General features: G+C 41.0%; 51 protein-coding genes, 6 long non-coding RNA genes, 1 other non-coding gene and 1 pseudogene across 175 annotated transcripts in view; 26 read left to right on the forward strand and 33 right to left on the reverse strand.

Annotated features, from left to right (window-relative positions):
* The window catches only part of LOC148938319 (uncharacterized), a 38,473-nt gene extending 790 nt beyond the window's left edge, over nucleotides 1-37,683 (forward strand). Inside the window, exon 2 of the mRNA XM_089076230.1 lies at nucleotides 37,060-37,683. Within this exon, the coding sequence (XP_088932356.1) occupies nucleotides 37,060-37,082 (23 nt within the window). The 3' untranslated portion in view covers nucleotides 37,083-37,683. The remainder of the gene's footprint in view (nucleotides 1-37,059) is intronic.
* Nucleotides 22,300-25,669, reverse strand: LOC148938320 (uncharacterized). The gene is made up of 2 exons (XR_016139127.1): nucleotides 25,134-25,669; nucleotides 22,300-24,717 (listed from the first exon to the last, which is right to left on the reverse strand). It is a non-coding gene; the product is annotated as an uncharacterized LOC148938320 (long non-coding RNA).
* An 18,508-nt stretch (nucleotides 37,684-56,191) lies between the features above and the next one.
* Nucleotides 56,192-150,473, forward strand: LOC105431675 (uncharacterized). 33 transcript variants are annotated; one of them, XM_089075449.1, is made up of 20 exons: nucleotides 100,854-101,009; nucleotides 106,190-106,809; nucleotides 107,884-108,167; nucleotides 110,811-110,864; nucleotides 126,694-126,762; nucleotides 131,628-131,684; nucleotides 133,650-133,718; nucleotides 134,626-134,815; nucleotides 135,447-135,793; nucleotides 138,189-138,371; nucleotides 139,772-140,230; nucleotides 141,799-141,978; nucleotides 142,470-142,786; nucleotides 142,936-143,164; nucleotides 143,272-143,393; nucleotides 143,470-143,711; nucleotides 143,801-143,924; nucleotides 144,088-144,425; nucleotides 147,578-147,837; nucleotides 148,120-150,473. In XM_089075449.1, the coding sequence occupies exons 2-20, from the start codon at nucleotides 106,469-106,471 to the stop codon at nucleotides 148,131-148,133; spliced, it is 3,879 nt and encodes a 1,292-aa protein (XP_088931575.1). In that variant the 5' UTR covers nucleotides 100,854-101,009; nucleotides 106,190-106,468; the 3' UTR covers nucleotides 148,134-150,473. The 33 variants fall into 33 exon arrangements, with proteins under 33 accessions (XP_088931674.1, XP_088931698.1, XP_088931695.1 ...); XM_089075474.1 differs by having other exon boundaries at nucleotides 100,855-101,009; nucleotides 139,772-139,930; XM_089075478.1 differs by having other exon boundaries at nucleotides 100,855-101,009; nucleotides 135,447-135,787; nucleotides 139,772-139,930.
* LOC148938321 (uncharacterized) lies at nucleotides 70,525-89,135 on the reverse strand. Its single transcript, XR_016139133.1, has 2 exons — nucleotides 88,608-89,135; nucleotides 70,525-73,458 (listed from the first exon to the last, which is right to left on the reverse strand). It is a non-coding gene; the product is annotated as an uncharacterized LOC148938321 (long non-coding RNA).
* LOC148938322 (uncharacterized) lies at nucleotides 122,505-177,107 on the reverse strand. The gene is made up of 2 exons (XR_016139088.1): nucleotides 175,300-177,107; nucleotides 122,505-122,669 (listed from the first exon to the last, which is right to left on the reverse strand). It is a non-coding gene; the product is annotated as an uncharacterized LOC148938322 (long non-coding RNA).
* On the forward strand, nucleotides 160,577-307,457 carry LOC105431615 (protein Fe65 homolog). The gene is made up of 16 exons (XM_011645915.2): nucleotides 160,577-160,929; nucleotides 180,694-180,750; nucleotides 201,760-202,121; nucleotides 257,767-258,076; nucleotides 296,632-296,799; nucleotides 299,189-299,418; nucleotides 300,160-300,278; nucleotides 300,377-300,489; nucleotides 300,564-300,762; nucleotides 300,973-301,100; nucleotides 301,305-301,310; nucleotides 301,415-301,665; nucleotides 301,871-302,073; nucleotides 302,152-302,328; nucleotides 302,411-302,581; nucleotides 302,792-307,457. Exons 3-15 carry the CDS (start codon nucleotides 201,821-201,823, stop codon nucleotides 302,558-302,560), a joined length of 2,355 nt encoding a protein of 784 aa, XP_011644217.2. The 5' UTR covers nucleotides 160,577-160,929; nucleotides 180,694-180,750; nucleotides 201,760-201,820; the 3' UTR covers nucleotides 302,561-302,581; nucleotides 302,792-307,457.
* Nucleotides 307,458-307,599: 142 nt separating this feature from the next.
* On the reverse strand, nucleotides 307,600-335,341 carry LOC105431580 (bicaudal D-related protein homolog). 2 transcript variants are annotated; one of them, XM_089075800.1, is made up of 7 exons: nucleotides 335,231-335,341; nucleotides 331,272-332,162; nucleotides 329,604-330,075; nucleotides 311,856-312,188; nucleotides 311,022-311,191; nucleotides 310,391-310,709; nucleotides 307,600-310,269 (listed from the first exon to the last, which is right to left on the reverse strand). In XM_089075800.1, the coding sequence occupies exons 3-7, from the start codon at nucleotides 329,844-329,846 to the stop codon at nucleotides 309,649-309,651; spliced, it is 1,686 nt and encodes a 561-aa protein (XP_088931926.1). In that variant the 5' UTR covers nucleotides 329,847-330,075; nucleotides 331,272-332,162; nucleotides 335,231-335,341; the 3' UTR covers nucleotides 307,600-309,648. The 2 variants fall into 2 exon arrangements, with proteins under 2 accessions (XP_088931926.1, XP_011644147.2); XM_011645845.3 differs by having other exon boundaries at nucleotides 329,604-330,113.
* Nucleotides 335,342-336,612: 1,271 nt separating this feature from the next.
* LOC105431587 (Coiled-coil domain containing protein 114) lies at nucleotides 336,613-339,744 on the forward strand. Its single transcript, XM_089075817.1, has 6 exons — nucleotides 336,613-336,755; nucleotides 336,828-337,218; nucleotides 337,545-337,879; nucleotides 338,334-338,557; nucleotides 338,814-339,076; nucleotides 339,451-339,744. Exons 2-6 carry the CDS (start codon nucleotides 336,868-336,870, stop codon nucleotides 339,742-339,744), a joined length of 1,467 nt encoding a protein of 488 aa, XP_088931943.1. The 5' UTR covers nucleotides 336,613-336,755; nucleotides 336,828-336,867.
* A 290-nt stretch (nucleotides 339,745-340,034) lies between these two features.
* On the reverse strand, nucleotides 340,035-342,645 carry LOC105431599 (coiled-coil domain-containing protein 42 like-2). Of its 2 annotated transcripts, XM_089076133.1 has the most exons (5): nucleotides 342,505-342,645; nucleotides 341,889-342,177; nucleotides 341,512-341,751; nucleotides 340,789-341,016; nucleotides 340,035-340,173 (listed from the first exon to the last, which is right to left on the reverse strand). In XM_089076133.1, the coding sequence occupies exons 1-5, from the start codon at nucleotides 342,624-342,626 to the stop codon at nucleotides 340,057-340,059; spliced, it is 996 nt and encodes a 331-aa protein (XP_088932259.1). In that variant the 5' UTR covers nucleotides 342,627-342,645; the 3' UTR covers nucleotides 340,035-340,056. The 2 variants fall into 2 exon arrangements, with proteins under 2 accessions (XP_088932259.1, XP_011644180.2); XM_011645878.2 differs by lacking the exon at nucleotides 340,035-340,173 and having other exon boundaries at nucleotides 340,563-341,016.
* Slh (sec1 family domain containing Slh) lies at nucleotides 342,243-345,470 on the reverse strand. The gene has a single exon (XM_011645886.3). The coding sequence runs from the start codon at nucleotides 344,929-344,931 to the stop codon at nucleotides 343,042-343,044; it is 1,890 nt and encodes a 629-aa protein (XP_011644188.1). The 5' UTR covers nucleotides 344,932-345,470; the 3' UTR covers nucleotides 342,243-343,041.
* Nucleotides 345,471-347,786: 2,316 nt separating this feature from the next.
* Nucleotides 347,787-360,224, forward strand: Pcf11 (Pcf11 cleavage and polyadenylation factor subunit). Of its 4 annotated transcripts, none has more exons than XM_089075297.1 (17): nucleotides 347,787-347,979; nucleotides 349,490-349,713; nucleotides 351,014-351,139; nucleotides 351,634-351,819; nucleotides 352,043-352,267; nucleotides 352,388-352,498; nucleotides 352,582-353,791; nucleotides 354,250-354,361; nucleotides 354,462-355,817; nucleotides 355,989-356,231; nucleotides 356,323-356,675; nucleotides 356,758-357,016; nucleotides 357,108-357,334; nucleotides 357,579-357,820; nucleotides 357,940-357,954; nucleotides 358,358-358,877; nucleotides 358,953-360,224. In XM_089075297.1, exons 2-17 carry the CDS (start codon nucleotides 349,549-349,551, stop codon nucleotides 359,291-359,293), a joined length of 5,691 nt encoding a protein of 1,896 aa, XP_088931423.1. In that variant the 5' UTR covers nucleotides 347,787-347,979; nucleotides 349,490-349,548; the 3' UTR covers nucleotides 359,294-360,224. The 4 variants fall into 4 exon arrangements, with proteins under 4 accessions (XP_088931423.1, XP_088931415.1, XP_088931426.1 ...); XM_089075289.1 differs by lacking the exon at nucleotides 347,787-347,979 and adding an exon at nucleotides 347,988-348,131; XM_089075294.1 differs by lacking the exon at nucleotides 347,787-347,979 and adding an exon at nucleotides 348,158-348,818.
* AsnRS-m (asparagine--tRNA ligase, mitochondrial) lies at nucleotides 359,743-362,971 on the reverse strand. Of its 3 annotated transcripts, XM_089075840.1 has the most exons (5): nucleotides 362,843-362,971; nucleotides 362,725-362,768; nucleotides 361,607-362,181; nucleotides 361,019-361,466; nucleotides 359,743-360,928 (listed from the first exon to the last, which is right to left on the reverse strand). In XM_089075840.1, exons 3-5 carry the CDS (start codon nucleotides 362,155-362,157, stop codon nucleotides 360,668-360,670), a joined length of 1,260 nt encoding a protein of 419 aa, XP_088931966.1. In that variant the 5' UTR covers nucleotides 362,158-362,181; nucleotides 362,725-362,768; nucleotides 362,843-362,971; the 3' UTR covers nucleotides 359,743-360,667. The 3 variants fall into 3 exon arrangements, with proteins under 3 accessions (XP_088931966.1, XP_011630662.2, XP_011630663.2); XM_011632360.3 differs by having other exon boundaries at nucleotides 362,725-362,955; XM_011632361.3 differs by lacking the exons at nucleotides 362,725-362,768; nucleotides 362,843-362,971 and adding an exon at nucleotides 362,269-362,718.
* Nucleotides 362,972-363,393: 422 nt separating this feature from the next.
* On the reverse strand, nucleotides 363,394-371,556 carry cmb (combover). Its single transcript, XM_011632362.3, has 17 exons — nucleotides 370,913-371,556; nucleotides 370,190-370,331; nucleotides 369,975-370,117; nucleotides 369,741-369,839; nucleotides 369,504-369,617; nucleotides 368,144-368,539; nucleotides 367,343-367,618; nucleotides 367,025-367,264; nucleotides 366,829-366,952; nucleotides 366,614-366,769; nucleotides 366,096-366,528; nucleotides 364,943-365,071; nucleotides 364,548-364,799; nucleotides 364,294-364,468; nucleotides 364,026-364,211; nucleotides 363,819-363,938; nucleotides 363,394-363,710 (listed from the first exon to the last, which is right to left on the reverse strand). Exons 1-17 carry the CDS (start codon nucleotides 371,072-371,074, stop codon nucleotides 363,555-363,557), a joined length of 3,303 nt encoding a protein of 1,100 aa, XP_011630664.2. The 5' UTR covers nucleotides 371,075-371,556; the 3' UTR covers nucleotides 363,394-363,554.
* Nucleotides 371,557-373,198: 1,642 nt separating this feature from the next.
* On the forward strand, nucleotides 373,199-403,810 carry LOC105422832 (ATPase phospholipid transporting 8A1). 8 transcript variants are annotated; one of them, XM_089075401.1, is made up of 22 exons: nucleotides 373,199-373,873; nucleotides 386,541-386,913; nucleotides 393,415-393,650; nucleotides 393,816-393,914; nucleotides 393,995-394,105; nucleotides 394,237-394,484; nucleotides 394,983-395,263; nucleotides 395,343-395,637; nucleotides 395,715-395,941; nucleotides 396,011-396,381; nucleotides 396,457-396,594; nucleotides 396,679-396,831; nucleotides 396,890-397,087; nucleotides 397,167-397,266; nucleotides 397,339-397,583; nucleotides 397,681-397,806; nucleotides 397,896-398,036; nucleotides 398,130-398,248; nucleotides 398,332-398,466; nucleotides 398,538-398,642; nucleotides 401,113-401,210; nucleotides 402,380-403,810. In XM_089075401.1, exons 1-22 carry the CDS (start codon nucleotides 373,850-373,852, stop codon nucleotides 402,523-402,525), a joined length of 3,969 nt encoding a protein of 1,322 aa, XP_088931527.1. In that variant the 5' UTR covers nucleotides 373,199-373,849; the 3' UTR covers nucleotides 402,526-403,810. The 8 variants fall into 8 exon arrangements, with proteins under 8 accessions (XP_088931527.1, XP_011630666.2, XP_011630667.2 ...); XM_011632365.2 differs by lacking the exon at nucleotides 401,113-401,210 and adding an exon at nucleotides 400,413-400,444 and having other exon boundaries at nucleotides 373,200-373,873; nucleotides 402,428-403,810; XM_089075424.1 differs by lacking the exon at nucleotides 402,380-403,810 and adding an exon at nucleotides 400,413-400,444 and having other exon boundaries at nucleotides 373,200-373,873.
* On the reverse strand, nucleotides 382,678-386,546 carry LOC148938323 (uncharacterized). 3 transcript variants are annotated; one of them, XR_016139124.1, is made up of 3 exons: nucleotides 386,272-386,546; nucleotides 382,932-386,146; nucleotides 382,678-382,848 (listed from the first exon to the last, which is right to left on the reverse strand). It is a non-coding gene; the product is annotated as an uncharacterized LOC148938323 (long non-coding RNA). The 3 variants fall into 3 exon arrangements; XR_016139123.1 differs by having other exon boundaries at nucleotides 382,932-385,467; nucleotides 385,876-386,546; XR_016139122.1 differs by having other exon boundaries at nucleotides 382,932-386,546.
* Nucleotides 403,811-403,975: 165 nt separating the features above from the next.
* LOC105422931 (uncharacterized) lies at nucleotides 403,976-408,838 on the reverse strand. The gene is made up of 6 exons (XM_089076252.1): nucleotides 408,202-408,838; nucleotides 407,772-408,014; nucleotides 407,155-407,561; nucleotides 406,352-406,937; nucleotides 405,449-406,087; nucleotides 403,976-404,926 (listed from the first exon to the last, which is right to left on the reverse strand). Exons 1-6 carry the CDS (start codon nucleotides 408,537-408,539, stop codon nucleotides 404,254-404,256), a joined length of 2,886 nt encoding a protein of 961 aa, XP_088932378.1. The 5' UTR covers nucleotides 408,540-408,838; the 3' UTR covers nucleotides 403,976-404,253.
* Nucleotides 408,839-408,969: 131 nt separating this feature from the next.
* Nucleotides 408,970-447,184, reverse strand: LOC105422836 (uncharacterized). 2 transcript variants are annotated; one of them, XM_011632367.3, is made up of 14 exons: nucleotides 446,841-447,184; nucleotides 419,392-419,629; nucleotides 418,853-418,961; nucleotides 418,639-418,663; nucleotides 418,348-418,528; nucleotides 417,552-417,913; nucleotides 416,677-416,746; nucleotides 415,640-415,957; nucleotides 415,309-415,462; nucleotides 414,628-414,962; nucleotides 413,580-413,693; nucleotides 413,252-413,350; nucleotides 409,730-410,287; nucleotides 408,970-409,490 (listed from the first exon to the last, which is right to left on the reverse strand). In XM_011632367.3, the coding sequence occupies exons 1-14, from the start codon at nucleotides 446,876-446,878 to the stop codon at nucleotides 409,323-409,325; spliced, it is 2,769 nt and encodes a 922-aa protein (XP_011630669.2). In that variant the 5' UTR covers nucleotides 446,879-447,184; the 3' UTR covers nucleotides 408,970-409,322. The 2 variants fall into 2 exon arrangements, with proteins under 2 accessions (XP_011630669.2, XP_011630670.2); XM_011632368.3 differs by having other exon boundaries at nucleotides 415,640-415,903; nucleotides 446,841-447,183.
* A 3,565-nt stretch (nucleotides 447,185-450,749) lies between these two features.
* Nucleotides 450,750-459,171, reverse strand: Tsp74F (Tetraspanin 74F). Of its 2 annotated transcripts, none has more exons than XM_011632370.3 (7): nucleotides 458,876-459,171; nucleotides 453,914-454,011; nucleotides 453,635-453,829; nucleotides 453,148-453,318; nucleotides 452,893-452,985; nucleotides 452,080-452,220; nucleotides 450,750-451,824 (listed from the first exon to the last, which is right to left on the reverse strand). In XM_011632370.3, the coding sequence occupies exons 2-7, from the start codon at nucleotides 453,989-453,991 to the stop codon at nucleotides 451,777-451,779; spliced, it is 726 nt and encodes a 241-aa protein (XP_011630672.1). In that variant the 5' UTR covers nucleotides 453,992-454,011; nucleotides 458,876-459,171; the 3' UTR covers nucleotides 450,750-451,776. The 2 variants fall into 2 exon arrangements, with proteins under 2 accessions (XP_011630672.1, XP_011630673.1); XM_011632371.3 differs by lacking the exon at nucleotides 458,876-459,171 and adding an exon at nucleotides 454,373-455,756.
* Nucleotides 459,172-462,515: 3,344 nt separating this feature from the next.
* Tdrd3 (Tudor domain containing 3) lies at nucleotides 462,516-466,310 on the forward strand. Of its 4 annotated transcripts, none has more exons than XM_011632373.2 (11): nucleotides 462,516-462,935; nucleotides 463,099-463,183; nucleotides 463,293-463,492; nucleotides 463,570-463,717; nucleotides 463,828-464,061; nucleotides 464,139-464,272; nucleotides 464,352-464,594; nucleotides 464,679-465,315; nucleotides 465,380-465,493; nucleotides 465,562-465,658; nucleotides 465,768-466,310. In XM_011632373.2, the coding sequence occupies exons 1-11, from the start codon at nucleotides 462,910-462,912 to the stop codon at nucleotides 465,938-465,940; spliced, it is 2,091 nt and encodes a 696-aa protein (XP_011630675.2). In that variant the 5' UTR covers nucleotides 462,516-462,909; the 3' UTR covers nucleotides 465,941-466,310. The 4 variants fall into 4 exon arrangements, with proteins under 4 accessions (XP_011630675.2, XP_011630674.2, XP_088931875.1 ...); XM_011632372.2 differs by having other exon boundaries at nucleotides 462,517-462,935; nucleotides 465,765-466,310; XM_089075749.1 differs by having other exon boundaries at nucleotides 462,517-462,935; nucleotides 465,568-465,658.
* A 403-nt stretch (nucleotides 466,311-466,713) lies between these two features.
* On the forward strand, nucleotides 466,714-467,735 carry LOC105422841 (uncharacterized). Its single transcript, XM_011632379.3, has 2 exons — nucleotides 466,714-466,979; nucleotides 467,107-467,735. Exons 1-2 carry the CDS (start codon nucleotides 466,915-466,917, stop codon nucleotides 467,387-467,389), a joined length of 348 nt encoding a protein of 115 aa, XP_011630681.1. The 5' UTR covers nucleotides 466,714-466,914; the 3' UTR covers nucleotides 467,390-467,735.
* LOC105422839 (apoptosis-inducing factor 3) lies at nucleotides 467,489-472,348 on the reverse strand. Of its 4 annotated transcripts, none has more exons than XM_011632378.3 (7): nucleotides 472,056-472,348; nucleotides 469,561-469,853; nucleotides 469,138-469,474; nucleotides 468,683-469,033; nucleotides 468,398-468,603; nucleotides 468,091-468,307; nucleotides 467,489-467,977 (listed from the first exon to the last, which is right to left on the reverse strand). In XM_011632378.3, exons 1-7 carry the CDS (start codon nucleotides 472,117-472,119, stop codon nucleotides 467,718-467,720), a joined length of 1,728 nt encoding a protein of 575 aa, XP_011630680.2. In that variant the 5' UTR covers nucleotides 472,120-472,348; the 3' UTR covers nucleotides 467,489-467,717. The 4 variants fall into 4 exon arrangements, with proteins under 4 accessions (XP_011630680.2, XP_011630677.2, XP_011630678.2 ...); XM_011632375.3 differs by lacking the exon at nucleotides 472,056-472,348 and adding an exon at nucleotides 471,206-471,399; XM_011632376.3 differs by lacking the exon at nucleotides 472,056-472,348 and adding an exon at nucleotides 470,279-470,694.
* Nucleotides 472,349-476,149: 3,801 nt separating this feature from the next.
* On the forward strand, nucleotides 476,150-556,526 carry LOC105422932 (cell adhesion molecule Dscam2). Of its 9 annotated transcripts, none has more exons than XM_089075244.1 (29): nucleotides 476,150-476,297; nucleotides 476,462-476,764; nucleotides 499,358-499,681; nucleotides 504,990-505,151; nucleotides 505,522-505,671; nucleotides 511,464-511,581; nucleotides 516,763-517,006; nucleotides 518,017-518,221; nucleotides 523,072-523,368; nucleotides 523,760-523,870; nucleotides 524,232-524,390; nucleotides 527,612-528,064; nucleotides 536,679-536,798; nucleotides 539,099-539,275; nucleotides 540,103-540,250; nucleotides 541,287-541,588; nucleotides 545,340-545,488; nucleotides 545,684-545,838; nucleotides 547,039-547,220; nucleotides 548,104-548,400; nucleotides 549,240-549,536; nucleotides 549,905-550,040; nucleotides 550,139-550,266; nucleotides 550,818-551,246; nucleotides 551,609-551,893; nucleotides 552,828-553,114; nucleotides 553,823-554,075; nucleotides 554,196-554,286; nucleotides 555,139-556,526. In XM_089075244.1, exons 2-29 carry the CDS (start codon nucleotides 476,605-476,607, stop codon nucleotides 555,563-555,565), a joined length of 6,246 nt encoding a protein of 2,081 aa, XP_088931370.1. In that variant the 5' UTR covers nucleotides 476,150-476,297; nucleotides 476,462-476,604; the 3' UTR covers nucleotides 555,566-556,526. The 9 variants fall into 9 exon arrangements, with proteins under 9 accessions (XP_088931370.1, XP_088931380.1, XP_088931362.1 ...); XM_089075254.1 differs by having other exon boundaries at nucleotides 476,214-476,764; nucleotides 552,828-552,964; nucleotides 553,040-553,114; XM_089075236.1 differs by having other exon boundaries at nucleotides 476,214-476,764.
* A 335-nt stretch (nucleotides 556,527-556,861) lies between these two features.
* Nucleotides 556,862-828,286, reverse strand: LOC105422933 (putative receptor-type tyrosine-protein phosphatase mosPTP-1). 7 transcript variants are annotated; one of them, XM_089075395.1, is made up of 21 exons: nucleotides 814,499-818,683; nucleotides 730,466-730,774; nucleotides 624,439-624,562; nucleotides 590,687-590,868; nucleotides 582,090-582,277; nucleotides 581,831-581,945; nucleotides 570,507-570,716; nucleotides 569,535-569,812; nucleotides 568,839-569,095; nucleotides 566,538-566,821; nucleotides 565,649-565,869; nucleotides 565,333-565,458; nucleotides 565,032-565,207; nucleotides 564,611-564,902; nucleotides 564,365-564,536; nucleotides 564,043-564,167; nucleotides 563,683-563,960; nucleotides 563,467-563,602; nucleotides 563,247-563,371; nucleotides 562,784-562,931; nucleotides 556,862-562,697 (listed from the first exon to the last, which is right to left on the reverse strand). In XM_089075395.1, the coding sequence occupies exons 1-20, from the start codon at nucleotides 814,590-814,592 to the stop codon at nucleotides 562,877-562,879; spliced, it is 3,747 nt and encodes a 1,248-aa protein (XP_088931521.1). In that variant the 5' UTR covers nucleotides 814,593-818,683; the 3' UTR covers nucleotides 556,862-562,697; nucleotides 562,784-562,876. The 7 variants fall into 7 exon arrangements, with proteins under 7 accessions (XP_088931521.1, XP_088931491.1, XP_088931481.1 ...); XM_089075365.1 differs by having other exon boundaries at nucleotides 562,784-563,371; nucleotides 814,499-816,226; nucleotides 818,200-818,682; XM_089075355.1 differs by having other exon boundaries at nucleotides 562,784-563,371; nucleotides 814,499-816,630; nucleotides 818,200-818,682.
* On the reverse strand, nucleotides 570,723-580,410 carry LOC148938324 (uncharacterized). Its single transcript, XR_016139090.1, has 3 exons — nucleotides 579,543-580,410; nucleotides 574,835-575,399; nucleotides 570,723-571,896 (listed from the first exon to the last, which is right to left on the reverse strand). It is a non-coding gene; the product is annotated as an uncharacterized LOC148938324 (long non-coding RNA).
* A 33-nt stretch (nucleotides 828,287-828,319) lies between the features above and the next one.
* LOC105427369 (putative E3 ubiquitin-protein ligase makorin-1) lies at nucleotides 828,320-848,742 on the reverse strand. Of its 3 annotated transcripts, none has more exons than XM_089075861.1 (7): nucleotides 848,603-848,742; nucleotides 847,994-848,269; nucleotides 847,561-847,894; nucleotides 845,486-845,808; nucleotides 845,263-845,422; nucleotides 837,322-837,518; nucleotides 828,320-828,449 (listed from the first exon to the last, which is right to left on the reverse strand). In XM_089075861.1, the coding sequence occupies exons 1-7, from the start codon at nucleotides 848,635-848,637 to the stop codon at nucleotides 828,410-828,412; spliced, it is 1,365 nt and encodes a 454-aa protein (XP_088931987.1). In that variant the 5' UTR covers nucleotides 848,638-848,742; the 3' UTR covers nucleotides 828,320-828,409. The 3 variants fall into 3 exon arrangements, with proteins under 3 accessions (XP_088931987.1, XP_025074119.2, XP_011637365.2); XM_025218334.2 differs by lacking the exon at nucleotides 828,320-828,449 and adding an exon at nucleotides 833,106-835,568; XM_011639063.3 differs by lacking the exons at nucleotides 828,320-828,449; nucleotides 837,322-837,518 and adding an exon at nucleotides 839,882-845,086.
* A 944-nt stretch (nucleotides 848,743-849,686) lies between these two features.
* woc (zinc finger protein without children) lies at nucleotides 849,687-858,117 on the forward strand. Of its 7 annotated transcripts, none has more exons than XM_089075319.1 (12): nucleotides 849,687-849,828; nucleotides 851,203-853,537; nucleotides 853,619-853,972; nucleotides 854,067-854,878; nucleotides 855,142-855,365; nucleotides 855,477-855,712; nucleotides 855,794-855,980; nucleotides 856,079-856,204; nucleotides 856,290-856,411; nucleotides 856,622-856,769; nucleotides 856,867-856,966; nucleotides 857,074-858,117. In XM_089075319.1, exons 1-12 carry the CDS (start codon nucleotides 849,785-849,787, stop codon nucleotides 857,246-857,248), a joined length of 4,863 nt encoding a protein of 1,620 aa, XP_088931445.1. In that variant the 5' UTR covers nucleotides 849,687-849,784; the 3' UTR covers nucleotides 857,249-858,117. The 7 variants fall into 7 exon arrangements, with proteins under 7 accessions (XP_088931445.1, XP_088931449.1, XP_088931454.1 ...); XM_089075323.1 differs by having other exon boundaries at nucleotides 856,870-856,966; XM_089075328.1 differs by having other exon boundaries at nucleotides 855,178-855,365.
* On the reverse strand, nucleotides 858,062-859,522 carry mRpL19 (mitochondrial ribosomal protein L19). The gene is made up of 4 exons (XM_011639058.3): nucleotides 859,302-859,522; nucleotides 858,726-859,161; nucleotides 858,362-858,646; nucleotides 858,062-858,272 (listed from the first exon to the last, which is right to left on the reverse strand). The coding sequence occupies exons 1-4, from the start codon at nucleotides 859,363-859,365 to the stop codon at nucleotides 858,143-858,145; spliced, it is 915 nt and encodes a 304-aa protein (XP_011637360.2). The 5' UTR covers nucleotides 859,366-859,522; the 3' UTR covers nucleotides 858,062-858,142.
* A 156-nt stretch (nucleotides 859,523-859,678) lies between these two features.
* On the forward strand, nucleotides 859,679-862,385 carry ncm (pre-mRNA-splicing factor nucampholin). Its single transcript, XM_011639059.3, has 2 exons — nucleotides 859,679-859,831; nucleotides 859,945-862,385. Exon 2 carries the CDS (start codon nucleotides 860,030-860,032, stop codon nucleotides 862,238-862,240), a length of 2,211 nt encoding a protein of 736 aa, XP_011637361.2. The 5' UTR covers nucleotides 859,679-859,831; nucleotides 859,945-860,029; the 3' UTR covers nucleotides 862,241-862,385.
* A 703-nt stretch (nucleotides 862,386-863,088) lies between these two features.
* On the reverse strand, nucleotides 863,089-865,320 carry LOC148938325 (uncharacterized; annotated as a pseudogene).
* On the forward strand, nucleotides 865,320-875,407 carry LOC105427364 (uncharacterized). The gene is made up of 3 exons (XM_011639057.2): nucleotides 865,320-867,778; nucleotides 867,929-868,152; nucleotides 868,230-875,407. The coding sequence occupies exons 1-3, from the start codon at nucleotides 866,657-866,659 to the stop codon at nucleotides 869,131-869,133; spliced, it is 2,250 nt and encodes a 749-aa protein (XP_011637359.2). The 5' UTR covers nucleotides 865,320-866,656; the 3' UTR covers nucleotides 869,134-875,407.
* A 390-nt stretch (nucleotides 875,408-875,797) lies between these two features.
* LOC105427357 (Dachs ligand with SH3s) lies at nucleotides 875,798-880,174 on the forward strand. 2 transcript variants are annotated; one of them, XM_011639050.3, is made up of 8 exons: nucleotides 875,798-876,204; nucleotides 876,318-876,571; nucleotides 876,660-877,219; nucleotides 877,296-877,463; nucleotides 878,021-878,253; nucleotides 878,510-878,878; nucleotides 879,294-879,555; nucleotides 879,683-880,174. In XM_011639050.3, the coding sequence occupies exons 4-8, from the start codon at nucleotides 877,415-877,417 to the stop codon at nucleotides 879,943-879,945; spliced, it is 1,176 nt and encodes a 391-aa protein (XP_011637352.1). In that variant the 5' UTR covers nucleotides 875,798-876,204; nucleotides 876,318-876,571; nucleotides 876,660-877,219; nucleotides 877,296-877,414; the 3' UTR covers nucleotides 879,946-880,174. The 2 variants fall into 2 exon arrangements, with proteins under 2 accessions (XP_011637352.1, XP_088932229.1); XM_089076103.1 differs by having other exon boundaries at nucleotides 875,799-876,204; nucleotides 876,660-877,113.
* A 130-nt stretch (nucleotides 880,175-880,304) lies between these two features.
* Nucleotides 880,305-882,870, reverse strand: LOC105427358 (uncharacterized). Its single transcript, XM_011639052.3, has 5 exons — nucleotides 882,742-882,870; nucleotides 881,989-882,322; nucleotides 881,052-881,637; nucleotides 880,591-880,816; nucleotides 880,305-880,493 (listed from the first exon to the last, which is right to left on the reverse strand). Exons 1-5 carry the CDS (start codon nucleotides 882,823-882,825, stop codon nucleotides 880,305-880,307), a joined length of 1,419 nt encoding a protein of 472 aa, XP_011637354.2. The 5' UTR covers nucleotides 882,826-882,870.
* Nucleotides 882,871-883,965: 1,095 nt separating this feature from the next.
* LOC105427359 (uncharacterized) lies at nucleotides 883,966-888,700 on the reverse strand. The gene is made up of 7 exons (XM_011639053.3): nucleotides 888,250-888,700; nucleotides 887,473-887,535; nucleotides 887,246-887,383; nucleotides 886,460-886,621; nucleotides 885,984-886,281; nucleotides 885,750-885,913; nucleotides 883,966-885,670 (listed from the first exon to the last, which is right to left on the reverse strand). Exons 1-7 carry the CDS (start codon nucleotides 888,295-888,297, stop codon nucleotides 884,489-884,491), a joined length of 2,055 nt encoding a protein of 684 aa, XP_011637355.2. The 5' UTR covers nucleotides 888,298-888,700; the 3' UTR covers nucleotides 883,966-884,488.
* Nucleotides 888,701-888,876: 176 nt separating this feature from the next.
* On the forward strand, nucleotides 888,877-902,242 carry aPKC (protein kinase C iota type). 3 transcript variants are annotated; one of them, XM_089075681.1, is made up of 11 exons: nucleotides 888,877-889,015; nucleotides 889,110-889,898; nucleotides 890,421-890,499; nucleotides 890,814-891,022; nucleotides 897,658-897,708; nucleotides 899,464-899,549; nucleotides 900,192-900,480; nucleotides 900,749-901,201; nucleotides 901,279-901,751; nucleotides 901,827-901,942; nucleotides 902,100-902,242. In XM_089075681.1, exons 3-11 carry the CDS (start codon nucleotides 890,444-890,446, stop codon nucleotides 902,185-902,187), a joined length of 1,821 nt encoding a protein of 606 aa, XP_088931807.1. In that variant the 5' UTR covers nucleotides 888,877-889,015; nucleotides 889,110-889,898; nucleotides 890,421-890,443; the 3' UTR covers nucleotides 902,188-902,242. The 3 variants fall into 3 exon arrangements, with proteins under 3 accessions (XP_088931807.1, XP_088931815.1, XP_088931803.1); XM_089075689.1 differs by having other exon boundaries at nucleotides 890,426-890,499; XM_089075677.1 differs by lacking the exons at nucleotides 888,877-889,015; nucleotides 889,110-889,898; nucleotides 890,421-890,499; nucleotides 890,814-891,022 and adding an exon at nucleotides 892,862-894,480.
* A 14-nt stretch (nucleotides 902,243-902,256) lies between these two features.
* On the forward strand, nucleotides 902,257-909,008 carry LOC112552652 (uncharacterized). The gene has a single exon (XM_025218333.2). It carries the CDS (start codon nucleotides 902,257-902,259, stop codon nucleotides 902,602-902,604), a length of 348 nt encoding a protein of 115 aa, XP_025074118.2. The 3' UTR covers nucleotides 902,605-909,008.
* Nucleotides 905,834-913,379, reverse strand: LOC105427356 (lipase 3). Of its 4 annotated transcripts, XM_089075929.1 has the most exons (11): nucleotides 912,455-912,627; nucleotides 912,022-912,101; nucleotides 911,790-911,883; nucleotides 911,412-911,717; nucleotides 910,813-911,020; nucleotides 910,594-910,708; nucleotides 910,046-910,289; nucleotides 909,817-909,975; nucleotides 909,637-909,724; nucleotides 909,386-909,531; nucleotides 905,834-909,222 (listed from the first exon to the last, which is right to left on the reverse strand). In XM_089075929.1, exons 4-11 carry the CDS (start codon nucleotides 911,532-911,534, stop codon nucleotides 909,070-909,072), a joined length of 1,236 nt encoding a protein of 411 aa, XP_088932055.1. In that variant the 5' UTR covers nucleotides 911,535-911,717; nucleotides 911,790-911,883; nucleotides 912,022-912,101; nucleotides 912,455-912,627; the 3' UTR covers nucleotides 905,834-909,069. The 4 variants fall into 4 exon arrangements, with proteins under 4 accessions (XP_088932055.1, XP_088932045.1, XP_088932049.1 ...); XM_089075919.1 differs by lacking the exon at nucleotides 912,455-912,627 and adding an exon at nucleotides 913,127-913,379 and having other exon boundaries at nucleotides 909,386-909,724; XM_089075923.1 differs by having other exon boundaries at nucleotides 909,386-909,724; nucleotides 911,412-911,696; nucleotides 912,455-912,649.
* Nucleotides 913,380-913,892: 513 nt separating this feature from the next.
* LOC105427355 (sorting nexin-25) lies at nucleotides 913,893-917,955 on the forward strand. Of its 2 annotated transcripts, XM_089075649.1 has the most exons (11): nucleotides 913,894-914,294; nucleotides 914,380-914,690; nucleotides 914,761-914,930; nucleotides 915,009-915,403; nucleotides 915,464-915,887; nucleotides 916,192-916,496; nucleotides 916,559-916,816; nucleotides 916,888-917,021; nucleotides 917,089-917,328; nucleotides 917,500-917,782; nucleotides 917,861-917,955. In XM_089075649.1, the coding sequence occupies exons 1-11, from the start codon at nucleotides 914,058-914,060 to the stop codon at nucleotides 917,930-917,932; spliced, it is 2,829 nt and encodes a 942-aa protein (XP_088931775.1). In that variant the 5' UTR covers nucleotides 913,894-914,057; the 3' UTR covers nucleotides 917,933-917,955. The 2 variants fall into 2 exon arrangements, with proteins under 2 accessions (XP_088931779.1, XP_088931775.1); XM_089075653.1 differs by lacking the exon at nucleotides 917,861-917,955 and having other exon boundaries at nucleotides 913,893-914,294; nucleotides 917,089-917,338; nucleotides 917,500-917,640.
* Nucleotides 917,956-918,467: 512 nt separating this feature from the next.
* l(3)80Fg (dnaJ homolog subfamily C member 16 l(3)80Fg) lies at nucleotides 918,468-924,524 on the reverse strand. Its single transcript, XM_011639048.3, has 13 exons — nucleotides 924,228-924,524; nucleotides 924,070-924,136; nucleotides 923,786-923,979; nucleotides 923,436-923,716; nucleotides 923,158-923,348; nucleotides 922,749-923,083; nucleotides 922,283-922,586; nucleotides 922,050-922,198; nucleotides 921,564-921,788; nucleotides 921,281-921,494; nucleotides 921,099-921,206; nucleotides 920,655-920,999; nucleotides 918,468-920,473 (listed from the first exon to the last, which is right to left on the reverse strand). Exons 1-12 carry the CDS (start codon nucleotides 924,497-924,499, stop codon nucleotides 920,874-920,876), a joined length of 2,466 nt encoding a protein of 821 aa, XP_011637350.2. The 5' UTR covers nucleotides 924,500-924,524; the 3' UTR covers nucleotides 918,468-920,473; nucleotides 920,655-920,873.
* A 245-nt stretch (nucleotides 924,525-924,769) lies between these two features.
* Nucleotides 924,770-931,005, forward strand: Wdr24 (WD repeat domain 24). Of its 10 annotated transcripts, none has more exons than XR_967890.2 (15): nucleotides 924,994-925,668; nucleotides 926,053-926,280; nucleotides 926,351-926,476; nucleotides 926,711-926,827; nucleotides 927,082-927,304; nucleotides 927,443-927,656; nucleotides 927,777-928,025; nucleotides 928,109-928,269; nucleotides 928,453-928,636; nucleotides 928,716-928,884; nucleotides 928,976-929,123; nucleotides 929,211-929,715; nucleotides 929,915-930,076; nucleotides 930,350-930,557; nucleotides 930,632-931,005. XR_967890.2 is itself a non-coding variant. In XM_089075728.1 (15 exons), the coding sequence occupies exons 3-14, from the start codon at nucleotides 926,380-926,382 to the stop codon at nucleotides 930,476-930,478; spliced, it is 2,358 nt and encodes a 785-aa protein (XP_088931854.1). In that variant the 5' UTR covers nucleotides 924,994-925,668; nucleotides 926,053-926,280; nucleotides 926,351-926,379; the 3' UTR covers nucleotides 930,479-930,525; nucleotides 930,632-931,005. The 10 variants fall into 10 exon arrangements, 9 of the variants coding, with proteins under 9 accessions (XP_011637346.2, XP_011637344.2, XP_011637345.2 ...); XM_089075728.1 differs by having other exon boundaries at nucleotides 930,350-930,525; XM_011639044.3 differs by lacking the exon at nucleotides 924,994-925,668 and adding an exon at nucleotides 924,770-924,905 and having other exon boundaries at nucleotides 930,350-931,005.
* On the reverse strand, nucleotides 927,294-927,965 carry LOC148938326 (uncharacterized). The gene is made up of 2 exons (XR_016139126.1): nucleotides 927,824-927,965; nucleotides 927,294-927,636 (listed from the first exon to the last, which is right to left on the reverse strand). It is a non-coding gene; the product is annotated as an uncharacterized LOC148938326 (long non-coding RNA).
* A 2,429-nt stretch (nucleotides 931,006-933,434) lies between the features above and the next one.
* On the reverse strand, nucleotides 933,435-933,507 carry TRNAV-AAC (transfer RNA valine (anticodon AAC)). The gene has a single exon. It is a non-coding gene; the product is annotated as a tRNA-Val (tRNA).
* Nucleotides 933,508-933,887: 380 nt separating this feature from the next.
* Nucleotides 933,888-935,066, reverse strand: RpL36 (ribosomal protein L36). The gene is made up of 4 exons (XM_011639040.3): nucleotides 934,911-935,066; nucleotides 934,595-934,721; nucleotides 934,300-934,434; nucleotides 933,888-934,024 (listed from the first exon to the last, which is right to left on the reverse strand). The coding sequence occupies exons 1-4, from the start codon at nucleotides 934,964-934,966 to the stop codon at nucleotides 933,941-933,943; spliced, it is 402 nt and encodes a 133-aa protein (XP_011637342.2). The 5' UTR covers nucleotides 934,967-935,066; the 3' UTR covers nucleotides 933,888-933,940.
* A 243-nt stretch (nucleotides 935,067-935,309) lies between these two features.
* Nucleotides 935,310-938,383, forward strand: Non1 (nucleolar GTP-binding protein 1). Its single transcript, XM_011639039.3, has 9 exons — nucleotides 935,310-935,613; nucleotides 935,729-936,003; nucleotides 936,075-936,312; nucleotides 936,391-936,633; nucleotides 936,703-936,957; nucleotides 937,033-937,317; nucleotides 937,393-937,671; nucleotides 937,793-937,930; nucleotides 938,161-938,383. The coding sequence occupies exons 1-9, from the start codon at nucleotides 935,566-935,568 to the stop codon at nucleotides 938,314-938,316; spliced, it is 1,917 nt and encodes a 638-aa protein (XP_011637341.2). The 5' UTR covers nucleotides 935,310-935,565; the 3' UTR covers nucleotides 938,317-938,383.
* A 1,537-nt stretch (nucleotides 938,384-939,920) lies between these two features.
* mav (TGF-beta domain-containing family member maverick) lies at nucleotides 939,921-971,208 on the reverse strand. The gene is made up of 3 exons (XM_011639075.3): nucleotides 966,117-971,208; nucleotides 950,457-950,577; nucleotides 939,921-942,039 (listed from the first exon to the last, which is right to left on the reverse strand). Exons 1-3 carry the CDS (start codon nucleotides 967,470-967,472, stop codon nucleotides 941,237-941,239), a joined length of 2,280 nt encoding a protein of 759 aa, XP_011637377.2. The 5' UTR covers nucleotides 967,473-971,208; the 3' UTR covers nucleotides 939,921-941,236.
* An 8,432-nt stretch (nucleotides 971,209-979,640) lies between these two features.
* On the reverse strand, nucleotides 979,641-983,927 carry Miox (Myo-inositol oxygenase). The gene is made up of 6 exons (XM_011639038.3): nucleotides 983,766-983,927; nucleotides 981,458-981,644; nucleotides 981,076-981,284; nucleotides 980,736-980,872; nucleotides 980,089-980,319; nucleotides 979,641-979,866 (listed from the first exon to the last, which is right to left on the reverse strand). The coding sequence occupies exons 1-6, from the start codon at nucleotides 983,781-983,783 to the stop codon at nucleotides 979,758-979,760; spliced, it is 891 nt and encodes a 296-aa protein (XP_011637340.2). The 5' UTR covers nucleotides 983,784-983,927; the 3' UTR covers nucleotides 979,641-979,757.
* A 1,351-nt stretch (nucleotides 983,928-985,278) lies between these two features.
* su(w[a]) (suppressor of white-apricot) lies at nucleotides 985,279-990,369 on the reverse strand. 4 transcript variants are annotated; one of them, XM_011639031.3, is made up of 8 exons: nucleotides 990,087-990,369; nucleotides 988,935-989,104; nucleotides 988,665-988,864; nucleotides 988,353-988,575; nucleotides 988,021-988,103; nucleotides 987,171-987,338; nucleotides 985,782-987,073; nucleotides 985,279-985,608 (listed from the first exon to the last, which is right to left on the reverse strand). In XM_011639031.3, exons 1-8 carry the CDS (start codon nucleotides 990,353-990,355, stop codon nucleotides 985,446-985,448), a joined length of 2,568 nt encoding a protein of 855 aa, XP_011637333.3. In that variant the 5' UTR covers nucleotides 990,356-990,369; the 3' UTR covers nucleotides 985,279-985,445. The 4 variants fall into 4 exon arrangements, with proteins under 4 accessions (XP_011637333.3, XP_011637332.3, XP_011637331.3 ...); XM_011639030.3 differs by having other exon boundaries at nucleotides 988,021-988,100; nucleotides 988,665-988,867; nucleotides 990,087-990,366; XM_011639029.3 differs by having other exon boundaries at nucleotides 988,665-988,867; nucleotides 990,087-990,366.
* Nucleotides 990,370-990,840: 471 nt separating this feature from the next.
* On the forward strand, nucleotides 990,841-995,367 carry lin (protein lines homolog). Its single transcript, XM_011639032.3, has 2 exons — nucleotides 990,841-991,819; nucleotides 992,436-995,367. Exon 2 carries the CDS (start codon nucleotides 992,510-992,512, stop codon nucleotides 994,310-994,312), a length of 1,803 nt encoding a protein of 600 aa, XP_011637334.2. The 5' UTR covers nucleotides 990,841-991,819; nucleotides 992,436-992,509; the 3' UTR covers nucleotides 994,313-995,367.
* Nucleotides 995,368-997,394: 2,027 nt separating this feature from the next.
* On the reverse strand, nucleotides 997,395-999,594 carry Rnf11 (Ring finger protein 11). Of its 2 annotated transcripts, none has more exons than XM_089085446.1 (3): nucleotides 999,225-999,594; nucleotides 998,372-999,123; nucleotides 997,395-997,902 (listed from the first exon to the last, which is right to left on the reverse strand). In XM_089085446.1, exons 2-3 carry the CDS (start codon nucleotides 998,510-998,512, stop codon nucleotides 997,519-997,521), a joined length of 525 nt encoding a protein of 174 aa, XP_088941572.1. In that variant the 5' UTR covers nucleotides 998,513-999,123; nucleotides 999,225-999,594; the 3' UTR covers nucleotides 997,395-997,518. The 2 variants fall into 2 exon arrangements, with proteins under 2 accessions (XP_088941572.1, XP_088941574.1); XM_089085448.1 differs by having other exon boundaries at nucleotides 998,381-999,123; nucleotides 999,225-999,591.
* Nucleotides 999,595-1,000,802: 1,208 nt separating this feature from the next.
* GCS2beta (glucosidase 2 subunit beta) lies at nucleotides 1,000,803-1,005,163 on the forward strand. Of its 2 annotated transcripts, none has more exons than XM_089085258.1 (2): nucleotides 1,000,803-1,001,933; nucleotides 1,001,998-1,005,163. In XM_089085258.1, exons 1-2 carry the CDS (start codon nucleotides 1,001,000-1,001,002, stop codon nucleotides 1,002,675-1,002,677), a joined length of 1,614 nt encoding a protein of 537 aa, XP_088941384.1. In that variant the 5' UTR covers nucleotides 1,000,803-1,000,999; the 3' UTR covers nucleotides 1,002,678-1,005,163. The 2 variants fall into 2 exon arrangements, with proteins under 2 accessions (XP_088941384.1, XP_011637323.2); XM_011639021.3 differs by having other exon boundaries at nucleotides 1,000,808-1,001,933; nucleotides 1,002,013-1,005,163.
* Nucleotides 1,003,880-1,065,360, reverse strand: LOC105427346 (uncharacterized). 11 transcript variants are annotated; one of them, XM_089085255.1, is made up of 13 exons: nucleotides 1,065,042-1,065,360; nucleotides 1,042,691-1,042,745; nucleotides 1,038,284-1,038,492; nucleotides 1,034,837-1,035,065; nucleotides 1,034,412-1,034,483; nucleotides 1,033,068-1,033,218; nucleotides 1,031,037-1,031,126; nucleotides 1,030,524-1,030,607; nucleotides 1,029,904-1,029,939; nucleotides 1,028,223-1,028,288; nucleotides 1,008,075-1,008,135; nucleotides 1,006,274-1,007,697; nucleotides 1,003,880-1,005,957 (listed from the first exon to the last, which is right to left on the reverse strand). In XM_089085255.1, exons 3-13 carry the CDS (start codon nucleotides 1,038,483-1,038,485, stop codon nucleotides 1,005,520-1,005,522), a joined length of 2,853 nt encoding a protein of 950 aa, XP_088941381.1. In that variant the 5' UTR covers nucleotides 1,038,486-1,038,492; nucleotides 1,042,691-1,042,745; nucleotides 1,065,042-1,065,360; the 3' UTR covers nucleotides 1,003,880-1,005,519. The 11 variants fall into 11 exon arrangements, with proteins under 11 accessions (XP_088941381.1, XP_011637328.2, XP_011637324.2 ...); XM_011639026.3 differs by having other exon boundaries at nucleotides 1,038,284-1,038,497; XM_011639022.2 differs by lacking the exons at nucleotides 1,042,691-1,042,745; nucleotides 1,065,042-1,065,360 and having other exon boundaries at nucleotides 1,038,284-1,039,575.
* Nucleotides 1,065,361-1,065,892: 532 nt separating this feature from the next.
* Nucleotides 1,065,893-1,070,543, reverse strand: SAK (polo like kinase SAK). The gene is made up of 11 exons (XM_011639020.3): nucleotides 1,070,319-1,070,543; nucleotides 1,070,132-1,070,227; nucleotides 1,069,583-1,069,796; nucleotides 1,069,331-1,069,443; nucleotides 1,069,154-1,069,246; nucleotides 1,068,802-1,069,083; nucleotides 1,068,108-1,068,638; nucleotides 1,067,643-1,067,948; nucleotides 1,067,101-1,067,379; nucleotides 1,066,845-1,067,027; nucleotides 1,065,893-1,066,655 (listed from the first exon to the last, which is right to left on the reverse strand). The coding sequence occupies exons 1-11, from the start codon at nucleotides 1,070,409-1,070,411 to the stop codon at nucleotides 1,066,479-1,066,481; spliced, it is 2,367 nt and encodes a 788-aa protein (XP_011637322.2). The 5' UTR covers nucleotides 1,070,412-1,070,543; the 3' UTR covers nucleotides 1,065,893-1,066,478.
* A 2,604-nt stretch (nucleotides 1,070,544-1,073,147) lies between these two features.
* Nucleotides 1,073,148-1,092,374, forward strand: Apoltp (Apolipoprotein lipid transfer particle). Its single transcript, XM_089085159.1, has 27 exons — nucleotides 1,073,148-1,073,526; nucleotides 1,073,607-1,073,770; nucleotides 1,074,360-1,074,404; nucleotides 1,075,440-1,076,520; nucleotides 1,076,671-1,077,031; nucleotides 1,077,186-1,077,495; nucleotides 1,077,757-1,078,262; nucleotides 1,078,340-1,078,635; nucleotides 1,079,000-1,079,507; nucleotides 1,079,679-1,079,820; nucleotides 1,079,894-1,080,067; nucleotides 1,080,361-1,080,906; nucleotides 1,080,998-1,081,904; nucleotides 1,081,995-1,083,078; nucleotides 1,083,297-1,083,584; nucleotides 1,083,689-1,083,889; nucleotides 1,083,969-1,084,124; nucleotides 1,084,257-1,085,387; nucleotides 1,085,482-1,085,849; nucleotides 1,086,091-1,087,472; nucleotides 1,087,725-1,087,909; nucleotides 1,088,001-1,088,155; nucleotides 1,088,392-1,089,566; nucleotides 1,089,681-1,089,892; nucleotides 1,090,195-1,091,205; nucleotides 1,091,291-1,091,740; nucleotides 1,091,858-1,092,374. The coding sequence occupies exons 2-27, from the start codon at nucleotides 1,073,710-1,073,712 to the stop codon at nucleotides 1,091,942-1,091,944; spliced, it is 12,822 nt and encodes a 4,273-aa protein (XP_088941285.1). The 5' UTR covers nucleotides 1,073,148-1,073,526; nucleotides 1,073,607-1,073,709; the 3' UTR covers nucleotides 1,091,945-1,092,374.
* Tbc1d22 (TBC1 domain family member 22) lies at nucleotides 1,092,201-1,096,062 on the reverse strand. Of its 3 annotated transcripts, XM_011639014.3 has the most exons (9): nucleotides 1,095,779-1,096,062; nucleotides 1,095,353-1,095,449; nucleotides 1,094,936-1,095,112; nucleotides 1,094,331-1,094,875; nucleotides 1,094,123-1,094,253; nucleotides 1,093,786-1,094,040; nucleotides 1,093,467-1,093,716; nucleotides 1,093,164-1,093,387; nucleotides 1,092,201-1,093,088 (listed from the first exon to the last, which is right to left on the reverse strand). In XM_011639014.3, exons 3-9 carry the CDS (start codon nucleotides 1,095,016-1,095,018, stop codon nucleotides 1,092,942-1,092,944), a joined length of 1,635 nt encoding a protein of 544 aa, XP_011637316.2. In that variant the 5' UTR covers nucleotides 1,095,019-1,095,112; nucleotides 1,095,353-1,095,449; nucleotides 1,095,779-1,096,062; the 3' UTR covers nucleotides 1,092,201-1,092,941. The 3 variants fall into 3 exon arrangements, with proteins under 3 accessions (XP_011637316.2, XP_011637314.2, XP_011637318.2); XM_011639012.3 differs by lacking the exon at nucleotides 1,095,779-1,096,062 and having other exon boundaries at nucleotides 1,095,353-1,095,703; XM_011639016.2 differs by lacking the exons at nucleotides 1,095,353-1,095,449; nucleotides 1,095,779-1,096,062 and adding an exon at nucleotides 1,095,180-1,095,338.
* Nucleotides 1,096,063-1,096,750: 688 nt separating this feature from the next.
* LOC105427340 (tetratricopeptide repeat protein 39B) lies at nucleotides 1,096,751-1,105,904 on the forward strand. Of its 6 annotated transcripts, none has more exons than XM_089085162.1 (11): nucleotides 1,096,751-1,096,938; nucleotides 1,101,702-1,101,753; nucleotides 1,101,835-1,101,863; nucleotides 1,102,141-1,102,321; nucleotides 1,102,408-1,102,540; nucleotides 1,102,936-1,103,068; nucleotides 1,103,141-1,103,240; nucleotides 1,103,320-1,103,385; nucleotides 1,103,488-1,104,206; nucleotides 1,104,756-1,104,989; nucleotides 1,105,082-1,105,904. In XM_089085162.1, exons 2-11 carry the CDS (start codon nucleotides 1,101,727-1,101,729, stop codon nucleotides 1,105,269-1,105,271), a joined length of 1,812 nt encoding a protein of 603 aa, XP_088941288.1. In that variant the 5' UTR covers nucleotides 1,096,751-1,096,938; nucleotides 1,101,702-1,101,726; the 3' UTR covers nucleotides 1,105,272-1,105,904. The 6 variants fall into 6 exon arrangements, with proteins under 6 accessions (XP_088941288.1, XP_088941287.1, XP_011637311.1 ...); XM_089085161.1 differs by lacking the exon at nucleotides 1,096,751-1,096,938 and adding an exon at nucleotides 1,098,719-1,101,017; XM_011639009.2 differs by lacking the exon at nucleotides 1,096,751-1,096,938 and adding an exon at nucleotides 1,098,719-1,100,497.
* Nucleotides 1,105,905-1,106,208: 304 nt separating this feature from the next.
* On the forward strand, nucleotides 1,106,209-1,108,614 carry mRpS29 (mitochondrial ribosomal protein S29). The gene is made up of 6 exons (XM_011639006.3): nucleotides 1,106,209-1,106,397; nucleotides 1,106,909-1,107,238; nucleotides 1,107,385-1,107,477; nucleotides 1,107,582-1,107,718; nucleotides 1,107,790-1,108,137; nucleotides 1,108,319-1,108,614. Exons 1-6 carry the CDS (start codon nucleotides 1,106,268-1,106,270, stop codon nucleotides 1,108,553-1,108,555), a joined length of 1,275 nt encoding a protein of 424 aa, XP_011637308.2. The 5' UTR covers nucleotides 1,106,209-1,106,267; the 3' UTR covers nucleotides 1,108,556-1,108,614.
* A 90-nt stretch (nucleotides 1,108,615-1,108,704) lies between these two features.
* On the reverse strand, nucleotides 1,108,705-1,111,855 carry ref(2)P (refractory to sigma P). Of its 2 annotated transcripts, XM_011639005.3 has the most exons (4): nucleotides 1,111,459-1,111,855; nucleotides 1,110,379-1,110,771; nucleotides 1,109,759-1,110,285; nucleotides 1,108,705-1,109,387 (listed from the first exon to the last, which is right to left on the reverse strand). In XM_011639005.3, exons 1-4 carry the CDS (start codon nucleotides 1,111,634-1,111,636, stop codon nucleotides 1,109,130-1,109,132), a joined length of 1,356 nt encoding a protein of 451 aa, XP_011637307.2. In that variant the 5' UTR covers nucleotides 1,111,637-1,111,855; the 3' UTR covers nucleotides 1,108,705-1,109,129. The 2 variants fall into 2 exon arrangements, with proteins under 2 accessions (XP_011637307.2, XP_011637305.2); XM_011639003.3 differs by having other exon boundaries at nucleotides 1,109,759-1,110,771.
* Nucleotides 1,111,856-1,113,804: 1,949 nt separating this feature from the next.
* LOC105427374 (glutamate receptor 3-like) lies at nucleotides 1,113,805-1,119,869 on the forward strand. Its single transcript, XM_089085160.1, has 8 exons — nucleotides 1,113,805-1,115,508; nucleotides 1,116,213-1,116,703; nucleotides 1,117,164-1,117,493; nucleotides 1,117,629-1,117,791; nucleotides 1,118,138-1,118,346; nucleotides 1,118,540-1,118,650; nucleotides 1,118,842-1,119,005; nucleotides 1,119,296-1,119,869. The coding sequence occupies exons 1-8, from the start codon at nucleotides 1,115,334-1,115,336 to the stop codon at nucleotides 1,119,552-1,119,554; spliced, it is 1,902 nt and encodes a 633-aa protein (XP_088941286.1). The 5' UTR covers nucleotides 1,113,805-1,115,333; the 3' UTR covers nucleotides 1,119,555-1,119,869.
* Nucleotides 1,119,870-1,121,324: 1,455 nt separating this feature from the next.
* Nucleotides 1,121,325-1,125,528, forward strand: LOC105427373 (putative glutamate receptor). Its single transcript, XM_025218329.2, has 7 exons — nucleotides 1,121,325-1,122,028; nucleotides 1,122,259-1,122,588; nucleotides 1,122,840-1,122,996; nucleotides 1,123,111-1,123,319; nucleotides 1,123,663-1,123,749; nucleotides 1,123,826-1,123,986; nucleotides 1,124,345-1,125,528. Exons 1-7 carry the CDS (start codon nucleotides 1,121,534-1,121,536, stop codon nucleotides 1,124,739-1,124,741), a joined length of 1,836 nt encoding a protein of 611 aa, XP_025074114.2. The 5' UTR covers nucleotides 1,121,325-1,121,533; the 3' UTR covers nucleotides 1,124,742-1,125,528.
* Nucleotides 1,125,529-1,129,527: 3,999 nt separating this feature from the next.
* Nucleotides 1,129,528-1,148,942, forward strand: part of LOC105427337 (uncharacterized) — a 32,457-nt gene continuing 13,042 nt past the window's right edge. Inside the window, exons 1-3 of the mRNA XM_011639002.3 lie at nucleotides 1,129,528-1,130,656; nucleotides 1,132,801-1,132,974; nucleotides 1,135,978-1,137,329. Coding sequence (XP_011637304.2) covers nucleotides 1,136,054-1,137,329 — 1,276 coding nt within the window. The 5' untranslated portion in view covers nucleotides 1,129,528-1,130,656; nucleotides 1,132,801-1,132,974; nucleotides 1,135,978-1,136,053. The remainder of the gene's footprint in view (nucleotides 1,130,657-1,132,800; nucleotides 1,132,975-1,135,977; nucleotides 1,137,330-1,148,942) is intronic.

The raw sequence follows: 1,148,942 nt of genomic DNA on the forward strand, positions 1-1,148,942 counted from the left end.
CATCGGACATTCGCTTCTCGTCATCGCTAGATTCGGCAACGTGCACTAATTGTGTCCTTGTGTTAACACACTAACTTCCATTTCCACAAATTAACTTTAATCTCGGTTCAATTTGCACTTCATCTTTTTTTAATTTGCAGAACTACATCAAGCTAGAAAGTGAGTTTATCACCGAGATCAAAGTTAGATCTATTGGTGGGAATGGAGTTGTGAATACCATATTGAATTCGGTTAAAGCCTAAATAAACATGATTCACACGCGTGGTAATAACTACATGATAGTCCTTACATGAAGAATACACCTGTTATTTTATTGATATTTTTAGCGGTGACACATGCAACTCTTGAAATATTAGATTTTTTTGTAAGAATGTCATAGTCCAGATAGACAATATTGAATGTGTTAATTAGTCGAGGAATATTTTTAGATATCTGAACAATCTCGAGCTTAATCGAGATTAGAGTTTTAATGAACATTATTTATAAAGATTTAATATGTTAAACATTTAGAAAGGATAAAGTATCATCTTTATATAAATTTTTAATAAGGTTCATTAAACAATGTTGAAAGAACTCTGAGGTAATTGAAGAAAACTATAATTTTAACGTACTCTGTACATGTCGAAGTAGGCAGAATACTTGTTGATAAAGTTTCTTAAAAAATGTAATGTAAAAGTTTTTGAATGTATAGAAAATACATTGCGCTTTGTATCGTATAAAATTATAAAAATAAATTATCGAATTATTTAAAATAACATTTCTATATTTTTGTATATTTTAAAGATACTAATGTTTTTCTGCTACCTATATTTTTTTAAATTCTTAAAGTTAACCAGTATAAAAAATATCACACATATGAAAAAGAATTTTTAGTCGACTTATGAATTATAACCCAATATTTTAAAAAATAGATTTATTTCCATCTAGAAATACCTTTTTTCACTCATATTGTTTTAATTTCTGAACGGTTGTATAAAAATATTAAATTATTTGAACCATATCCTAAATGACCTGAATATCCGAAATAACGACCAAGATATCGGTCTGAAATATTAATAGTTTTCAAATGTCATTTCTTCTTAGAAACAGATTACGAAATACGAGATTGATTGGTAAAAATAAATTAAGAAATTATCAAATTAGGAAATTATCGAGCCTAAGATATTAAATGAAATGAACATATCAAGCCGATAATTCGAATGTGTATCACGCGGCGATCACTTGATATTTTGATATTTTGATATCCGTTATGTACATGTAACAAGATTAACTGTAATACGTGTCCAACGATGCGCCGTATCCCGCAACGATGCATTTCTTGCACATCGGTTCGGTGCACATTCGTACGCGATTCATGCTCAGTATCTCGTAGCTTTCTGAGAGCTAACATCTGTATTCTACATTCACCGCCCATTCTTGATGTCTAAATTACACAACCGCGAGTCCTAAGTGACTCTAATCAATTCGCTGTTCATTGCGGCGCAGTTTTCAGACGTGTTCGAAGACGTTAGATGAAAAATTTTTCTCTTATTTTACGAATATGTATGCACGTCGAAAATATTTTTAACGATGAGCGGAGGAGTTTTTGGGCAAGTAATACGGCGATTAACTTTGACAGATTCTCTTGGCTAAAAACGAAAGATATTGACTCGACTTGATCAGTAGTACATAAATCACAAGATTGTCGGGCAAAGTATCGTACGTTTGCTTCGCGTGATTGCAACTCAGATTCTCTTATCGCATTCTTTGATATCTGCATGATCTATTATCGATTGTACATGTATGTATTAGGATTTCGTTGCATTATTGCGCGTTATCTATCAATCACACAAGGATAATATACAGTTCGACAATAATAAAAAAATCTTTTACTGTAATATAATGCTTATAATGCAGTATTTTTTTTTATTTTATAATCATACAAATTTAAATGATATTAATATTAAATTGTAATTTTAAATTATATCAAGTCATACAAATTTCTCAAAAACGAGCCTAATCAGTTTCTCAATTTTCACACGATTAGTTTATAACTTTATCAATCCTGAAATTATTATTTTATAGAATTCATAGAGCTTTTCATATATTGAGAAACTTATAAAAAATAAAATTACATGAATAAAATACAAGCAATTATTATTTATTAATCGATATTAATATTACGTTCAGGAAAAGTGAGAAGAATTATGAAAAATAAAAAGAATTGAATTTGATATGAAGAAAGAATATTGAATAAATTTACAAACTCTATACAAAATATTACATTGCATTGCTCTTATTTCGAAGTCAGGTAACACAGATCACTTAATAATAGCGAAAGTTATCGTTACATTTAACGACGTTAGGCCTTTAGCAGTACCCTTGACACAAAGAGCGATTCAATGATAGATAATTCTGACATCATTCCTAATAATATTCTTAACTGGCAACATAATTGTGACTACTTAAAAATATTTTTGTAGTTCGATATGACACAGTTAAAAGATATTGTAGCATTCAGGGACATCGAGCGCGCGCGGTTTCCGCATCGCAAGTAGCATCGGTCGCATACGTATCCGCCAGATGGTTTCACGTATGTCGGCATGGTTCAGTGGCTTTTTAACGGAAGGAAGTCGGCTGATTGCACGTTTTTCGTGTAGACTCTCTCTCTCTCTCTCTCTCTCTCTCTCTCTCTCTCTCTCTCTCTCTCTCTCTCTCTCTCTCTCTGTCCTAAAATAAATTCGATAATTCTATCGAGATATTTTTATCATATATCTATTTCATTTTTACAATACAATAACTCTCCATTTTATATTCTTTCTCATAATGTTATGACGTAACTCTGTGTTATCCTTCAATCGTTTGTACTGAATTTCACGGTCAAGTTTTAACATTTTAAAGAATTCTTTCTTGCATTTGAATATGTTCGTGTATTTTCATGTAAAACAGAGTATTGTGTTGTTCACTGTATTTCCTTTTGTTATTTTTATTCCTTGAAAACATTTTTCTCGATATTTTTTTGCTACGTATTGTATTGCAGATAAACGCTATTGTGTGTATATTAACTGCAATTTTGACAATAAACTTGTAAATTCTATAATGTACTTGATATAAGTTATAAATAGTAAAATATCGATATTTTAATTTTGCACGTTGACCTCCATTGAGATGCAAAGTTTTAACAAATTCCTTGAAACACTTTGTCAAATCTCCGTGTAAAACATGATAATAGAAGAAAGAAAATAAACAGGATAAAGAAAATAAACGTAATGTTAGACTAATCTCTCTCATATCGCCATTTTAAATCGCTGCGAGTGTCAAGTTTTCACACAGCATTAACGTTCCCTTTAATTAACATTGCATAGTTCCACCTTTGTGTCTTGCACCTCTTTCAAGCACTTATTTAATTCTTGTAGAGAAAGATGAAATGGGTCGCGTGAGGGTAGCGTTAATAACATAGTGTACAGAATTAAAACATAATTATAAGATTTCGAGAGTCGGGAGAACAACGGGGGAAAATATCTCGATGATTAAGAACACCTCGTAAAGAGGAAATCTTGATTTCCTCGGGTCTCGTAGCTGTGACGATTTATTATGTAGAGTAAGCTAGCTTCATTTCTTTCATCCAGGTGAGTACAAGTCTGTCGACTCGCATCGCACTGCGCTCGCGTCCGTGCTTCAGATTGATAGATCTTTGGCATACGAGTAGCAGCGTGTAACGAAGGCGCTTAAGTAGGTTGCAGTTATTTATTCTCGTAACACCCGTATGACTGCCTTCTCTCGGTAACGGGACGGCATTGTTGTCCGCTCCCGTCTCCGAAGCTGCGTTTCAAAATCCGTCCATTTATTATTGGCTTTGATAATTTCATTCGCGCGCGCGGCCTCTTTCCGTCGTTAATCCCTCAATGTCGAATTCTCATGTCGCGTACTTTCAAAAGGCGATTTATAATAATGGCAACGTGCGTACGCGCTATCGTACGCGGCTAGAGATAGAGAGTATCTGCCTCATTCTCGTCCCTTTAATCTCGCGCATGCTACCCGTGCCTACATATTCATTCTCGCGTATTCATCTTCATTTAGATCGAGAGATTGATACTCGGCTCTAAGCCATGCCAAGGTAACTCCACTTCTTTTGGCAAGCCTGTAAATGCCGCCTCAACATTGTATCATTGCGCTTCATTCAAGAGTCGACGGTGTCATATATCCATGTGCGTGTACGGCTCGTGTGACTCTCCTATTGTCGGGGAAGTACCGATGACAGATTATCCGCCTAATTTTGGGAACAGAGGGTACATTAGGCTAATTTATAAATAACGAGCGCGATTTTGTCTGATATTCCGCCCTTGTCCCAGGGTCACGTAACCATTGATCGCGCCGACATCAGGAGCGTAATAAACAGGAAACGATGTGGAACGCTTTAAATTGCTCGACATTTGCCGACTACGAGTCGAATCCGCGGCGGGAAGTGGCTCGTGGTGTCGCTTTAATGAATCGTTCGTCTCGTGTCTCGTCGTTTCGTCGTTCTCGTCGTACACGTATAGGTGCAAGTCCGTCGCGCGAACTCTAGAATATGAGCCCGCACGCGGATTGTTCAATGCAGGCGGATCGATATTATACATGATGACTCACTACTCCTCGAATCTCGTTGCCTTGGATATATGCAGATATAATATATAAATTTTTACGACGCGACTTTGCTCGACCTGCAATCGAAAATCACCGGCCGCGGAGATCCGCCTTTTTATCTTCATTTCTCCCGTCACATTGCGTCCACTTATCTCTAGACATTGTATCGGTCTACTCATCGGACTTTCTAAAGGACAATCGATCTTGAATTTAAGTAATAATTCATTTAACGAAATAATCGATATCCATTCGATATCCGCTTGTCTTTTATATCAATTATTTTCATCGTGCGCTTAGAATAAGTTGAATAAATTGAAATTTATTAAACGAGAGTACGCCGCGGGCCGAATCAAGGTAGCGAGCTAACGAGAAAACGGTATAACGAGAAAATTTGCATCTTTTACGGTCAGAGTCCACCGCTTCATCGCGATGTATCGCGACTTTGCAACGTGGCCGTGTTCTCGTCCGCCGACACGCACCGCACGCCAATTACGACCGCGCGCAGCGCAACGCTACGTAATACGCACTAATTATTTTAACACCGTTACGTAATCGCATCGACCGGACGGTAGTTTTCGGTCGACGCTTCCCGACCGCGAGAGAGATGCTCTTCCTCGAGTCCGATCGAACAGAGGAGAACGAACAAACGATCGAATTTCTGCTCCTCGATTTCCGCTCCTCGTTGTAATTAAATATAATTTGTCGATAAGACTGATCGATCGATCGACACATTGTTCCTCGATCTTCTTGTTGCAGTTGTCCGTCGGTGGATTCGAAAGTGCCTTAAATTGGATCCAGATCGAGCGAACAAACGCGAGTAAACACGAATAAATAACTCGCTTGTGAAGTACTCGCGACACCAATTGCATTAATTGAATCAAATTATTCACTCGTGTTCGCGCTCGTTTGCTTGATCTGGATCGAGTTTTATCTACAACGAGTTAACAATTCGCGATTTCGCGCGCTCTCATATTTGCATACTTGCTTATTTACACGAAACTTCGCACGATTTCTTATTTTTTTTTTCTTTAAACAAAAATTTTTTCAGATTTTTTTTTAGATTGCTCCTTCTGTAAAATATTCTTGAGTAATTCATTAGATAAACTTGAAATTTTTTCTACTCTCGTCCTTCCTTTCAAACCTGTTTTTCATGCGAATATTAGATTGATAATGTGTAATAAGTAGTCGATTTCGTAAATTTTCTATTTCACAATGTATGTTTATTTATTCGTGTTTTTATCTACATAATTCAATTTTCACTTCTTGTACCATTTATTTCTTTGTCATTTTGTAATATTTCTAAGTAATATTCTTAAGTAATATTTTTCTCTTTAAAGAATTTATTTAACTGTTTACTTCTTCCTTCTCTTATCGTTTTTTCAGACCATTCATTTTCGACTCTTAGGAGTCATTGTCCTCATTTCGCAAAGATTCGTTCCGAGTGACATCCCGCGATAAGCGTATCTTCCCTGCAGGATTCTTCATTTTGTTTTTGCCATCCTTTGGTATAATCGAGGCTTTTGGAATATCTTAGCGAAATGAAACTACTCCATATGATAGCGCTAAAACCGTTTGTACATTATCATTATCACAGCAGTTTTTGCTTTTGCATCTTTACATCGTCTACCTTTAACGTCAAATAATTTTACATTTTAAAACATCACAGAAAACAAAACGAAAATTTGCTTTATTGCATAAACAATAATATCGGGAAGTAATAATACAAATATTTTTTTTAATATACATCGTGTTTAAGCATCCCTAATATTTGTCCCATAAAATCCAAAAGAATTCCTTCGTGACAGCAATAATTCTGAGATTATTGCGAAGATAATCCTTTCAAGCGGGTTTCCCGTTTGATTCGCTTGGAAATCACCGGGAAGTGTCGCGCCGCACCGTTACGAAGTGAGAACGATCTTTCGCATCGCCGTCGTCTTCGTGTTTTATCCGTCCGACGTTAGAAATCGCCTCGGAGGAAAGTCTCTCCTCGTCAGCGGCAACACGAGAAACCTCCTCTCTCGCGGTCACGTTTCCACACGTCTGTGCATTAAACGCACTCCGCGATCGCATGACGAACGTCGGTTCGATCGACGAACACCGCATCGTCCGATTTCTATACACGCGCCGGGCACCGTCGGTCATTTGTTGTCCGCGCTCGGCCGAGCAATTCCGCCCGTGGCCGCTCCGTGAAAGTTGCATCGCTCCTTCCTTCGCGCGGCATGTGGCACGCTCGTGCAGTATGAGATCGTGACTTATGCTCGCGAGCATGCTAATTATCCACGTGCAACGCCACGGCGAATTTTTTTACTCTTTCCGCGATGGGGACGTGGCGGCTCGTTCCTTTCTTTATCGCGGCCGCTTTTACGTGGCAAAAGCACGCCTTCAATTTGCCCTTTATCCGGATAGCTTGATAAATGAGTGATTAATTGTCCGACGAGGTGTTCGCGAGCGACAAAGATAAAATTATTAGTCTGTGAATTTTTCAATTTTTTTATGTTTTGTACGATGGAAAATTTATCTGATAATTTACTTTTACAATTTAATAAATTTGTTAAATTTAATCTTTGATTTTGAACGTTAAATATTATTATAAACTAATGCGCTTTATATTGAGATTATTAAGTAAAACTGAAATTTTTTAGGAACTGAGTAGAGAAAAAGATCTTGTTATTATTTAGCGTTTCTGAATGTTAATTTGTGACAAATTATTTTTATCAGATGAGTTTGCAAAGAGCAAAGAGTAAATTCTTGATGATTTGTTTGAGGTATGCTCATGTTTCTATTGAATTGACTCATTATATATATATATATATATATATTCTTATCTAAGATATTTTAAGTGATTCTATCTGATGTGTAAGACTACATCATAAAAATAGGAGTAAGATTCATCAAGTCTTAACGTGGATCTCGCGTGCATTCTGACGTGTTGCTTAAGTCAGACGTTGGCATATTGCCTATTCAACGTCGTCACGTGTCGTTTCGAACTTGCGGCTAAAAAAGAAAATGTCCAACCAGATGGACAAAGTGCAGCCCTCGCATCTCTCGTTCCTCGTTTCATCCTCGTCTTCCTCTATAACTTTGACAACATTGTTTACTATTCTCTGAAGAACACGAGACGTGAGTGGCGCACGTTGCATTTCCTCAAGAATTACCATAAATCGATCCGCTTCAATATTCCGAGTTCTCCTGACTATCCTCAAGTTTTAGTTTTCCAAGATCGTTTTACCGTGAATCGCATTGAACTTTGAAGCATATCTCGTAGTATAGTACATCTCCGTCAAGCGAAGCGTGTCTAGAATGATAAACATGTGCATTTAGGAACGACATTGCTTCATGATAAAATTGCTATCTGTTGCATCTGTCGCACTTCTCCGCGATCTCAGGTCTCGGAGACCAGAAATAGAATCCCCGATGTTCCAACGTCGCCCCATCCGGGAGTCCGTCGCGACGGCCGCCGTTCGTTTAGATTACTTTTCGCGAGGGCAGAAAAAAGAAATGCAGCGGAAGGGACGGGTGGCGGCAGCGGCGTGGGAGGGGGGGGAGGGAGGGGAAGGAAAAGGGGGGAGGCCGCGGTGCGTCGACTCGGGATGAAAGGGGGCTTGATTCATCGCGGAGGCCGCATACTCGACTTCACGCAGCCGTAGAGCGGATCTCGTCCGTCCCGATCCTGGATTCGAGCGCGCGCGAGCGAGCGAGCGAGCGAGCGAGCCAGACAGCCAGCCAGTTGGTTACGCGTCTTCCGCGCGAAAGTCAAGGACGCGCGAACGAGGTTCCGCAGTTCTTCCCGACCTTCGCGAGCGCGCGTAGCACGATAATCACAGTCGTGTGATTCGCCGAGGTCAGTGCGCGTGTTTGATAAAAAGAGGAGAGCCACGTCCCCGCGTCTCTCGTAAGCCCGGAAGCCGAGCTTTCCCCGTTATCTCGATCCTTTGATTTTTTTTTTCTTTTTCTCTTTCTTTTTCGTCGAGACACTCGCCAATTTCGCGAGTGTCCGTATCTCCGCTACCCCCATTTGCCCCGGGAATGAGAAATTTGATAGTGTTATTAAAGTGGAACAGTGCGCGGTAGAGAATTTGGTTAGATTGTCGCGAAAATAAGAATTGGACGATTGGTCTATGGCGAGGAAGGTTGCGGATTGAAAATAAATTGATGCAAAGGGAAAATATATCGGAGAGATTACACATTTCAATGATCAGTAAATTACGCCTGTGTTACATTTGAATATTGCCAAATGCTATTGCATCAGCTTAAAGCCTGATTATGCCGTCACTCAGCGTCACTCTGCAAATTTGCAAAGTGCTGTAAAGTAAAACGTGATTCTACGTAATGCGTTTTCTCTACTCGTACCAGGATTTTATAATACGCGCATAAATCTCATCCAAACTTCTTCGCCATTTGCTCCGCTCAAATATGTATTGCATTTACTTTTTTTATATACTTTTATGTTAAACATAACATACATACTTGTATATAATAAAACATCGATTTATATCTCGTTTATTTTGTCGATATATTCTGATATTAGTTTTATGTATCGTAAAATATAAAGCAAAACGTAAAGTAAACTTCTCGTTTATAGTCTCAGTGTGGGGCCTGCGTGAAATCAGTTTTAACACAATACAACAGACGACACAAATTGCTCTCAATCTCTACGTAACGAAGGCAGTACATGCCTACACAGTGTCCTAAATTGGTAATTCACCGCATTCATCGAGGGTTCTTCGTAACACTCGAAATCGCATCGTTCCGCTCACCTTTCACGATCGAATAATTTCGGGACTGCTCGATCTCATTTCCGTACTACAAAAATTGTGAACGTATCCGGCGACTAGTGTGAACGACTTCGAGTAACGGCTCAGAATGGTGGTCGCAATGGTCGCGAAATATGGACAATCTGATCTAGGTATGTCCGATGTCATTGGTCGATTATAATAAGGAAACATTATAGTTGCTCGTACGAGTTTAAACTTTATGCTTTAATTATTTACATATTTTTATATCTTGCACAGATTTATCGCACGGCGCCTATACCTACATCTTTTTCTTAAAAAGTCTCAAAAGATTCTTAAATATTTTTAATTATTCATTCTTCGTAATATTCACTTATACAAAGCACATATCTGCGTTCAGATTTAGAACCAAGAGGGAGTCGACGGCTACACGAGTGGACATCGGTGTTAAGCCGAGTCGCATAATTATTGCGCAATGATATTCCATGTGCTCGTGCAATAATATGCACGATATAATGCGCACAGTGATGCGATTTATCTCGGCCACGCGAAGGAAATGGGGGATTTGTTCTAATGAATTGCACACCGCTAAACAAACTCGAGCGAACGACCTATAATTACGAGCGAGTGTATTAACGAGCCAAGATGAAAACAGCCTGATGAAACAGGTCGGCCTTAATATTCTGATCGATTATTGCTTCCGCACAGCGAAATACCAATATTGGTAAAATCTATAAAAATCAAATTTATCATCTATAAACCCCTCAATTAATGATCGCGGTAGAATATAATCACTTATGTAAATGCAGAACGAATCAAAACATTAACATCTCGAGGTGCAATCTCTTTATCAAAATAATTATACAACATTTTAATCAATCATCAATCGTGATTTCTTTTAGCCCTTATTTTTAATCAAACAAGGCCAAAGATATCGCCACAATTTATTATTTTACTGTAATTATTTGTAAATTAAACTTTCATACGCAATCAGCGGGTTAAATTGATGGCACGTGTACGGAAGATTTCGAAACGTGATTGAAGTGCAAAACTCGGGTTTCCCAAGACCGACATAATATCCTTCGTTCACTTATTATCTAATCGTTAGTTAGGAATCTACGATTCAGAAACACAGGATTGTAATTTCCTCCGATAATTTTACCATTCGGAGCATGTTTGCTCCGTCTAGCGCGGGACAGGTTGCTTTATTTGCAGCCGAGTGCCATAATTGCAAGGTACACACGTACCAAGGTACGCGTTCGACGAAAAGTACACTAAAGTCTCCGGAGGCCGGCCGGCTCGGCGGTGCGTTCACGCGCGGTTGAAAGTCCTCCGCCGATCGATCGTTCCACGGAGAACTCGATCGTGTTGCGCGATACGTAATCGCTCGACGGCTGAAAAACTGCGGGTGAGACGACTCCGCGGTACTCGAGATGGAACCGGCTTAATGGCATTCCGCCGGCCTGATGCCCCGCAAGACCCGCCTCACGCGGCGGACGGACGGCGCGGTGGATTGAAATTCGTCGCGGCGAATTCCGCAATCAGCTTGTTCGGCATCATCACCCGTCGAATCGCGTCATTAACCCCTTACCTCATATCCTCCCCCTCCTTCTTCCCTCCTGCCGCTCACTCGCGCTGCGAACCAGTTTCGCTTAAAATCGCTCCGCGCGACTCTTCCGCGATACCTAAGTATCCGCGACGCAAAAAAGATCGGCGCGGTGAAGAAATCGCATCGGAGCTAATGCGAAATCTCGGTTCGAGAATGATCTTACGAGAGGTACAGGTTAATTACAACGGGGTATTAGTTACATTTTATTTTTCTAGAGGGCGATTTATTTATTTGATAAATGGGAGTAGTCGATTATGTCTCGAGGTATCTTGAGGATTTCATATCGGATTTTATGATGCGTGAACTTTGACTTATCCGTATGATATCCAGATTGATGTCATATTTTTTTTTTTTAACGATATTCTTTCTCCTAATTAATAACGTGGCATTTGATCGCATTATGGTATATTTATAACGAGAAAGCCGCGACGCGAGATATCATCTCGGTCAACGTCTTTTAATTAAGCGTGCGCTATTCTTGGTAATGTCGGCGATTAGCCATAGACACATTTAATTACGTTGAGCGCAGAATAAATTGGAAAACGATTCCTTACATATTACCTAACTGCACGCTTTTTACAATGAAACATTGTTCAGGCTGCTTATCAGTGAATATTTTTCTCAGTGAGAGACTGTATTTCTTAAATCTTGATGCTCGAGAAGTGTCTCACTGCGTGAGACATTTAATCAAATAGAAACCGTGAGAATTTTACAGAAAATGAGATAACGCACATTTTTTTTTAACAGTATCCAGAATTTTATATTGTACTCTCTTTTATATTTTATATACTACATTTAAAATATATATATAAATATAAAATATCTATCACATTTTTTTTAACTTACGAGGTATGAATTCCTTATAAAATTGTATACAATTTATACATATTTATTTACTAAATAAATTTAGTTATCAAACTTTGTAAAAGAATAATTTTTTTCTATTCGAGTAATACGGAAACGTTGTTTTAGTACATTTCGTTTTGTCACGAGTCGCACGTCGTGCTAAAGCTAACATATAATCCATGGCCTAGGTCAACATGCATTTAGCATTGACAGAATGCGAACGATATATTTGTTCTTGTCCCTTTCTCCTTTCAGCCACGTGTACGAAAGGAGAGATCTGTCGTGCATTTGCATTGTGCACAATCCAATGTTCGCGACTGCCATTGTTCTCCATTGCTTTTCACGAGCCATTGGGAAAAGCACAGCTGGATTTTCCTTTCAATGTTCGTCGGAAAAAAATAATTCGCTATTTGCGTGTGTCAAGTCGCAGGACGGTTTAGTTACGTTAATTGCAAAACGTTACTTGCCATTCAGCGTCGTTATTAATATTTATTTACTGTTTAGCGTTATGATATAATAATGTTAAAACGATTTATATACAAATTATTTTTGTCATGCACGTCGTAAAGTGTAAATGTACTCTTTGAATTTCTCTACTTTTCGTGTAACGTGGAATGAAGTATCCGCCGATCAAAACAGCGGGGTACTTTGAAGAAATTATGCGTAGATATCGTGGTATTTCGTGTTCCCGACCATAGTGCAAAAGGTTGAACAGAAGCATTTAAGTCTTTCTCTTGTCGATAGTCGAGCCTGAGTTACGTCAGGAGTACTTTCTACTCCGGCGACTCGCAACGGCGATAATTAACGCGCTTGAAATATTCATGAAGGAATTTAAAAAAAAAATCCCCTTTCAATTTTGTTCGAAAAGAAGAACAGCAGGCGAGATACTTAATTTACAATCATCGAGCCTCCTTCCTTCAATTGAGCCTTTTTCTCGAGTCTCTTTTTTTAATTCCACTTAAGTCTTAATATACATCTGCGCCTGCGGAAAAAGCATCTCAGTCGCTTTGATTTGTTAACGTCTCGAGAGGAAGATGTTCGCGGAAGCTGCCGAGCGAGAAGCACTAAGTCTAAAGCGTGCCGCATTTAGCATGATTTTTCAACGTAATGAGTTTCAACGTAACATAACCGTTAAATGCTGAGTATTCATGACGGATGCAAAATGTAGGGTATACACAGCGAGACGAGAAGCTCGAATGTTTCTTCTATCTATCCGCGATCTATCGCGAAGCCTAGCATGAAACGAAGTTCCGCGCGCGAGAGGCCGCGCCGCGAGTTTTCTGCTTAGCAGCTTGCGTGCTCACGCGATATATTATAGCGCGCATAACGATGTAGGAGGAGGGAAGGGGGGAGGGAGAGGAGGGGGAGGAAGAGTCGCGATAATCGTCGATTCGTGGTAGCTTTGTGGTAACTCTGGAATTTATCTTCCACCGTGCTGCGAGAGACCGTGCGCGGATATCACAGATCGATATCTCGCCGGCCATCAATTGCGGCGGAGGCATTAATCGCGCAAGTTTTTGCGGCGATATTTCGCTACCACAGCAGACGTTTCCTGCAATAGTACATTGCTAATTAACCTTAAGGTCGGAAAAGTTGAGAGGAAGGAAAGAGAGAGACGACGTGGAAAATTATTCGGAAACGCTTCCGCAATATTTCCGCTAATTAATGTTGCATTTTTTTCTTTTGGTTTCAGGTAAGATGCAATACTATTTTGAGGCACAGTGCGCATGATTCGTCGTTGGTAATTACACCGAAGAGTGAGTTTACGCCTAACCATCACAACATTGCTTTCTATCGTAACGTTGCGCAAGAATGGCGCGGAGATTTCGATTAATTAACACGTCGATCGAACGACCTGCTGTGGGCCCGAATCGCGAGTTATGCCAATTAATTATAGCGGAACTTTCTTGATAAGCGACCGGTTCGTGCGATTAAGATAACGTCGAGAGAGAGAGAGAGAGAGAGAGAGTCGCGAATAGAATTCTAATAAAAATTTGACACGTTTCTATAGAAGATCAAACGTATGGATCAAACATCCTAGCGAGATTTATCGTCGGTCATCCTCCTCGCAATTTAATTACCGTTGGGAGGCACGTTGCTGCGTGCGTAATACGATCATCGTCAATGTAGTCATTATTCAAAATGAGAAAAGAATTCGAAGTAGGCTTCCATTGAGGCAAGTGCACACCGCTGGAAAACGTGTTGCAGGAAAATGCAAATTGCATAGCTGCAACAACCACGCGTGTCTATTTTTACGCGAAGTTATTGAGTTATTTAGCATTCAATATTCAATGAATAGAATGTCTGATTCATCGGTGTAAGAAGCACGCGGCGAGAAACGGGTTAAAAAGTGGCGGCCGCGACAGCGAACAGGAACCCGCTTGACTCTCGCATTCAGGCCTTCGACACGCGGATTAGCGGTGTATGCGTACGGGTCAGCGGGAGGCAGGTTCGATCCACGTGGTAGATTCCCACGATAGGTGGATCGACGAAGGTGCACTGCGTTTCTCGATCGTCCCTGTCCGTGCCAACGGGGAACGGTCCCGCGGAAAGTCTCCGCGCGAGCGTTTCTCGCGGGCGGATTTACGCGCCCGTATGCACAAATCTTTCGTGTCGCTACAAATCGCATATTCTTTATTGCGGATCTGCTCGAATATCATCTCGCTGCGTTCATCTTCCGTGCGTCTATGCTACTTTTAACAATTTCGAAGAGAAAGCAGGCTGAATATCATTAGGGGCCATCCATAAATGTAAGACGGACTCGTTCGAGACTTGCGAGCAGAGTGCTTCCCTTCGTCCGTCGTCTTGGTTAAACTCGGGGAAAAAAAAGCAAACATTTTATGTATATTGCCTATAATTAATCGATTAGTTAAAAAGAGTATGAGATAAAAAGAATATTACTTTATATCCTTTCAAAGTTTCGATAGAAAGTTAATAGGTCAAACGATTGACATTTTTTTCTGTAGTTTGATTTCTACATCTCTCAACAATTGAACTTTAATTTAGTAGCATTTATTTAACACCCGCGTATTCTCCGACACTAATAGGTTCGATATTAGATAGAATTATATATGTGGGATCTTCGCGAAAGTATCCTCCTAGTATCTTTCGAAAAATATAATAACAGTTATTCCCGTTACCGCTAATTTCGCTTACTCGCCCTCGCGAGGTCTCAAAGTCACGCCGTCTCGATCTGGTGAAATCGAAATTCATCTTTCCCGATGTCAGTCCCGAAACCGCTTGACGGCGTGCGAATTCGCTTCGCGGCCGAGAGCATGCGGTAGGGCGGCTGATAATTGCGGAAGACGACTGTGTTGCGAGTTGCCGTGGCGCGGCCGAGAAATTCCTGACGGCGAGACGCGCATTAATGCGTGCAGCAAACCATCTCGCCGGCTTCATTAGCATCCGTGAATCGGACACCGTTAATTATTTCCATTATCCCGTGCCATTCATAATTCAACGGCGCATAATTCAGCGGCGCGAGGCCGCACGCGCTAACATGTTTGATTATGGCGAGCGGAAGGAAACTCGCGTCTATTTTTCTTCTTGCAAAAAGAAAAGATGCTTTTGTGAAAATGATCTCTTTCACCTAATACATGACGAGTCTACGCTTTTTGCTTACCTCAGCACGGTATTTCTATGCGTAACATCGTCATTTCTCTTCTTGTTAATATCCGCGAGGTGAACGTTTAATTTTCTAATGACTTCCATTTCGCGCGTTATTTATAAATTCAATGCGGCGCTCACCGCGTACAAACGCAAACGCAAACGCAAACGCGAGCGGAACGGTTCTACGAATGAAAGGAAGGAACGGCGAGGGAATCGCCGTGGCGAATTCTTCGATTTCGTGGCAGGAAGAGATTAAGCCCTCGCGGAAACGATGAGCTTCCTTGAGCGTGTCCGACTAATTTTCTGAACGGCAACCCTGGATAACGATAAGAAGCTCGTTAAATTTCCTTTAATTGCATTCCAAGTTCGTTCGTTGACTCGCGCACATTTTAATCGGTTCCATTTCACGGCCGCGGTACTCTATGTAGGAGATGTTCCACGTGTACTTATACTCGAGTACTAGATACTAAAGATTGAATTAAGAATAATACCGCTAGTTTCAATGTGAGACTAGAATAGCTTCTGAGTTACAAACGATTAAAAATTAGAGCTTGCAATCAATCAACTTTCTGTTATACGCAGAAATTAATCTTAAATCAACACTATTCTTCTATAAGCAAAAATACCATACCATCTTTATGTGAAAGATTTTTAATCTTAAGTTAAACAAAAGTTGTACTTGCATCAATGCAAATTCAGTCAAATCAAGATCAAAATTTTTAAGACGATTATAATATTTTTGCTTATGTATTTATTATATGAAAATATTTATTTTGATTTAAAATTAATATTTTTTCTGTAGATTATGAAATTTTACACAAAAAATTGTTTATGAATCTGAATTAATTTTGAATTAACAAGTTGTTTGTACTTTGTTAATTTATACAATCTTTTGTTATTTAACTGTACATAGATTAATATTGCTATATTGTGATTATGAAAAAATATTTAGTTTAAAAATAAAGAAATTCAAATTAGTGTCTGAATAATGTATTTTTAAAAAGAGAATATTTAATTCCGAATTTAGTAATATTTTGGAGAGAATGATATTTCTGATATCTCTTCGCTCTTCGTAATGGACTGATATTTTTATCAAACGATAGATAACATGGTTTCGTTTTCGTGGGCGCGGCATAATTTCAGGAAAGTGGATTTCACGTATATATAATGATCCGACATTTCCAATGGAAACTGATACACGTAGGCTTGGTCGACGGATTTCTTAGCGGCATGATAAACGATCGTGGAATGTATTCGCGGTAATTCGTTCCCGGCGCGATGCTGATCGAAGATAAATCGTTGGTCATAACTCTAATTGTAGCGAGATAATTCCAAAGGATATGTATTTGTCAATATATAACGCCTATACGCAACTCAACTATATCACTCGGCTAATTGTAAAAAGTTAACCGATACTTGTTGTTTTTTTCTTTTTTTTCATTCTTTTAAAATTTTAATAGAAATATCTTACGCCTTCGCGCCTGAACGGAAATAAGATTTTGAGAAATCCAATGAAAAAGGGACAGGAGTTCGTTCTTCTCAGAGGAAGTTGACGGACGCTCGCTCGGCGCGCTCGTTGCGACAAAGGAACCGTCTTCGATTGCGAAACCACCGAGTCTTCTTTCATTCGAAAACCACCCACGTATCTCCCATCTTGCCTCGAGGTTTTCTCCTCATGCCGGGCCCTTGTGCAATCGTCATAGCGAATCAAACGCCGACAAATGAGGAAATCGCCCGGAACGTTTTGTACACGAGAGCGCGGATTGTTCGCCACGATCGTTCACCCTTGTCGACTTTCGTCGAGTTCCGCGGTTGTTCGCTTCGCGATCCATTGTTCGTCGGCATTAAGACAAAAAGACTGGCCAGTGAGAGGCGATAACTGCAAGCAAACCCTTATTTGAGCTTAACGTCAAACTTCAATAGAATTTTAATTTGAAGCTTAGGTATCAAAAGTTTTGCAACAAATAACAGGTCCAAATTATAATTTGTAAGATTAATTCTAAATGTGAAGTTATATTTAAATTGTTGAATTTGAATTTTTTTCTTCAATTCAAAAAAATTCAAATGCAAATCAATGCTAAAAATCAAGCCCATAATTTAATTTATTATGCTGACAAATCTAAATTACATAAAAATATTGACGGATATAAGAATACGGAAGAGTAGATAGATAAAATGAGTCATATCTTAATTTGAAACATGTCATATATAATCTTCCTGTATAAGACATCACAATCTCTCGGTGCAAGACTTTTCTCTCCGTCTTCTCGTAAATTCTTCCAAGTTCGCGTAGCATTTCTAGAACGCGAAGAGGGAACGGAATAGACGACCTCGCCCACGTCTCATTACTCGATTACATAAACATGACGGACATAAGCCTGCACGGTGCGGCTGGAACGAACAAGTTATCCGGCGCAGCCAACGCGCTGACGTGCGGAGGCCAATGATGTTAAATGCGAAGGCCCACTTAACGTCACTTTAGTCAGTTGGGTGTGACTGCTTTCGCGGTACTTCTGGCCTCTATACCTCGCCGCGAATTGCAAAAATTGACGGGTTGCGTGCTCGAGCGAGATCAATTAATGGAAAGAGGATGTTTGAAAACAGCGTCGTTTTCAAGACCGACTCGCACACCGAGACAGACGAGATATATATATATATATATATATATATATATATATATATATATATATATCGTTGAACTTACGTGAAGCAAAGTTTGCAAATGTAAGCGTCGAATAAATGATGAAAGGTGTAACATTATCGATTGCGTCATGTAAAAGTGAAGATCTGTAAAGATGTCACTCAGACACGTACAAGACAATGCCGTGTCAGACCGTCGCATTCAACGTGGTTGCACTTGCGTTTCGTGGGAAGATGCATACAATAGTGAGAAAAGATGCAAGTCGAAACGCAATTTGCTACGGAAAGGTGCGATGCGTCACATCGTTCCTTCTATCCGTCTCGGCTGTCATTAACGCGAACACGTGCTCTGGGCGATTGATATTATCGCACGGGAACAATGGACACGCGAAATGATTTCGCTCGTCAACGGAGATATTTTCGTCAAATAAATCGTCGTAATCTTGAGCTTCAATCGCCGTACAAACATCGTAAAAAAAAAAAAAACTTGGTCTGTATAAGAGAAGACTTAACTTCTTTAATATTTTTAAATATAATTGTAAATTCATGAAACATTTATTTACGAATAATGTTTATTATCTCGCAGCAGAGCGATAAGAATTAATTCTTACTCATACAATTTTTGTATTTACGAACTCGTATATTCCGATGAACAATTTGTGTTGCTAATTATTGCGCTGGATAAGATTAAATTCCCTTTCGACTTGTTTGTCCGGTTGGTGGGTGGTCTTCTGCGGCGGAGCGTGTAGGTAGATTTGCACGACTAATTATACCGTAAAGCTCAAGTTTTTGGAAATAAAACGGACATGAGCTGTATGGTGGCGCGAAAGATGCGTGCTCAGAAAGTGTGACGGCTGTTTGCACGATCGTTTTAATGGGGACTACTTTAGCGGAGATCGCGCCGACTGACCCGTGAATCATCTTCGTGATTAATGTCCGTTAGAAATTGGATCATCTCATGAATTTTTCTTTTCTGTCGCGCAATTAATTCTATTAATGGATAACTAATCAAGTGTAGTCATGCAGAAAAGAAACGCGTCTTTAATGCGTCTCGATTCTCGAGATTGCATTTATTCCAAGAGAGATATGAAATATAAAATATTATTTATTGGATAAAGAAAAAACGGGGAAAGAAGGGTATCACTCGCTTCTTTTTATATCTGAGAGAGATCAGTTTTACTCCCGTGGAAAATTCGATCCCACGTGTGTTACAGCGTTTCCAACTCAAATCAGATAATAGCGGAGCACGGCTGCATGCTTGAAATGTGATTCCGTGTCTAATATTGTTATGCATCGACGTGCCCCGGCGTCGGATGAGCGGATGAAACGGCAGTGCCGCCGATGTATGACGTGTCCACGAGGAAACGTTCGGGCTTACATAAGCGTGGAAACCACGCATTATATTCAGCGTGAACCGGGCGGACTGCTCCCACTGTTAGATGCACCCTGTCCCTCCGTCTGGTTCACCTTTGCTGGGACGGTCGGTGCTCAAGGTCGAGGTGAAGGCCTCTCGTGAACCTGTCGGTCCCGTCAGTCGGTCTAGGTCGTCAGGTTAAAATGAACAAATCCATGATTTTGTTGTGATGATTTTTCACAAATCATTTTCAAAATTACCGCCGTCGTGGACATAGGTCGGAGTTAAAATAAAAGATATTTCTGTTAGTTTGAAATATTTTAAGAAAAGTTGAAAAATTGCTTCTATAACACAATGAAATAAGCTCTAGGGTTTTTTTTTTATTTTATTTTTTTTATTTTAAGAAAAAGGAATGTTAAAAAAATAGGAATTTTTCAAGGAAAATGCAAGCATATAAAGCTGTTCAAATGCTATTTCGGAAGATATATTCGAGACAGCTGAAAGCACGAGCATCTCGACAGCAACTCTGTTTCTGATACGATCTACAACATTAATCCCGCGCCGTTATTACTTTGCGTAGCTACGTTAGCTTCATTGTCTCCGAAACTTTATGTTCAACCTTCGCACTTCCGCGATTGGTGCCTCGTATATTTTATCACGCCGTCACTCGGCCGTGAGTGAACTCGCATGGGGCTGAAGCTCTCTCGCTACTCGTTTCCTACGAAGATTAAGATGGGATATTCGCGATACAAAGTACACATTTGTACAGTTTCATGGGCTTTACGGGTTACTTTCATTAGACGCAATAATAAAGAAGAGAGATGACGTTGAAATATTTCCGTCGCTGCGGTGAATTGCGATTTCTAATGAGTGATACTTCGCGTTTAAATAACGTCTAAGTCGCATTCATCAGTCACGACCAGCCAGGGAGCGAAACCGCTAAGTTGCACGTATCGCTTGTGTTTTATTTCACGAATTGAAGTAATAATGTAAAAGTTATTCGACGACCTCGGGTACCATAAAACACATAAATATATCGCGTTCAAAGGCATGATTAATATGAGATCTGGCGAACTCCGTGGAATTTCGCTATTACGTTTGCGAGTTACCGATTCGTTACGCTTAAATATCTCCGATTACCGCGCATGCCTGTGGATTAATCGCGACAGAAAGCGTTTGTGCAAACGTTTGAATAAACGTGAAATTTAATCTGGCGCACGCGCGCCATTATTCTAAAGAACCTTGCCCGTATAAAATATTAATAAGATATTATATTGTCGATTTTAATGGGCATACTCATGCGCCGCGATTATCGATTTTACACGCTTAATGGATATCTGTCGCTGTTAATATGTCCGATTTAAAAGTACCCGTTTGATGAAAGCAAGGTTTCTCTTTTCCGAACAGCTTTTTTTGTATCAATTCAAAACTAATATCTCTCTTCCTTCGTGACTTCACTGGGCGCATTGTGTCGTATAATTAACCGTTTCTCCACGCTCGCCACCGTACCTATCGCGATTCGAAAGAACCCGAGCTACGCCGTTGGCGTATTTCTCCCGACAGGTTCATCGTGTGGCACTTAATTATCCATTTTCCACGCTGGGAATACGTCTGTTTCCGCCATTGCTTTTCGCGCAAGGATACGAAAATTCTTGTCGAGGTCTACCTGCCTCGTATTAATTTTACTCAACAGCCCCTCCATAATTATCGATTTTCCTCGCTCGAGCCATCGGTTATCGAGAGGCGTACAACTCGATCTTGTGCTGATTCCGTGCTCGCAGATGTCGGTTCGGTTGTCAGGGGATCGATGAAGATTAGCCGTGCATTAACCCTACGAGGATGTGGAAAAGATTCATTTACAAACTCGAGGGGACTTCTGACGTCGACGACTACCATGGTCGGTCTTTGTTACGACTTTTACGAGCGGGAGCTCGAAACAATTCACCTTGCCACACTGGACAATGATAACTTTCTTGCACAAACGAGTTCATTAGGGAATATACCTGTTCGCCTTTATGTCGATGCACCCCCGGCGCCGTTCTGCCTCGTTGCGTGCTACAATTTTTATTTATGCCTCGCGTGCGTCTCCCGCTCCTAATTGACAATTGTTGCGTGTCGCAAGGTTTTAGTGTTAGCTTTAATATCAGTTTGTAAGTGTATCACCAATGAGTACGGAACTTATTAAAAAATAATTATTTGTTAACCATATTGAAATATAACAAATTATTTATATATGTGTTATTATTTATATATGTTTCTCGGTCAGTATGAGAATTTTATCTTATCGGTTTTATCTTATTATTAATAACTCGATGAATTTTTTTCGTTTTAATTTGTTTAAATCCGGCTTAAGTCTCATAAAAATTCTTGGAATTTTCCGCGAACGAAATGTATACACGCGGATATTTAATCTCGGTGTCAGCTACCCTTTGGTATTTAAAACGATCGGCAAATTAATATCGAGCCACGTGGAATTTGCAGTTCGACGGCTAAGTGGAACCTCCTGCCTTGCGTGACCTTTTCGAAACGCATATCCGTGAATGTAACGTATGGTCATTGCCTCTCGGTTAATATTAAAAGATTGCGAGATGCAGCTTCGCAAGTCAGTATATTGTATAAAGCAAAAGCATGTTGCATTTTACACAATTTAAAACCAATACATACTTTCGAGGACAAATCTGTCAATTGCTTTTGTTTCTCTCTCTCTCTCTCTCTCTCTCTCTCTCTCTCGAACACACAGATATGTAGATAATATATAATATAAATAATAGATTAAATTAGATTTAAATTAGTTTTTCGTATTATCGATTTTAGGAAATGTAAAATAAGACTTGATATTTTATATGTTATAAATATTTTATATGTTAAACTGTCTTATAGATTTGTTTAAATAACACAATTCCAATCTAAACTTTGGTTTATTGAATTCTCTATTTATCTCGTGTTAGAGCGTAACATACACATGTTTACCACTATCGATCTGCATTAAACTCGTAATTATACTCGATTAACTACAGTATTGCAGTCGTAATATTGTGCAATTTGGTTCTCTCGTTCTTCCTTTCGCAATCCGTGCGGTTTCTCGCCTTTCCTGGCGTTCTCCAACGTATTTCCGTTTCCGTTACTCGCCTTGAACTTGATCTTTTTATGTAAGAACCTTGAAACGTCTAATTCAACATCATTTTATAAAATAAAACAAATTTTTAAAGTTAAAAATTATGATCATTCCATTCTGCTAAATTTATATCTGATTAGAAAAAAGTTTAAGTGATTGTATACGATATTTTCTAAAATAAAGTTTTAACAAGTTTTTAAAAGTTATACTAAAAATTTATATTTAAAAATATTTTATATTATTTTTGAAAGGAAAAAAAGAATAAGCAAAATATAGAAATCAATATTTTCTATAATAATTAATTATTTTAACATAAATAAATCATGACTAAATTGATACGAACAACATTTCCATTTTATACTTCAAATAATAATGATGCAGCATTGTGGTCCAAAGAGAGATATTGAACGTACCATAGAACATATCTCGAGTGGAATGCAGCTATGACGGGGTGCTCTGGAAAACCCAAGTGCGAAAATAGCTAAGTCTGACGCGCATGAAGCACGTTGTGCTTTTCCGCAATGTTCGTTCCCAATATTTGCTTCGAGTCGGCAGCAACCCGGTGCGAACCATGTGTGTACTCGCTTTTACGCGAAGACCACCATCTATTTATTTCAAGATGTACATGCGAGAAATAACTGTTCTTTCGTACAGATAAAATACCAGAAGATTAGGAAAGCTTCAGCTTGTACAGCAATTTCTCAGTATATAGCACCTCGATAATTTGTGTTTAATAAATTTTCTAGAAAGCTCATAAGCTAAAGTCATGTAAAGCGTGCACATAGTGTGAAAATAATTTGAAAAAAACTTCACGTTATAAAATTCTCACGCATTTTAACCCGAATTTACAGCTTCAATTTCATTTAATTTATATTCATGGATTCAATTTTAATGGGAGTCGTATCCGTATCAGTCGCTTATTAATACACTCACGGGACATCTAGAGACCAATAAAATCGACTTTGTAATGTGCGCGAGTGCCAATTTGTCGAGCTCCTCGAGCTCCTTGTCGCGATTATTAACCGACTTCGCGTCATTAACCATGGAAAAGAGAAATCCACCGTATCTTCTGTCACCGTACAGGTACTAGCTGCGTCCGACGTATCAAGATGCAAAAGTCCTCTTCCGGAGTGATTTGTTCTGTGTCCTGGCCGCGACGTCTTGGACACCTTCGCGAGCTCCTTACACGGCGAGCACCATGTTTACCCTATCGTCCACGCGGATCCGAGACGAGTTGTGATAAATCATAGGCAATGACCGTAATCGAGATACGGGGCTTATCGCGAAAGTGCGCGCCGCGATCGAGAAAACTCAGTGTAGCGAGACCGGTAGCGAGTTCGCGAACATGATGACGATTTACGATCGATAACGATCTCGTAGCCACACGGCTTCTCGCTAGCCGCTGTTCTCGATAGATCAAATCCGTCCGAACTCGCGAATTCACCGGCTTTACTGTATTCTGCGGCGCTTTTTGAGCGCTATCAATAAGGAACGAAATATTAATGCGACGGGCAATTTATATGAATATTTGCCACTAAGTGTAAAATGATTTTTAGGATAATCAAGGATACATAGCGATATTTATATCGGTGATAGTGTACGTTTCTCGAATGTTTTATATATATATATATATATATATATATATATATATATTTAGAACACTGTGCGATTTTCTGAGTTCTACTATTTCCAGTTTTGTTTCTTTAAAATAAAGACAGTTGTAAAATTTCTATGGAAAACGGTGCAATTTATATAAAGTTCGAGGTATATCGGAGCTTATAAATATATTCGATGCGCATCGATTGCTTCACGCGCAAAAATACTTTCAACGTGCTTGTTGTATTCTGACATCCATGCCATAAATTGTTGAACTTTACTATCTGATATGACTCCCGCAAGTTGCAGCGATGTAAAGTAACGTACCTATAATCAATTGATCTGCCGACGAAATGCGAATCGAAATCGCGGTCACGTTGGTCTTCATTCTGAAAACCAGTACTAGAGTTCCAGAAAGAAACTACGAATGCAATTTCACGCATGTTCTCGTCAGGCAAAGGTTAACAGCAGTTAACGGACGAACCTTTTCATTATGGAAATAGCGACGCGTTCTCATGTTTCTTCGTCACTCCGAGTGTACTCGGCAAAGACTACCGGTTCCATCACACATGATAGAGATTCCCAAACTTTCGATTGGTCGACCATATACCTGAGGATTCCGAGATTTTGTAAATAATAAAAATTTCCAAAGTGTAGAATTAAAGAATGATTTATTAATATGGATAAGTATTATAGAGGTATTTTTAAATAATATTTTTTTGGCATTTATGCATACTTAAATTAATTACCTAAACAAACTTTGAATTTTATTTCCAAGGAAGAAGAAGAAGAATTTCATAAGAATATAGGAAGGAGGAAGAAGAAGAATTTCATAAGAATATAATATCTATTTCTTGAAAGTAACTCTTTTCCGCTTTGTTTTTTTTTTGAATATAGAAAATTGTCTATTAATAAATTACTTTTTGATAATATTTTAACGAACTTTTCTTTCAACAAATTATAATTTGTAAAAAATTTGATTTTTTTTATGTCTGTATTTTTCCCGATTTCGATTTCGAAATATACCTTGCCTGATTTGGGAACCCCTGGTTTGCGACACGAACACGTGTCCTATGTCGCCAGTAGTACTGGCGTTTCCAATTTGCGCGCCGTTAATCCGCAATTGCGGCGCGTTTCCGCGTTTGATGTCCGGTTAATCCGCACACGATCTCACGCGGATAAGCGAACAACACGGCAGGAGTCAAGACTATTCTTGTGCTCTTTCCCGATCGCGAGTCGAAGCTGTGGCACCGCATCCCGAGTATATTTAGCCACCGTGCGGAATGCGGCGCCTCTCTCTTTTACACACAATGAACAGCCTTCTGAAAATGAGGACGTAATTACACATCCCCGAATTTAGCTGTCCGAATGCAGCTAATTGCAAGATCTTACGCAAAGATCTTTTCTTTATCGAAAAAAATAAGCTCGCAACGGCATTGTAAATAAAATGAATAAAGTATATGAGGCATTATTTCACGAATGTTTACGGAATCGATTGGCCTCGCGAGAATATATACTTTTTGAGTTCGCTCGCTAAAGGTAACTTCTCTTTCTGGTTTGCCAAAGAGGGGAAAAAAAAAGAGATGATTGGGTTTTATTTAAGGAAATTTATCCCCGCCGATCTCTCGCACATTGGGCTGCACGAGTGCGCGGAGACACGCGTTCGAGGATTTCGAAATGGGGATAATTACAACGGGAGTCCCGGGGAGGTGCAATAAATTCACCGGAGCCCCATGTCCGCGTATGGAATTTGCTGGGAGACGTCTTGTCCTCCACTTTCTTTATTTTCGCCGTTCGAATATCACGTCGTCTCTGTTCTTTTTTATTCCTCTCTTTCCCATCCTTCCCATCCTTCGTGATCCATCGCAAACCCCGTAATTTGCCCGTTTAATCCTGCCGCGATTCCAACGAGCCCAACCAGCTTCTTCGTGCTCCGCTAGCGCGTGTCTGGTTTCGTGTCAAACATCGGATTCACCCTTCGGGAATGCTAGCGGATTTCCTAGAACTCTAGTTTGCGATTCAACCGAAACGAAAGAAAGAGATAAACGCTTTGCGACGAATCTCCAAAAAAGTGAAAAATATGCTTTTTGAACGTAAAAGGAAAATGTGATTTTTTTAGACGCTTATCATAGATGTAGATTAATAGAGGTTGTAATTTATGCATTACATCGAATAGAGGGTGTTATTTTAATGCATATAATATGCACAAATAATAATTACCATATTATATCATATATATGCAAATAATAATATACATATATAATTAATTTTTTTCTTAAAATGGAAACGTAAGTTATATTCTTCGCGTCATTTGATCGCTGATTATTCAAAATTCGATCGATATCTCTTGGACTTTAGAATTTCAATGCCCGAGCGTCGTGTCGTTTTCGCTTGGGTACGTTTTGTAATTTAATGAAACTGGTAGCCTAGTAATTTGCGAAGACACACATATCAAGTCGTTACAGCTCGCAGCATTCGTTTGGAGAACGGGAATATTGATTTTGCTGGTTGTCTCGGGAGTTTATGTGGTGTTATTCAATTCCTCGTCGTAATTCGCACGGCCTCGTTCGAGCGGTTCTGCGAATTGAAAAACTTTTCATTGATTAGATTTCGTTGGAAGTCGTCGGTGAGATTAGGCCGAAAGAAAGAGGGACTTTAAGGTCGAGCGTGTAACGCTTCGTTTGCGTTATCTATCACGGTATTGGGATGGGAAATCTGAGAGAAATGCACATAAATCGACGACTTCGCCCATACGTTTATCTGCGAGGCGCTGAATCGAATCCATAAATCGATTAATAGAAGCCTTGTTTAATCTTGGCAATCCCACTAGGATAACTTCGGCGAAACTGCCGCGTTGGCTTCGGGATTACAATACCAGCCACCCGGAAGATCGGATCGAGTTTAACTACTCGTTGGATCTTCACTCGAGATCTTAACAGGCCATTACAGTCTCTATCCTTATCTTGGCGAGCTTTCTTCAAACTTTAATGGGAGAACTTGGAGTTAGAGAATTCTATTATTCTATTGTCGATTAAGTAAAATTATTTTTTTGTGTTAATTCAACATCGCGCAGCGAATGATAATTTATCTTCACGTAAAAATTTAATTATTCGTTATTGTAGATAATTCGATTGGAAGCTCGAGATTCCGCCTCCGTATCCATTTTACGTTGAGCCACTGAAATTGTGCACGGCTCGGCAGTCGGTAATCGCGCGGATCCTAAGAAAATCGATGCCCTTTCCGCGTCAGGTTCACGCCGACGTCATCGCGACGGCATCGTCGACGTCGCGTTCGATGTGGCGTCTCAAGGTCTCCTCGTGGGGAGGCCGGCCGTGATATTTCCCGGCAACACCATCTTCTGGTCTGGCGTGCAAACTGCGAAACAGCGCGACGATGGAAATGGGGAAAACCATTCGGCGCGTCGTGTCTATCGACCACGTACCGTCGGCGCCGCGCAGCGTCGCGACGCCAGCTAGCCAGCCAGGGGGTTCACTGCGCTCCACCTTTCGGGGCGAGCCCAGGCCGAGCCGAGCCAAGCCGAACGTCTCGACTGAAAACCGGAGGAGAGAGAGTCGTTCAGCGTCGTCCTCGCGGACGTTTTCTTCTTGTTTAGCGCGAACATCCTCGAATATCGTTATCGATATCGTCCCCGTGTCTCTCCGGCAATATGTGGTGTTGTAAACGACTGAATGCTTCCGATTGGCCAGTCACGACCGTCGTTCGAGGTAACATTTCCTGTCTGCACGTCGCTGCTGCTGCTGCCTCTCTTACGTTTGAGACGCCAGCCGGTTGTTGTTCTCGAGACTTCTTGTTTTTCCTCTTTTGTGATTTTTCTCTCTCTCTCTTTCTCTTTCTCTCTCTTTCTCTTCCTCACGCTTCTTCAGCTTCCTCCAGCCGTTTCGCTCTTCCACCGCTTCTTTGCCGCACCAAGAGAGACGAGATAAAGAGAAAAAGAGAAAGAGAAAGAGAATTCGCATACCTGTGCGAGAAAGAACGGGGAGGAGATGAAGGTCGAATGGTGTCCACCATGATCACCACGGGGAAACGGGTCGCCAGGCCGAAGACCCTGCTCGAATTTTGGCGAAGCCTTTTGGCTCGCTCGCGTCGAGCCAAGATTTCTTCTAAAATTTTTCTCCCCTCGAGGCTGACGATTTTACCAACCTCCCTTGAGTTTGTATTAACGATCGTTAGGTCGTTGATCCGTATTTAATAGCTCGTATAACGTGAGTGCGGCAAATAATATTGCTTTTAACAAGTTTGTGACGAGAGGGTGTGATTCGCCTCAAAAGAGGTTGGCAAAGTCGTTCAACAGTATTTTTACTCTGACGGATAAACATTTTGTTCTACGGACTACGTTACGTTCTTGTCATCGGCAGATTTTGTCACATTTTCACGCTGCTTCGTTACAGTAGGATGGATTAAAAGCTTTTTAATCGATGCTTTTAATTTTCTTGTTAAACACTCGGTCTGATATCACCGCGCTGCTTTCCCTATGTGTCAAGGTCGAGTACTACGAAATACGGATTCGTCCCAGATAGATTGTTGAGTAGGTTGACTAGAGACTTTTCAGGAATTCACACTGTAATTTAATGCCTGATAATTTTATTCCTGATTTTTTTTTATGCGGGTCTAAACTAGACCCTTATGCTTAAATCCACGCTTTTGGCTTTGCAAGTGTTTTACTGCACCCTTCGTTTTGATATCGAAAAGATTATAATCGTTACAACATTCACACTGGATCAGGATTGCCCATCGAATTTTGATATTAATTATTAAGGCATAATTCTCTGATGAACGCGATGACGAGGGCGTAGTATCGATTATCTCTTATCACCTCAAGGCTCCTCAATCGACCATAACGACCGTGCTAAATTTAGCAATGGCAATTTCGCCGCGCAATCGTTTATGAAAACAAATCGCCCGTAACTGGCTCGTGACATAATACGACTTTGTTCGATCTATCGGCGAAGTCGCATATCGGCGGCCGTTCCCTTAATCGCATTGGACGTTCGCATAATTTATTCAATTTATTTATTTGATTCCACTTGTATATACGCGCAACAAACGCAACCTCCCTCGCGATCATTGATTTTTCTCTTCGCATCTCGAGCGCAGCGGACAGCGGTTTGCCCGTGCTGTGGTTATCCTTGCTGTAATGCGGATGACGTGCGCGTACAATCGGTGCAACGGTCTCTTCTGAAAATAGCAATCTGACAAGCTACAATTGCCGATCGCTTTGGAGGTTGACGCGACGATTAAGCCTGATTAAAGCGATTAAAAATGGGACGAGCCCATTTAGATGATAAAACACACCTACAATTTTGTAATAATTAATCGGTTTATCGAACATGGACAAAAACTACTTCAATTCCTCTAATTCTAAGGAGCAGACTAGAAACGATACTCTTTAATGCGTCTTTTATTGCATTTACGAATTTTATTTAATGTAGATCAAGAACTTTAGAATTTGAGAATTTTAGAGCTATTGGAAAACCTACACAAAATTCTAAAAAAAATTAATTTTTTAAATAATGAAGGAGGTTAATTTCACAGAGATTTCTCTTTATAAAACGTTTTGTCCGGAATTTTTATTAAATTCATCACGTTGGAAATATTTTGGTGATGATAAAAACTGAATTATTTCCTTGCACAATTTTTATAGACAAAGGCAGAGAGTTAATCAAGAGCAACAAGTTTAGTGTCTTGTTTTTCCTCGCCGTATTTGAAGCAAGCATTTATGAAAAATTAGCGGCGCGTAACAGCCGGGCGAGCAATTGCAATTGCGTTAGCACCGGACGTCGTAAAACTGACGTTAATTCCCAGTCACCGGATTTGGACCTGCGGGACATCTGGGGCACGTACCTCATCGGCTGCATGGAAACCGAGTTTCGCACCACGTGGATCTTTGTGCGACGCAAGCCTATATTAAGCTTTCCCGTAAAAGCTGAATCATTCAAACGTGCAACGCATGTTTATTCTATTGCACGTGCAGCCGTACAAGACTGTACGTTGCAATATGAAAAAAATTGTTTTTCCTCGTACCTTATTTTAATCTTAACATTGGAATGTCAAAGCGTCAGTTTTCTTAATTGTCACTTATTTATTGCTATCATTGACACGATTAACGCGAATAAATTCTCTCATTGATCCGCGTGAATGGAAGACCAGCGGCAAAAATAACGGCTTCCGTTATGCGTCGGTAAAAGTATTTGGCACATCCGCCGTCTAGAGGCGTCGACCGTTCGCGAGTTATTTCTGTCCGCGTCGACAGAGCTCTTAGGAATTGAAAGAATTATTTTGAAAGAATTATTTTACAATGAAATATATCAATAAATATAAATTATAGGATAACATGAGGATAAAATTTCAGAATTTTAAAGTAAAATACACTTCTAACAAATTAATATCATGAAAAAATGATTTATATTTAAATCGTTATTTTTATCATATTAACAATCGTTCTTGCATTCTTCGAACATTTTTCGATTCAAAAATTCCATCTTTCCTGAGAGGAGAGAAATTTTGAACCGCGCGGAATTCGCGGGAGTCATTTCACGTCGCCCCGGATTATCTCGTCGTTTACATTTTCCAATAAAGGTTAAACGCCAACGAATCTCGCGTTATCCGAAGCCGGAGTTGCGAGAGTTTCGTGGAATTTCATTGAAGAATCGTGACTCTCGCGGAGCGCTACCGCCGTACCGCTGCAAAACGCCGTCGCCGGTGCTTACGTGATCCATGGCGAAATCTCTATCGCGTACCAGATATCATTGCCCACGTGTGCCAGCAACGGTAACCTCCTCGGGAGAGCCGACTCTACAAGGCCCTTATGCAAATTCGTGCGCGCGCCCACGTGCGCAATCACGTCTGTCATACCGCGACTTATCGAGCGATTGAAATAAAAGGCTGTACGCCACAAATGGTAATACGGAAATTAATCGTATAGCGTATAGATATTAGCTATGCTGATATCCAACAGCTCTTAATAACATCCTGATATTTTTCTATTTACTTCTGCATACATTTATGTCTTCGTAATTATTGGTGTTATTACTTTATGGGACTGTTCTCTTCGACGTTTTAACGTGGCGTTTTTCACGACGGAAGTTGTTCAATTTGCCTATCTCGTCATGCAAGCGACGATTGCGCGAAGGGACAATTTCCAACACGAGAGACCTGGTTATAAGAAATTAAGAAAGCTTGTAATTAGTTATAATTACTATCAACCTGACATCATTACTAGCTAAGTGCGACTTTCCTAATCGTTCCGAAACTTTCAAAAGTCGAGTATCCCGTTTGATTGCGCCGCAGTGAAAACCACCTGCGCGTTTTAGACGAAAACCTGCTATTCCGGATAATTCCACTTATTTATTATACTTGATTAAACGCGATCATTAGGCATCGAGTGTCCAGATTTTCTCCACTTTTCTTCTGTCGTTATATTTTTCGTCGATGATTCATCAATCGCAAAATAAAGTTGAAGGAATCACCTCTATATTTTTCAAAAACATCAAAGCAGATCCATTATGGTTGCCGAATTCACAGATTCGCAACTATAATTTATCAAAGTTACACAACACTAATTCGCCTTTAAAAACCATTAATTAATTCAAATCGGAAACTTGCCTAATTATATTGTTATGTCAAAGACCTGTCAGACTTTCCTGTCTGATTCATCTTTTGTTTTTTTTTTTTTATTCAAGAGAAGAGATTCAATAAATTACTCGACATGTGTTTAGATCGATTTGACGAGTTTTGAATTTTTTTTATTTCTTTCTGATATCTAAAAATTTTTCTAAATATTTCTAATATTTTATGTAGTATATACTTTTTAAATTACCGCCGTAATCTTTGCTAAGGAAATATTGATTCAAAGTTCGCTGAGGAATGAAAAAATATGGTAGAAGTGGGACACATCGGATAACCCTGATCTGATATGAGCCTTGAGCGGTGTGCGTATCGCGAGTAATAACCGCATAAGACGGATTGCAGCAACGCTCTCGCGAACCGTCGAATCGAATCGAGGAACCGTCGATTATCGAAGGCATGATGGCCCCGGGCATGGCGATCGAGGGACCGATGGCACTCAGAAGTCGTCGTTACTATCGGTTAATGCGATCGGATTCGAGACGATGATTGCTAATCAGCGTATTGCGAATTGGTCTCCCCGGCGGAAAACACAGCCTGTCTTGTGATAGCCAGTTCCGTAATCCCGCGCGACGACCGGCATAGCTCCTGAGAATAGTAATTATAGTGCTTAACGAACAACCGCGGGCAGCTGCCACTTATCGACACCGGGTACCAACGAACGCTCGTTTATCAGGGTCTTTCTTTTTCGATCGCGTATCGAATTGTCTCGCGCGGAAACATCTCTGAATGTGATGCAAATGTCTATCTACGAAACATTCAATAGTAATTATGTTCAAAATTCGCATGTGGGTGTGTGTGTGTGTGTGTGGGGGGGGAGGGCACCACGCGCGCGCATCACACACACACACACACACACACACACACACACGCTTGAATACATATTATAATATGTATATATTCGAATTAGTAATGAAGGAGAACTAAAATAGTTGAAATTACGTTCTTGAGAAAATTAAATTTTTTTTTACACTACACCAAAGTAGATTATGTCAAAAATTCTATATATAATTTTTATATTTATATATGTATAATATTATATAATCTTTTACTCGATATAATTTCCTTCGGTGCAGTATGAAAAAATTTAATTTTCTCTAGATGTTGCATTTAATTACTTTGGTCTTCTTTCGCTACTTGCAGCGTGGAAAAATTTTAATTTCTTATATAATTGCACGATAAGAAATCATATCTGATAAAAGTTACAAAAGTTCTTAACTGCGAGAAAGTTAACGAACAAAAGTACCGACGTGACCGCGAGGAAAGTCCGAGGAGAACGATGCCGTGGAGATGAGAGGCTTCGATAGGCACCGACGGTGCAGCTCGCGACAGGATCATCGATCATAATCGACGCCAGATCGAATCAATAAATAACGCATTGCATCTCGCGCGTAATGACGAGATTCATTTCTGTCGCGTCTAACGGAGTAATTTCTTACCGGGCTACGGGATGCACCGCGCTGTATCGGTGATGGGAGTGTTATGGAGCCGTGTCGTAAATCGAAACTGTACAGGAGCCCATAACTCATAGACGACTATTGGAGCGATTTAAATGAATCCTTTCGCAAATATCGTCCGTCCCGCTCGATGCCCCAATTAACGGTTGCCTTTTTCTCGGGGCTCCTCGCGATTGGGCGTAAAAACGAGCGTTGCGAGACAGATTGAAGGCCACCGTCCTGATTACAAACGCATAATTGCGCCGTTAACGGACGTGTCTTGACCAGCTCGTAATTAGAAAGGTAATGACCGATTCTCTAACGGCCCTAACTTTCCGATCGCTTCCTTCCCCTATAGCGTCGCTTCGTTTCACTCTTATTTCTTTTTTTTTTTCTTCTTTGCAATCTAACGAAGCGATCGACTTAGATATAGATTAGAAGCCCACAGGATGCCGGAGCGCATGCCGATATTAATGCATATTTATTTAAAGTCACCGAGATAGTTTTCCATATAGAACTACCGCCGGGAGCGTTCGTTGCGTGCGTTGCCGACAAAGTTATCCGATAGGAGAAATTGCAAACGCTCGTTATTGTATCTAGCATTCTTATCTCGATATCGCTCGTTATTATCCGGCGATAGCGCTCGGAGATGAGTATTAGATGATACTGCGCGATATTAGAAAATTTTGTTGATGCACCTCGCCGTTACAACGCGCCTACTGTTAATCGCGTGCTGAAAATCGCAAAGGGTTAAAAGGTGCCGATCATGTGCCGCGAAACATGTTCCCGAAACGATCGGGAAATGAGTTACGGCGATGGATCGATTTATTGCTCGCAAAGGAGACCAAGCGATAATTATATTATGCAAATGCGGCGGCGAGACTGAAAATGCCAAATAAGCGCATACACTCGATCCGGCGGTCGCTCGCTCCGCATAATCAGTCTCATAATGTGGCAATGGGATTGCAGTTAATTAGCTGACAACAAAAGTTTGCCGTAACGACGCGAAGTCACGCTGCTGAAAATAGTTTTAGAAAATCGCTTCGGAGCATTGCCGAGCGGATTCGATGGAAATCGTTAGATTCCACTCTTCCAACATTTCCTCGGGATTAATAAACGGAGTTTTAATAGTCCTTGGTCTGACGCAAGAGCCAATGATGATTAATTAATTACCTGATTATAATTGCTAGACAAACAGAGTCTGAAATAACATATCTGAGCTTTTAATGGTTTGTCAACATGCGGAGGTAAACGCATTGCCGGACTTTGATTTCTCGGTTCGACGCATCTATTAACATTTCATAGATGTTAGACAAGAAAAGGTCATTTCTTAGCCGATCTCATCTTGCTCGTGCCCAGCAAGGCGACTTTTATAACCGTTAATTATCACGATTGCATTCGCATTTCTCCTTTCTCTTTCCCTTTTGTTCCTATCGCCAATGGCTCGCTGTTCATTTGCATCCAGCGAACCATTGTCGTCTCGTCAATCGCCGTGATTGCGCCTAAATTCCAAGTCTTTAGAATTAAAGAATCTTTAAATCAGCGTCGCCGATGTTAGGTAATTGTCACAAAGAATAACGAAATAATTTTTATGGCGCGCTCGAGATATCTAACAACTTATCTCCACGACACATTATGATGTATATATGTCGTCTCGTTGCACAGCTGTGACATTTTATGAAATTATATTTCATAATTTTCCAAAGCCATTTGCTTGCCATTTCCTTGCCCGTCTCCTCTAGTCAGAATTAAAGAAACATATAGTATATTCTCGCTTGTATCTCGATGAAACTTCAATACGATTCGGTAGCTTTACAATTAAAAAAAAAAAAATAAAATAAAATTTATAAGATTTAATTGTTATTTAATTAATATTTACAATAAGATTATTAATCATTATTACGCGGTTAAAAGGCTATATTATATAAAATATGTAACAGAATCTATGTTACATAATTTAAGTTGAAAATTAATTTAGCATCGATTAGAAAGAAATTCTCGCGTGAATTTCTTCCGTTTAAGCTTGCGAAACTCCTTCTTGGAAGTAGTTAAGTATTTAAAATTATTGGTGTCATCGATATCGCAGAGTAGACGATTTGGAGCACGCCAGCATGCAAAGCAGTAATTCCACGACTTCGACCCGCGCTTTGTACCACGGCCTTACGAATGTACCACCAATGTGAGCAGAGTAAACAAAAGCAAGACGAGAGGTCTAGGGTGCACGAACGTGACTGCAGAAATAGTCGGGAGGAAGGGAGTGCGTCGCCGCCTGGTCGAAAGTTCTAATTTTACATATGGGTTGTTATTAATTACAAATGGACCGTACGTGCAACGTAATCATAACGGATGTACATACCTTCGTTACGTAATCGTTAACGTCTGCTGTTTTAACTCCGACTCCGCGCGCGCGCGCTTCTCTTAAAATTAAAATCCTGGTCTCTTCGCTTTAAAATCCACGAAATCCGCGGATTCGCAATTATCAGCAGCGATAATGATTATCCGGCTTTTGTCGCGCGACGTTACGATTTCCGCATATCGCGCGGCCGCAGAAATAGGATAATAAACGAAGGGAATGCGAGTCGCGCCGGGCACGTCGTGGTTCTAATTTTACGAAACGGGTTGGTCGATCCTCGCGATACCCGGTCGGCTCTAAAAGCGTCTTTTGGAGGCGCGCGCTTCACATTTTTCGAGCGTGCCTCCCGCCTCGGCGTTAACGTCGTTAACGTCGAAGGCACACAACAGTGATTTCTCGACCACGACGTCTGGCGAGCGGAACCCGCACACTGCTGCCTGCACCTTCGACGTCGACCATCGGAGCTGCAGATTCCTGTAGCCGTCGGCGAAAACAACGCGTTCTGTTCTGAACGGTCGTTCAACAATACCGTCGCTCGTTAAAAGAATCCGATGAAAAAAATATTTCTATATACGTTTGCGTACGTAGAAAAATTCATGAAGTAACGTTGATTAAATCTTAGGGCAAGAATTTTATCTTGTAATTATTTTTAAATCAGCAACATTTATTTCTCTTAAATAAACTAATAACTTAATTTTAAATAAAAAAATTCCTCTAAATATTATATTTTCTTTTCGAGGATGAGAGAAAATGCACATTGTCTATGACACCCATAACATTTGAAGTTTATGAAAAATTTCTTGCACCACGATTAAACGCACGATTATCGACACGGTGTGCCGCGCATTTGAATCGGGACTTGAGCTGTTTTTTACGACTGTTGGCGACACGTTGTTCTCACTGATAAAAAAAGAAATCGCGAGCGGCGTTCTGCGTTTGATCCTGATTTTTCACACGACCGCTTTTCCGGTTGACTCGCTATCGACGCGTATCGTCTATTCAATTAAATTTCCCCGTCAAAGTGCAATCGAGCGTCGATCAGCGTTTACTACTGTATTATCATAAACGTGCATTTCTGCTTCCCTTCTCTCTCTCTCTCCTTTTCGTCACATTCCAATGACTCCGTTATAACTCTGCAAACAACTTTCGAATGAACGACGGAAAATCAATTCGAGGGAAATCTGAAATAAACGTCAAAAACTAGACATGATAGAAAGGAACAAGAAATTTGTTTATTGAGAAAACTCACGCAGGAAATTATTAATTATTTCTGGTTTCTCCATTTCATAGTGAGGAGTAAACAGATTCTTGTCTCGGACAAGTTTAAGCGTTAATTAAAACTTGCCGGTAAATTAGTACGACCTCCTTCGTTAATAAAAATTTAAGCGACATTAATTGCAGCATATGTACATACTACTACATTACTTATGGAGAATTATGTATTTATATTTTATATTAGATAAATATTTATGCATTTTATATTATCTTTTTAATTTTAGCGTATAATTTTCTGTTACAGGTGAGTCACAGATTGCTCTGTAAAATTACACTCGTAGCAACTTAACTCGTAGCAATTCACAAGGATTTATAATTTTATCTTTAATTTTTGCGGAGTTTTCTGCAAAAATGGCTGTCCGAAATCCAGGTAAACTCTTAGCATTTTTTGATAGTGCGAAAATCAAATAGGCAATATCGAAGATAAATAGGAAAAAATAAAATCTAAAATAAAATAAATCTCGCATATTTTTTTTTTTTAATTTTTTTTCTTTAGATTTCACAATTTCTATGACATGGAAAAACCACGCTAAGATATCTATGACTAATCCTTTCGATAATTAGCGTACGTATGCAGTTTGGGGTCATTTCTCATTTAGCAAGAGATCGCCTTTGGCAAGAAATCCGATTGCGAGGAGATGCGAGTAACGATTGAAATTCTAAAATAGACTTGGCCCGATTCACTTGTAAAATTACTATGACACATTTGCCTGTCTGCAGTTTCAGCGCGATTCTTTCGCATAGAAAATTACGCAAAAAAAAATCAGGAAGATATATGCATACGTATTACAGTAGCGAACGAATTCGTGAGAATTTTCAAGAGAAATAGTTTCCTTCGTCGCTTTTTTATCTCTCCTCCGACACCATCGATCATGTGTGACACAAAAATATTGCAAGAAAGTAATTCTAATTTCCAGAAAATTCCTTGGCCGTTAATATCTGTGTAAAAGTACGATTATTACTATTCGTCGCGGTTTGATTGCAAAAATGAATTATTAATTAACACAATGACTTCTCGATGACAGTGATATATTTGTACTTTCGTGTCGAAAGAAAGTTTCAGTACAGTGAGATATAGTATGCCGTACTCTAATCTTTAAATGTATCCCGCTGTCAGTTGGCAACGATTACATCCACGTTCCAATTTGAGCTAAGATCATGCCAGTTGATAGTAATGCTCCATTTTTTCGAGAAAGAGTTTAAGCTCTGTAATGAGAAAGATTTTTATTAGACGAATAAAAGATAACGTTTACTTCTGAAAACTTACAGAAGTAACGTTGCATATGAGACGTCTATTTCGTCATTTTAAGATATACCTGCGTATTAATACATTATAGAATCACGATTATCTTCATTAATAATAAGATCTCTGAAAGATTCAAGTGCGTATGCGTTACATGAGAGATCGCGATGTAACGGGATCTGCCGGAAATTAATTGAGCCGGGAAAATTGAGCGGATATTAACGTATGACGTGGCCAGCAGATATGACACGGCGGATATCGGCGTGATACGAGCGTTCAATTATTATCAGAGAGAAATGTGCCAACCGTTAATTGTCATTACCCTCTGAATTAAAGGTAATTAAGGTCGAGACAGTACCGCGCCCAAAGTGATAGCGTTGGCGTGTAGCCTATCAAAGCAAACACCTCTTAATTTCGACGTCATGATCGCACTTTTCTATACATACAACGTCCGAAAAATTGTTGCAATATCCTATATTGATTAATGTGGATTAATTTTTAAAATTTTTTGAAAGAATCCAAAAAATGTCTCGCCTTTTAGGATAATTCAAAACTATTAATAAACCAATAGAGAAATCAATTTTATTGGTTTATTAATATTTTTGAAAACATATAAGATATTTTCTCGATTTCTATAAAATTAATCCGTAAATTGCATATTTTGCTTTATGACCTTTTAGTTGAGAGTGAGTGCTGAGTATGTAAGTCTTTCACGAAATATGATTATGTTTCTGAACTTTCACGCTGCTTTTGACATTCTCATAAAGTTGTGATAATTACACAGTATCATTACACGGCATACGTGCGATTCACTGAAAGATCGCGGTTAATTACATGAGAAAGCAAAAAAGTCCGGACAATTTGTCCGGCAGTGGTAACTCGTAGGTACCGTTAAAACATCGTAGGCCTTCCTTATACGTATCGTCTGCTACTGTCATGCTCGCTAGCTATCTGTACTTGTCGCATATAATTGGTGACCCCTTCAACGCACATTTTACATGATCCATTACGGCTTTCAAGGTTAGAGATTTAAGAAGCATGCGATCCTTCTCTCCTCTCCGAGCGTTAGGGACAATTAAATTAACTTCCAAATACTTAAAACAAATATCTGACCTTCTTTCTGGTACTTTTGCCACTAAAGGTAATGCTCCGTAATAACGCGATAATATCGCGTAATAAATTTTAATTACGCGCGTTCGTCTAGAAAACGCGGAAAACAGTATTACGAGCGCGTTTCATTCTTTTAATTATAATCACGCCCGCGTTTTAATTACGGAGTGTTCTGTTAGCATTAGCAGTGGTCTATACTTGTTGATACTTAGAAGAACTACTAGAAAGCGTGTAAAAAATATTCTATATGTACTATTAATTGTTGAATTGATCTCCCGCGGCCGAACAAGTTTCCGGCCGTTGAATCGCGTGAAAGCGAATTATTTTCCTAATCCGCCGTCCTCGATTTCTGTATTATCTTTCGTTCGGATGGCCGGCGGACATTCGTGCTCTGGATTAAGTGAATCCGATACCATCTGAGCCTCGCATGTAGAATGCCTATCGTGTAGAAACAATATATGAAAAATTCAGTTTGAAATGCAATTTGCAACAACAAGAGACGCGATATTGCTTTCACACATTTTTCTCTCTCGTGTTTTCTTCCAACTTTGAAAATTTGAATACTTTTTTAAAAGAGAAACTCTCCGTTAAATTTTATCGCATTAGAAGCGTCACTGTCGCATTAATAATTAATCAGTTAGGAGGGTTCAGTCGATCGTTTTTATTGCCAAAAGTTAAAAATCGTGCAAAAATCATCGCTTGCACTCCGAACCGTTCGCTAGCTCTACGTACATTTCGTGTTTCTCGCGCCAGCTTTCTTCGCGACGAGAACATCGCGTTGCACGACGTTGGAAAATCGGGATATCGCACGATCGGAGATCAGATCGATCTCCGTCGAGTCGCATGAGGGGAGATCAGGCACACGTCGGTTGTGCTTAGATGCAGGCAGCCAGACGAGACGATCGACACGTCGGTCGGGGCCGAAGAAATCTGCTCGCTGGCAAAGGCCACTACGCGAGATCGATCTATCGTTTAATATCTTGTCATAAATTCCACTCGGGTTAGAGCAACAACGCGTTAAAGTGTGACAAAAGATCGATTTGACTTTTGTGCGCGCGCGCGCGCGCGCGCAGGCGCGCATGCGAGGTTTCTCGCCTGTGGCAACGCGTTCAAGCTCGTAAATCACGGTCGAGATCGTAATCGATCGATGCCGGGACTTTAGACGGAACGAATTTGACCCGCTTTTGCCGATCGCCCTGTTTCGACGTTCGCTGACGGACTCGAGAGAGAAGGAAGAATCGGGATTTTTCCGAAAGCGCTTGCACGCGAGTCACGCATCGCTGAGGAAAGCGCGGCTTTTCGCGAGATTTTCAGTTTTTCATCCGCGATCGCGACATGCTCGAAACACACGTCAAAAATTGCTTTCTTGCGAGAACTTGACCGTGCCACGAACGAGGAATCGTTCCGTATCGATCCGTCAATTCGTTTTGCTCTTTATCGGTCCCGTGGTTAATCAGCCTCTACGGTGATTACCTCGAGTTAATTACGCCTCGGTGAAATAAAAGAATTCGATCGCGGCGATCTCATTGTTGGAGGAGACCTTTATTCCGGTTACGGGGTGGCGTGTTTGACGGATCGCATTACCGTTGACCCAAAAGGCGAGTAATAACGACAATCCTTGGATAAATCATCGTGAATGAACGTCCCACATATTCGGTCGCAAATAACATCGTACGATAATCAGAATCAGGTCGATGTTCGCAAGAAAGAACGAACAAATAAGGAAAAAAAAAAAAAAAATAAAGGGTACATAAAAAAATTACATCGCGCTGATAAATTTGTTGAATTATTTTAATTTGTATCGAGGGAATTTTGTGAAAGTTCAATTATCACAATATGGCGAACATATACTTGAGGAAATATAAAAATGTTTCTTTTCGCGCTTAATATACATCGCGATTTCTGCTCGCTAACGTAACGGCGGATGTTACAACATCGAGATTTTTTTTCATTTTTTTCTGGGTTTTTTTTTTCTGGGAAAGTTGGATGCATCGCTCGACGCGGTTTCTCACGTCACACTGTCGTTTAATCATACGTGCAGCTGGCGGTATTATTAACGCACGTAAGAATTACAAGCGCTGCAAAGGTCGCGCGAGCTTAACAAGGTGTAACACGTGCGTAAAGACTCGCTCGCGCCGCCTCCGTCGCAGGTGCGCGCGGCTCGCATTCGCTTGAGGTGGGTCACGGTTTACGTTGCCGCTTCACGATATTACGATTATCCCCTTAGCGTTTGCCGTGTGCACACATTTCTGAATCATGGCCGTTTTTCCTTAGAGGCCGCCCACGCAAATCGCGTTCGTCGGACCGCGGCCGCACCGTTGCGTTTCGCAATCGCGCTCGTTCGAGCGATGACGACGAATTCGACGCGGCCGCGCCAATGCGCCTAACGCGAAAAAGGTGAATTGCAACGTGAGAATGAGAAAGTATTCATCGAAATTCTGCAATGATAATCGCACGTTTAAATTAGCATTTAAATTAAACTGGACGTGAATTATTAATATATTTTATATCACCAGTTTCCAAACATGGTCTTTATAATTTTCATCTACTTTGCAATTTAATTATTATTGATCAAAATACAAGTGTTATTAATTAAAACTAGTTTATAAGATCCATTTAAAAATGTATTTCTAATTATATTATTATAGATAGATTTAATTTGGTGAATCTACATTGTAAGACGTTGATTCGACGTGAAAAGAACTTCTACGTTAAACAACTCATTTGTTAACATCGCACGTATCGGTTTGAAACTTTATTAAGGTTAGTCCCTTCGCAAAAGTGTCGTTAAGATAACTTTTTTACTTTTCTGAGACATTGAGGATTCTTGCCAAGAACAGGCTTAAAGTCTGAAAATGGGGTAAAATTTCCGTCAGATAAAGTACTGGTGTGTCCGCTTGCTAGACTTTTTTGGCTTTTTCCCAAGACTGTGTCTTATAGATAATGTTATTAAAAACAATTTTGCCAACTCTCTCCGAAAGAAATGAGTTCTTGAATTATCTTTTTGTGGGAATTTTCAATCTAAATAATTCAAAAAGGTTTTAATATTATTTTTATATTTAATAATTATTTTTAAACAAATATTTGTAGTATAAATGGATTCAAATATTTGATAAAATTTTTTTATCAATTTTGCTATGGATTGTTAATAGAATAGAAATTTTCTCTAACACAATTAGATGTATTAATATCTGCGGTAAAGCAACTGAATGAAACACTGTCACGTCAGATTCTGCGGTAACTTTCGAAAGTATCTAATTAGTTACACTTTCAGACGGCACTTTAACTGGGCCAGTAGCATGATTGCTAATCATTAATCAAAACAACTTATGTATTTACACTAACAAGAAAGGAGATGTGTGTAATTAACAAAAAAATTAAAATTACATTGCCTGTCTGATAGATACAATCTAATATTTGCTAATAATATTGTAATTTAAAATTTCTATTAATATATTCTGCAAAGTCTAGTTTATTAATGTTATCTTTTAAGTTTAAAAACATCTTAGAAACTTTTACAGCGACATTATATATTTAGCAGCTCACGGGTGCATTTATCTTCAATTTAATTTAAACGCTCGAGAAATTAACATTTGATGTTACACGAATTCCAAATAAATTTCACTTTATTTATTTATTTTTTTTTTTTTTGTTATAAATTCGTAACAACATCGCATTTTCCTTCTTCTTTGTTGCGACAGTCGGAATACTTTGAGGATTGCGAGCGTATGACTACATACTGCCATGCCCACTCGCATCGAACCGTTTACAAACATTTTGCGATCTGCAAAGCCATTGCGTACGTGCAAATTCTAATGTAAACTTCCAGACATTTCTCCTTGATTGTGTTCGCCGCTGCAATGCAGATCGAATGCATCGGAACCAAACTGATGCTGAATTATATCGCTCGCGTAATTCACGCAAACCTTCCTCCGAGCATCTAGTCGCTTATTTCCAATAATTCTTAGAGAAATCAATGAATTAACCGTTACGTAATCATTTTTTTATAAAGTTGATTATGTATACAAAAACATTTTATACATTATTCGTTATTATGTATTACGTGGTCTATAACGGAAAAAATATATAACAGACATCCGCTACATGAAGTATGAAGTCAATTTAATTTTATGAGCTTTTTATCAATTTAATTTTATGAGTTTTTTTTATAGGCTTAAAAATATTTGATGAACGATAGCAGTGCCGTACGTTTAAAGCGTTTCTGGACCATAAATGGCGCATCTTTTATGCGAGAGAGGGTCGCGAACTCCATACCATTACAAGACGGGGCTGATATTTCACGTCGGACTGATCACTCGATCGATCGTTCAGCACGAGTGAACACCTTCGCGCGCTTGTGAGGTGTTCTTCTCCGTTTTGGCGCTATGAGAAATCACGAGACGATTGCGTATCCGCGATCGGAAAAGAACCCGGGCCTTCGAGCCATTCGCGAGATAGCGTCATAAAATTTTACGAACCGTATCGCGATCGCCTCGCGAAGGTTCGACGAGATTTGTTGCTCATCGTTCGTTGCGTTTCGATGCATCTCGACAATACGTCATGAAACTCAATTCAAAGCAATTAGACAGTCAGTATCGGGATATTTTTGCAATAGCACGTGTCAGAATGGTGAGAAAATATTGAGTCAACCGCGATGTCATTTAATCTGCAAGAATATATATCATTTATGTCAGTTTTACATCTTCCCTTCATGGACCAGTTTTATCGTCAGAAATATTTCGGCCGCGAGAGACAATCGAAAGCGTTTTCTTTTTGCGTTGGCGAAAGCGTGAAAATTGGAATGGTGATGTTTGTTGCGACAAATGTGTCCGTGAATATTACAATGGCGCACAGCGCGAGATATGGATCGATGATGCCGGGTAAAGTTAAATGATTATCTTTATATCTTCCACGAAGTCGTAACAATGCCATTGCGCGCGCTTTTCTTTCCTTTGTTGGATGATTGCGGGTTACTAGGACGCATACGGTATTCGACCGATCGTAAATTTTGAAACTCCTTCTATAGTGGAGTAACGGCGTCGCCGTTTCGTTCGGCTACGAGGGTCGCCGGCGAGCTCAATTTATTCGAAAAATGAACATTTCTTTGAATCGCATTATTTTATCTTTGGTACGATCGCATTATGGAATAAAATGCCATTTACAATTTTGCTTGAAGCGAAGTCTAGTTACGCATTGCGTTTTGCCTTTTCAGAGCTGTATTTTTCTTGAAAGACGAATCTTTTCGTATTTTGTTGTGAACAATGAAATTCTGTGATGAAAATCTAAAAAATTTTAGATACGGAAAACGATCATAATTATATAATGTATAAAATTAATGGATAAAAAAATATAAAAAATTATTACTATGCGAAAAATGAATTAAAAATAAAGGACAATCTTTATTTTTAATCTAACCGTGTAATACTTAAATTATCTGTTTCCTCTTAAAAATACAATTTTTTATTTTTTTTCTTCTATAAACTTTTTTCATTAATATAAATAATTTTGTAATAAAATGAGTATTTGCATCGACAGATGTCAATTTTATGTTATATTTTTATTTAGCTTTTAACTAAATGTATCCATCTAAAATATCGCGACGATCAGGATTAACACCCGAGATTTTCGCCATTCGATTGAATTGCTAAGAACCTTTCCCAAGAGTGCGACGCAACAAGAAATAGCGGGTGGGACGGTCTTTGGAACGCAAAGAACGAATTGGTGACGTTGATAGTCGTAGTATCGACCCTTCCAGTCGGGCGCCGGCTGTCACCCTGGCAACCCTCGCCCATTCCTTTTGCATAGATGAGGCATGATGGCGATGTGCGCCGACTAGACGGCTGGAGAATCCTCTCCTCGTGTACTCTTCGTTTACGTCACGGTCAACGGACGGTCGAGTACACTCGAGAGAGAGAGAGAGAGAGAGAGAGAGAGAGAGAGAGAGAGAGAGAGAGAGAGAGAAAGAGAGCTAGAAAAACAGAGACAGCTTTCGTCACATCTTCCATTACACCTAGGAAGATTGCCTCGGCTGTTATGGACAGCCTTATCTAGCAACGAGACTGTGTGATGACGGTTTAGAAGATTACGAAAAAAGAGATAACACGAGAACAGAATCGACAGCTGGTCGATTGTAGAAAAAAAAAATATATATATATATATATAATTTTAAACGATTTGTTTAAAAAATATGAAGCGCGATATAATCTGAGACAGCGTCGGATCATTATTTAATGGGATGCATTATATTTCCAGCCTGTCCCTATTTTACCTTTTGACCATTAGGTCTAGTTTGGATTTTGCAACGAGGCGATGGTGATTGGATTAATCCAGTTTCTTAATTCACGCGAGGCAGTTCCGCGACTTCACTTTACATACTGTAGCATTATCTTATGTCAGATTACACGCACTTCCCGAGATTAACTCCGCTTTCGATGAGACGATGAAAGGAGTGGATTATCCGATTTCGAACGGAATAATTATTACGGCGCGTTGAACGATCAAATAAGAGATTAAGAACAGCGCAGCCGCGGCGAGGAGACGCGTCGACTAATTAATCGGTGGTGATCTCGAAATAACTGTTCTCAATCCGCGGATCGATCTCCTCCCGGGCACCTTAGCGCGAGGCGGCATTGTCGTTCGTTTCCGCCAGTGACTATTGACTCCCTCGACAATGATGAATAATCAGGATTGTGCGTAACGAGCAGGTAGATTATCGCCGGTAATAGCGACGTTACGTACGTAGTCGCTCGCAAATCGTATTCCCTTAATTAAGTCTGCATCGGATCGATCTCTCCTCGCGCGCATCATCGGGCGTATCGTTCTATCTCCTATTTATCATCGACGCGCGGGATAACAGGAAGCACCGCGGGTCGGGGCGGCCTCGCAGCCGCCGGGAAGCCGCTCGGCCGAGTGCGCTCCCGTGCGCATCGGCTTTGATATATTATACACGATATCGTATTGATGGCCGATGGCGCTCCCGAGGAGGGAGGGGGGGCCTGAATGCGAGGCAATAAACGCGCCTAAGCCACGGCCAGCTGAAAAAGGTGGTGAATCTTTAACGAGACACGGGCTATTCTTCGCTGTCACCTTTGAACCCTCGTCTTTAATCTATGAACGTTCGCGGCTATGATCCGCGCTTTAATATATACAGTTACTTTCTCGCGATTATTCGCGAAAGAGCGGTCTCGCGAACATTCAACTTCATTTTTTTCCCTCCTCGTCTGAATATGCTGAATATTTTTGAGGTTAATGCGAGGGAAAGCAAACGCGTGGCGCGAGCTTTTGTATCTTTTTTTTTTTCGTTTTTTTTTTTCCATTCGTGAAACCGATGAGAAGAGATTGTATTGATTCTATTCGCGCGATAGAATCGTTGCGTAAAGAAACTAACAATATCGAGGCCCGGCGATGCTCCTCCTTTCCCCTCGTTTTGCAATTTAACAGTTGAGATATCAAGCGGACAATTTAGGGGAGACGATGCTAATGGTATCTTTAAGTGCATCCCGAAGACGGCGGCGCTATTATGTCGTTAAAGTGGGAGTTGGGACACAGGTGCATCCAGGAAATCGATAAAGCGCTAGGATAGTTATACGCGCGTTTGTCTCTCGCCATTTTCCTCGATTGAAAATTTTACGTCGAATTTAGAGATCGAGTGTCTTCTGCAATCTTAAATGTCATATTCTCTCTCTCTCTCTCTCTCATACCTGTGAAACGTTCTCTTTGAAGAATGCAACGAAAGGAGTCGAGATACGTACGATGAATACTGGATCTGGAAACGATTATGACTGAGGTTTTCTTGTCTGACCTATAAAGCCGACGCTTGTCCTCTTCGCTTACACACTCGTGGTGGAAATTACATTACCCGAGAAAGTTATTGGTTCTTTCTTGCGCGAATGCTGAAACGTGTTAAGACACGCGGGAACGGGGCGCGAAACCGATAAAGATCAGAGCGTGTAATCGGAGTATCTTACTCGCCACGAATGCTACGCACATGCGGCGGGGTTAATTATCGCAATTGAAATTTTTACAAGCAACCGAGGGGACGATGAATTACAACGTCGTTTATGGGCTCGCGATGAAAAGGTGATCGATCGATCATGTTCGCCTTGGGAATCCAGTAATCTTGCGCGCTTGGAAGATTTGACGCGCGAAGCACGTGATTAGCGAAGATCAAAGAGAGTGACGAGAAATTCTCACTTGCTCATCACCGAAGACTCGCGACGGTTTATTTTCTTGCCTTTTAGCGGAAGGGTATATTCAGGGAAATCTTATAGCTCTAATGACCGTCCGATCGAAACGACGAGTGAGGCGGTTTCAACGTAAACGAACAGGATTACGGCAAAAATGAGCGAAATGAGTAATCTGCATTAAACAGTACAATTTTGTACAGTCAAGCTTGAAAAGCGCGATGGACTTGTTAAATTCGAGTATCGCTCGAGCACCATGAATAATATTTTACAGTTATTTTACTTTATTATACAGTTCACAACTGTCATATTTAATTGCAACGTGTCTGGCGGAAGGGGAGATCGCTGCGTTTGTTACCACGCCTATTCCGTCTGCGGGCATAAAGTATTTACGAGCGGTTGCTTCCTGCTTGAGCGGAAACCTGAATACACCTATGCATTATCTAAGTTGGCAAGAAGAAACCAACGCGCTACTTTTAGAAAAAGGGAGAATGCGATGTCTCCCACGTAGCTCAAGGGATACGGTGTGCCTAACAAAAAAGAAAGAGGGAGAAAGGAGAGAGAGAGAGAGAGAGGGAGAGAGAGATGTCGGATGCTGTAGATTCCCACATATAGAAGCCGAGTCGAAATACTCGAACTCGGTTAACTTAATTAATTTAATCTGCAACCTACGTTGTCTCATGTCAACTTTAATCAGAATGGATCCTTCCTATTCAACTTGTGGGGCTCGTGCAGCATCCAACATTACCACGTATCGTCCGAAAGTCCGTGACATTGCATGCATACGTAGCGAAGTGGTTCACGTGCGTATATCTTAATCCTTCGCGTGGAGAACGCATCGCGTGCTAATTGATTAAATAAAATTTGCATTGTTTCGTCACGCAATTTTTGGATTAATTGATTAATATTATTATTTTAAAGAAATATCCACGATGTGATACTTTCAGTCTCGAAAGTAATTCACTCTTATCTCACGCGATGCGTCTTCTTTATTTTAATGCCTCTCGCGATGCCTCGCTCGCACCAAGACGTTTTTATTTCCCTCGTAACGTCCACGTCGTGGATCGTTGTTAATCACGTTAAAAAAAGAAAAAGAAAAAAAAACGTTCCGGCCATTCACGCACTGTTATACCTCGTACACGAGCAATTTAATTTGTTCGAGTTAATTTACTTCGCATAATAGAAATCACTTTTCTTCGAAATCTTGGCACGCCGCGAAACGAATTTCAAAGCTCGTTCGAGACGGAGAAGAGACAAGCGTGAATTGCCGTATCTCCGGCGACGCGGGAACATCGCGAGGAGTCGCGATACTGATTAAAAGATCGGTCCTGGAACAGGAGCGACTTCATGCTCGATGATGCGTGTAATCTTCTCCTGCTGGAGTGACGTCGATCTCTAGGTGTACAAAGGACGAATCGACGTAGTGACGAGCCGACGTAGTGCCTGCGCTTCGTCCTGAAATTATGCTTGCCGCACCACGCGTTAAAAATGACATCGAAGAACGCCCTTTAGCGATCGAATCTTTTATCCCGATTAAAATTAAATTTGGATGTGCCTCGTTTGCAATTCGTACCCTATAATAGGAATCGTACTCTTAAATCGAATTTACGTAACGAGCGAACGCATATTGGCCACGTGCGTCATAGAAGCGTAGTTAATTTTAGATGATACTTCTACAGATGATATTATATCATTCTCTATTTTGGTTATTTGATTTGAGAGTAGATAAACCGATTTCTTCGCGGTGAGTTCTGACGTTTATTTGCTTTAAAGATGTGGGAGAGAAATGTGCAATTTGATACGCCTAAATAACAAAGATATAAAAGTACAAGGATCTTTGCCGCCACGAAATATCGACCGCAAGAACCACGGCGATTTAATCAAGACGATGGAGTTAATGGAAACGGCACCCTTGTCCGGTCCTATAATTCTCTCTCCAAAGTACAGACAACTTGACAGTCCAGAATGCTGTCTTTATACGGAATTGAGCGGGCCCGTCCCCGCAATTGCGCGGTTAGCATTTTCGTGCGTTTCGTCTGCCGAGTCTAGAATTAAAGCCAACCCAAGCAATCGGTCTTGAATTTTTTTTTTTGACTGCCATTCGTAACGATCTCCGTAAAGTCTCCGAGCTATAACACACACACATACCATATACTCATCAGGGTGTATACTTGGAAAAATTTAGAAAATTTGGAATTTTTAGAAAATTTGTTTGTCTTGGGAAATCAGGAAAATCTTTTTAAAGGTGTTTTTTTTTTTTTCTAATATTTTGCCTTTTTGTGTACTCTGGTGTTTAGAATACATTTATTTTATAATTCATTCCGATTCAGTATTGAAGGCAATGATTTCGTGTTAGATGCAATTTTGTTTAATGAAAACAAATACTTAATTTTATAAAACTTGAATTTCGTACCAGTTATGCAAATGTTTATAGTTTCTTTTAACATTTTTCAAATTTAATTATCGAAACACGAGTAATACTTATTTTATTTTATGATTTATAAATATGAATAGAAAATACTAAGAACTTTGTATAATAAATATATTATTTGTAGGATATAATTAGTTAAAAATGTTTTTATTTCTCCTGGAATTTTTAATAAATTGCCTTGAAAATCAGGGAATTCTCAGGGAAATTTTTTTCGAGTTTGAGTAAACATCCTGTTAACACTGCATTAACTTTACTTGAGTAGACTGACACTGTTCTCATATTTTAGTTAATTATCTCCTCAGTCATTATAATTACAAGTTAAAATCAGTTTGCTTGTATGCAGTTATTATTTTGCCAAATAACGTCATATTTCGAAGAGATAGCGCATCTTTCGCGTTGAGCGATACGGTCGTGATTATCAATTTGTAGCGCATTGTTTTCTTCGAATGCATCATCAGCACACGCCTGATGATTCATCTTTCAACAGCGGAGTATGCAGGATTGAGAGCACGCACGATGCGAATGCGATATTCGGACTTCCTCGAAATCGGGGAGACCGAAACCGATTGCTCGACAAATTCGAATTTCGAGGATCTGTTTCCAAGAAGGAAACGGTTGTTTTCCACAGGCAGTCTTAAAGAAACTTGGTAGGAGTTTATCGAACTCGAGTCAAGGTTAGCGATCTTAAACGGTTGCATTTCTTTCTTCTTCTCCATAAATGCCGTCGAGCGTATTCCGCGCAGATGAAATAATGTGAAGGTAACTTTTAAAAAGAGACGAAAGAAATCGCGGAAGCGAGTATAGACCGGTCCTTCGGAATCTTCTCCGTTTGCCAGTTTACTTTCGCGTTTTCCCGCGAATGACGCTTTTTCCCGCGGCTTTTTTCCTCCCGCCCTGCTCGACTTTCGCCGGCCACGCTCGCTCATTTAATTTGCGAGCGCGGCAAGAAAACGCCGGCGAGAATCCTCGAAGACGCGGAACCGACGCGGACTCGACGTAGACAAGAAGACCTCACGAAGAAGGGGATATTTATTACCGTTGGCCAAGAAATTATCGGCCGTCGTTCCGTTTCGTTCCGTCCTGTGCCACGGTGGAAATGACCCTCGGTACGAAATTATTGGCGTCCCTTTGCGCGTCTTCCGAGAAACGATTGGGCGACCTAATTCTCTTCGCCGTGCCCACGGCGCGATACTTGCGGCGAATAAAGGATCGAGGATCTCTATGCCAATTATGGCGTCCCGTTAGGTCGCGAGGGAAAAGAGGCGAGGTTTGCAAAGCTGGAAATTACGACCGCGTTGGAAGTTGTAAACTATCTGTAACGTACGACAATTAAGTCGGAAATTGGTTTTCAAACTATTCGAAATTGCATATTATGCACATACTTTTTAGATATTGACAATCATTAGATTATAAAGTGATAGGAACATTATTTTTGCGCATCTGCGTTCTATAAAAACTTTTTATTTCATTATCGATCATGTCCTTTAGATTTGTAAATCTTAAATTTTGAGGCTCTTCTTCAGAGTCTTTTCGAACAATCGGCGGCAAAAATAATTTATGTTATTCCGTTATAAAAGGTGGCATACATCTTTCGGCAAGGTGGTGTACATCTTCGAAAAAAAAAATTATTGCAAATTTGAAAGCTTGCAGATCTTAAATTTCGAGATTCATCTTCAGAGTCTTCCCGAGCAATCGGCGGCAGAAATTTGTTATTCCATATTATTCTGTTAAAGAAGGTGGCGTGTATATCCAGCCTTCGAAAAAAAGAAAAAAATTATTGCAAATTTGAAAGCGGATGCAACGATGCGTTACTTTGCATGCTTTCAAACATGCGATTCGAAATCGTAATTCTCGATGCGATGACTAGGTGTGTTTCGCATCAAGAATAATCGTAACCATGCGTCGCGTATTTACTCGCGATACGGGCGCGAATGCATCGCACGTGACGGGCGCCGCATGATTCTAGGTTCTCATTATATAGTCGTAATACGTCGTAATATGTCCGGAATGCGGGCCGGAGATTTCGAACGAATGCAAATACGGCTGAAATATAATGGTATCTTGAAATAATAACAGAAAAAAACCAATTACGTAACGGACGTCGTTGATTATTCTCATCGATCCGACTTGACCAGTCGAGATATACCGTTCGCATCTCAGGGGCCGATTTGCTACGCCGAATTTTCTCTCCGCTAATTATCTCCTTCGCAGCTTCGTCGAGGTTTGTAGACGGGTCAGTTTCCAAACTCCGCGGAGTGTAACGTACCCGAATGTCAACGCGATTATTTCGCGACGCGGCTGAGGCTCTCTCCGTCACTGTCGCTCTCTCGGAAAAGTTACGAAACTCGCGGAAAGCCGTTACACGTCGCAGCGACGAGAAACGAGGAGAACGAAGAGATCGTTTCGTCGCCGGTCGCTTCTAATAGAACGCGCAAATTGCGGCGACATTAAGTCGCGCGCTCGCTGCCTCCTCGTTGAACAATCGTTCGCGGGAGAAAGCACGACGGAGGTGACGCAATTTGTGACGCGTCAATCCGACTTCCCGTCACGCGAGGAAAGGATTGTCTTCCATGGAAAGCCAATCTTGACGAACTATAGTTATATCTTGACATTTGCCGCGGGATGAAAATGCAACTTTCGCAACGTGCTGCCTTGAAAAAAATTTTTAATTAACTATGGTCGTTTATAATATTCTTTCAGAAAAACCTGACGTGAGTTTACAGGTCGAAGTAACATAATACGCATTGCGTCAAGTTATCGAAGAGTAAGCGATCTTTCCCTTTGTCTCTTCTTCTCTGTTGATTCTTTATTTTATGTGGTTAATAATCAATTAAGTTGCCGGAATTAATGTCATCAAATTTAATCAACCTCTGTTATTATATTATTACAATTATTTCGTTAGTCTTGGCGATATTGTATTGAGTGATTAATGAAACATTAATATTTCATTAACATAATTCATTGATACAATTGTGTCATTATTATAAACGTTCAGTATTTGATACGTAATTTTAATAAATCCAATAAAAAAAAAAACGATTATGTATTTCTTAATTTTTTGTCGACGAAACTGTAAACATTTCAAATTTTGAGCGTGTATACTTGTAATTAGTAAGTGTAGTTTATTTTTTGGACTGTTATATCAAGGATTACTGTCACGTTCCAGTAAACCTTTCTTCCCCCATTTCTCGCCATGAATAGCAAAAGAATGTTTCGAGGTTGATTCCGAAATAACGGTTTGGCGATCAGCCATGGCTCCTCAAATTTTCACTATCGCTATCAAACCTGTATCTCTCGCATTACGTTTCGGCAATTATCTCATTTTATTGTGACCTGATCTTCCTCATGCTTGCCTCTTTGCACCGCGGAATTTAATAAATGTAGCAAGCATCTGCTTGTACATCTCTCCGAATATACACAACCGCCTCGTTTAAGCCTGGCATATTTTACAGAGAAAGCTTCTTCTGTGATTTTAAATTATCGCCAAAGTTGCGGCAAGGGAAAAGTCCGTATTTTTAATTATCGCGTATATTTTATTCACATGGATTTTGTTCGTGTGCGGGTTGATCCATCCTTGCACAGATGCGGATACACGATGTGATAATCGATGTGACACGAGCTCTCGCTAGTAACGAGTGATAAGCAATCTCCGTCAATCAATGCCTGTCCTTGGTACTCGACGGCGCGGTGCCACTGTATCTAACAAAGCCAGCTAGTGAACTTGGCATTATTAGTCTCCATACGAGGACATCGATCGTCGTTTGAGTGACTTCGTACACGAAGCACGCACGCGGAAGATCAGGCCGCAAGAAGCGTTCGCCTCGAAGGCCTCGCTACGTTCGCCGAGTACGTAAATGGTAAATCAATGATGGAAGTTCCGTCGAAGAAACTTCATCAAGGTATTATTGATATTTGTCTTCGTTAAGGATATTTGACGTCGAATTAACAATCGGCCAAGTTAAGAGAGAGAGAGAGAGAGAGAGAGAGAGAGAGAGAGAGAGAGAAAAGAGAGGGAGAAAATAAGACTAAATTAAAATACGAAAGTACAAATTCGCAATTTTCTCATGTAAATTCCGTAGTGATTTAATGGTGTTACTCGGGTTTACGACGATTGAGAAAAATAGCTTCGTGTCGTGCGACAGAAAAGGAGCTCGAGAAAATAAATTTTTCACGCTTTGCAACGCTAATGTTGATGAATCGCGTATTAACGCGTCAAATTCGAGAAATACAACCATAAGATCTCTAGATAAGATTTCTCATAAGATCTCTCAGATTAATTAAGATTACCTATCGAGTCTTACAAATTGCAATTAGATATGATAAGCCATCGTATTATCTAGTAATAAAATTGATAACTATAATTTCCCAATAATTTTACGACGATTATTAAATGAAGTAGAAATTATCGCGTTAAACGAGTTTGTAACAACTATTAATTTTATCACTGGGGACGCATCGCGTATTTTCCGTCACACTCGATTGACCCTGATTTCTGGATTGCTGAAACGTCGCGCAGATAAAATCCGATGGCTCCGGTTGCCCGCAAACGGGACGTCGCCGTCGAGACGGCGCTCGTCTCTGGTGCGTAGCGCGTGCGTAGCAACAGAAAAAAGTGACCTAATAAATCCAAGAGAGACGTCAAAGATCGACTAACGGAGCAACCGCTAGATGTAACGACTATTATTTTCCAATGCTTTTTCGACCCGATCGCCGCGCGTTATCCCCCGAATATTTTTTCCGTCGCTTATCCTTAACAAGTTTTAAAATCCCTTAATTTGCATAATAAAGATATTGTTAAAGGCGCCAAGAAATTACGATGCAAAAATTTCTACTGTAGAAAAAGTCTGTGCGGCAGCTAAAGTTTTTTCAACTATGTGGATTCGTGATTATATTATTTTATTAAATATACATAGAAAAAAGATAAAGACAAATATTATCATATGTAAGTAAGAATATTATAATCTTCTTTAAAAAGTTTAGTCTTGATTTGAATTTGTATTGATGCAGGTATTTTTGCTCAACTTTCAAGCCTAAAAATCTTGTGTATAAAGATTATAATATTCTTGCTTATGTATGAGAATATCTATACTTGCATCGATACAAATTGAATCAAATCAAGGTTAAAATTTTTCTAATCTCGAGATTATTTAAGATTTTAATTTTTTCTTGCGAATTAATTTTTGCATCAAGCTATTAATTCTGCTCGTGAGGAGATTGATTTCTTAGAGATATCTAGAAATCCGCCATTAGCAATTAATACAGACGGATCTTTCTCTGTGTAATCGATTAACCGCGAAAGATACCTACATAAGATGCTGCGAGATGTTCTCGGAAACAGTTCGCTGAAACGCTCGGCAGTTTCGGTGCACCTTCGTGAGGCGCATTTTCCAGCAATAAAAACGACCTTGCCGCAAATTGCCGTAACCGCAACGAGAGCCGTTTCTTCCGTGCAACCGCGATATTCTTACGATGCGATTCCGCATTTGCCCGGGTCGTACCACCCACGATTTATGCAAGTTCCTCGCGCACGAATACGTACGCGTAAATGGACTACATGGATAATGCATATGTCGAAAGAAGGGAAGAAATTGCTTACGTAAAGTAACGATGATTTTTGCCACAAGTTTCGAGAAATCTAACAAGATGGTTAAACGGCGCGATTGCGAAACAACGGGATAACGACAACGGGATATATGATAGTTAAATTGGGCGGAATGTAACTTCGACTGTTACAAAGGAATTATAAATGAGAATAAAATCACCCTTTGAACGTAGATTGCGGAGACTATTCTGTTACCGCGATTAAATTTATAATCCTCTTTTATAGACGGTTTCCAAGCCGTCTAATTGCGCGGATTATGACTCACAAAATGGCTGTGGCCGAAGCTATTTTAATGGTCGACTGGCTCTTCCGATGCCGAAAGGCGTCGCCGCTCCTTTTACGTAATCTCATGCAACCGGAAGGAATTGTGCGAAATTTACGGTACTTTTAACAGTTACTTTCTTGCGATTCGTCTTATTCCTCGAAATTAATTGTCAAAAAACGTCTCGTCCATTCGTCGCTGTTGACGAAGAAACGCTTCCATCGTGAAATCTTCGATCGGCACTACGGCTTTGGATGCTGCGCGCTTTTTCCACCATTTTCCTCGAGATCCGAGAGAGCATCCGCGCGATACAGCGAGAGTGGCCGAGTGGCTCAACTCGCGCGGAAATCGGATCGACGAGCTTTCCCGCACGCGTGAATCCCGCGCGCGAGGGGACCCGCGTCCCTCCTGCGGCGCGCGGAAAACGCATCTTGCCGCCCGCGCTGCATCTCCCTGGCGCCCTGTGTCGGTCGTTTCCGACGTCCGTCGGTGTCGCTCGTGAACGCGGCGAGACGGACCCGCTCAGTTGAACGCTGACCGCCGTGTACGTGAGACCGCTCGTGAGAGAACTTGGTGTCAGCCACGCAGTCACGAGTCCGCCGGCTGTGTCGGCATCCAGCTGTTAGACGAGCCGTCAAGATCGATCCAAACCCGCCGCGTGGGAGACTCGTCTCTCGCGAGGGTGGTGTCACTCGTGTTACTTTTCTTTTTTGTTTTTCTTTTTTTTTCATCACTCGTCGATGAAAGCACGTTGCCACGAGGCCACGTCTGACTCGTGGGCGGAATTAATTGATATCTCACACGCGCTGCGTAAATAGCGGAATAGCCGTGTCGGTGACGGTGTAACGATAAGCTTCGCTCGCACGCCGCAAAATAGATATCGCGCAACTGACAGCTGAGTAGGACGCGGAGGGGCAAGGTCGGAGCAGCCGCTGCATCTGTTACCTGTGTGCCGCCTGTCACGAGCTACCGAATTGCGCAGCCGAGTCGCGTGTCTCGTCGGAAAAACGGATGCATTGATCATCGTCTCTCGGGCGTTCGAGGTCTCGCGAAGGACAGTCTTACGAGGTTTCGTGGAGCGCTGGGAGATCCGCCGCCTCTCCTAAACGAATTTAATGAGCGAGCCTGTTCGGCCAATTTGTGCCACTTCACGCGGCGAAAGATCGGTCGCGGTGTTCCCTCTCTCCCTCTTTCTTTCCCTCCGTCGACGACGCGCGACGACGAAAGTTGACTGACCGACGTGACTCACGGGATCACGAGTCATTCTCGAGCCGTGGTGATCGTCGCGTCGTGTGATCGCGGGTGCGTTTCTTGCGGCCTTATCGCGTCACCACCGAGAAAAACATTGTATGATATCGCATTATTAACACGTCGCCGATCGCGTCTCGCGCGGGATTGAATCACGGGGGAAGAAACTTGTCCTTGAGCGTGCACCACGCTTTTGCTGGTCGCCTATGTGTATCGTTTTTAGCGCGGATTAATCGAGAGATTAACTGCGAGGGGAGAAGAATTGAAGAAAGCGATACTTCTCAAGACGTGCGCCGTGCTAATCGTCGAGTTGCATTCGCCTTCTAATTCAACCTCAAAGAGAAGATTTCCCACGATATGACAAAAGACACTGACTTCTAGAAATCAGTCGCGTCCTGCAAATTCTTACGACTGATCCGTATCGCGAGTCATTCGCTAAGCTCTCTCGAGGAGTTCTCCTCCGATTTTCGCTTTCTCGACGAGGCCGAGCGACAGGCGTTAGCTTCGCCCGCTCCCGGCGTCACGATTAAGTGCCCGAGGACGGGGGCTGTTAGGAGAGGCGGTCACGTGCCACCTGTTACGAGCCGATCCGCAGTGCGGAAGGGTCGCGGGTGCCCGTCGCGGATCAGCGTGTCGGCCGTCAGGCGGTCGCAGGAGAATGCGACTTCGCGTGACGACGCAATCCTGGCTGATCCTGGCGGTAGGATGTTGACGGCCCGATCGGGGCCTCTCGGGCTCGGCGTGCCGCGAACCCTGGGGCCCGCGGAGGGAAGCGACCACCTCTTCCTGCTGCCGGAACGTGCCCTCGTCATGGATAGCACTCATCTGCGACAGGACCTGGCCGGTCTGGACTTCAACCTGCACCTGAATCTGCTGCACACCGCGCCTCGCGGCAACGTCTGGCTATGTGAGTTGTCGAACGGCGCTGATTTGTGTGACAGGAGAAGAAAAAATTGCTATTCGCGAAAATGCTTCTGACCTCCAGTTTTCCTCGTTGAGCTCGTTTCTTTTTTTTTGTTCGCACATTCTCGCGGAAGAAGATAATTTTATCTGTGTGCCATGCGGCACTGCGGCTTCTGTCTGTTCTGATTATGGCAAATTGTGGCAAATAGATAATGAAGGACAAGAAATATAGATAATTGAGAAAATAAAATCAAAGATACAACTGTCTCTATTTTTTTTTTGTTTTTTCAAATTGTTATAGATTTAACGTGGAATTTAACACTTAAATATTTGAAAAATGATATCCGAGATATTTTTATGAGCAAATAAAGAGTGGTAAATAAAAGATAAAATCATATTTTTTTTTTTGTTACTTAAAGTTAATGCAATGTTTACTTTTTTCAGAGTAATATTATTTAATATTGTATGAATTAGATAGAATTTGCTTAGGTCTGTATATACTTATTACTCCAATTGACGGGTATTAATCAAATTCTGAGATTATTCTAAATATGCTATAGATAATATAAGTAAACTTGGATATAAGTAAACTTGGAATTTGTCCATTATTAAAAATTGCTTGTAATTATCGGGTGAATGTTCAGATAAAGATCTAAATATCTATAGACACAATATCTTGGTAATTTATTTATCCAATGAATAAGATGTGTTGAAATTATACCATCGCATGTTTTACGATACAATGTAAAACAACGTGTTACATTATTTTTTTATTTTAGAAACTCTAACACACATATACACACTTATTTTTCCATTTCGAAATAAATGGATAATATTCGAGTTATCCGGGTTTGTAATTTTAATCTTATCTTGCCATAAGATCCTTCCTTTTGACAAAGAATTTGGAAATCACAAAGAATTCGGCGAGACAAAGAAGTGCGATTATTGCAATAAAATATTATCTAAAATATGTCGTTTGCAAACCGCACCTTCGTGTCATACATTCGCAGCATTTTTATCAAGAACGAAGCGCATTATAAACGAGGCTTCGCTTTGTGATGCCGCGCACTTTATTTCTCGGTACTTCATTATCTTCCGAAGGTGTGTGTCTCTGATAAAAGACAAACGTCAGAATGAGACATAAACCGGGTCGCGCTTCTCCTTTGCAATTTTTCGCGTGCCGAATCAGTAATGGGATGGCTCTCGCGGCATACCTCTTCCGCAAAAAAGCCGCGAACTGCTCTCGTAGATGACGTCGGATACGATTTTCTCCAGGATTTCGCGGGGCGAAATTACCAACGGAAAGAAAAACTGAGGAAGAATTACGGGCGGTCGACTGTACTCGTAAGTCTTGCGCGCGAAGCAAGAGACACGGAAGAGGATAAACAGCGTATAAAGAGTCATTTCCTTCTCGTAGCTGTAAGGAAGAGATTAGAAACTCCGAAACTCGAAGTCTGGAAGGAGATAAGACATACAGAGAGAGAGTTAACAGGTGCGCCGCGAAATTATCGCCAATTAAGTACTTTTTTTTGCCACCGGTAAAAGCGTAAAAGTCACGCTCGCGAATGAATACCTCGCAATTACGATGATCCGTCATCGTGCCTGTTTTTTTTTTTCTTTTTTTTCATCGCAGCACGAGAAGCGACCATTAATTTGGTGGATGGAAGTTAATTAACGCGAATTGGTGCGTTCGTTGAGATCGTCGCGCCACGCGCGCCAACTTGCGTACGGTTCCTTCTCTCAGACGTATATTTTATCGTATATTTTATCGAATACGAATGCGTCTATTGCCTACACTTCTTACGGCACCTGACAATTATTACAACGTATCCTGTTGCCCGTAACCGGCGATAATTGGAGCGGAGTAACGGAATAATTAGCATGCGACTGCACACCGAGTTTAAGTTATTACATACCTGACCGTGGACTCTTGGCAAATTTATTTTGGCGTATTAACGGTAAAATTATATTCTGATTACGAAATAAGAGAAAATTCTTTGACGTTGTTAATATACGACGGCATATTACTAAAATTCAATCTGTTCGAGAAGCTACGCATCTCCCGATCGGAAGAAGTTATTCGTCGAGTAAACAAAGTTGTCCCTTATTTGCTAAGTAATGAGAGAGCCGTCTTTAACGAATGTCGAATGACAAATGAGCGACTTGCCGGGTCGTAAATGATGATAAATGGAAAACCGATTCACTCGGAGGTAACAGTGGCCTCACACGGTAATGGATACTTTCCCTAAAAGTGATTTTCCTTGGTTTTTGCGATCGTAATAAAACATAAATCTCTGTGGTAAATATCGAAGCGTCATTCTCCTAGTTTCCTGTAAGAGTACAGTAAAAGTCTGTTTTTGTTGCCGCATTAAATTCCGCGCAAATAAATTTCTTGATATTTTTCTTCTTGGCATAGGGAACATATAAATCATAAATTATATATATATATATATATATATATATATATATATGTATCGAAATTATATATATATATATATATATATATATATATATGTGTGTGTATCGAACAACAAAATGTATTCTTTATAATATTTACTTTCCGATTAGGAAAAACACTTTGACGCAATTTTAATGAAAAAGTTAAGGAATGTCATTGCAACCTCTTTGCGTGAAACAATTGCAATTAACTATTACTAATTATCGTAGCACGGAGAATGAAGATATATTGCCACATAAGGATTTTATTAAAAAACCGTGGTCGTGCTGTTTCACATCACATTAACGGTTTTATTCTTTATTCGATACTTAATGCCGAGCGCGAAATGACGCATGACGCGTGTAATGCTCAGAGAAGTTCGTGCAAAGTATCGACCTAACGATCGCGTGGAAGTTACCGTATCCTCGATTGAACATTAATAGGAGGCATATTGGAGCAAGAGAGGAGCGTTATCACATCCTCTCTCACGCCGCGCGCGATTACGGAAAACCCGGTAAGAAGATCGTTACGATTTATATTTATCAGTGGTACCATATTATTATGTTTTTTGCAACGGCGGTAAATTCGCGACGTTGGTGCTCGTATTCGCGAGGCTTGTAACCGGAGGATGTTGCACGATCTCGAGACATGTTCGATGGCATATCTCCTCCTTCGTTCGTCCTTTTTTTTCATTTTTTTTTTTTTTTTTTTTTTAATTACGACAGCTGTCCCCGCGCACGCTCGACAGCACCGCGATGATTAATGAAATCATCCGGGATGTGTTTTCATCTTGCGCACCGCGGGTGCCATCGGACGGTAGACCGTGTCCGATTTGATATACAGAAGTACCGCACCACGTTTTCTAGTTTTCTCACTTCGTTAGAATATACAAACCACACGGGAGAGACGTGACGTCGATGAACAGCTTGGATAAGATCGGCGGGATCTTTGATCTTATTGCCTGAGAATTAGCAGAGACTTGAAAATCTTTGCGTACAAATATTCCGAAGTGCGATGAATAAAAGGTCGAATAATTTATCGGTGTATCAAATTTTTTAATGAATATTTTAAAAAGTAATCTACGGATTTTCGTGAACCTAAAAATTCAATAATTAAAGATGTTTGTGATATAACATGAATTTTAAAAATATCGCTTTGGTATTTTAATTTGCTTTACGATTTACGGTCTAAAAGGCGAACAGCGAATTGCTCGGATGAATTTACGCAGGTGTCACGAAATTATTTCGCGTGTCTAGAGGGAACACGTGATATTAGCTTTGCGCTGGCAAGTGTTAAACACTTTCGAATATTAATTCGCTAAATGGAGACATGGCTAACGCTTCGCGTGATCGCAAATTAAAATCGGGATAAAATACACTTACGAAATCACGAATTGCCATGTTTACGTTGTGCTTGTTCACCGGTGTTTGCAATCTCTTAACTGCAACTACTTTTCTGCGCGACAAGCAAAATATAATCCAGTTGAGACACTAATAAAATTAAATTAATCCGTTCCACGTGTAATTATGTTTTGCGGTTATAAAACAAACGCGCAGGATTATTATTACTAATTTATTCGCGGCGTAGATATATATAATTGCTAATTCTATGAAGTTGTTAGCAATTTAATAATTGTGTCTTGGATTATCGCGTCGCGTGTGACGGGAATAACGAAGGAATGACAACAGCTATTTACTTTAATATCGTGACTCGATCGAGGCTAATCGAAGAGATTGCTTCTTGCGCCGTATGCACCGTACGTCACATTACGATGATTTACAACTGCAGCGTGTCACAGCACATCTGTCTGTTACGCCACTCGCTTACACGCGGAGCACGATCGATATCGATATAGAAAGTTAAGGTCGCCATAGAAGCGCAAGGTATCCGCTGAATGAGACATATTTAGATGCAAATCGCACGCGCCCAATTGCCGCACACGATGCGCATTACTGCAAGGCAAATCCTCACCTTTTTCCGGGGAAAACTAATCTCTTTCGTGCGCGAGATAAAGACTTGAATAACTCAAAAGAGCGAGATATTAACAATTTAAGAGAGATTATAGTTTTGAAATTAGGTTACGCCGGTCTTTGCTCGTGCATATTAATTAACACGCGTAACCAATATTTTTCGTCCCATTATTAATTAAACTAATGCGAGCTCTATTCTTAAAGTAGATTCTCATATAATACGCACATCCGAGTAATTTAATGAAACCTTGCCCCGCCATTATTATTACACATGAGCGCGCACGAGATTATGTTTGCATCATCGCGATTACTTCACGCCATGGTCGTATTCTTACGGATCTCACGACAGAATTGTTTTGAGCGATCGCGGACCTCGGTAGCTTTGCTTGATAATAATTTCCTGTACAGAATTCCTAGTACGTATTCATCCATTCTGTAAAAATATTGAAACTCACGTGAAACTACGCGTTAGCATTTTTTTAGTATGATTTGAATTCGATTTCAATTTAAAAAAAAAAAAAACGTATCTTATTTCTTAGCAACTGTTTTAAGTGACTCATTTCACAAGTCATGATTATGATTCATTTTCCAGAAATTTTTGTGTCAATATGAAACATTTTCGCAGATTGGAAAGATATTCGTCTTTCATCTTTACTTTCAGCGAATACAATTAACTAAAAAATTAACGCGGATTTTGAAAACGCTATTCTAGCATCAAAGCGCGAGCCAAATTAGTTTGTTTGTCAGCTGATCGTTTATTCCAGTCGATTGAATGCTCGGGCCGAATTGCAGTTTGACCGACAGTAATCCGATCACTCGTGGTCTAATTATTATCCCGGAAGAAACGAACCCGCTACAAGACACCGTCACCTCGTCATTAATGCAGGTTCGAGATTAATGTCGCGCAGATAAGCGACAAACTTGGTTCGCTGTTCCTTTTTTTTTTTTTCCTCCTTTTTTCGACAACGCCGTAGATACGAAGACACGGTACGGTAAGAAGGCGATATTCTTTCGCAGCCTAGGCTAGTTCCGCGATCAAGACTAATGGATTGCGGCTTGGATGGGTTGCGCTGTTTGCGATAAGCGGCACAAGTGTGTCACGGTTATTAAAAGCTTTCGCGGTGAGACATGGCCAGCTAGAGCACTCGGAGCATGCTGGAGCCAGGCCGACGTGGCGTCGTGTAATTTCCCGTTTTTCTCGTCCATCACACAGCGTTATCTCCTTTCTTCCTTCTTGTACTTCTTTCACTTTGTTGATGACGTTTCTTGTCGTAAATCAGATTTTTGGGACGAGAGTTCTGACACGTCGATTCGTCTGCGAAGTGCAATTAGAAGTTGCAGACTTTCGTGACAGAGTGTGCGATAAAAATGACGTATGCCTATGACGATAACGAGTGACAAATTTACGGGTGTAATCGGAAAGGAAATTTAGAGAAAGTCCTATACGCGATACCCTAGCTATGCTTTTCATAAAAAGAAATATATACATTTGTGACGGCGACAATTTCTATCGAGTTTAATTGCACGTATTTCACACATCATGTTTACGGAGCTAACACGTCGTTGTTGTTGCTAATGACGTCTAAGTCACGCTTCGGACAATTACGCGAAGCGTTACATCGAGTTCCCACGTTACATCGAGTGTGTCGCGCTGCGTAGGATGAGAACGTAATTCGAACTAAATTTCGTTAGCTAATGAGGTGAATCAACCTAGCATAGGGACTCCAGCCACGCCCTGTGTAGCAAGGTCTTTGCAATTATGTCCGGGGAAATGCGCGGATTGACCGTGCCTCGTTCTCGAAGCCCGGAAACACGTGTCCCGGGACGAGATGACGTGGCGTACGTAATCGACGCATGTGTAACAAGGTGAACTCGCGCCGAACTCGTCTTGTTACGCAATCGCGTTACGCGTTTGCCCCGAAGCTTTTGTCATGGCGATTCGGCAAATCGCCGTTTACGCGAGCCATCGATCATGCAACGAAAATTCAATTACGCGAAACGAAGGAGTGACTAATTCGTAACACACATTACATACATGCAATTCTACCGATACCGTGTTTCTCTCTGTCGAGAATGATTTAGAACTCGCGGAAGAGCCAAAAGTCGAACTCGACGAAACTCTGAAGCACACTGTCGCCATAAAGATTTTTTTTTTTTTTTTTTTTTTTTTTTTTTTTTTTTTTTAATATAAAAATTCGATATATATTCGACAATTTTTCTTGTGATTTATCTTCACTCCTGATAACTGATGGAAACATCACGCTACTTAGGTTCGCGTGGAATTGTGCCTATCTCGCCACTGTGTAAATATGCCGTCTCGTGTTTTGACAGTAACGTTTTATGAGAATCATCAAGTCGCGAAGGGTTCGTTGCAACCGGCATGAATCGGGGCTTTAAACGTCGGAGTCTCTCGTAGTCAAGTCCGCCTTTCAGCCGTGGTGTACGCGAGATGACTCGATGATAGAATTATGGAGAGATATTTAACGGTCGATAGCCATTCCCAATGGCAGCGGTGACATTAGGTTTCTCTCGGTGCTCGTAAAGAGAGGATCTTCGAGGGAGTGTATCGAGAGGCGTCGATACAAAGGCACTGTTCATTCCTCGAGAGCCGACCTATCGATTGATGCAACACCGAGGAAAGATAGACGTACGAGTGCGCGGAATACGTAATAATGAAAGTGTGTGTTCGTGCCGCGTCGAAAAAAAAAAAATCCAAGCTATAATTAACGTTTTAAATGACCGGTGACTAGATGCTTTTTCTTCTACCCTCAAGATGAGTCAAGCCGCGTCCGGTGAGGCTGTCTCACGGATGAATGATCCACGTACAATGTTAAATCGTACCACTGTGTAATCATCGGGTGAACTTTAAAATCGATATATCGTACTTAAAATAGTACAGTCGTGGCATACTTCCTTCATCCGCGTGTGGCTTCATTTACGAGTCTCACGCGGATTGTCAGGTTAAATCGCTAACGAGAAGCAGAATTAAGTTTCTGCGAATCTACACGCGTAAACTCCAATACACACACATATTACTTACTATATATACTTACTATATATACTATATATACTTACATATTACTAGTGAAAATATTATTAACACATTGGTATTTATATTTATTGTTTTAAGATAGATTGCGTAATTATTTATTTATTTTTGGAGAAGAAATGATATCTTGTCTAATTTTTATGTTTTTATCGAAATTTCGTGGTAGGAGCATAACGTTATCAAAATAAATTCCACACGGCCAATTTATCGCCTAATGCATGGGCGCATGAAGAACGAGAAATATTCATATCTCGGAGGAGTTGTTTCGCAATAACTTTGTCTTTCGCTTTCAAGTTTCCGATGGTACCCGCATGATTTGCGAAAACGCGCCTCGCCTTAGCCGTTTCTTTCCGCGTCGCGCAATCTCGAAATTGCCAGTAAACACGCCAGCGCAAACTCGCGGAATTTACGCAAATGCGTACGATCGGCAAGGCCGACCATTGGCCGAGGGAGTTCCACGATCAATACCACAGACTCTGTCCTCATTTCGTGAAACTTAAAAGAAGCTGGACACCGGTGTCTTCTGTCGTCATCGTAACATTAGAGATAGCAAATTATTCTTTTTTTTTTTCCTTTAATTTTTTAATTTGTAAATTATTCGCACTTTCAACTTGATAACTCCTGCTAAATGTAACATCGACAATATAAGCGCAATCAGAATTTTTGATGTCTTTTACGATATCTCGAGATAGAGTTTTCGCGCGTTCAGTTTATGTAACTTTTGGAATTCGCAGCTGTTTGCCGGGCAAACGGCATACTTTTATGGAACGACTGTGGCATATAAGACATGAGGCTCTAACATCCGGGTCTCGCTTTACGACTGTAAAATGCCATTACCGGGAAGATGGTATTGTTCGTTCAACGACCAGTTTCTGAACGGGAACTCGATGGTCTGGTTAAACGCGTCACGTGCGTCCTACCGGCTTGACAACCGTCATTTTATCTCGATCATTCACTTGACTCCGCTATTATTTTCCATAACACGGCTCTCGCATTTTTTTTTTTTTTTTTTATACCAAACGATACTTGCGCGCGAAGTTGCAATAAAATAAATTAGCTTTTAATTTAAATGGCAATATATTCTTCGTAAACGTTTGTATGATTCCCGATACTTGAGACTAATTCTCTTGATTTGCTTTGTAATGTTTTAGAAATATTACCGTTAAAATGAAATGTGTAACAAACGTCTACACATAATTTTGCCGATATTACACAATTATATGAAACATAACTTTGCGTAACTTTGCATTACCTAAGCAATAAACACTTCTTGCTACGGAGAAAATCTAATTATATCAAAATAAAACGTATACGAGTTAGATAAGTAAATACACATTTGTGTCAGAGAAATAGACAGATAAAATGATACGTAACGAACACACATAGACAGAAATCGTGGAGCAAAGTCGAAGATAATTCACGCTATCCGGCTTGTCCGTAGACTGTTTGTCTGTAGACCGATACAGGTATCGATCGTACGATCGAGCAAGAATGCGCAACGCCGATCCCACTCCATTATTACCGGACGACGCGTAACAAAGTCGATGCAAAATTATACATTTGTATACAAATACAAAAACTATCATTAGCGCGTTTACGCCAGTTTCTGCCAAACTGACCACCACCGCGTGGTCCAAGTTTAATTAAATCCGCCGAACGCATTCCATTGCGAAATACAACATTACTCGGAACGTTCACGCAACACTTTTACAGTTGTTCAACAGAAATTTCCACATGCACACCGGTCCGTAATCAGCCATAGATCTGCCACAACGCGATCGACAGGACGGCGCATAAAAGATTAGGAGTGTATTTAACTATTTTTCACGTACGCGCTAATTATACGGCAAGCTTTATATGTTTATGCTCCATATATTTTGTCCTCAATCATAACAATTTTCCGTGATAAATTATAGGGGAGATATTTCTTCCATTAAATTTCGGATCTCACAGAGCTGTTTTGATAAATTGGCATCTACCAGGCTTTTACGACGCTGCTGGCTCTGCTAGCACGTAGAAATTTCTTTTAAAGAAAAATTAATTTCCGGGAGGACGATACACACACACACACACACACACACACACACACACACACACACACACACACACACACACACACACACAGATACCATATTTACGATCTTCAACTGAAAGGCGCTGTCTAAGTCTTTTAAATCTCGCAGATGGCGAACTTGGTAAGAAATTTCAGAATTTCTCTGCGGTTTTTTCGACGAGATGATTCGATCGGCGCAAGACCCAAGTTCGCGAACCTGTTCTTCGCGGACTCGCAGGTTCTTCGTTGGTCGGCGAATTTTGGCGGGCGATGGGCGTATCCGGAAATTCGCCCGTGTGCACCCACTCGCGGTCAGAGTATCGATTCTTATCACGTTTCATTGTTTCGGAGCAAAGACGGGTCACGAGTGACGATTTATCAAGGAGATTATCTCGACTCCGCCCGATATATCGGCTACCGTGTAATCGACTGCCGCACCACGAAAAAAAAATTCCGAGAGAGAGCTTGCTTGCCAATTTTGTCGCGTCATGCCGTCTCATTCGCGATAGAAACTTTGCCACCGTGTTTTAATTCCCGGAAACAGCGTTTTTTACAACCCCTCGAGAAGGGACTTTGCGACCGCTTGAATTTTTATTCGTCCCGAAGAAACGAGAATATGAAAAGAACGTAAAATACGAGTTTATTAGAACACAACTATGGTGGAGGTTTTTAAATTCGATGGAAAAAAAATCTCTACTGTACTTTTACAAGAAAAATTACATTTATGATTACTGAAATATATTTAATTAAAAATATGTGCTCATATAATTTGGGATAATTTACGGGCTGATAAATCTTATCGTGAAGATTTATAAGCTTTTCTATTCTTTTGAGATAAAAGTACCGACAGTTTAAGTAACAATCGTAAAGACCTAAGAGGTACCCATTGTTCTTCGCTCGGAATGTTGAACGACGAAGAGTGCTACAAGACCGGAACTTCGCTTGCATTCATTTCCTTTCGTTCAACATCACCGCGATTTGTTGTCGTGTCGCGCGAGCACTTCACCTTAAGTGAATCACTTAATGGATTATATAAAATATCACAAAGGCCAATGACTTTCTAAGCGTATACTTAGCAATTTTCAGACAAAATTCAAAAGTAGACAGCTATATTTAGCATTAAAGGATCCTTAGAGAACTTAATAAGTTCCGGTCCAATTAGCCAAAAATTTCGTCGCGGAATTGCGAGTCACTTCGTTAATAGTTCCCAATTAGCTCGCGCCTACCGTTATCACTAAATAAATGAGAGAAACCTGCTCTATTTATGAATCTCGGGAGAAAAGTTAAAGTAAAATTTCGTATAAATTAATTAAACGAACTATTTACGTTAGAACTGTAAAACTCAAATATGCTGTTTATGCCGTTAACACCTCGCTCGCGAGCCGGTGAAAACTTCGAGTCGGTCGGGAATCGCTGGGTTTTAGTTTTAGAATTCTCGACGATGTCTCGACTTAATGCGGCTAGGAATCTTTGTCCGCAATGAGGTTGAAAAAGCACGCGGTAAGTGCCTCCTATTAGGAAAACCTACTTCAGAGACGCCAGGCTATCTCCCCGTCTTTCTCATCTCTCGGCAACGTGTGTCGCTCTTTCGAGAGAAAGTACGCCAAGCTCAAAGCTCCCCGATGCGTGACTAACGTCGGGCCGCGAATTGCGTGAAGTTCGATCGATCGCACGGGAGCGATTGGCCGATGCGCCTCTTTTTCAGCCGGATCCGATTACTCTGCGATTTATACTTCCTTCATTGTTCCTCGCGGCGCGCTTTCGCGAGCGCGAGTTCACTTCCGCGCGCGCGAGTACGGGACTTAGACGTGCTGATGCTGCATGATTTCTTCGTTAAAGCACTGCGCTCTGATTGGCACATTGGATGCGTTCGCGCGTGATAAATCAAAATTAATTTAGGAAAAAAGGAATACAAATCTACGACGAAAGTCCAACCTCGTTTGTGTCCTCGATTTTGATTCCTCCAGAGACGGACGAAACGAGAGTTTCTTTATCTACGCGAGAAAGAACGAGAATTCCGCCTGATCTTTGTACTTTAGACTACTTATGTAGAATCGATGTCGCACTTAAATCCGTCCGACGAAACCTAAAATTATTTCTCTGCTATTTCCTAGCGGAATTCAATTTCCTGATATTCCATTTGTCGTTCGACGAGACGCTAGAATGTTGATCTCTCTGCCATGGAGGGAGAGACAACATCCTTGAGATAAACAATTTGAGAGTGACTCGTTGCATCGGAATTCTTTTCGTTGCTTCTCGATCGCTATTTCTAATCTGAGGAAAATCGATTCCGACTCCATCGGAGAATCGGAGTCGTGACCGAAAATTCTGGGACATTCCGTGGAGAACGAAATCCTCGTAATTTCTCCATTTTTTTTTTTTTTTTTTTTTTATTTTAAAGACCGCGTATTATTTTAATATTAAATAGACAGGCACGATTAGAAAGGAAGAGGAAAATTTTATTTTTAAGCGGAAGGTGTTTATTAGTATTCATCGCGTCATCCTTTCACTTCTTCGCTTTCAACGCTTAATTAAATGTTGTACAAAATTGCGACGCGCGTTATGATCGTATGCATGATTTGCAAATGTGTAATTTGAGAGTTGCACGACGAGTGGAAAACGGCGTGCTGCGCGAGGGATGTACGCGGGCATTGTTGGGAATTCTTTTAGGCTGTAATTAGATTCTGTCTGGGACATCGTGAGTGGAAAACTTTCATCTCGATGCCGCGATGATTTATGAATAGCGTACGATAGTGCGTCGCGCACGATATAATTTACAACGGAACCGAATCTATCTTTGTGCGGTTCAATCTCGGCAACTTACAATACGCCGAGGGACTCTCTTCGACCGTTAATTGGCCCGCAACAATGAAATTCTCCTTTAAGAGAAGTCCCTGTTTTCTACTTTGTAACTATGGAAAGGATTCGTTTTGAGTCTTGCGAAAGTAGTCTTGTAGTCAAACGTCAACAGAAGCCGACTTCCGAGTTTCTGTTATTGGTCGAGAAGTTTGAAAAGTTTCTTCTTCGTGAAATTCCTCTCGCGCCACTTCTCGTGGCGCTAATTAAATCTTCAACAATTTCTAAGTTACACAAATCGTGCTTAACAGCGACGAAATTTTAATCTCATAAAATATTTAATACAAATATGTAAAGAAGAGATTCGTAAGAATGAAAGTGACATTAATTTTTATCGTTACATATTTTTATTTCTACACAAATTTTTATTTTTCTTTATGTAATTCTCTCTGTAACGCCTGATGCGCTGAATATTAAAAAGAAATTACATTGCGTAATTTTTTTCGCGAGTCGCAAGAATTTCTCTTGGAATTCAGGAAATTCTGTTACCTGTTGCAAGGAAAAATTTTTTCATCCAAACACGACAATGCACCGAAATCGATCGTTAAGGTCACCGTGGACTGTTAAAAATTCCTCGGTCAGCGATCGGGAGAGAACCGGTTTCTCTCGGCGGTCCAGCACGTGCCCGATGATGAGGTATCGTCGTCACGAGGAAGCGAGACGTCTCTCCTCAATTTATTTCTTACTTTCTCCGTCTCGCTGATCCTTTCACGCCCACGGTGCCACATTTTTATTAGGAACAAACGCTGCGTTTGTCAGTTTGCTGATGGAGAACTGTTCCTTTTACGATGCCCGGCGTCTCGATAACGTAACGGCTTTACGAACATTGCCCCTCGCAGAAATAAAGTCATTTCTCTTACGTAATCATATCTCGCTATGAACTAATCTCCAAGATCTCCAACAATTTAATTATTTTAAAATGGTTTCTAATCTTATTATTTAAAAAAAATAAATCTTAATTTATTTGACCACAAATTATTTCATCATTCCATTCCTCTTTGTATTTATTATTATACATTTTAAAACGATGACAGTCTGAGTGAGCTAAGCTTTTATGCAAATTATTTCCCACATAAAGGATTGGTTTCGCTTCGAGATATAATTTTGAAGCGGTGTTAAATATTTGATCACGGACATTTGGCCGCGATTGTAAATCTATTCGATACGAGGCGAATCGCTGCGGAGCGTAGGGAACAGGGCGGGACAAGAAGATGATCACGAAGGGTGCAGTTAAGGAGAATGGTGATCGGTCGGTCGGTCGGTCGGTCGGTCGGTTGCCTCGTCTTTCAAGCGTGTTGTTTGAGCTGCGGGGGCGAGACAATCCGCCCACATAGTTGCATCGAGCGAGTCGCGTCGCTGTCTCGTTCAGCATTTGCATTTCCTTCCTACCCTTCGCGATCAACAAGAGCTTCGCGAAACATCGGTGTTCGCGATACAACTGACTGTTGCCAGTACCATTCGTACCGATTGTACTCGAAGAAATCAATAATCATGCTGTGGTCACGCTCGTCCTCGGTATACGTGGAATTATACGGAGTGTCTCGTCGACACTGAATAGCGATTTTATTGACAAAAAAGTGCGCTCGGTCATGTAACCGTGACTTCCATTATCATAATCTACTCACATTACACCTTGCAAATAATTGAAAAAGATAAATCGAACAAATCATTTCTCCGTCTTGAAAAATTCAAGTAGCGATCGATTCCTTTAACATGGAAAATTATTTGCGGAATTGAAATATTCTTATCGTTTATATGTTGTGTATTTGAGAATATTTACATTTGTTCCGATGATGTATTGATTTCAGATCATATATGTATATGTAACTTTGTCGTCGGTAATCGCAGTACAGATTCCTGCCGCAGATGCTATGCAGGTTCCTGCCACGAACGGTACGGTAGAAACTTGTAGAGTTGCACCAGCGAATGATAGCCGTCCGGTCGATGCTAACCCAACAGTGGCTGGTAAGCCAGGCTGTCGGGATTGCTTTGACTATCTACTGATACATACGCAATGTCCACGTGATTATTTCAATGCGCTAATTCGACAACATGAATGAACGTTACGCAATTGTTTATGAAATATCACAAGTATTTTACGTTCATTCGAACGAGTTATGCGTCTAAATGGTGTTCGGCATCTATCTTAATTAACGACGTCGGTAGCAATATTCGCTCAACAATTCCATTCCACATTTGCTATAATGAAGTATTCGCCTTATACATCATGATTCATCATTTCCATCAGTTTCCATTTTCATCGCCATAATTAATTGATATTATACGAGAATGACACTGCAGTGTTAATTTTGTTGAAAAAGGGGAGTGAGATAATGCGCGAGGGAATATCGTTGGCATCGCTCGACGTTATGTAATTCCTCCCCCTTCCCCTCACTCTTCCCGCTCTTAATTATGCATAATCTGCAGCATCGAGCTAATTAACTGCAATTTACGGCCGTCTGACGCGAGCACGTCATACACTCGGTGGAAAATCTCGCTGGTCGAGCAGCCACGATGGAGTTCAACTCTTTTCACGCATTTTAATATCGCTCTCTCAATGCGGCTTCCACCGACTGTGTGTTTTAAGAAAATTAATCCCGACCGCTTCTCGATCTCGACCCGATCTCGTTAGCGAGTACTCGCTCAAGTACCACGTGAACTCGATGTTAAAATTATATACCGGAGCTTGCTTTCTCCGCGTGGACGTTTTCTCTTATAGAAGGAAAAAGGTAGGCGTTCCCTTAATGAGATGCTTTTGTTAATTATTTCGCTCTGTAATTAAAATGAACTTGTTTCTCTGTAATCGTTACTACTTGACGCGATACAGAATCGTCACGCGTGTTTGGACGGAGCGTGTTGCTTCCTTTTCCCGTACAAAAATTCGACCGTTTCGATTCTGGCAATTCCGCTAGCGGAACAACACAGTCGTATTGTTTAACAGCACGCATTGTTGTATAAATGGACGACATGGAAAAACATTGACGGTCTGTCGGTCGGTCGGTCGGTCGGTCGGTCGGTCAGCCGATTGGCAATAAAATAAAAATAACCAGCGTTCTATAATGCGACGCTGTTCGTTTTTTTAAAAGGCAGCGGGGAGGGACCCGGCGGAGCGAGAAACAAAAGGTTGCCGCGCGATCGCGATCGAGATTTTTCCGATTCGAGCCGCACACACGGACGAGAGCCTCTGACCTACATTTCAACCGAGGTATTGCTCGAGCTCCATCATCTGGCTCCCGCGTCACTTCTTGCGCCAGCAAGCTGCATCGCGCTCGTTGCACGTCGGGGATTTATTTCCTCTGCAAGAAAGAGCAGAAAGATAGAATATTGCGATGTTTACGACTGGCGAACGGTAGCGGGAGGGAAGAAAAGGAGAGGAGGGAGCTAATCATATTGTCACGGACTCGTAACGTTCAATTGCTATCGCACGCGGAATGCTCGCAGGGCTCGTCCGTCCAATCTTGGCCTAGTTTTCTAATCTGGCCGATTGACTTTGTCAAAATATTCATTTTGTACTCCGACACAATCCGCGACTCGGCAGAGAAATTGTCTTTTCTTCGTCGAATTTGTCAAGCGTTGATAATTATCGCGCCGCTTTCGCTCGATGAGGCGCAATTTGTTCGTCTGTGCGATGAAATTGAAAAATGGCAACTAATTGATCCGCTTCGGATATTCCTCCGCGATTGTCATCGACATCGGTGTACCGCTATATTCATTTCGCTTCGAGCTCGGCACCGAAAAAAGTCCCGTTGCTCGCGCGCCAAATGAATTTTCTTGAAAATATGAATTTCATTCCGACTCGCTCGTTTTTCCTCCGTTCCAATCGTTATTCCGGTCGATGGAATGCAAGGAAAAGTCGATCGATTATGCATACGAGCACGAAAGAAGATATTACGAGACGTTTTCGACTTCTTTCTTCTCGCATATTACATCTTGTGACTTGAAGAAATTATTTCACGCGATATTGCTATCAATGGACGACAATTTTTAAAATGTTATCTTTTGAGACGACGATATTCTATTAGATGTAAAACAATTTGCTAATATTTATATTTTCCGACGAATTTGCCGTTAAGGATTTTTCTTTCTTCGTTACTTAAATATTAAAGAATATTGAGACAATCAGAGGCGGAAGGCGAAAGGCATGAAAGGCTGCGACGAAGGAATTCCCTTCCAAGGACTTCTGGCGAGCTCAATTTCTTTGCAGGTGCGTCGAATGATCTCAGTCTAATGTATCGCGTATGAGTACATACATATCATTCCATGACGCTCATACGATCGTGATACAATCGCTGCAAATCGTTCGACTGTACGATGCAACCGAAGGATTTCTCACGCGATAATTCGTCCGTGAAATCGAACAAAAATATCAGGAAAATCAGAAGAACGCGTTACATTGTGATCCTAAATGCTGTGAGAACAAGCAGACGCGTTATTTTGCACCTTACGGCTTGTTTTTCGTGCTAATTAAAGGCACGACTACGTAATGGCGGGGGCTCGATCACGATCGATTCAAATGATTTCCTTTTTCCCGCTGGAATGGAGAGAGACAGAGCGCCATATGGTTCAATGTAGCATTTACTTTCTCCATTGGTCCTCCACGATTTTACGAACGGTGAAATACCGAATCGCCTTTCGTTTTTCACAATGTCGCGGGATTTATGACAAAAGCGCGGAATGCTAAAAGCGCCTGAGCCGCGCTTTTCCGACTATCGGCCGGTCGATGCCTCCGGCAAGAGAACAAACGGACGACGTGAAAAAGGGATGCGTATAACTATACGCACGTCACAGTGACGAACGCGTTATGGCCGTTAACGAGGCTTTTTCTTACGGCACGAGTGTGCAACACCTCGTGACAGTGTCTCTTCGCAACTTCCACGGTAATTTCCACGGTTCTAATTCGATAGAAGCCGAGTTAAACGAACTTTAAACGCCGCGATTTCCAACGAGACGGCACGAACTTGCGACGGCAAGCCGTGTAACGCAACCGCGCGCGCCGATGTAACGTTATTAATAGAACGGTGAAAATTGAAGTAAAATCGCAAGATCGTAAAATGGAAGACAACTTCACTCGGAACTGGAGTAAAACGTTTAAAGCGCATTGCCGCCGAATCCGTGTTATTGAGGAAAAATCGTGCTGCGCGCAGGTCACGTAAACGTGCGACCCGAATTTACGAGGCCGATAGCATCTTCGAAATGCCTGCAAGTACATCGAAGTTGTGCCGCCTTTACGTGGCGAGAATCCTAAATTTGCAGTTACACGATTTCCTTGCGTGTCGTTTAAACGTCCGCCGTAACGATTAGCGATTTCAAGCATATAAAATTTCAGCCTCGACTTGCCATCACCTTCCCATTGTATCTTATTTTTTTCCACGAGGAAGCTTAACGATTGTAATTTTATAAAATAAAAATGATGTCGATGAAAAATCCACGTAGCTTTTTACTCGGACTGCACGATAAATTACAGAACTAATATTCTTAGTTCGGGAGAAGTGCATTTCCCGTGCAGCTGCGTCGCCTATTATTCTTAGACAGTCTTATTACGAATCAAGTCCACTGATCATACTTATGAATCGGATAATAAACTTTATTTCGCCTTAATAAAGGCCTTTATATTCCGCGACACGGTTGCAAATATATTCCTTTAATTGCCTAGACTTTATACAGCGAGAAAGAGAAATGAGGGGGAGAAGGAAAAAGGCTTCATTCTCCACCGGCTACGCGACGATTCATTTCCGCAAAAGTATTCACGTGCCTTTGTCATATGATAAAAATATTTGTCAGTTTACATTATATGTCTTTAAAATGTTTTTAACATATTTTTATTATTATTGTTGCGAATTATGAATTTATAATTTTATGTATAAATTACATTTTTGAGAAAAATCAGATTATTATGACAGAAAAGATGTGATAAGTCAGTATAAAAAAAAATTTAAATATTAATGGAAGTTTTTTAAAATTAAACTTTTCTCTGATATTTAAATTTACTTGTTTAAATTTTAAATATAAAAAGTTGAAATTTTGCCAAATATGTTGCATGCTATATGCATATTATATCAAATTAATGCAAAGTTTTAAAATGGCTTATCTGTGGAAATCTAATTTATGATCGTAATCTCGAGAGGAAACTAAAATCTCGCAAAAACATCTTGAAAAAGAAACTTGGAGCAATAACAATTAAATGTCAAATGCCGAATCTAAAATGTCGGAATATATCGCACGTTTCGATCAAACCAATTTTACATATTTTATTTTATCGCACGAAGGCGAATATTTCGTCATCGATCGACTGGAAGGTAGTATTATTATAACGAGTTTCCGAAAACGAGGCAGATTTCGGAGAAAGTTACGACGTACGAAAAATAAATATTCATTTCACATTTGTAAGAAAAAAAATATTTTAACAGAAGAAGATTTCAAATTAATGAATAAAACAACAAATGCAAATCTCAGAGATGTAAATCTCGATTTTCGACGCGATTCACGTTAGGTTTCAGAATGCAACTGTTTTATTACACAATTACGAACTGTCTGAAATGAAACTTCCAACACGGAGTTCTCCGGATTGATTCGGTGAATTAATAGGATCCAATCTATCCGATCCTCATTAATCATCCAATATCTCGGACGAAGTCGAATCTCGAGTTACCACGTTTCCATTGAATCTGCCGCCGAGCTTCGGCGGCCCGTCCGTCCGCGCATTGTCACGTTGTGTCGACCGATTCGGAGTTGGGAATTAGCTTCCCGCCCATCTCCGTTATTGTCTTGGATGATCTTCGCCGAGTGGGCGGCGGAGCTCTGTGCTTCTCGCCCACGGTACCTCGAGCGTTTCCAGTCGCCGCTCCGCTCGCACGCTCTGTATTTCTCCGCTCACTTCGTGCAAACCGTGTAGACGGCCTTGCCCGGAGATACACACGCCGACCACATGTCTCTCTCCCTTCCCCCCCGTCCCCCGCCTTCACGATCCGTTTTTCATGTACGCGACCCGCACGCGTGTCATTCGCTCATTATCATCGCGTTTATCCGTTTATCTATCGTTTTGTAATGTTCCGAAATATCACAATGTATTTTCATTCATAATAATTTCACGGCGTATCAAAATTACAACAAACGTGAATTTAACGAGGGAGGAGGGGGGGAGAGGGGAGTACACTTTATCGCGGACGTAACGGAATTAATTAGTTACTCATTAGCGTTTAAATTAATGAGTTGCATTATTGTGGAATCTGTCTTCGTATTGCACTTTTCATTGTGTCAATTCGATTATTGTATCTCTCTCTCTCTCTCTCTCTCTCTCTCTCTCTCTCTCTCTCTCTCTCTCGCTCTTTCGTTCTGATAACGCGAAATCCACGAACGAATAAGATAATCTGGAGTTGATCTACGTGACTTTGTAACCGAATGATCCGTAATATTGTGATCTCTAATGTCAAAACGGCGCGATGGACTCGATGAACAAGCTTCGGTTTCGATGTCGAGATTGCGAACAAATAATCGTGAGAACTCGAGAGCCGGCTCGCTAATATATGGGTCTCTTACTTCTCAGCTCCGCTAATCCGACATCTTTCGAATTTGCGATTACTTTCTCATCCATCACATCTCGTGCGGACGTGCGGATTGCGTATGCGTTTCTAAAAGCAAGCGTATAAATCGAAGGATCTCTCGTGAATTAGCGTTGCATTAGCGACGATTGGCTTATTGCCTCTCGTACGTTGAAAAAAGAGCAAACGAGGCTGAGGATGAAATTGTAAAAAAATTTATCCAGACATCGATCGCGGGATCGATAGGGATAATTGTTTCGAGATCCTAGATTATTAATTAAATTCTTGCACTTTTTATTCAATTGAAAAATTGTAACCCGTTAGGAGTAAAAAGACTTTCACGTTGCAACAATGTTGCGCTGATGAATAGAACGCATTAAAAAGAGAATTTTCAACTTTTTATGCTTATAGAGAGAATGATCCTCATTTCCGTCCAATTATCGGGAAAGTCGACGAAATGATTCTCCGCCGGCCGCCGGTCGTTGCAATCAGCCTATTTTACCCGCGAGTGGAATGTAAATTTATGTTTATTTAGAAAAGTTCTATTTCACGATGGTAATATACCAAAGCGTGGCATGGTTATTGGTTCCCGATAAATGTCGGCGCGCTTGCGACACGCGGCCGATGCGGGTCACTTTTTCCACCACATTGCGGCATTAACCGGCCGTATATCGACCTTTATTTGGCATAACGCATTCCGCGGAATACATTTTCCGACGATTTAAGAACTGGTCGCTCGACTTTTACGGTCAGCGGCGGCATGGCAAAAGGCAAACGCGGAGGAATCGAACGGAACGAGTTTGCATTCGCGTATAAAATCGTACCGCCGATAGAAAGTGTATTCCGATACCTACGTAGTAATAACGCGTGTATATTCGCGTTATAAAACGACGAATGGAGTCGTCGGCTGTAATAATCGGGAAAACGCCAGAGCCGCAGAAGAGGGACGTGAGTGACGTAAAAGGGATCGAGTCGCTATTAATTCCGCTTAAAGACCCGACACGAGGGAAATATTAATACCATCAGATTCGCAGGTTTTATATAATATTGTTTAGAGATGCGCGGCGATTCTTCTAATAAGTTTCCTCTATCTCTCGGTTATTCAACACTTTCTTATGTCAATTATTTATTCATAAATTATTCATAGCTCGGTCGTGCGATCTTCCGCGTGAAAGTGATGGAATGGATGTTTTTATCGCGGATATTTTCACAGTGCTCGAAAATGACGGCCTTGTCGAGGGCCAATTAGAGAAACGGGAAAGGGCATCTTGGTTCTCAGTCATGTAAAACATTTTACCGTTTTGTTGTCTGAGGACCGTAACGCCTGACACGCTGCTTCGAGATGCAATTTCACATGTGCCGTTGCATCCTCGATGCATGACGCGCAGCTTGGTAGTCATGTCGCCGAGTTTCTGTTAAATTGAATGCTTGCGCACCGGTAGCGATCTCGATTATTGCACTTCCACCTACGACTTCCATTTCCTTTGCACGCTGTCCGAGTTTCCTGTTTACACCTTTTTTTTTTCATCTTTACTAACGCCTCTGTTTACTGACGCGAAGATAAGAAAAAAGATGCAACAGGAAATTCGAAAGATGGCCTTCGGATATAGTCGCTAATGGACAGTCTCTTTAATCGCAAAATTTTCACAATTTCCCTGACGCGCAATTTTTTTAATCTTAAAATCATAAAAAGTACAAGTCGCAATAGATATATATATCTTGGAAAATATTCTGCCGTAAGGCGATCGTTATTCGGTCAATAAGAAGCAGCGATTTCAGCGAGTATCGTCACGTAATCACGCGGTGCGTGTCTAAATTGAAAAGCATTGCCTGATTCCTAATACTATTTCACATTCGACGATTGCACAAACAACTTATTAAAGAAATCCGAAGTAACACTTTAGGCTCTTCGTAACTTGCGTACACAACCGCGTACAAACTTCTGGCGTACAGGCATTTTCTAATTACTTAATCCTGATAAAGTAACGCATTTTTTAAATTGAAATGTAAATAAAAAATTAGCTTTCACTGTTACATCAATATTAAATAAATTTAATTTTCATTGTTATTTTTCTTATTTGTAAATTAGACTGCGTCTTCCAGTTTTCCTCATTTATCACTTATTAATGTTTTCGTTGCATTGTTTAATATTATATTGAGTTCAAGTCCATGAGTTCATTAACGTGTGAATCAGTCATCCCCGCAAGAATAGCGCACTTTCATAATGTCATCTCTGCAATGCCATATTTTAATTACAATGGTTCATTCATCTTTCTGTTTAAAACGAATTTATTTGCTTAGATTGTGCTATATGCAATTTGATTCTATATATTAAAAAATATTCGTGTTTCTAAATTTTTTATATTTTATTTTTTATATTTTATATTTTATAGGAAAGAAATTTTACTTCTTCAAAATACCTTTTTGAATATATTTTATTGTTACAATTATTATTAAGATACAAATTTTATATATATTTAATCTTAATTAATATTTTTGATTATATATGTTTTAAAAAGTATTCGTTTGAAAGTTAATAAAAGGAATACTCACTGTTATAATTTCATATTGTAATTTCGTCCCGAGAAACGATAAAGGAACAATCTCGTTTCTTTTTCCGCATTTTAGAGCAACCGGTCCTTCGGCTTGCAAGATAAAAATAGTCTCGAATTAGAATTTTAAATGCATAACCCCATTGGCGATTCGCGAGAACGAGGATTAACGACTCGAAGTTTTGCATCGCGACAGGAAACTTCCTAATGGCTCTTTTACGGGGACTTGCCAGGCACCGATAGATTTCGCCAAGTTTACACCACGCCAGGATACCCGTTATTTTCCGCGGCGTCGCCGCTAATTACTTAGCTGGCTTTACGCCGCCACCCTTTGATGTCTACGAGAACCCGTTATTAAACCGCAGCATTGAGATATGTATCTAGCTTGGAAATTAGCGTATCGTGAAATGGATGAGCATTCGATTTACGTTTTAGAACTCTCGATTTCAATTCAGTTCGTAAGATCCGCAATCGAGTTAAATTGTTTCGCGCGTGATGTGACAACAGAAACAATTTTGCGGCATCTAAAATTAATTACTTCATAAATATAGTTACACTTCATAGCTACGGTAATTATATTTTATAATTACGGTACTATATTTTGTAATTGAAAAATTAACAAACTTGAAAATTTTAAGGCTTTGTTTTCCTAACCAACGTGTTTCCAAACCAATTTGTGACTGTCAGAAGTTTACACATTTCAAAATTTTCAGCATACCAAAATGAGATACTGCGCAGTTTTCTGATAGTTTGAAACTGGTTTGATTGTGTGGGAACAAACTCTTGATTTAAATCTGAATTCGAAATAATAAAAAATAAAAATGGATCTGAACAACTTCAATAAAACAAAAATAAAACAAAAAATTGAAAAATATTTTTAATAAAAGACAAATTATATATTTTTTAAATAAAAATAAAAAATAGCTTTTGATGATATTTTTATGATGAATGTACGAAACTAAATTTATTGTTTTTTCAAAAATTCATTCATTAGACATTGCTAATTAAAAAAAAAGAAAATTTTCGTTAAAATAAAGAACGAAATCGAGTTTTGAGTAAATCTAAAGGATACCTGAAATAAAGAGCTCTCCTTTAAAAAAGGATGTATGGCCATCGTACTTATAGCACACTCGGCGCAATTTACATACACACATTATTGTCGGGGAGAAAGTTTGCAGGTTACTTCAAAGTGTCTCCCCTCGACTTCGGCGATCGACGGCGATCAAGCCTGATGCTATGCGTGTCGGTTGCATCGCGCCACGACATTGCAAGGTCGCCCGGCCGCGAAAGAGCGCCGGGACGAGAATACCGACGTTGCATGACGCATAAATCGCGTCGAAGGCACGACGCAACGTCGTGCCGCGCTGCGCAAGATGGTTGTCAGGTCGGGACAAATCTCTTGCGTAAGCACCTGGTGTGCTATCGACGACGCGCGATCCGCGATGCAAATCAGTAGCCGACACCTTAATGGCTCGCGTTACGGTTGCGACCGCGACGCGTAAAATTGTGCTTATTGTTGCCTCACCACGACCTGTCTCGTCGTTGCCTCTGGCAAGAGGCTCTTGCCACAGTCGTGGAAATACCACTGCTCGAGCGTCCCGAGAGCACCGATGTCGGAGAAGAAACGTGATGGAAGAACAGGGATCTATCGAGCCGTCTATCTAGCGCGTTTACTCTTTCCGTTTCGCGCATCGTGTTTAGAATCTTAATCGAGTCCCGCTGTTACTCGGAAACATTTGGCTTACTCACGTCCGTCGTCTTCGGCACCTACACACGGCTGCCACGTGCGTCACGTCGAATTTAGAACGGCTTGCCGGATCTGGTTTACAAACCGTGTTTCCGAGGCGCGCGAAAGAACGAGCGTGCCCGTAAAATTTTCCATTCATTGAGCAGCCATTCAATGGCGCGGACGCGCCAACAACTTCTTCCATTCGTACAATACTCTTATTCTTCTCGCAATTGGAGCTTACCGAATCACCGCTTCGCGGCCTTTTTTCCCCAACTTCGGCCGTGCCGCCTTCGCGAAGGTATAGTTTTGTGGAATAACGTGAACGAGGATGCCGCGTCCGACCGGAGAAGAAATCGCGAGTTGTTTTAGGCGGCTCGTTTCTTCCGAGCTTTTCTAAACTCCGGAGAGCACTTCCTCGCTTTCTCCATTCACGGTCATTACCGACGCGATATGCAAGTGTTGCATTATGCGGCTTTGCTCACCAAGTGCGTATCGAATGTACATATCCAAGTACTTCGAACACTGTTTCCTCGGAATGCATTTCCCTTCCACGTGATCGAAATTGTGTGTTTATTTTATACGCAAGTACAAAAATGTTTTCCGCGGCAGTAAATTTACTTTTATGACGTTTAAGAACGATTTACGGAGAGGTAGATGCCAAGTGCCTTATTCTCTATACCTGGCGGCGACACGAGATTTGAGAGGTGCACGTGGCCAAGCTGGTTCTCCATGTATTTTGTGGAACGTATCGACGAAGTCGGAGAGCCCGCGATCAGGGTCGTTACTTACAGTCGCTTCGACTTAACGAGTGATTTACGACTGCTACGCTCTAACACCTCTCCCCAAGAAGGGAAGAGAAAAAGAAATATTGTTGCTACCGTAATACAGTCGATCCGATAAAAACGCTCCCTCCCGCCCTCCCTGACTACATCATCGCTGACAAATTGCCAAACGCACTCTACACATATTGATTGTACATATTGATTTTCGAGCTCGATGTTACACGAAACGCTCGAACAAATAGTGCACACGTGTTAATAGTGCACCGCGATCTTTCGACCGAATTTGATTCTTTTGATTCCAGTTCATATGGCAATTGCGACAACGTTTATTTTCGCCTCCGATCAATTTCATAGATCGTGTATACATTATATCTCTTCTGTGGCGGGTAAAAACAAACGCGGTGAGAGAGAAATAAAAATAGAGCAAATCGTAATTGTTTTTTCGAAATGGGAAAAAAATTTGTAAAAAAGGAAAAAAGATTAATCGAACGCTTCGTTGATGAAAAATTTAATGTAATATTTGTTCTTCCGCCGCAATTACGACTGGTTAACAAAAGATCTGTTACAATTTATTTATGAGATCAGCGTAGATCTTCGTTAGATCGATCCTTGAACGGTTGTTACTTTACGGATGATTTACGGCGTTCACGGGCGACCGCCCTTCGTTCACGATTACAAAGATATCGGCGATATACCGATGCAATGCTGAAACGAGTATCGTCGAAGCGTGAGCAGATTATGGTATCGACGTTTCGCGACCCTGAAGAGGAAGATTCCGTCTAGAAGTCATAGTAAAGAAATACGCCGCTGGTTAGAATTCTTTGTTAAAAATTGTCTGATTTTTTATTCCTGAAGATAAAATTCAAGATTTTCCTCTATCCGAAGAGTTCAATGAATTTCTCCCTAGTCGAAGAACGAAAATCTAGTTGGAAAATACTGAAGGATAATGAAAAATAGAATTCTTGTAAAGAGATAAAAATTAATTGGACTTTAAGTAATTAATTAAATAAATAAAATAGTAGAATTGCTAACTGTTAATCGAGAGAATGTCTATAGCATCGCCTTTTAAGGCCGTTTTCGTCATTCCTCGACTGCCGTTTTATACACTCCGTTGCTTGCAGAGCTCCGGCATAACCATAAGCGGTCAGTCGACGAATCGTCAGCTGACTTTTGATCAGTCTTTATTACTTGACTTTTAATGTGGAACTTGATTTTAATTTAATAATAATAAATATTTGCCGATATTTTCAAGAATCTTGCTGTTGTGGTCTTCTTATTGGAGCATAGTGAAAGTAGAAGGGCATTTACACTTGCATTCTAAGCGTTACGTTTATCGGCAACGGACCCAAATTAGGCGTGAAAGTCTTCTCACTATCTTGCTAACATTCATTATTATTAATAAAAAATAACTAATAATGTACCGTTTCATTTTTAATACATGAATGGAGGGGTTTCCGTATATCGTATTCATAATTTTAATCATGCGAATATAATTCAATTTGTATGCTTTTTAATTTTAGATAGTTTTTTTTTTCAGTTTACTTTCCGCCTTATTATTTACTTTGCCTTTGTATTCAGTTTCATTTTCTTATCATATATTTTATGTGTTCCGGTTTCAATTTTTTTTCCTTAATTTTAGATTCAGATTAAGCAGCATTTTTGCTGATATTTCGCACTTTTTAATCGTGCAACTCGTATTCAGTGTTCCGTTTTCATAACTTTGCGATCAATTTTCCTATAGTGTTACCGCATAAAATAAAAATTAACAAAATCTTCATCATTATTATTATATTTTTACCATTTTCAAAATCACGAATAATAGTATCGAGTATTCCGTTCCTCGGAATTCCAAAAGATTGCATACGTATCCGAGATGAATCTGGGTAATACCTGAACTACTACAGGAATTCGAAGCGCTACTCTATATTTCGCCTCGGCTGTTACGCGATCCGCCTCACGACTGTCTCACGTTGCACCCGTTTCGCAAAGACGTGCATCGGCAGGTATAATACAGGTGTTTTCCCCACTCCATCCGGCGACAAACGGCAATGCGAGGCACCTTACCGAAGGTAAGAATACACCTATCCGCGTGGTACCTGCGGAGCGGGACGCGGCCGCGAGTGGGAGACGAGCGCGAAAAGAGAGAGCGAGAGGCACTCGGCGCTCGCTCTAAGGAGGGACCCACCTGTACCTCTTCCGAGCGAGTCAGTCACACACTTGGGCATGTTCGACTTGGGACGCGCTCGTTCGTGCTCGTCGTTAAGCGATATATATATATATATATTGTCGCGGCGGTCACGTACGATGCACGTCTCGGCGGAATGCGCGCGTGCTTGTGCGGGATGACGTCGTGACTCGTCCTTGAACGAAGAGAAGATTTGCGACTCCCGGGAGAAAAGGGAGAGATTAATTTAAGGTCCCGCGGGATCGTCGAACTTCCTCTTCCTTGGTGACGTGTGCGCGTTCCACGGTGAAATCGCCGGTGATCCGGAGCACCGAGTGAGAGTGCGCGCGCCGAGTGCTTTTGTTATATCGAGTGCATTATTGTGCGGAATGCAACGTGGGCTGCGCGTTGCCGCGGCGCGTTGCGTGTTGCCGCTGTCCCGGAGTGCGCGATTTGCCGGCGGAAAAGGAAAAGTTGCACGGGGATTTCTAAATGTGCGAGGTCGTAAGCCATGGTGAGCGGGCGCTTCGACGAATCCGAGCTGTCGACTCTTGAAAAATCGGCGGCGCTTCGCGACTTACGCGCGCGGTACGATCTTACGTTACGCTCTCGCCGATCGAATTTTTTTAACCGGTTAGTCCGGATCGAGAGATCGATCGAACGCGATCGCCGTACGCGCGCGGCCGAGGATTCGGTTAATCGCGTAAAAATGTCGCGCGTTGAAATTACGCCACTCGGAATTCGGCTCGCATGCAGAAAGTCCTTTAAAGAAAATGTCAGCTTTTCCATCCTGCAATTTTTAATCTAGATGCAAATCGAATGGAAGTTCGATTGGCAGCGAGATTGAACACTGTGACATAAACGGCAAGTTTATCTTTGCGCAGTGACATTTACAAAAAAAAAACCGATCGACAATGTGCATTTAAAACTTCCGCATGTTTTAAAATAGAATAGAATAGAAAATAGAAATGATTGGTTTGATATGTTAAGTCTTGTTTTACTTCTCAATATTCGGATTGAAATAAAAATAAGATGAATGAATCGATAGTTTGTAAATATTCTAGAAATTCCATATCTAGAAATCAGAATTCCTATTGAGATATGTAATAGGACAATTTTATCTTCGCTCTTTAATTCTTCGAGAGGCTACTTAATACGTATTCTATTATTAGCCGCGAATCTTGCCGGATGTGTTCATCGATCAACTAAAATCACATCGAATCGATTAGCTTGCGCATAATTAAACGAATATGTTTATCGTCGTGATGTTTATGCGTCATCGAATTTATCAATCTTGATTACTGCGTAAGCTGAATTCTATGTGAACGTCGATGATCCCTCATCGATAATCCCGAGTTTCAAACGCGCTTCAGCGCAAGTTATCTTCCGCCGAACCAGATTAATTTTGACGCTGACGTAATGCGCGATCACGAGTCCCTGTTAAAAAAAAAAAAGCGTTAGTCATGATCTCGAAACGTCACGCGTCATGTTATTTTTTTCTCTCGAACCGATTGAAATATCGTGTCACGGTGACAGTATTACCGGTGTGACACCGATCGCCACGTTGTTAGTAGAATAATAAAAAAAAACCTTTGAAAACCTGTCAACTCGGAAATTAATGATCCTAATTAAAATTTGTCCGTCTACACCGAACGTTGCAGCGGACGATAAATTAAATAATTGCGCAAGAACGCCGGCGGTGGGTGATTACGCGAGCATCGATCCTCTTGCTCCATTCGGACGATACCTTTCGCTTTCGACGGCGATTCGCTCGCGACGTACGAGCGTTTAATCAGCCGTGCGCGGGGATTACTTCGTTAGCTCCAAGTGCAACGTTTATCGGCTGTAAACGAGAACGGCGAAATAACTCGGCGGCAATTGGGTGCCGGTGCAGGCAGCCGAGTGGAACCTTCTCTCGCTGAAGCATCCCCTGCACCTCCCGGGAATTGTCTACAGCCGAGGATTTTATACGTTCCGCGACGTGAATAACATCGTTACGACGTAACGCCGTAAGAGCGGACGTCATGCCGGACGAGGATCGCTCGCGTTTCCACTCGGGACGTTGCACGAGACGCGAACACGTGTGCTGACGCTGACGACGGCTGAGGCTTAGATGATATGGGAGCCGGCAAAATGAATAGAGAGATTCCCAGCAGCACCCTCGCGACCTTGAGGGGGATCCTGGTGAGCTCGTTGTCGAGGGAGAACCTCGGCCCGCATGACCTTCCCGTTCACGAGCATACGAGGCATCGACCGCACAGAAAGGTGCACTTTTACGAAGGTAAAAATCCACGGAAATAGAAACCATTTTGAGATAATGATCGAGTATATTTCTGCGAATAAAAAACGTGCGCTACCTCTTTTTTTTAATACAGAGTAATTTGCGTAATTGTTTGACGATCCTTCATATTTTATCTGCGTATTTCACTACACGGGTATTTTAATATCTTTTTTTTTTTTTTTCTTTTTCTTTTTTCTTGAACGACTCACGGACGTAATAATTTTGATCAATCAGGATCACTTCGAGGTAGCAGAATCCAATTTACATACGAGGCGATTCAAAGTTACGAGGGCCTGATTGCACGGGAGCGCATTAAGTTCCCAACATTGAGTGCATCCACACGTTGCATTCCCCCATCGCGATCGTGCGATAATTTAAATATAAACGGAGGAAGTGGCACGCCCATCGGCCGATGACAATGTTGATCGATTATACCCCATGCGATTTTTATATACCATAATCGTTTATGAGACGGATATAACGAGCGGATTCCCGGTCGTTTCGTTTCGCATCGAGTTAAAATAATTACTGGATTGTAATTCGGCCAACTTTTAAATCGACGAAAAGTACTGATTTAATTAACAGCCGCACTTCGCCTGGAACGAAGAAACTCCTGAATTTTTATGAAGCGATTTCATCTAAAAAAAAAAAAAAGAAGAAAAGAACGTAAAATTATCGTTGCGAATGTGTTTTGAAAATTCAGTCGAAAACTAATTTCTTTCCTCTTTCGTTTACATGTATGTTCAAATTAATGTTAAAAAATGTCGAATTGACTATGCATTGAGCGATAAATGGTGGCTCACCTTCGACGTGCGATTCAAGGAAATATCTTTCAGTTTGCACACGTTTCATTTACGAGAGACATTGTAACTTAACTTAACTAGCAGCTGACAGAACGCGACACGGTGATTTTCTCGGATATAATTGACTCGCCTTAATGAATGGTCATAATGAGGTCTCGAGAGCGTTTCGCGACAGAAACTTCATTCGGTACACGAATGGATTTATTAATTGCGTTGAAATATCTATAATTCTGTGGCCAGCTTTCATTTTCTCGCGCAAGAACGTTATAGCGGTAGAAACGTTATTACATCGAACTAGTTGCATTAATCACTAATTTTAATATTTACCCTGTATTTTAGCGATAATATGTTATTGAACGTCTATTACTGTGAAACGTGAATCAATTTATTATATTGATACGTTCTGTATACGAAAAGATCTGTTGATCTACAAATCTGAAAATAATTTTGGCCATTACTTATTAATTACGCAGAATATTCAAATCGAAATATTCGCAAAGTATTCTATTATTATTCTGAGCGTTCTAGAAATTATTTTTGGATCTGTAAATGTCAAATCTTTAGACACACTTTAACTATTCTGTCTATACACTTACATTATTCCAAGAAGAAAGAGCCATTCGAAGTTTTCCGGTTTCTTCTCCGAAAAATCTCTCTCTCATTGTAGAAAGAAATTCAGCATACGGACGGGCAAATGTTCTCATCGGCGGAAATGCGCGACGGAGAGACGCGTAAAATAATGCGACTTCCTTACGAGAAGCGTGGAGAAACTACGCGCGATCTAACGCCACACAGACAGCTGGATGTTCCATAAGATAAGAATCTCGCGACGCGTTTCTCGTTAAGCGCATTAAATGCCGGCTTAGGAAGCGACGCCGGGCGGGTTGCAACCGCCACTTCATGGCCGTTCTGGGAACGATCATTTCCTCGACGGCGAATCTCCCAGACAATTACCGCGCACGCCCTGCTCCGTGACTAATAGATTCCGTTGGTGTCACGCGCTGAAAAGTACGCGCTCCCGAAGGGACGGAGGGAAGGGGGGAGGGGGGAGGAGACGGGTCGCGCGGAATGTGCGACAATCGTCCGCGGAGTTCCGGCACGGCCGCCGATTATCTCATCGAGAAGCGGATACGGTCGGCGATTGGAGTGTCGTCACGTGCTCAGGACGACCCGCACGTAAAACGCGTTCGACGAAGGAACGTGACGCGGGGACGCGTGACGGCACGCGTCGACAAAAGGCACCCGATCGATAACGGATAAGGCCTCCCTTTGGGGACACTTAATTTTTATCCGTCGTCGATCGCGATTCCCGCGAGACGCGCGTGTATCGTCAGTCGCGAGTCCATTAGCGAGTCTACGCGAACAGGAAGCGTCACGAAGGCGGGGAAACAGCCGACATGGGTGCGGGATTCTCCGTGATTGTTAATTACGGGATAAATCAATCCCCACGCCCCAATTAATTGGCTCGTCGTCGTTCGCATTCACGCGGGTTTGCTCTTTCTCTCCGCCATTTTCGTTAATTTACGATTACGCGAATTTACGATCTAGACACTCTGGCTCCCCTTTTGGCGGAAGTCCTAACTCCCTCTAACTGGACGGCAGCAACTTCATTTTCGACTTCCATTTCCCCAAAAGACTGCACTTTGAGGGCTTACTTCTCATTAACGTTGCCACATAGATGGTAACACAATAATAATTAGATATTGTTGATAGAACTTATATCTACGAAAATCCTCTGCTAAATTCTGATTACATTGATTACATTGATTAAAAATATTAAAATTATAAAAATAAATTGTGTATCTCCAAGATAAAAAAATGCGAGATTTATATATATCTTTCTTTGCTGCACTAATTGCAAATATCATTGATAATATCGAATGGTTGGTTAACAGAAAAATAAAGAAATTAAAGGAAAATAATTCAGAAAATATTGACGCGTGACATTTGCTTAAATCAATATTTAACGTAATCATAACAAAATTTATTAGGAGATTATTGCACACGTGACGATATGTGTGCTTGCAGCATCAGTTTACATCGGTTGAGGATCAATAATTTCCATCACGGGTCGCTGATTGTCAACACATGGATCATATACCAATATATCAATATACCTCGAAACTAGAACAACCAATATGATCCCGTTTTTTGCCTGAGAACGGAAACAGATACTTAATATATCTATTACGTGTTACAGGATGTTTGTTATTTTTATCTTGCAGTTGAAGAATGTAGAAAAATGGGTTGTTCAAATCTCAGCACTTCAATATCTCGTCATCTTAAAAAAAAAAAAAAAACAAAAAAAAAAAAAAAAAACGCTGGCGCAATGTCGCGAAAACCAATATAACACTGGCGAGAACTATACTTTAAGGAAGAATGTATTATTTTTTACAATGTACATATCCTTATGCTTCTCTTTACAAGAGACACTTTTTTTATTGAGAGATATAATATCTTACGTTTGGAGACTAACACAATCGTTCAAGAATATCTTTATCCGCATTGCGCCAAAAACTTAGAACGCTCACTAGCGCGTGACATTATATAATGTCTCGTCGTTCGGTAATTACGATAGACCTCATGTTTTTCTCTTCTTCTGTTTCAGGTGAGTACTCCGCCAAAAAGAGCTGCTATACAGGTCGTCCGGATAATCGCGGTATGTAGACTTGTCGTGCGGAGAAGGAATGAAATTATCCGACACGCCGTGTACAATTATTCTCTCGAGCCCGACGCTTCATTTTACCTAATGCTTCCGCTCGAACAGCGATCCGATATAAAACGTGAACCGATATGTTCCTAGGCCGAGAGAAATCAGCATCGATAGAATTTCAATGAGTTCAATAACTCACGATATGGAATGCAAAACAAATACGAAACAAATACTCTAAGAATAGGAAACACTCGCGGGTGTTTTAAACCCGGCGTAAAATAAAAGTATTCCCGTGTGTCGGACGGTATCGAGATTATTCGCTTTAACGAAACTGCAAGAGTATGAGACACTTGCGAGTGTTTTAACCCCGGCATAAAATAAAAATATTCCCGTGTGTCGGGATTATTCGCTTTAGTGAAATTTTGAGTCCTGTATAGCACTTCCGCCGCGGTTAGAACAAATTCGCGTTACTGACCGCGCCGAGTCGTTGGTCGGCGCGACGACACGGGAATGACCGAACGGCCTCTTAAGACAGGATGAAATAAATAACGGTCGGATTAATTCCCGAGATTAGGGGGGGAATTTGCATATCGAGGCCTCCGTGGGAAGTCTGCGGCGGTCACGCGATATTACACTTCAACGCGCCTGCATTCCGCGGGGTCCCGGGAGGGATAAAGCGAAAATGATCGGTGTGCCATAATTCAGAGTCGTTTTATCAAAGCAAAGTCGCCTTTTACGGCATCGTTATCATTTGCGGCTATAAAGAGGAAAAGAGAAAGAAAGACAGAGAGTGAGAGAGAGAGAGAGAGAGAGAGAGAGAGAGAGAGAGAAAAGAAATTCACCGAGTTCCTCTTGAAGAATGTATACGTGCTCAAAGAGCTTAATCCACGCCCAAAGGGCGCATCGTGCGGCAAATTACCCAGGCGAAACTTCAACGTATATGTGTTCGTTGTGTTTCTCTCTCTCTCTCTCTCTCTCTCTCTCTCTCTCTCTCTCTCTCTCTTATTCTGCAGTGTGTCGAACAGCGTTCCGCAGCGCGGAAGTACCATTAAGATGGTCCTTTTCCGAACACTTCTGGCCAAAAGCAATACTCCGCCTCGAAAGCCGGGCGTGACGAGCAATTAATTTCGGGCCCTTTCAAACCTTCAGAGCTGCTAAGAAAGTTTACCGTGTGTGTCGACTCGTCGATAGTTACGGGTCTTTTCTAATGAGCTCTTGAATCTCAAAGTAGCGAAAGGAGGATATACGTGACTCTTCATACCGTCGGCGGACTGTTCGAGGCAGAGAAACGCCGGGGAAATTATTTCGTTTTATTTAATAAATTGCGTTGCAGTAATGAATAAGCAAATTTTGAAAAATATGAGCTCTGTCATTGACGCGAATCGCTGGAGCGAGGCTGGAAACGGTGTCGTTGACGAACGTCAGCGTTAAATATTGATTTTAAATCAAGAGTGACGATTGTCAATTTGCACGTTTATATTTGCCGGTAGACAAATATAAACGCGAGTGCTATATGTATGCCAAAGCGTTCTAGGTAGGAACGATTGTAGGCAGTCTATTCTCGCACGTTGAATGTAATTAAAGAAAATTAATTATTTACAGTAGACGCTCCTAATTTAATTTAAGGCGTTTGATTAATTGTGGTAGATTACCAAAGTTGCTCCAAAATTAGCTTTACCTTTATGAGACGAGTTTCGGGTTTGTTGAAATAGATTTTTGGTTTATTTAGTGAGATAAGGCTCATTTATCAAACATGCGTACTCCGTGCTCCAATTTTCGACGAAATTTTTGATGACATCCTCGTCCCGATAATTATCATTTTCCACGTAACAAAAGCCAGCTCATATATTTTATTGCTAAACTTTATGACATCCGCGATGATATAAATAGCGAGATTAAGGTGCTCTTATCGCGCTGTCACAACATACTGCGGATGTGTGATACGCTACAGCAAATATAATTTCCTTTGGACTTCGACGTACAATCATGCGCGAATTTCCGTCATAAAGTTTTTGCAACGTAATATCACATCAGAAATGTTCTGATCCAGTTCAAAATGGTTTAAATTTGAAATGAAATGTATAGAAAAATAATTCCGTTGCCTCGATTGTTTCCATTCGACTGCCCGTTATCTCATAAATTTCCATAAGATTGCATAAAATCTGCATATGGTAATGCTCGGGAAATCGTAATCGACGATCGCGCACGATTCGTTATTCAATATTTTACACGTTTTATCCGTTCGATCGATCCGATCGATGTGTCGTTAGATCGGTTAACTGATTGGCGGCTATCATATGGAATCGACTCCGCAAATTCGCTTCAGACGCGTTATCGACATTCGGATGGAGAAAACTGCGGTATCCCATCTGTTTCCGTTCCGCGAATCTCCTCTCTCGACTCCGGCAAGGAAATCTTGAATAAGGCAATGTCAGGGATCCAGCTGGTTAGCTTTGCGAAATAATATCGTGTGATAATGGACGCGCTACTGCCAGGAGTGCTTTGTTGCGTTAAACCGTTTAGCGTATTGTTCGCGGGAATATATTTGACTTAATACGCCTCGCGAAGTCTAATAAAATTGCCGTTGCGAGAAAGTTCACAATGCCACTCTTGGCGTAACACTTTTATTCTCACGCGATTCATGCCTGCGCATAACTGGCGAACTGCAATTTTTAAATGCGGAAGTATTAACTGCGACTAACGTAGAAACTGTTCCCGTGAAAAAAAGGCACGTAATCCCTTTTACTGGCGTATATTACAGAGAAATATATTTTCCTAGCACTTTTTCTGGAGTAGAAACCGGACGAAGTTAAGAGCCAAAAGTTGCTGATTAAACATATTGCACGTCCTAAAATGCATCGTATTTTTTTTTTCCATTATATTTTTGATTAATTTTTTATCTTATTTATCTTTTTATCTTTTTATAATTTATTTATTTATTTTTTTTTTTCATTAAACATTGTATTTGTTTTATTTTGATGATCTATAAATTTGTTTATTTAAAAAATGCATTATTTCGAAGGCACAACGAATTCTCATTTGGCACGATATTAATGTAAATGCTATCAAAAATTGGAATTAATAAATGAATATATAAACGTATTTGAATGAAGAAATTTGCGATTGGATTCGGAATAATAATCTGCTTAATTTATACGATTTTCAATTCGACGTCGACATGTCCGAGCGATATTGTGTCTTCCTGACCGATTCGCGATTCACAAATTCTATGGATGAGCCGACAATAGCCGGGATTAAGATGCACAAACGAATCGCTTCCATTCAACGAAAGTGCACACTTTATATCTGCTTACCCTCCACGAATATCCGCCTTTCCACGCGGCTGGAATAGCGATCGAGATATTGCATTCAGAATAGTGGAGAAAGGATTCTTATATCGTGAGTCATTGTATTAATTAGAAATTGTTTATCGGAACTTTCTAATCTGAAAATTGATAAGGCAAATATATCGAGGAAGAAAAATTCTCGTAATAAGGTTTTGCTGTCAAAGTTGAAATCCACTTATCCCTAGCAACAATATGATATCTGCGGGTATCTGTTGTGATGTTATTTTGAACTGGATTATTTAGAATGGATATATTGTTGTAGAAATTTATGACAGTTTTCAATTGATTCATCTTGATTCAATTGACGCATCTGTTGCCTAAAAATGTTATTTCATGACGTGTATTTTCGTACATTTTTCCATTATTCAGCGAAAAACCACGAGGAAAATTCCGATTTTGTGGATGGTGGATCCGAATAAACGAAAATATTACCCACGTGCTCTATTTTTAGGAAACGATGCGTTGCGAAAACAATTCTTTCTCAAGAACAAAAGCGTTGCCCCAAATGTAAGGTTTTAATCACGAATGTGTCGAGCAAAAAAATCTTTCCCCGCGAAATTGCCATTTACTATGCAAGACCTCTTGGTTTTTCTCTCTCCGATGATTTCCCGTGATTGAAAATTAAAATTGCGTTTCATTAAATATCTATATATATGTATATCGTTCTTTTAATCGTTGTTATATTCTGTAATCACGTTTTTTTCCGAAAAATGTCCCATAATGAGCGGCGAGAATTAATTTTCGTACAAATAGCGGCACGAGCATTTTCTCGTTGCTCGCGGTAATTCGCAACCATTATAATCGAGTTCTCGCTCTGTTTTCTGCTAAATTTACGTCCGTTACGCTTGTCAACGCTGCCGGCAGTGGGTCACCGCGGCCCAATTCATTGTAAGAACGAGACGAAAATCCAATTGAATAAGTTACCGCGCATTATCCCAAGTAGAGACGAAGGAAGAAGAAAAATTATATGAATGTCGCAAGAACGAAATAAAAGATTTAACATCGCTGTTAACGCTGTTGGCACGTTAATATAATTAATTTATAATTTATTAATTTTTTAAATTGATTAAATTTAATCAGTAAGGAACTGATTTTTTTCCAGTAGTTCTAAAATTCGCGCGATTGTCGGACGACGATATCGTTCTTTGACATCGAGATATACCGTACACTTTTGTGCCTCGGAAACACTCGACAACTTCGTCGAGGCCCACCGAAAACCGGCTACAATAACGAAACAAAGGTAGCCGCTCGGCATCGACCTTATCGCGATCGAATAAAAATGCCTGAGGTGTTCGATGCACTTGACATAAATCTCGAACGCGATAAAAAGGTCGCGGTAACGAGCGATACGGCTGATCGTTAATACCACGCACAAATCGCGCAAACTGAAATTTGTGAGGAAGTATTTCAACGGGTTTTTCATCCTTCCCACTTCCAGCGAATCTTAAAGTCCGATATCTTGGAAGAACGATCGAAGGTGGGAGCTTAATAAGATTATTCTTATTGCTTCGATGCAATCATTAATACAATAGACTCGCAATGTTGCTTCTTTTACAAGTTGTATGTTCTTGAGGAAAACAATTTAATGCATTATTTGATGTGATATTTTCTTTCTATTTTTCTTCTTTCTCGAACGAATGAAAATTTATTTTTTTGGTTAATATGAATGATTTTATATGCTCTTCATTATGCATGTAATAAAATACGTAGAACAATATAATATGAGCTACTTTATTCCTCTTTCTAACGATATCGTGCCAGATAAACGCAAGTCTCAGACATCTTATATGAAAAATTCTCAAGCACGCGATATCACGTTGTTACCAAGGAGGTATTATCGATATATGGTTGTGTGCGCTTGTTCTAGCTCAAGTTTTTGAATAATTCCTCCCTTGTGTAGCGAATACACGACGTGCCGATCTGCGTCGCGGAGATGATCGTCGAGCTTGCCATATCCACGGGGAAGTTTGCTCAGACTTCCGTCAAAAGCGACTTACAGTTTTGATTAACGACTCTTTTTCACGAGCGTGATTATACGCTTCGTAGATTCTTGCGTTAAAATCGTCTCGGACGATCTTCGGATTTGAATAAGACGCTTTTAAAATAGGCAAAAAGTCGTCGAAGAAAAAAGTCGTGCCAATCTCGCGCGATACGATCGTCGATCGTCGTCGGCGAATTAATCGTCGAGTCTCGAACCGGTTTCGGCTTACCACGTACGCCATAATTTCGGTAACTTCGCAAACGACGGTGTCCATCCTCCTCCAAATCGCCTTACCTCGAAGGAGGAAAAAAAACGAATCTCTGCGGGTGAGCTCGTACATCGCGCTACCGCAGCTGGTGCGAGGAATCGTTTATTATTTACGCAGTCGGGGAGAACGTTCGTCCTACTTCAATAGCGACAGCAGCTGCAACTGCGCAGCATCCAGGCAATTCCTATTTCCCTCCAATCCACTTCCTCCCGCGTCGCTCTTCATCCTTTCCCCTCCGCCCGCATCATGGGAGATGTCAATTAGCCCCGGCGAAACGGAGAACGACGGCGAAAAAGTGTCGCCGTGCTTTATCTCAGTATTTCAGTTTAAAGGATTTTTCTCGAAGGAGGATATTTCACGAAGGATATTCGCAAATCTGTTGATTTCGAGATTGCCTTTACGCGACCGAGCTTTACTTATCGACGATACGTTCGTGGCCAATTCTCGGACATTCCGAAAATTGGAAGCATTATGACAAATGCAGGATCACGCGTCTACTTTCCAAACTACGTGTGAAAAATATATGAGAATAGAATTTTCTCAATTCGAGGAATCACTTGTGCGCGAAACTTGATCCATTGATTTGAGTGTAACTCCGAGCGTCCCGGTAGAAATCAAACGATCAACGACAAAGAAAACGTCGGACTCCTCGATATGCATAATTCAAGAAGGAGATCTGTCACTTAAACTTTTTCGAAAGTGTCACTGCTTAGAGGACAGCAAGTCCAAGATGATGACAGCAACGAGAGAGAAAAAAAGAAAAAAAATATGACGCAAACCAGATGCTCCAATGAGATATTAAATATGAAATATTAAGATTAAAAAATGTAAAAATAGCGGAGGAATAACGAATTTCTATCCCGCTCTTTTTTTCTCTTATAATTCAGTCTTGTTCAAGAATCGGCTTACGAAATTCTGATCTTGTTTTAATAGGTGCGAGCGAATACGCGATACACATTAGACAAGAACCCGATATTGGCCAACTGGCACGACAGTAAAGGCAATAGCGCGTGTCGCCCTTCGTCGTGCGAAAAACTGTATGTGCGAGCATGGCGAACGGAATATAAGAGGAACATGCTCCACCGGAAGTTCGATATAGCCGGAATTAACGAACGATGTGACGCGAGGGCGCGACGTAGATAGAATGGACAGTGCCGTTCGATTGATTTCCATTTAGTGGAAGAATGTGATTTTAAGCGAGGCGGATTTGGCGAAACTGAGGGACAAGAAAATGCGTGTTTTTAATCCGCTTAGTCACGATATTAGTAAAAGAATAAGGGATATTTTCTTTATCGAAGAATGTAATTTAAAACTCGAAGCGAGAACGCTATATGTGTAATATATCTAAGAAAATTATTATTAACACTATTTCGCTTGTAAGTTTATATGAAAGCAATTAAAGTAAAAACGGTGTTGGCAATAGTAATTTTCTTGGATACTAGAACAGAATAGATTTCTCATAAGATTTTCATCGCAACTTATTGCCGACCGGAATGAACGTAATCACCGATAAAGCAAGTTGCGAACGCAAAGTGGAACGAGAGACGCGAAAGTACTTTAAGTGCTGCAAAGTGCTCCTTGTTTTCCCGCTTTCCCATTCCGGGTTCTCTTATAGCGCTAACGAGAGATTCGAGAGAAATCGCATTCCTCGCCGATGGACATTTCCCGAGCGTTGAAATTAATCCCCCGATAAATAACTTACTTCATTCTCGAGCGCTCGTCTTTAGCTCGATAATCATGGCACTCCGATAAAGCTCGATGCTTCCAATTTCTTCGAGATTCGACGATTAATTCATTAACCGATTGATGATCATATCGCGCGAGGTCGCACTCTATCCCGTAGTTTCTTTCTGCGGGTGCGGAAAAACTTTTCCAATTAGATATTTCAAATCGCAAATGATACAAGAATGCTTTGGGATTAATTGCCTTGATAAACGATATCCACATTTTTCTCGAAAATCCGAAAGTCTTTTTTCACCGATTATTAAAAGATAACTGAACTAATGAAAGCTCTAAAACATATCTATCTTAAATTTTTCTGTTATAAAGATGGCAGTTACATCTTGTTATATTTTTCTCGATATGAATTAAAAAAGAACAATTTGATTAGAAATGTGTCACGATGTACTTCAGAAAAACACAACTTACATATTTTCTTTCTTGTTAAATGTCGAGATTTTTAACATCCATTTAAAGAAAAAAATATATATATATATATATATCAATGGATAAGAAGCAGAGCAATAATTTATAGTCTTAATTATCTTGATAAATTATCTTTATAAATTATACCGCTATGAAAATATAGGTTATCTCCTCGTCTCAGCGAGGATATATTCTCGTTCTAGAATTATAAAATATTTAGCACTGAATGTACCCAGTTTACCCAAGCAATTGAAATAAAACTAATTACCCCGAGTAGGGATCGTCATAGGGTTATCTCCGGTCGAGATGTAATTTTCCGGACTGAGGCAATAGGGTCGAGAGCAAAATCGCGTAGTCGGATCCATCCCGGGGATTCCTCCTTCGAGATGAGTAACAAAATGGGAGAAGAGCGGCAGCGATGGTGGACGTGCCACATCGCGCCAGGCCGCGCCAGGCCGCGCCGCGCCGCGTCACGCCGCGCCACACCGTCGAGATGTTTCTTGCGCGGAAACATGGATACGCCGGCTCCACGCGGCGAGGGATTCCGATTAGTCTGGTTTCTCGAATTGGCCGTCTTCCCATCTTGCCAGATACGCCCGGAATTTCGTGGGGACACATATGCAAGACCGAGCCACGTCGCTCATGTTAGCAATGTAAATTCGGGTGTGACTGGTTCCGAAATATCGTCGAAACATCGGCGAACGCGGCGGCTAACAATAAGTCACGAAAGGGCGTGATTTTATCGCAAAGTTTGAAAAAGGAGGCAACGCGAAAAGTTTCGATAGAATTATCGCGAAATTTTTAAAGTGAGACGACGTCTAGAAAATTTATTACTTTTCCGAGAATGTACATGCACTTGCTGTACATGGAAATATTTCGAAAAAAGTATCACGTCTCAAAAGACGTCATTTTAATGTTTTTTTTTCTTTTTTTTTTTTTTAGATGTATTTTGAATTTTCGCGTGACGTTCCGCGAGGCACTCTTAAGATTTAAAGCAATGCAATTTCGATGCACAGGCTGTTATTTTCTTTGCTGAATTCATATCACGTTTAAGTATCATAAAGTAAGAGGCAACTCGTAATCTTCTATTTCTACGAGGCTATATTCGCTTGTCTCGTTTAGGTATCGTATCGTAAAACCGAGAGCAGCGATCTAAATTTTATCTCGACGAGTTTAAAGTCGGATAGAAATAACGTGATATGATCGTCGGACAATTCCCTAAAACGTTTCTGTATTCCCGTGCCGTGATACACCGCGCCACCATAATCCGTCAGGGGATTCATCCAGGAACCCTAGAACACATTGCTACGGCGTCTTCAAGGTTATCGATCCTCGAGGACGATGTCGCGGAGGAGAGCGGATCGACTATGGGAATTGCCAGCCGTTCTCTATCCTAAATCTTCACTTATGGGACTCTTGAGGATCGACCCTCGACAAAGATCTGTTCGTTTGATGTTCAATGTTCTGTGATATCTTACATCAGTTTTCCATTTCGAGGTTACTTTCAGTTTATCTAGAAATCCAAACCTGAACGGGAATACCAAACTTTTTCACACAATTCCGGTATAAATATTAAATTCGTATGATAGTCCGAGTACCAAAGCTCGAGGTATCAATTTGCGAGCTGTCAAATTTCCTGATCGAGGTCACCTGATTCTCCATCGAATCGCGATGACCACCGTCGGCGCAATACAAAATGCTGATTCACGCGAAAGCGCTCGCTGACGGGGCGAAAACTCAAATGGCAAAATAATAAATCAAGCCGACGGTCGATGGGTGGCGAGTAAGGCCGAGCAGCGGGACAAGGGGAATTCTGGGCAAGGGGAAATCGAGGTGGAGGAGGATGAGGAGGTTGAAGATCACGATGGAATTAGGCGGGTTGAACGGATGTGCCGAACGCGCGTCGCTTCACGAGATCGAGAGTTGACCATTTCGGGAGAGGGTTGCAGGTGGTGGCGGCAGCTGATCGATGCAACACCAGCGCCACTAGCCGCGTCGTTCGGCATCGCAGGCGGTGGAGGACGGCCACTACCACCGACATTTTCACCCTCTCCCTCCCCGTTTCTCCTTCGTCTCCTCTACATCTATATCTCTTCTGATTTCTCTTCCTTCCCGCCTTATCTCGCAGTCGCTTTTCCTATTTCCTTCTTCCTTCTCCTCTCTCTTTCTCTATATATCTTCTCTTCCTTCTCCGTATAATATATCGCGTACGCACTAGACGGTATCGCCCTCTTGTTTCATCCCTCTGTTATCCTCTGCCCTTCCCTCCACCCCTGTCCTCCGCATCACATCCCACCGACTCTTTCCAACCTTCCGCGATCCTCGCAACGATGTACTACGCACGTACTAACCGACTGGCGCACGTCGGACCTTCGTGGGAGTCGGTGCGACCCTCTCCGCGTGCGCCACCCTCCAGACGGGGGTCGCCTCGGCGTAGCACCTCGCGCCGTTCTCTCTCCCTCTCGGCCATCTCGCAGGCTCAGTTCTCGCCTGGAGATCGTCCGGTACGCAGGTGATCCGGGACCATCCACCTCCGACGCGGGGTTTGCGATGACACGTCGACACGCCACGAGGTGGACGCGAGACTCGCGCGTCCGGAACGAGGTGCTTTTCGTCGTGCTCCTCCGTGCGGCAAATTCTCCCTCCATTCCTTCGTCCTGATTTGCCTTTGTCCTGCGGCTCGCTGCGGTTGGCTCGTTTTAATGCGGATGAGAATTGATCATATCTATCGCTCGGTGGCAACGGTTCCCGTTGTTACTTGTTTGTTTCCGTTGGCCGAATATGGTAGCTTGACAAGACTGAGAGAAGAACCGGGTGTGGTAAAAGCGATTCAATGTACATTTTTAAGCTAGGCTGTTAGATTAACTGTTGCGTGATCCAATTATCGAAACTAATAGCTTGGCTATTGAGAGAAATATTCGACGAATCATTGTATTGGTAAAAGACTGTAATTTTTTAGTTTGAAATTAATCTGTTATATATTCTCCTCTGCAATATCAATTATACATCTCATTTTTTATTTTTTTAATTTTTTTTTTCCATTTATGTGGTTTTTACACAGTCGTATCTTATTACATATTTTTACATGTTTCATTATATACATATATCTTTATACAGTGTTATTTTGTTAAGTGCAGAAGAAGATATATAATTTACAGGATTGTAATCACGTGATTGTTGCATCACGCATCGTGCATTTCGCTTTGTTAAACTTTCGCATAGAATTTTAACCATTTCGTAACGAGGTAATAAACGAAAGTACAATTTCTAATTAATCTTCTCAGCTGTTTAATTTATCAAAAATGATAAAATCGACACATTCACAAATTGCATCTCTTGCCATCTTCGGATAAGAGCTTTTAGATAAAAATTGATAAAGATCATAAAATCATCGTATTAAGATATTTAAAAAAATCTACTCCGCGAAACATCGCACGTGGACAAATGGAATGTCACAAATGTCTCGATCACGTGGCCGCTACGATTCCACCAGGATTATCGCCTGATATCGATGCAATTTCGAGCATCAACATCGACTTAACTTTAATTAAGGATTAAATTGGCGATTTCGATGGCTGATTGGTTAATTTCAAAATTAATCCGCGATTGAACTTTGACCTTACTCCCATCGTACGATCGACTATCGATATCTCGTTACGTGTTATTTGTTTAAGACATCGCATCTCGGATGTACCATTGACATTATTGAATGATACAACTACGCCAGCTAACTTCTTTTATTCAGTTTTATCTTTTTCGTTTTCAGGAAGTACTCATTTTAAGACCGTCCGATTGCTATCGAAATAGCTGCAAAATGGCACGGAAATGGTAACAGAATTATTATCCTTACCAGCGTCGTTCTTTCGGGGAAACTTTTTGTTTTTCCACCCTCGTAGCTGACGATCGAACGCATCTTGGCAGGCTCGATTTTCCGGAAAACGAACGGATACCCGGGGCGTTCCAAATGAAGTTCGTAATCAAAGTTCGAGTTATGCCATTAAAATCGAATTTTACCGACTTCCACAACGACGACGCGTTCAATTCCGAGGAAACTTACTTAAAATTAGGGTTGATGATAAAAGATCGAAATATCATGGATTGTAAAGTGAAGAAATGACTTTTGCACCGAAACTTTTCGCAGAGTCGATAAAAAATTAATTAATGTCACTGATTTTAACCGTGAAAAAGTTTGTCAAGTAATTATAGTTTAATAAGATAGTAATATATAATAATTATATCTTTTTTTATATATGTTGAAAACCTATATATATATATATATAAACCTAGATATAAAAAAGTCATAATTTTTACTTTTCATTAAGAAAAAATAAAAATATATTTTCAAATCAAATTGCTTACACATTAAATAGCAATAAATAACTATAAATGACACATTTATATATATTTCTTGCCTAAGTTATTAAAAGGAATTCGGAATTATATTTGAATTAATACTTTGTTTCAATCCAAATTTTTTTGATTGATTTTTCTAAACACGTATATTTAATAATGATATAATGATAAACTTTAAAATTCTCCATTATGGTAATCTGCAGTTTAGCAAAAGAGCCACATCCAACCGTTTACGGAATAAAATTAATTTCGTTGCCTTTGTTTCATTATTCAATTCGGCTTATATCAGTCCCTGCCTCGAGGACGGCAATTAACATAATGAATTTTGGCTGCACACATACGCCTTCGCCATTTATCCTTTACGTACGTTCAGAGCCCTAAGCATCGGGTATTAAAGCGAACGGCGATTCTCACGGAGGCTCGCTGAATAATAGACAATGTTAAATTAGGACGACTCGGAGCATCTCGCTCGCGATAACTTACCAACGCTCAAACGTTTATTTTTACCACGGTAAAGTCGTTCGCACGCGCGCCTCCGTCGAATGTATCCTCCCGTCGCACAATGGTCCTCTCGTCGTTTATTAACTTCCCGTGAATCTGGGATGCACTTCCCCTTTAACCCTTTCGCAATTCCGCTCGCGGAATTCTATTTACATTGCAACTATTCGCATCGCATAAGTTATCTCTCTGGAGTTACGGCGCTAATGTTCTCTTCCCTTTTTTTTTTCTCATTTTTTTTTTTTTTTTACGACAGTTCTCTCGCAGATGTGAAAAATGAGCCGTGTATTAGAAAGTATTATGGATACGCGTTGCAACACGAGTATATGTACGAGTGAGGATGTCTCCACGTGTACCAGATGCCAGGAGAATGACGTGCCATTGTTCCCACGCACGTCTGACTCTGACAGAAGCTCAATGATTTGTTTGCCGATCGGCAAGGCCGACTCGTCGGCGATTGCTTTCACACACGAGCGTGAATCGCTTAGCCTCGCCCGAGTGAAAATGCATGTTACTGCGGCGGAGTTGTCCGTTGACGACGGAGTCGACTTCCGGTTTCTCTCGCGTCGCAACTCTCTCTGTGGTCGAGTTTCGAGAGAGGCTGTTTAGTATTCTGTTAAACCGCGGCGTAGGTCTCGCGGGACTTGCATCGAGATTCGATGATGTAATCTTAGTAACCGGAGTTAATCGATTGCTTAAATGTAGATTACTCGTCGTCATTGATCTCATCATTGAAATTATTATATAATTTTCACGAAACATCCGCGAGTAAACAGAGATTTCTTTACGATGGAAACCGTTTGCGTTTTTACGCAAAGTGCGGGCAGTCGAGTCACTTGAGAAATATCGTTTTCGCGTTACCTCATCAATTGTTTCCGGAAGACGGATGATAAACGGCAGAGGGGACTACTCATTTCTTCGAAAGCGATGGAATTCTCTTTTAGCGCGCACTGAGAATCGTCGCGTTCGAGCACTCTCATCAATCCCATTTTCTTGCTAATGGCCGATGTGCGGTTGGCAACGGTACAACGGACGTTTGACGGAATTATGTGCATGCTAAGTGTGCGCATACCGAAGGAGTTTTTGCGCGCCGTTTTACGTCGCGTGCAGCGATAAATCATAGAGTTCTTCAAGTGGGAAGTGGTAGACCAGGTTTCCTGCACGAAGAAGAGAGGAAAAAAAAAGTTAGGAAAGCATTGCATTTCGCCTCCCTCTCCCTCCCCGCCTCTCTCCGTGAAACTTCCGAAATCGGCCTCTCGGCAGGTCACACTCGGATTTCGTTCTTATCGCGCCGGCATAATGCGCGAATATGAGAGATATTCCGGCGAGAGCCAGCCATCCGCACGAATGTTTATCCGCGTTAAACGCGGCCGTGCCGATAACGCGGGAGGAGCGGATGATTCCGCACTTATCGCGATATCTCATTAATGCGGTACACAATCGAGCGCCGAATAATGGAATCGATTGTACGTTAGCGATGTGCGACGAAGACGGGCTGAAATAAACGGGCCGCGTTTCCGCAACGCATCACTGACATTCGGCCACCCCCTCCGGTATTTAATAATCGAATGCAATCTTCGCGGTAGTTGATAGAAACCAATATTAATGGAAGACTATATTTATCGACGGTATTTCGGTAACGTGTTTTTATCTGATTATTCTTGCTCCGATTTGCTACTCCGATCAATGTAGAAATGTAATCCTGTGGGAACGTGGAATGTTTAAACAAATCGAAAGATGTGTAGATGTCGTTAAGATTGTTATTAGTGATCCTTTAATCAATTGATGGCGCGGTTTATAATCTATATCTTTTTAAAAAATTATAACTTCTATTATCGCGAAATCCGCGATAATAGAAGTTACAATTTATACCGCCCAAACACTGGTCTCTAATTATTTTATATCTCATTAGTGATTTAATTATTAATCTATCACGATTGTTAATTCCCACGAATAGCTTATTTAACGAGAACACACGAGCGGAGTCGTTAAACTCGCTTTGATAATTTTCAATGCACGACGATGGTAGACGACGGGGGTGGCATACGCGACATAAATCGTATAACGGGGCCCCGCGTATTCATACCCGCGTTTGCGGTGGAAATACCTCGCATGCCCACGCGGCGAGAGTTAAATTAACAGCATGCGGCGTAATTTTAGCGTAATGCAAATCGATATCACCGCGGTACTCCCCTCCTATCTGCCCCCCCCCCGCCGCCCCCAACCGTTGCTCTCTTTAACATAAACGTCACGGAATCCCACTTTTGTACGAGACATTTCACGTCGGGAATATCGCAGCCGAGTAACTGTTTTGCAAACGGCTGGCTAGGCATTTTTGTTACGGGCTGTGACCGATGTTAACGGCTACGCGCCGCGTTGTACATCCTACGCTAATCAAGTAAGTGTACCTTTTCGCCCTATCGGACGCAACCGTGTCATCTCTGTCCACGGCGCCGTGCCTAACACGCTTTATGGTGCCCCGCCGCAAGTTCTCGATCATCATGTTCTCGTGTTACTCTCATGAGAATACGTTGCGTTCATGTGTTTTCGTGACTCGTGTGTTTCGCGGAGATACCTCTCTCTTTCTCATAGGATTAGTTCGTATCTTTCCTTATTACATACCTCACTTTCGTTTAATAAATGTTTATAAAATTACTGTAAAATATTTACAAGAAAAAGCAGATGGATGTACTAGACAGAGAGGTGAAAGGAAAGTTGAGACACCCAGACGTAATTTTGATTTTTTTTTCAAAGAAATCATCGTAGGAATCTAAACATGTCGAACGATCACCTTCCTCTTCAATGTTGTGTGGTTTCTCCTTTCTAATATCGTTAAATGATGACTACGAAACACGAGCCAATCTCTGTGACGCAAAGGCTGATGAACTTAAATCAAAACCTAACCCAAGCGTAACCGATCGCTCTTTTCTCAGATACTCGCTTAAGTGAATTTTCCATCTGCGAGTCGGATTTGAACAGGCGGCTCGCGACGCGATTGGTCCCCCCGCTTGTACGCGATGTAGTGTAAAGTTGTGGAGTCGAGACGTCGCCGTGCCGACGGTCCCGAGAAAAAAAGAGAGAGAGGACGACGATGAACGACGATTCGTGAGTGCTTTCGCGAGCTGCGGGAAGAGGACCACGGGCAAGGGCGGACGGAAAGCGGAAGAGGAAGCGGGCCGGTCCGGTGGGGCCCCGGCCATGGGGGAGACAGTATGTTCTCCGAGCTGTGCAGGGAGACCCTGCGGAAGGCAGCAGTGTGCTACAGTTCTGCTCGTGCAGGAAGTCCATCACCATCACCACCAACGTCTCCGCCGCCATCACCCGCCAAGGAGGCAAAGACTGCTGCCAACGCTGACCTGGCAAATGTCCGTGATGCCGGCCATGAGGGAGCCAGAGACCATCACCATCACCACCACCATCATTCAGGGACCACCACCGTCGGAAGGCGAGCATCGCCGGCCGGAAACGCCGCCGGCGAGCCCAGAGATCCGGCCCCAGAGAGATCGGCACCGACCGATCGCACGAACGACTTCAGGGAGTACGTTTACGTCCGGTGCGCGACTGACATTGGTTCATTACTCTCAGTACTCTTCGGGGACAGATCGAGTATCGACCGTCGATTCCTTCGTTCGTCTCGCGCTCTGACAGGAGATAAAAAAAGACCCGTGATTTTTTTACCCAAGTACGCGCAAACAGCCCTTCGGGATGGACAGTTTATCGGCTCCCTTGGAAGCTGGCCGTCTGAATTTCTATAGCGTCAGTTTTTTTGCGGGTTTTTGTTACGACACGAACCGGAGATCGCAATTGTAATCGATTTTTCTGATTAAACGCATTGTACATTATACAAAGATATTCTGTGCAGTTATCGAAATTGTGAAATTATTATCTCTTTCATTTTGGCTATTTTTGTCTCTGTGATATCAATGTAGCCGCGGATTATTAATTAACGAAAACAAGATAACCAGAAAATTGCGTCATTTTCGCAAAACAACAGTGTCGAACGCTGTTGTCATTTTCGTGTCGCGATGGTCGATGCTCGCATCGGATCTATCGATCCATTAGGACGGTTTGATGTTGTCATCCGAGGAAATTGATCGATCACAGGCGTCATACCGCGCGAAGTCCAATGTAGTCCGGTTGGCTCACTTCCGTTTCATATACCCGAGATTAGCTTTAACGCGCTGTCATCGGATAAAATCAACAGCAACACGTGTAATATCCCTATTTCCAGTATGATGCCAGAACGATGATGCTTTGAAGTTTGCACTTATTTGACCAAATTATTCATTCGTGTTTACTCGTTCGGTCGCTCGTTCGCTCGTTCTAAATCCGGCTGATGCCGTTTGCGTCCAATCTCGTGATTATCGCCATCACAGCTTATATTTATTTCGATATCGTATCGCTTACATCATACGGTAAACGAATGATTTTATTAATTAAACGAATATTCAACGAGATATCGCGACACATGCTTGTTTTCGTGAAAACAACCGCCTCGATCCCGTCTCTCGAATCAAGCTCCTCGATTCGACGCCGAATCTCACCGCCGATGAAAAAAAGATTCGGCGAGAATTCCCCCCCCTCCCTCCCCCCGTGAAATGTGGCGTAAACGTAAACGTACTCTCAGTAAGCGACCGGCGATGCCCACCGACTTCAGCAAGCGAATGCCCGGGCTCGAGGCGCGAGAGGGGCGACGCGGCACGTGCGGCGCCGCCGAGTCCAGGGAATTCCGATCGGTGTCCCCCGAGAAAGGGACATCACGTCAGCACGAGGACCACCGAGGAGAAGGTGCCGGCAGCGGCGGGAGAGGTGCCGGCAGCGAGTGCGGCAGGCCGGACTCCAGACTCGGCCGACGATCCCCAGGGTCGTCGCCCGAACCCGAGGACAACTCCTCAACTTCTGGCGACGAAGGTATCCCTCTCCTGTTGCTGAATCTTTTACGATTCGCTCCCGACTAGACTTATTTCTCCCGGCCTACCCCACGGGATTTTAAAGACGCACTCGTGCGTCTCTCGCATGTCAACGCGGGCTTAATTATGCAATTCGTGCGACGTTAAAAATACAAGGTTGATACCTTGGAGTATGCGATCGATTTTTCTTCCCGAAGTATATAACTCGGCTAATTCAGAAACGGTATCTCTTTAGAAATATTTGCGGCGTTAAGTCGTGTATTTATTTAAATGAGAGTTGATAAAAAGTAACTATTTGATAAGTTATTCCAATGCGCTTTCCGTACTTTTTCCGTAGCTTTTAAGAAGATGCGCTGTGAAATATGCTTCTGGTTACGCCGAGAAAACATCTCGTTATATCTTGATGCAAATTATCTTTGAAAAATTTAAAATTAAAGTTAAATTTTCCTTTTTGTAATTTGTTTAAATTATTCAGTAGTTTGCTTATTTAAAGGTCTCTATATTGATCGGAATAAAAAGAGTTGAAATGTGAAAATTTTTTTATTCTCGAAATTGGAAATATTTTTATAGCTATAAGGCTTAATAGCAAACGGAACTTTTTGTAGAATGGTATTGTGTGTGTAAAAGTGAGTGAGAGAGAGGAAGAGAAAATGTGTAAAATGTTCGATGATAATCCCCTGCGAGTGCTCGAATAACGGAAGTTCGATGCGATCACCGCGTTCGAGAAATACTCTCGGGGGTTTGCGGGAGTTGATCTCTTTGAGGAATTGAGCTCACGAAGTTACAGGGAGCAAACCTCGACGATGGAAGTGAACTGGGAGATTTTAGATAGCTCGGTTGAAAGCGGAGACCGCTTTCGATTGTATGGCGCAGAGAAAGCGTTAATAGCCGCGTTTAGCCCACTCGCGTCGCTTTATTTACACATTATGAAAATATATCATTTAAAACTTGAGAAATGAGAAGAAGCGCAACATGAAATCGATATTTCATTCCGCACTGAACTCAGTGTAAGGTATCAGCTTACATAAAATTTATCGAAATCGAAAAAAGAAATTATTTTTATAATCTTTATTTATCAATCCTTAAATTTTATTTTTTTATTTGCATACAAATAAAAAATTTAGGCTTCGCAGATTATTGATAATTTGACGAAAATTTAGATCAACTATATGCTCGATACATTTTTTTTGAAATCGCAAAAAATGATTGATAGATAGATTTTGCTGTCTGACATACTCCGATATTTCTCCGTTTTCTTTTTTCTTTCCTTCTTCTAACTCGACAATAAACGGACCGAAGAATATTTTTGTGCTCAATCGTACATGCATTTTTATCTCGTGCACTGCAGAAAAAGTGAAACTTGAGAGAAGAGAGGGAATCCCCTTCCGACGATACTACTAGCTACTTCATGTTTCCATATGCAAAATTGCATGCGCGATGCACCCGGTTCGTTTGTCTCTTCGCTGCGTAACGTTTCCATGTTTCGTAAATAAAAAGAGAACTCGACTTCAAAGAAGTAACAAGATTGGGAACGCAACCGCGCTGCTTTATTCTTAGATAAACAATCTGCGATCGATCGCGGGGGTTTCCTTTCGTCGGTCTCTTTCCCATTGTGTCCTGGGATTCCGATCGTCTCTACAGTCGACACAAGTAGACTCTTTTCTTCTCTTGGATATTTTTATATCCTCTTATTTACTCTCATAAAGTATAAAAAGTGTATTTCACCGCGTTATTTATCCACAGATTCTTTTTTAAATTCATAATTAATATTTTTAAAAGGGAAGCTTAATTGTTTGATACCGCATGAAAATTTAAATAATTTAAATAAATCCTACAATTACTGAATCGTTTAATAAAAAGAACTCGACAATGAAATCATCTAATATTTATACCATGTTTTAACGGTTATGCATTTTGGATATACGATTCAATACGCTGAATAGTTGTCACCTAAATTGCATGCGATTGCAATTGCATGAGCTACTGACGTCTCGATCGGCGAATCTCGCTGATAAGAGGCAATACGTTGATATTTTCAACGATGTCCCCGAATCGCTGAGATGGCATCTTGACACGGTACCTTTTCTCACAATCGAGGAACTTCTTTTCTCTCCCGAGACCTTCGGAACTGCATCGACTGCACTCGAGGCCTAAAAGTACCAAAGCCATCTCGCGATGTGCCAACTCGTGATGCTCGAGGACTCTCGGGTTTGCTTGCGATACCAAGTTTTTTTCCATATGTCTTGGTATACAAGATATACTCGAAAGAAGTTGTCTTCTCAACTACAGAATATCTTCAATATTTACAGCCCTACTTTAGACCATCCATAATTTATATCAGAGTAAAATTCAAGATAGATATTTATAATTTTACGTATTATGTGAGACAAGAAACATTTGACAAATCAAAATGTAAGATACATAAAATTATATTGTAGGTCGTCTTTAATGTCTTTGAAATTAAATCTATCGATAATTAAAGTTGAAATAAAATATGTGTTAAAATCAAATTATTTTGCATGGAGTCACGCAAATAAAAATAGCTTCTGAAAAAGAGGACGAAGATGTGATCTTTTTCTAACGCATAAGATCCATTAACCTGGACGAAATTTCTAATGTTATATTTTTTTTTGTTCTTTTTCAGGTGAGTATTCGCCGGAGTTGAGGAAAGCGTCTTATCTTTCTTCTGCGGCGTCAGGTATTTATAATGGAAAAGCCATTTGCATAATCGAACCTTAATTTACGATTCTACATCTAATGCCTCCGCTAAGAAAGGAGAATAAGATCCTCTTTGAGAGGAAACCTAACTACATTTAATCTTTGAGAAGAAGGAAAAGAAACTTCCTTATAACTACCACTGTCGATGATCGTATTCACATCGATTTCCGACTTTACTCCTTTTTACCGCGCCGTTACTGAAGGAACTTGAAAGGAACTTGAAGGAACTTGAAAATGTTCGCGATACGAGATTAAGTAAATGCGCCGTTACTGGCTATAAGAAACCACAATTAATTTAAAGAACTTAATTTCAACGAGGTCACTGCTCGATTCAGCCTCAATCCGCGTTAAACCAGACGTTTTTCTTATCTCAGTACTTTTTCCAAGTTCTTTTTTTTTATCGGCTTTTTTTCCGTCAAGATACGAAAGACTTTGCTCATTGTTCGAAGAATGCACTTTGAAACTCTCTCACGAAGTTGAAACGTTTCGTCGAATGTTTGCGCACTCTTCGACGGAGAAAGATATCTTTTCGATAACTTCGATCAACATTGCCGGAATTCTTTTGAGACGATCATCACGACACATCATCCCGATTGTATCAAAAATCTCGAAGCTATCGATCAAACTCACGTGACGTAAGTGATATTATTGTCTCGCATAAACGTTGACGTTGTTGAAGTTCAGCAGTGAATCGTTTCCCGGTTATTAATTTGATTACGATGTCCGCTCGCGCGGGTAACTGTGATTAAACGTAGTTATAAATTATGACGATTATTGCTATTCGAAATTTGCATTGTCGACATAATGTGATAAATTAAACAATTACTTCATTTACATTGAAGAGATTTAACCTTGTATTATGAATTAATTTTTTTTCGAATAAATTAACTTTTAATTTTTAGATGAACTTTTCAATTTTCTAAATATGATATATACATCACATTTATCACATTTATTCATAAAATTTGAAAATTTATTTGAAAATTAAAAATTTATATATATAAGATTCAAGATAATTCCAATATATATATATATATATATATATATATATATATATATATATATTTTTTTAATTATTTTCAAGAATCTTATTTTAACACTTATAATAATTTTTAATTTTTCTAACAAGACATCTGTTATGGTGTAAGTCAGTTATTTTGAACGATCAGCTTCGTTTAGTCACTATTTCGAGGCTGGTTGCAGATCTGCATATTTAATTAGTTGTACATTTGTGAGTATATTTCAGGCGCATTAGTTCGCTCTCCTCCTCCGGTATGCTCCACGATATCGGTTGCCGAGAAGATATATTTCGCTAATAGTTTCCTTCGTTAGTCGACGGTGTTCGGATATCTAGAACGCGCATCTAGATCGAGGAGCCTCAAGTTTCCGGCGAAACTTGGACTTTCGGCATACCTCGACTCACATATTTGCTAAGCTACAGTTATTTACTTTACAAATTTATGTAACTTCTTTCGCAGCGCTTTTACGACGAAGAAAAGGGTCGAATGTTTTATCTCCGTCGCAAGAGAATTTACTGAACTCGACGCGTCACAAAAAGAAATACATAACTATGTGTATATGTATTACATATACATAACGCATTACAGAGAATGCTTGTCTTTCACAAAGGGCCGATCTTTCGTTTTTCTTCCTTTCCGATCGAGATGTTCAATACTCCTTTCGGTAGTTTAATTTTACTACTTATTATTAAACAACTTTGACAAATGTACAAGACACAAAAGATTTCAATTAACAATAAGGTCGAGCTGCATTAAATGACGTCGAGATTTCAGCGCGAACTAGCCTGAAATTTACAAGTCAAGTAATTCACAGTGCCAAGTTTACGTGTCTCGCTTACGGTTAAGTTTTAGTAGATGTCGACGTCGTGCGTCTCGAGTTTAAGACGCGCTTTCTTGGATGGCAGGCCCAGGCTCGTTGTTTTAATTAAATCCGAAGTATCGAAGGATCTCTCAGCGAAGTAGGTGGTGACGGTTCGCGTTGCTGCTTTTATACTCGATACATGTTGCCCGAATTACTTTGCCGGAATAACCAGGCGCCGATGAAACTCTCGTCAATTCAACGACGTACAGGATGCATGTGGAAACACCCGGAAGGCAGACATCAAAGACAATCCTGTGCGAGAAGTTGTCGATTCACCCGCTATTTCATTCTCAAACTGCTCTTTCGGACTCTTATCTCGTTTAAGTCTTTCCCTTGGATCGCGTGATACTCGAACGTAAATCAAGTTTTCGAAACATCCTTCGGAAATACGACGTTAGGCGACGCTTCCTCGAGCCGTAAAATATGCTGCCAATGTAGAGGAAGTGTCGTTGACTGCTAAGTAATTTAAGGTTCTTATATAATCGGGATGTGTACTACCTGCAGAAAGCTATAGAAAACCTGAAATTCTCAGGGAATTTTTTTGAAGTTGCTTTTTTTAATATTTTATATTACAATCAAAAGTTTGTTGATTGAATTGTTAACAATAAGTGGATCCATCCACTCTAAACATCAGAGCACTGATTTTACGATTAATCTAGTATTCAATATAGAAAACAAGATTTCGATGAGATGAGACAATTTTATTTAATAAAAATGGATATTTTAATAGTTTATTTTAATACAAAATTCAAGTTTTACAAAACTTGAATTTTGTATTGATTATGCATTATACAATTTTTTTGAAAATAAAATTTTAAAATTTTATACAATATAAAATATTTATGTTAGGATCTTCATAGTTTCTTTCAAAATTTTTCAAATTTAATTATTAAAACTCGAGTGATTCTTAATTTTGTTTTATGATTTATAAACTTTTATAAGTGGAAAGTATTAAGAACTTTACACAATAAATATATATTTATTTGTAAGATACACATTTAAAAATAGTTTTATCTGGAATGTTTAATAAATTCGCCTTGAAAAGGGTATATAATTCTCAAGAAATTCTGTTTTCAGGTTTGGGTAGACATCCTGGTAACAAACCAAATGCGTCTTACACACTGAACAACTGCGATGTAAACAAAGAAACGACAGGATATCAAATTACAGAAATAATTTTAATCCGATTCGATCTCATTAGAAGAAAACAATACTGTTTCTTGATATGCATTCTCTTGGAAAAGCTGGCTCAAAAGAGAAATACAGGCTCCTTGTTAATGGCGGATTTAACATGACGCACAATGTGCCGTCTCCGTTTGCCATAAATCATCGGAATTCGCGTGGGTCTCGTTGTATAACCGGAAACAACGATCGGTTATCTCACAGCTGGATGCGGTTCCGTTTCGCACGATACTCGGCGGCAGTAATTACGCCCGACGACGTTAATGGGCGATTAATTATTTCCACCGCGCATCTTTGCGAGCTTACGCGCGATCGCTGAACTCTTCCTCGCGAATGAACCGACTTGCGGGTAATTAATTATGGGATATTGTTTACGATTCTCGCGTGCGAGGCAAAAGTGCGCAATGTTATGACAGCCGTCTCGAATTGCCGGCATGCCGGCATCCTCGAGGCCCTTCTCGTTAACAGCCGAGTCCGTCGTTAAAAGCTACTTCTCGTTAACGAGTTTCTTGCACGCCTCTGGTCCCAATGCCGATAAATCGTTCAATTTAGGACGCTTACATGCGAGCTGTAAATTCGCGTTTATTCGGTTTGAGCTCAAGCCCAGGAAGAGGCTTTCTCCATCTTTGTGAAAGGAACGGCTGTTAGCCCGTTACGTGGAATTCGTTTAATTAAATAAAAATATCTGAATATTTGCAGAAATATCTGAATATTTGCAGAATGAAAACGCTTAGAAAGAATTATAAAAATTATCAAGAATAAGATAGAAATAAAACATTTCGTTATATTAGCTACTTTTTTTTTAATGGATCTTATAAAATATTTCTCGAAATAATTAGGCTTCAATTCGGTTATTTTTAATGTCTACAAAAGTATCTTGGCGTTTTTCGAACGAAGACAGTCAAAGTCGTTCAGCCACATTGCCAAAATGTCCAACTCGATATTGATAACTTGGCAACGGAGCGTAATAACAGCGCTATAAATCAGTGCCGTCTGCAGATCCTGCCTTGCTTTAAATCCATCCTTTTTTTTGTGGCATCCCTCCTCTCTCCCCCACCCCGGAAGAACCTAGAATGCATCCTAGTCTTATCTAGCACTGCAATTACTCTGTGAAAGGCGAGAGAAACGCAGTCGGCAGCGCCCTTTATTCTCAGGACCTTAGACGACCCAGAAACATCCTACGCCGAGCTATGTCGAGCGAATAGTAATTATCACGGCGAAAGTAGTAGCATTTATCGTCTCAAGTATCAAACGAATCAATTTATTTAAAGCGAGAGTCTAACCTCGTGATTGAAGGGGAGGGTGTAGAAAAAAAAAAGAGCCAAGCAGACCTAAATGTCAAGCTGGTAAAGTAAAAAGCCTAGCGTCATTCCGTTTCGATGACATTTCGATGATCATTTTCAACCAACGAGAAATGTCATCGTAATGCCACGGAAGATGAGAAAAGGCTGTATAATATATGCACAGATTACGACAATCGACAATATTCATAATATTTAAAATAAATCCCCAATCGCTACGCCGCCACGAAGAGGGATAGAATTGCTTTCGCATTGAATGTCGATAGCTCAAAAACATGGGCGCGATTTTCCCGGTGGGAAAGCGAGCGGAATGCATTGACTATCGGCTTCGGTCATTAATCAGATGGTGCGGACAGCAGACGGCGGATGAAACGGCTAGCGGGGAGGGGGGGGGGGGGGGAATAATGCTCGGCGCATCGGGATCGTCGTCGCGTTTGAGACTCGATCGCGAATGCTAATGACCCGACAAATTTTCCGATTGTTCGCTGGCAGCCGATAGATCTCTCCGCTCCTGTGATAAACGAGCCCGATCGCCGATGGATTGGGGGTCTGGTGCGAAAAAAGTCACGGAGTTCCGACATTCGTTCCTACTGGCGGCGATTGCATCCTGAGGAATGGCGAAAATAAAATTCCCACGCTTTTGTGACACACGGTCCTTTTTCTGACAGCGTTTCTCCACCGCGGACATGGATTTTTGAATAAAACTACAGCTTAGAACGGTCTTCTATCGATGATGATGGATAACCCTCGCGGGTTACTCGTATGTAGTTTTAAACGTTACTTTTCTTAGATTACTTTTGAAGTAATTCCTTCGTCGAAAAATATGGACAATTTTTAATATATTTATTTCGTAAGGTTATATAATACGGATTGCAATATAAACACAAAATATTACTCTTTTCCTCGTAATATCTTAAATTTATATTATCTTGTTATATTTTATAATTACTCTTGCTGTCCGCTCTTGGGAGTGGCCTCATTAAAAAATGATTGGATAATGGATAACTACTTGATTAACTGTACTCTTTCGTGGAAATACACGCAGTCGCTGCTAATGCATTCGCTCAACAAAGTCGGATTACTAGCTTTTTATCACCCTTTTAATCGAGTGATCTAATTTACGCCCTCGTCCTGTTTCGGTCCATCTTGCCGTCGCGATATCGCCGGAAGAAAAGAAGTCCCTTTGCGGCGACATCTTGCCAATTGAAATCTGCCACAAAAGAAGATAAAATGAGACCTTCCTTGTGAGGAAGCCAGCGGAAGAGGATGCTAGCCATTTTTGTGGGTTAGAATACGAGCGACCGGAGCTTATTGAACATTCTTTCTCTCTCTTTTTTAAGATTCGTTCGAAGATAGAGATATCACGGCTTTTATCTCCCTCGACCCAATCATCACGTCAATGCATAAATGGGTTTCGACAGGATAATCAAATGTCTAGTCTGAAAGAGATTCGACCGATACTGCGGGTAGCCTATTCCGATCCGGCGGAGTTATCCGGCACAAAGAAGACGAACAAGCAAACAGTTACTGCAATACATGAAGCGAGATTAAAAGCGTCTTTTTTTTTTCCGAAAAAACAAAACTTTGTCAATCTGTAATATCTGAAATAATTTAATATCCAGAGTTTGTATACACTCGATACACTTATCTTGTCAATTCTATTATTCTCTTAGGTCGCATCATCGCATTATTGTGCAACGTTGCTTTTGATTTATCTATTTACCTTTGAGAGGTAAATCTCCAAAATTGGCTTGCCGTGCCTCCAGAGCTTTCAGTTACTGGATAAAGATATGGCAGCTGTTAGCATACTGGCTGCACCACTTTTCATACACGCGAGAGTTTACCTCCGCTTTGTCGCTGATATACCTCGTCGCTCCAGAATATGCGGTTGCCAGGTGCGCCGAAGGCTTTCCTTCCGCATTTCCGGAGCTTTATTTTTCCCACCCCCCCCCCCCCCCCCCGACCCCCTCGCCGAAACTTTCGGCTCGTTTAAAGAAATGTTCCGGCGATATTGCCACGCACGTGGCGCACGGTGACAGAAAGTGGTTTCCTTTTACACTACAATATGGACTATATATCCATCCCCTCTAAATGCCATTCTGAAATTGGATTTGGCGAAATGGCCAAGAAACACAAGGCTATGTGGCGTGGGAATCGATATTTATTCATTCCTTCCCCATTTAGGGACAGAAGGTATACTTAAGTAAACTCGACTACTATTCTCTCATACTACTTACTAAAGTAACAGCATCGGATATAACCAAATCGGATATAATCAAAAAGTGAAATAACAATGTAGAAAAGAATAAAATAAAGATTTCTCGCTGCTGAGATACAAATAGCGCTTAAAATATCTCCAAAACGCAATCACGTTCTCACAAAAATTTAATCACATCTCCCCCCCGGTCTTTCTAAAAATTATTTGCCAAGATATGCACGCATTGGAATCAGATACGTACGCTCTGTGAAATTCGACATTCGGCGGAACGATCTTAATCCAATCTCTTAATTAAATTTCCGGCCCAAAGTTACCATCAGCTTTTGTGTCAATGAACATAAAACGGTAATCGCTTCCGTTTCTCTCCCTGCTTCCCGCTGTTTTATATTTTCAGACACGACGAATGTGTACTCGACGATTTCCTGCATCGTCGAGCAGCAGCGCGAAATGGGAAATGAAAACAAGCGCCGAGCGCTCTGAATTGTCGGCGCGGATAAGCCTGCCTTTGTTTTACCGTCCGATACGCATATTTTTTCGCGCTTTTTTCCTCCTCCTCCTCCTCCTCCTCCTTCTCCTCTTTAGTTTCTCGCCATGGCGCCGTTTCATGCGAAAAATCGTGCTTGGTGCAATAAATATCATCAAGCGTACCAACGGCCAGATCTTATCAGATATTTATCGATTACACATTTTGAGATGCGACCTCGTCTATTCCTCGCGATTTTAAATCTCCGCAAAATATCTACTGAATTTTAATCAGTCGGTTGCATTTTTTTCCGTACACGTATGCATATGCGTGCCACGTGAACTCGTGCGGTAATTTGGCAGCCATTCATGCTCAACGCACAGAGCCACGCGTGATCTCGTGAGGCGGATGCAAATGAATCTGCATCAATCGCTCAGACGAGAGTTCCAAATCGAATCATACCATATCTCTCTCTCTTTCTCTCTCTCTCTCTCTCTCTCTCTCTCTCTCTCTCTCTTTCTCCGCCTCTCTCTCTCCGCATGCGGAACGCCAACGCTGCACGTCAACAGTCAGTCAGAAAATCAAGGCGATTCAGCGCAAGTGGCATCTGACGCGTATCGAATTAGCCCGTAATTGCCTTCCGTGGACATCGAGACAATTAATCTGTCATGCAAATAATCGCGGAGGCGTCTTTGTACATCAGGAAGCTTCGTCGGAATATTCTTATTAGGGAATACCACCGTCCGTCTAATAATGCCTAATCGTCTTAGGCTTCCCGTCTGTCTCATTTACAGAACGCAATCTAGTCACGATACGCGTTTTACATTATTCAAACGAGCATAATAGGATAACAGAAATAAATTTTATTCAACGATATACATGTCCAAGAACGTGGACATGTGCCGGAACGTTTATCTCATTTTTATTCAGAAGCTATCATTTGTGTCTCGCGCTTCATTTGACTGAGTGTGGATTAAAATGATTAAAATCCTAGCATTGCGTTATTTTATTCAGGACACGCTGACGTCTAAAGCCTCAGATGTTGTATCGTGCGCACGCAACACGCGTATTTCCCTTTGTTTTTCATCTGCCTACTCTCGCCCGATTCCCAATGGGCCGTATTTTATTAAGGGAAGTAACGGTTCCTTATTCCGTGAATTCTATTCGTAGAAAAGCTCAATGTTCCGGATTTTCTAGTAAAGTAATCTGTGAAATTGATACTTCCAAGTGCAAACTTTTACAAAAATAATATTTTGTTGTAGAGACAATTAAATTTTATATGTAATTTAAGGAAAAACGCATTTATGAGAGAAATTTGCTCTTTTATATTTGTTTTTATTTTATATTTGTTTATAATTCTTTTGGGTGGACAAAAAATAATTATTTACGAACAAACGTGGACAGTAAAATTGTGAACAGTAAAATGCGATATTCACTTTGTAAAAATTCGAGATGCCAACTTGATGACCTATATATGGGTGTCCTGATTAATACATTCATATATACCTATTTTATTTTAAATCATGACGACATACAAAATGCTCACAATAATTAAATTCGAACATAAAAAACATTAATAGAGCTCTGTCAATAGTTTTTTGTCAGCCAATTTTTTTTTCCATGAAGTACATTTTTCATTTTCTGCATAGAAAATTCTGAGAAGACGATAATGTTTCATTTTGCACATTTCACGCTTTTTTAAACATCAGATAATCTTGAAATAACATACGGTTTGATAGCACGCAAGGCTGATGATAAACTGAAGTCATAGAGATATAATCAACTGAAAATCATCGAAAACGCGCGAGAAAAAAAAAAATTAGTAGAAACAATACATAAAGGAACGTAACAAACGTTGCCTGGAAATTGGCGTTGGAAATTGCGCCTCGGTGTAACCCGACGCCTGACCATGTAGATCATTTATCACTGCAGACATTCGTCTCTGACATTTTCAGCATGGATAAATGTCAGCTTGTCCGATATGTTGTCTTTTTAGACTCGATATTGCATCCGAAACTTTGAGTCGTTACGACTTGAACGATAGTCGTCGAGGAAAAGACGGTACGAATTAAATACCTAATTATACAATGCAAAACGAATATCTTAACATTCATCTCTTATGAAATTTTAATGCGGGGAAGAAAGTAGCGTAATTTAAATGCGGATTTCTACTCGGAAAAAAAGTGCAACGTGAACCGCAATGAAATTTCGGTTCCGAAGCAGCTTGAAAGCAGTAGCCGGATTTTTTTCTCGTCAGTCACACAAGAAAGATTGCGTTGGATGCACATAGTACTTTTCCTTGTGTTTCTTAAAGATAGCGCCTTCTTAAAGATACTTTTACGATTGCATTCATTACGGCGCGGAAACAATGGCCGGCATATAGTGCAAGCGAAATATTCGCGGCATCCGTGTCGAACAACAGACGGTTTCCTTCGTCATATTCACGGCTGATATCACGACGATCTTACGATTAAACGGAAACGATGATATAACTGAAAGGAAGCTCGAGTTTATGTTCGTCGCCACCATAAACGCGAATCGTTGCACAAAGCATTATTGAAACAAGCATTTCTTCGAAGTGTAACGACCCGGATAATGGCAGCTTCAAGAAGTATCGTTCATATTAAGAAATATTGTTCAGAAGTATTATGTGAGATTCCTATCCCGCAAAAATCGGGACAATAACATTGTAATTCAATCTCGAAAGCAGATTTACCGCTTTTATATCGAGGCCATTTTCTCTTTCTTCTGTCTGTACTTGATTTCGCAATTTTGAGATGATTTCGAAATTTTTTTATTTGTTGAGAAATTTTAGGGATTTATGTAATTTTATGTGTTTTTCTGAGAATTTTATTGTTTAAGATAAGATAAATCTTTTCAGTTGTAACGTTGACGGACAGAGTGACGCGACCGATCAGAGTTCCGGGTTTTTCGAGAGATATTTTATACTTGTAGACCTTATAGATCATTCTATTCTTCCGCTAGAAACTATCCAACCGTTAAATTAATACATCGCTTGATAGTAGCTATCGCCTTTTCCCGTCCATCGTTGTTCTCCATTTTCTTCCTCATCAGTTTCGTCCTTTTAAGGTTCACCATACTGCTTGACAAGGGAGGAGAACGAGCGATATTTCCTCATGTTCCTTGCACATGTATCACAATTTTCTCTCTTATTTAGAAACAATTTACTTTTATAGAAGCGGAGGTATGAATGATAAAATTACTTTTAGTAAAAATTATTCAAGAATTATTATAATGAATTATTAATTTTAAAAATATATTTTTAATATGTCAATTAAATATTTCAATTATATTTTTAATGATCTTCGATTTTAATTCAGAAACATTTTTAATAAAAATTATTCACGAAATATCGAGATTATGATGAAATTATTAATTTTAAAAATATCAATTTTTTAAATATATCAAATTTATTTTTAATAAGTTTTGATTTTAATTTAGAAACAGAGTAAAATCACTGTCAATGAAAATTATTCACGAAATATCGAGATTACAATGAAACTTAATCTTAAAAATATATTTATAAAATATATCAAATATAACATATTTTTAATAAGCTTGGACAATCTAGGAAAACCTGGTAAATTGGTTTGTATAAGTCAAGTATCGCAAAATTTAATAGCATTTAAAATATATAAGTAAAAAATCGAACAGTTGCATATTTCTATGAATAAATCGCTAGATTGTTATCGCTATATTTTTCCCAACTTTTCATTTATAATTTCCCATTATTAGACTTTACTACTTTAATTAGACCAATCCTAAAAGTCTCGAAATTCGAATAAAACAAGCGTTTATCTTATACGCTTGCGAAAAGGCTATAGTGAGACATTGCAATTAGTGACTTAAATAGTCGATCGACTATTTAATTGCAACGCGAAAGGCGGCGGATTTCCATTGTCCGATCAAGATACGCGTGGCTCTCCCAGGAATTGCACTGCCGGCAATTTAAGCGCCTTTTCAAAGTACGAAGGGGGTCGTGTCGCCGGTAATTAACCGGCGCACGTCGGGACGCTCCAGAGAACGAACAGCTGCTATTTCTTCGTCGGCGCCTGGCAGTAATTAACTCTCTTTAATGTCCGATAAACCGGCCAATACAAATTCGTTACGTCTACCGATACGCGAAACCCCCGATTACATGGACGTGACACTGTTAATGTCTCGAAGAGAAAAAAAAATAGAATGTTTCCACCGTGTTACACCGCCACTTAAATCTGATCTTATCGAGGTGTTTTATCTATAAGATTACGAATCTTGTCACGCAAGTTCAATCATGTTGAACATGACACCGAGAGAGATGCGACATTAAACGCACGATTATAGAATTTAGATACGATGACATTCCGAGATCTGTGTTTATTTATCGTTCGCACCGATATTTGTGAAAGAAAAGATTTAATTTGAAAAAATTTAATTTATTTAAAAAGTTCTCTGTCAATCTTTTATGAACTATAGAGACTAATGCTACTTCACTCATGTATAAATAGTTGAACGTTAAAACCGGTCTGAAAGCTTTCGAGATTTACATTTTCGTGTTGTGTATCGACTTGCTGTGTCTACACACAGGACGCAACGTCGAATCACCAGCGGGCGTCGTGCTAAATGCGTTAGCGTGTATTTGCTTACTAGTTAAACGGCTGCTGATATTTGCTCCCGGGACCTTGAAGTGCATTCGAGTGTACGCAACGCGACGATGTAATCACTGGTCCCCGTAACGACCTGCAAATAAACCGGCTACCATTATCACGCAACCTCGGGAAAGGAGGCGAAAAATTAATTCGTGTCATGTTCGAAGTCCGCATTCTTGCTTCTCCCGTTCGTAATTTATTATTAACAATAATTTGCCGGAGGTTTATGCAAATCGATCGCGTCACACCTGCGTGCGAATTTCTTACATAACGCAAGACACCGAGTTTCCCGATCGCCATTCACGTAACGTCTCTCGGTTGGAAACAAGAATCTTTGCACGCGTTTTATGCACACTCGTGCGAAAAACTCTTTTCTCTCTACGCTTCCATCTCTATTTACTTGTACAGAAAAGAATTTTAAAGACAACTAAGAAATTATTTGAAAATCTTGTTAATCTTCGTACGACGTAAAGAGATTTAAAATCTCATTAAACAAAATCCGTTTTGCATCTCAAATGAGTATTTTCTACACGTACTTGGCATCATAAATGGCGCTCGCGGTTAGCTTTCCAGATTATTTTGCGTGAGAATTGCCCGAAAATTTATAGTCGTTGGTGGACGCTTTTTCCCTTTAGGTTGCGATGTAGAGGGAATGTAACTCCGGACTGGTGAGATGCGATAAGAATTGTTACATCTCGAAAGTACCTCTAGGTGAATTCAGTTCGTGCGAGAATACAAAAGACTCCATTTAAAAATTGAAGCGCCCTCAAGTTCCTGGCAGCGTAGCAAACTTAGGCGCGATGTACGTCACTAAGTGCTTTTGTGTGCTCGGAAATATCGAATTTTAGAAGATGAATCCTTTTTTTCAAAGAGCAAATAGAACAGTTAATTATCACGTAAATATGTAAAGAACAACTAAATTATACATCTTTATTATCCTTTATCGATACTTTGAAGTAAAATTGAAGGAAAGCTAATATTGAATATTTAAATTAAACTTATAATATTAATATTAATTAACATAAGTGTTAATATTTTACTAAATTTTAATAAGTAATTACATTAATATTAAGTATTCAAATGTTTTTAATAAAAGATATTTGATGTTTAAAATAGCGTCTTTGTCTTCCTGTTGTCTTCTTCAAAGACAAATAAAATCCGTAAATCTCCGTCGGTTGAAAATACAGAATTTCTCGTCGGCGAACGCTTTTACGTAACGCCGTTTGCCGTTGTACGGTGCAGGTGTAGTTAGGTAGCGATGCGGTTTATTCGCGAGTCTTACATCGATAGCCAGTAAATCGCGAGATTATGTGGAGCCACGGTGCTGCTCGACGAACGTGGCCTCGTCCTGCAGATGCGAGAACTCGCGTACTCATGTTTATTCCCGCGCGGCCATTTCCTTTTATCTCGCTTTGCATTTCCGCTTTGCAGTTTCGACTGCGTCTAAATTTGCGCGAGACGTCATTCGCACTCTCGGTGACATAGCAAACACAATTTTGATTCACTCTCTCGCGCCAGCTTTGAGAAGTGACTTAATCCCGCGAGAAAACAATCTTGAAACGTGAAAATAATCACAGATACCGATCGAAACTTTCTAAAGATGCTATTCGACGCTAATACTTCTTATCTGCATGCGTTGCGTAAACAGTTCTCCGAGATTTAATAGAATAATCAGTCAATTTTTGAGGTCTACTTTAGACGTAATCTTTAAGATAAATCTTGCGAATTATGTATGAAAAGAATATTTCTTTTAAGTATTTGAAAAAAATTTGTATACATACTGATCTGAAAATATAATTTTGTTGGGCCATCAAAATAATTATATAAGACGTTCAAATTGATTGCTAGAATATAAAAAAATATTTGCAATATCGTGGTTAAATATTTTTAACGGTCAAACAAAATTATTTTTAGATCTTTAGATATTTCAGTAAGGTCATTCTTGCTCTATCCTTTCTCTAAATATATGCAATTTTCTGTCTTGTCTATCGTGATTGATACTGACGTAGATTAATGAGAAAATTTTTTTTCACTTCCCGGTAGAGCAGCAGTGTAAATGACTGCACTTTTGACAAGCCGACATAAGACTGATGATTATTATGACTTCACACGTGAACCGAGGAGCATACGAACATTTTTAAATGAGCCGGACTCTCCTTTCAGCGAGACTCTTTTCAATCGTCGCGACGCCTTCAAAAGTACACCTCCGGCGTCTTTAAACCACAAAGATCCCAGACTCTTCGTGTCCCTCCCTCCCCCCCGCACACCCCACGTTTCTCTTCGCGATGCGCGAATCGGAGATTTTATCTCGGCGTTTATCGCTCGCCTCACCCTCTCTGCTCTCATTATCCCCCGACGTCTTAATAGCGCGAATTTAGCGAGAATTTCGAGAGCTGTCCTCGTAAGAACGGCCATCGACGGCGAACGACAATGTCGCCATCATAAAATGCTTTCTCCTCACCATAAACGTCTCGCGTTATCATCGTTAGCGTTTCTCATCCGTCGTTCCGCATCATTATCCACCGCTCGATACTTTAAACTACATCACACTCCGCTATAGGAAGTGAGATCCGCCGACTCGGATTATTATCTTCCTACTCTTTATTTTTTCACTTAAAATCCGCGGAATTAGAGCCTAAGTACTCTTTTCCTTCATTTCTTATACAAGAGGTAATTTAGTCTTTTTTTTTTCCCCCCTTCTAAAAGCTATCGATGAATCATTGCCGCATTAAATTAAAAATAGTTTCACCTCTCTCGCTGCGTTTATTTTAAAATATTATTCTTCCTTAAACACGCTTTAAAAATTTTTTAAATTTTAAATATGGTAATTCTAACATTTTAGACATAAAACTATGTAAATTTTTTACATTAGTTATAAATGTAAATATTCAAATTATGTTACACAAGTAATTACGTGTGATATTTTTATGCGTGTCCTCTTTTAAAATTTTAACATTTACATTTGTAAAACAAATTTCCCAGTTTGCAAATCAATCTATTATAAATAAATCTACAAAAATAATTCAATTTCCGTTTTTTCCATTCAACTTTTACGGTTCAACGTTAGATTTTAATTATCGAGCAAAATCAGCAATAAGTTCCTCGCACTATAAGAGCGAAATCCATCGAGTCTCGAAGTGAATTACGCTGAAGATATACGTTTCATTCGGAAGACATGAGCCTGCATATCGAACCTTTTCAGCGTGCCCGAGTTCCATCCAATTGAGTCGGTGAATGTCTCCGCGTAATGGAAGGAAGAGACCCTTTCTGCGAAATGTCGAAGTTCAACCACCCGCATTTACCGTATACATGTATACCGTATGCCTGATACGCAACCTTTCGTAGCCCTAGCCTTTACCTACATGCGTTGCACGATTCGATACTCGTCGGCATAATGCAATTTCTTCATGGCACGTGTGGGTGTTCTGCCTCGTTTACCATCGACATCTCGACTTTATTTGCGATTAGAAAGGATATGCGGAACTTCCTCGCGTTTAACGACGAGACGTATTCCGGAAATTTGCCCTTCCTCCATTCGACGCTGTCACGCGATTCTCAAGATTGAAATGTTGTAAAGCTAATTCTAGACATTTCGGCTTTTTAGGTATTTCGCGGAGCTAATTTTAAAGTTGCGAATTATCTTATATTGTAATTTAATTTAATTTATTATCTATAATTTAGCGGTAGCAATTTAAACAAATTTTAAACAACTTACAACTTGCCTGTGCGTCAAAGTAAACAGCTCATGAAATTACAAGAATTTTATTCTTGTAATTCCGATACAGATTATGGGCCGTCTAAAAACACGCTTTAATCAATAGACTGAAATTAAATTCAAAATTTAGGTGGTATAATCCAAAATAGTAACTTTAATTAAATTTCCTGCCTTCTGTCTTCCACGGGATGACACCAGTTGTTCCATTGCGAGGGATTGATGCGGCTACTAGAATACTAATACCAGCGCAAGATGCTCGAAACGTTCGGAACTGTATGTCATTAAACGACGACCATTTTTAATTAAATTTTTATTCACCGCCGTAATACGCTCGCGTGTTCAATAACTAACTCCGCTGCGATGGACAAAGTTGTTTTATATGAAATAATTTATTTTGCAGCTGGAGCCGCTCCTGAGGAAACTAACCAAAGGTCCAGTTCTGCACACAATCGCCACTCTCTCACGAAGGGTAAGTTTGACGAATACAATTGATTGCATTTAGGGTACTTTTTGTAACGAAAGCTCTACAATCTATTGTGTAGAAAAGCCGCATTGTATCTCAAAACGGACAATTAAACAGTTTCAACGCTTAACAACGCATAGAGATTCTCATTTAATAAATAAATTAAATTATAAATAATAAATTAAGTTATAAATAATAAGTAAAAATTATAAAATTATAAATAATTTAATAATTTTTAATTTTCTAAATTTCCTTGTGAAAATATTAGATAAGCCAGACAAATGATTTCATTAGAAAAATAAAATTGATATAACGCGGTGTGTTCGCAGATTAATGCTTTAGAATTTAATTTTTATTTAGCTTTTCTCTATCTTTTTCTCTCCCATATTCATCTGTCTTAATATATCCTAGAGTGCTGTAGAGTTTTCGTCGAAACTCTAAAGCACTGACTCGAGAACTTTTCATTACTTCGTAGCGAATGTGACGCTCGATGTGATATCTCTCACGGTGGCTTTTTGACATTTACACGGCGGATTTGGACGCGATGCACTTTTTAATATCACCCCGTGTCTACCACCGTTTCTGTGAAACGCTTGAGAACACAGTTTGATCATTTATTTGTGATACAAATAGTGACACAGACATATGTACATACGAGCATACAGGCTGGTTTTTATTTCAAAGACCTAAAAAATATTTAACATTTCAAGTACGTTGTGTTTTTAAAATATAGAAAATACGATGGAAAATCGCTCGAAATGAGAAATATAATATGTTCTCTTGGATTAATTGCTCTCTATTTGTTTTAAATGTTACGTGCTTAACGCAAATTACGCTAATTTGAGTTATAATAGTTACAGATAATTTATTTCATAAAATCCCTTGTTTTTAAAGTAATTAAAATCTCACTTTGTAAAATTGCGAGAGTAATCAGATCGTGAAGTATATCTTATGTGAATTCGGGATCTTCGGCGACTTTTCGTAGGAACGTTTGTGGAATTACCGCCGATATTCCGCAGTCGATAACGATATTAATCTCGCACGGAAAACCACGTCACTGCTTTCCAATCCGCGGTGCGGAATTGAGAGCACTATCGAGTCGCAATGGATCCGAAGTACGACTTCTGGGTCGCAGTAGATAACGAATGCAATTCTATCGGCAGTTCGACCTGCGAAACGGTCAAATGGATTTAATAACGCTTCAATTACATTCCGCGCTTTTGTGGGAGAAGCCGCTACTTTAATCAATTGTAAAAAAAGCGCCCGTGAAACTGATAATAAATCCTTCGTACGACGATAAAAAAATCAGGCATGTGGCAACACACGTCAAAAATTGAATTTGAAATGAAAGACACACGGTGCGTAATTTATTACACGGTTGTGTAATTAGACACGTCTCAGTGACTGGCATAATTAAATTCGGACTAACGAGGTCCATGCGTCGGATGCGAATGTATATGTGTAACTTGCATAAACAATTTATTTAATATGAAATATTAATTTGTATTTAATTATATATAATTGAGAATTTAATGGAATTTATCTCTTATTTTAATAGCTACGACAAAAATGCGAAATAAGAAAATGGAAAAATGTTCTCTCGTGACAGAGAATATTTGTATGTCTTTCTTCGACTCACTTTCTCTCGTTTAAGAATTAACGAAGTAGTTTGTGAAGTATTTAAAGTACCTTTGTTTAAAGACGAAGAAAATTATCGAGAATTTATATTCGAAATATAAACTTCGTGCTCGAGAAGCACGCTCGTTCATTAAATATTAGTCAACTCTAAAGCATGAGAAATGGGGACAATTTCGATGGTTATCCATGGTTTTTAAATTTACCTACCCATTATTGCTACGATAAATTGAAAAAGAGATATATTCTTTCTAAGAATATATTTCAGTAAAAATATCGTATGATTACCAAAGAGAATATTAATCTTGAATAAGAATGAGAAATTAAAACGCCAATATAAACCAAATATTAAAAATCATAAGTAACTTAAAATAAAAATTAAAACTTCAAATTGATAAATAAAAATTTCCTTCCAAAATTTGTCCTTCCGCCTAGATTACTTATTCAATAATTAAAAACTATTATCAAATATCTTTGTCGTATATTCCTGTCCAACCTGTTTACCTTTCGTATAAATATCTTCGCGATAATAATCGCTTCAGCAAACACGAAAAGCACGATCATCGATGAGAAAACTCTCGTTACTCGCGGAAACACCTCATAGATCATTCACATGGCTTAAACCAACGGGTATCCATTCGTATTCTACACCGCCACTCGAGCGAAGGTTGGCGAGATAGAATAGTCGAGTGGATGAATGGAGGATTCGAGAGGAAAACCCGGGGACGTGGAAAGAAGCGAGGAGGAGAAGGGCTCAAGAGAAGACAACCTCGGCGGCATACAAGCAGCGAGAGATGGGAGCGACGGATCCCATTGTTTTCCGACCCACTTCCAGACGAAGGGAGATTAACAGTGCCGTGTGTATCCATCGGCGGATTTTCCAGCGTTTGAGTCTCCAAGACGGCGACGACGACGACGACGACGACGACGACGACGACGACGAAGAAGATTGCGACTACAGCTGCATGATAGACACACCATCGGCTCGAACGGGCGCATCTCTCCGGGCGACTGTGTCTCGTTCGTTAAATTGTCTCGGTTACCTCATTGTCTCTGCATATCCTCGGGACTCGAAATTGCGGACACGCCTATCCGACTCGTAATTACGGACACGTCGCTGCAAGCATCGTCGCAAGAATCGGAATTTTAACGAACCAAAACATTATTGCTCTAACCACTTGCTTAAAACAATAATAATAATAATAATAATGTAGAAAGTTTGTTGTATTAAGAGATACTCTATTGCTTCATTCGTTGACGAATATTTTTTGAACGGGATTTTGTTAAACGATCCTGCGGGACATGGAACTTTTTTCTTTGGTGTTCTGGAAATTTGTATGTATTGTGTCAAGGTTTCTGTGTAAGTTTTTTCGGCGTTTTTTGCAGTCTCTCGGCATTTCCATTTCTTATTTAATTTCAATTTTTCGCGCGCTGTTTAATATGACTGCATTGTTTTTTTTAATCGTTATATACCGTTCCGTTCGTCGAATGCGAGAGAATTAACGGAGATATTGTGTGGACGACAGCTTTCAGAGAGATGGATGGATCGGGACGCATTGTGCGTTTCCGAATGACCGAAGATTAACAGCTCCAGGGACTGCAATACCAGACGGTGCATTTTGCATTCATGTTCTCGAGGAAATGCTATTCCAACGATCATTATCTTCGCCGCCTTATGTCTTTCGAAGTTGCTCGTTTTCCACAGTCGAAGGAAAAAAATCTTTTCATCTGAATGGAAAGAAAAGAAAACCAATGCGCACTTTGTAGTACGGACTTTTTCTTTCGCTGTTTTTCTAAAATGTGATCGCATCACGCGCACTCTAGTATTGTCCATTCGCTCCTAAGATATCAGCTTTTGATTAAATACTGAAAATTGTAACTTACATTAAGTTACAACTTTAAAAAATTTTATTCGCGAAAATGTGACACGATGACACACAGATGCGAGCGATAAAAAGTTTCTGTTTCAATAATTCATGATCTTGCAAACTTGAAATATAAAGTTTGTCAATTTTCTCATAAATGAGAATTAGATGAATAGACACGACGGTATCAAACTTTCGTACGGTGATTTTTTTCCATGTTGCTCGCATCACTTTTTTTTATTTTTTTACTTTTCAAGCGCGCCACTCGACGTCTTCGGAGATGCCGCTTCGCCGAGTATCGAATAGAATTTCTTCAACGATTCGATACGAATTCGTCTTCCAAATTACATTTACGGGCGAGTGGCTGTCAGCAGTTTCCTACGTTTGGTAAAAGGAGAGTAAGTCCTCAATTACTGCCACGTATGTTGTTTGAAAAAGCCAGAGCTGCTTTCACATCGTCGGAGAATCCTCTTCTACATGTTGCGATATAACTCGATATTCCTGACGTCGAATCGTCTCCTTTTCATATCGTCTCTTCGGCATTTTCCCTCTTCCTCGTTCCCGTTCGATTCCACGTTCGCGTAACTAATGACATGTCCAATTACCATCAGCGGTAGGTTTACCGTTTCCTTCTTCCTTGTCCTCGCGCCATTTCGCCCTTCCCTCGCATCTGGCATTTGCAATCAGCGGTCGGAAACAATATTGGCAGCTTGGCAGTCGTTCCCGTGGACGTTCCCGTTCTGTTGACGCTTGTCGAAAACGCATCATCGGCGAAGGATGAAAATAAGCCAGCCGCGTTGCAATTAGCGAGAGCGGAGGAGAGAGTGGGAGGAGGGAGGGAGGGGTGCTTTCTGAATCGGATTCACGCGGTATCGATGAACAGCGAATGACTTTGTTGGCACTGATTGTGTACGCGAGAGATAACGAGATGTCGATCAATATCTCGACGCTCGACGCAATTCCGAACATGGAGTTTTATTAATGAATAACGTCATCGCGCAAATAAATATATTCGGTTTTACTCGTCACGAAATAAATACCGCACCCCCTCAAAGAACACGCCGTATAATTAGATATTTAATTTCAAACGCTCCTGTGCAGATGTAATAATATCGTTTAATAATCGCATAATTAAATAAATCGCAGTCTCATGCAACATACGTGATATCCGTCACCTTTCGATAAACGATATCGATTAAAACCAGCCGATGCTGTTTACTCGATATTACTAATGCACTTTGATATTACCGATCGTTAAACACGCATCTTTCCCCGACACAATGTCACACTTATCGCGCGACGAGTATTGCGAACCGCACGAACTTTGTAACAGAGAGAATGTGTATATCTTCAAATTTGTATCTTCCGCAGAGCAAACGATGCACTGGTTCGCCCAGATTGGTGGTGACAACCCCCTCGTTTTGTCAGGTATGCTCGAGTTGAGCTCGGTGTGCTTCGATAACGATTGTGTAACTTGTGTGTGTGTGGAATTCTGCAAATCGACGCGTTTGATGTGTTTGACGCGCCAAAGATCCAAGACCGAGATCGCATCCCGACTTACTACAGAGTGCATTTCTGCGCGAAAACATCTGATCTTTCGGAAACAATTGGTTAAAAAAGAGATATGTATGTCATGAGAAATTCTAGTTACGTTACCCGAAGGATCCCGTAATTTATGTTGCCAACGAAAGTTTAATGTACCCTAATGTGATAATTTCAGTGATAACATTTGCAGTTTGAAATTGTGATAACTAATATCTACGCTGTAATTAAAAGGGTCAATGCTTATCTATATACACCTGTATTCCTGTATACACGACTTTATTTAACGAAGAACGTGATAGACCATGATATAGAATTCTGTTTGCACGAGGATCGAATTTTTAACCAACTGTTAGCATGGGAATCGCAACCATATCTGTATAAAAAAAAAAATGTATAAATATGTGAATATGGATCGTGACATAGATTTGTTCTTCTAACTGCAAGTCGTGGAATGATTTTCTGTAACTCTCAATTAATTTATTAGGCCTGTCAAATTGCTGCCAGGCTATTTAACAAAGTCGACGTTAAACGTTTTCATTGATTTCTCTGCCGACGTGTACTATTTGCCACGATGACAAATCAGAAGTCATAAAAAATGAATTTATCTTACACAACGCAAGTAACAATGCTAACGAATCGTGTAATTTGGCAATTATATAACGGAGCGTTCGACGAATAATAATTAATACTTTTCTACTTGAACATTTTTCTACTTTCTCTTGATATGTTTAATTTAATAGACAATATTGGAAAAATATGTTGCAGCATATATATATTAACATTTTAAAATATAGTTACCCTTTGTATGTATTCTGTTTAAATAATATAAATATGATAAATTATAAGAATACTCTTTCTTGTATATCATAAAAATATTAAGCCGGATTTACTTCGCGGAGTAAAATATATTTTCTTACAAATCTTGACATAGTTTTTCATATCTTCCTAATTAATGTTTCTTTCTGTATTATCGGTTTATGCTGGACGTTACAAAATTTTTCTCATAGCACTATATCTCTTGATTCATGTATAGATAATAACAGAGACTGGCTAAACATGACATACAATTTATCTGTTATCATGCAATTTTCAACCGGTCTTATAAGCTTCTTAGTGAAGCTCACATTTTTAATATCACATTAAATGAAAAAGATTTTCTTTTTACATCGTAAGACATGATAACCCCGTTTTTCACTGTGCTTCTAAAACGAACATCGTCGGAAAAGCAGATTTTATTCAGCGGTCTTTTCTGGCGGTCTCATTATCCTTCCCGAAGAAATTAAGAAGCAGATAAGGATTACGGGATAGAAATCGCTTTAAAAAAATGAATATCTCATAAGATAAAATAAACACATTTTTGAAAAGATTATTAAACACAAATCATGAAAAAAGCCATGAAAGAATATATATTAATACTGATATTAAAAGAATGTTATGTTAATTAATATATCTAATATAAATTTACTTTATAACGTTACTTTATTTATTTATTTTATATCGCTTTTTTTTATTGTTTGGAATTTCGTGTTTTCGTATCAAAAGTTATCGGGACCTATCGGTGTTAACGGTTATCACGATTTATCCATTATTTTTCTTGGTTGCAACACCTGTCCTCGATCTTGCAATAACCCAAGCAACACATGCATGCAAAACTGTTCGCTTTAACCGCGCGTGCACAGATTTGCATATGTTATTATATCACTACACACGGCAGGTGCATATCGTAATATCCATTTGTTCATTCATTCATTCATTCGTTCATTCATTCATGCGTTCATTCGTACGTGCTGTAATCTTAATACTCGAATCTTACATGCACACGCATATGTCTCGCTTTCTTCTCGGCAGATGTGAAGCGCCCGCGAAGTCTCTACGACGAGGACTCCCTCGACGGCGATCGTCCTTACGAGAATGAAGGTATCAACGTTTTCAAGGGCACTGTACAGACCGTTCCCTTTTTCCTCTTCATCAGACTCTTATTTTTTTCGATAACACTAACAAGCCAGCAATGCCTTTTAATGCCTTTGTCATTTATATATATATATATATATATATATATATTTGTACCTTTAATGTCTAACAATGGCAATTATTAGTCACATTAATTTTGCAGTATCTTGATCTTGAATAATAAATAAACTTCATTTAATTGTTTCTAGTCTCGCGCCTTGCATTGTATCATGTTCTCTGAATGAACTTACTTCATTTTGTAAATAGCTATTTTTATTATTATCTTGATGTATTATATATAGAGTCTTCCTTTTGTTAATAAGAAGAGATTAGCATATTCCCATAATTATCTAATATTCTCATATATACACACACACACACACACACACACACACACACACACACACACACACATACACACAACCACATACATTCCTATCTCACGAATATAATTCTGTATATACAATTAATTATTTATAATAGCATTTGTTTTGTGGTAATCTGTTAATAGTGTTACTTTCGAGACGATTGTTTTAATACATTTACCTTTGCATTACATTTACCTTGAAAATTGTTTGAGATTTTTTTTTTTATTATTTATTTTTAATTGCAATTTCCTTCCTTTCTTTTTATTTTGATCTCTTTAAATTGTCTCGATATTTAAATTTGCTTAATTAAAAATTCTCATACTACTAAATATATCGCTTAATCAAATAAAGTGTAATAAAAATTTTTTCGCGTAATACCAAAAGAAAAGATGCGTTTATCTCTAACCGAATTCACTTGTTTGCGATAAACGGACAGTGCAAACTAAGCATTTGCAACGAGTTTGGACAGGCGGATACTGATGCTTGCCTCGCGTGGCTGTTTGTAGGACGGGAGTCGACGGGAAGCTCGAAAGAGTTGGACAGGGCGAAGCTCGTCCGCGAGAGGCAGAACGAGGAGCGGCAGCGGAAGTTGGAGGAGCTCAGGCAGCAGGCTCTCGCCGCGCAACGTTTCCGCGAGCAGCGCGAGGAGGAACGACGAAGACGCATCGATGAGCTCAGATCGCGCGATAACGACAGGTTTGTTCGAATCGAGTTTTCAAGACACGACTAATTCAATTTCTCGATTAAGGCTCGATTCTCTCGCGGCGCGACGGGGGGTTGTGTGACGTCAGAGGCGAGAAATGACATGTAAAAAGTTTCTTGCATCGCTTTATCTTGTACTTTTCCCTTAAAAGCGTGATATTTTCATATTCTTAAAACTTACTTATTAAAAAATACCAAAGAGTAAGATAAGTGTCCAAATCACGTAAAGGTGTAAAACTAGTGACTATTTTCTGGTATTTTTTACAAGTTTTAAGAATATGAAAATATCATGTTTTTAAGGGAAAAGTACAAAATAAATATATGACGCAAGAAACTTTTTATATGTCATTTCTCGCTTCTGACATAATTTAATATGATTGCAGCGAGAGACCCGAGCCTTAATTTGAGTGATATCGTATAAAGCATTTGGAGAATACAGTCACAAAATCTTCCTCGTTTAAATTATCTGGAAATTTTTAAAAGGAATTTATGTACCTTACCGTACCTATTGCTGATTTAAGATTACTCTGCAAAGCAAGCAGGATCCGGAATATTATCCAAAATTTCATTCTTATATCTGGAAATTATTATATCTGGACATGTTTTTTTTTTTTTTTTTGCGCAGACGAAACCAAGTCGAAGAGAGAAAACGGCTGATATGCGAGGCGGAGCGGGAGAGACGAGAGGCTATCCTCCGCAAGAATCAGGAGAGGGAAGCGCGTATCGAGGCAAAGAAGAGGAACGAGAGATCGCACATCGTCTTCGCGTTCGGCAGCTCTACGCCGCGAATGCTGGAGCCCGCCGACACCGGCGGCTCTACCTTCTGGGGCACCCGCAGGGCCACCTCGACGACCAATGTTATGATGTTCTCCGCTGCACAGCCTCTCACGAGGAGATCCTCCGAGAGGGAGTTGGACGGCAGCAAAAAACGGGCCACTTCCGCCGGTGGAATCGATCGAAAGCCAGGTGAAGGTCAGTCATCTTATTTCTTCAGATGTCGATCGAATTACGCGAATTCACCGAAATTCGTTCAAGAACAATCGGCAGAGGAGCGATCGTTAATTCGAGCACGTTAATCGCACGTCGCACATGGAAATTCAATTAACCCTTTCAGCGTGTAATGTTAAATTCGAGCGTACATGCTTGAACATTCCGCGAGAATGGTTTTCATTCGGAAATTCTACGATAATCTTGTAGAATTTGGCAAATAATTTTCGGCATAATTCATCTCTCCGTAATCTATAATTTCAGTTTATATATAAGATGCAAATTTGCGTCAACGAATATTTATGCAATAATTTTATTTTTTGTATTATAAATAACACTAAATTTTAATTAAATCGATTTAATCCATCTTTTATATTATTTTTTTTAATCAATATGATCAATCGTTTTCAATCGTTAGTATTAAAATACTGAAGATTAATCATCAGTAAATGATATAGTACTCGCTATATTTAATTTATCATAGAGGGAGATTGGAATATGTGATATATAACGAATATCTCGTATGAAGAAGCCCAGCTGAAAGCGTTAATGATTTTTCTATATCTCGCATACGGCGGGAGAATAATACACGCGTGATATCTGTTTTGCACAATACACCGGTAGAATGCAAATTAGTATTTATCGTAAATTCAGTCGGGTGTCGAATCAACAAACGATTGTCGATGCGAACACGTACGGTGAGCGGCTCGGAAGCGGATTTTCTTCTAATGTGTGAGTATGAGTACGAATCGCGACGTAATGTGAGCTATGCGCGCGTCGTAGGACGAGGATAGAGACGAGCACCGGCTGATTAACGTCAATTGCAATTAAGTATACGGTGGTATTTCGTAAATTATCTTTCGCGATTACAGCTCGGAAGTTTGTTATTCGAGGCGGGATAAGTCTCACGGTGCGTTCCAAAGAAATAAATCGTGTCGGTGAATTCACGTCCCGTCCCCCCATTGCTTGCTCCACTTTATTTGCTCGAACGCCCGGACATATGTATCGATGATTGATGTTTGTCGTACGAGCCTACAATCGTTCTTCCTTCTGTCGTGAATTCACGAGGGATGGTGTCGTTTAATCGCCTTGTCGCGCTGCGAGAATATTTCTGCGTTGTGTCGATTTTCAGAGCTAGCCGGATAAACGAGAGACAAGGAAGCGCCTTCTCGCAGTCTTCTCGCAGCTTATACTTTACGCACGATCGCTTCCGATATCTGTGATAGCGATATATTTTTCTTGGCAAATTCGATACCGCTTTGTACAAAGTAGGGAGAGATACTCCTTCGCGCGAGATACGATAAACAAAATTTTACGATGTACGATTTGCCGTAAAATTCAATTACAAGCGCGTTTTGCTGCCTATTTCTCGCATTATTACTATAACGTGAAATGCGAAATTGAAACAATCACGTCTAATACTATGATTACGGGAATTAAGGAATAGATGAAATAATCGAATGTCTTGAAGCAAAAAGAATTAGAATTAAATTGATCGAATAATTGAATTGCATTTGTTGAGCAGCCGATATTAAATTAAGTAAAAAAAAAAATTCGCTATAAATCGTATAAAATTGCCTTCACACGAAGTTTAATTACTCACACAATTTCAATTACTCACAGCGAAGACGACACCGCGAAGCATGAAAGAACGATTGTTCAGCACTGTTAGAATCTGTAACGCGATCTTGCCCATAGCGTGAATTTTACTTTTGGTTCTTTTACTTGCAGGTTTATACTTTTTATAGCCTATTCTGTGTACACTACTTGTGGCAATGTCCCTTTAAACGACAGCCGAATCCACGTATTACGTATTTTCAGCTTGAGATTGATTACACAGCGAGCGATTCCTGAGAACGTTTTAAACCCCCGCGATATCTAAGTCGCAAATTTTGCTTTTTAAGCGACATTATTTATTTCTACTTTCTTCTTTACACTGCACACATTGCTCGGTCAGCATTCATCCCGCGAAATATCACATCTTCATCCACATTCTTTCCTCTCCGAATACATATATTTTCTCTTTTTTTTTTTTTTTTCTTTAGTGAAAATAACATAATGGAACCCACTGGAAGGAAACGAATAAAATACTCTTTTATGGAATCAGGAAGTTATTTTTAACAGGAATTACGTTTTCTCTCTATATTTCTTTCTTATGCTGTAATCTATACTTATCGGTGATGGTTCTGTAGCGAGGTGTATGGAAAGTACGTATAATAAGGAAGAGAATAACACGCGTGCGATTCGCATTGTATCTAACTCACGTCTAATATTTACATTTTCCCATCCTATCTTTCTCACCCGATACTCCTGTCCCATTTAAAAAAAATTTTTCGCGGGACACCTAATATTTGTGTTGCGTTGAATGGTTTGTTCGCAGATATGAGAATGTCCTCGTCCATGTACGAGGTGTTCAATTGGAATTCTAGCCCCGATCCCCCCTTAACTCCTGCCAAGCATAAGAGAGCCAGCCTCTCTCTGCCCCCCACAACCGACATCTTTGCCGTCGATGATAAGTCTGATAGCGACACTAGGCGTCCCATGATTCAGCGGGTTGCCAGTGGTGAGTCCTGATGTCTCGGAAGTCTGCAAGAAAGCCGGGCGAGATTTCTGTTCCATCTTTGTTCGTCTCGAGAATGAATATTGTCAATCCTTTATCTCTCTTGTTTTGTTTAGCACTCACTCTCGTGGGATGTTCCCTCTCTCTATCGTGTTCTACGCCATTACATCTTTCTTTTACTCCACTACATACTCTATCGACGCATGTCACGTTCATTTAACACCGTAAAAGCATATTCCGCGCACATTCGTTCCCTTCCCGATTGTATGGTATTGGTATCACAGGATTGGATTTTATAGTTTCTCGAGAAAAACATCTCAGTCACTAAGTGAAACCATGTGGCAACCAATATCACGCAACGGTGTGTCGTTAGTTCGTCTACCCATGTATGATCCCTGCTATCCCTTATAACACTAACTGATCGCTACTAAACACTACTATTAACATTTAGTTGCAATATGCATTTTGGAATTTTAACTAGTTCTTGTTTTAGCTGTTTCTTGTGTAGTGAACTTGTTATGATCTAATCGGACGATTATTAGTCACGATCAATCTTTCGTTATTATGTTTCATTAAAACATGATACATATATACGTATCAGTATATCTTAAACTATAAGTTTACTAGAAATTATACACGATAATTTATTTATATAGATAGAATTTAAAAAACGGTTTAGCAATAAAAAAAATAAGGTAATACTATTTTTAAGTGTTTACTAGGATAAACTAGAAAATCTAACTCAATTATATTATGTCATTATTAATGTAGCATAGACTTATAATCGTCATGACTAGTATAAAGTTCATTGCTTGCGTAGAATTTTTGTAATTTCAGAAGTTGTTTGACTGCCTCTAATTGAATGTTTCTAATGTGTTGCTTATACAAAAGACATCGTATTACTTCTTCCCCTTTACATACAAAATTTACGCAGCACGTACATTGATTACGTACGTTAATATTGAATTACATTCGTTTTAATATACATTTGCGTACATTGAGAGACGAATATTTTTTAAATAAATCTTTTCTTTTATTATTCATTCTTCTCTTTATTTAACTTACTCATAAAAAAATACATTAACTCTTCAAATGTCGAGCAAAATGTATCCCACATCCATGCAATTCCAAACAGAATTTCTCTCAGTGTACTGCTCCGTGCCATTTCCACGTGCCACAGCATGAACAACAATGCAACACAACCGTAAGGAAGTAGCGAGAAAAGAAAAGAAATGAAAATCTGGATGCGAATCCCGTGGTTGGCGCGTCAAAGAGATCCTTTACTCGACCTCGAGCGTGTCTCTCCCCGTCGAGCGAACCGCGCCGCGTAATCCGCGCGCGAATCAACGGACGTCCCTCGTTTCGCAATACGGGCGGTATACCCTAAGCGAGACTCTTTGCAGGTGATGATAGTGACGGTGGCACGCCCAGTACCCCGACCTCGGTTTACCTACGTGTGAACAGGAGACGCACCGACCTCATGCCGACGATACCGTCCCCGCGTGACGGCCCGCCGTCGACGGCACGCAGCTCCAGCGCCAAGGCCTTCACACGCTCGCCAGGTAGGACTTACTCCATGTCCAGGCTGGACCAGCTGGCGCAGCCTAGGAAGGGACGCGCGGCTGAACAGCAACTCGGCACGCTGACGGAGCAACGGCAAAGCCAGCCTCTGCAGAGCGCTTCTAGCATGAGTCGCAGCATGTCGCACTTGGCCGCGCCCGGGGGAGCCAAGAGCCTAAAACGCTCTGATAACTCGCGTAGCATGGGCACGCTGCCGGGCGCGGCGCCTATGCCCAGACCCACCCGCGCCGAAAGACTGCGCCGAAAGGCCCGCGAGCACCAGCAGGCCCAGCAACAGCAAGGTAAGTGCGTGTGGCCGTGCACTCAACTCGACTACTTCGAATCGAGTACCACAATCGAGCTTCTGTACATATGTAACAAAGATCAACATCTTTCACGAAGTAAATCGATAGTTCTTCCATCCTCCTAGCAAAGTATAAATTTTTTTTTTTTTTTTTTTTTTTTTTCTTAATCGTAGGTTACAGACGAGAAGTCGATTAAACGATAGCTCAAGTGATATAGCTCAGTAATAAATTATATATATATATTTTTTTTTGTATAATAAATTGATCCGCAATATTCTAATATTTTTAATACCCTCTTAGGTGGTGTAATATCAACTTTCTCCAAGCAATATCGTAGCTTTTCTCGGAGTAATTAATCACCTGTTCCGCTTTGTACTACTAATGTTCTCGTTGACTCTTGTCGCTGTATACAATCGAACTAGATATCGCTTAACGACAAGCTTTGTAAGCCAGATCGGTCTTCAACAGAATGGGAAGTGATCTCATAAATCAGAGTTAAATAAAAACTACAATACACATGAATGCACTCGCTGTCTAACAAGAGAATGTCACTGTGATCAGAGTTGGGTGCACACATGCATGAATAAATGTAAAAAGGAGTCTTTGTGAGTCAATCGGGACGACCAACTTCACTTCACGGCGTGAAGATAGAAGGAGAAATGTTTTCCTTCCTTCTAATTTCAAGCTGCAGAATATTAATTGTTCAACACATTGATGTACTTTTATATCCGTTATATACTTTCTCGTCGGTAACTAACCGATTTTCGAAAGTTTCTCTATACTTTTTAATATTACATTCTGGAGCAGACTCTTTTGCCACTTTTAACATTAAGAGTCGGTTGCATCAGCAGTCTATATTAATTAAGGATCAACTAAATTAATAATGCAAATGAAGAAAATTTAATTAAACATCGCCAATGTATTACTTATTATGATGCAACCGGTCTTCTGACTTCTGAATTGATTAATAAAACACTCCTAAGGAAGATCTCTCAGCGGTTTTTCGGTACCACGGGTGAAGGTATGAGCTAACATTTTGGTAAGCTGCACGTTTTTCTTATTATATCGCTACGATTTATCTTGCAAATCACTTAGTATTATATATTATATATTTGTATTTAGTGTGCAATTTATTCCTAGTCGATTCACTTTTAATTACTATTTTTCACTCTCTTATTTTGCGTGATTATAATTTAATTTCTCGTATTCATATTCGCTTACTCTCTCGTTTTCTTTTTTTTTGTTTTTGTTTTTGTTTTCAATCGTTTTCTTTTTCTCTTATCTGTACACTCACGAATTGCATTTATAAATCGGTCGGTGGTGGTGGTGCTTGCGTTTCGGTTTTCTTGCGGCGTTTTTCTTGCGATGTGCGCCTGCTACACGTTGCGTTTCATCACGACAAGTTACAAGCGCGAACACGTGTTGCGAAAAACGCATTGAAGAGTAAAAGCGAGACTTCGCTCGCATCGCCGTGCTTCTCTTCACCGAGAGATTCGCGTGATCGCGTTCAATCAGTCTCCAGCGCAAGGATCAACAGATTACTTATCTTGGGTGGGTGCGCGTAGGTATCCGCAGCGGCGAAGTGACACCCAACAGCCCGTCCCGACCGCACAGTTCCATGAGCCAGCAGAGTGCCAGCAGCGTGGGCAGCAGTAATGTCAATCTGCGTACCCGCACGGCCGCGTCGCGCCGACCGCGGCCTGCTTCTATCGCCGGTACCGGTGTCTCGATCACAGAGAAACACAGTGAGCATGCTTATCTTACTTTCCCCTTCTCCCGATCCTTCGAGCTCGCCGAGGATCGGCGAGGAAAAAAAAAGAGAGAGAGAGACAAAGATTAATTGTCATCAGGGATAAGTAAATTAGGTCGGGATAAACGTATTTTTGTGTTTAGAATTTAAATGTTCCGAAAGGACTCGAATACGCGGCATATTTAAGAGCACATTTAAAAACATACGACGAAGTGAAATTATGTATAAAGACATCTCGACTTCATTCGAAATTTTTTTCCCGCATATATCTCTTCTTCTCTTGAATAATTTGTATTTCTATGTGAATTTTATTTTTTATTATTTTTTTTAATGAGATTCCTGGTTTAAATCTCTATTCTCAATTTCTTGTATATATATATATATATCATTTTTAACGATAGAATTGCACATGTAAATACTGTATGTATCCGAGAAGATTTTGTGCACGTAGGAGAGGAAATATCCCGGTTGTTCTCGTTATTGCAGATCTGGTGGGTGATGCGAAATTAACGAAGGATTCAAAGCCACCACTGCCAAAGGTCCATAGCACTCCAAAGAAACCTTCTATACCCAAAGTCGCGGAAGTGAGGAAGCCAACGGAGAAATTAATCAAGAATGCCAAGTCATCACCGCGAATAACACCGAAGGCGACACCTCTGCAGAGCCCTGGAGCTGAGCACGCACCACTCATCCGCGAAACTAACGCGGAAATCATAAAGCAGGATGAGGGTAAAGAGGCGCAAAATGTGAAATCAGAGGACAAGAACGAGGAGAAGAAGGATCAGGGTAGCGAGAAGACACAGGTAAATTTCTATTCTACATCTTGGAATAAATAACATCGTTTTGTATTTAAAAAAATAAAATAAAATAAACATTTCTTTGATCTAAAAATAATTTTTCCTATGAGGTGAAAAAACATATACTTAAATCTTAATTTCAATTTTAATAACAGGAAGTGAACGTTACTGAATCCGTAACCAACGACACAAAGGCGGCAGAACCTGTGTCGGCAAGCAAACAAGTCAAAGATGAAACTAATTTAATGCAAGAGAATTTATCGGGTGCTATCACGGAAGAATCGAAAATCATTAAAAAGGAGGAGAACAAGCAAGAGAAAAAATCGCCGGAGACCATTGAAACCAAGCTTGAGGGTGAAGTGGATGAACAGGTTGACATGTCAGGTATGATTAATCGAAATTTTAACGAGGTCAAACGATCGTTTTTCACAAGCTTTTGACAACGATTACTAATGACGGATGTCTATTTTTATTAATGATTCGCTTTACAGCTTCCATGATTGCGAAAATCAGAATCACCACTGAAGAGGAAGCAAAAGCCGCTCTGGCAGAACGTAGGAGATTAGCTCGAGAACAAGCGGAACGAGAAGCGGAATTAGAACGCCTGCGACAGGTACTATCTACAAATCGATTTAATATTAAATTGAATTGGCTTTTATCTATTAGCTTATATGTGACAATTTCCACAGGAAGAAGAAGCGCGTTTAGAAGCTGAAAGATTACGCGCGGAGGAAGAAGAGCAACGTCGTCTAGAAGAAGAAACTATACGCTTAGCTAACGAAGCTCGACAGGCAGAGGAACAGCGATTGCAAATGGCAATTGAAGAAGCTAAACGTCGCGAAGAAGAGGATAGAAGAAAAAGAGAAGAGGAAGCTCGCCAGAAACAAGAGAAGGAAGAAGCAGAACGTAAAGCAAGAGAAGAAGCAGAAAAGTTAGTTTAAAGAATCTTTCTCTCTTCCCTATTTAAAAATTTGTAATAAATTTTGCGCGGTGAGTAATATATTCGTATTTGAATTATAGACAACGAATTGAAATGGCTGAGAAGCTTAAGAGGGAAGAAGAAGAGCGCAATGCCAGACGCAAACGAGTTGAGGCGATCATGCTTAGAACTAGAGGCAAAAATCAAACCAATACATCTAGCAAGGTAACATTAAATTCTCGATTAAATTAAAAGATTGCTCAAATTAATCATATCGAAGCAATTTATCCACGCTGAATTATATATATAAATAAATTCAATTTTAAAATAAATAATTTAAAATAAATCAAATTCAAATTTAAAATAATTCCGTATGTAATATGTGCAGGGAGAGAGTGGTGATGGCGACAAGTTAAAGGAAGACAGTCCTACCGACGAAAATAAATCAGTACCGGATAGTAGAGGCGACGACGTCATGACAGCCAGTTTAATTTCCGAAGCGACTCAGCAGTTCATCAACGACGAGCAACGAGCGCATCACACGGAAAACAGCGTACTTGCATCAGACATAGTGCACAATGGCACGACACATAGCAATGGCATTAACGAAAATAGAATTGTATTGGATAATAATCAGGGTAACGTTGAAGGAGAGTTGAATGGTCATCATACGAATCACGGGAACGGTATCAACAGTCAATCGATTACACTGGACAATGCCACTGTGTAAGTATACCAATTCTAAAACACGGAATCGTAAACGCGTTATACTGTCGACGACCGAGAGTTAAAATTATAAACAAAATTATGCGTCTCTTCTCGTTAGATCGATGGACAATAATACTATAGTAATAGCGAAGCTTGTTTCGGTAACGCGCATTTAAATTGAGCATCGAGACATGTAATTTCCGACGTAATTCAGAAGCGCCCAAGATCAATTTTAGATGCGACGCTGCTAGAATTCAATCATTATACGATCAAAAAATACATATTAAAATATATTAAAGCAAAAATATAACATAAAAAAATTAACTTTTTTGCGTAATTGTGAAAGTATCTTGTAAGCATGATAAGAAAAATAAATTTGAGCATTCTTCCGATACGTTAATCAGGAACAATAATTATGAAACAGATAGGTGAAGTGCAACATGCCGATTACTTGCATTTTTACAGGGCATAAGTAATTGCACGATACTAGCCAATATATTGTTCAATTAAAATGGACTGATTATTGATATAATCGAAAGCAAGGTCGATCGTGTAGCTACTCAATCAGAAAAAACCAAACCGTATATATATATAATATCATACATGTAAGACAGCTGACTTACTCGCAGTAAGAGGATCAACTTTTAAATATTGCATGTAGAATTTTTATTTACGTAATATGTAATAAAGAAAAACATCTTCGCGTTACAGAAAATCAAGAAATCAAATATTACTATGGCATCATTCAAAATTTAAAACTTTCTGTATAAAGATTTCTTGAGTGCCCTATACAATTTAAAAGCACAGAATTCATGCCATGCTAATAAACGTATTAAATTAAACATAATGTACGCGTGCGCGATTTTATTTGTAAATAGGTGTGATAAAAGTTCTAATTCATGATAGATAACGTTATCGCACTACGAACCGATTGATTATTTCGATTATTTTAAATTTGTACACACATGTAAGAAAGATTCTGTCAGATTTAGAAATGGCAATTATTTGAACCTTTATTTCTGATTAAATGTAAAATTGTTAAATGCTATGTAAAATTCTTAAAGGCTTTATTGTCAAAAGCTTTGTATATACATGAATTATGTTGTTTAAGATACGTCTTGTAATGTCAGTTAATTATTAAAGTGAATTAATTAAGTTTCAAAGTTATATACGTATACATATGTACACATTATTATAAACAGTTATTTAGTAAAAAAATTTATATATACACATATATATATATATATATATACTGCGCTTTCCTGAAACTGCTATAGGAAGAAATTACCTACCAACATTAATTTCACGGAACATTTATCGCTTCATGCAAATATTCTGAGTAACCCACGCGTATTGTACATTGCAAAAGTAGCCAGAATAATGGTTGACGAGCATAATAAGCACGCCACTGCGATTTACCGTTTACCATATGATTAGTTGCACGATTACCAACTTATTAATCAATACTAAATCATCTGATCTAACAATATTGCGATGATAACGAGAGTGTACGAGAGTGTATATTGTATCACCTATTGTAATAGTTACATATATTTTATAATTGATATTCAGCCATGTACTGACAGTAAATTTACATACTATTTTTAGCTAGGGTTATCAAAGATATCGGGAATTGCATATGTATTTCGATCGTCATTAGGTATTATGTGAACGAGTTGCATAAACGTCATAATACCGTACAAAAAACCGTTAAGAAAAATATTAATAATATTGCAAAATATACCTAGTGTTAAATCACACGACAAATAAATCTCAGTGTATATAATGTAAAGAGAGACAAAAGCAGCATAAATTTAATGAGTCATCGAAACGTTTCGTTTTGTGATTTCACAATACACCAGCTCAGCAAGGATGAGTAATGTTAACATGACTTTTATAAAAGCGATAGCAATACATTCCAATTACGTTAAAAAATGCATAATACAATGCGTAATGTTCCCGCAATGTAACATAACATCATCTTTGTTGAGTATCTCTCTTTCATCTTTCCTCCAATTAGGTACTAAAAAGTGTGTGTTCTTCCATTTATTGAGTCGTCGTGTATACCGTAAGTGCGATTGATTTTCGCAACAAACTCTGCAAATCACCAGTGCATGTTAAATAACATTGATATGGTGTGGCTTGTTCTTTTCCTTGCACAATGATTGTCTGCGTTCCTCATGCTTGTGTATTGTATACCATCAAGCGCGGTATATGTCAACTTACTGCCTACTTTTGCTATGTACTATTTACTTCCACATGTTTCTCGATATAGTATTTTTCCGTGAGAAAACATCTTTTCATGCACACCACATCCACGAATCCTACACAGAGGTACTCGTATAGGCAAGAAAAAGGAAAGAGGAAGACCAAACGCGGCATGAATTTTCTTCTTTACATATCTTAATCCGACGAAGTGGTCGAATGTGATTCAATTTTTTATGTAATTAGATCTGTATTTGCTGTTTTGCTGTAATATGTTCTAGCAAGCTATGGTTATTTATAGTTATACAGTTGACGTATTATATCGATTTAATCAACTGGTTCCCGTAGTTATTTAAACAGAAACCTGTTGCGATCCATCTCGACAGAATAACTTACTGTATAGTGTAATATACTAGTTGTATTCCAACAATTTGTTATTCGACCAAGTGCAGACGAAAGATTTATATTGGATACCACAAAGGACCGCAAAAGGTTGTGGATTACCTCGGTTAGTACGCATACTAGTTACGCATAAAAATAATTTCTATCCGACTTAATCGCTTATAATAGATGTATTATAGTTATTTTAAAATAGTTGCCTTTCGAGGCATTCAAAATCTACAATTTGTGCAGCAGTTATATTGATGACGGATGATTGACGCATAAGTGCTTTATATTTATCCGAAATGTTATTTATTTATCTTTACCTAGCTTTATATCGTTCAGTTAACGGCGTTTTTAGATGTATCTAGAATCGCGAACTATGTTCCGATGAAATTCGACTCCGTTTCGTTTTAGTGATTCGACTGTCTGGAGATCTTAACGAATCGGCTCGCAGTCGGCTTAGCTAACTTAGGCGATTCCGTGTTAGTGGTCGTGAATAGTCGCTTAAGTCGTAGTCCCTAATCTGTCTGTCTGGCTGTCAACTTAGTCTTTGTATGTTTTTTATTTGGCTCGTTTTGTAGCAAGCAAAACAACGTGACCAACAACCTGTTAGACTTGTCGGACTTCGACACTCTGAGTAATAACAGTAGTGGCTACGATACCGGCCCTATTCTCGAACTGACACCCAATCTGGCGAACGAAGATACCCTCAACTCCAATCTGAACCCGGCGGCGATACCGTTTACCCCAATGGGGTTCGTGCCCACTCCTGCTAATGCCAATGTCAATCCGTTCCAGGACAATTTCATCAATAAGCCACAAGACAACAATCAAGTACCAGGTATATAAGCCAAGATCTGTTACAGCATCTGTCCTTATTATTGGATCTTTTTAACAAAAAAAAAAAAAAGACTGTGTTATAAAAATCGCAAATTATCATAATTAAATAGACTTTTATATATATTTTAATCGAAGCTCTGAATAGTAGATTAACTTTAATCTTAATTACCATACTTCTTATCTTTTTTTAGTTTTAAGAATTAAAGAAAGATTGAATTAAATTGAAAGTTAATCTACATTAGTAGAAATGGACATAAATGGCCGTTTCCTTTTCTGTTCGCAGATTTATTGTCATAAGATATCTCTTAAATGTTCCCGGACGAACACAGGAAGAGCAATTAGGTAACGGATAGTCAAGTTGCTCATGACGAGCAGTAGCTATATTCGGAACGAGACGTTGTTGTTTATGATAATGTAAATAACCGCCGTCGCGCAATGTATCGTATGTAAAGGGGATATCTAAGTAAAGTGAGGGAGGAGCAAAATCATCCTCAGGCTCCCCACGATCATGCCGAGTTCTAAGCGTCGTCACCGGGAAAAAGGCAGTGTAAAATAATATATAATGTTAATTAATATTATGCAACAGCAAGTGTGGACACTCAATCTGTGTGTCGTAGTACGCTATTAGACAAATATAACTTTCTAAAGGAAGGGGTTGAGGCCTGTTTGTAACACAACAATTTCGGATACACGGACGTATTTTACGATAACAAATCGACATAATAAAGTTATTTTCTCTCTCACATATACATGCAGACATACATACATACATACATACACATACGATTTCGCCCTTATCACACACATATACAATATATATGTGTAGATTACAAGCTAGGTTTTTGAGGCGTTAATCAGTAGAGATGAGAAAAGCGAGAATTGCGCGGAGAATAACCGACGAATGAATAGCACAAGATATAAAAGAAGAAGAAGGATAAAATAGGAGTCGGATCAAATGCTAAGAATGTATCTGTCGAAACGACGGATTAGAGAATGTCCCTAACATATATAAGAGATAGCGTAGCGAGTACTATCTTATAATAATTTCACAAGCGGATCTAAGCGCGTTATCGCGTATAAGGTAAGAGACATTCTGCGGATATGACATGGGGAAAAGTAGCACAGATAGAGAAAAAGAAAACACTTTTCTTCCATACCAGATTTCGGGGCGTGCGCTCACTAGTCAAGCAATCTTACTGTTTTTTTTTTCTTTTCTTCTTTTTATCGTATTTCATTTAGAGGGCCTATTTAACATTGGTATATACTCTAAGTATCCGCTAGACTTCACTATTGTTACGTTTTTTTTTTGTTTTTTTTTTTTTTTTGTGAATCGTGAATAAATTTTCTAGCTGTGATGATGACGATGACGATAATGCTGATTGCTTTGTGAGATAGCCGCTGCATAAGTTAACGGAGTGACGATCTAGTAACGTTAATTGTAAGAATTGTTACACCGGAAGTGTTACAGATGGGATTAAATTGCACTTTATTCGACAAAGGTGAATACGATCGATACTGCAACGTTATGTGTAACGTGGGAGCGTATATCGCTACAACGTCTAAAAGGTGCGAGTTTTACTTGTCATTACTTGTGACATAAAAATATTATGTGGAATATAGCATTATATTTTGCGCTCGCCCTATTTCACGATATCACATAGAATTCGGCGATAGATTATTTATAATGAAAATAAAAAAAATAAACACTTTTGTTAGCCTGATTTTATTCGGAATATATGATCGAGAAAAACGTTTATCGGCACTAGAGAAAAAAATAGAATTAGTGTACAGATCATTTGTTATTGAATTTTTCTCGTACATTTGCGCGCGTGATTTATCTCCCTTTTTCCCCTCGCTCTTGATTTTACTTACATTTTATTATAATCGGCGTAAAGGAATCATCGAGCTGCAAAATTGGTGGTAAAAATTGAAATTTTCTTGTTATCGTTTTTTGTTTAAATCTAAGATTTTTCTTGTTTGCATTTGCGACTTATTTTTCGAGAGTCGGAAGAGATTCTCTCGAATCCGCGAATGATCGATATATTTTCTTATAGACAATTAATATTTTTATCGAGAATTGTTAGAACGAGCGTGTTTGTACAGAATTGCCGTCGCGAGTCACTTGTTCATATACTGAAAATATCTCGGTCATTAAAATGAGAATAGGAAACAGGAAAAGCATCTATACAGCTTTAGACTATGCAAAGTGACAGATTTATTGACACATTTTACCGCCCGTTCTCACACGAGAAATTGTCTCTGCGTTTGTCTTGTAAAATTTTAACATTGTAACGAACCTAACGCCTAATTCGTTACTACTTATTGTATCAAACTTATTTATATTAGTTCTCTTCTCTTTTTCAACAATATTTATTAACCGTTTGGACACCGTATATTATCCCTGCGTCACGTGTACACTTATACTATTTTTATTAGATTTGGTTGAGACTCTATATTAAAACTATTCTATAAGAATACCTATAATAATAATGATAATTAAATAGAGTACGAGAGAATGTTTCTAAATATACAATAACGAAACAAAATGCTAAATATCATCAGTCATGTCTAAAGAAACAAATACTTCATATTGTAAAAAATGCTTGTATGTAATAAATACTTAATATTGAAAAAAAATCCAGGATGTGTGTGTGTGTGTTAATTTACTATGCACCTTTCTCTTTTGCTCCGCACAACACTTGTACATGGTTATTCTATTTGATACTAACATCATTTCGCCCTGGGTAACATCGGTGACTCTACCTGTTACTATCAACTGCAGTTGTTGCAGTCGTTTATAACGGTAGCGAACACTCCTATATTTCTCGTCACCCTGTACACCCTTGCCCTACCAAAACTAACAACAGATCCTCTCCTTGTAATGTGAATTTGCAAACCTCACGCAGTGAAATACGGCGCAGCCACGGAGATGCATCGTGGATGCAACTCGTCCCTCGAGTCTCACACTCGCAAAAACTAATACCTTCATGCCTCCAGTGAATACGATGCTCCTCCTTCCTTTCTAACACAGAAAATAGTTATTTGTACTAGGCGCTCTTTGCGTGTCTCTTCCCTTCGGAGTCTTCCTTCTCAATTATTCATTGTTATCTCAAGAATCGTGTTCAACGGCACAGCGGAGACGATCTCTTTGTGTTTCTTATCATAATATTTCAAAACTCTTCTTCTTTGTAAAATCATTTTTATTATAATTATTAATAAAAGAACAACTATATGGTATCTTTTAAAATAATTTAAAAGACAAAAAAGTTTAAAACTTTCACTTATATGTAACGTAAAATTTTCATCTAATTATTCATATTTTTTTATATTTAAAATCTTAAAGTTATAATTGTTACAATACGCGTGTAAATATTTTACATTTAAAACAGTATTAGTTTTGTTGAAAATATTGGTTTACACTGATGTGAAAATAAATTAAATTTAGATTTTATTTTATTGAATTAAATGTTTAAGTATTATAATTTAGAAAAAGAGAACGAAACATTTAAAAAATAATATGTTATACAAATACATAACTTTCAAATTCAAAAAGTTCAAACGTATCTTTGTATGACAAATAACAGTCAGGCCGTTTAACAAATTTACACGATGCAATTATCTGCTTGTCTGCGCAACCGTCATCATAATTAATGTTAATATCACTAGGTGTATAATGACAGCTGAAAAAGCGGACAAAATCGTTTGTTTACTTCGTTTCTTCACGAAAGAAGCAAGGGGAAAGGTTGCCCCGGGGTTTATAATCCGGCGCTTCATCGGTATAAATTAATTAATCAAACGACGTAATACGCAGGCTCCTTTTGCTACGTTATTACGGACCGAGAAGGTGAAAAGGATCGCCCTGGGATGAAATGAGGATTTCGGATATGCGAACGGCATCTGCGAGTCCAGCGTTCCGGAAAATTAAATCGCGGTGCAAATGAAACTTTACACGTGGTATTACATCATTTATCACTTCTAAAAACGATATTTATAATTCATTGTGTATGTATAATGATCATATATATAATTATTGATTATAATTAATACATGTATAATGTAAAACTAAACGGTTAAATGTACAGATATATTTATACTTTTTAAAATATTATTACTTTTAAAAAAGCATATAATTAATTTATGCTTTTTAAAATATTATTTATTTACATGTATTATTTTATCTAATTTATGAATTTTGACTAATTTATTGCAAATAATAATAAACATTTTATTCGTATAAAAGAAAACATTCTACGAGATATGATTTTCAAGAAAATAACTCACATTAGAGATGAAATTTATCTCGCATTCAATAAACGAACGCAGAGGATAGATTAAATATATTAACTGATTATAATCCCGTTAATTTGAAAGAATAACAGTATAAAACATCAGTTTCTAACCTGGTGCAAATAATATTGCTCACGCAATTAAGGCGGACACGGAGCATCCAGTAATTCTTCGTTTAGCAAATCCGCGGTATTAATTCCGTAAATGAATTTCGCGTAGCCACCGCGCGACGGGAAACACGCATTCGCTTAATGGCGGGGGTGGCCCACGAATATTATAATTTATGAACGAAAGAAGTATCTCCCTCCTTCCATGACGTTTAGTTTTCCTATGAGATTACTTGTCTTTCCCGTATTATTCACACTTTCTTTCGTCTAAACGTTCAATGATTTTTTAATCAATTACGGAAAATTATAACAATATGATATCTACAATTTAGAATTATTTATTCGCATTAAAAATTACTTCTTTTTTGTATGAATATTCTTAATATATTTTATTTGCACACATGTCAACTCTGAGCAATCATTCTTTCCCGATTCCTATTTCTTAATTTCTATAAAAAACAATTGTATTTCAAATTATTAATTATTTAATTTCTCTCTAATATATTCTTCCTTAATATATATGCTTCAACCATTTGCGCGTTTGAAGAGAGACGTGTGACGAGAGGGTGGTTGCGAGCTTTCACAGTCAAGCGCATAATCCACTAGGCTTGGACCGGCAGGTTGGTGTTGCAGTCGGGGAAACGGGCGAGAGGGACGAATGCGGGGCCCCGTAATTTGCGGGTTGTAATACCGCGCACGTCGTTTGTAACCTGTTCGAGACACGTAAGTACAGTCAAGAGAACAGCGGAGAGAGAAGTAACTACGTAACCGCATCGTCTCATTGAGGGGGATGTTTTCCCGGTTCTGAAACGGATGTAACTACTACGGCCCGTCTATGCGGCACCCTCAGAAAACGCATAGGGGTACTCGATCACCGCTCGCTTCATTCTATTTGCGGGGCTGCGGCCTTCACGGTTTCGTTTAAATAATATATTACAAGCGGCTGCTTAACCTTACGCCACCCGGTCCCGGCAAACTGCTCGCAGTTACGATCCGTCTGCGATTAATTGCCTCTTAGGTAATTTCTTAGCTTTCGTCTTGAAAGTAATGAAGAGATGTGAATAGAAAAGATATCCTACGCTCTTATGAAATTAGCCATCCGAATATATTCAATTAATTAAATATTGAGTAATAAATAATTAATCCAATTTTTTAAAGATAGTAATTAGTCATGAGAATAACTGTTTCTTTATAATTACGAAAATTGAATGACATCATGGAAAAATTATATAGACCAAATAATACTCGAGATAAGAGGATATTTTTAATAAATAAGAAAATAACATAAAGTTGTCCAATTGTAGCAGATGTAGATTGTATCGAGGCAATTAATTTAGAATCTGACACGCTAATCCTGTTCCGCGGATTTTGGAAAGCTGCAGAGATATATTCTCATTATCTGCCTGGTTTCGAGAAAATAAAGGCCAGGTAAGGAAATGGCGAGAAGGCCTGAGGGGTTTGGGACGGGTCTCGAAAGATTCAAATGAAATTCCGCGCTTCCGGTTTACGGGCATGCTCGATTTAGCGGATGGCTCGACGGAGAGGGCGAAAAGGATGCAGCCCGGCTCGAGCGGGATGCATCCATTTTGCATGGGTCATAAGGCCTTCTTGCACGCGCAATGCAGACGGGAGAGAGGAAAAGAGACAGAGAGAATGAAAGAGAGAGAGAGAGAGAGAGAGAGAGAGAGAGAGAGAGAGAGAGAGAGAAGAGGGACCTAGGACTCCTACGCTGAGGTTACTGCACTTTGGGGACGAGTTATCCTCCCCATCAGCCACCAGAAATTCTCGCCCGAGCGTTCTCCGGCGAATTCCCGAGGGAGAAGCGTGGGCTCCTTTCGGAAGGAGCGCTTTCGCAGCTGTGAGATAACGCTTCATGGCGATTTAAATTTCTCGATGCGAACGTGCGTTCATAAACGTGTATTTATAAATAAATTATTAGAAGGATTGCCACATACCCAGACAGAAACGTTAATTAATAATTAACTCTTTTCGGTTATCCCTTGCGAAATTTTCTGCTAAAAGAAAATATAATAAGTCACGTTTTATAATTTCCACATATAAAATTTTTGTTTCTTTAGAGTTAATTAGTTTTGAAATGGATATTCTCGTAGGCTGCTATTTGGTGCACTCGCAACGTTCTTAAACGCCTGTACATCATTTAGAAAATAAAAAGAAATTAACTCCTGCAGTAAGAGAAAAATAAACTTGCGAAAAACGCGAGCGAAGGAACCACGGTCGCACCCTCAAGAAGGGTGCTCGAAAGCGAAATAGCGGTCGGAAAAAGGTGAGGTGAGAGAAAAGGAACATTCGAACAAAAGCGAAGGTACCAAAGGGAAAGGAAGAATTGGATTCGCGGACGAAGACGCAAAAAGAAAAGCGCCGCTTTATGAAAGCATCTTTCTGTCCCGCCACGCGGACAACATTTGTCCCGCTATCCTAGAAAAATGTACCTGTCTCTTGCAGGATGGCAGACAGCAATTGGAGAATGATTGACCACAGGGAATTACTGGCAGTGATATCGAAATGAAACGTTTCGATCCGTTCGTCCGACCGGCTACTTCATGCTTTTTAATCGCGTCGTGTCTGAGATGTCTATTTCTACTGTTTCTCTTTTTTCTTTTGGCGTAATAAAACCTCAATGTGTCTTGACTCCACAATTGCGCAGACGGGAAATTATTTTATTTCTGAAAATGTTATTATACAGCAGAGTTAGGTCATTGATTATTAAATTGATTATCAATACCAGTCCGTTAATAATTCATCGAATTTCTCAATTAAATCATGGTTATAAATATGACATAATAAATATTAAATTAATCCTAAAAATCCATTTATCAAACTGTATCAAACTGTATTTTAAGACTTGTATTAACAAAATATCATTAGCTGATGTAATTATAAGGATCTAATATAAATTTAATAAATTTAAAAATTGAAAAAATAGCTATTAATTTTCAAGTAATCAAAAACAATAAAAGAAGGAAGAATAGTTAAACACTCGTTATACATTCATATTTTTCCAGTTCATGATTGTTTTTCTAGCTGACAGAGACATTTTCTTAAACTCGGCGTATAAATTCATTTATATTCATTAATCTATTTTTATTAGGAAAAAATAGACGCGTTAACATCGGAAAAGTTCTCGGATTTTTGGCAAGAAATCCGTCATGCATTATTCAAATCTTTCGAATCGGAATCGTTTTCAACCCATCACGATTCTTTCAGCTGAGAGAATAATTTTCTTTTACTATTCCTATATATGTAAATTGTTCGGCCGCGTGTATCCGTCATTAAAAGCAGAGACAAAGGGCTCGCGAGCAATTCCGTAGGTTAAAGGAAATCCTCACAGGATTGCCGTGTATCGCTTCGAGGTACATCGTCTAGGAGAAGGGGGCGCAATACAAACCACGAATAGAGGAAAAGGCGAGAATCGGGGTTGAACGGCCGTTTGCAAAATTATCGGGTGGAACGAGGGAAATCGAACGGAATCCGCGTGTGACCGCCAGCCGCAAATGCCGGATGCGATTCGCTCCTTGTCGCGCTCCCGCCGGCCGATATACGCGCGTCCTGTTCGGCCAGGACCTCCATCTGCCCGGCCCTGCTCATCGGAAATCATTGCCACGCCGCCAATTGTCAGCCGCCAGCACGTCGGATTGGCTTAGATCCCAATACAACCGATTCGCGATTCCGTCCGGCACGATCGCGTTATCCGGATTATTCGCGGTCGCGCCCCTTGAAATACCAGTTCGTAGAACGTGGAGAAGTTTCGGATTTCCGAGGCTCCGACTTCTCGAGTTAGCTCGGGTCGGGCCCGGATTCGAGCCCTCGGATTTTCCAAGTTGGAACTCGGAAAATAACTCGATAACCATAGGGGCGCAAAAATAAATGCATGGAGTTTGGTATCCTCGAGATCGCAATAGAATATTAACATCTCGAATTAGCGTATACAACTGAAAATTCGATACGTGGTAATTGACGTGTCTCGCTTTTTTTACTAAAACTTTGAAAATGAACTTAGGATTCGCGAGGAGGATCGTCGACCCGAGATTCCAACGATTGCAACGACGGGAATCTTTTATCGCGCGTAACTTATATATAGAGTTCGAAGGGGCTGCGCTGCAAATTATCGACGGGAGCGCAACCGCGATAAATCCAGATTTAGAAAATTCAGATTTACAGAGTCGCGGGCGAGGATGTAAAGGGCCGCAGGAGTGCGCCATAAATTCGAAGGAAAAAAGGAGAACAATGCGCGCAGAGGGGCGATGGACGACCTCGTCGAAACTTCGGCAAAGTTAGTTTCTCACGATTAAAGCTTACTGCCTCTTATACCGGACATGTTCCTATACATGTTTCCGGTACCTCCTTCCGAGAGACTATCGCACTCCCGGAGAGGATCTCGATAGCGCCCGCTCAGTTTGGCCGAATGAAATTTTAATTTTTGATAAGGCACCACTCGCGCCACACGCCCACGCCAGTTCTCTCGACTCTTCTCTCTTTCTTCCCCTCTTCGCGATCCGAAGCAACCTGCGTCGGTTTCGAGATATTAAATATCGCCAGAAATGCGGTGCAGTGGCGTGGAGAAATTTCGCGAAACGGCCGCACGGACAGCTCTTGTGAATCTTTTAAGGCCGCTCGGAGGAGTTGCATGCTTATGCAAGAAAAAGATCTGTTTTCGTAAAGTACATTACGCTCGGTTACACCGAAGGGTCTTCGGTTAATTTCAGCTCTAGCTCCCTTATTCCTTTCTAGGCTAGTCTTTAGCTGCAATTGAAACGCTACGAGGAACGTAAGAATAATCTTTATCAAAAAGTTGAAACGCCTTATTTTACATAAAAGCAAGACATTTGCATTCTATGCGTCAAATTTCTATATACGTCACATTTGCATTTTTTAAAATAAAACTTTGAATCGTATGCATTATCCCGTTTTATTATAAATTATCATCTAACTAAGTAATATCCTAAACTAGAGAGATAATTAATCTTAAGTCGCTTCCATCTGCGAATTCTAATCAGCTCTGGGCTATCGGATAGCGGTTGACAATGTAGAAGGGGGGTTCCGCATGTCACGAAACGTGAAGGATGGCGGAGGGTGGGTCGTGACAATAACGCAAAGGTGAGTAAATGGGAGAGAAGAACAAGAGAGAGAAAGAAAAAAAAGAGAGAGGGTGAGAGAGACAAGAAAAGAGAACGAGTAGCAGAAGTGGGTATTCTATGGCATGTGGTTGCACTCATACATTCAACAGACGGAGCAAAACGACACGACCCAGGGTGACGGAGCGAGATGGACGAAGAGAGATGGAGGAAGTATACCGCGGAAGGCTTCCCGTTGCAGGGACGTAAGCCGAGAGGTGAAGGGTGGCAGAGCAGTACGTTACGCCATGTGTGAAATTACAATCACCCACCCCTAATGCCCTCGCCCTCGACTCAACTCCGTTCTCGCGCACGTCTCATGGACGCATGAAATATATGGGGTGCTTCGGAACTCGTGTGAACATCGAACGCATGCCTCAGTGGTTAAATAGTTACATTTTACGACATATACATCGATCTTTCCCTTACTTGCAATTACCGAAATAATTTCATGCTCCAGTAGTTTTAACATTAGACATTGATTTATATTATAATTACGCGAGTCACACACAGAAAATACACCCTATGTATGCAGCTCGGTTTAAATCTCGCTTGTGTATCTGATGCATCCACACAACCGGTGGCAGAAGACATGTATTGCGAAGGTTCGGCGTACTCGGTTCCTCTCTCTCTCTCTCTCTCTCTCTCTCTCTCTCTGAAGAGCCTTTGGTAAACTTTGACGTGTAAACCTGTCGAGGCGACCCTCTCGCTGCGGCCGCTTATGCGACAGCTCGGAAATATAATCGTTTAATGTCCGCGCTCTTGAGACGATCGCAGCGCGGGCCGACAAAGAAATTTACACAGCCGCCACCTTTCACGCCTGCTATTAATTCTCCGCCCGGCTGCACACGGTTACAACGGTTAATCTCGTCGGTCTTTCTCGACAGGTTTACGCCGTAGACTATAAAATTTCTCTAAATGTGTCTAAAAGTGATCGCGTTTACTTCAAATACTTACTTCATTACGTTTTATTTTGCTACACGTACACAAGGAAGACATTCGTAAATTTTCGTTTGCTGTGAAATAATTTTCAGCGTCACGTATTTATTTACGAATAGACCGTTTCCTTGATTGGCGCAACGTGGACATTAACGCGATAATTTTCCGAGCAATTTCATCTCGCGAGTGCGTAACGAAGTACGCGTTTTCCCGACGAAAGGTGGTGGAGGATCGAAACGACAAGAGCGGACTTCTCCGCGCGCGATATTAATATTGCACGGTCTGATTTCTACTGGGTGGGCACAGTCGATGTTTGTACGTCGCGTCATTGCACCGGGAATCGTCAGCGCACGAATGAGATTAATAAATATTAGAGAGAGAGAGAGAGAGAGAGAGAGAGAGAGAGAGAGAGAGAGAGACGAGAGAGGAATGTGCTTCCAGGGATGCGCGTGATTTAAAGAGGCGAGCCGCCTCCGGCAGCCTTTTTTAATAAATAAACCGGCTACGCAAAATTACTTGGAAGATTGTATCTTTTTTCATGGACCGCCGGGTAATCGTTCCTCCTGGCTCGGTCCACTCGTCACGTGGAATAATTAATAAGCCGAAACGGATAGATGCGACCGGACGAAACGATGGAAACGCCAACGCGATGCGACGTGTATTTAAATGTCCAATCTGGCAAGATTCATCTCAATAAATTTTCAAGCTCAATCGACCGGTGTTTACTCTTTAAAACCTGTCGAGCGTGCTGAACGAAACAATAAAATGCAATTTCTAATGACGAATGTATATAGATCGTTCAAGTATTGGAAAAATGTTTGAATAAATTCTCTGGCGTGTTTACTCAATCGGATTTACACTTAATAATATATTTATTATGTTAACAAATTTACAACTGTACAAGTCAATGTATATAAATTTTAATTTCTTTTTTTAACGCAGGAATACTTGCACTCGCAGATACTTGATATCGATAGAAAAAAGAGACATACGACACAGTTAAGAAAAACGTGATAAAAGATGCAGCAATTTCAGGACAGATCCTGTTGGTATTGATTTTTTGTACGCTTGTCGTAGTAGCGCGTGACACGACCCAGCAGTTCACTTTTGTAACCCTCCCTTCTGGCAAGTACACAATTACACACACGGCTCTTGTCATGCTTTCTGAAGCCATTGTCTATTACGATCGTTAACGAGCCTTCGATCACCTGGCAGAATGCCTCGCCAATCCGCCGCGAGTTTTCCGATTTTCCGATCGCTTTGCCCGTCATTCGTTACACGTTCAATGCATCGCACCAGTTTGATACAATTATTTCCTCTTTCGACAGCATTTCCGTTTAAATACATTGAATTTTATTAGAAAAATATTACAGCAAATAAATCCAATTTTATTATCTAGATACAATAAATCACTTTATTTAATTATTCACTAAGTAATATCTTATTGGTAGTAAATAACGGGCGATTTCCTCGATAATTATTCATCGCTACGCCACAATATTTAAGTTTTTATTGAAGAACATTCTGCTCAGGAACTTTGCGCAAACAGGCGCCGTTGAATTTATTATTCAGAAAAGCACAGCGCCGAGAAAACCGGGAACGAACTTGTTATAATTATTGGGTGCGAAAAGTGAAAATGCGTGTACACATCGCGAGCCAGACGGCAATGAGGGGATGCTAAGGCAACTTTCTAGACGCTGATTAATCCACAAGTCTGCGTAATTTATAGACTAGATTCGCGGCCGCTTCAAAGGCTTATGGTTACGCAACTTCTGCGGCGTATTTCCTTTGATCCAGGTCTTAGCTCGGATTCCATTGCTTTATTTTATAATATGAGATGTCAGCCAATTTAAAAACATCATTATCTTATATTATTTCTGAATTAATTTACATTTATTACGAACATATGATTAACATTTTAATTAGCAGAAACTCAAAGAATATTATATACTAAAAAATAAAAATCTAATTTGTGCTTTTTTATTATCGTTTATGTTTTTATTCTCCATGTTTAAAAAGGAAAGAAGGAATAAGCGCAAGAAAAAACTAGATAGTAGTTTCACTTTGTTGAAATCTTTTATCTCACATTTCCTGCAAAATGAGGCAAAAGAAAAGAATGACGTTTAGGGGTACCCACGTGAGCTTCGACGTTCCTGAAAGTTACCCGGTGGGGGCAAGGGGTTGCTGCTACCACCGACCAATGGGGATTGCGCGTGCTCGAGAGAGAGAAAAAGAGAGGGATTCGCAGAGGGGTTGCAGAAACACGGTGGCGTCGTCGTTTGGTAGCGCCGCGACGCCCTCGACGCGAACTAGACGCTCTCTGTACACCCCTAGACTCCATGGTATTTCTAACCTAACCACCCTCGCGCACCATCCCGTTCATGCTCGCGTGACGTGTGTGTTTCGTGGCGCGCTGCGTTATATCGTTTCCCTCCTCATTCCCCGGCGCAGTACGCGCGTTATCCTTGTTCCGGAAGGTTCGTTGCAACCAGGTGCAAAGAGAGGACAGTGAGAACCGAGGGGGTGTGAGAGAAACAGAGAGAAAGAGGGACAGAGAGGGGAGAAGCCAGCTGGCTCCAGGCCGCTCGGCGGGAGTTCTCGAGGGTAGAAACAATTCGGACTTTTGTTGTAAGTATATTTTTGTCGTTATATTATTAATATTTAAACGCTTTTCACAGAAAAATTATTTAGAAGCTTAGAACAATATTGTCATCGATGTCATCGATGATATGTTTTCACGAGTATCCTCGCGAGGGATGAAACTCGATCAACTTACTCCCTTCGATTTTCGTGTTGCTATATATATAATGTAATGTCAAAATCTAACAATGTAGTATGTCATTCCTCTCTATCATATCTTTATCACAACAAAATCTGTTCTCTTACAAATTTTGCGTAAGAACTACATGAAACTGTAGATACGACTGCACACACAGGACAAATCAACGTATTCATAAATATATATTAATATTTATATGTTTATATATTTTTTTTTATGTTTTATATATTTTTTATTTATATGTTTATATATTTTAATAAATAAAGATTGATTTTATTTCAAAACGATATAAATTTTCTCTTCTTATTGATGTAATATTTTAATGACTTGTGCTGCTTTGATAAGCTGAGTTTTGCAATCACGAGCAAATTCATTTGTTCGAGTATTCTTATGAAATCTATCGAGAGCCGTTTTTTAAATAATACGCGTTTCACATTCTTCACGCTCTCTCGAAGTTGTCCGTGCGAGTTTAAATCTTTTTCTGGCTATAGAGCGATAAGTGTGCTCCGGTTATTGCGAAAGGTAATTCTCGTCTATTGTTCTCGCGCACCGCTGATAAGCACAGAACGCTTTTTCTTTTTCTACGTGATGAGAATTCGCGCCCAACAACCTACCGACATTATCTGACCTATAAAGTTGCCTGACTTTTTATCTCTTTCTGTCGCGTTTTCGAAACGATCGTATAAAAAGTTATAACTGCCACTGATATTAAAAAAACATGACGGATATAACACAAGTGAGTTAATCAACTGTCATCCGCTGAAAGCCAACATTCCTCGTTATATATAAAAAAAAAATGTGTTTCCGATTTATAAGACCTTATTTATATACATCTTAACTTTCGAAAGTTACAATGAAAATATGAAAATAAGGTTGGCTTTATTTTTAATTTTTCATATTTTGTCTTTTAATTGTCAATTTCTTTTAGAAATTCTTTAAAGTTTTATAATTTTTTATAAAAGATATAGAATTATGTCAATTACATCAAGATTCTAAAAATAGGATATTAACTTTAACCGAGATAAAGTGCTATTCTACGTGGAAGGACTGGTCACAATTAGTCACTTATAATGCAATTATCAATCAGTCCTTGACAAGTTAGACACTTGTCGTGTCTAACTACCGGACGTAGATGTACACGAGAAATATACGAACGAGAAGTTAAGCGGAGTCAAGAGAGGAGTACGTGAAATTTTATATATTTTCGTTGCGGCAGGTCGATACGCCAAAGTTCCTGCAGTAGTCCTCGCGAGTATAGCGTATACTCGATACGGGCGAAAATAAATCGCGCGCGAGGTCTCAATCCGAAGATCAATCTCGTGTAATATTTAAAGATCGCGGGCGAGAGGCAGGCGGAAAAAAGACCCCAGTGCATAGTTTCCTCCTTTCCTTACGTTCTCTCTCGCTTAAAGCTTTGGGATTTCGTGTGTCGTTCGTGGACCGAACAATGAAATCGATACGAAACACGTGTTATGTTTCCTTCGTCGTTTAATCCTCCGGGCTTTCCTAACAGCACGTGCTATTCTAATATTTAAATCTGTCTAACTTGGAAAAGAGAGAATAATGTAAGCTTTTCATAAATCAAGATTTACCGTTTAGAAAAATGAGCTTTCAAAGGGGGAAGTTCCTAATTTAAGGGAAAAAAATCCAACTCATTCAAATCGTTATTCTCTCCTTTTTGATAAAATTTTAACACGAAATAATATTATACTTATTTTAATGCAATAAAATTTTCGTATACATTTCATTACGTGAGTAAACAAATGATCGTCCATCACATTTTTAACCACGCGATTCATCATATCTCTTTTACTCTCTAGCTTTGAATCATTCGAGTCGCCCTCTCGGTCGCTCCATTCATACCTCTAAAATTCTTGTCGGAGAAAGCAGCAGCAAGTCGCGAAACCGCAGAGAAAGCTGGGGTAAATAGATCATTTGCGAAACGACGGGGCGCGAAACCGAGAATAAGCGGCGACAGAAAGGAGAGAAAGAGAGAAAGAGAAACAAGAACAAAAACCGATGAAAAGCGATCCCTCCTTTCTCCGGCTTCACCCCGTACCTATCATTTTTCTTGTTTTCATTCTTCCAAAGTGTGGAACGCGTGTCTCGCGCAGATATGAAAGTACACCCGTGCATTATTATTTTTCCTCCACGCCTACCGTTCTACCCTTGCGGGTAGCAGCCTTCGCGAATGTTTTTTCTTCGCTGTCGCCGTTCCTTCGTTTCTCGCTGTCGCGTCTACGTTGCTTCTTCCTTTGTCTCCTTGGAAACCTTGCGGTAGTTATGCGACGTTCGGTCCTGATGCTCGGCAGGCGCGAGGGATACTGGCGGCGTGGGAGGGTGCGCGAGGATTCGAGGGGAGAGAGGGGGCGAGAGGATACGGTCCAGGAACGTGACTTGGATGCAATATTTAAAAGCGGCGCAACGTCAATACTCTCTTCTCCTCTCTGCTGGCTCTTTCTCGCCGTCTACACGCTTCTCCGTCGAGGCCTCCCTTCGAGGCCGAAAGGAGAGAACCGCCGCCGGTTACCCTAATACGGCACTGAATCGGTCCCGCGGTCTGACCTTAACCCGGGATCATCCCCTTGTTCGACGGGGATGGGCTTCCCCGTGCGTCGCGCCGCCGTTTCCTGAATTTCGTTTTGGCGCTTCGACGTATGGGGAATTTCAGTGAGGACGCGCCTTCTGAGACCGGCATGAACGAGGGGGATTTCCGAGTGTGCTTAAAGCCACAGTGGATCGTAAATGCGCTCTTTGACTGCCATGGGTCAAAAGGCTGCTCAAACATAGTCTCTACACGGCTGCGTCGCATGTCATCCAATGTCACTTTGGAAATCTCTCTTTCTTGCAACTTCAACATTTTAACCAAAGTCATTATCAAAGGTAAATGTGATTATAAAAATAATTCTTGCAATATACTTAAAATATGCGCATTTTAATAATCAAAATAATTTACTTGATACCATTGCTAAAACTTTCTTGCGCAATATTATTAAGCACGATATTATTAAGAAATAGAGTGAATAGTTACGCGAATTATGCGAAATTGAGGACATAATACTGCAGCCATCGATGGTATTATGAGCGCGCAAATATTTTATCTTTTCTCGACGTGCCTCTATAATTTATTGCTAATGCCTTCCTGCACGGCCGGAAAGTCATCCTCGCTCCCTTCTGTAAGCAGCGAGCGGTGAAAACGAATGAGAAATCGGTAAAGAAAGAGAGAAATATGTACGGGCGATGATATAACGGCGAGAAAATGCAGGAAGTTATGACAATTATGAGGGGCGGCGGGGAAGGAAAAGACGTCTAGTTGTGCGACGGCTCGTGAAATGAAATCGGGACGGAGGACGATCGTTTATAAGTTCGACAGATGGAATTCTTCCTTCACCGTTTTTGCCCGCTATCACTCCCTCGGCATTCTCCTTGCAGCAACAAACGCCTCTCTACAATCTAATTAGGATATCTGACAGGAAGATAAAATTGAATATCCGATAAATCTCTTCTCGATATGTTTGTTGACGACATATTCGCTCTCGTCACCTCATCACGATCATGTATTATTAAATCAACTGTTTAATTTAATTTTATTGATTTTGTGAAAATGAAAAACAAATATCTTTAATATACTTTAATATACTTTCTATTTTAAGAAATAGAGATGAATGAATATTAACTTGGAAGAATCCCAAAGCAATCCTTTTCCCTCGCCAGATCTCTCTTTGCACTTTGAAGGAGGCTTTTGATGCTGGAAGGAAGAACACGTCCCAGTGTGTCCTTCCTTCCTTCTCGAGTAAATTCGTGAGGCAATCCAAAGTAGCATATGCAGGTCACGAAGAGAAGATTCACGTTCGCGTAGCCAAGGTTGACACGACCTAATTAAGAGAAAACTATAAAGTTCTCCCTTCGTCACTGGCGCCGACCCTCGCAATATCCTCTTTATTAATTGCATTTTAGTTTCATTTCTCGTATAACGCTTTTTAATCTAATGAATGCTTTAATATTTATAATTTGTAAGGCGCTACCAGAAAGATAAATTCTTATTATTGGACAGGTAAATCTGTCTTTGCGAGGACAGATGTAGGAATAATTAATTTGTCGTGAGTTTTATTATCGCAATAAATCGCCGTGGATTATGGACGTAGATTAGGAAATCCTTTTACAGCTGATTAGCGCCGATTAAAGTAAATATTTAACTCGCTTTGTGTCATGGGTTAATCGCTAAGTGGGGTTGTAGAAAGGGGGTGCCGTAACGCAACCCCCCGTCGAGTCGCGACGGGAGCTGGATTTATAGCGATCGTAGCGAGACTCGCCTTCTCGGAATTTCGTAAAATTTACAGGCTTATTTCTTTAGCAAAGACGACCGAAGAAAAAAACAAGCGCGGAAAGACAGAGGTGCTGAAACCTTTTCTTGTCATCCTCTTTTCCAACGATCCACCATTGCCGATTGACCTCGAGAGCAATGTCTTATCTGAAATTTCATCCGGCAAAGATATTCTTTATCTTCACAAGAATCGCGTATATATCGTTCTGCGAGTATAATTTCATCTAAAAGATTGAAATATCATATGAGATATGACTTATTCGTATTTTATTAATGTAAAGCGCGGATATAGAGATCTTTTTTTGAAAGTTATCTGATTCATATATTGAAAAAAGTAATAATGTGAAATACACAAATAAATAAAAAAATTTATGTATAATAATTTTTATATGATATCTCAGCATTGTCTCCTTTCCGGCCCATGTTACCTAAGACTCTCGAGCTTATTGCAGCGTCTTAAAATAAAGTTACCAAAGCTCGGAGCATCTTGTACAACGATTTGCATGAGTAGACAATACAGGCGGCGACGTAAAAAAAGATATTACCAGACAGCTGTTCCGCCATTCAAGCGGTAACATGCGCCATGGTCCGTCGGAATTTCCACCCTCCTCTGTGTCCTCCTTTTCTTCTCAGTTTCGCACCCACGCCCTTGCCCTTGACTTTCTCACCCTCTCTGCCGCTCCGCCGAGACACTGCCACCTTATCCCCGAGCTTAATTCGCAAAGGAAACGGTCGATGAAGGGCGTGCCTGCTGCGCGTGGAAATTCGTTCGGAGGATGACGAGAGAAGAGGGCAGGGACCGGCCGCGCTCGGGACGCGAGACGATTTCAAATGTTACGCGTTGCGATTTTTTAATCAAATCTTTATACCGCACGTTTCCGACGCAGATAACATCCGGCGAGTTTCATATTCTTAATATACAGGCGGCGTAAATTTTTCTCTTCGATCCCACGGTCTTCCGCGTTTCCGCCCTTCTATCTCGTTTCTTCCTCGCAACCCCGCGTCTTCGAATATTGGCGCGATATCTGTCCATTTTTCTCTCTCATGTCTCGACCCAACCTTGAACCTTACAAGGTCTTCGTCACGAGGGGCGGAAGTGCCAGAAATTCCTCATCGAAAGATAGCAAGTTCATATGTTTCGTATAATAATGAATATATATTCAAATAATATTATTCGCCACTTTTTGCAAGTTTTAAATATATTAATTTATTAAAAATATTTTTTCTATAAAACGGTACGTTATTTAGAATCTTCTTGAAATTTTTTCCGGAATATTTTTCGCGTTTACATGGAGCATCGAGCGTCAAAAGTTGTCTGATTGTAAACCTACCCGAGCGCTATGAATACACCGTAATTTAATTTTGCTCAGAACGCCGAGAAGTTTCGCATCATGTTTCCTACATTTTCTTTCCCGAATGAAAATATCATTTTTCTCTCTACAGATATTTAATATGCAAAGTTTTTCCAAGACTTTACATCCGTTCCGTTCTCAATTCAATTAAGGCCTTGTAATTACCTATTAAAATGCAAAACTTATTAGCGAAATATGCATTATGCTAATCTTCCCTAATATATAAGTTACGTAAATATTTCTCCATAGCTATTGATGTATATTTCATGGTCTAACTTGGAGTATAACTACTCTAGAACACACATTTCTCGCTCCATATCTTTATCTCCGAACACATCTATCACTTCCAAGACAAAGAAACATCTGTCTCTATTCTTATTTACATTAAGTGTAATGTTATTTCGCGAAATTGCATGGATCCTCGCGAGAAACGATCGATAATCTCGAATAATAAGCGTAAGTGTATATTCCAAGTAGATATTAACGATTATTGAACGCGAGACCACTTGCTTTGAATGCAGGGTTCTTCGATAACGAGGCCATAAGGATGCCAAAGGACTGGTTGGAGCCATAGGTTCGCGATTAATTCCGGCTGCAACATGCGCGCACTTGGTTAGTTACTCCATCTTTGGAGAACCTAATTTACGGAGCGAACTGCAGATCGCGGCGAAACTTGCCGTTCGCAGGAGGCGACGCTTGCTGATATCGACTTCAGCAAATTGATGACCCTACGGCAGTATCTATCTAGTCTAAGCTTGGAGGAGTAAATTATACAAATAACTGCAGGAATGATAAAAACAATTCATGCTAATCTGAAATCATATTAGATTTCAGCGAAGAATCGTTTCGCATTACGTGCACTGAAATTGGACGTAATTAAATCTGTTGTTTTTAAAAAGGAAAGAAACAAAATTTTTTGCTAATACCGAAATCTCGGTATGACTTTATAATAGTCGACTCTGTGTCTACCGAATATGTCTACCGAAATTGTTGATACTAAATTTCTCAATTATCTCGAAATTAAACTCCTCGTTTGGATGTCAACTTCGTGAATCCCCACAGCCAAACTTTCCCGGAGCCCATGATGCTTCGCATGAAAGTCCGCTCGCAATGTTGTGTCGCACAAGTGTAGTAACAAAGCAAGTCTCTCGAGAACTTTCGACGTGGAAATTCAATTTCCATCGCGAGGTTCGCGCGACGTCTCGCGATCTTTCCCTTCCCTACATTCTCTATCCGTTTCTTTCTCGTGTGTTCGCCTCGCCAGCTATTCGCCTCTTTTTTCGCGGATCTTATCTCGCCCGGGAGACGTGAAACGCCGAGACAGGCGATTTCTACCTCTTTTTCCTCTCGTGCGCGAAGGGCGAACCAGAGAGCGTATCTTACGCTCTACGTATGAATACTTTGCACCCGGAGATCGCGCCGATTCTCAGAGAAAACGATCATCACGAATTCTCTCATGCGAGGATCCATATGAAATGACGGGACATGAAGGAATAACTTCTGCTACAATTTTCCTCATCGCGCTGAATGCATTGTTACATCTTACGAATGCGATCTAATTTATTCTAAACTATCGCAAAACTATATTAGCTTTAGTACTAAATATTTATTGGTAATATATTAAATATTTTACTTAAAAGATTTTTTCATTATAGATTGTATAGCGAGGCACTGTAATTCTTTTAGTGAATCAATACTGTTTTGTATTCTTGTCTGAACCGAAGCGGGACACATAAATCATCCCTTTGGAGTCGCAGAAGATCGAGCCGAATCTTTCATTTACCGCAATCAATTTTCACGCGACAACGCCTGTACATGCACCATATTCCTACGACCATTTTTGTCCCCCATTCATACAGCTTTCGCCCTCATCTCGCCATATTACTGTTTGTATTTCCGCCGTCCAAGATACTTAAAGACCGTGCTCTTTTATCGCAACGTTGGTATCTTTGCGAGGCTGTTAGTAGAAACGATCGCAGCGTAAGTGTAAACGTAGGTATACAAGTCATACATGAGTAAAAGAAGATATCGACTCTCAAATACATAAGTATAAGTGCATATTGAGTGTTTTATTTTATACTCTATTTCTTTCATGAAATTTAACTTTTTTGAAGCAGAGTTTTCTCTACGAGAGTTTCATTGATCCAATTTTTTTTTATTTTGATTAATTACGTTTGTAATTAATCATAAATACTCAAATGCAAATTTTATCAAAAACAAGTAAAATCTTGTTTCTATTTGTATCCTAAAATTGTTTTATTCTGTACTCCATTACTTTTGAAATTTAATTTTTTTTGAAGCAGAGTTCTCTGCTGAAGAGAATTTCATTAACTTTTTTTTAAATTTTAGTTACATTTGTAATAATAAATACTCAAATATAATATTTATTAAAATATCAGTTAAAATTTTATATCTATTTGTATCCTAAAATTCACGAGAAGAGTTATTAATTTTTCGACAATTTAAAAAAATATGTAATATAATTTGTTAGAAAAATTTTAAAAATAAGAAGGTCTACATGTATGCAATATATGTAGACCTTCACGCTATAAGGCCGATTTAAGAAGGATAATATTATTCTATGTCCCCTAGAGGCTGTAAAGATAATGGGGAGAGACGCATTTCTCCATTTCTCAGTCTATCTTTCTACTCACTCCCTGGATCCCAGCCGAATCGTATGCGTGCACGTGTATATATTTCTCTTTTTCCTCTGCCTTCGTGAAAATCGATCGTTTCATTTATTATACAGATATGAGAAGCTGGAAGAGAGAAAGAGTGGAATTTGAGGAAGTCCGAAGTGAAGCCGCGTTCTTTCGAAAGGGAAACGTCTCGTCGATACGAGTGGATCGCGCGATTCAATTAAGAACTTTAGAACTTTCAATTAATAACATCATCGATGAGGAACACGGAATATTTAATTCAAGCGTGATTTCAGTAATTAATTTCAAGAGGAGAAAGGATACATTACTTTGCCATTACGTATTATTTGATCGGCTACTAATTACTGTTACAATAATATATATCTATTAATATTTCGCGGTCAATAACTTCTCCATTAAGTTCATTTGTGAGGAACGTACATACAAATGTTTTCATAAAAGAACCCCGATACTTTCATCATAATCGATACTTTCAATATAATTTCAAGCGATCTCCAATAACAGTTTATGAGGAAGCACTTTTCGCGAATCGCGGTCCAATTAAATCCAGCGTTATTAAGTTATCAGCTTTTCATTACCGACATAACGCGCACTTTACACCGCTCGCGCTCTGTTTTCTCCTTTCGTCATAATGCCCGAGCAATCCGGTCTCACGTGCGGCTTCCATCGTGTGTACTCGAGCACACTTTTGCCGGACGCTGGAAGACAGGTGGACGGCACTTTATCGGCCAGGAAACACCAGCAAGTCGTGTATTGTGACCGGCCGAGATTAGAGCCATTGTTTTCGCGCTCGTCCGACCTGAATGGCGTTCCTACTGTTCGACGACGAGGAACGAGAACGGGAATAGGAGAACTCGTTTCGACGTCGCCCCGGTTTGATGCCGCACGTAACGAACGTGTGCGAGCTTTATTAATTTCCGGAAATTGAGGGCCGTATCTGCAGCCGAGCGTCGGATCGATACCGTCGATGTCGCGCGATCGAATCGCTTCTCTCTCTCTCTCTCTCTCTCTCTCTCTCTCTCTCTCTCTCTCTCTCTCTTTCTTTCTTTCTCCGATTCTCCCAATATAGTGATAACTTTCGTCACTCATCCGAAGCTACACAATCACGATCCGAGAAGCTGAATAAACAATAATTCGACCGTTCGATTTGTCTGCTATTCTATCGAAAATATTGCGTTTCATTTTATTAGACGATTGAATCTTTTGTGTGCCGTGATATTTTTGAACGTAACGTTTTGAAACTATGTCAACGATCGATAGCGTTCTCTTTTAATATAATTCACGTGTCGACATGATATTGCGCAACTTTGCTTCCCTCCTGCTCCTCCTCCTCCTCCTCTTGACGACTTGCTATGTTAAATTTATTCGGCACAAATAGCGAAAAAGTGGAAGAAGAAGAGAGGTGAACTCGCAGCGACGAGATCGATATTCGATCGATGTTGCACAGGTCGCAGATATTTGCTCATTGCTGCGAAAACGAATGTGTTTTTCGAGAAGAGTCCGAAATTTTCGAGGACAAAATGGAATAATAAAATTCCGGGGTACACGAAACGAAATTCTCTGACTGCGAGCCTGTTTGCGCTCTAGATTCAGGGAACGACGAAGTTCGTTAACCGACGCTCTATACCGCGAGGCTTTGTGTACCTCGGAGAACAATTTCTAATTTTCTGTTACAATAGCGTGAGTTCCATTGGCGCGGACGGAAAAGGTCTGCGAGGGTGTGCACTTTCCCCTCGGGATTTTCCGAGAGAAAGGTCTCCCCACCCTATCGATTAAAAAGTAATGTTTCATTAACTCAAATTTCATGAAGAAATTGTTTATCGTGAATGCGAGCAGTTTTTTTTTTTGGCAGCTTTTATTCTCAGCCATGCTCTTTGTTTCCATTAAACTACATTCGTCCGTTGTTAAAATCTGGCCACATTGTCCCGCGCGTCATATGTCAAACGGACGAATTTAATTTCCATTAATTAAACGTTGCTTGCGAGAACAAAGTTTTGTATTAGGTGCGATTATTTTAATAACGCCGGAATACAACCGCCGCGTGTGCAATTCGGAGACGCAAAGCTGCACGTTGTGTCTCATCGAGTTATAATAATCCTTTTGCAGCGATATTCGGTGCTAACCGACAATGCAAATGAAAATTCATACCGTGGAGCGGAGAGAGTCGCTTTTATAATATAATAATAATAATAATTCCCATCCGCATTATAATTTTCATTGATATTATAAGTACATTTGTATTTTAATTAGTACCATAGTCATAAATATCGAAATGTGAAATTATCTGAATGCTAGAAATTATATCAGAAAGATATAGTCCCGATGCAATGAAAGAGGAAAACGTCACGAACGGATGCGATGAAAGGAGAGACTTGTGTTCGTGTTTGCTCTCTCCCCTTCACGAAAAACGTTCGATCGGGGCACCGAATGACATTATCTGCTACGTCCCATTCCAAAAGCTTTTGACCCTCGTGGGGGTCGCGAAACCCTTTTTATTCCTATTTTTTACTCGCTCTCGTATTAATAAATCCCACCTGCCGAGTTTTTCGCGTAAATGACGGGAAATGCATGCGGGAATGTAAGTTTACAGATCTGAAAATTGATATTTACGCGGTGCCGATACGAGAGTTTTCTCGATATTCCGAGGATACGTCATGGTTCGAGGGGCATCGAACCCCTGTATTTTTTTTTTCCGCCGCGTTCGTTCCGGTTTCACTCACGGGAATTCGTCGACCAGCAGGGACTCCTCGTAAATTTGCACGATGTACGTTGATAACATTTTATGGGAATAATGGTGATTTATCTAGCCGCATAATTCTCAAAATACTCGTCGAGCGCGAGTGCGCGGATAAAGCGCGGGGTTTAAACCGTGCTCGATTGTGTCGCGATTTTATGAGATATTTGATAGCGCGATACAAATATTTAGAGATGCGTGGATATTATCGACCATTTGAATAGCGATTCGGGACACACGTTACTCGTGCATCGCTATTTCAATAACATTTTCGTTGCATCAGAATGTATCGCGTTTAATCACGCATAAAATGACCAAGTGATTCGAGCTGCATTAATGACACGAAAATTAGTGCACTGGATTATTCAAAAAGATATACAATGAAAATGACTTTGACGTTTAATTTATCATCTGCAATCACGAAACGTAATTGCGTCCATGAAACACTAAATATTCAGTTATATTTTTTAAAGAGAATATTTAGATATTTTTATATAAAAAATAAAAAATTAAAATTATAAGAAGTACACATAGATTCGTGCAAATCCGAGTAGCTATAGGCTGATTTATTTGCTCTTTCAATGCTTATTCAATTGTCCGGCATAATTCCTTTCCCACGGCTTATCTCTTTAATCGTTTTCTCGAAATTGCGTCACGTTTTCTCGTTTCTATAAGAAGAAAAAAAGAATAAAAGAGTCCACGTGTTGAACTCTCAATGGCGCCACTTGATGATACTTTCCGTAGTTACGTCATTATTTAGAACGTGTGTCGAGAGCTGGTGACGAGGATTATAGCGAAGAACGTGTGCATTACGCGTGTATTTGCGGTGAAAGTACACATAAATATGCATAGAGAAAAATGAGAAGAGGAAACTATGGGCGTAAAATGCTAGGAGGAGACGGCGGAGATGAGAAGATGCATCAGAAGGAGAGAGAAGAAGGAATGTTCGTGCGAGAGTGGTGTTACTCCTAATTGCATGCCAGACAGCGACTGCATCTTCCATCCCTTTTGTCCCCTTCATCTCCCGTCACTCTCTTTCTCTCTCTCCCCTCGTTCGTTCCTTTTCCTTCTCTCTTCCCTCACCGTTTCTCATCCCTCTCCACTTTCCACCGGTATTTGCGAGCTACCCATCCCCCACGACCCACGGCACGCCACTCCGGAAACGTCGCGTAAGAAACGTTATTGCGCCACTCCACGGAGTTTCCTGGTACAAGGCTGTCCTTCTCTTCCTCTTCCTCAGCCTCCTCCTCCTCCTCCTCCTTCTCATCCTCCTGTTCTCATCTCGGCTTCTTCCGGCCGACAACGCATGTACGGAAAAGACATCGGACAGAGTGTATTACGCGTCGAGTTTGTAAGGTATCCCTTTTGCTCGTCCTTTCAAGTAAATCCTGCTGGAAATGTTGTTGCAAACATATCATTCTAGTTGGCTCGTTTTCTATGACGGACACGTTATATTTACGAACAATAGCGGCTGTGAATGGTAGACAGTGGCAAAAAAATTATGCTTTTGAGAATAGACAAGAGAATGGACGAGCTTCTAACGAGCTAATGAATACGACAATCATTTATTTAATTATCCAAATCTTATAAGAGATAACATTTTTGTCCTTAATATATTGCTAACAATTTATTAACAAAATTTTATTTCTAATATAAAGAACTCGAAGATTAAGAAAAACGAGTTTTGTTTTAATATCCCTTGATACAAATGTAAAATCGTGATAAGAGTCAATAATTTTTTGCCGTTGAACAAAGATTGAAAGAATAAAAGTTGCATAGGATAACAGGAAGATATTTTTACAATTTTTCGACACGCGAGAACCAGCAGCTCGTCGTTCCGATCCTGGCGACGGCCGAAAGGCTCCGGCAGAGTCCTGTACCTGTTGATCCCTCGTCGGAGAGACCCCCCCCCCCGTTCGCACCCCCGTGTCGGGCCCGGCGCGCGAGACAGGGGGAGGGAGGGGGTAAATAACTGCCGGCAGAACTGCCGGCCCGGAATTATGCCGGCCGCTCTCAAAGAGCGATAAAATAAATCATGCTTCGCGAGGACACGCGCATTGCGGCCGTATCCACCTTACTCTTTCTCTCTCTTTCTTTCTCTCTATCTCTCCATCCACCCGCGCGATATCCCGGCGGCTTCGCGGTGGATAAGAGAGGCGAAGGCGGCGTCCCTCGGGAAATCAGAGAAAGATGCACTGCAACTCGCGCGAAAAGGTTCTCCCTGCCCCTCTCCCCTCCCCCGCTCTCTTGTCTCTTACTCATCCTCTCGCGCACCGCGGCGCATATTCGCGCATCCCCCCCGACTTTCCCCTTGTCTTTAGACGGTTGAACATGAAGTGAATCGGTTCGACAAGGAACACTGCGAATGAAGGGCTAGAGGAAAAGAAGGAAGAAGAATAAGAGTCTCTGCTGAAAAAGCGAATGCATCGTCCCGTAATGCATTGGCGACGGCGCCACGTTAAATTGAGTTTCTCGCATAATTCGCTTGAGAGTTTGCCGTTAAACTTGGTTATTGGACGCGCGATTGTGATCAGAATGTTGTACCGACTACGGCGAAAAAAAGGGACGATGTCTTATCTTATCTTCTCGCTCTGAAAGTCCGCGTTATCTTCTGCTAAATTTTTTACGCCTATATCGCGAGTTCGTTAAATAATTCGTGACTCTCAGTAATCCAATTCCGAAGGAGATTAAATAATTCATATTACTGTAAATAATTGGCAACGCGATCAAAACGTCGTTTCAAATTTTTTGTTTGCTTTATTATACGTTTATTAGTATTTTATAGTATGTATTAATTTAGGTAATCAAATCACATTCAACGGATTCATGAATCATAAATAGAATCAGAGAAACGACATCCGAATCGCTTTTATAATCTACCCTTGTTGACATAAAAGCTAGTTGGCTTAAGGCTATTCTGTTCACGACAGGGCGGCGTTGGCTCAAAAGATTTTTTTTCTGACAAGCCTTTGAAGTACTCCGACGTAATTAGAGGCGGGAATCAAGAGAATATTCTTGAATCAAGAAAATCTCCGAAAGAATTTCTTTCGACGTCTCTCATCTTTTATATTTTCAATTCGAGAGTAGGCGTGACAAGCAAATGCAAATCGAATCACTTGGTAAATAAGATATAAAAGTTATTCGCTCACCGGTCGATGAATCGCTGCTGCATCTTTCGTTGCATCCTCTATTGCATCTGACGCGTCGTCCATTGATAGCTGCTCCAGATATGAATCCATCAACAGAGATCCACTGGTTCTGGCACTGGACATTTATATACTCACACACACAAACACTTTCATCCTGCACTATATTCATATTGTTTTTCTACACGAAACTCGCCGGTGGCAGAACGGAAAGAAAAAACAACATCGGCAAATGAACGCGATTCCACGGCAACCAACGCGATCATAATAATAATCGAACGATATTCACTCGCGAAATTCTCTAACGAATCGGAGCGTGAAGAATATAACCATTTCTAAAAATTCGAAATTATGCGCAATGAATGCGACAAAAAATGGACGCCATCGGTACCGAACGAGAGTCGCTCTGAAATTAGCGTCATGCGACAAAAAAATGGACGCCATCGGTACTGAACGAGAGTCGCTTTGAAATATACGTACATATATATATATTTTTTTTGCAGAAGAGCTCAATATTTACTATTTATCTCTATTACACGTAACGTGTATTGAAAGGTGAGGCCTTTTCCTAACACTTGAAATCCGCGACACAACAATTAGGATGCTGGCCCATGGACACGGAAAACGGAATCGGAATGGAATCGGAAAGGTGAAATGGTGGGGATAGCCAATCAGCATCGTTCCGAAATTTCATAGCTTTTCGTTCCGATTTTAAGCACCCTGATTTTCCATGGAGCATATTTTTTAGGAAACGGAATCTGTTCTAATCTTATATTTTTTTCAAATTGATAATTTTTCATCATTTTATTTAATTAATATATTAATATACATATAGATAATTATTAATGCTGATTGGCTGTCATCATCATTTCACCTTTCTGATTCCGTTCCGATTCCGTTTTCCATGCTCATGGGACAGCATCCTTATATTATTCGATTAGCGGAAGGCGTCTGATAATACTTACAATAGAGTCTACATATGTATATGTCATGGGACTTCATAGCGAATTCATAGCGAAGAGTTTCCGAATCGATGAAATTTCCATCATTATCTCCTTCGCGAGATGCTTACTTTCGATGAAATTACGATGATCACCCGACATTTTTCCTCATTTGACACTCACTTTTGGAGAGATATAATCGCGATATAATCTCGCTCAATGCTTTTTCTTTAAAATGTATGCGTACGATATTCTGAAAAAAAAAACTCTCAATTGCCGTCAATTTTTGCCATTAATTCTATGAAATCCGAAATTTGTGCTATTTACGACGTAATCGGAGCATTGTGTGTGCTTGATATCTTGTTCTATCGATAATATTTTACTCGATATCACCGTGTCTCAGATATTCGTGTTAATGTTTCGCGAGAAACATGTTAGAGAACACGAGAACACGAGGGAGAATGTTTGGAGACGTTCACACGTCGCCGGAAACGCGAGCCGCTTACAAGCTTGACAAGTACCTACTAAGTTTCTCGGAAGTGCCTTCGACTGAAACAGGTTTCAATTGTTTCGGGAGCACGATTAAACTCAATTTGTCATGTATTCGCACGAAGCTGAAAGCGCGTTAGAATTTTAGTTAGATTCGTAGCTACGAGGTATGTTAAAGCGAATTAAACTGAATCACCTAAACTGATACACCTAGAACGTTTGGCGTTTGTATTTTATTGAGTTTGCATATAATCGAAGTAATTTCGTTGCTTTAACGATTTACAATACTGATGATTGTATCGACAAGCAAAAGCGAAGGAAACATTGGAATTAACGCGATTTAATAGTAATTATCAAATAATATCGTATGATAGATAATTTCAATTCGACAAACCGTTTTTTCATTTTTTTTAAATTCGTAGATAATCCGTCATTTCGCGAATAAAAGAGGAGGGGCGTCTGGTTGCAAGTGCGACGGGGTTTACACGTCAATCTACAGAGCGTCTTTCGCGGCTAATCTTCAGCTCGCGCTTCAGTCCCCGAATCGTTCTAGTGATAATATCGAATAGTTCTCAATAGTCAAGAAATAATGTTAATCAAAATCGCTACGATATAATAGGCAGTCTCGAAAAAGAATCAGAGAGCTTCGTTCGATACGTCTTATTTAGAGGACGGCAGACGCAAAAATGTTTACTACGCGACACGACTTCGCTCGCTGTTACCCCCACTCTCGCTCCTCGGTAAGTCCGCCGGCGCGACGTTATTTTTCCTAGAATATTCGAAATCGTATAGTCCGTGCGCGTACATATGTATACTACGGGCCGTTACGGTATAATAATTGAATTGTGCCGCAGATATTAAACGTTCGAAAGCGAAAGATCATCAGCATTCTGAAAATCGCATCTCTTTCGCACCATACGCGAACTTTCCATAGTTCTCCTTCTCACTCTTTCTTTCTCTCTCTCTCTCTCTCTCTCTCTCTCTCTCTCTCTCTCTCTCTCTCTCTCGATGTCGAAGCTATAACGTTAAACCGCGCGTTGCGCGGCGTTAGCTGGCGCATTGCGATTTTACTCGACTTTTTTCATTTTTGATATTTCGAGGCGAACATATTTTAATTCGTTAATTCATGCCCGAGGCAAGCAGCAGCGTGAGTAATTCTTGGAACTGAGCCGAGGTGGCGATTCTCGGAAGAGAGGTGGCGATGTAAACAAAGCTCGAATTCGTTGCCGATACTTGGAACACAATAATAACAATCGCGTCGACCGCGCTGTGTTTTCGTAGGCTCAGTTGCGTCGTGAACTTCGTGCTTTACGGACGTGTCTTTGCGATTGAGAGAGTGATGCCGCGCAATCCGAGTCGAATTATATTGCGCACATACGATAAACATACGTTAAAGTGAATATTCGGAGCATGAGTGTAACGAAAGAGGAAAATATAGATGCGTATATGAACCTTTTTATAGGAAGCATAAATTGAAACTTTGAAACGTAAAAGAAGAATTAGAGATAAACGCTTCTCTTACGTTTCGATGTTCTAATTTACGCTTTCTAGCAGATTCATTCGCGCTTTTGTTATTTTCACTACATTCACGCTTTTTGAATCTTTATCTTTGTCAGGGAAAGTATGTTAGGATTTTCGATTGTCGCCGGCGAGAGTTGTGCCGCGATGTGAAGTTGCCCCGAGTGAAATTTAGAACTCTCTGAATATAGTGTGGAGTACAATGGCTACCGTATCGCTTTATGCGTGTGCTCCGAAGTGCGTATGGAAATAAGCATCGGGAGTGCCGTACAGAATCGCGAACGTTCGTCGTATTGCGTTGATCAATGCACGGAATAATAATTCGTTTGGCTCTTTAAGTTTTGTTAATATTGAATGTGCGAGTGAGTGTCAATTAATGGTGGAGGAGCAGTTGACCATGAGATGACAATCCTGGTTGAAGTAATATTTTTCGCCGTGACGTACATCTTCCCTTCTTATTTGGATGGCGATGGATCTCCAGGTGATTGCATAATCTAATTTTTATTTCTTATCTTATTTTTATTTGACGCTAATCATTCATCTATTTTATATGTATATATGAAATTCATTTGACGTCATGGTGAATTTATTAAATAAATAATGCGACTTAGATATTACGAATAGCTAAATAATAAATAAATAAGACGGAAGACATTTTTAGCTTATCGCTTGACGCAGAGATTATTTATTTCTGTTCATTATCCTGTTTGCCTCGCGTTATCGAATAAATCGCAAAGTTGTTAATTCTGTTTATTCGACAGAGATGGTTCTCTAAACATGTCCCATCTCTCGCGTACATTCGCGGATAATAATTCCGCGTTGCGATTTACAACGCCGTGATACGTTCCGTCAAAGTTTTCTCTCCTCGGCGTGAGGCACTCCCTTCAGACGGCGCGAGAGACGCAACGAGCTCTCGTGATGAAACCCGCAAGAAACTCCCGAGTTCGACGGCCAAACGAACATTTGCAGCTGCTTTCCGCACGAAAACACTCGACCACCGTCGTGCAATATGTACCCTCCACGTGGCGAGTCCTTCCGTTTCGAGGACGCTCCTACGCCTCTTCTACCGGGTGCGCATGAAACACGTGACGCGTCGCGAATGTGTGCCGCCCGGTCGTGTGTGCGCGACGCCGAACACGAGAAACCACTCAGGCCAGTCCATTTGGGGTGCGTTTGCAGAGACGACTCATTCGTATCTCTCTCTCTCTCTCTCTCTCTCTCTCTCTCTCTCTCTCTCTCTCTCTCTCTCTCTCTCTCTCTCGCTCTCTCGCTCGCTCGCTCTATCTCTATCTTCCGGATGTGCTCGGATTCGCGTATGCAGCGTGACGATGGAGGATTGAAATAAAAGAGGACTTCTCCTCGGACTCGCGCTGTCGTGCATCTTAGAGTTTACCTCGTTCTTGTCCCTTCGACTCCAGAGTAACCAACATCAAAGAGACACGTGGTCCCTTTTAGTGTAGTACGAAATCATTTCATCAGAGATCATTTCGCGTGGAATGTCATTGCTATTAGACATGAAACTTCATTCGCAATATGTTCGTAAAAAATCTCGAGAATTGCGATTTTCATTGAGATGATTTCGGAGAAGTAGAATAAATTGCATAAAAAATATATTTACATGTATCCAAAGTTGGAGTGTGATATTATACTGTTTATTATCGTAAATGTTTATGATTATAATTATACTATGTTTATAATTATACATATGTATTTTATTAATTTTATTAGTAGAAATACATTAATAAGTCATATAATTTGTGCAAAAACAACTGCACTCATATTGTATAAATTTTGTTCTTTTTTTCAAAAAAACTTAATTGTTTTGAATTATATATTAAATATCCGAATAATTATAATAATTTTTCTTAAAATATAAAATATATTCAGCATTTAATAAAAATATTAATAATATAATTTATAATCACTTCACTATATATTATAGAGTGATAAAAATTTCATTATAATTTTTACTGCGTTATTTTCTCTGTGTGCGAAGGACTTTAATAGATGGAGAATCTAATATAAAAAATTTCTTCATTAATTTAAAAATTAAATTTAATTGACTTTCAAATATATTATAATGAGATTAAATTTGATTTTATCTCGACTGTTATATTCTGTGCATTTGAGAGAAAGTTTGATTTTACAAATTTAGATATGTTTAATTTATCTTCCCTCATATTTAAAAGCGCCGAGGAAAAGTAGCATGTTGCCTCGAAAGTTTCAAGAATAGCATTGATTCCACGATATTTTTTTTTTACCGATATTCCGAAATAACGGGTATCTAATAAAGAAGCTGCAATTAGCTAGTGATTTATCTCGTCGAGAAGATGAGCGTCGCGATAGTCCGGCTAATTGCCGAGATTTGAGACGCCTCGTAACTCGAAGTTTCTCTTGCTAACGTAGTTTCCGCGCGAGTTAAAGGTGTTCTTTTCGTTTTGTGTTCCAGGTGTCTTTCGTCTAATGCAGTGGCCTCTCCCGCCCGGCGAACTTTATGAAAACTCCGGTAAGTATAGCGCGGATTCGCAATTTGCCCTCGTTACAGAATGATACATACCAACAGTTTCGCGCAGACTAATGGCGAAGTGCTTCCTTCGTTTTCGCGCGCTCCCGGAAACTATCGGGAAACTGTTTTGTTTCCTCGGAAAATGGAGCCCGCTCGTGTCGCGATGCATCATGCGCGTTATGCAGGAGACAAGGACGAAAGTAGTTTATACAATTCGCGCCGACTCCGTTACGGGCGACTCCTTTATAAGGAACGCATTTTTCTCGATTTTGAATCAATTCTGAGCTCTTCGAGATATTTCTTGCCTTTCGCGCGAAAAAAAGAATCTCCCGTAACTTGAACAGCGAAAAACTTTACAATCGCGATTTCCTACTTCGTATTTCAAGGCGAATGATTTAACGTTCGGTAGCATAGTAATAGTTTGGCGATAGTAAATCAGTGTGAGCGTGTAATCCGTAATAATAGCTAACGTGATTCATAATCGCTCGAGTATCACTAACGCGGCGTTTAAGAGGCGGCTCCGAGATAGCTTCTTAGATTAGATTCCTAGGCATGCCGCCAAATTCGCATTCTTGCGCAGCCATTAAACGAAGCTCGGCTGTATAAGGTGCTTCTGATAAAGCTTCGCCGCCCGTCTCCCTGCTTCTGCCTGCCAAAGGCAGCCTCTGGTAATTAAGTCGGGCCCACAGCGACGTCGCTTCCATTGTACCGGGCAAATGGGCTGTTTAGCCCGGATACATGACTCCATCCCTCGGTTATTGTGCATGTACCGGCGCAATCGATCACCGACCCACATCTCTTGGTCCCTCGATCCCTCTTCCCGAGCCCTCTACCTCCGCGTTTCCCCCTTTGCACCCTCTTTGCCGACCCGTAGACCAACTGCTACCTCTTTCTCCGACCTCAGTATTATCAAAGTTTTGATAGACGTACGAAAACCGTCCGTCGCGATACATGTTGCTTTGGATCTTGCGAAAGCACTGCGGTACGATCGCACGAATCGATTTATTCTCATCTTGAGAAATGTCTGCCGAAGGGAATGTCGAAACAATATATATTTTTGCATAAAATTCATGTTTTTTTTTTTTTTCCAAAAAACTTTTTTCACGCGAAGAATGAAATTTAAAATTGAAAATTATAAATAAAGGATATTAAATATAAATATAAAAATAAATGGGCGAATGAGAGTCAGTCGCTGGTACGTTCTATGCTTTATATCATTTATTAATTCTGTGCGATGTACAAATAGTAAGAGACATTATATAATAAAAAAATATCGGATATTTTGATTCATTTTTTAGCCATTTTCAACAAAAGTAATGTTATATTAAATAAATAAAAAAAAATAATAATAACTTTGTATAATAATAATAACTTTATATAATAAAAATACTAATATAATTCTAATAGTAATCAATATTGTTAAAAGCATATTGTTAAAAGCATATAATAAATATGTGGTTTAATTGCGATTTCAATGCCGAGTGATGTTAAAGTTTCTATAAATAAATGACACATCCTCGAAATTACATATCGGTAGTTATTTTAAAGTAATAAAAAATTTTGCATGGTTTTTTATCATAAAAAGTCAACGCAACAAACAAATAATAAATTTTATAAAATAAAAGATGTTTGTAATGACGTCAATAATATTAAAAATGATATGAAAAGAAAAATATATAAATTTGTTTTAAAATGTTCATTTAATCGACAATCACTAAGTAACAAGTCCTATTATGTCAAATATATTAAAGATGTGTTACACCTATTTTTATTTACAATGAAAAAATTATAAAAAAAATTATAGATTATTTTAGATTTAAAAATAATACAAAAAATTTTACGGCAGTTTAAAACCTCGATCAAAAATTAAATGCAAAGTAAAAATGTGTTTTGATAAAAGTATAATTAAGAAATGACAAAAAAATCTCTAGAACTTCATATATAAGTATTTTATATATAAGTATTTTAATGTTATTAAATTTGTTCAGAATGTGTGAGTGTCGGCTAATCGCGTGAAAAGTTCGGACATGAACCCCGCAATATGACACGGTTCAACAGATAAACTTCGTCCGTATTTCTCGTCGATTGACGATAAATACGAACGAACACCCGAAATTCGATAACGCGAGGATCGGCGTACATCTTTCCCCTCTCTCTAGCGTGTGATAGGAGGCCAATGGCCGCATGGAAACGGAATGAAAATATTGTTCCACCAAGAGACATTTCGGCGATGTTACGCGCCCCACGAAACGTATCCGACTCGAGAGTGGAAAATCCAGCCGAAACGAATTCGCGAAAATCCTCTCTGGGGAATGGACGTCGAGAGGCGCGCGTCCGCCTTCTCGGAGTTTCTGCGAGAGGAGTCTTTGACACTAGAGACACTTTAAAAACGTGCCGAGACTGCCTGAGAACGGGTATGCACTCTCGCGGTAACAACTCGCTCGTGCTCGAACGGAAATTCTTTCGTTTTTATTAATGCGGAATTACTTCCCCTCCGTCAAGAAAGAGAATTCACCTCTCTTCGCGACCTCGCCGCGTCGAAAATCGCATTCGAGTTGCGATTAAATGAGATTTTTATCTTCGCCCGATCGTCAAAGAGATGCTTTCGCATCTCAGAAGTGTAAATCTATTCACCACTTTTGCTGATAACTAAAGAATATTTAAATTATAATATATTTCATGACTAAATTATGCGGATCTTATATAATTATAATAAATCTAGATATGACAAATGAATTCACGGAGAAAAATATCTGATCACATCATAACCATCCGTGATTACATTATCTTAATGTATATTTTATATTCTATTCATTTAAATGTTGCTTAAGAATTTAGTTCTTCTAATAACTCTTTGACGTAAATTGTAATTACGTAATTAAGAATCCGTCAGATATGGTTTGTATGAAAATATCTCGCGAACTTGATAGTGCTCGGTTAAGTACGCGATTCCTATTCTTGGCGAGTAATATTATCTTCGGTGTGACAAAGACACGCGGTGTAACTGTTACTCACGATCGCGCGGGAAATCCAGTTTCCGGAGCGGAAACTTTCGCCGTCACGGCGAAACACTCGTGACATGTCGCGTATTTTACGTACGTGGCGAGAATGCGCGCACGTGCTTGGTCACGACTACGTGGCGGAAAAGTTTCGGATGAAAAAAGGCGACATTAATTATTATCGTTTCTCCCTCTCTCGGGGCGCGGGATGCGATCGACATCGCAAGACGAACGTTGAGCAATAACGTCGTCGATCGTCGCCTCATCATTAAGTCCGTCTCTCTCTCTCTCTCTCTCTCTCTCTCTCTCTCTCTCTCTCTCTCCTGCGTCTATCGATCAGGCTCGGTCTCGGAAACCACCTGCCGCCTCCAGAGTCAACCTCGTTCCCGAGGAATTACATGATGTTCGCGACAGATGCGCCGATGCATCGGTGAATGATAGCCTCCTCCTGGATGCGGAAAGGGTTGTCACGAAATCTGCAAGCGATAAATCAATCCGAAAGGCCAATTGGCGAAGTCCGCGTTGCGAAATAAATCCGTCATATTTACCGTAAAATTAAATTCGAAGATATCGATACAATATTTATTCTGCCCAATTATTTTGAATTATCAATTCCAAATATGCATTAATCCAAATTGATCTGCACGGATCTAATTTTATTTGAGTTGGATTTTATTCTTTTTTTTTTTTTATTTAGTGATCTCGGGGAAAGGGGAATGAAATAAAATACGGTACAGCAATGCGCGCTTCCGCTTCGTTCGCGTTCGCACAGCGAAACATTTGTCCTACGCGGCGTCCCTATGATTTATGGCAGTATTATTCGCACCCAGCTACCCTTTCAATAAAATAACATCGATATTCCCGAGTGGCATTATTGAGACGAATTGTTTTCACCGTGTTGCCCCGACATTCTCGAGTACGCAAATTTTTCGCGGCTCGTACTCATTCAATTGTCATCGATATCCGCTAATATCGGTTATTCATTACCATTCATTACCATTACGTAACTATTATCTGATGTGATTCGTGAAATAAAATTAAGCTTGCGGTAATACTAATACGGATAAAATTTATCAGAAGATTTACAATTATGTAGGATTAACATGACACAAAAGATTGATTGATCGATTTATTTATTTAATGCAATTACAAGTTTAACATGACATAAAATGATGATCATTTTCATATTTTTTAATTTTCAGAAAATTTTATCAAGTTACTATCTTATTTTTTAACGTTGTTTGATTTGTCATATAACTAAATTTTTAATATACCTAAATATTTTATTAGATAAATAATGCAAATATTAAAAAGAATTACAAATTAAATACGTTTGTGAGTGAAAACGATATCACTCACTATCTATTTAGCTTTCGTAAACTATGTCAGATAGATCAAATATAAATTGACTATGAAAGCGAGATGATCCGACTTAATTTATTAGTTGTTGGCGTTGAAAACTAGAATTGCTTCATTCAAATATACTGATACATTGACATATGAAGATGTATATATCTACAATAATAGCTTCCTCAGCACGGAGATTTGCTATTAATCACAAGCAAACGGTAACTTAATCCAGTTTAGTCATAACGCAAACAATAATTCGGTAACGCCAGTACCAGTTTTCGTGCCAGTTAAAAAGATATAACTTTAATACAAATTCAATATGAGTTTAAAGCGCAGACGTACATGCAATAAAATTATAATGTTTTTTTCTTTTTTTCATCTATATATGTGCGAATTAATTATTTGTTCTTTCTGTTATTATCTTTTATTAACATAGACAAAATCTTTTTCCATTCTCCGGTAGATTAAAAAAATTTTTAAGAACGCTTAATATGACAAAGTATAACAGAGATTATATTGTGCGTTATGATGCTCTACCTGATGTTTATCAAGCATCTCTTAATCCATCTCGGTAATAACGCCAACCCCAATTTAAGTTCCGAAACAATCCCCAAGCTTCCTGCAAAACTTGGAAATCAGATTTCTGCCTACGTCCCAAGACGATTTGCGAAAATTTCGCGAAGTAATTCCCACGATAGTAATTCTGTCGACAAACCCAGCATCCCTTTTCGGTCTAAATGAGGTGTTTATTTCGAAAGTGACGTAAACCAAATTTGATAAATCTTATTGCACCTAATATGAATGAATTAAACCCGTTGTATATAGGATGTTTCAAAATCCCTGGACAATTTTTCCGTCATACATTTGCTTTACTTTACTTTATACTTTAACTTTTCTCGGATCGACTTTTTTTAAGCAAATAATTGTCGCCACATCTTGTCATCTTTCGTCATTAAGTATGGTAATTAAATGTCAAACGGAAGATCTGAGAAACTTGTCCGGAGGGCCGTTTCTCGGGGGAAGTTTTTTCTCTCGGGGTAAAAATTTTGAAATCCGATTCTCTCCGTCCGCGAGAGACAATTGTCGTAAGAACCCAGCCGGGATTTGCGGCGAACAGTTCGGCACACTCTCTCCGTGCGGGAATGAGAATAGTTACGAGGAGTTTTCGGCCGGCTGGTTGGCCGGATTAATCTGCATATTACCATCCGCCGCGAGGCCATTTGCATTCCCGGGATGGAATACCTGCAGTGCCAGCATCTTCCGTCGCGTGGCGACGACGTGCCAACGATCCCGTAATGATCGCAATGACGGATGCGGTCGCGGTGCGGTCATGTCGCACGTGCGTCGGAGGCCATCGGGAGGCCGTTGAAAGATTTAATTAACGCTTTGAGTAACGTCAACAATCCGCCGTGTTGCAAGGCAAGACTTGGACAATGCGACATCTCAGATAAAAGAGACATATTTTCTCTTTCGTCGTAAATCACATTATGCTTGAACCGAGCAACATGTATATGTATATGTGTGTGTGTGTGTGTGTGTGTGTGTGTGTGTGCGCGCGCGCGCGCGCGCGTGTGTGTGTGTTATATAATTCTTTGGATTATTTCAATATATCGAAAAGAGCATTTCTCGAGTTTTTCTTTCCGTTCGACCACCTTTCCGTTCGCGCTCACCGCCATCCGTTTTGCGTCGCACGCATTTTTCATTCGACGCGTCAAATCCCTTCGCTCGTCGTGATCTCGTCCGCCCTTTGTTTTAGAATCCACCCTTGGTCCCTTTTATATCTCTTGTGACTCTTTCTTTCGCAGTTCTTCAATCTCCCTGGCGGATTAGGAGTTCAAAGCTCAAAGCGTCTTCTTCGGCGCCGTACGTGTCTGTTTCGCGGCGGGACAAACTGTTCGCCGTTTTCTTCGGGCGTAAATTTATGGTCCATCCACGGTAAACTAACCGGAAAAACGGTACTGAAAGAGCCAAGAAGGAAACGCTGTGACAAAAGGCCATTTTGTGTGTCGAATTAATTCTGAGATATATAATTTGGCAATTAAAAGCTAAATTTTACAAAATTTAATTCGGAGATTCTCCAGAAACGTGATATAAAATAATTTATTTAAAACGTATTAAAACTACAGAAAATCGAATAAAAATAAATATTGTAGCATTTTCTTGAGTCTTTTCTTATATATTTTGAAGTTAAGTGCAAAGATTTGCCTAATATTTACGGCCATGGTTGATATAATGAATTAATAACACAAAAACAAAGACACGAAGAAGAAATTTTTGATAACGGAGTTAATATGAGGAATATTTTCGATTGCGCAAGCTTTCCATTTATGTTTCTCTCCATGTAGTTATTGGAGAATCGTACGACTCGTACTTCGCCTAATTACTGCATGATGAGAAAGAAGTCGCGATGCCAATTAAAATATTCAATAATTTTTTCGAAAGTCGCGAGCCACATTAAAACATCAAAACGAACTCTTTGCCAACTCTGTTCCGTCTTTAAACCTCCAGTTTACTTTTTCGCTTTAGTTTAAATTGTCAAAGTTCTCGTCCTATATAATACAAAAATCCTGATTCGAAATTAGAGCATTCGATTTCTTATTTCATAGTCATCTTTCAAAAAAATACACAATTATTATATGCTTGCTCTTGCACGTTGCACATTGCATTTTTTGCAAAAGCATTTTAAAAAATGTTTCATGAAATAGCTTTTAAAGAAAAATTGACTCAACGTTGTCAAAGAATCCGTCGAGAAAAGATGATACTATTATATGCGTGTCTAGCAAAATCAAATTTCTTACCGTCTAAGAAACGAATACTTTAAAATATATGGTGATAATTTAGAAAAAGATGGAGGCAGGAAATAAAACAATTACAAGGGTGTACATTATCTGAAATTTAAAAATTTTTGTAGCAATTTTATTAAAGGCTTCTAGAAGAGAAGAAATAACGCTACGGCGTATTTTAGTCGATAAAATAAACCGTATAAGAGAACTGCGATACTTTTTTTGCTTAGGACAGTATGTCGTTTTTTAAACTTCTCGAACAATGCAGCCGGCGAATTCGGCGCTTTCGCGTTGTCGTACGCCGCGGATTAACCCCGTTTACTGGCCCGCCGTATTAATAAAGGGACGGTGTAAAACCGGCGGATTATAAAACTGTCCGCGACGGATTTGCAGGCGGGCGCGATTATTGCAGCCCGGTAGCGCGGGAGTAAGCGTCACCGCAGCCATTTTTGCAAAATCACCTTTGCACTTGACTGTCCTAATTATCGTAGTCTGAGTGAAGACAGTGGCTTAATACTGACACGTACATTTACCAAAATAGCTTAAATGAAATAAAGTTGCAATATTTGGATAACGAGACGTGCTTGTAAAATATCGTCGAATGAGATCAAACATATTGCGTTTTACGTAAGATTATTAAATCTACTTTAATTTGAAATTGACGTGCCGTATTTAACATTATTTAATACTGTAAATTATATAAATTATGTTTGGCACTAAATATAGGCCGCCAACACGTGCAGGTTCTGTTTGGATATATTAATCCATCGTGTTCAACTTTTCCTGTGACTGTGTTCGCCACAGCTCTAATGAGACAGCCGATGCATTAATACATAATGAATTGGATAGGCCGCAAACAATTAATATAATCACAAGTCCAGATCGATTAGTTACATAATTAATAAATTCATCTCTGAATTATCCGCCCCAGCGGCTCCTCGTAACAAATGGGGGAAAGAGATTACGAATCATGCATTAATTTAATTTTTTAATAATTTCTAAATAATTTTTTCTGATTACTCTTTATGTGAAATAAATTTTTGACTAATTCTGTCCATTTATTTTTTAAAGAACTCTGAGGTCTTCCACTTTGTATATTTTCGAAAATATCCTCGTTAGTCGTAGAAATGAAATGTCTTCTATCCTTAACATAACATAATTTCGACGAAAGTCCAAATTTTGATGCGGGTATCAGAATGGTGAATGACGAGAGTCGAGTAAAGAGTATCTCTCATCGGAGCTCTCCCGAGAGTCATTTCGGCAGCGGACCCGCCCGAATTCTCCAACAATTTCGGGGGAACCTCTTAGTCACGTGGGACACACGGGTACCCGAGTTCCCTCCACGTTCTCTCGTTTTGAGAATCGTAAACTAGAACAAGCCGCCGTGTCCTCTCTGTCTTCTCCGGAGTGTGACGAAGTGCTCTAGAGTGCTCCGCTCTTCTCTCCTTATGTCCAAACTCACTCTCCATACCTCTCTCTCTCATTTCTCGTTCCTTTCTCTATCCCTATCCGCGTTGTTCACCTGTGATCTCCTCCGGGGTTACCTCGATTGTTGCGCAAGGTGGCAAGTTTCCAACATTCCGCATTAAACACGACTTCCACGTCGTGGAAGCTCCCCGGCATTTATGTCACGATTTAATTAACACTTATAAACCCGCGACGAAGCTAATATCGAAGTTTCGTTACTAGATTCGTTAGCTATTCGAATTTACCTTACAGATCCTTGGTACCGTGAATGTGCAGACTACAATTGATCTCTATCCTGACAAGATCCTTAAAATTTCATTCGCGTCACTTCCAAGATGAATAACTTGTACAATGACAAGCTCGTACATTTCATTTGGGGCGATTTAGATCCTAAGAGCGCACCCATTACTCGCTTTTATTAGATTTCAAATTTGCGATTCTCGTCTCGCCGCGCCGCCGAATAATTCACTCCCATTCTCTTCTTATTCTCGCCGTATTACGAGAGAGCGTCGTTCCGTCCATTAAAATCTCTAAGCCCGAGAATAAACGTGACGGCGCACCTGAATGATCGGGATCGCTCAATTAGAGAAGCAGTCGTCCGCGTCGTCGCTTACGCCCGTGGTCTATTATCGGTCGTTGCAAAAACACGAGGCGCATAATCATGACGAGCGCGAAAAGCGATCCCTCCCCGACAGAACGCACGTCGAAAAGCGCTATGCCCCCCCCCCCCCGTGGGCATAGCGATTTTCAAACGCACTCAGCTCGCGTGCGAGAGCTCGATTATACTTTCGTTTGAAAGTGAAATTTTTAATACGATACGGCAACGACGATCATTGCCGATGGCTCAGACGTTGGAGCAAGTGGATGAAGCCACCGCCTAAAAATAAAAGCAATAAAAATAAGATGTGTTTACAGGGAGGCGTAGTGAGAGATGGAGGGATAAAGAGGGGAAAAAGAGAGCAAGATGAGCGAGGTAAATTACGATTGAGCGAATTCGTGGGAGGGTCAAAGGAAACGCGGCGCGGTGGAAACGAAGATTTAATCTCGGGTATATGAACGGCGGTGGGCGAACGCGTTACGACGGCACAGGCGCACAAAAGGTGTCGGGCTGGACTGCATTTTATCGGATGCGTTTTCACGGAGTAGTCGGTGGCGGTCGGTCTACTGCGCGAGCTTGCGGCCGACAGTATGAATGTTTGATGGAGCGAGCCGGATCGCTCGGAAGTACCGGAGAGTCGCCCCTCCCTCTTCCTCTTCCCTTCCTCTCTCCGCCTCTCTCGCCTCTTCTCTCTTCCTCTTCTCGCCGTCCGATATTACCCGCGATAACGTCACTCGTCGATCAAATAAAGGGACCCGGCGGCGCGGCGGTAGGGCCAGAGGGATGGATAAAGTGACTGACAGGCTACGGGGGTTGGGGTTGGTAGCGCAGGGCCGTGATTCGTTTTCACGGGGGCGGCCCTCCTGTAAGGGTTCAAATCCGCCGCTCTCACGTTCCTTGAAATCCATGCGAATTTAATTCGCGCACACGCGAATCTACTCCTAGTCGAACGTGCGCGCGAAGTAACTCCCTATCGATCGCCGCGCCGCACTGGAAACGTGTATTTTCCGTCGCGAATTAAAACGGTTCGCCGCGCGCGCGGCGCTTCGTTACTGTTTACCCTGACCGAGTTTCATAGCTTTTTTTTTATTCATTGCACTCTCTGTGATAGAGGGAAACCGATACATCGGCGTCTATCACCGTCCATGACTGCGCCGTTTTACCGTAATTATGTTCTAATTGCCGATGTGTGTAGCCCCGTGGCTCCTCCGCGTGGGCGCATGTGTTCCGTTCGTCATCGTTGTCCTGCTCATAACGAAGATAATAATTCCTGCATAGTTCACGTTATTATATTTTACGCTCCGGTGACATAACGGTAATGCATAATAAATATAGATAGAAATAATCGCCATTTTATTGCAATTAAAATCTATATCGATGTTCTTTTAACTCGAGAAAAACTTGTGAAAATTGTTTTCCTTTTCTTGCTATATAACGGGTAGTACAACATTTTATGACCGTGCGTCTAAGAAAGTAGTCTTTGAAAATTCTGTTGACACTCTGATGAAAAGACTAAAACTTGGAAGTTATTTTCTCCAATATTAAAAAGAGTTCTTTTATTACCGCGAGTTACTCCCCTTAGTACAATCTGGTGTCTCTTTTTACGACATCTAAACCATACTAATGATCTTGTATCTACCCTTGAATTTAAATGCATTTATCACGCCTCTAAATGCAGCTTCTGTGTCGTAAAAGAAAATGTACCGTTACACAAGTTTATTTTTTATTATCGCCGCTATTTATTTTTTTGACGTCATTTTTTATTCATAGTTTATTTTCTACGTATACAAGACGTGTATGAAGCTGCGTAATGAAAGGCAGAAATACTTTATTGTTACACATTCGTCGTCATTACTACACCGCGATCCATAGCTTTAACCTGATAAAAAAAAAACAACTCGACTCTCGTCTCCGTTAATAGACTCCCGTACTTTGAACTCGCGAAAGTTGCTCGAATGCCACCCTCGTCGCCACGTGGCGGCGAGTTGGGCACCACTGGACTGGCGCCAGGTCGGCTGGAACCTGACACGCGATCAATCAACCTGCTGCCTTGTCCCCTGACTGAGTTCACTCGCTTCGGACCTCCTCACCTGAGCTTGAATTCGCATTCTCGACGCGATATATGAATCTTCTGCAGCAAAAAGATCGAGGCATAATTTACGACTGAAATATCGATCAATGCACGTGTAGACAATGTTTGCAAAAATCTGCAACTTTTATTGTTGTTGTAAGGAGGGGTAGAAGTAAACATCTTGTATAATTAAAACTCAAAAATAATATCAAGAATATTTAAGCAGAAGGAAATGAATATAAAAAATATAGGAGTTACCAACTTATTTAGTGATTTATTGGAATAATTAACATTTTAATTATATTTATGTTGTATATTTATCGCAAATTACATTGCTGAAATTCTTAATACATTTCCGTTATTGACATACACTAGATATTATGGTCGGCAGTTTTCTTGAGACAATAAAGCACTGCTTCGTCGAGAAAAATGAAATGGAATGGAATTTACGTGGAAGCAGAAATTTGCACGGAACGTTCGGGACGAGGCTTTATAGAAGCGTTGTTCAATGATGCGTCAAATACATTTGAATTTATATTGGGCACCAGCTACCCACCTTCGCACAATCACCTCTCTTTTTCCTCCCGCCTCTCTTTGCAACTGTCTCTAGCAAACCATGTAAATCCTCATGTAAATTCTCCTTTTGGAGGATAACCTCGACTCAATCGCAAATCCGATTGCCGAGCTATTGCGGTATCAAAAGCCATTTGCATGTAGTCTGCCATTCGCTGATGCCAGTATATGTACGTTTTGATATCACATTGTTTATATTAATTTCATGTCTCTGCCATGAAATTCGATACTTTTAACTGGGCGATTGTGCGTGTGAGTTCTGTATCGATTTTCTCCCGTACACGAGATGGACTGTGACCTTCCTACATTGTTTCTCGCATGTTACGATGCTTTGATATTTTCACAAAATAGCTATTGATATCGGAGAAAGATATTAATTACACGCTGCCGTCGGCTCTTCAATATATTCAGAGAGGTTGTAAAATAATTTGCTCATCTTCTTTCAATTAGTCAACTCTGGAGAAATGTCGAGATGTTTTAATGCTCATCGATAAATATAAATCGAGAAAATTTAATTAAATTAAAAATCTCTCTTAAAAAGAATTTTTTCCTATCTTTTGAGAAGAGATGAAGCCGGGTGTGGTCTCCTTTTTATCAAAAAGATGAATCAAAAAGATGCTTCAGCGATGCTTCTGTCTCTTGTGCGGATAAGGGTTAACCACGAGAAGAGCAGGACAAGATCACCGTGTCAGATTACATAAACTGTTCTATCCCGATACCGCAAAGCGCGGCCGTTGCGTGTCTTGCGAAGTCTGCGTTGTCTGCATCGAGCAAAATCTCATTTGGCCGAAGGGTGAAGGGCACGGAGGGCCGGGTACGGGGCTGTATATAGCTGTGTAGCAGCGTATCTAGAGACGGGATAAAATTACGTCGAGTTTGTCGGCTTTACGAGCAAACGCCGGCGACACGTCGACGTGCGGTCGGTGTAACAAGCAGAAACCAGTAAATTACGTCTCGCCTTACCTGGATCGCGGCGCGATGCACACACGACGAGCCCCATTTTAACTTAGGACGCCCGTACACAACGGCCATTCACGGATGGTTGAAACTTTAATGACGGCCTGGCGAGATCGCGGCGCGAGATCCGTACGGTGATGTAAAACGTTCAACCGTGGTAAATTATCCCAATTGCGGAAGTTGTGTTTCTCGTTCGACAAGAATTCGGCATTATAAAACGCTACGGATGAAGCTATAAGCATCGCCGAAGATAAATAGCTGGAAGATATTATTATCGGGGAAACGGGAGGAAGGAAGAAACAAAGAACGGCGAAAATCGCATCTCAACGTTGCGAGACTTTCCGAGCGAGATAATAAAGAATCAATAGGGTTACAGATTGCGGCAGGTCGGCAGCCTTCGCGCGGAGAAAAGAGAAATATTACGAGATCCTTTCGTTTTTACGGTGCACCTTCGGCACGAAGGGTAAATGCGATCGATCGCGCTTGTAAAGTACACGTTAAAGAAAAAAGTCTTTTTCTTTTTTTTTCTTTTTTTTTTTTTTACGACGAACGGGCGGTGGCGCGTGAGAATACGCGCACGAAACGTCGATTTTGACTGCATTTCGTTTATTCTCCGCTGAGACACAGAGCCTGTCCATTTTTCCTGGAGATATCTGCCAAAGGCTGGTGATACCGCGCGGGATCACCGGGGAAAGTAGCCATTTGCATTCAAATCAAAAATCTTAATGACAAGATTCTTGTCGGCAGAGAGCCGACTTCGATTTGGAAGATCCCGTCGGTGCAAGCTGAGGGGAAGGCCTTTTCCCGTCCCTAATGTAATCAACGGGGTAGCGAGGGGAGCCCCAGGGTGAAAGATTTCCGACGGCACGTCCCGTTCACTTTCTTGAGTGATGTCGGGATATTCCCGCCTCTCCGCGCTCGTTATTTGTGCAGAATTATGATTTGCTGAATCATAACTATGGAAATTATATTTCTCTTTTACACTAATTTATAAACACTCTATTCAACTATTGTTAGTAAATTATATTTTACTCTCTCTCTCTATTTATCAAGAGATCGTCATGAAAATAACATCATGCAAAATGTAGTCAATTGACTCATGCATGAATATAATTGTTAAATTACTTCATGTTAAATAATAAACTGGAGTTAAATTATCGCGTAATAATTTTTATTTTTACAATAATTTATGAATGTGAAGCTAAAGTGAAATTAGTCTGCGAGAATGGCAGTAAAAGCGCAATTAAAATTTTAAGTTAGGTATGACAAGTGGCTGGAAAAAAATTACAAGCAGCAATATTTCTGAATAATTAATCATTATGTTACGTAATGTACTTCACGTGTATTTCGATGGGTGTGATGTAATTTTCTGTAATTCATTAGAAGTGAAGAGTGAATACGATTTATGAACATTAACGCAAAATGTCGCTTCCTGTATTTATTGGGAAATTAATTTATATGCTATTACGCAACATTAAAATTTATTAGGAAAGAAGGGAAGCGAGATTAAATTATGATTATTCAGCTTTATATAATATGAAATGTAGTCATTGAACCGTAATTTTTTGCGCCAATTAAAAATTATTGTATATTAACTGAACATAATCTTCTTTAAAATTTAATTCATTTTTAATCATCTCTTGCATTTATGAAATTTTAACTATTACAATTATTTATTGAATAATTTTTTTTTTTAATCAACCGAATAGTCTAATTAAATCTTCAATTGTCCTCGAATTTTTGTCGCCGCCAGCCCGTGACAAAAGCAACATTCAGTCCATGAAAAGTGAACTGATTAAAAATCATCAACACATAACGTGAAGTAAAACGCGCGTTAAATGAAATTCCGAAAATCGCTTTAATTAATCGATCGACGGTTATCGAATATTTCCTTTCCGTCTGCCTTTCAGCTAAAGCGCTCTTTACATCGAGGCTCGCGCTCGACAATTTCACTTTGATTATCATCACGCTCGTCTCTTCCGCGCTATTCCGTGCACCAGGAAGATCCAAATGGAATCTATCGTGAAGCCCGTGTTGGGTATTGTAGAGCTGGAAGGGGCGATATCGCGCGATCTGGCTTTAGGTTTATCGTATGTAAGCCTCGCCCGTGGTTCACGATTTTCCACCAGTCAGGTGATATCGAGTCCTGCCCCAAGATTTTCGCGAGTACGAGCGAGATTGCAGCCGGTAACGACGCGGCGACGATGTTTACCCAGACGCCGAGGAAGGAAACGATCCACCAGGATTCGCGTGTACGTGCTCGAGGACTCCTTACAGTTAAGCTCGCGTTCCTTCGTGTGCGCGTCGCGTCTCGATGTTAATCGTGCGAGTGTCGCGGAAATCGGCGAGAACTCCCGCGCGAAATGCGCCGTCTCTCTGCATGCAAATATATACGGATTGGCGCATATGTCTAACTTATGGACATTAATAATTTTTATCCTCGAAGACAAATCGAAAACAAGCTCGTATCTCTTTTATTTCAATGCTAGACAAAGATATAAACGTTTGATGTTAATCTAAGTTACAAATAGATATCGTTTTGGTTTTATAATAAGATAATATCTACTAATTTATTATCGTGTGCGAGCAGAAAAATAGAATAAAGAAAAATTATCGTAAATATTAAATTCGCGAAAATTCAAGAAAATATTGTTTCCCATTTTAATTCACGTTTGATATAATACTACTTTTAGCTTGATGCAATCTCTCGTTTAATTCTAGTTAAAAAGTTCAAGATTACATATCCTGAAGGATATTTCAAGCAAAGCTTTTCATTTTAGTTAAAATTCATTTCGTTTGGAAATTCAAATTTGCCTTTTACAATCCTTTGATAATGCACAGAGGAGGCACAAAGCTTCGGAATAGCACGGTTAATTCGATGAACGCATCAGAGAGTGATCCGCAGCGATAGGATTCTCGGTTTTTCGAATCGTTTTGCGTATCGCGAGATTTTCAGTAATAAGCACCCTCAGATCACGAGACTCACGAGGCCGCGGCTCATAAATCACGGTCCATTTCGGGGAGTGATTAAGACTGGGTGTTTAAGACCGCTTTATGAATTGCCACGGCGAGGCGGAACGATATCTCGTGCCGAGCGACTGTACGTCTCGTGGCGAGCATTCCGGTTAAACGGGAGGGAGGTTGTTCCAGTTTCGAATAAGCGGGAGGGTGGACGATAACGAGGGTGGCAACTACGGCGCCCGTTCGTCTGCCGCCCCTGGTCGATGCCTTCATCCACCGCGCTCCCCCCCCCCCGTCTCTCCGCGTTATCCGGAAAGTTGGCAGTACCGGTATCGCGGTATTCGTAGCCGGTCGTGATTCATCCTGCCCGGTAATAGTGCAATTCTACGCGTACCTCGCTCGCGAATTCTACTTGCCGTTCGTGCGAATCGCGTGCGAGTAACGAGGGAAGAATTTTAACCAAAGGCGCACACAACCCGGCCTTTACTTACGCTAATAATTAGCGCTCCCACCTCGTGGTGCGTATACATGAGTTTGTTTAGCGTACCCTCTCTCTTGATAAATGTACTAATAATTTAATTGAAACTAACGCTTGCAATTTTAATAATTTCTCTTTCTTTCGGTTGCAACCGAAAGAAGATCATGAGAGTTGATTTGTCTTCGTGTACATGTTTTTTTTTTCATCGATTCGATTTTTTCACGCCTTTATGAGAATTTTTATTTTGAACACTTTTTTCCCTTCTTTGCATAACATATGTACACGATTTCATTTTGACCGTTTTGTGAAATAAACCGTACGGCATAACTGCGACGTGTCGCTCGTAGTAAACAAAAAACCTGCGAACATTAATTGCGTCATGCGTCGCGTATGGATGTATTTCCGTTTTGATGTTACTACACGCGCAGATATCACGATGTATTGACAAGCGGAAATGTATTGCTAATATTTGCGCTTGCCGCGACGATGCTAACCAATCCGATACTTGTTATCATGCCGGAGTCGAAGCGGTATTTAATATTGATGATTGAAAGTTCCGGATTTTACGGCGATTATGTTGCGCTGGAAAACATGTATTTCGTGAATATTAACAAATATTGATTTATATCTGACGGGAATATGTAGTATACAGCGTGTTTTTTTTACAATATAATTTTAATGACAGCTTCCAACGTCAATTTATGTTCGAGGAGCAAGTCTCTTTCGACGGAGCTTATAGACGCGCATTAAGACAGACACGTCCTCAATCTGTATATTTCGCTCCGTTAAATCACGGGGATGCAGCGTTATTCATGTGCATTCTCGATGCACTCGATGCAATTCGTCAGATCGATCGCCCGGTTCGTGAACCAGAAAATTATGCAGCTTCGATTTCGCGCGACGCTATCGTGGCTACAATCATTTTCCATGACTCAAGGGAATTCGAAAGGGGAAGATTGAACCCTTCTTATGAGAATTTACGAGTAATTTTCCGTTACATTCCACGGATTCAACATGCGCATGTAACACTGCAACTCTTCCGTGAAATAAATCATGTATGTCTAATTAATATACATGAAAAAAGATATCCAATATATTTTTATAGAAAAAAGATATCCAATATATTTTACATGTAAAATATATTTTCCCGTATTTACGCCGGAGTTTTAAAAATATGAATTTACATTCGCCACTGTTCCCGGTCGTGTTCAAAGAGAGAATTCGCAAGATAGGAACGATGGCGCACGCCATCGTATAGGGGATCCAGAAAAATTAGGGATTACATTATAATACCACGAGCAAATTTCTATCATACGCTATACGGATGACATTATATGTTTGCTCTTCTCCAAGTAATTTCCGCGACGGCGGTGATGCACGCGGAATCCCCGCAACCTCACAAGCCGCAAGCGTTACGCCGGTTACCGTAACGAATATTCTCCAAGGATTCCGCCAAGTAATTTCGTCGTGTTTACCGTCCGCGGTGCTCGATCTCGCGAGGGATAGAACGCGAACGTAGTTCGTGTTCCCCGTGTCACTACGCCGCTGCGCGATGCCGCGAATTCCGATCCGAAATTTCAGGGACGCCGAAGTTCGCGGGAATGTCTCGCGACATAATCTCGTGGCGCACGAGACGCGTATAATGTAATCTCGTGTACGTATATTCAGGAATTCGTGCGTAGGCGATCGGATTAACGGACGAGATGTTTTCGCTGTGTATCACGTCTCTGATTCGCCACGCTCGACTCGGCGATGATCCGCGAGGAAAACGTGTGTCTGTGTGCCCAGGAATGTACCTCTTGAGGATCGTCGCGTCTTTCTCGATACGCAACGTAAATTTTTTATATTTTCGTCCTAAAACACCGTCTTGTAGAATCTCATATTGAAATATTTCTCAATAACAAATATTTACTAATAAAAATGAAACTCTTATTGAATTAATTTTTTAATCAGGGTGTCTACTACTTGGAATTTGTAGAGAATTTGTTGTTTATGCCTTGAAAAAGCAGGAAACCTCAGGGATTTTTTTTTGAAATGAGATGGATTTTCTAATATTTTATTTTTAAATTCTGAGATCTTTAGAACACACTGAATTTATGATGAAATCCAATATTTAATATTGGAGATAACTATTTCGTGTTTATTGTAATTTTGTTTGAGCGAAGATATTTATTTTAATAATTTTAGTTTTGTAAAAGTTAAATTTTGGTTATGTATAACATAATTTTTTGTTTGTAGCTTTTGGAAATAAAATTTGAAAATATTTTATAAAATATTTATTTTTTAAAGTTTTTATGATTTAACAATTGTTAAATGTTTTAACAATTGTTAAATTTAATTATTGAAATTCGAATGATTTTGAATTTTATTTTATGATTTATAAACTTTTTTGGAAAATAAAATATTAAATATGTATTTATTTGTAAAATACATTTTAAATATTTAAATATTTTTATTTTACTTGAAATTTTTAACAAATCGCCTTGAAAATCTCATTTTTTCTCATTTTTTTCTGATTTGAATAGACACTCTGCTAAACAAAAAAAAAGTACTTTTATATACGATCGATAATTCTCGAATCTGAAAGTACTAAATTATATACCTTTAAAAGTATTCTCTTTTATTTACAAAATAGTAGACAGCTTTCTATTATTATTGCAATGTTGAAGCATCTCGCTTACACAATCTCTTTCTTGAGATTTTTGAATAACTTTTTTCTGATTAATAAGAGAGTTTTTAATTCATAACGTGTGGAGGCGAAATCAGATTTATTTTCAAAGTGGTCTCGTGAAACCCGTCAACTCTCGTCTGCCATTTATCACTGGGATGCTGGGTGCATCGGGTGCTTATCACAGCCTTGTCGCTATGAGATCACTCGATGCATTCACACCCGCGTTAAACCTGACGTCATGCATCGCGCCGAGAGGTAGTCGGCTCTATGAGAATGCCTCTCCTCCCTATTGGATCACTTCCGATTTTCCGCCTGTCACGCTCCATTTGCACTGTTCAGTGCCGCATCGCCGGTGTCCGCGATCGAGCGCGTCCGCGTGTCCTCTCCAAGAATATTCGGAAGTTCCACGATCTGTGTCACGTTTCCCCTCGGAAAAATTCGCGTCGTTCATCACGAATCTCTCGTCTATCGTATGCGTGGGAAAATGGTGCGTGAATTTAACTGTTTTCACTTGATATATTCAACGTTGAGAAGATACGACGTCGAATGACCTAAAGGATCATCTTTCCTATCGCGATCGATCTAAAGGATATATCTTTCTGATTTTATTTGAAAATTATTAATACACAGCGTGTTTGTTGGTAACAAAAATACAATTAAAATTGTATAAGTTTATGTACGTTAACATAACGTATAAACTATTTGAAATATTTATATTAAATTCTCAGGCGTGCCTGAGAATATTTACATATGAAATTCGCATAAAGAGAATGATGTCCATTGACGTTGAAGAGAACTCGATAAGATTAGAGCAAATCTATCGTAATTGAATCGATAAACTTAGTTCATTTAGCTTCATAAACCATAGTCGATCAAATCGAATCGCTCTGTCGGCTTGATTGTTCGGACGCTTTCGTTTTCGAACACCCGTTATCTCTCGTCGGCAACGCCTTCTCGTTACTCTATTTGGTTAGTGTTTCATCGGGACCTGCTCGCGTGGGTAGGATTAATTTGCGTATATATTTCACGATAATTGTGCGCATTTGCCCGTCTGCGAGAGATCGTATTGTTCCCTAGGTTATTTCGCGTTCGGTATTACCCGACCCCGACCTCCTTTGTTACCGAAACCGGACTCGAAATTTCACGACTATTATTATTATACCACGTCCTTCCACATCGTTCCTCCCGATTTTCACATTTGCCTATAGAATTGTATATTTAATGTCGCCTCGTGACGATTTCGACAATGCGGTGTTCCCATCGAGATACGCGTACATAATATTAACAAAACTAGCAAACCTATGACAAATATATGGCGCGACGCAAACTGTTAAAAGAATGCATTTCTGCATAATAAAATTTACTGGAACTTCGCAAAATCTGTATAACACATGCAAATTTTTTGAAAGAAAACTAACTGATTCTAACGCTTTAAGTTCTTTTTTCTTGATAGCATCAGGAATGAAGGTTCGTTCCAAAATAAATAAATTAATAAAATGCATATACGCGTCTGTGAAGTTTACGTGAATGAAAGAAAAATATTTTACGAATGAAATTACATTTCGTAATGTATCGATATTATATTCACATTTTGCGAAACTTTACTTTCTAAAAAGAAAATTATTTTTAAAATTATTTGTACGAACGGATGTATATCGATGATGAAAAAGTCATAAAAAGTTTCAAGATTATTTGGTACTTGAGACAGACTAATCAGCATACTATCAGCTTTACTATCAATTTGTGTAATATTGTTTGTAGTTATAATTATTTTTTAAAGTAATTAATGATTCCTTTTTTTACTCTCCCGCTGCATAATCATCCTTGCTGTTGCAATCTTAACTCACCTCCGTTCGTTAAACACAGCTGCTGACTTTTTCAGATCTAAAAACTCCCGCTCGGGAGGAACTCGTAAAGCTCAGTCTCTCGACTTTTTCACCGTGAGAAGTCGCGAAACACTCTCCACCTTCGTTCCATTTCTTACTCCGTTAACCTTTGAAGAACTTGCCGCAAGTTTCGCAATTAATTTCTCCCGTCTGCTCGCACTAGGGACGGTTCCCGGTTCTCGCTCTAATCGAAGGCGCCTGTGTGTGGTTTGCAGATAGTCGACATCGAGGCGGTGCCAAGGTCACGAGGGAGGAGCTGAGGTCATCGCGGCATCTATGTTGTGCGGCGAACTCCTGAACGGTGGCTTCGTCAGTGCCGGAGCGGTACCAGTGGTTCCGTACAGCCTCCCAGGACTCTGGTTACCCGGTTGCCTGCGTGCTACCAGCCCGCGCCTGTTGACCTCCCCTTACTTGACCCTGCTGGCCGAGCTTCTGGCCGCGGGCCGCCTCGAGCTGCGAGACGATCTCCTGGAGCTGATGGACCTGGCAAAGAGGAGCCATCAGGCTCCCGGCAACAACGGAGCGCCCGAGTACGACCTTGATCTCCACGCCGACGACATCGACGAGATCTTCTTGGGTGAGTACATATACTCGTACCTATACTCCTTTCAAGTGTCTATTTCGATGGGATAGTTGACAAAAATAAAGGTAACCTCTGAGCGTCGTTGTGTCCAGTGTCGAGTCGAGGTTCTATCGTAACGGCTACTAAATCATTCGTTATGTTTCAACGTCTCGGATGTCGTAACTGTAATACAATTGAGAGCGAGCGAACACGCCCATCGCATTTTTATCCATGTCGAAGGTCTGTCCGGCTAAAAATATCGGAGGTCACGTGTAATAACGCGCGATCTTACGGCCGACGCGTGTCATGGGTGTGCGGGATTTGTTGTCTTTTATTTCGAAAGCGAGCATACCGACGTAATGGTCGGGCCGTAGTTCACATTAATGGGCAATACACGCGGTCGTGACGACATCGTGAAAGTAGCCGTGCGTTGGCAGAAGTGAGCGGCGCGGAGCTCGTGATTACGTCCGCTGGTAAATATGCTCCTCGGCTGAAACCTAGTAATATTCCCCGTTTTTCACGACGAGCGATTTGTTGGTGCTCGTACGATCCACTCTGCCGAGATGTCCGGCGAGGAAAAGTTGCGCGTGATAAAATCTGGAGAACATTTTAAAAAGTGTTACATCAATGTCGGTTTAATTATACAAGTTTTTCTCTTCAAGAGATTCTGATATCAAAATTAAAATATTAGCGGAACATTTTCTATTTTTTTTCTCAGACTATCCTGCATATTTGAGTCTGTGTTGTGATGAAATTTTCTCGGAAAAATCGCGACAACGAGCGACACGAATTGTTGCAAAATTAGATAATCATCTCCCGCTGAGTTAAACTCGGCGCGTAAATTGGCGTTTGATAAACGATTCTTCTCAATACGAGGTAAAGTCAATGTGGCTGGGCGATCCCGCCTCCGAGTAAGTCATAAAATCATTTATATTGCGTCGCGATCGTTACGGAACGGCGAGAGCTAAATGTCGGAATAGGAAATAACGGTTGCGAATAATTCGCGAACTACGAAATTCGCGAACTACGAATAATTCTATATCGCCGAGGAATTTAATGCTGTGGGTAACGTTAATATAGGAGAGGGAAAGGTAAATGAGAAATTATTACCGCGCGGTATTCTTTATGTCTCAGAAATTCGCCTGACTCACGCAAAGCACCGCGATTCTTATGAAATCTTCCCTTTTTACTCTCGGTAAAATTCCTCTGGTAAGAGTATGTTTACGGATATGACGTTGCGAGATTTATTTCCATCGCTCTCGAGAGAGAGATTCCGCGCTTGATACTTTGTTTTTCGAGAAAGAGAAAGAAAGAAAAACAGGCAGAGAGAGAGAGAGAGAGAGAGAGAGAGAGAGAGAGAGAGAGAGAAAAGGAGTCTTCTCGATCCTGCTAAGCGTTAAGGTTTTCCAAGACGAGCCGCGCCTTACGATCATCCTTCTTGGCTACTCTTTCGGTTAGCTCTCTACATCCCGTCTTCCAGGCTCCGGTTTACCTTCTGCCCGGGAGACCGTCGAGGATCTTAATAAATCGTTCCATGGCTCGATCCCCTTTTTTCGTAACGGTCATCCGGAAGAATGGAGTATCGTCCTACATACTCGAGAGATCCCTTAGAGATCGACGAACCTCTTTTTCGCGTGGACGACGCCCTTAATCCGCCGGATAATTTACTTCTAAATACATCGTCGGTATTTTTTCTGCGGGTAGAGAGAAGCTACGTTTCCGTATCGATAATTTGCCCCGTTTAATATATCATTGATAATTTGATATATATCTACTGATATGATTTGTTAATTTGTAATTGTAAATACCTACATATCAATGTGTCGGAAAAAAGATTTATAAGACATAAGAAATTTAAAAGTTTCTAATTATAATTTGTAACGTATACGATTGATTTTTTTTGACGTATCAAATAATTGTATTTTTACTTTTTATTTTTATGATCTCCAATTATTTTATTTCGTTATTTTAATAATATGCACTTTGCGTCTGACGGGATATAATTAATTGCTGCTCACGCTAATTTGATATTTTTCCTCTCTGTATTTTCAGAGGCTCAAATATAATGAAATATTTATTATCTTTAAAAGAAGAGAAATTTTAGGTAATGAAATTCTCTTGCAAATAGTTTTTTTGACTAATTTACAATTTTGATATGATTGCTAAATTAAATTCTGCTAAATGTGCGAATTACTTACATGTATAACCAATGACGATGAAATTACGCTGAATAGGAAACGCTATTAGGTGTCCTAATTATGCTTTTAATTGGAGCACATATCGTTGTTATGCATCTCGTATATCAGACAGCGTATCGACAGTCTTGAAAAGTTTATTTTAGCTCGCCAAATTGATGCGATCGCTTGTCGTTTGGCTGCAAAGTGGTTGAATTTCGTCGACAGCGCTTCGGAGAACCACCAGATTTAGTTGAGAGTTTTGGCGGAATTCTATTGAATTCAGAGATTCGCAAACTACGTCAATCACCATTCTCCGTTACAGCTGTATATTTTGTTGCATGCAACCAGCATTTTGTTGCAAACGAATCGGGATACCGATTCCTTTTCTTAAGTTCGATAAAAGATTCGTAAATTCCAAAAATTGCAATGCAATGATAGTATTATTAATTATCAATTATTTCCTTATGCGCTTAGCTTGTCTCCATATATTCTATTATCGAATAACTTAATTGATTTAAAATTATATCTTACTAAAAATATTACACAAAAATACCAAAAAGTAGAAAAAGGGAACAGATCGACAGAAATGGATTTACGTTCGAGCTTGATCGGATTAGCTCTGAGCTACGCGCGCTGCGTGCGAAAAGTTACGTTTGTTGTCGATCATAAAAACGGGATATTCATAGGCGTCCGGGAAACACGTGGAAAATTGCGGAAACAATCCGCGGCTAGTGAAAATCTCGTCATGGAAAAACTGCGCGCGCGTCGGATATTTCAATCAACTCGTCGGATTGCGCGCGATATCGTTGCTCGAAAGTCGGCCTGATTGGATCGTTTCGATTCGACTCGATACTTCGGCACGGATCGATCGTTCGTCGATCACCGAACGGAAACGAGCGCGAAGCGAGAACGAAGGAGAGAAGTCGAGCGTTAAAAATAATCTACGCGAGACGGAATAATCATATTTCACGATTACGTCGCGGCGGCGATGGCGACGACGGCGCGCGGAAAATTGAAAAACGAGGCCGAATCAGCGCGCCGGATGGCCATCGAAAATTAGTTTTCGTATACATTTGCTCGCCGAGAAAGTATATTTCATCGGCACGCGTGATGAATCGCAAGCGGCATGCCGTTACGCATTTCACCCTTTCGAATAAACGTTTCAATCTGTCGCGGATCGGCTCTCATAGTTCCCGTCCAAGGGACGGTAAAATATGGCCGGAAATATACAGGAAGGGACGAGGATGTGCACGCGTATGACAGTCGTCCGCTAGAAATATTTTTTTGTCGAATTAAACAATAATGTTGCAAAACGCCGTGAATAAAGAGTGATAGGATGTACGAGCTGAAATTAGAAGTAAAAAATATTCCTGCACCTTTCGAAATGGGAACGAAATATCGAATACTTTTATTTCTATGCTTCATCCTCTCTAATTGATACTTTTCGTGTATCCATTGTTATTTTTATCTTATTTTTTATTTTTGTCGTTATTTTCTTGTATTAAAGCAAATTATGCTCGAGCTTTCACGTAAATTCTTGTGACGTCATGTAATCAGCCCGCAACGGAATAACTTTAATACTTCGCGAAGGCGTTTAATAATATAGGCGACCGTCACCTTTCTTTTTGGAATAAACGCTGCAATCTGTCATGATCCTTTCTCTCTTCCTCCCTCTCTTTAAACTTCGACTAAAAAATGGGAATACGTACGCCATTCGAGGCGAGGCAGTAAAAAAAGAAAAAAAAAAAGAAAAAAAAAACAGGTGGATCGGGCGAAGCACTACTGGATAGAGGAAGGGTCGCGGAGGGAAATGAGAAGGGTGAGAGAGGATCCCTGGCGAAATACAATAGAGCGGATGATCCTGCAGTAGCGGAACGCGAATGGCGAGTGGATGAAGCGGGACAGAAGGGGAACAAAACGGGAACAATGCTGCCCGGTATTATTTTCTGTTTGCTGCGTCAGACCAACCGCTACCCACTCGGAACCACGGTGTTCATCCATCCCTGATCTATACCGGTATTCTGCAGTGGCGCGGCCATAACTTTTGCGTCCTTATGCGACGCTCACGCTGACGGTGACAGCTCTCTATCCTCGTGCTCCGATTTCCCTTCCGCGCCGATCTACACCATTTACCAACGCTCCGCTGTTTTACGTGAGAGCCATTTTCCCCGCGGTGAGAAATAATTTACCTCCGCGATCGTCCCCCCCCGAGATATATTCCGAGCGCATCGAGAAGTTATGCCGGCGATGCAGTCACGCGACGTAATGTGGTGTAATCGATTACACCGAAGAATCGCTATCGGCGCATTCGCGGGGGATCACGAATTTATGCGTTACTATGGTAGCGCGGCTAATGGATTTACTTATCCGTTTATTACGAGAGCTCTCGTCGGAGTTAAATTTGGTTAGCGGGTACTTACCCGGCAACTAACGCAAAGCGAATCAATGACCCAGTTCGCCCCGATGCGCTAAATAATTTTTCGCTATCGATCGGCGCTCTTCGTTGACGGTGATGCCATTATTTCGCGTTAATCACGAGTAATGAAGAGTGTCGCGCGATTAAACACGCGTTGATCGTATTTTCTGTGTGTTTTGCGCTGTGAAAAGCTCCCCAGACACTCCGGCTGCCTGTATATCAGACGTAACGAATGCTGGGAAATTGAACCCGAAACTAGACGATATATATCGCATATGAATTTTATTAATAGTCACATTTGATCGATTTTCAAAAATATGACAAAATCGTGATAGATCGTACGTAACGATTCTTGACAAGCCGTTGTTAGAGTCGTAGTTGAAAGTGGAGTCGAAAGGATTATGAAGATTTGATTTATGAACACTGTAAGAACAAACGGATCGTTTAACGATAACGAATATAACGAGGGTGAATCCTCCTTTCTTAGTCGCGCGGAAGAATTTTATCGGGTAATTACCGGCTTCTGGCCGTTTCTTCGGATTCGAGATTCAGTCCTTTTTCTCGTGCGCTCTCCAAATCCGTTTCCGGAGATCCAACAGGGGATCTCCTCTTTTGTCGTTAATCATTTCCGTGCTTCTCGTCAGTCTGCCCTGGCCCGCGATCTGGAGAAACGAAACTGTTCTTGCAATTAAGCACATTCAAAGGGAAGACCCCGTTTCCTGCTTCAAGCTGTTCTGGGACACGTGTTTCCGTCGTCGTTTCGATTTGCAGCTAATTCTTTATCATTCTACCCGCCATTCGCCAAGTATTCGAAGCAAGAAATTTCGTTCGTTTGAGTTCTTGTCGATTCCCGTGCTACTTAAATAGCATTGTTCAGCATGTTTTATCTCTTTAGCTTCCAGCTAAAAGCATATAATTTAATGATGGCTTTTTGAGCGTATGCACTTAAAGTCAATTTTTTATTCACAAAAATTGAAAGCTACGAGTTCTCGATTTTATTTTCGACGTTAAAATATTTTGTTTTAATTAATTGAAAGTTTAATAGTTTAGATAGGAATCTAATTAGGCCAATCTTCCCTATTTAATTAATAAAAACAATTTTCGTTCTTTTCGAGACCGAACAGAATAGCGGGAAATATAGGTCGGGTTTTCGCAGTTGCATGAGAAAGCTACAAGCAACAAAAACCACCGGCGGGCTTCAAAACAAAGACGACCATGCAAATTACACCGCGGCAGAAGTGCAGCTGAGTTTGTCCGTGGTGCACGCGAAAGACGGTGCTCTTTCCGCGCGACGATTTCGCCCTCCTCCCCCCCTCCCCCGCCCCGAGGCTTTCCGCAAAAATCCCGTCGTAGAATCGAAGACATGCCGCGTTGCACTCGGGTTTCCCTCGAAAATTCGCGACACGTGAATTTCAAACTCGAGGGCCTGACGAGACCGCTGGGAAAGGAAGCGACGAAACCCTCGAAGCCAGATTAAACCGAATTTCTTTCTCGTCGTCGCGCGTGCTACAACAAACTCGGCGAAAATGCTCTGCTTGAACTTCGTGTGTCTACCATCGCGAGATACTTGAGAGACAATATCTCGTTGAATATTTTGCGAAATAATACTCGCGAAAATCACATACGGCGTACGAACTGAGTATTAAAAAAATGTATTGTTCTTTGTTGGTAAAATAATAGAATTATCGATCACTTAAAATAGAGATATTTTTTTAATTAAATAAAATCAAGTAAAATCATATATATTCTATACTTTAATTGCAGTTAAAATTACTTCTAATGAATTTAATGAAATTTAATTTCGATGAATCATTATTGAATGAAAAGTGGGCAATGAGTTTGTTTTGCGTAGCCGAGTACGAACAGAATGGCATTATGGCGGCAGCTCGGACATCAACGTGATCCGTTCCATTGTACGTATATATATATATATATATATATATATATATGAGGTAGTCAAATTCTCGATATATTTGTAATTCGCTCTTTGATCCGGGGAGCAAGGGCGGAGTGTTCGGATGTCACACATATTAACGTGGCTTGCAAGTTTCAAACCGCGTCGCGAGCTGGAATCAAATTACCGAGTTGTCGTGGAATCGATGGCGGTAGGAATCGAGAGCTAATTAATGCCACTGGAAGGAGATTAGCGACGATGTAATTTGGCGGATATATCATCTTGACAAGGAGACCGGAGGGGGGAGAGGGGAAGTGGTGGGTGGATGGGGGAAGGCTGAAACCTCGAAGAATCGGAATGGCTGTCGAGATAATGGGGAGACCGACTGATTAAAAGTTTGCTTTTTCCCTTCGGTTTTCCGTCGACCTCTCGTTGCTACGAATTGTCACGGTAAATTATTTTTCTTCTTTACATTCGCCCTGAAAACGGAATAATTTTGCGGGCTAATTAAGTCGTACGGAACAAAATGTGTCCGATCACTGCAGCTACAATTTTTTTTTTTTTTTTTTAATGACATTGTAAACGTATGACGTATGTTTAATGACGCTTGTTTAATTTAATAATAATACCTACGTCCAATTCGTGAATAGAGAAATCTTTAATAATAAAGATAGATCACGTATGTTAGTTAAGACTTCGACAGGAGAAACTTAGTGCGATGCTGGTAGATGTTAAGAAGCAATTCCTACTGGATGAATTTATGGGTGCTCGGGATTAACACGGTCGGCTGCAATAAAAGTCACGAGATCTCCTTTCCCCCGTACCTGTAGCATCGTCATTTACTCCTGCCTTTCCCCCCCTCCCTCCCCCTCATAGCGAGGAACCTCGCTATCTAGAATGGTTACCTCCACGCTTCAATTTCTTTCTTCTTCTCGCTCTTTCTTTCTCTCTGTGCTTCTTCGTCTCGCTCCTAGGAAAAGAAAATAGAGAAGAGGAACAGGGATAGCAACGTCGACCCATCCCCTGGCACAGGGGATGGACGACACTGTCGGCATTAAACCACCGGAATGTTCCTGTTTTCAAGACACCAGAATGCGCGGGGGACTACGGGCTTCTTTTTCCCTTCTTTCTTTTCTTCTTGCCATCTACGTCGGCCTCGAGGCGTCGTGGACGTCCAAGATGATCTTGTTGAATGGCGAAAAAACGGGTAGAAAAAAATACAGTGCCAATTAAGAGAGAGAGAGCGTGCCTTGAATACACCGTGGGTCGTGGAGTCGATGAATTTATTCTCGGGCGATGATTATGAAAAGTCAAACCTCAAGATTTTCGTAGACGGAACTCTTTCGCGATCCGAGAAATTCGTCGGGATGCGAACCAATAAACGTAGCTCTACAACGAACCCGTGTAATCCGATGCAAATCACCGCATAATTCGCAGCTTACGCAACGTGATTTTCATAGATTCGGACGATCGCGCGCGCGTAAACTCTGTGCGATATTGTCTCGTCTGACACTTTCGTATTAGGATTTCCAATTTTACATTGATCTCCGGGATATTCCGGGTGTTAGATTTTTACGACGATTGCGGTAAAACCTCTCTCTCCGGTCGGACCGCTCGCGCTCGCGTCAAATGGGAAATTAAATCTAAATCGTTTCGCGAATAACACGTCGAAATTAATACTGCTCGCGTCACGCGGGGCTGCGAAGGCGCGAATCGCGCACGAATGTGCGTACATAAATTATATCGCGACGGAGGGGCGTCGGGCTCCTTTTCCGATTGTACGCAACTCACGCCGGGAAATCTCGAACGGGATCTCCGGCGATTCGCGGGCCGGAGATATGTTCGCTGGAAATCGTATATCCCGGGATTTAATTCGATTCCGTGAGATTGTCGTTCCCCCGCGCAGAATTCGCTTCGCAGGAACTGCATGTCGGGATTAACGACTCGGCGTTTCGCTCCGTTTTCCCTGTTTTCTTCCCTCTCGGAGACGAGTTAGATTGCAGATCGTGTCAGCTCCTCTCGCACCTGTTCTCTGCTTCACTCTATCCCTTTTGTCGATTGAAATTCCTACACACATTCCCTCTCTCTTAGATCATGTTTATTAAATATATTAAGAAACATGAAAACAAGAAACATTATTTAATTTACCTTTTTTTTTCCCCCCCATTAATTAGTTTTCTTTTTCGTGAAAAAAAGATGATAAAATTTTCTCCAGAATAATAAATTTATATCTTATTACGCTTTTCCCTTTTCTTTATCTTTTGTTCCTTTTTTCTTATTATTTCTCTTACGGGCTCGTTCGCTTAAATCACATTTACAAGAGAAAGCCAGTAGGCAGAAAATAAAAGCGAGAACGAGAGAAATACTGGACCGTGTCGCTAACGTAATAACATTTCAATTCGAGGACGGAAATTACCGCAGGGCACGACAGACCATCCCTCGCACTCAGAGGGTTGACCGCCCTCTTCGCGTTTCCGTCTCTCTAGTGTTTAAACGTATTCTCTTAGTGACTGTTTCATCAATAATTTAATAATTGAATTTCACACGAATAAAAACATTTTAAAGACTAATCTCTATGTAGAAAACAATAGATGTTGTATGCATTCAATATAGAATTTAAATTATAATTGTCCTTTGGAAATAAATTAATTTTAAAACACCATAAATTAATTTTAATGCATCTCAATTATGTGCTGCGCTTTTCTAACATGTATTCTATGATCACATTCATCTTGTTAATCTGTGTCGTATGAAATCGGGATAAACGGAAGTGCGCTCAGTTCACGATACGGACGATAAAAAGGGAGCGTCGGAACTAAGCGGGGGGTGCATTCGAGGGTCGGCGGATTTTTTTCTTCCATTTATTTAACGAATCTCCATCACGCGTTTCCGCGCGGAGAGGCAGTCGTGGTATGGATTACGAGGATGTGGCACTTTTCAACGATGGGGAAAAAAGTGTGTCGCATTAATTAAAAGCGACGCTGCCATCGTCGCCTGAACGCAATTACGAGCGCTGCGCTGCAAGTCGATTTATACCATATAGATCCACCCTCCCGTTGCCTGCTTCCTGCAGCAATCTATTTTTTTTTTTTTTTGTTCTTGTGTTCCGCATCCCACTCTTTCTTTTCACTCCAATGACGTAGCGCCGCGCCGCGAAGAACGACTTCTCGGTAATTACTCGAAGGCAGATGACGTCGAAATTTTAATGAAATTGGCTCGGCGAGAGACCGACATATTGAGCAATTTCAAATGCAATCCCAGTTTTTTTCAGTTGCATTATACGCATCATTATGCACTCGTTCGAAATGCTAAGTGTCCCGCTGCGATGGCTTTTTCATTACAGTGTATAAATTAATTTATTATAGTGAAATTTTTATAAAATTAATTTTCCATTACTAGAACGAGAAAAATCCCGATTTGTTATTTTTTATTGATATATAAATGTACGTTGTTATTTTACAATGCTCTGTGGTATTTTGAGAGGACAAATATGAGTACTTAAAAAGACGAGAAGTAGATAAGGCAGAGATATTCATAGCTTTGTATTGCCGCCCACGTGAAAATGTAATAACTGTTTCACCGCAATCATTTTCCATTTTTTCTCACTAAAACGATGAAAAAACTTTGGGTCGCGATTTTTCTCCCCAAATATATAAACTACGTGTGAAAAGAGGAAAAATGCCGTGAAACGAGTATGCCGTTCTCGTTTGCTCTGTTAAGACCTAGCTCCATTCACACACTACTCACGTTTTATTTTCTTTTGGGTAACCAGGACAGTCATTCACGTAAGAAACACGAGAGATTTATTTTTTTGTCGTACGCCGTCGCGTAGCGTTTACATTATTTCGCATTTTTTAATTTTATACCACGCAGGACAATGCAGGACAACGAGTTACGATTTTTATAATTCTACGTTTTGTTTGTACATATAATTCCTTATGACATGTAATTACGATCTCTTTTGTTTCTTGCGAAATTAAAAAGGAGTAATGCGGAAAAATGCAGGTTCGTTAAACTAATAACGTTTATGTTTATGTTGGAAAATTGTTCTTTCCCGTTATGCTAATTATCATATATCCCTTCATATCTGCTTTTCGGGCCTTTTTAATTTCAAAGCGAAATATTATGCGTCGCTGAAATGGGACATAAATCTGGAGCACTCCAAATTATGTTACTACAATTATTAATTGCGTGCAGTGGGCTTAACAATCGGCTTGTTGACAAGTTCATGAACAGGGAACTTTTTCGTCGTGCTGTCACATACACACGCGTAGTTCGCAGTCGCATGACAATGCTTGGCCAATGATTTGTGCGGGTCATTAGGTACCGGTTTTCATTGGCGTGGCACAGACAATAATACGAGGAATAATGTACGATATAATGCCCGCGCTGTATTATGAGGCGGTCCATTGCGACTCACGCATTGCGTTTAATTTCATTCACGACGAGCAATCGTCGAGCGATCGTTAACATTTTATCGGTGCATTGTATTCGCATAATCCATCTTCAAATTTATTACGCGTCGGCTGGTGCATTTGATCACGTTAGTCGTTTCAAAAAAAAAAAAAAAAAAATGCCAATTCTACTTTTTCACTCAAATACACTGAATGGTATTTTTGTAATTTTATTTACATATAAATTTAATTAACTTTTTCATTCACGTTACAAATTTTTCCACGCATAATTTTATTTATAATGAAAACTAATTTTTATGTTCTTCAAACTTTTTTCATCGTCATGTTTTTGATTTACCCTTTTGCGCGCGTCATGAAATAGTACATTTAACTTTAATATCAAAATATTATCGCGCGTGGTGGAATATCGTAATGAAAGAATATAGTATTTCGTTCGATAGAAATTGAACGAATTGCTATATAGCTCGTAATAAAGTCTGCAATACGGCCGCGTATCCCAACGAAGGACTCTCTCGATTTTCGTCGTGTAGCGCAGAATCATTACCAAACGCAGAATTTATCACTGATGAAGTGCAATTATTGTCGCACCACCATCCTTCGCTATTTCCCCTTTTATCGTAAATTTTTATCCTATTCCTGGCGTTTGCGAGGCTGCTGAATGCTCGATGAAAAATCGCGGATGTTCGCGCGATTCGAATCACTTGACAGTCACGCGATACGTTGATGTCGACGTTAAAAACACCGACTAAAAAGTACGAAAAAAAAAAGAGGAAAAAAAAAAACGAGAATATCTCGCGAGAGTCGAATCGAGCCACTGCTTTTTAATGGCTCGCGCCTGCGTTTCAATTATTGCGCCTGACTTGATTTATGGCTTTGCTCGCGTGTCGCGTTTGAAAGGGATTATATTTTTCCGGTCAGCGAGAATTTGGACGACATAAAAATTTGAGATTTAATCGGTGTTCTAAAAGCATTCATTCCAAAGATGAACTCGCGTGCGCGCCGATCAATCTCGAAATAACCGACTGTAAATTGCATCGTCTGTCCGTCCGTCTGGATGAGGTTTTCTAAAAGCGTCTCGTTTAAAGCGTTAAGCGAATTTTTTAAGAGGAACGGTACTTTCCAGCGCTTGTACGACGCTGAATTAACGCCATGATGGACGTTTAATGTTCAAAGATGTTCTCTAAATGGACGGAACATCAAAGCTGCTTAAGTGGTTTTGAAATTATCGTCCGATTTTTTATTACTCGCGTCACGGTAATGAAATATGTACTGAAATATGTATTGAACGGGACAAAGCTTTTTCCTCTCGTGTAATAACTCGAATTATTGAATTAATCGCTCTTTCAATCAGTATGAAGTATTTGAAATCTGGACGCAGTTCATATTCGATAATTACTTTCCAATTGTAAGCGCAATTCATCGACGACTGCAAATATTAATTATTTGCAAATTTGGGGTGCGTGGGATTTAATCCGCCATACCAGGGACGAGATTTGCTGCCACCCTACACTTGTGTCACACGCGGTCGTGCCAAGCGGAGTGAATGAATTTCAGCTTTCTACATATTTATTTATGCATTTCCGAATCAAGATACATATCCTGGATAACTTCTTTCGACAATTATCGAAGCTTGAAATCTTTTCGAATCGGGACTTAATAAAAGCAAATCAATAATATGTACGCGAATTAACCCGCATTATTTTCTACGCTTGCATAAGAAAGGATGAATTATGATCGTCTTTCCGGGGCTAAAGTTGCGGCGAAATGCAAATAAAAGACGAATGGAAAATTTTACGAGGCACAAGATTTACGACTGACTTCTCTACCATTTTCCTTTTTTTTCCTTTCTCTGTCGGTGCATAAAACTTTCCTAGTAAATCCACATCTGGCAGCGTCCGATCGCAGTAACGGCGAAGTCGTGCAAGAATCTTTTTACCACCAAAGAGGATTTTTTATTCTTAAAATGAATGTTCAGTAATGTTAAACGCTTTTTTCTTTCCTTCCATTCTTTAAATTTTAATATTTTCTTGCATAAGACAAAGACACGATACGAATGTGAAAATGATTCATTCTCTCATTCAGGAGTGACCTTTTGGCACTCTCGATAAATTGTCGAGACATTGATTAACTCTTGTGTATTGCCTATGACTAACATTAATAACAACGTGCACATATTTCGTTCGCATACGCGATAACGTTAGCGTTTACAGCAGAGAATTGAAACATATCAAGATTGTTAAGTATTCATAGAAATCACATGTCGATCATGTTATAACGAATATGAAAAATGATGCTATCAATATTGAATCAACGGAAAGATAATGAGGGATTTTTTTTAATCGATTGACCGCCCCGACGGGATTTCGTAGCGATGAGAACCGTCTTTTTATGAGAATCATATGTAACATTGATTTAACACGTTAGCAACTTCCGCTTCTCTCCGGTGCACATCATCCAGCTATACGACGCGGAATTTCATTTCGGTGACGACGACCTCGTAATGTCTGCGAAGAGAAAAAAAAGGGGGCCCAACTCGAGCGTGGAATACAAACAGGAAGGTTTTCGGCACTAACCCATTTTCCAGCCGGGAGAAAAATGGGCTTCGGTATGAGTCGCTCTCGGTGCGACGCAATTTATGATCGTACATTGCCTCCAGTTTCATAGTACAGATACGCCATGAAGTGTCCTGGCCTGAGAAAAAATCTGCGACTAGCATCGAGGATTTTTTTCCTCGAGACAGGCAGGCCAGAATTTTCTCGTGAATGTAATACTTTTAACCGCATTGAGAAACTCTGTCGCTGCAAAAAAACAGATATGATTAATTAAGAACAACAAATAATGTAGAAAAATCATACAGTGCTTTTATTCACATTGAGAAACTCTGTCTTTGCAAAATTAGTAAACTAGATATAGTTAATTAAGAACAATGAATATTATAGAAAAATCATCAAAGTATCCTGACTTGAGAAAAAAATCTGCGACTAGTATTAAGGATTTTTTCTTTGAGACAGGCAGGCCGGAATTTTCTCGGAAACGTAATACTCTTAGTTAAACTTTGTCGCTGCAAAATTAATGAACCAGTTACAGTTAATTAAGAACAACGAATATTATAGAAAAATCAACTTCACATGAGTTAATATATAAATTCTGTATATATAATAAATATAACAATGTGTAAGCACAAAACGGAGAATAAATATTAAAATGAATATATGGAAATTGAGCGCGGATTGTTTGTAAAATAAAAGCGAAAATGAGTGGAACGCTGGAGAATGGAACGGATTTTAAATTAAAAGCTTAATCGCGCAAACTTTACTAGCATTTTTACTAGCATGTTTTAGTTTTTTATTATAAACTCTTCTATATTAAATTACATATATGTATATACATTGAAGGATATAAAACTTTGCATATAAACTCTTCAATATTAAATTACATATGTATATATCGAAGCATATAAAAATCCATTAAAAGATTTTAAAAGATCATTTAGATTAATAGATTTTTGCGTGATGGAAGTTCTCAACGTTTCCGTTAAATGTATATCTCGATGATTAAAAAAAGAAAAAAGAACAATTAGAGCAAAATTGGTGCGGACATATCGACGCAGTGATGCCTTAATCCTACAGATCCTAAGGATTGTCAGTTCCATCGCTGCATCACACGTCGTCCATAGATCGAATCGACCGACCATCCATCCCTACCCTATGCGAGGCACATTTCCCCCGGAGTCCGCAAATGCACCCTTACGCCCCCGACTTCTTTCCCGAACCGTGCGAGAGAGCCCACGCGAATGACGTCATCCGGCGCACGATTGGCCGAGCTGGTATTCACGTGACCAGCTTGGCCAGTGTCTGGAGGGTTGCTGAAGGACAGAAGGAGACGCGTGCGACAAGACGAGTAGGGAAACCGAGAGTGCGACAGAGAGAAAGAAACAGGGATAGATCGAACAACCGAGTAAGAAGGAAGAAACGAGGGAGAAAGAAAGTGTAAAAGAAAAAGAGGCACGGGGAGAAACCTCGAGGGATGAAGGAGGAGCACGAGAATACATGATGCAAAGGGTGAGATGGATAGAGAGAAAAAATACGACAGGGAAGAAAAAGACGAGATATGGATGCTGGTAGAGTCAGTGATGGAACAAGAGAGGGAAAGAGACGAGAGCACATGCGGACGCACGAGGAGAGGGGTGGCCGAGTGAGAGAGAGGGTGCTGGAGGGTGAAAGAGAGAGAGTAGAGGGGATCGCGATGCGCGCAGACGGAGAAGGGGGTGATCGCGAGTCTCGCCAGTCACACTGCGACGACCGCGACGCCCCAACGTCTCGGGGTGCCATTTGTCCGTTCGTGACCTCGAAAAGCCTCGTAATAATTATTTCCGACATTTTCCGGGCGAATTCTCGGGCTCGATAACTTCGAGTAGTTTACCTCCGATAAGATGAGTTAGAGAGATAGAAACGGGAGGATCAAATCGCACGATCGACGATAAGATTCACCCTTCGATGAGGAAGACGTAGAATTATCGACTGTCGTGACGAATATCGACGATCGCGTCTCTCGCGTCGTACCGTGATGCGTCACTCGAGCTGAACTCGGAATTTCGGTGTCGTCTTGAAAACTCTCGCCTCCCCCGTACCCCGAACAGCGCTTGTTCACGAAAGAATGAGCTAATCGCGCGCGCGCACCGGGGGGTGGCTTAAGGTGCGAAGTATCTTTCGCGCGTCGCTTCCGGGCTCGCGGATATAGAGATACATAACCGGTGGGTGCCATCGAGGACACTTTTATAGTTGTGTAGAACGCGGCCACGATGGTCCTCCACGGAGCGAATCGTAAGTTATATGTCCCCCGTCGTCGTCTCCTTCTCGAGCACGTTTCGCAACTTTATGGGACGGTCGATGCGTATCATCCGCATTAAATATGTATTTATATCGTCTGATATTTGAGACACCATCGAGTAACTTTAACAAAATCGATTTTTTAAAAGTCGTATTAGTTCGAATTTTGCAGTTTTTACTAGAATGATTATAATCAAAATCATAAATATTGATCAGTGTTAATTATTTTAATTAATATTTATTACACATCTAATATTTGATTTTTATATATATATATACTTTGTATCGACAGTGAAACGTGCTCCAGATCCTTCCATTTTTCCATTCCGATATACATACGTTTAGATTAGCAGACAGTAGTATCCCCTCGTGAAATTAGTCATGTTTATGTTATATGTCCTTTATTACACGTAAATTAAGAAGAAAATTTTTGCACTGGAATTACCTTTCTTATTCAACAACTTATTCAACATAGTTGAACAATAGTCATAATGAAAATTGCCCTCGCATTTCTCCTTGGACAATATATTTGCCCCAATAGCACTTTAATTTTTATATACCTCAGGCGTACAATGTAGCAGTCAATCACGTTACCGTATGTTTCTACTTTTTTGCAATTTACGAAAGGTCTGCTTGTCAGTCCCATTCTTCGCGCACACAATGTAACGAGTGTGTCGATTACAAAAACGCGCACGAAGGAAATTGCACGAAAAACTTTGGTCGCGTGACCGACGAAAGCACGGCTCATTGCACGCGTCCGATCACGCGAAATCAGAGCGACGTGACTGAACAACCGACGGGTTGGCCAGATACGCCTGACGAATGGCGAGAAGGGTGCAATTGCACCTCGAATTTCATTCCGCACCGCGGTACTTCGATCTGCGACGAGACTTGGCTATCTCATATTTTTGCTTATCTTCGAGACTTGTAAATTGAAAAATTTAAAATAGCTCAAACACAAATTTATATATATATATATATTTTTTTTTCGTCACTTTATATTTTCTACGTTTTGTTTTAATCATCATTATTGATTTGTTAAAATTGAGAAGCTCAATATGCGCGCGAGAAGGCTTACGATTGTTAATTTTGTCTCGCACAACATCGCATGAGTAACCTCGATCGATGATGACTAAGAGTCGGAGGAAATCGGGCATAATTGCTCAGTGGCTAATTGCAATTGGAAACTAGAAGGGGAAGGCAGTGTTGTTGCAGAACGTCTGCTGTCTGTCGGGAAGTAGTTTGATTTTCGGATAATAATATACTGGCGGTACCAAAGGTATAAAATCGTGAAAAGGTTTTTACGTAACCGCGCGGTCGATTAGCGTGACGTGATGGAAACGGCGGGTCAAGTACGCTGCGCGAATAACGAGAGGGGTGAAATCACAGGCCGCGGTCGATAAGTATCGCGGACACGGCACGATCGAAGGCCCATAAAAAATTTACGATGGCCAGGCAAGACCGATCGCATTTCGACGAGAGTGCGGCCGTGTCTAATCCCGAAATCGAATCGTACGTTTGTCGTACGTTACCTCGAGAGCGATAAAAATCGTTCGCCGTTTGACTCGGACTCGGGGATGATAAGGATCGTTTGTTAAAAAGTCGTTCGTTGAAAGGGAGCGATAAAAATTTTATTGTTCCAAACAGTATAAGGATTTCCTTTTTTTTTTTTTTTTTTTTTTTTTTTTATACGCTATTTCAACACCATTTCTCGCCGCCGGAAGTGCCGGATTCGACGTATCCTGCATCCCCGGCGGTCGATCGTCGCCCGCTTTTGATACAGACTCGATTATGTGAAATCAGTGCAACGTGACGGAATATAGGTGGGCGAGAGGTACGCCATTCGAATAGTGAAAAGGGCGAAATCGCAGATTGGGTCTCGCAATGTATGTCGCGTGTGCTCGGTGTGCGCGATCCGGTCGAGAATCGATTAAACCTTTACGACCGGCGATGTGGCCTCCATCCGCACCGCGAACACGTACATCGGCGCGTAAACAAGCGTGTTCGCTTGCACGGCTAATGATAATAAATATCGCTGCATTGCCGCGTGCGTCATTTTAAAGAGATCGGCCCGGTGATTGAACGTACAATGTAACGTCACCCGACGGCGCTCTAAATAATAATTCGCGCTGGCGTAAACAGTCGCGTATTGCGTAATCGCGTGTCGTGCGGAATAACAATATGTATAAATCGCACAATTTTAGAATCTCTACGAATTAATAACGAAATGACAATGTGACGGTCCGATCAAACTTGCGTTCCCGATTGAAAATGGTATAGATCTTATTACAGAAACAGAATAATGATGGATGGACAAGTTTCTAAAAACTATTTATTACTTTGGGGTATAGAATAAAAAATAATAATACTTATACAAAATGGCTGACACTCTAATTTCACTATGCGTTGCGTAATACTTAACTGAAAAATCAGTCTATATTTTGTTAGAATACCTTGTTAATTATTATCTAATTTTGAATATTTTTTTTTGCTTTTACCGCGGTCCAAGACCGCCCTAATAATTTTCTCTTGCCATTAAGTATAACAATGCATCCCTTCTGCCGTAATCTTTTCTACCGGCCATATGTGCCGGGGCGGGTCCATTAAAAAACGATAACCATTAAAAATCTCCGAGGAAACGCGAGGATTCACCCTCGTAACTGCTATCTCTTGCTTTCGGAGTGGCGATTGTCGGTCTTCCGCCGCGAATATCCGAGAAAAAAGGAAAAAGCGAAAGAGAAAAGGATAAAGACGAATAGCTTGAAAAGAGAGAGACGGCGATCTTTTTCCGAGCTCGATGTAGGAAAGGCGTGGATTGGTCACAGGGGTAGCAAACGTTGAATCGCACTTTATAGTTCGCAATTATCGGCGGGGTTGGACCGAGGGCGTCTAGGAAAGCGAATTTTCTCGCGGCCGAGGGCTTCCATCGGCTCGTAAAACTCACGTAAACTCGCGCCGGTGCAGCGACGATGGCGCGCCTCTCGATGCATTAGCTAATTGTTGCGTCGATATTGGTTGCCAATTTGTCCAATTTGCTCGTCACTTCCGGCAGTATATCATCGAGTCTCGGGTCGATTCCGCTCGTTCGTCGTAAAAAAAGCGACCATGCGTAAAAAGTTACTGAATTGTCTACGGATTGTCCCCAAAATACAGCCCTGTCTGATTGCTATATATAAAAAAAATAATATTTTATATTAATAATTATAATGAAATATATTTTTATCTATTTGTGTATTACGAAAGTAATTTTTGATAATTCTTTTTGTGCATCAAAGAAACGAGTATTTCTAAATGGTTATCTTACTGAAAATTCGTTAAAATTCCAAGAGATCTTGTGATGTTTGATTATAAATTATTTACAAGAAATTAATCATAGCAGTGAAATATTGAATATAACAAAATGGAATATCGACAATATAAACATGTTATTATATGTATAGCGAACGCTTGCATCATGTGAGAATAATAGTATTGCTGAAGCAATTTCGTACATTAGCTAATTGTCGCATCGAAGCTAGGCTAGATTTATCCAATTCGTTCGTCACTTCCGTCCCTCTATCATCAGCTTCCAATCTGCCGGCGACCGGTCCGATGATACCCCGACACGAATTGCCCTGCGACCGGAAATCGATACCGATGAATTCTCATCGGCATTGCCGGCCGTAGACGTGATTGGCGTTATCTGCGAATTCGAATTACGTCTAAGCGGATCTCCCGACGCTGACGACGTCATCACGAAAATGGCACAATCGCGATTGACCTGGCAATAGCATCTTCTTTTTTCTCTCTCTCTCTCTCTCTCTCTCTCTCTCTCTCTGTGTTGTTCATTTTTATCATCCATTACTTTTACATCGGCAACATCGATATTGATAGCGAGTGTATCGACAAGCGAGAGAATGACTTCGATATCATCATTTGCGCGGGGAATGACTTCGATATCTCTTCCGAACGTCGCATCGTCATGGTAACGAGGACAAAAGAGAAGGTTAATAAAATAGAACGAATATAAATCGATGTAGACTCCATTACATCGAGATGATAACGTGACACGGCCAGCCGGATTCTCGCTATTATTTGTGTTACATTGTGTTATTTGTGTTGCGCGACAATACGCTGTACAAGATTAAGTATTTTGTAACCGATGACTAACAGGCTTACAATTTCTCGCTCGTAAAAGCCGAGGCACGCGTCTCACACAGCTGAACGTTGTACTCGCTCTCTCGTTATACGTGAGATGCATAAAGGAAAACGTGAGTAATTTGCATTGCATTCCGAGTAGACGCTTTTAATCGCAAAAAATTATAATTTTAAAGTTATATATTTCATATTTATGAACGCTAACAGTTCTCTCGCGCCGGCTTTTTGCTTTCACTCACCGCCTTCGGTATTTAAATGTAAATCTCTTTGTAATCTAACGTGTGCCCATTCGAATATGAATCTCCATTGATAATTAAGCTCGTCGTCCTTGTCAAACCGGTCACGTATCCGACCGTGCTTTCGCGGCGAGAGAACGCACGGCTTCAAAAAGCCATCCCCGGATATTCCTTATAAAACGCAATTATGAACCTTAATCAAGTTTCGACGCACTTAATTACCTGAAAGTTAGGAAAATCGTGCTCGTTGTTTACCGACTCAGTGCCCATTCCAGTGTCGGCGAGGACGACGACGACAAAATAGAACGGTGGTTTTCAGTTATGACGCGCGGCACGACAGTAATGAGCTCACGGTACAAAGTTGACGTGCTCCATCTCCCCCTTCCCCTTCCCACCTTCGCGAACTATGCCTATCAACGCAGCCAGAATTTAATATATATATATATATATATATATACGACGTTAGAATGCGCCCGCTGGCTAGAGACGGATTCACGACATTTGCGGAGCCTCAAACTCAAACTCGCGCGGCGCTATTATTTCGAATATGGTATAATATTACGTTTAGTATGTCATCGATGTTGCTGGAGAATGCGACGACCTGCGACCAATCGATCGCTCGTGGCGTTTCGCTCCTCCTTCTGCCTCTGATATCTTGAAATTATATTACGTTTAATCTGTTACACCGCATAATCGTTATCGTTAATTCCGACTTACATCGTCGCGCGAGCGCAATCGCGAATCTCGAAATCCGAATTCTGAAGAGCATCTTCTAATCCATTAAAATTATTAAGAGCTCGAGATGCTCTCTCTCTCTCTCTCTCTCTCTCTCTCTCTCTCTCTCTCTCTCTCTCTCTCTCTCTCTCTCTCTCTCTCTCTCTCTCTCTCTCTCTCCAAGTAACTTAACAATATTCCCAAGCGCGGCTTTTAGACGTTCATTTGAGGATGTAATAAGACGAACGTAATAACGAGGACGACAAGAGCATCGGGCGCTCTTGTCGTAGTTCGAATTTTAAAATGTTTTCTTATTATTTTACATATCAACAGTCAAAGGTACTTGACATTTAACGGAGCCCCTTCGGAGAGGGAACAGTGATCTCCGACATTCATCACTTAAATCATTTTAACGCCGTCAATTACCGACTCGGTACTCGGCAGCAGACATTTGCATTTACAAGAGCTATAAATTGCAGAATTCACGCACGCACACGTACATAGTTTGAAGCTGCAATTTCTGCATCGACGCCTCGTGGTTTACTGCGTCGGTGGATCTTGATTCAAGAAAATACCGTCGACCTAAATTTCTTCATGCGCAACAAATGCGCCGCGCTTCTTGTAGAAGAGATATCCGCGCAAACTCCCAAAGGACTTTGCCTTTCCCTCGAAAGAAATCCGTGCCTGGTTATTTCAAAAAAAGGTCTCCCAATAATACTGATTTTTCTGTCGTCGGGATTTATACACCTCTGTTTATTCTTTCATTTCAATCGACACTTGTAATCGAGTGTACGTTAAGTCTCCATCTTTTTCTGCCTTTTTTTTTCTCTTAATAGATTATCGATATAACATCAGGAGAGAGGGAGAGAGAGAGGGAACCTCTTCGCGTATCTTTTTCCACTCGCCGGATAATAATCGCGATTTGAACAGCTACACTCAGCTTGAATATCTTGAATACCGCTTCCGTCGCGTTCCCAGTCCTTTTGCATAGTCTCGCCCCTAAATCACTCCGCCCTCGTAAATCGTCCGCACATCCCCCCCGCGATGCTTCACGCGGTAAAATACGAGCGTTACACGCCGCGGGTGCATGCATGCATCGGGCGGGCTGGCGCGATGCATCGTGGACGATGGGCGTTGCATTCACGTCGACCACTCCGCATGCAGGCCGCCGCCTCTCTCGCAAGGCGGAACGGACGTAATACTCGAGATGCATCCAGGATGAGCATCTCCCGTCCGAGACGGCGATTCTTTTCTCGCTTTTCTCACTTATGGCGGTCCGCGATTTACCGCCCGTGGCCGCCGACATCCGTTGCCACCCTTCGCCGGCTGCTGGCGTTTTATGTAACTTTCGGAATGTATCAGAGTGAGGGAAAATCGACCGGCAGTTGGCCGCGACGGCGTCATTGTCTCGCTAAAGTGGGCCGCGCGGCAGTTTCTTGGAAAGTGCATACCTCAGGTGTAGCGAGGAAGGAACGGGAAAACGGCGGGGTTGAAATGTGCCGCGCGAGAGTGCAGTGCACATATCGGCGACACAATGGGACATTTTTCTAATATATTGTAAGCGAATGGCGCGAAGTCCGATACGCGCGTGAAGCTGCGGGTTTCCTCCCATTTACGATGTCCGAAAGAGACCGAATAAAGAATATCCGAGAAAAACGATGACTGTCGGGGAAACCACGAAACAAAGTGCTTTGTGCGATGCGCTCTCGATATGGACAAATTCTTAAGTAAATTTAAGAGAATTTCGCGCCGCGCCGCGATTTATTCACAGTTATCAAATTATCGAAAATTGCCACAAATAGAATGTGATATGAACACAATTATATTAGTGTTCATTTATAATATCCGAGAAATCAAATAAAGAATACCGAAAAGAGCGATGACTATTGAGGAAGTTGTGAGACAAAATGTTTTTTCGTGCAACGCGTCCTCGACGTGAACAAATTCTTGAATAAATTTATAAATTTAGAAATTTCGGTTTCGCGCCGCGATTTATTCACAGTTATCGGATTATCGGAATAGCCATAAATAGAATGTGATATGAATGCAATTATGTGTTAGTGTTCTATGTATGACGCGTCCTTTTGCATTACACAGCTAGTAGAGCACGGTATTTCGCTCGAATCCCATCCTCCTCGCATGTCATCAAGCGCATAAACGGATTCAGATATCGATTCATTCTCTATTCTCCGTATAGTCGCATCAAAATTTTATAGAGCTTCGCGGATACACTACCGCTTACCGGGTTATTACAATTTATCATCCCTCGCGAACGTACCGCCTATCACCGTGCCTCGCATCGAGCGTAAATAGAGAGAGAGAGAGAGAGAGAGAGAAAGAGGGGGGGGGGGGAGGGAGAGAGAGCATATATGCACGCATGTATACCCGCCTCCGAAAAGCCATCTCGTGAGATACACGGCCGTGTCGCAGACGCGTTTTCCATTTGCAATATCCCGTGAAGAGGCGAATAAAAATCTAATATATATTTGTTCGTATTTGAAATGGGTTGCGACCCCGCATAACCGGTGCGACGTCGAAGCCGAAAGGCTGCAAGGCCGGAAGACGGGGGCGTCCCTCGGAGGAAGATGGCGAACGCGCGCGAGGTTCAGGGATGGGAATCGCGCGCCCCCGGAATCCACCGGGGGGACGACGCAAACCTCCAGCCAGATGTGGCGGCGACGGCGACGGCGACGGCGATGGTAGCATTATCGGTTTCGCATCAACCCCAGTTTACTTTGCGTACATTCGTCCTTTGGTCTTACGCCCTTGCGCATCGTCCGTTGCGTGCTTACACGTGCAACGACGTGGGAGTGAAGCGAGAGCACGGCGGCGCGATAAAGGCGCGAATGTTATGTCGATTCTCGAATGCCACCGTCAGCGATGACGACACGGGGTAACTACCATGTTTCCTCGCGAGCAGCCGAATGAAAGGAGGGCGGCTTTATCTGACGAGGAAGGTAAATTGCGGGGGTGGTGCGTGCGTCATTTGTATATCGAGAGAAGGATGCGTAACGGAAGATTCAGAGGGTTGGCTAATAATAAACATACCTCATGCTGCGAATGAAATGCTGACGTTACATCATTGTAATTTGACAGTTTGTTAATGGAAGAACGTTCCATGGAACATTCCCGGGAAGAAGCAAATATTTATATAGTATTTAAACAAATATTTAATACTTTAATTGTAATATAAACGTTTTGAGCTTAATTGATGAGCTTAGTTGAATGAAAATTAAGATATTTAGTTGATCGGAGCTTTAAAAATATTACTCGAATAATTCACGTTTATCAAAAGAGCAGCTTTATGAAAGTTTCATACATCTCTTTTAATTTAATCAATTCGAATATATCGATCGCCCACGTCGAGATATATTTAGTTCCTCCATGTAAGATATTAATAAGCAAACCCTAAAGAGGTCGTTCGTGGCACAAAGCTGTTATTTCATAAGACGATATCATATTTTTATCAGAAGGATCTCGTTTCGTGGAAGAAATCGCCAAATAGATGTAGTACAAATTTTATTTTTCAAAAATTAGATGTCAATTGTCGGATATATTTTTCTATGCACCGGCTATATTTTTTACATTATTTTTAATTTTAACAAAAATTAAATCCCAAAATAAATGTTATTTCAATCGATTGATTATTTCGTTTATTGTTGCTTGCGTTTAAGTAGAATCGAGTGACAAAGGAAATGCGACAAAGGAAGCTATAATGAGCGAGGTGTTTGAGAGCGGTTTGTTCGCCAGCGCTTTCGAAACCACTCGCACAAGTGGTAGACGGTAGCGAAAGAACACTTTTTCGAATTAATAGACTCGCGTACAAGCAAAAAGACACAGTGAGGAGGACGCGAAGCGGAAGGAAAGGACACCCAGGAACTCTTCATGCATAATACATGCCACACGCGCGGCAATATGTCGCCCTCGTTGCTTCCTTTGTTTTATGAATCTTTCCGAACTCTTCAGTACCGCTGTCCGGCTGCTTCCAAAAGCTGTCGCATACTTTTTTCGAGACTTCTAGAATCCAGAAATATTCGAAACACTTGCGAAACACTTTCTTTTGCTTTCTTTTGCGAGTCTAAACTATGTTATGTTGTTTAACATTTTTTTAAGAAATTATTCTCTTGGATTTAACATCCAAGAACTTTTCGCGATTTTTCGAGGGATGTATCCAGATTTTTTTTTTTTTTTTATGTGCGACACGAGAAACCGCGATATGAAAAATAACTGTTATCGTAAAGCGCTCCCGAGAATGGCTTCAAAATATTGAAAGGAATTACGGACACGATGCGACATCTCGGTATCTCGGATAAACGTAGCGGAATTGCAACGACAGAAAATGAAATCGGTTCACCGCGGATGGACTCTTTCCAGAATCCCTGCTCCGAATCCTACCCGGGCCCTGGTTCCGCTATACCGCGCCCCCTTTTCCGCCCGGCTCCGTTACCTTCCGCTCGAGGAAAATTTATGGCAAATTGTTTTAACCGTCGGCGTGGTACCACCTGGTGCACGAAATATACCGACGGTATACCGACCTTGCGAAAGCGGACACAGCCGTTGTAGCAGATTTTGCAAAAGGGGAGGGTGCCGTGTCTCTTTCTTCCAGATCGCGTAAAAACGAGGTGGCGGAAGGGAGCATAGGAGGAAGGAACGTGCGGTTCTCCGCTATTTTATTATGCAGCTTACATTTGAAATTTTCTACCGATTAATCTGAGAGACGACAAAATGTCCGATGAAAAGAATTTTTCATCTCAGAATTTTTCTAATATGATAAAACATATGATTGATATAGCGAAATTAAATTTGAAGAATCAGAAGATGGTTGATAATAAAAATTAAACTTTACTATTAAATTTAATTTTTACCCTCAACTATCTTCTGTTTCTTCAAGTTATAAAAATTATAAAAATATAAACATTCAAGTAATGGAAATATAATTTGATTTAATATGTATGTAAAATTATCGAAAGACATTCCACGAAAAAAATCAATATTAAAATTAATTGCATTTGATCGCGAATCGAAATTACCACGATTATTTTCACAACTTGCAATTTGAAAGATACAAGTAACATCTTATTGCGAGTTCACTTTAATTAATCATGTCACGTTTAATTATCGCTCTAGCAAAGGAACGTACCGTATATACCGTGGCGAAAACTTCCGGGAACAAGGAAGATAAAAAGCGGCTCTTGGCGGAACTCGACCATTGCCAGAGCAAATATTTCTCGGTGTAAAATGAAGGAAAAGGACCGTACGTTCCTCCACTTTATTATGAGGCTTACGTCGAGTTTCCTACCTATTAACTTTCGCGACTGCGCTGGAATGGCGGGACGAAGAGGACTAAAAAAAAAAGGAGTCCACGTCCGACCGGAACTTTCCTCCATGCGCGAATCTTAAGCTTGGGCGAGAACACGAGAAGGCGAAACTGAGGCAAGCAAGCAAGAGGAATGTTGACAGAACACGTAACGTCGCTTAGCCGACGTAGTTTCGAGATATTAAAGTCTGACTTTCCATTACTCATCCTCACGATTGAATCTCCGCGATTAGGATAAGTTAGGACTCAACTTTAAATTAATAATTGCTTTATACGATTTACAACACGATTTATTTAAATTTAACTTGAATAGAAAAGGTCGATTTATATATTGAACCATTTTATTTTATTAGTAACATACTTTTCGTATAAAAAATAAGGAATTGATAACGACGTTTTATATTTTTTGGTGAAAAATTATGTATTTAAATTGATGCTAAATGAAGTTAGTAGGATATTTAATACATTAGAAAATATTGAAATTACATTTCTATGTAGTTTCTACCGACTAAGGTAATAAAATTTCTCAGAGAGAGAGAGAGAGAGAGAGAGAGAGAGAGAGAGAGAGAGAGAACAGTCGAATAAATCGATGCTTAAATTTGATCCATGTCGGGGAGAGAATTCGAACGTTCGCGAGAGCTACAAGAGGAAACAACAGGGATGAAAAATGGTGCGAGGATGAGCCAGCATGATGGTCCATTAGCCCTCACGCTGATCCGTGAATAGAATACGTGTTTTCGAGGGGGGTTGCGGGACGTGCCGGCATCGTTATACAAACTGCGTCGCGAAGGAATGGGGCGTAGGGGTAGGTTGTAACGATCTCCGTTGATCCTGTCGTAGGCGGGATTATGCCGAGAATGCAAGCCGTAGGACGATTATGGGCGGCGGGCCCAGCGCGCGAAACACGCCCGCTCGCGTGCTGAGGCACGCGCGGACACGTGCGTGCTCGTGTCCTCCGGAGAAATTCGTGGATTACCGGCGAGAGAAAAAACAGCGAGCGGGGCATCCTCCGAGTTGTGTCGCGAGCTGGAATATACTTGGCGTACCGGACGCGGAATATTAATATCCTTCTATGGCCGGCCTCGCTTCAAAGGTGCCTCCTCCTCTCGCACGTGAATATCATATGTATTTACGTCGCGACGGTTTTTCCAGACATATTAAAAAGAATTAAGCGAAAAATGAAGGGAGGAATTTAGGAAACAAGAAAATGTTAAAAAAATCAAATGAATTTTCGCAGACGGATTTTCGAAGAGAGAGGATAGAAAGATTTCCGACGTGTTGGCGAGTATTCGAAAGTACGAGTTACTACTTCTCTCTCTCATTATTATCTCGCTCGGATTGCAAGGGACTAGAAACGCTGGGAATGCATTGCCGATGCGATTCGCATTCCCGGGCATTATCCTGCTTTCGGAAACGAACGAAAAATGCCTTTCTCTTATGGACACAAATTTATGACCGTGCAGTGTAACTCGCGGAAGGAACGGGAGGAATAACAAGCTATTGAAGTATCGATCGAAAGGAGGTGTATTACCATTCGCGAAAGTGTGTGGCACAGTTTAATATATATTTCGTCTGTGATTTCGATAGTGTACACGTACACATGCACAGACACTCTCTCTCTCTCTCTCTCTCTCTCTCTCTCTCTCTCTCTCTCTCCCTCCGTCGCTGTCTTAAGCGTAGGAATGACACTCATTTGTATTCACGCTGTAAAGTCTGAGTTACGAGAAACGCGAATATAAATTGCCATTACGAGGTGCGGCGAAAAGAAGCGCGGTCGAGACGTAAGGAGATAAATCTTCTTGTTTGTCAAAATGCCTCCTCGTTTTTCGGGCGAAGCTTATTTCTCTCGCATATGAATCGCGTGTAGACTCGTGCGTGACGCGTGGGTCGTGCCCGTGGAAAGCGGAACGATAATAAGCCAACGAGCCGGATACGCTCGGTAAGAGAGAAACGGACGAAATAATTGGAATCGGAGATGGTGGACGTATTATGCGTCCGGACGTGGGAGAAAATACTCGGAACCGGAATGGAATTTACCGCGGCGGAAAAGATCAGGACGGATGTCGACCTACATCTCGAAATAGTTTCAGTTTTACAACGCTCGCGGACTACATTTATTAACGGCGGAAAGGATCCAGAAAAATCTAAACTTATCCTTCTCGAGCGGAAAATCAATTATCGCGAACGATCCATCAATTATCTTGACGTATATATACTATATATATATATATATATATATATATATAGTTACTATACTATATTATATGTGTGCTATACTGCTATATGTACATTTCGGGAGATGTAAAATAAAAATGTATCTTCGCAAATCGTAATAAATGAAGCTGTTTAGGAAGTACGCGCGAAATATCTGAAATATCGAAATATCGATGATTTATAATTAGATTAAAAATTTCGACAGCCGCGCCGCGCTTCAGGCTCGACTTTAACGTTGTAATATTTTACACGTCATTTCCAATTCGATCTTAATTAATTTTATCAATTCCGCGCGTCTTGCATCGGATTATACACGTCAGACGTATGACATTCGATACGGCATGTACGTGTCACGCTGGCAATAAATCGGATATAGCCGTGGTGCATCTCACGGTGCATCACGGCGGCGCGAGCGAGCCAAGAACTCGGGATATGCAATAAAGTCCGGGTAGGTGGTAGGAGACAGGAACGAGAAACATCCCCGTGACAGAAATGCCATTCCGATAGGATTCTTCGTCGTGCATTATACCGACTGCGACGCTCATTTACTCGCCTCGCAGTGCCGTGCACCGTTCGTCGTGCAAATGAAATTACCGGCCCACTTCTCCATGTCGTTTGAATCGTCGTCACAGTTGCCTCGCGCGTTTCACCATAAATGTCGGAGAGTCCGACGCGTACGACAATAGCCCAGCCATTTAACACGTACAGATACAGACTGTTCCGGGATAACCGCCTTTTCATATTTTTCAGGCAGCTTGAAATTGATTTTCATGCCGAAAACTAAAAAGGATCTATCTTGTCCTTCCTCCATTATCCGTCTATATGTAATTATTCGGCTTTATTGCAAGCGACGTCATCTCGATGCATTTAAATACCTACTTGAAAAAAAAAGGCTTGCGTTTCACTGTGGAAAGTTAACGATCGTCAGAGACGTACCTCGGGTTAACGGGGACCGGTAACGGTGGTCGGTCAGTCCCACGGGCAATCCCGAAATATCACAGAGTATTTTGGTGTTAATTCGTAGCGGCGCGGACCGGCGAAGGACACGGCTGGCTCTATCATAGCTCGTGGAAGAAACGAGGGTAAAGCCAGCCATCTACAGTCGGTGTAATGCTCGCCCCGGTCTGGCCGGAATGGCATAAGCTGCCCCAGGGGTGGCCGCTCTCTATTAGAGGCAGATACACCTCCGGGTTCACATCGGCGGATCAACATGCAGACACGCTCTCACCCCTCGCACCAACAGTCCACCCCGCGTCTACGAGGGGCGTAATTCGGAATTGTGTGCGTTGCCGCTCCCGGCCATGGAAGGAAAGAGAGAATTATTTTGAGGAGAAAAAAAAGCTATCCCTACGAGATCTGCGTAGCGTCGCCCGGAATATTTCTGCGTTTGGCTAATCTCATAATGCGGTTGCGCTTATTTTACGTAATTACATTTAATAGGAGATATGTTCCATTAAGATTGGTGGATGTATATGGAGTCGCGTATACTTGAAAATCTGACGCGCTAAAAAGGGGCTAGGAATATTAATCGCTAGAAACGCATAAATATTACAAGGAAATATATCGTAGTAAAAAAAAAAGAGTATATAATATGTGAGATATAGGAAGTATTAAATATTGCGCTTAGCTTGTATCCCGACTACTAAATGGAATATAGGGCTAATTGCTTTCAGTAGGGTGGTTCCCAGGTATGCGATTAAAGCTTTGCATAATATAGGAATATATGCTTGTGTCGTCGGTTTCCTGAGGGAACAATAAACAGGTCGCCTCTATGACCGCGTATCTTAATCGATGGTGATGGAGCGAGGCATTTCCGTCCTGCAAAGATTGCCTTCTGGCTTATTGAGAGTGCTTTTAATAAAGTGCTTCGTCTTATTCATAGCCAAGTTTTTTCCTGCTCGCGATCGCCGAGCCATTCTGATTGTTCGATCACGAGGAATATACAATTTTCTTGTTTTCTCTACGATTTTCTTCCTTTTCCTTCATCTGCGGGAAAGTCTTGAATCCCTCCGGAATAACAAACGACCAGTTCGAACTGATCCTATCGATTCTTATTCCATTTCGTGTGACTGTCATAACAAATCTATGGCAAACAAGCATTCCTGGTTACTGGCTTAACAGCCAAAGCTCGTTATTGGGAAATTAGATGAAAGTGATAGAGCAGGTGGCTGCCGGTTCCATAATTTTTGTCTTACAAATAAAAAGTTATATCACCAAAGCATAACGCAGCACACAGCTGTGTCTCTTTATCTGTTGTAATTTAATAGTATTTCTTATTTAAATTATTTAGCAATAACTTAATGAATAGAAAATTACTACTTCTTTTAACGAGAAAAATTATTTGATTATTTCCGCCTTTAAATTAGAGCTTAAAATAAAAGAGCAAAAATATAATTCTTGTAATTTAATTTTATTTATATAAAATATATATATTTATATTTATATAAAATATATTTATATAAAAATATATTTATATAAAATATATTTATATAAAATATACTTTATACGTTTATTTATGTAAATCACGAAGCTCTGTTGGAGTAACAATACGATTAAAGGTTAAGGTTGACAATGGACCCTTACTAGAGGGCATTCGAATCGTTCAATGAAAGTGGATTATCCGACATCGACCGATTCGACCCTTCCTACGGGATTCCATACAACTCCGGCAATCACGGGATTCGACTATCCTCGTAGTATCATCTTCCGATATCTTTGTCCGTCCTTTTCGTAATCGAAGCTTCCTCAGCAAGAGGACGGCAGATTTTACAGGAAAATGTACCTTTTTCTCCGGTTCGATGAACGATTAGGCGTACGTGGACACGCGGATTAGGAGGATAGGTATCACCAGTAACAAGATTATCTCATACTAGAGGTAGGGGTGCGAGGGTGGATTTTGCCACCAGGAGGGTACAATCCGTGTGCTCCACTTGAAACCTTATCCGCAAAGACGTTCATCGTTGATCTCGTTATTGGCAAAGAAGTACCTGGAAAATCGTTCAATTTTTTTTTTTTTTTCGTCTTATCCAGCACCGAATACTTTTTACCAATTCGTCGAATTGATCTCGACTTTCGTTTTTATCCTCAATCAAAATGCATTCTCTTTTCTCTCGAAAAATATATTTACGCGATGGTAATGGACGGAAAGTAAGTTACATGTAAATTTCATTATAAATTACAAAAGTTTGTTAAACTTTTCTTTTTCTTATCGCAAGTAGATTGCCCGTCTTTGCATTAAATCGGCCGGGCTTCCGTGGAGTCTGGTCCGACTTTGCGGAGAGTCTCTCGATTTCTGAAAATAGCGTTCATCCCGAGGATAAGTTTCGAAACTTATTGCACCACGGCCATCGCCGAGAAGACGCGCGTCTGCGCCTCGTAAACTTCCCACTGATACGAATTTCAAAATATCGCCGTGCTCTTCCTCTCCTCTTCGTCCTGCCATCAGCGAAGTTGCGTCCTAAAGCAGAATACGAACTTTGCATCCGCGACGTTTTCATCGCAAAGATTCCGTTAACCCCGAATCGTTCCCGCCGCAACTCTCCTCGAAACTTTCCTCGCTAATGGAAAATTTATATTCCATCGGAATACAAATCCTTCGCCAAAGACAAATCACTATCTTGGGCAATCCGCGATTAGCATCACGCCGCGAGATGAGTGTGTCCCATTATGCGAAATGCGGAGTTTCAAAGAGAAAGCGTCACGGAAAGTCGAACGTCAAGTCAAAATTTGAGAAGAATTTTATTTCGGGAGAAACTAAAACGCTCTTAAGATCCAACGTAAAAGTAATTTCCAGGATGAAATTTCTCCGTGATCGCGTCTGGCAGTCGCGAATTAAACGTCTCTCGCGACGGATGCTCCCGGCGACGCGATATTTTCCGATACTTGGAATTATCGAAACTTTCCCGTCCACTCGCGAACTTCTGTCGCCGCTCGTGCTGTGCTTCCCCCCTCCCCCACACCCCCGACATCTGTCGCGCCGCACGTGGAAGGTGCATCCGCGCTTCTTTTCGCCGAGGGCAGCTTCCCTTCGTGTCGCGACGCGAGCTGTCTCGCGCGACGGCGGCAATAATTTTCGAGATTTTCCAGCAGTCGCTCGCGTTCTCTGCCGAGAAGCGATAAACTTTTTTTTCCCTTCCCCAACCCCCATTCTCGCCGCGTCGTTTTCTTTCTCCTCTCTCTTTCTCTTTATCTCGTATGGCCACCGGCAGGAAATTCGGTAGGTCGCTTCTGTGGCGCGCCTTGTCCTCTTCTCGGTTCTTCAACGATTTCCCGCGACGAAACAGATTTTCTCGTTTACTCCACTCGAGGGAAGTTTACCTACAACAAAAGAAGATGCGCAAAGTTGCTGGCAATCGCGTAATTTTCTCAAAGTGCCATACATACGAAATTCACGACAAGATTTTTCTCTCTTTCGCCGAATAGAGAATATCATTTTTTTTTTATCATCCGGCTGTATCGAATAATTTTGTAAAAAAATACGATATTCTTTTTATACGATAATAATTTTATAATATTACGAGAAAGGACCCTCGCGTGTGTTATTTATAAGTTATTTAAAGCAAAGTAGAGTTATTAAAGCGACGCACTCTCGCAATTTTCTTTCGCCAGGTATGACGGGGCTGACATTTATTTCATTTATAGTTCTTCGAGTTTATGAGAAACACGTAATATTGCCCGATCGGCGAACCGTGGGAAAGATGGAAAATTGAATGTACGACCGTGCCAACACGGTCGACCGCTATTGAAACTCCATCGTTCGGTTCGCAATTCGGTGGCTGCTAAAATGGACGTTCACGCAAATATTTGCGATTGCGATATTCGTTCGCGAAGATATACATCCATCAGCTGCGTAGGAAAAAGCAAGAGAGGGCTCTATCTGCTTTTCCGTTTCTGTTCGTTCGCCGCCACATATTTTTCAACACTTTATTCGACCGTCGTCGTCGCCGCGCGCTAAAAAGTAAATGACATTTATTAAAATGTCAGGAAAGTTCAACCGCGAGTGGATAAAGGCGCGATTACATCACGCTTCGGAGGTTCTTGTCTCGACAGTAACCGTCCATCATTCCTGTAACCGCGTGATTATTATATTGCATTTCAGTTTCACATTCAGCATTAAAATCCATATGCAAAAAAATGTCCATAAAAGTTTCTCCCTCGATTTTTCGTTTTAAAAATTTGATATAAATTTCTCTTCGCGAGCACTAAATTATTGAAGTACAAATATCATGTAAACGTCATTGTCTCTTAACGATTGACGAGAATTCACTATTTTGTAAAAATGTCGGATTTATTTCAAATCATCCATCCGATGTGCTCGCCCGATGCACTCGCCGAGGTGCACCCTCTGGATGCACCCTTCACCCTCTCGGCATAAATGTAACACAAAAGCCGTGTTGCGTTACAACGGCCGTGCGGGGACAAGATCCGGAGTTCTCGTCATCATCCCCTTGCCCCTCATTTTTCCCTCTCTCGCTCTTTATGTCTCGTAACCCGCCGTAATTACGATCCCGACTCAGGTACCTCATAAAGACGACCGAGTAAGTAAGGTCTAGAGGTTGTTGCATCGCGGGGCGCGCGGTGACAAATATTATCGATAAACCCGACGACGAAACGACGATTCCTGTAATACGCTCCGCGAAACGTGCAATTATCGGTGCTGAATAATTCCATAAATTATCTGGCCCGACGCACATATATACGCGCGCGCCCACCATCGCTTTTGTTTATTTCGACCACTCATTATTACCAATTGCACGAATTACTGTCGCATATTGACTCGGCCGAATGCACGAGCAGTTATTAATTCGACGAGATTGCATTTCTCTTTTTCGCTAGCTTTTTCCACCGTGTTTCGAGTCCGGCCGGGTTGATAAATCGTGCCATTATACAGCGGCCGAAATTGGAAATCGACGCGATATCTGGAGGAGGACGTATGAGCGCGATTAAAATTTTTTTCTTTGAAAACTTTCGTATATATTAAAAAAAAAAGCTTCCGAAATTATGTAATTAACGTGCGCCATTAAAATAATACGATAAGACTTCTATTCGAAACTATTAATTCAGGTAATGTCGTGTTTATCCCGATATACTAAAAAGAAAAAAAAAATATATTTCCTGCCGGTACCTCGCCTTGCTGTGTTGTGAATTGCTGAACGGCGCTGATATATCATTAACTATGAATTATTAGGTAGAAACGCGACCCTAAATTAGCACGCGACACACCGTTATCGTTTCATTGAATTATTCATACACGTTGCAATATTCCACACGTTGCAGTAGTCTGCCTTTCGTGAGGCAACATGATACTTAATGCGTCGGTATCTTTGACAAAACTCTCTATGTGTGGTGACGTTATTATTATGCGTACTAATCAGATTACTCGGCATGCGGCGGCGTAGAAAAATAAATTGTTATACGGTATAAAGGTAATGACTAATATTCTCACGTCTCTCTCGCGTCTTGGCGTATAATAAAGAAGAATTGAAAATCGCGATGATCAAGGACCTTGTGATTTCAGAGATACGAGTGCAAGCACAACTACGTAAATTCGCTTGCACGAGTAACTCGTGCAAAAAAAAAGGGGGGTAGCTGCCAAGCTGTTATCTTTAGTTTCGTGAGATATATCACGGAAGACACTAAGTTGCACTTTAAATTCAAAAATAGCGGGCGTGCTTCTCTTACCGGAGGTAGCGACTCGGTTATTATGAAAAGGAAATAAGACACCGTTGCACCAAGGTAGAATTTTTCAACGCGACAGTACATCATGCTCGAAAAATGATTCTCCTTTTGTAACTAAAACTGTAAATGCGAGGATAATGATTTCCTGCTTTAATTACTCTCGAAACGAATGTGATAAATCTAAACACTTTTATGTAACGAATTAGTTACGAATTGCAATTACCTTTTTTCCACTCTTTCTTCTCGAATTGCATGTAATGCAATAATCCAATGGGGATTAAATCAAACAAATTATTTTCTTTATTAATTTTTATTGTCACTAAATTTCACATTTTTAAAAATATTTGCCACAATTTTAGGCAAATCTTTTTATATTGTGCTTATGCGTTTTAAATTTTTTCACGAAAAAAAGTACTAAAATGGCAGTGAGCTTAGTTAATTATACTGAAAGTTATCGAGTGTCACGTCTAATGATAAAAATTTATTAGATAATTGCCTCGCGATGTACGTCAAATTTTGGGCTAAAACGGAGCGAGCGTTAAATATAACGAGGTCCTTGCCGAGAGCTTTAGGTTCTTGGTCTCCAAGATAGCATCGTCCTTCACCGGCGGATTTCGAGGAGATTAGATGAGAAAGGTATATGGGCGAAGGAGAAAGAGCACTTCCTCCCTAATGATCGGAAGGCCCGTCCATTAAAATCCTGCTTACTCATCGAGTGTCCTGCTATTGTCCTAATTAGTCACGAATTTCTCGAGAGGCACTCCGGATTCGTTCTCTCCTCCCATCCTCCCTCTCCTTTTCTTTTTTAATCTTCCGTTGACTTGGGCGACGACCCCGAGAATATATACCGCCAATTACTCTTCCTTCCCCTTGCCGCGGCCTCGAATCGCCGCAAATTAAAGGAACGTTAATTCATCGAGTGATATTCGCCTCGGTTGAATTTAAATGACCGTTTTGCCGGCGCGAATCCGTGCCGGTGAACGGGAACGGTTTGGACAGCAACTCTTGCTTGGATAAACTCGTGATTTCCCCAGATGCTCTTCATAGAAATCCTCGTGTTTCCCGATGCAAGCCCGCGTCATAAAACCTTTCATTCGCAATTCTCTTTGTCGACGGCAAACGGGATCGGCACTTGAGCCAAAGCAGCTCGCGTTTCGCTTTTAATCCCGTTTGAATGACGGCTTGAAATTATACCTGAAATACCGCGGAGTAACTGGCGAGGAGAAATCCTCCGACTGAATTCTCTCAAGAGATTATTCTACAAACATTTTTTTCTCCATCCTTATCCATCGGGGACTTTTTGTTACGGAATAAAAAGCGAATGACGTCTTTTCTCCCCCGGAAATGCGCTCTATGGCAGGTGTCACTTGCGCCTTCATGCCTTCATCTCTCGCTGCCACTTCGTCCAATGGCATTCCATAAATGACATTCGTTGTTAAAGCCACCTTCGGCTAACTTCAACTTATGACATCTGCCGCTTTACGATTCTAGAAAACTACGCCCTAAAAAGCGACATCATCCGCATTACGAGGTGTCTTTTAACTATGACCGGCTGATGGACGCGCGTTTAGAGACTCGCGATAAAACACGAAATGCGAATAATTACGTCGCTTTCGCCGAGACATTTAATTAAGCGACAAGAACGAGAACTCTCTCGCAAAAAGGAACGCGTGTTATTCGTCGTGATTGCGCCATTATTTATTACAATTTTTACGGATTTTCACGAATCCTTTTAAAGTTGCAAATAACGATCTGGCGATAAAAAGGGATAAAATAAACGTAGTAATATAAAGGTATATAATAAACTATGATAATGCTGAACCGTAGTATTTTTTTTTGCGTTTTTTTTTTTACGGGATTACATTTTTACGTCCGCGCGGGTTTTTCCTTCGATAAAAAGAGATAATAAATGAGAACATTTTACGGGCGAGTGATATAGGTTTTCATGTTTGTGGAAAATGCGAAACGAGCTCGGTGGAACTGAGCATACGTGTGTCACGAAGGCACGGCCGGCATTGTCGAAACGCGAAAAATAGTCGTGTTACAGGTATTACGTTCCGCAAACAGACACGTTCCGGAAAGGGCGAAACTAATTTATTATCGCGCTCGCGTTATCGCTGTCGTGCTTTTCGCAGCGAAGTGCGCGGCCGCGCATAATGCCGCGAGAGAGACGGTGCATAATGAAAACATAGCGCGTTTAAACGCAAACGAGTAACGCCGCGCAAAATAAAAATGAAAGAAAAAAAGAAAAGGAAAGAAAAGGACGACGATTCTTGTAAGGGCCAAGAGGTCGTTGCACGGCTCACCGAGCGCATCTCTCTCGCTGCATCGCGAGAGCAAACAAAAATTTCCGAGCGGGGAATAATTTATCGTGGAGAAATTATCATGCCTGTGTTTTTCATCCGGCTAGGAAGCATCGCCACGCCCGCGGAAGGAAACACGCGGCTGAAACCGAGTAGAAATGTGTGCGCGGTGGAAAAACGCGTGTAATAGGTAAATAAAAATTTCTGTCTGGGGAATTCTTGACGAATCTTCGTGCGGCAGACACACAGCAAGCGCGGACATAATTATCAGGAGTATGTATCAGTGGATGTATTTTTAAGCCATTAAGGTAGAACGGAATATGGAGAGGGATAAAAAAATCGCACGTTAATCGCAGTTACAATATTCGTAGCAAAAAGACACAGTACCAGGACTCAAAAATAAAGATCTGTGTTGCATTAATAATACATTTCATAAGATACAGGCAGTCAGCATTCACGTCGTCATGTAAAGTTTGTCAAGTTCTCGACGCTTAACGGAAAGGCGGTTGCGTCGTGCGCGACATCGGCGTCGTGCCGGTGTCGGCGGATATTAAATTACGTGGGCGAAGAAAGAGCGCGGAAAAAAAAAATGATGTGTCCCGAGACCTCGTCATATTTCATGCGGACACGTTTCACGTGTCGCGGAACCTGCCGGGCCGCGTGGCGTAAATAACTTTTGCCCGCGCGCGCGAGACGTCGTGTGCGGATTCGCACGTGCGCTCCCGTTTATGACGCGGGGCGGCGTGACGACATTTTGTCGTGTCTCGTCGACGTCGATACGCAACGGGCGTCTCCCGTGAAATTCCCGACGAAGATTGATAACGCGCCCCGGGTCAAATCGGCGAGCCGCGCTGGCAATCGCGCGGCGATAAACCGCGTCGCCGCCGCCGCCGCCGTGCCGTGTGACGTCAAATGCGTACCCAAATGGCCAAACGAATTGTATATCCGAACGATAGCAAATATAGCGTATATTCCATGATGATAATGGCGACGGACCGGGCGATTACGAAGAATGCGTTTCGGATGGTGGAAATAACGATATGGACGACGATTTTAAGGAGAGATATATTTTTTCAATGATAATCTATGTTTATGGTATATGAAATAAAGTAATAGTCGATGGTTAAATAAATTGCGGACGGGGAATATTTTTTTTTTATAAAACTGTCTACTTTCTTTGGCATGATTCTTTTCGAATTATTTATAAGCTAATGCTCTTGCAGCTCTTCGCGAGTGAAGCGTGTATGCGATATAGCGTGCAAATTCTCGGCTAAGTTTCCGTGAAAATCTCAAGAGGCTGAAACGTCCGCGATTTCCGAGAGGCGCCGTAAGTTATTTAAAAGAGAAAGGGCTTTTCTCTCCTGACGGCGCAATCCCATTTCCAATTTCTCTCCCTACCACTCGCTTGTAACCTCCGAGAGAGGTTGTTTCGAATTAGCCGGGAATCCACCCTGAAAACGTTACAATCTTCCCCTTCCCTCCCTTCCTCTCGTCCTGTCGCGTCTTTCGTGTCCTCCTTTCTCGACGAATCGCTTTGCCTATTTTATCTTCTTTGCATTTTTTTGTCTCTACAACAGAAATTCCGAGAATAATATATGTTTACATAAGCGTAACTCCTTTCAAAAATGTCTCGTTGCTTTTCTAATCGTGACACGAAGAGCACAAACTCATACGAGTACAATAATCTTTTCTTTTATATACATATGTAATTCTTTATACATAACAAATTCCTCAATTCTTTTCCATTTTTCTTTTTCAACAATTTTTTATAATCAATAAATATGACGTAAGCGCGCACAACAAGGGTAATACGAATTATCCTGGCTAATTAATTTATATTAGCGTATGATTAACTATAGCTGAAACTTAAAATTATCAACTCGAAAGTAAACATTCCGTTAGATCATCTCGTAACTTTAATGGTAAGGCCCCCGCCGGCGATACTCCCATTACATTAATCCTCGATAATTAATTATCACGGTGCAGCGTGGTAATCGTGACTCTCCGGGCGAGCTTGCACTTATCAGAAATAATTAATTATCTAGGCGACAATATCAGACCGCGTCGTAACTGTTCGTCGGACGATATATTCCCGCTTAGCGTAAAGTTTTTGGCTATTAATAATCGGGTCCAGAGCGTAATATCTCAGATTAGTCTTAACTATAACACTTCTCCGTATTAGAGATTCGTGGCAGATATCTCTCGATTTGCGAAACTTACGATCAAACACTCGTATTGCATCCGAAGTGTGCATATTTGTGCTTGTAAAAAAGTGCAATACGTGCGTAATAAATTTAGTGAGTCTACTGTAAACCGCGAAAATTAAAATGCAATTGCAAACGAGTTTTGGGATTAATTTATCGATACGCTTTAATATATAGATGCATAAAAACAGTTTTTTTTTTCCTGTATTATCTCACGTGATGAAAAGTTAGAATGTGAATTTTATACGCGCGAAAAACATGCGTGTCCCGGGACGGTTTATCTCCCGAGAGACTCGTTTGCAATTAAAGGCCGCAATAAAAAAGGAAGTAGTCTCGGGTCATTCGACGTTATGAAGAAATATGAGGCATAGGCATTCCCATTGGCTCGCGGTAAATTATAAAAAAGGGGAACAGAATGGAGAGAGCGTAGAAGGAGAGAGAGAGAGAGAGAGAGAGAGAGAGAGAGAGAGAGAGAGATCTCGAGTTAAATTTACGAGGAAGCCCGCAAGCTCGTCGCAGACAAGTGCCGCGTCCACCTCGTAAAACCACCCCTCCTCTTCGAAGCTCCCGTGCCTTTTTTCTCCCCTTCTCTGCCACGGACCGTGTCCCGACACTTCTGTTCTTGTATCCCTCCAACCCGTCCTCTACTTCGCCCCCTGTTCGTACCCCATTCCCCGTTCCATGATCGTTCGTCTCTATTTCCGCCCCCCTCGCCTCTCCCGTTTTTCCCTCTATCTTCTACGAGCATAAAGTCCGCGGGGAACTGCCAGGGCGCAGTTACAATCCTTGGACTCGAAAGCTGAGGCCGGCAACTGTGAGTTTGTTTGTGTGTGTGTGTGTGTGTGTGTGTGTGTGTGTGTGTGTGTACGGGCGCGTTGATTAACCCCCTTGTAATTCCACCCTCGTAGTTACGTTAACGCCACGAGCGCCTGTCTGCCTGTCCGCCGTCGACGTGCTTTCTCGCCCACCTCGTACAGTCAGCGCTGCAGTTTTCCTCGATGATTTTTTTATCACGCCGCCGTTTCGCGAATTAAATACCCGACTTATTCGGATGCGAGCACCGAGTGGAAATTATATCACCGGAAGCGCGGTTCGCGGTTTTACAATGTGATGCGAGGACGCGCTTGTTTGCGCTGGTACCTCGTATCGATGTACGTGCACACGCGTATTAGATTCGGTTGTCCGATTCACTAGCCAGCCAGCTGTGGATATTTATCCGCAACGAATTTCGTGATCGCCATTAACTCATGCGCATGCGTAGTTTGTTGCTTGTTAAGAGGATCTCCGCGGCTTTTAAAAATGAAAACAATAGGCTTTTATTCCTAGAGTTTACGCGACTCCGCTCGCGCGCGTGCGTTTATTTTGTTTATTTCCGCGGCGGTCATTAGTAATGATCCGTTTTATACATGTACGATTCGACGGCGGTAGTAAATTGAAGGTGAGGTGCTTTACTTTGCGGCACGCAAAAGTAAAGCTGGGACGACGAGCGTTGGTCACAATGGTCGGCATGTCCTTCGCAGCGTACTTGTCGCATGACGTGCATTAATTGTTCGAGGTCGCATAAATTTTCTACGAGATGATAAAGACACGAGTATACACGCTACTTACTCGCATATTCGGCCCTGATTAAAGCAAGCTTCTTATTTATTCAGGCGTGATTAGTATCAAAGGACGGCATGATTTAAGGAGCTTACGCCCGTAGCAGCCGCCACGTTAATCTTCAGCTAATCTGCGAAATAGCAGAGCGTTGCTCGTTACTCGTTATCTCGTTCGTAGTTATTTCTCTAGTTTTCGCCCTTTTTTAATTCCTACAACGCGATAATATTTATTGTTTTAATTATTATCTCTCGCCGTTCTCCATCGGTAGGTAATCTTATTAGCCTTTTTCTTAATGACGCGATTCAATTATTTTCTCTCTCTCCTCAACATTTCTTCCGCAAGTTACAAAAATCGATCGAGTACTAACGAAACTAAGAATTACGCTATTATTATAAAAAAAAGATGCGAAATGACGCAGCATTCTTTTTTATCGAACAATTTTTGTGCGAAATAAAAATTTTCAGACAACAATGTATTGTTTCTCAGGCATATTCTATAATACAATATTTATCACGGTTTGCGAGCGGAACAACGGAAAATACTGTCGGCGCCGTAAAACTATAGAATCGATCAGAACAGAAAAAGCTTCGTGGTGCGCGTTGGAAAATACGCTTTTATTGTCTCTTATTGGTAGCTGGCGGATAGCCAACGAAGCTTTTCCACAATCTCTTTTCCGAGCCAAGCGTCGAAGACAGCAGCGAAGCTGGCTGTAAGTCAATTATAGAATGCCAAAGAGAGATAATAGAAAATCACCGTGAGAGACGCGATAGACAAAAGTTAAACGGTTAAATAAGACAATGTTGAAAATCAATCGCACATGGAAAAGTAGTCAGTAACGTGCAAACACAATAAAATGATATCAAATCGGGCGATATAAAGGAAAGAACGGAGCCATGAAGAATACGCATAATAATATATAAGTCAAGATCTCGAAACAATATTGCTACGAGAAACTACCAGAAACTAAATTCTCATCACGGATTCGTCTTACTATCTATTGCGTGGCTCGCGGTCGTGTTACATTTTTATCGAAAATGAGAAAATTGGACTCCCGAACACGGCGCGGTTTAAAAGAATGGCGCGTTCTCCGGGGAAACCACTCGTAAAAGTCCGAGAAGCTTTTTCATGGCTCCATAATGGAGGGCAGTAAACTTCGTTTTGGACGTGGGCTTCAACGATTTGCACCACGCATGCCGGTGCAAAAGTCCGGAGTTTTCGCGGCGAGAGACAGACGAGAATAACCGCAGATCAATTAAAAGCCAGAAGGGAGGGGGCGAGAAGAGACGGAAATACGGACGGAGGAAAGCCGGGAGAGAAGAGGGGTGACGGAAGGATCGTGAGAAAACGACGAAAGAGTTTGCCAACTGGCAAAACGGAAACGGAATGGCCGGTAGCTAATATCGCGAGAAATACTGTTATAGCCGCTGATATTTCGCATGAAACTCCCAACAGTCGACGTCTACCTCGGGAAATCTCCTTATAGTTGGATCGAAAAGGATGCGAGCGATATCCCTTTTTTCGCTTTCGCATACCCATCCTCCCATTATCTATTTCCTCGGTAATTCGCACGGTTCTCTGTATCTCACGATGTTGCGCAATTCCCGTAGGAAATTTGGTTCGAACGAGGCGCTTGAGCGAGATGTAAGAAGTATTTAAGCCACTGTGGCGTGTGCACCTTCGGCACGATAAATATACAATCTATCTTTCGGAGGATTACTTCGTACCACACAAGGTGGAATGGTTATATTGGCGATTTCGATAACGAAAACGATTTAGCGCCGAAACACAGCAGCCGGTAGTATCGCGGGAGACGATCTCTCGCATCGAAATTTTCGTTTTATCATCAACGGCCGTTCATTTTCTCAGTCAACAACTAATATCGCAAGAAATATTGTTATTGCCACTAATATATCGCGCCAAACTTTCCGACATCGAGCCCTGTCTCGGAAAATCTCCTTATAACTGGTTTCCCGGGGAAGGGTTGCGAGCGTCACCGTCCTCTCGTTTCCAGTTTCTCCCTCCATTCACCCTCCTCCCTCTGCTCTTCCCCCTCCTCCGTGTAATTCACGTCGGCTCTTGTTCCAGAGCTCGGCTGGAAAATTCACGATGAGGAGCCAAAGAAGAATCCTCCTTCTGAAATTATTGTTGCCTCATAACTTCCACCTTCTCTGCGTTCCTTATGTAGAGAATTATATACTTTGCGGATATTGCCCTCGACATGGTATATGCTTGTAATATGTTTCGTAATGTGGTGTTGGAGAGAGCAACATAAAGGATAAAAGAATTTCACTGAAGCGAATGTATTTCACATTCGCTTGATAAAGAAAAATATTTTGCGAAGAGGATTTCTATGAGAGGCTGTCCACAGTTGTCGCGTTTCAATCAATTTCCTCACTTCGCGTTACTTATTTCATCAAAATATTTCCGTATTACTTTTTTATTGTGTTATCGAGACGGGCTTTTTCCGGTTTTTCCTTTCTCGAAATTCATTTCGGACTTATCTCGCGGCGAAGGATGAGCACATTTTATCTTAATGTAGACCAGAACTCGTCGAAAAGGAGCTCCCGACGAAAGCTCTCTCTTGCTTGGCTTCCGCCGTTAGGTAACTTTTATAATCCGCGTTCTCTTAATCGGGAAGTTCCTTTTGGAAAGACTTTATCTTCTTACCGAGTCTCTCTTCCGAGAGGATTTTAAACGATACTATCCTATACATTTTACGCCTTACATTTCTCTCACGGCTAAAAGCGGAAGGAAAGAAAATGGAGCCGGGTGTCATGACCGGGAGTTGTCCCGATAACTTTTAAAAAGAAATTTCTTTATGAACTTACAACGATGACTAGTCCTGCCAACTCTTTCTCATCTCGCCACGCCGAAAAAAATAATCAGATTTTGCATGGACCGAGATTGAACTCTTGGAGACAAATTATTTTCTTATCTTGCGTAGATTATAAGGTAAAAAAAATAAATTGTTATGAAATTTATTCTCTAACTGTAACAACAGCAATTGAGAAACTGGTGCTTTACCGACGTACTTGGAAATTACGTTGCCATTTTTTCAAATTACTGTTCGCCGGGTAACACGGCATCGCCTGGACTTTGTACGGTATTACAAGTCATTACGTGTCGTCACAAACGTACACGAGATCAAAACCTCGTTTCGCATGTAATCGAACCGTATTCCTTTCTCCCGCGACACGATCGCGTTGTAATCACGCCTTAACTATCCATCTGCCCTGGAACATTATATTCTTACTATACATAGTTCTCTTTATATCGCATTTTACTCATTGTCAGATACACATAATTATTACAATACAAATTATTGAACTCGTCACTAATTGTGACGTGAATGTCACCATTTTCCAAACTCCAGGAAAATTTACTCGAATAATTGAATTTGCTGATGGAGATGTGTGTTAACAGCACATTTCTAAATAATATCCGCCGTCAATTCGGATTATCTAAACGAGACGAAAAAGTCTTATATCGCCGGCGCTTTCTACGTGCTCGGTAAAAGTCGCTGCGTCGTAAACGCCAGGAAAGTCGGTGGCCGATAGTTAAAAGGATTAGTCGAGCCACAAGCGGCCGCGGAGGTACGGGGGAGGGTTGACTGGTGAAAATTTCACCAGGACCGGTTGCAATATCGCTTTTACGGTTGCACGGTAAAACCGAAAGATGCCTCTAAGACCGTCGTAGCGGGTGTACGTGCTGCTCGATGGGCATTAAGGGGTTAAGGTGCGCGAGACGCCAGACGTACCCGTATGGACGGACGGACGAAACCAGGGGTGGATCGCCTGATGGGGATGCAGGTGGCGAGGGTCAAAAACATCTTCTCGAGAAATATCCACGACAAGGCCGCAGCGGGCGAAACGGGCGCTCGTAAAACGCTAGACCCGGATAAGTGGCGGGAAGACGGGATGAGGTTCTTAGGCGACAATATGTTTTCCCACGGCGGAACCACCGCGTCGAGAATAAATCACCCCTTGCCGGAAGGGCGCATTAACCGTAATCGATGAGTATGGGATTGCGTAATTTTATTCTATCTTCCCCGAAACAGAGGGGGAAAATCTTTTTACGCATGCTGGCAAACGGCTTGTTTGTTGACGATACCTTAATCTTTACATTCGTGACGCAAGTCTGTTCGAGACATACGTCGATCGTAAAACAGAATACGGCAAGAATAAAAAAAGACGCGCGAAGCGGTTGAAGAGAGCGCGAAACCACGGATAGCTTGATCTTCGGCGCGAACTCGAGAACGCGAGGATTAAGAAAAAGCCGAAAACGGACGGATTAATCCGCAACGCATACCGTCGACAGTAGTAGAGATACGCGAAAGGTCTGACATCGATGAAAAGGAAACGTGCGTCTCGTCCAGAAATATCCGATTCTTTTCCGACGAGTCGCGGCTTAAGCCAACACTCGCCGGCTATGGGGATTTGTCCCGTGGACAAAAGACCCGATCGGAAAATAGAAAATTGCGATGGCGTGCGCGATCGGTAAAGCTCGCGGACTTGGTCGACGACACGTACTGCTCTTTCCCTTCGTGGCCGTACTAAAATCTTAACGGGACGCCGTAAAACCGCGATTTATCGTCCCTCGATATAAAAATAAATTACGGCGCCATTATTTTTCGCGCATCGCGAGAAAGCGTCACGGGGACACGTAGCGTATAAGTCCTCGTGCTTGTTCAGTCTCGAATCGATGGCTGCCGAAGTTATCGCGACAGCGGCCGCGATAGGGATATTCAAGGGTACTTTGTCGGAATTCTCACGGCGCGATTTATGCGGCTTTTATACTGTACAACCCTCGTAAACTTCCCTTTAATCCGCTTCTCCTATCCGCTTCTCCTAGAGGCGCGTCGTTGCGTCTGGTGTTGACAATTTTTATGGAAAGGCACTTGATCTCGCGAGGAAGTATCGTGCAATTAATACGATAGCTATATCTTGAACGAAGGTCTACATGTCTCTGTCTGTGCCCCTCTCTCTCTCTCGGATAATTCGACGTGTTTCCCCAACTTCTTCCATAAAGCAGCAGCGCGACTAAATTGCGACAGTCAGCTGTGTGAATGTCGAGAAGTTTCTGAAAAGGCCACCGCCTGCTGGAATCCAGCCATGGGAATCATTAAGAGTACATATGTCAGAACCGAGGCGGCGTCGTGACGCCGCGGGGTCCAAATGGGAAAAAACGACGGCCGAACTTGGCTCATTACAGCGGTACGGTTTTTGATCTAAATGCGAATCTAACGAGGACGCTGCGTGCTCATCGAGGGGTAACCTCCCCCTCCTCCCGCCCCCTCTTCCCGCAATCTTTACGCGAGGCTCCACTTATGGCGTCTGTCATTTGCATTTAACAAAAAAATCTACATATGTGAAAAAAAAAAACAATGAAAAAAATTTAAAAACATAGGAAAAAAGTATTGAGAACGATTGAAAAAATTTTTTTATTTTTATAACAGAAAAGAGCAAAGATGTCATTTGTGTGTTAATCGGTAAAAGGATCAAAATGCAGCCGTGAGTGATGTGTTCGTGTATCATTTGGGATGGACGAAATGTAATTTGCATCAATTATCCGTTTCTTTTATGTATCTCGATTGGCAATAACACGAATCATTTTGCTTATGTCGCTACGTACGCCACTAACAGATCGATAACTCAGGCCGTTAGACAGTGACGAATGGCTTTATACCAGCACTCGGCCAGCAGTTCTGGCTTTTGTTTCGGTTTTTAGTATGTCCTCCCGCACTCTCGCATGTCCGTGCTATTTTTACGCAACTGCGCAAAAACAAACACCTAAGGTGATTCGAGGGTTCGATAGAGCAAGCCGTCTCCCTCACGAAAGGTTCCATTTGTCGTAGCGAAAGCGAAGAATGACTCATCGAATATCTTGATAAACGGAACGTCCCCTGATTAAACTGATGTCATCTGTAATTACACAGATATAAATGTATGATTGTGTGATCACGTAGATTACGTTTAATTAACTCTGAATGAATCGCAAAAGGCGAACCTGTGTACTTAGAAATTATTTTTTCATAACTCAAACTCCTCTTTTCTTGTCTATCTTTCGATCTATTTGCGATAGAACGTGTCATTCCATGAAAGCGTTACTGGACGTTCTCACTTTTAATTAAATCGCCCACTGCATCAGCAAATGGCAATGAGGAAAGTAGCTATCTCGTTGTATCGCCTTGACGAAACGAGCTGAAAAATAGAATGCCGTTTCCGCCAACGGGAAATACGTTTTAAATATGTAACACAAACCAGTAGCTAATTAAATTAAAAATTTCGATGTAACTACTGTCACGCTTTCTGTGGAAAACAGTAACGTTGTTATTTATACCACGAGCTGACTGACTCACGATATTAAATTTCATTTCCTTAAAGTGTCTCTGTTAAAAATTAATATTCTAGTAAAACTGAATAACATAATATCGTGTATTTATCGTAAAATTGAATTCTCGTGTTTTTATATCATTCTATTTACGGCACCTCTCTTTTTACCTGGAATACTTTATATATTTACGCATAAAATTTCCTGGCGATGCATCAAGTCTCTCTCGATCGGCGATTTAAATCCCGTGGAATGACGGAGGCAAACACTCGAGCACAGTGAAATCTTCTGAAGAGTAAGAGAGACCGAAGGTTAAAACGACAACCGTCTCCAGGCCGCAAATTGAATGAACACTTATTCATATTCATTGTACGTTTCCACCTTTACACGCGCCATAAAACACGGACTGGCGCTTTAAATGCCGCGACATCGTCCCGGCACAGAGCTTGTACGTTAAAGTGAAAACGAGCGCGACTAGCCAGACGCGAGCCGCGGTCGGTCTGGCCGGATTCGGTCGTTACCACTGAACAAGATTTTATTGCTCGCGCGTCGCATCAGCGTCATCAAAACGTCGCGCGTCGCCCTCGAATAATAAAATCTGTCTCCGTTACCTCGGTCGTTAAAGTCTTACAACATCATGGGAATTCACCACGAGAATTTTGACTTTGTCAAGCGATTTCCCTTTACGGCCGAAACTTGGCCGCGGAACGGCGGGGTGCTCCGTTATTACAGAATTTCTTCATAGCTCCTCGCGCCATAAAGGAAGCGATTTATCGCATACTTTTCATATTTCACCGATTTGTTTTTCTCAATTCTTATCAAATTCCACTTGTTTCTTAGAGAAACCGAGCTTAGCTGAAATTATTAATCAAGAAATTCTCATTTGCAGCCTAAGTGTTCGACGTGCGACGTCGCGGGAAAAAGACAAACGCGAGCGTGCACACAACTGACAAAGGCCGAGTTAATTGCGAGCTCGGCAAACAACGCCCGTTACATTTCTCGACTCGGGGGATGATTGCACGAGCCGGCGAGAAACACAAGGAAAGCTCCACGTCGATGTTTCTCGTTTTCTCGCGCTCGTTTCCGTTGACAAGCCAGGGATCTCGTTTGGCGCGTGTGGATTGAGGGGGGGGGGGGGGAACAATTGGTCTTTTCAATCCCTTTTCACACGACGCGGGCAATCGCCGCGGCGATTTTCCACGGCGATTAAATTGCTTTTTCCGAAGGACGCTTATCCGCTTTATTTTTTTTTTCCCTGTTTGACCATCACCCGGTCCGTCCGGCGATTCTTCTAATGATTGCGCGAGTGACGTAGGTCTACCCGGAAAGTGTACTCGACGTCGAGGCGCTTAGACGTGCCGGCGCCGTTCATGCGCGGCGCCGCACGCAACCCCCAAGTGCTATTACCGGCGCCATATTAACCCCCCTTCGGAGACCTAACTGCGGTCTCTTCCGTCGATCGTAACCCCTTCGCCTCGTTGTTATCCACTTCTCCCGATAACGTCGAACGGTCATCGCCTGTTTGTCAATGGAGACGGCGCGCTCGTAATCTCGTTTTACTGATTAGGACCCGCGTCTTATCTAAAATATCCTATCGTCCGCAGAGTGAGAATCTGAGCATTATCTACCGGACGATACGTCCGTGTTATGTTTTCTTAAATTTTACGAGCAAAATGCGTGATAAGGCGGACTTATTTCGATGACATTTAACTTCAAGACGGGATGAAGGAAAGATGCGTTTAATTTTGAAATATTTTTATTTTTATTTTATGATGTGAGAGAACAATTTGCAAATGGTTTTCGAATACATTTTTGTTTAATGTACAAGTGATATATTTACTGTGCAAAAGTTACACGTACATTTTAAATATGTTTTACACACGTATCGCGTGCGTTATTCGTGACTTTGCGAATATCCGTTAAAAATGAACCGAGAATGGAAGCCATTTATTATTCGGGCTTTCAATGTTGCTGATTGAACGCGGGTAATTTTCCTGAAATACGCTCGCGTGGAATAGCGAAATGAGGTTGCAATGTGAATAAGAGATCGTTGCCGTGGAACACAGCCGAAAAATCTTGACCTTACCGTCTCGCCGCCGCCATCTTGCGCACGTCGTTACGCTTAACGACCGCTTTCGAAATTGCCGCGGCCTTTTTTCGCCATAACGAGACACGGCACTTGGTTCTTCGCACCCCATTCTCCATGGTTTCCCGTGCGAGAGACATTTAAGTCCGTAACTTCATTGTTATGAGGGCAGTGCCACGCTGTGGGATGAAGCGAGGAACTTCAACTTCTGCGCTTCGCATAATCGCGCACTAGAGAAATCGATTAACCGTTGAATCTCGCGATAAGAGCAAGGGCGCAGGAATTACCTTATTTCCGTAACCATCCTTAACTGCAATACGCCATAGACTTTTATACCTAGATGATAAAATGCTCTAAAATATCTTTTTCATCTCTGACTTATTGGCTCTTACATGTATTATATTTTTTTTATAAAATTCTGTTGACGTCATATTTTTATCTTATAAGAAAATAAATTATGAATTGAATGGAAATGAATTATTATATATTTTGTTTAATATAAAATAATTTATAGTTACTGTTAACGATTTACTTTGAGATGCTTCCTATTCGTGTTGTTCATTCATTGAACTCATCCGTGAAAAGAAAATTATCTTGGAACAAAAGTTGGCAGGATAACAAACAGTCGGTTTGCCACCGATCGAATTTCCCGTCGTTTACCCAGCACCCCACGCGCCCTTCACTCGCAGAACAGGGAGGAATGAGAGGGGGAGGGAGGATTGGTTGTTCCGCGTCTATGAAACTTAATTTTCCGTAGGAAGAACTTACGTAAGGACGCCGATAGCAAGAAGAAAGGCGTACGGTAAAAACCCACCCTCAACCCCCGTCAGCTTTACCTACACTCGCTCGAGCAATCGATAGGGTGACTCATCGAGGGCGGTGACAGAGCTCTTTACCCCTCCCCTCCTTCTTCCACTCTCCCTCCTTTTCTGTTTCTTGCCTTTCTTGCCTACAGCACTCTTCTCCATCCACCTTCAACTTCGTTCTTTCGACCTCGCTCGCTTCCGGCTTGTACACTCTCTTCCCTCGCCCCGTCTCGCCGAGAGAGCGTGTCCAAACTTTAAAACTTTCCGCAGCAGCCCACTTTTCGGTCGACTGTGTGCACGGGTTCCTTTCGGGACGACGAAATAACGAGACGCATCCCCAAGTATGCAGCTGCAATTGCACTTTTGCTCGGAGCAATCGCGAACTGGAACGCGAGCAGTTTTGCCCGCAGCCAATTTGTCGCCTCGCCTGTACCGATTTGATTCAACCCTCTTCGAAAACCTCTATTTTATTTTTCTCTTTCGACTTTTTCTCTTTCGACTTTAAGCAAAATATATATATTAATTTAAGTTATCGTTATAATTATTCTATTCATAATTAAATAATAACAGCAGTAATTGAATTCAGAATTGAAGATTCGTTTCGAATTTTGTTATCACATACCAACGGTATAACTGGGGATCATCGCGTGATGTTATACTCGCTCGACGATATAAAATTTACACGAAGTTTTCCTAATCTAGTTCGAGGTAAAATCCACAGGCAGAATGGAATGCGTTCTCGCGAATGAATTCCGGAACGTCCTGTGAAGCAACTTCGAACACCGTCCGCATTTCTGCGTTATCCTCGCCGCTCTTAATTGTCTCGTTCGCATAGCCCTTCCCACGATCCCAACAGGCGTTCAAACTTTAAACTGCTTCATTCCACGCGAAATAACGAGACATGTTCGCAGAACAACGGCTGCGCTGCCGCTCCGTAACGTCTGTAACGGGTAGCCTGCGTATCTCTCGTCCGCAGCCGATTCGTTTGATCCCAAGCAAATCGCCTTTCCGTTCGTCCTCCAATCTCCATCTCTTCTTGGAAATGTACGAACTTCTTCAAGTTTTCAAAGCGCTATATAAAAAAGTAAATCGATCCTCCGACGTTTGTACAATTTAAATTCTATTTTTGATAAATGCACGCATAGATTCCAAATTTTCGAGACGTAGTCGTTGTCGCAGAAAAAAATCCTCGAATGTTTTGGATAGGATTTTCTTACACATTACGTTATCTCTTCTCGCTTCTTGCAGCGAAGGAAGGTGGTATTTCAAAGACAGGCAGTCATGCGACAAGAGTTCAAAGATATTCGATGAGATATTTTATATCCAAAGGAGACTGCTTGCAATAGAGAGAGAGAGAGAGAGAGAGAGAGAGAGAGAGAGAGAGAGAGAGAGAGAGAGAGAGAGAGAGAGAGAGAGGAACTCGTTAAACATCGTCCGAGCGGCCAATTTTTATTTCCATCCCCTTTCTCCTCGCCACCTTCAGACACAACGCGCGTCTGGTCCGCGCCACGTGAGAGATTTTTTAAGATGAGATTTTAACGAGCACGTAGAGTATTTTTCAGTCTTCTTCCGCCGGTCGCCTTAATACTTTTCGCTCGGCTCCTCTCGCGCGCGTCGAACGTGCTCTCCAACTTTAAAACACATCCCGTCGTTCAGGCCTCCCTCCCCTCCTCGGCCCCCTGCCGCCCCGTGACTCACGCGTGCCAGGATTTTTACACGATAGAAATAACGAGATACAGCCGACGGAGTGCAATCATCGCACTCGTATCCGTAACGAGGCGAAATGTTGCCAGAGAATTTGTCGGCTCCTTTTTCATCTACTCGATTTTGTTCCTTTACGCGACCTTCCTTCAGATTTCTTGCAAATTACAAGCCTCGTCGAACGCTAACGAACTTTTGAAAAGGAAGAAAGGGAACGCACATCGGTTTTTTGTAAATAGAAGTTTAATTGACGGCGCCCTGCGGCCATAATTCATACTGTATGGGCGAAAAAAACATGATGTTTTTCATAGATTGATGTAGTGAAAAATGGAATTTTATGAGTTTGTTTTTATGAGTTTATTTTTAAATGTAACATGTGGGCGGTACGTGTAAACCTACAACCACATTTCATTTGGTAACCGAGCTTAAAATGATAGTAACTCATAGAATGTCGTACAATTAAACTTTCAGTTGTGTTTAATTTGTATAACGCGCATACTATTTTGCTTGCCATTATGAATTCCGCAGAGCGTTCTTTTATTAATTACCGCAATTAACAGTGCGGTGTTGGAGCACGGCGCGTCATAAAATAATTACTTCATTAAACAGTTTTTTGAATGAAATGAATTGTAGAAAAACTCTTTCGGGCTTTGTGACATTTTATTAAATACACTTCGACGTTACGCAAACAATCGTAATTTTCAGAAAGTAAATGATAATGTTAAAAGATGTGAAAAATATGAATTTATTCTCTAATCAACTAATTAATTCTGCATAAAATAACGTTCATACGCTACCTCTTTGTCTCCACGTTGAACAAAGAAAAATTCAATGTAACAAGGCCATTAATTTTAGCTTTGACCGATCAGCGAGGAAGAAGCGTCTCCCGGCGCTTTGTCGCAAACGAAACGAGTGGGGCGTCAATATGATCTATTAAAATAACTGATCAGTTAAACTCTACTTTTTTTTTTTTCGACATTATTAATTCTCCCGAAGGAAGTTCGTATTTTGCACCGCGTAACTCGTTTAGTGCCATTTCATGTGCAACAAGTTAATAGGCTTTTTTTTTGTGAGCGCGCGCTAACACGATCGTCGAAAAAAAAAAATAAAAGGGAAGATCGTTGCGCGCCTGCGAACGTTGTTTGAATGATGAAACGTATCGACGCGGATGATGAGAGTTCATTGCCCGTTCGCATCTTGAATCGCAGATTCGCGATTGGTATTTACGTCGCGACTGTGTCTGCCATAAACGTGAAACTATGGTGTTTATTGACGATCGAACGCGGACTGAATAAACATCCGCGAATTCGCCACTCGGCGAATTTGTAGCATCGTTAGATATGGATCCTTTTTCCGAATAGCCAAACTTTACGACCAAAATAAAAAGGGCCAAAATTATCCGATTATATTTTATTATATAGTTTTATTTAGGAAAAAGGAAGGATTTTTTATTTTTATTTTTTTTTTTTTTATTTTAAGAAGGAATTTTAAATTTACATCTTTTCATTTCTTAGGCGTTAGCGAATTGAGAGTTGGAAGTAGGACAAGAGATTGCTGAAAAAGTATTTTTAGCTCGACCTGCGGAATCAGTTTCGCCGCGAGTCGCTCAGATCAAAAAGAAGCTCCTTTCGGAAGCGGGAAGTTTTAGCCTTCACGGTGGTCGAATCAATAGCGTAATTGGCGCGAGCGAGACGTAGATTAGATAGAAAAACCACGGATGGAAGAAAGGAAGGAAGGAAGGAAGGAACAAAGGAACAAAGGAGGCTAAGAAGAGATTCGGCTACCGTACCGAGTTTTCGTACGTTTGTTCGCGCGCTTGCCGATATATAACTCGTCGATAAGTCGTCTCTAGCCGATTATTTCGCGAGAGTATTCTTGGAGTATCGGGCCGAGCTTTTTCGCCAACATGACAGCCGTCCGACCAGCATGGACTCGTTCTGTCGGTTCCTCTACAACGTCATTCTCACCATTGTCGTCTTTTTCAGGATTATCAGTGAGTAGCGACACATCGATTGGATGGATCGCGTTGGATGCGTAGATGATTTCGCGAAATTTCGAAGAGGCGCATCTAAAATGAGGAGAAATCTACGTTCGGAATTGAGTCTTGGATGAGTCTATTTGTGGACTTTTGATTATATCAATTATATACCGTATGACCATGCACGAGCAATCGTAACGGCTGTGCGTTATAAATTCCTGCGGTTGGAAGCTCTATATATTAGGTGTACTCCGCCAATATTAACCGCGTTGGATAAATTTTATTAGTATTCCGTGCGAGTTACCGCGAAGATAGTCGGAATATCGGATAACCGCGACTGCAGTATTTAACTTGGCTATCTATCCTGGCCGCGAGCTTAAAGCTTAACGCTCGTGCCATTACTCTCTTTCTCTCTCTCTCTCTCTCTCTCTCTCTCTCTCTCTCTCTCTCTCTCGACGCGCGTCAGATAATACCTCGTCTTCGACGATCTCTAACGACAAGCTTTCTTACCGTAATCGCCGCCGTCGCCGCGATAGATTAGCACGAACTTAAATTGGATTCTCTCCCTCCTCCTCTCCTCGATATTCGATCTTTCGTTTCCCGCCCTTTTTGCGAAAAGCGTCGCCGAACTTGAAACATTTGTCATGCGGCTTTGTCGGGCAAGCGAGGTGGGCTCTCGATTTTCTTGATCGCGCTCGCGTCAGGAATTCGATTCGAGCGCGACGTGAAATGCATCCGATTTCGATGCGTCAGATTCTGTGACGTTAAAACCGGGGGGGGGGGGGGCGGAGGAGGGAGGAAGAGAGGGCACGTTCGCCGATATCGGGGGCGGTCCGCCGCGCGTTATCGATACCGCGTTATCGGGCGACCTTTGGCACGTTCTCCATGCACGCGCCGCCGCCGGTAGCTGCGGTCGATCGCATCTGCTATCACGGTTTGCCATAACTCCCCGGAGCCTTGACCTTTAGCCGCTCGTTATCCGCTGATATTTAAAGTCTTAAAACCGCGAGCGGCTGTGCGCGTCGCGGCGTCTCGCACGCCACGCGAAGAAGCAACGGGGATTTCTGCCGAGTAATGCTCCTCCGAGGAAACGGGACTTACTTTATTATCACATGCAGTCACGTCAGCGAAGGAAACGGCTAGTATAAGCTACGCATGCGTCCCGCAAAATCGATGCCCAATTTTCTACGATGAGTAGAAAACGACCGAGACGATTCGTTTCTCCAAGTTCTCGACCGTCGCAAGTTCTCGAATCGACCGCCAAATAAGCATCTCTAAAACGCGATATCTATTATTTTCTGATTATTCGTTATTTCATTATTCCGTACGTTTTGCTTCTTCGCCGTTCCCATTTGCGTGATTGATGAGGATTATCGTAAGAATTGCCTTGATAATAGCCTGAATAACTAATTCGTCGTTGTGTAATGGGGCGTTTTGCATTGATAATATCTTCGATCGTTTTGATGCCAAGCAGGTTACATATACAAGCAATAAAATTTTTTTGCGATAAGATATTTTTATTTATATCTTAAATTACACGAACGTAATATACATTTCCGATATTATTTTTCAAGTAAGCGTTTGAGCATAATTCTAACAAGATGCACGTTATTTCTGTGTTTCCAGAAAACGGCCTCCTTTCCTTCGAAAATCCCAACTACCATCTGGATCCAGTCCGACTGGACGATGCTCTAAATAGCAATGGAAACAGCAGCTCTCTGTTCGAGGAATTGTATCAGGAATTGGTCAGCGGTGGCAGAAGTGGCGAGGTGACCGGCGGCGGCGGGGGAGGGGGCGGTGGAACGAAGGTGCAGGCACGCAGAACCTACGCCACATTGGATCTGGGCAGTATGGGGGTGGACGTCACTCAGGACCCCCTCACGCAGGATTCCGTGACGGACGATGCTCCCGACAACACGGACAACCATAACCTAGGGTGAGTACCATTAGCTCCATCACGTTTCCTTCCTACGTCTCTCTTTCTCTCGTTTGGCGGCCGGATAAATGGTTTTTCGATGCGCGCTGATAGAACGATATTGCCGGGCGTGAAAATTACGACGCGTGAAAATTAACGGCCGTTCAGGATGAGTATGGAGCATAAAGTTGTCATCTCGACTCGGAGTGATGTGCCAACCTATCGCTACTTTGCCTTTTGCAAGGTGGAATTAATTTTTTCATATAGGCTATTCGAGAGCCTGCCGGGCCGATAAAATGGCAACGTAAAAAAGTCGTAAGTCGTGTTATTTAAAAGAGAATTAGTTAAAGAGGATTCAACGTTTGAAAGAATTAACGATATAATTCTATGAACAAAAAAGAAATGTAGGTAACTACGATCATGAATCAGAAAGTAGCTTTCTATAGGGATTTCATTTTTTCATTTCGACCAACTGAGACGTCCTGGAGTCTCTCTCTCTCTCTCTCTCTCTCTCTCTCTCTCTCTCTCTCTCTCCCTCCCTCTCTCTCTCTCTCTCTCTCTCTCTCTCTCTCTCTCTTTGAAGCACGGGAAAATGAAATAAGCTTTGAGCAGCGAAATAGAAGCCGGCCCTCTCTCTCTCTTTTTTCCCCGCGTAATATAAGGTCTGGCCACCCATCGTGGCCGTCGATAAAACTTTCGAGTCCGGACCTCATCGGGATACCGCATAAAATTTCAATAAATCTAGAAGCGAGAAGATAGGAAGAGAGAGAGAGAGAGAGAGAAAGACCTCCCGATGGAACGGACGGTCGATGTTACAAGACAGTTCGAACTTATTCGCGACTGTTACACGAATTCGACGCAGCCCCGTGCAGTCGGAATTCACTTCTCTTTTCTCTTCTTTCTCGCATTTCCATCGGGACTTCCATTGTCCGACTGCACTATCGAGTTTCCGAGAATATTTAGGATAACACGGAAACGCGATTCCGCTCATGAAATCGAAGAGCCGACGGAAAAGAATCACGATTCGGAATAACGGAGCTCTTGTAGAACGCTAATTACTTTGTGAAAAAAATTATGAAGTCGCAAGGTATAGTGAGTCAGATTATCACTGTTTGCATCTTATATGGCGCAAAATATAATCCGATTATTTTTGTTTGAAACTTTTCGAAACGGTATCCGAAGTGCATCATTCCAGAAGTTCGAGCGTAATTAATCTCTAAAAGATACGAATGCCGAACAAACTTTCCTGTAAACTTTGCAACCTTTCGTTTGCATCGACTCTCTTGTCATTTTTAAAAAGTGTGTTTCTAGTATCTCATAATGTCCAAGATTCTTACTTCTTGTTAATTATGGAAACAAGATTTTCCGAAAGGTCAATCGTCTTCCGTTTCCAATCTACTTTTAGTTAAGATTGAAATTAGATTCGTCGCTTCAGTTGAACTTTTTCAAAATTAGAATATCTCTTCATTTCTTTCTTCGAGGATGTTTTATTTTAAAACAAATAACTTGTTGGAACTTTACTTTTTCAACTTTACTTATTAGAGGATTAAAGTATGTAAATAATAGAACTAAAAATCCATATAATTTTGATCGGTTTCTTTAATGAATATAAATATTTAATTTTATATATTTAATATTCTTATTTTAATTTGTTATTTTAATTCTTATTTTATTAACCTCTACTATTTCTTTTTTTTTGTCGATCAATATAGATAGATATTTTACGTGTCGAAATTCTCCGACTGAGCAAAGATCACGTCGCATTGATTTCGTTCACTCTGGAGAGGAGTCAAGACGCATTAATGGTTAGCCACGGGTTCGTGAGAGTTTCTGCCTTCAGTATAATAAACTCCTTTCTTCTTCGTGGACTTCTGGACCCTTCTGCCGACCCGGAAATCCGGGCGAGCATAAAAATGCAATTAAGGAAACGCCCGACGTCTGGTTACCTCCGCATCGTCCTTCTTCTTTTCAATGGTCTTTTCTTCTGGATCTCCAATCTCCATACTTTCATCTTTTCATATCATTTCTTTTTCGTGTTTATTCCCTCGTGCTTTTAACGTAACGCGCGACAACGTGCGATAAAGAAGAATCAGAGACCACGCGATTTAGAAATATAAAAAGATTCTTAGCTTATAACAAAAGTCCAAGAAGAGGCGGAATAGAATTTATTTTACCGCGCGTAAGCGGGCGGCCAGTACGTATATACCAGTGAAATAAAAGTATTATTAGACATTTCTGTCTGCCATTGAGCGTGATACACGCGAAAAAGTTCATCCCGCAAAATTCCTAGAGGGAACGCACGACTCGTTTCCCTCCATCCAGTGTAGCTCCCTTGTTCCGTTGTGTTGTGTCGGCAAAATGGCGAAGTAAGGTAATGACGCCATCAGCCAACGAGAATACGGCGTTCCTGATCGAATTTTACGGGTACGGCGGGGCGCGGGGCGGAGGAGGGGACGGACGAAAAGCGAATTTCATCCGGCAACGAGCCGGCGAAGGCTTTCATCGCGGTACCACGCGGTTAACTTGATTTACGTGATGTGCTTCTAACATACGCAACGTTACGTTGTTAGGCGCTTGACACATCCGGAATAGGGCTCCTCGCGCGCCTCTGAAATGCTCCCGCGATTGCACCGCGATGCCGCGATGAAATCGGTAATTTCATCCCGTTCAATGAACGCGCGACGAGAAACAAATTACGTCTCACCTCTTCGGTTACCGCCCCCGGCTCTATAACCAAATTTTAACCTGACGAAAGTGATTTTTTTATCCCCTTATATAAGTAATGCTCGATATACATTTCTATACGATGGATTTTACACCTCTCTTTTATTCACGAGTATCGTATGGTATCGAATCACCGGCGCTTTATGTATGCACGAAACCGTCGACTTTCCGCGCGCAGCATACCGCACGGTAACAAACCGCGCCATCAGCAATCGTGCGGTTGCAGCGCGGAACTCTCGCGAGGCGCTCGTTAAATGCAGCGAGGACGGCGACGTTAAATCGCTTTTTGCCGATAAGCGTTCCGGGCGTCAATAGTTTTCTGCGAAAAAGGGAAAAACTTTACGAGCTAGCCACACAATTCCACTTTGGACGGCTACTTTGTCACCCTTCGGACTGGAGAGAGAGAGAGAAAGAGAGGGGGGGGGGTGGACGGAAGGAACAGAACGGGGCTAGAGGGCATAGAGGCGCGAACTCGAAGACGACGGGTCTGGGCACGAAACGTCTCGACATTTCCACCTCCGGCTGGATATTAGGCGATAAGCTGGCCATAGGGGTAGCGCAGGGGGTTGGGAAGGGGGGAGTTGAGAAAGGACCGGCGGTTGAGTCACGATAGAGTGGAAGGTGCGAGGAAGGTGGGGCACGTGCACTTGTGTGCCTGTGCACTTGTTGTATACATGTGTGCTCGGAGATTGAACTCAATCTAAACTTGCGACAAACTTTGTCCGGGCCCGGCGCTATCTCTCATACCTCTGTCGATTTGCCATCTACAACCTCCGACCTTGTTCGCGATGGGGCGGAGGTGACGTCCCGAGACCAAACGGGTTACATCGACGCCAAAGGAAAACTCGCCGGCTACGTGAAGAGAAAGAAGAAGCGTGTTCTTTGAAACGAGATCTCTCCGCTTCGAAGGCTCCGAGGCGAGATTTGCCATTTCGAGAATTTATTACGTAACGAGAGTAGATTCCAGAGACGTACGTCTTCAAAAATTCAAATATTTTTCAGGTTTTTGATGAGGAGAGGAATAGGAGAATAGAAAAATTACGTCTACTAATTTATGTCAGACAGTTGCTTATTGTGAAGAAATTTTAATCTGGTTTTGCGTGATGAGGGAACAGAGCATTTTGTGCGCTCGGAAAAATATATACGGGAATAAATCTTTTAATACTGGAAAAAAGTACGGAATTTATGAAAGCATCGTAGCGTTTTTAATAGCCGGGATCTCTTTACGTATCCGCCGCGCCAGGTCGGCAAAGGGCAAAGGAATATTAACGAGGAAATGGAGTTTCTTCGTCAAATAAAAGGCAGTCGACGGCACAAAGAGCCGAATTAAAAAATTAGAAGTCTGCTAAAGCGCGCCGCGCTGCCGCCAATTAAAAGGCCTTTAATTCGTATTGCTCCAAAAATTCAGTAAAACGCCCACATGCATTTTTCCACTTCCACCCCTTCTGTTCCTCTTTTTTTTTTTTTTTTTTTTTTTTTCAATTAATTCGTCCCTCGCCGAACGTATCCTCATGAAATTCAAAACCGTTACGGAGTCGTAGCTCCGGAGTAAATCGCGTTTCATCGCGAGGCACCGTCGATGAAAAGTGGAAAGTTCCGCGCGCGAAAAAGGAAGCGCTGATAACGCGCGAAACGAGGTTATCGGGCTGGATGTGCGCGATGTGCTGGATGTGAATTATGTCGCGAACTCTCTCACGATTTCGCATCGCGAGTTTCCGTTGTGATAACAAAAGTTATGCCGTGCCGCGACGTCTAAGATAATTCCGCCTCGCGTGCCGTTGCTGTTAAAATTAAACGCTTTCTTCGTAATTTCTTGACAAACTTCCTTTCAGTTCACTCAGAATGCTGACGAACATAAAACGCGCAGTCTACGTGAGAAATATTCCAGAGATCATATCTGAAATAAAGAGAAAGTAAACATTAACAATGTAATCGTAAAATTTCAGAGAAACTTTTATTTTTTTTTTTTTTTTATGAAAGAGAAAAATTATTTCAGGTTTTACGGCGAGAAATTTTTTTCTTCATGGAGTATTCAGCGTTGACTGGGGCTTTCTTAGAAGTGAAATGGCATGATCAAGCGTCACGTTATTTGCATTATTTCTCATTCACCAAGAGACCTGGTTAGTAATGACGAAAAAAATAAGGCAGACAAGCTAGATTAATGCGAGACGCATCAATCTCCATCGGTAGCTGACAGTCTTATCTGGCCTGTGGCAAAACATACCCACCATCCATATTCACTTACATCACATTCTTCACCCTTATACATGATCCCTTTGCTTTCGTCTTTCGACGATAATCATCTTCGGACACTCGAGAAAAAGAGAGATTGTAGGAAGATCGAGCATCCTGACGGCGTCAAAGAATCTAATTGAAACGTTGCGGCAAGACTAACATGTTACATTAATTAGAAATCAATTTCTTTTACACGCTTTTATAAAATAGGTTTTTTTTCTCTTCTAATTCTTCGGAATTGTATTTTTTTTTCGTGCTGTATCATCTTTCCGATAAAATCGATTGAACAACGAGTTAGCGGGGAACCCAATTTCAGCTTTCGCGTTTTCTATTGGCAGCTGCCGCATGAAAAATTGAGTAAACAAATTCGGGGAGTAAGGGCGCAGGTCGAAATAATAAAAGCCTCTCTCTCTCTCTCTCTCTCTCTCTCTCTCTCTCTCTCTCGCGTCTCGCTGTTATTTCCGTTCCCTCGATAAAAACCTGCTGTCAAACTTACATTTACAGTTCACCGTAAATCAGTCCCCTCCCCCTTCCGCGCGCGGAGCGTCACGGCGAGATATGACGCGACTTGCCCGAAAAGGGATCTCGGGATTTCGGGAATGCGGAATATAAAACGGAGAAAAAAAGAGAAAGAAAGAGGAACTGCTCGTGTCAGAAATGCACGTCGACCATCTGTCCCGCTCGTAAAAAGGAAATTTCGTATATAACTTGTCGCGAATGCGCGCGCGTGTGTGCGTTTCCGCCCCGCGTAATATCGCCGGATGGCTCTCGGCCGCAGCGGCACCGCAACGCGGTCTATCGTGGCGAGGGAATGGCCGGCTCTCTTCATTTTTATTATCGCGCCATTATCATCCCCCGTACGACCCTCGTGAGCAGTGATGCGATACCGGGCGAGAGCTCGCGAACAGCCCTCGCGGGCAGAATGAGCGCATAATCGCGCCGACTGCACAAAGCGACGCCTCGTAACGACGTTGTCGACCGATATTCCGATAAAGTCCCCCGGACTCAGCTTCATTCAGGAAGCATAAACCCATAAGGAACGTTGCGTCGGGCGCCATTCGACGTCGGGTGCGAATTGCGAGACACCCGGTACTAGGCTCGAGGCGAGAGAAAAGGAGAGAGAAGCAGAGAGGATTTGCAATAAGGATTTTTTTTTTATCAGCTATAACTGCCCATTTCTCATCCCCGTACCATTAGGTCTGTCTTCTCTCTCTTTATTTTTTTTTTTATTTTTATTGAGAGCTAACGATGAGCCGCTTTTCGATGGATCAGAGATCGCCGTGATCTTTAACACAGCTTGATGGGGGATGATGTTTATGATGATTTAGAGTTTAGAGAGCCGCCGAGAGAAGGCATCCGTTTGATTTAAACAAATTGACCTTTCTCTCGAATCCCGGAAATGTCGGGTGAAATTAAAGAATTGTCGCACATTTCGGTGTGATCCAACTATTTTCACGCGACAATATTCCGTGGACATTTCGCAGGTAGAAAGGCGTAAACCCATAAGGAACGACGCGCCATTCTCGCGAGGGTCTCTAAGAGAAACGAAAGTAGGAAAAGGGATACGTGGGGTGTGGAAAGGAACATGGAGAGGAGCATCTCGCACCTCGCAAGGATAGGTATCTTAACGATCGTGTCTGAGGCGGAGTACATTGGGCGTGAAATAAGGCGCCTTTGTTAGGGCAGCTTTCCTTTAGAGGAAAGCTCATCCCTGCCTCTCCATCTCTTTCTCTATCTGAGTCTCCTCCCTTTTTCTCGCGTTCTGCTCTCTCTCTCTCTCTCTCTCTCTCTCTCTCTCTCTCTCTCTCTCTCTCTCTCCTCAAGAGCTTCACCCTCCGTCGCCTTTTCTTTTGTCTCCGTGGCACCCTCGCGACCGCAACCCTCCACGTGAGGTCCTTTCGAAGGAAAGTGCGTCGCCTCTGACACCTCCTTCCACGATTTTGCCACGCTCGTTTTCACGAACGAGACGTAAGAAAAGGGAGCGTTTTCCGCGATCCCCAACACGTTCACCGCGCTAACTCGTGTGTTAAGAGAAACTCGGTGCATTTGCTGAATGGTAGCACGTTCCTAATAGCAAAGAGTAGCATGATTTCCTTTTGAAAATTATTAAGCAGAAATAATAGTGGCATAATTATAATTACTTTCCTTCTCATTTGACTCTCATAATTGCTCTTATAAAATAATTACTTTGTTAATATACATTTTTTTCTATTTATAAAATATAAGTCACGGTATTTTTAATTATACAATATAATAAATTATTTTTATTAAGATCCTTATATAAAATATGCAAAAAATAAATTAAATATGTAACATATGTAATAAAAATAAATTACGTACGTTTAATTTATCTTTTGATTTTATATAAGGATCTTAATAAAAATAATTACTCAAATACTTTATTGGAGATTGCGATTTTATTTTACAAGCATAAAAGTCCGCAATAAAGTCCGCGGTATGCGGAATATGTTCCGTTTTCTTCAAACACGACGAGATGATGCTTTTAAGAAAGTTGTCTTTAAAATGCGATTGAATGTAAGATCCACGTGACGCATTTTAGAATTTTTATGTGTCTCTCGCGTAGTATCCTCAAACCTGTCACATCCCGTCTGACTGAGTATACGACTGGGAAATTTATGATAGACTACGTCGTCGTTGTCAACGCCGCGCCGTAATCTCCTAACATCGTTACCTGCAACGTACCTCCAACGACAGTTCCCGGTTGTCTTTATCTTCCTTTCGAACCGAAGTCTTGAGAAATTTCGTCCCATCGCCGTCAATCACGCGTTAAAAGTCGCACGAGTAAACTGAGAGGGAGGGTCGAACGACCGACATAAACTCGGACATGGTTTTTACGATTTTCAATATAATAGCTCGATATAACAAAGGATTTTCAATATAATCGCTACCCCGTTTCTCTCTTTATCTCTTTGAGACTTGAGTGAACCGGCTCGAATTGATCGCGGCCCAATATACATGTATAAATTGTTTATATCGTAAAGTCGCGGATTGAATTGTCATGACGGACGGGGAATGAAAAGGAATTCTATTCATTTCTATTCCGATAGTTCGATTAAGGCAAATTGCCATTAAATTCTTAAAATCGAATTCAATTTATCGCCGTGGGCGCCATCGCGATAAAAATCGGCTCGATATTTGATGTAAACGTTCGCCAGCTCTTGGCGAGGTCGAGATCATATTTGTGCCATTCTTCCTCTCTTTTATTCATCGCGCATGAATCCGCGGCGATGGAAGTGGTACGAATCGATAAATAGTCAGACCGAACGGCAGGGCGAGAGAGAGAGAGAGAGAGAGAGAGAGAGAGAGAGAGAGAGAGAGAGAGAGCTCAGAAATAGAGACAGCAGCCGGATATGTCAATAAACAGCGATCGGAAATTTCTCAATAAATTTATGATCGGGAGTGGAGGAAAAACTTAGCCGAATTTGCGACCCGCGATATATATCAGGCAAGATTTCACGGGGTGTAACGAAGGACCACCGGGAGTAAACGCCATACCATTAAAACTCATGTCACATTCGGGGCAACGAGCTCGAGGTCTTCGCGCGATCATAAGGGACTTCCACTTCGTAGCATTGTGCGCGCGTATATTTGTATGTGTGTGTGTGTGTGTGGGGGGGGGGAGGAATGCTTGTGTGCGTTCGCCAGCAGACGTTTACGAGAAGAGCGTTTACACGCGAGCAATCTTATGGCCGCGAGTACCTCCGGCATAACGTCGAACGCGAGCATATAAATAATGCAGCGTCCCCTCCAGTGCCTGCACATGCACCAGACGCATACGTCGGGTGAATTTATGTAGAGACTCCACGTCGCCTACGCTCGGTAGTTGATAAAAGTTTCAACGTGGCTATTCGCGGTTGCAGATCGAACGATCATTAGGGATTATCGATCGCCGTCTTCTCCCCGTCTCTTCATTCGGAATCTCCGCCGATCGCGCTCCGAATCGGCAAGATTTATTTTGTAACTGTGCTTAAATAAAATTTAGCGCAACCACACGGTTACGCTCGCGGAATGGAATTTAATAAAAGGGAGAAAATCCCTTTTAACGGCGGCGAGATAATGGAACTGATGTCGCGGTTTTCGCGGAATTGCGCGACGCGGGTACATTTTATTTGATTCGAGGCGGTGCATCTGATATTGAATACGTCCTCGGCAATATACCGAAACGAATGGAAACATTGTCGGAGACGTAATGCAGTCGAAGGCACGGAGAGAACGTAACTATTCACTGTAACATCGTGTCGCACGTATCCCGCCTCCCCTCTCCTCCGCGGGTGTAAAATCGATACGCATTTATACTTTATGTCGCAGCAACGACTTTCCAAGCCGAGACGTACGGTTGAAATTGCGGCTGAATATTCCCCGGTTCACGTTCCGCGTGGAAATGCGCGACTCGACTGGCTCGAAACTGCATCACAGCGAGAGCGCTCTAAACATAATTAGATCGAGTAGTTACACATGCAAGTGCAAAACGCGACGTCGTTACCGTCGCGATGAGATGTACAGCGCGCGTTTGCGAAGTTTATAACGTCCGTCTCGAAACACTTCTACATCGGAGGCGTGCGATGTGTGAGAACAGATTTACGGGCTTTTCTTTCTCGCTCGAAGGGGAGAACAAACGCGATGTCGAAAAGTTTTTTTTTTTTTTTTTCAGCTTTTCCCCTTTCCGGAGGGCGGAACACGCGGGCCGGATTAGGGGTGGAACTCTCGTCGAGGTGGAACTAGCACCTAGTTCCACGCACATCAGATTCCCGATATCTCCGGGGCGCAAATCCGATATATTCTTCGGCGCGAATACGAGTACTCAAGAATGCAACTCGAATGTTATCGATCGGTGGGTTGCGCGTCCGCGAATACCGTCCGCAAAACACGTGCATACACGCGCGCCGTGTACGTATTCACGCGTGTACGGCCGCCTCGCCGCACTTTTGTGCGCCACTGAAAATTTCAATCCGCAATTTCCATTCTAACGAGAGATCGACGTGTACGTGCCGGCTCGCCGTGGGAAGGATCTCCAATTTCATGCAAATCGCCGGGGCGAATCGCGGCGAGAGAAAGAGAAGGGTGACGGCCACGTAGCGCAACCGTACTGTGTACTACGAACGACATGTGAAAGACCGAACACGGACGGAGGAGCTCGTTATTAAAATACCGTCGTGTGTGTGTGTGTGTGCGTGTGTGTGTGTGTGTGTGTGTGTGTGTGTGTGTGTGTGTGTGTGTGTGTGTGTGTGTGTGTGTGTGTGTGTGTGTGTGTGTCGGGAGGCCAGCGAGGTGTTCCGTCGATGTTCCGTTTAACCCGGTTCGAGAAGCGGATCGTCGCACGAGTCGGCTACAAAATGCATCGCGACGATGCATTTTTCCCGATTTTTGTCTGGACATTGGTTTACGACTTATGTCACAGTCCAGAAGCTGAATCATATAGCCGATAAATTGGCTCGAGATAACACTGTCGTGAAACTTGATCGATCTCTTTCGCGACGCGTTTGGTCTCTGTGAGAGCTCTTTAAAAGTTTCTCGCAGCTCTTTCTGTTAATTTCCAAATGTATGCCAATTAACTCGCGATAGCATCCGGCGATAGCACTCCTCCTCGCATTTTCCGCTCCTTCGTGCTTAGTGCGGATGTTTCTCGGAACGCGCCGATGCATGCAGTCGGGACAAATTGTTTTCCACCGTGTTACTTTCATGCCATTTCTTCGTATTGGTACCATCGCGCCGGCGAATACTCTGTAATAGTTCTAGAAATAGGCGCACGCGACAGAATCGCTTCCGGTAAAGTTTCATTATTCCAAGGAGGCGATAAATAGCGACCTGTTTTATGCAAATAGTCGGGTGTAGGCACGGGATCGAAACTGTACTTTGTTGCTCTACAGGACCGTGTGCGATCGGAGAGAGAGAGAGAGAGAGAGAGAAGGGGGAGGGGGAAAAGAGATGGAAATGGAGCAACGCTGTTATTAAAGTGCTTGTATTGCGCTATGGCGTCACGGAAAAGAAGTATCGCGGACTCGCTTAACTCGAACTGAATAATAAACGGCAGAAACTGGCAGATAACTAGCGCTTTTCCGCTCTCTCGCGCGGGAATTAAATTAAGCTGCGATATTGTACACTTGGCATAATTGTGCATTGCTGCCTTTCGTAAATACATCTGGAAAATGGAAATCGAATTTCTCTCCTCTCGTTACATATTTTCGCAGTATTTGACATTAATAATGACGAACGACGAAATAACACGTATGTGTCAAACGAGAGATATAAGTTATCTCGAATTTATGATTCTTTGTAACGTCCTCGACGTTACAAACGTGTTTAAAAAAAGAGGCAGGAGCGTAAATGTAGTAGAGAATATGACGTGTGTCGTATGACATATGTCTCCGTTATTTTATCATTTATTTGTGCTAATTTATTCCAACTGATTTTCTCGTTCTGAACGCCGTATATTTAGCTAATAAAGTCGACACAAGGAAAATTCGGTAGAGAAATAGGGTGGTATCCGTTCATACGAGGGCTGCGCGAAATGCATTCTTTGAAGATATCGTGCGATGGAAGCTCGAGGCGTACACGCCTCATACGAAAATGGTTCGGGAGTCGAATTTCTCCTTTTCGTCGATCAATTTCAACCCTCGCCCCCCCCCCCTTCCCTCTTCCTCTCTCTTTCTCTGTGTATGTGTGTATGTGTGTTCCTCATTCTCTTCTCACACCCGATCTCCCGTTCGGATATTCATCGCCCGTTTTCGCTGCATTGCGCAGAACGCCGATAAATCGCATTATCCGGGAACGACCGCTGCCCTGAAACGGGCAGCTTATTTGGCCGCGCTTAAATTCCGGTCTAAGCCATTTTCAGTACCCGACGGCGAGAAGAAGCGTCAGCGCCGAACCGACGAAAACCATCGCAGCCCGTTATCCTGAATGCGATATTCGAGGCGGAGCGTAGGTAGAGACGGAAGCATTTTGATGTCTTTATTAAATTTTAATGACGCGGGAATACCATCGGAGCGGCTGTGCGCCTCATATTGGCTTATAAAAGAAAATGTTTCCTCCGAAGTAAGGTAAAATTTCGGTAGGATATCGCGTTCACGAGTATGGCCCGATGATCAAGAGAGAAGAGTCTGATAATTAGGAGAAAAAAGAAGAGGGTGAAAAGTTTATTTGCTATTTTTTTTTTCTTTTTTTCTTCATTACATTTAAACTTACGACTTTTACATCTATTCTTATCCACTAATTTGTTCCACGTTACTCGTCATCGCTGTACATCCGTACATCGACTTTTATCGATGAAAGGCCATTTGTCTCGCGCGACTCGTTTATCATACATCTCCCGCTATTTCCTAATTCGAGCTCATCTATCAGTGAGCAGAAAATTACGATACCCGTGCACTCGATAAGCTGCCATTTGCGCGGCAAGGATAAAAGCCCGGACGTCTCTCGATCGGCGGCCGCGCCATTCGTCTCCGTTAGCCTCGGTGTAACGCGATAGGATCGATCGTGCCACCGGCTCGTAAACTCGCGTCGATCGAACATTCTCGTACTCGGTGCCCTCTGTATCGATAATTCCCCGCCCCGTTCGCTGTTCGAATTACCTCGCGTTAACATCGCAGCGCGCAGTGAAAAAGGTCCGTGCGGATCGGACAGCCACGACGGGCATGACTCGATCGTCATCGCCGCACCTTAATTGCTATTGCACCCGCAGTTCCGATCGAATGTGCCCAGATAACGGCGCCCAGCGTGCGCTAAATTCGACGTGAAAAGAATATTGCCCCTTCGAGTCCTTTGGCACCACCACGAACGATATCGTCAACAGTAGGAATGTGTAAGATCTCCATTTCTCAAGTGCAACATGTTCAGGAAGCCAGTTGCAATTGACATGAAATTATATTGTAAAAGTCGTCAAGGGATATTATTTGATTTCTCAAATGCGCCACATTTTTAGAAAATTAAATGCAATTGACGTGAAATTGTATTGTCATGAAAATTGTAGAGAAATGTTATTTATGCATGGAGAGAACGGTTTTTGGTGAAAATGTAATTTTATATGTAAAAATTTGGCTAGATAGAGATCTAAAAATAATTTTGTTTAACCACCAAAATTATTATGTAGGACGCTCAAGCATCGTAATTAACATTGCAAAAAGTTTTGATATTCCAGCGATCAATTTAAACGTTCCGTATAAATATTTTGGCACGACAAAATTATTTTCAGATCTGTATTTGGTCAAATTTTTAGTTATTTTAGCAAAAGTGTTTCTCTCCACATGTATACGTAATATAACTATGTATATATATTTTCTACGCGAAAGAGTATATACTCAATAATTACACATTAATTGCAATTAACATATGAACACGCCGTACTATTATTCCACTCCAGGAGTTCCTCGGAGCGCAGGGAAGCAGGGACGCAGGGACGCAGGGAAAACTACACACGATGCACTTGGCACTTCTCGACTTAAACCTACGAGACTCTTAATTGCAGCTGCGCATGGTACAAGAGGTGCTCGTCGAATTTAGTCGTTAATGCCGATAATGGTCACGTCGAGACTAGTTTAAACTCATAGTGACTCAGCGCCGTCTTACGGTACTATCGAGCTGACTGTAAACCGTATATAACGTAAACGAGATCTTTACGTCTCTAACGTAATATTACAATCGTATTTTCGTACGAATAATAACGATAATAAATCGGAGAATAATCTTTCAATATAACATAATATAATAGTACTTTTATTGATTTTGCTATTTCGAAGATCTCTCATCTTTACTGAATTATCTCGACGTTCTAAAACTGAAAGAGCGAATTATTCTCATTGGCACATGCATGATATTTTTTTCTCGGTATTTTTAACCATCATGAGAGTAATATTAATGTTTTTTTTTTTTCCCCCAGTATATCACTGTATCTCTTTTCTTAAAAAGAATCGCGTTGAATGTCTCATCCACCGGTGAACTCCGCTCATCCATCACCTTTGGATTTGATGGATGGATTAAACGATACACAGTTTCGAGGGAAAAACACACATGTTACATCGAGCAGATATTTTTATTTATCGGATAAACGCTTTACGCTTTATGCGATTTAATTCTCCTTTTTCCCGGCGAAAATCGAAAACCCGATTACCGTTTCGATCCGCGTAGCGGCGTCCAATCTAATCGACAGGCTGTCGCTTTAATGACGGCCGGTTTTCTCCGCGCGGATACGAGCCCGGAATAATAGGAATCCATCGGAGAGACTCCACGCTCGCGCGGGACACGGGGAAAGAAGCGGGATGGGTTTTCGCTTTTGGTTACACGTCGAAATCGTTTCCCGTCTGCAACGACAGCGCCGGTCCGTCCGCGGCGCTTCTAACGTGCGGATATTTGCCGGACGACATGTTATTTCGCCGACAAAACCCCGTTTCGCATTCCACCCAACGACACCGGATTGCATCGTCGTCAGCAGGATATCGGCTGTCCCGCTACGTCGACTCATTTAACAATAAACGATCACGATTCGCGCGAGACGCAAGCGTGAATTATTTTTTTTTTTTTTTTTTTTACGTTAACTACAAGAAGTCACATTTGACATGATAAAGCGTTTCTCAATTTCCTCAGTTTTTTCTTTTTTTTTTTTTTTTTAATTAAAGTGATAGAAGATTATTGAAGATATCGATTTACAAATTGTCAATTGTAAAAAACTGTCGGAGTTTTGGCATTCAAAAATATTCCATCTATTATAGTAGATCTATTCACATTTTGCACTCAGAGTCATTTCAGCGTGTACTTTTGACCGGCATTTTTGTACGTACACACGTAAAAGCGCAGCACCCAGCTACGCGTATATCCGCGAGAGCCTTCGCCTTTCATTGACATTCTACGAGTCGTGGTGAATTTCATTTATATGCTAACTTGAAGTCACGTGCATGTTTCTGCATTCCACCTTGAGATCCCGTCGAAACGTGCCCGATGCAGTGCACCCCCGGCTTGCGCAACCCCAAAGCAGGACGAGTGTATCTTTCAACGTGTTAAAGTCAAAAATATTTACATCTATTAAGCTGTCATAGATGCAGACGAAATGCCCTTTTGTTGCTAATTCGTTACATTATTTGCGATTTTGATGCTCAAAACGACAAAAATTGTGCCACTTTGGGTTGCGTCAGCTTTAATGGACGTGAAATTTTTGTCTGTTACTAAGTGCCATCCAAATCCAGCGTTGCGATTTGCGCCTGAAATAGATCGATCGATTTAATTTTACATGAATTATTTAAAGAGCTATTAAAATTTCAGCTCAATATTTTTGACGTATTCAGAACGCTGCAAACCATTTTCCTTAAATAGCGCATAAAGTTGAAACGGCCCGAATTATTTTAGATGCAAAAATCATATCGTTTATGCAATTTTTTTTACATACAGTCATGTGCTGTTTTATAAAAGTTGATTTATTTTACCTTACCATAAATTTATTCGGTGGTGGGGGCAGCACGAAGTGTAAATAAGGAAAGAATGAAACTTAACACCTAATTAAGCGAGATTTGCTAATGAGACTACTCGAATCAACATTCACTCGATATAATATAATTCACGCCTACTCTTTGTTTCGCCCTCTTTTCGCTATAAAAATGATCTTACAAATTATCGCGTTCAGAGGTCGCAACGCGATATGCGACATTATGTCAACCGCGCTTAATCATCGCACATCGTTAATTACAACGCTATTAAATCGGTCAGCGAGCCGGCAGCAAGAAATTTGAGTCCGTACGTGCGCCATAATGCACAATGATGTCCTCGCAAGTATCACGTTTACTTCATTGAGAAATATAATCGTTCCTTCATTTTCTCGTAAAAAATAAGTCTCACTCTATAACAAAAACACGTATAAAATTCTAAATGATCATCTTGACTTAGTCGCGTTCAGATCGCATTTAACCGTTTATCATCTCTCGTTTAAAGAAAGGTGAAATTTGTGAAACATTTTTTACGATTTGCAGTCTTTATGTAGAGACGCGAGAAACAAATTTTCACCGAGCAGAGCTCGTAGAGATGCGGCGTTTATTTAAATTATATAATCCCAATGAGATTCTGTCCCTCCTGACGAGAAGTCATCGGTCTTATGCATTATGCAGGAAACGAGGACCGTCAAAAGAACAGGCAGTTGTACAAAAGAAAATGGAGAAGATAGGCCGGGCTCGTCGTGGTTTGTCATGCGCGACACGTGTCACGTCGTAAACTTTTCTTCCCTCTCCCGCCGGTGCGGCGTCTCGCTGCGAAATTTCAGCTTCTCGTAAAGTACTTTCGAGAAGATGGCCGGCGAAAGAAGTTCTCGTCGGGATTCGTTCCTGTGTCTTAAGTGGACGAGAGACAGCGAGATCGACGGGACAGACTCCATTTGGACCTTAGTCCGCAGAGTAGATACCTTAAAAGTACGAGACGATCGTTGACACAAATACTTTGACATATTTGATGAATTTGATGAAATATTTATTATACCGATGTAAATTAACAGAGACTGATCAGAGACTTTTTTATTTATACAAAATTGAGATGTGTAAATTTTTTTCTTGCACTAAAGAAGAGATAATTTTATTTTCTCTTTTCAGAGGTAATCTTTAATGTGTTTTCGTTGTATATGAAATTATGCAGTTCACCGCAATCGCTGAGCAGTGCAAGATTTACGGTTTCTCAGGCTGAATTTTACGAGCTATCGGGATTCGAGTAACGTGAACTCATGCATCTTTAAATCGGACCAGTCATCCCATCATCGCACACGCGAGATGTGCGTTGAATTAAATATCCCGAATTAAATGTGATCAGAAATCTTACCCAACGTTCGCGATACGGATCTAACTGAGAGAAATCTAATAAGAAATTCGAGCAAAAGATCGTAATTCGAAATTCTGCTTGAAATTTCTGTTTGTAGAGGTGAAAGGAAATTGACGAAGGGACGCGGAAAGGTGCAGGGAACAAAGGATCGTAATTCGAAATTCTGCGCTTCGTCGCCGACGAGTCCCACGAGGTAGCTTTTCTTACTCCCGATCGTGGCAGATCGACGCGTAAGTCGAGGAGATTTTGGCATTTCGTAGTTTCAAGTCGCTTCGCTCGCACCAGCGGCTTCGTGCATCGCGATGCATCTTGGCGAAAATAGAGAAATCGAGTGACTGGCGATCTCGCAAAACGCGCCGCGTCGGCGTGCATGCGGAAGGTAATAAGGGAAAATGGCGATGGAGAATGCAGAGCAAACAAAACGTGTGGGAGGTGGTCCGTGCAAGTAGGAAAGAGAGAGAGAGAGAGAGAGAGAGAGAGAGAGCTAGAGGGTAAAAAGACAAACACGTAGCGAGTGCTGAGGGACAAGATAACGAATCGACTCTATACGCCGAAATGCAACGTAAAGAAGATCGTACACCTTCCGTCCGAGCTGAAATTTTTCCAAGGATAACAAGAGACGAATCGTCCGTGATGTTTGCGATATCTTTATCTAACATCTGCGCACGCGGAATTTTATTTGTAGACTCTCTCGCTTTTGTTCGATAATATATATTATCGCATTGCGTACGCAATTTCATAGATAAATATTATATTTGCATTAGTACGCTCGTAAATCAGATAAAGTCCGTAATTGGCAAATGTATTCGACGTTTATCGCGAATTTAGCTTATCACAGTTAATATAGTTTCATGAACCGGGAATTACATTTACATCCGACACGTGCTGGGAAGTGAAAAGGACACTCACATAGTCCACCCGACAAGAAATATAGACCGAGAAATTCTCGACTTCCTGTGTTCATGCGATCGCGGTGATCTGCCGACGTGAGGGGGAGAGTCGAGGGTGAGCGGGAAACGAAGTACCGACTTAAGGGGTAGAGTTGGAGGATAGAGGGTGACCGGGAGGGGAGGAGGGGTTGAGGGGCAGGAGGAGGCCTCGAAAATAGGTAAACGCGCGCCGAACAGGTAGAACAAACGGCAGACGAGGGGTGACCTGTGCGGAATGGAAGAGTCGATCAAGGGCCAACGAACCCTTCTTACCCTTTGACCCTTCCCAACCGGCCGTCCTCCTGGCCCCCCTCCCCTCTTTGAGGCAATCGCGTCAGCGGGGATCCTCTCGACCGGAAGTGCTTTGCAATGCAAGTCGCCGAGCACGAACGCGGCGCTTTGTGGTGCATTGCATCGCGATACGTCGAAGAAGAATCGATTGCGAAAGATGGCCAGCGACGAGTGAATGAAGTCGCCGATGAGTAGTCGAGCATAATTACTCGCCGCCGGGCGATGGCTCGTTCCTATTTCGCGCCGACTCGTACTTTTTCTGATTGCATAACGGAAAAGAAAATAAGGAAGGGAAATTCGGTTTAATTAACTTCCTCAATTACCAAGTTTTCTTTGTATCGTTGATACTCGGCAGTTACTTGGGCTAATTAGCAACTCGGGTCGCTTCATTTCGGAGCGGAATTTTGCGAACGGACGGGAAACACGCGATCGCGGTATCAGCATTATTTGCAGTACGGTCATTCGGGATTTCGTTAGAAATACGACGGACGCACCCCCCCCCCGCACCATTTCCACGCTAGGAAACGCTCCATTGGCCGATTCGACGGTTGCGGTAAGTGTATCGGAGTGGGTCCGACGATGGAAAGGTACGGATAAATATTCAACCATCCCCTACTCCGCGGCCTGCTCTCCTCTGTTTTTTTTCAGCGGCGAGAGATGAGGTTTGAGTGGACCCTCGATAAGAGGGAAACATTCTTTATTTTTTTTTTGCTCGCGAGATCGTCGAGACTTTTCCCGCGATGATCGTAAGACCACCTTCCACTTTCACCATCTCTCGCTCTCTCATTTGCCCCCTCCGACTATCCTTCTCCCCATCTATTTCTCCATTCCTCCGCATTTGCCTCGATCTCTCATCCATGACCCGAAAAATAAAGATCCCGACGGATGAGAAGGCGAAGCGGGAGAGGGAAGAGAAGGTACTACGACATCGAGGGGAAATTATTGGCGACAGCGGGGGTACAGCCAGAAAATTCCAGGGATGCTTGTGGAAATTACATTCGATCGGCTCGTCATCCGGAAAAAAAGACGAGTTCTCCACGTCGTCGCCGAAAAGGAAATTTATCCGGTGACGTCTGGACGGTGATATCTTTCTTCGACCGTCGTTTATAATTAGAGAGGGAAATTCATGCGTTTTTAATGTAGTCTTTTAATACACAAAAAACTGCGATTTTGATAAGTTCAGAGCGTTAAAATAAATATAATATACATAACACAAATATATTTTTAAATATTGCAGAGTGTATTACTCTCGAGTTGTAAATAACATATTTTTTTTATCACCGTGCGTTTTTCGACAAATGATTGATAATGTTTTTCGCGATTTAAACTCGCGTTTTTTTTTTTGTTGTTTTATTTTTCGTTTTAATAAAAAACGCACATCAGTTCCTGAACGCGGATGGAAATTACCGGCGATGACAAACATATACCGGTTTTCGGAGCCATCGGGACGACGTTAAGCGATTTGCATGTCCTCCTGTTCGCATTAACCGGACGCCGATCCCGAACGGAATTTCGGGATATCCGCGTGGCAAAGCCGCGGCAGAGAGTCCAGAGAGTGCTTTGAGCCGCGATAACTTCCGGTTCGGCGGTTTCATTGCTCACGCGACTCTGCGCTCAGCTCCGGGATTTAATTTATCGTCTTCGTCGTATTCACGAGAGGACGATCCTCTCTCTCTCTCTCTCTCTCTCTCTCTCTCTCTCTCTCTCTCTCTCTCTCTCTTCATACCTCTTGTCTCCCCCCCTTCTCTTTCCCCATGAGTTTCAGTCCCTAGGATATATCTTCCTTGCCGCTTCTCTGCCAAAATAGTTATTCAGCCAACGTATACGTTACCCATGACTATATGCATATCCGACAAATTACAAGAGCATCTCTCTATCTTTCTCTATCTTTCCCTCTCTTTCTCTCGAAACTTTCCTCGAGAGTTTCAAAGACGCCGATAATTCTTGCAGGCTATTAGAAGTTCGGCCGCGAAGATTTGCTTGAGTTCGATAGTAGCTGCAGGTGCTGAGATGATTTATCTCAGGAAATTTTGCAACTTTGAGATTGCACTTAACACGGCGGAGAATTCTACGTATTCGATACACGTCCGCGGTTTTCCGCTTCCCCCTTGTCCCGCAATGTAATCATAGTATACGATAAAATTTATGCGCGGCAAATATTTTATCTCTTTGCACAATTTTTAAAAATTTCATAATCGAAGAAATCGGCTTCGGGGCGATCTTACGCCCTATCGATCCCCTCTGATTGCCCCAAAATCGCGCAATCAGCAAAAATGACCGGTGGTGAGGCGCATTATCAGATGAATAATAAATTCGCCTCGTAAATCGACCATTCTGTTCGAAGGACGGTTATTGGATCGGCAACGAGCCTCGGCACTAGGCGCGAATGAACCACGTTGGAACGCGAATGAATAACCGCGGAAATGAAGGTGGGCGACGATCAATTAGGGGCGCGAGTATCGCGATGGAATTCTTTCTCAAACCCCTCGCTACGACCCTGCGTGCACGCGGTCGGAATCGTCGGCGAGGGTGACGAATGAATCCATAAAACGTCACCCTCGCGGCCGATAGAATCTACAATTATACTTACGAGATGACGAGGTTATTTCGCGTTATTTCATAGGGGGAGGAATCGTGCCGCGAGAACGGAGAAAGAGGGTGGGCGCGTCGCGTCTTCCAGCGCACGAGGGGGAAGGGGGAAGAAAAATATTGGCAATAAAGAGAAAGCATGCCATTCTGTCAAGTGCATCGGGCGTGCAGTCCTATTGGCAGCGGCGAACTGCGTATGTAATCATGCAGATTTTTATGGCGTTTCGTATTACCGCGAGATATATGGGAAGGAGCGGAAGGGAGAGGAAAATACATGGGGAGAGACTGTCTTGTGATTATTCGAGCGCGGTTGTTTGCGAGGAGCTTTCGCGCCGGTGGTTGCGGCTTTTATTGCACTTTTTATCGCGCTGTTGAACTCTTTTTATTCCCCAAGATGCAAGAGAAGGAGGCGACCGATCGCTCTTTAAAATGACTAAATTCCATCGTTGCCTCTTCCTCGTCCGTCCCCTTTTGTTCTCAAACGGCAGAGGGTGGAAACAGTCTTCTCATTCGGAATGACGCGACGCCGGAGAGAGAATACTTTGGGGTAGTGCAAAATGGGATAGAATGGGGTTTTCGAACGCAAGATATATCTGTCATCGACAGTGAGAATGCAACCGATAAGACTGTCGGGACCACTGTATTCTATTGATTGGACTGCGGCATTCTATGCATCGAATCTATTTGTAATCTCTAACAAATTGTGAACGCTTGACATAGCACGTATCGCACGTAATTTTGACATGAAATTATATTACCATAAAAATCGTAGAGGAATATTATTTATGCACGGAGAGAAAACTTTTGCTGGCAAATCTAAAAAATTGGCCATAGATCTGAGAGTAATATCGTTGGACCATTGAAATTATAGAGTGCTTAAACATAATACTACAAAAATTTTTGATCTTCTAGCAATCAATTCGAATATGTATATAATAATTCGTATAATATAATAATACACATATAATAATTTTGAAGGTCCAATTTTCGGATCTATACCCGGCTAAATTTTTAAATTTGCCAGCAAAAATTTGTTCTTTTCGTGCAAATATATCACGATTATCAGAAAGAATGGTTTTTCTGAACTAAAAATTTGATTAGATCTGAAAATATTTCTGTTGGACTATCAAAATAATTATGTTAGGCCGCTCAAACATTTTTGATATTCTAGCAACCAATGTGAACGTTCCATATATTTATTTCGGTGATATTATTTTTAGATATTATTTTTAGATCTATATCTGGCCAAGTTTCTAGAAAATTGTTTTTTTTTGTGTGCATACTAAGAAAAAGAATATTTAAAAATTTATTTGCGAAAAATAAGGTTGATTTAAATAAATCTTATTTATATATAGCAAATAAATTATCTTATCCTAATTAATAAGAAAAATTAAATATATTTTACAAATGTATATTTCATCACAAAATTTTTTGTATATTTTTATATATTTTATATTTTTAATATATATCGAAGAAAATGTCAAGCCAGCTTTTGAATATTTCTTAACTTTTTTTCTCAGTGTAACGCAACTTTTTCCAAACAATAGTGCATTTACTTTTACGACGATGTCACTGTTATCGATGAACTCTTATCATTTAATGCATTTCATATTATGTAATTACTCGTTTCCGCTGTACGCAGATCGATGTGTCAGTGAACTCTTTCGATGTATCGCGCATCCAATTCCGGACCGAAATCTCGTTCGCGAAATCAGTCGGTATTCTCCAATAAACCCTCGTTCCGTGGAAGCCATAAACCTTCATTACGCCCACCCATTTAATATCTCCCCCTCGCGTTCGCGTAACGAGCGGAACTTCGATCGTGTCTAGCGTCACGTCAACGATAGCCGCCTGTATATTCGGCCCACTAAATCTCCGTATCGAGAGGAGGGCGAACATATGTATTTATGCGCTCCGTGAATCTCACGAGGGGGTGGTCTACATCATAATCTCGTCGGTCGCGTAAACAAGTCGTCCCTCCTGTCGACAACTTCCACCTTATCTACTCAATTAGACAAACTACTTCTTCCTCGGCAAATATCGTCGAGGGAAGAGAGCGACCACCCTCGGTCGCCCTTGTTTTCGACTCATCCTCCGGTTGCCGTCGATGGCCGTCTCGGGGAAAACTTTCGGATTTATCCGCGAACGTCGCGAAGAAAATCCGTTCCATGGTAAAAAGCTCTGGAGATAACGGGAAGATACTTCATCTTTCATCTTATGAAAAAAAAAATTTTATCTGAAACAAGAGAAAAGAACGGAGAAAGAGATAGTTTGTCAAAATCTCTCGATATTCCAATATTGAACCGTGCGAATATCCCTTGAAATAATTCGGGAGCGAATCATTTTACGATGCAATCGATGCGAAATGGTACGGTCTGGTCCAGGATATTTTCTATTTTTTCATCACGAGTGCATTATGTGTATCGAGGGGAGGGAAATAAATTCCTCGGTCGACATTCACGGCCGCCGCGGCCATTTATCGTAATTGCCGGCGACGCGTCGCGCGCCTCGCAATTTATCGCGGCGCCAAGCGCGCTCAGGCAGAAGTCGCGAAACGTCTGCGGGACTAAAAAATGCATCGCGATGCACCTGCACGCCGCCGCCGCCGCCGCCGCCGCCGCTGCCGGCATCAGTAAGTAGTAAGAGCACGCGATGGTACGGCGCGACTCCGCCAGAATGACGTCATCGCGGCAGTAGCGAACGCCACCGAAGTCAGCCGAGAGGCGGGGAACCCGAAGCGCACCGCCTAGCCTGGCTCGCCGTCGACGTTCAGTCTGTCGCCGACCATCGAGCGGTCGAGTGTTCGTTTTCTCGTGTATGTCGCTCGTCGTTTTCTCCCTTTCTGTTTTTTTTCTCTCTCCGTCTTCGCCACCTCCGATGATTCGGCCGCGTCGAGTGTCAGCTGGTCCTCGATCCGCCCCGTACCGATAACGCGAGAAAGGTGTTGACAGTGATCGAGATCATCGAAAAAGGGGGGGTGCAGGGGGTGAGAGGAAAATTGGGTGAAGGAAGGGTATATCGATTCCCCCATCCCCCTGTTTCTAAATGAATAACAATCCAAGTGCGGTGGAGGTTGAGCTTGTGCCGCGACTGCCGTTGCACGCCGATCTTCGTGGCAGCTGACTGTAAGTCGATAACACGATATTCATCTGCATTGTGGATCACCCCCCATTACCGATCACGGTACGCGACCACGATAGACCGCGATGGAAATCGTAGGTTAAATATTGATTTTTCGCGCCCTGTGGTACCATTCGTCTCTCCTGTATCTAGCATTCGTCTAACGCCACCGGCCATAAGTTCGTCCATTTTACATACGAATGTTCCTCCCTTCGTTATCCACGTACCCCTGTCTTGTTTTTCCCCACGATAAACACACGGCACCCCTAAATTTTATTCTACGGTTACGTCAGCCATTTGTCGCTACTACCTAATTTTTCTTTTTTTTTATAAATCCTTTAAAGACGTCACAGTCGTGCACTCCTCCCTCGTTAGACCTACTTATGTCTGATCAATACGGATTTCTCTACTCGCTGCCGTCGTGCGAGACTCAATGCGCCGCGCCGCACGTTAAAACTGCAATTGAGCATCCAAGATACGAGAGCTCGTCCCTGGCTTCAGTTGCGATAATCCATCGCGATATATATGTTATCTATTCCGCAGTATGTTAACGCGCGCAATGATGCGAACGTTACGATGATACGATTGTTTAAGGTCACTTGATACGTGACGTGGACAAAAAAACCAATCTCCGACGTGGACAAAAAAACCAATTTCCGACGTGGACAAAAAAATCAATCTCGGACGTTAGCATAAAAAATAGCGTTTCTCCCAAATTCGACCTGGACGTCGACCTCGGGGTGAATAATTATTTATAATCGTATGATGACCGCGGAATAAGCGATCGGCGATTCAAGTTCCTCGCCGTGCGCGCATTCATATATGATAATGCGCACGACAGATGCAATTTCGATAACAATGCATCCCGATCGCCACGCGCGCGCGCGCGCGCGGGCAAATTCTCATCCCTAGGCCCGCCGTTTTGCTCAGTGCAGCGTGAAATGGATCGGATAGCGGAAAATAGTTATCGAGCCGGCACATACTGAACTGCGATACGCAGCCGCTCGCAATAAAGCATCCTGCCGGCCTTCAGAGACGCATCGCACGTAATTGTTAATAAATATCGTCATAAAATAGCGGCGCCGAATCCGGGTCGATCATACGTCGATTTCTCAGGAGGTGATTCCCTTCGCCCCGCTTCGATCGTCTCGCCCCTCGTGCTCGTCGACGCGGAAAATACGCGGCGGTACTAAATTAATTTTGACGTAGTGTTTCGGCAAATGAAATACTGCTCGATAATGAGGCAAGTTGTTGATATTCGATGCCCAACGCTCCGATTTCAAAGCCGTATATTCCGCCGAATGGGAACACAAACCAAAGGCGCGTGCGGACTTTAAATGAACCCTGAAATAATTATATGTAAAATATACGCGAACTCTCTTTCCATGACTTTCCATGAATATAAATTACTCTAGTTTACAGTAAAAAATTATTTTGAATCAGAGAAGGCGTTTCTTATAAATTTTTGGATGCTAAAAACAATGCGGCAATTATGAATGTGTTGTTCGTCTTCTATAAAATGTATTTTTTTTTTATTTTGATATTTTATTTTTTGGCCATGTTTTGAAAAATTTTAATATAAAGTTTTGCTAAAGTAGCAAAAGTCTGTGCTAATTTAACAAAACTACGTATTAAAATTCTTCAAACATAGTTAAGAAGTAAGATATCAAAATTTAAAACAATGCATTTTATAGAGGAAATAGAAAGTTGAATAGTTAATTTCTGATCAAAATTTCAAAGTCAAGATATTTTAACCTTCTTTATAAAAAAAATCTTCGCAAAAGTCATTTTTTGCTTATTAAACCCCAATTATTTTGCAAACCTGACGTGCTGAAAAAATTTGGCTTGCAACCATAAAAAGCATCTTGTCTCGTTTAAAATAATTAAAAAAAAAACTATTTTTTGTACTAGTATTATTATCCCACGAAGAAATGTGATTTTTATATCAAATATAACGTTCTACAATACTAATAATATTTTTATCTTCGCTATTCTCTCTTCAGTCCGCAACGTCGGAACGGGAAAGTTATAAGAGCTGTTTGTCGTCGTTCACTCGGCTGCAATACAGTCGGACTGGCCACTCGATAGATAGTTTTCCGCGAGGTAGCCAATAAAATTTAAGACTCCCGACTCAGACTGATCTGAAGGATCCTCCGTACGAGTCGAGGAGAAGCGAGAGTTTGTGCCTTTCATGTTCCATCACTTAGCGTTAGAGGTGATCATCAGAGTTTACCGGAGTCTCGGGGGTTCCGTCAGGGGGGAGGGGACGGAGGGGGGCAATCGGGAGTACTTCGTAACACGAGGACTGAAGGGGAAGGAGAACGGAGTGCAAGGGCGACGGACGGAGGAGGCGGCAGACACGGAAAGGGATGATCGATAAAAACCGTCCTCGCGTGGCTGCGTTATTACGTATAAAAGCACGGGGATCGCGCCCTGCGCGCGGATCGGTGACTTCAGCGTACATACACATATATACACGTATATACACATAGTCTCTCTCTTTCCCTCCTTCGTGTGCATACAGCGGTATGATGCGCCGGCCGTGTACTTCCTCTATTTTGCGCGCCGCTTAATAACGCTGGTCGCGAGCGATTAAGCCGGAATGAATCGGTGGCGAATCTCCCATCGACGTGTCATCATAATCGGTCTCGCGCCTCATCATTCCTCCCCCCCCCTCCTCTCCCTCCCCCCCGCTTCCGTTGATGCGAGATGACATTATGACGGCCGACAGGCTGGATTATTAAAATTGGATCGTTTCGACGGTGACGGAATTAGATACACACGTGACAATTAGTATTCAGTACATTTAATATCCTGCCGTTAGCGTTATTCCGTGAACTATTAAAGCTATTAAATTCAAATTAACATTTGATGGGAAAAAACGTTATTCTTTTTTTCCTGAAATACCGGCGTGCAACATTTAGAACGCATGCTATTAAAAGCCACTGCGAGTGATCGCGCCTATATTTAATCCGTTGCTGGAAGGGCAAGTCTTTGGTAAATGTTAATTCTACTTGGTCATTAATCAATACGAAGACCGCTAGTTACGTCGTAAAGATACCTCGGGGAAATATCGCGATATCTCGCAAAGTTTGACAGGCAAATAAAACCGATAATAAGGAAGGCCAACACTCATTTAAAAAACGAGCCGGAAGAAACAAAAAAAAAACAGAAACAAAAAAAAAGAAAATCGGAAGAGATCACATTTTGACGGTCTCGTACCTTCGTTAGTTCGCTCGGAAAAATTGCAGTTGAACGGTAAACGAGTACCTCTCTTTTAATCCCCTTTTTTTTCAGCACCGACGTCCACAATGCAGGCGCTCTCGAGCGAGCCTGACTTTGCCATTTTGCTTCCGCGACAATCGTTAATTAAAGCCGTCTAGGGCACTCGCGTTTCGCCAGACTTTTTCCCCCGCTTTCCCGAGGGTGACTTCCAGAAGGTCGCCATCATCGACGTTCAATGGCGGCGTTAATCGCCTCTCGTCATCGGATTTTATAAATGGCGCTGCAGCTTAATGGAATTCTCTTTGGAATTCTCTTCTGCATACGCATATTTATCGGATCCACGTGGCGCAGCAGCAGCAGCAGCAGCAACACGTGCACCGAAAAATGCACTCAGGCACTGTCGGGGGTGGCGGGGGAAAGATTTCAGCCTACGCGGGCGCGAGTCGAGAGGATGGTTCGCCCGTTGGTAATTAATGGTCTCGGCGCTGCGGTGTGATAAATTATTATTGGCGAAACTAAACGCGTGAGATATATAATAGTCGTCATACGTAGCGAGTGAAGCGTTCCTCGAATTTTTACGTTCTATCATTACGCGATCTATATCGCACGATTAACTCGCATCGCGATCGGGGAACGATCGTCGAGAGAAATTTCGCGACGCACGATACAATATGGCCTAATGATTTTTTCGTCGTTAGAGCAAAGTAGAAGGACGCCAAGGGTATAATCACAATCATATTTCACTGCCGTCGGATTCGTCTTGATTCACCTTGTGCTGTACGCGATTCTCTGCCATCGTCGCGCCAGTGTGACGGGCGTAGTCCCGCTTCCTTCTAAAATTAGAATCCACTTCACACGTCTGATCTCGTCCCTCCTTCTCCCCCGACGCGGCGTCCGCCTTGAATCGCTCCCCACGTTCCCTAACCAATCTACCTTGTTCCCCTTTGATCGTCCCTTCCCTCTTTCTGACTTCCATATACCTTTGAAATAACGTCACTGGACTCCGTAAAGTCTACGTGTATATATACCGGGTGTCCCGCACGACACGCTGTCGTCGTTCCTTTCACCGCGGCGTGAAATCTTCGACTCGAAGCGGATTTTATGTCGTGGCAGCGAAAAATTGAAGCGCCCGTAGTCCCGCATAGTGAAAGGTAATTATTGCACAGTGAAATGCAATACCGAAGAAATTTAGCGTAATAGCGCGTGTAATATTCACGATGAGCGCGGGTATAAACGAGCGCGCGTGAATTATTATTCCCGTCCTGCCGTTATCTGTCACGCATTTTCTACCAGTGACGATTATATTGAATATTTCATCGCGACGCATTACAATTGCATAACTGAACAGCGCGGTGGCAAAAAGCATGAATTTCCCGCGAGGGAGGCGTCCCGTTGCATTCTAAAATCGGAATTTGCGTGGGTGTCTCGGAATCGCGAAATAAAAAAAAAAAGACTCATCCTTCCGGAATTACTTTATTTTACAGCCTAGTCGCATTTGGGACGAAGAGGGGATTTGACTAAGTTCACATTCCCGAAACAGTTGCATTAATTTCCAGAGTCGGAGTCTCTCGAAGTGCCTTCTCCCCGCGTACGGGTATTCGGGGTCAGTTTGACCCCGAAAGTTGGAATTATATAACTTCACGGAGGCGCGTCGAGGAGACAACTCGCATCTCGCGGCAAGAACAGTCGGAATTTGGCGCAGTAGTTCGCGAATTCCTCGCATTTTCCGACGCAAAGTTCTCACGTAGGCAGCGGCGTTTGGGAACAATGCACGTGCATGTCGGGGGTCAGGAAAATGTTTAGAGAGAGGAAAATAGTATGAGAGAAACATAATAATGCGGCCAGTTTCGATGGACACTTCATTTAAATCTTCTTTTTTATTTTCTTTTTTTACACAATTTATACATTGATGAATATTTAAGCAACACCGGTTACAACAAATTATAGACGATTATTATCCGTTAATCTTGTGTTTTTCAGTTTTCAAGCACGGAGTGCTTTGTGCCGAGCTAGAAGGAAACTCTCCTGTGTTGATAGGCCGAGTATCTCTAATTCCGATGTACTCGGCGGCCTTCGACTCGGGGCGAGTCTAAATTAGATTACGCTTCGTTAGTATATCGCGTCCGCGCTGAAAAGTTGAACGTTAGCATAGGTGAGCGCGGGGCCGAGATTAATTATGCAAATTAATCCGCGTGACGCCGGAGTATTTTGCGAGCGAGTCGTCGGGCGATAATTCACCGTCGGGTTCTATTAGACCGCGTCTGCTGATTTACTCCCCGTTTCCTGGTCAATTACGTCGCTCCTGCAACGCCGCGTGAATTTATTATCGGGCGAGCCGGCGGAACTTACACTCCGCGGAAACTTATCCGAGGCTCGTAAAGATCCACGTCCGAGGAGAAAGGAGGAGGTTTTGCCTCTTGCGTATCGCATCGAGTCGATGACTCTCGCCGGGAATGCATCGCCGCGCGCGCGCGTTGTTTCCACGATTGCATAACGGAGAGTAGAGAAATTATCGCCGGAGCTCGTTTCGACGTGCACGGCCGAGGCGTACACGGCGGTACGCGGTAGTCACGGAATGCCGACGATTACGTCGTCGTAATTATGTAATAAGCGTAACAAAATAACGGAGCCCGCGGTCCGGATTTGCATAATAACTCGTCCCGGCGAAATGGCCGGCACGAATCGTCGCTCCGGGCTTAAATCCGCGTCGCGCGTGCGCTCGTGTTATTTAACGCGAGGATTTATTCACCAAGAATCTTTCACTTCTAATCCCGCGGTGGCGGTGGCGGTATTAATTGCTGACAAACTTAATTAATTTGCGGCGCCTAAAGGCGCGACGCGCTCAATCGCTCCGGTTCACTTGGCACCGTCGCAACTTTACGATCTCTCGTAATATCCGCACGGTTTTCCCTTTCCTCCGTCGGTTGCGGATAGTGGCCGGGCTGAACGTGTGTCTGCTTTCCATTAACACTCGGAAAGCATTAGGTGATGCCGGTAATGGTAATAGAGGCTCTAAGATAACAGCAGGTGCACAGATACTCGCCGACGTTTCCACCATGTAGAGATTACCATCGCCGCTTTTAACGCGTCGAAAACATTGACGATATTGTTTTATATCGTCATTTGGCGAACGAACGCCCCACTTGTTTCTATTTTATACTAAATTACGGAATCACAACTAATCGTTTTGTTTCGCGAACAATCGAACGCGGCTCGGGTTGACAACGAATTTAATTGCTGTCGTCCGGCAAATTGCATATCGAATTACTGCGAGGTACATCGCGTGAATTGCAATCAAATCCACCTTTTCTGTTGACAACAAGTTTTTCTGCCGTTTTATTTTGAATTAACTCTATCTGTTTGATTTGAATTACAATGAAATCGAATGAATTCCTTGATATGATGACAATTGAAAAACTACTACTTTTATTTTTTAAAAATTATACATTCGATTATATTGTCTCATTAAGATTTGAAACGAACGCATAAATTGAATAATTTAAAAAGCGCTACTGATGTTGGGATTTCAATTTCAGTAATTTGTCCCGTGATTCGCGCGTAGATTTCAAGCGACGGTCGTTAGAGAAAGTCTTGACGATTTTTAAAGCAAGCCTCTCGTCTGCCGCAACTTTTCCACGCGCGATAATCGTCGCCTCTCGAGACGCTCTCGAGACGGATATTTCTGTCCTGACCGCGGTGTCGCCGCACGAACGAAACCTTCGAACGCTGGAGAGAGACCTTCGGGCTCTATAATGGTACACGGACACGAATGAAAGAAGACATCCGGGTGGTCCATTATCTTGCAAAATGTGCCGCGCGACTTGGAAGTCGATCGACACACGGTGAATGTAATAATTATTTTGTTGCGACGCGAATGTACAGGGTGGCGCAAACATTGCGCACTCGAATGCCACATGTTTCGATAGGATCTCTACGATGGTTACAGACATCCATCTATACGTGTGTTTCTCATTGGAGTCAAACGGCGTTCCTTCTAGTTTCGCTTTCGTCGTCTATAGCTGAGAGAAAGAGAGAGAGAGAGAGAAAAAGAAACGAAAGTGAGCGATGCTTTCGACACCCAGTATACGTGAGTCTGTCACGAGCGTTTATGTCGGCGCGCGACCACGCCTCAGATCGTATCTCGTTGCCCTGAATGGCCAGTTAGAGATTAGACCGGTAGTTATCGATGATCGAAACGCTCTGGTTGCACAAGTGTCTCGCCTCGCTCAAAATGAAATGTTACCAGGAGTTTTTTATCGCTACATCGCGCCCACGGACAAAAGCCGAGCGAGACGGAGCGTTTCGCCCTGCGTCAGAAATTAATCTCAGGTTTTCTTGGCGCTCTTTATAAGTCGGTTGCAGGAGGAGAAAATAAAAATAGAAAACGCAGGAAATTGTTCCCCTAGCGTGAATATAATATTAGCCGGGCTATATAAATCTAAATGGCGATACACTTTTATCGATGACCTGTAAAGACTTCATCTCCAGAAGATGGACGTTTGATGAATAGAAACGTTTGTTCGCCGGGGCACGGATCTTTCGCGACAGAGAGAGAGAGAGAGAGAGAGAGAGAGAGAGAGAGAGAGAGACCGGGGAAAAGATGCAGCCGCGATAACGTGAAATATGAGGAAATTACGGTGAAACCGACATCACGCTGCCGAGTCACATGCATGCGCGCGCGACGCGTCCATAAATCCCGGAAATGGAATCCCCTCCTCTCCGGTCGCGTACCGTCTTCCGCAAGGACTCCTTTTTCTTCCGGGACACCTCCTTCTCTCTGGTAATACCTGCAGGACGTAATCGGTGATCCTGGGAAGTCGGCGTGCTTGATAAGTCCTCCCACGTCGGGCTTTGAAAAAGCTCCGGCAGTCTGGAGACCGAAAAACGGTTACGGAGAAAAGGAGTAAAAGAGTAAGAGAGGTGAAAAGAGAAAGAGACAGAGAGAGAGAGAGAGAGAGAGAAACGGGAAATGATAGAAAGAGTAATGTCTGGAGAGGTCTTGCCGGATTGTCCAGCCGTTGGAGATTATCGGGCTAAACTGAAATCCGGGGCGAGGACACTCGTAAACGCGAACGAATCATCCTGTCCAGGATGCAGGGTGTTCCCTGCGACGGCAATAGTTTCGTCCTGGAGATATATGCCGGGAGAGGGACTAGGGATTCTAGCGATAATAGTCTTATACGGACGTTAAAAAGACCAGTGAGATCAAATCCTCGCATATAATTCGCGTATAAAAAATGATTCTGTTGAAGTTTCGAAAAATTTGATCAGATCTGAAAATAATTTCGTGTAGCCAAAAGTTATTATGTGAAACGTATGACGTAATGATAGTGGAAAAATTTTTTATATTCCAGCAATCACTTTGAACATTCTACGTAATTATTTTGGCATTTTATAAAAGAATTGTTTTTAAATCTATATTTCTGTACGAATTTTTAGATATTTCAAACAAAAGTGTTCTTTCCGTGATGAACGTCTCGCGATTTTCCTCGTGCGTCTGTCTCATGCAATTTTTGTCTCGGAAAAGGATTATCGTTGCCACTATTACAATTTGTAACGTTGTGTGAAACGCAGAACGCGCTCTATTAATATTCTATTGATCCCGAGACATTTAATATTCACGCGCTTATTAGTATTCGATATCGCGGACGGAACCGCCGCGGATGCAATCAGTCGGACATCAAATATGAAAAACACGATGGTGCCGCGAAATAAAATGCAATCCGGCGCAAATCGATATTCGCGGCGCAAAAGCAGTCCGACCCCGAAAAATATCGCGCATACATTTCTTTTTTCTTGAAAAAAAAAAAAAAAAAAAAAAAATCTCGATGCTTTAGACGCCGATTCGCTTTTGATCGTGTTTTATCGCTGGAAGGAGGGATTTCAAAGAGAGAGAGAGAGAGAGAGAGAACAGAGTTTTCGAATTGTATAAAAAAAAAGACTCGTAAAGCAACGGCGAGGGGAGACGGGCAAGCTTCTCGATGTATACTCTCGCCTCGAAACTTTATTAACAGCATCTCGCGCAGATTCCGCGACGGAACCGACCCGCGGCCGATCATAAAGCTTTACTGGCTGCGGCTGGTACGTGAGAGAGAGAGTGGAAAAAAAATATCGTCGAAAAACACGCAATTTATAATAACGTCGTAAAGGTCACGGTCGTAGACCGTGAGGGTTTCACGATGGTGGCTCGATGATGAAGCGATAAACGCCCGGTAAGCGTCTGGACTTCGGGTAGCAAGTGTGCTCTAACGCTCATTCCCACGAAATGATGAAACGATCTTGTTACTCACAATATAAACAGGTTTTAGTGGCGATTTGCCTGGGTTTGTCTTCATAAGGCGGGACGAATCTGCGATCGCATAGGCGCCGGCTGAAGGCGTTAAGCGTGAAAGGCATTAAATCGCGGAGTACATGAAGGAAAATTAGCGGCGTAAACACACGCCCCCTACGAAGGGGCGAAATTATGCAAGTGGAGATTACCCCTTGTTAAATGCGAGATTACCCTGTTTAAATTGCGAGAATTTTCAGAGGAACGTGGCATTTAAAAAATTCATCTAAATACGGATTAACGCGAAGTGAGAAATTCCTCGACATTATTATGGCGACCGTGATGAGACGCTATTTTCTAGCCGAGAACGGCGATGAAACGGGAAACGAGCACTATAGTTTACTGTGCCTAAAGCAGGACTAGCAGGACTTGTATATGCCACCGTCTAATAAAGTCATAACTCGTCCGATAAAAGTTTTACGGTCGTAATAACATACCGAAATTTTTTTCGCGTTTTTGGAATCGATAACTCGCCTATAAATAATCTAATAGATAATAATTTGTTGAGCAGCATAAATTTAAAATTTTTACAATTTTTATAATTTGTCTTCGAACAATGTGGAAGCGAAGGCGATAACTATTTCGCAGAAAATAAAAATAAAACGTTGTTGATTCAATCCAATCTTATTCCAGAAGTCTTTCTCACGGACGTGACTCATGTCAATTCCTTTCATGAATCATGGTTATTTGCCGATTGAATCATTTATCGAAACATTCTTGTCCGGACGTCTAGATCGGCGTCTTTCAATCGTCACCCGACCTTGCTTTCAACGCTGCGAGTCTTGGGAACTCGGTTTCTTGATTTTTCCTAACGAACACGCAGAGGTAATGAATAATGCAATGTTAATTCCAAACTTGATAATAAGATCCGCCTTCCAATTTGCTGTCATGAGATTTCCAGCTTGTATCTCTCCTATTCTTCGTTCGTATACAACTCGCTTTACTTTTTCAGTTACGCGTATTTCATTTCACGCTTTGGCGGCATGAAAATTCATCGATTTTGCGGTTAGCGATTTTTTTGCACAAAATTGTAATAGTTTAATTGTGAAGCTGTCGAATATATTTCGAGAAACCACGGACAAGCTCTCTGAAGCTCTCGAGACTTCCTCCCATCGCATCGGCCAGAACTTAATTACCTTAGCGGACTGTATGCCGCACCGCCAGCCATTCGAAGGGTGAAAGGGCCGAAGGGAATACCCCCTAGCTTCGACAAGGCCTAACTAGCGATCCTACGTATTCTAGATAGCCAACTTAACAATAACAGACCAAGCCTATAGCGTCGTAATATAGCTATCATGATTTTTTTTCGCCAGGATAGGATAAATAAGCGTAAAATTCCCAGCGTGGATTTTGGTATCGATCTATTCACTCGACTGTCGATCGTCAGGACTTCCAATCCATCGGGATAATCTCCGCGTATAACACGATTGCCCAAACGCTTCGACAAAGTCGATCTCGGTCAATCAGCCAGAAAAGACGGCAAAAATGACGGCGGCTTCATCAATACCGCAGCGATCTGTATTGCTCACTTGTAGTGGTGTATATTGTGTGCGTGCCTGCGTGTGTATATCATGTATACGCGCGCGCGCGCGCGCGCGCGCGTGTGTGTGTGTGTGTGTGTGTGTGTGTGTGTGTGTGTGTGGGTACGATGGTAACCATGCGCTCGAAATGGGGTGACGTTGGCGGGTGAGCGCCGCACAGTAGTCGAGGGTTGTGCCGTGAGGCAGAGACGCGAAGGGTGGGTTGGGTGGTTGCTGGTAGTGTGTATTGATCGAGCGAGAAGAGGAGCAGCCCAGTTCTCTCTCTCTCTCTCTCTCTCTCTCTCTCTCTCTCTCTCTCTCTCACTGCACCGTATTCCGCGTGGACGTCCACCTACCTACACGATGTTTCGGCCGTGCGCCACTTTTTCCTCTCTAAGCTTTCTCGCTTTTTTTCCTCTGTCCCTTTCCCTGTTAACTCCCTTCGCGCAAATCACCCCTCGCTGATGTCCACGTCACGGTCGATCGGCCGTTGTTTCTGCCGATCGACAAACACCGACAGCGAATTACAGACACCCAGGAGGGCCAATACACCGACCTCCTCGACACCGGTGCAACCTCCACGTTTGTCTTCCTCCCCGTGTCACTCTCTCTTTCTCCCCCATCCCATGGTGAAACATTTGTCGGATTCCATTAATAGAGAAAAACCGATCGTTGCTATGTGGATACACCGACAGAATGCAGGGCGCGTGAAGGATCGATGCAGCACGAATCTCCAAAGGATCGACCTTCTCAAAAGATGAACCGTTGCTATGTTACGACGTCAGTAATTAATTTTCTCTTTGTGAATATTCTTGTTTTTTTTTCTTTTCTTTTCTTTTCTTTTTTTTTTTTTAATTCTATAATGTCTTTGTGCTTTATAATTACGGAAGTGATTTCTTTGTCTCGTGCCTCACCTGACGATTTAATTCGCGCTTCTCTGAAAAGGGCCGTGATTTATGACGATAATAATGTAATCAAAAGATAATGATCCACGTTCTCGAGCAGAAACCATAAAATTACGAATACTGTAATCATAATAACGGCGAGATAGACACGGAGCGGAAAGAGGGGCGACTTGCCGGTGTAATTTACGGCCCAGCCAGGTGCGTCAGAAGTTGCTCACCTTATGACCTAATTGGGTTTAATTACATCTGGCTGAAAATTATGGCGATGCGCGCGTAATACGCGCCCCGGCTAGATTACGATTACCATCCTCGTGGCAGTCGATTTAAGTTTGCATTGTAATCGGTTTACCTTTACTCCTCGCTAGCTGACATAATACCCCCATTGATATCCCATTACATTGTATACGAAAAAGAATTTTATTCAACTTTCAATTCCGCCGGTGTTTCTCTCCTTTTCCCTGGTATATCTCGTGTCGCGAAATGTCGCGTTTTATCGCACCGCCATCGATTCGCGGCCATCCGAGACAAATCTCAGAGTGTTTCGGTCACTCTAGCCGACCGCATCGTCGTCGTCCATCCGGATGATTGTTGATCTCACGATACTGTGTGAGCATCAATCGATCGCGAGATGCAGCCCGGTGTCAATAACCCGATATTCCCCGATGCTGCTGTCGCAATACCGCCAATCCCGAGATTAACGGTATTAATAATCGATCCCCCGCCTGCGTTATCGCGAACCGAGTTAGCGTACCTCCAAAACGAATTACGTCAATGCATCAATATCGCGATTTCATTTCCGATAAAGCGCTCGTCGGTCCATCCGTCCGTCCGGTCGGCCCGAGCCGGATACGATATTACCGGATTAATTAATAACGCGTTTAATAACCGAGCGCGTCACGCCGCTCATAATATTTGTAATTCGATAAATCGGGCTGCGGCCCGATCGCCGGCGGGACCGACGTATCCGAATTCCGGAGAGCCGGACAGAGTGCAACGATACCGAAAGAATTCCTCGGATATTAATCGACAACCTGGCCACCGATTACAGACACGTCCAATGGCTCGTCACCCCGTTGCCGTGCCTTGCAAAATACGAAGATACTCCCCTCCCCCTCGCTTTTTGAAACTCCTGGCAAATTTTCAAGGCATCCCTCCAAGGTGCCATTTCTAACCCACATATTTGCGCGAAATTGTGTCGTTTGGCTTTGCGTGTCGTCATCGTCGCCGTCGTTCGCGTCGCCTCTTTTGTAAATTCAATTACGTTCTGCTCTTTTTCTTTCTTTTTTTTTTTTTTACGGAGACTGTAAGGCTTCCAGAAGTTGCGCCGCCGCCACGATTTATTCGCGACGTTCTCGCGCGAGTCTTCTCCGAATCACGTTTCGTTTCGATATTTTCTCGACGTTGCAACACGCGAAAAAAAGTTTGAAAATTTCTTTTCGAGCACGTAGCAGCACGCGCGGTTCGTAGCGTTTTCTCTCGGTCGCGAGCGACCGAGAGAAGTAGGTTCGCCAATTAGCGGCACGTACGTGAAATTATCGCGATTATTATCGGGTAATTAGCGGAGAAGTCGGAATACCGAGTGTGTATCGATGCGTTCGATTCCTAACAAAGATTATATAACAGACGTGATGCAATAACGTAACAATAACTCAGACTTAATAATCGTGCAATCCTCGTCGAAGAAAGACCGCTAATATGAAGAACATCTCGAACAACATCTGCGATCAAGAAAGTAGCAGAAGGGTTGAACAAAAGGGAGGGAAGTGACAGATGTCACGCAGCTGCACCTGCGAAATACAATTTTAGACTGCCAACTAACGAGAATGTACTTTAATAATTATTTTATTAAATCGTAAAATTTCTATAAGAATAATAGAAACATTTTGATACTTATGATAGATTTCTTCATTATTTATAAAAAAATTCGATCTTTCGATGTCTTTATGAAATCACGATATCCGTTAAATCGATGGAAAATAAAATTGCAACTGTACGATTATACTAAATTTAAAACTTAAACGGGGAAACGATAATGCCATTCTCCTTGCGTAAACATTTTTATTCCCGCTCGTCCTAAACTTTTAGCATCGAAGTCCCTCGAACGAAGTGAATCAAGTCGACCTCGATACCGAGGAAAAGTTTCCGCTTACGGGCTCACGTAGCCGGTTATAATCCCGGCGATTAAAGGCCTCGAAGTCTAGAATCCGTATTCCTTGAGTATGTTCAAAGGGAACGGTGGCCCTTAGGTACCTTCTCTAATGCCCGAACGATACTCAGGAGAGGCAGCTGGCGTTAGTCAGCAAACCGCTCGACTAATCCCTTAATTACTTCGACATGGTTAGCGGCCCTGTACTAACCACGTCGGTGCCTGGCACTGTTCCCCGATCGTTAATTAAAATTTCTCTACCTTGCAGCCGCGCGCAACCCCCCATTCGTGAAGAAAGAGTGCGTGCACCCGCGGCAAAAGTGCAGTCTCGGACCGAATGTTAACCGAATGTTAAATTAACCCGTTTTAACAGCGTTTGAAATCTCGCTCGAAATTATGCCGCGCAACTTGTAGTGAATAACACGAAATAAAAATGTTAATAAAAATTATGATTTGACATGACGATTTAAGTTGAACCATTGAAAGTTGTTAATTATTTAAGAATGCTTGCATTCCTATTCTATATTTTGCTTTAATTAACAGATAAATGCATAAAAGGAATTGGAGGCTCAGCTTAACCCTTAAATGCTCGAATAATGCTTTGCGACGAAGTAAGAATATTGAAATGATTTGCGTGAGACATTTAAGGGTTGATAAATGAATGAGCGACATCCGACATACGATCGCGACAGGCATTGTCATTATTGTCGCTGCGATACATTTCACTTGTAATGCGTTGTTTGAACAATGCTGATTCAGGTACGGCTGCGAGGGTGTGGCGGAGTCCGCTCTCGTCGACGACACCCTCAACGGGAATCCCCGCTCGTCGTCCTCGTCGTCGTCGAGCGCGATCCTGCCTCAGTCTCACGCCCTTCAGTCGGGATCCGCGGGATCGATCGACGCTGCGGACACTTCCGGGTCGAGAAAGTACGTACGAACGCACCTCCCTCGTGGTCTCGTGGCATATCCAACTTCCCTTGCAGATGATGATTCCGCTTGCCAGTATCGTCCCGTCGCTTCTCTCTTTTGTATGCCCAAGTTGTTGCTTTTATTTGTTTCGCTGTGAACAAACGAAATGAAACGTCCCATTCTCGCATACGGACAAGTGTGAACCCCCCGCGTTATTTCGCGTTGTTCACGATGCCGGTTCACGGATGTGGCGAATGGATGAATATCCACGAGCGAGGGAAATTCCGGCTGGCATCCGAAAGACCACCAACATTTTGCTTGCTTTGATTTGAACCACGACGTGTATCGCATGTTTCCCACCACGAAAATCTACCTTGTCGCGCCTGTTGTAAGAACGTTGGATTTACTTTTGGAATGCACGATTTGATCCCGCGATACGCGCGAAAAACGACAATACAAGAGAATGCGTACCTCGAGACACAATTTTCCACAATTTTCTCCGCTTAGCTTCGCGAATTTCTATCTACTTCCGTGCGACCGTCGATCTCGCGCATTAGAAAGTAAAATAAAATTTCGCGTCCCGCCGGTAGACGTCGAATTTGTCTCTTGTATTACAAAATAAAATAGAGGATAGAAACGTTGCTCTTGCCTGCACAACTCTTGTTTTTAAAAATTCTGTTCACGATAAAAGCGAATAGCCAGATCGCGAGTGTTGGCTCGTATCGAATCTGCTTCGTACTCCGCGTGAAATTATTATTATGATGATAACAATCTCATATTTCGACGTTATTACAATACGTGATAAATGAGCTATGATGAACAGAGTTCTGAATGATTGGGAACCATTGAACTGTTTGTTACTTAACATTATTACACATTGTGTAAAACCGAACGTAGATCGAGCAGCAAACGCGAACAAACACGAACGAGCATGATTGCATTTATCAATATTCAGTTGCGACCAATCGCGTTCGGACTTCTAAAATTTCTCTTAAACTCGGAAATTATTTCGCACAACGTTCCGGTTACGTTCGACGTCTCTTTCCCCTCCCTCCGGATGTGCGTTTGACAGACACCTGTTACAAGATCTCCCCTCGCCACGATTTATCCCCTGGTCGTTCCAACTTCGCGCGAGGCCTTCAGCCCCTCCGGCGAACGCGCACGGTACATAATTTTACATCATTTCTAACTAAAGCGAAAACGTAATTTCTCCTCGCCCTCTCGCAAAGGACGTTTTATTTTACAGCCGCCGTAAATAATCTCCTGCTGGCCGGCGGCCTCGTGTCGCGCCAGCCCCGGCTTCGATTAACACGCGAGGATTTCTCGTGGTTGAGCGATAACACGGGAGGGGGGAGGAGGGGGCGATAGTCGGTGAAGGATCGATGGCGGTTTACGAGCGAGACGACACGGCCGATCAGACGATCTAACGAGCGGAAATCAATTTGTCGTATCGCGGTCGACGATGTAGCCCTACGGCCGAATGCCCGAGGAAACGGCCGAACGATTCGAGCCCGATTCGAGACGAACACGGCCGGACAATGACGCGATAAATCAAGCCCGCTTATTTCGGCGATCGTGATTCGCCATGAAATGAAATTCGTGGACTGAAATTCCTCGAAGTCACGCAAGCGCGATCACAATCGCGCTCTCGTCAGAAATTCCGCGATATAACGCGACGAGAGAAAGAGAGAGGGGGAGGAGGGGGGAGGGGGAGAAGAGAATTTCAGTGAATAACGTCGTCGCGTGTGACCGCCTCGTGACGCTGCAAGACGAATTTAAACGAATCGAACGCAGTCGAGCATATGAGAATTGTCGTATTAAATAAAATTAAATGCGGAAGCGGATTGATAAGAATGGACGATTTCTTCGAGGTCTTCGCGTATCGTCGTGATGGAATTTGTAGCTTGCACTGTATATTACTGCTGATTTCCTTGTTGAACAAGTAAGAGCTGCGATTCCCTGTTTCTGCTGCAGTACTTGCAATCAGTTTGTACAGTTGTAATTTTCACAAGATTTACATGCCAGCTTTGATTTTTATGTTTTTGTATTTATTAAAAATGCATGTAAAAGATGCGGAACAAATTAAAACACATTTACAAACGTACGTTCTAAGTAGATTTGGAGAAAATTTGCTAAGCACTTTTTTTACGCTTTTTTTTTGCGATAGTCGTAACAAAAAAAAAATGTGAGTGCGCTTACGTTTGAACGTGAGATAGCCAGACGACACAGAGACATCTCTAAAGGACATCTACGTTCTCGAAATCTTCCTTAGAGACGTCTTTTGGCCTCTAGACTTTTGTGTTGCTTGAGTACTCGGTGAATATCGCGGCGATAGCACGATCGAACCTCCGAAATGAACCGAGATCCCCGTTTCTTGACCCTGGTTTTTCTTGGCTTTGCACCACAGTTATTGCGAGAAACCCGACAACGAGACCGCAGAGATGGGCGGCGTGCCGCACGTGGAGGGTGGCTTGAACAGCGAGCTGTACGCAGTTCCGGTGAAACGGCGACAGCCGAAGGACCAGAAGAACAATGCGATTTTGCAGAACAATATCCAGGAGAAGCCGGCGGACGTGGATAGCACCGATTCCGAGGACAAGGACGAAAATCTGCCGCCTGGCTGGCAGAAGCACGAAGGTAAAGAGTTGCGCCAAATAGGAAATAAAGGACAGGATTGTTTCGGATAAATGACGCGATTGCTTCATTTTCGTTTCCAATATGAATCTGCTTTTAATTTAATTTAATTGCTATGATTGTTTTAAGAACACATCAGGAAGTGATAAATTCTTTTGAGAAATTGTGTAAAATATATTAATTATATATTCAAATACAAATGGGGTGGAAAGGTGAAGGGGAAGGTAACGCGAGATGAAAATTTTTCAAAGTTCCATCAAATTGTTTTCGAAAATCGAACATTTTCTTGGAAGTTCTTGGATGCTCGAACATGGCGATCGATAGTGGAATGTCGGAAAAAGCTCGTATTTAACGCAGCCATGCGATTATCTGACCATGATAGAATGGGATGCGATTTTCATATCAAACCGGTATTTCCGGAAACGTGGCAGAGATTTAGATAAATACTCGGTAGAAAAGAAATCGCTGAAGTTTGAGATAACGTAATATAAAAATAAACTCAGTTAAAGATATTTTTTTAATAGACGGAATGTTTGCTTCTTCCAATGTTTGCTTCTTCCAATATTTGCTTTTTCTCTTAGACTCGTTACTTCAATTTCCTATATTTTTAACTTTTATCTTTTTTAATTAGTACAACAGATAAAGTTTGAAAATTAGTATCAATCATTTTAAGTGGTATTTTAAATAATAGCTTAAATAATAACTTCCGAATTTCATTAACGATTGATCGGATGTTTATTTTAGATGAAAATGGACCCTATTATTGGCACGTTAAAAGCGGAAACATTCAGAGGGAACCGCCGGAGGCTCCTCTGCATTCGAAAACAGAAGCGCGCCGAAGTCTCGTCAAGGATAATGACAGCGTGAGTAAAATATCCTTGAAACATGTTATTAATAAAATAATTATTAATAAAAATTATAAAAGTTATAGATATTATTGTTTGCAATTGTAACGTTGCAGATAAACAATTTTCACACTTTGAGTGGCATGGTGAACACGGTGACTCGCAGCAACACGAGCTCGGCTCTGGACCAGGAATTGGAGAACAAGAGAAAAGTGGAATTGGCGCTCAAGTAAGCAAACGTATCTCCGATTGTTTTCTGCGGCGATCGCTATTGATTGTACCTCTATTTGTTTATTTCTTCAGACGAAGAAGCTATCCCGCTAGAGCGGACTCCGAGGGCAGGGATAAACCAATCAGATTCGCCGTGCGATCTTTGGGTTGGACGGAAATCGCGGAAGAGGATTTAACACCTGAGAGGAGCAGCAAAGCTGTCAACAAGTGCATCGTGGATCTCTCTCTCGGTAGAAACGATCTTCTGGACGTTGTTGGACGATGGGGCGATGTAAGTTTCTTTTAGAAGTAGATTAAATCTGCATTAAATAGATTAAATTAAGCAATTAAATTATGAGTCTAAAATACACGATATGACTTGTAGAAATATATTTAAAATTTGTAAAATATATTTAGAATTTTTAATTCCTCAAATAGTTAGCGATTTCAATTTTGCTGCGCAGTAAACACGCGATGAAAGATATATTACGAAATATTTCAGGGTAAGGATCTATTTATGGACTTGGACGAGGGTGCGCTCAAGTTGATCGATCCGGAGAATCTCACTGTACTAAACACACAGCCTATTCATACGGTTAGAGTGTGGGGCGTAGGAAGAGACCACTGTCGGTGAATAAATTATTAATTAACTCTCTAATTAATTAAAGCACTCAATTTCTTTTCGGAATTCACGGCTTTTAAAATATTTAATTTTTAGAGACTTTATTAATATTAAATATTACATTATTAAATATTAAATATTAAATATTATATAACTAATATATTTATCATTTTCATGAATGTCTTCTCTTCTTTCGGACGGATTTCTAACAGCGAAAGGTGAATATGTAATGATATAGATTATTATGCGATATGAAAAATACCATTAAAATGAACATTCTCAATTCGATAAACGTTCGATTCTAAATCCGTATTACTTTCAGGGACTTTGCTTACGTGGCAAGAGATCGATCAACCAGGAAACACATGTGCCATGTGTTTCGTTGCGACATACCAGCGCGCACGATCGCAAACACACTCCGTGACATTTGTAAGAAGATAATGATCGAGCGTTCGCAGCATCAGAATCTCGCGAAACCGGTGGACATTAACGGCCGGACGAGTCTCGCTACAAGACCCACGAATCTGCCTACTGAACATCGACGCTTCCACAGAAACGGTCAGGCACTAGTCAGTAAGTAGCCAGTAAATAAATTAGATCTTTTGTTTTACTATCCTTTTAAAAAAGTATTTATTGCGTGGGTTAATTTATAAAAAATATTTATAAAAAATATCCTGTTTAATAAATCAATAAAAACATGTAGAGATAAGAAATGTAGTTATTAGAATTGACAGCTCAAATAAAAGTTAAATAATTCTTATGTTATATCTATACACAGCACAATCGTTCCCAACTCCAATGGAGGAACCGAAGAAAGTATTGCGAGCGCAATATCTCGGATCCATGCAAGTCACTCAGGCAACCGGCATGGAGGTACTGAACGAAGCGATAGAACATATCGTGGCAAACACGCCGATCAATCAATGGCGAAACGTCAACGTCGCCGTAGCTCCTAGCATGATTTCTATTCTTACACCAAACGTAAGTAAATTTAAGATGTCAGCATCCGAGAATTGAAAGAATGCGATCAGTGATTCCTAATGATCTTAATCCTCTTAGGACGACAAGCTTATCACCGAATGTCGAGTACGCTACCTATCATTCCTCGGTATTGGCCGCAATGTGAAGCAATGCGCTTTTATTATGCACACCGCACAGGATTTATTCATTGCACATGTCTTCAACTGTGAACCCAGCAGCGGAGCCCTCTGCAAGACGATTGAAGCCGCTTGCAAGGTGAGAATCTTTTCTCGAAATATCTTAGATATCTATCTGGATAAAGGATGATATCAAATGAGAGACTACTTTTCTGTTTTAGCTGAGGTACCAGAAATGCTTGGACGCACATCCGCAGGGCTTCAGAAATGCTAGTAGTCTCAATACTCCAAGCGGCAGAGGTTTAGGCGCAACTTTAAAATCTCTAGTTGGATCCTTGACTGGCCGCAGGAGCAAGCAGGGCGAGTCCTGAGACGAGGCTCTCTCGCTGCAGGTAAATTATTTTCAGATTATTAAGACATACATAGTCTCTTCAGTATTAAAAAATTTTCTCAATAGTCAATAATCTTTCTTCTTATATCAAGTCTATTAATTTTAATTAAAAAATGTACATATATTTAATTTTTTTATTACAAGAATAAATAGAGTATTATTTGGAATAGAAAAATTTAACAAATGGCTGGATATTTTGGATTATGATCAGATCAGTCCGACTGTCCGCTAGGAACTCTGGCCACTGCCTGCTGAGCGAGAGGTGATCCGACACAGGCATCTGCAGTCGCCGTTGACTCTCAAGTACTTCGGCGGCTCACCGCCGAGCGCGTCCCTCAAGTCGCTGCTCTCGCCCTCCCTGGACACCAGACGTATCCAGCTCGCTCGTTGGGAAAGCAATCCTTAGAGGAAACATGAAATTTGATATGCCGAGAGGCAGCCGTAGGGCGAATGGATATTCTCTTTACAATGTAAACGACTGAATTTCGCAAAAAAAAATTGAGCAGAGTGCTATACCAATACCACAGCTATAGTGGACTACGCTTACCTATGTCGATATGATGTTATGTATGTTAATGCAATGAGTCCGAAAAGGAGGGAGAGTGTCGCGAACTTGCCACGTTCTGTCAATAGGCAAAAATGACATCGGGATGCATCCTGTTGCAGAAATCCTTAGGAGGCAGTGTATACCAGCTTGTGAGCAGCAGCATTTTCAAGAAATCAATGAGAAAGAAGTTCGAGAGAAGGGGGAGAGGGGAAAAAAACAAAGGAATCGGAAGAATTTTGAAGAGCAAAATCGTCTGTACATATAAGATGGTGATTATTGCGCTAAATTTAATCAACTCGCTTGCTCGTGCGGGTGAGAAGGAAGAATCCGCCATTGGGATCTCACAAGCGAATCAAGTTGTATGCGTGTTGGAGAGTGAATGAGCTCTGCAATTAGTGTAGTAAGCGTATATCCGCGAAGGCATTCGAGGTGATTCGAGAGGAGCCATAGAGAGCTTGCGTATATATGAATATAATATATAGTACACATACACACACACACACACACATGCACACGTACATATATTCATACGTGCGGTGTACAGATTAGAAGAGCAAGACGAGGGCAACGACCGGATTGCACAAAGTACATATGTGCACGAGTGCAGAGAAGAATTTCCGCACGCGCGCACACAGCATACACATACATACATATATATACGTATATATATATGTACATGCGTGCATATAGACACTGGCCAGCACTGCAACTCTTATACCGGGTATCCCATGGACGTCGCCGCGTTTTTCTTATTTCGACGATGATGCATTAGGAGGAGCGCGGCGGGTCCGAAGACACCCCGCAGATACACACGCGCACATTTATACGACGGCCGGATAGGGAGTTTATTTTTTATGGCGAATTAATAGGAGCTTTAGGGGAGAGCTTTGCAGTACCTCGGAGATCACGAAGCCGATACGACAAATACTTATACCGCGACCGTCCTTTAGACTTCAGCCAGGGTTGGGGGAGGGAGGGGGGGAGGAATGGCACTTAAGCGAGAGATCAGTGGTGCGCGACAATATCAAAGCTACACGTAATCGTAGTTGACCGTTGTACGTGCAACAAAGTTACGCAACACTCAGAAGACGTGCGGTAATAACTTAAACCGAGAGTATCAATGTCGGTATCAATAATTATTATCGTCGGTGATAATTGTTATTCCCGCAAGCGCGCACGCTAAATATAATAATTGTTACCGCTAGGCGCATCATAGCACGATGAATTGCAGTTAAAAAAAAATCGTATGCATATCAGGTCATTGCAGTTTCTCCGGTCGCTACGCAAAGTATAGAGATGCACGCTCGGCACGTGCGTGCTCGTACGAAGATGTCATTACGAGAGAAAAACGACACGTACGATCCAAGACTTATTCTCACAGCATCTAGACACACGTTCCACATACGTAGAGACATACCAGCTGTGGACTGCACTTCGCACTAGTGATCGCCGCTGTCTCGTAGACTTTAGATAGCTGAGAACGTAACTCCAGGCACGTTTCTATGGTAACACTTACAAATTCGATCGCATCGCACCGCGAGAACACACGATACGTATACATTTGGAACACGCGTGCGTATTGATAACGATCATATGTAAAGGAGACTCACTGCTCTTGCTGACACGGATACGGAACACCAACGATTGAATGAAACATGTGCTCCCTATAATACGCGTCTAAATTTGTATTTTAACTTTCCACTTGATTTGTTTTCATTTTCATACGGTAGTCATAAAAAGAAGTAGCTTAATAATTTTGATGATTAATGAATCATACGTTAAACCTTCCATCTCCCATCTCCCCGAACACGTGAGACACTGGACTGAGCCACTGAAATTGTATTCTCCCTTTTTCCTCGAGAGGCCAGTCTTTTCCCATTCGGAGAACGCGGTTTCGTTATCCTGCGAGGACGGTCACGTCGTACGAGCCATCGTCGTTGCGAGAGATACAAAGATATGCGGGACCCAGAACGAAGATATTTCTATGTAGCGTTATAAGTAAGAGAAAAAACACTGACACTGAAAAAAGCAGAAAGAAGGGAGGCATGATATAATAGAGCGTTACGGGAGAGTGTGCGTGAAAGGGGTGAGTATGCATGAGTATTGCTGATCGGGGAAAGCGATGATGATTATTATTATTATTATTATTATTATTATTATTATTATTATTATTATTATTATTATGTAAATAATTCATCGCGATATCTCTCTCTTTCTCTCTCTTATTTGCTATCGTCGCGAGATTCTTCTTTCGTTTCGTATCGCAAGATGCAATGCGAACAAGCGAATTTAGATCATCGTTTAACATCATGTTGTACAGTGAACTCGGGAGAGGAATCGCCAGCGATGTCGCGAGTCTGTAGAACGTGGGATCGAAGGAATCCTCGGCGAAGGAATTCGTTCTGCGACGTTAAAACACTTTTGGGAATCGCAAATCCCGTTCTCGAATTCACTACGTACATCAAATAGGAATGAGATTCTCAGTAGCCACGAATCTCCACCGATGTCTCCTTCGTCTCCCTATTTTGTCTTATCTTTCTTTTTTTTTCCTCTTCGGAGGGAGAACAGCCTCGAAAAGCGAGAGAAAAATTAATAAATGGTGTGGCTTGTAAATATGATATACACGTGTAGAAAGTAAGGCCGAAGCTATGGAATTCAACGGACACGTTCTTTAAAAAAAAAAAAAAATATATATATATATACGCATCATCGCACCGCACACGTGCCGATGCACATTCACATGAATACACACACACACACACACACACACACATACACACATATACATGCTCCCAAATAGATACGGCCACGTGTGTACTGCACACGCGTCATACGAAAAAGAGAACTCTTACACATTCACACAAAAATTGCGCATAGCTTAACTGTCTCTTTATATAGGTGTTGACACGTTGTCACAGGGAAAATAATCTCGAATGGATGAGGGGAGGGAAGGGGAGGGTGGGTTTCAGGTGGTGACACGACAAGAGCCACTTATAATTGACATAGCATAGCGAACCTTACTGTATTTACCGTGACATGTAATACCCTTAACGAAGAAGAAATGCGAATCTACTGATAGAAGAGTTGTTCTGCACAAAAGAAACACGATGCTTCATCAATAATTATAGTGTCTGTCTCTCTCTCTCTCTCTCTCTCTCTCTCTCTCTCTCTCTCTCTCTCTCTCTCTCTCTCTCTCTCTCTCTCTCTCTCTCTCTCTTGAGAAGAGTACGTACCTCTCTCTATACCTTTATACTAATTGCTCTATTGATTATCGTTTCGACACGAGACTCGCGTCGCGACGACTCGCCTCATTATTACGAATTGATTACGGATTAATCTATGATTATTCATGCTATCGCCGCTAAAAGCCTCATTGTTATTACATTGTTGTCATGATCACCAACACACACACACACACACACATACACACATACGTCATCGTCGCGTTATTTCTAGGGGACAAGTTTAAAGAGCCGCCATCGTCGTATATTGTCATACTATATATTATATATTGTTACTACACACCGACACTTTAGCGGAAGGGGAGAGGAAAAACGTGCGGGTCAAGGAGTCGCCGATACGATATACTCGATTAAAAAGGGACGAGGGCCCTTCCCTCATTGGACTACGTCGGCGATCGGCTCCTATCTATCGCATTTTCATTTACAGCGATTTCATCTGCTGTAATTTACCCGTACGAGCGACCGGGTCGGGAATCGAACTCTCCCCTGAACGATACTCACCCTGAGGTGCCGCAAGAAGCACTTAAAAAAGAGACGCGGGACGAGGGACACCAGTTCTGAGTACGTCCGCGTTCGGAGCGATTCGTCGGGATCGGGACGCGGCGAATCGCGGTGAATGAGCGAAGCCGGCAGCGAGATTCTATCTGAACACACCTAGCCACACACACACACACACACACACACACACACACACACACACACACACACACACACACACACACGTACACACAGAATTTTATAAAGTGGAATCTCGTTGCGCTTAAAAGTAAAAACGAGGGAAGGGAAGGCGAAACGGAGCGGAAAGCGGCGCGTTTCGCGTGCGAGAGAACAAACACTTTGTATGCACCCGCCCCCATTGTTCATGCCCATTTGTATTGCGTAGTTGGACCGATCGGTGATTACGGGTCGGTTACGAGATACTATTATAAATATATAAATATATGTATAAATATGTATGTGTATGTACAAATATATATACGTATATATTTATATCTATATATATGTATATGTATATGAAAAGCAAGACAGAAATGAAACTACTGTAACTACACCTGCCTCTTGTGAATAAATGCCTATTTGTTTCTTTTCACGTGTCTCGTTATTCCCAGCTTACTGGAAGAACGAATCATGCGGCGTGGAGCGAGGTAAGCTGGACCGCCAAAGGAGCGAATTGATGCAAATGGATCGCAGACTATGGACAAAGGAGCTGACGGAAGCGCAAGAACAGAGTTCGTAAAACAGAGTTTTATTAAATAAATATCGTCGCCGCAGTTGATCAGATCGAAGAATTATACAATTATTATACAGTTTCGATGCTCGTACGCTCGCTCTTCGAAGAAGGAAAACTAATGTACAAACGATTCGCTATGCGCGACGCACGCACGCTTGCTTTAATGTAATGTCCGTGAAAAATCACACGTGCCATCAAATGTACGCGTCGCGTCATTGCTCCTCAAGATCGATTATTCTGCCCAAAGTGCGGAATCCTCAAGGAGCATTGATTACAGTCACCGATTTGATTTAATATCATCCGTAAAAATATTCCAGTGATATTGCACTATCGTCGTGTTAAAATATCAAATAATCAGGGCTAAATCGATCAATCTTCATCTCCGTAATCATTCTTGATTACTCATTATATCGATATGGATAATTTATTGGTCCTGTCGGACGGAACGATGGACGGATAGCAATTAATCCTGGTCGATTGAGTCGATAAAAAGTCATTCAAGTTAAGTTGATAGGACTACCTTTAAGTACATATTTGCATATAATAATTTGCACAAATAATTTACACAAATTTATATAAATTCGTATAAATTACCATTTCGTTCTCGCGATTTAATCGTTGAGGAATTTAAAAAAACAATTCTTTTTCGAATTTTACTCTAACGATCGTTCATCGCGGAAGTAACGTGTTCGTAACGCATGTTAAAAGAAAGTCCTTCCTCGATTCTAACGTAAGACACAGCGTATCACAATCGTTTCGTATCGAGAGAAATTCGATAGCTCCGCGTCACGGAAGAAACGGAGCGAGGAACAGTTGAGTGAATCCGTCCGGGGTTTCATTATTCGTCGTGCCGATGGCGAAGCTGTTTCGAAATAAAGAGTTTCCATTCAGAAGTCGTTCTTACCGTGGAAAACGATTCGTTCCACGATGACGAGAATGACAAGACGCGTTCTTACGCGCGAGGGAAAAAACGGCGTTGCTTTGCCGACCTTACATCAGTCTTGTCGAGATATTAAACCCCTGCGTTCTTTCGTCATCTTTCGAACGATGAATGTTTCCCCGCATGAAGCAAGAGACCATGGAACTCATTTTGATCGCAGTTGATGGTCCCCCTGATCTTTCGAGAGCGGACGACGAAACGCGATGAAAGAGCAAAATTAGAAAAATGTCCGCGAAAAATTTTCCTGAGCTAGAAACGTCAGTTAGACGTGTCGAAAATTTATTTGTCGGGGAGAAAAGTTCGTAATGGAATTTTAATATAGGGAGGGAACATCAACGATGACTTTTTCGATGAGACGGATTTGTCCATTTCGCTGACTCCATTAACGATCGGCGTCGCAACTCAATTTTTATACCATTAACATTTTTCGCATGAACGGTCTACGAAGTGATGCTTAAAAAAATGATCGAGAAAAGTGATCTCGAGACGAAGAAGAAATACTATAACGACGATGTTGGATGTGTGTCGAGTTGCGAAAGCGTTTTTGGGGAAGAACAGCTTGCAACTTTCCCCGGCTAAGGAATTGTAGAAAGTCGGACGTTCCTGTTTCTGCGAGTGACGCCACTTAAATTCGAATTACAGTTTCGACACGAGCATCAGCACCGACGTAATAGCATCCCCGGGGAGTCTCGTGAGTAATGCCGATGTCACATGTTATGCGCCGAGATACTTGAACGTTCGTCTCAAGATAAATCTCGATGAGTGCGCACGAGTCTAGACAAAGTCCGGTTTCATTCGAGTTGCTAATTTTAATTACGCAAAGTCGCTAGTTTGAGCTTAGTCCAAATTGCCCATCGCAATATGCGTGATGTAAGGAGCATCCTTTAAGATGATCCTTTAGCGGAGCATATATCTAAGTCTTGTTTTCACTCATCTCGAGATCTCTATATTGAACGGTTATTAAAAAAACTCCTAAATTCAGGCTATCCTCTTTTCGATTAATGTCCTCTTTACACGAGATAGCCGCGCAGGAACCAGAAGTTTAAGTCTACATCAGTCGCGATCGCTCGGCTCAATGCAGCGAAGCCATCGCGCTGCGTCACTTTCGTCAAAAGAGGCCGAACATCTTCTTCGCCGGTCCGGTACTCCTCTTCTTCCTGGCCGGCGCCGACACGTCCGAGTTCTCGCCGTTCCTCGTGGCAACTAGTTGCGAGGCCGGGGTAAGTTTGCTTCGCACGTGCTCGTCCAGGAGCGCCTGCATGTCCATCTGCCATTGCTCCAGCTGCTGGCTGAGTTCAACCTTCTGCTTGATCGCCTCCTTCAGCTGACTGTCCGCCTGCAGGATGTCTATCCGTGTCCTGGCCAGCTCCACCTCCACCCTGTTCTGCCGTGCCACCGCCTGATCCCGCACCTTGTAAGCTTTCGCCACGATCTCGTCCTTCGTCAGCTCGGAGTGCTCGATGTCACATCTCGCCCTGTCACGTTCCTCCTTGACGCCACGCAATTCAGCCTCGGAGACGCTCAGCTTGCTCGTCAGCTCCAAGATGGCGTCGCCGCGTCGCTTCAACTCCTCCTCCTGTATCCTGCACTGTTCTCTTGAGTTCTCCAATTCTTCCCGTACTCTGTGAAGCTCCACTGCTAATCCCAATTCTCCTGGTGCTCCTCTGCCGGACAGCGCCAGGTTGTAGACTTCTTCGACCAGCTCCAGCAACGCGCCAGGACAATTCGTCTACAAAGGTAATAATTAAAACAATAAATAGACCATATATAGATATTCATTCGAATTGATATTTTAAACTAATGTTAAATGCGTAATAAAAATTAAATGATGTGTGAAGAGAGTTGTTTACCGGCGAAGAGTGAGTCTCCCGTTCGTTGGTGCTCACTTCCTCGGAGTTGTTGACATTGATTACCAGCATGGACTCGTCGCAATCACTCTGCAGGCCTGAATCATCCTCACCACGTCTTAAATGAGCGCATAGCTCCCTCAGTCGTTTCGTCGCCCTCGCAACTTCCGTTCTCAGGCTCCCGTCCTCGTGTTCTCCAAGCGAGCTGCCACTCTCCTCGCACTCCATCTCCGCTTGCAAAGATCGCGGCGGTTTCTGTATCGAGCCGGACCGGGTTCTCCTTTCTGCCTCGATGGCCGCCAATGCCGACGCCAGTTCGTCTCTGGAAGGATGTGATGGTGTTACAAAGGAAACACCCTCGAGAAAATTAACTAAAATATCTTTGGCGTTTATGAAATATTTTTACCTCAAATTTGATTGGAATAGACATAAAATGAAGATAACGAAAAAAGTATAACGAATAGAATATTATTCGCTTATACTTGAGGAATATGGCCGTTGGATTTTGGGAGTAGAATGGGACTCGAAAATATTTAACTGTGAGCTGATCGTGCTCAATCGAGCGTTCTCTCCGTGTGTTAACCGAACCATAATGGCCACGTATACAGAAGTATCGAAGAATTTCTGGCCTCACCTCTCCTGCTCGGCCACTCTCGCGCGGTGTTCCGCTTCGTGGCTGAGCCGCTCCAAGGCCGCGGCTCTCTCCTCGGCTTCCTCGAGGGCGGCGATCGCCCTGGCCCTCTCCTCGCGCAGCTCCAAGGATCGCCTCTCTAGCTCCGTCCTTTGTGCGGATACCAATTGTACCTGAAATGTCATATGGGAGATTTACGACGTGATGATTTAACGATTTCATTTCTTTGTTTGATTCTAAATCGAGGCTTAATTTCGGTTTCATTTTTCTGAAACCTACTTAAAGTTGAAAGCACGGGAATAAAACACAATGTCAAATGTCGTGAACTCGTGAAATTTATTTTACATATTGTTATTATTTTATACTGATTTATCTTTATACATATTCTAATATCTAGTTCGTATGCGCGTCACGAACGATCCCTAAAACTCGACATCTGGCCGCCATTGTTGAGGCGAGAATGAAAGGACGACGGAACGAGGCAAAAAATCGGATCGACCGACGAGGGTCACGTTCATTTTTTATTCCCGATGATAGCGTTTTCCCAGAGATTGTGCGCATAAATTCACGTGCGAACGCGAGCAGCGATTACCGCTTCCTTTTTATACGAAGGATGCTGCGAATTATTCAGCAAGCCCCGCCTGAGAACCGCGTTTGACTTCCGATGAATAATGATTAATAACGATAGCTTCCGTTCCGCGCGTTGATTAGACGGAAAGGAAATTCCAGCGAGAAATTTATTAATATTAGAGGAGAAGAAGACACGTCTTTATATGCAAAAAGGGATTAACCATGCCCGCGTGTGAAATGCGATCAAGATTAAAAATGCATATCTACCTCGTCCCTGAGGATCTCCAGGCTGCTGACGTGATCCTGCAGGGTGGTGTTCCTGAGAGCGCATTTTTCCCTCAACACCTTCACCTCCACGAGCAACTGCTCTTCCTGTTTGGCGGCCTCCCTCAGTTGATCGGCCAACCTCGTGTTTTGCGCCGTCAGCTCCGCGACGAGGGTGGCTTGGTCGCGTTCCGCCCTCCTCGCCCTCTCATTTTGCTCCTCCAACTGGCTTCTGAGAGTCTCCACGTCGGCTTGGAGCTCCAACGCCCTCGCATCGCTCTCATCTCTGGCCTCTTCGAGTCTTCTTCGCAGTAAATGCCTCTCCTGTTCCAAATTCTGCGTAGAAAAGGCCGAATTGATTAGCGATTTTTCTCTCTCTCTCTCTTTCGCGTGATAATTTTGCGCCTAAATCGACTCGAATGACGCAAATTTCCGCGTCGAAAAGGCATTTTAACATTTAAAAGGACTCCGGCACAAAGACTCGCTTATCCCTTTCACGAAACCGGTGTCTTACGTCGCGCGCGAACGTCATTCGGCGAACCGAGAGGAAAAGAGAAAAAGAAATCCGCGGCGTGAGTCAGTGAACATAAATAATGTTTCTTGACGTCCGTGCCTACGCACACGAGATCCTGATGGTGCAGCCAGATAGAGTTTGAGGTGAAAGGAGGCTCGCAAATTTATTAACATACAATTAGACGCACAATTTGACCATTTAGCCGACTATCTCACTTTCCTTTTCTTTAAAAAAAAAAAAAACCAGGCCTTTGCTTTCCACGAGATTGAAGAGTGAGCACGGCTAACGTTTCTTTCTTTCGAGTCGTCGGATCGCGAGTTAAAGCAAACCGAGGAGGGGGGAAGGAACATTAAAAAATATTTGTACTTCGGCGTAAGATCGGCTGGAAATCTCATCTCCGCCGACAGAGGTGCGAACACGATGCTTTTGTGCATAACAAAAAGGACGCGATACGAGAACTGGTTTTCTTGCGGGTACACACGACGAGCGATGGCCACACACGTGAGTCGCTTTGTTCCCACGTGGAATTTCTCAACCCGATGCTCGATAACGCGTCGCGCCAGTAATAAGACGTAACAATCGTAAAAACACGGGCGGATTCCAAATGAAGCGTTAGCATTAATTAGTTCTATTTACCAAGTGTGATAATCCTCTGTTAATTAGCCGCGGTACCAAAAGCAACGTAATTTGCGCAATTGTATCCCAAACAAAGGCACCGAGATAACGCTTCGTACTTTTTGCTTTTTGTCAGCGACTCACCTTTGTAAATAATTGTTATTAGATAATTACGAAATAATATGATATTTAAATAATAATTAAATAATATAATAAATACTTTATGAATGATTATAAATAATTATTAATAAAAATAATAATGATTACATATTTACATCATTTATAAGTAATAATTACGAATAATTTATTTCGACATTTTGACATTTGTTATTTTTTTGTATTGTCGAATATATTTGCGACCTTGCAATCGCGAATTGGATCAATATCGTATGACAATCAAGATTAAACGTTTTCCTACTTCAAATGATAATCGACAACCACAAGATAAGATAAAATATAACTAAGGTAAATGCAGCTCTGATGATAAAATATTATCGTGCCAACAAATACACTGTGACGTAATTGCGAATTCAATTCAATGTCAAAATGATGTTATCGATCCATATTGACAGAGTTGAAATTACGCTGTCGTTCTGAATATGCTACCAAGAGAATTTTATATATTTTATTATCTGACAGGAGCTGGCAGATCGCCAGACTATTATCGATTTGTCAAACGTTATTTTCGTAGTATTCATACGAAATATATAAAACATACAGTGGATAGAAAAACAATGTGCTTTGCGTACAAGAAGCTTGTTGTTGGCGAGGTTTATCGAGTTGGAAAGCACAGCCTTGGTTTCCCATGGTTACTCATCGACCGATCGCCAGCATGCCCGCATGCAGGTCTACAGTTCACCGATCCTTAAAGTCCTTAAAGCGAGAGGCCAACAAACAATAGAAATATTGTAGAAAACGAAACGAGCCATGTTTGCCGGATATATCGGAATAATTAACTTGTTATCCGTACGTTTCGATAATCAACAGCGTTCAACAAAACAATAATTTATCTTTTTAAAATTGATGACTCGCAATATCCGTGGTCCAATCCAATTATGCGTCATGTTTTATTTTAAAATATTCCAGTTGCAATGGTTTAATTGATATCCGCACAAGTTTTTTTGAAGTGTGTGAGTAGAATATAATTTTCGGTTGTTTGGAAATTAAAAAAAAAGATGTAATGTTAAGTGAAGTATTAATATTATACTTTTATATAAAACAAGATGGGAAAGAAATGGAGACTGGGATAAATTCTGCGTGATCGAATCAAGCTGATGCAATTCCAGCCGAGGCCAATGGGTTTAATTAGCTTGACAAGAGCGTACGCCACGTGTTTCTGCATCGCAACCCTCGACTTGATCATGAATCATGTATCTCTGCCGTGCCGTTCTCCAAGTTTCGATGCGACGCCGTGTAACACAAATACGCCACCAGCCAGAAATACCGGTGCCCGGCGGAAACGGAGACGCGTTGAAGTTTCTCGAGTGCGATGAGTCACACACTCTCATGCCGCCACGATTTTTGCGGTCCCTCGGTCACGTCCTCCAGCGACCGAACCGCTCGTGGTGCACGCAAGCGGATCCGAAACGACGAGCAACGAATTGCAGAATGTGTTTGGAGCACCTCGGATATTTATTTATTTTTTTTTTTTTTTTTTTTTTTTTAGATCGCGCTGTAAGTTCTGTTACCGGGTCGTATCAGATCGTATCAGATCGACGCATCGATATAGAAAGTTTCCGAGGGAACGCGATCGAGGGAGATGAAATATAGGGGCGGATTGCCGTCCGCGCCTTTGTCCGCTTAAGCCCGAACGTACGGCCGCTATTTGCTAAACATTATCGAGCGTATCTATTTGTTGGCGACAGGCAATGAGTCACAGATCCGTGACATCGTCCTCGGCGGACTTGGCTGCATTCTGCAATTTGCAAAATACTATACGCCGCACGCGAACACGTGCACTCGCGAGTTAATTGCACACGGTTGCGTCTCCGCGAGCGGAGTTTAATGCCGTTGCCAAGTGAGAGACGATCCAGCAGTCGTGACTCACGACTACGGTCCCTGTCTGATTTCCAATCTTCCGCTCGTCCCGCTCTTGCGACACGTCGTGAACGGCGTCGGCGGATCGATGATTGAAACGGCGACACATCCAGCGATGTAAAAATTGAGAAAATCGCGACCATATATCATCGCGAAAAGCCGTGACTGGCACGGGACACATTATTGTCTTCGATTTGACCGACCCTTCGTACCTTCCGTGCTCACGTGTCATAACTATGATCAAAACATACCAACTCCAAAACTACAATCAAAAAAGAGGTCTTCTATAAAACTTTTAAAGATTAATCAAAGGGAGAACTTGGCAGCTGCACTTTTTTTCTCAATTACTTAGGAATTTCATATAATTGTATATCGCTTAGTTGATATTTTTTAAATTTTCTTATCATTTTACAATTTATCATTATTTTATTATTATTATTATTATTAATTTTACAATCTTTTGCGTTTTGTTTAAAATTTGGTATCTGGCTATACGAAATTCTTTCCTAAAATTCGCAATTTTAAGCACTGCTGATGAAAATTAACACGAATTCGACAAAAGAGATTCGAAACCAGATTTAGAGCCGGACTCTAGAAGAGAGCTCTCGAGGTGCGAGCGTTCTCCATTGAAACACGCCGTCTCGGAGCGTTCTGAAACGCTTTCGTTTGCCGTCGTAAAGTCGCGCGATCGCGACGAAACGGATATTTCGCTCTTATTGCAAAACGCACCGATCTCCGGCCCGCGTTCGATCTAATTACACGGTAGGACGAAGTGAGACCACCGTGGCGCAAATGCTTGCCAAGACGTGCGGTCTAATGGACACCCTCTCCGTGGTTTTCCGCTCCGCCAGATCGCTGTACCGTCCCAAAGAAAGGGAAAAGACACGCCTTGAAACCGAGCTGCCTGAGAAACTGCCACTGTAAACGGAGTCAAAAAATTTCAAGCTCAGTGTCAGACGCCGACGTAACGTTCTCTATCACCTTGAAATAACTGTAAAACCTTTCTCCGTCTATATCGTTATTCGTCATCGTATATTCATTTATCATTCCCTCGCAATTCCCATTGTAAGTTCCAACGATCGATTAATAGCTAGCCCGTTCGCAGCGAAGATTTTTCGTAGAGAAAACGACGCGCTATCTCGGACGGTGGGTCGGTGCAACCCGTGGGAAAAAGTGAAGTTCCGCAGATAATTGCGAATTAATCGCCATTATATTCCCGTGACGTTGCGGCCCGGTCAGTCGGCCCGACGCGCAGGCATTATTGCGTCGCACTTTGTTCACTTTCCCTCGAAGAAAACGATAATGCCGAGCGCGCGCAATCGGACGGAGCAACATAGAAGGTAGGGAGGTCCATAATCGCGAGGCAATGGCCTGTGACGAGTCCGACGATGATCGTGAGCTAGCGCAACCGGGTCCATCCGTTACGTGGTGGAACGAACGTAAACCCGGCAAAAACCGACGTAGACGGAACGGCAGAACGGATTGTCTTTCATCATAAAGAAAAAAAAAGTGCTGAATCTAAGCAATGTTTCGTTGAGATCTTCTCGAATTTTTTAAATGTATGTACAGAGGAAAAAATTAATCTTAGATCGAGACAAATTTTCTCATATATATATAAGCAAAAATATTATAATTTTCTTGAAAAAAAAAAATTTAGTCTTAATTTAATTGAATTTGTATTAATGCAAGTATTACTTTTGTTCAGCTTAAGATTAAAATTCTTCTATGCATGAAGCGTGGGCATATCAGGAAGAAGGAAAGGGGGTTAAACCTTCCGAAATTTTTTATTTATTTTTTCATTTTTAATGATAAAATACAATTTTACTTTTGACAATTTAAATTTTTTATTATCACATAAAATATTATTTTGTCCCTGTTACGACCATGTAAAATTTTTGAAATTTAGTTGCGTCGATGAATTTTTGAAAAAAAGGAAAAAAAGAAGAAAAAATAAAAGTTATGATTTACAAAATCGAATATTTTTCTTATTTAAAATCAGGAACAAGAAGATTTTAAGCTTTAAAATATCCAAAAAAGCAATTCATTAACACAAAAAATTGCTGTTTATATATTAACAGATTCCCTTTCCCTGAAAAGAAAATCCTGGATGCGCTCATAAAGATTATAATATTCTTGTTTAAATATGAGAATATATAGTCTTAATTTAAGACTAATTTTTTTCTGTAGAACGTAATGTCAATTCTTAGCAGAAAATTCTCTTCTCCGTGCGATCGTAGTTTCTCAATTTGTGACCCAATTTTGAAGATTAATCCGCGAAAAAGATTTTTATCCCAGTTTATTATTATGATTGAAACTTCAAATTTTTGCTTCTTAGTCTGCCTTTGCCAACCTAATCCGATAAAATCGCCAATCGCCAGTGAAAGCAGACACATAATCGTGGTATAATCGCGCAAAGCCGCGATCAGCGGATGAATCCGTACGCGAATGAGAGCGAGGAAATCCGCGACAATCGTAGCTCGTTAAACGTTGCGTAATTTCTCGCGCTGCGCGTTATATCGATCGTGACGAAGCGCGAGGATCCGAAGGAGCAAATTAATTGGATCGGTGCGCCTCGCTAATCGACTCCATTATCGCGCGCGTGGGAGAGAATTCTCCGTCGGCTGTTCTTTGCGCCGAGGAAGCGGTTATTATGGGGGACAATCAAATTTATTATTCATCTGTTTCGATCTATCGAGGAAGATAGCCCCACGGGGCTGCTAATTATTCGCGAGGAACCCCGCAAACGACGACCAGCGCACGCGAGTGTTATTACCGCCTAATGATCTAATTAAGCGTCCTACTTCGCTTTGAATCGAAGCCCCTAGTAAGAACGCAGTTTGCGAATCCCAACGAATTCCAAATTGTCACGAGGATATTTTATTCTTGATTTTCAAGATGCTGAGGGATTGTCAATTTCTTTTCTCTTAACGAAAGAGAATATAATTTTTTGTCGTCAATATATCTTGTGAAATATTTAATTTAAATGCGTATAAATGAATTTTATAAATTAATAATTTTGCTTTCACGCTTTCCTAAATTTTATTTAATCTTATTGTCCTAATTCTAATAAATCAGAGGACTCGTTTATTACTTTCTTTGGTAAGCAGCGTATCGTTTTCGTCATAAGATAAACGATACAATTTTATATAATATACGCGACATTAGTATACTATGCTTCCTCGAAATAAGATAACATTATTATTATCGCGCTAACTTTCGTGTTGTTTTGCGCAATTAAGTATCCTGTCACGTGTGCGCGTACGGATTCGCGCGGATAAAAAGGCAATTCCGGTCCGTAACCCGTTTGGCTGAAAACGGTGCGACCAGAAACCTTTGCGAGATATTATCCAATGCTTGACGGACCGTAATACAGTCTTTCAGTGCGCCAGACCGAAGGTTTACGCAATTTAACAAGTGGCGAAAATGCTGATTAGCTGTAGCGATTGTTACGACACTCTCGTTAATAATAAAGGCACGCCACGTTTGGCTGAGGAAGTTAAAATAGGCGGTCCGCCCGGTGACCGGGCGGAAATGCAAGGCGCAATCATCGTCGCGAGGCAAATCGCGAGGCCTGTTTTTCCCCTGGATTTCTGTTCGGTTTCTGTTCCGCTGCGTATGCACGAGCGCGTAATTTGGGTTTGAGGATACGCGCTAATTACGATAAAGCTACAACTGTGCGGGGAGTTGTTTTGAGAATGCCGTGCCACGATGACCGGTGATGTGACAAAGAAAGAAAAAAAAAAAACGCAGGAGAAGGCGGTACGTGACTGGCGATTATCTGACTCGATCTCGTGAATCGGCAATTTTCGATAATTACATAATTGGGGATGCACGCTAAATGCTCTTTGCAACACCGCAACTGATTCCAGTTAACGAACTCCGCTTAACGATTCCCTGTCCATTTCGAGATTACAGCGTAACTCCGCGATGTAGGTAGAACAAGAGATTGCAGTTAGTTACAGTTATTAATCAACGGTAAAGCAATCGACTGTAGAGCCCCGCACGCGATATGCAACATTCGTCGGATCTCCATTATAATTATAATATCACTGTTATCGCCGAGTATATTTTTATATATATAATTTAGCTGCTAATTAATGGCACCGCGAGGAATATTTTCGTTGGATACATACAGCGAGATAAGCTAATAAAGATAATTAGTCTACTTCTTTAACGTCCGTTCCACAAGAAGGAATCGTAAAATGTATAAAACATCGACGGAGCTAATTAACACCGATGCAATAAATAATCCTGACAATTCATGTGGCTAAGAGTATAACAATTAAGAGATTAATATTTAATAATGTAGAAAAACGCGAGAGATCGCTTAGATTAGATATCCGATTAAAGAGATTATTGCAACGGTCGAGTGAGGAGGGGCCTCGATTAATAGCCTCGATTAATTTAATCAATCTGTCTACAGCGAACGTGATCATTATTACAAGTTTACAAAAGACGCGTGACTCATCGACAGTTAAATTGCTGCATTGGCCAACGAAATTCGCGGAGTTCGCGCTTTCGTAAGTTCTTCCAAGGCTACGCCGTTCTCTTCGAGCGGACGGAAATTTTGTATATCAATAAGATAAGCCATATCTTATCAAGTTGATCTACGTAAATCTGCAACATCTGCTCGATAGCGAGAAACTTTCGCCGATCGCAAAAACAACGGACGAGGTCTCGAATATATAATTACAATTACGAACAGAACGTTTGATAGAGAAATTCAAAATTGCGAAAGGAAATTGTACTTTTATCGTTCTCTCTTCCAGATCGCTTGTCTTGTATTACTTCAACCATTTTAATTAGATGACAAAAAGATGGCGGCGTTGATTTTCGCAATAAAGTAGAAAATTCCTGATCTAGAACAACCTGGTTTAGATAAACGGGTTAACAGCCGTCGTGTTGCATCGCCGTGAAAACCACGGCGAATAAAAACGCATTGATTTCGCGATATTCCATTTTACAGATAAATTTTCATCCATCTAGACGAGACTCGCTGTCGAACGTCATCCGTAGAAGAGTATCTAATACGAGTGCGGCATCCGAGATACTTTGATCATCGAGACGCTCTCGCGTTGTTCGGCGAGATCGTGCGAGCAGAAACTCCGGCGGCGTAATATTTAATTAAACGACGATCCACGTTAATGAGGCACTCAGACGCATTAATAGAATATCACGGGTGATGCCCGACGTGTAATTTGCCAGCCGCCCATTGCTGCTGCGCGTATATGCATTTTTCTCATCGCACGACTTACTTTTTCCGCGCGCGCGTGTGCGTCCCCGCCGCCTTTGATTGCAAATGACATTACTTAAGCGCAGGAGACAGCGAAAAAATCGGGTCAGTCGAGTCGCGGAAAATGAGGGAGGCAAACGGAAGAAAGCTCGGTTTCCTTTCCGCTTTCTGTCCCGGTCGCGGGCAAAAATGCATCGCCACTCTCCCTTAAGCGGTATACCGCGATCGCGCGAAGTGCGGAACCGATCGTATGTCAAACCGCAATGTGACACTCGGTGGTTGACGTAAATAAACTGAAACTTTCCCTTCCTCTGCCTCTTAAGAATGTATTACATCTGTTTTTTTATAATTTCCGTACTTACAATGAAAAATTATGAAAAATTTACAGATCATTCTGAATCACATTTAAAAATAATACAAAGAAGTTTAGAGACGACGCAGAAGACGATCTGGATGAAAAGTTATTTAAATAAATAAGTAGAAGTGTATTCTAATAGAAATTTGTATCACTATTTCTTAATTTAGTTATTATTTCATACATTTCTATTTTATATATATATAAAAATAATTTTTTATTCAGATTCTAAATTGCCGCTAAATTTTTTTTTTAATTATTACTTTTAAATGCGGCCTAGAATAATCCATAATTTTTTCATTGTAAATAAAAATAGGTGTAATATATCCTAAAAAAAGACAGAAAAGAAAGCTATCTTTCGATAACGCACTGGTAACGTAAGATCCCGATCGCACCGCGCGTAATTAAGCCTTACAAATGATATATTCCTTTATTAAGACAAGATCAATTGGAAACAAGAAATAAGATACTTTCGGAAGAATAATAAGATAGTTTCGGAGATGGAGGTACTATTCTCCGGTTACGCGAGGTATGTTTAATGCAGTTGCAATCCTAACGCATTCGGTGTTAAGTAACCCCGGTAAGTCGCATCTCGAGGCGTCTCGCCGAAAGCAGACCGCTACGTCTCTCGACGTGACTTCGTTGCGACGTGCGTCTGTAATTGAAAGACGACGGTGAGACAATCGACGTAACTAGCTATTGTGGGTGCGCGTGCACGCGGGCGGGGAACCCCGTTATTCTCTCCTTCTATTCGTGGAGGAGACACGTTCTCTCCTCGCCGGGAGATGTAATTAGGCGAACAATGAGAGTATCGCTCGCCGTTTCCGACCGTAACGTGCCGCCGTGGGTTTCTAATCGGTTGATCTCCTCTGCTCCGTCCGTTTCTCTCGTGTCTCTTACGGGATCTTTCCAGCGTCGCGACGCCGAAATCCTGCCATCGCTCACGACATCCCGCCCTTTTCGCGTTTCGTGACAATTTCGTGTTTCCTGACAATAACAGGATCGCGTTTAACGATACGGAAACGAAGTGTGCTGAGGTTACGGGGAGAGAGAAAACGAGAAGGGAGCGAAGGAGGGGAAGGGGAGGGGGGGATTAACTATCATTCTAATCGTCGCTTAACGGTATCCAAGTGTTAACCTTCCGATTGCGGATTGGGCGTTCGCGTATTACATGCCTACTTCCTGAAGTGATAGCTGTTTGCGTTGAAACCGTGTTTAAAGCCCGCTCGAGTTATTTAACGAGTTATTTTCACCGAGACATTATTTTAAAAATATGCGGGGGGAAGCAGGAAGCCACGGGTATTATCACTACGGCGTGTCGCTGAACGACGAGCCGTATCTCTATCTCAGTGTTTCAACTTTCTACGATTCAGGGAACAATCAGGTGGCAATTACAGAGAGATTTAAGATAATCTCTTTCGCTGACCAGATGCCCGGAGGAGATGTTTAAACGCACGAGTGGCCATCGCTACATTAGGAATAGTCACGACATTATAATACCGTCCAGTCGGATGATCGTCGGATGTTGAATGCGACATTCAATGAAATTTTAGAGAAAAATCATCCCTTGCGGCGATTGGAAACCCTGTTATAGAAATCTCTTTTCCCTTTCAACCGCGTCTGCGAACATGAAGCTTAATTTCGGCTGCACTTTCCTGCATTTCATTATTTCGTAGAACTTCATAATCTTTTAATATATAAATTTAATAATTATAAATTGTATAAAAATTGTAACATAAATTTTATAAAATTTTATAAAAATTGTTTTGCCATTTATCTGAAATTTATTTAAAAATTAGGACGAAATGATTTTTTTCCGAATAGACCTTTTTTTATTAATATTAATACCAACGCAATCCAGGGGTTTCCACCTTTCTAATCCTGCTATAAAAAAAAAAAAAAGAAATGCGAAGCAAGATAAGTATAATAATTCTTCTCCATTGTGTCTTCGCGAATAAAACGTGGAAAAAGCGGTCTCGCCGCGCACAACCGTACGAAACAATCGCGACACACCTGACGACTTTGTAAAACGCGACCATTGTGCGGTTACGAGGCTAAACAAGAGCGCAGGGGAGAGTAAAGAGGGTAGAACGTTTCTCGGGGGGTTTTGGCCTAACGGTCTACTTTTTTCGAGGCCTTCCGGTCCGCTTCGTGCCGGTCCCGCTCGTCGTTTTCCGACCGAGCGCTATCTTCTTCTTCTTCTTCTTCGCTCGCTTCTGCAATTAGCCCTGCGTGGTTGCGGACTATTATTGCGTACTGATACGGACCGCGATGCTCGGCTTCACGGCCTGGAACCCTGCTTGAAGAACAAACTGGGTCAAGGTGCCTCGGGAATGAAACTTGAACGGTAACGATTTCGATGCGAATGAAGCAATCTTATTCTGCGTCCATATTTCGTTACGTTTCTCTTACATGATTCCCGTACGTTAACATGAAATAAACAAGAGCACAAGCACAATGAAGAGAATAAGAAAATTAAGCATAAGGAATTAGAAATTAAGAATTAAATTTCGATCGATTCGAAATATATTTTAATTGTGTGAGCATTGAAACATGGTTTTTCACACAGAAAGAAAAATCTTAAAAGGAAAGTCTTAGTGCAAGAAAAATATTCTCATGTATAACAAAAATATTATAATCTCTAAAGAAGATTTTCAGTCTTGAGTTGAACAAAAGTAATACCTGCGTCAATTAAATCAATATTAAAATTTTTCTAAGAAAATTATCATTATTGTTGCTTATGAGATGGTCTTGATTTAAGATTAAATTTTGTTCTGTGCAACAGAACTTAATTCTCTTCCTAATTTTCTATGTATTCAATTTTTGTCGTTTCTTGTTCCTTTCAATTTGGATTCTAATAGCTTTACATAAATACATTGCGCATAAGTTAAGACTGAAAAGAAGTTAATCAAAATTAGATTGCAGATCTTATTATTAATATCTTGTCTTGCGAGTCAACTTTCATTGCGCTGTATGAAAAGGAAAAAAGAAAGAGAGGAGAATATCATTTCCTGACACAAAGAGAAATTTTCGAACTTCGTGACCGAATGAATTTCCTTTTCGTAGGCACTCATGCGAAGCACGAAAGGCCCCGACGGAAGTATAACAATTGGATAACAACTCGCCGAGTCGGCTCGGGAAGGCGATTATAAAAAAGGTGACTTTTCCTCATGGGGAAAAGTCACGAAGGGAAAAGTCACGCTGCCCCTCGAGACATCATGTCGATTATCTCGCAGGTAAGGCCCATAATCGCCCGATCGCGATGATCACGTACACTTCTTCTCTCTGTTTTGACGAGAAACTCGTCGTTTAACTTGTTATGGCACTCCCGAGAAAGCTCCAGATCGCACAGCGATCGAGTACGAGCAAGGATATGCCGAACTTGACTTCATTTACATCAAATTCCTTTTCTCTCTTCGCACGAAATCATCGACTGGAACTATTGTGTGTGCTCGTTTGTTGCGTAACAAATTTGACGTTCATTGGAAAATGATGGATGGATTCCAGAGAATCATCTCCACTATATTATATCATCTCTGTATCATTTTATTTCATTTTATTCTCGCTGTTTGCCTGGTTATGTATATAATATGTCAGAATTAAAAATAACTCGCTACATGACTAACGTAACGAATCTCGAAAGTGAGAAAGAAAGCCAAAGACACATGAGTGACTTTCTATTTTCTTGAGAAATCGAAAAATTAGGGCAGAGAGATAGGGCAATTATCGAATCGGCAATTATGGAAAGTCCAAAAATTCGGAAATTTGTTTCGAGTTTCAGAAATTGATTTCTGAGTTTGATCGGTGACGCAACGCTAATCTCCTTTCGCCACTTCTCGCGAATTCAAGCGCGATCGCTAATGCCGACCGTGATAGCCTAATTAAGCGTGGGGACTAGGCCTAATTGACGCGCTTGCATCCCGAGGTTAATGGGTGATCTCGATTTTTACCGCGGCCGGGCCGAGATTCCCAGCTCGGCGACGCTCGGCGGCGCGAGCGGCGTGGAAACTCGGCGGCTTTCTCAAAGCGTGAAGAAGAGGCGCGTGTGCATCTGCCGGGCGAGCGAGCGTGCCGCATGGCGCACGCTTGCATATACAAGGCCCGCTTTTTTTATCGCCGTCGCGAATCGTTGCCGAGCGATCCCGCTTTCGGACAGCGAGCAATTATACAACCGCCGAGCACCGCATCCGACATAAGTACGGCCACGGCTCGGCTCGACGCGGCTTTCGTCACGACTCGCGAGATCCATTTCTTTTCTCGCCTCTCGCAAAAGCGCGCAGAAAGGAAAGTGTGACTTTGACGAAAGCGCGCATTTTTATCCGCGTTTCGAGCGCCGACTCCGCGCCGAGCGCGGAGAAGATCCACGGAGGTTTTCTCGACGATAGATGACGACCGTAAACGATTCACGGACTGTCCACGTTGTTAATTAACGCGATCGTAAATCAGTTGGTAGGAAAGCGGCGTAATACGCGGCTCTCTAAGTTTCCCTTGGAACGACTTCGAGCAAACCTAACAAAACGATTGATTTCTTGCCCAGCAAGAGAAGAAAAGAGTTCAAAAAAGAATTGTTAAAATATCTTCGCCGTTTACTCGAACGTTTATATTAAATTGATACTAATAAAAATTATATACGATTTTAGAAAATTGCCGCTAATCGAACAATAATCGCACGTATATATTTTCTATCGAATCCGCAGCTCCTCGCAAACAATAATAAAAATTCGCGCGCACAAAATTCGCACGCCTGGGTTTCGCGTGTGACTCATTAATTATATACGCTCATAATTTATTTGGCACGGCTGATAGCGAGAATGCCAAGTCAGAATGATCGGTCGAAGAAGCGATACGTGCATGTTTCCGTCAACGATTCGCGACGCTTTCCGCCGATCCGAGTTGATAAGGGACCGCGATTATTTCATATACGAGCGTGGCGAGTTTAATTAAAGACGAAACCGGAAACATTAGATGGTCCCGCCTGCGGAGCTCGGTCTGGAACGTACTATCGCCTTCACGCTTAATGTTTCGCGCATGCAACGCGCGTCCAAATGGTGATCGCTAATAAACACGCTTCTACATAGCGAGGCGTCATAGATAACAACGTGACGTCAAGCAGGTGCACGCATACATTACACTTGCACGGTGACGTAATCAGGTGTTACTCATCGTCGATGTGCTCGAGTATTCGTAAACGTCGCTAAAGAGAAAAAAATATAATAAATGTCGTTTGAAAAGTGAAAAAACGGATATCATAACACGGATACGCGACATTTACGAATTTTAAAAAACGTGATTTTTTTCTTTTTTTTTATTGTCTATTCCATAATAACGTCAGGAGGAAAAAGGAGAGAACATCCGAACTGGACGAGATATATGAGGCAAGAAACTAGAAAATTTTCCAATAATTTCCTCGCTTTTTGTGCACAATGGCGCGAACATCCGAAGAGATCTGCCCTGCCGAAAAGACTAATTATATCCGGAAGTAAGAAAAGAGTCACGTGCTGTCATTTGAAAGAAGATGATTATCTTTTCTTTTGCACGCTTCTCGGGGAGATTCCATTGCGAACGTTATGATTTTTCTTTCTTTCTCTCTTCTCTGCAATATGGTCGCGTATAGCTTACATTCTTATTTTAATGCTCAATTATCGAAATGTGAATTGAAAAAAAAATTTGTGTCTTTGTTGGCTTTTTATGTCTTATTATTACACCATCTCTGGATTTCTACTATCTTACATTTTTTAATTTTTTTTTATATAACTACATAGGAAAAAGTTTGATGTACCAAGTGTATTTAATTATGAATTTCTACAGAATAATCTAATAGTTTCAAATCTTTTTCATTACTATTAAAATTTAATAATAATAATTACACACAAAGATTTAAATAAATACAAATTTCTCTTTCCTTTTTCTTACTTCGTTCATCCAACTAGATTATATAATAATATAACTGTTATCAAACGTGTCATTGACACCAATCATCATTTGATCCTGCAATTGTTGCTAAATTCTTTCTCAATGTACCAGAAAAATCAAAGGTCCGTCTTTGCCTCCCTTTTCGTCCTTTGCCTAACGTTGTCACGTCGCGTCTCGGTAGCCGCGCTTGACGGTAATGGCTAATTGCCTGGATCCGATTTAAAAGGCGATAATTTACTACGCGTAGGTGCGGGTCCTCCGCACGGAGGTCAAAAATAAGGCGACACGCAGAACGCGGAAAGATAGGGGAACGTGGGTAGGCAGACGTAGGCAGAGCGTAGTGCCGGGCATTGTCTCCTGGGGCCGTTGGTTGTTGCTTAAGTGGCTTGTTTCCACGCTTTCGTGGCTCTCCGCGGTCGTAGGAATCGCGTTGTCTACGAAACGCCGCGGGGCCCAACTGCGCGAACGTTTACTATTATTAAGATACGATTGCGTCTTGAATTAAATAACACCCCGACCTGGCGCGCGGCGACTCGACGTCCCGAGATGCGCGAGATTCAATTCGTTCGCGACGCGGACAAAGGAGGAAAGTGCGGCATTAGGTGAACGGCGTTAGTTGCCGCAAATTCACGTTAATTTTATCGATATCTACGAGAGAAGCGTGATGAGAAAGAAAAAAAATAGAATCGCGCCCGAAACGCGACGAAGGTGGAGAAACGCGAAGATCCAAACGCGCTTCTCGTTTCTTGGCTTCCAAAATTTCACGTTACGTGCCTCTCGTTCGTTGCAAGTCGTAGAAACGCGGTTTACAGGTCCGGTAGACAAATCCGACCGTGCCTACGAATCGTCGTCATAAAAAAAAGGAGCACACTTGAAATTTAGACTACCTCGTGGCCCGATTCCGTGGCGAAATCCGCGGAGAAACGTATGTTTCTATCGGTGACTTTCGTTCGCATGTTTCCTTTCCTTTCTCCCTTCTTTCCTCGCGATTCGCTGTTTGCGTAGGAGAGTACGAGCCGTCGCAAGAAAGCACACACACACACACACGCGTGCAACATGATAATAATGCTCGGTGGTAAATGAACAGCCTGGTATTTGAGGCGAACGCGAATAACCCTAACCGTCTCGCTTGGCCGTCTCGGCGGCTCACGAATGCCGCGTCTCTCGAAAAGGCATAAAGGAAAGAGGAAACGAAACATTTAAGGTAATCACATGCAAACAATCGTAAAATAAAGCCAATTACATAAAATGAGAGAGAAATTTAGTTTATTCTAAGCGACGCGCGGCGGCACATTGGGAAAAGGAGCGCGTTTACGGCAAGACACGTTGGCCAGGACGTTTCAAATTCTAAACGGCCAATTTCTAAACAATTAATTAGACTAATTAATTTAGGATTTAGACCGAATCGTAGATCAGTGCGGACAGAGCGCGTATAAAATACTTCAGTTTTATTAACACTTTTCGGTGTGGAGGCCACTTTTTTTCGTAGCAATTCTTTCCCGTTCGGATTGACAGTCGTTACGCGGGGTCTTTCCGAGCCGCTGGTTTTCGAAAAATTCACTCGGCTTCTTCGCAGATCTTATCGCACGTCCGTTCGTCGAGTGTGCGCACACGTGACAAGGCGCGCAGCATGCATTTTCGATCTTTCCGGCATCGAGTTCCGCGTTATTTATCGTCCTTTATGTAATCGGCGCGCCGCGTGCTCGCGCCAGCAAATTTTCCGCGGCCGGTCACGGCGGCATAATGTTGGAAAGCGATTGTGTCCGTTAAACACGAAGGTGAAAATTTCCGACCGGCTGGCATTAGAAATGTCCCTCGTCCCACCGATTGTTCGCCGCCACCGCCGCCGCCGCCGGCGATTCCCCAAGTCGTCGCGGCTGTATCGTTAAGAAGGTAAACGCCGGGAACCTTCGTGCGAGTGTATTTACGGATCTGTATTTGCCTCGGCAACACTCGCGCCTTGTAATTCGCGATAATTCGCAGTCGATTCGTTTCCGTCGCGTTCAATGGCGCATTAAACGACACGGTTGGCGTCCTCGTTGCGATCGCAAAATCCGATAGCAAAATGCACTTATAAAATGATACGTGCAACATTCCTTGTGTTAAAAGATCTCCCAGAGGAAAAACACCGATATATAACGAGAGACTACATTTTGAGTAAATAGAAATATCAACCGTTGTCTGTAAAGACGCGTCTTATCTCCGGCGCCTTATCGATCAGATAAGGCGTGTTGCGGCGATAAGAGTTCGGTAATGTCAGACATGACTCGCATCCGTAATCATCGTCGCCCACGGGCGAACTCGCGAAGAGCCGGCTGATATTTATGCGGTCAGTGAGTCACTTTATGTTTCTTCGTCCGTTTCGTAATAAAACGGCTAGCGGCCGTAATAAGATATAAAATCGAAGGAAGGAGGATTAGCGCTCGCGAAAGTGGAGCACGGGTTGCACGGATTGCAACGCGTAAAAGCTGCAATGTTGCACACGTGAATTGCATTATGTACATGCGAAACAGAGCAGACTCGCGCGACGAAGTTCTTTTTTCTTTTTTTTTTTTTTTTCATTAAAAATATAGTTCCCCCATCCGCTCCACAGGTGTAATGTACGAGGTGTAACGCACGCCGCAGGCGTGTCGAAAGTAAAATTCACCTCGTTAAATCGGCAACTCGCGCGGTGCACTCCGCCTCTAATTATATTTTTATCTAATAAACGCCGAGTAAAAGATTACATAAGCAGATTATCTCTCGACTGTTATGTAGCGGACGATAAATTAGCCTCGTGTAGTTATATATTTTATTACTCCCAAGAGAAACGCTTAAATTATTTTTTCATGAATCTTCCCTCCGCCTAGCAATTCGTGCATTTCATAAATACATAAGCGAGTGATTTTTATTATCATCTTCATATCTGTTCGTTAATATTGATAAATAGATTGAAAATAGAATAATAATTTTCTATATTTAATTTTAAAGGTAGATTATTTTTTTCTCGAATTAATTGTGAAATGAATTGAAACAAACAGGACGAGCAACAATCTTGCTTACCGAGCGAACAAGAATTTATTTAAACAATATGTGTTCACTCACTTCTAATTTGACGGAGTATTCCTCGGCTAAGGTCTCGGCCTGCTTCGTGAGCTCTTGATTCCTTTCGAGCAGAGCCTTGCCGAGCTCGGCAGCCAGGACGAGGTCTCTCTCGCGTTGCTTCAGCAACTCGGCGGGGTCCTGCACGACGTCCTCGTGGTCCAGCGAGTGCCTCCTCGCTTGGAGATCCGATATCATGTCTTCGAGAGCGTATGGCTCCGTCTGGCTGTCCTTCTTCGGTAACATCGCGAATTATAGGCGTTCCCTCCACGGCACAAACGCACGGCGAAACGTCACTTCTGCACCGATTCGCGGAACGAACTCGCGGTTTCCGATCGATATGCGACGAAGGAGAAGGAAACCGCGTCAGGTAAACACTTGGACAACACGTCAGGCTATTCAACGTGGATACGGTGTGATAACGCTAGTGACGTCGTCACCATCAGCTTTCCCTCGCGAACGTCGAACGATCGAACTGTGGGCAGCGTTGAATTATCAAGCGTCATTGATTAGCTGAAATCAATTAATTCCGAATTTTCACTCTTATTACGTTTGACGAACGAGGACGAAGCAAAACCGAATCGAAAAAGCGAATTCAATTTAACTGAGTTAAAAAAATTGAAAAAAAATAAAAAAGAAACAAAAGAAAAATTAAAGAAAAATGTTTAAAATAAAATTACGGTAGAATATTAAGAAAATTAAATATATCTGTGCATATTATGTATTTGTTACAACATTGTACGTTTAGTATATTGAACATGTGTTTATACTTTCGCTTTTGATCTGTTTATAAATTATTACAAATTTGTTATCTTTTTATACTTTATTGGATGTAGATTTTAATTGAAGCATTGTGTCGACGACATAAATTCTATCAGGTAAGAAGGTTATCGTATTAATGATAAGAAAACGTAGAAATAAAATATGTACATTTATCGTATCCGTTAAAGTAAAACAATAAAATAATTTTCCATCGCAATCAAGGGATCATAGAAATCTTTATAAAAGCTTATTTATCCGACCATAAATAAATCTTATCTACATTTCTTATAAATATTTCTTCATTCGCAGCAATATTACAATCTTCTTTATTTTCCACATGCAATTATATTTTCCAATCAAGAATTTCATAATGAATCATCAACAGTATTTACCTGTTTTGGTTGGCTTTTGATTTTAGATAAAATAATCTCTTTTTTCAAATCTTTATCATTAGAAAACGTGAAGAAACATACTTGAGCAAATATTTGCGATAATAACTCTTTTTATTTCCTAATATTCCTAATATAACCTAAGAAAAGAAATTTATTTGTATTATGACTCATTTTAATACGAGTAAACTTTATAATTTCACAACTAACTAATACCTCCCACGAAATAAGTAACGTAACATACTTATTCAATCGAAAACAATTGATACAGCCACTCTGTGGGATTTATTAATTAATTGCTAATATGTAATTTGTAAAATTCTTCCCTTTTTAAGATTCGCTCCACGTTATTCGAGGAAGAAACCTTGGAAGGCATCAGCCTGCGCGTCTCGAAAGACTTTACAACCTGTTTCGCTCGAGGACCGCGCGCGACCCAAAAGCCGCCGGGCCTTGAAAGTCTCGCAACGACGAGGATGCACGCGATCCAAGAGACGCATGAATGACGCGTAAACGCACTCACCTCTCTCGCGAATCACGTAATCGCCACGCCGACGGTCTTTCCCCTCGGGTTTCCTGACTCGAGGATCGCGCGTATCAGCGCGCGGCTACCGGAAGCGATCGGTCGCCCTGACATTGCACTCGCGATCGCAAAACAGACGTGGACGGGTCGGCTGCTTCGTCACTATTAGCAACGTCATCATTATCGGCGACGACGACGACGACGACGACGACAACGACGACGACGACGACGATGACAATGTTCTCATTGCGCGAGTGCAACGCACCGATGCGCTTCTTCCCCGGGATATCGATCGCGGAAGTTCGCCGCGCTATCGATCGACTGGTTATCACGATTTCCTACGTCTCTCTCTGTCCCTCGCACTGCAACTCGATGTCACACATCTCCCTAGAAGGAGACATTTATCGGACGCTAGAATCGTTGCGGATCGTCCCGCGATTTCTTGATCGTTCCTCGTTTGCAGCAAGGCCACTCGAATGGAAAGTCCGTCGAATTGCGACACCACAGCACTAGGTACTCGTTCGTTCGTTCGTTCGTTCGTTCGTTCGTTTGTTCGTTCGTTTGTTCACAACTCGTTCGAGCACATCCGGCTACGAATCCACGCGGGTTTAATCGTGAGAGTGATGGATGATCCTTGGCGAGCACCGCGCTGTCAGGTCGGAAACGAATCGCGTGAATTATGACACAGTGATATTCCGTAGTTCTCCATTTAAATTAATTCGCTTTAATTCCACCGTAGAAAGGACCACGAAGAGGATCGATTCTTCAGATCGTCGCACTGTTTACGTCACAGTAACAAAGCAGAAATCTTCCACGTTGGAACTGTAGATTATGAAAGGCTCTTGGTGCGCGTCTCATTCGCGGGATCATTTCGCAACGAGCGTTCGATTTCTGTAAGAAAAATTAAAAAGTTTGATTTTAGTCGCTATAAATTATACTAGTTTATGGGAAAAAATTATATTAAATCAAACAAAGTGCTTCTTACAGATTTTTGGGTGCTGAGAATAATGCCACACGCCAAATTTTTCCAGCGCGTCAGATTTCCAAAATAATTGAGATTTAATATGTAAAAAATGAATTTTTTATGTATTTTACAAGGGATGAATATATTCATAATTTTTGATCAGAATTTTAAGATTCTTAACTTTCTTTATAAAAAAAATCTTCAAATATCGTAAAAAAGCTATTTTTATAAAAATTTGGTTTGCAGCGCTGTTTTCACATTCAAAAATATATAAGATAGATATAGAAGCATCTGTTCAAAATAATTTTAAAAAATATTTGTTTATAAACTATTTTTTTTGTATTTGTCTAGAAAACGCGTATCGATTTCGATTACGAAGTCACACATTCAGAACATTAGCGTTTCAAGAGCGACACTGACATTTCCATGACAAATGACTCGTTAAACATACGTGACATAAGGCATTATTTTTATATTTTATCATGATTACAATGAGTCAGTCGCCAGCGAAAAATTATCTTTTCGTGAGCGATTAAAAATTCATAAATTCTCGATGTAAAAATTAAATTTTTTGTGAACAGAACAGAGTGAACTTTCCACGAGTTACGGGAGATCAGCTCGACTCGAATGAACCGCCAGCGAAGAATTATCTTTTCGTGAGCGATTAAAAATTCACTTCGAATAAATTCTCGACGTGAGAATTAAATTAGTGTTTCAGAAACGGATCTTGCCACGAGTTACGCGAGATCAGCTCGACTCCCGGTCGTTCAACGCGCGATTTCATCTCGCGAAAGAAGAGAGGCAGGCCGAGCCGCGCATGGACGGATTTAATCGTGCGAGCACCGATTTTGCACGCGGACGCTCGAAAATCGGTTCCGCGCGAATTGATTCCGCGCGTGGGAGGAGATGTCTCGCGTTTCTGCGCTTACGAAGCTGGATTCGCGATAGAGCGATAGAGTCGCAATTGCGTCGCATTATCCTTGAGCGGCGATAAAATGTGACGGTGACCGACGGTCACGGACGGCACGTGCGACAGTTCACGTTTATCGATTCGTACGTCGGCTTAACGTAGCGCTCTCAACCCTCGAGGATAAATCCAATAAGGGGGATGTGGATCTAAACCGTCCCTCGTCCCACGCTTGATTGTATTAATTCGATCGGCGACCACGAAAGGAAACATCCCGCTATCACATTTCCCTCGCGACCAACCTCCGACGGTTTCCCATCAACCAGGCGCGTCTCCGTTTGTTTTTTGCCAATTTATTTAATTCCAACGTTTATTGCCAAAGAATGGGCGTCTGAGACACACGTTCACGCGCCCTTTCCTCCTACTTTGAATAAATATTTTGCGGCGTCTCGTTCCGTGCAGCCCCAATAAATATTTATGACGCGATAAATATTTATGGTCTCTTTCTTGAAAATTAAAAAAAAAATTCGCATTATTCACGACACACACCTACATACATAAAAACACACACACACACACACACACACACACACACACACATCTCGTTCACCTCTCTTCACTGCGAGGCACGCGCGTGAGGATGTGGGAGAGCGGTCACGAATCTCGCACACGAGCACGAACACGAACGTCTACCTGTTCGCCGTGGCGCAGTCGGCCAGGTAGTGAGTCACTAGCCGTGAGTGGAAAATAAATATTACGGAATCGTGCAGCGTGCTCCACGAGATCGACCAGCGCGGCTCTCCCACCATATTGCCGCGCGGTTGAAAGTAATTCGTTCGGCTCGACGCACCCGCTCTCCGCTCGGCCGCTTCTTTGTGTCGACTCGCGTAAACACGAACGAATTTGCGACAATAATTTGCATTTTACTTCCTCACAGTAGAACGAAATAAAATGTGAAAAGCGCGAGTAAGCTAATAAAAAATAAAAAATCGTCAAGGGAGAAGGGAAATAAATTAAAATTTGTCTATCGATTATTATTCCGTTATTAATTAAAGTTCCTGATAATTTCTGCGAATAACATTAAATTTTGCCGAGAGTTAAATAAATAAAGCGAGGTTTTTTCAATATTTATTTAATAGATTTTTTTCAATAGATATAAAAATAATTACTAATAAGTTCATATGATGCATTTTCCTAATAAAAAATGCAAAAATATAAAAAAAGGAAATAATTATAAATAATCATTTAAAAATTATCCTGTTGGATTAAACAAATTTCTGATCATTGCCGTCAAGTTTGATTGAGAATTAAATAAAACAAGATTTTTTTCTGAATAGATATAAAAATAATTATTCAGTTAAGTTCAAATCCATCCTTTTAATAAAAATTACAAAAACATAAAAAAGGAAATAAATTAATTATTGGAACTCATTTATCAAATTATCTTGTTAGATTAAACTAGTTTCTGATTATCCAAATAATATTAACATCAAATCCAATGGAGAATTAAATAGAGCGAAATTAAGTATATTTTTTTCTGGAAAAAAAATAATTACTATTTTATTTTAGTGAGTCCAAATAATCCATCCTCCTAATCAAACATACATAAAAACATAAAAAAAAGACATAAATTAATTATTAAAACTTCATTCAAATTATTCTCGTTGGATTAAACAAGATAATTCTAATTATTTTAGCGAATAGACACCAAGACCAATCGAGAGTTGAATAGATATTAAAAAATCCTCCCGAATAGATACGAAAATAGTTACTATCACAGCGAGTCCAAGCGATCCACCCTTCCAATGCAACTCCGATTCAGTCAGAATTGCGACACACAGTAGATTGCGTTGATTTTACTTTCGCGATGTCACTCGTGATCTTATCGCAATTCCCGAGTCAAACAATTACATCCTCGTCCACACCGCGCGCTCTCCGACAATTACCGTTTCGGTATCGATCGAAACGGTATCCGAGCGACCGTCGAAATCGCTCCATTGGTATTCGTGAAATGGCGAGGGCGAATTTCCACGCGGCGAATTCCTCGCGCGCGATCTTTCACGATCGTAACAGAATGGAGCTACCTACGAGAGGCACTGCACAATGATCGTCGGAATCTGAGAGAGGTCCCGTGCGTTCGTTACCCGCGCGGCAGGCAGAACCAATCGACCTGACGACCTTCCCCTCCGGAGGTGAACTAACGTCTCCCCCGTCTGCATCCTCGAACGTGTATCCCCACCACTTGACCCACCTGGTCGAACCACCACCTGACTGAATCCCACCGAATATCCACGGGCACGTAGCACCCAGCACGACGCTTGTTCCTCGTCCATGGTTCTCAACGAAGCGAGAGAGGATCAGCGAGTCCGTAGATCGATTTGTCAATTATTTTTCCGCTGCCTAACGAGCACTTGGAAACAACATGGGGAACGTCAACTTTCTGAAGAGACGGGAAGATGCCAGAAATGTAGGGGGAATGTTTTTGAGACCTAGTCGATATATAACGATCTTGTGGGTTCCGCATCATCGAGCAACGCAATTTAATATCCGACGTTTCTTAATTTCTATAGAAGTCTGCATTGTTTCTGTTCATAACTTTTTATACGATTGTAATATATTTGCAGGAAATAATTAGCACTAATGGGGAAGGCCAGATCGATTTCGCATGCCTTATTAGTTTATACTTGTTCTTATTTACAAAGGGAAACGCATCATACAGCTACCTGCGATCAATAAGCGCGTATTAAATGGAGCAAGTTAAAGGTATGTTTTCGATTATCGTGTCGTGTTGCGTGTCGCTACTGTCACAAAATATAATCAACTTGATTGTTAAAATCTTTTTTAAGATTTAAAATTTAATTACATCAAATAATAAATCATAGAAATGATATGACGTATCAAAAATCTGGCTTAACACAAAAATCTTGCGGATCTATAAAAACACACATTGATTTTTTAATATATTATAATAATTTAGCTAAATTTTAATAACAGAAAATTTTGATTATGTGCAATTTAAAATTAATTCACATCGAATAATAAATTTAGAAATGTGAAATGACGTTTTGTCGATAAGTTGATTTAATATGAAGATTTAAAAGAATATTTAAAAATATGTCAATAATTTTCTAATATATATTATAATAACTTAAGTAAATTTTAATAACAGATAATTTAATTACTTTATAATTTTTTTACTTCAGTTCCTAATTTGCCAAAGAATTTGCAATTGTCAATGTTCAGGGGAGCGTTTTGTGATATGTTGTGGGTAGGAAATGTCAAAAGTATGAGACGTTTTGCCTGTGGGAAATTAATTTCCGCCCAAAACGTATTTCGCGAACGTTACGTCGCTGAGCCCATTGCTTAGCAACCGGAAGTAGCAACAGAAGCGACTATAGCATGCCTTACAGCTGCCTCGGCTGCGCGGGGTGGCAGATGTCTTTCTCAAATGTCAGCGTCCAATGTCATTGGGGATCGTGACCGGAGTGCGACCCGCTCCTGCATGGATCTTCGTGACCGACGTCGCCGATCGCGAAGACGCCGACGTCTTCCGGGAAACTGGACTTTTTCCCTCTCTTCCATCCATCTCCTATGAATCTGTCGTGAAGAAAAAGTAGGTACTCCAAACAATCCTCAAGATGTTCTTTATGAAAAATTCTTACAAATAATTATTAATAAACCCTAGAGTCGTCGAGGGATAAAATTGTCAAAGAAGAAACTCCGAGATGGCGTACAAACAGCAACCGGCCCAGGACGAGCTGGAGATGGAGACGATGGCGGAGATCGAGCTTTCGAGGTTAAAGAGGCAGTACAGAATAATGGAGAACGACCGGGCGGCGTGCGCGGAGGACGCGAGGCTGCAGCTTCGCAATCAGCAAAACATGATTGATCGTCTGGAATACGAGAAAGCCGAACTCGTGCTGGCGATCAAGACCGCGAGGTCGAAGACGTTCGTGCGTAAGGACATGGAGATGGACAGGAAGCTGAAGTGCCTGCTGACGAAGCGCGCCAAGTACATCGAGCTGATAGAGAACGAGAAGCAGCAGATAGCCGAGCTCGACGAGCAGATCGGCAAGGTTGATGGTATTGCCAATGTCGAATCTATGACAGTAGATCTATGTGGAGCAAATGCGCGAATAATTTGATCGATATTAAAAAAATCCGATTAGTCGAAATACCTATTGGTAAATGTAATGAGAAAATGGGACGGAGTGCCCGGTCGTGCGAGACCACGAAATCGGCGCTTCGCGATATCGCGGCCGCGATAATTGATAACGAACGAAAGCGTCGCGATTTGTCCATAGATGATGGAGATCGAATCGTCTCTCGAGACGTACGCAGATGAGACGAGTCACTTTCATCCGCGACGTCACGTTTATGACACATAGGAATGTTGTTGCAGCTTTCGAAGGATGTCACGAGCATGAAGATGAAAACGCGGACCGACGTGCAGTCGCGGGAGATAGCGGCACGGCACACCAGGACGGTGCTCATGCTGGAGAACCGGATGGAGGTGGCCACGAAGAGGTTCAACCTGGTGATCGCGGAGAACGCGAGGCTGCGCGCCGAGATCGAGACCCTGCTGAAGGAACGGAGGCAGTTCACGCACATGTGGAACAAGCTGGTCGGCCAGCTCAACACCGGCAAGCAGGTCATCAACGACCTGATCGAGCAGGCGACGGTCACGTTCAATCAGCGGGACGAGGAGCTCAACAAGGTTCAGGCGCTTCGCGAGAGGTGAGACGCGATGGATCGTGGATTTTCCACGTCGGTGGATCGGTGCCGTGAAACGCGATCTGAAACACGACGAGACGCCGGCGATTTGCGCGACATTGTTGCCGATGATCAACGATCATGTCTTGCGGAATCGCGAAAGTGGAAATCTCCTCCGCCAAATCGTTGTCCCCCGTAATCTGGATGCTTGTTTTGCTAACTATGCGAGATCCACTCGCAATTCTGAAATGAACGTTCGATGTCGTCGTCGTTGTTGTCGACTTTGAATTAGAAACTCGGAGAGCAACGATCGGCTGCGGAGCCAATGGCGCGTAGAATTTCCGCCGCTCTCCGTCTGATTCCGTAACGGCTTCTCGATTTATTCGGTCGCGGTGCGAATTTGCATAATTTTCTGCCGGCAAAGAGGAAAATTCCGATCAGCTGGACCATGAACTGACAAGGAGGCGTGTATTTGCAGGGGGATAAGGGACTTGAAGAACCACACATCGGAGATGTGCGAGCTGAAAAGGACTCTGGACAATGAAATGAAGCTGCAGGAGTTCCTCGGTGTGAAGGGACAGTTTCGTGAAATGGTTGATTTAAATGCGAAAAAGGAAGCCGAGAGACAGGCTAAACGGGAGGAGAAGCAGAACAAGATCGCGGTTTTCACGCAAATCTTGCAAACCATCAGACAATTCACTGGTATAATCATAAAAACAGGCTTTTATTTAGAATAATCGGATGTTCTGGTTTGCATGAGCAGTTCTCTCTTTGTAAAGCATTCTCGGATTTCCTCACGGAATTAAGTTTGTTCTAATTTTCTATAAATGAAGATTTCAATGTATTTTAGTTCAATATTTACTTCAATTTTATATTCGATAGTTAGTTTATTGGTGTGAAACTCCAGCTTCGATTAATGTGACCATAAATAAATAAATAAATGAATATTGTTGAACAGGCGAGCAAGAAATCGACAAGCTCACCGCGCACTTCATCAAGCAAGAGGAGGAGAATTTCGCGCTCTTCAATTACGTGAACGAGCTGAACGACGAGTTGGAGAGTCTTCAGGCGAGGATGGAGCAGCTGACAGCGGCTATTGATGAAGCACATGCTTTGAATGTGCACCGCGACCAGCAGCAGGCTGAGACCTTGGAGAAGATCACCAAGGACCTCGAGGAGCAAACCGCGCTAGCGGATGCTGCAGAGGAAGATCTTGCACAGGTTAATGAGATAATTATTTGAAACTTTCTAGTGAAAACTTGGCGCTAAAATTATCTTTTAAAAACCTGAAATAAATATTATATAAAATATTTTTAATAATATATATATATATATAAATAAATTATAAATATAAATATATATATATATATATAATATTTAGAACGCAAAACGTTATTATTGATAATCGACAAGATGTTATATATAATCAAATTTAAAAATGTTATTAGCCAATTAATACCACATCTTTCAAGGATTATTTCGCTATTCTCGAGTATCCTTGATCTTAATAATAAAATAGATTTATGATTTCGATATCCGCGTAGCGACTCGACAAATCACAGCCGGAATGTACAATGAATGATTACTCATTTCAGTGCCACGACGTGATGGACAAGCTGTTGCGGGGGATCGATAGCCTTTTCAAGGCGATACGCTGCGACAACTCACCGATTTTAGAATTGCTAGGCGATAACACTCACGTTACCATGAGCAACGTCATGCTCTATTTGGGTATTATCGAGAAACAAATCACCGAGATGTTCCACAAGGTTTATTGGATAGACAAGGAAAGCAAACTTCCGCAGCTGCGGCTGGACGAGGAAAAGAAGCCCAGGTTAAAAGTGCCCGTCCTAAATCGCATCGTACCCACTCAACCCTGTATTCTGTGAGTCCTGTTTTACTACCCTTCCACGTTTCCTTCCCTGTCACTCTTGAACTCGAATCCTTCCGGTTTATCCTGACGGGTATCCTCGAGATTTCCTGATGTTTCAGACATTTAACCTCGAACGTGACAGCCTAATTTGATACTTAAAATAGCTCACCTCTTTTTCTATCGAGTTGGAGGAGTTAAAAAAATAAGAAAGTAATAATAGATATGATATTTAAATAAATTGTAGTGAAAGTAAAATAAAATCAATAATATTTTAATAACCATCCTACATTCGGCGCTAAACACGCGTCGAGGATATCCGGGTTACTTGTCAACTTCCTCTGATTATTTTTACACCCTCGAATGCAGCTGCGTAGAACAAGAGCAGATGCAGGTCGTCTTGGAGCGTTTGGAGATACCGCTGACACGTGCCGAAGCCACGCAGAAGCTGCAACAAAGACTCATGGAGGATTATACGGAGCTGCTTCACAACGTGTCCGCCTGCCATTTACCAGCAGCTAGGAAGATTATTCAACGACGCTATCAATAAAGAGAATTAACGACGGCACATTTTCTTCGTGGATTTGCAGCGTGACCTTTTGCCAATGACGTTATAATGACATTCGCGCAAAGCTCAAGAAGATTCAGCCGACGAGCAAACAAAAAAAAAAATGCGACACAAAAAAAAATAATTATATCAACTTTGTACTGCGTCTTTTTATATTGTGAAAAGTATTATTTTATTTAAGTTCAATTTGAGATATATATATATATATATATATATAAATTCGAAAAATTTGTCGTATATTTTTTTTATAAAAATGATGTAAACTGGAATTTTTCGGAGCGAATGATTTATTCATTTGTCATCATTGATTCATTGATTTTATATACTGTAGAATCGCGATCGGTCGCGATAATGGGATGATAGATACTTCTATTCGCGATATGACAAGCCTTTCTCTTCCCGCATCCTCTTCTTGACAGTCTTGATAATTCGCTTCAATTCAAGGATGGTACGTTTGATTTGAATCAACTGCTGTTCGACATCCTCACTGCTCACCTTGACAGGTATCTCTTTCCTCTTGCAAATCTGCTGATAGATATTCCAGCAGCACGCCTTCACTTGCGTAAGTTCCAAGTTCTTCGCGGCGGCGGTCTCCTTTATCTTCGAGACGATTGTCTCCCATTTCAATGCCTGCGCTTTCGCCTGATCGTACCGAGTTTGTAATTGCGCCAGTTTATTACTCAATCCCATCAATACTTGCGTTTCAACCTCCGACAAATGATGCTGCGGTGAAAAAAAATTATCTCTGTAACTCAAATCTTTGATTTATTTTCTATTAAAATTTGGAAACATTTAAAAAATAATGGACATTAAACTTGTAAGAAATATTTATGAAAATTATGCTGCAGTGAAAGAAAATTATCTCTTTGATTGATTTTCTATTAAAATTTGAACTCAAACATTTAAAAAGTAATAGATATTAACCTTGTTAGAAATACTTATGAAAAGAACTCGGTAATTGAAAATTGTACAAAACAATACGTGATAAAATAAGAAACAGAAAGGTATAAAAAGTTTATGTGATAATATGTTTTGAATTATTTGCGGAATAAAAATCGATAAAATACGTAGTCTTGATAGAATCATGTCAATTCGTCACATAATCACAATATTTAATTAAGGTAATTAAATTAATAATGCAAAGAAAGAATTATGTGAATTCGTAGAATTATGATTTGTGAGATGTGAAATGTAAAATAGAAGATAATTCGAATGTACTATTTCTGCTCCTTTGTCTTCTAGCATCTGAAGGTTTCTGTCTTGACGATCGGACAACGCTTGCCTGGCCTCGACTAATGTTTCGTAGCGATTAAAAATTTCGTTAATCGACTGAAATTCGTCCGTCTCGTTTACGACTCTGTCCAAGTAATTTTGATATTTCTTGTATTCCTTTACGTATCGTTCCATTTTCTCACACACATCTTTCATATATTTTAATTTCTGCTCCAGTTCCTCGAGCTAATAAAATGGAAAATATCAATTATTATCGAAGTACGAATCTTTTTTCGTTCTCCCTAAATAACTAAAATTATGATCGCGAATTCCAGTTGCAGAGTTTCGTGCATTTATTTTCTTTATCGAGTTCCCTTCCATACTTCTCGCTTGTATTTCTCTTGTCGTTTGTGTTCCTCATTTATCTTCTGCTCGGCTCGCTCGCGCTTCTCGACGTTCTCTTTCACGAGCGTATTAAACTTTATGAAAGACTGCCGCAATTGCAATTGTTGCTTTCTCGCCTCCTCCCATTGCTCGTCCATGTATTTACGTTTTATCTCCTGTTCCGCTTGTTTCTCCTTCAACTTTTCCTCGACTTGAGCCAATTCCTGACGAGCCCTGATTACTTCGGTCTCCGGGCAAACCCTCTCTTTGTCCCATTCCGGATATTTTCTAATACAATACAGACACAATGACGAAAGTATAATTTATTACAACTATAATAAACAACAAAAATATTTAGATTTTTATTTTAAAGTTTATTAAAAATATAACTTTTTTCTATTATTAATAAAATAAACGTAAATTTTCATAATTCTAATATCGTATCGTCCACTTCGTATTTTTATCGATTGTTGCGTGTTACAATAGATCGTCCATTTTGCACATTTCTTTATTTTTACATTCTTTACGTATCTTCTGTTTATTGATACATGACAACTCTTTAAAAATTAAAAACAATTTATTACAACATTTACAATTATTTTCTAACTGCGTTACTTGATGTACTGACGCTCCTCTTGCTTGGATACAAAGTACTCCGAAACCGCTTTCTGCGAATCGGTCGGGATGACAGCTCTCAGCACGAGATCTTTCGACCTGTCTTGACACGCTCTGGCCATTTCTTTTTTAATTCAGATTTTTTTTTTGCTAACCGTAATTTTCAACCAACGTACGCTTTAAAAAAATGTCGAGGTAAGAGATACGTGTGTCTGCCGTACACGAGTGATCGATCAAACAAATTGAATGCAGTCGCGCACACATGAACGCGAGAAAGAGACGAGGAACACGTGGCAGGCGCGTAGTGTCGAGGGAGGGAAAGTCGAACGCATGAGAGGCGTTGTTGAAAATAACGTACCGCTTTTTATTTATATCGTACACTTTATACAAGAGCTAAAAAACGATCTATTTAAAAAAAAAAATGTGGCTATTAGACGTCGCGTAAATGAGAGAGAAAGAGAGAGAGAGAGAGAGAGAGAGAGAGAGATGAGAGGAGGAGAAGGGAGCAATACAATAGATAATGATAAGGATATCCGTTCACGAGTGAACTTCCTGGCCGAGCAGAGAAAGCTGTTTGAGCAATTGCTTGGCATTGATGAAGGTCGTGGAGCCGTATATCACCCGTTTGTTCACCCCAGCTCCGCTTCGTTGCTTCACGTAGTCCACGAGGTTCTGGTACTCTATGTAATTGCCGCCGCCCACCACGAAGACTATCACGTCCTGGAACGTCGGCCGATTCTTCGGCATCTGCTCGGTGTGCTTGAGCTGCTTCGGGTCGAGATAGAGATAATCGTCGGTACGCGACGACTGCTTGGACTCCATCAGCTCGTCGACTATCTTGGTGACCGGTAGATTGTGCTTTTTCACCACCAGATTCTTCACGCCCTCCATGACGAACGACGAGCCCTGATTCATCAGCTTGGAGAACATACTAACCGTCTTGGTACCGCCGCCCTCGTAGCTGCTCTGGATCTCGGCTATCCTGGTGTAACTGCGCAATCGTTTCAAGTAGAGCAGCGGGCTCAGATCGCAACCGGCGGTGGTCAGGGCTGTCTCCAGTTTACCGTAATCCGCGTCCGACATATTCGTGCAGATGTAATAAATAATGGCGAGACGCAGCTTGTCCTCGGGCGTGCCGCAGTCCGGGTCGCCGATGGTCTCCAGCACGCTGCGGTCGAGCGTTTGCTTACTCATGATCTTCTCCTCCAGCTCAAAAAAAGTATCGAGCCGTCTAGATTTGATGGCGTTCAGGATACCGGTCGCTATCGACGTGTGCATGTCGATCAGTCGCTTCATCTCCAAAAGCTGCGGCAGAGAATTGACGGCACTCGTCAGACGCGCTGTGTTGTTGGACACCATGGACAACGCCACTTCGCTGTCATTGTCGATGCCCATGGAGGACTTGAGTTTCTTCACGTCTTCCTCGAAGGTACGATACTGCTCCAGCTCTTCCTGTATAGCTTCTGCCACTCTGGGGAATGGGCTGCCCTTATGCTGACACCAGAAACGATCTTTGTTGTCCAGCTCGTAAGCGCGCGTCTTGGAGCGTGTCCCACCAGCGGGAGATCGTCCTACGCTCTCCTCCACGACGAGTCTGTTCAATGCCATCTCCAAGACATCGTGCGCCAACGCTTGATACGTCCACGTGTGATGTAGCGGTGTAGCCATGTCGACGTTGCGGTCCAGCACGATGAGCAGAGGCCTCTGGAAGCTGAAGTGACCGGTCGCCTCACCCTCGAATAGATTATTCCTCGCATCCCACACGTTTTCTCGTAGCTTCTTGTCGATCATCTTGGCGACCATCTCAGCAGCGTTGCCTCTGGGACATCTGATAATTGGCACCGTACCTAGAGTGACAAACACTGAGAACAAGCAGTCTACGATAATGTCCATCACGGACTCCATTTCGCTGTCCTTGACGTCGCCGCGATTAATCGCGTGGTAGGATATCACGTCGCTGTTCTGATGACGCAGGATAAAAAGATCATCTTCCAGAGTGATGAAGTTCAGATACTGATCGAACACCTTGTGGATACTGGCGACGACGCCGCCCAGCAGCGCCGCCGCCGCCAGGTCCTCCATCCTCTGCCGGGTGATCGGCGAGATGAAGTTCAAGTGATAAATGTCGTACAGACCGTTCTGCAGATCCTGGCCGATCCTGCCGAGGTTCTCGTCCGTGGGCGCGCAGAAGTAGATCGCCGGCACCTCCGGGATGGAGTCGCGATCCGAGTGCAGCTGCATGTGCAGCGTGATGCCGAGCTCGCGCAGCTCCTTGACGGAGATCAGCGGTGATATGATGTCCTGGCCGAGGCGATCGTAGACGAGAATCTTCCACGTAGGCACAGCGCCCTCGGGCCGAAGCTCGGGCTGATTCAGATTCAGCATCTGCTTCAGGGCGTTTATCTGACGATCGCGTAGACTGGTCATCCTGGTGACGCGTCTGGACGATAAACCTAACCTCACTCGCTATCCAATACACTCGTGTGTACCCGACCGAGAACCGGGGCTCAGTCAGGTTACGTGGCTCGTGAACACTGCTGCGATATCCGGACGCTGTCGCATGTAGGGCTGCGCGAACGTCGAAATTCTCAGAAATCTGTCAACGGTCCTTTTGGCACGGCCCTTTCGCACATCCTCCGAGCTGTCAAACCTGATCAAATCATCCGTACGACGGAGACACGAACGGACACGTCACATTGACGGTTTCGTGATCGATATGCTCACGACTGTTAGCTGCGGAAACAGAGACTTGTTTTATCGACATCAAATGAAAAAATAGTTAACTAAATTATCCACTACTGTTAGTATCTTAATTCTCCGTGGTTCACTTGAGAATTTGAAAATTCAGGTGATCTTTTTTTACTTTGAATTATTCGGTAAACAATAAAGGGAAGGAAATCGATTCTTCTCCCTAAAAAAGAGTTATTGATAGTAAAGACTTAGTTCAAGAATGCTGTGTTTGTCAGTCGTGTTCCATAAAACGACAAGTTAAAATTGAATGTGTGCCATCAGCAACCTAAGTGATAAGCTTGGCAAAGTTTTTTTTTTTTGTCAAGATAAGTAGAGTATAAGTGTCATTAAACTATCTAAAATATTCAAAATATCTATTGACACTCGATATATCGAATATATAGAAAAAATTAGTCTCAAGATAATTATTTTCATATTGAGCAATATAATATTATTAAATAAAAATTGTAATCTTCTTAAAAATTTTAGTCTTGATTTGATTAAATATTTGCAAAATATTATTTTTGTTCAATTCAAGCGATGATTCAAGATTAAAACTCTTCTATACGAAGATTATAATATTCTCGCTTATGAAAATATCTATACTTGCATCGATACAAATTCAATCAAATCAAAATTAAAATTTTTCTAAGAAAATTATAATATTCTTATTTATATATGAGAATGTATAATCTTAATTTGTAAGATTAATTTTTTTCTGTGTAGAGAAAAATTTTCTAAATAAATATAATAATTTAGAAATTTTTTAGCGTTTTTAGCATATGATCTCAAATAGTTAAATATCGTAAAATTTCAAGTGCTTAAAACAAATTTTATCTACATTAAATAACAGTTAGCTAAATTATATATGATCTTCTATAAATCATAATCGCTATATAATCGCTTATATTATAAAATATGCAAATATTATTAAAATAAAAATTCTTTAATTTATTTATGATTATTCATAAAATCAAAATGTAAAAATATTTCTGAAAAATATTTTAGATTTTATATAGAATTTTAAAATAAGGCTGTAATAGTGAGCGATATACGTGAAGAATATAAAAGCGTATAAAAAGTTATCAGAAAAACATACGGCATTAAAATTTTCAAATAAAACTCGAAATATACAAGTTACTACATATCATAAAAGTTTTAATGTTATATTTTTTCCTTGAAACTTTTTATACACCTTTATTTCTCACATACATCAGTATTATCCTCGTTTTAAAATTTTGTATACAAAAATTCTGTAATATACATTACATACATTACATATATTATATATGAAATATTTAGAATGTCTATTAGTCTCGATGTATCTCTGTATGTCGATATAGAGAAAAATTTGCTAAAATTTTTTCAGACTTTCTTTTACAACCTTTATCAGATGATTTCAGGTAAAGACCAAAAAACCTTTGAAAAACTGCGTTTCCAACCCAGATAAACAACCCAGATAATTTGGTTGGAAAAATTCCAAGTGATCTGCAAAAGATTACAATGAAAATATATATGTTTGAAGTTTGATGAGAGTCAGAGAGAAAATTTTAAAATACAATGCAGCAATAGAAACAGAGCTTTTAACCATTGGTTTTGATCATTAATTTGGACCATGTCACATTTCGACATCTGGAGCTTCTTGAATTTATGTCACATCGGAAACTTATAAAGGATGTAGTATTGAGCGAAGTATATGAAATGTAAAGACGTATAAAAAATTTTAGCGAAAAAATATAACATTAAAACTTTCAAATAAAATTCGAAGAGTATAAGCCATGAAATATTCTGAAATATTCAAAATATCTAATAGAAAGAAATTTCCTTAAAAAGAAGATTTATTAGCATTATGTAATTTCAGATATATTCAATAGAGAAGAATTTTTTTATTTAAATAAAATAATTTAGAGATTTTTTTAACATGTAGTAGATAGTTAAATATTGGATTTCAATAATTAAAGCAAATCTTATCTACATTAAATAACATGAAACAGTTAGTTAAATTATTCATCATTGTTTCTATCTTAAAATTTGTGACAAAATATGAAAATAAAAATTCTTCAATTTGTTACGGTTATTTGTAAAATCAATGTAAAAATATTTCCAAAAAATATTTCAGATTTTATACAAAAATTTTAAAACAAGGATATAACATTGAACAATATATGTAAAATATAAGAGTGCATAAAAAATTTTAGAAAAAGATACGACATCAAAATTTTCAAGTACAACTCGAAATATATAAAATCTTATGAAAAACAAAACTTTCTAAAAATTTTTCAAAATATTTATTGACACTCCATATCTAATCTCTAAGAAAGGAATTTCCTAAGGAAAAAAAAAAAATAATAATTTATTAGTATCCCTACGGTGAATTCAGGTAGTCAAATATTTTATATATTTGCACTTGGAGCACAATATTGGGTGACCAATCACTTCTTGTTTAAACGTAAAGCAAAGTGCTGATTCGCCACAGATTCGACACGCCGTGACGTGATACCGATAACGTTATCGCGTCGTACGGCCTGAATTGCCGCTGCAGCTGCTTCAGTTCCTCGGCGAACTTCACAGCGTAGATACATTTTCGTATAACTCGTTCTCTCAAGTGATCGCAGCGACATCCTCGCCTGTATCGCGCGTAATAATTGGATATCCCGTGCGGTGGGCAAGTAGCGATGCATCCAGCGACAACCAATAGAAATCGACTTTACATCGAGCAGCGTCTCGTTAGCAGATACAACAGTGGTATGTACGGTAGCCATTTTACGTGGAGATCTTGTTCGCGTAAGCAGTAGTGTAGTGCAACGCGCGTGGATTTTTCGACGACCCCGTCGGGACACGGGGGTGTAACGCCGTGCGGGCCGTGCCTGTTTGCGTCGCACGATGCGCTGAGCCAGGTAATGAACCGTCAACCGGGATCGGAGATCGGGAAAACTAGCCAGGAAGGAGCGGGCGATGTGGGGGTTCTCGCGGCGTGTCGGGCGGCGGACGATCGAGACGGCGACGGCGGCAGCTGCAGATGATCTGCCGTATCGGGGAGACGTCGCCTCTCGAGACTTCCCCCGAGGTGGCGGATGGCGGCGAGAGACCCGTACGCGAGGTGCACTCGGGTGTTCCGGTTTTCGCGGAATGGCAGTCCGCTTCAATCGCGAGGAGGACCGAGCGAACGAGCGAGTGAGAGCGGGCACGAGAGAGGGAGACCGCGAGTGAAATCGATAAGTGTTTCTCACCGCGGACGGACGTGCCGCCGACCTTCGTCTAGAGCTTGAATATTACGTAAACCGTGCAACGCCTCTTTCTCCTTTTTTTTTTTTTTTCTTTTTTTTCTCCTCCATCGAGATCGACACTCCGAGGATCGTTCCTTCTCCTTCGAGAAACGGGGGAAACCGAGAATTCGCGTCGCCCTGTTCCGACCGTCCCGTGCTTTCGCGTCCCAGATTTCGTCTCCGCGCGACCGCAAAAGCGTGCTTTCCTTCTCGGGCGCGACGAGCGTAAGAAAGAAGGAAAGAGAAAGAAGAAGGGTTTACCGTTTTCGCAATTGCACAAAATTCTGTCGTCTCCCCTCGCTTTTCCCCCCTTCACCGGTGAGTCATCCGCCCCCCGAGAATCCGTGCATTCTTCGCTTATCTGTCTGTATAATGGATAATTGATTATGACCGATGATCTCTGTTTCCCGATTGGAATTCCTACAAGTGACACGTGGTCCGATAGCTGAAAATTGACGCGCAGAAGAAGCGCAGATTATTCCGTAAAGCTTTCCGCAGTTCTCGCTGAATTTTTATTAAATCTTGGATTTTGTAAAAGCTTGGATTTAGTCGTGAGCTCGTGCCGAGCGTGTTTTATAAAAACACTTTCTGGGAAAACACGCAAATTTTCACGAGCAAGATAATGGAGATGATGTAATACTCGTTACTGCGCGTGAAATGTAAAGACACGCGAGAGATTATGTCGAAAGTCAAAGATTAAAAGATTCCGTCCCATTTTGCTGCGCGTTACATTAATCATTGATAGACACCATATGATTGTTCGTTGGAAAAGACAAAAAACTTCGCTCAATTCTAATTTCCGAAAATCTCTTTCGTTCAAAGTCCGACGGAAACGAAGATTATTCTTAAAAAAAAAAAACGAATCGAAAGTTATAAGAATTCCAATTGTATTTTTCTGATATACATATTGTTTTTTGTCTTTATCTATTTTTTCTTAATTCAGAGTAAACTGTGTGCTATATAATGTGGGTTTTCTTTTTATGTTGCAGTTTGAATTTCAACTTTCGGTTCACTCGGGATCTCATATTTATTTATTAGCGGCAGCATCATGTTTGCGTCAAAATCCAAAGAAGTTGCGGACGAGTACATCTCATCCTTGTCCGATCTCACCATTAACAGTAAGCCGCTTATCAACATGCTCACCATGCTGGCCGAAGATAACATTGAACATGCACCAGCGATAGTGCAAGCCGTCGAGACTCATCTGCAAAAGGTTACCTATCCACCATAGTTAAATTTAAAGTACCTTTACTCGACCTCAACAATTTCGTATATCAATGTTCAACTCGCATAGAATCGTGAATCTTCCTTTTTTCATTGTTAGTGATATTTTTCTTTCCAGTTGCAAAGCGCTCCTTTTTGTAGATACAACGATAATGTACCTATGTCACATATAGCGTACAGCATGCACGACAGTTTTGTAATTTCGTCTTTGTTACCATTTTCCTTTGCATCGCACAATTCGCGAGTTGTTTATAGGTATTTATAAACGATCTGTGATACTTTTGTAAAGAATATAATTAATGTGTTTGCTATATGAGCACAGTGTCAGAATAATAATTTTTTTATATAGAATGAGCCTTCCTGTCTTTTCTTTTTACATGAATTAATTAATATTTAGAAAATTCGAGAAGGCATGTCTGAAGAACTGCAATAGTTCGAGACTGCGTTTTATGTAGAAAACAATATTTTATATCAAGATTTATATAATAGCGATGTTTACGTTATATAATGTCAAAATAAATACTTTTTTTTAATTATTGACTTGAATATTGTATTTATATTAAAATATTGATACGCCACATATTTCATTCCTTGAAATACATTAATGTCATAAATTGACGTATTATATATTTTTTTAAATAAAATGTATGCACTGTATATACGTTGTTAGGATTACATAATGTTTAAACAATATTTGTAAAAATGAATGATTAAATAGCATAGGTATAATTTGTATAATAATCTATTGTTTCTATGAGGAATGCAATAACAAATACAGATTTTCATGTATAGATTATCCTGAAAATTATTATATTTTATCTAGCTATATATTCTTTAACAAATTTGTAACTGACATTTTCCCAATGGAAATTTGATAGGTGGCTATCGTTCACTGCACTTTTTTTTACTTTACAGCATTAAATGTACTGGCAATGCAGCCGCAGTTAAATATTTGTACAAATAAAATATATTTGTAATTAATTGAAAAGTATAAGATTTTACTATGTCACCCTTGCGAAATTATCCTCTGGTGATTCGATACAGCTTCGATCTTCTGTATAAAATATTTCCGTGATTTAGGCTTCCTATCAAGCAGTTCCAAGGAAAAATGGACTTCAAATTAGTGAAAGAATTTGTGGTTGAAGGGAATAATAATAATTCTGGAATATATCTGTGTATATATTTTAAACCAAACACATCTAATTAATAACATTAAGTATATTTGTCAAATGGCGAAATAGCGGCATATTATATTGTGCATATATATGCATATTGTTATGTTTTATTAGGTGAGAAGTGACATCAAGTTACCAGTACTCTATCTCATCGATTCGATTGTCAAGAATGTGAATGGCAACTATCTGAATCTCTTCACGCAGAACATAGTAAACACATTCTGTGATGTGTTTGAGAAGGTAAATATCCTTATTGTTTTTATAAAATCGTTGATCATCAGACGCATTGTGGCGATTCGATGTTCGCGATCAAGGATCTGCCTTTGACCGGGAGTAACCTTTGGTTTCTATTCATGCGTGATGAGGCAAAACTACAAACTTTATCGAGTTTCTCAATGCAGGAATATTTTATAGCTTGTGTAAAGTTCGCTTCGTATTTCACATTTCACAGTGACATAAGATAATTGTTTGATCAATATAACATCACCGACCTCACGAAGCTTCATAGATACAAAGTTTTATAACAACGGATCTTTCTTTCAGAAAGGAAATATATTTGTATATTGAAATTCTGAGAAAGATCTTTATAAACTACTTGAACAAATAAATAAAAACAAAAGAAAATTTTCTATAAATCATACGTGTTAAAATAATAAAGAAAGAGATCGGTTTTACATTGAAATCCCTTATAATTTTTCTTTTTATTATATAATAATGTTTATTTTCATAAATAGGTCGATGAAAACACAAGAGCCAGCATGTGGAAGCTGCGGCAAACGTGGAACGATGTATTTCCACCAAAAAAATTATTTTCATTAGATGTACGGGTACAAAGTATCGATCCTGCATGGCCAATCACTGCCCCATCCACTAGCATCCCTTCAGGATCTATACACGTCAACCCAAGATTTCTTTCAATGGTAAGTTGATATATATGTATATATATATATATATATATATATATATATATCTCAAGCTGGCGCGCGCGCACACACGCACGCACGCACGCACGCACGCACACACACACACACACACACACACACATACGTATGTATGTATGTATGTATGTATATATGCCATTGTGCCTGAATAAGTTGAAAATACATTGTTGTTGTATGATCTATATGCTGTAAATTTTTTTAGCCTCAACAAACCGCGACGTCGATAGTTCCGCCCGTTAAATTGCCGCCAGGAGAACCGGTAACAACGTCAGAAGCAGCAATGCGAGAACAGCTACTAAAAAAGCAACGAGAATTATTAGAATTACAAAAGAAGAAAATAGAGTTAGAATTATTGCAAGCTAAAGCGAGTTTAGAACAACAGCAGAGACAATTTGACAAACAAGCTGGAAATTTGAAGACAGAAGTGGTAAGTTATAGTCAACGTATGAATGGATAAGACTCTAATTTTTTCTCGTAATTTAACATACTATTTTCCCAGATTTTCTTTATACATACAATAATATAATTTTCTTTTTTTTAATTACAGTCAACGATTGTGCCTACCACAAATGCTACGCCAATTACGGAGACAACGACGCAGGCAAAACTTATCGCACCTGTAGTGCCAAATCAAACTTCAAAACAAGTAGCAAAACAAGTAAGTTAGATACAACTTTCTCTCTTATATATATTTAATTATTGAATATTGACTGTTGTAACTAAAATTTAATTTACTTGCAGTTTCCAGCAGCGACAGCATCGCTTTTAAAGAACGTAGGTGCGAATACCGGTCCACGAATCGCACCAGCTAGTAGTATAGCAGTAGCATCGGCTAAGCCAGTCTCGCGAGATCCACGTTTGAAGCCTACTCCTGCTGTCCAGGATATGATAGTGCCAACAGTAGATCCACGACAGCGACCGGGTACGACTAGTCCGAAAGAATCGCGGAGTGAAGGTCAAGCACCGCAAGTGGCAAATACAATTGTAACAAACCAATTAAAACAGCAGATACTTTCGAAATCGGCTGTAACTATCAACAAGTCTCCAGCGAATTCTGCCGGATCTGATAATCCGACGTTATTAAACGTTATTAATAACAATCATACTGATACGAACAATAGTAATAATAAAAATTTCAGTAGTAATATAAATAAAGATGCTCTCTTGCATCGAGTAAGTCAAAAAAAAGACCCTCGATTAAATATTAATAGTAGTGGTAACCTGAACAGTAACAATTCCAAGAGCGGCCAGAATTTACCGGTTTGCAGTAATAATTCTTCAGTATTGTCAACGGGCAATCGAGGAAGTGGAGGCGGTGATACCAACAATAAATCGAAAGATTCGAAGAGCTCGAACTCGCGTGGCTCTTCCTCTTTAATCGATAAATCTTCCACTTCCTCTAAATCTTCGCATAGGAAATTAGGCAATAAGTCGCGATCTAAACAACCTCAAATGTGTCCGAATAAGATTCCGAAAGTCGACAGAGATTCGAGTCCGGTTAGGTCAAAATCTCGCGAAAAAGACAGCGGAGACAGTTCACCGTCCTCACGTACCTCTCCACAATCCTCCTTCCAAGCCTCTAAAAATCGCAAGAAGAATACAAAATCGAGAAAGCGTAGTCCAAGTCCTCCGTACAGAATACCCAGGCGTAACGATGCGAAGTCAAGCTCGAGCTTGAACAATTCCGGTGGTGTTACTGAGGAGGAGCAATCTGGTTCATTGATAGTATCTCCTCCTCATCCACCCGCATTCAAAGAGATCAGGCCGAATGCTAGACAGAGAAATTATGTAAGACGAAATAAAGACGGCAGTCTTAGTCCGGAACGTTCTCCAGCCAGTGCTGGAAATGCTCAAATCGGTGCCGAGCCAACTTTGGAATCTTCTAGCAAGGATGAAGATCTCAGGGCACCACTGTCTCTACCTGGCGCCCCTGTTTCCGTACCCGAAAAGAGTGAGTCAATAGCGTTTAGCAATATATATTTATATGTAACAATACATAACACTACTCGTAAACGTCTCGTCATTTATATTTTAATTCTGCATGTCAAGAGTATCTAAGAATTTTCCTACGTGCTTTCTCTAGTTATTGTTAAAAATTCTATCTTGAATATTTCCTCAATAAAGGTGACTACAATGTTTGCCTCATCTCTGGTAGCAATTGCAAGACTATAACAGGTGATATCTTTAAAAAGCATCTTTACCATACTAATTTCTCTTGCGCTCGTAATTATACAATATACAGTTACTTGGATGAAATCTCTCAACGTGCACTTCTTCATTAGGAGAATATTTCCCGACAATATATCTAATTCTTTGAAACGCATATTAGGAATATATAGTAAAAAAACAATATTATAGAATTTATAAATTTGTCTTGCATGAATTACTTTATCTTGAATTCTTTTTCAGAAGAAGATTTAGATCTACGAGTATTACCGTCTGTTAACACTAACAAAAGACGCAGTGAGGAACATATAGAGGCGACTCCACCGAAGAAAACCAAAGCTGAAAAGTTTGATGCGTATGTATCATAATTATATAAATATAAATAGAATGTAATTATAAATATAAATTACATAAATAGAGTGTATAATTGATAAAATTTCCTTTCAATTTTATAGATTATTCGGTAATGAAGATGTGGATTTGCGTACTTTGACGCATCCTAAAGCGGGTCGGCCTCCGACACCTCCACCGCCCGTGATCTCCGGGGAGGATGGAAAAGATAGTTGGGCGAAATTAAAGACGCCTACGAAAAATGACAGAGATAAACAAGTTAACAATACCGATGATAAGCGGGAGAGAGATCGTAATCGGGATAGATTGGGCCGTCTCAGATTGTATAATAAGCTTCCGGATGATCCTAAAGAGAGAAGGAGAACATTGTCGAACGAAGAACAGGATGTCAGACCGGGACGCAGAGGTCGGGAGAATGATAAACCCGAGAGAAACGACGATAGAAATATTGAGATAATAATGAAACAAGCTGCCGAACAATTGAATCAAGGTTCGATCACGAAGATGCAGTATAATACTCTGATACAAGAAGTTTTACATATGAGTGAGGATCGTAAACTGCGAGCTGCGCAACGTAAAGAAAAAGAAGGTGGTACTGTAATATGGGAAAAAGGTATTAATATAGATATGTCTGGTCCAGGAGATCGCGCAGCAACATTCAGTCCGTCCAATGATAAGGAAGTAATGCGGGGCAAGGAACATCCAATACCACGCAATCCGAACGGTCCGAGATGGCAGAATCAGCCATGGCAACAACCATGGGCGCATCCACCAGGACCACCGTATGGCGGGCCGCAACACTTTAATTCGGACATGAGACCTGTCGGTCCTCCTTGGCAGAATCCACGACATTTTCCGATGCGACCGGATTATCAGTATCATGGTAGTTTTAATCATAACATGGGATCGAATCCGCGTTTACCTGGTATAATGGGTCCGATGGGCCCGAACGGTCCGATCGTGCCGAATATTTTACCAAATGGCCCGATGGGACCAATGGGACCCATGCCAAATCCTTCTATGACGATAGGATGTCACCCCGCGATAATAATGAACAACGGACCGATGACAAATCTTATGACAAATATGCCACCTCTAGCGTCTGGTCGAAACGTATCGCCAAATACATCTTCTAAATACGATCTTGAGGATAACGATCAGAATTACGGTAATACGATAATGAAGAATCCGAATTCACACAGCCGCGAATTGCCACCGCCGGATCCAAAGCTGTTGACCGAAATCGCAAGAGACACCATGAAGTCTATAAACATTGACAATATACCACGAGAGATTCGTTATTATGGACAGACGGGTGTAGTGTTCATGAATTGGGATGATCCGCGAGAGATTGGTTTCCAGGATGGCATAAGAAGAATATTGATTGATGAGAAAGATACGATAACTTGCGCATTTAATGATCAATACAAGGAATTCATGTACGAGGGAGAAGTACATAGGTGAATGCTTCATATTTAGATATTGTGTATTTATATTTATGTTCTTATTTTTATCCATTTAGTCTGGCTTTAGATACTTAATAAGTTAAATAAATATTGTTTGACAATTAATTTATTTTTATATTTAAATATTTCAACAAATATTAATATCGTTAATTATATTTTTTTCAGGATTAAATTGGGTGCACCTACTCGAGAATTGTATGTAGATGATTGCTGGTATGAGTGTTACTTTGGCGGTATGCCGATAACAATCGAACTCGGCGGTAAGAAAGTCAGTGTAAAACTAGAGGGTCCTCCGCCGCAAGTCAAGATCGGCACCGTGAAGCGAACCGATCTTGTAGTCGCGAAAATTAATCTCATTATCAATGCGAGAAATATGGTACCAGTATTCTTAGATGCGAAACCACAGATGTAAGTATATTTCATATAATGTGAATTGTTTGTTGAAAAAGTCAATAATAAATACATGTTTGTCATCAAATCATGTCTGCTTCTTTGACAGATTTGAAATCGAGGGAAAGCCTCATACGCTAGAATTTACAGATGCATTACAAACGGTACATTTAAATGGACGACCATTTAAAGTTGAATTTGGAGGATTACCTAAACCTATTATTGTTAGAGACAAAAAGCATTTCATCAGATTTTCAGTATTACCAAGAGGAGTGCGTGCTGGTCATGTTAAGATCACTGGAATGAGAGGCGAAGGTCCCATCGAGTCGCCGCCACCGGCGACGTCTGTCGTAACTCAAAAACCGAAGGTAGATGTTACACCTGCGCCAAGCCAAGTGCCGACCACAGAACATGAATCCACATCGCAAGATGGTTCAGATTTCACTTCCACTTCAAAACCAGGTAAAGAATTCATCTCGCGTATTCTCTACATATACGTTATGAATATTTAACATTTAATAAACATTGATAATATTAATTTCAGATCTGCAATTAGATATATTATCATCAGTTTTACCATCAGCTATGGCGCCGTCATCAGGTTTGTCGTATCAAGCCGAACCTGTTGAAAATCCGCCCGTACCTGCACCGACATTACCATTGAATATGAGCGAATTGTTCCAAAGGTTAGTCGAGACTGGTATCGTTCCTAATCTCATGGAACAAAAGAAACAAGAGGAAGAAGAGAAGAAAGAGCCTGAGATTACTCCAGTCTCCTTCGATAAACCGGAGACTCTTAAGATGTAAGTTATCGATGATATTGCTTTTGTTAATCACAATGTTGGCGAGGCAATGTCAAGTTTTAAATATTAAACGCTAATTTTCTTTTTGTAGTAAACAACCAGCAATTGCTACAGCATTATATAGTGGCATGCAGTGCAGTTCTTGCGGCGCTAGATTTGCGCCTGAATTAGCTACTCGATACAGTCATCATTTGGATTGGCACTTTAGACAAAATAGACGCGAACGTGACTCCGCAAGAAAAGCGCATTCACGACCATGGTATTATGACGTCAGCGATTGGATACAATTCGAAGAGATCGAAGATCTAGAAGACAGAGGTTTGTACATTTTTTTTTCCTTTCTTTAAATATTTGCTTAGAAAATTCCAAAATTCGAAGACAAATTCCAAGATGCCAAGATAAATTATAAGCAACAATATTTAGTTTAATAGCGAGCGAGATGTTGAAATATCTGAATAACTTTGTAATAAAAGCAAAACTTGTGTTCAATTTCTCAATGATTACACATATTTTGTCTTTTTCTTTTTTTTTTTTTGCTTAAATTTATTCTTTTTTTCTTAAGCGCAAAGTTGGTTTGAAACTGAGAAACAGACGGCAGAAACAGAAGGTACGGCTACTGATGATTCGCCTCAAGAAACATTGCAGCCCAGTGTACCAACTGGCAGCGATGAAGATTCGCGATGCCAAGTGTGCCATGACGCATTCGAACAATTCTATAATGAGGAAAAAGAGGAATGGCATTTGAGACCAGCAGTAAATTACGAAAGCAAGAATTATCATCCGCTATGTTTGGAAGATTATAAGGTTCGTATCCTCTTCATTCTAATTAATGAATATGTTGAATTTTGTTTTCTTCAATATGTCGATGTTATACTCCATTAACAAAATTATCGTTTGTTGCATTCTTACAAAAAAATAAATAGGAAAAGAATCTAGCGGTACGTGATTATCTCAATAATTCTTATTCGTGGCACATTGTTTATAAGTTTTGTTTATAATAATAAAAAAGGCAAACGTAGAATAAGTAATAGCTACACTTTTACGTATTTCCGTTTACAATTATTTAAAGTACATATAAGAAATTAATTAATTTAATTAATTTTTTTCACAATATACATTTATAAAAATTAAGACATTTTCACAATTTCCTTTTCATTTTTACATATATCTCACATTGTTCTCACTCGCACTTGCAATTGGCTTGAATTTGAAAAGCAATGTTATGGCAATAATTTGAAAATTTTTATTATGTAAATTTATTAACTAACTGACTTATCAGATTTTTTTATCAACATTAAATCCGTACGTTTTAATCATTTTGATTTATTATTGAAACTTTAGAGATCGTTAGAAAAATCAGCGTTGACACTTGAGGAGACAGTTACGGAGGTAGAGGAAAATAAAGTAGAATGTTCCGAAGAAACGCCCGGCGATGAAATTAAACAGGAAGAATCTGACGCAGAAGTGTCGAATAAAGAGCACCAATCTACGGGAAATTTGAACGAAGTAGAATTAAACGTGCTAAAACTCTTAGATATTGCAGCGTCAAAGAATAAAGAAGAATCCGATAAGGCGGATAATTCCGAAGTTCCGCAGGATGTTACTGAAGAAAAAGAGAAAGTGGAAAGCGCCAATGAGGAGAATAACACGGATGAGGGTATCACGGAAGATGGCGAAAAAGATGCACCTGCAGTAAATAAAGAAGACGAGTCCACAGGTGAAAGTGCACCAGTTTCTTTTGAAAATATTAAGATTAAAGAGGAACCATTGGATGACGATGACATTGACGAACAACCCGAAAGCGAAATATTCGATTTCGCCAACGTGGAAATCAAAGAAGAACCTATGGAACCTGAACCAGGTATGTGTGCCCGTCTTAAATTATCGATAAATAAATTATTATTTTTACAAGAATTCTATAATATTCTATTCTTAGATCCCGAACAAATTGTGAATGAATCCGGTACGGTTGATACGACGTATGCGGCAGTGAAAAGTTCCATCGATGGAAATGTAGAACTGGACTCGACGCCAGCGGCTATTCCTGCGGCCCCATCGCGGATCAAGATCAATATTACTAAGCCGCTGAATATCAACAAAGAGCCGGAAGAGAATAAAGAGAAGGAGAAAGTGACAGTCGAGACGCCCATAGAGGAAAACGCGGAACAACCATTAGTGGCAGCTTCCATTAAACCGAGTTTACAGGGTAGGAAGCTATCGAATTTACCTCCCGTAGAGAAAGGGCAAGAATTATCAGGACTCTGCTCTATAATGTAAATAGCGTATGTACAAAAATCGTTTAGGGATGGATCTATATGAACGCGAATGTATAAAATACTAGATTTATGTTTAGATAGAACACAATCGATTTCTAACCTATTTACACGTTGTACATCATAAATTTGTACAACTTGTGCGACATGATAATGTGATTTTCACAGGAGTCCCGTAAAACGTTTCTCGTTCTATCTAATATGCCGTTTACCTATTCTCATTTAGATAAATAAATCAGTAAACTTAAATTAAATTTAATTGGTAAATTAATTTAAATTTATGAGTTAGGCGCGGTTTATTCGAAAGTACGAATAAAACTATTAATTTTTGAGTCACATCAATTATGAATTCAATCATGTCGTACAAGTTTAAAAAAAAAAAAGTGTGAAATGTGTGCAAGTGTGATCTTAAGTATTAACATCTCGAAATGGAGGCAAAAAAAAAAAGAAAAGTAGAGCTGTAAATATTTTATGTAATTTAGAAAGATGTGTAGTAGCATTCCTGCGTGAGTGAATGTATTATTTAGCAGCATGCTTTGTGATAACAGGGACTATCACAAATTTACTGATAATTTACCGTACTGAAAATTTCAAGTACTATCCGTACTTGAGTTTAATGATGTTTTATGTTCACTAAAAAAATTCCAAGTACTGTTCGTACTTGTGCAAATTTGACGGTGATTTGCACTCACCTGCAACGTTAAGTACTATTTGTACTTTTGCGAAATGCGACAAACTCTTCGAAATGAATGTTCGTTAGGGGGAAAAGAACAAAATTCATTTCAAGGTGTACAAATGTGATATATGGGTTATCTACTTGTAATATAGCTATAAATCATCAACGGAAAAACAATGACGACAAAAAAAATGACGAAACTATTATCGCTATTAGATATGCATTATTTTGTTGTATAAAAGAAGACTTGTTTATTACAGGTTTGACTTTCTTTTAATTAACCTTTCTACTATTATCCTTTATAATTATAGCTTTGAAACTATTTAGGATATAACTTCCAATTCATAATTAGGAATACTTGAAATAATAAAGACATTAATAAAAAGTTCATATTTTTGTTGTTATGATATCTCAATATTCAATAAACTGTGCATCCAAACTCGAACTACTATTCAATTTACTCCAACTTTACCTCCAAGAAATTTAGAAATGTCCCACGAACCATCCTTGAATCATCATATTTATCAATCATCCGAGAAAACTGCATGAATTGTTTGTGAATGATTTGCAAAAAGACTTTTGTACAAAATATACGACATTGTTTTTCCATTTGACAGATTATGCTCATTTCGCTGCATAAGTGCGCAGTTGCATTCCTTCGTTGGGAATAAATGAAGTAACACAACAACCTGAAAACTTTATTCATAAATTGCAATTGTGTGGCCACCTGGGGAAAGGCACAGTGTCCTTGATATTGTTGATCCCCAAGGCACATTGCAGAAATCTATCAAAACCCATTCCAAAACCACCTGTTGGTACATTCCCATATTTACGTAAATCTAAATACCACGAAAGATTTCCCGTGGGAGGAAGCTTTAATTTTAATTTTTTGTAATTATCTTCACGTATACTGCCTCCTACTAATTCGCCAACATCTGGCATTAGCAGGTCCAATGCTGCTACCTTTTAAGAGAAAACGTATATAAAATGTGTATTTTATTCAATTATTAACAAGCGATCTTTAAAAATTATGCATTATTTGTGCTGACTCACCTTAGATGTATCATCTGTGCACTCTTTCATATAAAATGGCTTAATGTCTTTTGGCCAGTTAATTACGAAAACTGGCACTCCGTCATTATACTTCACTAGAAACAATTCATGCTCTTTTGAAAATGCCTCTCCATACTTGATGGGTCGTTGCAATTGATTCGCATGGTCATTTAATACGTTAAATGCATCCTCGTACGTTAAACATGTAAATGATTTAGTCAACCATTGCGGCTCCTGAGCACCGATTGTATGCAAATCCGAAGCACCTCTTTCAATTAAACCCTTAGTAACCTCTTTCACTAAAAGCTCAACTTCGTGTATCAACTCCTCAATATGTGCGAGGAAAGCTATCTCCGCTTCTAACATGTAAAATTCTGATAAATGCAATCTGGATTTTGAATTCTCTGCCCTGAATGTAGGCCCAAAAGTGTATACTTTTGTAAGAGCTCTGAAAAAATTCTAACAATACATTGCATCCCATAATACAATGTGATCGAAGATACATAAAGATACATGCACAGTGACAATATACATTGGGACAGTGACATATATATACATGGAGGATAATACATCAAAGGATTTAATCACCTTGCTACCGCCTCTAGATGCAATTGTCCAGAAACAGTGAGAAAGGCGGTCGTATCGAAGTAAACTTCATCCTCAGGTTGACCTTCTCTCCTCATACTTTTCAAGATCTCTGTGGACTGCGGCCTGACGAGGAATACTTCACCCGCGCCTTCGCAATCATTGGACGTCAACATCGGAGTGTGCACACTCGTAAATCCCCTATTTCTTAAATGATCGGCGATCACCGTGGAAGCGAGATCGCGCAATCTTAACAGGCTAGAAAAATTTCGCGTTCTCGGCCGTAGATGCAAATATTGTCTGATATAATCCGAATCATATTTCTTTCTTGGTGCAAAGGGATATTCGTCTTCTGCGACATTACATGTGCCGATTACGTGTACCTTGGTCGCGTACAGCTCAGTCTTGCCGTCAGAAGTCAAGGCTAGCTCTCCTTCCACGCTAACACTGCTCCCGTAACGCAGATCGTCCGGCTTCAACATCTTTGGTATGACAACTTGTAACATTTCGCAAGTTGATCCATCCGAAATGTCAGCAAAGACGTTGGCTTTCATCTTTCGCAGGGCACGTACCCATCCCTAAGTGATAAAGATCAATACATATTTATAAGTGTAAATGGATTAATCTAAATTCAGCTGTACATTATTTATATTAGATTCTATTACAGATTCATTTGTACACTTCGAAACGTATCGGACAGTGACTGAGGACCGATTTATGATTACGTTGGGCTATCTCTTTTTTCCTCAGTATCATTGATATATTTCGGAGTGCATCTCTGCATGTCGCAAACACAACGAGACCCAAAAAGCAAGCAACGCGTGAGCGTTGTCTGAGCCGATATCAACTTTGTCATGACGAAACTCTAGCAAGTTTGTGTAATAGAATATGGCCAGAGGATAACTTCCAGAACTTTCTCAGTATCAGTAGATCGGCGCACAAGACTCGGAGCATCACAAATGACCAAAGGTAACTTGACCGAGTGTGATGTCCGGAGGCCAACGAGGACGACCTCCTTCCCATCCTCTTTCCCGTTCTCTCCCAGACACCGTCCGCGGATACTCTTCGAACCTCCGTGTTACTTTGCGATGCGAAGAGTCGCGTAATAGAGCACGTCTAACCTGTACTTTGGCGAGCTTCCCAACCGTCGCTCTCGACGTGGTATCTAAAATTGACGTGCATTTCTGTACACCGCGCTTAACGACGTCTGTCTTAGGCGGTTGCAGCCTCCCGATATACCTCGTGAACATTTCCGAGGGCGGCCCGACTCTCCTCTCAATCGGATCCCGGGGGGAAAATGATGCCTACTTGCACGAGAAAATTTAAAATGGCGTCCGCGCGTCCGCGCGGATTACGCGCGACCGCGCGAGGTGAGACCAACCGGAAGCGAGACGAACGTAACGCCGCATCTTTCTCACGCCCCACCCGTAAAAGCGATGAATGCGAAATTCAATCTAACATGTCATTTCTATTATTTCCATCTATAAATTAACTTTAATCTCGATTTAATTCACTCTTTAGCTTTCTCTAATTCCTAGAACTAGAAAAGAATAGAAAGTAAATTAAACCTGAATTAATCTAATTTTATTTATACCAATGTGTGTTACCTTTAATCTCAATTTAACATACTTTTCACTTTTTTTTAAAATGCCACATAATTTTACGATTTAATAAGTTCATTCCGATATTTTTTTTATATTTATATAATCACAGGAAAATATATGAAAAAAGTATAATAGTTGAGCGTTAGCACAATGCACACATCACGTTGCATATTCTTAGATAATAAATGGGTTGCTATCTCAGGCTTTATTTATTAATTGATATTTTTATAATCGAAAGCAGTAATAAGCCAACATCTTATCAAAGTTGTTAGGATACATCTCTACTTTTTTTAAATATTTCGTTTAAAATAGCTATAAATAATCACATCATAATTAATATATGTAATCTAATAAAAAAATGTTTCAAGTTCGGTATCCTCCGCTCTTTCGTCTTCAGTTTTAGCAGCTAGACTTTCAAGATCGGGCATAGTCGCCTCTACAGTAATTGGATAAGATGCTGCTTCTTCTTGACCCACTTCATTATCCATATCGTTGATAGGAAGCTGAAACAACATACAACAATATCATACTTAACATCGATTTGTGACATTCATTTTACTTCGAGAGAAATTTAAGAGAATACTTTTTGAAAAGAAATTTAATAGATATACTTTTTGATTTCCTGAAGATTCAGGTCTTGATTGATCGGCTTCCGCTAAGTCCTCGTTATAACCAGGTTTAGCATTAGAAGTGGAAGGGACAGCACTCGCACAATCAAGTGGGAATGTTCCCTAATGATATTAAAACTAATAATTTAGACAATTTCTTATATATCATAATCAAGCTCTGTATTTCTATAATTTTTCTTTATTATTCACCGTAATTTCCAAATGTTCTATTAATGGTACTTGGGATGAAGCTGGAGAGGAGGCAGTATCCACATGAGACGTCGTGACTAATTCAATCATAGATGTATGATTTTCCATAGTAAAAGTCACACCAACGTCCGAGTCGTCATCACTGGAATGGCAACTCTCGCTTGGAGTTAAGTCAGGTGCTTCGTTCTGCAAGAAAAAAATTTTAATTCATAACTATAGAATTCAATATTATGTGGAGTAATTTGACATATCCGTATTATATACTAACCAATGGATTATTCAATGTTTGTTTGTCTTGCAAAGCGCGTAACGATCTCAACAATTGAGATCGCAATCTGTGATCCTCGCTGATGGCTTTAATTTCTCTCAAAATAATTATTAAATAATCGGGTCGTCTTTTATTTACTGCGATGAGCGAACTAATTGCCTCTTTCATTTCTGAACTGTTTAGTATAAAATCAGAAACATATTGAATGTATAACGATTATAATAGCTTTGATAAATCTCGAAAAGGATTCAAACCTTAGATTATTAAATAGATTATCATCATTCGTTGCAGATGGTAATCGAAAAGAACCGTGAGCTTCCTCCCAAATATTATCAACTTGTTGAGATACCTCGTTTGCTATGATATTACTACGAATAGCAGCATTTTCTCTATCCTGTTGTTGTAAATTTGATGGTAATTGTAGGTTCAATGAATATTGCGTTTCTGCGCCAGTTAATGGTAAAGGTAAGTTATCAGGTCCTTGTTCTCGATTCCGCTTGTCTTTCCTAGAATAAATAAAATATTATACAAGGATTATACATATACACGTATATCTTTCTTACATATGTATATATATAGATAATTAAAAAAAATATATATATATTTTTTTTAATTATCAATTTAATTTGCAAATTTTTATATTGCATACATTAGTGAACTGTTGACGCTACTTCCACTTGTATTCGTCGTGTTTGCGGAACACGCTGAGTTTGCTATAGCCGTTGGAGGATCAGTCATTGTCTTCACATTTCCTGAGAGCAAATTTTGTCGGGAGTAACTGCAAATTAAGAAAAAAAGACATATAATATTATTAAGGCGATTATACATATAAATATTTTTATGCAAAAATTAATATATTTTATACCAAAATCAATTATTCGTTAATCAAAAAAAACAAAATTCTAAATTAAAACAATTGATTAAGGAACGATTTCTTCTCTTGAAATCGTTAAATCACAAAAAATTGCAATGTTAAAACAATCGTTGTCATTACATGCATTAATGTTAGTCATAAAAAATTACATTGATGATGTGTATTCAATCCTCTAATCTCATAAAATCCATTTACATACCTATATATTACCTACCAATGTTTCTCGATTTATTTTCGTTTGTATTAACCACTTATATTATATAATTGATTTTATAATGTAGGCTATGTGTGCTTAAATACAATCTTAAACAAGGGTAATGATAAATAAGAAATATACGACAGAAAATGTTGCAAAGGTAGATTGTGATGTTTATTACTAAATGAAATGTGATACATTAGATTTACAGAAAAATGGAAAATGGGTGTGATCAATCTGGTAACTATAAAATATCATGGACAAATATGGAATAACAAAAAAATATAGAATTACATATCTCATATCAATAATTGCATATCTCTATCATATTAAGTCATATTAATGTTGCTTCACAATGATTCGTGATAAATCGAAATTATTATATGAAATTAAGATTATTATATATAGTTATTAAAATTTAATAGTCAATAGTTAAATTTAATAGTAATAGTAGTAATTTAATATTTGTCTCTCTTCTTTTATTACAATAATCACACTTGAAATCAGATTCAATAAATAATACTCAATAAATATACTCTTAGAAAAAAAATTTATACTCAACACAAATAAAAATTTAATTATGAAAAAGTAAATAAATATACACAATAAATAAAGTTTGTCCTTTTCACAAGTCTACCCATTTTACAATACACAAATGTTGAAATCAATTTATTAATAAATCAAATCTGTAACAGGGCACATATCTGTCAACTTATGATTCAATCTCTTTACCTTCGAAAATTATCCCAGTAGTTGTTTGCTCTATTACCAGGAGGAACTTGGTTGTTCAATTGTTGCTGTTGTTGCTGCTGCAAATTAGAGCTAGTAACTATTGGAGTATGCGATAATGCCGCTGAGGAGTTAGGCAGCGATACGAGATTTGGTAAGGACGAACTAGGAGGTAAAGTCGCATCCAACGTGTCGCCGAGATTGTGAACATTGCGGCTCAAATTAGAATATTCTTCCTGATTTTCAGCATTGTTAACGCGAGCCTGATTTTGCGGTCGCACTTGTATTTGCAACTCGGCAATAGCAGAACGCATAGATTGTAAATCGCGTTGCTGCGCCCACAATAGCTGACAACATTGCTGCATTGTTGTACCCATCATTTGCAACTGATGAGCTTGCGAACCCAATAATAATTGTCGATAGTACTCAACCGTGGCTACAACAAAACAAATATTTTTTTCAATTTTTTTGTTTTTATTTTCTAAAAATTTGTTATCTTTCAGTTAACCATTTTATCTTACCATTTTGTCCCTGATTAATAGGCGGAGGTGGTAGCGGATATGTCCAGAAATTTCCAACAAACCCACCATTCTCAATAGCAGCAGGTGGACCAATATCTAATAAATTTTCTGATGTAGATATACCGTCTACACTTTGCTCGTTAGAACCACCAGCACCTATACAAAACATGCATGATAAAGATATATTACTTAATTTCATCATATAATATAATTACCTGTAGTGGCGGAAGATGGCCAGACATTTGCAGGCGTACTAGTATGACTACCTTGCGAACCAGAGCTTCTTTGGCTATTTTGATCTAACGCTTGAGCATCCCGATTGGAGGGTTGAGTTGATTCCTATTTATTTGAAAGAGATATGTAATCGCATGGCTATATAAAAAAATTTTTGAAAATGTAAAATTTATAAACCTTTCTCATAAGATCATCAAGTTGAGATTTTTTTGCTTGCTTAGATTGAGTCTCTGTACTAGTATTACAACTTTGTTTTTTTTCATTGCCATTTATAGGTATAAGTGCTGGAGGTGGGCGAGAGACTGAAGATGAAGAAGTAGGATGAGCAGTTGTGAATAATGGTTGCTTCAAACGTTGTAATTCGGTTCGTGTAATTTGAAGCAAGGCCGCTTGTTCCTTAAGCTCCGATGTTAGGGTCTAGAAAAAAATATAAAATACTATAGCTTACATTATGTTGAAATATATTACAAAATTTTCCATGTGTGATACACATACTCGTATATCTGAAATATTACATTCCAAAGTTTTAAGTTTTCCGTGATTAGCATCGTTACTTCGACAATCAAACGAGGCGTTCGTCGCATCCTCGGTAATCCCATCCATTGTGTTTTCTTCGTGCCCGTCAACGTCTGGTTCAGGTTCAGAAGAAGAGTCGATAGAATCGCGAATTTTCACACCATCTTCCATTAAAGCCTTTATATGTGCAAGTTGTGTTCTCATTGCTTCCAATTCTGCAGCTTTATCTTTAATTGTTCTCGAACCTTCTGAACTCTGAATAATTAATACAAATACATAACAATAAATAATATCAACAAACTATAAGATATATCTCACAAATATGAAATTCATATGACAATAACAAATAGGATATACAAATAATCTTTGCTTAGCAAATATATGTTATTATATACAAAATTGTTAGTAAACAGAAAATAGAGTTAAATATAAATCAATTCTATCTCCTCTTATAAAATAAAGTTTGATTAAATTAATATTATAAAAGATAAAACTAGATGGTGTGTGTGTGTGTGTGTGTGTGTGTGTGTGTGTGTGTGTGTGTGTGTGTGTGTGTGTGTGTGTGTGCGTGTGCGTACATATTATGCTACATATATGTCTATACATAATAATATGAAAAATAATAATATAAAATAATAAAAAAAAAAATATATATATATATATATATATATGTATATCTTTATGTATAAAATATTACGCGAAAGAAATTTCACATTTGCGAGTTATATATCGTCTATATGAACTTAAATCATAAATTTTTAAATAAAAATAAAAACTAACACAACTGCCTCTGTCGGCCGCTTCTATGGCTTGTAATTCCGCTACGAGATGATCCATTTGTTTCTTCTTCGCTTGTAATTGCATCAGCTTGCCTCTCAGTGCCGCCGTTTCTGACTCGATGTGCTCGACGTTAGCAGGACTCGGCAGAGACGCGCGATTATCTTCCCACGTAGCGGAGTTCGGTGTATTCTGATTATCTTGTTGCAGAAGCATTTGCTGTGCTTGACGCGCCTTGTTCAATCTTTCTCTAACGCACAACTGTAAGTCCGTCAAGTTGGCTTGCTGCTCTTGCAACTGTGCGAGTTTGTTCTGATATTCTTCCATATTCCTTCGTAGTTGCATCTCTCTACCGGCATCGCCACGTTCATCTACATCCTCCCTTCCACTTTCACCATTCTGTGTGTGAAAATAAAATAAAATATTTAGTTTCACAAAATCAATCAATGTCACAATCAATTTTTTTTTTGTAATTTTATAGCTGAACTAGAGAGTGTATACATTATTCATTGTACTTAAAAAGAAATATATATTTGACGAAAGCATTAGAGAAAGTTTTAATATACCCCAGGGGTGCCATTTATAAATATAGTGGTGTTGGAGGTGGGGCAAAAGTCTGAAGAATAGGATGAGCAATTGTGAATAATGGTTACTTTAAACATTGCAATTCGATACGCACAACTTTTGAAACAAAATAGTGGAATGCCGGTTTCGGCTCACTGAAAATCAGATAGAAGAAAAACTGCACAAAGAACAAATACGTACATTTTCTATTCATGTACATAGTTCTTCCTTGTATACAATTCTCTGTCTACCTGATCTTCAGTAAACCGAGATCTTATTTTGGCACTTGTGAAACCTTCCATTTTGCTTTTATAAAATTTCATTCTGGCACATTCTGGCTGGGCTACATTAAAATTTTCTATCTTAATATAGCAACAAAAGACAGACCTAATGTTTTGATAAAATATTAAACAAATAAATTAATAATGGATTCTCTATAATGTCCAAAATAAATAAGAGAGTAAAATTAATTTTTATATAACTTGTCAAACCTATATCAAAATGTATCATTATCATTAATATATAAAAATATATATAAAACATCAAAAAATCTAAATTCCAGATGTTTCGATTCCTTTTTGAACCATTTTCAATGGTTATATAATTAATAAAAGATAGAAATTTACATATTTAACAATAATTAATAAAAAACATCGACAACAAATCAAGTCGACGTCTGGACAAGATTTTTTTGTTTTTTATTATTAATTATTATTAATTTTAGCATAGCTAAATACTATATTTGACTCTCATTTGCCCTCATTAATTTTTTGTTTGTAAAATATTAAAGACTAATAACCTCGTCAGAAACCCCATGATTAGGATACTGCTCCAATAATTTGGAAAGCTTCGTTTCACTGTCGTGAAGATCCTCCACCATTCTACTTAATTTCTCACTTTGAGCTTGTGCGCGCTATAAAATATTTATAATTATAATTACAATATCAAAAGATAATTTAAACAAAATTATCTATATACAATATAAATTATTGAATATTAATGTTATGGATAACATTCATGCAGAAATATTACTTACAGGATCAGAAGATTGACTAAGAGAATCTATCATCGTGGCAGTGACTCTAATATAATCTCTGATTTGATTTAAACGACCTTCCACCTGGCTCTTATCAGGCTTGAAAAATAAAATAACATTATAATTATAAAAAGAATGATAAAATCATAATTAAATAATATAAAAAAAACTATCGTTTAAAATAAAAATATTAAGTATATTAATATTAATATTTTTATAAATATAAAAAAATACCATTTTATTCACATTCGAAGGCTTTGTTCCCTGTAATCGTGACGGTGATTGACTTCTCTGAGGCTCAGTAAATGGTACCATTTTTAGCCAAGATGTACAATCTTCTGTACTATAATTACACTGTCTTGTCGAATTGTGCAATGCTGCAACGGCAAGTAAAATTACAAATTATGTTTATTACAGCAAAAGAGGCAGAGTTAAATATATACACTCACCAAAGTCAGGTAAATCTTGGTACGTAGTGAAATATGAAGAAGGAAGTTGAAAGGAAGCTGATCGCGTATTGCTATTCTTTGCTTCTCTTGGTATTCTTGATTCACGTTCGCACTCACTCGCTACTTGCCAATCCAGTTGAAACTAATGTATAAATCTTTTTTAGTTAGAGTTAAACTATTGCAAATATGAAATGAAGATAAACTCATGGATATGTTGAAACAATGCTCGCAGCTCTACTGCGGATTCACCTCTGTCGATATGTATTCTTAGAGTAAGAAACGCCCCACTACTCTATAGCCTATTAATAGATTGAATTCACACTGCCGAGAACAGCTTATAGCATATCTCCATCAGAGTAGGTTTCGGATGTCCTCTCTCGCTTTTTATGTAGAATTCAATCTATTTGTAATTTCCTACCTTCCTTAACCTCTATATTACTATATTATTATTAACTTATCTTTATTTATATACAACTTGATAAAAATTAAACTAGATAAGAATTAAACTCTATAAATTATATGAAGCAATAACTAATATATTTAAAAAAACAATTAATACACTTAATGACAATCCTCTTTCTTTGAGAAGCAAAAATAATTAAAAGTGCAAATAAAATAATGAATATATATCGCATCATTTTTTTCTCTATGATCTCTTCGGTAACTCAATAATACAGCAGGAAAGACGAAATAAAAAGCGAAGTGAATTCTTGGAGGATTTACCAAATTGTTAAAATGATGCGGATGGCCCTGATAACCCGAGCGATTTGCAAGCTGTTGATTAACGGCAGACCGCTCCCGGTTTCTGTCGTTTCTTCGATTGCTCTTCGGCAGAGTTCCCGTGTTGCGGGGGCCTCCGCCGTTGCCGTTGACACCGGGTGACATCGCTGTGCGCTTTCCACGTTCGCTGTCGAGAGTGCGAAGCTACGACAGCGACGGACGCGCGCTAACCTCACCGCACAGCTGATACCGTCTGCTGTGTGATGCGTCTTCGATTACCTGGGGAGGGGGACGAGGAGAGGAATTCGGACTCGACGGAGAAGACGCGGATCCTCGACAGGGAATGACGACACGGGAAGATCAGAGATGCAACAAGGACACACCGACAGTTCCGTTTCGGTATCGCGCGTCCAGTCGCGTCTTACGTCAAAATACTTGGCAGGCGAAGGTATCGTATATTATAAATAGGATGCGCGTGCATCAATGCGCGATTCACCGCGACCGCGTATCTCCAGCGATTCCCTAACGCACCAACACTGCGGCCATTTTTAAATATCCCTCGTTACCTGCGTCGCACCTATAGAGTGACTTCGATCAAACGTCAGTTAATTTGGTTAATGATTAACGCTCATTTCTACCAATGTAAATTAACTTTGACCTCTCTGGTTTAATTTATTTTTTATTTTTTTTTTATTTTAAAAATTAGAAAAGGATGAAGTGTAAATTAAACTGAACTTGGTGTAATCCACTTTGATAAAAATAGACATAACTTATCAAATAATATTTTGTACTATAATTTTGTTAACGTGAATAGAATTATTAAATTTTTGTTACTTAACATGTGGAGGAAAAAAGATTATTAGGAAAAAAGATTATTAGGGAAAAGAATAATAAATTATATATAATTAGAAACTTTAAACAATTTTGTCAATTAAATCAATCAGACTTTGGTAGATCATCAATCAAAATATTGATAAAAAAATGTAAATTTTAAATCTACATTGGTTCTTATAGAAAGGAATTGCGTATTTTAACTAATGCTAAAATTAAGTAGTATATTTAGGATTCATGTTTTGCTTTACAATTATTAATTTGATATATATATAATTATTTTTACATTTTATATATGTTGTTTGTTATATTTGATATGTAGTAATTCAAAATCTTTCTACACATGTGTAAAAAATTAGCAATGATTTTTTTAATCTCAATTTGAATCGGATGATACAAATCAAATTATAAAATTTATATTTTTATTTATTTTATTAGTGAATTTTATATAAAATTCATACACCCTAAGAATTTTCAAGAAAATGTTAGAAAATTTAAATATCTCTTTCCTTTTCTCTCTTACATTCCTATTGTTATCATTTTTTCTCTTAGTTTCGTTCTTCGTATTTTTTTTTTAGCATCTCCTTTTCTCTCCAACGTTCAACTACAAATACTTACTTTCCTTTTAAATACAGACGGTACAGCGAGAGTGCAACTGCAAGGAATGCAAAACACACGACCTGTATGAAGATAGCCCCCCAACATTGTAATAACTGAAAAAATTCGAACTCGCTCGTTTCTGAAACTTTAATTGTTAATAACTTTTTAACTAGAGGTGTGCAAACGAAAAATCGACCTGTTTGGCAATGTGCAAACGAATATCTATCGATCGGGTCTATTTAAATTGCGTATCTTTGGAATTCATCCAGAAAACGAATTTTTTTATGTAGAACTGCCGCTCCCCAAGACTTTGTTTGTTAATAACTTTTTAACTAGAAATATGCAAACGAAAATTCGAGCTGTTTAGGAAAGTGCAAACAAAAATCTATCGAATGATACCATTTTAACCACAACATTTTTGTTTCTATCTCATCTACCGAGAAGTCGCTCGCTTCTGAAACTTTTATTGTTAATAAATTTTTAACTAGAGGTGTGCAAACCAAAATTCGATCTGTTGGCGATGTGTAAACGAATATCTATCAATTGAGCTATTTTTTATTTAATTTACTCATAGTTGGGGAGCTAATGTGAAAATGGTTCCCCGAAATTTGTTTTGTTAATAACTTTTTTACTAGAAGTGTGCAAACGAAAATTTGAAATGTGCATACATGTGCAAACGATGAGCAATCGAATGAGATATAGAAACTTTATTATGTTTTTCAATGTTGGGGGCTATCTTCACACAGGTAAACACACGGTAGTTCGCGATCGGCAGCTGCTGCCATCTGGCGGCGTACGAGGAACGTCAGCCGATGGCGGGGCACACGACGAGCGGGAGCGGCGATGCGTTTCCCGCCTATGGCATCCGCAAAGAGTTAATAATAAATGTCCTCGCGCACGTTACATACCGCCGCGGTCTTTACAGGTGTCCTTACGGTGCGGTCTTTAGTCCACGCCGGATCATCATCAACGCCTACGACGAGCGGTGGCGCGTAGTGTGCCTCGCTCCCTCGCAACGCGCGGCCCGAGGCCCGAGCACAGTTCGCTCGCGAGCGGACAATCGCGTGGAGTTGCGGGCGGAGCGCGCGTGGTATCACCGTCGAGTCTCGTGTGTTATTTGGTGTCGCGTCGAGCGGCGTTCTTTTCGAACGAAAGAGAGAAAAAAAAGAGGGAAAAGGCGCGGAGAACTGTTATCATTCTCCTCTTCCTCTTCTTCCTCGCCCGCGTCATCGTCATCCTTGTCGACCCCGTTTCTATCTCGTTCACCTGTCGATCGGACGCCCGTTGCGTTTTCCCCCATGCGGCCGCGAGGCAGCGGCCCGCGCGCCCGCGCTCGCGCGTGGCGTGCGTGCGTGCGTTGTGTGTGCGCGCGTGCCTGATGACGCGACAGCGACAGCAACAGCAACAACAACGTCGACGAAGACGTCGCTTCCTTGGAGTACGCTGCGGATCTGTCTCTCGACGCTGTGAAATGCCGAGCTGGCGGCACGCGCGCGACGGCATAGTCAAATGCGGACACGCGGCCACACACGGGTGAGTATTGGTTTGTTCCATCTTTCTCTCTCTCGCCTCATTTCTCTCTTTTCGTTTTTGTTTTGTTTTCCCTATTACGCGTGTATTTCCACCACGATAAAGAGTTTGAGGTTAGAATCGCGGGCGCGAGAGCTGTCATGTGAGGGATGAAGGGGGACAAAGAGCGGTCCATATAGGTGACGGTTGCATGGACGATTCCGACCAGACTCCGAGACACTTGTCTTCTTATCATCGCTTGAATTAAGCTCACGATTTTTTCTCGTTTTTGCCAAATTTTAAACGTATATATCTTTTTTGAGTTTAATAATTATGTATTGAATTAAAAAATAATTATTACGCACCAAGATTCATATTGACTGTAAAAACGCTGTTTTTATATATATTTCTAATATAAAGTACTTTGGCACTGTATAAATATTTAAGAATACATTAACAAAATCATTTTCAGATCTGTATCTAGTCAAATTTTTAAGTATTTCGGTATTATAAATTTGGAATTCCTGAACTCGGACATAAAAAACAGACCTTCGATCTGTGACTTAAGCGGTATTTATATCGTCACTTCGTTAACATAAGCGGCATTAATGCCGTCGCTTGATACGTGAGAAAAAAGTCACGTAGAAATTTCGTTCCATCGAGCGAATTAATTTTCGATTAAGTAAATCGGAGTTTGATCGAAGTCTCCCTAAATCAGCAACTGGTCCAAAGCCGTCACGGCCTTGACGCGAGTAAAGCGATTGCCTTTCCCTTTGTGAACTAACGAGCGTTTCTCAAGTGTATTTCTCAAAGTCTTTCTCGGATTTATCCTTTCCCTTCGCAGGCACGAGCCTCCGAGTTTTGATTTATTCAGATAACAACCATTATTTCTCGCGATAGGGGTATCGCGATAGGGGTGGAATGATGTTGCTTTTCTATTTCCCCATCAGCAGCGGCACGCGCCAACGAAAATAACACGCTCTGCTAAATATTTATTAGGCATTATCCTTGACATTCTCGCCGTCCTTTAAGAGTTCACGCGTCGCGAGTTGATCTCATATTATGCATATTATTCATTTCATGCATAATCCGATATGAGAGAGCGGAGAGTATTCCTCCGCGGCAATTTCACGGAAAACGCCTTTCTTCGCTTCCCTTTCCGGCGAACAAGGGATTTCTTCAATTCGAAAGTAGTCGCTGATTTGTATGTGCACGACGTTAATGCGCATCAGCTGATTGTGTACGCTTATATAGGGTGTCCCGAGAATATCGCGCTCTGCATCATTACCAAGTGAAAGGTTTGCATTTGTCGACTCCTTCGAGAATTTTCAGACTTGAACTTTAGGGATTTCCTAAGAACTTTTAAAATTTATATTAACTTAGGAAACGAGATAGAATACGCGATGGAAAATGCAAGAAAATAGAGATTAGTCCAGTTTGATAAAATCTATTCTGTCGAATGTATTTGGATCTTTTGACTAGATTTTAATTAATTTAATCCGCGATTCAGTCTCAATGAAACTATTTGTAGCACAATTTTTGCCGCACCATTCCTAATTAAAAAATAACAATAGAAATTAATACTTTTATATTGGCAAAATGTTATAATTATACAATTAATTAATCGGAATTTGTCGAAGTTATCTTTACATGGAAAGAACGAATGTTGCTAAATATCTAAAAATTTGGCCAGATACTAATCTGAAAATAATTGTGTTGGATCTTTAAAATTTTACTAGAAAATAAAAAAATGTTGCAATATAATATATCACGTTTAAACGTCCTACGTAATAATTCAACAAAATTATTCTCAGATCCATATCCGATCAAATATTTCGATTCTCCAAAACTGTTCTCTCCGCGTGAGAGATGGAGAACGTTAGAGAACGTCAAAGACCATTCATGAACGACTGCGATTGAAACTGGCGTCGTCGCTACGACGATTCCTTGCGTAACCGTCTGCGTTTAATAGTTTAGTTTCGCGATGACAATTGAATTGTCTCGCGAAAGCTCTCGGATGATAAATTTGCCGATATAAATTTATCGGGCGTACGCGACATTGACGAGAAGGAACGACGTACCGGGAACGAGATACTCTATCGCGAGTGTCCCGCCGGGGACAATTCCATTCGCGGAATTTCCACGCGACTTTCCAAAGAGCGCTACTAACTAACTGGCTACTTGTTGCATAATGCATCGATCTCCCTGACCTGGTCGGGCGGCACCGTTTGCGGTGTCTTTGTGCGGCTCGTGGTGTGCGGGCACGCTTAGCCGGGCATGCTTAAATTCGATGCGATATCGCTGCTGTTTACTCCGTCCGCGTCGAATACCGCGAGTATCGATCCCGCCTTCCTCCGAAACGTCATGCATCCGGCGATAACGATTTGCACGCGAGGGAGTTAAGTTTTCGTGGCATAATCGGCTCTATCGATTGACGATCGTTACGAATGTCACGATCATTACGAGATATCTCGCGGCGTTCGCAGCCTCGAGTGAGACGAGAGTTTTACATTCATTAATCTTGATTCGTGTAATACCTCTAAATTTGAAGTGTCTTTTTTTAATTGAAAAAAATAAAAAGAATTATTTTCAGAACGGTGCCTGGCTAAATTTTTAGATTTGCCAGCAAAACTGTTCTCCCCGTGTAGATTAAATTCAATTTTCATTTAATTAGCGTAATAAATTAAATGAAAGCTCTCTATCTTTTTCTAATTTTTAAAATAAAAAAAAATAAAAATTGAGATAAACCGTGATTGAAGTTAACCTACATTAGCAGAAATGTATGGAAAAAAAAAACAATTTTGTCCCTGTTAACGGAGTGATCTCGATATTATTTGACAATCAAAAATCTATTTTTTGAGTTGAAATACTATACATTAGAAAAAAAAAATAGTTTTGCTGAAATATTTAGAGGTACTACGCGATATGAAATTAAGAATGTATCTCTCGATTTCTCGATTTCGCGGATGCCATCGGCACTTCGTAACAAACGAGGACAAGCGTGACTTCACTCATGCAAATGCTATCTTCTCGCTATTATAACGCGTACCGACGCTTTTTTCACGGCATGGCAGCGACTCGCGAGCGTAAACGGCACGCGTATCGATGGAGTCGCGGCATCGTTCCTTCCATTCGGAGAGCCTGAATCCGCGGCCTTGTAATAACTACACTCCGGATGATCGATAAAATAACGGCCGGCGCGTTAAATCCGGAACGCGCGGCTCACCGTCGTATGCCATCTCGCCTCGCGGGCGGAATTAATTCCCGCGGAAAAGTCTAAGCGAATCGCCACTACTTAATCGGAGCCGTGACAATCCCGGACTGATGAAGCGTGAGACGCAAATTAGTCGGACGATAATTCCCTGTCTTGAGATAATTGCAAAGCGTAACCGTAAATTTCCTTCGCGGTCATAAATCCGCTCAATCCGTTCCAGACGTGCAGGGATTAACTCCTTAGCAGCGCCGCTATCTCGAGAAACTCTTCTTTTTCCTGCTATTTGTAGAACTTGCTGTCACGTGAGATTGGAGGCTCAATTTAATGCTCCCGGAAGCTTCCATCTGGTATCGCGTTTCCCGCTTGAAAGCCCGAAGTATTTCGAACTTTTAACTCTTATCTATCTTCTTCGCGTTTCAAGTATCTCGGTACATTAATTTTTCTACATATATTTGTTTACGTGTAGGATTATATATTTTAATATTTTATATTTTGATTTCGCTGAATGATTATTACGTTATCTCGATTGTGGATCTGAGCTTATCCATTGTCCCTGAAACAGAACTTCATTCGACGCTAATTAAAATGTCCCATATATGTATCACGCTCGTGACAATTAGCTGACTGCTGTTGAATTCATTAGCGTCTCCTTTATCCTATAGCCCATTAGGGAATTTTTATCTAGATCGTGCGACAGGAGTGGAGCCTCCTCTCTTTGCGAATGAGAACTAAACATCGGCCGGCCTTTTCACTCTGTTCCAATTTTCTCGGTTTATTTTCGTGAAGAATGAGAACGGCCATTATGACATGTTCCATGAATTCACGCCGATGTCACAGTTATCTACGTTCGCTCTCTCTGTTTCTCATGACAAATTCAAATAAAAAAGCATGGATCAAAAGAGAGATACAAAATGTATCTGCGTGAATAAATTAACTTTTCTTGTAAAGTCAAATAGAAATAGAAAATAAAGAAATAGAAATCAATATAAATAAAGAGATGCAAATACACGAAAGGAACAATTTTGCGGAAATGTAAGAATTTTCTCAGATGCAGATTTGAAAATAATTTTGTCGGGTCACCAAAATATTTATATAGGATGTTTAAATTTTTGTTACTAGAATAAGAAAAATTTTTGTAGTATTACTGTCATGTTTAAGCGTCCTATATTATTGTTTTGCTAGACCCAAAATTATTTTTAGGTCTGTTTATTTGACCAAATTTTTCGATATTTCAGCAAAATTGCTCTTTTCGTGTCGCGACATTGTTAACGAGCGTGCGTCAGTGTCTGTTTATGAAGCTCTATTACGTTAAATTTCGAAGAGGAACACTGCACTTGAGCATTTCCTGGCTAACGCAGTTTGGAGTTAATATCCTCAATTATTTCCTCGATGGAGCGCACACGATATGCCGTGAGTAACAAGTGGCCCCGGTGCTCTAAATTCGATTTCCCACGCGGATGAACTATTCAATGTTTACAGAATTTAATCCGATCTTATTTCTGCAGCGTGTCGCTCGGCATTGTCTCACGTGTTCCGACCTGCTCCCGAGTAATCCCCACTTGTCTGAATTGGCAATTTAAAGTGTTTCGCAAATGCCAGCTTCACGCGCGATTAAAATACATTTACGCCGAGTATACATTACAGCCGAGTATACTGGCCGTTGAGAAGCGAAAGAATGCGAATCGAAGAATCAATTCCACAAAGAAAAACACCTACGATGATTTAGAAGTATGAGAGAGCACATTTTCGAAGTAAATTAGTAAACCAGATATAAGTAAATATAAGTAAATACGTATGACGATCCGATTAGCTTTGATGGAATAGCGTCAATCGTAAAAACTAGATCGCATTAAATTATTATTGATCTTCTCGTTTAATCGCGTCGATATTGTTTGCTTTTCGATTTACGTTTACGATTACGGAAACATCGTTTTCCGCTTTGTTTGAGAATAAACATAGGCGATAATCATCAGGCCGGGCGTATCCCGATACCAACAATTGCTTTTCATTAGCATCGGCCGCAGAGATGGCCGAAGGGATAAAACCGAGCGAGCGGACAGGAAGACGATTGTGCCGGCGAACTTTGTGTGTGGTTTTACGGGGTGCGGCCGGCGCCGCGGATACTTGACCCAAATGTCTGATAAAAGCCTTCCTTCCCCCTGCGATTGCCACGTGGAATGTTGAAAACCCTGCCTGGTATTCGTGCACGCACAAATTTCGCGGCCGTGACGAACGACGTGCCGCGCGAGTTCGTGTCACGCGAGCCTCGAAGTCGTTGGATTTAGGTTCGCGCGGACGCGGACTCAGGAATAATGCTCGGATAGTAAAGACGTGTTGTGCGACGACGGAAGGTGGTGGCTTACATAATCACCCGGCAGAAGTTTTGCAAGTGTTTCGTTTGCTGCTGCTGTTTGTACCCGCATATCGAACCCGTCAACAAATCTGCATTCCCCACACCGAAGAATTCGACTTTTACACCCTCGCCTAGGATCATTTATATCTGAAAGGCATGTACAATTTTGCTGTCTAAGGATCTAAACAGATATTTAGTCAGATATTGATCTCAAAAGTAATTTTGTTGGATCATCAAAATTATTATATAGGACGTAATTTATTGTAAAATTTTTTTATATTCTAGCGCTCAGTTTGAATGCTCTACATAATTATTTTGATGATCTAATAAAATGATTTTTCAGCAAAACTGTTCTTTCTATGTATACGTGCAATCTTCCGTATGAAAAGAATAGTTTTATTAAATTATCTAGAAATTTGACCTGATACAATCCGAAAATAATTTTGCTAAAACACCAAAAATAATTATATAAAACATTTCAATTGGTTACTAGAATATTTAAAATTTTTGCAATATTTATACAATTATTATTGCTTAAGCATTCATAATTATTTTGACGGTTCAAAAAAATTCTTTTTAAATCTGGTCGAATTTTTAGATATTTCAGCAAAACCGTTTGTTCCGTGTAAAAAAAGAAAAACTTTCTTTTAAATTTTTCAATCCCAAACAAATTATATGTTTTTTTTTTACTTTTCAGTTTTAGGACAAATAAATGAAAAGAATTTAATTTGTTATTTGGAATAAAAAGTTCGCTGTATACGTCGCTGTTTATGATTAATTTTATTTGATAATTATTTGATATATCTCGATATATCAGGGTTAATATATAAATTCGTGGAAGGATCATTAATATCCAAATAACGATCATACTCGTCCTAAAGTAGCGATTCCTCGCACTGGACTAATTTCGCCCTGCCAGTCCTTATGATAATGGCAAAGGTCGTGCGGCCTCATTTCGAGGAAGGGTGTGGCATTACGTGCCGGTTATCGATAGATTCGCGTCATTATCATTTGCAAACACGTGCACGTGCACACGCCTTCCCGCGGAATCAATGCCCGTGCGCGACGATGTTGACGGCCGCACCTTCGTATCATCATCCTACTTTAATTTAAGAGAGAGATTTTATTTGATTCTAACTAGAAGATAGAATATATATCGCTTCTAGAATATTCAAATTTCTCGTAATCTTGTAATCACACCGTTCAAGTTACGATATGATTCACGTGACATGTGCTCAAAGAGATCAAACGGCAACGTACAGTAATGTCACTCATTAAACCGTCGCTGAAAGAGTAATAAAAAATTGCGCACGAGCCTTACGGGATTATTAGTTACACGTCGCGTTTGTCACGCTAATTACTCCGACGTTTATTAGTGTTATCGTACCGGAAATGCCAAGGAGGGATAATTTGCGGTCACTCGCGTTCGCTCGATAGCTCGCGGCAGCGAGCACGGAGATAATTACGTATGCCGCCATTGTTTTGCGTGTTAATGGGGACGGGGGTGCGCGCATCACTCCGGGGAACGTTTCGACATTTTCCATGGCATTCCGCGACGTTGTGGAGCGTGACGCTCTTCTCGAAGGGGATGGCGGCACGATATGGTTCTAATGAACCCGCTCGTTCCTCGGAAAAGGGCATTCTTTCATAATGCAACGCGAAATGACGCATGGGCCGCTTCTCATTATCAACTCGATAAAATTCAATTATTCAGCGTCTCTTTACCGCTGACGATTCTGGCGATCTAATACGATGGCCTTGTCGCGGAGGAGCATCGCATCGTCGATACTATCGACCATTTTGCACTCTATCATCGCGCTTTCCCTCGCCGTCGCGTATCGTGTTTGCGTTATTGATGATGCGTCTCGTCGTCGCGGAATTGTCGCGGGTCCTTGGGAAGTAGCATGTGCGACTAATTTTCCCACTGCGCTGTTATTATCGTTGTTACATTTTAACGCGCAACGTGAGAATACATCGCGGACGTTAATTTTTATTCTGTAATGCCGTGCGATTTGAGTGGTCACTCGAGATTTAATGAGACTATAAAACTGTAAGCGTGATACGGGAAGGAATGACTTGTAAGATTTATTTATGAAATGATATCTTGAGCTTACTTATTGAAAACAGAATTATGAAGAAAAGACACGAGAGATTAATGAAATCGTATATCGACGAATAACGAAATTTCAAATTTATTAAATTCAGGACTCACGTTACGATCGATGCTTCTATCGAATAGGCGTCACCGAAGTTGTATTCAATCACGGTGATAGAAATAATTAAGAACCCCGTGGCTTGACTTTGGAAATCAATCTACTTTGGTGAATTCGTTATTAATCACGTGCAGACATCGCGTCCAGACATTTCGTGTTTCTTTCTCGAATAAATGGAAGCATCGATATATCCCTTCTTTAAAAAAAAAAAAAGACTATATTATGCAATAATATACATAGAAAATGAGATATTGAAATTGCAAATTTTTTTAAGCAATAATAAAAAAATCAAACTTTTTTTAATCAAATATGCAAACAGAAATAAAGAAGATTTAGTAATTCTTTGTATATTGTAGGATGACATGTCTTTTTTTTTTTTTTGCGACACGAGGCGCAAACTAATAAATTTTATTCTTTTTCTCAAAACATTACGAGGAACAAGTTTTTCTATCCTACTCCACCCAGTTGCGACAAGATACGATCACCGCGAGGGATGGCCTTCCCAATCGAAGGCTTGCCTTATCGAAGACGGCCGCGGGAATTTGCGACAGTCTCGGTAAAACCGTACAAACGGACAGAGCCAGGCGAGTGCCATAGAAATCTCGATCTTATCAGGTCGAAACTTCGTGTCTTGCGTTATCGATCGTTTCGCTCGCGCCTATTGGCCGTGCCTCGCCACTATCACGTTGGATTTCTACAGTGACTTCTGGACGTTCCACAGGGAAAAAACTCGCTCCCGCTCGACGTCCCCGATGTCATTTCGATGATCGGAACATCCGAACGTCCGCAGTGTCGTTATCATAAATAATCGTGACTCCCTTTCGACGCCCACGATCGGCAAAAATTCGCAGAAAGCATCGAATGCGACACGGTTCGCGAGTGCAGTTTTATCCGTAGTGTCGAGCAGTGCACGCCAGCGGTCATTCATTTTTTATTCGTGTGTGTGTGTGTGTGTGTGTGTGTGTGTTAGTGCGCGCGCGCGCGCGTGTGTGTGTATGTGATAAATAAATGTGCCTTTTTTTCTAATTGTGATAGAAACACATGTCTCTCAGCTGCTCCCTCCGTGAGCAAGATTTTTTATTACGCAATCACATACTGCAATTCTTAATAGAGTTTAATAAACTTCAATGAACTATAATAGATTATAATTGACTTCTTTCCAAGTTGCACTCCAAAGAGAAGCCAAAGAGAGCGTATTCTTCTTCCTTAAATCATTCTTCTGAAAGTAAAATTTCATTACGTGAAGAAAGTGCCTTAAATACCAATTTTTACAAAGTTTATGAAGAGATTTTTTTTACATGCCTTTTCGAAAAAATAAAGATGCCCTTCGTCAGAATTTAGTAATCTTTTAAATAAAAGTAAAGCTTGGTCTGACCACTTTCGTGTTCTTACTACTGGACGATAATCGTCCTCGCTGCGCGTACGTTCTTCTCACAAGAGTCTTCCATATCTACGAGCTTCTGAGAAGGAAAATAAAGTTAAACTTATCGCGGGTCAGTAGAAATCTATCTTTTCCTTATCATCAGTCAAGACACGATATCCAAGAAAGTCAAATAGTGATTGATTTAAACATACACTCGTGTACACGCACCCGTGTTGCCAAGGTGCGAGATATTCTAATAAGCCAAACTATCGGACAGACAGTTGTCGCGCAACTTGCTTAGCTTTAGTTGCTCTGGCAAATCTCCCTGGCGATGAATTACTGGCCAAGTCAGTCGTGGATCGACGATAAGATGAGGCAATAATAAGTACGACGGGCCGACACGTGAAACCGATTGTGATTTCAAAACGAGACTCAGAAATAAGCCTCGGACGACACGTTTAACAGTAGTGAGTATCTTGACACTAGGGTGTCGTTAAAAGCGGCGTTATCTCGCGCGATTCTAACGATAACAATCTATAATCAACAATCTATCACGTAATAGCGAACGTTTCACCGTATCTGCCGGCAACTAATCGCTCGTATCGCGCTTCTGCTAAGAATACATGTCGCGAATTCACGTAAACCGGGCGACAAGAAGGCATTATATACACGCGACCTTGCATTCGAAAACGTGAATACTTGAGAACGCTTGAAACAAACTCGAAATTTACCGAAGGGTAACATCCTTCGAAATTTGCCTGAACATTTCATTCACAGTGTGTATATTTGCTTACGACACTCCATTATCTTGTTTGAATAACGCTCGAGTTATCTCGGTTCTCAGAACGAAATTTAGCTTTTGTTTTAAATAAAGGTAAATATTCTCACATATAAGCAAGAATATTATAATCTTAAAAATTTTACTCTCGATTTGATTGAATTTGTATTAATGTATAGCTATTATTTTTCTTCAACTCAAGATTAAAAATCTTTTATCTGAAGATTATATTATTAGATTATAATATTCTTGTTTACATATGAGAATATCTATTGCATCTATCTATTGAATCTATTTGCATCAATACAAATACAATCAAGCTAATATTTTTCTAAGAAGATAACATTTTTCTTATAATATTCTTGCTTATATATGAGAATACATAATATTGATTTAAGATTAATTTAAGATAAGATTAAGAATTTTTCCTGTGTATGTTTCACGTTTATCCGCGAAAACGAATTGCAGGATTTTGCAAAATGAGGATTGTTTGTACACCTTCTATTCTTTACGTTTGCTTACACGGAAAGAACGGTTTTGCTGAGGTATTTAAAGATTTGATCAAATACAGACTTGAAAATAACTTTCTTAGCCCATCAAAAATATTGTATAAGAAAATAACATTATAAAAATATTTTAATAACTAACACCTTACATCATTATTTGGAACGTCTAACAAAATTATTCTCATTTGAATCTGACTAAAGTTTTAGATATTTCAGCAAAATTATTCTTTCTGTGTATTTTGACGTGCCTTTGTTTAATATTTAATACAATGTTGCGTATTTAATGCGTCAGCGGAAGAGATGCACAAGTATGGCATACGCAATGTGTATGTGTTTCCGGTATCATTCTTGCGACGCATAAGATTGTGCACGAGATGTATTTTTGTTGAAAAACTTACATACACAGAAAGAAGTTTTGCTGAAATCATCTAAAAATTTAACCAGAAAATAATTTTATTATGCTATTAAAATAATTATATATAATTTTTGAATTGATTATTAAAATATCAGATATTTTTGCAATATTATCATCACATTTAACTACTCTACATAATTATTTTCATGATCCAACCAAATTATTTTCAAATCTGTATCTTGTCAAATATTTAGATATTTCAGCAAAACAGTTCTTTCCTTTCTTCACCAATTTTTTTCCATATCCGAAGATTTTAGTATCACGAAAAAGAAACATGTACGCGACTGCGGAAATACGAACGCAATCAATCTTAAAATTCGCATTTTGGCTGAAACAAACACGAACAAATACAAATAAATTTGCTGTAATGAATATAAATAGTACTATGTTCGTTCGTGCTCACTTGGTCTGAATCCAACTCGACTCTTGCCTCATCGAAAAACAAACGTTCTTGGGAGAGACGCGCCATTTTTCTTATTCGATTCATCAAACGTGCGGGGTCATTTTAATCAAGTGCTCGTTAGTCATTCGGCGTTAATGATAAAGCCTCGTGTGCATTGCGTTCCGCTAGAGCGATCCCGTTTACATTTGCAGTTAAGTTAAATATGCATATATTTGTATACCCTCATAAGTTCTCCATATCTGGATCAATGCGGCCGCCAATAGTCGCGCGATGTATTATCATCAAGTTTACCATCGGTATGAGTCATGGACAACGTCATTTGTGTTGTCAGGTGTAATTCTACGACAAACCTACTAATATCTGCAATCTGTCTCTGCGTTAAATAAAATTATTAAATAAAGACAGATGGCAAGAGGAAAAACGATAATGTTAACTCGGATCTCATTTCGTGATCCGCGATTTTTCAATTCTAAGAGATATTATTTTAATTTTATTTCGATAATGACGAGGCCTGTTATAAATGTGAGTGAACAATTCGAAGGTTTTTATAAGCCAAAATCAGGAAAGATTTCGACGAAAAGAGCTATCATTCGCTTGGAAGTATCCTATAGAAATCGCAATTGTCGAAGTCCTTTTGATATGAAGAACTCTGGCAATTTTCTACAGGATACTTAGACTTTTGTCCGATTGCGTGACTCAATAATTTCGTTTCGAGTCTCGTCAATTCCGACTAATTCAGGGAAACGAATAACACGAATCACCAAGGCTCAATCAGTTTTACCTTGTCGGGGCGGAGTCTTTTTCTGGAAAGGGAACTATGACATCGTACGTGACATATACGAAACAATTGCGGTGAATGAACCGTGACGTGTAAGAATCACGTGAGATTGACGTGTACGATTTCTTTCAGAGTCGTCGAATATTTTAGATGTCATTGTTCTCGGTGTATGCTTGTGATTTACGCACAACGATCTGCGTATTACTGCGAAGAATTACCATTCTTGCGCTTCCAATCAAATTACGATCTAAATTGCGTAATTTTTTTAGATATCCTGAAAAAAAATAACAAGGAGAGATACACATTGATAAGTAGATATATAAATAGCGATGAATAATCGAAGAAGCTAATTAAGAAACTAAGTCCCAATATAAAAAAAAAATGGTTTTGCTGAAATACCTAAAAATTTGACCAGATAAAGATCTGAGAATAATTTTGTTGAGCCATTAAAATAATTACGTAGAATGCAAGGACAAGTCTTTGAATTCGTAACATAAATGTTTCTTCCTTCGTTGTTGTTTCTCCACCAAATCGATGCTGATCCTCTCACCAAAATGCTGATCTCACCAAAATCGATGCTGCATCGAGTTCTCGTTTATGTCTAACGCATTCCTGCATCGAGGTGAAAGACCATGAAATAAATCGATCGCATCGTTGTCCTCTTGCAGGCGCCGGCACAGTCAATGCAACCAACTGCCAGGGGGAACCCCCGGGTTCCCAGTCCTGGCCCGTTGCGACCGTTCATCCCGCCGGATCTATCTTCCATACCCCATATGGACGGCACACCCCTGCACAACAGCAGCGACAACAACGACAGCAACGCTCGCGGCAACGCGTCACCCGCAACCAACCGTGCGAACGATGGCACACAACAGGAAACCACCGGACCCTTCATCGTCGGCAGTCCCATCAATCTCAGGGACATCGACAATGTCGACAACGTCCTCCGTCTGCGTTTGGACTCCGTCACACGAAGCAGCAGCAGGCGGAGAACGCAGGAGCACATCGAGCTTCAGGAGACCGGTTCGCCAGAGTCCGATGGTGAGTCGAGTAAATTAATTCGTTAATTAATTACTTACTTTATAATTAATACACACTCTAGATACGGATATACTGAGAAAAAAATGTCTGGTTGAAAATAGACAAACTAGAAGATTCTGATCAGAATTCCGGTTATCTCAACTAAAATTTTAGTAATTTTAAGCAGAAATTTAGTAGATTTAAGCAGAAAATTATGATTTGTCCATTTTTAACCAGAATTAAACTAGACGTTTTTTTCAGTATAGATAATTTTTTAATTAAATTGCTATTAAAACGAAATCTACTTTAACGATGTGTTACACCTATTTTTATAATTTTTATATTTACGATGAAAAAATTTTTATATTTACGATGAAAAAATTGGAAAACTTACAGATTATTTTAAATCATATTTAAAAATAATATAAAAAAAATTTAGCGGCGATTTAGAATCTGAATCATAAATTATTTAAATAAATAAGTAGAAATGTATTTTAAAGGATGTGTGATAAAAAATGATAACTAATAATTGTTTTGTAAATAAAAATTTAATTTTATTTGTACTGTCATTTGTTTGTATCTTTAATAGAAGTTTATTTATAGAACAACTAATCTCTATCATCGCAATGAGACTTTACATAAATTATCTTGAATACTTAAAGTACTTATATAAAAAAATATTATATATAAAATTATATACAAAAAAATTGAAATTTTTATTTATTTTTATCTATTTTTTAATTACATTTCTATTAAAAGACATTTCTAATAATTTTCACATATTCAAATAATTTTTGATCCAAATTCTAAATCACCGAAAAATTTTTGTATTATTTTTAAATGCGATCTAGAATATTTTATAATTTTTTTATAATTTTTCCATTATAAGTAAAAGTAGATGTAATATATCCTTGGCGAATAACTTTCCGTTGGTGAAATCGCAGTTTCAATTGACCTATAGTTTGAAGGCTATCGTGTTTCTATTAATAACCTCGAGATTCTGTAATTTAAAAAATCTAAGACTAAAATTTAAGATCTAGGGATTTCTACTTAATCTGTCTATTCGTTAAAAATCTTATTTTTCAACGTAAAACGATGGGGCTCGCGAGAATAGATGTTTGTTGAACGGCGCCGGACATCCTGCGTTTAAATGGTCATAAATGGAGAAAACCACCCCTTTGGCGCGTCGCCGACTTGTCCTTGGCCTATCGATGCCGTTTATATAGTCGTCACGCCATCGCACGCTTCTCCACGGTTCCTCCGGAGCGCAGTCGTTTCGTTCCGGGGTACGGTCGGTGCTGACGCCAACTTGTTGCCGTCGATGAGCGCATGCGTTTTCACGGAATAACACGTGAACGACGTTGACGCATTTGTCCGGGTCATCCTTCGGGAGCAGTGCCGCATCGGCTGCAAGCGCGAACCTCGCGCAAAAACAATTAAATGACAAAGACAATCTCACCCCGAAAATTACTGGACCATAAAGTGGACCAAGCTCATCTTTATTTTTTTTTCTTATTTTTAAAATTTATTTATAAATCCCGAATTCTATACACATGATTAGGAAGCGTCGCACTTTTGGTACCACCGAGGAGTCCGGAGGGTTTCCGTGTTCAGGGGTAACAAAAGGAGTTGCATCGCTCTCGTGGAGAAGGAAGTTCGCGGTCGGTCTGGGGGAAGGATGGCGTTCTGACCGTGCGGTTGCGATCGGGCGAATCCCCGCGGGCGCCGCAGTGCGTGCCTCCCGGATTCCGCGCGCGGATTTCCCAGTGGCGCGATCGATGCTGGCCGACGCGTGTGCGCGTTAACGACGTGCACGTGCACGTTAGCCCCGACGACGCGACGTGCCCGCTCGCCGACGTGTCGTCTTCGTCGTCGGTGTGTGACGGCAGGGGTGTGGCGAGAGAGAGAGAGAGAGAGAGAGAGAGAGAGAGAGAGAGAGAGAGAGAGAGAGAGAAAGGGAGAGAGAAGATTCCTTTCGACGCGCGCGATGACGTAGACGCACTTGTTCGGACGATCGTTATCCCAACTCGGATGAGAGCGAATCGCATATCGCATCGCATCTGTTTCTCGCGGTGTGCCGTGCCGTGTCGTAAAACTGCGTGCGTGAGGCAAGTGCGTGGCGTAGGACGCGTGTATGCACGTTTCGTGCGAAAGGGGAAAGGTGCGAGAAATCGATTGCCGGGTCGCCGGATGTGCTGGCTCCTCTCCTTGACAGTGGGCTCGTTCGATCGATCGTCGGACAAGACGTCCCGAGTCCTTTATAGTTTCAATTCCTCGCGGTCTCCTCTTCGGATTCGATCTCCGTGTAAATTTCTGGAGGATGTGTGAGAAAAACGATATGTCTGTGAAGAAACGCGACTAACGACTCTGTCGTAGGAAAGAAAGATCGCAGCTGTGATTTAGTAGAAACGATTGGTTTGGCCGTCAGATATTTGTTTGTTAAATTATGAAATTGTATTACGAAGTTGGTTTGTGAGGATCAGTATGTTATGCAAATTGAGCGGTTACATAGAGATAAATTAAATTAGACAATCTCCCAGAGGGAGAAATTTATCTCGTTGCTCGACAGAACGTCAACAGAATCGAACACGAATGGGACAGTTGTAGAATAAAACATCCGAGATGCGTTTCAGATTACATCTTTTTCTACATAATCATAAGTTGAGCAAGTGTAATTTGTTATACTAATTCTTGTGTTAATTTTTTAATTATCACGATCAAGCTCGAGCTTCAAACAAAATCCCGAAATAAATTTTCTTTTCACTTAATTAGAATTTTCAGCGGAATTTTAAATACTCAAATATTCGACTTTTCTTTTACTTAACTTACAGTTTCTATTTAGAATCGAATAGAATACAGAATAGAATACAGTTTCTATTTAAAGTAAAATTTCATTGAATCAACAATTTTTCCTCAAACTTCAGAGAAAATTATTCGTTTATCATTTATTTCAGATGTAGGAGTACAATTTCCACAAATGAAGTTCTGTAGAATCTATGAATGTTTTATTAAATAGATTTAATTAAACAGATTCAAAAATAGAAGCAAAAACAAATAATTAAGCCAAGGAATATAATAGTTAGCCGGGTTTTCTAAAATGTTGTTTATGATAAGAAAAAAACAATAATATCATAGAAGTACATAGAAGCGAACAATTTCGAATCGATATTTCTTATGATTTGAATAATGCAATTCGTGGAATTCCGCGATCTGATCGAAATCAGCTAACGTATGGGTTATTGGAGGCGAAATGTGCGCGACGGAAATGCTGATCGCGTCGTTTTAGCGCGTCGTTCGTCAGATAAACGAGCCCGAGCGTTTCGCGTGCGAATGGAGGACGGGACGTAATAACGCCGGGATTACGCGACACCCATTATCGCGTAACCGCATTACGCAATCGTTATCTCCCGAATGAGTTACATAGCGTTGTGGCGTAGTGCGCTGTCGACTTTTTGACACGCGCGAACTTGAGGAAAATCGATAATCCAGTATTAATTAAATCGCGCCTCGTCGTCGTCGTCGTCGTCGCGTTCTAAAGATTCTCGTTCAATTCTCCTCGCGACTGTTCGTCGATTCTTCGTCGATTTTTCGTCGATCGCGCGGGAATTTCTCTCATAAACGACCCAGCGAACAGAACCCAAACGTCACGCTGCACGTATGTATGCAGGGTGTCCCTTTAAACACCGAGCCAATTTCTCCTCCGATGATCGAGTCCTCTTTAAGAAGGAAGCACTTATTAATTAAATGCAATTCTATTATAAATTAGTTTTTACTTTTATTATCAATTAATTATAATAAATAATCAATCATCGCGCGCGGATTGTGAATCCTAAGGGAATCGGCGAGATACACGAACACTCTGTATAACACATAGCAGCTGCGTAGCGCTGCGAGCACGTGACAGAAACGTCGTCGAGGCGTCGTAGTCGTCGTTGGCGTGATGCGGCGCATCGATGCGGATTTTCCTCATCGATGCGCGGAGATGCGAGTGCGTTCGCTGCGCGTTTGTTCCCGATTCCCGATGGCGTGATTAATCGCGCGTCGCAACAAAAACCAGCTGTTATCCGCGGGAAAGGGGAGGGAAATCCGTTACTCCACCTCGCGCGGACGGGACGCCGTCTCGGCGAACGGCATAACCTCAAAGTCACCGCGACGGGTGGAGGCGCGTCGGCAGCGACGGCGGGCGTCGGGCTTCCGTTCCCTCCTCCACCTCCCTCCCGGAATAGAAGCGAACGCGGTGCGCACCGACGTCGTTGCGCGGCACGGCGATCGATGCAATTAAAGGGGGAGAATTATTCATCGGGAGCTTTCGCAGGCGATTCAACGGCAGCTCCCGTGAGCTGTGTTCCCGTGTCGTCCGCTCGTCGCTCGTCCCCGCCACCCTGGATGCGGCGACGCCGCTGCTCCGGTCCGGCCGCTCCGGCACGGCCCCCGTTCCGGATGCTGCACGCGTGAGATTACGTCGCGCTGTCGTGTGCCGCGTATCGCGTAGACCGCGGCGGCGGACCCGGACTCCGTACCCGCGAGCATGAACCGGCAAGGGCGTAGCACGCGCGCCGACATGTGAGAAAAATCGTGCGTGGGATATACGTACGTGAGAGAAAGAGTTAGAGAGAGCACGAGGAGAGAGAGAGAGAGAGAGAGAGAGAGAGAGAGAGAGAGAGAGAGAGAGAGAGAGAGAGAGATCTGGCGACGACAGGACACGGTGCAGATCATGGAAGTCGCGGCCACAAAGCTGGTGCAGTGGTTCAACGAACTCAGGTCCCGGGTGCACCTTTACCTGCATGCCCAAACCCGTAAGTCATTCCTGGAGTAGACACGGGAGTCGATCGGGTTTAAAATAGTGAAGACAAGATATTCCGCGGGATCGCCTGTCATTATGCGGAATTATGCAAACGATCATTTATGATTGATTTCCATTCGGATGGAATTCGTAATAATTTATCGCGCTTGACAATTTAACGATGGGAAGAGGACTTTCTACGTTTTAAGAGGCGCTGACAAGGTTTCGCGCGCGTCAAGGTTTTTCATAATTTAATACCCTGACACGCGTCACCTCGCGGTGCCATTAATAGCTGGTGTTCGCGAGTCTTTTTTTAAAAAAAGCTTGTCATTCCTTATTTTAACCGTGAAAAATGAACTTATAGATACGTGATAATTAATATTACGACAATAATACGCATTATGGCGTATTATAATTTGTTTTATGTATAATAACTAACATAATAATAATGTATATTATTAATTAATTTATAATTAATTAATTGATGTCTCATCTAGCCTCATAATTTTTTTATCCGTTGAACTGTAAATTATAAAAATTCTCGTTGAATTACGAGAACTCGGAAATACTAAACTTATCTCTCTTTTCTCTCACAACCGCCTTACCTTTCCCATTGTCGTAGCCATATATTCTGAAATTGCAAAAATCTAAATTTCTCATAGAGAATAAAAATATGTGTTATAACGCTATACTTATTTTAATTTTGATTAAATACATATCAATTAATCTCATGCGCAATAAATTATTATTATTACCACTAATCATGATAATCAAATTTAAATATATAAAAATGACTTCTATTTTCGTTAGTAAAATCAAAATATATTTACGTCAATAAAATCAGAAGAAATTGGATTTAATTACCATTTAATTACCATTTAATTCTCTGTTGCTTATGTAATATCGAAAAAAAAAAAAAAAATGAGATATTGCTATACACATGGAAAAGTTGGTCTATTGCGTCTTAATAGACGCGGATTATGCATGCATAGTAACAAAGCGTGGCCTCTCGCGTAAATGCGCACCGCCAGGAATACTCCGGCGATATCTACGACCGTATTATTTATCTTTCAAGTTTAGCGAGTCACGTATGGTACTTTAATAGCTGTCGTTTGCTGCGTATCGTTCATGTCACGGTACAACTGTCAGTTCACCGCTCGTGGGCGGCACGTTGCACGGGCGGGAGGCTATAGAAGAAATACGCGAGGCACGATACGAATGTCATTTTCTTGGGCATAATAACGTTTTTACGATCGGAATCTTTGATAAAGTAGCGTGACTTTATTCCTTGCGTTAACCTTTCCCTCGGCCGGGGGTGTATTTCTGTATCTGACGAGCGGAGAAATATAAATCTAGAGCGGAGAAATATAAATATAAATCTCGTTCCACGAAGAAGAATCGTTTATCGGAGAAGATAAATCGAGCCTTAATGTAATTGGATTTCATTTCAAGCCGAAACGCTTAATCTTTTATAATCGAATTTATCTCAGCTAATGAGGAAAAATTATCGATAAATGGTGAACGTTAATTAAATCATTGAGACTTAAGCAATAAGTGAGTTTGTGTAATATTAAAGTTATATGATGTTATACGAAGAATTAATCTTTATTATATATTGAAACTTAATCAAAAGAGAAGATCTATTAATAGGGACTTACCCCAAAATCAAAGATTTTGTATTTAGGCATTAAATAAAAATATGAATACGTAAAAAATGGGATGGATTTTATGTATTGTAGTTGGTCCAGTAAGGGCGGAAAATGGTGGCTCACAGGGCGATGATCAACCACCCACACAATATAATGACGGCGAGGAGAGAGTCATTTTCGTCAATGCCCCTCATCAGCCCGCAAAATACAAAAACAATCACATTACTACCGCAAAATACTCGTTTTTATCGTTCATACCACTGTTCCTTTTCGAACAATTCCGTCGCTACAGCAACTGTTTCTTCCTATTCATCGCACTCATGCAGGTAGAGTTCATGCGAAAATATTACGAATATAACGAACAGCAGTCAACACTGCTGAAGTTCTTTTAATATTTTTATTCGCAAATAAAATAAAAAAAATCTATTTTATATATTTTCTTTGAATTTCGAAAGTATTTGACATGTTTAACATTTCTGATTTAAATTTAGCAAATACCAGACGTGTCTCCGACAGGACGCTGGACAACATTGGTTCCACTGATTTTCATCCTCAGCGTGTCCGCTTTAAAAGAGATAGTCGAGGACGTAGTAAGTATATTCATAGGATTAGTCTTTAATTATCTTGCATTCTCTTTGACGTGACGGTATAAAAGGGACTTAATTTTTAGAAAAGGCACAGAGCGGACGATGAGATAAATATGAGGGAGGTGGAGGTGCTGAGGGATGGGCGCTGGCAGTGGATACAGTGGCGCGCCGTAGCCGTCGGGGATGTGGTTAAGGTTGATCCCTATTTTCGTCCAGATCATTGATGCGATAATAATTAATCATCGGTTACATCTCCCCGCTAGAATCGCTCTCTTTAATATAATAATATAATAATGCATTTATGCTTTAATATAATAATGCATAGGTTCACAACAACACTTTCTTTCCCGCTGACTTGATCTTGTTGTCATCGTCGGAGCCGCAGGGTATGTCCTTCATAGAGACCGCCAACCTGGACGGCGAGACGAATCTGAAGATCCGACAGGCCCATCCTGACACTGCCAATCTCTTGGATACCGCGGAGTTGATGAATTTCCGCGCGAATATCCAGTGCGAGCCGCCCAACAGGCATTTATATGAGTTCCACGGAGTCCTACGGGAGACCAATAAACAGTAAGAACACCTACGCAAACGTACATGTGCTAAATGCAATCAAGTACGTTTTCTCCTCACTGCACGCCTTCCTTGCGTCACTTCGCCGTTATTTGATTCCGATATTGACGAATGGAAAGAATGACTGAAGTATCTAAATTTAGCCAGATACAAATAAAATTACTATACAGAAATTTTTTTATATTTTAGCAATCAATTTGTATATGATTTATTTTGATGACTCAAGAAAATTTTTATTTCTGTTTTTTAAAAATATTTTTAGATCTGTCCCAAATTTTTTAAATATTTCAGCAAGACTGTTCTTTCTTCTTAAAAGTTCAATCCTCTTATTTGGATTGCTTTTTTTCTTGTATCAGTCATGTTGCAAAGCTTTGGGTGTCTCTTAAACATCATTGTTATAAATGAAAATGTTTTGACATTTGTTAAAATTTCGACATTTTCATATTGTGTGATAGTTTAATGCATCATTGCGTCACAGGCGGCATTGTTCTTCCACAGGAGCGTAGCTTTAGGGCCCGATCAATTGGTACTCCGTGGCGCGATGTTGCGGAACACACGGTGGGTGTTCGGTGTAGTGATATACACGGGACACGACACGAAACTCATGCAGAATAATACCGCGACAGCGCCATTGAAACGATCCACCCTGGATCGGTTGATCAACACGCAGATACTGATGCTATTTTTCATACTTCTTCTGTTGTGCATTCTTTCCGCGATATTTAACGTCGTGTGGACGAACGCCAACAAAGACGGCCTCTGGTACTTGGGTTTACAAGGTAAATATATACGCGGCACGTGCCGGACTCTCTTTATGCCACCGTTATACCTTGAATCTCACCTTTCTTTTCATTACAGAGGAAATGACTAAGAACTTCGCTTTCAATCTGCTGACATTTATTATCCTCTTCAACAATCTAATACCTATATCCTTGCAAGTGACACTCGAGGTAGTGAGATTTGTTCAGGCCACGTTTATTAATATGGACATAGAGATGTATCATCCGGAGACGGACACTCCAGCGATGGCTCGCACGAGTAATCTGAACGAGGAACTCGGGATAGTGAAATATGTATTCACGGATAAAACCGGCACACTCACGAAGAACGTCATGGAATTCCAGCGGTGTTCGGTCGGTGGAAGACTGTACGAGTAAGTCCTATGCCGACAGTTATTTCTAGTATAGAAATTGATAATTTGAATATTTATTTTCTGCAAATGTTTTATAGTTTGCCAAATCCTTCAAATGGGGACGAAAGTACAAGTGACAGTAGTTGCGAGTTGATTAGAGATATCATCGATGGAAGATCCGTGCGGGATTCTACGAATCCCGCTGATAAGAAGAAAGCGAAGCATGCGGCTGTACTTCATGAGTTTATGATTATGCTGTCAGTTTGCCACACGGTTATTCCCGAAAAACTAGATGATTCCTTAATCTATCATGCTGCATCTCCGGGTAAAAATCGCTTGCGAATATTTTTGTCGATATGATATTCAACGAATTATATTACGTTCTTCCTTCTAGATGAAAGAGCGTTGGTGGACGGGGCACGTAAATTTAACTACGTGTTCGATACGCGAACGCCCACTTATGTGGAAATCGTCGCTCTTGGTGAAACGCTACGCTACGAAATTCTGAACGTCATAGAATTCACTTCGGCCAGGAAGCGTATGTCGGTAGTCGTGAAGACACCCGAAGGAAAGATTAAAATATTTTGTAAAGGCGCGGATTCAGTTATCTATGAAAGATTGACTTCTTTAGAAACGAGCGATCTTGACCTGGAACATGTGTATGATTTTCGTGAAACGACTCTCGAGCATTTGGAGACTTTTGCCACTGACGGATTGCGAACGCTTTGTTTTGCCTCCGCGGAAATACCTGAAAATGTTTATCAAGTATGTATTTTATTTTATTTTATTTTAAAAGAACGATGTTAATGAATTATTCGAACTTTTGATGATTCTTCACAGTGGTGGAGCGAATCATACCATAAAGCGTCAATTAATCTAAGAAACCGTGATAGTATGTTGGAACAAGCTGCGAATCTTATCGAGAGTAAACTTACATTATTAGGAGCGACTGCAATTGAGGATCAATTACAAGACCAAGTATAGAATATTAAAAAGTTACAAAGTAAAAAGTTAAACACGTCGAGTAACAATAAATATGTAATCGTATTTCTTGCCTCTTAGGTCCCGGAAACGATACAAGCTCTTTTACAAGCTGATATTAACGTCTGGGTATTGACTGGAGATAAACAAGAAACGGCCATAAATATCGGTTACTCGTGTAAACTGATAACACACGGGATGCCACTTTATATTATCAATGAAGCTTCTTTGGATGTAAGTAGGTGAAAATTTTAAGCCTCATTGTCAGCTTAACATAAAATATGTCTCACAGAAAACGAGGGAAGTCATCATTCAGCGTTGCCTTGACTTTGGAATTGATTTGAAATGTCAAAACGACGTAGCTCTAATTATAGACGGCAGTACGTTGGACCATGCGTTGTCTTGCGACATCAGGATGGAATTTTTGGAATTGTGTTCCGCTTGCAAAGTCGTTATCTGTTGCAGAGTATCACCGATTCAAAAAGCTGAAGTAGGTTCAGTGATTAAATTTGATATAATAAATATAATAAATTCAATCGATAGCGATATCACGATTTTTTGTTATTCAGGTGGTGGATTTAATTACGAGTAACAAGAAAGAAGTGACTCTTGCGATCGGAGATGGCGCGAATGATGTGGCGATGATACAGAAAGCTCACATTGGCGTCGGTAAGTTTTGCATATTGATTTTTATTGAATATATTTAATTGTTGAAACATCGCAACATTCTGATTTTTGTAGGTATCTCTGGTGTAGAGGGTCTTCAAGCAGCCTGTGCTTCGGATTATTCTATTGCGCAGTTTCGTTTCCTAAAACGTCTGTTATTCGTTCACGGCTCTTGGAATTATAGCAGAATGTGTAAATTAATCTTATACTCGTTTTACAAGAATATTTGTCTATATGTTATCGAATTATGGTTTGCCATCTATTCCGGCTGGTCCGGACAGATCCTTTTCGAAAGATGGTCCATAGGATTGTACAATGTGGTACGTTTTAAGAATAATTATTAAGAATAATAACACAGTATTACTTTATACACAGTATTAAAGAATAAAGTTAACTTAATATTGGTGGATTTTATAGGTTTTTACTGCTGCACCTCCGTTAGCTATGGGTCTCTTTGATAAAGTGTGTTCCGCGGAAACTCATTTGGCTCATCCTGGACTTTACGCGACGAAGAATAATGGCAAATCGTTCTTCAATATTAAAGTAAATATATTTTTATCCAAATAATATCTCAAAATTAGAAATATAACAAAAAATGAAGTGTTGCTAAATATATTTACATGTTTAAATAGGTATTTTGGGTATGGATTGTGAACGCGTTAATTCATTCATCGCTATTGTATTGGTTGCCGCTAATGGCTCTGAAACAAGATGTAGCTTGGGCAAATGGCAGAGACGGCGGCTATCTTCTACTAGGAAACTTTGTCTATACCGTAAGTGTATTATACAACATTTATGTTGTGCAATTCTGTGAAAGATTTATGAAGCTTCTTATAAAAGAAATTATCTATCGCGTTGGTGTTCAGTATGTTGTAGTGACGGTATGCGTAAAGGCGGGTTTAATAATAAACTCATGGACATGGGTCACCCACTTGGCGACATGGGGATCTATTATATTTTGGTTCTTATTTATTCTTATATATAGGTAAGATTCTTGACATGATAGCGTTGAAAATTTTCTGACCTACATTAATATCACGTATAATACATTTAATACATTTTTTGCAGCAATGTTTGGCCCTTCCTGAACGTCGGTGCTGTGATGTTAGGCAATGACAGAATGTTATTTTCTTCGCCTGTTTTTTGGCTGGGACTTATATTAATACCTACAGCAGTATTACTGCTGGATGTTACAATAAAAGCGTGAGTACAGCTATTATTAACGCTCCAGCACAATATATGCTTTATACTTATATTATTATTTCTATTGTTAGAGTAAAGAATACAATTTGGAAGTCTGTAACGGAAACAGCCCGAGAGAATGAAATTAGAAAGTCTGATCCCGGTGATATATTCAGCAATCAGGATTATAGAAGCTCGTAAGTGTTTCCATTCTTCTTTGTTAAAAACTAACACATAGAAAATATGCGAAATTATATTTCAAATAATAGAAGAGGTGCTTCCTAACATTTAATTTATAAATACACGGTGAAAGGTTACATTTTTTATTATTATAATTGGTAATTTTGACTGTCTGAGAAACAAAGCGATTTATCATTAATTTGTTTCATTACTTTTGAAAGAATTAAAGCGCGTGTATTGGAAGAAAGGGTTAATACTTGATGCATGAAGGATATTTTAACCATGTATGTTTTGTTTTGTTGATTTACATTGAAAGTATGCATGGCTTTCTAGGTCCTAGCTCCATTATTGTGTACTATTAATATTCAAAATTTACTCGAATTGCCTGAGTGGTCTGATTAAAATTGTGGACAAAGATCCCCTGTTTGTTTTTGATAAATTTAAGTGCATGTATGTAACAATATTAATCTAATCTAATTACGAGAAACCTATCCAATTGTTTTGAAATAACACCGCCATCTATTTGCTCGCTTACGTGTTAATTATTTCTCGGAGTGCATCTTGTAAGAGAAAAAATGTTTTACTATGCCTATCAATATCGTTGCCTCCTAATTGAACAGATTAACTTATGAACAATTATGACAGGAGGTCGACAAAGCGATGGTTTAAACGATATTGGACCTTGATCTATCCGCGACGAAGATGCAATAGGCTGAGAGTGTATTCGTTTGTAGCACGTGGCTCGTGGTTCACGCACCGTTCCGAGCATGCATCAACCGCAACACTACAAATCTCATGTTCCTGAATAATCCGTCCATCCCGATATATCCCTGCCTTTCAAGAGTGCCAATGTAGTAAGCATTTTAACACGAGTGATTACTACATATATCTCGCGCATACATTCCTCTCAAATGCAATATTAGAATTAGCGCGATATATAAATTATTCAATACTAATGTTGCAATATTAATATTAATGAAAACTCGACATTGTATTTCATATGGCAACTCTCTAGTTTTTCATATACGTACGCGCTGGAAATTAATCATGCAGCGTCTGTGTATCCTAAAATACTTTTGATCTATGAAAAAAATCTTTGACGCAATATATATACAGTTCTTATATTTTTTTATATTTGGTATCATACTCGCAATTATAATAATATTTAATAATATAGTTATTATAATTATTTAATTCAGATATTTATTTAACGTATGTAGTAGAACTTCTCACACAGCTTTCATTATAATCCTAATCAATTATCTGCGTTACTATAATATAAAAAATAATCATGGTGTGATAGGTTCCACTGCATATATCTCTATATATATAATTTCTATTATTATCGTTATCATTGATTGTTATTAACAGTATAACCTTACCTGTGTTATTTTAAATTAAAGATTTATTTTATTTACACACGTTTTATTCCTCAGCATTGTCATTTAATATGCATTTTCCGTTTTACATGTGATGCGTGGCGTGTAGTTTTAGGCGGAAGATCAGTCCCTGTATTTTCTTTTTTTTTTTTTTTTATTCTGTATACATACCTGCACATAAAATATTTCAATGGAGCTAGATTATTGTAATTCAGGCCTCCACCTGTACGACAAATGGAACTTGAAGTCACGTAGCATTATACTTTCTCTCCCGATCTTTTTAAAGTGATAGCGCTTGTGTAGAATTAACAGTATATCAGCCATTATATTAATGCTCACTGTAAACGATTTGTCGTTCGTTAATACGGTCTTTTTTTGATGTGTTCTCTTACGTGGTATCCCATGCAGGCCTGTGCATGCCATCGCCGATCTCGCGAGGTGTAAGTACTCCCCAGAAGTAGTACGTAAAAGTTCTCAGTGCTCCCAATTATACTTTTTCTTTTTTATTCTCTCTTCACTACGAACAAGCGAGAACACCGCCGATTAAACGAGATCGCATGATCGTTCGATGTAACGCCTGGGCCAAGCACAGAGCACGGCAATTTTGAAAACCGCAATCACGCAGACGTCTCGAGATGTAGACACATGTACAAAGATTATAACTATTTTATTCACGCTTAGACTGCATACGTCCGACGCGCATGTCTATTCAATTAATTTAATTAATTTCCTAACGAGCATTACCTAAAAGGTAATCGATCTCTCCCTTTGTGAATAAATTAATAGACACCTCTCACGATTTCCCACGTTTGATTTTCACCTTGTTCTCTTATTTTACTTAATTTCTGCACGGTAATCGCACCGCACTTACTGCATCCGTCGTTCGTGTGGGGGAGGGAAAAAAAGGGGAAACGAAATTTGCTCGCGTTTTGCAATTGGAAATTGTGCCGTTGGCCGAGATTATTCCGAGGGGGATGATATTGAAAGATAGAACACTGAAAAAGACAGACACTTGTAATTCGCCGTTTGTCCATGTAACGCATGGACGAGGGAGCTCCCTGGCCAGCCGAGATTGTCTTAAATCATTGCTGAATGCCCGGCTTTGCAGATTGACCGAGACGGCGAGGCTGCTGAAAAATGTTAAAAGTGTTTTCACCAGGCGCTCGAACGCCGCCTCCAGAGTCAATGTCGAGGTGGAGCTATCACGTAAGTTGTCTCTTCCACAGACACTCGCATACCGGAGAAATAACTACCCGTTTACGGGATCCCACCCGGTCCCACCTCCTAACCGGTCTACCGGAATCGATTGCTCACACGTCTGTAAATTCTGTGACCCTCGCGAAACTTCTTTCTTACTGGGGTAAACTGGTCACGATTCCAACGTTCCTTCGTTACTTTAGCACTCGAGCACGCGCTTAATTTTTCACGGCTTTCCGTCCGTCCGTCCGTCCGTCCGTCCGTTCGTAAGCTTTTGTTTTTATCGACGAGTGCTGTCTCAAAGTTTACAAGTTTACTATTTCGTACGAATTCTACGTGTTTTCGATAAATCTTGATAATTAACCGCACACTTTTGCACATGCACCATTATATTTTATCATCTTATCTAGCTGAAAGTTATAGTCTTTTTAGCGGTCGATACGTGCATTTTACGCCTAGGCGTACCGGAAGTCGCGCGCTTCCTCTTTCATTCTCAAGTCCTCTCATGCGTGTTTCGTATCTGTCATCTCGAAAACGGCGGCGCGACACTTCCGGAACGCCTTGTACATACAGCTACAGTTTTAATTAGCGGAACGATACGAGACTAGAAACAAAAATTCTGTTTTTGATTTTGCTATAAATAGCGCTTTATTAAATCTCGATACTCAAATTACTTTAAGCAATCCCCGAGAATTTCCGGCTGCTACAAATAACATGTCTAGCGACGGGCTTAGAAAATCCGAAAGAAACAAATCAAGAATGAACAACAAAATCAAGACGAATATTCTCGTATATAAGCAAGAATATTAGAATCTACTTAGAAATCTTCCATGTGAAGATTATAATATTCTTATTTATATACAAGACTATTTATACTTGCATCGACTTGCAAATTCAAATCAAATCAAGACTAAAATTTTTCTAAGAAAATTATAATTACAATATTCCTGCTTATATACGAGAATATATAGTCTTATCTTGATTTATTTATTTATTTTATTTATTTTTTTTTTTTTTAATCTTTTTTGTGAAGTTTCATAAACGAAACTATTTAGAGATCTGTTCGAGGACTTTTGAGAAGGATGATCAAAGGCCCATCGCTAGACGCGGCTAATTAGACAAATTAGAAGACACGCCCGATGCTATGCATGTCCAATTAATGTACGTTCTTGCGGCAGAGATTAATGAATTGCGACCTTTGTTATTGCGCATGCTGCGCGATGCAGATGGTTTCGCGTTCTCTCAAGAGGAGGGTGGCTCGGTGACCCAGACGGACGTGATCAGAGCCTACGACACGAATCTTCCGAAACCCGGCGGTATGTGATTTAAGCGATGCGGCCGCCGCGCGGCGAGATGATGCCAGCCGCTCTTCCAAGCGGCCTGACGATGGAGAAGCTCGCGGCTTTGCGTTTCGCTCGTCAGAACGACGTCCGACACAGGGTCGGACCGACATTAAGCTTAAGGACGACCAGGGAGAAAGAGTTCTTCATCCCCCCCCCCCCCCGACCTGACGCGTTTCGCTGCGTTAGAATCTGACGATCGCTAGAACGGCCTTTCAGTCGCGACTGATGATCACTAATTTACGTATTTTATTTCGTCGGACTTACCCCTAAGGAGAAAGGGAATTGTAATATTTGTAATATTTGTCGCGTTTGCAACGTTGAGCAACTCGAGGCAAGAGATTCCTCTCTGAGAATTACCGCGCGATCCACTTTCGCAGAAGAGTACTCCGATACTCAGCATGAATAATTATTTTGATACTCCGTGAAGTTTTATTCTGATATACCGTAGAGATCTCGTTCTTCGAGCATCGGCGCTGCATTTCTCGCTCGCGATGCATTTGAGAATGCATTTCGCGTTAATGTCAAAGTCGCGTGCGCATAGTCCTATTATGCATCCAAAGGGGAAAGAAGGGAGGAAAGAAGAAAATCGTTTTCCATCTGTTTTCGCGAGGGCGGAACGCTCGATGTTTCCTTTCGGGCAAAAATCGTGCGGATTGCAAGTTGTAATTGCGATCTTAAATGTGTTAAGATGTATACATATATATATATATGTTTCATACGTAAATAGAAGATTTTTGTGCGACATAATTATTCCAGGAACGCGTTCGAGCGGGATCTTTCTGGAATTGCAAATACCTCTATATGTATTATATATATATATATAAAATAAAATTTGTACATTTCACAAATTAGATCTTCAATCTGACTGCGATCATTGGAGAATATGTTCGATTTTGTGCCAGGAAAAGACTGTTCCCCTCGTCCTATGTATATATATATATATATGTATATTGCATTACTCTTTACTCGTTCTTTTAAATCGATAACGTAGATACTTCATTATTGTATATACACAAATTGCGTTGTTATCTAGTCAGATGTTTATCATTCAGTTCAGAGTTTCACTTTTCCGCCCATCAGTACGCTGTTTTTTAAGTTTATGACTGAGGAATTTAATAGAGAGAAATATATATGTATTTGTATATGTATATATATATATATATATATATATATATATATATATATTCATATATATATATATACACATATAATATATGTAAAATAACAATTGTATACACTATGTTCGGAATAAAATGGTGATAAAGATATTATCATCTCATTTTTGTCCCAGCCATAAATTATAATAAACTACAACGACAAAAATATATAGAATACCAATCAGTACTCATTAGCTAATGTTTATAATACCTGAAAACTTATTTTTATTAAAGTAATATAGCAATATAATAATCATACAAAGCGCATGTAGATACGTCAGTTCTTCAAATAAAACGCTTCTGAGTAAATTCTATGTAACACTGAATGGTTCAATCTTATAAAGAATTATAAAGAATATTTATAATTGCATAAGTAATCAGCGCAGTTTATCAATGTACCAATATTTTGCCTGCCTGATTGTGTTCGAAATAACAAGACAATCGCAATTCTTCTTCACTCTTGAGACGAACGCACGACGAAAATTGGAGCCACGTGTCAATTGCCGTTGACAAAATCTTGCTTCAAGTTCAAAATCAAGTTCAAAATGTATTTCAAACGGTTTTTGGTGGTTCCAGCTTGAGGCTGATAAAAAAGTTCTCGCGGTCCTCTCGGTAGCGCGCTTTCAAAAGAAATTCGCACGCGAATGAGTTCAACGGGAAATTGTAGCCTAACGCGAATCTCTGGCAGTCTGTTAACCAGGCTGCGACGTCGAGAACGCGTTTTCTCCTCGAGTCTATCTTCTTCAATTTCGTCTCGTTCTCCAAACGTATTTTTGTCTCCAACACGATCACGCGCCATCGATGGAAAAATCTACGCGCGAGATAACGTTGCCTGGACGTCCAGATATTGTTTTTGCTTTCGTCAGTAATATTTTGACGCGTTTTGAATTTTACCCTGGCCAACGTCGCTGCGAAAATACGTCTGGCCAAACTCTGCTTAGATTCCATTAGGTTCTTGTCATCTTCTAAGCAAAGATCGTTGAAATGATTATTGACGGATAAAGATTCTGAAGCCCCACCAATTCGCGAGATTGATTGTTTCCTCGTGGAAGATACGACGTCCGTTTGAATTTTTCTCGGATTATTTAATTCTAGAACTTTGATGAGGAAGTGACCAACGTACGGCATGTAAGGTGGATTGCGTTTCGCTGTGGCCCAAGTCTTTTGGTACTTTGAACAGCGTGGATTCTTGTAAATCTTAGACAACTTCTCCATCGTCGCGTATCTAAGATACGTATAATTGTGTTAGTATAAAGAAACTATTTTTTTATATTCACACTTAAAATTATTTATACGTTGTTTGTCCAATAAATGTTACATATCTTATCATATATGCCGCGATAGAATCCTTATTTATTATTATGAGCAAATTAAAATGTTCTGCAATAGATTTAAAAAATAAAAATTAATAATTAAAAATAGATTTTGTATTATACTTTGTCTTCTAATTATTTATGTCGTTCCAAGATATATTTTTTTATTAGCTGATTTAATAAAACATCTACCTAGCTATTTTTTATAAACGTTTTAAATATTTTTTAATTAATAATATCAATCGTAGGTGATCACCACGACAACCAACCGTTTTATTGGCATAAAACGGAGAATTAGAAGATATTCTCCAAATTTTATTTATTAATCTGTAGAAAAATTTACAGAAGTTAAATATTTATATTTATTAAAATAATATGAGTTAAAGGTAAAATAATTCTGTTTCAAACCAGTAATGGTTAACGAGTAGAGAAACCTGCTAGCGTGATGACTTCTCAGATAGGACCAGCTTCTTCGGAGCCTGTAGATCGGCGGAGCCTGCAGACCAGCCAGGATGGACCTGCAGGACTGAAAATTGCCGAGCGCGAGGCATTTGTCGGCGGCGTTGATAAATCTCGCCATGATTCTGGTTCTCATATCGAGCTGCTTGATCGCGAGGATCTCGCTGACGGTAAGACAGGAGATCCGGTGGCTGAAGGCGATCCACGCGCCCAGATTTGGCGCGTTGCGCGACGATCTCTGATAGATCAGTACCTCGATCTCGGTCGCGGGAATGCGAACGAAGAGATCGCGATCGATCGAGGTGAGTTGCGTGGCGAGGGTGGTGCTATCCAAGTCCCACACGGTGATGCGAAGGTTCATCCTCAACAATCTCCGCAGGTACGCCGTGCCCTCGCCGACGTTCTTTTCGCTCGTCTTCTCGTCGCGTTTGCGTACACCATGGATAGAAAGCACACGATCCAGGAGGCTATTAGATTTCCCCGTAATGACAGTCTCGGAATTACCGTTCTCGCCCGAGACCCGGCTCTTTCGTCGGCAGAAGAACTTTCTTCTCGTCTGCCTCTCCTTTCCGCGTCGGAAGTTCTGAAGAGACGTCAAGTGATGCCTCAGCTCTCTGATATAAGAGACTTTACGTAAGAAATTACTGAGTGTAAGTTGCGATTTAAATTATAATATACGCGAATTATCTTTTCTCTCTTAAATTACTTAATGAAAAATCCAGACGGGCAGTTAAATTAAATTGAAATTGAACGCCCCTTGAATTCCCATTCTTAAAATTCTTTTAATAAGTTAATAGTCAAGTCTCAAGCAAGAGTTCTCTCAATTATAATAAAAAGTCGTGCAGTTTTCAGGATGACAAAAATTTTTTCCGTGTCACCTGTAGGCAACCGCCGCTGCTTGAGGTCTGTACCAATATTCCGGCGTCCAGAAGAGTATCACCCGTCCTCTAGTGACGGCACCGACGATGCTGGATCCGTTGGATGTCAAAGCGGCACACGAGACGCTGGCTGTCAATTGACGGCGCGAGACCGGAAGTCTCAGCTCCGAATCCGACGGCTGTTTCCGGATATTGACCGCACTTGGTGATCGGAGAGTCTGCACGGTTTCGCGTTCACCAGGCTGTACCGACCATGGGCCGAGCGCGTGGAAAAAATGTGCCGCCGAAGATAAGGCGTACCTTCGTGGATGCTTTTGACCCTTTAAGAATCGGCAATTGTCCTCCCAAATCGTCACGCCGCTCTCGATCAGCTTGCGAGGATTGACGACGTCAACGTAACCCGAATCACCGCGAAAAGGACCGAGAATCAATTCGGAATTGCATTTTTCCGGTATCCCGAAGCCGAAACGCGACACTTTCGACGCTAAAGATCCTCTTGGTCCCTTCCGATAATGCGGTTGACGTTTTCCGTACTTGTTTTCCATATGTTCTATGAACTCTTCCTCGGAGAGCATGTTTCGTCGCTCTAAATATTTTTATTTAACATTTATATAATGTATTTTAATTAAAATGTTTATATTCATAACGTATCGATTTATTTAATAAATAAATTGTATTATTTTTTTCTACTCATTTTCTCTTTACGTTCGTACGTTTTTCCTTATTTTTGTTTCGAGAGTAATTTGAATTTGTCAAATATATTTAAATAGATAAGAGAAATTTACGATTTTTGCAAGTCTAACCGCAACATCGACTGTGTTTCCCAAGAATATCGATGCCGACGCTGTTGTCCAGTTGACAGATGTTGCAAGGCGAACTTTTGCAACTCGCGGCGTAATCGCAACGACGCACGTTGCGATTTCTTGCGAAAAGAACATTGCAGAGTCCGTCGGCGCGTTGCAATCTCGCGCGACCGCCGAACCTCGTCTGACACGGCCAGCTGCGGCAGGATTTCTCGCAGGCGACGTAATGCGACATGCGATCCTCCAGCTCGTACTTGATATCCTCCAAACTAGCTCCGGCGAATCTCACCGGAACCGGCGTGTAGTGACCATCCATCAACTCGTTGTAAGATGGCCCGAGATACAAGTCCTTCTCGGTCCACGTGGGAGTAACATAATCGCCGGCGCCTCCATAATGACTCCATAATCTGTATCCATTTTTTTTAATATACGATATTATTTAGACGGTATCACCGGAATGAGAATCTATACATTTTCGCTGAGCGAAAATCAACTCTAGACTCTAGACTCGTCTTTTTTTTACGCAAACTAAGCAACTGATGATACTAGTAAATTACGGTTTAATAAAATGTACATTTGCAAATAACGCGAATAATGAGACAAATATCAATGTTTACACCGATCGCCACCTGAATATCGGCCTCTTGCATTTCGCGTTGCGATTGCTTCTGACTTCGATTTCGGAAGATAGTAAATACAAAGTGCTACTACTCGACGAGCTTGCCGCCGTTGTTTCGGATAACGAACTACCATTTCCCTTGTACGCCAGCAATCTTCGAACTTGCTCGCACCAGATCCTCCAAGAAACTCTGCGCCGTGAACCGCCGAGCTCGTAATAATTAGCTCGACCGTCAATAAATCTAAGGGCAACGCGCGAGAGATTGATTGCAAAAATTTTTTCCTCTTACATGAAGATTGACTAAATATTCTCCGGACATATTTAAGATAAATAATTAATTAAATAATTTAATATTTGTTCAAATTGAAAGAAATGGCGAATCCGATTATTTCCTTATATCCCTCGTTTTTTCCGACGAAGGACTGTACCTTGCCTTTAAAGTCCTGCGACGTCTTCTCCTGAACACACTGAGCGTAACGTATTCTAAGGGATACACAGACACGAGTTCGAAGCTCTCGATACTGGCGTCGATACCAGGTGGACAAAGGAAATTGGAATTAATCTGGAGGATGTCGGCCGCAACGATCAGCCTAGTCGGCGTGAGACCCAGGGCAACCTGACGAATCCCACGACCATTTCTCGTCGTCTCCGCGAACGGCGATTCCACCAGAATCGTTTCGGAAAATTCGTAGTACTCCGACTGCAGCAGCTTGCGTATCCTATTACTCCGCGAGCGACCGGGCAACCTCGTTCCACGTGACGTCATGGAGGCGCGTGGCGAGGAAGAGGGTGGTATCGCGCCGCGCGGATCATCTATGAGATTCTGCACGAACGAGGAATTTTCAAAGCGTTCAGGAATCGTCTACTTGTCAGTGCCTAACCCTGGTGGATCGATGCTTCCTCGAAATGTCAGAGAGAGAGAGAGAGAGAGAGAGACGAGTATTATTATTCACAGACAACTTCTCGAGAGACGTTCGAGAGAAAGTGATAAATAAATTTATATACATATTTGTGAGAATTAAAATTAAGTGTAAAATTGATTAATGTAACTTATTATGCTTATAATACTGAAATTTATAGAAATTAATTTTAATTTATAAAAATTAATTCCTACACACTTTCTAGAATCACTTTCTTCATGGATTTTATCTTATCTATCTAATTCATTTAGTCTGGGAAATCGATAGGATTCAGCATTTTATGTGTGTCATCGGTTTTATTTAAAAATTCAACATCTCGTCGAATTTTCCGTTAAGATTCGTACATAGCCGCGATCGCAGTAGATTACATTCAAAAGACTACGTGATAAATACTGGTCGTGAAACCTCGTCTCGATTAATAAGAATTAGCTTTCCATCACTCCTTACTCTCGGTGTATAATACGATAATAAATAAGATATAAAAAACATGTACGTGTAAAAGAACCTCACCAATAGGGGGAGTGCCTTTTCACTTATAATTAAGTCGAAATGGTTAGCGAAACGTGCAAAAATGTACAAAATTTACGAAGATACAAGATGATTGTTACTACGTCCTTCCGATTCGATTCTTATCGACTATTGTTCTCCGGATTCACTTTGATGGTGACTTTGTTGCTGAGAGCGGAAGCGAGCTTCTCGACGTTGCTCTGAAGAAGCTTGTTCGGCTCTGAATTCGTTGTTTCGTTGCTGGATGTCGCCGCGTTCTCGAAAATAGTCTTCACGGGTGACTGATTCTCCTAATACACCAAAAAACATAAGATCGTGTTTTTGTCGGTTTCTTTGAAAACTGTAATATTGTATAAAATTCATGATTAAACAATTCTATAAATTTTGAAATGTGCAAAAAAATATATACAATACAATTGAAATACATTTATAATAATTCTAATTGTAATACCTTCCATCGATCTCACACAATTTTTATGCGACCGATCTTATTTTTTATTATGTTTAATTTTAACTGATTGTTACTTACACCTTCAGTCTTTCTTCTGAGGTTCGACCTCTGCAGGGTTGCGGCAAGCTCGTTCTGCAGCCTGGACACGACGGGGCCATTGTCCGACTCGTCGGCAACGCCATTCTTGTCGCGACTCGGCTGCTGCGGCAAGAATTCCAATCTGGATGGCTGCTTCGTCTCACCCTCATATGCTCCTATCCTAATGGCCACCTTGCCGCCGGATAATTTCGAAGTTTGAAGACCGTTGGTCGGCGAAACCGATGCGGGTGAGCTCTTTGCGAGCTCCGCGACGGGACTCGTCGCGGCGTCCTTGGGTACCTTACTTCCGGTACCGATGTGACGCGGACTACCGTTCGTCGAGGAGGGGCTTGTCACTGGAAAATACGTTGGCGGTGGTTTCGGCACTGTGTTAGGCATCTCCTTCAACTTGAACGACTCGATGCTCTGCATCTCCACTGAGTCGTCGCTGTTGCGATTTTTTGAAGGAAACGGAAGCGGAGGAGGCGGTGGCACCGAAGAATCCGTCGTCGCCGCTGCTGTCGTTGTTGCCTCGTTGAGCACTCTTTTTTCCTGTTCCTGAGGAAACAATGCAATGTGTTGATATTTCAATGTGTTACAAACATGTAAATAAATTTCAATATATCTTGAAATTCAGGACCGTATTCGATATAAAAATCAATTTAAAAGAAATATATTAGATATTTTATTAATTTAAATAATTACAATTTAAGACAATTAATATATGTTTTAAAATAGATATATATATATATTTTTTTTTAATATATTTTTAATATATATTTTAAAAATGTATTCTTAATTTGTCGATGACACGAACGTATTAAATATGTTTTACGACTTAATAAATTGTCCTTGGACGAACGTGCCAAGGTCTTAAATTGAATCGCACATTAATTCGCACGTTGTTTCATATATAATTACTAACATTATAAGGTGTGATTGTAACCAATGCTTGTTTCCTCTTCAGCGTGTCGCTTATATTATTCATTTTCGAGTTTTTCTTATCCATACTCGACTCCGAATATTTTCGATTATAGCACTAACGATCTGAGTAATTTAATACGTCATATATCCCACTTGTGTTTTCCGTGAGCTGACTGTTTCCTTTTTGCGCTTGCACTTTTTACATTCACCGCGCGTTAAACAGTCATATGTATATATTACCCACTATTAAAATCTATCACATCTTTACACGCACGAGGTATGACTATAAATATCTTCAACATACATTGTTTATATATATTAAAAAGGATCTTCTTTATGGCAGTTTCCGTCGAGATTATTTTTTATTGTTCTAAAATCCCTAAATTTCTGCTTAAAATTTTCCCGGAATCATCTTCTTGGAATCATCAGATGTCGATGGAGGGATCTCTTTCACGACACGTCGACGTTACAAAGAGCATTCTCTCCGCTCCTCGCCGCGACGTTCTTTCCTCGGGCTTCTGCCCCGTTTCTTCCTCTTCGAGTTACGATCGCACGAAGACCTCGCGTTTCGCGGTATTTATTTCGCGAGCCGCCGATCGCGCGACACGACGGCGGGCGACTGAAAGAACGCGCGGCTGGAAGAGCGAGCGTTACGTCGTCTTACGCCGGCGCTCTTATGTAAGCCCTATTATTTTGCACGTCCGCCGCAATTCGTAGGAAACTGCAATCGCGGCAAAATGTATGGCACAAGAGGACGCGACGTCAGCGCGGCGCGGCGTGTCGCGTTGCACTCCCCGATATCGGGGATATGCCTCGCGGACGATACGAATCACCGTCGGCGATCTCGCGAACGAACGAATCCGCGAATGTGTCCCGATAACGATGATTAATGGACGATAAAGCGGCAACGAGCCGCTAATCGGCCTCTCTCGCTTGTGCAACAACCGATCCGTCACCGCGGGAAAAATGCGGGACAGTGATTCGCGAAAACAATATTTAATAGTTATCGCTACCAAAAAAAAAATGATGAGATGTGTATCTCAGTGCGAAAGCACCTTATTGCCGGTGCGCATCTTGTCGGTCGACAGATACATGAGAGTCATTTCCATCGTTCACATCATTATCTTGGCGATTCGAAGACACTCGAGATACCGCCTGGCTTTAAATACCACTTCCAAATTATTGATTATTAGATAATTAATTTTCGCGGCGGGCTTATCATTATTACATTAGCGATTAAACAAATGTCGCGCGTACGAAAATGGCGTGTGCGAATAATTGATAAGTAATTAATTCCCCGCTGGTTTGTTTCCGCGATCGAACGCAGTCTGCCGTCGCGCGGATGTTTCCCGCTCGTACATTTTCCTGCCGCGCGATAATGCAAGAACTGAAACAAAACGTCGAGATATACGTGACTTTAAGGTGCAAACTGCTCGCTATCTCTCGTCGTTTCAACAAGACTACCGAGCGTCGTGGCCGATGTGTACTCAACAGGTATATACACACACACACACACACACACACACACACACACACACACACACACACACACACACCCCACACACACACACACACACACACACACACACACACACACACACACACACACCCCACACACCCCACACACACACACACACACACACACACACACACACACACACACACACACACACACACACACACATGTGAACGTGCCGGTGCGTCAGCAACGACACGCACGCACGCACTCACACATGTACGTCGTTATGTAGTCTGCACACCACACTAATGACTTTCCAGAGTCTTCATAATTTCGTGCTCTTATCTGTTTGCAATGGCGGATCCTTGCTTAGCGGTTGTGTGTAATTAAAAACGCGCTACTCGAGCCCGCCTTTTAGCTACGCCTCGAAAATATCCTCGGTCAAGAAAAGGCACGCAGACTCGTATCTTCATCTATTTTCTTCGACTCGTCTCGTTAAAGCGAAATTAACTTGATATATATAGAAACATCTACTGTTCATCATTGTTGAATATGCCGCGTATTATGTCTTCGCGCGATCATTGACTCTATCTTGTTAATTACCATCCACCTTCGGAAAAAAATTGTAATTAATATCATATGAATTCCTGTATTATATTTCAATTGATTAGATTCTTTTAATTCAAATGAATTTAATCGTTACGTTCCATCTAAAATTTATCGACTCTCTGAATTAGTTATTTATTACCGCTAGAACAATGGTAGAACGGTTAAAGAAATCGTTCGTAGATGCGCATAATATTAATGCTTGATCGCAATTACAACGTACAGCAAGTTACGTCACTAATCGGTCTGAAAGATATGCTTATCAGTAAACAGTACACCAGACTGGCGTCAGGTGGACTATTGTTATCGCATAAAAGTTGGAGCATCGTACGTTTCGAGGCTCCACGAGGCGAAAACAAGCAAGTAAATTCGCAAAGCTTAGTTTTATAAAATCCAACAGAATTTTTCAAACATTTTTTTTTAACATACAATAAGATAACAAATATTGATAAAATTTGATTCTTATAACTCGAAATTTAAATTGCGCAGTTTTCAAGTTCAAAAAAAGAAGTTGATTATTTAATCTCTCTTACCTTCTCTTGAGCTTCTTTGGGAACCTGTTCCGAAGACTGCGCTTTTTGCTGAGCAGAATTGAACATCTTTTGGTGTGCACGCTTAAACTCCTCCATCAGCTGTAAAAAAAAAAAAAATAAAGCGTCGATTTTATCGTACTGCGTCTTCGATCAGTAATTCGATATAACTGTAAGGTGTAATGTCGCAATAATTAATAATCGTAGAAATGCCGTTTAAAACAAATATGGCTAGTGTTGAATAAGCGAATTGCATATGAAATAGGCATTCACTATTTATACAGACGCAACTATAATTAGCGCATGTATACATTTGCAAAGAAGAACTGACCTTATCGTGTGTGACTTTTTGCTCCTGTGACCTTAAGGCTTCAGGATTCTGAGGCTTGCGATTATCTGGAGCTTTTTCCTTTGGCGCTTCCGCTTTGGCGGCATTGTTCATCCTCTGCGAAAGAAAAATAATACCAAACACGCAATGGTAATAAATGCAAAATACAGATATGATCAATGCGTCACGGTAAATTAAAAATAATAAATATACGACTTGCATTCGAACATCTTTTAAACCAATTTATTATTTTTGCGTTGTCTCCGATGCTCATTTATGTTATCTCAATTTAATTATTTGTTATATTTTCCTGAATAATTTTGTTTATAACTTTGTATCTTTTCACATTTGAATTATTACTTTTAAGCACTGATGAAGACAGTAAAGTCAAAATGTTTGTAATTAAATAATTTAAAATAGGTTATAATTTTTTCGTTTTAAACATTATCTTTTTGCTCATTTTCTTGATCTCTTTTTTACATTGTTATATTGTTATAGTAACACACGAGCTTGTTTAATTTTCAATTTCTCATGAAATGATAAATCATAAAACGTAATTCATCCCGGATATTTTTACAAATGTTATCGTCTAGAAAGAATATAAAAATTAATTTTGCGAAAAACATAATTTGTACGTAAATACAACGGATAATCCAGATGCCGATAGATAGCGAAAGATTAAATTTTTTACAGCACATTATATCGTAAAGTACTTCAACTCATTGATAATGCTCATCAATTTCTCGCGATAGAACATAAAAACATAAAAGATATCGTAGATAAACAGATCAATAAATCACAATCAAAGATATCACTGCAAAACAATGATTAAAAAAATTACGATTACGTTCATCGAGAAAAGAAGACAAGGAGCAAAATTGATTGCAATATGCGCGATAATACGCACGCCACGATAGAAACGAACGATAGGAACTGGGTTACAAATTATGTTTTGCCTTTGCTCGTCCTTGAAGTCCTTCAGCAAGTTTGTCTCCTTTTTTTGAGGAAGACCGCGATCGACTTTATTTCCAATCTAGCCGATCGATCTTACCTGCTGCGCTCGCCTCTGCAACTCCTGCGTGATGGCGGTGCTCAGATCGGTGCTGGCAATCGGCGACGTCCTGGCGACGTCCTTGCGCGGCGTCGCGTATGCGGCCGTCGAAGTCTCCGTCGTTTTGCTGGTGACGCTGCCGGATGCGCCGGTCGCCGATCCGTAAGAAACGGTGGATGCTGGCTCGCAGGACGACGTCGAGAGGGACGACGATGTGGACGCGGAGTCCTTGCTGCAGGACGACTCGAGGCTCGACTCGGTCTCCGTCGATCCAGTGCTGCCCATTGACATGGTGCTGCCCATTTGCATGCCCATGGCGTTCATTGGTTTGGTTTCTGTAACACCATGATCCGTGATTGTAATGTAGAATATTAGAAGCGATCTTTGTAAATTCAAAATTTTAATCTTCATTGATAAAAAGTATTTAATTCGTATCGAATTACTCGATCGTTTATGTGTTTAACAGGAAGGAATACGATGACATGCAAAATATTTTAATCTTTTATCAAGTCAGCAGATTTCTAATGAAATAAAAAAGAAAAAGGTCGGGAGAGGAACTTGCAATATTTCAAGATTTATGATTCCGCATGAATCGACAGCGGAAAGAGAGCTTCGACTTGACGCTCGAGCAAACGCGGTCAGTTATTATTCTAACTGATGCTGTAGGAGAAGCCGTCAAACCTGCTGGCCATTTGTAAGGAAGCGGCGGCGGAGGTGCAGGTGGACAAACCGACTGATGCACCTCTACGGTCGTTATCGTCTTCCTCTCCGCCTCGCTCTGCCTCTGCATGAGTTGCAGGTCCGTCAATCGATTCCCGACAGCCTGGCCGTTCTCCTGCCGCAGAAAATTATTATCGCGTCGCGTTAGCGCACACGTCGATTGTATATTTAATTAGACCGGCTTATCCGATCGCTTAACGAGGCAACGTTTTAAGATGAGCAATGGAGCACGATGGAGGCAACGAAAACGGATCGCGGACGCAAGTGGCGAATGGAAGAGAAATCTTCTTACTTTGGAGCCATGGTACATGGGCAAGTCGTCCGCGGGCCCGTCATAAATCACGTCCTGCTGCCTCGCGTTATCTCGCCGATAGGCCAGCCGCCGATTAGCCTCGTCTCGTGGATTCGCATCGAAATCGTGCACCTCGTAGTCGATCCTGGGCGCCACGGGATCGTAAAGCGGCTCGTTGTCGATGTCATCGTCGTAATTACCGCGTGGGTTGTAGTGATACTGCCCGCTCGGTACAGGCCGGTGATTCTGGTTCTGGTTCGAGCTCTGATTAACACGAATCACGGTTGTGTTATTCGGTTTTCGCGACCATTCCGGCGCCTAGAAAAACGGTCAAATTAAATCCCAATGAGAGCGAGAGAGGTGTTGCGCCTACGCCTTTTAAATGGTCTCGTACTTTCAAACGGGTTAAAATAGTTAAAAATAGTTAAGATGTATCCATTATTAACAGCAAATGTTAAATCAAAAATCGGAGAAAGTAAAGTATGTTATTTATTTAAAAATAAAATATTTAAGAATATTTAAAGAATTTAAGATGAATCTTTTTCAATTATTATTAATTCAACGATTATTTTTATGTGATGATAGACCTTAATTTATAACAAAAATATAATTAATGTAAATTTTGATTAGTTAACGTAATTATTATTTACCAGTGATAGAATTAATGTGATAGAATTTTTAATATATCCGGTTTTCTAAAAATAATTAAGATATTATTTGGTGCATAACGGTAAAGTTGATAAATTACTACACCATATCACACCATATCTATTTCATATCACACAGAACATAACATTTCATTAAATCAATGTATAATTCGATAAAAGATAAAAAGAACGAAGTAAGATATATGCTAATGCTAATTCTAATTTCACGAGTCTTAAACTTTTTCAAAACTTAATATATATAAAATTTAATTTTCATTGTTTTTCCTCAGCGAAACGCTGCTTAGAGTAAATGGAAAATGATTGTTGAAGTAAATTCTACATTGCGTAATTGTGTGTAAAGTTAGATATTTTATTTTGATGATCCTTTACCTGATCCACGTGCGCCCATTCCGAGGGAGAACTGCAACTGGTGGTCGACAAGGCGAGAGGACAGCATATCCTACAAAGTCACACCCGGAAATGAAGCGGGACTTGTCCGCCGGCGATTATGCAAGTGAGTCCGCGGCGATTTCTAAAGAGCGGAATTCGCGGGACGCGTGTTTTTATCGCGGGAGTATCGGCGAGAACGAGGAAGAGGATGAATGTTTATATACGTAGCGGCAAGGAATCCGAGTACGTGGCAGACTCTGTGATCGTTATCGCCGAGTGTCCTATTAATGGACCGACTTTCTCTCGGTGTAAATTCATTGATGGCACCTGATAACGGTTCCGATTGCCGGCAGAGACACGTGCACAGGTAGCGCGTATCGTAAGCAATCGCACGTTTACGCGACTTACGCTTTTCCGACTTTGCCATAAACGAGGTGAGCCGTAATTGCGATCGGTGATGATCGTTCCAAAAAAAATCTGCAATGCGATCTTATAGATAAACGCGCGTGTTATTTCAGATGATCTATTCGCGTCAAAAAAATTCAATAATTCCGTCTATTATTATTTACGCATGGTGCAGTAAAAAAGATAAAGAAACAACAAAAGAGCGAGAATATAATACAAATATAAAAAGTATTTTCTAATTATAATTTAATTTTAATTTACATGTAATTTAATAATACTATATTACATTCTCAACGAAAATGTTTAAAAATTATAAATATATAATTTCTATTCTGAAATCTGACGCGAATGATATCATCTAAAATGATATCAAGTGATTTTTTTCAAAATTTCTAGATTAGGTAACTTCAAATTTTGATGAAATAATTATAATTATAATTATAATAAAGCTGCTTATAATTGCAACCGACCTTCCGTTTCTGTTGCAGGCGTCGTCACGAGGATACCGCTGATGCATCCTGCCGTCGTGATGATGATGCTGCGGCGAGGACGACGGGTTGCTCTGATGCTGCGGCGGCGGACTCGCCGCTGCTACGCTGGACGTCTCGGAATCATAGCCGCTGGAGCCGCGAGTCCACAGTGGCTCGGGACAATCGTAAAGGTGATTGGGCGACATGGGTCGTTGCACCACGAGATCGAGGATCGCCGAGCTGCGCATTACCTCGATGGCTCGCTTGAACGGAAGATCGGTCAGCCGTTGTCCATTGCACCAGATTATCACGTCGCCGGCCTTCAGGCCTGCCGCTCGCGCAGGACCACCCTCCCTCGTGCCCTAAGAGTTTGCTTTTTATAAACAAAGCTAATATTTTGTCCGCTCATTTCTAAATAATATCGACTCGCGAAAGTTTTTAAGTAAAACATCGAAATAGGTGAACGCAAGAGTTCGGAATGGATAAAATTTATTACTTTACTCCAATCTATTTAGATATATATGTTTCTGTTTCTAATACAGTACAGTACAGTACAGTAATTAAAAAATTAAGAATTAAAAAATTAAAAATTAAAAAATTAAAAAATTGTATAGAGATTTGTAGTTCTATTGAATAAGCAGAGGATTAAATGCTCTTTCAGAATAATTCTCATTTTTTAAGCGAGGTAAGATAATTCTCATAATACTGGGGCAAAAATCTCAAGAATATCAGATGCTTTTACGTGAACCTTTTACGTGACCTAATTCGGAATATGTCTAATTAGGATGTTATTAACCTGAACTGTAAGACCAGGTACGATGCCTCTGCAGACGCCGCATCCCAAACGACCCTTCTCGCCGACGAGAATCCGAATTCTGACTTCTGCGCTCGGCACACTGCCTAAACCAGTTTCGTTGTACTGCAGCTGCTGTTGCTGTTGCTGCACCATGTGCCAGGTAACCGGATCGTTCGGATTGCTTTGAGAATAAGAGACTTTTGTAACGGGAGGATGTCGATCGGAAGAAAGGGAAGGAAAACGCACATATGCGTGGCGCGCACAAGATTTTAATTAAGTTTCGATACTTACTCCTTTACGGGTATCATCCCAACGCCTGCAATACATAAATAGAGAGTCATAAATTCCCGCTATCAGCAACGAGGTAGAGATTATTGGCAACACGCCGCGCACATATTACTATTATTAATTATTTTTCTTCACGATCGCAAAGTTGTTTCTATGCGATGCACGGAGAAGTATTATATTGCGCGGTCGATAATTAAGATGAAAACGTGATAGTTACTTCGAATTTTGAGAACCAAGACTTGCTGATTCTTCGCTAAGAGTGCGACCTCCTGATGGACAGCGTCCTCCACTGGGTAACCATTCACCCTCAGAATCTGATCTCCTACCTGAAAGCGACAAGCAATAGAATGACGAAAGCGAAAGTGTTAACATCCTTTTCTATATTAATCCTATGGTAATCCTTCATGGTTACACTTCATAAAATTTATACTTAGCCGTTTTTAAAGGATTATCAAATCAACAGTATTAGTTCCATTAATTTCAAAAAATTACAATATATAATTCCAACGTTTAAGAAAGTAGAACAATGGCGTTCTAGTAAAAAATTTAATTTGAACATAAAAAATGATGCTCGGGTCATTTTGACACAGTGTGACCACGATGGGTTAATTAACATAATGCGTGACACATATAGAAATAAATCTACTTTCTCTTAATCACAATCAAATAATTTAAAAAACATTGCAAAAGGAAAAGAAAATGTTATGTGAATTTCTATGTAGCAGGAGAAAAAAGATAATGATGAGAGATAAGTACCCTCAATCCATTTCTGTGAGCCTCGCCACCCGGTTGGACGTCACTGACGTAAAACCCGGCGGCGTATTCGCGTCCACCTCGTAATGAGAAACCAAAGCCGGCGTTACCGCGACGCCTCAGACGCACGTTCCTGGTCACGCCGATGACGGCCATCCTGCCACCTCCCGCCGGGTTCCCAGGACCTCCACCGGTCGACGATCCCGTTCCAGCACTTGATGCGCTGGAGGAGCCACCCGACCTGTTGGTGTCGTAAAAAGGCATATAAATAACGTCGTTCCCTGCTACTCTGCCGGCCGAGCATAAAAGGTCGACAAGAATTCAATTATTCTTTAAGGGTCTTCGATAATTGCAAGAGTGTGACTAATAAAAAAAATTTCAAGGATGTATCACTCTGTTAAACGTTCCAAAATAATACCTTTTATTTTATTCTTACTGTAATATTTTTGAAATTTTTATGTTAAGATCTTTCTTGTTTTTTTTTTTTTTTTTTTTTTTTTTTTTTTCATAGAAATCTGTAATAAATATTTTCTCGTTGGTGCAACTATCTCCTCCGCTGTTTCTACCATCGCGATTTTATTTCACCTTCGAGTAATTGTCTCGCAAAGATCCTCATTTTCGCGCTGTGAAATTAATGACCACACCTGGCGCACTAGCACGAGGAAGGAAGGCGAGCTGAGGAAGCGGAGGTGGCGGTAATAAGGTGGAGGAATCGCGTGGAATTTCGCGCGGTCTGAAAGGTGAAAGAGAAGGATGGATGGAGAATGACTCGGGACGAGGTCGGGGACACTTTGCTAATGACGCCGAGAATCCATCTTCGGATGGACATTGAAAAGATTGCGTGCGACATGAAGCGGACGCTGTAGAACACGAGAGATGACACCGTAAATGATAGTCATTAACGGGAACGGGAATCAGCTTCAGATTGACTTTGCCTTGCGAAGGTCTCGTGAGGCTTCGCGAAAGGTTTCCCTCTTCTTCTTACCACCCCAATCTCATCTACCGGTCCTTTCTTCGCGAGACAATACCCGGAGGAAGATTAGAGCTCCACACGATAGCGGGCGTCTTCGGACGTTCGAGATATGAATTTTTGGAGCGGGCATAGCCGGTCGTGAGAATTCCATGGGGGAATCGGATCGCGGATTGAACCCGCTCGTGGGATAATAACTATTTTATTTCCGCGGCCGCTGATATTAGCATTCCCGGAATGCGCATATCTCGCGTTGCGTAATCACCCATGGCGTGGGATAACGCAATTTTATTTTAGCGCGATTAATCGCTCCTCTTTATGTAATGAGGTCCCGGGGCGTTCGAGCGCGCCGCGACGATGGGACGACCGCGTGCACAAGTCAAATTGTCACCTCGCGCCGGAAGATCTATTATGCAATCGTGATGGGCGAGAGAGAGAGAGAGAGAGAGAGAGAGAGAGAGAGAGAGAGAGAGAAAAAGGACAATGGACGTGGTGATATACCTCACGTGGGGATTCCGCGACAACGAGCGCGCGTCCGTACGGAAAGACGTACCGTTACGATCGTCGATATCACCGTTTGACAATCGAGCTCCGAAAGTATTACGCCTAACGCAGACGCCTCGCGTATACGCGACACCTACACACCTTTCCAGCCGCGTCCGTCTGTGCCGGGTGACCCGCCCGTGTCACGATCGCGATCGTCGTGATACTCGCGTATGCACGCATTAATCCGGAATTCGATATTCCGCTCACGAACTATGCTAATTCCCGCCTCCCGAGGGTACGACGTGCCGGCGCGTAAAGAGCTAGCGGAAGAAATTTCAACGAGGAAGATGGCGAAACGCAACGGAAAACAATCGAGAACGCGATCTTTACTCAAGGATATATTATACTCATTTTTAGTTACAGTAAAAAAAATTGTGAAAAATTATAGATTATTTTAAATCGTATTTAGAAGCAAAATAAAAATTTTTGCGGCGGTTTAGAAACCTAAGAAATTATTTAAATGTAAAGTAGAAATATGATTTAATAGAAATGTAATTAGGAAATAATGATAAAAATCTCAATTTTTTTTTTATATGACTGCTTTAAGTATTCAAGATTTATATAAAATTTTATTGCAGAGATTAATTCTTTTTTTCATTTTTTTCATTTTTTTATAAATATAAAAATTATAAAAATAGATGATATTTTTAAGATCAAATATAAAAGATTAACTGAAGAGTCGAAATCGAGAACGTTGAATAGTTTCACGTTTCCGTCGTATCATTGTTTATAACTGTAAGTTATGCTTTCGAAATTCTCACATCTGAATTCTGATGCTACAACACGTGTAAATGTAATAATAACAGGACATCTGTGAATCACCGATTACGAATTCTGTTCGCGTCTCGCGTTCGAATCGGTGTCGAAGGGACGGAGTTTGGGTTAACTCCCAAGTTCGGAGAGAGCCAGTGGGCTCAGTTCAAGTACGAGAAACGCGCTTCGCTTACATATTATTAGGCTTTGTAACTTCTCACCGTTATCGTAATCACTCAATTTTTCTTACTTTCCACCCGCTCGTGCGCTACGATATTTATTATCGCTATTATCTGCCCATGCATCATGGTAATAACGCGAGACACGAAGGATGCGAGGAACGTCCAGCTCGCCGACAATGCGGAGAAAGTTGATGCAAGGCTGCAAAGAACACGGAAAGGCACGCCCTGAGTGTTCTCGTCCTTTCTCATGACTGTGCCTCTGGCTTGCTCCTCGTGGCTCGTATTGCAAATGACAAGGGAGAAACTGAAAGAGCACCAATATGTTTAGATCCTCCACAAAATGTGATTTAAAAAGAGAACAGCTTTAATTGCAGCTTTTTCTTGCCTTTTTCCTGTTTACCTTTAAATGAGCTTCAGTTCGAAGGCTAAAAATCTTTGTACGCTGTTTTGTTAATATATATTTAAAAATTAAAAACGAATCGTTTATAATTTAACACAATTATAAAATTGATGAGCGTTAACAATTTTCACTAAGAATTTGAAACACGTTAGCCCAATTGTTAGCTCTCGGGATTAAGGGGTTTACGAGGTCTTTTCATTGCATTTCGCTTTATGAGTTTACTCCAGGAATGCCCATGCTAGGTACACATGTTACCGCGAATCTCTCGGCGTGTAAGAACTCTTTAGAACTGGTAGCAAGCGAACTAGAAGTTGACAAATTGTTATCAGACGTGTTTAAACTGCCGACGATTCGCCTCGTAGTCTCCGCAACCACTTTTATACGGATAATCTCTTCACAAACGGATTATTGCTGTACGTACACGGCACGCCGTACCACGGGATTATATCGATTTTTATGTCATAAAATTGATAATAAGCCGTTCAGGAATGTCACGGTTGTTTCAAACTTGTTCTTCTCAAAAGCATTCGTTTCGAACCAGTTTGCGAATGAAAAGACCAGTCTTGAACCGGGTCAGACTTGCGTAACGCGACGAATAACAGACGAAAGATCTTGAATATTGGGTACATTATTAAATTACAATGCTACTTAATAAAAACATATTTTAAAATGTCATTATTATAAATATCAAATTTCGTTGTATATAATATAAAATATAAATTATTCTTTTTAAGATATAACAGGATGTTAATTTCTCGAATTTTATCATTCTTCTTCGCCAAAGTCACCGAAAATGTTTTCAGCGCGTTTTAATCTCTGTTTCATTTACGAAAACGTCTTGAATAATACTGGTTTATCGATTCTGTGTCTCTGAAGCCGTTCCAGGCTTGGCTGTCGGAGTCATTATGGAATCCACGCTTCGATGCTTCGCAACTGGAACAGCTATAGTCATAGTTGGAAGCAGAACACATGTTACGTACACAAGTTACAAATTACACGTTCAAATATAGGACCTTTTCTCTATCCTCTCCCCACGTCCGCGTCCACACTCGTGCCAGTTTCGAGGTTTCGATTTTACGAAATTCGTATCTACATGTCGTTCGTCTCGTTAGTTCCACGTCCGTCGATAAAGGATTATCGCGCGAACATTGCGCGATTCGCGATCATGCAAATCCCGCGTGGCGAGTCTCGCTCGTTACTGAAGCGGTATCGAACGTGCGGCACCGCCGCGGTGTAAAATTCATTTTCGTCACGGCCAAATTGCCGGGTTAATCTATGCACGGCCGGTGCCTAGAACGGCGTGAAGCCGCCCGTGATAAGAAAAGAGACGGAAGAAATCGGAAACGTGTTTCGCGTTTCTTCCCTTCACGCGCGACCGGCTACGTTCCATTCGATCCGTGGAATCCGCGATCTTCGATCGATCGATTTGCTCGCGCGCTCTCTGGTCGTTGATCCACCGAGGTGGATCGCGGTTTCCGATCATCGACCCACCCGCGGGTCACGAATTCGTGTGATGTCACGCGACGTTCTATGGAAAACAAAAAGAGACGATAGGATCCTAGACGATCGATTGAAACAAAGGATGACGAATTCTCGATCTAATGATTAATGATCGTTTACGGAGGCAGATAAAATCGGAATGAACGTTCGAATTCGATAATCACGAGTGCGCATTTGTCAATCAAGGCCGATGGCATACAGGCTGGATTCTATTAAAAACCACGAGCGTACCTCGCGATACACGCTTTAATAAAGATAGTTTCTTGTGATGGATTAGAAAGCAAGAAAAGTGACACTGATCGCGAAACGATCCGACGTCCGTTGCCGATGATAAATCGTGCGGAATATCGATCGTAGGGAAAGTTCCCGTTGCGCGGGAAGGGAAAAAAGGCGAACGGAACGGCTCGTTTCCGGGATTCTTTTCGATGCGTTAACGATTTACGATCCTCGTTACAGATTTCTTTTCTGCGTTTGTCGGCCGGCCGGTGAGAGAGAAGGCGAGTGTCGCGGATGAAAGAAAAGAATCACGAAGCTCATTGCCGTGTTTGCGGTGAACGGTAACGGTGATCATCTCCTGGCAGTAAAGTTTCAAGCCGTGTCTCTACTCCCGGCTCGTCTCTTCGGTATCCGGACTTTAATGCGGCACAATGCCGATAGGATGGTAAATAATTTCTTCGTTGCGGCTAACGGAACATTCGCGAGCCATGCGAAAAGTAATAATTTCGCGAGCGACCGGTCATCCTCGCATTGCGCCATCAATAGCGTTTCTTCAGGTTTAGATTTTCGTATTTGGTAAATATTTCTACGACGCGTTTCGTCTCGTGTGATATTGATCTATTATCCACACATGAAGTCCTTTTTATGTCACTTATATTGTAAAGAAAATTCATGGTTTTATAAATATTTAATATATAAGGGAAGTGACTCTACAACACTATTTTTTTAAAATATATTTTAGACAATCTATAATTCATGTTGAATTTCAAGGTAGAATTTTGTTTATAATTTTAGAAAAATTGTATAAATATAAGAAAATTCTATTAATTGTTTGCAGAACATAATTCGAAATATCATTATTTTGTTAATACTAATTGTGAATAAAAGAGATAAAAGGATTATATATACATGACAGAGTTCTGTTTGTAATTTTATATTCCGAAAAAATTAAATATATGATATTAAATTATGATATTAAAATATATGATATTAAAATATAAAAAATCTTATAAGTAATTTAATACGTTTGTTCTTAATTGCACATATCTTAATGTATATTTTATATATGCATAAATTTCAATTTTTCAAATATTACATGACACATAAAATTAGGCACAATTATATTCAAAATTTTTCTGTATAATTCTATCTTGAGATCTACAGCGAGGTTTGCGAAAGATTCTAATTTACTGAAAATGAAATTTAATTTGATAAGAATAAAATAGATCGCGCATTTATTCGCGGCTATTCCATCAGAGAAGAAAGAGATTGAAAATTAACGGCTTCGCGTAGACAGCAGATTTATTACAGCAGAATCGCTAGCTATCGAATGGAATCGCGATGATTTTTGCTGAGCTACTTATGGAGTAATTGCATAATGTTACACCTTATTAAGATCGAGCCAAGACCGTTCCGCGAAGAGGCATGTGGGTTACACAACGGATATTTAATTTTATCCGTTCGTCACGTAAGTCTGTTTATCTAAAGTGCATCGTAATTTCCACTAAGCGTGCATTTTTTAGCAATTAAGACAACACAGCCTAGCGGCGTCGCGACACGCTCACGTTTCCGCCGAATACTTTTTTCCTTTTTTTTCTCGGTTTTCTTTGTCCGAAAAGATGCCGTGCAACCGGAACGGAGATCCTTTTGAATATCGAGAAAATACGATAAAATACATATAAAAGTAGGTTTGTTTAACAAAATATGACATCCAGATATTTATTAAGTTGTTATTATACTGAGCAATTAACTTGTAACTAGTCGCGAGATAGCTATTCATAGCAAATGACTCATCATATTTCCGCTGCAATTTTGTATCAGTATCTCGTGTAATTCTGGAAGCTCGATTTTATTATGTGAAGACGCGATCACTCGTTATTAATATACCAAGTCTCTCTCTTTTCTTTATCGCAATCACCGCACGACACTTTAATTAAAATCGAAAGTCTTAATGTCAAAAGATCACGAGTTTTAAAGTTATGATTAATTGACGCCATCAATTCGAGACTGACAGAAATTGCATTAAAATTAGTAAGAAGTTTAAAGTGAGAGATATATGTACATATATATTGGAATCAAAATGATATTAACGAAAGATAATGACATAATCTAGATACGAATATAATAATATCCATCACAAGACAATGAGTCTTACGATTCATTCTGTTTTCACATAAGATTAATCGCTCGAAATATCTGATTTAATGGACTTCCGCCACCTTGATGTTCTCGCTCGCAGGTCGTGGGAGCTAACCAATCATCATGTCGGTGGTCACTAATTATTCACACGAAACATATACTACTCACGATAAAAAAAGAAAAGAAGAGCAACACGACTACTGCAATAATTGACAAAGAATGTGCGATAATATTCTGCGCGTTTATTTCATTGAAAACATTCTAGAACTATTTTTCTTCCATGCCATAAAAGTTCGTTTTTATAAAAAACAAAATAAATATATAATGTACATGAATACGTAATATTCATCTACTTCAAATTTTACTTAACTTTAAAAATAAATATGTAATGTTCATTTATTTTTAAATGAGCATGAAACGTGAGATTTTTAAAATTAAAATTTGAAGTAGATGAACATAAGAAATAGCTAAATCTTATTATATTATTCGAATCTATTTTAATTCACATACTTTCATTTTTATATATGAGTTCAAATATATATAATAAAAAATATATTTTGCTTTGAGAATTGTGTAACCAATTTAATTCTCTTAATGATTAGAAAATTCAACGTATTGCCAGAATAATTCTAATTTTTAAGCGAGATAAGATAATTCTCACAATATGTAAAAATTTCAAAAACTACTTTTATATGATGAACTCAATTTTATCATCCGAAGCAAGTCGCGATTACTCGTTATTAATATACAAAGTCTCTCTCTTTCTCTCTCTTTTCCTTATTACACTCAACGTAATACATACATAATTAAAATCGAAAATCTTAACGTCGTGATCTCGAATTCGGTGCGCTTAACTAGTAGCATAAAGAAATACGTAAATTAAAGTGGTAAGCAAATTGCTTAATCATAGTAAAGAATTTAGAAATGATAATTCTATGTTTTAAATAATTTTCAATTTGGCCGTTACATTCGCTTTGTAACGTACATACATGTTACCGTTTATATCCTTCGTATCACTAGTCTCATAGTAAACATTTCGAGTCGTGTTTTTTGCTGCGCCGTTTTTGTCTCGTCCGGCGTAGCACGCGCTGGGCGTCCTTCCCCCACCACGTACCGCGCCTGGCGCGTCGAGCGAGCTTTTCCCCACTACGTACCGAGCCGCGGTCGAGAGCGCCACGGGACGAAGCGCGCTATCATCTCCTCACAATTAGCAGTATTCTAGACGCACAATTAATTAGTTCTTTGAGTCGTAAGCATATCCGAATAATATCTTTGTTTCCCCGAGATATTTTACGTGAAAAAGACACGCGAAACTATCAACTATATCCTAATTGAAATGAGCGTAGCTATTATTTCGAGTCACGTGATTTAATTTTTTTATCGTACGACAGATTTTTATTTATCATAAAGATAAAAGCGAATGCTATAAGCAATAAAAGACAATATAATTGCAATTGACGCAGATTTTATCTGACTCTGCGTTCATTTCAGATAATACAATATGGATGAACGAAATACGAATCATCGGTCACCCGCGATTATTTTTTCGACATAAAAAAGCAATTCGAGCAATAAAAAATTATGAATTATCGATTGCTTTGTTAATAACATATTTTCATACGGAATACTGCATGAAATATATGTATTTCGCGTACGATACCGAAGCACGGTTTCACTCTTTTTCTCTATCATAGCCAGCCATTAATTTTACTCGCGTTGTTTCGCGCGTTATTGAAGGAAAATGGCGCCATGTTTGTTCATTGGCAAAGTCGGATATACAAATTGGAACGAGTTCGAATCGAAGCATCGTAACGCAATTCATTCAGCCGTAATAAAGTTACTCTTAACAATCGCGCAGCATAAATTTTATTTCAATGCGTCGAACATTCGTATTAAAATGCGTATTTCGCCGAACACAATTTCTCTCGCGTTTCATATTTTTGTGCGTCGCATTCCGCGAGCACTGAACTTCAATTTTAACTCGTTTTTTTTTTCGCATGTATAATAATATCCATTTTTATGCGTATCATGTACTGAAGTAAGTCGGGGATAACGATCGTCCTAAAACAATCGCGTGCATTATTCATTCGTTTTCGCGAGGCGGGCGACGCGTGAAGTTGGTTGCGCGTGTTTTCCCTTCTACCCTCCGCCGTTCGTGATATTTGTACACCGCGGCTCATCATGTGACATCATTAATGTCGAGTGAAGTTATATCTTTGTATGACCGTATCTTTCTCGGGGTTGTTATTTTCTTGTGATGTAATTTCCGCGATTAATTTTGGCCGGGAGTGAAGTGTCGCACTCTTTTTTTTTTGATAATTAGTGCAGGTTGTAATTAGCCTTTCTTTCGCGAGTGTTGTGTTATACTAGTGCAATGGAGAGATCTGGGAGGAGGTGGAGGCCTGGGAGGCATCCGGCGTCAGCGGAGCAACCCTGATGGTGAGCATTATTATTATTTGTACATTTAACTTTTATTTATTTTACTGTCTATTCGAATATTTGATGTAACTAAAAAATAAATTTTTGTTTATAATTTTCTTCTAAAAGTTTATATTTGAGGAAATTTTCTTAACGCAGATGTTACATAAATGTTTTATTAGGTATTTACTTTGGAAAAACGAATGGCATATTTGCGTTGCATATTAAATTTATGTCGCATAAAATTATTTTCATTTTCTTTAATAATTACGCGTCATTTGAGGATTGCTATAATTTGAACTTGTATTTGTATGTTACAGATCAACGTAGCAACATTGTAACTCCGCTGCTGCGCATCGATTGGTGAGTGAGAAATTATTTTATCTTAAATCGAGGTAATGGCTCTGTGAAATCGTAATAAATTTGTAGGATGTATAAGTATAAAGTGTATATATATATATATATATATATACAGAAAAATATGAAACATATAAAAAAATAATATAATATAAAAAAATTTATATTACATGAAAGAATATATATGAAATATGTATGAAATTTCATGGATCCATTACTTCAAGATGGATGGGCTATGACAGATTAGTTTTGATATTTAATCCTGGAGATCGTACGATTATTTATTGTGTGTACGTGTTTGTATTTGCATACAAAGAGCTCTCAAATCATTTGATGTAATTATTAGCATTTTGATGCAAAATATTAATTAGAGATACACTATCTGTTTGAAATTTACAAAACAATCTCTCAGATATATAATTAAAAATATATATTAAATGTATAAAATAAATTCGATAAAAAGAGATATGAACAATGATTTTATTTTTAAATTTAAAAATATTTTAAATATTTTAAAAATATGTTTATATTTTATAATTTATATTTATATTTTATATTTTTCATTGAATATTTTATATCCAAAATAAAATTTTTAGATAACGGAATTGAAAATATATTATCAGAATAAAGTATATTAATTATTTAGATATTTTGTGTACGAAATATTATACATTATTATTAATTTTTGAATTTATTACTTAAATAAAATAGCTACAAATAAAGTGTATGAAAAATAAAATAAAATTATAGTAAATAAAATAGAATTATTTTTATAACATAAAACTTTTTATTTTTGAATATCTTCCTATATACGCATCTTATGTTATTATTTTCCCAAATATATATTTAAAATGAGTTTATGACATTGATTTTTTTTTTTATATTAATCAGGATTAAATATTGCATAAGTTGGTGCAAAAAACAATAAAAGTTTATTTAATGTGTACATATTATATTACAATTATAAACAAAAATGCAGGAATTCTGTACTTATCGTATAATACGATATAATAAATGTATTTTGCATAAATGCATGAATAAATATTAATTATATTTATTTTAATATTATATAAAATATGCTCAGTTTATTCTATTCTTTTATAATCCATCCATGTATATTTATTATTCGCTCGATTTTATATTACTAGATTCACAGTAATATAATATGATATCGAGAAAATATTTCATCGTGAAACAAAGGAGTTTTTTATATGGATTATTTCAATTATCATATGTATGAGAAATATAGAAATATATGTTAAAAAATATTTGATATTAATATATGATAAATAACTCCTAACGTTTCGCATTTTATATTTATTGTTTAACAATTATTAATAAATTTCCATAATTAAAATAATTAATTTAATTACAATGTCAATTTTTAATATTTTAAACACGAGACTTTAATGACGACTTTAATTCCCGTGTATTTATTTTTTGGAATAATATTACTACCTTATACATATATTAAATGGCTTGAATAAAAAATGTGACAGTGATAATCGAATGCGAGATGTATCTTTCATCTTTTAAATTATGTAATTATCTTGGATTTATTTCTTTTACTTCGCGTTTTATGGCATAATCTGTGTATTATAAACACATTTCTCGATTCGGGAACGACGCACTTGCATCACAAGTGCCAAATATATATTATCTATATATTTATATGCGCTATTGAACGCAAATCACTGACTTTGTATCTTTTCGACTTACGAAACGGAGGATTCACTTTCACACGATCGAAAGCGGCGGGGAATCGCGCGGCAGATCGTATCTACGGATCAATTTATGCCGCGAGCCCTATCACGGATAATTAAAATCTTTTCGTTATCTCGATCGTTATATCGGAACGACGTTGCGGGCGTTCCGTACTCCCATAACTATCAGATTTTTATCGGGTCGCGAACGCTATAAATCGCGGGTACTCGTAATGATAGTCTCGAACTATGGCGAGCGAGAGCGAGTCCCATCGCCGTGAACCCTTGAAAATAAGTCAAAGGGTAAGCTTCGCTAATAAGCTCCGATAGTTTTTCTACGAGATATTTTCTACCGGCGCGGTGATTATCCGTTCGTGCTGGATTCTGAGCAAACTCTTCGTGTGTCTTCGTGATGCCCCGTGAATTCGAAAGCGGTTCGAATTTTAACTAATTCGTATTACCGCGATACGAATAGATGAGAAAATAGTTCAAACTCAGAGAGGCAGTCGGGCAAGTTCGTTGACACGCGGCAGCAAAACGCGCTCGTTCGTATTCGTGAGTAGACACTCGGGCGTAAGAAACGCGTGTGCATTTCGAGGAGATCGATGTGTGTCAGCGGGTCAGCGACACCCATCAGCGGCAGTGATATCTCTTCGATATTTAGCTGCTAGCTACCAGAGCACAAAACATCTCTCAATCGGCAGACCATTAATTATCCAATAAGATTGTTGATTTTAGAAAATCTCTCTCTCTCTCTCTCTCTCTCATTCTCGAGGCTGAATTTACATATTTTTGCTATTAACTAGCTCCTTATTGAACCGTGAATTCATCATCAAAAAGAATTTATCGGGAAATTTTTGACAGAGATATTTCTTATACAAAACTCGTTTTAAGTGTACATACACATTTACGATTGCAATGCATGATCTTATTTCATCGAGAATGGATTATTTGTCGCGACGGGATATTGCAATTCGTTCGTTGCATTTTACAACGTCGTAGCAAAAGATTAATGTAATATCACCTTCGATGCACCTTTCTACACGTTTCGTTCAGCATATGGTATACACTCGCCAAGGCGACGGACACATGTCGCTTAAATTAACATGCAATTCCGCGGCTTAATTGTGCGGTCCGGCGTACGAAAAAAAAGAACATCTGTTATGTCGCGAGCGACCGCAACGCTCCTTCCAACCGTTGGCGATCGCAATTTTAATAGTTAACCGGCATACTTCTTCGCGTTTGCCCGCAACACGGAATCTCGCGATACATGACGTTTTTCCACGAAGAGTAATATCGTGAAGAGTTGTTATTAATCGTGGGACCGATTCCGGGAAGGGGCATACGATTTCCTAGGAGCGTGTCCAGAAACTATCTAATTACGTCCGAAATTGACGCGAAAGTAAAATCGTGTCGGGTACGCGCGAAACACGTTCGAATACAATGGCATTATTATCGCGTATAATGGTTTATTTTCATTTCTTTTTCCGCGTGTAAACGTAAGCGTAATTGCTCCCGTTTCTCTCGAGCTAATTGCCGTCCTTTTGCAGCCTGCCTGCAGCCGACTTTGGCACGATCCGTTGCGAGTAGATTGAGCACGTTGTAGACGAGCATTCCGCTAAATTATGAACCGAGAAAATTTAAAATCAGATCGTAAAAACTCTCGCGAGAAACGATAATAACAGCGCCCGTGACAGCGCTTTCAAACTTGTCGGACGTATTTTTGCATATATTCAGCTCTAAACTCGTATCGTTTAATTTTCTCTGATAGTTATTTTGTATCATAAATTGTTTAGTATCGTGAAGTCAAGAAAACCAACTACGTGTCATTATTATCGAGTCAAATCGAATAAATGTTTAAAGATAAACAATATTGATACATAATCGAGAAATTAAGAAGATAAATTCCTTTTATATCATTTATTCCTTTTATTTTACACAGAACAGGTATTTAATTGATATTTAATTTATATTGAGGATTTATTCCGCATTAATTGTTAAATGATAATTTACTTGAAATGTTTATAAGGAAATATCGGAATGAGCGAATGCATCGACCGATCGTGAAGCTTTCTAACGTCGCTTCGGCTGCGACGAGCGAGCATTATGCTATTTGGCAGAACTCACGCGTCATTATCTCAATCCTATATCGTAGGTTTTCACCCGCCAGGACGTTTTTGCGGGTGAAAGTTGAAAATTCACGTGGCAAGAGAGAGAGAGAGAGAGAGAGAGAGAAGGGACACGCTTGACTAAACGTTAAATTGCGCCGTGTGCGACACTGTCGCCGAAGGCGACACGCGGTGTACCACACTGTGAGAAGATAAAGTAACGTTAATCCGCAATCCGTTGCATTATACTCGTTAGCTAACCGGCTAATTATTCCCCGCGTAGGAAAATTACGCGTGGTAAACCGTAAAAAAAAAAAAATACTACCCAGAGCGTATTATTCAAAGACCGTGCGTTATAATCCCGTACCTGAGACCAATTATAATTCAGTGATTACCTTCGCCGTGACGCACACCGTAAATAGAATATCTTTTTCGTAATGCATTTTCTGAACAGGCCGTAAACTGAAAAACCGATTCGCAGAGCGCTATTTTTACGTTGCGTAAAAACACGTCCAATTAAAACCGTAATACCCTCGGTAAGTCACAAACTCTTTCAGCTGAGAAAAATTCAGGGTCCCAAAAGGGTTAATGCGCCGGACAATTAACGGAAGTCTGGATTCTCCTTCCTCGTGTAACAGCCGACTCGGTGTCTCGGTCCGGAACATTACCCTCGATTTTCACCGCGCGTATAAGGAAAGGAAAGTTTTCAGGCGTCAATTCGTCAATCCACGTCCCTCGAGGGGGCAGGTAATACGCACACATGTAAGCCTTTGAATGGTCCCGTAAATCCGCGACGTTACGTAACCGCTGCACCTTACACGTGTGTGCCAATATCTGTTTACTACAGCCGCGCGTACATTGTACACGTCACACAATCGCTCGCAAGAATTCGATTCAACGCTGGATTCGCGATGAGTTTTCAAGATCAATGACTCCATTCTTTAACTCCTTCCAAATACGCTCCTTCTAAGACACGCGCGTCCTATTCTGATTCTGATTTGCATTTTTTTCATTGAAAATTAAATCTTTGTGTACAAAAAATATTTTTTTTTTAAATTACGTTAGCTATTATCGATATTTAATTTGCGACACGAGAGATTACTATACACTCGTTAATTTTTCGCTAAAATAAAAATGGCTCTAAATGTCGGCTTGAAAATTGATTCTATCGAGAAAAAGATAACGTCGAGCGATTTCATCTAAGCTTCCTGTTATTGCGTCGACTGGTATATTGCTTTATCATGTTTCCTTTCTACCTACTTTCTCCGTGAATGAACTTGAAATGTGTCTCTTATCGAGCCTATATATCGCAACTTTTGTATCATAAGAACATAGAAATGGATCGATCATCAGCTTTTTTAATGGTATCGCGCGGAAGCGGTGGCATGCACGACACGCGAGCGCATCTGCTTTCACGAGCTAAAGAGCTAAAGAGAACACGCGGTTGTTTGCACGTCGTCGTGGATCATAAACGGCTACCCGAGAGAGGCGCGAGCTGACCTTTAGCGGCGCTGATTACTTCGGAAACATTGCAACTCGCTTCGGTAAATTCAACGGATCGTGCGACTCCTGGAGATCGCTGACCCCGTTTCCTACCTTGACGGTTATTAGACTTTTCGCACGGCTCGGCCGTGCCAGCAACGTACGCGCTCTAATGTTTTACTCGCGTGATTGTGATATGTGAAACGTACGCAGCAGAGCGTCTCGAGATAAACGGAGATTTAACTTGTCTGAGAAAGATATCCGATTTTTTTCTAAAGATTTTTCAAGATGAATTCTTTCAAGATGAATTCTTTCCTATTAATTTTTATAAAATTCAAATTTTATTTAATAAATTAAATAATATAAATTTAATTAAATTATCAAAATAATTAATTTAATTATCAAAATAATCTCTATTATTTTTTATAATTTTAGTCCACTTTCCAATCAATTGCCGAATTCTACTCGCAAAACTCTACTTGCAAAATAAAATAGTCGTTTTATAATAATTTACACTTACTATTACTATATTCTCGGAATTTATTTTGCAAGAGAGAAAGAAGTTTAAATCATTGATGATAAAAAAATAAACTTTTATATATTGGTCGATTAAATTAATTAAGAAGAGAAATTCCAACTAGACAAAGTCCGAGCCAATGCACGGGTGGAGCGAGGTAGGAGTTCTAAGTGCAGCTAAGGGTTAAGGGCTAACCGAGTTTTTTAATCTCTGGAAGGAAGCCTCCTGCGATCGTAAACTTATAGTAATTGGCTCTCCGCTGAGAGTACCATTCGGCTGGATCGTCGAGCTGACCGGCTTCACGATCGAAGGTGTTATCGACTATGGGGCTCAGCTCGCGTCTCGCTGCCTCGTCTCGCAAGATAACGACGTTTCTATTTCGCTAATGCTGCTGCGCCGCGAGCTGCGATTTTTCAATGACCTTTCCCATGACGCGCGCGCCGTGGTATTTGTTCAACCTACGGATAAATAATCGCAGATACGCGCCTATCGGCTGTATAAGTGCCCGCCCGCGTGCTGCACTTCCATCTACAGGACGCCCCACAACTTGCGATCTTAATCTTGGTGATCTTAAATTCTCCCGGTGTTCCGAACGTGATCGTCTCTCGCGAAAATATAGGAGCACTAACAATTCAGAATCCAAAGATCGAACTTTAAACAGATCGGATGAAATATCTTCTACTCTCTGTACGATTGTAAGTAGAATTTTTTTATCAGAGATTTGTGGCAAAAATATATGATAAATAAATAATTATATTCTTGTATAATTTCGTTAAGAAAAAAATTAACTCCAGATATTATTTTATTTCCGTTTTTTGACACACCCTATATGTCGATTACGAGAGCGTAAGAGTACGAGGAGGAGGCTGGGAAGAAAGAAGGGGTGAGATTGTGTGTTTCTATGAGGGTTTAGATACGATGTAACCGGCATCGCAATCCTTAATTATGCAATGTTCCTCCTCTTCTTCTTCTTTCAATGTGGAGCCCCTCTCTCTCTCTCCTCTCGGCGTGAGTTTTCTCACGCACCTGAAGTTCCGAATGGCGCGTACGCGACTATCGCGGCATTTCCAGGCTCTCATGCGAGCACGAGCGCTATTTAGAGACATTTGCACAGCGCTGCGCGAGTCATATAAACGACATGAAGACATGAAGATAGTTCCGATCGTTATCCGGAACAGTAGTGAGCAGCCTCGAATTTTTTAAATGTAGTAGAACCAATAGTAGTACCAATTATTCGAATCAATTTGTGATAGGAAAATTAACATCAGAAGTATGTACCACGTGATCAGTCCTGACCGTCTTATTTTTTGAATTAATATTTTTGTCTATATATTAAAAATTTTGCTTAATATTGAAGATTCACAATTTTCTAATTTCAATATTCTATCAAAATAAAAAGAATAACTAAAAGTTTGAAAATCATATCTTTAATAAGAGATATATACTAATTTAAAAAAAATATTGACTTAAAAAAATAGAAAGGACTGCACGATATTTCTAGTTAAGTAAATTATTTATTTTAATTGGTGAAATATATCAAGCGATGAGGAAAAAGGAAATTGCTAGAAATTAAGATATGAAAAGTCGATAAACCAATCATAAATTAAAATATTTTCACGTCGTACAATTTGTCACGTCTGGTTTTACTTGCGCATATGATCGCTATCGCGTGCGTGTCTCGTGTGTTTTTCACGTTTAACTGGACATTGACGTGTGCGCAAGGCCGCTTCGAGGAAATTTCCGTACGCATTTCTCTGCACGATCTAAACGCGAGGTCTTCGGGAAATAAAATCCCACGTGAAATTAATTTCGCTTGTCGAGTTCAGCGCTACCGTCCCGCGCAATATTCTCTCCGCGATTAAAAGGGAGGACAATGACGCGGACGATGGTCCGTTACACAAGTCAACCGGTGGAAAAATTTCGAGATATAAAGAAGCGCGGGCGAGACGAGACGGGCGTAACGAAAATCCCAGAATTGTGCCGGCGGCATGTGGAAACCGACGCAGACAAGCACGGACGGATGAAGTAGTCTTCCTCCAAAACACCGTTCGACGTTGCATTCGTTACAACGTACCGTGTAATTGTTCCTTTATGTTTTCTTTTATTCCCCGCAGAATTTATGGCGGTGTCCAAATCAAATCGCTCGTCGCGTCCCGAGTGGCCGAGCGACCTGGGAGACACAAACTCTCCGTAAAATTCAATTGAATTTAATGCCCGCGATTGTTGGGCGAACAAGTTGCAACTTTCTCGGGCCGTAAATCATCCAGAAAATATTCAGTTGTGCGTGCGAGATTATTGTTGCATATCGAGAAACTCGTCGACGTTCGCGCAATTGCGCAATTGCGCGAGAGACTCTCAGCGTATAAAAGTATATCGCGTTTATTTCTAAAGGGAGAGAGAGAGAGAGAGAGAGAGAGAGAGAGAGAGAGAGAGAGAGAGAGAGAGAGAGAGGAAAAAAAGAGACAATAGTAAATTTCTAAAATATTTATGAGTGGAAGTCAGGAAGTCGTCTCTCGGAACACGCGTTTAAAATAACAAGCGACATAAGTGTGGAATTCGAAATTGTTCCCGGCTACGGCAATCCCACGAGTTGAAAGCCCTTAAGTGAAAACGGATAGTTCTCGTCAGATGTAGTAATAGTTACGAGAGGCGTTGAAGGCGCGTCGCGCACCTATAGGTACCTCTAATAGCGCAAACACAAGAGAAATTTTGCATTCGGTCGCCTCTCGCAATTCGCCTCGCGAGCCACAACTTTCACTGGCACTTTCATTACTCTCGAGTAACGAAACGGCCGTTGTCATGAAATCGCTCCATACGTGGAATTACGGCAGGCATTACCGGCGCGAAACGCATAAAATAAAATGGAAAATCGCACCGTAGCCATCCGCTCGTAATCATCGTGGCTTCGAGTCGCTCAAAAACGGTTATGGTTTTTAGCGTGACCGATTTTTTTTTTTCCTCTAGCCTAGACCTCTCCCTTTCACTCTTTAACATTTCGTACAGATCTTTTCCAAGCGTCATTAGCACAGTATTCCTCAAGTGTATATTTTATACCGACCGCGTATTTCATTATCTTTGACATCTGATGTATCTGACATGTATCTGACATTTATAAGCGGAACCTTTTAATATCTCTAATACTTTGATTCTCTCACGTTTATATATAATTAAATTTTCGACTTTAATTTTCACAACATTTTACTTAGTTACTATTAATATTAATAAGAGATATATATAACTGAAGGATAAATTATTTCTTGAAACCAATATACAGAAAGAAGAATTTTATTGAAATTAAAAATCTGGCCAAAATTTCAGATTTGCAAATAATTTGGATTATTAAAATATTTATTATGTGAGACGTTCGAATTTATTGCTAGAATATAAAAAACTTTTGTAGTGTATGTAGACCTGAAAATAATTTTATTAGACCATCAAAATTAAGTGTAAGACTCTTAAGCATCATAATAATACTAAAAATTTTTTATTCTTCTAGCAACCAATTTGAACGTTGTACATATAATAATTTTGAAGAAATTAAGAAAATTACTTTCAGATCTGTATCTAACCAAATTTTTAAATGCTTCAGCAAAATCGTTCTTTCCGTGTACGGATATCAAGTAATATCGATATATCTTTTAATACGGATGTCGATGTTACGTCTTGATATAACAATCTTACGCAGTAAGCAAGGGTTGCTCGCTTAGAATGGTCGAGATGATCGCGCGGCGAGTTTCTCAAAGGACGAACGATGACGTATATATATATATGTTAGTTTACGTTGTGTGCGTGCACTAAGCCAATTTAAATACCATCACACTCCCGGATGGTGAATCGCGAATTCTTGCTTTTCCCCGTTCGCTTCATCCGATGGAAACCCGCTTCGCCGCATAATTATACGCGAGTTAATAATGACTTACGAAGTCCAGGCCTTCGTTCGTTCATCGTCCATTTGTTTAACGGCACCGATACATAGATACCGAGTCTCATAGATATGTATATACAGAGTGATGTTAAATTAAGCCGTCAAATTAGCAAAATGCCTTTTCTATCTTGATGAAAATTTTATTCTCTACTTTATTATTTCGTAATTAAATTTAGATAGCGTTAAATAGCTTTAAATACTCTTGTAATGAAGTCGCAACGAAGTCTAAAATTACTGATAAAATCCATATGAAATACCATTTTCTTGTCTATTTTCATCCTTGAAACTAGATTCATTAGAGATTCGTCTTCTTTAATCTTTCGTGATTAGATCTTGATTTCCCGATATTTTCATGAAGAATAAATTGACTTATCGCAGAATTCGTCTTCTAGAAAGTTTCGAAGGCAAAATTTCGGAATCACCCTATAAACACGCGTGTCGAGGCCGTCCGCCACATTATTGCATTAAATTACATGGTGCTAATCTCGCGTTGCGCGCTCGCTCGACATAATTCCAGCGGCCGGTGTTTTTTTTTTTTTTTCGTCGCTTTCCTCGATGAGTATCCTCTCGCGAGGAGTAATGATGAAAATCGCGAATCACTGATTATCGAGTCCTTTCTTTCTCAGGCGGATCCGCTCGGATGCGAGAACATCGACGATGTGACTGACGGTACGACTGACGATCGTTGCGTTAATCGGCAGCTCGACGACCGACGATGATCGATATAAAATAGTTCCGCGAGTTGTAACTGCGGCTACACGGAATATTCTTAGCAGGATACTCATCAAGTCCTCTTGGCACGACGAAGCGTAAATTAGCGCGCGGTGGTCTGTTGCGCATACATCGGGTATAACGACGGTAACATAATAATCAATAAATTGCGAGCCTTTAAAGGAAATTACACGTTTGCGAAACTTTTCCGAGTCGTTCGAAATTGCCATAATTTAGAGATACTCGAGCGTTTAGAGTCACTTTGGTGTGTCACCGATATGCAGATATATTCCGAGGTCGGCCACAGGATGGTGACAATGATGTATCGAATAGCATGGCGCAGTCGCCACGGCATGTTAACGATTATGCGCTACATTTCTTATGTGTGCGCACTGCAACGATGCGGCCGTGTCGGCCAGTAAACAGAAATTTTCCTCCTGGAACTCGCCAGTGTTATGTCTTTCGGGGTGTAATTATTGAATTAAATGAGCAATTAGGGCGCGGCATCCAGCGACGCGTAATTATATCAATATAATATTTCGCGGACATTAATTCTAATAGCACCGGTAAAATAGCGTAATTTATTAAAGGCGATTATAGCAAGCCGTGGCTTTTGCTATGATCGATCGCTCGGTCTTTCCCGTAGAGAATTATATAAAATTAAATAATATTCGGACTTCTGTTTTTCGCGACGAGTTACCCGCGATGAATCGCATGTAATGTAACCCGACGTCGAGTTTATCATACGCGCGGTTCTCTCTTTTTCTTTTTCCTCTTCTCGAAGGGATGCAAGTAGGACGCTTCTCCGCTTATCGCCACTCGCCCTAAATTCGCCTGCACGAAATTGAGAAAGTTGTCTCTTCGTCTTTCCCCCTCCGCTTCATTATTGTTCTCTCTGATTTTATAATACGCCACTCAATGTAAATGACAGGACTATAATTGCATTTTGCACAAAATTGTAATTACGCGTTCACAAAGGAGAACGTCGGTATACGACCATTTTGAAACATACATACAAAATTATTATAATCATTTAACCATTCAAACGGGTCACTCGATTAAATACGAAATTAAATAAACGGAAACGCCACATTGCGTCGGATTAATCGACCGCGAATTTATTTGAAAGGAGCAAATAAGAGATGCTAATTTATGCGATCTTAATTTAGGCGTGCAACTCGAATCGAAGATTTCGATCCAAGAGAAATCCGAGGAACGTCGAAATTATCGGCCGCGATTTCGATTAGTTCTCGGAGCGTTTGCGATATCGTGAGGGCGCGATTTAAGGTATCTCGGGATCTTCGCCGTGCCGATTACGAAAAGGGACCCCTTGTATCTCGCTTCTGTATGCGCCTCTCTCATTATCGTCCTGCCTAATGCATAAGTTCGCCGCTAATGTACTGTTATTACCGCGATCGTATACACGCTGTCGGCGTAATGGCCGCGCTCGGTGCATAATCTCGCTTCTCCCTTTGTCATCGTTCGGCTCGAACGAAACGCCCGGGTAGTCTCGTCGAATCGATGAATGCTAATTCCAACGTCAACGAGCGAGCGGCACGTCGAACTTTACAGACGATTTTCAATTTAGATGGAAAAACCGTACGTTTACGAGAACGACGATAAGAGTGCGAGGAGAGCGACAAATAAATAATAACATGTAAAAGCAAGGCAGCAATGCCTCCTGCGCAATAATTCTCAGTCAGGGTAATTTCAGGCAAGAGAAGCGTGGAAAAAACGCGAGTTTGCCACTTTATTGTTAGACGCACGATTACGTGAAATACGTCTCGTTCATTTACATTTCAAATTTTACAAGTACCGTATCTGGCTGCTTTTCATATGCAATAACCGAACGGTTTTCACGTGAAAGGAAACCGCGAGACGGATAATCGTAATGTATAATTTTCGCTCGCACGGTATTCTGTGGGAAAATCGCGATTTTTCTTTGAAGATAGAAAATTAACACGTCAAATAATTTTAGGTAACAAAATCTCGATAAAGAACTCTAGAATGTCAGCTTTCATCTTCGTTTACATGTAGCGAAGTATTATTTAGAGGTAAAAGCGAAACGCACGTTGCGCACGTTTAAAGAGAGGCAGTAAAAGTATATAATATATCATTATTCACTCGTGGAACGATACGCTAAACATTCCAGCGAAAAACGAAACGTTGTTAATAAACGCACGGTGCGCAGACTACATCAAGAGAAAGAGTTTCAACCGCATTAACAAGCACGATCGTTAATCTAGAAAATGCGGGGCAGTATTCCGCGGCGATAAAATTTTATCGCAAAATTATTCGTGCTTTTACTTTAAGCGCATATCGTTCGGATTCTTTGTAATTACGGCGGCCAAATTATAATGAAAAGGAAAAGAAGCTTGTATATATCGAAATCGATGTGAAGAGAGCGGAATTGCTTTGGAATTGGGCCACTTCCTAGCGGACGATCGACGAGAAACTTAGCTGGACGGGAAATGTTTCGGCCTCGGGGCCGACACAAATAATTCCTCGAAAAGCGAGCCGAAGTCGATCGGAAGGAAGCAATTGCGAATTCGGGATCGTGGGGCGCAAAGTCGGGCCTCCCAAAGCCGGAGCGCCGCTCGAGCGAGCGACTTCCTCCCGATCGATCGGATCTTCCGGGTTCGCGCGAGAAAACCTTCGCGACCGATAACGCCAGAAGTAGGCTCGGCTCTCTAGTACCAGTCAGTTGAATGCCGCGCTCGAATCTGTAGATAGATGTATACCGTACACGCGGCTAGACCTACTTTACTCGGCCGAGAGATTAGTCAAGTTGCGAGCTCAACAAAAACACGGGACGTTACGAGCGTTTCGAGTTCGACTGGATCTAAATTACACTACGCTTTTAACCTGGCCCGATAATAAAGAAACGATGTGAAAAAGAGTGTGCGGAAAATCAAATGATATTTCGATTTCGCGCTTTTCAACTCTCAGGATGACACGTAAAAGATTCCAAAGGGAATTTGCGTACCGAGCAGCGAAGATGCGAAATCGATATTCTCTCATCGATCTTTCACGTGCACGAAGAGGACAGTTTTGACAAATTTAAAAATTTGATTAGATATAGATATCCGAAAATAATTTTATTGGGCCACCAAAATTATTGTGTAGGACTCTTAAGCATCATGGTAATATTGTAAAAAATTTTTTATCTTCCAGCAATTTAAATGTCACACATAATAACTTTGAAGAAAATTATTTCCACATTTGTATCCGACCAAATTGTTTTAGATTCGCCAGCAAAATTGTCCTTTCTGTAAGTCTCTGCTGAAAAGTCGGTAAACGTAAGTAGCCTTATTTGGCAGTCGACGGCTAAACGGCCGTATATCGTGCATACGGGCAAGTTTTACGCGGTCAAACGAGTCGCGTTGCGCGGCAGGAAACTCTTTAGCTGCGGGCCGGCTGTTTCTACGAAACGATCGTAGACGGAGACTTTGAGATGCGTCCTGTGCATGCAGGGATCGTAGCGCGCTGCTCCGGTGTTTACGGATCCCTTCCGTACCATCGATCTTCCGCGTTCTGCAACGCGGCGAATGCAACGAGTATTGTTCTAAAAGCAACAAGGATGCGGCGACCGGTATGCCGGCGTAAATAATGAAACACGCCCAGCGTGATCCTGCCGCGGTTTATCGTGCCGGCATTAATCCTTCCAGGCCTTGCCCGCGATGACGATCGCACCAGCGTGCTAGTTAAGCGAAGCGTTGTAAGAACGGCTTTGTGCGTCGCGAAAAGCACATTTTTCGAGAAGCTACTTCTTCAGCGTGAATTTTTAAAGAAAAAAAAAAAAAAATAAATAAAAATTTTTTTAAAGAAATTTATCAGACTTTCACATCTTAAAAACCTCTTTTCTTTTTCGACAAAAACGTGAGGAATATACTTTCCCAGAGCGAGTTTGGGAATATCGATCACGCAGGTTCTTTATACGGTTACCGGAAGCTATTACGAGAAAGAAGGCAACGAGGCCGCCGCGTGCCGGCGATAATTATCGGATTCAGGGGCGAAGTTCGCGGGCGAACTTCCGCCCATCGGTTCTTCCGGGTGAACGCCCGGAGTCGTTGACGCCAGTAATCGATATCGTTCGACGATCGGGTGAAACGAGTTTCGGGCGCGACGATGAACGCGAGAGGAGAGGAGAGGAGGGAAGAACAGAGCGAAAGAGCTCCCCGTTTTCTCGCGCTGACGATCGTGTAACCCTATAGGAAACCATACGCGCGCGCGAGTTTCACTTTGTAGTTCTCTGTTACCGGTCTGCTCATCCTGTCACGGATGAGCGTAGAGGCAGACAAACGACCGATCGCCCGACGAACCGCGTGAAAAAGCACGCGAAACCTCCGCCGTCGGGTCATATCGCACGAGCGTGAATGCGCTTTCAGCACGCGGCCTAAGTTGCGCGGGCAACTCCGTGACCTTATTCTTTCTTTAGATCGGCAAAGTGTCACACTCGTGTGTGTGTGTGTGTGTGTGTGTGTGTGTGTGTGTGTGTGTGTGTGTGTGTGTGTGTGTGTATGTGTGTCTCTCTAGGCTAGAGAGTACGACCGGTTGCCGGAGAGAAAATCCTCTTTTTCCGCGTGCTTTTCCGCGCGCAACTCGCCGCTCCAGTTTCGACGTCGCCAGCATATGTATCTCGAACTGGCGGCAGCATCGCGCAGCGAATGCCATGTATAATTGAGATGGTACCGGCTTGAAGAAAGGACATGTAAGCAGAGAGTCCGTTTCGAGGCAATAAAATGTCTGAGTTTATCTTACGGTTAACGTTAATGGGGGGCTGTAAACAGTTCCATCCCGCGAGATTGAATAAAATCTTTAAACGAAGGGCTTTCTGAAAGCAATGCGTTTTATCATGAATTCTCCCCCCGACTGTAAATTCATTTATTCCTCGCTCGAATGTTCCTCCTTTTTAGACGATCGATAGTCTAATGTCGCTCTGATGTGATTTACCTCCACACACATACGCGCGCGCGCGGTAGTTTTCGCATAATACGCTCTCCGGTACGAGAAACTTCTCTTATATACTTATCATAAATTCGAATAATTCTCGAGATGTTCGGATACTTCATGGAGGTCCGTGAATGCCCACTGGATACGTCCGTCTGCTATACGAGCGACGATTCTCCGAAGCGATGCTGTAATTTATATGCTCGCAAATCGCTTTCGCAATTTCGCTCGGACGTGTCCGATCGGTTTTTCTTTTTCTTTCCTTTTTTCCCTTTCTTTTATATTCCGATTGTAAATCTGCTGAGAATTATTCGCGAACCGAGATCGCAATCACGGTCATTCGTTTCGCGTGGCAACGTCGTCGTACTCGTAAAGTACCTTTCCTCGTCCATCGACACCGTGTCATCCGATAGCCGCAGGATATACGTGCCTAGCCGAGAGTTAGAGAGAGAGAGAGAGAGAAAGAGAGGGGGGGGGACAGAGAGATATATCGATTGCTGCTCAGCATCTCGCTTTTGTACGAGTTCGCGGCCGCAGCCGGTCGCCGCGCCTAGAGATCCGAACACGGGGATGCACTTCGATGCGTCCGCGGGGTGGAGGGCCGGAAAGATAGGAGGGTAACGCGGCCGGAATTAATGCCGAGTGAGTAAGCCGGCTTGGTAGTCGCGCGAGGGAAAAAGGGATTTATGCACCGCCAGCGTTGATAAAATATATCCCGCGGGCCCCGGAGAGAGATATACGCATATATATATATATATCTCCCATCTCTTTTCTCGTCTCCGGCCGATGCTCGCTTTGCACCTCGCGTAACTCGCATCGTGCGCGTGTGCGAACTCGCGTTTCCCTGCGCGAGATGCGTCGCAGCCGTCTTAACGATAAGCCTACGAAGAGGAGATAGATAGAGATCGATAATCGATAATGATAAACGTCAGAATGAACAATTATTATAATCAATAATCGTGGATAACATTCCAATGTTATATACGATACGTACGTTGATTTTCCTTAGCATTGCAAATTGAATAAAAAGATACTGTGTACCGAGGGATATAGAGTCCCAAGAAGCGTAATTAGCGTTTTAGCAGAAGCGTAATTAGCGTTTCAACGCAAAATCGCCAAAGAAGCGGATCCGCGCGTCCGCGTGTCCGACGAGATGAGAAAGAAATCGCTGGGGTGGGGAAACGGATATGGATGGAAGGGAGGGAGAGAAAAAGAGAGGAAGGAAAGAGAAAGAAAGAGAGAACGCCGCGCACTTAGGGCCTTTCGTCACGGAGACGAGGCGAGAGCCGGCCCCGCGCGCGCGGTCAATGGCTGCGGTATCCGCAGGTTCAAGGAAACCGGGGCTGGTCCGATTCGACATCGTGTCGTGTTCCCGGGGAAACCGAACAGGTGACGCGCCTGCTTCTGTGAAAATGCAGGTTAATGGAATGCCGTCTAAGTAGCCTCTGCCGTGCTGCCTGCAACTGCATACGATTACCGCGACTGGATTCCCGGGAGTCTTCCACGCTTCGGCGATCGGATAGAGAACTGTGTCGTGCCTCGATCGAAAACATCGCCTCCGACACGTACAGAACTCGTTATAAAGATTCGCACGCGCGTAATTTATTCCGCCGCGGTAATTACCGCGTATAAAAAAAAAAAAAAAAAAATTCGCGTATTTATAAATTTGCATATTTAAAGGAAGGGCGCGCGTCGTACGAAGTTAGAGTTTCGCATAAAAGAATTGTAGGGGGGAAACAGATGGAGCGCTTTCGCTCCGTCCTTATTTTGCGACATCGATTGCGGGCAGAGCGATTATTTGTCGAAACAACGTGATAGAGCGAGTACGAATCCGAGAAGTTTTGAATACCGATTGTTTCTCGTACAATTCTAATGAGGCAACAAGCCTCATTGTTATGAACTCTTTCATAAGCACGTAGGTCTTTTCATAATCCGCTCGATCGTTACAAACGAAGCGGTTGATTTTCTCGTCAACCAGTCTTACGAGCGAAGACGATAAGAGCCTCCGATCACAAGCTGTGCGTAAAATCTAAAATTTCTCGGTGAATACATATTTCATGCGCAGAACTGCGTTCCAAGATGCAGTTTAGTCGAACAAATATGTCGGTCGTGTATAAGCAATATTTATATTCCGGATAATTAATTCATCCTGGCCAAGTTGTTCGTACGCGATTTTCAATTTCCGTGGACTGGCATAAATTTGGACGATTGCTTGGGAGGGGGAGGGAGAGTCTCTCTCTCTCTCTCTCTCTCTCTCTCTCTCTCTCTCTCTCTCTCTCTCATGCGCCTCTATCAGCGCCGCGACATAGCAACGAACTCATCGATCGGCGACGGAGGCAGCTTTTTGAAAGCCGCGCGAGGGAACCACGAGAAACCCCCCAACCGGACGACGACACAAACGGGGAGGAGCGCTTCCTTATACATATGCGTGTGTGTGTGTGTGTGTGTGTGTGTGTGTGTGTGTGTGTGTGTGTGTGTGTGTGTGTGTGTGTGTGTGTGTGTGTGTCTGCGTATGGGGTGCGTGTATATGGGTGCGTGTACGACTCGTATCGATCTAATGTTCTTTTTCCCATACCGGTGCATGAAGGCGGCGGTTGACATGTTACTATCCATGGGGTGGTTCCATAAATCCCGGCTGGACCCCGCCAACGCGACCCTCTCGATGGCACTCCCGCTCGCGGTGCTCCGAGCTCCACTTTGTCACCCTGACCTCTCGATACGACACCACCACGGAGAGGAGACCTCAGGATATCCACGATGGATGGAAGAATCCGACGCGACGCGAACGCGGCTGGCAACAACGACCGGTAGATGGATTCGCTCTCTGTCGAACACCTGCTTACGTCGGTCCGAGCAGGTTGAGACCGTCTGCTGGACTGAAGTCAGAATGCGCACTAGTCGGTTTCCATGGTGGATGGCACGATGGTGGTGGTTGGCGGAGAGAAAGAGAGAGAGAGAGAGAGAGAGAGAGAGAGAGAGAGAGAGAGAGAGAGAGAGAGAGAGAGAGAGAGAGAGAGAGAGAGAGAGAGAGAGCGAAAAAGCTGGAGGTGGAGTACCGATGGAGGTGGTGGTGGCAGTGGTGGTTGTACCCGTGCTCGGCAGGTCTCGAAGAATTGGTGGGGGTTTTGACAGAATTGCCGGCTGCGCACCGCGTTCTCCATCAGGCGATGGCACAGACCTTAAAGGCACTGCGCATGATGGTGCTGGCCGAGAAACCCATGGAGGATTGACCCATGGGACGTAGAGTGTAACGTGGTGCTAAAATCGAGAAAGAAACTAGAAATCGCGGAGAAACTAGCATTAAATTTCTAAAATTTTGTATCAGAGAAAGAAGTTGTTTTTTTTCTATCATGGGGTATAATTATTATATTTATATTTAATATTTTATTCGATAATTGTATCTACATACAGAACAATTTAGCATTTTTTTAAGATATAAAAGTTACGTAACTGTCTATTTTTTTAAAAGGATAGGTTTTCTCGGAATAAATTATTATTAGAAAATTGTAATAATTTTGATTTAGATCTATTTTATTTTCTACATGCAAACATACTCTTTCTCTCTTTGTTACTCTCTTTCTCTCTTTCATACCGAGAATTTTTGTCTTCTTTATACAACAATTAAAAGACATCAATAATAATAAATATTTTTCTATATAAGAATTTAAATATTTTAGTAAATATTTAAATTCTTGCATAGAAAAATAATTTTCACGCGATTTTTCTAATCTAAGATAATAATTTTGTACATGCTGTACGATGGAAATTAATGTATCATACCTCATAGTTTCGTTATGTGTATAAACTACCTCCAGTAGTTTCGTTCTTCGCGAAGGCGCAGCAGTTACGATGCAACTTCTTAAAACGTATTGTTGCGTTTTAGCGTAGGTTTTTCTACTCCTTTATTGTCCCCACGAGTAATTTCGCTCTCTCGCGCGACGACGATTTTGTCCCTTACGGGATGGGAAAATGTTGGCACAAGCGATATAGAATTCCGCTGAAAATTGCCATTTTTTGCTTCTCATCTGTAAGCTTCCGCGGTTCCATTTTCATCTAGTACCATCGTCGTTGAGCTCTCACTGCTGCTGGGCATTCATTTTACTCTTCGTTTTTCATATCTTTTTCTCGTTCTTGCTCTTGTCCTTCTCGAATGCAGGATGCATTTTTATATCGAGAATCCGAGCTGATTTAATGGTACGCGATTTTTGCCAGACAACGGCAGAACGGCAAATATTTGCTAATTTATCATTACCTTCTCCAAACGACGGGTCTTTAAATTTTCGATCGCAGGATAGTCGTTCACTTTAAAAATTTTATAAATTCTTTACAGCAAATGCGTTCTTAAAGTACAAGTTAAATATATCGTTCCCAAATATTTTCGCGAATTATCCAAGAGACATAATCAAGAAATGCGACATTATATCATAATTAAGTTCTGTCAAAATTGAAACGAAATTAGATCGCACGACACCCATTGGAGCACTTTGCGCGCTCCAATATCGATCGTCCTTTGACGATGTTTGCCAGGAGACGTAGTCACAATGACGCTAACTCGTATAATTGTTCGGCTTTACTCGGGCTAATTGCATTGGCCCATTCGCGTAGCTGCTCTCCCTGGGCGACGGAGTAGAATTTAATTTATGGGCAAGTGTCTGGTTGAAGTAGCCCTCGTAGTCCTCGGTTTCACCTGAATAATTTCGGTTTCCCCAGTTCCGGCATATTCGAATTCAAACCTCGGGATGAAATCAATACGTAGACATCACGGGCTTCAGCTATTTTCCCCGTTTCCCATTCGTTCCCGTTCCCCCTTCGCGCTTCCGGTAATAAGTTGCTCTGCGCAATAAAGTGTGCCAAAGAGGAAGAAAAGGAAGAAGGGTCGTAGATATTGTCGAGCCTCGCAAACGAAGGGAATTTTTCTTAGCTGAAATGAAAGTTGTTCTCTGACGTTCAGAAAATAATCCGTCCATTTTTCCCTTAAAAAGACTTTGCAAAATTTTGTAGACCCTTTTGTATATATGATTTTATTAATGCAAGTTATTAAAACATTTTTACTTTCAAAAGAAATATACATTAATTAATTTGCATTATTTGATGTTTCGCTAACTTTTATATTAATACAAAATTTTTATCATAAAGACTGAAGCACACTTTCGCTTGGATTACCAAGCTCGCGCAGCGATAAAAGTACTGAGCTTATTAAATATTGACAGCATTAAGTATTAATCAATCGATGCAAGTCGTCAGGTGAAAGAGCACAGACAATGAAACGAGAGGAGAAAAAAAAAGTCTCTAAAGATGGGTGCTCATCGTGATCGGTACGGCAGAACGGGCGGCATTATTCGCGCAGTACATAGCGATTCATTCGTCATTGTCCGACGTCCCTTTTGTAACGTTACACGAGGATGACTTTCGCGGCATATGGGCTCACTCGCCGGTGAATCGCTGCGAGCGTGCATGGTACACGTGCGCGGCTCGCGATGCAGATATATTGCATTCTAAAGCCAGCCGACGTCTGTGCAAGATCGCCGAAAGTATTTGCTATCAGTTGTGTGCAAAAACGTGACACTTTCCTAGCGCCACGCACTAATTAAAACGAACCGAGGAATGCGCGCATTCTCGGCCGATTTCGAAAGCGGACGAAACGAGCGCTCGAAATGACGTTAATCATTCCGCGTGGAAAGTCAGAAGTCTATCTCGTTTATCATTCAACGAGAACGACGAGGTCGCTCCGTTTATCTTCTTTCGAGCCGTCGTGCGTGGAGAGTTCGAGTAAACGAGACGCGAGGGAGGAGGAGGGTGTCGGGAAAGAACGGATGTGCTTAACGAAAATCGCGTGCGAGCACGATTCGATGAGACATCTGTGAGATACAGGTAGTCACGCCTTGTCACAAAGCACGCGCAAGGCTGACGCATATCCTGGAGAGGGGGGAGGGAGGGGGGGGGGGGGAGTGAATAAACATTGGGGTAGTTTCGACGAGAGTCATGCTGTTGATACACTGGAAATTACGCGCGCAAACGTATTCATGATGAAATTGAATTCGCGATGAAATTGAATTCGCGATGAAATTGAATTTGATTCTCGATCTACGTAGTTTGTCGCTCGCATCAGCCGAATTTAAATCTTTTATTGTAAATCTTGGAACGCGAACCACTAACATTTTCGCCGGGTAAACTTAGTTTCACATTAGAAGAGAATCTGTCTAAGAATCTGTCAAAAAAAAGAAAACGATATAAAGAGAATACTTTCTTCTTGTTACAAATTTATAATTGCAATATTTAATTTTACATCATTTATTTAATTTTACATAATTTATTTAATTTATTTTTTAATTTTACTTGTGAGTAATAAAATTAAGATAACATTTTGATGGCGACTGTATCATCCCGATATGCAAATTGTGCGTTAATCAATAACCACTGAAAGAAGGGAAAGGAAATTGACAGATGGAGTAGCGAGGCAGGTTAATTTAATGAGACTCTCGTATTATAACGTTTCGTTATACTTTAATGCAGTAATCGTAAATAACATAGAAGTAAGGTAAACATAAAGCAAAACTTATTAATATATTATTTATCCTATAGAAAAAACGAAATACTAAAAGTTGATAAAAATTATAGAAAATAGAATGGTTTTTTTTGTGAAACAATTCTAAAGAGTCAAAGTCGAAGTTTTTAATATCGTGAATATGAATATACTCTGCAACATATATATCGATCTGTTATTTACACATAATCAAATTTTATTTTAATATGAAAAAATTATCCATCTCTATAGTATATAAATTATATATCTATACATATAATCATAATAGTTTCTAATAAAGCTGGCGTAATCTTAATCCATAATGAAATATAATTGCTTATAAATTTTTGAATTATCAAGATTAAATCGCTTAATACCTTACGAATGAAATTGTTGGTTACAGGATAAATGATTTTACAACAATTAATTATTCTTCGGAATATGCAATTAAAGTATATAATTATCAGATCCTCTACATATGCGAACGCGTGATTATAAATTATTATATTAGAAAAATAGAACACAAAAGTTAAATATGTTTTTTGTTATAATAGACAAAACTTCGATAGCGATCTTTATTCGATATCTATCAAAAGTAAATGATTATGGAAAGGTTTGTACAGATGCGCTATATTATATTACATATTGTTTTTATTACGGCACGAGATATATAAAGTATATGATATATTATCATACTAATAATATATGTAATTAAATGAATATATATCTTAAATATATAAATTACATCACAAAAAATATAAAAAATAATGGTAATCATGATGCGTAATGCTAATATATGTGTAATAAATCAACGAGATTTGTACAATCAGATTTGTCCTTTTGATTATCACGATATAATTAGCTGTGTTTATGGCATTGAGTAATTTTATTGATTGGTAAATCACGTGAATGTTTTTGTGGATTTCGAAGACTTCCTTGGTCCTTTTCTTGAAAACAGTGATAGCTCTTAGGCTATAGTGTTTCGTTGTCATTCGATCATTTTAAAGAGTGCGCAGGAGAATATCATGCCGAAGAACTGTAATAATTCAAACACATTAAAACGGCATTATTCAATAAATAATAAAAGATAAGATACGAGAAAGAAAGTATTTGTTTAATCACGATATATCAATCAAAATCATTTTTAAGAGACAAGGATAAAGAAAAATAATTTCCAAATTAACTTAATCGTAAAAGGAACACTTGTTTCGGATTTGGATTGATTTATAACATTAAGATTTCAATTTGAATATTATGAATAAGAAATGAATAACAAACATCTGCATCTTACCATAAGACATGCGACCGCAATACCAGCGCCACCCATAACAGCCGCGTGTTGTTGCATGTAGATTTGCGTACTGTTGATGCAACCATCCACCCAAGTATTGGAAGGATTTGCCGTGTCCGGGCCGGCGTTGCAATGGAATCGCTGGGAGCAAATTGGACGATCATAAGAAGTGAGATTCCTCACTCGCGAGAAAGCCGATCAGAGGAGTGAAAGTGTGAGAGGCTCAGACCAGGGCGGTTAAGCCTCGGTCGATTAAGTAATTGTAGCCAAATTGACGGTATTCAATTGAGGGAAATCGGTGGGTCGTGTAAAGAATCGTTTAAGCCGCGAATAATTATTCGAGTCGAGTTGTGAATAATTACGAGTCTTTAATGCGGATTCCGGAAAATGAGTCATTGGACTTACAAAGAAAAATTCCATTTAAAAAACGACAAGAGAAGAATGAACAAAAAAGTCTTTTAAAAATTAGATTTTACTTCTTTGGTAATTTATTTAAGAAACAAAAAAATTGATTCTCTTTGCTCGTTTCTGCTCGCTTTTGTTTTTCTTTTATTATTTTACAAATATGAGCTATGATTTTGTTTATTTCCGTAAAAAGTTCAAGACTTGATTGATCTTTAATTAATTTTTTAATAAAAATGATTATTATAAGGCATGAATAGCGAAAAAAATCATTTCTGTAATCATTGCTATTATAAATATATTTTACGTTGCGAAATCGATTTGCGCAGCAAAGTGTTATTAATTATGGGCACGTCCGATTGATTAATTATTTTATCTAATTTGCGATCGCATTGCGCAATTGATATTTACCTGGCCAGGTTGAATTTCTCGACAACAACTGTCCGGCAGACCTAGACCAACCCTTCCCCAGTCCCGAAAGTCGTTAACGCCGCAACAGTGGAGCTAAATTTACAAAAAAATCAAGAATACTGAATTAGCTTCCGAGAAATTTCGAACAATAATTAGATTCGAGGAAAATAAAGCGCGCACTTAAAACTTTGTCGAATTTAATTATTTGATAAAATTAAACTCTTATTCATATAACATCCGTGCAGAACTACCTACCGTCGATTGTGTAGCATCCCAAGCGTCGCGAATGGATTTACGTTGATCGTAAAGTCGGAGTGAACTTTTCATCTCTCTGTCTACGGTGCTAAGTAATTTCTCGCGGAAAACATACCCCAGAACGCCACCGATGAGCATGGTTACAAACAGCAAGAATACAATTATGAAGTACTGAAAGAAAATAGATTTTTTTTATGAAGAAAAATAAAAATAAGAGAGAGTCCACTAAGTCCACCTCTCTCATTTCTATCCTTCTTTTTAATATCATAAGTTTGACTCTCCACCTCCTTGGACTTTACGAATCAGCTGTTACACGAGCTGATCTCTTAATAAATTTCAATGACTTGAATTTCGAGAATATGATAAAATCTAATCAATTTGAGATAAACTGTTTTTTTTTAAAACAGAAATTAATTTATCAAAAGATAACGTTGCAAATTAAGGTATTCATCCGAGTTAGAGTCCGAGTTAAGTTCTTGATACTCACTGTCAGAAGCATGCACTTGACTTCCCGTACTGCACCGACACATCCGAAAAAGGCGATAAACGCCACGACGATTCCCCCAACCAGTAAAACGTAAACTGCGCCGGTTAACAAATCGTTCCCCACGAGCTCGCCTATCCATGGCACTTTGTCAACCAAGGCCCACACGCCCAGACCCGTTACGATAATCCCGCCAATCTAGAACATAAATTAATAGAAAATTTAGTCTGTCTACACTATAACGCGTAAATCTTCAGCAAAGCCACATAGACTGGAACTTACGAAGATGACAAAGTTCGTGAAGAATAGGGAATATTTCATGAAACGTCCACAGCCATCCATCTCTGTGCCGTATCCCATTTCCTCTTATCTGTGAAATTCTGTTAACAGACCGATAAACAAGAAAATGCTAATAGAGTTAACAATAAAACGCGAGAATGTTAAGAAGGTAAAGTGTGACGCGTGACAAGTATTAATTCGTCGTCGTGAATTGACGGCATTGTAGCTATTATTTTGTATAATAAAATAAGAATATAAAACGTATTAAAAAAATAATTTTTTTTATTAAAATTAATTGTAAAATCCAAGTTTCGCTATATACTTTTATTTTTCTTTCTTTATATTATTATTTCCATTGTATTACTTTGTTCTCTCTTTTTTGCTTACGTAATAATATTAGACTCGAAGATCACGAGTCTCGACGAACGTATAATTAAACGAATTTTTATTACGGTCACGTACACCGTTTGTAATTATGTCGCACATCTCAGTGACATCAGACTTATGTTTGGCCTAGTTTGAAGTACCTTGGCCGTCCACCATAGCCTTGACCGTACATCCATAGGCGTCGGATTCTCTGAATTTTCATCAGATGTCGAAAAATGTCGGGCGACGAAACTCGCGATGAAACGCGAATTTTTTAATTGTGCAATTCTCGCGTGCAGCAAATGTGAAAAATCACTCGTCGCTTAATTACAAACAGATTTCACTCGAACTCTAATTCAACTCTAATTCCGAATTACTCGTTTTCTGTTGTCCATCCAATTATGTGCCCCGTGAATTAGGCTAAAATCTAATCTCATTAAGTACTCCCTCCTCCCCCCTTCCGCCGTTCCCCATTTCCCTAGCGCAATAATTCGTACTGAGTCGGGCCAAGTCCTAATAACTATTTATGAGCTAAGAGCTGAAATGAGCGTTCAACGCGAATATTTACGGTTCGGGAAGCAGAATCGGCGACTTCCTGTTTTGAAAATACTGCGCACACGGCTCAATCGCACGCTATTGTTACGTCGAACACGTAACCAGAAAGGTACGTCCGATCTTTACATCCGTAGTAAATCGTCGTAAATCGCGCGCGCGCGCGCGCTCGTGTGATTCTCCTAGCGTGTTCGCCCCAGGTTTTTTTTTTTTCTTTCTGAAGAACACGTTCACCTGTCGCTCGTACGCATCGCATTCTACGCGAACATACACGTCCGATGCGGCGCAATGCGGTCCCGAAGAATGGACGTTTTGCGCGCGCGTCGATCGCTATCGCTTCGCACAATATTGCATACCGCGCCCACATAAGGTTGCGTGTTTTGTAACGCGTTATACAGACCTCGGTCACGCACCGGTATAATATGCCGTCGTGAAAATACCGAGTTACGCCGGGAGATCGAGAGAGAAAGTGGCTTCTCCTCGCGCATTAAGTAATCCACGGCCCGGAGCGAAGCGACGATGCTTCGCACTTGCAATCCCGCGTCTCGCAAGCGACGCGGCCGAGGTGCAGGATTTCCTCCGTCTTATCTTGCGAAACGCTTAGGTCACTTCTCGCTCTATGTCAACCGCAATTCGATTATTCCTTATTCCGCGAAGCGAAAAGAAGCCACGGAAGAATTTCTTCCTCATCTTTTGAGTTGCCTCTTCTCTCTTCCGACGGTCGGAAACCCAACGTGTCCGCATCCGTCGTGTCACTTCCAAAGCGGTTTGTAGAAAAAGCGAGAAAGTCCGAGAAAGAGTTAATCGATCTTGAAGTCGAATTAAATTATTTTTCACAGCTGCGGGTGTCGAAGATTCGCAATGCGATAAAAGATGATTCATCTGCATCTGGAACACCTCGCGCGCAAAGCTACGTGCCTTTAGAGTTGGAACTGGCAGCTCGAACTGGCGCCAAGAAGTCATGAAGTGCCTTCTAGATTATTCCTAAGAAAAAACTGCACCGCCTAGGATGACGCTGACGTTCATTAATAAATCACTCGGTCTCGGCAAAGTAGTACGTACGCGAACACTCCGATTAAAATCTTGTGACATCATCCGCTAGAATCGCGTCGTAGTTCTCGTGAAATGCTGACGAAGGTATGCGTTTACGCTTACACATCGAGCGATATCGTCTTTTTCTCGAAGCGATGAAGCGAATATTCATTTGCTTATTAACTACGAGACGTTACGACGTAATCTCGTACGATTCCGCAGTCGTCGATTCCGTGTTCGAAAAGTGGAAAGGCATATGTGAAAGAAAAAATTAATCTTATATAAATCAAAACTATATATTATATTATATTCTTAGGAAAATTTTCTTTAGGTCTTTGAATTTGCAAATATATATATATATATATATATATATATATATATATATATATTCTCATATATTTTCATATGAGCAAGAATATTATAATCTTCATAAAAGATTTTTGGTTTCGAGTTGAACAAAATATAAATATTAAATTAAGATTAAGATTTTTTTTTTTTTAAATTATAATATTCTTGTTTATATGTATGAAAATATTTGTCTTGCTTTAAGACTATTTTTTTTTCTGTGCACACGAGTAAATATATCTTTCTAGAATTATTTTCTCGTCGTTCAATATTAGCCTTCGAGATGATCACGCTTTTCTCGAGAGACACAATCGCGCGTTTATCCGATGCGAGAACGAGTAGGCGAAACGTTTCTTTTCCGTACGTTAAAAATAAATATACATATAACGCGCACACCTGCGAACAATCTCGTTGGTGGAAGAATCGTCGGAGAGAATCATTCGCGGAGGATCGCGTCGAGAGGAAACGTAAGCGGGAGAGGAACGTTCACCGAGTAGGCAGAAGCCGGAGGTCTAAGGCGCGGCCCTTCGATGAATCGAAAGCTAAATCTCGAGTCCCGAGGTCGACGGGCTTTATTCATTCAGATAATATTTTCAGATAGCGCGATCTGGTCTCCTCCTAGTTTAGCCAACCCGTCTCGTGGCCATCGCGCTTCCTTCGCAACCTGACACGTGTAATCGGAGCACGTTCCAACGCGGCGTCGTTGCGTATCGTTGCTCTCGCGATTTTACGAGCGTCTATCATCGCGCGACGGTGATTTTCATAAACACGATAATCGAGGGAGAATCAATAGTGCCGGCCTTGCGACATAACGACCGGCATGTAAAACGATTGCGTGGCATTTTCGAAGCTGCGAGGAGACTCGTCGAAATGATCTCGGTACTCTTTCGCTTAGATTATGATTTATGTGGAACGAAACATCGCACGCGTTTTTTTCTTGCGAGACTTCTCGTTATGTTGATTAATCGTTACGAGACGATTTAAATATTATCATATTTAAAATATTCGACTTGCGAAAAGACCTTTCTGCAAGCAAATATTGACTAATTCTTGTAGTTAAATGCAGCACATTTTATGACTGTTGTACAGATAGGAATATTTTTCTTGTAATATAGTTGAGATGCTTGGAAATATTAATTATAATATATTAATTATAATATTTATAATAATTTGTAATAATAATATTATAATTAATATGATATTATGAGGAAAAAAGGGACATTCTAAAAAAGTTATGGAAACAAAAAGAAGTAAGGAAGAGAAGTAGGAATCAAGGAGATGATACGGTATGATAAGACGAGATGGGGATAACACGAATAAAAATTTAAGAAAGCGATAAGAATAAAAATTTAAGAAAACGATAAGAAACTGTATGGTATAATGTAAAACAGATACAAGATATGAGAAGGAAAAGAAAATATGATAACTGTATTTAAGGACTATATTAAAATGCAATATAAATAGATAGGATAGGAATTTCTTTTCTTTTTTAGTGCAGGTAGAATAAGATATAGATAGATATGTGAGATAAGAAAAAATTTGTAAATCAAGTCTTTTTCTGGCTGTAAATGTGTTGAAATACATTATATATATGTATGTATGTAGATATATATATATATATATATATATATATATTCTAATTAATTATAATTATATTAATATTATTATATTATTATAATAATATTAATATAGAGAAAACTTTCGTTTAATACTCCAAAATGTTTTATATTAATCACATATTTTTTATAAAATATTTTTTTAATCGTTTGCTTGTCAGAAAATTTGAAACAGAAAACTAAAGTTTAAGAAATAAAACTTTTATTTTCCTTAATAAAAACTAATAAAAATCAACAAATTTGACGACATAACAACTTGATGAAGAGTAAATTAATTTAATTATCATGAGTTTATTCGCCAGATTTTTAAGTTAACAATAATCAGAATTTGCCTTGTCAAAATGATATGAAATGATATAAAGATTACGTGAAAACATAAAGACAATAAAACTGAGCGGTAAATTCGCAATTAATCGCACGCTCAGCAACTTTCTCATTTATTAGTCATCGCAGTCGTTAGGTGTAAATTCAATTAACACATTAAGAAAGTTTCTATTATTATTCCCATTTGGCCATTTGGCAGATTGATGTTATCTGAGCGTAACATCTATTGTGGGCGTAAGTTAATCCACATATTTTCTCAATGAACTAGATGATCTCTAATTATACTTCCTTTCTGATTCACGTCTTTAACACAATGTTATAATAAAACCGTTAAGTTAAGCGAGCTGTTTATCTTAAAATTGAAATAAGTCCACGTGACTATTTATGCGTGCTGGCGACTTCGCTTCTACCGACGTTAATGTCAATTTCAAACGTTAAACATTCTCAGAACGAGTTCCTACAAAAAGTGGATATTTCTCATTGAAACTTCCACTTTTTGCGGGACATAACAAGTCGCCATAAAACATAAAACATAAAACTGAAATGATTCATATTTAACCGACGTGCGTTAAATGGCGGTTCGCCGATGAATCACCGCGTGGCAACTTTGGCAAACGTTCCTTTGGCAAACTTCGAGACGAGGCAGAGAGAAAAAATTATTTTCGTGAGAAACCACGGATAATTAAATATATCCTCTAACGCCGATCAATTGCTCAACATCTTTACTCACGCTGGTTCCTGGCCGGGTCCCTTTCTCTCCAGCCGGCAGCAATCGGCGGAAGAAACAAACGATTCCTTTCTCCCTCGTGGAAAGCCTCCCCGGAGGTCTCCACGGAAGAAATGACGACGAGGGGCTCCCTCGTTTCGGAAAAATGTCTAGGTTTCGCGATGTCGGCTCGAATTCGATTTTATCACCAATTCGAGAGAAATTCGGAAATCAAAGCGGGGCCAAGTGAGACGCGCGCGATTTCAGACCGAGTCGGAATGAAACTGAAACGGTAAGACCGAGTGAACTTCTGCCTCGCTCACACTCTCTCTTTCGATCTCTGTCCTTCTGTTTCCCTCCTGTTCTCCCTCCCTTTGCGGCTTCTCGTAGTAGAGTCCCTCCGTCTCTCTTCCATTCTCTCTCTTTTTCTCTCGCTTCTCTCGAGTCATCGCTTACTATACCATACACGTTGCGTACGCGTTACTACCTATCGTGGCCTGACTATAGTGCGAGCCATTGTGTGCGAGCTGATGCACGAGGAAAATCCACGAGGGAGGGGGGGGGAGAGACCAACGAAAGTGGGGAACACATTGGCACATATGCGCTAACACGTGTACATACACACGTGTACACGCGTGTGTACATCGCGTACGCGATGCGTTACGATACACTCGTACACTTAGGACCGCTTCTTAGGACTCTTGTTTCACGAGGCCCTACTTTCGAATAGGAATTTGGATGTGACAATCAAGCCATCCGCTGCCTGTAGAAATGATCTGTTAATTTAATATTATCTTGATAATTGCTCCAAGAAATTGAATGATCTTTGCCGCTAAAATAAATATGGTATATGGCACTTTTATTGCACAGAATCTTAATCTGGCGAGCGCTAAGCAATCGGTCTCTTGAAACATTTTTAAAAGTAAAAATTTTCAGTCTAAAATAAATCACAACTCTCTAAACATAATATATAATTATTTATTACTCTAACATTACAATAAATTCTGATAAATTAAACAAAGATATTTAGTCTAAATTGTTATTTTGAATCATATAATTTGCTCTTTTTGAATCATTTAATAAGTATATATTTTTTATATATAATATTTCTTAATAAAAAAAAAAAAAATGAGATGTTACTAATTCAATAAAGGTGAGTCTTGGTTATATATCACGTATATCACATGCTTTTGTCATTTTCAAAATTAGTATCCATTCGGACTCATTGTAAACGGTAATTTCAAAGTTTGTTTAGCGGCTGCTCCACCCAAGTAGTAATCGTTGATCCTAATTGAAGCAATCATCATTCAAGGGTTAATCAAGCCACCGTCGTACGATAATTTATTTTCCAAAATGATACACTTCCAAGCGGTACTAAACTTTGAAATATTACTTTGGTCTTAAAACCATTTTATACAAACCATTTTGAAATTAAATGTACAGCAGAATGATGCAATATATGATCTATATACACACAAATGCAATATTTGTATTAAATTTTACTGACGACTATGAATTGGCATCAATTTTAGGTATTAAATCCTTTGTACAAAAATCTCTTGTGCAAAATGCAGATACTTGAATCTTTTTTACCTTTCTGAAAAATCCAAAAAAATTCCAATTCATAACAATAACTTTGAAAGGCAAGGCCTCTTCCGAAAATCCGTCACAAGACACACATGATGTATTTATTTGTATCTCCCCGAATCCTAGTCCATAGATTAATTAAGGTCCGTTCTTTTCAAAAAGAGAAGGAAATTCTTCAACCTATTTTATCTCATGCTTAATAATGCGATATTGTAAAAGTGGCGACACGAAAATATCGATTTTCACAAATTAATTATGCAATAAGAATTATTTATATAAACGACACAATTGCAAATAGAGATTCAAGTTATGAAGAATGTATTTAAATCTAAATGTATGCAAGAAGAACTCAATTAGATGAGTAGTTTTTACGTTATCTTGCACGCCAATTTTGAATTCCCCTCCCATAAGGGATTGGCATGCAATATAGCGCTGCTTGTATTCATCTCAAACAAAAAAATTAAACGGATTTCTCTTTTGTAAGGTTTACATTATTAATTAAACCCATTTTTAAAGAGAATTATGCAAAATTGTAAATGTGGCGACACATAGAATATAAAAATATAGATTTTTACATGTTAATTATGCAATAAGGATTATTTATATAAACAATACGATGGCAAGTGGTTCAAGTTATGGCGAAAGTATTTAACTTTATTTTTATATATTTTCAATATTAAATTATATTGTATAAAAAATAATAAATGTAAAAGAATTTAAAATATACATGTAAAGAAAAGAGAATCGTCGATCAAAATTGGCGGGGGTGGTGGAGGGCCTCTACAAATTGATCTGTTCCAGAAAACACAATTTCCAAATTTAAAATTGGAAGATATAATCTTTTATTATATATAATCTTTTTAAAACGTCATCCCGATTTTGGATATTATATTGTCTGCAATTTTTATCGGATATTACATCAAATATTCATAATCATTACTTGCACGTTTATTCCCTACACTTATTTTCTAATAATTTCTATATTTTTTATTTCATTTTTTTGATTGATTCATAGATTTATCAAGTATTATTTTTAAATAATTTTAATACAAATAAACTTTTATAAAATATAATTTTGGAATGAATATACTTAAGTCTAATTATTGTCACATATTTCAGTTAATCTTACATAATCAATACATTTCATTTATATATAAGTAATACTACGGTCACACGGAGCTTTTTCATTGGAATTCTCGCATGTTTGTACCGTCGGCGCGATGCGATGCACTCAGCGACGAATTTTTCATTATGAAACGTATGATTATTCGTGAAAGTAATTTTATTATCAAAAATAATAAAACCGCAAAATAATGAACTAGACATTAATCATATGCACATCTATTTAATATTTATTTATTTATTTATTTATTATTATTTTTATTCTTTACTTATTAAATTAAATTGCAACATGAAGTTGTGTAGTGAAAGAAATTGGAAAATAACTTTATACATCATTCATAGATATTATTGTATCTCTTTGCATTTAGATGCTCACTTTGTATGCAAATCTTGAATAGCAAATAGTAACAAATATTTATATTATTATTTCAAATTATAAAAGAATAAACGTACAAGTAAAAGTCAAAAATAAATATATCCATTACGAAATATAATATGATTTTTGCCAGTTGCTCTGTACGATTAAATCTTTAAATAATAAATTTCACAAAACATTGTATGTATGAATATTATTGTCAAATATCAAAATATTAAATTAATGAAATGACGACAAAAAATTCAAAAAGTTCGAAATATGATCAATTTCATCCGGATATTGCAGAATAAATGCAATATCACGAGAATCATATTAATATTTAATTAAAAAAAAGCAATTGTTTATTCAAAATCATATAATTAAAATTTATTATCCATTTGCATAGTAAATTTCGAATATACAAATTTTATAAAACACATACATCACTTATTATATTATTTAATACTTCTCATGTCATTATTGTCGCACTATTTTCATATTTTTATTATTAATAATTTAAAACCGCTTTGCGCGTGGCTGCTGAAGCATTGGCATGGAAGGCGCACCCGGTTGCTCGGTCGGTTATTTTTACGACTATGGCTGGAACACACACGCTCGCACCGAGTATGCAAGATGGCGACGAGTGTTTTCAGATTGAATAGGTGCGGTTCCTACGTTTGAGTGTTTTGTTGATCGCCGCACCGGTGCGATTCTGTCTCAAGCCGTGCCTGCGGAAACCGCAGCTCGACGAGATTCGAAGTGCTCGAACGGCCGAATCGTCGTGATCTCCGAGGGCTCGATTTTTTCCTCCGACGATCCGCCGTATCGCACCTTGAAACGCGTGTCAGCTGTCAGATGTTTGTATACGCGCGGTCGCGTGCGACGAGTTGCACATTCACGTACGGCACGTAATAAAGAGACGGTGGCTGCGTCGATTCAATGAGACGCGAGCGAATTTTCCTTGTCGAACAGAGAGCGAGAATTCTGTACGGACATGGAGAGTTTGGAGGCATTGGGATGGTGAGTAGAGTGTACTCGTTTACTCTTGTTCTGATGTTCTAGAAGAAAGGATTTATTTGTCTCTACGCGAGTGATTCACGATCGCTTGAAGTTCAATAATCGCAGCTGTTGTTTATATTAATTTGTGTATATTTATTTGTGCGTATTGTCCCTCTTTTATTAGGTATTTGTCTGATCATGGTTATAATATAGCAACCGATTCGGGTAACGTGACGGATATGCAGAAGATAGTAAAACGACTGCTAGACGTATGTATTGCGTGATTTTTTTTTTTTTATAAACAAGCTATTGGGCTTTGCAGCATAAGGAGTTAATTGAAAGACACGAGTGAAAGAGAAAAGATTAAATTATTTACAGCTCGACTTGAGAGAGATTGGCAGTGGAAATGGAGATATCAGTCAGGGTAATATTGTGCTACAAATACAAAAAATACGTAACGTGTCTGCACCCAAAGGAAATGAGGAATCGAAGGCAGCCCCTCGAATGTTAAAATTATCGTTGACAGATGGAAAAAATAATTTTCAAGCCTTAGAAGTTGAACATATATCGACTTTAAGGTAAGGGATTGGATTGTGTCTGTTATATTATTTTTCCAGTTTTTTTTTTATCTAATCATTTATTTTATATGTTATAGTTTAAATACGCCACCTGGTACAAAGATATTAATAAAGTCAGGAACTTTACCTGTGTCGCACGGTCTTCTTTTATTGAGACCATCTCATTTAGTTTCTGTACTTGGAGGAAAAGTTGCCAATTTAGTGGAAAAGTGGGAATTAAATAAGGTAAACTGCAGTTTCTTTAAAAAGATATTAGTATTGTACTATACTATTTTACTTTGATATTAATAAGTAATCTTGATGTAGGTAAACATATAGGACTGTTTTTGTTACAGAAATTGGCTTCACACACTCGAGTAAGATCTGCTGAAGAAGGTGGACCACCACCATGGATTCCATTTGGTAAAAAAATAATAAAAGTTTCAGAACAAGATAAGAACTTCAAAGCTTTAGTGGAAAAAGAAAAGCCTAATAAGGAGAATACAGAATTCGAGGCTCAACGTAAGGATGCAATAGCAGAAGCTGCCAAGCAGGGCAGTAAGAAAGTATTTGGCGGTGGAAATAAACAGGTTTGATTTTTTTTATTTTCTCTTATAAAATATTTTATGGATATCTAAAATCTAATTTATACATATTTTTTTCTTAGTTATTAGATCACAGCGTACAAAAAATTGTAGACCATGGATTTACCATAGAGCAAGCGGAATATGCTTTGAGAGTTAACAGAAATAATGTAGATAAAGCTCTGAGAAGCCTGCAAAGGACCGATAGCAAACACAAGTAAGGGAATTTATTTTATTTATTTTCATTATTTTACGTCATTGTACTTAGTTAATATCGTATTATAATTTTATTGCAGTAACACTAAAGAATCTCGAGAACTGCGAGAACCACGTGGTAAACGAGAGAAGAAAACCGAGGAGAGTAAACCTAGTAGCGGAAAAATATCCCTATTCGATTTTCTCGAAGATAAACTACCTGTGCAACCAGAGAGCGTCGAAACAACCAATTCGTCGCAAAACAACTACGTGCAAAATAATGAAAGCAATCAAGATCGTTTCGAATCGAGAGGTACCGATACACAAAGTGGAAGAGGTGGACGGTATGTAATTATCTAAAGAATCATGAAATATTTAACAAAACATTGTAGTAGCCCTTATTTATATTATTTGTTTTTGCCTGATAGAAATCAAAAAGGTGGCCGTAGTTATCAACCTCCTCCGAGATATTCAGAGGAACATAAAAATAGTAAACGAACGAACAACAGTAATTCCAACATGTACTCGCAATATAATGGCGCTAGTCACGCACAGCAGAACAAACCACCACGGTTTCAACGTAACCAGGAACCTCAGTATCAGTATCAGCACGATGGCGGCAGAGAAGCGTATCAGAAATCTTCTCAGCCGAATGATTACAGAAATATGTTTGCTCAGTCGCGTGTTAGTAATGCAAACGCCAGCGATAGTGGTAATGATAACTATAACAAGATTCAAGCTGAGTTACAAGGAAAGAATCTCGGTAGCAGAAATTATAATCACCTCGAGTCCGAGACGAGAAATAGGCATTCTTATGATGCTTCTTATAATAGGCATAATCGAGTGCAACAAAACGGAACCCCTAAAGTATATTCATCTAATGCAAATGAACAAAATTTTAAGAATCAACCTAGATATCAGTCAAATAGTAACATTGGGAATAAGATGTCCATGAATTCCAATATACATAAAAGTGAAAATAATTACAGTAGTCACAACGTCAACAATACGTGGGTATGGCGAGTAGGTGACAAATGTATGGCTAAGTACTGGGAGGATAATAGGGTATGTATTATCTTTGTTTTTATACATTAGGCATTATTTAAATATTTCTGTATGTAATTTACAGTATTACAATGCCGAAGTCACTGGGGTATCTGAGAGGACTTGCGTAGTGCAATTTAAGGGATTTGAAAACTATGAGGAAGTGCTCCAGGTGGATTGTATACCAATAACAGATGACGTATGTAAAATAACATGAAATTGTAATGTCTTTGTTGCCGATATTTCATCGGTTAATTATCGTGATAATTTCAGATTCAGGATCAGGTTTCGGATACAAGGCGGCAGGATCAGCGTTTTAACAATCGACAGCCGCGTTACGATCAGAGTCACAATTACATAAATGGTAGATGATTGATAATTCATTTTCAGATATTAAATTTTATAATCATATTCCTTGTTAATGTGTAAGACATTTCGATATTAATTTTATTTCAAAAAAATGATTGCAGCAGGCATGGAATTTCGACGAGGTGGAAGCGGTGCCGTTGGTGGGAATAAGGGATACAATAAAAAACGAAATCAACAACGGAGCACGCAACCGATTTATCAACCGCCAGCGCAAAGAGGCCACAATTCTCTGCCAGTTAATAATCAAAATAATATTCAACATAATTCTTTTCTTTAATGTAATTCTAGTCTCTTTAGTAAAAGAAGGAAATTCAGATCGTGCTAAATATTAAGGCAATTACATTCGCTATTGAGGATTAATCTAACAGGTTGCCACACTAATCCGGAGAGTTTAGATACCATTGATATTAATAGGCAGCGAGTTGTGTGCCAGTTTTTATTTATGAAATGCGCAACGACTCGAGCTAAAAAGCAAGTTGGTTTTTCACGAAAGGAAAGAATTAGGGAACTCTTATTGTAAAATATCGACTGTGTTCTTGAAATATTATACTATTTGTATTGTAGAAAAATTGGTTCTTACTACTGCAGAGCAGGGCAATATCTGTACCTCGTCCACTTTAGCTATATAATACAGTTATAATGAAATCCTTGCTCGTATCATCCTTTGATTCATCCTTCGAAAGTTGGGATGAAAAATAACGTGATAAAAAATAACGTGAATTTAAATCCTAAATAAAAAACGGAAAGAATGAGATATGAAAATAATTTATTTTGATTAACAATCATTCATTTATTATAAATTCTTTTTAAATGATATTTTGGACAATAGAATTAGAAGTTATACAAATTTCTAAAAGAATATTTGTTTACTACATATTAAATCAATTATCAATTAATTATTATCAAACTAAAAATAAATTGAAAAATTAATTCTTTTTCTCATATGCGACAATTTATCAAAAGTAAGATGATATTCTGAAAACTTAATTATTTATTAGATCAAGTTTCATTTCTAATAAACTAGCATTTTTTAATTCCTCGATCGCATTTGCGTATTGCGATCGATTTTCATTGCATTGTGGGTAATATAAGGCTAGAAGGATCTAACTTTCTTATATATAACCTTAACTGTATTCTAACCAAAAAGCAGAGAGTTGCTGAAGTGTTGTCTGAAAACATAACTCATATCTACGGATAACAAAAATTTAAAATATTTTCACAATTTTCTCATAATATAGAATTTGATTTACAATGCGACTTGGGTCGGTTCTGCTAGCCTACAAATATTTCAATAAAATACCGTATAGATACAGAGGGTAAGTGCTTATATGAAAACTAATTTTTTTCATTATTTTATTATTATTAACGAATTATGAGTAACAATATTGCTCCTTCGTTATATGTTCATTTATGTAATTTTTTATAAATTTTTCCTTCACGCAGGAAAAATCGTAAAGTTAACAAACCGAGTCTGCATGATTTATTAAAGATGAAGATGGACTTTGAGAGAGAAGAGCGAAACATGTTGATTCTACGGCATCCTTATCTTACGCCTGAACAATCTTCCGGTCACATGAAAGCTTTAAGAAAGGAAGAAGCTTTGAAGGGGAAGAAACAGGAAACATATACAGCAAAGATGATCCGACTTAGATACGAAAACTTCCAAAAAGAAATTACTATTGCCGAACGTCTAAGCCATTTGAGAGTTACAGAAGGATGGGACTGAAAACTTTCTATGGCCATGAGTAATTCTGTTTTGTTGAGTAATTCTGTTTACATGAGTAATTCTCTTTTAGACTTTAGATTTCTGTAAATTAAATTAATGTTGGATCCAAGAATGTTATTTAATTTTCTTTCTTCTTTTTGATAATATTTTAAATCAGTATAATATTGAATATATTACATATATTATTTCTTAATATAAAGATTGTATCATAAAATATATTACAAGTTTAAGTACACAAAGAATCTATAAAGTAAAAGTTGAAATGAATACTGTGACATTGTTCTGAGGCATTAAACTATATTACTTGTACAAAACAATTAAAGTCGCATCAAACATTAACCAAAAAGCTCGCTTGAAATCGGACTACCATGTCTTTTGGCTTATTTCTCATCCAACCAAATGGGTCTGTATTAATTTCTTCTTCTGTTAATACTTTTCCCTCGTAAAGCAGATTAGCAAAATCTGCTACCACAGGATCGGCATTGACACTGCCAATTCCTATTACTTTGCCATCTTTAAGATAATAAGCGAAGAATTCCAGTTTATCGAGGGAGCCATGAATCTTTATGCTAGTAGGTTTTCCGTAGCCTGAAAATAAATGATAAAAATTACTTATCAAGAAAATCATTAAATTTTATTGAAATTTATTTTTATATTAACCATTTTATGAAATTCGTTTTTATATTAATGCGAAAAATTACCTGCATATCGATAATTTTTATTCAGTAAGTTCGTCGAAAAGAATGGCACAGTCTTCAAAGCAGTTTCTTTACCGCATATGTTTAGAGCTGCAACTTTGCCATGATAATGAGCTAAAGAAAAATGACCTATCGCAGCTAATGTATCGTCAGATCCAAATATTGGCGCGTAAGCTATGTCACCTCCAGCATATATATTTTCTACATTTGTCCTTAGGTACTATAATACAATTAATATCCAATTATTAAAATATGAAATGATATAATCAAACTAGAATATATCAACTAGAATATATTTGGAATATTATACCTTATTTACTGGTATAGAACCATTGTCTTTCATTTGAACAGACGATTTCTTTATCCAATCTGTATAGAAAGTGGATCCTATTCCAATGATAGCTATATCCGCTGGCAGAATTTGACCATCCATAAGTTCGACTTTAGCTAAAACATTTTCTTCATTCTCTTTTGGAATAAATTGCTTGATGTTGTTTTGAAAAATAAACTTCACATCTAGAAACAATAATTACGATTACTTCTATTACCATGAAAGCTTGCCTAATGTATGCTAATGCATGCATGACTTTGTTACCTTTTGCCTCGTACTGTTGTCTAATTATATTACCGATGTCTGCACCAAATATCCCTTTGAGAGGCACAATATTGCGTCCTATTATCGTGATAGATGCACATTTATCGATACAATAAGCTGCGGCTTCCATGGCGATAAAACTTAATCCTAGTACAACTACATGCTTTTCTGGAGACAGGATGGCATTTACGCCTTGTGAATCGGTGTAATCTCGTAGGACAAAAATATTTGATAAATTTGCTCCAGGCACACTCGGCATCTTTGGCTTACTGCCTGTGCACATAAATAAATAATCGTACTTCAAGTTCTCATTATTACTCAGTTTGACGATATTCTGAGTAGTGTCTAGATCTGTAACAGATAAAATAAAATGAAAATAATGTGAGACTGTATGACTTAAGTAATAAGTATACATAGTAATAAGTATATATTGAGGTCGAGACTTATTTTTTTACCTGTCGCTTCTATCCCAAGTTTTGTCTCGATCTTGTGGTCGTTGTAAAATGTAGGTGGTCGTAATACTGCCTTTTGAACATCAAAATTTAATATTTTAGATACTTTTATTCGATCGTATGGTACCACATTCTCTCTGCAGACCATAACAATGCGTCCTGTAAAGCCCTCCTGTCGCAGACTTTCCGCACAGGTCGCACCCGCTGGTCCACCGCCGACTATTACAACTGTTTTCGTATTTTCAGGATCACGTGTAGACATAGCTTTGCTGCGTTTGTTAACATCTAGATCTTTGCATTTCGCTCTTACGTGGACGAGGCCGGCTTCATCTATGCGAACCTATCAAAGTGATACACGACATATTGAACAAATGTGTAATTTAAAGGCACGGAACAAAACTTTAATGAGTTCAGTAAATGAGATACCTTGTAGCATGGTAAAGAGTCCAAGCCTGGATAATCTTCAATGTCTCCAGTTTTAATGTTGAAACAAGCGCCATGCCACGGACATCTCACTCGTCCTTCTCCCAACGCACCAGTGTGTAAGAGAGCTCCATAATGCGTGCATTTGGTACCAATCGCGTGTAACTCTCCTTTTTGTTTCACCAGCAAAATTTTCCTTTTGTTACCTCCAAGGGACAGCAGTTTCATTTCATTTTCGTTGATATCTTCCTGCTTGCACACCACATCCTCGATATAATCATGTTGTTCTAAAGAGCCTGAAGCAATTCAGTTATTTTTAGTATTAATTTACAACAATTTTCATTATAAATATATATTTTAGAGAGGTGTATGGCAACAGGTGATTCAGAAATATAATACAGCAAATTATTTTAAATATTCGCGTGAGATATTTTCTGCTATATTGTGTTTACTATAATTTCCTTTCTCTTTGCTGTTATGTGATATTCAATTTTGATATAATCAAAACAGAGATGAAAAGGGTTATAGAAGTTATAAAATAGTACAAATCTAAGTCATAATTTAGTCATAATTTTAAATCTCTGTATAAAGATAAAAGCGAAAACAGAAATGATACTCTTTAACTGTACATCTAATGCGAGGTAATGCAAAAGAACAATAGAGATTCACTCAAATTCTTTGTGTTGTCTTCATAGCAGCCTGTAAATAATAAAATAGTCACCATGACAGGTGGTACCTTCGGTCAGTCGCATCATCAGGTATCTCCATAGTAAAATAAAAATCCTCGACAAAGATGCATATAACAAATGATGACCAGCATCGATTATGTAACGCAGCATACGATCGATACAATAAACATAAGGAAATATCAAAGAAAAGAGCGGGGAATTCCACCTATCTCTCGTTATCTCGTACGTGCATCAGTAGTCGTACTACTTCAGCGGGTTATCAGCGACTTAATGAGTAACGATCATCGGTGATAATTCCCTTAGGTTTCCCAGATTGCCCAGTAAGACAAACGTGTGAAGCAACAGCTTCGTCAGAGGATAATCGGACTTCCTCGCTTCGTCGTATTTTCGCATTGCGTCGACGCAACGCGACTCGCACGTGACATAGACATCTCGCATCGCTCGATATATTCCGAAATAAAAAAAAAACAAATAAAAAAACATTATAGATAGATATCGACACAGGAAATAAGAATAAAAGCTAATTATCCTAATAATTAGTAGATGAGGAAAAAACATATATAAAAAATTCATGGAAGTCATCAGATATAAGAAATGTCGACGTCTATTTATTCCGCGTTGCATACGTATCGATCGCTTTTTATTCGAGCGAAATGCAACGCGAACGAGTTTCCGCCGCCTTTTTTGCGACCGACGACCGCTTCGCGTTTCCACTTTTAGACGGCGCGGTATCGGAAAGTGAAACGTAACTTGTTACACAGGCCCGTCCATAGAAACCGACGTACGATTCTTTGCTCCATTCGTATTTCCTTATAGCTATAACCTCCACGAAGGAAGCGTGTATTTTTATGCCGATCGACGAGCGATCGCTTCGACGTGCATTGCTATTTTAATAACGACGAAAATATTCTCTTCGCTTATATTGTATTCGCGTGCCCAAAAATGTGACGAAGGCCTACCCTGGAAACGACACGAAAATGATATGTCCGTCAAGGCGAAGGTCCACCTTCGTCCAAGAGCGATTGTCCTGATAAACCGCAGCATCGATCCTCGTACAGCACTGTCGGAGCAATTCGATCGTTGAGTTTGTCCTCGTGCCACATAGCACAACATACGCTTTTTTCATTATTTGCTGGTCACCCTAATACTATACAGCATAATTGTGTAACTGAATGAAATTGTACGCTTCTTGCAAGAATGCAAAAAAAAAATTAGGAGGACTCTCGAAATTAAAAAAAAAAAAGACGCTCGAATCGATAATCGCAAGTTGAAGCGGGGAAAGAGAAAGAGAAAGAGAAAAAGATGAAAAGAGAAAGGAAAATAACTAAATGAGAAGTCGATTACAAAGTTTTTTTTGAATTTGTTAAAATGAAAAATGTTTCATATAATTTATATAAAACATGTACATGGATTTGATATGAAATTCATGTAAAATTTTCGTGTTCTCTTATCGAGAAATTTAAATAGTTATTAAGACAGTTCTAAGTGCGATGAAATTTTAATGACAGTACCAACAGCAGATGTAAATTCTAAGAATGTTTGGTTATCACAAAAGTAGATTACATACATTTTTTTTCATATTCAAGATATTACATTATATTACGTAAGAAAATGTATTCAGATTTTTCCAGTTTTTTTTTTTTTACTCTCACGAAATTCCAAATTCCTCCAAATTTTCTCAGAATTTAGATATACAGTAGGAGCATAATGTTGCGACGTATAGAAACGATAGAGGCCAGAGTTTTGTCGCAGAGTTTACAGATTCTCGCAATCTTTTTCACAGTTAGTTTTTCTAGGCGAGGTACACACCTGTTGCGGCGGATCTGTCCCGGCTCGAGCTTCTTCGGAAGGTTTTGCAATGACTCGCGCCCATGCTGTCAACTGTCCGCGAACTGTCAGCGAGACTGCGAGCCGAGCCGCAAAGAGAGGAGAGGCCGCGTACTTGCGGTGTAATCTTACGGTTTGACCACAGTCATCCGTCTTACTGTGCGCTCCTATCCTCGTGATCTACATTCGGGGGACCTCGAGATACTTTGCGCCGGCGTTTAAATCCTCATTAAAGACTTTCACATAGCGATCGAGTTACGCGTACACCAAGCACTCGCTCGGTATCCGCCCCCGCTCTCCTTCTCTCTCTCTCTCTCTCTTCTCCCTTCTCCCTCTGCTCGATTGTCCCGAAAATCGAGACTTTACGCGAGAAATAGAAGTATTCGAACGAAGTATTCGAACGAATTCGGATCGTTCTTAAAGTGGCTCAAGGAATCGCGGCGATAAGATTACCGTGACTCATTCCGTTACGACGTACTTATTGTTGAAGGCGAAGAGAATATTTCGCTCGAGTGACCAGAATTATTTATATTTGGGAAGTTGTGAGCTTTGAGTCCGCAGACGCAGCGCGAACTTTATTATTTTTTTTTTTTTTTTTTTTTTTTTTATGGGAAAGGGATGTCAATTATGGACTATGCATTTTCCGGGGAAGTTTTCTTTAAGTTCTAAAGGGAATACGAGTAATATAGATTTTATATGTGTCTTATCTCCGAAGTAGCTAATAAGACGTTCTCTTTTTTTATGTTTTGATAATCTGTTGGGAAGCCATGGATAATTAAGTCTTCTAGATAATTAAAATAAAAATGGGAAAAATAGCACGAAATTGCGGTCGGTGATTTTGGAATTTGCGCAGCAAGAATACGCTTTTATCGTCCGCTATCAATTGCAAATATTAAAAATACGGTCGAAACGAGAAGCTGAGACCAACAAGGCACGGAAGGTAAAAAGAAGTACGTAGATAATTCTTGTTATCAACCGCAATACTTCGAAATTCCGAAGTAGTCGTATTGAGATCCGTCAGATGTCGAGAGAATTCGATTTCCGCAGGGACGACTGATCCGCACAGTCGTTTGGGCTTAGCGAACCCATGGACCTGAGCTTAAAAGCTTTGTGTTCACGATGTTAGAAATCGGTCCGAGATCTCGGATGAAAAAAAAATTGACCAATCATATTGATCAATTGGCGGAAATAGTCACTGCAATTGGTCAATTTTTTTCTCTATTCGAAAGCTCGGCTCGATTTCTAGCATCGTGAATACAAAGCTTAACACATCACACTGCGATTACATAACACATTTATACATTTATATGCACATATACTCGTCAAGAGCGGACCTGAACTCCAGAAAAAAATATTTTTTCTTTATTTTTCTAGAATTCTGGATTATCTTAATTTGATTTAAAAGTCTTGATTTTAATTTGATTAAAAAATTTTTTAACTAAATTTTTTATCAAAAATTCTACGTGTATTTTATTTATTTATATTTTACTTAATTTATGTAATTTATTATAAGTTATAATATATATACATAATCGATCAATATTAATAAAAAAAGATCAAAAATGTGTAATAGAATTATGTCTATCGGGTCCTCTTTGAATCATCGGGTCTGTACATACATATACATATATAAATATTTTTGCGAGCAATCTGGAAACATTCAAAGAAATTTGGAATAAAAGTAAGATAAATATTTGATGAAGCAGGATAGGGAAAATTACAGCTGATTTTTATTTTATATTCTTTTGAAAGAAGATTCATTTACTTCGTACAAAGATTTACACTACACAGTTTTCTCAACATTTATTTGAAGGCAAACCCTCCTTTTATTAGACTCTGATTTTATTGTACTCCCCCGAGCTCTTTTCACCTCGAAAGATAAATGACGTAAAAACGAATGCGAAAATAAGTGAATAATAGGAATAAATGAATCGTATAATGAGCGCAGAGATTGAATATTGAATACGAGAAACGGAAAACGAAATAAAAAAAAAAAAACACTAGACATTCTTTTTAAAATATAAATTAAATATTTATTTCACTTTTTTACAATTTACACGAAAAATATTAGATGTCTGTCTTTGGAAAAGTATAAGCATAAAGAATTAAAAAAAAAAAAAATAAAAATGATACAACGTTTCAACTTCATGTATTAAGATACTTGGATTGTCGTGTATATTACATGCATCGTGGAAGCTTGAAGATATCTTTCTAATAATAGTCAATGGCTGCCATTGTCCGCCAAGTATTCCGCAAGATGAAACAAGTTTCAAACATGTTTTTCCAGAATTAAGTATCAATTTAGACGTCCTTTTCCCGGCTATATCATCTGAATTGTAAATTTGTTTAGAAACGAGCACTTGATATAGTTCCACTTAAACAGGATGCACTTAAAGAATTCACATCCACCTTGAGGTTATTTCCTTTTTCTCCGGCGAATAAAATCGATCGAAATTGCGCGAAGAGTCGGGGGTTCGTGGAGAAAATTAAAAGCGACCGTTGCACGTCGCTGCGAGAGTGCACATCAAAGCGAAATGCGTGCGCACGTCATAGGTTTCTTGTGCCTCGGTAAAAAAGGCAATTACACCGCGACGAAATAAAGAGACACATCCGCGCTTCTTTTCCTTCCGGTTCGCTTGGAATTCGTTTCAATCTCCACAGCGGGGATAATACGGTTGATTTCTCGCGCGATTTCTCGCCGGCCGGCCGGCCATACGGGGGTGAAAAACCGCGCGCGGGGGCCGTTCGCGAGATTCAAATTAGTAGCCGTTAAAGCCCCCGAAAGAGACATTGGATTCAACGATGCATGAAAAACGGGACAGAGCGCGCGCGGGGCACACACGTAACATAGGGGTAGTAAGAGTAAACGGCTACGTGCGCTGCACGGCTATTTAATTTGTGCCCGGCGGCGACGGCGGCGGCGGCGGGGAAGCGACGGTGATGGCAGCCGGAGGGGGCGGTGACGATAGTGGCGTAAGGTTACCTCTCGCTCTTTGAGGTCGGTGGTTGATGGCGATCGGTCACTCCGCGCCGCACCACTGCTGGCCGACGATGCGGGCTTGGCGTACGCACTGAAGGAACGCAACTCTCGAGCGGAACGGAGACCATCCTGGGGTAGGTTGGGGAGACCGGTGGAAAGAGATTAGAGGACGATGGTGGTCTCGCGTGCGAGGCGGCGACTCGATGTACATCATCTGCACCCCTTTCAGTACGCCTCTTTCTGACGTTCCCCCGGAAGGATCGCACGTTTTGTTCGCGCAGCACGCGTGTTTACGTGACGCTGCTTGCGTCAGCTATTGGATACTTGCGAGAGCTATCTTTTATATCCCTAGGGGAGAGAACGTGATACAATAAAATGGAAGATGAACAATAACCATTAAATATTTGTAAATAATTTTTATTAATGTTTTACGGAGAATTTTTTACGAGAAAGTGTGATGAATTGAGAGATGGATAATCTTCGTTTTTCCATTGCGGAATTACAGTTTTTATGTGGAAAAATGAATATTCTAGTAGTTTACGTTTCATTGTTTCATTGTTCATCTAGTAGCATATGTTTCATGTACCATCTATACATTTAAATTTCATTAGAATCGCAATTTTGAAATCTGATAGTATTTGGATTATTCGTGATTGGATTTTAGTATCTAACAGTATCTAGCTTCAGATAGTTTTCTTTGCCAAAATTACACTTGTTGTTGCAATCAATTACAATTAATTACATCTCATAATAATTAATCTGTAAGCAATTATAAAACAAGATTTTCTTTCGTTTAATTTGAAGACTTGTTTTATTTCGCTTTACTCGTTGTTACTTCAATGAAGGGCGTCGAAAGGATTATTAGATGCACACTGTTCTTCTAACGATCTCCAACATCGCATCTCGTTTCCGGCGAAGCTGTAGCGTGATACGGGCATTAGGCTACGTGCAATTTCTCCTGCAATTTCTCCGTGTCTTCGGGGATCGGAGTATGCGTCGCCGTCGGTATACGGACCGGAGCCTGCCGCGGGCGTAGCGCGAAGGGGATGATTCCGAGCGCGTGCCGAGGGTGGCCGGTCGGCACCGAGCACCGTCGAGCGTGTCCGAGGTCGGTCGAATCGCGGAACCGAGGGAACTTAGCGCGCAGCTCGAAGGACCCGGTTTAGTCTATCTCCTGGCGCTAGACGCGACGAGTGCCGAGAGGGGTTGCGGCGCACCGAGGCAGAGGGGTTGCGCGCGTGGTTGTACGTCATCTCGCTCCTGATCCTACACCTCTTACATACACACGTACACGCATACGCGCACACCACGCATACGCGTTCACCACGTCTTTCAGAGATCCTATATCCCCCTACCTACCGGAACTTGTCAGACTTCGCGCCACCCTTATGTTTATACCGATACACAGTTGGAAGCCGGACAGGTGAACTCACTGCCCCGATCTCCCCACGATGAAACGGGAGTGGTAGGTCCTTCTCGCTCTCGTCGTTATCCATCCACCTGTCCATCTGCCTGTCCTCTGGTCTCTCGCGAAATTTTCCAAGGAACTCGATGACGACGGCACCGCCGGCAGGAATGGACGCGAGATCGCAAAAGAGACAGCTCGTCAGGCATCGGCCATGCACCACGTATCGGTCGACCCACCACGTGGATCGTGGTCTCGTGCTCTCATCGCTGGTACCGTTCGCGCTTCTCCTCGTCCTCGGGATTGGTAAGTCGTTTCTTGATCATACGCACTCGTCACTTCCGTCTCGATCATCGCGCGTCACACTTTTGCTGATATTACTACGGCGAACTGCGATGAACAATTAATTCTTAGAAAAACAAATATAGAATATAGAATCATTTTATGATCTACTGCAGGGGAGTCTTTTTTCTTCTGGGAAATCTTAATTTCCCAGAAAAAAATAAGACAAATGCTTTTAGCCGTTTCGTGTCTCTAGTACGTAAGTACGTCTCTTCCATCTTTTTTATATATTTCTGTTAGAAACATGGGAAAAATAGTTATATTCAAGCAACTTTTTAATTATACAAATGATTAAATCCATATCATTATTAAGCGTATAATTATTTTTGAAAACAACGAATACAGTGTTTCATTGTCATGTTAAGCAGATGTATCACTGTTAAGCTTCATGTTAATCATTTGTGAATGCAACGAAGTTTACTGTTTCGACGGCTCTTCCTCTGTCTCTCTCTCTCTCTCTCTCTCTCTCTCTCTCTCTCTCTCTTTCTCGCTCAAGCAAGCATAGCGTCGGATTACCGAGATTCGTGATTCGTAACACGTTTTGTGAGGTATACCTCGAGTTACAGTTTTAATAAGACACATGGGACGATAGTTCTACACGTTTCGTAGCCAATGTTGCTTCGCACAAATTTTCAGCTTTGCAACTTATCGGCTCTGTAACGTGCTCGGCACAATCGCTCATCGTAATCGCGAATATATTTTATTTAAAACAATATTCGTCAAGTCCATCTCTACACTGTGTTACGTTGCTGCGTGTGTATATAGTTTTTTTTCCTGTTGTATAACCACTGTTTGCGCAGTCCCTCTCTTTTCCGCGTTAAAACTACGATATGTGTTAATCTACTATTGGATAGAGTTTCTGAAAACATATAGAAAAAGATCGATGCAGCAGAATGTGTGTGTGTGTGTGTGTGTGTGTGGGGTTGCTCTCCCGCGGAGAATTCAATTCTGCCAGAAATATCTTGTACGAGAGCAGATATTGATCTTACGGAGCGGAAGATAGCCGCCGGTGATAGCGATCGCGTAAACTGAGTCGCAACGTCGTTTAACAAAGTGGGAACGACAATATTCGCGCTTGAGGATAATCGCGCGCCGCAATGTAACACGAGAATCGCGAACCGCGGGTCGTCGAGAGATCGGCGAAGAGGAGGTTACCGCAACAAAATCCATTTCCGCCATTCCCCCCGCCGCCATTGAAACTCAATGTTGTCCGAGCTGCAAAGCCAGAATAACAAGTGTCTTATTACGCGCATCATTGATCGCGGAATTCGCTCGTGAACGACGTCAATGTGTTTAATAAAATCGAGAGAACGTACAAACCGTCGGGATACTCCACTAGCGGCTGCTTTGAACAGATTGGAAATTTTTGAGTAAACTTCTGCGAAACTTTGCGTTGTAATTTTAAAGCGCTATTTTTGTATTTAACGATTTTATTGCTAAATTTATTTTATTCATTATTTGTTTTATTTATTGCCCTCTTTATATTAATATCCAACGCGTAACAAGTTGCGTAGGAGGATAATGATAATTGCCTCGTCCTTAGCATGACACAAGAGAAATTTACCATCGATCCGATTAACAGGCAAGTTAGCAGGCATGGGGGAGAGTAAAGAGCACTTCTGAAATGCATCAGCTATGGAGGGTACTATCTATAACGGCGCGCTAATCGGTCAAGTGCCTTTGGTCGTGGGGTAATAATTGGCGGATGCGTATAATCAATTATGTTAGCGCGAATATTGCGATGTTGAGCGATTTTACGTATATTGTCGTTAGCGCGAAAACACTTTTCACACCGCGATCGTGATCGCTCCGCGCAACTTCTGTCAATATCAATTTCGCCAACGGCAGCGAGGCGAGAAGAAAATTTTATTATTTCTTGGAACGTGGATAGAGAGAGAGAGAGAGAGAGAGAGAGAGAGAGAGAGCGCATATACGTATCGTATTTCACGTAGTGAGAAAATTTATGCCGCGTTAAATTTATATATTATATACATACATACATCCCCCGGAAACGCTACTTGTCAAGTTATACGTTCCGTCTGTGGAGTTACGCGTCGCAAATTTTCGAAATTCCCCGCAGTGATCAGAGTTTTCGCGAAATACATATTTCGTACGGTCATATCGATGAAAACACGAAAAACTTATCTCGCGGGGATCTTAAAGTATTCACGCTCGAAACGAGAACTTGGTGACGTGGTGTATACAATATTTTTTTTTTTCTTTTTTTTCTTTTTATTTCTTTTTGATAGAAAGGAGGGGAATGTCGAAATAAGTCGGGACTCGGAGAAAGTAATAAGGAATGAAGCCCTCGGATTGAATTTTGTTTCTTTGATCCGTTTCCCCTCGTGATGTACTGGTTTATCCTTATCGGGAGCACGCTGTCGCATAAATCAAAGTGTTTATTCAGTAGTCACGTAGGGAGTTGGGTGGAGAATGTGAGATGGTGGAGCGTGCTCCTGGCTAATAATCTACGACGTGCCCGCTTTCCTGACCCATACTTGATAAATATTGCAGCAGTACACTTTTGTCCATTTTCCCTCTCTCCTTCTCTTCTCTCTTTTTTTTCGGAGAAATATCCGGGCGTAAGTCATATCTCTCGGAGTTTAGCTTTTTAAACTCAACTTGGACATTATCCGACCTCGGAATTATCCGACGTTTCCCCCGGGAGGGGAGGAGGGAAGGAGGGAAGGGATAAATAATGAGACTTCGATATTTGAGAAATCTCGAGCGAAAATGGCCGCCCTTTCTCGTAACGAGCGGATACATGGCTTCGTCTCGCAAACTATATCAAAGCGGCGCACCACAAAAGACCTTTTTGAGAAGCGGATTCCTCGGGCGAAGTTTAATCCGTCAATCCGTGAATAAGCTCGAGAGCGGCGTTTAGTTTCTCGGCGAAACTTTTACGTAACGTACATTAAATTAGCTTCTGCCGAGGATAAGATTATAAGCTGTATCGGCATAAAGAGAGGCGTAACCCTCGCCCTTCCTCAACCCTCCCCCACGTCACGTCACCGGCCAAGAAAGATAATTCGACACAATGTTTAATTACGGTATGTAATTAATGGTGCACCTAGGGAGGATAATTCGCGAACGTCCGACCGCTATCCATTCAACCGCTGAGTAATCCTTCGGACCACAATGGATCTACGACACGGAATGCGCCAAACCGTCGCTTACACGGGTCAATTTATCGCTTCTCTCGGACGGCAGGACAAGACATGCCTTTCGGGATGCCATAAACGTTTGCCCGTAACAGCGCAATGATTTTAAATCTCCGAGTCGCCACGTCATACCGCGGTCGCGGGGATCGATGGTGAATTGAAGAAATAGCCAGAGATTTCCTTTGCCTTTCTGAATAAAAGATAATCTATCGATTCGACTCTATTAATCCGATTATCTGATCATTAATAACATAATAATTGTCTCTCCTCCCAAAAAAGTAACTGTATTTATGATTTTTAATTAACTTAAAAATTGATCACGATCGCAATTAATTACGACGGTCATCGATCATTGATAATCGGATATCCAGAATAATGCAGCGATTCTTTCGCGTGAAAGAATTATTAAGGGTTGAGGAATTTTTTCGAGGTCCCGAAACTTCTTTACAATTTAACTTGAAAATCACGCGGCGGTCGCCGCGGCGGATAATCTTAATGATCGGATTCCGGTCGATCCGAGCGGTTTCAAGAAAGCAGAATGTCGCGTATCACGTCGAGGGGATTCGCCGGTGAATAGTCGCCGCGTGTGGTCAGCCGTTCCATTCCTCCCCCTCCCCCCCTGCCTTCCCTGCCCCCCTTCCTATTAATCGGAAAAGTGCACAAAGACCGGCGCACACGGCCGCCTGTTGAATTTGCCTCGGTATATATACCTGTCGATACGCGCTGCTTGCCACTGCGAAGCGCAATGTGGAATTGAAAATAACGCTATCGGAGCGCTATCGGACCGCTATCGGAACGGTATCTAATCGGAAAGCAATTATGAACCGTTGGGTTTAAGCCAGTGGTACGCCGTATATGCGTCATAATCATCGCAGTTGTTGTAGCTCTGCCATCATTCTCGATACCACCTCCTCCCTCCCCCCCCCCTCTCCGTCTATCCCGAGCTCCCGGTGCTCCGATTTACGCTAAATTCGTTCGATAAAATATGGAACGCACGAAACGATGAAGACCCTCTCTCGCTCCCTCCCTTCTCTCCCCTCCCGATGACAGCCAGTTTAATTAAATTTCACGTTCGATGAACTTTTTAGCATTCGCGATTTCAAGTTTTTTTAATTTCACTTTGCATCACGTAAAACAGATTGCGTATGCGTGTGTATGTGGAAAAAAAATCTAGCGGTATGATAAAACTAGATTTACATATATGTAGAAATCTATTATATATCACGTGAAAAAAAGCGAAGAATGGAATTGCAATAATCGTCGAAATCTTATGGGGACCTTTCTGTTTACGCGTGTGTCACGATGAGTTACGATCCGACTCGCCCCTTCTCAGGTCTTTTGCTTCTTAGACTCGGTCGCACCGACGTTAATTTGGCTTTAGGCGAGACTTAAACATCTGTCTTTATCTTTCTCTCTAAATAAAGACAGACTTTTATTTAAGTTTGCTTAAAGCCAAAATAATATTGATGCAACCGGACCGTAATAGTGAGCCGTATTTTGCATTACACGAAGAAAGAGGGAGAAAGAGAAGCGCGCAGAGAAGTAAAAAAAAAAAAAAAAAAAAAACGAGATAAACGAGAACAGGAGAGAAAGAAGGAAGAAACGTAGAGAGTCGTAGTTCCTGTAATACAGATATCTCTCCTCCGCTTCTTTTTCTCGCCGATGCCATCCGTGGAAGCGCGCGGCTGTCATCGGCAGTATTTAGTTTAGGAATAACGGAGCCCGCGGGGAGACTGAGCTCGGAATAAAGACGAGTAGATGGAGGGTGGTTAAAGAAGGAGCTTGATATCACTCGGGGGAAGAGGGGGGCGGGGGAAAGGTGAATGAGGAACGGCGAACTTAGAAGAGCTTGTGAACGCTCGTCGGCTCCGGGTCACCGCCGTCATACCGCCACAATACAACCCTATCAGGCCGCGGCTGAAACCGCCCCTAGTGGAGCCTCACCGGTTTCATTCTTCTGCATCTACCCTCTCTCCTTTCCACGCCCGCCATCGCGACTTCGACCTGCTGCTCGTTTCAGCGCTCGTTTCCACCGGCGTCTCTCGTTTCTCAGTCTTTTCGCCGGTGCACCGCGGCCTATAACGAGGGGTGCAAGACGTTACGCTTCTGCTCTCTTTTCCTTCCTCCCCCCTCCCAACTCTCTCGGCCCCGTCGCCGTTGCCCTCTCATATTCCGTCTTTTATTTCTTCCCTCGGCGTCCTTCTTCTTGCCGCGCGCGCGCGCACGTCCGCTGACTTGATCTTTTCTCCTTTCTTTCTCCTCACCGCCATTTCCTACTCTGCACCATGGGAATAAATGAGGAGCACACGTCAAAGCAAGAAAAAAGAAGATGCCTTTCTTGTTGTAAGCTCGAGCGTACTGGCGCTGGGTTGCCATGTTTTTCTACGGTGCCGTCTTCTTACGATGTAGACGTCTTCGCGGGTGGTTTCGCCCCCGCGTCTTCCTCCCCCCGCGCTCGCTTCATGGTTTCCCAATGAGGTGATTTCGCCGAGTTTCGGTTCGTCGACCGGTCGAGATTAAACGTTTCTCCGCGGAATATCATACTTTGAAAAATAAATGTTAAATAATTTATATATTTTTTTTACGTCGTCCTCCGGTGTCTAGATCGTGCGCGCGTGATGCTTCGTATCTAAATTTATAATTGCGGAATAGAATTGACGGAGTCAATTCAAAATCTGCGGCGCCAACTCGCGTGCGACACGGGCGTTCTATACGTACACGATGATTAAGGAAGGCACGTCGAGGCGGAAGCGCGCGAGATACGTCGTTTATCTGTGCTTCGTTTAGTTTCACATTTTCTGCGAAGCGAGCGAAATTTTCCGACGTTCCTGCTGAATCGTCCTCCGATACGAGGATGTCGTCTCCGGAACGTTCAATTCCCTACGTGACTGTCGTGCATATCGCGCACTTCTGACGCATGTCCTTGCAGTAGTTTGAGTCGATGATGTAGTCAGACCGTACCAGCGACGAGATGAAACTTCGCATAGTTCTCCGCGTGCAATAGTCGAGATCATAGTTAATATGCGGTAATGCGACAAACTCAAATCAATCAGGCACGTCGCGAAGTTTGTGAAATAGAAATATCCCGCAATCGGTCGTTGCAAATTATTCCAAGAATGATTACAAATCTTTCTTAGATAATCAAATTCTTATATAATCAATTATAAACGAACGCTGCGGGAATATTTTTTCCTAATCACTATTCTAAATTGTGAAAACAATATTATAAATATGATAAATTTTATTTATTAAGGTATATATAAATTTTGTTTATTTTAAAATAATAGACCAAGATGAATTAAGAAACCTCTAAATTAATTAGTGTTGCATTAAAATGATTAATGTTCCGTGACGTGAAAGATGGCGCGTATGAGAGAATTTACAGCTATCTCGCAGACTATTTGTTAAAGTAAACGGATTGATAAAATAAACTCGAAGCGCGAATGAAGATTGAGAATTGTGCGTCCACCGGGGGAGGGGGGGGGGCAGAGGCAGGGAGAGATCGGATAAAAGCGGTGGAGTTGCACGCGCGCCTCGAAAAGCGGTTGCGTAAATAAATTCCAGTTTGAACGGCTTAACGTGTATCGCGCGGCAACTACGTCTCTGCAGCTTTGTTAAAAGACGTTGCGCCCGAGGGAGTAACCCGAACGAGGTATGAAATGACGAGGAGGAAAATAAGAAAGACCCGGGGTAGTGGCGAATTCTGGTAGCGGCGACAGCGACGGGTAGTATCGCACCCAGACGGTAATAAAACGTGACGGAAAGATGGCGAACAATAACGACGTAGCAGGTAGCTGGCTGGATATCTGCCAGCTGAAATTTTCACGGAGCTAAACGAAGTATATAACGGACGAGCGGAGGAAGCGAAGGGGTCGAAGAGAGAGGATAACGCGAATCGTCCGACGTTAAAGGGCCTTAAACGCGCGTAAGTGTCTCCCTTAAGTCACAAATTCCCTCTCTTTTTTTCTCTCTTTTAGCGTCCCGTTCACGTAGATAATTGAAAGGAAAGAAACAAAAATTGAAGGGTATTCAACGGTACCGCATAATGATTCAGCCGAGCGAAATAAGAAGGGAGGACGTGACGGATATCGCCGTTAGTGTATCGGGTACATGTCAATCGAAGTTAAACGCGGCATCGAGAGCGAGAGAGAGAGAGAGAGAGAGAGAGAGAGAGAGAGAGAGAGAGAGAGAGAGAAAGAGAGAAAGGCGAATTACGTACGTGACGCGTGTCAATCCGAGCGTAAGATTGATTATCTCCGGCGGTTAACAATTTAACGCGAGGTGAAAACGCCGGCGGTGGTGGCGGCGCGAAAATGCAAAAGATGCGCGCGGGAATAAGAAAAAGGGCGGGTGTGGGTGGAGAAATAGAAGGAAAGAGGCTGGTGGAAATAGCTAGCGCGCGCGTTGCACAGCGGCGCGTAACGAGGGAACAGCAGAGGAGAGAACAATAAGGATGGTGCGCGCGGGATGTCTGCCAAGTAAAACTCGGCAGAGTACGAAGAATAGGAACACCGCCGAAGACCGCCGCCGCCTCCTGCCGTCCTCCGCCGTCCCCCCCCCGTCGCCCCCGTCGCCGCCCGATATCCACCGCGTCAGCCCCTTAATCTCTGGCGGTGTGATAACGTCGACGCTGCATTTTGCATGCTAGACTGCTGCTGCATCCATTCTCGTTTCTCTCCTTCCCATTCCCGACGGCGTCTCCATTCGCCTCCCTCGCGCGCGTTTCGAAACGCGTACGCCGGCATCAGCCAGCTTCGCCACTACCGTCGCCACCGCAACTACCACCGCCGCCGCTGCCACCACCACCACTACCACCACCACCATCACCACCATCATCACTACCACCATTGTCGCGCTGTCGTAGCTGCCGTTGCCGTAATCTAGTACCTGCTCAAGCCAGTCTGGCTGGCTTTATTGCCTATGTAGCGGCTTCCGCCGGGTTCCCTCAAACCAAAGTACGATGTCGCGCGCGCGAACCTCTACGTGGTATCGTATTCTCTCCCGTTCGTCGATAATCGAACTTCACGGATGGCGATCCGTCTACGTATCCCCGTCTTCCGTCGATGGGGCGGAGAACGGCCGGGGTCTCTCTAACTTGAGACGTAAGTTTCTGGTTTCGATACGCGCGCGAATAGCCAAGACCGCGCACGTACGAAGAATAATTATTCGACCGTGTTAAAGGGATATCCGTTGGGAGACACATTGGAGGGTATCGTGTTTACGGCCTCCGGCTCTCCTGAGGAATCCGGCCTTGGAAGTGAGCACGCATGGTATTGCTCGTAGAAAGGAACGTCGATCGTAAAAGCGGTCGTTTCAATGAGTAAATTACGGTAGCAGTTTGTTCTCGAGGAACGCGAGAACATCGTGGACCGCATAATAAAACGAGGAGGAAATAATAGGGAAAATTAACTAATGGCTCTTTTCTCTCTCTCTCTGTCGCTATCTATCTATCTATCTCTTCCTCTCTCTCTGCGCATCTTCCGCCCTTTCTCAGTTTTCATCTCAAAATAACCCCGTAATGTCAGGCGCGTAAGTCAATTCTCGGCATTGCGTAATAACTTCCGCGGTGATTTCTCGCGTGAAACGCCGACGTCATCCCCGCCTATATTTCTCTCGCGCCCGTCACGGACAACGAAATAAAATTTAAGAATTTTGCCGCTTTTCCCGATGGCACGGCGGCAGAAAACGGTGTTAACGGGCTGCGGATGTCGGTTGGTATGAGGTTCCATAGTCACGCATTAGGAGGTCGCTCTCTCTGTTCCGTGGCCCCTCTAGGCTCGTACGTTTCAATTTGTCCCCGGCCTCTGATGTAACCGCGCGGTCTCATTAGTCGAGGGGGCAAAGGAACGAGAGATAGACCCGTTCTCTGTTCCACTCCCGACGTACAGCCCCGTCGCTCAGTCGGGGCGCGCCACCCTCGCGCGCCCCTTCACCTCCCCTTCTCCGTTCTCTCTTTCTCTCTTCCACCCTCTCTTTCCACCTCTCACTCTCCACAATCAACCTTACTGCTGCACCACTATTCCCAACCTAACTACCTCTTCGTTACGACCACCATCGGCAACGTCACCACTACTATCACCGTCATCATCGTCGTCGTCGTCGTCGTCGTCGTCGTCGTCGACGACTATCGTGTCCGCGGATATCGGTCTATATATACCTTCACGCTCCGGTGTAAGGTACGGACAAACAATTACTTGTTCCACCCCCGTAATTGGTATGCCAGGAAAGAAGCCTCTATCCACCTGTCGGCTGCCACGTAAGACTCCTCGAGAAACTTTAGTCACTATCCATGGAACAGCAGCCCCCTTCCACGTCTCGGTTCGCTCGAAAACTCGGGACGAACGAAGGAGCTTTCAAGGAATCGAAATTACGTCTCGCCGAATGAAGGAACGAACGAACGAACGAACTCCTAGGGGCTTCTTACGTCTTTTACCTCTTACTTTTTTAGATTTGTCTTTATTTTCCTGGATATTTTCCTTTTTTTTCTTTCTACCGTCGGGGATTGATGTCTTGCGCAAATAAAGCGCATTGTTTTGTGGGCGATATTTTCGTAAACTGCTTTCGACTCTTGATATGAGAGCCAACGATGTTGTAGAGCGCGAAACGGTAATGGCCCGTTTGAAATATATGCCACGCATCGTTCGCGAATGATTAGCGTTTCGTGACGAGAACAATACAGCGGTTATAATTATACCGAGATCATAATTGCACCTGGCGATAATCGCTCCCGCGGCGATTTATCGTTGGTTCTTACACGTACACGCGATAACATAAACTTTAATATACACGCGAATTATGGACTTCGAAAATACAGACAAGTTTAAAGATACGTTTCCACGGTTAAGTTACATTTTCAATTTGAAAATTTGTTGATGTCTATTGTTATCAAATATTTGACTGCGTCATCGATAAACAACCGACAACATAATTACATATCTTTCACAATGCGACCATAATGCGCGATGCACACTTGCTGTAGTAACAGAATATGTAAGCGTTCGTTGATATCAATTTGCGAATGGCAACGTGACTAATACATACAACGTGGTTAAGGGATGATGGTTCCGTCATCGGCGGGTCCTCGCAATATAAGCAATTAAGTGCGTAATTATATGAAACCGCACACGCCTGCGGCAACGGGTACCACAAATTCATTCGACGTGAACCACAAAGCAAATCACTGTCATGCGAAACGCGCCCTGGCAGCCTGTCAAGCGTCACGGAAAAAAGTCGGGCCGAAATGTTAATAGTGGTCGACGTTGCGATGTGGCGTTTATCAGTTTCGCGTCCGCAATGGAATAAGAGTCGAATTATGACGTGGCGGAAATGCGAAAATCTCATTGTCTTTGCTTACACGAAATTATGATCAATTGCGCGTGGAGCAACTGCGCGGCGAGAGGAGAAAGGGAGAAAGGATGACAGAGAGAGAGAGAGAGAGAGAGAGAGAGAGAGAGAGAGAGAGAGAGAATTATAAATATTTTTACAGAATGTACAAATTAATTTTTAAATAGTATTTATTACGTCTAGCGTACAATAGTGTTGAAACAACATCATTGGCTTTAATTATTTTGCTTTTATATTTGTCCGTTTTATAGACTTTCCCTCGGTTTACTTTCGTCTTGTGTGTGTGTTTTTTTTATTACGAACGTAGAGGGATTCATCGAGCATTGGACGATTTTTGCGGTTTAAATGTTTTTACTATTGTTAGAAAAATTCTAATAATTCAAGTGATGGTTTTTCCGATGCGTTTCCGTCACGCTTTCTCCACTTGCGAAAAACTGTTTACAGTAATCGAACGTGTCTGAGAGAGACGGAGGAATATGTTTGCTCTAATAGTACCGGGAACATGGAACGTAATTTTCCTCTCTATGTACAAGCTCTGTAATACTCGACGTTTCCACGATATCTTTGATCAGGGCCGCCATTAGAATCTTTTGAGAGAGTCGTAACGAAGTAATACAATAGCAATAGTAAAGCGTATCGGAATCGTTTCGATTCTTATTTCTTTCTTCGAATTTTTGAGACTTTATCTACACAAGTTTAAATGTACTTTTAATGGTAAAACTCTATACACAAAAACCAAGGTTTCAGATCCTTTATAGATTTATCTCAGTTAAAATGATGATGATTTTAATAAATCTGATAAAATAAAAATGTTGATATTTTAAGAACGATCTTGTATTTTGAAAAGCGGAAATCAAATGCAACGCAAGGTTGGAATGACTACAATTTTAAGGTGGTAACATGTAATAATCTAATTGATGTACGAGTGAGCCCGGTCTGCGTTTCGTCCATCAATTCCGATCTCTCGCAGTGATGCATTCACCCGCATCGCAGTCGAGCCGGCCCTGACTTTGATTCTTGGTCCGTGCAGAGAGAGAGAGAGAGAGAGAGAGAGAGAGAGAGAGAGAGAGAGAGAGAGCGCCCGTTTCTACTTCTGTACTCGAATGCACCGGTGTGCGCGTACCAGAGAGCAAATATAATTGGAATAAATGAAATTATGCCCGCGCTCGTTTTCGCTAATATGATTTTCCGCTTAAGAACGACGGCCGATCGTTTACGGCGTGTGATGAGATTAGGAGGGAAAGGTGTCCAAATAGAAATATCCCCCCCCCCTCGTAGGGATTGAAGAAATAACGGAGTTTCCGTTTCTGCCGACGGCAAAATAGACATTTGCATCGCGCGAGGAAGGGAAGAAGAGAGCATCTAGACAAGAATGCCGTCGTTCTATGGCGACCGTTCGACTCGAGCAGCCCCCTACGGTAGCAGATGCGTAAACGAGATAAAAGCATGCAAAAGGCGCGCGCGGATGCGATGCCGCCTTTCCTCCCTTCGCGCGGCTTTTATCTTCCTTATCCCCCGTGCGCTTCGCCTATATTCTTTTACAAACTTTAAGAGGTAATTGAACGTCAACAAACTCCGTATTTCAAATTATTCCGCGTAATATTTCTTTCTCGTGCCTGCATTCGCGGCAGCATTCACATCGCGAGTTATTCGCTGTCCCGTAAATTTTGCGCTTTATTTAACAAGCGGACTCGCGCAAATAACATTTATATAACATGCATAATATATATATATATATATATATATATATATATATATATATATATTATTCTAATGTAAAAAAATTGATCTAATAGTTATTAATTAAAACAAATTTCTGTTATATGTCTCTCTCTCTCTCTCTCTCTCTCTCTCTCTCTCTCTCTCGCTTATTTCTATATTTCTGTTTTTATTTTGAGGAGATTATTTCAGTAGCTGTTCGTGAATGTCATGAAATTCGAGAAATGATAGAATTCGTCGCTTGCAGGAAAACGCTTCGTGCGCGATTTAGCTCGTCGCTGTTGAAACTTCCGTTCTTTTTTTTTCTTTTTTCCGCTAATAGCGCGACGCGGGCGGCTTGCAAAATAGGACGCCAACTTTTTTGATCACGTTCGTCAAGTAGCCGAATACGTTGCGGCGCGGTGCATCGCGCCGCAATGTCGGTAGTGCCTTAACCGTCTTCGATACTGGCTGCCGCCAGTAATGTGATTCCTGAATTATTCATGAGAAATATGAGTGGTACTTAATCGCGCGCCCGTCGGCCCGCGCGCGCGCTCCCGCGCGATGAAAGTGGTAACGGGCAATTAAATTTAAATTTTAAACCCCTGGACTTTATCGCTCGCGATGAATTAATCCGTTTGATACCTATCCGGCGCAGGCCCCGCCGTGGCGTGGTTTGCGTTTTGTTTGCGAGACGACGGGGAACGAAATCGCGCCGCGCCACGCCGCTACAAACAAAATACTCGGTGCGGTATGAAGTCCTGATGTTCTGATTTGCGCCGGGGCTCGATAACGCGTCCGCACATTTGGAGAATTCGCGCCTCCATGCGTGCGTGCATTGAAAATTAACGATATCGCTTTTCGAAGCGATTCCAATCGGCTTCGCGCCAATGAACTGGGAGCGGAGGATGGAGGGACGGTATCCCGGTGGCGGTTCAAAGATCGGAGATCTAAGAAAGGCTGGTAATTCAGCGAATCCACTGGCACCGAGTCAGCACACACGTTAACAGAGCGAAGAGCAGAGAGAAGCGCGAGCGCGAGGGAGATAGACAGAGGGAAGTGCGAGTGAGTGAGACACACGGGGGATGAAAGCTGATGTGGCCATGGGTCGATTTTACACGGACAACGTACAATCTCTATGCATGAGGCTCACTGAGGCTACCGCTTCCTAAGTACACAGAATACGTATTTGCATTTCGGTCTTTGTACCGGTGTGTCCTGTTAGTGCGCCGTTCCTCTCTTTCTATCTTACTATGCACACACGCGCGCGCGTGCATTCTCTCTCTCTCTCTCTCTCTCTCTCTCCCCTCTCTCCATCGCTCTCTCTTTCACCCCCTGGTTCTTTCTCTTCCGCTTCTCGCTCGTAGTTTCCTCGTCGCTGACTGGTTGGCTGGCTTCAGCTTTATGTATACGCGTATACCCACTTCGGATCCACTCGCATAGCGTTAACCGCACTGCGGTTTCCGTACGAGCCTTCAACTATCCCTCCAAGATAGTATTTGTACGCTATGTATTAAATCATCGTTAGAGACGGGAAACCGGACGCGCGCGAGTCGTGCGAGGATATACTTGACAGCTTGACGCCGAAATCGGAATGAACATCCCCTCCGCTCCTCTCCTGAAAGTAGTCGCTCGTAAAATAGCGCTCGGATATATTTTATATCCCGAGTTTATATCCCGAAGCGACTGCGATTAAATGAAACTTGTTTTCGATCGAAAATCCACTGTTTTCGACGCGGCCGGGAGGGGGTGCGGAAAATATGCGGCATTGGGGAAAACTCGCTCCGATCAACGAATACTAAGATACAGTCTGATATCACAGGAATAACTCTCCTTCGAGTCGATATGTTGCAGAGGAATTTCGAGAATTCGAGAGTTACCTGAAAGTAGAGAGAGAGAGAGAGAGTGAGAGAGTGAGAAGGGGGAAGCGTGGAAGGGCAAAATCGCGACTGTCAAGCGCGGCGAAATTAACATGGCTTCTTGCCGCGATCTGTGAATGTACATTGTCTGCGAACTTGCCGCACGTAAGTCTATGCTCGCAGGCCTTGGATTAATTCATTGTTCGAAGATCCCCGTCTCTGCGGGAGTATCCATTCCGCGAACATTCTCTCCCGTGATTCTCGAAGCTCGGAATAACAACGAAAATCCTTGCATATAACGATACGATATCAAATTTTGCGCCTCGAGTTTGAATCGCGATCGGCTCCTCAAAAAAAAAAACAAGAGAGAGAGAGAGAGAGAGAGAGAGAGAGAGAGAGAGAGAGAGAGAGAATCTCGTCGAATCCAAAGAAGCGCGATCTTTTCGAATGCAAAAACCTCTGCGTTTGCTTACTTAATTTACATGAAAACTACGGAAACACGGATGTTCCTCTTAAAATGGATTTTATCGCTCCTGTTATGCATGGAGAGAAGGATTTTTATTTGCCGTATACTGTAGCTTTAGATGAAATCTCTCCTCTTGCCCTGTCTCTCTCTCTCTCTCTCTTCTCTCCGCTCCTCTCTCTTTTAAGGCTTTAGATTAAATCTCCTTTAAAACGGCCGACTTTACGATCCCGGCTGTCTCGAGCAGTTTCTTTCTGCGGCAGTTTAGTAAGTTGGCCGACCGCCGTAAAGTATCACCGATTTATGGCCTCGGGGGTTACCGAGAGGAAATCAACTATTCGGCCGATTCTCAAGCTGATGATGCGTGCTATATTACCAGTAGTGTGCGCGATGAAATACGAGTCACGAGTGCATTTTTGACGTAAATCGTACCCGTAATTTTCCCGAATCGCGAGCGCAAGAGTCGTGGCTACATTGCGAAGTTGGGGGAGGGGAGAGAGAGAGAGAGAGAGAGAGAGAGAGAGAGAGAGAGAGAGAGAGAGAGACCACATCCGACCAACCAAGGTAACTGAAAATCAGCACGGCCGCTCGAATGTATTTCTTTTTTCCTTTTATTTTATAGCAGAGTCCGCGTAGAGCTTTAATATGTGCGCTTGTTTTTTCTTTTTTTTTCTTTTTTTCTTTTTTTTTTTTTTTTTGTTACGGTCGACCGCCCAAAACGTCGTTTAACTCCAGGCACGAATGTACGTGGCGGGTAGGAAAATTGTACGTGGTGGATATAAAACAAGCAGGCATGACGAATGAGAAGCATCGGACCTGAAAGCGAAGCAATTTTAGGTATTAACCTTTTGACAATGCGCAAAGAGGAAGTACCTGCTTTCGGTGCGTAAAGCGTAACGCGAGCGGCCGGCCGCGGCGACAATTAAATCCGCTCGGCGCACTTTCGTTTCATTACATCCCCCGGATCGATGAGGCCGAATCGAAAAATACGACGGGGTAATGTCATTTCGAAGGGGGGAAGGAGTGGGAGGGGAGGGGGATGGAGAAGGATCCGGTAAAGAGCTAAAACAGTTTCAAGTGCGGATAATCGGAGTATGTAAAGCCGTTTATTTATGTAAAGGTAAATAGCGATAGTTAATGGTAAAATATTTTATCGCGGGATGAGCGTAGTTTAATTAACTTAGTGATCGCGTTTCGAAAAGTATTCGTTCACGGTTACAACCGGAAAATAATATCGCCCGTACGCGCGCTTTTATCCCGTTAAAACTGTTTGCACTGTTTTTGAGGTATTTATGTTTTACGCGATACAATTTAAAAATTTTGCGAAAGAGCCCGCGCGGAATTCTGTAATATAGAGAGGTCAGAGCCGGGACGGTATATTTAACCACGTTAACGTATCGCGATATAATTATTTTCTTTACGCATCAAATATGCAAGCGCGTATAACGTAATAACGGCGGTTCCCCGTACAAGCGAATAATGACGCTACTTATGTTCGTTTTAAGGCAGCTCTCATACTCATTATAAGCCGCACGACCGCAGGGGAGGATCGCGGCGGAACAAAAACCGCATACCTCGCGGAATTAGCGAATTTCCGACCGAAAAATACACCCTTGCGTTGTTTCTGAGGCTAAAAGGGCGCCTCGCGGTATTTATGCGGAAAAAAAGGATCTATCAAAATTATAGAACGCGCCTGGCGGGAGGGGGCGGGAGGGGGACCAACGTGAAATAAAAAAGGGAGCGAAGCACGGAGAAACGCTGGAAAATTAGTACGTTATTTTTCGGCACGTATTCTCGGCGAATCGATAACACACGTAAATACATTCGGGAGGCGCGCAAACGTTATAATTATAGTTTTGCGGTCGGCGATTTTCGAGTAAAACGCTAAACGCTTTCGTCGGCTGGAATTTCCTGGAAAATCACGAACGTTTCGTGAGTACGCGAGCATGTTAATATTATTTGATCTACGATAGTATGGACTATCCATACTATATCGGTGAAACTGGCTAATCTCTGATGCGGTAACGTGGATAAATTTCCGGACGATAACGCGAAACGCACCGAAATTTAATGGCGAAGCTTTATCGTGTAAAGTTCAGTAGTTAACGCGTGCCGGGGGGGGGGGGGCTGTCCCGAGTTTACCGCATCACCTTCCACCATTCACGGATCAATTTTGCGAAGTGCATTTATATTTTAACTAAAGTGTCGACAGAGGGATGAAGGGGGAGGGGGAAGGGAGAGGGGGATAGCGAAATAGCTTATACATTAATCTTCCACTGTCGCATTGATACGCCGCATAGATGCGCGATCGCGCGAAAACATCGACCGATAAGCTGCTCAACTAGAAATCAGATTGCAGGGACAAGATAATAGTCGACTCTCTCTCTAATCGTAGATTAGCTATTCTGTAATACGAAATAATTAACGTTCCTGATCTGTGGATACTCGGAGCTCAATTAAATGGACAAGCGCTGCTGACGCAGGCAATTAACGCGGCCGAATGTGCGCCTTACTGTGTAACGAAGATAATTTTGTCCAGCTGTATCGCGCGTAACAATGTCGCGTGTAAATTCATGCGTAAAATGTGCCGGGAATATAATTCGGCACGTAACCTTTTTATCTATATCCAATTTGGTAAGCATAAAAACGACGAATGTCTCGGAGATAAGCAAGAACTTTTACTTTTTCTCAAATAAAATCTCCGAGCGTAGATACACAAAATCCTTTAATTCTTCACTTCGTACTTTTATCTTAATAGAATTTTGATTGACGTTTCGTGCTCGTGGTCTTTCAAGTCTCAAAAGTTAAAGCGCGCAAAGCAGAGTGAAATCGTAAAGCGCGGAGATCGCAAGTTCAAAGGCCTCGAGAGAGGATCGATGTTGGGCAGGGCAGAGTGGAGAACTTTCGATTAATAATCCACTGCACAGACTGGACGCGCAGATCAGATTTAGAGATTGTTACGGGGATTAAATTTATATCTCGAGAATGCAAAATCGAATTTGCAATTACAGGATTACAGCGTTTTGCGATCCAAGATCCGTTATTGTTCTCGCGATCTTCTTCTTGTTTTGCAAAGGCTATATTATTTGTTTTGTTGCTTGTGTCCGCAGTATAATTTGATGATAGGGGAAAGGAGCAATGAATTTGCGAGCCTTTAAAGCCTTTAAAGAAATTTATTGCTCTGGAATAATTATTATGGAATCTGAAATTTAATTAATCGAAACCGACGACCGCCGCGATTTTTGATTGTTACTGGAAAAGCATTCGCGTGCAATTTCATGCCCGTTTGTCGATAAGGTCTACGACTCGTCATATAGGAAAGTACCACACGATCCGTTTAGCATCACTCGTTTTACACGTTTTATCCGTTTTACATTTCAATAATTCTATTGGCCATTGAAATTCCTTTAGAACAACATTTCACATTACGCACGCGCGCACGCGCACACATACACGGGCGATTTATTGGCCAGTTGTGTGCCACGTGGAGGCATCCCATAATCCAATCGCGATATAATCACGTTTTATCTTTGCATTAACGATGCATTAATGTAAGCATTTATTTAATAAAATAATTTGTGAATCAATAGGCGAATTCTCTTTGCAGGAACATTTATTTCTCTCGATTTTTCATTAATAACACAAAATTGTCGCCCGAACGCATGATAAGTCGAAAAGCGATTGATAAAACTCCCCCGCTCGAGATGTCCGCGATTTCGTTGCCATTTCGTGAGATGTGAGACACTGGTGAAATTTCGTAGGATTCGTTAACTACGTCGCCGACGTACGTAATTACTCGTTACGCCCGCGAGAATTGCGCGGGACAATAAGCGAAATACGATGACGATCGGCGGTAAGACAGCCGGATAAACATCCGGCCACCCCCTCATTTCGAACCCTCTCCGACTTCTCCGTTCCCGTAATGACTAACAATCCCTCCGTGCGAGTCGCTGGAACAATGGAAACAATACAGTGATATGAGAAAGCCGGTTTGCATTGTCGGACGAACCACAGACAGGGTTCCTCATTTTCCCTCCTTCGCGCGCCCCTTCCCCCTCTCCTCCCTTTTCCGCCCCATTCGTCTATATCCATCGCGTGATCCGTGGTACATCCACCATCAGTTCTCTCCTTTTCGTTCTTCCCTCTCTTCGCCCGTCTCACTTTGTGCTACCCTACACCGCACAGCCGCATTCCGTCTGTTTCTGCACACGTAGATATCCGGACTCGACTTTTTTCTTCGTCTTTCTCTCTCTTTCTCCTCGTCCCTCCCGAACGATAGAAAGAACACCGTACACCGCTGAATGAGCGTTGATTCCGGAGCGGAGACTGCTCCGTTCGACGCTTCTTCCGCGCCTTTGTACGTACGTCGGCACCGCTAAGGGTTTTAGCTCCTCATCCCCCATCGGCAATTAGTCAGCGATGCTGACTGGCTCGTCGTTCGAAATTACGAAAAGTTAAGCGGTATCTTTTTTGTTGTCTGTTGAAAAAAATTTTTCGAAATTTACGTGAATGGCTAAAACATATATACACGGGCGTTTCCCAGGATTTTTTTTCGGGAGGATTTATCAATTCTGTTAGCACATAATTAACAATTTTTTGCATTAATGATTAATTGCTTTTTTAGATATTTTAAAGCTTAGAAGAACTCTTCATTTCTGATTTTGAATAAGAAAAATATTATATTTTGTAAATCATAACTTTACGTTAATTTTTCTTTTAATTTCGGAGAAGAATTTGAACCTCCTAAATCTCTCCTCTCCTCCTGGATATGCCAATATGAACATATAATAATATATTATCTAAAATTTTTATAATAATAATTTGGATTCAAATAAAGAAAATTTGAAATTTGAGATAAGCGCATTGAAAATTGAAGATCATGTATAACATTTTTGATAAATCAATAAAATAAAAAGTTTATTTTTTTTATAAACACACATTTATTCTAATAATACAATTAGTACAGATACATAATAAACCAACAGAAATAAAATTTTTACACTTAAACATCCGCGTATATATACAACAATACATTTATTATAAATAGCACAGAATATTGTTTAATTTAGGTTAAATTTTTATTTTTATTTTCATTTTCGTACACAGTTATATATAAAAATCCTAGTCGTTAAATATTAAATATCAAAAAAATATATTTTGAGCAATTATTATTTAACGTAATATTCGAAAAGAAATTATCTCATTGATCATTTTAATGACAATTGCGTTGTTTCACAAGAGGCTCGGGTTCGCCGGACGCAACGTGAATAAAAGCGAGCACTCGAGGCAACTGAGAGAAGGAGCAAATTCCCGAAGGATGTTGACATAAAACATTATACGGTTGGTCACCGCGCCCTCGGTCTCGTCTGGTCTCTTCAACGGCTGTCGGCTAAGAAGCACAAGTACGCGCCTTTCGGGGGTACCGCTCATCGTGATGACGTCGAGGGTTGACGGGGTGTTACGCTTGTAGTCTACACAGCGTATCGCGACAGCCGGCCTAGCGATCGTGCCCTCTCCTTCCCTCTCTCGGTACCGCCGAGTACACCCAGAGAGAGGATATGTACGTCGAGTACGTGCCAGAGTAGATGCAACCCTTAGCTAAATGTTCGCTCATCCCTCACCGTTCATTGTTTAGCTATTTCGATGAGCCAACGTAGCTTCGAGCGCATTCGACGCGATCCTCGTTTCTGCAATCTGGCTCTGGGTCGTACGAGTTCAGAAAGATAGAAAGATAGAATTTTACAAGTTTCGTAAAGTTTTTACATGCCGCGCGGGATCGATGAAACATCACGAAGTTACGCGAATTCATCAACGTATAAAAACGAATAAAAAAGGCAAAGTTTGCGCGATTAATCTTTCCGATATGACACCCCCGTTACGATTTGCAATCTAATCCGATCCAAGAAGAGGACGGAATCAAAGATCCGAGATCGCATTACTCGATATACGGCCGTCAATCCGGGAATGCCCGGTTAACGATCGAATCGCGAGACGGCCGACGTGTGTCGGACGTACGAACAGTGGTGGAATTATAATGCGAACAGAGAGAGAAAGAGAGAAAAGGAGGGAGGGAGGGAGAGAAAGAGAGAAGAACTCTCGGAAGATGAGGAGTTAACTTTTTATGCGGAGCGCCTCTCCTCTCTCCGTGCTCTTCCTTCCGCGGGGAAATGATTACGGAGCTCGGGGTGAATGTAGGTCGCAAGATATATCCAATCGCAGGGTCTACGGTGTGCTGGCTATCCGGGCGATGGTGGAGTGTGCCCGACGTTAAGATTCGAAACTCCGCCGGCTTTGAAGGCGGAGAGACGGAGAGAAAACGGCGAAAGGCGAGGAGAGAGAGAGAGAGAGAGAGAGAGAGAGAGAGAGAGAGAGAGAGAGAGAGAAGGTAAAGCAGGAAGTAAATCTTTGCCGGGTACTACAGCTTTTATAGGAAAGAGTGCGCGATTTTCTTTTTCGAGAAAACGATAACTTTCCGGATTCGAACGTGCACGTCCGAGGAACGACGCGACGAGGGTGAGGAATCCGCCAGGCTACTAGAAACGTTGCCTTGGCTTATGGGAGATAAGTAATCAAGATTTAAGCTCGCCAGAGGCTGGCGTAAGGAAGGGAATTGCCAACGTAAGCGCTCATCGGAGACTCGGCCAAAACAACTTCCGACGTCGCTACTTTCGGCTATATTCGGCTACTGAGAGAGAGAGAGAGAGAGAGAGTACCTTGGACTCGAGCCTGCAGCAAGCAGATAAAAGCAGCCGGTAGTTTTAGTGAGACAACCTCCCCTGGAGTTCTACGCTGCGTGTACTTTGACTTGTAAATTTATAGTTAGCGTACACAAGCCGATAATATCGTTGATAATTCATCTCTCATAGCTGCGACTTTGCGGCTAACTCTCTCTCTCTCTCTCTCTTCACTTGCAATTTATCCGAAGTTTCGTCAAAACTTTACACACTCGAAAATGCTAAATGCCCGCGTGCACCGAAATTCCTAAAACGCTCGGCCTTTGACGCGCATCGATCGCGATTTCGAAGCGCGCGCGCGCGCGCGCGCGCACACACACACACACACACACACACACACACACACACACACACATACACGCAACATGAAAGCACCCGCCGCGAGCGCGCGCGTCATTCGTTGCACGTTCTGCAACGTGGGTAGTCCGCACTTGGTCGGGCCAGCTTCCAGATGAGCAATGCTGGACGGAATGCGGAATACATCGGGAGCGAACCGGCATTCCTACTTAAATCAACATAACTCGGGTGATGAATGGTTAACAGGGTTCGGCTGGTGAGGAAGGGGCGGGGAGGATGGAGAAGGGGGACGTGCAATGCGCTCCATTTATGGAAGCTATTACGGCCGAATTTCAGCGTTAAATGTATGATTTATGGCCGGGCGTATTATCTTCGTTCATGTCCGTCGACGATACAGTGCACGCGTCCCACCGCCGCGCTCTTCCCCCTTCCCTTTCCCTGTTGACCCCCTCATACCGCCTGCCGTCCCTCCCGTCCCCGCCCAGAAAATTACTTCGCATTCGGCCGGTGGCGAATGAAAAATCCACCGCCGAGTGTCCGCTTCGTTGACAGTGCCACTGTGATTAATGCATTTCTGATTGTTATTCGTAATACTCTGGAATTTATGGCCCATTAGAATCGCGAAATAAAGTGCGAGCGGCCGGCCGGCCGAACGCCCGAAATCGCTTCGTCCGCGCGAAGATGATTCGCGACAATACTTAGTTTCGGGTTTCGCGGCGAATTTTTCCGAGAGTTCGAGTAAGCGCGCCGGTGATAATGGAAATTTTAAGCGTATTTAAAGTTGTATGGCGCCGCGGCGATGCGAAATGAATAATGAAAAGGAAAGGCGGAAGGTAGATATCCGCGAAATATGCACGCAAGCGCGCGGGGTGGAAAGAGGAGACGGGGAGAGAGGGGGTAACGGAGGGCCCGTAATCTTAATTGAATATAGTTAAGCCGCTTTGCGTTTTACCGTTAATACATATCTGACGTCTTTCGTCCCATTTTCCTGTGCGGGGCAGGCACCTCCGACGCCTCCTACGAGACGCAGGGACCCAGCTTCGTCACGGAGCCGCCGTCCAGGGTGGAGTTCACCAATGTGAACGGCGGCCGGGTGGACTGCACCGTGCGTGGAAATCCGCTGCCGACCGTCGACTGGCTCGCGGCGGACGGCGGCAGCATAACGAACATCCTCGGCATCAGGCACGTCCTCGGCAACGGGACGATACACTTCCCCGCGTTCGAGGCCGAGGCCTTCCGGCAGGACGTTCACTGGGCCATTTACAAGTGCTCGGCCGTCAACAGTGTCGGCGCGGTCGTTAGCAGAGACGTCACCGTCAGAGCAGGTATGTCAACCCCCTCTCCCCCTCCCTCAGCGAAACTTGTCGAGCTCGTTATCTGCGGTCCGTTTCTCTCCGCCGTATTATTCTCTCGTCGTGCCGTGTCGCGCCATCCTGACGACCCCCGACATCGTCGTCGTCGTCGTCGTCGACGACGTGTCCTCGTCGTCGTATCCCACGCACGTAGGTGGTGGTCGTAGGCTCACCGGAGCGTGCGCGCGCGTCTATCCGCGAGCGGACTCGCGCTCACGAAATTCGATCGACCCTTCCGGTTGGTCCGCGGCCCGGAGATGAGATGAAACTTTCTTCTCGCGTACGCGTTCGCGTGTCGAATCGACGGATCGTGGTCGACGAGTTAAGTAACCGGGGTCCCGCCGTCTCTCGGGCCGTCGTCGGCGGGATCCGAGACGATAATGGAATCGCTGTCGAAACCGCAGCCTTCTGTTCTGTCGAAGGAAAGGCACGGAGGAAATTTCGGAAGTTGCGATTCTGAATTATGCATACTCGGAGAGATATGTGTGTTGGGAATTATATAATTTTGTATTACTCTGTACTCTGTACTCCGTTCTCCCGTCGCGGCAGAAATCTGGAAAGATAAACGAATAACTGAGCCAACTGTCGAAACTGTGTGGATATCAGTTCCATGTGAAAAAAAAAACTTAATATATTCAAGCGTAACTTTAGGATTTAAATGCTAATGAATTAAAAAATTGCGTTAAATAAATTTAAATAACGGGACTTTGAGTTTTCGCGGCGAGCGGAAGTAGAATCGAGATTTGATTTGAACGGATAAATGATCTGATTGGAATTTTTAATATTCTCGGAAAATCTCTTTTCGCGTACGTAAACGAATATTTGCATACAAGAATCTTCAATATTCATTCGCGTGGCAAAGAAAATATAGATTTGGCGGACCGTGGCTCGATAGAATATTAGAAATTCTGCGTCGAAAGTGCGGCGCTTAGTCACTGAAATCACGTTTGCGGAAGGGAGAGATCCGTCTACGGATTCTTTTTGCTCGGCGACGCGATAGCTTCCAAAACTCGCGTCTACAAGAGTATCGAAGTAGAAGACGGCGAGAAAAGAGAAAGAGGCTGGGACGGGTAAATGGAGTAAAAGGAGGAGGCCGCGGGAGGCGCCTTAAAAATAGAGCTTCCGCCGGGTCAACGAACCGGAAGATATCTTATCGACCTAATACGCCCGTAAATCATCGTCGCGTGAACGCAGCCCATACCTTTTCAGATTCATGCCTGGTGCCTCTGCCGCGTCAGCTCCTAGTATCCGCCTCAGCCATTTCCTTTTTGCTCATCTCCTCCACGGTTTCATCCTGCCTTTTCCTTGCCTCGCTTCGCCTTCCTTCGTCTCGTCGTCGCTCCACGCCCGGCTTCAGCGGCGCATCCTTCCGTCGTCAAGAAAAATCTTTTCGGGCGCGCACCCCCTATTCTTGGAAACAAAATGGATATGATTGCGTGCGCGATCACTCGAGCACGTTGCTGGTTGCCGCCGGAAATGTCGCCTTTTTCGTTTTCGTCCGTCACTCCCGGCAGCTGCCGCGCGTAATCGTGGCGCTTTGTCAAAAAATGGAGAGTGGCAGAGGGAGATACACCGCCATGCGGGTTACTTTGTCACCGTAAGAAAGACAACTTTCCAACCCGGTAAAGAAAGCTTTCCGTAGGAAAAGGAATTGGTCTCTGAAGAAACGTTTTACGGTCCTTCTCTCAATTTCTACGCAAAACTCGCGGCTTATCTCGCGGTTATTTTTCCGCCGGCTAAAAGATTCTAATGACGATACCCATTACGTTCGTTGTTCCGCTACGCGAGATTCGACCAAAACATCCCCTCGAAGGGGCAACTTCCATCATTCAGTATTTTCCCGCAGAGTTACGAGACAAACAAGCCATTAGTCTTGCCGTTACTTGACATATTTCATCATTGATCGCCACGGACGATATAAGACAAACGACATGAAGGATGACGAGAGATGGCAGAAAATAACTGTCACTGTGGGGCATCGTTTGCAAACAAGTTCATGCTCGAGCTTGTTTGGGAGTACATGCTGCTCTCCATGACGTGCACGGTATTCGCATAATAAGCTGAAAAGCTGTACAGAAAATCCAGTCTACGTAGAAAGAGCAATTTTGCTGCTAAAAATTTCATATAATAAGCTGCAAATATTTAAATAATGAGAATGTGCTTAATAAGTGGCAAATACTTGGCAAATAAAGATCTTAGGCACCTAACAATCTCACTTTTTTATATTTTTGAAATTTATATATATATATATATATATATATATATATATTCATAAAAATTTCTAATTTATAAAATAAAATTTAAAAATTAAAAATATATATATAAGATGATTGTTTATGTGCCATTATTTTTTGGACGTTGAAATTGCTAGAATATTAAAGCAGCATTATCACAGCAGAACGCTTAAGCGTCCTAATTATTTTGATGATCCAACGAAATTACTCTCAAATCTATCTCCAATCATACTTTTAGATACTTCAGCAAAATTTTTCTTTCCCTCTTTTTACGTATGAAACAAAGAATAACGAACGAATACCGTTTTGCGAACGTTGGCGTTTGCGTTCGCTGTTTGCCCGTATTCAACACGGGTTCTCTCGCGTTAGAATTGCGTTTCGAACTGCATTTCGTATTCAGCTAGAACAGTTTCGCTCGTTATTTATTTCGTAGAATCGAACGAAGTGGCCGCGACTTGAGGAACACGTGTTTGATCGCAGACGTTGTTCTTCGTTCGCTCGAGCGGCATGAATGTTACCGAGCCCGAAGCAAACGATACGCGACAGCGTTATCTCACGTCTGTATATATATATATATATATATATATATATATATATATATATATATATATATATGTACATATGTACGACGTGTTACGACACCTTATACCGAGAGAAAAATGAGTAAGTTTAATGACCGCACTAGACTCTTTTATAAAAACTACGGGGTAGGAACCGTGTCGCTTTACGGGGACGGACTTTCACGTTTTCAACCCTGTCATCGTGTTTCTCAGCTTAGCGGCTTATCGCTTAAAGATAATTCGGATGTACGTTGGCCTGGCCCACGTTTCTTCCCGCGAATTTTTCATTACGTTATTTATTAAGGTTTAGTGCTCGTTGTTAAATATTATTTTTTAATTCGTTGTTTATTGAAGCGCGAAATCTGAAATTATTTATACGAAATTTTACACGAAAGAGAGTTTTTCATAATAATATTTATTTTTTAAAAATGTTTCATGAATCATACATAACGTGCAACTCTTGTTTCATTTATTCGGAATTAATTACTCTTTTCACTCTCCAAGTGCACGCACACGCGCGCGCGCACAACACACATACACACACACACACACACACACACACACACACACAATATGGAATATACATATGTAAGCATGTTACCCGCACTCTCGGTCTTAAAGCATCGCCACTCATCAGGATTCGTCGTCGAGTAATCACATTGCCACGAGAGGTTCTTCGATATTTTTACGTAAAATCCGAACTTGTTGAAAAAGCGTAGTTTTCATTTTTAGTGGATGATTCGCAGAGAGGATGGATGTGTGCTCTGATGGAAAGCTAGCTCTTGCGCACAACATCTTCCTCTCTGTCTTTCGCTCTTTGATTCCTCCCCCCTCCCCCGCACCCGTCCGTCCACCCCTTTTTCCGCTCCCCATTTCGCTATCTCCCCTCTGCTCGTTTCATGCTTTGTAAATATTACCTGCCACGAGACGTCTACCGAGTTTATGTTCGGCTTGGTTGTCGCGTAACCGAGAGAGCCGAACGAGCGATACGCGGAGAGAGTTAAACAAGGATGACTGCTGAGGGAAATGTAACGAGAAAGGGGGAGAGAGAGAGAGAGAGAGAGAGAGAGAGAGAGAGAGAGAGAGAGAGAGAGAGAGAGAGAGAGAAATGGCAGCGTGCGCAAGGGGCGGTCGAGGGGATACAGGGAGCATGAGGAGGTGGATGGAGTACGGGCAAACTCACTGAGTTTTTACCCCATTCTGAAGTCTGAGTGCCTCGCTCCGCTGACTCTCGAAACGGGTTGCGGAGGCAGAGAACCCCAACGCGCACCACCACAGCATAGCGATTCCCTGGCTGCCGCTACCACCATCGTCCGCCTTTCTATCTTCTTTCTTCTTCTTTCCTTCTTTCCCTCCCTTTCCTCTTTTCTCACTCCTTTTCTCCTCCTCCCACGTCTTTCTCTCTTCTTCAGACTCCCGCCTGGCTGCCTGACTGCCTTCCACGTTCTTTACAACCTTATTCCATCCCCCTCTTAGACATGCCCTTACCAACCTTTCAGCCGAGCCCATCAACTTACGCTGCCGGCGGGTCAGGGGCGGATCGCGACACGAGATTTTGGATAAGACCGCCGCCTTTTGGGATTTTCTACTCTGGCCGTATTGTGCTGGCTCGGTTTCTATCAAGCTTCGCGAGCCCTTTCGTTAGCGCCGTAGAAACGGCGGCGGTTAAACGCGGACGCGATGACATGATTTTCCCAAAGAAACGCGTATCACGCCCGTAAATTACTTTTTCTCCCATGGCTCTCCCTTCGACTGATCATTGGCGCAAATGGATCACTGTTTAAAAACTATGATGTTTCCCAATGCGGATTACATCCTAGATTATTCGCGCGCGATGTATAAGATTTAATTATAAAAATATGACGTTACGCGAAGAACGAGCGCGCGCGCGCGTGTTCAGTTTTACCTCTTTATTTACTTGGCAAAAAAAAAAAGACTAAAAGCCCATAGCAAATCTGCATAATTTAACATACACGATCGTTCCCCCGACGTTTCCTCGCGGCGTCGAATATTCCGCCATTGTTTCAGCTCCCGCGTGTTACGTTATTTCGCATGATCATTATTAAATTTCTAATAAATTAACGAAGGCTATTTGTTACTCATTTTATTAACTGATCGTGTAAATTTAACATGCGTGGTAAATGTATCGCGTGTTCGCCCGCAATTCATGTGCGTTAAACTGATGATTAAGTGTACATAGAGACAGAGGCATAAAATTACGCATGTCCGCGCATACATTAACGAGGGCCCTCTAATTAGAAGCCATATCAAAACGTTGTTCGAAATGTCGTTCAAAACGGGTTGTGTCCCGCGCGCGTTGCGTTGCGCGTCGTTTCGTTTCTTATCGACGGACGGCGGTGTATCAAAGCGAATCGTAACGTTTCTACTACGACCGCGACGCCATTAGCATTTGCGTTACGTTCTTATGGTCCCGGAACCGTACTATATGGACACAGGGAGAGTGGAACTTATCGTTACGCGTTGCAGTGGTAAACCAACGTTACGACCCGGAAGTGCAAAGTCCCAGCGGCTTCCTCGGCAACAACGTGCTCATGCGCTGCAACGTTCCCAGCTTCGTTCGCGACCACGTCACGGTCACGTCTTGGCTCCAAGAACCGGCCTTCAATATTTATCCCTCCACCATGGGCGGTAAGTAACTGAACTCAAAAGAAAAAACTAGATATATTTTATATATATATATATATATTGATGACGTTTCTCAATGCGAGCGAGCGAGCGAGCGTAATTGCTCTAACATTAAATATAGAATTATTCTATTATATTTGGCACGAGATGGGAGCAATCGAATTATTCTAAAATTACAGTTACCTTTTACAGAGCGCACGAATATTGGGTATTGTAGTAAATTAATTATATCGCTGGAAAACAGGAGTTATATTGCGTGACGTCATCTACGTGCGCGCACGTATAAACACGTAATTTCCTTCCGATCAATTTAGATTTCCATAATGATAGAAACGTAATTCAACCTCCATCCGATACGCGCGTGTTGTTATAGATGGCAAATATCATATGCTGCCGAGCGGCGAGTTGATGATAATCAATATTACGCGAAGCGACGCGCAGATGACTTATCGGTGCAGGACGCATCACCGGCTAACTCAGGAAACCGTCGTCAGCAGCAATGTAGGACGGCTGCAACTGACTGGTGAGTACGTCACGGATTTTTCTCTCTGTACACCCTCACCTTTTGGCCCACCCACTCGCACTCTCGTGGTGCTTTGTAAGAGCGGAATTTCTTGACCAACGTGTAGTCGGTGTTTCTTACAATTAAAATACGCCAGAGTCATCGTTTACAATTAAAACATAAGTGCATCGTTTGTATGAACGATGCACTTATGTTTTAATAGAATAGAAGACTAACGATGATATAAATCATCGTTATATTTCGTGATTATGTGTTTGTTAATTTAAATTAAAATTTAGTTAAACTGATTCGCGAGCATTAACATTTAAAATTAAAATTTTGCTAAAGCGAGATTCGTTGGGGGGAAAAAAAATTAATAAAGTTTAATTAAATAGACGGTTTTGTTATCCATTATTTTCAATTAGTTTCTCCCCCGGAGCTTATTTCGCGAGAAACTCTTTATTTCCTATTGCTAATTACTCGGAACAATAGGGCGCCTCGACAGTTTCCTTCAGAGGTTTCCGTCAGAGGAAAAATTGATTCTAAAATAGTCGATGATGTTGTTGTTATTAAACGCAGCGGACTAATAATAAGACTAATAATAATAAGACTGAATGCTCATTATTCTGGATACTATTATTATTACTACTACTATTACTACTACTACTACTACTACTACTACTACTACTACTACTACTACTACTACTACTACTACCACTACTACCACTACTACCACTACTACCACTACTACCACTACTACCACTACTACCACTACTACCACTACTACCACTACTACCACTACTACCACTACTACCACTACTACCACTACTACCACTACTACCACTACTACCACTACTACCACTACTACCACTACTACCACTACTACCACTACTACCACTACTACCACTACTACCACTACTACCACTACTACCACTACTACCACTACTACCACTACTACCACTACTACCACTACTACCACTACTACCACTACTACCACTACTACCACTACTACCACTACTACCACTACTACCACTACTACCACTACTACTACTACTACTACTACTACTACTACTACTACAAATACAATCTTATTATCCTTATTATGTAACTATATCGATCCAGAATTAATTTGTTGGTTGGCGACAAATGGGGATGGTACTATTTGATCGCATTCATTACAATTTCAAATACACAAAGAGAAATTTATTTCGACAATTATTAAAATTTTTGAAAACGTAAATAGAACAGAGCCTTGGATATCCGTTGTGCTTGTCGAACGGTAAATTCCCGTTCCGCCTCGAGCTGAACGTATATCGGACGTATGGCGGAGTTTAATTAAATGTTTACTTTACCTGCACCCGATTCGATCGATATCGTGGCAATTATATTTCCCATTTTTTTTATTTGGAGCCAAAGCAACCAAAGAAGCGGTGAAAAGGGAAAATTTGTCCCGCGAATCGAGAGCTATACGTACGCGTCATTGAAGTTTAAAAAAAAAATATATATATATATATTTGAAAGCCTTGCGCGGTTATGTCCGATTATTTATCCCTATTATATTCACGTGTTCATGCTAGTCATCATTTAATTAATGTTCGATCAAAGGGGAATTGTCAAGAATCAAGGTATCATCAAACAGAGTGGATAATTAATTCCAAGAAGCATCGTCCTCCGCTTTTTACGCTCTCGCAATTTGTTCCCCTATCGTGTCGAGCACATTAACTCGGATCTTATCTCGCGATGGGGCGGAGGGCGGTTGCAGGAGGTGGGTGGGGAGAAGGGAGAGCAAAGGAGATAAAAACGGTGCGTTTAACGGCCGGCGTGAGACCCATCCGAGCGACCTCTTCGACAGCGCGGTCGATGTTTAATTAGATAACGGTTAAAGAAGTGATGACACTATGGCGTTTTGTAAATTACGACGGAGAACTGAATAAACGAGCCGGGGGCGAGCGGGGGAAGGTAGAGATAAGACGGGGAGGATGAGCGACTTATCCCGAGCGGGTTCCGCTAATGACGTTTCTCCTCTTCTTCGTAGGATGTCACATCGCGTTCGAAATTAAGTGGAACTTTAATCGCGAACGCGCGCGAAGAGTAAAGCAAACCATTGTGCTTACCTTTCCTGTCGCGATCCCATCGCAGCGATGTAACGGCCCGGTTACGTCGATTCTTCCGGACGATTACGAATACATTATCCATCTGGTGTTTTTATTTAATGTACGTATTGAAATTGACGCCCTCCTATGTCTACGAGAAATCGAAATGATGTTTATAATGGAATATTGATCGTTCTCTTTTAGCGAGGTATCCTCATTGTGAAGTCTCCTCGCCGTCTTTTCAGATGATGTTCTAGATTTTCAAAACTCTGACAGGGAGGAAGAGGGGAGGGAGAGAGAGAGAGAGAGAGAGAGAGAGAGAGAGAGTTTGGAAACTTTAAAACTAAGAGACTCTCTCGTGATATCACAAATTTCGTAGGACGTGCGACTTATTTAAAGTTTCTCGTATCGTTCGAATGAACGAGCGAAGTCGTGATTTGACGCGTCCCGTTTACTTTCCACTCTCGCACCTCGAAGTAGAATTTTCTGTGTCGTATTTGTAAAATCGACTCGGTCGAAATAATGATGCCAATTAATTAATACGATAATTATTGTAAATTTCGGGCAGGCTTCGTCATACCGCGATTAAATAAACTCGCGTTGTTGAAAGAGTTCACCAGTCGGAAATTAGTTCGGGCAATATGATACGGTTTAACCAGATACGACATGTTGTTTGAAATCCATAACCGGCACGGTTATGCTTTAGTATATTCCTAATCACACAAATATTCCGAACAAATATCAATTAATTATCGCCGTAATTCGTTCATGGGTTAATTACCTCGTGTACCATTTGACGGCTTGCCGAACAAGCGATATTCGCTGTGAAAGCCTAGTAGCGAAACACGGGCGAGATAAATATTTGTTTAAAGTGAATTGTGAACAGAAGGGAAACTAATGGAAATGGCCTAAAAAAATATTTTGTTAAGCGCTAATTCGGCGATGAGATCCTCGTGGATTTCCTAATTAAAATTCATTATTTTTTTGAAGGAGCTGGGCAAATCGGACTGGATATATGGCAGTCCCCCTCCCCCCTTTTCACCCCTCCCCCTTCCCCTATCACATTTCCAAGTCCTATAATGCAAACAAAATAATATCAATAACAATATCGCAATAACAATCATCAACATATCAATATAATTATCCATGAAATAATACGATAACATGCAGTAATAATAATAATGAAGCAATTTATCCTGCAGCATATCACTGATAATAACAATCGAACGACCTTTTACGTAATACGAAATTCGACGTTATCCTTAGAGATACGGAACGGCGGGAGAGGCGCGGCGGGGCGGGAGGGAAAGAGGAGATAGCCGTTTGTGTGCCGCCGCATAATCAGGCAAGAAAAACCGATCCGACGTGCCTGAGCAAGAATATCTCGGTGGGCGTTAAAAAATTCACGGGTTTCAATTTTCTAGAAACGTACGCGTTCGCGCTCGTGCACTCGTAATAAAGCTGGTATGCCGTCCCGCCGGGCCGCGCCGCGCCGAGCCACGCCGGATATCTTCCGGCGTAAGATAGAAATTTATGCTAAGCGCACTTAGGTAGTTAATAACTTAATAATGAAGTTCGGGAGAAATTTGATCGTTTGCATATTTCGACGCGCGTACCTGGACGCGTACGTACCTTCTAAATTAACCAAAATCTCTCGATGTACAGTAGTTTTCCGGGAGTAATGAGGAAACTTTTCGGCGCATTATCCGCGAGGGCGTAAATCCCAGCAGGAGGGTCCCCCCCTCCACCCCGCCGAAAATTTAGAACCGCGTATATAAAGTTAACGTTTATCGCGCGCGATTTCGCCCGCGACGTATAATAACGCGACGATTGCGAAAACGATTCACGTATGATTCACACGAGCGCGCGGTCTCTCGTGAAACGCGGCATTACTGTTTGATTAATTGCAAGCTTCAATGCATCCGAATTTTTGACGAGCGCGGTTTTTACAAAGAGACCGAAACGACCGAAATTCCAAAATTTCTTGCTCGAGCGTAGAATTGCCTATATTTAATTCTTTTGCTTATCCTGAAGGCATTGTCCTGTTCGATCGCGAGAGCGCGCTTCCTCGTGCAAATTGAAAGACCGTAATTTTTCCGAGTCGCATTCGATCCGTGCGTTAGATGTAGCGTTAATTAATTAATAGCGACGCGCAGTATTGTTTGCTATTAATTTTAATCATATTGTGAAATGAAGCGCGCGAGGCAGCAGCAACGGACACGATTATAAACGCGTGTAAATGTGTGTTTCCACGTATAAACGATAGATGTTTTTGTCGCGACGTACAAGAGGTATGTATGAAACGCTCCCGGCGAGTATTCGCCGCCGTAATCCAGCGCATTAATACCCCGTTAAATGTAACAGCACGTAGATGTGCGTCGCTGTCCACACATCATTTGATCGTGAAATAACACACGTGCCGAAGAGGAGGGTACTTGAGTATCTATGGACGAATCAATAAACCACGCTGCATTTCTACCGCAGATATGCGCGCCGGGGGTGGAGGGGACGGGGGAGGGGGAACGAGGGGTAGGTCGAGTGGCCGATTTTAACATAGCTACGCGAAATAAAAATATCTACATTCGTAATTGGACAAATGGAATGACTGGTAGCGCGGCCGTGATATGTCCCGTATTGTATTTGATATGTCATTAATCGGTAGTATCTCGATTTTTGCCGCACAAACGCGCGTAATACGCTCCGATACGCAACGAATACAGTTTAATTAATTATGAATTTTTGTTTCCCTTCGTACTCCCCCTCCCCCCTCCCCCGAGAAAATCCCGAAATTTCGGAGCGGGACGGAATTTACCGTAGTCGAAAGTATGCCGGGCGCGAATTAGGAACGCGAACGATTTACATGGCGATACGATGCGATTTTGGCGGCGTGCCGGCGAGGAGGAACATCGTTGTAATCGCGTGTGCAAAAACTTAATTAACAAACGCGAGTTCAGTTTTTATTTTTCTAAATTATGTTACTTTCGTTGTGATTTGCTTCTAAATGCGATAGCGGGCGCCGCATACGCAAATCTTCCTTTGTGCCGTTTCAGTCTCGGCGCAGACTGTGGGTGGTGGCTTTCGAAAGGGGAGAAAAAAAGAGAAATTCTCTCTCTCTCTCTCTTTCTCTGTCGCGCGAAATTTCGTTAATGCGTGACGCGAGAAAGGATTTCGCGCAGGAGTTCGCCGGACGTTGCCGTTCGGGCGGAACGTAATTCTTCCGACGTTTTTGATAGCGCGTGACGTAATTTCAAATTCTCGCCAAAGCGCGGAGATATATCGTCGTTATCTAACGTTCCGCTTCATCATAGTGCAGCCGTGTCGTAAGACGTGGCGTTATCTGCGACCATAACTTCCCATTAAACGTCGCACTGGATGCGTGCGCGGAGTCCTGTTTTTTCTTTTTTTCTTTTTTTCTTTGCCTCCTCCGCGCCCGTATCCACCCTTGGTCTCTCCACCTCCGCTACCCCGAGGTCCCGCGGTTTCCTTTCCTCCTCACGGATAGTAACGATTTATGAACATATTTTCCGCGTATCACGCGGCAAACTTCCCCGGGATCGATCCCCGAACGAGCGGCAGAGAGAGAAAGAGAGAGAGAGAGAGAGAGAGAGAGAGAGAGAGAGAGAGAGAGAGAGAGAGAGAGATCCCCGATAGCAACCCCGCTGATTGAATCTTCGATTTTACGTCATAATTGAATCGCGGCCCGCTTGTTTCTATTTTCAGAAATTCGGGGCTCCATACCGCCTATACTGAATGAGAAACTGATATACATGTCGGCTCGTCTGAAGGACACCGTCGTGATCCCCTGTGTGGCCTACGCCAATCCCACCCCGGCCAACAGGTAAGTGGTTTTTTTTTTTTTTTTTTTTTCCCCAACATAATTCAGTTCGCACTTGTTAATATTGCCGTAGATAAATAAATAATTAATTATAGGTTTATTAACATTGCTTATTAATGTTATAGATCAATAAATAATGTTTAATTCTCAATTCAATCAAATTAAATTTATATTATTAACGAATATATTTGCGGAGCGAGGTAGATCTTTCGCGTATGCGTTTGTACGCATCGGATTCGCGTACTGAAACTACTATATATCTCGGGTGTATCGCAGCCGTATTACCAATTTCGTACTTCCACTTGTAATTAGATTTTAAATAGCATTTTTCCCCTCGCGCGTCCCGTTTCTTTTCTTTTCTCCCAACCCCCTCGCTCCCGGCCGTGACTCCCTCCTTGGAGGGATCGCGTTACGCTTAGATACGCAATTAAACGGTAAGCAGGCATTTACTTTCTGCCCTGCGCCCAGCGATGTAGTTAAGTAATCTGCATACAGAGTGTGGTGAGCGGCGAGCTTGAATTAAAGGCGACGCTCGAAGATTAACGAGACACTTCGCGGACGTCATACACGTCGCGAATGCAAGATAGCGGTCGTGAGATCCATATATAATGCGACCGCTCGGTGTGAATGGCAGTTAATAATCAAGAGCGACCGCGACATATTTGATAAATATCGACAATCCGATATTAGAACGAAACTAATGCGATACATTGCACTGAATTTCATTCGTGCTTCCGGTGTATGAAAATACAGAACACGTAAAAGTGTACTCGTGGTCGAAATCTGGTCACGTTTAAAAATAACTCACATCGTGTGCTTTTCACTGACACTGTCAGATGGAAAATGCCATATAATCTAAATTTCCGCAAGAAAATTTCGTCGAACATTTTTCGAAGGAGAATCGGAGATGACAGACAGATGTAGTTAATTGGATGGAACATATATTTGGAAAGGCCTTTTATTCTTTCGCGTTACACGTGTGGGATCGAACTCGCGCGTGCTTTATTCGGCGCGAGATAAGGATAGAATTCATTATCTAAAATAATACGCGAGCGTTTGTTATGCGGAAAATCAAATGCGCGCCCGGCGAGCGTTTTGCGTGCCGCGAGGGCGGAACGTTAGCCGCGCCCGACAGCCGCGCACAGTGGGTGACGAGGAAATTGGAATCTTTGTGCAAACAGACGAACATGTGGACGATGCTCATTCTCCGGTAGACGTGCGCGCGCGTCTCGTGTCTCTCTGTTTTCCTTATATTAATGCTAATTTTAAACATAGATCTGCGGACGGGAATATTTCGCGCGATATGAGCGGCACGCGCGCGGAAATGCGGGAACGCCCACGCGGAGTTCATCGACACGCGGACTTCTGGAAGGTTCGGACTGGAGGGCGGGAGAAGGTTGAGAAAACAGGAAGAGCGTAGCGCGAATTTTCTTCCCTTCCGCGCGGCCCGAGTATTAAATATTACATTAACTCTTACGAGATGAGTACCCTTTCTCCCGACTCGCGATGTACAATATATTACATTTACATCCGCGGGGGAAGGAGGGTGGGGAGAGGGGGGAAAGGGGACGCGTTTGGGGTAGTAACGCGTTCGGTAAGACCCGTGACTCACGTCGATGCAACGCCGGGATGGAGCGACGAGAGGCTCTACGAAACTTGTTGCGTGGTAGGGGGAGCGTGTTATTACAGCGGATTACGTGATTAGCAACTAGTTTGGTCCCATCATTGATGCTGCGAGCGCCGGGGCGGAGGATCGCGCGGTAATCAAACTCCGCGTGGAATGGAAACACACGGTTATCGGCGCGTCGCGCGCGACGAGATGCGTTTAAATAGTTACGAGCGAGCGGACGAGCAAAACGAACGGACAAACAGGTGTACGAGGGATGTTCAAGAAACATCGCGCTGCTTTCCCGCTTTGCTCGCCTCGAATTTTGAAGGAAATCTTTTATTTTTCTCTTTCCCTTTCCCTCTCTCTCTCTCTCTCTCTCTCTCTCTCTCTCTCTCTCTCTCTCTCTCTCTTTCTCTTCCGATCTCTCACACATATTGAAAATGTAAAATGAAAATTTCAAACGTCGTCGGCAGAACATATCGATGGAACTTTGATCGTAAAATTTGCAGAACCGACGCGGATAGAGCGATTCGGGTTCGTATGCACGCGTATACACGGGCGTGTGTACACGCGCGCGCGTGCGACGCGTATAGAACCGCCAATCTACGCGCGGGTGTGACGATAGTAGCCGAGGGGGATGAACGAAGATAGTCGGAAGATATATAGACGTCGGGAGGGCTGTATGGGTAGCGCAAACAAACCGACCGCTGATTACAGAGACTGCTTCTGACAGCCCATCAAATATTCCGCATTTACGTATACGTCGACGTCACTGAGTATTCCATGCTTGTGTTCATCAACCGCTCGTCCCCCCTCGCCCTTCCGCCGGTCCTTCTCCGGCCGCCCTCTTCTTCCATGTCGGCTCCCTCCCTCCCTTCGCCTGCTCTTCTAGTCGTCTCTTCCGCAGGTTGATTTAGTCGACGGAAGAGACCCGGAGGGGGGAAAGCTAGAGAAGCTAGAGATAGGGATAAGGGATATGAAATAGAAGGAGGAAGAAGGAACGAAAGCAAGAGAGGGAAAGAGACAGAGAGAGAGAGAGAGAGAGAGAGAGAGAAGAGAAAGCTGAACAGGTGGAGAGGACAAGAGGATGATGTTGGAGAAGACGAAGACGAGAGAGAGGAAGAGAGTTTGAGGGTTTGCCGCGGTGCGGAGGCTTCTATCTCTCTGGGTTCCCTCGCACTCGAGCATTCCCGTATCTCATCTCTTACCCTCGCCAATTTCCCTCCGTAAATTCGATTATCTATAGGTATATTCCTCATCTCTGTGGCCTCCATTTCTGCCTCGCTGCCGACGCGACCACCATCTCCGTTCCTATCCTTTTCGGCCTTCTCCTCATAGTCCTCAACCTCGTCGTCGTCATCGTCGTCGTCGTCGTCGTCGTCGTCGTCGTCGTCGTCATCGTCATCGTCATCGTCGTCGTCGTCGTCGTCGTCGCCGTCCTTGTTCTTCCACATCTCCTCTTGGATGCGGAGTAAGCAAGACTCGGACCACTATGCTTTAGCGGATTTCTAAACCACGTGAGGCCGATCGCCCTGTAAAAGAGACAGAATGAGAGAGAGAGGGAAAGAATGTGAGAGAGAGAGAGAAAGAAAGAGACTAAATCGAGAGGAGTTATTCTGCGCGCGCGAGAGGGATGATGCCAGGGCTAATGGCGCGTTACGAGCAATCGCGGAAAGATGAACTGGCTCAATTCGGTCTCGATAAACTTCCCATAGGGCGATAAGGGATCTCAAATTGAGATCGATTTAGATATTGATGGTATTCGGGTAGTAGTATTCAATTTGTATAATGAGTAATTATCCGATTTAATTAGATCAAAATTTATTTGAAATATTGAGCGAGATTTCATGTAACTGATTTAGACGAATACTTTATTTAATTGACTTTATTTAATCTTACATTATTAAATAATGACAGATTTATTTTATATTTCTACAACTATATTTTACAACTATATTTTACTTAATTGAGGTACTAATTGAAGTAGAGGTGATTTTAGAGATTATTTCAAATTTGAATCACTTTTACATGACATTTAGATACCCGCAGTTTTTACACTATTAAAGGAAGAACGTATTTTTAACTCATTTAATTAAAACGCGGAGAGCATATGTTTGAAATATATTCGTGTTATATTAAAAATTTAAGTCAATCCGGTTATACAAATGCATATGCAAGTTCGTTAAATGACCGCTGTGAACAGGTTCGGATCGCAAAAATGGCGTCAGTTTGAAATTTTCATTAGCGACTTCGTTATGGCGAGTGACATCGCATCGACGGGATTGATAAGACAATAGCCGGTGGAGGAGGGGGAGGAAACATCCCTGTCCCGAGATTTATGTACTCCTCATCGGGGTGAGTTGTTCCCCTAAAATCCCGTGAAATCCAGTCTTTACGTAATTTCAGCCCAATAATATACATAATACGTAAATAACACCGGTAATAAATCTCTTTAATGTTCTTGCTTAATAACGCGATTTAATCGTAAAAGGTGGACGATTTTGTTCGGATTGACATGTTCTTGCGCCGACGTCGGTGCGCATTTCGCGTCGTAGTGACCACCGATAAGGTCAAAGGTCGCGCGTGCTCGCCAAGGATCGATTGGATTATCCTGTTTGCTGAGGCTAGCTTAAATCGAGACAACCGAGAGCTGGCCCGAATTTTCAATTAAGACGAACACCGAAAGCCGACGAAGTTATGCGTGATCTCGTTTCGTCGAAACCCGTGGGTGGAAATCGATCCTCTCGCAGCGGGGATTGCATCGTACTGGCGCAGTTATGCAACATCATTTTCAGCGCGAAAATCCGCGCGCGTTATCCCAGAACGTCGGAGCGTTAAAGGGCCGTTTGAATCCCGGATCCGGATCCGCGGTCGATTACGTAAAAAATAATCGTCATGCTTGGACGCGATCCTCGCCGGGCGGCTATAATGCGACCTGATGCCGTTTGAATAATCGCGAATGTCATTAAAATGCATGTTCTTCGAAAAGTGAATGTTCTGAAAACGTGCCGGGACATATCTCGCCGCCGTCGCGCGCGTCACACACACACACACACACACACGCACGCACGCACGCACGCATACGCACACATGTTTACATACACAGGCAGAAACATGGGGAGCTATACAATAGCGGGGAAATGCATTCGGTCTTTCCCGATGAAACAATAGTTATTTTGTGGTAAACGTGTGCGACGGAGAGATACGCTTTCGGACGGGCGCCGGCGCCGTCGCGCACATACGTACGTATGTATAACGGTAACGTAACATTTTCGAGATCTCGTCGGTTAGGTAACTACAATAATAACATCGTCGCTTTGACGAGCGCGGGAAATGGTAATTTGCATACGTATTCTGTTGAGAACGCGCACACGTGAGTCAGTGGAACGGAGGATGGCGCGAATGGAGTTTCCGTTCTCTGCAGGCTTCGCCCGCTTACGTCGCTCTCGACGATGAAGGCCACCATCCGGTGATGACGGGAAAATCGGGAAATCGAATCGAAAATAAATGTTAAACGCCCGAACCGCTGGAATTTCGTTTTTCTTTTTTTTTTTCCGCTTTATTTTCTTGCGCAGATGGTACTACAACAGGAATCAGAGGGAGGAGCCGATCGAAGAGTCGTCGGGTCATTACGTGGTGCGTGACGGCTCCTTGATCATTCAGAACGTCGAGGAGAACGACGCCGGCTCCTACATCTGCGCCGCCAGCAATTCCGAAGGCAGGGAAACTTTGGAGATCAGATTAACGGTGTCTGCACCGCTGAGCGTTCACGTGCAGCCGGCGATACAAACCGTCGATCTGGGGAAATCCGCCTATCTGGTAATCAATCATCACCGACACCGATTTATCCGAAGATAAATAAAGAGTCACCTGTATTGAATACGTAATCGCGCAGGAACGAGTCGAATGAAATAAAGGTGGAATGATATTTCGAGAGATTTAATCAACATTGTGATGAGTAGAGAGATAAATGATTTCCACATAATTTTGTGAATTCTATTATAAACGTGCTTCTTTAGACGAGTTCCAGAGTTTACCAGTTACCTGACGAGATAATAGATTTCAAAATAGAATTTCATTTACATCGTGCATTTTACAGAAGAAGGGTAATTTAATTAAAATAAATTTATAAATATTTGTAAATAACCAGTTTCTAAAGACAATTCCGAAAATAATTTTCGCACAATTTAAATAATTACGCACAACGTTAAAATTGATTGAACAGAAACTTAACATTCTTGCGCGGTATTATTTTGACCTAAACAAGATTATTTTTATGTTTATAATCACATTTTTAGATACTTGAGGAAAACAAATCTTCCTGTAAATATGTGTTCATTTCGATTCTATTGATTAACTCTAACTGATCGCAGTTATCTTCTGATGTCTCTACTTCCGTTTTAACTTTGAAAATGCAAAAACGAGCGACAGATCACTTACAATATCGAACACTTCGATTACTGTTATGAATATTTACCGCGGCGTTTTCAGTCGCCTGTAAACGCCGTAAAGCGCTGTCGATGACGCGGGAAATGAATCTGTACGTGCCGGAAATTAATGCCGGTCGGTAGTAGGTACGGTGTGTGATTCGAATACATTTTCAGGAATATAGAGATCTGATTTTTCTCAAGAAGAAGCCCCCGACGGCTCGATGGCGGACTCGACAACGAGAGAGAGAGAGAGAGAGAGAGAGAGAGAGAGAGAGAGAGAGAGAGAGAGAGAGAGAGAGAGAGACGGGGTATTCTCTCTCGTTTCCGCGATCGCGCGCCGACTGAGTCTCTCCTCCTTCTTGATTCTCATCAGTTTCTTCCATCTAAACTCCTTTGCAGACGTGCACCGCAAGTGGATTTCCGCAAGCGGCACTCTATTGGCTGAAAGACGGTCAGCCATTGAGAACGGGCGCCCGGGTAAGGACGGTCTCCAGCGAGCGCATTTCCGTGACGTCAGTCGCGAGGGAGGATCGCGGCATGTACCAGTGCTTCGTGCGGAACGAGTACGAAATGGCTCAAGGAATTGCGGAATTGCGCTTAGGAGGTAAGGCATACTGCTTCACGTTCCGGATGTACAATAGTGTATGACGCGATACCTTAACGTTTTGGAAGGGCCGGCGAGCCCATAGTTGTCATGCCATCGGGTGGAAACTCGAAAATCTTACTCGATTCTTGTAAGAGGAAGAGGAAGACGATTTCTCGTTGTCAAATTAAATCAATTTAATCGATATATTTAGCCACATTTTCGAAAGACTAAATTATACTCCCAAAAATGATGGGACGTAAATTAATTTATAAAATAATCAGAATTATTGAGATATTTTTCATATTTAATCACTCATCGTAATTGCCGTTTAATTATAGGAAATATTTATATTTTATGTACACTATAAATTAATTTTTTTTCAATTAGAATAAAAAAAGTAGCTTGTTTGCCGAATGACTGGATTCGCTGCTGTTTAATATCGCGGAGGTCTTTTCCTGTACGATACATTTCACAGATTCGCGTGCCATTTCATCGTAACGCATTCTCCATCAGCAGGCAGCAGCAGCAGTAGCACGACTTCTCTGCAGACTACGTGCCATTTTTGCGAGGAAGTGCCCTCATCGCTCTTCCGATTGTGCTTTACGGAGTGTGCTCCCATCTGCGGAACGATAATCGCGGTCTCGGTTTCGATTAACCCCGGCTGGGTTTCGTTTGCCGCAGCAGGAATATGCCAAATCGCATTAGCCAAACTTCGATCTATTGTTTTTCATTATCCGATCTCGGCGCATTGATTTTCACTTTATATTTCATAATTGTTCAAATCGCAAATTTACATTTCATAGAATACTTGGCAGGAAATTACATCGGTTGCGTATTATTGCATATTCGCGCATTCGGTAATGAAATCGAGAATGTTGTTTGGCGTTGAATGGCGACCGAGGTGTGTTTAACAATTGTCACGATCGCCCGCGCATTTATTACGGGGGAGGAGGAAAAAAAGAGAGGTCGGACGGACTGTGTATGGCGAACTTGATCAGAAACTTGGTTTGCCCGCGGTTTGAAAATGTTGGTTAACGGCCGCGGAACTCGGTATGTGTGCGGAGGAGAGGGCTGCCTGTTTGCGCAGCGTTTCCCTCGTAACGTATTTTCCATCGGTCCGGTCGTTTCGCCGCGGGATACGTGCCATTTTTGTACGAAAATGGCCTCGTTTGCTCTCTCTCCCCGTTTCGCAAACCCCCGATATGAGACCTCCACCGTTGCGCATCAATGTCCGATGGACAACCGCACGACTCGCGAATTTGCCCCGGAATATAATAAAAGCGATTTACGATAGGTTTCACCGATAACATCGCAGCAAAGTATTGGACGTGGGGCCACCACGGGTAACATATGACACGCGAAACACGTTCAGTAACTTAGAGCGCGTTGTTTCACGTGAAAAAAGGCCAGGTCAGCTCCCGTGGATTTCACGAGAAAAAAAAAAAAAAAAAGAGCGAGGCGCAATTTTAGCGTTCGACGTCCTATATTTAACGTTCATTAATATTTTATAATAGATTATAATGTTGATTGTGCCGTTTGAAACGAAACTGCATTACGCGAAGCCCATTATTTACAGATTGCCATTGTTAATTAACGCGTTTCGCATATTCCCGCGTATTGTACGTATCGCGGGACGGAATTATTTTCAATTACATCTCGATGTATAACTCCGAAGCGCGAGTCCTCTCTCGCAGCTTCGAGAGTTTTTATTTTATACCACTCCCACCTCCTCGAGGATATTGCCGTCGGCAAGCAGAGAGAGAGCGTGCTGAGTTTTCGTGCCGTTCTTACGAGCGATTTGTACATTTCTAGAAGTTCTTACGGGCTTTCGCGGCCATTAACCTTTATACGGCCGGCATTTGGTAACTTTTATGACCTTTGAAAGTTTAAATTTTCTTTCAAAATCGCTTATAGTCCGCGCTCGGTCGCCATTCTCGTCGGAAACAGGAGTACCGATCCGGATGCCGTGTACAGTTTCTTTCTTCCTCCGCACCGTGATCCGAGTTCGGATATCACGCGCGAGCTAAATTACTACTTTCCTCCTATCCCTCTTATCCCAGTTTTCTTTCAGCTCTCGAGTAATTTCACCACTAAATTTCTTTTCAGACGAAAGTGCGCGCGACAAAGTGTTTTTTATTAAATATAAGTTTCCAGACACATTAACCCGGAACGGAATCATCCAAATAATTGAATATACTATAGTTCTAGATATATCGAAAATTTATTAATATAAAAAAGTCAAGAGTGCTTCGTTGGTCGATCCTTGATGACTAATATTATTAGACTTGATATGACATAAAAAGAACAAAACTCGAGAATAATATTTATAACTTATAACAATATTTTAAAGAAAGGGCACTTTATTTATATATATATATATATATGCAGACAGAGCAAAGCAAATTACATACGTCTGGCGTTTAATGATAATAATTAGCTTATAAGGGGCTTATTAGCTTATTAGCTATTAATCTATTACCAAAATTACGGAAACGCGACACTTGCAGGACTATCCATTTTTTAACGCAAACAGAAAAGTATTATCAACAAACGTAATTACGTCGCGTTGCACACCGATGTCTGCATTACGTCAACAACGTCGCGCAATTGCTGTTCGCATTCAGTAATAAAGCCGTTGTTCCGGCGGCGGATGGAAAATTAGTAATTTACGTCGTCCAAGTTTCGGGGGGGGGGGGGAGGAGGGGGAGGGGCGCCGGGTGCCTATTACCTTGTCATTAGGATTCTTCCCGTCTCCATGATTTCTAAGCTGTACGGTATAGAGTGTACATTAGGTTGGGATCGCCCGCAGCACGATAGGATAGTTAGTACCTACTACCACCACCCCTCGGATTTGCATACGCTAACGAGATTCCTGCGGTTTTGCCGATGCTTTGCATGCTAGCCGCGCGCGATTTCGCGAAGCCGGCGCGACCGACTACGTCTATTTATTATGCGTCATAGATACGTCGGGGGATGAAAGCCGGTCCGTGGGAACATCTCGGCGAATTTGCGAATTTTACCCGGCGGTTCCTACCCACTCCGACTCGGCGGAATTATGCGAACGTGATATCTTGTCTGTCTGTTACGATTTTAATGGCATTCTCCCGTTTCCGCTCGGGACGAGATTTACTTTGTTACCACGGGCGAACGCGGGCAACCTCGGAAGAATATATCGTTCATGCAAATCGCGCTTTATCGTGCCCGCGTTCCTTCCGAAACGCTCATCGGCATTTCGTATAAATGGACTTCAATCTGGGATACAATTTCGCTGCGTTCCCGGCGATATTTTTGTACCGGCGGGCATACCGACCGGTTTTTGCACGATTTCGGCGCGGTAATGTTTCGCTGAAATTTTGAGAAAACAACACCGCGGCGCAACGCCGACTAATATTAATTAGAGCGTAAACAAATCGCGTTAATCTTCATAATTACGTCTCGGGGAAAATATTCTTTTTTAAAGCGTTTTTAACATTAAATTATTTCGGACGAGAGATTATACGCTGAGCATAACGGGAGCCTCTCATCGGCCAGTGTGCGAGGCAGTGAGTGTATTATTTGAAAAAAAAAAATTTTTATTTGATACACAACAAATTGTTAATATTACATTTAATAGTTTATCGAGACGATGCGAGCGCGGCTGATATTTTTTTTCCCCTGGCATTGTAACTTCTGCAGGACACCGCCGAGCAAGTAAATTTGTGCTTTAATGCTGTCGGGATTTTATTCGGTCTTTATTTACAGCGAGAAATTTTTGCCGCAATAACGTATATCATGATACTCGGCCGTCGCCGTTAAAGCGTGCCGCGGTCTGAAACATTAATTTACGGTCCCGGCAATGTAAGATTTCTTCTCGCGAGCGCGCCAAGAGTGCCGGAATAGCGAAACGGAATAATTAGTCCGCCTAATTGTTAATTTACTAATGGGGACTCCGCGTAGTCTTTTAATTATACACGGGCGAGCTACGAGCCCCCAATATTTGCTTCTGCGAGTTTTCAACTTTTAACTATCGAGTTAATCCGCGTTAAATAAATCGCGCGACTTTTTTCGCGCGCCTTTCGCGCGTTTTCCCGATGAAAAATTGTTATAAGGACGGGCAACGGGGGTAGGAACGTCACATTCGTCGGCGTCGTCCCGAAGAAGAGAATTACCGGAATATCGTCCTTATCATAAATATTCATCAATATCGATATCAATAGCGCCGACGGCGATGAAAGGATTCTCCTCGCGGATGAATACGAAAACTTTCGGCGAAGTTGACGTTATCTTACGGCCGATGTAGATCCGCGCCGCGAACTTTACGAATTTATCACCGCGTTATTTTAGGAAATGCACGTCTCGCGAAAGCTCCCTAAGCTTTTTCTATTTATTTCGCCGCATTATCTCGCCACGTCGTCGCTTCCACGATCTGTGATAATAACCATTGTCATATCACTTAGCGATGTCGCGTCCTCTCGTTTTTTCGACTTTATCGATGACGAAGTTATCATCCGTCACTGTGTTTTTTATCTCTATTTAGATGATTTGTAAATAACTCTGCCGATCGATGCGATATTGCGATGACAATTGGCATATTTTTTTTTTTGTTTAGATTATTTTTAACTGGCTTTCACGAGAGTCGAAACGAGAGATATCGTCAGGTCGCGAACTTAAATTCGTGATGGTTCGCTTTCGCGTTGGACAATCGATTTGGACGTCCGTGAATGAAAGGGAGGGAGGAGAGGGGAACGTGAAAAAAAACAAACAGAAATTTACGGATCTATAGAGCGGGGCGGGTTAGATACGGAAAGAGGCGGCGGAGGGGAGGGATAAGGGTAGCATTTGAAACTTTGGGGTATGCGTAATCTCGCCCCGTAACGTTTTGTTAACAGAGATCGCGCCGCAGCTGGTCTACAGGTTTATCGAACAGACAATGCAGCCCGGTCCATCGGTTTCTCTGAAATGCAGCGCCGCGGGTAATCCCACGCCGCAAATTTCCTGGCTGCTAGATGGATTTCCGCTTCCACAAAACGACAGGCTCCTGATTGGCCAATACGTGACCGTGTACGGGGACGTAATATCCCACGTTAATATCACGAGCGTGAAGCCCGAAGACGGCGGCGAGTACGAGTGCATCGCCAGCAGCCGCGCCGGCGAGGCGAGGCACTCGGCGAGGCTCAATATCTACGGTGAGTCAGCGGGAAGGGGTCCAAAAGTCAGCGAGTGAAATAACGCGGGTTTTTCGCAATTAGAGACACGGCGGGGGGGAAAAAATTGGCGCGATTGAAAAATCGATATCGCTTATCTATCAAAGTTGTTTCTCCCTCCCCTCCCCTCTCCAATAATGAGATAATATCAAATTCCGCGTTCGATGAAATCCACCCTACAACGCGGGCGATATTAAAAATTTGTTTTATATATTTTTCATCTCCCGCCCGCGGCTTCTCCTCTCTTTGGAGCCGAGCGGGAGAAAGGGAGACGGAGAGGGAGAGGGAGACTAGATTTCCTGCTGGAAATTTATAACTTCATGCCGTTTCGCGCGGCTGCAGCGTAACGAGCTTTACTGCTTTCTAATCTCAGGACTGCCATACGTCAGACCGATGTCGCCCGTTTCAGCGGTCGCGGGGAAGCAACTATATATCAAGTGTCCTGTAGCCGGTTATCCCATTGAATCGATAGTGTGGGAGAAAGGTAAGCATCGTGCGTCATTTCTGTTAATCCTCCGACCGAATAACGGGAGCTTCGCGCGCTCGTTCATTCAATATTTCTCCGTGCTTGCGGCACGGGAGAGACCCTTAAAATCCGCATGTTGATCTTCCGCATTGATTGATAATTCCCGTCCGCATTCTTGCAACGAGCACGCGAACGCGCGAGCCTTATTGGATCTACTTTAACCCGTCTGAAAATCAGTTTGTTCAACTTAACTCCTCCCGACTCTCCCGTTGAAAATGCGAAATATCTCCTTGGGACCGCGTACCGTTATCGGATATTCGAAATATTTCTCGAACGCGAGGAGAGCCCCGTTTAATCGACGCCTGCACGTTGTTATCAGGGGACGTAAAACTGCCTACCAATATGAGACAGAGAGTCGCCAACGGCACCCTGTTCATCGATACCGTGCAACGCAGTGCCGACGAAGGCACGTATACATGCACTGCCAGAAACAAACATAATTACACGTCGCATCGCTCGGTCGAAGTACGTGTTCTAGGTAAGCAAACGTAGACTAGAGTCTCTGCATAATTTGCCGCGATATTGAGCACCCGGAATTTTAAGGGTTCGTAAAATTTGCATTCGAAAATGAAGAGATTGCGCGCGTGCTCCGCCGAACGAAACGATCTCTTCCCTTTAAATCGTCCTAAATGGAGGAGAACAAGAGGTTTTTCCACACAATTTTTTTATCGAAATAACAAATTTTCTCACGATAATAATTTTCTCTAATACGACGCATTCTTATGTTTAAGCATTCTTATGTTTAGCGCAATTTTTGTACGACACGTACGTAAGTGCATTGTTTTAACAACATTCAAGCAAAAATGTAACAGAAATTTTGTAAGAGTACATATATTTTGTTTAAAGTTCTAGAGAGAGCCAACGGCGAAAAGTCCAGCATTAGATGTGAAGATTTAACAAAAAAATTAGGCCCGCGAAATCTCGGTCGTGTTCGGCCGCCTTTTCCAATTTGCTCCCGCGATATATCGGCGCGCGATTATGGATATCACAAGCACACGTTAATATGTATTCTCCCTTTGTGGAAACGTATTAACTATCCATTGCCCGTCCCACCATCCAACTGTATTAATTGCAGCCCGTTTATACATAAACGTGCGCGGCATGCACGTTTGACGCGCGTTCCCGAATTTATCTTTACATAATGTTTCTATTAGGTTCATCAAGCAAACTCTATATGGTGCGTTGTTTGACGTTGGGCAGGATTAATTAGTGCGGGACAACATCGACCCGAGTCTTCGGTTTATCGCATTGCACATCGCGTCCCTCGGAATACATGGTGCTTTTCGCACGAAGATCCCATCGATTTATCGATCGCGTGCGTGTTACAATTTGTGTGAACCCGACGCAAGCTGGACGAAAATTAGTGCCGGGGAATTTTGCGTTACCGAAGGAATATATTTTTTGACGAAATCCTATTTTATTTTTTTTTTTTTTTTATTTTTTTTACGTTGGAGAGTATATAACGGTATATAACGCAGTTAATCTTTTTCGGTTTCGATTGGCCATTTATTTTTATACCGCTGGGCAATTACGTCGTAATCTGTAAAAAAAGAGAGAAAATGGGAGAGTGTGTACTGTTTAGGTTTCTGTCGAAACGCGAGGCACTGTGCAGTTTTCAGCTCCGCATCGTCCTGGATTTTCAAAGGTTTCTCCAAAATTGAGGAATCTTTTTCGAGAAAAGCTATCATATGTATATATATATATATATTTTTATTCCTATGTACATATGTTTTTATATTACGGTAAAAAAATATTTTTTTTTACTGTAATACAGTAAAAAAAAAGATATATATTTTTTTTGTTGTAATACAGCGCGTACATTGTGCACGTATACACACGTGATGTATATATATATCTAAAACGCTCTGGAAATCGTGCAGATAAAAATTTTGCTTTTCATTTGATTGTTTTTACTTAATTTCCGATATTTGATATCGAAAATGTTAAATGTTTTTCTGAAAAATACGTTTGCAAGTTGAAACGCAAATATAAAATTATCGTATCACGTGCGCATGATGCGCGCTTGTTTAAAATCAAATTAACAGCGATATTTCGCGAGAGACAGGCGCCGGTTTCCTCTTTGAACGTCCCGGGCCTGTGCGCGGCCCGGGGTCAAAACAAAGAAAACGCGCGATTTCCGGAGCAACGTTCCGCAACGTAATACGCGTGCGGGCGTGTGACGCCGCGCGTGCTGAAGACGTGCCCGGAAATTACCTATGCACAGAGCACAGCACCTCACTGCATTCGCTCAAGCATTCCTCCTTTGCACGCGCTCGCCTAAACTGCTCTGTTCTTATTCCACGTATATATTTTTATGTACTCGTCTACTCATGTACATAAAAATCCCCCCCCCAGCTGCCACGTATGTACGTAACGTATTGTACATAAGACAGACGACGCGACGTACTGCGTGCAGATGCCGCACGGGGTATTACCGCAAAACATCTTTCGATCGTAATGCCTCCGCCACGTACGATGTGACGGTGGCGAGGGGGGAAGGGGGGGGCAGGGGGTGAACACGGAGGAAGCGACGCGCGCGACTTTTTTCCGTAATGCCGATGTAATAACGGGACGCGACGGGACGCAATCCCGTATTGAGTGGTTTGTAATACCCCGTGACGCGCGAAACGGTGTATAGAATTAAATCATAGGTATTTAAACGACGGGGAGGCCCCCGATGGTGAGTCGCGGAATCCGTCAGCCCTGCCGGGACGAGAGCCGGGCGAGAATAAAACGCCGATAGAGCCGATGTAAACGATAATATAAACGACGTTGGATATATTTCCTTGGAGATTCCGAGAGCGCTCCGGCGCCGAAATTTTCCATTAAACGCGTTTGCCCGGCGCCCCGTGTACATACACGAACTTTGTTTCGTTCTAAATGCAGAGTTTACCGCGGGAGATTGTGCCGGCAAGCCTGAATATTCCTCGTCGAAAATCACCGAGGCGCGATTGCCTCTCATTAAAGTTGCACACTGTTCTTTCTCTCAACCCGCTGTCGATCTACAGACGTAACGAAGCGCGATGTCCTTAAGGAGGCGTCTCGCGCGATATCGCATACGTCTCTTCCGGAATCATGCGAGAAGCTAAAAATCGGAATCGGAATAAGAATAATATATATATATATATATATATATATATATATATATATATAGAGGAGGAAATGCGATTCGCAGTCGCGGAATGACGACGGGAGTGGATATCACGTGCAAATTGCAATTATCTCGAATCTCGAGATCGATGGTATTTTCTCGCTTTTTCGCCGGCTGATGCGCGGCGCAGCCTTGATTTCCGGCGTCAAGACGTCGAAGCGTCCCGCGCGTACGGACGATCGATTAATCTCGCTGCATTACTCGGGGTCGAATCCCGCGTATTTCGTGACGTATGCCGTATCGCGGACGGAGTTGCTCCTCTCCCTTGATCCGCCGCGTTGCTGCTGGATCGTGCGGCTCTGAAAAATTGCTTTCTCCCGCTCAGGGCGCATCTGGCAGCGGCGCGGAGCGACGATTACGACCATTTCCCCCATTCCCCCCGCCTCCTTTTTTCTACACCCACCGACCGACCGACCGACCGATCGACCGGCCTTCCCTTGACCATCAATCCCTCCTCTTCCAATGATATTTCGACAAACCACATCGTGATTCTCTAGTGATCTGAACTGCTTTGATGGAATGCCACCTTGTCTGTATTGTTCTTTCAGTGCCACCTAAAATCACGCCTTTCAGTTTTGCTCGCGATTTAAACGTAGGGGACCGTACTAGCGTACAGTGCGTAGTCGTGACCGGCGACCTACCACTGACATTCACGTGGCTCAAAGATAACGTCCCGATAGAGACGATCAGGACGTTGCCGTCGTCGCAGGATACGCCGTCGGGCAGCCGCGCTCGGTCGCCGGCCGGTCCTGGGATGGACGCGATGATTAACGGGGGCCCCAAGCTAAGGGGCCCTGCAACCATGACCGCCTCCGGCCCCTCCGGGCATGACGAAGCGTCCTCCTCGTCCCAGAGAAAGAGCATTACCATCGGGATACATGACGCTTTTACCAGCGCCCTGAGCATTAGCACGATCGCACCCGCGCACAATGGCACGTACACCTGTCGCGTGACCAATGGCGCTGCAACCGTCGCTCATTCTGCACTCCTTCACGTCAACGGTAAACGCACACCGTTGGTGTAATCGTACGGCCGTGTCTCGAAATCGGTACCTGGCGCGGTTACCGACAATCTTCCTGATTTTCTCTTCGTCTTCCCTTTTTTTTTTGTTTTTCTTTTTTTTTATCCTCTCTCTTGGTCGCGCACGCAGCCTCTCTCCGCGCCAGGTACAGCATCGTATTTCGGGACACGGAGGACCCGATCGGCGCTCATCGGGATGCCAACGACGACGTCAGGGGACGCGAGCGGGGGAGGGACGGAGGGGGGGCGCGGATGAATTCGCGCCACGTCTTGCGGAATAAGATCGCGTCGACGACGAAGAACGGATTATCATTGAGATTCGCGAGCCGAGGCGTCGGTCGTGATAGGACCGGACTGGCAATTTTCCAGTTCGTTGGCTGGCACGGCGGCGATGGAAAGTAACTGATTGATCGGCACGTAGGGAAACACCGGTGCCGCGTCGGCCATCGTTCGTGCCCATCCCGACGCTCCGCGCCGCGACGATCGATCAATCAGCGCGTCCGACTTCGTGCGATGCGTACCGTAATCAATTTTGTTTTACCTTGAGAAAGAGAGAGTGAGACAGAGGGAAAAAAGATATCGGTAATACCGCCTGTAAATCGTTATCTACTTTCGAGACGCGATTCCGTAAAGAGGGTTTTTTTTTCCACTCCCCGAGCTTTCGCACGGTCCGCGAAGAGAGTCGTTGTCGTCCGAGGACTATTTGAGCGTCGACTGCACTCCGGCTCGCCTCAGGATGGTCCTCGATCGCCGATCCTCCGACGGAGATTTAGGATCATCCGACGTGGCCGTTTCTGCTACACGCTAATCCAAACTGCACGCGTATCGACACGCCGGATCGGCCTCCCCCCCCCCCCCCCGATATTCCCAAGGGTGATTTTCAGACTTGGACTCGGAAAAAGAGGAGGATGGGGAGGTGGTCTCATTCGCGCGAACTACAATGCCGCCGATCCGGCGTCTCGCCAGCTTTCTCTCAAATTACTTTCGATTTTGAATCGTTCTCTCTTCCTTTGATTCTTTCTCGTTCCTGCACGCGATTCTCTTTGCACGCCCATCTGCACGCTTTGATCGAGTTTTCCTGCAACCACTATCAATAACCTATGTGTATCGTACGTACTGTATACACTCTTGGCAATGTCTTTAGCTCCGTATTAGCCTAGTTATATAAGCGGCCCGGAGCTGCCCAACCTCACATCTCGTTCGCTTTCGTAACGGTCAAGTTCACAGAAAGAACGATTTTCCTGAATGATCTAAAAACTTAAAAAGAATAATTTCACTGGAACATTATATCGGAATTATTATATAGAACGCTTAAGAAAGTAAGATAGTTTAAAAAAAATATTAATTTTGTAAATTAATGATATTGAAATTCAATTAAAGCTTTATTTATTTATTATTTAATTAAAAATCTAATAAATTATTACTTAATATTACTGCAAAATTAATGTTTTATATTTTAGTAATCAATTTGAACATTCTATATAATACGTTCCATATAATATAACGTTCTATATAATTATTATATTTTGATGAGCCAAGAAAATATCATTTTCAGATTTTGTCACGACCAAATTTTTAGATCCTTCGGCAAAATTGTTCTTTCCGTACAATAATAAAAGAATCGATAGTCATCAATCAGTATCAGTATATTTATTTATCAGATAAATGCAAAAGTTTGTTACACAAAAGTCGAAAGAGAATCGCATAAATATTTTCAAAGTTGGGCATCCATGGCATTTAGCTGCTTATAAGAACGTATCTATTGTCTACTTAGACACAACACACCGACTGTGACATCGAGAGGAGCTGCGAGCGAGTGCCCGCACGCAAGAACGAACATGAAGCACGAGAGATTTTCGATGGAAGTCGGAATCTCGATGTCGCAGCGCGACCGTAAAAGTTATCGTAAAGTTTTCGTACTGGTTTTCCTATTCGCACAGGTGTATGCATCGTCCAGCATTGGTATTCAAGAGACACGAGTAATGTTTTGACTGAGTATTACATTTGCCTATTTCTCCTAGTACTCCACACATACACACATACACGAAAATCTGTCTGTCAACGACATCTCCGCGATATCCCGTAGGAGACGTATCTTCTTTTTTTTTTTTTTTCTTCTTTTTTTTCTACGAATGACATCATTACACACTCTGTTACTCATTACTGTGTTGTATGGTATCGTGATTTTGAGCGTTTTAATGACGAAGTCATCATTTTGTTAATGTAGCAGAAAGTTTTATGATAATGTGTTTTAAGCTCGAGGTATCCATACGTACTTTGTGTAACGTCGTTTTCATATCATCGCTATATTGTTACGATATTATGGAGACTGTAGTGATATTTGTATCTCCGAGGAGCGCCCGACGCGAGAGATCTCTGAAGCATTCGGCGAAGAGACACCGAAGTTTTTCTGCATGAATTCTAATCTAAGTAAAAGAAAATCCCTAAAAATCGAATCATGGGGGCGAGTCGCATCGCTTTCGGCGCCACTCGTTCCCTTCCGGCGATCTCTTGCGCTTTCCTTAGTTCTTATTTCATATTTGAAACCTCGTCGATCGATAGGGCCTCCGGTAAGTAAGTCTGCGATACGCAACCGAGGAAGGGAAGTGAATTGCATCTTCGAAGAGAAAAACGTGTGCAGGTGTCTCGTGCCGGTCGAGCGGTCGTTATGGCGCATCTCGCCAGGCCAGGATCGCGGAAAAAGCACAAGCGCGACGCACATTCGCGCGGGAATCCATTTTTCGAGGGGGGCAGGGAGAGGGAAGACGGCAGGTGCCCCGACCACGAAGTTTCCACGCACCGCGCGCGACATTCGCACAGAGAAAACAGTTTGTTAACGTTCTCTCCTCTTCGTGCCATCCCTCTGCGTTGGGGATGAATGCGCGAATGGGGAGGGGGGGGGGGGAAGGGAGACCGAGACGCGCGCGACCGGGCTTATTTCTAACTTCACCGGTCTCCTCATAAAGACACATCGGTCGACATTAACAGTTATGCTCGCTCGTAAATGTTCATTTTCCGAGCTACACCGAGGTACAACGCCGCGTTATATTCTCGGCGGGCGCGTTACGTACGTACGTAACGTAACGCGCCCCGATATTTATGGCCGTGCCACAATTTTCCGCGTGTGGTGCGCGCGCGAGGAACCGCGTCGCGTCGCGCACCTGTCCTTCCTTGCCCGCGGGAGAGGGAAAGGGTGGAATCACGCGGCGGAATGGATCGAAATAAATGGAGGGCGAGTTTATCGAGTTACCTCCGAGTCGGGGATTCTCTCCACGGCGCGTGAGTATCGGAGGAGTAGACGATGTGTGTGTGTGTGCGTGCGTGTGTGTGTGTGTGTGTGTGTGTGTGTGTGTGTGTGTGTGTGTGTGTGTGTGTGCGTGCGTGCGTGCGTGCGTAAGGCCCGAGCGTCGCGTCACCTCGGTGACGGAATCACTAATTGAGGTCTAATCGAGTGTCGTGATCCGGTTAACAGGTAAAATATTAACGACGACGAAATGAGGAAGGAGATGACTTGCGTGTTATGTATATATATATAAGCCCTTTACGATGGTAACGTTGCATGCGCTACGGCGTTCTCACCCTCCCTTTTTGCCAGGTCATGCGTGTGTCTCACACGAGAGTCGCGAAATTCGAAAAGACGCAAAATCCTACGATCGATGATTGGGCGCCGCCCAAGGCACCAGCGTAAGATCGCAAGAGGTGTGTTGCATACTCTCTCCCATTATCATGTCACAACGTAACGTTTATAGTTCCGCCGCGGATCTCGCCGTTTTTTTTCGGAAACGGTGTGATGGAGGGGGAGCGGACACAGCTTATGTGTACGACGAGCCAGGGCGACCAGCCGCTCAACATCACGTGGTTGATGGACGAGAAACCGATTCAGGTCAGACCGAGCGACGGTGGTACATCGGTGTCGTCGGTCCAGACCGCCGCCGCCGCCGCCGCCGCTACCGTCGAGACCAGCAACGGCATACAGATAAACGACTATCCGCCGTTTTCCAGCATCCTGACGATAAATAGCGTCAGCGCTAGCCACAGCGGCAACTACACGTGTCAGATCAGCAACGTCGCTGGCCTGGCCGAGCACTCGACCAGCCTCTCAGTCGCTGGTTGGTGTCCTGAGAAAAACTGACGTAGTCGTAAGAAAACTATGTACATAAAGCGTCCGCAAATAAGAACCTTCCTTTTCGCTATCTCCCAATCTCTTTCTCTCTCTTTCTTTCTACTTCTCTATCTATCTCTCGACCTATCTTTCTCTCTCTTTCTCCTTCGTCCCACTTTTCTTGCGTCTAAGTATATAAAAATACGTATATACAATATATACATATATATATCAATATATACAATATCTATATACAGGGCAGGTATATAGTGTCCGTATCACTGCGCGGAATTCGAAGGAACGTCGAACGAGGTTTGGTTTACTTTTTTTTATTTAATCCGCTTCTATGTTCCGGATGACTTTTCCGAGCCGTTGATGATATCCCTCGAGAAGGGACGTGCGATACGAGTCCCCATTCGCTAGATCGTAATCTTATACGTTAGTATCTGATTTCGCGTCAATTTGAAACACACCACTCTTCGTCTCTGAGAAAGTTTCTTCCTTGATAGCGTAAGTTAGATGAATCTTAAAAATTTATTTTACTTTTGTCGAAAGGGTAAAGTTTTATCGTAAAGTATTTGTAAGAACCCGAAGTCGTTTGAAACCGCGTGTATAAAGTTCGCGAAGTATATATAGAAATTTCTAATTGGGAACAAATTTCTATATTTAAAAAGAAGATTGAAACAAGATTGAAAGAGAGTGAAAAATATTAAAAAATTTTTAACAAGTAGAAATCGAAAGTATTTTAACAGAGTAGATATTTTTCAGGCAATAATTTATGTCTTTCTGAATATGATATATGTAATTGTGAGTGACATAATGATCGAATAATCAAAATTGCTCTCTCGCTTATTTTTTCGAAAGAAATATAACGTATGTATGTGTGTGTGTGTGTATATATATATATATATGTATAAAAGGTGAAGCAAGACAAAATAGTTAGGTCTCTAGCAAATCGAGTCACCTGGCTTAAGCAAAAAGTCAGGATGGCATCGATCAGAAAATTGAATACGGTCGTAATGCGATATCTAAAATAGTTTTGAGGATTAATTGTTAATGGGTTTCGCCGGATTTAGTTCCTAGTGGTCTCACGCCAGTGAGAAATGTTTTATTCATTCCCATTCCATTTCGACTCAAATTCTATATCGAATTCGAATATCAAAAAAATTATATATTTCGTACGTTCCGTTACATTACCTATATGTGTAATGGCGGCTGCTCCAGATGCGTACAAAAATACGACGAGATCGTTAAGTTTTCGACATCTGAAAGCCATTAAAGATTTTCCAGCAAATGTCGCGCGGCAAAGGAATTTCCTCAAAGCGAAATACGATCCCTTAACCCCGGCAAGATTATACGCGCGTAACAAATTGGAGGACGAGTGTGCAGAACTGTAGTTTTTCAAGGATCAAAGAAGTAAGTAACAATGTTAATTGGACGTTCACATTCGTAAAATAAAGATGAAACGAAAATAGTTAACCGTAATAATGGTTTAATAATTTGTGACGTCGTGACCGTGCAAATTTTTGCACAAAGTCGGGATGAAATAACTAACGCGACAGAATAAAATTTTAAATACTCTGTCTGTCAACTATATGAGTGATTCACCTTCGAATTTTTCAGTCCATTACGCTTATGTATTCTTTGAGAGTAGTGCAGTCGTATTATAGAGCGCATACCAGACTTTCGCAATATTTGCCAAATGGAACGCAATGTGCTTTCGAGTTCGCTTTGTGTTCGTCATGCAACGGGGATAGCGAGTGTAGTATACTGCACTTTTCAGTTTCATGATATTATAATACCTTTGCCGCCACGGCTTACGATCAGCATATACGTATATCTTACGTTTCACCGCGTTCTTACTCTGCACTGATATTTTTCGTATTATTTCAACATGGCCGGATTACGCATACGCAATTTATTCAGATATGCATTACGCATATCCGGCTCCTTCTATTTTGTCGTACGAATACGTCGTCTTGCATCTATACTAATATCCAATCCGTATTACCTTCCCTCGACAGATATCGAATATATCCGTCATTACTTTCCGGTCTGTGTACGACATATGTTTGATCGTACTACTTGCACGCGGTCGTATCGTCAAGTACGACCGTTACTACTTAAGCGCCGTCGTGTAAATGTCTGATCGCACCACTTGCGCGGTTTGCCTCACCGCGTGAAATTCGCAGGAAGCAATTCGGCGAAATTACCCATTAATTGTCCTCGTTAATCACCAAAACGTGTTCCGAGCGCGAAATTGAAGCGATAAGAAGGAAAAAAAAGAAGGTTGAGACCGATTCGAAATCGCAGACGCGCTATTGAAAGCAATACCTGGCACGGTGCCGCCATATCCCGGTTTTCTTTTCGTTCTCGTCTTCCGAGAATAGTCCGAATAGAATGTTCATTTGCCGTTGGAAGTCGAGAATCGCGCAGCCGAGGAAACATCGCTGCGGGATCCTGCGGACGACAGATGTATCGCCGACTTTACTTGTTTGTGCATGCACGTCAACGAGAGAGATAATCAAATCCCTCGCAATCGTCGGTGGAACAGGACGATTCTATTTGCGAATACTTTAACGAGGATGATATGTATCTTTTTTTCGATAAGCGAAGTAATCCCACGCACAGTAAGCACACACGGCCACCATTCCAGTGTCCGTTGATCCGACGTGCCGGTAAGGCCCAAAATGTAAAATGTACTGACTCTTATCGTCCCCCTGTACTCCGTACGTTTTTTTTTTTTTATTTTTTTTTTTTATTCCATCAAGCAGCATCGCCGAGATCGATGTAGAGCCTCGGAAATCGAGATATATTTCCAGTCTTGAGACGTAGAAGTATAATGATTCACGTGATGAGATTTCTTTTAAAGGACGTTTCCGCGAATGTTCTAGGTAGAGTATTATCGTAGCGAGTTGGATATTCGAGACGTTGTGCTAATGTAATGCAACAATTGTCTATGACACGGGTGTGCATAAGCATGCATTCGCGTAGTTAACCTGTTTCTGATTATACAATCCCCCGTCCCCTTTTGCCCTCGTTTTTTCTGCCGAGAGCGACTTGGAATGACGATGGAAGAATGTAAAAGTGATACTCCTCCTTACTACGTGTCTTTCTATTTTTCGTATCGTTACGGTACATTGCCACGGTATCGTTTGCGTTTGTCGTTGTCTGGAAGCATTTTATATTACATCCGTCTTATACAGCTCTGTTTACTTGGAATGGTGCTTGCGTTGTTACGTTCCTTATGATAATGACCAACTTTGCATTTTTGCATGATATTACGTTCTATATACTCGTACTATATTATGTGTATTATATTTTCTCGACATATATTTATATAGTTCAATTTATACTAACTACTCTCATGTATTTTAGACGGACAGTTTCTTTTCTTTTTATCAAGATACCTTCTCTTCCTCCTTATATTTTATCTTTATCATATATTCTATCATTTATATAAACTATTTAGTTAGAAGATATTTCTTTTATGTAGATTTGGTAATTAATAATTTTTCTCTCTTTCTCTTTCTTTCTTTCTCTCTCTCTCTCTCTCTCTCTCTCTCTATCTCTTTCTCTCTTTTTTCAAAAATGCACGATGTCTTTTATTTTTAATATCCCAAATTCCTGATTATTATTTCCTAAACGTATTTAACGTTGCTTGAACTCCTAATGAAATTAAGAGTAGTTAACTTCGGTAAACTAGTAAAATCCATTCTCGTTTATTTTTCATGTTTATACATAACATATACATAACATCGTCAATTCAAGTAATTTAGCCGTAGTCTTAATGGATTTCGTAGTATAATACTGTTACAATTTTCAGCAAATTGTGTAAGTATATAGTCCAAGTTGAAAAAAAAAAAATGCATGCAATTACATAATTATTAAACACATTAGGAAAACATTGATTTAGTCACTGCCATTGGTATTCGTCACCGTTTATATCCTGGTAAAGTATCGATTCGATGTTTGAATATATAGGGAATGACTGTTCAAACAAATAACCTGTCATATCACATATATTTTTAGACCGAATTGATAAAAGATAAAATCGTGGCTGGGCTGTGAAATGAAAATCGATACCGTTTGACGGTTTTACATGATATTATCTTTAGGAAATAACAGGATAACGCGGGATAAATTGCGTATTACTCTCAATATTTCAAATAAAATTAAAAGGAATTTGTAATAAATTTGTAATGTAGCAATGATTACACGTTGGCGCACGCGCTATTCGTACGCGATTACATAATTACAGAAACGTTATAATCCTTGTAATGCGTGCACGTGCGGGCACAGACCGCAATTTATTGTTCTTTCCCGTCGATGCCAGTTTGATAGCTTCGCCCTCGATTTCGACGTGACGTCGTTGCAAATTCCTGAGAAATGCGATGAACGGTGACGGAAACGAGGCGGCAGTCGAGTAAGACTCTGACGGATACGAATTCGAGGGACTGGAGGATTTTAAGCCAATCGGTTCGTATTTTTAGTACCTCCGAGGTGGACCGTGGAACCTATCGACCAGAACGCGGTTGTAGGTCACGGCGTCTCCATCGCCTGTCAGGCCGAAGGATTCCCCATTCCGAGTGTGACTTGGAAGCAATCTATCGGTAAGTCACGACTCCTTAAAGGTGGGATCTCGGAGCGCGAAGAAATTCCTCATTCCCTCCCCCCTCCCCTCCCCCCTCGTCACCCCAGCAGCGTTACGAGAGATGTATTAGGTCTCAGACGTGGCGCGAAAAATGAGAACGCTCATTCGCACCTGATCTCCCGACATGCAAAACGAACGTTTTCAATGGAACGCTGTCTCTCCGTTCTTAGCAAAAATTAGCCGTTAACCGAACGAATACAAGCTGACGTGTCTTTATTCAAAAATCATAGATTCCGCTAAGATATTTGTGTTGACGCCTTGTCAAATCTCGCTTCTGATATCATATGGATTGCGTAAAATTCATTTTCATATTTAAGATACATCGACATCGATTATTCATTCCGAATCGATTTCAATGCTGATGTCTTTAATCACTCTATTATTACTCTTTATTTTTTTTTTAACAATCTTCTCCTGTCAATTAGGCAAGGAACTTTGTTTGCGCGAGCATTACGTAATTTTCATTTTAAGTTACGCCCCCGGGTTACGGGGCGTCGACGAGGGAAAAAAGAACGCGCGGGAAACTGTAATCAATCACGAATTTCGCTGAATCGCCGATCGTCTCCGCGGGCAGATATCCAGTCGTAGGAAGTAAGTCGAGTTCGATGAATAGAGTCGTATAATTAATTTCGTCAGTTCGCGAGAAAGATCTTTATTTTCTTCTCCCCATTTTTTTTCCCCCGTGATTTCGACCGTGCTTTGGCGTGCGAAATACGTCATTCTGATCTCGTGGCCAATCGTGACTCCTCGCCCCCGCGGGTTTGCGCCGACGTTGCAAAAAAGCGCTTTGTGCGTTCCGACATGATGCGATTACGTCACAGCTACGAGAGACTGTCTGTTACCAAGTCCCAAGGAATATTTTCGTTAATTTTCATTTACCGCGCGGCAGACAAACAGACGTACATTTGTCGTAAAATGCTTCCAGTTGGTTTGTCGAGTAATCGTATTATTCATAAGCGTTTCCTACCGCTGCGCTACGCGTGTACTCCGATACATTTTAAGCGATTTCGTTACTCAAATATTAATCCGCAAAAGTTTTTTTTACATCGTTCGGAACATATATCTGAAAGTTGCCGCGGGAGAAAAAAAAAAGCGGATACCGCGCGGATATTTATGTTTTTCATCATTCACCATGTATCGGGAAGGATGTCAGGAACCATCGATCCGCCGTCGAGCAATGCCATGATGCCAGACAACATTGAACGTGGAAAAAGGAAGAGCTGCGGCGTGTCGGGAAAAAAGACATTCTACATCCGACGTTATTATGACTTATATTAGACGCGGAGCGGAATATCGCAGTTTTCGCGCTAAAATTCCGCGTTAACGTCGTTTCTACTCGCCGCCAGGTCACGCGTAATAAATGCGATTTACATCGAGGTCGAGAATGCACTCGCCGTAAGTTTCGATAAATAAAACGTAATTTCTCGGGAGATTCCTGCGAAAGGACTGATTACTCAAAAGCATTGCTTCCAGAATGTTTACCTTGTTCGGTGGGCGCGCTCGCGAGATAAATCTTAGCGTTTTGAAGTCACGAGGGTCGCGCGTACTTTGCGATACATCTTTCATCCCCGTTACGTCCTGTTTATTTGCGAAAAGATGGAATAAGAGAATAAAATGCACACGCGGAAAAAGATGTGTCCAGGCGTGCTCATTTTTTTTTTCTTTTTAGTCTCCAGCGCGTTACGTTTTAGAATCAGTTGGACATTCATGTATTCAAAAATGCATTTATAGAGCGTCTCTCGCGCGCGTAAGAAACTTTCCCCGCGTTATTTCTCGGCATTTAAGTTGGTACATAACAGGATGTTTTGTAATGGGCGTAAACAGGGTGATACTTCATGCTGCGAATGGAGAAATAATTTTGCCCTCGGCGGAAAGCTTAACGATATTTTTTCGCAGTTTGTGAAGTTCTAAAATTAAATATCTTGGGAGCTGAGCGCGCTCCCGAGTCAAAATGCTGTTAAGGTAAAGTTTATCTGAAATTACGCGAAGAATAAGATTTTGTTTTCTATCACGCATCTCCATGAAGCACCCTCCCGCGGAAACCTTTCCTCCTCCGATTCTTTCTACCCTTATTTCGGTTTCCGATAAGTTCAGCATGTCGCCCGATAAAATACGATTTCCTCGCGAGTTTTAATTCACGTTGCTTCTCGAAGCTTTCTAGCTTTCGTGCGGAATCCCGATAGATCTCGTAAAACGTAATAATTTTTGTAGACGTGTCTATTATGCAGGAGCGTAAGGGATGTGTTCTTGCGCATTTAGGTGAAACTCCAGGTGACTACCGGGAGCTGGGATACGGCACGGAGGGCGCCGGCGTGGCCAGAAACGGATCCTTGGTGATCCCGCGGGTATCGCGAGATCACGCCGGATTCTATCTATGCCAGGCGAACAACGGCATCGGTCCCGGCCTCAGCAAGCTTATTCGACTAACAGTTCATGGTAAAATATTCACGCAACCTAGAACCACCACCGCCGTCGTTTGGATCTGAATCGACTCGCCGGTATCCAGGATCCGTGTAGAGCCGACATTTATCCGGAGTGATCGAGACCGCGTGATTCTTACCGCCATAAACATCACTCGGCGCGAAAAATATTCGCCTTAAAATTTTTCTTTCTTCTTTTTTTGATAAACTAACGTCCGCAGCCGATGGGAGAAATTATCTGTTTCTCCCTCTGAAATGATTATTTTCGGAGATTTAATGGAGAGGGCGGCAGAAATTTAATTTGTTATTACACGATATGCACACGTAGATGGTGATATGTAATGCAACAGTCATGAATTTAATAAATTTGTTAATTTGAATTCGCACACGCACACACACACACACGCAGGGGCGCGCGCGCACACGCACACGCACACGCACACGCACACGCACACACGTCCGTCCGGAAATTCAATAGCATTACTACAATATTCGTCACTGGATAATTGCTTCGCATCACTGCATGAAATCCTCTCTGTGAGAGAGAGGGGCACACACGCCCGGCGCACACACGCGCGCTTACTCCAAATAGCATCATGCGTCGATAATTGATCTTTTTTTCGCTTGGCTACAAAATAAACGCGCATTCAACAAAGTACCGTAGATTGGCCGTGCGATTTCGACGCAAATAAAATTGAATTGCTCGTTTATAATTACAAAAAGGGACATCTGCGAGTTATAGCGAAAATTGGTTTTATTGTCTTGTCTTTTATTTGACGTTCATTGTGCGCGCCGTGTGTGACTGCCGTGTGCAAACGTTCTGATGAAAAATTCTCGCTGCAGCGGGCCCCCAGGTGACAGTAAGGACAAGGCAGGAATCAGTGCGACGAGGGGAGAGCGTAATATTACGCTGCGAGGCCGAGGGAGACGCGCCTCTTGATCTTAGCTGGCGTGTTCGTGACAGCAAGATCGATCCTAATTACGATGTTAGGTTCGTATTGGAATTAATTATGCGTCTTTCGCGTGAAAGCTCACAGGTTTGAAATGCGCGTACCGTTTGATGCTGGCGCCTACATTTTGACGCCACATTGTGCTGGTCCATTATTATCCTCGTCCTCAATTCCTCGCGAAACATTTAAAGGAAAAATACGGTAAATTTTCTCTCCGCTCACTTTAGACTCTTATTTAAAAACTGTGTCTATTTAGGATTCGGTCTTGTCTCACACAATTGCTAAAACGGATATATAATCATGTACTATAAATAATGTATGTACCGTCCGCAAGTTATGTAAAATTTATTTTAAGTAAAACACATTTTGTATTTAAAGCGGATCTTACTTAAAATCGTTTTAATGTTTATAATTCTTAGTTTATTATTACACGTACCTGATGCATTTTACATAGCGGAGCAGATTCCAGTTTTAAATTATTATAGCTACATACAGAGAACAAGAATTTTACTGCCACGTAAAGCATCACTGCTACTGCATATGCGATGTAAAAACGGCCAACTTTGTTACTATAACCAATTATTTGATATTACCTCAAAACCTGTTTTGTTGATAACGGGGAGAAATTTTACCGAGCAAATTTGTTTGCAGAAACGTTCGTGGATTCATTAATTTACCGCTAAACCAAAATAATCTATTCCTGGAAAATGCATTTCCCTGTCGCAGCTTGTCGCTGTTTTGAGAGCGGAATAAGAGTTACATAATTTATGTTATTACAACGAAATAACATGCTGATTCTCAAAGGCTAATTAATTTCAGGCTATTAAAATCAGTATTCTTGGCCGAGTCTCATCTCGTATACAATACCAATAGGCAAAATTCATCACGAGAATGTAAAGTAACAAAATAGCAGATTTTCCCGCTCTGTAATCAATCCCGTCTTAAGTGTTAAGCTTCTCGGAGATCTTAGAAATTTCGGTTTCGGGGAAGGGACTGTCGCCTCCTCCCCCACCCCCCTCCCCCATTCGTCTCGAGGCATATCGATCAATCGCGTGACCGCTTCTCCCTTGGCTTCAGGTACGTGGTGGACAATACGGTGGACGTCTCGGGACGCGTCACCACCGAGCTGCGGATCATTCAGGCGAGCCACATGGACCGCGGCGACTACGTCTGCGTCGCCGCGAACGCGTACGGCCGCGACAAGGCGACGATCCACCTGCTGGTGCAGGAGCCGCCCGACTTCCCACGTAATCTGCACGTGGCCGAGCAGGGCAGCCGGTCGATTCTGCTGGCCTGGTCCTCGCCGACGACGGATCGGGACCCGAGCCACGCCAGCTCGCCCATCACCAATTACATCGTGCAGTACAAGGAGGCGCAAGGTACGCACTGGCTATCCTTCCTCCCTACGCCTTTTGCCTTTTTCGCGTCGGTGTATGCGCCGCAACCTCGGTCACTATCGATCGAGAGAGAGAGAGAGAGAGAGAGAGAGAGAGAGAGAGAGAGAGAGAGCCGGGAGCATCTCGTTATAGATCGTTGCGTTTCCTCACCAACTCGGTACCGCCGGGCTCCTCGGCACACATCGACCGTCACGCATCGCGATTACGAATTCGACTACACCCGGCGAACTTGGAATTATAATTCTCCTGGAGTAGTTTCCAAAAGTTCCAAATGTTTAATCCGCGTCCGGACGTTTAAATTTAACAGCGGCTTACCGACGTAGTTTTGATATAAAAGCTCACTGCGTTGACTGCGATAAAAATAATAGAGATATATTCAATAAAAGATCTCTATAAATTTGAATGAAGACAAGTTTAGCGGGAAAAGTAAACTTGCAACTTGATAAGTATAACTTGATAAGTATAAGTATAGTTATTTCGAGAATGATATATCAAGTGATATATATCAATTTTTTTTTTTTAGAAACTGAATTTTATTTTATCCAAGATATAAATAGATGATTAAAAGTGAGCGAGGGCAAATCACTTTGCGCGTAATTCCTAGGAAATCGCTCACGTGATCTGTGTATGCCGAAGACGGGAAGAGGGGAAACCTTTCATTAGCGAAATTTTAAATAAAAATGAAAATTCAACTTTTAATTTGAGCTCTCCGATCTAACTCGCGATCAATAGCTGAAGCGAGGATATATGCGCGTAAATATGAAAGAGATTAAAAACGTTTGTATAATTTCCTATTTACTGTTGGCGTACGTGATTAATCCCGACGGCTGATGTAAATATCGCGTTACAATAGTGCATATTGGTGAAAATAACATCAGATTTTTTTGCACTTTCACAAACGGTAGCTCAAAGAGGAAAAAAAGAGGAAGGAATATCGATGTACAGTGTAACGGTTTATTGCGCCCCATTACATTTCTCGATCCATCGTCATTATATGTATCTCTACGCGAGTTCACAGTACGCTTGGCATCTCTATCATTCGCCGCGAAATATCATATCGTGACGTTGGAGTTAACACTACGATGTCTTCTGCGAGAAAGTATTTTGTTTCGCATTCGGGAGTAACGCGGCTTTTACACCGCCGGGGGAATCGTTAATCATTTATCATCCCTCCACACGCTGCTCCACGTCTCCCGCTATATTTCGTTTAGGAGTTTTTAGGCGCTACCTTTGAGTTTGAATTTATTTCACGGCTTTCATTCCAGTGATCCAGTTCCCATCGAGTGGACCGTCGCCGTCAGCGCGGATGTTTAAACAAACGCGAAACCGTTCGAACACTCGAAATTCCATTAACGCGAATGGCATAATGTGTATCTCATTAGTAAGTAATAACTCAATCGTGGAATGTGTGTCTAGCCGGCCCGGACTGAACGTCTACCTGATGAAGTATTTAGCTCTCTCTCTAATTTTCGGGTCACTTGAAATTCGAAAGCAATTTCGAAAGAATAGGAAAGAAAAACACATGTAAAAAATAATTGATCGGTTTACAACAATGTTGGAGAAATGTCCTGAATTGTACATCTCGTAGATTCTGGATCTAAAAACTGATTAGCAATTTAAAAATAATAAAAATAGATTTTCACTCGATATCACTCGATCTTCGTTTCAATATTTCACGTATTCCTGCATTATACAAGAATAGAAAAAAAAAAACAACGCGAATCGGATCACTAATCCGGATGTCGTCGGATAAATAGATATGTCGTCAAGCGTCAATTGTACGGATTAGTAATCGACATATTTGTTTATCCGACGGAGAGCATTTAATGTTTTATTTAGCTTTCGTTATTAGATAATTTAGCATTATATTAAAATATTTCGTTTCCACGGAGTAACTCGGGCAAACTGGATATTTTCTCTCGTAATGCGCTGTTTTGTAACGTCGCTCCAAGATGCACGCGTGCAACGTAACGCGGCGCAGTCTGTCGCATGAGCTGCGACTGTCAAGAGCAATGGTAATTATGTTGCTGCATCTCTTGTAAATTCACGTTGGGTTAATTCTATATAACAGCGCCGCGAATTTATTCCGCGATTCGTACGACCGCATAATACGCACGGCCGCAAAGAGCAATTCCGTTCTTTGACGTGCTGCTCTTCCGCGCGTTTGCATTCGAGGGAACGCGATTTGCGTTTCTCGCTGATCAATTCGTTCAGGAAAAAGTACCGTAACGTCGGCTGTTACACTTCCATCGCAATCGAATCCGGACGTTTCATACATCTCGACGTTTGCTATTTCCTCCATACTTAAAATATTTTAATTGCATTTGCATGTATTTAAGCTCGGTGATTTCCAACTTACGTCTTCCGCATATCTTCCGTCCTCTCTAATTTCTCCTGAGTCTTCTTTCCATGCACTATAAATCACAATTATATAATATTATTATTTATATTGTTTATAATTTTATAATTTTATATGAATTATTAATTAACAAATTATATAAAATTAATAGGATCGTGTACGGCGTCGGGGATTTCTAATTAAACATAAAAGAGTCTAATTAAACATAAAAGTCATTCCATTTTCTAAAGCGACATCCACATACAATCCGACATCCCCGACGTTGGCGGCTTTCGTTACGACAGCTAAGACAAAGTTTTCTGTAAAGTCGTTTGCGAATCTTCCACCTCGGCGTCTTTGTTTTACAAGCCCTCTTCCCCCCCCCCCCTCGGCCACCTCGGGCTTACCTCCCCGCTCACTCGCCCTATTTTCATACCACAAACTTCTCTTTGAAACGCCCCTCGCCCTGGCCGCTCGTTAACTTTGGATGTCCTCATTTACGCCTAATCGACTCGAGTCTCCCCGCCGGTGTTAAATTATCGAACTTAACGCACGAAGGGGCATGGAAGCGTCGTGGTGTTAACGCGCATAAAACATGTTCTTGAGGCAAGCACCGTCGAGAATTATTATCGCTCTTACCAAAATCGAGTCTCGCGAGGATCGAGATTTCCGAGGATATCGGCCAAACGACGATGAATACTCGCCCTCGATGTTCGTTCGTATAATTTACCCTTCAGAAATCTATATATACGTTATTATTCTCGCACACGTACGCACGCGCGAGTGAATTATTTTAATCTCTCCTTCGTATTCGTATCGGGCTCTATCTAAAGTGTGCGCGTTGTGTGCATTCCCTAAATTACAGATTAAAATCGGAGATAATCTCCGCATCTCCGTGAGGTCTCTCCGTGCTTACGTTGTGAGTAATAGCTCCGTATTAATTTCTCAACTGGGAGTGTTGGCATACATATATATTATACATATCCGACTCTGAATTGTACGTCGGATATTTATTGCCGACTACCTCCGCGCGACTCTATTTGTACGGCTCTCATCCCCCATTAAAATGTCATTCTCGCTTGATCGATTCGTCCACTCATCATTCGTACGATCCGCCTTTGCGGGTAACTACTGTTAAACTACCGTCCGTGCCGCGCGCCGGAGGAATGCATCGGAGAAACGTCGGAGATAGGTTTATCGACCTCTCCGAACGGTGGTGCACAAGTTAATCGCGCGTCGGGACTTTCGCGTCCGGATTTTCGCGAGCGGGGGGAGGGGGGGAGGGAGGGAGGGAGGGGAAAGATACATCTCGCCTCGCGAGACTCGCCTTCGCGATTACGCTTAAGAGAAACCGTACCTGCATCCTTCTAAGCGTTGTTGCCTTTTGCTGGAAAGACGTGTGGCATGAGCACAACACGCAGAAGCTGGTAGCCGGAGACAACACGGTCGCTCGGGTATCGTCCCTAAAACCCGCGACTACCTACCACTTTCGAGTGCTTGCGGAAAATCATCTTGGAACATCAGCGCCAAGCGACATCCTTCATGTCAGTATCAAACACATTGTCGAAAAACACAAGATAAGAAAAAAAAAAAAAAAAAAAAAAAGACACACAAAGCATGAAAGAAAACTTACTCACATTATCTCACGAGGTCATTAACATTGCATTTAAAGTTAACGTCAGACGGATTGTTTTTTTTTTACCGTGCGCCGTGGGGGCGTCTCGAAATTTTCAAAACAGGTGCAAACGGATGGCGAAGTGCCCGGTGGACCGCCCAGGCACGTCTCCGTGGAGCCCCTGGGCCCGCAGCAGCTCAAGATCACGTGGCAACCGCCGGATCGATCTCTCTGGAACGGCGAACTACTCGGATACACCATCGGCTACACCAATCTCGGGTATCGTTATCTGCTTACCGCTCTTGAACCACGACAGTTTGCGGCATTTAACGTCCATCACTTCGAGTCCGAAATCTCAAACAATGATCGCGATGATCCCTCCGATAGCACGTAACAGCAAATTCAGACCGGGCCGTTGAAACATGTTACGTATTAAATGTTATGTATGTAAATTTGATAGTAAATTTTTAATATATTCTTCATAATAATAATTTTATGGGAAAAGACGTTTCGAGAAGATTGAAGATTAAGGAATGCCTATTGTATGACTTATGACTCCTCGTGGAAAGAGGTTTCACGTCAAAAAAACGTGGTTAATTTCTCATCGTGAATTGCATTGTTTCTGAAAAATGATAAAATGTGTGCTTTTACCTTCTTCTTAACAAAATTTTTTAAATTGTCAAGCTAAAAGAATGCTTTTTTGATTTTTTTTTTATATACATAAGAGATGGACTGAAATGTTTATAAATAATAAATGTAATAAATGTTCGTGGTAGAGTTTGTATTTCAAATCGAAAAATAGATATGACAAAAATTTCGTTCGTGAAATTTCTCGAATCATTCATAAAAATTTTGCTTTATGACATTTCAAATCGGAATAATTGGATTATACTTTGACGGCCCAAGTTTTCAGATGGTATCGTGAATTCTTAAAATATTCTCGTCCGCGCTTCTGTCCGTGGTTATATTCCACTGAATTTTGAGATTGTTATTTCCTTCCATTATGCTCGAATTGGACAGCGGAACGTAATAAATGGGAACGATAAGGACGATTTCCGGTAAACTTTGGCGACGGCGACTTTGACGCTAAGGATTTCCCCGTTCTTAGACAGCATCAACTCGCGAACAATAGGATGTATAAGAGAAGAAAAGATGGTTTATATATTTTAAAGTGTACTATCCATTTGTTATGCTGTTAACGCTTCGCGTGAAGTCGCTCGACCCGGAGACCGACATTCGTCTCTATAAGAATTTAAAACTCAGAAGAGAATGATTCTCTTGTTCCTTTGAAAAAAAAAAAAAAATATATATAAAACTTTCTATGGTAGATTATTTAGAAAGCGGTTTAATAACTTGTTTCTCTTTCTTGACACGCCCTTCTCGCGGTCAACGACATAGATTTCAGCGCTGTCGATTGCCTCCGCGCTTCTCGCATTATCTTTTCGCTTCAGCGAACCGTAGTTCGCGGCTTTATTTCAGAGGAGATGATCAATTGACGAATACGACGCGAGTAGGAATCACAGGAAATGGGGACGGCTCGCACGATTACAGGCTAACCGGCCTACGAAAATATACCCAATATAGCATAGTTGTAAAGGCGTTCAATAGCAAAGGAGACGGCCCGGGATCCGATCCCGTGACGGCGCACACATTGGAGGATGGTGAGTCTCTTTACCCCTCCCCCCCCTCTTCCCTTCTCCTTTCCCCATATTTTATTGAGCTCTTTTCGGCGGCATTTCGGTGTTGATAAAAAATATTTGGTACGTTGAACAAAGCAATTACGACGTGCCGCTTTGAATGCAATCTCTTTGCATTTTGATTACGAGCTAAATGTAATTGAGAATTGCAAATGATGAGATCAAGTTTCATATTACAAATTAATATCATAATTTAAAGTTTGTCATATACACAGCGTATTGGTATACAAACGTTATATACGATCTATAATGCATAACGTTGAACAACCAACAATCATTTGCGTAACGATATTGGGTTATAGAATGAGCTTTTCCGCCACACAAACGCTGAATTGTTACAAAATATTAACATTAATAATAATAATTTCTTGTAAAATTTTTCAATATCGCGCGACGACCTAAATTTCACCAAAGGTTGCATGTTTTGGTCTACATCATACAATTTTTGAAATCAAAATTCTCTTACGCCGTTATAATTTCATATCTTCTCCCCAACCTGGTGTGTTGATTACGTTTTAAATCGGTTATTCGCAAAGTTGATCAAATGTTTCAAACAATTTCTACGCAATGGTAAAAACAAAGAGAATAGGCAAATAGAAGCAAACTTGATTATTAAAAGAATAGGATTTTTTCTGGAATCGTATAAACTCCGGATTAATTTCCTCGCAATTTTCTCGTAATTTTCTTATATAATTTTCAAAAAAAACAACCCGTCACCGCGGGTGATTCGTTGCGAACTTCTCGCCGTTTGGGCCGTGCCGATAACATAAATTCGAGACCGGCGTTTTTCGACACGTCAAAGGGAGAGCAATACGCTATAGCGATTTACGGTACCGATTTGACATAGTTCCAAGTGCGCCACCGCAGAATGTAGCCTGCGCCGCGCTGAATGGTCAGAACATCCAGGTGACCTGGAAAACACCGCCTTTCGACAAAGTTCACGGGGTCGTGCTGGGATACAAGCTGCTGTACGAGGCTGCCTCGGACTCGCAGACCGGCAGAGAGACGAAAGTCAGTCATGCTCTCAGCACGGTCCTGCACACCCTCACCCCGTACACCAACTACACGGTGCAGGTGCTCGCCTACACCAAGGCTGGGGACGGCGTCGCGAGCAGCGCGGTCTCCTGCACCACCGGGGAAACCGGTAAACATCCCTTAGATCACAATTCTCACCGATCTTCTATTAGGGTGCCCCCAGGCTGAAGCTGCCTTTGTCAGTACATTCCATGGGTCTAGAGGAGTAAAAAATATTATACGAACGTAGGTTGTTTACCGCTTTATTAAAAAGTTATATAAGCAAAAGTATGAAATTTAAATGGGACAATTGTACTGATGCAAAAAAAAGTTAATTTACAGCAATGAAACAAAATACAAATAAACTTCAGTACAGTGATAAATTCCATTTTCAACCGCCGTCAATCTTGTATTGCTAACGATGATGGCCATTTTGAAATGAAATATCTATGAATTTACATAAAAATTAATATCAGTAATGATAACTGTATTGTAATAATTGATATTCAGCAAAAACTGTAATTAATTTGATGAGTGATGATAATAAATACAATGCATAAAGCTACGTAACTACGCTAACTTTCTTAACTGTTTCTTTATAATTTCGTACTTTTGTTTATAACTTTTTAATAAACCATTAAACAACCTATGTTTACATAACATTTTTTTCTCCTCTAGACCCATAGAATGTACTGACAAAGTTCGGCACCTTAAACATACCTTAAACATACATTACAGATACCCTACATATATAACTTATGTTCGACGCGTAGCATATATTTAAAGCCAGGAGTATTCCCCGAATAGATCGTTCGATCGGATCAAGGCGGAATAAACAGATTCATAATTTGTAAAATTTAAGTTTAATTGTGTGTTTAAAGTCACGAGGCACAGATTCGACTTGTTCTTCCAAACATATCTCCTTTGTAAAATCATTGATGAGCAAAGAATGGCGCTTTGTCCCGACAGTTCCCGACGCGCCGGAACGCGTGAAGGCGGTGGTGAGCGGCGAGAAGGCCGTCGTGATATCCTGGTTGCCACCCCGACGACCGAACGGGCTGCTCATCCAGTACACCGTCTACATTCGCGTGCTGGAGCAAGGCCAGGAGGTGAAGATCACGAAGAATATTCTGCCCGCGGAGAACACGCATCACGAGGCGACGGGCTTGAAGATGCACGAGACCTATGAGGCGTGGGTCACGGCCTCGACTAAGGTCGGTCAGGGCTCCAGCACGCCGGTTATCAAACTTCAGCCCAGCACTACCGGTAAGGTCACTCTTCGACGGATTATTGAAAAATTTCTCTCTCGCGGGGTAAAACCCCCGCCGCGCGTCCGGACGACCCCGCGCGAACGTGCGCCCGATATAGAAACTTTTCATTTTCGTCGAGTTTCGAGGAAATTGCACGACCGCTGAAGCGCACGTCGAATACACGGGAGAATACAGCTTCGCGGGAATGATAGTCTATATTCCATAAAGGAAAATGCTCTTTGACATGAAGCGGGCACCGATCAATAACGAACGTAAGCGCGCGACTAGTGCAAGGCGACTTTTCGATAATACCCACATTTGCGGGAATATTACAGAGCGTAAATGGCACGAATGGAAACTCGTAAACGGGAGTCCTTTAATTAGTTCCAGCTGCCATAATATCGTACGGCGTTCCCATCGTGGTGCCGTGGCGAATGGACATTGAAATGCGTTGCCTCGTCGTCGGCGATCCTCGACCGAGCGTCGAGTGGCGGCGCGCCGACATGAAATTGCAGCAGAAGTAAGTGCAAACGAGACGCCGCGCGCGGAACAAACGCAGCGTTGATGGGACGAGCCACGTTTCACGGAGCGGTCTTTTCTTTTTTTTTTTCCCCGCAGATCCGACGTGGGGCCGGACAATACCTTGACTCTGAGAAACGTGCAGAGGAGTCACGAGGACAATTATTCGTGCCATGCGAAGAATTCGCTCGGCACGGACGAAATTACGTACACGCTGCATGTACAAGGTAGGTCGCACCTTTCGGTAAACGAAATCATTAAGATCCCCTCCCGCCCCCCCGCCCCCCCCGCGAGTCACGCTTTCGTGATAAACGCACGCGCCGCGTGCGAAATTTCATCTTCCGTCGCGAAGATGAGGATCGCAACATCTTCTCGCGCGAGAATAATTTGATTAAAGTTTACACTAGAATCTTTCTAACGGAAGGCGTTGTACTGCGAAACTTCCTAATGGAAACACAGCTGAACTTGGGATGGGGGGGGGAGGGGAGGAGGGCGTAACTTAACGAATTTTAGAATTATTTTAATTTTCATTAAACGTATTACGTAATGTCGATTAAAGGCACTTCCTCGAAGGAAGCGAACAAGCTGCGTTTCTGCACAGACTCGCGTGCGGGAGTGGGTCTTACGGGGGATAACTCCTATGAATTCTTATTCATGCGCGAGAGAGAGAGAGAGAGGGGGGGGAGAGAGAGACGTATCGCGCGCTCAGAGAGCGAGTTGTCGGGCGGTGTTTCGCCGTCTCTCGAGCCAAGTTCTAATTGGTAAACTTTATGCATAGTACCGCCGACGTCGCCGACTCTGTTGGCGACCGGCACGACGACCGACGCCATCCAACTGCAGTGGAAGCAGGGCGACAACGGCGGCGCACCTATTAAGGGATTTCTCCTGGCTTATCGTCGGGAATTCGCCGAATGGGAGGAGGTGATGCTGGACCGACGTGAGAGCACGCATCTCCTCGAGGGCCTGCAGTGCGGCACCCGATATCAATTCACCCTGGCGGCGTTCAACAGGATCGGGAGCGGCAGCGCGAGCGACATACAGACGGCGAAGACCAACGGCTCGAAGCCGATCCCGCCGCTGAAGCATCACTTCGTCAAGCCGAATCAAACGTTCGTTATTCTAGAATTGGCAGCCTGGCAGGACGGCGGCTGCCCGTTGACCTACTTTGTCGTTGAGTATAGGAGACTGCCCGGGGATTGGCTGCTCGGTAAGAACGCTTACCGGAAAGTCGAAGTCAGTCGGAGAACCGGAGAAGGCCCGATAATTCTCCGAGGCGTGATGTCGATCGCGTCGAATCAATTCGAAAATCGATATCCAAGGAGTTTCCTCCCCGAGATGCTGATTGTATTTATTTTCCGTCGTAAGACGGTCGCTTAGTGCGATATCTATCGCAATATCAATTATACGTAACACGTTGACGATTAATTTGAAAGAAATTAATTTATCGATGATGGTGGCAATGTTTCATTAAAAAAAAAAAAAGAAAAAAGAAAATTGTTGCGATTGCTTCGGAGTGGTCGATCGGCGTACGCCGATTATTAACCAGATTTGATCGATTGCGCGTTGCAGTCTCCAACAATGTGCCGCCGCAGTCGAAATTCCCCATCGTGGATCTGGATAGCGGCACCAGCTACGAGGTCCGCGTGACGGCTTACAACAACGCCGGTTCCACCCAGGCTGAGTACCTGTTCAGCACGCTGTCACAGAACGGAAACAACCGCTTGCACGAGGATCATCCGCAGGAGAGCGAGACCACTCCGCTCTATCTCGACGCGCACGTTTTGGCGCCCAGCGTCATCTCCGTTCTCGCTGTGATGCTGGCGATCGCCGGAGTGTGCTTCTGCCTCAAGACACGTGAGTATACGAGCCAATCGAGCGCCGCTCTATCAATTTACCGCTCCGAGCGAGCGAGCGTGCGTGCGCGGACTTCGGCGAGATTCGGTTGGAAAAAAAAATCTGTCGGATACCGTTTATTTTCGCGTATATTCCACTTGGTACACATTGTAACAGTTCCGCCGCGAATTGGAACAGAGGGAGGAGCGAAGGGAGGAGAGGGGGGTGGGGACTGTCCGATGTTTTATTTTTTTCGTCAACTACCCTCGATATCAGGTACAATGTCAACAGCAGCGGTCCGCGATATCCGCCGCGAGCGTTTAGTTTAATTAAAAACTTCATAAACGAATCACGTTGCCGGGACGTTGCTCCAGATAACTTCGTCGGTTACTGAAACGAGAATATCTCGCCGTGAATAAATCATTCAAGAAATACCGGTGTTCGAGAAATGCTCGCTCGTAACCCATTTGAGTTAGTAGTTTCTTCGTTATTATCTTCAACACGTTTCTACGTAAACGACTTTATTTTACAGTCGCGAGAGAATGCGCTTAGCGTGTCTACGCGATGATGGGATTTTATTTCTTTCTCATACGCGCGGATACGCACGTGGTGCTTCTTCACTTTAATAATTCTCATGCTTCTTTGATTGATCTTTGGAAAATGAGGCAAAACTAAACTCGAGGGATCATACAATTATACATTTTTTTTTTTTTTTTTTTTTTTTTTTTACATATAGGGGTACATATTATATAGACTGCCATTTTGTTTGGACGCTCACGCACTGCTGCGAGCTTTATTCTATCTTTATCTTACTCGTTCCATTGCGGGAGGAAGATGGAATGAAGCTTACGGCGTGTGAGCGTCGAATGCGGAAACGCAGCCATGATTTCTCTTTCTCTGTCTCTGTGTCACGATGATTGGTGATCGTCGACAGTTCGCCAACTCGAATTTTCAGATCCGGAGGGATCCGGAGGCGCGAACGACCCGAGCTCGCAGACGCAGGTCGCCCTGGACAACAAGCATAATATGGAGCAGAGGGAACAGTACTACGCCACCGTGAGGAAGCCGGGACAGCAGTCGCCCTGCCGCGAGGTGAGCGCCCTGGAACGAATACCCGAGTATTCGGAAGACATTTATCCGTATGCCACCTTCAATCTGCCCGAGCAGGAAAATCTTTCGGCGAATCCCATGAGACAGGCGTTCTTCTACGAACGCAGCGAGACGATGCTGCAAGGCGCTCAAGTACGTTTATTTCTCACAACGGTTTACGGTGCTCCGCTTACGATCCATCTTATGATTCTTTTGACACCTTTCTCTCTCTCTCTCTCTCTCTCTCTCTCTCTCTCTCTTTCTCTCCGTAAATTGTGATGTCCGCAAGTTGATAAAAGATTTCTGAACTCGCGTCCAGATGTCTACCTCGGATAAAGTCACTGTGACTGAAAAGTAATCTCATTAACGAAGTTAAAATGCAATAGGAGTAATTACATTTCTTTTGCGTCAATACTTAAAAGAAGGAGTAAATTATTCTACATTGTATATATGGAGAACTTGAAATTAGAATTGCCGACATTATTCAATTACTGCATTCAATTACGGCGTTCGAATTTAATTACAATTTGAAGCACAATGCAAGAGGCGCAGTCCTGTAAAACGGGAATAATTTACCGTGAGATATGAAACGAAAGAAGCCATACAAAAGGTGAAGATATTTAATAATGATTGCGAGAAGATTCTACATTAGTCATCAGAAAAATACCATCTTTTTTCCACTAATTATATTACGTTGATTTTCGCTCTGCCAATCTTTTACAATCGAGTGGTCGCGAAAATAAAAGGAAAACTGTGCCATTGTTCACGATGTTTTCGCGAAAAAGTTATTTTCGAAAGTAATCATTCGTTAGTTCGAAAGTCGCCAAGAGTCGCCCACACACGACAAATCGATTTTTGCAGTGCGACGTGGACCAGTACACGAAGGTACGTGGTCGAGCGCGGCGCAAGTCGAAGTCGTTCAAGTCGGAGTCGGAGGAGTACGACACCCTGGGCTCGGACAGCGACACCGAGGTCGGCACCAGCAGTCGTACCGAGTCGTCGAATCATCTGGACGACTCCGGCCCGACGTCGATAATGGCCCGCTCGCCGGGGCCGAACTCTATGAATCAGCGGGAGCAGCGGCTCGCCCTGGTGCAGCGACCGGTTCATCATAGTAAGTTAGTATTCGGTTTTCTGTGTCCGGGCCGCGTGTATCGCAGCCCAATCATGTGAAATGAAACCGCGCAACCACTAATCTGCTTCCCGCGCCAACGTCTCGCGTACGTCTTTCCAGATGTGCTGTACCACACGCACGAATCAAGTACATCAACCGAGCCGTCACCAATTTCTGAGAGAAAGACTTTCCCGAGGCTCGAAAAGCAACGGTGCGTATTTCGCCGGTAGCATCGTTATAGTTAGCATTATACGATCGATTATTGGGAGAATCTACATGGAAAAAAAAAAAAAAAAAAAAATTGGTCTTAAATCGAGACTATGGCCGGTATTCGTAGTCAAATTTTATATTTAAGACTGTCTTAAGTAGTATTGTCTTAAGAAGTTATATCGATCAATCACAGAGTCGTATTAAGACCGTCTTAAGACATTACTTAAGACGGTCTTAAAATAAAAATCTAGTATGAATATCAGTATATATATTCTCATATATAAGCGTGAACATTATAATCTTCTTAGAAAAATTAAAGCTATTTGAGCCCAGACACGATAAAAGAAATAAGAAACAAGAAATTAAATATGTAGGAATTAAGAGGAGAATTAAATTTCAACATGCACAGAAAAAAAATTATTTCTAAATCAAGAATCTATATTCTTATGTACAAGCAAGAATATTATAATCTTCATGTAGAAGATTTTCAATCTTCTTGAATTTTACAAAAGTGATTGCGTCGATCAAAATTTAGATTAAAATTTTAAGATTATAATATTCTTGCTTATATACGAGAATATTTTCTTAATTAATTTCTTTTTTATACATAACACGGTTTAAATTATGCACTGACAAATGATGGCAAATATTTTCGACTATCACTATCTTTGAATCAATTATATTATTTGTGATATAAGAATATTTTCTTTGATTTAAGATTAATTTCTTTAAATTATGCATTGACGTGAAAACAAATATTTTCGACACATTTGTCGACAAATCATCATCAATTAAATCACTTATATCAATCGAGAAGTGACTCGGTAAACGCAATAACGATCGATTTTTGCAGGAGTCGCGGTGCGATCGACGTCGCGATCGACGGTCGCATTCCCGGTATACTGCGACCAGTGTTGAAGCTATCGGAGTCCGGAGTGCATTCGTACTCGCGAGGAGCGTCGCCGAGTCGTCCGGTGCGTCCTGGTTTCTACGACAGGCTGGAGAAGGAGCCGGCGAGCACCAGGAAGTCCGTCGAATCGCTCTGCCTCCTGGAGGAGCCGGCGGGCACGTTCAGAATGATGAGGAGGGACGACGATTGGGGCAGCGAGCTGTCTACGTTGGAATTGAAGCCACCGAGCGGCTTCACCGACGTCCACGAGACCAGTGAAGCCGAGTGCGACATCGATATGAAGCTGAAGCTACATAGGAAACGACCGAGCGGACTCCACTCGAACAGCTCGCTCTCCAAATCGCCCAAGGATTTCACTATCACCGTCTAAGTGTTTCTAATCAAATATCAAAACCAAAAAAGGAAAATGTAAAAGAAGCCAAAAAAGCGAAAAAGATTTAAGTAAGCGAAGTATTTGCCAAAACGCATGAGTGTCATTAAGTCAAGTAAATTATGTCATTGAGATTCTCGCGATCGCCAATGTCGGATCTACATCTCTGGATGTTCATCTTTTGAAGTGACTACTGTCAAACAGTTCGTTTATAAATAAAATCTTATTTTTGTAAAAAAAAAAAAAAAAAAAAGAGAGAGAAAAAATAGGCAAGGAAATGACCGCACCTTCGTCCATTCCTGCGATCCCGCATGTCACACGATTTATAAGTCACGTTTAATTATGTTATTCGCGTGTATACTTAAACAGTACTTACCTGAAAATCTTGCATTCATAAATATATTTGATTTCAAGCAACGAAAAATCGTCGCCGATTTTCGCCAATATTTCGTTTCCGCAAACGTGCCTTTTTTAAGAATTTGATCTTTAATAGTAACGAAAAATCACATGTAGATTCAAGTATTACGTATAATCGTAATCAATCGACTGCAGTAAATGTCATTTCGAGAACAAGAAAAGATATTATTTCTACCTTTACGTAAAACGAAAAAGACTCATTTTTCCCACGTTTAATCGTGACAATATTTCTCGCGCACTCTGTTTCATCGTCATATAAAAAAGTGTTTTTATTTATAAACTGCAAAAAATCAATGTCTTGGAAAAATGAGAATAATTTTTAATGTAACTGTCTCAGTGTGCTTTTTATCACTAATAGCCGACTTATTTTTGTATATAATTTTGTATAAATAAGAAAGACACAAGCCTCTGTCAAATGTATACAATTAATAATTCATCTCGATTTAAAAAAAGAAGTAATTGCACAAATGACTATTAAGGGGGGTTCGAGAATGACGACGATAGGATACTTAAGTGCCCCGCAATAAATTTAGTCATCGCATTTACACCAGCTTATTATTAACCGCGGTCGTCGAGTCATTGCGTCGTTCGTTCCCGTTAATAAGCGGCGAAGGCCTACGGTGACTCGCTGGTAAGTGAAAACTTGGCTGATTTGTGACCAGTTGCAAATTTCTCGCAAACTATTTATTAGACGTATATATTCTTAAGCACGGACAATTCTTCTCGAATGAAGCGTACAGATAAAAAAACGAGTAATACTATCATACATAATGACTGATATCGCAATCATTATATCCGTTTAAACCTCTCTAAAATTTCTCTGTCTTTTGTTCCATTTCTTTTTCTCTTCTTTTCTTTTCTTCGTTGAGATACGTATCGGTGTGTGTGTGTGTGTGTGTGTGTGTGTGTGTGTGTGTGTGTGTGTGTGTGTGTGTGTGTGTGTGTGTGTGTGTGTGTGTGTGTTTGTATCGAGTAATAGAGTTTAATGGAAACCGCATTAGACCAGCGTTCGTGTTGTTTCGTGACTCATTGATCGCGTGTGTCGTTATCCGCGCTCAATGATTTTTTATAATTAACAAAGTGTCGCGCATCCCGCGACGAGGATGACTCGCGTGACGTCGTAGGAACAGAGAAACAGAGCTGTATTTTTGATTTTTTTTTTAATATTATTTTTTTAATATTAATATTCGTAGCTTCATTTTAATACGTCACGCGGCTCGTCCTCTCTCTCTCTCTCTCTCTCTCTCTCTCTCTCTCTCTCTCGGCGCAAATTATCTTTTTTACACCCGAGCGATGGTCAGAGTAATCGATTTGTTAAAAGTTCTATCGAAGGCAGTGCGGTCGCTATGCTCGGAGATTAACTCTTTCGCTACTGGTATAATTCGCCGGATCCCTGTGACAGTAATGCTCCATACTAGCTGCAGCCCATTCAGAATCGATATCTGCATTATTCCCGTACACCTTCAGGAAATAATGATATATAGTCCTCTCATTTATGTACAAATGAAAATACATTAATTAATTATCATAATTAATATCTGCATTATTCTCGTGCACTTTCAGAAGGTAATAATACTCTCGCCGTTTCTCTCCTCTTATTTATACAGATAAAAATACATCGATTAATAGTTAATAAGACTCTCAGATCTGTCCTGCGACTGCTTGATTGCTATTTGATTACTAAATTATTAATTTGACATTCTACCTTTCCAGGGAGGAGATTCTTTCATTATCGAGCCGATTTTTATCTCACATCGGAAAACACATCGCCGAAACAATTTGATATTCCGAATGCGCGGTCGATATCCTTTTCTGCTTTTAAATGCCATAGCGAAAGAGTTAAGGAAAAGGATGAGAGAAAAGAAGGAATTGTTCTCGTTTGGTACTTGTTTGGCAGTCTCGACTGTCGTTTTTACGTATTGGCTTCGCGTATCTCTTTCTCGTCGTGCTCTCGTCGGATTTATTTAATTGGGCATGGCGCGGATTCGTGAGATACCCGTTGGTTTCTCTTGGGACCCTCCCCTAACTTTCTATCGCTACATCTTCCGTACAATAGCTGACCTCGGTTGTGTATCGGCGGTGTCGATCGTGGATTGTTAAATGCATATTAAACATCGTGAGTATAAACAGCTCTTTCTCCAACTTTTTACAGTTACCGTAGGCCGTAGTGCGTGTACGTTCGGACAAGGGAGAGGGGAATCTCCTCTCACCCTCCCCCCCTCGTGTGCTTGTCTGCGAAGATTCGTTTACAAATAATTATAAAGTTATAAATCGGTGGCAACTTATGTACGAAACAATCGAACGTGCTTGAGTGTGATATTTTTCACGGTTGTCTATTGAAGTTTCGATAGGTATTCGACATATACATTCTCCGTTAAAAGACATCCATTTCTATATATATATATATATATATATATATATATTTTATATTCTCTCTCTCTCTCTTTCTCTCTCGCCGGATATACGTATTCTTTATGTATAAGTAACAGACTCTGAACGGCTGCGCGCCAACGAGATCCGCACAATCTCGAACTCTCTCCCGAATCCTCCCTCCCACCCTTTCCGATTCGCTTTCGCGTTTTTCACTTAATAAAATACACATATGCACATATGTACGTATATATATCACATAAAATCCACTCGGAACGAGACCGTTCGCCTTTCTTCTCCACGTGTGGTCCGCGCGAATGCTATAGTTACAATCGCAGTCTTTGTTATCCCGAGGGTGTAAAAAGGAATCCGACGGACGTGCTGGGACTCGATCACACCCCATTTATACGTCTTATCGACGTTCAAAATTATCCGCGATTAATCGGCGAACCATATTCTCTCTCTCTCTCTCTCTCTCTCTCTCTCTCTCTCTCTCTCTCTCTCTCTCTCTCTCTCTCTCTCTCTCTCTCTCTCTCTCTCTCTCTCTCTCTCTCTCTCTCTCTCTCTCTCCCTCTCTCTCTCCCCCCCCCTCTCACACACACACACACACACACACACACACACACACACATTTTCTCTCTTGCATTCTTTCTTTCGCAGAGGAGCTCGTTTCGAAATGGAATTAACAAGAAGGAAAAAGATTGCCCCCCCCCCCGTCAACAAATAGCTGATTTTTTTAGTCATCCGGTGGACAAACGACGGAGAACGCAGTTGAGTCGTCATCTTTCTCGTCTCGATCGTGGCATTAGTGGACGATGAAAGGTAGGAAAGAGATAGAAATGAAATTAAGAGCCTGTGGGGGGAAACTAGATGCGAACTAACGGTGTGAAAACGAACGAGACAATGCGTGTGTGCGTCATCTTACAAATATTATGTATGACTAGAGTCTACATTATCTATACACACCACCTATTTTTTTTTTTATCATCGAATTATATGCGAGCGGCCGCGCGCATCGCTCGGGATCGATCTCCTTTGTCTCGCGGCCACTCATACCTCTATTTTGCGTTTATCCATGTAGGTACATATACATATAATCGTGTAATATCGTAAAATACAGCGTACATCGCGTTTTGTGCACGTGCGCGACGAGGTATCGCTCTCTGTACAAATCATCCGCGGGATACGCGAGCATTGGGCACCTCTTTCCCTATGGCATCGTTTCGTTGAATCCGACTTAAAGACGGGGCGATTCCTCGTCTACATCACGCCTACACAATTCATTTTTATCCTCCAATAGTCATTCATATCATAAATATTTATATATATATATATTTTTTTTTTTCTTCTCAAATATTAGCGCGACGAGTTCGTGTTGGTATGGACTGTTCATCACTCTCGTGTACATGTGCATGTGGCGTGTATATATGTACGTGTAATATCGCCCGTTTCTCTCGGTGACTTAAGTTATCACGGCATTAACTTAAAAGACACGTTCTTTACATACATAGTAATCTCTAGTTAGACGATAGTCGATGCATTTCTCGTATGTACGACTTCGTGATTAATCGAGATCCCGATCGCGGCTAATCGGATATACGTACCGTATCAATTACCGGGCTTCCGGTGGACAATCCCTATCTCGAAGATCGATGGATCTGCTCGGCCCGTTCCGGAAATGCGCTTGCATTATTGGCGTTGCAAGCGCTTACTTAATTCGGCGCTATCTGCGTAGCAGATTACGAAGGGGCAGCTCTCGTGTGGAAGGACCGACGTCGTTCCTTCCGCCAGAGATTCTTTCCGTCTCACGCTCCCTACGATTGTCGCGAAGCGAACGCGACGTTGGGAATTGATTTTCGTTCTGGTTTTCGTCGGAATCAGTCTTGCGTGCCGTGCGGGCGCTCCTGATAACAGCGTAAACTCCATCGAATATCGACGCTAGCGCGATCCTCTCTAACGAACACGTGTACCACTTTCGCACAGCTAATCACAGCAGGCTGAACAAATAGAACGTATAGAGTCACTTTTCCCTTTCTTTCCACGCGTGTTTTCTTTCTGGCCCGCAGCTCACCCGGTCTGCTCTCTCCCTTTCCTCCAGCGGCTCTGCTTCGTCCGAAGAATGGCGACTAAAGCGAACTTTGTTCTTTCTCTGCAATTATCACGCACATCCTCGAACGACGGAATCGTAAAAATCTGCCGAATATTCGCGCCGCGATTCGCGAGGAACTGTTCTTTTTTTTTTCTTTTTTACGACGCGAGAATCCGCTCGTCGGTTACAACGGAAGAACGTCGGTCGGATTGATATTGACTGGTGCTTATCGTAATTATGATTAGAATGGTGTTGTTGTTACTTAATTTTAAGTTGCAGTTTTCGGCAAGTAGAAACGAACCGGTTTGAGTCTCTCGCATTTAATTGCTCGTCGTTAACTTAAATGAGTAGTCCTTCGAAAAAGTAGAGACTAATTTGTACTGTACGAGTTTAGGCCAAGCGACGGAACGTACACTTCGCAAAAGTATCTAACTGCACTTTTTGCGCAACGGTAACGAATAATCGATAAGACACATTAGTAAATCAGTACAGCTATACGATGTCTCCTTTCACACGTAACGAAAACGGCCTTGTCGGTTTCCGATTCCTTTTCGTCGTGAGCTTCCACTTCGTCGTAAACTTGGCAGTTAAAAGAAATTGAACGCTATCTTGTGCATACGTAATTTCGTATAATTTCGCATAATTTGTTTCTCTTTTTATACTTATCATGCTGATTAACGTTATGCAAATATCGTTAATAGGCGTTACCGGCTTTATGGAACTAATTATTCGCTTAAATGTCGAGTTATAACTAAATTTCTCAACGACGTAATTCTTAACGCTTTCGTGCACAGTATCGATACATATAATATAAAAAATGCGGAAATTGCAAATCTAAAATGTCGCTATAATTTGTTTCACAATTCTCGGGTACAAGATACACGCAACTATAAATAAAAGTACCGCGATTGTCATTGTGATAAGACTTAACACGTTATTACTTTAGGTTTTTCAATTTAAAAAGAGCGTAATAAGTTACAGCGCGAACCGACGCATCATTTACATTTTTCATTAGCGATATTCTTCAATGAATAATTCATACGAAAAACACGTTCGACTTCTGCGTTCTTCGCAAACGTCATTTATATATATATAAAAAAAAAAAAATCTTCGCTATTTTTCACAGATAGATTACGAGGAACGTTATGCATTAGACGTTAACAAGAATCGTATAATCTTCTACGAGAAGTTGTGCGTTTAATTTTCGTTTACGTGATTTTCGTCTCGTGAACGAATCGTAAAAGCGGTACGACGACGTCTAATACGCGCAGTTTTGATTTGAGTCGCGTATATCGAGCAGCCTACGCGTGAAATGACTCGTCCGAACTTAACTTTAAGGATTGATCGACCGACATTTGTATCGTCGTTAAATGGCAGTAGCAGCACGACAAGCCGTGCGTGTCGCGGCCAACACTCGGGGCTGGGCCAAATCGAAGTGGATGAAAAACGAGAGAGGGCAGACGCTCGTAAATGAATTTCGTTATCACGTGCGACTATCTCATAATTCATAGATGCGAAGCATCTCGCCCGGCGATGCACCCTCATACGCATTATATATATATAATATATATATATAACACGTAGAATAATTGGATACACGTGTATACGTATATGATATATTATATATGTACACACTCATCCGCATAAAATATCATTCTAATTAGGCTTATCGTAATGATTCTTTGGCAACTCGGAGCTGTCAGATTTTCGACATGCTTATATGTGTTATGTATACGTGTACATGTATACATACACACACATATGCACATATACACTTGCACACGCACATGAGCATACAGAGAGTTCCTACACATATACATATATATAATATTTTACGTAGCGTGTGTGTGTGTGTGTGTTTGTGTTGTGTGTGTGTACACTTATCTATATATGCATACGTGTTGCGCGGCGCGCGTACGTACACGCGTGTGTGTTGTGTATATCAGTATAATTATACATAATATATAATATGTACACGAAATAAGATTGAACAACGTAAACTTACACGACGGACAAGATAGGCATCGCCCAGCGGCGATGCATCGGCGGCAATTCTGTCTCTTTGTTTGGCACTGTCCGCTTACGCGCCAGAAACCGGATCCCTTACCGGAATTCTTTTCCTTCATGTTTCTTTTTTCTTTTTCGCTTTGTAACATTCACGTTAGCTCTATGTACACTAAGAAATCCGCTCGAAGCTCTTCCAGTTTCCCCGTGGATGCGAACTATCACCTCCTCCGCAACGCGAGGATCAGTCTGCTGACAGGAGAAAAAAATAAAGTTTTCTCTTACAATATCTCATGTCTATGTCCCGTATCCTGGAAATTCGCACAGCTGATACCTACCGGGTTGTGATTGAACTTCCGGCGACCGGTGAGTCTCGATTACAGCGGGGCCGATCTTCGCGAGGGTGCGCTGCAACCGAAGATAGGCCGGCATCATTGCGGCATCATCTTACAGCTGGGTTCCATACTGTCGGATGGTACGCGCATGCTGCCGTTTGTGATATAACCATTAGCATCGACCATTACGGAGACGCCGGATGGTGGATGATTATGATAACTAATGTTTCTCTGCGACACCACCATGCTTTTCTCCGGTGCTACTACGTGATCGTTGCTGCCGCCGTGGGAGGATAGGCAGGGTTCGCTCCCACGACTGCTGGATGACTCGATTGGATGGTCCACGCGTATAGGAATGGTATAGTCGGACAGATATTCGGAACTGACTTCTACGGTCGCATATTCGCGAATGACAGATGACTTGGATGAATAATCTATTGGCATGTGTTGAATCGATGAGGCCGACCTGATCTCATTCGGATCGTTCAGCGTGGCAATGTGTCCATTCGCCATGGCGTACAGATCGGGCTCCGCGCGACCTTTCGTCGATAGCATGGACTCAAGACATTGGTACAGTAATACATAATCCTCCTGCGAGTAATAAAAATAATTTGTCAAAATAGATTTTTTTTCCTAATCGTGAATACGAACGATTGAGAAGAACAAAAATCTGACAGAAGCGTTACCTTTGACCGAAAAACGCCGGGTCGCTTCATGTAGAGCAATTTCGCGAACATGTAGATGTCGGCGCTTTGCTCGAATTCTAATTGCTTGTTTAATGTCGTCAACAAAACGAAAAGTGCAGCCTCGACTCCACCATACCTAAAATGAGTAACATGAGATATGATATCGCTGAAATAAGTAATTGCAGAAATGCAGCAAGAATGAAATTCGATTCGCACCTATCCATTACGACAATAGGACCATTCTGATAATCTCGATGAAAATCTTGGATGATGTTAACAAAGGTTTTCGGATTGTTATTATGCGGCCATAAACCGCTCTGATTCGATGGCGCCTGAACGATCCTCGCACTGAGCTCATAATCGTCCTGCAACGATCGAACTGCGACTTCGAGCAGGATTGTCCCGTTCACAGTCTCTTTCGTTCCACAAAGTCGTACTCGGAACGTTTCGGATTCGAGATCTTTTCCTTCAATAGGCCAAAACTCTGGATATTCCTGTCGGACAACATTCTTTATTAAAAAGTCTTACTTTCTTTAGTTCTTTGCACGGCTATCAATAATCTCACTCGAAGCGTACCTCATCGCATTGAGTTAACATGACGATAGTCTGCGCATTGTGGTCCCACATCATTTGCCAGAACTCCATTATAGTGTTCTCCATTGGATGTTGCGTTATGATAAACTCGCGATTGCGTTGAAAGCCTAGAAATAATATATTACCATTTCCAACAAGGAGTAACATCTTAATATAAAAACAATATTCAATATTTATCATTTTGTAATAATAAACATACAATAAACATACTTTATATTCACTAAAATTTAATTAATCAAAAACCATATATAAAATATATAATTATATATATTTCATTTAATATGTATGTTGTAATATTAGTTACCTGAAACCCAGGTCGCGTTTATGTAATCACTGCCGTCAACGCCTGGTTTCGGCGTTAGATGAACACGCGCATTTTCGATAGGAATAATGTCCATGTTACGATTCTTGTGAACGTTGCATGCTTTGGTAGCAGATACAAGATTAAAATCTTTAGGTTTCCACGACGTCACCAGCTAAAGTAACAAACAATTACATCAATAATTCAACAATCCATCATTGGTAAAAATCTAAAAAATAAATCAATTACCTTATATTGAGCTTCGATGTTGTTCCACGCATCAGTCTTGTTATTCGATGGGCATAACATGTCTTGAACATGTTTTATTAAATTGTTGGCCTCGGTATTAGTTTCGCCACTCTCGATCGCTTCCTGCAAGGCATCGTGGATAAAGATGTACTGCTCTTCCGTCTGAACCAGAAAGTTCCTCTGGGTGCGGATGTGCTTGAGGAAACCGAATACATTGATCTCGCCTTTGGCTTTAGCTTGTTTCAGCATAGCGTCGATCACAATATACGTTCCGGTACGTCCGACGCCGGCACTAAAATAAAAAATAAATTCGTATGTTAAAAATCGCTGGAAATATTTAAAAACATTCAAAGCGCGCGTATAAAGCCATTAAAATTCTCTGTTGTAATTGGAAACTGTTGAAACCCAATTTGATTTTCACCTGCAATGGACTACAATTGGTCCAGCTTCGGGCGGATTAGCGTTGGACGATTTACGGATGAAACTCAGAACGGGTAATGGATGATCGGGCACGCCATGATCAGGCCAGCCGGTGTAATGGTACTGCCATATAGTGCGCTCGCCCATATTGGTCCCATTTTTCTTCTTCTTGATCTGCTTAAAAATCCGAAAGAATTTCTCGTTGGGAGAATTATTCGATTATCAGCTTTCGATTTCGCAACAGTTTTCTCTCGTCCATGAGAATTTTTTGAGTTTATGCGTTTTAATTCTAAAATATATACCTTTAAATGTCGAATTTGCAGAGTACGGATGGTGTAGGTAGCCATAATGTCCTCCCTCACTAAAGTTACTTGAATGTAACCGTACGTTTCGGTCCCCTCCTTGGGCCAATACATATCACATTTCCTCTGCAAGTAACAATAGTTCGATTACGTTTCTCATCAATTAATTTATCTTTGTTTCTCAATTTTAATTTGTTTCTCAAAAAAAAAAATTTATCTTTCCTATTTACAATTATGTTTCACCACTTTTAGATAGCTTTACTTACTTACTCTAATTGATTGTTATAAAAAAATGCGACTACAACTTTATACTTACACGACCGCGCTCGACCAGATTGGTAATCATTACAACTATTGATACGCGTTGCTCCCAAATCATCCGCCAAAAACCATCGAACGTAGGTGGAAGTGGACCCTGGGTACCGATGTAAGCTCGGGCCTTTTGCCATCCATCGATGTAATTCGCGTTAACATAATCCTGACCTTTCTTAGGCGGCCCACCGCCGCAGGAGAGCAATTGCACACGCGTGTGATCGTCTAATAATAATAAAATAAAATTAAGCCACTTAGAAAAAGAAAGGCAATGCCTTCGCATTCTAATTTCAGCTATAATCTCTGTAATCATAACTCATTATCGGTCTAAAAATATGAATTTTAATCGCGCAATTATTTATTTATTAACCTAGTCAAGGTGAAAAATCAACATATTATTTAAATCAAACTTTATTTTGACTCAAGGAGCATATCGATTGCTTCTTTCCACAAACAAGAACATTTGTCATTTCGAATAAATTTCACGAGCGACGATATTCTCGAATTCCTCTCTCATTCAGAATTCATCTTCTTCCCGGATAAATTTGTTATTATTCAACCACCGCACACGATAAGTCTATCTCAAATTTAAATTTATCCGAATCCTTTTCTCGTTCTCGGAATTGATAATGATACGTCACGATCTCAGCCAGATGATATCGATGAGCGGTCAAGCGACCGAAGGGTCAGCTCGAATTAAAATAAATTAATCAGAGCGAACATGCATCATCGTCTCAGCGATGACAAGTAGAAACGATGCTTCAGAGACGGAATCACGAGGTAGTAGAGGTAGTACAACGGTAGCTTATTGCCGATTCTATATTAAGATGTTTCCTTTCGTTTGTAAATATTACGAGAGCGTACGGGCCGGCGATACGTCAATGTCTACTTACACGCGAGTATATTCAGGTATCTGTTCTTGGCCTTATTCTCAACGAACTGAGAATTTTCCACGGTATAATCGCCGGTCTCGGACTGTATCAGCTCGTATTCTTTGCTGAAGCCGATGTCACCGTCGGCGTGAAGGCTCGCGACATGCTGAACGAATTGCTGGACGGCCACGGCGGTCCTCTCGCCGTCCTGCTCGCTGTTCTCCCATTCTTGAAGGGTGGGAACGTTCCGCGGCGGATAATCCAGGTAGTAGTAGGCAGTGTGGAAGCATTTCCTGAAGATCGGTCTGGATAAGAGAAGAAAGAACTTGGTAACTTGACTATGGTAACTTGAACCGTATCTTTCCTTCCTCGGACTCTCTCTAAGGTAAATCTCTTCAGAAGAATCTCTTACACTTTTTTGTATATTATTGTATTTATATATATATATATATATATAAAATTTTTTTTATCGAAAACCGCGTGTTTCACATGACTTGAAAATTATTCAAGTATCCGAGCCGCGAGATTTGCGATATCGATTAGAGGTACAACGTGGGTTGGGCGAATTATCAGTGATCAAACATAGATACACCAAAATCTCTCAATGCCGATCAATCGCCGTTTCTTCGCGCGTTTCTATCGCGGATCTTCACGCGAAAACTTACAAATTCCGAAAGAACTTCTTCATTTCGATATAATATTGACGACAGTATCCATCATAGGCGAGGTCTCTCACGCGTATCAACGAACGGGAATCACGGAATCAACGACGGCGCGAAATCAAAGCCGGACGCCGTCCGTGACCCAGAAATCGTGCCTGTGTCATCAGCCACGGCCGATCCTTCGCGCGATCACTCGCGTCGCGTCCACGTCGCTCCTGAACGTCACCCGAGACACTGACGCACGAGAAGAAGAACGCGAAACTCGCGGACACGCGCGGCACACGCGTTCCCGCTCGCGGCGCTCGAGAGTCTCTGGCCCGGTGCGTGCCGCTCGTAGCGTCACGTTGCGTCGTCACAGCTCCGCTTCGCTCCGCTCCACTCCGCTCCACGCCTCGAGTACCTCCGGTGACTGTAAGAGCACACTTAGCCCTTGTCAGCGCTCGTTATCTCGCGCGATAACGCCAGAGAGAGAGAGAGAGAGAGAGAGAAAGAGACGTAAGAGCGAGCGCCGGGATATATTAAAATACGTATCTTCGCGCGCGTTTAGAGTAAATCGTTTGATAAAAATTCAGCCGTAAGGAGGGAGGGAGGGAGGAATGAGGAGGGAGAGGGAAAGGAGAGGAGGGGGTGTTTAAAAATAATTTCAGACTCTCGCAGGAATAATACGAGTGTACTCAAATAATTTATCGTGCATCGCGATTCGACCACCGAGACAAAGATCTAGGAGAGACTCAATCTTTCAGTTTTATTTCCCCCGAGTTCTTTTTTTCTCAAATGATTTATTAGCGTGGGAATTTGAGGAATTAAAAAAATTTTTTCTCGTAGCAAGAAGAGAAACGTGAGATTGAGAGGAGGTTGCTGAGAAGAGGCGGACAGTAGGAAATCAGGTGGGCAAGCCTGAATGGGGAAAAATGGTTGTGGGTGCGTGCGAAGGTGCGCATGATTGCATCGTTCGCTTCGGGAACTTTCTAATTGCCCCATACCGACTCCAAATACGATCCAGGCATGCGTTTGCACGCGCTTGAATGTACTTGATACCGTCCGGTCCACGGTCCGATATTTCCAGCTAACAAAAATAACAGATCATTTGTTTCGGCGTTTAGATCGGAGCCGATGCGGAGCGGAAGTGAAACGTCGGCGATGCGAAATAATACCGCGCAAGATCGGTTGTAACTCGTAAAGCGTAACTCGTTGCACCGAGAGAAAGTAGATCTCTCGTTTGTCACTTCCCAGTTTTGCAGCTTTTATTCTCCCGTGTCTCGAAACCGCAAAGATAAAAGACCATTATCATTTATTAATGGATCATTATTATTATTAATGGATCATCGATTATCTTCTAGAGTAGGCGTCGCTGCGATTACGTAAAGATAGGTTGGCTTTGTTTTAACGCGTATCGCAGATCGTCCGGATAAAAGAGATATAAAGCGGAGGCTTAAATGTTATAAAAGTGACGGCGGTCGTTATATAATACGCCTGAAGGTGAGTTACAATTTATTCCTTTTTTTCTTCTTCTTCCTCTTTTTTTTTTTTTTTTTTTTTTTTTTGATAGCTCGCGCGCAGTCGCGCTCATCGACGTGCGACACGGAAATGATATCGGTGCGGTCAAACGCGGTTAAAATTTCCTCGGTAATGCGTCGGCGTGCGTGAAACCGTGACTTACTTCCACAGCACGAAGGACGTGATCGCCAGCATCACGGCGAAGCAGGCGCAAACCATGCCGGCGATTACGCCCGCGCTGAGATCCTTGCTGCTGCGGCGCATTAAGGGCGGTATCTTGTCGCAATCGCGGGTGACCAACACCTTCGTCGGTATGGACCTGTCGCCCTGAATGATCTTGTGGCTGTTTATCGTGCTCCTGGTGGCCCCCCGCACCACGATCTCGTAAACGGTGTTCACCGTCAGGTTGGGTATGATCGCCTGCAAGCAGGAAATACGCAACTGTTCCTTAGGATCGCATCGCAACTGCTTTCTGTCTGAACGAAGGACGTTTAACGAGATATAAATTGAAAGCGAAGATAGAAAAGCAAAGCTGCCTTTGTTAATCAACAGAGATATAATTTTACAAATTTGTACAGAAAAAAAGTTAAATCAAGAAAGATATTTTCACATATAAGCAAGAATATTATATAACGTTCTTAAAAAATCTTAGTCTTGATTTGTATTGATGCAAGTATTACACTTTTGTCCAATTCAAGATTAAAAATTTTCTATGTAAAGATTATAATATTCTCGTTTATATATGAGAACATATAATCTTGATTTAAGATTAATTTTTTTTTTTTCCTATGTGTCACATAAGATATAAAGCGTTTTGTTCCGTAATATAACTTGCGAAATGTTAAATTATAAAATGTACCCCGCTTTCGAGATGATTTTTCTCAGCTGGTAGTTCCATCTCATCGTATTTCCCATGTTCCCTTCGATAATTGATATAGTAATAGTCGATCGAACCCCAAAAGGTTGCCGGCCTCGCCCAGTGAACGTAGACGGTCTCGTGAGACTGGCAAGTCAAGTTTAAGATTTGAGGTGCACTCGGCCCGATTATGTCAGTTCTGCGGATGATCTGGTCGGAGGGCTCGCCCTCGTTCTTCCGCGTGTAGGCCTTCACCCAGATCTTGTATTCGGTGTACGGATCTGAAACACGAAAGGCATTGCCGGGTTTCATGAATGACAGTTGAGCAAGTTAAGCTTCATGAATGAAAGTTTGAGCGATTATCTTTTATGATGGCCGCATCCGTTCATATCTTAACAAAATACTTTATCGCGCAAATTAATAAATTAATTAATTTATCCATCCGTAATTATTACAACGCCGAAATCTGTCTAGGAATGCATTTACCTGCGTGTGAGAGAAAAGGTGTGTGTGTGTGTGTGTGTGTGTGTGTGTGTGTGTGTGTGTGTGTGTGTGTGTGTGTGTGTGTGTGCGTGTGCGTGCGTGCGTGCGTGCGTGCGTGTGTGCGAGACGATAAGAAGAACACTTTGAGTTTTCCTTATCAATGAGTTAAGTACACCGACCTATCTCCAACCGTCTGTTGTAACGACCGTTCGTTGTCGAGCGAAGATTACATGCTTAATCTCGCGTTATCTGCCGCGTTAAAAAAAAAAAAAAGAAAAAAAAAACTATGCAAAGGCTGGATCGTTAAACACCGTTTATTCTCGTGCTATTAAAATAAAGGGGCAAATTCGAGGAGCGAGAAACGCTATCCGGGATAATCCGATATTCATTCACGTTCAATTTAGGATAATGAAGCGACTTCGTTTCGTGTAATCTCATTCGCGTCAATCTTCCATGCACGAGCCGAGTCGTTCATGCGGCAGGTATACTTACGCAGCTCTCTCAGGACGAAATCGATGTTCGAGTCGTAGGAGTCCGCGGATTTGTCGGGGATGTGCATCTTGACGTCCGTATAATTGGAATGCATGTAGTAGACGCGATAGCCGGCGATGACACCGTTGGCGTTCTCGGGCTCCGACCACGAGAGTTCAATGGTTGTGCCCGTGATTTCCCGCGAGGTGAGATTCTCCGGCTTTGTCGGCGCTGGGGAAGAGGGAGAAAAAAAAAAGCATCGCACGTTTTTCATCACAATGAGCCGATGTTAACCTTTCCTTTCTTCGTCGTCGTTTGCGATGTCGCGCTGAGACACGGGGTACGTTAAAAAATAGTACAACTTTCCAGCAAAATCCCTATTTTATTCTCTCATTGTCAGACGGGGCACTTCTTCTACTACGTACCGAGGGCGACATTTACATAGACATAAAGAAATAGACCGGGCGTGCGCCATATATTTTTCTACGGCACCATTTTCTATATACACGTCTGTTTGGGTCAGACGTAAGGGAAGAGAGAGAGAGAGAGAGAGAGAGAAAGGAGAGATATATACGAGGCATTAGTTCTTATTCCGCTCTTTATTACGCGTCGCGTTGATAAGAACGGAATATGACTCGAAATTCTCTTTCCCTCTTTTCCAGAATATAGATGAATATATTAGGCCAAAGGTGTCGGGTCTATATCTTTACGATTATCTATTCTCTCGAGCAGTGGGTACCGATATCCCCGATCCGACTGCATTTCCATTTTTCTAAAAGTCCACTTTCGAAAATAAATAATAACGAATGAATAAACGCGACGTCGAAGCGCTCGTGAGAGGGATAAAATTTATTGAATATTCATACATCGGCCGCGGAATTACCATACGCCGCGCGGTACGCGCGGTATAAAACATGCAAATTGATTTGCATTCTATCCTCGGCTGCGTAAAATCATTGACAGTAAACTTGCTTACTAGACAGCCTGCTCCGACGCGCTCCAGATACAAACGCGCAAACGCGGGAAGGGAGATAACCCTTCAAGAATTCCCCGATTCAAAACAAAGTGTTAAAAATTATGGGAAATTTCGTAGGGGCGATCGTGCTAAATTATTTTATTTACTTTCGATAATGTGGCGTACAGATTTCCCCTTCTCGCGCTGCATCGAGAATTTATTTGGCGGGCGTTAGTCGTCACGTCGTCGTCTCCTGCAACGCTACATTTAGAGCTTATCGAGTTCACGTTAGATTAACGACGTGTAAATAAAACGCGAGGTTGCCGGAGAGCGGAGAGTTACCTTTTACAAGCTTTACGAGCTGCGGCTGCGGCTGCGGCGGATGATGTCATATCGAGTCTGTGCACGCACAGGGGGGGAGACGAGGCGGGCCGGTATTCTCGTATTACTATCAGGCTGAAAAACTGAATACGATTACCGGCCCAGGCAAGGCGCAAGGTCGCGATCTCGCAATACGGCGTGCGTTGCACGCCGTGCGTTGAAAAGCGAGCCGCGTCGGAGCTGCTTAGAATTCGCCGATGCTTACGTTCGTCGAAGCCACGTTCTGTGACGAATGGCCGAGAAGTGATCTCATCCCGCAGTATGCGTGCGCGCGCGCAGGGTGTGTGTGTGTGTGTGTGTGTGTGTGTGTGTGTGTGTGTCGCACGAGGCGCGCGATTACGCGTCACGAAGCGGAAGCTGAACGCGATGCACCTCGTGCGCGACGTCTCGAGGACATCGGACCCGGCGTATTTAAAGATTATCAGTCTTTTCGCGGAATCCCTCCCCCCGAGGGGCTGGGAAGAACTATGCAGGCGAAAGTGCCTTTATTAGGATAAGTTCCCATTGAGTAACGGTTCGCGAGTGAAAGGAACAGTTGATAAGAAACCTGAGGTACCTGCTTCGAGCGCCGGACTCGCGCCTGCATGCCGATTTGCGCCGCTGCGAGTTGCATCCAAACTCGTTGCAACTATTTCGAGTTCCTTGACTCTTACCCGCGAGTAGAAGGCTTTCGATTGATCGATTTAACATGCTAGACACCTCTTAGAATCCGGTCTTTCAAAACAAGAACAACAGAAGAATTATTTTTGCGAATTCTGCGACTTAGCCGAGATAACATCTTTTTTTTTTAACCATAAAATTTGTACCGCGCTAATAATTTTCTTAATTTATGAAAGTTGTTTTGAAGAGTGATTAGGCTCGCAACCGTGAGATCGCGACACGTATTCATGCGTCTGGATTAGGCCATCGGCCTTGGTCCTGCCACAAAAATAGACTGTCCGGATCTTGCGCGCGAGAGAGACATAACATACAGCGGCTTTACCACGAAGACAATTTCCTGAGGACGCGAGAGTATTTCCATAATTTTATACACCGACTTCACGTTAAGGTCAGTAAGTAATCGTTGCCATGACGATGCGCGCTGCACGTGCTCGTGTGTTATATGCTGCACGCGCAAAAAAAAAAAAGACAAATGTGACGCGCGCGCGAGTTACGCAAGGTACGAAAACACGCGGCGATTCGAATCTTGTCAATATTGTATTGCGCTCTCACAAACGTAGAAAACAATACGCTGGTCGGCTCATCCGCAATTACGGGTGAATCTCGCGCCTGCGATAAAAATGTTACAAAATATTCCCGCAAAACACACACACGCACACACACACACACACCACACACACACACACACACACACACACACACACACACACACACACACAGTCGGCGTTGCGGTTGCAACCGGTTACAAAATAAACCGGCGAGCGATTCACGCTTGTGTCATAACACCGCGGCGTGATATCTGCATGTATCTGCGTCGGTGTGCATTTAAAACGCGTTTGCGCAATCATTAAGTGCGCATTGTGGTTTCGAGAAGAAGGCGAAGCGGATGCGCTCCTTTAAAGCATCTCGGAGCGAGAAACGGAGCACGCACTTGCGTTGCGTTGCGTCGTCGTCGTCGTCGTCGTCGTCGTCGTCGTTGTCGTCGTCGCCGCCGGCGCGTTCCGCGAAATCGAGACGGAACGGGAAATGAGTTAAGCGTCGATTACACGAGTGGACAATCTTATGCTCGCAAGGTGATTACGAAGTGGCTCCGGCCGCTGCGTGCCGAGCGACGCAACACTCGAGCGGACACATGGCATTTCCTAGTGAAACCCACACGTTTTGTTTTTGCCAATTAATTACGCGTTAAACGGCGGAGATTTTCACCGCGCCGGACTCGTTTGCGTATTTCGAGCACGCGGCGCCTCTCGCACGGGCGAAATGTCATGTAAATTATTATGGTTTAGACTCCACTTACCCTCGTAATTATTAATAACATTGTTAATATTCGATTTATCTCAATGTTCCGGCCATTCGATTATTTAACCGGCTGTTTAGGGAATCGGAAACGCATAAACGTAAATAGCTTCGATTTCCAGGCGGAACGCCGATCGGGTTGCACCGCCTAATTTCACGTTGTAATTTCACGCTACATTGAAGTGGATTTGGATTCGAAGTAGACTATCGCAAACGAGGTCTTGTCTATTAAATATCGGCTCGTTCGAGCTAACGAAGATGTTGCTGCATTCCAAAGTACTGCATACGTTTCTTGATTTTTCTCGTTTCTTTGATTTTTCTTATCGATAAACATCGCTTTATTCTATTTGCTCTCTTTATTATATCTAAGAATATTGTTTATTTTATCTAAGGATATTATTTATTTTTATAATTTTTATGTTTACAATGAAAAAATTATAAAAACTTATAGATTATAATATAATACTAAATTGCATTTAAAAATAATACTAAAAAGTTTAGCATTTAGAATTTGAATCAAAAGTTATTTAAATAAATAAATAGAAATGTGCTGCTCTAATAAAAACGTAATTAAAAAATAATGAAACAAATTTTAATCTTTTTATACTTTATCAAGATGATTTATGTAGTTGCGATGCAAGCATTAATTCTGTAAATAAAAATTTAATTTTTAAAACAACTTCTGCATCATAATGAAACGGAATCAATGAATATTGACGAATTGAAAGCTTTGTCATTACTTGATTACATTTCTATTAAAGCACATTTCTATTTTATATTTAAATAATTTTTGATCGAGATTTTAAACTGTCGCAATTTTTTTGTAAATTTACTTTAAAAAAAAAAATTTTTTTTCATAATTTCTTCATCGTAAATGAAAGTAGATATTCCTTCCTTAATTTCCATTATCGTACAACATGTCGACACGTCTAGTCCGCTTTTGCTCCTCTTATTATCTTATAACTCTAAATGCTCGCACTTTCCCCCCCCCCCCCCGACTCGGAGACACAATTCTGCGTCAGCCTGTCTGTGAGGTGACGTGCCTTCGGCGAATTACCTCCGATATCGCTGTCATTCTCCGTGGAAAACGGCAATGCGATGTAGGTCGTCTGCTCGTAGATTTGCTCGTCGGTCGTCTGCGTGATCGGATCCGCCGTGGCGACGATGAGCCTCAGGATCAGGGCTAGCGAGGCCGCCAGTTGAGCGACACTGGCCACACTGGCCCACAACATCTCTCTTCTTTCTTTCTTTCTTCTGTTCCTCGCGCACGCTGCAGCTGCAGCTGGTAAAACGCCGCGTGCTCGCGCGCGTACGTCTCTCTTTCTCTTCTGCTCCGCCCGCTATTTCACGAACTCGCCCATCCTCGCCGAGGAATATCCCGGCGCGTTCCTCTCGTGGCGCGTCTTCGCTCAATTATCTCACCGTCTCTTTGTCGCAGCGGGTCCAGGAGCGGAAGACATAATGACACACATCGTACACACCGCCAGTCGGTTAGCGTTCCCAACTGTCACATCGCGAGAGGTTCCTCGGAGGTTATCGGAGGTGACGGATCAATGTTTCGAGGCGAGAATCGTCGTTGCCGTCGCGGTCGGTATGGCGCTATATTTGAGAACGACTACTTCCTGTTGGGAACACAAATGACCTCGCATGAGGCTCTCGCTCCGTCGCGAGAGCTCCTCACGAATCGGCGATGGTCCCGCAGCTTGTGCGAACCAAAGGCGAGAGAGAGAGAGAGAGAGAGAGAGAGAGAGAGAGAGAGACTCGAGCGAGAGATCTCTCGGCGGAGCGTGCGGAGAATAGCGGATGCAAAAATCGCGCTATCTGCGGAATGGGAGTTCCACCTTCCTTTGGGTCAGACTACCCGGACTATCTGTTCAGCCTCGGAAAGGTCGAATAGAAAGTTGACATCGATAGCGCACGCCGTGCGGCGTTTCCGATAAGACACGTACGCCGCTTTATCAATATTTAAACTACTCCCGTGGCGATAATAGGCGCTCGAATCGCTTCAATTCGCCCGTGAACAATAATTGCTCGGGAAAGAAGTTGGACGACGACCGAAATATTATCGTGAATACTGATCACGTTCCCAAGTATTCGTCATCGAACGGACGATCGTGTATCACGGGGGAAGAACGTAGGCGGCTGCGGATTATTCGGCCCCCTTGGAACGTTGTAAAGTGACTTCCCCTTGCATTTTTTAGTGGACGGAGACTAGGGGAATACAGCGGCTGCGTCGTAAACAACGACGTTACACACGGCGTTACCGCGTCAATATATCGATACATCAAATCTTGTCATTCATCATCTAGAACAAAAAGCCAGAAGAAATTATCTTACACAATCAAGCGAGAGCAATTTTCAAAATTACAACGGGACGTTTGAAAAACGATTTGTTTCTTAAAATGAAATAGGCGTCGTTTTTGTGATCTTCACATAAAATATTTTGTTTAATTGCATGGAATTTTTACTTGGAGAATTAGTAATTAAAAGAAGGATCAGAATTTCTTGCACGTTTGTAAAAATCAATTTGCGGTATAAGGTCATTAATTTTTTTAATCGCTCGGAACGGAAGTCACTTTAGATTCGTGTCTTCGCGAGAATCGATCTCTGAAATAAAATCGCGGCACAATATAGAAAGTTTGCGCACGTACGCACTTTTCCAGCATCCTGTATGCACCTCTTCAATTTCCGATCGACAAAGAAAGGAACTTTCGAAGCGACGCGAGAGTGAATTTTCCTGATGTAGCGCGGACAATTAAACGTCAGTCGCAGGAGACCTCTGAGTTAGCTTGAACGCTGGATTAAACGGATAAAGAAGCAAATTACAGGATGGCCAATAACAATAGCGCTTCCTCGACAATAGAGAAAGAGAAAGAGAGAGAGAGAGAGAGAGAGAAAGGGGAGGAGGAAAGGAACGAAATGCTCCTCATACAAAGAGGATCGCGTTCCAGTTTCGTATTCCATTTACTGCCTAATTGGCACCACGGAATAGATAATTGCGAGAGCTTCGGAATAATGCCGACGAATAACGTGACATGCGTTATTTCATCAACAATATAAAGTTTTATTCAATGCAGAAAAATCACACGCACACATACAGGCACGCGCGTGAGTGCACGTAATCGACGGGCCCGCAATTGGCTCATAAAGGAATAATGACGTTTCGTTCAAGTTCTTTTTATGCGTTTTTATTGCGTGCCACAAAAGATGCGTGTTTGCGCCGTTTCACGTTGCGCTCGGTAATTAAAACATGATATTTCCTTTACGCGCGTTCGCGTATATATTGGAGTTATCGTAATTGAAATAGCGGGATATCTGTACATGTTGAACATGTCAAATGTTTAGTTCAGGGAAACGTTTGAAAATTTCGATCCTCTGCGAGAGAGAAAGGCCGATATGCGTAAAGCGGATGAGGCTAATCCACGATTCCCACGTCAATTCCACGCTCGCTCGAGTTTTTATTTCGCAGCGAGACAGAGAAACCTGGATATAATTGTCCAAACGAGAGTAAAATAGAAAAAAAAGAAAAAAAAAAAGAAAAAGGAAGAAAGTAAGACCACGCCCCGTCTCGTAACTCGTCTGCATTTGGCTTGGCGCGAAACGAACGCCTCGTAATGATGCGCTATCGAAAATTACGTCGCGATTACCCGAGGAGAACGAAGCGGACGATAACGATCGTAAAAATTAGCACATTCGCGCTGTAAAGGATTTCGCAGCGTAATCAGCGTTTCGTCTTCCAAAAGGAGGAAGCGAAAGAGCAGACCGAGACAATAAGTGCTTCAGAAAGCGTGATCTCTTTCCTCCTCGGGGCCGCTCGATAAGAGGAGAGAAAGAGAGAAACGCATATCGGAGGATGCATATCGCGCCGATAAACGAGGGGATCATTCATGAGGAATGTCGAGTCGAAATTGGGACGAGCCGAGAGTTTCGTCCGCGATTCGAAGCGATACGGCGGATTCGAATGGATTGACCCCGATCGCGCGAGCGCGATTTTTACGCAAAGGAAAAAACACCGAAGCGTGCGTTGAACCATGTCGTCGATCCTGCGACGATCCGTCATCGTCGTTATCGTCGCTGTCGCTTCATTCCCCGCGCCCCTTTCCCCGCGCGTTACCACGATGTGGTCACCGGCGGATGCACCGAGTTTCACCGATCGAATTCGCAACGACGACCGAGTCCTTCAACATCGCGTCGTTGTCGTCGTCGTCGTCGTCGTCGTCGTCGTCGTCGTCGTCGTCGTCGTCGTCGTCGCCGCTGCGCGTCGCCGCGCCACGACGGAATCGTTCGATTCCGCTATTTTTCCTTTCGCGTCGAATCAAGGCGGAAGTTAGGGAGACACCGTGATTCTCTCGTTCCGCTCTTCTTTTTTTATCATTCAACGATATAAACTCACAGTTTGATTATTTTTAGAATCGCAGCGGGGTTCTTTATTATTTATCATCTGGTCAAATTTGAAAAATTTTTCTTTTAGCAATTGAAATCTTCTTCTCGCGATAACAGCACATTTAGATAATTACGGTTTCTTGTAGCAAATGTAAAATGAAACAGACGTCGATGCGTCATCGAAATCTTTTATCGATATTCCTCGTTAATCAAGGTGACTCATATAATACTTAGGTTTCTTTCTATCGCTTATGAATACAAAGAGAATAGGTCGTACGAAGTGTCATTGAAGTTCTTTTGAAGCTTCTTACAATCAAAATAAGTTATAGGAGACATTCTTCCTTCGAATATAAAAGGATTGAAAGCTAAGCGACGAGGAAAAGCTGCGATTTAGTCCTCAATTTCACTTTAATGGCACCCGTCGTCTCATCGAAACCGATTAATGCTTCTCGATAATCAAAGTCACTCGCAGAACGTGCTCACAATGATGATTCGCGTTCAAGTCAACGTATACTGAAAAGCAAAGTTGAAAGGAAAGAGAGAGAAAGAGAGAGAAAGACAGCAGAGAATTCAGCAAGTGTTATTTTTCTGCACGATGAATACAAGTCGTCTTCGCGTTCCTCTATGGGAACATCGATTAATCAGCTTCCTCCTCGTCCACTTCTCTTTCAAGCACTCATCGTCGAACCGTCATTCACAAGTTCACGAAGGCATGAAAGAATTTCAAGGATTTTTCCGAAGGACAGAGCGGTACTGCCCTGTGCTTCCTGCATCTATCTATGCCCGATGCATTGGAAGCGAAACGGACGATCGAACGCGAGGCGGAGAGAAAGGCCCTCGAAGGCTACGAGGTTCACAGCGCATCTTGCCGCGGGATATCGAGGATATTACGGGTTCGTCGTCGCACCAGTCTCATTTTGGCACTGCACGACGTGCACATCTCGCTCACGCTCGCGTCATATCGACCCCACGACCCCGTCGTTTCTCTCTCTCATTCTCTCTTTCTCTCTCTCTCTCTCTACCCACTCCAAAATCCGATTCGGAGCACCGTGGGGCCGTCCGTCCGTCCGATCGAAGAGAGACTCCCGGCGACTCGCGCGATCCGAACAAAGGATCCCCACACCCAGGCGAACGGATATATCCTCGGCCGCGATATATCCTTGCGATTTCGCGAACTAGGCGTCAACCAGCGATCCGGAGGAGGCGTCGTCGGAATCGACGGTCCGCCGCCATCTCGGCGAACTGTCGTTCTTGCTCTTTCTCTCTTTCTCTTCTCTCTCTCTCTCTCTCTCTCTCTCTCTCTCTCTCTCTCTCTCTCTCTCTCTCCTTCTCTCCCTCTCTTTCTCTCTCCTCTTTATCACACACTCTTTCTCTTTCTCTACCGTGAGACAGCCGTTCCGACAGGATCTCTCGATTGTGATTTCTCGCACTGAATGATTCCGCGATTCCACGAGCCGCAACCAACCGCACAATCGACAGGGAACGCACGCGACTCTGACGCCGATTATTCTCCACAGGCGCGGGTACTCACACCGGGAGGACGCGCGCGCGTACTGTCAACCGCGCGCGCGAGCGCGACGCGCGTGCATGCGATCGACTACACGCGCACCCGCAACTGCACTGCTCACTCCGAATTACGCACGTTCAACGCTCGCACTCACGCACGTAAGAGCGAGCGGGCGGACGGGCGCGTGCGCGCACACACACACACACACACACACACACACACACACACACACACACATGCGGTGTTTTACGCTCGTCGGTGCAGCTCGTGCATCCGCACGTCTCGGCGGGTGTCCCTCGTCGTATCCGGCGTCCCCGCGCACCATACACGAGAGCGCAGCGTGGACACAAGCAGCACGCGCACACGAAAATATTGGGACACCGCGTTCGCACGCGTACACGCAAACAAATCCGCCAGCCAGCCAGCCAGCCAGCGAGCAAGCAAGCAAGCAAGCAAGCGAGCACGTACGCACGCACGCACGGCACGCAGCACCCACGCGGACGCTTTTCCACACGCGCACGCCTGACAACTTTACACGCGCGGCCGAGAGGGAATCGAGACGCACGTGCGCGCGACGCGCACTCGACGCTCCTCCGCTCCCGTTTGTCGTATCCCGGATGACGATAACGACTCGCGGTGACGATGATGTGACGAGCGGACCGGCTGCTAGCGTGCCGATGCAGCGTGCTCGCCGCGGCCGACTCGAACGAGCACTTTGCACTCTCTTCTCTCTCTCTCTCTCTCTCTCTCTCTCTCTCTCTCTCTCTCTCTCTCTCTCTCTCTCTCTCTCTCTCTCTCACTCACTCTGTCTCGACCGCCGCGTACTGAAAAATCGGGGAAAATCGATCGTCGAGACCAGGCGCGGCGCCGACCGAAACGCCGTGGCAGCTGCTCCCGCTTTCTCTCTTTCTCTCCCTCTTTCTCTGTCTCCCTCTCTCGACCCTCTCTTCCTCTTCGTCTCTCTAGGCTCTCCGTAGTCGGCTTCCTCTGTCGCACGGTCGCCGGCTATCACGATCCCTACTTCTTCCCCTTCCTCCCGTGACTGTTTCTCTCTCGCTCTTTCTCTCGCTCGAGCGGGAGCCTCCTCTCTTTCCCTCTTGGACCTTTGAATCAGCTGCCTCTGTCCTCTCTCTTCATCTCTCGTTTTCCTTTCCCTCTCTCTTTCGCCGCTCTTCCCGTTCTCTTTAACAGCCTTACAAAACAAAGTATCTCGCGGAACTTCTGATAAATTTACAGAATAGGATCTCTCCTGAAAATACTAAATCTATATTGAATGTTGAGAAATATCTTCTTGGATGAGATCTATCTTCGTGGATGAGAAATTCTCAAGCGTATTCTCCGTTGAGCACGGTGTTATTCCTGCTCTAGACGCGGGTTATGGGAATACACTCCCCTTCGGGAATGGAGCACTCCGGCGTTCGCGAGAAATTTCTATCGTGCACAGATGAGAGTGCGACGGTAGCTAGAAAGTTGTCGGCGGTAGACGCGCAGAGCCGTAATGACGATGATTCAGGCTATAAACGATGAAAATGATGAATTACCGGCGGCAATTTTATATAGGCTACCATGATGCGTTCTAAATGCGTTCTAAATCTTTTAGACACGAGGACGAAACTTTTTGCCGCGGAGAGACCTTGACACTTTCGCGTTTTCCCGCGGAGAAATTGTTTATAAAGCTTGTTCGTCTTGACTTTTCGATTGTAGTCACAAAGTACCGAGAGTGTTTCGACAAGATACGTTCGTAATCAGCTACGTTCGAATTATCATCAGACAAGAGGAACGATCCAAGTCTAGCTGAGAGCAACTCGGGAGTCTCTCGGCTTTATAATTAACACAAATGTTAATACAAATGCCGTATTGTGCGCAAGGAAACGCATCTGCCTTCGTTAAACTACGTAGAACTCTCGTCTTGCAGCTGCAGCTAAACCAGCTTTCCGTTCAATGCCTTGTTACGAACGATGCGTTCTGCTTTACCGTGCTCGGGTACAGGCGGCATTCTGTATTCCGCGCTTATTATATTCGGAGAATTTCCCTAATTTGATTTCGTACATACGCACACATACACACATAGTTTTATTAGCCCACGACACTTCCGTCACGTCTCACGCGCGAGATCGCAAACGATTTCCTTCTTTTTTTTTTCCTTCTGTCTCCCTTACTTACCACCCTCATCGGTCATCACCGTCACAGTCGAGGCGGGTCCGTGACCCTCGGGATTGAATACTTGCAGGGAAACAAGGTACTGCGTGAAGGTATCCAAATTGTGAATACTGTGATTCTGAAAGACAAAGAGCACACATTCTTTTTTTTTCTCTCTCCTTTCTTTCGTTTTTTTGTTTTCTTTTTTTTTTTCTCTCCTCTTTTTTTGCTTTTACTCCTTTAACAAATGGTGCGTTAAGATAGGACATGTTACATGACTTACGTCGACAGCAGGATCGCGAATGTAAACGTTTTTCATCTCTTCATCCGCTTTCTCGCGTCGCCGATATCCTATGCGATATCCAAGGAACTCGCCGTGTATAGTGTCGCGGCTCGGCGGCTTCCATGCCAGATAAATAGACGTCGCTGAGGTATTGTGGGCCGCCGTGATGGTCGGTTTTCCTTCTGGTACTGCAAACAATCGTATATATTATTCGTAAATCCGTCCGATCCTAAGCTTTAGGGCGGGAAAGGGAATTCCAAAAATAAAGATAAGGGAAAATCCTGAAAAAGTGTGCATCGGCCAAGAGGGAGGAGGAGAGAGAGAGAGAGAGAGAGAGAGAGAGAGAGAGAGAGAGAGAGAGTTATCCATATTTATAAATAAAGATCGTTACCCGAAATTCGCGCAATTTTGAGTGGCCAAAGTTCATCTGGATATCACGTATGTTGTTTATTCTACGGGAGAACAGATTGTTTTATCCCTTCGGGAAATTGAATGAAATTTTGCGGTTCTCTCTCTCTCTCTCTCTCTCTCTCTCTCTCTCTCTCTCTCGACATTTAAACAGAACATTAAATGTACGCTATAGAAATCCATCAGTTCATGAAAAAACTCGATTCTGAAGAATAACGCGGTATGACATACTGTAAAAATAATATTTAAAGTTGCTGCGGGATGCAGCGCTTGACGGTCGGAAATCGATAGTTGTGATTGTATCCAACACGAATAAATACGTAACTCCCCTGTCCCCCGTCCCCCTCTGGGGGATGAACACAGAGAAAAATTAAAACGTAATATTTAATCGGCAATCATGGATATAAATTTTCAAACTCTTGGAAATTTCAAGTTTTCCTATGTATATGGAGGAGGCGCGGTATACAAATTTTGCTGATATTTCGTACGTGTTGTTGACGCACGCGCGAGTGTATTTTACGCTCGAAAAAGAATGTACATTTCCGTCGAAAATCATTGATCTATGTTAACAATATCGCTTTATATACATAACGCGCGATCGTTTTACCAGCACGTGCACCGTTTATCGATCCCCCTCTTTCGCCCCCCTTTCCTCCGTGGATTTGTTTTCGAGCATTTTTAATTCGCGTTTTCACGTGTGCGCGCAAACCGCATCCTAAATCCGCGTATTGATACTGCAATCCATACGTGCGAGTAAGTTGATATATTTTTTCGTATATGTTTTTAAAAAATGAGTGGAGTCGATGGAATAACCGGATCTTTTTACATTCGTGGAAAAAAAATTATATATATATATATGTATATATTTGCCCCATCCCCATGGATTTTTCACCATTTTGCCGTTTTCTTTTCGTGCATTTTACGTACGTCCGAGAAGTAGCGCGCTCGGTCATTCAATCTTTCGTGGCGTCGTGACGAAGAAGCACAGGTGTGTGTGCGTGCGTGCGTGCGTGCGTGCGTGCGTGTGTGTGTGTGTGTGTGTGTGTGTGTGTGTGTGTGTGTGTGTGGAGGAAAGGAGGATGGACCATTAAAAAATGGTCGTGTAATAATTTTAAAGCCGGCGTAATTTGTTTCAGGTCGCCTTATCGCGCCCGAGGCGCGAAAGCAGGTGAGCTCGCTGTTCCCGTCACAGGAGTTCGAAATAATTACCATCCGCGCGTCACTTTTTGAAACACCCCCGTCGCGCTGTCGCGATATCGCGTCGGCACGTCGCCCGACTCGGCCACGAGAGGGGTGAGAAATTGTTGCAGAAATTACAATACCGAGACATTAAATGCGCGTTGTGCGTCAGTTAACCGCTCAGTTAACCCGACCGACCCATCCGTCGTGTATAACGTCGGCGAAAATATTAATTGCGCAAAGGCGGTCGCACGTGCCGGCATTTGTCTTTAAAAAAAGAATGAGTTGTGCGATCGAGTTCGCCAATTCAATTAATTAATGCTTAATTGCTCGTTATGCAACAATTTCTTTCTATATTTGAAAACGAAAAGCAAAAAAACTTATTATTAATTCATGATTCCAGAAGGGCTATAATTGTAACTTGCGATAATTTTCACTAGCAAAAAAAAATATCAATATCCCGCAAAAGTGGAATCGGAGTGGATATTAAAAATTCGATTACAGTTAATTTAAGCTATTATTTTGATTATCAGAAAAGAGAATAACGTGGCGTACGGGCGGTAAGCTGCTGACAAGCGAATTGGATATTAGTAGAAATAAGTGAAAAGTGATAAGTTGGTTAGGCGGCCCTCCTCCACCCCTTACCTTCCGCCCGGGGCAATTTAGCGCCAGCGATGAATGCGAGCCGCGCAGTTTTTACCGGTGCTAAATCTGCGTTAACTTATTATTACCCCGTCGGCGTGTTTATGACGATAGCGTCGGGTTTTATGCTTCCGTGATATATTATCGAAGTACCAATTTCGCCGTAAGCGCTGAAACGCTTAATCGTGACAAACCGTCCGCGTAAACGTTGCTAATATTGTTCTCGAAACCTACCGTATCGTCGTAATAGCGCCGTAAGTACGCGAGCGTACATATTACACAGCTTAACATGCGAAATTACGCCATCCCGATCGAAGTTACCGCCTTCATGAGATACCGCCGTAATTAAATCTTAATTATTAATTTTTTCTTAATATGCTCTCTCTCTCTCTCTCTCTCTCTCTCTCTCTCTCTCTCTCTCTCTCTCTCTCTCTCTCTCTCTCTGCCCTTCAAGCTCGTAAAACAAGGGAGGGGGTGCGCTCGCGTTCGAGTAAATACGAATTAGAGTGTAAAAATTGGGCCGCATTGTCGAGGGTGACACAATCAAGAATCGCGCCCTGATTTGATACCTTCGGACGATTCATCATTTAAGCCCGGAGAGGGGCGGGACAAAGCATTGTCGTTATGTAATATCAAGACGGAAAATAAATTACCTCGGTCACACTGTGCTATAGAGATTCCTCGGGTTCCATCGTCATGTCGAAACGTGACTCGCGGAAAGGCGCCTTTATTGCATCCGCCGCGAGTCCCTCCACTACTTTATCAACCCCGTCGGAATCGAAAATAGTTCACACAGCAGGCAGAAGCTACAGCCCGTGCTCTTTCCCGATTCTCGAGATGACTCTCGCGAATGAACTTACTCTGGACCCCGAACCATCGGATGTTGTTCGGCAGCAACAATGCGATTCGCTCTTCCTCACTGTCTCTTTCCCCCCCCCTCTCTCTCTCTCTCTCTCTCTCTCTCTTCCCTTTCTCTCTGTTTTTTCCACCCTGTCATTCTTTCGTTCGATTTTTCGCGTGAAAAGCTTCGCTCTCGTTTATCCTACGTAGAAATTAATTATACCGAGTACCGGGTATATATCTAATCGATGAGCAAATTCGACTAAACCAATCGACGATTAAGCCTTGGATCCTTCATTTATCGTTATTATTACAAGCGGTTGTTAATCTGCTCAACTTGTCTCGATCTAGTGAATTAACAGTGTGGCCACTGAGTAATCTTCCCGAGCGAACGCAATTGATATGCGGTGGAACATCGATCGGGGCATATCGAGAATTCTTACAAAATTAAAAATTGAGAAAACAATTATAACCATCTATAATCAGCCACGTAAAGATCAAATTACGTAATTGTATTTTTGCAAACGACAAATTGTGAATATCCTACCTATATTATACCTTAATCATAGTTGCGGATCATCGCACCGAATTCTCTTACAAAGACACATCCCCTCTCATTGACGCTGGCGAGAAGGCGGAATAAAAAAGACCAGTGGAGGCGACCTCTCGACCGAGTTCCTGCAATTTTCGGCTCGACCCTCCGACTCGCCGGTGCGAATGAACTTACCGGGACGACGCAGTGCCGACGGGTGTCCCGATGGCTAATTGGTAGCTCGGTTGCGCTGTATATTTATGGCGTGAGCGGGGCGAACGAGGTCCGGAAATGGGTACGAGGACCGTGGTGCCGTGTACGTATTTGGACTCGGCCGCGGGAGTAAAGTGGTAGTGGAGAAGTTTCGTCGGTCCGTGCCCTATTGATCCGCGGGTGTACGAGGGGAGGCGAAAGGGTGCTTTCATTTGAGCCATCGTGAATTCCCGCGCCGTTGCCACACGAGGCGAGCTGGCGAGCGACTATCACCACGGAGCGACCTATCTACCTACCGGCCGGCCTACCGCACCCGATACCCACGAATTAGAATCACGAATTAGAATCCGGTGGCATAAACCAATGCGCGGTGTGGGTTCCACGGTGCCATCGCCATCGCCGCCGCCGCCGCCGCCGCCGCCGCCGCCGCCGCCGCCGCCGCCGCCGCTCCGTCGTTCGTCCGTTTGTTCGTCGAACGCCCGTCGAGTCCGTCCGCCGACCGCGCGACGAATCGACGAAACGCGCGCAACGTGACCTGTCTACGCGTCCTGTCAATATTGACGCATTACTCGCCACTCGTACGATCGTCGATATCGATGGTGGGCATATCGACTGCCGCATTCCGTTTCGTACGCTCGCAAACTGAAACGAATCGCACGTCGCACCGCACCGCGCCGTGCCACGCCGCAATGGCCGAGGAAGATATCGTTTTTCGAAGAGCGCGTCGACAGTGTTTCCCGTTAGAGGGTCTGAAAACGCATCGTCCGTAATTAAAAACGAGCGGAAGGACGCCGCGAATATGCGTGATTGTTCGCCCGCGGATGGGAAAAAAAACTTTTAAACGATCGTTCGGAACGCCGTTCTGAAAAATTACGAGCGTCACGAAAAAAAAAAAAAAAAGAAATGATTGTCGCGCGTGCGTTCTCTTTCCTCTCCGTATTAGCGGAATACACGTTCCTCCTCCCTTTACTTGTCTCTCGCGCGGGGGAGGAGGGATGACATCGTAAGTGACGTGGGAAATGCCGTGGCACGCAACACGCCGGCGGAAATACTTATTCCATTTTCTCCACGTCGCGATATTTCGACGTCGATTTCGAGTGCATATACGATACCCGTTGCCACGCGAATATATATCGCGACCGCATTTCATCCGCGTCGCGGCGTGCGTCGCACGACGCAACGTATCGTTTTTCGATCGCGCTGCGTATCGCGAAAGGGTTTCACCTCTTTCTCTTTTTTTTTTGGTTTTTTTTTATTGTAATATATAAAAAAATTGCGCGCACTGTATCGCCTTACTTAACATCCGGCGCAAAAAATAACTACGCGCGTGTCTCAAGTGGGACAATAATATTACATTTCCCGTTGTAATGTTCGTCAACTGCGGAGGGACGATTCGACAGCGCGATCGGATCTCTAAACCACCACGGGAAAACACCCGTATGTCGCAGTCACGTAATAAAACGGTAGAAAAAGAGAGAGGGAGAGAGAGAGAAACGGGAAAGAAATTACCTCGATTTTATCGCGAGCGATATCTCGAAACGTTAATTCGGGCACAGCTGATCGGCTCGCGTGCGATATTGCGACGGGAAATTACAAAAATGCCGACGCGAATGTAATCGCGCGCGTAGGATTCGCGACTCGCCGGACCGTCGACGAATTTTTCTCCCGGGCCGATCGACGAATCGTGCATTTGATTTGTCTGGCGGTTATTTAAATTAATTATTGACACGCGGATGTGCGCGCGAGCGCACTTCCGCGTTTCAGCGATATGACGGAATCCGGATGCGGGTGCGTCTCGATAACCGGATAATTATTGCCATCTCACGCGACGAAACCGATTGTATCAAATAGCTCTTGAATACATCGCTTGCGATATAAATCCCGGTGGAAACATAGTATCGCGCTCCAATTTTTGATACAAAATATCTCGCAAACAGAATTGGAGTTTGCAACGCGAGTATAAGGTAAATCTCATTGATCTACGAAGAGCGGAAGCAATATGGCGACTTTCACGAACGAGGCCATGTTCACGAGCCAATATGTTTAGCAATGTAAATCCCTAATGTTAATCTAAGTAATCGTACCGTGGGAAGTAATGACACCGAAACTTGTTGCAATAACAAACTCACGGACAATTTCCAAAATATTCGGCAATCGATAAATTCAATTTAAAACTTAATTAGCATATTATTAATATTATATTACGTGGTTAATAATGTAATATAATATGTTACCGCTTTCGCTCTACGGCAATTTAAATTAATGTGTAAATAATTAAGAAAGATATATATGTGCGAGCATGAGTGAGTGTACAAGGTATGTCAAAATTCCCTCTTTTCAATCTCCAAATTAGCTACAAAATTACATATTGTCAAATACGATGATATGATTAGTTGAAATGATTTCGTAAAAACGTAAATTAAATAAAAGATATTTCTAAATATTATATACAGTATACTATGTGTCAACATAATAAATATATATAAAACGTAATAATTGGTACAGGAAATATAAATATATTTCAATAGCCTAGCAAGCGAAACGTAGCAGTTGAAAACGAATCAAATGTAATGCAATATAAATTAATTAAAAGTCATATTCTTTTATGCGTGCGATTACCGCATGAAATTTTTAAGCATCAATTATTCTGATTAACCCCGCAGCGTTTGATAGGTACTTTAATATAATCGACGCAAAGAACTGAAGGGACGTAAAATGTTGGAAAAAAAAAAAAAAAAAAAATCAGCTAGTTGTAACAGATGTGAATTCAGTGTTCACACATGTACAGTGTTCACGCATTTACTCGTTCATCCGTTAAAAATGAACCGGGATTCCATCTACGATGGTTACATTTCACGAGTCACCTAATTCCCGTTGGACCGCAAGTTGGCCTTCGCGTGGACGAGTAACCCGGTAATTGGGACCTGCGATCAGTGACGCGCGGGAATTCAGGTCGAAAAGGATTGAGAGCGCGTGGAATGGAGAGAGAGAGAGAGAGAGAGAGAGAGAGAGAGAGAGAGAGAGAGAGAGAGAGAGAGACTCTCCTCCGCGCTCGCAAACTTTGTCATTCGTGGCGCGGCCGAATATATAGCAGCCGGCCATCCTCTTGCGCGGCCACGACGAAATTTATAGGATTGGCCTGGTTGCGCGAGGTTCAATCCCGCTCAATCCCCGTTTCATAACGCGCGAAAGAATGACGTCGAGAACGACGAACAAGGAGACGACGAAAGAAAGGAGATCAGGGAGATGCAAAAAGAGAGGAGAGAAAGAGAGGAGAGAGAGAGAGAGAGAGAGAGAGAGAGAAAGAGAGAGAGAGAATAAGAAAGAAGAGGCGAATTAGGGAGACAAAAGAAAAAGAATAGGCTCGACTCAAGCCTGCTTGCACACTCCCGGCTGCCGGCTGCAATTAGCGCCTCTTTAGTTAGCCGTCCCCTGGACGGCTCTTCTCGTCTCTCCGGATGCCAAGAACTGGTCGTGCCGCGCTCTCTCCAGCTCCTCTCACCCTCCCCCTCCCCCTCCCTCTCTCCCCCGCTATTCTCTTTCTCTCTTTTTCCTCTTTTACGCTGGAGTTTCGTCACTTTCTTTCGCGCATCGCCGTGAAACGCTTTGTGCCCTCCCAACGGGCACACTAACGACCGGAGGGTGTCAACCATTTAATTTAGCATGACGCCACTCAGCGTCATCGTGGCCGACAAACTTCGTTTTGATAGCCTGCAGGAGATGTAATTTGGACGATTGAATCGGCTTGAAGCGCAGATGTACGCGATGACAAGATATTCCAAAGCCGATATTGGGCTTCACCGGGAAACTTTACCCTTACGATGCTTCTAGGAAAGAGAGAAGAGGAAGGCAGAAGAGAACGTTTCGTGTTTTATCTAGATTTTATAAAGCAGTATGTATTGATATCCTTTTGCAAAATAGATTTCGATAGATTGAAATAATACACAGGAAACATGAAACATGACTAAAATGTAACTTAATCAGGATGGTCCATATTTTGAATTTACCGAGAAATCAGTATCATCACTATTACTGCTCGCAAATGTATTATTTATTATATATATATATATATATATATATATATATATTAATATAACATCGATACATCAATAAATTAATATTTTTATAATATTCGTATGTAATAATTCATACAAATGTTTATAATAATTAATTATATGTAGATATTTATAATGTGGTACTGTTTTATTGAAAGTGCATGTCAATATATATATTCTACCAAAGTATACAATTTTAATAGATTCTCCGTAGCGTAATTATTTATATTAAATTTCGTAGGGCGATATATATATATATATATATATATTTATAATGTAAACACTCTTTATATCTATTTAACATCGCAAGCGGCTATTTCCATTTTTATTTTTTTAAATTAATATTTTTCTCATATTAAAAATACAATTTCGAAATTTTCTAACTTTTTATCAGTTATTTTCTTCATTTTGATAAAAAAAATATTAAAATGAAAAACATTTTTTAATTTTACTTTTAATATACTAATAATAAAGAATAAAAATATTAATTTAAAAAAATACAAACGTTTTAAAAGTGATTTGGCTTTTGATGTTAAAATTAATTTATATCTCTCATTATATTTACTCTCATTTGATTCCTGAGAAAGAAATAACACCGAATCCCAGATAGATAGAAACGCTCGGTGTCGCTCGATTATTCGATAGAAACGAAAGAAGAGAGAGTACGAAAGAAGAACGGGAGAAAGTGAGAGAAAGAGCGAGAGAAAATCAAAATCGCGAAAACTTACTTTCGCGGAGGGTCACCATGTAGTAGGACGCCTGGCTGGGCTTGCTGCGTCCTAAAGCATTTATCGCCGCCACCCGAAAGCTGTACACCGTGAATGGTCTCAGATTCTCGACGGTGTAGAACGTGTCGTTGTGCGGCGTTATGATCTCCTTCGTCGCGTTCCACGGTCCGTCCTCGTCGATGCTGCAAACAAGAAAGCGCGGCGCGTTATGACATTTGCAATTCAGCCGGCTCGCCACGTGACTGGAAGTCACGCGCGAGAACCGTCGTTGCACGAACGCTTCATAACGCGGGAAACTTCCAAAATCGTTGCGAAAAATTCCATACAAGTCGCCCGACCTAATATCCCAGCCTCGCTCTGGGATATTTTCCTTCCTCTTCCTTTCCTTTTTTTACACTCGGCTCGCGAGAGGAAATATCTTACTCGGAGGTTGTTTGATTTTCAGAGGGCACAATATGATAATATACATCATTAACCTGCCTCGTACAAAGTTACACGGAACTCCTTTAAACTACATTAAGAAAATGTTTCAGGAGATGATGTTGGTTAGAGAATTCTATATGCGATGTGAAGAAGAGAGAGAACTTCTGCGAAAGGTATTCAAATTGCAAATGCGCAATTCTTCAGCTAACATCGCGCGTATGCGTAGCACGGAATCTTGTATCGATGATAGAAAAAAATAATACTGAAACTGATGATTGAGAAATGTGAGTACGCCTGAACTTTTTTGCTATATATTTATTAACTTGAATAATGTACAGTTCGAGTAATAACACATATAGACAGAAAGAGGAATTAAGAAATGCTAGATAAATCGATTCGTCAATAATTTAATATATTTTTGTAATTTTGGTAACAAAAATTTAATATCTCTCTATCGACGTGAAACTTTACTTGTTGAAAATTTTGTACAATTAATTCATATAATATTCATTTTATATAATATACGTAATCAAGTCATATATAATGATTTGTTTCGAATATTGAGTCTCAAAGATACATATATATACATATATATATATATATATATATATATGTGTATATGTATATTTACGACACAATATTCAATTTTTATTTAAAAAATGCATAATAATATCTTAATAATTTTTTGCTGAAAATTTGTTTTGCATTGTTTCACGAATGATCGGTTTTACTAAAACTTTAAATCTGCAAATTGATTTCAGCGGAGAGAAAAACATATATTGCAAGAATTAATGCTGGAATTAAATGATATATTTAGAATTTATATTTTACTTTAAAATTATTGATTTAATATACATAATTGATTATTTTTACATTTTATGTACGCTTAAATTATTTCATATCTCTATTTCATCTCAAAAGTTTTTGCAATTTAAAATTTTTAAACTTTTTTACATTTTTCACTTTTTGATCAATTTCAAAAAGGTAAATACAATAAAAAATTTTTATAATCCATTAGGAAAAATATTAATTACAAATATCTTTTTTCACGAAAAAAATTAAAAACGACTCCCTTACTCCATTTACACTTTAACTTTTTTCCGAATCTATTTGATATATCAAATAGTATAAATATAAAAATTTTAAAATTTTGTTAAATAACATTTACTATTAACGCGCAATCAATAATACAAAAGGGTTTTTTCGTGGACATCCGAGAAACATTGTGTTCATCTGCGCGGTCTATTTGATATATCGAATAGTACAAACATAAAAAAATATTTTTTCTAAATAACAACATTCGCTATTAACGCGCAACCAATAATACAAAAAGGTTATTCCGTAAACATTCGAGAAACATTGCCGTATTCATTTGCGCAGTCTATTCTTATTAATCTACAGTTAAAGTAGCGTGCATGATGAAGCGCCGCTCCGGGTGTCACGGGAGCGAAATCGATCCCGATCCGTCGAAATAATTCATCCGTGAATCAGTCGCGAGTGCTGTAATAAATCAACGGATGGTATCGTTTGCGGTGCGTCGAAAGTGGTATCTTGATTTTCAACGATAGGCGTCAATGATAATCCGCCGGTTCAACGCTCGTGAAAGCGAATCGTTCGCGGACAGCCAAACGCGCGAGAGGGCGAGGCAGGGGGGAGGAGGGGGTTTCGAATAAATCTACGTGATCGTTTCGGCGTGTCAATTAATCGGCGATCGTGATCGATATCCTGATCTGTATCATCGTCCCTTGGAATAATTTTACGGGTGCAACGCGGGTGTGAAGCATTATGCCTGAAGGACGTCGCCATCATGTTGGATAAGGAGAAGATTTGTCTTTCTCTTCTCGATGTTTGAATGTTTATTTTTATATATTTCTCCATTTCGCATTTGTGAAATGGGCATGCTGTAAGATTAGCGTTGCACCGACTAAAAATTGTTTATAATCAGTGCGAGAAAACAAGTAATTTCTTCTTCACAAATCATTCTAAATTTCTAAAGTCAACATGAATCAAATTTCGATTAACTTAAATAATTAATTTGTCAAATAACATCTATACTATTTTATTAGTGTAAATGGAATTATGTATTGTGTAACATGTAAGAGAAAAGATTAGATTAAGGATTAATTTGATTGTTTGCTTTAAGCAATTCTACCGATAAATTAATCGTAAATTAGTTAAAGTGAAAGCCTTAATTTCAATTAAAGTCCGATTAATTTACTCTACGATTAACATGTTAAATAATATCTGTGGTATTTTACTACCATAAATGGAATTATTAATTTTTTGTTGTATAACATATACGAGAAAAGATTAAATTAGGAACTAATTTGATCATATGTTTTAAGCAATTCGGCCGACAAATTAATCGATTAAATTAATCAGAAATTAATTAAAAAGGCCTTGATTTCAACTAAAATTCTCGACGATTAACATGTCAAATAATATAGTATTTCATTAGCATGGACGGAATTATTAATTTCTTGCTGTATGCCATAAAAAATAATAGGATTTAATTACATTATTTGCTTAAAATAATTCTGTCAGATAAATTAATCATCGATTAAATTAATCGTCAATTAAATTAATCATATTTGATTGAAATGACATTATCACATTAAAAAATTTCGAGCGTATTAATAATCTCAATCTCTTTAAATTAAATAGATTCAATACCAACGGATTCAATTCAAATTCCCAATTCGCGATTGTCAATGCGCAGTCTGGATTTTAGAAGAAATCGCACGAAAATTTAATTATGATTTTTCAAAGCCACTGCGCGAAAACCGCGCGCAAAATTATTACCGTCCCTGCAAAACGCGCACGTCGAGTGGCGTGTAATTCTCGCAGACTAATTAGCGGTCGAAGACGCAGTGCGCGACAAGGGGGAGGTGGGGAATTTTATCGTCTTCGAATTGCATATCTGCGTTTTGCAGTAATTAATATAGATTATTAATCGTTGCGCGATCTGTTACGGGAAAGTTTCTCCGCGCAGCTGCGGTTCGAATAATTGCCACAGTTTGCATTCGCGCGGGTCGATTCGTTCCACCGGTATTGTGCGTGTGCTTGTACATACCACCCACACACACACACACACACACACACACACACACACACACACACACACACACACACACACACACACACAGACCCCCGCAACATAATGTATTTGTCACGTATAGCGAATTGCGATTATTTTCGGTGCGCTACGACGTTAATTTTCGAAGTAGTTTACCGGTCCGTTATTTTTCATCGACAAATAATATTCCAGCGGCAACGAAGCGTCATTTATTCACGGTTTATCCGCGAGACGTGTGTAAAAATACCGTACCTCTCGCCATCACAGTCGCGGGAAGAAAAAAGGAGATTCGTTTTCGGTTCTTTTCGGCACACATGGGATAAATATAGGGTGTCCCGCGCCACATGAGCTTTATCGGTCTATGGCGAGGAGAGCGCGTTCGATATCGATGTAATGACGAGAATTTCCGCATTTAGTGTTAAATACACGCGGCGAGGGAAACGTGAGCCAGTCCACCGCGAATTACAATAGAGAGAGGTGAAGAATAACGTTATACACTCGCGCACACCCTCCCGCACGCCCTCGTATCGGCGGACATATATGTATATATATTCGCGCACCTCCTGCCGGCGATGCAGGACCTATATGTTCAACGTCCCTCTCCTATAGGACACAATCAATTTACCGCCGACAAACCCCCATCGCCAATTTGCCGTTGCAAGATAAGGGAATGATACAGCAATTAAATGCAAAAATGACCTGTCGCCCCCGCGGTTTTTATTCGCGCTATTTTTGCGCTCGAAAGCTCGACGCGGAAAAAATAATCGACGACTTGTATCCAATTAGCGCAATTCGCGTCATTGCATTCTGCGGCAAATTCGCTTGAATTTTCGATACGCGAGATACATTTTACATGAAAATTTACGGCCTACAGGTGTGCGCACGGCGCCGCGCCGCGATGAGGCGGCCGAAGATATCGATCCAAGCGGAAGAAACGACACTCGCACTTGTACGTGTTTTCCCTTTCTTTTCTCTTCCTTTTTTTTTTTTCTTTCGCTTTTTCGCGGAGGAATTAGATTAAAAGCTTCGAAAAAGCTTTCGCGCGAGAGCGCGGCGCGCCTTTATTCACTTTCAGGAGGCCGCACTTAAGCAAACGTCTCGCCGCGGACTTAATTCGGTCGCGCGGACGAATGCATGCGGCATATTAAGTTTCTCTATCGCGAAGGGGAGAGAAACAACTTTCTTATTAAGACTCGTCTCGGAGGTAATTGATTGTTTCAGTTCTTCCGCCTTGATTTTTCTCCCGTCGCCCCGGCGGCGTCGCGCGGCGAAAAAAAACAGCGCGCGGGAGCTACTTCTCCCCCTCCCCGCGCTTCGCAGGAGAAGCGTATTTCAAGAAACTCAGGACAATTAATTATTCGCTCGTTCGCGAATGAAAAACAATTCCGCGATGCCGCGATTTCTTTTGTCTTCCCTCCCCACCCACCCTCCCGCAATCGTACTTCCGATACGCAAATGAAGACACTCCTCGCAAGACGCCGTCCTCAACTTTTCAATTCTCGAACTTTGCGGAGGATAACGCATAAATTATTTACGGATAAATCCACGAGATGCAATTTGCGGGAATGTCATGAATTATCGAAAATGCGCCAGTTCTTTGAGCCTGCATTAAAATCTCTTCGGATCGATTTTTCCGCGATGAAAATGTCGAGAAAAGTCATCTCTCTCGCTGTCTCTGCATTTTATATATATATATATATATATATATATATATATATATATATTTATAGATGATATTTAAAAATTTAGCTTACTACAAGCATATCACTTTTACAAATTAATCATTACTTTTATCGATTTATTCTCGACGGATTTTTCGGAGAAAAAACTGCCAATGCATCTAGCTAAAAAATATAATCGGGTGTAGGATGCACTCTTTCCGATTGTTGGATTTTCGCATGAACTTTATATACTTCGGCATATTAATGCGAAAAAAGATGCATACAATAACACAGGACAGGATAGAGTCCATTGTCGGGCGGTATAAAAGGGGGCTCGCGAGGATAGCGATGGAACAATGAAAAACTTTAGTTTTGGGAAACCTAAATCCATCTCCGACACGAGAAGAAAGAGCCTATCAAAACTTTCGGACCGGGTCTTCCATAATTCCGGTCCATTGTGCGTGCGCCAGTACGATCCCGATAAATCCCCGACGTTCGCGGATTTCTGGTCGAAGCACAAGCGCGCAGCATTTCGCTAGATACGCGTTGAGATGCGTTTCACGCATAATATTCAATTGTCGAGCAAACCGAACCTGCATCCAGGCGACGACGGTGACATCAACGACGGTCGATGGCGAATATCAAATTTTTGGCAGTTTCTTCAAAGACAGATTATCCGGCGAAATTCGGCTCACGCTCCGCAAATATTTAAGACCCGCGGGAAAAAAAAAGAAGGAATACGCTCGAGACTCTTCTCTCCCGCGTGGGAATTTTTATAGAAAAGAGAGAGAGAGAGAGAGAGAGAGAGAGAGAGAGAGAGAGAGAGAGAGAGAGAAAGGAGACAAAAGCCGCCACTCGTTTTCGAGAAATTACTGTTTATTATCTTTTTAAGATTTATCGCATCGCCAGTCGCAAGATGAGTTGGAAACTTTGATAACAAAAGTTGATAATAAAGTTTCGCCAAAGTTCGGCGTATAAAAAAAAAAAAAGGAGGAGAGAAAGAAAGAAGGAAAGAGAGAAGGAACTTCGCGCGGAGAGCAACGCCGGAAAAATGGAGGCATCTTAGGGAGAGCCGCGTACTCCATAATAATTGATTTCTCGTATTCGACGGCGGTCGTAATGCGCTAAAAGAATTGATGTATCGTCTCGATAAATCAATCCTCAAACCATTTTCCCGTCCGTTCGTCCGTCCGACCGTCTGTTCAGATTGTCGGAGATGCTCCTTCGTGATCCACCTGTCATCGAAGGATATAGGAAACGTTGCATCGTGCACACACTAGAGAAGAAGGAGGAGGAGGAGAAGGGGGACGTGGAATACCGTTTTCCCGGTCGTATCGTATTGTGTCATGTGTCACGTACTTTATAGGTCCGATTGCGATCGGTTGCATGCGGTACGATTCATCTCTCTTTCTCTCTCTCTCTCTCTCTCTCTCTCTCTCTCTCACCCCCTTTCTTTTTCTCTCCTGTCACGTCCCCGTCGTAATAAAGTATATTTCATCGGCCGACAAATGTAAGATGAATGACGCGCCTCAATTACAACGATCATGGCGATTGCGTTACGATAAATATGCGGGGGGCCCGCCGCGGCTGTCACCGCGCGCCGCCGCGCGACATCAATTTTCGTGTTGCGGGAAAATACCGAATCGGAAGTCGGATGCGAGCCGATTGAGGCGGAATATACGATTCCTTCGTACAAAGCGGGATGCACGCTGCGTTTGTGTGTACGTGTTGTGTATATGTGTATGTAAGCGGTGCGTTCTGGTAGATTTGACAGCCAAATTACATTACACGCCACGCTGCGCGCGAATACTATCCGATATGTTGGCAATTAACTATATTAGCGCGGCTTCCCGACGTTGACGAGGATGTCTTATGCACTCTGATCTATCACCAGTCAAATCATCTCTTCATTCAAACAGTAATAAATAGACCACGAATAAGTCCGTAATCCTTAAGGAAATATGCGGCAACATTTTCAAAAAATCGATCTCTTTACATTTTCCGAAAGATTGATATTTTAGAAAGAAGCTCTTAAAAGATTTTAATGAAGATCAAAGCATTTCTCGAGTTGTACGAATTATAGTGAAATTTATTGCACATTTGGGCGATTGCCCCAAATTGATCTTTTAACTTAAATCCAGTTTAAGCTACAAAAATTTCCACAATTATGTAGTCTATTGTATTCGCACGGGCAATAAATTATGGTAAATTCGACTGATAAATAACCGATACCGAAACTTTAAATGTGTTTTTCTTGAAATCACTTTTTTCAACCGGCAGCATTTATAACTAGAACAATTTTTAATCGACTGGCTTCAAGTTTCAAGAGTAACTTTATGAAATGAATAGTTTCAGTTAAGCGAAATTTCTTTTTAATTTTTAGTTTCTGAAAACAAGACGTTTAAAGATGTAAAAATATAGTAAAATTTTTAAGTTTTTTTCAAACTGTTGCCATTTCGTGAAAAAAAAATTATTTTAAATTAACTTATTTCAACTAAAATTTCATTCACATAGTTTTTAAATTTTCAAGAATTTTTCATTTCTGATAATTACAACTTGAATTCTCTACGTCGCTAATGGATTATGTTTTTTAACACAGCGCTGTATAAAATCACATATATTTCTATTTTCACGTACAAAAATTCTAAAGTATCTTCAAAGTCTATCCAATTGATGTACCAATTAATATCTTTTTACGATTTACAGTTATTTAAAAAAAAATTTAAAAAAGACTTTTTCTATGCCTTTACTGTAGCGTATCCCCTGAAGTCAAAAATTTAACGCCTATCATTTCGTTTACGGATTAAAAACATGTACAAAATCATGTACAAAAACATCACAATTTCATTTCCTCCTGTGATAAACGTCGACGATATGGAGTGTGCAATTACGCAATTAATCCGTTAAAAATATTTGGATCACATTTCGCGATTGTACACTCGCAATCAATCGAACGAGAAGGGCGAGGCTCGACAAGAAAGGCGCGACATTCCCGGCGATGAAACGGAGGAATTCCGCAGGAAATAACGATTCGCTAATGACGTATTATCCTCACATTACGTCAGCCAAACGTTTTTGTCGTTGTGATTCACGTCGTCGTCGGTCGGCGTCGAAAAGCGTCGATGCAATCAGCTTTAGCAGCCGCGCGATCTGAATGATAAAAATAAAACGTTACAACAAATCGGATTTGCTATTTTTTTCCTTCCTCTTTTTTTTTTTATAACAAATTCTCGCGATTTTCGAATTTCGACCGGGCTTCCCATTCATGCCGCACCGCTTGAGCGACGTGTAATTTATCGCCCGCATACGCAAAACGCGATCGAGAAGGGGGAGGGGAGGGGAGGGGGAGGGTCGGCCCAGTTTTCTTTGCCGCCTGTATGCACATACATATTTCCGTCCGGGGGCGGCGCGCATATGCATTCGCGGTGTATCGCGTACGTCACATTACCGTATATGCGTGTGCACGCTCTCAGGGATGCACGCAGAATAAATTGCATGAAAGCATCGAGTGAAACGTTGTGTATTCTTGCGATGAATAATTCCGGATTAATTCACCGTCCGTGCCCCGGCCGGCGTGGCCGCGGCTGCGGCCCGCGATCGTAACGAAACGGAAACCGTCGCCGATCGCAATTAAACCGTTATACCTTTACATCGGCCGTCGTGTAATCCGTCGATGTTTTCCCCGTGAGTGTGTGCTTCCGGATCGCGCGATTATTTAATACGCCGCGAGTACACACGTATAAATATAGATAGGATGAGGCCGTATGTTTTGCGTACGAAAAACGTTACGCGACGTATTCGGACTTGTTGCGCGTAAAAGAAAGGCGCGAGCGAGCGAGCGAGAGAGAGAGAGAGAGAGAGAGAGAGAGAGAGAGAGAGAGAGAGAGAAAGGAAAAAAAGAGGAAACCGGGTGTGTATATAGTAGTGGTGCGCCGTATTTATTTTACGGGTGTTTCGCTTTATACGAGCTTCTTTATGTGCGCTGTTAAACGTTCGTCGCGATTCTGAATAGTTTATCCCTCGGGAATAATAGGTGCATTTCGTGTCCGAAGACACCCCTACGACTACGGCCGACGACGACGCGGTAGTTTCATCGTTGCAGTTTAATCGCGCAAAACTCTCGGGAAATACGTGGGAGGGAGGACGGGAGAGGGGAAGATTTCTGCTGTTCCGATTATTGCTGTAATCGCGACACGCGGTTAAGCAGAGATTCGTGAGGCTCACGGGGCACGGAGGAAACACACGGAGGGAGGGGGGGGGGGACGAGGAGAGGCCGTGATTCTGCCTGCGGCGGACTCACGCTGCGATTGTTTATGCTTACACGGAATGGTAAATTTGCACAAATTATCGGTGTACATCGCGCGCGAGTATCGTCCGTACGTATTGCCCGGACGCCACCGCCAAAATGTCAAATGATAATCCGACAGAGAGAGAGGGGGGGGGAGAGAGAGAGAGAGAGAGAGAGAGAGATACTCTCCTTTCCTTCGGTGCATTCGTAGCTCGTGCCCGTATCTCGCAAGCTCGCGGAATTAACTCTTATGCGGGCGATATACTATCTTGGAGGGAGAGATTAGATCGGAAACGCAGGACACAGAAGGAGAAACGCGCCGTGAATTGACACACAGAGACCTATCGCACGCGTTTACCGCCACGGGCTTTATTTGTTTAGGTCATAAGGCCGTTCATTCGCGAAAGCTTCCAGGAGAAAATATGGATTTATATTCTACAGGCTTTATACGTTGTAACACGTTACGATGGACGCGCATTCCCGCGGACGGGGAGATATAGGGGTGGAAAGGGAGAGAGAGAGAGGGAAAGAAGGAGAGAGAGAGAGAGAGAGAGAGAGAGAGAGAGAGAGAGAGAGAGAAAGAGAGAAACAGCTTCCTGCTCGCACGTCGGCTTTGAACATCCACAAACGCGTTGTGTCGAAAATGACAGCGGCGCGATCAAGCCGAGATTAAAAATAATGTAAGCCATCGGCCGCGCTCGAGCGTGTGTGTGATGCATAAATCAACGCGTCGCGGCCGGATATACATATACATTTTCGAATTTGCCTTCGATGCACTTATCGATCCCGGTCGACCGGTCGGTCGATCGGTCGGTCGGTCGTTTGACGACGAGATTATTGCACACACGCCACGCTCCGGCGCGAAAACGCGGTCGACGAGCGCCACCCCCCCCCCCCTCCCCCGGATAAAATCGGCGCCCGACGTGATTGACGTATTTTATGGATAATAAATTTCACCGTTTGCGACGTATTAACTAGACGCGGAACTCTTGTAAGCTGCTGCTGGAATTTATTTGCCTCCGATGATAAATCATCACGGCTCGCGTAGGCTGTACAGTGTGTACAGCCCTCGCGTCCCCGAAACACACGCCGGGGCACACGTCCGGGGGGCGTCCGGGGGACGTCTCGAATAAGGAAACCTCCACGCAGTGAAATATTTCATGACGGTCGTTTCGTTTGGGAACGTGACAAATCAAGCGTTGTGTAACGGCACAATAAAACATCGCATCGGAAAACTTCCACAGGAGGGTGCGCCTGAAAAAGAGGCGACGAGGGGGAGAAAGGGGGGAGGGGCGAGAAGTGTTGGAGGAGGAGAGATTAACGAAAAACAAATTTACGGAGGATTCGATGATTTTTCTCGTGACGACAAACGTCACGATCGCGTCGGGGGAGGAGGGAGGGGGTGGCGGGGGAGGACAAAGTTGACTCGTTTCGTCTGTCGCGAAATTGCGCGACGGTTGTATAGAGTAAATTCTCTCGCGTACCGATGCTTTTACGAATGGCTGATTCAAAGTTTTACGAGCCGGTTCGTCTTCCCGGTAGGTGGTTGCAACGCGCGCCGTCCGTTTACCTCGTGTGCGCGTTACAAGCAAAAGTACACCCATAATGCACAGAACGACGGCGAACAACGGAAGAGAGGAGGAGATAGGGAGGGGGAGGGGGAGGGAGAAAGGCGGAAGCGTGGAAAATCTCGAGTTTTCCAACAGTGCACTATCGATCTCGTCTCCGTTTCTGCGATGCGCGCTCTAACGTGTGTCTCCCTTTTCACTCTCCCCCTCCCTCCCTCTTTCTGTCTTTCTCTCTCTTTCTCTCGTAGTAGATTATTTTCATTCTCGTGCAACCATTTACTTTCGCAGCCGCGTAAACATTTTCCTTCGCGCCACAAATGAGCGCGCTCTCGATCGTCGAAATACTTCTGGAAAAGCGCGAATGCGAGTTGGGATGATTGAAATCGGCGTCGATATTGCGCGCGACGTTTGTTTTTTTTCGACAACTTTTGTTTCGACGATTTGTACACCGGGCGATCGACAATGGCGAGACGATATCACGACGCAACGGTCGTTTTAGAAATCATTCCGTTGTCACCTCAGATTTTACCGTTTCACTATTTATCAATACCGCCCTCGGCGTTCGCGTGCTTTCCTTCAAACGGTTACCCGTAATAATTATTTCTTAATTAAATTTTTTTTAGCGTCACGGAAGTAAAACTACTTCATATCTCTAAAACGTTTCCGCAACTTGTTTCCTTTTAACTTGCAGTTATCCTACTCTGCGCTCGCCGACTGAAATAATAGCAATTTCTGGATATTTAATTTTTAAGTACTCCAGAAGGAAGTTACACAAGTACGTGTTAACGACACCGATTACCTCTTTACCAGTTTCACAGTCTTAATATCCGTTTAAACTTTAAAACTTGAGAATCTGATAGTAAAAGAGTTTGGCACTGGCCCCCCCTCTCTCTCGTTCTCAATCTTCTTTATAAAAAAAAGTACAAACGAAAAATCAAATTAACCCGGCGCGAGTGCTTAAGGGCCAAGATTAACTGTTTTAAGAATCCTTTAGAAAAAAAAAATGCATTAGTTTGCCATTGCAGCGAAGCTTTTAATTGTAAATGTTCATCTTCTAAAACTGCCTCTCCGCCCTCTTTCTCTCTAGTAGACGTAGAAATTGTAATTTTAGCTGTGTAGCCGTGATTCTGCATTAAGTAGTCATTCGCGAGGATGGGAAAAGGGAGTTCGGAGTCGGGGCGGAGTCCGAGGAATAGAGTAGAGTGGATTTCGTTTCGGCTATCTCTTTCGCGCATTACCGTGATTCGTTTCCTTCCTTCCTTCCTTCAAACGCGCCTGTCGTGACGCAACGCCGTCGATGCGTATCGCCTAAGTTTAGCGATAGCGATTATGCGCGGCTCGTTACATCTAGCTCGCTAGTGTGCGAGTCGTGTAACGTGTTATCCGCCGAATGCGCGCGCGCGCGTCCGCGCCTGAATCCTCCTTACTCGTCGGAAGCGCGCACACAATGCCGCCGTATCAAATCTGGCCTAGTTGCGAGCGGACAGCGAGCGCTCGCAGCCGGACCAAACATACAGCGGCGATCTCCCGACTCGGCCGCTATCAGAGACCTCCGTTTCGCAACTGCTCTAATAACGTATGGCCAAGAGGGAAACCAATCCCCGCCCCCGCCCGGCGGCGCCCGGCTCCATCGCATCGGCTCGCTCGACGTGCGCGAGAGATTGTGCGTATGTACACCCGCGCACATATTAACGGTGTGTCCACGGCAAACACAGTGCGTCCATCGCGTATTACGACATAATTTATACCGCCGGCGTACACCGTAACGGCGTTATCCCGGGGATTTGACGAACCATCGCTGTGCGCGCGTGGGCGCGCCGCTCTTTTCGTCGCGATAACGGACGCAACGAAACGACCGCGCGCGGGACGACCGGGGGGCGATATCGCCGCCGATTGAAATAGAACGTAAAAGTTATGGATTGGAAACTACAAACGCGAGAACTTTCCATTCTTCCCGTTCCGTTTCTCTCCGCGCGAAGTCAACAGTCCATTTCCAGAATTTCGAAATAATTAAGGTAAAAGTTTATTTCTTCGCTGGGAGTTTCTGTAATTCTTAACATGCTCTTCCGGATATTCTCCTGGCGATTAAATTATGAAATATACGCTTCTGAAAATGTGGAGTAACAAGTTAGTTTTTGAAAAGAGTAATCATTTTTTCCGCCTCGTCTCGTTTTAAATCGCAACATTTTTCACAAATTTTAGTCTAGGGATAGAAAAAAAAAAATTACCGGATTTTCTATAATATATTCTAACTTGTGAGAAGTTGGAAAATTTTTCACATTTGTAAGTCAATTTGCATGCTTTTAAACCAGAAGTTTATTTAGAGAGAAATTTTAATGGGAGAAATAAATGTTTATTTCTGCGAGTCATAAATAAATATAATTTTGATGATTAATTTCATTTTATGCAGAAATCGTGTTTAAATACAATCATTTAAGTGCAATCTTGCAATCTCTAAAGCGTTCGATATGGCCGCGCATCATCGATTCCATATTCCTTGGCCTGTCTGACCATACGCGGACCTTCTCCCCTTGCAGATACCGCTTGCATTCACAGAGACGTATTCTCTTCGCTTCTTGTCATGTGCCATTCCACTGAAACGCGTCCGATTTGCAGTCGAATGATTTTCATGAATCATTGAAAGATATATTAAGAGTTATGCGGTCCTCGATGGCATTTAATTCCTTCTTAGGAAACTGAAAGGACTTACGGTTCGGTCGAACCATTCGACGATGGCTCTCGATGTGAAATATTCGAAGAGGAAATTGTAATAGCGTTGAATTCGAGAATCAAATCGATGACCCTTTCCCAATTACGTCGAACCTCGCGTGTGCCACGAGCGACGTCACAATTAAATAATTTATAAAATAAAACAATCTGCGCGACCGAACGTGGCTTCCGGAAGACGTGCGGAGATAAAGAAGGGAAGCCTCGAAGTCGAGAAATTAATCTTCGTCGCGTAAAATTCCGAATCTGATTGAAAGATACAGGCTGATAAGTGGGCACTCCCGCTAAGCACTGGGGGGGAGTATTTTCGAGAAGCTGAACAATTCGTTATACCACGGCCATTTGTCTTCCTCTCCATTCGCGTGACTCGCGTTGACTCGACGACTCTCCGCGTCTAGTTATTATTCAAGTCTCGTGGTTTATTACGCGTGACACCGTAATGGTATATGCACGGCGACGGCGGAATAAATTGAAATAAGCCAGACGCCCGCGTAAAACTTGACGCGTGCGCGAGGGGGGCGAGGGGGAAGGGGAGGAATCTTTGGGATGGGCGTACCGATCTTCATTCGGGGGGGGGAAAAAAATAGAATGGCGCCGCGAGATGAAAGTCGTTCGGCGTTAAAAGCGGAGACCGATTCTCAATTTCCAAACGGCAGATGTGATATTCTAGTAAACGAGAGCTGGGATCACAGAGATCCACCACAAAAGAGGGAGATCCCCCCCCGCCGTGCCGATGTGCGGCGGTGGCCGGTGACTATCACCAAAGGAGAAGAGAAAGGAAGAGCAAAGCGCAGAGCAGGACGAGAGGGGATGAATAGGCAGGGGGAGGCTGAGAACGGATGAGTGGAAAACGAATAAAAGTTTTTCGATCCCGAAAACTTTTTATGGTCGCCATTTTTACTGTATTTTTTGTCGCGGCAGTAAACGAAGCTCGATTCTTAATAACGCCCGGGATGTTCTATGATATTGTTATAGAGCCGAAAATATCATAGCGCCGAAAAGGTTTCGGACGGATGAAAAACTCGTTCGCGCATGGGGGGCGGCTCTCTTTCTGACCGTTATTGCCTCGCGCTATCGTATCGCACAATCGTAAATGCGCTAACACCCTCTCCCATTGTTGGCCGTTTTCATTGTTTTCCATTAAATTATAACCGCTGGATTATGCTCCCTACCACTTCGGGGCACGAATGGAAATTATATCTACATTCGAATGGGTCAGAATAAATTAGTCCTTAAATAGCGCGCGATAATGTGCTAATTAAATCCTCCTCCTTTTCTTTTTTTCAACCAAATTGCGATCAAATCTGCCGTTCGAATTTCAAAATAGAATATTATTACGATCGTGAAAACAGTTAATATATTAAATCAAAGAATAATTATTGAATTATTCCATATTTCTCGATTTACGCGCTCTCGGCGGCTTTTTCAAGTTCTAATTTCATTCGACGCGCATATCGGAGCGATATTAGGGGCTTTTTCGACATGCAGTGTCGTCGAACGTTCGTTTTCACGTGGCGGGAACAACACGTGGAACAATACGCGAAATGCGTCTCACGCACGCTACGTCATTTTGACACCTATCGATCGAATGAAAATCATTATCGACGTTTATCGACGCGGCGCGAATGCAAATTCGGTAAACGAAAAGTAAACGTCACGGCTAACCACAACCTCCGTTATTAAAAGTTTTTCACGCACAGTTGTGGCCTGGAATATTATATTTTGTTTATCGCACATCCTATTTAAAAATTTGAGATTTGTCTCCTCGCGTCTGACGCGAGTTAAATTTTTGTCGTAAACGCCGCGCGCAGAACTTTTTCGAGGAGCAAATATAAAAATCCTTCGTTGCAAATGACGATTTAAAATAAAGCAAAACGTCATTTAGTTTACTCTGAATGTAATAAGGAAAAAAAGAGAGAGAGAGAGAGAGAGAGAATGAGAGTAAATTTTATTTTGAATTAAATAAATTAATTTTTCCGCTGATATAGAGGAATTAATGTTAAACATACAAAAGAATGTTAATATAAGAGTCCTTTCCGATGTTTATGTGCACATACACACATACATATATACACATACATATATATACATACATATATATACATATACATACATACACACATACATATAAGCGCGCACGCGTGGCAAGCGGATTAAAAAATTATATTTTACAAAATCTCGTAAAGTTATTTGCACGATATTAAATACAATGCGACGAAATATCGATAATAATCGATGCAGCATTAACAGCAAATGGTTTTCCCTCCTTCCACATATTGGAATTACATTCGGCCTCTATTGGGCAGAAGATTTTATCGATGAATTAATGTACGAATTACTGTCGCAATCGCGACATGTGCGGGAGGAGGGCACCGATTCTCGCGAAATTGACTAATATTCGCGCTGCATAAAAAAAAAAAGACACATGCGACACATCCTCGACAATTAATCTGCCATGGAGGAGATCAATGCAATCACCGTTTGACGATTTAGTCGAAGACACGATGGCTGATTTACTCCGAATAAACTGATATATAAATAAAACGCGATGAAACTTGCGATTCGATGCGACCCAAATAAGATAAACGCAACTTTTTTATGTCTGTTCCTGTCAAAAAACGGAATAAGATTAAAGTTATTAAAATTGCATGTCGATCACACTCATCATATTTAATTTGATTGCTAACAAAAATTATAACCGTCTTTCTCTCTTTGATTTTTTTCAAATATTCTTGAAATAAATCCGATTGCGAGTGTGATTTAGTATTGATGCGGAAAACGAAATTCTGCAAATTCGCGCCTTCATGTTGTGATTCTCTTTCATGAACGATTCAGTGGCCCGGTGAAATATCGATCGAAGACTATTTCGATGCATTTACACGTCCGGCGCATCGACGGCGGCGTGGCGGTCCATAAGTCACCGTGGAACTAAATCGCGCCGGATGTCATCATTTATGTAAATAGGTTAGCCACGGGTTGTTAGATCCATAATACTCTTCGAGTGAAATCTCCATATGAATATTGCACATTAATGCGTCCTATACTGGCCCGTTCATATGTTAATATCTTTACCGCGAGTAGGCACGGGGCAGATGGCGGCGCGATGTGCAAATTAACGTTTTGAAACGCAAAAATCCTTTATTTATGCCGCACCGGGAACGCGCGAGAACCCGTCCGCTGATATTTCCGTATTCGGCCAGTTTCGGATTGTCCGCAATTAGCATTTGCCCCTCGCGCTGCAGAACGCGGTGGCGTCCGAAGCGGCCGCGTTAACGCACTTTGGTGTCCTCTGACGCCCGTCAGAAATTGATTTATGATAATGCTCCTGCCTGCAGCTCGCTGCAAGAAGCACGGCCGATTCGTGCCGATAAGAGTCCGTAATTGAATCCTCATCGTTATTTCACCGATCATCATTTACTTCTTCTTCTCTTATCGTCCCTTCTCTTATCGCGCCCCTCTTATCGTAAACTTCGTATTTCGTATAGCGATAATATATATTTGGCCGCAGTAAATTTAATTTGAATAAATTTTTGCAATCAAGTCTATAACAATTTTTCGCCAATGAAAACTCCATTAAGGACTGCGTTTTGAGAGAAGGGCTATGAATTAAAGACTAATGTAATGGTGTATACACAAATAGGAGGTAAATCAATTAAATTTATCTTTATATAGGGAAGCAGGTTTCAGAAAGTAAATTACACCCAGAGAAGCATTAATATACTCTGCGATTTAGTTCCGTGTAACGAGTCGTTAATTAATCACAACTTCGGCGTGATCCATAATATTCTCATTATTCTAGACGACCGGAATTTCGAGTTTGGAAATTTTAAATACTTTCCTTCCACCGACTGCGCGCGCGAGGAGGAACCGTGTGTGTACTCAGTCAAATTGAAACTCATTTCGTTAAGGAGAGACCGTCAGATGCAAAATCGTTAGGAATTTCCTTGGCAGAGTTTCATACCCCCGAGCCTGCCTATTCGCCGACAGCCTAAGAAGGGGTTAATTAAAGCGCCACCGAGGTATGGAACGTGCTGTAAAGGAACTCCCAAAGTGCTCGAAATTATCATTGATATACTTAAAGAAAACGATTGATTATAATTGTTCTCTTTCCTCCCGAGTAGTAATAATTAAATTATAACTTGCTCGAAGAGGAGTCGAGAGGAGGCGATCTCTTGCGTTATTAGCCGAAATGCAGAGGCATCATCATCCTTTTTACGTCGGTAATTATTATACATAATTAACATTATATCCTTTTTAGTTTTTAGAAGAAATTACTTCGCGTAAGAAATCTGCTTTCGTTCATCTGAATGTTACGGACGAGCTTTTGAAAATTATTTATAGAGCACATTTCTCTCCCGAGCTTTTCTCTTCGATCGTTAAATTATTACATGTGAAGGGAATTGCGCACTTCTCGGTAGACTCAATAGACCAGTAAAAGCTAGTAAGTATGTTTGCAAAGCGAGGCCACTAGAAGGTTACGACTCGCAATAAGGGAAAACTCGATGGAGCGGGAGAAAAGGAGGGGCGATCTTTGCGCACAGGTGATTCTCAGATTGCGAATTGCAAACTGCATTCTACCTTTCCTTACATGCTAATAGAAATCCGCGAGATTATATCCACAGGATTATATCCACATACCGTCGATCGCGCATTCAATGATTACCGCGTTACATCAAGTAAGACTACTTTTTTATTACCCTCCTTTTTCACCGTTGATATTGCCAGCGCTGAAGTTTTATCCCTGCGATACAAGTTGCTGCCGTGCAATAACTACTTGGCTTCTTAATCTGTCAAACTGTCGATAAAGAAGTGGGTCGCGATCAAAAGAACGTACCGCCTGCTTGTCAATTTACTGAAATTGCGTTTTTTTTTTTTTTGGACGCCGATGTAAAGATCTGTACACAACGATCTGTACACGTGACAAAGGAAACGTCTAATTAAAAGATACGTAAACGAGTCTTTTAAATGTTACATAAAATATACAGGCCACAAAGCTAAGTTCCGGCCATACTTTGATATTTTATAAGAAATTTGATTCTGAATAAAAAGTTTCCTGTAAACATGGATCGAAAAATGCTTCCTTAGTGTCGAAAAATCATTGTTATATTTTTTTATCTTTGAAAATATATTTTCTAAAAAATCCCAAAGCTTAGTCGGAAGCTTAGTTCGGGGTTTGTGTATATATATATATATATGTTTCCTAATAAAAATAATTTTATATGCACTTGCCGCGCGAAGACACCTTCTCTTCCTCATTAAATTAGCAAAATATCAATTGTACCTTGATACGCGGACAATGATATTAAAACGCAGCATCGCGAGGTAAGTTTAATTTGAGAGAGCGGCCGTGATTATCAAAGACGTAAGCTCTACATGCAAACTAAATATTTACTTGATCCAGTGTTCGCGCGCGGTGCAGTACGTGTTCCGCTTCGCCGAGTAACTTCTTGCTTCGGTTCGGCCAAACTTCGGTGTTACGTAGGCGTCGCAAATAATAGCTGCTGGAGCATCCCGTGACGAGCATGCAATCTCTCTTTGTAATTGAGAAGCCGCCATAGCATAGGTGTCTTGCCCGAGGATTTAACGGCAGATCGGTGTTAATTATTCCAATGTGTACTAATTGCTGATTCGGTGGATTATCCGGTTATCTACTCCGGTTCGCCCGCTGTCCCCTGTCCCACCTCGTCTTACTCTTGCCTGTCCCTCCTCTCCTTCCTCCGCGCCTGTGGCTTGTAGTAATCAAGTGCTCTTACCATACATGTACGGGTTTAGCACTACATACAATCGTGCGCTACATTTTCAAAGAATGACTCTTCACACTATCGAAATATCCCGATCATCTTGCAAAAAGAACCTCCCCTTCTCCCCACCCCCACAACAAATCTTAATTTAAAACAATTTGACCGAGAGCCATTTTTCATAAGATTTATGGGGGGATTTGTGTCTTTATTCTATTACATTTTATTACACAAAGATTTTACACTATCTTTCTTGATTTTCACAGCTGCAACTTTAAACTCATTAAATCCTTTTTTTTTTTGTAAATTTTATTATCACATTTCTTTCTCGAATTACGCAAACTTGGCGAGGTATCGAGAAATATATACAGAGTTTCGATTAAATTTTGCTAATTCGACAGTGCTCGATTAAAGTAGATTTATCGAGTAAACGTACACGACATGCTTAAACGGAGAAGCGTCTAAAGCGATTACCCTGCATGGAAAGTGGCGAGATAATAATAGCCTATTAAAATCACCGCGCCGACCACGGTCAAAGGTGTTTAATAATAATTAATAAAAATGTGGCTAGATTAACTCCACGTAACGAGGATTATCCCGGCGTTGTGTTATCGCTTAGAGAACACAATTTAAAAAATTAATCCACTTTCCTAACGAGCGGCCGCGCGAATGCGCTGTTAGAAATTCACGAAATGAGACTGGACTCAGCGGCTTGAAAAAAATATTCGCCGATAATAGCCACGATAATGCGCGATTATCCGCGTTCAGTTGATTCGACGGATTCTGCGACGACTATTACTCTTAAAAATTAATATCAACGTCGGCAGAACTAAGAGTAACTGTTATACGTGCGGTTTAAGAAGTTCGAGTATCCGCAAGATTGCGACAATAAGTAACAGTCCGAAGGGCAACCCGGGGGAGGGGGGGTAAGATTCGCGATGGACTAATCTTCTTGAATTTATGGACCAGCCCGATAATGGACCAGCCTCGCTTTCCTTTCACCTTAATTCTAATCTCGACCGCTCATTCCGGGGCCGCCGGATGATATCCCATGAGCATTTTTCCATTTCCACGTTTTTCGCGTCCTCCTTCCCTTCCCCCGTTGCCCCGCTCGTCCCTTCCCATTTCCGAATCGCATTAAGCCACCGAGCCACAGGCGCACAATAGAATTTAACGTGACCATCGTTATCGATCTTGCGCAATAATGACGTAGACACGTAGCCAACCCTATTCTTTTAGCGAAATTACTTATTTCGCATTTCTCCCTTCATTTATCCGCGGCTTATCCGCGCATCTGCTTACAGCCGATGCAATCTTTTCCTACATCCGCGCCTCTGTGGTTCGCTGCCGTATTACAGAATCGATAGCAGAGCGTTTCCATCAGACGCGGTGAATTAGGTTAAAATTACTCGTCGATAGAGGGATAAGACCGCAGCTCGCGCGGCGAACTGCAATGGCGATTTGCTCAACAAATACGAATCCGGGAAAAATGGGGGGGCAGCGGGAGGCGGTGAAAGAGGGGGGGAGGGATGTCTTTTGTCTCTCGCGGAGTGGAACCTCCGCGCTCCTTCTTTCCGCCGCACCTGTCAAACAACGAGCGAGCGTCAACTCTCGACTGACAATGGAATTTCATTTACATTTATAGACGAGCGACGGCGCGAGTTTGTAATGTTACTCGGTCGACGGCAGATACGCGAACGCGTACACACAACCGGCATGGCGCAACGCGAAGCAAATGCGCGCGCGACGGACAACGGCGCTCGTTAAAAATTGAATCTATTTGCGCGTTGGGGCTTGAAATTCAACGAGAAATATCCATGGCTGACCGTGATGTGTCCGAACTTTTCCGAGTTATATATAATCGATAGACCCATCGAACGTCGATCTCCTCGCGCCACCGCGTCCCTCCCCCTCTCCGCCCTGGGTCGGGGTCGTCCGCGTCGGTTCCATTTGACAGGGAGAAATGACGCCGGAACGAAAATATTACATTACGCGGGATTTCGGGGGATTAAAAGTACCGCGCCGGCGGCTGAAAAAAAAAAAACGCGCGACCCCGAACGTTCCGTTCGCGCCACCACCTTCGATTTTCATGGAAAAGTTCGGGGCGCGAGCGAGGGCGAGGGCGAGGGCGAGGGCGAGGGCGAGGGTGAGGGTGAGGGCGAAGAGCGAGAGCGCGCGAGTGACCGCGTGGCCGTTAAATAAATTAGGTACGCGCGCACCGTGGCGCGGAGCGCGAAATGTATATCGCGTTAAGCGAGCGAAATTTTTCAGAACGCCGCGGAATTTTTCATTTTGCGACAAAATGCCTTTGACTCGGTTATCTGCGGATTGTCACGCGTCACCACGCGGATATGATTTTTTTTTTTTTGAAAAAGACAAAGACCCGCCCCCCCTTCCCCTTTGCACATATGGAGCGCGAGTCTAGCGTCCAGTTTTTAGCGTTCAATTTCTTCCCTTTCATTTCGCCGAAGCGAAGATCTTCATTCTTTGGAAAGAAGCGTCTATTAGATCCCGGCCGCGCCGTGATGTAACGGGAGAGGCAGGAGAGCAGCTTGTGTTCAACAAACTTCTCTCCGTCTTGCTCCTCTCGCTTACGCTAGTTCCATTTTCGTCAGCGCGAATATGCATGTCGGACGTTTGTATTAAGAGTAATATGCGCGGCGACGCCTCGGCCATATGTTCCGACAACGACGGAGAATCTTAATTAAATTTTCCTCGTACATTTATAATTACGAGATATTTAGTATCTCGGTATTACGAGCGGGAACAAATTAATATAGTTTGCCGCAAAAGGGAGAAGTTACTCGCTTCTCGTTTGCGGCGCATAGCATTTCTCGGGGAAAGAGCGAGAGACTTTTTCTTTCCCATCTTCCGTTTCCCCGAAGCACCCGGGACACGACTCTCTCCTTCCCTCCCCCCCCCCCTCCCCCGGCAACTTCCGTCGAATCGTTTCCTCCGTGATCCTTAACTTCGCGACGAAGTTTCGAATATTGACGAGCACGATGCGCCCGCGCGCGGTTAGAAAGTAACGTGGCGGTTTAATCTGCACTTCGAATGGATTAATCGCGGAAGCCGGAGCTGGTGGCGAGGAGACGGTTTCTGGTTGCTAGGCGACAGAGTATAGTAGTTAGGACGAGCGTGAAAGCCCCTATGTCCGTAGTCTGCTAAAGTCTGGAGCCCTCGTGTCCCTTAATTCTAAGCTACCTAATCTGAACGCTACGAGTCAGCCCCGGATAATTAAACGTTCGCCGTACGCCCTCGCGTTTTTACTTCCGCGAGATTGTCCCTCCGTGCGAGACAACGGGGAACGAATGGGAAAAGAATTTTCTCCGCTCATCGGGGATGTTTAACGGCGTGACATTTAATTCGATATTGGAACTGAAATGTATCCACTCTGTAATTGTCCTGCAAACGTCGCATCGAATTTATTCGCGCTTTCGCATCGATTATCCAATTGTGCATATTTAAATCTTTTTCCAGCGTGAAAAAGAGACGTTAAAAATACTACGAAACTAAAATTTGGAAAAGCAATCGTTTTTCTAATAGCGAGAACTCGACGTGAAATTATTTAAGACTCACCGCAATGAAATTAGGTCTAATCAATAATAGAGTCTTAATCTAATTCTATGATACATGATCATTTATTGATTATCGGGGCAAAAAAGAAATTTTTAATATTTTTTATAAATACACTTCATCGATTACAAAAATAATTTTTATCGAAAAATATTTTAACATATTTTGCAAGAATTTTCATCACGTACTTTTAATCTAATTCAAGATGGCTGCAATGTAAAATATACTTTTATATATTTATTTTTTTATGTAATAAATAATCAGAAACTAAACGCGTTTTAGTTTTATTAAATGATTAAAGCTCTCGTATGTCGAGATAAGGAAATTCTCATAACATTGTTACTGCCGATTAGTTCTGTTATACGACACCATGGAAGTTAAAGTTTTGGGATAAAAATTAATCGACGCAGTGAATCCCCGAGAAAACGCACGCAAAAGTCCGAACTGGCCTCGTTAAAAACGCATAACTCCGATGAGAAAGGCGAGAGGGCGTAAATTTCATAGGCACTAAGGAAACCGAGATAGCGAGCTTATGCCAGGGGATGGGCTTCGCACAGGAAAAGGAAAGCGAAAGATCGAAAAAACGTAGCGGAAGTTACGAGGGAGGAAGGGAAAAAGGGAACGAATGACCGGGCGCGATCCTGCAGGTTACTTCCAGCACATATTTCCGTGTTAATGACAATTATTACCCAACGTATCTGCACCGCGGATAATTATATTATTTTTACCATTACCATAAACTTTTTTTTTTTATTAAATGGTGGCGAATTATCAATGTCGAATAATATATTAGCATATGACAATATCACATTGCTCTCATTAATATTCTAAATTAAGACATGTTGTGTACATATCGTTTATTACAAAAACGAAAAATTACATTTACATTAAAAGATAATACTAATAACGATGACTCCGCTCAATTTTTTCGTTATTTTTATAAAAATCATAATAAAGGGGATTTTAAATATCAAAAATTTAATTATTGAATTGTTGTAAAATCGTCACGTTCTAAATCTGCAAAAATAGCGTATGATTGGTGGATAATTATTCGAATTTATTTCATATAGATATTTAGCATTTAAGATCCTACTTTCGAGTAATAACTATGATTCTTTCAGTTGTCTTATAAAAATCCTTATATATACTACATGTATAAATACCTGATATAATAATAAATATATATGCATATATAAATATATGATTTCTTCTCATGGCAAAAGATTTTTTACGAAATACTACGAAGTTTCAAAATCAGTAATAATAGCTTCCGATACAGCTCTGATTTTTTTTTTTTTGAATTGCGTAACGGAAGGATTTCTAGCCTGTTTACGTACCGTAACCGTAATCTAATTAATCGGACAACGTACAGCCGACCAACGTGTAACGAGGCCGAGGGGCAATTCGAGCTGGTATCCCGAAGGAGCAGATAAGACCGTTGAAATATCGACAGCGACTGAAGGGTGTATAGCGGTCGAGACAGAGAGATAATCCTCAGGAGAGCTTCCCACGGAGCTTAACCAGTCAGAGATAATCACCGTAAGGCAGCGCTACATCGCGTAAAACGGTATCGACGTCGGCGATCGTCTCGAATTTCAACGAGACCGCGAAGAAGATTCGTTGGCGAACCCTCTCTCGATCGCCCTCGTCGTCCATCCACCGAGGAGAGGATACTCGATTTCCCAGGACCGTCCACCGCTAAATACGACGTCGCGCGTTTACGTCGCGCGGTCCCACCTCCAGAGTCGAGTTCTCGAAACTTTTGGAGCCGCCTAACAATCCACGAAAATCGCTAAGCACCTTACAAGCGGATAATCCGCGGAGATTAATGCGACGCCGTGTGTCTCGTTCGCGTCGTTTAAAAATTCACAGAGGGAGGAGGGGAAGATAAGATAGTTTAAGTTGATAAGTTTAAGGCTCGCTGGATAGAGCTGGGACAATAGGGATTTTTCTTTTACGATTCACTGAGAAGAACGTGTCTGTACATGGCCGATGTGTTTTAAAGGATTTTCATTAATCGAAAAGAAAGAAAAGACAAGGGAGAGAGGGAGAAAGAGAGAGAGAGAGAGAGAGAGAGAGAGAGCTTTGTCGTATTCAAAATATGGAAGTGAGTTTTCTCTAGCGGAATAATAAGATCGACGATAATGGCGGCGCTTTATTGCCTTATCTCGGCAAACGAGATTCACCGACGGAATGAAAATAAATCACATCCCGTCGCGAAATGGTGTTGCAAGACGTGATAAAAGCCCGACGCGAAATTAATTTCGACAATTCCGTTGAGTCGTATTACAGATACATATATGTTAAAGACGGGCATACCTCCCGTCACGAGGCATGACGTATTTCTAATATGCCACTAATAAATCACTGGACCGAACCGAGACGCGCGCGCTATTTGGAATTTGCATCGGCAAAACCAGCGGCGGCGGATGCTGCAACATAATATGACCGCGAGGTGCATTAGATTAACGGCAAGACACGAGAAAATTGAGAGATAATAATCGCGACTCGACGTATCCTCGGCTTCGTCGACAATTTTCATCGGAGATATCAATTATAATTACATAATTTTCTTCGTCCCAAATTAAAATTGTTTTTCATCCGAGATGGATATTCCCGCTCCATCTGTTCTAAATATACTCGGCTTAAAATAGTTCGAAGCCACTGGCGACGATAGCCGAAGATAGTCCAGAAGAGATAACGATTAAGATGTAAATGCGATTCTGATATAGATGTTTCTTCGGTATTTCTCGTTTAATTTTCGTAGAGATTAGAGTCGATATCCGCGCACTCGTGGTAACGCGGAGTGGAGGGGGGGGGGGCGGGGATCGGGGGCATAATATAAAGGAGATTAAAACCCGATCCAGTTGTGATTCAGTGTCCCGCTGAACATTTTTCCACGTGCGGCAACGAAGAATTAATATGCGGATTAATATGTTCGCGCGCGACGGCTGCTAGCGCCATTTCGTGCCGCAGATATGCAAACGAATCTGGTCAAGTTGGCTTATCGCATCATCGATTTTCGGCCGGCGCATTTAGCGGCGCCGCCTGATAATAAAGTCGATGACTCGATGATCGGAAAAGTCACAACCGGACGTAAAACCGGTGGTGTCGTCCCCGTCGCCCGGCAGTTAGATAATCCCCCCCTCCCTCCCACGAAATCGATCCCACGCGCGCGAACGTTTATCACATTTCTCTTAGCCCCTTAAATCGCGGGTATCACGTACGCGTTTCAAACGGCTCGGAGAAACGTATGGGAGGTCCGCGGCGAGAGCTTTCGCTTTAACAAATCTTCCGAAGGCTCTTCTGAATCGAGCAATTCGCAGAGAGATGAAATCTCTTAGAAGCTCCTAATTCTCTTTATCTCAATCCCCTTCCCGTCCGGTCGAAAATTATCTCAAGCCGCGAATAAAAGAGCGGCTTCGATCATTTAATAGGAATAGAAAGTAGAATGACAAAAAAAAAAAAGAGAGAAAATTCGGAGAAAGTACATAGCCGTTTCTCACGATTAAACGTACAACGCGTGTTAATTAACTTATACAAACAGCGCATCGTGCGAATAAAACATTCAGCTTTTATTTCAGAGGGAAACGTAACCTGAAATTCGCCGTCCACATTACGGATGTAATACTTAAGTGATTAAAGCAATTACGCGACTTATCAGTCCGAAAGTATTAGCGGTGTGAAAGCGCGCCGTGGGGAGAAAGCGCCGAAAAATACTCGAATCGCTGGGGAAAAGTTTTTCAGAGAAAAATGCTGTTACGCCCCGGCAAATTTTACACGGTTACGCAACCCCCTCCCCCCTCCCCACATCGACACACGGGCGTGGCGTCATTCGTGCGAAAACACCTTGAAAATCTCGGCCGGTGGACGGTGCACAAAATCGTCGGGGACGGAAAAGGAGCGGACGCGGGACCAAAATCGAGGTTGAAAACGTTACGTGTCTCTGTGTGCGCGTGTATGTGTGTGCATACGTGTGTACGTGTGTGCCGCGCCGCGTCCGCCTCGTCGGTCAGCGCGATAAAGTAGGCATTTAAACGCGTCAAATAAATCGTGCCGTGGCCAATAAATCTCGGCCCACCTTCTCGGTCCGGCCGATCGCCCCGCGTTTCGGGAACGAGCCAGCCCCTTCGTATCCCTTTATGGCTGTTCGTTACGACGTTAAGAGCGCCGTTAGCCTTTGCCACGCGAGTCTCCCTCGTCGTCGCCCCGGAGCTTTCCGCGCGCGCAGTTTTTTGACCTCGTCTCATTTCGGCAGCGCTGTGAAATTGGCCAGCGCGCGCGTGCTTTACCCCGTGCTTCGGTTTTAAATCATTCTGGAAGAGAGCGGCGACGTCGTCGTCTCGGCGACGTCTTTGAGGATCCGCAGCGAGGGTGCGGCTCTCTCAGAAGCGCGCTTAATTAAAAGGTCTTGTTTATTCAGAAGGTTGACACTACATGTACAAACAGGGAAACGCGGCACACGGCTCGCCGTGTAATTCACGTATATTTCTGTACCGTGATAAAGCACCGGAGAAAAATTTGGTTTCGCACAGTTTTACTCCGCTCAGATATTCACCGCTCGCTTCAACGACTAAATTAATAACTCGACATGTGCGCCAATTATTTAAAGCGTACGGAGTATATCGGCGAGAGTTTAGGTTCAAAAATGAGAAAGTCGTTTAAACATTACCGTCCAGTTTATAGATAGCACGAGCGATAACAGTGGAGCGTTATTTGAAGACGTTCTTTGAAAGCGGAGTACGCACGATTGCGTGCAATCCTGAAAGTTGTTATCACGTCCGAGAATCCGACTGGATATCTCTGCCTTTTCTGCGGAGCGAGCCTCCGGAGAATCCAACCAATCAGGAGCCTTATAATTAAGTTTTCTGTCTAATCTTCGCAATGGCCGATTAACCGGCGAGTGTTGGAATGCAGGTCCGCGTCCATAAACATAACAACAGCACATACACAAACATAGGCACGCACACACACACACACACACACACACACACACACGCGCGCGCGCGCGCGCGCGCGCACACAATTCCTGAAATTACACCCCGACCGGTGCGAGATGCCTCATAGAAGATAAAAGATTCCGCGGCGGAGGCGGAAGGATCCCCGTGAGATTTTCGACAAGGATCAGAACGTTTTCTCTTTAATCTCGTTTCACCTGCCCGCATCAATCTTACTCTCGAAAAGCGCGTTGCACCCATGGATTTTAATAACAAGACCGGCTTCTAACGAAAGCTGATGATCTTCCGACGATGACGTAATCGATGCAACGCGAGGAAAAGGAAATACATTTTCCTCGCGCGTGGCGACATAATTCGAGAATAATTTCCGTTTCATTTCTCCGCGCCGAATGTTTTCAAAATTTCGCGAAATTGTTGATTGCGAAAAATTAAATCAAACCATTTCTGACAAACCGAGTTATCATATACAAAAAAAAAAAAAAAAAAAATATCGCCGGTAAAATGTATGACATACGAACTGAAATATTTAAAATTATACATATTGCATTTTAACATTTTATATTTTGACTCGAACATTATGTTAAAATGTAACATAATTTGAAAGTTTGCGCCGTGCATTTATATATATTTTCAATTTTACACACAACATTGCGTGTTTTTCTATTTTTCGAAATTGGAACAGGTCATCGATTATTCCTATCCGGTGCTATTAAAATGTGCGATGCCAAGGAAATTACCCTTAATATAAAATAAGCGATTTTATTTAATTAACGTCTATTCATCAAGACGTCTCGTAACATTCGCTCATATCGACACAGATATAGCAAATATAAGTGTAAAAATAGCTCAATCTCATGTCACATCAAAGATTATAATAGTGCACTCTAAGATTAGTCGGATGAGAAAATAGCCTCTTACATCCGAGAAGGGACCAATTCTTACACGTCGTCGCGCGCAAATATTTTTATGCGAGGCGATTTTATTAGAAGCACGCGGTTTCGGATGTCGGATAATCGTAATGCATATATCACTCGCGACGGGATTAATCGTTTATCGGAAAACTAATCAAGTAGCAGAGCGTGGAAGTACGAGTTATGAATTAATCCGGCCGGCCGTTATTCGAACACATACACGTGATCCCGTAAACGCGCGCCGCTGGGTCAAAATTATATATTCGGTAAGTGCAAGGAGTTTTTCATACGTTCGGGTTCTTAATCCACAGCGTCAGCTGCAAAATTCGCCTCGTAATGGCCGTGAGAACAGGAAGGAGAGAGAACGAGGGACCTCTACAGCGGCGTTTCGACGGCGTGATCAACGACGTCACGTATCTCGCATTACCTTTCACGACGCTGAAGAACACTTTACGGCACCGAAATTAAGGCACAGAGTTAATGTCGACCGATTATGTTGGGTCGCGTTTGCGCTAGTCTTAATTAATCCTGCCCACTTATTCCCGGCCACTTTCACGGCCGACTCGAGCTGATACGGTGCGTTTAATCCGCGGTCTTTGGCGAAAGAGATAACGCCAACGTCGTTAGCGTCTTTCCAATCTCCGAGAAAGAGAGAGAGAGAGAGAGAGAGAGAGAGAGAGAGAGAGAGAGAGGTATGTGTGTGTGAGAGAGAGGAGGATAAACGCGTAACTCTCTTAATAATATCTGTTATACACATTGGTGCATTATTCACGAAGTTAGAATTTGAGCCATTATTAATTCAGGAGATTTTTCGATGGGCATCTATCTCCCGGCGAAACGTATAAAGCTGCCATCAGTAATGCAATATTTCCAAGACGGTATATACATCACACATCTGTTTTCCACCTCTGAAAAATTTCTTGCAAGATAGCTGCAGCTTATGAAATTGGAAATACAAGTCCGGCAAGAGAGTCTTTGAGCAGAGCCACGTAAACAACATTTTCTCCGTGAAAATTTGCCTCCCGGCTTTTCCTATTGGGAAATACGTGTACCTTTGTATACGAAACATACGCGACTTTTCGCGCTAGCGGTGCAGCGATGTCCGGGAGACGGCTGCTTTTTGTGCCATCTCGAATTTAATCATCGGATTTAATGAAAGTGTTGGACAAAAACCGAAGCATTTCCGGGGCTATTATTCACCGCAACGTGCGGTGAAATACTCATTTAACGCTCGATTACAGTTCGCGCCCTGTTTGCGGAAGATCGAAAAGGCCCGCCCCGATTTATCCCGTCGCAAGATTGGCGTTTGTGGAAAGGATCGACCGGGAAATCGGGCCGCGAGGAACGAAATCGGTGGAGGAGGGGGGGCGGTGTGGGGAAGGAGAGGGTTTCGACTCGCACATGAGTACGCGCGAGACAAAAGTAATTAAAACTCGCGGATCGTGCCGCGATCATCGCCGACCATAGCCGAGCGGTGCCGTCGGCCCTCGTCGGTGTTGGTGGGTTTGCGCGAAATTGGAATTCCATTTTAATACGTTTAACAAAACGCGCGGGAAGATTAAGCGGAGGAATCCCGGGAAATTGATCGGCCGCCCACGGGGGACACCTAACACACTAAGATCGATAGTCCGTCCCGTCTAATAAACGCGGTCGCGGCATTTATTCCTCGCCACTTTTCTGATATTACGGAGATAAATGATCGGCGACTCTGGGCGGGCCCAGAGGGGAGGAACAGAGAAAGAGAGAAAGAGAGAGAGAGAGAGAGGAGGAGAGGAGAGCCGGCGCGCCGCTACGTCCGGATGTTATCCGAATACTGCTGCCGTTTGCACGGGATGCACGTTGCACCGGCAAATTGAAAACGTGTTGGCCGTATGTATAACGTGTATACATTTAGGCTTCACAAATGTTTTTTAATCCGAACATACGTGGCCGAATGGTTACTAAATTGGCGGGTGAGACCGGTACATACCAAAAGTGGAAATGCGCGCCGCGTATTTTCGTATAAGTAACGGATGTTCCACAACGTTTTCACGCGTGTCACGAGCGGAGAGCGTGTGTTAACATCGCGGGTACCGGTAAATTGTCACTCCGGGTACCGGGAGGACTTTATCGACGTGGTGGTTACGACGATCGTCGGAAGGCGTTGGCCGCGTGTCGACGTCATTTCCAGCTGGAAGATCGGCGAGATGCCATTGCAAGAAGGACCTCGTCAAAACGGCGGTTGATTTCCGCGAAGATTAATAATCTTCGAACGGAACGACTGTGCAGCCTCTGTCCGCGAGAGCTCTCTCTCTCTCTCTCTCTCTCTCTCTCTCTCTCTTTCTTCCTCTTTCGTGGCTGAACGAAGTTCGGCCGAACTTTATTATAAAACTAATATTTTCCAAGTTCTATGAGGTATTACGATAGTTTTCTGAAAGGGCCTGCCAGCCCGAGCGGCAAGACGAAATGGTTCGCGGGGGCGAAACTTCAATATTCGGCGACCATAACGACACCGACTGATATATTATTTCCTACAACTTCTACTCTCGGGGTTTTGTCTGCTCCGCGACCGGAAGAAAGGGAAGAAAGTGCGCGCGCGGTGGCGGCGGCCGCCGGGCGGTCGAGACACAGGGGGAGGGAAAAAAAAAAGAAGGAAAATGGAAACTTGATTAAGAATTCCATCCGCTCGTAGTCTCGCGAGCGTTCGCCTTCCAGGGAACAAGAGAACCGCGACGCTTCGCGTTGCGTAGCGAAATGAACGTCCGGCGATGTAAGGATTTAATAATAAAACTGCACCGACGTTTTTATTTTTCCTCTTTTCTCTCTTTTTCCCACCGCCCCCTCCCTCTCTCTCCCCCTCTCTTTATGGCGAAGGTACGAGCGGGTATCCATACAGTATACATCGCTCGAATTAACCTCTCCGCTACATCGAAATCGAAACGCGACGGGCTCGATGACCACGGCGCATCGCGTAAATTAACCCTTTCGGTACGACCGATCGGATCGAAACGCGGAGTGCTCGCAGATGGTCGAGACACAGGTTCACAAACATATATCGCTAACGGTCGATGGAAAGCAATTTTGCTAGACTCCGCGTTATTACGTAGATAAGGGAATATCATCGGCTGAATCTTTTATTGCTAAATTGATGAAAAACCCGCCAAAGTTTAATATCCGTGAAGAGAGAGACAACAGATTTTTTTTTCATGCATCAAGATAATATTCTAAATTAAGAATTTCAATGTTCCTTTTTTTTAAAATTTTAAATATTCATTCTCGACAAGTTAGTTATAATCGATGAAACTTTAATAGATGATTGTGCATAAAGAGGGCATTGGGAATCAATGGTATCGATATTCAATTTGTTCAATTTGTATGAAAAGCTGAAATAGAAACTTTTATTTCATTTACGTATTCTCCGACATTTAGCAGCTGTTACATTTTTTTCAGATCTGATAATCAAAACTTATCTTCGGAAAAATCATAACAAATAATACAACATTGAAAAAGAGAAGGGAAAACGATCTGTTATTTTTTTCATACTACTTTTACCGCAGAGTTGTGTATTTTCTTCCAGCAAAGAAGATTCGCTATATAGAGACGTATAGTCTTGAAAGTTAATCATAAAATTTTTTCGTTATAAAATAAAATCATGGGGGGTGAAATAAAAAATAAAAAAATACTTTATATCGGCATTTTACTTTATGTATATTTTTTTTATCCAACCTTAATCTTTCTACTATATATTCCTCTTTCTCGTATTCGCGATTTCCATATTCGCGGCAGTTTTGCAGGACGTAACCCCTGCGAATATATTCGTGTAGAGTATTCGTTGTATATATTATATTGTTTATATACCACACAATGGTACGAAAATATTTTTCCAGTTTTATACACTATTCCGCGTTTTCACGTCTTTTTTCTAATATAACGTATATATTGCAACACAGATAGAGTTTAGCTTTACCGGCGGTATCGAAGGGGAAATTCGTGGGAAAACGAAAAGGAGATGTCGCAGCGATGGGAACATGGAAGTCGGTCGGGAGGTCAAGGGACCCCGGCCCGGGGAAGAGACGGGGGGAGGGCACGAGGGAGAGATAACGGAACCGAGAGGACAGAGGCAGAGAACAAAGGGTGCTTATCGACACCGCGGTTCTTATCCTCGGTAATTCCTTTTATTTTATCCGTTTCTTCGTCCATCTCCTTCGCGAGAGAGGGAAAACCGCCGACCGTGCCCCCTAAGATAATCGGGCCGAGATCTGCTCGAGCGTAGACCGAGCTATTTCCGGACGTATACCACAGGCGCTTCCCCGATTTTTTTCCTATTAGAAAATGTTTTTTTCCCCGGGAAAAAGCGACATTAATTCACTTCGGCGTAGCAATTTGCTCAACTTCCGCGAGAAAGCGACAGTGGCATGTCGTGGAAATCAACAGTAAAGTTTAGTGACTGACGTCACGGCGTAACTCCTAAATGACATTACGGATAGAGAGGAGGAAGGAGAAAGAAAGAGAGAGAGAAAGAGACTCTTTAGTTGTTAAATCGATTGAGTTAATTTTTCACTTTAATCTTTGCGTCTCTGTGTGTGTGTGTGTGTGTGTGTGTGTGTGTGTGTGTGTGTGTGTGTGTATAAGCTCGCAACACCATCGCTAAAAGAGATGTCAATTTGCTATATCGATTTCTACCTTGCTCACTGTTTTTTTTTCCTCTTTTTTTTCCTCTTTTTTTTTCCCCTAAGAAACTGCACTTTTAATATGATATTTGCGATATCGGAGTTATCTGAGTAAATTTCGGAGCGCGGAGATCAGCGAATTGGCTTTTTTCGCGAGTCAATATTTAACGGACTTACCGGGTGTAGATGACGTACTGCGAAATTGGAGTATTGTGGGAATTAACACCAGGTGCCCACGATATATTCACGGCTTTGGACGTGTAGCTTATGACAAGTGGTCGTTCCGGTGGATCAGGCACATCTGAAAGCAAAATTTTATCATCTGTAACAGTCTACAATTCGCAACTGCAGAGAGAGAGAGAGAGAGAGAGAGAGAGAGAGAGAGAGAGAGAGAGAGAGAGAGAGAGAGAGAGAGACTGTCGAACAGTCGACAATTTCGCCGCGGACTATGCAAATTTTCGAGAATATCAATCAAACGGGTGTACTGGTACACACAATGCACCAACTACTTAGGAAAGACATTACTTTCAAGTAGTTACAGAGACTGTTGTATGTACGGGCGCGACACGTTTACGGTACAACGCTCTAACTCACTTCAGTTCCTTAAGCTGAAATTTATTTTGTCGAAAGTTGCGAGTCACGTAGTTGATGTTTCTTACGGGAATTTGCGTTGATATCGACACGGAACGTAAACGCATAACATTCCCTATACGAATTCTTATGATATTTGTATTTTCGACGCAATCTTCTTGTCACGGAATAGAAACGTTGGCAATGTTTCGCTGATCGCGCCGACAGCTCCAGCTCGCGTCATATTTTTCTTTCAAACGTATATCTCAAATATGTTAAAATCGCCACATCGTGCGGAAATACATCCATTATAATTGTATAAAATATAAGTAATTTTCAATATAATCGAGTTTAATAGTTAGATTCTAGGTAGAGAAAGTAAGTTATAATTGAGTTTTCTAGATGTAATCACTTACGTTCTAATTTAATACGAAACTAAGATATATAGACGAAATTAGATTGAAATAATTAATGTAGACTGTTGGCATGCGATCCAGATATATAATAAATTAGTCGAGTGGATTTAATGTCTAATTTTATGTGATTACATAAAACCACACGATGTATAATAAACAAGATTTTCCATGTAATATGTACGAGATGCTATAAAAGAATGCTTTGTCTGAACGGCTTTCATTTCGACAGATTCAGCTTTTATTAGAAAAGTCGATCTCAAAATCGTTTCTCGCGACTACGTTATAAAAAAATTATTATTACTGCAATAACCTAATTCGGCTAAACCAAAAATCAAACAGGAAAAATTATATCTAGAATTTAGTTTGCCGGTTCGCGAGCTCGATTCACAATTTCGCTTGTTAAATATTAACAAGCGTATATCCCGCAGGCAGATCCTCGCGTCGAAAACGTGACATCAACCGAGGGGGTGGCGCTTTCGGTGGAGTGCTCTCTTCTCGAACGAAGTTATTCGCGCGAAGGAGAAGGAAGCGCCCGATCGCGCTCTTCTCCGCGTCGCGGCCGCGCATCGGATAAGGCTCTGGCGTTTAATATGCACTGGCGTGCGGCGCGGCGAAATATAACATTGCGCGCACGTTGCATAAAATCATAAATGAGAACAGGGACCACCAACCTCTCAGGATGGAGTCGTCATCCTTTTCTGATCCCGCGCTGCCGGCGCCGCCGGCGCCGCCGTCGCGCAGCGGCTGCGCTCCCGCTGTTTATGTCGGCCGTTACCGCACGCCGTGACACCCGCGCCGAGAAAAATTTCGAACGCGGAAGTTCTCCCCGCGGTACTCGATTTACATGAATTACGCGAATACCGACGCTGTGTGTACGTGTGTACGTGTGTGTGTGTGTGTGTGTGTGTGTGCGCGCGCCCCCGGCACACACTCGATATTAAGCATTGAATACGCGCCTCGGTCGGCGCGGCTATATGAAACGTTGTATATTTAGCGGCGCTAATTTATGTATCATTCGCGTTAATTTACGTGATTTTAACGTAATTAAATGCGCGCTTGTCCGCGCAATTTGTACCTGCTCAATATGGCCCCGATATGATGCCCGATATGACAGAAAAGTTACATATAACCGGGACGTTTTAATTCGCCGTTTATCTCCCGCCGCATTTAGCCCGCGTGTGATTTTTATGTGATTAAACGCGTACTTGTCCGCGCAATTAATACTTGCCCAATTTATGCTCACTGTATTAACCGGCGCGACTTTTACGTGATTAAACGTGCACTTGTCCATACAATTTATGTCCGTCCAATATCATTCGATAATAATCTCGGTAATACGAAATTAATTCTATCACAGAGAGACGCACGCATACAAGAGAGTCCCCATCGTGAGAATTATATTTTTTACATAGTAAAAAGAAAATACTAGCTATCTCGTATAAACATGCTAAAGATAAATATGTAAAAAGCAAGTATATGTAAAAAGCAAGTATAACAAACGTCGTGGATCACGTAAAAGCCGCATTACCCAGACGAACATTACTCACGCTTATTGTTTCCCTTTATGAAAAGCTACGTGTAAGTCCTCTTGTAATTCATAAAAACTTGTTATATTAGATTCCCGAAGAAACTGGATTGTTTTTTTTTTTTCTTGTAATGTTATCTCGTTTACGCTTTATCCGCGTGCTTTACGTGCGTATCTGGCTGCATTTCCGCGGATTGATATACACCGGGAGAAAATTCAAAGGCGCGGAAGCGGAATAAATGAAATTTGCTATAAAGCCGTCGTTTCGCGAATTATTAATTTCACATAGCGTTTCCGGTTGGTAAACGGAAAAGAGAACGCGGGAGAGAGCACATTACGCGTGTCTTGAACGGCTATCGGGTTTTTCCCCGTTCAAGCGGAAGAGTACGTGAAACAAACAAGATCCGGAGCGAATCAACTCTAACTCTCCCTCGCCACGAGAAAATATTTCTCTTCGTAGGTTTTTGATCCTTTTGTATAATCGACCAACGTGGTCGACTCGTTTCCTCGAGTATTTTTCTTGATACTGTAACATCTATTAATCTATTTATGCGTTAGTAACTTTAGCGGCCTTATCTAAACCTCACGACCTTTGCATATCCGCAAAAGGTCGACATAAACGACCGAATTTGCCTTTCATCATGATTTAGCTTGGCAAGCCTTTACGGCCTCAGACGGGATTTAATTATATCGCGGGATGAAGTTTCATTTTTTTTCCGTTATCATTTCTTTCGTCTTTCCTTTTTCAATTATACAGCTGCGATTGTTTCTACTCGGCAAAGGAGCGCACGCGATATTCAATGAAAAGAAATTAAAATCAATTGCAAGTCTTTGCGTTAATTTTCTCTGGAGCAGAAGTTACGGGGAACACACATACACACATCTCTCTCTCTCTCTCTCTCTCTCTCTCTCTCTCTCTCTCGATTGCCCATTAATTCTATACCATTTAAACAGGGTACGCGCGGCTGCGTCGTTCCATCACCCGCCGTGCGTTGCGGCCTTTCATTAATAATTCATGCTTTCCGCTTTACGGGGTCAACAGTGGACGTTTCTTTATCCGTGCCGCAAGTCGAGCGCGTTGCGTTGCACAAAGCCACCGACAGACGTGCGACAAAGTAAAATCAAGCGGGCCGGACGCGTGCGAGGGTCTCGTTATACAGATTTCTACACTTGACGTTTTGCAATATTCAAACGACTCTCCCCCCCTTCAAACTCTTTTCCCCCCTCCCTCTCCCCGGGGGAAAATGAAACGTTTATAAATCCCGGGAAACGTTTATACATCCCCCGGTAACTTGTCTCGCGCAGAGCGCGACCGTTGTGTGTATTCGAATCTCCCGCAAAATGAAAAATTCTTTAATCGATCGCAGGGGGATGATTATGCGACGGAACAATGACGTCCTTTCAACGACGGTTCGTCGTCTCGCGACAAACAATGGACGACGGTCGCAACGCGAGATCGAAGCCGCCGGCTTAATCGCAATCACATCCGGGGCTTTATATTTTTAGCAGGAGTATATCTTTCGTCGAATGTTTCCCACATTAAATCTTTGACTCCGCAAACTGAAATATGCAAAGTGAGTACGTGAGGTGACTAATTAAATCACAACGTAACGAGTTAAAACCCGCTTGAATTTACGTGACAGTTTTTCTAAATTAAAAACTAGGCGGTATTTAGGCAACGAAATTAATTGTTAAAAGTATTTCCTGTTACGGGGGGAGGGGGAGGACGGGGGATGGGGGATGACCGGATACGGGAAGATCCGTTATGCGCGTGTATTAGTGGCGCATACCAGAATAACCACGCGTATGCACCGAGGGATGCCACGTCATCCCTCTCCTCTTACGGTGGGTAGAATATAAATTTCTACGAGCGCGTTTAGCGGAATTTACGAGCGTCATTTTAAGAACTGTTTTGCCTTGCTCAACCATATGGCTCCCACGTAAATATCTCTCACCCCATTTCACCGTTAAAACTCAGTACTCAACCATTAACTCTCGTTCTGCCTACTCGTGACGCGTAAGCTTTCTTTTCGCCGACGTCATCGGCATAATTGGCACTTGTGAAGAGATTGACGCGACTCAAACTAATTAGATTCGTCTTCTCATTTTTTCTTATAAAAAAAAAAAATCCGTATCATAGCGGTTTGTACGTATGATCGAGGATAATAATCCTGTTGTCTTGTATACTGATACAGATAATATTAGAATTGCGACGAAAATCATAAAAATTACAGTTTCGTTATTCTTAATTTGAAATAGCAGTGTTTTATATCGTAAAAGCGAGGAAAAGATTTTCTTTTAAGTAAAATATTACTTATATCAATATGGACAGAGAGAAATTAAAAAATTTTATGTTGAGTAGGTAAGAGCTTATAACGAATAAAGAAAGATATGCTTAGTATACATTTTTTCTCTATTTAATTTTTAAACACTCCTCAGAATATAATTATAAAATATTTTTTAAAATAGGTTTCAAATATATCATATAATTATCCTCGATCAAACTGATGGACAATCATATCATATTTGAAGCAATAAAAATTAACCAATTTATCTATCTGAAAGATGACATTTATGATATCAGAGATGACACCAATTTATTTTCTTACAATGAAATGAAATTGATGATTAAGGAGAAAAAAAACAGATAAAGGGAATTATTATTCGTTCGAGCATCTGATTTATTTAAAAATAATTGCGCGCGCGGAGAAGTCAGGGCGATCGATACAAATCGCGATGCTTTTTTCGAGATTTGACGTCGGTTTCCCGTGGAATATGCATGCCCGATCGTGACGTCGCGTCGCGCCAATCGTCGATATTTTCCCTGCGCGGTCGACACGTCGCCGTCGTTAGCTCAAGAATGGGATTACGAAGGCGCGGGCAAAGTGAAAAATCGCGGGGTGTCCCGTACGAAATTGGCCCGTGGTCCATTCCTTCGACGTTGGGTGTTGCACCCTGCTCTGCTCGTCGTTCGAGAGATATCGATTCGATCCACGGTGGATTTGCGCGATCCTTTGTGCGAGAGGACGAGTCCAGGTGCCCGGGGCCGACGATCCGTAATAGAAGGCAGTTTCCACGGAGTGCGTTTGGAAACACTGAAGCCCTCCTCTCTCTTTCTCTTACTCCCCGAAGGTGAAAGGGTTTCCCTTCGTCTTCCTTCGTTTTTATTCATTTTTACCTCTCCGCTTCTGGCCGTCAGCTTTTCTTTACATACGTACATAGGATACATATGTACACATATACGTACAAGAGGGCCTGTATGCGAGAGAGGACATTCACATTTTAGGTACATATCTGTCGTAGATATGTACGTCGGGCCTTCTCTGTACATTTAGTACATTTATATATATATATATATATATATACAAACACACACACACACACACACACACACACACACACACACACACACACACACACACACACACACACACATGTATGATCCATGTGAGTATAATATATATATATATATATATATATATATATATATATGTGTGTATACGCCCGTATATATGCCGTCAGTATGTACGTACGCCTTCTCCGCGCTATATCCAACGAAATAATTCGTAATGCAATGGCAGAAATAAAAAAAAGGGGGGGAAAAAAAGGAATATTTCGTATAAAAGTTGCACGGTTTAAAGGGTCATGTGACACACATACACACATGTAACATATATATATATACACATGTGTACACGTTGCTGCGAGTCCTTGTCGCGTGAATTTGCCCGCCGCGAAAATTTCCATACGCGCGGCTACATTACGGCTTTTTAAGTGAAACGTCCAATTCCCGCTTCCGCTTATTTTCCGCCCTTACACGACGACATAATTTCTCCCGTTTGCCAATCGCAGGGTAAGGGTCGCGTAAAGCGACGATTCTTTGCACGATTGCCATTGTCGCGCTTTATTCAGAAAGTTCCCCTTCTTTCTCTCTCTCTCTCTCTCTCTCTCTCTCTCTCTCTCTTTGCGGTTCTACGTACGAGGGAGGAAATTATACAGTGAGATCTTTCGCCATATAAAACGTGTATTCGCCGCAAGACGCCACTCTCAAGACGTATCCCGCTCCGTGCTTCGAATTACCTGCATAACTTCGTCGTGATCGCACTGTTGGAATTTCATCGCGCTTACCGCGGCGGCGGCGGAGGCGGCGGCGGCGGTCGCGCTCAAAATGCGGAAGCAATGTCCACGCGCTGTATGACGTTTACCGATAAATGGGCCGGAGTACACTGGCAACTTGATATTTCCCATGGGAGCGAGAGCGGTGTACGCAACGTCGTTTGCGTTAATCACGCCTCGAATTACTTGCAACGAATAACGCTATATTAACGCGTGGCGTGGCGTTTTAATCAAATCAAACTCGTATCCCGACCTCGCCGTTAAACGCGACGGAATATCGAACGAGAAAGAAGCCAGCCGTCTATATTCGGATTATAACATATCTCATCCCATCGTTTGCTTTACATCTATTACGATCTATATATTACGGATCGACCTCGGTCCCCGGCAATCTTGATATCGGCCCTCTCTCTTTATTTTCAATTATTGGCTATTACGATGTCGATCTGCTTCTCGCTGATGTATATACGCGGAATCGGCGGGGGTTTATCGCCGGGGTCGTTGTAGGACGATCGCGAACCGTATGCAACGCGATGCGATTCAGAATTCGATTTGGACACGCCGGCGCGTTATTTATTTCGAATTTTGGTTGCGGTTTCTGGCGCGGAAACAGCGCGAGCCGCTGCCGTTGCTTTTACTAACTAAAATCCGCCGTCGTTACGAAGAGCAAGGGAAAAGAGAGATGGAGAGAGGGCGAAGGGTGGAAACGGAAAAGGGCAGCTGCGGACTGTCGGTGCAGCGACCACGCCGAGAGAGTCCGCGGTAAATATCCCCCATCAAAAACAGCGTCGGCAAATTAGCGCGTATGGTGGCCGCCTGTCTACTTGGAGAACCGAAATGCGAGCGGCACAATGTGTGTGTGTCCGTACGTATGTGGGTATACGTGTGTGTGTGTGTGTGTGTGTGTGTGTGTGTGTGTGTGTGTGTGTGTGTGTGTGTTCGAAACGACAAGCCGCGCTCTCATTGCCGAGAAAATGTTTCGATGAGACGCGGCCCTCTTCCAGGGAGACGAGCTTTTTCGCATGGGAGGATCACGACGATCACGACGTCGAGGCCCCATCGGAGATGGATCGGCAGAATTTTAACTCGACACACGGTGAATTCGAAATTTCGCGAAGGCAGGCAGGAAAACCAGCATACGACTGGCTGCCGACCGCTCTCGCGTGAAACCGGACGGAATTAATCGAATATAAAACATGGCATTAAGGGGCGATCGAAGAGGGTGTCGTGCCTTCCCTCCTGTGGCTTTCTCCTCGCTGTCTATCGGCGGGAGCCTCTCGATATTCGCTCGTGTAAATTTCGTTCGGACACACGCGTTCGATCCGCTCCGTCTGCGGAATTTCCGTCAAAATGGCACAACGCGTTACCCCGATACTCTCGTCAATTTATTTTCAATCAATTTATCCTGGCGAGGATAACACGCGCGGCAGAAAATCGGACCTTCGCGGGGAACAGATCGACGGCAGATTTCCCTCTGTTCCTCTCGGCTAATACGGCGTTACCGAAAGAGCAGGGATCAGAGTCGCGCTCGCGTTTTGCGGAATGTTTACGCGTGACGGCGGGACATTCCCTCCGCAAATAGTTTAGACAGAATTACCGGGAGGATTTGTAATCCCTCGCAAAAATATATGTTAGCCGGTTTACCCCGCCGTGGACTCCGGCGCCGGGGAGGGAAGGGGTTGGCGACCAAGACGGGAACAACGATATCGCGGGCACGCCCCGTGGGCTCGGGCGGGGAATAAAAAAGGACGAGAAAAGAAAACGCAGGCGTATACTTTGCGCAAATATTTTACTTGCGCCTCGGATGTTCTAAGTACGGCGCGGCTTCAAGCGGAAAGACAAATGTTGGGCGAAATGATCCGTTTCTTGCTTACCTTTTGGAATTGTACGTCTGCGAACGGGTTGAGAGAGAAAGAAATTCGGTAAAATAATACAATTTTTAGCGTCGATAAAAACGAAGGGGAATCGTATCCCCTCGTCTCTCCTCGTCTAAATAATTAAGTTCCGCGGCTCGGAATGTCGCGTTCTCGATTCGCGCCAAGAGATACGTGCGTACTTCATTTAACAGGCGGATATGCAAAATCCGTAAGTTTCCATCGCAAGAACCGGGAACGTAATTCGCTTGACTGATTCTCGCAGGGAATTATTCAATCTCAGTTCGGTGCGACGCGACGCCGATGCGATGCAAGCAGCCCGTGACGTTAATTTTATGACGCCCATCTCGGCGGGATTAGCACGCGTATGTAAATCGAGACGTCGTATTTTCCATTTTCGAGTTAATATTTTAAGTTTTATCCGGGACCGAATATAAAAGCCAAGAATCTCCCGTCCGCCCTTCGGTAAAAGTATGACCATTTAATTCAATTATAACGCGACTGCTACGGACGTCAGACCCTACGTTTATTACTTTTTATCCCGAGGCAGCAGATTTATATGGAATTCGCCATACTTCCGTGGCAAGTAACAAGATTCATTTGCGACATTTCTTTTATTGCGTTCACGTTAATTATACTAAAAATCTCGAGTGCAATATCTTCCTCCCTCTCGGGGGAACGGACGATGTATAGGCAGTGATTTGTTATGTTGATCTGCCGCGGGAACTATTCACTTTCTATGCTATATTTGGATTATTATTCCACCTTTTCTTCCTTTATCTGTGTATATCTGTGTATTTATTTGTTACTTTCTTTCGAGGATAGAGAGCGATGACATTTTTTTTTGTTCATTATTCTCGTTAAATATGCGATAGAAAATGTAAATTCCTGAACAGCTATTCTGATTATCCATCAATAAATTATAGAATTTGAATTTTAATGAAATTCTAATTGATTGTTACATAATATAATTATAAACAAAATTATAATGCAAATTATCGCCTTAAATTTAATTGCAAATTATCGCCTTAAGCGCCCTCGATTACGCGTTGTAATGCGTTGTAAGGGATTGCAGTCTAAATATGTTGAATGTTACGGGGGAAAAAAAAATGAGAGCATCAGTTGAAACGCGTGGCGTGACATAGTTGAAAAACGCGATCGTAGCCGAGGGCTCCTCGGAAATGTTGATGTTCTTACGAAATCTCGTGCCGCGTTTCCGCGCCGTAATGCAATTCCGCGCCTCGCGCGTTTTTGCACACGGGGAAATGTATACGGCAAAAACTTTCGCGTACTCTCCCACGATAACATACTGTTACAATTATTTTTCGCTCGGGCGCACCCTGGAGTTTGTCAAAAAAAAAAGAATTGTTTAAAACGCGCGGATGAATTCACACGCGCCGATCGAGAGGCGCGAAAACACGATTTTTATCGGAAACATATTTCCCCAACGATATTCCCCTTAATTTATAAAGCGGCGATAGTCACGAAAGTTCCGATCGCCGAAAGTCTCGCGGAATGCGTCGTCTCGAAAATGAAAATTCGAGAGCCAAGCTTTTGGAGACCGAAGAGGGACGGGGAAGGAGGGGAGGAGGAGGGGAGGGGGGAGGCACGAATTGGGCTAACGACACGTAAAATTATCAATTTGGCGACGGCGGCGCGATAGCTATCGATTTTGACGGCGATTTTGATGGAGCCCCCGATTAACAAGTTGCCGTTGCGCATCGAAGCGATCGCGATGTAAAATATCCGACGCTCGCCCCGATCATTATTTTTTCACGAGACCTATATATATATCCATACGCGCGATACCGTACATCCCGGTACGCGGTACGCGGGAATAAAATGAAAACGCGCGCCGCACTGTCGCTTTCGCGTTTTAAATTACAACGATTTATTAAATTATTCAACGTAATGCCTTCCGACGCGAGAGGCCGGCGTGCGGCCGGGCGAGGAGAATTTAGCGCGAGCTGTGTATTACGCGACACTCGTGCTGTTACAACTGCGTAATTTAGCAGTCGCAGCGTTTATCATTTAGCAAAATGTTATTTACGCGGAAGATTCGTATAAATTCCGCATCCCCGTATCCTTCTCTCACAATCGATGATCGGTGATCGTGAACAACCGTGAAAATAACGATTCCGAAGTTAGAACGGACTCCCGCTCTAGATCTTTAGAATTAAATATGAGATGAGTGATATTGTGACGGGTTTTCCCCCCGGCGATTATCTCCGCCCTCGTGGCTCGGCAGCACGTTTATTACGTGACATAAACGTCCGAGTTACTCCCTCGCAAAGAAGCTTCCGTAAAGAATTTCACAGTGTCCGCCGGCATGAGCCACATCGTTTGTGGTGAGTACCGGCCGTAGGAAACAATTATCCCGGGATGTAAGATAATGCGTAGACTGCCGTGGAAATTTGCCAAACTAACGATACGCCAGCGCTCGGGGGAAGAAACTGGCGTCAGAAACGATCAGCAACTTCCGCCATGCTCGGCGCAGCCGAAGGCTATCACGACACATATCCTCGGTCTCTGTCACCCCTCTCTCAATTCCCCTCTCCCCCTTTCTCTCTCATAATGCACGCAACAGACGCGTGTACACGGATCCTCGCTGCTCGCGGTTTCATTAGCCTAGATATTATGAGGAAAGTTTCGGCTCCGGAGGACGCAACGCGGCCCTCTCTGCCATTTGTCTTTCCTCGAATTAACGTCACGCGGGTGAATTGGCCGGGTGATGTAGCGCCGTAATCGCGGCTATTATCCTCCTCTGATTCGCGCACGCGATAGAAAGACACACGAGAGAGCGCGCGATATTTGCACGATCCACGGGCATTTACAGCTGGATCCGGTCACGGACGCGCTAACGCCCGTTTCCGCCGCGCGATTCGTGTTGCATTACGCGCATATGTGAATTTACATTTCAGTGAGTACGCTCCGGTCTCTGTATTAATCTCGTCGCAGCCCCAGCGCTTCCATCTCTTTCCAGCTGCGCTGCGCGAGCGAGCACGACGCGCGATTTTTCTTTACGCTCGCGTGGCCACACGTGCCGCCCGAGCAACCATCGGGAGTGTCCATTTTCCTCCCAGTCGACGACGAGCACGCGAACTTTCATTGCGCAAGAAAGCATCGCCATGGGAGGAGGAACATAGTGTACGAGGACCGGGAAGCACAAGGGAAGAAAGCGAGGGGAAAATTTATACGGAAGATAATATATCGGGACAGTATTTTGTGGGGCGTTCAGCTACATGCGGAAGAGAGGGAGAGAGAGAGAGAGAAAGAGAGAGAGAGAAAGGGGGAGGAGAAAGAAAGGAAGAAAAGAAAGGGAGACACGAGTGGCTTATTTTTGGCGTAAGAGGACGCCCCTCTCCCTAGCTAGGGGCTAAAGAATGTCTTGCTTTTGATTTATACTCTGTTCTAAAAGTTGCGGATGCACAAACATCGCCTGGCACAAGCCGGATTGTTCTCGCACCTTCCGCCAAGAACACGCTCGTATAAGGATGCTCTGCTAGTATGACCTAAAGATACAAAACCAACGTGGCATCCTGCTTACAATTTATGTGGGAATTTCATCCGCGTTATATCCTCCATCAAGGATGCCTTTGCAACGGAAAATATATGTAATTGGCCGCGAGGCTTTCCGCTAAATATGATTAATGTCACGCGAACCTTCGGGCGCGTGTGTGAGAATTAATATTAATTATATGTAATAAATGTATATGTATATAATCTTACCCGAAGCGGAAAATTACAAGGATTGAGAAATTCATCAATGTAATTCAGTAATCTTCGACGAAGCTATTTTACTAGATGTGCGTAAATTAATTCGGTTCCTCTTCGAATTTGCCTATTCCATATTGAAATCGCCGTTTTTCTTCGCGATGGAATCCAATAGTTGGTCGAAAAGTAAAAACTAAACTTTACTTACGTAAAAAATAGTATAAAAGCTGTGTTAATATTTCACTCATGAACAAAGTTTGAACTTTTGATAAAAAAATAGCGAAATCGAATTAATTGAAATCTAATTGAAAAAAACGCTTATAAAAATACAACGGTAAATTTGTAAAAAAAGCAAGATCGCTAGCCAAAGTTTTATTTATTTCAACAAGACGCAATATTATTGTACTTAAAAATTTTCCACCCGTATATTATTGTCGGTCTTGGTCATCGCAACTGTTACTCCTGCCATTTATCCGCCCGACAGCGATCGATCCACGCGTTGGCGCAAACGCGAGGCTCTCGATATCTCCATGTCACCGGAAAAATGTCTTTCTATCATTTCGCGAAAACAATCCGCCGCCACATAGTTCTCGTTATCTCTAGACAAGTCTTCTTATCGATATTGAACGGACTCTTAAGAGTTGCTCGCTCACGTATTTTTCCCAATCGGTTTTCCCTGTCGTATCGAATGTTACAGAAATTTGAAATTAACGGATCGGTCGGAAGCATATCGACGTATCGACAGCGCAAAGATCGGTTTGAAAGGCACGGCAAAAACGAGGATGCGAGGTAATTTTTACATCAACTTTCGTGCGAAGATAACTTAACGCAAGCTTAACGCTTAAATTTATGTGGAAGTTAAGTAGTATCGCGAGTGTGACATTAAATGAGCGACGAGTGCATGGCAGACGATGAATCGCGACATATCATGCTAATTACCCGATAAGCGCGGTACAAATGATATTTAGAACATGTCAAGCTTAACATCCACTCGAAACTTCATTGCTGCTTGCGTGCTTCTACTAAATGATAAACTCCTGATTAATTGCATGTAACCCAAGCGTTAGCTAATGTAAATATCCCGCGACAATAGCGTTACGTAACGTTAAATCGCGTCGCTCGCGAATAAACCCTTCACGAAATCTTTTCCAATTTTTCTCTTTTTTTTTTTTTTTTAATCTCCTCTAATGCGTTTTATCCGTTTTATCTTGCATATCGATTTTGGATTGCGCCGTCATTGTTACACATTATTATATTATTCGATTTTGATCCGTTTAACGTTAATAATGCGCGCGATGGCGATAATTGATCGAGGAGATTAAGATGTGTATCTGGTTACCAGGGCAATCGTATTACCGGCGATACATACGAGGACAAAATATTTATTGTTAAGGAAAGCGGGATCCCGTTGAGACGTGCTGGAAACGCGGCATTGTACCCGAAGATTTATATCGAAATACTCGGAGGGAGTTTCTCGATTCTCTCGAACGGGCTCCTCGCGCCCGATGGGATTTGTCACCCGGAAGAATTTTAATAGATTTTGGTAAAAGATAGCTTCGGGCATTCGCCGCGGTCGGTGCTTCTGACGTAGGAATTCATGGGGCGGGAATTTGTCAAACGGCAGGGAAACGTAACGGCGCGGGGGTGTTAAGCCGGCTCGGGGATATTGCGCTACACTATGGTTATCGGCGCGGTGACAAAAAGGCGTCACGCCGGTCGGCAAATGAGCCCTTTTTTTCGGATCGACGATGGTCCTCCGACCACGGAGACGAGGGATTACACACACGGCTGTCGCGCGCGAGAGAAGGAAGGAAGGGCGCGCGAAAAGGAAAGACCGTCCGCGCGCGCCGCGCCGCTCTCGTTCTTACGCCCGGAAAATTTTCAGGCGTCAGACTTTCCGGGAAATTTATGGCGAGGTCACAGCTTGGATCGCCATGAACAGTGCTCACCCTCCTTTATCCGAGCTTGTTATCGTTCCGAACCTTTTGGCCCCCGCCAGGTGTTACGCGCGCGCGTGTACGGAGCGGGCCCGAGCGTGTGTTCACGCGCGTGCGCGTTTGTCCCTCGTCCCAGAAGACGTTACGGATCTGATGGATTTTTTGTTTTTCGGACGACGTATCGTTCAAAGGAAGAAAAAAATAAAAAAAAAAAAAAAATTAAAAAAAAGATCGACCTCTGCGACTCGAGCTTCTTCGCGATTTGCAGCGCTCGAGATAAGACGACGGGACGGCAGAGGAGGAGGGCCGGGTATAGATTCAATGAAGAACGCGCCGAGATCTTTATACCGGGGAGAGAAAGGGGTGAAGGATGGGGATGGCCGGCGATCCAGTTACCGATTTATTGGACCATAAATTATCCTTAACAGACGTCGATAGCCGTGGAAGTTCGTATCTTCCGTTTTTAGAGCCACAGGCGGCAGTCGCGCGATCATCCAATTTCACGGTGGATATCATTTCTTGCATATCCCCGAGAAGACACATTTTGCAATTATGATATGTGTACGGCACGACGTCGCCGCGCGTACGTCAGAAAACGTAAAGCTCCCGGGGAGATTTATCGACCGCAATTTTTGACGCTTCTCGCAAATATCGGGGGCCGCTTTTCTGTTAGCTGACGTTTCACAAATACAAGATATCGGGCAACGACGGCGGCGGCGACGAGAACGACATACGGCAAGCATCCCCCGTTTCCCTTTTAACTCACGTTCGCTTCTCACAGCTCGGGCGAGAATCCAATCTTGCTCAGCCGCCGAGCGTTTTAACCATCAAAATCCGGCTGGATTTTTAATTTGCGATTTAATCACCAAGCCATGGACGGCGAGGATATCGGATGAGGAGTATAACGAATGGGAACGCAATAAATTATATATATATATATATATATATATATATATATATATATAAACGCGCATGTTTACGTGTGTCTTAGACGACGTTGCAGCGCGGCGCATGGAAATAATTACGATTCCGACGCTTCGAGCGTCGTTCGCATCGTGATAAAGAGAACGGGATTAGAGAGACGAACAGTGGGAGATGAAGAGACAGAGAGAACGAAACCGGAAGCGACGGCAGAAAAGAGGAGATAACGGGCGACAAGGAGATGCAGATCCAATTTGATGACTGGATACACATCGCTGAATGCGCGTCTAGCTAAAGTAATTATTAACGCCAATTGCATCGTAATTAAACATCGCTGCACCTTCGTTGTATCCCTGTGTGTCCGAAAGCATTAATCGTTGGATTTTTTTATTCGCGCGAATTGCGGCGATTTCTCTCTCTCTCTCTCTCTCTCTCTCTCTCTCTCTCTCTCTCTCTCTCCCCCCTCGTCTCTTTCTTTCTCTTACTCTATTTTTTGCTCGCAACGCTCGATATCGATACCCAAATGAAATCGCTTCACGTAAACCTCGTGGAAAAAGGAAGGTGGAGGGTTTATAAAGTTACGACGAAAAAAGCAAAAAAAAAAAAAGAGAGAAAAAAAAGGAAAGTTCTTCCGCTTTATGCTAATCGAAATGCGTAATTAATGTCGCGTCACGCGATTCACGTAATATGGGACTCCTGCACTACCAGGTGTTCGTTGGCACCCGGCTTATCGCCAATCGGGTGCATAAAGGCGTTTTACGGTCGCAACAACGCCGTGCGTTCGCGCAGAACGCCATCACGGTGCATAATGCATAATTCCCATGTATATCATCAACCGTGGCGTACGTTTGCCGTTTTTCTTTAAAGGCGTGACACGACACGACGAGCGCAGCTCTAAGAAAGTCGCGCGCGCGCGCGCGCGCTCTCTTTCATTTCACGTTGATCTCTCGCGCATCGCGCTCATTACGCCCCGCAGCTAGACGGTCCATTAATGCTGCGAGCAGATACCGGGGGCGCACTTTAATTGTCCGTTATAACTCAGGCGAACGTAACTTTTCCCGTAGGGATGTCAAGGAGGAGGGCGGAGGCCAACGGTAGCAGATAGGGAGAGGGCAGGGGAGATCGGGGGTCGTACCGGTACGGTGGACCAGGGGATGATGAGGGATGGTGAGGGAAGGCGAGAGGTGGAGTGCCGTAGAGAGAACCGGGGAGGCGAACTCGAGAGGTAGCATTTTAAGTTCGCGAGGGTGTTAGTGAAAAGGCGACATTAAAACGTCAGGCCACGTCTTGTATGCATCCCAGGGGTCGCGGATGAGGCATCGTCAAAAAAGGTGGGGCGGTGCCCCTAAATCAGTGTAATCGGTGACCTGCCTGGGGAGTACATTAGAATAATTTACGACGTCCCGCAGCAAGACGTAAAAAGACATCGTGTAACGCTTTTCGTTCCGCTTCTCGTTTCTCTACGTCGTCCGCGCTCTATCTCTCTTCTCTCGCCATTCCCGTTCCCCCCTCGTTTCCTCCTCGCCCCTCCCCCCCCCCACATCCCGTTTCTCTCTCTTCCGGACTTTTCTCGTCCTTTGTCTTTCAATTGCGTGGAATATAATCAACGATTCTGGAATTAAAGTGTAATTAACTTGGCGGCAAAGTCGAGTCTTCCCTCGCTCCTTCCGTCGATCAAAATACTCGACCAAAATATTCGCCGTCGTTTCGAGACACGAGGACGTCCGGATAGAGTTAATATGTTACCTACGTGCATGCAGAGAGATATTTACCACGCATCTGTTCCCGAACAATGATACACCGGAGCTGCGGCGGTTCACCGCGAACACAGAGGTTTTGGATAGCTTATCCGACCGCGAAATTTCGCGGTTAAGTTCGAAAGGCGGCGCGAGGAATGCTTCTGACACCCGAGTTTCATATACGTTTCCCTCTTAAGTCTGCGCCCCCCCCCCCATGGTCGCCGGAAGTTGACCCAAGTAGATCAGGCCAGACAAGGGTCAACTAAAACTCGGGGAATAACTCCTTACGTCCCGAGCAGACTTCGATATGAGAGTGAAGGTTCTCCGGCTGGCCGCGGTCGTTGCGGTTCGCTGCGGTATATCTCGGCCAACTTTGCGCGCTAACTATGTTATCGGGCGCAACTCGGATAATAACAAATTGGATTAGGCGACGGGGACGAATTAAATTTCGTCAAACGCGGGGCGGACGAGAACGCGTCGCGCGACGAGACTCATCGAAGACAGCGCCGGGAATTCAAGTTATCGCCCCGTTAAAGTTATCGATCTCTCCTCTCGCCTCTGTGCTCACTCATACCCCATTCCGCATCGTCGCGTCGAAATGCCGGATGTCGGAGGTACGGCCAACGAGAGAGAGAGAGAGTGTCCGCTCGGAGACTTCGCTCCATCCGTCGTTGCGCGATACCTACGAATTCTCAAGGGCGAACACATTCTTTCGGCAGGCAGAAGGGATTAGGCAAGCGCGAGTGTACCCACGGGGAATTTTCCCCAGGACCGGCGCGGGGGGGGGGAGGGGGGCCGCGCGGCGGGACGAGAAGCCGGGCAACTTCCGCTCACGTGGCAGCTCCGTATGTTCTCTCGAACGGGACGCGTGCCTTACACACACCGAATCGTCTGTCCCCGAGGACGCTTACTTAACGGTTAACTCCACTCGGAGCTCTGTAGCTCGTATTGTATAGTTGCGACTCGTAAATATTTCCTCCCCGCGTGTATTAGTCTTGGTGTATGTTTCCCGATAACCGGTAACCGGTTAACCGATAACGTTTTTGCCCCCTGGAGGGATTGCAAATCGAAATTTTATCTAGCGGCCGATCGATACCCGGGGCGCTATAGGTTCAAGAATTAATGAGAAGAAGGGACTCTCACATGATATAAAATATATACTGCAAAACGATAGAAGCCCGTCCGTGCGATATGTTCGAACGAGATGTCGTCCGGATAGCGCCGGCGCTATTATCGATTAATAATAAAAGTGACAAATATCGTGTCAGCGGTGACGTAAAGGAGCTATCTCGTCGCCTTCGAAAGAATCCGTTTTCGCGATTCCGCCGACACGGCGCTCCGTGTCTGCGGTGGCAGTTCCAAATTGATAAATCGCGACGTGTCGCGGAGGAACGGGGGTACGGGGAGGGGGGGGAAGGGGGAGGGCACACAACATTTGCGTAGCGTAACGATGCCGCTTCTATCCGCGCCTCGCCGCGTCAGAAACGATCATCGCGGCGCCACCTGATGCACGCGCGCATATATCCCCATCGGTATTCGTGCAAATGCGGATTCCTGCTTCCTCCCCACGATCGGCAAATATTCGCGTTTCGAATGCTCGCCCGTACGTAATAATTAACGCGTATTGACACGCGCGGTAGCGAAACGCGTGTCTCTCCTCGCGCACTTTGCCCCCTCGCCCGCCTGTTTGCGCGGCGCGGCGCGGCGCGGCGCGGCGCGGTGGGATGCCTCCCCCGGTGTCAAGACTCGGCGATTCAACCCCAATCCCCTCCGCGACGCTTTGAATAATGCAATGATTAAACTCGAAAGGCTCGAGAGGAGGAAGCGCGCCGTGAAAACGGAAAGTCCCACGGAGTGTCAACGGAGCCGTCGACGGAGCCGCCGCCGCCGTCGTTATTGTCGCACTCATCATCCCGCTCGTCGATGCGTTTCAGACCTGTTGGACGATGCGATGACGCAAGATACATCGCTTATTCGGCGAATTCGGGATACCCGAAAATACCGAACCTCGTTTTCAGATCCAAATAAAACCGTCTAATAATATTGACATGCATAAATAAGGTATTTTTTTTAATTTTGTGCGAAGATCTCTTCTTCCGATTTAGCTATCTGTCTTCTTAAATATTGATTAATTCTAATTTTTATCGATAAAGTAAAATAATTATGACAAATTATAATGAAATTTTCAGTAGTCATAAACAAGAGAAAATGTAGCGGAGTAATTAACCAGCATGGCTAGAAATGTAATTACTGAGAAATTACGGTTCTTTTCCTATTCAAGTTGTAATAAATTTAGATACCCCTCGCAAGCACGTTTGAATTGTAAATAACGTTTGTACCAATATACCGTACCCGTATATCTGTTATCATAATTCTCGTAAACGGTAGTAGCATTATTTATTGTACCAACATAAAACGCATTAATTACTCCGTGTTCTCTTTGTTAATTATCTTAATTGGGCAATGTTTCCCTTCGGTATGGATTTTATAATAAAATTAGCGTGATGTCATGATCGGTGCATGATCGACAATAGTCAAGGACAGAAGGAACGCGAGCCGTATAGCGACCAAAGCGGTTCGTACTCGAGAAATTCGAGTCGATGGCTACTAGAAGCTTCGAGTTATCGAGAGTAAACGGCAACTAATGAGAGGAATAGGTATTCGGAGTCATCGCGTTGTTCGAATTGCAAAGATCGCGGCGGAACGACTCGCCGAAGGATATCGGAGCGGCGAATTAATTACTGTAAAGTAACCGGGGCTTGTGCAATAGTTTCGCGCTTAACAGTTGAAAATATAATCAGTTTATTCGCGCGTGAGCACACCGGCGCGCGTGTTTCATCCATTGAAGATACCCCGACAAACGAGAAAGAGAGCCGCCCCGCTTGAATATCGCGCTCGGCGATGTTCCATTAGCTGTATTAAAGTTTTCGAGGATCATTAAAATTATCGCGGATTATTAATCCCGCTTTGACAACCAAAATGTCATCGTGTGGCGTTTTAAAGCGAATTTCAAGTGATCGTATATACGTAACCATCGCCCCGGGCTGAAATGCGCATATGAAAATTACGACGGAAATAATCGCGGGATTAATGAGCCACGCGGGCCGGGAATGAATCCCGTTTGAGTGTATGACAGGAAATGTCAGTGGAAGTAACTCGACGTGGTGCAAGATAGCGATTGACGTGAGAGAGACGCTGGCCGTGTAAATAAATAATTTATTCGAATATCAATCACAAGCGGCAGCTTTGTCCATCTCGAGCTCGCGAGGAAAACGGTAATTTCCGAGTGAAGTCGTCATCGTTACGAAATCTTTGATTTCGCGAAATTCTCCAATGTTCGACGTGCGACGTGGGCGTGAACGTTGTATTACATATCGCGACACAACAGATTAAGAACGATCGATCAATGTGACCGAGCGGTGGTTGTACGTGAGTGTAATTAGAAACGGCCCCGCGAAAGCTTAAAATTTTGCTCGACGATTCTGGGTCAACAAAAGCTATTGTAAGTTAGTGGTCGTTTAATCGGGGATTATTAAAATTCTCGCAACGAACATTCGCAATATAGCCAATAAAATCCAGTTTTGCCGGTTTATTTCTTGCGTACGCGTATTTACGCTTGATTGTAAATTAAAATGTAAAAATAATTCGGAAAACTCTTTTTTTTTTTTCTACGTACAAACGCGACGAAATACGCTTTATTAATCGTATGAATTAAGCCACTGAAATAAATGTTGAACGATAATGATGCGACGCCGCCGTCAAGGGTTGGAGACAGCGCCGGACTAAATCGCTATAACGCCAAATTTATGCAAATTGGATTTAGCAAGTTTAATACACCTTGGGCGGAGTTTACCTTAGTCCTCAAGGAACGTCTCTTCCACTTTGCCTGTCAATTGATCGACAGGCTTGAGATATCGATTTTGAAGTAGCCTAGAAATACGCGGCGCCAGAGAGACAGAGCTGAAATTACAATTTACCCAATTTAATCCCACGTCGCGCGCATATTATATACCACGTATCGCATTGCGAATTAACAAATAACGGACAAATAATTTAACTGTAAAACTCGATTCGGCGCATCAAAACTCGAATTATGAGGTATCAATGGGCTACGTGCTTTAATCGCCATCGTCAGAATTCTAAAGCAAAATGAATTATCAAGCAAATGATATTTGCAGAAAAATGTTATGCAAATACGTAACCCGGCTTCGACGCATGTTAAATTCGGTTAAACAAATTTAACATTTACACGTTTTGACGCGCGTTTAACGCGCGCGTGGGTTACGCGGACGCGGTGCACAATGTATGTATTTGCGAGGATGAAGAGCAATGACCGCATCTCGAATATCGAAAACGCGAGATAATATTTAACAGCGATCGGCTCGGATGAGAAGCTTATTATATTTCATAGCCGATCACCGGGCGCGCGTTAAAATTCTACAACAACGGCTTCGCGTACGTCGCAATGCGCGAGAGCCCCGCGGATTATGGGAAATACATAAACACAGCATCTCCCCCAGGAGGAGAGGGGAGATTGTACATACGGATTGTAATTTTGGATATATAAAATCTGGGAGCTCTCGACGTGTCGGCCCCTTCCCCCCCCCCCCCCCAGAAATGCATCGAACGGCAACGTGCTCGCAACGCTCCAAGAGATCCCCATACCGAAACTATGGCGCACGGACCCATGGCGAGGCCAACATGGCCGATACTTTAGAAAATAGAAGCGGTAAAGGGCGTCCGCGGCCATTCGCGGAGTTTGGATCGTGATTGATGACTGCTCCAACGAGCGATAGCCAAGTATTTTCGAGCGTAGAGGTGCCGAGAGCTGGCTCATTCACCACGCAACGTTCCCCCGATCCCGGCAGCGCCGATCGTTACGTCACGTATGTTACGTTCCGTCCTCCGTCTCGGGGAAACGTGTAGCTTCGCTCGTCAATACCAGTTCCTATCTAGAATGCACGTCGCGCGAGCATCTTGTCAACGATATCCAATCTGCGATTGAAACGTCCGCGACGCAGAGGAGGAAGGGAGAGCACGCGTAATTAAAATTTCATGAAAACGATGGAATAACGTTAAATCGATACGTTCGGATACGTCGCGATAAGATACATGTGTATCCGATAAGATACGGTAAAATATACATTTCACAGAAATATATATATATATATATATATATATATATATATATACACGCTATCGGACTATGCGGCGCGTGTATTAACACGATGAATCCCCGTAATTCGCTGACCCTTCGCGATTATCGGATGTATTTTTTTATCGTTCCGTACCGCAGTTTAAGCTTGATAACCGCATTAGTTGTGATATGCGGACGAACGCAAATTATCAAGCAGGAACGCCCAGGACGCTAACGTTCATTCGCTCGGCGAGAGGGATTTCGTTATAAGGGAATGCAATAGCGATTAAATACTTCCGTTATCTCGCTGAGCGATATCCTATTAAAATCCATTCGATCGTCGGTAGAACGCTCTGCTGGTATAATTTTATTAACCCCGTTATGAGCATCAAACGAATCATGGGATTAATAGGATTTTGCCTGTCACAGAACAACGAATCCTATTCGAGCTCTCAGTAGAACATTGGCGGACGATCGAGTGTCCGTATAGGACAATGAGTCAATGATCAATCTTGTATCTTCCATTTGTAACGTTGCTCGCCCGTACGTTTTATTAAAGAGAGAAGAAACACGGAATTAACGAGGTCATTAAACTATTCGATATATCCCCGGCGGATTGTCTCCAGGCGACAATATTCGAACGACTATTATTAATATTTTTGGCAGATGTCTTCGGGCGATAATATTCAAACGATTATTATTAATATTTTTTTTTTATTTTTTTTTTTATATATTTATATACATGTATTTATACATTATTATATTTGCATATATTTGTACCGTTTCTTGCATATCTTGTGCGTACTGTTAACTAAACTCGGAAAACAATTAACGGATAGAGTTAGGTGCAAACCTGCGCATTTTATGCTGTACATACAAAGTAATTCCATTGTTACGTTACACATATCTTTCGAGCTTGTTGAGCGGTTGCATGAATTCAATTGTTTAATTCCTACTCGTCGTGCGAGCGCATTATACGAGCGAGAATATTACGCTCCAGAAATCTCAAGTATTGAACAATGGGGAAGAGACTCGATGGAGGGAACTGAACACGCGGAGATATCAAGTTTTCCACGACTCGTCCCTCCCTCTCCGCCGCCCTTCTCCTTCTTCCTTCGCCTTCCGCAGCCGTGGCATTATCAGAGAAAGATGGAATTCTAGATATAATGTGTCACGTCAAGTCATCATACGCATTTCGAACCGTGAAATTGCTATTTATTCTCGGGCACGAAGCGAGGAGGAAAAAGCGACGGACGAGGTGGGGAGGACGAAGAGGGCGAAAAATAGGGAAGACTGGCGGGGTACCCGACGTAACCATTTGGCCACCTCGAATCCATTACGGGCAAAAGTACCAAGTTATCACCGAGCTAGTTGCCAAGACGCGCGCCGGCTATATACAGATGCAAACGAATGCGGGAGTGTTTCTGGTTTAACGATGCCGCTCGCCTCTCTTTCTTCCCCTGTCTCCCTCTCCTCTCCCCCCTCTCTCTCTCTCTCTCTCTCTCTCTCTCTCTCGCGGAGAGGCAGAGCGAATTTTGTGATCGTCGGGACGGAAGATTCTGAGCGCAACAAAAGACGTCTCTCGCGCTTGAAATTCGAAGGTGGCTGTTTTCGATGTTAACTTCGTTTCCCGTTGAAGATTCGATCACCCGTTGAAAATTGAATAGCTTCAGAACAAGGCAGATTGAAAAATGTCAAATGTAGAGAGGCGCGACGCGAAGACAAGCGGATGTAATAAGCCGACATGAAACGCCAAGACCGTCGGGGATATATATCTCTCTCTCTCTCTCTCTCTCTCTCTCTCTCCCGCGGGATTTTGATAAGAATTAATTCAATTCGAGTAACAGATTTCCCGGTGTCACCCCGGAATATCGTGACCTGCTCGCTCGGCGAAATTAATTTATATCGCGGATCCGTCAATCACGGCAGCGTTTAACGTGACATTGGAAGAATTAAATTTCGCGACCACCCCGAGCTGCTTTCGTATGTTACCGTCGGAGGATTGAATTCTGTCCTTCTCCTCTCACTTGGAGCGATCGCGGCAGAGTCGTATGTTACGGATTTGTGAAAAGAGCCGCGGCGGAGAAGTGGCCTGACGTGTGGGCACGATCCCGTCGTTTCGTTTCATTTGTTTTCATTCCTCTGCTAAGGCATAATGGATATCGCGGCGGCGGCGGCGGCGGAATTGGCAAAGGGAACGGGGGCGTTCTGGCATTCCAGTGAATTTAAATCTTTCGGTACGAGGGAGAGAAGAAGTTTCCTAGGGCGTGTCGAATGGGAGGCGGGGGGGAGGAGGGAGGTGGTTGTCTAGTCCGGGGAGAAACCGCGCCCGGGTGAGAGAGAGTGGCCGGGTAATAAAACGCTAAAAGCGTCTTACGCGGATCGAGAGCGGCGCGATATAGCGCTGGTTTTGACGCGAGCTTCTTAGCGTTTTATTTGATATTTATTCGCATGGAAGCTCCTAAGATAGCGCGAGGCTGATACTAAGGTCCGGGGCTTCCATGGGGCGCCATGTCGCGTCGTGTCTGACGAAATAAAGTGCAACGTGATTGCGGTGCATTATACAGGTCTGAGCCATGAAAAGTTTACAACGATTTGGTCCCGATTGTCTTGTCACACATCCCACTGTTATCTCCGCTTATCGCGTAGAATCGCGAGAGAAGTAATCTCCCTCTAATGTTATTTTCACGACGAATGAAATATATAGTATAATATTATCGAGATACGCGCGATCAGGTGTTAATCGCGCAAAATAGTACGTCTCGCGAGGTTGATTTTTTTACAATTGGAAATGTATTAATACAACATGTAATTCGCACAAAGTACATTTCTCAGAGTAAAATTACACACGGATTAAAATGTTGTCATTAACGTTGTTTTATGTATCTAAATAAACAGCGACATCGCCGTAGGTAAAACTACGTTCGGTCAAAATTGATATCCATTTTTGCGCCAGTTAGGGAATAATGACGGCCGCTTTGGGATAATAAAAAAATACGTACACGCGTGTATCGGGCGATTTATGAATGTCCGGCGCACGAAATCACTGTTATAACCCCCGCACGCCAGTCAGTTAATAATTCGCGCTAGCAATTTTTCGTGGTATTCGCGAATAAGCGGAATATGCGCGACGGCACGTGATTGACACGGGCGGGCGAAAGGACCGTATTATATGGGAATTGAGGTCAGTTATTTTTGAATTATATCTCCTATATCTCCTTACACTCGCTCGTAAATCCGTGACTGAATATAATAGCGCGAATTGAGGTAAGGGCGCATTATTCGACGGCTATAACCGTCGGCATAACGATCGGAACACACACTGTCCTAACGCGTGTGCTGCGAGCGGGGCCGTAAAAGAAAAATGCATTCTTGACTCTTTTTTTTTTTTTCTTTCAACTTTCCTTCTCCGCTTCTCGAGCACGCTGAGAGCGTTTTCGCACGCGCGCGCATAGAAACGTACGTGCGCTCTGGACTCGCTCGTGGAGATCCGATGAGATTACGGGAAAGCAGATATTCGCTTACACCGACTTACTTTCGAATAGAACACGCGGTTTGTAATTCGAACGCTTCCGAGAGTGGTACGTGAGAGAGACGTTAGGTACCTGTTATATCGTAGACGAGGAGGTTACCTGTGCCCGCGGTGTGTGCCGTCTGGGAGCCGTTGCCGCTGTTCTATCGAGCGTTCTCGGGATGGAGCGGCGCGAGCTGGCCGGCCAATCAGCCAGCCAGCTAGCCGGCTACAAAGTCCGTTTAGAACTTTGAATCCCCCAAGTGCCTCGCCGATCCGCCCGCAACCAGTTATAAATCGCGCGCATCCAGCTTCCTCCGCGTCGTTCCGCCGCATCCGACTGCGGACTTTCGGCACGCGCGCTAATTTATGTAGGCTCACAGGTAGGATATCGATGGGATATGTAGGATATCAATGGGAATGCATGCCCACTCGAGATAAATTAAGGACCGCTCCTCTCTACCGCTTCCACCCCCCTTCTCCCCTATCCCCGGCTTTCTCTTCTTCCCGCTTTCCCTCCCGCGAGTCGGGGAGGAGCTCGAGCTGTCGAAACACTCGGATTTAACTCGACGCACGATTCGCATTCTCCGACGCGCGGTCAACGCTCTAATCGGGGCCGGGAGAAATTGCGATTGTTTAAGCTACGAGGCGACGGTACAAGTACCTGGCAAATGCTCAGAACGAGCTCGTTTATCGACTCTACTTGTCGGCCGATCAGGCTGATAGTACTCTCTTGTCATTATCTTGTTATAGAGATACTATCCGAATATCATGGGAATAATTTATCAATTTCGCAAAAGGGCGATTGTCCCTGCCCGATTGTTCCTTCCTGAAACGGCGCGATTGTCCTTTTTCCCCTTTATCGGCGAACGATCGGCGGAACGAATTTTTCCAACTCGGTATGTGTCGTGTCTTTTTAATCCCCTCTTTTTTTTTTTTTCTGAATACGATTGCAATTGGCGGTGACCGTAATACATGTCGGCGCGATTCGCGTTCCATCTGGGTGTCGATTAAGCCCGGCGGAGTCGAGTTAGCATGAATTATACACGCATAACGCTTTGCGACGACTGTAATGACCTGTTTCCCACTGCGGCGTTATCGGACGAGCGTTCGTCACCGTTTCCGCTATCCGTTGATCTTGAAATTCAACGATAATCAAGAATTGGGGGGGGGGAAAAGCCAACGGTCATTAAGTCGTTTAGCTACGAGATATTCCGTCTTGTCCTCACAGTTTTCCCCCCGTCGTCCGCGCGGTGTCGCTTGCGCGTGCATTATCGATCTAGATTCCGCAGGATTCCGCACAATCCTCACGACGGAATTCTGAACAGTTTACTAGATCTTCTCGGCAGTAACTCGGATACAAATCTAATCGGAGACAAGATAATTAATTATAAGCGGGGGAAATTGTAATGCTCGCGACAAGACGCGCCAGCGCCAGCGCCAACGACGTTATTAGAATGTGACATTAAGGGGAAAAAAAGTCGCACGGAGATATGCATATAAATGCACCGCTGAAAAAGTTATGCACGCACGAAAAAACTTTACTTATAGAATTTTTTATCAATTTCAACTCTGTTGCTCTTGGAGAAAAATTTAAATGAATATTACCTTCCTTCACAACCTTTTAATTTTCAACATTGAATGCGCCGTAATTAAGCATTATATTAAAATTAAAATTCTGTATAAGTAAAATCCGCTTAAAAGAAAACAAAGAATTCGCTGCCTCTTTTTATATTGATCGGGGTTAATTCGCGAACGGTCGTTCATCCGTAATTATGCATCGAAAAAAGGAATTATGTAACGAGTGGAGGAAGAAAAAATATGTTTACAACGTAGAATGGATCTAGATAATAGAGACTTCTTGTACACTTATGGTTTTCTCGTTGAATTAAAAGTTTCGTGCAAATTGACGAACATTTATTTAGGTGGGACTGCGGCCCGGACAAGCCAAGTTATTCTTGGCGGTCCTGTACCGTGTGTGACGCGTAACGTTGACCTATCCGGAGTTCAACCGAGAGAAGAAGTTCTTCCCGAAACGTTTTTCCCCCGATGTTTCCTCGCTGCGTCTATTTTCTAATGTCTGTCTAAACTTCCTGCACCCGCCCACTCGAAGCGAACTAACTAAAGTTTTTCGAGCACTCGGCCCGGAAGTTAAGGCCAAGAACGTAGCGATCTTCGAGTTTCCGGAATCTTTGCAATATAACTCTTGATCTCAAATTCTTTATTAATTTTTTAAGAGTCTTGAGAGACGAGTCCAGAGTCATATATATATATATATATATATATATATATATATATATATATACACACATACACGCGCGCGCTCGCCCTATGCTCTTTGAAACTTATATTTCTGTATCGCGTTGTATCTTTTCACCCAATTTCAGGTGGATTGAAATTTCCAAAACTTTCCTGCGCGCAGCGCGCTCGCTGCCGATCGAACTTTATCGCTCAGTGTCTCTGATGTATACGTAAAGTATTAATGAGAAAACGATCGTATGCACCACACATCCAAGGGGAAGCTGCATTAATCCAAGTTAGAACAAATCTTTTACGCACCGCTATAAAGAGGGAAGAGAGAGAGAGAGGGGGAGAGGGAAGAAAGAGAGAGAGAATGAAATCAGATGATATTCCGGCAATATTAGTTTCCCAGGAATATATGCGTGTAATTTCACTCCGTCTTGGGTTGATCCCAATGAAATTTCGACACTGCGCACCGCGATCTTTCCCTGAAAGGACGGTAATTTTGGTTCGAATGCGCCACCCCGGTCCATCTTCCGACGGAGAGGGCGGGAAAGGAGGGTGTGTGTGTGTGTGTGTGTGTGTGTGTGTGTGTGTGTGTGTGTGTGTGTGTGTGTGTGTGAGAGAGAGAGAGAGAGAGCAGTCCGATTTCTCATTGTACGACAACGCTCGTGGATTTCCCCATGAATGGCAGTGGGATCCTAATACCCTCCATAAGAAAGATAACTCACCTCGCTCACCTCGCCCGACTTCGACTTAATGACGACGCATCGTTCCTCTCGTCGCGCTTCACTTTCAGATGTCTCTAAGCCTCTCGAGAAGCCAATTAACTAAGACAGCGTCTTTCGACTTGGTATAACTCCCGTTATAATAAAGCCGTCGAAATAGAATCATCGTCGCTTCGATCTGTCCTTTTTCGAGACGAGCGCAGCCCTACGTCGGGGAATAATCAGATTCCATCGTATTTTCGTAGTTAGTAAAGCCGCGGCTCACGGAGACACATAACACGGCTAATGACAAAAACGAGCGGCGGCTGTCGCAAAATTTAATGCTATTTGTATCCGAATCCATTCATTTTCCTGGTCATCACGCTAATCACACGATAATAATAAACAAATGAAATTATTTCTGTGTTCTGACGTTAATTACGTGATGCCGTAAATTGAGTGAATTTCGCGTCGCTAATACATTTAATCGGGTGTCAGACGCGACCGAAACCAGGAGAGAGGGAAAGAGAGAGAGAGAGAGAGAGAGAGAGAGAGAGAGAGAGAGAGAGGAGCGTTTTGACCACGAAAGTTCGTAATTGCATCGAACGGGTTAATTGCCGGTAACGAGGACGCGAAACGATACCTTGCGGTCGTCGAACGCCGCAGTAAAGTGTCACCGGCGTCCTTTTCGAGCGGCTCGTTTACCTCAAATTGTCCCAAAAACGTACGATAATGGATTAAATTTTCACGAAACAAACGATGTTTTCGTGACAAATTAATACGTACGGTAATTTGCGTGAAATATGCACACACGTCTTGTAAATTATTCGACGCTCGCTAAGTGGATACAAATGGCTGACACCTCGATCTGGAATAATTGAAAGTAGAACATTAAACGGATCGATTCCCTCCTTCCTCCCCCCGTCCCCTCCTCCTTGTCCCATTTGAATGAAAAATAAACCAAATACCTTCTATTAACTGTTTTCGCGCGCGCGTTACGGTATATCATTTTGTCGAAGACCGTTGTACGAATTATTAAAGATAGAACGTAAATTGCGCAAGTTGAGGCGCGAAACACGTTAACGAGGTGTCGCGACATTTTTATTACCGCATCCATTATACTTTTTAACGTACTTCCCTCGCTTGTACGTGACATTAACGTCCTTCATAAAATTAATCTGGCATACCGCACCGGTGCATTCTGTTCGTCCGGCCATAAGCTTCAAAATAAGAACAGTGAGGAATATTGAATTAACAAAGTACAGCTAATCTCCAGGTTTATGTTGCGCCAGAAGTAAAACCTTCTATCGCGCGCGCGGCTCGCGCGTGATAATGTGAAGTTTCAACGGTTTTCTCCATCATCGGAATACGCGTACTCCAAAGCTGCCAAAGCGATTCTCGCGCTGTAAAACACCCCGTGTCTCTCTCGTGAAACACCATTATCATTTTTCAAGAACTCTCGAACGCTCATATCCCGCTAATTACACCTAATAGTTCACTTCCGCGCCGCGCACAGTAAGAACGGTTATCGCGCGCACCATAAGAACGGTTTTTAACTACCAAGTTTTATGACGACGTTCGAGTTTTCGCGAGATATGGCTGAAATTGCAGAAAATAAAATGCCACACTGCGCCGTCCACCAAAGAAAAAAGAAGAAAGAAGGATCGAAAATATAGGGGGAAAAGAATCGGGAGAAGAGCCGTAACGAGAGAAAAACGGAAGGGACGGTTCGCGGTACGCGTTTTCGCGGTGCGATTTCGTTGCGCGTTTCGTTTTCCCATTTCACTCGGCGCGGCGCGCGCGCGCGCGCGAGTGAATTATTAACGTCGTAGGCGTAGCTCGAACGAAAATAAACGGCCCGCTCGCGGTCGTAGATTCTAATTAAGCGCAATCAGATTAAACGCTAGGCGGAGGCGGTCTCGCTTTAGAGAGCCGGCGCTCTCCGCCGTCCCGCCGGAAGTCTCCTCTCGTTCTCCGTATTCACGGATCGCGCGGATGCACCGGGAGACCCCGAGACTGTGGCGACACGGTGTTTCCCGTGAATCAAACCGAGATCGCGGCCGGAATTATCTGAGTTCGCATCGCATTTAATCTTACGGCGGCTTTTGCGCGGCCAGACGCACATCCTCAAAGTAACTCCCAACTAATCGCGGTGGCGAACCGTATCGATCGTGCCCCGTTGTCTCGGCCCAGAGCCTCGTCCGTCCCAGTTTCGACATTCGGCGGTTCGCACAGGGTTTCATCCTCCCCCACGAATCTACGTTACGACGTGCTGTGTGGCGAATTGCCATTTTTTTTTCCGCCCCCGCGAGCTGCCGCGCGCGAGTATCCCTTATCTTCGCACCGGACACACGAGAAAGGAATATGCTGCAGAAATGCGAGTGAATAAATAAAAAGTCGGAAATATTGATAGAACAATGCGCCGTGCAAACGCGATCGACTTCTTCTAGATATCTTGATCCCATTGTTGAATCTGGAGAAGATTGTTTCGAATTCTTGCTGAACGGAGGGCAAATAGAGATCGGGCAAATAGACCCGCTTCGCCCATATAAATCTTGACAAGATTTGACTATCGTCTCGTAATAATAAATAAAACATATATTAATTTCGGAGGCACTGATTAAATGTATTACGTTTATCGTCGGATTATCGCGACAAGCGAACGGCGTGACGTAGTTGTGTGAATAACGAAAATAATTTAAACATGTACGGATTTATGGTCTCTGGGGGAGTCTGTCTCTTATCCTCTATTGGTCATATCAGTTTCGTCATCCCTCGGGTGTAATTCAACTTGGGAACCGTTTCGAATAAACGTTTCAACTTTCGCCCCGCTATTAAATCATCGTAAGACGGTCGCACGGATCAAAATGCGGCAGCGCAACATCGCGGATGCTGCGCATTCGCGTCCCGTCCGCGGGAGATCGCTCGGCTTGCCATGGCAGCCGTCCGAAATTTATTTCCACCTAGACGGAAATAATTTCTCCGGAGCAACGATGCGCGCTGATGTTATTGTAAATCGCAATTGTAATTCATTCGAAAATATTGTAGATTTGTTGATTCAACGTTGCGCGCGATTTGCTTACTCTCGGAAATTTATGCAGATATCATCCGGCGTTTTTCGAGCAATGTTTTTTTGATACGTAGTGCTCCACTATTCCGAACTAATTACATTGGATAAAAATAAAAAAAATAAAAAAAATAAAAAAAAAGCAACATATTAATACATGTAAATCAGCGGGATTTCAAAAACCCCGCTTCGCATGTTTACGATTTAATCGAGCGGAAAATTATATGCGGATATATATCCAACGAATATGAAGCTTTTGACGTACGCAAAGAACATTCGTGAATTAATATCAATTATCATACGAAGCGTATGCGTATATACATATACATATTTTTACATATAACTTTAACGCTATGCGATTAAAACTGTATTAAATATTCGCGTCGTGATAAATGTTACCCGGTAAAATATTGAGCTTTGATTCCGTCCATGAAACATTTCTCGATGTTTTAGGGATTTGACTATTTATTACACTTGGTTATTATTTATCATATCAAATCGAGACGTGAGACATACAAGCAATTTTAAAAATTTTTTAAAATTTTTCGAAGGATAATAATCTTTTATTCCTGCTGAGTGAGAGAGAGAGAGAGAGAGAGAGAGAGAGAGAGAGAGAGAGAGAAGGGGGGGAAATGTAAAACGAACTCGTCGATATTTTTCGTCATTTTTCCGACGAGAGTACACAATAAAAATATCTCATTGTTTTTATCCCCGAGGGTTTTAATCCCCGCGCGAAGGATTAGTTCACTATTACGCGTATTATAGGTCTTTTTTTTTTTTATTTGTCCGAGACGGACGTGTCGTTGTCGAGGGAAGGTGAAACGGAGGGGGGAGAGTTCGTCAAAGCGCGCGGGGATGTATTCAGCAAACGAGAAAGGGAAGACAACGGCGCCAAATGACAGCCCGCGGCTTGTTTGCGGTCGGACTTCGACACGAACGAGTGACTAACGTTTGGCTTATCGGCGGTGGCAGCCAATAAACGATATTCACCGTGGTCTGAAGGACCACGGCATGCCGTACCGCAATAACGACCCTTGTAAAACCCTCCCCATCCCTCCGCGGCGCAGCGGACGGAACGACGATTCGCCTGGCGCGTCATGTCCGCGTCAAGCACGGCAAATGCGGTAATGCCGATACGTCGTATACGCATTTGTCGCCCGGGGACGAATAGTGACCGATAGGCACATCGGTCCTGTATATACGGGAATAATACGGGGCAACATTTGTATAAGATGTCGTATCTCGTGAGCCGTCGATCGTGAGCCGTAACATGCGAAATGTAAGGCTGTCCACGGCGCATCGCACGGCACGATAAACGTATCGCTCGCCGGTATCGGCGCGACGATCGCGGGTCCAGTAGTAAAACGAACGATTTTGATCTCGACGCTGTAAACCGTTCCTTAATATCGCATAATATCTACGTACGAAATCATGTACGTACGCGACGATTGTCGCGACGTGGGAGTTTCGGCAATCCTCTCCTCTTCCTCAACTTCATACGACCGCATGTACGAATTACACGATTAATTTTAAATCCGTTCCCTCGCAGGACTCAAGATGGGATTTAAGTCGAAATTCCGATTTCTGCGCGTACCCAGACTCGGGGTACTTGCAGAGCAGTTTGTGTCCCATCCTACGGGCTAAACTCCTCCGAGCTTCAAATTTCGTAGAGCTGAACTTCACACGCGCGTGGATTTGGATTCGCGCTTAGTTCGCTATAAAATCCCGCAGTTCCATTCGCCGGCGACGGCGAACTACACAGAGGATACCGTGTTCGCCTGCGAAATGCACCGTCGCAAACGGCTTTCACGCCCCCTCCCCCTACCGCCACCCCTCGCCCGCGAATGCCGTACCCTGAATGCCTGCAGTCCGAGTTGGATCCCTTTCCTTCGGGCTAACAAGCGTGCGGGACGATAATGAGGCTACAGCAATCTATTATGAGTGGTATCTGCACCGTACCGTGCATCGAATAATCTCGAAAACACAACACACGCGGGTAGTAAAACACGGGCTACCACCCCGATCTCCGGCGGTGAGTTTTTCACGCGAAGATGAAAAGCGTCTTTGAGCGCGCGGAGAGTCCTTTTTGAGATCGTCAAGTCGCACCCCTCCGTCACGGTCATTTGAAAGGGAACGAGGGGATTTATCTATATTTTATTGCCGGCGATTACGGCGACGTTCATGTGTGTGCGCGCATCGACGGCATTATTACCTTGTAAAGGCGGGACACGATTCGATTGTCCAGTGTTTGTAAAGTGGCATCCCCGTTAGTGCGCCGCGTCCCGTCCCTTTCTACCTTTGCCCCTTTTTTGTCAAACGCCGCGGTGTGCACGTATGCAGAATGGACGCGATGACCCGTCGAATGCGCTTTTCTACCGGCGAAGTACAGTTGTAAAAATCAAACACGCACAGCGAAGGGTACAAAGCCAAAGGAAATCTTTGCTCTCATTCTCTCTCCCGGCTCGAGTAATTCGCTTCAAATACACACGCTGCAAACTCAGCGACGTGTCACCGGTGAATATGATTGTTTAGCGATTTTTTTTTTTTTTTTTTTAACGAAAAATCGATGGTAATTCTGTAGAATTATTCGCGGATGAACGTAATAAAAATTTAACGTTAAATACGCTCACCGGTGACTCCATAAAATCACAGATGATTGCGTTACAAGAAATTTGAATTTTTCACATTCCACCGGCGATGTAACCGGCGATTCTATGAAATCGTCAAACATTTCGTAAAATAACTCAATTAGCCATTTTCAGCCGTAACAAATTAGTTAAGCAAAAATCTGTCCTCAGTTATAATATTACCAAGTCATTAAACATCGAAAGGTTGAAGATTCTCAATTGAATTCTCCCCGAGACGGGGAAGAAACGTCTTCGAATTTCTTCGAAGAAATAATCACGGACTGTTCCGGCTGTCTACGATTGTCTCTCAAAGATTCACCGCGCTTATTCTTCCGACCCGAATAAATCCTTCGAAGGAGCTCCGAGTCGTGGTTTAATTATTTCTCCTACGTCTAATACTAGTGAATTAGATAAAAAAAAAAAAAAGAAAGAAAAAGATACCATCGTATAATTCATCGATATATATTACGGTCGATACGATCGATCGTCAAATACGATGCGCAAATCGTCGAACGCAGCTGCGGCAACTGGCGTTCCCGTGCCGATTACGCGAACGCATGTGTGACGGATGTACATCGCCGCGGCGAACGTCTGGTCATCTATGCGTGTACGCTCGCTATGCGTTTACTCATAAATTCCCATCGTCCATCGATGCGTGAGATCCACGCACACGCGCGTCCGCCGTTGCGCGATGCGTTCGTGCATGATATCTCGACGAGCGACTCCCCCCGCCCGCCGCCCGCCTCCCGCCTCCCTCCCCATCCGCCATCCTCCCGTCCCTCTCGCTCTCTCTCATGCATATACATACGCATAAGTAAATAATAGAATGTCGGTGTCGCGTATCAAATTCGGCAATATAAAAAGCAAATACCGACTCGACCGGTGGAGTTGACTCAAAAATCAGTTTTCGCGAATATCGGATGCCGCGGTGATAATAACTTTTGTACGCCAAAACGAGCCGAAGCAACGTGAGCACCGATACACCCTCTTCCTCTTCCTCTTTCTCTCTCCCTCCCCCTCCCTCTGCCCCCCCCCTCTCTCTCTCTCTCTCTCTCCCTCTCTGTGAAGTTGCAGTTGACTGAAAAAATAAACGTGGGAAAATAGAGCAAAAGATAGTAGAGAACGGAAAGTGACACAATCGCGTACCAAATTGAAAAATGACTGACCAGGCTACGTCAACTATCGCGCGTCGCGAATTTACGATCCTATGGATCTCTCTCTCGTGCGATCGTACCGTCGCGTCGATCGGCCCGACGTCAATTCGTCTCTCCCTCTCTCTCTCTCTCTCTCTCTCTCTCTCTCTCTCTCTCTCTCTCTCTCTCTCTCTCTCTCTCTCTCTACCTCGCGGAGAGAAATTTATTAAAATTATCAAGGTGACATTTCATATTTCTGATGTTTAACGTTTAACCGTTGTCCACTACCTTGGCGAACAGCAAATTGCGCGGCAGTTCGATTGCCTTAAATACAGGGAAGTTTCGCAAGGTAATTTACTCTTCGTCGATGAGCAATGAAATGTCAGCGGAGATTTCAGCAAGTAGCTCATTTAATTACAAGTTCGCCGAGAGAGTCGGCATTGTCGCGCAACAATGTATTATAATCCAAGTTGGTCTCTCCGCGCCGTGATAGCGACGACGAGTTTCTGTTATTTTCGCATCGCCGGCACGAGAGGACCCTATGTTAGCAGGCAGAACTTTGCGCGGTTTCACTGATGCCCGGCCAAGCCCCCAAGCGAACCAATGATAAATTAATTCACCCAGCGACGTCGTTGAAAATGCGAAATGTCAGATGACGCGCTCGCAATTTACAGATGTCGGTTAAATATCCTCGCGAGACAAGAGATATTTATTAGCAGTAGATTATAGCGTAACATCCTCCTCTGCGAACAAATCGCGCGAATTGAAATTTATCGTTACTTACGAGATACAAAAAGGGGGGAGGACAGGCGCTAATTTTGCGTTCGGCAAACCTCCTCTCCGGGGAATTGTTTTGTTGTACAATTTCACAATGCGACGAAATAATTGTGTAATTAATATATATCAAATATAATGATATACTATGAAATCGTATGCGTCAAATTTTGATTTTAATTAGGTGAGTTATACTGTAAATCTTAACAGGGAATATATTATAACCCGTGTTTATTAGGAATGGATTAATAATAAAATTATTGTAACTGTAACGCAAACCGTCGCGTTCTCTCTCCCACGCCCTCTCATCCCCTAATGAAAATATTGATTAAACATTTCAGATATTAATATGCTATATTAATTTAGCTAATTAAGGGTCTATCGTTGTACTCCAATTATACACCATCGGTATATCGCTTATCGCGAAGATTTTAGATCAATTATTAGGTGAAATCATTGCTAAAATAATTGGTGGGTTAAAATAAATTATGCATACGTTCGCGTTTTCAGCTCTTGTAAAAGCGAGCTCCTAGAACATTTATGAATATACTCGAAATATATACATATATTTCCTTTTTTCGCGGGTACCGCGCCGAAAAACCTCATTGTGTGGAAAATGGAAATGGAATATCTTCGGTAATAACATACTGCCGCTTTGAAATAGATAGCGTCTATCATCCGTGTAATTTATCAGGAGAAAGACCTTGGGCGTTGTAGAGGTTTCGTTTCTCATATCTGCGCTAATCTATTTTGCATTAGATAATCTACTTATGTTATGTGGATTTCCCAGTCACGTCAAACTAAACCACGATTTATGGTTCCGAAGCATAACGCGGACATTAACGGACCGCGGAAGCATTAAATTGTCATAGCGCGCGCGGGGGCATTAAATAATCGAATATGCGGGAATATTTTACAGCGGCGCCGCGGCTCGAAACTCCCGAAAACGTCTAATTCCACGGGCGAAACGCCTATATCTTTTTAAAATCCGTCCCGGTGTTGCAGCAGCCATGCGACGACGACGACGACGACGACGACGACGACGACGACGACGACGACGACGACGACGATTATGCTAATACGCCAGTGCATACGTTGCGCGCGCGTGCTACACGAGGTCGTTGACGTTAATCCCGCGGAACGGCCGACGTCACACGGCGACGGGGACGCACATTAAATCGCACGGAAGAAAAATTCCGCTGGCGGTGGACATACACATTTCGATCCCTATATTCCGCCCGTCGCGCTTCGCCTCGCCTCGCCTCGCCTCGCCTCGCCTCGCTCCGGATTTTCGATCTTCTCAATCGAGAATCAATTTCGCCGATAAAGTACAGCCGGCTGCGACATCCCGACATCGCCGGCAGTGGCAAGACGGTGGACAACGAAAAACATTTTTGGCGATATCGAGTATCGTCGAGCGCTCTCTGAGCGTTCATGACGTCTCTGTATTCCGACGATCATATACGACGATCAGTCCGAAGCTCTTTTTCCCTTATCGCTTTTTTCTCCCCCGCCTCTCTCTTTCTCTCTCTCTCTCCGTCTATCTATCTCTCTGTCTCTTTTTTTTTTGTAAACCAGTCCCAATTTTTTCGGTTGGCATTTCGCTGTTGCCGATCCGTCGATTGCCTCGGGCGAGCTTGTGAGGCAACCAAGTTAATCGGCGGAACGAAATTCATACATTCATTCCGAAAAGCAATTTTAAGTTGAAAATGTCGAAGGGCGGCCCCGTCTATCGCGCGTGCGGGGCCAAACGTACCGTGAACACGAGCCGGGTACACGGGCTATGCTTCGTCGATAAACGCCAGGGATTCGAAATGAATTTTCATCAGGGAACAGCCGGCGCGGAGCGACGCGACGCGACGCGACGCGACGCGCCGCGCTCGTGCACGCTTTTACGTGCGTCCGTTCCTGACATCGGAGAAAAATTAGGTTCCCTTCGTGGCACGAGAAAACGAAAACGTGTCTATTTCGCGTCAGGAGGACAGAAGCACGCGGCGGGCGAATTGGTGTTCGGAGGAGAGAACAGAGCGAGGTTGTTAGCGGGACGGACGGCGGCGAGTGGGAGTTTCTATATTAATTTCGGAAATCTGTCTCGGGAGAGGTTACTCCAGGATGTGTCAGTGGGGAAAATATATGGAGTCTATTTTACCCTCACGGTCTAATTTCGTTTAATCCACAATTGTATTACGTAATCTAACGGATCGGGCCGAAGCGGTCTACACTCGCGCTCGCGCGCGCAACAACAATCGGATGCGAGGAAGAGATCACATTGGAAACGTCGATCGTTTCGCAGGAGCGTGCGAGAAAGGCGGAAGGCAAAAGCGAGAAACTTGGGATCGCGCGGATTCTGGAAATGAAGCGCAACATACGTGTAACATCTTCGTTAATATCGATAATTCTCCACGTTTGAATTCGTAATCGCGCGCGCGCGCGCTTGACGAGCCATTGTCCTACCTTTACATTCAAGTTGAAATCGGATGATCGGATAATTAAATGTCGTTCCGCACTCTAATTCCCTAGTTTCGCGGCTAATCGCTCGCTGACTTCTTTCAGTACCAGCCACTTTTTCGGTAATTGAATTCGATTCTCTTCTCCATAATAGGATACGCGCCTTCGAGCCGCCGAGAGAATCATGTTACGCGTGTAAATAAGTCAGTTCTCGGCGTGAAAATAGCATGACAAGGATCTTGATTGATATTTCCGAGACGCGGACTATTCGTCTCGCGGACTATCCGATCGACTCCGTAGTCTTAATATGTATGCTGCTATTCGTTGATCGCTCCATCGCGAAGTCGGATCCGTCGAGGGAAGCCGATATCGGTAAGATTTTCGAGATTCAATTTCGTGAATGCCTGAGCTTATAGTTGGAAACAACGATGAGTTTTCTACCGGCAAGTCGAAAAGTTCGCAGTTTCTGATGGCGAATCGTCTGGGATTTCGAACTTTTATCGAGCTGTGATTGGTGCTCGTGGATGTTTTTCCATCGGTCGAATCTCTCCTGATCTTTCTATTCTGCCAGAGCTGCTGCGTGAGGCGACATGACAACTTTTGACGTATGAAGAGAAAGAAACGAGAGACGAGGAATTACAAAAATCGAAACAGAGGGGCCATTTTTCGTTGCAAAACCGTCGAATTACTAAAGTGGACAGAAATGAACTTAGCATTACGTACATGCAAAAATTCCAGAGGAACAAAGAGATTGTGATACTCCAATGGCAAATGAAGATAAATCCAATAAAGATAAATCAAAATATCCGCAAAGTTTTAAAAGTTTAAAAAGAAAAAAAAAAAGATACGGTATTTTCGGTATTCCGTGCCTCCAAATATTTCCATCTCTAAAACGCCCCCGTTGACACTTTGATATGATTTTTCGTCCGATTGTAATTTTTTTCGAGCAACGTGAAAATGGACCTCTCGCGATAAAACACAAGTTGGAGGTTGTCGCCAATGGTGGAATCCATTTCGGCGTGTCTCGCCTCTCGGTTTTAACATTCGCGGTGAAGCGCACCTGCGGATATGGCGATAAAACGTCTTTTAGCGTTGAATGCCGTGGGGTATGCGACCGACTAAAATCTACATTTGGTGTAAACACCTTAGCGGGGATGCCCATAATTTTCAGCTCGCGGCAGCCGAGAGAACACGGGGAAAGTTTCCACGACGCGCAGGACCGAGAGCACATTGTGTGTACCGGGCGTTGTAAATCTACATTCAAAAAGGGAATACAGAAACTGCATAATTGCATTCTGAATTAAAAGATCGCGTCTATATGACTCGGCTTAAATTTCTCACGGGCGATAAATTCGCGTTTCTCCTCATCGTTCTTTTTTCCTCTCTTTATCTCCGCCCCTCTCTCTCTCTCTCTCTCTCTCTCTTTTTCTCTCTCTGACAGCTTTACCTTCACGTCTTCGTTTTGCTTTTTCAGCAAACGACACCCTACGAAATATAACGGTACTTCGCTGGAACAACATTGCAGCAGTTCGAGTCACGGATTAAGAAGCGAAACTTGCGATATTTACAACGGTACAAATACGACATATATTTAATCACTCCACTTCCTCTATATTTCTTAAAATTATTATTCACGTTATAATTAAACAAAAGAAATAGGTTATTAACCCATTAATGATATAATTGCAAATGTAATGTAAAAATATTTTCCCTGCCGTTTCAAATGCAAGCAAAATTAATTCGACAACTACTCGTAATGAGAGCAGTTTGCATGTGCGTGATTACACAATTCCCATTAAATGAAGCTCGTCATTTTTCGCTGTGAATCTTATTATTATTATTATTATTATTATTATTAATATTATCATCATCATCATTCTGCAATTTAAACAAAAGCTCCACGCGCGATATCGCGCGGTGTGTCCCTTCATCGTTTTTCATACTTGTCTCTAATGTGAAATATGTGACTTACGGTCGAAATGTCGTTGAAAGTAAAATCGCGACAGATGGAGGAGAAAGAAACGAGGGTGAGGAGAGAGAACAAGAGGACAGAAACACGAGAGAGATGAGAAAAAGGAGGCGATACACACATATGGACGACGGGGATATCATATCGGTCAAGTAGGAATCTCCGAGCCAGCATACCCGTCGTCGTGGTGTCTACCGCCGTGGATACGGAATGAATCAAACGGCTTTGACGCCCTTCGGGATCATGAATAATGCAGCGACGTGATCCAATTTATAACTCACGGAAGCGTAATATGTGTTATGTGGAGCGCGCCGCCGAGAGAGGTGGTGATATGTAGCATGGCGAAGAAGCTACGCGGACATTTCGCTATACCGCGGCCATGACTATTCATTTTGCAGATAGTTAATCGAACGAATGTGTCTGGTGCGCACGCGACACGCACGCACGCTCGTCCACATACACACGCACGCGGAAATATATATGCACGCGTTCGCGTTCCGTTAATCGCTCGTTAATACGCTCCAGTTTTTATTAATGGATTTTTACTCTTTGATAATATCGAGCCTGGCCTCGCGTACGATATTACATCTATCGGGTTGTAAAAACGATTAGATTGTAAAAAAGTTATTAATCGCGCTCTAACGATACCCAGATAACTTTAATGGCCGTATCGCTCGTTTTTACGCGACGTCATTACGCGGACGTCGTAATTATTAGGTTAATATAATTGCCGAGCAGTCCATCGCGTCGCGACGCGACGCGACGTGACGCATCCTGAATCACCGGAAGCGATCGTGAGGTTAATCCCGCGATTAATCTCGCGGAATGTCAGGAAAAATCTGAAAGTTTTGCGTTTTATCGGATGGGCGATGGACAAACACTCCTCTGTCGGGCGCGCGTCCGCGCCGTTTGTATTCGCGGCTTTTATCACGACGTGTAATTCGACACCCGTTTTGTTTATAAACGCGCGAGATGATCATCGCCTGGCTAATTAATATCATAATATTCGATGATCAGCCAGCGGAATATAAGGCGTGTCCACGATATCGGTCGGCGCAGTGTTTCAATTATCGTTATTCGGATTATACGCCTCATTTATAATCACGCCTGTCTTCTACAGGGTTAAATTCTCCCCATCTCTCTCTCTCTCTCTCTCTCCCTGCCCTCCTCAAAAATATAGGGCTATCTCGTAATTCACGCCGAGATCTCGTATCGGCCTCGTTCGAGAGGAGATCCTTTCCGGGTATCAATTTTACGGGCGGGCTGATTGTACCCGCGTCGCGAAAATCATGATTTAATTAACCCACTGACGCCCAATAACCCACCGTTCGGCGATGCAATACGGCGAAAATTAATATTGTCGTCGAAGCTGCTCGATGTGCATTATACAGACCGTGGCAAATACCTGCGTGCATCGCAGGAGAACATAATGAGGCGGATGGTTTATGGCTGGGGACCAGCCGGGATCGGTGACGTTCATCCGGCCATGCATTTTGATCTTGTATATTGTTCGACCGGTATATATGATAAGGCAGGATATATCGAGATCTCTATCTCTCTCTTTCTCTCTCTCTCTCTCTCTCTCTCTCTCTCCCCCTCTGTCCTCTTCTCTCTCGATATGCGATCGGTATTGATATGCGCGCGATATTGAAAGAGCAAATTCTTGGACAAATTGGATTACGTGCAAAGTACGTTCTCTCTCGGAGACCTACGAAGGGCGCATCGTCGAATTGATTCAAAGAGGGGGGTATATTTCCTTTTTTCTCTCTCTCTCTCTCTCTCTCTCTTCCTCGCCTTCACAACGTTTACGTCTTCCGCCGCATGGAATGACGAGGTGGGTTAATCGCGAAATTAGTTACCCGCCGCGATGGAAACGGACAGAAAGAACATGCCACGCGACTAAATGTACGCGAACTTATCAGCTGCTAGCAGGTGCTATCGCGCTGCAATATTAATGAGTCTGGTTCTATGCGTTCTATCGCGTGCGCCCACCGAGTACATCGATAGTTCACTCTCCATATGTCTCTCGCTTTTCCACCATTCGTAGTTGATGCATACGGTGTAAATAAACTCTCGGTGCGCGAAGAGAGAGAGAGAGAGAGAGAGAGAGAGAGAGAGAGAGAGAGAAAATGGCTTTCATATATCACAAACGTGCATAATACGTGTATACATGTCCTCTTTTTTTTTTTTTATTCTCATTACATAACTTTCGAAATGAATCACGATACGGGAGAATGGAACAGCCGCGCAAACCAGGATTTTTTTTAATGACATTTATATCGTGAGAGGGAGAGATCCGAGAGAGTAGCGGAGTAACGGCGAGCGTAATCCCGTAGCATAGTTAGCCATGGCGAATGGAATTACCCAACAAGGACTTAGAGAACCCTCACGCTTTCTCCCCCCCCCTCCCGCGCGCGACTGCAATTGCACCGGATACAGGACAAAGTTAAATAAGCCATCCAGCGCTACGACGCAATTATTAATGAAGTCTCGAAGGAGTAGTTGAGTATAAAACGTTATGTATCGTTAAAATCGAGCTGCCGATTAATAATAAAGCGGAGCCTACGTATATACCGAGAGCTTCGAAATACGAACGTCAACGCGCCGCCACCCGTGACGTTTCAATATTTAACAAGGTTGGCGCTAAGGCAAGATAGAGAGAGAGAAGAATGAGAGGGAGGGCGGAGGGGAGCGGTAGCTTCACTAATACTGTCCCAATGCAAACTTCTCGACGTAAATGAAATTACCCAAACAAGACATCACTCCGCCGCGTTGTGCTCCTCTCTTTATGAAACTAGCGGGTGCGCAGTCCTACGGATCAAAGTTGCAAGCGCTCGGGCTAATGTTGCGCGATGTCAATGTTCTTCTGCCGCATGTGGCAGCGTCGTAAATTCGTCAAAAGTTGCCTATCCACCGTTCGACGTCGGTGTCGGTTGGGAATGTTAGTCTCGACTGCGAGTCGCGGTTCCTCTCTTTGTTGCAAACACGCGGCTTGCACCACGCGTCTCTCTCTCTCTCTCTCTCTCTCTCTCTGGCGCGCGCGCGCGCGCGCGCACGCACGCACGCACACACACACACACACACACACACACACACACACACACACACACACACACACACACACACACACACACACACACACACACACACACACACACACACACACACAGTCTCTCTTTCATTCCAGCAGCCTTCATCCCGCGGGATATCCTAACAGGAAAGTTCCTTCGGGTCGCTCATTTTCCTGGGGGCCGTACTGCACCACCGTAATAGATACGAAAAGCCAAACTCACAAACGGCGAAAATAAAGTTGCCGGACTCGTGACAATCCCGACGGACTACCACCACCACCACCACCATCATCACCAACAGCGATAAATTCGAAGCTGCGAATATTAGCCTGTGGGTGCCGTCTGGACGTGGACGTGTAAGCCGCCGAAACGACGTACCGACCCGAATAAATATGACCTCGCGTATAGAAAGCACAGAAACGTCACGTCAAACGACGACATCTAATTTCGTATAAAACGTTGAATCGCCTAGGCACCCGTGTGTGCGTCACACACGGCCGACGTAAACTTCACGCGAGTGATATTTAACAAAGGCGCTCGTTTCCGCATCGCGATTAGTAATCCATTGTATTATGCCATCGGATGTGCCGTAAGCGGATTTCAACGTCGCACAATGGACGATCTAATTCAAATTCGTTCATTACCGTTTAGAAAATTGTTAGAAAGAGAGTTTTACGATTTAATAAAAGGCTTTCAGCGAAATGGGGCGCGATGCGAACTTTTACTGCGTGCTCCGAAAATTTCGCAAAATATACAGCGCGCGCGTATTCGATACGTCGTTCGTCGTGATGGACGATGCATATTCACGTAGGCTTTTACTACATAGGCAAATATTTATTCTCGATCTTCCTTCGTGGCGTTTACCGCAAACACATCGTATACGCGAGGCTGATCTTCGTACCACAACAATCTATGCTAATTTCATAGCACTTCGTGAATGGTAAGCTGGAGGGTTATTGGCTCGTTATTGGACCATCCTATTGGTATTGGGTTATACACTGCTAGATTATAACGACCCTCCGCCGATATTGCATTTCAAATAGAGAAACATACATTTTGCGCAAGTGCGCGTGCACGCGTGTTGCATTATATCGCGATCAATGTAATGCATAATTTCATTTACTCGTCGTCTCGCCCGAGAATTTTTCCTCGGAATTTTTACTTCTACTATATTTTTTTCCCTCTGTTACGTCAAGTACCGCGTGCAACGGCTAATGTTTAAAATAGTAAGTTGAATCTACCGCTTTTACAGCTCGCAAAACGATCGATAAGTCGAAAGAGAAATCGCGAGTTATTATTAATAATAACTGACTGAGCTTCGAGGGACGACGTTCGAGGGTAGACGTAAATTTAAAGGGACGCCAAGAAAAATAAGTGCGACTTCAAAGGTAAAGGTTCGACGGGGGGGGACTTAAAATTTTAACGATTGACAAATACGAAGAAAAATTCTCTCGCAGACCCGTGTGATGTTCATTCGTGTACACGACTAATCAAACACTCGTCATTACGAGGAAGTGGGAACGGCTATCTCTGTCTCGCTAACTGCGGCACGAATCCGAAAATTACGATCGTGTCTGAAATTAAGTTGAGCCCGCGTCGAAATCGGTCGCCCGAACTGCGTGTCCCGTTCTCGTACAAGCGGCAAGATTGTTTTCTAGGTTGTAACGATCCTCGGAGAGTAATTGCCAGGTTGTTTTAGTTGACTCAGCACGGTAGGAGGAATAGAAAGCGGAAAAAGACAGGGTGCCTTAGGTACGAGGGGCGCGAGGAGGGTGGAATGCGAGATGGTAGACAAGCGAATTGCGACAGCCGCTATTCGTGTAAGCGAAGAAAACGGGGGAGAACGGTCTTGATAGAATATATAACGCGAGATATGCCGTTAAATATTTTACAATTGAAAACGAGCCCGGAATTGTTCTGGTATTTGCGGGAAAAACTAGCGTCGCGCGCACCATCGATTCCCCTTATTAATCCTCCCTTATTTCCAATTATTAAATTTCTTAATGCCGTTGTTTCTTAAAGATTAATCGTCGACTATACGTATTTGTAATCGGAAATAAATTATTTATTATTTAATATACGATATTGAATATAATGCTAATTACGATTATGACTGACTATCATGTTTATGATAATTTCAATAACTAATAAACAATAATTTTAAATTATTAATAATTCATTATTTAATTAATTAATTATTCGAATAATAATTAATTGTTATTAATCTAAAATTATTGTACATTTGCATCATCGAAATTATCAAAGATATATTGTAGATATTAAAGATTAAGTATTAATTAGTGTTAATACGTGACGAAATTCCGCTGCGACGTGTGCATTTTTCACAAGAGTCTAAAGAATAAAAATTCAATGGGTTTATCAGTTTGCCGAGATGGTTTTGAATGCAATCGATTAACGTCACTAGACGATTTTTATTCCCATTGTATTCCGCTTGCGGGAATATGATACGCTCCAGTAACACGGAAATCAGCACACTATGCACGCTTCGAGAAATAAAACTACCGGCCATTCTGCTTACCGCGGCTTTTTACGATTTCATTTCTACTATATCTAACAGAATGTTCCTATTTACGATCATGCATTACACGTTACGCCGCGATCCGCCGTTGCGCAGACGACGGTACGTCGCGCATAACTTTAGGGATTTGCATGGGGGGGGGGAGGGAAAAAAAAGAATAAAAAAACGATGTTCTCATACAGAGTTTCCATATATATTAAATTCCTCCGCGCGCGCACACGCGCGGTACGAACGATTTAAAGAAATTCTATCCCTTCGACTCTCACGAACTTCTCGCGGAAGGCACACACAGACGAGTCTGTTTCCCTTCATCTTCATCGTCGTCGTCGTCGTCGTCGTCGTCGTCGTCGTTAGCAACATCCACGGCGTGGATGCTGAGGGCGTATAACACGATCTCTCCTCTCTCCGGGCTCTATGCAAATAAATTCGCGGAAAGATCGTAGCGAATACCCACGCGGGATTGCCTCGGCGTCGCTCCTCCGCGGCGCGGAGAGAATAAAATAACTTCCCCCTCCCCTCCCCCGGATAATACGCGACATTTTATTCTCTCGGTACTTTCGCGGCGCCCGCGCGCGCCCGCGCGCGATAAGGCGAGTCATAAATTTTTCAATACCTCCGATTTGAAAATAAATCGCGCGCTGCGCCGTATGCAGAGAAACGTCGAGTAACTACCGACGACGATGGTCCTCCAACGGAGGAGGAGGAGGAGGAGGAAGAGGAGGATCCGGTTACCTCTGTTACCGTAGATAGATCCTTTGCAACAGGACTTTACGCATCGTCTCGGAGGAATCGTAGTTCTTTCGTCCGTAATAGCCCGTAGATAGCGGTCGCGTAATCTGAAGCATCCATTCTGAGTTCCTCGGAAATAGAAGAAGAAAGATCTGTTCGACCGTACTTTCGGGATGGGAAAGGGAGAGTGGGAAGGAAGAGGGAGAGGGAAGAAAGACATTTCACATTGATCGATATTGCGGGCGATCGTCAGGAAAAGTTACGGGACAGATCTAATGAACGATGATTCTCCGTTCTCTTGGGAGGGGGAGGGGGGGTGGGGGGGAGGAGGAGGGACAATCATAAAGACGGGGAAATTTATTAGGTTCCTCTTATAATCGCGTTAATCGTTTCTTTCTCTTGCCTGTGAGAGCCTGTGGAGCTCTCGCGGTTCCGCTCCATAAATAAATTAACAGCGCCGAAGAGATACAGAATTATCCTTATGCAATTCGAGTTTGCGAAACAACGCGCGAGTTAGACGTATCCGTGTGTCATACGACAATGCGATATTGCAGTAAACTTCATTAAAATCACAGAGAGTGAGTCAATCAAGCGTATTTGAACAATTTCTGGGGGCGTTACGTACAGGCAAATCTATCTCGTAGCATCGTAACCGCAGAACACAAAGCTAAATCCACTCGGACATGCGGTTTACTGTCATTGGACATATTACATTTTCCATAGATGATCTATGATGGCGCTCCTTGCTTACCGCCCGTCATCGATCGGGCGTGCGCCTTCAGGTGTCGGTGAAATTAGAGATAAAACCATAGGGAAAAAAAAAAAAAAAAAAAAATTCTCTCTCTTCGCGGCCACTATCGGATATCGATTTAATGCAAAGTTACGAAATACTGTTGACGGCCGCCGAAAAAGAGAAACAAAAGCGCGGCCGGCGTGGTTTATGTAACGGTAACCTCCTGGGCACTTGACTCCCGGTGTGGTAGTAGATTTCGTCGATAACGTTACTCTTTTGAATACACTTAACAAATAAATAAAAGCATTGATGTATCTGATTTTCATTTAAATACCTCTCCGCGTTTCGAAACAAAAAAGGTTCGAATGGAAAAAAAAAATACCGTTATAGAAGATTTTTTTATCTTGAAGAACCGCAAACTGCATAATTCTTACATGAGAGTTACACGGAGAGTCACGAGAGAATCGATCGATTCGCTGAACTGGAATTGTGTGATACGCCGAAGGAATTTTGTATGCTAAAAGCCGATATCGTTACACTCCGGCCTGGTTTATTATTGAACGAAAATAAAGGGAAACGCACGCGCGCGGGATGGACGACGCACAAAAGTTGCTCTCCGAATGATCGGCTGAGATATCGATGGCTCGGCTTAACGAATCACGTAGGGAGGGGGGCGAGAGGGGGACAGCACCGTAATTCTATCCCCGCGGGAACTTTAACTCGCCGTGACAAACACTTAGTTTGGCTTTAACTGTTAATTGATCAGAAAATCCAATTCCTGATCCTGACATATTATGCGCCGGCCGTATCACGACGATTTAATGTTTCTCTATGAGAGATCGGCGTGTAACTTGTGTAACGCGCGATAAATTGCACCTCTCCGGCTTTAGTCACCGTAGTCGCGACTAATTCGAGTAAATCGGCACATCCCTTCCGTGATAGATGCTTGCCATACGAACTTCTCCGCGAGAGAGGGTTAATCGAGATAAATTCTGTGAAACGCCATCGCGCGACGTTCGCAATTTCGGGCCCACTCTCAAATATTTTTTTTTTTTCGCTCGGAAAATCGATTTCTTGTCCAAAGTTATCCAAAGTTATACGAGTCCATCAATAACATTTCGACGGTTTCACTAACAAAGAGCAGTAACAAGCGCGCGATAAATTCGCCTGTACACTTCGCACGCGATGCATAGGGCTTTACGGCTCCACGAATTATTACTCATACTCGCTCGCTTCCGCAGCGAGGGAAACGTCCAATTTTTGGATCCCCTCACCCCCGCATTTTTCCCGATATCCCTCCTCTCTCTCGCAAAACGATTAGCTGCCCTCGCAAGAGAGAGAGAGATAGAGAGAGAGAGAGAGAGAGAGAGAGAGAGAGAGAGAGAGAGAGAGAGAGAGAGGGGGGGAAAAAAGAGGACGAGCTATCGCGAACTCTCCTTTCTTTACGCGCTTTTCCACAACGTCTCTCGCGGCGACCATTTTAAGGGCGCTTTCTCGTCATGCGCGAAATTAAGGCTGCGAACGAGTTTCAGAAAGCTCAGCAACAATTTATTGGCGCCCCCTAACGAAACTATTCACTTCACGGGGCGCAGCCTTCCGCCTTTCCGTGAAGCTCGCTCGCAATTATTCATAATTTATATTCAGGAATATCACGCGCACACGATATTCGTGCCCATGCATCTTTCTTATTGGTTCTACATGCGGACCTGCCTTCTACCTCTGGTCTCGATCCGCGCGCGAGTGAAGAAAAATAAGATAAATTACTGATAAATTGCTCCGAGAAATCGCCGTCCTTGGCGACGTTGACGTTCACCATCGCGTCACGAACTAATTACGAGTAATTAATCATTGGCATCGACTCGATTCTCATTCGTCCATTTCGGCGCGCAGTCGCCGCGAGAAATGTTTCACGGAATATTATCACAGAATTAAACTGCCCTTTGTCGGTGATTTTGCAAATTAATAATAACATTTTAACACAATAAACACAACAGCGTTACTTAATATCGATGCGTTAACGTACTAATGAGTTTAATAATATGCGATAATTATCGCCACCGGCTCGGTTTCTTCGTCACCCGGTGCGATTTCTCGTGACACGGGCGCGATAAAAAATGAAAATAAAACGGGACATTAATCGGAGGGCGAGCAGTTGAATCTTTCGATTCGCCGTTGCACAGGACGTTTTTATTCCGCGCCCGCAGCGTAGTAATTTTCTTGTACCTTCGGCTGATAAAACCCGTCGTTTTAGCAACATTAAAGAGACGTTCTCGCGTTTCCTGATTCGTCGATCCGTCTCTCGATCGCGGGGGGGCACTTTTAATATTCTTAGGCGATAAAGCCTGGAGAGCTCATCCAGAGAGAAACGGCCTTCCGCGACAGGAACCTCCTTGTGTGTCTTGATCGCTCTGTATATCCACGGAGAACAGGCAATTTCCTGAAGCCCCTGATCGTATCGATTACGCGTCGTCAAAGACGAATGCCGAAATTAAAAGACGAAATCGCGACTTCGACGTGCACTATTTCACAAAGCATGGCAAAAGAGGGAGGAGAGAATCCTTGTAGTCTACGATCATTTTTAGTCTACAAACTCGTTCTCGCTACTGTTTCGAGTAGTAAGGAAAAAAAAATTAAAATATAACGTGTCATCGAGTTTTTTTTTAGTTAATGTTACAAATTGCTGGTGTATCGCTGCATGACGTACGTGAATATGCGTTGAATATACGTGCACGCGGGATGGTTTGACATCTTTATCTAACACAATCAAGAGAGAGATTGATACAGAAATACCGTGTGCCAGTTAATAAAGCTAATACACGATACATTATACTTTTACATTGCCGCGATATATCTATCTCGTCTGTCACACGTCCTGTACTTTATTCACGTATCTCTTTCTGCCAGATAATATATCCGGCCACAACGACAGGATATCTGATTTTGGCAGAGTCACCACATCGCACTTGGCTCCCCGCCATCGGCCTATCAACGTAATTATTTTTACTTACTCTGCTACTCGAGTATTCGTAACGATCGCCATGCGCTTTGCCGACTCACTGAATTAGATGTTTCGGAAAGATGCTTCTACGGAAAGAATAATTTTACTGGATACAGACTCGAAAAATAATCTCCTTGGGCCGTCTAAATAATTATGTAAGATATTCAACTTAGACTAGACTGTAATAACAATTTTGCAGTATTTTCATATTTAAACATCCTGTATAATAATTTTGATGGGAGAAAATAAAATTGTTAAAATAATTATTTATATATAAAATAATTATTAAAGTTAAAATTAATATAAAACTTTTAATTATTAAAAATTCATAAATTAATAAAAAATTATAATTTATTACAAGTTAAAATAATAAAATTAATTTTATTATTTTTTTAGTTTTAATAAAACTGGGCTCAATTCAGGCCAAATTATCTTCTAGGTCTGCAACTAAAAAAAAAATTTTAGATCCTACAGCAAAATCGTTCTGTCCTCGTAGTACTTTTATTTTGGTGTATCTCTTGATCTAATCGTCGCGAGAATATTGGATCCTCCTCGAAGTTCGATTTCGCATTTGTCTTCTTACTGAGAGAATCACGTATTTACATCTTACATCTTAAATATCTTTCATATCCTTCCTACATTAATGATGATAATCTCAGCGTGGTGGCGGCAATATAATAACAGTTCTCTCAACGCGGCGACAACAGCGGCGGCGGCGGCGGCGGCGGCAGCTGCAGCGGCGAAGTTACAATGCGATACGTTCGCATGGAACTGGAGAAATCAATGGCACATCTGGAGATCGGACGGCTGGCAATGCCGGGAACCTGGCTCTATATGCCGACATACACGAGAACGAATCTCTGTATCCAATCACGATTGTCGATACAAACGATATCCAGGCCCGTGTTACAGTCGTAGCCCGTCGAACTGGGTCATCGGTTATCTCTGCGCGAGTACATTAACTATTGGTCCCTGCGATGCGCTATCGCACCGGGTCTCATCGAAGATCATGTGAATATCGACCGTATGTTACGAGCGATCGTGAGAATTGTCATCGAGGCACGCCGCGTTATCGAACGTAACGCGAACGGCGGTGGGGACGCGAAAAACGATATAAATGGAAAATTCATTTCCCTCGCAACCGGGGGACCGGCTCTTTATTGCCACCAATGTTTAACAGAGCATCGATAAGTCTATCAGATTTTTTTTTTTTTTTTTTTTTTTTCAAGTAAAAGTGAACATGAATTACTCGTCTTCGTGAGCCAAAATAGTTTTTAACAACACGTGATTCGCGATACAAGCATTCGCCTCGAATTTATATATATATATATATAATATTGAGTTTATATTTATATTAATTCAAGAAATGAGGGAAAAATTAACACCGTCTAGCTATCGTAATTTTAAAATAATTTTTCTTTCGAACCTACCATTTACAATTCGCCAGTGTTGGCGAGATAAATTGATCCATCCTCTTCGCTCTCGATAAACATGTATTCACAGGATCGACAGTTCGGGCGCGTTAATATCTTTTAGATTCGTAATGCGATACTTGCTGGTCGATATGTTAAGCGAATTGCGCACGTCGACAGTCGTGAGTAACACGTTCGCAGCGGCATTCGTGTCCGAGCGTTTGCATCTGTTTCAGAAACCGGCGCTATTTGTTCGTGCACCGACGTGTATGATAGCGCAGGGTGTGCAATGGACATGCAGGCGTACGATCCCGAATAGAGAAGCATAGGCCCGCCGTTTCCTACCACGGACTACGCTTTGGTGCAGCTGCAGCTCGCAGCTAGCCTGATGCCTAGCCAGTGCTTACAGCCAGTTAAATCTGTGCGACGACCGGGACGGCTCGCTTTAATGCCGAATTACGAATGGATCGTGATAAGAGATAACCGCGCTGGCCCTGACTAATGCGCGTGCGCGCGAGCGCGCAAATGCAGGCGTAACGCGTTCGTCAATCGCGAATTTTTCAAAACGCGCCCCCTCGTCCGATGGATTTTGTCCCATGGACTTGTGGTATCCTGCATATATATCCCGTTGAATTACTACGCTTCACCGGCAACGCGCGAGGCAACCGCCTCCCGTAAATAACGAGGAGGCAAGATGAACGATCGCTACATCCCCGAAGAAGAACGTGGAGAAAAATGACGTTTCGCATTTTTTTTCTCCCCCTTTCTCCTTTTTCCGAGTCTTCGTTTCCTTTTTTTTTTTTTTTTTTCGGCAGTATTAAGATCCTTTCGCAAGTTGGCTTAACCAAGTAACCGTGACGAAGTTATAATTAAGTGGCGCGTATTCATCCGATGAAGAAAGCGTAATTAAAAGTTTCCCCTAGGCGACGAGAATTAACCACGGCGCGTTATGAATGTGTCGTTTACCATGCGCGCTCTATCATCCGCCGCTTATACCACTTTCCATTAATGACCGCTTGGACCCGACATTATTCGTTAACGTAGTTGGAGACGAAGCTGCTTACGCGTCCGGAATCGACTCGTCCTCGCGCTTGCACAAACTAGAAACGAACAGTCGACTTAACGACGCTAACAATATCCGTTTTAATTAAAACAACGAATATATCCACCGTGATTACGAAGTTACAAATCAAAATCGCGCGGAACATGAATAAATTCCCGCGGAAGATTTCGCGCGATTGTCGAACCATTTTCTGTCGCGTTACGGCGCGATATAAATTCACCATCGTAAATTTATCATCGTGAAGACTGCTTGATTCGGTAAGGAACGAATAACACTCGGCGAGTGATTTTTTTTTTTTTTTTATTACGCGTTCTCGAAGAACACTCCGAAATACGTAGGATCAATACGCTGGAAGATATCCGCGGGGCATCTTAATTACGCCACGTAGGAAATCATGCACCGGAACAGAGCGTATACATTCGCAAACGCGAGAGGTTTCCTCGAATTAAATCTCGCGAACGGAGATACGCATCGCGATTCGGAAAGTGAACGGTACAAGTGAGAAAAGCGGAGAAATGAAAAGCAAGTGAAAACGAGAGAAGAAACTCGAAGGAGGAGACGAAGAAAGACGTTGCTAGAGCGAGAGCGAGAGAGAGAGAGAGAGAGAAAGAGAGAGAAGCGCTCTCGGTACTTCTTCGTACTTCTGAAATTTCAGAAGAGATGGGGTTCCGGTTCGTTCCCAGGAATGTTACGCAATTGAATCGCTCGGAAAGGAGGAACTAAGTAAATTCCCACCATTCTCAGGACTCTTAGCCATTTATGCCGAGTAAATTTCTCATTTGTTTCTTTTTCATCTCGGAGCAGACGTGACAACGTCCGCGCAGAGATCATAATAGAATCCGCAAGATAGAATGCGCTCGATTATCTAGAGATTATCGAGCGCATCAAAAAATATTTGACTCTCCAAAACACAGTTTACAGTCGCGGAATTATATTAGAGTTCGCGCGCTTAATTAGCGCTACGCGCGAGCGTAGTCGTCGGAGCGTAATTGGGCGATCCCGGAATTATTTCAAGCGTGACCACGTAGATGTTCTTCTTCGACTTAAAGATATTATCTGCCTGCCGCGCGTTACGTGCGGCGCATTACCGAAAATATTGCGCGATACCGGAACGTGGAACTGCAAACGAGTAACTGTTTTAAGGGAGACTCATCTCCCTCCTCCCCCCCCACACACACACACTCAAACGTACACAGATACCAATATTTATCGCGACACGACCCTAATCGCGGGTACAAAATGAACTATTACTAAACCATCTGCCCCTGTAATCGGGATAACAGATTATACACGCTCGGAACTGGGCTCATTTGCAGGATGACTAACGTGAATCGGCGCCGCGAGATACCTCATCCTTTATCAAAACTGCACGTTCAATTAGTCGCGTCTTACCCGGATTTACAGTCGCGACGGGGAGGCGCGTCGCGGCTAGATGGAGAACCCTGTCCGACGAGGGCGTGTATTATACACGGACGTGCACATCGAAAGAGATGGGACGCCACCCTACGAATACACATTGGCCATCCCCTTTTCGCAGGTTGGACGAAGGCTGTATTTTTAAACGAGAACGTTCGCCCGCGCGGTGGCCAGTAAATTTATCCCTCGCGTTACTCCTGGGTCCATTTCGTAGTTCGCAGAATGGAGGTCCACCATCAGCACACCGGGGCTGACCTGGTGTGGCTGGCTGGCTGGCTGGCTGGCTGGCTGGCTGGCTGGCTGGCTAGCCGGCTGGTGGTGTTAGTAGGGGTGGTGGTGGTGGTGTTAGAAGCTCTAGATCTATCGGCCGGTCTACTCTGGGGGATGCTAACCTGTCCGAGAGATGCTGTTCTTCGCTCGACTCTCCTTTAGCATCCAATGGCGGCCCGCGGTTCGTAGCCAATATTCCTCCTTTTTTTCCCTCCTTCGCGCAGTTACGTGTATAGTATTATATCTTTCGTTCTCGAGGAAGAGAGCGCACGTCCAACCGAACTTACGCCGATCGATTTCCGGTTAGCGACCCTCGAGAGTATACTCGCTTCGCCCCCACCCTCGCCTGTTTCCAGTGGCTTATATCGCGATTCGTCTTTGTTGCGAACCGGCACCGGGTTCGTTATTTCGCATTGCCGTTTTGCATACTGTTAAAGGATGCACCGATGTATTTCAGAAAGGCAATGCGAGACGCTGCACTATACACGGGTCACTGCGTTTCAGCTTTCTATAAATGTTTCTGTTTAACAACTACACATTTTATGTTGACTTCTCTCGCGACGATATTGACAATCAAATATATTATCACCATAAGAATCGTAACATACTTCAAACAAATATACTTCTTCGCGTATCTTTTTAGAGTATTCAAACTTTCATCCTCTCTTTGTACCGAGCATGATAATAATTAAACGTGTTCTAGAAACTACGTTAGTTATCATTGAAAAATATTGTTACTTATAATTTGCATACGTTGAATTTAATTGAATTGAACGTGTGTTTTAAATGTGACAATATCGTGCATATTTCGAAAGGCTAAAAAAAATCATGATTCTAATCGGTTATAATGGTCTGTTTCTCGAGCGTATTACGCTTTTAAGGGACAAAGAGAGAGAGAGAGAGAGAGAGAGAGAGAGAGAGAGAGAAGCTTGGGGCCCGTATCGATGCACCAGTAACCCATTTCTAGTTGACAAAGCGGATATAATGCAGCGGCGGGAGGAACGAACGGAGGCTGGGGGCACCCACCCCTTGCACAGCCCCATCTATTTCCACGAAACTGACATTTCTATCGGAACGTAGTTTCTCTTTAAAAACTTTCCGCGGGGATGCAGACGCGTGTAGTGTTTTACAAGCACTCTCTCTTCCGCACTTGGTTCCGTTTCTCCGTTATCCCCCGCACGCGCTTTCGCCCTCTCTTTCTCCCCCTCCCTTCCTCTCTCTCGCTTTCTTGAATCCCCCTCGTCTGACTTTTCCTTTTCTTTCGGTGCAGCGTAACGATCCTGAGTATCTCTCTATTTATGCTTCGCAATTTATGAGGGCGCACGCGGCTTATATTCAAACCACTTGCTCCCTGTCTCCTCCACCCCGCGCCCTACCGCGCCGCTTATCTTCCCTTACGTTTTATATTATGCTTTTGACACACGTAGAAGTCGCTACTTTTATCGAGTTTCGCATCCCGAATTCATTCGAGATTCCTATATATACTCGAGGCTACTACATTTCTATCCGCGTACTGCGGAGGTTATTAACTTGTAAAATCGTAATATATATCTCGTAATAAATGTAAAATTACGAAATGCTTCGTACGAAATGCGGACTAGAATTTATTTACGACGTAACAAAGCTTCGCTTTGTCCTATTTTTATCTATTTGATAATACACCTCGCAAATTCGTAAATATATTAATAAGGAATATTTATAATTTTCAATAAATGACATTTACCCTTATTTGTTGTTTCCTCTTCGTATTTTTCGTATTTTTATAATATTATCCTTATTATTGGTACGAGATTATTATTATTTTAAATTGTTAATTATTTGACAAGAGTGCCGTCGTGCATTTCGCGCGTTAAATATTTGAGACAAAGCTTCTGCCTGTCGAGAAGCATTCCCGCTTTCGGAAAACGGGAAAAGTCTCGCTGAATGGGCCGTCATTCGCACGAAGTATTTTCACGTTTTCGTTACACGTCTTCCAGTTCGAAAATTCTTATTCCGGCAAAGCGGCGGCGACGACGACGACGATGACGCGCGCGCTTCCTTACGTTTCTTACTCGGCCCATTTTTTCTCGGTCGCCCTTTTTCTCGTTTTCTCCCTCGCGCGACATCGAAAGCTGTCGAGAGTGGTGAAAGGCCGCCTTGCTAACGCGACGAAAGGAATATTTCGAGCTCGCCTCCTCTTTTTGCATCCATTTCGACGTCGTCCACAAAAATTGAAATGCAAGGCAATTGGAAGATGGGGAGTACTCTAAGCGGGGAATCCCTTTGTCCCCATTTTGTTCGAGGATTTCGAGTCGAAAATGGATTCGAGCTTGTGAAATTAGGCCGCGAATTGCCGGGTAAAGTACAATGTAAATAGTACACGAGATAAAATCGCTCGGAGGCAAAGCGGCGGCGGACGATCGGGACGTTTACCATTATCTCGTTACGCCGAAGTATTCGTCATCGAGCTAATTTTCCGCGCTCTCAATATCAGCGGTGCTGAAACTTTCCGCGTGCTTCAAGCTGCATATCGTCGTCGCGGAGGCACATTTACCAACGTTTTATCGAGTTTAGCTCGTCCGGAAAACTCGACGTCCCCTCTTAACTTTTTCCTCGACAAGGTATTCCTTCGTGTCGGCGTTTTTCAAACTTGTCCTACGGTGAACTTCGTGACACGATGAGAACTTCTAATATCACGAAGACCAGATGATCTTAAAACTTTCCAGATGCGTAATTAGGATCCACGTAAACGGTCCTTCCGGGTGTCCGGAATGCCGTTTCTTCAGCGGTTAACGTAACGACAATAACGAAATTCCGGAAATCCACGGAGACGAGCGTTTCACCACCGACGATCCAATAGTGATCTCTATTTAAATACGATCCCGCGCGTTATCGTCGTCGATAAAAATCGATTGACTTTTCGTCTAATGACTTTTGCACGCGTTCTCATCGCGACTCGCGAATCACGTTTTATACTTACAATTACGATTACGGAGCAAGTCGCACCGCTGTAAAATACGGTGGAAACAGATTATATTGCCTTATCATTGCGAACGGCATGACATTCAAGTGCAAAACGCCGGTCTGAATTCTCACGGCACCGTCACGATCGTCGACGCCTGCCGATGTAAATTCCACAATAATAGCTCGCAACTAGTCGCAGGAAGTACAGAGCCGACGTTTAACATACTATCTTGCGCATCCCGCTGCATCGTGTACTAAACTTTGATTCTATTCATTCAGACACTCCGCCAGGCGGAGAACGGTGACAGTCTCGCGGAAGGGGAAAGAGATCGAGAGAGAGAGAGAGAGAGAGAGAGAGAGAGAGATATGTGATTTGTGTATAAATTTCACGTCAGTTTTAAATCAAGTACTGTATTATTGAACAATTAATTTCGTCAAATTTTCAACAACATTCGGCAAAAAGCCACAGACACCGATACACTTTGATGACGGCACATTATCAGCTTGTATAATTTGCACCCAATGTTTAATATCCCGTTGATTAAGTGTCTGGCGACAGCAAGTCTATTTTTTTCTATGAAAACATCGGTTTGAAATTACAGCAAAAATACCTCGCGTGTACATCGAAAAGAGCATTTGCAGCAGTATGAAGTTATTTAGCGGTATGAAGTAGATAATCGTATCATCCAATCGGCCTGAAGCGACCGCAAGCTACGAGTTGCTGTTGCTGCTAAACCGAGCTACCGAGTTACTCGTTCTCTCTCTCTCTCTCTCTCTCTCTCTCTCTCTCTCTCTCTCTCTCTCTCTCTCTCTCCCCCTCTCTCGGTGGACGGATATATATTTACGCCGTCAGGGATAAATCAATATAACTACGCACCGCGCTATATTTATGGATGCCGATGTAACGACTCTTTGTCGAACATCCATATCTCGTTCCAAAGAAGTGGAAAAAAAAATATATATATTTCATTCAATAACGCGAAATTATAAGTGCGCTTCAGTTATCGCTTCGGTCGGTAAATCGTTAAATGCGATGATTATTGCGCTTAATTACCGACCACAATGACCGTGACTTCTGTTACTTAACATTCTGCCGGAAGAAAATAAAAAATTCCGCGCTATTTTTTTCCCGTTTTTTTCATAAATTTAATTTTTTGAGAGACTTTTGCCATTTGAAATAAAACTATTCGGTGTATCCTCGCTTAATAATGTCGGCTATTGTGATTCCTCGCATATCGCCAGAAATTCACGTAATATTCGCAATCGCCCGGATAGCACACTTAGACAGCTACTCTGTCCGTAATGGCCGGAGCGATGCACGAAAAACCGTGACTACGCTCGATTTGTAATCTCACCGCGGACTCGAGTTTCACCATTTCACGACTTCGAATCACGTTACCGCGTTACCACTTCGCATCAGTTATCGCGCCTTACCTCCCTTTTGGGAGCAAAGTTGGTCTTCCGTTACAATCGATATCGCGATTATCGTCGGCCCCGTCATCGGTGGATTAGTCTGTCGTGAAGTCGAACTCGAATGTAACATATTTCCGAAACTTGGTGTGTTTTCATGAAAAATAAAACCCTAATGGACTTACAAACACAGCTCGACATAGACATTCAAGATTAATTCGATCAACGTACTGACGATTGATCGTTCCGTCAGTAAAATAATATCAAATATATCCGCACGGAGAAAGGGCGAAGCGTGATAAAATCTGAATGTGAAACAATTAAGAGCGAAAAAACATGAATTTCAATATACACACGTAGATTTCATATATATCTTGTTAAAACGACGAGATACGACATGTTGAAATAGATGCTGCTTACCTCCCTCTCCCACGCTCCTTCTTTCCACCCTCTTCGTTCCCTTATCATGATTAATGTCGATGTACCGCACATTATCTTTTTTCGCAGTTTATGCAGCGATGCGTTTTGCATACAAGCTGGATATAAACCGACATAGGAGTAACATTATCGTTATTTATTAGTGTTACAACTTTCCGGCGCAGCGTCGCTAGTTATGACTTTTGTCGCAACCAGTCGGGACGCAGTCACGAAACTAGGTGGCGACCTTTATCCACCCTCGCACGAGCGGCGATATCGCGTTTCAGATGCGCCCTGAAAAACCGTGATTTATAATGTTGCGCCTCGCTCTCATTGTTTCGCAGCCTTACCACATCTTCGAACTTTTCACGACGATATTGCATCGGGGGTGGTGGTCTGCGGGGACACCGTTCTTTCCACTTGATCACAATATCGAGGCCGAAGTAAAGTATGAATATCGGATAGCGCGCGGTGAACCGTGATGTAATTAACGCGAGATATCCAAAGTCACGTAATGAGATATCGATGAAGCGGATGATGAAGAAACTGCTTTAAGAACGAGATTTCATCAGATCATATCTCTTTTTTTCTTCTTTTCGTGTAGAAAATATAATCTTACGAATCAAAGAGAAAATAAATTGTAAATATCTTCTCAGAATTCTCTCGAAAAGTCACAAAATAGCAAGTATATATGCAATAAATCATATAAATCATATAAATCATATATAATAACATAAGAAACAGTTATTTTTATATGTGAAAAATATTTATTGTCTGACAATAATAATCTCTTTCAAAATCTTCTTAATAATTCATTTAAATTCTTCAATCTTTCTAGTATAAATAGTCACGTTCAATTTGAGTCTTTATTTAATATTTCATAATCTTTATTTAACAATGTTTTTAAAAGATGTTTTTAAAAGTTTTATTAATAAAGACAAATATATATTTCTAAAAATTCTAAAAAGCTTCAAACGATGAATATCAAAAACAATACGATAAATAATTTTATTATTATTGATAAACAAAATTTAGGAATAATGTCAATATCGCTTGCAATCGCTTTGCAAAGCGTATTGTTATGTCACAAATTAATTTTTCCTGGCCATTGTTTTTTAACTTTGATTTCCCGTAGGAATCTACGACGGATCGTGACGCCTACGTGATGCGAGCGCATGCAAAACTCGTAATGTCCTACGAAAAGTTGTTAATTACTGTTTGCCCGGCTAGCTTAACAGATAGATAGCATTTAATTTGCGGTCGTAACATGTTGTACGTAGTCTACCGATGCGACCAATAAAGGTAATTATACTAATTACATTTGCGTACGATAAGCACCGGATAGTTCACGAGCACGTTCATATTTTACATACACATTATAGTTACATATGTACAAATATGATAGATATATGATAGCTGATGATCGAAATTATATGGCCGACGAGAATCGTGGTCTAACGCACCGAATGATTTTACTGATTAAAATTCGCTATTGATATTGCGAGACATAACATTACCGCACGCGAGTGAAGAGAGTAATGATTTTTCGAGAGGCAGTGTAGTGTTTATGATAATATTAACTAGTTACAGCATTATGGAGAAATGAATCACATCGATCGCCATAATTGTCATAGCGATAAACCTGACATCGCACTCAGCATTTCAATTTTCCCGATTTCGCAGAAACGAAGGCTAGAATTGCACAATAAAGCGTTTGACAGCTAAATTTCGAAATAGATCGATAACACCCGATATTCCCAATGAATGTTTCGTTTCAATTAATCTTCATAGCGGTCCCGATGTAAAGACAAAGACACCTGCTTCCGAGTCTCTTCCGGCAATTTTTGGTCACGAGAAATCGGTGATATGCATCGGTTAATTAAGATTTGCCTTGTAAAGCGGCGACAGTTTATAGGCGTGTGTTATCATAAGCCGACAGTTACCGTACTTATGTGGAATAATTGATTTGGCTCACGTGCCCGGCGCTAATCCGATATACGCAAGCTTGACGCGCGCGCGCGCGCGCGAGAGAGAGAGAGAGAGAGAGAGAGAGAGAGAGAGAGACTGATTTAGATTATCCCACAAATTATGACTGTGCATATCTATAAAAAAAAAAAAAAAAAAAAAAATCCATGAAAGGAAAAGAATCTGAAAATAGAACTTGACATGTATTGTAATAAAATGGCGTAACCATGACGTGACCCACTGAATATAACATCATTATTACATAAATGAAATATTATTTTCAGGAAAAGGTTAAAAATAATACGAATATAAGAGAAAATGGATTAGAAATATTTCTAATAAAAGCAGATGCTGATATCCTTCGATATATTAATCACGCACGTCGAATACCGGATATTGTAAAAATCTAGGTAACTTTCGGACAAGAAAGGGCAAATGGTGGAATTTTTCGTTGCCGGGACATCGAAGGAATTCACGGGAAAAGCAAATTAGACATAACCCGCGCGCGGAACATGCGCGGTGCATAACTCAGAGAACATGAACAGTCCCGAGCATACGAATGGGGGATAGTTTCAAATGTACTAACTAAATGCAGCTTGCATAGCTCTTAAGTGAATTCCACGGTATCCTCGAGCTGGCAAGCAGTTTCGTTGGCTCCTGCCAAAATTGATCGCTCATCCGAATTAAGTGACCATATTTCGACGCGGACGGACTTGTATGTATCATAATTCATTAAGAAGCCAATTCAGCGGCCAATGCATACTCGCTGAATGTTTTTATAAATCGCCGACGTGTGATGGATAATTGACATGTACTGCTCGTAATTGGCGAGGGTGGGAAAAAAATATTGCCGCAGAGGAAACAAAATCAACATCGTGGTAATAAGGTTTATCATCGAATATTTTTTCCGACGGTTTAGCCGACCTTCGTTTAGATTGTTAACAATAATCGATGTTATAGCGGGGCGATAGTGATGTATGACAGTCATTCGATAAACCGTCCATCGTTTTTCAATTTCCTGCGATTTTTACGATCGTTAATACTGAACTCGCGCCGTGAGTTTTGTGTTTCATCGAGTGATCGTTAAAAATTTACGATGTCCGCTCAAACAGTCACAAGTACGGGGGTCAATGTTTATTCAACACTGTTGTGACCGATAGACGTGACGTTGATAATTTCCGACAGTCTCTTCTTTTACAGGCACACTCTTAATTAATTAAAACTTATTATTAAAACTTATAAATTAAAAAGCTTAAATATTAAATCCACGAACGAATTTTCTTGTATAAATATATATGCATGTTCACGTGTACTTTGCGTATAATAGAGAGACAGAGAATGTGATACAACAAAGATAGACTCGCGAAACCCTTCGAAACGAATTAGTTAATTCTGAAAGAAATTCGCAAATTGTTAACTGACCGTTACGCGAGTGTTACTAATTGTTTAGTAAAAAAGAATTGGCGCAATTCTCGCATACGCGAATTTCGTTTTCGCTCGCGTTATCGTGATTTACATGAATCTGAATTACAGAGGGATTATACGTACGGAAAAGATATTACGTAACAGAGAGATACAAAAGCGACCACCGGCGCGCCCTTTGCCATGAGGTTTGGATCCTGAGATACTCGCGGAAATTTATGAAATTAAGCGTCGGTTGAGAGCAAGGCTGAGGTAAGAGAGAGAAATGGCAGCAGTGCTGCTGCAACTTAAAACGTAAACGTGCTGACTGTACGGTACGTGTTTGCCTAGCAGAAACAGCACGAAGCTGACCGTTCAATTGCGCCGTGTGGCCGCACGTGACTAACACTCTAATTATGTATTTAGTCTTAATTAGACGGGCGTTACATCGCCGTGACGGCGGACGCTCGGCGCAAAAGTTCAAAGTCTGCGCATCCCCTAAGGATGGCGGGAAGGAGGGAGGGACAGAGGGAGAGAGGAAGAGAGAGAAGGGGGAGAAAAGGGAGAAACAGTTTCTCGTGCCAGCTGTCGCGTCCACGCCGCACGAAATTCGCGTTTACGAGGTAAAATTTTGCGAAATTTAGAAGCGCGGAAGATCGAGAAGTTTCGGTCGTGTTAATTCGATTACGCGCGAAACTTGCGTGAAATTTCGGTACATCTGCAATCGGACACAAACACGCTGCAAGTGAAAATCCACTCGGGCGCAATCACGAAAGTTCGCCTCCTACATCATGCGCGCGCGCGCGCGCACGCGGCACACTCATTGTCGCATAGTGAAAATACCGAAAATAAATGAGATAACAATCAATGAGATGAATCTCGAGAAATGTTAAGTTATACCGTTAGAATTTCATTTAAATATATCGCCTTGTCGGGAAGAACGTCGAGATTATCGTCGGGCAAATCTGTTCCTTCCGATAGCTATCGATATATTGGCACGATAGTGCCTATTCGTTCGGGCTTTATATCCATTAAATTCTGATTTCGCCGCCCATCGGGCGACAGACGACTGCTACGAGAGGCTACACAGTCCTCTAGCTAGATAGCTTTTCAATGGGCTCCTTCATTTATTCTCCGGTGCGGTGCGACGCCGACGAGAGGAGACGCGGAGTTCTCTCTCTCGTGCCGGAGGACAAAGGGCCAGAAGGGAAAGAGAATCAAGTTCCACGTATACATATGCGAACGTGGAGAATGTTAAAGCGGACTTTTATGAGCCAAAAAGGAAGACCGGGTTAGGAACGTCAGCCCTTGGCGGGGTATAAAGCGTACTAACGACCGTTTCATTGATTTTCAATTTTCGATGAGCCATGACATGACTAATGGGAATTCGAGCATGCGAATGTTACGTAGATAAAACGTACATTGTCGTACAATCGCGAAGCCGCTGTTTGCATCGTTGCCTGATTTGAGCACCGATACTCGAAACACGAAAAAGACATCCAATACGTTTTCTGCGTTGCGCGTATTGTGCCCGTTCTAAGTAATAAATTCGCACCGATATTGCGCCGCTCTTGTTTGAGTAAATAAATCTGTACAACAGAGTGTACAAAGCCCTATTGATTCATTTCCATTAACGAATGCACACAAATTATGGTTATTATACGCGTAAACATGATACGCGAATCAACAGCTACATCGCGCGACGGATCAGCCTCGAGCCGGCTCAAACTCGCCGGATTTTCGATCTTAACCCCTAAATTGCGAAACATTTTATCGCGCCGCGATAACTTACCCTCCCGCCCATCACCGCCCGCTTTCTTATTCCGCGTTTAATTAATAGCGGCGGGCACGCGATGTCGCGGACGAGGCGCGCCGAGTACCGAACTCCGCCCTTTCCGGTATCTTGAGTCTCGAGACAATGGGGGATGAGGGCGAGAGCGAGGGCGAGGTCGGGGAGAAATCTGCCGGCGACAAATCGCGCTTCCGCGATTCCGGGAACGAAACGCGAAATTTCCCGTACGTATCGATTGCGGCCGCGTGCCGGGCGGGGGGAGGGAAGGTTAACGTTACCCCCGCGGCTACAGTCGTCAGATATGGGCGAAGTTGCGAAACACACATCCGCCCGCGCGTACGGTATTTCCTTCGCAATCTAGAAACGCGCGCATTACATAAATTCATATACCGCGAGAAGGGTGGGTAGGTGAGGCCGCCGCCGCCACCATCACACCAACCAACCACTCCGATGGCGATGGCGCGATGGTGGTGCTCGGTGCCGCGGTGGTGCGAGGTGCGAGCTATGTGTGGAACACGTTCCGCGCGATAGTGTACATTTGAGATACAGCGAGCGGACTACGGTTCTAATTCCGATGACGTATGAGCTTGCGTAACCTAGTTTTCTGTTTGCCAGTCCCCGGTAATGAGTTGTCTAGTCCTCCGTCACCATACTCGTCCCCCGACCGCCTTTCCGCCATCCACCTGTAACCATCGCCAGCACTTCGTTTTCGGTACGGCTTCTCTCTGCTCTCTCTCTCTCTCTCTCTCTCTCTCTCTCTCTCTCTCTCTCTCTCTCTCTCTCTCTCTCTCTCTCTCTCTCTCTCTCTCTCTCTCTCTCTCTCGCTCGCTCGTACCCTTTTCCTCTTTCTGCTCTTCTGTCCCCTTTTACCCGCAGTCGTTTTCCCCTCGTGACATCGTGTACTCGCGTGTCGTAAATTATACGCGAGTCAGACGTACGTGGTACATACTTGTACACGCGAGTGACGATACGATAAACGGTTTGCGAGAAAAGAAAACAGCGTCGCGACTTCAACTGCCCCATCCTGAGGGAATTACGGAATTATGGATAGAAATGTTCATGAATATATATATATATATATATATATATACACGGTATCGATCGGTATTGGCGTTACAAGTTTTGCAACTTTGCGACGACGCCGATATAATCGTTGTCAAAGCAGTACTCTCACGGCGATCGCCTGGGGACGCAAAAATTTCTTCTTCGGTATTATCATATTTCGCAGCACGCGACGGTATCTGTTAATATAACAAAATTATTGATAGGTTCACCCTCTATTATTACAAATGCGCGTAGCTAGACACCCCTCTCGCATCTGCAGATAAAATTTTTCATTGCGCAACGCGTTCTAGTTTCAATTGTAACGCAATATTTGTTCGCGAATTTATTATAATGTGGCGGAGGCAAAAATCGTATATTAACAATGCCGAATTTCGGCGGCGTATCTCGAGTGTGAATAATTCCGCATAATTCAAAATCCCCGAGAGAGGCGCGCTCGAAATATTAAAATAACAGAAGCGGAATTGTACGTGAGCTGTCATTGACAACACGCCAACGTGATCATGGCTGATTAATGACTAAATTGCGCAATTAATACTCAAACATCAGATAATCACGCGAGCGGATGAAAAAAAAAAAGAAAATTTCAAATGGCTATCGAACTCTGGCCGTGCGCCGGATGGCCATAACGAGAGGGGAAAGATCGTGGAATTTATCGGACCGATCGTCCGGTCATCAGTTTAGGATCGAGAGTTAGTGTCTCCTCGCATGAGAGCCGACTATTCTTCACGCGGAATGTCTAGTCCTCCCTTCTTTTTTTTTCTGCTACGCCGGGTATTACGTCGCGTCCGTCGAGGCGCCCATGATAAAAAGGAACGGTTTGTACGACGTGCGCCTATCTCGGTATTTCTTCGAAATGGAACGACGACACTGGCACGACGTGCCTGTTCGTTCGTGTACTTAAGGATTCAGACATCGCAGGAAGAATCTCGCCTTAAAAAGGATAACCGCCATTACCTAAAAAATATTACGTTACCCGTCACTGTCGCTGCGAACAGAGATTTTTCCAAAAAACTTATATAAACGCGTTTAAAAGTTGCTAAAAATGCAAATGTAAAATTAAACTTTTGCTGGACGAGATTTGCGGGACGTTCGGTTCGTGTTTGTAACTTCAATTAAGTCGCGCTTAAATTTCTTCTGTACTGTGTGACGTTTCTCGTTGCGACGACCGCAAATAGATTTACATACATCTCGAATCATTGTTCGTCCCGCATGTTTTCATTTTTGGAACCCAGTTGTCTTTACGGGGCTCGTTGCTTTTTTCGACAACGTACCATATATTCGCGGCTGGGGGATGCCAGGCAGGCGTGGAAATATATCATCCGGGAGAGACATTTCCACCCCCTTATTTCGTGTTTCGCCCCGAAGCGAACTCACCCTTACAAGCTGCCATCGCCGGGCGCAACGAGGCCCGACTTTACCGCTGACACCTCGAGCGTCCAAATAAATAATACGCCTTATTTGTTGTATGTATTGTGAGAGGCGGGAGAATGAAATCTGGGTATTACTTCGCAACGAATCAACGGCAGGATCATATGATTTAAAAATATCTCTTCTAAACAATAGTTATTCTTGCATACTCGAAGCATTGCAAACGCAAACAACAATATTATATTTAACGCAGTTAATTATTAATTATTTTCCTTAAACGCTAAAAGAAGAGAAAGCGCATAGAGCGTATAAATAACGCAAAGAGTCGAACGGTAAAATTGGAATTAATGGCAATAGCAGATTTCTGATTTAAATAGAATTTATAAATAGCGATCTTCTATAAATAACGATTGCTATACATACATGATGTACCTACTCTAAATATTTAAATTAATTTACCGCGGTCTCTTCTTAGAGGAGCCATTATCATCGATGAAATAATTAACAATTCCGTATGAATAATAAATAATACAATGAGATTAAAACTGAAAGAGTATCGATGGCTTCGTCGCGATATTTTTCCCCAAAGTGAAGTCAGCATACATAAGGCGTGTACACACGAACGAGTTTTATGTGGCTTTCGAACGAAAGGAACTGTTAAAGGAGTCGTAACGCGAACGGCAAACCCGCGTTGCCCTTTTAACTCCCGTCGCGCTGACGGGAGTTAAAAGGCTCGGCAACGGCTTGGGTAATGATTATACCTGCTGCTGCTGCTGCTGTTGCTGCTGCAGCAGCAAGTTTACAAGGTAGACGAGAAGAACTAGGCGAAAGAATCAGCGCGCACAGCGGTCCGGTCGAACGCGAGTTACGACGAAGGATTTCATCCGGTGGAGTTCGCTCCGTGGTCGTTAGCTCCGAAGTTTCTGTCGTACATATGTGTAACTCACCGCAGGAGAGAGGTGTGTCTAGCGACCGTGTACGAAGCGGCATTCGCAAGTTTTCCCTGCGTGGATATGCGCCGTACAAGGGCGCGCATTATCCGTTAATTGGCGTAGCATTCCTTCGCAAGGCGAGGCGGTATGACGAGACGAGACGAGACGAGACGAGATGAGATGAGATGAGGTGAGGTGAGGTGAGGTGAGGTGAGGTGAGGTGAGGTGAGGTGAGGTGAGGTGAGGTGAGGTGAGGTGAGGTGAGGTGAGGTGAGGTGAGGTGAGGTGAGGTGAGGTTAGGTGAGGTGAGGTGAGGTGAGGTTAGGTGAGGTGAGGTGAGGGGGGGTGAGGTGAGGTGAGGTGAGGTGCGGCGCGATGCAATGCGATGCGTTGCGATGCAATACGATGCCGATAGAAGTACCGCCGGCCATCGCAATTAACGTAAGACGTACGATCTTTTATCCGTGAGACTTCATCCATCATAATTAACGATAACGTCGATATCGGCGAAGTGAAGAGCGAGGAGCGTACAGACGCGGAACGCCAAGTATAGCCGCCGCCTACGGTGGAATTTCCTCGTTTGTTATTTAACGCAACGCATCTCCTCTTCGCCAAGTCGTATTTCGCGAAGGGTAAATGTGTGAGCCGCGAGCTACAACGTAAATTATATTACGAATCACGTCTGGTTAATTACCGTAGTTATTTAATATCATTGAGAGATCCGCAGCGTACAATGCCGAAGAGAGGCTTTGCCTCTTTCTCTCTCCTTCGTGGCACATAATTAAAAGAGAGCCACGACGAGAGAGAGAGAGAGAGAGAGAGAGAGAGAGAGAGGGAGGGAGGGAGGGAGGGAGGGATGGGCAAGTTCAAAGCCGACGTTACGCGCCAGCTTGCGACGTCGAAAGCCTCTTTTCGCGCGCTGCGGCTACTGCACCCCGCACCACACGAAGGGGTGTTAAAATTCAGCGCGTTCAGCTTGCCACCCGGGGCGGTCCAACTGGGTCATTAAATATGAGAGATCTTGTTGGCTAACATCTCCCACTACCGGAGACGAACCGGACGAGGCGAGGGCGAGAGAGGAAGAGAGAGAGAGAGACGGGAGAGCTGCAACTCTCTCTCTCGGCAGTTGTTTCTCGGCTGCCTGACGCGCAAGACGCGCCACTCTCTGGATGCACTTTTGTATAATTTTACTTTAATTGCTGTTGAGCCCTGGAGTTTTCAAGTTTCGCTCTGTCCTTGCCTCTCTCATTTCTGCCTGCTTCTATCCGTCCTTCTCGTGACTCCTTTCTCGCTCCCCCTCCGCGCGTTTTATACCTTTCCCTGCTTCTATAAGCTCCTCGCTCTTTCCGCACTTCCCCCCCCCCTCCCCCGCACTTTCCTCCTCGGTCTGTCTCTTTCTCTCTATCTTCTTGACATAATTTTACCTCTTCTCTTTCTGCCTCCTCTCTTCGTTTCTCTTGGTCTCTCTATTCCACCTTATCACGACCCTCCCACCATTCGCGAACAGTCGCTATTTATAAGATAAAACTTCCTCGCGCGCACTTGTTCCACGCTTTACATTAGAACAGGCTCGCGAGAAATCCGCCCCGCGACGAACCTGTCGCGACTGGTTCCGCTAGTCAGGATCCGTGAAATATGATCGTTTCTGACGGAGAATTAAGCACATAGCTTGAGTAATACGAGTCATTGCGGAACTCGTGTAAAAGCGCAGGATTAAAAGAGAGTAAAAAAAGGAACGGGGGGGAGGGGAGTGGGGGGAAAGAGAAAAATAGAGGACCGTCCCGTCTCAAGATTTAGCGCTGGTGGTCGGGAAAAAGCGCACGCAAATTTCGGGAAAAATACACGAGCGACACACATCTCTCACGTTGATCTAGATCGATCGCCGGACGGTCCGCGGTGCGCGGGCGCGTGTTATTACTTATCCTGACACATTTTACTAGACGGAGCTTATCCCCCAGACGATTTTTGCGATACTAACATCTACAATAATTCTCGAGTTTCTTCGCTCTCGCGCCGCCCGCCCGCAGCCACCGGGAAAAAGTTGCCTTCTCTCCTCTGCGAGGAAGTCAAACAAATAAATGTTCTGACGGGCGAACATAAAACTCATAATATATGAGATAAAAGAAATACTCGTGATCTCTCACGCGAATCCTCACGTACCAGGCCGATGCATCACCTCTGACTACGCGCCCGCCCGAAACCCGTTTCTACAGAGGAGGCGAGAGAGAGAGAGAGAGAGAGAGAGAGAGGGGGGGGGGAGGGGGGGACGGGCCACACAAACTCGACAACCTTCCCGCTGCCGATTTACATATGTACATCCTTGGGGCTTCTGCGTGTGTTGCATCCCGTATTTGACGAAGCAACGTCGGAATATGCAAATCACGCGGACGGATGAATATGCGGGGAAGTTTTCGTTAAATCCACTATAATTGATTCTATTCGGGCCGCTGCCGAAATCGCCTCGGGAAATGAATGGCAACATTTTCCTCTGGTCTCCTACCCCTCCTCACCCCCCCTCGCCGCCTTTCTACCTATTACGGATATCGGAAAAGTATTTTACGTCACTTTGGAGTTTCTCCCTCATGCACCACCGCCATCTTATACATTCGCGAAGATACGGCGTGCAAATTTTCGGAATAATCAAATTCGATCGGTCTAAACGAATATCTGATTTCCGCTTTTTGAAAGCCCATAGGAGTCATTTCATCTTCGATAATATAACCGATTCCTTCGGTCCCGCCGCCGCCGCTTGTAGAAAGAATAGTAGTTTTTCTCTTCGTGGCAATTCGCAAATGGTATTATGTACTAAAAAAAATTCTCTTTGGAGACAGCGGATGGAAGGGGCGGGGGAATCCAGCTGATAATGAAAGGGTATCCAATGCCATCGAATATATACACGGAACTATAGAAAACGACGGTCGAACTTTTTCGAAAATGATTCCGATATATCGTGGGTTTTTACAACGACGTAAAGTCACGCCAGGTCTCGCGGAGAAACGCGAAGAAACATCACGATCGATATATATATATATATATATATATATATATTATATGTATATAATATATATATATATATATATATACATATATACATATATGTACTTGGCTTATCAGCGCTATAAACTTCCATACGAGTACGATCGAAGGCTTATATCTTACACTTCCGAGATAATTGGGAATCATCCTTCCCTCAAGTTTATGTGGATATAAATAAAATCTTAATAAGAGCAGGCGAGTGACGCGGTGGCTCAGGCTAACGACGAAAGAATGTATCAATCAAGAAAATTATTACTAACTTTCGCGAAAATAAATAACGAGATAAAAAAAGAACTACGAATACTTGTGGCTTGTGAGAAATAATATTAAATTATACGCAGTGACTGGCAACGTAAAAATAAATCTGTCAGGAAGATGGAGTTACAACGTTATCATTATTCAACTAGGGGGAAGGGGGGGAGGTGGAGGGAGCAAAGAGTAGTGCAAAACTTTCTGGAGGACATTAAAAATAAAATTCGCTGGCGAGCATCAGAACGTATTAAGGGTGACGACTGCGCTGCACTTAGGATCACGAAAGATCGGGGGCGAGGGTGCAAAGGAGATTCGAGAGAAGCATGCATAATGGATCGGTACCGTGCTGCGTGTCGATGCGACCGCTACGTCAGTTCGCATAAAAGTGTCAGCGGCTTTTCTCCGCGCCACCTCGTTCTTTTTTTTTTTTCCTTCTTCATCCCGCGCGCCAAAAAGTCGCGAGGCTGTCCGACGGCACAAAGCGCGCCCGCTGAATAACTTTGAATCCGATCGCGAGTATCGTCGCGATCCTCTGCAGGAACGATCAAACTTAAACTAAATATGCAACGTGGCGCGCGGTGACGCGCGGAAATATCATTTCCGCGAACAGAGAGTCGGGAATATATATTTCGTTTCCAATACCATTTAATCGATATTCTCACGTATAATAAATTAATGTGCAATTAACGAATGTAATAACGAAATGAGTGAGCGACATGGATCTAATAAATCCTTCTGACACGCTTGAAAATCGCGTAATAATTATAATAACGATGATGATAATGATACTGTGTACATAATAATAATAATAATAATAATAATAATAATAATAATAATAATAATAATAATAGTAGTAGTAGTAATAGTAGTAGTAATATCAATATGCTCTCTCTGCCACTCATCTCGACGTGGAAACTATCAAACTATCTCGTGTCGAATTCTAAAGAGAATGAAATCACGAACATGCCGGCCGGATGCTGAACACCAAAGACCCTCGGAGTGACGCTCTTCGAGAAGCGATATCATGCCGATGTAGGTTTTGGCGAGGTTTGATCTAGGTTGCCGCTGCACAGGACACTCACCCAGGACTCTATTCATGCCCGAAACCTCGTGTCACTAGTTATGACAGGAGCTGTGTATACGCGGATGAATCAGCGTGGACGTAATCCAGCGAACCATTGGAAATGGCCACGCTGGCAAATTCAATCGGATTCCCGGATTCCCCCTTCTGGCATTAGGACGTACGTCGAGGATGCGTGAGACAATTATCATTGTGAAGGAGATTAATCCGTTAATGGACCCTTACATACATCACGGCCGCGAGACAGGCATGTCTATAAAACGAAACATCGATCGCGTAAATGCTAATTGGCGTGTTTCCCATCGCGATGTAATTAGTCATCTCGATAATTACCGTTTACCTAAACGTTATATTATATTTATTCGAATTATATCGCGTTTACGTTTACTGTCAAATGCACTAAGCGCTATTATACTATATATTTAACCTAAATAAAATTTAAAATCTTACTTAAACGAAGAAAACGCATTCATAAACGTATTTCGCAATTGAATTATTCCAATGTAAAGGCTTACAGGATTAAATATTTGACAATTAACTTATTTAAATAGCACAGATTTCGTATTTTATATAATATGAGGTATTAAACATAGATATTTTTAATGTCGCGACCAATTCTCAATTATTTTAAATTCCATAAAATGGTGGTGTTATCAAAGAGAGCAAGAGAGGGGCTCTTCCTCTCTCCGATATTCGCGGAGAGACTTTCTGCTTTTACAAACGACAAGACAAATATTTCTTTTTTCTTAGCGTACCGCTATTCGCGGTACGCTATCTCTCGTTGACTTGGTCAAATAGTTTTCGCGAGAATCCGAAGGAGGAATATCGTCGCATGTGATTCTTGCCGGGTACACACTTCCGCGACTCGCGTCGCGAATATCTTCGTGCTCACCGGCGTTCCAGCGGATATTCAGCGAAAGTCGCGAATATTCCTCGGATATTCAGTCCGCAGCAAATAATATCGATACGCGATGTAAGCCGTCGTGTCGTATATCAATACGACGAGAATGGCGCGAGAGTGACGCGACGCGAATTTCTCGCCCCTCTTTAAAAGTTACGATCCTCCGAAAGTTCGGCATTAAATTCTTGCCCATCTTAATTTATGTGATGATTCCAAAAACGCTTTACACCCTTCTTGCGCCATAAGATACGCATAACGTACATAACTTCGGCTATAATCAGCGTAGTTTAACGCAACTTTCGTCAACTTTCTGCATTTTGCAGACACGCGCTTGACTGCTAATAAAGTTACCGTACATCCGGTCGGGCGCCTGGTGCGCGCTGAATTTCCGCCGCGTGCAAAAGAGCGCGCGATCCCCCCTCCCCGTCCCCCCTCCCCCCTCATCCCCCGAGACTCCGGCCGTTTCTCTGGCCGCCGTCGGAGGTAATCGCATTTTTTTTTCGCGGCTATCTCGATCCGGACACTCGACTGAACGCCCCGGACAGATCGAGCGAGCGTACCCTTTTGTCAGTTTCGGCTACAAAAGTGTGTCTCCCGCCCTTTTTCCCCGTAAATGAAAAAATGGAATATACCTATATGGCGGTTATATCCCGTCGTTCTTTTTCCCGGGAACCGGGGGCAGGGGACTATGGATTCCGCGCGTTCTGTCGACACCTCGCCGACAAACAATGTGTCCGCGAACGTGTGTGCATTCTCTCTTTCTCTCGCTCTCTCGTTCTCTCGTTTACTCGCTTGCTCGCGCTCCCTGGTCTCCGTCCGTCTCTCGCAAACTCCCTTTATCAACGTTCTTTGTCTCTCATCCCTGCTCCCTTTTCCGACCTTACTATTTCTGCACATGGGTCGCACTATCTCGCGCAAAGGATGTCTGTTTTGTAAATCAGCAAAGTTGGTTAAAGTTACCTCTCGCGCTGAGCCAGTCCCCAAGACCGAGTTGTCTTGTGGAGATACAGAGGATAGATGGTAAACATGAATAGATAGTTGAAAGGATGTAGACGCGTGTGAGGAGAGAAGACGTGTGTTTGGTCGAGAGATCGTGCACGAAAATAAAAAAAAAAGAGTTCTAAAATATATATCTTTCTCTTCTCCCGAGAAAATATTTCTCTTCGTGTAGTCGCGCCACTCGGATCGCTAAGCTTTTACAAGCGCATATCCATTACATCAAGCTGGTCGTACTCGCGATTTTTAAATATAATATATCAGTCAGTCAGTCATACAGTATAAATATTATCAAGGATAAATCAGGATTATATCGAGCTATATTTAATTTAATATGCAATGTACTCGTGTCCGGCTCTCAATTATTTATAGAGCGAATAGCATTCTCAAAAACGATTCCGTTCGTATCGGGGCTCGATTGTATGGCGATCGTGGTGTGAAGCACACGCGAAGTTATAATATCCGATAAACGATTAATAAGAAATAACAGCTATTTCCGTCGGCGTGGAAAAAGCTCGAACGCTCGTGCCGAGTTTAAGTGGAATATGCCGCGCCATATCGCAGCGAAACGGTTCTTATCGGTTACTTCGGTTCGACAACAAATCGAAGTTACTCAGGCACATTGATAAAAAGACGTAGCCGATCCACTTGGCACTTGGAAGTTTAGTACGTATCGAAGTTACCCGTAGTTGCACTATACTCAATATCTACGCCTGTATATATTGAGCCATTCCTCTCTCTCTCTCTCTCTCTCTCTCTCTCTCTCTCTCTCTCGCTCGCTCGCTCGCTCGGCTCCTCTATACCATCCTCCGTACTTTCCTGTGTGGGGTGATTCGTAAGGTGATCGACTTCCTAGTGGAAAGCGCCACGCAAAGTCGTAACTAATGGCGATAGCTGCCGCACTAACTTTAAACCATGCGACGGATCTATTCGCGAACACTCCCGTAATGCATTGCCTCTCTTTAATGCACTCCCGCGGTAATAACGTGATTTACGATGCCGCGCATTCGCGGTGAAAAAAAAACACAGAGAGAGAGAGAGAGAGAGAGAGAGAGAGAGAGAGAGAGAGAGAGAAGAAACATGTACGCATCGCGCGTGAATAAAATACATGGCGAGTGGTATTACCGTGTCTTACGAATGCGATTTTGCGATTACCGCGCGTTTTAAGCGTTCGCCGGCCGACGCGCAAATTGAGATTTAAACGCCGCGCCAACCGATAAAACCGGCCAACATCGTAATCAAGCCGTAAACAACAGGTGCTCAACGCGATAATAATTAATAGCCAATGACTAATGGTCGCGTTATACGCTTGGGAATTATTCACCTCATTGGAAGCCTATTCCTATATAATTATGCGTTACGATAATAGGTTAAACAAGAATTCACCTAATAGCCCAATGTATATTTGAGTAATGAGAAGTTGGACTAGAGGGGTGGGGGGGGTTGCTATCATTACGTAATTATGCGAGCATAGATGCGTGCATGTCAAGATGCGTGCATGTAAAGAGAACATTGACGCAACTCGCGATTAATTGGCGGAATAAAATTGATACGTTTATTTGGAAGTTATACACACATGTACACACACATACATACACGCGCGCGCGCACGCGGTGGAAGAGCATGCACGCGGTTATTCTATATGCGAATATATGCGCACGATTTGATAAAATTTCGCGCATGCATAAACCACATAAGTATGAAAAACAAATTCGGCAAATTCTCCCTGCAAATTTGTTGAATATAAAATGGCGCAATCGAGGACTGCTATTATCGCCAGAGGAGCTGCTATTAACGGAGATTTCCCGACGTTATTCTAACCACTGCGGAGAGTTTCCTCCCCCCCCCTCTCTTTCCCCTATTTTTTTCCCTCTACAGGAGTTTATAAAATAGTCTGTAAAGGTGATTACAAGGCCTGACCCCGAGCACGTTAAATTACTTTCGGTAACGTTAACCGCCGGGGCTCGATGCTACGAGGAAGATAGCGCTTATGGGGGCTCCCTCGAAACATGGCGTGGGGGTTTTCGCGCACCTGTCGAGCTTCCCACAATTCTGCGCGGTGCTTTGCTCGTTTACGGGCATCTCTCGAGGAGATATGTAGGACGGAGAAAAAAGGAGCTCCCCACATCGAGGAATCGCCGGGTCCATTTAATACGATTAGAACATCCGGGTATCATCACGGCCTGTTTGATTCGCCTTTTTACCAGACGAATCGTAATGTCTTCTTTTTCCGCTCCTCCCCTCCTCCTCCTCCTCCTCCTCCTCCTCCTCCTCTTCCTCCTTTTCCCCGGCTCTTCTTGTTCGTTCGATTCATCCATCGTTGGTACGAGCTACCCGCCTGTTCCTGCCGCTAATGGCTAACCGCGTGTGTTTTTGGATGCGGTTGAACTTCGCTTCTTAATTCTTCATGAATTTGTCTCTCATCGGGAGAAATTTCTTTTCTGACGTCGCGAATTATCGCGAGTTTTACCCGTCGACGCGCCAAGCTCAGCTCCGGACTTAATCCGCCCTAGCATTACGTTTTTCCCCGCTCAATCTTTAATTTTAATAAAAAAAAAAAAAAAAAAAAAAGAAAGAAAGAAAAAAAGGGAGAAAGAGATCGCGGCGCTGATTATATCATATTTTCATGCGCGTGATTACGTATTACGCAATTTATTTCAAAATTGGTAATATCGTGATTTGCATCGGCAAGAATATCGTATAGTTAATTAATGCATAATTACCGTCTATGATTAATAATTAGATAACGTGATAAATTGTGTGCATCGAGTCGTTATATGGACTACCCGTATCCTCCACCCAGTGTAAGAGAACGTAGGAGGTATTTGTATCATTTCGCATGTAATTAAACCATATACAATTACCAAGTGTTGCATCACGATAGATAACAGATTTGGAATCCCAGTTATACGTCTCGTTATATCATTATACATTGCTCGATAACTCGTCTGTGTTGTTAAAGTTGGTTTAAAAAAAAAGAAGAAAAAAGAAAAAAGAGTTTGCGAACTATGGCACGTTAGCCGAATAATTTCGAAACGAACGTGCATCGCGCTTCACGTAGGCGATGTAGCGTGTCAAAGATAAAGATTCCGATCGCATTTTTTTTTGTTTTGCGAATGAATCGTTAAATATGCAAATATTGTTGCACCTTGTAAATTGATAATGACGGATCCGTAGATACATGCGACTAGTGCTTGTAATGCGCTTAGAACGCGACGTAATCTCGCCGAGGGAGCGTAGTACGTTAATCGCGCGGGCAAAAAGATAAACGTTATTTTTCTGCTCAACTGCGCGTATCTTGATACCACCTTAACATTAATTACGTATAACGATAGAATTAATTACATACCGGGGGAATTATTCAAAGCGCCGCTAATAAACGAGGATCGGATTATTAATTACGCTTTCATCGTGCGCTCGCGCAATCGTTTTAACAATAGTCTAGTAATAGCCTGGCTGCTGCCAAAAATTGTCCAGTAATTATTTTTAAAGATATTATAGCCGCGCTAAAGGAGAGAGACTAATCCAGAAAAGACGCGCGGCTAACGTAATTAAAAGAGGTAGGAAATTGTAATTAAAAGATGTAATTAAAGTAGACAACGGACGCGAGAGACATTTTCTTTGAACAAGATAGCAAGCACATTTGCTGTATCTCCGGATTTCTTTAGGATTGCGTCTTTCCATAATTCTCTTTTCGAAAATGAGCCCCGTAATCTCCTGATTAACGAGATTAAACTCAAAAGTAATAAATCAACAATAAACAAAAATGAGATGGAGGGAGGGGGGGGGAGAGAGAGAGAGAGAGAGAGAGAGAGAGAAAGAGAGAGAGAGAGAGAGAGCTTAATATTCTCTTGTTTCATGAAACAAAACCGCATGACGTCTCGGTTTAACCGTAATGGGAAGGAAGAGAGTAAAGGGACGGAAGCGAGTTAAGCGACACCATACCTTAAAACGCGTTTCCGCTTTTAAGAGACATGCCGCTGTCTAAGGATCTTCGCCGTTGAAGATAATGAAATTAGTTCGGTGGGGAAAGACGTCGCACTGTCGCTGTCGGACGTACGTTCTTAATTTCTACCCAAGGCTTCATTCGACCATTCTTTCGACATAATTCGGTCGGAAATACCTGTCCTAATCGAATCGGTTCTCGGGTAAAATTCAACAAGATTGCGAGAAAAAGAAGAAACGTTAAACAGGAATGAAATTAAATCTAATTTAATCAAGTTGCGCTCGCGCGCTGACACGAGCAGACCTCCAATTTTTCATGGTGATATTTCATGTTTCACGAGAAATCTCTATCAAAAATTATTTTTATACACGGATATGATAAAAAAAAAAATAGATACATCGATAGATAATCTTGTCGCGTATGTCGGTTCTTTATCGCTAAACAAAATTTTTCTCGTTACCAAATGTTATTTTCAACTATATTCTACAACTTTACGTCTATCAAAATTTTTTTATCACCCGAACCCGCGGAACTACCTGTCAAAGCGCGATCTCATCATTAAATCGCGTGGGCGTACGTCACGCTGAGATTTATGAGCGACATAAACGGGGGGAGGGGAGAGGGGGTATTCCACGCTCGTGTGGGCCCGATAATTAACGGTATGGTAACCGTTGAAACAACCGTTGGAACACGTTGTAATCCAGTGCCGATACCGCGAAAAAGAGGCTAATAATAAAATAAGTTATGGGCCGTACGTGGCGCAGAAATGATAGCTCTTCAGGAATTTCATATGTTCCCCATGGGTGTCGTGCTGAAAATAAAAATCATTCGCACTGGTTCAGATTGCCCCGGAGTTTAATATGAGCGTTCCTCCGCACAAAGGGTTCCCCCGTACAATGACTGAGGAAAAGAACCCGAGAGAAAAGCGGAGGCGAAATAGAAATCTCGAGAAAGTGCTGATATAGCTGTAGTGAACCGCGTTACTCGCGGCCGAGTACCTTTGCATTTGGAATTTTAAACACCACCCGATCCCCTGATTATGGGAGGGGATGAAGAGGAGAGGAAGGGGGTCCACTCCCGAAATTTGGTGGCTTAACCGGTATCAATTGGAATATTACGTCATAATCAATGCCGAGCATAATGTCGTTGTACGACAGGTAGCCTAGGAGATCCTGCCACATCCTGAGGATATGGCACATTCGATTAAACCTAAATAAGCTTTACGATCAATACTCGGCCATGCAAGAATATACACGAAATCCGCCATGATATCGGGAGATATCATAATTGAGAATTTCCCTGCGCTCCGGCTCTAATCGAATGAAAAATTCGCAACGCTATTTTATTAGCTTCGCAAAGCACAAAATTTAATGAATATAAATAATCCCTCTCGGACACCGAAGTAAAAATGAGTGGCTATTTCCACGAAAAATCTCAGTAGATGTAATATTGAAAACGGGAACAGAGAGTGAGAGAGGAAAAGAGGAAGAGACGGAAAATTGTAAAATACGAAATGCTATTTAACCTGAATTAGCTTGTAATTAATCAACTTTTGAGGATGCGAGAGGTAGAAATATGGCTGATAATAAATGAAATACCTTCGTATCTTCGCATCGTGCTCGCCTCACGGCTTAAAGGAAAATCAACAATCGCTATTCGCCAGATCGCATTATTACGCTTCATCATTCTGTTACGCGTTGCGCATTTCACAGCAAATTTTTTCTAAGTGTCTACTTTATCTCGGGTATCTATTTCAGGTATCAAATATTCGAAATAAAGTTCCCGATCTAATTTTCGTTTAAGATAAATCTAATGCAAATCGCCCGAGGAGTACGCTCGCGCCGTTATCGCACGCGCTTTGCTTACGTGGCAAGTCATCTTAAATCAGGCCCGGCGAGATAGCGTCCTTATTTACGATCTGAGAAAAGAAGAAAAAATTTTTTATACTCCCCCCTCCCCCCGCCGCTCCATCCCCGCGCGACGGGGTTGCGCGGGGCAACGACGTCCGCGTCGCCGAGATTCGTCGTCGCGATGTCGCCGTATGGTAATTTTTAGTTGTCCGTATTGCGGCTAACTTGCAAAACTTAGCCAGAGATAACTAGGTCCTATTTTAGCGCGCAACATAATGGAATCGTATAAACGGCAGTTAAACGTATTGTCGCGTAAGACCGCTACGTTCCGACGTAAGCCCGGCGGTGCTCCTCCTCGCATGTAAAGTACGTGTCGCGAGCTCGTACAAGATAACGTATGTACATCCCTCCAGGGACATTAATAAAGTCCGTGATAAGGAATACGTAACACGGAGCGCGTTTAAATAAATGCCGCGCCAAACCGGGGCCATAAAATCTAACGTAACGCTCTTCGTTCCCGGCGCGGAGATCCGCGGTGCGGACGACGTATCGAGAATCGATCGTCGGGAATTGGGCAAAAATTATTGGGTCTTACATATATATATGACGCCCGATTATTACGCGAATTCATTTGGAGCGCGCGAAATCGCCGCGGTGTTATTATCTATAAGAAAGGAAGATAATCGTTCGTTGATCGCCGAGGCGTAAACGAAGATATCTTTATCGTTTCTTTTTGCTTCATCGAGTTCAAACTAAGTGCCCCGCAAGCTGTTTCCATTGAGCTCCCTCGTTCCTCGGAGTAATGCAGTTTTCGCGGGGGGGGAGGGGGAGGGGGAGGGGGAGGGGAGGAATTAACGTCGGGCGTACATGTTCCAGACCTGTTAGGAGCCACGCCGGTTGAATGTCGCGTGGCACTCACGTCCATCTGGAAACGTTACAATGTGTTTCGGTGTACATCTAGGTCGTGCCATACGATTTCTTTCTAGATTACCCACGCATATAGGTTACACGCGATAAGTGCCTCCCCGTACGTTGGATACACGCTCGTAAATCACTATAAGCGTGATACGATAACGCGGACCAGGGACGAAAGAAAGCCGAGTCACCGGCTGAGAAATGGAAATAACGCTGGCTGGACATTCAAGAGACGGGAAACGAACGACAAGCGTGATCCGCTTATTAGCGATACGAGCGTGCGACGAGAATATTTCACGGTGTCTCAATATTAAATATTGCCGCATTCGTCGCATCAATAGAATAATTTGTTTATCCATCTAGATAAATGGCCGCGCGCGCGCGCCATCGCTGCGCGAACTCAATTTGACAAATATTATTGACATTGCAAAATTTCTTCATTATGTATATAATCACATTATATCTGGTTACATAGTTCAAAACATATTCCGCGATACGCGTTATTTCCTGATAATAAGATCTCCCGTATCTGTCATTAATCGATACATACGCGCGTGTAGCGCGCGCTTTCATTAATGCATCCAAATTATTAACGGCAATGACGTATCGTGGATGCATTTTCCATCGACGTGATTCATAGTATAATCGGTTTACGTACTACACAATTCCGTATATACAGAACGGCGATCATTACATTCCGAGTTAAAAAATCGTAATCGAGTCGCGCGAATTTTTCAGAACGATTCCCACCTTCCTCGATCTCGCCTTCGTTTCCTCCGGAGCTTCCTGTTTCCTCATCTCAATTTTTCCGCAAACCTAATTCTGTCGGGCACAGCTTTCTCGGGGAAAACCATCGTGATGGAACGACCTAAAATGGATGTTGGTCCGGACGGGATATATCGCCTGTCGCGATGCCAAACCGCTACGTGTTTCCACATCGGAAAGATCAAATGGCGCACCGCGACGTGGATAGAGACGCTCTCGCGTCAAAGACACGTTCTTCCGGAAAATTATGGATGTCGGCACAGCTGTCAGGACGAGACCGTGTGGCAGCGTTTAAATGTCAGGCTGTCCTTAGCTCGCAAGTTCGGCAATGGATGCCGCCGAAAGGAGCGATGCGACAAAATCGTGGCACGCGCCAAAAAAATTACGAACGACGTCACGCGAATATAAAAAGAAACGATTTATTTATCGAGGCTAATCAGACTTGGCTGAAATAAAATTGCTCGAGTCGAAATTAAAGTTATGCAATCAAAATAATAAAAATTGAATCGTCAGACACAAAGACGGCAAGTTTTGTAAATTCTTGCAAAACGTTAGTTGCACGCTGCAAATCAATAAAATAACGGGCAACATTCCACTGTGTTTTATATATTCGCGTTTGATTTAAGGATGGGAAATGAATGTTTCCCTCAACAGTTGCTTTGTGCTTGAAATGTGGCGAAGTCTAACTTTCCGAATTTCGCTGTCGTTTATTTCGGAGTAACGGAGTAAATATCTGGCTTCCCATGCAAAAAGAGTAAAGCGAGAAAATTGAAGATCCCGCGCAAAGTTGCGAACTTTCGAAATATCTAGCATAATCCCAGAGGGTACCCGCACCTGTTATCGCGAACGGGGGAGAAGTCCATGTGCTTTCGAAATGCCTCTTCAAGACATTTTAGCGGAAGAAGGTTGGCTTGTTATACGGGGGTGTAACATCGCGCCCGATAATTTCGCGAAGAATTATTTCGCGACGTAATAACAGTTATCTGGAAATTACGTCGGGTGTCATTTATTTCGGGGTAAATGCGCCGGGAATCAGACGCGAAAGCTTACTGCGTCGCTCAAAACTTTTTAAAATTATGAATTCCATTATAAATGTTGTGTTTCCACGCGCAAAATAAATTCGGCGAATTTGCAAACGGCTGTATGAACGGCAGGGAATTTAAATTCTCGTGAAAGTGCATCGCTGCACTTTGACGACGCGCCCCAAAAAACTACGCGTCACGATAAACGTTGCGATAAACGATAAATATCCGCGGGCGGCTACCGCCCTGGCTGCTGAGAGATCGGTCCTCGTTGGTTTCCCGTCAATCAAGGGCTAAGGGCACTTTTAGATGAATGTATCTGTTAATTGGCTATTAGCCTACCCGCGTAAATTTTCCGCGTGTCCCCCGCGTGTTTCGCGGGACGCGATCCATTTTCGGGAAACGCGATGTCGGACGGGATGCTTTAACGCGATTTAAACGAATCACGCAAATCGATAGCGCGGTTACTTCAATCCGTGAATCATTGAAAGCATTGTTTATTAATTACGCATAACTGTGCGGACGCAGATAACGCTAACTATTATACGTGTGGAAGACTCGGCTTTCAATGAAATTGCAACAATGCGAAGGAAGATACGCGGGATTCAAAAATAATGCATAATGCGCGACGCGCATTATGATTTTAGCAACTCGTTTAGTGTCAACGGACGAAATTGCACGTGATATACGTGATTCATTACGCATTACGCAGACGCACCGTGCAATCATTATTTCAACAAAATGAACTTCTAACGTGTATATATATATATATATATATATATATATATATATATACATTTGTAACATTTATTTTCATTCCAAATATTAAACCATTGTGCGCGCGATTTTACTTATTTACGACGCTAAACGTGAAACATTACGTTTGTAAATGATCCTCGAACGAGCCTCAACGTTCGTATCATCTTCTTTCCAGGGAGGATCTTCTTTCCTTCGACATCGAATCGTATATCTTGCTCTTTAGAAATCCCAAAACGTCGCATCTCGAAAGGGTCTCGACAACGCGACGGTCTGAAACCCTTCGATCCTGCGGTTCCATCGCCAATATTTCACCATAACGATCATAAAAACCGAGACCCGATAGGCGGACGCGGTGAGAACAATAGTGTATAATGTACCGTACCATGTATAATAGCGTTACATGCTCTCCTTGCTACATGTAATAAATGTAACGTGCTCTCTCTCTCTCTCTCTCTCTCTCTCTCTCTCTCTCTCTCTCTCTCTCTCTCTCTCTCTCTCTTACGGGAAAGAACGAATAAGATTTATCTCATGCGAGAGATCTCGTCCCGTCGAATAAAGGCTTTAAATCTTTCGCGAAGCGAGGCTCAATGAAACGTCTCGTATTGTATGGGGGCGTAACGTCATTCGTCAAACATTCAATTTTCTAAGGTTAACGATACCCGTGGAAGATATCGCTGCAGCCGAGATCTCCGAGTCAGACGTTAAATTGAAGACTACGGTCGGTCCTCCTTCTCCTCCTCCTCGTTTCTACAACGCGAGTGCGTAAGACGGTCGATGAACCTTGTAATTTGGTAGACGGCGGGGAAAACGAGACGTTACACGGAATGATCTTCGTTTTGAAGGAATTTACGTTTAAGACGTTCCTCCTGGTGCGAGCGCGCGGTTCGCCCGCCCGTTCTTTCCGCTCCCGTTTTCTCTTTCTTAGGCAAACTCGGTATTCTCGACGATTGACTAAAAACTGATTTGCATTTAAATTACAGAACGCCTACCTATGCAGTTTCTCGGTGAATGAGGGTTTTAATTTATCTGTACTCTCAATCCATTTCAAGATCCTCTCCTTTTACCTTTGAATATAATCTTATCATCGCGAGGTACCCGGGAATCCGCTCGGAATGCTCGTTTTAATATTCATGATTTATTGTCGGTGACTTCGTGGATTCGCAAGAAATGAATTCGAATGCGCACGGTTTGAACTTCGACCGGGAAGAGCCGACGCGTCTTAATGGATTTATAGCGGGAACTCGCGACAAAAATTGCGAACGCGAGGAAAGAGTCGATGCGCACGTCGCGATGTGCGGAGGATACACGCAAATAAAACGACGATCGAAAATCTTTAAAGCGACGAATTCTTCGTACGAGATCGCGCGAATCATTTCGAAATTCCATTTAAATGACGTTTGAGGATAAATCTCACGACCGAGAGTTCGGACTGCATTATCGAGAGTTACGTCATGCGGAAAAGATGCCGCCGCGTAAACGTGGGACACGAGCGGGCGAAGCAGGTGCGAACGCAAAATACATACACCTGCCTACATAACCACACGCTTGAACACACACACACACACACACACACACACACACACACACACACACACACACACACACACACACAAATATATATACATATATGCATACATACATACATACATACATACATACATGTGCGGGTTAGTTATTGCAGATACACGCGAATACTGTCGGCTAGAACAATAGATGAAGCGGCCCCGCGCGATATCCACACGCCATAGACTACGGGATGACGACAAAGAGCGGCTTTTCGGGTATAAAGGATACCTAGGAAGGGCCCCCCCGAGGATCGCAAACGTAAATCATCGTTATGGGAGGTAACCGTGCAAAGACTTAAGCCTGACGAGATCTCACAATTAGAAAGCACGAACGCAGAATTTTGACGTCGGAAGTCGTTACACCGGCGCGGATTAGTGTAATTTAGATGATAAAATAATCATTCGTTATCGCGCGCGCGTAGAAAGCCCAGCGCGCGAGAAAATCTACGCGCCGGCGGGAGAGCCGCAGATATATATTTCTGGCGGAGATATATCGGCGTCATTACGCAACATTACGTCCCGTAAATACCCCGGTCGTTATTTATTCGCCGACGATATATTAGTTTTGCTCGATTTAGTAAGATTAGAAGCGATAAAACATGCCTTCCGAAATTCGCGCCTTCGCGAAGAATCGGCTCCGATTTTGCAAGTCGTCTCGTCTCGTCACGTCGCGCGTGAAACAGTCGACTCTATGCGAACGCAAAAAATTACGTGGAGAGCGAGACGTATTGAGAGAGAGAGAGAGAGAGAAACGTTCACTCGTGCAGCGGCATTGCAGTCAACGGGACATTTTGCAAACAACGCTGTGAAAACTCAGTTTTTCAGGCTCGATTCAATCGGTTCGAAGGGGAAACGAAAATTGAAAACACGGTTTGTAAATATCCCATTTCGCCTTATCGGGCTTTTAACAGATTTTCCCCCGAATGCTAATCGATACCGCTACAGCTACTAACGCTAACGATCGCAATTGCTTTAATGCGCGTCGAGATTTCCTTGCCCCCTTGTAATCTGAACGTTGCGTCAAAAAAAAGCATACACATCGCATGAACGCGTGCAATTAATCTCCGCGCTTTAACACGCGGTTGCATCTTTGTCTTTAGATAAATTACGGAGATAGTTAATAGCAACGATATGGGCGAAGATCTTCCCCTTACGTGTTAACGATTTATATTCGTCGTAGGTATATATATATATATACATGTGTATAGTCGGTGTAAGGCGAGAATATATCTCGCCGAGAATTATAGGCACGGGCTGCGAGTTAAGACGCTTCAGTAAAGAAGTCGTTGAAACCTTTCCGGTAAAAAGGGGATCGTGACTTCCATGGCGGAACGTGTTTACGGTGTCAGGAAATGAATGGCATAAACGTCATACGATATGGGGCACCGAGACCCATAAAGCGAGATTATCGCGTGGAATTTTATGACTTACGAGTAACGCGCCGGTTACGCCGAGCGAGACCCGTTAAGACCCAATGCATAATCTTGTTAATTGAAACGAAATTACGCCTCGCCCGCGGGATTATGCCGCGTTGCGTAGATGAGCGCGCGGGATCGTCCCGTAGTGCCATTATATTTGCAAATTTTTCAATCTCCAAAATGGAAAGGCCGAGCCACCACGGGGCTCGAAACGGAACGGCAGTGGCGTCGTCGTCGTCGGTCCGTCGTAAGATGAATGCGAATCACGTACCGAACACGAATCTAACACGTTAATTCCAATGAGAGAGAGAGTCTCCGATAATATTACTGTCCCCGCAATTGCCGCGATCAATCACCTTCGGGAATGACATCAAACGTAACATGCCAACGAAGTTACATAACAATTATCGAGATTGATCGTATTCTAATAATCGAGAAGCCAAATTCCGGTTATCATATCTGAGGAATCTCGTAACGCTCTCTTTCGCGGTAAACCGCGTTATCGAATTACAAATATTGAATATAATACAGTATTAATATTTGTTAATATAACAATTAAACGCGATGCTATTTTCTCAAATTAAAGACGCATTCGATTGCTTATTGCTAAAGAGTAATAAAAAATTATTTATATGCAATAACGGAATAACTAACGTGACATACCCGCTCCATGCCCGCACAATTATTTACATCGTTATACCGTTGATTTGTATTATTATTATTATTATTATTATTATTATTATTATTATTATTCTCAGGGAAACGCATCGTAGAATCGTATTTTGCGCATATCTTGACGTAAATGGCGTTTATATGGCGATTGATTCATCCCGTTTAAAAGCTAACTTGTGTCGTAATTATATAATCGAACGCTCGATAAGATTATCAATAGCGGGAGGAAGAGGGGGGGGGGGAGAGCCGAGCGTAATCAATAAACGCACGAGACTGAGAATCTTATTATAACGAAAATGTACTTATACGGAACTGTCAGAGAAAATTAGGCTGGGAAGTGGCTCGAATGGTTGGCCGCACCAAAGCCTTCCCTGGACCACTTGCGCGAAACTTTAATCGTTACTCCGTGCCTTCGAAAGGACGTCAGAATTAAATGCGAGAACGGAATCCTTATGATTAATTCAACACATTATCTTCGAGAACCGCCGGAAGAAATTTAAATAAAGAAACAGTTTCGCTTACACGGTTCCTCACTTAGACTTCCTCTCATTGACGGCGTTTAAAACGACTTTTCCTGGATTTTCGTAGAGATTTTTAGAGAATTTGTTGAACTGATTAACGCAGCTCGGTAATATGCAACTTACATCTATACCGCACGAGAGGAGAAATGTAGATTCCCAGAAAATTTCATTAAGATTCTTTCAAGAATTATCACTAAAGGGAACGTACTACTTCTGTTCCCGTTAATAAATATTCATTTTCCCTCTTACATATGTTTTTTTCCTTTATTATCACGATTGTCACGATAAATTTTTAGAGGATAAAAATTGAGACTGACTTTCTTAAATAATACACGAGCGGATTTATATGTGTACGAACAACTAAACCGCACGGAAAGATATACGGTTTATAATACGGAATATCGGTCGAGATTCCATCGAGGAAATGACCTCACCTACATTATTAGCCAGAAATACGATTTGTCCGTGTCATAACGGATTATGTCCGCATCAGTAAATATTACGAGCGAGCGGTGGCCGACCGCGATCTGGAGGAGGCCGAGAGTTGGCTGAAATTTTCGATGGGGTGGTTTGCTGTGGTAGTGGCCGACAGGTCGGTACTACTGGAAAACTGCCAGAGTCAAGCGTGGAGTACAGCAGCGTCCAGATATTCACACGCTATCGTATAGGGGTGACTAAACATGGAAAGCGAGAGAGAGAGAGAGAGGGGGGGGGGAGAGTTAAAGAGAAAAGACCACCTACAAGCCGTTGCGACGTCGAACGTCTCCCTCTGTGTTTCTCACGTTCGCTACCTTCGCGCTTAAGATAAAGTAGGCTAAAGCTAGTAACGTGAACTTCCCCGGTTTCTCTGTTCGCAAGGAACTCCGCTTAAACTTCGGATCAATGCTCGCAGAAATTGCACGGGAGTTTAAACCGGGAGCGCCCCGGTCTTATCGGGAAATGACTTTCATTCCCGAAATGATCCGAACGCGAGCCTGACGCAGTTCAAATTTTCGATCGACCGTGGCTATATGTGCGTGGAACCGAGCGCTTACTTTTCTTTTCGGGAAGGTTTACCTGAGGAGAGATGGAGGTGGAGGGAGGGGGGAAGAACGTAAATTTTGATCTCGCCGCGCTCTCGGCCCGCCCTTTGTAGATAAAGGGAAATTCCGTCAATTTTGCGATACGGCCAGATAGGCGTGCGCCAGATACGATATTTATGATAACGCGATTAATAGCTTCTCTCTTGTTAGCCAAGACGATTACAATCGCTTGACATATTGCGGCTTCTATGTACCAAGAGCAGCTATAGTTACCTAACTGGAAATGACGTCGTAATAACTTGGAGCAATCCTCGAGTGCAGAGGCGCTTACTAGTTCACCGAACCGAATCATCCGCTATCTCGCGCGTGCAAAAGGACGAAGATGACATTTTCTCGCGACGCTGATTCGCTCGAAGCAAACAGTCAATCTGGCTTCATATATTTTAGAAAGAGAGAGAGAAAAAAAGGAAAGTTTATTTAAAAAGAGAAGATAAAGATATATCCTATCGCGTACGGACGGAAGAGAGAGAAAGAGAGAATTAGATGCCATCCGGTCACTCTATTATTCGAGAGGACGATCGTATTTATTATTCCGCATCACTCGGCATCTTTCGATCGATCTTTTCTCTTTTATTCATTTTGCACCACCCCCCTCGCGCTTGTTGTCTCTCCCTTTCTCCTTTCTCTTCGCCTTCCTCTGTACGAGGCGAAGCGAGGGAAGCGTGTGGAATCTTAACGCGTCCTCTGCCATCGGTACAGTTTAACTTTGGTAGCAGGCTGAATTCCTAACTAGCATAATCCGCGCTGTTGCGCCAAGCGCACCGGCCAATTAGTACAAGCTCAACATGCGAAAATCCTCAACGAAGAAAAAGTTCGGACGAACGTTGCAAACGCTTAAATTAATAGCGCGACATGTGCACGAGTAATGAAGCGATTTCGCATTTTATCAACGTTCCCCATAATGAATGCCCTGATTGCGCGAGATCGCGCGTATCGAGAAAATATATTAATAAAATAATATTATTTCATTAAAATAAATAATCATGATATAAATAATTCCGGTGCAATTATCGAAAATATCCCTAGTAAATTAATTACTAAGACTACGGGTATAGTGAGCCAATAATAATAATTCACGAAACTTCACGTCGACTGTAATAACGTGAAAAAAGATACGTTCCCATGTACTTCGCGCTCTACTTTCAGATCTCGACTCTCCTTCCCCCGTGCGGAAGTTATTTTACGCTGAGAAAACGACAAAATAAGAAAGTAGCAATCACGAAAAAATATTTCACAGAGGGAAGAAGTCTCTTTCTACATACACTCGGTCCGCGGTTTTGCCCATAGCAATACGAAAAAGGAGCCAAGAGGTAGGTGGCCCGGATATCCGACTTAATCATCCTCCTTTATTAGAGTAATTTAAGTATCTAATTATTATATGGAAATTTCCCTCGGGTTGCAGGGACCCTTGATACAATTTTTCTTACACAAGTTCGGATCTACCCCCGGGGCAATCCGCTTCTTTCTTTCTCTCTTTCGCGCGCGCGCGCGCGCGGTCCACAGTCCGGTTCTTTTATATTGAATGCTTTAAAAGTTCACCGGAACTTTTGTCTTCCACGTGTAAAATTAACCCTCTTTCCGTGTTTCCTCTCTCCTCCTCGATCAGAGGCAACCGACCTTGCTCTTTCTCTTTCTCCTCCTCCAGCGGCGAACATTATCCTGATTATGTCGTCCGTTATATTATCATGATAAAATCGCTGACGGACAGTCGGTATAATGCTATGTTTAACGATGTCGTTAGTGCGATGAAACCAAAAACTTTCTTCCGCCGCATTACGTATCCCCGTGTACGTTCTTGTCCCATATCGTAAAAATTTCGCCCTGATCGCGTATTACCTCGGCGGCACCCTAAAATACCCCGTTCCGCGAATCAGTAGTATAGCCGTATCTTTAAGCGAACAGGCGGGCGCGGTACTTTCATTACACACAGCTGGCGAGAGTCTTCGTTACTTTTTCCGGATCGCGAGTGCACGAACCCTCCACGAATAATTCATCGCGACGACAAGCGCCAAGTTGTTGATCGTGAAATAACTAATATTGGCCGATATAAGCGTGAGCGTTTTACCTTTAACTTTATTTGAAGAAAAGAAAAAAAAATAAGACTTACGTAGATAAACAAAGTTACGCGCGGAACGCGCGCTAATAGTCGTAGCGAGGCGGAAACAGGACAGTTCCGTATTAAAAATTACGGCTGCTTCTCGCGCATACATAGTCAATTAACATTTATAAAAGGCGAATATATTATTTATACGATCCGCATAGTTACCGCGTAGTAATAGAGGCCGCGCGGCGGAGATAAAATTTTAAATCTAAAATGCATAATGTAATACCGCGAAGGAGGAGGAGGAGGAGGAGGAGAAACGCAACTATGGTTTTTATTGAAAACTAATTTGATAATGGAAAAGATTCGTAGTGCTTATAACCCTCGGAAAAGTTCTCTCCACGAGCGAAGTCTCGGCTTTCGGCTTTCTAAGAAATTATATGCTCTTCACTCGATGTTTCTCCCCCAGTTTCCATTTCGTCGAGCGCGCGCTCTCTCCCAGGTTTTCATTTCTTAAACTCACTCCCAGAGTTATCATGCTCGCAGGCAGCAACACCGCGGATGTTGTGCGCGCAGGTAGTTGCCGACTTCCGGGATTAATGCGTTTCTGAAAACTATCTTGTAAATCATATTCGTCCAAAGCGGCGGAGAGCAATTTTCCCGTCGTAAATACGGACAGCCTTTATTTCGCACGGTTTTGATTTACGCAAGCGTTCGTTTTGTGATAGTCCCGGCTCCCGTTGTGGAGAGGATTAATTATGAATATCCTAATAAAGCTACTCCGCGCCTGACGTGCGTGCAGCACCGCGTGATCTTGTGAGGATCAGCGAATCGGCAGTGATTGAATGAAATACACATAAATGCAAAGCTCCTTAACTACTCTGTACCATATTTCCATAGTGTATCCTCGAGAGATTAATTAGAACCTAATAACTGCTCTGATACGAAAATGTCATTACAACTGTAACAGTTTTCTTACTATGAGCGATCAAGCTAAATGATATCGCGCTTAAATCCCGTAGCCGCGATTTTACAATTGTAACAAGTGTAACAATTCATCTCATTTTTTATGATACAAACATATTCTATTTTATTTCCGCGATAAAATATTTATTGAATTTCATATTAATAACTACAGATAGATGGATTATAAAAGATTAATATATAATTACTACATTATAAAATTAAATGTAATTAATAATTACTAAACTTTTTCATTAAAGAAAGCAGTTCAGATATATTATATAATTGTTAAATATTCACTGCGTCTTTTTACATATGTATTTGTAATATTCGCGTATCAAACAAATTTCTAAGCAATATATTCTCGCATCAATTTACGTAATATTTATAGTACCTAGAGAGATGCAAGAAAGTCAAACATCTCATACGCTATAAAGGAGATATTTGAAGAAGCAAAATAAAAGAGAACATACATATTTAAATATTAACTAATAAATATACATAATTTATCTTTATTATATAGTATCAACAATATCAATTTATTTTTTATTTTTAAGTATGCAGATAAATATGTTATTTTTGTTATCATTGACGTGAGATCTGAGAATATTATAAAAAACATAAATTATTATTAATTACAATTTTAATATATTTCTTTAAGTTTTTATTGAGATAATATATAATATATAAGATTATTAATATATTATATGTCTCCATAATATTCTCAGTTCTTTAATATTTAATTTTATATATATCTACATCATTTAACCTGCAGAAATAGTTTAAAGTTTTTAAATAATTTATATTTCTCGTAATTAATATTTTAAGAAACATAAATTATTATTAATTATAATTTTAATACATTTAAATTTTCATTATGCAAATAATATCATTAATATATTATATCCTCATAATATTATCAGTTATATTTAATCATTTTCATATTATTTTTATATTATTTAAACTGGAGAAATAATATCTTAAAGTTTTTAATAATTAATATCTCGCAATTAATATCTTATCATATATGGTTATAATATGACATTGAAAGCTGATTGACATAATGAAATCTTTCTTGAAATCTATATTTTCGTATGCATGATTAGTTCATCAGCGATTATTTAATCATATTTACGCTTCAGAATTAAATACTGACTTTAATCTGTTTAACCCATCCATTTTGAAACAACGGATCCATGAGAGAAGTAGTACATTTATCTCTAATATCTTGTGCTCAATTCTATATTTATCCAATATAATTTTCGTAGATCCATTATCCATTTAAAAATAAAAGATAGTTTGACACTTGCCAATACGGTGCGCAACAGCGGAGTTGTAGATATTATAGCTATATCAATCTATGAAATATAAACATATGGAAATTGTAGTAGCACTTAAAATGATTAAAATTTAAAAAAATAATAATCGCATACATGAAAAATAATCATAATTTCCGAAAAAACATTTCTCTCAGATTTCAACTTTTACAAAGTCCATCAAGGAAGAATTCACTTTTTACACTATATAACGCTATAAAGGAGATATTTGAGTAAGCCAAATAAAACAGTAATAAATAAATAATGAGACACTTACTTCACGGGTTGTTCCGTCGGTGTTTAACGCTTCCTAAGCCTCGTCCTCCTCTCGCATTATCCAGGACAGTCAAATTTCCATGGCACTCGCGACAGCATGATTAATTAAATTGCACGAATCACTTATCAGATTACGACAAATCGCGACGTTTTGGACGGCACTTCCGATGTTTATCGCACGCGATTCTCGATACATTTTACACACGCGATATTCTATGTAAATACGCGCGTGTGAAAGTTCTCTTCGAGAAAGACGGAACCGCGTTCGCGGGTTGAAAATCGTAAGAGTCAACGGCGCGGTCTCATAATTTCAACAATCTCGAGGAATAATCGCGTTCGATGATTCGCGATACGTGTCGCGATCGCGTGTCGACCGGTAATACAACGATAATATAACAGAGCGTCTCGTGCCGTTGCGGGTTCGCCGCAAAAAAGACGCGCCAGGCGATTCGCCATCGCGCCGTACGCGACGCGTTAACGATAACGCGAACCGATAATGCTAATCGTGACAGAACGATGCTAAATACAACATATCTACAAACGCTCATTGAACACACTTAAGTTTTTGCATCTGATTGGTATATATATTTTTAAATATAAAAGAATATCGATATGAGTATATTCGGAATGATTTGGGGGGAAGGAGAGGGTTCGAATCCTCTGAAATTAAAAAAAAAAGCTAAAATTATAATTTATAAAACTTAATATTTTTCTCATTCAAAATCAGAGACGTGGAGATATTTTAAGTTCTAAAATATGTAAAAATTCATTAACGCAAAAGTTACTATTTACGTATTAACAGAATTGATAAATCCTCTCCGAAAAAAGCTCCCCCCCCCCTCACTTGCTAAGCTTCTGTTTAGATACAAAAAAATATATCAATCGACATGGGCAAATCTAAGAGGACAGTTTGAGAAGGTCAACCCTTTCAAATTTAAAAAAATGTTAAAATTACGATTTACAAATCTAATATTTTTCTCATTCAAAATCAGAAATCATAAAATATCCAGAGAAGCAATTAACGCAAAAAGTTACTGTTTACTGTATTAACGGAATTAATAAATTCCCCTCGCCTCTCTCTCGAAAAAAATCCCGAACATGTCCATGCCAAGGATGCGAGAGCTCGCAAAGCAGATGAGCGGTGGTGCTTCTGAATATATCCGTAGATAGAAAAAACGATCACGAAGAATATTTCGTAAGATAATGTAAGGGCACACGAGAGCGGCACGCGTCGTTATATGCCGGCGCGGATCTCCGATAGCGACTGATAACGCGACGATCTTCCGTAAACACCGAAGCGCCGATACTGCTTAAAAAAACAAGCCGCGCGACGTCGGTCGCTTTGTTGTCGTGTCTCGCGATGTATCTTCGGAAAAAAATATATTTACTCTGAATATATTTCGCTTTTCATGAATGACGCGTTTTACATTAATTTCCACGAACAGGCGTTTACGTCAATTTCCGCGAATCTCATGTGATACGTAAACGCTCGCACGGGAAATAAAATTCACGCTATTTAATCGGACAGCTGTTGTTTGCACGGATTAATAGTCGTTGTTAATATTTTAATCTCGGATTGTCTTTTTTTTTTTTTTTACATTCCATTCGAGTCATGAAATTGGTGATTTTAATAGACCTCGAAGAAGCGCGATAATAAAGTGCGATATTAAATATCGGATCTCTTCTCTTTTCTTAAAATCGTTCCAATACAATTTCATTCCGCGCGACTATCGGGGGTAGCATTGATCGCTTATAAATCAAAGGGTGTTACGATATTCGACATTTCCATATTAGGATTTTCGACTATAATTACTCTTCAGAATACCCTATTAAAATATTGTATAGTGTGGGATATCCTGTATTCCCAGAACGTGTAACTTTTGTTGCGGGAGTGTGTTGGAAGCGCATTATTTATAATAGAGATTTCTCTAAATCCGTGTTGGAATTAGCACGTTGATACATCGACCAGCGAATAATTTCGGCAAAGTATAGACTGTTCGGGATAAAAAAAAGAGTACGATGTATCATTAAAGGATTAATAGAAAAGACTTAAGTAAGCGTTGTAGTACTACGAAAAGCGAATTTAAAGGGAGACGCGCCTGGAAACAGGCATATTCGGAATTTTTATCTCAATCCCAGGTCATATAACGCAACGATAAAACAATTTAATGCAACTCGCAATATGAACATTCCTTTGTCTAGAACGCGTAGGAAAAGAGATTTTCCCTTTAACGTACGAACAATTGGATGTACAATTTTTTCGCGTTTTTTCATCCGAACGATGAGCTCGGGCATCGTTAAACTTGTCGCGCAAAGTTACGAATTGGCCGACGGAATTCAGCTTTGTGAATGAGTGACGGTGGCAGAGAACGTATTTTTGTGCGCGGTTAACACTACGATTCCGCGATCAGCGGTCACTAATTCGCACGAGGGCGGCAAGCTGGAAAGCAAAATAAAGAAACGGAGCGAGGAAACGACGGAGGAGCCGACGCGTCCGACATCGCTTTTCTCGTTACAAACTCATTAGCCTAAGCGCATGTGCATATACGCGTACGCTAAGAGAGAAATGCGGTTAAATTAGCTATAAACTATAGTATACTCTGACAGCAACGATTATTTACAGCCGTCCTAACATGGGCATGGCTGCATTTTCCTTTTTTTCCCCCATTGAGATCTCCTGGGAACGTGGGATCACCATCTTTTGATCAATTTTACGAGTCGTCGCGTATCGTATAACATTGCCAATTTTCCTACTTAACAATCGGTAATTGGAGATTTCGTTTTGAGTTCGTAAATTATTATTAAAAAATTCTACTGCTATTAAAAATTATCGTCATCATTAACGATAATAATAACGAAAAATTTTATGTTTAATATCGAGAGAAGTAATATAATTTTAATTTCAATATATATATTTTTTGAATATGTTTCGATAAGAATTTTATGTGACGTTAATAATAGAGTGACGAATTGAAAGTTATGAATGAAAGTAAAACTTTTATAATAAATGCGGAGGAAAATAAAATGGAGAGATTCGTGTTACTGAGTAAAATCGATATTGTAGTAGTTTCCACTTAAGAGAATATTCCTCGCAGTTAATGAGGTGACACGACACATCGTGATGCGTTGACACCCCGGCGACGGTAACCATGGTTTCCGGTCTGGACAGTCATCGGCCACCCTGACACCTACGTGTAACGCCTCAACGCCCATACCTTCTTACGCCGTATTGAGCTTAAGAGCCTCTTCGTGCCTCTCAGCCGTTTTAAAGGCTAAGCTACCCGATAGCGTCGTATACGCGTTCTCGTATATTGCTCGCTAAATTCTAATATCAGAAATTTTTTTTTTCGCGTTTTCTCTCCCTTTCCACGGGAAAAGAATAAGAAAACATTACTGCCTCTCTTTCAAAAATATAGACTTTATATACAGACCGGTGAGCACGACACCAAAACGGTCTTCGGTATTCTCGTCCCGCGATATCGTTCCTCGTCGAATTCACGGCGTGTTCGCGACGCGTATTGAAATCGAATAGCGAAATGTTGCCTGACATTTCGCAAATATATATATATATATATATATATATATATATATATATATATATTATACTTTCCTGAGCGTAATGAAATATCGATAAACACGAATGATCGCGAGAAAGTGAGAAACGTACCGTGTCGCTCGACAGTCTCGGTAGAGACGGGTTGGGAGCGTCGGAAAGGGACGGGAACGGATCTCCGAAGCAGGATCGTCTTTGGTGGATGAGATTTGCAACGGCGTTGGTTTCGGGCCAACGTGATGCGTTGCATTATTCACTTCTCCGGCAGGGTAACGCGCGACCACCGTCGTCCGTTTCGTCTCCCCGAAGCCCGTCTCTGAGCCCTCCGCGGCTTTTGGACTAACTCCGACAGAGGCTTTGGCATCGATACCGCGAAGCTACCTTCGACATTCGACCCCTTCGGTGGTTTGCGCTCGATGCAATTAATTCCTTCTGGCGACAGTAGACGACAGGAGCCGCGTAACACCACGGTGACTGGAACCATTTCCGCTGTCAATTTCTATTAAACGATTTCTATAAAACGAATAAATAGTACAGGAACATTTTAGCGGAACATTTTATAAATGCACAGGGTGTCCCAGGTTTTAAGGTGCCAAACTTTGTCGGTACATTTTATTTATGAGTCTACATGAGAAAAAAATGTTATATGAACGTAGATCGTTTAACAATTTATTAAAAGTTATAAAATAAAAATACGAAATTCCAAGGAAATTAAGTTAAGAATAGCGATACGTAGTTTTATGCGAGTTGTGTTCTATCAGCATATTTAAATTAATATCAATTTTTGCTGAATATGAATTATTAATTATTAATTATTAAAAATAATTATTTAATATTAATTATCATTATTGATTTAATTTTTATCTAAATTTGTAAATATTCCATTTTAAAATGGCTACCATCGTTAGCAATACAAGATTGGCAGCGGTCGAAAATGGAATTTATATAAACTAAATGTAAATTTTGCTGATCTATTTCACTATTGTGACGCAGTAATCGCGCCTGTTACTCGAATTTCATATTTTTGTTTATAACTTTTTAATAAAGCGTTAAATAATTTATATTTATATTTTCATTTTTTTTTTACTCAGACCCCATAGAATGTACCGACAAAATTTAACATCTTAAACCTGGGACACCCTATATACTGCAGAATATTATATCTCTTGAAATTCTCATTTTCCAAAGATTATAAACAATCTTTTGATACTTCTAGATCCGTGATAATTTAACTGCGGAGCTAAATGAGCTGATGCAGTTCACGAAGACGATAAGACTGAGCGCTAAGACGAGAAACGTTAATAGCGAAAAAAAAAAAATATATAAAAACGAAGAGAAAAATCATCCGCAGAATTTCGTAGGGATTTCATCTCAGCATGTTCGCGTGGCAATTCGAGGCTTTCAAACGTATCAAGCGACGTTACTTATCGATTCAATATTGATACGCTGTCACCAACGAAATACTCCGCTACGCTATTCGAGATATTACGAAATCCAGAGTCTTTATCTCTCTTTCTCTCTCTTTATCTCTGCCTTTCACATGTACGCGGTATACGCAAGTATTTCAACTATGTCGACTACAAAGTTCCTTTCGGTATCGACAACCACACACGGATACTCGCGCGCTTTGACTCCCACAACGACACGTATAAATGCAGCTGCGCATTTGACTCGGATTGAAATTTTCGGTGAATATTCCTCTCTCTCTCTCTCTCTCTCTCTCTCTCTCTCTCTCTCTCTCTCTCTCTCTCTCTCTCTCTCTCTCTCTCTCTCTCTCTCTCTCTCTCTCTCTCTCTTCCGTCTCTCTCTCTCCTGATCTTCTGTCCTCCGGATTTCGGTCGAGATTTTCATGGTCCAATTCGCGCTGTTGTTCACTCCGATGATTCGCCCGCTGCGGCGGGTCTTCGGGTAAGAAAAGGACGAAATGTTCTATTTCGACTAATTTCTCTTTCGCTAAACAAAACTGATCGTTAAAGTCCTTACAAAAGCACAAGCGCAAAGTGACTAATTCCTCCATTATAAATTTAAGAAAGCCTCGTGACTTTTTAATGCGTATCTACTTGATTTATCTTGGCAATTATTAAATTCTTCTTCGTAAAAGTTTCGTTCGGGGAAATTTATGCAACAGTCCGCCTGCATTTTTCCCGCGTTCTTTCGCAGCTCCGTTGACAATTTCTTCGACTATTAACGAACTTTTAAATGTTTACAGAAAAAACGAACGAGCCGTGCGCCGAATATCATTTCAATAATAATGCTGAATAAGGCGACAGAGATGCGCGGCAGCTGCGGCTTTAGGAGATGCGGCTTCGTTCCTAGTTGGTCGTAAGTTTTCGTTAGCCGGGAACGAATGGCAATTAATTTATGAAAGAGCAGTTTACTCCCGATTCTTAGCTAAGTAAGAACGCCGTCTAATGTTCGAGTTTACTCGAGTTATCCACTCCCCGCTCGCTTTCAGCCGTAATGACAGTTGGGCGTTGCTCGATTCATTAATGCTGTTATAAAAGAGAATCGCGATCTATGGTGATTGTTCATTACGTATTAAATGTAAGCGAGTTTGTGTATTTAGTTCCAATTACGAAAATATTTCGATTCTATTCAATTCTATCAAAGAATTAATGCGACGAAGCAATTGCGTTATCTTATAATGTATTTTTTTATAATTATCATTATTATCCAAGTAATATCTAAGTATTAATTATAATTATTTTATTATAATTTTTACTTTTATAATTTTGTTTATAATTATCCGCTAATATACTTGTAATCATGTTTTTCTGTTTTCAATAAAATTATTATTATTATTATTAATAAATCATGATCGGCGAGTTTTTCAAAAATCTTTATATTTTGTGAAATTTAATTAAAGATATGTATTTAGCACTATCACGATCTACCCGCAAGTGCCTCTCCTCTTCTCGTAAGTTTGTCATAAATTAAATACGGCTTAATTAGCCGTGTCGCGAAGTGCACGATTCATAGCGTCGCGTCGTCGATCTCGCGGATCTTATCTTAGGACTCGATTAAAGCGAGAGTTCGTTATTTGCAGAAATGAAATTACCTTCCGTAAACACCGAAAGAAGAATCTTGCAGCGTGGTAAAATCTACCGTAAGTAGCAAGCGGAAGCAGTTTTTTCGAGGCAGACCACGTCTGACAAATCTTCGACTATGACTACTGACTTGCATGAACGTACATTACAAAGAATAAAAAAATTAATTATTGACATTATATATGAACAAATATCTTCCATACAATTTATCAGGAGATCACTAATTTCTTACTGCAAACACCACAATTTACAAAATCTGTTTACCTGATTATAAAATCCAATTTATTCGTAATCAATGTGCAAAATCTATTTACTCCGATTGTTGATCAGTTATACCAAAATATTACTTGCTATTAGCATACGTCACGTGTATTGTAGTCAGTACGAAGTGTCGGAATAATAAAAAAATCTCGAAAACCGGCGACGTAACCGGTGACGCGTTTCGAGGGAAAAGTGATAAAACGTATTAAAGCACAACGCCGGCAATTTGCGCGAAAGATTTGTCGAAGTAAGCTGTGCGCTTTGGCTTAGAAAAGCTGGCATTTTTCAATGCACGCTTCATTATCTTCGAAACCGGAGTAGTTTCCAGTCGGTGGAGCACATTTATATCGCGCCGCGCACCGTGCTCGCGCGTTAAATCGTTGCCTTTATTCAAGGCTCGACGCGCGACTAGTCATTTATCTCGCAAAATCAACCGGTCAGCCATAACGTCATAGAACAAGCTAAATACAATCACGTAAATAATCTCGTTCTATTTCCGTCGATTAAATCCGCAATAAAAGCTGATATTACGCACACGGCACCCTTACACACGGCGGGCCCGTCCGTTATGTACATAACGGCTGTAAAATAATTGGCTTAATACACAACTACACAATATGTTTTTGTTCGCCCAGATTTATGGTCCCACTATTGTAATTTTATTTTTATTATTAATTTAATCTCCTAGTGCTATATTTTATTACACGTCAAGCGTAATAACGGCGAAAACGGAAACTGTTTGCACGAAACTGTACAAACAGTATAAAAATAGGAATTGATATAATTATAACTGTTTGTACACACGAAAAGCTTATTTAGTAAATAATTCGTTTTTTTTTTTTCTTTTCTTTCCTCCATATTATGAATATCCAGTGGCGTGCTCGGTATCAGATAAAAATAGTCCAAACCGAGGAATTAATTATCGTCGCTGCGATATTAAATAATCTATCTTCAGTCCGGTGGTTTTACGCGGAGAAAGGAAGAAATATGCATTCGGAGCATTCGATCACTCGTGAGATAGGGCGAGTAACGAATAGTATGCTAATCCGAGAATGTTACGGCGAGGCTCTTCAGCGAATCGTTCCGAACTTTTCGAATTGCACCGCGTCTGCTGCCTTGTCGGTTAGTGAAGAGCGGTAGTATGTTCTCCCTCTTGGAGAGAAGTCCGTGAGAGAGAAACTCACTTCATCGTACCAATAAGAATGTTTCACAGAAGTTTCACCCGGACGATCAGTGTACTCGCGATGTAAAATAAATCTCGGTGCCGCCCACCGGAAGACTTTGATCCCCATCTTCCAGCGTGAAACAAAACTAACACCCTTAATCTCGGAAGTATATGTGTGTGTGTGTGTGTGTGTGTGTGTGTGTGTGTGTGTGTGTGTGTGTGTGTGTGTGTGTGTGTGTGTGTGTATGATACCTTTGAAATATTTTATTAGAGATTTATCGCGGCCCTCCCCCGCCCCTTCTCTCGTACACATTACAAATCGTATTACGAACTGCAAAGCCCGGGATATTCCGCATATCGTGGAAAAAAAAAAAAACGCTGCGATACTCCATACTACGGACATATCGCGGATTTTTGGGGTACCGTGTAAATTCGCGAAATACGAGAAACGCGCGATGACACGCGGAAAAAATCCGAGGATAGCAATGGAAATATTTCCAAGGCCGATTTTCCCAAATCGAAATTTTTGACGTGACGACAGATAAACGCGAGTGCAGTATCAATCTTCCTTATCTCTGAACAATCTCACGAGTTTCCGCGAATTACGCGATTTGGGCCGCGTCCTCGCGTCGCGTCGCGCGGACGACCCGACGCTCGAATATGGAAAATCGATCTCGATTACTACGAGACACATTTCCCAACATGTTTAAGAATCGGTCGCGCGTACATCTGCGCGCGGGGGGGGGGGGGGCATTAGTATCTACGTTTTACCACTGGATGCACATTGTAAATGGAATCGACTGTCCTACAAGTTGGCTGCTGGCGGCGAGGAGATCCCTTCGTTCCGACATCAAATAAAATCGAACGAGGCCATTTGCCGAGCGCTCGCCATTCCTTCCCGTCGTTGTCGCCCGTCTTAAATGAGACACCCGAATGAAAAACAGCATTCGCGGCTTAGTAGCCGTTCGAGGGAATAACTGTCGGTGACGCTTTTGCCTTTTGCGTTACGACCAACGACTCGATAACTCGTATGAAAATCAACCGATGGGAAACGGAGCGAAGATGGCAAGGAAGAAGGAAGACCGCATGGATGAGGACAGAGTGGGCAAAGGGGGCGGGGAAAACTCGCGGATCCCGACGACAACACAGATGCGACCGTGCATGCGGCACGGTAATCCCATAGGAGAACAATTTTATTTGTTCCATCAAGAGCACATTCCCTCTTCGCCTCTATCTATTTCGAACTCGATTCTCGGATCATCTAGTCAAGCTACTACTACTACTACTACCCTCTCCTCGACTCTCTTCTCCAACCCCCTCGATTCGACTCGGCTCGTCTCGTCATCTACACGTGATGCATAAGAATATCGCCTTGCCGTTTCTCGTCCTACGTGTATCTCCGGAACGAGGATGTCTCGTAACACACTGCATTTTATTAACGTCGAACACCCCCCTTCCCCCCCCCACACACACACACACACACACACAGAACGCGCGCGCACGCGCCCTTTTTTTATTAAGATCAAACTTTTTCCATTGTGTCCCAGATACATCGTTAAAGGAAAACTCCTCACAGGGACGTAAAAGCAATGAATGATCAATGCCGAAGTCGGTAACGGCGAGTAACGCGAAGGCTTTGCATCTGCATCTGCTCGTTAAGCGAAGTGGAAGGAATAATCGTGACTCGTTAGCCGCTACCGAGATTCCGTGAAGGTTCTCCTCTTTCTCCCCCTCTCTCTCTCCCCCCTCGCTCTTTTCTCCTTCTCGCTCTTTCTCTCGCGCGCGCGTTCTGCTCATCTCATTCTCTTTCACGCCGAACCGCGTATCCCGTCATGCATATGAATGAAACTGTTTTGCCGCGAGCCGAAAAAACGTCACGCTGTTAAACGACTCGCGCTTATTCATAGCTGCAGTCAACCAACACCGTCCCTGCTACCACCACTCATCCCGATGAAGCTTCGAGAGACGATAATTCGAAGCTCGTTCCGGGCGTTCCCTTTGGGTCCTTTGTACCGCTCGCGATATCGTTTCGAAGAGTGGCACACGTATCTGCCAACTCTCTCACTGATGCTCGTTCATCAAAACAAATCGGCGAGCCTGCTGACTTAACGAGACGATAACTCGATGACTATGCAGTGAATTGACTTGACCACAAACATGCGATATATGAAATTTGGCTATATTTCGTAATTACAAAAAATTGCTATCAATTAAGAAAATACACGTATTTTCTCTTTATCCTTCACCGGTGCGCATTTCCATCGTGAAGTATTGAAACATTTATAAAAAGCTCTTGTCCGTTTTGTTATTTCACGATGCGAGATACGAAGTTTTTGCTAGGTCAACAGCAGCGAGTGTGAAATACGAAATTTATTTTTGACCATTCGCTCGTTTTCGCGCGCGTAATTCAATGCGAAATTTTTCAATGCGAGAATCAGAAATGAGGGAAGCATGAGAATCAATCTCGCAAGTAGAATGTATTCGAGAGATATGTGCGTATACGCTCCTATTGTAGAGATTTGAAAAATGTTCATTTTAATGGTTGACGTAATGTGAATATTGGTTACCACCGAAGTGTTACGTGCTCAGAGTTTCAACTAGAAGCACGTACGGCATAATGTACATATACATCATTATGTATACACACACACACACACACACACACACACACGCGCGCGCGCGCGCGCGCAACATAGATGTTATAAGATATGATGATATGAATATGTCGCCTAGTATCGAGTACACAAAATGAGAAATGTAAATTCGCGAGGTTTCTGATCGTGAGCGGTACATTGATTCTTCCGAGACCGCATCGTGTCGCGTCGCGTCGCGATAAAGTTCACTTTTCGCGCCGAGTTATGCGAATGTCCGCCCGGTCGGCGTAATTTCACGTTGTTTTAGCGGCCTCGGGCGAAACTTTTTAGTCAAATTGAGTAACGGATCGTGCATTGAATGCAAATCACCGCGGCATAACCCGACGATAGGAGCCCGTTTCGTTTTCTTCGTTTTTTGCGGTGAAGTTCGGCGGCCAAACTTATGCCGCTGAAGTTATGCCGCGCGTACTCTCATGATTCCGCCCGTCATCGTCTATAGGATGCTAGGGAAAAGTTTGCTTTTGACGCGGTGGGTTGCACGTGACGAATTCAAATCAGGCGTAAATACTTAAAGCAAACACTCCGCGCGGAGGAGATGGCGGAGGGCCCGGCGGAGGGAGGGGGGGCGGAAGGGTGTGCGACTCGGTTTTAAAATAAAGCATTAGGAGTTCAACGAGCGACGACGGGGTTGTTAAGAAGGGTGGCGTTGCCACCCGCGGACCGGTCTGCCTTTCAAAGTTCACGGCAAACTTCGCGTAAACTCGCCAAGTTTAGCAGTGAACTAGTTCATTGAACGCAAATCGTAACCACGATGAATGGAGTCGCGGATATTTCAACTCCTGTCCTGCGAAAATATCAACAAAATCGAAAACGATCCCCGGTAATACCGCAATCATTAACTAAATAAACCCGGATTTTTTACGATGAATTATGCCGTTTCGATTAGAAGAGGGATATCCCATAAATAAATAAATTAGATTTAAAAAGCCCATCAGCGGGATTATATATGAGCATCCTAAAAAGATTTGTTATAACCCAAGAGAAAATTCAATTTTGTCTTTGAGACGAATCCAAAGCGATTTTGAAATATTTGAAATATTATATTTGAACCATTACGAAGGTAATCCATATATATTGACGTCAATATTTACGCATCAATATTTGTGTAACCAAAAATATTGCGATTAATCCTCATTTTAATTATTATTCGAATTTTTTATCAAAGTATCTTCATTTTCTTTGTAAGTCCTTTAAGAATTGTTAAAATTATATTTTGCATAAATGTAAAAGAGTAGTCGCGGTCAAATTAATATTTGTCTTTTATTTCGATTTGAGGAAATAAAATTGTCAAGCTGCAAGAAATCTTCGTGTATCGGAAAATTCTTTTCATATATATAGCTAACGGCTAAAGGCAATATAAGTAGGACAAGTAAGTCTCTTCCTTTTTTTTAACTCTAAGAACAGAGGAATCGCATTTGAACTTTTATATCTCGTCCGATCATATACAATAGGAAATATCGATAACTGTACATTATTTTCGCTGGAGTTGCGAGAAATAAGATTAGATGGTTATTTATAATAAAATTGATTTTATCAATTATCAAAATATCTCATAGGAAATATTACAACATCCAATTTAGTGTTTAAAATAATAGAAATGTTAATTAACGTTTTCGGATTTACGTCTTGTAAATGATTAATGATATCCCAAAGAAGTCCAGAAGTAATAAATATGATTTAAAGTTTAACCAAAATATTTCCAAGTAATGAAGCTAAAAGCGTAAATCAGCCCAGATGAATCTTATTAACGCAAAATATCAAACGGTTCAAAATATCCAAAACAGAAACAAGTTTTTAATTTTGACATTCGAATTAAAAATATAACAGATTTAAATTTCATAGATTGTCAGAAGCGAAAATGTTACCAATAGTTTTCTCTTTCGAGATCGACCGCAATATTTATTCCCATTCACTATTTAATTTGAGCTTGCTCTCATAAATATAAAAAAACTTTTTTATCGGACGTCAATAAAATAATAATTGAAAAACAGAAAGGAACGTATCGATCCATTGTTGGATTCGGCACGCATACATGTATAATGCGGTACGAGTTCGAATCGAATTAAAGGAACTTATTAATGAGCGCCAGTCCCCGGTTTCTATATTATCCTGGACTGGACTTGTTCCCACGGAAAGTACATATCACACGAAAAGAGAAGGACAGAGGGAAGGCGATTAAGAACATTCCGCCACTTACCTCGCACGATGAGCTTGATCACCGCTTCCGGCGTATTCCGGTTGTTCACGAGACACTCGTACATACCGCTGTCGGCGGCGGTGACGGGGTGCAGCTGCAGCGAATAATTTTTCAACGACAAGGACATTCTGTTCTGTTCTGTTCGCCGCACAACAGTCGTGCTTCTGCTCTTATACTCGAGCAGCCGCATCCCGTTTGCCCGCCACTCGAGCATCAACACCAGCGAATCCTCCGTCACCCCCGGACAGCCCAGCGTGACGTTCTTCCCCGCTTCTACGACCATCTCGTCCACCAACGAATTCATGGTATCTGCGAACATGGACGCTTTCGTTACGTGGCGTCGTACGTGGCGAGTGTTATCGGCGCGATAAAAACAAACGTGATCGCCAGAGACAAGAATCGAGGGATCGGAGTATGACGCGCGGAATCCGCGACGGACTTACTCGCGGATTATCGATTAGGGGATTCACCTGCGTCAGGACAGTTTCAGCGTAGAGCGAATAAAATCCAAGAATGACCGGCCGTTCCTCGACTTTACAACGCGTCACTCCCGATCCCTCGTAAGAATGGATGTAAAAGAATTCCGAACGCCGCGGGACGGGTGCTATTGATTGCGTCTAGTCTGCTTCAGGCCTTCGTGCTCCATTCTCAATCATTTTAGAGCAAATCTCGATATCTTTTAATTGCGTGATCTGCCAGTCTTCGATCATTTCCCGCTGAATGGTTTAGATCATACTTATTAATACGAGTTGATACTGGTCAATATCGCGACGTCAACAATTTCACGTGACCGCGCCGGGTCGTAATTTGCAACGCAAAGTATACGGTCCTAGCTTACGCGCAAATAAGCTCACGGTTACGCCATATATTGCGTACGCGGATTTCTGAATACCTGGACATCCAATTTTCTTTCTAACGAGTTCAATTTTTTTTCTCCAACGGGGGGGGGCGTACCCTCGATACATGCGCGCACTCACATTTCGCTGTCTCTCTCTCTCTCTCTCTCTCTCTCTTTCTCTCTCTCCGGCTCGTGGTACATCGTCGCTCGGAAAATCTATGAAAATCCATGCACGAACGGACAACCGACCGGGAGAGAATTCGCGCGTGATTTCGTAAGCACTACAGACATGTATGTGGATATGCGGCTCCTCTCTGTATCGCGGCGCTGAAGCCCCGCGTCGATCGTACGTGGCGAAACCGCGCCGGACATCACGATGCGGTAGGTCATCGCGAGGTAATTCACGAAGGGATTCCCTCCGCAATCTCCGGAAAGCCCTCGGAAAGCTTTCGCTGCGCGGATCTCGCGTAGCGAAAACAGTATTCGGATCACGCGTACGTATTCATACGTGCATAAAGTGCAAGTTCGAACCTTGCCAAGAGTGGCGCTCCTTTAGCCGAGCGGCGGTCTCTTTCTCTTACGATCGGCATAAATCACGGCTCGCCCTTTGAACCACGTCATTGGACGAGCGACTAAGCAACGTGTCCACCTTTGCAAACTCGATAACGAATTTGTAGCGAAACAATATTTCCTCCTCGATCCACGAACATTCTCGCGGTAAATTCTCTTTCATTCCCGTTCAGCTATTCCACACGTTCTCTCTTTTCTTTCATGTCCTTTTAAAATTTATTACGCGAAATACATCTCAGTTTTTTCTTTTTTTCTTTTTTTTTTTAATAGTTATAGCTCTCTTTCACAGCGGAGTGTTTACAGCGAGATTTTTTTCACGTTTTTCTTTATTTATTTCTTTTCTATTTTTATTTATTTATTTTTTTTATTTTTTGAGTTATAAATAGGGACGTTGATGGTGTTTTCATGAATAACACTTTTAAAGTTACTTGATTGATGGCCTGATTGGCCAAATTATTTAAATCTAGCCATTTTGTATCAACACCACGGATAGAATGATATATTAATTTTCATATACGTTACGTCAGAATAAATGAGATTTTTCCATGGTAATGACATTCATAATCAATAAAGCGCTCTTATAAAATGTGCCAAAGACTTCCATTTTAGTTCATTAATCAATAAAACCATCATAACTCATTCTGTCTTGAAATAGGATACTAAATAATTGAATTAAATAATGCGGTTATTTATGAATTATCAAATATTATCTCGAGTCGTCTAATATATTTTTAAGTTCAACATATCGATCACGAATTTTGCGGTTCATATAGGTATTTCAAATATAGAGGATGACCCAAAATTCACGACTCCAACTATTATAGCAAGAAAATTTTCGAAAAATTAAGTAAAAAGTTCATGTAAATTTTTATTTAAAACAGCAGTTTTTAAGATATTAAGATTGACTAGCTTACAACTTTTATATTTCAAAAACTGCTGCTTTTTCGAGAACTTGGTATAATATTTTGAATTGTGAATTTTGGGACACCCTATATATATATAAAGAATAATTTATAGAATATCTTTTTTTTTCTTTTGAAGTTATGAGTGCGGATGATCGTCAGATCAAAAATTTTAAAATATATCCAGTGTATATGTATGATATCGATCTGGTTTTAAAACTAAATTTCTTCAAACGTAACATCAAAGTTACTCACGAAATGAGTCGACTGGGAAATGTTTCGTGTCGGAAGATATCTCAACGGAATTTTAAAACATCGCTTCTCAAAGCCCTTCCCATATACATCTAAAAACTACGGACTATGTACACTCGTTTCTTGCGCTTAAAACGTCATTACGTTTCATCGCCAATCCGCGGAACCACAAGGAATATGTTGCGAAACCTGTTAGCTACCGATTAGCTCTCGACGGAATGCGCGCTTTTGTGAATAAAAAAAAAAGGCGCGCGCGTGCACGCGGAGGGAGGTGAAGGGTTAATGCGGAAATGCGGGTTGAAACGAATGCCGTCGCGCGACGCGGCGAGAGAGTACGGGCGGGAAAAGTAATCTGGAACTGTTAACGGCGTCGATCGTTCCGATAGGCAGGGCAAACAAAAAGTGACGGGAACAGAAAAGAAACGCCATAAACGCAACTGCGATAACGATAACGTGCGGGCGCGCGCGCACGGCTCGGTCAACGAGAATTACCGTCATTTGTACTCGCGACGAGGTATTCGCGGCCGCAGGACGCTCGTAAAATCGACACGGCAGATTGCCCAAGAAAATAAAACCGCAGCCGCGCGCGTTTTGGCGTACGACGGTTCCTGTATAATGTGCGCGCGCAAAAAAAAAAGAGAGAGAGAGAGAAAGAGAGAGCGAAAGAAATTCGCGAATAAAGGCGAGGGACCTCTCCCCCGTGCCTCTCGGTCGCGCAAGCCAAATTCGCGAATGTAATATCGAGAGAAAGAGAGAGAGAGAGAGAGAGAGAGAGAGAGAGAGAGAGAGAGAGAATGTTACCTCCTCGTGTTCTTCGGTTCGCATAATTCCGCACGCCATTTCGTCGCGCGCGATCCACGCGAATTCGGAATATTAACGTCGTAAACTTTCACGAGCTAATAACTAATCTTCGTCGTCGACGCAATTCGCGCTCGTTCGAGCTCAGCCGTATTTATAGACGGTATTCCATAGATCGCGAGAGCCGCGCAGTAAAATAATAACGATCGTAGGAAGAATCTCGCATTTGGTGCGTTACGCGTGCGTTGCATTCCGCACCGAACTTCGAATTGTAATCGATATAATTTAACGACGCGGCGAGAACGAGAGGAGAAGTCGGGAGGATCTCTCTCCGAGGATCGTTGTACGATCGGGAGGCACGCGCGACGTGTTCTCCTCCGAACTTCGGAACCACCCCTCCCGGAGCGCGTGTGCTGCTTAGTCCTAGGGGTCCATTTCGCGCGCGCAAGTTAACATAATGTAAAAAGTTTTTCGACGGTGGATAACGTTCGTGCCGCCGCGTCGCCGTCGCCGCTGTTCCGCGACGGAAAAATATATCGCGCTCGTCCTCGATCGCGCGCGTTCGACTCGCGCGTTCGTCTCTCATCGTAGAAATGAGATTTCACACGCGATTTTCTCCCCGTATCTTCGGGAGAAGAAGCTTCGCACACGCGAGAGTTTTCCAACAACTGCGGCAACGGCAGCCCGTAGCAGTCGCAGCGGCAACGACGCGGACGCGCCTCGTTACTTCTCGAACTTCGTCAAAAGTACGTCGTAAAAAGTTTCCATACCGATTCCCGCCCCCCCGCCATGCTTACGAAAAACCATAAATCTCTCTCCTCCCGGGGGGGTGAGGGAGAGCCGAGCCACACGTGACGTGGTAATTTTTCGAATTTCACGGCGAACCCCGTCGCGCGTTGAATGGCTCTCGCCATTAGGTCGCTAAATCACAGAAAGAATTAATGTTAATTAGGGCACAAATCCCGCTGTAATGTCTCGATTGTGACAGACTCCGGGAAAACGCGCGAATATTTACGTTCGCCGACTACAAACTGCTGGCCAATTATTTTATCCGATTCTCAAGCGCGCTCTCGTTAATTATTCCTTACAAAGTGATATTCGTTATACTTCCCTGAGGGGATTAGTGGAGGCAAACGGTATCTTGAATCCCGCATGGGCCTTGAAATTTGCTTTAATGCTATAGGAATATTACGAGAGAGAACTTAATGCGCGTCTCCATGTCGGCGAAATAGGAGGCTTTCAAGCAGCTATCTCTTTCGCTGACGTCCTGGAAGGACCCTACCCATTATCTCGAATTCTGTTTAGCAGTCTCCAGCGGGGTTCAGAAAGAAAGCGTGAACTAAACGTAAACTCGCTCCGTGTAAATGTAGGTAGGGATAATACAACAGCGGTTTAATAGCGCGCTGTTTAGCAGCAGCGTCACTTTTAAATAATACAACGAATTACGTAGCGGCGCCCCGTAATGAATTTAATAAAAAATAAATAATCCACCATTTTTTTTTTTAACGAGGAGCTAACATAACGGTAATTCAGTAATTCAGACGTATAATGCGCAGCTCGTCGTCGGAGAATTTTCATTTCATGACGCGTCAAATGCATTGTTTAGCGATCGTCAGCCGACGCACGTCGGCCGCGGAAGCAACAATCAGCGCAGCTCCTCGAGCCGCGACCGAGTCGCGAGGCCGACCTAAAAATTGAATTTTATCCTCTTTTTCCCGGGGCAGGCGAGACCGGCTCGGTACGCCGTAAATTAATTTACGCAAATCTTCCGCGGGCATGAATTTTTGCAGCACTAATTTCCCCAGAAGCTACCACGCTCCGCGAGATACGGTCACACGGTCGAGGCAAGCCGTTACCACGGTAATTACCTTCCTACCTTCGTTCCGCTTCGTCTTTTTGTCTCATAACCAAGTAACTATCTTAATTGCTTTTGCTTTTCTAACTCTGGATACTGCACTAAGTCTAGCTCGCTTCATACCGGAGGAATGCTGACCTCCTCTACTCTCTCTACCCTCCCCTCCCCCCCCACCACCCTATCTCACACCTCGTTCCGCGTTTCTCTCCCAAAAATCCCCTTGGTCATCATTGTCGTTAGCAACTATCCGCAGGAGTGTTATCCCACCCTCGTCCCGGGGGTCGATTTAAATCTGTGTTCCCCTCCGCTTTCTGTTCGCGCTTTCGCTCCATTCTCACTCTCCACCCTGTCTTATCATTCCGTACCCCGCAACCGCCAATATTTTTTCATTACGCCTCTGTGATCCTCTGTTTTTTTTATCGTGACGACGATAATATCGTCGCAAGCATCGCGAGGAGAAGAGTCGACGTGGCGGCGGCGGCGGCGGCGGCGGCGGTCGCAAAAGGCAATCTTCCTAAGAGAATCTCAAACTGTACGCGACGTCGCTCGTGCCAATTTTCGCTCCGTTAACCATCACACTGTGAGACGACGACCTTCGTTATTTCCCGTGGAAAATTTCGCGCGCGCGCGCGCGCGCGAGGAGCAAGATCGAGCGACGCCGTCGTTCGTTCGGCACGAATGAACGGGACTGTCGGAGAAAGGAGAACGAGAAGAGCGTAAACGGTTCGTCAATCATTCTAATCGATCGCAGTTGCAATTTTTATCAAACGAAAAGTACCCCCTGGAGAGAGAGCCACGTCGGCGCAATGGCGGCAGTTAAATAATGCAAGGCTAAGGAAGAAACGTTATTAACGTTTCGTTACAATTAGAGAAAATCTTCCCGGCAAGTCTTTTAGGCTAAGTAGGATTGGTTAAGATCACGATGGGTAAAAATATCCCGCAAATTCACTCAGACTTTTTCATACCTAACCATCACCCCGCGGTTGCCTTTCTTGCGGCGGTAAATCGCCGGCAGCGCTCGCCGGTAAAAGCGCACGATTCCTCGCGCTCCGGGATTTCTCCTGTTTTCTTGCCGGTCATCAAATAGATAAGCGCGAAGCGTAACGCAAGTCTTCTCCAATTTTATGAAAGTAGAAGGATCTTGATACAGTTGATTGCCTTTCAGAAACTCCCCGACATTAGTCGCGACAGACAAGGATTTATCGCGAGCAAGACAAGCCGGTTTTAATACCAACTCCCGAGAATTATTACACCGACAACTTATTAGCTTACAGCGCTTGCCATCCGCACCTGGCAACAACTTCCCGACTACTGTTACAATGTAACAGACGCATCTCATGCTCGCTCGTTCGCGAGTGTCCCCTTGATATTTACCTCGTTTTTGCTCCATTTTTTGCCCAAACAAATGAATGCGCGCGAATACGTTCGCGGATTAACAACGCCGGGCGACATTTCCTTAGGATCGCGAGAGATGTGAGAGATCGGTTATCGAGATCGCCGTTTCACCAGACGGCACCGGCGCTGACACGAGAGGTAATCATCTGCGGCAGCGGTAAATAACATTTTCATCGAGCGGTCGATCTGACAATAATAAGGAGGTCGCGCGATTATTTTCCTGGAAACGCCGCGGCGTTTAGATGGGGCCGCTCTCGCCGGTCGATTAATCATCGGTAGATTCCCATCAACCGGGGCATATTTGCACGAACAAACGCTCACTCCGGGGGAGAAGAGAGCTCGTCGCGAGCGTTTGCCGCAGCTCGCACGAATTTCTGTCTGCGAGAGTTGAAATCGTCGTAAATCCACGAACGATTCCTCGGAAATCGTCCGTGTCGGCGCGCAGTACGTAAACTCCCTCGTTTAATCGCCCGCTCGGTCAAACGCCCTCGTTAATTACTTCCGATTTAATTAGCGTTTACCCTCTTACACCCGAAGGGAAGAGTCTCCATCGCCTTTTCCCCTCCTCCCCTCCCTCCTCCTCCCTCGCGTTGTAAATCATCGAATTTGGATGCTCTCCGAGGAAGCGACACCGTTCAACAATGCACGTACGAGGGACGTATTTCGCCAGAGCCAGTTAGCTTTCCGCTCGAGAGGGTGGATTCCGGACAGCGGAAAAATAGATTTGTACATCCCGGGCCCGGACGCTTAATAGAACTCCATAAAATACACGAGTGTCGCGGAAAATGTTTGCAAAGCGAGCGCGCCAGTCGTCGGTCGTCCGGAATTCACTCCAAGATTTTCTCCTCCGTTTGCTCGATAAATTTATATCAGGTGCTATTCAACCTTTTAATTGGGAAACAGCGAAATTACCGGAGGTAAATTCGGACCGAGCGATATCTCATACAGAGCCGGGGAAATCACACGTGACCGCTAAGTGGACACCGCTTTAATCGTCGAAACAATCTATGTGTACCGAACGATCGCACTTGCGCCGAAATAGACGCCAAACTGTTAGAGCAAACTGTTCGGTATTAGTTTTCCCCCGCTTTTGGAAACTGAAACTCCGACCGAAAGAATTGCACGATCCGATAGCCGATGTTCTCGCTAATGGAGCGTTCGCGGGAAACGAAACAAATGGAAGCCGCGCCCTCCACGGCTTCCCTACAACGGGGAACCCCGCTTCGTTCGTTCGCTCGTTCTTCGTTCGCTTCTTCGTTCGTTCACCATCTCTTGGATTTGTCTTGGAAACCTTGAACGGAATGGAATTCTCGAAGGACGATTCCGCGCGAAGTTGGTATCCTTCTTTGAGGAAGGATCGATCAGACGTCAAAGAAATGGTCAGAATTCCGAATATTTGCGACTCTCAAACTTCCTCTTCGAGCGGTTATTTTCCTTTTCGCAGTGCAAACTCTCGGTCGACTTTGATGTATTTAGTTAATAAATGAATTTATCGTACTCAACCATATAATCAAATTCTATTTTTTTAATAGAGTGTTTATAAAGAAAAATCTGGAAAACATGGAATTTTCAGAAAATTTGTTTGAGAAAATCAGAGAAATCTCAGGGAATTTGATTAAAAATTAGGGGTTTTTTTCAAACTATTTTTTGTCTTTATATTACAGTCGAAAATAAATTGTTAACGAACAACAGTGAACCATTCACTCTAAATATCCAGAGCACACTAATTTTACGACTGATCCAATATTCATATTGAGGACAACAATTTCGTGTTAGAAGCAATTTTAATGAAAACGAATGTTCATTTTAATAGTTTTGTAAAAGTTGAATTTTGTACTGGTTATGCATTATATAATTTTTTGTTTGTAGCTTTTGAAAATGTTTGAAAAAAATGTTTGAAAAATGTTATTCGATACAAAATATTAATTTTTCAGAGTTTTTACATAGTTTCTTTAAATAAAATTTTTCAATTTAGTTATCGACGCTCGAGTAACTCTTAATTTTATGATTTATAAATTTTTATGAACGAAAAATATTCAGCACTTTGCGCAAAAAATATATATTTATTTGTAAAATGCATTTAAAAATAGTATCATTTTCCTGAAATTTTTAACAAATTGCCTTAAAACTCGGGAATTTTTTTCGGATTCGAGTAGACCTCCCGTAACAATATTAATCTCCCAGAATTTAAATACATCTGATAGGAAAATCTATTAATACATTATGCAGTATCGTGAAACTCATTTATCTATCTTATATTCCGAACCGATAACACGGCGGCGATAAATTGCATTTCTCACAGTAACAAATGAGAACTGCGATGCAACGTTTGCTTAGTCGCGACGCAGGATATGATAAGCAAGAATGCGCGCCCTAAAACACCATTGGAATAACGGCAATTAAATTTACATACGCCCCACGGAGGCGGTCGTGCAGGTAGAGCTGCACCACTAACGTCCATCCGCACACCGTCGACTAACAATTTTCCCCCGTATCTGCTGCCATTTTTCTATTCTGTCACAACGGCACGGAAATATTCATTTACTGCGTCATTACGATCGTTCCCCGTCGTCCGCGAGGCGTCGTCGTGTCGTGTCGGCCATGCATCGACGTAATTACTGTCTCGACAACGTCGAAAAAAGGACGCGAGGGCGATATTTCAACACCCGGCGACGCGATCGCGTCATTGCTGATCGCATTTTCGATTGCGTCAAATCGCGCGCGCGGACTGAAAACGTGTGGAATGCGCCATTACGAGCCGGAAGTTTCGTTTCTCCCGATGCGAGGTACACGTTGGAAGGCGAACGAGAGAGAGAGAGAGAGAGAGAGAGAGAGAGAGAGAGAGAGAGATTAAAACAACTTTATATATAAAACGCACGTTACGAACGGCGGAACGAATGGATTCTTCGTCGTAAGAGATCGATGCGGAACGTCGGTGTAAATATAAAGTATGTAATGCTCTCATCCGGTACGAACATACATTTTCATATTTCCTACAACGAGCCGATATATTCGCAGGCACAAGGAGGCGGATGCTCGTTAAAGCGCACGACGAACGCACTCTCGACGATAATTGGATTCGATAAAGCCTCTTCATTACGATACTCTTTTGCGAGCGATTTCTACGCCTTCGTGTTCGTCTGTACATGGATAATTTGGAAGTAATGAAAAGCGTCAAATCGAAAAAGGGAAACTTTTTTAAAGTGGATAGAATTAACTTTTCTTTTTTTGCAATTTCTTAATTAACTCGAGAGGGAGCAAATGCTGCTTTCCCTCCCGCTTTCTCGTTATTTGTATATTCATAGAAAGTAATATTGTCACACTTTGTCCATTTCGCTTTTTTTGAAACGATTCTTCTCAGATACCCTTCCGTCTTTCAGCTTTATCGTTAAATATAAACCTCCTTTGACAAAACAGGAGGCTAAGAATAACGATAAAAAAAAGGCCAGAAAAGTATGTAAAAATAAAATGTAGTGACCTTGCTCGTGAAAATCAATACGAACGACGAATATAAAAATAATTATAGGCAAACTCTATTTATTAGCAAAACTCTTTAAGCTTAATCACAAAAGAGAGAGAAGCGGTTACCGGCTTATTATTAAATTCTAAAAAATATCGCGCAAAAAAAAAACATCATGCTCATCCAACTTAATTTCAGTTTTCAAGAGAAAACGTGGCGTTGCCGGATTGTTTGTTGGCGAAATGCTCTGCAAAGGACAATACCGACATTTCTTGTTAGAACAACGAAGAGGCCAAGAAGATACCGACAAATATGTACCCCGGGCTAACGTATGTGGACGAAAAGGGGTTTGTCTGGATATATATGTCTGGATATACTAGCGGTAACTCCGTTACATAAGTGATTGAGGTTAAACTCAGTGGGAAGGATTCGCAAACTTCTTACAGCCTGCAGCTGCTCGGGGCGCGCTGCTTTCCCATCCCGTGCCCCGTGACGTCGTCAGTTTCGTACGTACGTTCCATGACGAGTTCGACGATGTGAATCGATATCACATTAAAGCTACGTCCGCGCAAAATTTCGGGGAAAAAGCCCCGGAGAGTGGTATATGGAATCTTCCCGACAATCCCGAGCGTCGGTTGTACGTCGAAATATCGGATGTTGCTATTTTAATGCTGCTGAAAATGATATATCACTGGCCAAAACTCGATAGAGAATCGATTGTACTACGTCAAATTGCATGATAGATGGCAACGTTTCGAAATAAAATTCCGAGTTGTACCAATATGTTTTTACAATATTTTTTTTTATCACGTCGTTAAACGCCGGGGATTCGCGCGATTTTTAGACGGCCGGTCGGAGCGATCCGAGAGAGGTGTATTCCGCGGAATTAATTAAAATGAACAATAAGCCTGCGTTCCGTTGCCAACTTTTAAAAGTCCATTTCGCGATAATAATGATACTTTTCTTCCGTTAATTCTTAGGACTAGAAGAGAGAGCGGTCCTTATCTCCGTCGACGCGGTATCATCGCTTCGAGGAAAAACTTTATTACGCGTTTAGAGTCAATTTAAAGTCATTAAAAATCTTTCAGCGATTCACTTTAATCCTCGTCGATATTTTTAACGGACTCGCAGATGCACGATCGTTTGACATTTTTATACCGTGCATCCGAACAACTTTCCCGAGTTGACGAGTCAGTACTGATACTTTCCACGATGGACACGACCCTTCCTCGTGTTCTATTGTTATTCTTACGAAATTGACTGAGAGTATATATATATAATTCATAGAAACGGCGCTGTCTCATCGATAGTGACTGGAAATGCAAAAGCGAGTTAGCTGAAATTAATCAAATTACGAGATCCTCTAGCGAATTCTGAGTGATCTGCATCGAACACTTTGTCTTGGAATAACTACCGACGTTCGACAAGGAGTATGAAGTGGTTAAGCCAGTTAAGGGTCTACACCAAACACGAATAATCCAATTTCTGCACCGAATGCCGTGAGGTCAACAGAATTTCGGGCACGTCATTGTGCTTCCAAATTAGAACAACCACGCCTTAAAATACACAAACGGTTATCGAACTCCGACATCTCGGCCTTATGAATAAGACTAAGTATTCGCTCGCGTAAAACTGCCGCGTTATCAAATATGTCTCATCGAGTACGTCTCGCAAATACGCCGGGACTCTCGCGCGAGTCATAAGGAGTTAATAATATACGGAATATTGTCGCCTATCTCCCTTCCTCCCAACGCCAGTGAATATTTAACACATTTGGAGAGATGTTTACGACATCGCTGCAATATTACTCAGCTGCAACAATTAAAATTGTATGTAAATCGAGTAATATCAGTAAATCGCGACGTATTTCTCTAAATACAAATAATATTCAATTATTTCGCTGTGCAAAGTAATATTATTTCATTATGGGACGTAGAGAGTTCCACAAATTAGGATTCTGCAACTACATTAGCGCGGCCCGTCTCGTGCATCTATATCATTAAGTGAAATGGAACTCGAGGCACGGCGGTGTATATCTCGGTGTAATTAAGCATAACGGACGTCAACTTTGGAAAATCTTGATACCCCTAGCGTTCCATTAATACCACCACCCGATCTCTCCGCACCATCGCATGCTCACGTGCACTTTCGTTTCCTGAAATTCCTGGAACGCACGAAACACATTGTTCTTCAAGACGTCTCTATGAGAGGAGCTGTTACCTATATTCCTTCCCGGCATTGTCCTACCGATAAACCTTCTTCGCTTTCAATAGCACTAGATGCCCTCCAGAGCCCGCTCTCTCAGAGCAGGAGGAACAAGCCCGGAAAAAGTGTCGGGGCAAACCGACTCTTACCCGAGGGAGAAATAAGAGAATGGTGGCCCGGACAAACCGTATATTGGCTTTTCATCTCGTGATGGGGCTCGTCGAGTTATCAACGAAATAACGCCTGTCCGTGTAAAAAAAAAGAATGTATATTTCTAATTTTTAATTTGCCACGCCGCGGTCATGTGGATCGCGGGCCACTAGACGACATTTCGAGAACATTCGGGAGAGAATCGCCATCGGAGAGAATCGTGGGATCTCCATGAGACGAATTCTTGATGCTGTACCATAAGTCGAAAGTGGGCCGAGTGGAAGCATATATCGCTTTTAAATCCGTTAATGCGGGTTTGGGAGGGCAATTTGCATAGGTTTCATGGTTACGTATAGCGACGCAGGGGTTGGTGCTATCATTGCATCGGGGATTTCAGTTCCGTTAATCCTTCGGACTTTGTCCGTGACGTTTCGGCGTTAAACAGGTCGTCCTGAATTGCGCGCCCAATACGCGCGCGCGCGCGCGCGCACACGCTTGCAAGTACAACGGAGAAACTGCACTTGAATAAACTTCCAAAGGCGGAATCTTCCGCCTTTTATTTTAAGAACGCGATATTGGCTTCCCGGCGAAATCTTCTTTTCCCGATTCCCCCTCCTCCCCCGACACTGCCACTTTACCTTTCGTGTTCGGTCGGTCTCTCTGTGTTCCTTTATATAGTCTCTATCTTTCTGCCTCTCTTTCTCCCGCGCCGGGAATATTTATTATTTTCGCTCCGTATCGCGCTGATACGCATCTTAAAGCAAGGCGGGTTTGTCATGAAAAATCGAGGCCCATTCTATCGTGATATCGATGACGGAAGGTGTTTCGTTCGACTCTTCCTACCACCTAGAAATCACTCTCGTCGTCTCTCTCTTTCTCTCCCTTCTCTATTTCTCCCCTCTTTCTCCCCCTCGTCGCGTTCTCTTTTTTTCACGTTCCCGGCTCGGTGACGTTAAATCACACGAGAGGCAATAAATCCTACGCGCTTCCTGGACAGCTGATTCGGCACAAAATATCAGCGACGGGCGAGCGAGCGCGAACAAGCATCAACGGCCTCTCATTTATTTGTAAAATCAGGAGAGCTTGGGCCCCAGCTATTTACACTTTGTTACGCGTTTGTACAAGCTCGTGTATATCGCGTATCAATATTTGCGTTTCGCGAATTATGCACGGAATATGATAGATAAATAATTAATAGACAATAATAATTCCTGTGTAAATAGTTGACGTAAAATTGGATGCGAGCGAATCGCAAAGATAACCGACGCGATACCGCCTCCGCGTCCAATCTAAAGAGTAAGAGGGCTGAAAGAATCGCCGGCGAAATCTTAAGCGGATCCATCGAGGAAGACGAGAGCAATAATCGTCGATGAGAAAAATTGCGTGAGAGAATTGACAACGATCGAGAGGAGCGAGATCGAAAAGAGACGGAAGGCGGAAGGGGCGAAAAGGAGGATGGCACAGATAGGAGTAAAAGCGAGGGTAGTTACCAATAGCGGTCGGGATCCCTCATTTGATTCCCGCCCTACTGAAAAAAATTGCATTTGTCGCCGGCAGCCTTTGGGCTCGGAATAAGATACGGTTCCGGCAAAAGAGCGCCTGGGGGCTCCTTCCGCCGGATCAGATATTATGTTAAACGTTTTTAGTTATTCACTCGGCGCTCTCCTCGCGGCGGCATCCCCTTCTCCTATTCCACCACCTCCTTTGGTAATCGAGATCGAATCAAAGGTTCGCTATATCTCTCCCTTCTCTCGTCGACGGATTGGCCCGGCGAGAAAGGAACGTGGGTAGATCATCAGCGGCGTGCAGCGAGGGACACCTCCTCGGCAAAAGGGCTGATGGGGGCGAAATAAAAAGTCGAATGGAGATAATAATTTCGAGGTCGCACGCATATACATTGTATGCTACACGAGCGGCACGAACGATGATAAAAACTCATGGAATCATTCATTTTTCACGCGTAGCGTATCGATTAGTGGATATTGAAGAGGTACAATATAACCGCGAAAGAAGTTAAGCCGAGGTGAAATAAAGATAGAATAGAGACGAGAATAGAACGCAGATGATGTGTATTTATAAAGTGAACAACTTGGAACGATTATTTTTCCCCTATCCGCTTTATTTTTCCAGAGGAATCTTCGAATAAAATTCCGTCCGAAGATACTCGTTTCATCTCTCGTCGGCTATCCTTAGACATGCGCGTATATTTCTGTGTCACTCGGCAAAAAGCCGAAGTGAAAGACGTGGAACAGAGTCGCGCGATGGTCGTCCAACTCCTCGCATAGCCAACTATTTCCGCGTCAGGCCTCCCTGGCAGCGCAATGTCCATTTTAATAACGCGTCACGAAACGGACGATGACACTCCACTCTGGAGTTCCGCGCCTGCGAAAGGACAGTGCTCCAATTCGGCAGGGCATCGTTGACTAGGATATTTCCGACGTAAGGACATTTGGATGAAGAATGAGAAAGATTTCGAGCTTCGGTTTTCAGCTCAAATGGACGGAAAAGCGAGAATCAGAGAAATATGAAAGCAAAGAGAGAGAGTGACAATGCTAGTAAGATAAAAAGGGGTTTCAACAAGAACGGAAGAAAATTAAGGTGAGAGAGAGAGAGAGAGAGAGAGAGAGAGAGAGAGAGAAGAGGGGAGGGGAGAAGGGGGATGGGACGGAAGTTACAAAGGAGCATAACCAGTAGAAGAGCACGGAGTATGCAAAGTTTGGAACTTAATTCATTTCTCAGGCGTCTCACGTGAAGAGCTTCGAACGTGCCCGACGACTCTCATATTCACAGCAGCCTTCTAATATTCACACGACCGCAAATTATTAACCATTTTCGGCGCGTTCATCAGGAATCTTAACAAACCACATCCATTCATCTTTCAGTCGTTTATCGATTTTATATAAATGTATCATATTAGCCAAAATCGCCAAAATCATAAATGATCAGATAAGACGATTTCCTAATTTTAACTCCAAATTCAAATTGCACATTACATACAGTATTAGAAATTTTATATATATATATATATATATATATATATATATATATATATACATACATACACATATATAATTACAAGAAGTTTGATCTAATTAGTCACTTTACAAATTTAATAATTAACTGTCTCACTGAATCGATATTATCTTCGTAACGAATAACAGAAATCGCGGATAGATCAATCACTGATATTTTCCTCTCTAAATTGACGACACAAATAGGATCATTAATAACTAACACATTTATTTAAACACGATTTCTTTCATATGAAAATAAAATTATTATATAAACGATTTGAATTGAAACTGCTGATAAAGAATAATTCGAGGATATTCAATTTAAGATAAGAGAATGCTTCCTACGCGAGGGTGCCTCACCCATAAATGTGTGCGAGAATGTGCGTTCGTCGTCGATGCGATGGCATTTGCCGTTTTCGGCCGGCGAATGCGACCGGCGAAACGAGCATGGTGTCGGAATGTTGAAAAATTGAAACGTCAATTACACACGGATCGGGATTATCGAAATGCCATTCGTTGGAATTATTGGAGGGAGATACGGCCACTTGGTTGGGAATATCGATTTATCCGGGAGCTCATATTGAATGCAAATAAGCCACGGGTGTAGTTGTTTATTCGGCACTAGTGCTCGCCCCTATCCAAGTATCGGCGACCTACAAATTCATCCCGGTATCGTGGCTTGTTTGCTCAAATGCCCGTCGTAAACTATGATTAGGTGGCATGAAATCGCTTCGCGCGATTACACGTACGAAAGGTTGTCCTCTACGAGCGAGGTGTGATGATTCATTTCGCTCTGTCACGTTGCTCGTCGCTATCTGACGTGTCGTCAAGTGGTCACATTTTCTCGCATGTCTCACTAATCTCGTTCGATCGTGCTATTTCGAACACTTGCCGAAAACCGCTCTCGCTATCGCTATCGCTATAAAACGTGTACGTGGCTTCTCTTATTTTTAATGCAACATTGTGCGAGCGAACCCAATGTCGAATGCACACCGCGTAATGATACACAACTAATGATATCATAAATATGCGTCACGTCACGTCGTGTATAATTGCACCGCGTTTAAATGCAGTGATTACAATATTCGAACGATGCTGCCAGTAGATTAGGATCGCATCGGTCAAACAAAATAGGTCTGCCGTGAAAATGCAATATGCGATACGCAAATCGATATAATGTTTATATTACGTGTATACATTAAACATATCGAAAGTTACAGACCCATAAGTGTATTAAATATATTAACTTACATTAGGTATATTAAACGTATTTCAACGTAAATTTATTCCGCATACGCATACGGTAAGAAAAGAGAAAAAAATTACATCTCTCCAAGTTTTTCATGGCAAGCGAGCATTTTATCGTTCCTAAAAACACGAATAAATCGATACCTCTTTTTCCCCGCTTTTCGTAATTGTAACGCGATATTTATAACCAAATCTAAAATAAGAACAAGATAAATCGGATACGGCAGGCAAACGGGATTATTCCCGTAGTCTGAAGGGAAGAAGATTCTGAAATATTCCAGGCTGGGCACAAGTTGCCAAGTATACGTGTATTCGGTGTAAGGTAAGCGATGCCGCTATATATGTGGGGCCCGGAATATCACCATATAGATAATGCTTTCTCACGTATCGTGTTCGTGATCTATATTTGATGACTCGATTTAGATATTCGAGTACCCGCGCTCGCGCTCAAAGACCCCGGGCGTAACCATCCTGTTCTATTCTATCTGGATCACTAAGTAGTCCGATTCCCCTTTACCTCTATACAGGATGTCCCGCAATAGGATATATCTATGGCTCGGAAATACGTTCTTGGTAGCGTTACTTGCGGAGAAATGCCGATAAACGCCTTGTCTTTACGCAAAATCCTTGCGTTAGCTCGGCTCGACTTATATCATTATAGATATTACGCCTCCGTTACCTCTTCTTCGCCTCGCCGTATATTATTGTTGCGCCCGATATGACAATATGAGAAAAAGAGCGGGGACTCTACTCACTGGATAAGAAAACGATGGGGAAACATGAGAACGGACGGGTCGCGTTTCTCGCATTATCTCGCGATAATTAATTCTCGCAAGTTTACCGAACGCGCCTCTTGTTATCAGGAATGATTAACGTAATACGTGTCTCAAGACTAAGCCGTAATCGGCGAAATCCTCTTCTTATCTACGCCATCGATGCTATAATTTCTGTTTAAAGACATCCTCGCCGACCTTGCCACGCGTGATGCGTCGCAGATTAATTATTGGGCAGGAGGGGAGAGGAGGGGGCAGGGGGTAACATTTACCGCGGCGATCGCGGCTTATAACTTTTTTATCACAAGGCAATTTCTCCCGCGATACGAATGGCAGACGTTTGATGTTTTCACATTCCGGCGGGGGGAAAAAAATCATTATTCTCAAAGCCGGGCGCTTTAATTTTAATTTTCATTTGTCGACTCTTTCCACGTGAATCCGAGATTGCGCGTTTAAAAAAATCTATGCGATCCATCCGGCCTCGCGACAACGTTTCGCTGCGGTTTTCGATCCGCACTTGCTCGCCTATAGTTTTATAAACCGTTGCTCGCGTTTCGCTTTTTCCTTTTTTTCTTTTTTTTTTCCGTTTTCCAGCTCCGACAATCTCGTTGGGAAGGTGCTTTTGAATATCGCAACGATACTCGAAACAATTTAACTGACAATTAGAAGCTCGTTTCGCATTATCAATCCTGTAGTTACGCGTGTTTTCTGCCTCCGTCTCTTTGATCAAGCGTCGTCCTCGTTACCCGTCATCATCGTTTTCAACGGATAATTTTACATTGAAGAATCACGTCCCTCCAGGATTGGGAGATACCGATCGCTTTTGTGATATAATGAATCGCAAAGTGAAATAAATGGACATGCGAGAAGCGATACCGAATTATTCTATATATACAAAATCAAATCAAAATAGCACAGGACAATTTTGCAATCGATAATCTATGATTTAACGGATACGAGTTTCGCCAATTTTAGTTCAATGTATTTTGAATTTTTTATTGTCAGATCTATCATATGTATGGATAATATTCGTGAAATATTCAGAAGATGACGAATATAATCGAAAGAAGTTACTTCGATATTTTCTTAATAAACAAAAATTGCAAAAATATAATTCTAATTGCAGAAAGACGGAATTCCCGGCTATTTACTCCCTTTAAATTACACGGTACACGTATTTTTGCGAGATGGTATTCAATGTGCACATACATGCAGATACGCACTGCACAAAGACGGCGAAAAGCGACTCGGCGAAGAATAGAATTTTCTTGCCTGGTTGGGGAAAGACGACGACCGCCGGCGATATTATTCGAAAATATTCCGCGAGATCAAAGCCGCGATGAAAGGCGTTTCTGTTGCTCGAACGGCTTCATTAACAAGATAGGATGGGTAGTCGGACGCGACAGACAGAAAATATATTGGTATATACATCGGTATATTTCCGCCTGAGACGACGCTAAGCGCTCGTTCTTCTCTTCGTACGTACCTTCTCATCCCGATAGAAAAGACGACTAACGATGCGATTAAAAATGTCAGAATCCTTTAAAAAAAAAAAAAGAAGAAACAAGATCGCCATCATCAATCACAATCTTTTTAATCGTTAGCAATACATATATAATTCGAATGATGTTAATCTTTAAATAAAAAAAAAGAGTCGACGTGCCGTAATGCTATTCAAAGTATCACTCCTTTCCAGACACGATCCGACTCGGATCCGCTAATTCTCAAAGAAAACCATTATCGAGCCCGAGATCTCGCGTGCCCGATTCGTTTCACCCACGTTCGTGAATCCGTTTGAATTCAAATGCAGAGATGCCTCATCCCCGATCGGCGGAGTAATGTCTCGGTTAAGGCCGTCTTTGCCGGCAAGACGGAATATGAATGAATTCGCTATGAGGCGCACGCCAAATGAACTGGCCGCCTTTGCATGTAATCGCGATCAATGGTGTGCTATAGAGCTATAGAGTATAGAGATAGAAACCCCCTCTATACGTAGTGACGTGCGCGACGGATAATTTCGCGATTTTAACGTCAAATGTTGAAAACTGAAGGATCATCAATGTGAATTACAGATACGCCTTCAAAACAATAAATATTTTTGGCGAGGAATAAATGAAAACAATTTTATTCGGCCCGTATCGAACGGAGCTGTGAGCCGGAGTTGCAAAGTTTAAAATAACAAGTAGAGAAGAAAACAAAATACTCGGTCAGCAAAACGTTACAATATGAGCGGCAATCGCGCGATTCTATGCGGTCGCGTTCGTTCGCGATATACAACGCCGTCCGCGGCGTTACGAGTCGCGGTTTTATCATCGCACCCTGGTTTCGGGGGTAATGAACTGTTAATGAGAAATGCCTCGCGTTCTCGGGATTTTTTCGACATTCATTTTCGCATTCTAGTGTCGCGCGCGCGCCTTGCACCAGCCGTGCCGCCCCGTTCATTCGGCAATGAGCCCTCAAACTGTAAATTAAACGGCGTCGGTGTTATGACATTTCGTTACGAGTTCGGTTGGGCGCGATTAATCGATCAACGACGCGAAATGCATATGCGTGCGGTCGCCACGCGGAATTTAATTTCCGCGGCGTGGAGCGGCGGCCGTTTTTCAAATTCAAATTTAAAATTGTATTCAAATATAAAAACACCCCCCCTTTAATTTCTTCGGGATGCATGATATTCCACCCTCCAACGTATGATATTTATACTCCTCAAGGATTCACCACTTTTCTTACATGCCGTTATGCGATTTATCTCTATCAGGCGGGCTACGCGCGCGGTATCAAAGAGAACGTTTCCTAAACATACCGCGGGTAAGATCAAATATCGACGAGAGCAAGCCTCGATACGAGCCCCAAGCCAGTCATTCGAAAGTAACTTAAGATCTTGACGCGATCTCCGCCGTGCCTTCCTCGGGCTTTTCCTCTGGACCGGGCGTACAGAGGTAACTCGTATTCGGTTTTGAACTTTCCATCTGAAAAACCGGATATAGCAGCGACTGCTTTTTCCTCCGTCCGCCGTGACTCGCCTCGTGAACCAACCTCATCCGGCCATCGGACTCCTTTGACACCTCCCTTTTTTGTTCGGCCGGGGGGAAGGTCTCTTCCTCCCGCGATCTAATCTCGGCGTACCGACTTTTCCGCTTCTCTCTCCGTCAGCGCGGAAGAAAGCGCGGAAACACGCCTCTTCCTTTTTATTCTTCCCTTTTTTATCTGTGAAATGTTTCCTATTTTTATTTCGCGAACATTCTCTCTCTCTCTCTCTCTCTCTCTCTCTCTCTCTCTCTCTCTCTCTCTCTCCGCGCTACGGAGTAGCTCCAACGGCGGCAACAAAACGGAGCTTGTTATGAATTTACTCAAGCGAATGAATACAAAAGAGTACTCGATCGCGAAGAGAGGGAGGGAGGGTGGGAGGGAGGAGAGAAAAAAACGCGTTACATCGCGAAAAACGAAGCGTCAATAATCGTGTATCACTTGTATTACATGCACGCATTTTTCTTGTATGTTTCATGTTCACCCTTCCGCCCTCTCCTACCCCGCGATTAAATACGATACTCACCGGCCGACTCGTTCTGTCGGCTTTCATATACATCGTAGAATCCCGTTACGTTTTAAAGAGGCTTTGATCGCGATAACTTTGCACGTCTTTCCTTTTTCCACCCTCTACCCCCCTCCCCCTCCCCCCACGTAATAATAAACGGATCTCGGAAGTCGATCGTCCGACATGCCTTCGCATATTTCGTGACTCAACCTTTGAACGCGCGGTTCTTTGAAGTATTTGGACTTCCGCGGCATTAATATTTGATGATATCGTAAACGAAACCGAACCGTATGCTGCCGACCGATACGAATCGAACCGATAAAAACGAAACGCCGGGCATTTTCTATGAGCTGCTAATTGAATTCGTCCTTTGATGCCCGCGTTCTTCTTTCTTCCCCCCCCCTCCCGTTTTTAATGCCGTCAATACCGGATCGTCGTTCCCGGTAAAGTCGCCACATTAATAAAGCGGGCTTAAAGAGTTACAGCGAGAGCGCCGAAACCGTTTTCAAACGGCGACACTCGCTGCAAGGACAGCCGGGGCTATTGCGTTTGACGTTCTCGAACATCGTTCTTCGCAGAGTTAAAAGACTTTCGATAATGACGCAGGGATACCGGGCAGACCTATCACAAAAGGCGGAAGTTCAACGCAGCACAATGCGGAACAGGCAACAAAGCATATCCATGCACGAGGCGGTGTTTATTAATTTTGCGCCACTCTACTTGTTCCCGCGATAAAATGATGTTATACGATGATGCTTCAACGCCGCGCGACTATACTTGCTAACAATGTGATCTTATCAACCTCATGACTTAATACACGCTAACAATATTTTAGGAAAATATACGGCCGGATGAAATAATTGTACGTTTTCTGTGTACGTATCTTTAATTTGTAAATAAAATGTGTAATGTGATTCTGAAAATTATTTCATTCATATGCAGGATGATTGTAAATTTTTGATTGAAAAATTTTAAGAGACTTTAAGAGACTCTGCCGAAAATTAAGGGATATATCTTTCATATAAACATATAAACTTTATTTAATTTTTTATTAAAATCTTTTAACGGGTCGGATGTGATCTAAAAATATGTGTTAAAGTTTGATTTCTTTATAAATTTTTTTTACTTCTATTTTTTGTAAAATCGATAATTTTCAAGTAAAAAAAAAAAAAAAATATTATGCACAGTTTCATCCTTTATAATGATAGCATTAGGACGAGACGATTTAAAAATATCAATAAATATTCTTTTTGATGAAAAATATTCACTAAATCTCTTTTTATTAACTTGTTCAAAATTTTAAAAGAAAATTAAAAACCTACTTTTTATATCCCCTTTTGAAAAAGTAGCGATATAGAAATATATGTTATATAAAAGACCCTCTTTAATCTGTGACAAAGAATCATCTTGAAAATTTTTCGCATTAAAATTTTTATTTAGAATCATCCAACATAAATCCTATCCTTTTTTCCTCGTGTACTCGAAACTTTAATGAGGTATGATGTTGCTGCAGAGGTAAGACAACGGTATAATCACAGCTCACACTTCATGAACTTCACGGAGTCCTTCCTGCCGATTGGTTATGCCGTGCCCTTTGAAGAAGCGGCGAGAAAAAGGATTCGTTAACTGGAGTGATTCCTTATAATAGCATTCTCACGGTTCGGTCGGTTTCCATTTCGCATTACGTATTAAACGGCAAGTAAATTAATTGTACCGCTCGCCTTCCTCATCGCGATGATTCTCCGACGGGGCTCTGGTCTCAAGTGTGCCAAAGAATTACTCCGACTTATCAGGGGATTTCAAGAAAAATTAAAGGCGGAATTGCGTGGTACGACGGGAACCCCATTTCTAACGAGACCCGTTTCTCTGAGTACGACTCCCCTTTGATGATCAAAGGAGTCCTTCCTGAGCAACGGAGCTCAACATCCGACCGACTTTTTCGTTTCGATTCTCCTAGGAGCCGCCTTTGTTCATTGTCCGCGATGCCTCTAACGATATCTCAAGGCGAGATAGATCGAAAAAACTCATCCGCTGTCTTATTCGTGTAGATATATATATATATATATATATATATATATATATATATGACAGTTACATTTATAAATAGTTGTGCAAGAAAGAGAGAGAATCGCTTTATTTAAAATGAAAATTCTGTAAGTTAATTTTTAATATCAATTCTACGTTTGTATAGAAATTTCAATTATCGCACATTACGCGAAATTATTACTAATTAATTACACGTTACATTAGTTGAATCGTTTATTTTTATTTTATCTGGATATTCAATAAAATTTCAAATAAAATAATAAAAATAGTAAAAAAATAATAAAATAATAAAAAAGTTAGAAATATCGGTTGTTTTTTTTTTCACATGATGCTTCTGGTGCGATTACCTAAATTGTGTTATCTAATAGCTATCGTATAACGCGAATATAAAAAGGCCTATTTCCACCCTAATTTTTCCGCTTCATCGATAAAAGCCGCTAAGAGCCGCTCTCGATTGTGAACCACGCTATCGTAAACAGCTTCGAGAATATTTAATCTTGCGATCGATCGTCGCGGAAGGAAGTTTTGTAAAAAAAACGCCTTCCTACCGTTTAAAAGATCTAAGCGAGGAATATCGCACAAAATCTCAAAGGGAACGATCACTCTGGGATTTTCCTCGACATGAGAGAGGGAAAACCGCTAAGCGCCCATTAATTAGGAATACAAATTAAAGCGCGAGGTGAAAGTTCGCCACATTAATTTCTTGATTAAATATACATAGTAAATTGTTGAAAATCTCCGTTCTACAAAAACTAATTGAATAAATGAATTGAATTAATAATTAAAAAAATAATGTGTAACCGGAACGAGAACTTAAAACTAAAAAAAAAAAAAAATTAATTAATACTTGATAATATTGTATTTTTCATATTATACTTTCTAATTTTTTATACTTTTCCTTAAAATTATTTAATAAGACTTTTTTAATTAAAAAATACACAGGGAAAATACTGACGGAAACGCGCGAACAAGAAGAGAAATAGAATAAACGTCGCGGGAAAACTCGCAGAGTGTTTTCGATTTTACTTAAATTCCCGTTAGATCTGGAGGATTTATCCGCGACAATAAAAGATGCACGAGCCCACTGGGACTTCGACGTGCGCTCGGAAGCTCTTCGTCAACGAATTATCTGAAAGCACACGCATCGCCGCTTGAGATCTCTTCCGGTCGCGGCGCATCACCGCCCGTGTATGATTTCGCCCCCCCCCCCTCCTCTCTCCCTCATCCCCCCAATATTGGCCATAAACGAGCAACACCATCGCGGAAGCTTCTAAATCGAGCCTGTTTTACGCGTTCACCGCATCGTGTATAAATCACTCGGTGATCTGGAATTCTCTCTCGCCCGCCTTTGATAGCACGTGTCTTTCGGTTAAGGAAAATATAAATTAATCCGTGCCGTTGATTCGGGGATTTTCACGGCTTAGCTTCTCCACTCCTCTACACGTTTCTCTCTCTCTCTCTCTCTCTCTCTCTCTCTCTCTCTCTCTCTCTTTCCACGCTTCTTGTCACTTATCGATGAGCGCTCCCTCGAAGGAGGGCGCGTACTCGTGCCGCGTGAAACGGCAACGAACGGCCAGTTCGCGGCATCGATTGCGCGCAAACTGGAACAACGGTGTGTCCACCGTTCCTTGAATCCTTCGATCAATCGTGCCATTAACCCGTAACAGGAAGTTACCGCGGTTAGGAAACGGTATCTGGAGTGCGAATATACAGCGGGGGGAGACGGGAGGGGTGAACACTCGGACGTGTTTGTCCGGGCCAAATCGGACATATTTACCCTCGTACGAGCAGGAACGTAATTTTCTCTCCCCGTGACTAATCGGGCGATAAATATTTTCGGGAAATACGCGGAGCTTGAGAATGCATTTTCACGTGCGTGCATAAAACACCGGGCGCTCCGGGCGGAGAGGCCAGGTCGGCGGCGACTTAACCGCCAGAAATATTCCGCGGAGGACTTAAAAGCCCGTTTAAAACGCCTCCGTCGGGCCCGGCGGAAAACGGAAGGGAAAATACATTGCGCCCGCTAGAATTCCTTTTTCACCCGCGGGACCACTCGGCGCGATGTTTACTCGTGCGTGCAGTTCGGCGCTCGTTCGAAAAGGAATGAATTAAAGAGGGGAGGGGGGGCGAGTCCCTCGGTCCCTTATCGTCTCTTTCAAGCGCCTCCCTCCACGCCCGCCCACGCTTCGTTGCCTCTCCGTGCTGCCTCCGTCGCGTTGTTCTCACGCGAAATCTAAATCGAACGCGGGACCGGACCTAACTCTCGAATTTATTCGTCCGGGCCCATGAAAAATGTAGCGCGTCAGCGTGGAATAAATTTCGTTAAATTTACGATGTCGCATCTGCGGATTAAATTCGCGGGGGTTCCGACTTTCTTTCCTCCGCGACCTGCGACGTTTCGAGACCATTATTTAGGTCACACTCGCGATCGGTAGGAAACTACGGAAGACCGATGATAAATCCGCGCCGTGACACGGTTCAATGAATGAGGTATTGGATTGTGTAAAAGGACTCTCTTCGCCGATTTTGAGACTCGTGGAAAACATCTCGATCAATTTTACGCTCGGGAACGCAGAAAATTCCCTACAAGGATAGCGAGCTACTTATAGAAAAAAAATAAACGTATACTTGTAAACTGAACGAGCGTCGCATTATAAAATTCTTCATTTCAAAAAACAAATAAAAAATAAACAAATAAATAAAAAAAAAAACAAAGAGGGAATTGCCTAATGTGATTTTCGAAAAACTGGTAACGACGCGATAACGTCCGTTACGACGAGTGGTTAGAGGTTTTAGCGAGCTTGTTCGAACGAGGTGAGCCCGGCCGAGATGATTCTCCCTGTATTTGCGAAAGCACGGCCACCCTTTTAAACTAAGTACATTAGTCATCGCGGTATGCGCGCAAGTAAATCCGCCGACCAGAAGATCGCGCGTTGGCCACGTTGGAAAATTAGATTCGCCACTCAACAAATTGAAAGTCACGAACGGCGGTGTACCTGTATCGCTTTAATTCCGCAACGGGCTAGAAGGATCGGCTCTCGTAAATCTCGAGGCACACTAGTGCCGATGCGATACACGAAAAGCCCTCGCAGCCAACACATTGTTTCACCTCCCCCTCCCTCCCCCTTTGTTTCACGCGCGCGACGCGCGGCGGTGGCGGTCGCACGAGTGGCGGAAAACGCGAGAGCCGCACCGAGTGGATTATGGAGCACGCGTATTCGTTATATGTAATCTCATAATATTTCTGTTGACGTTCGCAGTTATGCCGGTAGCGTGTACCAATTCCGACTGGTCGCGCCGCCCCCCATCTCCCCCCCGCCCCCGACTTGGAAAAGCACGATGATTTGTGGAGCGTGTCACCTGCGCGCCGATCGCGTCGATGCGCGATTACTCATTCCGGCTTACATTCCGGGAGAGGGAGAAAAAAAAATCGATTCACTTTTTCACTTCGAGATATAAAGTCCAATCTCAGTCAAATAAATTAGAATCTCTCAATCGTACGCGCGCATGCGAAGGGAATCAGCGATCTGTGATTTGATTCTCTTAAAAACTCGGAGGGGAAAACAAGCTCGTGTGAAATTTCAGATGTCACCTCTTTCACTCCGAATCGTGTTTTCGAAAATTTCTACTCGGAAACAAATTTTCAATTGCAAGTGTAATCCTTTTAGAAATTGAGACGGACTACGGATCCAACGGTGTTATTATTTCGTAAATAGCATCAGTAATCAATAACAGCGACCCGACATCGGAAGAATGGAGATAAAATAATAAAGACTGGCTTACTAATAGAAGTTATTCTCGTTGTTCGAGCGTCACCGGAGGAATATAGCGCGGATTCGTTTATCCGCGAGACAAGTCGAATCGCGCGAGCAGCTCGAGCGGAACACCCGTATTCACTACCATTTTTGCGAAAGTTCGGAGTAGAGAATGGAGCCGTTTCCTATCGTCCGGGAATCCCTTCGATTAATCTTTTATTGCATACCAGCGCGGCGGCGCCCGCGCCGCACAATGCACAGCGGCGCAAGAACCGATAATGCGCCCGACTCCGTTAATGGATCGTCATATCTGCCATCCTTTTTTGACGCCGCTGAATTATGTACGGCCGTCTCGCGGCGACAGGATATACGTACGGAGAATTCGAACATTAAGAATAATATACACCGGAAAACGCGTCTCGCTCGCTCTATTTTTAAACACGGGAGCCGTCCATTTCCCGCGAATGAGTAAACGCGCTGAGAGGATCCCGCAATATATTTCGCTATTCGTTTCGTTCATAGCCGGAACCCCTCAACGGGTGAAATGTTTGCTCGTCGAGCTTCCAATCGTAATGAAATCTTTATCTCGGAGGTCCGATAACAATCGTGAACCTGAAGCCGCGAGGGGCGCGGCTCCTCATTGTCTCTCACCTTTCTTTATGTAACAATTCCGCGAGTGTTCCGCGTGCGTCTCGCCGTATTACACGTCGGAGATGCCGCCGAGAGATGGTGTCGTCTTGCCGTGACGTTTTAATACGTATGTACGCGATGACTTTTCTTTGGCCGTTCTCCCGTCGCCGAGTCTTTCCCCGGAATGCTGAACTTTCTCATTATGGGGATATTCGCGCCTCAGAAAAAGCGACGGCGACGTCCGATTGTACCGCACGCCTTCTTGATTACAGAGTCTCATTTTTCCTAAAAAACTGTCGCGAGAAATACGCGTAAGAAGATGCTTTGTCTTTCCGCGTTTCTGGCACGTTAGTAACGACGGAGATACATCGATATTATTTTCTCGGGAAAGAGCTTCTCGAATTAGAGCGGAAGCTAATGAAATCAGCAAAAGGAACATCCGCGAAAAGAGTCGATGTAATGTAATCTTATTTTATTTTCGGAATTTAAGCAAGTCTGATATCTTTTCTCTTAAGTAAATAAGACAAGATTGTTTCTCGGATGGAATTACCACGTGAAACGGAATCGTCGGTATAAAACCGTGTTTACTAAAATTGCGACTTTCCACTGAGAAATGCACGATGGAAAAGAGCGGATTCGGAGCTAATTATAAGACACACGGGAGACACACGACATATATAAAATTCATGCGATGCGAGAATCGATCGGGGAGAACGGTCATTACGAAATTAAAATTTCGAAGCGTCTATAGAGGCAGGCTGCGAAGGCAGAAAAGGGTAAAAGGAGTCAGAAATTACGGCCGAATCTAGCTGGCTTTTCCACTTCCTCCATCGTTGACCTCTTTTCCGCTTCCGGCCCCTGAGAATGGCGAGTCTTTCGGTAATATAACATTAACCCGCTATCGAAGTCCCGTGACCCGAATCGTTCGGACCTTTTTGAAATCGTCTCGTTTCCGTTAAATATTCCTTTTCCCGAATGAAGTTCTCGCGGGGGATGAATAGGGCTTAAGTACCGTCTCCACCCTTTATCGACTTGCCACTACTTCCGAATTGAAAGTCTGCATTTTTCTACCCGTAGCTCCTCGCGAGGAAGCGTTATCTTTCCGAAAGCGAACCAGGGTCCATCGACCGACAATGAGGAGGAAGGGATCCAAGATGCTCCACTTAAATTTTACTGTAAAAATTGGGATCCGCCATAACTAGTAATATATTCTAAGCGGAAGCAAACGGTTAGTACGAGAGTTCCGCCGTATATATAAGTAAGGTAAAAAGAAACAGCGTTATTTCTGAAAAATTTTAAAAGAGCCAGCTAGATTCCCAGAAAAAGCTTCTGAATTATTTCTGCTTAATGAATCGAAAGCTATACCAAAGTCAATACGTTTTTTATATTATTAACCGAACAGATTAAATTTAGTGTAAATTTAGTGTCAATTTCATTTTTCTGAATTCATGAGATGGACGCAATTTAAAATTTTGGGTAATAATTTCGCATCCTGCCAGTGTCTCCTTTTTGAAAAATATAATTGAATAATATCATTTATACCTTCGATAACGAGTTTCCAAATTAGATATGTAGAACAGATATAAATATTAAATTAATAATTATATATAATTTCTATAGCTAATATAATATAAATTATGAACTGCACAGATATATTAAGTTCAACATGAGATGAGTAAGTTTGTTCAGTCTTACTAAAGACTGATTATTACTACTGTCATATAACGTTTCTGTTTATAAACCCATTTTATCCTAGAGACAGAAACGATTTATTTCTTAATGAATTATACATTCTTACATTTTACTAACAAATTATTATCATGGTAAATATAAAAGCATAATAAATATGTATACAATTTTAGAAAAATTACGAATATGGAAAAATTTTCAGATAAGATTACATGCTTGCACCTAATACGAATAAATTTACGAATCGATTTGATAAACGAAAGTAAAAAAAAAAAAGAAAGAGATGAAAGAAATCTCGATTCTCTTAGAATGGAATTTTCTAACTTGCGCGCAAAAATACGATTAGCGAGAAATACATCGCACGAGCCGGTGACGCGTTTCACTTGAAATCGGCCAGCAGCCGTTGCTGAGCAAAGCTGCTTTACGATCGCGTTTCGTGATGCGATCGGTCGCAGAATTCCGAAGGAAGTATCGACGAGTGGGGTGGAAACTTTTTTATCCACTCTGGCGAGAGCCGAGGTTCTGGCTGGTTACAAAAAGAAAGGATAAGGAGAGCGATCCCCCGGAGAATAGGGGAGGACAGACGCGAATAAGGCACGAGGCACGCGGATTACGTAAATTACGAGAAGCTCGAACGAAGAAACCCACGAAGTTCGTTCCGGAGGAGATGTCGACCGCGCGCGAGAGGACGCGAGACGTCGAGTCGACGCAGAAACGAAGACGGTACATTTCCTCGGGATGAGACGACGGGAGAGCGGAGGAAGGACGGACGGCGCGGAAGGAAGGACAAAGTCGACGGCGCGGAAGGAAGGAGAGGGAGACGAGTCTATCCGCGTGTCACCGCGATCGATTTAATGAGAAAAATGTTAGGAGCCGCCCAGAAATCGACTCCGGGGGAAGGTAGCTTATATCCCCGGCTCCTCTCCCTCCTCTGTCTGTTTCGTCTTCGCGAGGGCCTCCCTTCGCCGTCCTCGTTCGCGGTCGTTGTCGTCGTCGTCGTCTTCCTCTTTCTTTCCCACCTCCGCCTTCCCCTTACAATCTTTTTGCACTTCACCACCGGCGCTCTACGGTATTCCGATATCGGTATCGCGTGCTCACTTTCAGCGAGTTTCGATCCATTAAACCTCGCGGGAGGTCGTCCGGCGATCTCTCGAAAGCTCGTGAAAAGCCGGACGTACTGAGTCAAGGAAAGGAGGACCCTTCTTCACGAGCTTTTCCAGACTTTCCTATCATTTCCACACTGTCTAGTAGCCTCCTTTACTCGAGCTAACACGAAGCTCGAAACCACAGTGCCGAAGGCTCGAGCAACAAAGAACACATCGGGGTCTCCATATTGTCAGAGGGCGAGAAACGTCCCGATGTATCGCGAGATATACCTCGAGGATTCGAACAAATATTCTCCCGTTTACGAATCTACCCTTTACATATCTATTTCATTCTCGAGAGACAAAAGACGAAAGAAAAACTGCAGCAGTGACATAAGTACCGGCAAAGCTCGTCCGGATTATTTGCACTGGGAGAAGTACTGAATTTTACAATCGGATTCTTCGCGATTATCCGATGACAGGACGCTCGTTGGAAATGTCGAACTCTCATCGGAGTCCTAAAGCTATCCTCTGGGAGTAACCCTTCACTTCTAATTCCATCGATGCCATGTCCCTTAATAATTATGAGCGGCGCGTATTCGTAACGGTATTCGGCGATGCGAGCAATCGGATCGCCGAGGAGGAGAAAGAGAAGGGAGAAAGGAGGTTAGTCGAGGACAATTAAGGATTTCGAATCGAGAAATTACCAGAAGTTGCCGTCGCCGGGATTAGAGAAAGATCACTCTCTCTTTCTCTCCCGCGGCACCATCCGGCGGGCCCATTCAATGCGATACTACTCTCTCTTTCTTTCTCCCTCTCTCCTTTTCTCCTTCGGGGCAATTTCACGCTCGAGCGCACATCCTGATTTCATTGAATTATTCGGTGCGTGAATCGTGGAGATAGTTCGTGACAACCTTCTCTCCGCGGCTCTTTGCCTTCTACGCCAGGCACACGCCGGATCGTACATGTACAGGGGCCTTCTCGTGGCCGGCTCTCTCTCTCTCTCTCCCCTCCCTCCTCTCTCTCTTTTTCTCTCTCGATCTCCGTGATGGTTCTCAATAAGAATCGTGCGATCATCCGGAGAACCGAGTCATATTTTTGAGGGAACCGCACCTGAAGGACAGATCAAGGAGTTCACGGTAAATTTCTAAGTGGGCCATCCAAACTTTCTTTCCAGACTAACACGGACGTAACGAAGATAAATGAAAGGAAGTAGGTTCCATAAGTAAAGAAAGATTGAGAGACACTGCCAGAGAGTGCACGTAACACACACACACACACACACACATACACGCGTACGCGCGCACGTTCACGCGCAGCAGAAACGGTCCGCCGGATTCTCCAAATCTGTTTTTCTGCTTTTCTTCTCTTCGCTTTTCTCTCTCTCTCTCTCCCCTGTCTCTCTCTCTCTCTCTCTCTCTCTCGTCGGCGGGTCTTCCTTCTTGCGCGCCGCACGGCAGTTCCTCCTTTATACGATCTTGCGAAAACTTCCGCACTACCGCCTCTCTCTTTCTCTCTCTATCCCTTCTGTTCCCTCTTTCTCTCGTCCGGCAGCTTTTCCTCGTCTTTGCTCGCTCGTCGTAATGTTTAACGGTTTCTCGCGTCGTACGATACGCGCGTTTGGAAACGCGCACGAAACTTCAACTTCTTGGCCGGTGATAAAAGGAAAGAGCGGCTCAATGCGGCGATGGGATTTTCGCGGAACATCGGGCATGCAACGAATTGATACCCTCTCATTTCCTCCTCATCTGTTCATCATCGCGACACCAGCGCTAAACTATTCTTTACGTGCTCGATCAGTGATGAACTGAACGGCCGAGGGAAAATGAAGAACAAAATAAGTAGCAAAGTTGGCGAAACACTCGGAGAATGGTTAAAGAAGGGGTTGGGCCGCGAGGAAAGATCGATGAGAATAAAAACGGGAAAAAAAGTATCTCCAAGGACTTTTCGATGAGCTCGTTATCGATTTCTGGCTCCTCCTGCGACGATAAATATCGAGCAACTAACACGCGAGCGCTTCGATCGTGCCCAATGAATTTGCAAGGATATTTAATTGATTGCATAAACTTGGGCTACGCGCCCGCGATCTCGTTTCTCCTTCGTTTTCTTAACAATATAGTCGCGAATCCGTTTTCCATTTCGCTAAAACAGCTAGAGAGATCGGTGCCGCGAAGCGGTGCCGCGATATCGGGTACTCGTTCTCGGAGGGAAAGCCAGCCTCCTCGAGAATTCATCCTCGCGAGATCGATGCGTAGCCGAGTCTTTCTCTCTTTTACGATTCCGACAGGATTTCCAAATTGGCGCATGAAGGAAATGGATCCCAGGTGGGGCAACAAAAATAGACGCGGCGAAAGTGCCAGCATGCCTCGAAGACGTATATACTGCAGCGCGCGGTGCTCCGCTCCGAAACGTTATTGCTCATCAAATCGTTGGCGTGCCGACGAGGAGGAAGGAGGGGGGGGGGAGGGATGCAAATGGGACGGGCGTATACGGGAGGCGAAAACTGTGCGAGCGCGAAAACTGCATGGCCACTTAAAAAAACGCGAGATAAAAACGAGCGAGCGCGAAATGCGGCGACGGTCGAGTCGCGCGACATTACGCAAACACGCGAAAGTGAATCACTACCTCGAGCATCGTATGTGTTTACTGGATAGTTTACTGGAAGGAAAAATTTTACGACGCGTAAACATAAAGTATTTTTGCGAGCGTTTTCGCTGGGCCGAAATCGCGCCGGAATTCGTTTCGCAACGTCGCCGTTTGCAGTCATAAATTTCCGCGGCGGCGGCGACGGCACGGGGATAATGGTTCCAAAAATTCATAAAAATTTTGCTTCTAGTTCCGGGCGCGCGCCCGGTTTCTCTCTTTTACGCGGGACGAAATTCGCTAATACTCGCAGACGGACCATCCACCCTTACCGAACTCCACCACCGCCGCCCTCCCGCCGCTGTAACCGCAGCAGATACGAGCTCGGTCGCCGTTATCTACCTCCAGCATAATTGCTACGCCAAATCTCCAGTGCGTCCGACTGCATAACGCGAATCCGCAGAGTCTGTCCATAATCATAACGTAGCGTCGTCTCTCTCTCTTCTCGCGCGAGTAAAATCTCGTCGAGATGATGTAACGAGATGAAATTTTATCGACACTGGGGACTCGCGCGTCCGATTCTATCGACTGCGATTTCATTTTGTCATATAAAACTTGAAACTGCCAAAGCGCACCGCGAAACAATTTTTTTTCTCCTCTCCCCCTCCTTCTTTCTCCCCCGTCGTCGTAACCGGCAAAAGTTTCGTAGTCGGTAAAATATTTTGTAATGGTTTTACTTACGTCCGAGATTTATAAGGCAATCTTACAAACTTTTAATTCCCAACCGTCGCCAGTACGTTTTGATTCCCTCGCCGCGCAGCTGTCCTCGAAGACTCCGCGAGTAGTCTCTACCCATCGCCACACTCCGGTACTCTCTTGCCATTTCAATTTCTCTCCGAGAGTGTTATTAGTTCGGTCTATGACTTCGGTAAAAATTCTAATGGTAATGCTTAGAAGTTTTCCGAAAAATATGAGTAACATATTCGAGTCGCGGGCAACTGGAAGCGAATTCGTCCCGACGTACCGAATGAAAACTTTTATCCTTAGCCGCTTTCGAGCGGATGCAAATATTTATAGCCGTAATTCGCACGAGGGCGAGGGCGAGGGCGAGAAGGGACGACGTGGTAACACTACGAAATGCAGTCGCGAGAGTAACACCTCCGACACTTCAGTCCTACGGAGTGCGAGGCGGGCCTCGAGAGCTTCCGCGCTATTAAATATTAACAACGCGAGCCTCGCTTTCGGTTTGCTCATTAAATCGGCTCAATCTCACGTAATACATAAAGTAAGGATTCGCGCCCAGGCCGCGTATCGCAGGTAGTTTCCGATGCGGCTCGATCCACGTAACCCGGGATGACGTTTCTGGGGTGAGCGAGAGACTCCGCCAGGTACGAATGCAAATTCCGAATCAGACGCTATTATGCATATCAGGTAGTTGCGCGGCGTTCGTGACTCTCTCCTCTCATAAGTTCTTTGGTTACCAACCGGGCCGACTCCACTTCGCCTTCTTTCGACGCCCTCGCCCATCGCCCTCTGTCTCTCCGCAGGGAGGAAAGGACACTGCGGAAACTTCGCCTCCTTCCGAATTTGTAATCCGACTCCAACTTTGATAAGGAATTTACATTTGTAAAAAGCCATTCGGGATTGAATTCCCACGGGTCTGGTGGCGCCTTGTAGGCGCCACCGCGGGAATAGAAGAAATATTGAGGCGATTGGAGGGACGGGGGAGGAGAAAAAAGTAAATCCTCCTTGGACCCGAGAAAATATGGATCCTAGAAGGAAAAAGGAAAGAGGAAAGGGACGCGTGTGACCTAAGGTTAGCTGCCAGTCCCGCGATGCGCGACAACGATTTAACGAATGCTTTGTATCGCAAGTCGGAGAATCAAGCACGTGAAAGGGATCGCCACGGTAAAAAGGAATGCGGAAACGAAACAATGATTTGTTTAATCTAGCAAATGTTTACCCTCCTTTCTCTTTTTCGCGCGCAACAATGCGAGTTTTTCGACAAATAATTTATTTCGCTCGAATATTCCCAAAAATGGTGGTTGACGTCAATACCCAGGGCATTGTTGTAATTCAAACACTCCAAAAACTCTTCATGTGATATTTGTCCTGTCAAATTGCAGAATAAAAACCAATGCGAGCGAATATTTCATTAAAGCATCGGACAGATAATACAGCATTAATAAGCCGCGTTGTGCAACGCAGCAAACGAATAAATATCGGCGGCGTACCAGTAATAATAAAACGAGGGCGGTGTTACGAATTTTTGAATTCTATTCATATATATTCTATTCATATATTACATACGTCACGGCGTTATTACCGCGCAGTTACTGTAAATCTCTTTTTGAGCCCTCTGTTTATCAAATTGTCGTACCGAGCGCAATTCCACATCACGGGGAAACGTTGTAAGGGAAATTCGCGCGCACGAAGGCTCATGCGCGTCACATGCGTGGATTGCGAGCGCAATTCTGATTACGACAGAGGATAACCGCATTTTCGTGTCGGGAGGAAACACAATTTCTCCAGGCATCTCTATTACACCTCATCGCTCGCTCGAGACAAACATCCGGCACGGGCGCGATCGCTCATGCCGCGTATGGACCTCTCGCGTCGATCACGCGTGATTGCGAGATTCCTCGCAAAAAAAGAATCCTGGCGAATTCCCGTCGGGCCGCGGAAACGACTCCGGTGGATTCCGATCAATCGCCGCATTCCCGGATGCTCCCGGAAATAGAGCGATTGCGCGCGAAAAATGAGTTACTCAGCGCGTTAATCGAATGCTATTTTAATTCTCTTTAACGGAGGGGACAGGGGGGAGGAGGGCGCTCGCGCGGGACCAAGATAGACGCACTAATTACGGCATCGGTTCTCCGATGCCCCGTCGATAGAAATACCGGGGTTTAACTAATCCCGGCGATATCTCCCGATATATCCGCTGGTCGTTCGTTAGTCGCTCGCAGCACGGCGATTAACAATTCGTATTACCGCCGAGAGGCAAAAGACCGGGCGACGTATACAGGGAGGGGAGGGGATGGCCGACACTCGGCAATTTGATTGCTATCGCCTCGTGATTTCTGAGAATTTATTTCCACGACGCTAAGTGCGCGCGCGTAATTTGCAGAATTTATTTTGCAGATCTCGTACCGAGATTTTCTTCGCGTGCTCGTCAGAATACGCCTGCTGAACGCGTTGATGGAAAAGAGAAGGGAAGAGAGAGAAAGAATGAGAGAGGGAGGAAAAAAAAGAAACACTCGACAATGACTGGCTGTCGCATCGACAAATACTCAACAGGCTGAGAGGGAAGATGAAGGAATTTTATTCACTACCGTCGTGTTGTTCCCTCCCTCGCGCATGGGCTTTCATCCAGTGGATGGTGAATTCCCTCGTAAATGAAACAGGGGGACCTTTACGATGATTTCCCTTTCATCGAGACTCTCCAAAGGGGGCGGGCACTTGGATCCTCTCCTGATTACAATTGACAGGTCGGTCACGTAGCGAGAGAGACGATCGCTTGCGTTCGCCGATTAGGTCAACGAAAGTGCATCGATTTCCACTGGCTTCCTGGTTATTTCCCCCCCTCCCTCCTTTTGCCGGACCGTATTAGGCGAAGTGGAAAATGTTGAGGGTCGACGAGGTGAAGGGGGAGAGAAAAAGAAGCGAAGACTCGAAAACGTGTGAACGACGGGGATTCGGAGGAGAACGGCACTCTCTTCCGGCGTTCTTTCTCTTCCTTCGTTGTTCCTCTCTCGAGAGAAGAACGTTCTCGTTTCATCTCTCAAGACGTCCCCTCGTCAGCGTGCGCGGATGATAGTCCATTCGTACCTAACTGTTTCGCAAGCCCCATTTACGGCTACCGTTCGCGAACCGAGATGCTCTTATTTTTCGCTAGTCGCCCAAAAGAGACGAAGTGAGAGTGACCATGAGGGTAATGACAACGACGACGACGACGACGACGACGACGACGACGACGACGACGACGACGACGACGACGACGAGTACACGAGCTTTTCAACAGCAATCCTAGAGTCGAACTACTTTTGCTACCGATCCAAAGCATCATTTTCCGACAGATCTCTTCTTTCGCTATCTCTCTCTCTCTCTCTCTCTCTCTCTCTCTCTCTCTCTCTCTCTCTCTCTCTCTCTCTCTCTCTCTCTCTCTCTCTCTATTTTTCTTCTTTTTCTACTTGTCTCTTTTTCTCTCTTTTTCATCGATCCGACAGACGTGAGTTAAGTACCACGCGGAAAAATTATACAAATTGAAGAGGTACAAGAAATACTCGACGCGTCATTTTATCTACAATTTAGTAATGAGAGCGTACATAGTATTACGCAGTTGAATCGTTCATTTCACAAAGAGCTTTATTCCAAAAATGTCGAAATTGGATTTTCTCTTTACAACAGTATATTCTTTTTACCCAGACACACGCAATCGCGAGCGTTTGTACAACACCGATAATGAAATGATACGGTAATGGAATGCTTTTATATTGTTATATTATATAATGTCACCGAATGCTTTTTGCGTTTTCGAAAACGGGAGGAATTTCACGGCGGCAAACCGCGCGCGCGTGTCACTTGGAAAATTGACCGATTCAATTGATCGTTTCTTACCCCACTGATTATTTCTCGACGGCTCAATAACGAAACGCTATAACTTAATAACGCGATATCACGTTTAATATTTTACATTATCATATTTCGGTCGGAGCTATCGCCCGTAGTTATCAGAGCCGAATATATTGAACGATCGCTCCTTAACGCTCTGTGTACACGGCTCGATACGCGCCGGCAATGTTGAGCCAGGCGCGATAGGGAAAAATGAAAATTTCACATAACTCGTTATCGTCGGGCCCGCTATCGTTCATTGCAAACATCATCGTTCTTCTCGTTATCCCCACGGTAAACAATTTATCCGCCCTACGTAACGCAGCAGCCGCTACCATTCCGCGCAGTTCCGCTTGGCCGACCGTGCGCGCCGTCGCGAATGTAGCTCGTGACGTCACGAAAACAGAAAGAACACCGTCGGCGGGAAAAACCGTTCTGTACTCGGAGGGACAATCACAGATCGTTCTTCGCGATAAATCAACCATCGCGCGCACGAGAGAGAAAAGGATGAAACTCGTAAAACGAATGGACAGACGGATGACGACGACGCGACAGGGAGGGAAAAAAGGGAGGAGAGACACGAAATATGACGTTCGCAGCGGTAGAAATGACTTTAAAACTCACTTTACAATATCGTTCACGGTGGACGCCGTTTTTTTTTTGTTTTACCACCCCCATTGCGCGACCTCGTGCGATCCCATAATTTTGCCCCCGTATCGTTTCATCACCTGGCGCCGCTATCGCGCTCTCCTTAATTCCCCGACTTTCTTCCAGCCGGGCGAAACGCACGGCGAGCAGCAAAAGTCGCGCGCGAGAGAAGCAACGGGACCAAAACGAAAGCAGCCGGGGCGAAAACGTTAGCAGCCGGTCCGCGAAGCGGGGAGTAAATCCCTCTGAAATGAATATCCGTCGGCCCGGCTCGCTCGGGTCACTCTCGCGAGTATGTTTTAATTTGGTCAAAGCCGGCGTTCCATTAATAAACTCGGCCTAGCCCGGGCCACATAATACCGGGGGCGCGTCGTAACGCCGCGAAAGAATTCGCGTGATTTATTCGACAATAAATGAGAGTCTGAACAGTTGACTCCGGCAGAATGGAGGGAAACGCCGCCTTTTTGCATCGGCCGTATTCAAATTCGCGATCGTATCAGTGAGACGTAAGAAGCTTTTGTGTAACACAGTACGCTTGTCGATTTCTCACTTCGCGATTTATTGAATACTCGATGAGGAGAACCGTCAGCGTGCAAAATCGCAAATAGGAAAACTTGAAAATTCTCCATCGGCGATAAAAAAACAAAACGGCAATATTCACTGTAAAATATAAAAATCTTGTCGCCATCAAAAAATACAGACTTATGTAGAAAATATGCAATTTTCGTGGCTGTTAGATTATTTTTACAAGTAATCAGAAATAACAATAAATTATATATTAAATATATAAATTATATGATAATTTCATAGTGACATTATTAGATCCGCTTTGAATGAACAATATGAAATATCGTAAAATAGCCTTTATTCATCATTTCACGTTCCAGCGATTCTTTTAATCCCTCGCCTGTTTTCTATAAAATGCATAGATTAATATATTCAGCGGCATTTGAAATGAAATTTCATAATTAATGACAAAGGACCGATTAATTCAGAGAATTCGTGAACCGTGCATACGTAGATACACAAAAACCCCTTTTCAACGTGATTTTAATAATAAAATCGAAGGGTTCTGATTAATCTCATCGCTACTTATTGAATATAATAAACGTACTCATCTTAACTCAAGAGGGAAAGAGCGAGCATAAGAATCGCCGCTGGAAATTCAGCTAAATTAAAGTAAACGACAGAGAGAACGAGAGTGAGAGCGGAGGAGGGGGAGGGGGAGGGGAGGGAGAAGAGAGACGGGGAAGAAAAACGGGAACAAACGGATTCTCCTATAATTCCGACAAAAGAACCGCGGGGGAGTCTTATCAAAGTATTCTCCTTGTGTATATACCCCGAAATTAATTAAAATCTTTCACCGTAGCGCGAGAGACGCCTCCACGCGGCTTCGTAGGAATGACCTCGGGGCAAAGTAGCAGGAAGTGTCCTACTAGAATTTCTCTCGTCTTCGCTCGCCGGCGCGAGAGGCGAGGAAGCCGGTGGCGCGACGGAATGAGGGTGAAGTCCCGAAGGTAGGACTAGGTACGGGAACATTTCGTAAACGGGCCGGCCATTTGCCCGATGTATTCGTCCGTATAATTCGCCGCTGTGCGGTTCTGCAAATTCTTGGTGACTCGCGGCACTATCTAAACGCATACATACATCTACATCTCTCGGCCCTACGTCTCTTTCCCTCTCTCTCTCTCTCTCTCTCTCTCTCTCTCTCTCCCTCTCTCGCGCTCTCTCTGTCTCTCTTACGTAATATATACGTCAGACATGACGAATTTATCTGTCCGAGGCATTTACCTTTGACGAGCACAGCGCGATCGCGGTTATCTACGAAACGGACGGATGTCGTCGTGTGCTGCGGGAAAGAACACCCGGTTGCATTTTCTCTTTCGGCGCGCTTACTCTCCGCTCTCATATCCGTATGTACGCTGCACATTCGTATGTTGTACTCTAGTTGTTTTTATCGTTCCACTTTTCTTCTTACTTATGCACTTCAGAAAATCATAGGTATCGCGCGTATGTAGCTCCCCCGAGTCGGATACAAAACCTAGCCGGGGCTTCGTAGTCGTGGATTGTAATCCGTTTCTTCGTCCGGCAAGTTGTTCTTGTTAGCAATCCACTCGGGGAATCACGGTGCGGGTTAGAGAATGGTTAAAGAAAGGTATCGGGTAAATAATCGGACTCTTTCTATTCATCGAAATCAAGCGGGGATATCGAATCGTTCGTGTAAGCGGAATCGCTTACCGAAACAAAACGTCTTGATTATCGATTACAACGTATGGCATCTCGATTCGAAGAAAATGCTAATAAATGTAAGAGAGACCTCGCAAAAATTTAGAAAAGAAAGTTCTAACAAATTTTTACGCTTGTTTTAAACTTGTCAGTGATCACTTTATGTTATGATTATGTTATATGTGAATTTTCCTCTAATATTAATAAATATATTAATAACTTTGGATATTTAATATTTAATATTTTAATTTTTATACGCAAGAAATTTAGAAAAACCAATTACAACAAATTATTACAGAAACTTGTTACCGATGATTACTTACGATTAACATTATATATAAATTTTCTTCTAATATTAATAAACATACCAGTATTTTTGAACATTTAATATCTTGTTTAATTTTGCATGCAGAAGAAATTTCTTGAAAAATTAATTGTAAAAAATTACAACGGATATTTGTCATTGATCATTTTACGTTACGATCAATATTCTATAAACTCTCCTCTAATATTAATAAACATACTGATAGTTTCAGCTATTGAATATTTAATTAATATTTATTTTATTTATTTAGTTTTGCGTGCAGTCACGTGAAATAAAAAGCATCCGAAATCTCGTTTCTACAAAACAGTATCAAATTGGATGTCAAGTAATTGATATTTAATACGCAAACCATAATTGCATATACCGACGATAACACATATACATGCGAAACTGCAAAATACGCCGAAGATTTAATTAATTAAAGTATTTTAATTCCTTCGCGTGCGTCACTGATTGTAACGCGGCGTACGCAAGTCGGTTGATCGAATATTGAGTTCGACAACGAAAAGGTCGGTAGAAAAATAGACTGCAATATCCATTTTGTATGCACGTTCGAGCACCGCCGGGTGGAGTCGACCCTTGGTTTGATTTCGTTAATCTGCGTGAAACCGCTCGTTGCAGTTCCGTCAGAACATCGAATTTCATTCCGGATTTCAGATTCGCGTCACGCAGCCGTTACCCCGGAGGAATCAGAGCGACGGAAAATGAAAGCAGAGCCGGGGATACGATTTAGACAAAGGCGGGAACGCGAAACAACGGTGCTCTTTTTGCCGCGCACCGAGCCTCCGAGATTTTGCTCTCTTTCTCCGCGCGCGCGCGCGCGCGGATATTCTTATCTCGGCCATCACAGCTTCCGTTTGCGATACAGAATAAATATTAACATTATCGAGGCGCCCGGTTGCATCCAAGTTAGAAAGTCCATTCACACAGTTTCAATCGGCGTATTTTCTTTAACGACTGTAACGTAGTTATTCGGTGACTCTGTACGAACGATTTCATACAACCGGATCGACTGTACGAGCCATTTAACTGTTTTCAACTTCAACTACTTTCCTCCCCTTCTTCTCTCTTTCTCTTTCTCTCTTATTGAATTACGGCTCTTTTTCATTCGTTATGTTATATTCTATTTTTTTAAACAAATTGCTTAATTTTAATGCCGCATTAGCAACAGTGTTGAAAATTGTATTACCGCTTACAAACACAGCGCAGAATGCATATTATATTCTGGTATAATAGTTTGTAAAATTATGTTTATTCTTGCCCCGCTCGGAGCAAATCTGCGTTGAAAATTATTTATTAAATGCAACAACGGCGAATTTTTCAAGAAGCTGTCTCGCTATTTTGACGTTTGGCGCATTTCCCGAGAGCCGCAATGTCGCGTTCAGTTTTCAAGCTACAGACTCGATGTACGAATTAGCTGCTTTGTAATCGCGCATGAGCAACTGGTGCCAAGTTTATTTTACACCCGGTATTTATCGGCTCGATCGTAAACCGCGATCATAGTTTTAGCCCAGTAATATAACGGTGCCAAAGTAACGTACGGGCGAATAGTTAGAAGAATCGATATTCTTTGCCGAGCGTTCCATGATGCAAAATCAATAGACATTAGCGATGTCATTTTTTTTTGTCGAAAAATTCTTAAAAAAGCTAAAATATACTCGAGAAGCTGTTCCAAAGGCCGTGTCGATATCTACATGTATTTAATAACCGATTCACATTTCTTTTGATTAAAGTTTTTCTGTGAGTTAAGTCAGTGGATTGATATGTATACAAGAAACGCATGTAAACACACAGTTCAATTTAATTTCATACCAATGTTACATGGTTACAGAACAGAATAAATATCACATTTAATGTCTTATTTGCCGTATAAACATTGCGTGGTGCATAATAAAAATTCGTTTTATGTGGGAAACATCGTTGCCTTACCGCGCGTAAAAGCGGAGGGGAAATGCGAGACTCTAAGGCAAAATTTTGATAATACTTTTGCGGAAATCTCTGAATGCAATCTCATTACATTGTCCGTTACCGTGTTCCCGCGGCAGGATCACTATTACGCAGGATGTTATTCTCGGGTTGAAATCTTTCCCCGTTGCAGATAGTATTATTTTCAAACGTGTTTCTCCTTTGCGCCATTTGCCACAGCACTCGCGACATTATTTTTTCCAGATTTTGCAGTCAAGGCAGATGGTAGGAATTACAAGAGTTACCTCCTTCTTATTTAGCGGAGCAACGGCGCACAAGTTTCCTACTTTTCCAAATGCACGTCGCGAATATATAGAATTACAGAAAGGGCTTCTTCTGGTTGAGATATAACACAGAGCCGTCCTCCAATTAATTCCTCCATTACTGTTCATTTCCATTAAATGTGAGAATCATCTAATTGCCAACGAGTGAATGCATTACACCGCTGCAATCTCTAAATCATAGTCATTACAATAAATTAAGGGTTTGCAGTAAGCTAAAATCTAACGTAAATGAAGCCCCAGCCGTGTGCTTTTCGATGGCAATGCCATATTACCCTTTTGTCTCCGTCGATTTAATTACGAGAACGTGTGTCTCTATTATGGATCAGACGAGTCATTACGAAATCCCGCTAATAACGGATAAATTTACGACGCACTGATGAAGAGAGAGAGAGAGAGAGAGAGAGAGAGAGACCAAAACTAAGGTTTCAATATTATCGTGGGATCCGAGTAATATCGTAGGAAATACCAAGGAAGCTCAAGTCCAGATAGACACACCTTGACCTGTAACTTCCTCTCCCTCCTCCTTCTCCTCCTCCTCGTCCAACTCTTTGCAACCTCCAACCCTGCCTCATACTCAGACATAAACGGCCGTACTCGCCTCGCTGCACGCCATTACGGTGTCCCGGGGGCCAAAACTTCGCGAAAAATGCTTGAATTTATGCCTGCCTTCGCTCATCTTCCACCTCGCCCTTTCTCTCGCTTTCTATGAACCCTCGCGACCCTCCATCCCCGGCCGGCCGCCCATTCACCGTCCCTCTATCCGTCTCTTTTTCCACTTTCTGTTTGGTCGCTCTACGTGAAACTTAACCCAACCGCCACGGCAACGGAGCTGGCTGCTCTTTGCGAGTTCGGAAATTATTTGCCGCCGCTCCATTGTTCCACGTCGCTCTTCCTTCCCCCCTTCCCCCCTCCCCTGAGCTATTTATTATTATCCGTTATCGAGCGTCGCGTGCTTCTCCGCGATCCTCACTATTAAGTAAGCCCGAACTTCGTTCTTCTTTCGGCACTTGCTCATTCCCCGATGCTACACCTAACGATCTAACTTTCACAGATTCACCGGCACTCTTACATTTCCAACAGAATTTACAATTTGTTTTTTTTTTGTTTTTTTTTTTTAACAACGGACGTAGCCAATACGAAACATATCGCAAAAAAAAAAAAAAAGAAAAATTTTCAAGGGAGGATTATTTAGCGAAAACCAGCCGATGGAATCGATCGATTAATTCACGCTCCTGTTCATAAACCTCGAGTTTATCGCAGAGGCGCTCTCACGCGATTACGGTATCTCCCGGTCGCTATCTTCCGGTTTTTCTCCAATTCCCCGAGATCTACATTTTAACGTTCGAGATAGGTTACAGGGGCGAACCTCCCGACGTTATCGTTTATCGAAATCCATAACAAGGCGACGTGACACGGATATAGAGGCGCACCTACATCGGGGCGCGCATTTTACATCGCGGAGACGGCAAGCGGAAAACGTCGACGAACGTCCTATGTATCGAGAGGAAGACACCTGTCGGTGTCGCCCGCGAAAGAGACGGGGACAGATCGGCTAGATCGGCTGGGGGGATCCGGGAGGGGAAGGGGAGGTTTCGACCCGGTTTACCCGATCGCGCGATCTCGCGGCGTCGTTTAAACGATATCTTGTAATCCGCATATTAATTGCCGCGACATGGCAAGCGGGCCGGAGAAGGCTTCCGCACGACACCCCCACGGTATCTGCGCCTTCGGTAGTGCGGGCTAGTAAAGTTTCCGCGCGCGGGGCACCGCCTGCGCAGGCAAGTACCGCCACAGCTACCATTGCCGGTTATTACTCATTCGTTAATCCAGGCACGTCCCAAACGATATACTCACCTACCCGCGAATCTACGAGCCACCCGCACGCCCGTGCTGTGTGTGTGTGTGTGTGTGTGTGTGTGTCTTCTCTCTCTCTCTCTCTCTCTGTGTGTGTGTGTGTGTGTGTGTGTGTGTGTGTGTGTGTGTGTGTGTGTGTGTGTGTATGTGTGTATTCTCCTCTCTGCACTCGGATATACGTCTAGCCCGATCGACCCCACGTAATACGGATGCGCTTTGCTCTATCTAGAGATACATGTTCTCCACTATATGTATATCTATATACCGTATATATATATATATATACCGACAACATCACCAGTGTGTCATCGATGCGGTTCATGCCGCATCCAGACGAGCTACACGAGAGATTCATCGGTGAGACCGCCGGTGCAGACGGGAAGGAAGAGGGATTTGCCGAATTTAATTCCAAAAACGGAAATCAAAATTTTGAATTAATGTCAAGAGTGCACGCGTATGAGAACGATGTATTTCTAATTTGGAATAAGAGCTCAATATTTAATAACAGTTTAACCTGTCCATGTACAACATGTGTAATCTTCATGGCATATATATAATTAATTTGTTCGTTATATTTTAATCTGTTTCATTGTAATTTAATTTTGTTGTTTTCGAAGATATTACGTACTCATGTATATTTTTGCAATTTAATTTTTGACGTACAATAATACGAAGTAAATTAGTGACAATGTGAATATCTTAAAAATTCACGCGAATTGTACATATTCCTATTTTATAAAGGCAAAATTATTCATCCCTCCTCCCAAATTTTATTCTCAACCAAGGATGAATATGTATAATCGCTTATATTAGCGTAATTAATTTCGAATCACTTCCTTATTATCTTTAATAATACATAGATCAAGTTTCCCCAAGTTATTTCAAGCAAAGATAGTTATGTGAAAACAGATAAGAAATACAGAAATTGAAATATGAACGAAGTAAAATCCCTAAGAGTAATATTTACTCATTTCCCCTCATACTTTTTGTTCCAGCCTCTTTTGCGTTCGTTTACTTCTATAACGTTATCGAAAAAGAACACGAATATCTTAAATATCATATTTATGTTTCCGATTGGTAATACGAATAATCTCGAGTTGCTCTCGTAATTAGAAACTATTTCTATTTTTGAGAAAAAATTTTATCGAGAGAACTCACGGAGGAGAAATATGCGTTTTTTGCAGGTGAAAATGAAAAAAAGGGCGATAGAAAAAATTATAGCTATTCGATAAACGTCGTGATCTCATTACACGGATTTAATATCTATCTTTCAATGTCATATTCTCCATCAGCTTGAATGTCAAGTTGATATGCAGTTAAGCCGACTAAATGCTAAATACGAATGTATGATAAATTGACAATTTTTATTCACGCACCATGATCTGGTAAGTTCTTAATGATGCTTTTTATATGCGAATAATAAATTTTTCAGAATATAACCAGCCATGTGCGTGTGTATATGCATGATGATTCGATCGCAACTTCGTTTTGCGTCGCAGAACGAATCCGCGCTGTTAAATCTCAAAAATCAAAGCGACTAGCGAAGCTCTCGATGGAATTTTTATCGACAAACTTTCTCGCGTAACTCGCTTGGGATCTCATCTCGTACGTATTCGAGAACAAAGTATATCGCTCGACAGGAGAAAGATAAAAAGGGGAGAGAATATGGAGCGATAAGACAGTTGCGAGCATCCAGTTCCTTGGCAGAAACCACGATGCCGTGCTATAAAGTCGGAAAATATAAACGCGAGTAAAACGCAGTCACAACTACGCCGCCATTTGACAACACGGCGAAAAAAAAGAAAATTAATCTATGCGTATCTCGATCTCTCTCCCCGCCCAATGTTGTTATCATTATTAGATGCTGACAAATTGATACAATTATCTGCGAAGCACGTCACGGGATAAAGTCAAGGCGGAATCCTGCAGATTCGCTGAACACGTAACAAAGTCGTCGCGTCAGCCGATTCTGTCATTCCCTCTTCCTCTCCCTCTCTCTCTCTCTCTCTCTCTCTCTCTCTCTCTCTCTCTCTCTCTCTCTCTCCTCTCATTCCTCTTTCTCCTCATCCGCTAATAAGACCGAAAGCTTTGAAGCGCCCAAGTCCGTATCGTTGCGCCGCACGGAAACGAATGGTCACGGGATTGTCGGGAGGGAGGGAAAGTACGAGAGAACGGGATGCACGTAGCAAAAGAAAGGAACATTCTTAAGAAAAATAAGAGAAAACGGGCGGACGGGCGCGCAGCGATTCCGCATGGCGCGGAGGGAAATCTCGTTTTCATTCCTCCACGAGACCCATATCTCGTATGCGCGCGGGTTGTGTGTATTTTGTCTCCTTTTATATCACGAGATACCCGAGGGACCTCGATTCTATATATTTTCTCTTAGCCCTCCGGCTCGAGTGTACCCGTCCCATCTTCGACGTAGGTGGTCGCATTTTTAGCGGGCGAAATGATCGTTGGATTTTTCTTTATTTCCATTCCCGTTCCACCGTTCCCGTTTTTCTCTGCTTTCTCTTCGCCCTCATCCTCCCTCGCTCTCTTACGCCCGGCCCTCTTCCTCCGCCGGGAACTCTTGCTTCGTTTAACCGCGACATCACGCTCCATACGACCGCGAATTACGAGCCAAAACAACACGAAATTCGATCTACCTGGCGATACCCGGGAATTACGGTGAATCCCCGATGTGCTCTCTCTTTTCATTTTTACTCGTTTACGAGAATCGAATTTTGTTTTCCCCCTTTCTCATTTAATTTTTCCGCTCAACTTTGTACTTGATTGATTCATTTCAGATATTCGCACGATACTTGTCAAATTAAGTCTAACATTTTAATGAAAAAAAAAAAAAAATAAAATAATAATAATTTAAAAATATCATCCACGTTTAAAAATTCCTGCGGACTCCATTCTGTATATTACGATTTCCACTCTAAACTTTGGCTTTCTAATATTTCCTGAAATTCTCGACCCGAGAGGTATATCGCTATCTCTCCGGCCTCGTATATTTACTATAAATTTGCAGGAGGAACCAAAACACTCGCGCTACGTGCAGGCTCATGCAGACGACGAAAGTATATTTCGGCAACCGACATATTTGCGTTGTGTCGGAGACACGTTTTTTACCCTTTCCCTTTATTCACAATCGTCGCACCGTGGCTTTTCGATCCTCTCTTGGCTACGCGACAACAACACGCGATTTGCCTCCAGACACGCGGCGAAGACAACCTCCGCTGTTCTCCGCGGCGACGAAAAGAAGCGAAGAAGGAAGGGAGGCGACGAAACGCCTTGGAACGTCGATTCAGCGCGACGGAGAAGGACCGAATCTCTCGCGTGAGCACGAACGAACGAATGAACACGAACCGAGGAGAACCGAGGAAGGAACACTCGGCGATATTCTCCATTCCGGCGCCCGCCACGCCGGGCGCGCACACGCCCTTATACGAATGCGGAAGTGCACGGCACGCGAGAGAAACCCCTTCTCGGTTTAAAGCGATCAGACCCACCCACTTCGCGACACGTACAAAGCGTCGGGAAAGTATACAAAGCCCCGAAGGCTCGAAGCGAACAGAGTCGAGCCAGCCAACCGTTCGGGCCCTTTCTTCCTTCCAGTGCAGTTTCCTGCTGCAAGCTTTCCGTATCTACGCGCCGTAGCGTCGTCAACGACGACGCCGGGTGACGATGGCGATGGCGACGGCGACGACGACGAGAACGAGAACGAGAACGAGAACGAGAACGACGACGACGACGACGACGACACTCTGGCGTTCCAGCTTTGTAATCTAACAAATTCAGCTTATTTATATTCAATGTAGTGGCGCCCACGCTGCTCCTACGTGCGATGCACGTACGTATTCTACTAACGCGAAATACCTCCTCCTCCTCCTCCTCCTCTTCCTCCTCCTCTCTGCCATTCTCTTCGTCCTCGTTTTCCTCGTTCCTTCTATCCCTCGCAACCCTGCGCCGGCTGCTCTCCTCGGTATGTGCGTACATGTTTTGCTCGAGTTTATTGCTCGCGGGTTCGCTCTGCGCACGAGCATGCGACCCTGTTTGCGGGTCGGAAGTCGCGCAAAACGGAGAAAGACTTCTCGCGATTTCTCTCGATCGTCGCGACGCTCGCAAATTTCGAGGGACTCCGCGAGAAGTACGTTTGACAGGGAGAAAAATCTCGTTCGCTGAATCGACGTCAGCGCGGACAAGCGATTTTACGTTTTCAAACTATATGCACCACATGCGATTTGTCGTTAGTCTTGTACGAAAATACAAAATAAAAAATACTTAATAAAAAAAAAAAAATCCAATAAAAAAACTTTCAGCTAAAGTTGACAAAGTTTCCCCCGTATTGTATTTTATTGCACGCACTATTGCGTTCTACCCATTCCATAAAACAGCCATGCATGAAAGTGCACTCCGGTTATCTTGACAATGTCTCTCACCCTCGCCATTTCCTCCCGACTCTCGCCTCTCCTCTCTCGACGACGACGTTTTATGCGATTGTCGGACTATTGGCTTGAAAAGATACGAGCGCCTGTTTATTTTTCTTCGCGAAGTCGACAGTAGCTGGTCCTGATCTTCGAGTACCATTCGTTGTATATCAAACCGAGTCATGAGTCTTTCAATATTGTTGCAAATTGCATGAAGCCCGCTTACTCATGCGCATGGAAACGATGTCGCAATACCGGTGATATTATCAGTTTACAATCGTACCGTGCATTTTCCCTCCGCGTTTTTTAAAAATCGTATGCAGCTTTAATGTCTCTCGAGACTAGGCACTTGATTTTATTTCCGATCACCAAAAAGGTACACTCGGAAACGTGATACGGCTTAATCGGCGCGCTTTCGAGTGACCGACTGCAGACGACACACCGTTAATTTTATTTGTTAATGTACTATTTAAGATTACTATTTAAGGTTCAAGGGCCTCGGGCCCGTTGTCCTAAGAGCCGGCATGAGCCGAGAGAGTGGAATTATTGATCGATCACGTACCGGGTGTCGCGCGTCAACCGCAAGAAATCGTCTCGCAACGCGAGTCCTGCGATTTTTATTAAATCTCCTTTACCGTTGTAAAGAGCGACTCTCAGCGAAGAGTCCATGGATTAAACAATGTCGCGTAAATAAACCAGCCGACGTAGCCGAGCGCTCGGCGCCCACGTCGTACGCTCGTCAAAGATAATTCATCTACCCTCGTATATATACATACGGCGAAAAACGCAGTTGCGAATAAAGTAGCCACCCTTCGCGTCTGCATTAAACAAGCGGGGGACACAGTCGTATTTTTGTACGTGCTTACTTTAACCTCCGTGGTCTCACCCCTCCGTAACCCTCCGTAACCCGACGCTGCCTCCATCATACTTTTTCTAGCGCATAGGGCGTCCACGGTTAATGCACGTCAGACATGGCCGCGAGGTCGTTGAAATATCTTTGATGAAGTAATTTGACAAAGTATCGACCGCCGGCCGTCCCGGCGGCGAAATATTCTTTGTTTTACGGACTACGGACTTCCGGCACAGTTCGTTTCTTCCTGCAAAGCCGGGCCCGTGGCGCCAAGAAAATTGCTCGTTAGTCCTTATTCGGGGAATACGTTCGTGTCCGTCCGTCATACGCGCCAGCGCATGGCCAGCGCATGCAAATCCGTATAAATGGGAATCAACGTATTATCCTGGCACATTGTAGCTTTTAACGTTACGTTTTATTCCTCGTAGGTAAGATGAATTAGGTTAAAACTGATACTGCTCCGCTGCTCGACAGCGGTATCTCGAACACAAATCCAAATTAGCATTGTTAATTATTTTTCCGACCGGAATAATATGGCGCGAATGTAAAATTTACGTGCGCGGCATATTTCATATCTTCGTTTAACATTCTGGAACGCTTCGGACACGAAGATGGCTTGTTATCAGCGGCGTAAAAATTATTCCAGACCGGAATGCAAGTTGCTATACCTGCTGGTGTATAGCCTTGGTTTGTGATATTCTCGATGGACCTTTATTAATACGAGATAAAAATATTGTAATTCAGAATAAAATTAATTCATCAACGTCTCGTGTGCGAATAATACTCTTTTTTAGAATATTACCGATTTTTAATTATCATGTCAGTAAAGATAAACCAGCTCGTAAGCCAAACTTTATCTACGATTAATTTCCATATTATCTGAGCAAATTTGCGCGTCAATTTAATATTTCACGCTCCAGTATCTCTATATCGTTTTCTCACCTTATACATCATGATAACGATCGACACACGGTGCATGTGTAATGGCTGGCGCGTATTCTTGATAGGCGATTACGACAAAAAAGCTATTCGATTATCACGCTTGCTTCCTCAAAGCGTGATTTCTTGCTCGATCACCCGATAGCAAAATCTCGGGCTAGATGGTGGGATGCGATGTAATGGTTTACGTATTAAATGGAGCATACCAGGTCCCATGGAAGAGAGAGAGACCTCTCCCTTCAGCGTCTAGTACATTCACGACCACACACACACACACACACACACACACACACACACACACACACACACACACACACACACACACACACACACACACACACACCCGCCCTATATAAAGCACGCCGGGTTCGTTTGCGTGCACGAATACTCGGCGCGTCCACGTCCATGCGCCGGCGGATGCAATTTAAATTAGACAGACTCTCGGTATTTCCTGACCGTAAGTCTTAGCCAAACGTCAGTGGCAGGTGTTCTCCTTTTGCCGTGTACAGACTACCACGAGAGCGCGAGCCACCGCGCCTCAAAAATGTTTATGATCCTACCGTATCCTCCCTAAATTAACCTTAACACATTCGGCGAGTCGATATTCGTTCGGAGCAATTTCGAACGCGTAAAATTACGTGCACACGTCGCGTGTACGTAAGTTATTTCGTTGTTATTGTCTCTACATTCCTACGAGCATCGACGATTTTCTTTCCCTTCCTTTTTTTTTTCTACCCCGCTCGAAATTCCGGGAGGAAAATTTTATCCGTGAGATTGGAAAGAGCTGTCGTCATCGGGCGTTAGAAACCGACGATATGTCAGGCTATCACTATATCTAGGTCGGAGAGGGAAGGATACCGCCTTTTCCCGAACGCTTTATTGAATTTTCCGAGAGCGGGCGCGAACGTACGGAACGGTCCCGCATTCGCGACGAAAACGTACCGCAGTGGCAGCGTGCCGTGTTGGGTTAGGACATGACTTTAAAGGACGCGATCGAGCGCGAAGCGCGACAAGGGAAATTAATTAACCACGCTCGATGGAGGGAGAGAGGGCGGCAGAAGGGGCTGTTTGTCCGGGCGTATTGTATTCAAACGATGCAACCTAGTTTTAATTTTAGCCGACGGTGGAAAACAGCCCATCGCGAATCCACGACCCTTCAATTTCAAGGGGATGCTCGCAAGCAACCAGCAACCGACCGACCGACCGACCAACCAACCGACCGACCGACAGACCGATCGACCGACCGACCGACCGACCGACCGACCGACCGACCTGTCGCTCCGCAGTTGGCGTCTCTGTTCCGTGCGGCGTGAGCTCCTGCCAGCCGGTGCACTCGTTATTTGCATACAAAGCTGCACACGTACATGCGCACGCGTGCGCACGCGCGCGCGCGAAGCAACGTCCGACGAAAGAGATAATTGCGAAAGGGACGGAAAGTTACTTAGCCGAAATCGTTTGTTTTCAGCGCACCGGGTATAGATGCGGCAGCAGCGCGGAACGTTCAACATATGTATAATGTTGCGCTGCATCATGTTTTACAGAGGGCGGAAATGTTACGGAATACAAAAGGCGTTCCCGAAATGAACGGCGAAATTGGTTCGCGGAAGGACGCGATGCTTTGTCCTGGCCCGCGCGCAAATATCGTGCCTCTGCCGCTCGGTTCGATACGAACGGGTAATTGAGTTATATCCTAGAGAAAGAGATACTTAAGTGCAGCTGCTAACGATCGATTCAAAACTAACTAAATGAAGAACATCTATACAAAATACTGAGTATTACCGAGTCATATCGTACTACGATTCAATCGTGGAAATAAATCGTTGGAATAAATCGTGGGAATAAATATTATATTCTTTCATCTTCTTGCTAGGTCGCTACCACTCGGTTGTCCTTAATAACACCGATGACGTACATTATTAATCGATTCCGAAATTAAAGTAAATTAAAGATGAGCTATCTTCGTAATCTTGCCACAAGATATAATTTTCACGATAGTTGAATCTACGGAATGTACATATAATATTTAAGACTATGCGAACTCAAAGTTTTAATGTATATCATGGAATAACAGAGATCATTTATTCTCCGCGCGTTCATATGTAGAGCAAATTTTTACAAATTAACGAAAAAAAAATTTCGCGTAATTTTCAAGACTTGCGTCCAAACCGAATTTCGCAATTTGCGTTAAAGGTTCTCGCAGTTAGCATAACAGCGGGGATCCAACTGGCGCAATCCAGAGGAAAATCAATTATGTAATCTCGCGGGAAGCGTCGGTCCTTTTTTTTTAATTCGCCGAAGCAGATTCGACACGATGATCCACCTTGCTCGCATTTAACAGTAAAACCCGTAATTCGCAGAAAAGTAATGGAGGGGAAAAAAAAAAAAAGAAAGAACGGGGAGAGGACAAGCCGTGCGCTTGTGGAGTATCACGTTCTCGTAAGCACGTAACTTTAATCCGACGGTTCACCGAGTATCGGTGCGTGAGTGTGCGCTTCTTGATGAATCGTTCGCATAATCCACGATCGATCGCTCAATGGCAATATCCTACTACCAATATGTGCACGAGCGAGCGTGATCGAGCGACGAGTATTTGCCGGGTAGGGACCGTTCTCTTGCCGGATAGCCGGGTGGTGAACCCTAAATCCAAGATCGGAAATCGATCACCCGGCCAAAGATAACTCCGATATTTGCTCGTTTAATTATATCTAGCATTTACCCCGATATCTGTTTAGAAATCACGTATTACCTCGCCATTAGGACTACCTCGAATTTCAATATGAAGGATTCAAAGTAATTTGATTAATGTCCATGAGGACCTCATTTCATGAAATAAAATGTCTAACGACCGTACGATGATAGGAGTACGTTACGTACCGGCAATGGTGCCTAGGATTATTCCAAGAGAGATCGATCAAGACATATTAAATCCCCCTTTCGCGGAGTTTATAATTGAAGCTATAAACGTAAAGCGTCTCTCTCTCTCACGACTCTTTCCAAGAGAATCGAACAAATAAACGTATACCTGTCAGCAACGATCTAATGTTCTCAGTAAAACGACCAAAGCTCGAAAGTGTGCTAACCCGCTAGAAAATTTTTATCCTGAACCATTTCATTTTCTCTCCTATATCAAGTTTGATAAATAAGAGAGTCCAACAAATATCTGCAATTTTTTAATGACATTTCGTTACGAGAGAATAAAAAGATATTCATTTCTCCTTCATACATAATAAAAACAAGATATTTACAGAATTTTAATATTTATTAGAAGATATACTAGAATTTATTTAAATTTATTTATTAGAAAAATATTAATATACGGCCATTGAATAAATTTCGCGACAGCGTGAGAACCTTTGGCGTCCCGCGATCGTTTCCGTCAATCTTTTTCTCAGCAAATGAAGACAAAACTGAAATCGTGAATAAATAACGCACTTAATGGCGAGTGCAGTTCGCAGTCCTCAAAAGTCCTTCGAGCGATACGAGCGAGTTTTACGTGCGTATTACGCGCGCTTACGCGACGAGGCGGCAAAACCCTCTCCTCTCCAGGCACAAACGTGCAGTGGAGGACGTAAAATTTTCGGCCTGCACTTTCTCGCAAATACTTTACACACGTCAGGGTACACCGCGCTCCAGTAAATATACAGGCATACATATACAGGCGTCATATACGTTGTACACGAGACAGGCATTTCCTCGTCGGAATAGTATCGCTATATTCGCAACGCGCGCGACAAGAGCGAAGCACTCGAGATATCCCAATACATATTTCTTTCAGACCACCCCGGGGAACGGGCTCTCTTCCCGTTACGATTGAATTGCAGAAATTATTAGACTGTTCCTTTCTAGAACTTCCTTCGCCTCTCGCCCGCCTCTCTTACTGCTCTTTCCCCGCACCATCGCCCGAGCCTTTCTTTCTCCCCGCCCCTCCCTATATTTAGCTTTGTGTAATCCGATCTTTTTTCTATTTCGTCGGCTCGCTCTATATGTATGCATAGGAAGAAACGAGGTTCCCAATGTCGCTTTGATATCTCGCGAGCATCAACGCGAGTGAGATTCTCGACGAGAAACGGAGGTATCCTCCGGAAATATTTGTTATTTCGAAAAGGTTTCGCGCGAGTTTTTCGAATAATAATGGAAGTTTTAATTGAAAAGTGTCTGCAGTCCGTTCCGTCGCGCGACGATGATGGGGACGTGGAATCGGCAAGCTGCCTGGGGACCGGGATTTTCCAGATTGGCCTAATAATCTTCGCTAATTCTCCAACAATTGTCACTTTGGCCTCGTGCCGTATTATCCAACCGTTGAGGAAGATTGGCGAAGAGCATCGCGAGTTAAATGAAGCGCGGAACGCAGACGCGGAATCGTCTTGGCCATCGGTATCCCAATCCCCTCCCCCCCTCCCGGCCCGGCATGTAATATTCATATTGCAGCCGGTACAATTTGCAGACAATTTTTCGTTTTTTCTTATTTTTCGTGAGGAAGTCAACGAACGTAAAGTACATAAGGGGACATCCGAGACATTTACATTTTTCGCGAGAGGGAAACTGCCGGGTTCTAAAGAAGTTTTAGACATTAGACGTCGTAACGACAGAGAGGGAGACGATTATATATTACCCCCTAATCTTGTCGCGGGCTAATTACCTGACTTATGACACGGAATTACGGCGCCTCACGGTTCGTTAACGTGGCTTATGATTATGGATTTCGGTTTGAAATCATTACGCCGGAAAGTTCGCCCACGTGCGCAGATGTCCTCGCGAAATAGAATCAATCAAGCTGTTCAACAATTTTCCGCCCTTGAGCGGCAGGAATGAATTAATAAAAAACAAACAATACTTTGCGCATAATGTGCGCTCGCAACGGTGTCAGGAATATAGTTAGACATTTTATACATTTAACTATAATACAGCGCAAAGTTTTTGATAACGTGATTTTAAAGAAATCGTAAATCTCCAATATACCGTTACATTTTTTAGGTAGCACGATACAACCACGATATATATAAAACAAGTTAATAAGTAAATTAGCAGATATGTAGGACAAATATTAATACCCTTTATCACACAGCTTGCACGGATTTATCTTCGATCTTTAATCTCGTTTTTGCACGCTACGAATTTCAGAGAGAGAGAGAGAGAGAGAGAGAGAGAGAGAGAGAGAGAGAGAGATGTGTTTGACATGATAAAAATTAGGCACTTGAAAATTGTTGGAGCATTTTTTTTTTTATTTTTTAGTTCGTTTTATCACATCGAGCTGGGAAAAGCCAGGAAGTTTCAACCGTATACGTTGTAGCGATATGCCTCTTTATATCTTACATCGATGCAGAAAACGCTTTTAAAAGCTTTTAGAAGCGATCGTAACCGCACACGCCGTGTTAATTTCTAGGGGGTGTCGGCGCATATCAATTTTCGCATCGTTCGCACGCGAGATCGGCGGCGGCTATGTTGCCGAGCCACTTTACCGAAACTTATGGTGTTATTAAATCCTATCCTAGGAAACTTGGCGGCGGTGTAGATAAAACTCGCCCCAAGACGAGGCCACCACCAGGCTCGTTTAATCGAGCTAACCTTGTCATCGCGCGCGGTTGCACTCGACTTCGCGCACCCGAAAAGTTCGCGAGTTTTACGGACCAAACAAAAGCGTGTCGACGGAAATTGGATTCTTTCTTTCTTCCTATCGAGGCTCGTAGATTTCGCGAAAAATACCAGGCACAATTGATCGGGAGTATGGACTAATCACTCTCTTTCCGAACTCCACGCCTAGTTTGGATGAAATACATCGAAGAACGAATGAATTTTTAATACGCCCCTGGAAATGTTTAAAATGTACGATACTTATTATGTTTTATGTTTTAAAAGCTTCTTTTTTCAACCGCATTAGAATGAGCTTTAATAAAGCAAAATTTCTCGGTCGTATTTAACCAACTGTGAGTAAGATAATTATTAATAGCTTTCTCTTCACATGTATAGATGCTAAAAAACTTTATGTACAAACTTTGAAATTCTCCAAACTTAAAGATTCATAAACGATAGAGAAAGTTTCTGTAATATGGATGCGGAAAAGCTTTCTCTTTTACTTAAAAATTAATGGTCTTTCGTGAATCGACTTTTATAAGAAATAAATAAAGAAACAAAAATTCTTATCTTTCAGTTAATTTCAAAAATAGATTTGTTTAATTTTTAAATAACACACAAGTTTAATACTGAAAATGGGAAAATTGTAGAAAAATACGAGAGAGTAGTAAAATTTTTACTAAAACGAAACAGATTTGGAATTCCAAAGTTTCTCGTTCGCTGCATAACAAAGAAAAATAAATATCGATGTATGAGAGGAGATCGAACATATATATTGTATATATATATTGTGTATATTCTAAAAGTGTTTATATTTATTTAATGATTTTTTTTTTAAGTATCACAAAACGTTGTTGCGACATTTAAAAGAAGATTTCTTTTCCGTATGATTAAATCGTTTTCGCGTGTACCTCGTAGTCACGCACCGAAGGAAAACAATGAGAAGGAAAACGCGAGCTATCACACGTAGATGATGCCTAGAACAATCGCGGCGTGAGGTTAAACCCCGACTTCATTAATAATTTTCGCGAGGTAGGTAATGACTACAAAGAGGAACCGCGAACCGCACGGCACAGGCAGAACAAGGGACAAAGGCCAAGTAAAATATTATCTCGCGGTCTGCTCTTTATCAGGAAGAAAAACTGCGTTTACAATGGAAAGCGTAGAAAGTAAAACGAACAGCCGAGAAAATGAAACTCGAGCGATCTGGTGGTTTGTTTTGAAGAGGATATTAACGGGGATTTCTTTTGGACAAACTATGTATATGTGCGCACGCGCACGTATGTACATGTGTGAGTGTGTGTGTGTGTGTGTGTGTGCATATGTACCATCCCTAATAAATATATTATATTATTTCATCATATGTAGAATTATTACGTATATTATTTTCATCTGCGCGAGATTATGCTATCTCCGCGTGCTCTCTGCGGATACCGGTGCTGGTTGGAAACCGCCGGGGATTTCGGATTATATCAGATTCCAAGAGCAGAATACCACTGGATACAATAATCTCTGATTTGATTGGCAAAAGGATTGATAAGGACGCGCGAACGGAAGTATAACGTTATACGTTAAAAAACGCCGCTCGATATTGGTAAGCAAAAATGTATCAGATTAAAATACAACGATCGGATAACGATTTCACCGCGTTTTATTTCATTAACCACATTTTCTACGTTGTTACCTTGACGGAAATAACACGGGGATGCAGTTAATTAGCCATGGAGAATTATGAAATTATTGGCATTGAGCCTGGCACCTATTAAAAGCGTTCGAACGGATTGCAGTCCACTTCCTGTACTTTCCTTTCATCGGACAGAATCACAGCTGCAGAGCAAAGGAATTACTCTTGAAAACTTTTTCTACCTTTTCTGCGTTTACAGCTGCAGTTTCAAGCGTGGCGTTTTACTTATAAATTGCTCGAGTTAATGACGCGTCTTGCTTTTAATCCTTTTCCCGTGCGCGGAATACGCGTGCGTCCAATTAAAAGCAATGGTCAAAAAAAAAAAAAGGAAACAGACATATTTAAATAAGATTACAATACTTCAATCCGTTTCAATTTTGCCACTAATGAACATTATGTCGGATTTCATTCGTTTATTCGCATATAAAACTGACAGTTATCCTCAAGCTTAATCTAATTTATTCGACGATTTTCCTAACCGTTAATTGTAACGTTTCGTGAAAACGCATCCCAAGTTATTTTCCGTAGTTCACAGAGGGCGAATACGAGAGGAGATACTAAAGCAAGAGTTGGTATGAAACAGATCGAAGTGGCACGTATGCATAGAATTCCTATATTTATATGGCACGGTGAGAGATAGTGACGGAAGAAAACAGCTCGCGTAAAATCGATGCATAAAATATTTCTCTCCTCCTGCTTTTTTTTTTCTCCCTCCCTTTTCACCTGGCAGCTTTAATAATGGAACCGTTCGTCCGAACGAAAGTTGAACAGAGCCGGGCCGGCTCTTACTCTCGGAAGCGCAGGTCCGCTGCTCTTAAGAAATACGAACGCGATCACCCGTTCTCCCTCTCTCTTTCTCTCTCTTTCTCTCGTGTTCTCGAGCCGAGGCGTACGTGAGATTTCTCATCGAACTTTACGTAAGTACGTCCACACGGCCGATACACGATACATGATACATGCCTTCCACGATACATGCCCCGATGGAACTTCATCGCTTTAATTCGAATTCTTTTACGCAATCTGACACGCGGCATTCAGACCTTACTTTACGTAATGCGACGTCAAGGCGAGAGGTCCAATTTCGCTGATAATTTCAAAAATCTCTCTCCCCTTTGGACACGCGACGTTCGTCCGCGAGTCGACTCGCGAGCGGGATGAAAGTATTTGAACGGCGCGAATCTCGAGCGCGGGGGAGGGGGATGGTGGCGGTGATAATTAATCGATCGCGGAATCGATCGCGTTAAACGAAGCGGAATTATTACGGGGAGAGACGAACAACAATTTCGCGCGAGGTCGTAACATACGTAACATTCTTACCTTGACACCTACTCTTACGTCAATGAAGTTAATAGTCTAACTTGATTCATTTAATTCGACTAGTTCGCTAACAGCTTTCTCTCCGCCAAGAATGCGGTTCGACTTTCGAATTAAGCGTCCTCCAATCTAAGTCGATTATCCGGGGAATGGAAAAGGGACTTGGCCAATCAGGAAATTTGTATTTCCTCGGGGGATGCGCGAGTCACACCGAGCAGTTAAGCGTGTTTCAGTTACACTAAAAAGAATTATTCGAGGAAACAATTCATTGTTGCGCACGCCCACACGAGAGAAAATTGCACAGTTATGCGTAATATTTTTCACTCGTAATGTACACACGCGAATGAACAATATCGATCTACAGCACGTCCTGCAGCGATATTAATTCGTAATTAACATAAATTAATATTGACATTTATATATTCGTGACCACTAGCTTGATATTATATTTAAAATATCTCTCGCCGTATACAGCCAATTTTGCAGTTTATTTTGACCCTTTCAGTGAGAAAATATAAAAAAAAAAAAACAATATTTCATTTGTATCTTGGTTTATATATTTGAAGCATTGTCAAAACTATATCTGTGATGAAGCAATTGTCCGTGTGAGTAGTAACTTTTTACATAATAATATAAAAAAAAAATCGCAAATGTAGGACAACATGCTGCATTAGAAATCAGTTCATGTTTCGATTAAATATTTTATTTACCATATTTATTATTTCCGTAACGAATTATTGACATTTACAGCACAAAGCCTGCGAAAACTCGAGAATATTCATTAAACGTCCAATGTGTAGAACTAAGGGTTAGTGTTGCTCGATTAACCACGTTCCAACGTACGTAGAATCCGGTCAAGCCGGAAACTCCTACGACCGTAGTCTAAACCGGTTAGGATTTATATTGACACTCGGTTCGTGACAAATCCCCACGGTAGCGATTCGAGCGAGCCGACGATCGATGACGAAAAAAACGGGAGTGAATTCCGTCAACCGGAAAATGAGCTTACCCGTACGAATTTGCAAAACTAATGCGTATCCTATGCGTGTCGGGAGAGCTATTCCGGGGGCTGATAAATGCGAGACCGGGGAGCATCTTCGTGCGACCACGCGCAACCCCCCCGCGACGCGGAAAACATTGCGCGTCAATGCCGCCTCGCGCGAGTAAACACGCGATAAATCTCCCGAGGTCGGCGCACCGCGATTCGCGAGACGACGCGATATACGCGAAAGCAGGACAAGGAGGCTCCGCTGATATACCATTTTTCTAACGTGGGAGGAAAAGAACGATCGCCGCCATATGGCGATGAAACACGCCCGATGAATTCGCGATGCTCTCCCCCCCCCCTCCTCCTCGCGCGAGTAGGAATAACGAATCGTATTCGTTCGTCATAATATTTGCCCTGGGCGAAAAATATTTCCGTCGCGTTGCGCCATCGAAAGCGTAAAAAATCCCGGAGATATGCAATTTTTCTTTTTTTTTTTTTTTTCTTTTTTTTTTTTTTTTTTTTTCCGTAATCCGACGTAATGCACGGTCACATATATTCCATCGAATATTTTATCGAGAATTTATCTTCTTCCGAGCGACCGACAAAACGCACCGTTCGAACGTAACCGTGCGCAAATATCGCGTGGTTACGCGCAAACAAACGGTGTAACCGCGGAACTCAAGACGGGGGCTATAACGATGAGATTGTAATTTTCCCGGTAGCGAAATTCCACAGTAGGGAAAATTGCGAAACAGCACCGCGGCGCTGCGCCGCGCTTCGCGCACGACATGCGTTGACTACGCAAAAGGCCATTGTTCCTCGGGGCATCCTTTTCTTTTAATTAAAGGCGCATCAAGTGCTACGATGTACTGGGTGCTCCGAAACTCGAGACGAGGTGGGAGCACGACGTAAAAATTCATTCAGGGCCGTAAGCACGACGTTAAGGACGGATCAGGGCTGACGTACGTATGTTCCCTCGATATTTTCTATTCGAATACTAGTTCTAAAACTAGTTTGGAAACTTGCGCGGCTTGACTTCTCAAGGAACTTTATTTAAGCAGGCTACCTCTACCTGTGTGAATCGCAAAATCTCTGTTTGCGAATCGCACTCCGCGTCCTTTGCCTAGCGTCAGCGATCGCAAAGTGCTAACACTATCACCACCATGCACGCGACTCACGTACGGAAGATTACTCAAGCACGGTTCATCGTGGACCAAACTTTGATCGAATTCTCGCACTTTGGAAACTACCGCGCGAAACAAGAAAATCTCGGGCGGTCTCAGTACTTGATTTTTCATCGGTTTTCACACCGCATTACGACCCATCGCGAATTTGGAAACAGCCTGTAGAGTTTCCGAGAACGAGCCTCGCTGTCGTTCGCCGAAACAGAAGAACCAGAACCTTTAGCTTGCAGCGACCCTTTGCGATCCGATGCAAATCGCGATTTCCGAAACTATCGATATAATCATGAGTGGAAAAATGCGATCATTACGAGGGGGGTAAGGCAAGCGAGGGAAAGAGAGAGAGAGAGAGAGAGAGAGAGAGAGAGAGAGAGAGAGAGAGAGATCAAAAGAGAGAGGGAGAGGAAAAGAGGGAGATAGGGAGTACAGCAGCGGCCGAATGCGGTCGGGTGAAATTGTGCCGCAAGGGGTGGTCGCCGGGCCATGTAACATTGAATTATCGTACACATAATAGGGCTGACACCGCATTGGCACCCTCGCCTCGCGCGCGCTATCGCCGCAGAGAGCGCGTCGTGCGCATTTAGGACCCGGGCTATTGACACTCTTCCATTTCGGCCTGACATGTACGTACCATATACATATGTATATAACAGCTAGTGTGCGGCAAGAGGGGTCAGGGGGGGTTTCCCAACCGAGCTAGTAAACTGGCGGGCGCTGAATCGATGAGACAAACACATCCATCAGTCAGTTGCGGGAATCGCTGTTTGGCTAAAAGCCAGACTGGTTATTATTTCTGTCAGACGGAAATGTCTTGCGTCACACGGTGGATAGCCCGCTCATTGCCGTTCCCCCCTTCGCCATCGCCGGTCCGGTGGTAACCCTCGCGCGCGACCGTGACCCGAAATAATAGGGGCGAAGAGTGAACTATGCGGGTGCAAAGAACCGTGGCATTTCGCATGTACTCCTCTTCCTCAACAAAGTTTATCGAACTTAATGTAATAATAATCATCATGTTTTGTGGTAAATAATATGTTTTTACATGTATATTTTATATATTACATACATATTACTATAATATGTTTTTCCCGTATGATTGTTTGTTCAATAATATAGATTACAACTTGATATCATAAGAAATTTATATTAATTCATATTTTATATTGATTTAGAATTTACTATTACTTACATCTGGAATTCATTTCTAACAATCGCCACGATGCTAACGATAAAGTATTAAATCAAGATTTAATTTCCATCTCTTGATTTTCCAATCGTTCGCTCTTGGCGACTTTTGTTGATATACGACACGTCGATTTTTGTCAGTCCATAAATAATTACGATAGATAATCCTGCAGTACAATCTCAGAATCGACGAACACATTTTATCGTCTACGTGTGTCTCCTTCGCTAAGCGAATCCCACAATTTCACTTAACTCGATTAAACCGCGAGGCGAGCACTTTTTCCCTCTTCCTCGTGCCGGAATCTCTGTGGTTTTCGTGATTTACTTTCGATATTGCCGTCGGAACGATATATTATCTGGGACCGAAAAACCGCGGTCGCGTGATCATGGCGTATATGGAGGTGTCGCAGTGTGCGCGTGTACGTGTGTGTGTGTGTGTGTGTGTGTGTGTGTGTGTGTGTGTGTGTGTAACCGTTTATTGTAACTCAACCGCCATAGCGAGATTGATCTTTATAACTTACGACGAGCCCGAGGCTTGCGTGTGACTCATCGAGAGATGCGGGATACACACATATCTCTCGCGTTTTATCTACCGCGTAGAATCGTCGACCAAATTTCTAATGTCAAATTTGAAATCAATTATAGCTGTAAATTTAATATTCATTTTCGCAGTGATGTCGGGAAATTCTATCTAAATACCATTTTTATACTTATAAAAATCTAAAATTTTCTAAAATAAATCCTAAAAAATCGATATATTTCCCGCACGTTATGCTCACGCGTACTATTTTGAGATTTCATTTCATTCGAATTAATTCAAGTATCGTGTTTCGAGAGCTTTTTTTTTTTTTTAAGGAAGTGTCAACCGCTCCGTATTTCATCTCAATCGAGAAATGAGACGTTTTCCTTCCTCGAGAGAGCACTAAAACGTACGTGCCCGATTCTCGCCGTCTCTCGTCCCCCTCGTTAGACACTCTCGACGGCTCGTACATTCTTCCAACGATTGCTTTTTCCGCAGGCCTCTATAATGTCAGGGACGTTTGCGATCGTTTCCTTTTTGGGAACGTCACAAACGTTCACTCGCGCGTACTTAATTGCGGCACGCTGCTGGAAGCGGAAGGCTCTTCTATACGCGCGCGCTCTCATTGTAGTCGAACCGTTCCCTTCGTTCGTTGGAACGAGCGCGATCGTTCGTGTCATTCGATTTATAGCGACAAGAGCGAGCGAAAAGCATCGCAAATTACGTTATAGCCGGCAGACCAGCAGCGGCGTGCCCCTCTCTTTCTTTGCCTGACGTTATTTCGCCGGGAACAGCTTACGGATGCTTTGACAGATAATTTCAAATCAAGGTATTGATTATCAATCGTCAAAGGTATCGCCAAGATATCCATGAAACTCAGAGAGCTCCGGAAACTGGATTAATAGATATTTTTGTGAATATAAATCGATTCCGCGGAAATCTATTATGTGATAATGATACGTATAAATGAGCGGTATATATAGCACCGTTAACCACTTTAAATTAAATATCAAAACGAAATTGCGGGAATCGATATCGTATTATCTAATTCATCGTTCTTTTTTTTTTTTAATTTACGAAGAAACACGATTTCAACAAACACGAGATTAATTTAAGATTTAAGATTAATCTCGATGTATATAAATCCAAGACCGATATTGTCAGATTCTTAAAAAAGATCTATTGTTGCACCGAGAGCTTTCACTCCGGGTCTAACAAACGCTAAAATAACCATTACGATTGCGAGATTTATTCGTACGCGGCAAGATGCATTTTAGTCCGGGGCGAAGTAGAAGTAGAAGAGGACAAGTAATGGACGTATCCTAGAGGTACGATATGCCCCTAATTACCTCCATCCATTAATCGACAATTCCGTTATAAAAGCGGATCGACGTGGCCATGCCACTGGCCTTTAACGTCTCGACGCACGTCCATTGTATTCGGTGCAAGCGTGTGTCCGTGTGTTACACGCTTGTATGGCCGCGCGCGGACTCGTTTATGGTGGTAAAATTATGCCTGGCTTGAACGTTGCACGACACAATGGGGCTTACAATTCCACGATGTCCGCGTTCTACAAAGTGACCTCGAATTTGTCGATTATCATCGTAGATCAACTCGAGAGCTAATCAACCGACGAGGAGTGGGTACGTGTTGCGTCGAGAGAGAGAGAGAGAGAGAGAGAGAGAGAGAACAAGATTCTCGACTATTGCCAGAAGTCAATGTCAGATTTCGCAGATTAAAAAATATAAAGGATTTATCGAATTGGAATTAAAGATTAAAAACAATACGATGTAAATATGCCAAGCTAAGTATCGATAATTGGGGAATAATTGGGGAATAAAGAAGGCGCAACTCTCGGCGAACTCAATCTTGGGAGGTCTGATAATTTTTTTTTTTTATCGAATTTATATATATATAAATTCAATAAAAGAAAAATTGTCTCCTAAGATCGAGTTCGCCGAGAGTTCGCCTTCTTTCTCTAACTATTTGAAATTAAAGAATTTAACGTAAAAATGGTCCAATTCACTTTTGCAATTTAGGATAATTAATTTTAAAATTTTAAATATTTAATGTATAGCCTGAACTAATCTTTTCCAAATTTTCCAAACCAGATTAAACTATACTAAATGTATATTATGTTCCAGTCAGTTGGAGTTTACCATCGCAACTTTAGATATGGAGGCCCAAGACATCATTAAGTCGGTATCGGTATACCTCATCAAGGCGTTATGCGATCGCCATTCAACACGAGTCGACAAAGATCGGTCCAGTATCACTGCAAGCAATTAATTTACAGGAAGAATGCGTCTATTCAACGACGCGACGCTTGTAATTTAGTCTACAGGGAACATAATGGCCGTTGCTTTGATTCGATTTAAAGGCCGTAGCCATTTGGAAGAACGCGCGTACCGAAGTCTCTGCGAAATGAATTCACAAATAAAGTTATTTACCGTCAGGCACAAATTTGTTACGAAAATTATATCGATAAGTACGATATTCGATAATGTCGACATGTTAATTAGAAACTAACGCGCTTATTTAATACAAAATATAATACAAAAATAGTACAGAGATTATATTGTAAAATACATCACGAATACTTTCAACACGCAAACCAATTATTGAGTAACAAATGAATATACCATATCAATTCTGATATACATGTGTGTGTGTGTGTGTGTGTGTGTGTGTGTGTGTGTGTGTGTGTGTGTGTGTGTGTGTGTGTGTGTTGAGATATAAAATATACAACATATTGAGATATAAAATAATATAACGCTCGGAATAAAAGCAAATGGAAATAAAAAGTTGAGATACATGGAACAGTGTTGCCTATTGGAAATTCCGAGTACACAACTCGCGCGATTTAAATAATCCGACCTATAAAATAATTACTACTTTGCGATTGATAATCAAAATGCGCCTCCTTTCACTCGTATAGATTTTCCATACAATTAATATCTCTGGGATGCTATCTGGGACAGCAATCACCAACAACAGGGAAATATTATACTAAACTCTATTCAAGCGGAATAATCCCTGCGGCGCCCTATTCTACAGGTTTAAACGGCATTAACTTAATGTAACGTTAGCGACGATCGTGCACGTATGTAGGCGCGCAAAATGGTGGCCGTATATTCGGTTGAATATTTTATGCAATATACGCGGATCAAATTGACAATTACTAACCGACGCGGCATTTACCCACATTTACCTATAAAAGCGTATTTGAAACCAGGCGTACATTTCAGCGATGACGTTCCTGTTTATTATTGTGTTAAACTCTGATTTCACGCGACGATTGACATATTCGGCCGTAATAACAATCATATAACGATGAACGGTTCGATAATAGCCAATTAATCCTACGATCATTCAGTTGTATACGAGTGGAAAGAACGACCTTTCGTAATATGCCATTTCCTTCTTTTCTTTTTTTCATCCGCTTTCTTCGTTATCTTTCTGTTTCGTTCCCTCCCGTCCCGCCCGCCCCTCACACATCTTCCTCTCTTTCTTTCGCCCCCCCCCCTCCCCCCTAGCGGGTCCATCTCTCGCGTCTCCTCCCTTTTATAATTCCCTTCCCAACTCGAGCCAACCGAGATCCTATAAGTCGCAATAGGAGAGTCTATTACGGAGGGGATCACTTCTGTAATTTGAAAACCCGTTTGATAAGCTTTCCCCGTTTTCCCCCGTTGCTTTTTTTTTTTCCTTCCAACAATTCGCTCTCGCTCGGCGGACACAATTCCATGCCAATCTTTCCTCTGGCCGTCTCGCTCTCGCGCCGCGCCGACATTCCTCTTTTTAAAGAAAAGACAAATCGTCATTCCAGATTAAATTAATCTTTCGGCCGGATAAGCAGCTCGCCCCGGTGCAACATTCAAACGCGATGTTAAAGTTAAAATTGTAAAAAGATTTCATTTATTATTCCATTCAAACGGATTTTAAAAGGATAACAGTTTAAGAACTTGATCTGGATTCGATGAAAAACGCTCAACGACCGTCTCTTTTTTGCATCCTTACATGGAATATTATAGCCATTCGCATATAAATACACCAGGAGAATACAAACAAATTTCCATCGCGCAAAGCGTACGGCGTTGCGACGAATCTTTCGGACGACTCTTGAAAATTGTTGTATTTTGATTTGTAATTATCATTTCGAATGTAAATTTGCAAGTGGCCCTTACAGATATTCTTGATTAGGAGCACAAGGCACTTAGAAACGGCAGGATGTTCGAGATCGGCCCGCTTGTACGAATCAATTATTTAAATTGATCTCGACGAGCGTCGTTGTAGAACGAAGGTAATGAATTAAACGTCGCCACTCCCTACCAGCATCATTTGGGCGCATCGACTTCATTCGAACGATCGATATAGAGTTCGAGCGAGCTATCGACTTTCCCGTCCAGTCTTCTCGGGGAGCAATCTACAGCCTCGAACGTCTAATCTCGGCTACCGGCGGCTAGCTGTTCATTTCCTTGCAATTTCGATTTCACGATCGAGTCAATTTTGCCCTCTGCCGCCCCTCCTAGTCTCTCTCCTGTCGCCTCCTTCTTTCTCTCTCTCTCTCTCTCTCTCTCTCTCCTCCCTTTGCTACGCAACCATTTCGACGCTCTGTTTTGCGAAAGAGATGAGCAAAGATTCTGCATGTCCACCGTTACGAGGGTACACGCGTCACCGAGAAAAAGAAAGAGAGAAACAGAGAAGAAGAAGAAGAAGAAGAAGAAGAAGAAGAAGAAGAAAAAGAAGAAGAAGAAGACTAAAAATGAGAGAAAGTAGACTCGTTTCACGCTTGCGCGAACATTGAGAAAGTGATTGAAAAACCCGCTTCGACGAGAAGTTTCGTTTTTTTTTTTTTCATGATAACCCCGCCCAATGTAACGATTTAGCTACAGATTTAGTAATATGACTAGGCAGTCGCACGTTACGACGAAATAAATTGAAAACTGATGACGCGATAACGAAAAAGAGTTTCGCGGGAGGAGGTGTCCTCGCGGAGCGGGATCTTCCGAGCAAAAGTTCCAAATACCCTCAAGGAGAAGCCGTCACCACGGCGTTAACCGTCCCGGCTCTTTTCATTAATCGCCGTCTATTTATTTGACTTTGTTAACACCGAGACGGGGATCGCCGCGAGTGCCGTGAATCATCCTAATTAACGCCATCGGGGTCCAGAGAGACGGCGGGTGGATGGCGACGGCGACGGTGGCGGTCCAACGGACAAAAGCAGCCGTCATCGTTCCGTAACGAACGAGCCGGCGCCCTCCGTCAATTATCCGAGACTTAATTCGAGGCGTGACTCCGCTCCTACGATCAGAAATGAAAATTAGCGAGCGTACCGACAGACCGACTGTCCCGTGGTGTGCGGCATTTCTCTCCCTCCCTCCCTCCCTCCCTCTCTCTCTCTCTCTCTCTCTCTCTCTCTCTCTCTCTCTCTCTCTCTCTCCTCTCCCTCTTTCTCGCTCGTAGGTGAAGGCGGAAGTTCGCTGTGAGGTCGCGGCCGGGGCGTTAAAAGGTACCCATAGCGCTCGCAGGAGCACCATTTTGGGAATGCCGCTCGTCTCCGGAAGCTGTCGCACCAATAAATCAAGAGACATCTGCGACTTCTGCCACACCTTACTGCGAGCACCACCGTCACGTACAGAAGCTCTCCTCTCTCCTGCTTCCTTCCGATTCTCCCGTCTGACTTTCTCGTCCGCCTCTCGCCGCCGAGCTCTGACGCTCCTCCTGCCTCTTTCTCGTTTTCTAACGCCATTCTCTTTCTCTAGCCTTTTGCCTCTTCGCCTTTTGCCTTCGTTCATCCCACCCCTACGCGCGCCACCCGAGGACTCTTGTTCGTTTTCTTTTCGAGCCAAAGCTAATATTATAGCATCCGCTTTGGACGGCATATTTTCTTACGCGGGCACGGAATAAATGACGATTTCATTGACAGCTTCGAGAGAAAATTACTTTCAGAATCGAGCGGAGATGTTTAATGAAAAACTTTGTTTGCTAAGAATGAAATAAAAGCGATATATGTCGCTACGTGTTCCTAAAATCTTTATCACATTTACACTATTGGATTCGGGGTTTACGATGTTATTTTTATCTTGCATCAGAAATTTACGAATGTTCTTTTCGAGAAGAGACAAAAGAAGTCCACACGTGAAAACATTCCAAAATTTTGGTTTACATCCAAAATAATTTCATTCGTAAAATTTATATGTAACATACATATTGTTAAACATTAATAAAATTGTATTTTGCTGTTAATTTATGCGTGTCAATATTTAAACTATGCACACAGTAAATGGACAAGCAAGCAGTAACACATTTGTACAAAGAATGGGCCATACAGTTAAAATTATGTCCGAAAGATTAATTTGAAAATATAATCCAATCTGATTCGGTTTGTCACAAGATACAAACGGTTACGCGCACTACGGTTTAATTTTGATAAAAATAACATACAATAACACAAATATTTAAACGAATTGGATTATAACGAAATATTGATCGAATAATAATTTATAATAACAAAAAGTGTGGAAGAGCCAAAAAGTATTAAAAGAACTTTTATATCGCCGGCCAAATCCGATCGCAAAATTGGCTAATCAATATCAAATATTATCGATATTAATTTTCTATAAGTTTCAAACAAGTTTAGCGTAGTTTGGCGATTAATGATGTAAATTATTTTCAATGATATTATTACATGTACGCGAGTATATATATATATATATATATATATATATATATGGAAAAATAAAGTCACAAATAAAGTCGGCCGAGCCGATGCACGCAGCACGCGATATGCCACTGGCGCATAAATTTCGTCTGAAATAAATTCTTTCGCCCCATTATCGGTCGGGTATTTAAATGGATGCCGCGATATCGGTGACTAATTGAATTGCACTCGCGTCGCCATCGACTACCAATGTTGCGTCCGATGTTGCGCTTTAACGCCAATGATCGGGCGTGAACGCGCGCAACACGCGCATAAAGAAGCGTAAAACCGGGCGTTCACGCGTAAAGTAAAAATTTCCACGTAACTTTCGCGCAAAGCTGCGCATAGTTTGGCCGAATCGCCCCAGGCGAGGCAACACACGCGGCCCCGGCGTTGCCTCTTCTGGCACAACACCTGCTTGTTTATCCGCGGAGATGCGGTGGCCATGGTTTCCGGTAATTAACGGTACGCTCCGTCACACGCGTGTAAATAATTTAACATTTTAACGAATACGTCTTCCGCAGAATTGAGACGGGGGTGTCGTATAATCGGGGATAATGCGCGCGCGATGCTCACATTACGTGCCAAAAAAAATATATGAAAAAATATACATACATGTTTACGTTCAAATATTTATATAAATTATAAATTTATACTTACTCTTTGATATTGTATACGATAATATCGCGTATACGGTGTATTTTATACGAATACGCTGTTTTGTACGAATAAAAAGAAGTACACGCTCATGCGAATGAGCGCATTCGGGTGACGATCCGCTTAGGTTTTTTACGGCCACATTCCCGAGAGATTTCCCTCTCGAGAAGGCAAGTCAAAAGACTGCTTTCCCCCTTTGCCCGAGGCAGATTTCGGAGCCAACGTTGGTAAGACCGGTATTTCGATTGATTTGTCAAAATCAATTTGAGACTCGTGGGCGTAAAGCGGGTTTTACGAGCCTGGAAAATGGCACCCGATTTGCAGTTTCTCGCGCGGAACACGCGTAAACGCGAATGCATCCTCGGACAAGGATATAGTGTTACGTCGCCTTAAGAAATTATACCGCTTGCTCTCTCATCGGCGCGTGGAATGTCGGGATACGTCGAATCGATAAATTCTCGGCAACGCTCGACTCGCGAACCGCAATTCAATTACCGCAACGATTTTGGGCCAAGTCACCTAGTAAACGCGCGCCACGTTACAACATTGTTTTACTTCGTAATTCTGACGATATTCCACAATGAATTGATTGATCCAAGACACATTACATGTTAACATATCCCGTCGTTCATTCATTGATATACGCGATATTAATTCACGATAATCCGATCGATTGAAGAGAGGGACCAAAAAGGGTACGAATATGGGTTCACGACGACCTCGTGAAAAATGTGTGTAGGGGAGCTCGGCGAAGGGTGGACGAAGGAAGGAATATTTTTACACCCATTTTCGGGAGGTAGGGACATGTAGACAGTGCGTGTGATCACAGGAGTGGAAAAGATGACCCCATCGTTGGCCGCATAAGTCAATTTCGCAACCATCGTCCGGAACCTGTAACAAATCGCTCGTATCGCCCCTGTCCCGGTTCGTTTCGACAGCGCCGAGAGGACGAGAGTACGGGGTGCGTTTATGGCACGGAAAATCAATCGTCCACTTGCCAGTTTGGCTCCCCCCCCCCTCCTCTTCTTCCCCCGTCCCTCTCTTTTCCGGATTCACGTCCCCTCGACGAGTGCCCCATCGTCGCTTTGAATCTGCCTTTACAAATATATCGTCCGAACGCCCTTAAAACGCCGCCCTCTAGTTACGTATAAGGATGCAATCTATAAACGGAATAAATTATGTATCCCCCGATGGGTCTCGTTTCGTTCCGGTGCGCAGAAATGAAGCACGTCGGCGCGATGTACGGATGAATATAAGCGTTCTAGATTCCCGCAAAATGAACGAAATTAAATACGTCCTCTTAATTTAAAACAAAATTTCAGATTAAAAAATTGGATTTCGAAATAACGGTAAAAGAGAGAAATCCACATGGAAAATATTGTTGGACTAATTAAGTTAATAGTAACTGATTATCATTTCTTCAAAATTAAAATATATTCGCTAATAAAAAAAAAAAAAAAGTTCTACATGGTACTCTGCGTCTATTTATAAAGTTAACGAAACCTTATTTATGGCGCATTTACTGCGAGCCACTTATTATTGACACAAAAAATTTGTCAACCTGTCAAATCTGTAAATCATGATCCATCACTGGATTCATAAATCATTTGCACAAATCGTGCACCGTTTAAATCTGACGACATTAATCTCTTAAGTACACCAACATGTACCTTCTCAGAATTAAGTTACAGTTCTCCTCTGTCATCGACCGGCTATGTGACTGGATGCTTGTCAAGAATACAAAATTATTCTCGACGTCGTTGAGCGCAAATAATACGTAGTGCATCCCATGATTCGCATGAATATTAATAGCGTTGTTGAACAGTGGGACGCAGAAAATAGAGAAAATAACGGAGGATCGAAACAAGAGATTCGAATCTTCTATTTCGCGTGACGGCAACGCGATATTTTGTTTCTACGCAAAAGGGGAATAAAACGCGTCGAGGAATTGCGCGAAATATTATTACTGGCACCGCGATATATACTTCGACGTATCGTTAATGACATTAAAAACTTGGATGCGTTATACACGTTGATAGACACGTTAATTAGACATTGCAGTTAATGTGATCAGCTCCGGGAGAATTTTACATCCGCGTACACACAACGGTGGATTTTATGTGACTGATCGCGACACAATGGCGGATAACGTATGCAGAAAGTTCCAGGAGTTTGTCGCCAACTTACGTTTACAATTAATTCAGAGGATTCGTGATATCCGATGTGGTGTAAAAGCGGCATGAAGTATACGGGCATGTTGGAGCTGAGCGTACTTTGCGAAACAGCACTTACACGCGACGTCATAATTAAGGAATAAGAATGGCCGTGCTTCACCGCGCGGGGTGAATATATATTTCTTTACCATATTTCTTTACGGGCCTAGAGTATCGCGAATTTTTTTGAATTTTAAATTAACAATCAGAGATCGCGACAATCGTTTTCATGATTTCGACACAAACGACACGACGGTACGAAATGTGTAAAATGTTTCGCGCGGATACAAAATATTTTCTAGGAATAGCGGAGAAATTGAGCTTGCAGTCAAGCGGCATAAAATGATTCTGCATCGCGTGAATTATTCAAGACAATATTCTCTGTAATGCGACGGAACGCATTTCCTGGAACGCGACGGAATTCCGGATTACCGTGAAGAACCGCAAAGAACCGTAAGTCTCTCATGAATCTCCTCGAGTGAACACACCTCCTGTGCTAACAATAAGTCCCGATTTTTCGACCTATCGGCTATCATTACATAGTGCACATGAAATTAACGACGTGTATCATATTATCGGTAAACGAATTTTCAACATCAGGTGCTCCGTTATCGAACACCTTAACGTCCAATTGTGCATTATGAACAACAATTTTATCAGGAACATCCGACGACCTTACGATAAGCATCATTGAGTTGGCAAACAGAAACAAATCCTCCCTCGATCCTTCCTTTTAACACGAAACACATCGTGCATTCGTGCACGAAAGTTGCGCCTTTTCGTTGTGCATTTTTATCCCTCCCGGTTTTAGAGCCGAGCGTAAAAGTCAACGGACGAGATTCTTCGAGCGGAGAAAGATTCTAAAGAGAAATGTGCTCTCGCACGTGGCAAATATCAAACTTATCTGGAGATGTTTGAACACAGTCCGCGGGAAGTTTGTGCGCGGATTCGCAAATCTGGTGAAATTCAAATACTACGTTTTGATTACCCATAAAGTTCTTCGCCCGTCATCGCCCGCGTTCCTCTGCGCGCGCGCGCACGTATAAAATTCGTCGTAGCTTCGAAATCGCGGATGCAGTCAAGGATGTTGCTATTCAATGTAGAAACAATCGAAAATTTGCGCAGATTTCCATTTTTATCGCGCCGCCGTCTATGCTATATATATATATAAAATTCACGCGTAATTTTCTACGGCACTTTGGTTGACGCTGGAATCTCTACGCTATTTTCTGAAAATGCGAGAGATTAATTACGCAAATCGAGGACCATCTGTAAAGTATTATCTCGCTCTCGCAGAGTCTGTCACGGGATGAGAAATGCTAATAAATGCCACTCTCAGCGCCCAAATGGTGCTGGCAGTGGCTGTTCACACAGAGTGTAAACTACGTTTTAAGGAAAGTTTGGTCAGGATCAGCGGGTGGCGCGACGGCGAGCGGCTCCCGAATTTTCCTTTCGTTTCGTAATTTATGTCTCGGATAAGTCGTTTTGCCGCGGTCGCCTCGTGGCAAAAGAGACGACAGGCAACAGTATTTTTAAAACATAACTCGGCTCAGAAAATTCTCCTAGTTCGCGTACACGTTCTCTCTCACGCGTTCTCCGCCCAAAGCTTAGATTAAAACTTTGCGACGCGAGCTGCGAGAACGAATGAGCGGGGCAAATTATTCGGTATTATTCCGCGATAAAGAAAGTTTCGATTGTACCGCGTTGAGACGTCATCATCAAACAAGGATATCTCGAAACTTTTCCGCGCGCCACATCGGCGAATACTCGCTCGATCTTGTGCGCCGTTTCACTATCGTTTAATTAAAAAGAGATTCGCGGTGGCGGGTCGTCGAACACGAGAGAGAACACGTGGCTTTGGGGTTCCCGATACTCCCGCGGGATTACGGTCATACGCGACGCGACTTGGCAAGCGTGTCTGTCAAAACGCTTTTTTCCACTTTTGTCCCCACGGCCTGGCCACGGATTGCAATTGCCGCGCGACAGCAATACTTCCATACATTCCGCCACTTCATACTCGTCATCTGCTCCCGCACTTTCATTGTATTGCCCGCGTTTCGATTATATCCGTAGGCGGAAAGGTCTCGTATCGAAAAAGTCTGCTGTGCGCGCATATTTCAGAATACAGAAATTACACTTTTGAAAAAAAAAAAAAAATTATGATCTTTTCGAGAGAATAATCTTCGTTAAATATTAATTAAATAATAATATAATCCGATCTACTCGCTGGGTTAAACAAGTTAGACAAATGTTAAAATTTATTTAATTGCGACAAGATTTTTCAGATAAAATTTTCATTGCAAAATATTTGTGCGAATGTATTTTAAAAAATATGTAAAAATGAATTTATGAATATATAACATAAAATATTGTTACTAATATTATTATACCTCGTTATTTACTTGAAATACATGATATCACAAAAAATTGATATAAGCGAAACATTTCAGTGAGAAATATTGAAAAATATCATCCAGAGTTATGCTAATATTAATATTTTAACACATTGTTAACGACACAATGCAAAGAAACGTGATAGGTGTAAAGATATGTTGGCATACCGACATCGAGCAAAGAATTCGGTTTGCCGCCAGTCACGTCACATCGCGTGCACTCCTTAATAGATCCATTGTGCGCCCTCGGAGGATCACACCCCATGGAATTTTACTGCGCGCTATAACTCGCTTATTTCACGTTATCCTACAGCATCGTACGAAATTAGAGCAAATAGAACGAAAATACGAACTCTTACGAAACATAAATTAAAACTCGGGCAGAAAGATAACAACATTTAACAAATAAGAACGTTAAATTGATATGAACAAAAATATTTGCGTTTAATTTTATACATCTTTTTCATTAATTCGAATAAAAAAAAAATTTGTATTCTTCTCTGTAAAACGTATTATTTTGCAGTTAAATTATTTTCCCGCAACAAGGCAAATATTCAATGAAAAATATTATAACTACAAAACTGTAATTTTTAGGGGAATTATTTGTATCAATGGTAATTTTCTTCCTAAAGAAGATTGATATATAAACATGTTTTACATGTTTATCAGTTATAATGGAAGCAAAATATTATTAAACTATATGAAAATATAGAGTTACAGTATTCTGAAATATGCCACTAATAAAATAATATAATCTGAAATAATCGATTGAAAATGCATGATTTCCCTTAATATTGCTGATTCCTTCCCGTTATTGACGTTCGTAATGTCAAAATAATTGCGGCAAAATAGAGAAAAAGAAATCTATTATTTAATATTATTTCTTTCCCGATATTAATATCTAAAAAATCGATACAAAAACATTATCAAGAAATCTGTAATATTAAATTGGTAATATGTGAGTGTCCTGCGCGACCAATAAATTAAAAATGAAGGTAACCTTTTATGACACATTATGTTATCCAATTGAATGACATATCGTAGAAAAAGCATCAAGCTAGGAGCTACCGCCTAATTAATCATCGTGATTATGAGAAAACCGTTTCGTATAAGAACGCTGGAAATTAATCGATTATGTGCTCTAATCACGATATCGCTCTGAGAGAGATTGTGCCGATGCGCGAAATTCACGACGGAGATTTTCTTAATCGGGAATTACTGGATAAGGCGTAACTAATAGTACGTCCGCGACAGGTTGTCGATAACGACGGCCACCAATGCTTAGCGAAGGACTTAGCGTTAATTAGCAATCGGGCTACCCTTCCGCGATGGTCTTTCCCGATAAAAATGCACGGACTCCTTCGTTCGCCCGTAAAAACCGTAAGACGAAACGCGCCGTGTCCCGTGATATTAAACGGACCTGGAAAAACCTCGCCTGACCGACGGTAACGATTTAACGTTTACGGTTATCGGTACAACTCCGAGCGAGCCGTACTCGTTCTGAAGAAATGATGATTTGTGCCATCGTGCGAGATAATTTATTTATACTCTTAGCGTGGAATAGACCACGCGGCAGGAATAGGACTTCCTGCCGCGACAAAAGATAATTACGTGTTGACTGCGCATGCCAATTATGAAACAACTCGGACCGCGAAGGTTAGTACAGTTCTGCAAATGATAGGGAAACAGCGGGAAATGCGAAGGAATCACGGCATAATTATAGATTTTAAAGGGGTAGAGTGTACGGGGTCCCGCCGCGAGCTTCCGCATCATAAATAATACAACTACTATCGTTGTTCGGCGTCATAAATGAGCCAAGCTTTTATGTTACACCGTAGTTGAGAATGGCCCTTGCGGTAATTACGGAGTTACAGGCCATTATAACAAGGGAGGGGGAGAAAGGGGGGGGGTTGGAGGGTAACACACCAGCGATGACGATAATAAATAATGCGAGCGCGAGACAACGGCGAGAGAGAGCTGAGAGAGAGTGTCACCTTCGTACTCCCGCAGCAAAATTAGATACGTATTCCGCATTTGTATAACATGTTTTTTACATTGCGTAATTAAAATAATGAGTTCGAATGAAATTGGCGCAAAATACATCGGCGCAACGGAGCCTGTCTGTCCTCCTCTCGCCAAGAATGAAAATCACGTCCGAAGGTGTTCAGGATATTTGCGCGCGATCAACCAGGATATATTATTATCAATCGTTATATTGTTTTTCGATGTACCTATTTGAATTCGCGTAGGGATTCGAGTGCCGCGGGGTTCGTACCGCAATCTTCCATATCCGATAAGCATACGCGCGCGCGAAAACGCGCTATTGAATGTTTGTGAAAAAGTTTTATTTACCGTGATGCGATCCCGGTAATCTAATAAAAGCATAACTCGCGCCATACAATGGGAAGTACAATTCAAATATTACGCGCAAACACGACTGTCCGTGGTAATAAACTTTAATGAATGCAGTCCAAAATTGCAATTGTACGAAACGATGTGCGATCGATATACTTAAATTCAACTTTTTTTGTAAAAAAAAAAAAAAATGCGAGATAAAATGTATTATTAAAACTCGCACACATAATATCGCAAATCTCAATATATTTATATCGATTTGAAAGATTACCCATTTAAAAGATTAAAATTAAAAAGGAGATATGCGAAAATGCTTTCAATTGCTTTTGCAATTGATGTTTTTAGAGAAATCGCGACGTTTGCGAATTTATCCGAGGTACCCTGTGACCCCGATTTGCATCGCAACTTCGAAGCTTGAGAAGCAATGGGTTGCGCGAATGAGTCATAAAGACGTACTGATCCTAATTAAACGATAATCCCAAACATAAAATACGCCGGCCGAGGCAACGACTTATACGTACAATAAATCGTGCGGCGCGTTACTTCAAAGAAATTACCTTTAGAATTTCGCAAATTACAGTCGAGATAACGACATCATGACCAACCGTAGCTACAGTTACGCTTTTATAGGAGATATACGTACACACGCACGCGCGCACACGCATACAGACACACGCGGCTAGATTTTAATTATTTTATCATCCAAATATTCACTATGATGAAGACTACTGAGAGATGGAAATACGCGCGCGCTGTAACTCGTCAATTACATAGACGAGTTGCAATACACGGTGATATTTTCAGGACCATCATTTTATGCAATTTTTTTTTACACAAAAGAATCTCGCGAAGCGTAGCGTATATTACACAACTCTTGTTAAAGTATCATTTCGTTAACAACTGCAGCGCTGTACAAAAAAAAAAATGATTAAATTGCAACAATTGTCCCGAAAAAGTTATTTGCACTCGTACTTTTCGTTTCGACGCGTGGAAAACGAAATATTCCTAACGCGCTCTAATTTCTTGAACGTTGATTGACCCAGAATTAGAAAAATCTATCGAAACTATCGAGTGTGCCATGACGTTCCATTGGCCGGATCGTTTGCGCGGGTAACGTACCGCGATGCGGCACAGACCGTATTTGTCGATGTTCCTGGGATAATGGATACGTTCGCGTATTTACGTAGAATCTCCGTGAATTTTGTGTTAGTGAGACACTCCGCGCACTTACAACACACGACACATCTAAATACCAATAGAAATTCAAGGATTTCGGAGCTACCTCGAGTGTAATTCGGTTATACGTTTCAAAATATGCGGTCGCCATGTATAGAACTCGGAAAGTAATGTAGAAGCTTACAATAATCAAATTCCTCAGGAATATCTGATAACGTGGTAATATCATATTAAATGCTGACATAAGTCGTGCTGTAGTCGTGCAATAAACTAGAATAGAAAGAATCTCCAATCGAAAGAAGTAAAAAAAAATAAATAATAAATCGATGACCGATAAATAAATAAAATTCTAAGAAATCACATGTCATTTCACGAAATGTAGACAAGATAATACGACGCGTGGATAAAAAGCGACGGGGGTGAGGTTTATCCATTCCGATTCGCGAGTCCATACGTCATGATGCGTCATCTTACGAAGTAATCTCTCTCCTGAGAGGTTCACGGTCTCGATTCACGGTCATTCAACAGCCACCTCGGATCGATCCATCTCGCGCATCTGATCTTCAACTTCTGCCGTCGTATTTGCCCGGTTATCATTTCTTCGCCCCTTCAACTCGCCACCAATATCTCGGTTGTCGGTTTTGCGGGACATTCTCGAGCGGCGCCTCTCTCACTCTCTCACTCTCTCTCTCTCTCTCTCTCTCTCGTGGAGAGTCACGACACGGCGCGTCCTGCCTATTTCTCTCTGTGCTGGAAGGATGCCGGCGCCTAATCGTCCTCGAGAAATTCAATTTCGACGATGCCGATGGCCGGCCTAACTCGAAAGACGCATCGGTATCCAGGCCAAAGACCTAACCTACCGCAGCCCTCTCTCGCGTACTTCGCTTCGACCGAAACTGCCAGGCCACGGCGACGACGATCGATATACTCGCGTTCCGAGAAGCTCTCCTTCCGCGCGAGTTCAAGAATCTCAAAACTTTCACATCGATTTTCCTCGTGATCGCGATAACGTGTCCGGCAGTCGTCACGATCCAAACTCGTATACGACACCCGCGTACAACTGCGGATTAATTGCCTCCCGTGATAATCGTGCTAGTTGCAAATCAGTGCTAAGTCACACTTGCGGGATTATCGACGATACGTGGAACATCGAAAAATTATGCTCGCACGCAACTCAATCAAGTCATAAATCCTTCATCTCAATCTAGGAAATGTTTTCATTATTTCCAAGTGTTAAATAAAAATGAAGTTTCGTGCGAAGAGAAAGGAGTTTTAAGACAAATAACATTTTCTTTATATATTATTATACAAGTTTCAGCTGTTTAGTCGGCGATTAAAAGACTTTGAAAACTTAATGTTATTTTTATCTCAACCTTCGTTTATTTTTAATCGATCCTTAAATAATTCCAACGGAGATTTAGATAAATTCTTACGACACAACAAAGCATCGTAAAATTGGTTGCACCGAATGGGATATTTCCAGAGCAGATTATGGCAATGAAATATCTAGTAGGATGGCGCGATAATAATATTTGAGAGAGAGAACTATATCGCTTCGGTAACTCGCAACAGATGTTCATCGACGTGCGTTTGACGTTGCGGATTAAACGCCTTACTTGGCCGGCTTATTTACGCGCCGGGGCGCTAACTGCTGAGTATACGAAACGTCTTTTGCATTTTCAATGAAGTTGTCGGGTGCAACGCCTACGGAACACCGTCGGTCGAGTGAGAACAACGACAGCGGGACAAATTATTCTAACGCACGCCACGTCCGCGCCCTAGACGTGGCATAGTCGTGAAAATTGCAGAGACGATGATATACACGCAATCAATATAAACGCACGCTCGAATTACACGCATCCAACGACGACGACGACGGTCGAAAATTTAACGGGGCGATATTTATCTTTTTCGTCATCCTCTCTCTCTCTCCCGCGGTGGCAAACTCTCGTTACCGAAATACAACATTTATTTCACCGCGCGGGATTGCGGCTAATTGCGAAATTAGTTTCGGATTTTCATACACCGGCACTACCGTCATCCAGTTTGTTCCAACGACCCAAAAGCCCAATTCATGACAAAATAAATTTATTCCGTGGCCGAATCCGCGCCGCAGCGCGAGTACATATTCCGCTCGTCTAATTTCTGTCACTGACGAATTCCATTAACCGCTTTGAAACATTTAGAACGACCGAATTCTCGGACAAGGATCTTCTGGACGGAAAATCGATACCGCTGATTTCCATGGTCGGTGGAGTACACCCTCATCCCCGGATCGTGATCGACTTTGGTTTCCGTGCCATCGTGCTCTTAACCAGCCAGCGGAACAGCGGTTACGCGACAGTAAATTCTTGCGTGGTTCGAGAATACGTAATTGGCCAACACACGGAGGAATGGAGTCGAAAGAAGCAAAGGAGATAGAGAGAGATAGAGAGAAATAGAAAGAGGGGAGGAGGGGAGGGGGGAGGAGAGAAGTATATAGAAATATGGAAGGCAGACTTTTCGACAAGGCGGTAACGCCGGACCGTAGCAAATGTAGCCGTTAATTGCAATTCCCATTTACACGAAAGTCGGATGTACGGATATGCCGCGTGTATGTATAATGAGCGTGTAACGCGCTCGTGCGACTATGTGAGGCTGCGGTACACACCGGCGGAGGTATACGTACTTATACACACACACACACACATATATATATATATATATATATATATATGTGTGTAGGTACGCCACATACCTTAGGTCTAATTCGTAGGGCGCGGTACCACTATCTCTTCCATGCCACGACCTTTCTTCTCGCGCGCGCACACGGTTCATTTATCCCGTCCTCGCTGCCGCTTGCCGAATTGCCCGGGCGTTACAGTCGGGATGCGCGCGGAGCGCGCGATATTCCGTAAGTGTTCATTAAAGCCGACGGTATTCCGTAGAAACGTTAACGCGACGAGCGGCGCGGCGACGGGCGACGGGCGACGGGCGACGGTAGATTTATACCGAAGGCGGAAGGACGTTAGGTACCGATGATGGTAGCTAGCATAGCGTAGCCGGGCGCGGTTTCCGCGTGCGTCCCGACGGTTTGACACGCATTAATTAATGGTCCCAGCGCTATCTGGGTTACGCGTTGATTCATAATTAATCTACACGACGATAACGTAGCATTTAATATTCGCATACGTCGCCGGTGCAGGCGCGCGGATGAAAAATGTGCATCGCATCGGTGAGCGCGTCGCGCGTAGCGTCATTACGTATACCGAACGAAAATCATCAATCCGTATCGTCGGTCGCCCCACACCTTCTACCCTGTCGAACACGATGACGTTCCACACCCTCCGATCAATCAGATAAGATCGACGGTCACGCGTGGCACTAAGTTAATGCCGCTCGCCAAGTCGCCGTTACCGGGATCGTGATACACGATATTTCGCACTATCTTTCCTCGCGTTGTAAGAATAGCGCCTCGCTGGCTAGCTCCACGTACATCGGCGAGGAGATACAAATTGAAAAATGTGAACTCGACTCCCGAGCTGCCGAGCTTGAGAACGCAGCTTGGGAACGCGGCGCACAGCGGAGTCTTCTTCTTCAAAGTAACATCCACTTTTACCCCGGCTCCCCTTTATGCGTTCCGCTACCTGGGCAAACCAGAGGGAGCGAAATAGGACATTGTAAAATCCTCCGAACAACCTCTGCACCGATTGCGGGATTTAAACGACTACCGCTCTGTCACGAGGACCCATCGACTCTCTTCCGAGACGCGTTCTCCAAATCGTATATCTCATTAATGACAAGCAAAACATCGAGATATCTATTCTTGTCGTCTGACGGTTTTTTGAGAGAAAGAGAGAGAGAGAGAGAGAAGAGGGGGAGGGGGGGAGAGAGAGAGAGATATTAATTCCCGAATATCTCTTAAAAACGATATAGAATATCACGTACAAGAGGGTACTTTCGCGTTCACACTGAACGTGTTAATGAAAACTAAATATGTATGTCCTATTATCTCCCCTGTTTTTGTAGTATGGAATTAATTCAGAGATAATACGGTCTTACTCGTCATCGTACTCGCAAAAAATCACGTGTTTATAAAAGTCATAGAAAAAAATTTGATGCGCGTAGATATGAATAAAATTACAAATACAAAAAAATAATGAAGACAAATTAATGGATTTAAATATATGACAATATGTAAATACGATAATGGTATAAGGTTTATAAATGATATCCATGACAAATTGATGAGACAGATTAATGGTTAAATATGACAATATGTAGATACAATAATGACATAAAGTTTATGAATATTATCCATGGCAGATTGATGGGACGATGGGATACCGGTGTCACAGTTCGTTATTCCAACAGCTCGAATTAATCCAAAAAGTCGAGACGATTCGCCATGAGAGAGTATAATGCGCCGTATAATTCTTTTATTTTTCGCCAACGGGATATTCGCAAATTTTCATTATCATTAAAACCGCACGTACGTTAAGAATTCAGACCATATATTTCCGCGTATTTGCGTTAGCGCGAAAAGTCCATCGCGAACGTTAATTAACGTTTTCACAATTTCCCTGCTATGAGTTTGCACCGGTCAACCCGGAAAGCCTTGCACAATCGAACTTTTGTAACGAGGCTTTCGATTTTCTACTAACGCTGCTTTGTCGGTCGGCCCGGTTCAATTTTTTTCCATTTCCATTTGTTTGCAACTTTACACTACGTATTATTACACGCATACACAATTTCAAATATGCACAATGTTGATGTACATTCCTTCACCATTCGAAAAACGATCGATATAACATTTATAGCCGGCGCACTGTACCGAGAGTCAATGGCAGAGCATTTCTCCGTGAGACTATATTTACGAGCGGCGATCGAAAGGTTGAAGTAATTTTGATGTCACGTCTCGCGCGCACGGCGTCGAATAGCGGGGACACTGTTTACCGGAAGTCTCTATAGTCTCTCGCAATTTCTTCGCGAGAAGCCGCTATTTTCTTTGCACACACTAAAAATAAGTTATTCTTCCCCTCCGTATCAATACCGTTATTTTTATAGTCATATTTTTACATCCCTCTTATTACATAAGTTTAACAAAGATAGTACGAGGCAACGTAAGAATTTTCCGGTTTATCGTGCAAACAGCCAACAACGACGTATACCGAAAGTACCTAAAATTATCTAGAGAGCCGGACTCGGTGTACTCACCATAAAGTCCCCCCGCCGTGGTAGCCTTGAAGACGACCCATATGAGATAAGCATAGATTATCCGGCCGCCCTTCCACGCATCCATGATGCCCATGGTTTTATCGGTGTCCCTTTCGGAACCACTTCGACCCCAATCTAACTCAATCGACGTTGATTAGAATCGCTCACGCACTCCCTCGACCCGTATTCCTCCTCTCGCTTCCCCCCCTCGTCCTGCCCCGCGGGTCGTTTCAGGTGCCTAAATGCGAGTGTCGCCGTGCCGACGAATCCGTACGGACTTCCGGTAATCGAGTCCGATCCAAAACGAGTATCCCACGCCGCACATATTTCCCTCCGCCGACGAGTCGTCGTTGTCTCTCCCTCTCCGAGAATCGGATCCGTATAACGGCGGCGGACTGGACCACAAACAGCGCGAAATTTTTACCGTACCGTGACAGGACGCGATAACAGGACGTTGTACAGGAAGTTTCGTTACACTTACGATCGGCCGTGTAACGACAAGCGTCGGGGCACGAGACCGCGGGCACGCGATCCGCCACCCGTGTGTACGTGTGTATTCGTTCACTGCTCGAAAGAATGAGAATGAGCAGGCGCGCACGATATAAACGTAAGCCGACGAGGGAGGAGTTACGAACAAGCGCGATATAACAAAGCCGACACTTTTCACATTCACTGGATTTGTATGCGTCGCGTCACGAGCGCACGGATACGCCTAAGCGCCACGGCTGTGTGCTCCGATCTCATTTTTATTAAATTAGTTTTAATCGTAATTAGTTTTACAACGTTTCGTAAATTTCTCTCAGATTTCCTCTCCTTCCGCGTCTCCTTGGGATCCCCCTTTTTCGGCGAGCTTTACATCCGCGCGGCTCGATCTCACGGAAGTAGGGGCGCTCGTTTCTTTTGATCGATTCGCGAGCTAAATCCGATCGTCGGGATATACACTGGTACGCGTATTGGCAATATCGCGCGGAATCCGTAAGCTAATGTAGCGATTGGAGATTGGACGTGCGCCATTGACGATACGCTCCGCCGCGATCGTTCGTGCGACGCACGATCGCTTCAATTATTATAAATGAATCGCGAGAGAGCGAGATGCGCGTCTTGCGCGCGGCGAGCTCTCTTCTTTTCGGGAGAGATTCCCTCAACCACGTCGTTCCGCCTCGCGTAATCGCGCGGCGGAATCAGCCCTCGGCGAGGAGGATTCCTCGGTATCTTTCAACGGAGCGGAACTAACGGCCGAACTTTCGCCGACGTTACGTCCGAAAGCATCACTCATAGGTAGAATCTCGCGCAGTCTTCCACGATGCACTGTGAAAATCCCCGTGAACCAACACTGCCAATTTTCCGGGCAAGCTGGCCCCGAAGTCCCGTCCAACTTGGAAACCAAACACAAGGAACTTTTCTTCCGCCACTCGCAAAAATTCCCGAAATTTGCGCGGTCCAGAGACAGTCCAGAGCGTCCCTTCGAAAACGTTCATGACATTTGTCAGAGGTTGTTCCGTTCTTTCTCTCGTCCTCGCTCAATTCACAGAATTCACTGAGCCATGCGGATATCTCCTCCCAACCCCCTTAAAATCTCATTTCTCGCTTTGTTCAATGCTAAAAAGCCGGCGATTCGAAGTCGCCGTTGACCTCTCCCGGAAATCGATTGCAGGATCAACGCGAAAGCCCTTGATCCGACGTCGGTCTTCTTCTACATGACTGCCAAATCTCGATATTCCTTCCCGCCTTAAAGCAGTCCTCTATACTAGTCTAGTCTAGTCATTTTAGAAAAAAAAAAAAGAAAACCTTGATCGAAGTCGCGCCAGAGAGTTTCTGTTCCAAGCGTTTCTCGTTCTTTTGTGTCGATCTATAGGTTCAACGAAACGTTTACGCATCGATCGTCCGCGTACCTAGGTATATCCGTCGCGTTAATCGCGCCAGGCTGAAGAGAGACCGCCGATCGCAAGTAAATCGGCCTCTTCTCGCGTTCCCTCCCGGACACTGCCACCAGTTCCGCGGTGCGTCAACATTCAACTGCAAAGTTTGATCGCGAACGAGTCTCTCTCTCTATATCTCGATGCCACGCGATCGCCGAAGTTTTAAACACACGTGCAAAGTCACGATGGATTATAGGTCTGCCGCGTGTATCACTGTAAAAGTAAAGCCGAGACTAGTAGCCGATGCGGAAAGTGGACTCGCGAGTTCGGCTATACGGATAAGAAGAACGCGAGTACAGGACGCCACGAAGTAAGAAGATGTAAGGGAGAGAAGAAGAGAGAGAAAGAGAGAGAAAGAGAGAGGGAAGAGAGAAGACGCGAACGCGCAAGGCGGGAGACTGGGATACACACATTCAGGGCTGGTCGTCGAACCGGTTTCCTTCTAGAGATCGCAACCGGCCAATTGGAAATACCACTGACAACGAGTCCGTCGGCCGGCCGTTTTACGATCTCGCTGATCGCCGCGGCCGGAGATCCAGATAAAACACGACCGCCGCGTCGCGTTGAAGCCGAGCCGAGCCGAGCCGAGCCTGAATACGGAGCGACGTGCGACGATCGCGGGGAACCTACTCGCCGGCGAGATCGCTAATGCGCCGGCGAGAGCGAAGAATTTCCACGGATGAATCGGGCGTACACGTCGTTGACGTCGAGAACGAGAATGTTACAGATTCCTTTGCCGCTCGAGCTTGTTAGACCAGAACTCCGCAGATTTTAATAGACAACTAGGCAAAAGGGATATTTCTTGCTAGTTCGTGCTCTTAGCTCTTTCAAAAGAAACTGCTATATAATTCGCTTTTTATTTGACTGCAGTTTATACGGCGTGATTATTAATGAATGTGAGCAAATTCAAAAGTATTTCAAAGTAGGAAAGTGCTTGTATATAAAATGCAACGGTACTCCCGAGTTCTTTACCGCTTTCAGAAATACAATAATCGAATTCTGCTCGCCCGGTCCACCGAAATTGCCACTCATGCCGGCTGCGCGATTTTTCAACATTCGACACGATCCAGAATTTGCGCGCGGATTTCGCGCATTTATTTTTACTTCCACTCGGGCAAGCGTACGCGCAAGCATGCAGAAATATTGCGTCGTGTCCGAGCACGATTAACGGCTGCTGCATAAGCAGTAATACGTGCATTATTGATGCCGCGGCAAGTATCGTCGGCTGATTGATAAACACGGCTCGCGGGAAATTATTAATTTACGATGTCTTCGGGAAAGGCGGCGAAAAAATCAATTACATTTCGTTGAATTTTTCCACGCTCATAGATACGTTTCTGGTCTGGCAAAATAAATTAATCGACTGCGCGCACGCGTCAAGTCTTTTTACGCTGTTGAGAAAGAAAGAAATAAACCGTCGGCGAAGCTGGAAACATACGCCTCAAGTCATAACCGACGAAGTCGATACATAGAGAGACTCGGCAATTCCGGTTCTTACATGGGTACGAGGGAGACGAGGGAGCAGCCATGCACAATACGCAACAAGAACGATAATCCGACTAACTTTTAAGCGACACTCCGCTCTTTTACTCTAAATGGGATCTAAGCAATTACCCTTCGAGAACTCCTTAATGAAAGCGGGAGTAGGGACGCACGGAGAACTATTGAAATACAAACGTCGATTAAGCAACAGGGACTGTTTTAGGTGCATTCGCTCTCCGACCTACATCGATCAAGATCAAAAGGGCTGACCCGTTTTGACCCGATCATCAATGAACGTACTCTCAGCATAAATTCCCTTCATCTTCGATCGTACGTTTATTCTCAGCCATTGTCCGGCCATCGGGACGTTGAAGTGCGAGAAGAAACGATAAAAGCATTGGAAAATGAAAAATGTAAGCGTGATCCTCGGGACGAGCTATCGTATTCCTTCGGGACGGTAATCGATGTAACTTTTCGCGCTCGGAGAAAACCCTTGGCGTCCCGTAATCGTCACAGTGATAAGAAGCATCTTATCATGGCGTCATGTATCTCTAATATTTTTCCCGGATTTACTCTCTTCCCCCACATGCCTCCCTTTGTGGATACTCCGATTTCCCCTCCGACAATTTTCGTCGCACTGGACCCTAGAGCCGGCCGTTCGCGCCGTTCGGTCGGATTGCTGACGGACGGACAGACGGGTGCGCGAGATCGGTAGAGGATACACGGAGACACGGAAGACGCCGCGACGCTGCGCGTCCCGCAGAATCACGATCCGCACTGGTACGCCATCGAGCGTTAGAGAAACTTCAGCAACCCTCCGACATCCCGGCTCCCCACTCTTTCACTCACCGACCGAGCGCCGTATACACGTGCGAGGGTACGTGTCTATATGTGTGCACGTGTGTGTGTGTGTGTGTGTGTGTGTGTGTGTGTGTGTGTGTGAGTAAGTTCCTACGTGTACAGGCGTGTGCGTGCCCCATTCGTTCGTGTTCGTGTATGTGTACGCGTGTATGCGTGTGAGCGTCAGGAATACCCACACCGACGCGCGGACGCCATTCCGACCACGGTTCTCCAGCGACGGACTTCGCGCGCGCACACAGGGTTGGTCGGGGATGTACGATCGGGTGCGCGAGCGCACCAGGGGCTAGCTCCCTTCCTCCATCGCTACCCTCCTCCCTCTCACCGCCACCACCACTACCGGCACATCGACACGCTTTCCGTCTTTCTCTCAAGCCCGAGCGAACTGCGCGCGACCATCCCTCTCGCGCGCGCGGTGTTTTCTCCTCCGTTATCCCTCTCTATCTCCTTCTTTTCCCTCCTTTTTTGTTCTTCGGAGAGAAGGACCTGTGTGTGCCACATGACAATTTCGAATGAAAACATCGTCGAGTGGCTACTAAACCCGTTTAGTCGGTAGGGGAGAGGATTCGGCAAGTAGCGGAGACTCGCTATGGCCGATAACAAGCGCGCAAACATCCCCAGGTTGAAAAGGCGGCTCTAAACGACGTAGCTTTCCGGATATTTGAAACCGAGAAGAGTGCTGTCTCTTCGATTTAGCCGGCGCGAAGTCAGTGAGCGACGACACGGTCCACCGGTGGTCGGCCGGTATCCCGCGGCTGATTATCTACCGATGAGAATAAACGAGGACGACAGTGATAAATTGATAATGACGCGTCGACTCTTGAAGCGCGATGTGCACGGGCCATGTATCCCGTTGGGTCGGGAATTACGCGGGCAAGACTTTACATCCGAGCGGAATAACAAGCGCAATAACGATAATAATAAATCAAATTTATCGCGCGACAAAGGCGAAGAATTTGTTAACTGGAGAGACAAAAAGCGCGAAAAGGAGAGAGAGGGAGAAAGAGAGAGGGAGAACGAGAGACAGCGGAGGCAACGGGGAAAGAAGAAACGTAGGGGAATAAATCGTTCTCTCGCGGAACGTAGCAGCGGGCCTGGCTAACCGGTTACGATACGGGAAGCGCGGGATGTGTGCCGTGGTCGCGCATGCTGCTGGCACGGCGAATAAAACGAGAATAATTCGAGCGCTATTGGATAACGTATCGCGACGCCGAGCTGGAGAACGAAGAGCGCCGCGTATAACCGCACTCTCCAGTAGCGCGAGCCATACCTGGAAATTGGAACTCCGGCTTGTCCACGGGAGTCGGAGCGAGGTCACGCTAGGGCCACCTAATCCAATGTTTTACAGGTTTACTGATTGCGGTGGAGCGCTGTACGACGCGGCCCTCGAGAGAGAGAGAGACGGTTGGACCACCGACCTACCACCCCTCCGGTTCTATCCACACACTCTTCATTCACCCTGCTCATGTCATCCTACCTGCGCGTCCATCCCTCTTCGTTCCCATCTTCATCGCTCCGCTCCTGTCGCGCGCGGACGTTGCCCTAATTTTTCGACAAATAAATGCATCATTGGGTAGCGCCGTAGATTTACCAATCAAACCGAAATGCCTGCTTCCATACAGGACAGCGAAAGCCCCGGCGCGGAAGCCGTGCGGAAACCCGCACACGATTTGGAATAGCAATGAAAACAGACCTTTAAATCTGCCCGTATCTCGCTCGACGGTCCTCCACGTCTCGCCGATGATTCCCGAACGCCCGGACCTTTTCAATCGGTCAACGTTCCATTAGTGACTCCGCGATACGCTCCAAACTTCTCTTTTTCAATCAACTCATTCAATCACTCATTAACATAAAATCATATATATATATATATATATATATATATATATATATATATATATGTGTGTGTGTGTGTATATATACATACATACATCTGACTGAGTCAAATGGAAATTTACATTTGCCCGAGAAACGAAATTGAAGTCAAAGAATTCTTTATGATGTAAATTTTTCAACAGAATTCGAGGTAAAAGAAAGCCAAAGACAATTCCAATAATGTCGATATTATTGAAATTAATAAATTAAATATTGTGTAGTGGGTATTCTGCATTATGTGCATTAATATTCTTGCGTCTGATCTAATATCGCAAAAATAACTCTTGTTGCTCACACGTTGAAACAATTCGTTACTTTCTTAAACGCATCACATCATCACGCGCTTGCCATCGATCCCGTGTAACTTCAAGAAGGGCAATTACTTTAGTCGTGTTCTCTCTCTTTCTCTCTCTTTCTCTCTCTCTCTCTCTCTCTCTCTCTCTCTCTCTCTCTCTCGCATCGAACGATATTTCCCTTCATCAAACGTCCCGCCGTGTTCGCGGAACATCTCGCATCAAAGATTATTAACGAACGCCATCGATGAAAGAGACGCGCTTCGTTAAACCCATCGTGTTCATTAATCCGATCGCGAGAGAGGTTACGTGCGAGAGTTTATAATAAAACTCTCTCTTCCCAGGCAGGAGAGCAGGAGACTTCCATACAGGATAAGTGGCGGAATCTCGTTTCTATAAATTGAAAGTATCGAAAAAAGTGGAACAACGCGGAAACGCAAAAAGGAGAGAACGATAATGGCCGCTTCTTGCATCGCGCTGAACGCTGCGTTAAGTTCGCGGGTAGACGGGTGGCGGATAGATGGGATGGATAGATGGATAGATGGATGGATGAATGGATGGCCGGGCGGACGGCCTGGACGGACGGACGAATGTCCTTGCGCTATCGATTACAAGGATGGCTTGTACGACAGACAAGGAAAGAGCGGTAAAGTGATGCAGACAAATGGTAATGTCATTATTTTTATCTCGGTGATGGCGAAATACAGGCCGAGAAACGCAAGTACTTCGTCTAAAATGAAAGGCAGAAAACCACGGCGAATCGGGGAGGGGGGAGATGTGTAAAACTAATGTAATTTTTTAAAAGTACAATTACTTCCAAGTTAAGAGACGTATCACCTTTAATTACGGATCGTATTGAATTTCTATAAATAATTTCCTATCGCAATTTCCTATTCCGAATAATCGTTTTCAGTGGCGAACATATATTTCAGGAAACTTACAGCTTATATTCTTAGATTCCTTTCAAAAAAGTTAAATTTATAAATAACGAGTAATGTACGAGTGCGTAACGAGTCTTCATTTATTTCGGATAATTCTGGATCGTTTTTTGTAACGAGAGGTACGTATTAGTATTATGTTCATTTTAAAGGAGAAGAACTAGAGTTGTATATCATTTTGATGTCTCGCGGTTTCTCCTGATATGCAAAAATGATAGATCCCAGTGCGGCGGTTTACCCAAAGGGCAAAGAATAATATGCGGTCGGAATATATTATGAGCCGCGAAAAAAACGTATAAAGCAAATCCTAAAAGACTTTATTGAATAACGTGAGAAAAGTCTCAAATAATAAACTTCTTCATGTATATAATCATTTCTATAAATAATTATATATATATATATATATATATATATATATATATATATATATATACATATAAAGCATTCATATGGCTATTATGTCAATATGTCATTAATAAATTTTCATCAAATATACATCAAATTATATAATCTTTTTCTAAAAATTGAATTCTCTAAACTTCACTTTAGATGACATTTTTCATCAAAATTCTAGATCAAATTTTGCTATTTTTACATCATGTATATTTTGATAAATGAATATACGTATTTCGATATGTATTTTAAATACGTGTATTATAATTCTTTGAATATTTTTCGTACAAAAAGGGATGCATAAAATCACAAATAATGCCTCATGAATCATAAATTGTCTAAAATTGATTTCAAAAGCTGATATAATGATTTATATTATCAATGCCACGTGCTTTCCTTTTCATTTTCAACTGCATACATATTTTCAACTGTTCCGTTATTTTCTTTGCACAACGTATTGGTTTCCTTGATCTATTCGGCGAGATAATTATACTTATGAATAATAGATTACGCAAATTATCACGAACAGAATCGAGGTATCTCTGTTAATAATTGATACCGAATATACGATTTGTATCATTTGTAATTGGATATGTTAATCGTATTTACAAACTACATGAATATTGAAAAGACTGCATTCGGTTAATGACACGTTTACATCGTTATTTATTTACGCGTTGTATTAAAAAGCCCGACGTTAATAATATGTCCGGAAGAGCAACGGTTTATTAATGCCTGCATAATGGGGGGGAGGGGGATGCCCGTGATACACACGCGCACACATTGGGCGTCTATAAATTATTTATAAAATTAACCGCATCGGTCCGTGTAGCGATCTCCTAAAATCCCCATGACGCGAGCGTTTCGGAGGATGCTGGGATCCCCAGATCTGCTCCCGACCGGAAGCACGTCCTAAGACGATCGTCGCCCGTGTACGCCCAAGTACGGATTACGTTCTCCTCATAAACGTGAAAGCAATTCATCCCCCTTTGCCACAATGGCAGCACAGACGCCGTCTAACCGCGTTGTGCAAACAGTTTTTCATTATATTTCATTATACTAAATCAATTTTTTGCGCATTACATATTTTACATGATACGATATCGCATTTTCAAGAAAATAAAATGAAAAAGAGATATGAACTCAATCAAATAATTATACTTTTTTTTTAACCGTAATTTTTCTATCTAAATCTGTACATGCGAGTGTATATGGAAGAGAGACTATATTCAATTTTATTACAAATTTTACACAAGAGGCAGAGTGTGAATTGTACAACTTTCCAAAAATTGCAATAGCTTTTACAAAAGGATAAAGTTTTAAGCGAGTAATTAATTACAAATGTTTACAAGCATAAAACTATTTTTAAAATATATTGAGTAACAAAAATTTAAATGCGCAAGAGGTTAAATTTGTTTGCTCATTAGCGGGATATGATACATCCCTTATCATTAACGAGGAAGTCAGTAGTATGTTCCTACGTTGATTGGCGGTGCAACGAATCCATTTATTGATTCGTTCAGCTTGTAGTCCCAATATATCAATATCGATATTTAATTGCGTCAATTATTTTACATGGTTCAGCTTGCGCAAAAGACCGTACAATATTTTTTTTTGTTCCTCAAACCTCTCGCGAATTCCGGTTTGTTGATCACGCATTCATTAATGAGCGGAGTAAAACATAAAATGTCGAATCGTTATTTGTTGCCTGCGTTTCGTTTTTTTTTTCCATCCGTAGCAACAAGCATATCCTCGAGCAAAACAATTTATTCGTACACGTAGCGCGCAAAATAAAATGGACAATTCGTGGGTTTGGGCATCGCGAAACGCTGATATTTTGTACCGATACGACAGGTACAAATAGTTTTTTATCACCGCATTCTCTGCGATAGACGCAACGCTAATCCACATAACTTCAAAATTAACACAGAAAAAAAATCACATTTTAAATCACGAGGGAAGAGCTTTCGTTCGTTGTCTTTCGACACGTTCCGATGATCTATCGAAATTTATACTTTCTTCTATTTTTTCCCCCTGTATCCCGCTCCTTTAATTTAATTTACTGCGTATACGCACTTTTGCGGCAGTATATAATTGAACGCTTGAGAGATTTGCTGCATCAATAACGTCGTGCCGTTTCGGCGCAACAAATAGACGGGCAATTGCCGATGCACCGATGCATTGAAACCTAACAAGAATCGGCCGGGGCCGATTCGTATTGCCAATTCATTCGCTCGTGGAGCTTCGCTCGTACGAATGAACGAATGAACGAATGAACGAGAGCTCGGAGGGAAAGGTCGGCCAAGGGGCTCTTTGAAGCTATGTAAACTGCGGAAACGTGCAAATAAGTAACCCACAGCTCTCGCCAGGAGGTAGTGGCCGGAGGCTTCGCCCTCCGATAAATTGTTCTCAGGTCGGAGGTTAGCGCTATTTCGAAGGATGAATGTGCACTAATATGCGCGCGTGAATAACTCGGCGAAAGTTTTCCGCGCGCCGTGGGAAAAATTTTCCCGTGAATGCCGCGGCCCGGCCCGATCCGAGAGGAGGATAGCGAATAAAGTACCACTGACGAAACGTTACGAGCCTCTTCGGAGAACAGATTTTTGAAACGGAAAGTTACTCCCCCCTCCCCCTCTGTTGAAAATACACCGTCCAATGTTGCGCTAATTAGATATTACGACGCAATTCATTATTACTTCACATTCTTGCATTGTATTAATTTCGGTTCCTTTGCAGACAAAGGATTTTATTAAATTTTAATTCCGTTCAATCTTTCACTCTCTGCGAAAAAACCGTATAAATATAAACTGGGAAAAATAATGCTTTTAAATTAAGTAACATTATTTAATTTTCTCAGCGTGAGAAAATATATTTGAATAATTACGGTTTTTTATGATTACTTTGTATTTGTATTTTTAATTGTATATTATTGGCATATAATGGAAATTACATTTTTTTTTTTTCATGCAGATATTATGACAGAAATAGATATGTATAGCACAGTTAATTGATTGAATTAATATTAATTTGAGTATGAAATGATACATTAGAAAATATTGTATTATATATCGATGAATTAAATATACGTTCGATATCTCTTTCTAAAATTTTTAAAATATATTTAATATATGCCATAATAGTGTCGACAGATAATACCGCCAACTATAACAATATAATACTATACTAACATACCACTATTGAATACCATTATTGAATTTTTGTGTGTGTTAATATTTGCAGAAGTTATACAAATCGAGTTTGAACTTCGCAATTAATTGAATCGCTATAACTTATCTATAGATGGATATGTCCGTCATAATCTCATAAAAATTTGTCAGCGCGGATCAGCACGGTGAAAAGATCGCGATATTTTCCCCGTTGTAGTTAACGACGTCTAGCGAGGCAACAAAACGCCACGTAATCTAGAGGACAATACGATCGGGCAAAATTTAATTTCGCGAAAGAGAATTCTTCCCGGCGACGCGTCGCGCTGTTGCGCGCTACATGACGAAGGGTCGATGAACGGAAGCAGAGATCTAAGGAGATAAAGGGTGTTCCCGTTGAAAGCGATGTTTGAAACGTAGTTAATAAAATCACATGAATATTCAACATCGCGGGAATCGAAGTCCCGCGGGATCGAAACAAAAAGGTTGACGCATATTTGCCGTTACAAGCTCTCTTGCCGCTCCGGAAAATTGAACTTTCAGAATCCGCATGGATCATTTTTTGCCCGCTCCGCCCGTGGGATCATTCTCAAATTGGACTTTCGCGATGAAATTTTTTTTGTCACGTCGAGAAGCGAGCCATGATCGCTTTCATAAATATCGCTGTTCAATGGCAGATTTCTCTGAATCGCACCGATAAATTCACAGTAATTTAATGCCTGAATAAACTCCCACCCGATAATCGCGTATAATTAATATCTTACAACTAATAAAATCTATACTTATTCATTCTTGTCTCAAGATAAAATCGAGAATTATTAACATAAATACAGAAGCAATATATTTGTGTGTACTAAACTATTCTGAGATTCGAGCTCTGTCTCACGTCTTTGTCTCAGTATGCCTCATTTTATAATATAGTTTATTAATATGTTTCCATGCTTCTTTTCACATACATTTCAACTTTTATCACAAGATTATAGTTAATCGTATAATTTTAATTAAACACTGTATGTATATCATTCGAATAGTTTTTCATTAATTTTGAAGTTTTCAATCAAAAAGAAATATGTCAAATGCAATAAAATAAATTTCACAATTTGTTATTCAAATTAGAATCAATAAAGTGTTATTTGTAACTAAAATTAATTTGTGATCAACTTACATAGCCTCGTTTGACGTGAAAAAGAATGGATAGTAACAATGACATGATAAAAATGGCGAATAAATTAGATTATAAATAAAAAAAAATTTCGTTCAATTATATTTGTTGAATGTTCGATGTTCAATATGCTATGATTGATGATGTTCGACAAGAAATGACATCAGATCCGAAACGAATAATGGGACAAATAATAAATTTTATTTATATTTTTTGCCAATATGAATTTTTTATATCTTCGATCTTTTCGCAATATTTCATATTATAGACATCATTAAAATTATTTGTAATACACGATTATTAAGAATTTTATAAACATACAAACATATTAAAGAATTGTGAAAACATATTAAAAATATCATAATATTCATTGATATATATAATTAATGAGCTCTAAGAAAATTTATAAGAAAAATTTATTTTGTCGAATTATTTGTCGAGCATCATATTCTCCTTTCTTATAGCATAAAATCAAATTATTAATAAACATGTATATGTATGTATATGGATGGATTATAAAAGATCGAGACAAAATTAACATATTATGAATGAATAAATGTAATTAATAATCATTAACGAATATTTTAAATAAATTAAATAACATATATTGTAACAAATATGTATATATATATATATATATATTTCAATTTATATCTTTCTTTCTTTTTTTTATCTATATTTATGATTAAAACATACATCGAAACATGTATCGAAAATATCTTTAAATATTGCTTTCTTTCATCAATGTATGAAATGTTTAATCGTAGGACGAAATACAGGATGGTCAATTGCAAATTATAAATTTTATTAAAGAAATATCTTTAAAAAAGAGGAAAAAATAAATTAACATTTCCATCAAATATTAACTAATAAATATTTACAGTTTTTCAATTTCTGTCATCATATGCACAATAAATTGATAAACAATCGGATCCAGAATTAAATATTGATATCAATCTATATAAATCCATCCATTTTGATAACGGATCTATGAGATGAGATGATATTTTTATACTATTACATTAATTTGATAAATATATAAATATAGACACATTATATCTCATATAATTTTCACAGAGAGCCATTATCTTAATTTAAAATAAAAGATGATTTGTTAACTCACCGATACGATGCACAAGAGCGGAATTATAACTGCATCGTTGCTACGTTGATCATACAAATATATCTAAGTTATTACGCAAGCGTATCAAAATAATTAAAATTTCAACAAAAAAGTTACTGCGCGTACCGAGATTTTTTTTATTCATTTTTAGGTATAGATATTTATTAAAGCAATTATATAATTTCCAAAAAAATGATTTTAAATAAAATCGTTGAAATTTTTTTAAATAAATAAATTTGATTCTTATATGAATAACTCAATGATCTAGTAGTCTAGATCTTCAAAATTTATACGATATAAAATACATCAAAAATATTTTCTATGCATTATGTCGCACAACGATGCAAAATAATAATACCGACATACGGCTGTCACGGGAGTAAATAATTAATTTCACGCAAGAGAATAAACAAATGAGTTATTAAAATAAAATATTACTCACCCCAGGGTTGCTCCGCCGTCACCTCCCCAGGTCACCTCCTTCTCTCAGATCCCTTTGTTGCATTGATTGAACACTCACTCGCGAAAATATGAGAAACGCGTGCGAACTAATTATTATATCAATAAATATGACGCGCGATACTATACGGCACTTTCGAAAATATTATTCAAAACTGGTTAAAACGCGATTGTCCGCAATTTGCTTATACACTCAACATTTTCGAGCATCAATAAAAAATAAATGCAATGTCGAAATTCTCATTTCACCGTCTGTTGGAGTTATAAAATAAACTGCGTTGATCTCTGTAAAAAACAAATGTAACATCTAAATTACACAATGCTCAAGATAATTAATATTTTATAAAGTAATTAGTGTGCGTATTGAATTTTTTGGTTTTTTTTAAACAAGTATTTTCTAAAAAGATTATATAATTTTTTCAAAAAATATATATTGAAATAGTTTATTTAATTACATTTATTTATATGTGTGTGTATAAAGCGCATATTATATTTTATTAAATATTTAAAAAAAGAATTTTATAAAATAAAATATCGCAACATTTTACGTATATTATATCATGCAATAATATTTGGTAAATAAAAGTTTAATTTTTCTCGAAATAATTATCTAAAATTTTAAAAATGTTGACGTATTATGTATGTGTATCTTAAACTATTTATATTTTACTTTATTGTTTGTTTTATACTTCAATTTATATGAGAATTTTAAGGTATTTTGAATTTTTTTGATAAAATATTTCACACATTTAATTAAAAAGTAATAATATCAATATCCCTAGTATTTTAAATATTATAATGTGCCAAATATTTTGTTAAATTCAATGATAAATTTTATTTTTTATTTATTACAATAAGTGTATGTCTAAGATGGTGTATTCCAAATCAAATCTATGATTTTTAATTTTAAAATGTCAAAACACTGTTGTATTTATCGTATGATCAAATTGATTATTTCTAAATTTCATTATTCATTATTTTTTTGAAAGTTATTTATTTACCAAACTGATGTAATTCAACATACGATAATTTTAAATGATAATTGAATTAGTTAATTTTTATTCATCACTGAATATATAAATTATTTAAGAAAACCATTTATTCGTATATATTTAATTCGTGTAAATATTTATTTCGTGTAAAATAATTTTCTGAAAAATGTAATGTGCACAATATCTCTAGGGAAAAAAAACAAAAAAATTTATTTATTATTTAATGCATTCAATTTTGATTTTAGAATGATAAAATATCTGATAGGATATTTTACAAATTAAAATGCAAGTACAATAAATAAATGCCTAAATTTATACGAAGCACGTAATAAATACAGAAAAAAATTCGCACATGTAACTAAATATAAATATAAAAAATATAAGTGTAAAAAACTATAAAGCAATATCTCAATTCTAATACCAGTTTATATCTTTTTTTAAAGAATACATTTATTATTAAAAAGGAAAATGTAAGGAAAAGTTTACAACTGTATTACAATTTTATAACTATATTAATATTTCATTATTTATGTTAGAATTTAATTATAGAATAAATTATTCTAGAAAAATTAAAATAATATTGATTTTGTAATTAATTACTCGAAATGTTAAATAATTAATATATTTCGCGAATTAATATTTTTTACTATGGTATATAAAGTTTAATATATTGAAATATATATTATACTTTATATACCATTATATATACTTTATATACCTTATATACCATAAATATAATATATTGAAATGTAATCAAACTTTCATGTTTCGTTTCCACATCTGTTTTCATATTTTAATACTGCAAGTTTCACATCTAAATTATGAAATTAAAAAAATATGTGTCATATTACGAATTAATTATCAATTTTCGTCAAATTTAATTTTCATGTCCATCTTGTATGCATATTCAAATTCAAGTAAAAATATAAAAATTTTGGTATATATTGATATATTGGTATATTTGGTATATAAAATATAGATGAATTTATTCACTACATTGGAATATAGAGTAGTGTTTATTACACGATATTTTATTTACCAAGTTAATGGATATCGTATTATATGTTGCATACAAAACAATTTTTATATTTTATACTATTATCGATTATAATTTAATGAATATATTTTACATGATGTTAGATTACAATTTTACTTTTAAAAATTAATTTAATATAATTTAAATTTAATTAAATTCATCATTAGAATTGAACATAAAAATAAAAAAATTACTTTTATTATTTTTAATGTCTCAAAATAACTTTTTTTTCAAAATAATTATGAGATTGATAAGACTTATTTATATGTCAATTAATATGTAGTTACCAGATAACTCTAGCAATTATTCAGAGAATGAACGGAATTAAACCAAGCGACTTAACCTGTTCGTTGCCCAGCTTCCCCACCAGCTTTGCAGCCAAATTGACATCCGTTGGAGCACTTCTCCGAAGGACCATCGAATACGTATCGATCAGAAAAACGCGACTAATTACGCTCGTGAAATTATTAATAACAAATTCTCGACACTCCCGATTCACACTCGCTCGCGATTCATATTTCGGCATTTCCGAACTCTCACCCTCTCAGCTTTTGACATTCCCAATGTACGCCGTGTAGTTCGTACTTCGTATACAGTCTCGATCGTTCCGATTCGATGTATTCGCGTGTATTCGCCGACCGCAGGACTCTAATTAACACGTGATGATGATCAATCGTGCGATTTCATCGCGCACGTAGATCGAACAGCGTGAAACGGACGAAAGGAAATTCCGATGTCACGCGTCGGGGGATGCAACGCAGGTTATGAGTACCGAGACAGAGATGCGCTTAATTACAATCGCGCATACAAATTGGTAACCCGCGACCTTTGTTGTGTGCTCGCCACCGCTCGGTATGAGAAATCACGCGAGACTGCGACATCGCGCTGTTTTGTAGCCTGGCTGCTGTAGCGTTACGTTTATACGCGGCGACCTTGTCGGCCGACTCAGCCGACCAACATTGAAAAGAGACGCCTTATCAAAAAACATAGAGCGTAAACATTGGCATCCCTCGAAGTTCGTCGTTCCCCACGTCTTTACATTTTCCTCGAAACCAACGATTTTATCGTTCTACGAATAATCCTACCGACGTCGAGAATACGTACAATGTATGATGCCAAATACGCTCTTGAAATATTTTCCTTTAATATCTTATGTTTATTGATAGTGAGGTTATAATCTTATGAGAAATAGTCTTTTATCTATGTCGACAAACGTATTATTGTACATTCGCGGGATATTTTATGTCTAGCTTTTAACATTTGTAAATTTCCATACGGACGTTTTTATAATTATATTTCAAGAGTCGTTATATTTTAATAAAAATCTCATTCGCGATGAAAGGTGATTTATATTAAATGGTGTGTACTATTAGACTCTACATACAATATTAGAAACAAGAATAAATATTAAATTTTAGAAATAAAAATTATAGAGAAGAGAGGAGATTAAACGTTGCAAAACAGACATAAGTAAATATAACTATATCTTATTTATGTTCATTGTGTTTAATCTTTATTTTTAATTTTTATTTCCAAATTTTAATATTTATTTCCTTTCCTAGTATTCCCTTTATTATACGCAGAGCTTACGCGCTTTATTCTGTGATTACTACTATTACTACTATAATTACCACTAGTAATATAATGGATATCATATTAACTTCTGTGTCTTGAAGAATACAAAATCGAAAATTAATAAAAACTAAGTCAGAATTTGGAGACAAAGGAAGAGATGCATAATGACGCAATATAAAAATTATCTAGGAGTAAGAGACGCGTCCGCTCGGTACAACGGCCCGGAAACGACTACGTTCTTGTGAATGTTTTCGATTTAGCCGTTGACTGTTTTTTCCCGAGCAACCGCGCGATACGCAGGCCAGCAGTGTAAACACGACCTTGACGCGTCGATTGTACTACGAAGGAAGCCCGAGACTCAATTTCGCTTTGACTCTCGTGTTGAGTGTTACGATAATTACGAAACCGTACCGCTTAGCGCGAGTGATTATACAAATGTGTTTGAGTGATTTCATGTTGCCATTCTACAAAAGAAACATAGAAAGCCATGGATTAATCAGGTAACCAACATTACATCATGTTAAGCTATTGATCGAGAGTTCTTTCTTGTGTTTTTCAAAGACTAAGGCCGGTATTCACAGTCCGTTTTTATATTTAAGATCTTAAGTTAGGTCTCAGGTCGTTTTAAAATCTTGCTCAGCCAATGAAATGATCGTATTACATCTTGAATTAATGTTTAAAATGATCTTAAATGTGAAAACTGACTATGAATATCAGCCTAGGAATTATAAAAACGAATATGATTTTAATATGCATTTAAAAAAATGAAATTCGATCGAAGCTCTCGAGCAGTTCATAGTGTCATTTTTTAAATTAATGTAAGAATAAGAAACTTTCGACTGCGAATTTTTTATATATAATAAATATAATTTAAATATTAATGTTCAATATTGCATTTGTTTTTACTTCTCGAGAATTTTTCTCGATAAAAATTTTTACATGCCACAGTTAAAAGATTAATAAATATATCTAAGATACAGAATATACTGAGTGCGATTAATTCTTTCAAGCATTTTGGGACGAGAATACTGAATACGAGAATACTAAAAAAATAATTAAATGTAAAATTCACATCTGCGGTTTATTCTTCGAGATAAAGCCGCGAAAAAAGATTTAAATATGAAATAATATGATTGTGTTGTTAATAATCGCGAATGCGCGATATTTATAGTCTCGATAATCTCAAAATTGTTTTTCATCTATTTATTTTTATGAAAAAAATTAATGAAAACATGTATTCTATGATACACGTTTCTTCGATTTACGGCGCGAAATAATAACTATTGCATAAAATATCATTAATATATGACGCATCGATAATTTTATTAAATACGCATATCAAGATCGAAAATTTTTATTCTATAAAATTCATTTTTTAAATAAAATATGCATTATAATATATTATATATTTATATTGTTACATCGTCATTTTCATAAGAACGCAATGCAAAATATATATAATAAAGATTCTTAACACGCAGTTAAACAAAATTTAAATATAATTAAAAACAATAAAAAAACTAGAATTATTATTATAATTATTCGCCGTATACCGCATTACAATTGCAATTAACTTGCCTAATACTTCTGACGTTCGTTTTGACTTGCAAGTTATTTTTTACAAAAAAAATCACAAAAAATATGCAAAGTAACTTCAATGTTTTTTAGACGCTAAAAGTTATGACGCAAAATAATGATTATTATATAAAATATCATTTAATTCGTACAACGACAACTTCGACGATGTGCACCACGACGACGAGAAGCTTTTTTCATATAAATTTCGTTTTTGAAATCGAAACAAAACCGAAGCGAAGTATCTATTTTACCATTTTACGTCTCTATCAGTGCAATGCAAGATCGATATTGTAATTAAGACTATACTCTACGCAAAGACTGTACTCATGCGAAGTTGACGTATATTCAAATCGAAATAAGATATTTATTGCATTACAATGTTTATTACAATGTCAATTAATATCAATATGTTGCGGCACGAAATATGCATCGCCACTCAGATTATCTTGCGTCACGTTGTTGGACGAATATGAAAAAAAAAAAAAACGCGCTCGCGACTACTCGGCATACCGTGTTGCAATTGCGACCGGTATTTATGATCTACTCCCGACATTTGTTTTCACTCAAGTCTTCTTTTGTGATAAAATCACAAGGAATACGAGCGAAGCGAATGGCGGCTGTCACTTGAAGTATCATTCGCGCGCGGCGTGTCACCAACTTCATACCCTTCGAACGCACGCGCGATAAGGTTCGAAAACCTTATCGTTTAAAATTCACTTTCCATGTACGAAATAAGGTATTCATTGTAACTTATTATATATATTTATTATATTACATTGCTATTTGATATCAAATATGATACCTTGAAATAGGCATCGCAGTTAAAGTTGTATTGCATATCATATTGGTTGAAGGATATTGAAATATCTTTAAAAATGCTTCCAATAATATACTTATAATAATCCCGGCGTATCATCTTGCAATTTACGTTACTGACATCCGGTTTCATCCGCGATGCATTTTCTATGGATAAAAAACTACGAGAGACTTACGAAATGATTTCGATATAAGTTATTAAAAAAATTGCAGCGCGAAATGGCGGCTATCGCGTCAAGTATCGTTCGATTGCGATTTATACGCGAAGCGTTTATTTTTATTTGATACGCGTTCGAAAACCTTTCTCATCTGAAACTTTCGAACATAATCGAAATAAAATACTTACATTTTATTACATACACCTATTATTACATTTATTATTAAATTATTATTAAATTAAGTTAAGCTTGATATCAATATGCTGTGCAAAATTGTGAAGTAGATCGCATTACCGACGAGGCATTATTAACAATTTCCGTACATTTTTTTTTTAATTAATTATAAATTAATTAACGCGGTTCTCGAAGACCTGAATGTAATAGATCACAAATATTTCAGACTGTTTGAAACATCTGACATAAATATCTACATGCTTAATCTACAACGCGGTATCAATGATTTATGATTATCCAGATGTTTCGTAGACAGGCGCAAAAAATATTATATGTATTTTCGCGGAATTGCATTTCGTAGTTATCATTCATGTGGACAATCGGCCACGGATGATAGGTATGAAGTGCATAGGTTGAAATAAATGTAAATATTCTTGCATCCTGCACAAGTAACTGAGAAGCATCTAAATATCGATGAATTGGAGGATTATTCTTGTAAATTAATCGTCCTAAATATCGATAGTCACGCATATCTCGATGCGATCTTTAATTAATATCTCGTCGTTAAGTACGTTCTACACACAAAGAGATCACCATTTTGCATTTGAATAATAAAAGTATGCGGCTACTCACAACGATAACTCGATGTTCCATTTTCAGCCGCAAGTCGCTCGTTGTAAGAAAAAGAAAAAAAATTACGAAAAAATCCACGGAGCGATTGCGATGCGTTTTCGTCGCGGATTGACCGCCATGACGCATAATGGCGGCCGTCGCGCGATGCACCGTCCGACAAACATTTGAATCGATGTGTCATCGCCGTTCGCAAAACGCGCCCGCAACTCGTTAATTAATTGCGCTTTCGTCCCGGCATTTCCCTCCTCCCTCCTGCTCTCGGGACTCGTCAACTCGCGAACAGTAAAGTCTACAAAAGAGAACGTACGATTTTGTATGATCGAGAATTATCGTGGATTAGCGCAACGCGTCCCGGCGACTTCACACTAGCGCGAAACGACGACTTGCCAACTGACGTTCGGGGGCGTACGTTGCCCATCCTGCGTTCGCCGTTGACCGCGATCTGAAATATGAGAAAAAAATAAAAAATAAAAAAACAAATGAATAAATTATATTTAATTCTTCACAAATTATCGTTTCATTTCAACGGATTAAAGTAAACTTACTTTATTTCCCTTTATTTTCATCCTTTTTTAATTCTCAGAATTAAAAAAAGATTAACGATAAATTAAACCGAGATTAAAATTAAAAGGTATTGAGATGGAAGTAAATATATACTACTTGTTAAAGGTCTGAGCACACGCTATCTCTCTTTCGGTTAAGTCAAAAGTAACAGAATAAATAACCTTTCAGAAATCTATTATATCTTTTTATATTATTATATCATTAAAACATTTTTAAAAGCTTATTTGTGTCCTGAAATTTTTATTTTAAAGAAGAGGTAGTACTCAGACAAGAGTAGTGTATCATATTAATACAACGATTGCATGTGATTATTATTGATGAAACTGATCGATCGAATTAGAAACGAATTAATATTATATAAACTATACCGAAATACCGTCTCTTTGCAATTTTCTCTTTACATAACAAAGTTAAACATCATTAAACTTATATATTCATAATTTACAAATATATATAAATACGTGAAATGTCATTGCGCTATAATTACAATCCTGGTCTCAAAATACGTTAATTTCAAGTATTAAGTCACACAGATTTAATCTCGCGTCGAGCGATAACATTCGTCGGCACCGTCGTCTCGTGCTGTATCCCGTTTCGACTTTATCGCCGACACTCCTTTTCTTTTATCTTTCCCGTCGATCGGCCAAAAGAGCTTTCAGCTCGAAAACGCGGTGAATCAACACCGAGTCGATGGGTCACGAGCAAGCCGGGAGAAAGAGAGACAGGGAATTCCTCGATATATTAGACATCGGCTACCGACGCGCCGATCGACCATTTTGATGCACGGCGGCGCTTCTTTGCTTGCGAAACAAACAGAGGCAATTTAGAGATCCTCCACCGTGCTGGATAGACTCGACAGAGAAACCGATTGTATATTCTCCCGTCCGTTTTCATCTTCTTCTCCGTTTTTCTCTTCTCTTTCCCTTCTACTTGGCTCCATCCGACCTAATCCCTTTCCTCTGTTCCCCTTTCTTTACGTTTTCTTTAACGTCCGGGATCTGAGATTCCTCCCATTAACCCACTACTGTCCGAATTTACTTCTCGCATTTTTAAAGAAATTCGAGCTCGCGAGGGAGGAAAGAAAAGCATTTCCCGCGTACTCCCGAGTATCTCGCGATCGTCGCGAATTAATGTTTATCTACGTCAGACTTAATCGCACGAAAGCGCCATCGTACACGCGAATGATGGTAATTTCAATAATTCCGCACGCGCATATGGCGAGGAAACGCAGAAAAAGCGCGAACCGACAAAGTCAGTTTGGCTCGAGCAACGTAACATTTTCTTTTAAGAGAATAATCACGCGGCTCTCTAACGCGAAAAGAACATCGGTTAGGGATGACTTTCCCAGGCATGCACGTTGTTCCCGCGATAGCCCCTGCATTATTTTTTCACGGGAAATTTAAGCGCCAGCACATTTCGCCGCGCTTTTAAGCTTATACCAGCTTATACCTCGGAAACGCGAATCCGCGCGAACGCCCTGCACACAGCGAGGTCGGTCTTGCGATTCTGTTTTTTCCCTTTTTTTTTTTTCCTCGCCTCTGGTCTCTCGTTCGCGGTTACTCGAAAGTAATGTAAACACACGGGCGACCATTTAATTAGACTTCCGGTGGTCAGGTAGCATCCAAACTCACCTTCGCTCGTAATTAGGTTCATCGTCGTCGTCGTCGTCGTCATTGTCGTTGTTGTTGTTGTTGTCGTTGTCGTTGTTCATGTTGTTTTCACTTTCCCTCTCTTGGAAGTCGTGGATAAATCTGGTCACGCGAGTCCATGCGTACAGCAAGAATGCCAGGATACCCATTATCCAGAACATCACGAGGCACAGCATGCGCTGCAACGAGATTTTAAAACGCCAAACTGAGACACCAAGCCGAAAATCACACAGATAAAATTGACGAACGATACGAGGGATAAACGTGACAATGAAATTCGAATCTGTCCAATTTCGAATTCATTCAATTGTCTACCATCTGTTGTGAATTTCGGTAGATTTGTCAATCTTCAATAAACATGTTAGACCTCAGTAATTTGAACGATCAGGCCGATCAGAATTTAATTGTGCGATATCGACTACGAGTAATAATACTTTTTTTATTGTATATCTGGTATCGCAAAATTTATTCTGGTTTAATCGAAATCCCGTCAAAAAAAAAAAACATCTGAAAGGGTATATAAAATGGAACGTAATTCGGCGATTGCTTTACAGTGTCAAAGCAGAGTTTTCGTTTAAATCGGCTTTCCGAGTTACATCATCGAATAGGTGCGACATTTCATTTTGTAAACGCGATGCGTAACCGCAATTTCTGATTACGCGTAATAATGTTCGAAACGTTCGCGGTCGCCCCTGTCGATTCGCGACAAATTCGGACAAAGAGGTCGGAACAGAGACCACCTTCGTGAATCCTTCGAAATAACGTGATATGTGTCGCTGACACGTCATATATCCATACGGTGCGTCAGAGAGACACAAAGGGGAGCAACGAAATCATATACAGTCACAAAGGGGAGAAGCCCGCGTCTTGCAACTCAAAGCGATCCCGCGATATTCGCGGTGACCAAGCTGGATACATATGTAGGGACCATTTCGGCAAATTTATATGCTAATTCGCCGTGCTCGTCGGGATTAACTTGCTGTTCTAGTTAACTATCGCGAATCCGAGAGCTCGGTCGAGCCCTCTTGCATGCTACCCCGCGGAGCGACAAAGTCGCGCCTCGCAAACGCGTGACATAAACATCGTCGTCGTGGTACCTCGTACGAAACTCTGCCCCGTCAATTGAACAAATCCGATCCCAGATGTCCCGTTGGCATTTGTCTCCTTCTTCATCCTTATTCTTACTCAGACTTTCAGACTTCAAACTTTCCATCCGAAGCGCAGTGAAATTCGCATACTGTTTGCAATTAGGAGAATTGATTCGAACGTTTCGAAAATTTCCTTGAAAATTTAGAAAAAAATACTTAAAAAAAAACATACTAAAAATGTTGCAGGATTAACGGGCAAGTCCGTTTCATATAAGTCTTCAAATGTTCACATCTAAAGTAATACGAGTAACATTGATAAAGTTATTCGTAAAGTATTCGCTTTTAAAAAGAGTAAAATAAACAACGAGTGATTATTTCACTCCGCTCAATACAAAACGATTAATCATAATTTCTCGACAATTAATCGACATTTATCTACATCTCTCATCCATCAATTAACTTTTTAACGTTAGCAAAATCATCGCGTTCTACATGCCGGAACGTGAGTGATCTATTACGAGATAAATAAAGCGAAAGAAAGAATACTTTATTGTTTCAACGTGCTCATTAAATATTAACAATTCCGATAAGAAACATTTTTAGACACATCCAACATTCTACATGTTACGGAGAAAATGTAACTCGAACTTGTCGTAAATAAACTTTCCTTTCTATCGCCTCGCGAGAAAAGTCTTTTTCTCTCGATTCTGTTTGAATTATGCAATAATTCATTTATATACGAAAAAAAAAGTTATTTCGTAAGGTCGAGATTCTTCTTAAACGCATCGAAGACGTCCACCATTTTGACGTACGTTTAATCATGAAACTCATCAGCGAATTTGCGATCGTCGCATCCTCGAAAACACGATTCCGCTGGATACATTTTTCTTAATATATTCTACAATGCTCGCAAACACATTCGTTATCTCGCGCGAGGCAGATTGTCCCTGGAAATAAATCACGAACGAACATGAATTCACTGCAAACGCGATACCGCAATCGCCATCTAGCTCTGCATTTTCAGACGACCCTCCGAGATTCCGTAACGGTCGCTGGTATCACATTGAGGAACGTCGATAATCGCTAATGATAACGTTTATAAAACATGTGATAAGACAATTTCATGCTGCATTCAATTTTTGACAATCCAATTCTTTCGAAAATACGGACGATATAAAAATAAATTTGTAATAAGAAAAAATTTATATAAAAAAAAAAATTGAGTTGATATATTCGTCCTCGATCGCCCGCGAGAAATTTGACAAATTTTTTTAAAGTTAGTGTAATTTCAGAAAAACAAAAAATAAACACGTACATTAAAAAAAAAATAGATTAGCGTTGTTGAAATTCTAATTTCTCGAGAGATTCGACGACACAACGCCGTGACTGGAAAGTGGAGGGACAGCCGAAAAGGGACGAAAATGCATGAAAACACTCGACCCTCGGTCTCCTAATGGCTTACACTGTCGATTTTATTAATCTACATCCAATAACAAAAATATATCATTGTGAGAAACGAAATTGAAGGCGGGATTGCTCATTCCCGCCGCGCCGGACTCGAACATACAATATCCACTGATGACTAAACCCCGGCATTACTTTCCCTACTAGCGTTCGAAGCAGAGAGACGTTATCGTTGTCCCTCGCGTACAGGAATACGAGGAAAGCTTGATTACACAACGACGCGATGTAACGTTACAGTCCGCCACGGACGATTTAATCGCGAATTACGCGCGAAAAAAAAAAAAAAACACGTGCCGGGTCGGATAATTCCTCGGCAACAGATCGCGTACAATTTCTAACAACATTATATAGACTTTTAATCACTAATCCTACTTTATCGGAAGTGAACGGACACGCAAAATCACCGACGGCGGACCCCCGACAGCGGGGGAAGGAGGGAGAAAACGTGGCGATTTAAATATCGTACGCGCGCATAACGGGGGAAAAGTTCGCAGACGTTTCTCGCATTTTTGCAATAGCTGAGATTCCCGTTACATACTGAAAACTTTTCTATACATGTAATCAATATGAGATATTCGATCGCATCCCTCCTTCTTCCCCTCGAGCTCGCAAACCGATTGCTTCCGCGTCTGCCAGGAGCAAGCGATGTTTCGCTCGTGGTAGATCTTCGTGCAATCGCTATCGCATCTTCCGCTGGTATTAATAATTAATAATTTACGGCTTCGTGTAGCCTGCGTTCGTTTTCGAGGGGAGTCCCGTATTTTTTACACATGTGCGTACACATAGCGTACTTCAATTGGACGTCGTCGGAAAACTTGAACACATACGGATCGTAATTATACTCTGCCTGCGTCGACAATGCAAAGCAAACGTGACACAGCGAGAGTTTTGCCATCGCATAATCAGCTATGGTAATAAAAATAGAAAAAAGGAGAAAGAAATCAGGTGGACAGATCTTGCCGCTCCCTGTTGATAGAATTAATTTCTTTAAATTCTTATGTGTAAAAAGGATGGTTAAAGATAACGCAAACGTTCGCAATTTGCTTCGCATTATGCAGTGAAAATACAGTTTGCTTGATCTACGTATTATTTTTATTGGCTAAAAAAAACATTCACAATAATCTAAGAGCTATTAAAGACGTAAGAAACAAGCTGTGGCACAACAATGGTTTCAACGTTGATTTTACCTTTTTCATGGTGGTTGCGCTACCTAATAAATATAAGATTTTTAATCATATATCTTATTATATCCGCTTTATAGAGCCTTTATTATAACGTAGTTCGACGCGACAAAGTTACAAAAATATAAGGATTAATTACGTATAGAAATTTAGCGTAATACCAACAGATTACTTCCCCTAAAAAAACTTAAGTGTAACCCTGTTCCTCTCTAATACGCAAGACTCTTTGAGCGTTTCCAGTGCGTTTCCATGCGGTAAAATACTCGTTTAACACGCTGATTAAAAATAAATATTTATTATAATACGCTGAAAAATAAAATAGACAATAATTGACATAATAATTATCCTAAAAAAATTGCATACCGTAAGAGCCGAAAGAAAAAAAAGAAGGGAAGATTATCGGAGATACTCAATCTCACTTATGTAAATGAATTATATAACAATCTGTAAAGCGTATTGATGTTGTTAAAGGAAAAAGAATACTCGTCACTACGCAATATAGTATTCAATGCAGGTACGTTTTAGTACGATTGATTAATGCACACTTGCGGTAGAATCTTGGCGATTGAATTCTGCACGCAGAGACACATAACGCACGCGGTTGTCCCATAAATTCTACATAAATTTCTAAAAATTAGTTTAATGAAACCATCCTGAGAATGGGATTGAAGTATTAAGAATATCGTTCTAACATTCGCTATCCCGCCGATAATCCGAGTGAATCAATACAATGAATGAATAACTGATTTATAACTCTTCGCGTTATTAACAAAAATCACGCAATAAAATCTTGACTTTAAAATCAATATGTGCTATCATGTATGATAAACTCCCAACTTCAAAAATGTAATCGTCAAAGCCAAGATGAACTGCGTCAAACGCGTATAGATGACGAACATCAACTCCTAATTTTATATCTCACCTTTCGCGTTTCATGTATTTAGAGCATACTAATACAATAAATAACATTACGCTTAATTCAAGACAGATAAAAAGTGGCAGTGATGACATCAAATACATATAACGATCGACGCAGTTAACTTAGCTTTCCTTCCACAACGGATATATTCTGGTACCAAACATATTAAACATTAAAATTGGTTCTCCGTCGTTCGCAAAATTATTATTGACTTAAGAATTCTCAATCGACTCGTCGATATACAATTTTGCTATCTTACAATTCAAAAATCGCTTAAGCGTTTGTTTTTATTTCCCTCAGGGAGTTTATTAAAGAAAATAGCTCCAAAAATAGCCGCTCGAAACGCACAGCGTGCCGTAGAAAATTCTATTATACATTACCGGTAACAATATAAAGCGTTTTATTCTAACAATGTTCGATAAAATTAACAGCATAGAAATTCTATGGAAAATATAAACAATATTCTCGTAGTATAGCGAAAGTTCGAGCCGATAAAACGCTTTGTCGAGGCGGATTAAGAAACTGACTTTGTAGCGCAATGAACGATACATTACTCTATAATCACATAGCTTTTGAAAGGCAGTACCGACGGTTCTCTGCTGTAAAAGCTGGTCACTTCCTACCATGTATACAAATTAGGTTGTAAGGTGCGAGCAGGAACTGTGTAGAACAACGTGATTATTTGTCATAAATGTGTATACTGCGGAAAGATCATTTAGCGAAAGGTTTAAAAAATGACATCACACGGAATATTCAATGCTAGAGGTGAATATCATTATCTCTTTGGTGTGTATATTTTTTTACGTACCATCTCATCAGTTTTACACAAAAGAATTCTATGCCCTTCAAAGCGTAATTATCATGGTTCTATATCGAGAGAACGGTTGTCGGAACATGTTGCTATTATTAGTAAATCGATAAAATGTAAAAACGATCGACGATGATTCCCAGCGTGGCTCTTTGTCGTGGGTCCAACTCCGTCGTGCATATTTCTAATTGTTTCCTTAAATCTCGAGCCTACAAATGCGTACTTCACACAAAGCGGTCTCTTTATTACATTTGTTATTCATCCCGCATATATGTTATCGGTAGTCTGTCTCTTTCGCGCAAATATTTTTTTTTATTTTATATATTATATTCGTACTTACTTCTATTCGCACACTTACGCACACGCACACAATACGCTCGCATACATATCGTTACACATTCACTTTGCACACTTGCTCCTAGGAATATCTAATAATTATTCACGGGTAACGCTATACAATTGTATAATAATTTAAAGAAATGTATTATATATATATATATATGTATAAAGATTCGCGGAGCCATATAGCAAGAGGTAGGACGACAGTTGTAGATCGTACCTTCGATATGAACTAGTGATAAATTGAACTAACAATGCACACTGATCACACAAGTAATAAATCGTTGTCCAGTTTTTCTATTTTACATGTGAATAGTGTTGTGAATCTTCGACAAGATTTATAATTGTTTTGTATAATTGCAATTAAAATATAATGTCTTGTAATTGCAACAATTAATAATAAATTTGTGCTTGTAAAAAAAAAATTTATTATTGATTGTTACGTGCATTTGTCTGCACTATTGTGTTAGAATTATATTTACGAACGACACGCATACTGATTTGAGTTTATCCTTTACTTTCAAGCGCGAAATTTTATTGCAATCACAAAACATGCCCACTCTCTCTATAGATATTTTATTATAAATACAAATAAAGCCCGATAAAATTGATTCAAACGGTAATTTGCATTGTTCAAGATATTGTTTAAATCCCATGTTATAGCATATTCTCTGCAGTTTTACATATCGATTAAGTACATATAATAATGTATCATCATGACAAATGTTTATTGGGATTACACAAAATAGAATAAATCTAATCTATTAGTATTAACTGAAAAGAAGCCTTAGTCAAAAAACAAGCTATAAAATCTACTTTTCAACTATTTTGATATACCTTATCACCATCATCTTAAAAAAGAAAGCAAAAAAGGATAATTTTTTTTTAATCATTGACGGTAATCAACTAAAATTTCAGTTATTCATGGATTTGCTTATTCTATGATTCGATTTAACATGTAGACATATTCCAGATCATGCATTGTGGAATAGTTTAATAGTAATAATTCTAGTATCAAGTATAGAAAAAAAATCAACAATATTACTATGAGGAAAAGGACATCGGAAAAATATCGATATTTAGACTATTCACTGATGAAATTTGGACCACTGAATTAATAGTTGCTAGAATAATCGGTTAGTAGAGCATTGGTCAAGTTACACAAAGATGATTCCGAAGTTATGATGTGTATCCAAGAAAATTTTTACTACTGTTGATATTATTTCCCGTCTTTCATTTTTTTTTTGTGCACGACTATGCACCGCGATAATTAGTGAAATTGTTGATCTCGTAAATGTTTATATAGAAGTATGCAATCGTCCTTAAAATAATTAAGACTATCTTCCTTTTATAGATAATATTTAAAATTATTATTTCTATATAATCTGAGAATAACATTTATTAAAACATTATTTTATTATTCTATTAAAATCAATGCGGTTTTCTCTTATTGTTGCGAATATTAAAGATTTTAATAACTATTATTCTCCATTTTATATAGAAATAAAAATAATTATAGATATTACCTACGAAAGGAAAAAAAAGGAAGCATTTTAATTATTTTAAATCCAATCAGATACGTTTTGCTTTTTTATATATATATAAATTATCATTTTAGGAAAGTGCGCATATCTTTTTTCTTCTACATAACTAGAACGTCTTCGAATTATAATTTAAATTATTTGCTAATTATTTAATAATTTTCTTAGTCGCTAAAGCCGCGCATGAGTGATAAAGGAAGTGGATATCGACATAGCAACAAAATAGTGATAACAATGGTATCAAGGCAGTTTTGTGTCGGTCGACTAGTTTTGCCCGTCTAATCGAACGACAGCTCATAATCGGACCAATCGGATTCGTCGGAATCTGAGAAGAAAGGAATATCTTCAAAATCGAGATACATCCAACGTTCGTCCCTTTCATCGAGGAAATCCCACAAGATCAGTTGCTGTAAATAGTGTAAAGCCGCTCTTTCACGTTCTGCGTATGCCAGGATGCAATATAACTTATGTAAACGGATGTAGCTCGACTGTTCGATATGATGAATTTTATATCGCTTGCTCCGGCGATATTTATAAATGAAACGCGATCAAAATAAATATGTCTTTGTAAATAAGCACTTACGTGCAAGATGTCGATATCGGTGTCAGCGGTGTTGCGCCTCTGTCGAACTGGTGGGCCCACATCCTTCTTAGTTCCGTCTGGAAGCGCGTGGAGATAGAAACATTTATTACCGAATGGACACTTGCCACGACCCTTGTTGAAGTATTTGCAATCCTTGGTACTGTAAGAAAAATGATAAATTGTTGAGTTATACTGAAACAATAGATTATCAATCACTTCGTACCTTAGGGCGCCTTTGTAATCTCTTATCAATTTTTCCTTCTCCTCTTTTGTGTCTACCCAGTACATACTGGGGCAGACGAAATCCGAGGGAATACGGCACTCTGGACATGCTCTTATGATTTTGTTGTCGAATTGTTTGGCCTGGCGCCATTTTCTGATGCAAGTTAAGCAGAAGCAATGATTGCAATTTGGTAATATACCGAATCTTTGTTCTCGTGAGGATTTCTCCAGTATTGTCTCGAAACAAACACCACAAGATTTCTCTTTGCTGCGTTGAATAGCAAAAGATAATTCCATATCTGCTTCGTGTTGCTTTACACATGCCTATATAAATAGCGAAATCATCTTTTAGATTCATAAAAGATTTAGTATGTATTCATATGAAATTACAAACTATATGTTCTTACAAACTATTGGAAACAGGCAAAATTTTAATTCTTAATTCTAGATCTTTTTGAAAAAAAAAAAAATAAAATAAAATAAATCTATTAAGAATTTTTCATTGAAATTTTATTACATAAGAGATGTAAGTGGAAATAAATGCAGATATAAAGATAAAGATAGTTAGAAAATTGTATCTCAATAAATGCTAAAATATTAGGAAAAGAATTCATTATTATTCTTAAGGCTACTTAAGGCTATTCAACTAAGAACTAATTAATGAACTAATTAATAGCGACACAACGTCGCGGTAAAAATTGCTAATTGTTTAATTATTTTCTTAATCGCTAAAACCGTGCATGTAAAAAAAGTGGATATTGACATAGAAACAAAATAGTGATAACAATGATATCAACGCAGTTTTGTGTCGGACTAGTTTTGCTCGTTTAATCGAACGACAGCTCATAATCGGATCAATCAAATTCGTCGAAATCTGAGAAGAAAGGAAGCTCATTCATCCTTCATCTTTGTCCTTGTTCTTTATATTAAATGACATGCTGACAATGAAATTTTTTTATCGCACCTAATTTCGTGTTAAGTACTTAATCATGCAGATGTAACTTGTGTCGTACTTACCAAATTCGTAAAAATGGACGACAGTTAAAGTTACCTTCGAATTTTGTATGTGAATTTGTGTATATGCATTTTGTATGTGTATGTGCATTTTTTTCACTTCTTTAGACAGCTGTCAAACCGTGTGTTTTCTGCTTGAACAGAAAATTCACGTTTCACGTGCCCTTTACAGTTATCTATTTACTATCAGGAAAGGAAAGGATAGCAGCCGTTCATTTTCACAAGTGCCTTAAAGCCATGTGTCATTAGTCAAATATCTCTTTATTTGCAAATTAGGTGCAATAAACTGTCTGGACTTCTTGTCTATGATGCCACGATCCTAATATGGTCGCGGCAACTACCCTTGATGTTTTTGAAAAACAGTTGTTAATATTTTATATAAATTACTATTGTATCTTAATTTCCAAAGAAAAAACTTTAAATTATAGAAATTGATAGAGATTTCATGATTATTTAATGTGTATGCCGTTAAGGTTCTCTCGCAGCGCGACATGGGTTATGTGACATCAGAGGTGAGAAATGACATGTAAAAAGTTTCTTGTATCGTATAGCTTTATACTTTTCCCTTAAAAATATAATATTTTTATATTCTTAAAACTTGTAAAAAAAAAATAAGATATCTGTCCAAGAAATCACGTAAAAGTATAAAATAATTCTTGAAATAATGGTTACTGCTCTGCTAACAGAAACAACTATATCTAGTGATCTGATTTCTGATTTCTGATAGCTAAACAGTATACCATTACTTCAAAAATTATTTTGCACTTTTACGTGATTTATTGGATCTTATTTTCAGATCTTATTTTCTGATATTTTTTACAAGTTTTAAGAATATGAAAATATTTTTAAAGGAAAAATACAAAATAAAGCTATACGACGCAAAAAATTTTTTACATGTCATTTCTCGTCTCTGATGTCATAATTCAATATGGTTGCAGCGAAAGAGCCGAGCCTTAATCTTTATTTAATAAAAATGTTAAAATAGCTTTGATAATAATAGATGTTAAAATATTTACATGAACTCAATATAATTAATAAAATAGCAACAAAATAAAAGCTTACATTTGTATGTTTCTTCCTCAATTCTTCATTGTGTGGATGAAGGGCCGCGCGGCTACATAATTCACAAATGTCACCATGTAGATATGTGCAGTTAGTATTTCTACAGATTCCAGTCGCTTCTGCATATGGACACAAAGGTTCTAAGGCGGGGTTCGAGGCTTGACCAGATGGATTGACAGCTTGAGCATATGAGACCGGCATTGATGTACTCGGAGACGTTCCCGAAGCAGACGACATCTCGTCCGTAGAGGATGAGCCAGCGATCGGAGATCCAATTGTAGGTATAAATTCAGGTGCTTTCACCCATTCTTCAGCGATGCGTTTATCAATTTTTCTATAAATGTACAGAACGATATAATTCAGTTAAATGAATGACTAAATCAATATATCATTGTATTATAATCCTTTGTAACATTTTCATATTTCAACTTACTTATTTCTTGAAGAATGTGCTGTGTGTTGATTCGAGACAAAATTTTCCATTGTGTTAGTTTGTATAGCATTGTTATCTCCAGTACCTGAATTGTGGCGGAAACGGCACTGATTACCAAACTTACACATGCCCTGTTTGAAGAAACGACAAGTGACGATGTGTGCATTGGGTATATGGACCGATGTTGCCTCGTTGATACTTGTATCATTTCTGTTTCCTTGTACATGTCGATACCGGCAATTATTCCCTTCACGACACGTGCCATTCTTAAAGTACCTAAAAACGAGACTGTGATTATTTGTTACAGCCAAGAGCACACAGGAGCAGAGTTATGGATAGAAGCCCGCTTTGCGAAAAACGCCCGTCGCGTTTGAAATTGTCGCGAGAATTATAACGACACACGGAGATGGATAATGCCGAATGTCAATATTTATATTATTGTGTTTGAGTGTTCGATTGAACGTTGTCGTTCCGCCAATGTGTGCCTAACACGGCTAACCTCTCCATCTCGATCTACGGTAAATCTTGATCGGTCGGCAATTCGCAATTTTCACGGAGCGTTTCGCTGTGAAACATATGACGTGCGAAACACTCGTCACAGTTCCTTACCGGCAAACAATACTCTGCGTCCAACTGTCGGCCATTTTCTTGCTTCTCCTCCGCCGTAACGATAATCGACGACGCGTCGTACTTTGGATGATGAATCGAGCGCTCGTTCACCGCTCGGTGAAGGAAACAGAAAAAGAGAGAAATAAGGCAGGAGAGAAAGAAAGAGAGAGAGGGAGAGAAATACGTGCTTTCGGGCAAATGGGCCCGGCTCCAGCGACCGCAAGTGCCGCTTCAATCAGCACGTACCGGAGAGCAGCAACAATACACCCCCTGTGCGGGACGAGAGGCACGCTCGACTCGCGCCGCGCAATAAACGCACCTCGGAGGATGCGATGTATATGTCCACAGACACGAGTATGCGCGCGCGTGCACGTCCTTCCTCGCCCTCTCCAACTCGCTCCGTTCGTAACACGCGTGTCACCGCGTGGCGTAAGCGTCACGCACCACCTTGCGTTTCGTCTCGCAATCGCTTGTTACTCCTCTCTTTTTTCTTCTTCCGTTGTTTTCCTCTCTATCACGTATCCGTCCAATTCTATCGCAGATACGCTCACACCTCTGCGATTAGCATCCACTCCACAGCAGAGAATCTTCTCAGGGAACGCTGCGTTCTGATTGTTGATTTCTTTTTTTTTTTTTTTATTTTTTTTTATTTCCACGTAGTACGAACGACAGTGATGCAATCCTCAACGAATGAGATGTGAGACTCGCGAGTTCTCGAACACTTCTGTAACACAATTATTTGTTAACTTCGTCGAGACGACCCACGGCGCTGGCACTGTTGCTCTCGAACGGATCTGCCAAGCGTTTCGTCCCGACGCGTGATTCTTATCCACCTGATTGGCTCGCGACCCGCTGGTTTCGCTCAGACACGAGTTCTCATCACACCTCGTAAAGCTCCTAAAACAAATCACCTGACACGCGAGACGCACGATTATCTATCACGGTATTCGCGTACGAACGCCTCTTGGTACTCACGCGCGGTCATTGAACTCGACCGAGCCGCCCTGTTTTGCTTATCGGCACGCGTTCATGCTCCAACGTATGAACCCCTGGGCATAAATCGAAAAGCGCCCTGCGCCTGTTGTGGCTGTAGTTGTTCGTTATTATAGCTCAGATTATCGTTACGCGTATGAAACGAGAAAATACGGCGGTTTCGGATTCTCGAAAACGCCATGAAATTACATGCGAGCGATCGTCCAATGGCAACGTCAGATTCTGCCCCCACGGTAAGTTCTCTCCTCGTGATTCGTCCGCTTGAATTATTCAATGTGATAAACAAGTATTCCGGAAAGCGCTAAACTTGGTTGTCTTGAAAAATCTGGAATAATCGTGTTGCTTCAATGAAGCACGTGTATTCTAAATATTTTATATTTTTTAAATATTCTTCCTCATCTCTGGACGATAAGGGGAATATTTTCCGAAAGAATAGAATGCGAAGAAGCATATTTGACTTTCTTTTTAATTATTGATTTATTTCCACAGAGTCTTGTTTAGTCCCGTTATTGCATTCCTTCTTTTTTTTCTTCAATTTTAGATCCCCAATCGATTTCGTAATAAATACAGAAATACAAAAGACGCGGGCAAAAAAGGGATCTAATTCGGAATCGTCCGTCCGCATTCGGGCTCATTCGCACTGTGAAGTTGACTGATATAAAGCTACCAATTGTCGGCATGGAGCAAGGGTCACGCCGCCATTTCTCACGCGCGATTGGCTAGTCTCTTCGCGGAACACTTTTATGCGCGAGCCCGTTCTGGCGACTATATTTTTTTTTCCCCGCTTATCATTTTTCGCGATCGTGAAATCTGATGAACAAAACGCGAAACTCGGTGCAAACGACGTTCGCTCGCTTCCAACTCCCTTAGATTTCCGATATCGTCTTCGAGGAAACGCGGCGCAAATCGATTCACGATAATCGCCGCATTTCCCGGTTTCGAACGGATCGCGCCGATCACGCGTCGCGCAGCCAACTTCACCGCGAAATTAACAACGTCGCGTCCGTCATCCCGGCGAAGTGGCGTACGTTCGTCCGCGAATGGACGCGCGTTATCGCACGATACGTCACATATCTATAGCGTTGCACATATTTGCTCCGTTGAAGTCTGAACCCGGTTTCGAATCGACTGTTTCGACGGCCGATTGGCAGGTAGGGAAAAACAGCGACGGGGGGGCTTTCTCATAACCTAAATGTCATCCGCATACAAGCGGTTGCTCCTGTACCATATGATCCAAAAGAGGAATTGAAGGCAACTTAAATTCCTTTTTAAAAAAAACACATGGAAAAAAAGGAAAGAAACCATGTTAATCGATTCGCTCACATACACATGATTTACTTCATTGTTACATCGTTATTTCTCTGCGACTCGGTCTAACTCGGTTTTGCTGGTTTTCGTCGTAAAAACGGAAGATTCTCAAAGAATCTGTGCACTGCTTATGCTCCAATTTTGTGTTGGTGTTCTTTTAATAAAAAGTATAAGAAATAATGAAGAATAGATATCTATCTTGTGCTAGTGGGCTTGTCAGATTTTTATTATGAATAATATGAAAGAATGCTTTATATAAACATAATTGCGAGTATTTTATTATTTTATTGCATTTTTAGATATCCGGGAGACAAATCAAAAACAATAATGGATTTCCAGAAGAATGTAGTATCCTCGGATAGCGCTGATGTTGTATCTCAACCAGAAATCATGAGCAACTTGGAAAGTAAGAATGATAATGAAAGTCATATCATCGAAGATGTTTCAGAGAAAGATACAGATAATATTGAAAACCATATTGAAGAAGTTATAGAAGCAGATAAGAATAATATTGAAAGCTGTATTGAAGAAATTTCAGAAAAAAATAAAGAATCTGATCAACTACAGTCAACTGCAGATAAACATATTATAGAAGTGCACAATGAAGAAAATAAGGAAGAAACTGAAGTGGCAGTAACCTGTGAAAAAGATTCTATTTTATCAAATACAGAAACTAGTGATCTTGTGACAGGTTTGGAAACTAGTGATCTTGTGACAGGTTCAGAAACTACTGAAGCAGGCGATAACATGGAAGTTGAAGCATTATTGCCTAAAAATAATAGTGAAACTACATCAATTAAAGAAAATTCTTGTAAAAAGGACATGGCTCATGTAGATACAGAAATGACGATATTAAATATAGACAATGTAACCAAAGAACATGATACAGAAGAATCATCGATTCTTGAAGAGTCATCGATTCTCGAAAATTCATACAAAATTTCATGTAATACTGAGAATGACTCTGTGAAATCAACCAATGATAATGTCACAAACGAATCCGAAACTAAAAAAACTAATGAGTCCTTATCTAAAGAAAAAACTAAAGATTGTGATATTCCAGATGAATCAAGCAGTAATGCAGATGATGTGCAAATATCCCAGAAGGAAGATGTAACATCGAAAAAAATAGAATCGGAATCTTCGGACAGTAATTTAGAAAATCCTGACAAGGATCCGTCTGAGAAGAATATTGAACCTGAAAACACAGAGTTCATACAATTCTCCCATGATAAACACGATGATTCTCAAATTGAAGGTCAATCCATAGATGCGGAAGATCCATTCGGCGGTGATAATCTTACTTCTGAGAATATAGAACAAGCAGAGCAAGAAACCGATCTTGCTGAGAATGCACTCAGCTTTAAAAAATTATATGAGCAGGGCAATAATATGCAGGATGCGATGCAGGTAGATACTAGAGATAGCGATTGTAACGAGAAACTTAATGAGAGCTCATTAAACAATTCAAAGGATACCAACGTTACTAAAATTGTGGACAATATTACCGAAGCATCAAGTAATGTACAAACTATCATTGGATCTCTCGACAACGCATTAATAGATACTAATGTTCCCAGTACTTCATCCAAAACAAATACGGAGAGTAGGTTAATAAAATCGGCTGATGAACAAAATGATCAAGCCAAGAAAAGTCTCATAGAAATTACATCAATGGAAACAGATGAAGAGCAAACTGATGTATTACCCGGACAAGATGATGAGTTATGTATTATTCCAGATAGTATGAAAGTAATAATACCAAATAAATCAAGTAAACCGGTAGACAATGAGCAAAGCGAATCTGTATCTACCGACTCCAAACACGAGGAAACAACGCAGAAAGACAGCAAACTTAATTCCGAACTCGATAAAGATATTCTACAAGATGTATCCAAGTCAGCGATTACAACTGAAAATATAGCAGAAAATACATCGATCATTAAAGATGATGATAAGCCAGCGACAGAAAATTCAGTTCCAGCCACGGATGTTATTAATATCGACGATGAGTCAAAAAATTCAGAAGTTGAAGAAATTCATAATAAAGAGGTATGTAAGCAGTGTGGCGAAGAAAGAGTATGCAAAATTCGAGTGAAGCTTGGTACAGAAAGTCATCTTGTATGCTCGAAAACATGTAGAGCATTATTTAAAGCAGCTAATAATAAAGCAGTCGATATACCTAACAAGGGAGTCAATTCTAAACAAGAGAAACGTTGTGCAACTTGTTTATTAATCATAGAAGTGAATGATGAACGAAATCTTTCATGGGAAACAATGGAGTTCTGCAACGAAGAATGTTTGGGGAAATTCCAAAGAAAATATGGAAGTTTCTGTAAGAATTGTAATGGTGCAGTTCAAGCTGTGAGTTTAGGCAAATATTGCGTAAGATTTGGATGTGACGTGAGACAATTTTGTTGTTCGACGTGTTTAGAAGAATTCAAAAAGGGTTTGAAAGTGTGCAGTTACTGCCAAAAAGATATAAGTTTCAGCACAGAAGGTTTTCTTGCACCAGTCGGGGAGAAAGGACAGTTTAAGGACTTTTGCACTCAGGACTGTATGGAAAAATATTCGAAATTGAATTCTACAGAACCTCCTGCTGCGGAAAAAAAGCCATGTAGTGTCTGTAAGGAGGTAAGATAACTTTTATAATTTTCAATTTTCCTAAACATATTTTGAATAATTTTAAATATAAGCAATTTTTGTTTCTTATAGGAAAAAGTTGTACATTGTGAAGTTCAGATATACAATAGCGTTCCAATAGCTATATGCAGCGAACCCTGTTTTGCTGCATTTAAATTTGTAAAACAAGTCAAACCTGAGCAATGTTCTACTTGCAAGAAATTTTTTGAATTACCAAATAAACAACATTTTATTGTTTTTTATGAAAATAAGCCTCATACATTTTGTAACAAAACATGTTTAAATATATTTATTATAACAAATAGGAAAATAGTTCCATGTAACTGGTGTAAAGTAAAAAAATATAACTTTGATATGATCAAGAAGGAATTGAAAACAGGACAAATTTTGATGATGTGCAGTTTAAATTGTTTGACATTATATCAGGTAAAACATTTTGTTATTTATATAAATATAAATAACATGGTATATATAAGACATATAAACAATATGGAAGATATAAGTTTTATTTTTTTTGTAGGTTTCCATTAATGCAGTATCTGCAAAACGTATTAACTGTGATTTATGTAAGGAGTATTCCTTAGCGCATTATCACCTCACAATGTCAGACGCGACAATACGTAATTTTTGTTCATACAACTGTGTCATGAATTTTCAAGCACAATATACCAAATCCCCAATAACAATACCATCGAGCGACGATCCCGTGCCTACAGGCTTGCCCAAGAGGACATTACCACAGAGAAGTACGAGTCAGGCTGTTCCCAATGAGATGCAAAATAAGAAGATTATGCCTGTTATCTCATCGGTAACGAGTCTAGCTACGATAGGGAATGGACAAGCGAGTCCAACATCTCAGCAAAACAATATGGTAATGCCTACAAGCTCGGGTAAAACAACGCAATTGATTTGCAAACAGGTCATTACTAGGCCGCCTAGTCCAGTACAGATGCACAATAAGATGACTCAGTGTAAACCTGTGGTACATACGAAAGGAGTTTCTGTACGTCCTCATCCTTGTACAAAATCAACGCAAACAACGGAAAACATTGAACAAGTCATCGTACCTATACCGGTACCAATTTACGTACCGTTTCCGATGCATATGTTCAGCATGCCTTTTCCGGTTCCGATGCCTTTTCCACTGCCAATTCCCGTTCCTCTGTTTATACCTACTACAAGAAATAGTGCTAAAGGAATTATGAGAGATATAAAAAAAATACAAGAGAAGATACCAGCCGATCCGTACGAAGCTGAACTTCTTATGATGGCAGAAATGGTAGCTACTGAGAAAAAGGCTAATGATAGTGATTCCGATTCTGTGGACGACAGGTAAACGAATTAATATTTTATATAGATCGTTTGGGTGCAGAAATATTTACGATATTTAATTGATATAACACTTTATTTACACAGAATTAATTTGAAATATAAGCAGACATGTCAATATTAAGCTCCGATTCAATGAACAAAACAAAAATTTACTTATTATTTGCCTTAAAGAAAAATTTATCTTTTGTCTTAAAAATTTAAAATCTTCTCAAAAGTTTTGTTTATATTTATCTCACGCACCAAAAGCATATATTTTTGTTTAGGGAAGATGACACAGCTGATCAAGACAATTCAAATAGTGATGGTTTCAGTCCGGAAGCGGTTGATTCCAGTAATACATTCGGAGATGACATGTTGCAAATGGCGTTAAAAATGGCCACGGGAGAATTGGATGAGCCAGCAGTCGATTTGGAAGCTGCCTTGACGCCAAACACGATTACAGCTACGCAGGCACCGCCACAACCAGAAAATGTTTTGGACAACGACGGTATGTGGACGCATAACATTAAAAACATAATATGATACATATACATAGTTACATTTATTATCATCCACTATTAAAATTAAAATTATTCCTAAAAATTTATACATTTTTCAGTGCAATCGGAACGATTAATGGTCGCCTCTAGAGGAAGAAAACGTGTACTGCCATACAAACCACGATCAACACCGACCAAACGAATGAGACGTGTCTCTGGTGCAAATGACATGCCATTGATGCCACCACCGGAACCACAGCCACCTCCGCAACCACGCATCATGGAACCAGTTGAAAAACCTGATGCCAATATGGCGTTAAAATATACATTTGGCGTAAATGCATGGAGACAATGGGTTTGTATCTGTTTTTCTTTATATATATAAATAGACAATATAGCAGAACAAAGATATTTATGGATAATTTTGATAACACAGGTAATTGGAAAAAACGCTGAATTAGAAAAACAAATTACACCGACGAGGAAAATAAAATTGTTCAAAACAGATCTCTTACAACTCACTGCAGATGAGTTAAATTATTCTCTATGCCTGTTTGTGAAGGAAGTAAGGAAACCGAATGGTGCAGAATATGCTCCTGATACAATATATTATCTTTGCTTAGGTAAATCACTTTTATGTGATACAAAAATCAGTGACAAAACTAGATTTGTTGAAACCTTTAATTTAGTTTTAACAAACTGTTTTCACGAACTTTTTTAGGAATACAACAATATCTATTTGAGAATAGTAGAATCGATAATATATTTACGGATACATATTACGAAAAATTTACAGACTGCTTAAACGAAGTAGCAAAAAAATTCTCGGTATTGTATAACGACGCACGTAAGTTCTATTATTCGTGCTGCAAGTGCGAATTTAATTTTCAGCATATTTTTTTTTTTTTAACATCTTATCGTCTATTCTACAGAATATATCGTCACTAGAGTGGAGGAAGAGCATTTATGGGAATGCAAACAATTGGGTGCCCATTCTCCACATGTTCTGTTAAGCACACTTATGTTCTTCAATACGAAACATTTTAATCTTGTAGTAAGTTTACCGAGATTAATTAATCACGTAACTTGTTATTATAATATACATATGATATATTGATGGATTCTCCAAAACAGTTTACCAACCATCTCATACTTTTTTCACTTTCAATCTTTAACTCTCTAAACTCATGTTATAAAATCGCAGCATAAAACGATAAATACAATATAATATAAATATTCAAATGCCTGTCGACATCTCTTTCAGACAGTAGAAGAACATATGCAACTCTCCTTTTCCCATATTATGAAACATTGGAAGCGCAATCCAGCAGCACAACCTACAGCGGTAGCGGGGAAAATTCCTGGCTCAAGAAACGTCCTTCTGAGATTTTATCCGCCTCAATCAGCTCTTGGTTAGTTATAATTTATATGTTATATTTCATAACAATTTTAATGCTAATGCTGATTTTCGGCGCGGATTAATCTATTCATTATTGTCCTTTTTTAAAGAAGCTAATTCAAGAAAGAAGAAAGTATATGAACAACAAGAAAATGAAGAGAATCCATTAAGATGTCCTGTTAAGTTATACGAATTTTATTTATCGAAATGGTATGTGCGTAATCAAATGATGTAATTAAACAAAATATTAATTTTTTTATTTATTACATTGATTTCAATTGTATATATTACATATATTACATATCAAAATGTTTCAGTCCTGAAAGCGTTAAAACGCGAAATGATGTCTTCTACTTATTACCAGAACGCAGTTGCGTACCAGATAGTCCAGTATGGTATTCGACATCATCTCTTGCAAAGGAACAACTCATTAAAATGTTATATCGTATTAAAATGGTTAAAGAAATTAATGTAGCTTTATTAACGAGCTAATTCAATCTATTACAATGATCTCTTATATTGTTAAGTCAATAAGTAAAAGTAAGTAGAACTGGTGTCTATTTTAATACTTTGACTGCTGGAAATTTGAATTTAATTCCAGACTCTGCAATGTACGTTCTAACAATGCTATGTTTTCTTGAAGTACTAAGTCATTTCTTATCAATGTTTTCAATTAAAAGCAGTGCTGCCAGAAACCGACATAATTTGTTTCGACAATCGAGATGCCGAACGCACAGAGACATGTCGTATTACATGTGATGATGAGATCCCGCACCAGGTAATGGAGGATCCTGCACCCAGTTTCTGGCAGCACTGATTAAAAATAAAGTTTAATTTGTATTACATATACAAATTAATTTGAACATTTTTGACATATATGCGTTTATATATAATCCAATGTTTGTTATAATTATTGAAATATGAATATGAATAATACAAAATAAGAATGTATACAAGATGTTAAAATAATAGAAGAATAATTATTACAAAAATGGGATGATACAGAAATATAGGATTAAACGAGTTTTCCAGTTTCTATTGTATATTTTTCACTTCTTAATAAAAAAAAAAAACTTATTGAATTATTGAAATCTTCTCAAGTTATAAAATTAAAACATTATTTAAATATGTTTATTAGATATAAGTAATGAATATAACGCAAGAAATCAATTCTTTTTTTCTTTTTTGTTTAATTCTATACATCTTTGTACAAAAATTGTTAATGATTATAAAATACTGAATCTTGTAAAAATAATTATGATTGTATGATATTAAGGGAGCGAATATCATATCAGAGATGCAAAATTGTAACAAAAAAAAAAATAATTATATTTATTCATTTCGTTCTGTTTCTTTACATGGATTAAGAATTATTTAATTATAAGTTCATCCACTTTTCTGTGGACGTACAAAAACACGTTTATGTTTTTGTCTACGTCGAACAATTTCCATTTCGTGTAATTTTGTATATACTTCGCTAAATATTTTATTTTGATCTTCCTCAGGGATGGTCTCTCTATAAATAAAATAAGTTAATAAATATAATAAATTTTATAAGATTTTCAAAATATAGAAGTTGCAAAAAAGTATTCTTAATTTTTTTACCGATATGTTTTCATCAGATCATATTTTTCCCAAGGTTTTGCCGCAGCCTTGGCTTTTCTAATGCGTCTCTCATTAAGTTCCATAGTAAAGTCTGCTAAACCCTTCAACTCTTGACGTTCCCATTTCTCTAACCATGGACGAGGATTAAGTTTTACTTTGATCTCATTTATAGGTACTGGTGCACCTTCAGGCAAATATTCTGGCTTCATATCAAAAGGGAAGGTACTATATTCTGCTGGTGCATCTCGCAGATATCGTAAATGTAGATCTAATCTTTTTTCAAGCCTAAATATTTGGTATATATAGCATTGATACAAATATAAGATTTCAAAATAATTCATGTGAGGTAATAGCCATTATTTACCTGAGACATTCTATTTTTTGTATTGCAGGATCATATAATTCATAAAGCACTTCAATCCCCTGATTGTCAACTACATTTCTTAACAGACACGTAGACCTCAATCCACATCCTCCTCTCTCAATGCATATACCAACAAATTTGTTAACTTTTCCAGGAGCATGTGGCTCAGAATATGTCACAGCTAATATGGAACCAACATAAAACTCAGGTATTGCTATGTTAGCACGTCTTGCCAGCATATCCATGCGTTCCAACTTTTCTCGGAGCGAGTTGCGATATAAGGGATTTGGATCAGGTAGAAATTCCGGATAGACGAAACGGTATTTATCTAGAACTGTTTTCTTTTGCTCAACATTTTGTTCTGTAATTTTGTCATTTTGCAATTTTTGTATCGAATTTTGAGCAGCTGTAGAAGAATTTGCTCTGACTGTACGGCCTGAAAAAGCAAATTTATTAGATTTATTTTAACATTCCAAAATTAAAAATTTCATATAACAAAATTATAATATATTTAATATAATTGTATATATATAAACAATTAGAGGATAAACATAATGTTAATCTAACATAACCTACGTATTTTTGCTGCTCGTAATCCATGATAACCAGTACGACAGAAAATTCTTGAAATGACAACCATTGCTTTAAATTTTTGTTATTATTTCACTTGTTACATTCATTTAAACATTAAGTACACATGAATTTTGACTTTTATTTTAACTATTCTCCGCAAAGTACAAAATTTAATTTCTTAGTTTGCGGTGGCACGTTCAGGAAATTCGAAACTCTGTCGATATTGCAGAACCGCTACTCACGGTGCTCGTGAAAACATGAAATTAACCAAAAAACATGTTTTGGCAAAAGGTAAATTGAGAGAAAATAACCGCAAATTCAAATATTTAAATTCAGAAACAAGTCTAAATTCAAGCTATTAGGCAAGCATAATTTATAATAAATCAGGAAGAGTTATGAATCGTTAGTTGTGTTGAAATTAACGCAAATCGAAGTAGTGACTGGGACGACATCTCTCAGCCGCAGCATGGTTACAGAAAAATAGAATGTTTGGTTATGTTTTCCGAGCGCCTAGAAAAGAATTTAAATCGAAGGTGAGTACGAGGGAGGATTTCTTTATTTGCCGCATCTCCGCGATTACGTGTCACAGCGTAATTAAAAATATTGTACGTGATACCTAATTAACGGATAATTGCTGCTCATACAGCTTAGTGTAACTGCGGCGTGCGACAGACGAGCGGAGATCCGCGGAGCACCGCGGAAATCGAAATTTGAGGTTATACGAGGATAGAATGAAGAGATCGCACTCGCGAAGAGACGAGGAGGAGAGCGAGGAACGTCATCGCAAGCACAGGGATAACAAACGCGGCGACGATCACAAGGAATCCAGGCACAATGGCGATCGCAAGAGTTCCAGGTATCGCGATGATCACAGGAGTTCCAGACGCGACGACGAGCACAGGAGCTCCAGATGGGACGACGATCATCGCGGTTTCAGGCGCGACGATTACAGGAATCGCAGGTATAACGACGATCGCGGGGATTCTAGGGATAGCAATGGCGAATCGAGAGAGAAACGGACCTCGCCACGGGAAGAGATCGGCAGCAGGTACTATGGTGAACCGGACAAACCGCGAGAGAATCCGGAAGACACCAAGCAAAAGCGGACAGTGGATCTTCTGACCTCGAGGACGGGAGGCGCGTATATACCACCCGCCAAACTGCGTATGCTCCAGGCGGAGATTACAGACAAATCGGGAGCTGCTTATCAGCGCATTGCGTGGGAAGCATTGAAAAAGTCCATCCATGGGTATATCAATAAGGTCAACACTAGCAATATCGGGATTATAACGCGGGAGCTACTGCGTGAGAATATCGTCCGTGGTAGAGGTTTATTGGCGCGGTCCATCATTCAGGCGCAAGCTGCATCTCCGACATTTACTCCAGTTTACGCAGCACTGACAGCCATAATCAATTCCAAATTCCCTAACATAGGTGAGCTAGTATTGAAGCGACTGGTATTGCAATTCAAACGTGGATTTAAAAGGAACGACAAACCTTTGTGTATCTCTTCGGGAACTTTTATAGCACACTTGGTTAATCAGCGTGTCGCCTATGAGATTATTGCATTAGAAATCTTGACTTTGTTACTGGAAACACCGACGGACGATTCTGTCGAGGTGGCCATAGCGTTCTTGAAAGAATGTGGCATGAAACTAACAGAGGTTTCGCGGAGAGGTATTGAAGCTATCTTCGAAATGTTGAGGAATATCCTACATGAGGGACAGTTGGACAAGCGAGTTCAGTACATGATCGAAGTTATATTCCAAATCAGAAAGGATGGATTTAAGGATCACGAGGCTGTACCGGAAGAATTGGATCTCGTGGAGGAGGAGAATCAGATCACTCATCTGATAAGATTAGATGACGAGATGGACGCGCAAGATATATTAAACGTGTTCAAATTCGACGCGGACTATCTCGCTTCTGAGGAGAAATACAAGCAATTGTGTAAGGAAATTCTTGGTTCGGACGTCAGTGACTCGGAGGGCGATGACGATGGAGAGGAGGAAAGCTCGGACGAGGATAGCGGCGCTGAACCAGCCGAGGGAAAGGAAGGAGTGATACTCGACAATACGGAAACAAATCTGACCGCCCTTCGACGAACCATATATTTAACAATACACTCTTCGCTCGACTTTGAAGAGTGCGCGCACAAGCTGATGAAGATGCAGCTAAAACCCGGACAGGAAATCGAGCTGTGCCACATGTTCCTGGACTGTTGCGCAGAGATGCGAACGTATGAGAAGTTCTTCGGCCTTTTAGCCGGTCGATTTTGCGCCATTAATAAGATGTATGTGACACCATTCGAGCAGATCTTCAAGGACTCCTATCACACGATACATCGTCTTGATACCAACAAACTGCGGAATGTATCCAAGTTTTTCGCACATTTACTATTCACGGATTCTATATCGTGGAGCGTGTTGTCGTGTATCAAGCTAAACGAGGAGGACACTACTAGTTCCAACAGAATTTTCATCAAGATTTTGTTTCAGGAACTTTCTGAGTATATGGGTTTGGCGAAGCTAAATGAACGGGTTAAAGATGTGACGTTGCAGGAGGTGTTTGAAGGACTGTTTCCTAGGGACGATCCGAAGAACACGCGTTTTGCCATCAACTTCTTCACATCTATCGGTCTAGGTGGTTTAACGGACGACTTGAGAGAACATTTAAAATCCCATCCGAAGCCAATTGCTGCACCAGTGATAAATACCAAGGAAGATGAACCCTCGAGCTCCGACGAGTCTACCTCGTCATCCAGCTCGGATTCGTCTAGTTCAACGTCGACCGAGTCTTCATCTTCATCGTCGGAAGATGAAATCCCTGCGAAAAAGAGTAAACGAAAAGAAAAAAAATCTAGGTTGAAAGACAAGGAAAAGAAATCTAAGAAGACGCAAAGCAAGAAGAAGAAAGGCAAAACGTCAAATAAAAAAATGTGAAATTTATAAATTATATAATAAGTCTTTTTTTTATAACTTACGCGATAGATACTTATTCTGTACAGATTACATTCTACGACTTGCATTTTACAAACTCTTTAGGAAGTATAAGCGAGAATAATAAATGAATACAATATTTATTTTACTTTGAACTCTATTATTCGCTACGAGATTATCAGATCCATTCACTCTTTTTTTAGCATGTATGAAAAACCTATTTTTGTCGTCTTATCATTTAATTACATTCTGTGATATTTTAACATTTTCAGAAGATGACGAAACGCCAAGACGTCAAATAATTTTCAAAGAGTTAATTTAGTCAACGATCTTTTCCATTTTCACAACGCATTAAGGATACCAGTCGGCGGTATCCCAGAAGATGAGTAGCGCGTCATCGTCATTGTCGACACCGATGAGCCTCGTGCCGTCCCTGACAATGAACACAAGATGGCAACGATACCAAGAGCGCGCACGTCGCGGCCGCGCCTCCACGTCGCGTCGTTCGCGGATGCGTGTGCAGGCATGCCGCCCCGTACCAATGTGTGCGTAATGCGCGGGGAGGTACGCAGGCTATTTTGACGGGAAGGTCACATGACTAGACGGCTGTCGGCGTCCGATTCACACAGATGCGTGCCGCCGATCTCGCGTCGTAACCGAGCTATGCGCGCGACGCGGCCTACGTCGGACGTGCGTGCGCATGTGTACGTCACGTATGCATGATGCGTGTATGAATGTGAATTTGTATGTATGTACATTCGCACACACCTGCTCTCCTCGAACGTCGCAGCAAGGGACCGCAGGGATGTGGCTAGGTCGTTGGAGCGAGCGAAGGCAAAGAGAAATTCGAGTTAACAAAATTAAAACCATTATTGTCTTATGATTGTCTTCTTTCCTCTACTATGTGTTTTAGATGCACGTGCAGCTTCAATGAGACTTCTCAGATGCTTACGTCTTGGAAGTATGTAAAGTTTCCTGTTTTTTATTGTCCTTGTCCTGGACCTGAGATCGAGTCCAGGGACAATAGCTCGCGAGAAAAGTGGAGCAACATCGAGACATCCCGAGTGCTCCGAGGCAGGCTTCTTTCTTCTGTATAAATGTCAAGTCCACGTTCATGCGTATCTCATAGCCATAAAAAAAAAAACATAAGGCGTTAAAGAAGAACGAAGGCATTAGTAAGATCACAAAGAAGAGATCCGGTAATTTATGATAACAGAATACATAATATGAGTATTTTACGCGAATTCTATTCGTCAATGTAGTAATGTCGGTCTGTTGTTTTCTTACTCCGGCACTGTTCGCGACAGGCGCGGTGGTGCGCAGTAGGTGGCCGATTGTATGCGAGAAGAGGGAAGAAAAGGAGGAGTGGTCGACGTCGTCGTCGTCGTCATCGTCGTCATCATCGTCGCCGCCGCCGCGGTCGCGGCCGCGATGCTCGTAGAGGGGAACGAGACAGGCATGCGGAGTTTACGGTGATTCTTTACCACCGAGCGGACGCGTGCGCGCGCCCGAACAGAGCTCGCGGCACGCACACCAAGGCATGCGTGCAGAAACGCGCGCGTGCACGTACCGGGTGTTGAAAAATTAGACATAGGATTTTAGAAAAAGAGAGAGAGAGATCGCATCGAGGATTTAAAAACGAGGAGAGGTGATGTGAATGATTAAATCCTAATTCTTTCTTGATTTTAAAAGAACAGCATAGCTTAAGAGGCGCTTAGATATTTAGCGTTGATTAGATGTGAAGATATAAGGACAAATGAAACCATCATATTGTAAGAAGATATTGGATTGAATAAGAAAATCTGGCGGATACTTTTTCGCCACTTAGTATATAGAGTCGGTTGAGACCCACACCGAGGAATGGTGGAACGTGCACGTGTGCGTACGCATACTACGTGCGCTCGAACACGTTTCGCTACACAAGCAGAAAAAAGAGAGAGAGAGTGTGTGCGCGTATATATGTGTTCTGCATGAGAGGAGACAGTCTCGCTCTCTCAAGGGCTCCGCCGTCGCCGACTCTCGTCTCGTCTGTTTACGCTGTCGCGCGCGCATGGTACAGGCGCGGACACCAGAGAGAGAGAAGGAGAATGGCCCCTCCGCTCCCGCGTGAGAGCAAAAAGCTTTGCGGAGCGGGTTCGCAAAAGAGAAAGAGAGAAGGAAGGAACGGAGGCGAATAGAAGGAGAGAACGTCCACACGGTCGTCGTCCACGAAAGCGCGGCGGGCGAGGAGGAGCGTGCGTGAAAAGCGTACGTATACATCGTACGAAGGCCTGCCGTTGTCTCGTTAGCGTCTGTGTCCCAGGAGTGAGAGGGAGAGGAAGGAGGCGGAGAAGAGAGAAGGAAAGATAGGAAAATATTCGCGTCGCAGCTCGTGCGTGCATGCACTTCGCATCGGCGGATGGTCCATCGGTTTCCACATCGCCCGGGATCGGAATCGTCATCATCGGCTCCTCTCGCGGCGCGATAAAAAATATGCGTGCTCCTGCGAGTGTCCGCTGCTCGCTATCGCCGTCGTTGTCTCGTCCACGGTCGTACGGTGCGTGCTTCGCCACCGCCGCTGTCACCGCCGCCGCCGCCGCCGCCGCCGCCGCCGCCGCCGCCGCCACCACCGTCACCGCCGTCGCCGCCGCCGCCGCCGTCGTCGTCGCGATCGATACGCCATTGCGTCGCGACGTGCCGACGAGTAAATTGCTCGTCTGACGATGCTAGCCGTGCTGGTAGTCGCGCTCCAGTGATGCGATAATATTTCGCCGGACGTATCATCGCCGACATCCTTGGCGCGCGCGGCGGCGCGGCGTCCCGATAGCGATCGTCGGCGACGCCAGTAGCGACAGCGACGACGACGACGACCGCGACGACGACGAGGAGGAGGAGGAAGAGAAGAAGGAGGAAGAGGAGAAGGAGGAGACTCCCCTGTTGGCGCGCGGCGGGGAACGTCGTCGACGGGACGGCGGACTGACGCTGATAACATACATCGTCCGCACAGCAATGCGCCGTGGTGAAGTGACGGACAGAGAGATGATAAATAGGAAGGCGCGCGTGTCTGCGCGAGTACAGTGAACGACGCGTGTAACGAGAGATAAATAGACAGCAGTATACACACACACACACACACACACACATATATATATATATATATTGTATGTACGTGTGTGTACGTGTGTATTATATATAAATATATAAAGCATGTGCCATTTCGTTGCCGTAGATTGCGTTCGATAAGACTGTAAGACTCAGCCCCCGCGCTATGGATCGTTGGCCCGCCGTATCCGTGCTGCTTTCGTCGCGCATCGAATTTGCGGCTGCGAGAACGTCGCGTTGAAAACCGCCGTCGCCGCCGTAGGAGGAGGTAGCGGTGGTGGTGGTGGTGGTGGTGGTGGTGGTGGTGGTGGAGAAAAAGAAGAAGAACAAGAAGAGAAAGAAGAAAACGAAGTGGAGGAGGAAGACGGCAGTAGCAGGGAACAAGAGGGGAGTTCGCGACAGAATCAGAGAGAACTCGGCAAGGAGGAGGCTCTCTCGTTTGGAGGACGGCGCTCGCTGCGTACGATCTCTTCGCGTAACGCGCTTTTCTGTTCACAAAAGCGCGGGCGAGAGAAAGAGAAAGAGATACAGAGGAGGAGAGGATCACGGACAAAGAGGACGAGGGAGACGGACAGCGTTATCATGTTGTACGTGGAAGTGGTGGCATCGCGGGATCGCGGGTCGCGGCGGTAGTCGCATCGTTGTCTTCGTCGGCGACGCGTAATGCAGCGGCGGGAGGGACGAACGTAGGGAGGAAGGAAAGACGCGCGAACGGGTTATACGCGTGTAACTCGGCCTCTCGTGCTGTTCGGGAGTGAGGCGAGAGAGTGCGTACGAGAAAGAGTGAAATATATATACACACACACACACACACACACACACACAGAGAGAGAGAGAGACATATATACAGAGAGAGAAGAAGAGAGGGAGTGTGACAGAGGAGAGCTTCGTAGCGCGCGGGTTAGAAACCTCGTTCAGTGCGGAGAGGATGAATCCGTGTTCGTCCGGCGACACGACACATCGATTCGCCGTTACTATGAACGAACTCGGGGAATGCGGTGGAGATTACGCCGCGACGAGGATCATCGTGACAACGACGACGACATGCTGGACCCGAACGACATGGAAGTGGAACCGCGAGGAAGCCGAGTTGTGCTAGTGCCCGGTCCCGCGCTGTTCCGTCGTCCGCGACATAAATAAACTCGTGGATGGTTGAAGAATCATACGGAATATATATACATATTGTACGCGTCTTAACTGCATATAGATAACGCGATATTGAATGCGCGAAGATCTGTCGCCGAGTGGATAAAAAGCGTTGATTGTCGCTCGTTCTCCGTTCCTCGTCATTCTCTTTCCCCGAGGGGGATATACGTCTTGGACACGCGCGTAGTAATAATGGAGACATTATTGCCCGGCAATACCGCCGCTGGTCAATCGTACAGTCCGCAGTTGAAGACCGTCCTCAAGACCTATCAGCTGTCAGCTGTCAAGAGCCTGCAGGGTCCCAGCTCGGCCCTGCTGGGCATGGACTGTAAGGCCTTGCTGCATGAGCAACAGTCGGCGACCTCGTGCTTCTCGCCACCCACCGTCAATCGTCCAGCAGCCAACTGCGGCCTGGAGTCACCCGTGGAATCGCAACCGCCAAAGGACGTTGTCGAGAAGGAGAGTCGCGAGACGTCGGCACGCACGTTGACGCCCGTTCCGAAAGCGCCTCGATCGCTGGAGGATTCGGACGAGGATCGTCCCGCAGCGGTGGAACGCCCGAAGGTTGTGTGCGAGAAGCGCGAGCTCGAATTTCAGATACCGATACTCACGGCGCCCGATCAGAGCTGCTCTGAGAGATGCGAGACGATCCTCGAGGGCGAGAGGATCTCATGCTTTGTGGTGGGCGGCGAGAGGAGACTATGCCTGCCGCAGATATTGAATACGGTATTGCAGGACTTCTCCCTGCAGCAGATCAATCAGGTATGCGACGAGCTGCAGATCTACTGCTCACGCTGCACCCGAGATCAGCTCGAGGAGCTCAAGCATTCCGGCATCCTGCCGCGTAACGCGCCGTCCTGCGGTCTCATCACCCAAACCGACGCCGAGAGACTCGTCAGTGCTTTGCTGTTACGGACAGAGTCCTGCGATCCATCCCAGATTAATCTAGCGCAGGACTGTTTTGATAAGAAGATGTGTAAGAGCGAGGAAGAGGAGGAGACGATCGTTAAGTTCAAAGTGTATCACGAATGTTTCGGCAAGTGCAAGGGCATCTTCGATGCGAAGCTATTTGAAACGGACGATTCGGTATGCATCGAGTGTCTGGAGTGTGGCTACCAATTCTCTCCCCAACGTTTCGTGAGACACGCTCACAGATCTCTGGAGAACCGCACTTGTCATTGGGGTTTCGATTCTGCAAACTGGCGGTCTTATCTCTTGCTCTCTCGTGATCAACAACACTACAATAAATCGCTTATCCTTTTTCGAGAGCTGAAAGAGAGGCACCTTGTATTGAACTCCAAGCGAAAGCTAGAGGTATTGCCACTCAATGCATTTTTTTTCCCCTTAAAAATAATATTATAATTTTAATTATTTCACGAATGTACACTCAAATCAATAACATAAAATTAAGTTTAACATTACAAATATATTTGAAAGATATATAATTACAAATATCTGTTTTAGCTGCGACATGAGCACGAGAGATTAGTGAAACGCACAAAGAAGGACATAGGAAAGGATGACTGCCCTGGAATCTATAATGGCAACGGACTGGCAATGTATCATCCTGTATCTCAAATAGCCACAGATTCATATCTGCAGATGCAGTGGGCAGTTTTTGAGCTCGCTGCCAGGGGCGCGGCCTTTCAGCCTTGGAACGCTGCAGGCAATTGCAAGCACAGGGACAAGTAAGTATTGTGATTGTCGTCGTACATAGCATCTTATACACAGAGATGATAACTGAGACGAGTATTGTCTTTAACAGTTCATCGTTGGTGCCTGCATATCTCAGTCGAGGTCCGCCTGTACTGCAACATCCCGAGCGAGTCATTCCGCTTTCGGAGTGCGAACGTTTCGAGCCACATTTCCAACCTAATGTGGCATTGGCGCCGATACCGGCACCCGCACAGATAGGCCAGATACCGCCGCCTTCGTCTATTCATCAGCAACGACGGCATCATCACGAGCATCGCCGTCACAATCACCATTCCTCGAGTCCCACATGTGAGAAACAGGAGTTACTGTCGTCCGCCAGCGTCAAACTCGAGAAAACGAGAGAATCGCCGCATCAAGCGCCGGCTATGGGTTCTTATCCTCTGTACTACGTGTCCGACGAAAGTCAAAAGGAGGCGACATCACCAAAAGACAGGAAGGAAAAAGAAGGCGAGGAAGAAGAGAGCAGCGCAGCAGTAACATCGTCCACTGTGAGTGTGGAGCCGACGCCACTGGCAGCTTCCTCCGAGGTTGGTACCTCCTCGCCGTCGGAAAGCGATTCAGATATAGATGGTGCCGCAGCGGCGGATCTTGAGGAGCGATTGAGAGCACTGGATGTGCCGCAAGACGTGATAGAGCTGGCGCATCGTGTGGTGTTGGAAAACGCACAGCTACGACGTCATCGACGATCAGACGTTCGAGAAATCTCTAAGTTACGCAGTCAACTGCATATGCAGAAGTTACAGCAACAGCAATCTTCTACCGTCATCGCCGATGATAAGAGTCAAGACAAGAAGGAAGACGTGACGGCGACGACGGCGACGACACCGCGTTCCAGCGCGGCCGATAGCACTGAGGGCGGTAACGAGGAGACGGACGCTGCGAATTTACCATCGAACAATAAAGAGTCCGAGCCCGCCAGCGTCCTGGCAACTAATAACGAGTCGGATCAGTGATTAGAATAACGCGGAAGTTATTTAACACTCCGACAACTGCTCAGCGATTACCGCGACGACGCTCATCTGTTGGCCGAATAAGCGTGCACTGAGTTTAATACGTTAGATACATATATATTTACGATTCTAAACGAAACGATAAATTGTCTAGGTTTATGTGATATGCGACAAGCCTTTAAACGTTATCGCAAGTAATTCGGAATTTTTACTGGGTAAGTAAAACACGTGCTGTCCAACTCAAAACATCGGGCTGATGGAGTTCTCGCGCTTCATGCTCGTGCCTCGCGAAATTTGAATCGACCGACCGACCGACCGTTATCAGCGAAGATAGCTTGCCTTCCATATTCATCGATAGTTATACGTCCACTTCCTATTTGCACTTTAGCGTTCCGCGGATAATGAAAAATGATACACATTTTTCCTCGAAATAAATTTCAGCTTGCCGAGTCTGTGGTACCGCGAAGACGAACGTGTTGCTCCGTTGACATTTCGTGTTCCCAACCATAAGATGTTGGCGGATTTCGAAAGAGTGATACTCCCGATGGGAGACGTGGCAAACCGATGCCACGAGTTGGACAGCAACGTCAAGTATACTTGTATCGATCGATTTTTTCATTAAAATCGTATGTAGATATTGTATTATATATCGAAATGTGGGGAAGAGTAGATTTAATGGATTATATCGCGCCAATAAAATGATTACATTTAATTACAATGTGACATTTCGTATATATTTAATATATACGAAATGTAAAGCAAGGTTTTTACGATATAATATCCTTGAATATATGAATAAAAAAGAAAGAGAGAATGCGTATGCGTGTGAAAGAGAGATGGAGATTTCTAGTGAGAATGTATTTAGATTGCTTCCCATTCACATCTTGGTAGTCATGATTGCATAATGTAAACACATTATGGCATCATAGGTGTACGTTTATAATTAATTACAATATCATGACGAAATAATGCTAAAGTACAAAAAACCTAGGTGCTATATTGTTATTCTAGGTATGCTGTAAGCATAAACCTAGGTGTGTTCCAGCAGCTCGTACCATATTGTAATAGCCAGAACGTTATATACACGTTCCAAAAAAAAAGAAACCAAATCGCCAACAATTAAACTTTTGTGATGAACGTGCATAAGTGGAATCTGCTTTTTTATTCGACGAAAAAAGCTCGGTTCAAGCCTAATCACATCGATAAGAAAAACTTGCGTATTTGAAAATTATTTATTTGGTACAGTAGGACCATAATTCAAATCACTGTTGATGTATTCGATTATTCTTAACTTTCCAATCATTTATGTGATTATCGAATCGTTTAATTTATTGACATAAGACAGGTGATTTACACGTGATATCACTCGTATAGCGACGATATAATTATGTTATTTTTTCCCCCTTTTTTTTCAAAAATGTTCGAAATATTTTCTTAATGATATATATATATGTATATGCTTTTTTTCGGAATCGCGAATATAAACGTAACGGGAATTTTTATTGATTGAATCATACGTGTGGACACGTATTGTATATAATTTCTGTTGACTACAATGTTTTGTTATTAATATATAATATTTTTACGAAGATTTGCAGAAAGAGAGCTGGGGAAAATCCACATTTTTAATATATATATTTATATTTATTTTATGTACATATATTGTTGATACATATCATTTTAGTTATATTTAATATATATATATATATATATGAAATGGTCCTACTGTGTGTGAGACAGAACGGGAGATGTGCAGAAAATATTGGCCGTGCTGAGATAACCAGTTTCCAGATTTATCAACATCGAAAAATTAGCTAAAGAGAAAACATCTTGAGGCAGGGAAGGAAACTATTATCAGCTCTGACCGCGATTTCTGTGTATCTCTCGGATTTTAGCACAGACCGAGTGTTAAATTATGTTGGACATACATTTTATATTGTGGATTTTTTATTTCTGTACAGATTCGAGTTGATTGTTGGAACTTACGATAAGAAGGAGAGAAAGAAAGAAAGAAAGCACAGATTATTTTTCTTGCATGAGAATACTCCATATATACGAGAGGGGATGCCCGTATATCAGATTATGTTGTATGCCACGATATAAAGGGAGAAATAGATTTTTTTAATATATTCGTACAAAGTATGTGTATATATATATATATATATATATATATATATATATATATATATGTGTATGTATGTATATATATTGAAGCATGAACGACAAGTAAGATATTATATGCACGTGTAAAAGAGGATATAGATTCAGAAAAGAGAAATATATATATATGCCAGACATAATATACACAAGAGGGTAAGTTTTTATTACGGACTCTATTGTCATTTATTACACGTACAATCGATAAATGTGTGATAGAGACGTTTGCCTTTTATCCTTCATCATCTCTTTTTCTTTTATTGTATTGTGTTATACTTTTATTTCGTCATTTGAATATTTTTACACAGAGATATACATGAGCTCCCAGTGATGATGATTGAACACAATTTTCGATTTATAAATTATATTGTTACTCGAATGTATTTGTAAAAGTGGGTATATACGAGGGCGAACGATCAACGAAGGCGAACTCTTAAAATCTCAAAGATGTTCATCATAATGAATGAATGGGAAATGTTTATTAACATTACTTCATTCGCGCTCGCGAATCGATTAATATAGGATAGTACATCAAAGAAAGTTTCAGAGAAAAATTTATCTTTATATTTTTCGCCGTTTGTTGCTTGTTCGTCCAGTCTATATCCGCCTGGAAAGATGTGATCTTGGTTTTGTACTGACTGAAATTTTTCAGGACGCTTGCGTTATGCGTGCCCGAGTGCAGAATGCAAGGGACTGACATGGGGGATTGTATAATGTACAAGCACGTCCATGTATACACATCCCCGCGGTCAGCGATATGATAGTTACGACAACGTGAATCGTACACTTGCATTATATTTCCATTGTGTAGCAAAACATGATGATTATTAAATACATGATTGTGTATCGAAAATACACGCGTATATACATATGCCGAGACTGCTTCGAAGATCTCTTATCGTACATACATTTGTTTTTTCTCTTTATCTCTTTTCTCTTGTTTTTAAATACAGTGCCAGTAATTCTTGCATCAGGTCGTGGAAAGGGGGAAGAACGCAGCGAGAAATTGACATTTCCATGCTCACGATAGAGAAAGAGAGAGAGAGAGAGATAAGAGCTCACTGCGGGTACTCGATTCTGGTGTATTTGGATGGAGTAAATGTTAGATTTTCAAAGCAATCTGTTTAATATAAAGCTGATGATGTATGAGGTAATTGATGATGTAGAATAGAATACATTCATTATATATATATACATATAAATATATGCCCTATATAACATTCGGTCAATATACATAAGATACGTTACATTGTGTGTAATGTTACAGTAAGGTAAGCATCCCACCTAAGGTATAAAAGAATGTAATAGTCTATGTTTTTCATACACATACATGCATACACACACACTCAGTTTAACGTAGAGTTACCTAGGACGTAAAGAGTAAAGGATAATTCGTAATACCTAATAATTATATGACACAGCTCGGTTTTGAATACGTTTGAGGTCTGCGTATACAAAAAAAGGGGGGGGGGAAGAAAAGCCGATTTCGATGAATCGCGCAACTGCCATGACTTAAAAATGTATTTCACTTTTGCAGGGACAATGTATTTTGATTTCGTGGTGAAAATATATTTGACGAATTACAAAAAAAAATGGAGTACATACACACGATGCCCCATTCCACGAAGAAAGAGAGAGAGAGAGAGAGAGAGAGAAAGGAAGAAAAAGGGATAATACTATTAATTGGATCACGTCATGCGTGCGATATATTCGAGATGCGTCCCGCTTGTATAATATAATTATGACACACAAACATATTGCTGTGTCGAAACACACCGCTGACGTCCGTTCGACCAGCGAGCAGACGTCGGAAGTGATTTTTATCGTGCGCTTCGCTAATATTATCACTGTTGTTATTATATGTTTAGTCTGACTTTCGAAACACACGAATTGTAAGTGCTAGTTGATACGACCTATACGTGTGCCTGCGTGCGTGTGCGTGCCTCCCCCGTCATTCCTCTCCCCGTTTATTTCTCGATTAGGAAAAAAAAAATCATCTCATCCCTCGGCTTATTCGCGTCAACCGAGATCGCGCGGATTTTCGTCCAATCTCCACGCCGATGACGCGCGTGTTATCGGCGATATCATTATCGTCGAACGTCGCATACACGTACACCCGATGTGTGTATATACACACACACACACACACACACACACACACACACACACACACACACACACATACCGTGTCGTTCTATTTTTGACTTATTGCGAAAACAAGAGAATCGTGTAAGCGCGTTCGATACGGACGCGTGCACGCACACGCGGACGCGCACGCCGAGAAGGAAAATAAGCTATTTGAATAGACGATAAGGCGTATGCATGTGACGGTGCATTTGAGCGTTTTATGCGATAATAAAATGAACGGACGATGCGGATATCGTGGTGTGTAGCGTGAAGGCGAGGACTTTGCTCCGCGACGCGCCGTCGTCTATCTAAACTGCAACTTGGCGGAAATTCCAATAACGACAAATAGTGACCTATAATCGGCGATATAATTTGCGTTGTAATGCGACGATTCGCGAAATCTTTCCGCATTCTGCGTTCCGCTCGAGAAGCAATTCTACGTATATCGGCGTGCTAGTTTTATAATTACTCAGACTTCGCGAGTGTCCGAGAGACGCCGCGCGAGAACGTCTTCTCCCAAGAGTCTAAGATTTTTTTAGGTGTCGTTTAGATATGTCCTCCTCGAACGTCCCTGGATCTTTGAGACATCGTTTAAGTATTCTCTGGGCGTCTTACATTTTTCAAGACGTCGTTTAGACATCCTTTAGGTGCCCTAAAATTTTGAGATATTGTTTAGCCGTCTTTCGCAGGCATTTTAAAGTTTTTCAACGCCTTTTAGATACCTTTTAGATCTTCTTTAGAAATGTCCTAAATTTTTGGAGGCGTTGTTTAGACACTTTGTAGACTTTCTAAATTTTTGAAGTTACTTAGTCTCATGATACAATGATTTTAAAAACGTTCTCTAGACAATTTTTCTATCGTTCGAGACGCTGTTGTCTGACTATTGTTATCGGGGGTTTATTTAACGGTGGACGTTGGGTAGCGGAAATTATTTAATAGTGCGTCGAGAACGCGTCGCGCGAAGGAAGGAAGACCGAGAAGGAAGACTAATGAGATCTTTTTGTACGCGGTATAAATTATTTTCACAACTTACAAACGCTCCTATTCATTTCGTCAAGCCGCGAAGAACTGTGTCGAGCATTAGAGTAAAAGAATATCTTGCGACTGCGCTAGAATTTATAATTCTTAAGAACTCCAACGTGTCATTGAACTACACACAACAAAGTGCAATACGAAAGTACAAAGTCTGACCTCCTGTTCTCTCGAATTTTGTAAATCTCCTCCTACGTGAGGGGGAGAAGAAGAAGAAGAAGAAGAAACGAAGAGAAAACGATCGATCGCTCCTCTTTAAGTGTTCTACGCCCTCGTGGCCGTAAAAATCGCGAGGGCATAATAAATTAGCAACGATGAGCATCGGCTCTCTTTCGCGGCTTATACGCAGATCTTATCCGCCGTGATCGTATCGGCGCCGCGATAAATTTACCCCGATAATACAGTGGAACTCCATTCTGTAAGAGCGGCCCGCTCGTTCTCGAAGTTTCGTCTTCGCCGTAAATATGTAGTTGCGCTGTATTATTTAAAAAGAAAAAAAAATAGGGACGATTTTGTACCGAATCGATTTTGTACCTATTTCACAGCCGTACATACACACACACACACACACACACGTACACATTACACGCACAAGCAGAATATACACATACATATACAGACGATCCTTCGTTAGAATCTCGCGACTTCTGTACGCCTGAAGCATACGAGTAGCATATATATAGAAGCATTTCTACGGTCTCATATTAACCGACGTTAATGTTAATGGTACCTAAGTAGTCGATCCGCAAATCTAATGACTAAATATTCGGCACAATTACGACATAATTGTATATATATATACGAATATTTTCCAGAAAGAGAGGCGAAGAAAAACCAAGAGTAATATTGGTACATACACAATTGTTAAGCATAAGTCAGAAGAGCTCTGTTACATAGGCAAGAACGAATATACCACCGTCGTTTATATTAATTGAATACAATAAAAGCAAGTTTCGAGCAAGATTTGTCTCATCCTGTCTTCTGCGTAATTCTAAAATTTTATTTCAATTCAATGAAAACATTCGGATTTCGCACACGTGTCACTCGATAAGATAATGAACTTCTTTCTTAAACAAAAGATTATTTAAACGGAGAGAGGTAATTATTAAGTAATCATTTCCTGTTTATTATATTTTTTATTTCTTTTTATTATATATTATCTTTTATAAATATATTTGTTATATATTTTTTCTAATTATTACAATTGGAAAAATGCAACTGGATATTATTTTAAATCTTCTTTTTATAGAATGGTTTTTCATATCATAAAATTATCTGTTCTAAAGAATTCTTATTTTTTTATTCACATAAATTTTTCATTTCGGATTACGCTTTAAACTGCCTGTACTGATGTAAATTTATCGACCAATCGAGCGAGAGGTTAGGAATCGTGGAACACGTGGCTCTCGATGTCGTCCAAAAATCGTCAAAGTTATCAGGAGAGCAGAAATGGACAGAAAGTAATAGAAGGTGACGCATCAGTTTGAATTTCCCGCCTTATAGGGAGTTATAATCTGGAAGAAGTAAAGTGATTCGAATTTGAGATTGGTTGGAGAGTCTGATCGACTAAACTTCAGTTTAGCGCGAAATTCAAATCTGTGTCACTTCTTGTAACCTCTTCGCCCGACATGTTACCTTAATAATTCCGACGATTTTTCGAAGTTCGGGTGACACGTATTCTATCATCCAGCGGCCTGTTTCGCCTAACCTCTCTGAAAAACTGAGAGAAAGCGATGAGATATATTAAATTAACGCAAGGTAAATTTACGCAGGTGTTTTAGTAATTAAAAATGAAATAATTTAATGAAGATATATAAATTTTTTTGCATGTCTATAAATATCGCATTTTAACTTTTCGAGAAAAAATCTAGGCTCAATCAATACATTGGTCGAGAACAGATTTTTCGGTGTTTGCCGCATTTCCTCGATAGAATGACTTGTTTGATGCAGAATTTGCCATATGGAATATTGTTGGCAAAATTATTTTAGAAATTTGATAAACTGACGAATCGACAGTGAAAATCAAGCGACGTAATTTAATTAATAATAGAATCTAATGGTGTTTGAGATATTCGCTATTATATTTCCAAACTCCGTCAAAATGAATAAGCTGAGTGTGAAATAGGTAACTATTTTGCTCAAATTTGCAAGAAAGTTTCTGCCTGTTGACATGACTTGCTTTTTTAATTTTAAATAAGGTTTTTATTTTCAAGAAATTCCTACAAATTTTGAAGAAGTTGAACAGACGATTTGTTGCTGCTACTGAAGAAAGATAATCAATTATAAGAGAATCAATTTCTTTTTATAAAAAAAATATGGTTTCCTAATTATTGTTATTTCAATTTTATTTGTATCATGAATTATTAATAGCTTTCTATGCATTCATTTCTATATACTAATGAGAATATATATTACATTTTTAGCATTTGCGTAACATCATCAACTTGTTTATCTGATGCGAATCTTCTTGAGCGCAGCATCGATGTCTGAATCATGAAAATTTAACGGGAACCGGCTGCGATCTCGTGCCATCATCCGTAGCGCTCTCTACCTGCTATGTCCAGGATTAATCTACAACCGCAGAGTCCTGGGCCCTCGAGGACTCGTGAGAACCCGACGGTGGACGAGAGAGAACGCAGAGAACGCGTCTGCTCGCCGTTGCGGGAGGTGTGTCTCGGTTCCCATCGCAGTCGCACGGTCGCCAGATTTCGGTTTCAATCCGAGACATTCTCTTTCCTTGGCGTTGTGTCCTTCCACGTGAATTTCGTCCTCGGTGTAGAGAGAGAATTTTATATATATATATATATATATATATATATATGTATATATATACAATATATAATACATAGCTGCGGTAAGAAATCGGACGCACGTCGGATCTTGTCCGGATCGCGGGAGGTGAGTGGTCACCTGGAATTGCCTGGAGATGTGAGAGATTTCGGAGCGGGCTCCGCGAACGAATCGCAGAATGGCCTTCCTGTGCCCCGTACGCATCCGTCGCGGAAAGAAGAAGAAACGTAAGTAGAGTAGGCACAAGCCGTAGAAAAGGAGCTAGAGAGAATGAGAAGGAGAGAAAGAGAACGAGATGAGGAGAGAAGGGAAGATCGGAAGGCATAGCAATTCGGTCGCGAGGGCCAGTTGTCACATTCGGCTCGATCACCTGTTGCTCGGGACCGGTTATGCAGCTTCCACTCCGAAGCGAGCCGGGCCGAGTTCAAGCACCGATTACGCGCGACTTTCGATTTTTCTTCCGCCGGAAAATCGCGAGATATCGTCTTGCGAAAAATGTTACATTCCAAAGTTAATTACCATTGCTATCACTTTTCGAAACATATCTTGTAGAAGTAATTTCAATCGTGCTTGAAATAATTTTTATTCTGTATCTTGTTACGTATTTTGCAAATATATGTTGCGAATAATTTTTAGCACAACTTGGAATCACAAAAATAATTTTTATATTATTTAAAAATATATATCTAAAAATTCTTGTAAAGAGAGGAATTTTTTAATCAGTTTTATATAAATTTATTTGTATTTATGATAAATAAAATTAATTAATTTTTAATATATATAGCCGGGACACACAACTTTAATTTGGAGAAAGATTGTGGGACGGGAGGCACAGGACTTGGCTTGGGTACCAGGGTGCCGTTACCTCCTGGCCGTATAACTGGAAGTGCGAGCATTGAAACCCTCGTAAGAGTCGGCATTGAAAAGGAGAATGGACTCTCTCCGGATAGTAAGATGGTTATTGTGCATGACTTTACTCCTTGCGTGGACGATGAACTTCAAGTCAAAAGAGGCCAGGTCAGCGATTAATTTACAGGGTTATTGCCCAGAGTTATTGCTCAGTTATCATTGTTCTTTTGTTCTTTTTATTACAAGCGCATTATAAGTAGCGTGCTATTTGTATTACGCATGCTGTTTTTCTAATTCATATAACTTGCATATCTAGTTTCTTTATCTCATTGTTTGCCTACTTGATTATAGTAAGCAATAGAATATGATGAAAGATAGTTACTAAAAAAAAAATTATATTAATATCAGAATTTTTACATTTTAGGTCGTGAATGTGCTTTACAGGGAAAACGATTGGGTATATGTAATAGCGGCTGACACGCGTATGGAAGGTTTCGTGCCGCATTCGTATTGCGCACCGTATACCTCACAATTGGCGGAATTGACATTGGCCAGTTTGAACAACGTGAAGAAGAAGCTACCGCGGTCCAGCGAGAATGACTGCGATCTTCTTAGCACAGGTCGCCTACAGGAGACACAACAGACTGATACCGGATCGGCCTCAGATTGCGAGAGTTACGCGCGAAATAACATCACCACCGCGGATGTCAACGTCAATCGCTCTAACATCACGCAGTCTCAGAATTCCATACAAACCATCTCATCCCAGCCGGATGTACATCCCTTCTTTAAGGTATTAATTGATTTATATCAATTTCTACCAATGTAGATTGACTTTATCTAATCTCTTAAGTTCAATTTACTTTTTTCTTTTTTTTTTCAATTATGAGAATTAGAAGAAAAAAAAGAGTTAAATTATAATTAAAATTATAATTAAAATATAATTATAAATTATAATAAAGATAAATTGTAAAGATTAAAATTAATAGACATTAGTAGAAATGGACATGACTGCTTAATAATGCTAATTAATATATTTATTTTAATATATTTACTTTAAAAATATGAATCTTAATCATCATTTAAAATTGAAAATTATTTAAATATTAAAAGCTTACGGAATTTCTTTGGACAAATAAAATATCAGTGATTATAAATTAGGTGCATGTAACATTCATTAATGAAAAATTCTACTATATGCCCTGCAGGATCCATCAGCTGGAAGATATATCGTTCTTTATACGTTCGTGGCGCGGGACGAAAACGATGTGAGCGTCGAAAGAGGTGAATTTGTAACAGTGCTGAATCGCGACGATCCGGATTGGTTCTGGGTACTCCGACATTGTGATGGTAACGAAGGTTTTGTACCGTCTGGTTTCGTTTACCCTGGCCACGTTCTCCATTCTTATGCCACTACGACGGCTACTACTACCACTACGAATACAGCATCCGCGGAAATTCATAGTCCAGGTTGATTTTTTTGAACTGTTAAATCATTTATAAATTTTGGAAAAATTATTTTCTAGAATATACGATAAAATGTACGATAGAATTTTTTATAATTATCGATTTGTGTTCAACAGTATTCATTTTGCAGGCAAGGGTACAGGAGGCGAATCACTACAGCAAAAAGGTGTACGAGATTTCCGAGACGAAACGACCGGTACGGAATTAGTGGTGCTTTATGATTACAAGGCGCAGGCGCCAGATGATTTATCTGTGAAACGGGCCGATTGGATATATGCGGATCTAGGAAATCAAACGGTGGACGGTTGGCTTTGGGCTTACGCGCCCAAGACTCGCAAGTACGGTTTTATTCCTAAAGCGTACGCGCGACCCCCTGCCATGACTAGCTTATGATTCGGAAATTAGGGAAGGAAAAAAAATTCGCCTTCTTTAAATAAGTTTACAATAGGTCCTTCGTACCTTCCCCTTTTATGTATCGTATTGTCAAGTACGTGTAAAAATCGAGATAATTTTATTTAAATGTTTATATCTCACCAGATTACTGTAAAAGGAAAAATGAATCCTAATTAATTAGAAAATGGTGGATATTTTTAAGAAATAAACGAAAGAAAAAAAGAAAAAAGATTTGCGCAGTGAGAGATGGAAAACTTCTACACATTTCATTTGCTTGATCCATTTTTCCTTATATGTTTTTTGTGATTTACATCACGATTACTTAAGAGACAGAGACATTTATATTAATATGGAACAAGTTAGTGTACAATAACATTTACATTGAGACTAGTACAACCGGAAGTGATATGACTGATCAATCCCTCGTGGAGAACTATACAATCGCCGGTCAAAAAGACGTCACGCGGACATTGAGCAGTTCTCAGAGATGTCACAGGACCCGTATATGTAAGCGATCGGAATCCTCCATTCTCGATACTGTCAACGGCCTATTAACAATACTCATGTTAAACCAGTCAAATGTCATTATCCAGCTTTAAGCATTCGTACGTTTTCATCTTAAGCACGAATCGATCTGGTGAATACCTGAATACTACATCGAAGTCTATCAGCCGTGTCACTAACATCTAATCCCGCCACCCAGGCGATGATCATGTCCTTCTCACACTGGCTTTCACCGCCAGCATGCACATCCTCACAGCACGCATAATTGTGATTGCTATGTAGACGCGCTGCCAGCACTGGTAGAGGCAATCGATTCCGATACTTGGGGTTTATCTGACTGCCACCAAACAGCCTCGCTGAGGAATCTCTTATTGTTACAGAAATTTCTGCGATTAGTGTTCGAATTGAACGTACTTATTTTACAATCAAGATCAATCATTGATATTACACAATCATACGATTATAAAAATTTCTTTTAACTTTTAATCAATTGCAAATCAAACTTTGTTCACTGTTTATAATGGAAAAATTTGTTTTAGTGAATATATATACCGAATGCATCTTTTATGTAATATTTATATAGTGACTGATGATATACTAACGAGAGTTTTCCGGATACCAGTAAGAGAGCTAGACATCGGCTAGAGTTGCAAGAGAGAGCTCCATAACTGATAATAAGTGTACTTTCAATACCGGGTTCGACGCTAAGGATAGGCACCTCGGGATGATCAAAGAGGAAGTGGTGGGTAAGCGCCGAGAAGGCGACGTTTACTGAGCAATCCAAACGCGGACAACGAATAGGTCTGCGGGAACAGTCAACGGAAGACAAAGAGGGACTTTTGATTTTCATTTCGGAGACATATCGGTCCACTGCGATATTTCTCTTCGTCACGTTGGAATAATCATGCTGTTCTTGACATTGCCTCCCGTAGTTCTCCGTTTGCTTCTCCTGACACGGATCGCCTCGGTCATGAACATACGAGGTGATATCTGACTCATAATTTAATGTTTTGTTATTCTCGACAGGCGTCGTTCTGTCAAAATTACAACTCCATTGATCGCGACGTGATCCCAATGCAGGATGTAACGGCGGTTGCAAGTATCTTGAATGTACGCGATTGCTGCGATCATCGTCTCTGCTCTGGAAAAAACTTGGATGCGATCTTCGAGGCTGAAGGGAGTCGGCATCTAAGGGACATATCTTTTTTTTAGGTGATATTTTTCAATAATCTGTGCGTATACAGTGATCGATTTTTATAGATTAATTATCGCTGTCATTTGGTTCATTATTTAAAGATTTAAAAATGTGTAAGATTTTTTTTTAAAGATTTCCTTATTTTTTATGTATATTGATTTCTTTCGCAATATGGGAAAAAAACAAATATTAGTTGCAGAGTTCTATATAATATATAAAAATTTATTTTAAAAAAATTATTCTGTGCGCATCGAGTATGTTACACAGGAAATTTTGAAAATTCCCTAATTTTTTTAAAAAGGATCTCTTAATATAATAACAGCTAAAATAATTATTTTATTGACCTGATCGAATTGAAAAGTTTCGTACGCAACGTTGACATAACAAATAATCCTCGGAATAATGTGGATCTTGTTTGGACTCGACGACACTTCCTCCGAGATTCGTCTCATTAATAATAATATGACAAACCGCGCATTGCCCATTCTGCGTAGTTTTCTGCTCGTTTTCATTTTCTTTTTTTCTCTGTATTTTTGCATCTTCATCTTCGCTACGGGTTTCGTCATGTTCCTCCTCTTCCGCCTCATCCTCTGTAGCTTCATTAGAGAGTTCCTTTCTTTTTTGTATTCTATTTTCGTTATCCAAATATTTTCGAACGAGATGGAAATAATTCAATCCCTATAAAGCAAATATTTCTCTTTATCCAAATAACCGTAGTCCAATATTAATTTAGTATTAATAAATTACTAGAATATTACTAGAGTGTTAGTCATTCCTATTTGAATTCACAAACATTAATTATCGCAAATAAATTTATCAATGTAATTATTAACTTTATATACATTATCTGTGTAATATTTATATACAATTTATAGTAATCAATTTTCGCAGAAAACTTCATATATTTCATAGAATTTACTCTTATCGAGAGAACTGTGTTCACAGCTATAATTGATTGAAAAAATATATTGGATTGCGTTCGGAAAAAAATTATGTTAACATAAAAGATATACGATTTCCCGTATCGAATTTTGTGATAGCCGAATGCGATTTGCGTCTTTGTCATTTGCAGTCTCGTGCGTACAGATATCACATGCCTTGCGATGATTATTTATTACGTGGTCGTCGGCTTTGACGGCTCTATAATCGACCCTCTCGTTGTCCGTTTCTTCGCGAAGCATTTTTAATGGTTCTTATCACCGTTTTGATAACCCTTCGTTGATGACGTTATGTCTTCGTGATCGTCCGATTTTCGCCACGAGCGTCTATCCTCGTGGTGACACAAGATTGCAGTTTCCGGTGTTTGAAACTCAACGTCTATGCAAAAAATATTTTTACGATGCACTTCTTTCTATTTTTAAATTATTATTTTTTTAATACGATTATTTTTCTTCACGACTTTATTATTTTCAACGAAAGTTTTTTTATTAGAGTTAAAATTAATCGAAAAATACAGTTTTATCTGTACTTGCTATTCTATTTTTAGACAATACCGCTAGAAAGAATTGAAATTCGTTGTCTTAAAAATTAGCCAAATAATTTGTCAAGTATTATTGTAGAATATCTGAGCTGAGAAACGATCAACTGTGAATCGACGAGCTTACCTAGATTTAAAAAGCTAATGTTCTTTTCTTGACAATTTTGTGAAATTAAGAAGAGATATATTGTAACGGTGAAGACAATCTTTTGGATTTCCGAAGTTGGCTCATGATACGATGAGTTATTCGATGACCGATTGAACTCCAAGCGTTCTCGATTTGCTGTAATTTAGTTCAAGAGAATTTACATACGTCAGAGCCAGAAAATGCTCGACACGGTATTTAGATTAGAAATAATATGAGGCCATCTTGATGTCTCTCGGAACAAAGAAGAAACAAGTCGCGATATCAGAGCGATATCGTTGCAAGATTCGATAACCGTTTCATCGTGTTTTCTTTCCGCAGGTCTTGAAAAATCGTTCAATCTTAACTTATATAGAAGTTTGTGTCTTTTTTACATCAACAGGATGATACGTGATATAAAGCCATTAACCTTTAGCTTTCGTTGGTCGTACTATTGATGCGTCCTGTTACGATATCTATCTGTTTGTGCCTATCTGTTTGTGCGGAATATGTCTGATATGTAGATATCCGTTATCTATGATACAGCTATATCTTCTGAATTTATGAAAAGCAGGCCGATAATCGTCTCCAAAGTCTTTATATATTACGCTTCTAAAAAAATTACGTATTTTGCAAACATAAAATTATCACTATTTTTTAAATATTAAATCCTGTGACAATAATTGACAATCGCATAAATAAGGTATACACATATGGATGTTCATTAAGAAACACGTGTTTTATTAAAAAAGCACATATTAAAAGATTAGAAAATAGTAAATGATACGATGCGTACATCGCCTGGTCGGTTTTTAACAGCAAGTATACGCCTAATTGGAACTGAGCATGTAAATTTGTTATTAATTAATATATGTGTCTGATTCCTCAGTAATCACATTCTTTGATCATAATACTGTGATTATGTTTAATTTTAATATAATTAAAGTATTAATACCTAACTAATCCGAAGATTCATATAATACATATCGTTAATTAACGGAACAGCATATATTCAATAATAATTGCTGTAATTCACGACAGCATTTCTGTAAAATTACAGAAATGTTTCTGTAGTTCCTCGAAAATGTGAGAATACTTCAGAAAGTTACACTATTATGATATCGTTTTCATTCTGTACATTTTCGAGCTTCTTGTAAACGACATTAACAATTTTCTACTTAACACACGTGTTAAACGCAAAAATCACTTAACACAAATAACCTAGTTTGTATTGTTCTTGTACTTATTTCTTAACATTGCCCGTCCTTGTCTCCGAACAATCATTGATCAACTTATGCCTCACATTTGCCAATCTCTCCGCGCTGATCGCCTGTATATTATCCAGATGCGAATTGTCCAGTAATGTCTTCAGATTTTGTTTACTGTTAAGATTGATCATGCTATTACTCTTGCCTCTGAGTGCCGATAACGTAGATGTTTGTTTGAAGAGCGACAGTAATGGCAACTCTTTAATATTGGCGGTTTTGCTCGTGAACTTTTTGGAAATAAAATCTTTATCGAACTGATCTGCATTTCCGGTATCCAAGGATTTGACGGACGACATTAATAGATTCTTCAATTTTATCGGACTGGAATTGGCACTGCGTGACGTACTCTTTTGTAGAATATTAGAGATAGATCGTGACCGCAGTGTGACATCACCCTGCGAGCTCTTTGAGGGTTGGCTAACGCTAGGAGTCACTGCGATGCGATGTCCTGATTCCATAGGCAGGAACTCGATATTAGAAACTTGCGCGGTATGTAAATTAGATTGTACATGGCTCTTATTGCCTAAAATATCATTCGTATTCTTATGGTTATTTCTTTCATCTTCCTCATTCATAACATCAGTATTGTTAAGAAAGTTAATGTCCCAGTTACTTTGTGTTTTCCTATCTTTAATAATGTATTGAGAGATTCCATTTGGCACGTTTTTTGATATATCTATGTTTTTCGCTTTATTGGCGATTCTCTCCTTGAAATTAGATATACCTCTATTCACTGGACTACTGTTCAGTGATTTTGAAATATTGCTCTTCAAAGTGAGCATCGACGCACTGCGTACCGTTGAATCAATTGAACACGATTTTTGCAAATGCGATCTGCTGCTAAACTGATTCTTTGCAAAAGTCCCTGGATTTTCAGTCGATCTTGAAAATTGATTTGAATTATGCGCGTTAGATAATTCGGCAGACAAAGGTTCGTAAAACGTTTTGTTCACGGTATCGTTAATTACCGCGTTCCGCAAGTCGGAAGAACTTTGTATATCGCGATCCTTGACATGCAACGAATTCTCTATCGACAAGTGATTTAATTTTTCCATACTAGCTTGTAACTCAAGCTCCCATTGTGTGAACTTGCTCTCGCTGCCATCTACAGATCTCTTGTCAAGATGTTCCGCATCATTCTTTGTCGAACAAGGTTTCTGTAAATTTTAAACGGATGATAGACATCAGCAATTTTAATGTTTTGGATGAATTTTGATCATTACATATTTTACTAACTTCGATATCGTGCAGTTTTTCGTTGTTTCCGTTTTCGTTATATCTAATAGGAGATACTTTACAACTGTCAGAAGTATTGAACTCATTCTTATACTTCTCACATGTATCCGAACCAATGAGCTCGGCCCCGACACCAGGTTCTCGCGGTCCATTAGCCACTATATCTAGAATATAAACATTATATTTATGGAAGAATAAATTTATTTCGTATTGTTTATAAAACATATTAATTACCATAATCTCTTCGTTGCTGATGTATTTGATTACTGATTTCCTCCAATGTTCGAAGACTCGTTGCATAATTACGTTTAGATTCCTTAACAGCTTGCTGTAGATACTCCACTCTTTCCTTCTGCGTTGCCAACATCTGATCGCATTGAGTCTTTACTTCAAAATATGGTCTTGCTTTAATTATCGCGTTTCGATGCTTTTCCTCCAATTGCAGTAGCTTCTTCTCAGCGTCATGGAACAACATCGCTCTTCTGTGATGTTCTCGGCCGCACTCCGCTTTTTGATTTTCCGCATCCATGACCTCGATGAATAGAATCATTTCATTTGCTATTTTATGTTTACTTCTTTATTACAGGAATCGATTATTGGTGAATTATTCAACACGGAATAAACATGAATAGGTAAACTACATTGTCAGGATATTTTCAATGGTTCCAAACGTTTCACAATTGAACACAGCGCGTTTTATTCTTGCTTACTTTAATAGTAGCATGATTAAGCATATCCTGCCATGCTTGGTCGAAATTCCACTCATGCTGATGAGACATGAATCGTGCTTCAGCCAGAGCCACGGTTTCCTTCGCTGCTGCATGAATTTCGCTGGCTCTCTGAAACAGCTGCGCCTGCTGTTGACACTGCACCTGCAAATTGTGAGAGGAAACGTCTCATTTGCTTCATTTATATAACAGTTGAGCTAGTTGTAATTTAAGTTGATTAAATAATAATGCAAAACAATTATTATCAATTTATAACAAGTTATTTTAAACATTATATTCAAAACAAATCATACATTTGTTAGTACATAAATATATTAAAAATTTATTAATAAAGCGCGTTAAAACAAATAATAAATAATAAAAAAAAGTTTTGTATAATTTTTAGCATATATTGAATTCATTTTACTTTATTTAAAATTTTATTTATAATCGCGATTCGTGACAAATCAGCACAAATGGAATTCCAACTAGACATAGCAGGATATGCTCATTCATGTCACTATTAAAGTAAGCATCAGAGTAGAACGCACAACGTACGGTAATTACGCTACGCATTTGATAGCAATTCTTGTGGAAAGCATTGTGAAATATTTGAAGCTATTAGAAAATATTTACTTAATTTAATAAATATATCAAATTTATTAGATTCTATATAATATATATAATTATAGAAGTATATTATGTACAAGATATTATAGAAGTATATTATGTATAATTCAGTATATTATTTTTGTAATATAATAAAATTAGGCTCAAATAGATCTTTACCTGAGCTTGATGAGCCATTTCCAGTGCTTCATAATAACATCTTGCCTTCTCAATGCAACTGGTGCCCAATTTATCTGTAATTTCTTTCAACCTTCTTGTCGTATCCGAAAGCAATTGTCCAAAAGCAGTATGAGCTTCCTAAAAGTTATTATAATAATTGAATTCAAACAAATATTATAAATATACAGGATGTTCGTCTGTAGACAAAATAAAATATTATTTCTTACATCCAATTCAGTTTCCAGCTTATTAATATTATCTGCTGCATTGTTCAAATTCTCCAACTCAATCTAAAAGACAAATTTATCTTATAAAACATTATTTTATATTTCATACATAATTTGTACAAAATAAAAAAATTATATTGGGTATGATTTTTTATTTCTTTACTTTGAGGAAAAAAATATATATCATACAATTATATATATCATGTCATATACCATAAGGTTTAAATTAATGATTTCTTTTTAATTACTGCCAATTACTTTAATCTTGTAACATTTCAGAATGCGAAAAGAAAGGTATCACTTCGCATTTATATTTTAATCAAGAAACTCTTATTTCATTGTAGAGAGTAGAGAAAAAGAGAATACTTTTACATTGTTTATTTTTTCCATTATTTCTTTTTCCTTTTCAAACGTGACATCGCAGGAAAAATAAAACAAAAGAGGAATGTCGCCCTCGGTCGCACGCGAACCCGTGGGGGTTGATTAAATCTCACTTCCTTCATAGAGCGAATAGACTCCTCTTATCGTTACGTCAACATAGCCGCGATTGATCCATTCATAACGAAGCGCATCTCGTGGCTCTTGGGCGCGTTGATGCGCCGAGGGTAAAAAAGTGAAAGCAAAGTGGGACAATGTACCAGGCGGTGTTAGGCACTGCGATCGCGGGCTGACAATTAGTTACGGGGATCTAACCTAAAAGGCCACGGGCGTGAATCGCCGGTCGAGAGGATCGTCCGTGAGGCGGAGGGAACGGAACGGACGCCGTCAGATTCTCACCTGGATGCGGGGGTCCAGCGTGGCCTCGGCGTCCTCCGCGACGTCCATGCTGCGGCTAGCGAAGGCGGCATTTAACACGCAACGTCAACCAGTCGATGTGTCAACTCATGATCGCCGAGTGCGGCGTGAGCTCTGCCTCCTCCCGTCGGGAACAAAAGACAATCCCACCTGCTCTCCCCCTCGACGCGGCTCTGCTTCTCGCGCGGAACTGCGACGCGGATATTTACATCCCGCGATAGGTCCTCCCTCGCGAGCAATGCACGGCGGTCGAGACCAACCGAAACTCGCGCATAACTCGACTTGCGATATGAATGTTCAGCGAAGGGAGAGGGAACGACAGAATTAACGCGCGGCCGGGATAAATCACAGCCGAATATAGGCTTATGAACTGGTGGAAATAATCGCCGCGCGAACCACCGCTGACGCATCCGCGTCTACACCCGCATCATCATCATCGCCGTCTCCGACCGCCTCTCCGTCATCCCCGTCAATTGGACCGACCCGACGTTTCCGATGGAACTTGTTAGCCGCCGTCCACTGTGGCGCGAGATCCAGCGGACAGCAAAGTACGCGCAAGAGTCGATTCGAGGAATTTAGTTTAGAAGGGGTTCGACTGTACTCTCGTGACATCGGCGAAATGATCAGGAGAGCACAATCCGAGAAGAAGAGTATATATGTGCGATCTGAAGTGAGCCGCGCGTTCGAATGATTGGAATTCCGTAGCCGAGGTCAAGTCAGATGAGAACGCGCGATGAGGATGATTCTTGTATGTACCAAACTCTGGATGACTTATTAATTAATTAATTTTTATTATTTAACGATGGAGGAATTATTAATATGTTTCGTTATTTGATATGTAGGAAGAATCGGAAGGACAATGAATTATGCAGAAATTTTATAAACAATTTTACGTCGACTTCGATCAAACTGCCGGATAAAAAGTTTTTTATAGGTAACTGGATATATAAAGCGTCATGTAAAATATGTTCATATATAAAAATATATAATTATATATTATAGAATAGAGTATTAAATTAGAAATTAATTAGATCGATAGATTTGCTTTGCCAAACAATGCCGCCAGAGAGATTAATCTACGATTAAAATTTCTTTTATCTTTATTTAATTCTAAGAATTAGAAAGAGAGGCGAAAAGTAAATTAAATCGAGAGTAGTAATCTGTGTTGCTAGAAATGGACATTACTGGCGATTCGACTTGAATTTTGAAATACAATCTTTATATATATTTTTTAGAGGATTAGATTTAATTTTGTAAGATATATAAAGAGAAAAAAATTATCCTCTACAAGGGAAGTGCCGCCATCTGGCAGGAAGCTCGTTCACCAGCGACAACGTCACAGGTTGTACCGCGAGAGTCGGTGGCCAACAAACATGGCGTTTGCCAAGTAACAACGCTCCACGCCGCGTAACGAGTGCCTTACGGTTTTAGGTTGATGTTACCGCGCGCACCGCTTTTCGTTCCGCGCCAGCGAACCGTTTTCTACATTTTTCTACTGTCGTGCAGTGCCGCGGCCCGGGCCTACTCCGGAGAGGGATCTCTCGGCCGTGCAACGGAGGTGTGCGTGCAACTAGTGCATCGCGACGGTGACGGCGGTGGCAGCGACGGCGACTCGCGACAATTCATCGCGGGTGAGTCACAGAAGCCCATGCGTGCACGTAATCGTGCCGTTATGCGCGCGAATAACCGCGGGTGTTAATTGACAACGCAGAAGGTAGGGACGATCGTTGTTCGAGGAGTCGCACTTTAATCGGGACGAAAAGAGAGTTGGCCGCGTCCTGGATGACCGGCACCGATTTCTCGCATCCGTTTCCGTTCCGCGAGTCTGTCACGCCGCATTCCCTTTTCTCGGGGGTACCTTGTTACCCAATACTTTCGGCCTTGTTTCTTAATATCCGTACGAGCGTGATTGCCGGAGCGATTCCGCGTCCGCGTCCGTGTCGGCGCGCCGTGTCAGTCGAGCGCGTCCGCTCGTGGAAGAAATTGGATTTTATATCGTTGAAGTGTTCGGGAATTTTTACCGTGATTATCTATGTTTTCTTTGCGTCATTGGTTAACGATAAAATTGCGATGCGATAGGTGCCCAATATAGGTGATCTTTACTTGAGTTTTATGTACTAAAATTGTTTGGTTGGATTATTATACTTTTTCAGAATAGGAGACCATTGTTTCGAAAATGCCTACACAGACGGCAGAGAATGATGACATTCGGGTGAAAATTATATACAATGGGTAATACATGTTATAAAAATTGTTTTAAGATTTACATATGGTTTAATCGTTTAATACGTGCGGTTTGACTTTAATTTAATGAGTAATATTTTCTCAAATTTTATATGATTTATTGTTTTATTTTTAATCTAAAATTTTATAAAAAAATTATATAAAAAATTAATCATATTAATAAATACAATACAGTAAATATTTTTGGAATTAATTAAAAAAAAAATTAATGAAGTATTGATAATAAAAAAGAAGTAATATAAATCAAAGCAAAGTAGGGATTTTTTAAGAGAAGTGTGTAACATGATGTTTTTCTGTATTAGGGAGATACAAATCACATACATCACTCCCGGGATTTCAGTGGACACATTGCGCGAGGAAATGCGAACGATATGTGGCTTTGGCACAGAACAATTCACAATGAAATGGGTGGACGACGAGGGCGACCCGTGCAGAATCGCCTCGCAACAGGAATTGGATGAGGCATTACGGCTGTACGAGCTCGAAAAGGACACGGAAATAACGATACACGGTCAGTCAGACTATTCATGAAACATGTTGTGGATCTTGCAATCATCTCGCATGTTGCATTGATTTTAGCAATGCATTAAACCGTTTGAAGACTGCATATTACGTTCAACGAATAATCGCTTGCATGTTAGACGCTTATATAATTAGGAATGAAGCACCCGTGAATCATGCACATAATAGTCAGAATCATCGCACGACTAAATGAAGGTGCATATATATGTATGCAACAGAATAGGTTCATCAGTAATGTCCACCGATGTCTTTAATATTCTACGTTAATGGCTACCGTTTAGATAAGAAGCCGCCCATAAATTACGCGGAACAATATATCTTGTCCGCGCATATTAGCGATAGCGTACTACATGCACATATGCAGGCGTTGCAAAGCGCTCCATGTATTGATACACGCCTCGGATAACGGTATGTACGTACGCCTCGGCAATCCTCGCCTTATCGGTGGTTTATCGTCGATACGAAACGGCGATTAACAGCGAAACCGCTCCATCGGCGCCTGATCGTAGTCGATGTTTACTCGATACTCATCGATCGATTCGGCGCGCGATTTCTCAAGGATGACAACATTCTCAGATCGCGGTGCGCGTGTTTGCATAGATTCTATATATTCAGAGCCGTCGATGATACGCTTAGAAATTCATTTGCCCTCCGAGATCATCCGAGATAATTCGATACCGATCTCATTTATGCGACAGTAGGATACTTCTTGGGAGACAAACCGTGTCGTGATCGCGCATACATTTCCGGTTCGGAAGACTCGTCTCTCCGCGTCTTCTTTCCGCGCGATTTTAAAGGCGATTCGAAGCCCTTTGACAAATTTATGCGCAACAAACTCTTTGAGTTTCATAGATTAATGTCTCAAAGAAAAAAAAGGATAAATGTAGACTGAATATATATTTTGTTCTTGAACGAAGTGGAATTAATTTGCGATGTATGAGTATAAAAATATCGACCGCAATCTTTCCCAAGAAAGCATCAAGATAATGAGGAGGTAGAGCTAATTAAAATACTCGATCTCAAAGGATTATAGAGTCCCCTGCTGAATATATTGTTTTCATAAATAATTCTCTTACGAGACATAGCTTAACAAGATTGCATCTCTTTTCTGGTGCTTTTAAACGAGCCTCGTGAAGAATCAATAATTTTCTAAGGCGAGACTCTGTATGCGAACTTCATTCAATATATGTAAAATGATTGAACATCCTATGATATCGATAGAATCTCAAGATTCTCGATCCACGTGCAATGCATGTCAATCTTTGTAAATGTATACATTCGCGCGGTATCGGTCGCGATGACTGCATGCTGTCACGAAAGAACGAGGAAGAATCGAGGGGGCAGCGACTGAAGAAGCAGGAAATGTAAAATAATAACTCAAAGAGATGAACAGTCAGCGATCAAAGTGAAAGATGGGAGAAAGCCAGAAAAATAGAGCAAAGGATAAAACAGACCAAAGTATATTGCATGTTGTGGAACAGAATGGTTTTCTCGAAACTCTCTTCGTAAAGCCGGAAATACAAAAGGTAGAGAAATTCCTGATGGGAAGAAATAAAGTTAACGAAAAGGGCGAGAAACATATACATATAAAATATGGGACGGAGAGGAGTGCAAAGTTTACTTGAAAACGTAGGACAAGAAGAATCACTAGATAATCAGTGAGCAAACAACAAAGATAGGGACAAAAGAGCAGGAAGGATGAACGGAAGAGAAAGAGGTAGAGCTTGGGAGAGGCAGAAGTTGCGGGTGGATATAGGCGGGTGTAGCACCGGTAGCGAGGCGACGACGGGGGGGGGGGGGGGGGGTACATGTATTGCCTCCATCTCGGCGTGATCCGCGTTTGCGCGATTCGGTCGGTAGCGTGCGCCGGGCGGCGGCGACGACGGCGATGGTGGTGGCGGTGGCGGTGGTGGCGGTTAACGCATCTCGCCGCGGCGGTAGTCGATATCCTTGCACGGACCGATCAGCAAGGACGCACATACACACGTCACGTTGCCGCGCTATCGTTGACGCGAATCTGGTCGTGAGATCGCGAGATCGGGTCGTCACAGGCGGGAGGAAAGTGTCGGAAAGAGGAAACCGAGTCGGAGATCGTCGCGGAGTTGCAGAGAGCCCCTCCGACAGCATCGTCAGCCACGAAGAAGGGGTTGCGTCATCGTGCGCCTCGACTACGGCGGCGGCGGCGGCGGCGGCGGCGGCGGCGGCGGTGATATTCGGCGGTGGTTGTCGGCGCGCTTGGCTCCCAACACCGCGAGTGGAGAGAGAGGTCGCAAAAGAGGCGGTAAACTAGCATCGATCGAGGCTGGTGATTCGTCGCATGCTCATCCCGGCGGCTCCTGTAAGAGGTCGACCGCTGTGAAGGAGAAAGAGGCGAAACGGAGAAAAAAAAGGGAAGAACGAGCTAAAGCTAAGGGGCGAGGCGGGTAAGGCAATCGGTATACGTACATATATAAGAAGAAAGAGAGATAGAGAAAGAGAGAGGCAGAGAGCCGCGAAAACAGGCGAGGTACTCGCGCGCGTGGTTGGAACGAACAAAAGAGATATACATACACCGCGGCGATCGAGTAAGGCGAGGCAAGCACGGCTGGACTCGCTACAGAATGGCGTGGGGCTACTGGAGCGCGACTTCCGTCAGCGATCGGGGTCGGTCACCTCGCCGCGAAAAGGACAAACAACATCAGAGCCTGCATCAGCATCAGTCATCGTCGCAGCAGCAGCAGGCGCAGCAACAAATGCACCAGACAGAGCTATCCGCGCAGAGTACTTACGCCAGCGTGCAGGAGCGAGAGCTCAACGTGGCTCACCCCGGCATAGGGGTCACGACGGAGGAACCACCCTGCAGCATGATGATCCAAGGTGGTTCCTTCTATTCGTACTCGGCGGCGACAGCGGCCGCCGCGGCTGCAGCCGTGAGCCGTCGTATCTCCACCGTCGTGGAGGGAGGTGGCGGCGGTCCGTCTTCCTCCGTCACTTCTACCGGCATCCAAGTGTTACCGCGAGAACGTCACGTGAAACCCGGCACCAGCACACATCCGCCGTCGCCGGGTAGCGGCGATTCGGCCGAGTACGAGCAGCCGCTCGCCGGTCACTTACGCGCCGCCGACATCTCGCCGCCCCCTCGCATCGGTAGTCCGCCGCATCACCATCATTATCATCATCATCATCATCACGATGATATGTTCGCACAGCCTGGCACCTCGTCCAGGGCGAAACTGCTCCCACCGGATACCATCGAGGGTATGGATGAGCTGTCCGAGGCCGAGCTCGAGGAGGTGGCGGCGAACGCCGAGTTAATTTACGGCATCGGACCTACCGCGACATGTCGGGTGCACGGACCGTGCGGTCAGCAGCCACCACCGCCGCCAGAGTCCGCGCTCTCGATGACGTCGCTAATCGACATTGAGCCCGCGGGCCCATCGCAGTTCCAATTCAACGAGATCACCTGGGGTAGGTGCAGCCGAGGGAAGGTGCGGTGAGGAAGAGCGCGTTCTCTGGCGCGCAACCAGCTTCGCCCTCCTCCTCTTGTCGTCATATTTCTTTGATGCAGCGTGTGATCTAGGTCAAAGCCTGTCTACCTCGCCAAGATAATACTCGCCACGTTCTTGTGAGTGTGCGATCGCGTCCGGCGCATCGAGCGAAATGCACCGGACGCGATGCCCAGAAAAACGCGTGTCTTCCGGCCGCCGCATGACTCACGAACGCGCCCTCCTTTCGGCCGGCTTTGGCATTTGTTGACGGAAATCGTCGTAGCCGCGACGCTTAGCGCATTGCAGTAATATAAAACTCTAAGTCGGTCACGTGAATTAATTATCGCGATTTTGTCCTCGCTGAAAGTAAGGGTACAGGATCGTGCTGTCGGTAGTAGTCCCAGTCGAGTCGTCGCTCGGTTTAGTGCATCTTTTTTTTTTTTTTCGCGTCGGGCATGATGGATGGAGAAACTTTTTTCTTCGCTATATCAAATTTATTCCGCTTAACATACCGCTTTATCCGATCGCATTTTAATTGATGACATAATTTAACGTTACGTTTTCCACCTTTCGTACTAATTTCGCGGAATGATCACGGTAGGCGTACTCGCGAGGTCTATCAGCTCTTTAAATACGCTCGTACCTTTTCTTTATAAATGTATCATACATCTCGCAGCCGTCATTGTTGTTTTATAGTAGTCCATTTCTTCGCAGCGTGTTAAGCGACAAAGGCGATTATTATCGCCGACGGCTTGCTTTGACGATAAACTTTATCTCCTTCTTTTCTAGCTCGCACTATCGAGGGCAACGAATGCATGATTTGTCCAGTATATATTTAATTTAGAGCATGAATTAGAACTCGGCCGTGGGTATCGATGCCGTAGCTACTCGGCGATCCAGTTACGTGGAGGGTTTGAAGTTTTAAGTATCTTCGTCCTTGTCTTCCATCGCGCGTATACGCGTGCCCCTGCACTTATGCACTTACCATTATAGATCCATGCTTCTAGGGTGCCACGCGTCGTAGTACGTGTATCCCGTACACAGCTCGTTGCACATATCCCACATTAGGGGTGTACATCGCATCGTCTTTATCGCTCGTGTCATCGATCCCCTTCCGCGATAATTAGTCCATGAATATTTCAAGGAATTGCGCTCACCTCTCGCACCGCTGTACATCTCGGTCCCGGCATCGTCGATATGCGTGTCCGCGGCTCTCTCTCTCTCTCTCTCTCTCTCTCTCTCTCTCTCTCTCTCTCTCTCTCTCTCCCCTCTCTCTCCCCCCCTCTCTCTCTCACAACAAACGACTCGATTACGTATATTATTCCGACGGGAAAGCACCGATGGCCTCGTTAGCGAAACCGTGATCATAGGACCACGCGTTTGCCGTTGTATCCGCGCAATTCTCGCGACTGCGCCTCGTATTCATGTGACAGAAGCTCCACAGAGTATCACTTTAGTAGACAAGCTATTATTATTCTTCCTCGGCCGATGGATTCTCTGGTCAAATTTAATATTTAGTAGTTTTTGGCTTGTTCTTATAATATACGAATTTCGATTCTTAACAGAAAGCTGATAAGAAATTGATTACAAATTGATTTAAATCCCCGATTTTAAATGAACCGATTAATGCATTTGTTCCACTTGTATAATGCGCATAAATTTATTTGTAAATTTGACCCGTGCACCTTAAATAGGTGGAAATCGATTTAAATTTATTTAAATCTTTTTAACGAATTCATACTGTTCATGTTCTATAGGTATCGCTCATCAACCTACATCCGTCTAGTATCGTTCGAAATTGTGGATCTATTTTGAAGTTCAGCAAAAAGATCGGCGGTTTTACTTAGTCGAGGCACGTGCCTTCGGACAAAAACCCATTGTTCACTTTCTCATTGTAACCTTTGGTAATAGTTTTAGCCTCCTGTCTTAGCCATTCAATCTTTCTCCCCCGGACCACGATACAACCGCGACTTATGTATGGATGGTATGCTTTAAAGCATTGAAGCGAATAATCCGGAACAATTCGTGGTTTTAATTTTACTCCTATTAACTGCCACCTATTAACTGCCCTCCAGCTTTCATTTCTTTGAATCGGCGGATTCTGAGTTTCATAAAGCATTATCTACTCATGACACGCGACGCAATATACTTAATTGTATATTTAATCATCATTCTATTATATATACCGTCTCGTGCGTGGGATTGTCCTGATAAAGGATTCGCGTTCTCGCTCGTCCTTCGCTAATTAGAATTTATATAATATTTGTGTGAGACCGTGAGAGAAAGAGAGAGGGAGGATTAGCTCGACGTCGTGACTAACAAGATTAAAAATGTCCGCGAGAACGTCAGAAACGTTCGACTCTCGACGAAGATTTTCGCCGCTCCCGACTTGGTCGATTTTGCGACTTTATCGGCGCAAAGTTGCGGGGAAATTTATCGCGAACACACCGTTGTCTCTCTCTCTCTCTCTCTCTTTCTTTCTCGCGATAAGTGATAACGCGGCGCTCGATGGCTCGGATAGAATTCAGTGTTACTCGTTATCTGACCGTAACCGGAGTGATACTGAGTAGAACACGGCAGCCAGTACACAGACAGTATGTTGGACAACGAGCAGCGAATCTCGATCGGGTTCCGGTACTCGAATTGCTTCCCGTGTAAGTTCGCACTCGACACTCCGTCGATTTCGATTTAATTCTCCCTCGGGAATGGAAACGGTAGCGACCGACGTCGATCGATGTCTCGTCGGCGAATCAAACACGCAGTCTTAAATCATCGATCGCTTTGATACTAGGAAACATGATTTCGCAGCGTCTTCCTCCGGATATTTCTGGACTTGCCTTCGAGGGCTTTGCTATTAATTATTAACGTGACTCTACTCAGACCATTTTTGCATCTCTCATCTATCGTGTGTTATCCGTATCTATTAATTTTGCTACGGTTTTTTTTTAGCTTAACTCCCCCCCTCCCTCCCCACTACCCGATGTGTAACGGAAAGCGACACGGGAAATTATTATTTAATCGGACGACAGGAACTCTAGATTCGTTAGACACGTACAGACACTTACAGACATCCGAAATTGTATTTGAAAGCTGAAGCGAGGAAATGTCACGTTTTGTCAGTCAAAGCGAGCGTGAATCTTTTTTGTTTCTGTTACAGTTTTTCCGAACGTGCCGCCCGCCCCCGGGATGCCGTGCCAGGGAGAAGACAGTGAGTGTGTTTACTGTTCATTGAAAATGTCTCAGTCGCCGCCGAGTCGCACAGCTCCTTGCTTGCGATATATACACGTATATAGCCAATATGCGTACTAGCCAGCGAGTTCTAATTAACCATCCGGTGGAAAGAAATGATTAGCGCGCGATAATAGACAGACACACGATGCGTAACTTCGTTATGTACGGAAACAAGAAAGCCGTAGAGGAAGCATCCATATCTCGTTCTCGACACCCCGTTCTCCACCAAAACTTCCTTCGATACATTTTTTAATCACAATCTTCATGACATCAACGTTTGTGTTATATCAACTCGAAGCCCTGAGGTTTCTAGCTCTATGTTGCAATTTTATAAAAAAATTGGATTTACAAATCAATCATTTCAACAAATTATAATTTTGTTTTGCACGACACATTTGATAAAATAGACCCATGAGATATTTTTGGAGATTAACAAATAATTATAAATTTCGATTGATTGTTACAAGATCTAATTTATAAAAATATAGAAACACATAAAAATCAAGTTGATTTTATTTCTTTGTAAAATATTTAAAAAATTTCGCAAATTACTATTATGGAAATTATTATTATTTCGCGTGGCTGCATAGATCAGAAACTTTAAAATACTTTCGCTCCTTACGATGTACTGATACACAATAATCACAGGATCATTTTCGCCAACTTCGATTAATTTAATCGGCCAATTATTCTATTGGAATTGACCAATTGCAATAAAGTTTACAAATTTAACAACAAATACGATTGGTGAAAGTGATCCTTATTTGTCAAACTTTTTATCAATGTTACGATGACTTAAGAAATGAATTCTGAAAACACATCAGAAATGAAAAAAAAAACTCTTGTTTTGAAGCATGTGGTTTTACAAACAAATCACTTTCAGTTTTCCTTATGTCGTTGGCGAAGCCGATGCTATTACAATAATATATAGTACCATATATAATATGGTACATATATAGTACAATATATTCGGCCATTATGGTACTCGTGGATAAAGCATGGATCAATTCCGAGTCGTAACTCGTCTCCGAATCCTTTTGTTTGGTAGCTTATAAAAAATAGAATAAGTTTATTCTCATTCCGGTGCGTGTTTTCATCGTTGGCGCTGCATGAGACATACATTTCGCACGAAATGTTGTTGTTTCCCGTTCGCATCGATTCGCTTCGTTCGTTGCCGATGAAGCCGCACGCCGTTCGATTACGCGATCGGTCGCGACCGGGCAGAAGGAGAGAAATGATGGTGGTGTAAAATCAATTTGCGAAGTTACTCAACGGTATTCGATGGTGAAACTTTATTAATAAAATAAAATCTCTGTACAGACAGGCCGGAATCGAAAACTTTATGTGGATGTCCACTGATATTTGTCTTGCGCGATTATGTAAGCGTCTTCATAAATCGCAGAGAAAATATTTATCTTTAATATTTAAAGATATATTTATAGAAACCAGTGGATTAAAAATTGTATTGTTTTTTTTGTCAATAGATCAGTAAAAATGATTACTATACTAAAGATTAATATCAATAATTCAATTAATAGTTAGATGATTAATATCAATAATTCAATTAATAGTTAGATGATTAAAACGATTGTACTTGCGTTGAAGATTGCGGTATAATGATGTTTCTTCGTCGTTCAGCACGGGTGGATCGCGGAATTCAATCGTGGCGAATTGATCGATCAGTTGTTGCTCTCCATCATTTATGACATTTATGTTATTTCATTTTCCGAAGGAAGCATCTACAGACGTGGCGCTCGTAGATGGAGGAAGCTGTACCGAGTGAATGGCCATATTTTTCAGGCGAAACGATTCAATCGGGTAAGCATCATTCCATTTAATTATCATTGCAGTCTTTACTTTGTTCATCACCCCCCCGATTCTTCCCCACCTCGCGTCCTCTTTTTTCATACGCAATCTTTATGAAGGTAGATCTGTCGCAGGTGCGACGCGGCCGACGAAACCGACGGAAACGACGGTTCTATGCAGAGTTCTCTGTGAGCACTGCCAACGTTCTAAAAACTTGCTGGCTAGTGACTTCGTCGTCGACGAAGGGAACAGAAGGGAGCATTGTTCTCTCTCTATTTCTCTTTCTCTCTTTCTATATTGCTAGAAGTGCCAAGTTTTTGTCCTTACGAGCCCTCTGGGCTCACGTACGAATCCTCTCAATCTTGTTTCGCGCGTAATCCTCCCGTTTTGTTCATCCTCTTTCCTCCTCCCGTACTTTACTTTATTGAAGCTTTTGGAAGAGTATTTGTTACGTCTAAGACCGGATACTTAAACTTAATTATCATTTGTCTCGACTCAGACTTCGGAATGTTTTAAAGTCGGAGCGTGCGTTATTTCTACGTTTCTCTCTAAAGTTCAAACGTGATTTCCACCTCGCGAGATGCCGCGATACAATTTTAACACGGTAGAAAATCCAGGGTGTAATATAATATCCTTCCTCGGTTTGATTCGCAGAGGGCCTTCTGCGCGTTCTGCCAGGACCGGATCTGGGGTCTCGGGCGGCAGGGGTTCAAGTGCATCCAATGCAAACTGCTCGTGCACAAAAAATGCCACAAGGTAGTACGCAAACCATGCTTGAGCCTGCAGCAGCAGCAGCAACAGCAGCAGCAGCTGCAAGGCGCGGAGTCACAGACGATCGACAGAAATGGCGACCAACAGCTTGATCCGTATCAATGTGGCCCAGCCACTCATCTCGAAGATGAGATCACGGAATCGCCGATCATCGAGGAGCATTCGCGCGATCGTAAGATTATTCAATATTTATATATGAGCATAAAAAATGATAAATTACAATTTTCTGCAAAGATATTATAAAACTAATATTAATCGTAAGAACAGTTATTTTATATTATTTTTGTGTTATTGTGATATTTTTGTGATATGTTTTATATATTCTCTCTTTAATTTCTTTTTCTATTTATATACTTTATATTTGATCAAAAAATATCTTTTTTTTGTTCACATATTTTTTAATATTATTAATATACTTTTTTATACTTACTATTTTGCAGGAATCGGAAGTGAAGAAGGGGAAGAATTGCCATTGGATACGTTAAACGAGGGTGATACTTCGAACGACATGCAACGACAGTACTCGTTGAATGACTTTGAGCTGATTAGGGTGATCGGCCGTGGTTCCTATGCAAAGGTCTTGATGGTGGAGTTGAAACGTACCAAGAGGATCTATGCTATGAAGGTGATCAAGAAATCTCTGGTGACAGATGATGAAGACATCGATTGGGTACAGACTGAGAAACATGTGTTCGAGACGGCCTCAAATCATCCCTTTTTGGTGGGCCTGCACTCCTGCTTTCAGACTCCCTCGCGTCTGTTTTTCGTGATCGAATTCGTGCGTGGTGGCGATCTCATGTTCCACATGCAAAGACAGCGCCGTCTTCCTGAGGATCACGCGCGATTTTACGTAGCTGAGATCAGCCTGGCATTAAACTTCCTACATGAGAAAGGTAAAAAAATTTTCTCTTATTCTGAAGTTGATAGAAGATCGAACATGCAATTGAATTTAATGATTGTTTGCTTTTAGGTATTATATACAGAGATTTGAAATTGGATAATGTACTTCTCGATCACGAAGGACACGTTAAGCTTACGGATTACGGAATGTGCAAGGAGGGCATCCGGGAGGGCGACAACACCGGCACTTTCTGCGGTACTCCCAATTACATTGCTCCTGAAATCCTACGTGGCGAAGAATACAGTTTTTCAGTAGACTGGTGGGCTTTGGGAGTACTGCTGTATGAGATGTTGGCAGGTCGTAGTCCTTTCGATCTTACTGGCGCAGCTGAAGACCCAGACAAGAACACCGAAGATTTTCTATTTCAAGTTATTTTGGAGAAGACCATACGTATACCACGCTCCTTGTCCGTTAAAGCTGCCTCTGTTCTTAAAGGATTTCTTTGCAAAGATCCTGCAGAAAGGCTGGGTTGTGGAAAGAGGCCTTCTGGTTTCCTCGATATTGTCGCTCATCCCTTCTTTAAAGCGATTGATTGGGAAATGGTAAGTATTATTCTTACAAAAGTTTATTTAAAAAATACGAGTTTTCACACATTTATACTTTCTTTAACTTTGCAGCTAGAGCAAAAACAAGTTACACCTCCTTACAAGCCACGTTTGGATTCCGACCGCGATCTTGCAAATTTCCCGCCAGAATTTACAGATGAGGAAGTTCGTTTGACTCCGGATGATCCGTAAGTTATTATAAAACTTCTAAATTTATATAATTTAAAAAAATGAGAGTTTAAAAAGAATAAATAGAAACATTTTTATAAAAATTTATATGGTTAGTCTATCTCAATGCATTGTCTAGTAAATCTTGAACACATCTTTACATAAGAAAACTTGCAGGAAACAAATCGAGAAGATTGATCAGAGTGAATTCGACGGTTTTGAATATGTGAATCCTCTACTAATGTCATTGGAAGACTGCGTGTGACAAGAGCCACTTTTCATTGTGCAGCGTCACAATCAAGACCAGCAACAGTATCAACTGCAACAGTGCTACATGTACGAGTTGCAAGACAGACTCGCGAAACTTCGTATCGATCCCCTACTTCCCGTTGTCGGCTCAAGCAATCAAGGTTATCACAACAACGTATTTCTAATGACGTATTCGGAGGAGAATGAGAACGACAATAATTATAACGAGCATCATCGGCTACCGCCGCCCTTCCCCTTCCGATACGAAAGCCCGGCGTGCTCTCGTTCTCTAAGTATCACAGACGTAACTTACAGCCCAGGCAATAATAATGCGATTGTTAGCAATTACGACGAGAATGACTATGACGATATGGAGGATGAGAATCCGCGAAAAGGTCTTCTGAAACAGATATTTTGCCTTCCATTAAATTAAAGCTCAATTTGAGCTTCTTTTTTAAAGGTATAACGTTGCCTCCGATTCGATTACTCGATACGCATTTTGTAGAAATAGCTCGAGACCTATAGTATCGTCGGACGTAAATGTCTCGTGTAGTTCCATTAAAAAAAAATAACGAGAAATATTTAATTCAATCTAAAATATATAAATATATATCTATCGTTAAGTTAACTGTTCTCTTTCATACATGGTGCTGCGAGTAGACATGTTGATGGGTAACGTTACTTTCCGCAGCCTTTAGTTGAGAGCTAAAGGTGAAAACGTACCTGACTGCTTTGATCAATTTTTTTAGATACTTTTACAGTATCGTTTCTTTTGCGTAGCAGATTCATGTTTCCAAAGTATTATACAATTAATTATTTCTTTCTGTAATTACGTTTATTAAAGAAAAAAGAAGATCAGATACATTCCAATTATATGATCGTCATTCCGAACAATATTATGAATTATACATTAATTATACTGCGGCAGAATAATACCAAACGAAATGATAGCGTCTTCTTGTTTTGGTTGAATAGTTCTTACATGTACATTTTCGCTGAAACTCGCAAAAGATGAGATGCGGATAGTAATTATATCGAGACGTTGCTTTTATACGGACTATTCCTATTAACTCGATTAAGTCATTACACTGGTCACTTTATGGATTGAAGGACCGCGTATTGTAGCTAACAGCTGTGAATTTCAAGCATTTCTTTTTTCTTATCGAGAAATTGTACTCGCTGTGAGGACAGAAGAATAATATGCAGTAACAATAATTTTCTATGGAAACGTGATTTTTTACTTGTAGGAACGTATTTCTGGAAATATTTTTTACTCCACAACAGCTAGTTGTATTTACACGTTTATCTATATCGATAGTGTACTTCTCGTCCAAATATGAGAGAATATACCGATTCCTATAGCGTGATTAGGGCAATTTTTATAGTTTTTCAAAGTAATGTTGAGCAAACGTACAACTGGGCAGTAAAGTAACTTTGAAGTACTGAAGACTAGTTTACCTTCTTATTGTTAAAATTACATAGAGATCATTGTGCACAGTATTCCTTGTATATCTATAAATTCTAATGAAATAAGACATGCAATGTCCGCTCTAACTTTATTCTAAACTAATCGCAAACAGATTCCAATGCGTATTATGACACAAGTATTAATTGTAGAAGTATTGCTGGGAGCCGTGTGGGACATTTTGCTAGATTAATGTAAGATCCGTAATAAAGTGTTAACGAGCATGAAAATTGGGCGATAAAACGTTTTACATTACGGTAGAATACGGCCATTGAATTATACGTAGACGAGAGTACATTGTATTAGAGTTACTACGCGTGGTTTTTGTTCCGGTGATTATAACGACGATTGCTATTAAAGAAAAAAACGGAAGTTTTCGCAAAATAATAGCTGCGGAGATCGATATGGAATTATCATAAATATGAAAAGTATTTAACGTAGTCACATGAAAAAGTATTAACAAGACGAAAAATATATACCAAATTAACATCACGTAAAAGAGAGATGTAATTAAATCTCATAGTTCTCTCCGGATTCTCTCGAAGCGTCGAATATGCATATGATAGAACGCGGATAATTTAATTTTGATTTAGTACTCGCATTAGAGCCATCTTAAAAACAATCGATATTACACGATATTATGCCTGGAATAAATGCAGCGACATTACTTAAAAAGTATCGTATAACTTAGAGAGAATATAGTGCCAACACTCAACATCTTAATAATATATATCGAATGGTACGAGTTACGAGTATTACGCGTTGCAGAACTTACGTGATCTTTTTTTGTGTGTAACGAGCCACACTACTTCATCTTTGCGTTCATTATTTTTCCCGTAAGAATGTATGGTATGCATAGAAAACTTTTTACATACATAAATTCCTATTGTAACATAGCGAATGAATTGAATACGTGTTATCCGTTGTAAACTTAATTGTTGCAAAGGCTGCTATTATTTTATATAATACTACGGCGATCCGCTATTTTTTTATAGAGACGAGTCGGTGAATGAGGAGAGATAACTATAAAAGTATTCTAAATAAGGAGATCTTTAACGGTATCGAACAGTGTGTTACAATATATGATATGGTAATATATATTCACATACCGTTGATTTTCAGCATTTATACTACAGTTAATTATTTAAGGCAGACGCTTTATTAAGTATTGTTGAAATAAAATCTGTATATCTTCTCGCGTGAATATTGTCTTTCCATGGACGGAATACGGTATTTCGCGCAATAATTAATACTATTGAGCAAGAAAGGAATATAGAAAAATGATTAAAACTTGTAATGTTATATCACCAATGTAGTCAATTGATTGCGCGTCGTACCGAAGTCTGTTTACAAGTTTAATGTGGTGTAGAATTGCACAAATACAAAATATGAAATGGATTCCATATTTTGTATCGTATTTTGTATTCGTTTTAAAAGACCATACAGAGTCCAAAAGTTATGACAGTTCGAGACTTATATTGCTTAGACTTTATTCTAATCTTTAACTATAAATTTTTCACATATTTGTATGCTTTTGTTGTAGGAGTTTATGAAATGTTACATAGTTATTTATACTCGGATATCCGAGGATCTCGGATACTTAAATAAAGAAAGAGATACGTATTACATGAAAAGATATATGCGTATTATATATATATTTAATTTAATCGGATCTAATACATCGTTGAGGGAGAAATGATGCGGATTTTCTGCATGTCCGAGTCTCGGATATCCCAAATACGTTTCCGAAAGTATGAGAAGAAATTGTTAGATCCACGTGAGCAAATATTGTATGAAACATAAAATTTAGGAGAATAATATAAGAGTCAATCATCTTCATACTTTCTCATACGTGCGATCTTTTTATAGATCACGCGCGTGCATAAGGAAAGACAAAAAGAAATCAGACGAACGTTTAATGATTAAGAATTTATTATCGGTTAATGTCTTATTATCGATTAATATTTATTAAATGATAGACTTCTTTTGATCTTTGCAAATATTTCTAGGAATTGAGATTCTTACGTTTCCATTTTCTTTAATATTTGCCAATCTGTACTGGATTTGAATATACACATCGGGATTCTAAGATTATAATATTTCTCTACTTTTATATAATATATATATATGATTTTCAGATCTTTATTCTAATTTTTATCTGATTCAACCTTGCAATTTTTTTATTGTGCAGTATAACAAATATATTCTTATTGTTCTCTTGATTATTCTCTTAGAATGTCCCGCTATATGTGTACTTATATATATCCGTATGTTAACACGGATATATGAGACTTATAATTTTACGCCGATTTCGAACGGCCAGAAATATAGAGATTTTTCGGCAGAGTTACTCTAGGCGGTTTGCCAGACCTCCGTAGAGAGAGCCGTCGCTTGTAAATATTGTCAGCCGGGATCGGGATTCGAACTCGGGACCTCTGATTTACGAGCCTCGCACTAACTCGCAGAACAACGCGCTCTATTATATGTGTACTTAACGTATGTATATATAATATATTTATGCATGTGTACATAGTGTCAAAAGATACAGGTACGCGTACTGATATATAATACAGAACAGAAGAGTTTAAGAGAAAATATATATGTCGGAGTTGTAGGTATTTGTAATATATTAAAATTGATAATGACATTATAGTACAATAATTTCGGACACGCATCACTTTTAATGCTCAGTTATCTATCGTATGATTATGTGAATTTATGATGAACGTAATCTATACGATCTGCCTTCTTTCTAATAAATCTTCCATACACATTTGTTATTTCGCTTTATATATTTTGCTCCGGATTAAGTCACGTATAATTATAATACACATGTTTTATGTTGCAGGTATAATATTACTTAATCGTACTTAATCATAGCGGACGTAATGTGTATATATATACATATTTTATATATATATATATATATATACATACACACACACACATACATACACATCTTTATTTAGGGAAGAAAAAATTCTAACAATTCTAACGTATTGTTTCTGCTTGTAACTCGGCGATATTGAGATACTGTTTTTATTTCAATGTTAAAAAAACGACAGTATAAGATAAATTATTATAATTAAATTTACATATATATAATGTTTAGATAAAATTGACAAGTGGTTGCATTTAATTGTTATAGAGTACAAGATATCAAAAAGCAGAAGGGACGCTTATACTTTAGGATTTGTTACACGATCTAAATGAGAATATAAATTAACGAGATGCATTTTGAAATCGAGAGAGAAATCGCTGAGAAATCGAGGAGAAAGATCTTAAAAAGGATGGGCGACATTAATTAAGTGTATATCTCGTTTTGCAGGATTAACGAGAATCGATTGTACGCGTGCCTTCCCTCGTCCACGACGACAAAGTGTCGCGCGTATGTTATCGATATATTAACGATGGCCTCATAATCATTACTGAATAATTGCCGAATATAATTAAAATTGTATACGTTATTATACATATATATTGCCGTTGATAGTATTTTTATAAGGCTTGACTTGCGTTTTCTCCGGGAATTATATTGCTTCTCAAATGCCTGGTGTGCGGATGCATAACGGGCTACTTCCCCACGATTATAGCCATGATTACATCTCCGTGGACGCGCGAAAGATATGTGATTTTGTTCCTTTAAAATGTTACAAATAAAACAAATCCCTACGTGCAAAGGAATTAATCAGTTACCTCTCGACCACTACAAACGCGGCTTTTTTTCATTCGCTTTTCATATATGCACAAAGAAATATAATTTTCATTAGGAAGACTTCCTGCCAAGCTCCATTTTCCTCTTTTTTAATATCTTTTGACTTTTGTTTTTTATATATTAATGGCTTACATTTTATTTTTTTAATTTACACATTTAAGAAAGATTTATTAAAAAAATTTAACGCAAAAAATATTAAATCTAAAGAATTTTTCAAAACTTTGTTTCTACATATTACATTTTTTTTTTTATCAAGGATATATCAGTTTCGCGTGTGGTGAAAGAGGTGTACATTAGTTTAGTTATATTGTATCTACTGATATGTAACCTTGACGTTTGCAAGCTCTTCTATATATCGTGATATTATCTCGTTAAAATAAAAATGTCAAATTATAATTGTTGTAATACCTGAGACAACGCTCAGAGAAATTGTATTAACCGAGGCGGACAACGGTTATATCGGTACATTTTATAGTTATAGTGATGTTATTGAGATTTATGTATTATCAAATTTTATAGAAGCTGAATTGTAATCAAGGTGTTTTTATTGCGAAAGATCGATATCATTTTAAATGAACCTCAAGTGGCCAACACATGAGCTCAAGTATCGATTATGATTTAACACGCAATTTTTCATTGGCATACAATCATGCAGGCATAACGATACGCGTGTATCGATACAGTGAAGTTTCATTTAATCATGCTTGTGATAAATGGAGTTTCGCTATGTTCACAGGCGATTCATAAATTTTCATACAAATCACGCGGGAAGCTTCCCGATCTATCCATCCGACCTATTCTAACATAAACTAATACATATCATGCGACATACAACTATGTACATTATTATATCTACGTTATACAGGGCCAGTTGTGCAAGCAATTTTAAAGAATTATTTATTCTCTATTCCAACCTAAATAAAAGATTCAATTAAAGAGCTAAATTAAAATATGTTTTTGTATTTCAGTTGAATTTATTTTCAAAGTTGTATTTAAATTTATTTGCATAAACCGTTAAAGAGATCTTAGTTATCCAAGATTATTGTTACGTTTTTGATCTTGAAACTCGCAAACTGGCTCATTCATACTCCCACATGAGTAATTTTAAGATGATATAATAAACGATTAAAATATAAGCTAGAATATAGGCTACATTAATAATTAATTATAATGTACATTGAAAAAAATCAGGATCGCTTAAAGCATCAGCCGCGAGAAGCGAAATTTTTTTTTCAGTATCTACTTCTTCCAGAATAGACATGCCTACATTTCGATAGGATGATTTTCGAAGGTGGATAAGATATCTTTCCGGGCGATGCTCAAGTGCGATTAGAGAGGAGTATAAGTTTGTAATTATACCGGCGGCTGAATGCGATCGTGATGAATTGTAATCGCGAATGTAGTTTCTTACGCAGTGATCGCAGATTGATTACGATGGAGTTTGTATAAATGTATATAGAGTGATGGTACATTATAATTGAGAGAAGATATAAGCGAAAAATTATGTTAGTGATGCAGCGGATTTCGCGACAGCGCTACGTCTGACGCGGTAGAAGCGAAGTTAAACGAGTACGAACTATATATGTAAACCCAACGTACTATATAATAATATTAATAATATAACAACAATAAATTAGATCGATTCATTATACACTTACACTGAAACTTTTTATAAAAAAAAAGGCTATCTTGTTCTTCTTAGCCCAGAAAAGATATCGCTATTGATACTGGGCCAGCAGTTGCAGAATAGGCCGTGACACCATTTGCAGAGAAGACTTTCCCCAAATAAAATCGTAGTGGTTAAAAGTCGTGTTCATAATCTTGTAATGAAACACGATGCTGTTGAGTTTCGTAGACAAGAGTTCCACATCCTTAAGCGAAGATCACAGAAGAAGGAGAAATTGATTTTAATGAATTTTGATCGTATAAATTTTCGAGAGAAATATTAACACATTTAAAAAAATTAATTTCTACTGAACTTGATTGAATTAAATTATTGTAAAAGGAACATTTTTTTAGTTGTGCGTGACATACCTTTGTAGTCGCTAGCCAATCGGTATCGCTACTAAAAAGAGCGATTGGCGCTGTGATTTTTTCTAATTGATAATCTGGCGGTGTTGTTGAATTGTACATCTGAAGATTTTTCTTGATATTCCCGTAGTCGTATTGTCTAAAACATCCTGAAACATTTTGAAATTTCTTCAGATTATTCAATATTATATAATGCAAAATACAATACTCGGCATATATAACTTTTTCTTCTCTCTGTACAATCGTAATGTTACCTGGATTAATGTAGCCTTGACCGTAATGCACGAGTTGTTTCCAGGAAGCACCAGCGGGTACGTGAGCTATGATAACAGTCAGGTTCTCCTATTGCAGGGAAATTCGATCAATAACACAAATAAAGGGAAGGAGACAGGACGAAAAATCGAAATCAATAAATGCGTGTCGTTTATTCTTACCGTATTTAATTCCGCACGACTGAATCCCGCAACTAGAAATAGAATATTGCTGCAAAGAAATTGCGTGGACGCCGTGCTCTGGCAGAATAAATTCGATACGAATTTTGCCCAATCGGACCGCGAACGAAATTCCGGATAGCCGAAAGTTTCGCCGACCCACTGCAAAAATAGAAGGAATTGCGAATTTGATCTTGAGATAATTTAGGTACTTCGATGACGACTCTCTTACCACACCAAAATACGTCAACTTGGCAAGTTTTTTAACTGGACCGCGAATATTGCCACTATAAGCCGCGGGTGCCAAGCCAATCATTAGAAGAATCTTCGAATTGTACTCGGGCTTTTCTGATGCCATTACCCAGAATTGCGTGGTACCTTCCGAATGACCGATATAGTAGAGCTTCTTGTGTTCTGTTGTGTTTAAAACATAATCAATCATCGCGGGAAGATCATAGATACCAAGTTCATGATAACTGAAACATAAATAAATTTTATTTATAAAATATTTGTTTTCCACTTTTAATATTATACTTTTATTAAAAAAATAAATATTTTTTGGAAAGTATTATTCAATTTTAATGTTTATATAAATTAAAAATTGTTAATTCGATCAAATATTAACTTTTTATTTGAAATTTGAAATTTTTACAAGAAAAGCTACACATCACGAGTATCACATGCAGTGCAGCAAGAGTTTTATATAATTAATATTTTTTATTATTTTATAAAATATGATTTTTATCGATAATGCTCTTCCTTTTATAATTTAACATATACCTAAAATCCCAGAAAGCTCGATTTGTTGGCGACAGTGAAGTATGATTTCTCGAATAAATGTTACCTCGATTATTTCCAAGCCATACATCGTAACCCGCGTCGGCTAATATATACGCTAAAAAAAATATCTCGTTATGTTATTTCATCCACAAATGAACATTAAAATTACAATGATATGGTAATATTTTTAACAATTCTAGAAACATGACAAAGATGTACCTAAAGACTTTTCAGGACCCATAAGAACCCAATCGGCGGAACTACTTCCCAGACCATGAACCAAAAGTACCGGTGTTCTTCTTTTGGATTTTGCTTCCTTCTCATCGTCCCGACCGCGTGATATTCGATGCAATTGCAGAGTGTAACCATCCTTTGCAACGATATCGTGAATCTCCAAAGGATATCCGTATTTCCTCACCAATTCCGGCTATTCAATTCATAAAAGAAGTGAGTGTGTGTTAACTCAAAAATCACTTCTCGAAATATTATAAAGCATAAGTGAAGTTAACATAAATTCGTTCGTTTTTATTTCGCACGAGTTAAACGTCGAATGTAGAATAAATTTTAAAAATATAAAAAAGTAAGATTCTAGAGGACTCTCCAGAAATACTTAAAAATCATCAATCTCAATTGTTCAACAGCGCCTTCAGCGCCTTTCGTCAAGTACGCATCTGAATACCAAAATAAATATGGAAAGAGAGAATAATTACGCAAGCCGGTTTAACTGATATACAAGATTCCATTTATCGTTGCAATGTGCCTGGTCCGGTTATGTCATGATGATTATACTTCGAAAATCGTCAAGGAGAGGCACTCACCGTCGTGAGCTGGATGTCGGGATTGTCATCGGGTTTGCCGAACGCGTTTACCAGCGACAGGCAGCAGCTCAGGATGATCGTCGCGATGAAGATCCGACGTCGTTGGTCCGTCATCAATGACATCGCGCGGTAGCGTACGCGTAACAAAAAAAAATGAAAAATCTCGCTCACATCGACATTTTATAGATGTCACAACGTGACGTGTACAAGATGCACACCGTGCGATAACGTTGCGACGTCTGCACGCTCGCCCGCTTATTCGCTTGCATCCTCACATTCGTAGCCCTTGAGAAATGTGGCCATCACCTGGAGAATGGAAAGTGACTGATCGCGAATTGCATACCAAATAAATGTTATTCAGAGCTTTGTTAATCGTACCACATCGAGAGAAATTCCATCTTTCATCGAAAAGGGATTGTATAAGATCTTTGAGAAGATTCGCCATAAATTCATTTTCAAAAGATGCTAACATCTGTAAAAATAAACGTTAGACCAAAAAATGTGGAGATTAAGCATTTAAATGATATTAAATATAACTTATATTAGCTAAATATTTAATATAAAATTAGATCTTTTTAAATTCGTTGAAAGAAATTTACACAAAACGCACTTGATAAGATAATTCTTTTATGTTTTCCTTTCTTAATCCTTTATCAAAGTTGTGCAATCGGAGGAATTATTAAGTTGAGTCTGCAAAATATTAAACATTGATAAGATAATGCCTGATTAAGACATAAAATATGCAATGGTAACTTAAAAATATAAAAATAGACACTATAAAAAATATATATACATATATATGTAAAATGTTTAATTATAATAATTGTTAATTTTCATGAATTCCTAAAATTTATGAAATATTGATAAACTAGAGTCCGGTTAGACATGAAAAACGATCTAAAAATGTCAGAATAATAGATATTATAATAATACATATACATATATATAAAATATAAAGCATTTCAGATTTAAGAATAGTTTAATTATATAATATATGTTATAATATATATTTTATTCCGCGCAGCGCAAACTGGAATATTTACGTAAATTCATCGTTTTCTCCACGAAATTCGACAAGAGGTTAGGCAAGAGATGGGTCACGGGGCATTCCGGCGACTTCGAAAAATCGTCGAAATTATTAGGAGCACATGAACGGATAGGAAGTTAGCGGGAAGTCACTCGATTCAAAAGTCCCGCTCTCCCGGGAGGCAGCATCGAACTGAAATGAGCCGCGAATTCAGATTTCAGGAGCTGAGTTCGCGGTGTCAGGAGAGCACGAGAACCAAGAGGTAAAATAGCGGAAAATTTGAAATAGGATTTTAATTCACGTTTCTTATTGCACAATTGCCTTGAAAAGGAGGAAATTCGCGCAAAAATGATAATGATCGGTTCAAATCGATTTCAATTCTCTATGAGAACTCCGATGAAAAATTCGTGGAAAAATTATTCTTAGATTAAAAGTCGAGTCGACAAAGTATATGATAGCCTGATAGAAAGCGATAAAATAATAACGAAGCATCGTAACAGCAATTCATACGCAAAAAACGTGATGGAGTTTGACGGGTAATGCTTAAGATCACAGAAGTCGAATCGATTAAGCGTGAATTATCTCATGCCGTTTATTTCACGTCGGCATGAGATTAAAAGCGGAGATAATTATGGCGCCATTTCGTCCATTCGTCGCCGTGTTAACTGGAACATGATGTTATGCTTACATCGTTTCGGAAGGTACACTCGACAACCGCCCTAATTGTTCTTTATCTTCAGCGAGCGAAAAACTAGGCCATCGTGACGCGACGTTGATTTCGTCAACTCTTCGTCTCTAACCTTGCGGAAGAAATTGGATAGAAAGAGATTCCCCCATGCGATTTTCTTTCCCGTCGCATGCTTACGCTTTTGTCCCGATTAAGAAGAATTGCGAGAACCTGTCATGTCATATATCTCGCAAACTGTGGTACATAAATAAAAGTTGATCATATAGAATTATCAAATGACAATTTTATCGAATGTAAGGCAACATTTAATATTTAATCTTTATATTTTTTAACTCAAAACTTATTTTTTATCATTTCAGTGCTTTAGAAGTTGAGTTAGAATTTGTAAAAAATTCCAGTTGTTTGTAAAATGTGAATAAGAAACTGGTAAGATTTATATGGCAGTCTACAGTCAGAAACAATCTTTCTTGAAAAGTTTTCAACCAAACTCTGATTAGTCTTAATTGGTAATTAATTTAATAGGCAGAATTACGTAAAACAAACTGTATAATTTTATTATCTCTGATCTCTAAATTCTTTCCATATTAAACGACAAAGAGATTACTAATCTATATTATGCTATTCCATGTTATGAATAATGGGTATTGCTTGATGAGATTAATCGCTCATTAAATTAATTGGAGTTAGTTAAAGACGTTTTTATCCTCTCTGAAAAAAATGATTGTCTTCTAGTTCCTCAGTTTCGTCACAAGAGGACCGTAGTTTCAACACAGAAGAACTTGACATATGAAACGTTGATCATTTAAAAATGGCGAGGTGCTCGGTATTGTTTTGTGTTATCAACGCGACGAGATTAAAGAACGTTAATAGGAATACACATCCATTATAAGCATCTTCGTCTCGCTACGTCATCGCTTTATTTAATAACATCATGATTTCTCCCATTATCATTTGTGTTATGTCGTTGGCTGTTATAAGTTTGGGAATTGTTATGGACTGGACTTGCATCCAGTGTTGTTGCCTCTATTTTATATTAACTTGTTCCTGTTTGCTTATCGGTCCATTAATTATGATATTGATCAATATAGCTCTGTCACCCAAGCATCAGACTGGCTGTGGTACTATTAAAACCGTCGCAGAAGTGGATGCCTTCCATAATATGTTGATGGTATACATTCTTGTGGATAATGCAAAACTGAATGCATTGATATGACATTGTTATCATATTTCATTACTGATTATTGGTTTTTCAGAAAGGATATCAGCCTAAATCAGCCAGTGCTAGAAAGCACACGCGTTATCCTGTTGTTTTTACTCGTCTGGTGGATGGCGCTTTACAGAATCTCCTAGATTTGATCTTTCGGGATTTTGTTGGCTTTTGGCTGAATGATTTAGCTTTCGGGTCAGAACAATTAATAGATAATATGAAGCAGGATGTATGGGGTGCAATACAAAGCCTACACGATCGCTTGTCACGTGTTGATCATACCAAATTAGTAGTATGCAATATAGTGAATAAGCTCACCTTCCACTTCGAAAAAATCAGGATAGCTCAAGCAGCTTCGTAAGCTCCTCTTTTCATTGGTGTGTTTGAAGAGTAAGGCGAGAGGCAACTTGATTCATTTGTCATTTAGGTCAGAGGGAGAAGACCCTGTATTTATTTTGTCGGCACATTTAATGTCACCTATCGCTGAGTTGGAATATTTAAGGAAGATCAGCGAAGTCTATATCCTATTTTTGTTACCACGTAGTTATTCCCTTTCTCCAGTAAAGTTCCTTTTAAGAGAGGTTCTCACATGCAAAAGTAAGTATTGCTATTTTATGAAGAGATCAATTAAACGACATTAAATTTATTATGTTATATCTATACCTTTTTTTGTAGTTTTAAAACCGGCAATAGATTTGATCACGGATCCCGATTATATCAATCAAAAGATCTTAGCATACATTGATCAACAACAACTTGCTGAAGCGATGCACAGAAAAACGTATGAATATGCAGAATCATTCGAGGAGTTTATCCGCATGATCAAAAGTACAAAAGATTTAGAAGTTCTCAAACATATCAGATATAATATTGTTACTGAGATCATGCAAGCCACTACTGTGCAGAATGTAAAACGAGCTCAAGGTTTGGATCTCGAAAATAATGCGCTTGGAAATTCCGATGCCATTCGAGCAAGAAAATTGAAAAGATATATCAGCCAATTGACGTATGCTAAGAACACCTGTGAATGTCACATGCAGACGTTGGGATGGGACGGATATCCTCGTCAGGTTGTATCTTATTCGAATTATATTTATGCGACAATATCTTGTAATGACGATGTCTTTCAGGATACAGAGATTTGTGATGCCGCGGAGATTGCGGAAGGCAGGATAGTTCCGTTACAAGCGATTTTGGATAACGTAATTGGTCGACGATATCTGTCTCAATTTTTAGAACAAGTCGCTAGTCAAGGGTTAATCGGTTACTGGGCGGCGGTACAAGAATTACGTGCCGCAGAACGATCTAATTGGCATCAATTGGGAGCAGAAATTTTTTACACTTACATCAGATCATCCACTGCCGAAATTAAGGTGGATAAAAATATACGGAAACGAATGGAAGCTTTTTTGTTAGGTGATACAGGACCTAATGTATTTTACGAAGTCCAAGATAACGTCGTCAAGACGCTTCAGGAAAAGTATTATCCGTCGTTCCTCGTTAGCGAACCATATAAAAATATGCAGGAAGCATTACTCAATGAAAGAGCGGAAGGTCAGTATATATATATATATATATATATATATATATGTGTGTGTGTGTGTGCGTGCGTGCGTGCGTGCGTGCGTGCGTGCGTGCGTGCGTGCGTGCGTGCGTGCGTGCGTGCGTGCGTGCGTGCGTGCGTGCGTGCGTGCGTGCGTGCGTGCGTGCGTGCGTGCGTGCGTGCGTGCGTGCGTGTGTGTGTGTGTGTGTGTGTAAAATAAAAATTTATTTTTTTATTTTAATATGGCTAAATTATTTAATAATGTTATAAATTATATATTTATATAATTTATAAATTCTTTTTGTTATGCATTAGGCTTGGTTGAAGACCGTGAGATTGTTGATGGTACACTATCGGAATCTTCGACTTTACTCGTTGGCGAACGATCAAATTACGCTCGTAGCAAATTAGATCAATTACATGAAAAATTGAACAACAAAATGCAAGCTTTACAGGCGCTCAAATCTTCCCTCAAACCTGAAAGCAAAGTACTCAGTATATTGGCGAAAGAGGTTGAATGGCTTCAAGGTGAAAAACGACAATTGGAGGCGCATTTAAATCATACGGAAATGTGGGCTGAACATTTGGGTCATTGGCGAGCCGACGTGCAAAGTGCAGAGGTAATTAAACATGCATTTTACGTATACCCGCAGAAAAATTCATGACTTTATTTATTGAACAGATGCCTGATAACGGAGACCCTCCGCAATTTGTACTGGTTGTCCACATGGCAGAGGATGAAGACAATGACGAAAGCATATCCAGCGGATGGGTAGTATTGAGGAAATTACAAGATTTTCAAGATCTTCACAGGAAGTTACGTCAGTTATGTTCTAACGTTAAAAGTCTGGATTTACCTTCACAACCTCTCAAATTTTTCGGGAAATCCGACAAGAGCACTCTCGATAAAGCTAAAATGCAGATACAAAAATATTTGAACGTACGTCTCTCTTGTTTGCAATTCTAAATTATTGTATTAATATTATTTAGTTTATTTATTAATTCTTCCAGTTTGTTTTGGAGGACGAGAGGCTTAATCAAAGTGAAGCATTGTACGCTTTTCTCAGTCCAAGCTCGGAGCATCTTAAGGCTGTCGCACCATCTCCTAAAAAATCTCGCTTTTCTTTGTCTACATTATTCAAAACGTATGCGTCACTAATCTCATCACATGATCATTGATTTATTTGTTGATTCTATAAATCTCCATGACAGATCTGTTGGTAATAACGAGCTACGCGATAAAGAAGATGAAGAGGATTATTCCTTGTTATTGGACGATAGCGAGACAGGCCGTACCGTTACGGACAACTATTTAAATGCCAGCAAGGATGCGATCGCAGAACCATTGTATACGCTTCTCGGAGAAGTCTTTGACTTAAGAGGAGTATTTCGTTGGCTTAGACGTTCTCTTATTACTTTCGTACAAATTACTTACGGACGTACCATAAATAGGTGAAATACCGTAAATACTTCATTTACCTTTTATTAGTTTGCTAAATATTCTCTATTTTTTTACTTTAGTTTGTATAAACAGCTACTTTTATATTTCTCAATACTTCGTGATTTAATTAAAGCGATAGAGATATTTATCAAGAATATATGTTAATACTTATTAATTTGTAGACAAATCAGAGATACCGTTGCGTGGGTATTTTCCGAGCCAATGCTTCATTATTATATACAATTGTTTACGAAATCATGGTGGCCAAATGGTCAGCTCGTATCAGAGACTGTTCTTCGTACGGATGAGGAGAAATTGAAAACGCGAGGCGAAGCGCGCAGGCAATTTCTCAACAATGTACCTGAAGTATTGACAAATTTAGTGGGTGCGCAAAGTGCTCAACGTGGTGCGATTAAGGTTTTCGATTCTCTACAGAATGTGAATTTAAATAAACAACTTTTTTATGTAAGTCTATTATTTCCTCTCATTGTCGATATGTGTATAAAGATTTTTACACTGTTTTCACTGATGTCTGTTTTATAGGATATATTTGAAGTATTAATGTACGAAGTATTTCCAGAACTGCAGCACAAACAATGTTCCTTGACGAAATAAATTATCAATGTGATATACAATAATATACAGAGTACGCAACCCCGTTTTATTTTTTTTGGCGAATCTTATATAATTTTCAGATGTGGTAAAATTATAGAGCCAAAGATAAATAGCGATCATAAGTATGTGGCCAACATTAAGAAATTATATCTACATACGTACGCCTAATACAATAAACTACACGCTCTTTATTAACAAACATTCCTAAATATATTATTTCTTTACAATCGAAATGTCTTTGCAAGAAACATAACGAGTGTATGTATCATAGTGTATATATCACACATCTCGCAAAATTAGTTCGAAAGTTATGTATCACATAATGCTTACGAAAAACAAGTAAGCAACTTAAAGCATTTTATAGTTACCGCAAATTGATACAAATAACATATTTACTATTTAGATGCGATGTTAATTTATTTGTTAAATGTAATATTCGTAGTAATAAAAAACGAGATGAAAGCACAGTGTGGTGTATCATCAGTAGGATTATTATTATTTAATGTTATTAGGGTAAAAATGTTAACTCCATGTATCTATTTTGTCAATTTTAATCTTCATATAAGGATATAAAGTATAAACAATTGAGCTGGCGCACATAATTTGTAGTTTCAACAGCATTACGGTATATCTCATGTTTCTATAATACACGTTTAATATTTGCTAGTAATTTCTCGTAGCAGGATAATATCGTATGTAAACAATATAAAATACCTATATCTGCCGCTTTACAAAAAAGGATTACGTATTCCAGGAAAGTAAATACCTGTAAGTAGCTAATACTAAATATCTCGGCCGAATAAAAATATAAATAATATATTTGCATATGCATGTTATTTAAAATACGTGTGTATGTGTATATATATAAATAATATATCTATATGTATCATAGTCAAAGAATATATAACTTATGAGAGATGGATACAAAAGTAGAGCGATGGAAGTAAAGTAATGGACGTATATAAATCTTGATAAGGGCAATTATCTCTTTTTATAAGTATAATACTTTTATCATGCTAACATTTGGATTCCGAGCTTACGAATATCGATTTTACGGTAACTATATCGATAAAATATATAAATCCGGTAAATAGATGTGCTACTGACATTCTGATTAGAGAAACATGTAAGGGCGATACTGATAAACATAGGGTAAACAAGCGACAGAGATACGCATCCTTAGATACATAAACATATTGATACGGACTTACAATTTTTTTTACAACATTAAAAATAGCAATCATTATGATATCATAAAGAGTATTCGAACGCAACGAGAATCGCAGTTGATCGTGCGCGATTTCGTAGTCATATCGGAGGAAATATAAATGATCTATTCGCTTGTACTGTGCAATACTGCTAAATTCTTGGTAACGTGTTGACTAGATAGTTACAAGCAATTTCGAGGAATAGAAAGAGTATTCCACGGTTATATAGGAACGGACGAAATAGTAGTATATAGAAAACTTGATCTATACCCAGAGAAACGATCAGATAATCTCCTTCTATCTGCTACATAACTTTTTATAATGTACTTTCTTTAACAATACTTAAAGACCAATCTAAAAATGTTAAAATGCAGGAAACTGTAAATATGTTTATAAACGGTACTTAGTAATAAGTAATGAAGTAATATGTTTTGTCTTTATACAGGGTTGCGTCTGTGTTCATTCGAATCACAGTATGCCCCAATGGCAATAATCTGTTGACTAGGCGAACCTTGTTCTTTATCACTTTTATTGAAGCATAAAGGAGATTGTGACATCTAGTAATTCTGTTTGATATATTCTTTTTGATTTTTTTACAATTATTTTATCACTCCTTTCTTCCTTTAAGTTCAAATACTTTCGACAAATCATATATTTGCAGAGTTTAAATACTTTTAATTCTCTTATTCAATAAATAAATCACTTTCGGTTAAAATCTTATGTTCATAGATTGATTGTTTTCAAGAGTTCCTTATTTCATACACTTCAAAGCACATTTTGAAAAGATAAATGTTATATCTCGCAATCATCTAAAAGTACATCGATAGCATACTTGTAATGAAGTACATTATTGCAGATCCGTGAAATTGCTATTAACTGAATTATTTGGAAATAATCTTAAACATACAGATGAGAAAAATTGTAACATTTCCAGCTCATTTCTCTGTAGAAATTGCATCGTTGATGTGTTGTCTGCTTGAGCAAATATATCCCAAAGTGCTGGATATGTCATATTATTGAATTTGATGAATTTATACAATAGAATCGGTAAATATATTTTTACGCATGCATAGCAAACACAATGCGGTTGAGGATACATTTTTATATACAGTAGCAATGCTAAATCAAAATACGTAGCATCTTCATATGCATCATTTTTGTTTATCAGCCAGTTGTTATGCAATACTAATGTTAATTGAAATAAACGTTCTGTATTAATTTGATAGACTGCGGCAGCGCTAAATATATCATGTTTTTTAAGCATAATATCCCTTATTGCTGCCTCGTATTTAATTAATCCAATATAATTCGTTTTTTCGGTCTGCATTACAACCTATGAAAAAAGAATAATAAAAGTATGATATTCAAAGATACGTGTCTCTTAAAATAAAGTTTTGTAAACATACTGTAAAAGTAACATAGCTAAAATTACACTAATCTAAGTACACCTAAATCTTTTCATAAAAATTATTGAAAGATTAGAAAATGTGATTAGGAAAAGAAAAAATACTTACAAAAGTAATACCTCGACAATGATTCTTTTTATAAAATTAAACGACTGTGCAGGACACGTATTTGATTGAATTGTAAATAAATAACAACCGAAGCAATATCACGGAGTTGCCAAATTTAAGATTTCTGTTAGGAAAATAAATAAATTTCAAAATATATGTCCCTAGGCGGCACAGTCTCCTTTACGCATCTAGAAAAAAAGGAAATTCCTCCTCTTCCTTTTATTTGGCAGTGAATTCGGGCCAATAATTTATATAATAACGATGCGTTAAACCTTCGAATAATCTGTCGAGCCACATTGGTAACCCATCTAAAAGATTATCTTGATATAAAATGTTGCTTCCACCCTGCAACAAACATAAAAGAATACACAAAATTATCAATGTCAATGTAATAATTATAATTGCTAAAAATTAGGGAATTCTTCATCACATATCAGTGTATACCTCGTCTTGGGATAGATCGGATTCATTGGAACTGTCGAAACCGATGAAAGCTCCTGCCTCCGGATCTTCCGGTCTTTGCGCAAGTTGCTTGGTCATCTTTTCCATACGCTATAATATAATACAATTGTTTATTCTAAAGAATATACTTCAAAGATAACATATTTCAGTATCCAAATATGCACCTTAGAACCTTTACCCTTGATACATTCTGGATGTTTGGCATGATACATGCAGAAATACTTTCGATGTCCGTTTAAAGACAAAACCGTGCCGACGCAATTCTTGGCATTTATGTTTAATTCTTTCTGCTCGGGTAAAGTGAGAGATAATAATTTCTTATACCAATCAAGACCTCTTTCTAATGACATATGTGCGAACATAAGCGTTTTATTTTTTCTGAAAACAATTTACGCAGAGTTAAAGTATTAATCAAGATAAAAAATAATAAGAAATAAGGTAATGTACCTATAAGGCCACACAGCTTTATGAAAAGCTGGTAATAACTTTAATCGGCTTTGAGCATCAACCAGAAGAATGATGGTTCGGCATCCTGGTTTCAAAAGCCGAACTAATCCATTGTATTTCTCCGCACGTAATTCGTGCAATCGTAACTGCGGCTGCGATGGAAGCGATTTGGCATTGTCTTTGCATTGGACACGGTCAGCCTGGACATTTGCTTCTTCTAATTTACTAAATATAAAAAAATAAGATATAAATAAGATATATAAATTTATGTACAAACTTATACAATATTCAACAAATTGATACACAAGATGTTATTTCTTCGATGTATTAAGTTTAAAAAACATAATTAATATACATGCTTTAATAAATCAGTAATCGTAATTTATTTATGGTAGAATTATTTGTTGATCTATTAGCACCGAATCTTGAAGTGGATTAACTATTCGAAAGACAAATTATGTTATATTGCATTTTAATTCTACTCACACGAGGTATGACATTCCATATCCTGCAGCTCCTATTAGCATGAGAGTCACTAGTACTGATATCAAAGGTAAAATTTGCTCTTTCGTCAGATTATCAGATATATAATCTACTGCTAATAATGCCCTTCCTATCAATCTGTCTACAGTACCCTGAAAAAATGTATTGAATTATTAATATATGATGTACTAATAATTTGCAAGATCAGAAAGATTTTTTATTATCGGAATACATGCCTGTGCGTGTTCATCTGCCAATTCGCCTACGACAGCAGCGTATGGTAAAGCTTCAGTGGAACGTAACAGCCTTTGTATAGTTTTCTCTAAATGTCTACGCGTCTCGTTCCAAATACGATCATCCTGAATGGCCTCGACCCATCCGTGAGGAAGCCACTCATACTTCAAATGATTAGCATCTCGTCTCCATATAATGACGATATGTAATAAAGGTTCCAGTGGACTGCCTTCACCAGCTGACAGCGCTGATACAAATTCAGATTGTGTATCTTTGAATACATATGCGTATCTGACACGTTCCGTGCTGTAAATAAATAAAATATTTACAAAGTCCACGCACATAAAAAATAACACGTATTATATATTTCCATTATAAAAATTATTAATAAAACACATGTGATTATTAATATTTTATGATCACATAATGTATTAAAACAAGAATTTGTTTATTATGTATGGACACTACCTATAAGAAGATTCCAATGCCGCTTGTCTAAATTTGTGCCTAGCCACATCGTGTAGAGGACTATTTTGTTGTGATATTAAAACGGCGCATAGTCGCTTTTGTGGTCTCAGCCATTCAGGTGGGCATATAGAGTCCAACATAGCTTGATTTGAAAGTCTCGGTAATACGAGGAACTTATTATTAGAGATAATGTTATGCATGGTTTCGCTAGAAATGTCTTTCATACTAACAGACGCCATAGGCTTTTCTGAATTCTCATTGAAGAGCAATAAAGTATCTAGTTCTCCTGAGATCTTATATTTTGACGTTATGTTCTCGGTCTCCGGTATGCCGATCTATAAAAAAATGTTAAAAATTAGTATTAAGAATATTATATATCTTAAATTTAACGTTAATATGAAACATTTACCTGGACGAAGCCGAAAGCTACTCGATCTCTATAGTAAAAAGACGTAAGCAAATATCGCAAGCGAATAAAGTCTTTCTTCTCGAATATCAAAGCGCGTATTCGATTATCCGTCCAGCCTGATAGGAAATTGTCTACGTTCGTATTACTAATAGTACTTATTAATTTATACGGTAGCCTACTTCGTACAAATTCTGCAAATAAACGTTTATTAATTCTTGACTTTATAAAGTAAATCAACAAACAAGATCAAACGTAATACTTCAAATTGGCAGACATACCAACAACTTTCTGAATGCTAAACAGAGATTCTTTGTAGACACTGGTACGCCCGTCTACGATAACAACAAGACACGGAAGAGAATGAATGCCGAGTCTTCTCGCCAAAGTGGACTCCTTATTGGCGTGCGCTGTAGCCAAGCCAAGTCCCAGAGGTTCTAATTCATCGATCAGTCGTCTCCAAGTTGGTTCCGCTTGTAGACACATCAAGCACCAATCGGAGTAAAATAATATTAAATATGGCATACGGTAAGTCTTAGGTACTATCACATTCTCGAATGATCTACAATTGTAAAATAATTAATATGATATCTACGATGGCAAGTCATTATTATGTTCGAGAAACACATACCGATATGTGATGCTCATTTTGTGGAACAGCGTGATGTCTCTGCTCTGATAATGGAATTTAAAATTACTGGTAAACAATTCTTCCATCGGATCAAGAACATTAAAATGACTATTATCTCTCCTTTGCCTAGGGATACCTTCCTCTGTAATTCCATGATTATCAAACTTTCTCCTTCTCTCTGGATCTGTTAAAAGCTGAACAATCCAATGATTCAATGACAGTTAATAATCTGCTTTCCTTTTCGTCTCATATAGAAGCATTATTTTATATAAGATATAACTTACTTCGTAAGCTTTTGTTATTTCTACAAATTTATCTTCGGCCATTGGATGATCAGTTTTATCTGGATGCCTAAGAAAAAATTGTATAACATACAAAGATTTAGAGAGATATGATATATAGCAAATTTCTATATTTCTCAGCAAGAAAGAACTTCGCTTACCATTCCTTGACGAGATGCTTATATGCCTTCCGGATATCCTGCATCGTCGCATGTCTCGACACGCCTAATATCTTATACGGATCACCCAAGGATTCACCCGCGATGGCCAATGGCATTAACTGGAGGATCGTGAGGAGACTCAACAGCAGGAGTACATGCCTCATTAATAGAACGACGCCGGTGATTCGCGCGACGTCGCCGTGCGTTTGTCGTTCGCTCGTCGTCGTTGTAATCATTGTCGCGCGAGTCATCGAAATATCGATCAATAACATTATCCGTGACGGGCAACGGTAAATTCCACGGAGATCTCCTTGTGTGCGCTGGTTCGTCACTTCGATTGTCAGGTTCGACGTTACCTCCCCTTTTACTGGCTGTCGCCACACTCGGAATCAGCGGACATACTTCTCGCACGGGTCGTCGTTCACCTCTTGTTTTCGTCGTCGTCGCCGCGCGAGACGTCGTTGTATCGTCAGCGAGGGCACCTCTCACATCAACATTCCCCGGACTACGGCCGCCACCATGTTGGAGTCGGAGTCGGAGCAGACGGACGGGACGAGCATATGGGCCAACGAGCTAACGAGCGGTGGCGAGACCTCACGGTCGATTCACACATAGCGTCTCGCAAGCGTCTCCATGTGACATCGAACTGCGTTCAGCAGAAAAAGCAATTTCGCAACAGTATGTAAGATTCTTCAATACGATTGGTTTATACATTTAGATCCATGAAGAACTAAGGGCAAAAACCAATCATATCGGGATTTTTACACAGTTGCAAAGCAACTACTGCTGGCAGCCATCCTCGAAGCGATGTGGCTATTGATTCGTGATTCCTCGACCGAGGAATTCTCTGGCCGCGGTGCCTTTCGTGGACTAATGTCCATCTCTGCAATTAACGTAGATTAACTTTAATTTTGTTTGTTCTGTATCTTTTTTCAATCTTTAAAACTAAAAGTAGATAAAGATTAATGAAATAGAAATGACATTAACCTCGCTCGCTTATCGAATCAATTTTCACTAATGGAGATTAACTTTTTCTTTTTTTTAATTTTAAGAATTAAAAATAAACAGAGATTAAAATTAATAGACATAAGTAATTAATAGAATAGATATAATTAAAAACGGATAAATTCAATTGAGAATAAAATTAATAGATAGTGATAGAAATGGACATAAATTCCTTAAATTCACATTAAGAGAAGAAAAACAAAATACAAAAGATTAAAAGTTTTTTGCATTGATAGCTATTAAACTTTGCCGCATTATTCCATTTTTTGCTGATTGACTAATTTTATTTTTTTCATATTTTGCTTTTCCTTTTTTGTTGTGAGTGTAACTGTACTCGACGTACTCGTGCAAGTTTTCTCAGCGCTTGTTTTTCCTGTTCGAATTCACATGTTGCATGACAATTCGGACGTTTGTCCGATGCGGCTTGGTTCCTGTTGTGCGTATTGTCTCGTTAAACAACTTAGTGTGATCTTAGTGCTATTTTATTCTGTGATCGTCACGATGTTACATTTGTAAATTATGATAATAATGTTTTAATTGCGATTAAATCTAATTGACTTAACTTGATGATAACTCTACCGGCAGAATCCCTTACAACGGACTTTCTAGCCATGCAATTTGTTGTTTCTAATAATCTTTTTTTATGTATTAATTAATAATTAATAATTATATTTCATTAATGAAATAGTTGATGAGTTATCTCTAATTAAATAAATTGAAACTCAGTCAGAATCATCTAGTTTCATTTACATACAAGCAAGACAAATAGAGTTATCAAACATTTCTATTACTCCTGTTTCTATGTTGGATTTTGTTTCAGATAGTTTCAGAATAGTGTCACAAGAATTACAAATATTCATGAAAGAAAAGAAGATAAAGGGAACCTGTTTAGGTAGTTGTACTTCTCATAATTGTCAAAGGTCAAACTTGACAAATATAAATTATGCATAAATGTCAAATGAACTATATTATGCATAACATCGTAATATGAACACCTGTGCCTTGGGCTCTATCCAAACTCAAATTCTAACCAGTAATTATAGATAAGGTACGAATTACATAACACTTTAATATATATTGCGATAATAATATATAATTATTAATTATTGTATTAATAGAATATTATTAATTGCAAGAAAGAAACATAATGACATCAAAAACAATATGTATTGCTCAAGAAGGTCCAGCGAATGCTTTAGCTCTTAATAAAGATAACAGTCAGGTTGTGATAGCTGGCCGCAATGGTATGTCTGTACAATATTATGTTAATTATAGTGGGGTGTATACTATAAAATAATTAGGATGCATGGATTATTGCAATTGCAATTCTTAATTGAAATGGATTGAAACATTTTATAATGTTATAATTATCTAGTATAATATTGTAATTTTTTATTATGACATTTTTTTTTAATAACGAAAAAAATTGATTTATGTTTTTTTAATATTGCGTGTATGAAAATTATATAATATTACAGTTTTCAAAATATTCACATTGCTGGAAGATAGATTTGAAGAAGCTTGTAATCTTCGTGTTGGCAAGAATTTGAACCTGAATTTTTCTTGCAATGATGTTGCCTGGAATCTTAATGATGGTAGTATAATACAACAATTGTGATATATATATATATATATATATTTAATATATCATTTATGTTATATCTTCTGTTAAAAAATTAGTGATATAAAAGATAGATACCAAAATTTTTTCTGACCTAACTTAAATTTTGTACACAATAGTTGTAGTCGTTTGTTTATTTATTCTTTTATTCTTTTAATTATTCTTTTTCTATCTCATGCTTATATATTAATGAACTATATTAATGTACTCTGATTATCATATTTATAGACCATATACTCGCGACTGCAGCAACGAATGGTGCAGTGGTATTATGGAATTTGAATAGACAATCTCGATCAAAACAGGATCATGTATTCGTGGATCATAAACGAACCGTGAATAAAGTAAGCTTTCATATGACAGAACCCATGTGGTTAATATCTGGTTCACAGGATGGTACTATGAAATGTTTTGATTTACGAATAAAAGAAGCCATCAAGACTTTTTATAGGTATTTTTACGTAGTAGCATAATGATAGTCTATGTAGTTATTAAATATAACATCAAAATTCCCTTTTTGATCTCTTAAGATTTGTTGTATTCGATAGATAATTATTAAATGATTATATACATTTATCTTTTGTCTTAGTAATACAGAATCTGTTAGAGATGTTCAATTTTGTCCACAACAACCTCATACTTTCGCTGCTGTGTCTGAAAATGGCCATGTACAGCAATGGGATATGAGAAAATCAGATCGTTATTTTCAACATTTTACCGCACATAGTGGCCCGATATTTGCTTGTGATTGGCATCCAGAAGCTACTTGGCTCGCTACGGCATCTAGAGACAAAACTATTAAAGTACTTTGTTTTCTCTGAATATTAATTAATAACTTCATTGAAGTATATATAATTATAAAACGAATATGTAGCGTATGGAATACATGATGACAATATTCATATTATTTTATAATTTTATAGGTTTGGGATTTATCATCTAAACCAAGTTGTGATTATACCATACATACTATAGCATCAGTGGGACGCATAAAATGGAGACCTCAGAAAAAATATCACATAGCCAGCTGTGCTCTAGTTGTTGATTGTAGCATAAATGTATGGGATATTCGTAGGCCGTATATTCCATTTGCGAGTTTCAATGAGCATAAAGATGTTCCCACTGGTGTGGCATGGAGAGGGAACCCACAATCATTTCTTTCAACAAGCAGAGTAATATTGCCATCTATTGGTCCTTTTTTATATTTACAATACGAAGCACGATTTTTATCTTTATGTTTTTTATTATATTTTAGGATTGTACTTTGTACCATCACGTTTTTGACGATGCAGTAAGACCAGCTAGTAAAGCAAATCCGCAGAGTGTTGCGATAAATCTAAAACATGACATTACATGCGCTTCTAAAGTGAAATATGAACCAGCAAGTATTACGAGACAATTAAGTAACATAATGAGGTAAGTATTTTGTTATATTGTGCCATATTAAAAATATTATGATTATGAAATAGAAAATAGAATAAACAAAATTATTATAAATCTTAAATGCTAATGCAAGCCATTAATATTAATAATCAACTTTTAATTTAAAAAACATGTTCTATATAAATGTTCTACAATCGATTTGATTTGTTTTTTTAGGAGGACACCTGTAACAAATGATGATGCTTTCTGTATGGCTTCAAGTGTAATGCACAGATTTCGCGGATGTATACGTCAACCGAGATGGTTTAAAATAGCTGCAGAAAATTATTTACTTTCCGGAAATTTTAGTGAAGCTTGCGATCACAATGCGCGTATTGCGTCTGATTTTGGCAATCATGTTGTAAGATACATTTTTACATATAAATAAGATTATTAAATACATTGTAATTGTACATATAATAATAATCTTATTTATATAGACTAGCAAAGCATGGCAAATCTTAAAAGTCATGTATACGGATCCGTTTGAGATACTTCAAAAAAGTGCACCCACGGCACCTAAAGAAGACATAGTCAATACATCAAATATAATACAAGGAGGAACAAAAAATTCTGGAATGGAACAATCAAATGCGAGTAAGCAATCAAGTAAGTAAAGCAAAAATATTGAACCATATATTCTATTATTGCCTCACTATTTATATTTGTGTAATTGCATACATTCTTTTATTTTTTTCAGGTCACGAACAGGATGCGAAATCTCTTCAGGGAGAAAATCCTACTGGCGCTGCCAGTGGCGGCGACGACGAGACTGAAACAGAAACCGAAGCGCCGGAGAATCAAAATATTTCGGGACCATCAACTAATACGGCTACTGTTCTGCCGAGGTATCATATATTTTCATTGTTATGTATTGTTTATTAATAAAATATGATTAAAATCGTAATTATATACTGTATATTGTCTAATCACAGGAGACCATTGCTTAGTGATATTCCTTCGACATCACGAGGCGATTTTATTTTTGGAGAAACTGAGTATGAACCTATGTCTTTAGAACATCCCAATGAAAGTAGACAAACAGTAATGCGAATGGAGGATGACGAATGGACCAAGGAATTGCAAAAGGAGGCTTTTCCTTTGCGGCATGAGATTAAGGATCGATCGCCACCTCCAGAACAATTTCCCAATCATCCTCCTGATCTCGGCGAAAATCCAGCTTCTGTTATAGTTGAAGATCAACCTCAGTTAGTAGTGCCGGTACTATCTAAGCCATTGCCCTTTGATTTTACGTCTCTAGTCTTGGAGGGGCTGCATTTTCATACAGTAATGAGAGATGTACAGACGACAGTGTCGATGCTTATAGTCCTGGGAGAAATAAGGAAAACGTTGAATATACCAATAGCTTTACAAGAACATTGGATCTTAGAATATTTAGATATGCTTGGTAAATTTAAGCTTTGGCATGTAGCTACACAGGTGCGTCTATAATTAAAGAATACATCGCGTAATCAATGATGTTTCTCACAATACTTTGCAAAAATGCAATATTGCAGAAATTTTATTTGATTATTACGTAATAAGATATGCATTTCTTTGTCGATGATTTTTATTCAGAAAATAGTAAATAGATTAGATAGAGTTAATGAATCAATTTAATGAAGAATCTTTTTGGCAGATAATACAATTAGCATGGATTCCTTCTATATCACAATTGAATCAACAATCAACTACAATACATGCATGTTGCGTAGCATGTACAAAATCGTTGCAACGATCTGCATGGTTGTGCGATCATTGTCATACTCCCGAACATGCTTTATGTTCTGTTTGTAATCAGGTGAGAGAAATCTAGCAAACTTAACTCTTTAACTTCTTGGAATATTTTGTAATTGTTCAAAGTGAGATAAACTCGAAGAAACAGATTCTAAAAATTATAATTATTCATATATACTAATATTCCAAAAATTTGATTGATTTATGGTATGAATAATAAAAAGAAAATGTGTGGATATCGATTGCAATTAATGATTTATTATGATAAAACAATTTTAGTGTAAAAAAATAATAAGATTGTAATACAATTATGTTTAATTTTATTATTTCTCTACAGGTTGTACGTGGTATTTACGTATGGTGTCAAGGCTGTGCACATGGAGGCCATATAAACCATATGAGAGAATGGTTTAATAATAATCGACAATGTCCTACTGGTTGTGGACATCTTTGCGAATATAATTGACAAGATACACTGACTTTGGCAATGAAATGGATATTTTTAAATAAAATGTAATATAAGAATATTATAACACAAATGCAATGTAAGGAATTCTGCACAAACTAATTTTTATATATACAGGATATCTGATTCATAATGTACATCGCTTATGTGCAGGTAGAGCGAATGAAACTGAGCAGAAAAGTCCTGTATCATTTTGCGATTTTCGCAATGACTTATTAATTATTAAAAATCATCGAGTGAGCGCGTATCCGCCCGGCCCGCCGACAAATTTCAAACATAGCGAAATGTTTAGAGATGCGATGAAATGTTTGAAGATGTGCATTATAAGAAGATGTTCTATCATTTGTAAACTTCACGTCTAAAGATCTTCGCGATTCTAGTATAAATGCGCATAATGTTAGGCAGTTATATCTCGCTGTATGTTTGGCATTTGTCATCTTGTATATATAAAAAAAACACATGTATGTTAAATAAAAATTTGTTTGACAAAAAAAATGATAAAGATAATAAATAAGAGATTAAACCTATGCGTTAAATTGCGAAAAATATCACCTTAGCTAAATATTTCTTGAATTAATTTAATATGTTAATTAATAGTTCAATTTAATTTATTTATTTAATATAAATTTAAAAATTGAATACGACCTCCTTTGCCTTCTTTCGCTATAGAGCACTTAAAAACATATCTAAAATTTAGTCCTGAAATTAATTGGACTGAAACTTTTGAAAAAGAAAGCTTTCATGATTGTTATATGGTAGAATTAAATAATTATTTTTTAAATTAATTGTTTGTGTACGCGTACATTTTATATATATGTATATAAGAATTAAAATTAATAATTATTAGTGATTTTTAACATTATTTATGTTACTGTATTTAATATTTTCATTTATGTATTAAATATTAAGTAAATATTAAGTATAAACTTTTTATTTCATTTTATATGTCAGATTAGATTAACGATAAAAACTTTCATTTAACTGGGAGAAAATTCTCATGTTATTTTTGCAAATTGAATAGGAAAATTGATATGTGCAAAGACATATAAAGTTTATATTGATTTTAAAATTATATATTTTAAAATTAATTTATTAAAATACAATTATATATCTGTTATAAAATATACACAATTGGATAGGAAGGATAAACGCACAGTGGTAAGTTTTCGCAATAATTACCAGAATGGCATAAAAATCGTTCAAGAATGCGTCACTAAATAATTGAAACGATAATTATCCATGAATTATGAAATAATAATCTTTGGAATAATTAAACTCTTATGCAACTAACAAATTACGCTAAGGTGTGTAGTCTAAGAAAAAAGAACGGACAATAAAAATTATTTTGTCATACAGTAAATTGCACGCGAGACATCCCGGTTCTAAATTTAAATACACATTATTATGCCAAAATCAAAAAATATAAAAGTATAAAAGCGAACTACTACATCTCATAACATCAGTCTTCTAATATTTATACACAATTAAAGATATAACATTATATATAAATCACTTTCTTTCTAAATTATCTTTGTCTTCTTTTCTCTCATTCTCAGTAGTGAAACAAGACATTAGAAATACGTGTCTATCGTCGAAATATGTGCCTCTCCATTTTCCGAAAAATCATGAAAGTTATGAGGATAACATGATGAGGTAGGAGGTTACAAGAAGTGGTACAATTTAAATTTGGCGCCCTGCAGATAATAAAGTAAATTATATTACCGGCGGCAATCGGTAAAATAGATAGCAAATTTGTGCTGTTCGAAATTATCGACATAGCTTGTGCCATCCCTTATAACCTCCTATCTTATTATGTTATCCTAATAACTTTTACGATTTTTCGAAGGTATCGAGAGACACGTGTCCCAACTCTCTCGGTATCTTCTTGTCTAAATAATCTTGTAGAAAGAAAAGGAAAGAAAACGAGAAAGAAAGGAAAAGATAAATTTACATAAATTTAAATATCTTTTAAAGCGTTGTGTAAAATAAAATAATGCCTAATGTAACGTGTAAATATGTATATAAATATTATGTAACTATTATTTTATTGTTTCAAAATTGATAACAATTTAATTCAATTTTCTCAATAAGAGCAGATAACAATTACGAAATAACAAAATCATATAAGTTCAGTAATATATATAATTATATAATTATATAATTATATAAATTTATTGAACCAAAATATAGAGATTTATATTGTTTATAATTAAAAAATGTGTTTTTTTAAATATTTTTTTTAGATCATGAGCCATGAGAATACTAATTATATTGGCAGTTTTAGCTGTGCTCGGCGTGCGCAGAACTAGACACGAGATTACGGCCAGTGAGTATTGTGCATTTATATATATATAATGCATATTTGTTATAATTAAAAGAATTATAGTACTTCTCAAATCGATTCAAAATATTTTGAAATACAATTAATTAAATTTTTTATTTGTATATTACAGCGTCGTGAAACTGAAATAAAAGTCGAAACCGAAGTTGAACTAGGGAAATCTCAATCGAATACTAAGCCGATGCCTTATTCATAAACCAAATATATATTTATTATTCAAAAAAAATTATATATTAAGGAAAGTCTACTGATTAATCTATATACTTTATTTTAGCGTCGAAACACGAAAATCGGAGCTAGACCAACACACAGACCTAATCCAGATTCTCAATCGCCTCATCCGGTAATTCATTATGTATTTATTATTACTTACTAAACATGATATTTTTTCTTAACTCGAATATATATTTAAAAAATCTTTTATTTGCATTTTTTGTTGCAGCATTTTCGATGTGAAGTTCAAGTTGAAGCACAATGCCTGGTAGACATGATGTACGCACAGAAAATTAATGAAATAAAAAAAAGAATCGATTTCACATAAGAACCTTAATAATCTTAATAAGAAAAATTGCAATTATTATGCTTGAAAAATATTAATTTAATAAAAAAAAAATATGTTTCCGCCCGGGATCGAACCGGGGACCTTCCGCGTGTTAGGCGGATGTGATAACCACTACACCACGGAAACTGCTTGTGAGGAGTGATACAATTTTGATTCATGTAACTAATATGTTTAAAATTTTAATAAATTATACTTTATCATTTTTTGTGTTTAAAATGAATAAACTTAATGTAGTTATAATAAACTAGCTTTAAATATAACCAATATACAGATTATTTTATCTTATACCAGTTAATCATTCTTTAATCACAGTAAAGCAAGCAGTTTTATTATATTCTATCACTAAAAATTGTTTCTATTAATTTAAAGATGCCACATTTTATGCATTCAAATAATATACAATCAAAATAAACAAACGCGAGTTGTAAAAATAAAACAGTGCTTGCATAATTTATTTGAGTTAGAAAGGAGTGGAGTATTTTAAATATTATAATTTCTGAATGATATATTCTGTTGAGATATTTATTATATAACGGTTTACAATTTTTTTAAAAAATAATTAATGATGAGCAGCTTTCCTCATCTGTACCAAGATGTTTCCAAGCTCTTCTCGCTTCCTCTTAGCACGAATGTGTGTACCCAACTAGAAAATAAAAGAAAATTATATTAATCTTATTTTAAAATCTTAATCAAAATACTCGAGAATCTCTGTATTAAAATAAATTTTTTGCTTTACAACATCAATCACTCCTAAGACAAAGAATAAACATTTTTTTGAAAATATCAAAATCTTTTAAATCCCTTCGCTATGTTTCTTATTCAATCTTATATATTAATCCATGAAACATAATGTGAAATATCATAAAACTGGACAAAGTAAGGTTATTAAATTCTTAAAAATTACAGAAAGATGTTTACCCTTCTTTTCAAAAATTTCAACGCGCGCTTGTCCTTGGACACTTTCAGCAACTCCATAGCACGCTTCTCATAAGGTGCATGTCCTGTGACCTCCCGAATCAAGTCTCTTACAAATTTACTGTGCTTAGTTTGCTTCTGCAACGAGAAATTAACATTTTCATTACAACGTGCGAGAAAATAAATAGCTTCTACTCCTTGTATAATAAATCGTGTTTCTCCATTTCATTAATTATAGAAACACAACGTGTGTATAAAAACAATAAGAGAGGTTATACATCCTCTGCAATAAACTCACTCCTTTCAACCTGGATGGTCGCAAGCAGACGGTCTTCTCCTTCTCGGATTTGCTCTTTGCTACACGGATTTTAGTCGTTTTGTGGCCCTTGTCAAGGCCGACGGCCAATTCGTATCTCGGAGCCATCCTGCAGACAGAGATTGGTTTCTTAGGTTATCTTTTAATACAAACGTTCGTTTAAGTTGAACACGCGCAATTTTCGTTCGATGTAACAGATTACAAGTTTAACTTGAATGCTGGAAGAAATATGTCGCGCAAATTTCTCCGATCGTGAACGGATCGCGACAATATTTTAAGATTCGAAAATTTCGCTAACCTTAGCGGCAGACGTGCATACGACGAAAGAACGGCGTTCTGGATTTTGGCTTCCATGCGCACGCATGCGCAGTACGAGACCTCGTGCTCCGGACATCGCGCAACGCAGAAAATAATTCCATGCCACAAAGATCCGTAAATGATTATCCATGAATAATTGCATAAATTTTATAGTTTAATATAATGATCTGTTTAATATAATGAAAATTGATGTAGATATCAAAAAGCTATCATTTCACATTACTTTTCTCTAAAGTGGAATTTCTTGACGCAGCTCCGAAGAATAAATATATATTAATAATATATATTAATAATTAATTTAAATATTAACAATTTGATTATATCTCTTTTCCATTGATAATTTTCTTCGGAATTTTCTTCGGATAATTTTTACGATTTTTGTGAAAGACATGCGTTTTGTTCAGCGGAAGTAGTCGGAAATATCTCATTTCCGTTCCGAGTGAAAGATACGCAAGCCTGACTTTTCTCTGGAGTTTGCAACCTCAAATAGAACACGTGTGAGCAAATGAAGTGATATTGAAGGTGAGGAGCGTGCTTTTTCTCTCCTCCAGTACCTTTAATATTTATTAAGAAGAAAGGAAAAGAGGAAAGAATTTAATTGATTGCTTTTCTGACGCGGGAAACAAACGGAAAAAATGGGTTTGTACAATTTCAAGAAAATCGCGGTTGTTCCAACTGCAAAGGTTAGTTACATACATTTTTTTTTTATTATCTATTGTTTTATATATTTATATAATTTTATATTTAATATTTTCTGGCAAAACTAGTAGAGTAATGACATTTATCTTTTTTCTGCAGGAATTCATTGATATAATCCTCTCAAAGACACAACGGAAGACACCGACTGTTATTCACAAGCATTATAAGATCACGAGGATACGCTCTTTCTACATGCGGAAAATTAAATTCACTCAGCAAAGTTTTCATGATAAATTATCCAGCATAATACAAGAATTTCCTAAGCTAGATGACATTCATCCCTTCTATGCTGATTTGATGAATGTCTTATATGATAAGGATCACTATAAACTGGCCCTTGGACAAATAAATACCGCTAGGCATTTAATTGACAAGTAAGAAGATGGTGATTTATGTGTAATATATAAATAAAATCAATATGTAAGGTTTACATGTTTTATTATAGTGTGGCGAAAGATTATGTTCGTCTTTTAAAGTACGGAGATTCGTTATATCGATGTAAGCAACTAAAGAAAGCTGGTTTGGGTCGAATGGCCACCATTATGAAAAGACAAGCAGCTAATCTGACATATCTCGAACAAGTCCGTCAACACTTGGCTCGATTGCCAAGTATAGATCCTTATACACGCACGATAATTATTTGTGGTTTCCCAAACGTTGGCAAGAGCAGTTTTATTAACAAAGTAAGTGATATTTAATGATTATTTTAATTATTTTGCATACACAATGTGTTAGTTAATTATTTGTAATTTAATTTGTAGATTACTCGAGCTGATGTAGAGGTTCAACCATATGCATTCACAACAAAATCTTTGTATGTGGGACATACTGATTACAAATACTTGAGATGGCAGGTGATTGATACACCTGGAATATTAGATCATCCACTGGAACAGAGAAATGTCATAGAAATGCAGGCAGTTACTGCTCTTGCTCATTTACGAGCCGCCGTGCTTTATTTCTGCGACTTGTCAGAGCAATGTGGTCATACTTTGGAAGAACAGGTGAACCATGGGAGACAATATAATATTCTTTTTAATGTAACATTAATAATAATTATTTTGTTCATATAGGTAAAATTATTTGAATCTATAAAACCCTTATTCGCAAACAAACCTCTGATAATAGTCATGAACAAAGCGGATATTGTACGTTTAGATGAATTATCCCCAGAGAAAAGAGCTGTTCTGAAAGTATTAGAGGATGATGCAAACATACCTGTGCTAGAGATGAGCACTGTTACTGATTTCGGTGTGATGGAAGTGAAATTGGAGGCTTGCGAGCGACTTCTGGCCTTCAGAGTCGATCAGAAGATTAAGACTAAGAGGGTGATTTTTCTGACATTCTTTCTACTTTAGAAAATTTGACATGCAATTATAAAATACAATTTATAATAATTACAGGTGGAAGGGGTTCTTAACCAATTGCATCTTGCTCAACCAACAAGAATAGATCCTAATCGCATTCCATGTATACCGGAAATCATTTTAAAAAAGAAGCAGGCTGCTGCGCAGAAAATGGAAAGAAAACGCAAACTAGAAAGGGAGATAGAGGAGGAGATGGGAGATGATTATGTGCTTGATCTAAAGAAGAATTACGATATCGAGGGAGATCAGAAGTATGACATTATCCCAGAGATATGGGAAGGTCATAATATAGCGGATTACATAGATCCAGACATATTTGAAGTTAGTATACATTTTAGTCTTACAAGTTGATGTATCGTGGCAAAATGCTACATTTTTTATGCCATTTTTTTCCAGAAATTGAATAATCTGGAAAAAGAAGAGCAATTGAGGGAGCAGGCCGGCTTCTACGATTACAAAATACCAGAGTTGTCGGAAACAATGCGTGAGATTGGAGAATTGGCGAAACAGATTCGCGAAAAGAAGTTCATTATGAAGGAAGAGGCGAGAATATTAAAGGCTTCCACAAAACCAGTCATGCCGCGTACAGCTGCAGCTAAGACCCGTGACCGATCGGTCGCGAAACTGAAAGAGCAGATGGAAGATATGGGTGTGAGCGTGGAAGATACTGAAAATGTAAGTGTTATATGAATGTTATATTGTTTTTAAGAAAATAGTTTATTACCTATATTGTATTATTAATTCGTTATATTTCGGAATATTATATTTAATTTTATCATATGTTAATTACAATTAGGCGCACTTCAAAAAATCAAGAACACGGTCCAGATCTCGCTCAGAACCTGCTAGAAAACGCATGCGTATAGAATCAACGTCGCGTGCCCGCAGTGTCTCGAAACCACCTCGCGATGAAATGGGTGTTAAAGATGTAGTGGTAAGTTAGAAACAAATATTTTAAAGCAATGATTTTATCTTATTTCTAAAAATTCAGAAAATTAATCTTAAATTGAAAAAATAAACTTTAGACTGATTTAATTTCTTTAGTGAAAATTATTGTTACGCTTATTGATTTTTAATTATTTTCTATTTTATATAAAATGTATTAAATCTATTCATGTGATAAAAAAACAGAAACGTATCATTTTTCTTGCATCTTTATTACAGATGAAGACAAAACTAAAGACAATAGCACACAAGGCATTGAAGAAGAAGGTAGCCAAGAAAGGTCTTAAGGGTGAAGCTGATCGTTTTATCGGTAATAAGATGCCGAAACACTTATTCTCCGGCAAAAGGGGAATCGGTAAAACGAGCAGGAGATAAACTTTTCATTTATATCTCGTTTGTCACGTTTCTTAATTTATATTGTGTACTTTTGTGTATATACACAAGAAGAAACCGTTGTCTTTGTAAAAGTATAATTTTCAATACAGACCATACTTACGATGTCACCATGGAATATTTTATTCACCGACGCTCGAATACTGTCGCTGACCGATTAATATTTGATTTATGATCAGTAATGGGATTATATATGTAGCTTGTGAATGGATTCGCGCCTCAATCCATTAAAACAGAATGCGAAGACCGCTCTTCTGTCTCTTAGTCCGTTATCGGTTGTTAAATAAACATCTCCGATTTGAGAATAGTATTTTTGTGACGGTCCGATGTGACATGAATGCGTATAGTTGCATAATGCACACAAGGTAACCTTCGAACTCGAATGGGGTAAGCAGCAGCGTCACGCTCAATGAAACTTTATTGCTGTCGTGGCGAGATAACCCGTCGCGCTGTGCTGGTAGATTTCACATTATATTCTATTCATAAAATGCATTATAACGCAGATTTCTCCACTCGAGACAATTTTATAGCTGTATAATTATATAAATAATAAAGATAAATAGAAAATCAATAAATCTTTCAACGCTCAAGATATATTTCGTCTTAATTTTATCATTATAAATATTATTTCAGGCTTAATTCTTAAGACATTGAATTAAAACTTGAAAAATTATGAAAACGGTTTTCTTTGATATTTTTAAAAATAAAAATTAAAATATTTCTAATTTTGCATGATTTCCTTAAATAAATAATAAATAAATAGTATAATTAAATATCAGCATAAAATAATAAGAAAATAGAAAAAGTAGAGCCTTTTTTTTATTGAAAACTCAAATTATAATAGTTGATATATAATAGTTATTAATTTTGCGCGGATTTTGTATGTTAGATTTTTTATTAGTATTACAGATTAGTATTTCCGAACATCTCAGTTCTCCAATGAGAGAAATTAATATAGAAATATAAGAAAAAAATTCTGGTTGGTATTTTGTAAAAAAATTTTTCAAAATTCGCGCCGTTTCCGAAATAAGTATGCGTTACTTCTTTCAAATCGTGTCCTCCTGGTATCTTGAACTTAGCTACAGAATTTAAATATCTGAATTATATCTTTTTGGTGGGAAATTTGAATCGCGTAACCTCTTATAACTTCTTGTCTCATCATGTTTCTCTAATAACTTTGACGATTTTTCGAGTGTAGCGAAAGACGCATATTCCAACTTATTCTATCCTTTGTCGACTCGATAATTAATCCGACTTTCCAGAGAAGCTGTAAATTAATAAATTTAGAAAAAAAGTTTAATTAATTGATTAAATAATTAATTTAATAAATGTAGAAAATATGTTAAATGTATTATTGAAATTTTAAAACATGTATTTTCTCAAGAAAAAAGAATAATAGGATAAAAAGAACACATCTTTTACAAAAAAAAATTCTAAAAAATAAATAAGATATTATAAAACTTAGATATTTTAAATAAACTTTTATCCTAATAAAAATTTTATTTGAGATTGTGTTATTAAGATATTAATTAAATATAAATTTGGAAAATTATGGAAAGTAACGGTTCTCTACAAGACAAACTCCGTTTTCGTTTTAATTAATAATTTATTTAGACACTAACACGCGGTAGGAAATGAAAGAGAAATGAGCGCGTTCTTTTATTGAAAACTGATAGATCATATATTTAAGACTTCGCTATAAATGGATCTCCATCAAACATCTTGTTGACAATCGAGAGATTAAATGGGACAGGAATAAGGGAATAAGTTGGTGGAAGGGCGCCGCTGGTGATTAATTAGAATATAATTTACAATATAGTGCGCATACCAATGAGGCGTCATTAATTTTTATACAATTCGCTATATCGGCGCGTAGATCATAATTTCTCTTCATTCTTGTCGCGCGCTCAATAAATATACGGTGCACGTTACTTTGTAGTTAAAATGCGAATATTATTATCTCACGGATAGAGCTCGAAACGCTCACGCATGCATATGGAAATTATGTGCGGCGATAATCGATTAGCGCGGATCTCATGGAAAAACGCATTAAAATTTTTACAAGAATGCAACGCGATCGTTACGTTGCATTCGGGAACGGCGGAGGGCGGGGGGGAGGGAGTAGGGCGGAGGAGGACAGGGGATCGAGAGATTTACTCGAGAGATTCTAGTCGTAATACTCTATAGGAACTAACAAAACCTTGATATAAAACAGGTCCGGTAGAGCGAAGACTTTAGCTTGTTTGTCATGATTATGTTAATAGACATCGACCCGCTCGTTTCGCAAAAGTCTACGTGGTGATAATAAATTAACAGATAGAGGATATGCGTTATAGATACATAATGACGTTATGGCGTTTCGTACGAGGAGACGCTCACCGGCTAAAAGATCGACCGATCATCATTGACGTTGCTGCTGACGTCAACATGATTCCATAACGACTTCTCTTTAGCCTGGTCAGAATAGAGAATGTCCTAATAATATAAAATACGATCGCTATTTAATAAGGAATATAATGACAAGTAAATATCGTTAGTATCACAGTCAATGCGAGACCCCGGACGAGTTCCAAGGGTCTGAGTGTTCGGTGATGCGTCGGATCGTCCAAGTTATACGAGCTTGAAAAAAAAAAAGAGGGGAGAAAATGATGGAAGTCTGAAAAAGTCGGAAATCCTAAAGTCGAACGACTGTGTAAGCTCGAACGACTGTGTATTTTTTTTACTTTCGTTCACGTCGATATATTAATATTATTAGTGTGTTTTAACGCGATGACGTGTGTGGCATCACCGAACCGCAATTCGGACGATTCTTTGGTGAGTCCTCGGCCATGGTAGACTGTTTCTCTCTCTCTCTCTCTCTCTCTCTCTCTCTCTCTCTCTCTCTTTCTCTCTCTTATCTTCTTCACGAACAGGCGCACTCCAACACCTGGATATTCTTCCAGTAGGACACCTTCAGCTGCGTCGTGTCGTTTTCGTCGAAGTAGACGATCATCAGCTGATCGAGTTTGCTGGGCGCGCAGCACGGCTTCGGCACCCTCTTTCGGTCCTCCTTCCACAGCAGACTCTGCAGCAGGGCGTGATGGTGCGCTGGATTGTAACGGGGCGGGCAACGACCCTTGCAGTAGCCGGCGTCGAAGCCCTTCGGGTACACGATGAACTCAAAGCCCTTCAGATCCTTGAACATCACCGTCAGCTCGTGCCGGCAGCACTTCTTGTTGTTCTCGCCCTTGCACTTGGTGCGCCGGCCCTTGTGCAGCGGCATCAGTTCTTCGGGGGTGGATCTCTTCCTCCTGCCGCCGGGCTCCGACGTGGTGAACACGTTCAGCGTCGCGTGAGAGACGACACGCCGCGCCGGCTGGCCGTCGTGGAGGAACTCCAGCTCGAGACCGTGGTTCTCTAGGCCGCGCTCGAGCCAGTTCACGGCCGCCTCGGTGGAGTCCAACTCCAGCCACCGGGTGCCCGTCGGCTCACCCTGCGGGATCCCGCGCCGCAGCAGGAGACGCCGGGTGACCGGCGTGCGGAGATAAATCAGCGCCTCGAGCTCGCGCGGACGCTGATGATCACCTTGAAGAAGGAATCTCAGGGACGCGTGATCGACCGTGACGTCCTCCGCGTCGCCGGAAACCGCAACGGGGAAATACAGGGAGTGACGTTGGTACCCTCCCCTCCGGCCGATGCTGAAGCTCGACCCGTTCCCCGAATGTTCTGCAACAAGAAACGCAAAGGTCGCTGATGAGTATATCATTATGTAAATGAAGAGTAAATGGAAAATTCGTCTTGTTCATCGAGATTCTTTCTCGATGAACATAGTTAGTGTGATATGGACGAATTTACGTGCGGCCATTAGCGAATTCTAATTACGATAGAACGTCGCGTAAATGTATAATATAAGAGATATTAGTTACGTATTATTAAAATGATAAATTGTCTTTGACATTTACGTAGAGAGAAGATGTTAATATTATTAATAGAATATAATGTGTCGTGTAATAATATAGCAGCGTGTAATGGCACTATCGCCTCAACAAAATGTAATTAATTATTAACGAAGAATGTTATACGTTACACAATATCGCTATTGAAGCGATACCTGAAACGAATGGGAGATAACAGATTCTAGTCCTTGCGGGATATTACCTATTAATTGGTAGCGGAGGGGAAAAACTCTGAATCCATTTTGGTTGCAATTGAATTCTCGCAACAATGACACGGAAGACTGCGCAGAAGTTTTGCTTGTAATCGTGACTCAGTTTTGCTCTGTCATCATTGTCAACGTGGCGTTTGTGCCTCTATGCACACACATATAAACGCACACACCTTAAGATTTACAGATTATATTCATGGTAAATTTAGAGCCATGGCGGACAACAGATCGCCTATCGTCTACCTCTTTACACCGCCGCAATAGGAACAAATCTTTTCGTGACCCTTAGACAAAACCAGACTACCGTGAATCAATTTAAATTCAATTTGATGACGTGTGAACTGACGTTTTATCACTATATCGCTCCAGTTTTTTTTTTCTTGCGCAAACAAACCAAAGTCATGGAGAATCTTCAGTATTTGATATTTATAGTCACATATGTTTCGAAAAGAATTTTTCCCTAAGTCATACGTGAATTTACATTCGCGCGTGAAATTCATTTCTAACAATTTATTGAAATTCTAAGAATTTATTATAATTAAAATAATATTGTATATTTTAATAAAATTAATGGCCGACATTGTAAAAATAAATTCGTGCGATCGATACAACTGCCGGGTGCTTGAGCTCAAATTTGAACAAAACCGCGAGTTTACGACTAACAGACAGGAGGGTTTGCCGGAGTTTTAAAGTATGAAGTCGCATTATACATAAATGACAGGAACTGTTGAATTCCCGCCGGCCGATGCGACGCGCGTTGTCACAATTGTCTCACGCGTATTTACGGATGCGTTAGATGCACGCTCCGCGACCGCGACGAGCATCGCTGCTCCGGGCCGGGGATCATCACTATTCGCCCACGCCGAGTATATTGGCAGAAGGATTCTCGCGAATCGCCGGATGGATACTCGTCGCGCATAAACAAACAGAACCCGCGATCTGAGTCACAAAACAGTATTCGGCCTTCCGACAAAATCGACCGCGGCACGTAAAACGCCGATCTCGCCATTTGCGAAACAACCTGCGAGATGATTTTAGGCGAACGCCCCTAAATTTAATCCCCTTTGACTTCATGTTCAGCTCGATGGAAGCCGAAATCAACGCGATTCGTTCCTCAATTAAATATATAAATAATTTATTTGTTTATTACTCTGTGCCGCGTAACATTCCTCCGCTTCCGTTTCGTGCAGAATTCGGGACGCTTTGAATTTCAATTTAACAATGACGATCCACTTTATTCTAGAGAAAAGGAAAAAAAAGAAAGAAAAGGAAAAATGTCATTTTCTATCCGCAATATGTTACTTCTTCTCAAAATATTGTCAGAAGAATTGGTCGCGCGCCAATGTCGTAAATATCCCCGAACGAACATACTAATAACCGAGATTGCTCAAAGGAAGAATAAAGAATTTGTAAATCGCTCGTTTCGGCGGCTGTAAAAGTCACGTTCGGAGAGAAGAAAAGAGCGCGAGAATCGAATCCGTGAAAGAGAGATAAATTCTTCGGAGAGAGAGAGAGAGAGAGAGAGAGAGAGAGAGAGAGAGAGGGGGAGGGAGAAAGAGGGAAAATCCAGCTCCGATCGGTCGGAATTCTCTTGCCCTCTCCGCTCCTCCTTTTCACTCTCGGAGCTGATTAAGTTTAATTTATGGGACTCGTGAGATTCCGTAAGAGAACTCGCGTGGCCATTAATTATTCGAGGCATCAGCGGCCACACACCGTTTTTCCGAGCTTGTCGTCCAGTGGTCGGCGCCGATATTACGAGTGTCACCATGACGCTTGTAAGGATAAGGATTTAGACAGGAAGAAACGCTTCGCCGCTTCAAAAGGGAAAGGTCTTTAAAGATCTTTGTGCATCGGCGTGAAAAAGGGAGGCGTGATGTACTTTTCTCAGGACGGAACGGATGCGATTGCGCCACTTTTTCGTTCAAAACAATTCTACGCGCGCGTTATTATCTGGTTTATCTTGCCACTTAAATTTACAACTGTAGTGATTAGGTGTTATCTCGATAATACTCAGGGATACGAGAAAGGAAACAAAAGATCCGAGGAGCGAGGGCTCCGTTTGCTTTATCTCGAGACAACACGCGTGTGACACAACCGGCTCTAGCTTGTCGACAATTTCTCTCTCACGTGAAATTCTTTAAATAAACCGTGAGAATAGACGATCGACAGTACATTGAGAAAGAAAAGGAGAGAGAATATTGTGGAAAACAATGTTTATCCTCCTCGGAATTTGCGTTTCATTCGAAATTTCGCGAACTATCGATCGACAGCTCTTTTTCGGATCCATATCAGTTTTCTCTCGCCGTTTGACTGCATTTTAGTCAGAATTTGCGATTGTTCACCATGTTATTCAATGACGATAATTATGTGTAAAAATGCCGAGAAATTGGACGGTGCACGAACATAGGTCCGAGCTCTTTTATGGTTCGCCGCATGCTCAGAATGCGTCACTGATTAACGCTTTTATTTATGGGACGTCGCGCATACAGGGGGTGGGAGGGGGGATACGAGAGAGGAAACTGCCGACTCTTCTGAAGAAAATTCGTGACATCGAGCTACTTTTAGGGGCCGACATATTTCCCGGTTATCACGTTCCTCGTATAACTTATATCCGACGACAGGCCAACGCACCGCATTGTTTCACGCTCGGTAGAATCGTACATTTTCAAGTTTTCTCTCTCTCCTCTCTTTTTCTGTTTGTTTCTCGCGGCGCCACGGGATCCTCTGCTTTTAGAGAGCAACACTTAATCCTTCGTCTACCGAGTATTTCTGCAAATAGATCCACGTCTATTTCTCGCAAGTTTTCTCACGTGACTGGATGAAAAATAGGATCTTGTAAACGTTTGATACACACGCGCGGAATATCCGCAGAAAACCGCCGGATGTTCTCTCGCTATAGATTCCTCTGCTAATTTGGAGTCGATTTTCTTTTCTTTTCAAAGAGAAAGATCGTTGTTTATCGTAGCTTTACATGTTTGTAATTGCGTCTCCATAACGAATTATAATTCTACAATTAAATTTAATTTAATTATACATAAAAATATAATTAAATTAAATAGAATTATAAAATAATTAAATAGAAACTATATATAAAAAACGTACATAAAAATCCGTAGAAATAATAATTAAACAAATCACGCGTTTATTATCAAAATCAACAAATGCGGAGCTTCAATAAATGTAGAATCAACTTATGTGGCTGCAAACTGAATTTTCCGGATCAATCGCTCTAATTCTTCTTAAAGACGTTTTCCAGTGATCATGTTCGAATAACACGACGTGCATCCCGCGTGTTTCGGTGAAATCGCCAGTTTGTTTTTTTGAGCCACGGCGCAACGAAAGATCTACTTTTAGAGAGAGAGAGAGAGAGAGAGAGAGAGAGAGAGAGAGAGAGAGAGAGAGAGAGAGAGAGAGAGAGAGAGAGGGGTGGTAGATACTTTTAAAGTTGCGTTTGATGCATATCACACGAATGGCAATAGCTCGATTTTTTTATCGTAAAAACAACGCTATTCTGTCAATTATTTGTTCATTAATTAGACGTAAATGTTTATAAAACATATAGATTACAGTATTGAATATAATCGTCTCGATTGATAGACAAATTCGTTCATTAACTCTAGAAGTACTGAGCTGCCACTTTTGATCTTTTCTATTTTTTATTACTGACTTTATTCTAAAATATCAGAGCAAAAAAATTTTAAGATCTTAATATCGGAAAAATATTAATTTATTAAATAAAAAACAGTAAAAGACAACGGCTTGCTATTTCTAATTATGCGATATTGCATTTATTTATAGTGATTTTTTTCAATTCGGTGTTATTTGCAATACAGAAACTTATTATTTTACAATCCTTTTCTCATTGCAACATTCAGTTATAATTAATTCTCATTTTCATTCGTCATATCCTAAAATAAATTAAAGGAATTTCCTCAAAACTGTCCAAACTGAATCCATTATAATGGTGTTTCTCGTTATTCCATTATCTTTGTTAACACCTCCGCAAACAAGAATTCCAGACGCGCGAAAAGCGACCGCAAATACCGAGCGAATACAAGGGGGAGAATGCGCGAATACAAGGCGTCCATTCCGCGAACAATTCCTGAGTAAATGGATTTCTATATTCGGGGGATTACTCGGGCGTTTTCCCGAGAATCCGTCAATTTTGGAAGCACCTGGGAGAGCGGAACGGGAGACGTCGCGCGCCACGGATGCCGAGGGTTGACGACGCGCGTCTCGCGCATCGGCGGTTTCATTCAATCAACCCCGGCCTCGGGTCCGGCCTGATGAATCGCGAGCAATACGCCCGAAGACGGACTCGCGTGGCCCGCTTGGCGTTTGACCAGATATTGGCGCAAAATAACCGGGCGATAAAGCGCCCAGGCATCCATGGAATCCGGACGATCTCTGCCGTAACGTTCCGCGCCGGGGCGGCGAGGGCGGCGCGGGTGTTGCCCCGCGCGTATATGGCACCCTCGTCACCCGACGAGAATTCGACGGGGGAGGAGGCGGAATCGGGCGAGGGCGGGAGGAGAGAGGGGGGAGGGGCGATATTACCCCAAATAGCATCCGCGTGCGGCCGTCAATCGCCGGTCGGCATGCCGTGCGCTTATTATAGGCCCTATCACACGACGGCACGCACCGAAAATAAACCGTCCACGTGCCGTCCGCGATTTACGCGCAGGTGACCCTCCGGCCCGCGCCGCGGACGCGGGATTTCCCCGAAATCGCGCCCGGAAACTGGAATCCGATCAACAGCGTCGTTAACGCGAGTTAACTTGGGAAGAGCGCGCGAGTGCGCGGCCAAACGCGGGACACGTAATCGGGAAGCGATTCGGGATTGAGATCTTGACCAAACGTTGTTATTGAATTTTCTATCTATCTAGAATAGAAGACGAAACATCTCCTGCGGGAGAAATCGCGGGAGGATTCTTGATCTCGTTTGGCAGTGCCGCATATGGTGCCATATGAGATCTATAAACGTGGGATGTGTAAACTCGAAGGTCTGATGAAGAGACATCAGTCCGATGGATTGGAATTAAAGAGATGACTTTCTAACAGTCTAATTCGATTGATATCAAAATTAGAATAAAACTGAAAAGGTGCCGCCTTATTCATTGGTACGTTAAAGTGGCGCTCAAAAATAAGCTCTGGCCGATGATACGGCATATATTTTTAGACTAGAAAATCCAGAATTAGACCGATCGATCTGACATTCTGTAATACTACGAGGAATAACCGGTGGCATCTGCATCTTGATGCCCCACTTTTAGCTGGCGCCACTCTTCGTAGAATCGGAATCGTTGACATTTTCGAGGCTGTGCTAACAGAGTATAGAGAACTCGGTCGGGGAACTCTGTGGCTGTCCCATAAATTTAAAACTCCCGTAGACCAGCTCGAGCTGAATCTCTCCCCTTTCATTAATTTTTTGCGCATCATTCGGGCTAATAGCCGCGACTAATAAGTACTCGGCGCGAGTACCCTTGATACTTGGAGGTAATTGAAATAAATCTCGAGCGGTTCAAGAGGTCGGAGCAGAAGAGGAGCGGAGACGGGAGAGGGGCGCGCTCTCCTCAAGATCCTTCGGCGTATCTTCGCTACGGCGACGTCTCGCGGATAAAGCAAGGCAGACTACTTCTTGTTGCCGCGCGATGTGTTTCTGCCCCGGCGATTCGTTCTTATTGCATTCGGGAACTCGTCGTTCGGCATTCCGCCGCGGTCGGAATTTCTATTTCATAATAACAGCCGTGCACACACGAACGGGGCCCATCGTGCGTGCACGCGCGCGCGCGCTTCGGAGAGAGGCCAGCTATCGAGAGAGTCCTCCTCCTCCTCCCCCTCCTCCTCCTCCTCCTCCTCCTTTTCATCTTCTGCTTTGCGCACCTCTAGCCTTTGCGCTGTCGGTGTATAGACAAGTATCCACTTCAGACTGGTTTCGACTCGACGGACGGACAGACAGACGAACGGACTCGAGCCCACTCATGGTGTAGCGTGTGTACGTGTTGTGTGCGGTCCCAGCGTAAAACCGCGCGCACACCAACGGTGGTGGTCGTCCGGACCCGTCCGGTCTCGTCCGTCCAGATGCGTGCCGACTTTTATCTCTTTGACCCACTATTTTCAGGGCGGCGGTAATTGAGCGGAGTCGCGCGCCGACGAGCCGCCGCTCGTCGGATTCATTAGCGGGATCCACGTCTTAATTTGTCGGCCGTCGGGGAAACGCACGTCTCGCTCGGATTTCGCGAATCTGACACGGCCGGCAGACCGCTCCAGATCACTCCAAATAGTCGCGCCGCGAGCAAGTCAACTCGTCGTTCTGTATCGTGGATAAATTCTGTATCGAGAATAATTTAAAATCGCGTACTTACAGCAATTAATGCATCGTGTCGTTAATACCTCCGCGATTGATATTTCGAATCTTGCGATAAATTTATATATAATGCAACGCGGAATCGATTTCTAATGAATAAATATTAACAGTTTTTAATAACAATTTGAAAAACAGATTTAAGATTTTTCTATTTCTAATAATTCATAAAATATTGATGTTAATCACACACCGGTCGAGTTAGTCCGGAATGAATACATAAAAAATACATGAATTATGCACATGTGATTTAAATGCGATAAAGTGCGATTGAATGCGACGTCGTGCTGTAACACGGCGATCCACTATCGGTTCGGACGAGTTCGATTTCGAGCTTCTCAGAGTCGACAACCTCGGAGCGTCATAAATGTTACACCTCGCGCGTATCGGCCTCTTCAATCACGAGACGTCGTCGACGGCTCGACGACGGTGCCTTTTCAGCGAGCTATTAAATTCCGCTCGCTCTTTTCGCGAAGTCGGCGAAGTATTTTTCCTCTCTCGGCCACGCCGCAAGAGAAATTAGGTGGACGGCCAATAATAGCGCGCGTATATTTTCCTAGTATCCTTGAAGAAACACGCTTTTAGATCTCGCTTCCGGCAAGCTTCTTTTTCCTCCTGCCGCGAGGAGAACTCCCGTCGTGCGCGCGAAATCGGCGCGATCGATCGTCCGTCCCGATATCGATAGCCCTATGCCGAACCGCGTTCTCCGTTTCGCGAAATCGCGAAATTCCCCTGACACTATCGCTACGACTGCAACGCGGAACGGGACGAGTCATCGGGGCATTGCGGAAAAATTTCTCGAGCTCGCTGAGTCGACGTCGAGTTCGTCGACTTCAGGAAAAGTAAATATTATCCCGCACGGCGCTTCTCCTCGTTTCTCTTCCCCGGCAAGGAGGTATCCCGTTTCAAGCCGTTTTCCTTCCTCGAGGCGCGACTTTTATTGTCCATCCTTGAACGATCGATCGCCGGCATCGTCGTCTCTCGCGAAACCGAACCGAACACCGTCACCGCGGCGGATCTGAATGCGTTCCGCGCGACGGTGACGTATCGACAGGCCGCGACGGAAAACTGCATCGTTACATCTTCCTCTCTCCCCTATCCCTTTCCACCGCCACCCATAACCTCGTTTTCGCATTTGTTTTTTGTTGTTAGATACGCGAATGTGCGTGTACGTGAGGTGTTTCGCGCACGTAACACGTCTGGTCTCCGCATCGCGCATGAGCGAATCTAATTCGTGGAAGAGGCGAAAGAATGCAAGATTCAATTAATCACAATCGGCCGATGATTATAGATACTATACTCTCAGTTTTTTTTTCCTCTTGTAAGTCTATTTCTATAATCAGTTATCAGATTGAAATTAAAAAATAATATGTTATAAGATTTTAATGATTCAACTTCGTTCTTTCTTCGGAAAAGCATGTTTTTTTTAAATTGATGCAGCAAATAAGAGATGTCAATACTACGATAAAATTATTCAACAAAAAATAAATAGCGATTTATTATCGGCGTATTACAAACGAAAATTCGCATAAAATAAAGACACAAATGCTCTTTGGCGTGAAAGTCGCGAATCCGACTTTCAGCTTGAAATTAAGGGATGGATTAAGGTCTTACCCGCAGCTTGGAATACATGGAGGTCCCGCCGCGTTCTAAGTTTCTGTCCGTCGTGTGACAGCTGCACTTGTTTCAGGTACTCTCTGTGCGCTCTCTCGTACTCGGCCTGGCTCACGTTCGCCTGGAAACAAAACGCCATAATGGCTTCCTTAAAGCCTCATCATCGGCTCAGAAACGGCCGCTTACGTAACGTTGCGTGTATAATAGCGGCAGGACAATTACAACGCACATACACGGCGAATAAAGTAACTACCGGAAGCGCGTTTTCGCTTCTTGGAATTGTTACAGATAGAAATTTATAGATGCGTCTTTGCGTTCGCTCAGCTCTTATCTCCATTAAGAATAAGGCATCACTTAAATATCAGTAAGATATAAAAAAAAAAAAGAGAGAGAGAAAATAAAGCGCAGATATATAAAATAAAATGCGTGAAATGTTGAATCTCTTCAAGAATTCCAAATCCTCTCCACAGCTCCCGTTAAGAGTGATTTTTAAAAGTCAATCTCCTCGCGGGATTTAAGAATTTAAGGCAAATAATACGAAGGTTGTGTTACAGCTGCGGTTCATCTCTTCGCCGCGTTGCGATTGCCGTTCGATATCTCGAGAGCGCGAAGTGCCTTACAGACGAGATCGTCCGTATTCGCCGACTAAACTTTCGGTCCGATTAATTGATTTTCAGCTACGTCCGGCGAGGTCGAACTCAGAACGATAATTGCTTCGCGGACGTGACATCGAAATTATCTAATTTTCTGGGGTCACGACGCTTCTCTCTCGGCCCGATTAAGTGACTACCCTTTTCTCGCGTCCTCCTCCTTCTGATTCCCGTTCCTTCTCTGAGAGACCCTTTTCTCACTCCTCCTCCTTTGTCCCTCCACGGATCTTTCCCGACTCTTTCCCCGTTGCCGCCGCGTTCTTCCCGTTTCCTCGGTCGGCTTCCTCGACTTCAATCCCGACTACTGTTTCACCGACGATGAAACAACCGAGCGAGCACCCTTTTCCCTCCCCGCTCTACCACGATGAGAAAGACCAGACAACGACGAACCGGCGCTCGTAAAATTAGCTCGTTGAGCCCGCGACCGCGGTTCGAGCAGACGGAGGATAATGGACCACTAGAGGGTGTGGGAACTCCTCGCGAGTCTTACGTCCGCCGGGTTCAGAGTCCGATTCTACGGCAGGAAACTTTTTACTTTACGAAGCACGATAAAGGACTGCAATTTATCATCCTTCAATATACACATTTATAAAATCCTCTAAAAACTTATTATCGTTTAGTTTAAAATATTAATCAATTTACAAAAATGCATTAATGAAAACATAATTTAATTTAACAATTCAGGATTTTGCAAGAAGAAATCTAACTTAAAAAGTGACAATTTAGGATGATTTGCGTGCAGAGCTAAATGTATCTAGACTAAATTAGTAAAAAAGACTGTGCTTAAAAATAAAAAAAAAAGGTATTATATTATGCTGCATTTTTTACATGTGTTAAATCAAATCTCAATGTAAATCTCTCCTCCTAATTTTTATTTCAAAACTTAATATTCATTCCACCATTGTGCGCAGGGCCTTATGATATCTCCGAGACGAGATGCATCTCGGTCGCTGCACCAAACAGCAGAAGTACGTCGTCATGTTGTCGTTGTCGTATCACACTGCGGCAACCGGAAGTGGCGTCGTCGGTGCGAGTGGGGGACGACGCGCGCGCGCGATGATTCATCGCGCGCGATTCGCGAGGAGACGCGGCGCGACTCGACGCCTCCGCAAGTCCCTTTTTACAGTCACTTAACCGCTTGAGAATCGCTTAACTGCGCTCGACCGCGGCGGCCCGGTTCCGGTCGCAGGATTGGCGCGCGAAAACAAATTTGTGGACCGCCGCGGATCTGCACGCGGGCGAGAATTGCACCACGGTGCGAGCGAATGAGTCACGAGAGTCCGGGAAACGGCCGAGGCTCCTCCTCTCCTCGACGACCCCAATTTTTCTCAATTACATCACAAATCGCCGAATTAATTTTCGCGATTGGCGCCCTCCACGCGCGCGCCGCCCTCGCGACTCGCGGGAGTGACGAAGAAGTTATTCCTAATCGCTATCAATCTTGCTGGTTATTGTATGCTAATGTCGCAGCCACCGGAACGCGAGTTGAAGTATTAATCGCGAGACACGCGGTTGATCACCGAGAGAAAGAGACAGAGAGAGATGAAAGAGGTATGTATATATGTATTATACAATACTTAGCGCGTGTCGTTTGTCACATTAATCGAGCCTGCCGTTCCTTTTCAGAAACACGTGACACATATAAATCTGTCACGGTCGGTGACTCTAACGCGAACTCTATGCTAATATTCACGCCCACGTGGACCTGTCAATGCCGCCATGCGCGCGACCCATGCCCTATTAGAAAATGCGCTGTGAGATGACGTATCGTTATTTTTTAAAGCCGAAGTTTGGAATCGCACGACTCGAAGTCAGAGGATGTCGTGGGAAAATGTGGAAACGTGGATTGCGAAAATTGTGCGCACTACCTTGTTATAAATAATGGTAATAAATGCGGCATTCGCGGCTGTAGGAGCGATAGAAAGCGCATTCTCGCGATCGTCTGGTTATATTTTAAACGAGAAATGTCTGCCGAGTGTCTCAATAAACTTTTACGCATGATAAATCTCTGAGAAATAACGCCTGTCGATGTCGTTTGTTTAAATATTTCTTTATATTATACAATATTAAATACTTGAATAATTGATAAATTATTCGTTTATTTTTCAATCGTTTACAATTACTAACGCTCAACATTATTATTGCCTCGAAATTTTAATCAAGACGAAGACTGATTATAAATTACGACAATCACGGAAACGCGTAGAAATTGCATTTATCCGCTACGAGTTGCAATTTGCAATATTATATTGCAAATGGTCGCTTAATGTTAATGGTAATAGACTCTCGTTGGTCCTCCGATATTATGCAACATTACCAATGTTGCCATTTCTCACTTTTATGTAAATAACGTGACGTGAGGAGACATCTCTCAAAGTGCTCATCACTGACGAAAGATCTTTTTTTTCCGATGGAGGATGCAAGAAAATAGTTAAAATGTCCTATGAAGGTTTTATATAACGAGACGAACAATCATATCTTTCGAATGCATTTGTTTCCGTGAAAATTATGCGAGGATCCTCGATCCTTGAAGACACAATTCGCCGGGCATTACCCGAGATTCGCTACGCGGGATGCACGCATTGTGCAACATCCGCGCGTGCATCTCCCACGTTCGCGAAGAGACGCGTCTTGATGGATTTATTTATTTTTGCACATGCGTTCGCAAAACAGATGCATCTCGCACGAGGCGTCTCAGACGTTCCGTCCTTCGTTCTGGAACAGGAGCACAGGTCTCAATTTTGTGCAACAAGTATGTCCCGGATGTCTTCAATTGCCGGGGCCTTCCGATTGGCGTATATACGGCCAATGACAGATATCCGGATGCCCGGATAATGGATGTTTCAGAGGCGCGCCAAACGCCTCGGATGCAGCGGATAATCATAATGAGAGACGGCCCGCCGCCGGCGATGCGTATCTCGCATTAGTAGAAAACCATTAGGTTATATTTATACTGTTGAATGAAGATGATTGTAATGCGCGCGGCGGGAACCTCTCTCGTGAAAAGAAACTCTGCGACTTCTAGATCAATTGTTTAGGCTAATCAATTTTAATCACCTTCGATCGCCCGCAGCTTCACACAAAAAAATGATGAAAAGTAATATCTTTATATATAGAAAATTAATTTCTCTCTTGCAAGGAGATAATTTTTTTCATATATAAAAAAAAAATCTAGAAAAATTTATATCGGAGCTTGTTCGTTGATTCGCGCGTTGCGTTATTAAACCGAAGCTTATAATTATCGCGATTAATGACAATTGCACATTAACAATAATGAAGTTCCTCTTCGCTGCCTGCGCGTCTTATCCTTATCTCATCGCAACATCGCTGTTATTTAATCGCTCGTCGCGAGTCCTTCCACCGGCGTGACGCGAAAAAAATGCGTGAGAAATTTTCACGCGGCCTCACCGAGTCCATTTTACGAGAATGTGAGTCGACGTGGCGCAACGCCGCGCGTCGATTCCCTTTTTCCTTTTTTTTTTCTCCTCACTTGTACGCCCATGTCGGGAGAACGTGCGAGGTATATATGACATTTTCAACGAATAAACATGAAGGTAAAATGCAGCGCCGATCGGCCGTGAACGGATTAATGCGTCGCGCATTCCCGGGCTTCTATGCGTGCCAGTTCGTTGTCGTTCTCGTCGTCGTTGTCGTCGTCGAAAGCTTTCTCTTAAAATTTAAGCCAATCATAAATCTCGTTAGCGTCGATTCAAACCGTGCGATCGCCGCGTTTGTTGTCGCGACGGCGTCGGTCCGCCTTTGAATCATTTCCTCGGCATCGGGTTTTCGAGCGAGCCCTTCGTGAACGAGGGCGTCGAACAGACAAGCGTTCACGGTACTTATTGTACCGTATCGAAATAACGTACGTTTTGTTAGGGAGTCATTAAACCGAAAAAAAACGTGAGATCTCCGAAACCCTGAGCCTCACGACTCGACGAACGACGACACGTCTCTCTGTTTATTCCTACAGATTATAAATATTTAATTATGTAAAATAGTGCAGTTCTAGACTAATATAAATTTTATTCTTTCTTTTTTTAAATTTTTTTTTATGTTTTCTTTCGAAATAAAGTAATAAAGCGCATTCCTTTCTCCTTTAGTAAATAAACTTTTAGTGAATTAATAAAACTGTAATAAAATATGTTATTTTAATCAAGAGCTTTTTAAAGAAATATCTGCTAATTCGACGACAGCTCGAGCCGGATTAATAGATTCGTTCACCGCAGGGTTATCGAAAGAAAGCGAGAGAGAGAGAGAGAGAGAGACATCAACAAAGGATGGCATAAGGTTTTCTCGCGATGCACTAAGCCGGCTGTAAATAACGATTTAGGACCGTTGAATTCTTCTACAAACGCGCCTTCGTCCGTAAAGCGTGAAAATTTATTTGTCGGGGCCTTATTTATCGGAACGCGGGCCGACGAACGAATCTCTCGACGTTCACAGATTTCTTTTACCGATTCTTGAACAATCACAGATCGCATTATTCCTCGTTCGCACATTCCCGAGTGAATTATTATTTTGCGCTCGAGTAACCTCGGTCGCCAAGCGTAATTACACTTTATCGCGTCGTCCTGTCGCGCGCGGAATCGCGGATTATTGCGAATAACAATCGGCATGGCTCCCCGCCGTGCCGGGGAGTGACAGATATTTTGCAACTTTCTCGCCTCGCAGTATCCTGAATCGTGCTCGAATGGAAATGGAAATGAAGTCGAGAAACGCGTATGTTAATTTAAAGATCTACAAGACGCGAGAATTGCCCAAGTGCTTCCGATAAATCCGACGGAGCGTCGCCGAATTATCACCGCAGAAATCCCATAAATATCCGACTCGCTCACAAACATGCCAGGCTTTATCTTTCGGAAATTTATGAATGTCCGAACGTGAGCGAGATTCGAGCGAGCGACGAATCACACGTCAACGACGTCGTATCAACGCGTATCGATAATAACATAACCGTCGCGTTACAACATAACATTGCGCTCTTCATTTTTTTTTCCCATTTTCCCTCCTTTCGAGAAGCAAAACTCGAATCGGACAAACAAGACCCGCGTCGTCGAGTTGCACGGGACAGGAATAGGCATTTTTATTAACTCGTTATTAAATTCATTTACATCAATAAATCGCGCGCGGCTATCACGTTCACGCGCCTTCTATATTCGAGTTATCGAGTGTTCCGTTCTCTCGCCTCTTCTTCGTTAAATGTTAAATTTATTACCTCAGTACGCAGCCCTCGTTATCGAGCGTGTAATCGTCGTTGCGTATCGATATCGACTGGTAATACCCGGACGTCGGGTATTTGACGTCCGTCAGACGCATCAACGGTGCTAAAATTAAACGCATTTTCCTTCAACAATATTGCGTCTGACGTTCGTGAGTTCCAACAAAGTACGCACGAAGATCGCGGTGCCGCTGTGGACGTCTGTCTAATGAGGCATGTTACACAACGTGGAATCGCGGCGCGCGGGGATTATGATAAATTGCGATACGACGCACGCCGACGCGCGCGCGAGCGATGGAGCTTATAACTGGAAACAATTACGCGAGGAACGCGATTGACCGGTTTACTTGTCCGGCCGGCGGTGGAAGAGGCGGCGGCGAAATCGCGAGACAATCTGTGCCAGAGGTCTGTACCGCGTTATGCGGTTCCCACGATTCGATCTCTCGCCTCCTTAACCGATTTAACCGCGGCTCTCTGTTTAATGACGGAACTGCGTCAAGGTTTCCGCCGACCGGATTTTGCACCGCGGCTTCGGCGACACCGCCTCGACGGAATGGTAAACATCGTAAACTCCGGTCTCTTAATCCGGACATCGGCGGATTTCAAAGCGGTGGCGCCTCGAGCTATGCAGATATATCAATCGAGGCGCTCGACACTTCGACAAATAATAATGAAATATATCGAGGCGAGTATTATTTTTCTTAGTGCACGGAATTCCACGTTAATTCACGCCTCTAAACCGCTTGCGGCTTACGTGCAAATTCGCCTCACATATCCGCGTTATCTCGCGTTTCGATCCTCGCTTGACCGGAGTAATCCGTCATCGTTCGCCGACGTGCGTGACTTTTCCTACTTCAGCACTTTACGACCGAACGAGGTGTTTAGGCGTTCATCGTCGATTCTCTATGCATCTTTTTTATCTCACGTGCATTTTGATTATCACGATTATCGCAATTGTCGCGATAATAATTCACCGAGACCGAGTATATATGCCAGGACATTACGTAAAATTACGCGAAGATCATGTAGAAGAGTGTAGTGAAAAGACCGAGTATTTTGAGAACGATGATGCGATGATGACAGGTGATCTCGAGCGGATGATTCTTTTCGGATGATTCTTTCTACAAAGTATCAAAAGCATTCACGCGGATACATCCGGCATCCCGTTCAGATTTCACAAGGCTGGAATTTCCCAGCGACATTCGGATCTCACCTGCGGCTAAGCGGCATTTCTCGAAATCCACAGCGAAATCTTACTCATCATCCGGGATAAACTTTCGAATCGGCCGGGATACGCCGATTCTTCTTACACCGAATTACATTGTGACGAATATCGTGCGTGGAGTTTGTAAACCGGAATTTTATAATAGGCAATATGAATTTTCGGAGAAAGCGCCGGCGATTTAATAAATTCAACGTACGATCATTATTTACGACGGCGCGCATTAATTCGCGATCGTTATTTATGGTGGCCAACTCGACGAACGAGAAAAATTTCCGTAACAACGTGGCGGGCAACGTATAATTATGAAAATTCCAGAGAGTGAATGATTGGCGAGAAATATAATTTAGAAATGATGATAATTGAACAAGTCGGACGTGATCGCGGAGAGCTTCCTAAAGGCAGCATTGCTCTCAGAGATTTCGAACAGTTATTTTCGCAAACTTAATTTCCAAGATTAGCAACATAAATAAAAAAACGCTCGACTCGCTCAATTTCTCAATGCGATTTCAATTTGCATATTAAAATTTAATTTATTAAGATCTACGGGAGATTTTCACGTTGGATGAAAGATGAAGTCGTATTGGAAAAATTGGGGCATGGTGTAAAAAATCCCGAGCTATCTGATTGAATAGGACTGAATTTGAAGTAACTTCAATGCACGCATCGTGATGTTATCCCGCGGAGCGATCATAAATCTTTTCATTCATCAATCGTCCGACAAGTAACATAGTGAAACTCTCATGACACAGAGAGGCAGCATAATCAATGATCAAAAGCAAAAAAAAAAAATTAATCGTGCGTCGTGCGAACATCGAAAGCATAGAAATGCAAATTCTCCTCTCGCCGAAGATCGAGTTTGAGAGATAAACACCTCGAGCGGCCTCGCTGTCGATTTAAAGCCCTCCTTCCGACAGCTCATTTGCCAGAATTCGCTCAAAACTAAATAATCAACGACGATTTTTACGCCCGATCCGTGACGTCATCGTTCGCGAGCGACGTTTTTTTTTTTACGAGCGAAATCATCCTCTTCGAACTTTCGAGTCGTTAGAGGATCGTCGGCGCTCGTGAGCGATTTATTGCGACACTCCGCGCCGAGTATGCGACTTCTTTCCGCTTTTAGAAACACATCGCGGAATTACACGAACGATCTACATCTTACGGGATAACAGGATTGCGTCATTATGGGAATCGCCCGTCGAGAAGAAGTACGGCTCGCGATTACGACACCCCGCTGGTTGACACACGCACACACACCACGCGCGCGCGCGTGCACACACACACACACACACACACACACACACACACACACACACACACACACACGCACACGCACACGCACATACACAGATCGCCGAGCGAGATCCGTGAAACGCACCTCGCACCTTTCGCACCTCGGAGTTATTGTACCTCCGTTACTCTTAGACTTATTTCGGCTTGAATAAATATATTTGACGAAGTAAAATGGGCGTGCTTTTTTCTACGCACGTGACGCACGCACATCGGCGTGAGAACGCTAACGCCGTCGTTGAGTAACGTTGTAATACTCAAAAGGTTAATCCTTTCGCGGAATTGTATACGATGTAAGTGCCTGATATGCCGCTGTAAGATACTGAATTGTTGTAATCCTTGATAGCCAATCTTGCCGTATATATAATTCTTGATAATGTCATGCGTGACATTTATGCTCTGTGACTTCCTCGCAGTATTTCGATGTCTAACGGCGCCGAGGTCTGTTGCATTGAATCTTTTACTTTGACTCCGTTGAACTCTTTCTGTACATGGATAAATACATTTTGTAGAGATAAATACATCTTGTACATTCTCTCTCTCTTTCTCTCAAGTATCTCCATTAATCTCACCGTGCATATCTTATTGTAACAGGCAAATTAATAAAAAAAAAAATTAAATTAATGTTCCAGCGCTTGTAGATTTCGTTGCGATATATTTTCCCGAGAAGAAATGAATAGGCGCGAGAATAGAAAACGATTCGCGCCGATAGTTTCGCGGGTATCTGGAAACGCGTGTCCCTCGCCTGCGGATCAGCGGGATTCTCGAGCTCATCTCACCTCGCAATTCTTCGCGGCAGATGGTGGCTGGCAGTCCCGCCGGCTTTCACGTTTCACAATAGGAAGACGAGAGCGACGTCGCCGCCGCCGCCACCGCCGCCAAGCACGTTGTCGTCGTCGCAGAACTGGTTGGCCGTGTATTAAATATCATCGGTGCAGTTGCATGCACGCACGCACGCACGCGGTAAATATGCACGCGGGAATGCGTGTACCAGCCGCGCGGACACGCCGAACTCGTTGCTTTATTATCGCGGTAGCAGCGGTGGTCCGATAGCGGCACGCACGTGCTCGTGCATGCGTAAGCGAAAGTGGGGCAAGAAAAGGGACCACCCACGCGTGTGTCCTCACGCCAATCCGTGAATACGCATCGATGATCCTGAAGGACCACCGCCGCCGCCGCCGCCGTCAATGCCGTCGGTTTGTTTGCAGATCTTAGTTTTTTCAGTGTTCCGAACGCTCTAACCGTTCCGAATGAATCCTCACGAAGTGCCGTTTGTAGGCTTTAATGTAACCGTTAGATTCTCCCGTGCTTCTAAAAGAGTCTCCATAATTTTTTGATTCGAAATCCGATGGCCAGATGCTTCAAATTGCGCTCATCGTAAATAAATTCATGATAATTCATGATAATTATCTTGTCTTATCGAGGGTATTTTTCTTCTTAATGAGCTTTTTAATAGAATTCGATAACACGAGTAATAAATAGAATTTTATTGGATCAATTGAGTAATATATAATAAAATATTTCATCATTATATAATATTTAGAATTCTTTAATAAATTATATTCATAATTATATTCATAATTTATTAAAGAATTCTAAATATTATATAATGAAATATTTTATTATATATTACTCAATTGATATAATGATAAAATATCTTATATATATATATATATATATATATATATATATATAAAACTCAATTTACTAATATTTGAATAAAAAGATTATTAACATGGAAAAAAACAACTTTCTTTTTTTTTCTTTTTTCCATTTAGAGTTTAGTTAAGAAATCTTGAATTGAGAGAGAAAGAGAGAGAATGTTTGGAATGTATCGTTTCATGATATGTGTAATATATTCTTGTGCTTTCTATATATATCTACGATGAAACGCCTACGCTCGATTACGAATATCCGACTATAAATATCATTGATTATGTAATTCCAGTCGGCTAATGTAATTTCAGTCAATTTGAATTACACGAATTCTTATCTTAATGTTACACTGATTACATGAAAAATATTTGACAATATCAAAGATAATTCTGAAGCCGATGTAACCACGTGGATGCGTGACACCTGTTGCATGCGGAAGATCGACAAATGTCGCGCCGGTGTGTCATATCTCCGACACGAATAAAAATTTTCTCGGTGTAGTAAACAAAGGTATTTCTCGCTATTATCTCTATCTTGGCAAATATATTAAAAACTTATGTCCGCAAAGATAAAAAAAAAATTATACATTCAATATCATAATATTAGATTAGATAATAATATTTTTTACGCCATGCTTAAAACAATTAGATAATGTCTCTCTCTAGAAATGTGAAAAATTAATTAAATAGAAATCAGTTAATAATAATATAAAAAAAAATATTCAAAAATACTTTTATCGAAAATGGCGATTTGAAATAATTGAAAACTTTCGTTGATTAAGGAATTAATATCCGGGTTCATCTCGTGGACTTTCTGGGAGGATAGCTCATCTCACGTCGAGGCGGTACATTAATCGCCTAATATATGAGACGCGTGTTATCTCGGGGCGGAGGAAAGAAAGGAGATTCGGAGAGGGCGGGATGCACCGCTTTCGCCTTTAATGCACGCGTTCGGCAGCTCACGAAAGGCTGCGTGGAGTAAAACGGTTCAGGATTGGATAATGACAAGCCGCATCGCGGTGTAATTTCGCAGGAGGCGAGGACTATACTCCGGTCTGTCGGCACATGCTACCGCCGCCGTGGCCGGGCTCGAAGAACGTCATTAAGCGCGATGACGTACCGGCCACGACTTTCCCGCTATGAAATAACACTGTTAACAATCGAAAAAAAGAGAAGGAAAGAAAAGAAAGTGACTTCGCCCCTTCAACCCCCTCGCGCGAGAAAGTTGCACTCTCAATGGATATAATTGAGATAATTGAGATCGCGGTAGTGTCGTTGAACATTAATCGAAGGGCCTTAGGTACAGGTGGGAACCGAGCCTGTAATTTATAAAATTATTGTATTAGCAGCGGCACAACGCTCATTGGAGACGCTGGATATTTTAATTAATAAAGGGACTGACACATATATATATATATATATATATATATATATATATATATATATGCCCTTAAACCGCCGTCACGAGAAGCGCGACGACTCGTTTCTACAAATTCCTAGACTGCATTAGAACCAATCAGACGCATTGAAGTAAACGAGGCTGATTGCAGAGTGCCCGCAACCTCGACTTATTTCGACGACGCTTAATCAACCCCGTCGCTCGTCCTCTCGGGCCGGCGATGCATGCTGACGCAGCTTGAAAAAAAACACGCTCTCCAGAGAACGTTCCTCATTTACGATTATCGCGCGTATCTTACGAAAAGCCGACTACCTGCCGGTTTCCTCCGACCTCCTACCTCCCAGGCACCTCCTCGCGGAATGCGGTCCGCGCTGGCCCGCGAGCTGGAGGCGCCTAGGCGTATTCCTTGACACACTTAATTACACGATGGGATCTAACGATGCGACATGGGTCCTCTCGGTCTTTGTCTCCGCCTCCGGCTCCCGAGAATAACGAGCGACTTCTCGCTCGTCTTCGGCTTCTATTTTTTTTTTTTTTTGTACCACCGCCGCCGCGCCGGTCGACCGGCGCTCGACACGGTGCGCGACACACGTCGCCTAAGTGCATTTGCAGAACAAAAGCCGGGCTATGCGTCAGCAGCGAGCCCTTCGAGACGGCGTTCAAGCGAAACGACGTGGAAGCGACGCGACGCGACGCGACGAAGCGGGAGAGAGGACGAAAGGAAGTCTCGACGGAGGTCGAGCTCCCGTTCGTCCTTTCTTCCATCTCCTGCTTTTTTTCCCCGTGCCTCTCTCCCCTTCTCTCTTTCTCTCTCTCTCTCTCTCTCTTCATGTTCCTTTTAGTGGACGCGTGCGCCTTTTTGCCGATTTCACAACACGCGATTCCTGAAATTCAAAGGATGGAACAATGTCCTGAAAACGTATCCTTTCGAGTCGCCATTGTGCCGAATAAATCAAATTCAACGGAAGAATAAAAATATATTCTTTCAATGAAGATCCTCGTTCCGAAGCATTTAATCTTGAGACTATGAGAATGGAGATTTCGAAAATGTATCTCCTAGAAAGGATGTCATTATCCTGAGATATTTAATCCTACATTCACGAGAGAGCGAGAGATAATTCTCTGAAAGATATATGTGTTATCGAGATACCGTCATCCTCGCAAAAGTTCACGAATGATCACGAAATCTCGTAACGAGATCAGGTGACAGCTGGAAGAAAAAAACATTCAAAAAGTGTCAACGCTCCGAGATACATCTAAATGCACACGTCATTACTCGCGGATTCAATACAATGTCTCGCCCCTCACTTCAGCTCGCGATCTTCGACGGAACATTGTATGGTATCGCCGGAGCTCCTTCTCGAAGATTAAACTTCCTCCCAAGGGGCACGATTAACTCGTTCGGTTCTTTCTTTCTCTTTTTCGGGTTCCCCCCCCCCCCCCCCGCCCCTCCCCCAGGAGCCTCGAGTCCCTTAAACGGATGCGGCTTCAATGGGACATAAATCAACGCGCGAGATACGAGCGGTAACATCGGGAACTCGTACTCCGCGTAATAGAGACGAGATGAGGTCGGGGTCTCGTACGAGGCGAAGATAAAGATCGCGCGCGCTGTAATCCGCCGGGGCACGACGGCGCGACGTTATCTACGACAGGAACTGCATTCTGTCGTAAGACAACTGTTTACCCGGGTCGGCACTCGACAAAGGGACGCGGCGATTATTAGCGATTATTAGTCTAGGCAAACAGCGCCGCGTGTATGTGCCAGATCGCATTCCCCCCGCGAATACACGCAAAGTATGCGAAAGCGGAAGGATCTTCCGCCGGCACGCTCTGACGTTTCTGACAAAACGTGCCGAGATTACGTGTGTGATTCCCGGCCGCGTGAAGTTTCCGGAAGCGGAAAAGTGGGCGTCCTTCGTGACGCTTGAGGAACTTTTCCCGAGAAGCCTGCGGCTCTCAAACGTTTCAGGACGCGGGTCAAGTTCCGAGGATAATCAGAGAAAGAATTTCGCACCTTTCTCATATATAATAAAATAATATGGAATATAATAATAATAATAATAATAATAATAATAATAATAATAATATGAGCGTTAATAAAATGTGCGAATAGTAATAAAAGCGGAATAGGATGGCATAAATTAAAAAGACGCGCGTGAGAGATTAAGGTGTACGCGTAAGAAAGAAAAAGGGAGAAATATAAAAAGAAAAAGAGGCAGAACGCGAGATCGAGGGATTAAGAGCTCGCCGGTTTCCCAGGCACGCGCGTTTCGTTTCGTGCGGAGCATTTACGAGACTAATGATCTGGACGACCACGCGATGTGTCACGCGTCTCCCCCTGGAACGGCATTGTCGTGCTTTTTCATCGGGGCCTCGGACAGCTCGCGTTTCCAGCTCGCGGCGCGGGTGTTTACGTGCAAAGGCTAATACCTTTTTCACTCTGACCGCGATGGTCAACGAACCTGAAGCCCTCTCTCTCTCTCTCTCTCTCTCTCTCTCTCTCTCTCTCTCCCTCCTTTTCTTGCGAAGATCCGCTCCCGTACTTTCGCGTGCCGACGTTGGGCATGTATGTTTCTCGTCTGATTTACGGGCGATCTATAAATACCAGAATACACCGGAGTACGTGAATCAATGATGAGAGAGTACTATGTGCACGCGCGTTCGGTGCATGCGACTGTTTTGCGACCACGAGGACGCCTGGATTTATACCACCTGTCTACCCTTGAAGAGTTTCGGAGCAGGAATACGCGACGTTAATAATTCCTAAGATTCTATTTTCGGACTGTTATGACGTCGCTTTAGGCTAACTGCGATCAAGAAAATCTCTATCTCCGTCTCTCTCTCTCTCTCTCTCTCTCTCTCTCTCTCTCTTTCTCTCTCTCTCTCTTCCATAGGCATCTAATATAATCTATAAGAGGCGATCGAAACATGCTAAGTCTGGCGTATTCGATCGAAATTGTTTAAATATAGCTCTCGCGCATTTGTGACAAATAAATACTTTAAATATAATATGACAATTGAAATAATTATTATCATGTTGTTTTTTATCTCGTTTCATAAAATATAGAATATGAAAATGAGTTTTCTATTCTCCAGTTTTTAAAAATCGTCAAGTGAGAAAAAATTCTTTGCAAATTCGGGCAAATTATACGAATTTCTGCCATTACGAAATCGACGTAAAAATACGAAACTTGGGACAAGGTCGCTAGTAAAATTCGGCTGTTCTCCAGCGTGGAGACAGCTAAAGACTCGACATTTTATTCGAGTAATCTCGACAACGCGTCGTCCTCGATCAACGAACTCGAAGAGCCGCGAATGAGCACGACATCGTCGCCGCGCGTCTCTTATCGCCTCTGTAATAATTTAGGATTTATCGACTTTTTTCCATCGCACTAAGGCCGCGGATCGTCGATACGAACGTGACGAGGTCCCACTTTTTTTGCGAGATCGATTTTATCCAGCCTGGCAATAGAACGTTCAGCTACTCGCTTTTAAATAGACTTCCAGATCATTTGCTTTAAAATAAACTCAACAAATAACGAATTTTCTCTATTTTAAAATCCTAATCGAACGATGCCTGTTATTTAAATGTTTAATCTTAAAGACTAAGATTATTTCTCGTAAAGTAATTAGAATTCACAGTATAAAAGTGATTACTTATGCACAAAGCTTCCTCAGGCTTACATTTTAAAATGAAATTTATTGCCTGATGATTCTTATTTATGAAAAAATTCGAGCTATTGAAATAATAAAATCCGAATAATAAAAACGCGAGGAATTTGGAACGTCTTATACATCGATGATATTTTTGCGTTGATTTATGATGCCTAAATGTAATGTTGTGTTTTCGCAATACACCATATATTCTCATCATTCGTTTTCTTTTTACGAAAAATAATATATGTATTATCCATACTGTCAGACCTGATAGAAAGTATTGTAACTGCAATTATTTTCAGTGGAAATATTTCAATAATAATTCTCTCACTCTTCTCTCCAAAGGTTATTTCATTAATTATACAATAGAAACAAAAACGTTTTGAATCTTTAAATAAATATAGAAAATCTGAATAGCATATTAATTTACTTTTTAACGTAACTTTTTAACGTATCGCTAATATAATAGCATTTTAAACTCAAATAATCATAGACATCATCATAAAATTTCGAAAATTGCAGTTACAAATGCTTTGCATTCTCGCTCGATGTTATTGACAAGACAATACCTTTGAAGCGTCAGGTATCCTCTGGAGCCCGAGGCCTTGCACGATGCTCCTCCTGATGATCTCCAGTTCATCGTCGCCGAGATTGTTCCTCGGTAAATCCTCTTCTCCGACGCCGTCCTCGAAGACCGACGACGACGACGGCGCGGCCAGCACCGCGTCGCAGAGCAGACTCGTCGCGAGCAACCCCAGAAGAAGAACTCGCTGGGCGAGGCGGACCCTTGGCAATTTCCAACGCGTGTCAGTTTTGATTCTTCGCCACGCTCGTCCGCCTGGATCGATCTTCGCGGGAAATCGCGAAGTGGACGACGTACTCGTTTGATGAATCGTCTCTTCGGCGAGAACGCACAGTCGCTCCTCGCACGGAGCTTGGATATCGATTTCGATCAGTCTGGCGGGATCGCCACTGGTCCGAGTATTCTCCGCGTCGACATCGCCATCGATCGACCCTCCGATCTCGCGGACAGCTGTCGGCGAGTCGTCGTTCACGTCATCATCGTGACTGGACCCATCGTTCCTGGCGCGGCTGAACGAGATACGTTCATTGCACTTGGAAAAGTCCGTGATGTCGACGGGCGGGACCTCGAAAAGCCGACCTCGCTCCACTTTCTGTTCTGTCGTAATACTATCCGTACTGCGGAGCAGCGTTTCTCCGGATCCAGCGTCGGACGATCTGCTACGAACCGGTAAGACTATTCCGCCGACCCGCCGACTCCACCGTACGACAAACGACACGCGACCGGCGGCGTGGAGGCCGCCGCGTGTCGCCCGCTCGCGGATCCGTCTGCGCCGCGCGGGAAGCGCGGCCGCGTCGGCCGAGACGCAACAAGTGCGACGGTCGTCGTCGCCGACGATTCTGACGTTCCAAAGTCCCACGTTGGCCGCGGTCGCGCTGAGAGCGCAATTCCGCGCGGCATTCTGCTCATCGATAACGCGATCGGTCCTCGACGATCCGCTCGGGTCGTGATCCGTCACCCGGACGGCCTCGGTCTCACCTTCGACCTCACCTTCGACATGCCACGTATTTCTGCGCGGCCGCCGCGCGATCTCGCCGGCGGTTCCGGCGTCCCGACGCCTCCGGCGCGCGGCACCGATCTCCGCCGCGGATTCCTCTCCCCTCGTCGCGACGTGTTCGCATGTCGACGCGATAAGGAAACGACGATCGCGATCGGCGACAGCGCTGGACCGCGCTTCCGCATCATCGACTATCACCGTCGTCGCCGCCGCCGCCGCCGCCGCCGCCGTCGTCGTCGTCCTCGTTGTCGTCGTCGTTGTCGTCGTTTGCTGTTCCTTTTGACTGTCCGTCCTTGCGTTATCAGGAATAGTATCACTACCAGGAATTATTGGGAGCTTGCCCATAGCCAGGAACACGATCTCGGTACCACGCCGGCTACCAAATCCGTAACTCTCTCTGGATCACTAGCGGATGAATTCCTCGAGGCGACAGACGAGTATCTCCGATCCGATCGGTTCCGTTTAATTCTGGTTACTTCCGCGTTCACGGCGATCTCTCCGCGGAACGACACGTCCCGAGAGAAAGAGAGCTTGCGCGTTTTCGCTTGTCGCGATCGAGATTCCCGATCAATTTCTTTCAGGAGCCGACGCGCGGCATTCTAGGAGCGCGCCGCGGGACAAAGATCGGAGCGCGGGCTGCAGCCGGATGTCCAACGGGGAGACCACACGTCCTGCTTCCTCTTCCCGTTGGCGAACGGCGACGTCATCGCGCAAAATGTCGCCGGCGAGTAATTAGTCCGAAGTTTTTAATATCACGAAGGTCGGATTTCTCTCCGAGACGATTTTCGCCGTCGAGCGCGTGGAAGGATCGGAGGTGAATTAAAACACTTCTTTCTTCGAGTCTCTCTCTCTCTCTCTCTTTGACTACTACGACTCTCTTTTTCCTTTCTCTCCCTCGACCGCAAGAGGAGGGAAGGAGAGCACGAGGAGACCCGCTTGGTACGAGTGCCGCGTGTCGACTGCTCGCTATGATATCGCGTGTGCATGTATATATCCGAGTCCGCTCCCGCCGCGGCGCGTCGCGCAATGCGCGCGCGAGCGAGAGCGAGCGAGAGCGAGCGAGAAATCCGTCGAGAGCGAGCGAGACGACCTGGCCACCGTCAGACCGAGAGTCGGAGGTGTCAGCGAAATGGGGTGGATAGGAGCGCATTTTCCACGTAGAGTACACACACGACACGTGCAGGACATCCTGATCTTCGGTCATCCGTGATCCCGATTCTTGGGAGTTCAAGGAACATTCGGATTTCATGACGCGTAGGTGACGGCTATTAAGAGATAAATATATAGTATTCGATATATAACGTCTTTCTCCGGTTAATAAATTTTACTTATGACATCTGTTTTTCTTCTAGAAAGGAGAGATAGTGATTTCAAAATTATTATCGTTATTATTTGACTTTTACGATTTTTTTGAAAAAAACTAAATGTTTGTGCAAGACGTTGCAAAAGAAAGCAGTAATACGAGTACAAAATTTATGTATAAATGTATCTAAGTTTTATTGTTTTATTGATGTTATTTATTAATTATTAGATGCCAGCGAATGTACGAAAGATCTTAAAACTCATGGGAATGGGAATCCATAAAGATTACACATTAATTATTAACTATTATAAATTATAACTATTAATTTAAAATAAAACATGATATTTCCTTCACGTTTATAAATCTATACTTATACATTTTTGTCAAAAGAGAGGAAAAATTACTCTTTCCTCATCAAAATCAATTAAGCGGAATATAAAACTGGAGCCAATCGTAGATACATATTTCTCAAGCGATTTTTAAGATTTATGAAATTCTCTAATCAGTTATATCTCTTTTTCACAAAATGAAGGACTGAGAATATTTGACGATTCAGTCGTCGAATTCTATCTCGAGAGATCCGGTGGCGAGTCCGTCTCCATTTCGAGTGTCCCTCCGGTTTTTTCGTTCCTTCGCAATCACAGAACTCGTCTCCTCGCGCCGGGTAAAGGGCCGGGTAAAGGGCCGAGTAAAGGGCTTCTCGGAATTTCGTGCACCGACCGCGACTGCGGCCGGCGGTCGAACGAGATAGCCGGCGAAAGATCCGAGAGAACGACTCGAACGAGTGACCTCCTCCTCCTCTGTTCCGGCTCTCTTTCTTTCTTTCTTCCTGTCGAACCTTCATCCTCGCCGGAGGATCCGTCTTGCATCTTCCGGCTCCTTACATCATGCGTCTTCTCGCGGCGCCTTTAAGTGCATCGGCATCTAAAGTTCAATTACGCGAGACAAAGAGTATAATAAGGCAATCGCATTCCCCAGCTCTTTGCAACACCCTCCACCCTTTCTCGCGTAATCGTTGGATATATGCTCGTCGTTTGATGTCTAATTACGAGGTGTAATCGAGTCTCGACCGAGTCGCGATCTTTTGCTGATTTATTCCATCGAGACTAGGCTCCCTATCAGATTTGCGAAAGTGACTGCATACTTCGATAAGCCTTTTTTCTTTTAAATTAAAGGCAATATACTTTGATCGTAAAATTTATCTTAAATTCGACTCTATCGGGATTCATTAGATAGCGCGCTGTAGATAGCCGATAAAGCAAAAGTCGTAAAAAAAGAAGAAGCAAGAATTTAGGTTTACGCGATATTAACATAAATATGTAATCCTTTTATCGGCTCATTACATTCGAGGAGTGAGGAGAGGTGCAAATCCAAGTTCCGAAAATGGAAATTAACGGAGGAAACTCGCGAGGAAATAAAGCAAACGCGCCCCCGCGTCTACGGAAGTATAAGAATTATACATCCACATTGACCTCCGACCCGCGATTATTCCAATCGCGTAACCCCATTCGATTTTCTCGTTAACGTTCCACTTAGTCTTTCTTCCGGCGATAACGAGCACCAGGCGGGTCGCAGCCCCGGCTTTCGTCAGGTTTCGTCACTTATCTTCGATGCCATTTTTCTATGAAACGCGAGCACATTCAGAAGAGAAATGATCGTCGTCTCGATTCTCGCGTTCTATCGACCAAGATACGCGATTTCTTCCACGATTTCCTACAATCGGTGATTTCTCCGTGGGACGTAACGGACGTAAATCGGAAGGAGATTCCGCTCGGAAGGAACCATCGCGAACTTTCGCTCCTGGGGAAGATCCGTAACTTCTGACAACCTCACTAAGACTGCGTTTTTTATCGCGAGACAAAACCCGTAAGTACGATCTGTGAACGATAAAAAATAAAATAATCAAACACGACTTTCTACGAGGATGCACCTTGTCACGCCACACACGTACCGAACGAATCGAGAAATTAAATAAATAAGCCTGAAGTTTTTTTGCGGTGAGTCTTCCGCAAAAGCCTGCTGAGAGGCGGATTTATTTCCGAGGTGAGTCCCTCGCGAGCTTTCGCCTGTACACATTGTGGAATCCAGGTGGTTAATCAGCGAGAAAGTCAGTGGGAAAATCAATCATAAAAAAGGACGGACGGAATCGATCGGCGTACGAATACGTGACTATCCGGGCTTTACGCGCGTCCTCCTGATGGGGATCGAAGTTCTCAGGTGTGTGCACATGACTAACGAACGATGGTATATAGTGGTGGTGGTATTCGGCGGGATTATTCTTCATCCTTCTCTCTCTCTCTCTCTCTCTCTCTCTCTCTCTCTCTCTCTCTCTCTCGTTTTCTTTCCCTCCGCCAGGTTACACGCAGGTTGAAACAAACATGACCGCAACGGAATCCCCGCATGAAGTCACCTCCCGGAAATCGCCGATCGATTTCGGGGAAACTACGGTCGCGCGAGCGCGACACGTGCGAGTCCCTCGCCCTTTTTCGCGGAAGCGGGGCGGTTTTCGCGTGATGATCCGTTAATGTTGGTACATTAGCGAGATTCCGGATAATTGCCAGGATAATACGTCGCAAGGAGTGCCGTGGGGACATTCGCGATATCCGCGGAAATCCCCAAGAGGCTGACAATAAAATCTCACGCGCGCGAGAAGCTTAAAAACTTAATCACCATCATTCGCCGACTTCGCCGAACTCGTCCGTTTTACCTTAATTTCTCGTCACTCATGTGTAATGTAAAATTTATAACAATTCTCCGAGGGACTGTCCGTTACGGATATCGGGCCGAGATGTACGTGTCTTTCTTCCAGGTATAGGCTGGCGCCGGATCGTAAAACCGACTTCACACAAGTTCACGAGATAATCGATCGCGCTTTAATGGAGTGCTTTTCTTCTTAAATAATTTACGTCGATGGAAACTTTTAAAATTCTCTAAGCAAAATTCGGAATTTAACAAATTGCCAGAAGTACATGTTGTAGACTTGATGAATTTTTTAATTTGTAAGATGTGATGATTTATTTTTAATTACTCTTTCTTAGCAAAAGAGTTTATATATTTGTCAACTAGAAATCAATTTCAGAAGAAACTTTCCGAATATAATATTTTTCATACAATATAATGTGTTTATTAATTATTTAAAACTATTTTAAGATTGATTTTTTAAATATTATTTTAATTGTATATATTTCTAAAATTACATGTTTAATTTTTAACCTGCATAAAATATTTGCAAATATTTTATGCAGATCTTCGCGTCACAAATACATCAAATTGCTATTTCACATTTTAACACTAGAAATACCAAATGTCCATTTTTTAACATTTCTATGTTTTTAAATTAATATGAATGATGTGATCTTAAAATTTTCTAACTTTAATATCCCAATTAAAGAGAATAATTAATAATAAAAAGGCAGAAAATTCAGAGAGCGTATCTTAAATACCCGAGAATAAAGTAATTAAAAAAAGAAAAAAGAAATCATCAGAGACGACCGCTCGATACTTCCAGTGTTGAGACCACTCGTGACTTTTACAAATGGATCGCAGGTGTGAGAGCGGTTTAATGACGAGACAGATCCGGCTGCTTCGTAAGGAAGATATCAGGAATGCACGATCACGACTATGTGCACGCATCCGCATGCGTGAGTGTATATGTAAAGCCTTCACGAGAGCGTGTCCCTCGCCGGGTTGCGGCGGGAAAGGGTCTCTCCTACGCGACGGAGGGTAGTTAGGTAGGTAGGAGAGATCCTCGACCGCAAATATGTCATAACTCACGCCGACCTCGCCGGGGAGTACTTACACCCCGGTATGCGGTCGTAGTCGCAGGCAGAGACACGGGGCATTTCTCGGAAGAAGGCGTAGAGGCGGATTGACACGTCTGACATAACGCCGGTGTTATCGTGAATTGTAACGCGAATGTTAGAGTAATGAGCCGGAGAGTTGGCGATTCGCGAAAGGCGCTACTGCTTTTCGAGGAATTATTAGCTGGAACCCGAATCTCGTTGTGACGATGATATATGTTCCCAGTTATACGTCAGATATAACAAGCCGTTATTTAAATCGGAGTGTATAGTGTAATATATAATTAAAATATAAATGTAATGAAATCTACATGGAAAGAACAGTTTTACTGAAATTTTTTTAAAAATTTGGAAAAAATTTTTTCCTCAGACGTAAATTTAAAAATAATTTTGTTGGATGTTTAAATTGATTACGAAAATGTCAAAAAATGTAAAAAAATTTTTATAAAAATTTTTATATATATTATTACCACGCCTACATGATTCTATATAATTATTTTGATAATTTAACAAAATTATTTTTATCTGTATTTGGCCAAATTTTTAAATATTTTAAATTGTATGCGACATATCTAAATGTGATGTAAATAAGAATAGGAAAATGCAAAAATATAACTATTGTCATCTTTATTTTGTCATCTCTGCAAATTCGAGAGTAATATAATTTTTTGATAATACTAATAATGTGATCTTCGAGCATTCGATCTTTCAATCTTGAAAGTTTACGAGAGATTAGGCAAGATTAGGCAAGTGACGTTGCTCTTGCATCCGGCAATATGCAAAATATTATCTTGCGGGAAAACTAAGTAGGAAAACAGGAAACTTATCGCTGCATGTTTTGCGACGGAGATAAAACCAGTTCGTGGGAAAATATTCGCGCGAGTTGCTTTACCGGAAGTGTCAGATTAATAAAAAGCAAAGGAAGAGAAAAAAATAGGAGTTGTTACATTTTCTGCCGACCGTAATTCGCCCCGATCCTATGTTGCATTTTACTGGGAAACCTGAGGATTCGCAGAACAGGCGGATAATGAGCGTGAAGAGTAATCGCACTCAGGTAGGTGGACAAAGAATGGTGGCCGCACCGATGTTGCGCGACTGTTACTGTCATACTTCACTACCCCCGCGTATTTCCGCGTCCAAGGATTCCGAGTGTCCTTCCGAGTCCTTTCTTAAATTAAAACACATTATCCCCAGATGAGATGCGATACCCTTCCACACGAGTTTATGATGGAATTAATGTGAAAAAATAGATCATCCCGTACGATTATAATAATAACTTGTCTGATGATATAATAAATTGCTATACGTAAAATTAAATTTGATTCATTTCTTAGAAAAGAAATATTAATTTCAATTATGAAATATTAAACAATAAATATATCCAAAGCTCATTTGACTTATTTTTACTCTGCCCTTCTTTTTTAAAAAAATACGTAAAAGATATTTTACATCTTATAGAAGAGATGTTAATTTCAATTAAAAATACTGAATAGCAAATCTACCGTCGAAGAATCGTTAAAATTCATCCCATATCTTTGAGCACGAATGTCGCAGTCACCGATATCAGTTTCGATCTCCTTTTCGACATTGCACGACACGAATTTCACCTGTCACGTTATCTTCTCATCGTCGCATTATATTTTAATGGCGTGCGAAAGGGATCAGGGACAATCATCTCAAATTCTTTGGAACAAAGACAAAGTCAAAAAGATGTTCGTTTACCTGTGAAATGTTCCCGAATTATTAAGTCGCGGTACCGTTAAATGGAAAGTGCAGGCAAATTGCTGTAAATTATCCGCAGATTAGTATCACAGATATTACTCGTAGATTTACGACACCTTTACAAATTTACATTTCCCAAAGTCTTATTCTTATATTATACTATGCTCTTTCAAGCCACGTCGATGTGTCATAAAGATACCACGCGTCACATCTTTTCTCTCTTGTTATATGTTAAGTGAAATTTATGTATTAACTTTATTATATACGTATCATATTTTTTTCTCGTAAAATTTTTAGTTTTCAAGAAATTTCAAGATAAATAAAATATTTTCTAATCCCCCTAAATTGATATTAATTCTAGCTTATTTTAATCTTGCTCGAAAGATAAAATTTTATTGCGACTCTCTTTCAATCCTGATAATTCCTTATTCCTCGTTATTTAACTTCAATTGAAATTTAGATGCAACTCCTACGGCTTTTATAGCTCCGCGAATTCCGCGTTGTAAAAACCTGACTTTCTCCGGGCGGCCGGTTAAAGAGAATCCTGCGAGAATCTTCGTTCCGAGAACTGTGTTCTACCGATTACCGCGAATTCTAATTCCTGCGAGAAGCATTCGGAGATCTCCCCATCGGAGCAGTATCCGTCATACGCTGCATCTCGTTGCGCTCGGAGGCCTTGGCGACCTTCGGCGAGGGTTGCCTATCCGGAGGTCGCGGACACGCGGATGGAGAAAGGGAGGAAAAACGGAATAGAGAGAAGGGAGAAAGAGAGGGGGGAGAGAGAGAGAGAGAGAGAGAGAGAGAGAGAGAGAGAGAGAGATAACACACCCAGAAAAGGAGGTATCGAGAATCGAGTGCCGTGTGTGGAGGTCTCGGTTACGTGGGGTCGCGTGGGCGTCCGTATGCGGCCGTGCGTGTGTATTGTATATCCGCGCGCGCGTCGTCGTCCGACGTTTCTCAGAAGTCGCGATCGCTTACGAGGTAAAGGTAAGGTTGCATGATTCACGAGCTACGTGACCTACAGCTAGCGTTTTCCCCGCTCCTTGTCCTTCCCTACCACGGGGGAGAGGGGGGAGGAGGTACGCGCGACCGCGGATACGAACGTAGGACACGAGTAGGTATCTTCTCGATATCGCGGATGGCGATGCGAAGAGAGAGAGAGTTGATACTGCCAGAATAAATGCCGTCCCGTTAATGTCCCGTAATGCCCCGTAATGCGCTGGCCGGCTGACTAAGCCAATTTCGCCGACACGCAGCTCCGGCGTTAGCTCAGCGGGGGAGAGGGTGGGTTCCTCTCTCGTTCTCGCGATCGCAATCGCCCGCGCCCCGCGCGTTTATGCGTACTCACAGCCGGCCGCTCGCTCGCTCGCTCGCTCATTCCCCATCATGGAATCGCCTCTAATTGGACTTCCAGGTAAGTCACCTGCGTCCATAGGAGTGCCCCGGGAACGATCTATCGGCTCCCACCTACGCTTCGTCATGATTCCTATCGCTCCCCGTCGCTCGATCGACACCCCGAACGCGGAGGTGGATTCTGGAGGAAATAGATACGAAGGTCTAGGACGTTACGAGTCTTGCAGTTTTATAAATATTACATCTGGGATAAATTTTATGTTAATAGTTATTAATATATTTCAATAATATTTTTATCATTAATATATTTCTTATGACCAGAAATTCATTCGACAGCATCTGTGATATTTGTATTTTGTAAAGTTTCTAACAATAATTTAATTATTTATACATTTATTTATATTGTTAATATTAATAACGCATAAGCAGTAATGTTTTACTAATTATGTATTAATTGTAAATTTATGTTTCTAATTATTTTCATTATTTTTTTAATGATATATCATTTATCTATTTCCTGTTTAAATGTCGACGTTTAACTTTATTTTGTCGCAAGAATGCGTTCTAATGGAACGCCGGAAGTCATTCAAACGGTCCGAGGAATCCTGACGAGGACGAGGAATCACGCAACGAGAAGCCACGCGACATAAGCGGAAGTCGGCGGGGCTGCGAGAGGCGAGTTTCAGGGTTTCATTGTAATTTGGACGCAAGGGACACGACAAATGCCGATGGATTATTAAAAATAAAGAAGCCCCAACGTTTGAACACGATCCCGATCGCGTCCTCGCGAAGTCTTCACGAGATGCTGTCGTGAGAAATTTAGTTTTTTACCTTTCTTTTCCGCGAATTTAAAAAGAATTTACTCGTCAACTCCTCAAAATTTAATTTGCTTATAATTTGCTTTAACAAGACATCGTCGAAAAACAATTACTTATTGTGAAGTCTTTTATTAATTACCGTATACACCGAAGAACTTATCTTCTCGCGAGCGCGTTAATGATTCGATAAAACTATCCCGACTTCAATTACATGTTTATATGTGATAAATTTAACTCGGAAATTAATGAAACGAGCGTCCCATCCATTTACATATACACGACCACGAATGAATATGCGTACGTATGTGTGTGTATATATATATATATATGATCGAACATGTCCGTGACTTCACGGTTACACGCCTCCACACATCGGAAGATCGATGTAACCCCGTTTCAGGTTGAGTAACTATATGGCCACGCCGACCTGTCGGCCTTTTATTACATCGCGCGCGCATCCCAGATCGGTGAAGGGAGGCGACCCTTCGCCGGTCGCCCTTCTCCCTTCGCGGTCTCTCGCGAGAAACGCACGTCGCGAGATGCTGAGAAACGGAAAGCCGACAATTATCCCCGGGGGCGGACCGCGATCGGTCGATTCGTTAATAAGCCGCGGCTCAGGGGCGATACGCCGGAATAATTTCACCTCGTTAACGAGGCGCGTAGTCATTAATTAAACAATAACGGCCTTTCAGATTCCCGATCGTTCGAGCCGCACAACGACTGGCGATCGTAAGAATCGCCACGCGGAGTCGGGGTTTAAGAGACCTCGCGCATACGCAAGAGACCCGTACATACCGTGAAAATATAAAAAAACGTGAGAGACGAAATTTTCTTTCTTTCTCGTTCACGTTACGATCGAGAAAAAGAAGCTCTTTAATTTGGGACGGGGCCTCTCGCGAGGCGAAGTCGTGGATCACGCGTCTCGCGGTCGGTTCATGAATATTTATCTATTGCCTACGGACAGGAGGGATTAGCCGCGATCAATTTTTGTCGTGGATTAATTAGAGATTAATTCAGAGCCTAAAATCACGAGAGGCGTGGAGGTTGAGATAAATAAAAATCTGTGCGTGTGCGCAAGGCGCGCGGCGATTATATTGGCCGTCGCGTAATTGCGAAACAATGGGATTAGAATGTCTCGCAGATATCTCACGTGCACTTTGTGTGCATATTCGCTTGTTAAACGCAACCGACAATTACCCCGTACAAAAACAACGGCGATCGATCGAACCGCTCGTTATAACAAGCCTATCGAACACAGGTACTCTACGAGAAAGATTAAGAGAGAGAAATGCTGGTTTAATTCCTCGTAACTTTTACCAAAAGGTTATCGCGCATTTAATACTTTTTTTATATGAATATTCATCCGTAAAGGTCATCTCATAATAAATTTAAAAGGATGTAATGGCTAATGATTTATGAGGATTACCCAGCAGTCGCAGTGACGTCCTTAACAAGTCCTTTTTCAAGTGATAAAATATTTTAACAATAAAATAGATTAAAATAGAATCAACACATCAACGAGAAATTATTTTCGACAATTTAAAATAAAAAATTTTTATAATAATCCTAATAAAACTATAGTTTTTCAGTTATGAATAAAGCTCCAATTGTTTTAGAAATATTAAATAATTCAATATAAAATTAAAATCGAATATCAAAGAGAAGTTATTTTTGACGGCTTCCTTAAAAAACATATCGAGGTCTTCGTAGCCAAATTTTAAGCTTGATTTCATTAATTCATGAATCGAACTTCAATCGTCTTTGAAATATTAATTAAAATAGCAGCCCTCAATTTAAAAATTAGATTAAAATCAAATATAAAATTGAAGAGAAGATATTTTTGATAGCTTCCTTAAAAGACATATCGAGGTCTTCGTTAAGTTAAATCTGTTGTTTTTTTTAATTCATGCAAATCGAGTCTCAATTGTCTTTGAAATATTACCGAAATAGCAATCTCAATTTAAAAAGTAGAAAATCGAATGTCAGATTGAAGAGAGGATATTTTTAAAAGACATATCGAATGTCGTCATAGTAAAATCTCACGCTTTAATTTCTTTAATTCACGCGCTAATCCAGCTTCAATTACCCTCAAAACGTATCCGTGCAAGCTCTTTCTATCTCTAAATCGTTGTCCTGGTTTCTCCGCGACGCTTTCACGTGTTTTACACTTATAAGGATGTCGCGCGAAGTACAATCTGAAAACTTCTGGACGCAACGCGAAGGCACGGACACTATGAAAATATAACTGCAAGATGAGACATTTCTGTCACGTAGTCGTGATAAAGAGGCACCATTATGACAATGCAACGCCGTTAGTTTATCGGAAACCGTGGAGCACAGTAGATTGTCCGGTTTATTGAAAACTTCCTAGGCAGTGCCGCAAGTTCAGCTTTTACCGTATTCATAAGTGTGACAACGCGCGAGAAAGTCACTCGTCGCTCGAGTCATTAACTATATCATCTTACGTAATTGTGCTTTGGATTACGCTTTCGCGGTTCAAAAAAATTTCAAATAAAAAAATTTTTATATATCGCGATTAATAACATGCGATCAAGTACAATTGTTGAATTCGGCTTTTCTTATGGCTTATATATAATGTTGTTTAAATTATATTTTACACGCAATATATTATACATTATGTAATCGAAAATTATCGGATCTTTCAACAGGATAGAAATTTAGATTTCTCACTTCGTTCGCCAAACACGGCTGTTACAGTCATAATGAACGGTCTATCTACGATCGTTATCGTACCAATAATAAAACGATCTCTATTTTCAGATCGAATTAATTATCCTTAAGCTCTTGTACCGTTTAATTACAGATTATGGCTATTAACGGGTGACCTTACGCGCGATTTACCTTACGTGCGCGAATACGCTGATAAAAGTGAGCAAACCAGTTCCTGGAGAACGAATTCTTCGTTCGAAGTATCGTCGGGCCCGCGTGAATCAAGCTCCCCTTCGCGCGTACCATTTAACGGTCGGATTACTCATCTAATCGAGACAACCGCGATCTTTATTATCGCGCTGGGCAACGTGTAAGCTTAATCAATTTTATACGCCTAAAAAGCCGCGTGCGTTTTCGGAACCGGCGTGAGCGCGATCGCTCCGCGAATCGCGTGCGGGAATCGCGGAAGAATGCGTCGGTCGGTTATTACGAATAACAATATAGTAATTCACAGTGGGGATGTCAGATTTTCTTTCAAAGCACCGCGAATTATATTTATCGAGGAGATATAACATAAAGTTCCAGACATGTACAGTTGAATTGCCAGACATTTGGATTGTTGTTGAATTTGACTTTTCTTTTATTTAATGTTGTTTAATTTATTTTAATAAAGTGTATTTTAATAAAATCTATTGAATAAAATCGGTATCGGTATATAATATAAATATTATACTGATATAAAAATGTAACCTTTATATATATATATATATATATATATATATATATATATATAAAATCTTATAAAAATAAGAAAATTCTTCGTATGTCAACATAAATAAAACATACATTTTGCAATAAAATAAAATCATATTATTCGCACGTAACAATCGTCATTTAAAATGCCATATTAATATACCTTATATATTAAGTATCAAATTACGAATATATACAATTGGAATAAAGATTACCACTCAATTACACCAGGGAGGTATTTATCAATCAATTTCTCATAGTAGGGCCATAATTTCTCAATGTCTGGAACGGCGCCGCTCTTAGTGTAAAGATCAAATTTACTGTAACAATTTTTAGTTAAAATTAATCACTAATATTATATTTTTCTAACTCTAATAATAATAACTTAACTCTGATTAGAATTTATTATTATTTGAATTTTATTATAAATTGAATAATTCTTATTGTTTATGTTCAATAATTGAATGTAGATCGCTTGAAACAATTAGCTTTAGATTGTTTTATATTTTACTGCATTCAGATTATCGTGACATTTAACTTACTTAAATTCCACCACCCATTTCAGCATTTCCAAGTCCTTTGGAGTGCAAAAGTGCATGTAGTCACCTCCGGCATGCCAGGGGTAGAAAGAGTGAAACCGAATTATAGCCAAAGCCTCCTTCGGTAATTTACTCTTATTGTGCACGAGTAAGCGGTACAAGTATTCGTCATGGCCCCATGACATCATCAAATTGGATATTCCACACTTAGGTTTGTACATGCCATATTTTGTGCTGTAATAAAAATATATCCGATGTAATACGTAATTTTTGACGCAGTTGTTTTAGTTTAACATATCAAAATTTTTGTCCCTGCTATGTAAAAAATTACAAATTCTACATCAATGTTACAAATAATTAAAAATATATACATTTTTCCTTACTCAATTATTAAAATTAATTATAATGTATAAAATTAATTATATATATAAAAACATAATTATATATATAAAATTACTCAGTACATGATAGTATTTTGAGATAATATTTTTTTATCAAATTGATTTGCATCAGAAATACTTATTTATATTATTTCCGTTATATTATATTTAATATTTTACATTTTTTCGCATCATTTTTTTAAAGGATATTTTTAAAGGATATTTTTTGCTTGATGATGAAAAATCTATCAAGAGATTATTTGTACTCACTTATAACGTGAGTCTTTGCCATCGGGATTATTGTCAAAGCTCGTCGTTCTGTATACGATGGAATCACCCCAGGCGCAACCGACGGGGAATGTGTCACCCACTACAGCCCATTGGGGTTCTCCATAAAAAGCCATCACCTGCAATCATGTTAATCGATTATATGATGATAATGTTTAATAGTTTAATATACATAGATCGGAAAAGAATCATTCATTTCGTTCATTTTACACATATTATTTTTGCAAAACATTTTCTTTGAAACATCTTGTTTATTTAAAAGATTTATATAGGTTAATATAACTAATTATTTACTGAAATATATTTTTACATTTTGCCTCACCTTGCCAAGATCATGAATTAAGCCGGTGAAATGGAACCAGTCCAAGTCTGGATGCTTTTCTCTGATAGATTCCGCAGTTTGAAACGCGTGAATGATATTAGGCATGTTTGTGTCCGGGTCGCTCTCGTCCACGAGATCGTTTAGTTTGAGCAGAGCATCTTTCACTGTCATTTTGAATTTATTAAACCGGAGCCAATCTCTCATGCGAGCTGTAAGAAAAACAACATTTCTAACATTTTTTCTCTATTTTATTCTTATATTTTAAGTCACATATTCAAAACAATGCAACAACAAAAAACAAATCAAGTAAAAGCTATAAAAGTAAATAAAATATAAAAGCATATAACAATATATAATTTCCCTTTGTTATTAGCTAACTAACATTTCACGAATTCGACAGTTTGATTGGTGTGCATTTCTTCGTAAGTTTTGCGGACACGTTCCTTGATGGGATCCTCAGAATCCTCTTCGAAATTACGGAATTCCCTCTGTAGCTTTCCGGAATATACTGGTTCAGGTCGAAGCTGCTCCGATGGATCCAGCAATGAAACGTGGCCATTGCTTTGTTGCTACAAAAGAATAAATTTGTGCCTCTAGTTATTTCCTTTATAAATTATATGCTTAATAAATTATTGCAGTAATTACATTTTGTGTGCATTTATGATTTATTTTATATTCGTATTTTTTTATTAAGTATATTTTTTTATTAAGTGTGGGATGTCCCAAAACTAGGATATTCTTTTAAGAGTGAATTCTTTCTGGAATATTTTAAGATGAAAATCTTAATATGAAAAAAATATCGAGGTAACTAATAGTTTCTAAATTATTAGCGATTATCTATAAATTCATAATTAATTCAGTTATCTACTACGATATTATCATTAAAATATTTATCATTAAAAATTATCATTAAAAATTTATATACTACGAAATAAAGGTGAACATTATGAATTTATTTTGACACATGCTACAATATCTCGCTATTAAATTGATATTTTTTGATATATTAATTATGTACAAATGTAATGTACAAATAGGTTCCGTATAGAAATATACAAGCAGAAATAATTTCTTAATAAAAATATCATTGTATATTTATATGAAAATCTCATTATATGAAAATCTCATCTCATAAAAATATCATTGCATATTTATATGACGTTGTTGCAGATGGTACCACTTTTATTACTTATCATAACATCATGCTTGAGCGCGCGAAATATCATATTCTATTCGTGAAATTCAATCGCTGATAATTTAAAAATTATTATAGCTTCGACATTTTCATATTTGGATTTTCTTAAAATATTCCAAAGAATTCACTCTTAAAAAGACATTCAGTGGTCTTGAGACACTTTGTATAAAAACATAGTTTTGTATTTTATACTTTGAAAATCTGATTTTTATATAAAAATATTCATATATTTTAATTTTTATAGCTATCTTCCATTAATGTATAGAAAAATATATATAGAATCCAAAAAATCCTCGTAAAGTCGTAGTAAAGCCAAATATGAAAAAGTAGATGAATCATCTACTGTGTTATAAGTAAAAAAAAATAATGAGTCACTGTTATACTATAGGATACATTGTATCATGTTTAACTAATGAAACGGAACGAATATTGATAAAAGTTTATGTTAGCATAACGCATACCACACAATAAATGAAATACTTTTTTGTGTTAGATTTAGTTAGATCAATGACCTAATTATATCATAAAATGTTAAATATTTATAATTTTATACCTTCAAATAAAATTATGCATAATCATTATATTTCCTTATTATTTTATGATTTTTATGTTATGCTGATGAAGATAGATAAAGATTGAAAATTTTCTCTCATTAGAGAATAAATTATTAATAAAAATTTGGGTTTCCATCTTTATTTTGTTTATTCTTAAAGTTTATATGTTCTATATTGCTTTACAAATAACGAGTCTTCTATTAATTTATTTTTGTAAGAAAATTCATTAAAACTATATGATGTCCATGTGATTTTTTTTACTCTTAGAGATGTAAAATACGTAAAATTTGACGATCTATTTTTTTCTTTCTTGGAGAAATCTTCTTCAAAATATCATGAAACCAAACTCATAATCTTTTCTGAAGATTAATACGAGATGTATTGCGAAAGATTAATAAAAAAAAATCTTCGTTATTGTGCGTCAGCGCTTATCTGTCTAATACACATACGCGGAAAACGGGAACCACGTGTTTATGGAAATTTTATTTACACGACATAAAAGAGGATTTGTAATGTGTATAAATCATGATAAAAATCAATATGTATTGTGTAATAGTGTATTCTTTTTTTAAACACAAATATCTTTGGCTCATGATGCAAATTGTAAAGTACATCGCACAAGTTTTTATAACGCAAAATAAACTGTATTCGGAAAAAAATTTCGACTTATATATTTAATACATAATAATTTATATAATTTATTTAAAAAAATTAAAAAAATGATAAAATTGTAAATTTAGAAATAAGCTTACAACAATTTATTATAAGTATTTGTTCAAGCACGCATCAATATTAAATTTTAAATTTAAAAATTGATAAAATAATAACAATAATTTATAAAAAGATGTAAAATAATAAAATATTTTGGGAAATATTTTTAATATATTACATTGTTAAATATCGAGTTCGATTCATTAGAAGCGAAATTGAGATGTACTTACAGTTATTGTGGCAGACATTCTACGGTCACTGATGATTGCTCGATCACTAGTGAAAATGCAACCGCCGTCTGACTTATCCTGTGAACTGTGAGTTTAACTTATAAAGTCGAAGACAATTCACCCTTGATCTCCATATCGCTTGATGGTTTCAAAGTAGCAGTGGTGGGGGTTGTAAGCACAAATGTCAAATCACATTGCTACTATCTATCACATCCCCCTCCTTATTACACGATGCCAGACTATTGTGAACACGAATACTACAAATTGGATGAATTTGTCATAAATTTTTATCAGATTCCAATCTTCATCTCCAACGTGCAAGTCGTTGCATTAATTAAATTTAGTTCGATCTTCGTTTAATATGCGATAATAAAATTATTGAAATATATCTAAGATCGCTTTCAGTTGCTTGAAAAATTTCCGACGATCGATTCAAGTCAAAGTTAATTTCTTAGATAAGTAAATGACGTTGCATTAAAAACAAAATACACTAATTATCGCGATAATGTAGAAATTGTGCCGAAACTGATATAGAAGGATATCATTTATCGTCGGTCATGAATGACACTCTTTATATGACGAAAGAAATTATGATGCAGCTCTATGAACGCTTTGAAAAAAATTTACGATCGGAAATTTCTTTATTTCTGCCATTTGTTTTCAATGAATGTCTTGTTCATATTCGTCCGCTGGTTAATTGAACAAAACAGCGAATTCCACAAAATGACAAAATATTATAATAATATATTCTAATAAGAATTTTAAAAAGTACCTAATGATTTTTAATAATTTTTAGAGCAATACTAGTTTGCTCTCTTTTTTTAACAAACGCAAGACAAAACAAAACAATCAGATGCCGATAATAGCACATCTAAAAATAAAATTTCTAAATTGTCTATTGATAAATCAGCAATTTATAATGTACTGATAATAGACGCATGTTATAAATAGTTCATTTAGCTGCATTAAACCGAATCGGTTCGAGATGATCGACTGATAGTCGACACAATCGACGTGCGAATTGATGTCAAATATATAATATAATTGATACCATTTCACGGTAAGTGGATTCAATTGTCACATGTTTATGAGTTGCGCGTGGTGCCTCTAGATCTTTAAGAATTTGGCGATCTGATGTTGTCGCGCACTAAACGACAGGACGATAAAGAAATGGTAACATTCGCATTCCTTGGACAAGAAACGTAGTATTTGCAACATGTGGAAATATCCAATTTGATAACCTTTGATATTGCATAATATCAGCTCATACGACAATCAGGAAACTTTTTAGCGCGTGTTCAAAATGTTATTCTGCAATTCATCGTAAACTTGATGTTTTTTTCATGTGGCGCTTGGAATAATTTACGTTTACGCACAAACTCACTTTGCAGATATCTATAAAACGCAGATATTTATAAATATATTAAATATGCGCGGGAAGAATGCACGATGGAATACGGAGAAAGATGTATGGTAAGAGACGCAGAAGATGGATTGCAAACGTACAAACATATGAAAGATCGAAGAGTAAATTTTGTTGCGTTTTTGGTGACAAAAATCGTATCAAATTTGTCATTACAATATGTACGTCATTATGATATACATTTTCTATAATAATAATATATGTGTATGTACGTATATACATTAATGTAAATTCATTTGAATCGAGCAGAGATGTCATCAAGGCGAACTGGAGTCCGAATAACTCGTATTGCTTTCCCGCCGTCGTGAATTGTGCCGGTGTCTGTGCGAGGGACTGCGCGAACGGGATCTATGTCGCGAAGATGATTTCTTGCTTTTCTTGGATCTATGCGAGCGAGAAGAACTCGAACTATCATAATTGCTGAAACATAATATATATTTTGTGAGCTTAGCATTAAAGAGTGCAAAAATTAAAAAAAAAAATTAGCTAAGTAATTTATTGTAATTATACAATGAGTATGCTGTTTTTAAATAAATATTAAAATGTTGAGCTTCATGTTGTTATTTTTATTATAATTGGATAATTTTATTTACCTTCGGTGAGAACTTTTCTTTTTCTTGTGCTTCTTATGTAGTTTGTGCCTATCCGAGCGACTTCCGCTTCGACTTCTGGAGCGTTGCCGCGATCTCTTGCCGCTTAAATCTGCGCTCTTCAATCGGTCCATAAGTGAATTACTACATGTCTTCGTATCTTGCGAGGACTTGTCCTTGTTATCATCAAGAGTTGGCGACGGCACGGAATGTACTTCGTCTGAATCGTCTTTTCGAGAATTTGAATTCATTGTAGTGGTAGTAGAACCGGTCTTAAGTGCCGGCGTCTGGATGTGACTGAGAAATATAGCAGCTCTCTTTTTTCTCTCGAGCTGCAACTGCCGTTCCTTGGAAAGTAGTTTATCCCGCGCGGCCGCTGCCAGCTTATCCTTAATCCTGTCTTCTTGAGCTTGCTTATGTCTGATCTCTTTTTGACAATCTTCGAGAATATCGTCCGTCAAATCTACCAACTCTTTATCCTCGCTCTTTGGTTTCTTTTCCGATTTCGGTAAGTCCTTGTCTCCGACAGCAATCAAAAAATTCGGATCGGTTGTACTATCTTGAGGTGAATCTGGTTTCGAATTGGCATCTTTTCTGTCATCCTCCGCTTCTTCGTCACTTTCTTCCAATGGTAACGCGTTTCTTTTTTCAATTACCGTACTCTCTCCATCTTTCGGCTTTTTGATGGAGAACGACACAGTAGTGATCTGTTTCGCGGATCCCGCGCTTTGTTTCCCTTTCGTGTCACCGCCGTTCTTCTTCTTCGCCTGTATCATCTTCACTCGCTTTTGCACTTCCTCCATCCGCTGTTGTTTCTTCTGCAATTCCTCCAACTTTTTCTGCTTTTCTTCTTGCGGTTCCTGTTTCTGCAACAACTGCTCCTCCGTCAACACCTTTGGATTTATCGCGCCCTCGTATACCGTCAGCTTGTGCGCGTAATAACCATGATACTGATGTGACAACTCCAAAAAATTGAATCTAGGATCTCCCTTATTCTTGACAATTGTTTCAAAGTCGCGTCCATTCTTTGCCACGTAACTCGCCATCTTATCGATGATAATTTGAACGTCCGCCGGTGGTACGATAAAAGACGGCCTGCTCAAAGGCTTTTGCGCAGGTATCCCGTATGGTACCAACGGTGTGGGTGCCTCTTTGGGCGAGGCAGCTTGCATAGTTGTCACATCGTTTAATATGGATGGTATAGCAAGTTGCGAGGGCGATTGAACTTGTCCATTTGATCCATATATAACCGGACCGTGTGAGTACTGCATGGGTGTAGGATAAGGAGGATAATTCTGGAATATGGAAAATGGTAATATAGTAAAAACAATGAAATTGATATTAAAATGCTTGGTTAAATTTTTATGTATTCTACTATTGCTAAAATTATACCTGGGGTGGTACTGGATGATAATATCCAGCAGATGGCATCGATTGCATTGCCGGGTCCAATACCTGCGGTGCCTTGGATGGTGGTGGTTTCCCTGTGATCTTGTTCACGAGCATGGAATACGCGCAATCCGCCGATGGTTTGTACTGTATGCTCGGTATACTAGGTGCCTATAAATGGAAATAATTCTCTCATAGTAGTCTCACATTTAGCTAATTCTTAATTTATATTATTTTCTACAGTATCCATCATAGTGAAAATTTTTTAAGGACAATATTCGAGATATTGTTATATTTATACTGTATTTATAATTATAAATCTTTAAAATTTTATAAGAATAATTTAAACAGCAGAAAACGAGATTGTTTCAAAAAGTTTAAAAATAATTGCATTATATATTTGCAAATTTTAAGAGTATTTAATTAAATTCCGTAAATATTTTTTTATTAATAATGAAAGGAAAAAATAATAATAAACAACGTTTATTGCATTTCTGAAATATCGCACGCGTGTGAAAAGAATCAATACTTTAAATGGTAATAAATGAATAAATAAAAAATGTATGAGAGTAGGTCCAATGCATACCAGAATCAGCCCTGGAAGCAGAAATATTTGACACATAAATTAGTGTTGCAGAGTATTATTTTACATTTCGTCCTATTGTGATCCATGTGAATTTTGAGATTGCCATTCTTAAAAATAATTCAGTGTGGTCCAGCTAGGATCTTCCACATTTCAAATTACCCGAACATAAAATTCTTCCGCATGAGAGCGCAGGGATCGCTTATGCATTTTTAAGAACAGATTAATGTACAACGTGCAAAATGACATGTGTTACCGTGCAAAACGTACCGCTTCAATCTTCGTAAGTGATGACGCGAGACTCGGATGTAGGTATGGCTCGTCATCTTGGTCTGACTCTTCCTCCGGTTCTACTATCAAGAAAAAAAGGATAACAATGAGTCTCACGCGCATCTCAGAATTATTAAGGTAGATTACGTATGTAGATTACCAATTAGATTATTAACAAAAATTTATAGCAATACTTACGGCAAGAAAAACTAAGTAGAATCAAAGTAGGTGTGGGTAATCAAATCCTGTTTTATGTCGCTTCAATTACTTCAACTCAACTTCAATATAATTACTATAAGACATCGCTTGTTATTAGAAAATAATATGCGTACCAGTTTCTTCTTTTTCAGGTTGCTTTTCAGGATTATATTTTCCACTCTTGATAGCATCGAGGACATATTTGTAATACTGATGGAGCGGCTCATCTATCGATAGGAACGCAAACTGTGGATTGTTTGCTTGTTTCGTCTTTATCAGGATTTCCAATTGGCTTCCATGTTGACTTATAAACAGCGCCGTTTTCGTTATAATGGCATTCAGTTTTTGTGTTTCGGGCTAAACATAAAAACATTATTATCAACATTAATATCATTATCCAATCAAGTTTGCAAATATAATAAAGTAAATGTGAAGCGAAATCTTACCAGGACCATTCCTTCGGGAATTTCCAGTTCAGGAGGCGGTACGAACGCCTGATCTTCCTCTTGCGAGCCCTCCGATTGTTTCGGGCTTTGAGAATCCTCGCCGGAAGCTTTGTGACCATTCTCATCTTCGTTGTAATTATACCCCATTTGATTGTACGAAGGTTCGGAATCCAGTGCTTGATGCAACCTCTTTATCTCCTCTTCTACGATAAAAAATAAATGAAAAAAATGTAATTAAAAATTAAAACCTTAGAAAGAAAGATATATTACCATGATACATAGACTCTTCTGCATCATTGTTGTAGAGAGATCGATACCGCTCCTCGTCACAGAGTTGCTCTATTTTCAGTTCTTCCTCAGTAAGTATCGTCCTCTGATCGAAACCACCTGGTGGTGGCTCATGAATCCATAAGTCAGCCAGTGCCCCTCGGCCATCGTATCTATACACATACAATACACCTGTTAGAGAAGGAAGATGATATCGTTTTAAATGTTTTCATGTACAGTTGGTCACAGCATCTGTAGAAATGTTAAGTCAAGGAGTAAGTCCCACCAAAGTGATTTCTCTGAAATAGAACAGAGCTGTAGAAAACGCCTCGAGCAATGTTTCTATCTTTGCTATTATTTTTACAGGATATCGATATATTCTAATAACGTGAATAAACATTTTTTTTAGAAACATAACTTAACAATTATTTCAAATAACACAACTGATTTTTCATACTGATTTTTTTTAAGTTGTAACAAATATTTGTTCATATTCTCAAACTTCTTGAGTGTAACAGATACTTTATCCTGTCTTACATCTTTATGCGCGGTAAAAAATAGTAAACATAGACATAATTCAATATTGTTGATAAAAGTGACATTGATTAAAAGGGCAGATCTGATGATAAATAAATTTGCAACAAGACCCTACGTGCTTCCCGAGGCAAAGCTGAATCTAACGTGCCAATACATACCGTGCTGAGCGGTCGTATAATACCTACAACCGTCAGCTGCCGTTTGTCTCTCAACGCCGTGTCTCACCTTGCTGCTGCACAGACGGCCAGCCATAAGCGTCACGTCTCACCAGAGCACCTGACTCTGCGCCCGTGCAGAGCGCGTAAATCGCGCTGCCACACTGCAGCCGAGAGTGATAGAGAGAACACCTGCGGAAGCCTTAAACAGTCTCCAGTTTGCTTATCCAGAGATTAACGATGAGAGGGAGAGGGGGTGGCGCCCCGTTTCGCTTCTAAATGCAGTACTTGGTTTTGATTTTTTTTTTTGCGAATTTCGTTTTTTTTTTTTTTTTCGGACGGAGAGAGTCAGTCTTTTTGTTACGTTTCGTCGATCGGGGAAACGCAACGTTAACGGTGCGTGGTCTTACGTATGAGAACAAATATCCTAGATGAGAAATTTGTCTAGGTTAGAGGAACGGACCTGTCTATCTTCAACGTGTTATCGCCCATCCATGGTATCAAATGCTTTCCCTGATCAATCATTTTCGCCTTGTCATCATCGCGAAATAATTTGCAGCTATATCCGAACACCAACAGCTCCTGCGGTTCCTCGTCGTTATTCTTTTTACGGAGAATGCCCGAGTCTACCATCCACCGTTGGCTTTTCGACGACGCCATTTTCCGATTACACCGACGACCGTTCCGAGCTCCGAGCTCCGAGCCTCGACTCGTGCACGGTTGCCGCTTCATAGGTGAGGAAAAAAACGCGCGTCGCCTCCGCTTCCGGGATGCGCGCGCACATCGCCAGTCCGTCGCACACGCGCCCTTGAGAATCGCCATTTCCGAATTAATAATCTTTTATTAAATTAATTGCCGATTAAATTAACTATAATTTCGATGAAATGACTTTTAGAAATCTTGCCAACGTTATAATGGATTAAATTAATTGATCCTAAAGCCAACATCAGCCTACGCTTCTATTAACATAGATGAATTCTATTCTTTTTTAATTTCAAGAATTAGGTCAAAATAGAGGTGTAAATTAAATCGAGATCAAAGTTAATCTACGCTGATAGAAATAGATGTGAGAATTAAAAATTAGAATTTAATTAAGCAGAGGCGAATTAAAAGACTAAAATCGTGTCGAGTACCGATCTTCGGTTTACGATTCAAATCACCCGCTACAGCATTCGAGCGACACGGCCGGGCGAGGGCGCCGCGATCGACGCTGAGTTGCCGATTATCGCGCGCTTATTTATCGCATGGCATTTCGTTCCGGGCGACTTTTATTCGCGATAAACGACGTATTTCGCGCCCGCGGAACATCACGCACGACGGCGTGCGCGTCCGCGCGCGATTGGCCGCGCGGAAGCACCGCGTACCGCCCCCTCAGTACGTTATGGAATGCGCGACGGACAGCTACCGTGTTACGCGGCTCCGCACGATGCCCGGCCGTAGAGGCACGCCAACGGACCGGAATACGTGCGTGCGACGCGGCCGCGGGCACGACGTCTCGCCGCCTGACACAGGGCACGATACGCGCCACTGCCGACGCTCGTCCAGGATCGCCCGAGCATCGCCGTTCGCCGAACGCACGTGTCTCCGCGTGATTTTTCGTCGCCGCCGTCGCCGTCGGTAGCACCTCGTATACGTGGCAACAGAGCGAGTGTGGCCGCTGCCGTGCGAGCGCTGTGCGCTCTATGTGTGTGTGTGTGTGTCACTTCCTAGTCGGGAGAGAAGTCCCGTCGGGGCGGTACCGAGTCGGTTACGACGGTAACCGCGTGCCCCGCGTGCAACGTTCGCCGCACGAGAACGTCACCGTGCCCGTCGACGTGACGGTACGGAGACTGAGACGGGAACGAGGACGGAACGCCAAGGGACGCGCGACGCCGCGGTTCCCCCGCACGTATCGGATTCTCTCGTCGGAATCCTGAGCACGACGACGACGATTACGAGATCGGCATTGCCGATCTGCGCCAGTGAGATTCTCGTATTCGCTGCAGGTGCGAGTTGAGAATCAGCCCCCCTCCGTCCTCAACGAGCGTCAACGCCGATCTCGAGCTCGCGTGATTCGCAGCATCGTCGATCGCATCGCGGTCCAGGGGATGCGTGCATGAGCGCGGATACCCCGGCTGCGCTTGCGACACCATCCTGGAACCAGGAAGCAGTCCTCTTCGTCCCTCGACGAAGATAACGCGGTGGAAATTTAATGCTGTAAGTTCGCCTGTTGCTTACTGGCTTCTGGTGTTACACACCAGTCATCGTCTACCGTGCCTCTGCCGCGTTGCTGCGTATCCAAGGACATTTGGCACTCGCATGAAAATATATATCCATGATAATGTAAATAGGAAAAGAAAAAAAAAAATCATAGAAAAAGTAATCAAAGTATGCGATCGCGTGGTAATGATTCGGAGGCTGAAAGTCATGATGTAAGTTGGCATAACCTGATCGTGCAATGGAAAGCAATGGAAAACAAGCCAAGGAAAAACAAGTCTTGATATTTCTTGGTGTAACTAACTAAACTAAATATCTGAGTCATTTATTATGAAACTAAATGGAGAACATTTAGAAGAGAAAAAAAATATGAATCATTTCATGTCCAAAATGTAGCTTATACCATTGTGAGTCTCCCACCAATTAGAATCACAGATGATGAGTGGATTGTCTTATATTATTTATTTTAAACCTGTTCTTTTTAGCCAAATTTTCACTGTTTATTCAAATGGCGAGCAAAAGCAAAGATGAGCCATGCAAAAGATTTAGCTAAAAAGAATAGATTTTCAGAATATTCAGTTTTATGCAAACATTTACATGTCTTCTTTCACAACAGGTATTCTCAATGGGCCTGCTTGTCTGCTGACTGCGTTGAACTGATACAGGCATCCACATGAGAGAATTAACTTGATGAGAATTCGTGGTGCTCCTGCGCCCAGTTGCTGTTGTCCTCCTGTTGACGTAATGGAGGAGCCAGTTAAGAAGAAGCAGCGCATTGAGATTAGCGCGAGTGCCAAGAACGGGCTTGCCGATATTGAAGAGTTGCAGAAGAATTTGCTCGCGCGGTGTTTATGCCATATGCCAGAGAGCAGCCTGCGCAAACCCTTTACTAACTTCACAGTGGAAGAGGCTAATGGAAGCGTCCGTTACGCTGTTCTCTCTGACTGGGATACAGATCAGATCTTAGAATATTTGACCGCGCTGCAATTGTTATTCGATCTAGCCATCCGGCAGAACGCGAAAAACGTCATGTGCAAACGAGTGGTGGATGTGTGCGACGCGATAGCGCGGAATGAACATGGCATCGTTGATCAGATCATCGACCTGTCTTGTACAACCAATAAATTTATATCGTATACAGCAAGCCGCGTGCTTGCGTCGTTCTTCATCGTCACTAGGGATAACGTCGAGGTCGCATGGCTGGAAAGGCTCACGCAATCCCTAGTGAATACGCACTCGCCCAGTCAGATGCTGTTCACCCTGGACGTAGTGAAACGAGTGGTCGAACACAAGGACTGTAGTATACACCCATTGGAGGAGGTGGACGCGTCCACGCCACCACCTGGCTGCAACACATTTGTTATTACCGATTTTGACAGCACAGCGATCAAAGCGATGTGCGTGAAAGCGCTCGAATCCAAGTGGACGATTCTCGTCTCCAAGTTCAACGACATCCTCGCGGCGTACACGCCGCAACACGCGTCCGTCGTCATCACATTCCTGCATCTATGGGAAACCGTTATCTCGGTCAAAGCCAATCTTTCCGTCATCGATACCAAGCCCTTCTATTCGCAACTGAACAATCTCGTACTATTACTGAATGCTAACGTTCCGGGCGTGATCTGGCGACATCTCCTTGGACTTTTTAATGAGGTTCTATGTTATGGTAGTACATTGGCGTTACAGGACGTATTACCGGACGAGCCGTGTTCCCTAGCGCACCTGATCGTGCGTGCCGTCAAGGACTGGCGTCTGCTCGACGCGTTACCATACCGTCACGGTTCCGGCAGGTTCGGCGGTGGCACCGGCGAGGGTGATCGTCCTTTGCTACAGAAAATGGTACTGCTGGTACTAAAGAGCGTCGCCGTAACGGTGCGGGAGACGCGCAGCGACTCCAGCGATTCCTCTCTCGGCTCTGAGGCCGAGGATCTCGATGAGGACATGGCGGTGATCGAAAGAAGTATCCGGGAGGTTTTGCGCCAGCTGGATCAATGTGTAAAAGCGCTAATGCCGTTCCATCCGGAGATGCCGCTGTCGCAATGGGTCGTACAGATGTTTCATGACCAGGATGACTTCCTGATCGAGGGTATGGTCTGTTGTCTAGACGTCGCCGTAGGTCTATTCTATCGCGGACCGCCTCAAAATGATCTGGGTCAGATGCTCAGCCCTACATTGACCTTCGTGCAATTCATCCACGCCGTGTCACATGATCCGGACGTTCTACTAGATCTATTGGTCAGCAATGAGACCTGTTTCCTATTGTATCTTCTGCGATTCCTCAAATACATCAGGCGCAATTGGATCGAGTTTGTCAGGTGTTGCGGCCGTGAATTGGACGATACTATGACGGTACTGATAAGACTACGACTGGCCATCGATCGATTAGTGTCTAAGAATCTATTCCCGTATAATATTAACCCGGTTCATCGTCTGCTCGAGAAATGCGAGTCTTTCTACGAGGGTAACGTGGAGAACGCTAACAGCTTCGTGTAAGATAAACGGGACGTTCGGAGAGATTCGAATCGTCGCTAGGTCATTCGAGCGTGTACAAATCGTATAAGTGGAAATATTTTCCGAGCTTAGATAGATTTTGCCATCTGTAAAATATCACGCATAATGTACAGATCGCCGCATATCGTTCCGTGAGTGCATAGCGGCCGAACTGACTCGCCACTCCCGCCTTTGGAGAGCTGCTTTGAGCAGCTTGGGAAGACGAGCGCGTTTCTTATTTATTAGTCTTTAGCGAAATTTTGTCAATTTTATAGTTGAAATTGATGGACGTGTCCGTCCATTCACGAATCAGCAAAGTTTTGAGAATAATGCAATCGTGATTGAATTAGAGTAGTAAAAAGAAGGAAAAGAAAGAAATTCGGCAAAATTCGGTGAAATTCACATCTCAAAACGAAACTGCATTCATGTGGTGCTATTGAATTACGTCTCTGCCAAAGCACCATTATAAGAACATACATTATATTGATGTATACCACTAGTGTAGTATTTATATGTATACTTCGATCTATATGTACAATTTCCAGTCATCCTGTAAATGTAACTTTATTGTATTTTGATAAAACACTCGAGGAATCTGTACATATCTCATAAGCATCAGAACCAATTTTGTAACATTTTACTGGACGAAGTTTTATGTCTTTTCAACAATCCAGAAGGAAATTTCAAGGGAGAAATCTTTTCTTAGTCTTATATAAATTATAATGCAGCAAATAGGAAAGACGTAATACGTAGAAAATTATATTGTCGTCAAATCAGGTATCAATGTGAAATAGGCATCTCGCAATCTCTGGTTTGTTGTAATTTGGTTAAGAAGTCAAATGACAATATAGAAATATAAATGAAAAACTTCGCGATATTTAATCTAAAATTCCAAATGATGAAAAAAACACGGTGCATTCACAATTGTCTCGAGATTTCTGATGGTCGTAACTGTAAATAGTGACATTAACAACGCTATAAGCGCACATATTCAAACATAAGATTTCCCTCTGTAAGTAATGTAATACACTAAAATTTTCACGTTTTTACTTTTATAATTGTGGTGTCGTTTAATTCAATCTCCCCCTGATTGAGCGGCCTTACTCTTAAATCTTAAGATCGATTCTGAATTCTACAATGTAGAGATTATGGAATTCTTTCGGTGAGAAGATTAGATTCGAATATTAGAAGAGATCTCTTTTTTTTTTTCCAATCAAATATTTATTATCATCTTTCTTAACGCAAGTCAAATACAATTGCCATTATCGAGACTTACGATTATAATGTAGCCCGGCAGATTGTCAGTGATGCCCCACGATTAATCGCGCAAATAATGTGTTCGGTACATTGATTAGAGCGACGTAACGCGCTTATCTCATCGGGACAAACCGTCCGGATATATCTTTCTTTTTTTCTCTTCTTTTTATACCTTAGAAAGATCCATATAGAATTAAGTTTGTAACGCTAGCCTTCTTGGCTTATCTTTCTTTTTTTTTTTTTTTTTTTTATAAAATTACGCTACTCTCTATTTAGAATTTGCAAATATAGCTCTAATTATTTAAATGTTCGATCGGAGCACGATCGAAGAATTTTGTGTCGAAATAGACTTCTGGAAACACAAAATTTTCTTTTTCTTACTAAATATTTATATTTGCGTATTAAATCATTATTTATATACCTCTGTACTTCGTCAATAAATCACTATTTCACAGCATCATTTTTCCATTTAAAAACTTAGCGGTACCGTATTGTTAAGTTTTTTCCCTCTTTTTACATAAATTAAATGTTCAATTTCATTTTCTTTCTTCGAATTGAAATGTTTGCTCCATGTCGATAAAATTATTTTATCGCATCTCATACACTGACGTACGAAACTACGCGAAACTGTACATGTCTCTGCAGAGTTTTACTTAGCAAAACAATAAATGTCCACTGTTTTATTGTAACCGCAGCAAAAGTTAGTTCAACAAGCTCCACTAAATTAATAGAATCTAAGTTACGTAGCCTATTATTAGCGTAGTGTTCAACATGTGTGGATCATTTACCGCGCGTTTTATCTCTTTCCCGTTGTTTTTTTTTTGTTTTATTCGTTGCTATATATGTTCCCGCACTATCGGTAAGAAACTGCTAATCGTCGGTAGCATACAATGAAGCATTCTTTCTCTGTACACTGTTTATCTAAATGAAAAACGTTCAATGTCTGTTGCGATAGAAGGTTCATACAGTTTACGTAACATGCGAGATATCGGGGAATTTAAAATGTTGCGAATATCGCTCGAGACAATTTTTCTTTCGTCACGAAAATATAAAAGACTGTCAATCTCTTGACGATTTTAGACGAGAAAAAAAACCCATTGAGTTTGTAGTGTCTGTACACACGCAGTCAGCATTCAAAACCAAGTCCAATTCTTAAAGAGAGAAAGATTATCGACTAATTTGTTTTATCCGAGAATAGAATAGTCAAGAATTAATGATTATGCAAGAACAAAGAAGGAAGTGCAATTTGCTCCGGCTCGTCAAACATCCACGCGAAAACGTTGCATGAAAAGACGCGTTACGCAAAGCCGCACGAGAAATACAAAGGCTATAATAATTTTCGTACGTGTCGCACTTCTTATCTCGTTACTAAGCATATATGTATATACTTATTGTTTCAACTATACCTATCTATCGGTGCGAGGCTTACTCAACGCTTTATTGCACTCTTACATCGAGCGGCCTCCTCACTTTACCTTCTCTAATAAGAAATCAATGTACAAGCGATTAAAACTCATTACGGAATAGAACTTAGGGATGTGATGTTTACTAGAATTTAATTGAAATCAAGTCACCTCGTTCTCCTCATAGGAAACGATCTAAAACAATACTTGGATGAAACAGGAAAAGGGAGTGTTCTTTTCTGTGTATGTGTGTGACAGAGATTATCATATTAAACAGCACGCCCGCGCATGTATATATCGTGTATAACGACGAAAATACATTCGGACCATTAACACGCGATCTCTACTACCCAGAAGCTTTTATACGCTCTATAGCAAAAGTAGCGACTTTCTCTCTTTCTTTCTTTCTTTTTCTCACTCACTCACTCACTCACTCACTCACTCGCTCTCTCTCTCTCTCTCTCTCTCTGTTTAATTGCGCCTCACGTTTAGCCTGGTAATTTATTTCCGATTTGCCGTCCGGCAAAAAAAACTCTCGTCATTCTGATATTAAGTAGTCGGATGATATGAACTAATTAATGCCGCGTCCACCGGCTCCATGCATGACGGACAAGTCAACGAGCGTAGCAACCAGTCGTCGATGCAGACCGCGTGATAGGTATGCATGCAGGGCAGATAGCGCACTTCTTCGCCTGCTAGCAGCTCCATCATACATATCACACACTCGCCCTTCTTAGCACCATCATACTCGCGCATCGGCAAATGCTGTATCAGTCCTATACGCTTCGCAATTCTCATTTGTTGCTCCTCATCGCTCAGACCGGCCGAGCCGCTAGTCTGTACCAAATTGACACCGATTCCACGGCCGATGTTCAAGTTGGTGGACTGCAAGTGACGTTCCCTCGTAGCGATCGACGGATAATAAGCCGCTTGCTGTAGAACAATAAAAATCAATTAGTATTCGATCATCTATTTTTCATATTGTTTGTTCTCTGCAAAAAGTACCGGAATCATCAATCATATATCAATATCAGAATCTTGTATATTTCATTAAATGCCAAAGCTACAATAAAAATTGAATTTTTCTAAAATTAATCATTCAATCATTTATCTCTTTTCTCCACATCAAAAGCATTATAAAAAAACTTTGAAAAAAATGTCACGTTTTTAGTATATAGAATAAAATTGATGCGATAATCCAATGACTAAGCGTAATATGGAAAATATAAACTTTTAAATAGCATTTAAAATTTTCTTTGAATTGAAAACCAAAATTTATATACATATTTCAAAGAACAAGGAACAATGGATAATGGAAAGAGATAACAAGTGGATTAAAGGAGCTTAGAAATGACTCAGACAATAAGACAACAATGATGATAAAGCAACAACAGCGATGTACGTGAATTACGTTGTAGGGGATCGGCGGTCCAAGGCCCTCCTGCGATGATCCACTTGTGGACACGTTGGGATCAGGATTGTTACTCAGCAGAGTGGTATTGTCCTGTTGGTTACCAGCGGCGCGCTTCAAGCAGTTGCCCATGGTTCTTTTTTCTCTCTCTCTCTCTCTCTCTCTCTCTCTCTTACTGATGGCGAGCTGTCAGCTTAGCAGGTCGCTCTCGCGTGGCATTCGCGCGTCTCCCCCTGATCGCAATCCTACTTCTACGCGCGAGCAACTGCAGGATTTCGTACGGACGCGGTGACAGTGGCGACAGCGACGTATAACGCACGTTCGCTCCTTGCCATTTCACCTGGACCACTGGACTACGTCGCGGCGCGTCATCCGTCGTCGATCCCCTCCGTCGCGAGAACAGTAGCCACGGAGCAGCACAATGCTCGGTCAACGCTATCGAGATAAAACGAGTTATCGCAGTAGTCGTCCAAGTGCAGCCATCACATATCCCTCACTGATCACCACAGTAGCAACAGCAGCAGCAGCAGCCGAATCACTACCAGCTGAGCGTCACCATAATGCGCGGCGCACGGCAGGTGACTCGTCCGCGCAGAATGGCAGAGCGGAAGTTGGTCGATTTCGACGTATTATCCGACGATTTCCTCGATTTTATCTCGACTTTGTGGAACAAATGATTACTCTCTTCGTCCCTCGCCACTCCCTCTCTGTCTACCTCTCGATTTTTCTGTCGACGCCGATGCCTGAAATGAGAAAACGTTTGCGAGAGGAGGAAGAGACTCATGTTAAATCGCCGCGCCGAGCAGATTTTTTTAATGACACGCGCGACGACGAGTGATCTCACCTGGAGCTCCTTAAATCACGCTGGATCGCGCATCGCAGCTCCGTGAGAAGGCACTTTCGAGCTCGTCCGATGTTCTCGGAACGGACAGTAGCGAAATCACGACGCGTCCCGACGGCCCGATGCGGCGCGGCGCGACGTCTCGCTGCGGATTCTATGGCGACAATTCTTCGCGCCTCCGAAAGAAGGAAAAAAAGGACGAGTCGTCCTCGATTTCTCAGAACAAGAAAGCGAGACGAAACAAGCGTTTCCGTCCGAGCAACAAGCACGGAAATATCCTCGCGTTCCCGATTTTAATTTCTAACCGAGTATCTTTCTACTCTTCTTCCCCTTCCTGCACGTCGCTGCACCTCCGGCTGCTCGTACTGCACCCGCCAAGTGGAATGAAATTGTGCGCATTGATTCCCATCCAATCGCGTTCACTCGAAAGCGGGTCGGCCAATCACAGCGCGAACACGTGGTTTTGACTTTGCAGCTTACTTCGTTTCGCTTTACCTCCTACGAGATATGCACTCCCGATACTTCTCTGGCTTTCCGCTTCCTCGAATTCTTGTTTTCTGAGAGGCAAGCAGCGGAATAATTAATTGATCGATTCTATTACATATATTTAATAAATATTTTAAAATTTATGTTAATTACCTTAAATAATTAATAAATATACTTTTTATTAACATAAGATATATAAATAATTAAATAATAAATTAATATTATCTATTAATATAAAGAATACTATACATTAAATACATACACATATATATATATATATATATATATATATATATATCTAAATGTAAAAAAATATTTGTATCAATAGATAATTATATCGATTAGATAAAATTGTCTTGAGTATACATCTCTTCATTTTTATAGACACTTATCCTTTAGCAAAAGTGCTTAATAAATTTTCTTTCAGAAATCGCGATAGTGATTAATTTTGAACGCTTCAAAACGCGAATTTATCGTTTATAGAAATTAGATGCAAGAGACACACGAGAAAAATTACATTTTAAAATTCGCGCCAATACAAAATTCAATCACTTCCTTCAAATCGTGCTCTTCTAATACCGTGAACAGCCCCTGTTCGTCTGACTCGCAGCTAACTTCCTTACGCATCTCCGAAAAGCGCGGAATTCGAATAAGGCTTTAGCATATGCACTTCCTCGCAAGATATGCTTTCCTAGTACATTTCACGGATTTTTCGGGATTGTTGCTGCCAGGACCGAGATTCTGTAACTCGCTTACCGACAACTGTCGGTGTCGTTAACTAACGACAGCCAATGGCAAGGACGATCTTGGAAAAAAGCACGACTGTCATTGGCTGTCGTTAGTTAACGACACCGACAGTTGGTCGGTAAGCGATTCTTGAGCGACGATTTTCTTTTTCAGAATATATTCTACATATAAGTAATAATTTCATAGAAAAATCGGAGGAAAGAGCGTTAAATTGCACATTTATTAGATATAGTTGAAGAAGAAAGTCTAGAAATTATTAAGAGTTTTAAATTTCTATTTTATAAATCTCTGTAAAGGTACAGTCGAATGACGTATGTACGTAACATCGTCGAGCGAACCTGTCGCCGGGCAGACGGTAGCGCCAGCCGTGTTATCAGCGCGCAGTCGAGCCTTCGGCGAAGCGTGGCGCCGTGTGGTGTCGTGTCGCGTTCGTACTCGAACCTCAAAGCGGACCAGAGCCCGCGTCCCGACCGTGAATCCCGACGTGCGAGGACCGACGTGATCTACGAGTTATCCTTTTTCCGCCCCCCCCCGCGAGTCAAAGGATGGGCGGTCACCGGGCGTTCCTGGCGCTCGCGGCGTCGGCGAGTTTGCTCCTGGCCACGTACGCACCGGGCCACGTAGCCGGCTCGAGGGTGCTACAGATACGCGGTATTCCAGTGGCGAAGTCACCGCTGTACCCGCCGGATCGTGACTTCGAGTGCCTGGACGGCAGCCGATTGATACCGTTCACGCGGGTCAACGATGATTACTGTGACTGTGGGGACGGCAGCGACGAGCCCGGAACGGCGGCGTGCGGCAACGGCTTCTTCTACTGCGAGAACACCGGTCACCAGCCGGTCTATATCCCGTCGTCCTGGGTGAACGACGGCGTGTGCGATTGCTGCGACACGAGCGACGAGTACGCGTCCAAGGTGAAATGCGTCAACAACTGCAACGAACTAGGCCGGGAAGCCCGGCTGGAACAGCAGAAGGCGGAGCAGTTGGCGCGAGAGGGTAACAAGCTGCGCTTAGAACTAGTGACCAGAGGAAAAACCATCAAGACGGAGCACCAGTCGCGTCTAGCCAAACTAAGAACAGACTACACTGAGGCAGAGCTGATCAAGAGGGAAAAGGAGATGCTGAAGAAGCAAGCGGAGGAACTGGAAAGTGTGGCGTTGGAGAAGTATAAACCTACTGAAACTGAACAACCGTCAACCACCGAGGAGGGTGTCGAAGAAGGTGGTGAGGAAGCAATCGAGGAGGAAGATTCCAAAGTTTCCGAAGCGGAAGATTATTTCAAGATGTTGGATTCGGATTCCAGCGGTACAGTAACAATAATAGAGCTACAAACCAGAGCTACATTTGACAAGGACAGGAATGGTGTCGTATCGGAAGAGGAAGCGTTGTATTTCTTGGGCAATAAAAAAGAAGTCACTTTGCAAGAGTTTGTAGATATCGCATGGGCAAACATAAAGCCCTTCTTCATGTTGGAGCAAGGTAAATAATGTTACAACTAACTTTTATCTTATCTCTTTTCTGCAGTCCATAAACTGTGACGTAGAACTTGCAATTGCAGGTATATTCAAGGGAGCAGCGGATAAGGACGAGATCGACGAGCAGCAACCTACTGAGGATTTGGATCACGAGAATGTAGATGACAGAGAAATTCATGAAGGGGAGGAAGAGGATGTCCCTGAGGAGGAACACGAGAAGGAACCATCAGAGCCAGAAGTTCAGTACGACGAGGAGACACAAGCGCTCATCGACGAGGCTAACAGTGCTCGCGAACGTTTCCAAGAGGCCGAGAAGGCCATCAACGAACTGCAGTCGGAGATTAGAGGGTTGGAGGAGAAGCTGGACCGTGATTATGGGCCTGAAGAGGTGTTTGCTTCGCTCGACGGCGAGTGCTTCGAGTATACGGACTTGGAGTATGTTTACAAGCTGTGCTTGTATTCTCAGGCAACTCAGAGATCCAAGTCTGGTGGCAGCAGCGTCAATCTAGGTCACTGGAACGACTGGGTCGGGCCGACCGGCGCCAAGTACACAAAGATGAAGTACGACCGAGGCCTCACTTGCTGGAACGGTCCGGCACGTTCCACGATCGTCACTCTGTCGTGTGGTACAGAGAATAAGCTTGTGTCGGTGTCGGAGCCAAGTCGCTGCGAGTACGCCATGGAATTCTCCACACCGGCGCTCTGCAATCCCAGCGCAGCAGAAACTGATAGACATGACGAACTGTAAAACTCATTGATTCATTAGTAAAATGAAAACGCGATCGGTCGCACGTACAATGTGGATGTCAAGCACTTACACTCTTTCGGTGGACTGCGAGATGAGAGTTGCAAGGATCGATGAGAAATAACGTTAAGATAAAAAAAAAATCCATGCAAATATTTTCAACGCAATTGCGATTAGCAACATAGCTAATAATTTTTTTTTATTCTAATGGATATCTGTTATCGCGGGTTGGGATGCACTATTTCTTTTTTCTTTTTGTTTCCTAGCGATCATTACGTAATTAGCGTAAAGCTCTTAGGTAATGAAGTTTTATAGAAGTTTCGAAGTGCTATCGTGTGTTGTATCTTTCAGTATCGAAGTTGTCTGTGAGTAAAACAAGAATATCATTGCGAATATAAAATACGTTGTCAACGGAGCCTAGTCATGTATTAAATTGATCAAAAAATTTGATCGCATTTTCCCTACCTCGCTTTTACGAAATGTGGGTCGTTGAAAATCGATGTGCTTTGTCAGCATAATTCGCGCATAATTGATCCACATGTTACTAAAGAAAAGTGAAAAAGATTTCTTGATCAATTTAATACAATATACATTTAATTGATAACACTTCAATAATTTTAAAGAGAATGACAAATGACAGGTAAAGATATTCAAGTATTCAGGCTGATAAAAAATGTGCCACTGTATACACGAGTTACAACGATTACGATCGCGATCAATAATTCGTCCTTGCATTCTTAATATTCGATGTTTCGCTAGTGATAGTCCGCAAAATAATTATCTTGAATTTTATCTCATTTTATGAAACCGTAAAGAGATCGTTGTTACGCGCGAATTCATTGCCAACGTGTTGAAACTCGCTGTTACATTCCTCTTTTTGTACACGAAGCATTTCTACGATGTGGTCTAAGAATAAAATCAGAAACGTAATAACGGCTGATGTTAAATATCCGACATATAACTTTTTGTATCACTTCTAATACATACCTCGTTATCGCATAAGGAAAAAAAAAGTTCACATCGTTTCCGGGATCGATTAGCCACACGTACATACTGACTAGGTCCTAATGTTCAGCATTATACATTTAAGTCGGAAATTTTGTAATTTTTTAAGGGCGCGCCACACACGAAAGTCGGCGTGATACTGTGGAATATGCATATAATAAAGAGAGAGAGAGAGAGAGAAAGGGATTCTGTTGTCGAACTGTAATTTGCGATGGCAGCTTTATTTACATCAATGGAAAGAAAAGTCTGTTCAGTGTAAATGCGCGCGTGTATGTATGCTGTGTGTAGAATTTCTCTTGTTATTCTGTATAATATTACATAATATTACAGTGAGACGTGGTGGTTAAAATCCAGTTTTCCTATTTATTCTAAGAGACGATCTTTGCATCTTTCGGGATCCGGAACGTACGTCCATCATTTGAATAACTGAGGAAGGGGCTGACGATATGTTTTCGCGTTGTCCTACAATCGTATTTCGTATTGTTCCTTGATTTCAGTTCGGTAAGGCACTTGAAAGGCTACTAAAAAGTCACTTCTCCCTCGCGAAAGTCGAGTATAAGACGATATGCTTCATACAGCCTTTTCTACGCCTCAGCAAGAAAAATGTAATAATCACATGCTATTGCCGATAATTTCACAATTATATATATTATCTTCTTTATAATAATATTTCGTAGACATTTAATTAAATCGAGACCAAGTATTATTAATATCACTTTGTGATACATTTCATCGAGGGGTTATGAGTCAGTTTTGCGTAATTTGAATTACACATTCCATCTAGATAATCTGTATGGGAGATTAATACATTCTTGTTTGTATAAAATAAATGAAGTTTTCGAGAGCGAAAATATACAATTGCACGTACGTAACATTTCTTAGATCGTCGTACAGCTTACGCATTTCATGTCTCTTCTACATTTATCAACGTTAATACTATAATGTGATACATATTTATATATTTTTTTTCTTCATAATCATTAAAGTGATAACGTACAACATATTCTTTTCATATTTACACGATATGAGATAATACACGGTATTTATAAATGCATCACGCCGAGAGGATCACATCTTTGCTAAACTACTGTACAATTATCTGCGAGTGAACTAAGACTCCCTACGAGAATGTACGCGTATTCGCAAATATATTTCCGTGACGATGAACATCATGCGCGATCAGATATAATCTCAATTGTTTTTTTATACAATTTTTAATTGTGTAAAAAGCGAGTTTAAAAATTATCGTCGCAAATAAATCTTTTTCTTTAATAAATGCGATGCGACGACGAAACAAGGCCTACTATATGGTCAGAGTTTTTCTCGATTTTTGAAGATACCGCGATTATTAATTATGATTATATTTTGATTAATTGATATACAAATATGCGAGCAAATTATTTAGAAATCTAAATACCAAACGTTTATGATATCTCTTAGAGATTTTTATTTTCTCTCTAAATATATATATATATATATATATATATATATATTTAAAAGAATATTTTTCCCGCGATTTACTATTTTTATCCGTACAATTACTCGTTGAATGAATTTTTTATTATTTCAAGTCCACAGCTCTGCAGATGATCAAAAGAGGTCCTCTATGAAAAATAGTTAGTCTGCAATCTAATTCTTTTATTTTACTCGTTCATGATCGTCCAATATCGAGAACACTACTCTAGAACATATGTATTTATCAAGCATTAAGCGAGATCGTTTATCTCTTTTCACGGTTCTCGTATCTTCTCTCTCCCTACATTAAACTTCAGTCACTATCAAAGCAACCTGTTAAGAGAATCGCAAGAGAACGATTCTAAATCGTTCTGTCGCTGCGCGTTCATTTCCCAAGTTTCTCGAACATGATAAGTTTCTCTTTGAAACTCTTGGTGTCGGTCGACACCTCCGATATGTTTCCATTGAGCATGTTCTGCAGATCCTCATCATTCTTATTGCTCACTAGCAAATTGTCAAAAAGCATCTTCGTGTCCTCTTGCTTGGCTACCGGCGACGTCGGCTGCGACGTGCTCATTTGCTGCTTCTTCTTCGGATAGATGACAGAGCCGCGTTGATTATTTCCATTGTCGGCCATTCTGGTCATTATTGTGATGGCAAATAATTGTTGGATACCTAAATTATCCTTAGATACCGGTTCCGAAGATTGGCGCCAATAGTATTTATTATCGGCGGAGATGAGCGACTTGGAATCTTCCGTGTCGTCTCCCATCGATGTTTGATCAGAGTCAGTCGCTGGTATGTTTCTGCTGGACCAAGAGTCCTGAAAGATTATTAGAGATTAGAGATGCTCATCGTCGAGAAAATTTAGAAAGATACTTGCTGGTAAATGAAATATTAAATAACTATTTAACTTACATATAATTCTTTTTGATATATCAAATTTTTTTATTATCTTGAAGTCTGAGAAATAAACTAACTCCAATCAATCATCATCTTCATTTATATAACTGGCATAATTTCTTAAATGATAAGAAAGAATAGAAAAAAATTACCTTAATTTATATTATATTTTTCATATATTATTAATTTATATTGTTTTCTATTATCTCTATATTATGTTATCTCTAAAGCCTTACATTTTTCTCGCGCCTATCTATCACACTGTCCGTGATCTCCTCCTCCTTCCTGTCCTGCTCCAAATCTTTCTCCAGACTATCCAGCGTCTCGGTGCTCTCTGATGACTTATTCCTCCTCTCCGAATCCAAGGTGTCTGTGCTACCCAATTCTGAACTTTCAGAGGATTTCTGCAGCCTCGATGGTTTCCTGGTAGGAATCGGTCGCTTCTCTCCCTCGTGATCATCTCCAGAAACTACATCTACTACGCTGGTGCTCGGTACTCTTTTAGGCGTTCTTCTAACTCTCCTGTTCTCCAGCCTGTCCTCCACGTCTAAATTATCCGAACTCTCCGAAGACATTCTCTTGCTCGAGCGTCTGACGCCCGTCTTCGGCGTGTCGTCCTCCAGTATCAATTCCGCCTCGACGTCATCCGCCTTCGTCTCGCTCGTGTCAATTTTCTCGAAGCTCTCAGACGATTTGGAGATACTCTTCGATAGTCTCCTGCCGCGTGATAGATTGATGTCGGACACGCTGCTTCTCTTCTGCAATTCTTGACCGACTTCCTCGATGTACCCGCTCTGCTCGAGCATGTCAAAGCTCTCCGACGACTTGGACATCATCTTTGAACTTTTACGTGCCCGGAAGTCGAAGCTGCTTCGTCGTCGCTCCATCGAATCGTCGCTGGCGAGCGGTTCAATCGCTTCTAGACTGTCCGACGACTTGGAAACGCGATCGGTAGACTTCGAGATCGGATTCAACAGTTGTCTCCTGACCGAGGCCACCGGTTTCGCGGTCTCTTCGTACTCCACTAACTTGTCAAAGCTCTCTTCGGTGGATTTGGAGAACCAACAGCCGGGAGATGAGTCCAGACTGTCCGGCGATTTGGACAATCGATTCGATGAAGATCTCCTGCGCGGTAGCTTCGCTTCCAGCTCCTCGAACATGTCGGAACCCTTGGATATCCGATTGGACGGCCTTCTGGCGACCGACATCCATCGGACTTCCGGCTGTTGCTGCTCCTCGGTAGCGGCGGTCATCTCGGCGCTGCTTCGCGACGCGGTCGTAGCATCCAGGCTGTCTGGCGACAACGACGTAGCGCTCGGTTTTCGCGGTAGTCTCGACTCTAACTCCTCGAAGATGTCGGAGTTGCGAGACAATCGGCTGGATGACTTCCTGGTCACGCTGATTGTTCTGGGCGGTTCGGTCGGCGACGACGCGTTACTAGTTGGCTGAGGCTGCTGCTGCTGCTGCTGTTGCTCTTGCTGCTCCAGACTGTCCAGGGTATCCTCGACGATGGTCGGTGGTATCGATGGCGAACTGGGCATGGCACCGTTGGACGGTGTCGTCGTTGGCGTCGTGCGACGCGGCGGACGTCGATTCTTTGGACGCACGGAGATCCGGTGATGCGCCGCCGTGTGATTCAGGCTCGCGCTTTCTAACTCCGCTGTGAAAGAAAATTATATTTATCAATCATTGTGCGAAATATATCGTAATATAATATAAGTGTAATGCAGAATAAAATATGTATGTATATAGTCTGCATCGTTAATGTGATAATAACATATTGATAGTCAATGTATTGATTGTGCAAAATGAAAAAAGCAATTATTGTAAATTATTTGGTATTATTTAAAATGATAATTAAACGTAACCAAATTGAGAAATTTTTCCATACTGTTTCCTTTTTGTCATTTTAATTTAATTTTCGTATAAAAGTTTGGATTGTAATTAAATAGTTGAATAGAAAGTGTGATAAATCATATTTAATTTAAGTAATTTAGTAAAGCAATGAAATTGGAAGTAATATTCTGTGAGACTTACGTAAATCTTCTTTGGCTACCGGAACAGTTCGATCGAGCGTGTCCTTTGTTGGTCTCGTAATCTAAATAAAATAAAAAAAATCAATTTTTATTATTTGATGAAACTTGACTACTCAAGCTTGTGTGTATCACGCTATGCCAACGAATCTTACTTTGCAATTTTCCGCTCTATTTGTCGAGAGTTCGTAAGGACTCTTTTCAGCGACTCAAAATAATTACAGATCCTTACAGCAATCAAAAATAATATATGAATTTTTCATAGCTAACTAGATTTGAGCTAACATATCGATTAATTAAAATAATCAACAATATAATAAAGTAATATTTCTAAAATCTCTGCTAAAAGAAAAACGTAAAGACCATTTCCCTGTGTCATTAATAAAAAGCACTCGAAGAAGCGCGCTTGCAAAAAAAAAAAAAAAAAAAAAAAAAAAACTATCGGTAGGTTTCAGATAAACATAGATCTCCGAGAGATCGTGGAAGCTCTCAAGCGTGAGCCCGATTATTTTCGATCTGCCGATTAACCCAGCTCGCAGGCGGAGAGAGACCCCGTGCGATATAACGTGATTCTTGGCGCCGTTACCGGCAATAATTTTCAACAAACGAACCAGGCAAGAGCTGGCACGTCGCCTGGTCGTTCGGTCTCTAACGGTATTGACCACCGTGCGAGAGCCGAGAGTCGCCGAGTGCCGCGGCGCGGCCACTTAACCGCGATCGGCTTCGGAAACCGGTCGCAGGTGCGTCGCCGGTGCTGCTTACCGACGAAGTCATTTCCCGAAAGAGAAAGAGAGCGCAGGGAAGAGGGCAGGAAAGAGGAGGACGGCGAGAGAGGAGAAAGGAGACATCGGGGGACGAGCCTCGGATCGTTCGTCTTCTTAACCGATGCGTAATTGCGCCGGTGATCGCACGGTTCACGCGATCCTTCGCGATCATCACGTGGGTGTGATCAGCACGAGAGACGATAATAAGGCACGAATGGCCGGCGAATGAACGTGATCGACTCGTTAAAGTCATTTGTACGACGTGGGCACGACGTGATATTCCAGAATATTTATGACATTGCTAAATCCGTCATCAGAAAGAGAGAGAGAGAGAGAGAGAGAGAGAGAGAGAGAGAGAGAGAGAGAGAGAGAGAGAGCGTGTAAATCAACTGTAATATTTTTAATAATTTCAATACATTAATTATTACATATATATATAATGTAAATATTTCCTCTTCCATTCGTTTAATTATTGAATTTAATAAAAATCTTACTTCTCGATTTGACGATACTTCGAGAAGAATCTTGTAAGCTTAATCCCATAAAAGATATAAATTTATTATTCGATAGACTAAACGTAAGACATTCGATTAATTTTTCCTTGCATATTTAACGTGTTTAGAGGCAACGTTAAAGGGGGTAGTAGTCGCTATTGGTCGATCGATTACCTCGACCGTGTCCTCGACGCGAGGCTGTTCCCTCGCAGCTCGATGGATCCTGACGCCCGTATCTGATTGCCTCGATCTGAGACGATCCTCGGTCTTGTACAATGGTTTGATCGACACCGTCGATGCGTCCGCGTCCTTAAGAATCGTACACAGAACGATTATCCATTATTAAACGCCTAATAGTTACGTCGGTGTGTTAAAACGCGTGTAATCGTTCGTTAAAAATCCCTATTTATTTATCGATCGATTACCTCGATCGCTCCCAGATCGATTCGAGCAACGTGCTCTCTCTTGATCGCCCGTTGACCTTTCGGTGGGATCCACGTTTGTACCGGCTGTACCGTCGTCTTCACTCGATTCTTATCCTTGTTAGGAGACGTATCCTTCTTAAAAGACGTATCCTTGACGAAGCATCCGATCGTCACTACCGGCTGGCACTCAAATTTGCCCTTGAGTTTCCACACAATTTATATTAGGCATCGAGTTTTTGTGCGCTCGATCAAACTTCTCGATTCTACGATCGCACGAAGATTTGATTAATGGGATTCCGCTGCGTTTAAAATATCGGAATATCCGCTATCGAAATTTAGAATGTGCCTCGTTTTGCAATGTCGACTTGCTCGATTAATTTGTGATGTAATATTATGTAATAAAAATTGTGTATCTAAAGTAACGCTTCAAGTAGAATTCGACTAACATATATATTTTTATATAACGTAAGATAAGAACATAGATATAAATACAGAATGCAGATATACTAATCTATTATCAATTTAAGTTCTTCATCGCAGATAAAAAAAGGAACTAACTCTTCCTTTTTCTCTCTTTCCGCGAATATTAAATTACGATTACCAATAAAGGGCCGATTTATCTCTCAACCGCGACGCAGCGAGCACCCGGTAAACAAATCCTATCGCACGATCGCGATCGATATCATCGGTTTTACCTCATTCGCGTGTTCCACCCGCGATTCTCTCTTCACCGGCGTGGCGGGCGCCTCTTTCTTTCTTTCCTGGCACGCGGTGATCGTTTCCCTCTTCTGCGTGGACAATCTTTGTCGCGTCTCCGCCTTCGATCTTGACCGCTCGATCTCGATTTTGCGGCTCGCGGCGATCTTGTTGATCGGACTCGGTATCTCGAACTCGGTACTCCGGTCCTTGCAACCGTAGACCCCGATTGTGATCTTGGGTGCTTGCGGCTCGACTATCCCGTCCGGGAAGCTCTTGCATCGCGCGTTGCTCCCCTGCCTCGTCTTGTCGATCAGCCGTCGCCTCTCCACCGGGTTCAGATTCAGCTGCTCGATTATCGCCCGTATGTTCGACGATATGCTGGACTCGCGATGTGACACGACCATCATGACGGTGTGGTGTTGGTAAGACGCGTAACTGGATCCTCTTCACGTAGTCTCTGCACGCGGCAAATTCGCACTGCGATTCATACGCAGCTTCCGGCTAAGGAAAACACGCGTGTCGCAACGGTTTCTTAATCAGCGTAAATCTACGCTGAAGTCAACTGTCAACTGAATATTCTCTCGTGTCGTCACGATGCTTTTCCAATTTCCTAAATTTACAATAAGCACGTACTTCCTCTTTTTCACAGTAATAATTTTTAATGTAATATTAATTTTTTATATTTCATATTAATTTTTAGTAATTTTTCATGATAAAAATTCTCTACACGGGATTTAAGTCGCGAAGTTAATTCAATTTTCGAGTGTCATTTATATTTTAAATATTGTCAACTTATAAAAACTCTACAGTTTTATATCTTTCATCATCATTCTGTCTCGATTAGTTACCCAATCGCGCAGCGATTAAATTCTTTACGCGCGTTAAAGAAGAACGATGTTCAATTAACTTTTCAATTATCACAAGAATAAACGCATTTTACGAGTTCGCGATTTTCCGATTAGAATTTCGCTCGATAGGATTTCCTACGCGATTTCGTCCCGATGATTTAATTCGACCGATTCCTCATTCACGCGTCAGTAACACTTTCTAGATGAACGTGAGGTCACGCCGTTACGCTTCCCAATTCCCACAGGATTCATACCGAAGTAGTCGCATCTCCTATGGCTTCATTCGTCATCTCGATTAACTTTCCGCACGGACGCGTAAGAATCCAATTTTCTACGCGCGTCTTCGAAGGAATGCACAAACAAACGTCACACACCGCCGGCTTCTCCCGATCGCCACAAATCCTACGGCGGCAGAGATTTATTCGTCATATCTCGATTAGGCTTTCCATTCGCGCGGCCCGATGAGATTTTCTAGCCGAGCTCGCCGCACGCGGATCGGACTCGAGACTCCAACCGGGCGAACAATTAAGGCCGCTTCTGAGGCATCGTGTTAACAACGACGACGAGCTACCGACCGGGCTACCTGGTTTTCGCAATTAGCGCGCACCCTTTCACAGAGCTTCGCGCCTGGCAAAGCCGGCCAGGTAGCGCACCTCGTCCTCGTTTCCCCGACCTATAAGGATCCACGCGATTCCGATCGCTTCCCACGCGATCGTCTCTCTCGCGCTATCGTTGTCTTCTATCTCCGCGATCGTAATCCAAATAATCGTACGTCGATCTCGCCAAGAATATCGCGCACCTCGCGTCGCGCTGACCTCGAAAATTCTATAAATAACTCTTCCTCTCTCGTTCCTTTTTTTTTTTACTCTGTCGACTCCGTGAAACGTTTAAGTGTCGCTAATTAACTTCAAAACGCGCTTTCCACTCCGCGTAATCGATCAAACACTCGATCGGTCACGATCTTCAAATAAATTACGCTTCTTTCCTTCCTTCTTTTTCTCTTCGTTTTTTTTTTGTTTATATCTTAGGAGTGAATTTTACTTGGTGCGTGGCGTTTTCGATTTTGCAACGAGAAAGCGAGCATCGTGGGAAAAACTCGAATTTCGATTTCTTCATTCCTCGCCGGTCGAGAAGTTCGTAGCAGGAGAGAGAGAGACAGCGCGCCGTTTCGGATCGAGGGATCGACCCACGTAAATCGCCCACGTTATTTGCGCAACACCACCGTGATGCCTCTCTCGCAATCGCTAAACACTGTGCCGTGCACATTCACATTTGTTATAACATCGAGCTACGTGACACAATGGGGAATCAAAATATCGCCTCGACCTCGATGTAACGTCGGTTTCGCTACGAGCGTTCGTCCTGTTCTTGAAATCGCTCTTATTAATTAAAATTTGCCTCTATGGCGCTATTAATCTCGTCTGCGAATTCAAAGTCGAACACAGTCGTTTTGTTTCATTATACAGAGTATTCCGTAAGTCGAGGTCGATCACTCGGATGAACGGGAATCCAAAAATGCGAAAAAAAGTTGGTATAAACACAAATGCGTTATTTTCGAATTATTATTATTTTTAAATTGAATTGCTTTGCTTTCGAATTTTTTTGCCAAAATTGAAAGAAAAGATGCATCACGTGGAGATACAGCCTGCTTAGCATCTCTTGGCAATTGTGCAGTCTGAATAGTGCTAAAGCTCCGCACCTTTTATTTGACTTTAATTATGTTATAAAATTCATAATTATCTCTTATCATTATCTCTTCTTTCAATTTTGACAAAAAAAAAATTCAAAAGCAAAACAACTTCAAATTTCAACATGAAAAATTTCATCATAAAAATGGCGAAAACAACGCATTTTTCGGATCTATGTTTGTACCAACTTTCCCAATCAATCTCCCAAGTGATTGATATTCATTTTTGAAATACCGTGTATAAGTTGACCACGCTTCGCTTTGTATTCTTATTAGTAATAAAACATAAGATTCCGAAATGCAAAATTTACGACATGAAAATAAGCGTAGCTTGTGAAATGTGAAATTTTGATGTACGAAAGAATCCGATTTAGTCCGGATTATTTTATGGATCGACGATGACGCTAACTTGACGGAACCATCTGATATCTCGGATCGTAATTATAAGATACGCGATGAATACATCCCCCCCCCCTCCACACACACACACACACACACACACGCGCGCGCGCGCGCGCGCGCGCGAAAGAATCACGTGTATGCTTGATGCATGGCTCGATCACTATCACGATTACGATATCCCGCAAACTTGGTCGTACCTATCCGTCAATAAAATCGTTTACCCGCCGGTTTACGCTCTAAGCGGAGGTACACGTAAGCAACGCGCCAGCACGTGTCATAACTAACGGATATTGCGGAATACAATAATTTTTTACGCAGCCGAGAGAAAGTAGAGTCGATAACTCCAAGGAAACGGACTAAACAAGGCAGAACCTTTTACGTGTCGCAATCGATAATTATGGCAATTGCATAATTCTAGCATTTGTTAATCCTTTGGGCACAAAAGTTCCCAGCGAGGAACATCGTTTTCAATTTTGCGTTAATTTTGTTGTCGACGAATGGAAACATTTCGTTTTATTGCTGGCAGTCTAAAACGAGGCCACATATTGATTTTTAAGATTATCGCCACGTGTTACTGTTTTAGATTAGTATAATTTTACATATTTCTCGTATCATGGACGATATATTCTCGGCGTTTCACATAAAAAAATATCTGATGCTGAAATAATTTTGTTTCGTTAAAAAATGTGTTATTTCTAAATAAATATTGTTTCAAGGGAAAGATCTTACTTTTCGAGTTAACAATCGAAAAATAAAAATATTTCAAGAAAATACACTCATTTTTCAAAAAGCTCTTTTCTTAAGAAATTTATTTAAACATTGTTTAACTCGCGAAAAAGTATGTAAAATTGGCCTAGAAATGAATTTTTAAATTCGAAGGCGGTTATAAAATCGAAAACAAAGAGGTTTCTTCACGCTCCGACAACTTTGTAATTTTTCTCTCGTTCATCGCCTTGATTGCAACCTCTAATTACGTCGGGCTCTCGGTTTCTCCGTGCGATCGTATTCTTTGTAATTTGCGGACGCAGCAGCGCTTTGCGAGCGCACTTGACGGATGCGAGCCGCGCCTCGGAATAAAATACATTATTAATCGTTTCGCAAAAATGTATTAGTTGTAGAAACGTGATAAAATATATTAACATCTGAGAAAGAGAGATATATTCTCTCGCCATTTGCCTGTGCACATCGTTAGAAATAATTGCGCGCCACGCGAGCCGGGAATCGCGAGAGATCCCTCATTGCGATTGTGATGTTGAATTCCTTTTTTTTTTTTTTAACAACGACCGCGTGAAAGTCGCGCCGCGGAGCGCGAGATATCATTCAGATATTATTTATTTAGACAGGTAATAAAGCGTCGGAACGGCATCGAGGAACTGCTACCAGCCGCACCTGCTGCCTTCGTTATTTATCGCCGCGCTTCCGCGGGACGAAAACTCGCGTGGCACAATCGCGCGCGGAGATACGCATCTTCGGCCTCGCGATTTCTTCGGCGCGATTTTATTTTCTCGCTCGTCCGTCCGTTTTGTTTTTTATCTCTCTTCTCTCGCGGTATTTTTTGCGCGTTCGCGCGAAACGACGGCGCGCTAAAACGCGCGATTTTGCGTCACAAGAGAGGAGGATGTTGGAAATCTGGCACGCCACGCGCGAAAGCCGCGCTCGCATTTCCGCGGCATTGTAAAAGCCCAGCTGAATCGGGGAGAGACCGGGGGTAGGCCGGGAGGAGAGAGAGACAGTAAAATAGAAGCGGGGATACCGAGCTATGCGGGTCAATTGCGCTCGAAAGGTCGCGAAACGAACGCGCGTTAGATATGGACAGAAAACCTGGATTTTAAAATGGAACCTCCGCGAGAGAGGAATCTCAGTACCGCACGTATGAAATGTTATGTTAAAAAAGCGCGAATGAAAGTTGCAATCTTTATTATCATAATTTCTCCTCCATTATCTCGATGTAATTACCGCAAGTACGATTATACCACGGTTATTTATTATCAGTCATATGTTGGGTTAAAAAAAAATTCATGTTTGAATTCATGTTAAAAAAAAAAAAAAAAAAATTGGATGTGTGGACGGATATAAATCTCTTCGTTTATAAATTATACATTATCGAATAAAAAATTATTAAGATACACGTTCAATTAAACCGAGGTTCGCTTTGTCGGAGATCGTGGGCGGTCGTGGGGGTTTTACTAATGCAAGGCGTCCGGAAATATAATAATTACATCTATGTGCACAACAAAACGGTGATTACATCCTTGCGCCACACGCGAGTATTTTCTTTTCCTCTTTCCACGTTACAACCGCGGTCACGCTTCTAGCACGTCCCGGGAACCCGTTTCTCGAAAGAAAGAGAACTTGCTCGTAAGTGACACGCGGAATACGGTTTAAGGTCCACCTAGTTCTCACGACGTATTTTGCCATCGTCGCGCCGCGAGCGGAATTAATGCGACATTAATAAACCCTCTTATCTACTTTTTACAAAATGTTATGTTCCTCTTTTCCTTCGATTTGTCGATTAACGTTGGAGAGCGTATCGAAGTAAGTAAATCTTCTTATTTTTACAATAAACCGGGGCAATTGCTTTAAGTGAACAGAAATCAGTTCGTTATATTCGATACATGTAATAAAATTATTTTAATTATTATAATTACACTATTTAAGCATTACTAGAAAAATAAAATTATATTTCAGGAATGTTTGCGAGTGGCTTCTGTCAATTTTATAAATTTCTTTTAAAATTTTATGTTGCATTTAATAAAACGATAATACTCTTAATTAAGGTCTAGGATTCTTCAATATTTAAAGATTAAAAAATAAATAAAGCTAAAATAAATGATTAAAAAATTAAAACCGTCATATATATTTTTCTAGACAGATAAAACACGCATCATATTAAATTCAAATGATATCACAGTTGTACATTCAGATACTCAAGAAATATCCTATCTTGCGTTATTTGAAAATGTACAACTGTACTTTAATTAAAAATTATTCTGCAATATAAAATACTTTTATCTCTAGACGATACAATCTCGAAAGTGCAAATTTAAGTGCAATCTGGAATATCAATTGGAAGAAAACAATAAACCAACTCTCCAGAGATATATTATCAACATTGCGTCACGTCAAGTCAAGATAAACAAATATCCTACATTTGCAGATACGAATTTCCTTTCTTAATTTTTCAGAGAATCTTGTAGAAATGTATTATACAATTAAAATCCATAAAATGTTACATGATATTTTACTAAGTGAGAGATCGCGAATTGCATTTTCGAGTTAGCGCGACCGGGGTCCCGAGTTCCTAATTTACTATGCGGCCCGGCCGATTTATTAGCCTTTCCGGTGCATAAACAACGGGCCATTTCACGCGAGATGCATCCGCAGGAAGAAGGTGACTCTCGCAGATCGCGCGGCCGCGATAGCGACACGAAACATCAACCGCGGAATGATTTACATCCCAGTCATCAGAATTTCCCGCCACCTCTGCGACGGGGCGCGCGCGGAAAACCGAGGAAGAAAAGCGATCTCGGCCGTTCGCTTCATTGTACGGCCGATCGCAATTTGAGCCTGAGAGAAAAAGAGAGAATATGGAAAGTGAATTCGAGAGATTCAGCTTTCCGATACTTTTCATCATCGGCGAGAAATCGAAGGCGGGACGCGCATCCGTGATTTGGAGAAATTAAACGCGGAGAGAAGAAGAAACCGAGAGATCACCGGAGAGGACCGTTGAGGGGACGTTTGGTCGTGGGAAAGTTATCCGAGTTATATTGTATTACGCGGCTCGCAGAAGAAAATCGCCGTCTCGGGTTTCGAGAACTGTCGCCGAACGTTCGTATGTTCATTGCGCATTGATGTCTCATTCACGTCCCATTCACGGAGATATGCGCGCGCGCGCGCGCGCGCGCGCGTGCATTTCATTACGATTGACAGACACATCTCTCACATGTCTTCAAGAATATTGAAATACATTATCGATCATTCTAGAGAATTCTGAAAGACGAATGAAATCCGATTTTTTCAAATGTAACCGACGTCGCGTAATGAAAAGATATCGATAAAGTTGATCCGAGGAGAAAGTGAGAGGATTCGCTTGGTTAAATAAAAAAAAAAAAATGCCACGGAACAGGGGTTTCGGAGGAAGCGCCGCATTGTTACATTTGCACCTGCATCTCGCCCTTGAGGCGGAATACGTATGCATGTATGTATAAAGAAAGTAAATGGTAGATCGCCGGAGCGAGATACCGGCGATCGCCGCTCGTTATATAAATTACGGACGAGGCGTTTAACTCGGGCTGCCGCGGTTAATACAACGAATGAACAATTCGGCAATTAAACAGCGCTGCATTTACAACGGATAACGGAGGCAGGTTGTTGCGATCGTAAATGTTGTGAATTCAAAGAGGTTTCCACCGAGCTCTTGCACGATGGTCAAACCTCCCTGCATGATTTAACAATTTCGCCAGCGCTTTGCCTTTAATTGTAAACCCACGAGTTTCGTGACGCGATAAGATATCGACGGTATTCATACTTCCTTTCTCAATAAGGTGCGACTCGACTCGACTCCAAGTCGAGTTTTGCGGATTCCATTTAATCTAATCGCGTAAACGATTTCGTATTGTTGCGCGAATGAGAAAACGAAATGGCTACGATTAATGGTTAGTCACGTTGCGCTAATTATTGCAATAGAAAGATCCATAGATCCAAGATTGCAATAGAAGGAATTCATCAAATGACTGTATGCAAAAAGAGATTACCTGATTTAATATCCAATTAAACTCGTAATTTAATTTGATGGCAAAAAATTCACAATTTAAATTTTGTAATAAAAAAAAAAATCAATATTAAATAAAAATTTATAGCGCGAAAGATTAGAATAACTTGAATCGATTTAATATTTTACTTAATATTTTCTTTATTTTAATATATTTATTTATTATTATTATACCGAGACTACTTATATTATTTATTATTGTACTGAGAATATATCACATTTTTTGAAATATTATTTAACATTAACATCCTGCCGTACAGAGCACGTTACAAAAACGAGCTTACCGGACATGATTCAACAGATTATGAAAGACTCAGCGTAAATCTGTTCTTTTTAATGCACATTATCTTTATTAAAGAGAGATATCGAGTGTGAAACTTTGGAAATGTGACGTTCGTAAATGCGAGATTGCGCAGAGTAGAGCGGCGAATGAAAGATGATGAGAAAACACGTTGCATCTTGCATTTGCATATGGCGCGTGTTCACGTATTGCAATTTGAGTCGACAACACATCGAAGAGGAGAGAAACGGGTATTATCGCATACGGAGAAGAGTTATGATACTGCGGTTCGACCCAGAAATATAAGAAATTACGGAAGAATTGCTCGACCGAAACGAAGCCAATGACGATATCGTTCCAGACACGAAATAAAGAAAATATAATAAAAAGAGACGGGAAAGGCATAAAATGAGCCTGTTAATATAAATTATAAAACTAATGAACATATATTAATATATGTTATATATATTAATACATATAATGAACATATATACATGCGTGTATGGAAAAGATGAAAACGGTATAGAAACATTTTATAAATCTTGTGAATATTATAACAGTTAAAAGCAACCATTTTATAAAATGAAAAAAGATACACTTCAAATATTCAGTTATACTAAGTATATAAAAATATCAGAATATGACAATTAAAGAATTTCATTTTCTCGTTTCAATCAGTTTCCTGTTGAGAAACGTAAAGAAAATAAGATTGATTCTAAAACGCCAATCTTTTTTACAAGTTGATTTTTCATTATCATTATCATTATCATTATCATTATTAACAATTTGATCGAAATGTATTTTTATATTTCTACTTTATATTTATATTTATATTCCTTTTTCATTAAGTATTCAGATTAAAAATATGCAAAAATATACGAAAATAATGTTGTTAAAGTCTAAATCTAAAAATTTAATTTGACAAAGATCTCAAAATAATTATGTAAGACACAAAATAATTATGTACGCACGGTGATATAACACTATAATTATATAGTGTTTATATATAGAGTTTATATATCTTATATAATTCTTTTAGTAACTCAACAAAATAATTTTCAGATCTGATTAAATTTTTATACGTTCTAGCAAAACCGGTTTTCCGATGTATGAAAAAAATCAATCCTAAGTTAAAACAAATATTCTCAAATATAAAAGCAAGTATATTATAACTTTCTTAAAAATTTTAGTCTTGATTTGATTGAATTTCTATTGATTGCAAGTATTATTTTTACTCAATTCAAAATTAAAAGTCTACCATATGAAGATTATAATATTCTTGTTTGCCTATGAAAATACCTATACTTACATCGATACAAATTCAATCAAATCAAGACAAAAATCTTTCTAAAACGATTCTAATATTCTTATTTATCTATGAGAATATATAGTCTTGATTTAAGACTAATTTTTTTGTGTCGTAAATCAGAGCAACTCAACGAAGATACCTGAATTGAAAAGGCATTTAATTATCACCATTCATATGCTTAACGTGCATTAACGTTAATCGAGGTGCAGCGACGCAATTTCTACGACACGGCGAGCGACACGAATCGAATGCAACGACCGACTTACGACTTACTGAATTTGACACAAGGCGAGCATAAGGAGAGGAATCGCGCGCGACCGACCGTGCGAGAGACGTGCGATAAGATTCCAGATATAGTTCCAGAGTGCATTCGAAATGATCATTTAAACGGAGCTGCAGGAAACGCGAGAATAGCTGGCTACCACGATCGGAATATCGATATTTCTCGTCGTAGCACGCGAGAAGTCGTCCGTACGAGGAAAGAAAAAAAAAAAAAGAACGCGAGTCTCTGTTCCGATGGATGCGTTCGCTAAGCGATGCGAGAAAAGAGGAAGTACGAGAGTACAGAGCACATGCCAATTTCCATCGTTCGCTCGTAACGACAACGAGAGTTCGTTTGTTCATCCAGCGATCGTTATTAAGACGATCGTTGCGTGACCCGTATGTTACCTTAGCTGTGATTTACATAACAAATTTTATAGGGGATAATTAACAAATTACAATAATCGCGATAATAATAATTACGCAATATAACTGAGAGCGTTGAATATTTACGTCAATCAAATATAAAATGGATACGAAGAGTTAAATGCAATAATTAAATATTTAAAAATTAAAATAAGAATTAAAAGTACAATCGGACGTAACGTAGAAAAACTGCGCTTTTTGTGTTTATCTTATCGATTTATAAAAATACAGATATGGAGTGTATTTGAGGCTCCACTGGATAATTGTACGAATGATAGGGAAAAAAATCGATATCGTTCAAGAGTGTCCAAACACGCACAGCGTACGCGTTAGCTTTCTATGTGTAAGATACCGAAGGAGCGTGATGAAAATTTGAGTAAAAATCCTTTCGACGACACTTTTTCGCTTCTCACAGCGTCAGCGGCTCGAAAACGCGCACATCCGCCAGTAACATCTTTTCTTTGTGTATTTCAGCACTCTCGGCACGCGATTAATTACGCGGTCAATTAGGAACATAACACGCTGAGAGAGCGGAGCTCCGGCGGTTCGCTCGTCGATTCCGACTGAACGACTGACACCGCCGACCTTCGGTCGATCAGGATTTACGTAACGAGAAGCCCTTCACTCGGATCGGCAAAAGGTGGCGGATTCGCGAAATGTGATTTCCGAGCCCGAGTCCGCGCTCGTGTCCACGCGTGCGGAAAACGCGTCGCGGTACTGACTGAGCCGAGCCGAGCGGTGTCGGGCCGTATGGATCCCGCGGCTTCTCGTCCCGCTGGAGTTCGACGGCAGTAGAAGTGGCAAGTGCCGGTTGGATCGAGTGGTGGAGGGTTCAGTAACGGAGTACGCGGATATGCCACGCTCCACGATTTACGGCGATTTTAGGACCTCGAAATCAAATCTCGTTTCGACAATGATCGACAACGTCACAGTTTTCCCCGTGATTTGACGCGAAGGTGATTAAGCTCGAGACACGTTCGATTCGTGTCTTATGAATTTAGGCTAAATATATCAAAAAGTAATTAAATCAATTTTGCTTTTCTGAAAAATTTATTTTTAAAGTTAATATTTTAATGTTATAATGGAGAAAAATTGCGTTTCTTACTTTGTAACTCAGAACTTAACCCTCATTTTTAATCAAAGATGTCATTTTTCGTTTGATGGTCACCCAGGTAACAAGATATCTAGGAAAAATTGGTTACTGAAACTAACTAGCTTCTACTATTTTGAATTTATTAGACAGAAACTATACATTAATCGACCAGAAAGTCTTTCTAACTGATAATTAATCAGAAATTGACAAGATCAAATACTAATCGGTAAAACAGAATATTTTGATTAATATTTTCTAACTAATAACTAGCCAGATTATAATGTTCATTAATATCAAATAAAAGCATTACCTTATTGCTCGATTAAATCTAAATATTTCTATTATGTCATCTTCATTTTAATACTTTGATATTAAAATTTGCGCAATGGTTTTCGCAAAATTTTTCGCAAAAAGAAATTGGCTGTATTCGATCTGTCGTTAACGTAAAGATTAATGATCGGATCACAATGGTTGTGGGGGATTTATATGCCAACGTGATTTCTTTCGCGGAAGCACGGTGTCAAATCCCGTACGTCCCTGAACACTTAATGGTCCCTGACAAGAAATAAAGAGAGGTACGATCGAGAAGGCTGATCTACGAGGAATCGGACAAACCGCGCGCTAACGGTGCTACCCATCTCCCTGCTTGCCAGCTGTTGGCCAGAACAGGAAAATGCGAAAGCTCTCTATCCGATCTTCTCTTCCATTCGTCATCTCTCGATCGTCCGACACAGCAAGCAGAGGAGAGAGTAAAACGATCTCGCTCTAAAAAATTAACACTAACACTGTCAAACTCCGCAGACGCTCGGGTGAAGTTTTACTCTTCACGCGAGACTCGCGTGTTCTCTTCTGAATTTATTTTCATCACGAGATGCAATGTAACGTACTGTGTAATATTACAAGACTCGATCGGACCTCCGTTTCTGGACCGATCTGTCGGTCGGTCGTTAAGCGTCGGCGACTTTTCAACGTTCGCAATTTGTTAACAGATCTTTTTCCTTTTTCTTCCTCTCCGTTCAGGCAACTCGAATTGTCTGACTTTCAGAAAAGCTATGCCGGCACGTTGTTATGCACGAGCGAAATTTAAAGCCCTTTCGACGCGCTAATATTAGAAGCCGAGTAACCGATACGGAGCGCCGATCGTTTTGCACGACGCGCGACTCTTGTTGCAATTAATGTTGCAAGTCGATATCTATTCTGCGAAACGATCCATTTTCTCTCTTCCCGCCGCCCCGCCATCCATTCACTTACGACTGCTCCCGCTCCTTTCTCGAGACGTTAAACGAGAGAGAGAGAGCCCTTTCGTGGCTCGTCGCCGTGCGCGATTGTCGCGGCGCAACGATTCGCAATCGCGAGAACATGATCTACCGAATCGAATCATCGAGCACCGGCACTTTCAGTGCAATAATCATGTCTCTTTTTTTTTTTTCATCGTCATCGAATGGAAAACATGACCCAGCGGCGACGCGAAATTTACAAAAAGTGAGTTTACTAGAACGAATCCGGTCTTTGTTATCGGAGATATCCTCTCGAAGGAAAACGAAACGTATCTATCTCGTCGCACGCAATTAATTAAACGGTATAATAAATTTCATAATAATCAAAGCATAGTAGCGAAGTGTGCTGAATGTCCGCGGAAAGTTGCCGGCGAGGATAAATTAAATGTGTTACTGGTACTTTGCATCGGAAATTGGTTAATTAATAAATTATTAATAGCTAATGATCCAAAAAGTTTTCTTCCAAACGTATTCAATTATCGTTTTTCTAAAGCAGACAAGGATTCAATAAATAATAAAATCTTTTCTAAATTACAGATTAATTCGATAATTAGTTGGAGAATGTCCGATTTTTTTTTTTTTCAAAGAATGATGGCAAGTAATAATTTCATAAAAATGATGAATATCTACGGCTTAGTAGTCCTCTAAGGACTTGTAAGGATTCCTCGGCCTTGCCAACATATGCCGTGATGCGAAAGCAAATCGCGCTATGCCAAGCAACAAATGCCAAGCAAATACCAAAGCAAACTGGCTTAGGCCGACAGTCTGGTGGATTCACGTCGCGAAATGTCAAGCCGTAAAAGACGCGATTAGAGGCCGCGAGGCCTTTATAAATCCCCTATCGATTATCCGAAAACTGTAATATGAATGAAATGGCGAAAGAAAAGGAAAAAAAAAAGCAAAAAAAACTAGTGACAGTGTATATAGCACACGTGCAAAGCATTTCCAACCGCCAAACGAGATAAACGACACACCGCAAATCTCTCGGACAAAATGATTCATTGCATTCGATTAACGACCCTTCACTCCGCGATCGTTGCCTCAAGGATTTAAAATCGCGCGACACTGTTCGCGTTTCTTGTTAAGCCTTCATTAGCCTGAAAGTATCTTGACATTATCAAGACCACAGAGAAGAGAAATTTATTTTCATTTATGCTTCTACTTATTACTAATAAATTATGTAAAATTATCAGGAACAAAATATGAAAGATAATAAAATAAATGTTAATGTGTATCTATGCGATTGCAATAGCATAAACTTTTCCGCAAATCCTTTTAACAAAGATTTATAATTATAACTTTGTAACGTACAATTTTACAATTTTATACATTTTATTTTATATTTATAGAATAGAAATCTTTAAACGCACGTTCCGTCTATTTGCTCGTTGTATTCGATTCTCTCTTTGGAAAAAAAGGATCGGTAGCACGCATAGAGTCAACGAACTTTAGTTTGACGTCACGCGTCTCGTGGAGTCCGCGACATGCGAGAAAAAAGAAATTTACCTATTCATAAACGGCACTCCATTGAAATTGCTCAGTAATTTTTTATATCGCGTAAAGTACGACATGATGTAAATGCAAACAATTGTTATGAGTAAAAATGGAGTAAAATACAGAAGATACAGTATTTTTAGCAGCGTATTTTATGAGTCTTGATGTAAAAGTATCAAACTCACAAAAACGTCAACAATGTTAGAGCAGCGTCATGTAATCATCGATGGAGAAAAATTTGTAAAAAAATTAATAAAAAAGTCGATCTGTTCGATCTCCACTTATACAAGCTTTTACTCGCTCGAGTGCGCTCGGAACATCACCGTGAACATTATATGACGCTTTATGTAATCCTTAGAAAGTCTGTTAAGATGCTATGCTTATTTAAAGAGACCAAATCTAATGTATAAATAAAGAAAAAGAAAAAAAGAAAAAGATGCGACGTGTATATCACGAATTATAATTGAGATTTGACGATTAAATAATTATTTATTATATTAATACGATTGAAAAATCGTCTCGTTAGAAGGAGAATCATAATAGAAAACAAAATTATTTTAAAAATTTTATTAAAAATCTTAGCCTTAGGTTTTTTTCTTTTTCTTAAATAATGATTTTATTTGAGGGAAATTGAATATATCTTTTTTTCTTTTTTTGTAATTTTTAAAGGGATTTTTTAAAACTATTTCATTTAAAGAAAGTTGCAAAATTTTTTTCTTAAATTTGGAATCAAATTTTGTCAAATATTTGCAGGATAATATCGCGAAAAAAGTTTGATGATTTATGGATTTCGAAGGAAGTTTTATTGCGACAAAATGGCGATTAGCCACAAGTCGCGATGGAGGTTGAGCTAACGCTATCTTGCGTGCACAGCGCTGTATTTGTTGCGATCTCACGACAGCTTGAACATACGAGTACCGCCACCTTCGGTTGCTCGCAACAACGACAACCGTTCTGAATTGTTTTACCGACCTAAGTTTCGGATCTCTTTATACTGGCGCTGTTAATTGCCGACCGTGGCACTATGATAATAGAGATAACTGTATGTATAATATTTATAATTTAAACAAAAGAGATGAAAATCAACAATCTTTCAAAAATCATGCGTTACTGATCAACCTTGTACAATCGAATAAAAAATAAAGAGAGTAAAAATAAAATAAAATACCCTTTCTATTCACCTAACAAATAATATCTACTGTTGTAAATAATGAATTTAACGATACGTGATAGAAAGACCAACAAAAATCAAAAGGAAAAATCAATTCCCATCTTGTATGATTAAATAGAAAGAATAAAAATAAATAAAAATTAAAATATCTTTCCTATACACCAATTTAAATGTATTCATACAAATAATAATTGAATTTTTCCGGAGGTGGATACGATAATTCGTTTGTTGTGGGAGAATCGATTCTAAATTGATTGATAAACGGCGGCACGATAAATCCGAGGCGGCTTCATCTACGCTATTGATGCATTCGTTGCATATTGCGGTAGTATTTTTTTTTTTCAGGATATAATTTATTGTATCGTGCCAATCCGCCTGTCGGCCCGTAACGACGATGAAAACGAGCCAGTGAGCGAGCATTGAAACGCTCGGCGTGTTGATCCATGCGCCGCTGCCAGGCCACGGGCCAAGTAACAGTAAACTTTGTATCGTGCCCCCCGTTATTACGTGCCGTCTCTCGCTTCTGCTTGTGCCCATGCTCGCTATCGAAGCGTCGTTCGCCCCCCGGCACTCTGTGACTAATACCTCTTAACCGTCTCTTTAACGTTTGCGTCTCTCTAAACGATCGGTCGCTCACGCGGAAGAAACGTCGCTCGTCAATCTGAGTTTTGATCTGGACCTCTAATTAAGATTTCAATTCAAACATTCAAATCAGTATGCTCGCTCCAAGTTTGAGTTGCGGAAAACAAGCGGCGAGTCCATGCCTCTGTTCCTCGATTTCCTGTATTTTATTTAAGAAAACAACGATTATTCTTCATACTCGTTAGAATAGGTATTATTTCTTTAAAGACTTTTCAAAAGAATGTTGAGGCTTAACTCGGTGATCGACGAATTCCAAGATAATCATTATATAAATAGCGGGCATCATTATATAAATAGCGGCAGTCTGATAACGACATGATTGGATCAATCAATTTTCCTTTCAATATAAAACCCGTCGGTTTTCCAGCAGCGACAATGCCGCAACCGCAATGACGAAGCGGCAATGTAGAGTAAACGCGTGTTTTAATAGCTCGAAAACTGAGTCAGTGGCGGCAACAAAGAACGTGATTTTGCGAAGCGGCTCGGCCCGTATCGAGCCGAGGCATTGTTTTAAACGGCATCGTCCGTCATGAAGTCTACAATAATAGCCGCGGACGGAGATTCAACGGCGAGCAGATGGAAATAATGGTAACGCGCGCGCGCGCGCGCGCGCGCGAGAAGTCGAAACAACGGAGAGAATACCGTAAAAGGGACGCGGGGACGTGTTCGACTCCGTGTTCTCCACCTCCTCCGGTTTTGTCCTTTCATTGTCTTACATTTCGCGGGACGCTCGCTTTCGCATCGAAAGATCCGTAAACGTGTCACGATCCAAAAATACCTCTCGTTAGGCGGCGATGACAAACTCGGAGAGCCCCGAAATAACTCTTGTCTTCTCCTTCTTCTCTTACACACGTTTTTCTTATTCGCATTTTTGTCATTTTTCGCTTTTAAATAAAGATGGATTCGTGATTCTCGCATCGAAATGTTGTATTAAATTATTATAGAGAGAATTACCTAGCGAAGAAATAATATCAGCTGTTATTAATTATTAGAGTATATAAATATTAACGTAGTTAATTGTTATTAAATATTAATAATGGATATTAAATATTAATAATGGATTCATATATGAATCCATTAATGTAGGAATATTAATGTAGGAGCATTACGGACCTAATTAACAAACCCACTGTCATTAAACATTCTATTACAATTTTGATGCTATTAATGATAGCCAAGATAATAATCATACATTGTTATTCTAGGAATTTTTAATAATTATAGTTTATTACTCGCGTAATTATTTGCCTCTGAGAAGCTAGGCAGACGACTGCCACAATGAATTCATCTCAATAACGAAAGATGAAATTAAAGATGAACATTAATAGATGCATGTAAAAAAGATTGAAAAGAACATCAAACGCAGTGCGAATAATACACGTTGGCCTTATCGTTCAGGGCGTCAGACAACGAATGAAATATCAGCGCATTCGCGGATGCATGCAAGCCACAAAGAGCTTCCTGTTAACAGTTTCTCGCTGGTGGATCCACATCTTTGTCCCTCGTGATTACAGCGTGGAAGACGCACTTGTGACTTTCCGAGAATTGCGATAAATATACAGAGTGACCCGCATCTTCCAGCGCGTTGCTTTTCAACTTTATAACGGGGGGAGGCGGACCCCCGGAAATTTCGGACGGAACAACGTATTCGCGGGGCTTTTCGGTCGTGCGACGACCTCGGGAGGTTCCCGTTACGAGCCCGGTGTCACCCACATGCGAGGTGACGGCGATAATGCGAGCCGGCAAAACGTGCGCGAAGTCGTATAATCAACAAAAGCGCTTGGTTCCCACGTTATGCGCGATTCGTTGACAGCGTACACAAGGATTATCACACAAAGGATTATCTAATAGCGAGAGAAAGAGAAAGGAGGGGGAAGAAACGAGATTAACGAATCTCTCTTTCTCTCTCTCTCTCTCCCTCTTCGTCTCTTTATCGGATTCGCCATTCGCCACCTGTTGCAGAAATTCGCCGATTGATTTACGGCAGTCCGATTAGTGCAGTATCCGGAGGATACGCTTTTCTCTTTTTCTCAGCGTCGGAACGAGCGGCGAAACCGGTAGAATGTACATCATACAAATGATATATTCCTCGTAAGATCGTGCACTCACCTTCGTCTGCTGATTCTCCTCCGCGCCGCTCCTCTCCCCGTGTCTCTCGAAGACGGTGAAGCGGTTCTAAAAATGGAGAACGACTTGATTAATTCACTATGACGGAAAGACCATATAAGACGATACGTTTCGTGCAATCTCGATCGAACCGAATTGACACGCCTCGATGAATCTTCTTGCGAGATATGATAAATCTTATTCGCGGATTGCCAACTTAAAGGAGGAGTCTCTTGTAAAAGTTTGAAAAAATGCAGCTTCTTTTATTGCATAATCTTAAAATATGAGGTTTTTTAAAAATATGATTTTAAAGAAGTTTGATGAAATTCATCGTATTATTGCAGACAATTTTTCAAGATTTATCTTTTTTTAATATTTATTTTTTATCTTGTGGTTTTACTGTGTATTATTGATATCGCAAAACTTTTATGAAGAGGAAAACTTTCTGTATGTTTCTGACATAATTAATTAAAGAAAAACGATTGTAAGTATTGCTAAACTAATAAACTAATTTCCTACACTCGAAATGCATTTTTCTCGAAATAACATTTTTCAAACTTGTGATAAAAGTAACTTTTTTGCTATTCAACAAACTGATTGATTTCAGTTTTTGCACAATTTTCAATTTTCTTTTGGAACTATCGAAGATTTTTTTGTTTAACCAATTTTTTTGCACTGTCCCGAAAATGCTATAAATTTTAAATAAAAATCAATACCTTTATTTTGACAGACTGCCATTTTGTTATTTTCACACTTTGATCTAGTTTCTATCAGTATTAAAAACAAGATTTACTGAGCAAAACAAACTGATTTTTTGATTTTTTTAAATTCATAGAATGGAAATGAGATTGACTACAAATTGACCGTGTCGCCACAATTCGTCATTTGGTCGCATCATTATATTAATTTATAGCAGAGAAAGATGCCCAATATGGATGATAAAATTCTGATTCACTATTCACAAAACATGTATTCACAAAACATATATTTTTTATATATTAAAATTTCAAAACGTGCATTTGAATAAAAAGTTTTCTTAAAAAAAAAAAAAAATTTCTAAAAACACCTTATTTTTTGGTCCTTAGACAGAACTCCCCCTTTAAATATACATATCTTCAATCAAGAGACAGGCCCCAAGCACGCGTGTGACGTAAGGAAGGAAAGTCGATGACAAGCCGTCACCTCGCCGCGACGGCGAGATCGTATCCCTTTTTTTTTTTTTTTTCGAACGATCGACGGAGAAAGTTCGCATTAACCGAGAGTAACGAGAGAAGTCGAGGAGATTCCTCTTCCTTCTCCTCTTACCCCGATCCTAGTCCTCAGGGATGACACGATCGAGGACACGAGCAAAACCCTATTGAGCATCTTTCGCATGGACCTCGGACGTCCCGCATCCTTGCTCATCTTCGCGAAGAGATCGCGCACTTGTCACTCGCGCGCGACTTTGACAGACCGACGTTACGTCATCTTCCGAGAGAGAGAAAAAAGAATCGGAAGACAACGGAGGAACGCGGCATGTAAAATCCAAACTGATAGAGGCTGTCGCGATCTGCACTGATTTCGTCGACTGCTATCAGCGACGAGAGCGAGCGATACCGAACGACGAATCGAAACTGAGCGACACCCGGCGCGTACTGACGCCGAGAGTAAAAAGTAAGTCCGCTCGTCGCGCACTTTATCTCACCTCGGTGGTTTCCTGCTGATACCGCTCGCCGGCAGCCTGAAACGCAAAAGCGAAACGTGACGTCACTTGCGTACGCGCGCCGCGCGCGTGTATGAAACGTTATTAGGGAAAAATGGGTGAAACGCGCGCGGTAATTAGCCGCGGCCTGGAGAAGCTATCACTGCCTTGCTTTCTGTCTTTATTAAGTTTTTATTAAACGAGCCTAGCAGCTTTCCTTCGGCCGGCACGCGCGAATCGTCCTCGCGTCCTCGAAATCTCGCGCCGTTCACCGTGAAAACGAAGAAAAGTATTTTGAGTCTATTTAAGGAATTTTCGTGACGTGAAAATTAATTATGACGAATAGAATGCGCGAGTAATTAGATAACTACGCGAGCTACGTTGCCTGATGGTTATCGCGATAATTAACAAGATGATCAAGTTTGTAATTTAGTAAATAATAAACATGTCAATAATCATTATAGAATATATTAAGCGGAAACGCACGCAAAAAAATTTTTTTAAGTGAAAGATTTGCGGACAAAATAATTAGACGAGGGGCGCGCGTGTTTCGAAAGGTCGACGGACCGAAAATTTATCCTTTCGAGATGTAGAGGGAAAAAAATTGCTCGCCGAATACTTACGTGCGCTATGTTGGCCGTATCCGGCGAGGTCGTCGAGGCCAGCTGATTCCGGTTCTCTATGACCGTTTTTATTTGCTCGAGTACCTACGAACCAACGAACGAACGAACGATAAGTGGCGGTCAATAATTATGCGCACGGTTCTGTCATTTGCAGAAATTTTATCTGATGGAAAAATCTAATTTTTCGCAAGGACGGGCTCCTTAGTTTTCCTATTTTTTTTTATCCTATTTTTATTCCTATTTTTTTTATCAGTCGTACTTGAAAGCAAAATATCGTAATATTGAAGAACGCCAATTATATTGTCAGTGTATACGTCGTGCGCGTATATATATATATATAATGTGGCGTTTGAAAAGCGGAAAAATATTTTCCGCCGACGGAAAAATACGGCTATAAAGATCCGTTATGCGTTTCGCGTGAAATGTTTATCGCTAAACGTGGAGAGGCGACCATGATTTGCGGCGTGTCAATTCACGAGCTTTAAAAGTATGTTAAAAACTTCCGCGAATTACCCGAAGGGATATCCGGTGCCTTTGTGCGACATGATGATGATTGTATTCCTTGTGCTCGATGATCTCGTTACTCTTCCTGGCCTGCCTCCGCTGGAAAAAGAGACGAAGAAAAAACGTGACGTTTTCGCAAAGTGAAACCGCACGTGAAGTCCTCGCGAGTTTCGGGTTTTCCACGAACGTGAAAACTATTCGTGACTTTCCTCAAGTATCAGGACGGAACGCGCTTCTCATTTTTTTCTCTCGAAAATAGAAAGGATAGAAAGGATCGTTCCACATTTCGCGTGGCATTCTGACACGAATTATCAAATAATTATCAATCGCATTAATTGCGGCCGTTGAGAGACGCGTTCGAAGCCATGATTATCTGTTCTAATCGAAATGCACAATATAATTTGCCAGATAAATTTGCGAAAGAGAGAAGTGGAGATATCATCTTGCACGTATTACTTCCCATAGAACCGAGTTAATGTACGTGACTATTAATAAAAACAGATCAGATCATATCAGATAAATTGATAAATATATCAGCTAAACTGTAATTACCCTCCTCATTTTAATTAAAGTGTGAAATATAGTTTACTAGCACATAATAAAGTTTGCGTTTTGTAAATCACATTTTGTTTGTAAATTTATGCAGAATTAATATTTATCATACACTGTAAAAATAAATTAGAGATTTTTATTAGAGATTTTTATTATAATAATAAAATAACATTTTACTAACATCATTATTATTATCTTGAATGTTGATGATTATAAATTTAATAAAGTTTAAACATTTTCAAAATTATAGTGACATATGTGTTTATTTAATTTTGCTTTTTCATTCTAATATTATTGAAAAAGGAAAATTAAACAATAGCCATTACAATACTAATTTCTTTTTCTTTTTATTTTCTTTAATTATTACGGATCTAAATTGGAAAAAATTGAACTATTTTTTTCCAACTTTAAAAATTCATCTTTAAAGATAACTGTACTCATTTTTATAAAACAAAATACGTATTACAACGTAAACTAAATGGAACCGACGAAAAAGCCAAGATAACGATCTATGATCTCGCGAAGGAAAGAACAACGGATGAAAGTAACGGTGCGCGATGGGAGAAAGAAAAAGTAAGTTGTGCGTTCATTCGAGGAAATGCAGAACGGCAGCCAAGTAATTAGTCAGCCCCGTTCGTTAATTGCATTCGCGGCGCATCGTCAATTTTATGCGACTTACGTGGTAACGGTAATGCGGATTTGTCCGAGTAACACCGTGTGAGCACCGCCGCGATTCTTCAGTCCGTGAAAATTGGAAGACAAGTCACGAGCCGATCGCGGACATGTGTAATCGCGTAGCTCGATTCGCGCGTGCTTCGAATAAAATACGTCGTCGCCGCTCTCTCTCGACGACTGCGAGATTAGATGAGTAGCACCGGCCGTTTTTGCGACGAAGCGTTCACGCTTCACGCGGCGGCGAGCACGAAGTCTCCGCGTACTTGTCTATATAATTCGCGAATATGTAAACGATGCGAGCAAATACACGTACGTAAATTGTACTTGCGTCACGATTAACGAGCGTTTGCCGGATAATTCGAGTGTCGCCGGGAGTTTCACCGGCTGGTAGAAAGGAAAACTCCAAGTCTCGAGCATCGGCCGTGCAAACGATTGTGCAAATATTGCAGCGATTTTTCAAACGGGAGATAGCCCGCCATGAAATATTAATCGTTTGCCAACGAGATAGCGGATAAAAAAATATTGTTATTTTTTTTTTTACAAAATTGATGAATTATTGTACGCAAATAAATTTACCCATTTACCCATTTACAGGAACTTGAACAGATGAAATATTTCTTCTTTCCATTTTTAATTTTGTATTTGGGAAATCTTTCCCTCGATATTTCTTTAAAAGTTGTATGTCGTATGTTTAAGCATTGGCTTAAATAATCTATCAGTCCTTCGTGACTGGTCCCTCGAGAAATACGTTAAGAACAACTCGAATGTTTTGCAGAATATTTATGACATCTGAATACGAGAATAAATACTGACCTCGAGCGTCGCCAGACTGGCCAGCGAGGAAAGAGGCCGAGTGTGAGGAACTTCTCCCGGGAAAACGCTATCATGAGACACTGACAACTTGCCGGCACCTCCTCGTAACTTGACGAAGTTGTCCTCCACCCCGTCTCTTCGGAGGAAAACGCTAAAAGACAAGGAAACAGAAAAACGTTCAATTACGTTAAAAGTTATTTCGACCTTTTTGGATGATATTAATAAAAATATAAATTTCGTATTACATTATGTATTAAATGAAATTATCAAAATTAAATAAACACAAAACTCTCTTGCGTAAGTACATGCATATAGAAATATATATAAACCGTGCAAAAAATATATGTAAAAAAATATATGTAATTTATTAAATAAGATAAATAATTTACAACGTATAAAAATTTTATGTATATGTAATAAATTAATTAATATACAAGAACGTTGATCTTTCCTATAAATAAAATTTGCTCTAAATTTACCGTAAAAAAATCGGGGAGGAAAGCAGCGTTCGACACGAATTGCGTTCAACATAAAATTTATTTGCTGCCATTAACACTCGAAGTTAAGGCAATGAGTTATTTGCCAGGAATAACACGCGTCAACAACATAGATAATTATGATCTTTCTGTGATGTCCTCTCTGCGACAGCATCAGACTCATACTAAAACAACCGCGTCGTTGTTATAACAGACACGACATTACATGACCCACGTAAATCACACGAAGCACGCAAAACGCCCTCAAGTTTCGTGCTATTACGGCAAGCTACTACGGTACTACTACAAGATAAAAACGAAAAAACGAGGTCAAGGATTATAAATTGAGTTATAATGAGTCGAATATTGCGACCGCGGCTCAATTCGCGTTTGGAAACGAATAAAATTATGTTTTATATTTGTAAAAAAGAAGGAACAAGTCTTCTTTTATTATTAATATTTTTTTACTATTTTGAAAGAAAATTATTAACATTGCAAAGTAATATAAAGCATTAGATTTACAAGTAAAGCAGATTAAAGAAATTTTGAAGTAGCAAGTACTAATTATTATCAGGATATCGTGTTATGTTTTAATTAAGTTTTAATTTTCGCGATAAAATTATTTCAAGGTATTGTTAGATTTTTGAATTTAAATAAGATGTTCTCCATTGTAAATTTCTCCGCAATAAAAGCGCTACGGGATAATTAGCTAATTATTATCAGTAGCTGATATTTCGGTGGCATGATCAGTGTTATTATCTACGTTACGAAATTATTTTTGGAAATGATGATTAAAATTCTGCGAAATTTAAGCGACTATTATATAACTTGGTACTCTACTGGTGCCAATAAATTTCATGATATTTACTGTTTAAAAGATCCACGTGTCTTGAAAAATGCAAGGAAATTGCATCTTTCCGATGATCGAACGCGTAGTTCACTGAAAAGATTTAACACAGTATTGCCAAATATTGACAAATCGGTAGATACGATATTCCAATATCGCATTTAATCTTAGTCAAAAAATATCTACATAAAATTCCGCATGCACCTAAAATAACCTTTATCTTATAAGGAAGCAGCTCCGAAAAAATTCGGATGTAATTCTTACAAAAATGTATATAATTAGTTAAAAAAATAATTACTTCTATAAATAATAAAACATAAAGTGAGATTTTCGAATGGTAGCAATTTTCCAAATTACTTTTATATTTATTATTTTAAGGAAATCTGCGTTTTTTTAAAGAAATCTTATTTCCGAAATTGATAAAAATATATAGAGACGTTTTTTACCTTTCCCGATCGCAGGAATCGGTAAGAAGCTCACTGGCGCTTCTGCTGCGGGCTTCCTCGGGACGTCCTGCGGGATGCCTCATCGTGATCTCATCCCGTGGGATGCGCGCCAACTCTGCATCCCGATCGGTTGAATTGGAAACGGAACGTATATCGGCGGCGCCGCGGCTTTTCCGTCGAAAGATTTTCCGGAGACCACGTAGAGGATGAAAACGACGCTTCTTTGGTTCTGCAAGGGAGTGATATTCGAAAAGGATTCTGTTAGAATAACTGTACAAACTCAACTTCTTCCTACTCAAATATTTTATGTGTATATTAGTTTTTTAAAGATTTTTATATTATTAATAGAGAAGGAATAAATAAACTATCATTTATCACACTTATTTTTAATTCTTTTTTGTAAATTGCTTTATTTAAATTAAATAAAATGGAATTAAACAAAGAAACATAATTTTTCATTCGTCCTTGAAGGAATTAATGCAATCCTATTATAATTAGAAAATGAAAAGTAATTACAAACCAAGTGCATTTTATATTTCATATTTTATACAAATAAAATTACTTGCAATATTCTTAAATAAAATTTTAAATATTTAGAATAAATGTTTTTAAAAATACACGTTGTGATACATATTTTATATCACTATTTTCATTGAAACTGACAGTTGTGAGGTCCTTGCGAGATGCACGACGAGCAATATTTACCGAGAGAGTCTACGAGTGAATCAAGAGAAGGCATCCTTCGTGCGAAAGATCTAAAGCTAGAATTCACATATTTCGTTTGCACAGTGTACACTTGACTAACTTCACAAATTTGATAAACGCAAAATAATTTGATAAACAACAGTCATAACGCGATAAGATTACGAGCTCGGTCTCTCGATAACTCCATATTGATATAAACTGAGAGCCTCTCCTTATAAGGTGTAAGTCTAATATCACATCGATATTCGACATCTCTCTCTTTAATGGTCTTTACTCTCTTCCTACCTCCTCTTCTCCAATCTGTCTTTATCCCCCGTCTATCATAATAAGCACGTCAACTTTATTACTTGACATGACGCATCTGTCGATACTTCTTGAGAAAACCTCGCGATGCTTTCGATGTTAATGCACAGAAATGAGATTTGAGACTTTTAGTAGACAGGCAATCTCAACGGCAGATGGAGATGGCAAATCAAAAAAACAAAAACTATATAAAAGAATTCGTTGTGCATATTTACGTTGTATCACGTGAAACAAAATAAACAATCATAACAAAAGTAATAAGGAACGAACTAAATAAATACGCGAAACTGATATGGAAAGAACGATGAAGTAAAATGGAAAAAAATTACACTAAAAGCTTTTCTGAAAATTTATTTAGAAAATTTATTTAGAATTATATAAAATATAAAAAAAATTTAATTTCCAAGATTCCAACAAACCTATAGCGGCAATATACACGAGTTAATTAAAGTTTAATTAAAGTTTGTATTAATCTGTTTTTACATTTAGAATGCAATCTCTTTCATCATATTAATATTTAATGACCTTTGAATTATTCGACTCATTCATAATTTTATATATCCTGCAATTATAATATAAAATTCAGTATTAATCAATATTTGGAGTCAATATATCCTAACTTGATATATCGTGATAACGCTAAGATTAAAGTCGATCTACCACAGTTCCGTGCTGCATGATGCTGCGTTTAAAGTAGATCTATCACGATCTCCACGTACGTCATGCGATCAAATATCGGCCCACACGACTCTAACGAGACAAGGGGAGACGAATGAACGCTTGATCGGGAGTGATCTTTACTGTGTACTTGACACTCTCTAGGCTAGCGCACTTTACACGCTTCAGCGACGGCTCCGGCGTCGTTGAAGCGCGAAAAATAATGCTACGCCCGAGTCGCTCGCTCGCGGCTGTCTATCGTATGTAACGAGAAACATCTGTGCGATATCGGAAATAATAATGCCACTGGCCGAGAAAATTCTCTAAATACAAAAAGAATCCAACGACGAAAAATGTAAATTATATCGCATTATTACAGAAAATAATAATATTTTTTTTATGAAAGAGTTGAGATTTATGTTCCGTCCAAAGTTGATGTATTGATTACAAAAGAATTTCAGGACAACGGCCAGGGCTCTGACAAATGTTAGTTGAGTGACATGTTAGTTGAGAATTCATGAAGTTTCCCTAATTATATCCTCGATTAAAAAATTAATTTCACGAAACTAATTTACCCCACGATTGTCGAGTCTCTGCAATTTACCGGGATCCAACCCAATGTCGGAAGTTGTTGTTCCGACCCGGAAACTCGCCCGTAATGACACATAACGCGGCTATGTTTTTTCGAACAATAGTCACAACAGTTCCGTGACACGAAACGAGAAAAAAAGAAACTACAGCCCGCCACCTGTCATAATTATAATTGCCATCATCGTTTTAATCTTTCTGTCCGCTCTTAATTAAACATAATACACGTGTCTTACTACCGCTAACGACGACCTCGATTCACCATCCTTGCCCGAGATGCGGAGGACGTCCTGGCATTCGTACAACCTTGCGGATTACAGACGATACCGTAATGTGACGCTAACTTGGGCATGAACTTGGAGAACCGTTGAATTAAAATTAATAGGTTATCCTCTCCAGAGGCAAATCACTTTAAACTTCGAGCAACATAAAACCAAATATAAAAGATTCTGTCTTAATTCTTATTTATTTTTCATACAAGAGACAATATTTATTCCATATTTATTTTTAATTATCTACGAGATATGGAACTATCATTAAAAAATGTAAAAAATGCCAATTCTGTTGTGAGGAACGATTTTATCATTGAATTTCCGCGATGCACATATTTTTATGGGAAATCGACCGTGTAAACGTGGCATTCAATAAAACCCATATGTTTCATCATACGCCTCATTTAGGCGGCTTGCCATAATATACGCCTCGGGAATTCGCACGTCTCAACCTCGAACGAGCGCGACATCGAGAATCCAATTCTCGGAAAAGGAAATGCAGTTTTTCTAACAGCGTGTCTAGACCGCCGCCGCGAGCATTGTATTTCTACTATTTTCTGGAAATCAACAGGAATTCCCCAGGGAAATCCTTTCGACTTGAATGCAACGTATGATCGAAAAATGCAACCGGTAGTTATTGAAATTTGCATTGTATCAATTTATCTTATTAATTATTATATTATGTGATAATACTAGCATCAAATAAATAAAATTAGGAATAGAATTAGAAATTACGTTTAAAGAAAAATGAAATATGCATTTAAAGAGAACTATTCTAAAAAAAAAAATTATTAAAAATATGCAATATCAAACTAATAATTTTATTAAATATTTATTTTACTTAACATTTTTTCTCCAAAATGCTTCTATGCATCAAGGATATGAACTGTCAAAGTACGCTAAGAACACTCAAGTAACTGACCTTTGGGCAAAGGGTCGACGCTAGGCTGAGTCGCCGGGAACTCGCCGAGGCCAAAAGCGCGATGCTGCTGATGATGATGATGCTGTTGATGATGATGGTTCTGAGGGGGCGGCGAGGCCTCCCTCACGCAACCCATCAGGCTGAGGGCACCGCCGACACCTCCACCTCCGCCTCCGCCGCCGGGGACGGTGCTCGTCGACATTGTCCTGCTGTTCTGAAACACCCCGAAGAACCAGAGTGCGACGTAGGACTCTCTCACGCGCTGGTACCATGCCGAGAGAAACGAGCTGTCCGATCTTTTCCAGCTCTTCCAGCCGTCCATGCTTTCCCGCCTCGAATTCCCGGACGTGTCTAAACGCGATGAGAAAATATCTTGTGCTTTCTTTTTCTGCCTTTGCCTGCCGCTTAATGAGCGCGGATGGAATTAAAAGCGAAGGTGTGGTCTTGGTGCGGCCGTGTTGCGCGACGATTCGGGGAATATTGATTTCTATCAGCTGACCTTACTTTCGTCTCTCGGGGCGACCTTGCGCAACTTAATTCGACACGAATGATGTGCCTTGATTAATGGATCATAATTTATTTCCGCGACGATTATTATTGACTGATTATATAAAAGGAAAATAATCGATCGATCGACGATCGCGAGAGATAGGAAAAAAACTTTTTTTTACCGTGAACTATTTTGAGGGAATCTAAACCGCGAAATAGTTAAATAATTATTATATTTTTAAAATTTTATTCGTAGTAATATTAATTACTTCGTATTACCATTTGAGATCGATTAAACGATCTTTCAATTATAATACTCGATTAACTCAGGTAATTTTAAACGTACTATATCATCAATTTTAGTCTCGTTTCAACGTGTTTAAGCAGTTTAAACGAATATAACAAACTTCAATTATATTTCGCGTTACTTTATGTGACATCTGCACTATTCGCCCGTTGACCGACAGTAATGTCTAAGACGCAGCACCAAACGATCAACTCACAGGGAACTTCACCGCGGGGGGCACACAAATTACACGCGGCTATTCTTCACACGGATCGCGTAGATCGCTCCCGAAGCGTCTCTCTTTCCCAAGGATCGCGCCCGGGACCGCGGCGCGGGACAGGCACGCGGAAGAGATTCCTCGCCGCGGAATGTCGCCTTTCGAATCGCAAAGAAAGGCGGGAAGAAGAACGGGAAGAAGAAAGAACGCGGAATGCATTAAACGCGCCGTCGCCTTCGCTGTTCTCCGCTCCACGACCGTAGGAGAGGAGGATTAATACTCGATCCCCGGGTCCCTCTCTGCGCGTCAACGGGCTGCCCGCGCTCCGCTCTTCTAGGCAATGGGGGTCAGGAGGAGATGGTCGCCATAGCAACTGTATCCGGCGAAGGGATGCGCGGAGCGACGGCGGGCGGTGCATCGATTGCACCCTCTCGGCTGGCGCGCGCGCGACCCTGACCTTCGCGCACAGCTGACGACGAGGATGACGGCGGAGCTGGGGCTCCGCTCCGCGCCGCCACGTCGCTGGAACGTGGGGAAGCCTGCCGAGAATTAGCGCTGCTGGTTCTTATTAAGGTACCATCGTCACGTAACTATCGTCGGTGTGTTAAAGTGCGATGTCATCAAAAATATGCGCGCGGAGAATTCATTACGCTCGCCATTTTAAGGATGTACTATGCCTATTTTTATTTACAAAAAATTGTAGATTACTCTAAATCGCATTTAAAAGAAATTACAAGAAATTTTACGGCGGTTTAAAATCTGGATGGAAATTATTTACAAATAATTAAATAAATAAAGAAATGTGCTTTAATTGAAATATAATTAAGAAATAATGACAAATCTCAATTTTTTTTTTTATATAAATATTTTAAGTATTCAAGATGATTTATGTAAAGTTTGATTATGATGCAGAGATTAGTTCTGTAAATAAAAATTAAATGTTTATTAACAAGTACAAATAAAATGAGTCGTGACATCAAAATAAAATAAAATTTTTATTTATTAAAAAACAAATAATCTTTGTAACTTTACATAAATCATCTTGAGTACTTAAAGTAAAAGTAAATGTAAAAAAATTGAGATTTTTGTCATTATTTCTTATTAATTAGATTTCCATTAGAACAGAATTTCTATTTATTTTAATAATTTTTGATCTAATTTCTAAATCGTTAAATTTGTTTGTATTATTTTTAAATGTTATTTAGTAAGTAGTTTTTATTGTAAATTATAAAAATAAATGTAATACTTTATTGAATCTGAAATAATTCAAGAACAAAAACAAAGAATAATCTAAAAGTTCTACATTCCTTTTCTGATTTCGTTAATGCGAAGATTGATAGATTTTAATAATATAGACTATAATTAATTATTTCCTATTTTGATATAATTATTTTTCACATTAATTACCGGTTTTACACATTAATTAGATTAACGTATGGATTGCATAAAAGGGCATTAGTGTTTCTTTTTAACATACTTGCTAATCTTGTTGCATCAATCATAATCAAAAGCGCAATTATTTTCTGATTGCTAGCTGGAACGTTGAAATAAATCATGACCAATAATTATTTTCGCTCCGCTTATTTCTGTCATTATTCATGATTATTAATTATTCAATAAATTGTAAATATAAATTGCAGATTAGATAATTATTCGATTACGCTTTATTCAATTTTGTTAATAGTATGAAAAGGTTAATAAAAATATTCTTACTCAGATGATATCTTTCGTTTACATAATTAAAGATATCGCATTTAAAAATCAACATAAGATAAAAATTGAATCGTATTTGACCAACTTAGTGCTAAATGTCATGTGAAAATTATTGGATTTCAAGTTATCGCGATTTCCGGATACTGTAATCTGATAAGTGGAGCCAATCACGTCGTTGCTCGTGAAATAGTTTTGTCGATAAAAACGGCCTTGACACGGCTCCTAGAATGATGCGCGTTTACCCGGAATTAATATGAAACTTTGAGAAATTTACGACGGCGCATTCGCAAACATCTCAGGAATGCAGCCGGCGTAATTTCGCTAGAGAATAAAAAACATCGGTGGGAAAGTCCGTACGTTATGCGACTCAGAGCGGATGTCTGCGCACTCCATTCAACAGATCGCAAACTGGCTTTGCAACAAGTGAACCGCTAATGCCATTATATCATGTTCACCTTTCACGCTAATACTAATCTAGTTAAAAGTCTTCTTTCCTAATGTTAACCCGTTTAATCGAGTTGTCGAGATTGTTTGACATGTGACGTACGTATATGGTAATTTTTCCTATCAAAATCATGATGTAAATTCTAACTGACAATATTGTAAGAATCCTGAATAAATCTGAATTGTATAACTTCAAAACTTTCGGAGCTCTGCATTTACAATATTTCAGAACTGAGAAAAATTTATGGATATTTATTTGTTTAGAGATTTAAAGAGTTTACGTTTTCGTGTCTTATAATTTTTATCTTGTGTTATAAAATTCCACACCTTCGCCATTATAAAATCGCTAACAGTTAACTAATGGCTCTTATTATCTTATGAAGGTGAAACCGTTTGCGCAGTTTCAATTGTTTGTGCAACATGGATACGGCTGGAACTGCTGCAAAAGTTGGGCGGCACACGCATTCCAGAATGCATGCAGAAGCCGTCGAACGACGGCGCACAATTTTCCATTCGATACGTGGCGTAATTACGCGCTTCCGGTTTCCCGGAACAATTGCAGTCGGGCGACCATCCGCGACGACGAGCCATCGATCCCCCCCCCCCCTCTCTCTCTCTCTCTCTCTCTCTCTCTCTCTCTCCTCTCATCGTGATGGCATCTACGAGCAATGGAATGCGAAATAATATCGCTCTTATGCCACGATGCGTTTCGCATGCATTTCAGGGTAGAACAATGCGAGCTCTTCATCGAAAGCCGCGCACGTTTGTTTCCGTAATCGGAAAATATTGCCGAGCCTTCGTTAAACGCTCGGCCATAAATCTCGCACGATGGTCGCCTGATAATCCATCAAATATTTGCGTTAAGAAGACATTATTACGGCAATTTAACGTATGATTCTATTGATAAACATATCTATTTCTGTCTCATAGAACGGCTGAATGAATTCAAACGAAAAATAAAAAATTATCCAATTGGCAAAATGATGTATTTTAAATTATGTATAAAATTTAATATGAAACTAAATTATAAATATAATAAAAATTATATAATTTAATATAAAACTATCAGCGAGTCATTTCAATATTTTTCATAGAATAAATGTTTTAATATAATTAACACTATCAAAAAAATTCAGGATATTAATGCATTTCAAAAAAGTCATCTGGTCAAATAAAAATCCATCCTCCCTCCTCCCTCGCCCTGTTATAGAGTAGAATTGCGTCAACTGATAGCGACGAAAAATGATCTATATCTTACCTTACAGGAGGTGTGACATGTCAAGTCGTGGTTTGTACATGCGGGCGTCGAATATCTGTAAGACAGAGACAGAGCCGGTTAAAATCAAAAGTGCAACGAGAAATAATAAAGAGATAACTAGACAGAAACGATGGCAGTGTCGGGGTCATGGCGGGGTCAATGAATAATATCCGACTTGTATACCGATCGTGCTTCGCGCGAACTTTACTACCTACTCGTTCCGCGAATCCTCATCTGATTTATGCAACACCAATACGCGCGCGCGACGGAGAAGGAGCTTTCCTCGGAATTTATGCTCGGCTTAAATTTCAGACGTGCTCGATTCAAAGCAGCTCGATCCGAACGCTAAGTCGACCGAGGGATTCGATTTGGAATCACGAAGGCGCCACTACCTCGCACGCTCGTGAATTCACGTGAACGAAATACTAAATATCAGATCTCAAAGTTAAGTAACCGTGAAAGAAATATTTCTGACATTTGCGTTTTATTTCTTAATTAGTACGACGTCCAGTATAATAAGTCCGAGCGGCTTTGTGAAATAAAATAAGAAATTAAAAGAGGTAATTAAAGAGCAACGTAATAGGAAGTTTGCGCGCGTAGTTCAGAGAAGTAATTAAAATATATTTTTAAAAGTCTAATTTTTTCCGACGGTAACGAGAAAGAAAGAAAGAAGAAAAAGAAAAAAATAAATTGGAAGATGTTCCCTCCAACTAATCGCGATCGCACGTGAAACACCGCCACGTTGCTTACGGGGACTAACGAGACATTTCGGCAAGAACGGCAAGAATGTTATGTGAAATAACAAGATGAAAGGGAATTAACGGCGGCGCGGCGGGGCGGGGGACGGGCGGAAAGAACGAACGGATCGCGTTGAATGATGTATGCGTTTCGTGACTAGGATCATCGTAGATCTCTTCCCCTTGCGGCCTGCCACGCCCGGCTCGCGACAGAATTTAAAGCTTCTATTTATAAAGAGTGAACGAACGCGATGGCAGCCCCGACACGACGCATCGGGTCAGAATGCACGCACTCGTGCACGCGATACGCACGCGGCTCCCGAGGTATTCCGTACTGTATTAATGCGGTGCAGAGTACCGCTGCCGATCCACTTTATTTCGAAACGATACGCCTTTGAATCTCTCTCTCTCTCTCTCGAGAGAGAGAGAGATGGGCAAAAAGAGCGAAGGAAAACGCGACGCGAATCAAAATTTTAGAAAGATAAAACTTTCCTTCGAAATAAGACAACGAAAGAACTGATTGTGAAATGTGAACCGATTAAAAATCGATAACCTTTAATTACTTGTAATATATATTATCACTTTTCATGATGTAATAACTTATAATATTATAAGCTTCAGCGATTTCTGATAATTTTATTATCGGAAATCTACAGAGGAAGGGAGGTTCGAATAGCATCGCTTTTCTCCACGCTCAAGTCAGGCAGAAGGAATCCTCATTATTTCGCAGACAAAAGTCCTTTTCTCTAACAGATTTTTCTTAATCCCGGCTGACACTACTATTTTTCCTCGCGTTATTATGTGACGTTAAAAAGAAAATTGCCAGCGGGCTGATTAATTTTATGGGACACGGCGTTATTCTTTCGGCGTTATTCTTTGTCAGCAGTTGCCTACGCCTCGTGTGGAAATTTCCTTTCAAAAGCGGAGCACTAGAGAGGAAGAGAGCAGGGTTCATTACGAAGAGGAAGCCCGGAAGTAGTGCACCAGACTAGTGTGTCTCTCGTTTCGACGATGTATCTCATCTCTCGTCTCTTTTTTTTTTCGAAAACTTTTCCGCGTCTTATTTCCAACAGCGTTCTAGTACTATGCGCCGCCACGTGTATTTTCGTCCCAGGGATGAAAGAGTGGCGAAAAATAGTAACCCGGCTACGATCTCCTCCCCTTTTCTCCTTCGTGCGCCTCAAAGATTCTTTTGAGCATGACACAGCCGAGCGGCTGATTTTCCGAGATTTCTTCGCATTGTCCGTCCATGCCTTCTCCCCTTTTCTCTCCCTCGCTCGTCTCGCAGTCATAATGAGGATCGACCATAATTTTCGTGAATAGCAGACACATTCATCCCCGATCGCACGAAGAGAAATCCTCGGCATTGATCTTTCGCGCATTCCCATTTATTTCCCGTAGAAAGATTCCCGTCCTCGTGACAATGAGTATGAAAACCGGAGGAATGATACAATGTATCGTGAGGTCTCATTTATTTTTAACAATCTGCACGATGTGTTTCCTTTGTCATTCGTTTCTCGTTATTGTACGTAACGCCTACTCGGGAGAAATATCACACGAGTCGCGAGATAAACCGCGGTGTAATGACCTAAAAACGAGCGAAAACTGATGAAGCGAATCAACGCGTTTTACTGAACGTGCTTTCGGTACGAAGTTACGCGGTTTATCGCCACGATAATTATCGGGATTTTGATGATGACGCATCAAGAATGCATAATAGCGATTTTTAACAGCTCACAAGCTCATCATTATCACCATAAGATACATTAATAGAAAGTGAGAACACTGGAGAAAAATTTCCAAGAATAATTCTTGGAATTTTTGGAAAATAAATAAGATCTTAAAATATTTTTTGTGTGTTTAATAAAAGAAGATACAACACCAAATTTATTTTCTTTTCTTTTTTTTCGCAAAAATAAGAGATCTCAGGATTTCACATCCTCTAATGTTAACATCGTTCATAGAAAAGGACTAATATCGTTCTTTCAAATAAATACTCGCCATAGTTTGCAATGAATCAACGTATCTAAAAAATGTGAAGTCAATCATTTAATCAGAATGTTTAAACTCGAAGATGACTACCACCGTGTATCTCGGGTTACACTGCGGAAAAAAAAAAAAAAAAACAGTTCACATCCCTGGTGACGACATCGTATGGGAGAAAAAGGTCTGGTATGACTCACGTCTGTTGTCCATCCTCGTTCGTTCTCCGTCCCAACGGGCCTTTCTCCGTTCGAATTAGCGGCTCGCACTTTGCACTCGTGTCCGGGGTTTCACGTTCGGATGAAACGGGAATCGGTGCGTGCATACACGCGTGCGTATATACACACACGGGCAACACGCGACGGAACCGCGTGTCGCCTTCGTTTCGGTTTCGCCGAAACGCAGCGACGCATCCGCGGAATTTCTGTCCGCTACGATCGCCGACGGGGCGGCTCGCATATGTCAGTGACTCATTCGGCGAGCTCGTATTTACGCGCGCCGACAGTTGTATAAAGCGTTTGTCTCTCTGCGAGTGACGGATCTCTTAGGAACAAATGCGGTCTTTTACCGTCGATACTCGCGACTGGAACAGCCGTTCGTTTATTCAAGTCGTCCTTCGGCTCGGCTTCGAAGGTAGAAGCCACTTTTGAGCAAGTGGAATTGACATTGCTTGCATCGACGATGGCTCCCGCAAAAAATTGAGTCTCCATTAGATTGTCAGATCCGGACCTATCTTTCTGCTATTAACGAAAACGGATTTGTCACAGGTGGTTGAGCGCGGATTCCCGCATTTTAATCGGACGGACTCTCATCGCGATTTATCACGGCCCACTCGTTTTATGTCAATCAACGAAAATTCGATTTGCGTCACGCCCTGGTGAGCTCGCTCGTTCATTTCAGGGTTATCAGTCTTGGTATACACGACACGGTGAATGAAGAAAAAAAAGAGAGTATAACCTGTAAATGCGATAGGCAGAAACATGATTCATCAGACAAAATTGTCGCGCGTTATCTTCGAAAGCAAAATTCTCTGTCCTCGTTAAAGGAAATAGAACTTACAGCATTATTTTATTGCATCAAGATGTTATTTAACTATATATCAGTAAAGCGAAGAAATACTCAAATAAATTTAACATTCTAGATTTAATCATCACAAGCGGAATTTTATCTAAAAAAATTAATCACATGTAAATCTGAAAATAATTTTGACCATGAAAATATTTATAACGTATAATACTAAGAACGTTCATATTGCTAAATCACCAAAAATTTTGCAATATTATTATGCAATGTTTAAATATTCTAGTTTACTTAATTTGATCTAACAAAGTTCAAATTCTTCAAAGGTCAAATTCTTAGATATCTCAACAAAACTGTTCATTTCATGCAAGTGATACGAATGCTTTCAATAAATATAAAAATTCAATAGTAAAGTTAAATGAAATTGAACTTTAAATGAAAGTGCAGGGCAAAGGAAGGCTAAAATAAACTCGACCGCACCTGCCTCGAAGTGTCTTGTTCTACAAAAGCTTGATGTCGAATTACCAGGAATCAAGTAACCGGTCCTCTGATGACCGAGCCCTCGGTGTGGTCGTTAAACCGTTACGTTAACGTGGCTATGATCGTCCGGAAAACCGGTAGCACGGTTAATCGATGAGCTGCGCATCCGCCGGTCGTATAAGGAATCATCTCGTTCGGAGGCGACGTCTCGAGATAAAACTCGCGTAATTCGCCCCGAGAGAACAACGTAAGGAAAGTCGGCGCGTTATCCATTTCCCTCCCTTTCTCCCTCGCGACGCGGATTTCTTTCTCCCCTCGCGGCGCGGAAGCAATATAGAAATTAATATCGCGGCATCATCAGCCGCGCTTCCTCTTTCATTATCACGGAGATCCCGCCAGGATGTTGGATGCGAAATTGAATCGATCCCGAGCCGCTTCGCGCGGCGCTCATTATGCCCTCGATGCATCACGCGAATGCAATCGCAGAGATAGCAAAGACTAGACGCGCACTTTAATTCATCGATATGACTCCCTCGGCCAGTCATTGAGTTTAATTTTAGCGATGTTATTGATTACCGAAGAGGAAATGTAATGTAATCATGTAATACATACGGTACGCTCAAAACAATAGCTGTAATCAGTGTATAATACAATTATAATGTAACTTTTTCGCTGTGCTTTTCTCTTTCTAAAGTTATTACATCAAAAATTGTTTTATCTACACGAGAAGAACAATTTTGTTGAAGCAGCTAAAAATTTGATCAAATTTGAAGATAATTATACATGACGTTTAAGCGTGATAATAAGATACTCCAAAAAAATTTGAATATTTTAATATGCAATTTGAACATCCTACATAACTGTGTTTAATGGTTTAACAAAATTATTCAGATCTTAAATTCTGATGTGCTTTGGCAAATCGTTCTTTTTATGTATTTAAGAAAGTAATTTTCAAATGCTATTTTAACATTTTGCAGATTAACCGCAAGCGCACCGAAAATGCGGTTAATCTGCAATTGCAATTTCTCTCATTATCATGGCGCATTTCCGAAATTTATCAAAGAGGAAGTGCAGAAGGATAACGGCGAAACTCGATGATCGACGTGACTTCCGTCATCGGCGACGGGGCGCTCGAATTCGGATTAATCATCACAAACGGCCACGTATTGCTCGGCTAATTGCCACGTTAATTGCTTTCGACGAGCCGCCAATTTCACTGGTGGAACGTCTAGAATTGCTTGCGGCGTCGAAAGCCTCCCTCTTCTCTTCTCCCTCCTCTTTGACCCATCTAATACAGGATGGAAATTAATGAAACTTCCAAATTTGTTTATCAACATCTTTGAAGGGTGCGAAGTGATGAGATTTAAGCGATTAAGCTTATGAAACCTGCTTTTGACTATTAATCTCCCATATTAAATATAAAAAAAAATATTTATTAATTTCATCGATTCATATTGTTTTAATCTAAAAATAAAATCTAAATTTAAAGATATAAATAAAATATGCATCTCTCTACTTTATAAATGTCGAACCTTCGTTCGTAATTAATAAGAAGATTTAAGCAAATGAAGTAATTGTTGCTTTTCGTTAAAATGTTTTTTAATCGTCAATTTCGTACAAAGTACTATTGCATCACGAAATCATTTGGCACATGTCGGAACAACATATCGTATAATTGACGTTCGTTTCGATGTGATTGCTCGCGGAAATGGTTCGGCAGCACGAAAGATCGCATGTCAGAACTTTTGTCGCATGTGATCAATTCGACGTATTCGGTAATTAGTACTTCGCCATTTCGTAAGTACCCCAGGAAAAGCATTATTTATAATCATGTACTAACTCCAATAAGCAATTATAATATACAAGTTTATAAAATAATTAATATTTATTTTAGCAGATTTAGAAATAAAATAATGCAAATCTTTTTCTATTAAAATATGCGAAACAAATAGTTTTGCGAAGATATTTTTTTTGTTTGGCTAAATACAGGGAAGAAAATAAGTTTCTTGAACTAATGAAATAATTACATAAAAATATTCAAATTATTAGAATATTCAAAAGTTCTTGATGTAATATTATCATCATAATTAAACATCTTACATAATTAATAATTTAACAAAATTATTTTTAGAGTTGCATCTGACTAAATTTTTACATATATCGGTTTTTTCGTATAGCTAAATCAACTTTTGTATCAAGTCATAATGCAAAACTATAATTTGCTTCATAAAAATATTTATCCTATCAAGATGACATATATAATTTTCATTTCAAGATGATATATATAATTTTCATTTCTATTTGTATCAACATATACACAATTAAATAATTCAATTCATCGTCGATCTCTCAAACGCGCCTTGGCAATTCGCTGTTATCTCTGCCTTTCACCCGCACGATCTAGCTATTTTTAAAACGTCTCAAGACGTCGAAAGAAACTGTTTGAGTGCTATTTGAGCATTCAGGAAGGAATAGCTAACAGATAGTTTGAAACAAAAGAAAGGAATTTGCTACTCTTCGTTTTGGAATTCTTCGGAGAATTGGCGTTCGCGTTGGGGCAATAAGAATTTCATTCATTTAGCTTACGTGTATCCTGTCGGTTACGCAAAAGTTTGGAAATCACAAACATAAACATAAAAAAAATATGCATATGCATCATATTTTAATTGTTATTAAAAGTAGAATAAAATTGAATAATACAAAGAAAGACTAATGCAATATTTCGCGAAATCTCGAGAGGGAAAGTGTTTAACCTAATTCGCGGAAGAATAAATTTTACTTTGATTACTAAATATAGAATATCAAATCGAACAATGAAAATATCTGTGATCTCTCTTTTTATTTTGTCCCGAATTAGTGCCTCAAAATCTAAATCTAATCAAAATCTAAAAAAAAATAGCGGGATCGAGTGTTTGGGACCGCAAATTGAGGCAGTTCCGTGCCGCACGCGAGTATGCAAGAACAAGTGGGCGATCTGATTGCAGGGGATCGTCTCTTTTCGTGTTTGGCTGTATGCGTCGATATGTACCATTATATTAGTAGATTGTCCGGGGATCGACGAGGTGAGACGCGGCGCAAGACGCGGGGAGAAAGAGAGAAGGCGCGGCGAAGTAGGACGGAATAGGAAAAAGCCTGACGCGCGAGCGAGGGAAAAAGAGAGAGAGAGAGAGAGAGAGAGAGAGAGAGAGAGAGGAATGGACGTGGTACAGCTTCTTTCGAGGCGTATGAGAGTTGATCTCAGGGCGGATTCCCACCGGAGGATCAGTCACGACTCGGAGTCACCGCCGCCGCCGTAAACGCCGTCCGCGAGAGCACTCCCGATGATTGGATAATGCGCGCGAGTTTCGCTATCGTCCTCCTCCTCCTCCTCTTCCTCCTCCTTTCTACAGCTTCACCTCCTCTCGATGTATTCGAGAGATCATTACGGATCACCATGTAAAATGGTAACCTATGACTCCGACGAGAACCTTTCTATCCGTTTGTATTCCAAGTAGGGAATAATTGGTACACCAGGCTGGCTTCGCGGCTTAGAAAGATGGAGGGAGGTGGGATATTGAATAATATCATCGTGCGAGATGCGGTAAATTACATCTGGACCGCATGATCGTGATTTATCACTTATGCTCGTGAAGGATGAATAAAATTCGCTTAAGAACAACGACGCGAGCAATTTCTCCAGACGGTTTACAAGACGTAATATAATAATTGAAGACTCCATAATAATTTAAAAAAAAAATCATTATTCAATAATAAATGTTCATAACAGAGTTATCAAGCTAATACTATACTTCTCTTCGAGAGATCACGACATTTATTAACAAAATGCTTATGAATGAAAAAAAAGATGTAAACGGATTAAAATAGATTTAGCTAATGTGAAGTAACGGTAAATTAAATTCCACGTATAAATGTTCACTGTCAGAGTTTTATTGTTGAACGGATTAAAATGGATTTTATTCACAAACATCCGAATACACGTGAACACGTCGCGAATGTGTCGGATATACCGGCGGACTTCCGTTTAAGTCGTCGTTGAGGTGTCGGGGCATACGCGAATATACACGAACGTAAACATAAGGAAGTCATTAATCGTAGCTGGTACTCGCGGTGGCTATCTTCGGCACGCGCAAAAAGACGTTACCGAGTTAAGCCGCATCTGCGGCTGTACGCACAAATGCGCCACGGCTTCCGTACGAGTTGTACCAAGACGTATCCGGAGGGGCGACATTCCACGCAGTCTCCTTTCGGAACGGAACGAAGGAGAGATAAGATCGTATTAATCCACGACAACGATGATGCATCGCGCACTAACGTACGGGATATTAATAATGTCGTGTCATGAAGCAGAAAGAAATATATATATATATATATATATATATATATATATATGTATATAATTATACATGGTCATATCTCTATTTAATCTGTTAGAAGAAGTACTGCAAAATTTGTTATTAAATTAATAAATCTGTTATTAATTGATAAATGACTGTTTTCCTTATTTCGAATTATCGTTTTTTCCCTCCGTTATTTTGGTTAAATCAATGATCGATGAACCTCAATCTTATAAATTTTAATTTTATAAATTTTAGGTTTTTAATTCAAAATATGAGTTGGTTTCAGGTCTAGTTGCTCATTTTTCTTTCAATACGTAATACGGGCGACATTCTTTGCGGAAATGGCGGGTCTCAACAAGTTGGCATCCACGGAGCTGTAGATGACGATTATCGCGTCGGATGTAGAAATGAACGCCAACGCTCGAAAGGTAGACGCTCGGAACGACTATCGATCGTTTCTCCGGACTCTAGTCTTCGTCAGTAGAGTTTCGAGGTCGACGTCCTTTGCAGTTGCACGGCAATCGATAGTGCACGACCGGCTCTTCACGACGGTGGTAAAACTGCCTCTGCCAATTAATTTACAAGGCTTGTCCACTGTCAGCGTTCGTATATACCGCTAAATTGCCTGCTTTAGCCGATACCTCGACAGCTAAGTTTGCGGGATTATATTTGTAGATCTGGCCGTATCAAAGTTTGATAACGATCGTCGCAACGGCCGATCGATAATACATCGACCTCCTTTTCCAAGGCACGACACGCCTGCCTTTCGAGACGCATGACACTTCGGCATTACGCTTGGTAAAGCCAGTCTTCGAGATTACCTCGAGATTAACGAGTTATGATCGGAATTACGGTCTCCCGCCGTCAAGTCGCGTAATTAACCAGTCAGTGCTTCATTATTTTTCCTATTTTTACGTTTAAAGCAATCTACCTTTTTGCTCGGTCGCACCGTTTCATTATTATACAAATTTCAAAGTCAGAGTTAATATAAAAATTATGTATACTTAGAAATAAGATTAATAAATAAAAGAAGATATACACAATATTATAACAAAATAAACTTTGCTGGAGGGCAAGAGAAAATTAAAATAAAAGTCAAAGATCAGAAGTCATGAAACCGACAAGTTTTACCTGTCGTATCGATTTTACGAATCTCGTAAAACTTCAATGATCTGTTAAATTAACTGTCAATCGGAACGTCAATTTACAGCCGAAGCGTCACGTTCAACAAGCTTTCCGCGCATCGGGACGCACTCGTAAATTAATCGCCCTGCATTTTTAGTGCATTTCACATGTTGCTCACCTCGATGCTTGCAAAAAGGTACACCCGGCGGACGAGCATGTCTTGCGAAGAAACACGCGGCACTACGATGGTAAACATCGTGCTCGCTGCACAGAGACGGGAAAGGAAGACGAAAGGATTTGCCTCAGACCCATCGGAATGTGGGCGTGCAACGCTGCTGCAACATGCACCGACAATGTCCGGGAAGCTGGAGCCAGACGGTTGATATGCACATTCGGAATTTTTCTACGCTCCTTTTTTTCCCTCGACTATCTCGTTTCCCTTCGATGCGATAATTCGCCCCACTTAAATGCGTGATTTAGTTTTGTCGATATTTCGGCTTGCTCGAACTATAAAGATGTCAACCTGACGAGAGATACTGTAAATCTCGTTCCTTTTTAGAAAAAAAAGACGTAAATCTCGAGTAAAAATCGCCTCGGTGAAACATTTCGTTTAAAGTTTATTTCATAAGAACATTAAAATATGGTCCCGAGATTTTTATATCAGATTCGTGATTTGAAAATTTGATGCTTCGATCCGCAATATTCTTCGAATTATTTTTCATTCAAACAAAAATATACCAAAATATAACGTATATTATTTGTATGTTGTTATTTAAGGATGTTTCTAAGAAAATTTATTTTGCATGGACCACACGCGCGCGGTGAGCATTTTATTCAGGCATTTTTCGACGGATCCGGGCGAGCCCTCGAACGAGCCTCGACCTCACGAACGAAGAGGAGAGAATCCGGTCAGGCAACGCTCGGTGGGGAACGGTGGGGAGGAGATCTACGTAGGGATTGTGACGATCAGGTTCGTCCGGACCGGCTCTCTTGCGTAATACGGCCCTGAGCCATAGTCTTACAACGGTAATGGAAGCCCCACATCCTCTCCTACGATCCTCACAAAACCCGTTCCTTCTTACAGTTTAACGATCGGACGGACGGACGAACGCGTCAGAAATTCATGTATTACGGGCGACGGTCCGGGGGGAGAGAGGAAGGAAGACATCTTCCGGAAAAAGAGGCACGCATGCTTAAAGGCCTAGTCTTGTTTCTCGGGAAACGTTCCTTAACATCGCAAGAGAACGACATCGATGCTCGCGGGAAATTTGCCGAAGTCGCATGGCGAATTTACGCGTCGACGAGAAAATGCTTCCCACGAGGTCTGAGAAGGGAAGGGAAAAAGACACCCTTGGAAAATGAAAATTTTTCACGCGATCGACATAAAATATCAATGACAGAGATCGAGAAGGATGCCAATAATTTAAAGAACACACACAAACTTCCCGTCTGTGAGTTGGAAAGTAAATGTCGAAGATCGAAACCTATCATAACCGATATCATAAAATCAAGTCAATAAAGATATCGTGAAAGTCGGATCGTGAAAAAGACTATCTCGCTGGTTACTCTTGCGGATAGGCGATCTTGTATTGGCTAAGCGACAGTAACTCTTTATAAATAATAAAAAGAAGCGGAGAACTCGAGAGAAAGAGCGGTGTAATAAAACTCACCGTTCAGATGATGATACAATTCGCTTTAATAAAAAAGAAGAATAAGAAAAAGTCCCGGTAATTCTCCAATTTTCAAATAAAAATTTTCCAAGTTCCCACGGATTAAAAATCAATTTTTTAATCCTTAAATCAATTATATGCCGTTTCGCAACTTAAAATATCAATCTAAAATTCAGTACTTATAACGTGCATGACGAGAGGCGAAAAAAGTCGACGGGAATACCGTAAACTGAACATCGCGCTCCGGATAACGCAGAAAGATATCGACAAAAGTGGCGTTCAGAGGCGTTCAGGAGCAAGACGGAAAGAGACGGGCGGGCTGAGGAGGGGCCGGAGGAGGAGAGGACGCGTCATAATGAGTCGCGTTTGCGAGGGCAAGCAGAGCGTGGCGGAGCGGGCCAGTGCACATCGCATTCGCGTCCGCGATCTCGCCGCGATCCGTCTCTCGCGTGCTTTGTATCTGTATCTGCGCTTTGTGCGCGACGCAAACGAAATGCGGTCGGCGGACGAGCATCGCAAAATCCGCGGCCGGCTCCGATGATTCCGACCGGGATCATCGCGTTCTTTTTCGGGATGCGCGATAAGCGATCGTTGGGGCGCACTGTTGCTGCGACCGCACAGCCGCAGCCGCAGCCGCAGGCTGACCCCAATACCGGTTTGGCCGCGGTTATTCATAGAACGTCATTGCGACGGTTAGGTGATCGCTGCGAAAATTATGGCGTTATTATCGCACGCGAAAGAGTCATGCGCCTCGCCATCGGCCAACGTCGATAAGTAGATTTTGGCTCAATTTTGGCGAACACGTAAAAAGATACGAACGAGCGAACCTAAAAGCATCTGACAAGAGCATCTGAAGAGTTATATAAATTTATATGAATAGAAATTTGATTAAAAAAAAAAAAAAAATTTGATAGAGAAAACAGTGGTGTTTTTATTATAGAATACGTTTCTCGAAAGTACGTCCTTCTTGAAACACGGGGATTTATTTTAGCGATTGGAGAACGCCTCTCGTTTCGCGACACGGAGACATCGAGAATACTTGAAATCACTGTACTGTGTTACGGAGAAAATAGGCAGGGATGCAGGCAGATAGGCGAATCGCTTTCTAAACACAGACGAACAAAAGCGTGTTATCCCGATTAAAGCTTAAGCAATCTCGATCCCAATGGAAAGGTAAAATCCGCGGGAATCCACAGAGGATTCGCGCAAAAAGCCGATCCTGTCCGCCGGCGGATTACAATGAAATATGATGACCGCGTTAATTGCGCGGCTAATTGCGACGGCGCGAGCACACGTACGACGGAGGTATGCGTGTATGTGTGAGAAGATGTACCGATCGCATCCTCCTTTATCTATTATCTTTTCAGTCTATTTGCCTGCGAGAGGGAAACCACCAGTCACGGTGAAAATCCAGCCGTAATTGCCTGGGAATTTGGGTTAGACCACTTGCCTATCTCGCACCTGCCGGTATGTCGCGCCTCCACACCTGCATCGTGAATACATCGATGTAAATTGACGGTGAACCAACGGCGACGTGCGTATTTCGACCGGTGTGCGAAATAATGACGACCGAATTATCGAACAGTCATTGTCACGTTTGTTAATTCGCGCCGCGCGATCGAAGAGTCGCGAAATCTTTAAAGAGCCATAAACTAAATTAATTTCCAGAAGATTAGTTTCTTTGATTTTATTTATTAAATGCAATTGGTTTGTGCATTCATTTCCAATATTCGCTTTATAATTCAATTTAATTGAATACCAATATGCAATTTTCGTGAAATTTTTGAAAATACAATCGGGCAATAATCACACAAAAAAAAAGAAAAAAAAAAAGATTTTTCTATCGTAGCGTGCGATAAAAAAATACGTGCTCATCGAGGCGATCCTTTTTTTTCTAACAAAGCATATCGGAACTCTGAAAGTAGAGCAACCAAGCCGCAGAATGCGCAACTTTTCCAGCTTCCACGGATTCCGCGGAGCGTTTCCGCGACCGTAATTACGCACGGACGCGCGTAACATGGGATCCTAATTAGCTTAATGAAATCCGCGAATGAAATACGCTCGATTCCGATGCGCGAATTCGAATCTCTATCGCGTTGCTCCAGAACCGCGATAAAAATGCAGACACGACCGTTAATACGTCGCGTGTAATGTTAGATATGTTAACCCCCGTGTCTGGCATTCAACTTCCCGTGCAATATTTACAATTCAATAGAGCCTTTCGAATGCAATCCCTCCACGCAGCGCGCACTTCTCTGCGCGCCCTAAATAAATTACAAGTCGCGACGTATCAATTTGTAAGAAAGCTTTAATTAAGACCAAATACTTGAAAAGAAAGCACATTCGTGCGCGCTTGATTGATGGAAACGCGGATGAAGGTTTAATTTGTTATTTCGCCGTATGGTGCGAAACGTTGATTGAATGATAACGATCGAAAAAAATAAATTGAATTCCATTGTGCCGCTGTGACGAAATAAAGTGTAATAAAAAACCACGGTGTGGTGGGGGGGGGGCAGTTACAACGCGTTCGAATATTTTATTGGTGGATGGCGAGTTATCATAGAGACGCCGCGTAATCGTAAATAAGTATTATCCAATTTTTACTCTAATTCCATTAGTACCTATTACAACGTCACGGCTGATAAATCGGAGTGGGCATAACGCAATAAATCACGTCTAGTGCGCACCAACGATCTTAATCCGCGCACATTTGCCTACATCCCGTTGCGCTACAATGATGCATTGCCGTATCGTGAGCGCCGCGGAAAAAGATAGACATCATGTGCATTATTTCGAAGTGATCGATTCGCTTGTCATGATTTACGGATCGCTCGAGGAAACATCGTCAATAAGTGCATTCGAGTCTCAGAGCTTAAGGATGGCACCTCTTCTAACGCTACATCTACCTTTGTAACAAATTTTTATATAAATCAACTTGTAAATCTTTTGTAATCTGTAGTTTGACTTTCAATTTTATTCGATGAAACATGTACAAAATAAAATAAATTTGTAACTGTGAAAATCCTTCTTAAATTTTCGCTTATGCATAAACCTTTTAAAATTAATATCTATCTTGTACCTTAGGGAGCAATTTAAAATTCTTTAATTAAAATTTTCGTTAAGCTTAAAGACTTTCAAATTGAGGCTCTCGGATTAAAATCTCGAGAAAAAAAAATGTTAACAATTTCAGAAATCTTTATTCGCGTACGAGCACAAGCTGTCGCACAAGTTCTCGCGGACTCCCTCCACATGTTCCTGATTAATTCGAAATCATACTTATTTAAATGGAAATTCAATTGACTTTCGATTTAAGCGTCAGACTTTATGTTTCACGAGGTGCGTTTCGCAAGATTTAATCTCGAGGCACCTACGCGCGAATACGATTTCACCGTAATTTGCGTAGCCACGAATCCGTGTGATAACGGAGGAGGAGAGGATAGCGCGCGCTCGCGAGGTCTTCCGTCAGTGAAAACGAAGACCGATCTCTCGAAATCCGGCTCGCCAGTCGGAGTAGTCACCGGTATTTCCGGCGTTTGGACGTCGCCGAAGAACTTTCTCTCATCGTGTTCGGCTCGCTCGCGTGCGTATGGAGATAGCAAAGCTCGTGTGTATGCCGCTCTGGTTTCGATCAAGACATCGCGCTGATCGCGTGCGTTATTTTAATTTCGACTTTTGCGTCACGTAAACCGCTCGCGAATGCTATCTCCGGAACGTCTAACCCATTTCTGTCATCATTAAAGACGAAATGTTGCGACAAAAATTCCGAAGAAAATTACAAATTATACTTAAATACGAACAAATGATATATGGTAATTATTACGTTTTGCAAACTTAATTCGTATCTTTCGGCTATAAAAAGTTATAGAAAAATTTTTTAATTTTCATTAATGGAAGCAAACGAAAAATAAAATATTTCAAGAATTATGATGAACTAAAAATTGTTGGCATATTGACACTTGATAATAAATAGATCAGTACGGCGGAAGAAATTCTGTTTTTAATGAGAATAATCGCGTATGCATCTACAGAGAAGATTACTTTGTGTTACGTCGTATAATCGAGTTAATTACACGAGAACGCATAGTGCGTGCAATTAAAAATCACGGCGAGTGGAATAAGAAAACAATTAAGTTTGTGAGATGAATAAGGAGGAAAACATCCTGTGTCTGTATATTCGATGAGACACGAGGCTTACGCAAAGCCGTTTCCCTGATATTATCACACCCTTCCGACAAGAGAAGCAACGACGAGAAAGTTTTCTTGACCTGTTAACTGATGCACTAAAGAACATCTCTAAAGGTACTAATCCGAATATAATGCGTTGAAAAGAAATTAATAAGATTACATAAATCAAAGGAAACAGGTTTGCGATGTGATATAAGCAAAAATCATAATTGGAAATTTATAAACAGAACAGATAAAATATTTTTATGAATTAAATTATGTTAAACGTAAACAATTAATTTTTCGATATAAAATTCTATTCTTTTTATGTTCGATATCTGATAATCTTTGATATTTTAGTAATTTTGACATAATAAATCTTTAGTAGATCTTTAATAGATAGATCTTCATTTCCATCATTTCATTTCGCAGATCCTTAACACAACCTAATTCTTATCCTTTAGCGGTACACCAAAGTAGATCAAGTACCACGTCATAATCGCAAATTCTCATTTTCACGATCCGTTTACGTCTCTTATAGATCCTGATCTTCTCATGTCCCTGATTGCTTGGTATTACGTAATATCATTGAAATTACATTCCATACTTCGATATTAATTATCGCGACACCACGAGCTCTTGTTCCCAAAATCCATCTCTACGATCTATTTTTTTTTTCTTCTTTCCATGTGTTTCGCGGCGTGAATAAGAATTACGCGGACAATTTTCGCGGCTGTGCTTAAATTATTTTACGACCGACCGTAAACTCGACAATGACGACGACGACGTGGCAAGAGCACGTGCATACGCCAACCAACAGCGATCATTACCATCGCTGCCACCACCGACATCGTCATCTCCATCAGCCGCGCTATTACTCTTTCTTTTTTTCTCTTTCTTTCTTTCTCTCTCTCTCTCTCTCTCTCTCTCTCTCTCTCTTTGTTTCTCCTAGAACCTCTAGCAATGCTGGTGGCTAGCGTAAGGTTAAAGACCTTATCCGCGAACCAGTTTCAATCGAAGAAAAGCGTGCATGAGACGAGGGCGCGTGTTTCGTGTATGTGTGTTCGCGCACGCGGTAGATCCTCGAATTGATCCGATCCCAATCCGCGATAACTCCTTGGAGCTCTATTTTATTCTATTACCAACGGTGCGACGATGAATCTACCTTGGTTACTTGCGCATGGCTTCCCTTCCGAGAACGTGCGTGTGCACGCCCGTTAAGTAAATGCCGTTTAGACGAGTCAACCTGCGCCCGATAAGACACGAGACGGTCGTTGTGAAGAAATCGCCATCGATTGAATCAACATATCGTCGAGGACGACGTCGTGTCTAAGAAGATTATAATCAAAGAATTAAGCATAAACGTTATCTCGTATGCAAAAGAGAAAAATTTTTTTTTATATAACGTCATAAAGGTAAGTAACTGACATAAGTATATATTTCTATGGAGAGAAAATTATCATAGGAAATTGGTAATTTTCTTGGTAAAGTGAAAGTCGCATTTTTCAACGATTTTAATAATGATTTTATAAGTTTTTAATTGAACTTGACGACGTTATTTATTGAATATATTAACTTTTCCAGTTGCGACCTCTTTTCTCCCAAGCTGCAAATCGTATTGTAACTGCGATGTAAATAACGGGTCACGCTTGTACAAATGTACCCTTTGAATCAGTAGTGAAAAGCCGTGCGATGAAGACATTAATCTCCTTAATTGCGACTCGTGATCGTTATCGAATAAGCGATGCCCGATTACGCGGTGTTAAAGTCGACGATGTTCGAGCTAGATCACTGCCACGTGAGTAAATAGAAATGGCTTGCGATCTTCGAAGTCGCGACAAAAATGCGATTAATTATGAACTGTGAACGATGAAATCAGCGAAAGACATACACTTGATTCTGATCCTTTTTTCTCTGGTCTGTAAACTGGCGAACGACAAGGCCGATTCGTGCACTTTTTTACAAGTACGATGGTGCACGAAAGACACATAAAACGACGACCGTCATTAACGACATTCTCGTGTGTTTATTTATCGCCTCACGGTCTGCTCCAGAATTTAAACGGGCGACGATAGCTCGAGCAAAGTTTAGATACACGTGTGTATTTACGTAAAGCTCTAGAATAGACGCAGACATTTAAACGAAGATCTACGAGACAAGACGGATCCGTGCGATCGCTATAAATGATAAAATTCGCACAATTTTCGATTTGACCGGAAATCGTGTACTCTGTATTTCTAAATTCTGAAAATCGGAAATTTTTGTAAAAAAAAAGTACAATGGTACAATCTGCAAGATCAAGAAATTGTGTAAAGATTCGCGAATCCGAAAAAATAAAAGTAAAAATTCATACTTTCCAAGAAAAAAGAAAGATAAAAGATATCTAAAAACGGGCTTGTTTGCATATTAAAAAATCGGTAAAGAGATAAAAATTCACGGCAATAAAAATCAATAAGATTCGGAATAGAAATAAAAATTCGTAGAATTAAAAAAATGATAAAAATCTGTGATATCCAAGACCCACAATTAAAAATATTTATAGCCACACGTGTTAAAGCAGAGTTCAACAGGCATAAAAATTCGCGGCACTGAAAGTCTCCACAAGACTCCAAGATAAATACATATAAAACCCAAGAATCTTATATTCGAGGTCTATAAAATTCAAAACGTGTACATAAAAATCTGTGAAACCAAAGGTCGACAGACGCGAGAATCCTCTTCAAAGATCCGTAAGATCAAAGAAGACGATACAAATGAGAATCTACGGTATCAGAGAGATCGTAGAAAGAGGCATCTATGGTACCAAGGGTCCGGTATTACCTATCTCGATGATATCGTGATACCAAACTACGACAGTATCGCGGTACCAAAGCTTTGTGTGGAGAGCGCGTTCCATTTTATCGATATTCGAGCACCGAACGCTCCGATAAAATTCTACACGGCTACACATGGAATATACGTATACGGTGTGGCGAGAGAGAAAGAGAGAAAGAGAGAGAGATATGTGTATATCCGTTCACCGGCATCGTTGCCCTGACATTTCAGAGGCGTTCTGCTTTTCTCACCGTGCCTAGCGCGTTCTAATGGCCAAGACACGCCTAAACCGGGTCGACGTGATGCACAAGTCTTCTTCGCGTTTTCTGCCTAATGCAACGCACGCGCGCGCGCGCGCACCCGATAATAGCGTGTAATATCGGTTTGAACGCGCCTTGCCTGCCTGCTCGTCTGTAAAAAGAGAGGAAAATGCGAGCGAGAGAGAGAGAGAGAGAGAGAGAGAGAGAGAGAGAGAGAGAGAGACACACAGACGAAGAAAGAGAGAGGAAGGCGGCCGTGTATTCCGACGCGCTGCGCGTTGCGTAATTCATTGTCGGATGCAACACGACAAACACCCGCACCATGGCGCCGAAGCCGCAAAAGAGCCGGCAGGCAGCTACCGCTTTCACGTTTCATCATCGCAAAGACTTCGCCTCTGCTTCGAACGCTCGCCGGAGATATAGAAAAAGATGAGATTGAACCGATCCCGAAATGATTTCGGGGAAAAAAAAAATATTCACCGGATTTAAAACACTGGATCTTCTAGTGCTAGTTTTAATTTTTATTTCTTCTCTCCTGCCACGATCGAAATAAAATGCATGTCTCTGTGGTGCATGTGAATGCATGATAAATCATTAATCAATCTTGTTAATTATGTTATGTTAATAAATTATTAATGTCTCGAATTAATTAATGCCTATCTAATCTTGTAATGACAATGTTTTATTCATTATATAATCTCTCTCTCTTTAACGTATTTTGTTTAAATACACACAACTTTGTGAAATAAAAAAAATTTATAGACGCGTTTTTTGAAGATATTTTATAGCGATATTATACGAAAATGTCACGTGATTTTAATTGTAAATGTACATTCAGCGATGTTGCATTTTCACACAAAATTTTCTTTTTGTCTGTCTCACCTTTCCTCTCGCATGGCGATCGAAACGGCACATTCTGAAATTTACGTTACAATGAACGAAAAATTGGTGCGCCCCATGCTGCGGATTCGACAAATGCTCGCACGCAACAATTCTGCAAATCGCTGATTTCGTAACGACTCGTTATTATCGATCGAAGGAGCGATCACGTAACCTTGCAGCCATGCCCATCGCGATTATATGTTGTAATTGCCGAGCGCCTTTTACGTATCTGTAGATTCGTCGCATTCGTCAAATTAATTTTCGTAATCAAACATCGTTGGCTACCGCCGTCGAAATATGCACGGTTTATAAATATTAATTTCTATTTCGCAATTTTCAGTCTTACGATATTGCCGCGCGAAGACGCGCGCTCGCTTATACGATTACCTATTCCTATTCATTTATATCATTCAAAACATGGATTATAATGTCTATCGTAATTCACGACGATAGCACGACGCAAGCTCGCGTCTTCGTACACGTAATATTTAGCCTCTCGCAATCGACGTCGGCGCCGGAAATATCCGGAGACGTTGTATTTCGAGACGCACGTAACTCGGTGAACGCAAATATTTTCGCGGAGCAAATCGCGTGCTGCCCGCGACGAAACTTAAACGTTATAAAGCGCGATTTCAACAGCCTTGATTCCTACGAACGAGATTATTGACAACGCGATCTTCACCGCCACGCGCGTCAACGCTAAAACGTTTAAAACGACGTAGGCGTATTTCTGCAACGCGTGTTTTGTAAACATTGACCGACGACAGTTGGCCCGAATTCGCAAACTCATTGAATCGCGTCTCGAAACATTATTTCGTTTCGACCAACATTTTGACGAACGTCGAGAAATAATCGACCCACTCGGCGATTTCGAGTGAAAAATAATTTCAACGTCGATTTTTCAGCGTCGACATCCTCATCCTACTTTAGATTTCAATTAAGATCTTACATCTGTTTTGATATTATAAAATAGATATCTTTTGATATTTTTTAATATCTACAGTTTTTATTTAGAGTTATGAAATGCTAAAAATAACACAATTCCTCTTTTGAATCTCAAGGAGAAATTGTTCATTTTCTACTTATTTCAAATGCAAAGTATGAGCTCATTCGTATAAAATAAATCTTCACAATCTTGTAGAATTTATAAATCTTGAAACAAGGTCAAAAATAGGAATAAAATTTCAACTCGAGGAGATAACAATGGCAGAAGAAATGCGAACGCGAGAAAGGCTGCCTATACGCTCAATTCAAATTAGTCGAATGTATCTTCTGAAGTCAAAGAAGAATCTTTGTGAGACAAAATAATTCAACTTACAAACTTAAATCTTGTTCTCTTTGATCTTACTGCACATCTCGGAAAAAAATATTTTATGCTACAAATAATAGCAAATTGTTAAAACTATAGCTAATATAACTATAGCTAATGTAACATATAAACAAATTTGCTATAGTATACAGTGATAATCCTTTTCAATGTAGTCACAAATTTTATTTAAAAAATAGAATGGGCATTATTCGATTAAATCTTAGAGGTCTAATAATCCTTTACTATTGGATTATACATATATTATTATGTGTATAAATTTGAAATAATTTTACTTTATATCGCAAATTTAGTAGAGTTAGAAGTAAGTAGATAGTACAGTTTTTGCAATCCGTTTGTTAACTGTAGCATAAAATATGTTTTTTTCATTAAACCTTTATATGTATGTCACGATCAAGAATATACAAACGAGACGAGAATGAGAAATCAATTCAACGCGAAGGTTCGTTTCAAAAATTCCACGAACAGAGGGAATGTAAACAAACACTGAACGGTGGTGTACGCTTCGTGGAAACGTGCGAGCTTCGCTTCACTGAACGAAAACACATCGAATCTCGACCCAAGGGAAACATTGGCAAAAAAAAATACGGATCATAATTACACGTTATTATTTCAGCGTTGTTGAACGTAATTCGTTTTCGGGCTACTCCTCGGGAATTTGCACTTCCGGAATCCCGTTTAATTTCCAACGATAATACGGAATAATGCAAAACGGAATGCGAGTCGAATGCGGCGGCACGGGGAATTCCTCTATCGATTGTATCTCAGCCTCGGCACTCGCGGTAGATCTTGACCCATCGAGAAATTAAGTGGACGTTGAGTCTAATAACGCTCGCCGCAAGACATTTCTCGCGTCTCGCATCGTCGACTTTCAGCAGTATTCGCACTTTGCTCAGACGCAATTAAATTCAATTAAAATTTTTCGCGAGCTCCTACTTCGAGATGCGCGTTTTTGTTTAAAATATATTTCTCATGTTTGACAAATAAGGTAAAATATTAAAGCACCGTCTATTTTAAGACGTATCACTTTTATCGAATTAATCTGAGTTAAGTATTTCTTAAATAAATAGTAGATAAAATTTTTTTCTCGAATATAATAAGGGGAGACTATTATTTTAAATGATTAATTGTTAGGAACGCAGGAAATTATGACAGATTAATCTTCAAATAGATAGTCTAGACAATCTTCAATAGATTGTCTTTCTTCAAATGGACGTTAATGGATTTCTAATCTAATGGCTAACTTCAGGGATATTCAATAGTGAACTACGAAAAATGGCGGATGTTATCTCGCGAACTTGATCAGAAATCAGATTCTAATACGATGATCGTTATACGTATATAAGCATAACCGAAATATCAGAATCATCTTAATCGTATTTGAGATTAAATAAACCGGGCGCGTCCCGTACGATTTAAGGCATCGGCCGTCACGAGTCGTTGCACTTTTCCATGGCCAACAGGTGGTAGCGGCTCCGCTCTGGAGCGAGAAAACGCGACCGAAAGGGATCCCGAAAGTTCGACGTGTTTCATTGAAAACGGACAGACATACCTGGAAAATATGATGAATCTCGATGAATCACAATTGCTTCTGGTCCAACGCGGCAAGAAGATCCTTTGGCCGCTCCGTCTCTCTCCTTCTTCCGCGCGGCGTTACTCCCTCGAGTGACTCTCTTGAACTCAGGCACAAGATGTTTCACACGATACGCAACACCCGCACATAAGACTACCAACAATAGACACGCGCGAGTCTGTCGCGCCGCGACGCGCGACTGTTACGAACGTTTCCTTTGCGTTACATGGGACATGCGAATCGCGCTACGCGACGGCGCGGAGAATGAGTTGCTCCGAACGACGCGACGCGCAGATGAGACATGGGAGTGGGACGAACGCTACGGCGCGGTGAGCGCACGGCGGCATTGGCCGAATGGCAACGGAGATAGACGGAGATGGACGAGCGCGAGCGGCGGCGGCGGCGGCGAAACGCGCGCTCGGCGACATTGGTCGGCCGAACGACAACGGAGATAGACGAACGCAAGCGGCAGAATGGTCGAGTGAGCGCCGGCGGGAATAGTCGAGCGAGCGTGGCTGATTGAAGACGCATCGTGGTTGGCCGGTGATAATACTATGCTCCGCTACGATAGCCACATTTCTTAGGATCGCGTACGGAGTTATACGACAAAGTTATCGGCGATTGATAAAGTACTTTTAAAATTTGATTATTAACTCAATTTACATAATAAATATAATAAAACTTATGTTTTAAGCTAAATAATTTTTGAAATAATCTTCCGATTCAAGTCATCAAGTATTAAATTTCAAAGTTAAAATGAAAGATTATGGAAAATGCGGAAAATTCGGGAGAAATAAAATCTATGATCATGTTAAAAAAAAAAATGAAAGTTCAAATTCTTGATGCTTGGTTTATTATAAATTTATTTGTCGATTGCTCTTCGATGAGATAAAACAGTGCGATCGTATAATAATAATTTTAAAATATATCTTTTATCAAAATAACAAATATATTTGCATAGCTTGTCATTTTGAAGAGATATTAAATTTTGCTGAATGTTTCTTCGAATGGAAAAATTTTTAATTATTCCACTTATAAAAATTATTCTTAAATTTTTCTTAAATATAATCGCAATAATTTGCTTCTCTCATTTTTTTCTATTTATAAAACAATCAATCTTTGAAAAACATTGTTCTCTTTGTTTTGATATGAGCGTTTTCTTCTTTTTCTCTTGTAGAATTAAATATTAATACATTAAAATACAACAATACTCGAATCGACTGTATCAAAGATAGAATAAAATAATTTCTTTATTTCATTATTGTATACTTAAAAAATATTTATAGAGCTGTATTTAAATTTGTATAAGCTACCTATAAATCTATGTGCTAATTTATAAAATCTATAGCAAGCTTACAGTCCACAAGCAAGAGTAATTTTTGTTGTATTATACAAAATATTTTATATTTTCATTCACTACCGAATGCCTTTATGCGTCGGTTCTATCATTAGATATTTAATAACCGTAGGCAATTGTCGGAGTTTCTCTTGAACTGGTATATCTAAATTTTGTTGATAATGCTTATTATATCGTATAACGATGCCGTCGTTACTCTCATATGTGATGTCACCATTATGACTTTGTGGACTTACCTATAATAAATCAAGATCATCAGTGAAATGTGTATAATAAAATATTAAATAATCAATAAATTATCGTTAAAATTATTATAAATTATTATAAATTAATTATTATTATAAATTATTATAAAGTTGATTTATTATTATAAATCAATATATTCATTAAAAAAAATTAATGAACTATTCTTAGCAATGACTTACAGTTAAGGCAGAGCCATCTTTATAATCGACCCTAATATCGCCAGATGACAATTTCGTAGCAATGCCTATTCCCGGTACCGCTACCTTGTTCACATTATTATGAGAGTTATGCATGGAGTTCATTTTACGTGATCTAGAAGTTACTGTTGAGACAACGGAACAAGTAGCGTCAAATGACGGCAGCTAAAAAAAATTCGTTAACTCAGCAAAAAAGATTATTAAAGCGAAATAATTAGGCATTTTTTCTAATACTTACAATAGGGGAACAGTTTGTGGTTTGTGAAACATTTTCTTTTCCCTGTAGATAGGGAGCGTCATTCAATGCCGTACTGGGTCTTCGTCCAATTATTACAGGAAAACAGGGATGTCCGGTAGCTGCTTCCAAGGAAGTTAAAGTGGATTCAAGTAATAAGCAACGTTGATAACATTCCGAATAATGCTCATAATAATTCTCGAGATGTTGCGGGAATGCACCTTCGACAAATGTGGCACCACTCTTATCGGTGATCTTAACGACACCGTCTATTCTGACAACCTAGAGCATGGAAAGTTCAATCAAAATAAATATGTGAATATTAAACAATAATATTAAATAAAAATCAAGTTAATAAATTAATAAATTGATTAATAAATTAAATTATAATAGTATCAAAATTATGATATTACTTTAACATTTGTACTCATGGTACATTGATTTTTACAACTCATTATTTTGTATCAGACATTATTAATTCTTATTTTATTTTATCACTACTTACACATAAATATAATAAAATTTAAGAATTGAAAACTATGTACCTTTATTCCATTATAAAAGTGTACTTCGCAATCAGGTTGCGGACCGTTTTCCATGAATAGGCACTTCGAGCGTTGAGTGTACAATGTTAACTTCGGAGTTTTTGCTTGAACCAGTTTCACGAAACGAAAAGCATACATATATTTTCGATGATGACATGTCGGCAAATTTTCATATGAATAAATGCTATCAGCACCCCGGCTAGGCAATGGAAGTGGTTGCGAGTCGATCTCCGTGGTCGCATTCGGTTTATAAAGAACGACTCGTAGACCATCACCTGATATTCTGCACACCTCACTTATTTTTTCCTGTAATAACAAACAAAGTAGAATGTTTTTCCCTCTATTTATGGAATATATACATATCTATCTTTTATTATCTTTTTTATACAAAATAATGCAATATTTATAATATCTATAATATCTATAATAAAACGATATTTTTATATAAACATTTTTCTTTCATACCATGCCGTTCCTGCGCTTGATAAATTCGATGCACACTTCTCCATTATCCAAAATAGTGAGAATTGCACCCTTCGTTCTATGCCTAGTAGGCTGCAATCTATTAGAATTTAAAGGCGACACTTGTAATTTTGTACTCTTTCTAGTTTCTTCCGCGCTACGATTCTCTGCGATGTTTTCCTTTCTTGGCTTGTGTCTTTCTACCATTTTCTGCTTTTCACAATCGTTATAGGCATAATAATTGTCGTGCTGTTCATTTTGCGAGAACGCTCTACTGCGTGGCATCGGATTACTCATCAAGGAGTCCTCCTTCAGATGATAATTCGCATATCTCGCTCCATGATTTGAATGTACTTTCGCAATAGGGTCGGATAATGGTTCACTTCTCACACTAATCATAGGCATTGGTACTGTGGACATTCTTTCCTCAGACCGCGATCGCATTTTCGGCCGACCATACGATGACAATGTCCTACCAAGTCCGGAATCCATCATACCATTAGAAAATACATCTTTGCTCGTACCATTTTTTTCCTGAATAAATAAAACATGAAAATAAATGCCGTATCGCGATTATTCGTGAACTTAATAGCATTTTTTGTTATTAATATTGTTATTAATAATTAATGTAAATTAATATTAATAATGAAATTGCATGTTTGAATATATTTGAATATGTTGAATATGTATCACTTACATTACGCAGCTTACTCTTTTCTATGCTTGTTATAAATGGATGTTTGTGAATATCCCTTAAACATATCCTGTCTTTTGGATTTTTTTTTAATAACTTATCTATTAGATCCTTCGCGTTGTTTGATAGATAAGATGGCATTACATAGTCCGCCATCACGACTCGAGTTAGAGTACTCTTAATTGCATCAGTCTCGAACGGTGGTTTGCCTACCAATAAGGTATATAACATACATCCTAAACTCCATACATCAGCTTCTGGTCCATGTGAAGATCTTGTAGCGATCTAAAGATTTTCAAATGTTACATTTCTGTAACAGTTTCTGTAGTATTTTTTTTTTTTAGAAAATACTTACTTCAGGCGAGATATAATTTGGTGTACCACACATAGTTAGATGCCTTTCATCTGGTTTATTTAATTGCGTGGCCAACCCAAAATCCGCTATTTTCTACAAGCATAATAATCAAATTAAAAAAGAAGAAATGAGTATTTTTCTTGTTTCATCAGAAATGTTGCATGTATTTCTACATACCACCTGCATATTTTTAGTCAAGAGTAAATTAGACAATGACAAATCCCTGTGAAGTATCTGATAGGAATGGAGATAAAGCAAGCCTTGCACTACTTGCCTGATTATGTTGGCAGCTAAAATAGCAAGATTTTATTATAATTGTAAAAATCATAATTATTTTATTTCATAATTATTTTATATATGTGTGTGTATGTGTATATGCATATGTATGTACACATATACACAAGATTTTATATATATAAGATTATATACCATGCTCTTCTGATAGACTCTTGGTGCCCTGTGCTTTGAGATAGCGTTGAAGCTCTCCATTATGACATAATTCTAAAACTAGGTATACATAATTTGTATTTTCAAAGCATGTGTAAACTTCTAGAATAGCTGGATGTTTCAATCGTGTATGTATCCCTACTTCCTGCCTTACTCTATCCATCATTCCAGCAGCTTGCATCATTTTCTTGTCGATCTAGAAACAAGTAGGCACAAAAAGAATATATAAATATGGACTGTTTGTCATGAAACAGTAGAATGTAAAATTTGCAAAAAAATTTTATCCATATAATTCACCAAGGAGGATCACCAAAGCATTGCAATCTCAAGATTTGATATCGGTCCATTTTCTTTATCCAATATTTCAATCTTTCTGAGATTGACAGATGACTTTGATACATATCAAAGTTAAAACTACGCCTATTCGACAGTAAACGCTTCAGGAATTCAATGTAATTGAAGCGCTAACATTTCATGTAGCTGCAAACGAATCTTAGTGCAGAGACAGAGAATAAAGAACAAGAAAATAACCATTTTGATTGCAACTTCCATGCCGCTGCGGAGACATCTCGCTCGGTAGACGCTTCCGTAGCCGCCTTTGCCAAGCAGATTTAGTACTTCGTATTCCTGCGGGGCAAAAAAAAGAATGCATTTACGCGTGCTTATACGTTGCCATGGGGCTGCGACGGCGCAAACGGTGGAAATTCAAAAAGCTAACCTCAATCTGCTCGCCGAAACCGGCCGAGATCGCCGGCATGAGACATCGCATTGCGCCGCGCTCGGCCAGTCGTTGTCGATCGCCGACAACCATCAGTGCGGTAACGACGATCCTCACTTACACGAAAATCGCCGGAGACGGCAATCGTGGACGAGACTCTCTCGACAAACCGTAAACACCAACGACATGACGCCGCCCGCCATATGCAAACTGCCGCTTGTCAGAATCAACCGCATCATGCGCATGACCGAATTGATACCGGAAATGTGTTTTCTTGCATATTTTTGTGCACGTAACTTTAACGGAGTATCAGATTTAGAAGTGATGAATAAATAAATAAATAAATGTGTGTGTGTGTGTGTCAAATTCTCTCATATGAAATTGTAATTTGTATAGAGAAATATATAATTATTAATATAAAAAAAATATAATCTGTGCAGTATAGCGCGCTCTCATATTTTTCTTTATAGAATATATTCTACGCATAAAATACACAAATTTACAAAATTACAGGAAAATCAAAGCAGAAAGCAGAATATATATTCATTCGATGAAGATATTTTTTTATTGGATAATATTATACCAAAAATAAGAAGAAAAAGATTTGGTACACATCAAATAAATAAAAGTAGAAGGAACAATATACCGAATACCATAATTTATTTTATGACCTTAAGAGATAAGTAAAAATTTTTCCAAATGGCAAGTCTTATAAAAACTGCCGAAATTAAATGATCGATGTCCATGTTTTCACATTTCAGCGTTTTAGAACACAATCGGCGCTTATAATTGGCGAAAAGGATTAAAAATTTGTCCCGACAAAAATCACCAGCGCCGTTGATATACACAACCGACGCTTATAATCGGCGAAAAGAACTAAAAATTTATTCCGCAAAAATCACCAGCGCCGATGACATGTACGAATCTGCTTTTATTATGCGCGGTCTCATTGGATAACAATGTATATATTCTTGATGTCGATCGGTACCGATCGGCGCTGATTATCGGATAGCAGAAAATATGCTTCCTTTGTGTTTGACCCTAACGATGAGTCTCTGTTTTTGTTTTTAAGACTTATCTGTGCTTAGAATCTTCCGTTTAAAATCTTCTCGGGAGGATATTCCATATCTGTGAGTAAGGGAAACTTCGAGCAACAAACTCTGTTCGATGATTACGCTGATTTTTAAGTTTTGTCGGAAAGTAAGAGAAAATTATGAGCAATGTATGTACGTATCCGACGATTACAATAGTTAATATACATGTAAAATGAAGAAGTATTAAAATAATTTTTAATCATAATTTTATATGTTACTTAAAATAAAATGTTTTCTTCAGTACAACGGCATTATGTTACGTTCACGACTGGGGTTCGTCGCGCATGAACATAAAAATGTACTCATTAACAGTAGATACACAATGAATATTCAAATTAGAATATTCAAATTATGTTTTTTGTTTAGGAAATTTTTTTTGAAATATTTATATTAATATTTATTTTATTATAAAATATTTAGTAACACAACTTAATTATTCTAAATATATGTATATAAATAAATATATATATATATATATATATATATATATATATATATATGATAATCTTACTATATTTCGAAATAATCATTAAAAATCTTCTAAAAAGTTTTTAGATCATGTAATATTCAGATCTTATCCGGTTGGATTTTGTACTTAATATCACATCTCTACTTAATGTACTTCTGAGAATTCAATGACCTCTGCATTTTTGCACACAGATAAACTTTGAATTTGTAACAACAATAGTATATGCAAAGTTTTATAAAATAATTTTATTAATTATTAATAATCAGTTCTGTTAGGATAGTTGTTTTTGTCATTTATATTAAGCTAATAATTTATGTGTTTTTGTAGTTTATAATAGCTATGCAATAGTCTAAACGCATTATTTATTAAGTCATTCCACCAGAATAGATGCTCTTCTAGTTCTAAATTATAAATATCCGTTTTAAAACTGAAGGCCTTTAGCCTCTTTTTAGTCGTTTTAGTATAATTATGCTTTGCACTCTAATCAATTATTTGTGTGAGTAATTAGTGAGTTTGTCTCTGTATGATCTCTATTTACAAGAATTACGAAATTTTTATAATATATTCGATTTGCTGATTCCGAGTCGCGTCAGAGAATGAGAGAAAAAAATATAATGGAAAAGAATGATAAAAAAGAAGTGTGAGATAAAAAGAGAAAACAGAACTGAATCGAGGCAACTTGAATCAGCAAATTGAAACTGTTATCAAACTGATTGACCTATCTTGGTTATTTCTTCATACACCATTAGATAACAATGAAAGTATAATTATATAACGTTATGAATATAATTACTAGTACCACAAGAGCTTTCCCAGGAGGGGGAGAGAGAGAGAGAGAAAGATGCAATCTGTATTTTCCAATATATCATTTCTTTGTGTATTTTTACAATTATTTCAAACATGTTTATTTTAAGCAGTTGCATTTTTTGAGAATAGATTTTGAGAAATAGATTTTTTTTTCCCATTTTTGAATATACTTCTTCATTTGAAGTGTTATATTATTTCGATGTCAGCGTGAGGAAGTGTATAATGCGCGATCGTGAAGTAATTTAAGCCTACGGAATGAAGATATTTTCTTCTGGTCAAATCAGCAAAACCGATTTCATCGGTCCGATGCCGATGTGACATTTTTAACTTCACGCTCTTACGCACAAAGGCACAGCTTTCTAGGATTTCGTCGACGGTAGCTATCTTATCAGCGGACCTCTGACCTCTTCACAAACACAAAAAGCATCGAGAGACCTTTAGCATCCGATCCTCTCCCTCATCGTTCGGCCACTCGTCGGTCGGACAGCAACGGAAACACTTATTTAGTCACACGCAGTGGACGTCGCACGCTCTCTCTCCACCTCCATCTTTGTCTCTAATCAAACTGTCGATTCACATTCCGGTTTATCACCCGGGTGGTTATCGCGGATATTTTCGCCGCCGGAGAAAGAGCTCGGCCGTCGCGGTGACGACAGATCATCGTGACAGATGCACCTTTGTGCGATCTAAGATTTATTCGCGAAAAGTCTCTAAATGAAGCTCTCGAGTGCCGGAAGCGGCGAGCGAAACTAAACGAGGGAAGAGATTAAGAAGAGTACAGTGACCGGTGTGAAGATCGTTTGTCGCGAAAGTTTCTTCTCCCGGTGGTGACTTTTTGGTTGATATTTGTTAATTGCTAGTATTCGTGTATTAGTAGATTTTTTTTTCGGCGAAATAATGAGGGGTGTGTTTTGACAGTTTCGCATCGAGGGATGAAAACCGTACGATAGAAACACCTCGGTCCCGGAAGATTCCGTGAGAATTCCAGAAGAAAATTTTCGAGGATCGATCCCCGGAAACCATGAGCATCAAGGTGATACTGCTTCTTGCATTCGTCTGCGTGGTAACTGCCGTACGAGGAGGTAATTATCGACAATTTCCGGTATGTGTATCGCGGTGTATACATATTTATTGCGGCGTCCGGTGTTTCATTCATTTGCGAGTAATCGAACGATGATACGCTTTACAATATAGGGACGTTAACATTAGACTTTCATCAAACTTCCATTATAGAAAGCAAGAACTTTTCGTTCGCATTGAATAACGTTAAATCAAAATGGAAAATAAAGAATATATGTCGCAGCTTAATGATTTGAAGATGAAACGCTTGAAAATGTATTAACGATATCTCACATGAATGAACGATCCAATTTTTTTTAAGACATTTAGATTTATTTGGTATAATATAAAATATTGCTCGAAAAAAAATTGTGTGTGTGTGTGTGTGTGTGTGTGTGTGTGTGTGTGTGTGTATTCTCGAATAATATTTTACCAAAAAAATTATTTGATAGAATCGAATTTATTTATCGAATAAATTTGAACATTTTAATTACAGTCGTCCTACATATTTTAAAATAAAATTGTAATAATTAATGCACGGTATAATGAATATATGTGCCAGATGTTTTACACATGCGTTATATTTTCTTTTACACTTTTTTGTTTCCGCAGAGATTACCAAGGATTCAACAGCATGCGGTCGAACAAAATGTAAGGGTAAGTATTATTTTTTAAGCGGATATGTTCCCGCCCAACATTCTGCTCGTATCGTATTTCCACCGACTTGGATTACATTCTCTAGAAGCGTGTCGTTCATCTCTCATATGATATTGAAAAAGGAGACGAAGATTTACTACTGATGTTTTAACGACTTTAACATATTTTTCTTCTGTGAATTCCGCTAGTCTAGCAGTTTCAACATCGTCTTTTTTAGGTTTTTTTCTTTACGAGAGTATCATTAATCTCAAAGAAAAATCATATATTTTGCGTACTTTAATCTGCGCAAATTGACCGTTTTACGCAAAGATATTATCACGCTTATTGCTATGCATGTATAAGCAAATTTTCTATTTTAAGTAATTATTAGTTTACAAAAAATTAATTTATAATAATTTCAATAGTTTTTTTTAATAATTTTTTATTTTATATATAATCGATATATTTATACATATATTTTTTGTTATTATTTCTTTTGTTATTATTTAAACATGAATTAGATACGTCATACTACGTGCGTCTATGAGGTGAAGGACTCCGATGTATATCGCAAATGCGTGGTTGTATGCTGATAACGGAATATAAGGAAATGATAATTATTAAGAAAACAAATTGATAGATGCGGTAGTAGATAAATATTTTTTATTAATGTTAGTCACAACAAGTAGTAAATTAATAATCTTTTAATATAATTTTAATATATATTTTGCATCTCTTATACATAATATTCTTTCTTGTATCTTTTTAATAATCTTATATATTTTTATTAAATAAGTTTAGAAATTGAAAAGTATTCTATATATACATATATATAGAATATATATATATATATATATATATATATATAAAATAAAAAAAGATGTTAAAGTTGAATAATGAAATCATAATGAAATTTTTTCCAATATTTTCTCTATGGAAAAATTACAATTTAAAAATTCAAAGAATCTGCAATTGCGCAATAGACTTTATCGTGCATAATTATACATTAATAATTTTCTAAATGATCCAAAACTATTTATTTGATATCCTTTGCAGTTTCATTGGAGAGAAAATTCAAATATCACGAGGATATTTATTACGTATATACGTATTCTGTGGATGTGAGCACGAATTTGGGCTATCATCCGCTATCATCCCGTCATTCGAAAAATGATTCGGCTTTGCACATCGACGCTACTTTGTCCGTGCATTTTAACAGTCCCTGCGAGGGTACTTTGAGGATCTTGAATGCCAGCATCAGTCACGATCGCAGCACGTACAACGCCGAATTTCCGGATCATGCTGGCGCCGAATTCAAGGCCAACCTCGAGCGTCATGCATTAAGGTTCACCTTTGACGATGGTCTGATCCACGAGCTTTGCCCGGACCGGCATGAACCAGTCTGGGCACTGAATATCAAGCGAGGTGTCCTGTCGATGCTGCAGAATAGCATGCGGCGCTTCGACGTAGACCATCGTGGCGATGAGATGGACATTCATGGCACTTGCGACACCCACTATCGCCTGTTTGAAGCCAAGAGGACCAGTCTGATTGTAAAGAAGAGCAAGTATCTGGCTGACTGCCGGGACGGCCCCAAGTTCTTCTCCGTCGTGCAGTCGAATCCCTACAGAAGTCCGCGCAAGCAACACGGCCAGCACGGATTATTCAGGTCGCGCAGTGATTGCGAGATCACCATCGATCACAACGTATACGAGAGAGTGGTTTGCGATGAGGTGCAAATGCTGCAGCCGCTCTCCAACGGTGTCAAAGCTGGTGCCAAGACCGAGTCCCGGACGATCCTTCAGCTGATTCAGGAGACGAATTTTATCCATATGTTCGAAGAAGATGAAAGCGACGATGACGAGGAGAGAAACGAGAATAATTTCGTGCGAGGTACATCTCGTATCAAGAGAACTACGTTGTTATACGACCACGCCAAGACCATGAAGATCCTGCATGGTGAGCTACGAACATCCAGGGATTTGTTAAAGACCATGTGCAGGCTTGCGAACGTCGAAGAGCTCCAACAGAGATTCTCCGAGACATTCACTAAATTCGTCCATTCGGCTCGTTTCCTGGATTATACCTCGTTGTCGCAGTTGTTCAGCAGAGCTAATAGCATTTGCAAAAACGGGAAGTACGTAACGATCGCTTTGCATGTAATATTTCTTAGATAATACAAATCGAAGAATTGATAATTAAGAAAATAAAACTAATAATTACGACCAACTTGCTTGATATAATTCCAATATTTTTTTCTCAAAATTTACCTTCTCTTGTTTAATAGGAAACACATTGTTGCGGCTCTATCATACTTAAACAGCAATGCCGCAGTGAACGTGATGAAGGATTTGATAATCAAGAAATATGTCAATCAGGCAATTAGCAACGATTGGATCATTACTTTCGCTTTGTTTCCGCGACCGGATCACGATACCATCAAGGCTCTTTCGCCGCTGCTGAACTTTCGGCATCAGATTCCTCATGTCCAATTTATCCTTAGCTACTCCACCATTATCCATACATATTGTAGAAATAATGCCGACTGCATCGATCTGATAGAGATCAACATGCTTCTATCGCATCTCGAACAGAAAATATCGCAAGGCTGCGAGCCTCGTTTTCATACTCCTCTTTCAGTAAAAGAAGTAAGTTTTTTATGGTTTTTCCCCTCTGTTTTTATTAAAATAGAAAATAAAACATGAGATATAAATTTGAAAAAAGAATGATTTTTGTTTTATACACGCTTAATAGATAATCAAAATAGAAGAGTACAGGAGTTAAATATAAATTTAATTGCAGACACTGGAAGCTTTGAAAGCGATCGGCAACATGGGACTCGAAACGAAGAGCTTACGAAAAGAATTGAAGAAATGTATAGATAATACTGGCGGATTTTTACCAATGGAAGTTCGCGTTGCTGCTGTTGATGCTCACCGCAGGCTGCCGTCTTGCGAAGAAACCCGGGACCAATTTTTCCTTAATTATTACCGTAATACAACATTAGACACGGAAGTCCGTATCACCTCTTACTTACAGGTGATGCGTTGCCCCGATTACAATGTTATCAAGACTATCAAGCATACTCTCAAAATGGAAGAAGTTAATCAAGGTTTGTTGTATTTCGTCTATTATGCTATCGAACAGTTTAAATATTTACTATTTGCACATTTTTATTTCAATATTTTGTATTTTAGAGTAAAAAACAAATTTTTGAGTCTCTTGACAAATTTATTCTTAAGATCTATCTCCTTTTTAAACAATTTTGACTACTAAGTCTATCTAAAAAAAATTTAATTTAATTTCTTCTAGCTTTTAACGATAAAAAGTAACATTTTTTAATTCGTAATTTTGTCCCTATTTTTATATTTAGTCGGTTCTTTTGTATGGAGTCACTTGACGAATCTCTACAACTCCGCTTCGCCTACTAGAGTAGAGATCCAAAGTCTGCTGACGGATCAAGACATAGGCAACAAATTTAATAGCGACATAAGAAAATTCTCGCGTAATTACGAGAATTCCTTCTTCTCCGAAGAGTACAACGTCGGTGTGAATTATCAAACGAATTTGATTTTCTCGCCGAAATCATACATACCGCGATCGCTTACCTTCAATGTGACTACCGATATCTTCGGGCAATCTGTAAATTTATTTGAGATCACAGCGCGAATGGAGGGTCTAGAATATTACGCGGAGAATCTCTTCGGTCCGGATGGCATCTATAGTAACAAATTTGGACAATTCTCGAATCACCTCCAGAACTTCCTCAGGCAATTCAGATCAGCATCAGAAGACGAAAATTATTGGGACGGCGTGAAACGGCTGCCTAATGTTATCGACAATAATTTTAATCACCCGAAAATCAGTCTTGGCTATAAGGTAATAGGGAAATAAACATAATAAAAATGAAACTATATTCTAATTGTAATAATATTATGTTTTGTTCATTGTGAAAGATATTTGGAAACGAGTTAATGTTCACGATGCTGGACGGTGATAAGCAAGTAAAGACTGCGCTGATGAATTTCAATCCCTGGCAGAGGATGAAAGAGTTTCTAGCTTTACAGGAGATCCTTTATGAAAAGACTGGGATGTTCTTGGACTCTTCTTACGTCTTGCCGATGGGTTCCGGTTTGCCGATCCGTTTAGATGCCACCGGTTCCGCGGCTTGTTATTTTAAGATTTTAAAGATGCTCAACGATGATCGACTTTCTGATAGAGAGTTTCAACTCACTGCCGATATTGCTTCTAGGTTTGTGTGTGTTTTTCTGCTTATTTGTGTCTTTAATATTTATAAAAATTATTCTAGAATAAATTTTATTCTATAATCTATAAAAAATGTGAATAAAAATGTCTAGATATGTGTATCTATTGCACAAGAAGATATGTTTTTTTCTGCATTAGAATAATATTTCTTTTATGTTTTATTCTTTCTTATAATATTTTCAATCTTTATGATATTTACAATGAACAAGTTTTATCTCTTATCTATATTTTATTTAAAATAGGACAGTATTTGCTTTTCAGGAGAATAATTTTTTGTTTAACTTTTGATACTTTCTATAATTAATTTTTAAAATATCGCATTGAAGTATTTTTATTTTATTTTTTTACAGTATAAGTATTGATATGATGAACACAATGACGGTGGATGCTTTTTACAAATCCGCCGGACTCAAATTGCAAACGAACCTTTACTCTTCCGGAAGTATGCAGCTTCATCTGAACATAAACGATACTCGTTTAGTGCGCGTGAGTCTAGGTTTGCCGAATCGCAAGATTGAGATATTTTCGTTAGTCTCGGACGTTGCTCTGATTAAAACCAATGGTGCCGTGATCGAGGAGAAATCACTGGGTGTCCTGGTAGCCGGTCAAAATCAAGAGGTCTCGCATCTTGCAGTTATGCCCAAGAATATCATCAGTAACACCACCTGCAGTTGGACCGCCTTGGATAGACTGATAGGCTTAAAAATGTGCACAGACTATCAATTTACAAATGTGACCAAGGATCTCAATGCACCTTACTTCATTCTAAATGGTCTCACACTCTTCAAAATTTCTTTGATTAAAGCCGATCCAACCGCTAAGAATTATGTGTTGGAATATAGCTGGAATAAGACTCAGGTATAATTATAGCTATATATAATCGTTTAATAATTTTGTAATTGTTTTGTGTTATTTTATATAATTTCTTTATTTTTGATAATAACTGCGATAATCAAATGATGATATTTCAAATTCGATTCTTCAAATTAATAACATATTTTTCAAGGCTTCTTTTAATTTTCTGTTCAGGAATTTAACAAGTTCAAGCTGATGTTCGACACACCTGACTCGCAAGTGAACAGAGAGATAAGCGCTATTGTCACTTTTGACATTATAAATCATGATATTATTGCTCTATTTCATTCGGCTGGTAATTCTCTGATCGCTAAAGGTTAGTCTTTCATAAATGCATATTCTAGTTTTTTCAAATAGTAGTTAAGATATTAATGTCTATATGCTTTCAGGTACATATAAACGTTCTGAAGATGAGACTTCTATAGACATCGGTTTTGATATCAATGGTACAAAGCACTTAGATGCCAGTCTGGGTTACACAAGAAAAAAATTTAATCACGGCTATACTTATCATCCTATAGCTCATTTAGATATTAACAGTGAACGCATCGCAGCTCTTTCAGGTACTTTATCGTGCACATTTCTATAATAATCAAGAAATTGTCAATTTTATACTCAGTTAATTTTCTTTCGAATACTTCTTTTACAAAATCTTTTACAAATTACAAAATCTAAATTTTCTTTAATCTTTGAAGATTTTAATTAATCATAATATTTTTTATTTGATTTTTCTTTAAATTTTGAAACTTTAATTTTTATTTATTTCATTATTATAATAATACAATATATGTAATTGTAGCAAAATATGTAGAGAGATAAAATATGTAGAGAGATAAAAAGAAATTTGCATCGCCAGGTGTCGTTAGAAATGCGCAGAAGAACAACGTCTCTCAGTTTGATATAGATCTAACTTTTCAAACGAAAAGAGTCTGGAGCAAGCTGGTTGGCTACATCGTCAGGCGGAATATCAGCCTGGCTGGTGACTTTCAAATGGAATATCAATTGCAACATATGCGGAGAAAGGAGACACTCCACGTAGAAGTTTCGTTGTCCAATCGATCATCGAAGACGCTTACGCACAAAGCTGCCGAAGTGAAATTGCATTCCACTGCCTATCCGCAATTGAACGCTGTAATAAGCGCCTGGTACCAGCGAGCTCTCGGCCACTTGGAGCTTCACGCTGAAATGAACTCCAACCCGCATCTCAAGGATGACAGGCACAAACTTACGGCGCAACTCATCATTTCCTACTCGAAGATGTACTTTCAGAATCAAGGCACAAAGGTGAGCGCCTTGGTAGCTGTCACCAAACCCATTCAGAACTTGGACATCAAAGTGGGAGTCAATCATTATGTTCTTGGCGCCGAAACGAAAACTAGTCTGCTTATAGGATATGCACCAGGTATGCAAGCTGCAAAGTTTGCGATTATATTTACACAAGTGGATAAAATTCATTTGATATAAAAGAAATTAAAGAGATCTTATATTTACAGGTAAAGAGATTAGTCTAGTCGTCAACATCATAATACCACGCGGTTTGCTATTTTCTATGGAAGGTCATACGAATCTGACAATCCCGAACTTTAACTCGATGCTGATTAACGCGCGTATTAACGAGCGTTCGCGAAACGAGTACGAGCTTGAGTTCTCCGGCACGTGGTTCAGCGGTCACAATATGACCGCTCGCGGTGCTTATTCCGATCGGTCGTTGGCCGTCATCGTTAATCATCATCTGAAAATGATCTTCAAGTCGCCGAGCTTTGTCAGTCCGATTCTACTCAATTGCCAATTGTATCAAAATCATAGCGATATCAGAATCAATCTGTACGGCGAGCAGCAAGACTTCGATAAGTACGCTCTTGTGCTGAATCACACGGCGCTCTCGGCGACCAATCTGATGTCCTATGTGGAAGCAAGGTATCGTGGCAACGTGTACTCGGCGATGACGAACGTCGATGTCACGCGAGAGATTCGGGTGGAACTACATCTGGACAAATGGCGGGACGTGCATCTGACTTTGAGCGGCATCAACGAGGAAAATCTACAGGAATTTGCGGCAGAAGTCAAGTGGGATGCTAACAGAGATCCTGCCTTGAAGCTGGGCACGATGTTGCAATTAAGCAGAATGTACTTGATGGACAAAACTTCCCCTGGAATCAAGCGAAACGCGATGATAATGCTGACCTATCCCGGTCGACTAGTAACTGGCTCTTGCGATCTGATTATACGTAGTCCGCATAGTTATCTGTTGGATATTAATTTGAACTGGGATCTAGAAAACGCTATCAAGGCATCGATTGGTGCGGACTACGCCGTGCAACCGGAAATAATGTCTATCAAATTGGAATCGCAATTACTGACGCCTTTTGAAAACTGGAAGAAAACCGCTTTGAACGCGAAGTAAGTTTGTTATATGAATTATTTTATGCAATATTTAATAACAATTAAATTAAGTTAGTAAAAAAATTTCATTTTCATTTTTGCTCGCAGATATTTACAACTACCAGACAAAATCTCAATCAGTAGCAACGCTCACTGGAAGGACTCTCAGTACATAATAGCAGAATTGTATGCTAGTGCGAGCGAACAAGAGGATTTGAAGGAGTGGACGGCGAATTGCGGCCTGATCAGCACCATCCATTCCAATTCATGGATGACCGTAAATATGACCCACAAGATGTTACGCTCGCAGACGGCAGATACGCGTATGTTGATTAAGTACAATCCCGACAAGACGATCGACGCGCGTAGTGTCTGGCATCTAGACAAACAATCGGACGACGTGTTCAATCTGACCGGCAACCTGCATTTGTATTCGCCTCTAACAAGTTATCGAAAGAGCGAGCTTAAGTGCCAGTTGCGTCTTATGACCAACTGGAAATTCTTTGGCGCTGCTAATCTCGATTTGGATAAACGCAAATATACTGGTCAATTAATCGGTAATCTTGTACGATGGAAGGAGTCCAAGGTGGAGTTTAACATCACCACGCCACTGGAAAAGTTTGCCTTTGTACGCGGTAGATTCGGCCTGTCGGAGAGTAACCATCATGTGGTAGCAGAAATCATCACACCAAGCGGTCCTCTAGGCATTGAAGGATTGTTCCAAATATTTACTGCCGCTTATGACTTCAACGTCAAGTTCATGATAGCGACGCCCATCGACGTGCTGCAAAAAGCGTTGTTGGTGGCCAAACTGAATAGACGTGAAGCCGACTTCAGGATCGGCTATAATAATATCACGGCGGGGTTCATTGGTACTTGGCATTATCACAAAATCACTGAGTTTGATTATAGTTACATAGTATTCACACCTCTCGAGGGTTTGCAAGAGTGCGGCGTGATTACAAAACTGATTGTAACGTTCTCCAAGAATAAGCTGGAACGAGTAGATACCGAGTTTTCGGTGAGACTGGCGAATAATAAGCTTGGCGTTAAGGTCAAGTTTGGACCGAAACCGCTGCCTATTAAGATTCCGCTAAAACCAGGCCTAACATCCATGGAGGATTCTGAGTTTGTAGAAGAGGAAGAATCGGAGGAAGAGGACGATGGTCTCTATTGGCGAGGGGAATTACGGGTAATTAAATAACCATGATTCAGAAATAGAAACTTAATTTACAAAAATGTAATTAAAGTTTGAAATTTAATTCATAAAAAATATTAATTAAAAATTCCAATATTATTCGAGTCAAAGGAAATTAATGTAAATTCGGAAAATAAATATGTTTATTTTTGTAATAAATATGTATGCACAAATATTAATTTAATGCATTGAAACATTTTGTTTATGTGTAGCTCTGGCTTGCTATAATCTCAGATATATTGGCAGAGTTGGATATCGATACGGAAGATTATACTTATAAAATACTAGGCATAATGCAATTGTTATCCAAAAAGATCATTATAGAGGACAGTTTTACTATGGAGGATGTTTTTAATATAAAAAATGATCTACATATTGATTTGCCATTTAACAGTATTAGAGAAATAACATCCTTTTCAGCGTTTCTTGTTGATATGGAAAATCTCTCTTATATTACGGAGATGAATGTAAACATCAGAAAAAATACTACATGGTTTGAGGTAATATTTTTAATTATTATTATTTAATATTCTTATAATTGGATGGATCAATTTGATAAAATGAAAAAAAAAAATTTATGAGATAATATTTTATTATTATGCAGACTGGATTTCATGGCAATTATACGTATCGAATCAATAATAAGCGAAAAACGTATTTGGTAACATTCAATCTAAAAACACCTTTAGAATCTATCAAAGTCTTCCATACTAATGCGATCATAGAGATGCAAGGCAATTTATATAAGGGTACAATCACGATTCGTGGAAACCAATTGATTTTGAATCTATCCGGAAATGTACAAGTGAGTCTCGCACGATTTTTCAAATGTTTGAATGATAATTATTTGCAGAAATTAAGTAAAACATTCTATCGTTTTATAGCTAGAAAAAACTTTGACGGATATAATGGTTTCGGGTGCGATCGATTCACCCATAATAAAAATACCACAAACCATGATCGCCGCAAAGAAAGATTTTACCGGAAGTAAAAAGCAAATTATGTTCAAGGCGAAGATGGAAGAGCCTGTATCAAAATATGTAATATATCAATTTATTTATAATTTGTAATTTGATTAAAATGGAAACGTGATAATTTTTTCTTATCTTGTAATTGATTTGAGTTTTACAGAGAGTATTATTAATTAAATTGAACCCAATCGTTACTTTTAGATATCCTTTGAATCGGCCTGGCAAACAGATGAGCACCTCGTGAAAGCTTCCGCGAAGCTGAGAAGCTGGATAAAAGCTTTAGAATCATTGGAAACTGATTTCCTTTATAGCAATGCGATTCACGTGAACAATACGGCTAAGTTAAACATGCATGTAACACATCTTGGCAACCAAAAATATCAATTAACTGGAAATTTGAGCAATGGCATGATCGACGCTGATTTGCATACACCACTGTCAGAGAAACCTCATTTCCAATTTCATGGTGACTTAAGACAGATTAACGAATCACTGTACGATGTCAGGGGAGAACTGAAGAATGAGCTGCTAGCGAAGTCTTACGATGTCAGTTCTGTTATCTTCATACATAAAAATACTATTGCCTCTCTTGACGTGAAGGCCGAGCCGAAAACTGCAAATACTGATCAAATTATCCTGAGATTCAAGATGAAAGAATACGGTTTCCTACTGGATGTCGACGGTGGATCATTCAATGGTACCATCGACACGAACGTGCTCAATAATTTGAATTGGAATGTGAAAGGTCACATGAATATCCAAAAGATTAACGAGATGGATATCTATTACCTGAACACCTTTATGAACGTGCAGATGGATGGCAACACCACTTTATATATTCACGTCGAGACACCCTGGAACGATAGCAGGATCCTGACAGTGAAAGGCAACATGATGCTGACCGACAAAAAAGGCGATATTCTACTGGATCATCGATTGAACAACGATCAATGTCACGGAGCTACAAAATGGAAGCTGATCATGGAGGATATGTTTGTGGGATTGACTACGGGATATGACATTACAGATCTGGGCAAAAAGGAAGTGGTAACTCATGTATTCTTCAAGAATCCCGGCGAGTTATACAGAAACATGGACATGGGTTTCAATTTGAACATCGATCGAAAGGCATGGCAATTCGAGACGAACGCGACCATCGGTTTTCGTAATCAGGACAACATTGATGCGGTGTTTGTCGTAAAGTTACCACCTCCGAACAACGACGATCATCGATTTCTAATCAGCTATCATAACAAAGAGAAGCAGAATATCTCTTATGTGGTAGGTTACAATGCTGTCCGAGCAAAGAGCAATTACGCTTCAGACGGATCGGTTTGTATCTCTTTGATATTTTAATATTTAATAAGCAATGAACTTAATCCGCATGGCAGTATAAATGAACAGGTAATTGACATGAAAATTTTAGATTCAAATGATTAGACGCGATATTAACGGGCATTTGCGACTGACTTGGGGATTGCTGTCTATACACTCTCTCAACAATCTCTTCAACATCACCTTTGACAACAGCGAAATCAAATTCAAATATTCTTTGTTCACACCGTTATTCATGGAAGAAGAAACGGTCGTTCTTCTCTTCAATTATGACACCGAGATCAATGAACGAAATTTGATCAATATGCAAGCCGATCTCTTTTATCCTTCAAGACGACAGATCGGAACTGGAAAGATAACTTACGAAAGTCTGATTAACGTTAATGGAACTTTTAACGCTTCGATATCGATACAACAATTGTCATATGTTGGATGTAATTTTGTTGTGCTTACCACTTTGTAAGTAAATTTACTATGAGACAAAAGAAAAGAATTAATTTTAGCGTATAATGTTCTAAAAATCAAAATTTGTCCATTAATATTAATTAATATTATCAAGAATTATTTGGTAGACAAAAATAATTTTAAGACTAAAAACAAGACTGAAAATCAAAGTTCTAAGATATAAAAGAAATATTCGTGAATCTTAAGAATATTCTTTTCATCTTTTTAATTAAAAAAATTTTTTTTATATATACAGGAAACAAAATAAAAGATTTGTCGAGTTCTTCTGGCCTAACAATACGGCTTTATTGAATTCGGATTACAATTATCACAGCGAACGACTGGATTCGAATTTGGGTGGTATCTTGCATGTAGAAGTCCCTCTGAGTACTCGTCACGTCGGTCATCTAAGCTACGGTTACAAAAAACGTCCGCAAGTCACTACTGGTCATTCCACCTTGATTTATAACGAACAAAAAGTGCTGGACGCTCAGTACAATTCAAAAAGTGAATCCCGAGCCGGTTTCGAGAAAGATCGCATTCAGATTACGGTAGAGAACATCTACAAACCCATAGGCATTATTTACGTGAACCAATTTGAGTACAGCGGTGGGAACGAGGGTACCAATTACCCCACTGTTGAGTTCAAGCAGGTGAACGTCTACCGACTGGACAACAGCTCGGCATTTAACATTGCCGGCGAGTCCAGAATCCGGACCACTCACACTGGCCAGAACATCCACCTGAAAGCGATGCATTTGAACAAGACGATCCAACTGAAGACAGACTATCAGGTTCTATCCGGTGAATTTGATCAGAATACCTGGTTAAGTTTGACTGAGGATGTTTGGGTGTCTTATCATGTAAATATCCTGAACAAGACTACGGATGACATGGATAATCAGTTCCTCATTCTCAGCCTGTCATATCCACGACGGAACTTTACTCTGGGCGGTTCCTACAAGATCACTAGCGACGAAGTAAATTCCGAGGTAAATTTACAATGGAAACGTGACGACGAGAAGTCAAGAAGCATCGGTGCGTCCTTTGACTGGACGAACATCACTGATACGTCGATGGAGAGTGAACAGCAGGCTGTGCTGAGTTTCCATCATCCAACTTTTGAAAAGAACGTCACGCTGAAAGGTATTTTAATGAAGAAAGACCGCAGAGATCTGCTGAATGTCGCCTTCGCCGCGGATTATTCCAAGAATGAGGACAAACTGTTGACGTTGTCCGCATTGTTGAGGGACGAAAGCGACGAATCGAACAGGAAGTTCTTTTACAAGATAGCCGGCAAGCATATCAGTACCAAATTAGATCTCGATGTCGAAGGATTCGCTCATAGACGAGGACTCGTGCTGCTCGAAACGGTGAATCACGCTCGATATACACGCGGTTACATAACCAGTGAAACTGGGGAACTAATCGGTCGGATTGATCGAACATTGAGGGAAATAATCTATCGACGAGTGAACAATGACGCTGTCAAGCATTTCGCGATCGGCTATTATCCTACGTCTTCTCAATATATAATAAACGGTAGCGCTATCAATACGCCGGAACTTAATGCCACTGGCGTTTTCTTCTTGGACCCGGATGAGAAACTCATTTGGATGACGGTGAATTATACTCCCGGTAGGTATCATAAATAAAAAAATTTTTAAGAGAATTAGTAATATATTGTTGAATTTTTAATTTAAAATTGTGAAAATAAACTCGGTGAAATTTCTCTTATTTCTATTTTTCATATGGCAAATTACTTTATAAATAAAATTGAAAAAAATTTTTTTTTCTTTAGTCATTTTATTTGACTTTTTTTAACTTCTCTTTACTTGACTCTTTTGTTTTTTATAATTTTTTTCATTTTTAATATTTTCTGTTTTGTAGATGCGATAGTAAGCTTAAGAATGTATGGCAACATACCGGACGCTCGAAATGCTATGTTTAACATTTGGAGAACTTACGAAGATGATTTGACGATTTCGGACGTTTCTTTCTATTTGAAATTAAATCATTCGAGACTCATTACTTCAACTTTGCGATGGCGGCCTGAACTTAAAAGCGATATTATTGTATGATATATCTATTGAAAAACATTTACGTAATGTAATTTCGATATAATTAATAATAATTATCTCACATATTGTGATATTGTGCTTATAGACCATTGTGAAAATGACTTTCAACGAAATGTGCGAAAGCATAGACAAAGACATCGATTATTGGAAGCATTATATAAAAAGCGAAGTAGGAATTGTTATCTCGGATGTATGGGAAAATGCTCAGGAAGATGTCGCAGGATTCCTCGAAGATTGGAAGTAATAAAAATCTATTTTGAATATAAATAATATTAATAATATCAGACAAAAATGTTACTAAAATATTAAATATAAAACAAATGATATCAATATATTTATATAATTTTATTTATTATTAAATATAGTAAAGACAATAAAACATTAAATAATTACTGATATTATTTAATATTATATTATATATGATATAAATGAGAATATATAATATACAGTATATATTTCCTTTCTTTTCTTTTCAGTGATTTGAAAATTCTTGAACGTGATTTTGAAGATCTCAAACTATATTTGAATAGTTCCTATAACACGAATGACTTTTACATAAAAGATATTTGTGGTATCTTTATATATGTCATCGATAAATTATCTCTACGAAGCCACATTGAATCTCTTCCTAATATTCTGAATGAGATCTGGGAAAAAATGGGCGAGTCGGGCGAGGCTTTGCGAAATTCATTACTCTGGCTGATCGAAACCATGAAGAATGCCTATAACAAGGTATCCGAGATTACGGCCGCTGTGCTAAGAGGCGACTCGTTGTCGCAGATGGCGAATATAATCGAGAAGCTAATCGAGAAATACGATATATTCATCAAAGATCTACACGTGTCTTTCATCAAATACATGGAGAATCTCTGGGACACAATTTTCTCGTCCATCTCGGAACAGTGGTATCAGTTCTTGAAACTAATGGAACCTTTGTTCATTCGCTTCGTTCATTATGTTGAGACGCTTGTCTGGAAGGCAAGCAAGGAGATGCTGGACTTCTTGTACGATCGTAAAAAGGAAATCATTACGTCGCCGTATTTCGACCGCTTCACAAACTTCACTCACGACATCGACAAGGTCTATCGCGATATCAAGGCGAACGATATAGTGACTAACGTGTACAAATATTCGGGTGTGGTAATACAATTCGTGAAGGAGCGTTATTTCGCTTTTGTGCCGTTTGGCAAGGAGCTAAAGGACGTCATCGAGGAGATCGTGTTGGAACTGAAGGAGCTTCGGAAGTTACCGTCAGTCAACTATACCATGGAGAAGCTTGAGCAACTCTATGACAGAATTAGCTACTTCTGCGAATATTTCGAGGTCAAGTACAAGATAGAGAGTTTCATCCGGTTGGTGCACAACAAGATGATGGATATTAGTCAGACGGCGCTGCAAGCTGAGAGTCGTTACAGAGAGGCCAAAACCATGTTCATCTTTGATCCTAATGAGGGTCTGATGTGTCTAGAGCAGAAGTTACCCATGTCTTGGCATGCCTTTAATCAGACGCCAGAGTTCCATGAGATACCGGAAATCAAAGCCATATTGGACGTCAAAACGTACTTCGTCACCTCGAACACTACCTTCTGGAGTCTTTACTATCAGTACAAACCGTATTCGGAGTTACCAAACTGGTTACCGCCGTTCAAAGGTCTGTCTCGAAAGTAACAATATTTGACTTTAATTTAATATTTTAATTGAATTTTTATCAAGTAAATTTAAAGTTGACTTCTCTTTTCTCAACAAGCAATTTGTATTATTTTAGCGCAAGCCATGATTATCGGCTCCCAATACTACGTTACCTTTGATGGACGTTATTTTGATTTTGCGGGAAATTATACTTATTTGTTAGCGAAGGATTTCGTACGCGACACTTTTGCAATTCTCGTGAAATATGATCGACAATCCGAGGAAATTACGCATAAGATTATAGTACTGATTGGAAGTAATGCCATCGAGTTGGATCTCTTCAATGATGTTAGTAGAATTATATTTATGGCTACATTATATTATTTTTAAAAAGATATGTTTTAAAAGAAATTATTTTTAAAAGATATGTTTTATTTTTTAAAGAAAAAACAAGAAAGTAAACGTATAATAAGATTTTAAAAAATAATTTGATTTTATTTTTGAAATAGTTTGCATAATACATAAAAAATAAAAATAAGAAAAATAAGGTAAGAAATCCATAAAATCTACATCGCTGGATTTTAATCGTCAATTTTCATAACGTCACAAAATAATTAATGCTAATTATATTAAATATGTTATTTATTTAGACGATGAAGCTTATCTCCCAGAAATCAGCAGATATCACGAGCAATCTGCAATTGCCAATTGAATTAGACAACGACACATACGTCTATCAAGTGGAGAACGTGGTGACGGTAGAACGCAAGCACAATCAATTCCGATTGCAATGTAATCTCAAATTCAACCTGTGCACCTTGGAATTATCAGGCTGGTATTATGGGAAGACAGCCGGTCTCCTCGGCACAATGAACAACGAGCAGTTTGATGATATTCTTGGTTCAAACAAGTTATATCTAAAGGACACTGGCAGCCTTGCCCATAGTTGGTGCATCGAGGATTGCACCGACATGGAGAATCACGCCAGCAGAATTCAGCAGGAAGACATCACGTTACTTACGTTCTGCGAGGAGCTATTCGTGAATAAGAGCTCGGAGTTCGGTGCCTGTTTTGGCGTGGTCAGTCCAACCGAATATGCGGATATGTGTCTGAATAGTCTTACCGAGGCCGAAGTGTGCACGGTGGCGATGTCGTACATGCAGATGTGCATGTTTGGTGACACTCATCTGCGGATACCTGACCGGTGCACCACGTGTACCATGATGGATGACAGTCAAGTGGCCGAGGGTCGTTTCAAACGGCTGGAGGGCGACAAAGTGCCGCGATCGGCCGACATAGTGTTCATCGTCGAGGCGAAAAATTGCAATTGCGACATGAAGCTGAACAGTAGCATGGAATTGCTGATCACGCAGCTCAGTAAGGAATTGAACGATCAAGGTCTCACGGGCAATCGATGGTCCTTGGTGGTATTCGGTGGCGACGGAGTGCATGACAAACCCAGGAGTATTATCCTTGACGGGCAGATCTTCACAAAGAACGTGGCACGTTTTGTCGATTATTTCGATTACGTGCCGAACGGCGACGGTAGTCGGGATATCTTCGCCGCGATTGGTTTCGCCTCGCAGCTTGTCTTCAGGGCCGGCGTGTCAAAGACCTTCATATTGATGCCGTGCTCGCATTGCGAATCGGAGAATCAAACGGTAATCTCAATTTCTAAATTTTATGAGGTTTAAATCATTTTTGAATTCTTGCATAAAACTTGTCTTCTAATTTTTTTTATCTCAGCTGGAATACTCCGTGTTACATCAAATATTGTTGGAGCGTGACATTACTCTGCACATATTAATGGATGGCGACTTCGAATTTGAGAAGGAAAAGATCAGCAAAATTTTCTATGGCTTAGACGCGGCCAAGTCGTATACGAAAAAAGATTCTCGAATGCTTATCGGCGACGTAGACCTGAGAAGGCAGGTCAAACTTTCCAAGACTATTTTAGGCTACTGCATACCGCTATCCCTGGAGACTAACGGTACGATATTCAGCGGTGAAAAGCTACGTCTCGAGAAGGCGGCCTCGATCAAAAAATTCGCGAGCGTCTTCGCAAAGAGGATTACTCTCACAGCCGAACCGAACAAATGTCAGTTTTGCGAATGCACCGCTAATAATAACGGCGTCACGAAGATGGAATGTACGCCGTGTGTATACCCGACAGCTGTACACGTGGATTACGTGAGTGTACGTATCATATAAAATCTATCAGAAAGATAAAAAAGATAAAAAATCTATAAAACATCTTTGAGATATTATGCAGATACTTGAACATATCTAATTGAGTAACTGGTTACGTTGCAGGAAACCTTTAATCTCAACGAGTCTCTCTCGATGATGCCACCGTTGGACGATATAGATTACGGCCAAATAGATATAGAAGACGACTGAAACATAATTAAGGAAATACCACAACTAAATAATGTTAGATAATTCGCTGATATTTATTTTTAGTCATATCTTATTGATAATAATACCTACCTCTCTTTCCAATCTAAGATTTGTTGTGCAAGAAATTGGAGCATTTAGCTCATATTAAGAATATCCGATAAAAGCGTATAGAAAATATGAATTTGCATAGATTTATGTGGATTATTTTCAAATGACGATTGGAAGTCTGGTGCCAAATAGAATTCTACAACTCATATTTTACGATTATTTCTATTATGATTCATTTCCGCAATTCTTTCATAAATCACAATTACAAAATATATTCGTGATATGTATACGGCGAATATTTTAATATCTAAAATATATCAAAATAAATTGTATAATTACATTATAAAGTAAAATAGAATATCATTCGAGTATTAAACATTAAGGCGTAATTGTTAATTTAAAACTAAATTCATGATCATTGATGGGATATGAACAGGAATATATGTAAGGCTGGTAAAAATGGCATAATTACCATGCAAAAGCACAACACAGGTTTGATATATAAAACTTTCCTGTCTCTATATATATATATATATATATTATTTGTATATAATGTGACTTATTATATATATATATAAAAATTTAATGCAAACCGGGAAATGGCAATTGATTCGCGTTACATTCTTCGCGTCTTGAATCGCATTTACATTTTATTTTGGAGCGCAATATGGCGAGTATATCTAAATATCTCCTTCTGCAAAGTCCTTCAATGTAACAAAAGGATAAACTCTATAACGTGTAAAATAATCGAGGAAACTTAATAGTCGACGCGGGAACGAAATGTAGGAGACTGCGTGTTTTGAAAACTTTCAGTATGGCCATGATAAGAACGTCACATTGTACATAGTGACAGTGAGACGGAAGAGGAGATCCGGCGATAAGATGATAATCGCTTGGCATCTCGGTTTGGCCACTATTAATAACATTAACCCAATCCGTCAAAAAGTGGTCACCTGGTCGTCGTGTCGTGAGCTTGCAGGTGATTCGGTGCGTCGGCAAACGTGAATTTTAATTTGTACGCCTCAGCCACCAACACGCCTATTTCCGAATCTGTCCAATTTTGCGTGGGCAGGTTTTGTAGCATTAACATCAGCCCCTGTAATAATTAAAGAATGATAATTATTTAAGCTTGATCTATAAGGTTATAACACAGAACTGCTAGGTAAATTACTTGAAAATCAGGTTGCAAGAGTAAGTGTCGCCTCCAACGGAGAAGGAAGGCCGCGCATACATAAAGTTGAAACGAAGCAAATCTGTCGGATTCTGCCAAATATGTGTCCCACAATCGGATGGTGCAATGAAGCGGGATTTCCCTTGTTAACAGGTTGTTCATCCATCGAAAGGAAAATTGTAGATAATCCACTCCATGCTGATGCAAATGTTGATGCAATGGCGCTGGAAATGATATGATAAGGATTAAAGAAAAAAAGAAAAAAAACAAACATTTTGAATAAGCTAATAATTAAATATTTACCATCAATTCTCTGTATCAACTCCTTCAATTGGTTCACTTTATGTTGGATTCCCAATTGAGCAAATATATAGTTATCTTGTATACCGTCTAAGAATTTTGATAGGCACCAAAAGCTATCCGCCTCAATAATGTCGCGCTGCTCTTTTGATAATGACGCGACGTCATAATTTTCCAGATCTTGCCAGGCCTGGATCGGCACCGCCTCTTGTAGAAAGACCAAGAAAAAAGGTGTCACAAGATCATTCATACCCTGCAATATCGAAAATATATGAATATTAATTCATCACTGATAAATAAAACACAGTTCTGTGCTAAATACCTGAACATAACCAGACGCCGGATGCCTGATCGCCCAAATATATAATATTCTTTCAAATATCAATTGCACTGTTGTCTGCTGGAATAGCGAGATAAGCGGCGACATTCTAGGAATATCGATATGAATTTGGCGATACGTGTCCTGAAAGCCCTCGTCCCGTTCGACGTCGTAATATTGCTTCACCAAGTTCCAATAGTCCAGTCGTTTGCGTTCCAATGCAAGTTGTCTACGTTCCAGATTGGCTGGCAAATACTCCTACAATGTCATGAATGCAAACACTTAATGTTTCATGGCGGCGTTCTATCGATAATACGGTGCGTTTACCTTCATTACTTACAGACAACAACCGCCAAGTGACGGAACGCAATTTGGCAGGTACACCCGACCATGATAGCTGCCGCAATTCATCTAAATTTAGTACGGATGCTTCCAAAAGTAATTGAAATTTATCCACTTTACTTTCGCCATCTAAACAGATTTATATAAACATTTCTTAAGTGGTATGTCTTAAAGATTATTGTTATAATATCACACGTAACACATACCCTGCTCCTTCGAGGGTATAAAAAATTTATTCGGAGCATTAGCTTGCCTCAAAGGCTGTGGTCTACCGGGAAACTGTGTCGGCTTGTGCTGAGGAGACACACTGTGTTTCAAATCCGTATCTTCATTGGGATGCTGGCTATTAATCACTTGTGAGTGCAAATTCACGTTACGCAAATGTAATGGCTGCACTGCCAGCCTTTGAAGGGCCTCCACTTTTTTCCCTTCTGGTATAATTTCTTGTTGAGTCACCTTAGCATTTGTTTGAGATAGCTGTAAACACTTATTGCCAGATCTATGACTGTTGATGACGCTGAGAGCTGCTGAGTGGCTAACCCTCTTTGATATTTTCACATCCGAGACTGTACAGAATTCATCATCTCCCGAATCCCATGCGTCGTCCACACTTTCCTGAAAGTCCTGAAAGGAAGTGGAACCTCCACTTCCACCTATGCTGCTACTGCTGTTAGCAGTGCTAGTCAGATTGCCAGATCCAATCGTCGTGGAATTGAACTTGCCATGCCTAACATCTTGTTTCAGGCTTGGCCTTTGAAAAAATTTTCAAGTCAACAAGAAAGCTTGCAACAAAGCAAAGAGGAATACATACCTTCCTGGTACAGCCCGTGTGTTTTTCTTCCAGAAAGATTGATGAGTTGAGACAGCCTGGTGGTGATAACCTTGATTTTCCATAGCTGAAACCAAGTTAGCTCGCACCTGGTAGTCTTTCAACGCAATTGGCGTAGCACAGATCGTTCCTCATACCCTTGTTACAAATACCAGAGATCTACAAAATCAAGAGTCCTCTCATAACATAATCATCGTCGAGATTTATGTAACAAAAAGATGCTTACTCAGAAGACCACTACAATCATACATGTATGATGCACATACTCAATTTATATATGTATAAATTTGAGATTACAATAGCTTCTAGTCTCTAATACGGTCGAACTCACGAGCTCGTTTCCCGAAGAGCAAATTTAAGAGCATCAATTATGTCACAGCCTTGCTGGATCATACGTACATGACACCGAGCGTAACGCCAAGCGGAGCTGTCAACGCCTAAACAGCACCAACGGTAGTGATCGAGAGAAATAGAACGGAAGAAGAGGATGGATTCTCTAGAACAACAAACGCCTCGTCGTAACATATGATTTGCCAGTATACCGACGACGCCGCCGCCGAGTCCGACGCGTCACGGCACACGTTCTCGTAATTGAGTTAGGCGGACGCACTCGGCGGCGCCGACGGAAATACACGTCTACGCGTTACGCAGCGGAAATCTCGGGAGTCGTCGCTGATCGCCGTTCGCGGACCGATTATTAGGTTATGTTGCGTAAGCCGCGCGCGTCAGAATCGCGAGGTTGGTCTGGCGAACCGTGGCGTTTGGAAAAAAAAGGGGGGAAAAAAAAAGCGAGGAGCCACGACGGCGACGGGAGAGCGTGCCTACATTTTCCGTCTGTTGACGATCGACGTAGTGACGATCCTGCGGGGAGGATTGACGAGATCGAGAATATGGAATTTAATTTTACATCTAGCCATTGATATTCGCTGCGACAATGACAATGACGACGATGACGCCGCAACGACGACGGCGACATCGTCGTTGTTGTTCCTGTCGTCACGATAGATCGCGATCTTGCCGGACGTGATCACCGCGCGTTTCTTTCTATCTCTATCTCTCTCTCTCTCTCTCTCTCTCTCTCGCGAATCCAGGTGCTCCCGAAGACGCCACGATCGACTCGCGGCGACTCTACTCGCTCGGACGAGCAGGTAGACAATTTTGACGTACGACCATTCGAGTCGAGCGAGCGATGCCGCCACGGATCATGAACTCTCTTTCTCCATCGCCACGCGCACGGAATTTCCACGCGATTTGTTTCCGCGTGACGTCTCGCGCTCGACAGGAAATGAGCACGCCGTTCCGAATTCTGAAAGCGAGAGAGAGAGAGAGAGAGAGAGAGAGAGAGAGAGAGAGAGAGAGAGAGAGAAGCGAAGAGACATACCTCATTGTCGGCTCATTTTGTCTTCTTTCCTTTCTCTTTTTTTCTTCCTCTTTTGTGCGTTTCATTGCAATCGTAGGAATAAGCTGTATCTGATTAATTCGAAACGTAATTGTCGGAATTGTCGGGAGAGGAGGAGGGGACGAGGAGGAGCAAATTTTGCAAAACGTTCCATTGCAAATTGTTTCATTAGAAAGTGTAATAGAGTCCGTTAAAAATAACACGAATAAATCTGTCAGAAATGTCACGAAATGCAGATTAATTATACGAGTTAATGAGCAAGCTCTTTCGTTTCATAATCACTTAAATAACACAAATTCCATTTAATTAATCTCGTTTAAATGGTTTAAAATGGTTACCAAATGGCTCATATACTAGACTCTGCTGCACAGAACGTGGAATTGCGGATGTGATTAACGCCAATCTGTCGTGATATTCCGCTCGAATCTACCGCAAATATTACTCACATACTTGTTATATGTGGAAGAATCAATTTGAAGAGTTTTAAGTTGGTTGCTTGAGAAAAATTTCACAGATCGAGTTCCGGTACATCACGCTTCGTGAATCATCCTTAGAAACGAAGTTCTGTAGCAATCATTTGAAACATGTACGTGTTATGTAATATTTTAGTATAATTTTACACAATTATCACGTTACATCGATAATCATATTTTCTTTTTTCTGAGGCACTTCATACACAGGATGAAAATTTTTAGCAAATTTTTAGCAAAATTGAAACTCGATTTGAAACTTAAACTCTTAGCATCTTAGCTGATATGAACACTGCACGGGAACACGAGATAAAAATGCGAAATTAGAGAGAGAGATTGAATAATGTAAAATACATTAATAACAAGAAATATATTATTTTTCCTTCCATAATCAATAAGATATGTATATTGATAAAATATACGATGCATAATGTAATCGGGATGTAAAAGAAGTAAAGTTACAATTAAGATTCGCACGTTCGAGAGTGCGTTACTGTGCTATGTGAATAGATAAACGGTAATTACAAGTAAATTATAATTATTTATAATAAATCGTGCATATTGTAAAACATTGATATATGCAATAATTTTATTTTTTATATAAAATAATTTTATTTGTAAATTCTCATTCCTTTAAAAACATATTATAAATAGTTATATTAATTCGTAGATTTTTATCTAAGTCATTCTTTCAACGTTCACATGGAACATTTTGTAATTTTATTTGTTGAATTAATAGTTATTTTTCTGATTCTATTTTTCCACAACGAGAAAAGGAAAAAAATCATTTGCATTTGTTTTTGTTGAACTTTTTTTCTGTACAATATACATACATTGATTTACAAATGCGTCAAAGAAAATTATAAAAAGTTCAACTGAGATACTTTTTTTATGTTGTTTTTCTTTATTTAGTTAATTTTAGATTTGTTTATATAGTTCTGATTTTGCTTTGTATGTCTTTAATTTGATTCTTTTGCATTTTCTGAGAATCCATAAGACTCAAAAAATTTCCATTTAATATTCTCGATTTAATTACTTTAATGCAGATTACTGTCTGACTGATTTCTTAGTATTATCTCAATTTTCTGCACTCGAAACTATTATTTATGCTTTTATCTTCTGAAAGCACACGAGATAAGATTTATTTGAAAAATGATGTTGACATCTTTAAGATGAGACGAAAAAAATATCCGCAAATACATGAGGGAATAAGTTTATTTAATTCATAATATATTTATATATTATTGTAAGAAGTATTAATATTCTAATGTTCTTTAGCCTCTGGCTAGTTTAACTTCTTTACATATATACATCAAACTCTCTGTTGTCAAAATTAAATTTTTCTAAGAATAACGAACTTCAAACTTTGCACCTCTCTAAAGTATACTCTGTATAAAAATAAAAGTCTTTTATTCTCTCAGTGGAACATTAATATTCTATTAACACTCTTCTCGTGTCGTTTCGTGACAAAGCTAATGATTTATTATATTAGAAAAAAAAAATGTCAGAGAATCAAAGATAAATTAACTCTAATAACACATACGAGAAACGAGCATGTCAATATTTTCAGAATTTATTTATTATCATTATTTACAGAATTAAGATCAGTGTTTATTTCCATCTTTGTGGAATTCTCATTTTGCGTCTGAATAAGGGGAGGCACGTGACAAATTGCAAAACTTAACTCGCAGTAAACAAATTGATCGATCATAAGAGTTAAAGCCATTTTTAAAACGTCTGATTTCACGTTTCGATTCTCAAACTTGATTGGCAAAATTGCCCCTATTGAAGTATTTATGTTTTTTTATATGTTAACTGGCATATAAATTGGATGGCACGCGTCAATGCGAATCTGAAATCATCGTCATTCGCATGCGGCCTAACGCAATCCGATCGTTAGGAGGATCATCTTTGTTACGATCCTGGGCGCCCGTCATCCGCGGGCGGTCACGTGCCGCCGCCGTCGACGAATTCGCCGTCGGCCGCCGTTCACCGTCGGTCGTCAGTGGTGCATACGACGCGCGTGTCGTCGTTTCTCGATGTTTCTCGGAGTTTCTCGGTAATCGGCCGGCTTCACGCTGTACGGGGGCGGTCGCGAGTTTTTCCGCGCTGGCCCGATCCTAAACACCGACGCGGGATGACGGTGGCCGTCAGGCCGGTGTAGTCCGACGCTACTCTCAGACTCCTCTCGGCCTACCCCGTTTTCATTCGCATTTCTCGGTGACGTGATCGATTTTCCGCCGTACCGCGTCGCGTCGCGTCGCGCCGTGCCGCGTCCACCCGCGCTCTACTAACGCTCTCACCGTTTTTTTTCTAACGAGATAGTTAAGTACAAGCGTGCACGCATCGTGCTCTATTTTCTGGGTGAATTATTAATGGTGGAGATCGACCTGCACGTAGGAAAAGAGAGAGAGAGAACGATTACACGTCGCGAGCCCGACGCATCGACTACCGTGATAACCCGGGATCAGGGGGAGGGTTTATTGTTCTCAGCTGTTTTGAGAGTTTTCGAGATAACACTTCCTCTCGGAGTCATCAAACTTATCGTTGATTCAATGCCGTGGTTTAACGTCTGGTTTAACGGCTGCCTGAAGTTGGCTGCTTTCCGGTGAAACGTCTGTCTCGCTCGAATCGCAAGTTGCGTGGCACATGTAGACGAACATTAATTTAAATAATTGTTATTATTTATTATTATAATATATAAACATAATTGTTATTATGTTATTAGTTATACGGAGAATAAATAATAATAAACGATCGTGAAATTCAGTATTAATCGTATTTCTTTCTAAATTGACTCTTCTCTTCGTGACGTGACATTTCACCGAAGGCTGTCATTCTGTCGGAGTGAGCAGGGTTGAAGGAAATGTGAAGAAAAAATTATGTAAAATTGGCAGTTTTTCTGAATTTCGATTTTCTGAAAAGCGAAGGATATATTCGTTTCATCTTCATCTTCCTGCGTTTCTTTATGCAGTGTGATTAAGCAAATTGTTTCTTTTTTTATATTTCGCGATGCAGGTGACGCGTGAGAAAAACACGTGCGTGTTCACATATCTTTTTCTCCTTTCTTCACGTTGAATCCTTGAATCGTATCTCTCTCAATATCCGCGATGTACATGGGAAATTATCTGGAAGGGGAAAAAAATTTTCCGCGGTTGACCTATCGATCTTTATTATTTGCATTACTCGTTCATAAGGAAACGCGATCTTATCGCTAATCGGGCCGGAGTCGGCCTTGAAAGTCGTTGGTAAGACTATTCTTACCGGACACTTCGCGGACGGTCGCGCACTTCGCATCCGCGGGATTCGCGAAGTGCGCGCGCTTTCTCCGTCCTCCTCTTTCTCCTCCTCCTCCTCCTCCTCTTCATCCTCATCCTCTACCACTACCTCTATCATCCTCCTCCCGCCGCGTGCGCGGATTTAGGAAATGTAGGTCTAGCCTGTGCCTATACTTTCTTCGTGGCAGTCTACTTTCCACGTGCGGGAAGATCCGAAATCGTTCCTCACGACCGACCGACACTCCGGAGAGACGGATTTCTCGCGGAGTTCTTCGGAGTCATTCATAGTTGTCATCATCGAGCGTGTCCCGAGACGATTCTGGTGAGACTGGCCTCGCCGAGGGCGCGATGAAGGAAAATTATTTTCTTTTCCTCAAGAATATCAACGATTCGTGAGGTGGAATGTGCAGTGTCATTCGTCTTCATTTCTTTATCGCTCTTGAAGAATACTGTTGATTCTTTGACGTGTTACAATTTATATATATATAAAAAGCAATTTAGCTTACATTAGCTTATTTTCCTGTTAAGCTTTGCCGCGAGTTCTTGCTCCCCCAACGCTTACGAGGCTTCGCAGCCCCGATTTCGAGCCCCCGTTGCCTCCACGGCGAAGTGAAATTATGGCGAGTGGGACCGAGGAGGGAATCGCGAGAGACAAGGAAAGAAAGTTAAATTGTCCATTATACGCGCGCTGCGTCTCTCGCGTTTTCGCGTTGAAATTAAAACGAACTTTCGTCCCCGTGCGTGCCGCGGCCTCAGCCGCTCGACTGTCGTCGCGAGCATGACAGTAATTCCCGCGCTGTGACGAATGCAAATCAACTGGATGCCATACGATAGCGCGCGTTTATTGTAGAATACTCATTCCAGAATATCGCGGGAAATAGTTACAAGATACCGGATTTAAAAATATTTCGAAATAGGCAAGGCTCTATTTTGCGGAATCCTGTACATGCGAGATTGTGCAACGCTTTTCATTACAGGCAACGTTTCATTACATTTCCGTCATTTTCCTTATTCATTTGGCATAATTATATCGTCACTGTTCGCCAATTATTGAATAATATAATTTTTATCTTAGCATCGTTCATTAAACCGCTCACGTCGAAAATGGCACTTTGCATTTTCCTTAATGTCCGTGAGGATTTGTGAGACATTTTCGTCGATTTCGTTCGATGTTCTGCGAAATTTTCGATGGTGGACAAATTTTGCCTCACCTCCAGCGTTTGTGTTATCAGTTATCAGTTAATTATCGATAATCAAGCTCGTGTCTCGTCGATAAAACCGGAAATTATTTTCCTGCAGGCATACACGATATTGCTTGGCAGATTATTAACTTCGTTACTTTCTAAATGCGATTTAAAATCGATTTGCAACTTTCTAAATGCAATATTTTTCAGTCAGCAGTATTTTTTTCAGCTCTTCATGTGGCCTCGTTTCTCTTAACGCAAAATTAGCGCACTGCATAAATTTCGATAGCATGTTTTAGAATAGCGTAATACAAATGCTGTAACAACTACATCTCGATAATCTTAATGTGTAATCTAACGCATTTGACGATTGATATTACAGATAAAACAAATTTTATGACATTATTTCTGTTGCAGAACGATTCACTAACATCAATTGAAGATGTCGGACGTCGAAGCCGATGATGAGGTAGACAGTTTATTAATGTATCTTTCCTGCAGTTATATAACTGAATTATTCAATATGCATTGAAAATTTTTTATGTTTCAGTTTCAAGATGCTCAAGAATCTTTGCCACAGTATGTATCATACATTATATACATGTATTATACCTGTATTATTTTCAAGTATCTTTTGTTCTGAATTTTTTATTATGTATTATAGCACGTGTTGTAATTAATTATAATGTTATTTCTATTAAAACACTTTTTTATTCTGCAAACATTTTTTATTTAAGACTATTTTTTGTTACTATTTTTTGTTACGTGTCGTAATTGTTTATACATTATTTAAATATTTTTCTTTTTGAGATCTATAAATTTCTTAAGAAAAAAAAAAAATCACTTTTTCCTTCAGACTCGCCTCTATGGATTTGGATACAGCGATAATGGAGGCGAAGAGAGCGATGCACTGTTTTTTCAACAACGATTTCAATCAGGCGAGAAAAATCTTGGAGCCATGGGCAGACAGCAGCATGTATCACTCCCTAGGGGCTAGCGTATTCGCATTTCTAGAGGCGATCCTGACTCTTGAACAAGTATTTTGATTATTCATTATGCTCCGATCATTTTTTATTTAGAATCGCTCAAAATTTGTCTCTTATAACAATTGTATTGTATACAGAAACACATCGAGAAGGCGTCAGAGATGTTGAAGCAGTGTATGAGCGTATGCTCCAAACATCGCAAGCACACTACTATCACGCAGAACATTGGGAAAATGGTCAAGAAGATTAACTACGACACTTATACAAATGGTAATGCATTGCATTTATGTATTGCATATGTACAAGATAGCATGCAGTATCTGTTTGTAACTTCTCATCGTATCTAATGAATATTATCTAACATAAATGACGTCGAAATTATTAATGCCTGGAATAAATAAATTTACATTCAAATTTCTTTGACAAGATTTTTATAGATAGACTTAGTGGATATTAACACGTGCCTGTTGGTTTTCCTTTTAAGTTTAATATTACTTTTGCTCCTTTTGTTGCTTATAATTGTATTAATAGAAATTGTTGCCAAGGCATTTTTTTACAAATTAATCGATATAGCCAAATTAACTTAATATTAACCCAGATATAGCCAAATTAACTTTTACGTAAGGATAGTGCATGAAAGGAATGACCGAGAATTAATCTTGCAGAGGAAGTGCATGCGGAGCTCTGTTATGCTGAGTCGCTCCTCTTAAAATCGATGCTCACGTTTGTGGAGGACGAAACTCTGGTCAGCTTTGTCAAGGCAGGACTGAAAATTCGTACCTGTTTTCTATCGTACAAGTAAATAAGTCGCAAATGGACTCCTGTCGATCCTCAATTCCTCCAATGAGTCACAACTATTGTCTTTTACAGGGAATGCATGACGATCTTGAAAAATCGCAAGTGGGGAAACGACATTCACAAAGTGCATTTCGAAAGCGGCGTTCGTATGGGCATCGGCGCATTCAATTTAGTATGTTTCTATATATTTTTCCGATTGCGACACGAATATTATCTTACCGTATATATTTTAATTGTATTCTGTTTCATAGATGATCTCTTTATTACCAGCGCGTATTATTAAATTGTTAGAGTTTATCGGATTCTCCGGCGATAAGGTGATTATAGATTATATATTATATGATAGTATGTTATATATGTAAAAATATGCGTTTAAAGTTCAATTTGCGTCTAAAGTTCAATTTGATTATTATCAATAGGAATACGGTCTAGCGGAATTGGAAGCGGGCTACAACGAGAGAAGGGGCCTGCGACAAATCCTATGCGTGATGACACTGCTATCCTACAATTTGATCGTCACTTTTGTACTAACCCACTCGGACGGTGATTTAGAGTGGTGCGAACGGGTGTTGGAGCAGGAATTAAGTCTCTATCCGAATGGTGTATGGTTCCTATTTTTCAAGGGAAGATTGGAACTCACGCGGGGTAACTTCGAAGAGTGCATAGACTGGTATATAAAGTCATGGAAGAGTCAGAACGCTTGGCCGCAGTTTCATCATCTCTGTTACTGGGAATTGATGTGGACGCACTGCTCGATGCAGCAGTGGAACAAGGCGGTCATGTACGCTACGATGTTGGCGGAGGAGTCCAACTGGTCACGTACCATGTATTTGTATCAGAAGGCCGCGATCCTGATCATGCAGAAGCCATCAATCTGGAGCGAGGAGAAACAGATGATTGACAATCTGATGGTGCAGGCGCCGACTTATAAGCAGCGCATCGCGGGCAAATCGTTGCCGATGGAGAAATTTATTGTCAAGAGAACGGAGCGTTATTTTGCACAAAAGAAGAACCTAATTGTACCAATATTCGAGCTTATGTATGTGTGGAATTTATTCAGGATAATAGGCAAACGGCAAGATTTGATACTGAATATATTTAAAAGAATAGAGGAAGAGGAGAAGCAACTTAAATCAATGTAAGCTTTTCTAATGAATCTGATTTTATTTTAGCATGCAATAAGTACGCATTATAAGATATACAAATGCGTAAGTCAGCTTGAAATAGGAAAAAATAATAAACTTAAAATTTATTACATATACAAAATAAGTGATAAAATTAAAAAAAGCAATTCAGAAATGTTAATAAAAGATAAATGATAAATATAGTTTATCAGCAAGTTCGAGGATATTACGATAAATATTATGATCAACATCTCATGTTTTGTTAAAGAAGCAATTGATTGACTAACAGAAATCGCGAAGAATCTATCGTTTCATAACTTTAAGTGGAATATAATAAATATTATTTAAATGATGAAATAGTAAAACTTATTTGATTTTTGCCATCATATTCTATTAACAAATTCTATTTTCTATATTTCTGCTAGCGTTTAGACAAAATTTGCAAACATTTTACAAAATTTACTTTCACCGATTTGATCATCTAGATATTTTACGATTTTCTCAAATAGAGTAGTTTTGTTAATTATAAATTTTTTCTTATTACAAAGAATATATTTTTGCAGGAAAAATGATTTTCAAGCGGACAACGAAGCACTGCTGATGTTACTGAAGGGCGCTTGTCTACGGCAAATGCAACATCCTTTGCAGGCACAAGAGTGTTTACAGCGTGTTTTACAACTAGAAAAATCTGTCAAAGAGGACACGTACTTATTTCCTTACGCTACCGTAGAATTAGCATTATTGGCTCAGGATCAAGGCGATACTCAGTTGGCCATAGGCTTCTTGGAAGACGCTAAGTAAGTTACATATTTTATAATACATATACATAGTTACATATTTTAATTATACTGTTAGTTACATCGAAAATTAACTGTGTTTAAATTTTTAGAAAAAATTATACGGGTTACTTATTGGAATCTAGACTGCACTTCAGGATACATTCGGAACTGATGATATTGAACGGCAAGAAAATCAACAACTATACGAAAAACGACCATCGGCTAGAAACGGCTATTACTGCCAATAGTGTCATTATCGCGGGTCCAAGTGCCGACGATTCCATCGAGATTAAGACATAAGAGCGTTGAAAAGCACATGAAAGATTTTATCTTTACATAGATTCTTTTGTACCTTCCTAAACAACATATTCTACGTGTGACGAGGACTCCTCTTGCGAAAAAAATGAGCCAGCGATCGTTTTTATATCTTCTTTCTGATACCTAAAGGCCTTGTGTAAGACTTTCATCTGGCTTCACTATTTGTAGAGTCCGAGGATTTTAACAGATCTCTATCGACGATTGGGCACATTTTCTAGCGCTTGATATTGATGTATAAATTATTTCCTTCCATGAGAAGAACGGCGTGAAATAGTATATAATACATAAAAATAATATTTTGTAGCGATTATATAATGTTAATATATGAATTATATCGCGCGGGAGAAATAAGAAGAATATTATAAGACTCTTACGGGATTTTACAAGGATCGGGCATATATTTTGTAGCAATTAATTATCTAACATATAATGGATATTATTATTTACATAAATTATTTCCTTTATGGAAAATCGGCGGGATTCCAATATGATCTGTGATTGTTCCATTGTAACAGCTAACTGAAGAAAGATTATTATAAATAATCATGTTACGAGTGTAAATACGTAAATGCGACTGGGGAATACGTGAATGAATAAAATGAATTAGGTATGTTATTCTTTCGAGCAATGTTTTATTTAATACTGTATCTACTTTGTAGAAGAATTAAATTGAGTTTGATAAAAGCTAAATTGTACGATGTAGATTTATGTTTAAATTATTAAAATATTATTAAAATATTAAGTTAAAATAAAATTTAAGTTTATATTATAAAAAATACATCATATATAAATAATTTTATAAAATTTTTAAATTTAAAATTATATTTTAATTATTGCAACTTTAATTCGATATTCCATAGAATTTATACTTTATAGGGATTTTATTTAGTGATGTTTTGTCCCTAAGAAATAGAATACTGGATATTATACTCGGTGCTATTGGTATGTGTGTATGTTCTTCAAAACAGGTTATGTCGAATGCAGTGCACGACATCATTGGATATATTCAATCATATAACTTTCAAAGAGATTCAAGATAATTGCAGTGAAACGTGTTTTAATTGTGTTCTGAAAGAAAAAAAAAACAACACAATGTCTTTACGTTCATGTGAGATTTCTTTTATGTCAATGCTTAATTTATTAATGTCAATTTAATCGATAACTCTTTACATATGATACATTGCACTTGGGATAATCATTATATATTTTATTTCTTAAAAATTTCATTTATTCCCAATGACTGATCGTGATTAATTTATTCAGTTAATGACAACGATTTAGCTTGCAAGATTATTATGTATTTATTACTGTATAGATGATTTCAACTAATTCTGATTAACTTGTCAAGTCTTAATATTAATATTTTGTTAACATAAACGAAATTTCAATTTTTTTTCTGACACAAAAAGAGAGAAAGAGTAAACATAAAATAACAAATTATATAAAATAATTATATATTATATTATATATAAAATAATTTTACTATAAAAGATTTTGCTGATTGAATTAATCATCAAGTCGACTGAGTAAAAAAAATAAAATATGTAAAAAAAAAAAAATATATATATATATATATACTAGAAAAGTACAAAAAAGTTCAATGAATATATTATTTGTAGATTCGTTTCTGAGAGGAATATACAAGCTGTATGGCAGAAAATTTAGCATGGCTGTTAATATAAAGAATGAACAAGAGAATCAAATATCTTCTTTTCGTACAATAGAGAACAATCCAGTTAATCACAACACTGATTACATTGCCAGATTATATACAATACCAACAGACATTCAGCAGCAACTCTTTCACTATGGTGGCCTTCCCCGAACATTTATGAAGCAAGTTACCACTTTCCAAGAATGTTCGATATTGATCAGGCAACCTGCAATTGAAATTATGTCTTATCTCAATCAGGCTGATTATACAAGGCCTGTCAATAAGTATATTTTATGTATCCTTTTAGAAATGAAATCTTTTTGTATTACAAATCATAGAATGGTTTTGTTTTTTCTATAATTTATTGCTTACATTCTTGTAATTTATTATATTTTGTTTAAAATTTATATAAATTATACATGCCTTAACAATATGAAATAGATGGAATATATGGGACAGGGAAAAGTATTACATTAAGTCACATATTGCATTATGCTTTTATGCAAAATTATGTACTTATTCATGTACCTTGGGGTATGTCTTTCTATATAAATAATAAACACATTATTTTTTTTATTTTGATATTGTGATTCTATTAATTATGTGATTAATTATGTGATTAATTATTTGTTTTTCAGCTCCTCATTGGTTTAAGGACATGAAGGAAGTCGCGACTTCAATATTATCCCCAGGTTGCATGGACTTACCGGTTGATGCTGGATTATGGTTGAAACATTTCAAAATTCAAAATTCGAAGTTATTTTCGCAATTAGATGTACGTGTATCTCAGTATATTACTTTATTAATTATACTTATTGAATACTTATTTTGCACTTATTTGTGAAGCTGAAAACATCTAAAGATTATACATGGAATCAACGCGAAATGACTTCGCAAGGTATTCCTATTTTGGATCTCGTCGACTTCGGTATAAATCGCATAAAATATGCCTGTGGTGTGGTAGATGCACTGATTAGAGAACTGAAGCTCGCCAGTATTGCAGGGAAGTGCAAGACAATGGTTGTGATAGACGGATTCAACGCGTTTACGTCGAATCATACGCGCATCTACGATGACAATAAGATAATGATTCTGCCCAAACAGGTCTCGCTGGCGAGACCATTCTTTGATATAACGGAAGACGATTGGTGCAACGGCGCAGTTGTATTAACAGTAGACGAGAGAGCAACTAAAGTATGTATAATAACTTATATGACGTAATTAGATGATTCTTTGTGTTAGAATAAAAGATAGATATAGATATTTAATCTCATAAATTATTTAGATCGAAGAATAGGAAACTGATTCTTACTCAAAATTCAAAGTCTTTCGCATGGATGGATAATAATACTAAGAAAAATATTTTAATTTTCAGGAACGACGAGAATCTTATCTTCCCAGATATCTACTTGGTAAAGAGGGTTTCGAACATTTGGATCCCTTCATACCCGTTTTAGTTGATAATTACAATGTCACAGAATTCGATAGCATAATAGAGTATTATAAAGATCGTAAATGGATCAGAAATATAACGCCTGATGGTCAAAGAGAATTAGAATTAATTACCAATAAGAACCCAGCTGTCTTAATGGATCACTGTAAATTCTTATAAAGATAAGATTGTATAAAGATATTTATAATAAAATTTGCAAAATTTTTGGTGCTCTTCAATTTTTATGTAAAATTACTTTTAATTTCGTTTTTGAAATATTTCGCTTTTAATAGAAATATTTTAAAGGTCAAAAAGAAACAGTTAAAAAATTTATTACTGGTACGGTTATTTTATTAGCATAAAATAATACATAATCCAATCACCAAAAATATTTTAAGATTTTATAATATTAAGGATATGAATATATCGTGCATAAATTTCTTAAAACTATTGTAGTATATATGTATGCATAAGTTTAACGATATAAAGAAAAAATCATAAAATATCATCATAAAAGTGTCATATAATTTAATAAGGATGTAAAATATACTTTCATATTTTAAAATCATAATAGAGGTGCTAAATAAATTCAACAGAGCGTGATTATATAATGAATAATAATAGTTACAAACTATTGTACCAGCTATCGAAAGTTACATCAAGTGTTATTTTTATCGTTTATATACTACCATACATAATTTTTATTGTTATATACTACCATATATCCTCGGCTAAAATTTTGACCCCATTCTTCCTAATGACGACGTACCGGATGTATTACATCTAGCGCCTTATCTATGTCACCATTTTGTGCAACCAGCAGATGAGTAAGCCATGAACCTTCGTTAGTGAATCCCATTGCCATCATCGCTTCTACGGCGCGTTGGATCTTAGGATTTGGATGATACGACTGATTTCTTACTTCTTCAGGTAAGGATGGGTAGATTCCCTGACTTGACGGTGCTGCTTTCTCTGGTTCTGCCATGGGTGCAGATGGCGGAGATGACATTGCCTGTAAGATGAGGTATTCTGAATACGTGCTACACGTACAGTAAAAAGGGTTCAAGACTTGAGGAATAGGTATTCATTAAGCTAGATCATTAAGAACAGTTAAAAAAATTAGTCATGTTAGAGCTCAAAATGATTTCATCTGCAAAGTCAGGATGACATTGCAGATGATTTTGGCGTTTTTCAAGTCTTGAATTCTTTTTCTATAAATACTCTATGTATGTTAAATCATTTTTTGCAGGTGTTGTAATTTCCTAATAATTTAAAGTAACATTTTATAATTATATATATTTTAGGTATAGTTGTACTTCTTATTTTATTAATTCTTCATATTTTGATTATTTATTTTACATATATGAGAAGCAGTAGAGCTACCTGTGGAGATATCGTTTCATTCAAGATGATAGAAGATGCTGAGGAGTTGCGGCTTGAATTGTCACGTTGTATCATCGTCCATTCCTCGGCTTCGGCTGCTTGTTCAGTAGAAGTTCCTGCCAAATCTTTTTGTGATGTTACTGATGCATTATCCGCCGAAGGACCAGCTGCAACATTTACAGGCTGTTCATCACGCAGTTTCTTTCCCTCGCCGGGAAACTTTTTAGCAGTGTCCTCTGAGGTAGACGTACGGGCCCCAGGTTTCTGCGTGTCAGATTTCGCCTGAGCGTTGTCAGCAGGCTTTTTCTTGTTGGAATCGTTATCAGTCATCACGGTGACGTTGATGCCGAGCGGATCTAGAAACTGCGAGATGTTGGAGATGTTGTCCTCAACAATTTTAAGCAACTGTGAGAAAGTGTGTCTGGTTGCTTTCTGCTGCGGGTCCTCCGTCGCCTCGGTCGCAGCTTCGGCAGATGGCTCCCTGTTGTTGTGTTGTTCCTTAGGCCGTTTCCGCTCACGATTTCCATCTGATGGAGCAGCATAAGTGCAATTCGCCAGGTTTACAACAAACGGATCAAAAGGACTAAATTTATGTGTGGCGGAGTATATTGGACAGCTACCTCGCTTTGGGCATTTATGCTTGTCCTCCATGCAGTGATGTACCTTCTTCATGAATTTCTGCATGTGGTGAGCGAATCGATGGTTTTGATACTCGATCGGCTGCGTCATACGGACCATATAATGTTCTGCATGATTGCCAAGTATCATACAATTGGTACACAGGTCATAATCTGGACATTGTATGCACTTGAAGCGGAAGCCACGTATATCTTTGTCACATACGTCGCATACTACACCGGGATGCAGGATCTTTTCCATTTTCGGGACGTCATCCATGTCTCGCTCTGATTGCAGCCAGACATGGAGTTTATAGATATCATTCTTGGACATTTCTGATAATGCAAGCTCCAATTCCTCGTTGGTAGATATCGTAATGGTTTCATTTTCAGAGTCTGTTAATACAAAAATACAAATTTAATATTCTTTCTTATTAGTATATAAATAATACTCTAGTACAAAATAAAGATTCATCATATTCTAATAATTTTATCACTTTTTATATTACAAGATTATGTTGTAAAACAAATTCATGAATTTTGACTGTGTGAGAACCAATATATTGAAAGTCATTATAAATGCTTTTTGCATTTAACTTGCATAGAAAAAAAAACAAAAGGAATGAGGAAGGATAAAGGAAGCTAGCCTTCTTTATTACAAATTTTACATTACATATCAAAACATTAGAATACCAAGTTAAACAGATAAATAAAAGTTTGATAATGTATTTTTTATATATTTATGGACAATTGTAGTGATCTTTATTTTTTAAATCATTATCGGTCTAAGAAAAAAATAAAGAAATATGAACAAAGACGCCAGCTTTATCCTTCAGCGTTACGAGCAAAAAGGAGAAAGTGTGGAACGAACAAGTGAGAATTTCAGATTCGATTCGCTCGCATTGTAAAATCGCTCGAACGATTTAAACAGCTTTCGTTAGTTTACGAAAAGCGATGCAGAACACGAAACGTTGGATAACGCACAAGATCGTTGATAAACAACGTCGATTTCTGACGTCAGCTCCGTTAAGCAAGGCAGGGAGAGGGAGGGAGAGAAAGAGAAATAGACGCGAGTGAACTTGCCTTTCCAGGTGACGGTGAAACTCTTGCCACGCAGATTCGGGAAGATGGTTTGCAGTTTCTCGTACAGGTACACGAAATTCGTCGCGACGTCGGCATCGATGCCGAATCTGCGCACTTCCGTGCAGGTGGTCCACGGGTCCTCCTTCACCAGATACACCTTGAAACTATACTGGGCCATCGTCGTACTATCACGTAGTCGTTTAGACTCTACAACACTATTCTCCACGCGATGTCGTCTCTATTCGAGCCAACTGTCAACTATTCTGCTTGACGTGGAACGGAAAACAAATATTATCAATTATTATCTCTTCTTCCAGACTCTCTTTGGCGCGACCCTATCGACAGTCACACGTCGTTTGTAGAAATGACGCCGCGCCGCTCGCTTTTATACGCGATCGATAACCGTCTTACCGTTCGTCATGTCGACAGTGTCGACACACATCCAGACACCGCAGTCACTTCCGGTGATGTCGATATGTTGGAGCCGTTCTCTTCTAATTGCTTTTTTTTTCCCCTTCAATTTATGCCGGGGTCAGGACATATCAGCGGAAAGAATTTTGTCACGAGATAGGATGATTTTCGGATGGAAAACAGGTTGTAAAATTGAAAAAGACAGAACGAGTTTGAACGGCGGAAATCGCCGTGCGCGCCGCCATTTTTGAGTGAGTCTGCCTATTTTGACAGATGTCTGTCACGTGGTAACGTTGTACTTACGATGATTCACGGTGAATGTGACAGCATCGTTTTGTTGCGTTGCATCATGGAGACTAATACACGTTTTTCTTTTTAAAATTGAACCAATTGAGATATTAAAATTAAATGTTTTGGTGGATTGTCATTTGAGAAAAACCACACGAGAATGTTTTCTGCACAGTTTTAACTTTGATAACATGTGTGAATCCTGAAAATAATCGTAGAATATCACGAAAATAAATTATGTATATTTCCATTTCATATTTAAGATATTATAAATTTTATTACATAAAAGGTATGCTAAATATGTCAATTCTTTCTTTTTCTTAGCTACTTATATTAAAACTTGCTTTTCTAAGTCAAACTATAGATTTACAAATACTAAGTAAGGAATATTGTTTAGTTAATTAATTTAGGAAATATTTAAAGTTCTTTTCTTTTATTATTAATTTATATTTTACAATTTATATCTCATTTTATTATATTTGATATACATCTAAATATATTAATGTTATTTATTGTAATATTTTTAGACAAATTAGTCAACTTTTTATGTAAGTTACAGCATGTTTGTTTTTTAAATATTATCATATGTTTTGATCGTTGAAGTTTTTAACTTCTTTTTTTATTAAGACAAGATAAAAGAATATATTTAATTTTTTTAATTAAATAAGAAAATGTTAAAAAAGGATAATTTATAAAAAAATAAATACTAATAAATTATATATTCAAGAACTATTCAATATATGTTCATGTTATGCTTATTATAATTGGTTCTTCTCTTATTTCTCAATACATTTTTGTTTAATATTTTCATAATATTGTTTAGCACTTCTCATGTCTCGCCTTACAATTATATATGTTCCTCGAACTTATGAACTGGCAAAATAAATGTGGTAAAATAAATATGGTTTTGTAAGAGGCATGGAACGGTCCAGAACCATCTGCAAAGTAAAGGGGGCAAAAGTGCGCATTATTCATTTGCAGCACGTTTTACATAGAGTGACGCGAGAGAGTTATGTTTTCTAGATGTATCTATATGCGCATGCGGCCAACGACGTGACATTTATATAACTTTTGCTATACGCATTATTACGAACGAGCGAAGTGATAAGGCAAAAGTTACTTATTTCGCGCGATTACGAATAGAAGCGTCATTGTCTATGGAAATTTGCGACGAATGGATGTCAGTTGCATCGTCAATGAGAAAATTTGTAAATAATCATTTGTTTATGCATTCCGATTTTCCGAATATCTCGCGAAAGCAACGCGATATAAAGATGTCATTGGAAAAAGGCTTAAATAAGATTGGGATACGTAGGATGAAAAATATAATACAATTGCAGCGATTAAGAGTGATCTGAAAATAATATGCAGTGTACTAATATTAATTAATTGATAAAATTGCGATTATTCGAGAAGACCGCTTTACTTAAGGTAGAAATTATTAAATAGGAAAATGCTGACGTCAGTGACATTACCTCTTGATCTCTAATCGAATGATGATATCAGTATTCCTATTTTTTTTTTATTAATATTGCTTATAAATTAGCAATTTTACACAATAATAGTAGAATTAACAAGGCTGATTGTCTGCACGGTTGTCGCTGAATCATTTGTCGGTGCCATGATGATTACTACGCGAATTTGACCATGTCCAGCTCTCTCTGACCCGTCGATCGATGAATCATGTTATATGTATAAACTTCGAAAGTAATCCAAGCATTAGACAGAAAAGCAATTGTACAAACAGATATGACAGATGTATAGAAACGCATTACAAGTTTGACGTCGCTTTCTGTATTTTTCTTGGATCTTTTTTTTTTTTATATAATCGATTATAGTCTGAAAATAATAACTGCTCACAATTCACAGCGCTGCCGTTGTGATTTATTTAATTATCTGATTTGTTTTATCAGATAACTTACTTATTTTTTAGAATCTGGAGTTACGTAACAATGTACAACAAGTGTATGCATCTTACATTTCGAAAATATTTCATCAAAAATATCGTATGTTATAAATTATATATTATAAACTTTTCTTTATTTTATCTGAAAATTGCAAATTTTCACACAATGTTATATAATTATATATTTTATTATATATTCCGTATATAATTAATTTTTGTATATATTTATTATATTTAATACGTATTTAATATCTTTTATTATCTTTTCTGAAAATCACACAATTATTTCCTCAAACTAAATATATATAAATTATTGAAAATTTTATATATATATATAATAATTATCATATATAAAAATGTATATCTATAATAAATTACATACACGCGATATCTAATTCAATCTATCTGGTGAAAATGATTGTGCGATTTTCAAGAGGACTGAGAAAAAAAGTAAAGTAAATTGTCTGTCCATCAGCCGCACAGCGGTCAATAATAGCCATTCTGACAAACACCTGTTTAAGATGCGATCTGCCGATCATTTCTCGATCGTAATTTTCTAATGGAGCTGATATCGATGTATATGCTCGCGGAATGTACACCTGATGCCTTATTATATATTTATGTGTGCACTTATAGACGTGTCCAGGGGCGGATATCAACATTGACATTCTGAAATTCGTCGTCGATTGATCTCCCCAACCGACTGCATACTGCAGAAATCTTGCAATCTGCGCTTACATTTACTTCCGTACTCACTGCTGTCATCAGTGACTCATTGTAGATCTAATCTAAAAATTAATCACACCTCGGTATCTCTTCGAGCACACTTATTCGATGTAAATATTTTCAGAATATTCAATGAAATATTTTTCCTTTTCATTGTGACGTTAATACTTGACAGGAAAAAGTGACTACCTCACGTTTAGTTAATTACGTAATTACATTTATTTATTTTTTTCTATATATTATGTTAATTTTATGTTCGATACGAATATCCCTAAAAAAATTTCGCTGAGTTAATTTCATTTTAATTTAACGATTATGTAAAGAAGGGAAGCGATCGAAAGAGGTTGCGGTTGTTTTTGTTAACGTTACGGAATCATCGCGATTGAATTGTTTGATGTGCACCTACGTCCCTGCATTTATATCTACCCCTCGTAATATTCGATATGAAGGCGTTTGTCCCGCTTAGCAGAAATTTTAGCCGTTTAGTTAGTCTCCCCGATCTATCGCGCTATAAACCCTCGTACAATCTGCCAACGGCAACGGAATGAGATTACCGCTCTTTTCGGTGTGTCCCACATTGCTTTTCGTCTTTCTCAATATTTCGGCGATTCACTTCAACATCGACGTCTTCGTCGACGTGATACTGGACGTCCGGAAATTTTACTCCGCGACGACCGTTATATTCGCCCATCCTGGAGACAAACACGGGGAATACGGGGGTCAGTTCGAAATATTTTCAAAATGGCACCAGTATTATTGTTGCTTAGACATTCCTCGCGCACATGTCAAACATGTTTAACTAAATGTTTAGTCAATAAACACCGCAACGTTCATCGATCATCGCGATTAATAGCAGTCACAGTTCTGCACGGCTCAACTATTGAAGTATATCTTCCGATGCTTTTCCTTAAATTCACAAAATTGCGAAGATGGCGATAGCAGAGGAAGCCAAAATCGCGTTTAAGCGAATTTATTGATATTCTTTTTTCAAGATTTCGACAGAATGCCAAACTTGTTGAACAAAATCCTTATTAAATTTATTAAATAAATTTTTTCTTTTTAATCCCCATTTCCATTAATGTAGATTAATATGGATTATTTCGATCAATTTTCTTTAATTTTCTCAGTTAATCCACTTTCTATTTTTATACACTAAGAAAAAAATTATTAACTTAATTAAGTTTTTCAACTAGATTAAATTTATTTAGTTCAAATATATATTTAATTTAAATACTTGACAAATATAATTAATTTGAAAAATTTAATCAAGTTAATCTTTTTTTCTGAGTGTATAATTCTGAAGAAGAAGAAAAGAATAAAAAGTAAAAATGGAAGAGATCGAAGTAAATCTACACTGATGGAAATGAGAATGAGAGAATTGGACAAAAAAGGTTTAGCTGAATTTGTGAAACCCTCGCTGTAGATTTACAAATCATGCATTTGATGCATTCGTCCACCCGTTTGCTGAGTCGACGTTATGTGGTGACCGCAAACGTCTACTTCAAAAGGATGAAGAATTTACTCAGATATCATCGTCGAATAGTCAAGCCTGTCATGATCGTCATCTTACCCGATTTCGATGCGTATCTGGAGTTTTCGGAGGCCATCGAGACCTATCCCATGAACTTCTCGGTTTGGTTCACGCTGTTTCTTTACACCCCCGCCAACGACACTCACGATTATTGCCACGAACCGGTAGGCAATCCCTTCAACCTGGCGTTCGACACGCAGATGCTGGTATTATGCCACAACGCGGGAATTTTACAAGAATGGTACTCGATCGACGGTGAAACTGTCAAAGTCTTTGACTTAGCAGAGTGGGATGGGGAAGGATTCATGCCTTTGACAAATTTATCTCTTTACGACCGGAGAAACGACATGGAGGGAACTATTCTACGAATAGTTACGGTTAAGGTGCTTGATAGAATTCGATGATCTTTATAATGTATAGGGTATATGTAAATAATATATACATCTTTGCAATTAATTTATAACATATTTTGTATAATAATATATATTTGAAGATATTTAACTTGAATTAAATAGCTCGATCACGTTTTTAATTCTTAGGAACATAATTTTTATTTTATTCAATCATTTTCTTAGACTCGATATTATATATTGCTCGGCAAATTTTATATATATATATATATATATATTTATTTATACAAAATACAAGATATATAATATAAATTCAATAAGGAAATTTAATTCAAAATATTTTTACCAATATATGTTATTAATTAATTCTAAAAGCGTATATATTATATATATTATTTATATATATTATTTCTCTGAAGTTCTTACAATAAAATTAATAATTATAAAATAAATTTCCTATTTATACCTATTAACTGGAAGTAAGCAAATTTAGGATTTGTCGATTTCAACGAAACACACTGGAAATTACGTGGCTGGTATATACGGGAAAGTGTTGGAAGAGCTCGCGTATTCCCTCAACTTCACCTTAAAAATTGTCGCGCGAATGAAGGAGCACGGTTTGTGGAATCCGCAAAATGATACATGGTCCGGAATGATGGGAGAGATAGTAGAAGGTCGCGCAGATTTTGCCGTTGCTGATATGTCGATGACGAGCTTTCGAATACGTTACGTCGATTTCACATTGCCCTTGATCATATCTAGAAACAGTTTGTACATCAAGCAACCAGGAATATGTGGTGTCAAATGGCTCGGTTATTTCCAGGTAATTGATTACCTGGTTAAAATCTTGATTTATTTTTATCTCGTTTAACACTATCTCGGAAATAAAATGCAAAGATAGATATTTCCTTCTTAGAAGAAACCGTGAATTAGAACTAATTTTTTTAACTTGCGACAGACATTCCACTCGCGCACGTGGGCCATGATTATCACGCTAATAGCGGTCATGCCGCTCCTCCTGTTTTTCATGAAAGCGTATCGCGAATCTCGGAGCACCGTCGATCTGATATCTGAGAATTTCATCTGCATTTGGGGTATCTTCTGTCAGCAGGCACTTATAGGTATTATCCTGTAATAAAATCATAACTTTCAAGTAATCCTAACGCAGCCCTTTGTCTACAAAATATTTATAAAATATATATTTTTATATATATTTAAAATATATATTTTATATATATTTAAAATATATATTTTATAAATATATATATATATTTATAAAATATTTATAAAATATCTCGCGATTTTCTTACGCTTTTGAATGCGAAAGAGAATCGCGACAAATTGTTTAAATCAAATTAGAAATTAATTTCGGTATTGTTCGAAATCTGTTTTTTTTTCTTTTTCGAGAAGAAAGAAGAAAAATTAATCGAAAAAGAATTAAAACCTAAATCGAATTTCATCTTTCAGAGTTTCCAAGAAGGTCATCGTTGCGCATCGCATACTTCACGATATTTCTGACGGCGGTCATGATAGTGGCCCACTATTCAGCTGCATTAGTTGGCTTCTTGACGGCCTGCACTCGTGTTTTACCCTTTCAGACGATAGACGAATTCGTCGACAACGGTGGCTACAAGCTGATCGTTACACGCGGCAGTTCCGACTACGATGTAATCTCTGTAAGTTTATTCAATCGCTCGAGGAATCCGACTTTCACTTCTGTTCGTACACCTTTGAAAGACCCAAGTTATGCCAGACTAACGGCAATACTGAATATTGCGATTTAATGTCTGCTCGTTCGCGCTCTGACCCACATTGAGCAATTACTACTAAATTACTTGTGTGTTATAAAACACATGTTTTTCGCGACAGTTTCAGGCAAAATATGAGACGTCGATGAGACGAACTTTCTCGGTGAAACTGATGAAATTAATGAAGGATGAATCGGAACTGCCGGAGGATCTGATCGATGGCTTCGTGCAAGTACGATTGATATCTGTATTTTAACACGTGCGACGTCGAGGCAAATGCATATGAAATCAATTTTAATAATACAATTATTTAATTCTTTTTTTTCCATAAAGATTATTTTATTTTTCTTTTAAATAATATGATTTAAAGTACTTAAATGATTTAAAAAAATTTTTTATATAATGTATTCGCTATTTGTTTAGGTATGCAATGAAAGAAAGGTTGCTTATATGCTGCTAAATATTTTGAAAAAAACCATGGAATCGAAAATTCCCTGCAAAGTATCCAGTATTAATACCGAGAGGATAGATAACTTGGGAATGGTTCTGTCCAAGGGCAGTCCATACACAGGCGTGATAAATTATCAGTTGGTATCGCGAGAAATTCAGAAGTCCTTTTTGCAGCCGATTTTTTCTTTCGAGAAGATCATAGACAGAATCTTAATTTTTTCTTTGTTTTTTTTTTTGAATATATATTCAAGGCAATGAATTTATATATATATATATATATATATATATATATATATATATATATTCAAAAGAACGAAGAAAATTCTGTCTGCCGATTAATACCGTCTATGATCTTTTTGTTTCTAAAAAAGTATATATCGGCTTGTTATTATCTTTTTTTCAATTACAAAAATATTGTTTGTTTCAGTTTGCAGAAGTTTTTGGACAACGGTATGCTGATGCGTTTGAGAGATATGAGATTTTTGCCGCAGTCGGTTGAAAGCAAGACTTACGTGCCGGTTCGCATGTCTAATGTCATCCCAATTTTGGCGATTCTCTGCGGAGGCATTATTATAAGCATTGTAATGCTGATTATAGAGAAAATGTATTATCAGTCGAGGAGAAGAAAGCTTCAATCGAAGGTCTTCTATCATTCCAGAAAAAAGTTCAAAAAGCACAATAATTGAAATAAAACTTGGAATTTTATTAATGTGGATTTTCCTACTTCTCTCTTGATAAAAAATTTCTTATTTATATGTTGTATGTGTATTTGTAGAGCCTTGTAACAATTAATTATTATTAACATTTAAGATTTTCTCTTTATTTTATATCGTATATAATATGTGTTGTGTGTTGCTTTTTCTAGAATTGCAATATGAACATACTTAAGTGTTAACAATGAAAAATTTTAAGCTTAATGATATTATATTATATTTATGATGTGCACATAGAATATTAAAATAAAGTAATTAAAAAATATGTTTCGGGCAGGAAGAAAAAAATTAATGTTCCCAAAGTCAGAAATAAAAAATTAAACAATGTATCAAGTTATCAATACGAAGAATGTTATATATAAATATTATATATAAATATTTATATACTATATAAATATTTCTTTCCTTAGCTTAACGCTGCATCCTTTTTGTGAAATCGTGTGAAACGTGTAAATCTCAATTTGCACTGATCGTTATGCGTCGAGCTAAAAGCTAAGGCACGTCGACGTACGTGAAATAGTAGTCGTCGTCAGCGATGCGCGGATAAATATGCCATATTGCGGGGAATTTAACGACAACGAACAATTTATGGTTTAGTCGATGATTTGCCGATAAAAATTGTACCGTCGCGTATCTCCATGTAATTTGTAATAATGCAGCGGCACATTTATACCACTCGGTGACACTTATTCGCGCAACCCCTAGATTCTCGTATTCGATAAATCCCAACGTTCTCGACAATCTTGCTTCAGTCGCGCATTCGCATCCTTGAATCACGGAATACGTGTTTTTTTTTCTTTAGCTCTCGATAACAATAACCACGTTTTTCGTTAAAAAATTCCGCGATTCCCGAGTTGTCATCGTTGATAGAATTTGAGAACTAAGATAAATGAATCAAGATTAATTGCTTTTGTATTTCTTTTTATCTTTATCTTTATATTTTAATTTACATGAAGGATAGTTTCAATTTATCGTGTTTGTTAACAATTATTTATAACAATCAAGAGAGACGGGTAACGTCTCGTCGTCAAGTTCACGTTCAGCGAAATTACATTAAACTAAATAAAAATTAATAAACGATTCCATATAATAAAATTTTTATTTTTTACACACATTATTTATTCGAATTATTTGAATAAATCTGTTGTTTTGTGTGACTGTTTATTTGAACTAGTTCTTGTTTTTAAACTGTGCTTCGCGGAATGAAATATATGACAGCGCGATCGATCGCGATACTCTTTCTCATGTTGACTACTAAATCGCTAACGGAAAAAATAGACATTAACAATTATTTTCAACTGATCAATGACGTCCACAGATATTATCGTACTTCGTGTATTATTTTTGTGCTGTCTGACAACCATGGTAAGTGTCGAGATGGTCGAGTCCAACTATTTTTTTTCATATTGCATTTTTAACTGGCTGAAGAAAGCTTTCGTATTTTTCAAGTAAATATTGAATTATAAGCAAATTATTTTAATTGTATAAGTTATTTAATGTTAAAATTATCTATAAATTGCAAAGTTAAGTTATAAATTAATAATTACTAATTATATTTATATGTTATAATCATTTTATTATATATGTATAATGTATTATTAAATAAGTTTATTTAGTACGCTTTAATTGAAAAATAAATAATAATACACTAATAAATGTTACAAGGTAGAAAAATTTTATATTATTAATTAATTATAACAACTAATTTCCTGACAAAGGAAAAACAAGAAAGAAAATAATATGGCAAATTTTTTACAATATTTAAAAATTTTTTTCTTTTTCGTTCAATTGTTATAAATTTATGTTAAATAATATAAATAAAAATTAAGTACTATAACTTCTTCCTAATTTTAAAAATTTATTCTTGAAGAGATTAAATATTTGTGATCTAAAAGGCATTTAACATTTGAAAATATAATACAATTCTTTATACAAATAACGCAGATTTCAACATGACGACATTGACGTACACATGGTCACATGAATTCTCACAGCAGCGAGTCATGACCGTGGCCATAACTTTTTCGAACTTGACAAGCGATTACAATACAAAGTACTGGAGAAATATCGCACGGCCGTTGTTCGTTGTTCTCCTAGATTCAAAGGAGACTATGGACAAGTTCATCGAGAGCACGAAGAGCGTAAGATCCATCTCTTCTTTCATCTGGTTCATCATGTTTCTTCAGCGTCCTGGAAAGCCCCTCGAGGAGTATTGCAGACATCCTACCGATAATGTGTTCAACGTAGACTTCAGAACTCTGATGCTGGTCCTGTGTTACGATCATCCGATCCTGGTCGAGTGGTACGCCATTCGCGATAATCGCATCAGGACATTCGATCTGGCCACATGGTCTCCTGATAGAGGCCTAATCTTGAAGACGCAAAAGAGCCTCTACGCCAGAAGGAACGATATGTTCGGTGACGTTATACGCGTGGCATTCGTGGACGTAAGTCTTTATTTTCCCTGTGCTTCGTGCGATCGTAGTTTAACATTACGAATTAAATGATTAAATAATTGTCGCGAGTTTAACGAGGATCTCATAGAATTTGTTAAAAAAAACTTCGTCCCGATAGAAGTCAATTCTCGATATTAAATTAAAATTTAAATTTAACGATGACTCATAGACACCAGTTGATAGATTGATCTGACTGCTATGTTGATAAATGACGCTTGAAGAATTCGCCGCTGGTCTGGATGGAGAACGGTACGATCAACGGGTTTTTCGGTCTGCTGTTGATGGAACTCAGCAAAGTGATGAATTTCACGATGAAGGTTCTGGACCCGGTAGATTCATTCGGCATATGGAATCCGAAGAAGAAGAGGTGGACCGGGGCGATTAATCAATTGATCGATAATAAGGCCGACGTCGGTGCCTCTGCGTTCACGATAACAACCAGCAGATTAAACGTCGTTGACTTCACAGTGCCATTGATACAGTCGCGAAATCGTCTCTATATTAAGCGGCCCATATCGTCTTCAGACGTGCATTGGACCGGATACTTCAGGGTAATAATTTCATTTCTGAGAAAAAAATATATACATCTTGATTATAAAAACTTACTTGATTAAAAATAATTAATGATTATTTAATTAAGGAAATTAAATTAAATTTATATATTATAAATTAAATTAATATATTAAAATTAAAAAGATTTAATATTGTATTAATTGCATCTTTCAGAGAAAAGAAAAAAAATAAGATAATTTAGATTTGATAATAAAATCCAGATTCAGTGAGATAGTTTGCTTCTTTTTAGACGTTCAGTTCTGGAATTTGGTTAACGTTATTAACGGTAATAATAGCTGCTTCTATTATGCTGACTTTTATAAAGACAAGAGGATACTTCTCGATGAGCTTAATATCTGAAAACTATATTCAGGTTTGGGGCATCTATTGCCAACAAGGTCTGCCAGGTAATTTTTATTAAAAATATATAAATGTTCCAGAGTAATTAATACGTCAATATATATGCCAATGTGTATTTATTTAGTGTCCAAATAAAACGCATATATTTTATACGATTTTAGAATTTCCCAGCGAGTCACCAACTAGGCTGGCTTTTCTCTCAATTTATGTCTCGTCGATAGTAATTCTATCCATCTATTCTGCCTCGTTGATCAGTTCCCTAGCACTCCAGACGCCCAGCCTACCTTTTTCCACTCTGGAAGGATACGTTAAGGACGGCTCTTACAAACTGATCGTTATGAAAGATAGCGCCGAGAATGACGTCCCTAGTGTGAGTTCGTGTCTTATGCTGTTACGCAAAGCGCAGAAATTATTTTTGCGCAACAGTGATTTGTCGCAGAATAGTCGAGAATTTCGATTGCGAATAAAGCACTCTCGCTATTGTAGTCGAAAAAATCTTGACAGTATTAATATTACACAATACAAAAATTTTACAAAAGAAATTTAATAATATTATTTATAGAAAATATATCATTTAAAACATTATTCTTTGTATATTTTTGTAATATAAATATATTACTGATAAATGCTCATAAGAGGAGACACATTAGAGCTAATTAATGTAATTGAAAAACATCTTTTATTTGAGTTTTGTATAAATTGTTAAATTGTAGCGTATCAAGGATCCTGTGTTCTTAAAAATGTACGAATTACTGGAGAAGAAATATTTACCAATGTCATTGTCGGGCGGATTCAAGCAAGTTAGTAATATCATTTAATTGATGGAATAAACGGCATTAAATCTTATTAAGTCGATTCACGTTAATTTTCATGTAGGTCTGCGAGAAGAAATTGGCGTTTTATACCACGGAGATTTTCAAGGAGTTCACAAATGTTTATATGAAATGTAAACTAGTATATATCGATACTGGAAGACTCGATAATTTGGCGTTAGTTTTAAGGAAAGGAAGTCCTTACACCGGTTTTATGAACTACCAGTAGGTACAAAAGATATATTTATTTATATATTTATTAATATATTTATTTATTTATATAAAGATTTTATTATTTAAAATACTATCATATTATCTTTTATTAAAAAACATCAAACATATTTTAATGCTGTAAATCAATACATTTTATTAATATTATTCTTTAAAATGTATTTTTTAATAATGTAAAAAATTCTGTATTTTTTTTCTTGGACCATTTAGTGATGCAAGAATTTTATTAAAATATTACTATTGTTTGAAATAATTCAGCTGCAATGAAGAAATATTATATACATTTAATTTGAATTATTTATGATTTTCTTCTCAATTTTTAGAAATAATATCTTAAATATCTTTTTTTCAGGTTACGGCGATTTCAGATTAATGGCGTTATAAACAAGTTGAGAAACAAATATCTTGTAAAAAATAATGCTCCGATGCCGGTTATTGGAATAGTCGAATTAGAAGATACAGCGCCAACTCTGGCGGTCGTGGCAGGTGGTATGATCCTAGCAATACTTATTTTAATAATCGAGAAAATGTATTATTCGTTCAACACTCGATATAAAAATAATGTATCTTCCGTTATGAAATCGCACAATGATCTCGCTGTGAAATTGCAAAAGAAAAGCAACGAGAGAAGAGAGAGGAGAGAGAATCTAAAATTTCGAGAATTTTATAATACAAGTAACATGAGATTTTATAATACAAGTAACATGAGATCGGTTGGTAATAAACATAAACTTTTCGATAAATTTTAATATATATTTCTGATAAAATGTTACAAATGGCTTGTACATAAAATTTATTGTACATTGTCGCAGCATTGATAGATCAATTAAGATTGATCAGTATTATCCTTTCATTTTTGAAAATAAAAAGTAGAGAAAGATAAATATATATATATAATTACTATTCTCGTATGATATATATTATTTAACAACTAAAATTTATAATCAAATGCGATACTAAATGTTCAGCATATTTTTTTATATATTTTAGATAAGAAACGAAAAAGATAAATCTTTACATATTGATTAAAAAAGATTTCGTAGATTTTTCTTTCTTTTAATAATGTCCTCTGGTTAATAATTTTTCTTATATAATCTTTTGCACAAGTTTGATGATAAACATTAATTTTTAAATAATTTATATTAATAAGAACAATAACTTTTATAATATCAACTTTCAAAGCATTTTTCCAGATATCTTCGTCTTTTAATAATCTTTAGATTTTTATGTATTTTTATAGCGACTAATTCAACAATAAATAAAATGTTGATATATTGTTATTTAAATTTATATCAAGGAAAAAATGAATGTTTGCACATCAACATAAATGTTAAATATTGAATATTCAAAGAAATTCTTGTAAAATATTACTTGCAATATACACTTTATTAATACATTTAACAAAATATTTAATATAATATTTTGAGATATATGTATGTATATACTCCTCCATTTTGTAAAGGATGATTGTTTTGCTCTCTCACATGCCGCATATTACGTATATTGCACAAATATTGCTTAAATAAAATAATTATTAAATTTTAACATAGTATTTCAATATTCGTTTCTAATAAACAATAACAAAAATTAATTAACGTTCCGAGACACTGAAAACATCTTGAACATTGTCATAAAGAAATATTCCGATATCAGGTTAGACGAGAATTGGATTTTGCGTCTCTCGAAACCTCCGAAAAATCCACAGAGTTATCCGAGTAATATACTTGGCGAAGAGGTTAAAAGTATCCCAAAGGCGCCAGCTCGCTTGTAACCCCCGCCCTCTCGCGCATCCCAGCTGATGCTCTCATTGGTCGAAGGATTGGAAGCTCTCATTAGTCGAAAGATTGGGAGCTCCCATTGGTCAGCCAATAAACGAAGGATTCTACTCGGAAGATCTTCCTCCCAACTCCTCTAACCTCTTTGCCGAACATGATTCTCTGGTAACTTGGAGACGAGTTTGCGGATCTCTGGCAAGATGCGTCTGCAAATCTTCTTGTCACCTGCCTCTTCCTCCTATCGAATATACTTTTCTAATAACTTTGACGATTTTTCGTGAGACACGTATCGCGACACTCTCGTCTAACTTTTCTCTTTGAAATGTAATCTTTGAAGAATTTTAAAGGTATTATCTTTCAGGAGTGTTGAACTATTTATTGTTTAATTTTATTCTCCTATTGCGACTGTACTGTAATTATATTCTTCCATCATTTGAAAATATATTCAATCATTATCGAACAATATCATAGCTAATTAGTTGAAGAACAATTTTCCATTATTCTTTATTTAGCGAGTCCAGAAAAACGAAATTTATGTTAATTATTTTGTTACATTATTTCTATAAAATTTTTTAAAGCTTCAAAGCTTCTAATATTATTAATCTATGTAATATGTAATAATTATATCATATAATTTTTATAACATTTACAAACTTCTTAAAAAAGATAAAAAGAAACACATATTTGGTATCTCTTGATGAAATTAACTATTAATATTTATAATTTGCTCTTTAATGAAATAATTATAAAAATTTATGTCTACATATATTATTGTTTTATTTATTGTGTATTTTTAATTTGTTCGCTCTTTGTTTTTAATAATATTTAATAGTACTATTAACATTGCTATTTTTGAAATAACTATAACAATTTATTTCTATATGTATTATTGTATTATTTATTTTATATTTTTAATTCGTTTGTTATTTGTTTTTAATAACAGTACTATCAACAACTTGTCGGAAGCGGAAATTTGCATCCGCAGCTTGCAGTTTCTTGCAGTAAATGTAGTTGATTCGATACTCGCACTCAGGTAGCATCGCTTCGTCAGCGGGCGCAACGGATGCGAGTGAGCACGCGCTTGTGTTTCCGTTTTCTGTTTGACCGGAAGTGACCTTTGCCTCATTAGAAAAAACTTGCACGCATGCATCAATCCCGACAGCCGACAGCCGTTCCATACGTAGATATCACGTCAGTGTACGTATATGTACAACGTAAGTCGTTTTTACCGTTGTATCAAAGCCTAGCAGCGATGGCGTTGATTATCAACGGAAATGAACGCACCTTCGCGGATAACACAGTTCAATCAACGATAAATTAATTCCAAACAGTACGCGATAGTTTCTTCTGTTGACTGTTGTCGGCTCCATTAAGCATAATAATTATGATTATTCGAGAGAAAAATAAATGATATATTTTTCTTGCAAAATATATTTATATCGCATTCCTTGCAATTTTCTTTCAAAAAATGCAAGCGAAAATAAGAGCTGAAAAATAAGAGCTGAAAAATGAAAGACTCAATCACGATGATATATTTTTCTTTTTAAGATTTTGTTGTTAATATTTATTTCTTCTTTTCAGATTTGTTAATTTGATTTTTTTTCTAATTTATTAATTTAATTTCTAATTCACTTTTTATGGCAGAGAGAAGTATGAAAAATAAATTTTGTCAGTTTCTCATTATATTTTCTCATTATATTAGGAGAAATATTTTGATAAAAAAAGAAAAATTTGTCGATGCGACTGCACTGTTTGATGACGCGCAGCCGAACGGCCTCGAAAGGCATTCCGCGATTGTCTATTATCATTAGCGACGATCGATGTCTACGTTCTTGGAGAAAAACAAGAATCTTCGACTGGTCTCTCTCTCGTCATCGCATGTGATAGTTATTGTTGGCGCATTGTGTCATCCCTGGGCTTGTCCAGAATGCCATTATCCCGCGGCGACGAAAGATAGAGCATACTTCTACAGCCGATCGTAACAATAACAATAATTGCGAACCAGGAAACAATAATACTCATTGTCATTAACGACGATTGTTGCAGAGAAAACAATGATTGTGACGATGATGATGATGATAATGACAACAATGGGCGAGGCCTCGTTCAAGAAGTCGTAAAGTCACGCAACGAACGGCCGTCGTTTGAATTTTGATAGCTTTATTGAAAATTACTTAAAAATTTGCGACGAATTGAACATGAACAGGAGAAAATCAAAAAAGAAAAATTAAATGAAATAAGAATTTTATATGTGATATATTATAAGTGAATTACATTTCAATATTATTATTATTCAAATATTATAAGAGTTCCTTTAAATATAGTGCTTTAAAAATAATCTACGAGTGTAGTGTAAAAAGAATTTTTATTTTATTTTTAAAGCACTATATTTTCAAAGTGGCTGATTATTGCAACAGCATTTCTGTCATAAAGAGAATAGTAGTTTGTCCAGCAAGAGGCTTGAGAGTTACTTTAATTCCACCACTGAGATTTCTTCGGTTACTGCGAAGTTCATTAATGTGTTCGACAGCGTAGGAAGGTGTTAGCTATCATTTGTCCTTATGCGACACTGCTATCGACTGATAATTTTTAGAGGAAGCGATCATCTTTATGTGAATAAAAATCACGAAACGTAGGTCGTTGTCCTCAATATACCGAGACCACGGTTGAGAATTATCTAACTGTTCTATTATTAGATATAGACGAGTCTGATAATTCAATTACTCTCTTCTAAATCAACTACTTTATAATCATATTTTTCCATTCTTAATTTTTTTATTAATTTCACAAGACAGATGATTCGGTTAGTAGGTCGTATATAATATATGTTAATTAATATATGTTATTATGACAGGAAGGTAACAATTATTTAATATTTATCAGAATCATGGTAAAGATATTATTCTATTGTAAATTATAAAATATCTGTAATATTACTTGTTCGTGGATTAAACATTATGTATTAATGCATGTATAAACGCCTCTGGTAATTAAGAGTTCAATGTAATTAGTGCTTTCTCATGCGTATTTTTTCCGGTAATTATCATTCAAAGATTCTATCACTAAAGACAACAGAAGTTCAATTGTTACGCCGATCGTAGATTACATTATGCTCCGCAATGACTTTCTATTCGATTAATATCAATGCTCATTGCCTATTTTCGTTAAAGTCATCATAAGGTGGCACAACGAAATATTGTTTATTCAATGTCAAAGCCGAGAGAACGACGTCAATGTATCTTTTGATCAACATCAAAATCAGGTACCACTTCGAAACGGCCGATCGTAAAAGCATTTTAATTGCCGTAGCACGTTTTTGCCCAAAATGGGCGGTCATCGAGTTTCTCTCTTTATAACTTGTCTCTCTTCCTCGTTCACCTGTTATATTCTTCTCTTCGCGTCATCGTCGGTTCGCATACCGTTTCGTACTTGCAACTTCTACTTTTGTTCGACATAATCAGAATTATATGCAATTAACGTGCGTATTTTTTTTTTTTTACGCTTCTCACAGTTCTTCATCGTTTTCTTTGCATAAACAACGGGATAAATCTCTGTCTTTTTTTCTCCCTCGTCTCTCTCTCTCTTTTTCCCAATGTCGACCCACGTATACCGGGTGTCGCGTGGGTGTGGGTCGCGTTACGTCCGCATGCACAGTGAGAGGGGGGGGGGAGGAGGGGACATGTAGCTGATGCGGCTCCCCACTGCCGTCATCGTCGCCGCCGTCGCCGCGGCGGAATGGAATGGAATGGAATGGAAAGGAAAAGAGCTGTAGTATACCTACAGCTGCCTGTCCGCCTGCCGTAGACACGATTATGTTTCGTGTCTGGCGAATCCATTCAGTGCTTCTCACGGCACGGGGGCACATGGTGCGGTCGCGGCCGCAAACGGTCTCCGCGAGTGGTGCACGCACGCGAACGGCGCGACGAACAAGTGCAGCGAGCTTCGGAAGATAAGCCCGCCCGAGGAGATCGAAGGACAGAGTGAGAAGACAGAGTTTCGGGCGAGCTGAAAATATTATTTAAATATCAAAGTTACATTAAAAATATTTTTAAAAATATCAAATATTAAAAAAAAAGATGTTTTAAAAGGACAAATTAGAAACTGTGGAAGACGTTTTCGAGATGGATTAAATTTATCAGGGGAAACATTGAGATGTATTGTAAATTTTAGCATACGAAAAGTTATGATAAAACCCAGAACAGAAATGTTCGAAAAAAGTGCAATGAAAAAAATAGCAAAAGTAATAATAAAACGAGAAAAGGAAATTAAAAAAGTGAGTTATTTTTCGGGGCAATTTTGATTTAAAAATTGCTACATGAAAAAAAGTGTTTTTGTGAAATATTGATAAGAAAGGAAGGAATAGAAAAAAAAAAAAAATGAGAAAACGAGAAAAAAGAATTAAAAAAAGCGAATACCACGCGCGTTATTCTTCCAAACAATTTTGAAAAATTGCTACGCGGAAAGAAGTGAATTTGTGGACATCGAGAGAGACGCGGGAGAGGAAACTGTGACGATTCTCGAGAAACGATTCGAGAAACTTTGCAATCTCCGTGTATTTTTGGAGGCGATTCGACGCGTGTCCAGTTATGCGATGTGAAAAGCCCGGTTCCGGGCTGATTATGACCGCGCGCCGATTATGATGCCGTGAAACGTTCTTGTCGATAAAGCCTCGTGGCCGAATGGCGCGTCGATGCTGCGCTCTCTTCTTCCGGACACGTGCTGAAAGCATTTTTAAATAGTGTTATCGCTCATCCGAACGCGGACAGACGCCCGGGACCGGAGAGATAACTGGCGGAGGAGGAAGGCGCAGCTGCGGGCGGAGCGATTCCCGGAGACTGAACCGGAAAATCGGCGACTTACGATCTTAGGATCACTCGTGTGTCGTGAAGGTAATTAGAGTTAATTAGCGAAATTTCAGTCGGAACTAATTGTATTATTACGAGGAGGAAGAGCGTTCCTGAAGTATATCCCCCAGGGTTTGCATTCGCGCGGATCATTTATCATGAGAGGGGGGAGGGGCAGAGGAAGCTAATTGTCGAAAGGGAGGAAATTTATGGGCGCTATCGGCGCGGCGCATCGGCGCGTCTGCTTTTGCGACTCGCTTCGAGACTCGTCTCGACTGGTCTGATGAATGGGAGAGAAAACCGGATGTATAATGGAGCAAATAAAATTCGATCGCGGTGTGTAACTCGCGCCGAGGAAAGTGTAGCGATTGAATAGTAATCACGCCGTAAACGATTCCGCGTAATCGGCCGGCTTAGCCGGAAAGGGACGAAGCGATCAGACCGCGCGGAACGCGAACGGTAGGAATTCGAAAGTCGTCCGACGAGATCTCCGAATCGATTATCGATTCGTGGATTCCTCGTCTCGATGTAACGATCCGCTCGTGCTGCGATTGGATCAAAAAAAAAAAAAAAAGAAGAAGAAAAAAGAAACATACGCAACAAATAAGCGGTCGAGGATGAGATAAAAGGTAGGCGAGGTAAAAAAAACATGCGGACTTGTAAATCGGCCACTTCTTTACTCACGGAAGTCGGACTTGGCGGCTCCCGAAGCGTGGAGCAGTCGGCGCGAGGTTGCGCGCTGTAACATAGCGTAGATGCGATCAGAAATTTTAATTAAACCGTTATAATCGTTCGCGTCGTCGGCGTGGAAAGTTACGTAACCGCGGCTGATGATGATTAATTTGTTTTCAAATAGCGAAATTCCGCCGCGTGCGCGCGGGCGGCGGGATGATTTCCCTCGAGAACAATCGCGCGGTATTTTTTTTTATCTTGCGTGTAAGACAAATCAGGACGTTTTACGTTAGACGTTCGCTCTTCGAGGCGCGTCCGGAATCGATGATAAATCGAAGTAAGTCTGAAGCTGGAGCGCAAGACGAATGTTTCGTTTCGGTTCGCATTGTTCATGTGCGGTTGGCCTTTGAAATAGACAGCGGCGAGTCTTGTATTGCACGGTCGAATTATGCTGTCGATTCGGTGTTGCATCATTCGGCTACAAGAAGCGGCTTCGGCAGCGAATCGTAAATGTCGGAGGCAGAGCGCAGAGCTACGTTGTTTTCTGGGACGGATTGTTCTAGTGCGGCCAGCTAGCAAAATGCGACGAGAACGGTTCGCCGTCGGTTCTCATCCACTTACGCGGAATTGGATCACTCGCGGTCCGTTCGGAATAACTATGATTCGCGGAGGAAGTCGATCCGCTAAGTTTCACACGGAGATTGACGGAGATGATGCGATCCGCATAATGCCTCGCCGACGTAATCAAAGTGCGACGTCCGAGTAGAAGGGAACAACTCGGCGAGCGCAATCATTAGTCGGTTAAATATAGACATCTCGGGAATTATCCTCGGTTAAGTATTACGAGACTCGAGAAAAAAGGATTCGCGGTCATCTCCCGTTTTCTGAACACAAGGACGAATTTGCGCTTTTTTAAGTCGGACGAAAATTTACCAGTGAAATAAAAATCTTTAATTTAAAATAATAACGAGAAAAATATAAATGCACGTGTTACTTCTCTCTGTTTTATTTGCGCGGAAAAATTTGGATAAAGATCTGAAAACAATTTTGTAGGATGTTTAGATATGAACACTACGAAAATTGTTGATATTTTAATCAACGTCTTGCATAATTATTTTGCCGGCTCAATGAAATTATTTTCAGACCCATATTTGGTCAAATAGATACCTGAGTTGCCTTTACTTGTGTTCATTCATCGTTCTTTAATTCTATGCATTCCTTCGTTATTCCGGAGTTGGAGAACTTGGCGCGCCTTATATGGAGAGCGCAGCGAAATTGGGTCAGCGTTAATGCAAATTGAATCTTATTTGAATTACTGACGTCGAAATAACTCTTTATTCTAACTTATTCATGGATCGATCCACTTAGACCTGATGGCGGACAACATTGTCGGCCTACTCAATCAACAAACGGCGGAGAGAATGGGAGCAACGTACCACGCTACGCGTGGAAAGCCGTAAAATCATGGGCCTCGTAATGGTGCTCTAATGAAAAATGCGTGGATTTTCTTGTTGCAGAGCTAACGAGAGAGACCGGCCACAAGTGCGAGCAGCGGGCCAGGAGTTTCCCGTTATCGCATCTCGCGGAGACGAGGAAAAAAAGAGGCGATTTGTCCGAGGCGTCCGATGAGATTTTGCAAATCTCACGGTTATCTCACGGTGGCCTCTCTCGAGTCGCAGAAAATAAAATAGGTAACTCCGTCTCCATGCTCCCTGCACTATCTTTCCTCTCTTTGCTTTTTCTCGCATCGTGTAAATGTGCGCACTGCCGGAAGCGCAAAAAGCGTATGATGGACGATTTCGGATTTCGCTCGGCCGAATCTCGAGTACGGGAAACGACGTTTATTCCGTTACGTATGTGCGAAGTTTGCGCGTTTATTCATTTTCCGGAGCGAGTGAAGCTGGTGCAGCGTGACGGATTTGCGGATTTAAGCGCATCGTCAGCGATAACGATCGTTTGGTCAGTTAAAGTGAACATCGCTGCCCGGGCCAACGAGTAAATAGGAAGTAAAGTGAAACTCTGAATCACGCCTCTCTTCTCATTAGCGATTTTTATCCCCATTTAAATTGTATTTGTAACTTTTGGGTGAGAGTAAAACGTGAGAAAACTGCTGGTCAGCCTTCATGAAAGAAGAAAGCGAATTTTGAATCTCTTTGATTCCGTTGCTTTTCACTGCATTAATGATTTGCAAATTATTCGCATTTATGATATATTTCTTTAATGATTTAATCAATGCTTTCCATTTACTAATTGTGTAATTTTTTTATGAGCAAGAATTATAGATGATTAAAAAGAAGAAAGAAAAATCGGTCGACGTTTCTGACGTTACGCAAACTTGTTAAATAAAATTAAAAAATGCTAAAAAGAGGAATAGATCTTAAAGTTAGATTCATCGAACTCTTGCTTCTTTTCATGTATTATTTAATGTATGTATTTTGCGATAAAAATAATGTGAGCTTATGCAAAATTAATCAGAATTACAATCAAAATACTGAATAGTTTACAGGATAATTAGCCATTCAAAATAAAAATTCCTGGAATCTAGGAAGCGCCGTCAAAAGCTTAAAATAAGCGATCGTGTTGGCGATTAGGCCTGTCGCTGCCAATTAGTAATGAATTCAAAACGAAGCCAACGGTACAACGGGCAGGCATTCAATCCGAATTATGAGACGCACTATCCTTAATTACGTCCGCTACCGTTTCAGAAAGTTTCGCGCTTTTGTTTTCTTCGTTAACTCGCGATGTATCATAATGGAATCTGATTACGCTTAGCGGGACCGTGTGCCCGCCGACGAGCTGCAATTATTTCATTACCATATATAAGTACTATGTCACGTAACAAGTACGCGAACCATGGGCTTCATTATCTCGAATTAACGGCCTGTGAGGTATCAACATTGCTGCAGTATGACGATTAAAACGAGGAATATTACAAGCAAGACAGTTCGTACTCGAGAAGCTCATAGAGAGGAACGAAAACGTTACGTCTCCGGCCGTTACGTCACGCAGCTTATATCACACCGGCGACTGTATTCGCATAGTAATCGTCGTTAATGGCGACGATCGATCTGTCTCGATCGCGCAGGAGGCATCGCGCGTACAGAAGCGCGGTAAGATACGCCGATCGCCGCCGCTGGCCATTTATGGCAGCGCGGCGGAGAGAAAGACAGAGACGCGTGACTGTCAGCTCCGCGCGATCGTACGATTTGAACGATCCTCGGCCGCGTTCGCGATTAGAATGCAGCCGCGCGCGGATGGCGTTTTACGCGGACGATCGCGCGCCTTGACGCGATAGTGACACCCACACACTCACGCGCACGCACACACACACACACACACACACACACACACACACACACACACACACACGCACACACGCACACACGCGCGCGCGCGCGCGCGTGCACGTTACAAAATGTGTGCGATCGGGTCGCTGCCCACATGCGTTGCGTTGCCGTTGCGTTGCGTCGTGTCGTGTTGCGTGGTGACACCCACATGAAACGCAGCTACTAGCTATCGACGAGTCTCTGCTTAATACGCTCAATTATAAGCCTCGGTGACTCGCCGCGCGCGTTTCCCGCGACGAATTGGTCGTGAGTCTCGCGCCCGGAGACGGGGCGATTTTCAGCGTAGTCGACGATATTCGAGTCGTATGACCTTGCAGGTCGAGTAGACGTCGAGACGCGCGCGGCGGACTGTAAAAGCTCCGCCGGTGTTTTCTCATTGCCGTATAAGTCTACCGAGACTCGAGACTCGAGATTCGAGTTGTGTGAAGTGAATTAACAAACGAGACTCGAAAATCGGACGGGCCTGTGAATCAAATTAATTAACTCGCCGGCGGTGGAAATGCCATAAGTGCGTTGCAAGAATCAATATTTTTATTTTCTTCCATCAAGAGGAGGAAAGGATGTCTCGTGAAAAGTGATTAATTCGAAAAACGCGGAAGATTTCTCGTCGCGGCTAATGAGCGGTCTTTTCGAGCTCGTTTCGCCGCTGAAATTTAATTTTATTTTTTCTTTTGCTTGGAATTACATCAACGTATCCGATCGGGCGTGAGCTTTGTTTCAGCGGCGTTAGAGTTTCACCGCTGTAATTTGCATAGATTACCGTTGACGCGCGAGGTATTACTAATTCCATGGAAAGCTAAATTATTACGTATCGATCGGCGAACAGGGCCTATCATTTAGCGAGCGGGTCGTTTCAAATGACAGTTCGCCGTTATAGCTCCATTTGACCCTTCCGTTACTTACAAGATAATTAATAATCCTGCCGACAGAGATTTGACTTTAGTTGCCTTGCGAGTTTATTACCACAATCTTAATAGCATACATTTTAATGTGTACCGCCTTTCGGTCGCGCAATATTCTCGAGCAACGTCGTAGACTCGACGTAGTCGAGTCTTTTATCATAATTGTTTCTTTTATGCGCCTGGAAATGACGTTTATGTCCGGCATTGGATAATATTGAATTTCCGTGTCTGCGAACAACAACTACTTTGGAAACGATAGAATCAAACAGTCCAAACATTTTATTATACAAGATGATTACTCTCATTTTGTCAAATTATTTAATTCGAATTTTCACAGACTGCGATTAATATTTTTATATAAATAACGTCAGAATTTTTTAAATAATTATTCTATTCTTTAAATTAATGTTAAATTTCGAATTTTAACTAATACTCGAATTTTCAGGTGAACAACAATCTCCTCCTGAATAATCTTCGTTCTTTCTGACGAAAGAGAATTGATTGAAATAAACGAGGAAAAAATGGTTTACCGAGGCAGTTTGCAGACGGACGATCCCAGGGATGCACCGAGGCTAGTTCGGATGTCTCCTTTGCGTAACAGCAGGTCCATCAACCCCGGCCCAAATTCACGGGCCGTCACCTCCAACAAGGGCTCGACTTATCACAACTCATTTGCGACGTCGATCGACGCCAACCGGGCGCGATTAATTGAGGAGAGGCGATTAGGCCGCGAGCGGGACATCGAGTCGGTTGAGAAGGTGATTATGAGGACTACCGGGTTGAAGATCGGTGCGCCTAAACTGCGCAATATCAGTCAAATTCGGGAGACCGTCTTCCTGGACCAATCACTAACGCCGATCGACAAGATCGGCAAGTTGGAACCGAGGAATCGATCGCGCAGCGTCGCCGTCGGTCTCGAGGAGGGCAACCCCAGGATATCGAGGACTCACAACTCTTTGCTGGCGGATCTGAGGGATCTGGAGAGGCTGAGGAACACTCCGCCGACGCAGCGGAATTACAAATCTCCTTCACAGAGAACGGAATTAACCCTGGCGAGTAAGAAGAATGATGTGCCGACCTCGGCCAAAATCCGGTCGGACATCTTCAAGATCCAACAGATGTTTCAATCGGCGGATCCTTTGCCCAGGACGGTAATCAGAAACGGCAATGACAGGAAGATCAAAAGCGATTCGGAGAAGGAGGAGAGAAAGCCGGCGAAGGAAATCAACAGGACCCGGTTGCTGGCGCAGAAGCTTCTAGAGGCATCCAGGGGCAATCGGGAGTCATTGAAGGATCGATGTAACAATTCGAAGATTGTATCCAACAGGACGTCGAACAAGGACGTGGAGAAAAATGGCAAAGCGCCGAGTAAGATCTTTCAAGAGAACATTCTACAGAGAGACCTGAGGGACAAGCAGAGGCAGAAGGAGGAATTCGTGAATTCGGAGGATCGGCCGTGTCCTCCCGCTCGCAGAAGAAGAAACTCGAGGAATCGAGACTGGAAGAACGCGGATTATTCCATGGACGAACGCCGTGAGTTGGAGGACCGAGGAGTTCGCGATCTCGATCGCGAGGAGGACTCGTCGAACGGTGCGGAGGAGAATTCTAAGGCCAGTTCTAATCTGGAAAGACCGGATATTCTGGATGGACTGTTGAAGGAGTCAGACCGGCAGCTGGCGGATCTGAAGAGCGATCTCGGCGAGAGGGGACGCTCGCGCAGTCACTGGCGAGGGTTCGTGCAATCCATGAGGCTGCACGACGTCGAACTTCATTCTGACAACGAGGATCAGCGAAAGGGTGAGTTTGAACAAATCTGTGTGTGTGTGTGTGTGTGTGTGTGTGTGTGTGTGTGTGTGTGTGTGTGCGCGCGCGTCTCATGCGTGAGAAAAATATTTAATGAGATATAAATGATAATTGACATACGTGCACGCCAATGAATAAATAGAATAGATGGAATAATATTCAGTATCGGTTAAAACAGTTTTAATGTTGATTAGAGTTAACTAATTGTTGTTTATAAAGTTTGTATATTGAACATAAATCAACGATGATTGAAAATTTGACAAGGAACCTTTGCAAAGGTCAAAATTATGAAGCTTTGGAATATTTTTAAGGTACTTCGTTAAGTAAAAGTTAGTAAATTGGTTCTTTAAATTTAATTTTATTTAGTTATAATAATCTTGACTGAAAATATAAAATATTTTTGCCACAATAAATCAAAGAAAGACATTTGATCAAATTTCTTTATTTCGTTAATCACACGTAATACGATGTGTTATAATAATTTTATTGAAGAGGACAACGAGAGATGTTTACCGGTATTTTACCCGCATTTGCCTCGAGCCTACATTTATCTCGAGCATTCGAGCATTCGTGGCTGTTGAAGTTTTCAGGTTTATCGTTTTAATGCCCCTAGGCCGTTGAAGGAAAAGGGCGTATTTTATAAGCCGGTAAATTCAATTAACGACGTTTGTCGTGGTATTTAAAATTACAGTACAACTGGCGTGCCTATTAATCCCTTGGGGAAGGAGACACCCCTATTTTTGGATGCTCCCTCACGTTCATTTGCTCGCACGCACTCGTTACTATCGCAGGTCAGGGTAGTATGTCCCCAATATAGATTGTGTGCAAGTCCCCCTAACATATGTCCCTATATATGGATTTAACTGGAGAAACAGTCGCGCCGAGTGCCTCTTCTCTGGTTCCGTAGTGAAAGTTTCAAACCGATGATGGTCCCAATCTTTTCAAGCACTCGATTGTATATACGATATCCCTGAAGAGCTGACACTCCTGCAAACGATAATGTAAGATCGAATTCCATGTCTCTTAAATATGAGATTTATGAAATCTGAAATATTATTGTATTTATATATTCATTATGCACTTCTAAGTAATTAATTTTACTTTATTCATCTGTGATTTTTCTAAGACTAGATATCTCGAGAAAAAAGATGTAGAATCAATTTGATTCGATAGAAGTCTCGCTGCTACTTTGAAGTAACTAAATTAATTGAAAATTGAACTGAATTAATTGATTTTTGCGTTGCAAAAACTAGTCGAGAGCGAGATAATCGTCTTAATTTGTCCGATTAGATAAGAGACAAGTGTCGCTTTCTCCACGATATTTAATCGATACGAATTGCAGCTCGATGAATGCCGAAAGTGTCGGTGTGTTCTCACGGCTAATGCTTCCAGGAAATTTTCTGGTTCCCGGTGTGTGAATGTTGTGTTCAATGCGAGCGGAATGGCATCGCCATCACCTTTAGTTGAACGTAACGTGTAAAAAGGTGCTCGGCGGCTGGCGTTACTTTGCACCGCTCTTTTATTCTGGTTAAGCATTCTTATCTGTGACTTATCATCTTACATGTAGACCCACTATATCTCCGCTTGCGTACGTGCCCATCCGATGACTCAAGAATGTTGATGCGTGCCTATAATTCTCGAATACAAGACAGTCGATTGCGTTTGCGTCGCAAAAATGCAGAATTATACGAAATAAAGACAAAAAAGAATAAACTTTAGAAGTTAGAAATTGAGTTGAGACTCGACAATTAAATTTTCTTATTAGATAATCAATTTTACAAAGAAAGAGGTAATACATAGAGAAAATGCGTTTTCCTTCGAGAGAGCTTTGAAAAAATTTCTTAAAAATATTAATTTGAATTTAAAAATTTTATCCTTTTAATTGAGGCGTTGAATTAAAATAATCGCGCGGACATATGAAATATTCGCCAGATGTACATTCAAATTAAATATTTTCTTTTTTTCTCCCGGAACATCGTGGAGAATTTCGCGTTGCATTCATAGATATCATCACATTATGTTGATCGTACATAATCTTCGTGTAATGCGAAGCCGACGTTCCTTCTCTCTCTCTCTCTCTCTCTCTCTCTCTCTCTTTCTCTCTCTCCCTTTCCCTTTTAGAGAAGGTTCGTAAAGCAGGCGCCTCGCGAAAAAATTCCTGAATCAAAGGATCTCGGGTCGTCGGTGACCGCGAAAGGGTTAATCCTTTCGCGTCGCGGTGAAATACCGCGTTTACGCTTGAACTATGCACCCATGCCAGGCTGGCTGCCACGTTCGAATACCTGGCCGTTCGCGTAATGCCGTACTTTCGTCCTGAAAGTCAGAAGAGGGGCAGGTTTCTCCCTTTTCGCGCATCGAGAAAGACACCGACATTCGCATTCTCACGCGCCGCGAAAGTTTTCATATATAAACGAAGAGAGAACGCGACACGCGCAATTAACGGTCTGATGACACGCAATCACTTTTATCGTCCGATTCAGCGAGTCTCACGATTTGATTGCGTAAACATCCAGCCGCGTATTCGAGAATAACATTTGAAAACAGAAGTAATATTAAATTATCCTTTGTAAGACAAATTAAGTTATTTTCCAATTATTTTCGGGATACGTGTAAAATCAATATTTTTGTTTGATAAAAGTTTGAAATAATTAATCAGACAGCAGCTAAATTAATTGTCTGGAGGACGAGTCTAATCAATCTTTTTTATCGTACATTTCAGCTCAAGACTGAATTATGTAAAAACTCGATCACGATGCGAATAATTTCTGAAAGTACAAGTCAAATTAAGTTACTATTATGCAAAGCAAATTAAATAACTTTCCTGACTTGGATAAAGTTAGGATTTTCTTTCAATAAAAACTTGAATAGGTCAGTACTGTATAATTAAATTACTTGAAGTACAAAGTCATCAACTTGTCATCAGTTAAATTAACCAGAAAAATACAGAGAGCAAACATATATTTTATACTCTTCTTCCTTCATATTATATAGCAAAAAAAAACATTTTTTTCTGATGCAAACGTATATTTTATAATTCTTTTTCGTCTGTGTTATTAGCAAAAAGAAAAAAAGACATTTTTTTCTGATACTTTGAGTACAAATATAGATTATCCGATATTGCGAGATAAATAAGCGGCTCTTTTTACACGGTCATGCAATAATTTTTTTATGACACGTCTAATATCGCGCTAATCGTCATGTAAACCTCGCGGCATTCAAAGCGATAGAACTGATCCCGGCGATCGCGTGAGAACGGAAAAGTCGTGTTTAACAAATCCTAGGCACAATAGGGCGTACCGACAACAACCACGATCGATATTGCGGTGCGGTGCATCGTATCCGAATTCCTTTTCACACGCACGCACGCGGCTCCGCACGCGTTTTCCTTATACAGGGTGCTCCGGAACCTCTGACTCGAAATTTTCACAAGAAGAATAGAATTCGATTTTCGCGGAGATTTTACTCGAGGCGAGTTTCTAATATTCAATGTAAAGTATTTAGCAATGAAACTTTGATTACGTACGATTTTAATGAAACGGAGTTTACGTAAATTTGATTGGACAATTGGATTCTTTTCGCTCAAGCCAACTTGACTACTTAATACTAGGATTATATTATGTAAAATACATTTATCCAGTGATCAAATAATTATAAACTCTTTCGGCAACTTTCGGACTAATTTTATTTGAATTTTCAGCCTCTGTCCTTAGATGAAAAATCAAGTGAGTACTTGAAGTGAGTACTTGAATGATTTATTGAGATAAATTTAGACGCAAGATCTTTTTTTTATTTATTGGATCGCAGCTAGCTGCAAAATGCCAATCTCTATCGTGAAAGCATTGACTCTGAATTTCTTGAGAAATCCTCCGTGTTAGAGGACCGACACCCCGTACAGACTCTAACGGCCCTTGCCCTTGAGTCTACGCCCCAATATTGATCCGGATGTCCCCACCACGGTGGGTCACATCGGTGTAATCCCCCCCCTTTCTTCGACCCCGCCGTTGGAGGCCGTTGTTCGTCCATACATCGGTTCTGATGCGCTACATCGTCAGTGTAAACGTGACTGTCAAACCGTTAACACTTTGCAGACCGCTCGATCGATAGTGTCAACGTACGTTCAACGCCGGTCTTCTCTTTTTCTTCGTTCTTCTCTCCGTCACCCTTGTCCGCAGCCTCCTCCGCAACCCAACGCGATGCCGCCCTACGTCACGAAATGTCTCAGTGCAGATACGACCACGCGGTAGGACACACGCGCTCCGTTGCCGCCGGATATGGTGCTTTGCGACGTCTGCGACAGCAAAGGTGAGGGTGGCCTTTTTCTTATTTTTTTAACGGGGGAAGAGAGTGGTCCTGAAAATGAGAGAAAGGCTGCGCAATATCATCCCCATGGAGAGAAGGCTCATTTTTTTAGTCTTTAATTTTGACTATGGGACTATGAGATTCTGAATTTCTCTCTGGGGACGGGGGGGGGGGATACGTTTAGAAATCGACATTTTTGTCGATGGCGGAGATGGCGACCAACGTTTGCGCAGTGAGAAGAAAAATTAAATTGTTAAGATAACTTGATTCCTGGATTTGTGATATTATTTGTAAACTGTCACTAGTCATCTTTTGTGACAACTAAAGTGACATTTTTAATGAACAAAGTTTGAAGGAAAAATATTTAGCAGGTTCAGGTTTTAATTGATTCTTTTACATTACACGTAATTAATTGAGAAAAATTTAAATATTTAAAATAGCAAATTTGATGATCTCAGAATAGAAAAAATTCTGAGAGTCACAATAATGAATAAAAATTTGCTCTTCGCGATTATATTAATCGATGCCATTACCTCGCGACGTGCGTAATCGGTCTTCTCTCTAAGGAAAGTGTCAGCATCGTCGCATCGGCGAAAAGGTCACGGATTTTGCTCTGCGGAGAAATTCCGCGGCGGAAGAGAAAGTACGCCGGGGGTTAACAGGAAGTCGTGGGATCCTTGTCAACCGCGGAATTTCCACAAGGGAGAAAGGGCTCGTTAGGGGCACGATGTACACGTAACCGAGATCGCGTGAGTAGCAACGACGCGCTGATTCGACCCTTGACACGTGGGAAGGTGAGATTTTATGACCTTACGTAACGCCGCGAAGGTAATTTTACGTGGAAGGTGGCAGGGTGATTTTCGTTGCGTCGCGAGAGCAGATCCGCGAATATTTTATAGCTAATCCGACGCACACTTCAGTGAGATGAGTTATATCGAGATAATCTTGCATATATATATATATATATATATATATATATATATATATACAGGGTGATTTACGAGAAAGTGACCGGAGCTTAACGTCAACATTAGAGTAAAATTTTTAATAATAAAAAAATAACAATGGAAAGGAGATAGTTAATATTTCTGCGTTTAGTAAAAATAAGTGAAGAGAAATCTGAATTGTATTGTAAAATATAAAATGTCATAAATGAGATATCATAAAATATTATAAAAGTTTATTAAAAGTGTAGAATTTTGATGTTTCCCTTGTTTTTAATATAGAATTTAATATAGAATATAACAGAAATTAAAACTTTTTTCAAATCTTAATAAAACAAAAGTTTACACAAATTTAAATCGGTCGGTTTTTTTATTTTCTTTCTAAAAATTTATTAAATAAAATTAATTTGTTTAATTTCGAAAGTCATAATATTTAACAATTTTCATCAATTTATTAAGTTAACTGTTATTACAAATTTAATATTGGAGATTACGGTCTGCATCTTAAGCGTATAATTTGTCATCCAATAATCTAACGTAATTTACGTAAATTAAATCTAAAGAAATCGAAATTCAAATATATTTCCCGGCTTGTATTTATCTTACGCGACGACGAGATGTGAATAGGGGACATAAATTGCTATTAAGATGATTTATAATTCGCATGATAAGGCCTTTCATGAAACATTATACAAATCGATGTTGATTTGCTGTGCTGTTTGCTGAGCCATTTGTAAGCAGAATACACAGCAAAGGTGAGAGAAATCTGCAATGTTCGTGTGGTAAATGCCTGACATTTTCACCCCCCGTTGCGCATGAATAAATATGGGACCGTTTCTCGAAAGTGAACACTGCAACTTCTGATTTGTCATCTTGAAAACACAATCTGTTTTCTCCTAAATCTCGCGGACATTATAATTAGCCTCGTAGTCAGGATTAATTGGTCTCTTTACTTTCTCGGATTTCAATCACACGAAATCCTAATTACGCTATTACTTTGATTTACGGCGAAATTTTTCAGAAACTTCGCCAAGACTTTTGGATGAATTATGGGCTCTCGTATGTCCCTCCGCGATATTCCGCTTTAATGTCCCACGCTCTTTGGAGTCGGCCACGTTTAACAAGGTTCCGGGAGTGTCGCGATCGAGAGAACAATGCCGTTCGGCGGCGCAGCGAAAGTTTCTATTTACGGACACACGGCGTAGGAACGTCGTGTATACCGTGGACCATATATATACGATGACTGTACGCCGCGCCGAGAAGAGTCAGATTAAAACGGCAGACTAAGCGGCTCTGGAGATTACGAGGGCCGCTCGGACTCGGCGTAAACAAGCCTCGTTATGCGCTTAATTACGGACGCTCCGGGCCGCGCGCGCGCTGAGAGAACTCCGTGTTCTTCCAGACGTATTCTCTTTCGAGTGTCCCTTGTTTATATATTTACGGAATGGCGAGCTCGGAAGTGAACGGGAAATTTACGTTGCGTTGTCGTTTTTGAAGCCGAAGCGGCTCATCGGCAGACGCGCTTTGCCCGCGCGTCTTGTAAAGCCTAGACATAATGAACGGAAATAAGGAATTAAATATAAAGAACAGGAAATTACTCTTGGCCAAAGAAAAGAATATATCTTGTGTATTGAAGCATAATCCGTCGAAATTTTCGTTCTTTATCTTTAATTCTCTATAGATGTATTTTCTGTTTCTGCACTGGGTTGCACTCAAATTCTATCTTGCTTTGTTCAAATTTCAAATATATATATCTATTTCATTTTAAGTATGAGTGTATACCAGTTTGGCTACAAAACGTTTAATTCTTTGTTCCCTCTTTTTTTTTATATCTAGGCTCTTATCCTACTTTTTAAGCATAGCTATCGTGGTTCATTGAGCTTCTCCGATTTATAGCGCGAAACTCGGAGGCCAATCGGTGACTTTTGCTCGACTCGCCGTGATAACACCCCGACAACACTCGCACCCCTGTTTATGCTCGACGAAAGATAATGCCGAGTTAATCGATATAATGCGGGCTTTGTGCGCGCCTTCGGCATCGCGTAAAATTATACGGAGGAATCGCGATATGCGAACGTCCGTCATTTCCGCTCTCTCGCATTCAGCGTGACCTATTTTAACATTAAATATTCAACAACTCAGGCAAGCGGAGAAAAATAATCGCCGACGCTGCACAACCATTTCTTTTTCTTAACAATTAATTTTCGTATCTTATTTCGTTAGGAATTTTATTATTTTGTTTTGCTTACACGGATAAAAAAAGAAATGCATAAAATAAGATACGAAGTATTTACTAAGCGATAAAATAACGATGGTTTTTGAATGAGACACTTAGTGTTGAATAATCGAGGAAGTCTATCGTCGGGTGGATTTCACTCTGCGGATAGGCGCCTGCTTATCGCAGCTTATATTCCGTAGGAAAGAATTCTTATCAAGGAGAAAAATACCCGCATGATGTTATATTATGCATCTCGCAGCACAACCGGGTAACATCCTCGCCATTAAAATTTAATTACACGAATAATGAGTCGCTCGACGGTTGCGTAAATGATGTGCGCACGGCATTAACACTGATGATTTTAATTGTCGGAAATTAGGGGCTGCATAATCTTCTTACGACATCTTTTGATAATTAAAAATTAGGACCGAGAATATCTCGAGGTTCTCTGCTGTCTCACATGTGTGCCTTGTGTGCTGGAAATTGCCGTTATTATTGCTGCCGAGATGAAATGTAATGGATAGTCATAACTTAAACTGATGAGATTGGTATATTTGTAAAGAAAAATAATTTATTTGCTGTAGGGACAAATTTTGTTATCATTCGATTATTTGATGTTTTGACGTAAAATCTTTTTGTTAACAAAACAGAGAAATTTTGCTGAGCAAATGTTAAAACAGTCTATTAGTAGTAAATGCATCTTATTATTAGGAAATTATTAGATTAATAGTCAACAGGTATAATTAAAATAAATAAAATAAATTTGTTGGGAAAATAAATTTGTTATTAGAACAAAATAATTTACAGATTTAATTAAAAAGAGCTTTTTTCAGGAGCAAAGAATAATTTAATATAATTTTACTTTTATTCTCAAAAATCACTTTTATTCGCACTGCAAATGTTTATCAATGTTATCAGATGTAATCAAATCATGAGTAAAAATAAAAAATGATTACATGTATCATTCCATGTATCAGACCATTAATTATGCGTGTCGCGTTCTCTCTTGGTATCGCGAAAATTTTCGTATAAAGAATATTTTTCTCTTTAAAAGTACCTTTCTGATTTCATTTTATTTATCGCTTCTGAAATAATTTCGTTGGAAGAGAGAAAGCTGCGTGTCTCTTCCCACAGAGATACCAAAAATTTTCCTTCCCAAGGCCATTTCGCGAAGCCTCGGAACCTTGGGTATCGCGCGGGTCACCGAATTACACCGCAGATCGACAAATTGCTGTCGGTGGCGACGTAACTCGATCGGGCGATCTGTCGTGGTTGTCGAACGGTACCGAGGCACCAAATTATTACTTGCGAGGTTCCCGCGCGGCTGTGCGACCGCGGCATAATGGCGCGAGATTCCAGGAAGGCGCGGTGCATCGAATGGCATCCTCATGGGAAAAGAGATAGAGAAGACCTGAAAGAGGAAGAGAAGGAGAGAGAGAAAGAGAGAGAGAGTCTCGCTCTCGTCGCGGGCATCGTCGTGCGTGACAATTCGCCGCGCTGCGCGCGATGACATTAGCCGATGGAGCGTTCGGCTGATTGTCGAGGCGGCCTGGTCACGCGATAACGCCGAAGACGATGATTCCCCGTGTTAAACGACTCGCCTCGACTCGAATCCGCGAGAGAGAAAGGCACAAGTTTCGGATCACTTGATTGCCTGGCTTTAACATCCGAAACTGCCGTTCCTCGTCTGCCGCTATTAAGGGAACCGAAACGTTTCTCTTCTCTCCGTTTTGCCCGAGGGAGGCAAGCCCGCGTTCATGAACGGTTTAATGAAGCCATCAGTTTCGATGAGCTTCTTTCTCTCCATCGCGATATTCGTGTATTGTGTACAATCACGTGGAAATTTGACTCTTCACATGGCTGGACAGCCGTGGCGTTTAAAAACTTAAGTGGAGGGTAGTTTGAAGCCTCTTTTATCAAAGGATAGAATTAATTAGTTTAATGGGAGCTAATGGAAGTTTTTTTTTTAGAGTACAGTGGTTTGAATAAGGAATGATACAGAAAATTCCAAGTTAATTACAGAAAACTAATAATCGATTTTGCTTAATACTTGTGGAGTAATTACCATATTCCTAATACTAAATTGATTACGTTTAACTTCATCGAAGGGGCTATTTCTGGAAAAGTCAACGATGCGCGATAATAAATAAATTGCGTGCAATTGAAGTTATGCATTTCGCCAGTTCCCAGGCCGCAGTGTTTATTCGCGCAGGAAGTTCGCGGTTTCTTCGAGCCACAAATACGAGGGATGTTCAGTTAACGAAATGGACCGGAAACTCGAACGATAGTTAGCCAGCTGATTGAAATTCGGCGTAAAGATAGAACTTCCTGTCTGAATGATCCTTTTCTTAGTCTGTGAACGTTGACATCGTTATTTCTTTAATGATCGCGTAACCATTTAAGTATCGTGGCATGTATGCCATTATTTATTAACGATCGAAGAAGTATTGTCTCGTTAACATTTTAGTATCGATGTGTAAATTAAATTGCACATTAAGTTTCAGAATTTTTATTTATCAAAATATATAAATAAATAAAAAAAGAATATATATACATAGCATATACGTTCAGTTTTAACAATTATCAACATTTAATTTTTACATGAAGAAAATATTGCAGAAAAGTTATAACAAATTTTAAAACTCAGTTTTGCTAATCTGATAACCAATTTAGTATTTTAATTGTAACAGTGATGTCTACAAGGTTTTAATTACAAAAAATAACACATTTAGAAGCATATAATATAAATACATTTTAGTGTAATCTATATAATATTTTCTTTATGTGTAGCAAATATTTTTGTGTAATTTAATAATTTTAATTTTGCGACAGTAACAGACCTGTGTCGAAGTAACAGGTCGAAGTAACATCCGAAGGTATCAATTTTAACAGAATGTCGTTACAATGGAGACGCTGAACAACCGTCAAAAGTCATTCATGTCACGCTGGGCTCGCGCCCATAATTCGTGTACATATTGCTAAATGCGTTCGCATTCTCTCACGTATCTCAGCGGAGAATATCTGCCAAGATATAAAAGCCAGCACGCCAAACGTAATTTATTTTCCGCAGCATAATAACGCAAATCTCTCGGTTTCCTCCGTTCACCGCCGTGATCTTTTCTTTGTCCATTCACGAACGTTCGTTTCTATGGTCGGTGGAAATCATATAAGCCGGTAGTTTCCATTCTTCACGTTTCGACGAGTTTACTGACTCACACAGATCCGGCCGCACTGGTATTATCTTTCCACTCATCTAGACTCCTTCATCTTCCTATTCGTTTCCCATCCTCAATTTGTTTATCGCATCTAATCGTTTACTTTAACCGTTTACTTCGATCGCCGTATTTATCCATCATATTTGTAATTCAATCGTAGGCGAAGGCCTATCTTGTTTTTGCATAGATGAGAAATTTTTGCTATAAATACATTTCGCCGTTATCTTCTCCACTTGCAACTCTCCTGGATTTACAATACTCGCGCGGTTACTCCTCTTTCTAATACTTCGAAAAATTTCTACATTTTATTTATTTACGAGAAATAACGCGATAATAATTATCAATTTATACATACGAAGACTTGACTTATTTCCCCAAAGGCAATACAAATGTTTTAACATATCACGGTACACCTCTTCATTGACAAAGACCGCAAATGACGGTAACGGTAATCCTTTAAGAGCGGATGTTAGATATTTTTTTCTTGGATATAAACAACATCGTGTGCATGCGTGTCTGTGCGTGGCCTCGGGCTGAACGAACGCGATGTTACACGCGGATACATGAAAACGATTTTGCCGATATTTCCAGCGGAAATGCGAAGCGTTACCTCACGACAGCTGCCGTTCTCGTTGTTACATCGACTTCGTTCAAGGCACTCACGTCAGAAGGACAGCCGATTCATCATTTTTTTCCTCATTTCTCGTTATACTTATTAACATCCTTGTAAAATTAGCGCGTTCGCGACTCTTAAATCACGGAGAATCCAAATGATCATCCGAAGTAAATTAGATTCTCACCCCTTTCTCGGGGTGTAGATTAAGATCGTGAAATTCGCGGAGGATCGCGTGTCTGCTAAGACGAGCGATCGATCCGGTCGCGTTACGGCGACAATAAACACGAGCGTAATCGCGGAGCAATGACGACGGCG

This window comes from Pogonomyrmex barbatus, unplaced genomic scaffold (genome assembly GCF_055798465.1).
Source record: "Pogonomyrmex barbatus isolate J1 unplaced genomic scaffold, ASM5579846v1 scaffold1, whole genome shotgun sequence".
Lineage (NCBI taxonomy): Eukaryota > Metazoa > Arthropoda > Insecta > Hymenoptera > Formicidae > Pogonomyrmex > Pogonomyrmex barbatus.

Coding starts and splice junctions, on each gene's coding strand:
- LOC105431675 (XM_089075449.1), top strand. CDS start 106,469: ATGTTCTCCGAGCTGTGCAGGGAGACCCTGCGGAAGGCAGCAGTGTGC. Junction 135,794..138,188: donor CGATCGAAAGCCAGGTGAAG/GTCAGTCATCTT, acceptor GTTTGTTCGCAG/ATATGAGAATGTCCTCGTCC. Junction 143,394..143,469: donor AATTAGAACGCCTGCGACAG/GTACTATCTACA, acceptor CAATTTCCACAG/GAAGAAGAAGCGCGTTTAGA.
- cmb (XM_011632362.3), bottom strand. CDS start 371,074: ATGTCACCCGGTGTCAACGGCAACGGCGGAGGCCCCCGCAACACGGGA. Junction 370,118..370,189: donor CCAAGATTTACCTGACTTTG/GTGAGTGTATAT, acceptor TTGCCGTTGCAG/CATTGCACAATTCGACAAGA. Junction 365,072..366,095: donor TACTGGGATAATTTTCGAAG/GTAAAGAGATTG, acceptor CTTAATTTGCAG/TTACTCCCGACAAAATTTGC.
- LOC105422932 (XM_089075244.1), top strand. CDS start 476,605: ATGACGACGGCACCGCCGGCAGGAATGGACGCGAGATCGCAAAAGAGA. Junction 518,222..523,071: donor TGCGGAATTGCGCTTAGGAG/GTAAGGCATACT, acceptor TTTTGTTAACAG/AGATCGCGCCGCAGCTGGTC. Junction 547,221..548,103: donor GGCGCACACATTGGAGGATG/GTGAGTCTCTTT, acceptor GATTTGACATAG/TTCCAAGTGCGCCACCGCAG.
- Miox (XM_011639038.3), bottom strand. Junction 980,873..981,075: donor TAATTCATGATCTTGGCAAG/GTGAGGCAAAAT, acceptor ACATGATTGCAG/GTGATGGCTTTTTATGGAGA. Junction 980,320..980,735: donor GGCAAAGACTCACGTTATAA/GTGAGTACAAAT, acceptor TTTTTATTACAG/CACAAAATATGGCATGTACA.
- ncm (XM_011639059.3), top strand. CDS start 860,030: ATGAAGAGATCGCACTCGCGAAGAGACGAGGAGGAGAGCGAGGAACGT.
- LOC105427357 (XM_011639050.3), top strand. CDS start 877,415: ATGGCCTTCCTGTGCCCCGTACGCATCCGTCGCGGAAAGAAGAAGAAA. Junction 878,879..879,293: donor ATGTACATCCCTTCTTTAAG/GTATTAATTGAT, acceptor TATGCCCTGCAG/GATCCATCAGCTGGAAGATA. Junction 879,556..879,682: donor CGCGGAAATTCATAGTCCAG/GTTGATTTTTTT, acceptor TTCATTTTGCAG/GCAAGGGTACAGGAGGCGAA.
- Apoltp (XM_089085159.1), top strand. CDS start 1,073,710: ATGAGCATCAAGGTGATACTGCTTCTTGCATTCGTCTGCGTGGTAACT. Junction 1,085,850..1,086,090: donor TTTGTTGTGCTTACCACTTT/GTAAGTAAATTT, acceptor TTATATATACAG/GAAACAAAATAAAAGATTTG. Junction 1,089,893..1,090,194: donor AGTTGGATCTCTTCAATGAT/GTTAGTAGAATT, acceptor TTATTTATTTAG/ACGATGAAGCTTATCTCCCA.
- mRpL19 (XM_011639058.3), bottom strand. CDS start 859,365: ATGGTTGTCATTTCAAGAATTTTCTGTCGTACTGGTTATCATGGATTA. Junction 859,162..859,301: donor ATTACGAGCAGCAAAAATAC/GTAGGTTATGTT, acceptor TTGCTTTTTCAG/GCCGTACAGTCAGAGCAAAT. Junction 858,273..858,361: donor GATCTGATGAAAACATATCG/GTAAAAAAATTA, acceptor TTTTATTTATAG/AGAGACCATCCCTGAGGAAG.
- Wdr24 (XM_011639044.3), top strand. CDS start 926,380: ATGACATCAAAAACAATATGTATTGCTCAAGAAGGTCCAGCGAATGCT. Junction 928,885..928,975: donor AAATGCGAGTAAGCAATCAA/GTAAGTAAAGCA, acceptor TATTTTTTTCAG/GTCACGAACAGGATGCGAAA. Junction 929,124..929,210: donor ACGGCTACTGTTCTGCCGAG/GTATCATATATT, acceptor GTCTAATCACAG/GAGACCATTGCTTAGTGATA.
- LOC105422933 (XM_089075365.1), bottom strand. CDS start 814,592: ATGGGCATCATGGATGCGTGGAAGGGCGGCCGGATAATCTATGCTTAT. Junction 590,869..624,438: donor CAGTACGTCATCTACACCCG/GTAAGTCCGTTA, acceptor TCTTGTTTGCAG/CATCGACGAGGACGGACCGT. Junction 564,903..565,031: donor CCAATTGTAGTCCATTGCAG/GTGAAAATCAAA, acceptor TTTTTATTTTAG/TGCCGGCGTCGGACGTACCG.
- LOC105422841 (XM_011632379.3), top strand. CDS start 466,915: ATGCGACTTGGGTCGGTTCTGCTAGCCTACAAATATTTCAATAAAATA. Junction 466,980..467,106: donor ATACCGTATAGATACAGAGG/GTAAGTGCTTAT, acceptor TCCTTCACGCAG/GAAAAATCGTAAAGTTAACA.
- mav (XM_011639075.3), bottom strand. CDS start 967,472: ATGGGCAAGCTCCCAATAATTCCTGGTAGTGATACTATTCCTGATAAC. Junction 950,578..966,116: donor GGATACCTGACGCTTCAAAG/GTATTGTCTTGT, acceptor TTTTGTTTCCAG/GCGAACGTGAGCCAGGCCGA. Junction 942,040..950,456: donor CCATGTATTCCAAGCTGCGG/GTAAGACCTTAA, acceptor TTCTTGTTGCAG/AACATTCGGGGAACGGGTCG.
- LOC112552652 (XM_025218333.2), top strand. CDS start 902,257: ATGTACGAGTTGCAAGACAGACTCGCGAAACTTCGTATCGATCCCCTA.
- LOC105431587 (XM_089075817.1), top strand. CDS start 336,868: ATGGCGTACAAACAGCAACCGGCCCAGGACGAGCTGGAGATGGAGACG. Junction 337,880..338,333: donor GTTCAGGCGCTTCGCGAGAG/GTGAGACGCGAT, acceptor GTGTATTTGCAG/GGGGATAAGGGACTTGAAGA. Junction 339,077..339,450: donor CAGAGGAAGATCTTGCACAG/GTTAATGAGATA, acceptor TACTCATTTCAG/TGCCACGACGTGATGGACAA.
- AsnRS-m (XM_011632360.3), bottom strand. CDS start 362,853: ATGTTCACGAGGTATATCGGGAGGCTGCAACCGCCTAAGACAGACGTC. Junction 362,182..362,724: donor GGAAGCTCGCCAAAGTACAG/GTTAGACGTGCT, acceptor TTTATCACTTAG/GGATGGGTACGTGCCCTGCG. Junction 360,929..361,018: donor GCACAGATGATACATCTAAG/GTGAGTCAGCAC, acceptor TTCTCTTAAAAG/GTAGCAGCATTGGACCTGCT.
- LOC105427355 (XM_089075649.1), top strand. CDS start 914,058: ATGATTTCTCCCATTATCATTTGTGTTATGTCGTTGGCTGTTATAAGT. Junction 916,497..916,558: donor CCGACGTGCAAAGTGCAGAG/GTAATTAAACAT, acceptor TTTATTGAACAG/ATGCCTGATAACGGAGACCC. Junction 917,022..917,088: donor TTGTCTACATTATTCAAAAC/GTATGCGTCACT, acceptor TCTCCATGACAG/ATCTGTTGGTAATAACGAGC.
- LOC105427358 (XM_011639052.3), bottom strand. CDS start 882,825: ATGCTTCGCGAAGAAACGGACAACGAGAGGGTCGATTATAGAGCCGTC. Junction 881,638..881,988: donor AAACTTTTCAATTCGATCAG/GTCAATAAAATA, acceptor TATGTCCCTTAG/ATGCCGACTCCCTTCAGCCT. Junction 880,494..880,590: donor GACTTCGATGTAGTATTCAG/GTATTCACCAGA, acceptor TATTGTTAATAG/GCCGTTGACAGTATCGAGAA.
- LOC105427356 (XM_089075919.1), bottom strand. CDS start 911,534: ATGTCATTGATGACGGACCAACGACGTCGGATCTTCATCGCGACGATC. Junction 911,021..911,411: donor CCGACATCCAGCTCACGACG/GTGAGTGCCTCT, acceptor TGAATTGAATAG/CCGGAATTGGTGAGGAAATA. Junction 910,290..910,593: donor CGAGCTTTCTGGGATTTTAG/GTATATGTTAAA, acceptor TTTATGTTTCAG/TTATCATGAACTTGGTATCT.
- LOC105431599 (XM_011645878.2), bottom strand. CDS start 342,626: ATGGCCAGAGCGTGTCAAGACAGGTCGAAAGATCTCGTGCTGAGAGCT. Junction 341,752..341,888: donor AAGAGAAATACAAGCGAGAA/GTATGGAAGGGA, acceptor CCATTTTATTAG/CTCGAGGAACTGGAGCAGAA. Junction 341,017..341,511: donor AAGACAAAGGAGCAGAAATA/GTACATTCGAAT, acceptor TTTTCACCGCAG/CATCATTTGTCGGAGGTTGA.
- LOC105427359 (XM_011639053.3), bottom strand. CDS start 888,297: ATGGACGTCGCGGAGGACGCCGAGGCCACGCTGGACCCCCGCATCCAG. Junction 886,622..887,245: donor AAATGGCTCATCAAGCTCAG/GTAAAGATCTAT, acceptor CACAATTTGCAG/GTGCAGTGTCAACAGCAGGC. Junction 886,282..886,459: donor TTAATCATGCTACTATTAAA/GTAAGCAAGAAT, acceptor CTATTCATCGAG/GTCATGGATGCGGAAAATCA.
- LOC105427374 (XM_089085160.1), top strand. CDS start 1,115,334: ATGAGATTACCGCTCTTTTCGGTGTGTCCCACATTGCTTTTCGTCTTT. Junction 1,115,509..1,116,212: donor CAAACACGGGGAATACGGGG/GTCAGTTCGAAA, acceptor CCCTCGCTGTAG/ATTTACAAATCATGCATTTG. Junction 1,118,651..1,118,841: donor TGATCGATGGCTTCGTGCAA/GTACGATTGATA, acceptor CTATTTGTTTAG/GTATGCAATGAAAGAAAGGT.
- Tsp74F (XM_011632370.3), bottom strand. CDS start 453,991: ATGGGATACGGCACAGAGATGGATGGCTGTGGACGTTTCATGAAATAT. Junction 453,830..453,913: donor TCACGAACTTTGTCATCTTC/GTAAGTTCCAGT, acceptor TTTATGTTCTAG/ATTGGCGGGATTATCGTAAC. Junction 451,825..452,079: donor TTGCGGTCGCATGTCTTATG/GTAAGATGCAGA, acceptor GAATTATTACAG/TTCTTCGGCATGATATTCTC.
- LOC105431615 (XM_011645915.2), top strand. CDS start 201,821: ATGTTGTGCGGCGAACTCCTGAACGGTGGCTTCGTCAGTGCCGGAGCG. Junction 299,419..300,159: donor TGGCTGGCAGAAGCACGAAG/GTAAAGAGTTGC, acceptor TGTTTATTTTAG/ATGAAAATGGACCCTATTAT. Junction 302,074..302,151: donor TTTCTATTCTTACACCAAAC/GTAAGTAAATTT, acceptor TAATCCTCTTAG/GACGACAAGCTTATCACCGA.
- LOC105422832 (XM_089075401.1), top strand. CDS start 373,850: ATGCGGACACGCGGCCACACACGG. Junction 395,264..395,342: donor CTGGTACTTGGGTTTACAAG/GTAAATATATAC, acceptor TTTTCATTACAG/AGGAAATGACTAAGAACTTC. Junction 396,595..396,678: donor AGGATCAATTACAAGACCAA/GTATAGAATATT, acceptor CTTGCCTCTTAG/GTCCCGGAAACGATACAAGC.
- lin (XM_011639032.3), top strand. CDS start 992,510: ATGAGAATTCGTGGTGCTCCTGCGCCCAGTTGCTGTTGTCCTCCTGTT.
- LOC105427369 (XM_025218334.2), bottom strand. CDS start 848,637: ATGGCCGACAGTTGGACGCAGAGTATTGTTTGCCG. Junction 847,895..847,993: donor GCACATTCTTCAAGAAATAA/GTAAGTTGAAAT, acceptor GTACATTTATAG/AAAAATTGATAAACGCATCG. Junction 845,423..845,485: donor GATTACAAAGGCGCCCTAAG/GTACGAAGTGAT, acceptor TTTTTCTTACAG/TACCAAGGATTGCAAATACT.
- woc (XM_089075319.1), top strand. CDS start 849,785: ATGCGAGCGATCGTCCAATGGCAACGTCAGATTCTGCCCCCACG. Junction 853,973..854,066: donor ATTGTTTGACATTATATCAG/GTAAAACATTTT, acceptor TTTTTTTTGTAG/GTTTCCATTAATGCAGTATC. Junction 856,205..856,289: donor GGTATTGTATAACGACGCAC/GTAAGTTCTATT, acceptor TCTATTCTACAG/AATATATCGTCACTAGAGTG.
- LOC105422839 (XM_011632375.3), bottom strand. CDS start 471,359: ATGTTGTGCTATGTGGCACGAGGACAAACTCAACGATCGAATTGCTCC. Junction 469,034..469,137: donor ACTTGGGATAGAAGCGACAG/GTAAAAAAATAA, acceptor TATCTGTTACAG/ATCTAGACACTACTCAGAAT. Junction 468,604..468,682: donor ACAACAGTACGAGGCAAAAG/GTAACAAAGTCA, acceptor TATTGTTTCTAG/ATGTGAAGTTTATTTTTCAA.
- RpL36 (XM_011639040.3), bottom strand. CDS start 934,966: ATGGAAGCCAAAATCCAGAACGCCGTTCTTTCGTCGTATGCACGTCTG. Junction 934,722..934,910: donor TATGCACGTCTGCCGCTAAG/GTTAGCGAAATT, acceptor CTCTGTCTGCAG/GATGGCTCCGAGATACGAAT. Junction 934,025..934,299: donor TGAAATTTTTGAAAAGAAGG/GTAAACATCTTT, acceptor TTTATTTTCTAG/TTGGGTACACACATTCGTGC.
- SAK (XM_011639020.3), bottom strand. CDS start 1,070,411: ATGGTTGTCGGCGATCGACAACGACTGGCCGAGCGCGGCGCAATGCGA. Junction 1,068,639..1,068,801: donor AAAAGAGTAAGCTGCGTAAT/GTAAGTGATACA, acceptor TTATTTATTCAG/GAAAAAAATGGTACGAGCAA. Junction 1,067,028..1,067,100: donor CCACAAACTGTTCCCCTATT/GTAAGTATTAGA, acceptor AATTTTTTTTAG/CTGCCGTCATTTGACGCTAC.
- LOC105427346 (XM_011639022.2), bottom strand. CDS start 1,038,605: ATGGACGGCTGGAAGAGCTGGAAAAGATCGGACAGCTCGTTTCTCTCG. Junction 1,035,066..1,038,283: donor CGTCGACCCTTTGCCCAAAG/GTCAGTTACTTG, acceptor ACTCCCTTGCAG/AACCAAAGAAGCGTCGTTTT. Junction 1,028,289..1,029,903: donor ATCAGCAGGAAACCACCGAG/GTGAGATAAAGT, acceptor CTCCATTTTTAG/AACCGCTTCACCGTCTTCGA.
- LOC105422836 (XM_011632367.3), bottom strand. CDS start 446,878: ATGGATAGTAACATGTCAACCGCCGCCTTCATGCACCG. Junction 418,529..418,638: donor GGGATGATACCCGTAAAGGA/GTAAGTATCGAA, acceptor TTATTCTCAAAG/CAATCCGAACGATCCGGTTA. Junction 415,958..416,676: donor AATGGGCGCACGTGGATCAG/GTAAAGGATCAT, acceptor CCGTTTTTCTAG/GCGCCGGAATGGTCGCGAAA.
- mRpS29 (XM_011639006.3), top strand. CDS start 1,106,268: ATGCAGTGCACGACATCATTGGATATATTCAATCATATAACTTTCAAA. Junction 1,106,398..1,106,908: donor CACAATGTCTTTACGTTCAT/GTGAGATTTCTT, acceptor TATTATTTGTAG/ATTCGTTTCTGAGAGGAATA. Junction 1,107,719..1,107,789: donor AGTTATTTTCGCAATTAGAT/GTACGTGTATCT, acceptor TTATTTGTGAAG/CTGAAAACATCTAAAGATTA.
- Slh (XM_011645886.3), bottom strand. CDS start 344,931: ATGACCAGTCTACGCGATCGTCAGATAAACGCCCTGAAGCAGATGCTG.
- Tdrd3 (XM_011632372.2), top strand. CDS start 462,910: ATGGAGAGTTTGGAGGCATTGGGATG. Junction 462,936..463,098: donor AGTTTGGAGGCATTGGGATG/GTGAGTAGAGTG, acceptor CTCTTTTATTAG/GTATTTGTCTGATCATGGTT. Junction 464,595..464,678: donor CAAAGTGGAAGAGGTGGACG/GTATGTAATTAT, acceptor TTTGCCTGATAG/AAATCAAAAAGGTGGCCGTA.
- LOC105427373 (XM_025218329.2), top strand. CDS start 1,121,534: ATGACGACATTGACGTACACATGGTCACATGAATTCTCACAGCAGCGA. Junction 1,122,997..1,123,110: donor TTGCCAACAAGGTCTGCCAG/GTAATTTTTATT, acceptor ATACGATTTTAG/AATTTCCCAGCGAGTCACCA. Junction 1,123,750..1,123,825: donor TGTCGGGCGGATTCAAGCAA/GTTAGTAATATC, acceptor ATTTTCATGTAG/GTCTGCGAGAAGAAATTGGC.
- Non1 (XM_011639039.3), top strand. CDS start 935,566: ATGGGTTTGTACAATTTCAAGAAAATCGCGGTTGTTCCAACTGCAAAG. Junction 935,614..935,728: donor CGGTTGTTCCAACTGCAAAG/GTTAGTTACATA, acceptor TTTTTTCTGCAG/GAATTCATTGATATAATCCT. Junction 937,672..937,792: donor GCGTGGAAGATACTGAAAAT/GTAAGTGTTATA, acceptor AATTACAATTAG/GCGCACTTCAAAAAATCAAG.
- LOC105427364 (XM_011639057.2), top strand. CDS start 866,657: ATGGAGACATTATTGCCCGGCAATACCGCCGCTGGTCAATCGTACAGT. Junction 867,779..867,928: donor ACTCCAAGCGAAAGCTAGAG/GTATTGCCACTC, acceptor TATCTGTTTTAG/CTGCGACATGAGCACGAGAG. Junction 868,153..868,229: donor AATTGCAAGCACAGGGACAA/GTAAGTATTGTG, acceptor TGTCTTTAACAG/TTCATCGTTGGTGCCTGCAT.
- Tbc1d22 (XM_011639014.3), bottom strand. CDS start 1,095,018: ATGGAAAATCAAGGTTATCACCACCAGGCTGTCTCAACTCATCAATCT. Junction 1,094,041..1,094,122: donor TCACTTGGCGGTTGTTGTCT/GTAAGTAATGAA, acceptor ATGACATTGTAG/GAGTATTTGCCAGCCAATCT. Junction 1,093,388..1,093,466: donor GTTGATACAGAGAATTGATG/GTAAATATTTAA, acceptor TATCATTTCCAG/CGCCATTGCATCAACATTTG.
- LOC105422931 (XM_089076252.1), bottom strand. CDS start 408,539: ATGACGTCACGTGGAACGAGGTTGCCCGGTCGCTCGCGGAGTAATAGG. Junction 408,015..408,201: donor CGCAGGACTTTAAAGGCAAG/GTACAGTCCTTC, acceptor CGTTGCCCTTAG/ATTTATTGACGGTCGAGCTA. Junction 406,938..407,154: donor GAAACACAGTCGATGTTGCG/GTTAGACTTGCA, acceptor AAAAATATTTAG/AGCGACGAAACATGCTCTCC.
- Pcf11 (XM_089075297.1), top strand. CDS start 349,549: ATGTTTGCGTCAAAATCCAAAGAAGTTGCGGACGAGTACATCTCATCC. Junction 349,714..351,013: donor TCGAGACTCATCTGCAAAAG/GTTACCTATCCA, acceptor ATGTTTTATTAG/GTGAGAAGTGACATCAAGTT. Junction 353,792..354,249: donor TGTTTCCGTACCCGAAAAGA/GTGAGTCAATAG, acceptor ATTCTTTTTCAG/AAGAAGATTTAGATCTACGA.
- aPKC (XM_089075677.1), top strand. CDS start 893,634: ATGGCGTGGGGCTACTGGAGCGCGACTTCCGTCAGCGATCGGGGTCGG. Junction 894,481..897,657: donor ATTCAACGAGATCACCTGGG/GTAGGTGCAGCC, acceptor TTTCTGTTACAG/TTTTTCCGAACGTGCCGCCC. Junction 901,943..902,099: donor CGTTTGACTCCGGATGATCC/GTAAGTTATTAT, acceptor GAAAACTTGCAG/GAAACAAATCGAGAAGATTG.
- GCS2beta (XM_089085258.1), top strand. CDS start 1,001,000: ATGGGCGGTCACCGGGCGTTCCTGGCGCTCGCGGCGTCGGCGAGTTTG. Junction 1,001,934..1,001,997: donor CTTCTTCATGTTGGAGCAAG/GTAAATAATGTT, acceptor ACTGTGACGTAG/AACTTGCAATTGCAGGTATA.
- Rnf11 (XM_089085446.1), bottom strand. CDS start 998,512: ATGGGCAACTGCTTGAAGCGCGCCGCTGGTAACCAACAGGACAATACC. Junction 997,903..998,371: donor TCCCCTACAACGTAATTCAC/GTACATCGCTGT, acceptor ATTGTTCTACAG/CAAGCGGCTTATTATCCGTC.
- LOC105427340 (XM_089085162.1), top strand. CDS start 1,101,727: ATGTCGGACGTCGAAGCCGATGATGAG. Junction 1,102,322..1,102,407: donor CGATCCTGACTCTTGAACAA/GTATTTTGATTA, acceptor TATTGTATACAG/AAACACATCGAGAAGGCGTC. Junction 1,103,386..1,103,487: donor TCGGATTCTCCGGCGATAAG/GTGATTATAGAT, acceptor TATTATCAATAG/GAATACGGTCTAGCGGAATT.
- LOC105431580 (XM_089075800.1), bottom strand. CDS start 329,846: ATGTTACCGAAGAAGGACAGCCAGACGGAGCCATACGCTCTCGAAGAC. Junction 312,189..329,603: donor AATACTCCGTCAAATTAGAA/GTGAGTGAACAC, acceptor TTTTCTACGCAG/AATTTGGAACAGGAGAGGCA. Junction 310,710..311,021: donor AGAGTGGCCGAGCAGGAGAG/GTGAGGCCAGAA, acceptor ACATCCTTCCAG/AGACGAACTGGCGTCGGCAT.